The sequence below is a fragment of the Nomia melanderi genome, chromosome 14 (assembly GCF_051020985.1).
Source record: "Nomia melanderi isolate GNS246 chromosome 14, iyNomMela1, whole genome shotgun sequence".
NCBI lineage: Eukaryota > Metazoa > Arthropoda > Insecta > Hymenoptera > Halictidae > Nomia > Nomia melanderi.
The window spans coordinates 2,842,129-3,956,008 of NC_135012.1; the positions used below are offsets into that span (position 1 = coordinate 2,842,129).

Genomic DNA, 1,113,880 nt, shown 5'->3' on the forward strand with positions numbered 1-1,113,880 from the left:
ATATATTATTATATGTGATGAATCGACTGGATCAAAAGCTGGGGTTTTATCGCGCCCGTGAAATTTGAAGCTGTGCAATTAGTGTCGCCATTAATTATTGGGGAAAAAAGATAACGCGCTATTGTCTTCGGACACGAACCCATTGCTCTCTGCGTCGTTTTATTATTGCCGTATCACGCAAAAACATTAATTGTTACTCGAACGGCAATTGAAACGATTAAAAGGGGTCTTGAGCTTGGAAAGTTCGGACACATCACGATTGTGATACAGCTTTTTTTTCTATGGCGTTACGCCAACCTGTGCGTTGTCGTCGGCCCGCGCGAAACGCGACGTTTCAGTTGCATTATTCGATCCGTTGCTCGGTAACAAATGAAATTTCCTTGGAGATTTTTTTTTAGTGTTACTTAGGGGTATCGGAAAGTTTCACGGTGACTTTGTTTATAGTCGTTGGTTTATCGAATGGTTTATCACTCGGTTTATCGCGCAAAATGGCGCACGTGATTAACGTAAATGCACGACGTTTCCTCCTAGAATCATTGATAATTCAACTCTGGAACGCTTAATGATGTAAGACTTTTTCAATTAAAAAACTTATCTCTTGTTCGATGATTAATAAACACGTATAGAAAAGGAACACACACGAACGCAACAACTTCTAACTAAAAGTTGCCAAGATACACAGTAATCGTGAAATATTTCGCGGAGTGACTTGCGTGTTATTCTTTCCTTTGTTTAAACAATGCCTCACAGATGCAATAAAACATTTATGATTCCGCATATTTACGTAACTACGTCATGCAACGTATTGCTACGGAACGAGCACTATAATATCACCTTGCAATGTACTTAAGGAAGAAAAAAGCTTATAAATCCTAACATTTCGAATGCTCGGAACATAAAAACAGTGACATCATATCGAAGCATACAATTTCAAGTGACCCTAGATCAAAGTTCCAAATTTAATTATACCTTATTCAACTGATAAAAAAACTTTTCGTAGAAACACATGTAACATCCACAATCGAATAATTACTCATGAAACGAAGAAATCATAGTTAGGTACTAAGAGAAAGTAAAGATTGGTCGCAGGCTCGTGGAACCTTGAAGAACCTTATTCGAGATAGACTTATTCTTGAATTCGGACGTCGCAGATTCCGGTTTCGATCACCTTGGCCCTCATTTTTCTGTTTCGTTGCATTCGGTTTAAGGAAGTTCGGCTCGCTTGCCTCGGCGACGATATTTTACGATCGAGAGTAACGGCCTGGAGCCTTGGAAACGCGGCATAAACAGAATACCTGACTGTGCACGTGCTTCCATGGATCTCCGGCTGATCGTAGCACGTGATCGACGCACTGCTGGGCTTCTCATTGGCTGGATGGAGGGGTTAGATCACGTGCCGCGGCTGTGATCCAGACCGAAAACAGCTGAACACCCTCGCCGCAGTACAAACTTTCCGTTGACTGCGCGTGGTAAATCGTCCAGGCCCGGCCTTCGCCCACGATCCTCTTCTCGTCGACGTACCCGCTCTTATCTGAGCCCAGCGCGACGATATTACGGATTCTAGGGAAGCCACGAGGTCTGTTTATGTCCCGAGACCGGCACGAGACTGCTACTATCAAGACGGCGGCTGATAACGAACGGGAACGCGTGCTCCGAATGGTGAAATTCTGCGGATCTAGAGCCGTAGATCTTTGGTGAAGATTGCGCCTGATTCGGGTAATTGAGAGATGTTTCTCATTTACTTTTATTTATATTATTATCGTCATTTCGTTGAGCGTCGCGGGTTCCTCTGGAGCTTGCCAATTGCATGTATTACTCGTATCTACGTAAATAAAAAGGAAACTTGATGGTAAATTACACATAAGAGTTGCTGAAGGGTTCATCTGTATCGTCCAATTGCAAATGTTCATAAATCATATGCAGGGATTGATTTATTTGCAAATATTCCGACGATTTAGCGAGCTGCTTAACTGGAAATGAGAGCTATTTTACCATTTTTTCCATTAATTTCAAAGTGAATTTGTTTAAAAGTCTCTAGGAATGTCGCTGAAGGTCTATTTTACATCAATCAATTGCAAAAGTTCACAGATTGTTCATAAAAAATTAGTAATTCTGAATTGATCTATTGCTTAATAGTTGGCGGGACTCGGCTGCGTGGTTTTTTAGGGCATTTCGGAGCGGTCTATATATGTCCTTCTCGCACTCACGCGAAATCATATGTCCGTACTTGTCTAATACCTCTAGACATGTCATGTGTCCCGCGTATAAAATCGGCTGCGAAGTTACCAAGAGCCGTATGAAAGCATACTTTTAATGTAGGTGGCACGACTTGGATATCGTTATCCTTGTCTTACACATTGCAGGTATTAGAGAAACAGCCAAGGTCGTAAAAATTGTTAATAACTAATTAATTACGAAAAAACTGTGCTCGGAACTGTTACAGGAACATACATGAAGGTTCAGACTGGCCTCCTGACGCGCAAAACCACATCAATTAATTCTTTAAATTTGGGAAAATATTAATTAAAAAAATAATTTTTTGCTACGTGTCGTCACTTGTCTAGAAAGTAACCCAAGAATCACTGATAATTCATCAATTACTCATTGAATCGAAGAAAATTTGATAGCAGAGTATTGCTACAGGCTTGTTCTAGTTTCTTTAATCGTAAAACTTCATAAATTGTGGCTATGAAGTGGGGAAACAATAATTCACAAGGGTCGCGTCTAATCGTCATAGGTTATGATAAAACAACGTTTCCGAAAATGATTGGTAACTGCTTAATTCTGAATAAAATTCTGTCTAAGATATATAGTGAGAGTAGCTGAAGGTCTATTCTATCTTGCACAATTGCAAATATTAATGAATCATTAACCAGAATCGAGTAATTAACGAATTTTCGATCGATCAGGTTCAATTTTGGAGCGTCCTCTCTGCGTCCTTGTCTTTCTCCCGCCAAATCATATATCTGTCCTTGTCGGAGACATTGCGCATGCGCAGAAGTATCAGGGGTTCAAACTATGTCCTATTTTTGTCTTAGACATTAAAAAGTCGTTAATAACTAATCAATTATGATCAAACCATCATCAAAACCGGCACGTAAGGTTGCCCAAAGGTCCAAGCTAACTTCCTACCGCGTGAAACAGTGGAAATAAGCTTCAGAAGTTACCAAAAACATTAATTCCCAAAATGCATTTTAATTATGTAACGTCACGAGTCAGAAGCTGCTCCAAAAATCGTCAATAACTTACGAACCACTCATCAAATTTGCGCAAAATTGATACTGGAATGTTGCTAGAGGTCCATTCTACCTTCTTCAATCAAAAAAGTACACATCTTGTGCCTGTAAACTAAGAGAATTAACAATGAACATAAACGTCGTCGAATCATCATAGGTTACGGTAAAACAACGTTGCCAAAAATAATTAACAACTTCTGAATTCCGAACAAAATCTGATCGACGATGCATCATAAGAATAGTCGAGGCTTCAGTCTATCTTATCCAATCGCAAATGTTAATGAATAATTACGGAGAATCGAGTTATTAACGAATGTTCCACGTATAGCTTGGATTTTTGGAGCGCCCTCTATGCATCCTTGTCCTTCTTCCGCCAAATTATATGTCCGTCCTTGTCTGATACCACCTTAGTCCTGATGCTTCGCGAGTAGGTACCAGGGACTGATGAGATGCTCTTTCTAAGTAGGTGGCATGGGGAACGCTGTCTCTATCCTTGTTGCACACTAGCTCTGTCCTTGTCTTGCACATTACGGGTATAGGGAAAAGCTTCGAAAATTCCTCGCCGCTAGATGGCGGTACTGTCGCTCGCAACCAAAATTCTTTATCCTTGTCGCACAGTCGCTCCGTCGTTGTCTTACTCATTACTCCGTTATAACAGCGTAATGTTCCATTATTTTAATAATACTCTTTATTAATTTAATAATATTATATATACATTAATAATTTATTATAAATTATATGTATTAATAATTTAATAATATTGTTTATTAAAACATGTGTGAATGAATAAAGATATGTAAGATAAATTAGGTGAAAATAAGGGTTCTTCGAGGAACGTTAACTGATGATGAAATGATAATATAATAATTTTTAAACACCCCAAACTCTGCGTAACATTAGAGAAATGTTTGTAGAGAACTTTTTAAACCTTTTGATAAACATAAATCCCTAATTATCGCAGTACCGGCGCGCAACGTGTTAAACAGTTCTTAAACAATTGAAGATCGCAAATTTAATTACATTACCAAGACGCAATCGTAGCCGAAACTCAACACTAGAACTACCAAGCACTGATCTCCTGCTGTTTTAGTAATTAAATCATTTGTTTGCAACTTAGTGTTGCTAATATGAATATTTGATGCCAAAATGTTCGTAAGCTAAGGGTTAAACTGACATTTCCAAATTTTTTTACAAAACTCGTAACTGTGCATTTATTAAGATTTCAATTAGCTTATATTTCATTGCAGATATCACTGAATCAGCTTCTTTAACGATTTATTAAAGAAGCATTTATACCTCTCCACTGATTATAGAAGAAGGTATCGAAAATGGGTCATTCTAACTCGTCTGGTAGTTAGTTACCTAATTAATTAGGTTGATAGTTACTCATTTTTTAATAAAACCACACATTCCACCAAAAACCACATTCCTCGTCTCGCACCGAATAAATAGATAGAAACAATAAGCCCACAGATCTGATCTACGTATATCAACGAGACCCGAGCGCGCCGCGCTCCATGTTTCCATAAACGTTCTTCCATCGTGTTGTTACGAATCAGTTACATACCGGGAACCCGATTCTCATTATCTGTGTAAGCCGTTTCCATCGATTTGATAACAGGAACGTCTGGTTTCGAAACAAGCGCACACGACCGCGAGAGATCGTGTGGAGCAAACCGAGCAATAAATAATCGGAAAAAATCTGCTCTGCGGACGGCGACGCGTGTGTCGCCAGCGTTCGTCGACCTGTTTGCGAATGTGTGAACCAAAGGAGAACCAGGGAAAATTTCTGTACGCGGGAATAGATGTTTCTGCGGCTTTGAAACGCGAGAGGGAAGTTGAAAGAAACGTCCGAGGCGAGATTTATCGTTAAAACAATGAGAAAAATTAAATGTATGAATGAAACCCTCGTATATATATAAACTTGTATACCATGATTCACAAGGCAGGACATTTGATTTCTTCCTTTAATCGTTTTGCCCTATTCAACTTGATCCGCAGCTATTTATCAGTCGACAAATTGAAATTACCTGGAAAGGATGAGTCGATTAAAAACGTCTATCACGTATAAATATAATTATTTCTGAGTATACACTTACCTGTATGTAAAATGAGTCACGAGATTGCTCGAGGTTCTTCTAATTATTTGTTTGAACCTATATTTACACGGTATCGTTCCTTGGTATAGAGGTCGGAAGGCTTTCCTTTTTTATTACGAGTAATTAACGTATGAACATTCACGGGATAAATGACAAGAAAACAGAATGAATTATCTGGTGTGATGTATCGGATCAAATCGAAGAATTTAAATGCAATGATCAGGAGTTTTCTTATTTTCATTTGAAGTCTGTTGACACGAGAACTACCGGACGCGACAAGATGGCCGACGCCGAGATACTTATTTCGGCGTTATTGAGATTATAAGGTACTTTCGTGGGAGATTTTAAATTAAATTGCATTTGTGCAAGGGCAGTAATTAGTTCTTAGAATCCTAAGGAATCTGTTTCCTTAATTTTTATAACAAAATTATGAATAGCTCAGTCTTATTGTTTAGTAGTTCTAGTGTTAATGCGACAACGTGTCGAGGTTTAGTGGTTGGTTGGATGACAGGAAAATAGCAACAACGCAATTAATTAAACACGCGATAACATTCTTTTCCGCAGGCAACATCGGTTTGAGTATCAGCGGCTCAACACGTGCCAAAATAATGACGCAAGAACCGTTCTATTTAAGATGACAAAACACAGCGCACGCTTTCGTTTTCGACGACTTAAAAAAAACTACTGTAATGCCCTTGTTAATATAAAACGCTCTAAATAAAGACTGTTTAGAAACATTCCTATGCTCCTTTGTCTCTTGTGTTTTCTAATCAGACATTTTCTGAAATTGACTTGATGAGAAATCGCTCGTACAATGAGGAACAAAACTATTTTTTTCAATTTTCACATATTTACATGTTTAATATTAATAATATTTTACATATTTAATACTAAACTTTACAATTGCGCTGTGTCAAGTGGATTGGCGAGTGCAACGGGTTAAATTCTTTCCATTTTGTGTATTTCGATGAAATCGTATGGCATTCGTGTTAAGAATGATAATATGATACTCTGAAATTTAAACGTGTCAGCTTTCGTATGAATTTCGTGGTCGGTTTACAGGTTTCAATTGGATCATCAATATTCCAATAGGATACAACACTTTATCGCGCGAACTTCAATTTCAATTTACATTCAATCATTTGCATGTAATTTACACTTCATACTCGATCTTCGCAGTTGTAACTTCAATTTCATTCGATTACAATATTTACAGTTTCGATTTGAATTCAATTCATTAGAGTCTTCGCTAAGGATTGAAGTGCCATGAGACTGTGCCTACAAATTTCCTGCAGCAACAATCGGAATTATGCATGCAGTTCGCCAAATGCAGACAATAGCCTTGTGCGTACGAGATTGCGAGCATTAACGCAACTACCAACTCGCTTATCAATTATTCTATCGACTGGCACGTCAATTGAAACGGTCGTACCTTCGAGAAGAAGCGTTCAAGCAGATTCCACTACTGCTTCGCAACACTTTTGCATCTCTGTACTATGTTTCTATTCGATATCGATATAAAAATATTCTATCTTTGTATACAATAACAATTCAGCTCGATAATCTAGCAGTTGAAGAAGTATTTATTTAAAAGAAGTGCATTTATCACCGAACAGTGGAAGAATGGCGATAGATGGAAGAAACTGACCAGGATATATCTTCGCATTTCTCCACTGCTTCCATTCTATATCGATAGAAAAATATTCTATCTTCGTACACAATAACAATTCAACTCGATAATCTAGCAGTTGAAGAAGTATTTATTTTAAAATAGATTTATCATTGAACAGTGGAAAAATGACGATAGATAGTCGGAAGAAATTGACCAGAATATATCGTAGTTCGATCGAGTGGGGAGGAAACACAAATAAACGTATTAATCAGGCTTATCAGCGAACACGGAAAAATCGCAATCGCTCCGTCTACAAATTCCATCGCAGCTCGACGTTCGTGGAAGTAAAATTCTGCTGCTCGTCGCGAAACAGTTTTGCAGTGAAAACAATTTTAACGTAGCGGTGAAAGTAGATATTTAATTAATTTATATATGAATACATTAGCTTATTGAAAATAAGAATTTAAATCTTAAACAACAAATACCTACACAAAACCAAGATCCATCATTCTAAATCCTCAAAAAACATTCTACGACAAGACACCAAAATGCTGCCATAGTGAACAGAATTGTTGGTTTCCATAATAGAATATTGAATCAGCTTTTACTCAACTAAGACAATAAGTAAACAAGTCAATTCGTAATGAATAACTATATTAACTTGTTTCATAAGCATCGTTATAGAGATCCAGATTCCCTTTTCCTTTTTTAATAAACTATAATTAATATTCTTTCAATTATAGTAAATATCATTTCTTTCCAATCAACTACAATTAATATTTCTTCAATTAAAGTAAATATCACTTCTTCCCAATCGACTACAATTAATATTCTTCCAATTACAGTAAACAATATTTCCTATCAACCGATTACAATTAATATTCTTTCAACAATAGAAAATATTATTTCTTCCCAATCGACTGCAATTAATATTTCCCCAATTACAGTAAATATCATTTATTTCCAATCGACTACAATTAACATTTCTTCAATTACACTAAATATTTCTTGCCAATCAACTACAATTAATATTCTTTCAATTACAGTAAATATTGCCTCCCCAACCAACTACAATTAACATTTCTTCAATTACCCTAAATATTATTTCTTCTCAATCAACTACAATTATTATTCTTTCAATTACAGTAAATATTGTCTCCTCAGCCGACTACAATTAACATTTCTTCAATTTCACTAAATATAATTTCTTCTCAATCAACTACAATTAATATTCCTCCAATTACAATAAATATCATGTCTCCTCAGCCGACTACAATTAACATTTCTTCAATTTCACTAAATATAATTTCTTCTCAATCAACTACAATTAATATTCTTTCAATTACAGTAAATATTCTCTTCCCAGCCGACTGCAATTAATATTTCTTCAATTACGCTAAATATCATCCCTTTCCAACCGATGACAATTTCATCCAATCGCGTCCAAAACAATCACAATTCTACTTCCAACCATACTCATCGTCGATACCCAACAACGATCCTTCATCCCCTCTTCATTCCATCGCTGCTACTAGATCATCTACCCGGCAGGTCTCCAAAGTCATCGAAAGTTGCGTAACAACCGCCCGAAACGAGTGACACGATAACAACGCGTATTAATCCCGCCGAATAACCGCCTCGATGACTAACGGCGAAACGACGACGCCTGTTTTTTCCCGTTTGCATACGTAACAGCAGGTCGCAGATGATGGCGGGGCCGGTACCCGCGATATTCCCGCTCGGAGTTTTATCGCGCGACGCGGATCTTCTTGTTTAGTCTCCGGCGACCGGTCCTATCGGCAGTCCAGCAGCTTTTGCTCGCCGGCTCGCAGACTGTACGGCGTGCGCGTTCCAATTAGGCAATCCGTATTTTGCCCAGCGATCGACGCGCGACCCGAATCCGCGACACCGATCTTCCGCGGAGACGCCATTGTCAACCGACAACGGGACACGATCCTTGACCCGGTTCACCGGACGAGGATATTTCACGGTCGGATTTCGAACTAGCGAAACCTATTGAAAACGAGCATTTAGTTTTTCGACTCGACCGAGTTAGATCGACGTCGCTTTGGCGAATGGTTCAGCCAGAGACTCGTTACCTCGAGGTAAGTGTTTTTTTGGAAACTTTTTCTTGGGATGTTGTTCGAATGCTTAACCGTTTGCACTTGACACGTGATTGTTGGAGATTTGATATTTAACGCTAGATTTACCGTCAATTTGACGGGTACTGAATTTTTCAAATATTGTTTAGTTACAGCTTTCGTCGATTTTGCTTCGTGCAATTTTAAACTACAATTTTCGATTTATATAGACGAACACGTGATTTTCTAGGAACAATAGAATGAAGTGCAGAACCAATATCTATAAATCTAGTGTTAATGTAATTTAAGTATTATGTAATTATTGAATATTGAATTTAGTGTCGTTTAATATTTAATATAACAGTAAGCATTAAATTTGATATAGTTTAACATTTAATATCTAGCGAGACTAACAAAATCCTCCGTTGTGCAATTACGTTAGATTAGATTGCAACGTACACAGCTATTAATGATAGAGAAAGAATTGCGACTGTGGCGTAGCGTTCGAAAAGATATATGATTAAACTTTATTAATTAAAAGGTTAAGATTTATATAACACACTACATGAAATATTGAAATGGAACAGTTCCTTAATTTATATATAAATCATCGAATCGTGACAAACTTCATTTCCATCTTATTAGAAAATATTGAATATTCCTAGCGAAAAACTTTCGAGAGCAGGAGAACCCTTGTAACTCGCTGGTCCCGAGAAATGACGTAATGATGGTAAGAGTGACGTTTTTTAGAGAGCGCAGTGAGTTGAACGGTTCGTGAAAGGTTGGATGATATAGGTAACGTAAGAATGAGGTAGAAATCCCGTGTGATGTAATTGGTTTACAATGGGGGAGTGACGTAAATTGATTGTCACGAGAATGGGACGGTTAATTGGTACGTAAATGGCCGAAAGAAATGTTACTCGCATACTCACCGCCGAATGCGCGTTGAATTTCGCGCAGGTTGTGTTTGTTTGCCGCGGAGGACGAGTCTCGTGACTAGCCAACGCAAACAGAGCCAAAGTTCTTCGCTCTCGCGGGACGCGAGCAAACATAATAGTGCTCGCAGAAGTCCTAGAAGTTAAATACGTTAACGGGACCGGCGATTTGATTCGCCGTGGACTTCGGACCCGCAATCGAACTCAGAAAGATTGGATTTTTCAACATTCCCCGATACTTCCTGGATCCTTTCCTTGATTTACACTTGGAAGGTGTTGGAACATATAGGCTAATGCATTTAGAAATGTGTAATAAAATTGAAATGTGACTCAATTTGTAGACTAATTGCGAGTCGATCGGTAGATAGGTTAAGTACAGAGTATAAAAATTGAGAAAATTAATGGTTTTTAGGATTGAATTATTATACGACGTATTCAGAAGCAGAAAGAATTACTTTTTCATCTAGAAATATGGCACGAGTAAATCCTTTAACCCTTTGCACTCCAGAAGTTGTTCATTAGAAATACTCAACACTTTCTAATGAAATACCAACGACATTCTTTCAAACTGACTTAACGAGAAATCGTATATAAATTAAAGAGAGAGGCTGTTTTATTTTAATATTTCACATGTCGATGCATTGTACAAAGTTTAGTATTAAATATCAAACTCTATAATTTTGCTGTGTTAAATCAATTGGCGACTGACAGGCACTTACGGAGTGCAAAGGGTTAACACTATCGAGCAGTTACTTTGACTTTTTGAAAGTTCTGTATAGAAACTCTAAGAGTGTATCTGTTGAAGCTTTGATAGTTTCTTAGAGAGTTGTCCATCTTTTTAATAATTACAAAAAGAAGGAATCAGAGGTTGTAGTGTTAATAACTAAAAACAATATTATTCCACTAAAATTTACAGAAATCAGAAAGTATCAAAAAATCAACCTAATTGCATTTGCTTCCACGAGACTCATTTGTAACTCATTCAATACTGACTACACGTCATCCACATACAGGTGATACCATTATTCACACAAACCTAAACGTTCATTGTCTTAATAACGTACATAACGAATCGAATGTTGTCGGATACATAAGATACAAGAAAATCGAAGAATTTCGATTTTCTAGTTTCCCCTTTATTAACCAGTTAACTGCGTTTTTTCACATAAACATGTAATTCTTTGTTTCGCTTTGATCTTCTATTAAAATATACTCTACTCTATTTCAATAATATCAATATAATAATATAACAATATTTAATATACTCTATTAGTTCATAGTTCATTTATACTCAGAAGTTCTTTCAATTAAATTCAACAGTTAACTAGTTAAGAAAACAGTTTCAACCGCACGCGAGCTTCGTTAAAAACCACCGTGTAAAAGAAGTACGAACAAGTCTCAACTTCACAAGAATCACATACAAACTCTACCATGACTCACCGATCTCAAGGTGACACCGCCATTCCATCGACAGCCGAATAAACGAAAAAGTGCATATAAAGTGCAGCGAAACTTGTCATGAATTTTCATGTCGGGTTCCAAGCGAACACGATCGTCGGTCGTAATTAAATTCGTTCCTCGCTCGTGTTAGCTACAAAGTCGGATCAAATCACGCGTCGTCGGCGTGCACGGGGCAGGATGCAGGTGCGATGCACCCGACCGGAAGCGGCGGGGTTGGCGAAAACAGGGGAAAAAGGGACGGGAAACAGAAATGTCAGCGTGCGGATCGCTAACCGGCCGACTGGAGGGGCTATTGACGTCTGGTCCCTCGGTTTGCCCACATCCTCGCCGAGAAAACCGCGATAAGACAAGCCGAGGTATCAGCGGAACCGCTAATCACTGTCTGGACCAACGTCCATCGCGATTTCTTCGCAGGAAATTAGACGATTGCGTTGTCTCGCCGATTTTCCGCGAGTCCACGCGCTGACATCATGCTCCGGCTGCGCGAGGATGCCCGTTTGCGTTACGAGAGAAGATTCCCTTGCCACTTTCGTTTTGTCGCTGTGTTGTCTGGGTCTGTGGGTGCATGCACTACAACGGGGATCAATGAATCGTTACGTAATCATCATTTTATCGAACCCGCGCGAGCATCGTTGATCGGTTCACTACTGCTGGAATTGAGACGATGTTGTTTCGTTGATTAATATTGTGCTGTTTGACACTAGAACTACCGAGCATTTAATACGATTAATATGCAATTCCTATGAAAATTGTAACAATAGATTATTTTCAGTTTCTTCGGGCATTCATTATAGTACTCAAATGAAACTATTCATTTTCTGAATCATTTCGAATATTTAATGCTTCGAAGATATCAATAATTGCGAAATAGAAAAACTGAACAATAAATTATCTGCAGTTTCTTCAAATCTTAAATATAATATTCAAGCGAAGCTATTTGTTTTCAAGATCATTTCGAATATTCAATGCTTCGAAGATATCAATAGTTGCTAAACAAAAAAATCGAAACCAGTCATTTTGACGGGTACGGTAGTTCTAGTGTTAATAATGGAGTTAGTTAATATACTGTAATCGGTATACTATAATCGACTGTTTTCTTTCGGTCAATATCTAAGAGTCTACATATAATTTAGCTACCTCTACTGAACTTTCAGGACACTTTAACCAGTTAAATGTGTTTGACGAGTATACACGTCATCTTAGAACTTTTAATGATGCAAATTTTTTCAACGATGGATTATTTATTTTTCGAGACAAACATGTAATTCTTCTTCGTTTCGCTTTAGTTTTTCGTTAGGATATATTTTAAGTGCATTTGGCCTACGTTTAACAAGTGTACACTTCATTATTTGATTTCATTGTGTGCACAATGACAGATTTTTCAAAGTAAATTCCACACTTAACTGGTTAACACTATAAAATATTAATTTATATTCAAGTTTTTATTAACTTTTATTTTTTTTATATTATTCCTTTATGTTTTCTCTGCTTTATAACGCATACCACCATCCGTGACCATGTGTCCCTTAAAAATATTTTCTTACAGAAATTGGCATGTACCATATATGGTACACGTGGCACTGAATGCGTTAAAAAGATAACAGATACTTCTCCGCGAAATTACTAAAGGAATTAGTTTACTAATATGCAAATTGAATCATGAGTCAATTGAGATCTCGATAGCTACGTTCTTAGTAGTTAAAAAATCGTAGTGTTAAAAAATCCTCGTTACAAACACTAAGAAGTTAGTACACATGTTTGTCTTCTTTATAGTATCTTTATCAAGTTTTTAACGCTAGATTTATAGAATCCATTATCCTTTTTTCCTATTACTTAAACAGTTATGTAAGTGGAATGTTTTGTATATTTCAAAGATCTTCCATAAGGGATTAAACTAAAGTCTTTGCGTTTACAGTTGTCTATTTTATATCTCTCTTGGCAGCGTTCATGGTTTCCAAGACTAAGCCTGAAAATTGAGAGACATCGAATAAACCCCTAATATTACAGCATTGTATCTAGTCATCCCAGATCCTTACAGTTTTAGACAGTAAATTTTGTAGAATCATCTAGGGATTAATTTGTTGTAATGGAGGCAATGGAACGATTCTTTTGACTACTGTTACCTTTTCGTGGAGCCTGTTTTATGGCACGGATGAAACATTGAGAAGCTTAGGGTCGTTAATCCGACACGTCATCTGCTGCGGACCGTCGCACAGTACAGCATATGGACAAAATCCCTACATTCACCACTGACATAACGAAAATTGAAGGCTACCAATGTGTGCTACGTAGTCCCTGCTATACAAAATGCTTTTCATTCGAAAAATAACAACTTTGTGCAGATCAATTCAGTTTCTCTATTTATATAACGTTGGCATTGGAACGCAAAGTATCCATTGTCATTGAAAAAACTTCGTAACATCCACATAATGTAACAACAAATATAACCACCATATGCTTAACTCTATACCTTACAACTTTTGTCTGAAGCATTTCTTTCTATAACTCGTATCGTTCAAGTTATTGAATTTTATCCGGCAAATGGTCGTTTGGCCACTTTGTCTCGTGCAGATTAAATCCGCAGTTTCCACTATTTCCAAGGTACCCGTGTCATAAACCACGTAATATTTCGTACGACTGAGAAGGGTACCCACGGCAATTCACCATGAAAGACGAGTTAATCGCCGGGCCATTCGCCATCGGCTAATTTCGATGAAATACTCGACGAATTTTACTAACCCACCGCGGGCCTCAACAAACATCACCTAATCGTAGTTAAAAATATCCCAACGTTACCAAGTATCTGAATATTTTACAATGTCTATAGGTAAAGACGAACGCCTTTAGCTCGAGGATGAAATATTATGTAAGCACAGGATGGCGTATAAATATCCTGATTAACAAATCAATAAAACTACCTGATGATCAAACGATTTTTCACGACGTTTCATACGCAAATAAGAGATCTTAAGAAGATACGCGTTGAAAATGGAACAAAAGCCTCTAAACTTTGACCAAACACCTTCTCATTAACACGCCGCGTTCGCGTGCATGCTTCAATACTGCAGAAAAACTTGCAAATTCACCGATATTAGCCTGTCAACGGCTCGACGTCGTTTCGTAACAAGAATATTCATCGAATTTCAATTGCTTGCACCTTCGTGTGCCTTTAATTATTTACGGAATCGACGAATCCGGTTTCCGAATGATTCACGTTCGTCGATCGTTAACGGTAGATAAAAGATTTCCTGGCCGGAGGCTTTTTTTATCGAAATGATCCACTTCGAGCGTCAGTCAGAGCCGCGCGCTTTCGTTCTCCCTGGGGAAAACCATTCGCGAAGATCATTTTAGGCGTTTTTTCATCAACAACCCGGCTTCCTCGAGGAAAGTGACGTTTATTCGAGCGAAACACCTGACGCACGTGCCGACGCTCACGCGCAATTCCCGAGATAGCGGAGTTAAACGACGCCGACACTGCGCAAGGCCGCGCGAATCGCTTTATCCCGATATTCTCGATAAGTGTCGCATTCCTTTTTCTCGTTTGGCGAACCTTGGACCCGTCCCAGACGCTGATACTCCCAGAAATTAAGATTCTGCGCGTTGTAATCGACGTCGTAGCCTTCACCTACGGCGGTACGCGCGCTCGAACGCGCCGGCACCGACAAATTCGACACTGCGAGCACGTTTCTCCCCGGTGGTATCGAATTCAACGCACGTTTTCATCGTTGACGCACGCTTAATTCGATCCAGTTTGCTTAGGAATCGTTCTCCTGTTGTTCTATCCAACGAAAAACCCGAGGTTTCGTCTTTGTACGTTCTTTCCCGCGCGAAACGCCTGCAGGTAAATCCTCATCAACCCCTAACGGACTCTTTTTTCCCTTTGTCCCTTGCGCGCGACAATGGCGGACTCGACAGCGATTATACGCTCGAAGGTAGAATCCGGATATTGTTAGCTTGATGTGTGCTGGATGTTTTAGAAAAATGATAACGAAGAACTGTGAGGTTTTATAGAATTTTAGGGTGAATCTTTTTCGGTGGGATGGTTTTGTACCTGTTAATAGACTATGGATCTTTGTAAATCTTGTGCCATGATAATTGGTAAAAAATCGAGAGCGTATTTATAGAAGAGCTTCCATTTTGCTAGAGCAAACGCTGTGTCTGTGGTTTGGGGGATCTATATATACTTTCGAATTCCTATTGCTTTGATGTAGCCTTTGAACAGAATTTTCTTGGATCTACGGGAAGATTAAGGGTAATCAATCTTTATAGAATAACTTAATTATTCGCTTTCTGTTGCATTGGCAAAGCTTTCTCAATGATACATGATTTCGACAAACTCTAATTTATCAGACAACACATTAGAAACCAATCTGAAGAAACTTAAAATCAATCAGTCTCTATATAATACCTTAATTATTCATTTTCAGTTGCAATAACAAAACTTTCTCAATGAATCACAATTTCGAACAGCTTTAATGCGTCACATAACACATTAGAAACCAACCTGAAGAAGCTCAAAATCAATCAGTCTCTATACAAACCTTAATTATTCATTTTCAGTTGCATTAACAAAGCTTTCTCAATGATTCATAATTTTGACGAGCTCTAATTCGTCGGACAACACATGAAAGTCTAATCTGAGTATCAAAACAATCCCACAGAACCTCCGCCCGCATGAGAACCCTTCGAAATCCCAGTTCCAAGGCCGCGTCAATACCATCGGCCACCCCCACCAACCTATTCCCTTCCCACGTTGCGCATGGCGTCCGTTCGTTCCATAGCCAGCCGCTGCGTATCGAGGTCGTGGAAGGGCCTGGTGTTTCGAAAGATCACGAGGTGCCCTCGTGCTAACCTACGTGACCGGCCCCTCGTACTCGTTACTAAACCCTTTTGCGCTCTTCAAACAGTACAGTTCTCAACTGTAGTCCTTAGAGACCAATCGACAATTCACGTACTTTTTCTATCGAAAACTGCTGATTTCTGCTTTTTCTATTAACAATTTATTTTCTATTAACCCTTTGAACTCTGTAGGTTCCAATAATGCACCAATTATGATATTAAACATTTTAATGAATCTTAAAGAAACTACTCTAAAATTATTAGATTTTCCGCATATCCAAATGTTGTACTAAGAAGGAAAATAAAAGATCGAAGAAATGTTATTAATAATAAAGATTGAAGAACACTATAAAAATTAGTCGCAGTTGCTGATAGATTACAAAATAACCTGGAGTGCTAAGGGTTAATATTCTATCTTCTATTTGCACTGGACAGTTTTTCACTAAGTATTCTACATTTTCTGACGACATAGGAACGATATTTTCGGAAACTTACTTAAATTCCACGTGAATTGAAGAACAAATCCGTTTCATTTCTATATCCCACATACTGATCATATAAAGATTAATGATAACTCTTTGCACTCGAGAGGCGACTTTTAGTCGCCAGATGATTTGATACAGCAAAATTATAAATTTTTCTATTTACCATTAACCTTTGTATACTGCATCAATACGTGAAATACTGAAAGAAAATAGCTTTGGTACCTAATTTATGTATTTCTTGTTAAATTCATTTTAAAAAATTTTGTCTACATCTAATTAGAAAGTACAGAATACTTCAAGTGAAAAACTTTCAAGTGCAAGGGGTTAAATATCAAACTCCCAAGTCACCTTTCCAGCGCAAGTGTTAAGTCTGAGACTTTCCAAAACCTTCTGTACAACTAACTTTAGTAACAAGTACACTATGAATATTAATTCACTAATGGAAAAGCATCGTGCGTCTAATCTAATTATATTCTCAAAATAAATAAACCTCCGTAATAGTAATAACTTAGTCACCAAGTAACAAGTATCTCACACAATGTATTCCGATAAACATCTCCTATCAAACAATAATCCCATTTCCAAACCCCAAAAACCATATTTCGAATTTCCAATTCTCCATGAAATCCACCATTCCCCAACCGAATTTCCAAACATCAATTCGAACCGTTGAAGTCCAGTAACCCATAAACCAAAATTTCCGAAAACAAGCGCACAAGGGAACACCGGGCTGATTCTTAGCGCTGCAATTGGCGGCGCTACCCCTGTATCCCCGGTTAAGCGACCAATGGACTGTTCTCCGTTGCTTCGCGGTGACCGCCGTGAGGTCGCCACTCGACTAGTTCGCGTCGAACGTTCCGGCGCCGGCTCGCTGTTTCCTCCAGTCGTTGTTTGTGTGTTGCCCGGAACCGATCGCTGGAACACCAGCTCCAGACACGCAGTTGCAGCTCGCCGCGTCCCGTCGAACCCGTGGAGAAGTAATCCGTTGATCCGAAGTTCACCGAAGGATGGGCATATTCCGCGAGTTCCCAATCGTTTTCAATCTCTACAAGAAGTATAGTTAGACCAAGTGGACCGGGTTAGCAACAGAAGAGGAAGAGAGGAAAAAGAAGAGAAGCGGCGCGAAAGGGAGGGAGATTTTATATGACCGCTTACACCGGGTCCCTGTCCACCGTTCGCGTAAATACCCGGCCAAGGTGAGTCAACATCGTGGAACTTTCCGGTACGAAATTAAATCCCATCCCGTGGATCCCGTGCGCAGCACACGACCACAGTCAATTGGCCCGATGATGGACCCACACGGCAGACGCGCCGCCGCGCTTCCGTCCCATTAACCGGCGCGCACTCCGCTTCAGTTTTTTTCAATGCAACCCCTTCAATGTTTACCGTCAACGCGACGGCGATCGCTCGACGACAGCCGCGGGGACAACGGATCGATCGAGAAGTTTCTGCGGCGGTTTGCGCGTTTCGGTTGACTGCACCTTTTGAATTTGCGACGGGGGATGGAGCGGATGTTTGGGGTTTATAGGTGGGGATATTGTTTAGCTCTTTGAACTCTGTAGGCTCGAATATTTGCATCAGTTGTAATATTGAATATTTTAATGAATCCCTTTGCGGACGGAGGTTCTTCGAAATATACGAAACCTACGGTAGATGAAGTTAAATTATATATGGATTGCTTAATTAATAGGAAAAAACGAACCTATGTGCTCTCTTGCTGTTCCATTAATTAAATCATTCGTTGACTCGCTCTTCCAAATCTGAACACTTCATCGAAATGTCGACGTTCGTCCACAAGGGGTTAATACAAAATCATTTCCCTCAAACCCATAAGTATCACTCAATATCAAATCACTTACGCCTCTATACATCAAGATAATAAATAACAATCCAATAAACACTCTAATACAATTCTCAATCTACCAAATAAAAGGAAACAGCCTGCATTAATCATAGATAACAAATAATCATTGAAAACCCAAGTGAAACATTGATAATAATCCCTATTGCTTAAATAATAGAAAGAAAGGAAATTATACACTGATCCCTTGTTGTTTGAGTAATTGAATTATTTGTTTGCGACTTACTTTTCCAAATATGGAAATTTGATCTCGAAATGTCGACATTCGTAAAGGGTTGAAGAAACTACCCTAAAATTATTCGATTTTCCACATATCCGAATTTTGTACTAAGGAAGATAAAAGATCGAAGAAATATTATATTTCTAATTTTCGCTAGGGACACTATAAGAATTAGTTGCTGATAGATTACAAAACAACCTGGAGTGCTAAGGGTTAAGGTTCACTGGTCTCCGGTGACCGGAGCTTCAAAATTGTTTAAATACAATTACAATAAGAAAACTGATGTCGAATGGAAATACTTAGTAACACAAACAGATAGATGATAGTGTAACACGTAATACTAAGTCATTAATAATTATTTCTAATACCATTTGCCTTTGTTATGATAGAATATGTTACACGAAGCATTCGAAATTTTCGTGGCAGTCAACGTGTTAACGGCAGATTCGTGAATTTTTGTTTCGTAGTTTGCTTTATTGATAGTCGAAGGGTGGATGTTTGTTGATGGGAATTAGTGTTTCGAGAATAGAGTTGTAATGTGCGTTTGTATGATTGCACTAATTAACCCTTGCACTCGGAAGCTTTTCGCTAGACATTCGATACGTTCCTATGAGACGACACTATTCGAAAGGAAGTAATGAGAGAACATACGTGAATTAAGAAACAGAGCTATTTTATATGAATATTTCACGTATGGATGCGTTATACGAAACTTAATATTATATACAACACTTTGTAATTTTGTTATATCGAATCAAATGACTGAGAGTCACCTGCAAAGGGTTAAAATTGGTTCGAACTGTTTGGAAATAATGTTTGAGACATTCGATATCCGAATTGTCGACGGATTGATAAATTAGGGTTTCGAGAAAATTGAGTATTCGTATAATTGCACTGACGAAGATTGGTTTCAATTGTTAAGGAATAATGTTTAAGGAATTTAACCTTTTGCATTCTATTTTCTTTCAATATTTCGTACATTGATGCATTGTACAAAGTTTAATATTAAATATCAAAGTTTATAGTTTTGCTGTGTCGAATTATTTGGTGACTTAGAGGAACCTCTGGAGTGCAAAGGGTTAATATTAAATTGATGGGTTTCGTGAATCTAGCGTTAAAAGTTTGACAAAGATACTATGGAAAAGAAGTATGTATGATAATTTGTTGTTATTTGGGACGAGAGTTTTTGAAAGTGTTTGGAAGGTTCAGTAAGAAATTGGAGGAAGAGAATTTTGTATTGGTTTCTTGTTATTTGAATAATTATACCATTCGATCGCACGTGGTTTCGATTATACGCGGGCAACGGGTTCGTCGATTATTATGAGTTCAGGGCGATCCGTGTCTGACGAACTTTGTACCGTTTCGACGTTGTGATGATCGTTTTTTGGGGCTACTTCTTTGCCCTGATTGTTTTAATAACAGAGCCGAGGTAGACACTCTGTTGTTTTCTGGAAATGATTTGCGTAGTTGGGAATGTCAGGACGAGTGTTTTTGATAGGGCGAATCGATTGTTTGGTTGAGTTAAAGGACAGATTTCTTTGGTATACTGTTACAAGATATTGTGTATTGATATCTACCTGTTATTAACGGTTGAAAGCAATTATCTATTGTAGTTTGCCTTTAAGAACTTTTAACATACTAGAAATATTGTATTTCGAGACTAGTATCAGTATTGTGAATAATAGCGCGAAAGACATTCAACAATTTTGGAGTAATGATTCAAATATTTGAGTAACCATATAAAGAACTTTTAACATACTAGAAATATTGTATTTCGAGACTAGTATCAGTATTGTGAATAATAGCGCGAAAGAGATTTAACAATTTTGGAGTAATGATCTAAATCTCGTAATAATGATTCAAATATTTGAGTAACCATCTAAATTTCTGAGTAATCATCTACATATCTGAGTAATCATCTAACTTTCAAAGTAATCTATCTAAATCCTACCAAAGTCAATGTCAAATTCCGCATCCACCACCCAAAACCATCGCGATTCACTCGACAGATTCATCGAAGACCTCGCGAAGCATCAAACCTGATCGCGGAAAAACAGGATATACCAAATAAAGCCAGCAATGGCTACAATCACCAGCAATCCAGATCGAAGGATATTGGCTAGAACGAAGGCCTCATGCTCCAGCTCGTTTTTACCGCGTTTTCCAGAAACCGCGTCCCTTAGACGGGTTTAATTGCCAGCGGAGACAGGTCCGTCGTCTCGGCGATTGATCAAATAAGGCTGAAGGGTTCTTCGACGTTTCTTGCGGCAAAGGCTCGTCGGAATCCGCTCGATCGTATAGTCTTGGGCTTCCCGGGAAGTTTGCTATTCCTGTTCCACCTGACCCGCCACCGCGCACATGGCTGCGGCGTGCTAGAGACCAGTCCCCCTCGAGCTCTGCGTAGCATCTCCTCTAAACGATGTTACTATAATTCGCGTTGATCAGCGGGGACACGGGGACACTCGTCGCGAGTATATTACTATCAGCCGGACCGGTCGTGAGCGTGTCATAAAGGTCTTGTCACTGGGAAACGGTGCATCTCGCGTACACGCGATCTTGATTCGCTTGGAATCTTGATAAACGCTCTAGTTGTCGCAGAAAGACAGCAGTTTCCGTGATCTTCTGGTTATTCTTTAGTTGTTCGTCGGTTGTCAATCGTACCAGTGGTTTCTGAAGATTCTTACAGTTAAAAAGAGAGTTTGACTTCTCAGAGGTGAGGACTATTTGAATGCATGGCTCGATTCGCTTGGAATCTTGATAAACTCTCTAGTAATCGCAGAAAGACAGCAGTTTCCGTGATCTTCTGGTTATTCGGTAGTTGTTCGTCGGTTTTCAAATGTACCAGTGGTTTCTAGAGACTCGTAGAGTTAAACAGAGAGTTTGACTTGTTAGAGGTGAAGACTATTTGAATACACGGCTCGATTCGCGCTATACAGCTCGAGATTCGACCGAAAGCGAGGCGCCGTTCGAGTGTTAATCTCGGGTCGCCCGGGCTATCGTGCTGGTTCTTTTTCTTTTCATTTCCTTTTTTTCTACGGAGCTTCGTCGAACGTGAAAGTTAGTCTGTGTTCAGTGCTGATCGAAACGCTTCTTCGTCGTCCTCGAAATCATCAATGCCCCTGCACTGATTCCGGTAGGTCTTCATAGTGGATGCAGTTTCTCTCCGAGTTGCTGATTGTATGCTTGAGTTTGTCGATCCTTGGGAGAACGAGGGTGTGTTTGTTAATAGAGTTAAGTCGTGGAATACTGAATATATAAAATTATTTCCTTCGTTGTGCCTTGAACATCCGTGTCGAGAAATCCAATTGAAATTATTTCTGAGAAGGAACGACGGGTAAACGATCGCGTACGCTAAGTTACTTTTCTCGTCTGGAACACTAAAAAAAGAAAGATTGCGTATCACCCAGCATGTTTTCAAGAAACAAACAAGCGAAATTCAATTAACAACAGAAGTAACTGATGAAATATCAACCTTTCATTCCCGAAAACCTCAGGCTATCGCCAAATGAGTCACCGTCCGATTATTCTAAAAGATAAACCTCTGTTTTCAGAAGGAATCAATAGCCACCGCACATCCAGGACAGAGCCTGAACAATCCCAGGAACACCAACAAAGAACCATCAGCAACCGAGTCTCGATATCACCACACGCAAACCGACAGCATGTCGAACGTGTCCGGCATAATGGAGTCAGAGGACGTCGTTCGCAAAGAGACTCTTGTTCGTCGTGTCTCGAACATCCTAAAAGGTGGGAGTTCCATTCAACCGATAACCTCGTCACTACCGAGTGACGTAACCCCCGCGATAACCAGTGTTTCCGACACGCGAATAATACGAAAACGAATGAAAAAACCGGAAAAATTTATTTCGCAGACGGCAGCAACAGCGGGCCGCCATTGCTGTTTCGTCACGCGTCGATGCAGAGGATCCGCCATTGCTGTCAGAATCTCAACCTGTTCCCGTATCTCCTCTACTCGGTGGACAACTCCAAGTCTCACCCGATCCCGAGGAAGGTTCACGTTTGCCTGGGCCAGCTACTGCGAGTGATCGTGGCCAGAGTCTTCCACATTTACCAGCAACTCCGACACAGCCTTCTCCGCGGCATCCAGTCCGATGACTTCCAATCGAAGCAGACCACGCAGACCGACGACGTTCCGAAGCCTCCAGTGAAGTTCCAGAGGGTCGTGCGAAGGAAACCCAAGCAAAGCTGTTCGTTGTACCTAACGTTAGCCATCTACCTGGCGCCGCTTGTGCTGTTCTGCCAGTTGATAGGACTGTTCAGCATAATGGTAGTTGGCAAGTACACACCGGGATTCATCTTCTTAACGTCAGCACTGCTGTTCCTCGGCTGCATCTCGCTGAAGATAATGTTCTACGAGAGCACGCCCAGGACCGCCAAACACAAGAAGGACAAAGCGCTGTGATCATGCACTTGATGATCGCGATCGATCAGATAAATCGTGTAGCCGGCCGATTCGACTATAGTATTTCGGAGTATCTTCTGATGTTCTAGGCTCACTGTAGTCTGCTATTCGCGAGAGGAATGTAAGAGTTTATATAAGACGTTGAGGTATTCGAGTTTTAGAGAGATGGAATATTCATTCGGAGAGGATCTTGGGGTACTGGACAATAGGGTATTGCAGGGAGTTTTGTTGTTCTTTGTAGAGTGGAGCTGAAATCTTGGATTCGGAGGTTTTCAGAGATTGGGAGCTGGGTAAAAGAGAATTAGAATTCTCACGTTAATGAGTTCGCGGCAGGTTGACGGTAGTTTAAGGATTGTTGAGATGTCTTGAATAATTAAAGTAGATCGCAGCGTTAATAGAATTACACATTATCCTCGTTCTCTTCGGAAAGCAGGCTACAGTTGACCGGTAGGACGCTCGCGAACGATAGACAATTTCTAGAGCTAGCCATCGTCATCCGTTTCTCGATAGCTTCGTAGTTAGGTTACCGGCCGAGGCCTCTTGCGCAATGAAGCGAGGTACTCGCAATCGGATCGCGGATCTTTATGCAGCGGAAAGCGCAGGAACATCGTCGAAGTTCGAAACGTCAAGGTTATTTCACTCGTATCGCTCCCCTGAAATTCATTGACTGCGGGAACGATGCGTAATCGATTCGAATTCCGCTGAATCAACTTCCGAGCACGCGAATGCATAAACATCGTCGGTCTAGTCACGATATTAGCGAGTCGACGTTCGAATTTTCTGATATCGAGGGTCTGGAATGAATTGCGCGAGAGACGACCTGTCAGTTCCTGCGGGTTCCAACGTTCTTCGGTTCTTTTCCGTTCTTCCTTGTTTCTTTTTGTTTTTCTTTGCGAATCGCGCGTCGGGTCGTAGCAACACGTTTTAGAGGATAGGAGAGGATGCGCGGACGCGACTGCGAGGATAGCTTCTACGGTGGAAACAGACGAGACGAACGGGTTCCCATAATCGTACACGTTCCCCCTGCAACCAGTAGACCAGTTGTAATGTCGAACGTTCGGTTTCTACCTTTATTTCGCTAGGAAGTAAAGCTGAACCCCGAGAATCGCAATTATCCGAGGACACGCGGAACAGCAATCTCCAGGGAGTTGTCTAAACGAGGTCGCGGCAACGACCAATCCTCTGCAGCAGAAGACTGAGAATTTGTTTTTAAAAAAACTTGTTTTTCCCCTCCCTCCCCACCCCACCCCCCGTTGTTTTCCTTTTTCTCTTTTTCTTTGTACATAATGAATAGGGACGAGTGAAAGATAGAAATCGCGCGCGTAGGGATAAAAGAGGAAATATATATTATATATATTATAAATATATAGATATACGAAAACGCGAGAAGAGGATTATTCTCTGTATGTCATTCACACTTACACATTTACTCACGTGCATTCACACAAACACACACACGTTCATACACACACGCGTACACAGAGTCTTTCGACCGCCATTTAGAAGAGGACTTGGTGCGTCCACTGAACGAGTTAGGCTAATCTGTGATGAAGTGGAGCCAAGTTGTATTTTTAACGGCCACTTGATGTCCCACTTACTTAAGTACGATAAGGATACATGTGTAACATCGTCAAACTTCTTTTTTAAATATACGTTAATTACAACGAAACGTCGTCTTTAATCAATACTGCTTGTACCCGCAGGTTAGCCCGTGTAACACCGGAAACGGAGGAATTCTCTTGGCAAGATCATCGAGCGTCACAAAAATTACCGAAATTAACCTATCACCCGTGTCCAATAACGATCCAGTCATTCCTCCCGAGATAATTGCCGAACAGCAACCGATCACGCTCATTAACCCATTCTCCTCCATCATCTCCAATCAGAGATTTCCGTCATTCCTGATATCCCACGATCATCGCGTGGTTCCAGTGACCGCACGAGATCTCGTTACATAATACTAAAGTCAACTGTTCATAATACGTAATACTCTAATTAGCGTAAGATCAATTTTCTAAGGACACTAAGATCTCAGACTTCCGACAGGTGAAGCTTTAGCTACTCAAACTCCGCTAGCAACGGACAGTCCTAAGTAGGTCTAAAGATTACACATCATGCATACACCAAGTTACCTAGTTCCCTACACACCAAGGAAAGTGAATATCATTTAGGAAGAAATTCTTTTCGATCGGAACCAGAGCAAGTCTAGCCAATCGTCCGGAGCTGTTCGTGTTCAGCGTTTCGTCTATATCTGTCTAGCTGCGAGCATCAGGCAGCAATGCAAAGAGACCAGCGTCAACACGCTGTAACCGACAATTGTCCCGGCGTTCGTCTGCTTCAGCTTTATGTCAGCCACGTGGGATATCACCTGCGCGACGTAGCTCTGCTCGTGCACGCTGTGGAAGAGATGCGCCATGGGGCCTACGCAATGAACGTTCGACAGATAATTATCGTGATCAACCGAACTCGGTTGAGTCATTGTTCGTGTATATACTTCGTAAATACCTATTGCATACACGGCTACGTCACCGCCGCCATGATAAGCCTCATCCGTCACAATGCCCGCTTGCTGGCTGTACGTGAACGCTGTCGTGTTCTCCTTGCTAGGGTCTTTCCTCCGGGTATTGTTCTTGTCCACGATATACGCGGTATTGTTCGGGCCTCCGGTGCTGTAAGTCAGCGTCGTGTACGGGATATGATCGGTTTTCGATTTCTGAGCGATTCCTGCAATGATTCGTCGTCAATTTACTTCGAGGACAGTCGACGTTGTCGTAAATTTCAGGTATTACTTGATCGGTTTCTGTAATTTCTCAGAGATACTCGTACCTCTTCAGTAATCGGAAAAATCAAGGAATGGGTCATTTTGACCCATTTGGTAGTTCTAGTGTTGACCAGTTAACTGTGTTTGACGAGTATACACGTCATCGTAGAGCTTGACACGATACCAATTCTTTCAGCGATGAATTCTTTATTTTCTCACATAAACATGTAATTTTCCTTTGTTTCGCTTTCATCTATCATTAACCGTTTGAGTCCTGAGCGTTATAGCGCTCTTGTGTTGTGCCAAAATTGAGAGCGCGGGGGAGCTTCTGTTTATCAGTATCAATTATAATTTTCTTACTATATTCCTCAAGAAATAAATCAAAGTAACTTTATTTGAATAAACGTTATTTTTTGATATTTTTTTTGTGATAACACAATACTTGTGATCTCATTAGATAAGTATTCTTATCAATTTTTTTGCATATACCCAATCACTTCATTTTTGGCAAATATCCACAAAAGTTGTTTAGCATCCAAACGGTTAACACTAGGTTTACGGACGTTTATTGTCCAGTTTATTCTATTGTCCCTAGAAAAATTGATGTTCGACCATTTAGATCTTGGAAATTAGGGATTTAAAATTCTTGTAACTGCATCAACCAAAACCGACATAAACGTTTGCCAAATAATGTTTATAAATTCAGTATGCGTCAAATCGACGCACTCCGTAAACCTAGTGTTAAAATATACTCTACGTGCATTCGTCCTGCGTTCGAGTACACGTTCCATTTTTCGATTGTATCGCGCGCGGAGCGAGAGGTTTTTCCAACTAAATTTCACAGTTAACTGGTTAAGAGATCAGTGTGTCGATGCTGGAAGGACGATCTCTAAGCTAAATATACCTAGAATGTTGGAGCCCCGATCGCTGTACCCGTTGAAGCTCATCGAGTGGGTATGATCGCTGGTTACGATAACCAGCGTATCGTCAGTGTTGATCATCTTCAAGGTCGCGTTTATAGCGTCTGAGAACCTGACGGTCTCTAACAGTGCCTGTGCCGCGTGGCCTCTGTGATGAGCGAAATCGATGAGTCCTCCTTCCACCTGGAAATGAACTTACATGCAGTTTCTTATAAGATAAATCATTCTTCTCTTCGATCGGGGATCAATACCACTAGCAAGTAACCGTGTTTCGATCTCTGCAAGATCTTCAACGCGGCTACCGTCATCTGCTCGAGACTCGGTTGCCCTTTTGGACCCTTCTCCCTGTTCCAGTCCATGCTGATGTGGCCGTTCGCGAAAACCCCTAACACGTAGTCCACTTTCTTAGTGTCCAGCTTGAGCAGCTGCTCGTTGTTCTCAACAACGCTGTGCGACAGTTTCCTGGACGCTTTATCCTTCTTCCATTCTTCGATCAAGTTTCGCCCGTCTTGTCTAGCGCCAGCCCAGGTGTCTATGGGGTCAAACTCGGTGCCCGTCGCGTTGCTCTTCATCATCTGTCTACCTCCTCCCATGATCACCTATGCGTAAAAGTGTCTTTAGTCTACTTTCGAGTCGTATCCGTCTTGGAAAATCTATATTCCTATTCCTGTACAATAAAGTATTATTCACGCGAATTTTACAATAGTTTCCAATCGATAAGATAAAGCTTCGTAGTCTGATTTAAAGGAATCCTCTGATCTAAGGATTAAACTTTCTGCGTCTTTAGATAGCTACTTAATCCCCTAAAGCATAACAATTGAATCATCTCTAAGCTAATTAACACCTTGACTGCTCCGGCCACTGATGATCGAAGCTTTGAAATTACAAGAAAATGACTTGGAAGATAATTGATCTCGAATGCAAATTTTCCGTAACGTACATAACCACAATATAAGAATTTTCATATCAAAGAATTAATCATTCTTGCCATATATCTTTGCTAGAAAGAAGTGATACCTAAAACGCTGTTTTTCATAACAGTCAACGTTTTAAAAATTGTTCTAACCCTTTGTACTCGAGAGGCGACTCAGTCACCACTTTATTCGATACAGCAAAACCAAGAAGTTGAATATTTAGTATTTTAAATTAAACTTTGTACTGCTATGTGAAACATTGAAATAAAATAACTTTATTGCCTAATTTATCTGTGAATTATTGTCAAAATCAGTTTCAAACCGAATATTTCCTCAAAAGCTTTCGAGTGCAAAGGGTTAACCCCTTGTCCTACAACAACGAGTGAGACTCGTGATGAAGACTTTCAACATGATTCAGCAAATACATATATTACTCGGTTCATTCGAATTCAAAGTAAATATGACTCCTCTGTAATTAACTATTATACTTAAATGAAGATATAGGCATAACATATGTTTAGAATTTTTCTCTTTTTTCAATAAATTATTAATGACAAAGTGACCGTATCGATCAGAGTTCAGAAAGAAATCAGAGGCCAAGGGGTTAAAGTGTATCTAACGGAACATTGCATTTTGCCTTAATATTCTTCCCCGGAAGGTCTTCCACCAGCTGCCTCGCGATGTCCTTGCACTGGGTGGCGTTCTTAGGCATCCTAGACTCGCATTCCCACCTCCTGTCGGCAGCGTGTGCATACAAAGGCGCGGGAGTAGCGTGTGTGATCCTGGTGGTGGTCACGAATCCTGTAAATTCCGGGAAATCAATCAGTGGACAGCCGTCGCATCTTCCGTACCTGGCGTCGGTGTCTTTGATGCTGACCTGTGTCTTTACCGGCGGCTTGCGCCCACGAGATGATCGAGTCCACGTGGTGGTCGGTATTCAAGCTCGCAGTACAATCGCCGAGCGGTACATTCGCGTTCAGCCCGACCACCTCGTAATTCGTTTTCACGCCGCCGAACAAAGCGGTTGCGGTGGACGCCGAGTCCGGTACCTGTTTGTTCACGTTGTACGTCTGCCGCAACGATGAATCATTATAATTCGACTCTTCGATCTAACGTGGATTCTTAACACTGGGTTTACGGGCATTTATTGTACAGTTTATTCTATTGTTCCTGGGGAAGTTGATATTCGTTCATTTAGATTTTGCAAATTGTAGATGTAGAAATAGACAATCAGGATTCATATTCGTGTAATTGAATCAACGAAAACCGATTGAAACATTTACCAAATAATGTTTATAAAATTCAATCTGCGTCAAATTGACGCGTTCCGTAAACCTAGTGTTAAATACGTACAGCTCGCGAAATGTACAGTTTTCAATTCCAAAGATCATGAATTAGAATGAGACTCTTTGTTAGTGTAGATAACGTTATCAGGCTGCGGATCTTACGCAAACAATGAGTTTGTCTACATTCGTCGCTTCTTTCTTCGAAGTTGATTGGAAAGAGAATTCAGTTGAATATTCTACTGTGCCGGTATTAGAATAAAGAGACCATTATGCAGATGCGCGTAAAATTCGCAGCGATAACGGGATTGATGACGACTGCAACTCTCGTTGCGAGAACTGTCGCATAATCGGATTCCTAGGAAAGTTTCTGACTCATAATGCGAGGAGTAATTTTGGAGGATGAAGTTAGATATTGAAATTTCACATAGCGGATCTCGAACGAGGCGGTGTTCGCATCGCGACGATCGTTAAAGTATGGAAGATTTGTAGCGTTCGGAACCTTCAGTATTCCTATATGGGGGAATTTCTCCCAGGCGAGGTAACTGGTCTCGCCAGCCAGGTAGATCCTGCTGGCGGTGATGGTGTCGGGGCTCATACCGTCGCCCACGAAGACGATTACGTTCTTCGCCTTGTTCCCGTTCCATTTATAAGACAGAGCCTCCTGTAGCTCCTCCATAGCTAATTTACGCCAATGTTTAGTGTCTGCGTAACGAAGAGCTCTGGGTTAACTATATGCGGCTTTTATCGCGAGCCGCGCGGCCGGTCTTCGTGTCAACGAAGCGTCGGCACGAGCAACGGCTCAAGGAAATTCAGACAATTCGAAACAGACTGCGGATAAATATGCGTCCGTGGCTCATAACCTAAAACACTTGACAAGCTGCGATATTTAAATAAACGCGAACGACGCACGCGTGACGGACAGCAGGTGAAACTTGAATACAAGAAACGACGGTTTAAGAGACGATTGAAAATCGTGTATGCAACGGCGGAGCTGCATAAACATCCGCAATCTGGTGATTAGCAATTGGAGTGTATGGAAATGACTAACTGATAAGGATCCCCAGCCGGTTTTACGTTTCCCATTGGAATGAATGAGCGAGTATCATAAGTATGCTCGTTCCAGGTGAAACGACGACGTTTATTGACGTGTACAGGTGAAATAAATCGGTGACATTATCGTCGGGGACCGGCGATGGTTTCGTTGATGATCGCAGAGGGCCGACGACAACCACACAACACATGCATGAGTCGATGATTTCGGTGTTATACCTTCGTTGATCGCGGCGTTCGCCGCTCCGATCGCGAACAGGACGATGTGCAACACGCCGAGCCCCATTTCTCATAGATCACCGGTCGTGCCTGACGGTGCTCGCTTGTCACGGCGATGTTGATAACGAGTTAGGCTACACACAACTGAAAGGAAAACCGAAGACCCCTGTCGACGCTTATCTGATGTTGCCTAATCACGCTCTCTACTGTAAGCCAGATCGCGTCGATAAGTCGGCTCCCTGGGACGGATCGTACCGACCGAGCAGCAGCGATCTATGGGACAAATGGGCGGGGCTTGCTCGTCTTTATTTCGAGTAAAACGAAAATTGAAAGGAGAAGCGGGAGGATCGTTTTGAACGTGGATTCTCGGTGTTCGGAGCGTAGAAATGTTTGTGGGAAGGTTCGAAGCGTGAACGATGAATAAATGAGTCAGCAAGAAATGAAGATACGCAAGCGAAGGTAGCGTACGGGGTTTAGCTAACATTCATTGTAACGTTTTATTTGATTCTTGTTCATATTCACTGTCTGTTCGTACAGATCGTAACACATCGCGTAATACAATTTTCGTAGAAGAATCGTCTCTCCGCCTCTCCGTTTGTTCGACGTTTTTAAACAAAACTACTAAAAATAGACTCGATAAAATCAACTGTTCAAGTCCGTTCCGCGCGATCGATCCTCTTCGGTGACGAAAAAACCAGAGGAAACGCGTCGCCGATCGTCCCCGTGGTCGTCGGGCGTCCACGACACGCTAAGAACGTTCCTCTCACCGTCGATCGTCTACTTTCTTCCGAATTACCCGCGGAGGATCCACGGGAAACCGCCCGATCGCGTTTTATCGAACGACGGAAGCGATCGCTGCCGTTTTATCACATTGGATGCCGAGTTTTGATTATTGAACACGCGTCGGGCCTCCCCTTTTTAGACGGATCCTTCGAGGATGCGAAATTATCCTTGTCACGCTTCCGCCTTGAACTACTATAGAACGTTCCTTCGAATTTGCAGATTTAGATGAACTTCCAAATTATATTTCGATCGATTCGATTAGCTTCGTTCATTTCTATTCTTTCATCTCGACGTTTCCTACCTTTCCATTTCAATCCATTGTTCAATTATTAAAATAAAAAAGTAACAATGAACATGAGCGGTACCTAAAATTGTCTACAACAGGATACTAACGTAAGTTCGAACGTCTATAGTAGCTAAGGACTAGCCGAATTCAAGCGACGACATCGACCACCGTCTGCCGACGAAACCGTCGAGTTCGTTCGTTCGAGTTCGCTTTTTAAAAAACTACTTAGGCGTCAGCATTATGGGTTCCGAGTTCTTGGGCCAATAAGATCCGGTGGTACGCTGCACGACGAATTTTCATGTTCCCGTGCACGACAAACTAAGAGTATGCTCTGAGCCGGGCCACTCGAGGGCTTCTCAAACGACCGTACAAACGCGAACTCATCATCACGGCAATCGTTACGCGAGTATTACGCTGGAACGCGGCACGATCTCTCGTGCCTGCTGCTGCGACTGACTGTCCCAACTCCTTAAGACCCGGCGTTTCCATTGCCTCGACACGGTTCATTCATCTTTTACATGGTTCCCGGTCTCTCTCTCCCTTCGAAAAAGAAGTGCACTCGGTTGATCGTAGAAGTGGAAGAACTCGAGTGGACGATCGTACGGAATGTCTTTCACGATCAAGATCACTGGATCTTTGTTAGAACTGTTCTTCATCTACTTAGAATGATCCTTCAACTTCTCCTCGAAGAGAACAAGCGCACTCGAGCGGGCGAGACACTCGAAGCCCAGTCTAAATAGATGAAAGTTTGAGCCAAGTCATCCTTCGGAATGATCGACATTGACGCGAATTCGTCGGTGCCGTGTTTCGTCCACGCCTACGACGTCCGTGTCGCTTCTTCTGCAAAGAAAAATGTTCATTAGATCGATCAACGGACTCCCCGAATCGAAGAATCCACGTGGAACCAGGTTGAAGTAGACGGAACAGTCGGCCGCATTTCTTAGCTTAGGAAAGAAACATCGCTATCATAGAACTCTCGCTGTGACAATTGGCCTAATATAAACTCTCTACAAATCTCACTTACACGATAAAGTACAATAAAGTTGTTCTCCGTACGCATTAACACGATACACGCCGTATATCGATTCACAGACGCCGCTCGATCGTTCTCCCGCTTCGGTTGCTCGCAGCTCGTCTCCCCTAAGTCGCGTATTATTGCCAACGGTTTAGTGTCTTTGGTATATGTTCGTTCGTTCCCTCGCCGATCAACCGTTTTCCTCCTATCTATAGAGCTTTCCCTATACAGCTGTACAGCTTTTCCTAGCTTCCCAATGACCTGTTCCATTTTAGCGTGGCTATGGCTGCGTGCCTATGATCTTCGATGCTAATTATGTCCGTTTTGAGACCGGTTGTTACAGTTTGTTCGTTTTCTGGGTAGTTTCGCGGCGAATGCAAAGACGTGGAAGCGTCTTCGTTCACCTGGGGGACGAGCACCCAGCAGTTTCAGGGTATTCCTCTATTTTTAACTGACCCGGTGACCAAGTAGAATATTCCTTACTGGCCAGACACTTGGAGCATAGGCAACGGTATGCCGGTTCTCACCGTTAACCTTAAAAACTCGGAATATTTAGAGCTTCAAGGGGACTGAGCAGTGGGGAATACTTTGTTTTCTAATGTTCTAAATAGAAGGAATCGAGTAGTTTTTTGATATATCTCGTGACAAACGAGCTGAACGGGGCTCTCCGTTCTCTGTTTTACGGCCGAGCTTCGATAACGCCAATGGCAAGCCAACGAATCGTGGAAATAATGTTTCCTACAGACATAAATAACATCCGGAAGCCTAGACTACAACCAGGTCGCAAGAAATTCGCCGCTATGTCCGCCTTCCCACCTGTCAACCACTTTACACACAACCTGCTGCCTTAAGCCGCGTGTACGCTTCAAAGGAACTCTTCAACCCTTTGCACTTGGATGTTTCTTAATAGAAATATTTAACATTTCTTTACGAAGACGATGTTCTTTGAGACTAATTCGAAGAAAAATCACCAGTACATTGAGGAACAAAGCTGTTTTATTCCAATGTTTCACGCATCGAGGCATTATACGTAGTTTAACGTTAAATATCACATTCTATAGTTTCACTGTGTCAAATTAAACGGTGACTTGAGTCACCTCTCGAGTGCAAAGGGTTAGAATGTCTTTCGTTTACAGTCCGATCTTCTTATTCGTTCAACGCGTGAACAGTGAATACTGGAGCATTGAGGTATTGGTAGGGTTCTAGTTCTTAATATTGATTAAGAATGTTATCGATGAAATGAACATAGAAATTAATAGTTGTAAATTATATACACAATTTATGTAGTCAAGAATATAAATGCATACGACATAGTTGGAGAATATTAAATTGAATATTAACCACTTGCGCTGGAAAAAGACGTTTCTATCCCAAAGTTCTCAATGATGTCTTTTACACATTGATAATCTTGTTGCATTACTATTAGATTACTTCGAAATGTATCACTCTATACAGAATAATTAACAAACAAAATAAGTGTACAGCATAAAATAGATAAAAACAAAATTCATCGCAGGAGACTTTGCCAAATTTCTGAATTCATTTCCAGCGCAAGTGGTTAATAGAAAGTTACGTAGAAAAATTGCTGGCAAAGGGTTAACGCGAGCGATTGAACGTGAACGTGCTCCTCGAGTGTATACACGGCTTAAGGGGCATACCGCGCGTGTTGCACCGGGTGTATGCATAGCTGCAACCGAGACAGCGTATCGGGGAAGCGTGCTAAACATAATGCAGACCTTGCGCGGCCAGTTCCTCGCTGCCAAGCCACGATAATAGTAGTCACGTCGGCCGTGAAAGCCTCGAGACACCGAACATTCGTGTCGCTCCGTTCAATTTATACCGCCTCGCCATATTTTTTCGAGTTTCTGGCCACGTGTGCTCGGCGTACACACGCGCGCGCACGTACAGACACGATAAAATTGACTTCGCGATTGCAGAAAACTCAACTCTCGCTCTCTTCCCACTCACTCGGCCAATCTCCGTGCGATTTTTCCTCTTTCCTCGACGAACCAGCAGTGACTCGATTGATTGTGCACAATCGTTCACGAGATAACAGTTACAATAATGAAAAAAGTACCGTTACACTTGTTCAGAATGAAAAGGATGATTTCCAGTGAACAATAGTGAGTCACTGTAACCGAGTCATTTCAAAATTCTCCGTGTCTCCTTCGAAACTTCCCTTGGCGTTCCTCTGTTTAATTCTGAGAACATTCTATTAACGTTCTATGGGGTTCCTTCTCTTAATCGACAAACAGAACGCTCTAATATCGCTGGAAGCTGCAGTATCCTCTTTCGCGGACCCGTAGACGGGCCCGTAGGCGTCGGCAGAACTTCCTCGAACATCGTCGAACTTCCTCGAACGTCCGTTAATTATGTACAGTAGGCAAGTATTCCAGATCTCGCGAATAAAAACGGATTGCTCGATGACAGAACAAGTCGGAAAACGTTCGAAACAATCGCAAAACACCGATCGAGTGTTCATCGAAGATCGTCGCCGCGGTGCCCGCGCGCCGCGCGAAACGCCGGGCACGACGCTGAGAAACTCGTTCACAGATGAAAACTGATGTAACAGGTAATAATTGACAGTCTACATTACTCGCTAATTGGCAGCGTCGCTGGATAAACTCCGTCGTCACGTCAGAGCGCGTCCTCGTTCCCGATACAGGGAACGCTGGAGATTGCTTGCGAGTCTCTGGAGGATCGAAGTTGAGGCAACGACGCTAATTAAAATGTACTAATCACTACTGATATGTGCGCGATGCTCTCCTCGGACACAACAAAGATCGCTCGCCGAGTTCCTTCGTCGCGTTCCGTCCGATCGAAGCGTCCACCCTCGCGCGGGCTCTAAAAATGCCGTCGCGACAAGCCACGGAACACCCTGGCGGTCTTCTTTAAATGGTACCTCTCCGAAATGGACCGGATGTTCTATATAAACATTCTAGAAACAATCCTCTTCGCTCTCTTTATTCCAAATATACCACTGTGCGTTGGAATTGGGAATTTAGAAATTATAAAGCTACAAGGAAGAAACGAATTAGTCTCGCGGATAACATAATTCAACTTAAATACGTATTAAATCATTAATTTCATTCATTAGCGTCACCTAAATCATTGTTCAATCTATACGTCCCAGATGTCTAGAAATACTCAAGCATATGATTCGTTAATCACAGAATCGAGAAAATCCACTTCGGTTCGGTAATTCACAGACCGCGTTGCGCGAAGAATATTCCCTCGTTCTGCGCAACGGAGTCGGGTCCGCTGGGCGACAGTTATCCAGGGTGGGTCGCGGTTCTCGAGTAAAGTGTAGGGTACAGCGTCGTACTAGTAACAAGGGAATACTCGTCCAGGGAACGCGACGCCCTTCGATGACGTTACTCTCCCTCCTATCTTCTATTTAAAAAATAAAGTTAGCGGCAGTGCGTAAATTAGGTCAAGTTCGAGGATAGCAAAAGGCGTTCGAAGTTCAACAGAGGCAGAACAGGGGGCGGGGGTTACGGTGTCGGAACAGGAGAGAATGAATATACAACAATCGTAATGCGGGGGGTAAAAGGAAAACGAGGAATTCCTCCTTCACGAGATTGTCGTCTGCCGATCGATGCTCGTTGCGTTCCCGTTTTCGCGTCTATTTCTTTCTCTTTCGTTTCCGGCCTACGTCGTTCGTCTCTCTTTTTTGATATCGCGCCATTTTCTAAACGATCGGTCGCGCACTGTAAAAAAATTGCTTTTGATTTTTGGCTACTCGGCTCCGGCACCGTGAGCGACACCGGGCACGCTCGTCGTGTCCGTTCCTTCGAAAGGCGAGCGCCGCATATCGCCTGTCCGTCTAATAATACAAAATATTGATCAAACATTATTAATTCTTCGAGCATTATTTTCCCCGGTGTCGGTTCGCGACGCCGGAGGATAGGGAACGGGGCGCAAGGGGATGTGTCAGAGGGTGAACAGTTTCAAAGAGGTCTTGCCGCGGATTAATCTCGTAATCGTTAATCGTATACTCGTGACAACCGAGCCAATTGTTCTGTTCTCTTGGTTTTCCAAACAACACTCAGCGCGCGTTTTCCAAACAACACTCAGTTATGTGTATATATTCATATGCACGCGGTTCCTCCCGCGCTTTCGCCACTGCGACCCTCTCGCTGGATGAAATGGAACGTCTAATAGAGTACAGGTTCTTTAAGATTCTATTCCTCTCCCCGCCAACTGGAAAACAGTGGGCGTGACCTGAAAGTGGGCGTGGCTGGCGCTCGGAGTGGGGCGGATGACCTTGAGATTCGACCGTGTAATGTGGAAATGATTTTTTTCGGGGATTCGTAAACACGTTTAGGTTTTCTATACTTTCACCGTGATCTTTGACATATGAACTTGTGTTTACGAGCGCGATGCTGGGTATCGAGGACTGTTTTTGTACAGGGAACCGCCCACTCTGTCGAGAGTGTTCAATACTCCGTTGGGGGACGTGTAGGTATAACTAATTTCGGCCAGTTAGAGGGTCACGGTGTCTTGAACAGCATCTAAGGTAAAGGGAGTAGATGGCAAGTGGCGGAGCAGACAAGATGCTACTGAGGAGCAGTTAGTGAGAATGAAAATAAAGAAGGTGATTGACAGATACAGAAGAAGGCATAAAGAGAAAGGAGTAGAGAGAAAGTATATAAAATATAAGATACATAAGTATTCAAAAGTATTTGATCAGAAAGAAGACAGACATAATGAACAGAATGAGTAGAAGATGATAAAAGAGTGTATAAACTAAGATCAGAAGCAAAGGATGAGTTAGAAAGAAACAGAGAGTAGTCTTATGAGTATTCAAGAAGAAGAAGAGAATAAATAAAAAATAAAAATAAATAAATAATAGCATAATGAGATCACATGAATAAAGAAAAAGGTCCACTAACTCCCATCAAAATCCATCTACTCAGAACCGCCAACTAATAACAGCTTCGCAATTAGTCGATCGCTGAGCCGAGTGTCTCGAGCCGCGTTTCTCGAGATAGAGAGAAAGAGAGAGAGAGAGAGAGAGAGAGGGGAGAGAGAGAGGGAAGAGAGAGAGAGAGAGAGAGAGAGAGAGAGAGAGAGAGAGAGAGAGAGAGAGAGAGAGAGAGAGAGAGAGAGAGAGAGAGAGAGAGAGAGAGAGAGAGAGAGAGAGAGAGAGAGAGAGAGAGAGAGAGAGAGAGAGAGAGTGAGTGATAGATAAATAGATAGAGAGTGATAGATAGATAGATAGATAGATAGATAGATAGAGAGTTAGAGAAGAGGAATAAACGAATCAGTTCCCGAAACGCCCTACGCAGCTACGTTAAATCACGGGTATAGGTAACAAGACACACGCAGTGCACTCGAAACTCCGCGTCTGTCGTTTCTCACCTATCGTATTGTACTATGACTTTAAAACTATGGTATCATCGTCGCGGGAAACACGGTGCGCGCAACGTTCGCGACTGCTCGGTTCCCTCGATTAGGCTAATCGTCGTGTACTCCCCGAGTAGAACGAACTGTTTCCCCCACTACAGAGGGAAATAGAAAAAGAGACAGATAGAGAGAGAGAGAGAGGGAGAGAGAGAGAAAGTGGTTGAAATCAATCGGTGGAAAAGAGTGGGAGAGGATGAAAGCGAAAGAAACGTCTCCGCCGTTGTCTCTCGGTAATCCAATCAAAGACGTTTCGTTCATCGTCGATTCGAAACCGGATTATCAGTTTGATTCTTTTTTCATTTTCGTTCGAATGCAACTCGCGAACTTTATCCTTTCGTCTCTCTTTTCTTCTGTGGTTTCTTCGGGGGGGGGGGGGGGGGGGGGCGTCGAGGATCGGATCGGAACGGTTCCCCTCGATCCTACCGATCTCTGGTGAAAAAAACGAATCCAACGTTGATCGCGTGTCTACACGGTACTCGTTATATACACGATTAAAATAGAAATCGTTCTAGGCGACGCGGCCCGCTAAGACGAATTGTTCCGCGGGATCGCGTTCGATAATCAATTAAAAAGTTGAAACGCCCGGCGTTTCCGTTCCGATTCTCGACGAGTTTGTGATGGGATCGAACCCGAGGGATGACGAGAATCGATGGACTAGTGATGGATGGTGGCTAAGTACGAGTCGACTGGAGGAGCAGAGGGTTCCCGTCGATCGCGATCTAAGTTCCGCGGCGCGGGCTGGGCTCAGCCTCGCCGGGAACAGAAGCTACGTCCTCTCGGAATATTGTCTGTGAAGCAGAGCTTGAAAAATAGGACACGGATCGGTCATCGTTCCTTCGAACCGCTAAAACGACTGACACTTAAACCTGATAGATCCTCGGGGCTGGTAGGGGGTCGGATGAGCTAGTAAAAAAGTAACGAGGAAACGTCCCGCGGGTCGACTCTCCCTAAAACGGAAACGTTCCGGGACAGGATGAGCGTACGAGTATGGTTTCGATGGTGGTTCGATGGTGGCTGGTGGCTGCAAGGTATGGTTCGATGCCGGAGATTACGCGATTGATTAATCAAATAATAGCAACGTAGCGCTACGCTCTCGAGTCTTCCTATCGATTAGTAATTATTAGTCCACGATAACTCGATATGACGGGTTGCTAAGTTTGGCCGCTTCTAGGTTTTCTTAGGTATACTTCTCTACCGCCGCTAGAACGTTTGCATCCCCCTCCCTCGGGATCTCGAGTGGTTCGAGACGCTTAGTAGATTTACCATTTTCAGTTACTATATCCTTCGAACTTAAGTACATGGAGTATATATAGAATACGCAGAATGTAAGCTGATTCCACGGATAAATAAATATAAAACATTGCTCTCGTTTATCTTCAACCCCTTTCTCTACTGTTTTACTCTATAATAACCATAAGATACTCTTAAGTAACGAAATTTCCTAGACATACTTTCATTTGATTTTCTCACGTATCACCCTGTTATCGTTTACAAAACGCTCCATTTATTCGTCACGAAAGAAATGCGATTAAAGAGTCCAACCTCCGATCGAACGAAAGACAGAGTAAAGTACATCTCGAACCTTGAATCCCGAGGGCGGCGGGATCCCGAGTGTATTGAAAATCCTCCGTCCCGACGGGATCGAGAGAGTCGTCCAGGCTTTTCGAATACGTGATCGAATCGCGCATGAAACATCTACGTTGCCTCGCCTCTACTCGACAGAAGACTACTTCTCCTCCCTGATCAGGGCCTCCTCCGCCTCCTTCCGCCTCGCTTTCGCCTCTTTCTTGGCCCTTTTCTTCTCCTCCTTCGCCAGCTTCTTCGCTTCCTTCTGCCTGGTCTTCTCTGCTTTCTCCTCCTCCTTCTGGCGCGCTTTCTCCGCCTTCTCCCTTTCCTTCTCCCGTTCCTTCTCCTTCTTCGATCTCTGGACCTCCTGCACCACGGAGGACTTCGGCGCCGCCTGCGGCCTCTTCGTCGCCGACCTCGCCGACGACGAGGACGTCGGCGTCGCGCCGCTCGAGGAGACCCTCGGACTCGGTGACGTTTCCAGCTGAGTCACGATCTTCTGAGCACATCTGCGGAAACGAACGTTGCGAACACGCGTTGCGGATACATGCCGGCTGCATGTTTCAGTCCGGGAGTCGATTATGGAGGATGTGAGAGGGTGAGCTTGCAGAGCATAGCAAATTTGATCCATTGAATCGAGTCTGGATTTATTGATGCGCTGCGAGGCTAAATTCGGCAGTTATGAGTCTTATGAGGGGGTCAGTCTGGTGAGTATAGCGAATTCATCTAGCGGGGGTTGGGGTTGTTAACCAGTTAACTGTGGAATTTAATTGGAAGAACCTCTCGTTTTCGATAAAATCGAAAAATGGATCGTGTACTCGTCGAACGCAGGACGAATGCACGTGGAGTATATTTTAACCGTTTGGATGCTAAACAACTTTTGTGGATATTTACCAAAAATGCGGAAGTGATTAGGTGTGTATGCAAAGACATTAATAAGAGTACTTATCTAATGAGGTTACAGATACTGTGTTATTACAAAAAAATATCAAAAAATAACATTTATTCAAATAAATTTACTTTGATTTATTTCTTGAAGAATATAGTAAGAAAATTATAATTGATACTGATAAACAGAAGCGGCTCCGCGCTCTCCGCAATTTTGGCACAACACAAGCGCTATAGCGCTCCTCAGCACTCGAACGGTTAATGAAAGATCAAAGCGAAACAAAGAATTACATGTTTATGTGAGAAAATAGAGAATTCATCGCTGAAAGAATTAGTATCATGTCAAGCTTTATGACGTGTATACTCGTCAAACACAGTTAACTGGTTAATACGTTAAACGCCATGGAAATCTTAAGCGTTCTGTCGTAGTTTATCTTTTGTGGCAAGGAAAAGAAGGAGCAATTAATTATTTGGTACGTTATTAAACATTTTCATTTCATATCGGTTATGTTGTTGGTTACGGTTGTGTTCTAGTCATTCAGAAGCAGTCAGTGAATGACATGGCGCTTAACGTGTTAATGGAAGCGCTGCGAGGCTTTGCTAATTGTGAGGTTTACGAGGCTACTAAACTTTGTAGAGTACTAATGTATTGCATACGAGGTTATAAAGAAATTAATGAAGATATGTTTAATTAAATTAAAAAGCTAATCGTGTATTAACACTAGATTTACATTTACTGTACGGTCCATTCGATTGTTCTCAGAAGAATTATCCGTTCATTTAGATCTTAGGAATTAGAGGTTTAAGAATAGACAATTAGGATACATATTTGCATAAAAACATGTACCAAATAATGCTTATAAAATTCAATATGAGTGAAATTGACTCGTTCCGTGAATCTAGTGTTAATGGTATAATATTCGTAGCGAGAGGAGGAATGGCGTTTCTAAAGGATAATATCCTGGAAGAATGATTGATCGACAGTAAATAAAATAGCAAATCAATTACCGTATCCTAGTGGAGGCTTTGCCCGCGCGAAAGTCCCTCTGGAATTCCTTGATCGGCGGCAATCTACGTTCCCGGTTCTCCCTCATGATCTCCTCCTCCTCGTTAACTTGCGGGACAGGATCCTGATACTCCTGCGACACGCCGGTAAAATGGACAAAGTTAACCGGGGATCTGATATTAAGCTTCGCTTAAGCGTTCCGCGTCCGTGCCGGTCTAACCTGAATCCTCATTTTCATGGACTGCGTCTGCGAGCGTCTCAAGATCTCGCCGGAAGGTTGCCTCACCCTCGTGGGTTTACCCAGGTTGGAACTTCCTGTGCTACACGCCGAAGACGAACTCGAAGAAGATACGGAAGACACTCCTACGGGGAGAAATGATTTATAGGAAGTGCCCTTTGTTTGCTGCTCGCGGTTTAACACTGGAACTACCGAGCATTTGATACGATTGAAACATAATCGCTGTGAATATTGTACTAATAGATTATTTTCGGTTTCTTCAGACATTCATTATAGTTTAAATATTTTATAAAACTATATATTATAGTTTTTATATTCATTATATTCAAGTGAAACTATTTATTTTCAAAATTACTTCGAATATTCAATACTTCGAAGATATTAATAATTGCGAAACAGAAAAACTGACACCAGTCATTTTGATTGGTACGGTAGTTCTAGTGTTAAGAACATTATTTCATCATTTATAATGTGGAATACTATTAGATGTCTTGATAAGAATATTAGTTCAACCCTTAATGTATTCGATATTATTCAACCCCTCGGTAAGAATGTTATTTTGTCGTTTAATAATTGGAATATTAATTAGTCCCTAAACAAGAACTTTGTTTCAACCTTTAATCTACAGAATATTATGCAACCTCATTAATAAGAATGCTATTTCGACTTTTAATAAATAGAATATTATTTAGTTCTTAAATAAGAATATTGTTTCAACCTTTAATGTATAGAATATTATTCAACCCTCTTAATAAGAATGTTATTTCGACTTTTAATAAATGGAATATTATTTAGTCCCTAAATAAGAACATTATTTCAACCTTTAATCTACAGAATATTATTCAACCTCATTAATAAGAATGCTATTTCGACTTTTAATAAATAGAATATTATTTAGTTCTTAAATAAGAATATTGTTTCAACCTTTAATGTATAGAATATTATTCAACCCTCTTAATAAGAATGTTATTTCGACTTTTAATAAATGGAATATTATTTAGTCCCTAAATAAGAACATTATTTCAACCTTTAATCTACAGAATATTATTCAACCTCATTAATAAGAATGCTATTTCGACTTTTAATAAATAGAATATTATTTAGTTCTTAAATAAGAATATTGTTTCAACCTTTAATGTATAGAATATTATTCAACCCTCTTAATAAGAATGCTATTTCGACTTTTAATAAATAGAATATTATTTAGTTCCTAAATAAGAACATTATTTCAACCTTTAATGTACAGAATATTATTCAACCCTCTTAATTCAACCCTTAACGTTTAAAATATTATTCTACCCTTTGAGCAAAATATTATTTTAGCTTATTATTCCAAACTACTCACCAGAAATAGAGGATGAGCCACTGGCCATGGAGTACAGGGACGCGGAGGCAGGTACGCTACCTGCAACCCATCTGCCACCAGGTCCAGCCACCCCTCCGGCCCCTCCTGTACTCATATTGTACTCCGATGAACTCTGTGGCAAGACCCAGGACTTTCCTGACATCGAATACTGAGAAACAGAAAATAGTAATGTCAGTCATACGAGAGATTTCATATATAATTGAAAAAAAAACAGAGATATAATCGTTTTCAGCGACATTTCTATTTAAAATTATCCGTTTCAAAAGTGGAATCGCTTAAATACACCTTCTTCTCGCATGCGAACCGATGATCCCGGATTGACAAATTATGTCATCCCTTGGAATCAATATGTAACACTGAGAATGATTTCCCTCTCGTTTCACGTTACCCGGAAATTCAGTCGCTGAATTAGGGTAGTTGATATTCTTGCGATCTTTCAGTATTTTTTAAGTTAATCAGTTTCGTTTTATACAGAGTGTTTCCAAAGTATTGCGCACAAATGATAGCTTCCGAGATCAAAATAAGTTTATTTTGAAAAGGAATTTATGGGGGTCTGTGAATATACGATTCAATTTCTGTATTTAAAATTCCACAGAAGATTAAACAAATGGCAACAGAATATAAATTCCAATGAGTAGTACGTAGAAAATCAAATATTTTCGCACTGACCGCGACCCATCGTCGGTCAATTCCAGGAAATTGATAAGCTTGGGGTTGCGATTTTTATTACGGCCGCGCAGGTACCGGAAGTTCTTCGAAATTTCCTTTTCATATAGTATTAAGTAAAGAGTCCATTTCGCAGAAATCGTAAAACCCCCTAAAATTCCTCAAATTTTTCTTATAATTAATATCCAAAAGAATAATAACAGGGATCGCTAGCAAATACGGCCGGAAATTGCCGAATATCCCTGATCAACGATGAATATTCCGAAATTTCAGTTGTTCACCGTGAGTCGCCGTTCGCGAAAGAGCTCTGTCCTTTTTCGTCATCGGTCTCGCGCGTTTCCGGGCACGATTTTATAACTAAAAGCGTGAAAATTATGTATTGTCACTAACAACCGAATAATCTCGCAGAAAGAACTTTGTGCTAACCTCTCGCTCTGCAATAACTGTGCCAAACTCGCGTTAAAGATTTCAAACAGAATTTAAATCATTGTCAATCATTGCTTCTTAGTCAAGATATTTTTCAAATAGATCGTATCGTTGTTATTTCCAATATTATTAGCAATAGTTGAGATCGCGGTCGAGAAACGAAGAAAAGAGCAAGGGGTTACGTTGATTCGGAAAGAGAAATGGGTCCCTCGTAGCAACCTCCTCGTGGTGGGCCTGGAAACCAGCATCATCGCCGATAGAGTAATTCCTATCGAGGATGGTGTTGGGCCGATCGGCTGCGACATTGTACGATTCATGTAAAAACGTGTCGAGCAATTATCCTTTAGCTTCACTTCGCTTGTTTCTCTTTATTCCTATTCACGTTGCCATGTATGCAAGTGATCGGCCGTTTGTCTAATCAGCCAGTTCCGCCGTGCTTGAGATCGGTGTCCGAGTTGAAAGGTTACCGGTGGTGCGCACCGTAGGGCGGTGGTGCTCACGCCATCGTCCATCGCGACAGTCAGTATCGGAATCCTACTTCGAATTCTCCGGAATTCTGAAGTTAATAGGAATTTGGTGCTGGCTCGTGACCATCCTCTGATCTGTAGGCGAGGGCATCGTGATTCGGCGCGGTGGTTGCTGACTGCTTTGACTACGGATTGCTCGCGTCACCCTCATTTTGCTGCTTTTCAATCAGAGACTTCTTCTCTGATTTCTTTAGTTTCAAACGAATCAAGGACTTCCTTCTTGCTTCGTATTTGTGTCTTTTTTTGGCCCGATAATTGTTCGGCAACTGCGACCCATGTATAGTCTAAGGCTATACTAAGTTAGAACTAAGATTGTAATCCCTGATCTTGCTTTTGTTGAATCAGAGACTTCTTCTCTGATTTGTCTGATCCTCGAATCAAGGACTTCTTCCTTAATTCACTCCCTTTACTGCGATGATTGTGTAATTTAAGTTATCCGATAAGGCTATGGTAAGTTAGAAATAAGCGCGCGAAAGAAGACATCGATCATCCGCCGTGGGATACATTTCAGACTCAAGAAAGAAAACAGCCGTCGTGGGATTATTAAGTGCGTTAAAGATAAGACTTAGACGTAGAAACAGAGGTCGGTGGAATTGAATTTTCCACCCAGCTCCCAGAGACCCCCGCAGCAACCTCCACGTAGTAGACCTGGAAACTAGCAGCATCGCCGATAGAGTACGTCCTATCGAGGATGCTGCTAGGCCAATGGCTGCGAAATTGTATAAATTGTGTACTTCTCAGTGTACTCAGTATTTCGATGCATAAATTTCAGATGGTGTAAAATAGTAAATATCTTTAGAGAACCAGAAGTAGCAGTGGAACTGTGATACGAGAAACTTTTCACGTGCAGTTTCAATATTATCCGAGCGACGGTATAATACTGGCAAAGAGGGTTTACAATTATCGGAATCGTTAAAGCTCACGCGATGAAACTTCTCCGACAGAGAATAAGCAAACATTTTTAGTATCGATTAATAAAACGCTAAGCCTCTCGGCTCATCCAATAAATTCCGATACATTTCAAATAATACTGAAATTTGTTTGTTCAACTGGACAGCATCAGAATCACTCGGTTGGCTGAATAATGCCTAAATGGGCGCGCACGTCTGTCTAGCATTGTTGATAGAAAATTAAACGCGCGAAACGCTGTTTCTACGCGCTGCCACGGAATAAACGAATAACGGAGAATACGGTCTTAATTATGCATTCCACGGCTAATTAATAATTCCGCGGTGTACCCGGCGGAAAGAAATTTCCCCGGAACAATCGTGAATCGAGCGGTCCTCGACGGTAATCGTTCGCTTTCAGTGAAATTCTCGATGCAGCGAACAACGGCTCGAGAACAGAGGCACGTGAATGGAAAATTCGAGGAAAATTTCGTGGCCGGCCGTTGTCGGGGCCGATTCGCGCGCGAGAGAGGGCACAAGAGCCGTTTATTTATCGAGGAAACGAAAACGTCGGGCTCGAACGAATTATTCACGGGTCGTTTCTCGCGCTCGCTCGCGCGCGCGCGCGCCCTCGGCGGCGCCGGAATTTCCGATTAATTGCGGCGCAACGTACAAAAAGGAAAGGAGAACACGCGAGGAAATGAAAAAAACAAAAATATAGAAACGAGAGGGTGGTCCGAGCATTCAGGCCGGACGATATTTATGAAAACCGTGCTGAACGGAACGGTCATACGTCGCGGCGGCCCCGGGTTCGGCCTCGCTGAAAGGTGACGAGGGCTTTTTGAGTCCGCTCCAATTAGCTGCGATTTTACGCCGCTGCAATCGGATCGACGAATGGGAGGGGAGAATGCCAGGGAGACAGAGAACGCCAGAAATTGCGAGACAAACAGGATATTCCGGCGGAAATTGTAAATCCGACGAGTTCGGGCGTCCACTGACGAACATGTGGAATTAGAAAAAATGAATCTCTAGGCGACGCTTTTGGAATCTTGATACAATCGAGTAAATGATTCTACGTGAACGGAGAAGTTTATAATGTGGACAAGCTTTCATGTGACTTTGTGTCCGAGATAATTGATTTTGAAGGTTTGGTCGCGTAGATTCGAGGTAGTTAGAAGTAGAAAGGATAAATCATAGATAGACATGTTAATAGTGTCCTTTTTTTTTTAAAGATATTGATATATTATTATCGTGCTTTTACTCAGCTGAAAACGACGAACGATTACGCAATTGATACCGATACTTACGTCTCGCGGGATTAGGGTCTGTTTCAGACGCAAGATTTTCGCTCTGCATATGACGCACCGCAGGGGTAGCAGCCTCTGCGAGACAGCCATTTGTATTGTCTTGACGAAACAGCGTCTGCAACAGAGGGAGAACAGAGATTCGGATATTGATGTAACTGATGATGTAACTTTGAATGTCACTGGTTTCGAGGCTTCTCTGTTTTCGTTGTTTGTTGAAGAATTCAACGAGTGTGAAGATTATATAGTATTGATACCATGATCATAGAAAATGATTGTCATAGAACATAAAATAAAATTTCCGGTTTACCTGCATACTACTCGGTGCCCACACGGAGCCGTCTGCATCGTAGCTCTCGCGTTCACGCATATCACGCACTGGAAACATAAGAAAGCACTAACTTAGTCCCCATCCTCGTAACAAGGAAATTCTATCGATCAGATCATTATCATTCGAGAATAACTTATAGTTCCGGGAAAATCATGTTCGCTAGACGTTCATAGGAAGATAAGGGACTGAAGCTCAGCTGGGGAGATTTTTATGATGTCCAATGAAAAGTTCCAGGATTTAAAAAGTTTTAAGCACTTCCGTAGAAATGTACAGAGTGGTAAGAGTGTAACACTTCAGAGTTTTACAGCACCCTCTGAGGCCAGTAAAAAATGCATAACGGAAGTAGCTTTCGGAATCTATAAGTACTTAAGGTAGTAAGCTTCGCTCGCACCCTAAATCCTTAGCAGTGCCTGAAGCACAATAGGGGATAGTCATTAGCAACTCTTGCTTATCAACAATTTTATTTCATTTCGAATACATTAATCATTTTACATCTTCATTGTCAATAGGAGCCTAATTTCAGAAACCTCAATACAATCTACAATAATTCTCCAATAGATCATGCGCTAGTCAAATATTTAAACGTATCAATCGACATCGATAAACTGCAAACTGTTCCTCAATGTAACGTCTGCGAATGAATCAGCCGTGATTCGTTCAACCCATCACGTTGCGAGCTCGATCTAAAAAAAGATGTGTCAATCTCCGAAGCTCATTAGCCAGAGGATGTCTGTTCATTATCGTCCATAGCAATTTTCCTATATTTACCCATCACAGAGCCCGCCATGCCCATCGCTTTATTGAAAAAGTCCGTGCCTTCCTTTCCCATAGTGTCCATTGCACCGCTCATAGCACCACCCACGTCACCCACTCCACCCATGCCACCTCCACTCATTCCCGTGCCACCCATTTGATCCTGGGGAGATCTCTTGCGTCTCATTTGACCCGTAGCTGATTCTGCCGCCTGCATTCCAGCGTTAAGCATGTCTGATGGCATACAAGGTGGCGGTACACCATCTGGTGGTGGTCCTGGAGGTGGTGGTCCATTAGGAGGGGGTGGTGGGCAAGGGGGTAAGTCTTGAGGACTGCGTTTCGACCTCATAGTTGCGGGGTAATCAGTAGACATGGTGTCCATCTCTGACGGAACAGCCTTCGACGCAACTTCGGTCACCTCGAATTGATTTTCATCTTAGTTCGGACGCTTCCTAATGATTTTAACACTAGACTACCAGGAAAATGACCCATTCCTAAATTCTTTACAATTATTGTAAAACAATAGATCCTTTTATAAGAAATTTCGAAAGAATTTTAGTAATACTAGAACTAAGTTTTGAGTGATGGAAGTCTTGATCACTCTTGGGGTTTCTATAGAAAATTTTTAGAAGTCAACTCGACTGATAGTTCTAGTGTTAATGGATCGATCAGTGGTCTTGTGATAGATGGAATCTCGAACTTGCATAATTCAGAGAATCGAATTTGAATTGCTGAAGCTTGGAAGAGTTCGAAATTTGAGATTTGAAGTTCAAAGACAGAGATTCGATTTCATTTCTTTAAAATTGAATTATAAAATATTTGAAATGAAGTAAGTCGGTTAAGAGGACGTGAATTAATTTCGATGTTTTGTAATTTAACCCTTTGCACTCGCGAGGCAACTCGCAGTTGATTGACAGAAAAATTACAAAGTTTGTTCAATATTAAATTTCATTTAACTCAATTATCCATGAAACGTTAAAATAGAATAGTTCTATCCCTTAATTTCTATATTATTTATAATAATATTAATTATGAAACATATCATTGATATTTCATTAGAGAACGAGGAATATATCCAGCGAAATAATTTCCGAGCGCAAAGGGTTAATCGTGTCCCAAAAATCACAAGACAGGTATCAAACGGTTCAAAGAGAGAGCGTCGCTTACAGAGAGGACCAAAATGGCGGCGACGCCGGCAAAGATGAGAAGATGCTTCATGTTTCCCGGGGGACGAGTACTCGACACTGTTTCCTCCGCTTTGGTGACACGGGAATAAATAGCGAGCGTCCCGAATTGCGTCGCAATTGCGGCGACGGGAAGGCGGAGGAAGGGAAAACGAAATAAAAAGGATGTGCGGCGCAGGTGGATCGCACGCGAAAAGCGCGTCGTTGAAAAAGAAACGATCTGCGCCGTCATTATCAGGCCGGTCCGATTGCCGGCCATTGTTCTCCGTCGGCCGAGATAGTTTGTTTCAGTTTTTCCGTGACGGAACCGCGCCGGAAATTACGAGGAACTCCGCCGAAAATAAACAATGCCAGACCGCGACGTCCGCCGCTAATTGCATTCAAAGTTATCGGGCCGACGATCGTTCCGCTAATTCCAGTTTAATAATTGCGACTCTTGTCAACACGCGGAACCAATTTGCACCTGGACAATAATCCGCGAACGCGGAGCGAACAGGGATTACGGAATTATGTAATTTCCGCGATGCTCGCAGCGTGTCTCGATACTTCGATGGAACATCGATTGTTACCCTGACTTTCATGCGCAGTCCATTTCCATTGATTCCTTGCGACAGATTGTAAAGCGTGTTACATTCAGAACTCTTCAGCGTTATGCTCCATTACTTTTATTCTGAACCAAGCAGATTCGTTCTTGGAAGTTCCAATTTCAGTAGAAGCCGACGAACAGACACTATCCAACTGATTCTCAGTTCAATATTCAAAGAGAATTCTCTCAAAATCCTAACATTCGACAAAATAATTTCACAATTTCAATCGTACTTCATATAAAATCAGTTTATTCCTCACTCCATCATTTACACGATTAATTAATCCATAAGTAGCAACTTATTCCATAATCAGCAACTCGCCGACGAGGATTCTCAAAAGAACTACTCTCGCATAAGACATTTACGTTTCTCCTGTAATCCCGATTCCTTTAATCGCGACACATCGACCGGCCCGGTGTCAAGGTTATTAAAGATCTTCTGCCCGATTAATGACGCAATCAGGAAGCTCGAGACAGTCCCAGCGGCGGTGGACACGCCGGTCTTGTCGCGTGCAATCAGCTCGCCGGTCCGGTGAGCCTGTTTACAGGCGGCCTCAGGCGAGGCTAATTGACATAAACGAATTAGGCGTCGACTTAATCGAAATATTAATAGTTCGCCGAGGATGGCCGAACATGTCAGGAGTCGCAGGGTCGGCCGACGACCGCTTTGTCGAGCCCCGTTAATCGACTTTCGCGAGCCATTGAACGGCTCGTTCGAACGGAAATTGCAACTTTTCCGGGCGGCCGGCTGTCTTTCGTCGCCGACACACGGGACAGGTCCTCTCCTCTATGCAGCCAGCCCAGCTGGAGCGTCGAAAATTGTCTGTGCACCGGCTCAAACCATGGCCACTAACCGGAACGCGTATTAATAACACCGTGTTGTTTTCTGGGTCAACGTGACTTCCTCTTTTGGAAATCGCTTGTGTTACGGAAATATTCTTTCTCGCGTATAAATCACGGCCAATCAATTCCCCGCGACCACTGGGGTTTTAACGACAGAATTCTATTCTATCTCGTTCGTCTTCCACGGTCTGACAGGTAAAAATGTATTGCGCGCTTCTCCACTGACGTAACCGTCGTCATTCTAATCTGCGAGTCTTTTATGTTCCTCGTATAATGCGAGCTTTAAAAAACCGAGAAATATAGACGATAATCACGATCATTTCGCGGAAGAGATTCGATTGAAACGAATAGATAAACGGACGTTTCGTGGGAAATTATTTAATATCAGAATTATGTAACGACCGTGTCTCTTGGAAATAGAGGAAAAACAATTGTCTACTCGACACGCGAAGTATTTAGAAATTTTCCATTTTATTGGAATTGTATGAAGAATCTACGATGTATTTATTTAAAGTTTCGTTTGATTGTACAGGAGCTGGTTTTGTAGATATTTATGGGGTCGGTGATTGGTTGGAAACGCTCGGAATCAGTTTTGCGGCGAAGAGGATCGCCTAATTCGTTGAATCGCGATTGATTCCGCGGGACGTTTCGATTGACGTCAAGAGGACGACGGTTTCTTTTATCCAAGCCTCTTTGCTTACGGGGAAACGAGAAAATCTGATTCGAGCCGCCAATCATGGGGCCCCTGTCCCGGTGAAATTACGAATTAGGCTTGATTACGTCTTGTCCCCGTCCCAGAGGGGGAAAGTAACGAGGTTACCGCGGGGAGCCTCGAGGAGGAAAGCGGAGGCGGACACGGCGGAAAGTGCAGCTGACCTTACCCACCACCGGACACCCTCGCCCCGGGATGTTAATTGGATCGGAGGCTACTCGAACTTTCCCCCCAGGAAATTTCTTTCATTCGATGGCGGGATTAAGTGAAACCTCCCCGTGATTATTCATCGAATTCGGATGTAGTCCGGTTCGATTTGGGACAGGTTTCGCACCTTAACGCTTCCGTTAATCACTTGTACCGCGAAATAAGGGAGGAGTCATTTAGAAATGAACATTTCAACGAGTATATTATAATATGTAGAACTTAACCCTTAACGAATTATTTCAAGTTTATTGATCGAGAAATATTGTAATATAGATAACAAGTAGGAAGAAATTCATAGAAGAGAACTAGTAGAATACTTGACGCGTTAGTTGTAAATATTACAATTTAACCGTGATAATGATAAAGAAATTTTTGTGTTTATAGTTATTTGCAGATCTTAAGAAAATTCAGTCCTTAAAGATTTCTATAATTTCTAGTTGGAAATAGATGATTTTAGTAATTTATTTTCAATGGTAAACCTTAAACTTTTAAAGATAGAATAAAATTTGTAGTTTATTCTATGTTTGTGCAAATCTTATTAGGAAACTTCAATCCCTAAAGAATTTAATCATTTCTAGTTGGAAGTAGATGATTTTAACAATATATTTTCAATGGTAAACCCTAAACTTTAGAGATAGAATAAAATGTGTAATTTATTCTGTGTCTGTGCAAATATTTTTAGGAAAATTCAATCCTTAAAAAATTTAATCATATCTAGTTGGAAATAGATAATTTTAGTAATTTATTTTCAATGTTAAACCCTAAACTTTTATAGCTAGAATAAAATGTATAATTTATTCTGTGTCGGTGCAAATCTTTTTACGAAACTTCAATCCCTAAAGAATTTAATCATTTCTAGTTGGAAATACATGATTTTAACAATTTATTTTCAATGTTAAACCCTAAATTTTAAAAATACAATAAAATTTGTAGTTTATTCTTCGTTTTATCTTCACTATGCACGGGTACAAATGTTCCAAAGGATTCTGTCGAAGGAAGAAAGGACTTACCTCGTCCTCCTGTGAAGAGGCCAGCTCAGGCTCGTTCTCCTCCAGCTTCGTCAGCAATTTGTCCTGGAACAGAGAGACAGATTTCCTGTGAAACAGCCCGCAGGATATTACAGACAACACCTCTACCAATTTCGCTAACCGCCGATAGAGATCGATCCCCTTTTTCCGCGAGTCACACAGCCTAGGAAGCAAGGCCCGATCGTTTTTCGCGGAACGCTGAATCATAGTGATATAATACTTCGCCGCTATTCTTGCAACGCGGCGCGTACCACGCGACTGATCGATATATTATTTCTTTCCCCGGTTTCCCTTGTTTTTCCCTTCTTTTTACCGTTGCCACGCGATCTCGGGACGTGCCAACTCGAACCGTCTACCGCCCCACGTCTAACAAACGAGCGGTATCTTCTCGGATTTCCCGAATTTCCACTCGAGTTTCCTTCTTGCGCTGTTCAGACTCAATATTCCTTGGGGTCGGAAGCACTTGAAATATCATGCCGGAACGAGACCGGAAATTCAAGCAGTTCTTACATCAGCGTTCTCGTTACTCGCGTGCCACGTAAAAATAACAATCAACCAATTCCAACGAATCCAATCAAAGTCCTCATAATTGCTGAATTAAGGGCTTCACGAATGGAGCTTGGTTCCTAAATTTGTCAAACTCGCTGCGATCAGCTTAAAATAAAATTCTCTATGTACCAATTACTATCATACACGTTACATTTACGAAATAAAATATTCTAATATTCAATTCAAACTAGGACACTCCCTAATGACAGTAGCACCATAACGCGACTAAAAAATCGAAAAACTATGAAAGTGAAATTTTTCATAAACTGATACAATCAGAGGACCAATTTAATACAAATCAGGTCAGTATCCAAAGCTATGCGTCTTTATACAAACACGAGATTTCTCGTTACCGGTATACAATGTGTTAACAATGCGCTAATTTTCAAAAAACTGAATTGCAGATGGCAATTTTCACTGAGGTCAACTTACACATACAAAAACGCAGATATCATATTGTTATGTAATATATTTTAACACGTTGTATTCCGTGGGATCCATCGGTGACCCCCAACCAAACCGAATTACTGTAATTCAATCAATTAAACGCCGATTATTTAAAAATATTTCTATGTTACAAATAATGCTACCTAATGTGGTGATGTTCAGCTAGACGAACGTGCAATAATAATAAAGCAATTCAATCAGATGATTTAATATTATATTTTTTCCATTTTATGTATTTTGCTCTATGAAATCGTGCGGCGTTCAACGTGTTAAATAGATAATCAATTAAATTTTATATTTTTTCAATGCTGTGGTAATTAACGAAATTGCATAGCTAAGTGTCTTCACATAAAAACGAGATTTCTCGTTACCGTTGCGCAACGTGTTAATAACCAAACAAAACTGAAGAGTCCGCGGGGAAGGACTCCGGCGTAGTTCGTCCAGGTTTCAGGAAATTCGTCCCCCAGCGACGGTCGGGGGAGGGGGCAACTTCGAAATCTCTTTCCGGGAGGCCGCGAAATTAACGCGAGTTTGCTCACTGTTCCGCTCGTCTGGTCGCGGTTCGTTAAATCCAACGGCGGTCGAGATGCGTCGCCAAATGTCGAACAGGGCGGAGCGAGAGGGGAGGAAACGGGAGAGGAAAAAAGATTTCCCGTCACGTTTCTTGGCAGCGAGCGCCGTTCGAGGAGACAATGGACGCCTGGGAGGCAGGGGATGATGATCGGTGGCAAGTTCCCAGTGTAAATGGAAAATTGGCTGGCTGTGATTCGGCGTGGGTCCACACGGTCGGGTGCGTCGCGTCGCGCCGGGTCGGGGGTGCAAAAGTTGCTGGTACCCGACGCCGCACACCGTGGTGGGGATATTTTGCGCATCATCCCCCTAATATCTGGAAAGCACCCTGACCCAGATACACGCGTACGCGTGGAACAACTGGACACTCAGACGCAGAGAGGATGAAAGGATGGCTTCTCGTCTGTTGTTTCCGGGGAACCACATCCGTGCTCCAAAATGGCGGCACCGCTGGACGTGGCGTGAACGTGGATACTCGATTTAACACTAAAACTGGTAGACGGGTGAAACTGACCCATTCTTGTCTTCTTTATTATTGACACATTGCGTATTGGTAACGAGAAATCTCGTTTTTATATGAAGACACTTAGCTATGCAACTTCGCTAATCACCACAGGATTGAAAAAATATAAAATTTCACTCGAATTGATTATTTATTTAAAATATATTACATGACAATATGATATCTGAGTTTTTCTATGTATAGTGATATTGACCTCAGTGAAAATTGCCATCACAATTCAGTTTTCTGAAAATTAGTGATAATTAATGTGTTAACATATTGCACACCGGTAACGAGAAATCTCGTTTTTATAAGGACACTTAGCTATGCAACTTCGCTAATTACCACAGTATTGATAAAATATAAAATTTAATTCGAATTGATCATGTATTTAAAATATATTATATGACAATATGATATCTGAGTTTTTCTATGTTTATAGAGAAATTTCAGAAACTCAAATTCACTGCTCGGTAGTTTTAGTGTTAAGTACCGTTGCAGGACGAAGCTTCTGGTCCATTTTTGGAGAACTGAATGGCTGCTTGATTTGTTTGTCATGATACAAAGCTGGAGAAAGATTGTTAAGGGATGTTTTATTTATTTACGTGTTACGGATATCTACGTTTGATTTGTTTTTATTACATAGTGTTTATAGCTTGGTCAGTTTTGTTTTTAACCCTTCATAGTATGCATTTAACAGATTGATAGCTTCCAAATTGCTCAAGAATTACAATAAGCTTGATTGTAAATAAAAATATTTAGTAACACAAGTAGCTAGATCATAGTGTAATATGACTTAAATCATTAATAATTATTTTCAATGTCATTTACCTATTATTAAAGATTACTGTACAAAACGCTAGAAATTCTCGTGATAGTCAACGCGTTGACTATCATTCTTTTACCTCGCAACGCATATCGTTCTTTTTTTCTTGTTCAGTTGGTTTATAAGTACACACTCCGATTGTTCGCGTTGAACAACTGAAGCAGGCCGGTTATTTATGTAACCGCCGAGTTCCCGAAACAAAGTCCCGGTAAAGATTTCCAGCGAGTACAGTTGTTCTTCGTGAAGTTCGTTTTCGCGTAAATGGAAGTCGTGTATCGACTCGCCGAGTACGCGTGCACTCGAGTACAGTGCTGCTCGAGCGTCTGCCGCTGCACTCGAGTGCACGCGCACTTAGACAACACGCTCGCATTCAATTTTCTCGAAAACAGCGGGCTGGAAAGTGAATACACTCTTTCGGATTACATGAAATATTAAACCGCCCTTGTGTGCCCGACTTCTCGATGCTGTCAAACGCTTTTCAAAGTTCTCCTTCGCGGCCCTTCATGCTGCGAGTACAAATGGTACTTTTCCATTGTCGGAGCGCCGCTCTCGTTACCGAACCGACACGTGAAAAACTCAGATAGCCGAAATTAGACCGTAACGCAATTTATCTATTCACTTCAAGGAATCTTTAAACCCTTTGCACTCGAAAGGTGCCTCGATTGGTGCGTCAAAATTATAAAATTTCGTATTTAACATTAAGTCTAGTAGTCTGTCGATGTGTGAAATGTGGAAATAAAATACTATTGTTCGCCTTATTCGGTGAATCGATTTCTCGTTGAGTTAGTTTAACACGTTGCACGCCGCACGATTTCACAGAGGAAAATACACAAAATGAAAAAAAATACGATATTAAATCATTTGACTGAATTGGATTGTTATCATTGCACATTCATCAAACTGAATGTCACCGTAATGGGTATCATTATTTATAATATAGGAATGTTTGCGAATAATCATCGTTTAATTGAGTGAATTATAATAATTCGATTTGCTTGGGGGTCACCGGTGACCCCATGGCTTTCAACGTGTTAAAATGTCATCCATATTTCATAAAAATAAATTGAATATTTCTAGTGACAAATTTTTGGAGTGCAAAGGGTTAATTCCGGACGAAGACGTCGAACTAATGAAAAAGCATCGATTAATGCTTTGAATGTCAAAACAAATCACTATAATTCACTCGATTAAACGGTGATCATTTGAAGACATTTGTATATTTTAATTAATATTACCTGGTGCAATGACACTGACGTAATTAAATGATTCGATACTATTTATTCTGATTTCTATTCCGTTTCGTGACATCGTGCGACACTCAACGTGTTAAAATACACGCGAGACGAAAATGGGAAGAAGGCAATATAAAATTGAAACTAGAATAGAATGACAAACTCTAAAGCCGGTTTCAATTATTCCCGGCGACGAGAAATTCGGGGGACAACGAGAAGCTACTTTCGACGCTCCGAATGTGTCGCGGAAATGGCGAAACGGGCACGGGCGTCGTTCCCGTATTTATGGGAAGCGCCATGAATGATTCCCGGTGTATACACGACGTAAAATCGTAGTCAATTAAACTCTTCAAAATCCCGTGCCCGGGATTAACGGGATTACCGCGTGGAAATTGTGCAATTTCCATTCGATGAATCCGTCGACATTCCTGTCGATGCCAAGGAGCCCATCAGGCACTCGATTAGTCCGCTGATGCGCCGTCCAATTCTCCGGCTAATTGTAGTTTCTATTTGACGGCTCGTCCGACCAGTTTTCGTCCCATTTATTCGGTTATCGGAACGAAATCACCGCTAAGAATTGACGTCACCCTAAAGATAAACGCGGAAATTCGTATCGCGAGTGTCCCGTCGGACGCTTTCGATCTTCCCTCCCGAAAATCACCAATTTCGAGCGTCGACACGCAAAATTTAGATAAAATTCCATTTATCAAACAACACGTATTACCTGATTACGTTGAATATACAAAAGTGTAGGGTATGCGAGAGATTAACCCTTTGCGGACGAAGATTCTTTGAAATGTACCAAAACAACAGATGAAGCTAAATTATATATGAATTGTATAATTGATAGAACAAAAGGAAACTGCGTGCTGATCTCTTGCTGTTCGAGTAATTAAATCATTTTTTTGCTTAGTCTACGAAATATGAAAATTTCATCTCGCCGGAAGTCGACATTCGCCCGCAAATGCGGGATTTTTAGTCTACCGTTTAATTGCTAGTCCTGCATTGATGTAACATTTTAGATATGTATAACACAAATCACATAAGGGTGCAAATGAAAAGTGTTTATGACCGATAGGGATCGGCTGACTGAGAAGAATGTTTAGGATCGAGTGACAGAGCTTGAGAGATCGAGGTACGAATGAAGAGTGTTTCGAGATCGAATGTTAACCCTTTGCACTCGAGAGGCAACTCTCAGTCACCACTTGATTTGATTTGCAAAATTATAAAGTGTTATATATAATATTAAGCTTCGCATGATGCATCAATATGTGGAATATTGAAATAAAATAACTTTCCTTCTTAATTTATATATGTTTTCTCGTTAATTAGTTTCAAAGGACATCGTCTGTATCTCATCGGAGAATATTGAATATTTCTAGTGAAAAACTTGCGAGTGCAAATGGTTAAAGACTGTGCGAGTGAGAGGGTGAGTGCAAGAGAAAGATAGAATAATTGGGAATGAAATAAAGTGCGTGAAGGCAGCGAGGAAGGGCAGTCGGAGACAAGCGTTGGAGTCAAGAGTATTAACTCTGCGCACGAATGTTGGCATTTCGGTGAGATGAAATGTTCAGATTTGGAAGACTAATGGAATGATCTAATTAGTCGAACAGCAAGAGATTAGAACGTACTTCTCTTTTTTTTTAATTAAGCAATTGATATATAATTTAGCTTCACGTGTTGAAGGTTTCGTACGTTTCAAAGAATCTTCGCAAAGGGTCAAAGTTGTATTAAAACCCACTGAGGCTCATTACACCTATCCTACACAGTACACACATTGAAAATCCTACAAAAAGACCTACAAAACGAAGTGACAAAACTAAAAATGAAGCTTCCTCAATTCTAACATATTCTCCTTCGTCCAACGTCTCAGCGAGTTGATCTGCTAATCTAACTACCAAATAGATTTCACTGCGCGATCTTAAGAAATCCGTGCAACAAATTCAACTTTCACAACGGTGAAATGAAAATCTCGCCGGGCGTACTCCGCCGCCGCGGTAACAGCCGTTATCAGGCGGCCGGATAAGCTCGGCGTTCCCAGGAGCCAGCTGTCGAATCGGCGGAAGCCAGGTTTCTCCCGGGCGCCTAATATTTGACGGTCAACGGGCAACTTTCCGTCTCGAATCGCTCGATTTCAGCAACCGGAGACCCGTTTCACCGCAGACAATCCCGAGGTTCGCGGAAAGAGTGCTCGGTAACAGTCTGCGTCATGCTCGAGATCCTCGATCTCGGAGCAAGCCGATCGCAGCTCTCGATTTCTGTCAGTTTGCTCCGGTGCCTATCGTCCGGGAGTTCTCCTCGCAAGAAGATGGTGGTGCCGCAGCTGCTGGTCTCCGCTATCTGCCGCATACTGGTCGTCAGAAGAGGTAAGCGTCGCAAGATCATCGAGAATAATTGATCGCCGGCTCCTTTGATCGCGGAAGAACCCCGTGGCACGATTATCCTCGACAGCCGAGATCACCGACGTCGGAAACGCGCGCGGCGAGTCCGAGAGATGTTTCCTCGTTAATTAAAAAGCGCTGTCCGCACGTGCGCGCCGAGTGAATAACAGCGTCGCTCGGATTTTCGGGGGATTGCTTTCGGCCGGCCTATTCACGGGAAATCCCGTGATATCCCGCGGGGCTGCGATGGCAAAGGCATCGCGAGTTTTTACTTCTTTCAGATATTCTCTGTTCTTAACGGATTCGGTTGCTTTGCAGATTATAGCGTTGCTTTGGGAGCATTGTGAGCATTGTTTGAACTGTCGCGTCGCTTTCGGAACTATGGCATTGTTTCGGGAGCTGCGCTATCGCTTTGGGAACTAGACGCTTTGGAAATGATGGTGTTGCTTGGGAGATTACAGTATTGCCCTGGGAACCGCGGTATCTCTAAAAACTGCATTGATTGAATGACAGTGTTGTCTTGGGAACTGAGTTTTTCAAATCTCCGCTGCCTTGGGAAGTGTAACGGTTGTTTTAAAAAGTATGGTGTTTCTTTGAGATACAGTTGGAAATTATAATAAGATATAGGTTCGTTCACTTTGAACCAGTTTCGACGCGTACAGAATGCGCGAAGGATAACTTTGTACGCGTTGGTCATCCGCTTCCTTTCTCCCGAGTTGCACATTCGATTTGATAGTACGATCGTAGTAACGGGTGGCTCAAATGAATCTGAGCCAGTGGTAAAATGTAGTCAGTCGGGTTACGAGTGTTGTCGTTACTTTCACTGGAAACTACGGCGCTGTACCATGGCGAAGGCGGCTGGTTCCCGCGCGATTCATTGCGAAATCCATTACCATAGATCGACCGTACTAATTAGTGCATACCAGCTTTCTCAAGTGTGCCTGATAAAAAGATTGTTTGTGTTCCCCTTCGGAACGGATTAATTAAGTCCCTCTGCGTGTCGTTCGCTCGCGAGATGATTCTCGCCGTCGATAACGCTTGACCTAATCTTGCGTTGATTCTTCGTGGGTTTTCGATGACCGTCGGTGCATTTAATCGTTTGACGATCGAACAGATCCGGTGAGATTCAACTTTCAGTAGGAAAATTAATTATTGAGCGATTGAATGCTTATCAGTCAGGAGAAAGGTGTGGATTCACTCTTTAGAACTATAATTAAAATTAATGTCCATTCGTTAGAAATCTATCAGTTTTATCACCTTGTGTTTGCACCTTGATTACTTTCCTTTCACTGTATTTATTACTTAATTTCTGGTTTTCTCGACTTTTATGGTGTTATTCGATTATTCTTAGGATTGTACTACAGGAAAACTGTGTTTTGATTGTCATGATAGTACGATAGATCGAAGCAACGATTTATCGCCTATTAAGATTCGTCGGATCGCTCGTATGCATTACCGTTTCGATTGCACTCCGACGATCGAAAACCTCTTCTAACGGATTAATGCCGATTATAGAATGTATTCACGGTCACAGGAAATGATTACTGCGAAATCACTGCAATCGAGCCGTCGTTACATTACGTTAAGAGCAGTCCGGCTGATCGATATTGCGAGAGCCTGGCTGCGAGCAGCGGTTCCGTTCCGCTTGCCTTTTCACACCTCCGCTTATGGTACTACGACAACAATGCCCGCGGTTGATTAACGCGCTCTAACAACCGGCCGCTTTCTCTGAGAACGTTTTCCTCTCTGTGTGCAAATAGGCGAACAAATAGTGACGTCAGACACCGAGACTGAATATCATATCCTCCCACTCGAGCCGACGGAAAATCCTTTATTCCTCTCTCAGCAGGGAAAATTGCTTCGATGATCCCTCTCGACCAGCAATTCCGATCTACAATTATTGCCCCATTTTCCGATCAATATCCACGTACTTAGAAACACTTATTAAATCAAACAACAGACAAACATTTCGTCGAAACGATATTGTTCCTTTTATCTTCTCGTTTGTCGTTAAAAGTTCTAACTTCCAGAAATTCTAACATTCAATTGACCTTTTAACCTGCTAAATCAAGAAACAGAAATATATCACACTAAAATATTATTTCTTCACATTATCTAGTGCAAAGTTTGACCTCCCAAATTTTTCCCAAGCTTCCCACTCAATCTTTTAAGAATACTTAATCTAATGTTACGACTCAAGCAATTCTAATATTCAATTGACCTTTGAACCTTAAAAATCAGGAAACAGAAATATATCTGTTTATCTATTATTTCTTCAGATTATCCAGTGCAAAGCTCGAACTTCCAAACCTGTCCCAAGCTTCCCAGTCGATGTTTCAGAAACACTTAATCCAAAGTTACGACTCACTCTTTCAAGTTCGAGAGGCGTCTATCGATTGACTCGCGCGCCGAAGCGAGGGTAAGTTAGGGTTCCAATGCTACCGTAAGCTTATCGATTCCGAAACGAGACACGGCTGGATTACGTCCGAGCCGCGCAAACATCAGGCTGCCGGGTACATACATCCGCGACGAAGTTCCCGCAAAAATTTCATCGGCCACGGTCGCGGCGTAACGCGCAGGCAACGCAGCTTCTGTCTACTTTCTTCCGCCTTTTCCTTTTCCATCGGAACGAATCGCCTGTTTCCCTCGGAATTACAAACCGGCGACAGTTAAACGACGCCGGCGAAAATTTAGCCGACCATAAACGTTCCGGGCCCTGATTTACGTTCCGGCCGCGCGTCGAATTCCCGCTTCCCGGACGCTTTGTGGACGTCACGTTTACGGTCGCCTTTGAACTATTAAACCGCATTGCACCTGACACGTCCGCGTGGGCGGTGTCACGCTTCCGACCTACGACGACTGACGAAATCCAGCTGCGTTGGCTGCCCTAGGAACCGCAGCTGCTCGTGTTGCTTCGTTCGGCACCGGAAAGGGCAGCGCCGCACAGTGCAGCTGAACGGCCCTTTTCCGAAGGAAATTTGATAGCTTAAAAAATATGAGTGATAGGAAGAAATGATTCAGACAAAAGTTGTAAGGTATGGAACTAAAGATATGGTGGATATATTTTTGTTTATATTATGGGGAACTTGTGTGTTTTCGATGACAATGGACACTGCTTTTTGATTCCAACGTTGTATAGAGAAACGGAAATTATCTGTATAGAACTGTTATTTTTCAAATGAAAATCATTCATAGCAACACATTAACCTTCAATTTTCATTGTTTGAATAGTCGAATTTTGGGGTTCCGTCCATAGTGCTGTGCAACTCTTGAAAAGGTCGCTTGAAGGGAGAATAACTCGGAAAACGATTGTAGTGAACATTTTACCTATTACTGTATATGATTGATGATTGAATGATGATTGAAGGATGATTCTGTATACTCTAACGCATTATTACTAACATTTATCGTGCATTAAGATTATCATCAGCCTCACAAATCGAATTCGATCCCTTGAAACCGTTCAAAGTCCCAGAAAAAGAAATGTAACCCTTCCAATTGAATAAAGACTTCTAACTTTCCTAATTTCTTGCTATATCGCGCCACTTCTCCATTATCACGGGTTACACAATCGTCCTCAATCTTCCCGAAGTTCTTCCGGTCCAAGTTAAGTAACCAAACACCTGGAAAATGCACTTCAGCAGACCAATCGCGAAACGATCTCTGAACAAGTGCCATTACGCGTCACCAGCCAGCTCTCCTAATTCATCGACACGGTTCGATTTCTTTCCAAGAAGATTACAGAATAATTCCTCGGAGTCGAGAAATGCCGCAGTCGGCGGGCCACGATCGACTAATGGCTCGTTCGCAATCGACGTTCGCCGTTCGGAGACGGCGGGAGAAAGGAACGCGGAACGCGATCGAGTGTCGGCGTTCCAGTTCGCGTCCGAGTGTTTCGCTCGCAGACGAAGCAGGAAAAAATACACGTTCAGCCGAGCGGGGGCCGAGACGCGTATCGCTCGCTCGCTGGCGACGCACGCGATATCACGTGTCCGTTTCTCAGGTTCAATGACGACGACCGCCCGGCACGATTAGTCGAGGCCGAGCCATTCGCGAGCTGAACCGAGAAACGATCGTTTCCTTTCTGTCGACAGGTGCGAATCCGCTCCACGTTACGCCGCTTCCAGCCGGTACCTGCTCCTACTGCTGCCCCATCAACGTGGACACTGACATCGAGTATCACCTGTACACCAGGTACGCCGCGCTATCGATCGCGTCGACTCTGTCATCGGAAATAATGGAACGAAAGCGTGCGATTTTTGTTTGGTAACAGGTAGACCGTGAAACGATCGCGCAAATAGACGTTTTCATGTGTCGGAGGGTTCAATGGGGATTATTATCGATGTTTCACTTGGGTTTTCGATGATTATTTATCTATGATTAACACGTTCAGTGCCACGTGTACCACATGTGGTCATTATAACTTGAAAGTTACAAAATACATTCGTTTGATGAAATTATTGAAACTATTGAATACATTCTTAATTCGTATTCATATGTGGATATTTATTAATTTTGTACTGCACAGATTTTGTTATAATCATGAACAAACATTCGGCCCATAGAGGGTTAAAATATTTAATAGTACAAATGGTGCCATATTAGAACCTACAGAGTGGTTAAGTTAGTTTCTGGTATTATCGGATTATGAAGTTTAACTGGTTTCTTAGAGGTTTTTCTATCTGCTTTCACGGTAGACGGAACCCAAGTTCTGGAACCAAACTGGACATTGCGGACCAATCGACGTTATGGAACAGTTACTTCAATGATCGGCACCCGACCGTCATCTACATCCATGGATACAGCGAGAGCACGACCACTGGGAGCTCCATCGCGATCAAAGACGGTACTTTCACTCTTTCACAGTTGTCTTCGCGCGTTGACGCTTCGTTAACGAAATTATCAGCTTCGTCAATTATTGAAACGATTTGGTAATGCTTCAATGTTTACGAAGTCTAAGATATAAATGTTCTGAGTTGAGCGTTGTCTGGCGGAATTCCCGCGACGCGATTTGTGAACGCACTCGAACTGTTGGACAGAAATTGATGGAACTAGGCTGGGCACATTAGCAGCTACAAGAATCACCAAGCCACTCTAAGACTCTGACAGTATGACGAATCGCGCGACTCTCGGAAACTTCTCTCCGACGTTGGGAACTTCAGCATTCATAGGGGATCCATACTGGGGATCGTTGCTGGGTGACAGACACGTCCCCCCCCCCCATTTCAATTCGGAACTCGCCCACGCGGACGAAAGTTTCCGCGGCGTGACAGGCGCCGATCAATTTGTAATAACTCGAAGAGTATCATTTATGTAGAACGATCAACCACTTTGTATCAATCGTTGCTTAAACATTCAAGTCGCTTTTGATTAACAGGAACAGAATGTTCTAACCCTTTGCACTCGAGAGGTGACTCTCAATCACCACATGATTCGACGTAACAAAACTATGAAGTTGGATATTTAATATTTCAGATTAAATTTTGCATTGCTACGTGAAATAGTTCAATAAAACTCCTCTGTTGCTTAATTTATCTATGAATTATCGTTAAATTAGTTTCAAACAGTATCACCTATATCTCGTCAGAAAATGTTGAATATTTCCATTGAAACATTTTCGAGTGCAGAGGGTTAAAAGTGGTAGCCTTTTTAGATAAAATTGTAGTTCGGATATAATGAAAGATAGAAATTATATAATAAAGACGGGTTGTAAATTATCATATTAAATTCTACTCTAAATTTTCCAACAGTGTGTTGAAATTTCAAAGTTGTCAGAAGAATGATAATGCTAGTGTAATGGGAACTGGGAAATGATGGTAATAAAACGATCGGTGTAGAAACGATAAACTTTCGGGTTACTGCGTTAAATGGAAATAATATCCAAGCGTCAATAAATTTAGGGGGGACTTCGTTGCAAGGTGAAATCATGAAACTTTCAGCAACGGTTCTCAGCAAACACTCGGGCGAGGATTGATGCAGAAAGAGTACCGCGTCGGCAAGAAACTTTTTCCGTCGAACGAAAACAGAAGAAACTTCGTCCAATCAATCGTTCGATCTCGCTCACCAACGAACCGGACTTTTTTTCGCAGTTTATCTCAAACGAGGGGAGTATAACGTGATCCTGGTGAACTGGGCGAAGTTGGGGAGCCTGCCATGGTACGTGACAGCAGTTCGGAACACTAAGATCGTTGGACCTCAAGTTGCTCGATTGGTGAACTGGTTGGACAGTATGGGGGCGATTTCTATACCAACCTTGCACGTGATCGGATTCAGCCTTGGCGCAGAGATCGCTGGGTTTATGGGGAAAGCCCTGTCACCGCGAAAAGTAAATCTTGAGAAGTATTAAGGTGTTGAGTTGAGAGAGGCTAAGCTTTGATTTTACCAAATGTAAATTTTGAGAAGTGTTAAATTTGTAACTTAAGAGATATTAAGCTTTGATATTAGGAAAAGGAAATTTTGAGAGGTTCTAAGAAGTAACTTGAGAAAGACCAATCTTTGATATTACAGGAAGTGAATTTTGAGAAGTGTTAGATTAGTAGCTTGAGAAATATTAAGCTTTGATGCTAGAAAATGTAAATTTTGAGAAGTATTAAATTAGTAGCATGAGAAAGACCAATCTTTGATATTACAGGAAGTGAATTTTGAGAAGTGTTAGATTAGTAACTTGAGAAATATTAAGCTTTGATGCTAGAAAATGTAAATTTTGAGAAGTATTAAATTAGTAACTTGAAAAAGATCAAGCTTTGATCTTACAGAAAGTAAATTTTGAGGAGTATTAAATTAGTAACTTAAGAAATATTAAGCTTTGATGCTAGAAAATGTACATTTTGACAAGTTTTAAATTAATAACTTGAGAAAGACCAAGCTTTTATCTTAAAAAAGGTAAATTTTGAGAAGTATTAAATTAGTAACTTGAGAAATATAAAGCTTTGATCCTAAAAAATGTAAATTTTGAGTATTAAATTAGTAACTTGAGAAATATTAAGCATCTATAAGTGAATCTTTCGAAAAACAATATTTTCGCCAAAGTAAGGACGATCCTTCAGTGTCAATCCTAAAGGCGATATTAATTTCTAATATAATCTTTCTATCAAGACATGAAACTTCTTCCAACTAATCAAATATTTGTAATATCCAGTAATTAGTGAGTTCTGTTCTATTCTCAGTAGAAAGGGTTTATTCCAGGTCGGTCGCATCACAGGTTTAGACGCAGCCTATCCTCTATACATGAACGCTGGCCGAGAAGGACACCTAACAGCAGCTGACGCTATGTTTGTGGACGTGATCCACACAGACGGTGGGAACTTTGGGTTTCCCAATCCTCTAGGTCACGTGGACTTCTATCCAAACGGTGGTAAACCGATTCAACCTGGATGCAATCTGGGCAGCGTGATCCGTAGGACCATATCACGATTGATCAATGAGTACAGTATGGTCCTTGGCGTGCTTAACCTTGGACCTCTTGAGGTTTAGCTTCCTTGAACTCATTAGATAAAAAATCTAAACCCAGAATCATCTTGTTAAAACCAAAGATTCTCAAAAATCTATATATTGCTATCTAAAACGAACAATTTTTCGTGGGTTCCTCTAATCTATATCTCAAGAGATCGAAAGTTAATATTCCTCTGTCTATCTATCAAATACTAAATGATTGTTTTCTGATTGTCTAGTCGTCTGTGGACACAATCGAGCATGGATGTTATACGTAGAATCAGTGATGAATCCATTCGGTTTCCCGGCCAGCGTGTGTCCAAAATGGCATCCCAACATCCGAGCAAATTGCGCCTGGACCCCAGACGTCCTGATGGGATTCGCTGTCAACGTGAAAGTCAGGGGCAAGTTCTACTTGAGAACCAACCCTGAATCACCTTTCGCCAGGAATACCACCGGATACATATTTAAGTGACTCCCAGGGGATCGAGTTTGGATGAACCAGACGCGCAGCATCGAAGTCACTAGCAATTTTTACAGTGCACTCCTCTCTATTCGGGGGAGTTTAGCTTCCTCCCTACGGGAAATAATGGAAACAATGGTGCAAAGTTTGTTCCTTCAGTATTATTTTGTTATATACACATTAACCCTTTATAGGGCAAATTATTTTTCTGATGATTCGTATTCCCTACCGTATACATATTATAAGTACTTTAAAAAACAATTATGATTGAGAATTTCTTTTCGAAATTTCCCTAGATTCCTTGTTTTATGGTGGCACAAACAGGTGCCAGCACAAATAGGTAACACCTATTTGTGCCACCAACCGTTCCTGCAACACCATAAGGATCAAAATGGTGAAGTCCTTGTAATTTGATCCGTAAAAGTGGCATCTATATGCCACCAACCTATAAAGGGTTAAGTAATCCTCGTAACACCATAAGTTCGTAAAACGGTAACACCGAAGATATCTTCCTATATTCCTATAAAACATTTACGATTCGAACAGTAACGTCGAATCAACAAAAGAATACCGTGCAAGTGAACAGGAACATACAACAGAAAATCCAAAGACAATTATAAAACCCAATTACATCTCGCAAACCCAAATCGACCAATCACCATCTTAGAGCAAGAGAACCCAGCATCCTAAACTGTTTGTTCCAAACGGGCGATTACTCGGGGCGGAAATACAAATTCCTCGGAAAGCCGACGAATAATTGCCGGGGCGCAGCGTCGGAATTTATTGTTCCCGCGAACGTTCGCCGGTTCATAAACGAGATAACACGCGAGCCGTTCCGTTTTAGCGCGATGATAAATCCCCGGTAAACAGCCGACGGTAAAAAGCCGTATTTATTGCGAAGGAAAGATTTACAGATCCGTCGCTGATAGCTCGCGGCGCGGACGCGCCGGAGAACGATGTGCAATTTTCGTGCGGCTTCCGATGCACCTTGGCCGCCCTCGAAAATATGGAAATTCCAAGGACAAGTGCTTCCTTGTGGCCCCCTTCGCCGGTCGATCGATAATGGCCGCCGGAACCCTTCCGCGGAGGCAGGGTAATTGCGTTAAACATTTTATAAGCCTGGCACCGCGGGAGAATAAAAATCCCCGGGTCGGCGGGGGGGGGGGGGGGGGGGGGATGAAAAAAGGGAGAAACGGGACGAACGGAGCTGGCCGATTTCCAATACGGTCGCTTTTATTTCGCGACGATTCGGCCGGGCGCTACGTGAAATTCAGCGATTCCGCCGCCATGTTTGCTCGGCGGCCGCGAATCAAGCTCTCGCTGCGCTCGAATTTTATGCGGACAGTGATTCGGTTTGATCGCGCTGCGAAAGCTTCTCTCGCCGCTCGGTATTTCGATTTCGGCCTCCGATCGTCTCTCTGCTTGCTATTCGGGAATAGAGGAACTTGGAATTAGGTTGTTTGCGAAATACGCGGTGGATGTTAAAATTTTATCAATGGTAGACTAATTTTTCTTGTTAATAGTGGATCAACTTTTCTTTCATTAAATTTCAAGGCTTGCTTTGATATTTTTTTATTGTAGGTTGAATGTTTTTGTAGCTGTTTCTAGTGTGTTTTTAATGTTACTGCGTTTCTTTGTGTTGTATCTTGAGTATTATTGCTGCTTTTTCTATTGCATTTTTGATATTGCTGCATCTTTTCTATTATACCTTGAATATTACTGCAACTTTTTCTGCTGTAAATATTACTGCATCTGTTCTATTGCATCTTGAATATTACTGCAACTTTTTCTATTGTAAGTATCACTGCATCTTTTCTATTGCATCTTGAACATTATTGCATCTTATGTATCTTTAATATTCACCTGTTTCTATTGCATATTCAATATGACCTTTTTCTATTGCATCTTCAACATTACTGCATCCTTTATTGTATCCTCCTCTATCACATCACGAATATTGTTCCACCGCGAATACATCATTAATAATAATAATAATCATCCGGAATAATTAAAGAGCAAGCATCGAAAGCCTCCCTCGTAAAGCATCGAACGCGAAGAAACGATTCGTCGAGCATTTGTCCCGCGCGAATTAAAACTCGGACGCTGAGGCATTCGCGCGGAGACCGAGCTCCAGCTGGCGCCGGAGCGTTTTTCCAATCCGTCGTGGCAACAAAGACATCTCTATGAAGCCCCGGCTACCATTTTCCTTGTTCCCTTTGTCTCTCTTTGCCGCGGATACCTTCCAATCCATAACGCTCGGACGGGCATCCGCGGCGAGACAATGCTTTCCCCAGCTCCCTTTCACCTCTCCACCCCCAACCCATTCACCACCTTTTTCTCCACCGCTTTTTCCATATCCAGTGTATCTCCGTCGGTCCCGACGTTGCTCGCAAACACGACGCGCGAGTATCTTTCCTCGCATCCTCGAAAAAAAAGGAAAAAACGAAAAACCCGCTGCACCGGCGCGGTCGTATACTTTTGATCTCTGTTTATTGGCTTTAAAAAAGAGAGAAGAGATGAAACAACTGTTCCCGGGCTCGCGTTATGAGTGTTTGCCTCCAATATTTGCACGGGAATACAGGCGAATCGATAGATGTCTCTGATAGATCTTGGAAAGAATCCGAGGTGCTTCGAGTGAATGCTAGAGCACCCTCGAGAAGTCGATAGCAATAGAAGCCAGGCCGAACGGAAACCATGATGCAACCCGGCTGAATAATTCGCTCGCTGGTCCGCGAAACTTTTGTCTCGTTCCATGGATCGAACCGCGGGTCTTCGGGAGAATACGTTTCTTCGGGCACTCGTCACGCCGTGTTCGCGGGGACGTTTGTTTCCGTTGACGAAAACGGAGGCGAGCTTCTCGAGTCAAAATCTCAATAAGGTCTTCAATCGTCGCGTTTAGCTGAAGCGGCGGAGTGGTCGGGAAGCTCGACGGAAAAAAAGTTTTTCTGGTCCTCCCACGGTTGTGTACTATATTCGATCCTAAAGGGTACTTATTCGGCAACGAGAGAATTGTCTCTGTGAGGATGATTGCCTCGAGTGGCCTCGAACCGAGTCTTCCTGCACTGATAGAGGATCCATCAATATAATTGAGAGGAGAAATATTTTTGTGGATATTGCTCGTGTACGTAGGTCTCGTAGGTTCTTCCACGGAAAATGTATAAACGTTGCGATGGAGACTCTTCGACCAGCTTCGAAGGCAAGATGTTTTTCTAGTCCCTTGCAGCGTGTTTAATTCTGAGGAGTATTCCTTCGGCAAAAGATCCTGAAGAGTACTTCGGTCGCAAGGAAATGGTAAGAACCGAAGGAGGAATATAGTTCAAACGAATCACAAACTATGTCGCAAACTCGTACAATTTAATATAAAACCAGTATTTTTAATTTCCAACGTCTTGAAATTGGCGTAAAGATTAGAAACGTTGGAAATTAAAAATACTAATTTTATATTAAATTGTACGAGTTTGTGACGTAGTTTGTGATTCGTTTGAACTATATTCTTTCTTTAGAAATTGGTGTACAGATTATTCATCAGAAAGACTAAGTTTCTGTAAAAATACTTCTCGATTAATTAGCTTAAAAGGAATATTCTCCTGCTTCTTACACCTAACCCAAAGAGTATTTCTCCAGCAAGAACAGAGAATGATCGATTCGACTAATTGAGGAAAGACAGCTCTCCAGCGTGCCCCGCGAGCCCGGTCTCAATCTCGACGAGAGAGCTTCGGGCCTCTCGGTCAGTCAACTCGGCACTTCCGTTAAAAAATTCAGCAGCGACAGGTCGATAACGATCGACGACCTATGGCCAGGGTTATAGATGACCCTAGTCTTGAAAGACCACGGGACTATAGAGGCCTAAGCGTGCAGTGTACGCGACTCGCCACGTTCGACCACATTTCTTATCCCTCCCCACCAGTTTTCCATTGGAAATCCCCTGGGCGCCGTGACCAGCCGCGGCTCGGAAAAAGCTCGGCCACTTCCGCCGGGAAGAAACGATTCCGAGAGTCGATTACCCTTTTACCAGCCGTAATAGCAGTTTAATTAAACTTCCGATCGTTAAAATTTCAACGCGGCTGCTACTATTCGCGGACCTCTCTGCATTCCGTTGCATAATTCTTTCTGGAATTCCAGTCTGCCTCTAGGACCCTCGTGTTCACTATTCCCGGCGTCAAAGTGAGGCGGCGGATTCGATTTGAATTCAGGATTACACGGGTCTATTAAAAGATAGATAGAACGATAGGAATACGAAGGCGACGGGAATCAGTGCGTTGAATTTTTCAGTTGCCTGTTATGTTTCCAGCCTTCGGAGTGGGAGATGTTGATGGTATTTAACGCGTTGACTGCCACGAGAAACGTCAGTGTTTTATGAATCACTTATCCTTTCTACAGCAAAGGAAGCAAGAATTATTAATTCTTTGATACAGAAATTCTTATGTTACTCTATTATCTAGTAGTTTACGTAATGGAAAGTTAGTATTCGATATTAATTATCTTCCAAGATAATTATTTTCTTGCCATTTGAAAGCTCCGGTCATCGGTGAGCGCAGTCAAAGTGTTAACACTGAAACTAGCACATAAATTAACGCTTTGAAATTCATCTATAGAAACTCTAGGAGTACATCTATACGAAATTTGATTTACAATTCATTTTGCACATTGCTGAATTTCTTTAATCGTTTCTCAGAGAAACTGTTGTGTTTTTAATAATTGCAAAAAGTACTCAGCTATGGCTCATCTTGATCTATCTGGTAATGTTAGCGTTAAAGCACAGTTTAAAAAGTTCATTCTTTAACATAGTTCTTCTTGAAATATGGATTTTAATCACCTAAGTTTATTACTGTAGATTTTACTACGAAGAATTAACCCTTTGCACTCGGGAAGTGACTCAGTCACCACTTGATTTGACGCAGTAAAACTATAAAATCTGATATTTAAATAAAAATAAAAACATATAAGAAATATTGAAATAAAACAGCTTTGTTCCTCAATGTACTTGTGATTCGCCATTGGCTTAGTTTCAAAGAATACCGACTTCGCCTCATCAAAAAATGTGAAATATTTCTAATGAGAAACTTCCGAGTGCAAAGGGTTAAAGTTCAGATCTCAAAGTTGCTGATCGACGAGAAAAATTCAGGCAGAGCACTAAAGTAAGCGGGAAACCTGGATACATTGAATCTCGCAGGAGTCCTTTCCGCTTGGACGTGAAACACGAGACACCGGCGATATTTATGGGACGGTTTGATAGGTTAAACGTCGTCGGAATCAGGGTAAGGAGATCCTCCAGCGGGTTTCCGCGCTCGGAGCGCGCGCCTCATCACGATATGATACACTTCGTTCTTCTTTCCCCGAAGAATTCCCCCGGCTCGCTCACGTTCGATCCGCGTTTTAATCTCGCGGCAATTTCATTTCCAGAGAGCGAATTCAGTTTCTCGTTTCCAGCTTTATTTCCTTTTCAGCCGAGAGTTTCGAAGCCTTCAAGTTTCCCTCCGTTTTCTCGATTCCCGCTCGACGAGCCGTCCTTTCGCCGCCATTTTAACGTGGACCGCGAGACGCACGCAAGTACTACTTACCGCTCCGATCCTGGCGAATCGGTGAGTGGTTTTTTGTCAGTTTCGGGATCCTTTGTCTTCCCCAAGGAAGAAGAATGTGTTATTCTGAGAGAAATGCTCGGGGATGGAGATTCTCGAGGCACTCGAGCATTCCGCGCTTTAGACGCTGTGGCAGCGGGCCAGCCAAGATGGCGACGCGGAATTCTTCACCGGATGCAGGGGAACATACCGTTGTTATTAATGCCGGAACCACTGAACTCTAAGAATCACTGCGATGTCTCGTGGAAACAAAATGTTTCTCGAGATTTCACGAGTGGGAGTACTTATTTAAAAGTTTCTTTAACATTCTAATAACCGTGTAACTGGAGATTGCAAATCAATGATATTAAAGTTAAAAGTTCCTCGACGAGAAGAGTGTTTATATGAACACAATAAGGCTTCGTTGTAGTCAGTGCTCGTCGTTTCTTAGTGTCGATAAAACTTCAAAGCCAATTTTCCAAGAATGAATAAATTAAAAATTAAAGAACCGAATTCTTACATACAGAATCGACTTCAGATCCTTCTCTCGCAAATATCACAAAACGATCTCTATGTTCCCCATTCTTCTACGAGAAACCTTCATCTGTACTATCGTTACATCTAAAATTCCTACATACAATCTAAGAAACTTTCATCTGTACTATCGTTACATCTAAAATTCCTACATACAATCTAAGAAACCTTCATCTGTACTATCATTATATCTAAAATTCCTACATACAATCTAAGAAACCTTCATCTGTACTATCATTATATCTAAAATTCCTACATACAATCTAAGAAACCTTCATCTGTACCATTATTACATCCAAAATATTTTTAGCAAACCAAGTAACGAGAAGAGTCATCCTTTCAACGGCATTGTATCGCTCATAATTTTATGCAGCAGTGTATAAATAATGAAACGACTCGATTGAACGAAAGACAGCGGCACGACGGTCGAGGGGAAAGATCAAAAGTCACCGTGGAAAATATGACCGAATAGATTGCCTCAAATGAGGCATCGCAACGATATTAGCCGTATCATCGGTGTGTCGCGCGGCGATAAAATCGATGGGATCGAACGACTGCCGTCTGGCCCGCGGTGGGCCGGTTGCATTCAAATGCAGCGGGCGGTGTACCGAGAATTTCGATCCCGTGTCGGTGCCGGTGCATTGTCCCCGCCGGAAATAGGAAACGAAACACGAAATGTCCGACACTCCCGAGCCTTCTGCTTGACTCCGCTTATCGATTCCCCTTTGTTCCAGCCCGTTCGGATTATTATGAACACGTCAGAGCCCTAAACGTCCCTTTTCAACCCCCTCGAGGTCGCGGTGCGCCGTCTATTCTCGGCGAAAGTACGCCGGCTAACTTTTTTCGTTGATCCGAGACACGTTGCGCGTCCGACGATGCTTTTTCCAGAAAGAATCTGTTAAAGAGGCACGACTCAAGACGAATTAACACTAGGAAAATAAAAGATCGAAAGGATGTTACAGCATTTTTCATTTTCACTAGAGATACCATAGAAATTAGTTGCAGTTGCTGATAAATTACAAAACCATCTGGAGTGCTAAGGGTTAACACTAAAATTAGCAGTTCAATTAAGTTTCTAAAATTCTTCCATTAACACTAGGTTTACGGAACGCGTCAAATTGACGTATATTGGATTTTAGAAATATTATTTTGTAAATGTTTACGCCGATTTTGATTGATGCGATCACACTGACATGTACCCCAATTACCTACTATCAAATCTCCAGTTTCCACAATCTAAATAAACGAGCATCAATTCTTTTAGGAATAATAGAATGAAGTGTCCAATAAATGCCCGTAAACCTAGAGTTAAATGAGCGCAAGTTGTCGCGACAACAGAATACCGTAAGATTTCTCGACAGTCGCGTCGCTCGTGCAAGTCGAACGCATCGCCGAGTCAGTTTTCGGTTAAAAATCTATATAACGCGGCGCTCGTCTGTGCATGCATGGTATTTTATGCGTGCGAAGGGGTGTTCCCGGAGAAGGTCGCGACAAAGGGGAGTACGACCCTTTTCATCCACGTTCGCGTTCGTTTCCTGGCGTGCGGCACGCCATTGGGGGAGAGAATGGAGAGTCGAATCGTCTGGGGCATTTTAAAAGACAAAAACAGGGGAAAGAATCAACTGTCTGCGTGTTGTGTCTGCGTTTTAAACACGACGCTTACTTAAACATTGAAAACTGAAATTTCGAGACATAGGAATCGTACGACAGCTTCTCACTCTAATAATCATTTCGTACCTTCTACTAATATTATGAAATTTTAGTACGAGCCTATGGAACTCTCCATTTTCTAAACAATGCATTTCTTTCTAACTCGCGAAGATCCACAGTTCAACGATAAAGACTACGCAACAGGAATATATTCCAAAAACCCTATTAACACTAGGTTTACGGAACGCGTCAATTTGACGCAGATTGAATTTTATAAACATTATTTGGTAAATGTTTCAATCGGTTTTCGTTGATCCAATTACACGAATATGAATCCTGATTGTCTATTTCTACATCCACAATTTCCAAAATCTAAATGAACGAATATCAACTTCCCCAGGAATAATAGAATAAACTGCACAATAAATGCCCGTAAACCTAGTGTTAATCCTGCAGAATAGGACCTCTCCATTTTCCAAACAATGTATTTCTTTCAAACCCGCGAAGATCCACAATTCAACGATCAAGACTACGCAGCAGGAATATATTCCACAAACCCTATTAATCCTGCAGACTAAGAACTCTCTATTTTCTAAACAATGCATTTCTTTCAAGCTTGCGAAGATCCACAGTTCAACGATCAAGACTCTACGCTGCAAGAATATATTTCGCAAACCCTATTAATTCTGCAGAATAGGAACCCTCCATTTTCCAAACAATGCATTTCTTTCAACCTCGCGAAGATCCACAATTCAACGATCAAGACTACGCAGCAGGAATATATTCCACAAACCCTATTAATCCTGCAGACTAGGAACTCTCCAGAATTCACTGCAACCAGTGAACAGGTAACCCAGAGGTCCCGGGAGCTGTAACAAGTCCCCAAAGGCCGAAGCGTGCTCGCTGCTTCTAAATGTTCGCCTCCAGCGGAATCCGATCCTCTTTATCACCGACGGAGCCCAGTAAATTCGACGATAAGTCCGCTCGGGAGGGACGTAACGTACCTGTAGGACTCGCGAAGATGCCGCCGACTGGATAACAACAAGGAAAACGGGGACTAAAGAGTCCAGGGGTGGGCTACGCGAGCGAGTGCCCGCGCGTGATGAAGGATCGCGTCATTTGCGGAGGGCGTTAATGAGGCGTTAATGCCTCGAGCGTCACTCGCGAGCCGCGCGCGAGTTTTTTTTCCTCCGAGGAAATAATCACGTGACGTCACTGGGACCGCATTCGACGTCTCGCGCGTCGTTCCCGGGAACGAGGGGTTGCGGCAGATATTTCGCGTATTGTGAATCGAAAAGATAATGGTGCTTTGAATTCCGTTGTGTTCGCTCGATCTAGATCTTCCAATGTTCCGTTGAAAACAACAGTGAAATACTGATTCACAGATGGAATGTTAACTCTTTGACCGGAGGTGTCGAGTTTGCGAGAAAATTTGACGTAGACAACGAGCGGGACGAAATTCACAGAAGTGAAGTCACAAGACGTCTCTCTTGCAAAATTCTCAATTATGTCTTACACATTGACAATCTTGCTGCATTGCGCCTATTAGATTGTTTTGTAATGTATCACCCTATACAGAATGATTGACAAACAAAATTGGTGTACATATCAGCGTAAAATAGGTGAAAAAATTCATCGCGCGAGACATTGCCAAATCTCTGAATTCATTAGCGCAAGTGGTTAACGCTTGAACTGAATGGCTTAAATTGGACCACTCCGGAATTTTTATTGTTAAAATAATTCTCATTTTTATAAGAAGTTTATAAGTTTTAGTGTTGATTGTAAATAGTACAATAGCAGCGAGGAAAATAATGAAATGATTTTTGCTGATGTATACGAGGCATTGGAGCCAGTAAGTAATTAGAAGAATAAAGGAAAATTCTGTGATTGAAAGAGTCGGTGCACACGGGTTCAATAGATTCGATGTTTACCGCAGGAAGTGATATTCCATTGAAGAGCCGGATAACAGATCTCAGTCCGGAATTTCAGTAAACCGGCGTTTAAAAATACCGCAAGAGAGGAATGGAAATGTTCCCGTGAAAAACCCGTTGAACGCCGAATGATCGATACAGTGATTTCGCATTTAGTGCAGGTTCGATAGGAAAAACCGAGTGGGCCAGCGCTTTTTGCGCCCGCTGCACATATATTTATATGCCAGCTGGTACATGGTCGCGCCGCGTATCTGAAACTTTCAAACTGCCGGCGAGATTTAAATTGGGATCGTTGTCGAAGGACGACGTACTGGAATATATGATGCCGGGTATTTACGGGAGTCGTCTGGTCTTGAACATACCGGGTGTCTCGATCGATTCCGGCGTTAAATCATTCGACGAGCTTCGAAACCGAGTGCCAAACTTTTTTATACCTGGAACTTCATCGCCCATCATTCTTCCCTTTAAATCAGAGAAAATCGTAATCTAAATGCATCAGCCTAAATATCAGGTTACCGTAGAAGCCTCCTATATATATAGAAACTTCGATATAGAGAAAAATGCGAAGAAGTCGATCTCATAAACACGTTCCTTCTTAACCTGCACGCTATAAATCCATCGAAGCCGCAGTCCAATTACCGCTAATTACTATTATCGTTTCACGAGAACGTTGCCAAGTATTCTGCGCACGGCGGATTGAAGACAATGCTTTGCCGAAGGAGTGTACCGTTTTGAAAGGGATCGGAGTCACGCAGACCGAGAAAACCGGCAGCGGCGGTCCATTGATGGACGCGCGGCATCACTGACCGTACGCAAAAGCCACGCTCCGGCCGTTCATTCTGCCCGGAGAGAACCTCATTAAGCATGAAGATGGCCCCCGAAGTATCACGGCCATTCTATTTTTGCCGCATTCTGCAGTTTGTCTAGAATCTCGCCCCCAGGTAATTAAGCCCTTTGTTCCGCGACCGTTCCCCGACGCCCCATTCCTCCGGCCGCCATCCTTTCCATTCCGCCTCTGCCCCCGTTTCGGTTGCGCCGAGGAGCCATCAAACACAGAAATTAAATTCGCCCCGGTTGAATTTCAATTCCGAACGCGCGGGGGACGCCGTTCACCCGGACTGTCAGCGCTTCCTCGCGGAAGCCTCGATTCCATCGGCGATAATTCCTCGACGCGCGCGCTTCCAGCGAGACGACACTGTTTGCGCTCGCGTATCGAGACATCGGGGCGTCCATATCCTCCGGATGTTTCGAAATAACTTTGACACTCTAAAAGCTTCGCTGAGTAAACTAAGTATGCATTTTTCGACGTTCGTTTCGATTAACTCACTGTCCTTCAACGTCAGACTCGTGGAAATTTTGAAGAATTCGAGGAGGAATTATCGGGGATAAATATTAATCCTATTGGAATAAAATTGAATGTTATCTTTCTGTTATTAAGCCTTTGCGGTCCGAAGTGCTCTTGGTTTCTCACTTTGAGGTTCGACGTTAGTTCATTCAATTACAGCTTAATATGACGCTTTATTTATTTATTCAAGAATATCTGGGAGTTATTGAAATGTTACTTTTAAATGGTACAATTATGATATAAATGAATATAGAAAAAATTGTTGTTAAGGGTTAATAATTATACTTTGGAGCAGACGTAGAATATTCGTGGAATCTTCTTTTCTAGTATATTATTAACGACAAAGTAGTCGCATCGATCATTGAGAAATAAATCATAGGGTTAAAGTCTCAAGTGTATAGTTCAATTCAAATGAAATTGAATCGTTGTCAAATTGAGTTTCAATTAATTTGAAATACTATTATTTAGTAACGTTTCGATGAAAGAGAATGATCTTCAATTCGTTTCATTAAAAGTACTCGCGATGTAATCAACAAAATCAAATGAGTAAACTGTAATTACTGTCGTGTACATTCCTCAATGATTTGTATCTGTATGTACACATTTGATCGTAAAATACGAAGACGTTTCAAAAGGACCATTAAAACACGCAGCATTTTCAGGACGATTTACCATCCGCGAGAAAGATTGTTCCGCGTTCGAGTTTTTTTTCCGCTTCTCTTCTCGATCATTTGCTAGGAGCCCGAGCCGATTCCGTGGGCTCCATTCTTGCCGGTTTCGTTCCATTACTGGAAATTATACGCGCTACAGTTTCATCCACCCCCGCGACAGGCCGAGCAGACAATAGCAACAGATCCACTAGCGCGCCGCTGATACGCGAGGGAGAGAAGAGCTTAACGGCGGCCATTAATGGCGACGCCGTGAGAGGCGCATCCCACGGAAACACCGAATTATGCCCTCCAGCCGGAACGAACCTCCATTGTGCGACGCGTTCCGCTTTATCGGGCCGATTCTCGGGTTTCACTTAAAATCTTCACCGCAGAACTCCTATTTTTACATTCTGCCGCGAAAACTACCCTCTCCCTCGCACGCGGCGACGGGGAAACGAAGGATATCAGTAAAAGTTGCAACTCTTAGCGAGCATTGTTTCAAAGTGTTTCAAACTAAGATATTCTTCTATTGCAGAATGAAATATGTATTGAATACAGATGCTACTATATTGCAAATACCTATGTATATTAAAAGTTGCACACTGAAATCACTTAAAATGCATTCGAAACTCAAATGCCTTGAGATTCTTGTAAGCAATTGAAATTTAACATTTTGGTATTGTTGTATAAAATGTGTATTGAGTATATTATTATATTGTACCAATATTAAATATTGCACTTTGAAATTAACGTGAATGTACGTAGTTCTTTGGATTTTTCTTTAAAATTCAAATGTTTAGAACGATCAGTTGAAAGGTTGCTTTGAATCGATTAATGGCTGTTTCAAATGGATTTATGCGGTATGGAATATTCGTAAATGTTTCTGGCCACAATAAAATCCCCGTACGAAGGCGTGGAGGGTGCTCGAGGGTTGCGTAACGGAAACTGTTAAAGAGAATCCACGGTTACGCAAGGAGCGTGGGAATATTTGTTGCGACCACGTTCGAAACGAGCAAGGCTTTCAACCTAATAATCCGATTTCGTGGGCGTCGTCGTAAGCGGTCCGCGATTGTTTTCATACACGTGGAAACTGTATAACGAACTTCCCTCTTCTTCCGGCGGCCGTGATTAGAAACGGAGATTATCCGAAAGAGAGCGCGACCTACAATTAACGCGCGGATTAACTCTTTTGATCTTCGAACGTTTATTCTGCGTTCGTTTCGTACGTTTCACGCTGAAACTACCGGATAGGTCACATTGACGCACTTCAGAATCTTTGTTTTACAAGTAATTAACCCTTTGCACTCGGGAGGTGACTCTCAGTCACCACTTGGTTTGCCGCAGTAAAATTAGAAAATTTAATATTTAATATTGAACTATGTATAATGCATCGGTGCGCGAAATATTGGAATAAAAAAACTTTGTTTCTCAATTTACCTGTGATTTCTCTTTGAATTCATTTAAGAAAAAACCATCGTCTTTGTCTAGTTCGAAAATGTTAAGTATTGCTAACGAAATACTTCTGAGTGCAAAGGGTTCAGCTTTGATCCTACAAAATGTAAATTTTGACAAGTATTAAATTAATAACTTGAGAGATATTAATTTTTTATCTTACAAAAGTCTGATATTTCACGTTGAACTTTGTATGATGTCTCGATGCGTGAAATATTGGGATAAACTAGCTTTGTTGCTCAATGTATTTGTGATTTCCCTTAGAGTTAATAAATAATGCTGCCTAATGCGCTGACATTCAGCTACATGAGCATGCAATAATAATGCAATTCAATCAAACGATTTAATATCATATTCTCTCCATTTTGTGTATTTTGCTCTACGAAATCGTGCGGCATTCAACGTGTTAAATTGCGAAGACGTCTTTGCTAATGATTTTCAATGAAATTTCGCATAGATACAAGACTAAGAGGTCCTTTGAATCTCAAGAAACGTGTTGTTCTAATTTTTATAAACAGTTTTAAATCAGTCGTTCTAATTTCTCGGTAGTTTTAGTGTTAACGATCGTTGAACGAGAAAAATTCTCGATCGCAGATCGATATTTGCGGTTTATTGAAGAACGTCCGCGATCTAATTATGTACCATAACTTCCTTTCATTATAAGAAAGTTCATCGGTGTAGCGCGATCCTTAGACGAATATGTTCCTTTCAACGAAATTAGGTCGAGCATTTAATTGATTAAATATGAAACGGTTCCATTCTTCCCTCGAAAATGGAAATTCTTTGGCTGCTTTTGTCGAGACTCACTCGATTTAAATATTCAAACGGCCGACTGAATGTTTCCGCGGTTGCGAGGTAGCTGCGGAGTATTCAACGGTCGCGTGGACCCGGAATAATGGCATTTTGATGACCGTCGCGAACCGCAACGATGACTGAACTACCCTTATCGTTTCCGCTACGCCGGCGGAACGCGAAGATAAACGAATATCTGTCGCAGCTACGTTTGTTTACTTTTGAAATTACTTCTATGTCCGAACGGATTCCCCAGAGCACCTAGAAATTGAAGAATTAACCCCAGTGATAATTGGACCCAGAAAATACACCATCTTCTACTAAAGTTCGTCTTACAAGAATAACACCCAGATTAACTAAAGAAGAAAACTAATCTTGCCACTTGAATCATTCTTTAACAATAAATTGTTTAATACAATTGACCCTTTGCGGACGAATGTCGGCATTTCGAGATGAAATTTTCATATTTGGAATGCTAAGTCACAAAGGGGTGATTTAATTATTCGAATAGCAAGAAGTCAGTACGTATCCTTTTTTCAATTATATAAGCGATATATAATTTAGCTTCATCTGCTAAACATTTTCTGTACTTCAAGGGATCTTCGTCCGCAAAGGGTTAATATGCAATTCCTATAAAAATTGTAACACTATTTTCAGTTTCTTCAGACGTTCATTACAATACTCAAGTGAAACTCTTAATTGTCAAACTCATTTCAATTGCTCCATGCTCTTAATCCACCAATAACTACGAAACTACAACACTGGAACCAATCATTTTATCTAATGCCATAGTTCTAGTATTTAATTACCGATTAGATTGTCCAATCATCGAATTTCATCTTCCTCAAGTTGCCTTCGCACTTTCGTTCGAAGGAATCTCATTTTCTAGATCAGAAACGCATGCATATTTCTCGACGACCAATCACGCTACACAAAACGCACCGGTATCGACCGATTATAGAGATAATCTTCAGACCTATGTCTCTGGAAAGTGGACAATCCTCGATCTTGAAATTTCGTCTTCCTCAAGTTGCCTTCGCACTTTCGTTCGAAGGAATCTCATTTTCTAGACCAGAAACGCATGCATATTTCTCGACGACCAATCACGCCACACGAAACGCACCGGTATCGACCGATTATAGAGATAATCTTCGCAGAACTATGTCTCTGGAAAGTGGACAAGCCTCGTGTAATACAACGAACGCGGGAAGCTTCATCGATCGGCATTTCTAAGGTCTGCGCATTATGGGGGTTCATGCGGTAGAACTAATGATATTATCAACCCTTATTGCCGTGCTGGATTCGGGGTCGTTGGCCAGCCGGGCGACCGGCGTTGTTGTATTTCCCGATCCACTTCGTTCCTTCTAATTAAGCCCGCTCCTCATTCAGGAATATTAAAACAAACACGCGCTAAATACGGCGCGAGAACCGCGCGTATATCGGGTTACGTCGGTTCATTGTTATAAAAGGAGTTCATCGTCCATGTGCTGTCTATTGCGGAGGGCGAAGTCGTGAACTTTTGTGTCTCGAACTAATTTAATTAGGTCCGCCGCGAGCAACGTGTAGCGACGCAATTAACGTTCCGATATCACCGTGAGTTCGTGTTTCTTTCGTTCATGACTTTATATTCGGATTTGAATGATCAAACGTTGACACTAGAACTACCGTACCAGTCAAAATAACTGGTTTCCATTTTTTTGTTTAGCAATTATTGATATCTTCGAAGCATTGAATATTCGAAATGATTTTGAAAATAAATAGTTTCGTTTCAGTACTATAATGAATGTCTGAAGAAACTGAAAATAATTTATTGTTACAATTTTTATAGGAATTGCATATTAATCGTATTAAATGCTCGGTAGTTCTAGTGTTAACCCTAATCGGACCACGATGTCACTTCGAGTCACATTTGAACTTTTTACTGAAATTTTTTGATTATTTCATATTGCAAAGGTTTTTTTGAGCTTTTAACATTTGGGCCCTATAAACAAGAACAATAACATTTTAATCGTTCCTTTTATTCTCATCACTGAGAGTCTCATCTTGCTATGATTCGTTATAAAAACACGTGGTATTAGAGTTAATATAGATTAATCAGAGAAGTAGGAAACTTGCACCTTCTTTCCTATTCTATGTAAATTTCAGTGATTTCTCAATAGATTGCTCAATCGCTGCGTAGGACGAATATACTCGTCTTTGATTTTATGCATATAAATGATTATGTATGATAATATATGTGCTTTTACCAAGAAACAACAGAACTTTGGTAAACAATACCACTCAAAATATAAATGGCAATGGGAATAGCTTCATGTAATATAGGCTTGACAGCGAATGGGTTAATTATATCTTTCGACGTAATTTTTCATAATTTCCTGGAGGAAATGAATCTTTCGTTCGGATTTGAATAATCAAACATTAATTATACCTTTCGACGTAATCTTTCATAGTTTCATGGAAGAAATGACTTCCATTAGTGGCACGTCCAAGAAGATGGAAGAAATCAATCTTCCATTTATCAAATAGAGACGTTTCAAAGGTTAACGTGATCCCATTGAGTGTTCGGGTCACAATCAAGTCACATGCTATCGAAGTTTCAGTATCCATCGAATAAAAACTTCTCTGTTTTCTGGGATAGGGTTTCGGGAATGGAACAGTGCTCAGGCAGATCACGTCGGTGGTCGTTGACGTGACCGGGAACGCAAGCCGTAAGGAAGAATAATTTTCCAGGGGAAATCAAACTTACGGGAAGCCTTCTTGCTTGAGCCTGGAGGACGAGATCTAACTCGAAAGGGTGGAATCAGCCCTAAAAACACGGAGTCTCGTAACTAAGCAATCTGTCCAACTAGGAACTACACTCATAAAACTGTGAAACAATTTTTCAACCCTTTGAGACTTGAATTTCAATTACTCCTGAATCTTAACCCTTAGCACTCTACGTGATTTTCTAATCTACCAGTAACTTCGAGACATTTTTATAGCTCTCGTGATATTGTGACATTTCTTAGATTATTTGTTTGTTCTTAGGAAATGATTTGCGTGTGCAGCAAAGGTAATCATAGGGCAGTTTCTTCACTTTTGATCGTCGAAATTAATAATATAAGTGGTATACTGTAGTAGAGCCTACAGAGTGCAAAGTCTTAATACACATTCTTTCATCACTGAAATTTGAAGTACCGAGTAAATATACAAACTGATGTTGTCACTGTAAACTTGATCAACACGTTTTCAATTGAGTAGTTTACATTTACAATGCACCATAATTAATCAGATATAACATACGTTTAAAGTATCATAATTACCAGAGCTGAGAAGCTTCTAATCTACAGTTTCCCTGAGGTTAAAACGTCCGTTCGTGCGAGGGGGTCGAAAGATCATTGATATTTCACGAAGAACGAAAAATACCAACTGACGCTGTTAATGTAAACTTGATCAACACGTTTTCAATTGAGTAGTTTACATTTACAATGCACCATAATTAATCAGATATAACATACGTTTAAAGTATCATAATTACCAGAGCTGAGAAGCTTCTAATCTACAGTTTCCCTGAGGTTAAAACGTCCGTTCGTGCGAGGGGGTCGAAAGATCATTGATATTTCGCGGAGAACGAAAAGCACGACTCCGAGAATTCTCTCGAGCGGTCGATGAATCTCGTTTGTTTCCCTAGACCGGCGGTATTCGAGGTAGGCCAGACGAACCGCGTTTAAGGTTCACGTACGCCGGGCAATCGCGATCTTAACGCGGGGTTGGCGTGCACCTTATCTACCGCGACGTCTAGGCAACGTTAAGTAACGAAGTCCTTCGGGTACGAGCGAGAGAGGCTCGAGTTTACAGCCGGGTTCTGGCCGACTCCCTTTTCCCGCGCACGTGCCGCTGCTACGCCCAAGGTTGGATCAACGAATTCACCGCAAGGAAAAAATTACAACAGGAAAGAAACAGAAATTAACGGCTGATGAAATTATACTCCGTGCTCGTGTGGAGCGCGCCACTTGATGTTTAATCAACCCTCGAGCGTTGTTCAGATCAACTTCCACTGACGTGACTATTCATCATCCGCGGGCTGGGCGGAATGAAGCGTTGCGAATCGTTTTCTATGAAACCACAGCAATGCCTTCTTTTCTAATTAAATGAGATGAACGCGATGGTCATTCGATATCAATTCTTTTCCGCTATTGTACCTTGTTCTCGTATTCAATCGGGATCGAAAATTTTGCGAAGTACTATACCTAAGTGTTGAGAAATCTATTTCAAACCTTTGACAATTGATTTAGATCAAATTTAATTGAGATCTATTCTGGATTTTGCGAAATACTATACCCAAGTGCTGAGAAATCTATTTCAAACTTTCGAAATTTGATTTAGATCACATTTGATTGAGATCTATTTCTAATGTTGCATCTTATTCCCAGGTTTTTTCAGGAACTCGTTAATCTCCGCTAAGTACTCTGCTGAATTTAATCACGACCGGTTCAGCTGAACTCGCCACACCTATCAGCTCCCAGGAACAAGGCCGAATATCCTGATACCTGGAGACGCGATTCTCGCGAGCGTTTACTCGCACGCGAGAACGTTTATTAAAATTTCTCGAAAGCCGGAAGTCCGCGGGACCCGTTCACCGTATCCCCGATGATCTAACGATTCGCTGCAGTCATTAATGAACCCCGTCTCGGTTTGTTATTAAGGTCGCGATCGACTGGGTAGCTACGATAACGTCGAAAAATTCCAAGGCTTCGCTTGTCGTTTAACGGCACGCGACACGTTGGCGCGCGCTGGTCCACGTTCCCGATTCCGACGATCGAGCTTTGCGATCGGGACAAGCCCCGCCAGAATATAATTCCTGGGCGTGGCGGCTCCTGGAAATGATCGTTTGAACGACGACACCCGGTGACGGATCCGATGCACGAGTCTCGGATGGAAATTTGAATTTCAACGATGGAGATCTATCGAGTGATTGATCCGCGATTCATTTGGCACTTTCGATTATTAAACCGTAGAAAATATTCGAATTTAAAATTGAGGAGGACTAAAAGTTACCAAATCAAATGATTTCCATTAGGGTAGTGAACGTTCCAATTAGTATAATTATTTTATATTTCGAGAGCTAAGTCGCAGACAAATGATTTAATTGGGCAAACAGTAAGAGATCGGTACATACTTTCTTTTTTTATTGTTTAAGCAATTGATATATGATTTAGCTTCATTTGCTGAGGACTTTATATATTACAAAGAATCCAAAGAAATTCCAAAGAAAAGGGTTAACCCTTTGCACACGAGAGGCGACTCTCAGGTGCGAGACGATTCGATACAGTAAAATTATAAATTTTTCTATTTACCATTTAACTTTGAATACTGCATCAATACGTGAAATACTGAAATAAAATAGCTTTGTTCCTTAATTTATGTGTGATTTCTTGATAAATTCATTTTAAAGAATCTTGTCTACGTATAATTGGAAAGTATTGAATATTTCAAGCGAAAAACATTAACAAAGAGTTAATAATTATACTGGACTAATTGGAATGTTTGCTACTTATGTAATTAAAATGATTTAATCTGCTGATTTTTGACTGATAATTTCAAGTGTTGTACTTTGAGTTTTAATAGAGTGTGGTACATTATACTGATAAAGTGTTAACTAGACAAAAGGATTTTAATGGTAATTAAAATATTATCTTCATGCGACGACAGGAACAATTGATCTGTGACAAAGTGAAATCTAACCTTTCCGCCAGGTAGCTGCCAAAGGATGCAATTTGAGGGTTCGACAAAGCAGATCAAAGGAGCAGAATCATAGAACAGAATCACCCTCGACGGTAATGTTGATTGAGCTTAAATTAGTGGCTCTTTGAAATGATTGCTGATCCATAACGCTGGGTGACGAACCAGGTAAATGGATTCCAATTAAGGTTAGAGTATTGTCACCAGAAATTTGCTTCTGTTGGATAGGTCATGAAGCATCCGCGTAGAGAGCTTGACGTAAAGAGTTGCTTAGCATAATGAATACACTAACAGACATAACTAAATACTCATTATAAAACAGAATACTATACAGAGAAACAGTAACATTCAAAAATACTATAAACCAATCAAGATGAAGAAGGTATAAACTGAAATAAAATCTCTTAATTCCCATTTGATACGCTTATTCCAATCTTTACAGTATAAACTTCTAACTCTAACTCCAATTACAATGATAAAGAACAATCAACTCAAAAATCAATGTCCTCTCCAACAACCCCTCCCAAATGCTCAAAATAAAGGTTCGCGACTGTCACAGTCTCTACTTTACAGACTCTCCAAGGTAGTCAATGAGTATCTCCATTTAAGGATCCCATTTTACGAATTTCCATTTGACTTACTCCAATCAGTACAGTATAAACTTCTAACCCTAACTCCAATCTCAATGATAAAGAATAATCAACTCAAAAATCAATTTCCAACAATCCCTCCTTCACGACTGCCACAGACCTTACTTTACTGACTCTCCGAGGTAGTCGATGAGTATCTCCATCTAAGAATCTTATTTGATTCATTCCAATCTTCACATTATAAACTTCTAACTCTAACTCCAATCACAACGAAAAAGAATAATCAACTCAAAAATCAATTTCCAACAATCCCTCCCAAACATCCAAAACAAACGTTCACCACTCTCAAACACATAGTCCTTACTCTACAGACTCATCGAGGTGGTCGATAAGTACCTCCATCTAAGAATCCTATTTTACGAGGATGTTTAAGTAAAAGTACCTAAGAGGAATTCCTCCGATCCTCCGGCAGCAGCCGGGCGCAATCGAGCAAAGAAGACCCCATTTCCGGATCCTCTAAATCATTCGAATAACGACTGACCGAAATCGAATTCGTGGCGGATGGCGATCGAATAGCGAGCACCGCGGCGATATTCCTATCATATCCCTGTGTACAATCAGCGACAGGAGGTCCTGGCCACCGTAAATCAGAGGGGCGAGACAACGGCTAAATGGGATCCGTGGGATTCCAGTTGGCGGGACGCGAATGTTGGCCATACTAACTGCACCAACAATCCCGGTCATCCGCGACCGGCGGCCATGAATACTGCTCCTTGGCAGGCATCCTGACAGCGACGGCGACTCTCCTTTTTTCCTTTCCTCTTTCATCCCCCGCGGAGCCAAATCTGCCGGTGACCCATTCAACGCTGCTCAAGGTGACCCCGCGGACACTGTAATTTCTTCTGCTGCTGTACTAAAGTGTATCAATCCGAACGAACGTGATTTAGGCAACGAAGACGAGATTTGAATTTCTGACTTCGTTCCTTGAAGTCTGCTTGAGAATGCAGGGGTTGAGGAGCTGGATTCCAATGGGGGTTGGAAGGATTCGATTAACACACTATCGGCGGGTCGGGTATTAATACCTTTTATGCAGAACGTAAGCTAAGTGTTAGTAAAACACTTACCAATGCTTGTATTTTTTAATTTATTAATTTATTAATTTTTAAGAAAAAAAAAACTAACTTTCGCCCGCTATACGTGTGAGTCAAGCTCATGATGTTACCCGCCGATAGTGTGTTAAAAGTACTTAGGATTCCTATGGTTGTCCATCGTTTGTACTCAAGTTTGAATTTGTGTATAGAAAAGGGTTGAACTCTTTGAGGCAATTTTAACCCTTTGCACTCGAGAGGTGAGTCACCACTTGATTTGATACAGCAGAACAATAAAATTGAATATTTAGTATTTTAAGTGAACTTTGTATTGCTATAGGAAATATTGAAATAAAATTACTTTGTCGCTTGATTTATCCGTGAATTATTTAGTTTCAAGCAGTGTCGTCTGTATCTTGTTGAAAAGTGTTAAATATTTCCAGTGAAAAACTTTCGAGTGCAAAGGGTTAACCCTTTGAACTCTGTAGGCTCCAATATTGCACCAGTTATAATATCAAATATTTTAACGAATCAAAGAAACTCCCCTAAAATTATTCGATTTTCCACACATCGAAATTTTCTACTGAGAAGGAAAATAAAAGATCGAAAGAATGTTACAGCATTTTTCATTTTCACTAGAGATACCATAGAAATTAGTCGCAGTTGGTGATAAATTACAAAATCATCTGGACTGCTAAGGGTTAACACTAAAATTAGCAGTTCAATTGAGTTTCTAAAATTCTTCTATTAACACTAGGTTTACGGAACGCGTGAAATTGACGCATATTGGATTTTAGAAATATTATTTTGTAAATGTTTACGCCGATTTTGATTGATGCGATCACACTGACATGTACCCCAATTACCTACTATCAAATCTCCAGCTTCCACAATCTAAATAAATGATCATCAATTCTTTTAGGAATAATAGAATGAACTGTACAATAAATGCCCGTAAACCTAGTGTTAAAACTCTAAGGTTGCATTTATCGAGACTTTATACCCCATAAAAAAGTTAGTAAAGGATGGGTCGGTTTTGAACCCGCCTAACCTCAAAGAGTTAAGCATGAAGTATCCTGTGAATTGGAATTGTGCAATTGTTTGGCATGTCTGAGGTAAAGACGTCGGACTCGAAGGATACAAGGATGCTCTTACTTCTTTGGTCGAGGAGCAAGAGGATTTTAGACCGAATGCAAAGCGATTCTTACGGTTCTTTGAATAATTTAACGCTGTAACTTCGATCATGAGATCCGAAACGACGTTGCAAATTGGACAGAGGTACAGTGGATACGTCGCGGACGATCGATTGTTCCTTATTTCCCCCGACGGAACGGGCCGATATTGAATTTCTTCGGCATCGATATACGATTCGAGGGGGCCGGAGTGTCTCGCTAATGGGTACCCGGTCTAAGTCAGCTGCTACATCGTCCTGGGCCACGGAAATCAATAGGCATTCAGAGTTTCTGCACATAAATCTTCGGCGCCGCGAGATACGCCCGCGGAAGATGTTCCCGGTTGGTCGTTAAAGTAATTCCGGTTTAAAGAACGGGCTCAATTATCTCTTGACATTATCAAGGATCCCGTTCGGTCAATCTTTGTTCACTTCCTGATTCCGACTAGTACTTAATAAGCATTCGGAATCAGTCTTCTCATTTAGATATGGATCTCGACGAAGCCTGAGTATGCTTTGTCTCGATCTTTCGAATGGAATAATTTCGACAACCGGTTCGTTCCGCAAATAAATCATTCAGGTATGAATTTAGCTAATTTATTCAATTAACTCTCGACATTATTCGAAACCTGTGCGATCTATAATTGATTCCTGCGATTATACCGACGTCTAAATATTGCAGAACCATGAGAAGCGTTTCAAATTTCATTGTGCAATATTTTTAGCTCACTAACACTAACTCGTTTTTATATAAAACTTACCTGTGCAACTTCGCTAATTACCACAGTATTGAAAAAATATAAAATTTAATTCGAATTGATTATCTATTTAAAATATATTACATAACAATATGATATCCGAGTTTTTCTATGTATAGTGATATAAGTTGACCTCAGTGAAAATTGCCATCACAATTCAGTTTTCTGAAAATTAACACGTAATGTGTTCACCCTTTGCACTCGAGAGGTGACTCCCAGTCGCCATTCGATTTGACGCAAAAATTAGAAAATTTAATATTTAATATTGAACTACGTATAATGCATCAGTGCGCGAAATATCAGGATAAAAAAGCTTTGTTTCTCAATTTACCAGTGATTTCTCTTCGAATTCATTTAAAAAATCCCATCGTCTTTGTCTAGTTAGGAAATGTTACTTAGGCGACCTGGAAAGAACTATAACTACAACTTTCTCCATTATCTTCAATTATACTCCTTCAATTAATTTAAAAACTATGTTTCGTAAAAACAAGAACCGTATTCGATGAATTGCAAATAATCCCACGTCAAGACTTACTAAATAACAAAAGAAAAGATAAACAGAGTAAAAAGCAATACGTTGCTAAATGAAAAGTGGGAGATCTCCCTATTCGGCTGGCCAAGTATTAAATATTGCTAACAAAATACTTCCGAGTGCAAAGGGTTAACATACTCGGATCATAATTCCGTCGCTCTACTTTCTGTCGCGCTTCGAAATCGTTAAGTACGGAAGAATGTCCCCGAAGATAAATAGTAATGAATGCGCAAGCTGTGTTTCAAGACGCGATATAACCAGGGACCTCCGATGGAAGGAGGACACTCGATAAGGGGATGTATGGGGAGAGTAATAAATGGTTTTAGCTTTTAGGGGGATGACGCAGTGTCTTTCCAGTGAACGGTGATCGCGTTAACCCCGGGTAATTGAACCCTTCATCCCTCTCCTTCACGCCCGGGTCATTCTAGTCTCTCGCCTTTCCTCATCCTTCCGCGCGTATCCCCCTGAATACGTATCTGAAGACTCATCCTAGCTATCGTCCCTAGATAATCGCAGTCATCGCTGCATCTGAGGCGCTCGCGAGCACCGATCCGACGATCCATCCCTCGTTCAGCGAGCACAAAGGGACGCCAACCAAAACAGCCGCTAATTAAACATCTTAACCCACCCTTTTCGGCCTGGTTATTTCGACACCACCCCCAGAAACCCTTGTACTCGTCGTTAACCACCGAATCGTTATGCACTTTGGCCTCGTTCAACTTTTTAAGCAACAGGTCCACGGAAAGGATTCACCTTTCAATTCCGCTATTTCTTCTATACTCTATAATTCACAAATCTATTCGAAAGGTTTAATTTCAGTATCCTGCTTCTCTTTCTATCCAGATAGAGACCAACATAGGACAAGAACTATGGTATTAGAAAAAATGATTGGTTCCAGTGTTGTTGTTTCGTAGTTATTGGTGTCTTCAGAGCAGAGAACAATCGAAATGAGTTTGACAATTAAGAGTGTCACTTGAGTATTGCAATGAACGTCTGAAGTAATTGAAAGTAGTGTTACAATTTTTATAGAAATTACATATTAACCCTTTGCGGACGGAGATTCTGTAAGATATACGAAACCTTCAGATGAAGCTGAATTACTTGTCAATTGCTTAATTAGCCCTCTGTGGGCCGAATTTTATTTCGTGATTATAACAAAACTGATGCAGTATGACATTAATAAATATCAACATATGAACAGAAATTATCAGTGTATTCAATAGTTTTAATAATTTTATTCAAACGAATGTATCTTGTAGCTTTGAAGTTACAATGACGTTGAACGTAAACTCCTGAGTATACGAAAGTTTAAGTTGATCAACTATTTCATGGCATTCGTCAGTTTTCAATAAAAAATTAAATCAATCAATTTAACCCAGTATATTGATGTGTGTTAACAGAGGGTTAATATAAAAAAAGAAAACTGCGTACTGATATCTTGCTGTGAGTAATCAAATCATTCGTCCACGATGTAGTTTTTTAACCCTCAGTCGAGCGCAACTGATCTAACAGGCACACTCAATGTTTGTTGTTTTGTCCTACCAAAACGAATGCTCGTTACCGCTCGGTCGCCTCAGTAGCTTTTTGTTTTTACATTCTGCAGCGACCTATAATGCACAGTACGCATTTGAACATTGTGTGTGCGAGTCACAGCACTTTGTGTCTCTTAGGTACATTGCGCCCGATTGCAGTAGAATCTAAAAATGTAGAAGAGAATAAAGAGGAAACTTTGGAAACGCCTAGCAAGAGGAGAAGGTGCATTACATGCACTACGGATAGCGACGTCGCTTATCAGGATACGAGTGCAGCAAGTGTAAACGTGCATTATGTATGGAACATGCTACTGTTTATTGTAATAAATGTTCAGAAATTGTTTTCGCCAATGTCGTAGAGCAAATGGAATAATAAACATGTTTTTATTCGAGTAAAAAGTTTGTTTTTGTAAAACTGGCCTATTACGCACAATGCGGATCCTGTTCTTACTCACATTGCGCCTGAGGGTTAAATACGAAACTTTCATCTGAAATGTAGACATTCGTCCGTAAAGAGTTAACACTAGGTTTACAGGCATTTATTGTACAGTTTATTCTATTGTTCCTGGGGAAGTTGATATTCGTTCATTTAGATTTTGGAAATTGTAGATGTAGAAACAGACAATCAGGAATCATATTCGTGTAATTGGATCAACGAAAACCGATCGAAACATTTACCAAATAATGTTCATAAAATTCAATCTGCGTCAAACTGACGCGTTCCGTAAACGTAGTGTTAAACTGATTTGAGGTTGCTCGAAACTACAAAGAGAGAAACGATCCCTCTGCATCGAGTCAACAATTTGATTCCCTCCTGAATACAAGAGAAACTTCGCTAGTGTTGAATGAAGACAAGAGGATCCAATCAAGCGGAGAAAAAAGTTTCGGTTTCTTATGAAATTATAATGAATCCCGATGTGGGGGCTGCATTTAGAGGAAATATCGAATTGATCTGCTCTTAAATATAGTCCGGCCGCAAGGGCACAACAGGTGGGACAAGCAAGATCGCCGGAGGTATCGTAGTCCCTCTTCCCGGCGCCAAGCAGCGCAAACAGGACTGTTCCGTAAGATTCTAGCGAGGAGGAGCCGTGAATTCGCGCAGAGACAGGGTTCAGAGGCCGGCGGCGGCGCCTTTGGCTATTGAAGTTCTGGGTTACTCACGATTTTGTGATGAAGATGCTGGAGCTCCCTCTCGGTCACCCTTCTGCGGGACAGCTCGCGCTGCTCCCGCCTATACTGGCTGTACTTGTAGAAGAGGTACATGCCAGGAAGCGCCAACACGACCAGAGGCTTCATCAGGCCGGCCCTTCCGCTGGGGCCGCGGACCCGCGGCTCTGGCGGCTCGTCCAGGTCCTCCAGTTGACCCGCGGCCTCGGCCACTGCTGGTACAGCTGGCATCTTCGATCACCTACAACGGGAAATACACGCGAATGTAATCTTAGTCCCGGGGAAGCTGGGTGTTGCGGCATAACAGAACGCAGAAAAGGTTTTCTTGCCGAACGGATGCTCTAGCCCAGGTAAGCAAATATCGGAGGAAAACCTTACTTTCCGAACGGAATCACGGGGATTTCCATGCTCCTCATATCTTTGTCTGCGGACAAAGATGTGGGATGAAGCGGGTGAACAAGAGTCACTTCACGTTCCTTCCGCGTACTTTTTAAGTGTTGATTGATAAATAAGTGTTACTGTTGAATAGTGTCAGTCATTTCAGACCCTACTCCCACACTGGGGTAGTTGTATCAGCGTTACTGCGCTGTGAAGTGTGATACAGTGAAGTTAGAAAGTATTAACCTCTTGCACTCGGAAGTTTTTCACTAGAAATATTTCAAGATTTCCTAATGGGATAAAGACAATGTTTTATGAAACTAACTCGAAGAGAAATCACACGTACATCGAGGAACGAAGCTATTTTATTTCAATATTTCTCAAATTGATGCATCATACAGGGTGTAATATTAAATAACAAGTTTCATAGTTTTACTGTATGGAATCAAATGGTGAATGAGAGGTGACTGTCAGTTACCATTTGATTTGATATAACAAAATTACAAAGTGTTATATGTGATATTATGTTTTGTGTAATGCATCATATAAATAGCTTTGTTTCTTAATTTATGTATGTTTTCTCATTAGTGCGTTTCAAATAGTTTGTCAAATATTTCTAGTAAAAAGCTTCCGAGTGCAAAAGGTTGACACTAAAACAGACGGATCAGAATGACGGTCCTGAACTTCTGTTATAATTATTAGATAGATAACAGATGTTTCTCTGAGCAGTTATTAATGGAATTGATTTAGTATTAGGCAAATTGAATTGTAGATCAATGAAATTCTCGATGGATACACTCTTGGGGTTATTATAGAGGAATTTTGGAAATGTCAGATTAACTGCTCTGTTTTAGTGTTAACCTTTGCACTCAGAAGTTTCTCACTAGAGGAACTCATAGGAGTTTTATTCCTATGTTTCACGTATCAAGGCATCATAAAAAGTTCAACATTAAATATCGGATTTTATAATTTTACCACGTCAAGTCAAATAGTGACTAAGAGTCGCCTTCTGAGTGCAAAGTGTTAATATTATTCATCGACTAAGTTGATGGTAGGATCCTATTCTAATAGAATGAATTGTACAAGACACTGTGATACAGAGAAGTTAGATTAAAAGTATTAATATTATTCATCGACTAAGTTGATGGTAGGATCCTATTCTAGTAGAATGAATTGTACAAGACACTGTGATACAGAGAAGTTAGATTAAAAGTATTAATATTATTCATCGACTAACTTGATGGTAGGATCCTATTCTAATAGAATGGACTGTAGAAGTTTAAGTAAAAGGAATTACTGATGAATCGAAAATCTGTTCGTATTTTGTGTAGATTGTTTAAATAACATCACCCGTCTGTAGTTGCGTAGAAGTCGAAGGTTCGTTTAGTTTAATGCAGGTATTCCATGTGTTAGTGTCACGAAGATACACAGTACGCGGCTGTTCACGTAAATCCCGCGTATTGAATTATTCATTCTTCAGAAGAACCATGGAAGACCCACTCAATGCAGATTAATTAATGACACCGTGTACGATTCTTGTCGCAGTCAGACAATGGTCTATACCGGCACAATGCGCTTCATTCTGGATATTGAAACGGCACGGTTACACTTCCTATTACCCGGCACGCGTCTGACATAGAAACGCAGCCTCGTAATGGATCATTTGTCCCTGGCAATTAATCAACCACGACCTGATGAACGTACGACACCTCGTACCGGAATGTATGAACTCTGAATACTATCTCTCCACAGAAAATCCCAATCATCTACACGTTATTCACTTAAATTCACCAACTAAAAAAAACCTATCAATCATAAGTAACGCGAGCGTTCTAAATTACTCTTCCACCTATTTCCAGCATCCAATTTCCTTTCTACCATAATCTCACATTCAACGATCAATTTAAGTTCCGTCCAACGGAAAAACTCCCTGAGACAACGTCCACGAGCGTACCTCCGATCTATCAATCACAGAATCCCGTCGTTCCCCCCCTCATCGATACAGCGAATCGACGCTCGGCTACAGTCGCCAGCTTTCCCAGGTGTCCTCGAGCGCGAGACGAGCGCGATACAGAGACGTTGAAAAGCGTGGGCAACCGTTCTGCCCGTTCGCGCGTGCAATTCCCCGTTTTCTGATAGAGTTCAGGTGAACGAGGCGAATTTTAGGTCACCGGTCGGACGGCTCTATCGGCTATTGGATTTCCATCGAATCGTTCTCCCCTTTTTTTCTTCGTGTTCCTTACAATTTTCCCACCGTCCTCCCTCCTCGCCGCCTGTGTTTCCTTTCTCTCTCGTCGATATTTATAATCCTCGTTAACGTCGACCGTGGAAACGTCCGCGACGAAATGGCTTTCCGTTGCAGATGACACACTCGGCGGCCGCGACGGTATCACTTCGTTCGTTCGTTCGGGAAAGAGAGAGAGAGAGACGGAGCTTTTACCCGCTCGCCAATTATTCCCCGGGATATTTCTGCGCGAGCTCCGCCGACCATAAATGAGAGACGAGGGATCCTTCCGGGCGAAACGAGCACGGAACCGCTCCGGCGACCCGTCCGGTGACAAATGTACCCCGGGAACATCGCATTTAGCTGATGAGCACCGGTATCAATGGAGAAGGATAGCCCCGACGCGATGCGACGCGACGCGGCGCGGTGTCTCTGCATCGGACGCTGCGGAATTATCTTCTATCTTGCTCGCGGTTCCGCAGCGACATTCGTTATCGGAATATTCATCCGTAATCTTCGTTTTTATCCTGCCACCGGTGCCTTTGTTTCTTTTCCCCTCGGACGACGGGGACCGGGGGGATTGGCGGATAAAGATATCGCGTGGATCCCGGGAATCTTTTTTGAGGAACGTTGAATACGTTCGGTTGAAGGATTTTCGCTTCCGAATCTTCGATCCGGGGATTTGTATTTGAACGTCTACCTGCTTCCGAGTGTTCCTGGTGATTCGAGGAAGTTTGTCTTTTAATCCCTTGGCGTACTATTTTCGTCACTAAGCTCATGTATTTTACTATCGACAATTTGGAAGAAATGCAACAGAATTGTCCATTCTTCAAGTAGAAACTTTATTTGAAGATGATATTGTAGTGTTTGGCTATTATTATATTATAGGCACTGAAAAGGTGGATCTTCAGTAATCAAGAACTAGGAATAAATATATGTATTTAATGAAATATGGAAACAACACGGACAACATGTAAAAAGTACAACTCAATGCCACGGATGCCAACACACGACTCTTCCTCGCCACTCTCTTAACACTCTTTTACAGACATTCTCTCCCAAAAATCATTCTCTCCCCCACAAGCATTCTTCTCACTGGAAAGCTGGCCCTGCAGTCTTGAGTCCGTGACGTTGTGCAGGCCACTTTCCCTCGACCATTTTACAGCCTGTCCTTCACTCATACTCATTCTTACAATCACTCTTCTTAAAAATACCTTAACCCACGTTAAAAATTCTAGATACTACAATAAAATGATAATAGCAAAATAGTTTTCTTTGAATGAATAACACTGATTGTTATTAAATTAGTCTAGAAATCTTCATCACGAGTCTCACGTCATTGTACGGCAAGGGGTTAATTCTAATCTTCGGAGTAATTGAGGATTAGAGTACTTTAGAAATTCGGCTACCGAAGTTGACGTTCTCTATTGTACTCGTGTCATAGTCGTTGCAACGGTTGCGAGAGGATTACACGAGTTTAGAACGAAACGTTCCCAAAGTGTAATTACGAATTCGTATTCTATCGCGTGTAAGATCTCCAAGGCTGCGAAGAAGTGTTGCTCCTTATCTCAATTAGTGGAAGACCTAAACAGCCGCGCAGCCCGCGGTGAAAAGGAACTTCAGCGCGAAGAGCGCGAAGAAATAGCTGGTCGCTATTCTGGACTTCCGTGACTTCAATGAAATTTCGTAATCTACTTGCGGGTCGTTCACCGGCTATATTTAATTCAGCCGTCTATTTGCCGTTCTATTCTTAACCGGCTGCTCTAGAAATACACGGCGGCCCGCTCTATATCGCTGCGGCCGTGCCGGCTGGGTCGTGCACCCTTCGTTCATTGCGGCTCGCGCGGAGATGCGAGAACTGCGTCTCTCTGCGCGCTGCGCGGCCTGGCGACAGGGTTGATCCGATTACCCCCGCTGTCTGCATCGATATGGATCGGGCCGCGTATCACTTTCGGAACGATGTAATATCGTTAATTGGTTACAAACTGATTGGCCGATCGAATTCCCCGCGATCGGGCCTGGGACGAGCGTGGAATCCATCAGCGACCGTTTCGTCCAGGTTTATTTGATTTATTGAAGATTATGTATTTTAATTGGACCCTAAATAATTGTATCGTTGCACAAATATTTCGTGGATCGAAGTAATTGGTTCGCGATTGAAGGGAACATTGAGTTGTAGACTGAAGACTTCTATTCAAGGGCAATGAAATGTAGAATATATAAAGTTTAATTGTAATTGAATGTAGTATTGATTCGAATGTTGAGTTGATGAGTTATTAACGAAGAAAATAAAATTCTCTTTGATTGGGTATTCGGGAATGATGTCGAGAAAGTTTGTAACAACGGTTCGAATTTAGGTCAGATTGACTTCAACTGCACTCGAGGTTCGAAACACAGCAACAATGGCCGCCGGAAGGACCACTTCATCGGGGAAATCAGGCTGATCAGAAAACCAGTTAATTTTGATTCGCACGATAAACACGGGGCTGGAATTGTATTAAAGAAACATCGGCGGAAGTTTGTTTGGTTCGGTGTATGGGGTCCAACAGGGTCAACACGGCACTTATTGCTGTGTGCCAATCATTTCGCAGAACAAACAGCCCCTCGTGTTTGCGCAGCCGACTATGGTTGGTATCCGCGGTGATCGAATCTGCATTGCAAATGTCACTCTTTCATTGTGTAATTACACGGCATCGCGGTCAAGACGATGCCGCATCTCAGTGACACGAAATTTTCATCTAAAATTAAAAATCCGCCCGCGTGTGCCAAGAACGCGATACAGGACATTTACCATCGACAACGGTGTAAAATTAACTACATGTTTCAACTTTCAAACCTACCCTCCTATGCTTCGAATAACTTAGAAACAAAGTCAGTAGCAAAGTGTACAAATACGATTCGAGGCAAAGGTACAAAATCATTTCCATTGTCCAACGATCGATCGTAAGACAATTTTGTTGCATTGGTGACTGTCTACAGCCACGTTCTCATCGATTCGAAGGTTCAAGCGACCTGATGGAAGCCGATGGGACGAATCAAACGTCGCTCGACGTACTAATTGGTTGCGCTAATTGAAATCCGTCTACAAAACCCCGCGATACCGCCGGTGTCCGTCGCAATGATTAACGCGGAGATAGATACCGTCGGATGAAAGACGACGCGGTGCGTAGACGGCGCACACGCACACAAGTGCACGCGTTATCACCTTGGGAGGTAATATATTATCGGAAATGAATCAATATATCGACTGGTTGTTGTACGACCCGTGGCCGACGCTATGAAAACATACGCCACCTCGGGGATTCATTGCGTTTCTAGCAAGGGCAAGGTCGTCCGTACGTTTTTAGGTCCCTCGAATACTTCGAGGAACCGGAAGCCAGCGAGCTGACTTCATTTAGACCGTGAGGAAACATTTTTTTTCCTCTCCATTTCGTCGACCCTCTTTCAGAGTTCAACTTTCCGCGGACCCACCGTTTCCACCCTTTTTACAAACTTTCTTTGCGACACCATATTGAAAACTTACTCGCAATTTGTTCATAAAAATCTACGATTTCAGTCTGTGTAGATGCATCTGCACGGTTGCAGTAGAAGCGGACAGCGTTGGGCGGACAGTCTTAAACTCAGCGTCGACTGATACTACTACTGTCACAGGATTAACCCTTTGCACTCGAAAGTTTTCCGCTTGAAATATTCAATACTTTCTAGTTAGATGTTTACAAGATTCTTTAAAATAAATTTGTCAAGAAATCACACATAAATTACGGGACAAAGCTATTTCTTTTCAATATTTCACGTATTGATGCAGTATACAAGGTTAAATCGTAAATACAATAGTTTATAATTTCAGTGTATCAAATCATCTCGCGTCTGGGAGTCGCCTCTCGAGTGCAAAGGGTTAAAATCTTAATTTAAAAATTTCGAAAGCCTCCTGATCTTTAATCCTTTACGGTAGAATGTTGCGTCAAGAAGTATTTCTAAGAAAGCGTATTGAAAGCATGGAAACACTATATTGAAGTGAGTTAAATCAATCTAAAATAATCACATTTATAATATATGACTAATGGAAGATTTATTGCAATTATTGTTGATAACATTTTACTGGCGGCAATAGAAACCAAATTTTTCAAGCAGCAGTGTTCAAAATTAGCTTAACATTCGAGCAACGTAGCAAGTACGATGGAATAAACGAACAATAATCCAAAGAAGCTTCTTCTCTTCTAAACAGTGATCGCTAAACTAGAAATATACATTTACAACGTCTTCTACAACATTCTAAAGATCCCAATGAACTATACAAGTGAAATCCTACGTAATTTCCTTCGATTCAACCAGTATCTAAGAGCCCGGGTCTACAAACAAGTGCTCAATCCAGCGATTATCATGCAAATGACCAAACAATTTCGCAGCAGCGTGTCTCTATCGATATCCACACGGTTGCCAGCCGAGCCGACAGCACGCGGGGATCCATTGAAATTCCAGAAACGCGTCGCGGCACGTCTGCGAAATTGGGACGGGTGGTAGCGGAAGGATAATGCTTGTAGTCCTGCGGGAGTGCCGAAAGGGGCGAATCACGTGAGAACACCGCAGCCAATGAGACCCCGAAACCGGGGGAGGAGCCATCCGTCGTTGTCGGACGTTCGTCAAATGCGGTACGGAGAAACGATTACGTCGCTGGCCGCGTCGAGCTAGGGCTATCGTACCGATCTAATATTACACGTACGTATGCGTTTCGCCTTGACATGTCGCAATGGCGGTCGGCAAGAACAAGGACGGCTGCCGCGGCAGGATAACATCGTGGCCGGATAGGCTACGGCCAAGTACACGTCCTGTCGCCTTCTATTTTTACGCCCGTTTTCCCTGTTGTTCAGTAACGTTCGATTGCCGTGTTGCACGATTAGGATCGATCTCTGCCCGCTCGTTCTGCCTCGTCGTCACGTGACGGCATCGCGCGAAACCCGATGCCGTTGAATACGCGAAATTCTCATCGATTCGTTCTGATCCATAGTCAATTCTTAAGCGAGCAGTGTCTCGGTGGTGATACAATTCGAGGATTTCGTGTGGATGGTTTCGATACATGACTGATGATTCTGTAGCATTAGTTATTGTCTTGTCTGTTGATTAATTTGATTGATACGATAATTGAATTGTGAAGATTCGGAGTTGACATTGAATTGAGTATTGGATAGTCTGTCGAGATTGTGTTCTGGAAACGTTTGAAATGTAATGTTACAGTGATTGTTGTGATTAGATGAATGAACGAATCCCGTGACGTTCTCGTCATCGAATAATCGGGACAATTGGGTTCCCGCTGCGATGCAGTGTCGCACGCTGTCGTTTGAATTATTCTTTCGAGGGGATCGAGGGTCGAGACGTTCCATCGGAAACTGAATACAATTAACCCGCACGCAGCGGAGAGTCGAGCGATTCGACGATCGCGTCGATCAATCGCCACGGAAACGAACGGAGATAATATCGAGGCTGCGGCGAGAGCTGCTTGTTTCCAATTACGCGGCCTACGGTTGTAGTTTTCCGCCAGGAATAGAACGCAGTCAATGATTCGACCCGCGTACGTAAACACACGCCGACCCTACGAAACACGGAGACACCAGCAGCGACATGTACGAACGAAAAGTGTGAAAAAGGAAAAAAAGCAGCTCATTCTCGTCACTAAACGCGACGTCCCATCAATGAACCTAACTTGTTCCAACACACACAGCATACTCGAATATTCTAAAACTTCCCGACACTTATCGACCTCTACAAACCTCTCAAAACTAGAACACTACCCAGCCAAACAGAACAAACCCAAGACTACTCTTCCGACGTAACTCTTCTCTTACCCCTAGATCCCAACAACCTCATCAATAATCCATAAAACCAATCTCTCAACCCGACCGAATCCAACAATACAATCCCATTCGACTCATCAACAATCCGATCACAGCGTACAAACAATCACAGTATTACCTCGAATGCACTGATACTACGAGTTCATACTTAATAGAGCAAGCAGTCGGGTCGCTACGGTGTCCCCTAAATTCCCAACGATCTCCGGAGAACCCAGCTGACACGTCGAACACGAAGCTTCCTATTCATCCATGAACAAAACGTGAATCTGATCGACTCGCACTGTGATCTAGTCGACACTAGGATCGCCACGGTGCACTTACGCAGTGGTCGGCCCGCCAGGCAGGGTTGGTGCGGATGATGATGGTGCTCTCGGCTGGAACCACAGAAACGAGACGCGGACCGGGGTCAAGCGAAAGACGACCGGGGGGACCGAGGAACCACCACGAAGTGAAAACCCGCCTGCGCCGGCGACACGAGCGTCCCTCGTGCGCTCAGCTCAGCTGAAACATCGCCGAGCCGCGACTAAGTGTGTTGCTTGGCGGTGTACCGGCGGCTGCACTGCGCGCCTGCAGCGAGGCAAACCGCGCAAGAGCCCTGGCTCGCGGGTGTTCGTACCTCTCCGGCCGTTTCCGGCCCCTGTCGGCTCGCCTCGCCGCCACCCGCTCGACCTCGATGCTTTTTGGCGGTCTACAGGCCGCGACACGGGCCGCCGCGCACCGGCGAGCGCAGCCTGCCGTCTATACAGGGGCTCTGGCCCGCCGTACAACGCACGCGCCCCCAGGGTTGTACCTATACCGGGGCTCTGGATACCTATGCATGCGGGAACAATTGAATTTGCAACCCACGGCACTGAGCAACACATTTTTTACACGGTTTCTGGGGGACGGGGATGATTTTTAGGAGCTGCGTGGAGTCTAGGGTCCACCGAGCTTTGAATTAGGGATGTTTGAGTTGGGTTTAACAGCACTCCAGGTTGTTTTGTAATTAGCAACTGCAACTAATTTTTATAGTATTCCTAGCGGAAATGAGAAATATAACATTTCTTCGATCTTTTATTTTCCTTCTGAGTACGAAATTTATATGTGTCGAAAGTCTAATAATTTTAGGGTAGTTTCGTTGATTCGTTAAAATATTTAATATTGTAACTGGTGCAATATTGGAACCTACAGAGTTCGAAGGGTTAATAATGCAGATTTGATCGTAGCTTCTTTGAGATCTATCTGTCTATTGATAAGTCGATCTGCTTTGATTCTTTCGAAGATATAAAACGTTAATCATCACTTGCTAGAATTTACACTTTCGCCAGGTCGCAAGATCTGTTGAATTCAGTGACGAGTGATAAGTAATGATCCTCTAATGATCAGAGGATATTTAAGACCTTCGATGATCATACTAACTAGAATCCTAATTAGAGGTACCATGAAACTAGAGTCCAAGGGGAAAGTCTAATTCATTCTCTCAGGTCACAGTGTTCATGGCTACATCCCGTCGGCCTGGCAATGGAAGCGAGTGCATCCGGACGTGACTGCGTGACGCAATGCGTGGAACATCGTGCAACCGGCGATCGAAGCTGTTCTGCCGGCGTAGTGGCCGGGTATCCACTGAGGTTGTACGGACATCGTTGGGTGATTTCTGCCGACGATGCTGCGCTACTGCTGCCGCCGGAGTAGGATCGATAAAGGGAGGAGGGATAGAACCACCCGGGAAGAAACGAGGGAATCTGCGCACCCCGCGCCCCCGAGCCCAGACTTCCTCGCCCCCTCGCACCCTTTTGCTCTCCGGGCACACTCTCCTCACCCACAACGCATGACTGTTTGGTAGATCCGCTGATGTCGGTCTATTCTCTGGATTCCCTCTTCTCCACCTGTCCTCATCCCTGCCTCCACGGCTTTTTTCTGTTCTTCCACCCCGTTCGCCCCTCTGTCCCCAGGATGTACCGGTCTCATCTCTCCTGGGGACTCGCCGAGTACGATATTAGGGTTAGTGAACTGCAGGGACGAGCACGGGTGGACTCCTTTCAACGGGGGACGAACGACTTCGGCTAAATAGGAACCGCGATTCCAATCTACAAGGACTTCCCTGTGTCCGACGAGGATTCTCTTTTGTGAATTATTTTAGTAGGCTTCTTTTTCCGAGAGTCGGAAGATCTTGCTTGGAGTTTCTTTGGTAGTTTTATTAACACTAGGTTTACGGGCATTTATTGTACACTTCATTCTATTATTCCTAAAAGAATTGATGCTCGTTTATTTAGATTGTGGAAACTGGAGATTTGATAGTAGGTAATTGGGGTACATGTCAGTGTGATCGCATCAATCAAAAGCGGCGTAAACATTTACAAAATAATATTTCTAAAATCCAATATGCGTCAATTTCACGCTTTCCGTAAACCTAGTTTTAACCCTTTGCGGACGAATGTCGACATTCCAGCGAGATCAAATTTCCGTATTCGGAAGAGTAAGTGGCAAATGATTCAATTACTCGAACAGCGAGAGATCAGTATAACTTCTTCCCTTTGTATCATTCGAGCAACCGATATATAATTTAACTTCATCTGCTGAAGGTTTCCTATGTTTCAAAGAATCTTCGTCCGCAAAGGGTTAAGCGTGGCTGCTCAAAGAGGATTTCGAGAATACTTTTTGATTCGAGATGTTTCGCTCGAAATAATAAAGTCTAAAGAATGAGAGGCATAAAAATGAATCGTTACGCGAAACGTTCACTGATAACAGAGTATTTTTGCGTTGCCAGCGTGAAATGCGTTTACCCGCAAACCGAATCTCCATCAGTTTCAATTAACAAGGATTACTCTGGTTCGATTATCGCCGAGAGTAGCCGTCCGCTTTCCAGCCCAAGGCGGACAGAAATATTGAGTGTACCTCTTAAATAATTCAGGGACAATTTATCAAGGAACACCTGCTCGCAGTCAGCCGTGGCAACTTACAAGGATATAAATGGTCTCGCGTACATCGGACAGGAAAAACCGTTTCCACGGGAGAACTCACTTTTCACGTGTACCAGGAACGTTATATCACGGAAGTACGCGCTTCATCGACGGAGTCTGACGCGCGACCCACCCGTCACGAGGCCTCGATACACCCGCACTCGATCCGGTGCCACGCCGAGGGTCTTTTATCTATTAGATCGGGCGAATTGAAACTGCAAACGCGATGGAATTGCGTTATTTACGCGGGCAGGTCGATCCTGGCACCGGGCGAAAGGTCAGGGTAGATACGCCCCCGCGTTTCATGGTCCAGCCTTTCGATATCATCGCGGATCACCTCGTCATTCTTGTTGACACTGTCAACATTTCAGCCGATAGCACTCGACGCCTTCGCAGTCCATCGTTTCTTTTTTTCCCTAAACCTGCTTCTCGAAAGGGAAGCCTACAAAAGGGAAACGATGAAACTCAACAATAAGAGCATTCACCTCTAATCTACTTTCATCGAATTTTCATATTATACAAAGTACATAATAACGAACTTAAAACATTAGCGAACGTGAACGCTGTAGATTTCCATTGTGACGCAAAATGACATGAATGCAACATTGAAACTTATAAAGCACATTGCCATGAATTTCATTCTATATAGCCTCAATTTCTTGAAATTATGCACTTTAACCCTCCGAAGGCATTTGCATTTCCTCTATTTTCGCGGCTCATTAAAATTTCCACTGTCCGCGAACGTGTTAAGATAAAAGAGAGCCGTTTAATCATAGTCCCGACTACCCGTGACCAACGGTGAAACCATCAAAAGACACTGACTAATCTAACGATCCCAAAGAAGCGATCTAACGACATCGATCAGCACCCGGACAAGATAACGGCGCTGATGAACGGACTCGCCGGGAAGAAGGATACACGAAGCAGTCGCGATTCAATGCGCGGCGGTAACGAGCGCGGGTGTACCCGAGGTCCCCTCGAAATAACGAGGCCCCCGACACACAAAAGCGGTCGGGGTTCTTGTGCCGCGCGAACTCGCGTCGCGAGAGTGCGCCGTTACGTAATAATATCTCTGAAAATTCAACGTGTTATTACTCCCCGACACGAGGGCGCCGGAAAACAGGCAATTGAATCCCCTCGAGCGCAAGGACCTCTCGAGAGTACACTACCGCCTTCTTCCCACCTCTTTCCCTAACGCTGCGTCACGAAGCTAGGACACACCGGCAGCCGCCGTTACGTTTCTTCTTGCCTCCTTTTCGTCCCGTTGTTACCCGTTCGCCGGAAACGGCCGATCGATGGGACGCGTGATCGCGGATGCAAATATGAAGCCCGGATACCCCTATCAGCTAGGGCAGGAACGACGTTAAACGATCGATTTATGAGAGCGAAATACAATACATCCTTGAATCGCAGCCAGCTAGCGGCGTGCAGAGCCATTTTTCGTGACGTTTGACCCGCTTCTGTTCGGCGCGCGTGACGTCACCGCCGGGAACGTCAGATCAATGGTCCCCGGGGGTTGCCGGCACGCTGACTTCCCGCCGCTGCCGCCTCCACGGACTCGAACTTTCGCCCGTGGTAACCACGTGCCGCACTGTCCGCGCACGTTTCGGCCACCCGATGTAACCGGAGACGTAACGCGAACGGGGACACCCACGGGCACCACCCAGCGGCCTCTCCGATCTCCGGAACATCCGGTACCCGGCCGTAGATGCAACCCCACGGCTGCAATCTAATCGCACGCCGCACAATGCTGACGAGATAAGGTCGCGGGGACTAGTAACTTTCCACGGGCTCCGTCGCTTTCTACCGAACCGACGACGAAATTAAATATGCGCGACCCCTTTCGAACGGGAACAGCTTGGTCCTCCATTAATTCAACCCCATTTCGCAACGCTTCACTACTGCGTTGTTCGATTCAGTTTTCAACGTGATTCTGAGCTTTCGGTTAGATTCCTTGAAGATAAGCAAGAAAGTGATTCTAAATAGGGCTTTTCTTTTAGAGGATTTACAGATTTCGATCGTTTTCGTTAAAATGGACCCAGTTTCCGCTTCAAAGGAGAAATCGCAATTTCTCTACGAAAGTTTCTAGAACCAGTCAAATCGATTTCAGCTAATGTTCCCATCATTTCAATAGCCAGATCCTCGAAAGAAGCTAATGAGGACAACATCTACCGCGCCGGAGTAGGCAGTATCAAGCGATCTAACCTCCCAACGAGAGCATTAACGCGGACTCGGTTTCCCAGTCGCCGAGAGCTGGATATCCCGAAATAATTTCGCTTGGAAAGTCGTCAGCGATATCCGGATTAGACGAATCTGGCCGTGATCCTTGAAGGGCTTCGTATGGGTTGGTCGTCGACACGGCGCGCTGAACGTTCGCGGAGCCGCGGAATGAGCGCCGCTGGCATGACGTCACAGAAAGTTCAATGACGTCATAGCCCGTTCGATACACCGGGATCCCGGTTGGTGGGGGCTGGTTCACCGAGAGACGAGAGCAAAGAAGAGCACGACCCTGCCTGGGAGGAAACGTGGAAGCTCTGTAGCATCGGGCTTCTGCTACGGGGTTGGATGAAGGATGGGGTGAGAGAGAGAGAAAGAGTGTGGGAAGAGAGGGGTTGGTAGCAGCGTGGAACGAGAGACTTTTCACGCCGTTGCAAGTGAATGCCACCAGCACACTCTCGCATGTCGTGCATCAAAGAACTAGGCTGACGTATTTGGCCCCCGCTGTCGACGGGGCTACTTGGCATTCAGTTTCTGCATAAAACATCGAAATCTCACTTTTTAATCGCTATAAATAAATTCGTACGGCATATACGCGGCCGATGAAATTCACGAGGGACGTATTAATACGGCGGATGCTCCTCTGTGCCGTTCGCAACGCGACGTTCCCTAGAATTTTTCTATTAGGCACCCATGGAATGTTCTACGTGTTTCAGAAAGTCTGGTTTGTTTTAGACGCAGCTGGAGATGGAAGGGGTCCAGCGCGTGGATTCATCCGAAGAGAAACGTTGCATCGAGTTCTGATTCAAATGTTCAGAATCGTCGTTAGACGATTGTATTAATTTCGATAAGAACAATATATTTTATAGAAATATAAACTGAGAATAAACTAAAGAATAAACTGAGAACGAAACTGAATGTCCAAAATGTCGAACTTTTTCACGAGGGACGTATTAATACAGCGAATGCTCCTCTGTGCCGTTCGCAACGCGACGTTCTTTAGAATTTTTCTATTGGACAGCGATCGAATGTTCTGGGTGTCTCAGAATGTCTGGTTCGGACATTGATTATGGAAGTTTTTTTGGTTTCATAGGTTGCGGAGTAAGTATTACAATGTATTCAGTTTACCGGGGATTAGTAGTTTGCGAGACGCTGGTCTAAAAAATGCCTGGTTTCATTCAGACTTTTTATTCATCCTTCTCGTGAATGCTGGTTGGTAGCTTCGTTCGAGATACATCAGTCTTCTTAGGAAACTCGGTGTCTACAAAAGAACCGGCAGCCTTTGGTTAGCCACCATAAGCTTGGGAAATAGACCAAGCTCTTGGAAACTGAGGTCAGAATATACACGCGCTGATTGAGGAGTTAAATGAGCCTCTTTTGAGGTACTCCGCGCGCGACGGTTAATCTTAGCGGCAGTGGGTGCTGGTCTGTCTATATCAATTACAAAAAACTAAGAATATATTATCCTTTCTACTTGGAGTAGTAAAAAGGGAGATTTTATTGCCTAAAGGGATGTTAAACTGAAATTAATGCTTTTCTAGACAACACTATACCATCCATCTAATCATCTTAACACTACAGCTACAATTGACTTTTTGAAATTTCTTTATAAAAACATTGCAATAGTACATCAACTGAAACTCTAACTTATTTGCAATTCACTTTTCATATTGCTAAATCGATTTCTCTAATCATCTACCAGAGAAACACCTGTTATCTTAATAATTGCAGATACCAGGAATACGTCACTTCGAGCCCGGTAATTAACACATTGCGTACCAGCTAATTTTGAGAAAACTGAATTGTGCGGACGGCAATTTTCACTGAAGTCAACTTATATCACTATACATAGAAAAACTCAGATATCATATTGTGATGTAATATATTTTAACCCTTTGAACCCTGTAGCCTCCAATATTGCACCAGTTATAATATTAAATATTTTAATGAATCTTAAAGAAACTACCCTCAAATTACTCGATTTTCCACACATCCAAATTTTGTGCTAAGGAGGAAAATAATAGATCGAAGAAATGTTATAGCATTTTTCATTTTTGCTAGGAATACTATAAAAATTTCTTTCAATGTTGTGGTAATTAGCGAACTTGCACATGTAAGTGTCTTCATATAAAACCGAGATTTCTCGTTACCACGCAATGTACACATTATTAAGCAACCGTCCATACGAACAGGAATCACAATCACACACTAATATTCAGAAACGATTACTTCTGACGCAAGTCACCGATAATCCTATTCATAGCCACCTCTAGCTAAAGCGTGACGCTAGAGCTCGAACAACGCCGCGCTATCTTCGCAAAATAATTCACGTCGCGGAGCGACAGTCTCGCTCTCCTCCCGGAGGTTATTCCTCCAGGAAGAGTTGACCGCGATAAATCAATGCGAGTTACCGCGGAGCTTGCAGAAGCACGTTCACACACGCGGATATACGAAGCCGTGCCGCGGCAGAAGAGGGAAGAGGTTCAAGAAGCGCCGGCTCGTATCCCCGGCAGCGTGAAGAAGAGGCGCGTCGAGTGGATACCGAGTCCCGAGGAGCCTGAAGAGACGGTTCAACTTCTAAACGAAGATTTTCTCGGCGGCTCCACGCTGGCCCCGAAACGCTGGCCCGACCGAAGCGGAATTTCTCCAAGACCCACCCCTTTCATCGCGCGACCCCAGCCGAGAGAGGCTAACTTGAAGGATCCTCTTTAACGTTCATCTTCCACCTATCCAGCCCCAACCTCCTCACCGCCCAGCCTCGATCCTCGCCCTCTCTATCCGACGAGGACGTCGCTTGAAAGTTTCCCCATCCCCGACCCGTGAAACGAGATCTCGCAGTTCGCGTTCCCATCAGCCGATGCGTTGATGAGAGGACGCGCCGAGGATTCAACCATCCGAGGCGAATCTCCGCGCGAGATTCAGCGATCTCACAGACCAATTCGACTTCGTTTCATCTGAAATTCCATTTAAACATTTCGAAGATTCATAGAAAATTTCAATGACATCGAATGTATAAAATATTATAGTGTTACTATATTATAGATAATGAAAGAGTGCATCTTGAGTAATCGAGAACTAGAAATAAATATATGTATTTAACACGTTGAACGCTGCACGATTTCATAGAGAAAAATACACAAAATGGGGAAAATATAATATCAAATCATTTTATTGAATTGTATTACTATTATTAGATGTTTATTTAGCTGAATGTCACTGCATTATGTAGTATTATCTAGAATACAGAAATGTTGTCAATTAATCGTCGTTAAATTGAAATGAACTATAGTAATCCTATTTGGTTGGGGGTCACCGGTGACCCTCATGGCATTCAACGTGTTAATAAAATATGGAAACAACAAGAACAACACGTAAAAAGTACAACTCAATGCTACAGAGGCCAACACACGACTCTCTCCCGCAACTCTCTTACAGCCATTCTCTCCCAAAAATCATTCTCTCCCCCACAAGCATTCTTCTCACTCGCACTCATCACAAACACTCGGATGCACCCCTGGAAAGCTGGCCCTGCAATCTTGGATCCGCGACGTTGTACAGGCAACTTTCCCTCGACTGTTTTACAGCCTGTCCTTCACTCACACTCATTCTTATATTTACTCTTAAAAATACTTTAACCTACGCTAAAAATTCTAGATACTAGAATATTCATTTTTTTAGTCGATTTTATTTGAAAATTTGTATGCGCGATACCCACGGAACGACCAAATGGCTTGAATCTATATTCGAACGCACTAATGAACAAACCGAGGCGTGCGCGCGTTTCTATTTGAAAAACGAAATCTGATCGTGGCTGTCCAATTAATAAACATGAAGCTCGTATGAATAAAAGGAAGCGTAATCGTGGGCATTTGCATATTCTCCTATTCCCTTTACGATAATCATTGACAATTGGGACGCGGATAAATTTCGTTGAATGATTCCATTGAGCGCGCGGTAATTATAATTGTCGCTTCGTCTGTTCCATTTATATTCGACAGTGCGCGATTCCTGTTATCCACTTGTCATTGCTGTCACCAGAAAACTGTCACCGTTCCCCGGACACCGTATCAAGTTTTCGAAGGGTGGCGTGTGTCCGGCATAATCCGGGGAACGTCAGACGACGTGTCCCGTCAGAGAGATCTCGGCCGACGTGTTGGTCCGCCGTTAGGGATGCAAGTCAGGGTAGCCGCATTGCGCCACCCCCACTATCAGTCGGGCCAGCTTTATAAAAGGTATGCTTGTAATTTTCGTTCCGCCGCCGGCGCGGCCGGCGATGCGGTTTCCGGCCGGCCGGTGTACGGTAACACCGGAAACGCCGTCGTCGCGGACTTCTTGACCGTTAAATCGTGTTTACGTAACGAGGACCGCGCACGAGCATCGTAGCTGCCCGTTAGCACGGGATTATAGCAGATCGAGGAGGGAGTGCAGCAGAGATACGAGTTCTGGAGTTGGTAATAATGTGCCGCGATGCACGATGTAGTGAGGCAATTAGGAAAATAATATTTCATTTCTCGGTGAATCGCGATTGTTGATTACGAATTTCCTCAATTGCCTTCATATTCGTTGGCAAAGAGTATCTTTGTTTCCAAGTATATCGCTATCTTTCTCGTTACTTTGATGTGAACCTTGAATTGAAATACAGTGCGTCGGTTGTCTGAAGTAATAGGGACCAAGTATGATTGGTTCAGACAATTAAGTAAAAGAAGTAATTTAAATATAGAATTCATTTGATAATTCAGTTCATAAACGAAATTTCTATAATAAAAACTCATCGGTTTGATTTTAACACGACGATTACTATAACAGTCCTATTCATTGTCATTGAGTGCAAAGAACTATCGCGATGCATTCGAAATTCACGTCATCCGCGCAGATGACGTAGATAGATAATCACCTAGTATTTCCGCCGAGATAGAAAGGATTCACGGATCGTCGAGCATCGGACCAGCGGACAGTGAGCGCGATCAAGCTAGCCAAAAGTCCTTTTTAAAAGTTTTATCTCAACCGAAAAACTGTTGCTGTTTCAGATAGCTGAATATGTGAGGAACAATGTCCTACAAAGCTTTTTATCCTTCGCGCATCCGAAAAGCGCTGAGTTATCTTGAAAGTTAGACATTCTTCGACTACGTGTTTTACCTTTAATATTCTTCATGACACTTTCTATGTTTCGGAACAGTTGTGCGAATTTTTCTTCAGTATCAAAGTTTTCCGGTAAGTATACACTCTACTTTTAATAGTTCATTACCTTGTTACCATGAATCTTTATGCAAATACTGACATTTTGACACTAGAACTACCGTAACAGTCAAAATGACTGATTTCGATTGTTTCGTTTCGCAGTTATTGGTATCTTAAAAGCATTGAATATCTGAAATGATCTTGAAAATAAATAGCTTCACTTGAATACTATACTGAATGTTTCAAGAAACCGAAAATAATTTATTGTTACAATTTTTATAGAGATTACATTCAATTGTTTTAAATCCGCGGTAGTTCCAGTGTTAACAGAACTATTATATCGCCGATTTTTCATACAGTCGTACAACTTGAGTGATTTTGTTGTAGATCATGACGTCCCGGCATTCTTTCAAGCACAGTAGTATTCAGAAAGGTTCTGAGATTGTTATCTAAACATAAAATCCTCCGCACACATCCGCCTTTTTGTTCTAGACTGATTTGTTTATCACGGCGCAGCGTTTTAACCCTTTGCGGACGAAGATTCTCTGAAATATACAAAATCCTCAACAGACGAAGCGAAATTATATATCAATTACTTAAACAATAGAAAGATAGGAAACTACGTGCTGATCTCTTGCTCTTCGAGTAATTAAATCATCTGTGTACGACTTAGTCTTCCAAATATGAAAATTTCATCTCGTCGAAATGTCGACATCCGTTCGCAAAAGGTTAAAAGCCACTAAGTCATTAGCTTTAATACTTCGAAACAAATATTTTTCATATAACTTTACATCACTTTCAACCTCAGCAATTTATCAACGGAACTATTGTAATTAAATTTTGCTCATACAGAAAATTGGCAGAAAGTCATTAAATGAAACAATTATATACTATTTATGTGTTATCATATATTATATATTATTGCATACTACATCACATAACATATGATATACAAATATATATCTTTTTATATATTTATATGAAAATATATGTAACCTATATTAATAAATTTATTGTTACATGCCATACAGTTGCATATTATTGTATATTATTATATTACACCCTCACATTTCCTCGAAAAATGTCGATACAAGCCTATCTATAATTTTGGCCGGGCAGATCGGGTAAATACCCCCCTGTGCAATGGATCGATTTGACCAACGATAAATCCAGCGTGCAACCGTGTTTCCTGGCGTCCCATTTTTTCTCCGCCGACGACGTCGGCCGGTTAATTTCCCCGTTTAATTACCGCCTAAGATGAATGGGAGCCTCCCCGACTTGCGGGAATCGATTTCCTTTCCCCGTGGAAACAATGTCTGGCCCAGAGTTATGCAGAAATTGGACGCGGTAGAATTTCGCTGGAATGCCCGCATTAATCAACGCTCGCGTTATTTCCGCGGCGAAACACGCGGACGGTGAAACTCGCGTGTTCGACACGCGGGGTTGGATTCACCATGAAGAGGGTGCGTTGTACCATGAACGCAACGAAAGGCACAAAATCACACTTCAAAACTTAAGAAAAAAAATATATAAACTATCGCAGAAAATTTTTCCAAAAGTTATTCTAAAGAATTATAATAAATTTCATTACGATTATTCTGAAATTAATGTATCATTTGAAAATCATGCTTCTTTTTCGGAATTTGCGACGATACCCGTGTCGCCCTCGGCGGAAACTGACAGAAACTTTATCCACGACGTCGATGCTCTATAGATAAACTAGAAAATCTAGGAATCTGTCTATTCGTTCGTCGATGAAACAGAATACTCCGTGCTCGGAAGGAAATTAAAACGAGAAACTGATACCGACGTTATCTATAAACGCAGAAGAGAAACGAATGGAAACGCGGCCGCAATTTTGCAATTCAAATAAAAGTGCAGCGACCAACTAATGCCTGAGACGCGTGGAAAATTCCAGTGATCGCGGGAAACTTCGCGTTCGACGAGCAGATTATGTAAATCGCGTTGACCGGTGAACTGCTGGTGACACGGCGGCGCCGAACGCGAGTCAATTAGTCAATCCTCTGGTGATTCACCCGGCTTGTCTTCTCCGCTTTTATTTTTTCCCTTGGTCTCGTGTGCCAGCGTGGCCTGATTTGATTTAGACGCAGTTGAAGATGGAAGGGGTTCAGCGCGTGGACTCATCCGAAGAGGAACGTTGCATCGAGTTCTGATTCAAATGTTCAAACTTCATTCGAAGTCTAATGTTACAGCTGAATGAAATTGTTAGAAGATTGTATTAATTTCGATAAGAAGAACAGTGTATTTTATAGAAATATATTCGAAGTAACACCTAGAAAAATTGTTGGAAGTTCGAGTAAACTGAAAATGAAACACGGAAGATTCAGAAAGTCGAATTTTTTCCCGGGCAGAGAAAGATTCGCGGCCCGCCGGTTGATTAACAGGCGCGCCTCGTTAGTCACGTTCCCGACACGGTGTCAGAGTTCATCGGCGCTATCGAGTTTGTATCAGCGACTCCGTTTGACCGACGTTCCGCTGTCGCCAGTGGTAACAATAATCCGATATCCGACACGGATGCACCGGCTGCAGCCGCGAATTATCGAAACGAACGGCGCGATTAGGGGAATCGGTGCGTGGTAATCTGTCCGATTTGAATCCTCAAGAGTGTCTCGTGATTTTACGCTCTCTGACTCTGGGAAATTGGCAGAATTGCGTAAAATCGGTACCTCGATCACGGCAATTCTGACAAAATCTCTGTTATCTCTGTAAAAGCCAGTCTAATCGATCTCTTTTCTTGTAAATCTACGTGTAACCGGTATTTCGGAGCGTAATTATACGTACACACGTTAAGTATTTACGGATTTATATATATAATAAAATAACGATCGCGCATAAATTTCCACAGTCTATTTATACGTAATATCGGCGAGAACGAAGCCGATGGAATTTATTTTCAACCGTAAAAGCACTGAAATGTTCAACGGTCCAATTAATGCGTACGTTTCCGGCGACCACCGCCACGTCGAGGCTTTTGCAACGGAACGATGACTCAACGCGAGTCGAAAACTCCGTTGGCCAGGAGGAAGCAGCCTTTCCCAGCGGCTTATCGACGAAACTTTCCCGACAGCTTTTCCACCGATGCTCCGTCGCAGGATGTTACAAAGGTCCACTCGATAACGGAGATTCCTAGTGCTCAATCTAGCTAGAAATGTCAGAGACGCTGGAATGCCAGGCTGTCGAGCGCTGTATATTGTTTGTACGGAGCGTTCCGTAGCGTACGAGGCGGATTAACATTATCGTGCACTGTAACGCGTTCGCGGCGAAAGACAACGATCAGCAATTCACAAGAATGCTTCGGTTTCAGCGTTATCTGGCCTAACAAGCAGGCCAGGTGACTAACGCTCGATGGAAACTCGAGGGAAAGTCACGAGAGCGACTTAACGAGTGCGCAGACGACGCGTAAGCAACCGGCTAATTTTGGACTGCGCTCTTCGTCGGGACGCGGCTGATAGGACGCATATGAATTCCTGTTTCTGATGGAGCGAATTCGCTTAGGCCCTAACCGATTGACCTGCCGGACCTCCTCAAAACCATTTGATATCCAGCGACATACTTAAATACTCGCGGACGTGTCGCATTTCAAAGCTCTAGTTCTCTGTTCTTAGGTTTCAAAGTAGTCATTTTTAATCTTCTACTGTTATCCATTCGTTCGTGAACAATGTGGAATTGTTATATTAGAAACTTTTGTTAAATATTCACGAAGGGTTTCTGAAGATTCAGATAAACGAGTTAATTCAGGGGAGATTTGTTATCTAATATGTTGCGTTTCAAAGCTCTAGTTCTCTGTTCTTAGGTTTCAAAGTAGTAATTTTTAATATTCTACTGTTATCCGTTTGTTAGTGAACAATGTGGAATTGTTATATTAGAAACCTTTGTTAAATATTCACGAGGGGTTTCTGAAGATTCAGATAAACGAGTTAATTCAGGGGAGATTTGTTATCTAATATGTTGCGTTTCAAAACACTAGTTCTCTGTTCTTAGGTTTCAGATTAATAATTTTTAATATTCTACTGTTATCCGTTTGTTATTGAACAATGTGAAATTGTTATATTAGAAACCTTTGTTAAATATTCACGAGGGGTTTCTGAAGATTCAGATAAACGAGTTAATTCAGAAGAGATTTGTTAGGTAATATCATCCTGCTCATCCGTCATTGTTGAATCTTTATGAACAAGGTAATAACTGTCGTGATTCGCATGGTCAACCACACTTAAAATAAATTCATTTCCTCTGATTCGCCGGTAATAATGTATCTAACCAATGTTTCATTTCCTATGAGTATACAGGAACAACAGCAATTTCGTCAGTTTCTAAACAATTATTTTTACTTTTCCTACGCGCCTGCTATTCACGCGTTGCGTCAGGTACGTTTGACTAATTTCACACGTCATTCGGAAACGGTGTGCTCATAGGAGGGAGAAAAAAGGAGCAAGAACGATTGATGCAACGACCGCTGAAACCGGGGTCCGCCGTACAATATCGGCGGAACTTACGTTCGGCGGGGTTTCGAAATTATTAATCGACGCATTATAATTGATCCATAAAGGTAGCCTGCCGTAACGAGCGGCACACGTTTCCTCAAAGGTGAAAGTAAAAGTTGCTCTACGGTTTACCCGCAGCCGGAAAACCGGCCGTTAGAATCGGAAGCCTTTATCGACCCGCACTGCGTGCAGCTTTCAGCGCACCGGATTCTGATAAGAACCATGGGGCCCCATAGCCATGGACGAGATCAAGTTCAACGCGTTCTCACGAATCCTAGTCAACCTTAACCCTTTGCGGACGAATACCGATCAGATGAAATGTTCGTATTCGGAATATTAAGTTGAAAACGAATGATTTAATTAATTAAACAGCAATATAGTAGTATGGAGTTTCGTTTTTTTATATTATTTAAGCAGTCGATATATAATTTAGATTCGTATGTTGAAGGTTTCGTATATTTCGAAGAATGTTGATTCGCAAAATGTTAATATTCAAGTTTCAAATGATTTCAACAACAGCAATCTTTTTTCTATTCAAAATTCCTAAACGTTAAAAATAACCGCAGAATTCTATTTCAAGTATTAGAATTGAAAATTGTACCAAGAATATCAGTTTAAATGTATAAATTTAAGAAACTTGCAAGAGTGTTAATGAAGATTTGAAGTGATATTCTTGGTACAATCTTCAATTCTAATATTTGAAGTGATATTCTTGGTACAACTTTCAATTCTAATATTCGAAATGACACTCTTGGTACAATTTTCAAATATTTGAAATGATATTCTTGGTACAATTTTCAAATATTTGAAATGATATTCTTGGTACAATTTTCAAATATTTGAAATGATATTCTTGGAACAATTTTCAAATATTTGAAATGATATTCTTGGTACAACTTTCAATTCTAATATTTCAAATTGAATTCTTAAGTTATTTTTAGCGTCTAAGAGTCTTGAATAGAGTAAAAGGTTATCGTTTCCGTTCTAATTTATACGAAATAGTATAAGGAAGTCTATGCTCAAATAGAGGCCAACAGTTGGCTTATAAGAAGCAATCTGTTCGTAAAGGAACTACAAGATCCGTTTGTTCCGACTGCATAATCGCGAGCTATGCAACAATAATAATTGCATCCGCGTACGTTGCGAACGATCACCGGAAATTTAGAATTTGCTTTCCGGTGTGATACAGCAGCTCAGGGTTTCCAGCATCTCCTTCCGCCGTTTTCACACCGAGTTTAAATTAAGTGGTTCGCACCGCGTCGCTCGGCCGTTTAAATTAATCCGCATCTGTCTGGTAACTCGGATACTCCTCGTTTGAGCGATTCGAAGCGGGTTACGTTGCGACATTGCTGTGGACTTGCCAATGTTTCGTTTGGTATAAGCAATTTCGACCGATTCGACCAACGAACTGACACAAATCGTTTAATTTAACTTTAATACGACCTACTGTAAAACTTGCAATTAAATATTCAATATTTTTCGAACGTCTTATGAAAATTCGGAAAAAGAATCGTCGGAAGAAGATGTAGATTATTCAAAGAAATTTGTAAAAGGATTATGTTTATCTTAATTATCAAATTTATAATCTAATAATTAATTATATTTGTTGATTAATTAGATTATGGTTTTTTACTATTATTAATACTATTTTCACGGTTACTTTCTGAATGTTTCGTGACTGTAAGGTTGGCACTGGAGTCGAATTAGATCCAGTCGATCGGGAAACATAACGTACAAACGGTACAGCAGGAGGCATCGAGGGCAAATTTTATTTCAAGCTGGAAAACCTTCGTTTTGCGCCGCGGGAACCGGAGCAGCGCGCCGTTCCTCGTGCTACCATAGCGTCGGGTATTTTTGGCGTCGTATCTTTTCCATTTTTTTCTCTTCCTTTCACGTCTCTCGGCCCGGGGAACGGTCCAATCGCGGCGACTGGATTTTTCTCGGTTGGCTTTTGAAGCGGCGCAGCAAAAATCCTTTGTTTTCCTTTTTTTTTAATCCCGAAGTCATTAGACCGTGTATTTTTATGCGTTTATAGCTGGCGAGCGTCTTGGAAAGGGTATGAGAAACTTTCTCAGAAAATCATTATTTTCGATGCGACGCTTTTGAAAAGGAAACGTTAGAAACACACTTATACATTTGTTTAATTTTAGAAGCTATTAAGAAAGTTGAATTTCACGTTCGAAAATGTTGCATGCAACGGGGCCTGCGATGCAGAAGATTAACCTTTTGCACTCGACAAATTTGGCACTAGAAATATTCAATTTATTTTTATGAGATATAGATGACATTTTAACACGTTGAAAGCCATGGGGTCACCGGTGGCCTCTAAGCAAATCGAATTACTATAATTCACTCAATTAAACGATGATTATTCGCAAACATTTCTATATTATAAATAATGATACCCATTACGGTGACATTTAGTTTGATGAACGTGCAATGATAACAATCCAATTCAGTCAAATGATTTAATATCGTATTCTTTTTCATTTTGTGTATTTTCCTCTGTGAAATCGTGCGGCGTGCAACGTGTTAAACTAACTCAACGAGGAATCGATTCACCGAATGAGGGGAACAATAGTATTTTATTTCCACATTTCATACATCGACAGACTACTAGACTTAATGTTAAATACGAAATTTTATAATTTTGACGCACCAATCGAGGCACCTTTCGAGTTCAAAGGGTTAAAAGATTCCTTGAAGTGGATAGATAAATCGCTTTACGGTCTAATTTCGGCTATCCGAGTTTTTCACGCATCGGTTCGGTAACGAGAGCGGCGTTCCGACAATGAAAAAGTACCATTTGTACTCGCAGCATGAAGGGCCGCGAAGGAAAACTTTGAAAAGCGTTTGACAGCATCGAGAAGTCGGGCGCACAAGGGCGGTTTAATATGTCATGTAATCCGAAAGAGTGTATTCACACTCTTTGCTGAGTGCAAAGGGTTAAGATAAGACATTCGAAGTTGATTTTAGAACTGTGTTCTAAGATTCTCATCCGCGGGGATCGAATGTTGCATAAAAATCCGGCGTCCAATTATCACCGTTGATCACCGGAGAAGGTGAAGCGGACTGTAATCCCCGTCGCTCGACCATTCCTTTGTTCGCGAATAACCTGGGAACACTGATATCGAATCGCAGACGACATTGGAGAGCTCTCCGTCGTATTGCACCATTGTCGATACAATGCAACCTCGATATGGATCGGTGCATTGTCCAATTATCTATGTCGTGCTCGATCGCACGGCCAATCGATGACAGTTCCATTATTGATTTGTTCGTTAAACAACGGTGCCTGAAACATCGCCGCGACACCCGATTGGTCTGAACATTTACGCGTACTCAGTTAATTATATTCGTTGTGAAAGTGTCACAAGTGTATCTTCTAATTTTAACATTTCAATGAATGCAATCGTTATTCTACCTACCACTGAATGCAACAAGTATATGTATTCTCCAACTAGTTGATTCAATCGTTGGAAAATTCGAATTATTCGAATCGCTAACTTACTATTCATTAACATTACAAGATTATAATTCTATTCTATAAGAAATCTCAAAATATTTCCGTGATTCTTTTCAAAATTCTATGAGTTTTCAGTATTACGTGTGATCGTACGAAGATTCTATGGAAGTCATCATTTTGAATGATAAAATACAATAATTATATTATCCGATTCATTAACTGATTATTCATTAACATTACAAGATTCCAATTCTATCCTATAAGAAATCTCAAAATATTTCCACGGTCCTTTTCAAAATTCCCTGCGTTTTCAGTATTACGTGAGGTCGTACTAATAAAATCGTATTTCTTCTCACACAGGCAGTGCATTTGTTCATTCCGATACGATTTACGCCAACCGAAACTCTCGTCAATGGCTTCCATTGTCCACGGTTTAACGCGGACAGCAAACAGTGGCGAAACTGTCGAATCTGCATATAATATTCGGATCACGATCCCGCGTGCCCTAAGTCAGATCTAGGATCGAGGAGATACCCTATTTTTTCACCTGCCCGTATTGTGGCAACCCTTGGCAGGCCGATTCCGCCGCTTCCTCTCCCTTACCGATCTTTTCTTCGGTTGCACAATGTGAAGCTGCTAATATGTCGTCGCCACAATTCCACGCACCGATGGGGAACACTATGTGACAGTTTCCGGAGTTTATGGTGTTTCGTCCCCGAAGATAATAAAAGCGATACCCCGTACCAATGTCGATGATTCCACGGAGTTTCTAACGTTACCGTCGCCCCGCTGCGCCTTTCACGTTCTCCGAACATCGTGCGACGATCCTGAATTACGGAAAAAAGTGAATTCGAAGCAAGACTCGGTGCTGTTCATTTAAAAGGCTGGAATAAGTGATATCTTCTGTTTGCAATTATTAAAAAGACAGCTGTTTCTCTGAGAAATTAGTAAAGAAATTAGCAAACTGAATTGTGAATTAATTAAAATCTCAGTAGATACAATCTTGGGGTTTCTATCGAGGAATTTCGAATAATCAATTTAATCGTTTGACTGCTGACGGATTTTTTCGGACATATGCCAAAATTGCACTAATTGCGCGTGTATGGGAAAAATGGAAAACATTTTTCATACAATAAACTCACTTGTATTGCATTGCAACAACAAAAGTTTTTAAAAATACCATTTATTTACTTAAATTTGTTTTAATTTATTTTGTGGATAAAATTAGTAAAAACGCAGTATTGGCGTAACAAAAAAGCAGTCAAACGGTTAATTACTCGGTAGTTAGTGTTACAGTAAAAAGTATCAAATAAAGTGGCAACGAAAGATACACGATTGAACCATAAATGTTTCAAACTAAACACCAAATTCAGGAATATATATTAGAACTCATTCTGGAAAGGAATTATCATCGAAATTATATCTAAAACGGTAAAAAACTATTTTATCGAACTATATGAGGTACAACTAACTACAGAGTAGAACAGTTTCTACCATCCGCTTATAAACGATATAACCTTCAAGTGATTAACTGTGACAGAGCCGCAAGAAATCGACGACAGAAGAATTCTGTTCCAATTATTCGAAGAAAACTCGATTTGGACAAGTCACTGCGGCGACTGGAGATCCCGAGTCAGCCTGTCGCCGATCAGGTATGCAGACGTCTCTGCGTCGTTCCGCGCATAATTAGAGGGATTTTCAATAGCGTCCAGAGCGCGTGTAGCAGGTTGCACAGGCGAGCCAATAGTGAAAGTGTGTCAGCGTGTTTTTCATTTTTCACGCGGTGCCCGTAGACTTCTTGGTGGTCTTGAGACAGTTTGACGTCAGTCGATCGAGTTCTCGAGTTTATCCGCGCCGCCGGGTTAGTTTCGCGACGTTTCAGCCGATCCCATTCGTCCGATCTATCCGGGTGAATTTCTTTTTAATGAGCCGCGATGCACGTTCGAGCCGAATCTTCGGTTAGGGGTGCAATTGATATATCCGATGCCGTAGGAACGATGAAGTGCCATCTAAAGTCAGTTACTCGAGAACTAGAAAAGGATTCGCGTTTAATCGAACGGAAATAGCCGCAAGGGATGCGTGTAAATATGATTAAACAAGGGGTCCTCCGGAAGGGGTGAATTATAGCTGCGCAGAAGCAACGGTGTGAAAATATAGGGTGCTTCGGTTTTGAAAAAAGGAAGGAAGCGTTCCGTGTGCGGCTACCTGATAATAAGGTCATCCAGTTCCAACCCCTAACGAGACACGTGAGACTCATACATACGGATTCGAGTACTTCTGATTCAAATACTGAATGCAAGATCTGAATGTGCTCGACGCGAGCTGTCAATAGAATTATCCGAATCGCTGTTAATCACTCACACTAACCCTTTGCGGACGAAGATTCTCTGAAATATACAAAACCCTCAACAGATGAAGCTAAATTATATAACAATTACTTGAACAATAGAAAAATAGGAAACTACGTGTTAATCTCTTACGATTCCATTAATTAAATCATATGTTTACTTAGACTTCCAAATATAAAAATTTCATCTCGTCGAAATGACATTCGTCCGCAAAGGGTTAAAATACAATCAGACCGTCAACTCTACCCAAATTTGCACCCTTTTATCCTCGTTTCCTCCGATCGAGCAATCTATTGAGAAATCACTGAAATTTACATAGAATAGGAAAGAAGGTTCAAGTTTTCTAATTCTTTGATTAATCTATATTAACTCTAATACCACGTGTTTTTATAACGAACCATAGCACGATGAGACTCTCAGTGATGAGAATAAAAGGAACGATTAAAATGTTATTGTTTTTGTTTATAGGGCCCAAATTTTAAAAGCTCAACAAAACTGTTGCAATATGAAATAATCAAAAAATTTCAGTAAAAAGTTCAAATGTGACTCGAAGTCACATCGTGATCCGATTAGGGTTAACACTAGAACTACCGAGCATTTAATACGATTAATACGCAATTCCTATAAAAATTGTAACGATAGATTATTCTCAGTTACCTCAGACATTCATTACAATACTGAAATGAAACTATTTATTTTCAAAATCATTTCGAACATTCAATGCTTCGAAGATATCAATACTTGCTAAACAAAAATATTGAAACCAGTCATTTTGACTGGTAGTTCTAGTGTTAACACACATGGAATGATCGCCCTTTCGTACACCGAAATCAATAAGAAGCTATACATTACCGTGAAACCCGAGTCTGTATCGATAGCTGGAAATCCCGAGAAAAACAGAAAGTTAGCCATGCAGGGGATGAAGGGATGTAAGAGACGTCACCGGATCGAAGTTAAAAATTGCCGGCGTCGCGCGTTTCAGGGGCTGCCCACGACCACAACGAGGAAGCTCCGAGGGTTGCCGAAAGGGGGAGAGAAAGAGAAACCGTGTAAAATGGTGGGGGAAACGAGGCGGTGCGGTGTGGCACGATGCACTCTCTCGCGTCTTGTTTAGTCGTTCGCCGTGCGCGCGCCATGCTGTATCGACGATGATCGCTCCACCGTGTCAACAACGAGCCGACCTTCTCTCTCGGTGTATCAATTAAACGGTCCCCTGGATCGTGACGATCGTTGACAACGCTCCGCGAACAGGGGGTCCGGGGGGGATGGGGGATGGGGGTCGTTTACTTAAAGCTTGAAAGTGTCGTCGAGCGTCGCGAGCGGCAACAGTTTCCCATCGGCAACGTCGTGACTGTGCTCTCCCCGCTGTGTGTTAAGATCGTGTAACGAAAAATCAACCAACAATAAAGAAACCATCGATCCCTCCTAGAGTATATCGCATCCAGCGCTCCTAATTGGTGAAGAATTAATTTCTAGTTCAGTGAATAAACTGGCAACTCCGACACCGTGAAATTCTCCGCGTTTCCGTTCTCGGCGGTCTCTATATATTCGTCCGCGGCGTTTCGTGTGTCTATATACGCGCGGCTCGTAAAAATCAAATCAGGTCGAGCATAAAAGAAACGTTAACACGTCTCGAGAACTGCTCCGCGATACTCGAGGCACGGCTCATTAGCCGCTCGTCGAAGGCGAAAGCCGGTTGATAACGTTATCTCGGCCGCGGTAATTGCAAGCTCCCTATCAAGACCGCCGGCCATTGTCGTGGGACTTCGCGGGCCGACGACTCGCGCCGATGACCGCTTCGTCAACAGGTGATTCCGCGGTAACCGCTACGAAATAAGAGACATCGCTCGAACGAAGCTGAAAGAAGGGAAGCTAACCGGAGACAGTTCGGCCGAGGGAATTCTGGATCACGGGACGGCGTAATAGCCGGACGTTTTTCGTCCCGCTGCCTGATAAGGTCACGCTCGCGTGTGCCAGGAGACAACGGAGACGTGATAACGTCTAAACAGAGAGTGGAAAGGGGCCTGGCACTCGTCTGGCGCCTTGTTCCTCGCTAAAGTGACACGTCGCCTTGGCCAATCAAACGGACAGACCGTCTGAACCGAACGAATCGGCTGCCCTCCTTCTCGCTACCGTGCGTGCTCCGTTCGTTGGCCCCATCGGTTCAATTTCGGGCCAAGTGGGCGGTCTAACCAGCGCAACAGTGATCCACACGGGACCTATCTTTGGAAGGAAACTCGAAGAGAGCGAGAGTTTGTGTTTGTGTGCACGTGGAAAGGGTCGACCGTGCCGCGATGACTTGTCGGGATTGAATCGAGAGGGAGAGGCACCGGAGGATTTCGTCAGGATGATGATGGCACCGCAGGTTGTGGGTGTCCTGCTGAAGAAACCGGGACAGCAGAGCCACCCACGGTTTCCGCCTCTGGACCCGCAGGAAACGAAAATCAGAGGTAAGTTGCTTTCCAGATTTTCCAAGAGCTTGCACTTGGATTTTCGAGTCGGGCTCAATTTCCGTTTGGACTTTGAACGGTGGGTCTGTTTGGACCCGGTGACTCGAACGCTTCAAACCTCTGTCAACTTTCTAAACTTTCAAATTAGCGGAACACGTTAACAAGGTTAAGATTCTGTCCGATAATTAAATTTGCAAGTTTCATTAGAGAGTTAATCGCTTTGTTGCGTTTATCAGTTTCGGTATTCGCAACGGTTAAACTGCAAATTTCCATCCACCTGCTCAAGGGTTGGAGCACGAGAGCGCCCTATATAATCGACGAGAAGGAAATTCATAGGAGCCGTCGGCGGAAGGGTTGCTAAATTAGTAACAAGCGTTCGAGGGTAGTTTCGCGAAGACCAATAAGTCGACTGCGGTCTATGCGATTATAACGTACATTAAACGCGAGATTCAATGAAGGAACAATCTCGCCGGAGTTCGACACTATTCCCGCGCGTCGTTCTCGTTCGGTTTAAATGCCGGGCAGTAAAAATAAATTTATGTAGAACTGTTGTCATCTGAAATGCACTCGTAAAATCACGAATCTGCATAAACCGCGCATTAATGAGGAACCGCCGCGCAGGGGTTAAGGAACTTTGATAAATCTCGTTGCCGCGTTTGAAAATTCGAATCGGCCGGCCTCGGTCGCACGCTTATGGCAGGAAACAGAAATGTGTTTGCTTGACGACAAGAAAGCGAGGACGCCCCGCGACCGCGCGAAAACGTCAACTCACCATTCACCGGCCTTCTCGGCCCCCGATCCTTGTAATATTATCGATGTTATGATTCATTGGGCCGTGTTGTTACAACATCCGTCTTATCAGGTCGTAACTCGGGGCGGTCTGTCCCGGACGAAAGTGAACGTTCCCTGAAACGCTCGAACGGATCGATTTTCTGAATAACTGGCCTGGGCCCCGTCCATTGATCGGGCCCGCTTATCGACCCGCGTGATTTACTATGGCTCGTACGAAAGCGGGGCCTAGATATCCCGTGAAAAACCCCGCGCACAGTCGTTACGATAACGGGAGATTAGGCGAGTGGAACGCGCGTGGCCTAGGTCGCGACACGGAAGTCAGTTTTCACGGTTTGACAGTGCTCGCGAGTGCCAACGAAATTCCTGTGTCGTTTCCCGGAAAATTTTAGGTTTAATCAGTCTCTGTACTTAAGGCTGCTAACGAGTTCGGAATTTTGAAATATCCGCGTTTAACGAGTCCAACTTCGAGATATCTGCTTGAGTTAAGGAACTTTCAACATTGATTTTAGTGAATGTTGGCTGAGTGAATGTTGATAATGTTCGTGGCTAGTAGAACATTCGTGTTTGTGCATCATTGACATGTTTAGGGATTGTTCAAATTGATTACGGTTGACCAGAGAATTAATTTCTATCGATTCTTCCGATAAATCACAGCTGTTAAGCTTCTATTCGAATAAAGTCCCGCCGATTTTCCGAGATTTTTACTAGCGGCGTTAATAATAAAATATCGCGCTGCTTAACACGCCGGTCTCGACTTTCCAGTTTCCGTTTCGTTGAATAAATCGCCCCGATTTTATGGGATATTTACGAGGCTGGTTCAACGGACTAATAACAAAATAAAATTAAACGGCCCGCCCGACGAAACGGGTGAAGAAACTTTCTTGCCGATCCGATCGAAACGGTCGCCGTATCTCAGGCAGAAATGAGCAACGTCGAGCTCGGACTGCCACGAAATTCATTCGGAATCACGAGAACGGTGTCGTAAGTCTCTGTTATCGGTGGCCGGTCGACGCACCGGGACGAGAGGGGAAAAAATCGAAGAACGACGGAGAAAAAAGGCGAACGGTGCCGCGAAATTCTTGCGGTCGGCCGATCGCGGTCGCCTTTTTCCGAGGAAACTCCCGCAACCTCTGGGCTCCGATTGACAATTCGTGCACCGTAACCCGGTATCTGGGCTACTGTGGTGTAACGGGATACTTTTACGCGGTTGTCCGCACTGGTGGAACATGAAAACTTGGCCGGTGTGTCTAAGTGCGGCGAGCCCCGGCCGCGCTCGGCTCCTTTTTTCCATCGCGAGTCCTGTCGGAGGATATCGTAGCCCTGACACCGTCCCGGCGATCGTAATGTCAGGGTTGACGACACTGGAGGAAATTTCACCGCGAACGCGCACTTAGCTCGCCGTAACTGGCTTCGGCCCCGGATTTTATGCCCGTCCTTCGCGTTCCGCGGTCTCCAGACCCACTGATGATCCACGGAATCCTGGAAACTTGATATTCGACGTGGGAGAGGCGATTTTAGAAAGATTCAACGTTAATCCCCTGCCCTACGACGCTTTCGTGCAGAATTTAGTTGGAAAAACCTCTCGTTCTGCGGGCAGTAAAATTGAAAAATGGAGCGCGTACTCGTCGAACGCAGGACGAATGCGCGTAGAGTATATTTTAATCCTTTACACTCGGAAGATTTCCACTAAAAATATTTGAAGATATTTTGATTAGATAAATACGATACTTTGTGAAACTAACTCGAAGAGAAATCACACGTACATTAAGGAAGAAAGCTATTTTATTTCAATATCTCACTAATTGATACATTGTGCAAGGTATGATATTAAATATCAAATTTTATAGTTTTACTGTTTGAAGTCAAGAGGTGAGTGAGAGTCACTTCTTGAGTGCAAAGGGTGAACACATTGCGGCTAATTTTCAGAAAACTGAATTGTGATGGCAATTTTCACTGAGGTCAACTTATATCACTATACATAGAAAAAGTCAGATACATTGTTGTGTAATATATTTTAACACTAGAACTACCGTACCAGTCAAAATGACTGGTTTCGATTGTTTTGTTCCGCAATTATTGATATCTTAAAAGCATTGAATATTCGAAATGATCCTGAAAATAAATAGTTTTGACTTGAATACTATAATGGATGTCTGAAGAAACCGAAAATAATGTATTGTTGGAATTCTTATAGGGATTACATATCAGTTGTATTAAATCCTCGGTAGTTCTAGTGTTAAATAATCAGTTCGAATTAAATTTTATATTTTTTCAATACTGTGGTAATTAGCGAAGTTGCATAGCTAAGTATCTTTGTATAAAAACGAGATTTCTCGTTACCGGTCCGCAATGTGTTAATGAAAGATTAAAGCGAAACAAAGAAGAATTACATGTTTATGTGAAGAAATAAAGAATTCATCGCTGAAAGAGTTAGTGTCATGTCAAGCTTTACGATGACGTGTATACTCGTCAAACGCAGTTAACTGGTTAATCGTTCATTGAAGAGAGAGGAATTGTAGTTATATTTTGTGTCCATATTTACTGTAAAGTGGACTAATTGGTAACAGTAATATCTTCTAAATTGGAAAGAATTTCGAATAGGAACGGAATTTGAAAAATGAAAATTAGTCGCGGTTCGAAGAAACAAGGATCAAGTAGAAACTGATTCCGTTTAACGGCGAGAGCTCCGTCGTAATTGGTTTTCCATTGAAGCGAAACTGCGTGTCAATAATGTAGTTCGATGTATTACGATTAGATGTATTTGCACATCGATGACAAACGGCGATGCTCGGTTGCTTATCTAATCTGGAGCAGTCGATTACAAGTATCAGTTACGTGGCTCTGTGTATTTGCGCGTGGCTAAGACTGAAAGAATTGCCCTAGAATACGGGGTTCGTTTAAAATGGCTGCGGACAACTTTTCCTTGTTTCACATAGAGAACTAAATATTTGAAAAATTAGTAACAGCTTTGATAAAAATACAAACTCGCTTATAATGACACAAACGAATTCTAAACGATAATTGCACTGCGATTTCGTCGAAAGAAGTTCTCGGAGAATGATCGATTTCTCTGTTTCATTGTTACATCGTGATATACAATTATTAGTGTGTACACTACAAGTAAGTGGCTCCAATTAGTTCGAAAGATCGAAATCAAGCCCGTAATTCCTCGAACCTGGCGGTTCGGGTGTTACATCGAGCGGGAATGTTTGTTATGCGGATGGTTAATTGTAAGCAACAAGTGGAGTACCTAAATTCCTTCGTTTACGGCAGGTCAAGAAACAGTAAAAGGAAAGCAGGTGAGTCTATTAACGCGTGTACACACCTGTACTGGTTCCAAATACGCCGCCGACGCCGCCGCTGAATTTCTACCTGCCATTCCTCCCTGCGCGTGCAATTATCCTCGGCCCTTTCTCTTCTAACGGAATCCTCGGTCTGCCCGCCTGTTTTCCCGACTTCTTTCTTTACCCGCCAGACAATTGACTCCGCGCGTGGGAGAAACCAAAACTTCTTTTCCCTTTTAAGCGCCAGCCCTAAGAGACAAAGAAACCGACACCGTACGTGTAATCCCATTTACTACAGAACTTTGCTTTCTCCCTTTCGGAGAACTGTGATTCTTAACACTGGATTTACGGAACGCGTCAATTTGACGCAGATTGAATTTTATAAACATTATTTGGTAAACTTTTCAATCGGTTTTCGTTGATCCAATTACACGAATATGAATCCTGATCGTCTATTTCTACATCTACAATTTCCAAAATCTAAATGAACGAATATCAACTTCCCCAGGAACAATAGAATAAACTGTAGAATAAATGCCCGTAAACCTAGTGTTAAAGATTCTGGCTGGCAAATCTCAATACTCCAAGATTTCATTCTGGAAATCTCGTGACATAACTTTCATCGTTATAATCAATCACCTATATATCATATAAAATAAATAATAGAGCTTCATATTTTTAAATTCTTCCGAAGCCAACGTATTTCCCTGCAACGCATGGGAACGCAAAATTATCAAATCCATGGAAATACATTCTTCCCTTCGCGATGAAAGACATCGACAAATCAGTTCTAAGTGTATGTACAATCTATAGAAAGAAGTCCGATTATATGGGAACTTTGACAAAGCGTTCTGCGAGTCCCCACGAGAGTCACTTCTCCCCCGGTCCAACGAATTCGCCACTTAATCGTGCAGAAACAGTTAATCGAAGGGAAAGCTCCGTTCGGCACTAAGGTCGTTTCGTTAATTTCCAAGATTCCGGCCCCGTTTCGTGTCATTGGCGGAGCGAGTTCTCGGCTGAAGGGTAAAAAAGAACGGGAACGAAAGCGAATGGGGATGGCGAGAGAAGTCGCCCCTTGTGTTTCATCTTCGAAACACTTTCTTTTCTCGAGCGGGGACCCCCGTGGTGGCTGCGCGACGATTTTTCGCGAAACGCGCGACTCGCCGCGTCGCTCGCTCGCCGGCATAAAGGAGCTTTTTTTGCGAGGAGGGGCACGGTTCCCTGTAAATAGCCGACTGCACCCCTCGCCGGACCCCACGATACACGCACGAGTGTCCGCAAATGGTAACACACGTTTCACGCTTCGGCGTCCGCGTGTGCGACCCGGGAACAGGATCTCCGAGGTGTCTGCACGTTAACTCGATTTTTTAAGTTCTCGCTGCTCGTGAGTGGCAACCTTGCTGTCCTGCTCGCGAAAGAAGTCCTCGCGCGGAATGCACGAGATAAATTCCCGACCGAACGGGTCGCGATAATGTGTACGGAGTTACGAGGATCGAGGCGGTGGCGATCCTTTAAATTATTTTTCCGCGGTTCGCTATATGGGAGAATGGATGAATAAACTTGTTTGTTTGTTGTTGGTGCATTTGTATTAATTCGCTGTGGAGTTTGATGCGTTTGAAATATGATAGAATGTTTGGAGAAATAGATGGTATTTGTTTTTGAGTGACAAAATGTACGTTCATTGGGAGTAATGATTGATTTGATTGAGGAATGATATTTGCAATTTGAAGTATCTTGCTGTCGAATGTGGTGGAATAATCGGTGAGACGGAGTAAGTTGGAATTAACCCTTTGCGCTTGAGAGGCGAGACAATCGCCATTTAACACACTAAAATTCTAAAGTCTAATATTCAATATTAACCCTTAGCACTCCAGGTTGTTTTGCAATCTATCAGCAACTGCAATTAATTTTTATAGTATTCCTAGCGAAAATTAGAAATACTATAACATTTCTTCGATATTTTATTTTCATGGTTAGCACAAAATTTGGATGTGTGGAAAATCTAATAATTTTAGGGTAGTTTCTTTAAGATTCATTGAAATATTCAATACTATAACTGGTGCAATATTGGAGCCTACAGAGTTCAAAGGGTTAACATCCATTTAACATAATGCAAAGGGTTAAATAAAATTCCAGCGAGAAGTGAGCAAAAGGAAAATTTGTTTGTTCTCGTTTGGAATGACGGGAAACGGTGGCATATTGGTGGTAATGCTGCATCGCGATTCCCGTTGCGTCGCGAGGACGACGGTCGCCGTGCACGCCATTGGGATTTAGGTCAGAGCGTCGAATTAAGTACGGTTCACAAGTGCTATTGACGAAAACCCGCTGCGACCGGGGATTAAGATGTATACACGGAGATAATGTTTGGACCCTATTCGTCGAGTTTCTTCGACTGTCCGCGAATCCTTTCACAGCCGGGAATCCTCCTGAGAAGTTTGCCCTATTGCGGTGGGCCACCGTTCTAAAGGAAGTAATCCTGTAAGCGGTTTTCGGTAGAGAAAGGGCCGGAGAATTCGAAGATTTATCTAACTTAGAAATTTCGATCTATCCAATTCGAGTCCCAAACGTTATCTCGATTTTCCGTTCAATGAAAACGACCTCATTTTAATTTCAAATCGGTCAGCCTCCGAGAAAGAACTATAAATATCTGTTTATCAAATATCTCCGAATGTAAACTTCAACTTAACGAACCTACTTAAGAAGAAATATCTGCTGCCCCACAGTTCCACAACACTTGACATTGGCAATGTTAATCGGCAAAGCAATAAATTCCTGTTTATCTCGTATTGTCGAATATCTTAATGCCCCGGCTTCTAATTAACGAATTATTACAAAGGAGATAAGTTTTCCGGGAGAAATGTTTACCAAAAACACGGGAACGCCGCGGCGGCGTCTGCATGCCGATTGACTTCATTAGGCAGTCGGGGACTTAATTAAGTCGGCGCACGTCGATCGGAAACGACTCTCAAAGGAAAAACATGATCGCCAAAAACAGTCCGAGGTATTCGAATGACATAACAATCGTCGCTTGAAATTTCCCTCGCGTCCGTCGATGATAAGACGATCGTGGCCGACCGGTGTAGAGTCTACTCGGTAAACAAATACAGGCGTAGAAATGCGGAGGATCGCACGGTGAAAACGCGGAATAGAGGAAGGGGGGAGGGGGGACGTAGCGACAAGTCGTTTGGCGCGAGAGGATCGAGTGCAAGTTGCGAAGAAACGACATCGTGACTTAGGTTCGTCGATCGAATCGAATCTCGGCCACGGAAGACGCGCGCGTTCTGCCTTTCACTAAATGCTCGGCCGTCTTCTTTTACACGTATTCGGGATTCAAATGGTCGACCCGGTCGTGCCATTTACCATTCGAGGCTCTCTTGTGTATCGGCGCCGCGTTCGTGCGGGGACGGCCACGTACGAGGAAATGATCGCGTTAAGCCCGTTCCGCGCGCGACCGGCGGACGATCGCGATTTTAACCCTTTGCACTCGAAAGGTGACTCTCAGTCACCACTTGATTTGACACAGGAAAACTATGAAGTTGAATATTTAGTATTTTAAATTAAAACTACATTTTGCAATGTGGAATATTTAAATAAAATAACTTTGTCGCTTAATTTATCTGTAAATTATCGTTAAATTGGTTTCAAACAATGTCGTCTATATTGAATCAGAAAATGTCCAAATATTTCTACTGAGAAACTTCCGAGTGCAAAGGGTTAACCGGACGAAGATTCTTCGAAATATGCAAAATCTTTAACAAACTTATCTGAACTATCTATAAATTGTTTAGATAATGGAAGAATCAGAAATTACGCGTCGATCTCTTGCTGTTATAGTAATTAAATCGTTTCTTCGCGACTTATTCTTCGAAACATAAGAAATCCATCCCATCGAAGTATCGACATCCGCAAAGGGTTAAACGCTCCGGAATTGATGGTTTTCATTGTTCGCCAACGAATCGTAATCTAAAAAGAAAATATTAAATCGTTCTCGCACGCGATTAAAAGACAATCGCGAATTCGACGTAGAAAACGTGTCATTATTTGGAAGCAGGTCATGCCTGTGCGCAGTTTGGCTTCGACAAAGAGTATTAAGTTCTTTTCACACGAAACTGAGGAACAGTTTATATAATTTGGAATTTTAGAGACTCATTTGTCTCGGTTTTCGCAGGAAATTGTAGCAGTGAAGGATAAGTTGGCGAATGAATTAAAGAATTCATTGTGTGTAGATCTATTCTTTAACGGAGGATAACGTTAAGCCCTTTTCACGCTCAACGGTTCAATTATGTAACTAAAAGATGTGACTTAATTAGTGGAGTAAGATAAAATAATGACATTACAGCGGCTAAATTGCAGATGAAAGAATAGAAGGAAAGATCGACCATGTATCACTGCAGACAGAATAATGAACAAAGTGTATCAGGCCCGGGGAATCGACGTATCTTTAAATCTTCGTAAAAGATCGCGTTACTCGAAGGGAAATTCATTAGTTGGTCATTGTATGGAGATAATCTCGCGTAGAAAGAAAATAAGGTAAAGCCGTTTTCGTACATGACGATCCATTTAACTGCGCAATTACCGGAAAGAAGAACATTATTATTAGAAAGTGAATGTATGAATAAATCATCGTGTACAGATAATCCTGCGAGGGAAAATGGTGACGTTAAGCCTCTTCTACACTTGGTAATCCGCTCCATTGTGTAACTATTACAAAATTCGCCTTAAGCCTTACGCAGCTGTGAAATAACAAAGAAACCATACTTCAGAATTAGATGTCTACCACTGGACGATAACGGTGATCTTATATTTAGCTCTAGCTCTCAAGGAAATTTCGACATTTCTCAATTAATATAATTAAAATTTCACAAAATACAATTTCCTAAATAAACGCACTCAAATCTTCACAAAATAAAATTTCCTGAATTAACGCAATCAAAATTTCCTAAATGAACACACTCAAAATTTCCTAAATGAACACACTCAAAATTTCCTAAATGAACACGTTCAAAATTTCCTAAATGAACACACTCGAAACATCATAAAACAAAAATCCCTAAACGAGCACAATCAAAACTTCACAGAAAAAATCCTTAAACGAGCACACTCGGACCTCCACAAAACGAAATTTCCCAAACAGAACTTTCCAAAAACTCGGCAGAATCGAAATTCCGCAAGAAGAAATTTCCGAAGGCTGAAATACGTAGCCAATACTTTTTCCCCTGCCAACAATTCCAAACACGCCGACATCGCGCCACAAAGAGCATCGAATTCATTTATGCTTCCAATTCAATCAAGCGGCGCATTCACTTCATTTACCGTCCATTCGTGCGCAGTTTCTATTCAAACAGCGATCGACTGGACGTCGAATGGCCCGGCAGAAGCCAATAGAAAATGTTTGCAGTCGACGGGAAAAACGGAGCCATAGGAAGCGGAACTTTGAACGGCGTTGCCGCGCAGGTAAACAGGTGCTGAGGAGGGTACGTGGGCGTCGTTCCGGTGGGCGATTTCAATGATTCACTTTCATCCGTCCGGGCCCACGTAAAGTGGCCAGAACAAGGCTGGTTTTGGAAGGACGCCGACCGAGCAGCGGCCGATCTTGAAAGTGAAGACCGACCTTGCGTTCCCGAGTCACCGGGGGGAAGAGACGATGATCCCCGGCGGAATGAAAATTCGATCACTTTTCGCGCGAGCGACTCGCCAGGAATTTCTGCGGGGCGTGTAAAAAGGAGTAGAACGAGGGACGAGCAGTTCCAATCGCAGTGGAGATAATTAAACCGGCAGGTGCGGCAAGGTTATCAGTCGATCTCCTTCAATCGCGCTAGCCTCGCAATCAACGGAGGAAGCGAAGCGGTTATTTTCAGTAATCACCGGTAATCCCGATAAATTTTAACGACGAGCCGTGGCGACGGAAATGTCAATGTTTCCATTACTTTTTTCGTGAAAGGTCAGCGTTTTTATAATTTCCTGAGGAAAGGTCAGCGTGTTCATTGTTTTCTGGTGGGATATGGTGTGTGTTTCCCATGATTTTCTGAGGAAACGTCGACGTTCCCGTGATTTTCCGGTGTAGAGTATCAATGGAAGAAGTAATTACGCTGATTGCCGAAGAAAATACCGTTGACCGAGAGCAACGCGTCGATCGAGGATCGATCATCGGTCTACTCTCGAGCGGCACGGCATTGCTTCGGTGAAATCCTGAAGCGGACTCGAGCAGCTCCTTTTTTAATCGATCTGTCCGTCTTTCTCTCTTTCTCCGAGTGTCCGTCACCGTTTTCGCATCGATAGATCACAATTAGCCAATGAGGGGACTGCTTAATCATATTCACTTTCTAATTCTAGAATTCGCGGCTCTACGCAGCGGTGAGTTCTTTTCTGAAGCCGATCCGAATCGCCTCGTGATTTTTGGCGTTAATTGAACGATCTGTCGGCGGCCGTTAGCTGAGAATTTAATGGAGGTTCCTGTGTGCTGACCGGAGAAAAACGATGAAAGAATTTTCGATATGAATCGCGGGTGTGTTTAATTGATTTTTCTCGTGCCGGCCGGGCGAAAAATCGAACGATCTCTTTCGCGTTAATTGGACGAGCAGTTAAATGAGTTTTTCATGTTAATAGGGCGAAGAGTGAAAGGAATTTTTGTTCGAAATTGATTGCACCAGGAATTAGTCGTTTCTTTTTTCTTCTCTCGCGCGAACTGAACGGAATCGAACGATCTCGCGTTAATTGGACGTGGGTTTAAGTAACTTTTTCGTAGTAATTGGCCGAGTGAACGAATAGCTGTTTTCAATTCATTTCTGTAAGAATGATAAATTGTTCCTCCTTAAGTTAACCGGACAACAAGCTAAACGATCCTTTTGTATAATCAAGCGAACAATTAAATTAGATTCTCGAGCGTTATTTACACGATGATTCGAACGATTCTTTTCATTTAAATCGAACGATTTCTTTCGTTGCTCACTGATCGAAGGATCGAACGATCAGCCGGAGAGAGCACAGTCATCGAAGAGAACAACAGCCCCCGCGAAGGCTATCGGGGCGGGCTCGGCCAAGCCGTTCGTCAAACGTGTATTAATTATTAGCGACGGGTCTTATCTAAATGGATTTTGCATAAAGTTCAACTGGTTAAATACGAGCTACGCGTTGCACGCGATCCCGGGCCAGAAATAGTAGCACAATGGAGCGCCGACTCTGTACGCAGAACGCAGACGCTATCTCCTTGTTCCGTGGCTCGTTATCACGGCCACAGATGATAAAGCATCCGGAATTATTCAACGTTCAACGAACGCTGGACCGTTCTCGAACCTCCCTCGAACAGCTTTCCGTATAAAACGCTGTACACTTTTTAATCCTTGAATCACAGAATGCTCATCCTTAACATTTTTCATCTCTACATTGTCATTGTAAGAATTCGAGCAATATCACACTTTGAAATAAAATAAGTAAATATCCCAATAACAATATTATTCAACTTCAGCAGTAAATCAAACGATATTCATCTCTCTAATAGTGAATACTAATTTTTACCGTATTCCTTCACAGTTCTTCTCACTCCTCCCTATTTACATATTCCCTATTCTCAAAGAGTACTCAGCATCAAACAAACCATTCCAATCATCAAAATACATCAAGAAACCCATCCATTTCCTAATTCCTCACCAACCACAAAAAAAAACGCTTTGTACATCCCGCATCCTTTCCCCGGCAAAGAAAAAATTGTTAATTATCCAGCATCGCAAATCTTACGTTACATGATTATCCAGTTCTCCAGGCTACCGAGCACTTTCATCCGACATCGGTTATCTTACAAGTTACAACGACTTTCTTGTCATTTGCAAACTCCGGGCATCGGTGACCGGCGCGCGGTAGTCAACGCGTTGAACCACCCTTTCCCCGGCATAAATCACCGCAAACATTCACCAGCGTCTACTCGATCATCTCGTCTAACACATCAGCTGCATTTCCTTCTGCGAGCCCGGCGGAGACCGGAAACCGCGGAGAATCCGCTCGAAAGAATAAAGCGTCCGATAAGTCGATTCCACGGCGGAACGGAGCCGATTCGAATCGTTTCTTTTTGCCGGGTCGCCGATCTTTTCCTGTTGGAATGTTTATCGAGTCGCCTTTCCCCGCACCCCGTAGACCGCACATACGATCCACCCTTTTTTTCCCCTCCCTCTTCCCTTTCTGCCCCCCTCCGAAACCGAGGCGCCAGGCGATTTTCTCTCTCTCCCGCAGAAAGTCCGTCCGTCCGCGCGACACACGGCTCGCTCCGCGTCTCCGACCCCTTTAAGCCGGATTTCTACGAGGCCGCGCGCGTAGAACCGGGTTCCCTCGCTCCCCGACATTCGCAACCAGTCCTCCGCCGAGGGAAAAGCGGTTGTGAAAATGTCTCGAGATTCGTGGCCGTGCCGCGATCCGAGAGATCCAGGATCTACGACGATGATGCACGACTGGCGGCCTGTTTTCAAGTTCCTTGAATCTCCCGCGGATCGTCGGTAGTATATATAAACATATGCACTCCAAAGGAGTGATCAACATTGTAAAATTTCGTATTTAACATTCAGTCTTAAGTAAACTGTCGATACGTGAAATGTGGAAATAAAGTTGTTCCCCTTATTTTGTGAATAGACCCCTCGTTAAGTTAGTTTAAAAAAATGTCATCTGTATCTCATAAAAATAAATTGAATATTTCTAGTGACAAATTTTTGAAGCGCAAAGGGTTACCTCTTTGCGGACGAACGTCGACATTTCAAATGGAATTTTCGTGTTTGGAATATTAAGTTGCGAAGGAATGATTTAATTACTTGAGTATGATACGTAAGACGCTGATGTTTTTCGTGGCAGTGATTGTGTTAACGCTGGACCTACCATGTGGATCAAAATGACCAGATTTGTTTTTTTACGTTTACTGTAAAGATTGATTCACAAGGGGATATAACAGATTCAAATATGAAAAAACATAACATTTATATTTGCTGAATTTAGTTTCAACCCTTTGCGGACGAAGATTCTTCGAAACATACAAAACCTTCAACATATGAAACTAAATTATATATCAATTGCTTAATTAATAGAAAGAAAGAAAACTACGTGCTGATCTTTTACCGTTCGACTAATTAGATCATTTTCCACGACTCAATCTTCCAAATCTGAACATTTCACCTGACCGAAATGTCGACATTCGTCCGCAAAGGGTTAAAACTTCATCACGATAAATTGCTTCGATATATTTATATTTCCACAGTTTCTCTCTGTGCAATAGTTGTTTATGCACTTGGGCATTCGTTTCTCGCCTGTAAGCAAAAGATTGCACATAATCTACGATCAAGAGCAACGATTGTTACCACGACCGGCCCGTTTCTCGCGCAGCTTCTTCCGAATCGAATTACATTTTCCCCGACTTCGTACACGCGCGTGCGAGCGTTCTGATCCAGTTGAACACTTTCACTGCGTTTCAACTGTTCTGCGATGCCCGGTACCCTTTTTCATTCAGTCCAGATCTTTGTTCGAAGGTTTTTCCTCCGTGTCTCGCTTTTTTTGTTACATAATTTCAGAATTATGTTGCCGAGGCGCGCGAGCACTTTACTAGGCCGCGTTCGAGTCGATGTTCTTTCCAGACGAGGAAGAAATTCCGCGAGAAATGTTTACGGTGTGCTCCAGTTCTATTCTATCCCTCGGCTTACGTAATTCCAGATATCGGCGTGTGATAGGACACGACGTTCGTGATATCGAGCTGAGTTTGGGATCGAGAAAGTTGCCCTCGGATCTATTAAATGTGCGTCTTTCCGCCGATTTTTCTTTAGCTTCGTCGAAAGTGCACATCTCTTGCACAAGAAGGTACCAATTCGTGGCACCTGGCAATGGAAATTTAGTAATCCCATGAGTCCACGTTTATTTTCAAGCAATGACACTTACATTAACACTCGTAATCCCTTAATCCTAATCGTACCACGTGTTTTTATAACGAATCATACCACGATGTGACTCTGTCACATATGAGAATGAAAGGAATGACTTAAATATTATTGTTTTTGTTTATAGAGTCCAAATTTTAAAAGCCCAAAGAACTTTTGAGAATGCAATATGAAATAATACAAAAATTTAAGTAAAAATGACTCAAAGTCACATTGTGGTCCAATTAGAGTTAACAGAGAAAAAGTGTGCGTTTAATTGGATATTCATACAAAGAACTTTATACAATTTTAGAAATCATGTGAAACTATAACAAAACGCTACTGAGAAACTATCAAATACGAATTCTTCGGAATGTATTGCATTAAAAAGTAATAAGATCGTTAAGCAGAGGTACTCAGAACCATTTAACATAATCAAGTACACGTGACGAGCGAAGCAGATGCCCGCTGAAAACCGAGGATTAAACAATTCCGAATTCCATCGTTCCATTTAATAACCTTGTATCTCTAATTTCCATTTTACCGTGGATTCTCGGTGATTCACCGAATCCTCGGAGGATGACGGAATTCCATTAAGTCCTCGCGGGGAACGGAATCCCCATTACGCTCGCGCATCCTTACCCGCCTTTTCTCGTTGCGTAATCGTGCAACTATGTTGCTATCTTTATTTCGAGTTGCGCTATCTCGCCCCGAAACTGGATTCCAGCGGCTAGTTAGCCGTCGATCGGTATCGCCGGCGCGGGATAAGTGAATTTCACTGACGCGAGAATTCCGCGGCTCGCTCTCCGTCTATCGTACTCAGCTGCAATCAGTTTTAGCCGGACGATACGCTGCTTTCTAAAAATGTTTTGCATGCGGCAAAAATACTCGGGTATTCCGGTGGTCTCGTTACATCGCGGCGGAAGTAGGGGGAAATAGAAACCCAGGAAATGAGAAAGAGAGGAGAGCCGCGCGCACGCGGCCGCGCGCGCTTTGTTCTCTCCTCTTCACAAAGGACTGAAAAGCCACCGAGAAATTCGATCGACGGCGGGAATAGAAACGAGGAAACGGGGAAACCGGTCAAGAAATCAATTATACCGACTCTCGACACACGCTAATGGACGGGGGACATGTTCCGTTTATGAAATTGATTTAGCGGGAGGGAATAGAAAGTAGTAAACAATGTTCGCGATCCGGAGAACGTTGCTCGCACGGGGAGCTTCGGGAGAAATTTCGGTTTCCAGCGAGACAACGCGAGCGCATCCGAAATTGTTAATTCTGAGGTGTAATTAGTATGTTGACACGAGAATTTCGAGCGTAGAGTCATACTTATTCTTTCATAACGAGGACAAATGGTATTGAAAGTAAGTATTAATGATTTAGCATGACAATACTTTTGTTTCATTATTATCTAGCTAGCTTATTATTGTCTAAAAGTATTTGAATCCGACATCGATATTATTGCAATTGTTCTAACACAATTCATAACTAAGTTCATAACTAATAAGTTCTAACTCACAACGTGTCAAACATTCCTAAGAAACTGAATTTGGTATTCTACACGTTGGAAAAATGATCGAATTGTTTCCATCATTACAAATTAAACCTTTGAAAAGGAACGTTCCTCGCGAAGAATCTAACGCATAATGATTCCTTTTGCGCCCTTAATTATTCCAAATTCCTGGAAACTTTCATCTAGATAATCCACCGGTTCGAAGAACAGTCAAACGAACAAATTCCCCGGAATCGTGATTTCTTCCTCGATACCGTCGTCCTAATGAGCAACCGTTCAGCACATCAGCCTGTGAGACGTCAAAGTCCCGTGACGAGTATCTGCCTCGGCAGCTTTTGAACGTCGGTTTCGCGGGTTTTTCATCCGCGCCGCATCGTCGAAATTTTTTGCCGGCGCACGTGTTTCGCCGGTTCGCCGGCGACCACAAATTAATTAGCGACGTCGGGCGAGGAGTAGCGTTGGCAGCAGCCGGTCTCAAGTGGGTGTAATTAGACGCCCTCGCGTCTCCGTCGCGGGACGACGGCGACGCGCCGCGACGTTCGCCGGGCGAAAAGAAAGCCACCGTCGCGATATACGAAGGAGAAAGCAAACGCGTCTGAATAGAAAACGATCCCGTCGAGATCAACGGACGTTTCGCGTTTTGCCAGACGGCTTGCTTCTCGGCCCGCGAACCGTGAAAATAATCGCGCGATCATTAATATTGATCGCGGATTAAACAATAGTGAAAATATTTAACGTTTTGCATATAAACATCTGGACGGATTAATTATACATGCGAGGCGCGGGCGAACGATGGCGGCCGCGGGTTTGTTCTTGCCGGCGCCATTGTCTTTTACCCTGGGGAAACCTCGCTTTTCCTTTTCCATTGTTCATTCTTTCGACGACAAAACTCGGTTCCCTTGTACTTGTAGTACAAATTGATACTGAAGCCGATTGACTGATTGCCGGTGTACGCTGAATTGTTCAACGTCCTCTGACAACTCCGCTGAGGAACGGTGTTCGTTTTTCGTCTACACTTAACGGTAAAAGCGACACGGTGTAAAATGCTTTTGAAATGCTACGAAACGCTAGGAAATTTGAAATGCTGAATTATACTTATTGAAATGCTACGAAGTTTATTCGTTATATTGAACAATTCGTCAGAGTTTCTGCAGTGTTTTAATAGTTTAACCCTTTGCGGGGATTCTTTGAAACATACAAAACCTTCAACGTATGGAGCTAAATTATACATCAATCGCTTAATTAATAGAAAGAAAGAAAACTATGTGCTGATTTCTTGCTGTTACTAATTAGATCATTTGTCCGCGACTTAGTCTTCCAAATCTGAACATTTCACCTGACCGAAATGTCGACATCCATCCGCAAAGGGTTAAACGGTTGTTCAGTAACCGGAAGGTTTGCTAATATTCAGAGAAGGGGATAACATTGTACTTATTTATAAATAAAATGTTCCACTTATAATCTACCATTGACTTTTCTACAAATCACCAGGTCAGATTCCGCCGAGGTCCGTTCTTCCAGATGAGCTAAGCGATTCGCCGCGAGCTTCTCATCGAGACTGTACGCAATTAAGCGTGGCCAAGTAGCTGAATTAAAGTCCATTAATCCCTTTCTCTTCTCCGCGATTTAAGAAGACCAGTCTCGTAAACTCTCTCACCCGGTGGGCCCGACACTTTATCGAGCGTGAATTGACAGGACTTTCTTCGTCGATTCGCGAAGAATGGATGCGCGATCCTGCCGCAAATGGGATCGTACACGGCCAGATCTAAACCGGACACGATAAACCGCGGTCGGATGTCCATTAATTCTGCAAAAGGACTCGGCCGAGCTTTCTCGTCCGCGACCGAGCCAATAACTCATCGAACTCGGGCGAGACGATGGTGCCGCGCGATTAATCATCGTTTACCGCCGCGCGGGTTTCTCCACGAATTCCGTGGGCTTGCCCGCGCGGACTGTACTTCATCAAGATTGGGTTAACTATGTAGATGGGAAACATCTTGCATAGCGGGGCGTTGGTTCAATAATGATAGAGCAGACGCGATAACGGGAACGAAACAGACGGAGCCGGGTTAACGAGACGAGAACGCCGCGTGTAATCGTCCCGCTGCTCCATCTTTTTCCCTCTTTAATAATCCCTTTCTGTTTCACTCTTTTTCCCCTCCGTTTCTTCCTCTGCTCTTCTATTCCCTTCTGCTTCCCTCTCTTTTTCCCTCATTCTCAAACTCTTCACTTTTCTTTTCGACTCGGACCCTTTTCGTAATTTCTCCTTGAATCTCCTTATTTCTCCACATTAACCTCTTTATTTCTTCCTTATCTACTTGTCACATCAACTTTCCTTTTCTCCTATTTAACTCTGTCCTCGTTTGTCTCTCGGACATCTTTTCTAGTTCTCTTTCTAGCCCTCTCGCTTTGTTCCTCTGTCTCTGTTTCTCCCTCCCCTTTCTATTCTTTTCTGTTTTCCTCCCCACCCCTATCTCCCTTTTATCATTCCCATTCCCGAACAGCTGATGAGAATAATGGATACTCGGCGGACAGGAAATGGCCCTCTCCCTTCTCCTTTCTTTCTCTGTGAGTTGCACGCGCGCGGCGATAAAGCGGGGCGGAGGAGGGGGAACGGGTTACGAAATTCATGAAGAGACAAGCATCCAAAGAGAAAGAGAGAGCGACGCGAGAGCATCTGGTCGGAAGATTCGGGTTTAATTACAAAATTCGATGGACGATGCCGTATAAATTGGAGTCCGTCCAAGGGGGCCTCGCCACGGCGCTCGGTCAATTAAAAACGACACGAGCTCCTCGGAGGAATTACAGAAATTTAGATGTTTATTTGTACAATGATAGCTGGCTTACAAATTTCACGAGGCAACCGACAAACAGCTACATAAATCGACTATCCTAATTCTGGGGAATCTCAGTTCGTTTCCACTCCTACTTAGATTCCTTTGGAAAAATTCTGTATTTGAAACGACCAAATAGGTTATATTGTTTGAAACTAATTTAAGATAATTCATAGATAAATTAAGCAACAGAGGTGTTTTATTTAAATATTTCACGTAGCAATGGAAATCTTAATTTGAAATATTAATTATTCAACTTAGTTTTATTGTATTGAACTGTATGGTGACTAAGAGTCACCTCTCGAGTGCAAAGGGTTAACTTCCTCCCTCTTTCCAAACTATACTGATTTGCAATGAACATAGAATTCTCTTATTAAAACGTTATTACTAATAACACGATGTTAATAAATTCTAAAGATCTTAAAGAAGAGTTCCGAAAGGAAGCAAATTGAAACGGTAATCGATTGATATCGACCGATAAATGGCCATGACTTCCATCACCAGCACGCGTGAAAACCAAGAAAAATCGGTGTCTACTGATTCCCCGGGGAATTACCGGCCCTCCGATTATTTCCAAGGGTGTCTAGGCTCAACAGGCAGACGCAATAGCTGGAGGAGATCAACAGAAAAATCAACCGCGGCGGGACGAGGAGTCAGCGAACAGCTGACTGGCACGTTTCACGTGGCTGGCAGGGCGCAGGGACGGAAGTGCCTCGCCGGCTGTGGTGTTTAAACCTTAGATGAAACGCGAATACTGGCCGTGATGGGGAAGGAGCAGCTCTATAGGCTGGAGAAGGAGACACAGAAGGGGGCTGGCTGGTGGAAGGAAGAGGGAAGATGAATGAGAAGGGATACACGAAGATCGGGAACACAGGCAGAAGCGATAGGATAGAAGAAGATAGCGATGGATCAGGGCGTTGCACCGTTTGCTGTGACCTAGTGTCCCTCATGGGCTCTCCGGTCGCCTCGTGGATTCTTCTGTTGCTCCTCTTGGCCCTTGTAATAGTGGGCGACTAGTGTTTCAGGCGTCTCGCGTTATAGTTCATCTGTAAGCTCCACATTCGAGGATTATATCATTCAATTTACCATTCTGCGTAGTAGCTCATCGAAGAGAAACTTGTCGCTAGGCTTCTTACGCAGAATTATTGCGTTACACAGCGAGTTAACTATCTTTATCTTAAATATTTGAAACATACTCGATTGATGGCACTATTCTAATTGTAGCGACTGAATGTTTGAATGAGTACGAGATGCGCGCCGAATGAGTGAGAACGAATGGGATAGAGCTACAGGCGAAAGATGCGAAGGATTGGTGTATGAAGAATGAAAGGATGTGAGTGAGTGTTGCTAGATACGAGTGCCAGGAGAGGACGAGAGTCAGTTGGTAGTTGACCAGCGAAAAACAACAGAATAACGCGTCGAGAAGAGATTGCGACATAATGAAAAAAAAGACACGTGAAAGAGTTACCATCGAAGAATCGTTCTAAACGGAACTCTGCTACGAACCGATTGGAATCAAGCTTTTTTAAACGCGTCGACGCAGAGAATTCGAGGAAGCAAAAAGATACAGAGGAGAAAAAAGATGACTGTAACATGTGGTCCGACGAGGTGGTTAGAGAAGCACGAGCAACGTTTTGGTTTTCGAGGCACGAGGCTCTGGAACGAGGGCAAGCGTTCGGGAGTGCCTGCTTCCGTTTCGCCGTCGAGCCGCGCGTTCCAGTTGGCTAGAATTTCTTGCGCGGACGCGTGGAATGGCCGTTTACATCGGGTTCGAAAGGAAGAAAATAACGGCTGTGACGCGGCCGATTAGACGAATCGCCGTAGAACCGTGGCGAATTTATTGGCCTGCGGTTTCCGTGGTGACAGATCGCGCACTGCAGGTAGCCGCTCGCCGCGATGTCGTTTTCTTTCGTTTGATCGATATTCCTCGATGCTAGACCAGCTTCAAGGACGAGCCGACCGAATCGCCGCGCGGTGAGAGGGACGCCGGCTGTGTTTTATTACGTTCGATCCGCGCGGAACGCGCCTGTACGCGCGCCGCAAAGGGTTCGATGCAACAACAAATATTAATAACGCGCTCAAGTCGCGGCGAATCTCATCCGTTCACATCGTCGTTATCCTCGTTACTCATCGCGGCGGTTCCCGAGCGCAAATACTGTTCCTTTCGTTCTGTTTTATTACTGTTACCGGTCGCGATCGATTTTACCGCATACGGAACTTCGTCCTGCCCACTGTTCCTATGGAAATCACTTAACAACTCTCGTTGCAGCACGCTGGATTACTTTCTGAACTTACGAGTACACTTGATGTATAATAATTACGTCCATAGTCTCGCCGACGAGCGATATTTTCAAGAAACTTCTATTTATTCTAAGACAGTTTGTACAGACGAGTTTGAGAAACTTGAGTCGCTTCGAGAAGTATAAGAGTCTTGAAGCTTCCAGTATATCCTGTAGACGTTCAGAACATAAAGATACAATTCCAAAGTACAATATCTTGTAACTCAAAAATTAACCTGCTAAATTCAACGGGCAATATTTGTCTTCCAGTTCCGCTGCGAAGCTTGAAATCCGCATGAAAACCGAAACAATCGGTTTCTCCGGCGGAAGGGTCGTTTACCTTATAAAGCGCAGGGGTTTAAGCGATTCACGAGGCGCAGGGACAGGCAAGGAAGATGGCAGGACAGGCAAAGACAGAAGAACGAGGCACCGTGCGCTGCGCGGCGCGGCGCGGCGTTGGTAACGCATGGAATTACAAGTTCGCCGTGTTGCACGGAGGAGGGGCCGGTGTGTGGCCGTTCCACTTATCTCTCTCAACATAGCGGAATGCCTGGCTAGTTAACCCACAAAAAAATAAAATGTAGCAGCGGATTCGAGCGCAGCCTTGCTGAAATAACGAGCACGTGCACACTCAGGCCAGGGCGTGGATACATCTGAATCGTGAATGGGGAAACAGAAGAAAAAGGCCGTCGCCTCGCGCGAGAACCCGGTCGTTATGCAGCCAGCGATGCATCGGTCAGCGTGGCGTTAATCAGAAAAATGGAATTATTAACCCGGCATTGTTACCGAGCCGTTTTACGGCCGGAGGCCGGCGCGCCGCGCTGTTCCGCGGGCATTTTTCATTCCCCGTATCGCATTCCTAATGACCGTTGTGCGCGGATTACCGCGAGGAAATATGGACCTCCGAGAGGATACGAGAAACGCGAGTCATTTTTCTATTCATCGCCGGTCGTTAATTACTCGAAAATCCTGACCGCGTTCCGTTTCGATTGCACCGGTTAACACTGGAACTACCGTACCAGTCGAAATGACTGGTTTCGATATTTTTGTTTAGCAAGTATTGATATCTTTGAAGCATTGAATATTCGAAGTGATTTTGAAAATGAATAGTTTCATTTGAGTACTATAATGAATGCCTGAAAAAACTGAAAATTATCTATTGTTACAATTTTTATAGGAACTGCATATTAATCGTATTAACCAGTTAAGTGTGGAATTTAGTTGTAAAATCTTTCATTGTGCGTGCAATAAAATCAAATAATGAAGTGCATACTTGTTAAATGCAGGCCAAATGCACTTAAAATATACCCTAACGAAAAACTAAAGCGAAACGAAGAAGAATTATATGTTTGTCTCAAAAAATAAATAATCCATCGTTGAAAAAGTTAGCACCATTAAGAGTTTCAAGATGACGTATATACCCGTCAAACACAGTTAACTGGTTAAATGTTCGGTTCTAGTGTTAACCACGGTATCCGCCATGATTTCAATTGATCCTTTTCGTGCGAACGATTCGACACGATGGGTCGAGTGCAATTAAGCTGAGTTCCGCCCTGGTTTCTTATTTTAATTAGGAATAATTCGTAGAAATCCTATGCAATCGATTGCTGAGGATATATATTGAATCTTGTATAAAAGTAAGACAGGAACACGTGTAATTCGAACGATTTCCCAGCGATACTCCGGTTCCGTTGCGATATATCACTCGGCATTATCGGGGACCCAGCTAATCGCGATAAACAAATTGGATCGCGATGCGAGATCTCACAACAGGAAGTGGCAAAACGAAAGCCAGGAGGATAAGAAAGTTATATTAAAACACGAGCACGCCGAGGGAGCCGAGTAATCTTGACCCAGCGGAGAATTACACGAGGAATACGAAGAAAAGGGGCCCGGAGGACGACGCCGCACGTGGAAAGGAGCGAGGCGAGCGACGGTTAACGGCGATCGGCCGAGTTGAAGTTTTCTAGTCGGATGGACACGCTCGAAGGGACACCCAACTGAACTTACGGGAGCCCGTGTAGCGGCGTAATTGCCGGGTTGGGCGCGTTGGATCGACGTGATTGCACGATTGCGTGCCGCTTTCCTTTTGCACGTTACGCCCCTGGTTTTGTCGCAACGCTCCGCGGGCGGTGTCTTTTGCTACATGCTCTCTCGTCCTCTCGCGACTCCGATTACAATTTCCCCGGTCCCGCGTCTTTTCAGCCAGCCCGCCACGTATTTTCGGTACAATAATCGTTTCGCCTCCATTGTCCTGTCCTTTGTCGACGGCCTCGCGCCCGAAGGGTCACCGTTTCAACCCTTAAGTGGTCCCTTCGACCCGTGAAAATCGCTGGAGACGAGATCATTAAGAACCTACGTTGCTGCCTCGCAGCGAAGAAATCCTTTCACCGTTCCATTCAATTCGAGTAATTGAACTTGGCGCTCTAATTGGAGGCCTCGGATCGAGCCCAAGACGCGTACGTATTGCTGCGAGATTTTTTACTTCGTTTCTTGAGCCGCTGGGTGTGTCGGAATTCCGTTCAGTCGTTCGAGGAGAATAATTAGAAAAGACGTTTGCTTAATTTTGTTGCATCTGTCTGGTATTATATCTGGGAATCAGAGGAAGTACATTGAAACGTTCGTTCTTTGTTGATATTATTCGATAGGTCTATGTTAGATCGAAAGATTTGATATTTCATTCAGCTGATGTACCGTACGATGATTGTCCATGGGGTCGGCCGATCGTTCGACGCGTACATTTGAAATGCAGAACATCCGAGCGTGCAACCGACACCTGTTCATTTTTCTACAGTTTTTCCGGACGGTTCTCGCCGTTATTTACATGCTGTCAAGTCCCTCCGGTGCAGCCCTCTTCACTGTGTCCACTGTCAAAATAAATGGCCACCGTCGGAAGTGCAGTCCTCTTCGGCGCTTCTTTTCCAGAACCAGAATTACACGCAGAACTGGTCCCTCTCTCGGTGTCTACCGTCGAAAAATCCGCTCGCACGATGCACGTGTGTGCTCGTGTCACTCGTGTTGCTCTTGCAGACGGCTTGACGTCACCACCAGGATGTCTGAGAGGATTCTGTGAGAATCTTCTACGAGCCTCCCCCTCGCTTTTTCATTTCCATCCCTTTCTTACGGCGCGTCTTCCGCCATTTTCCAGACGTCGCCGCGTTGGAGAGCTTCGAAGTCGCTGTCCTCTTTATCCTCTTTTATCTCGAATCCTTTTTACCCTCACTCCATGCAAATTGCTTCGAATGTACAGCTCGAATCGATACTCGGCCATTATCGAAGGGAGAGAGAACGTTCCGGCGTCGGAGCGCGCGATGGAATTGCATTCGATTCGAAATTGATTTCAATCTTATCTTTATTCTATTTAAATCATAGGCTGCTCCGTCGAGCCGCGATGACGATAATACGAATGACGCAAGAATTTGTTGGATTATTGAAAAACGTGCATTCTCGCGTATGTCGAAACGGCCGAGGTTTAGCAATAATTACAACCGTATTATCTAACCATGGTAATACACCAGCGTTGCGCAACGGTATTAGCGATACACGAATTGACCGGAGGAAAAACGTCGCGGAGCAGGAATCGCGGAAAATTAACTGGAACGAGAAATAATTAATCCGACCTACTGTGAAGCAGGAAACGATCCCTAAAATTCACCCATGAGAGTTGCGCAACTGCCAACTTACACGTTAACCTACATTATCCACGTAATTTCAACGCAAAGCGAATCTATCAATTTTTCAAAACAAACAAGAATCCAAAACAACCGAAAGAATGATGTAAGTAAGAAATTCTCAAAGATACTCTCGAGATAGACTATAGATCCGAAGAGTGGCTTCCAAGATTTGACTCCTGTCGCTTAAAAACGGGACGCGTTCTCCGCAAGAGGCCACGCAACGTCGGAACGCGTGACAAAGCTATCGCGAGACATTCTGTAAGATCTCCCCGCGCGATGAATAGAAAAACGAACCGGGAAGTCACCGTGGGCGTGCATAGATTTGCGGCCCGCGCCGGGGGCCGTGGAATTCTGAAGTTCCGGCGTGCAATTATGCTCGGTTTTCGGTCGCTGAGGCGACAAGGGCAGGAAGGAAGGGTTGACAAGGCCCTGTCGAATCATCGAAACGCTCTCCCTCTCTTTCACACTCTCCCGAGAAGCGAAACAGAGGCAACAGCTGGCGACATACCGGCTCGTCACGTGACAATTATTATAGGGGCACCGTGTAGTTTGGATTACGGGACGGGGGTCGGTGTACACACACGCACATACACACGGCGGAAAAAAACAGGCGATCTCCTATTTCTCTCGGTTTTCGTCCCCCCTTCTACATTCTCCTCCTTTTTTTCTGGATGAAAATATTAGACTGATCTGGGTTATCTGCTGTTACGACAGCTGCTCGCTGCTTGTTTTGGACGGTGTCCCGGGCCCGTTGATCAGCGAGACGCGGAGGATTATGAAAATGATTGTAATGGACTCGCTGACGGCGGACCGCGCGGGGCGGAGACAATGACGGAAAAGAGGAAATTACACGGCTCGGGGCGGGAAGCTTTTAGGGGAATGATTCACCGAGTGTTTTGGGAGTCGTGACAAAGTACATCTGCTTGGGCTTTTCATCTTGGAAATAAAAATACTCGGTATTCAAAACACTGATGTTACATTTGATTATATTCAAACGCTTCCAGCAATTGAATTTAATGATTGAAAACTAGAGAGAAGGAAGTAAGAACAATAGCACAATAACTTTCGTTTCTGTTAAATGTAACCTCAGTTCCTTGCAAGGTAAAAATCATTATATTCGTCGGGTGTGTTAACCACTTGCGCTGGACAGACGTGCCACGTACGTCGAGATGTTTCTATCCCAAAATTCTCAATGATGTCTTTCACATATTGACAATCTTGTTGGATTGCGCCTATTAGATTGTTTTGAAATGTATCACATACAGAATGATTAACCCTTTGCACTCGAGAGGTGACTCTCAATCACCACCTGATTTCAAACAGTAAAACTATAAAATTTCATATTTAATATTATACCTTGCATAACTGATCAATTCAAAAAATATTGAAATCAAATAGCTTTGTTCCTCAATGTACCTCAGTGTAATATAATTTCTCTTCGAGTTAGTTTCACTAAATATTGTCTGTACCTCATCAGAAAATGTTGAAATATTTCTAGTGAAAAACTTCCGAGTGCAAAGGGTTAACAAACAAAATTGGTGTACATATCAGCGTAGGATAGGTGAAAACAAAATTCCTCGCGCGAGACATTGCCAAATCTCTGAATTCATTTCTAGCGCAAGTGGTTAACTCCTTGGCGTACTATTTACTTTCGTTACTAAGCTCGTGTAATATTTTGCTATCGATAATTTATAAGAAATACAACAAAATTTTCCATTCTACTTCGAGTCTCACTCGTTATTGTACGCCAAGGGGTTAATGAGATCGTTTAAAATTCCGAAGGGTAGTAAAAATTGTATTATTCTCATAGAAGGATCTCGTTAATAGAATGACGAAATTTAATCAAATTTCTCCGGGGTTCTAGCTCGGGTCGCGAAATAAACGAATTAAAGAGAAAGGCTGCCTGGACACGGCTGCAGAAACGGCTAGGCCGGTTCTTCACACTTCCGCAAAGCGGATTACACCCGAGTCCCATCATCATCCGATTGTTAGGCCCGGAGATTCCCTCAAATGGACAGCCAATTTGTAGGGGCTTATTTTTCATCGGTCGGGGTGTAACGGTCGCGAGGAGACGGTCTCACCCCTCGAGGTCAATTAGGCGTCCTCGAAGGTCCCGGTGTATAATACCTGCATCGTGTTACACCCTACGTGGTGCCGGTGGCCCGCCGGTGAGAAAAGCCGAGGCCTGGCGGGGAATAATTGGATTCCATCCGGCGGCGGAACCCGCGAAATGGCGAATTCCACTGATGATCCGGGTGAAACGGTGATCCCGTCGCCGAGGGAGGAAAAAGATACTTTTTTAACGTCAACCGGAGGGCGGGGCTGGGATTCGTCACGAAGATCGGGTGTGTCTGTTCACCCTGCAGCCGAGCTTAGGACATTAACCCTACGAAAGAAGAAGGGGTGGTTCCTCGAACGCTACGGTTACGAAATACTGGAAGATAAATTGTTCTTGGGGATTGGCAAGAAGTTGGTCTTCAGTTTAATAACTGTGACTCGAAGGTGTCGAATTAGACGTTATACTTTGATGAACAATAGCCTTGGGTCTTCTAGCTAGAGTGGACGCTAGACATTTTAAGCGTAGGTTTAGTATTTTTCTGGGGTAGTTCGCAGTTTTTCAGGAAGAGTTGCACAAGATAGTTACACCCAGTTTACCCAGAGTTAATTGAAAAAGCGAAAAAGTTAGAAAGTCTCGACTACCCTTTAAGAAGGCTGATGTCGGGGGATGAAATCGACGTAACCCTTTGACCAGATGCTGCTCACAATGGTCCTCACGAAAAATTCTACGACAATGTTATCTCGATCTGCTCTCTTTATGGGGTCATGCTCGGAATTGAGTTGTCAGCCTGGGGATGCTGTCCGCAGGGGTCGCTAAACTGGAGATCGCGATGATAAACGGCGAACTCGATTCGCCGAGCGGCGCGCCCCGTGTCCTTCCACGTAATGGTGAAACCTAACCACTCTTTTAAAAACAATTACGCCGAACACCCCCTACGGAATCATCCCCTAAGCGCTCCTGCGGGAAGAAACAAGCCGATGAGATATGTCCGCGGTAGAAAGGGATGAAAAGAAGTTGCTGGTTCGAGCCGCAGGGGTAGCGCGTATAATAAAAGGGCAACAAATTAGTCATCATTTGGGCATGTCGTTGCTGAAAAGGATTGCGGCACAAAGCGGTGGTTTGGCTTTCAGGAAAAAGCAAACAACGGGCCCCGGCGAACCCTCTGCGAGCCTTTCTCCCGTGGCCGTGTGTCGGGAGAAAGAGGAAGAGAGGGAGGAAGGGAGAGGAAGAGTCAATAGGCGAGAATATTTTGGTCAGCGATTCTCTAAAGAAAAAGTAGGGTAACCGAGAAAAGGAGAACCGGTCTTCTACGATGGTCTCGGTGTCGCAGTTCTTTCCGATCCTCTTCGTCCTTGGCTTCAATTCGTTCGCCATTGCCTACGCGCGTGTTTACACGGTTCCGCAGAGGTCTAAACTACGCTCGTTCCACGGAGAACACGCCGGAGCGCACGGAAACTGGGGGTAGACCGAGCGGAACGCGCGAAAGGGTTGGAAAAACGAATCAGGTTTCTGCGCGGATGGGTCCAGAGTCTTTCCTCGCAGGAACGCGCCGAAGGAGCAGGCGACAGAAAATCATAATCACCGACAAAAGGCGTCATGCCGTGCAGCTACGGAGACAAGGCGAGCGAGTCGCTGCACCCTTTTCTCACGCGACACCTAGCGTCTCGAGGACACCTCCTCGGGGGACTCGGAATATCTCCGAGAGGGTTGGTGATCGATCTGAAGTTTCTTTTTTAAAAACAAAACACGATTTTCCGAATAATACGACGCGGGATTGTTTAAAGTGTACCCTAAGTAGTTTAGTTCTTCATTTCATTGAAGAACTTCCGAGAAACTAATGCGAAGATTCGAAGGGATCGAAGGATAACAATATTCTACTCGATTCTCTATTTACCTGTATCGATCTCTGATTTTCAAATGCCAGGAACAGTGTAGTAAGAGTTTTAAAACAATGGCGAAGATTGAATAGCCACTGACCACAGGGTTGATTGCATATCAGGGTATGTTCGGTGCATTCATGCGCCACGATGCTTGATTGGCCGGCAGCTTTTCGTACCGCAGCGCCGGCACAATGACCGCTCCTCTGACGCGCGCATTGTTATGCAAATGCCGATCACGCGTACATGAACCACCCCGAGCGGCGATATTTTTGCCACTTTATTGCCGTAATTTCGTAACGGCACGCCAGGGGCGTCCCGGTTTCGCCCATGTGATATTCCGGCGAAATTCGACTCGAATCGCAACCCCTTCGACCGGCCGGGCCTTCCACACGCAGCCGTGATTTATGAGAGCCGGCATCAATTGTGCGCAACTATGTGGCCACCCCTTTAACGCCGCTTTCGTCACTCCCTCCAACTGCGTTCGATCGAGGGTTGCGCAGTGAAGGCCGAGCCGAGCGTGGAACAAGCGATTCCACGGGTCTCGCTTCCGTTTATATTGCTGGTTTGTTTTTCGGCCAGGCGGTCGATCCTCTTTTCAGCTTGACAGCTCATTTCAGAGAATGAGCGATGTTTTATCAATGAAAATTATAACAGCCCGGCAAAATCATTGAAGAACTGGATGTCTCTTGCAACATCTTCCTAAGGTCCTCCTTGCTATTTTATCTCGTCCATTATGCAAACATTATTCTAGCAACCGGTTCCTTTAAGGAGTGGTTTCCAGGGAGAACCGTGGTATCGATTTAAAACAATGATCAAAGTAAAATCGTTATTACATATGTATGTAGAGTATCTAACCTAGATATATAAATTCACTTTTATCGACAGTTAATCCAATTACCTTCCACGTAATACGATCTGCAAGCTTATAACGTTCCCATTAACCGTTCATTGATCGCGAATACCCAATTAGCAACTTCTCGAAATCATTTACCACACGCGTGTTCCTGTTTCCAATGGAATGAATCAATGATTCCATGCGCCGTGAGGAATTGCACAACCCAAATGATAGCCGCAAAGCGAAATGAACCCCGAAAATGGCGCGGACCAGGCCTTTCAGCTTCCGGGGGCCGCAATTAAATCCGTTCACCGTGGAAACTCGATTGATCCCCGGCCGACCCGTGTTCCCCGCGTCGTCGACGGTTGCTCTAATGATCGCGGTAATAGCCTCTAAACCGGCAATACGTATGCAGAGAGGTACAGAGAACGCGGCGTGCGGCACGGCGCGGTGCGAAAGTCAGTTAATTTTAACCCCGCTGCGAGGCTGCAGCGGCCCGCTGTTTGTATGGAAATTTACCGGTCGGAAAATGACCGTGTCGAAAGGCTCCGGCGAAACGGGGCTTCTTCATTGGCCCCGCGTACCGCGCGTACTACTCGCTTTGCTTTCTTCCCAGCAATTTACTCGGCGAATTATTAGGACCAGTGATCCGGCGAACTGTTAGAAACTCTGTTCACTGAACAACGTTCGTAGAGGGCCACTCTTTCTGTCTGGCTTTAACAACCGTCCCAACGAGACACATTTCGGACGCTACAATGTCCCTTTGTCTACCCTGTCGCAACAGCTCGCACCAATTTTATGGAGCGGCTCGCACCACAAATTTCGCCTCACCTCTGCTCTCGCAACCCCTTGACGATTTCATTCGCGAATTTCTATGCAAATCGTCTTTCACGCGCTGATTCGGCGAATCTTGCGCGCGGATGGCTGCGCTGAGTTGTGTTACGATTCTATCAGGCACTGAATTGAATTGATTCGATAGAATCTGTCAGTTTGAATCTTAGAGAACATAACATTGGGACTCAGATTGTTCAACATTCATTTTCTCGGAAGATTCAGGGATAAAGCTTTCGAGTATCGTGCGAACATTTCCATCAATATCATACCTAATGAAAGTTACATTGTATTATCTTAGAATAGCTTCGGTTAGCATCGTCCTGAATAAATATCGCGGCAACGATGGAGCAATATTCCTCTGTTAACGTCTCTTCTTTTATTAACCGCGCCGATGGCTAATTGAGGGGCCTCCAAACGTTCGCGGAAGTATCCACGTAATATCGGTTCCCGCGAGGATCCCAGGCTCGAGCCATCAACGTGCCGAATCATCGGGAATCCGTCCTCGGCATTGTAACAGTAATCCAAGGGTACTTCTCCGAGTGTACGCGATCATTAACGTTCTCATCCGGCTGAACAATAACCCGCCGCTTCCTTAATTAGAGCCGAATAACGCCTCCGGTTGCATAATCGACGCCACGTTTCAACGCGCAAGTTCACATTCTCACCGAGCAACCGTCGAACGCCGCTGAATGGATCCAGCGTTCGGGGATCGGCGACGATCGATCGTGTCCAGGATCGGGGAAAATGAAAGCCGAGCCTCCCCGTCGTCGCAGGGCGGAGGAACCGGCGGGTTGTTGTCGTTGAAAGGTTTCGTATTACCCTGCGCCCGCATACTGCACACCCTCGTCTCGCCCCTGCGGCGTCGCAGTCGCGTTCGCCGGCAAGCTGCTAAAACGTCTTAATAAAACTGTTGCGTCGTCGCATTCAGCGCGCCCGGAGAAAAATAAATCGTTCTTACCGCTGAGGTGTGGCGGAGCTTGTCGACCGACTGACAAAAGATTCGCAACGCTATGAGCTCGCCGCCTGATGCATGGCTCCTGTGCGCAATGACGAATGACTTAAGGTAATGGATTCGGACAGATGTTAATCGAGGCTTGACGCGTGGCTGCGAACGGTGAAAAATTGACGGAGAAAGCTACGAAGACTCTACCGACGTTGTTCTTAGGGATAGATACGATTTGTGGGAATTCGTGTATTACGGATGAAATATTTGTTTACCCCTTGCTCTACAACGAGTGAGACTCGTGGTGAAGATTTTCAACAGGATTCAACAAATATGTATATTTCTCAGTTCATTAGAATTCAAAGTAAATATTATACTTAAAAGGAAATATAGGCGTAACGTATGCTTAGAATTTTTCTCTTTTTCCAATAAATTATTGATGACAAAGTAACCGTATCGATCAGAGTTGAGGAAGAAGTCATAGGCCAAGGGGTTAAGAATCGTGTAAAGTTTCTTGTGTCGCGTAATGTTGAGAGTTGATACAATTGAATTCAGTAGATATGAATTTTTTTACGAGGAATGTAGATTTATCATTTAAATATATAAATTTCACGTTGCAAGGGTGTTAGGGATCGAATTTAGCGAGCCGAGGCGTGCAAGGAATTGCAAGAGAGAGGGTTAATCGACGCCGGCTCGCACGGAACTACCCCCGAGCAGCGTTTCGCGCCAGATGTCCAGTGTTTTAACGATTTCTCAGATACAGTAAAAATTCTAGCAAAATTCCGCGGCAGCTGTTGCTGGCGGGCCGCTGGTTCGCCGCACGTGAGCCCGGCAGGACCTTTGTGCCATTGTTTCGCCGGCATAATGCACTCGAATTGTGCGCGAGAGGCGAGAGAGAACGAGAGAGAAAGAGAGACGAGCAGAGAAGCCAAAGGCCAAGAAGAAGACGACGAAGAGGAAAAAAAAGAGGGAATCGGCACGGTCACACGATCGATCGGGAGGAAAAGAAAAGCCCTCTCGACTCGAGCCGGCTAGGAGAGCCTCGAGAGTGCACTCGGGGAAAGTTGAATCGGCGGTGAGAGAGAAAAAGCGTAGGAACGTTTGACAGATGTCGTCTCGGCCGCAAGATGGTTTTTCGGTTCGAGTTGAATAGCGTCCTACGCCGCCGTGTCAGATCCCAGAAACAATAACAAACACCGTATTAACCCTCCAGCAACGCCGTATTAAAAATCCATGTACGTAATGTGTAAATTCGTCGATTTCCATCGAATCGTGCTACCGGAAGGTCCTTGGAACAATGGAAAATCGACTGGCAGCGAAGGAACAGTCGTTCAACCTTTCGCAGAGAAAATTCCTATTAATATTCTTGATTAGGGGTTAAACAGATACTTCCTATGTTTCGAAGGTTTCTCTGTTAATTCTCAGTTTCGACAAATTAGCTTCTTCTCTTGAGAAACTAGACATTTAGAATCTTCAGAATTTGATACGGTTCGTTACCGAAGAATTTCTAATTTTATTTAACCCCTTGCGCTGGAAAGACGTGTCACGTCAAGACGTTTCTATCCCAAAATTCTCAATGTCTTTCATACATTGATAATCTTGTTGCATTACGCCTATTAGATTCGAAATATTTCATTCTATACAGAATGATTAACAAACAGAATGTACATATCACCGTACAAATTTCTGCCAAATTTCTGAATTCATTTCCAGCGCAAGTGGTTAAGCACTAAGAAAAGGGTAAGGATTATATAATTGAGGACACAAAGGCTCAATGACGATCGAACTATCATTCGAAACGTGCCTAACGCAAAAAATTGCTAGGAAATTCTTGCAGGACCCCTTCCAATGGATCTCGATAATTTCCAAGGTAAACAGTGGCATTGTCGCGGTCTCGATGTCCTTTGTCAACAAGCAGGGAAGCTGGTCTATTCTTTCCTGATCGAAGATCATCGATCATCTACCTATTCGTTCGGGGTAAACGTTCCAGCGACCGTTGCGCGCTTCCTCGCAGGAATCTTCTACCAACCGAACGCTAAACGATCCCCAACTTCCACGTGGTGGTTCCTAGTAATTCATAAATGTATCCAGTCATCGACTTTCGATTTGTTACCAGCCTGTTGAACGAGACGACCGATCGATCGTACTTTACAGGGACACGTGAATTTCGTTTCTACGGTTTTCGCGCACTGGAAAAATTTGTTCAGCGAAGGAACACGCCCGGGTCCATGTTCTTCTCCTTTTTATTCGTCGCTTTCCTGCCATCGTGACCCCGAGTCACCTCCTTTGCTTCCCGCCACGTCATTTTCTTCGCTTTCAGCCGGCCGTTTCTGAATCCCCGACACGTTCCCCGTGCAGAAGGGTAGGCTGACTGTTTACCGTGAGTCACCGTCTATTCACGGCCCTGCTTTTTCCCCGGCCGCGATAAAAATTCACGGTATAAATAGATAACGGCAATTAATCGCGCGTCCGCGACGGCTCTCGCCGGAAATCGGCGCGATTTCCAAGTACACCGATGAATCCTCGCTCTCTGGCAGCCAAAACAATTCCTTCGGGTCGAAACGGTTCATCAAACCCGTCGGCGGAAACTAGAAAATCAAAATTAATTAAACACGCCGATCAAAAACCCTTTCTAACCAAATTACTCATCAAATCGGGCTTCGATCATTCTATGAGACATATACTCTCAATGTTTACTCCATTAACATTAAACTACTGAGCAGTTAAATTGATTTTCTCAAATCTCTCTATAGACAATCCAAGAGTTCTATTGAAACTTTAATTGATTTACAATTCAGTTTGCCTAACGAATCAATTTCTTTAACAATCTTGTGTTATCAAGAATGGATCATTTTGACCCTAGTCTAACAGTTTCAGTATTAACCATCGCTTCCTCGACTAATTCCTTAAACCCCAGTATCTCAATCAGTATTAATCCTTTGCACTCGAAAGTTTTTCGCTAGAAATGTTCAATATTCTTCGATGAGATACAGACGATGTTGAAACTAATTAACGAGGAAACATACATAAATTAAGAAGAAAATTTATTTTATTTCAATATTCCATATATCGATGCATCATACAAAGCTTAATATTACATATAAGACTTTATAATTTTGCAAATCAAATCAAGTGGTGACTGAGAGTCACCTCTCGAGTGCAAAGGGTTAAACCCACAGCAACATTTAAACATACTTCCATCCTCATCGATCGATCAAGTCACGAAACTACCACCGCGAAATCTCCATCGACAAACCCCGTTCAAAATCCACCCCTGAAACATCTGCGAACGACAGAAGGAGCACGAGGATAAGGAAAACGCGGATTTCCCACGATGCTAATCCGCCGGTTTCCCGGTTCGTTGGCGAAGAAATTTCGCGTGCAATTAGCCGGGCACCGCGGCTGCGCGGCTGAGACACCCACGCGCGCGGCCGAGAGGCCAGGGGAGGGTTGAGGAGGAGGGAAACGGATCGACGGGAACCCGAGCGAGGAAACACGTGTCGCTGTTCCATGAATGCTTCCTCTGTCTTCCCGTATCCGTTACTCTCGCGCTCGCTCGCCTCTCCCGCTTCGCGCCTTCCTCGTCTTCGTTTTCTGGTGTCCCCCACCCGCCGCAGCAGCCGCCGCTGTCCACGAACAAAGTGCGTCGGAGGGAGAGAAGAGAAAAAGAACGAAGCGCAAGATCAAAGGACGCTCGCGAGGAGGATCCGAGAAAGACCGTGTTCCGGGAGCGCGATAATTGCGTTACTGTTGAATCGCTGATACCGCGCGGGGGGTCGGGGAACAGAAACCGTCTGCCCGCGGAGTATCGGGGAAATATTCTCTGCGAACGGTTTTTCAGGGATTCTGCGCCGCGACACGGGGAGAGTCCTCGGCCTTTGGGGACACGGCCGGCTAGGTGAAGTCATTCGAATGGCTCCGACAGAGGAGGACGACGATGGGAAGGATTATGTGACGCGGAATAGAGAGAGGGCTCTTTCGCGATTGCGGAAAGCTTTAAGGAAGAGTAATGTTATTTGACGGGGGCTCTGCGGGGTTAGCGTTTGACGGAGACTGGAAATATGATCCGGCAGGGAGGAGAGTCCTCTTTTGTGTCTGTGATTGTGGAAAAGAGCTTTGAGGGAACGCGAGGTGGAGCGACGTTTGAGAGAGGGTTGGTTCCGAGGGTTCTGTGCTTGATAGTGGAGCTTGAAACAATGAATTGATATAGAAGACTCTTCATTTGTGTCTCTAATTGTATAGTTTAAAGAGAATTAGATATAATAAAGTAACTTTGAAGAGTCTATCTACAGTCGACAGCGAAGTTTGAATAATTCCGCTGGCTTGTTTACGACCGAGGTAGAATGATTCAACAGCGGCGTTGCGAGTTCCACGCTCGATAGTGAAATTTAAAAGGTTCAGCTCGAATGTGGAACTTCTGGTTTGGTCGGATGAAGTATCCCGTTTCAAGTTCAACAATGTCGCAACCGGGGAGCTGGATCGCGAGGCATTTACTCGGAACGCTGGTTTAATATCGACGTTTGTCCGATAACGATAAGTTCGCCGCAACTTCTTCTCCTTGTCGATTGTCATTCCCGATTGTTCTTCTTCACCGTCATTGTCGGAGCTTTGTAACAATAGCCTTTGTCGCGGCACGAACAATCCACGGCTGTTTATCGGCGGATTTTCCGGCCGGGAAACATTTCACCGGACGGATCAATGGGAAAACAGACACGTTGCGCTGGCTCGATCGTTTTTATCCGTTATTTTTAACTTGGATATTCGCTGGCTGGCAATTGCGAACGTTTGTTCTGACAAACGCAAGGTAAAAGAGAATAGAATGTAAACTGAGAAGTGTTTTCTATTAACTAGAAGAATAATAACAGCGACAACAACGAACTTGCAGAATAATGATCGAAAAAAGTTCGATGAAACTCGGTTACCGGAAGCGAACGGCGCAAGGTGTCTCACGAAGGAAGATCGAGGGAATAAGAAGAAAGGGAAAAAAAGTTAAAGTACACACATCGGTGGAGAACGTGCGAGGGATACGCGGACAGGGGATGAAAAGCGGGAAGGTAATAAATGACTAGCACGAAGACGAGCGCTCGATTCACATGAGATGATTGATGAGCGTGGCGAAGGGGATGGCGCTGGCCAGTTTGCTCTCACCGCCGCCCCTCCTCTCGCATATTTTAATCCCCCGAATCACGGGAACAGGCTCAAAAGAAACTTCCTCGAACCTTTTCTGCCGTCGAAGAAGCACGAATTAAAATCGTACCGAGCATCTCTGATAATTAACGAGCGTCGTTCCGCCTTAATCGTCCCGCGGAATAATGAATTCCTGATTCCGTCCACCGACCGACTACATTATCATACTTAATCCCGGCTCAAATACACGCTCCAGTATATTATTCTATATATCATTTCGTTCACGAGAGTCCACGAAGCTACACCGTATTAATAACAACTCAACAACTAATATCATTAACCCTAATCGAACCACAATGAGACTTTTAGTGACATTTGAACCTTTAAGTGAAAGTGATGTAAGTACATCTTTCGATTATTTCATACTGCATTTCCAAAACTTCTTTTGAGCTTTCAAAATTTGGGCCCTATAAACAAAAACAATAACATTTTAACACTAGATTTACGGGCATTTATTGTACACTTCATTCTATTATTCCTAAAAGAATTGATGCTCGTTTCTTTAGATTGTGGAAACTGGAGATATGATAGTAAGTAATTGGGGTACATGTCAGTATGATCGCATCAATCAAAATCGGCGTAAATATTTACAAAATAATATTTCTAAAATCCAATATGCGTCAATTTGACGCATTCCGTAAACCTAGTGTTAATGATTCCTTTTATTCCCATAAGTGACTGAGAGTCACATCGTGGTACGATTCGTTATAAAAACTCGTGGCATGATCAGTGTTAAGCCAGGTAGTACCTTCGAAAGTGAAAATTTGTATTCGATTGAAAATATACTCTTCGAACCTGGAGTATCGAAAAAGGTAGCTCTCCACGATGTCCTATAGAGTAAACGAAATATCCGAGATAAAGGTTATCGACGAGTAAATATGGCGGAAGGACGTTTTGTTTGTTGTTATCAAGCTTATTTGAAAGTCAACGATGAGTCTTCCGTCGCCGCGTACATTCGGTTCAAGAAACAACGCCGTGTTTACCCACTTTGATCCTAGCAGAAATATTTACACCTCCCGTTCCCCGAGACACACAATGCACAGATTTTTCTCGGGCAACGTGACATTGTCACCAGCGAAATGGTCACTCGGACGATTTCCAGCCGGGCCATTTATTCCTAAACACGACCGTGCCCCGTGGTCGGCCGAACGAGGGCGCGTGACCCGTGAAAATCGGGTGAAATCCGAAAAAGAGGAAGGAACAAGCCGGAAAGTAGGAGCTCACCCTCGAAGCGCAGGGACAGGGAACGAGGCTGCGATCTTTCCAGGCGACCGGATTCTCCCGTAGAAGTGCTCGTTGTTCCCCTTCCGTTAGCCTCACCTTCCTATCGACTTTCTTCCGACTTTCCATTGTGCTCGGGGGATCCTGAAAAGTCAAAACGTACCGTTAGCGATTCGGCTCGAGAACCGGGAATCCACCGGTTCACTGGAAACGTGCTTCCGGTTTGCAAAGGGAAAGACGGAGGGGTGGGGGGAGGGGTACTAATAGCCAAAAAACAGTGGCAGTCATTAGGGTAGATATTGCTAGTTCGCTGGATAGAGGGTTCCTCGGGGATTAGGTGGGATTCACCGAGCGGCCATGGCTCGCCGGCGCGAACGAGGAGGCAAAAACGCTCCTAACGGGTCTGCCCGTTGTAATTACCACTAACGAACCGTTTGTTTCGCCCGACGAGACGCACGGTGACTCGCGCAGGTGTGTGCCTGCTAGGCCCGAGGTGCCCGGCGCCTAGCCGCCCGACGCCGATGCTTGCATAATGCCATCCCATCCCTGCGGAACGGGAATCTCGGGGCAATTGCTCGTTACAGAGCTCGATAACCATACTCCGCGCGTGATTCGAGCAATTCCACGATCAAAGTTCCGCTTTGCGTGGAGGAAATTCGTGTTGCGCGGGACGAGCCGAACGAGATTATAGCTGTGGTTACGTGGGATGTTAGGAAAGAGATGATGGAACGGACAGTTTTCTTATGTTTTCTATCGAATAACAAATCTTGTTTGGTTACTCCTGTAACGTGTATATATATTATCTTTTATGTCGATCAATAAATCGAAATGAATTCAAAGGAAAGGCGGAGTTACGAAGGTAATCACGGTAGTTTAGCCGGAGCTCGGTACCGCAGCTCGAATCAAATGTACGGTAACCGTCGAATTTCCTAGCCGCGGCAGTTTCGACACAGCCTGCTGTGTTGTCGGACGAAGTTATGGGGTTCCCTAGAAACGACAACGTTTTCACCGAGCCACGATCGCGAGTTGACGCAAGGGGTTCCTGATTAGAGTGGAACGCGGCAGGCGGAACTGATAACCACTGATGCATTACCACTGTTGCGAGGAAATTCATTCGGTTCGTGCGAGGGACGGTTACGAAATTTCTGCGGGGATCAATGATCGCTTGGGAATCATTGCCACATGCTCGAATACTTGGAATTGTCAACAATAATATCATCCTCGTCGATCTGAACCAGACAAAGTGAAAAATAAGAAAACTACTCATTACACCCAAACACAAAGATATACAATTATTCGTTTACCGTTATTTATTATAAAGTTTATTCTATTGTTCCTAGGAAAACGTTCGTTCATTTCGATCTTGAGTACCGGAGGTTGACACGTAGACGATTACATTCAGAATTATAGTATTTGTTATAGATACGAGATATAACTCATAAACCGAGACATTTTTATTAGCGCGAAGGGCCGAGATAACAGTACAAAGTGACTAGATTCTAAATAGATGACAATCTTCGTAATGTCTACCCAGGAACGACTACCGTGCTCGGAGCACACGGTACTGTCACGATAATTCCGTGCACCAGATAGCCGAGCGCGGGCAAGTACACGGTAACGGTGACCGTTTTTCCGTCAGCGTTCCATGTTTTATCTTTCGTCGACAGGCAACCGCTCGCATGACGACTGCCAATGCGTACAGTTCCCACCTCCGCTTCCTGGTCCCTCGCGGAGAGCTTCCGGTCTCGTGACAGCCCGTCCTGGTCCACCGCTCGTTCCGTCCCAACGTTACGGGTTTGTCACTTTCACGTCGCGTTTCACCGCGACGGGACACGGCGCGCACTTCCTTCCTAGTGTATCAACGGACTCGCGTTCGCGCACGGTTCACCGAGTCGGAGAAACTTGACGATTCGGTAGCCGGAGAGTCATAGGTTACTTATTCTTCGCTTTGCAGCGCTTGTGAGAGTCTCTTTGTGAGTCGCCGGGTAATGAGAGCCTTGATCCTTCTTAATGGTGTATTCCATATTGTTTTGGATAATAAAGATGAATAGCTTAGAGTCTTGGAACAGTGATAATCACTCCTCTTCTCAAGCGGATGAAAATTACTCGAGGACTTAGGGGATAATCTTTTTCAATTATGTATCTCTATGTACTTTGGATGTCTGACGAAGTAACGTTCATTAGCTGTTAAAGTTTTAAAGCAGCGTTAACGAACCTCCTTTCACAGGGGACCGAAGTTTGAAACTCGGTAATCTTAGTCGCAAAGTCAATCTCGCTAACGTCGAATTTATTAATTTTAAAGTTGAATCCTATTAGGTTCTTTCTGTTCGTCGCGAGGAGTTCGGTTAAACCTTGGGGCTCCAATAAAATCGTTTATATGTAAAGGAAAATGAAGGCCTCGTGTGTAGAATAAAATTTTAAGGTCCTTTCAGCTTGCACATTATCAAAAAACTGTACGGATGTAGAACAAATTCATGTCAATAGCGGTTCATTCGATGCAAACGCATCCCTTTACAAAATCCAATCGCATTGTGCAACAACGTCAGCGAGAAAGGCCTCTCGCTCCTATCCGGGACAATGGATTCCGTGTTGCCTCATAAAAAAGTTGGCAGGCAAGCAAGACGGTGGTCCCGGATGGGAGGCTGCGTGGAAAATCGAGGGTGTGTGCCCGCTGATGATCCCGGCGAATAAATAATTCATGGTGTTCCGCAAGGACGCGGCCGCCGCGGCAAAAACGGATGACGTGGGGTCCTGTTTGACCAGGATGACATGCAGGGACTGACAGGAGGCAGAGCAGCGTGAAGGAACGAGGTGAAAAATGGTGGACTGTTAAACAGGATTTTCGATGTTGACCGAGGTAACGGGAAACGGGAAGCGCGGAAGCGATCCTACTTTCCTCCCGACCTTTTCCTTCGTGATCTTCGTGGGATCCTTCCTAGGGACTCTTACTTCTCCTTCAAATCGGGAATAATGCTCCCGCATTCAATACTTCAAGCAATGATCCCCCAAGTTTTACAACATTCAAATCGAATCAATTAAAACAGAATACAATGGAGATTAACACGTTAGAGCGTCACGTATTTAACGGCCATAATCCTATATTTTACATAATGAAAATGAAATTAATCCTGTAGACATTGTTATTAGAAATTATAAACTACGACGTTATATTTAGGAACTCAATGACTCGTTTCAGTTTGAGTTTTCTAATGTTTTGTTTAGATTTATTGAGGAGACACCCTGATTACTTACACCCTGAGCAATTCTTACTTCCGACGTTCCCACAAAACGGGTGTACATTAATTTCAGGGAGCCTTAGCTTCAAACGAACAGGTTGTTCTAGTATAAACACCGCATATTTCTTATGCAAAGTTTAATGGAAGGACATTCGTAAAGTAGCACATCGGACAATGTTAAGTATCCTCCTCCGCGGCCATGGAAACGTGGATTTAAGGTCTGTCTACGGTACGGCGGGTTGCGTGTCACCGTGAACGGGTTAACGGTATCGATTTCAGCCAGTCTAGAACGGGACGGTCACCCGGTATACGTGACAGCCGTGCGTTATCCTAGCATCTGAGGAAATAAACGGTTTCCTGAGTGAAACGTGCTACCGCGGCGGCGGGGGCCCGCCGCAACACGGCCAGATGAAACATGGCGGCCGGCGCGGAGCGACGCCTGCGTTAAGCCGCCTCCACGCAGAGCCGCGATGCGCCGATGTTCGGCCGGCGTTCATAAATATTCATGCGACTTCCGTAATAAAAATTCGTGAATGGAAAAAAGGATTGTCCTTGGCCAGGGCGGTCTTGCAGGAAGAACGCCTCGTTACGTTCACCTCCTCGTCCCTGTCCTTGGGCCGGACGCCATAGTCAAGTTTAAAATTGTCGGTTGTGCTAAATAGCTTTGACCATGCTGGACAATTAATATTTTTCAGGAAATAATAATATAGGCCGTGATACTCGAGACCGGAATCCATATTTAATACACGATAAACAATATTTTCCGTGGATTAATATAGAGGTTTCGTGATTTTTAGAATATATAGATAATGTACATTGATGATGTATCAAGGAATTTAAGTTCTAAGTATAAACGGATTATTTTATTGAGTGTATTATTTCGAGTGTTATCGTTATTGTTGGGTATTCTACGGGGTAAAGGTAATAAATATACTTATACAGTGATGATAATCGATTGATTATGATTGCCATGACTTTATTACCGATTTACGCGCAGAAGTGGATACCGGTAGCTCCAGGAATACGTTCACATTCCCGCGTCGGGTATTACTACTGGTTTAGCCGAGTAACTTTCGGATCGGCAGGATGCGGGTCTAGAGAGGATCGGCTTATTTATGGGGCGTTCACACGTACGCCTCGCGTATAACTTCTCCGGGCTTAATGGACCGTGAGAGAGCGGACCGTGCTTTTCCTTCAGGATTCTTCAAAGACATTTTTCTCGCCAGCCAATATAAACAGGGAAATACAGTCCTCTCGGCCGAGAGACTTCCAAAAACGCGTCCGCTCGGCCGCAAAATACGATTCACCGATTCGTACCCGACTCCGGACAGCTGTTTAGCCACCCCGAAGAGACCGGCCAGTCGTTCACTTAACGGCACAGAACGTGAGGACTGACGCTGATGTATTCGCATTATCGCTAGACCGTGGATCCTCACGCGTTTTTTGCAACGGCACGAAATTGCCGGTGTGTTTTTGTTCGATTTTAGCGCGGCCGACCTTCTCCAGATAACGAGAGCAAATCAATTTCTTATTTGAATTTTGAACAAGCAATTTACCGTAACGAGAATCTGCATGAAGCCCGATGTCTAGTCGTTACTCGCGGCTCGAATAATCTCAAACGAGTTCATTTGTCCGTGACAGTGCAATTTCTATATCGCTGGACACTGTAATTTCATCCTCATCGAGTAATAACACTATCATAGCTGATCTTTGATACTGAACATTTGTACATTACTTTTTACCGAGCACGTATCGATGTCTCTTCGACGTCGTATCAATAACAACGCGTCAACCGTCCAGTAAACAGCATCCACGCGTGCGTAACCGAAAGCTACTAGACGCTGGTCAGTTAATTGGGCAACAGTCTTAACCAGCGGGGTGCAATTAAAACCGAAAAAATCGACGCGCACGCGCGTTTCGCCGTTCCCGATGATGATTCACGGAGTTTCGTAACTACATTCTGGGAAAATCTCACGGACCGACGTTACTAATTGCAGCCGACAATCAGACTGACCCTGAAACGTGATTCACCGGCCAACTGGTTCGAAACGCGGTTCGAAACGGATTAGAAAATCGGTTCACGCTCTCGGCTCGCTTCCTTTTTCCCAATTTTCCCCCGCGCCGTGAAACCGCTAGAAGTTGCGCAGTGTTTTTCACCGCGGCGACAATTGGCCGGATTTTTACGATCGGATCGAGACTTTCACGATGTCGACAGGCTCGCGGGAGAACGAGGAGTCACGTACGTCACGATCGACTTCCTAGATACCTTTCTCAGCGCGCGAGTTAGCGTTTCTACAGAAGAATCGTTTCACTGAACAGAAACCTGCCGATTTTCAGTATCCCGTTTCCGAAAGCGACACTCTCTAACTTCTACTTCCACCGAACTCCTAATTAAAAGTAGCCAATTCCAGCATTCGCGATTTCCAAAATATTCAACCGAGCATACCTCCCATTCCCCCGAACTTCAATCTCGATTCTCACCCTTTCAACGCGACGTCCGACGAAAACCGACACGTGTCAAACATCTGCACCGCGACCACACTCGAGAAGCTTCATCAAACTCGACGCGCATCACGCTAACACCTCGCCGTATCGTAAGCCGAACCTTCGTCGCCTAAAAAGCCTGTCACCGGCGTTGCCTATCTATAGCCCCATTGATCGTCGCTGTGTAATCGGCCACGTCAAACCCAGAACACGGACGTAACCGTCACGAGACTCGAAAAGCTTGGCATTGAAGCTCGGCTATCCGCCCCACGGGGCACTCTATCTTTAGCCCGGTGGATCGATGCGAATATGGAAATAATCGCAGGCTATTCGCACCCATCAGCTGGTCTCCGTGGAAACCAGGTGGGGGCGTGTTGCCCGTGGGCAGTGTCCTGGCGGAACACACGGTGTGTGTTGTCCATCTGCGCCGCAGGAATGCAGGTGAAAGACCTCCGGACCGCTGCCGGTCCCTTCCGACCGGCAATTCGCCGGCCGGCTATCCCCTATCGGGAACCTAGGCATTCTAGGAATCCGGTCGATCGTGTCCTTCCGATAAGCGCGTGTCCCAGCTGCGAACGTCCTTCGAAAGGCTTTGATAACGTGCTCCGCGTCGGCGTTTAATGGACGCGCCCGCGGCGGTGACTAGTTTCCCCTGCACGCTTTGTGCCGTACGTAGGATTCTCTACGTGACTCTTTCGGCTCGTGCCCGATATCGTGCCGGAGATAATGGGCATCCGTTGCGCAACTGACTCCGGGGTGATGACGATTCAACGCGGTTAGGACACGATATATAGTGGTCGTCCGCTGGCCTGTGATAGCTGCGGTTTTTAGGGTATTTATAAAGCATTCTTCTTGGAGTATAGTAAAATACTGGAATTTATCGGGCGTCTTTAGTAGATTGAAGGCGTTCGAGGTGTTTAGAGTGAAACTGGGAATTGACCGTGTGTAGATTCAACGATCTACGATTTCGAGACGGGTTTCAGATGGAATATTGTTCTCTAGCCCCTAAATGTAGGGGGTACGGTTCTACCGAGGCCTCCGCGTATGAATGGCGGTTTAAGATTATAAATTTGTACGAATATCCATAAATACTGGACGATAACGATCGAATACCGGTCAGAGAGCCTTATCAAAATGGAGATCGACGGTAGGGATTTTTATGGAGGCCATAAAATTGGAAAATGCCGAGGACGACCCACCCTCGTGCGTAAGAGGAATTCTGACGTCTATTTCTATTTTTGGCTCGAGTGAAAATGGTCACGAATAGTAAACGTGGGCATGTTTAGGTGCCATTTCCAGCGGTAATTGCTTGACTGAATCAAAACCGGCCGAAGGGAGACAGCAGGGTGTGCACGTGACACCCAGGGACTATCTTCACTCCTACGTTCATTCGAATGACGTCAATCTACCAGCGTCCCAGGCCTACGTGCGTCTCGTTCGTTTTTCAGATACACGGCGACGCGCAAATGTGTTCAGACTTAACACGTATGTCTGGCCACTTGTTATCCGGAGACCCTACACATTAATACTTCAATTAACCCTTCAATATCGAATCATTTCACGGTCGACAACGCGGCTAATGCAGGATCCGCTCGGTCCCGTAATAGACACTCTATATTTATGTAGGTATTATAAAGATACTCTTTAAAGGTCAAGTGTTTCTCGCTTAACTTAACATTGAATAAGATTATACTCAATTACGTACAGTTATTCTATGCATAGCGATGCGCAGACTGAAATTTCCAGATTCTATCGTGCCATAATTTCAATATACTCCGTGAACAGCCTAGCCAAGGCTACTAAAACTGTATCATCACGCTCCGAAGAGCCCATAAATGAAGGGAAACAATAAAACTAGACAAATAGAAAGAGAACGACAACCTCAATCTTCGCAAGTGCACGAACAAACGCATGAATCACTGTGCATCTCTAAGCTTGCAATTAGATTCGTCATCGGGCTTGACGTAGTCCGCTATAGTTGCCAAGGAAACGTCAGGAACGATCTCTAGACCCAGCATCCTGCCGGTCAAAGGAAATGTCGGCGGACTCGGCGATGTGAACCGAGTCGCATGACATCACCGCGGATAAATTATGCACGGTCCCGAGGGGTACTTTTAATTAGATATGATTGGAGGGGTAAAGGTCGACGCTAAACGTATCCTCAATTACACCGCGGGTCCGATCAATAAGTACGAATCAACGTGTACTCTCCGGCTCTGATTGATCCTCATTAGACCCCCAATTTTTTTGCTTGTTCCAGGCGAGCTGTACGTGGAGGATCTAGGCGAGAGGCGGGTCGTATCCATCAGGATGGGTTGGCTGTGGGTCGAGGGTACGCCGATGAGGCTACCGCTCAGGGCGTTGAACCTGCGCCAGGCGGCACCCAGCCTGTGTCAACCTCACGCGTTGGCTCTCGGTTTTACCCTGAGCAACTCGCAGGATCATGCTCTTGCCACATTTTGGGTAAGTCTCGATGCCTTCTCTAACTTGCTAATAAATCTCTAGTTACCGGCTGCGATAGATTTCTCTGTACATTCGACAAACAATTGAACATAGAAGAGAGAACATAAGGATTTTTGAAAATTTGTGTGATTCCGCTGGATAAATAGACCGAAGATCTAAAAAGAAGCGAGCGATCGTAGGCTAGGATCCAAGAAGGAAGTCGAAGAGCCAGGATAGCCGAGTATAATCGCGCCGGCACGCAATGTAATCGCATGTAAATGACTTTTATCTGCGGCACGATCCATTTCCTTGCCCGTAAACACTTTCTCGCGCGCGGCCTCCGCCAGCTCCCGTTTTGCTGAACTGCTACTTCTAATTACGGTCCGTCGGCAGTTCGATTTCCAGCTCGTTATACAATCCCGCGGCCACGGTTCCAGCCAGTCCCCGGCTCGATTCCTAGACACCGCCAAAAATTTCGTTTTGTCCAACTTTCTCCCTGCTTTGCATAACGTGTCTCCACCGGCGGAGAAGTGTTCCATTCGATGTTCGAAGAATTTTCGAAGACGGCCGAACAATTATTGAATTGAACTTAATGAATCTGAATGGTACACAATCCCCGAACGATACACATTCAAATTCCGTCCCATTGTTACGAGTATTAATCATCCGGAAGGCCGTTTCGCCAGAATTCGCAGCGAAAACACGAACCTCGCTATTGTGGTTAAAGAAACCGCGAGACAAACGAGTGAAATATTCTTTTCGAGAATTTTGAAGAACCCGGATGGAAGGTGAAGCGATAACGTGACGGGAATTTCGCGAAGGTCGGAGGATTAAGATAAAGAGGCGGATAAATCGGCGAAGGACGCGTCCAAAGGTGATGTAACTCGTATCCGCGCGAGAGTCGTAAGGTAATAAGGTCAGTAGGCAAGGTTAAAATCCGCCGACTCGGTCTCGACGATAAACGGACGCGTGGGAGATCCGCGCGCCATTCTCCCATGACCCGCCATTGTCAAGGAGTCCCGCCCGCCATCCTCTTCCATCCTGGCGAACAGAGAGTTCCTTCGCCCCGTTCGCTTAGTCACCGAAAGGACGTCCGCGCGAAGGATCGTCTCGTAACATCTTGATCGATCCCGGGATTGGATTGCCGCTCGTTTCGGAAACCCGAGGCCGAGGAACGCTCATTTTCGAAATTGCCTCGCCGCTCGTTACGGACCACTCTAGGCCATCCTCATCCGAGACAATGGGGAGTATCTACTCGATGGTTCTGCTACCATTGAATCGCGTTTGTTACGTCCTGGGAATATCTTCTTTTCCCTGGCTTTTGAGACAACAAATTTCGTACCGACGCGAAGAAGCCTTCCTCTATCTTGTTTTCCTTGCGATCAGCTTCGAAGAGAATCAAAAACAATTGTTTCCATGCATGCTAAAGTATCTAGACAAACGTGAGTTTCGATTTATCAAGAATCTAGATTTTCAGAGAATATTCCTTGCTCAACTGCAGGATTATTTCTGAATTTGCATAGGAAGTTATTAAGAATAAGCCTTAGAGTCTTAAAATTCTCGATTTTTCTATTTGCAGGCAGACACGGAACCAATCTACTGGTCCTGGGTGCGAGCGATCGCCGCGGAGCTGGTCAGGCAAACCCCGTTTCGAGCGCAGCGGTGCTTGAACTTCCTGGAAATCCTGACCATATGTCCCAGAGGGCCAGTTCCTCTGCCAGACAGTCCCACCGAATCTCGAAGACGTTCTCGAAGCGAGTTGCGCTGTTGGCCAAGCGACTCCCCAACGGAAAAAGACGTTACAAATCCGGGAACAATCCTGGAGGACTCTAGAAGAAGAGCGAGGAGCGAGCTGCGGGGCTGGTCTAGTAGCAATTCCAGCGACGAGGACCTTCTAGGCGAGTTTCGCAGCATACCGGCGATAATAACGAAAGAGCAACCAGTGACCAGGACCTGGGGTTGCAGCGAGAGCAGCGAGGGTAGCGACGACAGCCTCCCTTGGAGCGGAGTGTGTCGATCGAGCGTGGACTCCGTGGACTCAGCAGTGTCTCTGCCAGAGCCAGAGACTAGGGAGCAGAGGATCCAGCGGTACAAAGAAGCTAGAAGACGGGAGAACGAGGCTAGAAGCAGAAGAGTCGTAGAAGAAGATGCTAGGAGACGGAAAGCGAGAGCTGAGGAGAACAACAACGACATCTTGAAGACCTACGGCTCGAGCAGGTCTAGGAGCAGGATCTATTCGACGAACGACAACGATGATCTCCGTCTGACATCCATAAGAAAGGACGACACAGACACTTCGAGATTAAAGAACGAGAAGAACATTGGCAATAGGCTGCCACCAGTGAAGCCTACCGAATCCACAGTGAGATTCGAGGATGACCAGCGGAAAGAGGACGACAAGAGGAACAACAACAGCCCTAAAAGCGGGAACGTGAGTCCGGGAATTCTCAGAACGGACATCAGCGAGAGGAGGAGCAGAGCCAGAGAGAGAAGAGGCATCCGGGAGAAGGGGCAGCTGCTGCAGACCCAGCAATCCAGTAGCACCGCCGTGGAGACTCTTCAGGAACGCAAGGAACGCCTGGCACAACTGTCCTCCAGGATCCCGGTGCCGCGTCAGACGTCGCAGATCTCGAGTAAACTCCCAGAAATCAGCAGCTCGACGGTTCAGCAGAGGTCCTCGACCTCGCTGACCGTGTTGACCGAACCCCCCTGCGAGGAGGACGTTGCTAGGCTGCTGGAACGGTGTCAGAGGGTCGATCATTATGTCCCGGTCAGGGAGAAACTGACGCTGTTCGAGTCATTGTCCAGATTAGGCGGCAGACTGGCTAGGAGCACCGAGGATTTGGGGAGATCGGCGGCTAAACCGAGTCCCAGAGGCAAACAGAGGGCTAGATCTCTACACGATCTCAACAGGGGAGCCAGGGCAGTGCCTGTCAGGGAGATGTGCAGGTTCTTCGAGGGCGACGTCGAGAACGATTCGACCCATAAGGCTGCTTCTCTTGCCAAAACGAGGTTCAGCGATCCAGTGACGCCGACTAGGAGCACGTGGAAGGACTCCGGGAGCTCGAAGAGCTGCGAGGCGCCCTGCGTCAGGTCATCCGCGAGGAAAAAACATTATTTCAAGTAGTGCTCGTGTTAGTGCACGGTTCTTGTCCTGGTGAATCCCCCTTCCAGCTTCGTGGACACTTCATGAACTCGGATTTCGATTTGTTGGGGACCGTGTGCTAGTGCTGGGCTCCTTGAGTCGATGCTTTCGTTAGACTGCGGATTCTACAGGAGAAAGAATGTTTTATTAGCGTTCGAAGTAAAAATTCCTGTAGAACCTTGCATAAAAATCGGCAGTCTTTTGAGAAGCAGATGAACAGCTTCGATGTTTTGTAGGAAGAGAATTACCGAGGAAATTGAGACGCAGATTGGACTGGTTCGCGGAGATACCGTCGGTGTTTTGTTAGCCGCGCGATCGAAAATATAAAGTAGTTTGTGTTCTCGGGCTAAGTAGAATGTATGTGACCCACGTTTAACATAAAACACTTGAAAGTGGATGAATTTCTGGAATAGTAAAATCCGATGGACAAGTGGAGCGAGTTTCCGCAGTTTATCAACGCGAGCTGGAAAAAAGAAAGGATCGGACAACCGTGTTTGATACATGCCAGATCGAACGTCTATAAACGGGTGTAACAAAACTTTAAGCGTATCTCCGCAAACCAGTTCAAGCCGCGTCTGAATATCTCCGACGGTTCTTCTTGTTTTTCTATAAAATATATCGGAACTGTCTATTCCTTTTTTGCATCGGCTCTGTATTATCGGTTCAGACTCGAAGCAGCTTCTCTGCTGGCCACGGTGAATCGTCGCACTCGTGTCGGGAGAAAGTCGCTGCCCGGAGCAGCTTTTTTTCTCGCTCCGCAGGATTCGAACTGTGCTCGATTCTCGAGACGACCGAAGTCCCAGTCGACTGTTAAACAGTCCTCGCGGATCGAGGAATCTGATCGCGACGATTAACCCCTTGCCTTGTCCATCCTCCTCGCCCCTAGAATATCGTACGAAACAATCTCCCGAATGGCAAAGAAACTCCGCAGACCCGACTAGATCTTATTAAATTTATAAATGTACGTTTACCCTAAATGTTAACACTTAAACGCTAATGGTAAAAGAATAATAAAAAAAAGACTAAAATTCATATTTACCGGGTTCACTATTGGCACCGTCGTTGTAAGAGGCAATGGGGTTAAAAACCTTTCGTGTTGATACATGTTCACACTGTTCAGTGTTTTCTAATCTTGTACATTTCTGTTATTTATTTCTGTGTTTACGTAGAAAATTCCCCGCCTCGGGAGGCGAGTCCGTGAACGTGATCCGACGGCACGGGGAAAAGAGCGTGCGTGTCGGATTGAAAAATGAAAAGAACGAGAAAGGAAGAACGACAGAGGGAGAGAGAGAGGGGGAGGGAGAAAGAGAGAGAAATAGAGAGAGGGAATCGGAGAAACCGGTAATTTCCATTCACCGAGAGCGATCGCGCCGTGATCCTGAACACCTGTCGAATGCAACTCGAAGACGGTCGAACGCGTCTTAACCCCTTTATTTTCGGCAACGCGATCGTGTTTTCGATTGTCGGTCGGGCGCGCCTCGGTTTCCGCTCTCCTCGGTGTAATCGATGATATCCAAAGAAACCTTAGCGGTAGAAATTACAGGCTGCGAGGAGGAGCGGCGATCGAAAATCAATTTTGCTGACATATAAAAATAATATGAAGTATAGATCGTAAATTTAGCGCATTCATCTTGCTCGCGAGAATGCTGGATAGAATAAAGGACACGGTTTACCTTTGCCCGTCGTTTATGAATATTTGTTAGGTCGTATGTTTGGTTACGGGAATGCGTCAATGAATTTAATAATCCACTTCGATAAATTATGTTTCTTTTAAGTGGACGACACGTTTCATTCCAATCTAATCTGCAAAATACTCGTGTGACAATTATCGGAACAGCGTATACAAAGGTTAGGTTCTTGATAGGATTGATAAAATTGTTGATTAAATGATTGATTTTGTAAATAAATGGTACCTGAATGTGTTCGTGTAGAGAAATTGTAAATAATTAGTCGAAATGATAAAATTATAAGGGGTAATAACGCGGCTTATCGAACGAATTTCGAGCATCCGTTTCGAGAGACTAATGTCGACTTCCGGTCGCTTCGAATCGGGACGATCATTTCCGTTCCTGTTTCCCCCGCACGCACTCTCTCTCTATTTCTCATTCGTCCGTTCCTCTTTTTCTCGTCGCGAGCGGTCCATCAGCCGCGTCTCGTAAATTTCTTGGGTAATTCGCGCGAACAAAATGGCGGCGAAGCTGAACCGAGAGATGAGAAGGGTGAATGGTGACGGACTACGATCGAACAGTCGTACTTCCTGAACAATATTGCGGTGACGATGCAATCATCGTTCCGTTTCGTTTCGATGGAGATCACGTTAGTTATTGTTACATCGTTGTCACGCGGGTGACGGCCTCGAGGCGTGAGTGTTACAAGAAAAGAAAAAAAAGAAAAGATTAATTATGTTGTTCCAACCAAGTGCCAAAAACGGAAAGAAATGATGTTACGTTTCTCGCGAAACTAGACGAGCTTGTATAAAATTAAAAGGAAAAGTATATATCTAATGAATATACGATACTTGTACATACTTCCTTTGTTTCTAGGATAGACTCGACGAGAAATAACGAATTTCCGTTAAAAGAGTTGAGAAAAAAAGAACGGTCTGAAGATTCATTATTTATTGTATACACGCGTAAAAAAGTTACGTTACCGAGTTAGTCATGTTACACGTTGATTTTACCAGATTCTCGATCATCATTTCTTCTTTCTCTGTTTTGTACGATAAATCGAACACAGTCGAGCGAAGCTTCATATATTCGCTGATCGAAGAATGTTCGCCCCTTATTTTCGTACCGTCGAACGGATGTACGCGTTTATAGATATGCATAGAAAGTATGTACAATCGTGTGACAATGTACGACCTGCGAATCTGTGTGCTTTATGTGTAAAAATTGTAACCCGACGGATGTGTAATCGTACGAAGACGTGAATCACGATCGCTGACGGATGCAACTGTTTTCGAACGGTGGCGGAACGATCGAAAATTGCCTCGAAATTCTTCGAATTATTCACTTACCTAACATTTTTACCTTTTAAACTAGACAATTTTCGAAAACAAAGCTCAATCTCTGCTTGAAACCCTTTCATCCATACCAACAAAGCAAACCTTCATCGAAAAAATAACAAATCAACTTATATCCCTTCCAATAAATTCAAGTTCCTGCTAAAAACAAAGCAAAATTTCCACTTAACGTTCCCAAACTCATACTTTTTCACGTCAATAATTACACCAACGTACAACAGAAAACATTCGAACATCGAAGCAAGGTTCGATCGCGAAACCCGCAAGCAAGCCGACGACCGTACAGGGTGAATCAAGGAACAACCCCTCGCGCCTCGGATACCTTATCTCCGTTGCCACTCCGACCCGGAGGAAACGCGATCGCGCGCGCAGCCTCGTCCCGGCAGAGGAGAAGCGTGTCTGTAAAAATCGTGTAATTCCGAGTGGTCGGACCGGGAGCGTCAGCGAAGGAACGTGAGAAGTCATCCGAGGGGTAAGGGGGTTGCCGGTGAGCCGGTGAAAAAATGGAAAAACTCGTGGCAGACATTGTTGTTCTGCGGAAACCCTGTAGAACCGGTCGATCGCCAAAGAGGTACCTCTAGTCCCTCGGAGAAGATCCGAAAAGGCCCTTTGCCCCCTGCCCCCTTGGCGCTTCGTGACAGCAACCCCTGAAGAATCCCTTGCAATACACGTGCGATCTATCCTTGCGGCCGGAGGAGAGGCTCCGAGCTGTCGGCCAATTGCGGGCCGTCTACTTCTCCTCCGTATTCCGGAATAACGGAAACCGCGTCGATCCTAGCTCGCTAGATTTGTATTTACGTTTGTTCTAATAAAAAAAAAAGGGACGAATAAAATGGCCGTTACATAAAAGTGATTGTCGTTAGAAAGTCCACGCGCCTGTCGAGGCCTTGGCAATTCTCGCCTCCTTTACCTTAATCCCCACCCTTCGGACGGATACTAAAAGGTTCGCGGTGCTTTATTAGGTTGCTGCGCGGCTTTCTGTTCGCTATTTTGTTCGAGCGAACGCCAGCCACTCGAATGGAATCGCTGGTTAAATGAACCTGGACCTACTGGTTAATTACAGGCACTCGCACAGCAATTTCGGGAAATCAGAAATTTCCATGGCTCATTGGGGTGGTATTTCACTTGCATAATGAAAGGCTCGTCGAATCCACGATGAATTTATAAAAATCCGTGATTATTGGACCGTGGGTTTTCATTCAAATTTCTATTTTTATGGGCAGGAACAAGACCAGGGCACAGGAGAGTCTCATTTAACGTGCAATTAGTTTCAATCGGCCGATGATAAAAACTATGAAACTCTACGAAAGTTTTCTCCCCGATCCGAGGGAGCAATAAATTTCTTTTATAAGTTGCGCGCTTCTCTGTGCGATCGGCCACGCGTGATGTTCCGATTCCTATTCTTTAATTTTCACACCGTGTCGAGCGAGCCGCAATCCTGTACACAATCGGCCAGGCACGCGCTCCCGCGGCTAATTAGCGCGGCTTTTCGTAAGATCGCGAGCGCAGATTGCCGTGATGAACTTTAGAAAAGGAGAGGCTTGCGCAACGACGCAGCACCGTGAAATTATTGTATCGGGAGTGTTCCCGGGTTTTGCGAGCGAGCCCGCGTGAAAGTGGACCGATTCCGCCCCCGGTCCCTTTTCCCGTACCGTCGACCTTACGCGTCGCTGGGAATTAGCCGGTGGAACCGTTTGTATTCTTTGATCTTGAAGCTGAGCGCGCTCGGCCATGTGTTTTCCATTTCGATGATTTCCATTAACCCGCCGGTGAACGTATTCCGAACACCTTTCGTCAAGATCTCGATCAAGGAAGTTCTCGAAATTCTCAATTAAAACACAAATTCCGTAAGCCATCTCCGTTCCATCGAATATCTCTATAGAATGGTCGAATAAAAATTCTACCGCTTGTTTGTTTCCGTCTCACGAAATCGCTGATGAAAATAGGACTTCGTACGGAGGCTACGCGAACTAATTACACATCAAATCTAACCGGCCATTAATCTTAACTCCTCGTTATTAAGTTTCATTAAAAAAGGTCTCGTCCCAATTACGCAATTCCCTCGTTAGAGCCGCATCCGAGACGAGGCAGCAGAATCTGCGCGACAGAAGTAAGGATCGCTACGTCGGAGACCGGTGTTTATAATAATTTACATTTCCCCGGTCAGATTGCAGGCAACGCTCGATGCATATGCATACGGGCCGGTCGGTGGACACACCTGCAGCTAGAATGCAATTTGTTTCCTCGATACGTTGCCGGTCGTATTCACTTTGTTGGTCGACGTCGCTGGTCCGCCGACACCATGTATCAATTCTCTCCCCCCCCCCCCCCCATTCGTTTCTTTTCGGTTTCTTTCTGCCTCTCGTTGCATCGGTGTCCCGTGCACCTTGCTCCGTGGATCCAGGTAGCTTTCAGGTATATTCAATGTACTCGATTGAAAACACGGGGTCACCGACCGTTTACCCGGTTTCGTGCGCAGCTGATCCTTTTCGACGGCGTGATCCTTTCGTCACTGATACCGATGGAACGCATATTCCGCGGGGAACAGAACGCACAGGTAAAATATAATCGACTGCTCTCGTTACGTGCAACCGATCCGCTTGTCCGTGTCCTGCGCACGGTCGCAGCGCGTCGGGTCCGCGAAAGAAGCGGGTAATCGAGTGACTGGCCTTGATAGTCGCGGGTACCAGCCAAGCTGAGCGAAACAGGTACACGCTCTGGATACAAGGATCGACGATCTATCGAGTGCACAGCTTTTAAAACGTTGTGTGCCCGGTCTCCGCCCGTTTTACTGTTTACCTCCACTCGTATTTCACTCGTTCCGATGCGAAGAATTTCCTGGCGATCGACGTTAGAATTACCGAGTAGTCGAATCGACTTAATTTTCTTGTAAAACCTGTACGAATGCATCTATCGCGGATCACCGAATCAATTTCTTTAACAATTATCCAGAGAAACTTCAGTTGTCTCTTGAATAATTCCGAGATAAGAAATCAGTCATGTTCGTCGCCATCTGGTAGATCTAGTGTCCATTAAACGCGAGGTTAACGGGTGAATTTGGACACCGGAGGTTCTACCGGGTAATTTATTCAGCATCGGGACCGGTATATCATGAAAATCAGGATTTCTCGGAGAAATTTTCTGTGCCGACGCGAAGCTGCAACCGTATGGAAAGTTGTCCCAGGTTGCAGAACGCACTCGCCGTTGATAGAGACGTCCGGCAGAAAGTAAAACGCGGCCGGCTTTCGTCGGCTGACCGTTAATGACACCGCGGTAGCAACAAGTTTCCTCGGGCGCAGGTTTCGTTGATGGCGTGTCCCGTGTTAGTAAATCAGAAGCAGGTGATTTTCAGCGACAGAATTATAGAGCTGTGGGCAATTATGTTAGCAGTGCCAGAGACTCGGATCCAGAGACTGTTAGCTTTCCAGCGCGGATTTCAATGGAAACGGAAAGTTCACTGGGCTGTGGAAAATGCACCCGGCCCGGGTGGAGTGTATCGATCCGGTGCATGCGTTCGTGTTGCACCTCGAAACTCGATACAACTGCAGCGTCGAGTAAATTTCATTGGAAACAATTTACAGGTCCCTAGAATTTATTTTTCTCTTTATTCTAACTTCACTTTATTTTATGTGACGATCAATGATTCTAACTGACGATAAGGTGGCGAGAACCTAATTTTGCTTCCAACAATTTGTTCTAACGCATTCTCGACTTTGATGGTTCCTATCAGACTGCACTCGCGCCATCTTCCGTTCCTACGTTTCTTTCATCAAAATGTCATTGCTCCGTCTCCTATTACCCACAGAGTTTGATGGACCATACCTATAATCACGGAATCAACTGTCATCATTCGAGAACTAACAAAACAAAGAACCTTCACGACTAATTTCGTATTCCAACGCAACGAATTCCGTTCGAATCCTCTAAAACAGCGGTACCTTCAATTTCCCCCGACCCGCAAGAAGAAGGTGACACAGCCATCTGGCACAAAGTTTGCGAGAAACGCCACGCAGCGCTCAGAGCCGAACTTTGAACTCGTAACAAAAGCTCGGGCATAATTACATCCGCAAAAGACGCGTAAAAAACAAACCTATTCAAATGCACCGTATTACAATCAGTCTCTTATACGAAAATTATCATAGCAAACATTCGACATTATCGTCACAGCAACGTGCCCATATATCAAACGTGTCCGATTGACCGCGTGACGTTCGAAGGTAGATCAAAAACCGCACGAATTCAAGTGCATCGGAATGGTGCAATAAAGTGCAACGCGGGGCAAGCCGTATTGGTTCGACGGTTCGCAGGATTCAGCGTAGAAGAACGGTCGCCGATAAGGATCTCCGTGCAACGTAAACAACATTGGCAGCGGGAACCTCGGAGGCCATTCAAAAGTGGATTGCCACCGGTCCAATAATACACGGAAAAAGAGCACACCGTCAGGACCCCGTCGCACGATAATAGAACGGACCTCTATTCGCGCCGCCGGTATTTACAAGACAATATTATTCGGCTGCTGGCTTGCGCGCGGGGAAGGGGATGCGCGAGGGGTTGCGTGGGGAGGTATCCCACGAAAGAGAGAAAGGGAAAGAGTGTCCCATTAGAGGAGACCAACTGGTCCGTACGCACAACAGGACGGCGTGCCTGTGAGGTTAAGTCTGACGGCTGGCGACTGCTGTTTCAGTACGGGACGAGACATCTCTCGGTGTGGTTCTCGCAACTGGTTCCGCCGAGCGATACCCCGTGTGCGCGGTGTCATTGTTTATTGTGCGCCGACTTATCATTCCGTGCCGCGCGAATTTTCCGCGAACAACGGGCAACCGAAAGAGCTCCGAATCCGAGGAACCGGCGACCAACATGAACGAGAGGGACCTGCAGCTGGCGAAGGCGATCGTGGACCTGCAACTGGAGGACACTTCGTCGAAGAAGACCGCCGTCTCCAGAATGCAGGATAAACAACAGACCTTCAGGTAACGGGGGTCAGGCGAATAAAGAATTCGACGGTTTCCTTTATTTTTCCTTGGGGGACCCGTTCCTAACTGGGAAACCGGAGTCCGGTAACGCGATAGCCTCTTTGTGGGAACTGACACTGGTCCCGGACCTCCTGCGGCTCGCCTAGCTGATACGAAACGATCGATCGATCGATCAGCTCGCTGCTCCCGGGGATTAGTTTTGAACTCCAGGCTACGGTACGAATACGTATCACCTGGACTTAGGAAGTGACTCTTCGGTATGATAATTGGGAGACTATTTTAATACTGACGAGAGAATTATCGACGATTCACTGAAAATAAGTTGGCACGCACTCGGCCTAGTTCGCTGTGGCTGCCGATAACGTGTGCGTTATAAATAAATCAGCGCCTCATTGATCGAACTGGTCGCACGCAGATGGCCGTTGTGGTCAGCTGAATTCCCTGTACGCGAATCCGCGGAAAAGTCAAGGCCAGGCTACCGGACACGTTAGAATTATTGATCGATCGTGTGCCAGGTCACAGATGGCTCAGTGCCGTGTTCACAAGTGCGATGGTGGTGTAATGGTTAGCATAGTTGCCTTCCAAGCAGTTGATCCGGGTTCGATTCCCGGCCATCGCACGTTCTTTATTTTTGCCGTTTCTTTCTGCGTTCGCCCGTTGCCATGTCGCGCCTTGTCGTGCCTTATGCTAATTCGTGTTTTTTCGAAAGCTTTTTTTCGTTTTGAGAAGACCGGAGTCTTTTAATGGCGAGACTATCGGCAGCCACTCGCTTCCAGAGAAGTAATTGCTATCGACTCGCGACGGTGATTGATTAACCTTGTTCCTTTTATATTTGGACGCACAGTTTGATCAAATCCCTTCACTGAGATGATTTGGGCGATCTAGGCCAAGGCTGGGATCGGACCTTGCCGGTAACAATACTCTCCCTCGTGGAATTGTGTATGTAGAGCGGCCGATCCGCACACGAAAACGCGTTTCTTTGAGACGCGTTCCCTTGCGTCGCGATATCAATCGGTCTTGACATTGGAATCGTCAGACTATAGAAAATTACAATTACAATTCCCATGTGTCTTATAACTGATCAAGTATTTTGTTCGATTAGCTTATCGAGGAATGATTAGCATAATTCTTCGGAAATGAGAACAAATAACAATGACAGTCGATAATATTCAAGTAGACCTATGTATCATTTCTACCAAATGCAAAGCTGCATGAGAGTGTTCGAACGGTAGCAGTTTAGAAGTTTAAATTTAAATTTGAAAGTAGATTCAGTAGGAACCTGTCATCGGAGATAAGAGATAAGTTTTGTATAACGTATACCGGAAAGCAGAAATAGTAGCTGTATTTATAGTCTTTCCTTTCCTGTACGTTCACCGAATATCTCAAACGTTTAGGAAACGTACCATAATCCGAGTCATTCGGTAACTATAAACCGTCATACTAAATACGATCGCCGTAATACTTTCGTGTGCCAGTGCTGCTCTAAATCGCCACAGGGCCTGGTTCTAATCTCCGACGAGAACGTACTCGTACGAAGGGTTTCGAGCAACGAAGCCAAGGATATCTTGCTTGGCGATTGTCACTTCGAGGTCGAAGCTTGCATATGCATGAGTTTAAATGTTACATAGATCGTCGATCATTAATATCTAGAAAAAACTTCACATTCAGCGATTGCCGTTCGGTCCCGAAATGGTCGGGAAAATATATCACGCATTTTGATAGTCTCATCATTATCGTACCGATTATCAACCTTCTACTGACATGTAATTATTTTCTTTTTCTATTGAAGCAACTCGCGGTCCGAGTTAACGGTGAATTGCATCAAGGCGTCGGAACCCTGCAGGTAATACAGTTTTCTACTTTCCAGCCTGTATCCCCTGCAACTGGCGCCACCAGCATGCGAGTTTTGTCCCGGCGTAGCGTTTTGTCGCCCGTAAACAGTGTCTCGCGGGGACACGATCGAGAACGAGGTGCGTCTATATCGGTAACGGTCGAATTTTTCGGCCGTGACGTTCGCACACCTCGTGCACTTCCTTTTACGACGGACAAAGGAAGAAAGAAGCGTCTGTAACCGCACCTCCAACGAACGTGTCGCCCCGTTTCGCCCTCGATTCCCCGTGGAGTGCAATGTCATTGCCATTTTTTTTCCTTCCACTGTTATGCACGCATTTTGCTCCTATTGCAGCATGAATCGCCTTGCAATCCTTTTGCACCAGTAGTTCGCAAAGCGTACTATAGCGTCCTGGTAAAAAGAATGTTCCTAATCCTTAGGAAAGATCGGATGTCTCGTATCAGAGTATTTTGTCTTGCAAGAATTTAGCTAGCAAAGTATTCTGGTACCTTACGGACGTCATACGAAAAATACTGGTGCATTAGAATTTCAATGGCACTAGCAGTGTTGTCTTTCCACTAAACTAGTGTTCATTAGACACCGATGCGGTAGAGTATTAGTAGTAGTAGTGTCGTCTTTGAATGTTTGTTATGTCCCTTGTCAAGAGACAACGATCAGCGGTGACCATTGAGCATTCCAGGACATCGTTTTTCATAATCGCTCAGCAGGTTAAAAAAGAAACTAGCTTTCAATCGGGTATGTTGTAAATTAACCTTGGGCCTTAGAAGGCACTTTCTCGCGTGTCGCGGTGCAATTCAAACGCAGACGACGACCAGCGACGCGCGTCGAGCGTACACCTGACCAGGAGTCCGCGAAACGAGCCTGTTTTTAGGCGAAACTCGGCGCAATCGAACGTGTTGATTCACCAATTCTTATCCCCTAGTTCCCTGCACGACCAAAGGAACACTTACAAAGGAACGAACACGCAGACTATCTACCATCGGGAATTTCGTCACACCGTAAAGTAAAACGCGGGGTCTGGCGTATGCAAATTCGACGTCGCGTTTAATCCCAAATGATTGGGAATCCCGTCAACACCTTGCGAAATTCGCTGGATTCAGCCGCTGGAATCATGTGGTCGAGTCGGCAACTTTGCGGGAATATCTTTTGCCAAAGGTAATTTCCAAGTCTCGCATAACTCGCAGGTGATTAACTCGCCTATATTTGTCAGTGGACTATCGAGATAGTAATGTCATGGCCGTCATTCGGTAGCCTTCATTTCGCCACTGTCCCAAGGAAAACCATCGGATAGCGTGGTCGGGTTATGTTCCTTCCTCCCGATAATTAGTCAGTTTTACAAGCTAGTGCTTTTTAAGGAAACGGACGACCGTGTTGGCACGGTTCGTCGCGTGACTTTACGCTCGTAGCAGTTCTGGTCATATCGGTGCTCGGATGATAATCGCGGAGTCGGTTCGTTTAAATATCAGTATCACGAGCTGGCAAACATTTTTCTGCCAATATCACTCCGCAGCCGCCGGATACTCGAGCCTGCTCCCTATCTCGCCGTCGGTAGTTCCAGGTTATCATCTCTTCAAGATCTTTGATCTCGTGAACGTGACCGCGTTCTGCGTGTCGCGTCCCTTTTCGTGGAACGCGCGAGGCCGCGATGATATCGACACCCTTCTGCGGACTTGACTGTTTTCACATGTCGGTCTCGTTTCTTTCAGTGACGTCAACGGTGGGTTCGGTATCTACACAATTATTTCGAAAACACTCGTTACTTTCAGTATCGGCAACCGTCTCGAGTGTGGCGCACGTGATTACGAGTTCTTGAAAATCAACGTTTGGATCTCAGGTTCGCTGGGATATCTAAACGGCCCATGTCAGATGGGAGATACGCTGTTTAGTGAGATAAAATATCTCTCGCGTTACACATAGGTCTGCTGGCAATGTAGAGGCAAATAGCTCGGAGTATGGTGAAGATATTACGCCGCACACGTGACAGATTATTTCATTTCAGAGCAGAGAAGACGCCTCGCGATTAAACGGACGTTGTTTTGACAGCTTTCTCCGCGTTCTCCGCGACGATAAGCGCTGATCGAAGTGGGAGGTACGCGCGGATCGATCGGAAATCACGATGCGCGGGCCAGGCCGCACGCGAGCGATCTTTTCTTGTCGCGTTTAATATGCTGGGTTATCGCTAAGGTTCCCACTTATCGCTGGAAATTTTTCTTTTCCTTCCTTCCCCGACAATGCACCGTTTGCCGTCGGATCGGAGCAGTTCCCTCGTCGTTAGCCGATCTCAGTAGAGCGCCGCTCGGTATATAGTGATGCAACGCGGTGGAAGTATCCTCGGTAGGGCGGTGTTGCTCAAAAGAAACTCGGGCGCTAGTAGAATCATCAGGTAGGGTAAACAACGACAGATCCGCGTCGATCACGCCGCGAATCGAGAGCTCGGGTGAGACGGGGAAAATTTTCGATAAAATTCAATGTCGCGTCGCCTGTGACGTAACGACCACGATCAATACCATCCGCGAGCTTTTAAATAATTAATGAGCCACGGGTGTTTGTGTTCCTCCCACTTTGTTTCCTTGCCGGTTCGAGGATTTCCTTGGGCGATGGAACGTGAATTCGTGTGGAAAAACGTGTGTCAGTAAGTAAGACTGACGAAATTGATGAATTTTTAACATGAGAAGCGTTAATGGCGCGTAGTCCGCGGATTTTATGCTTTTATAACGAACGCGCGTACAAGGAATGTGTTTTTCATGGCGGACTAACCAGATTTCTATTATTTATAGAGTCTGTCGAAGCCGTTAATGGGAGAAATAAATCTCTCCGTTGCTATTGTTTTTGTGGAACAGTCGAGACAAATATACGTCTGCTCAAAGTTGGGCCATTAAACCATTAAGCTTCGCATGGAATGTGTCACAATATTTTGCTTCTTTTTATGGATAGTTTTAAGCTTTGCAGTGTGTTCTTTCGATAAATATTAATAGATTGTAAATCCTAAGAGACAACGGTTGCGTACTATTTTTCTGACAACGAAAAAAAGGACAAAAATAAATAACTGCACTGCCCGGGAATCGAACCCGGGTCGCAAGAATGGGAATCTTGCATGATACCACTACACCAGCAGTGCTACTTGCAAGGAGTGTTTTCTTTTCGCGGAGATATCGTGCTTGTGAACGTAAATATGTCATTTAAACGGCATTAAAAATCAATGGAGTTTTAACAATACTACGATAACATTGACGCTAATAAACGTAGCGTTTATTGTACCACAGAAATCATTGGAACTCTTCAAGTTTTTATGCATACGAACAATGAGATTACACTTTGACTTTAGGAAAGAGTTAAACGTATGAAACAATTCGTGAGGTGATGGAAAAAAAACGAATGTTTAATGCATGTAGCACTGCTGTGTATGACTCCTTGACAATTTAATTATACCTTCGGATTATATAAAGTGAAGGATAATTGTACGGTTAAGTAACCATCTAAAAGAAGATCAAATAACGAACGGTTAAAAAATCTCGAATAGAAAATTAAGGGAAAAAAAACAAAAAATAAAGGCTGTGCGATGGCCGGGAATCGAACCCGGATCAACTGCTTGGAAGGCAACTATGCTTACCATTACACCACCATCGCACGTGCTAACACTTCCCCTTCTGTGGTCAGAAATTTATTCCACTGACACACTTTCCAGTAACTCGAGCTCAATGTCATTCGTTGTAATTGTATAATTGTTCCTCGTCAAGTTCGCCATTGCAATTTCACAAAGGAAACGCATTGTTAATGTGTCACGAAGTTGACAGTGGAAAACGGAATCGAATTGAATAACCCAGTTTCAAGCTACCTATACAGTACAGATAAACACTGAATTATGTAATTCCTATATTCATTCATTCTGCTCGGTACATCTTAGCATTTCTGATAAATCATCTGTTGATAGACCGCATTCTCCGCCATTTTACATTGTCATTGCGCTGTAACTCTGATTCATTAAATCAGATGACAACGGTTTAACGCAGCATCGAATTACACGAGGATTTCATTCTAAGCAACTCATCGTTATCTGAATCTCCTCGAAGCGAGATTGCATTCGCAACTCTCTCGTTCGTGTTGCAATTTGTCTGCACCCAGTATTTTCCCAGTGACAAATCCTTGTCTCTCCGGAATTCTCGTCGTGCGTAAACGCGTTTCCAGAAGGACTTGCCGCCTCGTTGTTAACCGCAATATCGTCCTTAAACCACAGGTTTTATATTCCTCTGTGAGAAAGTATCTCATTTCGTGGAATGCAGGAAAGACCGTCTCCGTACGTGCTTCCTTCTCGTAGAAAGTATTTGTCATTCATACGGCCGCACTCGGGGAAAATTGTTAATAGTTAACTGCGCGGCGCACGGTGATTTGAATTTGAAATGTCTCCCAGCCGTATCTCGGCGAAAATTACATTCGAATCGGAGAAAAAATTCTTTTTAGCGTTTTTTGCGGGTCAATCAGATCTTCTCCGGTGTATCCATAAATTATTCATGGTCTGTTATAAAATTACCCATTTGCGTCGCTATTAACAGCAACGATGAATTATTTATCGATAGACGCGAGTCTATCGCGATGAAAAAATGCGCTCGACGGTGTTTCACCGCGGGATATTTCGGCTGGTCCCCGTTTGCGGTTTTGCAATGCGGTGCCAGCGGCCGCAATAAATTTTGATCACTTTCATACCATAATTGCATTACGCGCAACTGGTTTACAGTTATGCCTTACGACCTGCTTGTTACATATACATCTCGCGGCGCGTATCACTGTTTATTATGCAATTGGGGAGGCGCCGCCGCTGCTGCCGCCGACGCCGCGCCCGATCCACGAGAAACGTTTTCTTCTCTCCAAGAACGAAGAACCCAGACGATTCGACACAGCGGCAGAAGGGTTCAACAACACTCGGGACGCGTCGTCGACGGCCGGAAGTCGAGCACCGAGTTCTTATCAAGATGTAACCTTTCCGGCATAAATCGTGGAAAAGAGTTGAAGGAACGAGTGTCTCGTTGAAAGAAAAAGTTTGACGAAACGAGCTTGACCCGGCGATGATACTCGAGAGGAATTGAGAATGAGTAACCAACGTAAGATTGACTTCTTCCCCTGTAATTTCTTGTATACCTGCGATCGTTGGAATTACCTCGTCGTTGATAATTTACTAAGAAGAAGGGAGAATTCTGCGTTCGTTCTGTCTACGTTCATTCCCAAAATAAGCGACCAATAACAGAAGAATAAGGTATACTTGGAACTACAGTGAATATAATAGCATTTATTGTTGCTACCTTGGAAATTTGTATTACTACCTAGCACGAGTACTGAAGATTAAGGAAAGGAACAAAGAAAGTAAAAATTTATTGAACGACGGGATCAACGTCGAACGGGACTGTAGAAGAAAGAAGGTACCGTTCCTTTGTGTCCCCTGGAAGAACAATAGAAATAGGTCAAGCGCGACGCAGACTAGGCTGTCAGGTACGCCGTTGGCGCAGCTGTAAGGTCTCTTTGCAAATGAACCAGTTAATCGTTCATTCGCCTTTCATTGTCGCTTTCACCAATTAGAAGTTAGCCGCGCTCGGGGTGGAGGCTTCCCAGTAACCGTGAAAACAGCCTCCGCTCTTAGAGTGATCATTGTGAGCCGCGAAGGGGAGCAAAAATGAAATCGGAGCAAATGGAATGAAGCTTGAAGCACCGGGCAGCCGGCTGCTAAAAGAAACCGTCGGCTAACATTTTAATGTCTGTCGCTACGCGGCCTCCTCCGGCGAGGTTAATTGTCACGAGGGAACTATAGTGGACGAAGACGATGGTTTACAGTGGCCTTAGACACTAAGCCGAGGAATCAAAAATATCACTATCTTTCCAGCACTGAAGACACGCAATTCTGCGAGAATCGCGATACTCCAAGCATTCTCGCAGCTCTACCAACCATATCTAATTAAAGATTCGATGTATTATACCGTGAACCCATAGCTCCGAATCCAGTCAATAAATTATCCAAGATTGAAGATAAAAATTCTAATCGTACAGAAGATCCAGTAACGCAACTAAACATCTCCAACGATGCCATTATAAGATAGGAATCGGTATCGCCGGTTAAAAATCGATGTCAAATGGAATTTCGAGACCGGAGGAGCATAAATTACACTGGTGGTCACGGTTGAGCGCCACCACCATTGCTTCCTCGACAATTTTTTATCGCATACATTAAGATATGCCACGGTAGAAGGCGGACGGGGTGGGGAGCGGCGCGAGTTAGAAAGCCCTAAGTGCCTTTCAGAGGCTGCAGCCGGTAAAGTCGCTCCTCAGTGAACTCTGAGCGGTCGTCGATCGCGGTACTCTCTCCCTCTCGTCACTGGGCTCGGGGCCCATCCGTTCATTCACTGAGGATTCCGGTTCGCAGGGCCCTCGGCCCGTTTCTAAACCGTTTTCGCGTTTCCCGAGACCGATTTCTTGCCTGAACCCCCCGTAAGGCATCACGACACAGGCTCGTACCGACACGAACGCGCGCGACAACGCCGCCGAGCGGCACTGTAAAACCGGAACGCTGTAAAAAGCAACTAGAACGGCCCGTAAACGTTGTGTCGCGTCGCGCGACGCGGGTACTTTTAGCTAGAATCACGTCCTTGTAAGTATGCTTTCTCTTTTAAAAATAGTTCGTCGGAGTTTCGCGGTTGAACGTCCTCGCGCGGATCGGGGAACGGTTCACGTGAAAAGCGTCGGCTAAAGGACCATTCGTAGTGTTCGTTTTCCACGATGGGACGTATAGTGTTCTACGGTTGTAGCTCGGAGCATTTGAAATTATAATTTCGCGATTGACCCGCGAAAAAGGGGCGACGATTTGGAAGTCTAATTCGTTCGCAGGGTCTGTTGGAAATCGATGTTCGTAGTGAATGGTCGGGAAACCTTTAACGATTGGCTGCCCTTTTCTTACACGTGGCGACGAAATCGGAGGAGTGCCGCAAATAAAGAAACCGTGGTACGCATTCGAAGAAAGATAAGATAACGAGGCGAAGTCCGATAACGATCCACGATTATGCAGTCGATTCCGAAGTGAAATTCTCGAAGCCGCCGCGCGCGCAAGTGGGTCACAAGCTCGCGCTAAAATCGAATAGGAACCATGTGAGCTGCCTCTAAAGCAGTTTCACTTGGAAAACCGAGTCACACAACGAAAATCCCGAACGCCGTCTATTTTCCGAAATTCCCGCTAACGTGAGACGCGCACGGTTCCTCGCGCTCGCGTGAAATCACGCTAACGCGAATTCACGAGCGGTCAGCGAGGGTTGCGCAACACTTTCTAAGGTTTTATTTAGACGGCCGTGTAACTCGCGACGCACGAAATCGTTTTTCCTCTTTCCACGGGCCACTCGGGTGAATAACATCTCCGGTTACCTGGGCTTTCCCTTTTCCGAGATGATTCTAGGTTAATTTAAAAGTACCGCGCCGAAAATCACGTGTCACGCGATCAGCTGACGAACGTTCACACGATACGAGCGTGGCTCGATTATTTACAGATCGAAAATCGTTTTAGTGCTTCGCGAACGTTACCGGTGAATCATAATCCACGGAGAAAGGAAACTGGACTGTCGCGGATAAATGCTCGAGAAAGTGTTGAACATGTGTCTCTGTCGGACGAGCGAACACGTGTTGCTTGCATGGGTCTCGTAACTGTATCCTAACTGCGAGAAGTCCCGAAAATGCGTAAAACGGCCGGCAACCTCTGCATCGTGCGGCCACGTTGAAAGATCGATTTGAAACTGGAACGTGCGATGATCCACGGATAATGGAAATGGTGAGGGACAAACCACGACGGCGAAGCGTGAGCGAGATGCTCGACTGGAGGTGCATGGCCAGGAATAAAGGAGCAACCGGCGCGGACGAGGCCGGCACCGACGTGCCCTTCGTCGAAGATTACGACAAGGACCCGGAAATGCGCCGCCGGAAACGTTCCGGTACATGGCCGTGAGTAATGACTTTGAAACATTTTGGAAAGCGGGAAGAAAAGTCTCCGATGATTGCACTTTCACGGAAAGAATCATTGCTCGACGTAACAGCCCTGACCTCTCTTATGTAACTATCGTAGTTGCGATAATAATGTAATCTAGATAGACGTTATCTAGCGACGAAGAACTCTGCTATTACGTTAGTGAAAATTTTCCTATTGTTTCTTTTTTTCTTTAGTAACAGTCGCAATTGTGCTTCAACGCAGTTCTGACTCTGCATTGAATCTAGGTAAGAGGTTACACGTGTGTTTAAGTTTTGTACTTTTTAAATTCATTTCTTTCCTCTTTGTGGTATGAATTGTGTATAGATGTGGGTCGGCAGTAACCCTGTGTTAGACTGGTATGGTACTGTTACTGTTTGTCTGAGGGTTAAAATTCCGGTATGGTTTGGTGGCTAGGAACACCGATTTTTGAAAAATGTACTTACTGAAACTGATGGTAATCTTTGATGAACCTCGCACTCATAGGAGAAATATATTTCACTGAATTCCGGTATGATCTTTGTGGCTAGGAATAACGCTCTTTAAATAATGCATTGATTATCGAACTGTCGATAATCCGTGCCCAATTTTCCACACTTTCGAATCTCATACTTCAAGAAAATCCGGTATGGTCTAGTGGCTAGGATACCTGGCTCTCACCCAGGAGGCTCGGGTTCGATTCCCGGTACCGGAATTTAATTTTTCGTTCCGGTAACAATTTTTGTTTTCCCGCGCATCGTGAAGCGATTCGTTCGTACCTTTAGCTAGGATGTTTAAAGGTAGGATTATTATTTTTCCATATATTTCATCAATTGAGATTAGCCTCTTCGACGCTGTGTCGAAAGAGGGAGTAGTGGGAGTAAGTTCGCAACGGAATGAAAAGTAAGCCGAACCGACGGAGCTATACAGAAACCAGTCTACCGTCGTTCAATTTCGTAATTAAACTGGAACCGCGTAATCCGATTCCCATTCGTGCGAAACTTGAGCGAAGTCATTTTGCTTGCTCAACATTCCTGACGCCTGGTGACACATCCTGCCTATAAAAACGGTTTGTTGTCTTATCAGACACGTTCCCTCGGCAATCTATTCAACTGGCTGGTGTTGTTCCTCAAAACTAGTTCTCCCCTCGCTCCATGTATATACCTATCTACAAAAACAGAAAAAATATACCTGCAATACTTAACTCCTATATATTCTAATGACTCTATTTCAACATTCATTCCGATAATCCTCGAACGGTACAAGAATAAGCAAATCACCACAAACATTATTCACTTTCCCTGTAAAATCTAATATTATGAAATTAATAATATATACATGATACATAGCAACTGATAGTTACAAGATTTCTCCAACAGTGAAATGAAAGAAAAATTCCGAAGGCGCATACCTTGAAATTTCCGAAGTGTCTGCGCAATTGATCATTCCCTGCTATCGGACACGCGGCCGCTCATCCGCGACCCCGCGGATTATCGCATCGAAAAACGCAGTTGCGTAAAACGGGGTTAAATAAAATCGGTTAGAAAATAGACGGCGGGCGCCGCACGCGATACCATTGATTGGTCGTCGGCGGGGCAGGGCATGCGTGCAAGAGTATCGGGCGTCGCGACGCCGCCAACCGTCGACCCGCCTCATGGGCAGCTCCCCGCGAGCTTCTTTCGTTAATTCCGCAGTGGCGAAGCGTGACTTCCATATCCCGGGTTACGTGGCCGCTCCGCTACCCGTACGACGCTATTACGGGCCCGCAGAATCCCGTTCGACGATCGGCGCCCATGGACGAGGATGAGTTAAGGTAGGGCACGTGTTGGTTTGCGAACCCCGCGGAGGATAACCTCAATCTTCGCTCCGTAACATGTGCTTCCATTGCTGGCCGACGTTATATTCCTACCATCGGTGCACTGCTCGCAAATAAACGGTCCTGCAACACAAGAGAGCGAGACTGTGAAGTGAACTGAATACTCGGTTGGAAACATGCAGTTTAAAATTTCATCTGCTACAGCGTGCATCGGTGTAGCCTACATGTACACATATACACACGACCACGTCCAGGCCGCAGTGTTGTCTGGAATTAATAATCAATCCCCATTGAACATTCCAATCGACTAATCCGTGTTACAAGGTCGATCGTGATCAACTCGTGGACACCGACCGGTGGGAGGGGAATATTTACAATACGCAGCCTGTAATAAATTCAAACTACCGTGTGCCTGTACGACCAGTGCGCGAGGGATTTGGCAGACGTCGCGGGTATCGCTAGCGAGTATTCACACCGCTAATTTATTTGCAACCGTGCCCCATGGACCGCACGTTATTCGTTCAACATGATTGTGACAGTTTAGGCGGCCGGTAAACAACACCGTGCACAGCGCGCGCCTGTGTGTTTTGGCATCGCTGCGCGCCCGCGCGCACGCCTGCTAACAGGGTCGAGTGGTACCTGCTCGAATAGCGAGCGGAGCACGGGCGGGAGAGACGTTTTTTGTTGCTCCTTTCTTCGAGAGAGACCGAGAACGCGTTCACCTTTCGCCGTGCATTCCATCCGGCTCGGGCCTTTGCTCGGGGAGCGCCTTGATGGCCCATGGGGCTCCCGTAGGCCCCGTAGCCATGGCGCGCGCCCCCGTTCCTCCGCGTTCCACGGAATCTCAGAAATTCCGCGTCGATGCAATCGATTACCGAACCGGACGGCCGATCGTTTTCTCCTTTCCAGATTGGATCGCCGCTGCTGCGCGACGAAAATTGCCGGTACCCAGAGACGTAGCTTGACGCTTTGGAGCCCTAAGCAGTTGAGGATCCCATTTAGCAATCCTCTTTCTTCTGATGAATCCTGTTGTCGCGAACATTAGAATTCGTAGCTCTTGCACATCCGAAAGCTGTCTATTAGGTACATACAGCTTTCTGGACGGTTTTGTAAATTCTCTTCGTTGATCAATCGCGATCTTCTATACTCCAAAATAGTATATTCTCTTTGATAAAGCGACCCTACAGCAGCATCTCACAGAAATCTCTCTTTCTCTGTGTTTCCCAATCGATCAGGAGAAAGTCAGTTAGCGGGCCGATCGAGCGAAACCGGAGGAAAAAAGTTGCCTAATACGTTTGGAAACATTGTCAAAGCGTCCCAGCGCTCCCCGTCCGTCTGCCAACCGACTTTCCGTACGGTGTTTCAAAGTTTACACGGGGAACGTGACACAATTGGTCCGCGTGTAGCCAGCACACAGGCTCGGACCAGTGGAAGATTTATCGTGCGATAAGACATGACATAATCGTGCATTGTTGCGTAACTACGGTACTGTTAGCACCGACATGAACCCGTGGGGCTACGGTGTACCGACCGTTCCGTAGGAAGAATCCCATGATTGTCGGCCAGCTGCTCCGATCGTCATTCCACGCGCAGCCAGCTCGCGATTCGGACAGTTTTTGTGCTCCCGGGGGCACTTGCGGGATTTAAATCCCTGTTCTTGGGGACTCGGATAAAGGGATCGTCCTCGAATCCGCTCGGGAAAAGGTAGCAGTGAGGTGAAAACGTTCGCGGTGTGCGTGCGCGCGGAAAAGTGAGTCGGTTTCCGCGAATCATTTCCGGCGGATCCACAGGAAACGTCGGTTGTGCGCCTTGGCGAGCAGCTTTCCGGTTGGATTGACGCGGACAATGCGGAGGAATTGATGCTGCCAGCGCGTCGCGCGTCCGTCCGTGCTGGATTACCGACGCCGGAGTTCAAGGTTGCTAAATTGACGCTTTGAGATATGCCGCCCGTCATTGAACGTGATACGTTCCTCTGAGAACGTCCGACCGGAGGAATCCTTCGCGCGATCGTCACCGGCCGGATTATTTCCAAGGAAAGCGTTGATCCTTTTTGATCGAGGATACGTTCTTCCGTTCGAGAAGTTCATTCGAGGATCATCAGGTGCACCAGGTTCATTATCAAACAAACACAAGCGTTATCGCGGGTAGAATGATAACGAAGCAGAACATAACCATAAAAAGCGGAGTCTAACATAAAGGGACACTCGAAGACGATCTAGCTTTGATGAGTCTTCCACTTTGAACAATCGATTCCGATAAATGAATGAAAATAAAGAGGCGGCTTGCAATGTTCCGAGTGTTTGTTCTGTAAATAAAGATTATCGGGCCAGCAACGTACATAACGGACGCATGTTGTGCGATATCATCGTTGCCAATCATCGTTGGCTGTTACGCGAGGAAAAGAGACGATTTCGATAGAAGAAGTCGCTTCGTCGGCGGATTCTTCAGATAGTGACGGATCGCCGATCGAAATCGTTCCTCGATTGCGTAACGAAGAGCGTTCAGGCAATTAACATAGCTGCGCCTTGGACATCGCGGAGAAATTTTGTCGAATGGCCCTCGCGACGCTCACCTGAACCGCCGAAGGAAACAATCGAACCGTTGGCCAAGCTTTCCTGTTGTGTATCCACGGAAAATGACTGACCAAGTGTCGCCGTTGCTGGACGTACGAAGCAACGGGCACCACGACGCCTGCACGAATGACGTCGACGGACCGATCAAGTCGTCGATGGAGAATGTTCTGCGGAACAGAGTGCTCAGGTAGTCAATTTTTTCATCAAAGTGCCGCAGGTGAAGTTGCGACCAGATTTCGAATAACTACTCGATATTTTCCGCTTGATCGATGACACGCTGCAACCTTTGACACTGTGAACACCTCTAATTAGCCGTTGCGTTACTTGCGTTGACGCAATGCCGGATAATTGATATTTTCCTTGTACCGTGTGGAAAATTTACCGTGCCGTGATTGATACGCAATGGTGTTGTAACGTCTTATCGAACATTGTTGATTCGCATCGAGTGTACACCTCGATTCTCTGATACTTCCTTTGATGTAGACACTTATTCGAACAGAAATCCTCGCAGTCTGATACTGAATGTTTAACTTACACTTCCTTAGAACTTGGAAGTTCAGTTGACACACTGCACGCCGGCCCCGCGATAATGCGGTATTTTCAGTCTATCACTTGACAACCGGTCCCGCGATATTGCGGGATCTTTTGTACATCGATGTTGATTTATAAATTAAAAGTGTCGGTTTTGTTAGATCTTCTGATTATCGTCGAAATGTATATGACGAATGTTCAATGAAAATATATTATTTCACGAAAATCTGTAAGTTTTCACCATTTCTTTGAGCTGCTCGTTGTTCAGATACAAGCGAATGAGGCCGGCACTCAGGCTTTCAGTGACCGATATTTAACTGGCGTGCAACGTGTTAAAAGAACCTTGATGATCGAACGATTATTACGTATCTTAATTCCTCGGCACAAATTCTCAATTCCTCTCTTATGCGCATTTTATGCATCTCTCGCTCGAATTTACCAAAACTCGTTATCTCCTTGTCAAACGCGTTATGTCGCACTCTTGTTCTTCGTTTCGGTTGTCGCACGACCGGATCGACGTATCTTTTGTTAGGTCTTACCAGCATTATTATAATAATTATTCCCGGTTCTTATCAGCCTTTAGTATAATTATTTCTTACGCAAGATCTTGAAGTCGCACGTTATTGATGGCACGAGGTGTATCATCGATCTCTCGTTTCTAACTAATCGAGGTAGGGTCTTCAACCTCAATGACTAATCGATTTAGAACGATCAATATTCATTGAAACCGCCATTAAATAATGTCACGCAGGAAACCTTGTGCGTTGGAATAGACGAAGGAGGGGGTTGCATGCATATTCACGCTCCGCTGATTGCACGAACTCGTAAAATATGGATGATACTCGCCGGTACAACATTTCAGCGTGTAATCTGACGTCCGCGCGGCCGCGCGTAAGCACTTTTCTGTTTGAATACGTAGAATCTACATACATGCACGTGCGAACGGCAACGTCATCGATAGATCACCGCTCGATCGATCTCGCGAAGAACGCAGCTGCATCGCATGTTGCACTTGTTGCATCGGTGCCCACTGCTCATTACCCTTTCAAACGTTCTCGCCATTACTCTTGTAAATGAACAAGCATATATCTAGATAAATATGGAACTTTAACCGGCTAGATCGTCATTAATCAGCAATTATATAATTCTTATCTTTTCCCTGATACCATTGGTCTAGAAGTTTCGAGCATAAAACGTGATGTTAAAATCACGTTAACTTCGAAGAAACCTGATCGTCGTCCATAGTTTGACTGTTCGTATCACAAATAATTGCTTTCAATTTTTCATATAAAACTGTGATGTTATGATATTTGTATGATAGAATATTTACGATATGAATCCACGTCATGGATTTGCGATATAAATCCAGTGTCTTACGTTTAACACGAAAATCCAAGCATGGTTCACAATGATACGCGATTAGAAATAATCCTTTGAAGCACCTTCGAATTGAAAATGATTAAGAAACCAACGACTGGGTCTCTTTCACCGTCCACAATCGTTTAACCCGGCTTCCTTTGCTCACTTTGCTAATGCCGACACAATTGCCGTTACAATGTATCACAGATTGATTCGCATGCGTCCGCCATTATGTCGGCCGGAGGACTGCGAGCAATCTTCTTCTTTCGCTTTTGTCCGTGAATCTTCCTCTGAAAGCTTCCGTTCGCGACGCTCAAGGAAGTTTTATCTTTTATCTCGGCGGACGAAACGAAAAAAACAAGAAGAAAAAAAGATGAGCTGATTTATGTTCTAATCGGTATGTTTCTGTTTCCAGGAGAACGCGAAGCCTGAACGCGCCCAGTCCCATTCAGCAGTTCGGCCCGTGCGGGCGTATTATGAAAAATTCCGCGATGGTCATGTAAGTAGACCTTCCTCCTCTCTCTCTTCTCTATTTTTTTCCGTTGTTTTCATCGAGTGTGTTTGTTGATCTTCGCCGGACTACCGAGAATTCGGTTTCCACAAAAAACCGCGCCGTCTCGCAGAGGATATCCGCGGAACGATCGATACAGCTATCGTCGGGGAATGTTTTCCCTGTTTGGCTTTTTTGCTCAGGGTGAAAGCACCTATTAAAAATTAATGCCTTCCCGGTTTTCCTTGTTCACCGTGGGATTGCCGATAATAAAAGGATTTGTTGTAATGAAAATTCAACAGACTTTTTATACGCCCGATAAAAAACCGCTGGAAATTTGTAATTCAAACTTTTATCGGCCGCGTTTACATAAAAATCCTTGTGTTCGGAACTTACGGAGCATAGAGGGTCGTTAAAATTTCACTCGAACAATTCCTTTTCTTTTTCGTTTCTTTTTATATGTTCAATGCTATTCCTCGGAATGAACGGATAAGTCAATGTGCACGAGCTAAGTTTCTAAGAAACGAGATTTCGTTTGTCCGAAACGAATGGCTGGAAATAGAAAACTGACTGATCGCGTGGACCAAGATCCTCTAGAAATCCGGGCGAGGTTTCGGAGAAGAAATCGGCATCCCAGCACTCTAGTTCTTTCGACGGAAGAATAATTGGTTGTTCTAGTTACGGTTGCACTGTAGAAAGTCACACAGAACTATCACGACGACAACGTAGAACTCTGTTCGTTTTATTAGGGATGCTTTGCGGCGTTTATCGTAAGTTTCCGCGTCAGAGGAAAGCGTGCGGTTTCACACAGAATCGGCGGCGCGGCACGCGGTAGCGTCGTGACATGGCCTGATTATCATGACAATGACTCCTCGGGCGAGTCCAAGGAAGGGTTTATTAGCATTTAATGAAAAATACCTTCATAAATCTTGCACCAGGCAGGACATTTCACTGTGAGCAATAGGATTCAAGAGAAATTAATATACTGCTTTCTAATACGAATACGTTCGGGAATATCCAACATATTATCGTGTAATTTCACGAAATAACAGTGCCGAATTAAAATTGACTAGTGGCTTCTCGTTCAATATAATTACTCACGTTCGCAACAAGTCGTAATTAACTGCTTCAAATGGGATTATGTTCACACTTGCACTGAAACTCACTTATGTTACTACCGAATATTTCGGAGTTCGAATGAAACGTTAGAATTTGAACTTTCGTCATATTAAATCAGCTATGCAGGCTTTCTCCATTCGCTGAATATTGTGACGTAGAATTTGTCCTCAATCTGAATAATTGATGAAGCTTTCTACGTAATTTGAGGAAAAAAGTGATACCGAATGAATAAGAATTTCATTTGTACATTGTGCACATAAAACGTTCAAAGTTCGCACTAAATAAATGCACTTTCCAGCCTCGTGTAAATTCTATTGGTCTCTCCACCATCTATTATGGTCACTTAGGTAAATGAGTTCTACGCTTTATATAGATAAGGACACTTCCGCGTCAGTATTTACGATTATTTTATTTTATCAAGCTAAGTGCTTGTATCTGCGCACGGAATACTATTATATTTCCATTATGAATAACCATTAACATCCGCCCCGGAATTGTTGTAATCTATTACGACTGAGTTATACAGCAAATAGCATCGAATTTCATTAACGGGCGTTCCTTCGCGAACGTTGATTAACGGACCAACTCGCGTCCGTTGTCAAACGATCGGCAAACAATTATTAAGGACCCGCGGGAAACTTCGAAGAAGTTTGCCTGCGTTTCACCATAATCGCTATTTGCGCAATCTCCTCTGTGTACGTTCCGTTTGCGCAGCCTCCACATTCTTCTCCACTTTGCACGATCGTTTTCGTGTTTTCCCTTCCCACTTTCACGACCTAGGAAACGTCGTTTCAATAGCAACAAACAACACTGCCTTCGACGTTCTAGCCACATTTCACCCAATAAACTAAACAATTCAATCTTTCACCTCGCTTCCTGTCACCATCGCACCCGATCGTAGAACAATCGAACAACAACCTGTGAAATGATCGATCGTCGTCGTTAAACGAAACGCGACGATAATAAAAGCATTCCCGAAGATATTCCTTCGACATATTTTAATTCTTATCGCAACGAATTGTAAACTGCGTCCTCGCTTTTACGATTCGATGCCTTATGCAATCGTACAGTTTTTACCGGCATTACTAGTGGCGACTGCAGAGATCAAAGGTACGAAATCGGGATCCCGAAACCGGACTGGACATTCGTTTAACTCAGATAAAATTCCGTGCACGTGAAAACTTAGCATTTACACGTTGCCCGGGTACAATCGTTTCAACGTGACATAACGCGCGAGAATTCATCAGAACAAGAAATCATAGGTCGCTGATAGAAAGCGGTGATTCTTTGCCGTCGGTACCAGAGCGCGGTTCGATCGTATCAAACGTACTTCGATAGCCGGGTCAACAAGTGTGCGTCCACACCGCTGAAACAAATGCACGTGAATCACAGTTGCGCCTCTGCCCGTGTCGACCGCGGCGGAGCGGGGCGCGGCGCGGCGCGTTATTATTCGCATAAAAACGAATCGCGTGCATACATACTTATATACACGGAGCGCGCTTGCGCGTCGTCCGATTGTTTACCGTTAAAAAACGTACCGCGGTGTTCGGTCCACGTTCAGTGCGAGCGCGACTCTCAATCCGGTACCACGTCATGGTTGGAACTGTCAGGTAGGCTCTCCGCGATCAAATCACGCGTTCTCGATCACGGTAGCGAATCTAATCGTTCGAGTATTCTTATCGTAATTAGATCTACGAAGAAAACAAACGTTTTCCGTCAATTTTTCAAGAAGAACCTTGTAAACGATCGATCATCCCTTCGCGAATCGCCTGACATTACAGATCGAAATATCCTTGTTCGCAATTTAATGGCATCGCCATTGTTCCTCGACAGTGTTATCATTCTTTTTTCCATTTTTCATCCGATGCGATCGTACCCCGTGCAACCTCGGAAGGAATAACTTAACATAATTAAACAGAAGCCGAGGCACCGTGACGATCGTTAATTGTTGAAATCCTACTACAGGCAAATAGAATCAATTACCGACCGACTACGGAACCCCGACTTCCGTTTCTCTTCGATTTAATTTAATTAAATCGCTCCCCAACCGCGGCGGACATTGATTCTATTTGCTTAGAATACGATTCCAACGATGTCCGGCGCCCATTCATGGGCCCCATGCATGCATTATGCATCGTTGATCCCTTCGCACCTTTGACCTCCCGCCCCAACCCAGTCGGCCGTAATTCAGTGATACACCGCCATGTTCGTGTGTCAAAATCGTCGCACGCCATAGGAACGATAATACAAAGAATATTAAATAGTCCTCGGCCAACGAGATTACAATTTACAATAAGTCCATCCGTGCCTCGCCGGAATCCCATATAATCGATATCGAGCAGCGATTCCACCGCAGAACCGACCGCCGCGACCTTAATCGCGGAAGATTCCATTTAATCGCTCACCGACCTCTGCCTCGCCATTAATTTTCATTATTTCATAACACGCGGTTGTCCGATGCCGATCGAATTTTCCTTTGGCTTCCACCTCGCTCCGCTGGTTCCCTGTCGAGATGAATAATCTCGGATCGTTCACCGTGGATGTTGACTGGGACGCGATCGTTGAACGGGCCTCATGGCTGTTTTATTGTAGGACCATACAGGACCCAGCCTCCCAGAGGTTGACGTGGTACAAGCCGCCGCTCACTGTCCTGGTCATCAAGAAGGTCCGTGATTCGTCGGTGTTGCCGCCGTTCGTCCAATTAGTCACATGGCTGATCGAGGTAAGTTTAATGACGCGAGAGAAACCTCTAGGTTCGAATCGATGACCCGAAGAGTTCGAAGGAAGAATGTTTAACCCTTAACCGAATCAATTAGAATCAAATGAAGTTTATTTAATCGTCTTCCTTCTAATTGTTTATTTCTGTCATTGTCTGCTTAACGGAAAAATGGAACTATTCGATTTCTGAGCTGAAACGAAAGCAGCTTGGTACTTTTCGATCCGGAAAATACCCTTGACACTAAATCGATCAACTGTTAAGTTAGTAATTTAAAGACAAAGCTGCTTCGAAAACTTGTTCCTGGAATATTTGTACATCAATTCGTGTCTCGAAACTAAAAGATTTGTCTAAACACATCGTAATATCAATATTATACGTGCAAGCGTTTAGACTGCTAACGTAACAGTCAACGTACACGCTGAATTGACTTGAATGCTCAGTTACGAAAGCGACGTTAACAATCTACAATGTGAGAAAAAACTGTCAAGATGCATTGCAATTAATCTCGACGGATAAGGGTTAATTTCTTCCGGGAACTCTTACCGCGTCTCTCGGGGCCAAGCGGCGTGCGGTTTTTCGTCTCTCTTGGCTCGCTCGTTCGCGGACAATGAAATCATCCCGGTGGGAACGCGATCGCGGCGTCGGGTCTCATTAAAATCTGCACGCGGCCGATGTTCCGGTTGATTTTCCTTGACGCTGAACGCTGCGCAGCGCGGCTCGTTCCTTCGATTTATCGATTCAGCATGACTATAAGTTTCAGTCAGGTGCTTTTATTCAGCGTCCAAGTTTTTCCGCGTACGCTCGTGCCGGGGCGGCCGAGCGTCGGGTTTTTCTGAATGTTTTATATGCCATCGATCAGCATTTGCGTCACGTTCTACTGCATTACTTTACTATTTTACGCAACATCGATTCAGACGCCGCGAGAAATCGTCGTTCAGAGATCGCGAATGTTTCGCAGGAGAAACGGATGGTGGTGTTCGTCGAGGCGTCTGTTCTGGAGGATCCTGCGCTTGCTAGGGACCCTAGGTTCGAGGGGGTCCGGGACAGGCTGCAGACGTTCAGGGACGGTACCGATGACCTGCAGGTGATTATTCGTTGCTTCGTTCTCTGCTAGAGAATCTTGATAAATCAGCATCGTTAACCCTCTAGCCGCGGGAACTTTGCCTGAGTTATTTAAAAATTCTAATGTCGACGCACGCTTAGAACCGCATTTTAAATGCTCTACTAAAATACTCGACTGTAGAGCGTTAATAATAAACGTACGCTCCTTATCTCCATTTTTGCAAGTTAAAGTTATTACGAACCTTGAATGTTATTTGCTAATTGTATTTCCGTTTTTTTTTTACAAGCCAAAAAACATTGTAACGATTCCTATAGATAAAGAAAATTTGTAATTACTAACCACAAGCGAATCTAGTCTAAACACGTTAACGTATCGCGTATGTAAAACGCTAAAGCGGAAAAAGTCAGAAATTAAAGTTGAAAACTTTCCACAAGCGTATGAAATACTTGCCGATTTTCCTCTAATCGATTACTTTTTCCTCCGACCATTCCGGCGACTTCTTAATAGCATAAACATATCTTTATTAATGACGTCAGTTTTTTTTATTGTAAACAACCTTTGGTTTCTACCAAAAAAATCAAGATGATTAGCGGAAAAACATCGTCGAGGATCAATGGTCAAATAATAATTCGATTAATTATTACTTCAGGATCGCATCGACTTCATCGTCTGTCTGGGAGGCGATGGAACCCTTCTTTATGCGAGCCTGCTCTTCCAGCAATCGGTACCGCCCGTGATGGCGTTCCATCTGGGCTCGTTGGGATTCCTCACACCCTTCGAGTTCGACAATTTTCAGGAACAAGTGACTAACGTCTTAGAGGGTGAGTAAAAACACTAATGTTCCCGTCTTTCTCAACTGTTCGCATCACGGTAGACAGAACGGCCGCAAACTTCCGGCGTCTTTAGATACTTTCACGTTTTTCCTTGATCGATATCGCGAGACATACATAATTGTGTAGGAGATAATTGAATATCGCAACACTGTTCGCCCAGTTCTATGTTAACTTCACACTTTACCCAAGCAATTATTGTTTCGGAAACAAAACTACCGCTTCATCAAATTCCATTAAGTCCATTGTATTTCGATAATCGACACGTATTTATTAATCGAACGTCATTCCTGTTGAATTAACGAAAAGAGTCTTAAAACCTGAGGGTTAATCCTTTGAAGCCAAACGTCACCATAGTGGTATAATTCTGGCACAGCAATGCCCGGTTTCTTTCTCGTCTGATATTTCAAAATTCGATGAACGAATTAGCTTCTTATAAAAACAGCTTTCGCAAGGTTAAGTTTCCATTCACACCCCTTCGACATAAGGGATGTCTGATATAAGAAAGTACATCCTCAAATACTCCAAGAACCACTTCCCACTCGAATGTCTTCAGAACCTTCTACGACTTCACAATTTTCCTCTAACAGGTTCAAGAAAATCATCTGCGTCATTAATGCGCGAAACCCTCGCAATCCTCCACCTCGGTCAAAGAAAAACAGAGGGTCGCTAGACTATCTGTCTCCGCCGCGATAAAATATCACCTTGTCATCGTGAGACTCGCCTGACAAACAAAAAATCGCAAGCTTGACGACACGCCCGTGGTTTCCTCTTCGAGCGTTAGAGATAATATCACGAAATCGTGGAAGGGAAACGGAGGAAGACGCGTTGACGACTCTGCCGAGAAAAAGGGAAAGCGAACACGAGAGTTGTCGGTGATTTCCGGGTTGTCGCGGCGCCACGACGTTTGCAGAATCACCCGACGGGTCTGATCTCTGTGTTTAGGTCACGCGGCCTTGACCCTGAGGAGTCGTCTGAGATGTATCATCATGCGGAAAGGAGAGGAGGGCAAACCGGCCAAACCGCCGACGAATCTGCTGGTGCTGAACGAGGTCGTGGTCGATCGCGGTCCTTCCCCATACCTCTCGAATATCGACCTCTTCATCGACGGGAAACACGTGACCAGCGTGCAGGGTGACGGCCTGATCGTGAGCACGCCGACCGGGTCGACGGCGTACGCCGTCGCGGCCGGGGCCAGCATGATTCATCCCTCGGTACCTGCCATCATGATCACGCCGATCTGCCCTCACTCATTGTCCTTCAGGCCGATCGTCGTGCCCGCCGGCGTCGAGCTGAAGGTATTTACGAGTTCTACTTACACCTTCCGGTGAAATAAATCCTGGTGACAAGTTCACCTGGACGGTCGACAGATAGGGGACGCATAATTGGCACTCCGAGTCCCCTGGAAACTAGTAAACATGGTGCTCATTGCTGAGTCTGTTTGAAGATACTCTACGATCTATGAAAATTCCTTTTAGAACGCTTGTTCTTGTTTCGAACAGCTGCCAATACCTCGAGCACTTAAAAAAGGATTCTGTTTAACTTCCTGCTGTAAACTGTGTCAACATTTAGCAGAGATGATCGCGCAGTTCTAATCTAATTATAACGCCGATAAACGTATAATGGATGATTGTTAGAAAAACAGACGAGGATACACAGTGAGCGACCATGTTAATTGAAACTCCTGCGTATAGTAAGGACGCTGCAGCGTGCGCCAGTTGCACATGCACGCGTCTCAGTTAATCCCGGTTCAAGCGTATAGTTTGTCTACGCCCGGTCGTGGTATCGTAAAATATCAAAACGCTCGAGAAAGTCCTCGTCCCGGGGCCCGGCATCGAAACTGTGTCAAACGACAAGAAACCGCGGAACCGCGGCGGGTTTCTCGCGTTTGCGCGAGATATTTCCGTGTGGGTCAGCGGAGAGGCTTCTTATCGGTGACATCGGGATCGCTGGCCCCGTGGCGTTGCCCCCGTAGAAGGAAACTTGGTCCCGATGGATGACGCCCGCATTCCCAGACCGTGCGTGCGCCGCCACCTCGCTCGCCGTTTCGAAAAGTTTCGACACGGCCTGGAGCAAGTGTCGCAAAGGCGTGCCCATGTGTCCTGTTCTCTGCGACCACGGGAAAAGCTCTGAGCTTTATCGATCAGCGTTCCGACTCCATGGATGAGTGCTTGGAGGTAACGATATGGTCGAACGTGGAATGGTTGAGACATGTTTGGATCGGTCTAGGTCCATTGGTTTAAAAAAGAGCAGACAGGGAATGATGCTTGGCACACTGTGCGAGAAAGTTCCTAAATTTTCAAAGCACTAGTTGAATGATAAAAGGAACTTGTGCTTTAGTGTTCTATGATGATGGAGAAACGATAGTTTGACCAGTGTTATGCTAAAGGGATGCCTAAAGCCATTGAAGATTGATGATAATCTCGGATTGAAGACACTAGCTGGTCCAAAAACTCCCAACCTAGCTATGTCGTTACCTCAAGGCTACAGTTTGCGCGCGCAGGTAACAATTAACCGTTGCTACCTTTCTACCACAGATCTCTGTTTCACCGGACAGCAGGAACACCTCGTGGGTGTCCTTCGACGGTAGAAATAGACAGGAGCTCTTCCACGGCGACAGGTAAACGTTAACTTCTTAGTCAGACTTGTCTAATCGTCGGCATTTTTCTCGCAATTATTCCAGATAATGGCAAACAGCAAGGCCCGTAGCACAGCTTACGTCTCCTTCGACGGTCGTAATCAGCAAGAGCTGCGCGTCGGGGATAGGTCTGTTCAGTTATCTCGTAAAATGAACAAAAAATGAAACAAGAAAAACGTCTTTCGTCTCTTCTATCTGTACCCTCATAAATATGCAGTTGCAGGACACTGCAATACGGTTCATTTATTGCTCAAATCGCGTCTCTTCTCTTTACATAATCTGATCTTCGCCTGTTCTTGGTATAGGTTCTCTCGGGTGGCGCGTTTCATAATACTTCCTCCGTGTTTGCTATCATTTACTTGTAACACATCAATTCTCACTCTTGCTGATTAAAGCCTCTGCGATTAAAATCTCCTTTTCCTATGCGCTCACACGATTCACTTTCTCTCTGTTATCTATCTTCGATCATCGAACGTCATCTGTCCTCTAAATTCTATTCTTATTCCGCTCGATCGCCCCGCCACCGACTAAACGTTTCTCCGTTGGTTTCAGTTTGAGGGTGACCACGTCCATATACCCGGTGCCCAGCATCTGCGCGGCCGACCAAATCACCGACTGGTTCGACTCGCTTGCTGAGTGTCTCCATTGGAACGTCCGGAAAAAACAGAAACACCTGGACGAGCTGAGCGATCTCACTCACTCGTCCAGCAACGATACGCTGGACTCGTTGGACCGCGACAGCTAGGAGACAGCGCGCCGAGACCGGCACCGACACGTGAATTTCCAGACCGTCGTCATGGGTTCGGAGTCCGCACAAGGGACCGGTGACTCGTCGCAGAAATCGCATCGTTCGTTCACGCATAAACCGCAAGCTCCGGATCGTTCGATCGCGCGTTTACACGTTTACACGTGCAATTAGCGGCCATCGCGGACACTTTGACCCTCCAGCTCTCTCGTTCACGTGCTTATAAATTCGAATGATAATGTTTCTAAACGGCGGATGACTCGCAAGTTTCCTGGCCATTGTTTGCGAAGGTATCTTTCCGGGAACGCGTTTAGAGACAACTTGATTCTACAGTGCATCTAGAACTATTTACGGAGATTGAGCAAATTTGCAGAGGCATCGAAGAATTGGGCTAAGTGTACTCTAATTGTTTTAGTGACTCGACCTCGCGGATTTTCTGCATTTATCGCATTTTTCGTTTCTCTGCGTAGCAGTACTTGTTCGATAGAGAAGACGCGTTCTTTTATACTAATTGAAACTCGGTTCTTTGCATCATTTTTGTTTAGTACCAAATTGTGGAGGAAATGTGATCCTTTAAACATTGAATTCTGCATGAAAATTCGCAGTCCATTGGTGCAAGTTTGAGTGTAATTGTTGAGTTGCCTTCTACCTTGAATTGATTATGATTGAGGTTATTCAAGTGAGTTACATTTAATGGTTACAGAGTATTTGCAACTGAATTAACGGTTACGTTCCAATCGCTATTATGAATATTAGATGGAATTACATTTCGTCCAACTTTTCGATTCACAGCGGAATCACTAGATTGTCAAGACTCGTTCGAATATTTAAGTGTCGTGAACGTTCTCCGATTGATCAGAACCGAGTGCGCGACAGAATGGAACGTTCGTACCGTTCATATGTAAATATAGACGAATGTCATTCGATTTTATTGAAATTTTGTACATATAATCAAAATTGAATGCACTTTCTACAATTCAAGCGAAAATTGAGCAAGAATCGCGCAAGAGGAATTGCTCGCGTCACCGACCGATCGATCGGATCAACGGGTTCAAACTGTACTCGCGTGAACGTTGAACGTTGCCAATAAACAAAAAAAAATCAGAAAAGTTCAACGAAAACATCCGTGTTTCGAGGGGAAAACGGATGAAGCCACGTTTACTTAACCGTGTAACGTCTCAAAAATTCTGTCGCGAACACACGAACTAATCGGAGCCTCGCATGGACCATGGCTGATTTTCGTTTATCCAAGACCGAGGATCGCGGAGATCGAAATAGAGATCGATATCGGGTAGTTGTCGCGAAATTTTAGAAGCGAGGAACGCTTTATCGTCCGGGCACAATAGCTACGCGAAGTTTTTCGAACAAAAGAAGTTCGTCGCATGAGTTCTTCAGCTTCCCAAAGGAAGCGCGTGTCCTGTACGTGTTGTAAAAATTTAGGGGGGGGGGGGGGGGGCGTACAGTGACTAGAATTCGCTGTATCGAATAAGAATGAGAACAAAAGTACAACGGAATGATCGAACAACGGATTAACGCGTTGAATGCCGAACGATTTCATGGAGGAAAATGTATCAAAGTATTTCATTGACTTGCGTTACTTCTAATATAGAAAAGTTTCTAAATAATCATCGTTGAATTGAATGAATTATAATAATTCGATTTTTGGTTGAAGGTCACCGATGACTCCACTGGCATTCAACGTGTTAACGGTTCGATACCGAACGCATAATTGTACATTTCGCGCGAGTTCTCTTCGCCGCGTTCCACATTTCGATCGTAAAAGTTCACCGCGAATTCCAACGACCACTAGGCTGACCCTCGTGACCTTTCCCTCTTCTATCGAGAAGATGTATCGTTTTCGCTTCTTTCTTTTCCACGAAAACCGATGAACCGCTCCACGTATTGGAATGATCAGACGAATATCCATCCGCGAAAGATAGCAAGATTCATATACACGAAATTCCTACAGCCCCCGAAATCGTTCGAGACACTCTGACACCGCGACGAAAGAAAATGGACAATATTCTTACTGCCTCTGTATTTTAAACGAGCAATCTCAATACCAAATCGCGCGCTCGCGATTTTTTAAGAGAGGAAAAGAGAGAGAGAGAGAGAGAGAGAGAGAGAGAGAGAGAGAGAGAGAGAGAGAGAGAGAGAGAGAGAGAGAGAGAAAGAGAGAGAGACAAAAAAAATATGGTAAAACGTTCCAAGTCGCACGGTCATATTTATTTATTACACATACACGGTTTCTTGATGCATTTTATGCCACCGATTCAAATGAATTTGTACTTTGCACGGGAGTACAAGTTCCGTTCAGTTTCTAGGAGCGAAATAGATTTAACGCCGAGCGTGTGGAAATGTGCGGGAAGCGCACACGTACACACAACAGACACAGGCAGGCTCGAATCGAACTACCGCGGACAAAAGAAAACGAGTGGGCGTCGTTGCCTGGGTAATGTTTACGTTTTTCGACAACGAACGTGGTCTATCTGAGGATCATTCTGTTGTAAATGTTAAATGTACTGTCCTATAAATGAGAATTTTTAATAAAATCATTTTTATACAGATACCATTTGTCAATGCAATTAGTGTACTCGTAATGAAGTATGATTATAAAGACAATTAGCCAGATGTGATCGAACGGAAGAAGCGTTTTCAACATGGTATTCTGTTAAATGCGACAAACCTGGTGACGCGTGATAAAAGGGGAACAAAAAATGCATTATTGATCAATTATTTTAAGACGTGGATTTTGTGGTTAATTATAGTATTGCACAATTGCCAGAAAAAAGGACTGTAAGAAGGATTGTAAGTTTCCTCAAAGAAAGCAGCGTCAACTGCACATGTGTAATGCAAAAAGAATTGGAGAACGATAAAAAGCGTATCAGCTGCCAATAAATCATGCTAATTCTTAAATGCGTGTTTTACAACATGTAAATACTACTGATTTACATTGTAAAGGACATAATGCATGGAATTAGATGTGTGAGGCATAAATTTGCAGCAGTATATCTATAAGACTCATCGATCAGAAGACAATGCATTTACTATATGCATATATACAGTGGAAACAAAAGGTCCAATTCGAAACATTTCTGGCAAAGAAACGTAGTTAAGTTTCAAAGTCAATGCATTTATTTCAGCGCAACCAGATAATTAAATATACATTATATACAATGATCGTGTAAAAGATGCATCAACTGGTTTCCCATTTTCGTAGGGTGACTGTATTAATAATAAGTAGCATAAGTTTTTTTTGGGTGAACCAATGAACTATATGTAAAGTAAGCACAAAGAGAAGCTCTTGAGACAGCACTGCATCTGCGCTGTGTTAGCCTCTAGCTAGACTGCAGATCGTTCTGCACTTATAGTTTCTAAGAACCTTAAAGGACCAACAAAGCTTAACACTCGGTACGATTTACCATAAATCTCAATTGATTTAATCAATTGAAACGATTAACGCAGGAAGCAACATTTCGTTTAACTTCAGTGTCCATGAGTTAATGTACAAAACTGTAAGTGTGCATGATTGTCCGTAGTCTATTTATGGGGACAGTGTCCTGTCGTTTGGTTTCACCCAGAATATAATGATAAAGGGCCCTTTGGGCAGCCTGTTCCTTAATTAACATATGACATAAATATCTATACCGCTAACGATTGACATTTGGTTACATCAGTCATGGGCATGACCAGTGTACACACTCACACATGTGTATAGAGGTCAACGAACATAATCTAATCAACTTAATCCACCTAACGATACAGCATCGCTGATATTTACATTGTTAAATCGTTTTAACATTTAACGAGTTAAATGTTAGCCGGAAAGCGACGCGAACCGGTTTGGTACCGGCGCCGTCCGGCGCGTACATTGTGAGAGATGAAACAAGACACGACTTACCCGCTACTGCTACTTAAATAACGCGATTTCTTCCTTTAAGTTACAACAATTAGAAAGACAGTCTATTCTGCGAAGGATGCATCCTGGGAAGGACTTCTTAATCAGCAACAATCAGCAACCACTGTTCACCACTACGCACCACTGATCGGTCCCGCGCTTCTCAAACAATTCGAAACGGTTTGAAACAGGGTGGGGGCGTAACGGTCAACTGTTACGAAAGCAACAAAAAATGTCACTAGGACGAGCGACTTCTCGCGCATAAAAAAACGAAAAGGAAATTATCCTGGCCGTTACAATGCCACCGATAAACTTAGTTATACTAGAACAGTGATAGAAAATTAATAAATCGCTTCCTGGATGTTTATTTAGAAAAAAAATCACTGTAATCGAACTGCGTGCGTCGATAACGCCTAGATACCGATCACGTGGTCCTGATTGGTTGAGATGTTCCGCGCGTTTTAACGGAACGAATGCGCTCATTTAAAAAAAGCATTATTAACGAAAATGATATCCTCTTCTTTTCTTCTCCTCCATCTCGTCTTGCTCCTCGTTTACGTTTAGAAATAAATTACGTCGTTAACGATCGTCTCTCTTTTCACCCGTGCGTGAACGTTTTAGTGCCTACAATTCACGTACGTCACTTTTTCGCCGTTCACGACACGGACATAACGAGTACAGGCTCGGAGGAAAAGTGCAGGTACTCGTTGGTCTGTAAGAAGAAAAAGAAAGAAATTTCCTTATTACACGTATTAATTAACATGGGAATGAATTACGAGATCCATTACGAGACCGAACAAAAATACATATCTACCAGAGAAACGTTGCGCTCGATTTGAATTCAAATTCTGTAAAATTTCAGAGGACAATTTTCCAAAAGTGAATTGAAGGGTCTCGTTAGGATCGAATCGATCGGTTTCAAACTGAATAAAAGGAACATCTCAAAACGGTAAAACCGTGCAGCAGCATTGTCAAACAGAAGATACCGCGAACCATCGAACGGCGGTCCTTTCTGGATCAACTAGTCCATCCAAGTGTGTTACGGCACACGGTGTTAAGTGTCACTCAAAAAAATCCACAGGCAAACATTCCAAATCGGAGTTAGTATTGTTAGCGCACACACTCACATGCCTTCTGATCCGTGTCTTGGTCCGTGCAGGACGGCTGTTGAATATAAAGGGCCGGTTTCAGCGGTCGGCCATCTTGGTCCTCTACCAGGACCACCAGCCCGTGGTTGCTTCCGTTCCCGTGAAGATTTCGAGGGTTCAATCTCCAAAATCGAAGACTCTGTCTAACGTCCAGGGCCAGATGAGTACCTTCTGCCGTCAATGGCGTCACTACCGAGTCCATTAAACGTTTTTTTGCTGAAAAAACAAATCGACAATAAAGAACGTCGATCATCTGGGACCTAGTTAGCTCGCGTCCCTAACCGATTTTCGTTTTCTACGCGTTTCAAATTCGAAAATAGCTCTCTGAAGCTTACATCGATGCTTCTTCAAAGACTTGGTGTAATAGTAGACCGATATTCTGATCTTTTTCTCGTCCTCTTCGTCCTCCTCGAAAGTATCTCCCGTGGAGGAGGTCAGGTTCTCTTGCGGTAGTTTGAAGATCCTCAATCTCGCGGCCACCACGTGATCGCTGGACGTCAGATTCAGCTGGAAGTGCATGTTCATGGAGAACGGGTCCGTCCAGGCATCTTGGTCCGTGTTCCGCGGTGTTTGACCTGGAAAGATTAAGCTTATCGCGACACCGTTTCTCAATAAACGACAAACACGATCAACGAAACGACCGATCGACTCACAGCTAGACGGGAACATGACCAGCCTCTGCCGTTGCACCTGATTCGCGCTGCCGCTGTTGTTCAGGCGTCCTGTCATAGCCAGGACTCGCGACTTAATATCCTGTATGGCCTTTTCGCTTTGGCTGCACAGACAAACGGGTCATCGTTCAGACGAACCGGTATATCGGACACCGGCGGGAGAAAGCGACAAAGAAAAATTGGAAAACCATGACAATGATCAAGCCTTCAGTGACCGAGTAGAAAGAAAAAAAAACGAACGAATGAAACGGTGAACGTTTTCGGCAACGAGTGCGTGCAGGTTAAGAACATTCCGTGTAAAAAGCGGGGGTAGCCGTTAAACGTCGTTTTTATAAGGTGACGTGGAAATTTTCACTTCGTGATGCATGCGAGTTCTTCCGGGTGGCGAGGCAGGCCATTGGACGGTGGTCAGTGACCTATAGACTCCACGCTATGGGTCAGAGATATTTATTATACGTTCTAGACGCTGGCTAGACAGCCGACGGGGGCATTGGTGTAACGATCATCTAATCTATCCATCTGCTCGAGGAGCATTAACACTTCGCCGTCGCGTCTCGGGCCTCGAGTCCTTTTACCGGACTCGCCGGGCGTGTTATCTCTTCCCCGTCGACATTACTCCCGAGAACCGAACGCTGGCGATCCTCTTCCCACCGGTGGGAACCGTAAAATTAAAAGAGGGAGAAGGGCCACCGAACATGTCCATCCGTATCCCCTAAAATCGCCTAATAAAGTTTATCTTTCCGCGAACTGGTCCGACGTGCGCGCCATAAAGCTGGCGGCCGAGGAGCCGGCCGGGGGATCAGGTGAGATTACGGGATTGCATAATGACGTCTGTAAGTCGTTAACCGAACACACACGGGGAGGGAAAAGAAAAGGAAAAAAGAAGACGAAGAAGAAGAAGAAGCATGAGGAGGTGGAGAGTCTTTGCTCGACGTCACAGGCAAGGATCGCCGGCGTTGCACGCCCACACGGAGATTTGAGCGCAGCCAATGGCGCGCGTCAACGACCTCGTCGCTTGGCCGAGAAACAAAAGTCTCCCTTTTTTTCCGTGGAACGAGACGACCGCCAGACAGACAGACAGGATGTCTAGGTGAGGATGGCCGTCCAGAGAGGTGAACGCGAAGGAGAACGTGGAGGAATTTTCGGTGACCCTATCCCGCGGCCTGTCTCGTGCCTTTCCTTCCAGGAAATCTGGACGGCGCGAGGCACGCGGGGGGCGGCAGGCAGGGCATGGGGCAGGGGGTGCACGGAGGGAGGGAGTGAGAGACCTGGCCACCGCTGACGAAATCTCCCCACGAAATCTTTCTTCTTTACGGCGCGCTTGTATACGATTCTAGACATGCTCGTTAATCTAGCCGCGTCCAAGTCACGCATTCTACACCGTCTCGTTGCGTACGTGTCACGTCTGTCTGCCGTCTGGGAAAGGGAAGGACTCGGGTGTCTGGAGGCCGTTGCATCATGAGAATGAATCCAGTGATCCTTCTCCCGGGCACCGTATTAAGAAAATTGGCCGTGTTACCGATGGTTTTGTAACCGGGGCTTCCACCGCGAGCTCGCGGCATCTTTCCGCCGAGATGATTCATTTTAAACGAGGCTCGAGGGCGACACCGAAACGCCGCGCAATTTTGAACACGACCGCGTCCGAATCCTCCGAGAAAATCGGGTATCGTTGCTACCGGTTCGCGTGTCTTCACGTTGTTCCGGCGTTCTTAAGTTTCTCCTTTCGGGTTGTCGCGGATAATCCCGGGGATTAGTTTGTCGGATGAACGTACTCTTAGGTGAACAGGAGAAATGAATACGAATAAGAGATTTCGGTTCGCCGCAGAAAAATGCCACGGGGCGGGAGCAGCGGCGGAAGCCGAAGGGGTCGCGAGCCAGGGAAAAGGCTTCTGGCATTCCGCGTGCGGCGTTTACCGCGAATCGCACCGGGGCGATGCGATTGGCGACCGCCAAAAAATGCACGTTGCATCGTCTGGCGGTGAGGTGGGGAGAGCCACTGGGCGAAAACTTCCTCCTCTCTCTTCGTCGCGCGTGATCGCGCGGTCTCGCGCGCTCTCTCCGTCGCCGTCCTCACCGTCGACATAGGAAGAGAGACGCATAGACAAGGTCAGCGCATTAAATTGAAATGTGTTACATAACCTCGTAAGAGAGCAGTCCTGACTGCAATCTGACTAGACACCCGGTGATTACGGGGGTGCTCAACTCGGGCCCGGCTCGGTCCGACCGGCGACGCCATCGGCTGCGATACTCCATCGGGTGGCGAACCGAACTCCGAGACCTTAGAACCGTCGTCGTCCTCCTACCGTGCTCTCTCTAATCACGAAACCCTCTGCAACCTTTAACGCGGCGGTCTTAATGGACATCACGGCCGCCGAAGCGACACGTGTAACCCTTCCGCTGTGACCAACGCGTTCAACGGTTCGTTACGTCTTTCTTTAACCCTTTGCGGTCCGAAGTCTTCTTAACTTTTCGCTCTGGAGCTTGCGACGACATTAGTTTATTCGGCTATAGTTTCTCTTGACTTTTTAACGTTTGCTCGACAACATTCGGGAAGCATTGAAATACTTCTGTATTATACGATTACGATGTTAGAAGTAATTACGGTGAACGTCGCTGAAATAAGTAGATGTTCGAGTGAAATTCTCAAGTCTCGTTCGACGTAAGACCGCGAGAGGGTTAAAGTGTGAAGATCTTAAAGAGGGGCGAACTAGACGCTGGAAAATGTCGGGCCGATTGAAAAACTGGTTCCCTTCGCTATCCGTCTCCCGTTGTTGGATCGTCGTGGATCTCCCCGTGTGTGCACGCGCGGCACGAGGAACGGACGGGGGCACACCGTAGAGTAGGACTCTCTTTCTCTTCTTTTCTCTTTCTCTCCACGGCCAGGCTACGCCAGTGCCGACACGAATGCATTTACGCGTCTAGACTTAATAAAATAAAAGAAACGCCTTCGCACCCGCGCGAAGAGCGACCGCGCGTGGTGGCGGGGCCGCGGGGGGACGATTTAAAAACATAGCTGAGGGTCCACGGCGGAATTTCCACCGTGCGTCCTTCCTGGCTAACCTCTGTCCTCGTCCGTGTCTTTCGAAACGATGCCACCCTCCTTTTTACCTGTCGATTTGCTTCGGTATCGGTTGTCTCAGCGCATTCCGCGACTGGAACGTAAAAATACGTTTTCCCACCCCCCGTCCTCGGATGCAATGTAAATTTTACGTACGCATGGTCCGCGAGAGTTTCAAGGCTTAAATGTTTCGCTCTAATAATTAGAAAACTTGTGGAACTATATATTTCTTGCAAATAAAATGATCAAGAATTTTTAGCAGATTTTCAAGTCTGAAATGAATATAAACTTGATCCCCATTGAATGTGAATTCAAACGCTACCTCTGTTACGAACGAAATTTCGTCTTCGTTTGATTAATATTGAAAAGGACCTGTCTATCGTTTGTTCCATCGTTTAAACATCTTCTTCTAAAGACGGCAGAAGAAGCGGCCGTTGGTCAGCGGGAGCCGCAGAAATTTCAGGCGGCGCTTCACGGCTGTTCGTTTCGTCACGATATTTTTACAGGCGATCGAGATATTTTTACATGGCGAGGGCAACGATTCGTCGTCCGAGTATTCGTGCGCGCGGCTGTGTCGTTACGCGAGTGGAAAACCGTTCGGGTTTTTCTGAGCGAGATGATCGAAGGAAGAACCGGCGGGCCGGTCAGGCGGGAAGGAAAAAGAAACGAAAAGAGAAAGGACGAAAGAGGGAACACGAGAAGAACGTTGTTACCTTTTTCATGCAGACACAACAACACAACGCGCGAGGAAAAGGCCTCGCCGTTATCGCGATAAATCGCGTCTCATGCAACACGAGCAAATGAGATAACTGCGATGGGAATGTATTTTTAGATTATGCAAGCGGGGCCAGAAAGAAAGCAGCCGGGCCAGGAAAAGAGAGGCGCGGCGATGCGGGAAAACCGAAGGAATGAAAAAGAAAAAGAAAGAAAAGAAAAGAAAAGAAGAGGAATTCGACAAATCCCGGCAATTACGTTCGTCGAATTCGGCAATACCGGATCCCTTACCCAAAAAGCGATCATTGTGCCGTCTGTGGAGGCGCTTACCTGTCGAAGCTTGAGGTTAGCTTTCCTCTAAAAGACACAAAAAGCAAAACATTGTTGAGACTTAATTGGGCCGTGGTGTATTCTTGCGAAAGCGAGACGCGCAGCGTGAATGAACATATAACAGTGAGAACGCATTTGTCAAACTGGGAGGAGTACGTCGCAACGTCCTCGTCCCGAATTTGCTTGTGAATCGAACCACCCGATGTTCTGTCCAATCCTCGAACCTTTCGGATCCGTTCCCATAATCAGAACGTTCGGCGAAGGCTCGAGCCAAACACGATATAATGCAGAAGAACAGATTACTTACTTCCGCCGCTGATCGAGCAACACTTGCTGATATGTCGTCAAATTGGCCAAGGGCAGGTAGCCAGCGGATATGTTGTTGTTGGCTATGAAAAGCTTGATAGAGTCAGGCGTGTCGTTCTGGTATTCCAACGTGTCGTTCTCGCTCTCGTCGGTGTTCCAATTGCGTCGAGGGTCGCGGCTGATGTCTTCGTAGTCGGACGTCTCGTTGTCCTCGCTATTTTCGATCCCGAGGGAGTCCACGAACTCCGGCAGCACCCTGTACACGTCGTCCTCGACCCACTCGAGCCCCTCGTACTCACTAACCTTTTTACTTCTATCTGCCTCCTCTTCGATCTTCGACACAACTACTGCGTCGTTCTCGCTGGTAGTGTGGACAACAACATCGGCCCTCTCTGCAGGGCTCGAAGCATTCTCGTAGTTCATCTCCTTCGTCGTGCCGGTACCAGCGACCGAAGCTGACTCGGTGGTCGGATAATTCTTCTGATAGCGGTCCTGGACACTGTTACCTAGCTGAGGGACCACAGGAACTGACAAGGAAGCAGGAGGAACAGAAGACAACGGCAGTGGTGAAACGTGAAAGGAGCTGCCGGGACTGGTAGCAGTCTTCAGAGTCGTGTGCTTCGAAGTGACATGGTACCTCGGTGATTTCGAGTGACTTTTATTGGTTTCGTCGGACCCAGAACTGGAGTCGAACTCGGAATCGTCGTATCGGATCTTGAAGACCACGTGCGGAGCCATCACTCTGTCAAAATCTCGACGAACTGTCTCGTCTTCCTCTTTCCCTGCCTCCTCCAAGTCCTGTTCAGGTGTAGACTGCTGGAACTCTAGATTAGACGGCAGGTTCTCGTAATCGAGGACAGCTTGCCGATTGTATGCCTCGAAATCGAAGTCCTTGTAAGAAGACTTGTCTGCGTGTCGGTTCTTCTTACTATCGTACGACGGCTCTTCGTAATCGTGACTCTTCGTGGAACGGTCCATGGAATTCTTCTCCCGGTATCTATTCTTCTTCTCAACGTTCTCACCGTGAAAGACTTTGGTCCAAGATTTGAAGCTCTCCTTCCTCCTCAGTTCCTCCTCTTTCTTTTTATTCAACTCCCTCTCGCGAATCGCCAGGACCTCCTCCAAACTGTAGTTCAAGCTCTTCAGCAGCAGCATGTCACCAGCGCTGAGGTCACCGGTGATTATCTTCAAGATCGCCTTCTCCAGCATCTTCTCGAGCCTCCTGTCGCTGTAAGGAAGCTTCTCCTTGGCGTCCTCGATGTTCAGGCTCCTCCTGTTCTTCTCGTCGGCTGATGAAATCGCGTTCATCTCCTCCCTGGAGCCGTACCTCCACGCGTGCTCCACTTGGTCCTTCCTCTTCTTGTTCTCCGAGTGGACACCGTGATGGTGATGATGACACCAGACACTGTTTATAGCCGATACCGCCAACAGCAGCACCAAGTACCTAGCCAGCCCCATCATGTCTAAACGGATTCTTCCAATTACAGTGTCCTGTATCGTCTCTGAAACCTGCACTCGAACGATCTCGATCTCTTCAACAACAACAGCTACCACTTTCTCTCTCGGACTGTCGGAAGCTGGGCACTGTCATCGATGAACCTCCATTATTCCCGATCCGGTGTCACTGTCTCTCGAACCTCTTACAGGGATTACGATCTGAGGAAATCGTCGAAGCTCCGCGCGATCGCGGTGGTATCCTCGTCCAGCGATCGGAACCGCTCGGACGGAAGAAGTTCCGGCGCGTCCCGACGCGCGAACAAGTGTGAACAAACTGGACCGGCGATCCGTCGTCGGCCTAGCCTAATCGCATCAGGAAGGCGCGCGCGGCCAAGTAGGAAAGAGATTCGTGGCACGCGTGTGCACCGGCTGAGCAGTAAGTCTCAACTGAGCGGTGCCGGCCTGCTCACAGACATAATTCCGTCTACTCACTAATTCCGAGAGCAAGCACGAGCCCGCGAGAGGAGACCAGCCGCACGTCGCGGCATTGCTAACTATCACTCCCTTTTTTTTTCGTTAATGTATCTCTACTGGTATACACGAAAGTGTATATATATTTTTTCCTTCTCTTCTAGCTCGTCTTCTCTTCTCTCTCTTTCTCTCTCTCTTCCACCTTTCTCTTCCAACTGCGTCCTCTTCGAACCGTGCGCCACCGACTGACTCCCTTTCCCTCGCACCGCCGAAATCCCTCGCGCGACTGACTTTTCCCTCTGTCCCGCGCGAACCTTTATCCTGCCACCACACGGGTGTTCCTCGTGTTCCGGCCGATTTTCTCGCGCCGCAATATCCGCAGATCTATCCGCGTGCCGCCGCCGCCGCCGCCACCACCGCCTTCTTCTTCTTCTTCTTCTTCTTCTTCTTCTTCTTCTTCTTCTTCGTCTTCTTCTTCTTCGCCTCGCTCTCGCGCTTCCGGCGAACACAACACCGCGTGGCACCGCTTCGCCGTGCTCCACCGGTACCTCCACCACCTCCGACTCCTCCCTCTTCGCCGACCACCTCCTCCGCCACCTCCGGCTCTTGATTCGTAGGCAGGCCTGCCGGCGATTCCTTCGATTACTCACCCGACACGGCACGGAATTTACTTTCTTTTTTCCTTCTTTTCTCCCAGCTCCTCTCTTTCCTGCTTCTTCCCACCCCGCCTCGTTCCTCCCTTTCTCTGTCCCTTGCTCCGTGCCACGCTCTCTCGCTCCTTTCTCTCCGTTCCGCGTGTATTCTCTTTCTCCGTGCGTCCGTCTCGAACGGACGAGAGACGGAGCGCGCGGCCTAGCCTTCTAAGATTTTTATCTGCCGCGTGACAGTCTGCATACTGATCCTTATCGGTGATCCTTTCACAATTGAGGAGACTTCGGAACGTGTCCTTTCACCGTCGCACAACCGCTGAACGCGGCTCGCCCGCCGCCGCGGCGAACGCGGAGGGAAAACGCTTTCATTTACAGGAGGGATGGACTCCGTTTTCCTCCGGTCCCGGCGTCGAACAAGGAAACGAGCGCGATCGTACGATCGTCCGTCCGTCTCGAAGTGTAACGGTGATCGGGATCGCGAAACCGCGAGATCTTCGCGCGCGGAACAAAGGAACGGAAGAAAACAGGGCAGGAAGAGAAGGGAACAAAAAAAAACGAAAAGGAGAACCACCGGCGGCCGCCGAGTGCGGCGCGAAGAAATGAGCGAGGAGGCACCTTGTATTCGGCTGCTCGTTTCAGGGGCAGCCACATACGACTTTATAGGGTGTCTCCCTCTCCGACGTCTAGACGAATCGAAAGATATGATCTTTGAATCATAATGTATCGCTTTTAATAAATGCAGCCTCCGCGTGCGTGCGTGAAAATACGATGCGTGGCAACGCACGTCGGCGTCGCGGGGCCCAAAAAGAAGAACGGGAACGAGGAAAGGGGGGAAAAGAGTACGAGAAACAGAGGGAAAGAGAGAGAAAGGGAGAAAGAGAGAGGGAAATAGTGAGAAGGGAGAGAGAGGGAGAGAGAGAGAGAGAGAGGGCAGCGCAGCGGGAGAAAAATATGCGCGACCGAGATCAAATCGGCGCGGCGCGCGTGTGGAAATCCCAATGTCGCGAAAATTTTGCAGCTCGCGTGCAGACGCCTTCTCCATCCTTTCTTCCTTTCTTTCTCGTCTTTTTTTCTGCTGCTTACGATGATTCTTTTTTAGCGGTTCCAGCCTCTTTTCGGCGACCTCTCCGCGTGATTGGACGATTTATTTTTGATGCGACGGAATCGCTGGCGACCCGCGCGTACGAGAAATTATTGGACGTTGAAGACGCCGGGAAGATTAAAGTGAAAATGCGAATCGATTTTGGAAGTGAGACGGCTCTTCGGTGGAAATAGAATTGAATTTATTAGCGGATTGAACGAGACGGACGTTACTTCTATGTTATCGGAGTTATTCAGAAGATAATTCTTCTGTCTTCGGAGATTCGGTTATACTGTCCCCGTACGTGTTCACCCTCGAAGATTCGATGTTACAAAACGTTTCGCGGTGATTAATTAGAACGTAGACACGATAGGACATCGTGAATCCGCATTTTCGGGTCGGACCTGACGCAAATTGTTAGCCAAGACGTCGGGTCAGCCCGAAAATTGGGTTAAAGGATTCGGTTCCACTGAACCTGTCTGCAGAGGCCTGGCCGTCTAACGGTGGACAGACATTGGCCATGCGAACGTCTGCCGTCGAAAATAAATCACTCGTGCGAGTAGACGGGAATGTGTCACGGCTGAATTTACCGGAAGCACTCGAGTTCTAGCCGGGCCAGTCTGGCTGCGCGTTTCCAATCCGTTTCGAGGGGTTCACCAATTTCTAACTATACACCTTCAATGAATAATCGATAGAAATAATATCCTTCCCGTTAACAATATCCACTGTAACCATATATCATTTCGAAACCCGTTGAATCCTCATCTATTCGTACCTAACATTAATCATCTCAAACTCTAGTTTACAAATTGAAATATTCTATTTCATTCTCTACAAATCTCACCGTCGTTAGAATGATTAACCCTTTACACCCGAGTTGCTTCAAGTCACTTAATTTGACATAGCAAAAATATAAAGCCTTACATATAACATTAACTTCTATACAATGCATCGATATATAAAACATCTCCATTCCTTAATTTATCTCTCCTCATTACTCAGTTCCAAAGAACATCGACATCACGCCAAAAAATGTCGAGCACCTTCAGCTCGCAAGCTTCCAAAGGGTTAATTCCCACTGCGTGCGTCCTATGAAATTCGAGAAGGGTGAAGGGCACCAAGTCCCAAGGTCCGCAATCAAGTCGCGCGATCCCTCGACAATCGAATTCATGGTCACGTCGCGCGGAATCATCGCGCGATAAACAAACCGGCGAACGAGGGCCATACGGAGGCGGAGGGAGGTCCACTTTATTCCACCCCCGAGTGATCGCAAGGCTCGGTCGTCGCGCCGGCACTCGGTCCGCGCGCGTGCATCCCGGCCTCGGTTGCGGGACGACGTGTCTCCGCGCGAGGTTCCCGCGCGTTCCCATCGCGGGGCCTCCGGGACACGCAACGTGTATTGCGCAGACACGTGCACGCGTTTAAATAAACATTAAAGAACAAGAGCGAAACAAAAGGAGCACGAGAGAAACATAGGGTGGGAGATAAAAGAAACACGGACTGGAAGAGGAGGCGTCGTGGAGGAAAGGAGACGCGGCCGGCGACCGGCGGGCAAGGAACAGAGGCAGAAAGCTCGAGGACCGTGTACGGGGAGGGGCGGGGAACGCGATTTGATCCAGCGAAGAGGCAACACGGGCCTCGGACGATGCAGCGCCGCCTGTCTGACGTCACCTCCGAATCCTCCGTCGCGATTCGGACGTACGGACAGACAATCTGGCGTCTAGACGTACCAAAATAAATAACGCGGCGGCGCGTTGGGGCCTTGCCTCGCCATCAAACTGTTGTTTGCACTCTCGTAACACTCATCCGTCGTCCTTGTCCGGGGCCCCCCGTTCCTTCGGCCCGTCCGGAGGATGAGGAATAGAGCGGAACCGGGCTCCCGGGCTCGGAAGACCAAGGAGGCGGCACGGCGTCCGTCTTCGTATCAATCTGGACCGTCCGGATTAATCCGCCGCCCGTGAGCCAATCTCTCTAACCGGCGCGCTCCGCGACCCGCCCGTCCTTCTTCTCTCTGGCTGCTCGGTGGAAATTTTAACTTCGACAGATCCTACTCGAAGATTGCCCTCCCTGCCGGCGCTCTGCCGTCTGCCACTTCGATCCGCTTCGCTTCGGATTTCTTCGCCGGGGCTTTCGGGATTTCGAGACTGAAGGGCCTGGGTCGTCGGAAAATACCCGGTGGAATGGAAAGTACAAGGGCAATAGGAGTACAATGGATTTGTTTTGCGTGTTTTATCGAGTATTTCTCGAGTTTCGAGTGATTGGAAGCTTTGCTGTCGAGGATGTACGGTTTTAGAGGGGAGTTTGAAATATTGCGTGCACTGGGGTAATGAGATTGATAGGCTATAAATCTTCGTGTCTCCAATTTTCACGTGAAAATCCTCGCCTAGCTTCTGACGCGCCGGTGCTTCGATACACCGTGGATCGCGATCGCAAGTTTCGAGGGAACAGGAGACCGATGCGACAGGTTCGATGACTTTCTCTGGATCGGGCAGGATATCCCGATTTTCTCGATATATCCCCGTCGTGACGTCAAACGGCCGAACACGAGCCCCTCGGTTGGAAACAATATGCGTCAACCCGCCCACGTACGAGGAATTATTGCGCCCATTTTTTTTTCTTCGTGTTCCCTTTCCGTCTCTTTCTCCCTCTCTCTTTCTCTGCGGTCGACTTTTTCCTCATCGGAAAGATCGCGTGGAAAGATCAGAAAAAACGGGAGTAAGTGAAAGAGAGAAAGAGCAAGCTCCAGGAGAGGTGGAGAGGGAAAGACGGACAGTCTCTCGGTCGTCGTTTAGCCCGGTTCGGCTCGAAAGGGGAGAGAGAGGCCCGCGCGAGCGGAGACGCAGAAAAGGAGGAGAAAAAATGGAAATGGTGCAATTTGCATGGCTCGTACACACATCTCTTCCTCCCCCACCTCGGCGGAGGCAGACGGCAATCGAGATAAGGCGTACCTGGAATCCGGCAGGAGAGCCTCTCTGTCTCTCTTTCGAGGCCTGGCATCCTCGCCGCGCCGCGCCAGTCCGGCCAGGGCTTCGTGGAACCGAAGATTTGAATTTCGGATCGTATTGCGCAATCGCACCCACGCATTAGGTGCACTCGGCTCCGGGCCCCGATCGGTCCCGGAGATCGGCCGAAATCGAAAATGCCGGGTAATCTTTGTTATTCTCGCATTTTTACCGAGCACTGTTAAAATATTCGCCGACTCGGCCGTATACGAGACCCGTCTAGACGATTTCTAGGGCTCGGACGAGATCCGCTCGCGGGATTTGTGTTGCGGTTTGTTGTCTTGATTTCGAAGCAATCGGTTGCGCTGATCTCGTTTCAGTAACTGTATTATATTCGATAGTCACATCGGTATCTAAGAAATTCATGAACGTTCCGATTCGAAAGGTTAGCGTTGAAGTCTTCAAGAAGCAGTATTCGAGACTTTCGTATTAATTAATGTAAGTATAATTGCTATGGTAATGTAAAAAATCACCGTTCAATGTTGCACGAGGTATGAAAGCTTCTCCGTTGTCTCGAAGGCGACGCGTGTCCGCTGAGAAGATAAACCTGAGATGGCATTCGGAAGACGATCATCATCCCCGGTGAAAAAAACAGACATCGGAAGCGGCGCGGAGACGATTAGAGAGACGGAATCGGACACCGACGGGGTTCGAGAACGAGTGTCGCGTGCTGCGACGGATAGACGACGGATCAGAATGCATCGCATTCCGTCGCGAACGGTACCCAGATGGAACGGGAGAAGAGGGAGCGCGGTTGATCGCCGATTGTCGCTGGTAGCATCGCCGCAAACGAATTAACGCTATCCAGAAGCCGGCGTTTAACACGATGACCAATTAAAAATGCATTCGATCGCCGGCCGGACGATTTAAATGCACGTGTGCCGGTCGTAAATTCAAGCCGCGAGGAAACGCTGCCCCGATATTTACCAATGCATATCATGCATACATCGATCCACCGATGCCGGTTGAATCTTCCCGCTCGCCGGTACAGTTAGGATCGAGTGATCCCAATTAGAGATGCATTAAATTTCAGTCCGTCGAGTGATTTAAAACGGGCCAGCCACTCGCCCCGTAAATCGTCCGCGATTTCGTCGAAGACAGCGATCCGCCGTGCCACGGTTCTCCTCGTGGCCGCGCGTTTTATGGTTCCTCTATTTAGAAACGCAGAATCCGCGCGCGACGCACGCCTCGAGGGAGGAAAGATGAGGAACAGGAAGAAGCCTAAAGCTTGCGTGTCGTTCGCAGATCGTTCTTCAATTCTTCTTCTTCTTCTTCTTCCTCTCGGTTCTCGCGTGTCCGGCAGCCGCCGCCATCTTGGTTTACTGTTTCCACCATGGCAAGCAACTACATACGCATTTCCGCGCGCGTTGGATTCCTCTGTGGGAATCATGCGCTGGACGCCATTCTTTCGGCTGACGAGGGAACTCCGGCAAACCCGAAAATTCCTCTTACACACCATACGCAAATCTTCTCCTTTGCGTCGTTTCTTTTCTGCCTTTGTAACACGAAACAACCCTTAAAGCATCATTTTCATATTCTACGGTGTACCGTGAAGCTGAATGCCACGGAAATAATGACATTTTCGTTTAACGTAGAGTATCTTCCCAATGACCATAGAATTTCATTGTAACATCTGATCGAAAGAGTTTCAATTGATTGTGTGAGTAGAAGATTGTCGATGGAAAATTACATGACAAAGGTTTAAGCTGTGGTATCAAAGAAACAAAGAAACGGACGAGTGTATAAATCCATTCTCCATCGTGTTTCTTCCTTCATCGAAACAGAGTTCGCCGATGATCTGCATAGTTCGAATTTTTCTGGGTTTTGGTAGTTTCTGGAGGGATGACGGACACGTCGGGGATCGGCTCCAAAGTTTTCAGCGTCGGCGACGTGACGTATGTAGCTTTCTAACGCGGGGCCTGTATAACGGCGATGTTTATCCGCGAGTTATGTTCTTCGGATTTCGCTATTCTCATCGGGTCCTGGCGTCGCGCCAGAGACCTAAAACTGGCCTGCCTAACCATCCGCTACGTAGAGTAGGAAAATAGAAGAGCCGTGCAGAGTTATCAAGGCCGTAGACAGTTCGACGAGCGGATCAAGACGAAAAATGCAAATTGCGTCTTCGGCGTACCGCTGGCGTACGTCAATCGCACCTTTTGACGCAGCATTCTATCTCGGAATAACCCCCCTGCCCCGAGTCTCGCGTTCCCGGCGGTCTCGAGCGGAAAATTCGATCGTATCGCGGGCAATATGCAAATCCACCCGTCTCGAATAATCGGAGACTTTCCTTTCGGACTGAAAGTTGTTCCACATTTCGGCCTGTTGACGCGCGGTAGACCGGATGACCGTGTTTAACCCTCGAACCGCCGACCGAACGCAGCGACGCGGCTGGCAGACGCCGGGTCACGTCTGACCCGTCGCAGAATTCTCATTAGACACACCCTCGATCTAACATTTCCATGTGGAATATCTAATAGTGTTTCTAATACGGACAAGAAATGACGCGTTCAACTTTAAACGAGTATCTTGTTAATGTTACGATAGATACTCTAGTTAGAACTCGATCGATTTTCCTTGGAATTGGTTTCTTTATAATAAAAGGAAGGCAGCTAGCTTCGAATTACTCGTAAGATTTGTTTGCAGAATTTAGATGTAGGAAATTTTGATTAGTTTCGCGAATTTGCGAATTTGAAGTTGAAGTTCCGAAGGGGATAGAACGGATTTCGACATTCCAATGGTTCTAATCAGATTTATCTTGTCCACTTCCGTTCTCATCGACCCATCCTCGGATGGTGTGATCCTGCTCGCTGTATAAGCACTGTCTGGGAAATCAAATTCCCTCGGAATGGCGCGTCAGATAGCGAGCGGGCGCACGAGAAAACGCGCGAACGGTGTTTCCAACAAAAATCTGTACGTGACTCGGGACGGAACTGCTCGCGTCTCGAAGAGATAAGCCCGGCATCATCTTCCCAATCCACCTCGTGTTCAGCGGCGCAAACCGAACGAATCGGGCTCGCTTGTCTTCTTCCGCCGCGCGAAAAAGATCACAGGAAGCAGTCTCCATAAATTAGACACCTAAAAAGCAAATCGACTTAATCAATACGCATCATCTTCAAAAGAAGTCAGAGAACTCGGATTTGAACAGACAAAGTTAGAAGATAAAATCCCAATTTTTAAAGTGCACTGCTAGCAAATCAGATTAGCTACCAGTGCAGAGGCAACATAGTTGATCACTGATCGAAACTGACCTAAATCTAGCTTCGATTTCACTACTTAACCTAAAAACAAAACCATCTAATTTAAACAAAGACAATTTAAACAGAGAAGATAAAATCTCAATTTTTTAAGTGCACTGCTTGCAAATCAGATTAACTCCCAGTGCACAGGCAACATAGTTGATCACTGATCGAAACTGACCTAAATCTAGCTTCGATTTCACTACTTAACCTAAAACCAAAACCCTCTAATTTAAACAGAGATAATTAGAAAGTACAATCCTAATTTTTAAAGTGCACTGCAAATTAGATTAGTTCCCAGTGAACAGGCAACATAGTTGATCACAGATAGAAACCGACTCAGCTTCAGCTTCAATTTCACTATCGAACCTAAAACAGAACCATCCAATCAATTCTCATCAACCTCGAAAGAAATCAAAGAACTCAGATTTAAACAAAAAAGATTAGAAGATAAAATCCACATTTCAAAAGTGTACTGGTAGTAACTTGGATTAGCTCTGAGTGCACAGGCAAGACACTTGATCACGGGTCGTAACTGACCCATCTCCAGCTTCGATTACACTGCCAATCATCCTGCCATTTGATTCACGTCATCTGGTCTGGATGTTTTCAAAGGAACTTCTCTCTCGACGAGACTCTCGTTAGATAGGTCTTCGGCGTCTACTTTCCAGGAAGACCTTCGCCTCTGGTCCACGTGTGCCGAAGGAGTTCGCCTCGGCCATTAGTCGATTCGGGCTCCACGTGCAGACAAACAAGCCAGCCTGTGAAATTGATTAAAATCTCGAATCACGATCCGCATGAGAGAGTGAGACGGGAAGAAAATAAATAATCGGACGCTGAAAATTGTCTGACGTAGCTTTTGGCTCCGGGCGTCGTCCCGGCGCGTCGCAGGCGGTCTTACTTCTGAATAAAGAGGAGAAAGTCCCGATACGTGGAATTGACGCGTGACGTCAAACACCGCCGATTTTAATGAAGAACACGATAGAACAACATTGTTTTTACATACTACGATTGATTAATAAAGAAGAAACATCGTGGTTTCTTCGCTTCCAAGGAAATCCGTCGGAGAATTCGGACAACGTGAAGATCCCCGATCGTTATTAATCCTTTCATACTCCGCGCGTGCAAGTTAATTACACTCCTCGTGGCTTTTCAGTAATTCTAAAAAATTTCAAGAAACTCTATCCGACGCCTCGAATCTGAAATTCATAATTAGATGTTCCTTCGAATAAAGATACGCTCGTTTTGATTTTGAATCGCGACGCGCTCGCGAGAACGCTTCCAGACGTCTCCGGTTCCGGTGCTCGACTCCGAAGCGGTTTTCTATTAATCTATCTCATCGCTAATTACACGGACGCGCGCAGATTCGTGTTCCCGAGACGCTCGCGTAATTCTCTTCCGTCTCGATCCGCGACCAGATAGCGCGGATTACAGCGCCGCGTTTTCCGGTTTAGCTCCCCGGTCCCCGTGTTCCGGCTGGGCCCGCGATTAACGAACTCGAGAGCAACGAGATGATATATTCTCAGCACAGAACTTCTAACTGTTTATTACTCAATTCCGTTCTTTATAGATTTTCGATGCTACCCTCGCAACGCTTCACCCACTGGGTAAATACTTCAATCAAACCCATTAACGCGTTCTCTCAAAAACTGTATAATAATAAAATACAATAAAAATTCTACAAACTTACAATTAATCTATATTTCGAAATACAATTAACACACTTTTCAATCATATCATACTATAAAAACAAACATAATAAACTAATACAGCTTACAAAATCTTTCGACAATCAAACCTAAATTCAAGCAAATTCATTAACTCGTTTTCTCGAAAACTATATAATAATAGAATACAATAAAAATTCTACAAACTTACAATTAATCTATATTTCGAAATACAACTAACATACGATTCAATTATATCATACTATAAAAAGAAACATAATAAACTAATACATCTTACAAAATTGTTCGGCAATCAAAACTTAAATTCAAGCAAACCCATTAACTCGTTTTCTTGAAAACTATATAATAATAGAATACAATAAAAATTCTACAAACTCGCAACACAATTACTCCTTTGCACTTGAAAGTTGTTCACTGGAAATATTTAACATTTTTCGACGAGACATAGACGATATTGCTTAAAACTAATTTAACGATAATTCTTTATCCTATAGCAATACAAAGTTTCATTTAAAACATTAAATATTCAACTTCATAGTTCTGCTGTATCAAATCAAGTGGTGACTGAGTCACCTCTCGAGTGCAAAGGGTTAATCTATATTTCGAAATACAACCAACACCCGATTCAATCGTGTAATATTGAAAAGAAACATAATAAACCAGTGTATCCTCCAATATCCTCCACCAGCCATCAAACCTAAAATTCTCTCTTTGAATCGGCGACGCGCTCTCGCAATCGATTCCCCGCGAAACGGTGACACAACCGGCGAGCCCGCGAGCCGAGTAAAACGACGATAGAACTTTCACGAGTCGCCGGATCGGACGTAGTCGGCCGCGGCTAGTCGTGCATCGGCGTCGTTACTTAACGCGCGCCGTAACCCGCGATAAACACGAGGACGCGATAAATATTCGCGGCTCGCCGTGAACCACAGGTGGATATTCGCGACAGTGCGAAACGCGCGTTGCACCGCCGCGAAGTAGGGGAAACTAGTAGATCCGACGGAATAATGAATCGTCCGCGAACGGGGACGAGGTCAATTGCAATATTCCGGCACTCGAAGTTCATTATTGTGTCAGATGCGATTTCCCCTACTTCCTTATCGTTGTTCAAGCACAGGTCGAACAGGAACGAGTCGCCCGTGGATTCTTCAGTTGTTCGAACGGCTTATCGGCGTGCACGTGATCCGACGCGTCGCGTCGCGTCGACGAAACGTCACTCTATCAATGGTGGTTGATGGTTCCTCTTCACCACAGATCGCCCAGCACCTTGGACTTTCCGACACTTCATCCTCGATAGCATCGAACCTTAACGCTAGATTCGCGACATGCGACGATTCGACGCATAATGAAGTATATGAATATTATTTGATAACACGAATCGACGTTCTGTACCGTCGATATTTGAATCTGAACGCTTACACGAAGATAATACGCGTGATGAACTTATCGAGGATTAGGTTACTCGAATCACTTTGATGCAATCGAATTCTGGCAATATTAAAAACGCATCGACTTGCACGGATTATGAGAATCTCACGTCGACAGTGTCACATTTTCTGCTCACGATTGACGATTGACTATAGATTAGGATTCCGTCGATTGCGTTAGGAACGATAGAGGAGAAAGTGATCCTCGGAGGAGATCGGTCGAAGCACAGGCAGTGTTTTCGGCGAGCAGTACTATTCTTATCAATGTTATCTACTGTTTACAGAAACGATTGTTAATCGAGATACCTATGCTCGCGAGGCCCGGTCGGTTCTGTAGTACAATAGTTATTCGTTTACCTCGACATCGGAGCCATGTGCTACCAATGCTCGCGGCAGTGCTGAGGGACTGCTGACACTGAGTACACCTTTTCACCGCCTCGCTCCATCTGGGACTAAGAAACATGTCAGGCACCGCGAATCCAGCTTTCGAGGTACACGTTAACACTAATCGCACTGCCACTTTGCGGATGCTCATTCCTATCAGTGGAATATGTAATTGGCTACAGACGGAAGTTCAACGCTAGAACTACCGAGTAGTTCAATTGTCTTCTCGAAATTGCTCTGTAGAAACCTCGTAAATAAATTATTGAGACTTCAGTTGGTTTGCAATTCAGTTTGTGTATTGCTAAATCAGTTTCTTTAGTAATTTTTCAGAGAAGCATCTGTTATCTGTTGAATAACTAGGAAAAATGAAATCAGGAATGGGTCATGTTAATTAGGTTAGATAGTTAATCAGAAACGAAGGAAAAGAAATTGAGAAACTGAATCAGGCAATATAGGAATTGATATAAAGTAAAGTGAAAGAAGGGGAACAGGATTTTTTATCAAATTTCAGTACCGGTCTTTGATCGGTTCACGGTTAGCGTTAATTATTGTCATTATCGTATACTAGTTACATCACGTTTGTTTACCTGTATGATACGATTGTCTTTAGCGATTCACCCAGTTTTCCTTCAGCTTTTGATATTTGTTTACCTCAAGTATCTTCAAATCTACTTAACTAGTTAAATGTGTTGGACGAGTATACACGTCATCGTAAAGCTTGACATGATACTAATTCTTTCAGCGATGAATTCATTTTTTCACATAGACATGTAATTCTTTCTTTCGCTTTGATCTGTCATTAAAATATACTCTACGTGCATTCGTCCTGCGTTCGATGAGTACAGCTCCATTTTTTTATTTTATTGCGCGCAGAACGAGAGGTTTTTCCAACTAAATTCCACAGTTAACTGGTTAAGGACATATAGAATCATTACGATGTTTGATTGATACTAAATGGAAAGTCCAATTTTCACTATTTAAGATTTACACGTGAAACATTAGTTTTCCGGATCTGTGTACTATGAGTTTAGTTAAGTCGTAGTTTATTTATATCCCTGTGTTGTAGGAAATACAGTGTCTTATCGCAAGCCTGCTGGCTTAGCATTTGTAAGGTATTATAAGAATTAATGCAGGAATGAGTAATGAACGGCATTACTTGTATTTTATTCTTGCTTTTTAAAACTCTATTCGATAATTATATACTTGAATAAAGTTCTGGTTATTAATAATTTTCTAATCAGTGGCTCTCGACGCGTCACGATGAAATTATCTAAATATAAATATATTTAGACTCGATCGCAATATCAAGCGTCAACCGATGCATCGTTGTTTAATTAAATGTTTGTTACTTTGACAGGACAATGAGCTGAGTGTACTGGAAGCGGGAGAACGCGGCGACGAGTTTATGAAAAACAAGGTATGCAATCGTTTTCCTCATTGTTCGTTTGTCGTATATTGCGGAACGGCGCTGTTTCTCGGAATCGATGATAATCGATGGAAATAACAGTGGTTGATAGACTGTACTTTTATACGTTTATTACACGCGTGTGTACACGGTAAAATCAAATGAATATCGTGACGAACATGATCGTTAGAATGAATACAATGAAAATCATACCAATGAGTTGTACTTACTTTGTCAGAGACAACACTACATTCACTGAACCTGTAAATTTCACGGATACCGAATGGTTCACACATTAACACGTTGAATGCCGCGCGATTTCATAAAGCAAACTACACAAAATGGGAAAACTATAATATTAAATCATTTGATTGAATTGCGTAATTATTATCGCACATTCATCTAGTTGAACATCACCACGTTAGGTAGCATTATTTATAATATAGAAATATTTCTAAATAATCGTCGTTTAATTAAGTGAATTACAATAATTCGATTTGGTTGGGGGTCACCGGTGGCTTCCATGGCATACAATGTGTTAATTAGTAACAGATCAAAGACAACTATTTTGCTATTATCTATGTATCATCTACAATTGAAATTTCCACTCGAAGTAGAATGGAACATTTTGTTGCATTTCTTACGAATTGTCGGCAGTAAAATATTACACGAGCTTAGATTTTGATTCGTGCAATTACGCGAATACGCATTACAATACTCTGAAGCGACAGTTTCGCGATTTCCATGGACGAACACGTAATTACCTAAGTAGAATAGAATAAAGTATAGGATTAACGTTCGTAAATCTAATCTTGTTAATTCCTAGCCTTACAATATCGTGTCAGACACGTGAAGATTCTTAACAGAATTTAGCAAGCGTATTACACAATTCTTTTGAATCCAAATTAAATATCATCCTCTTGTTATCATTTATTATACTAGAGCAAACATAAACGTCGAATAAATAAATTTTTTAACTTTTTAACTTTTTCCAATAAATTGTTAACACGTTGACTACCACGAAAAATTTCAGTGTTTTGTCATCTTTTCCTTTGTAGCGAAGATAAAAACTGATTATCATTTGGTACAATTCGTAAGTCACATTATTATCTATTTACTTGCTCTGTTGAACATTTTTATTGGATGTCAGTTATCTTAAGAGGTACAATTGTTTTCAAGTCATTCGAAAGCTCCGGTCATCACCGTGGTAATCAACGTGTTAATGACAAAGTAGTTGTATCGATCATGGTTATATTATATACCATGAAGCAAGGGGTTAAGAGGCTCGAAGTAGCTGGAAATGAATTTTCTTGCCGATCATTCGAGTTTCTGTGAGGATAAAGGATCTGTGAATTATATAATTACAAAAGTTATCTCGCCGAGCGTAAGGCCGGCGCGTCGCGATTGTACCGTGCGTGGTCTCGGCATATTGGCACACTAATTATGTTATCCGCTAAACAATAGATTAGCCTTGGTTCGTTAGCGCTACAATGAAATGTTTCTTTCTGCTTGGGTCACAGGCGACGACAAAGGCGGAGTCCCCTGGTTTCTTAGCCGCAGGATACAACGCGCTGGACGTTTTCCTGTCGAAGCACCGCAGGACAGTTAAGGTCCTAGTCTTGCTCCTTGTCAACCTCGTGTTGCTGACCTACTTCGTTTTCGCCACGTTGTACTGGAGAAACAACAGTATGTTGATATGATTGAGAGAATTATCTCTATTTCTAGATCAGACCGATCAGAGTCACTTTATCCTTAACACTAGGTTTACAGGCATTTATTGTACACTTCATTCTATTATTCCTAAAAGAATTGATGCCCGTTTATTTAGCTTGTGGAAACTGGAGATTTGATAGTAGGTAATTGGGATACTGTCAGTGTGATCACATCAATCAAAATCGGCGTAAACATTTACAAAATAATATTTCTAAAATCCAATATACGTCAATTTGACGCGTTCCGTAAACCTAGTGTTAACAATTTCCCTACGTAAGGATACATTCTCAGTAAAAATAACACTCGTGAACAAAGATATATAGATTTGAATAACTCGATGAATATTCATGAGCAACTTGCATTCTCATGCACTCGACGCAAAATCGACTATGAAAATTTAACAGTAAAACTACCGAGCACTTACTGACCTTTAACAATTTCTTTATAAATTGCAAACGTGGATTTATTAATTAGCTTCTTTAGTAATTTCTCAAAGAGGTGTTTGTGTTTCAGTAATTACGAAAGAAAAAATCAAGGAATGGGTCATTTAGATCTATCTGATAGTTCTCTTAATATAACTTATTCTCCGTCGCACTTTCCGAAGTCCTTCGAGATCGATTTCCAGTTAATCGGTTGCACGAAAAAATACTGAAATAAAAACCAGACTCGCAAAAAGTGTTGCAACATGGCGATACTATAGAAGCCGATTAGCGCTGGAATATCTAGAAGTTCTCTCGAGAACAAAGAACGCGAAGGTTTAACTTATAGAAAGAATCGCTTCGATTAATCTATAGTAAGATAACAGCGTCATTCCTTCAGGATGAGTTTATAATTATCATCTTAGAAATACGTTCCTACGCAATTGACAACAACAATTCCAGATTACGAGAAAGGCTACAACTGGTGCCATGGCTACGGAATGCTGCTCCTCCTCTTCGTCATCGGCTACGCCGGCGTGTTGTATCACTACCTCGCGAAACGTTTCAGGAAAAAGATCGGTCAACATAGCAGTCCGTTCCGAGGTCGCTTGGAAACCTTCCAAAACACCAGGCAAGCCTCCTATAAAAAGAAAAAGCTTTCAATTATCTTATCAATCTGATCCTAATCAACGAAACATCACGATACCGCCGGTTGCAGATACGGCGGCAGGGTTTTCCGGACGGTGTTGTACGCGTGCGTGTTCGCCGCCATCATCATCTTTCTGATTTTCGACACGGTGGACTCTAGAGAAAGGCTAATGAGCCTCATCGGAGTGGTGATCCTGTTGAGCCTCGGATGGCTCTTCTCGAAGCATCCCAGCCGTGTCAGTGAATCTCATCAAACGTCCCCTGAACCCGCGGCGCTCGCTTTATTCCGCCGATTTTTGAATCTCAAATCGGAGATTCAAAATTCAGCGTTGCCCGCCCGATACGATTCAAATAAATCTGTTATTTACATAAATATTTCATCGCCGTACGGGACGTATGGTTAATATCTGGAGCGCGACGCGACTCGCCGAGACCCTCGCATGTCCCCGAGCGTCCGCGCGGCTAATCGAATGATGATCTTTCTCTGAATTCCCGCAGGTCAATTGGAGGCCAGTTTTATGCGGACTGATTTTGCAATTCCTCTTCGGCCTGCTGACGATCCGCTGGGACGTCGGCCGAGCGATTTTCCAGTGCATCGCCGATAAAGTGACGACGTTCTTGAACTTTGGCAAAGCCGGCTCAGCCTTTATCTTCTCGGAGAAATTGGTCGCTGACGGGGTCTTCGCGTTTTCGGTTAGCAGGAACTCTCTGCGCTGACTCTATTGACACGTTGAATTCCGCGGGGTCACCGGTGACCCACGACCAAATCGAATTACTATAATTCACTCGATCAAACGATGATTATGTAAAAACTCCATACTAGAAATAATGAAACTACAGCGATGACGTTTAGCAAATAACCGTGCGACAATGATAACGCAATTCAATTAAAAATACTTGATACTCTTTCTTACTTCTTGTATTTTGCTCCGTGAAATCGTGCGGCATTCAACGTGTCAACACTGAGGCGACCGCCTAAAAGGAACTATAACTACAACCTCTATTATCTGATATATAATTAAATATTTAGTACTAGTTACAGCTTATCAACTAATAATAATGAAATATTTAGTTACAATTATAGTTAAATATTTAATGAATATAATCTTCAGGTCCTGCCAACGATCTACTACTTCAGCTTCATAATCCAAACCCTGTTCCACCTAGGCGTGATGCAATGGATCATCGTGAATATTGGTCGCATTCTGCAAAGCCTGCTGGGAACGTCGATTTGCGAGTCGATGAGCTGCTCCGCGAATATCTTCGTAGGAATGGTAAATGATAATCGAATCGAGCAGGACCTAGAAACATTGTTTGCTTATCAGTGAATCGTAATTCCTTCGTTTGCTTCCAGACAGAATCTCCATTGATTCTTAAGCCCTACATGAAGAAGCTGACCACTTCCGAGTTCCACACTCTCATGGCGTCGGGTTTCGCGACAGTGTCAGGTTGTTTGGAACATCCGTTTTAATGCGACTGATAATCTTTCCTCCATTGATGGCTCCTTATCATCGAGATCGTATCTTGTTGGCTTGTCACAGGAACTGTGCTGGCAGCGTACATCGAGTTCGGCGCGAACCCGGCTCATCTGATAACGGCTTCGCTGATGGCAGCACCGGCTACTCTGTGCTACTCGAAACTATTTTACCCCGAGACCGAGGAGATCCTAATCACCCGACAGAGCGTGAAACTCGAGAAATCGTGAGCACAAGTGTATATTTGATTTACCGAAAATGTTCAATCTGTTTGGACAGCTCGATAGAGCGGCAGATACTTGACAATGTAATTAGATTTCTATCACGGTCGAACAGTGGAAACCTTTCTAAACGTTCGACGGTTTCTTTTATATATTTATCTATTCATAGAGATCTCTTTCTGTTCCAACGTCGTTGAAGACGATAAACGAAATTTTGTCGAATTAAAGCAGGATCGTTTGTCCAGGACAGACTCCAGTCTCATAGACGCTGCCACTAAGGGTGCACTGGCAGCTATCCCCCTTGTTCTAGGAATAATTGCCAATATTGTCGCGTTTGTAGCGTTCATTACTCTAGTGAACTCGGTACTTGGCTGGCTGGGCACGTTGGTTGGCTACGATCCCCAATATTTCGGGGTTCCCCTCAGCCTTGAAGTAAGCGAATTCTTATTGTCAATCCTCTTGTTATAAATACTTTCTTCGTTAATCCTTTGCACTCGGAAGTTACTAGAAGTATTTAATATTTTTTGACGAGATATTCTTTGAGACTAATTTGAAAAGAAATCAGTACATCGAGGAACAAAGTTATTCCAATAGTTCACCTCATTGTACAAAGTTCAACATTAAATATCAGATTCTATAGTTGTACTGTGTCAAATTGAAAGTCACCTACCGAGTGCAAAGAGTTAAACCTTTGCACTCGAAGCAACTTCAGTGGAAAGATCATATTCACATATAAGTAAATGGTGTGTGCATTAAAAGAAAAGTCATTGTTGTGTATTATTGTTTTTTTAATTGATTATGGATACAAATGTTATAATATATAAGACAAAAAATTATAAAATTAATATCCTATACACAATAGTTTTTACGATTTGTCTTTGTCCTTATGTTATGAACTGAAAATTATTTGCATTGTCTCTATAGCGGCGCCCTCGAGTTTGAAGACAAATTTTAAATGGCTCCGCTCTGGAGCCCTCGAGTGCAAAGAGTTAAATACCCAGAAAATTATTTACATTCTTATATTCCTATTACTGACTATTCTCTACAGCTGTTTTCAACAGAAAACGTGAATATACCTCGGTTTAGGATTGATTAATTGCCAGTTTTTGATTTTCTGTTTGTAGCTGATATTATCGAAGGTGTTCAAACCCCTAAGTTGGATTATGGGGGTGCCTTGGGAGGAATGCGAGGATGTGGCAACCTTAATAGGTCTGAAAACCGTCATCAACGAGTTCGTTGCCTACCAGAAATTAGGGGAATTCAAACGTCAGGGTAGAATATTTGGCAGAACAGAAGCGATCGCGACGTTCGCCATTTGTGGTTTCGCTAATCCGGGGTCCATAGGTATCACGCTTGGCGGGCTGACTTCTATAGCACCGGAAAAGAAGGAACAGATCACGAGCACTGTCATGAGAGCGTTTGTAGCTGGCAGCGCGATCTGTTTTCTCACAGCTAGCTTCGCTGGTAACATTCGATGTCTTTTGCCTTCGAAATTATTTTTAGTTACTTTCCTAACACGATGACGTGATTTTTTCAGGAGTGCTGATAACCGACGATGCGTTCGCTACCATTGCCAATAGCACTGCGATAAGCATTAACAATGCGACGCACACTCTTGTCAGCTAACCGATCGAGTTCTTGAAAGACTTTTCCAGCTTCGTAATCGTGATTTTACTATCCGTTGCTTAAACGTGTAAAAAAACAGGGTACAAAAGACAGACGTGTTTCCTTTCATCTCGCAGATATTCATTGATATTCTTGTACAATACTGGTTTGTAATAAAAACATTTAATTGATAAATAAAGATTGCACCGAATCGTTCGACGTCGATTCTACGCGGATTGCTCTATATCTATATAATTCGTGTTAGACAGGTGTACAGAGGAATTAAAGCTACAAAGGAGAGTACGGAGAAAGGAGAGTAGGGCAAGGACTGGTGCATTTTGTACAATATCAGAAATTATAAACAACAGTGTATACACTTAAGTAAAAAGTGGTCGTTACAAAATGCTAGAGCGGACCGTACCAAGTAAGATTACCGCGTATCACAATTTTCTTATACGGAATGTTCGCGCAGCATGCTTTCCCGGGCAGCTTCCGTGAAACAGGTGCAGCCATTTTTATTTGATTGTACCATAAAGCTAGATTTTTTTTAAATTATTCTCTACGGTAAAGCGTGAAGTTGATGGACCTCGTAGATAGTGTGAGTACGATTGAACACGTCGGCAGTCACCTCCAACATTTTTGGCAAGACGTCGACATTCCTTTGGACCTCAGACCCGCAAACCTGGAAGATAGAATATAAAATATCCTGGAATTGTTTTTACGTTTGACGATATACCTTTTTAAATAAAAGTTCTCTGGTTGGCATAGTGTACATGGCAACCATGGCTGCTTTTCTGATCACCCATGGATGATGCTTGGCTAAGGTTTTACTATACGCATCTTGACAAGAGGTAGATGTCTTATCAGTGTCTGATAGGTCACCTAGTTGCCTCAAGAATTCTCTAATAAAATCTGAAAGTTCAGTAGTAGCGTTGGTACGCACAGAGCAAAGGAGTCACATGACAGAATTCAGCTCATTGTCAGTGTAATACCTAATCCCCTGTGGAGTCTTAATAGTGTACGTGCCCCATTTGTATAGTCTCCCTTATCGAGAAGTTTATTCTCCTTCTCGTGTAATATCATTGTTTTTATGGTGGTGTAATTCTGATCATCTTTGCTTGTCAATTCAATCAGTATTTCAATCTTTTGCTTCAAATCAGAGGACACGAAGCCAAATACACTGCCCATCAACTGGAAAAATCTGTGTATACGTATTACATTATACCTTATGCATATTCAGACATAAAGAATGGAGTTGAAGCAAGCAATAATTGCTATGCATTAGATTACATATAAGAAGATTTGAATGCGTTATGTTACATATGGGTATAAGAAGTAAGGATAGTGTACATGAATTGACAATAGTTTAAAGACAAATATTAATGGCAAATGTCTGACTTTCAGCTGAAATTAGAATGTATTGCCAATAAATTAGAATTATATGGGATTATTGCAAGGTATATAGCAATGAAAGGTTATGTTCAATGAAAGAACAATTGTTTCATAATTGACTCACTTGTAGAGCTCATTGTAGGCGTCTAAGTAGGCTTTGAGATCAATATCGTCGTCCTCCACGAGGGCACGATCAAAGTGATCGTGTACCAGCCTTAAGTCGAAGAAACTTAATTCAGATCCTTCCGCCATTTCAGCGTTACCGTGTCGAGAACGATAATTGACAGTGAACAGACCAATTTGCCACGCAGCTGTTACTTTTGGCCACGTTATCTGGTCAAAGGTGTCATACTTATCTTTGTGGCAACACGATTACGTATTCCTCCAAGAACAAAGGCAAACCACAGTTGACGAATCAAGCCAGTATCAGACACTGCATGCCCTATAAAAATCGATGACATTTCTCAACAGTCGCTCGAGGGTAAACGAACGATACTGCGCACAGTAATCAATGTTTATAAAACATTGAACTATTAACCAACTGCCTCAAGGTTGTAATTATAAAAATTCTCTCTTGCTAGGGGAGATAAGATCGATTTATAATAAACATACATGTTACACGGTCTAAGATAATCCCATATAAAATTAGAACATTGTATCTTTTTGTGTATATTTAAATCTAATCAAGGAATTTAATCAGGCGCTGATTAGAATCAAAATTTTTTTATAATTCTGATAAACATTGTCATAGTAAGTATAATAATTATAACAAATCAGAGTAAGGATATCCATCCTAACGGAAAATAATTCTTGCCGGTTATAGTATAAATCATCATGCAAAGTGCGGTAAGAATCATTGATTCAATACCTAGGGGAGACTTGTATTTTTCAAATTAAATTAAGAAACAGAAAATAGAAAACCTGAAATGTAATGAAATTCAGGTGTTCAAATTAAACGCTCTGAATATTAAATTAATTGCAGCATCATATCGAACCGCCCTCATACCGCAGAACACCATAATTTTTTAAATTCCAGATTTCTTTAAATTTGTGGATACACAAATGGTATCGCCATCTAGCGGCGAAACATGTGAACTACAAAAACAGAAAATATAGAATATCTTGAAAGCCAGCAGCTCAAAATTAATGTTTTTAGTGTCAAATTGATCCTATATATCTAACTTCCAAAATTCGTACATATTACAAATTTTCCAAAAATGCCCGTTTACGAGCACACAAATAGTATCGCCATCTAGCGGTGAAACTGCCGAACTAATCGCCCGTATAAACAGCACGCTACGAAAATAGGTACAAATAATTAATTAATTTGCGATCGAAGGATCATACCATAAACGCAAAATTGTTAAGTACAATCTCGGGAATTCATTGCGATAATAAACACTCATTTGCAGCGCTCCATTAATTAATTAATTGTTTTATTAAAAACACTATTATATTAAAAGAAAATTTGTCATATTTCGCCACCTGACGAGATAATTCACTACTTTTTTGTGTAAATAGTATACAAAACTACTTATAGATGGCGCAGCAATTTACTTTTAGCAACAATCTAATATTTTATTAAATATTTAATTATTAGACCATTTCAACTCGATTTCCTTCATGCAAATCTGTCCATGAGGTACCCATTAATAATACTACAATATAAAAATGTCGGTCGAAGCTTTAATTAACTAATTATTGCATTTCAAATGATGCTTATATAAGTATTGTTTAAATGAGATTTAGTTCCATAGTTCCACCGCGAGATGGCGAAACCATTTCAGTCCCCATGAGCAGTCTTTTATTAAACAATCCTTAATAAACAACAATTGTGTGGATTTGCAGGATCTAGTTAACGTGCCGTACAACAATTTGACGCGTAGAACATTAATTTCAAAACTGTTATTCGTGAAATATTTTTAATTTTTCATTTCCGTAGTTCATTTCACTTAAACGCACCACTGATAAATCGTTAATTACTTCCTAATTACATAGGAAATCCTCCATTAATCTCTACCAGAACCTTACTATAGATCTATTCTAGATCCTGCAAACATAAAATACCCGTATTTGTGTCTACAAATTAAGAATATTAATTATTCCCCCAGGCCAGCTCTAATATTGAGTCCTAACTTTAGAATAACATTTCCAAAAACTATTAATAACTCCTTAATTTGAATTAAAACATGATTATCAATGCATGGCAAAAATAGCTATATGTCTATTCTACGTCCCGCAATTGAAGATATTAATAAACCACTAACGGGAATCGAATTATTAACGAATCTTCTATCTACAGTTTGAATTCCTAGCGCGCTCTATGTGTATCCTTGTCTTTCTCCCGCTATTTTTGCAACCGTCTTCAAATACCTCCATACTCGTCATGCTTCACGAGTAGGTACCAGGAACTGATGAGATGCTTTTTCCAAGTAGGTGGCACGGGAATCACTATCTCTGTCCTTGTCGCATACTAGCTCCGTCCTTGTCTTACACATTGCAGATATAGGGAGAAGCTTCAAAAATTCTCATCCGCTAGATGGCGCCACTATCGCTCGCAACCAAAATCTACCTTTTAACCCTTTGCGGACGAATGTCGACATTTCGGCGAGATGAAACGTTCAGATTTGGAAGGCTAAGTCGCAGGTAAATGATCTAATTTCTCGAGTAAGAGATTAGCATGTGGCTTCTGTTTTTGCTATTATTTCAGCAATTTGTATATAATTCAGCTTCATCTGTTGAAGATTTTGTACATTTCAAAGAATCTTCGTCCGCGAAGGGTTAAAAATATTAGAAAAATTCTGGAAGGAAAGTAACATCAAGATATAACAAACAAAAATAAAACCAAACTCCCGAATTAATGGCTGACAACTAAGAGAAACATAATACGATTAAAAATAGTATAAGCTAGTAATAAGATATTGTAACCGCGTATACTGGGCAATAGACCATAAAAGGTTCTAAGCCGCTTTTCAATTTAAAAAAAACTATCCTTGTCGTACGCTGTCTCTGTCCTTGTCTTACGCCTGACAGCATGCGACCGGCGTTACGCAGGTGTCTGCTGTTTTTTATTGAGTTCCGTTGATTTTAACACATTGCGTACCGGAAATGAAAAATCCCGTTTTTACTTAAAAAAAGCAACAAAATTGCAAAACACAAGGCGTCACAGTTAAAAAATTGAAAAATACAAGATATCACAGTCAGAAAATTGAACAAGATAAGGTACCATAGTTAGAAAATTGAAAAACACAAGGCGTCACAGTCAGATAATTGAAAAATATAAGGTGCTATAATTGAAAAATTGAAAAATACAATGTGTTTGAAAAGTACAAGGTACAAGTCTTTCATTAAAATATACTTTAGGCGCATTTATCCTTAGTTCGACGAGTACAAGCTCCATTTTTCGATTTCATTGCACGCAGAACGGTTTTTCAAACTAAATTCCCCAGTTAACAGATTAAATAAAAACCTCCACACACACGGAATTCAACGAACCGAATTCCCTACATCGCTACAATCTCCTGAGGTCCGTTCCCTCAAGGCAAGTAAATAATCGCCCACGTCGCAGCGCAAACCTATCTCAAAGGCAACCAGAAAAAACAAGACAGATTAGCTCATTTATCCGTATAATCTCGGATCGATTCATTTGCAAACGTCTGAAATTCCCGTGTCCCCACGAGTCAGCCCATCCGGCAGCAAACTTGTCCCTGACAAGTTTCGGGGACCCAGGCTCGCAGAGTCTGCCCGGTAATTGCAGTTAATGCGATTCCCCAGGATAGTTTGGACGTCTTGCGCGTAACTTCGTCAACGAAGGGATGTACTCCTAGGACCAGAACAGAGGGTGGTGAAACGAAAGGAGAAGACAGAAAGACAGAGAGAGAGAGAGCGATGGACAAGTGAGTGGGCCATGCAGCCACGGTCCTTGAATAAACAAGACAAGCCAGGGAACAAAAGATCACGGCCGCATCCGGCACCCAACAGTCTCGAGAGCGTTGGCGCTGCGGGCTCAACAAGTTTGCGGGACTAGGGATAGGACCACCGGGTGCCACGGTGCCGACCTGTCGCGTCGAACAGAGAAAAAGCGGAGGATGGAGTGCAGGGAACGAACGATTCATGAATGGACATTCATCGCGCGACGCCACGCTCGCTAAATAATGAACGAGACCGTCGTCCCTTCGCCGGTTACGCGAGCGTAAACGCGATTCACCGTTGCTTCGCAATTCTGGAATGTTTCTTCGGCTGAAGGGGTGGGATTGAGTTTTTAATGAGACTTCGATGGATCGTAGGACTCTCGAGGAAGCTGGATAGGCTCGGTTGCTAAATGATTCATAGTCCTAGGATGTTTCGAAGCGAAGTTGAAACGCTGTGTTGCGGATTAACCGGTTAACTCTCGTTAACACTCATTGTGCAGAAAAAAGTCAAGCAATTAAGTATATACATATTCAGCTCGCGACGCCACGGTTGCTAAATAATGAACGAGACCGTTGTACCTTCGTTTATGCCAGCTTAAACGCGATTCACCGTTGCTTGGCAATTCTGGAATGTTTCTTCGGCTGAAGGGGTGGGATTGAGTTTTTAATGAGACTTCGATGGATCGTAGGACTCTCGAGAAAGCTGGATAGACTCGGTTGCTAAATGATTCATAGTCCTAGGAAGTTTCGAAGCTGAGTTGAAACGCTGTGTTGCAGGATTAACTGGTTAACTCTCGTTAACTCTCATTGTGCAGAATAAAGTCAAGCAATAAAGTGTATACTCGGTGCGAATGTTCATATAATATATTCTAATGAGAATCTAAAATAAAACGAAAAAGAATTGCATGTGTTTCTGAGAAAATAAGTAATTCATCGTTGAAGAGATTAGTATCATTTCGAGTTTCAAAATTACGTGCATACTCGCTAAACGCAGTTAACTGGTTAATCTCTACGGGATTTCCACTCGGTGTTTTACAAGAATAACATTTGGGGATATACGCACCTTGCTACCTAAGTTAGCTTATCACTTGATTCCTCTTGAGGACAGATTAGGATTAGGTTGTTATATTCAGAGTTGTTAGAGCTTCAAATGTACCTCATGTTTGTATGTGGAGAAGCGAATTGTTTATCGTTTTAACTGTTTGAAAGGTTTTTATTTGGACTGTTCTGTACTTTTTAATAGATGGGGATAAGGTTCTTTGAAATTTATCAATAAATCATGAATAAATTACAGAAAAAATCTATTTTCTTTCAATATTTCACGTATTGATGCACTGTACAAAGGTTAGTGTTAAATACCAGAGTGTATAATTTTGCTCTATCAAATCATCTGATGACTGGCAGTCGTTCTATACTCTCTAATTAGATTCAAGACTCTTCACACAAGACTCTTCAAAATTTACCAAGAAATCTCGCATAAATTACAGAACAAACCTTCTTTCAATATTTTACGTATCGAAACACACAAATGTTACTGTTAAACACCAAAGTTTCTAATGTTGCTATATCGAATCATCTGATGACTGGCAGTCGTTCTATACTCTCTAATTAAAAGTAGACAAGATTCTTTGAAATTCACCAAGAAATCGCGCATAAATTACAGAACAAACCTTCTTTCAACATTTCACGTATCGAAACACACAAATGTTACTGTAAAACACCAAAGTTTCTAATTTTACTGTATCGAATTCATCAGCTACGAGTCGCCTCTATACGGCAAAGGCCTAGCATCTCAGTCGTAAATCCAGCAGCTCAAGCTTCTTACCCCAACCGATAAATCAAGGTGTCCTGTTCCTCGAGAAGTTCGTTAGAAATTAGTGAATGGAAGGACGCGCGAAAAAATGCTGCAGTTTGTTTCGTCGGGATGAAAGGGACGATGACAGAGGAGGACGAGGTGGACAAAGCTGTTCGTCGTTGCGTGGAGTCGCTCGCGGGCGAATCCAAGTTCTGAGAGTCCCGGGGGCAAAGGAAGTAGAAGCCCGCAGCTTCGCCGGGGAATCGATCTGCAGCGACGCTCGGGCTAATTCGGCTCGGTCCGTGGATTCAAAACTGTTCGATTCCTAAAGTATCCGCACCGCGAACGACGTGACGAACACGCGGTCCACGGTCTCGCCTCGTTCCAGCTGCGCTGCGGTCGATCGTGATCGGAGTCCCGATACTTCTACCCCCAAGTAACGGCCGCTCGCGTTAACCCCTTGTCCTACAACAACGAGCGAGACTCGTTCAGATTTTCAACATGATTCGACGAACGTATATATAGTGTTACTATAGTATAAATGATGAAAGGGTTTTGAGTAATCGAGAGCTAGGAATAAATATATGTATTTAACCCTTTGTACTCGAGAGGTGACTCTCAGTCACCACGTGATTCGATACATCAAAACTATGAAGTTGAATATTTAATATTTCAAATTAAAGTTTGCATTGCTACGTGAAATATATAAATGAAACACCTTTGTTGTTTAATTTATCTATGAATTATCGTTAGATTAGTTTCAAACAATATGACCTATATCTCGTCAGAAAATGTTGAATATTTCCATTGAGAAACTCTCGAGTGCAAAGGGTTAAGAAAATATGGAAGCAACACGGACAACACGTAAAAAGTACAACTCAATGCCACGAAGGCCAACACACGATTCTTTTCCCGCAACTCTCTTACAGGCATTCTCTCCCAAAAATCATTCTCTCCCCCACAAGTATTCTTCTCACTCGCACTCATCACGAACACTCGGATGCACCCTTGGAAAGCTGGCCCTGCGATCTTGGGTCCGCGACGTTGTGTAGGCCACTTTCCCTCGACCGTTTTACAGCCCGTCCTTCACTCACACTCGTTCTTACATTCACTCTTCTTAAAAATACCTTAACCTACGCTATGAATTCTAGATACTACATATATGAAGGATGTAGCGCACGAGTGGTGGTAGATACAATGTACCGTGTAAATAATACCGAAAAACTAAGGCTACTGTATAGACAAGAGGCACGAACTTAGAGTTACACTTAAAAACTACATCAGGAATGTCTCTGTTCTACAAGGCGTGGAGCGTGCGTCTGTCTGATTCGGAGTCAGGGCTCTTAATACGTTTAACACTTATATTTTTCTTATGTTTCAACACATTTAACAAAGTATGGAAACTATTGAATACATTGTTAATTTGTATTCATATGTGGATATTTATTAACCCTTTGAACTCTGTAGGCTCCAATACTGCACCAGTTATAATTTTAAATATTTTAACGAATCTTAAAGAAACTACCCTAAAATTATTAGATTCTCCACAGATCCAAATTTTGTACTAAGAAGGAAAATAAAAGATCGGAGAAATGTTATATTTCTCATTTTCCATAGGAATACTATAAAAATTAGTTGTAGTTACTGATAGATTACAAAACAACCTGTAGTGCTAAGGGTTAATTTTGTACTACATAGATTTTGTCATAATCGTGAATAAAAATTCGGCCAACAGAGGATTAAAGGGACTCGGTTTCTATTCGATTTCAGCGTCGAGGGATTAATCCACAAAAATCTGGATTTACATGAAGGTCCACGGTCAGCTCATCAATCCTCGCCGGAATTAATGCGGCTCCCAGCTTATTTTAATCACGGAGCCCTCCGGGGTCTCCCTTTATGAAGGTCCTCGAGAACAAGATTAATAAAAACTTTCGCGAGAACGATAGCGAGAAAGAGTTCCAAAAGATATTCCGAATCCAAGTCGCTGATTCTAAAACCTTCCCGCCTACCAGCACGCTTCCTCATCTAAAAAACTATACACAACCCCTGGAGCATTAATTTCACGAGCCGCGTAAACGCTTCGGGACTTTCCCCATCTATTTAGCAACTCCACCCTCGAACTTCTGAACCGTTTATTCATCAGCTTCCGCAGAGGTAACAAAAAAGGAGGACGGGAAAAAGGAACAGCGAGATAGCGAGTCCACGGACACCGAGTACAAACGGTCGCCGAGAAACGGAACGGCTTATCCCGGCGCGGGATAATTGTATGCGAGTGCCGTTTAAGATAGATGCCCGCAGTCGGCCGCTGGAACAGCTGGTTAACTTGCTCCTGATTTATTTTCCAAGTGTGGTCGATATAAGTAAAATCACTAATAGTTATTGGACAAAGAGAAAAGTTCTGTGGATATTCTAGGTTTACGTTTGTGTTGCAATATAATCGTTGATAAGAGAAGAATAATAAATCATTTGCATTCGAGGGGTGAAAAAGAAAAATTCTGTGGATATTCTAGGTCTAAGTTTGTCTTGCAATGTAGTCGTTGATAACAGAAGAATATATAACTAAAATCACTAATAATTATTGGATAAAGAGAAAAGTTCTGTGGATATTCTAGGTCTACGTTTGTGTTGCAATATAATCGTTGATAACAGAAGAATAATAAATCGTTTGCACTCAAGGGGTGGAAAAGAAAAATTCTGTGGATATTGTATGTCTATGTTTGTCTTGCAATATAGTTGTTGATAACAGACAGATAACTAAATCATTGATAATTATTGGATAAAGAGAAAAATTCTGTGGATATTCTAGGTTTACGTTTGTCTTGCAATGTAGTCGTTGATAACAAGAATAATCAACCCTTTGCACTGGAGAGGTGACTCAGTCACCATTTGATTTGATATAACAAAATTAAAAAGTATTATATATAATGTTAAGTTCTGTGTAATGCGTCAATATGTGAAATATTTATCTAAAATAGCTTTGTTTCTCAATGACATATGTTTTCTCATTATTTTGTTTTTAAATAGTGTCTATGTTTCATTGGAAAGTGTCGAATGTTTCTAGTAAAAAACTTCCGAGTGTAAAGGGTTAATTATAATTCAAAACAATTGAATAAAAATTAAATGACATTCATGTTCGTTGAATTCTATTCGAAATCTTCACCACATGATATTGTAGGGCAAGTGGTTAATCCAATAAACCAGTTTCGAAAAAACTAGAACAAAAAAAGAATCACACGTTCATCAGAAAAGATCAATAAATTAATTATTAAAAAGAATTCCTACTATTTCGTGTCGTAAAACGGTGCACTCGTCGAACACATTTGACGAGATAACCCGCATTATTCTCGATCACCCGTGAAAATTATTGTCCTGGCACTTAACATACAACCAAAAAACTAAAACAAAAAAAAAGGAATTGTTCATAAAAAAAATCAATAAATTAATTATTAAAAAGAATTCCTACTATTTCGTGTCGTAAAACGGTGCACTCGTCGAACACATTTGACGGGTTTTCCCGCATTATTCCCGAACGCCCGTGAAAATTATTGTCCTGACACTTAACATACACACCTGTATATCACCGGGCCTCCCTATCAAGATGGAGTAGACGGGAATGGACCGTAAGTCACCGGTTCTCCTCGGGGAGCTTCGCGGCAACTATGCACGATAACGGGGGTGGCTGAGCTATATAATGTTGGGGATGTTTTCGCCGGGGGAAAAGAAGCTGACAGAGGGGAAGGGTGTTTCGCGCGTCCGGGTTTCCACCGATATCTCTCGCGGCCTCGGAATGATTGTAGACTGGGAGCAACGGCAGTGTACAAATACCTGGACCATGACAGCATATATCACAGGGGACGCTCGAATCGAGTTGACTTATCAGATGATAAGGAAAGTCCCTTTCAACGGTGCCGCGGACAGAAAACGAATCGGCCGCGAATCAATATCACGTTCGACACGGTTTTTAACGGTGGGACCATTTGGACAGGTCGGAACGACCTGCTTCAAGGTTCTTATTTCACAATTGTCACAATGATCAAGATGCTTTCCTGGGAAATTTCGGAATGGATTTGTATTACTAGCGCGACGAGGACCACGTTCGATTCTTGTGTACTATTCTGATTTTTACAAGGAATTAGGTAGGAGTAAAATAATTGTTGAGAATAAGCATCTTTTTTTTTATTAACCCTTTGAACTCTGTAGGCTCCAATATTGCAACAGTTATAATATTCAATATTTTAATGAATTAAAGAAACTAATAATATTCAATTTTGTACGATGCATTAGTATGCGGAATATTGGAATGTAATAGCTTTGTTCCTTAGTTTATGTATTCCTAGTAGCTACATTCGGAGAATGTCGTTCATATGATATTGAAGAATGCTGAATATTTCTACTGGAGAACTTTTGGTAAAGGACTGTAGCGAGCTAGTCGAATGAATCGTCAATTTGTAGAATGCATTGGTATGTGAAATATTGAAATGTAACAGTTTCTAGCTTTATGTGTTTTTTATCAGTAGTTAGATTCAAAGACTGTCGTCCATGTCTAATAAAAAAATATTGAAAATTTCTAGTAATAGACTTCTCATTGTAAAGGGTTGAAACGTCGTTGGGAGAGAGTAGTTACATCTTTATATTAAAATAAAGGGAAATATAGAGAACGCATTTAGATTGAAAGACTGTCGTCCATGTCTAATCAGAAAATATTGAATATTTCTAGTAAAAGACTTCTCATTGTAAAGGGTTGAAACGTCGTTGCGAGAGAGTAGTTACATCTTTATATTACAATAAAAGGAAATATAGAGAACGCAATTAGATTCAAAGACTGTCGTCCATGTCTAATAAGAAAATATTGAAAATTTCTAGTAAAAGACTTTTGATTGCAAAGGGTTGAAACGTCGTTGCGAGTGAGTAGTTACATCTTCATATTAAAATAAAAGGAAATATATAGAACGTTCCGGAGTGTCGCTTCGGTAATAAACTCGGTTACAAAATGTAATTGAACGCGAGTGCTCAATTGCGTCTCGCATAGAGTGCTCAGCTGAGGTGTTACCTCCGTAAAACCTCGTTTGTTACACGGATCAACTGGACGTGGACGGGCTGCGCTAGCGTAAGGGCGCGAACGTTTCCGCCCGGCGGAAAGGAAACGCGGAAATTTTCGTTCGGAGGGCTTGCGTCCAGCTCGTAACTTGCCGTGTGAAACGTGGCCCCTGGATCATAACTTGTCCGCGAACTGTACTTTTCCGGATCCCGTTTCCGGGTGAGAAGCTTCATCGCTTCGGGGCGAATGCTCACCCAATTCCGATGAATACGGAGCAATCGAGGCGTTTAGGGGCGTCAGTCTGAAACAGAATTAACAGTAAGCTCTTTGGGGATGATATTTATATTGCTTTTCGATCTTTTGAGTTGTTACTTTATTAGCACCAAGCAGTATTTCCCTTTATCTTTAATAATCCCACTTTTAGAAGAAAGGGAATTCAACGAATTATGATGAATATAGAGCATTTGAGATGTTTAACGGTGTCAGTCTGAAACAGAATTAACAGTAAGCTCTTTGAGGATGATATTTATATTGCTTTTCGATCTCTTGAGTTGTTACTTTATTACCACCAAGCGGTCTTTACCTTCATCTTTAATAATCCCAGTTTTAGAAGAAAGGGAATTCAGCGAATTATGACGAATATAGAGCATTGGAGGCGTTTAAGGGTGACAGTTTAAAACAGAATTAACAGTAAGCTCTTTGGGGATGATATTTATATTGCTCTCCCATCTCTTGAATTATTGCCATTTTGACAACCGAGTAAAGTAGAACTATTTACCATTATCATTAGTAATTCCACTTTCAGAAGAAAAGGAACTACATTTCCAATCTAGATGGTTTATTACAAAGTTGAAACGTTGCAAATTAATACTCCCCACTAATTACCATTTAAATCTACACAACACCAGTACTAATTCCACATCGCAATATAAAATCTTACTCAATTATTTTCAATTACGAGAGACTTTTTGCTTATCCAAGCCACGTCGAGGACAAAAATAAGTATTCCATTATCACCGAACTCGCCGTTACCACGCTTTCACGTTCATTATATTGCCTAATCGTTGCACGGTAATTTGTTACACGGAACCGTACGGGAAGCCTGGGCTATTAGACCGCGACGGGGCCATCCGGTATACATCTTCATCCCGGGGAAAGCTCTCGGGCTGTTAAAGAGCCGACGTTGCGCGGTGTTCGCTCTACGCGTCGCCGGATTCGTTTACACAAAATAACCGGTTAATTACTTTACAGCAGGTGCGGGTTACGCTGCAGCGTGTCCGCTCGTCGCCGTTAATGACTTCGAACCGTAACGGGTACACGCGATTGAACCTCAGCGTTGCCGCAGTACCGTTGTACCGTTCCTGTAAGGACTTTCTTATACCAGCAATCGACCTGTCTGGGAACATACCTCCGCCAATTGAGAAACGAACGCTGTTAAGTTAATTTTGTTAAGTTTCCTGATTTTTGTCAATTTTACCAGTAGAACTAACGAGCAGTTAACACTAGGTTTACGGAACGCGTCAAATTGACGCATATTGGATTTTAGAAATATTATTTTGTAAATGTTTACGCCGATTTTGATTGATCACACTGACATGTACCCCAATTACCTACTATCAAATCACCAGTTTCCACAATCTAAATAAACGAGCATCAATTCTTTTAGGAATAATGGACTGAAGTGTACAATAAATGCCCGTAAACCTAGTGTCAACACTGTTTACGAGGTGTCAAAAGATATTTGAATTTTTCAGTTAAAATTGTCTTCCAACAGTAGTCGTATATTCTGAATTGATCTTGCGACTGTACTAATAACGATTATAAAATTAACTACAGGAAATGTCTAATATTCTATTGGGGAAACATTGTTGAACCGAGAAAACAATTGTAAGTGAAAATTTCAAAAAGTATCTTTTGACTATAGAAACTCCAAGAATGCATCTATCGAGACTTGAATTAATTCAGTATTCAATTTGCATGTTGCCAAATCAATTTCTTTAATAACTCCCAGAGAAGCATCTGCCGTTTGTTTAATCATCAGGAAAAGAAGAAATCTTGAGTGTATCATTTTGACTCGTTCAGTATACTCGTAAATCGGTTTCTTTAATAATGCCTTAAAGAAGCGTCCGTTATCTTTTTAATAATTATAGATCAACAAATGTCGATGCTATCTACATTCACTCCAAAACTTTTCAATCGACAATACTAAAGTAACATTCCTTCTTAACACACTGCGTACCGGTAACGAGAAATCTCGTTTTTATAAAGACACTTAGCTATGCAATTTCGCTAATTATCACAGCATTGAAAAAAAATATAAAATTTGATTCGAATTGATTATCTATTTAAAGTATATTACATAAGAATATGATTATCTATTTAAAATATATTCCATAACAATATGATTATCTGTTTAAAATACGTTACATGACAATACCATTATCCGTTTAAAATACATTACATAACAATATGATTATCTATTTAAAATATATTACATAACAATACGATATCTGAGTGTTTCTACGTATAGTGATATAAATTGACCTCACTGAAAATTGCCATCACAATTGAGTTTTCTGAAAATCAGGTACGCGATATGTTAAAGAACACTGAATAACACATAGATTTCTCAAACCCGGTTGAAAATTGTTCACAATCCCTCGCGATCTCGCCGAACAATAAATATACAATAACAAACCCACTAGAGATATTTACGCATCATCATCATCATCTCTTCACCATGAACTCTCTTCACTCTATAACTGAAATCCCTACTCCAGGTCCTCGGTAGCCCAAGTTCGTACCATTCCCAGCAACTTCCTCGTCTTCCCTCATTCCCTCATTCCCTCCCCCTCCCTCTCTCTCTATCTTTTCATTCCTGATGGAAAGATAGACACAGAGGTAGACATTGAAAGAGAGCGTAAGAGAAGAAGGGAGAGAAAGTTGAGGAGCGTAGGAGACGGCAGCTGCCTTTATGGGGTCGCCCCGCAGCGTTAGGGTCAGTAAATGGGACATGGGTATTGATCTTTTTCGTTCTTCTTCGACGTTACCTCGATCTCGCCTGTGCTACCCCGTTCCTCTCGTCAGCGGGGACCGGTCTCTTTCCGATGGGATCGATCGGGTTCGGCTAACGGAGAAAGAGAGAGAGGAAGATACAGGAGCCGGAGAGGGAGGAGAAAGTTCCAGCAGACCGTGGGCGGGCGGAATGTCGCTGCACGGAACACAATCTGGAAATATGGATCACGACCGAGCCGTTCCCTGCCTCCGAGACACCCGCGTCGATCGATCCAATGATATTGCCTCCCGCTGGAAAAACACGCCTCGCGTTTCCCTCGATAGCTGCACCCCCGGAATTAGATCGGTTATAGAGACTCGCCGCCGCGGGACCCGGCGCGCGCTCATAGAGAGGCAAGAACACGATTTCTGCGATTTCGGAGCACCTCGCTGTGCGGTCGCCTTTGGACTATATTCCACTGGTCGTATAAAGAGATTGAAGGTTGTCAATGTGACGCTAAGTAGTTGCTATGCAGAATGATCTTCTTTCGAAAGTAACTTTGTGCGGATAATATTTATTGTTGTTGGAAGAACTTTATATTTATATGATGTGCAAGGGAGATTGAAGGTTGTCAATGTTTGCTAAGTAGTTCTTGCTATGCAGAATGATTTTCTTTCGAAAGTAACTTTGTGCGGATAAATTCGGTTTTGATTTGTGTAACGTTTGAGTTGACGTGGAGAATATTTATTGTTGTTGGAAGAACTTTATAATATTTCTATGATATGCAAGAACATTGAAGGTTGGTGATGTGTGGCTAAGTAGTTCTTGCTATCCAGAATGATTTTCTTTCGAAAGTAACTTTGTGCGGATAAATTCGGTTTTGATTTGTGTAACGTTTAAGTTGACGTGGAGAATATTTATTGTTGTTGAAAGAACTTTATAATACTTCTATGATATGCAAGGAACATTGAAGGTTGGTGATGTGTTGCTAAGTAGTTCTTGCTATGCAGAATGATTTTCTTTCGAAAGTAAGTTTGAGTTGGTGTGGGGAATATGTATTGTTATTGAAAGTACTTCATAATATCCCCATGATGCAAAAGAAATATAACCACCATATGGTTAGCTTTATATCTTACAACTTTTTTTGTCACTTATACTTTCTACGTTATTGAGTTTTGTCCAGAAAACAGCAGTTTGGCCGCACCGTGCGTCTCAGTGTCATCTTTTTATAGGGTTCTCTGTGTACTGTTCATCGTTAGTATTCTTTATTCCCTGCAGCTTGTTACTTTTGAGGCTATTTATCGATAGAAAGATTTTGAATATCTCGGGAAGTTCGAAGGAATAGGAATTTGTTTTTCGCGATTTCATACAGTAAACTAAAAAAAATAAAAAAAATAGAATACTGATTGAATCGCATTATTATTATTCCACGTCCATCTAATTGAATGTCATCACATTAGATAGGATTATTTATAATATTGAAATGTCTTCAAATAATTATCGTTTCATTGAGTGAACTATAGTAATTCGATTTGTTTGGGCATCACCGGTAACCCCCATAGCATTCAACGTGTTAACCCCTTGGCCTATGATTTTTTTCTCAATTCTGATCGATACGGCAACTTTGTGATTAATAATTTCTTAGAAAAAGAGAAAAATTCTAAGCATATGTTATGCCTATATTTCCTTTTAAGTATAATAATTGATTACAGAGGAATAATATTTACTTTGAAGTCGAATGAACTGAGTAATATATATATTTCTCAACTCTGATCGAGATGGCTACTTTGTCATTAATAATTTCTTAGAAAAAGAGAAAAATTCTAAGCATGTGTTATGCCTATATTTCCTTTTATGTATAACAGTTGATTATAGAGGAATAATATTTACTTTGAAGTCGAATGAACTAAGTAATATATATATATATATATATATATATATATATATATATATATATATATATATTCGTTGAATCATGTTGAAAATCTTCACCACTGACTCGTTGTTGCAGGAGAAGTGGTTAAAAACCCCAGTATCAAATTGACAGGTCCCGCAAACCTAGTATCAACTTCCGAGTAACTCGTGCATCCTCTTATTCATTCGAACAGAATTCTCGAACACTCCCATACGACAATCATATTCGACACACTCGATCGGCAGACTGTCATAAGGATACAGGCCGCAGCGCAACTTCCCTTACTTCCAATTTCGCTGAAAGCTTCCGAATCAAACTTTCACGCTACATCTGCAAATGCTCTATTTGTCATCATCTGCTCCCCCGGAAACAAGCTCCCCGACAAACAACGATCGATAAGAACCGAGCCTTTAACCACATAATCGAATCGAATCAATCATCCCCATCCGCGAATCAACATCACACACGATCTCCCTCGAATCTCTCGGAATCTCACCCCTTTCGCCGCGAGAAGCAATCATCGACGCGCGATCCTCGCCGCGGATTCCGAAAGGGATGAAAAAGGGGGACGGAGAAATCGAAGAAAATCATCCGAGGCGTCCGCGTCCGATCGCCGATAAAAATTCCGAGAGCAATCGAAGAGTGCGCGAGGGTTAGGTCTCTCATCTCGGTGAGTGGACAGGGGTAGTAGAGAAAAAGTGGTCGAAGCACACGAGAGGGTTGGCCGTACGTTAGCGTTGCAGGGATCTATTCATATTATTCGAGTCACGCGCCGAGCATTCCGGTGTCTCGGTCACGAAACACAGGATCCATCGGATCGATGTCGACCGTAATAAAAATTTCTTGATCACAGTTTGACAATCCTCCCGCCGCCGCGACCCGTCGGCGTCCTCTCCCGAGCGGCGGGAGCGAGCGGGAAGTCGGAGGATTCCTTTTCCTCGGGAGAGCACGCTGTAAATCTCACTCGAGCCCGCTCGTCGGCGGACCAGGAGAGGTGCTCGAGATTTGTACCGGAGAGAGAGAAAGGTCGAGGCGCCGGGGTTAGACGCCTTCCGAGCTCCTCCTCGCTCTGATTGGATTCCCTCGGGATATACTTCGCGGGCCAGTCTTTTCTAGTCGGTCGTTGCCGAGTTTCGGCTGAACCGAGGGGCAACCCCTCGCCTGTTTCGTTCCCACGGAAGGATGGAGACCGAACCCTGTCTCCATTGTTCTCCAATGTCAAAGCGACTTATAGAAATCCTTCTTCTTCTTCTTCTTCTTCTTCTTGTTCCTACGCTCTTCCTTTTCCCCCGTTTCTTTTCCCTCTGTTCTTTCAGGGTGAAGTTTGTCGGGTAATTAAGTCTGCTCGAGTTCCAGGGAGCTGAGCGATAAGGACCGCGTCGACAACTCTATTGCCTGGCGATCATAATTAGCTCCCTGGGAGCCGAAATCGCGACGATCATTCGACATCCTCGTGGTTATTGGAAGCTTCTCGCGTTGATTACTCTTTGATTCTTTTATTGGACCCGTTTTTAGGAGTTTTCCTGGAGGTTGTGTGAGCTGGAAGGAAGGCGATTGGTGAGAATGATATTGTTTGCGAGTGTGGGAGTGCAGTTAGGTATGAGCTTAGAAGTTAATGTCGGTTTCTAGATATTTTCTGATTTTTGTAAATTGTAATAGAATAAATAATAACTAAATCTTTTTAGTTATTAACCAGTTAAGTGTGGAATTTAGTTTGAAACATCTCTCATTATGCGCGCAATAAAATCAAATAACGAAGTGTATACTCGTTAAATGCAGGCGAAATGCACTTAAAATATATCCTAACGAAAAACTAAAGCGAAACGAAGGAGAATTATATGTTTGCCTCAAAAAATAAATAATCCATCGTTGAAAAAGTTAGCACCATTAGGAGTTTTAAGATGACGTGTATACTTGTCAAACACAGTTAACTGGTTAAAGAACTGACTCGTTCCTTCGTGTTTTGCAGCTCAGAAATCGCTTCTTACAGCTTCCGAACATATTGCGCAATCATTTCAGAAGTCGTTCATTTCCTCAATTCCTCTTTTCTGCACTCAACACGTTAATTGCCACGATCATCGATGACCGGAGCTTCGAAATTATAAGAAAATAATTATAACTTGTAAGATAACTCGAATGAAAGTGTTCAATAGCGTAGATAACTAGATAATAGTGTAATGGAAGAATTGTGATTCTCAATAACTAATAATTCTTCCCCATCTTTATTACAAAAAGATTGAATGATACATAAAACGCTGAAATTTTTGTGGCAGTCAATGTGTTAACATCATTAGCTTCTGAGCGACTCACACCACGTTGAATGTCACGGTGGTCACGATGACAGGACCTTCTAAATTGCTTGAAAATAATTGCAATAAGAAAATTCCTATTGAATCAAAATATTCAGTACTACAAGAAGCTCGATAATAGCATAATGCGAGCACTGTACTACCAAAACATTAACAATTATTTCCAATACTGTTTTCCTATATTATAAAGGAATAAATCTTACTATAACGAAACGCTCGAAATTCTCGTGGCAGTCAACGTGATACCAGAATACTAACCCTTTGCACTTGAACAAAAGTTTTTCACTTGAAGTATTCTATACTTTCTAATTAGATGTAGACAAGATTCTTTAAAATGAATTTAACAAGAAATCATACATAAATTTCGTACCAAAGCAATTTTCTTTCAATATTTCACGTATCGACGCAGTACGCAAAGGTTAATGGTAAATACCAAAGTTTATAATTTTCTGTATTAAATCATCTGGCAACTAGGAGTCGCCTTTCGACTGCAAAGGGTTAAAAAGCAAGAAAAACTAACGGGAAAGCTACAGAAGACGCAGATCTCGTAAATATCGAAGTCGCAAACCTCCAATACGTCATTCTGTTCCTATCACAGACAGTAGTCCAAACAACGAAACCACTTCAGCGTCAACATAATTCCACGCGCGTTCTCAATAATGCAAACCCATCCTCTCGACTGCAGAGCAACGCTGTTGCATCTATCTAAAAATTCCTTCAGGAATCCTCATTAAAGATCAGGGAGCGGTCGGTTCGTCGAAGCGCGAATGTACTCGAGTCCGCCGGAAAAATTAATATCCTGCTCGGCGAGATACGACGGACGAGCTCTCTCGACGATAAATTCAATATCGGCTCGGTGTCGGGCGTGTAGCGACAGCGGCGGCCGACATTTTGGAATGCAAATTCGGCTGCAGCGTCTCGCGACGCGCGACTTCTCGCCGGAACGTTCACGGGCAATATTATTTTATTTACGACGAGTAAGGAGAGCCGTTGCGGATTCTCGATTCCGCGGAACCGTCGATCCTCTTGTTAATCCGCGATCGCCGGTGTTCACGTGCGCCGCGATAGAAATTCAGCTCTCGCGCGACGACGCAGGTGGCGCGCGGCAAAAATCGAGCCTTTTAGCGGTGCCCAAACATTTGCATTACAGAAAACCTTCCGGCATCGGCGGTATCCGCGCGACATAAATATCGGCGTTTCGACAACGATACGTGCTGCAGCGTCCCGCCATCCCCCGCCGGCACCCTCGCAAGCCGATTCGCCGACAAACCCGGCAGCCAACGATGTCTAATAATTCAACCGTAATGTTTTAACGAACCGGCGCGCGTTGCGTTCCCTGATGCGATACGGGATCTTTCCTTAGACGGAGTTTGCGTTTGATGTATGGGGTGTTTCATGAGAACATCTGGCAATTTTGGTTGGTATTTTTGAGAAGAGGAAATAGTGAATGTGGATTGAATAATTTTTTAATTTGAGGGTTAAGAAAATATTTTTGGAATTATTGTGGTTTTATTGGAGTGCGTGTATTGTCTTTTACTTAATAGAGATGACAATATGAGATTATGAGATTTAAGTGTCCCTATATTATGAACTTACTTCTAGAACATATCATTAGAAATAAAGAAGATACTAATACATTTGTTTTCACACGGACACCCCATACGTCATCTAAATACTTGAATTTCTGGATATGTCAAGCGTCGAGAGCGTTGAATCTTCCAGATCCCCCAAGCAGTGTCGCTTCGAGATGACGGGATGATTTATCGAACGCCCTAGACTCCCTCCTCAAGATTCCAATGAAGTCTACATACACGATATCCATATACCCCAATTTCAGCAATTATCAAAAATCAAAACTTCAACGAAAGAAACAATGTAGTAGCCGTTAAGGAAACTGTTATGTAAACCAGGTACGAATCACCTAGAAAGAAAAGTAACTCTAGCTAACCGGTCCCAATCTTCCATCTTTCTATCTCCGAATTCCCTGATATTCTCTCGGAGAATCCTTTAGCTAGCTGGTAGACGTCCAAAGTCGAAGAAAACGCGGATAGTTTGTCAGGCTCGTCTCTTATTAAGTCTCCGTGTCCGCAGTTTATCGTCGACGATCAGATAGCGGGGCTGAGCGTCGTGGATGCACGGTTATGTTGGCTGACGGGATTACAGGAGGAAGATCAAGAATCCAAGCGCCGGCTGGTGTTTGATCGTCTTAGGCGTCTGCGGGAGACGAGGCCGGCGTATTTGCGAGTATCAGACGACTGTTCGCGCAGCAGGGGGAACGATGTTTACCGGGTGGATCGTTCGGCTTTCAGTGACACGGAGTGTCCCGGAAAAAGAGGAGATACCAGGCCCGTGAACGCGGTAACTAACGCGCGCGACCCGGCCAGCCTCGTCACGGCGAAAGTTGCTACCGATTAAAAGCTACAACGGGATCCGGAATGAATGGGAGCCGGGCCGGAGTTAACGGGAATGGATTGCCCATCCCGTTGGCCTGTTTCCCTTGAACCATGAAACGAAGTAGATTCGTTCGTTCTGTCCTGCGGGACAGATAAAGGGTACAATGTTGAACGGTTTCATGGAGTACGGTGATCGAGTTATGGGATGAGGTATTAATAGTTTGTTAGGATTGCTGGGATATGGGTTTGAGGATGGGTAGGTTTTTCTTGGGAAGTTTGAGATTATTGGAGTTTCATTTGTATCGGTGTAGTTTGTTCGTTTTATTATTATCGCGTTGGATTTTCATTTTCTATATTTGTCTCGGAAAATTGTGCGGCATTCAACGTGTTAACCCTTTGTGCTTTGAACGGTTTCATGGAGTACGGTGATCGAGTTATGAGAATGAGGTATTAATAGTTTGTTAGGATTGCTGGGATATGGGTTTGAGGATGGGTAGGTTTTTCTTGGGAAGTTTGAGATTATTGGAGTTTCATTTGTATTGGTGTAGTTGGTTCGTTTTATTATTAACGCGTTGGATGATATGGGGGTCACTGGTACTTTAGCCAAATCGAATTACTATAATAACAATATAATTTAGTTACGTAAAAAAAATGCTAGTTTTGCTACTTTTCTTCTAAATTGTCGATAGTAAAATGTTACACGAGCTTAGTAACGAAAATAAATAGTACGTCAAGGGGTTAATTGGTTCGTTTTATTATTATTAACGTGTTGGATGATATGGGGGTCACCGGTGACCTCAACCAAATCGAATTACTATAATTCATTCGATTACAGGATAATTCTTTAAAAAGTTTTCTATATTACCAGCAATACCACTTAATGCACTGATATTCAACAATTCAATCCTGCAATAATAACAACGTAATTCAATTACATAAGATGATATTATTTTCATTTTCTATATTCGTCTCGGAAAATCGTGCGACACTCAACATGTTAACCCTTTGTACACCAAGCAATTTTTAATCTGTCCTGCAAGATAAATAAAGGGTACAATGTTGAACAGTTTCATGGAGTCTGATTGAGTTATGCGAATAAGGTATTAATAGTTTGTTAGTATTGCTGGGACACGAGGTGTTGGTAGGTTGAAGTTTCTTGGCAAGTTTGAGATTGTTAGAAGCTTCATTTGTATGTTCATCTAGCTGAACAAAACTGCGTTAAGTAGCATAGTGTACAATATAGAAATGTGTTGAAATAATCATCGTATCATCGCTTCATAAGCAACTGTTTCCCTCGGAAATGATTAAAGAAATTGATTCAGCACTAGGAAAACTCAATCATGAATCAATTAAAGTCTCCATAGGTACGCTCTTAGTGTTTCTATAGATAAATTCCTCGAAGTCAATCTAACTGCTCACTAGTTTTAGTGTTAACGTATCGCAGGACTGCCATCATTTCTTTCACTTCACGCTTGTTCTCTAACATTGTCTAGCAACATTTCTAATATCGTAGTAACAAGCGTTACACACAATTCTATACACGCGTTACAGTACAGAGATACTGCCGGAAAATCTCGTAGCTACGAGGTGAATAGTTAATTTGATATAAAGTGTACAGAAGTATCGAAGTCACGAAGTGTCTCTAAATCCAGGCTCGAAGTAGCTTGATCGATCTACGATCAGACCACAGGGAGTATCCGAAAGCTTCCTAATCACCGACTAATTAAAATCAGCGGTAAGCGTGTAACTGACAGCGTCTGGTAACAGATTTTCATTCAGAAATCATCCATCAAACGCGTCGCACAATTCCCTCTAGCTCCGCGCTGCCAGGTAGACCAAGTAGATTCCTCCATTCATAGTCAGACGCGCGTACGCCCCGACAAAGGGTAATGGTACTTTGACCTGAATGGTCACCTTTCGTCTCTGTTCCCTGTACCACCGAACTGGGCCACGAAGTAGATTATTCCGTTTACGGCCGGGCCGACAAAGCTTTGAAAGTCGATCGATTATCGAGTTCTGTAAATTAGCCTAAACAAGGCAAACAAGAAAGAAGAGCCTTCATTGAAAGATCATCCATCAAACAGTCCGTACCGTTCTACAAAATAAATTCCCCGTGAACAAACATCCTCCGAGAACTCCGTAGAATCCACAACCCCGACAGAAAGCAGTTCTCCAATAAATCCGCCGATCCGCGATCCCTTCAACCCCTGGAAGACCGGTCGCGACAGTAAAATCGGAAAACGATTAAAATCTGTGAAAAGTGCGCGCGACGAGTGACCGCGATAGATACAATCTCCAGCGGGCGATCGGTTCAATTTCACGCATCGTTTCGTCAAAAACCGGCGGCGGGCAGCGCGCGTCGGCCGGAGCCCGGCGGTCCATGTCCCCAGCGTATTTTTCGAACTGCCGGCCGCGTTATACAAGGTGTCCCCTGCATAAAGGCACCGGAATCAAACGGTATATCAGGGTCGTGCCACAATTCTCCGGAATCTATCGTCTGCTCCAGCTCTCTGGCGCGCGCGTCCCCGAAGAGGACGTCGGGTAGGGAAGCGAGCGACCAGCGAGCGGGACGGAGAGGGAGCGTATCGAATCGAGGATCTTCGCAGATTTTCGGGGAGCTTCGTTCGCCCACGGGTTCTCCCGGGCAGCCGGCACGGCTCAGTACACTGCGTGGCAGCCTGGACCGCAGGCGCCTCCAGTCGAGGACGCGTAGTCGCGTTGGTTGCGTGTCCGCTGCGCGGTTCGCAGGCACGGTGCGCTCGGTGGCGGTACGTGACTGGGAAGAAAAACTTCGGGGACACCTGAGACTAATCATCGAGACACCGTGAACATCGCGACGCGACCCGTAGGTCAAAGGGGAACGAAACACCTGAGGGACGCAGCACTGCTAGCTTGGAGCTGGTAGCACCTGCTAGCAGCTGATTGCGGTTGACCCAGTGAGTCCAAGGTCCTCGAGCGATCCCGTACGAACTAATGGAACTCGAATGATTCCGATGGATAAGACTCGTCGGTGAAGTTTAGAAAGATCGCTCGAAGAGTCCCGCTCGATCGCCGTTTGTCTGGGATCGTATGATGGGTGCTAAACGCTGGCTAGAATTGACTGATCACTGGACCGTTCCTGCGGGTGTTTGATTGCGGGTTCGCGCGCGCGAGTATATACTGGTGCTTGAGTGTACCTGTGCTTTCTGTGCGGACGGGGCAAGATGCGCGTAGATCCATGCGAGCCGTCGCTGTGATCGTGGCGCGCGGCTCGCACACAGTGTTCACGGGGAGGAGATAGGACTGAGGGACTTAGAGTGCTGGAACTGAAGAAGACGAAGAAGAAGAAGAAGGAGAAGAAGAGGGATTCAGGGGAACAGAGAGGCGGCTGGAGAGAGTAATGATCGTGACGACGGCCGCGCAGACAAATGAACACCTCGGAACAGCGTTCGGGATATTCCAAGTGAGTAGCGGGCCACTTAGACCCATCTAGCTGGTGGCTTCCGCGAGCTATCTCGGGCTAGCCTCTGTTGTCGTTTCTCCAGGAGATTTTCTATTTCGAGGAGGGACGAGGTTTTCCGGAGATTGCTCGCCGGAATCCGCCGGTTTCCGACTAATCGGCAGATAAGGATCCAGGTAGATCCTTCCGTTTCGAATACTCGCGAGCGGGATACGCTCCCGGGGAGGGGAGACCCGTTCCGAACTGAAAATTGAGATGAAGCCCATTTGCTAAACTGCTTCGGACGATCCTCCGGGGAAATTCGATGAATTTTCTGTGGTTCTCTTGATTCCCCACTCTCTCGCCTGGGTGTCGCTTCTCTGTCTTCCCTGGCGATCGCAATTTTCCTTGAGCTTGAATAGTTTTATCTCTTCTTATTCTTCTTCTGCTTCTGCTTCTGCTTTGCGCACTGCCCGTTCTCGACACCGTAAAACGGGTGATTCGCGTTTTCGGCGAATCGCGTCGCACGCGATCTCTAATTTCGCGAATCCTCGTTGTCGCGGGGATCTTTACGGCCGTCCGAATTCGGGAGACTGCGCCTTTGAGGGGTAGTTTTCGGGAGTGAGGATGTTTTACGCGCTAATCTACTTTCTGCAACGATCGGTGAATATTTTACTCGAGGTGACGAGGTTAATAAATCCTTGTCGGTGGAATATTACTTTAATATAATGAACATCTTCCGGCTGCTCCCAACGACGCATGATTTTCTCTGGATAACCTGGTTCCTAAATTTTCAGCGTTTCCAACGTTTCAGGGAAATTCAGTTGTGCAATCCGAGACGAAGAGAATTAGACGTTTGCATAGAGAAATGGCGATGTACTAAACTACAGGCAATCCAATTATTCAGGCGTACGCTCGATGAAATTCTCCCCGAATCAGCGAACATCCCTCCGTTCTTTCAGCAGTCCCACCCTCTCGGAGGAACGGGATTTCCATAAACCGCAGCCAATTCCAGGATCTTTTTAAAGTTTAAAAAAGAGAAGGAATCGTCCGGGCGTGCACCGGCAATTCGGTTCGGGTCTGGCGCGAAATCCAACGCGGCAGTTGGCACCGGACCCGATGCCGGCGCGACGCGTCCTACGGCCTGGTTCGTGCTTAACGAGGATTTCCACATCGGTGTGAACCCGCCGGTAAAAGAAAAGGAAAGAAGAAGCAGCAGTAGCGGCAGCCGCAGAAGGGAAAAATGCGGAAACGTATCTCTTTCTTTCTCTCTGTGTTCCCTTCTCTTTCCAGCCTGTTCCCTCTCGCGACGAAACTTGGCCGCGTTTAACCGCAACCGGCTACACTCAGGCCCGCGACCTTCCTACGGGAGCATCGAGCGACGCGTCGCGACGCGTCGTTCCCTAAAATAGCTTTACGGACGCTGCTCTGAGTAGGGATGCCATAGGTTCTCGGTTTTTAAAGCGTCCAAGGACATCCGAGGGGATGCTACGTAATGATTCGGATCTTTCTACTTGAATTTTCTTCCTTGTACTCTGTGGCTGTGGTTGGATTACTTTTTTTATTGTGATTGAAAGATTTTTCGGAGATAGTTCCAGGATGGTTCAACAATAATTCAGGGATAATTCGAAGGTAGTTCCAAGATAGTTCAGCAATAATTCAGGGATAATTCGAAGATAGTTCAAAGATAGTTCAGGAATAATTCAGAGACAGTTCGAAGATAGTTCAGCAATCATTCAGAGATAGTTCGAAGATAGTTCAGCAATCATTCAGAGATAGTTCGAAGATAGTTCAGCAATTATTCAAAGATAGTTCAGCAATCATTCAGAGATAGTTTGAAGATAGTTCAGAGAAAGTTCGGAGATAGTTCTGAGATAGTTGTGAGGTACTTCAGAGATAGTTCAGCAATCATTCAGAAACAGTTCAGAGATAGTTCAAATGTAATTCAAAGCTAGTTCAGAGATACTTCCAAGACACTTCAGGAATAATTCAAAGATAGTTGAAAGATAGTTCCAAGACAGTTCAAAGATAATTGGAAAATAGTGCAAGCTTCAAACAGAAAGCTTCAGGTTTTTAACGATCTCTATCCCAGATTAGCGATTCTATGAAATGCCAAGCCTAGCTCCGACATCTTCCTCTCCCCCCCCTCCGCCTTTGTTCAAACCCTTTCGTCGTTTCGGAATACTTAACCACCTCCCCTCCATTTCCTGCTATTTCGCTGGCGAGCACCGCCCTCAGCGGATGATGCACCGCGCATACACACGGCGTAACGCCGCGGAAAGTTCCGGTGGAAATTTCGCGGAGAAACAATCCTGATGGAAACTCCGAGATATCAGACGCAACCCAGTGTTATCAGGCCTGCGGGAGAAATTCTCGGGAAATAGGAATTGAAATGTGGGGGTTGCTGGATACTTCGGGGATCCGCGATACGCTGAATGATAAGTAGACGATGGATTTTTTTGTCTACGGGGTTCAATTGTCGGGAATCTTCCTTACAGTGGACTCCGTTTCGAGTTCTTTATCTCCTCGCTCTATTCCAACCGATCAACTTTCTCATTTTCAAACTAAACCCATAATTCTCAAACATAAATAGATTCACCTAATAAACCAACGAAACGGTTATCATTACTCTTGGCGTATTTCCATTCTACAAGTGGAAATTTCAGTTGAAGATACATTGATAATAGCAAAATAGTTTGCTTCGATCCGTGGGTAACAAACTGTTAACCCTTTGCACTCGAGAGGTGACTCTCAGTCACCACTTGATTTGATACAGCAACCCTATGAAGTTGAATATTTAGTATTTTAAATGAAACTTTGTATTGCTGTGTGAAATATTTAAATAAAACAGCTTTGTTGCTTAACTTATCTGTGAATTATTGTTAAATCGGTTCCAAACAATGTCGTCTATATCTTGTCGGGAAATGTTGAATATTTCCAGTGGAAAAGTTTCGAGTGCAAAGGGTTAAATTAATCTAGAAATCTTCATCGCGAGTTCCACTCGTCATTATTAGGGCTCAAACCGAATCAATCCTCTCCAACGCACATCATTCATTCCCAAGCAAGCTCCCGACCATCGTTCAATATATCATCGAATCAAATGGAATTCATGGACATCAAAGTCCGAGGAGGAGAACAGATTGGAAAACCGAACGGCTTGACATCATAAACGTCACGATATAGTTTGCTTTGATCTGTGGATAGCAAACTGTTAAATTAGTGTATAAATCTTCATCGCGAGATTCACTCGTCATTATTAGGGCTCAAATCGAATCAATCCTCTCCAACGCACATCATTCATTCCCAAGCAAGCTCCCGACTGTTCTCATCCAATATACCATCGAATCAGATGAAATTCAAGGACATCACAGTCCGAGGAGGAGAACAGATTGGAAAACCGAACGGCTTGACATCATAAACGTCACGATATTTCAGCTGGCGTATCGATCGGCCCGGGATCGGTACACCGGAGGCACCGGAATGACATTAGACATCGATAAAGTACCATTCGACGGATACTTAATATCCGAGCGGCTCGTCGTACGTAAGTCTCGATCGCCGGCGTTCCTTCATCCCCCGCGTCCCCCGGGGCAGAGTTGACATCCGCGGCGCGGCGCGGCGCGGCGCGGCGCTGGAAACAGGGGTAGCTGCGAGTTTTTCCCCGGTTAGACGAGGATTCGTCTTACAGAAATGTGCACTTTAGAACGATGATAAAAACCGGCGAGGAGAGCCCGGCCATCCTCCGCGCCCACCCCTTTCGGGACACGCTCCCTGCGCCGCCTTTCACCTCTTTTTGCTCCCGACGACTCTGCTCGCGACACTTCTCTCCATTTCGTATCGGATCGCTTCCCCGGATTTCGATGTTGACGTCCGACGGCGACGCGCGGGACGGATCCTCCTCCTCCTCCCCCGCCCTCCCATATAAATGGTAATCCGACGCCGGGGCCGGGGAATGAAATTTCGTTTCGAGGAATACGAGCACGCCCGAGAGCCGAACTTTGTAATCATTTCTTCGGCGATACCGCCGGTATAATGGGAATGACGGTGTCGTCGAAACGACGAACACCGCTGCTCGAACTGTACGAATTATAGGGTGGAGTAAAAAGTTTTGTGACTGGCAACGGCACCGAGCCACGTTCCTCCCCGGTCGATCGAACTTTGATAGGATACTTTATCGTTCGGTCTGTTACCGGATTTCCTGTTACACTTCCGTGTGATTCGGTTGGAATTGTGCTTGTTACACGTTAAGTGACTGTTTCAACCCTTTCTGCACGAAGGTTCTTTGAGATATAGGAGATATTTGGTAGATGAAGCTAAATTATATATTACTTAACTGATAGGGAAACGAGAAACTACGTGATTTCTTGGTGTTAGTAATTAAATCATTCGTTCGCGTCTTCGAAAGATTGAAGATTTCATCTCGACGTTCGTTCGCAAATGGTTAAAAGACTCGTGGATCATAAGGACACCGATCAAGCAGGTCTGATCTCACCTCTCGTCAGAGTTGACTTAATCAGGCCAGATTAGATTTGACCGGATCGGCGTTCCATACAAACTAAATTGAACGAGATTCGGATCTAGACTCCGCCGGATTTAGACGTAACTTCATCGAGATCGAATGAAATATTCCATTAATCCCAGACCGGAATCAGACGTCTAACCTCGTTCTAACCACTTAATCGTTATTTCCAATCGCAGTCCCGCCCAAGAAAACGCGCAATCTAAAATGGCGCTCCAGCGGCATGCCTCATTTCAATATAAATTAAAATGCCCTCGAAACTTTATCCGGTCGAATTGAAAGCCGACTCGCTGCCAATTCCACGAGCGGTTAAAGTGACCTTCGTGCCGCGATCGGGAGCTGTGCGTCTCCGGGGACGCGGAAATTCCTTTTGGAACAGGACAAATTCTCGCGATCAGAAGCCGATGCCTTCGGCCGAGGGCGTGGGCGGCCGTGCACGCTCGAACAGGGACCGGCATTAGCATTTAAATGGCGTCGGGGGGAAGGGGGAGGGGGAGTGAGGGAGGGAGCTCTCTGGGTAAGTTACTCGCGGACGGGCGTCGCGGATTTTACGCGGGCCCTGTACGTACGCGCGCGCGGAACGGACGCTAAGTGGCGAACGTGGGAAAAGATAGAGCTCGCAAAATAACCTTTACGACGTTTTTAGGGGCGGCCGTTACCGCGACGCTCGCTGCCGGCATCCGGTTACACAGCGCGCGCGGGAGCGCGTGAGCGAGCGTGAGTCCGTTGTCCTGTGTTACCGTTTACACGGAGTTAATTGGCATTATCACGCGACGTGCCGGGAATGATAAAAATATAGCGCGTCCTGTGGGCACCTGTTCGGAAACGACTCCCGCCGCTATAAAAGCCGCACTTTTCTTTAATCAGATTGAAGGTATTTTCTCGTTAGCCTCGTTACTCCCGCAGCTTTAACGGCGCTACACGCTTTACGCTCTTCGTCGACTCGCTCGCGAGATAATGCTCGCGATGATGTTTCCTCGAGTGTACGGTTTTTTTCGAGGAAGATGCTTGTAACAGCTGTCGATACTGAGTAGTCTGCGTTAGGGGTTGTAACGAGGTTTGAGATTGACGGCGTTTCTATGGAAAGTGTGAAATTTGAGTTTTTGGGGTAATTTTTTACACTTTAGATAGTTCTGTAATTTATTAGGGACTTTGACCGATTATGGTAGTAATATTAATATAGAAAATTAACGATAATGTCTCTTGGATCTTTTATTTTCCTTGTGAGCACAAGAATTGTGGAAAATCTAATAATCTTGGGGTAGTTTGTTTACGGGATGCAATGAAGATTGAGATTGACGGCGTTTCTATGGGAAATGTGAGATTTTGAGTTTTTGGGGTAATCTTTTCCACTGTAGATGGTTTTGTAAAAAATTAACGATAACTTCCCTTAGATCCTTCCTTTCCTTATAAGCACAAGATTTCTATGGGAAATGTAATAATATTAGGGTAGTTTATTTAACACTAGAAGTACCGTACCAGTCAAAATGACTGGTTTCAGTTTTTCTGTTTCGCAATTATTGATACCTTCAAAGCATTGAATATTCGTAATGATTTTGAAAATAGTTTCACTTGAACACTATAATGAATGTCTGAAGAAACCGAAAATAATCTATTACTACAATATTCATAACGATTACATTGAAATATTTAATATTGTAACTAGCACAATATTGAAGCCTACAGAGTTCGAATTATAATGTACAATATCCAGTGTTTACACGTTTACACGATCATTCGACGATACGACGGACGGAAAATTACGTGGGAGTCCCTCCGTCTCTTCGTTAAGAGTTTCATCAGGTCAGACGCTCATTAAAGTTTATGCCTTCTTCGGCTTTATGATTATTAGTTTGTTCTAGAAACACTGGTGCGTAAAGGGCTGTCCATATACCGATGAAATCGTTTCTATCCCGACGAAAAAAATGTCGTTCGCCCGACGGCGGTGTTTGGCAAGGAGACAGAGAATTCGCGGATCCAGTGTTTACGAGCGGGCGAAACGAGCTGCGAGGATCACGCTATCGGGTGCCCGTAATTTTCAGCGCTCGTTCCCTTCCGGTCGCGCGATGTCGTCGTTTCGGGCCGAGTTACTGACTCCGCGTTGTTCGTCGCTGTTGCCGGCGACCTCGAAGGAGGCTACAATGAAGTCTAGATTCGGATGAGAGCGGCGGCCTGCGACGGACGTCGTCGAGTGCAACCGAGGGAACAGAAATTCGCGATGCCGGCGGAATCTCGCTCGCCGGGTTTTGTATCGATCGATCGAACCGCGATAAATTCTCGTTTGCGATCGTACTTTTCTTCCCGGAGACGTATCAATTAATTCGATTGAATCCCAGCAAAACGGGGACACGAATAATTGAAACTATTTCCGCCACGGAAAGGCTCGATCTTTATTTTCTTCCAGGCACAATTGAAACGCTCGCAGACGCAATTAAAATAAGCCGAGAGAAGGAACCATTAAAATTATATTTAATATACACGGTTGGCTTTTCGTTAGAGAATGTGTCCCATTCTCCGTACAATACAATGAGGCACTATAAACGTCCTTGGAACTTTAATCTCGAGAAATTTGCGGCCGAAAGTGTTTCCATTGTAACAATCTTTCACCGACAAGGTAAAGCTTAGCCGCCATTGTATCGGGAAGTGACGAAGTAACGAATAAACGGCGAACAAAAGAATCTTGCGAGCGGAGTTTCCTTTAATTATCCGCGGACAATCGCCGCGGATAATCGCGACTCGGTTAATCGAGCCTCTGTCCTGGACATTGTTCGATTCTGTCGTTGACAGTGCCGCGATGGGAGCATTGAAACTTCCCGATGCTTCCGAACGCGAGAGGATAAAATCCTCGGTCTTCGAGATCCATCGATTCTTTCAGAAAATTCTAATTCGCCGAAACGCGTCATTTCCGACTCGCGGAACTTCCGAATTCGCCGGAACTCATCGATTCCCACTCGCTAAAACTCTACTCTGCCTGGATCCACCCTTTCTCGCCGGCGAAACTTTCAAATCCGCAGTCTACTCGCAACAAGGTAACTCTCCGACATCTCCGAACCTTATCGAAGAACCTCCATCAAAAGAATCCGTCGGAATAGAACAAGAGAGGAGACACACCGTGCGAAAAGGAACTGCGCGAAACTCGTCTCGCAGCAGCTATCATTCTATTCCCAGCTCGGCCGTAACCCGGAGCTCGGTATCAGCGTCCCGTAACACTTCGAACTCCGATTTTTATCCCCGCCGCGTCGAAAAATCGAGAAGAACCGGCCGCCGGGGGAAACAATTGCGTCATTAGACAGTCTAATTATCGCTTCCCCGCGGGGCAATCGCGAACTTCGCGGCCGGAGTTTCAATTACACTCGCACGTGCGATTCCTCGGCGCGTTGCTGCGGTTGCGGCGGTGTGCGGGGGTGGTTCCCCTAACTCGCGACACGTTTGATCCCATCGCTAGGAAAGTGGCGGCGTTGGCGGTACCAGGTCACAAATGCCAGCGGTGGGAAGACAGAGAACACTGGGAATCAGCTGGGAAACAATGGACAAGGTGGAAAGCAGTGTCGACCAGGGGGGTGGACGGGTGTGTGTGTGTGTGTGTGTGTGTGTGTGTGTGTGTAACTGCTCTTATTTCTTCTCGCAGCCGCGGTGGCCTGGACCGGAAACAAAAGGCGATCCGACATCAAACATTCAAATTAGAAAACTCCCCCGCCGGTCGGTCCGTGGGCAGGATTACCAGCCCCACGCGCCCCTACCGGTGGCCCAAAGCATCGAGCAACCCTTTCTCTCTGTCCCTGTGTCTACTGGGTGCCGCGGTAACGAGTGAGACTTTTTTCCCAGTGTGAGAAATGGTATTGTGGAATTAGATTCCACGGTAGGTTCCGAGGGTCGAGAATAGAATGGTACGAGTACTTCAATGGAAACGTACCTTTAGAAGGATTAACCCTTTGCACTTGAGAGGTGACTCTCAGTCACCACTTGATTCGATACAACAATCCAGTTGAATATTTAACACTAGGACTACCAGTCGAAATGACTGATTTCGATTGCGTTGTTTCACAGTTACTGGTGTCTTAACCTGTTAACTGTGGAATTTAGTTCGAAAAAACTCTAGTTCTCCGCGCAGTAAAATCGAAAAATGGAACGTGTACTCGTCGAACGCAGGACAAATGCACCTAAAGTATGTTTTAATGAAAGACTTGTACCTTGTACTTTTCAAACACATTGTATTTTTCAATTATAACACCTTATATCTTTCAATTTTTTAACTGTGACGCCTTGTGTTTTGCAATTTTGTTGCTTTGGCGCCTTGTACTTTTCAAACGCCTTGTATTTTTCAATTTTTCAATTATAACACCGTAATATTATATTTTCGATTAAGTATTTCCTTTTAACCTGTTAACTGTGGAATTTTATTTAAGAAACTTCTCGTTCTGCGCGCAATAAACGCGAAAAATGGAGCGTGTACTCGTCGAACGCAGGAGGAATGCACGTAGAGTGTATTTTAACGAAAGATCAAAGAGAAACAAAGAAGAATTATATGTTTATGTGAAAGAATGAAGAATTCATCGTTGAAAGAATTAGTGTCGTGTCAAGCTTTACGATGACGTGTATACTCGTCTAACACAGTTAACTGGTTAAAAGCATTGAATATTCGAAATGATCTTGAAAATAAATAGCTTTGGCTTGAATACTATAATGAATACTATAATGAATGTAATTGACACAGTGAAACTATAGAATGTGATATTTAATGTTAAACTTTGTATAATGCCTCGATACGTGGAACACTGGAATAAAACAGCTTTGTTCCCCAATGTACTAGTGATTTCTCTTCGAATTAGTCCCAAAGAACGTCTTCGCCTCGTAAAGAAATGTTAACCCTTTGAACTCTGTAGGCTCCACTATTGCATCAGTTATAATATTAAATATTTTAATGAATCTTAAAGAAACTACCCTAAAATTATTCGATTTTCCACACATCGAAATTTTGCATTGAGAAGGAAAATAAAAGATTAAAGAAATATTATAGCATTTCTCATTTTCGCTAGGAATACTATAAAAATTAGTTGCAGTTGCTGATAGATTACAAAACAACCTGGAGTGCTAAGGGTTAACTATTTCCAGTAAGAAACATTCGAGTGCAAAGGGTTAAACCGTGGTTTCCCTATAGAACAAACCATAGTTTCCTCCGAAGAAGTTAGGTACGCTGTAATAAATCACGGCATTTCCCCGGTGCAATTAGAAAAAGGAATGTTAAGGAAGGATGGAAGCAAAGAAGCGAGAAGAAGAATTGATACGATACAATCGTTGAACGCGCGCGAATTTCTCGGGGAATACATGGTGTCTGGAGGGTAATATTCTTCGGACCATCCATCTTTCCGGCGACGTACCCTCGAAGTTCACCGGGAAAAAGCGAATCGTGACTCGCCGTAGTCACCCTGTACATCGCCGGCTGTCTTTCCGCGCTTTCCGCCCTCTTTCAGCCCCGTTTCCCTCTCGACCGCCATTTCGTCGCGCGGAGTTAAACCTCCATTTCTGCCCTCCGCGGAAGCCACATACGATTCCAGAGCGGTTGCCAGAGTTGGCCGGGGCTGCGTTTAAGCCTGCAGCATACTTTCGTGAACCCGGCCGCGATTTTCGAGGCTGCTGGATCGTCCGCAGGGCCCGGCGCTGTGTTTGCCTACGCTACAACGGGCTGCTACTGTTTCAACATCCGTTTCCCTCCCCCTCCACGACTTTCTCTTTGCGTTTCCCCCTGCAACCCTCTTCCTCTCTCTTCCTCTTTGACTTTCCCTCCCTCGCTGTCTGTTTGATACCCCTTCTCCCTCGTGTTCTCACCTCTTCCCTCTTTATTCCTCTCGCTATCAACCCTTTCCTCTTTACTCCTCTCGCTATCAATCCTTCTCTCTCTATTCCTCTCACTATCAACCCTTCTCTCTCTATTCCTCTCGCTATCAACCCTTCTCTCTTTATTCCTTTCGCTATCAACCCTTCCTTCTTTACTCCTCTCGCTATCAACCCTTTCCTCTTTATTCCTCTCGCTATCAACCCTTCTCTCTTTATTTCGCTCGCTATCAACCGTTCTCTCTTTATTCCTCTCGCCGTCACCGTTTCTCTCTTCGTTCTCGCTCTCACCCCTCCCTTCACTCCCGTTCCGCCAATTCTCTTTTCTTCTCTTTCCTTCTCTTTTCTTCTCTTTTCTTCCCTTTTCTTCCCTTTTCTTCTCTTTTCTTCTCTTTTCACTCTTCCTTCCCCTCTGTTCACCTGCGACTCTCCCTTCCATCGCGTCTCCCACTCCTCCACCGGCAGTTCTCACCAACGCCCGTTCTCTCGCTCGCTCTCGCCCTGCACGCGCGTGTTCGCGCAAACCGCCCCGTCGCTTCTGGACCTATACATATTTGCCCGCGGTCGTAGGCGTGGGCGAGTCCGGCCACGTTAAAGCAATGAACATGAGTGCAGCCTTCCCGCGCGCGTTCAAACACCGCCGACGGGTTTCAGCTGGACGCGGCCGTGTATCTTCGTTGAAATTGCAAATAAGGGTGGAAGAATGCGGCTCGGTAATGACTCGGACTCGCCCGCTGCATCCCCGCCTCGCGGGTGCTTCGAGGACCGGGTTTTTGTGCGCGAGATGAATGCACTCTGTTGCCCGCGCGAAGACGAGGCGGTTAGCGGTCTTCGAGGCTTGCGCGTTTCCTTTCGATGAGCTGGTTTGCAAGAATTTTCGAGGATTGTTACTGTATCGAATGGGATCGACAAAGAAATTCACCTTTTGCACTGCAGAAACTTCTCTGATACTGGATATATTTTAAGGCACAAGAGACTTTCTGAAATTGACTTAGAAGTCGCACGTACATTGAGAAAGAACTATTTTCTTTCGATATTCCACGCATCGATACGTTATACGAAGTTTAACCCTTTGAACTCTGTAGGCTCCACTATTGCATCAGTTATAATATTAAATATTTTAATGAATCTTAAAGAAACTACCCTAAAATTATTCGATTTGCATCCGAATTTTGTACTAAGGAAAATAAAAGATTGAAGAAATATTATAGCATTTCTCATTTTCGCTAGGAATACTATAAAAATTAGTTGCAATTGCTGATAGATTACAAAACAACCTGGAGTGCTAAGGGTTAACGCGTTCACTGCCATGACAATTTTAGGCATTCTATACAATATTCCTTATTCTTTTATAACAATGACAAATCTTATAGTAACCCATTCACTACTATCATAAAATGTGTGATTTCATTTGTACTTTCAATTTATTTTGCTTTATATTACGATACATTTCAAATACAACGAAGATTGTACCAAACTGGCAATCTCTTGCTACGAGTATATTCGTGACTGGCAGTGAATGGGTTAATATGAAATAAACTTTACAATTTTGTTAAATTAGGTGATGACTGAGCGCCTTTGGAGTGCAAAGGGTTCAACGAGTAAATAATTTCATATTTTTCTCTACTGAGAGTCGGCGTTAAAGGGATTATGGGAGTTTGAGTTCGGTTTTTAGACGTTGATACGTAAAATGAATGTTTCATCTTCTCCAACCAGAGAATATTGCGTTGAAAAATGTTGTTTTAGAAATTTTCCAGTGCGAGATTAATCATCGGACTCGCCTCGTCGTAGAGATCCCAAGAAAAATTCTGATTAACGTGTTCGTCGGCAAATGAAAAAGAAAATTGAAAGGGAACAGTAAGTTTTTATTTTTCGCCTCGGTGTTTCCGTTCAAGGGATGGAATCTTATGGTAGCCGACTTCTGACGCATTCTTCGTTCGGTTCGAGTCATTAAAAGGGAGAAGCCTGCGCGGCCGGCGAAGGGGAACAGGGAATGGAAGATAGAGGTCAATTGCTGGCGCGGCGAACTGCGCGAGGAAATGATGCGCCGCTCGCGGGACGAGCGCCGACGAGACAAGTGCGTTTCTGTCTTGGATTCCTTTTAATTACTGCCACCATGCGACGGATATTTGTATCGTTCATCCTTGTCTGCCAGCGCAGGAATGAATCTTCGACTGAAACAATGGCGGCGAGTTTCAGCCACCAAGATGACAAGGGAAAAGGAAAAACTACGCGAGCGTTTTCTGAATTTCCTCCAGATCCTTCATTTTCACCATCAATTCCTCAGATTACAAATCAATCATAAAGAACTAGTGATCAAACCAATGATTCATCACAGTTATTTCAATAAAATGTCTTCTTCCTTTATCTCATTCCACTTAACCCTCTATGGGCCGAATTTCTGTTCATGATTATAACAAAATCTATGCAGTACAAAATTAATAAGTATCCACATATGAATGCAAATTAACAATGTATTCAATAGTTTCAATAATTTCATCAAACGAGTACATTTTGAAACTTTCAAGTTACAATGATGTTAAACTTTCACGCTTGAGCGTATAAACGTTTAAGTTGACTGATTACTTAATTTTATTCACCACTTCGAGTGCAAAATGAAATAAATCAACAAGATGCCAATATATTGTTATGTGACTTCAAAGTTACATGGGTCTACAGAGGGTTAACACATTCACAGCCAGTAAACATCTGAATGATCAAAAACAAAATTCATTGCTCCAAGCGAGTACATAACAGCGTCAAAAGATTAAGCCTCTGTAGAAAGAAATGCGCGGTAAATTTGAATGTTACGACATTCGCGTCAATCTGCATCACAATGAGAACGCTACAGCATTCACGCGCGCGAGCGTATTAAACTGCCACCGATTTCATTCAGGAGCGAATAAAAATACGGCGGAAGCGACGAACTGCTTTCTAATTTCACGTGAAACGTGAGTACCGGATATAAACCGACCCTCGACAAGTTCAAACTTGAAAATCCCTTCATAATAAGCTTCCGCAGATTTTCGAAACGTTCCTCGCGAAAAAGCGTCGCCGGGTAGAAAGCGAAACGGATTATTCGAAAGGCCGCACGGGAAACTTCCGGAAGCCCTTATCGCGCCGCTGCGTGTTCCCAGGTAACCCAAATACACTTTTTTCCCCGCACTTAATCGCGAACGATCGCTCATCCCTGAAAATATCGCGCGAAACTTCCGTCCCCGATCCCGTTTAAGCCGGCCGCGCGACGTATCGAAGTCGAACTCTTTCTCCCTCGGTCTGCGATTCCCCTTTTCCCTTCATTTCCCCTTACCTTTCACCTTCCGCAGCGAACGTCAGACTCAGCGCCACTAATTATCGCCGCGTCTCTGCCCGGGGACCGGCTTATACGTTAACGTTCGCTCTTTTTATTTTTCTTCCAACCTGCTGCTCTCTTTTCCATTTCGTAGCCGTGCGAAAGAAGGAGAAATAGAGAGGGAGAGAGAGAGAGAGAGAGAGAGAGAGAGAGAGAGAGAGAGAGAGAGGGAGAGGGAGAAAAGGAGATTGAAAGGGGCCGAGAAATTATCGACTGTAGCTAACCGCCGCGAACCTGGCCGCGGCTCAAACGCGGGACGCAGAAATTCGAACCGGTAGAAATTTATGGGGTGCCCCGGCCAAAAGTCGTTTCGCTTTAACTGCCACTGGCATTTCGAATTTCGGCCCCGAACGAGGCAAAACGGTCGGACGGCCAGCTGTACGGCCCTCCAAGACGTACCGGATCGGCTGTATCGATTTTCGCGGGTAGTTTCTTCCTGCTATCCTCCTTGTTCCATCCATTCTCGTCGTGTTATAAAATGTGAGGTATTGGATAACTTGAGAATTTCGGAAATATAACGGCGTTTTTTGTTATTAGATTTAAAGGAAAAGAATGATGTAGTGTGGAGTAATAATATAATAATACGGGGATGATGAATTATTCGCTGAGAATTTGGTTTAGACAGTTAAGTGTGGAATTCAGTTTGATTGTGCGCGCAATAGAATCAAATAATGAAGTGTATACTCGTTAAATGCAGGCCAAATGCACTTAAAATATACCCTAACGAAAAACAAGCGAAACGAAGAAGAATTACATGTTTGTCTCAAAAAACAAATAATCCATCGTGGGAAAAGTTAGCACCATTAAGAGTTTTAAGATGACGTGTATAGTCGTCAAACACAGTTAACTGGTTAAGGGTGTAAGTCGCAAATGGGTTAATCCTTCGAGACTGTCGTAGTGGCGTGTCGAACTTTTGTATCTGTAATGTAGGAGAAAGAGAATTCTCTTTGAAACAGTATAATTATTTCATGACAAGTCACAATAAAACAATCACCAAATCAAACAATGCACACACTATTTATACACTCAGATGCTCTTGTCTCAATCGCACACTTTCTAGAACATTCTTTCATTACCATGCATTAACTTCACGTATATTTGGAATATTCTAGATTCATAAAAAACGAACATTATTAACCCTCTATAGGCTCGTGTGACTTTGAAGTCACACATCAATATACCGAGTTAAATTCACGCATTTAATTTTTTATTGCAAAATGACAAACGACATTAAATAATTAACCAACTTAAACTTTTGTACACACAACCGTTTACGTTCAACGTCATTGTAATTTCAAAGTTACAAAATATATTCGTTTCAATAAAATTGTTGAAACTATTGAATACATTGTTAATTTGTGTTCATATGTTGATATTTATTAATTTCATACTGCATAAATTTCGTTATAATCACGAAACAAAATTCGGCCCATAGAGGGTTAACATAAAAGTCAATATAGAGAGAATCAATTTAGAATATTCCAATGGTTTGAACATTCATTCAAAACGCGCTCACACACAGTCGCGTCATTGATCTATTGTACACAGATTCAAATACATCCATTCCCACAATAATAGAGGGTTGGAAAGTTTATTTATTTATTCAAGCGACAGAACATGCGTGCGTGAATTTGTTGTTCTAATATTTAAGAGTTTAATAAAGAACTCGGCTCGCTTTGCGGAAGGTTTCGAATCGTTTGAAGTATCTTCGATGGAGGGGTTGAAACAATTAATGTATCTTTTCTGGTCTAGAAACGTTGTGCTTTTTTGGATGCGTGCGGCGAGTTAATTATGCATGGGGGAGCTTAAAATATTCCACGTAGAAAGAAAGAAAGAAAGCGACGGAAAGTTTGAGGTATTTAATCCTCTTAGGATCCTCTGCCTTTCATGTAAATCGCAGGTTTCAACGAGATTAAGCGGAGCCTGCTGAAACATATGTTAATTATTTGGACGGGTCCTCGGTTCCCGTGAACTTAATCAAATTAAACTTTCATTCGATTCGTCCTTTTTGCTGCTGCATATTCTTACTTTCGAGTCTCTTTCGAGATTGATTTAAGTAGTATATATCCGAACTCAGTCAGACGCTATCCAAACTGAAAGTTCACTGAAACATTACTGAATACTTTGTCAGTCTCTCTGCACGTATAAAGGTTCCAATTAATTTAACATCCTTCGCAAATCTATAACTGCTTGAATACTCAACAATATCTGTCAATACTATTAACAAATATTATTATTATTATTATTATTAAGTGTTCATATGTGGAAGACTAAGACGCGAGCAATTTAATTAATCGAATATCAAGAGACCATCACGTAGTCTCATTTTTCTTTATTAATCAAGCAATTGATATGTAATCAGTCTATCTGCACGTATAAAGACTCCAATTAATTCAACATCCTTCGCAAATCTATAACTGCTTGAATACTCAACAATATCTATCAATATTAACAAATATTATTATTATTACTAAGTGTTCATATGTGGAAGACTAAGTCGCGAGCAATTTAATTAGTCGAATAGCAAGAGACCATCGCGTAGTCCCCTTTGTCTCTATTAATTAATTGATATGTAATCAGTCCCTCTGCACGTATAAAGATTCCAATTAATTTAACATCCTTCGTAAATCTACAACTGCTTGAATACTCAACAATCTCTGTCAATACTATTGACAAATATTATTATTATTAAATGTTCATATGTGGAAGACTAAGTCGCGAGCAATTTAATTAGTCGAACAGCAAGAGACCATCGCGTAGTCTCCTGTTTCTCTATTAATCAATTGATATGTAATTTAGCTTCATCCGTTGAAGGTTCTGTACGTTTCGAATAATTTTCCTCCGCAAAGGGTTAATATTGATTTTCCCAGAGTCCTTTTGCTAAAGGATGAAGAGCACGCGTGAAATACGCAATAGAACGATCGAATAATTCATCAATCCTAAAACTTCACATGAAATATAAACCGGCGTCGTGCTGTCCCGCATGCAAGAGGCTCTAAAATTCGCGCCGTCCACTAAAACAAATATTATCTTCGCAGCCATCGTTTACGTAGTATTTACGAGTACGCGGACGGTGCATAAAACAGCCATACCGAGGCGTAATGTCGTCCCGCCGGCCTGTTCCCGGACGTTATTTTGAATTTAAAGAAACGCTCGCCGGCGCGCGGATGATCAAAAATTTCACGGTCGTTCGCGCGGGAAGCGGCAGTCACCTTACTCTAAACGAGTTACAGCCGGTTGGTAAATAAAACACGTTACACGGCCGTGAGAAGCCCTCTTACCCCGTCAAGCCTGTAGACGCATTTCCGCCGCATCGGCGCTTAAACGGGCGGAGGACGAGAGACAGAGAACATCGAGAGACACAAGCAGAATCTCAGGATAACGATACTGTGGCTTCTGAATGGGAAGCGGGAGATAAAGAATTTGAAAAGGGAAAAGATTAAGGAGGGATTGATGAGCTGCCTTCGATGAGCTGGTTTGCAAGAATTTTCGGGGATTGTTACCGTATCGAATGGAATCAACAAAGAAATTCACCTTTTGCATTGCAGAAGCTTCTTTGGAGATACTCGATATTTTCTGAGACGCAGACACTTTCTGAAACTGACGTAGAAGTTGCATGTACTTTCAGAAAGAACTATTTTCTTTCGATACTCCACACATCGATACGTTATACTTAAACGGGTAGAGAACGAGAGAGAGAGAACATCAAGAGACACGCGGAGAATCTCAGGATAACGATACGGCTTCTGAATGGGAAGCGGAAGATAAAGAATTTGAAAAGAGAAAAGATTGAGAGATTGAAGGGGAATTAATGAAACGATATTAATTGGGTTGAATTTTAAGACAAAGGAACGGGAAAGGTAAACTTTGATACAGAGAAGAAAGCGGAATAAAGAGAGACGAAAGGTGAATAAAACGGAGAAGCTGGAGGTGTAAATCTTGGGGTTGGAGGGAATCTCGAAGTATAATAAAACAGAGAAGCCGTGTGAATCTAGGAGGATAAAAAACGAAGGGAAGTTGAAAAAGGAGATATCTCCAGGCAGCAAAGGAGACTCGCGCAAGCAAAAAAATTGAAGTAGAATATTAACAGGGAAGATGGAAGAGGGGGTGAGCCTAGCAGGGAAAAAAGCGCGAGGGGTAGATTCTCGAAAGGGAGGAGGCGAGATATTGTTTTTCAGCCGAAGACGCGGAAACTTTCCTCGAAACGGCTTGTCCGTATACGACGAGCATCTGCGACGCAGATTTATTTCTCATACGGGGATGATATACAAGGTGAACCGCCTAAGTGTCGCGGAATCCTCGATGCCTCCCTCCGCGGCGTTAAAATATTCGTACACTCGAAAGTTCGACTATTTCTCAGGATGCAGAGTGTTCGGTCGGCCCCTGAACTCGCGTCCTGCTCGCCAAGACACCGGGATCACCTTTATTTTTCTTTAAATCGAGTTAACGCGAGTTTCGCGCCAAGAAGTTGCCACTGTCATTTTTCACGCGCTTGATAAAAGACTACTTTGTTAGGCGAGGAGCCTCTGAAACATTCAAACCTCGAAGACACGATTATCAATTCATTCTCAACCTATATTCAACGATGTTCTTGGATCTGAAAATGATGTTCTACTAATACCCACGTTATTCCGAACTAGAGCAATCTTATTTAAACGTAACATTCGATATTTCTATTCGAAGAAGTGAAATTAATTATTCACGTTAACCAGTTAACTGTGTTTGACGAGTATACACGTCATCGTGAAGCTTGACGTACCAATTCTTTCAGCGATGAATTCTTTACTTTTTCATATAAACATGTAATTCTTTGTTTCGTTTTGATCTTTCGTTAAAATATACTCAACGCGCATTCGTCCTGCGTTAGACGAGTACACACGTCGTCTTAAAGATTGAAATGACAATAATTCTTTCAACGATGAGTTATTTATTCAAATAGACATCTAATTCTCTGTGTCGCTTTGGTGTTTTGTTGAAAAATATTATAAGCGCATTCGTCCTGCGTTCGACGAGTACACGCTCCATTTCTGGATTTTATTGCGCGCAGAACGAGAGGTTTTTCCAATTAAATTCCACAGTTAACTGGTTAAAGATGGTACAACGACAGTACAACGAGACATTTTCGAATTATCTTCTATTCCTTCGAAACCAGCAATTCTCGAAATCACACGAACGTATTGTTCTTCAGAGGCTCCACTCTGCGAACTTCGAACCTATTAGGAAACTCGAGTAAGTAGAAGAAAGTGTTGCTAAGAATAAGGAAACAAGTTTACAAGCCGAGGCAGAGGATTGCGGGCGAGAATGCGCGTCCACGTCGGCTGCAAGGAAGCTGCGAGCGAAAAACCTGCGAAATCTTTTCCGCGGGGTCGAGCAAAAACTTTTCGGGTTACGGGATTCCGGGTCGACACCCCTCACGCACCCTGAGGGAAACAAAACCCGTCGTTCCTCGCCGGAGAGGGTGAGTTATGCGCAGTGATCTGCGTCTCCGCGGCTGTCTGGAAGAGTAATGAAACTTTTTACGTGCTTATAAGCTTCTTATGAATGTTTCACTATCTCCGTTGGGCAACGGGGGTCGCACCCCAGCAGGATTAACCCTCGGACAGCGGTGTCCGTGTTTATTGTGAGCCCGCTTTCAAAAATTTCATTTGAATTCTTCTTAAGCGCAACTTGTCGCCTCGTTTGCTGGGCAGTTGATAGATTCTTCGGTAACCGTGTCGCGTTGAGAAGAAGCTTAACATGTTGAATGCCGTACAATTTCATGGTACAAAATACTTGAAATGGAAAAAATATGATATTAAATCATTTGATTGAACTGCATTGTCATTATTGCAGGTTCATCCACCTGAATGTCACCGCGTTAGTCAGCATTATTTATAATATAGAAATGTTTTCAAATAATCATGGTTTAATTCAGTGAACTATAGTAATTCAATTTGGTTGGGAGTCACCGGTGACCCCCATGGCATTCAACGTGTTAATGGTGTTTAACCCGTACAATGACGAGTGAGACTCGCGATGAAGATTTCTAGATTAATTTAACACTAGAACTACCGTGCCAGTCAGAATGACTGGTTTCCTTGTTTCGCAATTATTGATGCCATAAAAACATTGATTATTCGAAATGATTTCGAAAATAAACGTTTTCACTTGAATACTATAATGAGGTTAGTAAAGTAAATAGTACGCCAAGGGGTTAACATTAGAACTACTAAGCGATTAGACGGAGATATTTATAATTTGTTGTGAAAATTAGGAAAGTAGGTTTCTTGAGATCTGAAGAGATTCCTATTGCTGCATTTAAATAGATGCATATTTTGAGATTTCTTACGAAATACTAGATTAACACTAGAATAGTTAACACTAGAGAAACAACAGATTCTTCTCTGAGAAGTTATTAAAGAAATTGATTTGGCAATACGTAAACTGAATTGTAAATCAATTGAATAGATGCACTCTTGCAGTTTCTGTAGAGGAATTTAAAAAAGTCGGTAGTTCTAGTTAATAATGGCGAAATAAGAATCTCGAAATTAGTCATTTTGATTAGTCCAGTAGTCAATAATCCTTCAATCATAATTGGTTTGTTGTATCATGTAAGATTTATTGTTTCACAATCGCAATCGCTGTTGCTGTTAAACGTGATAAAATCCTTAGTTCTTAATCGTCGATTCTAATTGAAGCCTCAAGCTATCAGTTGCTTATATCAGATTTAACATAAAGATCTATGTTTCATTGAGCTACAATGAAATAATAAAATCTATAAAATTGATAAACAAGAATTTGAATAACACAGGCATCGTCGTCCATCCTCAGAAACGGCCATCTTCCAGAAGTTAAGAAACCCGCGGAATCCATCGCTGAAAGGAACAGCGGCCATTGTGTCCGTTCAGCGGCCATTATCGCAACCCCCTCGCGCACGTATAATATATACCGCGATAAATTAACCGAACACACAGACCCCGTCTGCGGGGGTGTTTCGGCTGTCGTCAGCACCGCGAAAAACGCTGAGTCCGTCGGAGATTGACGTCGGTTCGCCCCGGTTAAATTGCGTAGAATTATTTCCTTCCTCCGTCGATAATACCGGGGAATCCTGTTTTTTCCATTTCCCTCCCCCTCCCCACGTCTTCCCTTTCTTCTTCCCTTTTAATACGCGTCAACGGGTCCGCCATTATTTCGCCGACGTTCGCAGTCGATGAGTTCACGAAGTTTCCATGACGGAGTTCGAAGGAAGTTTACGAACCGAAGGTTTCGAAGATAATTGAACATTTCGAAATCACATTTAGCCTTCTAATCAAATTTAGAATCGGAAATGATAAATTATACGGCAAATTATAGGAATTTAGATATGTTTTGTTTTATTTTCTCTTACCTTTTCGTCGAACGACAATTTTCGGGAAGCTTTCGAAGATAATTGAACATTTCGAAATCACATTTAGCTTCGGAAGTCAAATTTGGAATCGGAAATGATAAATTATACGAATTTAGACATTCTTTGTTTTCTCTTCTTTTATCTTTTCGTCGAACGACAATTTTCGGGAAGCTTTCGAGGATACTTGAACATTTCGAAATCACATTTAGCTTCGGAAGTCAAATTTGGAATCGGAAATGATAAATTATACGGTAAATTATACGAATTTAGACATTCTCTGTTTTCTCTTCTCTTACCTTTTCGTCGAACGACAATTTTCGGGAAGCTTTCGTTTGTCGAGAAGTGGAGTGAGAATCTTATTAAAGGCTTATTAAAGCTTTTATCCGCCGCTGAGGGCCGAGTGGAGTGAAATTAGCCGAGGGTAGCGGGATAAAAGTTTCCCGTGCCGCGTTTTGTTCGCGATTAAACAGCAGCGGAGAATTTATCTCGCGCGCGCGAGCTGCTCGCCGCCGAATGTCTATTACCGGCGATTTCCACGTGTTATGTTTGTTTATGAACGCGACGCCCGCGTTGACGGTAATTTGATGTATGCGAGTAGATAAAAGCTAATGAGATCGATGGGACCGCACATGCGATACCGTCGGCGTTTATTACAGGTGCGAATGGATGGTAATGGGCATTCCCGCACGCGCGAGTATAAATATGTTTTTTCCCAAGCGTGACTTCATTTTGAAGTGTTGTCGTTCGTCCTAGGAAATTCCTTTGAAATTTTCAATTAAATTTTTCAGTTGGAATTACATTTGTGTCGTAGCATTCATTTATTCATCGATCTTTACGCTATTCAAAATTTCATTGAATAACCGGCAGTTCCAAAAATAGTTCTTCTTACGATTTATCAATGATTACATAATAAAATATACAATTATATGCACACATTTAAACACATTCGATAATAATAGTATCAATAGACCTGATATCTTCAGAATATAAAGCAAGTGCAAGTGTCACTCAGTTAACGGAAAAAATCATTTTATTATTTTCATCAATCGTTGCAAATACAATTAACTGGTTAAGTATTGTCACTTCTACGAATCTTTCCACTTTTCATGCATATTAAACTATTTTTCCGTAAACTTGAAATAATTAATATTACAGACATTTATACATCTACGTGTATAACCCGCACAGAAATAAAATTCTCCCATAAGAAAAAAGAACTTTCGGATAATGAATAACGACAATAAAAAGGATTACTCGAACAGCGTGAGGTTCCCGGGTAACTTCTAGTTACCGAGTTTCTCACCCCTACCCTCTGCCAGCCGAGAAGGAAAGGTTAAGAAGCGAAAGGGGAGAGAGACGCGTGGCCCGTTCCACCCCGTCGACGAAATGGAAGAAATCGAAGAATTACTTTCCTAACCCATCCGCCGGCACCGTCCCCCCTCTGCATCTTCGTTCCTCCATTTAAATTATCGCTCTAAACTTTCGCTGTTCCCCGGGCCGCGCCGGTTCCCTTACTTTCAATTCGATTTCAACCGGCGAAGTTCGAAAGAACTCGCGACTCTGAAGAATATCCGGCTCGCGCGTAGGTGTTTCACGGGGGTGAGAATTGCCACGTTCGATTTCAATATCCCGACAGTCCTAAATCCTCGCGGAATTAATCGCGAGCCGGCCGAGAAATTAAAAATAAATAGATTCCTGGTCTATTCCGAGACGGCGATCGGCGTTCTCCGTTCGACGACCGAACTCACCCCCGGTTATTTCGAATTCAATTTTATTCCATAGACGACTGTAAGTTTGCTCGTGGGATAAATGCGATCGAACTGTTCGCTGAGTAAACATTGTTGATCGAAAATAAATACTTATGTATATAATATATAAATACAATATAAATACTATGTCTATACATGTATATATAGCAAAGTATTTATTTTCAATCAGCAATATTTATTCAGCGAACAGTTGTATATATCTATAAAAGTTGTATAAATCTATATAAATCTATAATTATGTATCTATAAATATATATCTATAAAAAAATATATATATATATCTACAAATATATATCTATAAATTTATATATATATATTTTTTTTTGTACGCAGGATGCTTGTATTATCTTAAAGGCTGCTCGGTAGCCTTTGCCCGACGTTTTTTGATGCTTCCCGCATTGTTCTCTTTGAATCGAGTCGCAGTTCGTTTGATGCCGTGGTTTATTCAATTTACGAACTGCGAGACGCGGGACTCTTTTAAATATTCGACCGGGGCTGCTAGGTCATTTCGAATACGCTATTCTCTTTGGCTCTCTGCACGGACCACTTATCGTGAACCGATAAACCAATCGGGCATCGGGGTGTGTACAAATGAGACTGATTGGAAATTTCATTTTTGACAAGTTAAGAGCGCGCGGAGTTTTTTAGGCGCTTGTGATTTCATTGTACTTATGGAATTATAATTTTGTGAAATAAAATTGGGATTATTGTTCGGCGTGTTGTGATTTTCTTGTGGAGATTTCATTGGTATGGTTGGAAGAGAAAAAATATATAACAGTACGAATATGAATATTAATATCTAAACATTTTTAAGATCTTTCTATGATGATTTTGTTGCAAAAATTTCATTGGTAGAGTTGATTAAGGAAAATATACAACAGTATGAGTATGAATATTAATATCCTAGGATCTCTAAGATGCTTCTATGATGATTTTCCTGCGATGATTTCATTGGTAGGGTTGATCGAGAGAAATAAATAATAATTCTAATATGAATATTAATATCCAATCTCTAAGATCCTTCTATCATGATTTTCCTGCGAAGACCTCATTCGTACGGTTGATCGAGGGAAACACAACAGCACGAATATGAATATTAATATCTAAGCATCCCCAAGATCCTTCTATGAAGGACGTTTCATTATCTCCAGGTTTACAGCACCCGAAATATCTCCCTTAAAGCCAAGCATCACTTCAGCCTCATCATCCAACATCTTGTAACCCGTAACACTGTCTCCCGGCAGCTGTTTATCCTAACCAGTAGTCCCGCAGGACCGGGACACGGTAAAACACTCAGTTCCCCCGATAAAAAATTCTCCCGCGGAAATGCATACGAAAACGCAACTCTTTATTCCCGCGGAATAACATCCATTGCAGCAGAAAAATGTCGCTATCGCGTTTTAAACGCGGATACTCATTATACTCGCGGCGAGCATAAATTGCGCTGCATTTCCATAATCTGCATTCTCCTCCGTCTATTCCCGCCGGGGAGTTTCCTGCGGGAAGGTAATAAAGACAACAAGGATAACGAGCGTTCAATCTTATCCCGCGTTTCCTAGGAAAAACATTTCGACGATCAAAAGAGCGGAAAGCGATTCCAATTCGTGGTGCGTGAAAATTCTGTGGAAAAGTGGATTACCGATGCCGCGACGTCGAGAATTCCGCGGAATAAAAGATGAAACAAGAGGGAGGAGGAGCGGCGGTGCATGCATCAGCCGAATGATAACACGAAAGATCCGGTTGCCTCGCGGACGAAAATTTCTCCGAAGATTCCCGGGGAAACTTGTCCGGATGAAAATTGCACGTGCGTATCCGGGTATGCGCCGGCAATTCCAACAATGAGGAACGCGCGTCTGTTTTCGATCGTCGCGGTTTCTGTATCGTTAGCCGGCTGACGCTCGCCGCGTCAGCATTCTTGCCCTTTAACGCTGATAAAGGGAAGCGGCCGGAGTATCCTGGTAATCGAGGAACGGGGGAAAGCCCCGAATCGTATCAGCTCGACTGGGTAACCGAGTTTCCTCCTAGTTTCCTTTCATTCCTCGTTTTCTGAATAAAACTCAATAACCCCTCGCTCTATGATGTATTTCTTAACTGTGGTTATTGTTAATTATTTATTAGGAAAAGAAAAAATTTGGTTTATTCTATATTTATGTTTACTTCAAAGATTTAGATGATAGAAATGGTTATTGGTAATCATTTATTAGGAAAAGGAAAAATTTTGCCTATCGTATGTGCACGTTTACTTCATAGATTTAGGATTGATGATAGAAAAGTAATATTTAATATATATTTAAGAGAAATTAATAATAGATTTTTGAAATTCAATTTAAAATTTTCGTCACGACATATTATAGGTCAAGGGGTTAACACTGAACTACCAAGCAATTAGAGTTGCTTTTAATTTTTTATGCAAATTAGAACAATACGCTCCTGAAGATTTGAATCTTGAGATGAATTCTAGTAATTAATAAAAGATAATATTGAACTAGAGTTAATACTTCGTCGAAGTTATTTCTAAATGGAAATTAACGCTTGGAACAATAATACGTTCCGAAACTTCAGACAAAAGTTGTAAGGTATAGAGCTAAACATGTGGAGGTTATATTTGTTTTACATTATGCAGGTAGTATGAAGTTTTTTCATTAACAATGGATCTTTTGCGTTTCAGTTCCAACGTTGTGTGAATAGAGAAACAGAGTGTATTTGCATAGAATTGTTATTTTCGAAATGAAAATCATTTTGTATAGGAATTGTTTAGCACATCGACAACCTTCAATTTTCGTTATAAGTTGTATGAATAGAGAAACAGAGTTTATTAGCACAGAATTGTTATTTTTGAAATGAAAATCATTTTGTATAGGAATTGTTTAGCACATCGACAACCTTTAATTCTCATTATACTAATCGCCAAATTTTGGAATTTCGCCCGCAGGCGAGCTGCGCCGTTCCCTTAGCGATTCCGCGACGTCCCCCTGTGACTCCTTTAATCAGAACTCCCGCGAACACGCCGATGGATCCGGTTTCCTCTATCGTGTTTTAATCAGAGCAAATATTATTTCTGCCGAGATCATTATGCGCGCTCACATTTTCCTTTCACGACTCACGGCCACCGTCGGCGATAAACTGATTCTCCCACGGTACGACTCCGCCGTTGAAGTACAGCGCGAGAACGAGGCTTTGATCAATTTAGAATTTTCATTCTCGTTCGTTAGGGGTAACAATAACGTAAGAATTCCATTATTCAACGTTTGACAGCATATTGCCCTATTTTACCATAGAATCATTTCCTTTTCCCGACACCGCTCTTTCTCTCTTTCCCTCTCTTTCTCCCTCTTTGTACCTTCACTTTCGTAGCTGCCCGACATAATTTTAATTAGAGACCCCGCGGACGTTGATGAATATCGTTTCTCGATCTTCCCAACTACGGCAAATATCATTTCCAGATCATTACGCAAACCCACCGAATAATTTGCGTGCACCGGCCGACAGACGGAAATTCACCACCGTCAAGATTTCCCTCGGATTAAAGGGAATCATAAATATTATTAAACTCCGCCGAAGTCGGAACATTTATCCTCGTTAAACAAGAACTCCGACGGAGTAAATATCCCCGGGTCATTTAAATAAGACCCTTTAAATCGTCATTACGCCGTTAGACTTCCAACCGAGTCGTTACGTTTTGAAAATACTCCCAACTTTCTACCCCTATTTCTCGCAATTTTTTTCAAGGGTTCTCCGTTTCTTTTTCTTTCTCTTCGCAGGAAATTCTGAAATCCACCCCTCTCGCCGACGACGACCCGAATCCGAGTTTTATATTCTGGTGACTTATCCTGAGAAAGTAATTTGATCTTTTCACGGATTATTCGCGGATTTTAAGCCGCCCCCACAGAAGTCCCCCCTCCGACGCCTGTATTATCCGAGCTTTTAACCGCTCCTCCTTTCAATTACGCTCCAGGGTCCATAATCAGAATAATTATTCCTCCGTCCACCCCCTGCCCGCGGCGCATTCGCAAACATGATCCCGTTCTCCCTGAATTCTGCCGGGCATTCGAGCGGAAACCCCGCCGGGCCCGGATTATTCTTCTTATTCCGTTGCCGAGCCGGGATCCTGATCGATGATCTCTGGTTCCGCCGTAATCTCGCCCGGTCCGGCACCTGTTCTAATATTTATCGCAATTCCGACCCTCTGAATTCTGAAAAGACAACAGAATCGCGCCCCACTTTCACCAGTTAAATCCTGCAACGCTCTAACCATTTCTCTCTTTCTCTCTTTCTCTCTTTCTCTCTTTCTCTCTCTTTCTGATTCTTCTGTGTTATTTATTGCTACGATTCTTCACTATCACCGTGGATCCTCTAGTATCAAACTTCAACGGTGCACGACGATCTCTATTAATCTGAGATTCTCGTGGGTCTTAGATGTATCGTTGGAGGTGGATGGATGAATCTTATGCCGAGGTACGGTTTGAAAAAATATTGATGTGTGACAGTGGAAGTATTCGTTGCATTCAATTCTGATGAGCATCACTGAAATCTGATTGAATAATGTAATTCCTTCGCGAGCTGTTTCTGTAATCAAACTTGAAGTAATTAACCCTTTGCACTCGAGAGGCGCTTTTCAGTCGCCAGCTGATTCGACGCAACTTGTAAAATTTTCAATTCAATATTAAACCTTGTAACGTATCAACACATAAAACATCGGAATGAAATAATTCTCTCTTAACTTGTATACGATAATCAATTGTGTTAGTTGCGAAGAAAAATCGTTAATATTTAGAAAGTGATGAATACTTGTAACGAGAAATATTGTCGAAAAGGGTTATTGACACTGTCCTTGGAGTAATAATCATTTCACAGTAATTCCAATATGGTTGCCACTAAAAATGCATCATAAACTATGAAACCAAATCATCCTAGTCTATTCCCAATGATTCGAATCATCCGCATTCCCAGCAGTTCCATTACAAAAGTATCGAAACTACTAAGAGAACTCAGAAAAATCCCTTCATCCCCACAAAACATTCCCTCGTACTCGGTTCGACATTATCAAGCCCAGCCATCCCTTTCATCTCGCATTTCTTTTAATTGATTCAGGGAATATCGAGTGCAACTCGAAAGAAAACACGGTCACAGGCCCCCGAAACCTCTCTGTGATCGGCTCCTTTGTGGCCGTGTATCCGGTGTCTCGTCCCCCTTGCATCCACTCGAACCACCCTTCAGCCGCCCCCGGCTCGTCCCACGAGCGCAGCGGAACCGGGAAGCCGCGTCTAAATGGACCCTGACTTCCGTGGACCGAAACTTGTCCCGAGTGCCATCGATAGGCAAGAAGAAAAGGGAAAAAAGTGGGATGAGGATGCACCCGAAGAAATCACCCCCCCGGCGCCACCCCTTTCCATTCTCCGTCTCCTTGCTGGAGCTTCGAATTATCGGACTTTCCTCATCTTCCAGCCACCCCCGGCGACCCCCGCGGGTCGAATTATCGGCCGGGAACGAGGGGACCGGCAGCCTCGTCGCTACCGCAGGGCTCGTTTCTTACCATACGTTTGATTTAATTCCACCTCCGTTCGCCCGGCGACCCGCACCCCGTTACAATTCAGCGATCCGCAGGAGTCGGCGGCGCGACGTTTCTTGTTCGATCTGGGAACGCGGATCCTTGCGAATGACGTGAGTTCGCCCCTCGAGATTAGGCTTAACACTAGGTTTACGGAACGCGTGAAATTGACGCATATTGGATTTTAGAAATATTATTTTGTAAATGTTTACGCCGATTTTGATTGATGCGATCACACTGACATGTACCCCAATTACCTACTATCAAATCTCCAGTTTCCATAATCTAAATAAACGAGCATCAATTCTTTTAAGAATAATAGAATGAAGTGTACAATAAATGCCCGTAAACATGGTGTTAACACTTTGCACTCGAAAGCTTTTCAATGGAAATATTCAACATTTCTTAACAAGATATAGGTGATATTGTTTGAAACTAATTTAATAATTCACAGATAAATTAACCCTTTATGGGCCGAATTTTTGTTCATTATTATAACAAAATCTATGCAGTACAAAATGAATAGAATATGAATATGCATATCCAGAATATGAATATGAATTAACAATGTATTCAATAGTTTCAATAATTTCATCAAACGAATATATTTTGTAACTTTCAAGTTACAATGACGGTAAACTTTCATGCCTGAGCGTAAAAAAGTTTAAGTTAACTGATTACTTAATTTTATTCACCATTTCGAGTGCAAAATGAAATAAATCAACAAGATGCCAATATACTGATATGTGACTTTAAAGTTACATGGGCCTACAGAGGGTTAAGCAACAAAGGTGTTCTATTTCAATGTTTCACGTAGCAATGCAAAGTTTAATTTGAAATATGGAATATTCAACTTTAGTTTTGTTGTGTCGAATCAAGTGGTGACTGAAAGTCACCCCTCGAGATTAGACTTAACCCTTTGACGGAATATTGCGTCAACGTGTGTTTCTAAGCGTAGGGCTGCTAAAATGAAAACTAAGTCCGTCAGGTTAAATGTACAGGGTAGAAATTATAAAGCGTTACAGTCGAATGTCTCCGAAAATATTGAGTGTACGCAAAAATGTTTCAGAGGAAAGTTGTTCAATACCGAGGGGAACATCGAGTGGTGGAACTTTTATTTTTCGTGGAACGAAACAGGAAGATTCGTAAGGGGAATATTCGAATTCTTTGTCACGTAATTTGTACAGTTTTATGGTATAACATCCCGCATCATTACTGATAATAAAACGTAAATTAAATCGCCTCAGAAACACAAACGACGGTAAATTAATTAATTACGCGGCCGTAAAGCACTCGTTGTTAACCGTCTATTAATCAACAGCTCCGAAAGTCTTCCTTTTGTCGTCTCCGCCGTGGCATCAGCGCGTTCAACACGCGAAACAATTAGTCACTCCGCGTCGCCCTTTCCATTGCAGCGATTATTGAACCCATTAACGTATCAATTGTCCTTAAACTTATCCCCATAGCGCCTCGAGCTCCGGAATCCCCGAGAAACTATGCAAGACCACATACGTTAAGGGAAGAGACACAAACATCCCCAAAACAGAGTCAGATACAGTGGAAAAACAGGAAAATGAATTGCTTCATTCCATTTTCGCGGTTGCAGTAGAAACGTGAGATTCTACAGAATTTCAGGATGAGACACATTTCAGGATTATCTCAAAACATTCTTGAATGTCATTAATATTATATTCACGAACATCTACAGTTCATTTTATCGTTTGTACAAGTTGATGCTCGTTTAACACTAGGTTTACGGAACCCGTCAATTTGACGGATATTGAATTTTTTAAACATTACTTAGTAACAGTTTAAGTCGATTTTGATTCGTGCAATTATGCGAATACGTATTGCAATATTCTGGTTTTGAAGCTACAATTTTCGCGATTTATATAAACGAACACATAGTTCTCTAGGAACAATAAAATAAAGTATAGAATAAATGCCCGTAAATCTAGTGTTAAGTCAAAGGTTTGACACTAGAACTACCGAGCATTTAATACGACTAATATGTAATCTCCATAAAAATTGTAACAATAGATTATTTTCAGATTTTTCAGACATTCATTATAGTATTCAAATAAACTTATCAATTTTAAAGATCATTTCAAACGGACGCTTCTTTGAGGCATTATTAAAGAAATCGATTTACGAGTTTACTGAACGAGTCAAAATGACACATTCCAGATTTCTTCTTTTCGTGATTATTAAACAAATGCAAGATGCTTCTCTGGGAGTTATTAAAGAAATTGATTTGGCAATATGCAAATTGAACACTGAATCAATTCAAGTCTCGATAGATGCATTCTTGGAGTTTCTATAGTCAAAAGAGACTTTTTGAAATTTTCACTTACAATTGTTTTCTCGGTATAATAACGTTTCTCCAATAGAATATTAGACACTTCCTGCAGTTAATTTTATAATCGTTATTGGTAAAGTCGAGATTTCTCGTTACCAGTATACAGTGTTAAGATACCAATAATTACGAAACAAATCGAAACCAGTTTCGCCGATACGCTAGCTCCAGTGTTAAAAACAGACAACTAACCCACATCTAATAACAGCACGAATGAAAAACCATTATAAACGTTAATACATTCTCCAAAACCTAGTGCCAGAAAACATCTTACGAAGTAAGATAAGAAACATTACTTAGGAGACGGCGTAACATCTCCAGGACTTGTTCATCCCGTCTCTAGCGACGCCTTTTCCGGTATTTTCCGGCTCTAGCGCACTCCTACTTTTCATCCACGGCGACAGAGCGGTCTTTCCACTCTCCGCGGGGAAAAGTTTTGCGCGAAACTTGGCTCGAGACGCGGCTGGCCGGTCTCGCGGCTGGAACGACCGGTAGAGACCTCGTCCCGAACGAGGTGTATAACCGAACCGACGGCCGAAGTAGCTTAACGAGAACCAACCGCCGCCATCGTTTAATTAATCCGGGTAATTGGATTAACGGCACCGCCGGCTCGGCCACTTTGGTCGATGCCGGATGGGGCGTCCCGGCCGTTATCGGGGAAATAATAAAAATCTTGGTATCGCTCGCCTGCCGGGGGTTGATCGTGACGAAACCGACCCTTGCGCGCACTCCCCCAACGTTTCCCATCGCGTGCACGTCAGATTAACCCTTTGCACTCCAAAAATCTGTCACTAGAAACATTCAATTTATTTTTATGAAATATAGATGACATTTTCACACGTTAAGTATCGCACGATGTCACGAAACGGAATAGAAATCAGAATAGATAATATCGAATCATTTAATTACGCCATTGTCGTTGCACCAAGTAGTATTATTTACAATATACAAATGTCTCCAAATGATCACCTTTTAATCGAGCGAATTATGGTGATTCTATTTAGCATTCAACGTATCAATAATGTTTTTCATTATTTCGACGTCTTCGTCTGGAATTAACCCTTTGCACTCCAAAAATTTGTCATTAAAAATAGTCAATTTATTTCTGTGAAATATAGATGATATTTTAACACGTTGAAAGCCATGGGGGTCACCGATGGTCCCCAAGTAAATCGAATTACTATAATTCACTCAATTAAACGACGATTATTCGCAAACATTTATATATTATAAATAATGATATCCATTGCGGTGACATTCAGTTTGATGAACGTGCAATGATAACAATCCAATTCAGTCAAATGATCTAATATTGTATTTTTTCCATTTTGTGTATTTTCCTCTATGAAATCGTGCGGCGTTCAACGTGTTAAACTAACTTAACGAGGAATCTATTCACAAAATAAGGGGAACAATGGTATTTTAATTCCACGTTTCACGTATCGACAGATTACCCAAGACTAATGTTAACACGTTGAACGCCGCACGATTTCACAGAGGAAAATACACAGAATGGAGAAACTATAATATTAAATCATTTGATCGAATTGCATTATTACTATTCCACGTTCATCTAGCTGAATATCACTGTATTATGTAGCATTATTTGTAATATAGAAATGTTTTCATATAATCATCGTTTCATTGAGTGAACTATAGTAATTCGATTTGGTCGGGGGACGCCGGTGACCACCATGGCATTCAACGTGTTAAATACGAAATTTTACAATTTTGATGCACCAATCAAGTGGTAATTGAGAGGTACCTTTGGAGCGCAAAGGGTTAATCTTTGATAGTACCACGAGTGTATTCATATTTTCGGGGCACGCGAGCTTTTATCGAGTATTTATGCCGAAATAACGAACAATTGCGTCGAATCCCGTACTCGTGGTTTCGAGTGATTGTTCCTCGGAGCAGTCGTTACCGTGCATTCATGAAAATCGAAGTGGAACATTGAAAACATTGCCGGTTCCCCGGATTTCGCTATTTTTCGTCCGTCGAAACCGTTGTTTGGAGCGCGCGCCGTTTGTTTAATCTCCCGGGAAAGGTGTAATAATATAGGAAATGGGAAGCTTGATAGAGAGTGGAGGAACAGTACGATTGAACGGTGTTCCTTCGATTCGGTGAACACTCGCGCGCAAACACTGCATTTTCAAATGGAATATCCCCCTCGCCTTTTCACGTCAATTTTTTGTCGAGATCCGGCGTATTCCGCGAGTATACCGGTTTATGTAAAGTTGGAATGAAAGTTTGACTGACAATAGCGTTTCAAAGCACTGTGTTTGTAACGACTTGAAAATTCTGTGTTATATTCCTATTAACGCTTTGATTGCCATGATTATTAGGTTACACTATGATCAAGTTATCGTGTTATTAACCCATTCGAGACCGATTGCACCATGTGTGCAATTGATTTCCGAGGCTATAAGACCGGTTGCACGTGTGCGCAATAATAGTAATCATTTATCAGTTATTCCAAGTAAAGTAGTCGTCGAGACTTTTTTTGAATTAACCCTTTGCACTCGGAAGTTTCTTACTAGAAATATTTAACATTTTTTAACGAGGCGAAGGCGATGTTCTTTGGGACTAATTCGAAGAAAAATCGCCAGTATGTTGAGGAACAAAGCTATTTTATTCTAATTTCATGTATCATGCATTATACAAAGTTCGATATTAAATATCAGATTCTATAATTTTACTCTATCAAATCAGGTGGTGACTGAGAGTCACCTCCCGAATGCAAAGGGTTAATAGTGTAGTATCTAGAACTTTTAGCGTAGATTAAAGTATTTTTAAGAAGAGCGAATGTAAGAATGAGTGTGAGTGAAGGACAGGCTGTAAAACATCACGGACCCAAGACTGCAGGGCCAGCTTTCCAGGGGTGCATCTGAGTGTTTGTGATGAGTGCGAGTGAGAAGAATGCTTGTGGGGGAGAGAATCATTTTTGGGAGAGAATGTCTGTAAAAGAGTGGTAAGAGAGTGGCGAGAGAAGAGTCGTGTGTTGGCCTTCGTTGCATTGAGTTGTACTTTTTACGTGTTGTCCGTATCGTTTCCATATTTCATTAAATACATATATTTATTCCTAATTCTCGATTACTGCAGATCCACCTCTTCACTATCTATAATAATAGCCCCACTATAATAGTATCTGTAAAGTATAGAAACACAAAATAAACATACTCACCAACAATAAGAAAATTGAGTTTTCATGACTATCGTCTAGAGATTTTAAAAAACTTCATTGGAAGACCCCGTGACGGAATTTCGCCCCTGGGGAGCATGTTCGAAAGAAATCGCTGTAAAAGCGATGATTACAACAAACCATAATTGTTTTCAAGTAACTTGAAGCTGCGGTCATCGGTGAACAGTCAACGTGTTAACTCTTAATTTATCTAACCTCACTGGAATATCCAAAAGGCAATTATCCAAAAGATTCCAGTATAATTCAACGCATTCACTTCGAGCCTGAATCCATTATTCCAGAAGATAAATAGTTTATTCTATCGAAAGGATAATAAAAATCTTGCAAAAGTGGCTCACGGTGCCGACCACCCTAGAGATCATTGCCACGTGTTGGCCCGATCGTTTCCATGGATTTCGTTGGATGGATTCTTTTTCGGTGCACCGAGAGGCCGGCGCCAGGCGACGGAACAGCAGAAGGGTGGTTCGGGGGAGTTAGTAGAATCGATTCCCCCTGGAAAAATAATCTTCCCGAAGAATGGGGTTCTTCTGGCCGATTCTTTCGCCGCTCGCCGGGTGATCGGTAATTCTCCTCGTAACGTGCATCTTCGGAATGGTCCTGGGGTTTATTCGAGCCCCGATCAGTAATTTCGCAGTAGAACTCCGGGGCCGCTCCTTTGCGGATACGCCGGAATAAGATGATTCCGGTAAGGAGACTGAAAGACTCTCCTCGGGTGCATTTGCCGCAAGATCATTCGTTGTACCGAATGCAGCAGAACTGGGCGTCGTTAGCGAAGTAGGGCAGAATGTTATATCCGATTAAACGTTACTGATGACGATTTAAATGTAATCGATACGATAATAAATTCTCTGTTTGTAATCTTCGGCCGTGATTAATGCGAAACCGAAATCGAACTGGTTTCAGCGAGTTCTAATTAATAATTGCGGATAACGATCGCCGATGGAACAAAAGACACGTTTTAACCGTTAACTTTAACGTATAGTCAGACGCACGGTCTAACTGAGGTCGTTAAGGTGTTCGGGATTTAAGCCATTAATTGCTTAAGTTCTCGCACCCTCCGGCTCGCGCGAGCATAATTAATTGCGGAACATTTGAGGGATGGCTGGCCGATGTCGAACTAGAAACTTATTATTGCTCGTCGGAGATCCTCGGATTAAAAGTCCTCGGACGGGAATTATGGGAATTTCATTGATTACTTGTGTTTTATTTATCGATTGGATTATGTTGGCTTTGAAATTGTAACGAATTTCAATAATCCCAATAAATGTGTAAGCGGTTTTTTCGTGTTACGAACGATGTAGAAATATTAATATCGGTATTGTTCGAACGGCTGTATTGGATTTGTTTCATTGGGGATTGTAATATAATTATTTGGTGGATTGAAATGAATATATTTAAACGGTTGACGTGTTCGAGAGCGACGATGGACACGAAATGACACGTTGCTTATTAAAGTGAAGCATTAAGTAAAAATGTTCACATCCGGATCCATGCAGCGCAACACAATTGAAAAATAAAATTGCTTTCCGTGATTCCCCTTTCCGAACCGACACGACGCATACATGATTTTTGCAAATAAATATTCATCCGTCACGCAAACATTCTCGACGCGGCCGGTCAGCATATTTATCGTGCGCCCTATCAATTTTAAACGACCGGGCTCAATCCCCAAATGGCCGTAAATAATAACAAAGACTCATAAACCAGCGACACGTGCTCCAACGAGCCGCCTACTCCGTGACATAGCGGAATTTCCAACATTTTTAAGTACACGCCGCGTAATAGAAACGCCGCGGTCGTTCTAGGTCAGCGGACAAATGAAAACTGAACGCGCAAAAGCGCTGCACGTGGCGAAAATAGAAATTCCCCGCGAAAACCTCCGTCGCGCGAGTTATTAAAACGATGCTGATTAACAAAGTACATCGGAATATTATTCGCTAAACGCGCGCGGCTCCGCGTGAGGTTACAATGTTTCAACCCCCTAGTTCCGCTAACGTCACGCGGAGTATCAACTTGATATTTTAACCTTTTGCACTCGAGAGGTGACTCTCAGTCACCACTTGATTCGTTGCAGGGAAACTATGAAGTTGAATATTTGGTACTTTAACACTAGGTTTACGGAATTGCGTCAAATTGACGCATGTCGAATTTGACAAACATTATTTATGTAGGAGAAAGAGAATTTTATTAGAAACAGTATGATTATTTCTTGACAACTTACAATAAAACACTAACTAAATGAAACAACGCACACACTATTTATATACTCAGATGCTCTTGTCTCGCTCACACACTTTCTAGAACATTCTTTCATTGCCATGCATTAACTTCACATATATTTGGAATATTCTAGATTCATAAAAAAAAACGAACATTCTTAACATACAGAGAAAATCAATATAATTTAGAATATTCCAACGCTTTGAACATTCATTCAGAACGCGCTCACACACACAGTCGCGTCATTCATCTATTGCACAGACTCAAATACATCCATTCCCACATTTATGAAGTGTTTACGTCGATTTTGATCGATGCAATGGCATGAATATTTATCCTAATCGTCTATTGTAGAACAACTTTAATTTCCAAGATCTAAACGAACGAATATTCATTTTTCTAGGAACAACAGAATAAACTGTATAATAAACGACCGTAAATCTAGTGTTAAATTAAACTTTGTACTGCTATGTGAAATATTTAAATAAAACAGCTTCGTTGCTTAACCCTTTGAACTCTGTAGGAAATATTGCACCAGTTATAATGTTAAATATTTTAATCAATTAAAGAAACTACCCTAATAATATTAGATTTTCTATTATTAATTATTAAATTTTTATTAAAAGATCGAAGGTTATAGCATTTTTCATTTTCACTAGAGATACCATAAAAATTGCAGTTGCTGACAGATCACAAAACCATCTGGAGTGTAAGGGTTAATTTATCTGTGAACTATCGTTAGATTAGTTTTGGACGTCGTTTATATCTTGCCGGGAAGTGTTGAATATTTCCAGTGAAAAACTTTCGAGTGCAAAGGGTTGATACGTTGACGCTCATTTTGAAATCGGCGAGTGCTTCCAAAAACACGCTTCTTTTTTTTGTTAATTAGTTCGTTCTTGGGGACAATCAAGATTTCATACTTACAGATTAAAGTTATTGTATTTTTTAATAAATTTTCCTAAAAAATGGTAGACGTCTATAGCCGTCACTTGTTTTTACAGCTTCGATTTCTCTCATACGCAAAAGACGGCTATAGACGTTTTGGTGTCTAACGATATTTTTTGGAATTAATTTAGGTAAAAATAAAAGAGCCTTAACACTTTATAATGGCTACAAATTATTTTTGTCGGAGGAGTTTCCTTGAGTAACTCTCCTTTAACAATTTTTAAAAGAAGGCAGTGATAAATTCAACAGTGATATACATTTTTAAAATTATTTTATAATACTAAAAACATAAGACTGCTATAAACGTCGTTTGCATCTACAAGCACAATGGACGTCTATAGACGTCATTTACGTCAACGTGTTAATTAATCAAACGTCGCAGAACTTCGAACCAATTGCTCGTTGTCACAAAGAATGTTATTAATTTATTTGTTCGTAATTAACGAAAAAAGAGATGAAAAAAGACGGCGACATGAAATGACACATCCAACCGAGAAATTCAAACAAGAGCATCGGGATCCACGTCGGCGGTTCAAAGTTGAATTCAAAGGGTCGTAGGTGTATAGAGCTCCGCTCTATATTTTTACGCGGAAGCGGAACGACCGTTAACGACATACACGCGAAAAACAGTTTACACGTAATGACTCGGGAACATGTATATATACACATGTCAGACAGACGTTACTCGTTAATTGTCCCGGGGAACAATGGAGTTAAGCAGGGGGGAATACGATTCGTTTCCTAATAAAGTTACACATTCAACCGAGGAGCCCGCGCGACGGAAATATCTCGCGCTCCAGATCCAGCCGGGCGCCGAAGAAAATATTCAAAAGAGCCGCGGTTCAAGGGAATACGTGTTCCCGACAATAAAACCTGCGAGACGGCCGGCGACGAATAAACGAAACCCTCTTTCAAATCGCGCGCGACAATGCAGAACGCATAATGGACGCGCGGACAAAGGTTCTTTTCCGCTCAGTGGGCTGTTCAATTTTTGTTTTATCATTAATAATCCGGATCCACGCGTGTCCCCGGTACCCCCGGGTGAGCTCTACCGACCGTGACAACATTAACAATATTTCATTTTCATGTCCGCCGCGAAGAATTTTCCAGTCGTTCCCCCCTTTGTCCCAACTTTCGCGGTATAACCTATGCAGAATGGAAATTTTGCCGACAACTCCGCGGTCTATTAGTAGTAACGAAATTGTGGCCGAGTTAATTGAACGCCGGGCCGGAACGCGAAGGGTCCTCCAGGAGCCCGACGTTTTTACGACAAAAATATTTTTATAAAATTACCCGGCCGCTGCTGGATGTTTCGCGGTAATCTAATAACGGGCCGCGTTCGATCGTAAGTTACTTTGCGGGACAATTACTGTAAACGAGAGGGATCTAATTTATTTCATGACGGAAACTTCGTTTACCGCGGCCTCTAATTCGTTAATTTTTATTTTATTAGTGTATGGTAGTAACGCTTGATCGCGATAGTTAAAAATCAATGTGGACTTTGTATATTTCCTTGTTTACTCTATTAGCTGCGAAGTAATATTTTCACTCAATTTGTTAATAGGCAAGCTGAAATATAAATCGACTAAAAGCATAACAAACTCGTTGGGTTCGTACAAAAAATGGTTTAATCCTTTACGGACAAATTGAAATTTTGCTGAGATAAAATTTTCATGTACATAAGGAATTAGTACATAGTTTCCTTATTCTCTATTATTTAATTGGATCCAATTTCACAGAATCTGTAGGTTCTATATCTTATAAAATCATCGCCTCCAAAAGGTTAAACTTTAACAGCTCCATATCTTCATCATTAACACGTCGAATGACGATTATACAGAATAGGCGAAATGAAAGAAACACAATATTAATCCTTTGCACTCCGGAGGCGCCTCTCAGTCGCCACTAATTAATTTGACACAGCTAAATTGTACAGTTTGAGGTTTGATATTCAACTTTGTATAATAAATATGAAATATTGAAAGAAAATAGTTTCCTTCCTCAATGTATGCGCGACTTCTTGTCAAGTCAATTTTGGAAAACCTCATCTGCTCATTAGGAAATATTGAGTATTTTCAGTGAAAATTCGTGGAGTGCAAAGGGTTAAATAATTGAATTGTATCGTTAACATTACAAGTATGCCTTGTTAAACACTGCATTAAGCCCTTATCCTACAACAATGAGTGAGGTTCATGGCGAAGATTTTCAACATGATTCAACAAATACCTGTGTCACTTAGTTAATTCGAGTTCAAAATAAATATTATTCCTCTGTAATCGACTATTATACTTAAAAGGAAATATAGGAATAACATATAAATTATTCATGACAAAGTAGCAGTATCGACGAGAGTTGAGAAAGAAATCATAGGTCAAGAGGTTAAGCAACGTTACTTACACCACAGAAATCCTCCAAACAACCCCTTTCAATCAAAAGAATCGCAGTAATCGAATTCGCGCGGTGACCACATTCAACGTATCAAACAAAAACACACAATTAGTCGCCAGCCCTAATGAAACAAGAAAACAGTTCCACTGTACACATCCCTCACGAAATTCCATTCAACGGAGAAACCCGAGGCGAGGCGGTAGACGTCGCGGAATCCAAGCAGCCCTCGTCAACGTGAACTGCGGGGGGTCGGAAGTGTCTTCGGCCAGCGCTTAGCGAGCAATCAGCGCGCGAGATAAAGAGGCCGTTCGCGTGTACACGGCTGCGGCGTTGAACGATAACGCGGAAAACAGGACCGGAATGGAAGAACGTACCCGGCTAACGGGTGGCCGGAAGACAGGGGTGGTTTCGGGGGGACGCCGAGAGACACAGAGAGGTCGGAGTTACAGATTATTCGTGCACGTTTACGCGACAGCCATTCCCGACAGTGTTTCGCGGCCCGAATTCGAGCTGAACCACTATAATTTCGCGAGTTAAGGGGCGGCGGAGGGGTGGTCGGCAGCGTGGGAGGGGGTCGAACGACGCGCGGAATTGTCGGCGCTGAGACAAGTTCGGTGGATGCCGTTCTCGGGGAGGTGGGAGAACACTTTTGGCCTAGGAACTTTGCCCGTATATTATGGGTGCTGGTGGTAATTGATTTTGCGGAATCGTGTTAAACTGGGAAGTAGGTTTCGTTCCCCGGAAATCACGGTATTGTAACGCGTGTTCGTGACTCCCGGACGCCTACACCTACAACCCTCCGACGACATCCCCACTCCCCGCTGCCGGGGACCTTGCTTCGACGTACGAATCGCTCCGGAAATACGTCTCAGACGTTATTGCCAATAAGTGCCTCGCATTTCTTCGTCTACCCGACGTCCCCTTTTATTTATATTGGGAACGTTTCCCCATTTTGCAAACTGTCCCCGCCCAACGGGCTTCCGCGCGAAAAGCCTCTTGTGTGTCAGGGGGCGAGCATTGAGCTCGTTTGATTTTGTTTGAGTTGTAATGGACTCGCCGGAGGGTTGCCAGGGGAATTTGAAGTTTTACGGAGTAAAACTGTGTTGGAAATTAGGATTGATCGATGGTTGCGGGTGACAGGAGTTAGAATTTTAGGGGAGAAATCGGTTTTGGATTGTTTGAGCATCGATGTATCGGGATGATTGGTAATTCTGTGTGACTTTGAAACAGTTATGTTTGATAGAGTTTGATAGGTATATATATATAGTGGAAGGTTATAGAGAATTTTGTTTAATTACTGTAGAGGATTCCGAAGCACGGTCCTTTCGCAACTTAGAATGCTGCATCAGATTCGGTCCCAGCGTTTCGTATCGATTCGTTCTCGCACTGGCTGTATTTGAACAGGACAGATATGTATCAATAATAACGGGTTTCATATCTGGTTAATTGCGATACACAACTCATCGGAAGTAAACGCACAATGGTAACGCTCGACAACTGATGGGAATACGGGGCTAATTAACAGCGTTGCGTGTGCGCGGCAACGTAGCGGCCGAATATTATTCGAATAAAATATGACGGAAAGACAGCTGCGTGGCGGTAATTTGTCAACGATAATTCACGAAAAATTCATCATCGAATCACCGTTCTCATATTGTTTCGTTAACAAATCAACGCGTTCGTAACGCGGAATATTCATTCTGTTCATGCGACGTAATGGAAAATTCATTTCCTTTGAAGAACGGAATAAAGGATTGTTCTAGCCAGACGTTATCAGAGAATTCCGATTGTTTAATCATTTCTCGACCGACGAGCACGACGTTTCGAGAGACGATCATTGAAACATCGTTTCGTCGGTGCGACGATGTGACCGCAGCCTCTTAAACGCGTCGTCGCAACTAAATCGGTATGCATTAGTCATTCGCAGTGCGACTGCATCAGTCCCCTTCGCTCGAGAATCACGATACATCGCGAATGCAGAAACGCATAAAAGCCGCGACGGTGCATTTCACCGCGACGAGTTCCCTGGAAGCTGAAAAAAAAGAGGGGCAGAGAGAAAAGGGAGCGAAGAGAAGTCGTGGCTAAAGGAAACGAGAATTCGAGAACTGATACTCGTTACGTTGTTCTCGTCAGCGAAAGGGATCGAAGATTATTCGGATTTCGCGCTGGTCCGCCGGGTCCCCATGAATTCTAAATGAATCCGAGAACGCGTCTGTGAATGGGAAAACCATATGGGGAATTTTCGGTGTACCGCGTGATCGGAATTCTAAGTTTCATGTGTCTAGTCGAACAACGGCCTGATCAGGCGTCTTTGGTCTGGAGACACTTTTCTCCAGAAGTTTCTAGGGCATTCCTTTCACCGCTTGTACTGATTTCTTTCTTAACCCTTTATGGGCCGAGTTTTTGTTCATGATTACAACAAAATCTATGCAGTAGAAAATTAATAAATATCCTCATATGAATACGAATTAACAATGTATTCAATACTTTTCAATAATTTCATCAAACGAATATGTTTTGTAACTTTCAAGTTACAATGACGTTAAACTTTCATGCCTAAGTGTATAAAAGTTTAAGTTAACTGATTACTTAATTTTATTCACCACTTCGAGTGCAAAATGAAATAAATCAACAAGATGCCGATATATTGATATGTAACTTTAAAGTTACATGGGCCTATAGAGGGTTAACACTAGAACTACCGAGCATTTAATATGATTAATATGCAATTCCTATTAAAATTGTAACAATAGATTATTTCCAGTTTCTTCAGGCATTCATTGTAGTGCACAAATGAAATTATTTATTTTCAAAATCATTTAGAATATTCAGTGCTTCGAAGATATCAATAATTGCTAAACAGAGAAATCGAAACCAGTCATTTTGACTGGTACGTAGTTCTAGTGTCAACTATGATTGATACAACTACTTTATCGTTAATGATTTATTAAGGCAAACAATCTGTTGTTTATCTCTGTATTTACCTCATAGGTTAACGGTTGACAATAGGAAAGTAATATTTGATTTAAATTTTCTTAAAAAGAAACAACCCTTGGTCTTCTGAAACTTAGTTTAAAATTTAAGTTACGAGTCTGACACATTGCAGGTTAAAGGTCGAAGAAGCTAGCATTCTTAAATTTGTTGTATGAAAAGGTACATTAACATATTCTTAGCATGCCAAATTATTCACCTGTTTCCTCTACAGAAACTTCTAGAGTGCATTTATTGAGACTTTAATTGATTTATAATTTACTTTACGTATTGATAAATTAATTTCTTTAATAATTACTTAGAGAAGAATTTATTATCTTTTTAATAATCGCAAAAAGAAGAAATCAGGAATGGGTCATTTTGACTCGTTTGGTAGTTTTAGTGTTAAGCACCTTCACTTTCAATTGATTCATAGTGTTGCGCATTTTGAACCTACGCCATCACAAATGAATCAATCATAATTCAATCTAGTAAGCCACCAACACAAATATAATACTACAAACAATAAAAGGAACAATACTCAACATACCCTCCCACAAAAATACTAAAACTCGAACATACCTATCCATCAATAGCGATCAAGTCCTCCAAGCGTGACTCCCTCGAATCGCAGAAAATCGCGTCCAAGTTGCATTGTGCGAGTATCTCGAGCAAAACAATGAAACAAACGGGGGAAAAAAGGTTCGGTTTGACCCTCCAGAGCAGAAAGAGGTCCCGCTAAGTGGGGCAGTTGCGTACGCGTGACGCGGCAACGAGATTTTTCATTGCCCATCGGCCGGAGGGGGCGAGTTTTTTGCGTTAATTGGTGGGATATATCGCGAGGACCGGATAACGGGACACAGGGAACACAGCTAGTTAAAATCGTCGCGATGAATGGCGGACAATTAGACGGCGGTAACGACGCCGACGAGACCCGGCCCGTCGCGGGGGGGGGGGGGGGGGGGGGATTACGCGGGCGAAGGGCCTTCGATTCGAGGACTTCCGGCTGACTCATTTATTTGTTATTCCGCCGCGGACCGGGTTTATTGCTCGCGAACGGAAACGCCATTGTTCACCGACGTTCCATTAAAACTTGCCCGTCCCGCCGTCCAGGTAATCATAAACGTATCAAGGACGCACGGCGAATTGTTTCAGCCGCGCGACTCCAGGATGCCGCGGTGAATTCCTTTTCTCTTTTGAGTAATCGGTACATTAACCCCCAACCACAGAGACAGGATTCATAAAGCTCCAGAGCGTGTCCGCTCTCTATTTGTTCCCCAGTTTGACTGCGGGCCGCTTTGTTGGACGCTTCCGCGAATAATCCGACGGTCTTTTTTAACAGACTCCGCGGGAAGATTAACATTATTTTCACGAAACGCACCGTGCTCCCGGGAGTCTTTCCGATTTAACCCTTTTGCCGTCGACTGTCGCCCGTGGCCGGACGTTTTAAACGCGATATTAAAATCTTGGGAACGTTTCAAACTCCGCGACCGTCTCCGCGGTGTTTGATCCTTTGAACGCCGGCGCGACGGTTTCGAACTTCGGTGTATGATATTCGGAGATGTAAATTAGTAAATGAATTATTTCACCGTGCTACGGAATGTTGCGGCAACCCGAGAGTGTGTTGAAACTATGAAACACCGAATTGAAGTGAATTAACGTTAAATTACTAGACGGACCGAATTGACGCACTTCAGAATTTTTATTTAATATTTGAATTATCAAGTTCGCGGAAGATTTTCTATTAACCCTTTGAACTCTGTAGGCTCCAATATTGCAGCAGTTACAATATTAAATATTTTAATGAATCTTAAAGAAACTACCCTAAAATTATTCGATTTGCATCCGAATTTTGTACTAAGGAAAATAAAAGATCGAAGAAATCTTATAGCATTTCTAATTTTCGCTTAATACTATAAAAAGTAGTTGTAGTTGCTGATAGATTACAAAACAACGTGGAGTGCTAAAGGTTAAATTGTATCTGTACAAATATAAGACTAGACTCTTCGAGTCTCGAGAAACGTATTGTTCTAATTTTGATAAATAATTGGAAGTTGTAATTATTCTGTAGTTTTACCGTTAAGAATCGCAGACGCAGAGTTTCGTTTCACGCGGCAAGAGCTCTTAGAAGTTGGAGAAGTTAATTTATTATTTGAACAAGTTCCCAAGAATCCATTGTCACGAGTGGATTTCTTATTAAACGATTGGCAAGTTTGCTTGTTACAGTTCTCGTGTTCGCGCGAGAATCCGCGCGAAGCCGGCAATCACCGATCCGCAATCTAATGTCTGCGGCGGGAAGATTAATATTTGATCCCGTACACGTCCGCGCGTCGTCCGTGGATCAGTTCCATTAAACCTTCGTCGAATAACATTTTCCACTCTCATTAATTATGGAGTTCGTTCCCGCGGCTCGGATCGATACGACGCGTGTAGGTATTCGCCGCGCGGAACTCCGTCGCTCGCGAGTTACACACGTCGCGCGGCTCGAACGAGACGAGCCGGGGGCGGAGGCGGCGGATGTATACAGTAAGATCACCCGGAACGCGCAGTTACATTTCGCGCGGCACGAATTTTGCGTTATGCAGGAGCCAGAGATCAAAAAGTTCGAGCTGAATAACCCGGAATAAAGGTTGGAATTAAATAATCATTTCTATTCGGGCCTGTTTTATTCGTATTCGATCGAAACGATAAGAATATGAAATATCCGCTCGAAACGATGGAAATATCAAATTTCTGATCGGACCGATATAAAATTCACTCGGTTACATGGAAATGTGGAATAATTGAATAATTCAGAAGACAGGTCAACTTGGAACGCAACAGAAGAGAAGCGTAGTAAAACAGTTGCAAACATTGCTGTTTCAATATTCAAAACAATCATACTGATTGCTCTTACATATTTCAACAAACTTTGAACTACTGGAACTACTAGATACTAAGAAAATAGAGATACTCCTGCGAAGAATGCTTAATGAAGCTAATTCAGTGAGAAAACTGATATACTAGTCAATTGGAATCTTACTACGCTTATGATTTCGATGAAGAAATCTGTAAAAATCAAGTGATCGGTAGTTCTAGTGTTAACGCTTTGTACTGAACAATATTTCTTATTGCAAACATTCATTATTCTCTGACGAAATATTAGCAATATCATTGCAACTTACATAAACCTGCACAAATTATGGAGCAGAGATATATTATTTCTTTCATGTGTTTCGCGTATACTGCGTGAATACGTGAAATATTGAAAGAAAATAGCTTTGTTCCCTAATTTATGTGTGATTTCTTGATAGATTAATTTTGAAGGATCTCGTCTACATCTAACTAGAAAGGATTGAATATTTCAAGCGAAAAACTTTCGAGTGCAAAGAGTTAACACATTGCGTACCGAGTAATTTTCAGAAAACTGAATTGTGCAGATGGCAATTTTTACTGAGGTCAACTTGTATTACTATACATAGAAAAACAGGTATATTGTTGTGTAATATATTTTAAATAGATAATCAATTCGAATTAAATTTTATATTTTTTCAATACTGTGGTAATTAGCGAAGTTGCATAGCTAAGTGTCTTTGTAAAACGAGATTCAGTTTTTCTGTTTCGCAATTATTCATATCTTAAAAGCACTGAATATTCGAAATGATTTTGAAAATAAATTGTCTCACTCGAATACTATAATTAATGTCTGAAGAAACCGAAAATAATCTACTACTACAATATTCATAGCGATTTCAATCGTATCAAATGCTCGGTAGTTCTAGTGTTAATCACTGAGAAGATTGTTATTGTTTTGAAGCTACTATAGAAACATTAGGAGCTTCTAGCGTTAACATTTTCTAAATAATCTATTACTGTATCTATTACTACAATATTCATAGCGATCACGTTTCAATCGTATCAAATGCTCGGTAGTTCTAGTGTTAAAGCGATCACACTCTGAAATTCGTCACGAAAGTCGAAAATCTTCTTCAATTCCACGATCTCACGGCACAGAAACACCAATCGCCATTCAATTTCAGAATCCGAAGCTCGCTTGAACACAGGCGTGAAAACACGCGTCGACCCCTTGATCCGGCAGCGTCGCGTTATTCAAACCGCCCCGGGACGCGTAACAAGAAGGACTAGTCGCTCCAGGGAACAATGACTCCGTAGAATGGCCCGGGCTAATTATCGGTCGGGGATCGATCCGGCGAATTAGCCGGCTGACTCGCGGCGGCGTCCCAGAAATTTTTTTCGAGCGAGCCCGGTTGCCCCGTGGCTGGCCAGATGTATCGGCCCGCGGACCTCTGGGAAATGGAAAGCGTACAGGAGGCAGCCTTATCACGGCGAGACCGCCGTCGAATCGACGTCGCGGCGCGGACGGTAATAAACGCGATAAAATCTAGCAACGTCCGAATTTTCTGGCGGTGTTCCTACCGCACGCGAAAATTACCGTGGTTCGGAAAGCGGAAAACGAGAGAGAGAGAGAGAGAGAGAGAGAGAGAGAGAGAGAGAGAGAGAGAGGTGGAGGTACATACCTCCTGTCACGTTTCCCGTTTCCGGTTGTTTTTCCTTTTCGTTTTCGGTTATCCCGCTCAGCCGCGTGATAAAAAAGATAAAGGGAAATAAAGGGGATGGAATTTTATTAAAGCGAAATTGCGGATCGTAACTCCGCTCAAAGAATTCCGCGTCTGTCGGTGGAATTTAGTTGTTTGCTGAGGTATCGTTTAATTGTCCGATTCCGCGCGGGTTCATTCCGCTGTAAGTGGGTTGGTCCCGTTCGTTCGGATTACTCGTGGTTTTTAAATGGGAATTTCGGGGTGTCTTCGAGTAATGAACGAACAATGAATTTATAGAATTGTTTTCGAGGTGGGTGGTGTTTCAGCATTGTTTCGTTGCCGTACGCGTAACGGGGGTTACGCGTTCTGATAATTAGACAGTGAAAACAATGAGAGATAAATAATTCCGAGTCCCTTTGTTCGCCGAACGTAGGACGAGGAGAACGAGCTACCATTGTTGTCGAAAAACCAATTTATGAAAAACGTATTCGGGATTCAATGTACAGTAATAAGTACAACTGTGCATTGCGAGTGCAACTTATTAATGTTCCATGTTGATGTTCGAACTTTAGTAATTAATGGAAGAGTATATTGAAATGAAGGTGATGCTTCGCCGAAGGTGTATTTAAATGGAAATTACTACTTGAAATCAAAGTAGATTCCAGAATTTTAGAGCTCGTTTCAAGCGTCACACATCAATTGCTATTTCTCAAATAAAAATCATTTGTGTAGCAAGAACTACTTACCAACACATTGATAGCCTTCAAGATTCCTCACGAGTGTAGCCAATTTTTCGAGTTTTGACCAATGGTAGCCAACACTGTGCGATCCATCGATGAAGAAGCATGATCCGCGAGTTCTTACCGAAGTAACGTGACACCGCGCGTTCGACCCGCACTTTCCTGGCGGCCGGAATAACTCCGAAGTTCGAGGACGTTAAGAGGGCGACGGACACGTCCATGCCGATATTAAAATATGTCTCGCGCCCGGAACAACGCGGGGGAATAAAAAAAGAGAACGGTCGCGGGGGCCGTGAACGAGAAGAGTTAGGGTAAGTGGCGACGGTGGGGTTGGCCCGGAAACTAGCTGCGACGGGAGTCAAAGTTTAAAGTAAAAGCCGAACGGGGTCGGGCGCGGAAAAGTTGCCCGGAGACTCGACAGGAGTTTCGCGCGGGCCAAGAATATATGGTCGATGTCGCGAGGACATGTCGTCCTTATCAAATATGGATACACGAAAGTCGTATAAGTTGCGGGCTTGCTTGGGCGAAGAAAAAAAAACGAAGAGATAAGAAGCATAAAGACTCGGATAGCGAACGATGCCAGCGAATATCTGGAAAATAATATTACTTTGAAATATATAATCGGTATGAGTTCATTTTGGTGATATCGTATCGGATTTCATGGAAGTTGCAGGAAATATAATTCATTAGGGCAGCGAATAAATTACTGAGGAATAAACAATAATCATTATTTTTGACGATTTTTCAATTCTCTCGCCGATAGGAATTTAAACAGTTATTTACTTACGAATCACCGAGTTAAACTGAACAAATTAGTATCTGGAAAATAATATTACTTTGAAATGTATAATCGGTTTGAGTTAATTTTGGCGATGTATCGGATTTCATGGAATTTTTAGAAAAATGTAAATATAATTCATTAGGGCAGCGCATAAATTACTGAGGAATAAATAATAACGATTGTTTTGGACGATTTTTCAATTTTCTCGTCGGCGGAATTTAAACAGTTATTTACATACGAATCACCGAGTTAAACTGGAATGGCCGTCGATTTTTCCGGAGTCCAATAAATTCTTCCTCGGTCGGTGTGAGCGACAACTGAGCGACGGTTCAACAGCGAACGCGGAAAAATACGAGCTGAACATTCGCTTAAACACTCGAATAATTCACCGAGTTTGCACGGATTCCCGTTCAATTTAAACGCGGCGTAATAAACTTTCCTCCGAAACAAATCATTCCCCATATTTTCACGGAATCAGGAGAATAGAATCATCTCTATCACAATTTCACGAGCAAATTCGTCCGTGCAGCGCACGCTAAATCTACTTACAAAGCTGACCGCGAACCGCGAAATCCTCTTTCCGACATAAACAACGTTACATTGCTTCTGTATTGCCGGTGGAACTCATCTCCGACATGCAAAAAACCGCAAGACCAGATGGACCTAGACAGACGAAAAACAGTAAGTAGAAGGATCATCTGGTTTCCCTTGATAAAAGGAAAGCTCGACGATCGTGGACGTTTCAATACGTTTCACACACCGTCTCCTCAAAAGTATTCTCGTAATTTTATTTTAATAGATTCACCATTTCACAATAAAAATTCATCACCCTGAATTAATCATTAACCTCTTGCCTTATAATAACACGTTAGACTCATAGCGAATGTTTTAAAAAGAATTAAACTGGGATAAAATAGCACTGAATACTACTATAATATTTTATACTATAATAAAAAACAACAGTACTGAATTCTCTTAAATTCAAAAGAAATATTATTCTTCCATTACCAATAATTAAACAAAGACAGAATAATACTGAATACTACTATAATATTTTATACTATAATAAGAAACAACAGTATTGAATTCTCTTGAATTAAAAAGAATTATTATTCTTCCATTACTAATAATTAAACAAAGACAGAATAGTACTGAATACTACTATAATATCACATACTACACTAAGAATCAACATTACTGAATTCTCTTGAATTCAAATGAAATATTATTTTTCTATTACCAATAATTAAAAAACGACAGAATAATACTGAATACTACTATAACATCAAATACTACACTAAGTATTGACAGTACTAAATTCTCTTGAATACAAATAAAATACTATTCTTCTCTTACCAATAACAATACTTCCAAGCAACATGGACCCAGAATTAGTCTATATTTCAACAACTTATCACTGGTAAATCCTCTCGATCAAACTCGAGAAACAAGTCATAAAGCAAGTGGTAAACGAGAACGTAAACAACGTCCAGTCCCTTCTAGTCGAATAATTCGTCATCCGACGTATAAAGGGCAAAGGCTAGGACCCTGGTTTAATCATTTTTATCGCGGGGGCCGAGTCTCGTTAGAAAGTTGCGTGGTAGAAATTTTTTCATCACGAACTAAGGACGAACGGTTAAAAGAAAAAAAACGGAGAAAGAGGAAAGTTTGCCACGAGACTCCTCGAAACTTCGTTCTTCGGTCCCCGCGCCGTTTAGGCGGGCACAGGTCGTGGTTTTTTCGTTTCCATAAATTAAAGGGACGAGTCGCCGGCAGATAAAGGGTGTTTCACGAGCCAGCTGAACAAAAATTGAGATTTATCGGGCGAGACCTCTCCGCCGGTCGCTTCCGGAGATAACTGGGCCCGTGACACGGCCATGGAATACGTAAAACGATTCCGAGAGACGTCAACGCTCACCCAGACGGAGGAGCAGCGTTTCAACCGTCGCCGACACGTTTTCGGCTAATGTTAAAATATGCCTGGTCTGGCCCCGTTTCGCGGAAAAACTGGGGGCGCGGGCGGAGCGGCGAAATAAGAGGCTGACACTTGAATAATTCCCGAGTGGATCCTCATGAATTGCAGATCGGTGTTTCTTGTGGATTAAATTGTTCGAGCTGAACCCTGGAGGGTGGCAACTGATACCCGTGGAATTAGGAGACAATTGCTCGCGGACATTTTAATGGTTAATTAATGCGTTGTTCTGTGATTAAGCGTTTGGATGCTAACTTTTGTGGATGTTTGATTAACACGGTGAATGTGGGGGTCATCGGTGAGCACAATTAACACGTTGAACGCCGCACGATTTTATAGAACAAAATGCACAAACCGGAAAAAAATATAATATTAAATCATTTTATTGAATTGCGTTATTATTATTGCACGCTGATCTTGCTCAATGTCACCGCATTCGATAGTATTGATATTAGTCAATTAAATGAACTATAGTAATTCGATTTAATTGGGGGTCATCGGTGACCCCCATGGCATTCAACGTGTTAAGTCGAATTATTATAGTAGTCAGTAGAGAGCATTGAATATTTCAAGCGAAAAACTTTCGAGTACAAAGGGTTATCACATTGCGTACTGGGTAATTTTCAGAAAACTGAATTATGCGGATGGCAATTTTTACTGAGGTCAACTTGTATCACTATACATAGAAAAACAGATATATTGTTGTGTAATATATTTTAAATAGATAATCAATTCGAATTAAATTTTATATTTTTTCAATACTGTGGTAATTAGCGAAGTTGCATAGCCAAGTGTCTTTGCAGAACGAGATTCAGTTTTTCTGTTTCGCAATTATTGATATCCCAAAAGCACTGAATATTCGAAATGGTTTGAAAATAAATAGTTTCACTTGAGTACTATAATGAATGTCTGAAGAAACCGAAAATAATCTATTACTACAATATTCATAGCGAGTACATTTCAATCGTATCAAATGCTCGGTAGTTCTAGTGTTAAAGAGTGACAGCTCGAATGAATGATTACAGAGATAAGAAATCAACCGGGATTCTTGACCCGGAAGTGCATGTCCGCCGGAAAAAGCGGTGACGAGGTGGCGAAGGGCCGGGGGGGGGAGGGGTGGATAAAGAGAAAAGGGGACACGGGCGACCGAGCGAAGAAACAGGATCGGGAATAATGGCGGAGAGCGTTTTACGTGGTCGCTTTGATGGATTCGTCGCGGGACAAGGTTTCCCTTCGACGCCGGGGAAACGCTTTGTTCCTCGTTAGTGTTGTGCCCGCAGCGGCCGGTGATTCTTCCGCGCGAGTAAGCTGGAAAGACCGCTCGTGGAAAGTGGACGATCCTCCGAAGACTTGCGTCGTTGCTCGGCCAGGTATGAAGATTTATTCGACGAGGAATCGCGCGTGCCCGGCTTCGCTCGATCCTCGCGACGGGACACTTTGCAAGAGAGAACCGTTTTCATGTGGAAAATACTGTTTCCTTCATATTTCTTGGAAAAGGAAATTGTTCGAAATATATAGACATTTGTAGAGTAGTTTTAACACATTGCACGTCAGCCCCGTGATAATGAGGATTTTTAGTCTACCGTTTAATTGCTAGCACTACGTTAACCTTCTATGAGCCGAATTTTGTTTCGTGATTATAACAAAATTTACGCAGTATGAAATTAATAAGTATCAACATATGAACACAAATTAACAATGTATTCAATAGTTTCAACAATTTTATTGAAACGAATATATTTTGTAACTTTGAAGTTACAATGACGTTGAACGTAGACGCCTGTGTGTACAAAAGTTTAAGTTGGTTAATTATTTAATGTCGTTTGTCATTTTGCAATAAAAAATTGAATACGTCAATTCAACTCGGTATATTGATGTGTGACTTCGAAGTCACACGAGCCTATAGAGGGTTAATGTAACAGTTTAGATATGTATAACACAAATCCAAACTGAAATGACAAAATCGAATTCCTTATTCTTTCTCACAAGTTACAAATTTCGGTTTGATTTTAAAAATATATTAGTGTTACTATAGTAATCGAGAGCTAGGAATAAATATATGTGTTTAATAAAATAAAGCTAAAACTATGGTATTTTATTCAATTATCTATTCCTATGTTTTTTTTTAAATAAAACATATTTAAATTCCATTAATACCACACATTTATTAACTACTAACGGTCCGGAAGTATTTCAAGGATTTGGATTAGATTGAAAATAAATTAATGATTTTCCAGCGATTCGGGAGGGTCTTGATCGTCGTGGTTTAGTACCATTGAGATTAGAATATCGGGGAAACTGTGTTTGAGATTATTGGAAGCATTGAATGGTATTCAACTGCTTACGAGAGTGTTCATATTGATACTAGTCGTTATTAAGAACAATGCTCTGCGCCGTTTCGAAATAACGATAAATTAATTTTATGGATTATTTCAAGTTTAGAAGTATCTCAAGTTTATTTACTGATAACAAATACTGTGACATAGATAACGAAAGAAACTCGCAGAAGTTGACTTAGCATGATACTTAACGTGTTAATTGTAAATATTGCAACAATAGTGATAAACATAATAAAATGATTTTTGCCGTCATAAACGACATCGAATCTATTAAGTAAACGTGCCATGTCATTAACCCTTCGCCGTACAATGACGAGTGAGACTCGTGATGAAGATTTCTAAACTAATTCAACAAGAATCAATGTTGTTCATTACCCACTGATCAAAGCAAACAACTATTTTGCTATTATCAATGTATTATCTTCAAATGAAATTTCCATCTGAAGTAGAATGAAAAATTGTGTTGTGTTTCTTACAAATTGTCGATAGTAAAATATTACACGAGCTTAGTAACGAAAGTAAATAGTACGCCAAGGGGTTAATGGTTAATATCGATAAAAAACATTGTACGAATGCCGGAATCGTAATCAAAAGGAATTGATTAATTATTCAAGACTATCCTACATCCGTCGATGTTAATCATTATATTCAACGAAGGTAATTCGTTAAGCGATTCCGTTTTTATTATCGCGCGTTAAAGGCTGAATACAGTACTCCCTCAGGAGTGTTCACCATAAAATTTTTCGGTCCGCGGAAGTCATTCCGCGAAAGTCTGGCCGTGTACCATTTCTAAACATAGCCGGTGCAGTAAAAATATTTCGTCTCCGTTTATAGTTTGACGTCGGAGGTGGTTACTATAAATACAGGAAGGAATGTGCGGCGTAAGTAGAAATGTCGAATAACAGTCAGACGCAGCGTTTGGCCGTGACTGAAGTCAGAGAATGGCCGGGGCGCGTCTGACCATTACTGTTCACTTCCACTTAAATAAACGTTCATAACTGCTCGCCGGATATTGCGTTGCCCGGTGCCCACGGGACAATAATTTTTTACGAACCGGTCGTTGGAAGAACTGCGAGACCGATGAACCGCGGACAATAACGTGCGCATCGAGTGCGCAAGTAGAAATAACGAGACACGGTCAGACACGCAGCGGCACTCGCCGAATCGGCGACGCTTAACCCCTTAACTTGTACGCTCCAGTTAATTCGAGCGCGCCAAACAGGCAAAACTGTGAAAATAACAATGTGAAAGCATAGAAAAAACATCGTTTTATTGATATTTATCATTTACATGGGATTGTAAGCTATAACACTTATTTATTCAAGAATAAAATATAGCCTTTTTCCAAGGAACAAAAGGGCAGTATATCAAAATTGATTTTTTTTGGCCGTTTTTTTTCAAAAAAACTGCGCGTTAAGGGGTTAATCCATCGACAGAAACGGGAGCTGCTCTATTAAACAATATATTTTCCTATCTGCCACTCGGTTTTCTATATGAATTTCCAACGTTTCGAATTATGTTAGTCGTCCCTTCGTTGAAAAAGGGATTCTCCCCAAGAATCAATTGACAAAAAAAAGAAGCGTGTTTTTGGAAGCACTCACCGATTTCAAAATGAGCGTCGACGTATGAACCCTTTGCACTCGTTTTTCAATGGAAGTATTCAAGATTTTCTGACAAGATATAGAAGATAGTTTGAAACTAATTTGACGATAATTCATAGATAAATTAAGCAACGAAGGAGTTTTATTTCAATATTTCCCGTAGTGCAAAGTTCCATTGGAAACATTAAATATTCAACTTGATAGTTTTGTTGTACCGAATCAAGTGGTGACTGACCTCTCGAGTGCAAAGGGTTAAAAGTATCCTCTAACGCAATATATTCTCCACACGTTAACAACAAAAAGTTCTCAAAGTCTATAAATAAGAAAAGTTCGAAAACCGATCCAGCCAACTTTTGAACGCTGTACATCATATGCGTAGAATGCTGCGCGCACAATTAAACGTAGAACAATGTACGGTATTATTCACTGAAAATATGAATTATAGGGTTACAACGATCTGCACGAGCAGGCTGTATAGAATATAATAGAATTAGAACGCACAAATCACGTAGAACGCAACGTAATCCGACACGAAGCGATACATAATATTATCGAATTAGAATATGAGCCCGTATAATAGCCGCGAAACACCATCCGCGTAACCGAACAATATAAAATTACCCGGTACACCCGACACGACATTAACGATGTCCACCTTCGCCATTAGAACGGCCGATCGAACGCGATTAACGACATCCGTCCGGATACCACCAGCATAAACGTCGATCTCCTCGCGATCGCGGTTAACGGTGGTTCCGCCTTTTCAGGTGTCGCGTGCAAATCAGTAATGTACGAAGCGGCGCGTTGCGTATTATTAACTACGAGATTGCGAAACAATGCACGATGAACGGCAGACCCGGTTAAATTACTCTAATATTAACGAGGAAACGCGCGGATCGGACTGGAAATGTGGACGAAGCCGCGATAAAACGTAATTAACGAAGTTGGCTTTGGGGTCGGGCTGACAAAAACAGTATTTAAATTGTTTGCGTGGATTAATGAGACGACGCACCAGAAGCGGCAGCGGGAGGGGGGCGCGATCACGTGTTACTCGATGGCCAACTCGTTTCCTCCATTATCGGGAACGATCGGGAACCGTTTGTACGACCGCGCGAAAACAAGCGCCGCTTTTAATGGGCTCGGTTAATTGCGAGACCCCGCTTCGGCTCATTACTTGGATTATGAGCGGACCGATCTTTATGCGGAATATAGTTTCTCGAGGCGATTCGGGGAAATAAGGGTAATTTCTTCGGTTGGGAGTCTGAGTATTGGGGACGATGGTCTTTTTGTTAGCCGATTTTAAATGGGGATTATGGAAATCGTAGATTTTGAGGTTGGTATGTATAGTGGAGATGTGTTAATTAACACTAGATCTGAGTATTGAATACGATTGATATGTAATCCGTATAAAAATTGTAACAATAGATTATTGTCAGTTTTTGTAGACATTCATTATAGTGTTCGAATGAAATTATTTATTTTCAAGATCATTTCAATTATTGAATGCTTTTCAAATATTAATAATTGCGAAACGAAAAGATTAAAACCAGTCATTTTGACTGGTACGGTAGTTCTAGTGTTAATAAAACTACTGGGTTGTTAGGGTGATTTATTTCTAACTTTTTATGTAAATTAGAGTACGTTTTTTGAGATTCAAAGGATTTCCTAGTATTGTATCTATACGAATATTCAAGTTTAATTGGAAGTCTTTCGCAAAAAATATCTTCGTAAGTGGCATATTTGGAAAATAGTTCTGAAGTGGAATTTAACTCGTCCGGTAATTTTAGTGTTAATTTAGAATTTCACCCTTTGCGGACGAATGTCTACATTTCGGCGAGATGAAAGTTTTCTATTTAAAAAACTAAGTCGTGGACGAATGATTTGATTAACAGCAAGATATCAGTACGTAGTTTCCTTTTTCGATATTAATTATGCAATTGGTAAGTAATTCAGCTTCATGTGCTGAAGATTTCGAATATTTTACATATAGTGTTACTATATTATAGATAATGAAAGAGTGGATCTTGAGTAATCGAGAATTAGGAATAAATATATGTATTTAATAAAATATGGAAACAACACTCTCACTCATTCTTACATTCACTCTTCTTAAAAATACCTTAACCTACGCTAAAAATTCTAGATACTACGTATAGAATCTCCGTCCGCAAAGGGTTAAATGAATTCTGGTTGTAGTTAAGAGTATGTACTGCAACGAAGAGTGTTAAAAGACTTGAAATACAAAAAGTAGAAGATAAAGCCAAGATATTTGAAAATGTTTACGAACAGTTCTCTGCGTCACGCTGTATTCTCGCGTTCGCAGGATTCGCGACCGTCGTGAATGCATAAAACACCCTGTCTAATTATGATTAACGCGGAACCGTGAAACGACGCGACGATAGGTTGTGTCGAACCGACCGGTGGCGGAGTTTGTCGCTGAATTCTCGGTGTTTAATGCAATCCCTGCCGCGCGATTGCCAACGATTCGACGTCGCTGCAACGGAATCTCGCCGCGGTATGCGGGGTTTGAGAGTCGTTGGATATGATTTGTGTTCGCCGGAGGTTTTGTTGCGGATGCTGGATGCACCGGGTGATGAAAATGTAGGCGAGAATAGCGTAAGTTCGTGGGATTCGTATTGTGAGACGCATTGTAGCTTGGATTTATAAACGAAAAGTTTTTCGAGAGTACGAAAAATTTAGAGATTTTTTCGAGAATACGAGAAATCGAGAATAGTTGAATTTATACAGTAAAACTATGAACTTTTGTATTTACCATTAACCTTTGTATACTGTGTGATTACGTGAAATATAGAAAAAGATAGCTTTGTTCCCTAATTTATGCGTGATTTCTTGATAGATTAATTTTAAAGGATCTTGTCTACATCTAATTGGAAAGTATTGAATATTTCTAGTGTAAAGGGTTAATATTTGAAGACTAATCTCGATAATGGTTCAGTGATATTCTCCACCTTAAAAGAACACTGCTGGTTCGTTCGAGTTAATTGCGAATAAACAGTAGCGCTGCGAAGTGAAAAAATGTAATTGTTCTAGCTGAGATCGTTGCCATCAGGAATACTGAATTCCAATAAAAATTCTTTTATACGAGATTTCGCGCTCGGACAAATCTACGTTGCTAGTAAATCCGACATTCACAGCGTTACTTACGGTAAGTAGGAACAGTAAGCAATGAGCAGACGCTTCAGCCAAGTCACGTTCAATGCCACACGTATCCAGCTGAAATTCACATTCAATTTCAACAGCAAAACGTCGTTCCACATTCTTCACTGATTTTTTCTAATGCAAGCAATCTGTATATGCAGGACGGTCCGCTTCAATGGAAACAATCATGATCCACTCTTGTAAGATAATACAAAGTTTAATTGCAAATATTTCATCTAACAAATTCGATATTAATATGTTGAATGCCACTCGATTTCATAGAGCAAAATGGAGAATGTATAATATTAACCCTTTGCACTCGAAAGTTTTTTACTAGAAATATTCAATATTCTTTGATGAGATACAGAATGATGATGATGAAACTAATTAATGAGATAATATATAAATTAAGAAGGAAAGTTATTTTATTTCAATGTTCCATATATTGATGCATCACACAAAGCTTAATATTATATATAAGACTTCATAATTTTGCAAATCAAATCAAGTGGTGACTGAGTCACCATTTTTATAGATATTAAAATAGATTAGATATAAAAAAGATTGGATATAACAAAATTACAAAGTGTTGTATATAATATTGAGTTTCATATAATACGTCAATGAAATATTTCTATACAATAGCTTTGTTTCTTAATTTACGTGTTTTCCCATTAAATAGTGTCACCTATGTCTCATCGCAATATGTCGAATGTTTCTACAGAAAATTCTTCTGAGTGCAACGTGTTAAATCACTGAACTGAATTGCATTGTTGCACGTTCTAGCCGAATCTCATCGCATTAAGCAGCATTACTCCTAATATAGAAATGTCCTCAAATGATCATCATTCAGTCGAGAGTATTACAATAATTCGACATAATTGTGCTCACCGGTGACCCCCGGATTCACCGTGTTAATCAAAAACCGAGGGGATACCTCGAAAGACTACCCCGCAGACATAACAATCACAAACCTGGAAATGCCCAGTACGTCCGAGCGAGCAAGGGTCGCAAAATGTAACTACTAAAAGTAACTGCCCCACGGGACTCGCAGGATGTCCGCGGGACAGCTCAATTCCCGCCCGAACGTCGGAAATAAGCAATTCGGGGGAAGCGTTCAACGCGGATGAAACTTTCCCGCCCCGCCGGCCGCGATCGCCTGATTAAAACGATCCGGATCTGTCGCCGGTTTCAATTCGGCGCCGGAACGAAAATATCCGGTGGCATAAAACCCGACGACGGGCTCCGTCCGCGCCGTCGCGCGCGGCACCGCTCACGGCTGACGAGCGTAATCCCGCGGATGAACCGTGAACAGCTGAAGAAAGGGAGAAAGCCTTCCGCCAACCTCGGCGAAGGAACAAAAAAAAAAAAAGACACGAAAAGAGAAGAAACAAAAAGAAACAGGGAGGGGGGACGGGAAAGAAGCGGGAAACGTGTACAGCCGTGGAAAAATACGAGCGGCCTTTTGTCTCTATAAAAGGAAAGAGCAGGCCGTAAAGGGGTGGCGCCTACAGGCCGTGCAAATAGTATTGGCAGCCAGTGGCAAGCCAATATTGGCACCCGCGGGACGCCGGAGCCGAATCGAAGATGCGCGGCTCCGCTCGGGCAATTCCGAAGTCGCCGCGAAAATCTTGCCAACCGTGAAACACGATTTTCTTCGAAATATTTCCCTCTCTAAATGCATTCCTCTTTCTCCGACCACCCGTTTCACCATCGACCAACCACCCACCCACCCTTTGCATTCTTCTCGACGCGTTTCCTTTTATTTACCTTCGTTTGTGGGCGCGGCAGGACCGGAGACGAGAATTTACTCATCGGCGCGCGGGTCCTTTTAACCCTTAACGGTCGATAGGTTTTTAGTAATTCACTTTAGGCGTGGAATAATTGAATGTCGGTTAGATGCAGAGGATATATCGATGAGATTTGAATGTAATACGTCGTGTACCCGTCGAACTCAGGATGAATACACCTAAAGTATATTTTAATGAAAGACTTGTACCTTGTATTTTTCAAACACATTGTATTTTTCAATTATTCAATAATAACACCTTATATTTTTCAATTATCTGACTGTGACGCCTTGTGTTTCTCAATTTTCTAACTATGGTACCTTGTCTTGTCCAATTTTGTAACTGTGACATTTTGTGTTTTGCAATTTTGTTGCTTTGGTGCCTTGTACTTTTCAAACACATCGTATTTTTCAATTTTTCAATTATAATACCGTATATTTTCCAATTATCTGACTGTGACGCCTTGTGTTTCTCAATTTTCTAACTATGGTACCTTGTATTATCCAATTTTGTAACTGTGACATCTTGTACTTTTCAATTTTTTGAAAGTTCCATTTGAAATATTAAATATTCAACTTGATAGTTTTGTTGTATGGAAACAAGTGGTGACCGTCACCTCTCGAGTGCAAAGGGTTAATGGTTGATATTTCATTCTACAACGGTGTACTTCGACCATTGCCACTCAAGCTCTTCCGGTTCTTTTAATTCGCCCCTTCCAGCAGCGGGAGCTGTTCTGTTTATTCATACGCCGGAGCGGGAAATTATTCATTACTTTCGCCTGTCCGCGAGCCGTTGTCCTCGTGATGTTATTGCAGCCGAGGAAGCGCGCTTGTGCGGCGAGAACTTCTCCGGCAGGTGAGCGGTACACGAGACGTGCGACAGCATTGTTTTGCAATCAGCGTTTCTGTGTTGCTATGTAATGAAATATCGACCGTTCGATTTCTTTCTATACAACCGTTTCGATTTTCAATTTTTTGGAACACACTGCTCGATAGACACGGAATTGTTCGCAGTTTTTCTATATTGTTCTTTGCTTTTCGTTTATTCCCGTTGCACGACTGCGTCGACGTTTGTTTTCGGATTTTTTTTCAAGGATGAAGTTTAGCGACGAGGAAACTGTTCGGAGAGTTTTCTGATTTTCTCGGCGCGCGTTTTGTTTGAAATTTTTCGTTTCCGTTCGTTTTGGTACTTCTCGGAAGTTTCCTCGCGCCGCTTGCTCGAACGAATTTCACAGACGAGAATTTTTCAGCTCGATGTTCCTTGCGACACTTCGATCACTCCTCCTCCCCGTCATCGAGTCTTTGTGTTTCTAATGAGAGCGAATTTGATCGGAGAAAAAGGCGGACTTTTTTTCTAGTTCGATAGCAGCGGCGGGACTCCGCTCGTTCCGCCGACCTTTGTGTCTTTTGTACCGGTGTCGTTTAGTCAAGGGGAGAATTTTCAGTTCGAGTCTAATGAAACTTCGGTCGTCTCGAGCGTTTTTGCGTGGAACTTCCCTCGCGGAATCTATTTTATTCAAGGATGGGAGAATCTTCAGTTGCTTCCTTTCGAATACTCTTCGCGCAAGTTTCTTCGAGTAGTTTTAAGAAGATTATTATTCTATAGAGCTTAATTCTACACTTTATCGTAGATGAAGATTCTAGAAAACGTAGAAACGAAGTTACAATCGAAAACTTCTTCACTAGTGCACATCCCTCGTTCAAACCTACATCTTTGTAGAGTATGCGAGAGATTAAGGTGTGAATGAAGTGTAGACGGTTCGCCCTTTTGCATGTCGATACTTGGGGGCCTGAGAGATAGTCCAGGCCCATTGACAAATTTATGACCAAGGGGACCACCATGACCTGGGTCACGTACACCCTCGTCTAAAGAGTTTTCCTTTTTAGAACAGCAACTGAGGAAAAGCAGTTAGTCGCCGTTCCTCGTTAGAGCCACATCGCGTAATAAATATATTTAACCTGACTATGGACTTAGTTTTTATTTTAATAATCCTACAGAAGAATGTTTATAACCAAGCGGAAGGAGTGTAGGGCATGCGAGAAATTAAGGTGCAAATGAAAAATGTTTATGACCGATAGGGATCGAGTGACTGAGAAGAACGTTTAGGATCCAGTGACAGAGCAGAGATCAAGGTACGAATGAAGAGTGTTTCGGGATCGAATGTTAACCCTTTGCACTCGAGAGGTAACTCTCTCACCACTTGATAATTTGCAAAATTATAAAGTCTTATATATAATATTAAGCTTTGCATGATGCATCAATATGTGGAACATTGAAATAAAATAATTTTCTTTCTTAATTTATATATGTTTTCTCGTTAATCTCGAATATCTCTAGTGAAAAACTTTCGAGTGCAAAGGGTTAAAGACTGTGAGTGAGAGGGTGAGTGCAAGAGAAAGGTAGAATAATCGGGGATGAAATAAGGTGCGTGAAGGCAGCGAGGAAGGGCAGTCGGAGACAAGCGTTGGAGTCAAGAAGTATTAACTCTTTGATATTTCGGTGAGATGAAATGCTTAGATTTGGAAGACTAAGTCATGGAATGATCTAATTAGTCGAACAACAAGAGATCAGAACGTACTTCTCTTTTTTTCTTTTAACCAGTTAAGTGTGGAATTTAGTTTGAAAAATCTTATTGTGCGCGCAATAAAATCAAATAATGAAGTGTATACTCGTTAAATGCCGTCCAAATGCACTGAAAATATATCCTAACGAAAAACTAAAACGAAACGAAGAGGAATTACATGTTCGTCTGTAAAAATAAATAATCCATCATTGAAAAAGTTAGCACCATTAAGAGTTTTAAGATGACGTGTATACTCGTCAAACACAGTTAACTGGTTAATTAAGCAATTTATATATAATTTAGCTTCATGTGTTGAAGGTTTCGTACGTTTTGAAGAATCTTAGTCCGCAAGGGGTTAAAACTGTATTAAAACCCATAGAGTATTGCTCATTACACCTCTCCTACACAGCACACACATTGAAAATCATCGTTATATTTTCCAAACTTTGATTTTCTCCTCTAAAAATCAGGAAAACATTTGCAAACCAAACCATACAACAGTCCCAAAACAATTCCCAACAACTACCCATCCAAAGCCAATAACACCAAGATTCCTAGTTCCGCGCGGAACGAGTAACAGCATTAATTACCAAGAGGAAAGGTATTAATATTCAACGATCCAATCATCGTTAAACGGCAACGATTATTATCCGAGGTCGTTCGCGAGAGCCGGGGCGGAGGCCGATTACTGTAACCGCTCGGGAAAGGTTCTCCCGTCGCGCAAGAAGGACTCTCGCCTAAATTGACTACATTCCGGTCGGGGTTTTTGCTCGCCGAAATGCACGTCTGTTCGCGAGTTGTCGGGGAATTTAACCGTGGGGCTGTTTGCCGAGTTTTCGAAATTATTCAGTAGCGGTATCCGCCGGAAACGGAGGTAAAAAGCGGCGGAACACGAGAGAGAGAGACAAAGAGAGGAGAGAGAGAGAGAAAGCGAACGATAGAGTAAGAGGGAACATCTTCGGAAAGGGACGCGAAACGCGGAACTCATTTCCAATGAAAATTAGACCGAAGATCACGTGGGACACCGGGCGATCCCTTTCTCCGCCTGAACGTCGGTCTTAAATTCCGCTGGGTGGAGTCGCCATCTTGGCGGCCGCCATGCTGCGTAGCTTACGGTCGGCCCGCTGCCAGGCGGCTAGCTGCTACTTTGCGTGCACGCGTGAAATTACGTTCATTTGCAAATTGCCGGGATCGCGATGCGGAAAATAGCCTGGTTTAATTCGCTTGCCCGCGGCTCGATTGTTTCCGACAAGGGACGCGGCGCGAGTTGTCGCCGGTGGATTTTTCCGGCAGCGGTTGTCCTCGAGATGCTCCGGAACAAGATAAACTCGCGATCTCAGCCGGGATTTCAATGAATTAGCAATTTAATGAGGAAATCTCTATAATTCTCACTTAGTGGCCAACTATTCCGTTCCATTATAATTAGAATGGATCTTCCAGCCTTTGCACTCGAAAGTTTTTCGCCGGAAATATCCGAGGTTTTCCGACGTAGACGTCATTCCTCGAAACTAACTAACGAGAGAGATAATTACGAAACGAGGCTATTTCGTTTCTATATTACACGAAGAAACATTATACGAATCGATACAATAACTTTCTAACGTTGCTACACCGATCACTCGAGTGCTATTAATCAGAGTTACTAACATAAATCATTTAGACTCGCAAAATACTCGTATCACCGGCGAAACTTCGGATCCGGCAGTTCAATTACTAAGACGATCTTCCGACTGGCTCGTAAATCACTGTCCTGAATTCAGCTCGAACGAGCTTCTACGAAAGTATCCTCGAATCGTTTAAATATGAGATCCCGTCGCCGCGGAGAGTCTAAATATACGAGCGCGAGATCGATCGGCGGACAAAGCGTGCCGTAGATAATCAGCTAACGATCGGACCACCCCGCGAAGGAGCCGGCAGACCGTGGGAAGTGCCGGAAAGGGGTTAGCCCGCGTGTCTGCGTGCAACCGGCGGGTGAAACCTAATGAAAGGCCAGGTGAAAAGCGCGCCAGTACCACTGGGAGAGAAAAGGGCCGTAGGGGGGGCCGCGAGTTTATCAGCGCGGCTCTATTTTTTTCGAGGAGGAGGGAGCCGAGCTCATCGAAAACCGAGCCAGCCAGCGGCTTTACTGATTAAAAATTACCGGCCGTCAAACTCTCGACCGGTATCATTCAGCTGCGCCGAGGCAAGTCGAACTATCCAGCGATATCCTCATTTTTTCTATCCCCGAGGCGTTATTTCCCTCTCCTTCTCTGTCCTTCTCTGGGCCTGTGCACTCGTTTTTTCGTTTTCGTTCTGTTTTCGGTGGGTCTACGATCCTTTCTGTGATCCCCTATTACTATCCTCTATGTGTATTATTATGGTAGGTCTAACTTTTTCCTCGGTGTTTCCTGTGGTCTCGTTTCTTCGGTTTTGGTTGGTTTTTACTAGGTCTATGATGCTTTCTGTGATACTATTATTATTTATTGTGTTTATAGTCATGGTTAGGTATATCTTGCTCAGTTTCGTTTTTACTAGGTCTATGATGCTGTTTGTGATACTATTATTATTTATTGTGTTTATAGTCATGGTTAGGTATATCTTGCTCAGTTTCGTTTTTACTAGGTCTATGATACTTTCTGTGATACTCTATTATTATTTATTATTTATTGAGTATCACAGAAAGTATCATAGACCTATTAAAAACGAAACTGAGCAAGACCTAACCATAACAATAAACACGATAAATAACAATAGTATCACAGAAAGCATCATAAATCTAGTAGAAACGAACCGAAAACGAAGAAACGAGAACACAGCGAAAACCGAGGAAGAAGCCAGATCCACCAAAATAAACTGAGCAAGAATATAGACCTAACCATGATAATAAACATAATAAATAATAATAATGCTTCGGTCTTCTTGCTCAGTTTCGATTTTACCAGGTCTATGATCCTTTCTGTGATACCCAATTATTATTTATTATATCTATCACCATGATAGGTCTTTCTTGCTCAGTTTCTACCATATTCTAGTTCCTCCGTTCCCATTTCGTTTTCACTAAGTCCATGATCCTCTCTGCGATACCCTATTATTATTTTCCATGTGTATCGCGGTACGTCAATTTTCTCGTTCACTTCTATGTTTCTCTTCTAACGCTCCCTATGTTCATCTTCCTCGAACTAGATCTTCCCCGAGTCTATTTTTCCACCGCGCGATCTTCTTCTTTATGTGGACTGTTTCGAAAGTTGTGATGGAATCTTGAGAAAATGTCACGAGTGAAAATTGTAGGATAACGGTTGCGGGCGCGAGGCTTTGTTTTCAAGGGAGATAACTTCGTGAATTTGCTACACTGGAAAATAAGATTCGTGGAACTCGCCTGGCAATGCAGTGTTTCTGCTTAGTTTGAATGTTAATCTTGACGTCTGCGTTCATTGTTTATCCGTTGACTTGATTCTCCTAACGAATGTATTTCTTACGTTCGTCTGTTGTTACCCGTTGTTTAATTTCGTTCAAGGCTGCCACTTTCTTCTGTGCGAATCCTTTCTTTCATTCAGATTACACCCTATCCACCCGTTGATCTCGTTCTCTGTTCGTCCGGCGGGCAAGCAGGTCTCTTTTCCCTCCATTAGCAGAAAAAATAGCTGCTCCAGCTAGCCTCTCCAGCTTCTCCGTGCTTCCTTTCATCCGCTTGTTCCCCACGGCCAATTGTCCGACCCGGAAGAGACGTTTCGTGGTATTTAATTCGCTTCTGAGCTGGCGCCAGGGTCTATCGTCCCGACTCTTTGTGCCAGCCTTTAAAGAAACGCTGATTCGACGGTGAAGACGGGGGAAACGTGGATATCCGTGTCGCAGGATCATTGTAGACGATACACATTTCCAATCAGAAACGTTTCCTCAATCGTGCTTATCTTATTTCATTGAAATACGTGCTATATTCTCAAAGAAACGAATCCTCCTTTACAATAATACCGATTCGATAAGTAAAAGTTACGGTTGCTCCAGTTCACGAGTGAAAACTATCGATCGTCGATTTAAATAATACGCGTTTCCTTCTTTCCGTTCGATAACCGTACGGTTGTCATACGCTGCAGCAGTTTACGTGGCATTTCGCGCGTTTTGTCCCCGGCTAATGGGAATATTTACGTATTTATGATACGAGCACTCGCGAGATCAACGCGAACGTGTTCGAAAATCGTTTTTCAATAGCAGAAACGCCATTGGCGATTCCAGAGAGCGGGGAATTCAATTATGCTACGCGTGCACCGCGTAAATAGGTGAAAGTGCACTCACACTTTTCATCCCGAATGATCGAGTGTTCGCGGAATCCGCCGTTAACATTACAGCGCCGTTGAATCGCGGGTGTTCCGGTGAACGTAAAAGAGCATCCCACTGTTCCCAGACTTTTGTTGCATTCCGAGTATAAATTAATTGGAATGTAAACGACGATCGAGCACGCTGAATGAACTTCCGCCGTCAATTCTATCATCCGATGATTTATGCGAGGCCGGAGTGCACAATATTTGCTCGGTCGCGAGGTCTTGTCGTCCAGTTGTCCCATTAATTTTTCAATGATGAAAACAAATGTTTGCACGAAGGATATCGGCGAGCTGTCGACAACGTGAAATATAAAGGCCCGAAGGTAATTATCGTCGCGTCCTGGCGGAAAAATATACGAATCCCGGGGAACGTCGAGCGGCGAGGGAAATTTTCCACCGTTTAATACATTCAATGGTTATCCATTCACGAAAATCCGCCGCTCGGGGGCACGCGGATTTTTCTATAAATAAATATCGCGCCGTCCACGGAGGATGAATATTTTCTGCCTCTTTGTCACAGGCGGATTCGGCCACTCGCTCGACACTAAATTCACGCGGGAGTTTAGTGCGGCAATTCGAGGACTTTTAACGAGAATTTCGAGGGTGCTTCGCCGCTATCGAGTGGCCCGATAATTACGGTTCAACGCCATCGAAGTTCACGCGGCGCCATTCTTCTCGGATTCTTGGATTTTAATCACCGCGACAAGTTGAATCCCCTGGACTACTGCCACAGGAACCAGAACCACAAACGGTTAATTTACGTGTTTTCTCATTAGTTTCAAATAGTGTCACCTATGTCTCATCGGAAGGTGTCGAATTTCTAGAGAAAATTCTGCCGAGTGCAACGTGTTAAATTAATGGACTGAATTGCGTTGTTGCACGTTCCAGCCGAATCTCATCGCATTAAACAGCATTATTTCTACTATAGAAATATCCTCAAATGATCATTGTTCAGTCGAGAGTACTACAATAATTAGAGTCGAATCCCCGGTAATACAGTTTGGCTGACTGTACACCGTGCTGGACTACTGCCACAGGAACCAGGGAACGTCTACGTGTTCGTTTCACTGGTCCGACTGTATATTTCCCACTTTTACTCTGTATACGCGAGACTGTCTGACCACATGAATATTTATGTTACTTAGACATCGACCTCTCCGTGGCGCTGTTGGTTAAACAGCATTTTATATTATTTCCAGGAGTTTCGGAAGCGGGCCTGACTATGTGTTGTCTTATACTACTCGAAGAAAGGTACACGCGCCTGGGGCAAAAATTTCAACCTCGTTCCACTTATAGGAAATCGTTTCTCCTATTGTCCGATGAATTACGGACCTATACTACTTACAGAGAACTGTACGGCTGGTAAATCCTGAGTTTCTACTACTTAAATCACGTATAAAAGCACGAAATATCGCAAGTTTTTACTCCTCGGTAATAAAATACCCGCATTTGTCCGGGAAATTTTCGCGTCATACCATTCGGAAAATGTATCGCGAAATGTCATAAGTTTATACAGCTCGAAAACACAGTGGCCAGGCGTAACTGAAAAATGATGCGGCCGTACAGCGCGCGGGGAACTTTATACGCATTCGTCCGCATAATTTCCATGTTATATACCGCCGGCGCAAAATTCAACGACCGTTCAAACGAACAATTTCGACACTTCGCCGACAGGAAATTTCCACGCGTAACCGTGCGCACAATTTCAGCGTTATACCACCCCGCCTGTCGCCCCGGTTCTACAATTCCTAAGTAGATTTACTCGTAGCCCGATCAAACCGGTCCACGCAATCCCGTCCGCTCGAACGGGGACCTAAAATCCCCTCATAAAATCCGCGAAAATCCTGTAAATCTCGAGGAACTCGCGTCGAACGCCACGTGAACAAGTTGCCCGGGTCCGCGCACTCTCGGCCGCGGCGTATTATTTATGGAACACGTATTTTAATCGCGCCGGTTGCGCGCGAAAACACACCGGCAATCGGCCGTACGGTTTACGATCCATTAATCCGCTGCCCGTTGCGAACGATTCATTTCCATCCGAAATAAACGTCAGCAATTTATACCCGAACCGTCACCGCTCGATACGGGATTCGTTTCTGATCTCGGCCGCGGCCGCGCCGCTCGTTATTGCCTTTGTTCCGCCCGCGACGCCACCGGCCATTTGACAGGATTTAATGGACGCGTCGCGCGGCAAACGCGCCGCGACTTTCTCGCGCGCGCCCGCCGAATTATACCCCGCCTCCGCCGAGAGCCAGCCGAAAGAACCTCGATCCAACGGCGGTGAGATCTCGTCCAATATCGGGCCCGCCAAACCGAATCAATTTCGATATCCCAGTTTCGCGGGCTTTCGAACGCGGCGAGCACTGGTTTCGAGCGTTTATGGGACTCCCGACATGAGTATTCATCGTTTATCTTCAAGCGAGATTTCCTGCGATTGAAAAGCGAATAATCTCAGTGAGCTTCACTGTAGTTAGAAGCTACCGATGAAATCGCTGTATCTTCCGATTGGATCAAGATTTACGTATCAAACAATTACTGTGTATTCTCGGAACACTGAGTAACTAGCTTGCAAAGTTTGAAATCGATGCGTCCAACGGTCTCCTTAAAAAAAATCCCTAAGGAAGCCACCCTTAACTTTCCATTCTCCAACGGTCGTATCTCCACTTTCATTGTCCCATCGAACTCTCTCCGTTAAGAATTCATTATCCCCGATCAATTATCCCGGAACGGTAGACTTTATATTCGACGACGTTCAATTTTCAGGCGGCGCGAGGGGGAAGGGCGCGCGGAGGAGCCGATGGAGGAGAAGGTTCTTTGATATCGCGATTAAATTTGTGTTTCGCGCGATCGCGCGGCGCGCCGCGGCGTCAAAGGGAAGCCTCGGCGTCCTGACAAACGCGCGTCGAGGGTTTTCTCGCCTAAAATACCGTCGCCGCGTCGCCGCGGATCGCGCGATACTATTTTCCGGCGAGCGCAAGAGCTTTAAAGCGATCCTTTTTGCGAAACAGCCGTCTAGGGGGCGGCGACCACGTTCCCGCGTCCTTTATAGAAGCGACCGAGGGAAACCGGCCGCGAGGCGAAAAGAAGAAACCAGGTTCCAGGCTGATGAAGTTACGCTTGATCCTGTCCCTCCGCGTGTCCCTCGCCCAGCGCGGCCCGTATTCTTTATTCGACCGTCCCCGCTTTCCCCCCCAAACCCCTTTTGAAACGCCTCAGACTTCAGCAAACCGGAGAAGAAATTGCAGGGAAATATCGGATCCCCATCAATGGGCAGCCGGAATTTTTTCGCTCGTTTTTCCATTTTCGTGAGGGTGGCGGGCTGGTGCCACCCCCATCGATTTTCCTCACCGTTAAATACTTTCCTGCAGCCTCGGCGAAAGAGGCAGGAAATTACCGGCAAGTATCAAAGCCGTTCGAACGACGCGGCTCGCTCGCTCGCTCGCTCGCTTTCTTTTTGTCGTTTCCCGAGGACTTAGGCTTCCCTTCTTTGTGCATCGATTCCCGGCAACCCGCGCGCGCCTTTAAACGCGAGCCGCGCCCGCGCTGCGAGGAAATTACCGGGGACATACCGGGTGTGCCGTAAATTGCGTTATTATTCGCGGCGCGAGAGGCTGTTCCCGGGGCTATCGAGTCGAACGCGCGCGGAAATTCGTTACGCGCGGAATTTTTTCCGACGAAACTCTCCGAAAAATCCGTTTAACCGGTTTACAACTTCGCTGGAAGTTCCCGGAATTGATTACGCGATTCGACGCTTCGGCGAGCGGAAGTTTGTTAACGCGGCCGCCCGCGAAAATTGATGGGATTTATTTCGCGACGCGGAAAGTTGGAAGTTAAGATTCGTTATCGTCGCGGCGTTGACGTTATTGGATTAACTTTGTTGTGTCTTGCGAGGATGTAACGGGAGTTTGTCCCCCGAATATATATTGTCGCGGAAATTACATTCGGGAATATAAATCGAGAAGGTCGAAAAACTGTCGGACGATATTTTATTTTTCTTTCTTTTTTATTTCTCTCTCTCTCTCTCTCTCTCGAGTGTCTCGCTATTATAATTGCCGGCGCTGATGAAAAATCCACTAAGAAATCCTTGGCTAAATTAATGTATGAATCGCTCGGCGTGAGAGCATGAAAATCCCGCGAAAATTTCCTAAATGAGAAACGCTTTCCTCCATTCGCAATTTCGTTTTCATTCCGCGTCGCGCGGCCCCGCCATTGAAACTAATAATTTAAGCCCGTGGGAAAAATAAGCGCAGCTCTCGGTGACGATGGAACGATGCTTTATCCGCGTAATTGAAACGCGTGTCGGAACAACGATCAAACTCAATAACATTTTCACGTTGAATCGCGGATCCGCGCGGAAAAAGGGAGGACCGTCCTCGAAATCACCAGACAACGACTCCATCGGATTGGAGTCAATAAATCAGTCAATGGGAAAGTTTCTACTTCTTCCTTGTTACGGTTGTTTCGCCTCGCGGCGGGATCGAAGAGCTTCGTTCGGTCGAGCAACAGTTCCAGCAGAGCAAGCGCATGGTCCACTGAATTTTCGAGGGTTTTCTTTGGCGGCGGTCTCGCGTGACGTTGAAAAGAAAATATTTGGACTTTTATTGTGTTCGGAGATATGTGTTCTTGTTATAAGATACACCGTCCCAGCGGGAACACTGTGTTTGCTTTACTTCGAGTACAAATTTGCTGTGAACACGGATGAACGTTTTGATTCTGCACGGATTTTGAATGAAACTCGGTTTCACAAGAATTTTGAATGAAATTAATAGACGTATGATGGATAGCAAATATGAAACTGGGACTAGTTGGTAAACCATTTAATGCGATTAATCTGCAATTCCCATAAAAATTGTAAAAATAGATTATTTTCAGTTTCTTTAGACATTCATTATAGTACTGAAATGAAACGATTTATTTTCAAAATCATTTCGAACATTCAATGCTCCTAAGGTATCAATAACTGCTAAACAAAAGAATCGCAACCAGTCATTTTGACTGGTACGGTTCTAGTGTTAAATGAATCCTAGTGCAGCGGCTTTTCTATGTTGCTTACTTAACAAATTCTTTCAGGCGGTAGCATTCAAAGGACGATACTCGAATCTCCGTGTCGTGAACTATGACGTTCGAAGAGCATCACGCGTTTTTGTGTTATCGGGATAACCCGAGATTTCAGCGTCGACCTGAGGAGATTGAAATTAAAATGCGGCCTCGGCTGGTTTTAATAGTTAGGGAACGAGGAATTGGAGTTCCGCTCGAGGAATATTGTTTTTTTAATCAACAGCCCGGCGTTTCGGGTGGCGCGCGGAATTTCAGATGAACGACAATTTGGAATAATTAACGGCAAACGTGGCGGTGCGTGTGTCCCGTTCGCGTATCATGTAATCGAAGGCTAAATATTACAACGGCATTAAGCAAATATGCGGCCGCGTTTCAATACGTGACCGTCTGCCACTCTATTTTCCGTCGCGCCGCTGAAAACGCCCCGTTACGCTCGCAGAAAATCATTTTGATTAATACGGACTCTGAATTAAACATGAACGCTCGAATATGCGAGCTTTGATTCCGATAACTCTGGATCGTTAAGCAACGGTTTTTTGGGGGACTCCGGTTTCAAACGTTAACGCCCAAATAAATCTACGTCGAACACTTCTCTATAAAACACGATAATGATTTTATACGCGGCGGTGTGTTAGAGGGTGTTTCTTAATAAAGTATTTTAATTAACGAATGCGAGCGGAGAAATACTTGCGATCGTTTGTGCAATTTACTGCATCGCGATGAAACGGTGGCAATTAATTTGCTCCCGATTTTAATTTAATAAATAAATTTATCAGCGGGAAAACGATCAAACTCGGAGCGGTGAGATACTTTCGGAAAAACTGATTAATTAGTTAACACGTTTCACGGAGCGTTAGATATTCGCGAAATTTCACGCTTCGTCCATATTTTCGTCGAAACTGTTTGTCTCTGATATAAGTATACACAAAAAGTGTAGTCTCGTGTAAACAGCGGTTAAGCGATAAGACGCGAGAAACGAAAATTTACGCGTGCACCGCGGGACGTGTCGGGTAATTTTCCGAACGTAATTTTCCTCTCGGTCTTCTCAAGAATTTCATAATTTCCCTCTTGCTGCAATTTTCTCGAGACTGTGAGGCACAGGAAACAATATAACGCGCAATTGCGCGTGAAAAGAGGCTGCGGTAACCGAAAGATATCGCTGAAAATGTGTTATCGAATATGAAAAAAGTGTGTGTTATACATTCATTATCTCCGTAAATTACGGAACATTGTACGAAACCCAAACGCTCGTAAAATTAACTAATTCCATAATCCCGGTATCCTACAGCAGCAACGATCCCCAACCCCCAAAACAACTTTCCAACTTCATCCCCAACTTTATGCGGACAAAAAAATGGAGAGAAATAAAAATTCCATCCACGCAATTAAACTTCCTCCCAAGACAATACCGTCGCGCGGAGTTAACCCTTAACTAGTGCAGAGCGTCTGAGGGACTGTAGCAAACTTTCCATGTTCAATCTCTAATTGGAAAATTTAAAATTGCGGAACTTTCGGAATTTTCGAGCTTACAAATTTCCACATTATCTAACTTACGGATTGCCAGATTTTCAAATTGTCGAACTTATGGACTGCTAGATTTTCAAACTGTCGAACTTACAAATTGCCAGATTTTCGAATTATCAAACTTACGGATCGCTAGATTCTCAAACTGTCGAACTTACAAATTGCCAGATTTTCGAATTATCAAACTTTCGGATTGCCAGATTTTCAAATTGTCGAACTTACGGATTACTGGAATTTCAAATTGTCAAACTTACGGACCGCCGAATTTTCAAATCGTCAAACTTATGGACTGCTAGATTTTCAAATCGTCCAACTTACAAATTGCCAGATTTTCGAATTATCAAATTTACGGATTGCCAGATTTTCAAATTGTCGAACTTACAAATTACTGGAATTTCAAATTGTCAAACTTACAGACCGCCGAATTTTCATATCATCGAACTTACGGACTGCTAGATTTTCAAACCGTCAAACTTACAAATTGCCAGATTTTCGAATTATCAAACTTACGGATCGCTAGATTATCAAATTGTCAAACTTACAGACCGCCAAATTTTCAAATCGTCGAACTCACAGATTTCCAGATTTCCAAACTCTCAAACTCACACACTGCCAAATTTCCAAACGACCAAACTCACAAATTCCCAAGCTCCCAAGTACAACGCAAACACCACCCACCCTCCAATTACAAAAACAAACAAACAAGCAACCGCAATAAGCATCAAACAGTCCGCGACGTTCGTCACAGTTCAGCCCCGAAAACCCAGGTAACAGGCGGTACGGAGAGTTAGGGTTGCGAAGCAAACCGTCGAACAATTAATTCCGGCGAACGTTAGCCTCCCAGATAACCCCTTCAGCTCCCGAGCTTTGTCGGGTCGAAAGCGCCAAAACACTCTCGCAATTAGCACGATGGGAACCGTGGTGGGCGCAGTGGAAGGGAAAGATCTCCCGATCTCCCCAACAACTCTCCAAGACAGACAGACAGACAGACAGAGAGAAAGAGAGAGAGAGAGAGAGACAGATCCAACAGTCCATTCGCTTTCCGCTGGTCATTAGTATTCTCCATGGTGTCCCGTGGGCGATGGTTCAGCTAGCCGCGTCCGTTCAGCGTCTTTGCCTTTTGTCTCAGAGTTACGGGCGCGAATAATGCGCGAGGGTACGGCTCGAGGAAACGGTGAGTAAGGAAAAGAAGAATGCCCGAAGAGCCAGGGCCACGGGATCAACGGGGTTGGTCGGGGGTAGGTGTGCTCGCGGAGACGTCGAAAGAATGAGGTAGTGTTAAAGGGTCCGTCGCGGAAGAACTTTTCCACCGCGATTCGGTCGCATCCGCAATGCAGCGAGTGCGCCGGCCGAGAGAAAGGGAGACAGCAGCGCGCTAGGAGGTTGCGGGAGAGGGTCGCGGGGGCCACTTATTTTGTTGCAGCGAAGTGCGACGACGAGGAAAATGAGTGCCCCTGATAATTAAACCCTCGCCGGTGGGTAGAGAAAAGGCCCGGCGCAACGGTTTTTGTCGGAGGAATTTTGATTAATCGTACACAGGAAATTAAACGGGCCGCCCCCGTCGCCGCCGCCGCTGCGCCGAGCGGGGACACGCGCAGCCGCGCGTAACCACCGCGAGACACTATATACGCGCACTTCAATAAAGTTACTTCATTTCCGGGGTTAAATATATTATTCGCATGCCGGGGAGGAAAAAACGTTCGCCTCCGCGCCCCTTTCCAGTGTTCTTTATCTTCCACCTGCGCCCGTTCCGCGGACCGCCGCTGCTGCTTTTATTCTATTCCGGCGTTGTTTCAACGTTCCTTCCCTCGCGCCGCGAATTTATGGTTTCGCAGCGGAAAACCGGCCACTCGCTTAGATGCTCCGCGCGATTCAGGCGGGGAGCTCGGGCGGGAAGAAGGGAAAACGCGCGGCGAGCTCTGTTCGCGGCAACTCGTTCAGGTTCGATCTCTCTGTCGCTCCGGTTCCCCGTCTTTCCCGCGCGGCCGGAGTTTAGAGCACTGTTTCGAGCACTTCTAACGAGAGTTTCGAGAGCGCTTCCCCGGCCGTTATCGAGTGCCCTGATAATTACGGTTCAACGCCAGCCGAGTTAACCCGCCGCGATTCTTCTTCGATTCTTTCGGCTTTAAGTGACGCGGTAAGTGGTCTGCCGGCTGCCATAGTGTTTGCCTGACTACGCCGGCTGTTGTACCACTTGGTTGTAGTCTTTAAGTGCTGTTCCCGGAACGGCACGTCGCGTTTCGCCTTTGCGGAGGTCCTGGTTCCTTCGGGAATCGATTCTACACGATTTCGTGGACGTTTCTCGAGAATTGAAATGTTCGGCTTTTCGGGTGATTGATTTTTAACGAGATCGAATAGCTGGAGAATTTGAGAAGTTAGACTGAGATGATAAATAGAATTTACTGTTTGGATGCTTCATTTGTGGACATTTACCAAAAATGAAGTGATTGGGCGTGTATGCATAAAAATTAATAAGAATACTTATCTAATGAGATCACAAATATTGTGTTATTACAAAAAAAATATCAAGAACTAACATTTATTCAAATAAATTTTCTTTGATTTGTTTCTTGAAAAACATAGTAAGAAAATTATAACTGATACCGATAAACAGAAGCGCCTCCGCGCTCCCCGCAATTTTGTCACAACAGAAGAAGAGCGCTATAGCGCTCCTCAGCACTCAAAACAAAGCTATTTTATTTGAATATTTCTCAAAATGATGCATTATAGGAAATATAATATTAAATATCAAATTTTATAGTTTTACTGTATGAAATCAAGTGGTGAGTGAGAGTCACCTCTCGAGTGCAAAGGTTTAATACTAGAACTACCGAGCATTTAATACGATTAATATGCAATTCCTATGAAAATTGTAACAATAGATTATTTTCAGTTTCTTCAGACATTCATTATAGTACTCAAGTGAAACTATTTATTTCCAACATCATTTCGAATATTCAATGCTTTAAAAATATCAATAAACAAAAAAATGGAAACCAGTCATTTCGACTGGTACGGTAGTTCTAGTTAATGACGTAGGAATTAACTTCTATTTTGCCAATAGAATTTGAACAAGTCGAAAAGTTACGATCAATCTGTGAACTAGGTATATAATGATTATGAAATCTATTAAAGCTGGTTTGTGATTGCTGGATCGGAAAATTATATGTACATATTTGACAGAATATTTTCCCGTAGAACTCGTAGGAAGTGCGCGTCTATATCGATTCGTCCGACTACGTGCAAGCCTATACCAGTTACACGAGGTCTCTTGCGCGCATCTGTTCCTTCCGACGTCTCATATTGTTTGGAGAATTCGTTTACATACTTGTCTAGCCATCCGCCTTCTTATTCCGCTTACAGCCAACTATACGGCGCTCTTGCCGGAACAATTGTGGACTTATACTACTTGCATTGGAGTTGGCGTACGTATTTATCTAGCCGTACCTAGTACCGCATACTCCTTACACGTTAATGTGTATATTTCTATACACGGGTAGTTAATAAAATATATTCCATTATTCAGGAAAATAAATCCTATTTCACGTTATTACTTAATAAAAAAATATTTTCATGATAGTAAAATATACTACAGATACAATACTAAAATTCAATATAACACCAATATAAAACTATTTATATAACCAATATATACAATCTAATATAAAACGTGACACTAAAATATAAATTAACAGAAATTAAAAGGAAACATTCAATTTGACTACCTGGCAAATCTAGCGGTACGAAAATATAAATACAATTAATACGCACCGTTCTAAATTGCGTCAAGCTGATCGCGTCATTTTCAATTAACAGGTAGTATTTGAAGTTCAAACGAATCAGGTGTAAAGGAAAATCGTCGAAAAGCACGCGGCCGTGTTTCCAAGCGGACTCGCAGGTCGATCGACGCCCGAAATGTGTGCGTCGCTTGAATAATTCGTCGCTAATGCCCGTCGATCTAACCGGTCGGCCATTAACCATTGACGCCGCCGCTGGTACTTTAATTTATCGTGGCATTAAAGCGAGAATAACGCTGCCCGCGCTTGTTTTGCTAAATTACGCGCGACATAAATCGGCCCGATAAGCTTGTTTGCCTTAGGAACGACTCCTCGGTCCCCACGGTCGGACGAGGAGAAGGACAAGGGTTAATTTCCCGTGAACTTCGGCCCCCGACCGCGAAACAACGATTAACGACCCGGCCAACGGAGGAGGAAGAAGCCTCTTGATCTGGAAAACCGGTTTACCAGCGGTTCGATTTCCCGGAAAGAAAGACGCGGATCCGCCGCACTTCAGCGCGGACCCGCCGCCGCCGCCGTGTCGGGAAGAACGGACGGAACTTTTAACGAACCTGTTGATAGCCTCTCGAGAATGTATTCCGCGAACGGGGATGGGCGACGTATGGAAGCCTGAACGACGAGTGTTTCATACATGAACGGGTTTGCCGAGCAACGAACATGCGCGAGCCGCGATAACGCGAGTTTCTAGGTGCAATCGAGGGACGATCGACTTTCCTTTGCTCAAGGGGATCTAGTTTTCTCTAAGATTCTTTCTGGATTTCGAATTAGATTCGGCGTTTCGTATGGTTCTGTATTAACCGTTTGGATGCTAAACTTTTGTGGATATTTACCAAAAATTAAGTGATTGGGTGTGCATGCGAAAAAATTAATAAGAGTACTTATCTAATGAGATCACAAATATTGTGTTATTACAAAAAATATGAAAAAATAACGTTTATGCAAATAAATTTACTTTGATTTATTTCTTGAAGAATATAGTAAGAAAATTATAATTGATACTGATAAACATCACTCCAACGGTTCAGTTTCCAGCGGGAATCGTCGAAATTTTCTAAATCGTTCTGCTCGAGTAAATTTGAATATTCAGATGGAAATATTACAAATATCGCAGACGTTACGTTCCACTTATCTCTGCGCAATGCTTTCGAAGAAATGTCTATATTCAAATGTAACTATCATGAATATCGCTGGTGATACCATGAGTGTTCTATGAAAATAGAAATTTGCGTTAAAGAGTGACAGCTCGAATGAATGATTACGGAGATAAGAAATCAGCCGCGATTCTTGACTCGGAAGTGCATCAATCAACTTTGTAGAATGAATTGTTTGTCATACAATATCTTAGCAGGCTCGTGGTGAGATTTCAAATTTCACAAATGTAGATCACTTAATTCCTCCAAGAATATTGTTTCTCTATTATTAATTCTAATGCTTCCAAGTAAACACATGGAATAATTATAGATTTTCCCTCGTTCCTAATGAATTACGAACAGTGAAATACATGTTCAGCGCAATTGGGAAAAACTAGAACCCGAATTTCTCAATTTTTCCATGCAAATTCCTCGCGTTATTCAATTCCAGCCAATACAATACAATCCAACACCCAAATCCACTATCAAACAATCCTCCAACAATCCCGACACGCAAGGAACCACCATCACGCCACGGGAACTGCTCGAAACCGAATTTTTCCGCAGAAGCTGGCGTCCCGACGTTCCATTCGTCTCGCGAGTCCACGCGAGGTGCGTTAATGGAACAGGACCCGCCGTGGATCAAAGGGAAACAGGGCGAAAAAAAGGAGGCATGAAAGTGGTGTAGCAGAGTCGGTTGATTTATCAACGCCACCGAGCCCAATGAATTATTATCAACGAGGGCGTTGCGATCTTAAGATCCGGGGGCTACCTTAAGGGCCCCGCAGCTTTCGTCATTTCTCATCGTTCGCGGCTGGCGAGCCGTGACTCGGGCACTTTACGGCCGCGCTTAATGATAATGGAACGACTGGAATAATTTTAACGTGGCCCGCATTCAGCCGGTCAGAAGAGGCACGGGGGAGGCGGAGTGTATTCTTTCAGTATTTATTCCGAGGCAGTGTCCCGGGTAGCGAGGGATCGATGCGCTCTTCCCCGAGCCCGGCCGAAGAGGCAGATGCTCTCGATGGTCGTTAGTCGGTCGAGAGTTTCGCGCTGAAAACTTTCTTCTGCCTCCTCTCTCCGTGCCGTTTTCCCCGGTTTTTCGTCGATTTTCCGTTTCACCCAGTCCCAGCGTCGAAACAATTCCAGTTTTCCTGCCTTCGTCCTGCCTACCCCCCTGTTGCGCGCCTTTTGTTCCCTCTAACCGGTCACCGACTCTCCCCGTTCCCTCATCTTTATGCATCGATTTGGAAATAACCGCCCCGCTCGCGCACTCGCGTGCGTTCGATACCCTCCTTTTCCCGCGGACCAGTTTCCTCCTCCTCGTCCCCCGCCGACTACCCTTTGCACACGGAACTGTTCGTTTTTACGTGTCGAACTTTTCCCTCTTTTCCACCGTGAGCGTCTCCGTTCTTCCTCCGGTCTTTTTTTCCCCTCCACCCTTTTTTCGCCCTGTGTGCACGTCGCGAATCGCGCACGTTCCATCGGGCCGTAAGCGTAACGACAATGAGAGAAAGAGTAAAGGGGAAAGAGTAGGTACATAGTCAGACACCGCGGATAGATGGCTGGCCGTTTTATGGTTTCAATGGGCAGGCAACGCTGGTTAGACAGCGAAAGGTGGGTGGAGGAAACGTTGACGGTGCTCTCTCGACGACGGGGCTCTTTACTACCCGACGGTACCCGCTGAAAACTTTCCGACAGTGTTCTCCGTCTCTCTTATTCTTCCCCCACCGCTGTTGCCGCTGCTGCTTTCCCCCTGCCCCGCCGTCGCGAGCAGTTTTTCACTGACAACGGGAACGATTCCGTTATCGTTTCCTCTCGTTTCCCGATTATTCTAGCCCCGTACACGGTCTCTTTTTTCTCCTTGTCTCTTTCCTCTTGCTTGCTTTTTCTTGTTTCCGTTCTTTCTTTCTTTCTGTCTTTCTTTCTTCGTTCCGTTCGTCCTTTATTCCTCGCCCATTACGAATTCCACGACCGAACGACCCGGTTCCGGCCGACGACTCAAGGAAAACAGCCGGGCCACTTTCGATGCTCGTTAGCGCGGCGGGAAGCCATCCCGACGGATGCAACGACGCGACGTACCGATTCGTCTTCCTTTATTGTTTCCTCCGCCAGCGACGCGACGCGAGCCTCGAAACAATCGTCCCGGAGGTTCGATCTGCTGCGCCACCGACCAACCCCCTGTCCGGGAAGAAATTTATCGAGTTAAATGCATTTGTACCGCCCCCGTTGTGCCTTTGGCTGCGTTTACCGGGTCGCACGTGCACTTTAAGCTGAGTATTCCCTCGAATTGTCGCGTGTAACGAAATATTTCGCATTGTTCTTTGCGGGCTAGCTCGCAGAGTCGCGGACAAAGGTTCTCACGTTTTGCTAAAAGATTCTGGTTTACAAGTATTTGAAATCTTTGGAGATTCTTGTAGAGTTGTTTTGTTGTCCGGATTTTTCGACGGTTTTTTTGTCGCGATGGTGGAGAATATTTGATCTCGTTTCGCCGGGGAAATTGTGAAAGTTGTACAATGTATTCCAGCGGATTCCTTCCTTTTCAATATTCCTCTGAACTCTTTCCTCGCACTCCTTCCTCCGCACAAATACTCGGGAATGAGGAAGCCCGCGCTCCCTGTAGTGAGGAATCTTTTCAATTATACAAAAGATCTACTTAATTTCCCCTCTTAGAATTTTCATTAATGCCCGTATAAAGACGGTACTTTTTTCTGATACCAGACACTTTTCATTTCTTTCTCGAATTAAGAATTACGAGGCGAAGGGGGACGGCATAAAAGGCACTTTATCCGCTCCGCACAATGCTCAACGATTTATTTAACGTTTCGCCGGGGATACTCGTATAAATTCCGCAATCAAATATTCATCGGGAGGAGACTCGTCGCGACAATTCGCGGAGCATCGCGGAGGAAACATTATACGCGAGAATCACGATTAAACCTCGTATAATGTCGAGACTTAACCCGAATCAATTAAAAAAGAGTATCGCAACATATAAACAAGAGTACCATTGTATAGTTGAAAACCTGAATACACAATTAAAAAATATCAAACATTAGAAAATGTTCATCTACATGTTTAACACGAAAAATCATCTTCCATCCCTTAACCCCTTGCCGCATTATTTATTTTCGCTACCGAGCTGTAGCGTTTTATTATCAGAAATGTAGAAGAAATGTAAAATTTTCTGTTTGACTTTAAGTGGAAATTTCATTTGAAGATGCGTTGATAACAGTAAAATAGTTTTTCACCTTGATCAATGGGCAATGAACAGTTTTGTTAAATTAACCCTTAGCACTCCAGATGGTATTGTAATCTATCAGCAACTGCAACTAATTTTTATAGCACCTTTAGTGAAAATATAAAATGCTATAACACTCCTTCAATCTTTTATTTTCCTTCTCAGCACAAAATTTGGATGTGTGGAAAATCGAATAATTTCAGGGTAGTTTCTGTGATACGAGAAAATATTTGATATTATAACTGGTGCAATATTGAAGCCTGGAGTTCAAAGGGTTAATCTAGAAATCTTCATCGCGAATCTTTCGTCATTGTACAAGAGGTTAACACGTTGACTACCAGGGTGGTCACAGCTTCCAAATTGCTGAAGAACAAATTACAATGAAAAACTTGATTTTAAATAAAAATATTTAGTAATAAGTAGCTATACTATAGCGTAATACGACTATTGTGATACTAAACCATTAATAATTTTCAATATCATTTGCCTTTGTCATTAAAGAATAAGTATTACTATTCAAAACACTAAAAATTCTCGTGGCAGTCAACGTGTTAACCCTCTATCGGCTCGTGTGACTTTGAAGTCACACATCAATATACGGAGTAAAATTGACGTATTTAATTTTTTATTGCAAAATGACAAACGACATTAAATAATTAACCAACTTAAACTTTTGTAGACACAGGCGTTTACGTTCAACGTCATTGTAATTTCAAAGTTACAAAATATATTCGTTTCAATAAAATTGTTGAAACTATTGAATACATTGTTAATTTGTGTTCATATGTTGATATTTATTGATTTCATACTGCATAAATTTTGTTATAATCACGAAACAAAATTCGGCCCATAGAGGGTTAATTCAATATTTGTTCCGTCGTCCTAAGACGGAAAGTTCTAATCGTAAATCTTCATAAAGCCCTCCGTCATTAACAACTTGGCAAAAAATATAGTAAATGACGGGGGTACACGTGTTTTGCAGCCGTTCGGCCGAATGGTAAAAATTCGGTCCGTAGTCGACGGCTTGCAAAACACATGCCGCAGCCTTGGCAAACCACCCCTTGGAGACACCCTCGGAGGGAGAGTGGATGACGTCACACGAAGCCGGAAAAACCCAAAAAGAGCGGGCTCTCGCGGCTGAGGTGCACCCACGCACGGACAGGTGGCGCACGAATCGCCTTGGCCCGAGGGACCCGCCAATTGGGACCGTCATTTTCCGGCATTTTCCGACTCGCTGATTGGTGCATTTCTCAACCACCAGTCCCAGTGGAGAACACGCCAACGCGTTCATCTCAGCGAATCGGAAAATTCGACGTCTCCACTTCCGCGTGCGTTCCGTCAACGCGGCAAATTCACTTCCGGCGTGGGTGAATCGAAGTGAATTTGTGTCTCCAAGGGGTCAATTAGCATCAACAAGTCAAGGGAACAACATCATTCTCCCGCAAAAACGTATCATTCAAACCGAAACCTTGTCGGAACACAACGTATTCACCCTATCTCTGTAAAAAGTCGTAGGGTCGTACGCGCATCGTGACGTCGATTTAAAATCGTATCGGAGATTTACGCCCTCCGTTGACTCGGCTCTCAACGCATCCAACAGTCTCGTCGCGAACGCGTACTCACACATTGTGAAACAATATTCGTCGTAAAAATCCGACTGCCCCTAAGATTATTCACGCTGGCCATCAAATAATTCGAACAGTGAGAAATTCCTCAAACGAATTTTAGCATGCTAAATGCGTTCAGCTGAATTGTCCCTGGCGAAATGGAAGAGCGGAAGTGGCTCGCGGCAATTTATCACGGTCCAGGGCAAGTGTATACGCGGCTTAACCCGCCGCCGCCGCCGCCGCCGCCGCCGCTGGACGCAACGACTGCGGGCCGAAAAGGAGAAAATTACGTGCATGGTCGGGCAACGAGAATGGATGGCGCACGGCTCGTTGGTTCGCCGCCTGTTCCCCGCCACCCCGCGCCACCCGATCCGAGAAAGAACTTTGACACGAGACAGATGCTCACCGGGTACGGCCCATTTTGTCAGCCGGTGTTTTGCATAAACCGACGTTACCCGCGATTCGTCCGGTCCCGTCGCAATTGAAATATTTACCGAGTTAAGTTCTTCCGCGACGTGCAATATCACCGTCGTTCCTATGGTTTCCGATTTAACCTACGGAATAGTTAACCCTTTGCACTCGAGAGGTGACTCTCAGTCACCACGTGATTCGATACAACAAAAATATGAAGTTGAATATTTAATATTTCAAATTAAAGTTTGCATTGCTACGTGGAATATTTAAATAAAACACCTCTGTTGCTTAATTTATCTATGAATTATCGTCAAATTAGTTTCAAACAATATGACCTATATCTCGTCAGAAAATGTGGAATATTTCCATTGAGAAACTTTCAAAGGGTTAACACTTAAATACTTTAAAACTTTCACGTCCGGTGACACCAATGTGGTGCCATTTGCATCCCCTTTATTATTTGCGGTGACCTCAACGTGATGCTATTGGAAATTACATGTATTATTATTACACGTATTACACGTATTTACACGTATCATTTAATAAAGAGCAGCTAAGTTTATTATGTTGTAATGAATTTTATATGTTATATTTGTATATTTTAATGAACTTTGCAAAAAGTTCCGGCGACAGAGAAGAAAATTTTTGTAAACCGTGCGGACGTGAAAGTGTTAAGAATGTTAATACGATCAAATTTTTGTTCTGCTCCTTAGTTCGGTCACGTTTAGAATATTGTGCGATTGCTGGTCACCCCATCATCGGTATCTCTGCTCCAAACTTGAAAGCGTGCAACATAATTTTCTGCGTTTGGCTTCCCGTAAGATAAATTGTAGTATGTCTCGCCTTGATCATAACTATTCGCCTGTTTTATCTTCTCTTAACCTTTTACCTCTTGAAAGCCGTAGAATATTATTCGATCTTATTTTTGCTTTTAAGATATTAAATGGTCCCTCTTGCTGTCCTAAGATCTTATCGAAATTTTGTTTAAATACATCTCGGTCATCTCTGAGACATCATTTAATATTGCGTACTGAAGCTCATAGGACGGTTTACGGTCGGTTCAATTGTCAAAATAGAATTTTTATTAATGTCAATATATTTTACTGCTCTCTCAATTTCTTTTACTCCCTTATTACTTTTAGATATAATACCATGCGATTTCCGGCCTCCTACGACTTTTCTGTATAATCTATCTGTCTCTTTGTAGTTTATTGTTTTTTTTGTGTACCAAAAAGTTGAAGCCGACTGGTAGGTTTACCGTTAAACTCGACTTGAATCGAAGCGAATGTTAAAAGAATATAATTCACGATATCCCGTGAACATTGGGGACGGTTCATACGAAACTCATCTCTGGGTTTTGCAACAAGTCGCAGAAAAACACGTGAAAAATGTAATGTAGAGAAAATGAAATACTTTTCAGCTCGTGAACGGTTTTCATACGTGAAATTGAAGTACGGCGGATTCTATTAAACCATGTTTTTCATCGACTTTTGGAAAATTGAGTCGCAGCGAATGCATAAATTCATGCGGATTTATTTACGAGGCGGAGAGTTTGCATGGACAGCGAAATTGCAAATTGCGAGAAGATAAGTTTTAACTTGAATGACAGCACGGGTTCGTAATTAAATTCTAATATTTCATTACGTTGAAGCGGCGCAGTAATTATCTCAAGGATGTAAGATAATGGTTCGAGGTTAAAATAAACGTTCTCGCATTCTAAGGGAGGAAAGGGCTCAGATTTCACGGTTACCGAGACCGTAAATAGATTCCGTTTGAGTTACATCGTACACGGAACAGGATTCCTCCATTTCTTCGTCTCGATTTTTATCGTCTCGCAAACCGATTCCCGAAATCACGACTTTTCCGACCCATTTCCACGGGGGTGGGGACGCTTCCGAGGGAATTATTGCGAAACTTCGGGAGGAAGGGAAACACGCGGCTCGTTTCGAAGTTGGAATTGATTCGATGAAACGCCTTTCATGAATTTTATGTTGAATCATCCCCCCCACCCTCCGACCGCTCGCTGGCGCGGAACTTCGGCCCGGTTTCACGATCAGATTTAATCCTTCGCACTTTCGCGAGTTTAATCGAGGAACAGCCGCGCGACGAGCGAGTGCCGTCCCGGCGAGCTGTAACCGCGAGATACTTCTATTATTCTATCCTCAAAGGTTTCACACAGCAGACAAATGGTTGTAATTTCAGTCGAGATTCTGAACGGTCCGACACTCGAATTTGTAGATCTAAGGGTTTACACTATTTCGGTCGCGTTATTCTCAATTACGAGGGATAAAACCGAAATCTAATTAGTCTATTCAGATGAAATTCTGATAAAAAGTGATTGTACCGTGGTATTAATCCTTTGCACTCGAGAGGTGACTCTCAGTCACAATGATTCGATACAACAAAACTACGAAGTTGAATATTTAATATTTCAAATTAAAGTTTGCATTGCTACGAGAAATATTTAAATAAAACACCACTGTTGCTTCATTTATCTATGAATTGTCGTTAAATTAGTTTCAAACAATATGACCTATATCTGGTCAGAAAATGTTGAATATTTCCACTGAGAAACTTTCGAGTGCAAAGGGTTAATGGTATTTTAAATATGTTTTATTTTTAAAAGACATAGGAATAGAAAATTGAATAGAATACAAATAAATAGAAACGATATAGCTCGCAGTGTACACGTCTTTTCTCTTCTCAAGTCAACGCAGCTCTCTAAAAACTCTCGCCATCGCTTAAAAATCATTCTCTCCACAAGCATTCTTCTTACTCACACTTCCAACAAATTCTCAAACACCCCACTCTCACCACCACGCACTCATCATCCTCGTTTACGCATCTTTTGGAAAAATCCACTAACCCTTGGGCCTAGTCTCCATGAGTCCCTTTCTCTTTTATAATCCTTAGAACACTCTCTGCCCCACTGTCTTAAAACTACAATACTACGGTACCAAAAATATTTCATATTTAAATAAAAATCATGCGAGTATATTTCAGAAAAATCTATTACACTTATCAAAGTAACAGTTTCCTTCATATAAACTTTCATCTAGTTTCTCGAATATCTACTAATTCCTCCCTTCAATTAATACCTCTATCGATAACTATCAATTCCCATAATAATTATCTCGTCGCTGAAAATCACGAGGTCCACGAGAAAAGCAAAACACCAAGAAATAAGCAGCGTCACTGAAACAAAGCACTTTCTTCCACCTCGTCCACGTTAATTCACTCGCAGAGGGCTGAATTACAACCCCTTCCCCGGGGAGACCAGCTAACGACGTTAAACCGGCGCGGAATGAAGTTAAACCGAGATTATAAGTCAGTCCACCGGGCGAGTCCCATAAAAATATAATAAATCCGACGAGAGACCGGTGTCTGGCTCATTCAAAATTACACACAATGGCGTCTAGCTGGCCGGAGGAATTGGATTACATCCCCGGCGAGGCGTATTGAAGTCAGTCGCGGGGTAAGAAAGAGGATCGGTGATCACTCGAAGATTACCGGTGACTTTCGTCAAAGAAAAATCCGCTGCCGGCGGGATCTCCGCCGATCGTGAGCGGGATACGAGGTCCCTTCCGGTGGCTGGAACTCCTGAAAGGGTTCCCGGGGCCGAAAATCTCCGTTGCCCGGGGGACGGAAATTTCCCCGGACGCGGCGAGACAAAAGCGAAACGGGATACGGCAGGCGCGGAACAATCGACCGGGCCCCCGTGTCCAAAAGTTCATGAATAAGTAGACCACGGATAAAAGCAAAGTTGCTAAGTGTATAATTAACAGGGACGAAGGAAAGGTACTTTCGAAGCGGGGGAGGTGAAAGGCCGCTCGAAACTCGCCAGAGGTCGAAGGGCAAAGGGGCGAGTGTCCTCCGCGACGGTGCTACGGAGTTGCCATCTGGGATCCCCCGAGGGTCGCTGGGAAAAATGTAAAAGGGAACTCTTGTAACGCGTCCCTGCTTTGTGTGATTAGGAAACTAATGACGGAAGCGTGTAATCTGACGGTTCGACTGATTTAGGGTGACGGGAGGTTCCGTGGGGATTATTGAGTTAATTTTCGTTGATTAGAGAGGATTTAGAGAATTTTGAAGATTTTGTTAACACTAGAACTGTACCATATCTTAACCCTTTGCGGACGAAGATTCTTCGAAACATACAAAACCTTCAACATATGAAGCTAAATTATACATCAATTGCTTAATTAATAGAAAGAAAGAAAACGTGCTGATCTTTTACTGTTCGACTAATTAGATCATTTTTCGACGATTTAGTCTTCCAAATCTGAACATTTCATTTCACCGAAATGCCGACATTCGTCCGGAAAGGGTTAAAGGCAGTCGATATTTGAAATGAAGTTGAAAATGAATGGTTTCGTTTGAATACTGTAAGGAATCTCTGAAGAAACTGAGAGTAAGTTATTGTTGCAATTTTATATATTAACCCTTTGCACTCGACAGGTAACTTTTAGTCACCACTTGATTTGATACAGCAAAATTATAAAGTATTATATATAATATTAAGCTTTGTATAATGCATCAATACGTGGAATATTGAAATAAAATATCTTTCCTTCTTAATTCATATATGCTTTCTCATTAATTAGATTCAAAAAAGATCGTCTGTATCCTATCAGGAAGTGTTACATATTTCTAGTGAAAAACTTTCGATTGCAAAGGGCTAATCGCATTAGATGCTCGATGCAGTGTTAAGTATACAGTTCTAGGTCAACCATAATTATAGATGTTAATTTCGAGTTTTCTGCGCATTAGAAACATTATCGAAAGAAATTAGACACTATTAACACTAAAACTACCGGAAAGGTAAAATCGACCCATCTAAGAATTTTGATTTTGCAAATATTTAAATTACAAACGCATTTATACGAAAAATTCTCAATTAAATCCGTGTATTTGCGCAGATACAAGTTCCTTCGAATTTCAAGAAACGTATCGTTCTAATTTTTCTAAAACCTTGAAGATAAACCGCTTTAATTGCTCGGTAGTTTTAGTGCAAAATCGAAGAGGATTAAACGGGCAAGATATTACTAAGGAGATGAAACCTCGATCGAGTTTAAAGAGTGCCTCGGCAGCATTAAAGGAACCATTTCAACTGTGTATAAAACTCCGACGAGCGCCGATTCGACAGTGAACGCGCGGATGGTGCTAAACGGCTAGCTAAGTGAACACTTCGTTTTTCATTCAGCGACGGGTAATTAGCTCTTGGACCGCGGAGTTTCGCCCGGGGTTCGCGCAACTTTTAATTACGATCCGCGCGATCCCACGATCGAGAGCCCGGAGGATCTCGATGGCCCTCGGTGGCGGGAATCGAGCCCGATAACGGAAGTAACGACGTTATCGGCGCGCCCCCGTCGCGAACGAGAGCGCCCGAACGATTAGTAACGTCGTTAAGGTCGGAATAAACACGCGAACGATATCGATCATCGAATCACCGTGATACCCTGCGAGGTGAATGTCTCCGGGGGTGGGCCGTCGACGATCCGACGCAAAGTTTCGGCGAAGTTCGACGGTTTAACTCGCTCGTGATCGTAACCGAGCCGGTGGTTTATCGCGTTCGCGTCGAGCCTCGGATGGAGAGCGTCTAGTAGACTTCTTTGTGTTTCGTGAAAGGATGCTAAGCATGATTTATGATGCCCCGAATAAAGGATGCGATGAGAGAAGCCGTGAATCTGGAGTAGTCCGATTTCAATGGGACGTCACGGTATACGCGGCAGATAATGAAGTGTGCGACGAGCGAGTATTTTGAAAATGTACAGTCGAGAGGATGAGGTCAACCCTTAACTTTAAAGTGACTGAATTAGAATAGCTGCGGAGTAATTGCTGTTGCAATTTGTCCTTTCCATTCGAAACTTTCAATTCAACTATCGCAATCTCGTTTCATTTCTAACGCGTCCTCGGCGATGTAGTAACATCTTCCATCGAAGTTAAATGTAAAATAATAGAAACTATAGAATCATAGGAAATAACGAAAACATCGTTGAACTTAACACGTTCCGTGCCAAACTTCGGTTATATTCTACTTACGAACTGTATTGAGTTTTTCAATAAAACAAGTTATATTAAAGTTTCTGGTCATTTTTATATATTTTGATATTGTTTCTTTACTTTTTCACTGTTTTGTAACGTATATCACCGACCGTGACATCCATTAAAAATATTTTCTTACAAACATTGACCACATATGGTACACGTGGCACGGAACGTGTCAACAACCTATAAAATCTCCCGAAAAATGCGCAAACGTCGAAACGAAATATTCGAAGACGACCGTGTCGCAGGAAAACGCAAAAGCGCTATCTCCCGTGACGACAAGCTCCTAATGACATGTTCGAGGAGTCGCGGGAACAGGATACGGATGTGCAGCGATGAAAAATTGGATGATGGCTCGCCGCAGCCGACCGGATGGTCGTGTTACGAGCGTGTCTGCCGTCATCCCTGTGTTCACGGACGTCGGCGTCGTTCGCGGAAATGCTAGCACGAAAAAAGCCTTTCTCTTTCACAAGAGAGCCAGAGAGAGAGAAGGAGATAGGTAGAGAGATGGAAAGAAAGAGGGCGGTGAAAGAACGAGCCGACTACACTGGAATTCACGAGTGATTTTCACCGAGGGACGCCGCACCGCGTAGCTCTGTAGCGCTGTGAAAAGCACCGGTGGATCTCGAGGCTTGCCAACCGCCTCATATTTTATGGGCCATCCCCCCATTTCGCCGACGCTTTCACGCGTAGCCTCATTCAAGTAACACGCTAGACGACAACGCCCGCCTTCTTTCCCCCTCTACCCCTGTCTCGCAGTCAGACCACTGAATTTCTAATTTCCACCCAGCCATCCTCGATCAGGACACTTCCTTTTTCCTACGGCAACCAATTTGCTCGGGATTGTGCGCCCGGGGGATGCACCCTATCTTGGAGGAACCGTGATTCTGCACCAGGGGCGGCTCGAATTGAGCGATAATGCGAGAACGGTTGATTTCGCACCGTTTCAACGGAGGCGTGGCGCGCGGAATTTTTCATGGTCTCCTTCGCTATTGGGGATTTCGGGACTGTAAAGGGTGGTTCTATCTTCTCGATAGCTCTCTGGATATTTTCGAGGTGGCGGTGTTGAGATTAACGGTATTTAGAATAACGACGGTTATTCTCCGTTGAAAATTTCAATCTTCACGTTAGACATCTTCTATTTCAAGCATGAAAAGGGGTAATAAATAAAAGGGGATGAAATACGTAACTCTCGAGTGAAATCTTATCACGGATTAAACACCATCGAAGATTCTACATCTACCAAACTTCACGTTATCTTTTATTTCAAGCATGAAAAGGGGTAATAAATAAAAGAGGGGATGAAATACGTAACTCCCGAGTGAAATCTTATCACGATTAAACACCGCCGAAGATTCTACATCTACGGAACCCGAGAGAAAAGCACTTCCGGGCGCTCGAACGTTAGAACGAGGTTACTAAGCGATCCGGGCGACTCCTTCGCCGAGATTCCCGTTACAAACGACTGATCCCGTTGCCGGGGCGCAGCAGGTGCGAGGCTCGGCGCTCCACAGGTGCATCGATTCGTCCGCGACAAACTGCGGAGTCGGGTGTAAAACACGCGGCCGGTCGACCGCCAATTTAATTTCCACAACAAATTTACGGCGCGCCCTGGATAAAATCGCGCGGCCCGGGGAACGTCACGGAAAACGGGAGCGGCGGTGAAAAACAGCGTGGCAGGTGAGGAAACAAATGAAAACAGCGACGCCCGAAAAAAAGGGAAGGATTTTTAAACGGCCGACAGGTGATGGACAATTTAAATATTTCCCGGGAACTGTTACGCGTACGAAGGGGGGCTCGGGGAGAGGGTCGGCCGACGAAAATGGGCGCGTTAACTCGAATAACCGTGTCTCCAGGCTGCGCGCAATCCCCGGCAGTTGTTTATGGAAATCACGCGTCCGCGCCGCCCTCGTTGCGTGTATACGCGAACGAGAGAGCGAGCTGGCATGCGGGTTAACGGGTGAAGGGTCAGACTCGGGGATTTTGCAGCTCGCGTTAATGCCGTATTTACGAGAAAGATCACTTATGGAAATTTGTGCAGTGTCTGTGCATTCGACAAAGTGCTACGTCTGGCCGTGTGTGTCCCAGGGCTCCTATCCGACCGCGGACTGAATAATAAATCAAAGTGAAGTGGCTGCGTTAACTGCGCGTTACGTCTGCGCGAGGCCCAGACCCCCGCCCTGCGGGTCGCGCGGCCTGAAATGTTATGCCGCGGGACCGGCGATATCGCGAGTTTATAATAATTCAAGCGAACGTTCATTCCGTATTCCGGACGAGTGTGCCCGCCGCGAAAGACGCAGCCCCCCCCCCCCCCCCGGCCGGATTAACGGCCGCGTGATGCACGACCGGTCGCGTTTGCATTCTTGCCGCGATGCGCTTGTAAAGTTACTTAGCCAACGAGTAACGTTTGCCACGATACTTCGCCGGAATATTGCGTTTACAGGGGTGCTCGGGGGTTTTTCGTTTGTTGGGTATCATTCGTGGGATGCGGATAACCTTTGACGTTCGGGAAAACTGGATTACTAGTGAAGTTTAACCGTTTGCAGTCCAGAAACCTTTTACCCGAAATATTCAATATTTTCTAAAGAGATACAGATGACATTTTCTTAGATTGAATTAAGAAATCTCACGTGCATTGAGGAAGAGAACTATTTTCTTTTAATATTTCGTACATTGATGCATTGTACAAAGTTTAATATTGAATATCAAACTTTACAGCTTTGCTGTGTCAAATCATTTGGCGACTGAGAGGCGCCTCTGGAGTGCAAAGGGTTAATGCTAGGTTTATGGACGATCACTGCAGTCTATTCTACTGTTCCTTGAGAGATGGATGTGTTAAGGCCACTTACAGCCTTAACGTTTCGTCCGACCCCTTAAAACCATCGTACCTTTTAGTTTGTATACACTTTTTATGTTTTCTAAGGCTTATTGTACATTTGGTAGTTTTTTCGGAATAATAGGAGCCTTCGTCCCGTTCACAACTTGCAATCGTCCTTACGCTATTACGAGAAGGGACCGTGGCAGCCATAAATCCCTGAACCCATAAGGCCCGCGATTATTGCTGTAGATTTTCTTTGCCTATTGTTTACATCTGGTGTCCAGTCACCAGTATTTTTAACTCTCTTGCCCGTCCGTTAGCATGTGTTTCTAAGGCCAAGCGTTTCTTGCTTTTTACCTGCCACGGTCGGCGATTGCAAACGGGACGAATTAGTTATTAACTTTAGCAACTAGGAAGACTAGAAGGGAAGGGACTGTGTCTCCCTTCCACAACCATTTCAGATCGAAAAGGGCCAACCAGAACGTCTTCACCCCCGCGAAGACGACATTGCGGAGGTGTCGTCGAAGACGATTCTGGGAGGCCCAGAGAGTCGAGAATAGCGAGTCGAGAATAGCGAGTCGAGAATCATAGTTAAAAACAAATAGTCAAACAAGCAAATAGAGAGCATCGAACATATTTCGAGTCACTACACTGATTTTCACAAGTAAATACAGTCCACTTCACAAACCTAAAAATTCGCACAAAGTTAATTCGGCGTGCGACGTACTAGTTTAACTACCGAACATAGTCGGTGGAAAACAAGGTACGCGACAGGATGTTCGTTGATTTAACAGGTTGAATACCGCATGATTTTATAGAGCAAAATACACAAAATGGAAAGAGCATATTATTAAATAATTAAATTGAATTCTGTTATTATTGTTACATGTTCATCTAGCTGAATATCACCGCATCAGGTAGCATTGTCTATATTACCGTGCATAGCCGTATATCGGCAGTTTACATCGTCACACGCGGAATGTTCCGCGGGCGGTGATAAAAGAAAGTCGCGGCACGCGGAGTATTCCGCGCTCGGTGATAGGAGACGATCGTCGTGCGCGGAATATTACGTTTACGGATGCAAATGGGTTAAGGAACTCTATTTGCGTGAATGGTACATTGAGGAATGCTTAGTTACTACCTGCGTTAGCTGTGAATACCATATCTTAGAATTTACTGTATTCTGTAGATTAATAATTAGAATTTTGATTCTCGGATTATAGGAGTTGTAGATTAACTTCAACAGAATTCCCGACTTCAACCTTTTGAACTCTGTAGGCTTCAATATTGCACCAGTTATAATATTAAATATTTTAATGAATCTCAAGGGAACTACCCTAAAATTATTCGATTGTCCACACATCCAAATTTTGTGCTAACAAGGGAAGTAAAAGATCGAAGGAATGTTATAGCATTTCTAGTTTTCGCTTAATACTATAAAAATTAGTTGCAATTGCTGATAAATTACAAAACAACCTGGAGTGATAAGAGTTAATCTATTGTGATGTTAACGTTACGTTCGTTAACGAAGTGATCACCAAAACCTACAGGATACCTCGATATCTTCCACGCTGTCTCATGAAACACTTGATCTCCGATCGCTCTCATAACCGAGTCCACACGCGCACGATGCATCACCGTACACGGTTCCCCGGGACGACCATGAATTCTTAAAGATGGCCGCATCTTCCAGCCTAATAATGCACGACACGTCTCGGGATATGTTACACTGCTACCCCGCACGCTGCATCGGGGATTCCCGTACCAATATCAATATATGCCACGCGGAGTAACCTGGGAAGAAGTGACCCACTTTTTTTAAAGGAACCGTAAATATCACTGACACCGAAAATAAATATATTTCTGAAAATAAATATATATCTGAAGAATAATTAACTAGTTAACACGTTGAATGCCACGTAAATTTCGGTCATATTTTCCTTATGAACTGTATTAATTTTTTAAATAAAATATTAAATTATATTCAAGTTTTTTTAAAATTTTATATATTTTGATATCGTTTTTTGATGTTTCCGATGCTTTGTAACGTATACAGCTATTCTTGACCATACGTCCCTTAAAAATACTTTGTTACAAAAATTAACGTGTACCACATGTGGTACACGTGGCACTGTTAAGAAATAAATCACAGGACAAGGTGCGATACAGCTGCAAGATTCAGCGTACCGATAAAACCAATCAAAAACATAGAAGTCGGGTAATCTAAACGAGATCGTGTCGTCTCGCCGGGAATCGCTCTAATGAACGAGCCGATTGCCAAAACGTAGCTTGTCGCGGCCAGCGTAAAACACGCGATTTTGGCCGGCGGCCGAAACCTCGGCGGGGTTATTAATATTAAAAGTGTCGCGGCTGTACGAATTGAAAATATTTATAGCGCGCGCGGATCACGGGGCCCGATCACGCGCAGCCTACGGAAAAAGTGAGCTCGGCCGCGATTTACGGCGCTGACCGGCCGACCGACCCCCCGAATTTACGGTGTCTACCGTTACGGCCTCTATATGGCTGGTCGGGAGTGAAAGCGTCGGCAAATGGAGGACGCCGAGTAAAATATGGCGGACGGGTCGCAGACCCGCGCGAGTCGTACCCGGTTGTTAATCATTTCGTTCTCGGCGAGCTGGCCGTTGCATAACTTATGAGACACGTTCCGCGGGGTAGATTCCGGCCCTCACTTTCACTCTATCGTCGTTTTGTCGGGTAGCAGCGGAATTAATGAAAAGAGATGAAAAAAGAGGGGGGATATTTTGACAAATTCAGCGTCCCCGTCGGCACGGGGAGCCGAACGAAGGGCTTAAAGCGATTCACGTACGAGGATTTATGATTCACCGTGTAGGAAAGTGTTTGATTTATATCTTTCCGTGTTTGCGATCGTTCAGTTTAACAGAGTGAAAATAGTTCTTGATATTCGGCGATGGAAAACGTGTTTGATTGAGCATCTTGGAGAGTCTATTCTAATCATGAACAATGGTTAGTATCGTTGATCGGTCTATTGTTCGTTACTGGAATATTTAATTAGTCTGAACTATGTTCCCGATGTGTTATAGTATAATACAAATCAGATACCGATCTGGCGGCCCGTTGTTTAGACGACGATCCTATAATCACCACGCGAACAGCGGCGCAACCCAAACGTATAATCCAGATTATTGTACAGGTGTTCCGCCGGGATAGACTATCGGAATCATACATCCAAAAGTCAAGTGGATCAGATCGCTGGCATCGATACCATTAATAGAACCGGTAGCAACAGACACGGATCAGCGGCGCACCTGATTAAATTCGAAAATCGGATAACATGGAGCCCGCGGATCACTTCGCAAAGCGCGAACGCAACGCAGGAATCTGGAGCAAGATAACATGAGAGACTCTTTAACCGTCGCTCTACTAATTCTAGCGAATTAAGGAAAAATTAGGGAACAATGGACACGAGAAATGATCGTAGATCGTTTTACCCTTAGAATTTATAGTTACAACCGTATAATATATCTTCTCGTTTACTAATTTATTCATTATAGTATCTCCAGTTCGCCATCTGTAACTGAATTTTAAGTCAAATACCAATATATTAGAATCTTGATTTATTTTATTGTACGTAACAAAGTGGCAAATAAAATGAATTGATTAACTCGAAATTTTATACGCTCAGTCACGAAACGTTAATATAATTTCAAAATTACAAGGTACATTATAACGCAATCGCTAAAACTATTGAATACATTGTTAATGTGTATGGTTATGTCGATATTTATTACTCGTTTACTAATTTATTCATTATAGTATCTCCAGTTCACTATCTGTAACTGAATTTGAAGTCAAATACCAAATGGAATCTTGATTTAGTTCATTGTACTTAACAAAGTGGCGAATAAAATGAATTGATTAACTTGAAGTTTTATACGCTCAGTCATTAAAACGTTAATATAATTTAAAAATTACAAGGTACATTATAATGCAATCGCTAAAACTATTGAATACATTGTTAACCCCTTGCCGTACAATGACAGGTGAGACTCCTGACGAAGATTTCTAGACTAATTTAACAACAATCGATGTTATTCATTACCCACGGATCAAAGCAAACAACTATTTTGCTATTATCATTGTATTATCTTCAAATAAAATTTCCAGTTGAAGTAGAATGGACAATTTTGTTGCATTTCTTCCGAATTGTCGATAGTAAAATGGTACATGAGCTTAATGGCGAAAGTAAATAGTACAACAAGGGGTTAATTCGTACGGTCACGTCGATATTTGATACTTTCACACTGCACACATCTTTGCACAGCCACGAACAAAGCTTCAACCCATAGAGGGTTAGCAGAACGCGCGAGACGCAAACACAAACCTCCCAGAAGCGCCGCGCGACGCAAACGTCATAACTATTCAAAACGGTCGTCCGTCCCGCGTTGAAAGGAAGACGCGACGCGAGTCCCGATCGAAACCGGAGACTCGATCCATTAATTAAGGCCGAGGCAATTTAACGCGAAACTCGAGAGCACGTGGTCCAGGAGGAAAAAAAACGGGGGATCGGAATGAATGAAAAGCGGGATCTGCGACTATTTATACGAGACGGGACCGTCGACCTAATCCATCATCGTCCCGCCGACGCAGCCTTTTTCCCCGGGTAACGCGCGCGCCGGTAAGTCGTAAAACCTGGAACGGGGGAAATTTATGCGTGCGCACGTACGGCCAGGAGCTGAAGAGCCGTGGTGAAAAAAAACGCGTGTAGAAACGACAGAGCGTTGAATTAAAGTTTACAGTGGGCGGCTCGGCCGGGAGGTGGCAGCCGTAAAAAGAGAAGTTGCGCTCGTGCGGCTAATGCGTTTCAATTAAGCAACAACGACCCGGCCGCGGCGCGGAGCGTTCCCGCGGCGATGAATTTTTATCGCGAACGATACTCGACCGATACCCGCTACAAGAACAACATAAAAAACCTAAATGAGAAAAAACCCGGGCAGTGGGGAACACGGGCAGGAAGAGAAAGTCGGGCAAAAAGAAGAGGAGAAAATCCATTTACCGGGGGCCCGTTTATTCACATCGAAGGATTAACCGGTGAATTGGCGCCGGCACACGTCAATTACTCGCCTGATGCCCGCGATTCGACCGGGAAGCATTGTTTTCGAAGTTTCGACGGCTACACGCGGCGAATTCGGCGTGCGTCCGTACGCGATCGGTACGAATTAATTTTCGATGGGCGTCCAAGGGCGAATTGCGGCCGAACGGTGTAATTCCGTCATTTCCGGGAGAAAGTTCATTAAGTTCACATCCCTTTTCCGAGGGATTAAAGCGACGAACCGCGAAACATCGAGGTCGAAGCGCCGCGTTTTCTTCCTGTAATGTCCGAGCGAGTTCCAGTTTCCTCGCGGTTCAATCTGTACCGGGTGGCTCAGGCGAAGAGGTCGGCCGATGGGATGCTCAGTGGAACGAATCGCGGGGGAAAGTTTGTTCGGAATTGTTTGGGACGTCGCGATCGTGCTTGCGAACGCGATTGAATTGTAATTTTACGGGAGAGTTTTTCGGTCGGGACGTTATACTTGCAAATGAGTGGAATAAGGTAATGCTCGTTGATAATATTTCTTTTGAGCGATGAATTTTCTGTTGGATGGTTATTGAAGCTTTTTATTCGGAATTCGCCGTGAGCTTGTTAAAACGCGCCTGTCGGCGAGCGCTCTATGTACGCGGCGCGCGGGTGAAAAAGCGGAAACACGGACGGTGCTGGAATAATTCGATACGTAATTTTTTTCCAGCTCTCTTTGGGCGCGGTGAATGAGGAAAATTCTGCGCGGACCGAAACTTTTGAGCGCCCGTATAAAACGCGACCTACGCGCGACCGGGGAAAAAACCGGGAGAGATGCCTTTCTCGGCCATTTGCGTTTCCCCGGGTAATATTTCGCCCCGCAAACGCGTCTTTTGGACGACGGTGTAATCAACGCTTTTATGAATTCGCGGGTTACTTTCCTAATTGTCAGCTTCTTTTTTCTAGCGGCTGAAACCGGCCATAAATATTAAATTCCGCGGAACGCGCGACGGTGAGATCATTGTTTCGCAGAAATATTTTGTTGGCTTGCGGTCCGTGTTGACTTCTATGCGAGCAACAATCTCGCGTGTGTTTCTGTATTGAGAAATATCAGTTTTGTAATTGTTTATTCGAATTGTATCCATGTTCTAGGAGAATTATAACGATCGGAATTATTAACCCTTTGGACTGTGAACTGCCAGCTACTCTAGGAATATTTACAATACTACGAGAGCTCCTCTGTGGGAGATTGAAGATACTTTACCATTAAAAAACGCGTACATGTTTCAAAGTTTTATTAAAAACAGAGTTACAAACTTATTTTACAATGTTGTCGCAGCGACAACGGCGTGCGAAGGATTAAAAGATATATGTAAATATAGAAGATATATTATATAATGGATAGAATTATAACACGAAACGTACAAAGGAACATTTAACCTTGAAAATGCTGAGTGGGGTTCTCTAGGAGACCACAGTATGTTTATAACTAAAAACAAAATAAGGGTGTTTTTAGAATAGACAAATCATTCACAATACTTGACGATGAAAAAGAAGAAGATACATAAAATATGAGAAATTACAAAAAATTACTTACGAAATTATTAAGGAAAAATACTTTCTGGGCTCCTAATAGGACATCACTCAGCATTTTAAAGTTTAAGAAACGAACAACATTTGATAAAGATCCTATGCTCTGTTAATTGACCAGAGCTCACGTCGCGAAAGTTTCTCCGGCATTTAAATTCCTGCCTTTACCGGTTGCAACTTACCGGCATAAATCCGGACACTTTCCCTTAATAACATCCACCTTATCCCCAATTTCAGCCGCATTTTCGTGTAATAATAACGATAATGATTCTAATTCCCCCGAGAACGATGTAACGAATTTCCGAGAAATTACAACGGCCGGCCGTCGGGCCGGGGTAATATCCTTTTATCGTCATCGGGGAAAACGGTCGGAACAGAAATTGCCGTTGCGCGATAAGCGTAAACGGATTACGAAGACAGTACACCGGTATCCGAAGGAGATACCCGCTATATCCGAGGAAATACGGCGCCGATGAAAAAGCCCCGCTCATTTCCGGCGACTGCATGAATTCCGCGTGCGTCCGTCCCTTATTTACGAGGCCATTACGTGTCTATAGATAAAAAAGGACGGAAAAATCTAAGGGATGGGCGATCGTATTTACGACACCACGTACGGGACTGTTATATCTGCTTGAATTCCATAACCACGCGCCCTTTTACCCCTTGCCTTAAACATCGTGTCACACTCGCGATGAGAATTTCAAATTCAACTTGGAAATCTGAATGTTATTTACTTTTCTTGAATTTGAATTAAATGTTACTTGTCTAATGTTATTTAAAAAAAAGACTTAGGAATAGATAATCGAATAAACTACAAATAAATAGAAACGATATAGCTCGCAGTGTACAGGTCTTTTCTCTTCTCGGGTCAACGCAACTCTCTCCAAAATTCGCCATCCGCACTTAATCATTCTCTCCCCCATAAGCATTCTTCTTACTCACACTTCCAACAAATTCTCAAATACACCCTACTCCCACCACCAAACACTCATCATCCTTGCTTACGCATCTCCATGAGTCCCTTTTTCTTGTATGGCCCTCAGAACACTCGCTGTCCCACTGTCTTAACACATTGAACGCTGGCTAAATTTCAGCTACTAGAAACAGGAGTGTCGATGATTATATTAACCCTTTGCACTCGAGAGATGACTCTCGTTCACCACTTGATTCGATATAACAAAGTTAAAAGGTCTTATGTAGAATATTAAGTTTTGTACAACGCATCGGTACGTGAAATACTGAAATATAACAGCTTGGTTCCTTAATTTACGTGTGTTTTCTCGTTAGTTAAATTCAAAGAATGTCGTCCACATTTCATAGGAAAATTTTGAATATTTCTACTAAAAAATTTTTCCAGTGCAAAGGGTTAATATTGTAGTATCTAGAATTCTTGGCGTAGGTTAAGATGTTTTTAAGAAGAGTGAATGCAAGAGTGAGTGTGAGTGTGACAGGCTGTAAAACGGTCGAGTTTCCATATTTTATATTTTCACCATAGTTTTAGCTTTATTTTATTAAATACATATATTTATTCCTAGCTCTCGATTACTCAAAATCCACCCTTTCATTATTTATACTATAGTAACACTGTACTAGGGTCAATCGTTAACCTTTAGAGTAAACGTAGACATATGACAAGGGTCGAATTTTTTCATTGTAAATATAGTGTTAATGACAAGCTGGTTTTAGAGTATAGTTGTAAAAGAAATCTTAGGTCAACGGATTTATCCAAGTTCAGAGAATAGAAGAACAAAATTCTTTTATTCCACTTCTTCTGACAGACGCAAGGACCTCGTCTGTCTGTGGATTTGGCTTTAGACACGAAAACGCGGATGCCCGGAAACCTATCGACTCGCCCACCATGAATAAGTTGACTCCGAAACTAGGGTGATCCAACGATCGAAAAATAAAACCGGCACGCTGGAAAAATAAAGTGTTTCCGCGCCAACTCTCGAATTCCTGCGAGATGTTCGAGGCAATGCACTGCGGATTTTTATGCGTTCCTGGTGAGCGTAAATGCATCCGGGCGATGCACGCGTATATAGAGTGGAACGGTGAGTTGTGTACTAGTAGTGCGGATTTTTGTTTGTTTGAAAATTGCTTGTTGTTGTTCGGTTAAAGACCCAAAGGGGAATTTGTTGAGTTTATTTTTGTTTGATTTTATACTTGAATTTGCGGTGGATTTTTGAGGAATTGATCGATCCGCTCTTGTTGATTTATTTGGGAAACGAAGTTTTACGTAACGATTCGCCCTTGGAATTCTTGTTTGTGTATATAATTGAACGCGCAAGAGAAATGCGAATGCAGATGGGATTATTCAATATGCAGTGCGTTTTATTTGTGTTTAAATAACACGTTCGACGGAAAGTATGAGTTTCAGTTGACGGATAGAGGGTTCCGGGGTATTTGCATTTACATGAAGATCCAATTTAGCCCCGGACGGTGTTTATTATTTCGTTTTATTACAACCATTGCGCGATATTACGAAATGTTTAGATGATTTAGGGGCTATAGAAGCGACCACTAGCCCCGGGAAAATTGAGTAAGCGCCAAGGTGCAGTTCTCTGTTTTCGTCATATTACTCATTTTTATGGATTAATTCTGGAGGGCACAAATTCTGCGGAAAGTTATCTCCTATATTAAGAGCCTCGCTAAAGTTCTCAATTTCACACAAGCTGAATTTTACAGCGTTCCTCTTAAACTGCGATAATTCTAATCGAACCGTCTAAACGGATCAAACGACAAACATAAAAATAACACCAACCAATGGGATTCTTAATCCAACGAACTCTTCCACCATTCCGCTTTCAACTCGAAATCGTAATAGAAACTGCTCACCGACTTGCTTAGCATACGCGCATCCCGTGCATTTGCATTTGCAACAGATGCAACCGAGAACTGAATAACACAAAACCGTCGGTTTAATAAAATCCTTTGGAGATCTCCGTTCTCCCGTCAAACGGGACCGTTGACAAACGAATCGAGAGTAATCCATTTAATTTCCGCTTCCATAAATTTCATGCGCGACCAATGAATCCGAGTTAAGCCTACTTACCGCGAACGAGAACAACAAAAAGAAAGGGAAAAACGTCGAAGAAACGCGAGTCGCCGTTGTTCGCCATACGTTATAATTGGATCGTGGTTTTCATGCATATATAATGTATGTAAATAACGGGAATGCAATAAAATCGGGCCGCGCGCCGCGATGTTTCGCCTTTTTCCTCTCATTCTTGACCCGTTTCCCGCGAATTACCATATGGAAATCGGGATTTGCATAAACATCCGCAGTCTAGTTATAATAATACGATAGTCCCGCCCGGAGAATCTGACGGGCACGCGTGATTTACCGCGTGTACTACACTGAATAATTCAGCCCCGGATAGATCACTCTCTATTGAAAAATAAACCGAAAGCCAGCCGAGTAATTCCGGGCGTTTCCGTCGCTCGTAACCCGCCATTCGTTATAATGACATAATACTTTCCGTGTTTCTATCTCCGCGTACGTTCCCGGTGCCAACCGAAAATACACGCGGCGAATTTAGATAAAAAGAGAGAAAAAGAAAGAAAAAGAAAGAACACCGACGCGCAACACGGGAGAAAAAGAAGGAGAGAAACATTATTTTGTCCCCGTTTCCGCGTAAACCTTTCGTTTTCCGAGATAGTCGAATATTAATAGAACATTTGCTCCCGGGTGCGCGTGCCTCGAATAAGAATCGCCCGTTGTGCGCGCCGGTGGCGTGCAATTTTTACTTTTTGCGATCGCGAATGCCCGCGCGCCGAAACTTCCCTAGTCGATTATCTCGGGAACGAGATACCCCGGATTATTTCTGCGCGTGGACCCCGGCTGGTCGTGCCGGATGTTGAATATTCCGTGTTACTCGGGGTGTCCTATAATATTCGTCCCATTGATACATTACTCGTAAATCAGATTAAGGAATTTGATTCGGCGAATCTCGCTGTGGATCGTCGCATTCGATGAAAGTAAATACGAAAACACGTTGCTGCGAACGAAACAATGGAAGAAAGCTAGCGTGTCGTCTGCCCATAATATTTGAACTTACGAAACGGTGAATAAAGATTCGGTATATCGCCGGGGAATATTTTTCACGTAGAAATCATTGAATCCAACGTAACGTTTCGTCGGTGCACGGTGTCCACGATATTCTGCAAATTAAATAACATGCGACGATGAAAAACAAGCTAACCGAGACGCAGCAAATGTTTTCCAACGTGACACAACGGTGCACTTTTATATAAAAAAGAGAATCAGGGAAAAATAAAAAAAACACCGGCCAAAAATCGTCCGGTTCAATCTCGGCATCCAGCGGACACGCGTTTCACCGAATGAAATTTCCCTTTGACACTACGGTCGATCAAAGGACACCCGTTAGTGCCCGTTGCGCGTTTCGTCGTCGGAAAAATAGATCTCCGGGCGTATCATCTCGGCTCATCGCCGAGAAAAAATGAACTCCTGCCGCACGCGGTGAATGGCACAAACGAGCCTATCCGGGGGGTGGCGGTAAAAAAGTAGCCGGATAAAAAACTTGAAAGCTTATCTCTCTCTCTCCTCCTCCTCCGCGCGCCGCGGCGAGCGGGTGGGACGCCGAGCCCTTTTTTCCCGTCCGCCTTTTCACTTTTTACCGGCGCGGACGTGGAACCGGGGAGCGAGTATCTTGCAGAACTTTCCATTTCGACCGTGGAACGGGACGAAGAAAAAGGAAAAGATGGGGAAAAAAGGGTACTCGCGAAATTACCGAGCAGCCCCGAGTGTCCTGCCGGATTTCACTAGACCCTGGGTAAACGGACGTCTTGAATATTTAGGATTTGCCTCTGTTTGCGGCTTGGCGTCTCAATGTTTTCTATTTGCTTTGGGTTTTCGTGTGAAATTCGGGATTTCTTATCGATCGTAAATTGATCGTTCAATTTATTATATATTTATATACTTGTTGAAATATATAAATGGAAATGGTGCAAATTCTCATTAGTAAAGTGTTCATTTAATTTAACCCTTTGACTATTGTTGGCGCTTAAAGGAAATTTGGTTTCTAGTTCCAAATTCATTTGAATTCTAATTCGACAATTACATCTTCCGTTCGTCGTATATTATATAAACGTGGTTGTCTTAGATAGATTTAATCCAGTTCAAGTCAATGTTTTCATGGTTTCAATAGTTTCTTAGAAATACTTGTTGACGCAACATTCTCCGTAGCCAAAGGGTTAAGAACTAATTTTTCTTGCTCCTCGAGTAACACAATATTTCATTCCAAAGCTTGAAGTGTTATTAAAATATTGTTGTAAAAGTAGTTTCTTGTTTCCATGCACCGAGTGATACTGATTTTGATTGAATCCACCTAAAAATCTTGACCGCATGACTTGAAATGGCGCACGCGCGTGGTAGGAGCATAAAGTCCCGGGAAGTAATGAAAAGCTGGTTATGCGCGGCGATAAGGGGTCGACTGTGTCTACCGATTACGAGTCGACAGAGAAATTTCGCCGGGTAATTCGTGCCCGAAGGGTTAATCGACGCCACGTCGGGGTTTCCGTGGTTTATTCCACTTGGAGGACCTTTAAATGGGCGGAATTTCGGAGATCGATAGCTGGAAGATGCCGAGGGAAATTGTCGACGAAGGAAGATTCTTCGATGAAGTTAATTTTACGAGTTTTCTTGTTGAAATTTTGTTAAATCGCTCTTCTTCTTTCGATCTGTCGTATCTCGTTTGAAAGATCTTGGAGCGAAACCAAGAGAATATTCACAATGAAACGAACGTATACGACAAACTCGTAATATTCGTGGTCTGTTTTACAAAAGAATTTACTCTACTTATAGAACACCGTGAAACGGCGAAAGTTCGTAAGCCAAAGGATGTTCGAAAAGAAAATACACCGAAGGAGATTCATTATCGAGATTACTTCAATACCTTTTCTTATTGAGATTCCGTTCAAGTACCCTCTTCCCGCGGCGTTCACCGGAAACTCTATTTTGAAGACCCTTAAACGATCCGAGCCCCGAAGACGCATGACCGAAATACGTTAATAAAGAAGATCAACTGAAATGGAGTGTTCGTTAACGCCAGTTTCGCGCGAGTACTTACTTCGCGCTCGGGAACTTCGTTCGTAAATAATTCGCTTCGCAGCTCATTCGAACGATCTTCAACTATTCGAAGCGCGGGAAGATGAACACGGAACGCGGGCGGAACGCCAGGCTGATATTGAAATTCTCCGGTTACCTTGAATTTGCCAGTGTTTATCACACTTAGTGTCTCATAAGGGATACACGAGTGATGATGGTTTTAATCTAGAAGTTCGCGCGACGCGGAACAACAAGTTGCAGCCGCGTTAATTAGGATAGAAGTTCCTTTGAGATTAAAGCGGAAGAACACGTCCCGGCGTGTCGCTAACGAAGTAAGCTTCGTTACACGACTATCGCATTACGATTTCGTTTCAATTAAATACTTTCTGGTGATTATCTGCCGTCCAGCTCCGAAGTTCTCGGTATTCCGTGGAACGGTTTATTGTTTGGGCTCCCAGATGCTCCTCCGCGACACGTCTCGCAACTTTTACGCCTACGAGGCGCTATCTCCAGCGAAGCGGTCGTCAATATCGTCGATTGACGTATCGTAAACCACCGACTTGTTCCGTCTGCCGCGTAGGTCAGTAGCCACTCGCCAACTCTCGAGCTCGGTGTCCAATAAAGTAACATCATCTCTTTCCTCGACAATGCGGCAACGACTTCAATACTATCTGAACTGTAAATTTCAAAGCATATTTCGGGGAGATAAAGTATGAAAAGCGTTGCCGATTGAAACGCGGAATGTACGTCTGAACGGAATAAATAACGGTGAACGACCAACGGCCAGATCGATCAACGACGCCGGCGTTCCTTGAATCCTATTTTTCAAATCGAGAAGAAGTCGTCGGCTCGATTTTTCCCAAAGAGGACGTCGAATACGGTGAATTGATCTTCGACGCGTCGATTCGTTACATTGAAACCTATAGAGCACGTCGTCCGACGTTTCCGTTCGACGAAAATTCCGGGATTTCCCCGGTTGACGTCGACAGCATCGAAATTTCATATTCGTCCTCGCGCCGTGATTAAAAGGCGGGACAGCGGGGGCGGAATTCTTTTAATTCCTTTATCGACCGACAATTCGACCAATTAATCGACCCGGTCGACGCACGGTTCATTCTAATCCTCGCCAATAATTATTTCCCGAAGGCACGGCCTCCGTGGTGACGGCGTTTTAACCGAAATCCATTAAAAGTCCGCCGATCGGTCGGCTGGTTGAATTCGCGGCGACGACGAGACGTTCAGATCGTGGCCCGATGTCGTTAAGATAACGATGGATTTATTCGCGGCAGAAAACGGAAAATTCTTCCGTCGATCCGGCGAATTTCGCTTGTTTAAAGGGGTTCGTCCATTACGGCGGTGCTTTAATGAACAATAGTGTCGACGCCGCGAGAAATTCTGCGCACAGAGTGAACCGTGATTCAGAGATCCCCTAAAAATGAAGAGGATATTTCTAAACGCGATCTGACCGTTGTCGTTATAAATCTGATTCGATCGCGAAGAGTCACTGAATTCTCGCGGAACAAATCATTCGAACGAACGTCGACGAATTATCGAAATAAACAGAGATCAGCTGCTGGAACGGACTACTGCGGGTAAATTATTCATAGAAACGGTGTCGAATTATGCGAGTCGATGTTGGTGAGCCATTAGAACAAACACGGAAGAGTTATTCTATTAAACAGCCTAGATAATTCGCCGCGAACAATAATTATCCGGGCGAACGGTTCGCCGACAAGAATCATTTAAACCCGAACAACGCAGTGTGATATTTGCCCGATCTGACCGGCTAAAATTGAAGACACGTTTATATCGACTTTTTACAAGATAATATAAAAATGTGATATAATAATATATAATACTATGCAATTATAGAGCATCTAACAATAAAGTTATTAATACAAATTGTATATAATTCCATATAAATATATAAAACTGCAAATCAACGTGATTTGACGAGAAAAATCATACTCTAGGTTTGAATAATTTATCGAAGTAAATTTTCATAGATTAAACAATATTGTATAGATTATCTTCAAGTGAATACCACGTAGTACTTTGACAAAAACGATCGATGCACAAAAAAATTTACAAAAACTAAACGGTGATCTACGAATAGCCAATTCTTAAACGATCTTTCTCACGAGGTATCAATAAACAATTTCACCAACAATTACAGAATTGAAAGGAGTATTTCCGAAAACGACGGAACGCTCGATACTCTCCGTATCAGTTTCTAATTATCCAGATTCAATTAAGGCTCGGCCGAATAGCTGAAATATCGAGTCGCGTTAAAATTTTCGGAAAACGTTCCCGTGGAACTTCCGGCGAAGTTTCCGGCCGGGTTGCGTGAAAGTTCGCGGAATCGGTTTTAACCCAATTCTCCGGCGGAGCGGCCCGTATCCGGGGTGGACAGCCAACGACCGGAAACACCGACGCGACGGATCCATTCGCCGGCGAATTCTTCGGACAATTTCCGGGATCTCGGCGGGGCGTGCGGCGCCCGTGAGCGTCGCAATGTCGGGATTAATCTCGCGCGCCCTTAATTTCGGCGGCAAAGCAGCCTGGCAATCCTATTGCTGGAACTGTGTTTGGAGTTCCCAAAATCTGGTGTTTACGGGGCCGCGTAATGAAGAAGGGAGAAGTCGGGGTTTACGGGCGCGGACAGATACCGTTTCAGGCTCTTAATCGTTCTGCGTTGAACATCCGTTGTGTCTCGCCGTGAGGCTGCCAAGGCAAATAAAATCAACGAGCCCTTGAGATGAGACGGGAAAACGGTTGACGAGTTTTGATTCTTTGGTTGGAAAGTTTGAAAGGCTCATTTTCTGGTGAAATTTTTGATAAATAACTATAGAAATGGGAACAATCGAGTAGGGAGGTAACTTCTGGATTACCGTTGACCTTTTACGGCTGAGAGGTGACCCTCAGTTACTTGATTCGATACAAAGTTATTCAATCTTATATGTGATGTTTTGTATAATTCATCGAACCTGGAATATGGAAATAGCTTGGATTATTAATTTATGAATGTTCTCTCAGATCGTTCCAAAGAATTTTGTCTATATTGCACTGAAAAATACTGAATATTTCTAGTGTAAACCTTCCAGTGCTTCATTCTCTCAGATATACAAACTATAATTGTAACACTAAGCTGATCGTGTACCTAGCACATTACCTAACAACCGATAATAGTGAATATTTGAATAGTCCAGCATTGTGTAAAGCAGTTCAAGTTCGAAAGAGTTTGTAGACAATAATGACATCAGTAATTACAATGCTAACCTAAGGATAGTTCCAGCTTCATTTCATACAATACCCTAATAGGACCTACCAAAAACAGAAGACAATAAAGAACGCAGGAACAAGAAAGCCAGATCTATTCTACCAATGAACAATCCATAAAGGATCGAACTACAAATAAAACCAGCTTCGCGTCGAGGCTTAACGGGATAATAACGCGAATGGAAGCGGAAGCCGTGTCTAATCTCGCCGAAGCCGGCGATAAATCCCGGAGCGGAATGAACGGCGCGGGTTAGCCGGTCCGTCGCGAGGATCGCGATGAAATTGAAAAGCAAGACGGCAAGGTTCGCGCGGCGCAGCGCGCTGTCCGCCGTAAATATCGCGCGGGACACGCGAACGGTGTAAATTCTCCCCCGGGGGCGGAAATATTCGGCCGGAACAGCAGGGAAACGCGTCGGTAACGGTTTAATAACGAAATTCCGCTGGCTCGATTTAAAAGCCACCATCGCCGGCGCGCGGCAGAGCCGACCGCTGCCGCTGGCCCCACATAGTATAAAAATAACGCTCAACCGGGCAAACGGAACGGTTCCGCGGCGCGTGCGGCGCAAAAAGGCGGCGAACAAACCGGCCGAAGCATTTCGAAATTGAGTTACGCGGCCATTGGGAAGCAATGAAGCATTCAGCGCGAATCTGCGCCCGAGTTCACGCGCGCCACCTCTTCCGCCGGCTCTGCGGGACCAGCACCTGCGACCTGCCGGGAAATATCAATTTTTTCTTTCATCGCGCACTACTTTTTTACGGGGTTTTCCGTGAGGTAGGTATGAGATGGTCTCGTAAGAAGTCGCTGAATATTGCATGCGAGAATGATTTGAGATAAGGGAGTTTTGGTGATTACGAGATTGTTCCATGTTTGTTGACTGAAGTCATCGATGACTTCAGTATTCGTTTAACCCTTTGGCCTATGATATATTTCTCAGCTCTGATCGATATGGCTATTTCGTCAGCAATAATTTATTGGAAAAAGAGAAAAGTTCTAAGCATATATTATGCCTATATTTCATTTTAACTATAATAGTTGATTACAGACGAATGATATTCACTTTGATTTCGAATGAACTGAGTAATACATATATTTATTGAATCGTGTTGAAAATGTTCACCACGAGTCTAACTCGTTATTATAGGTAAAGGGGTTAATCACTTGCGGTGTAAAGAAATTCACGGTTGCCAGAAAAGTCAACTGTAACTCGCTGCGAGGCGTCACACGGAGTTCGACGTGTTCCAGAAGAGAATGTAAAAACGCATCAACTGGTGATGAAATTACACATGTATAAATACTAAATTTGTTTAGTAATAACCTTGCATATTATGATATTTTTCAAATCAATTTGGAAAATTGACATTTCTGTGACAATTGCCTGTCGACGTGTACAACATGTCGCTGACGTTCCTGTAACAGAAGCATCTCGACGTTCGTGGCACGTCTTTCCACAAGTTAAGTTACTTGGAAGTAATTGTGAGATGTATGATATTATGGTTGATGATTAATTCTAATACTAGTTGTGGTTGTGATATGATAAGTAGTGTTATAAGAAGCGGTCTATATTCTGATTAATGTGTGAAGTGGATCTCTTTTGTTTGGGACCTTTAGAGTGATTCCGTTGTTATTGGAGACGAGTGCTTGCGAAATTTGATTCGGGATGAAGCTTCCTGATTGAATTCGAGGAATGTGAATAATGGATTCTTTCGTTTCGTTCTCTTGAATTTCCGCTGGAATTCTCTTGTGTCTGACTTATTAACCCTTCGCGAAGATTCTTTGAAATATGGAAAACTTTCAGCAGAAGCTAAATTATGTACCAATCGCTTAAATAATGGAAAACAGAAACTACGCGCTGATCTAAAGTAATGAGGGAAGCGTGTAATCTGACGGTTCGATTGACGTGCCGATTGATTTAGGGTTACGGGAGTTTCTGTGTGGATTATTGAGTTAATTTTCGTTGATTAGAGAGGATTTAGAGGACGATGATTTTTCGAAGCATACAAAATCTTCAACATATGAAGCTAAATTATATATCAATTGCTTAATTAATAGAAAGAAAGAAAACCACCTGCTGATCTCTCGCTGTTCGAGTAATTAAATCATTCGTCGGCGACTTAGTCCTCGAAACATCGTTTCATCTCGAAATGTGGACATTCGTCCGTAAAGGGTTAACACTAAATTTCAAACTGTTGATCTCGCACGAGCCACCATTGGCGAACATTCGATCGATCCGGTGAACTTTGATCTTCGCGTTTCGAGCCACGGGAGCGTGATTCAGTGGTTCTGCGTCGATATAGTCGAGGTCGGTCCGTGTCACTGAATCAAAACGGTAACAATAAAACAATAGACCCGACTGGCTTTTATTTTCGTTTTCCGGCGTGGATTGTCGTTACCATAAGTTATCAGATATTTTTATTTCCGGTCCGACGAGCTTTTGCGCCGGGCAACGGAAAATCGAAGACGCGGGGGACCGTGGTGTGGGGCGAAAGCTGTTTCTCGAAATAAACCGCGACTGTGCACGGTTATGTGTAATAAAAGCGGCGGGGCGGGAGGGGTTCACCACCGGTGAAACCACGTCTGACCGTAGATCGAATTTATCTATCGGAGAACGAAGGTAATACCGTGGGGGTGGCCTGATCGACGATCGTCCGCGTTTATGTGCATTGAATTTCAATTACCGGCTCGTCTATTGATTCAACGATAACCCGTTTTCAATCGGTCGTTCTGAGGAATAACAGTACACGCTTTCCTTCAGGATGTTTGCTATAAGATTTTCGAGGAGACCGTTATCCGTACTAAATGTCACTTACAACGGAGATCCTCTGCTGAATTCCAATAGCTTGTAACATCTGTTCAACTAGAAACAACAAATATTCCCGCTTCACCGTCGACTATTCGCTTCTCGATCCAGTTACCTATTCTCGACGCATATACTCGCCGTAAAGGAACCTCAAGGTTTCGTGTCGTGACAAGTATACTCGTTAACCAGCGAAAGAACATTCATTCGATCAATTCAACGATTCAGTACAAAACAATTTCATTGAAACCAAGAGCCAGCGAGGCACGAATTCACCTGTCTGATCATACATTGACTTTGTCCACTGAGAACACGAACAAAACGGAAATTAAAGTGAAAAATTGAATCGAATGAAACACGGGGACGACGGAACGGTCTGGCCGTGAACCGGCGTCGTCCGCTGGGGAAACGTTGGAATCGATACCGGAAGAATAGATCACAGCCGGGGACAATTAACCGGCGCATTCGAGTCGGCCGTAGAATCGATATTAAGGACGATTAAAAAGTCGGCCATTGTTCGCGGGGAACGGGAACGAGATTCAGCCCGCAATCAACACCGGCGGAAACGTGCTTTAATTGCGACAGACGTTTCGATATTCGCCTTCCAACCCCCTTCGGACGATAGAAATTTCAGGGGTCGAGAATTCCGCGGGACGCCCGTTGGAAATCGATTGCCCGGTCCCAGTCGAATTTCAATCCGTGACACCACCGACAGCCTATAAATTGGGGTTTGATCGATGACCTTCGCCGGCGGAGTAGGGGTAGTAATAAACGGCGGGGCAGAGTGTTTGCTTGCGGGAGTCACGGGAACGCGGCCGTTCGACCGAGTCTACTAACCCCGAACCGTTTCCACGCGAGCGGAAAGAGCAACCTAATTCCTTGGCCCCGGGAAAAGGTAAAAAGACCTCTTTAATCCTCCGGGACGCGAACAGTGGAGGGAAGGAGAGGGAGAAAGAGAGATGGAGGGAGAGAGTGGTCGACGCGAGGACAAGAACAAAGAACGTCTCCCGTTACAACGGATGAAAACTGGAGATCGGCGGGGCGGCGCGGTGTAATCACTATTGATTGCGAGAAATTAACTTTCATTATGCTTTCGCGCGACGGGTGGAGGCGGCCGCCGAACGTTCCCCCTCGAAAAATCGCGCGATTGTTACCCAATTCTCTCGCCTGGCCCCGACACCCGGGACTTTCCTCTAATTACGGAATGAAAACCGGCGAACGCCCGGACGCCGGAACGAGAAGCAGGAATGGAATTCTAAGTAGACGGGTCTCGATAATTGCTTGTTCGTGAAATCGTTTCTGGAAGTTCGCGCGTTGCTCGATTACAGGGGAAATATATTAGATTGTTCTGAAAGTTTCCTTCGCCTCGTTACTACCCGAACGGTGCACGGTATTTCGTGTTTCACGTTGTGTCATTGGACGAATGAGCGTTGAATATTGGCTGGTACGTTCCTCGTTGGTAGCGAATTGGCGAACTTGTCGATGAAAGTAGCGAAAATTGCGATCGCGGTCCACCGGATTTTCTTAGACGTCGCGAGACTTTTGTAGTTGTTATTACTTGAAGGTGAATTATTCCGCTACTTTTGCATACAATACGCGAGTGTTAACAATGGTAAGAACATTGGATAACGGAATAAAGCCGGAGAATAAAGGGAAGCTAACTGGAACTGAAGAATAAAAATTAATTTGTACGCCGGAGAGTTACGAGAGAGGAAACCGTCCCTCGCCTTCGCCGGAAAGAAGACAAATTTGCGATGGTGAACAATGGGGCCCCCAAAACTGTCCGAAACTCGCGCAAAACAATATTCCGCGGTGCCAAAAGAAACTCCGTGGAACTTGGTGGATGCGCAGGAACTGAATCTTCGGGGATTCCAAAGGACTTCGCCCCGTTATTTCTGTCACCGGCCGGGTCAACGGTAAACTATTAAACTTCTCCTAATCTAGCCCACCATAAAATAGGAACGATCTACTTCTACAAGCTGTTCGGGTTTTATCGCCGGACCTAGCCCGGCCTTTCTTCGCGTGGAACGTTGACTTTCACTTTGACGAGCTTGATCGAGTTCTCGATTGCGTTTGATTGCATCATTGCGGGAGGATCCGCGAATGAATACTTTATCGAATAGTTTGATCTTATTTGGGCTACTGTCAGCTGCGTAATTTGTATGTTCAAGAATGCCTGTTGTATTCGTCTGATGGATATTAACGATACCCTTTGTTCACGTATCTGTTTTTATCAAAGATGAGGGGAGGATCTATTTAGTTGAAAATAATGCTTCGTGGCATCCTGTACCTTCAGGCAAAGGAGACAAGCACGATCAAATCTCTGGCGATGCTTCCACAAAGCCGGGGATAAAGAACTTAGTGAATCAAGCTTTCATATTACAAAGACGTTTCGCTAATATGTTCTCGTCGCTGGAGGACATACAATGAAAAATCGAGATGTACTGTACGTAAAGTTTTGCTGCATTTACGTTGTTCCGACGCAGCGAACTCCTAAATAGTCAATGTTTCAGTATGTCTGACGAAGGACATCCAATCTACCGAAAACTCTATGTAACTCAATTTATAAATTCAGTGATTCTACAACATCCATTTAACAAAAAGAAGCTAATAACACTGCGAACTACATTCGATCGAACAGACATTAACACTGAAACTACCGAGTAATCAAATCGATGTTTCGAAACTACTCTATAGAAAGTCGAAGACACCTATTAAGACTTCAATTGATTTACAATTCATCTTGTGTATTGCTAAATCAATTTCTTTAATAACTCCTCACAGAAACATCTATTATCTTTTTAATAATAATACAACGAGTAGATTGTCTTTTTAATAAAAGGACATCAGGAGTTAGTCATTATGACCTGTACGGTATTTTCAGTGTTAATCAGACAAAAATTAACCAGTTAACTGTGGAATTTAGTTTGAGAAACTTCTCGTTCTGCGCGCAATAAAATCGAAAAATAGAGCGTGTACTCGTCGAACGCAGGACGAATGCACGTAGAGTATATGTTAATAAAGGATCAAAATGAAACAAAGAAGAATTACATGTTTATGTGAAAAAATAAAGAATTCATCGCTGAAAGAATTAGTATCATGTTAAGCTTCACGATGACGTGTATACTCGTCAAACACAGTTAACTGGTTAACACGTTCCGTGCCACGGAAACTTCGATCATATTTTGCTTATGAACTGTATTGATTTTTTAAAAAAAATATTAACTTATATTCAAGTTTTTTTTTTAATTTTATATATTTTGATATCGTTTCTTGATGTTTGCGATGGTTTGTAACGTATGCAGCTATTCTTGACCATGTGTCCCTTCACCACTTGCGCTGGAAATGAATTCAGAAATTTGGCAGTCTCCTGCGATGAATTTTGTTTTTACCTGTTTTACGCTGATATGTACACTTATTTTGTTTGTTAATTATTCTGTATAGAGTGATACATTTCGAAGTAATGTAATATGTAATCTAATGTAACTAATGTAATCATGTCAAGCTTTACGCTGACGTGTATACTCGTCGTACACAGTTAACTGGTTAAAAGTCTACGTAAACTAGTGGACCAGTTTCTGCGACGAATCCAGTCGACCGCAAAGACGAGACCTCGCGGTCGAGGTCGTTGCCTTATCTGCGAAAGGTTACCCGGCTCGGTCCGCAGGCCGATAGGGACACGAGTCTGGCAGTGATAGGTCAACCGACCCGTAGAATTGAACCTTGATCTACGCCCGAAGAACTATCCCCACATGGCTGGCTTGGAACTAGCGGGATATCCATCGATTGACATGTCGAACGGTCGAGTGGATCAGTTTACCAGCAACCGATTCTCGTGGACGACATGTTGGACCAGGATTTAAACCGTTCGGGATTAATCCTGGTCCTGCCTCGCTCTCATTTTGGCCACAGTTAAACTCGCCCTCCTCCTGCGCCCTCGGCATCGTCGTCGTCGTTGTCGTCGTCGTCGTCTGCCGATGTTCGTTTGGTTTTCCAATTAATTGGCTCCTGGCATCCGACCGATGAAAATCGACGCGTTCCGCGGCCGTTCGTGCGTGAACGCCGTTCCGAGTTTCAATTTCCAGCACTAAGGCCTGGGGACCCGGGATTCCCAGGTTAACCCCTCGATGCTCGCGTCTACTTTGACCGCAGCAGCACAAAACGGTTGCCCTCTTTTCCACTGGCATCTTAATTTCCTTTGAAATCGCTTCGAACCTTTCCGCTGGGAATGCGCGTTATTTCTGTTTACCCAACGCGTTCGCTTATCTTTCTATTTATCAAGAATCCCAAGCATCCTATGGGTACTAATAAAAACGACAATTCGACAGTATTCAACCGAAATGTGTATCCTTCGCCTCAATATCCCTTTATTTCAATACACAAATTCAAAAACTCGCTTGTTAACACATTGCGTACATTCGAGTAATATGTATCTATAAAATTGCTTGTTTCGAAAATAAATATTTCTTGAAATAGTTAACTTTGGATGAATATACTCGCCAAAAGCTAACTGGTGAACTTCTTGACATACAATTTTGACGAATAGTTTGAACTGAATTTGATGAAGTTAAATGTTATTTCTATTTTCTAGATATAAATTAAATATCACTTTTCTATCGTCAATCGTGAACCTTTGCAGCAGACGTAGAACGAGAATAAAAATGATTTCCTAATAAATCATCAATGATAAAGCAGTTGTACCGATCATAGTTAACACATTGCGTACTGGTAACGAGAAATCTCGTTTTCATATAAAGACACTTAGCCATGCAACTTCGCTAATTACCACGCAATAGAAACAAATATAAAACTTAATTCAAATCGATTATCTATTTAAAATATATTGCATAACGATATATCCGAGTTTTTCTATGTATAGTGATATAAGTTGACCTGAGTGAAAATTGCCATCACAATTCAATTTTCTAAAAATTATCCGATACGCAACGTGTTAACCCTCTGTAGGCCCATGTAACTTAAGTCACATATCAGTATATTAGCAGCTTGTTGATTCATTTCCTTTTGCACTCAAAGTGATGAATAAAATTAAGTAAAAGTAATTAACGTCATTGAAAGTTACAAAATATATTTATTTGATGGAATTATTGAAACTATTGAATACGTTGTTAATCCGTATTCGTATGTAGATATTTATTAATTTTGCACAGCATAGAGGGTTAAGTTCCTTATACTCGATTATCTGCAAGAATCATGAAAACACAAACATCCTACCAACCTTCTGCAGATACATTAGCGTTACTGATCAATAACCGAAATCGAGGGCGACATCCGAACTCCGGCAGCTAAGAAATACGGGGACACTTCCATAATGGCCATTACCGTTCGTCGGAAAGAGATTAAAGTTATCCCGGTGTTCGAGCCGGCGATAAAGGGCCGTCGGGTTGCGGAGGCCGTAGCCGGTGCCGTTCGAAAGCTCGTGAATTTCTTGGCGTGCATGTAGCTGGGCCGGATACGGCCGAAATAATCGCGTTACCTCGGCCGTGATCCAGCGGGCCCGGCGAATTCACCTGGAAACTCGGACTATCGATTCGCTGGGGCGATATAATCCAGCCGGCGCGGCGGCTGTCGCCGATATATACTCCATTCCGTGGGGCTACGCGGCGGACAATTGTTAACAGAAGTGTATTGAAAGGATCAGCCTTATCAAGCCGCTGATGGACGGCTCGTATCAAAGAACAGCGGGATGGGAGCTGAGACGGAGTGAGACGCGGGAGGAGCCGCGAAGGGAGAAACCGGGGGATGGGATAGATGTACAGGGACGCCATGTGCAACAGCTCGTAACGATATATATTCATCGATCCGTGTGTCCATTGATTAAGTGGAGCGCCGTGTCCGGCCCGCGAGATTCCAGCGAACGGCACATCCCGCCACGGTTTTAATCGATAGGATTATTCTGTTCCACGCTCGAATTCGCCAATCTCGTCTACGATTGCTCGGCCCGTGGCCGCACCGCTCTCGCCGATCTAATTCCCGTCAAACCCGGCTAGACTATCCGTCGTTTTTTTTCCCCTCTCTGATCGAACGGTGCCAAGCGATCGTTAACGGTAACGAGGGAGATCCGAACAGTAATCAGTAACGGGGAACGAGAACTAATGATTGCCGGCTGACCGTGGCGGAATTTTCTCTGCGGCACCGGCGCGGCTCGCTCGAAAGTTTTCGGGGGGATGAAAGCTGGAGAAATTACGTGTGTACGTGGTTCCGTCGTCGCGGGAGTTTCCGTTGGTTTCGGTTTATCGACGGTTGAATTGAACGGCGGTATTTTTCGGAACGATGTGAAACAGGATTTTTCGGGGAATTTTGTATCGGAACGGGCTCGGCCGCGTTCACCGCGACGCCCGTGGTCGGACGGGAATTATTTTTCGCGGAATTAGTGAAGCGTGACTTTCGAGAGGGGTGTAGGCGGTTTGTAATTGATACGGTGAATATTTAGTGGAGGATATTCCTGGGAAATCAAGGTATAACTCCGATCGTTCGCGGGATTTTGTTCCGTTAAAAGGGCTTCATGAATGTGCAATTAGTTTACGCCGTTTATTGCGCACTCTTGCCGGGAATGAATATTAAAATTCGCATTATGCAACATCCTGCGATCTACGCGCCGCTGAAATACTCGTTTTTTTCAGCTTCGCGGGGAATAATCTCTTGCGCCGCGCTTCGTACTCCGAGATAGCGTTAACGTTTTTTTCTCCGGCGCGATGAGGCGTACAATTTCGGAATCTATCGGAAATCGACGCTCAGACGTTGAATAAACAAATTCGCGGGAAATGCTCTCGGTTTTTACCGTTGTTGCTCGGTCGAATTTGCATACTGGAAGATCGAAAACGGCGGCGCGGGACGGAAAGGTTCAACGGGAAGAGGGAATAATGAAGATAACACGTTCTCGGGGCAGAAATTGTTCCGCGGATACGGTTGTATGGTAAACGAGGAATTATAATGCGATAGTATCTCGGTGTGCCAGCCGAGTAACCAATATTCTGATATCGAGCTATCAAACGCCGCTCGCCGTTCAGCCTCGGAGTTCCGACACATTTCTATGTTTTCACGGATCCCGAATCCAATTTTCTTTTTTCGTGGGCGGCCTGATCCTCCGGGGTCTTCAGTGATAGAACATTAAAGGGGACGAACCGGCGCAAATAGCGCTGGGACCCGGTCCAATATGTACTCATGAATATCCGACGATTCGATATCTAAATCTCGTTTCATTAAGTTTAATGCTCATGAAAACTGAAGACCTTACTACTGCCAGCACTCTCTAAATACTTGATATTACTCAGTTCGATTCGCGATCGGTGACTGGGAAATCTAACCAACGATAAATCAGAGTACCGATTCTTGAAACTTCCCAAATTCATGAACATTTCTAATTTCTCCTGTTCATAGGAATAATATAGAGAATCGAAATGTATACTGGTACTTTTATTAAATGTTACTTTTCTAGTTGAACGCCGGCTAAATTTCAACTACCAGAAACGAGAGTGTCGGTGATTATATTAACCCTTTGCACTCGAGAGGTGACTAAATCCTGTCCTTCATTCACACTCACTCTTACATTCACTCTTCTTAAAAATACCTGAATCTAAGCTAAAAATACTAGATACTACAATGTTAACCCTTTGCACTCGAAAAATTTTTTAGTAGAAATACCCAAAATTTTCCTATGAAATATGGACGACATTCTTTGAATTTAACTAATGAGAAAACACACGTAAATTAAGGAATCAAGCTGTTATATTTCAGTATTTCACGTACCGATGTGTGGTACAAAACTTAATATTCTATATAAGACCTTTTAACTTTGTTATATCGAATCAAGTGGCGAATGAGAGTCACCTCTCGAGTGCAAAGGGTTAAATACATATATTTATTCCTAGCTCTCGATTACTCAAGATCCACCCTTTCATTATTTATTCTATAGTAACACTATAGAAACAATAGGAGAGTAACATTTATATTTCACTTTCCCAATTTATTCGAAACAACATGGAAACCGTATCGAACGATCACCGAAGTTAGCTACTCTCGCACCTAACGTCGGTTCCCCGAGAACAATGAGATTCCAATTACCCCAGCTCAGAAGCATCGCACTTAATACGAAATCGCACAAGACACGGAGTTCTCAATGAAAAAGCAGTAGACAGCGGGTACAAGTTCCACTAACGATCCAAGGTATTTGTGACCCTATTTCGAACCGACTCCGATGCGCCCTACGAAACGCTTGTCCCCGCCGCAAGACGGGTCGTCGCAGAATTGAACATCTGTAACTAACAAGACTCTAGCATAGCTTACCAGAGACCGATCCTTGCGGTCCCCGTGTTCCATGAGGATTTAAACTAGCTTCCGAACCCTTCCTCGGGTAATTCCTGATCCGGATTTCAATTCTCCTGTAGCGCGCGGGGCTTCCCGCCCCCGTTGAAAGACGTCGTCCGGGGCTAAACCGTCTCGTAAGCCATTTTCATTCCCATAAGACGATAAACCCATCCGATCAGCCGAGGAGAATCGAAACTTGGTGGATCCCCGTTGCCTGTACACCGTCATTTTTCTGTTGTTTGCTCGAAATGATCGCCGTCGTGTACCGATTTTTATTTTCTGCCGTTCGCACACGCGTGCCTACGTGTACGTTTCGCTCTCGCGATCGAAACCGGCGCTGATCGAGGCCGTGATAAGTCATGTATCCGGCGAGTGATAAGAATAATTTACCGGGGACCAGCCACCGATAATCCTCTGACGCACGATGTCCACTTTTTCAGCTGCTGGCCCGTACGATACCGGCGAATTACGATCCGCCGGAAAATCGACGAGCCGAGAATTACCGGACAGGCTGATTCTAGCCGGTGATTCACTATCGTCATCGTCCACGGAAAAGTAATCGCTCGCGATGAAATAAATCGGGAGCAACGGCTGTTCCTGATTTAGCTTAACCCCTTGCTATATCATTTAACCAGGCACAATCCGGCCCATAATTATGGCGACCGATATCTCACTCGTCTTGTCACCTCGAGTCGAACTCGTGATATTTATGTTTCCAAAATTTTTAACAAACTCGTTAGAGTACGGCAAGGAGTTAATCGGCGAATCCTTTTCGCTGTAAGTTTCTGGTTATTTTCTATGGGATATTGAAACGTGTATTCGCAACATTGATCATCGGTTCCTTTAACCTTTTGCACTCGGAAGCTTTTCACTAGAAATACTTAACACTTTACAGTAAGACGTAGACGACATTATTTGAAACAAACTAATGAGAAAACATAGGTAAATTAAGAAACAGCTATTTTATAGAAATATTTCACATATTGATGCATTATACGAAAACTTAATATTATATATAACACTTTGTACTTTCGTTATATCGAATCAAATGGTGACTGAGAGTCTTTCGAGTCCAAAGGGTTAACCGATTTCTTTATACGAAAGTGTTAGCCTATCGGTTCGTACGATCAAATGAAGTTTATTTACTCATCGTTTTAATTACTTATTTCCATTTTTGTTATTGCATGATTAGAAATGAAACAATAGAACGATCGCACTATTTCGAATTCGTTTATGTGAAAATAGAAAATCTTCATTCAGTTTCCGAGCTGAGTCAAAAAAAGCGCGATGGCGCTTGATTTTCGACTACTATGATTGTCTTATGATTTATTTCTCAACTATGATCGATACACCTACTGTGTCATTAATAATTTACTGAAAAGACAAAAATTCTAGACATATTCCATGTTCATGTCTACTCTAAAGTATAATAATTAATGACAGAATAGTATTTAATTCAAATTCAAAAGAATCGAGTAATATGTATACTTAATAAATTCTGTTTAAAATCGTCACCACGTCATTATAAGGCAAGTAGTTAAGCTTCAACTTCATTTGAATGTGATTGATGTTTGAGAAATATTGACGGAAAAGTGAATAGTGCAATTTGTTGGTTTCTTTGAGTTTCTGTCTGTGAGAACATGAAATCCGCGGTGCGCCGATGGCGATAACCGCTCGGCGCGTATCGGCTCGCCGACTAAACCGATGGTCGATCGTCATCGAGACCGCGGAAGAGATTCAGCGGTCAATTACGTAACACGCAGCCCCATTTCTGTCATTCCAGAGATGTAAGGAATGATCACGTGGGTGATGGTCGGGCTGCTCCTGGCTGCGGAAACTTGCGGCAGAAACGTACTCTCCGGAAACGGGAACGGGAAGGAGGACACACAGCAGCAGGACGGTCTGAAAGGAGTGACCGGCGACGAGGAGGACATCTACCGTGGGTATCGGTGTCGTTAACGTCCCTTGTAATATCGAGTCGAACTCCTGGTGAACCTTCCATATCCAACGTCATTCCTTCCTTTTCAATTCAGACGGGACGCTATTTGCTTCGTATTAACCTTTTGCACTCGGAAGTTTTTCAGTAGAAATATTTGAACATTGATGAGATAAAGACGACATTGTTTAAAACTAATTTAAGGATAATTCACAGATAAGTTAAGCGACAAAGCTATTTTATTTAAATATTTCACATTGCAATACAAAGTTTAATTTAAAATAGTAAATATTCAACTTAGTTTTGTTGTATCAAATCAAGTGATAACTGAGAGTCACTTTTGGAGTGCAAAGGGTTAATAATTGACACGTTGCCACAGAAAATAAGTGATACGTTTCACGCGTCACTTATTCTTTCGTAACAAAGATAAAAAGGAATAATTATCGACATTAAGACTACCAGGTGGGTCAAAACGACCCATTTCTAATATCTTCCTTTCACAATGATTAAAAAGATAATAGACGATTCTCTGAGAAATTATTGAAGAAATTCATGCAGCAATGCGCAAACTGAGAAAATTAATTAAATTAATTAAACTTCTGAATTTCTTCGAGCTCCTATAGAGAAATTCCAAACAGTCGATTTAACTGCTCGGTAGTTTCATTGTTGATTACCGAATATTTCTATTCGACGTCAGTCGTCTAATGGATTATAACACTTCCCAAATAATTTCAAAGCTCCGCTCCTACTGTGGCAGCGAAACTGTTAATACTCACAATTTTGAAAATCCAGTTTCTCAATACATCATACACATTAGTCGTTCTCATAGCAAGCTCGACGAACATCAACTAAAACAACGACAATCTCTAATTATTTTTAACCCTTTGCACTCGGAAATTTCTCAATAGAAATATTTATTATTTTTTAATGAGGCGAAGACGATATTCTTTAAAATTAATTCGAAGAGAAAACACAAGTATATTAAGGAACAAAGCTGTTTTATTCCAATATTTCACGTATCGAGGCATTATACAAAGTTTAACATTAAATATCACATTCTATAGTTTTACTGTGTGAATTACATTCATTATAGTATTCATTATAGTATTCATTATAGTATTCAAGTCAAAGTTATTTATTTTCAAGATCATTTCGAATATTCAATGCTTTTAAGATATCAATAATTGTGAAACAACACAATCGAAACCAGTCATTTCGACTGGTACAGTAGTTCTAGTGTTACATATTCAACTTGATAGTTTTGTTGTATCGAATCAAGGGTGACTGAGAGTCACATCTCGAGTGCAAAGGGTTAACATTTCCACACTCTTCAAAACACACGTGTCAAGCAAATGTTCAAAGAACTGTTCCTGCAGCTTCCAAGAGCAGAAAGGATCCCCTCGCCCATTCCCCGGGAGGAAAGATACACGCGTAGAAGAAACTAGGCGGAGGGAGGCAGCAGGAAAGAAAGGAGATCTATGATTTAGCTCCAGCTGACTCGGAGTAGCTTATCCTCCTGCCCACTCGAATCCTGCAATTGAGCCACACTAATCCCGCTTCCTTGCGATTCACGGCTCGCAGATCCCAGCGGCCACTCGAGAACCTTTCCGTGGCAACGGCCCACCGCAAATCATCCCCTTGATCTATACACGCGCCGGACGTTACGTGTTCCCGTGAAATATCGCCGCCGTTTCGATAAGTAGCCGAAAACCGCGAGCAACAACGGACGGATCCATTCCGCGCGCGGAAACGCGGGCCGCGCGGCTCGCAAAAAGGATCAACGTTAATCCAGCGCTTTCCGCTCGTCGAAACAGAACGACCCCGGGCTTTTATGCGCTCTCTTCCGGCCATTGAATTTTTGTTTTTATGCCCCGCCCGTTTTCCACCGGCGAACAGACGCGCGCGCTTTCGATCGGGACGCCCTTTCGGTTGAGCTGTCCGCTAATTCTGTGTAATTGACGTGTGCGGTTGCTTGGATGGAACTCTCCTATCCATTCTCTTTTCGGCTTTGAATTCTGGGGATGATCCTGGACACTGGGGATGAAAAATGCTCAGGGACCTCGTGGACAAAGGAATGGTTTTTCGATGTTTCGATATTATTCCAACGTTTTTGGGACACCGACGTCGCGTCCGAACGTGATCCTTTTGATAGCGGGCGAGGAAACGAGACACTTGTTTTTAGAAGAATTGTGATGAATGCTTTGATATCTAATAAAAGAATGTCTGTGTTTGTACAAGTAAACGAAGAGTTAAGTCACTGCTCAAGATTTAGCACTAACTACTAGTCGTATCAAAAATCGGACCATTCCTGATTTCTCTTTGTAATTGTTTAAAAGGATAACAGATATTTCTGAGAATTTATTCAAGAGATTGAAGCAATACGCACACTGAATTATAAATGAATTATAAATGAATTAAAATGAGTCTCAATAGGTGGAATCTTGAGGTTGCTACAGAGGAATTTCAAAAGGTCAATTTAATTGCTCGGTAGTTTTAGTTAGTTTAATAGCTTTAGATCACTGTACAAGATTGAATGCACTACCAGAAAGAATTGGGTATATAGTATTCGACAATCTAAATGAGATCTGGCTGTATCTCACGAAAGTACCCAGTTACTGTAAGTTTGCCAGTGATCTGTAATAGGTCGTCTAGGAAATGTGATCCTCGCCGGCGCAGTACGCCAGAAGGCGGCGCTCATTAGTAGTCCTTTGGGAACAGACTTATTGTACGTTTGAGTTTGAATATTATATAGAATTTCCGGGTAGCGCTTGTGCTTAACGCCGGTTGTTTCTACGGGTAATGACTCACGTAAATGTTGACAGTGGTTTCGTGTTGATGGCCTGGGTAATTTGATACGAGATATAGTTGTCAGCGGATGATAGGATCGGCGAGAAACAAGGTAACAAGGGTAACAATGTTGTGCTGTTGGTAGTTAATGTAAAGTAGAAACAGTCGACGGCGGTCAGACGCATTAGCCATGCGTAGTCGCGTCACGTCCACCCCATGAATCTTCTACTTCGATTTCCTACGGAACGAAGCACGCCGCTGGGAGCTTAATCCCGCGTTTTTTAATTCGGTTCAACGTGCAGAATTGCTCGCCCCAGTTTTCCGTGGACAACATTTGTTATTCATTAATTACTTCTATTAATTTTCTCCCGGAGATTAATTAAAAAGAATGCCCGACGAAGGCAATCATTGAATGCAGAAATTCATAGCAACCGGAATTTAAGTTAATTCTCCGAGTTTCACGAATGCATTGTTACGTGAAAAATAATTATAACATTGAAATGCTCCGTTAATTTTGATCATTAAAATTTCTCGTAATAAAACGATAACCTTCACGCGTCACGCATAAGGGATTAATTTACCCTATCACCGGCGACCCCTTCAAACAAAACAATATTCCCCAGCATCAACCGACTCTAACGAAACCTACCCCAAAAAACTGCCCGCCTCATCTACGGGGTGCCCCGCAAAGCGTGTCAAAGGCGGTCGACGTCTTTGAAGTTCAACTCCCAAATAAAAGACCTACCCCCGCGGTCAGCCTGCCATGCACCCACCCTCTCCCGTCTGTTCCGTTCACCTTGACGATAACAGTCGCGTATAAAGGCGCAGACACCTGAGTGTGACGTAGTGCAACCAAAGTAGACTCGCGTAGGTAGACGGCGTACACGAACAAACAAGAAACTCGGTTATCCGATTTCATCGTCTAACCGTCAGTAAAAAATATAAAAATATAAACCACAATATAAATGCCAAACTTAACACATTTGTGAAACGATGGTAACGAGAAATCTTCGGAACCCCTTTTCGCGAGACACCAATTGATGGCTGACTCGACTGCGAACTGAAACATTCGAAGACAACTGTCGTAGATTTGTTAACAGAAATATATGAACTAAGGTTTAGCTCGAACTTTTTATTCCAGTTTCTCGAACAATCGTTTATAGTAGAAAACCAAATTTCTTTGAATCTTTATAGAAATTCTTTCGACTACGATTTCTAGGTGTGTTGAATTGAAGATTTTTAACACATTGCGTACCGATAACGAGAAATCTCGTTTTTATATAAAGACACTTAACTATGCAACTTCGCTAATTACCATCGAGGAAAATATAAAATTTCATTCGAATTGATGATCTATTTAAAATATATTACGTAGCAATATATCTAAGTTTTTCTATGTATAGTGATACAAGTTGACCTCAGTGAAAATCGCACAATTCAGTTTCCTGAAAATTATCCGGTATGCAATGTGTTAAGAAATTCTCCAAAGCATATTTAAAAAATTCCAAGAGAAAATCGGAGGATCCATATTATCCCAAGCGAACGAAAACTCTGGACGATCCAGATATAATAGCAGCTCGGTTAACCGAGGTCTGAACTTCAATTTCCACCGTGGAAAGTATTAATTACTACATCCTCGGAGATGGGCTGGCAATTTGGCTCGCGCGGCGACCCGGTTAAACGGCGCGTTCCGAGGCAGAACGCTTTGTGGCGTTGCATCGCGTCGCGTCGCGTGATCCGCCGTTGCCCGTTAGGACGAGCCTGCCATTCGACGGGGACAATCCATTGCCAACCGTCCCTCATCCAGGCAGCGTTAAGTGTACCTACCGAGCGCGGAATTCTATCGAACTGTCGCGGCAGTGAAGGCAGCCATGGAGGAAAGGGGTTTGGAACGCCGGTGGAACGCCTAAGCGTGTTTAATTGTTGCCTCTCTCCGTCCTTTGTCTCGCGCTCGAGCTACCCTTCCCACCCTCTCCCACCAGCCCCTATCGTATTCGCCAACCCCTAACCGTCCCCGCAACGCTATTACTCACTCGAACGCCCCATCTGTGTTGTGTTCCAGGTCTAACGTGCTACACTTGCGTCAACGTCAGCGATAACCAGGTATCGACGAGTCCATTAAACGCTCTCTTAAGGGTCCCGTAATGCCTGTATCGCGCGCGGTCCAGGCCGCGGCAATTTCGTTCGGACCAGTTCCTCCACATGCTCGCGTCGGGATCGAGCCCGGTGTGGCCGGACCCATCGATCATCCCTTATTTTCCCGGCGCACACAACGGCTGTCCGGAAAGTATCCGATCTTGTAGGGGCAGGAAGCATCGTTCTTGGTTACCGTCGATGATTTCGGCCTCGAAATATTGCCCTCTGGAGACTGGAGCTTTCCCTTCGCGATCCTCTCGCTTTCCGGGATGCTCGTTCGAAGAGCTTTTAATCGTTATTCCTTTGGGAACGGTGTTCTTTAACACGTCGAATGTCGCACGATTTTATCAAGCGAAATACACAAAACGGGAAGAATTTAAGTTTAATCGGGCCACGATGTGACTTTGCGTCATATTTGAAGTTTTTACTTAAATTTTTTATTTCCTATTGCATTTGCTAAAGTTTCTTGGGCTTTTAAAATTTGGACAATAAGCAAAAACAATAATATTTTAATCGTTCGTTTTATTCTGATAAGTGACTGAGAGTCATCGTGGTGTGATTCGTTATAAAAACACGTGGTACAATTAGGGTTAACCCTTTGCCGACAAACGTCGACATTCTGGCGAGATCAGATGTTCATGTTTGCAACACTAAGTCGCAAAAAAACGATTTAATTACTAAAACTGCAGGAGATCAGTACGTAGTATCCCTTTCCCAATTATCTAAGCAACCAATATATAATTTAGCTTCATCTGCTGACGGTTTTCTACATTTCAAAGAAGTTTCGTCCGCAAAGGGTTAATATTAAATCATTCTATTGCATTGCATTACTATTACTTAGTCCTCGAGCTGAACGTCACCGCATTAGCTATCATTATTTGTAATGTAGAAATGTTTCTAGATAATCATCGTTTAACTGAATGAACTATAATCATTCGATTTGGTTGGGGGTCACCGGTGCCCCATGGCATTCGACGTGTTAACGTTACGTTGGGAATAGCAGACAATTGCATCGCCTCGTTTCATTTCAACATCCGCGAATCTTCATTTTGGAGAACATCGAGAAGCAACGGAAGTCTTTCACAACTTCAGAGGCGAAGTTCTAAAATGCCACGTTACACTAGAGATTTCTAAACAATTTCCGAAGATGCATTGCTATAAACGCCAAATTCAGTGCTCAATCGTTTGGATGCTAAACAAGTTTTTGTAGATATTTACCAAAAATGAAGTGATTGGGTGTGTATGCAAAAGAATTAATAAGAGTACTTATCTAATGAGATCACAAATGTCGAATTATTACAAGAAAATATCAAAAAATATTTATTCAAATAAATTTACTTTGACTTATTTCTTGAAGAACACAGTAAGAAAATTATAATTGATACCGATAAACAGAAGCGCCTCCGCGCTCTCAATTTTGGCACATCACAAGTCCTCGGCACTCAAACGGTTACATCGCGTATCCTTATCGAACAAAGGAACGCAGTGCTACATGAACTGTCCATTTATTAAGGTCCCGTCTCCGACGTGAACACACGTTACCCGCGACAGGCCACTCAGCAGCGAGGATGCAAACAAAAGTTGGATACTTTGGAGACAGCCGTCGTATATCTGTCTCTCAACCCGGTGGGATGTCTCCCCGCGGGTAACGTCCTCTCCATCGCCCCCGGGGAGTTACCAATTCCCAACGATGGGACTCCACCGGCTGTTTTGATACTTTCAATCACGAGCAGTTTCATTTTCGTATACATATATATGTATATACATATACATACGCACGCGGCAAGTTCGTGGGGCGAAGGGAACGGGGTGGCTCGGCAGCGGTGGATGGTCGGGAAAGATTGAAATCGCGTCGATCGAGAGGTGAGCAGCCTTGACGGGTCTATTTCGTTTGTCGCTGTGTTACCGGGATGATCGATAGCGACCACGGTTTCGAGAGACTGCTCACTTCTGCGCCGCTGCGCGCAGTTGGCAAGTGTTGGCTGTTTTTCGGGGAACCGGTCCGCGGGCAGATTAAAGGTATCCGAAACGCAAAATTTGAATTCGTTGTAGAAAACCGGATTCATCTCCGCTCGCAAACGCCCCGTAAAATCGTCGTCCGTGTTTTTCAGGGAATCAACGAGCTTTAATAATCCGTGACACTTGGTTCTCTGTAACATTTGCAGCATTGCTTTATACTTAACGGACGAACCGGTACGTTTGCCGGTTTATTAACATTCCGCGTGAAATATAGTCCAGCCTCTTTTTTGACCCGTTGCCGGTCTGCTGCGCACGCGACAGCGTTTCATATTTTTAATCCGCGTATAAACAATCGCCGCGTTCAGCCTGCTCATTTGTTTCATTAAACACTTCCCGTCGAAATAAGCGCAGTTTATTCGTAGATTCACTCGCGCGCGGAAGTAATAAATACGGAGGAAAAATGTAGCAAAGTCAGCTTTATTCGGGAGAGAAACAAGATATAATTTACTCGGAAGGGAAACCTGATGATATTAACTGCATTCGCGGATCGGGAGAACGTTGAAGTCGGAAGAGGAGAATAGTTGAGTCAACTCTATTGAGTCGAGAAGGAATAATGAATGGAAAAGAGACGTATGACGAAGTTCTTATCGATCAACCAATATCAAGAAGCTCAACGAATAACCGTTTAATGACGTATACTAAAATAAAATACTAAAGCGAACTGAAAAAGAAATGTTTGTTCCAAGAACGAAATAACGAATTTGCTAAGGAAATTAGTATTATTTTCGGCTTCAAGGCGACAAGAATTTAATGACGTATACTAAAATAAAATACTAAAGCGAACTGAAAGAGAACTGTTTATTCCAAGAACGAAATAACGAATTACTGAGGAAATTAGTATTATTTTCTACTTCAAGACGACACGTGTACTCGTCAGATACAGTTAACTGGTTAACGAGGCCCGTATACGTCGGTCTTCACTTCCAACCGCGCGATTCCATAATTAATAACGATTCCGTCGAGCCACCCCCTACATCGACACCGCCAGCATGCGGGAACAGTGGGGACGGTAATAAAGAACTGGAAGCACAGCCGTGCGTGTGCCTGTTTAACGGCGTCCCGCGGATGCGCGCGGAAAATTGATACGTACGGAATTAATGAACGTGTCATTGGATTAGTCCCGTCGCTACCAATATCCGTCCAATCGCCGGTCGCAGCCTGGCTGAACGGCAGGCAACAGTGATTCGGAGAACGTGGACATCATCGGGTAAATATCCTTCGTCCAGGAATTTTCCTTTTCAAGGAACGCCATGCAGCGGTCCATTTGCTTGGAAACGTGACCAAAATATGAAAAGTATCCTATGTATCTATCTATGTATGTGCGTATGATGCCATGTTATTTTTTAACCCTTTGCACTCGAAAAGTGACTCTCACCACCTGATTTCATACAGTGAAACTCTGAAATTTGATATTTAATATTATACCTCGTGTAACTCGTCAATTTAAAAAATATTGAAATAAAATTACTTTGTTCCTCAATGTCTTCATCTCGTCAGAAGATGTTAAAATATTTCTAGTGAAAAACTTCCGAGTGCAAAGGGTTAAGTTTTAGCAGCAATCTTTCCGAAGACATTCCAGTTCGACGTTGATAGAATTTAACACTAGAACTACCATCGGAGTGACTTATTTCCAGTTTTATAAAAATTAGAACGATACGTCTCCTAAGATTCGAAGTCTCACTTGTATCTCTACAAACATACAAATTTCATTGGAAATCTTCCGCCAACACGCTTTGATAATTTAAATACTTGCAAAATAAGAATTCTGAAGATGCTAGTTAAATTAAATTACAACGTTTAGACGTCCTTTAACAAATTCCAATTGAAATTTCATGCGACTTGCATACATACTATACGTTATCTTGATATACCCACAACTTTAATTAACAATGACTAATTATTGAGAAATCTATGTAATATTATTTGCTTGAAATTGTATTCTAAATCATAGAAACCGCGAAGTTCCTATTTTTCGGGATGCTCTCTATAAAATCAGAGTCTCCTAGTCAAAACACCCATGAAACGTATTTTGTAATGAATAACGAATTACATATATTGCTAACGAAGATATACATTTTGGCCACATTTTCGAGCGACTGGACCGCTGCGCGCCGGTTTCAACCAGTCCTTCTCCTTTTTTTTCATCCTCCTCCACTTCTCCCTGCCCGTTTCGCCGAGTTTTCGATACCAAACGCGCAACGTCGGGAAGTTTGTAAAGGCGATACAGTTGTCGCGAGCGTTCGACTGGAAGGAACGAGTTCCCCGGTTACGTTCGACCGACCCACGGATTTTCGGTAGCGCTGCGACCAGTTCCCTTGATCAACCCGCGGAAACGTAACGCGCCAAGTTTCTCCTCCTTTAACGAACCGTGCGTCGTTTCACTGAGTTTCCAGTATCTTCTTTTTTTTTGCCTCTTTTCGGGGCACCACCGCTTCCTTCTTTTTCCGCTGGAAGGGTACACCGAGATAGGATTCACGGATTTCGATGGGACTCCGGGAAACAGTTCCAGCAAAAATCGTTCCCGTATATATATATATATTTCATTGAATTCAACTCTTGTACCGCGAGGGTGAAAATGGACCGCGAAGTTGCGAACGGGGGTGAGAAATAGCAGTGTGCATGATATTTCGACTACCGTGCTCGGAATAAAAGAGATATCTAAAAATTCGGAATCGTCCGACAAAAAACAGAATCCATCGGATACATGTTTAAATTCACGTGATCGTCTCCGATCGCCTGCCACCCTTAAAATATGTTCACAATCTTGATCTAATAAATTGTTTCTATCTGTCCGACACGGAAAATATCAGATAGACAAAAAAATACAGAAACACGCGAAGAGTCACTTTCCACGAAAGTTTCATCGAAATCGTCGAACGTCAATTCGATCGAGTCCGAGTCCCGAGGGACGTCACGTAGCCCGGAACCGATCACATGAATTTCAAACAAAAAAAAAAAAAATGAAAGAAAAATTGGAAAACAGGAAACGAATTGGACGCTGTCCACTTAAATTTCCACTGGCCGATGTGTCTCTGCTATTTCCCTCTTCCTCTCTGTTCCCCTACCTCCTGTCGTCCCTCTCTCTCTCTCTCTTGCTTTCTTTCTGTCCGCAGATGTGCAACGAATGGGCGATAGACACGCCGTGTCCGGCGGCCGGCCGGGACTTCTGCAGATCGCTGCACATTTTGGACAGCAAAGGAAACAGCGTCTTGGCAAGCAAATTTTTTCGCAGCACTTGAAACGGCACTGCTCGGGAGAAATATATCGTTCACGTGGTGGTCCCACGGGGACACGATAAGCTCCTCCGTTGCCAAGAAATATTAGAAGCGTCGGAGTAACTCGCTGATCGTGCCCGATCGGTGGCCAGACTGCGCTCTCAGACTCGAGAGAGTTCGGCGAAATGCGATCTGATTACTAGATTGCGGATTCCGGCTGTTTTACGGTACACTGTATCGTCACGACGACGAACGCAACGACCGGTGAAGTCGATTTACCGTTCAACAATGTATCAAAATTACGGGGACGCGTTTATCGAGTTTTAATTTGAATTTAATTATATCCGATAGAGACGATTTCATTATTCGATCGCAGGGACGGAAGGTTCGGAGCGGAATATTGTTATTATAATAGAGACAATAATTGCACGGTGAAATGAACTATTAACAGGGAATTGTTTCGTAATGGAATCGAACGGTTCGATTTTGATCGGTGTTTTTAATGCTCGATCAGATTACAGTTCGCCGATTCGTTCCTTCCCGTGATCTTCGACCGACCACGGATTACGCAAAATGGCCAGCGATTAATTAACGACGTAATTCTTGGATAATCGGGAACGATCGGAACCACTGCCCGGCCGTCTATGTACATTGAGCCTTAATGAAGCATTGTTAATTGAACGGAGCTGCACGGAGTTCGACGGGGGAAAACGTTTCTTCGGGGTCGGAGCGAGGGTAACATTATTGACGGAAAGCTTGAATGCAGCTCTTCGCTTGAACGCGAAAAAATGGGGAACTTCATTTCGATCGTTCCGGCGAGTGAACCGCGAAGTTCGGGCGTTTATCTGAATGGCGATCGATCCCCAATGTTATCTACGTCAATCCAAAGCTAGTTTCTTTCGGTAATTTAATTATTCGAACAACCGAGAGCTAAGAGATTCTATAAATGAATTTGGTAACTTTCATGAACCATTCTCTTCTCGATCCACCCGAAGCTTTAGAATTTATAGATACGGATTTTGACAAAGGCTTCAATGAACTCTAACGAATGTTTGTTCGGTTACTTCTATAATAATTGCATTCGTATAATGCAATGCGAATGGACGTTACGAGTTCCCGCTAATCGACTTGAATGTTTAATCCGCAGCTTTAATATTTAATTGCCAAGTTAGATGAAGCACGAATTTCGAAGTAAAGCGCAACGCGTACTGACGTAATTGTTGTAAAAGCGAACGTCGCGGGCAAAGAGCAAGGAACAACCTGTTGAGCAACGAGCGCGGTCATGTATATATTAAGAGAAGAAGAATATTCAGTGGGGGGAATTTCGAGGGAACTCGGTGTTTTATCAACCGGAACGTGTTATTACACGGAATACTTCAAGTCTGCCGGTGCTACCAAACTTCCCGTCGCCGGTGTACATTTTATTTAATCCCAAGTAACAGGGAACTCTTGCGCAACACGGTGTTCGGATACGCCGAAACAGATCTTTCACGCGAAACCACGGTGAATTCGAGTAACAACAGAATCGAAGGAACTCCATATTACTCCCGCGACCGTTGGTACTATCATTCGACGCGTATTCGTTTGTGCTAGGCGTGATAACGAGTAACTCATTATTTTCTTCGGACGGCGCTAGTCGGCAACACTTGAAAATGAAACAGCCTTTGAATCTCTGCTCGGGAAAGCATTAATAGCACTTTGAGAACGTTAACAAACGCCGAGAAATAGACCGTAGACATTACAGGAACCTCCTTTTGCCCGGCAGAAGCATTCACCGTGGCAATAAATTCGTTCCGCGTTCCTATTTCGCAAATTAGCTCATTAAGATGTAAATTTCCTTCAACGTCCACTGTGTATCGACAAAATGATCAAGACTCTCAACCCGGCAGCTAATTTACGTGGCACTCGATCTTTCAACGACTTCCACGCCCCTTTGTTCTCTTATCTAACACTTCTCGCATTTCGTTCCACGGAGGCACAAATATTAACGCGAGCCGATGCTCCATTAACAAATGAACAAGGTAACGAACAAACCGGAATTCGAATTAAAAAAAAGAAACGAACATCGATCGCCTTGCACAAAAGTTATCCGAGCCCGCAATAAAGCTTCCGTGGGCGGCGTTCCCTTCGCGAAAGTCTCCTAATTAATCACCGAGCCGCGAATCTTCGGCCGAAACGGAATTACCCCGGGCGCAATTTACGAAGGCCGAAGTCGAGCGGAAATTTATATCCTCGGACAAACGGCCGCAGTTAACGTGGAACGCGCCGCCGGTGGCGATACCGAATCCAATCATACTTCGCGTTTTATCTCATCGTCGAGGCGGCTCGCTTTCGGCAGGAACGCGCGAAAGTCCACGGTCGATTTGTTAAAGCAATTGCGACCGGTATTCAAGTGTTTCTCAATCCCGCGGGAAGCCCGTCGGCGTCGGGTACTCGAGGATGGTCGGTCGGGCGGCGCGGTTCCGGGAGGAACGAGCAGAATGTGCGTTCCGAGCGGGCAGACGGCGATCGCGTTCCTTCGCGTGCCTGTTCCCCGTTTCACGGGCCGGATTAACGGCGTTGCAACGCGATAGAATTATCACGGCCGGCGTGTAACGGCCGCGCTCGCATCACGCGCCCTCGACGGAAATCAATCGCGGATTTGCCCCGCGTCTCGCATAATCGCGTCCTACCCTGCCGCGTGAAACGCGTTCCACCGATACCACGGGGTTTATTAACGGGAGTATTTACGATGAAATTGAATCGCAGCCGGCAACCGTGCATGACCATGGAATTATTGTGGTTTTTTCCAACCGAGACGAGAATCTTGGAAAATATTGTGGGGATTATCTTGTGGTAATCCGTGTGTGATAAACGTATATTGGAGATCGCTCGATGGCGAGGAATGATGGTCTTAGTTAGCTTTCATCCTTTCACATCTTATTTTTGATACTAATTTTCTATTGGTCAGTAGTTACACGTAGACGATTGAAACCAGAAAGAAAATCATTAGTGAGAGGCTTTTCTTAATCGTGTGACGTACTGTTAGATATCAGTAGTCTCCCAATAGTATAACTCTTCCTTCGTGTTCAAGTTTTTATAATTATTCAACTATAGTTATTGTATAATTTATTATAGAAAGCTTCGCTGTAGAAGTACTCTACATTTTCATTGAATAAGAAGAGTGTCACGAATCCTCTCTATTACGAGCTTACGTATTAATTGGATCCATCGCGGCCCAGACACCTTTATTCGCGATCTACATTCTCCGGTTAATTAATTCTTGGATACGGTGACCGAGTCGTGGGAAAAACGGCAGATGACGACGACGCGATTTACCGCACAGAGATCTATCGTTTCCGGGAAAAACACCGCGGAACGCGGTATCTGCATTTCAAAGTCCACTCCTTTCCGATGAACAAATATTGATCAAACCTGTTGTTCCCGCTATGTGTACCGAGATTAGTTTAGTGATCGCGTGTAAAAATGCTTTTAATAGCACGCCGGTTTCGATTGATCCGTCGCCGCTGTGCCGAATTGCGCACGGGGAGCGCAAAGATTCGCGGATCTATTTGCATGTATTCATGCATTTTTCATGAACGTTTCAACTCCCACCTCCACCACTCCCTCCCCCGCGACAGATTTAGTAGTTTTCCGAATAAATAAAAGAAACACAAACACTGGCGGATCTATTTCCATATATTCATGAAGCTTTAATTAATGTTCAGCTGTAGGGATTTCAGTATTGCGCCGATCCAGCGAGGGCAGACAGAGATTCATGAATTCGCGCAACTGCTCAGAAGTTTAATAAACGGCCATCGCAACTTCCGCGAATATGCTTGACTTATTATTACATATTCTCTGTTCCGTTAGAAATTAATGCTACCAATATATTCACCTACAAAGGAAAGCATTCGGAAACTCGAACCAAACGAACTCGCGAAGGCAACGACAAAACCGAATATCCAAAGCTTCCGCCGAAACCAGAGGAAACCGATTCGCAAACTATCGAATCGCACAAGCCTCGTGCACAAAAACATCGCGACCCCCAAACGATCTTTAATTCATCACCAACAAGACTCCATGCTGATCAAAAGATAGCAACCTCCCACAACCTTGTTCCTTCCGAGCGATAGAAAAGAATAACAATCCCAGATTCCTGCGGGCAGCGTTAGCCGTTGTGCTAGTTTTCCCAGTGATTTTCCGTCAAAGCGAAAGCGGAACGAGATACGCCCGGGAACCGGCTGCGATCCTAACGACCGAACATCGGTACGTACGAGGACTCGGGGATCTATGAATTAAACAAGCGAGCGTCTGCCGGTTAGTCTAACTCAGACGACGGTCGGCGGATGATCGATACAGCGCGGGGTGTTCGTTGAAAAAGCTTATCCTCCCGTGAAGGATTGGCAGGCGAAACGTAGTATGCGAGTCGCGGGACAAAGGCGGCCGTCGATCAACGAGGAAGACAAAGATCGGTGGGTTTCAGGTGAGCAAGAGTTGCGCGAGCAGCGAGGAATGCGGGCCAGCATCGGTCGGCTGCATCCCGGTGGACACGCAGCAGGTGCGAAATAGCGAATTTTATTCCGTGCACCGGGGGCTGGCCTCTCTCTTCCGAATCCAAGGTCATCCATCCATCCATCCATCCTCCGAAACGTCGCACCGCGCCAAAGCTCATACTCGAAGAGGACGAGGAAGAGAGAGGGCCGGGCCGAGGGGGTGATAAAATAAATTCGGTTATTTCGTTCCAGGTTTGCATCAGCTGCTGCGACCTGAGCTACTGCAACATCGAGTCACCGACGAACGCGACGAACGCGATCTACTCGCGGAAACGTCGCGCCAAGCCGAAGCCGAAACGCAAACGGCCCGGGAGGAACGGGGTGGGCGGCAGATCCTACGGGACCGGCGCCCTGTGGCTGCTAGCCTCGCTCTTCTATGCATATCATTGCTGAGGAACCGGGCGACCCGGCGGAGGGACCGGTTAGAAGACTCCCCGTACAACGCCACGGGGTTCCGTCGATCGTCCGAGCCCTCCGCGGGCTAGAGGAACAAGCCGCCACGCTGCACCGCGCCGAGCCGCGGCGAACGCGCGCGAGCTTTCCCCAGGGGAAACGAAAACTCTCGAGGCCCCCCCGAGATATCCGGCCGACTGACGATCAGCTACTACGTTTATCCTACTCGTAATTTCTCCGTTTTCCATCTTTAATCGCCTGTGTACATTGTCCGTATCCCATCGCGCGACCCAGATACCAGAGACCTCGTGATCCCCTCACATATCTCTTCGAGTAAGATCCGCGGGAGCCGCTCTCTCATCCTCGCGGAATTTCGCGCCTCGCTAACTCTCGTTCTATCTTCCTTCCTTTCCCTCTCTCTCTTTGTCTGTCCCGTTCCTTCCTCTCCTGTCCTCCTCCGCTGTCTCACTTTCTTTGTTCGTGTCTAGCCACCAGTTCCAAGATAAATTGCGAATCGCCGGCGGACCGTAATTATTGCCCGACGGTGATGTATTTTAGCGGCGTAAGGTAGCCAAGTTAAGAACCGTCTTGTCTTTCCCGCTCGTTAATGAGAACCCGACACCCGGCGAAATCCGCGGAAATTGATGAGTTTTTTCGGCGAACCGACGGACCGACGGACGAACGGAGGGTTGGGGGACGCGAGCGTTGATCGGGGTACCGCCGAATAATTCGAGGACCGGTTCAGAATGTCTCTCCGGTGTGCGTGTGTATGTATGTGTGTGTGTGTGTGTGCGTGCGAGTGTGTGCGCGCGCGGTGGCTAAAAAGGAATTGTTCTCGTAGTTGCGTAGAGCGCTCTATGACTGGTTAAAGTGGTGCTCCGCGGTGTACGTTCGTGATTCTACCTGTTAATTGGATCGATCGTGGGTAGTCCGCTGATTTAAACCGCAACGAACAGTATTATGGCTTAACGCGGTCACTGCCGATGACATCTTACCCGCGACACATTGAATTCGCGTTTAGCACCTTGCCGCGTTTATGTATATTGTACGCGCGTTTGCGTTTTGTAAATAGCGTTAGGAAGCTCGCAGACGGTTACTTTCGTGCGCTCGACGGGCCGACGCCTTGTAATGAACTACCCGAGCTGAATGTTGTTAACAACAGCTGCGCAGGATCAGTCGATTTGTCGGCGGAGAATGTGTTAATTAAGATTAATTGCTGAATACATTTGTCCCCGGTTAACAGGTTACCGAACGAACACCGGGGAACAGACCGAATGCGTCTTCTCCTTCCACTGTTTATCACTGTCTCTGCCTCTCACTTCTTATCACGATCTCTCCCTTCTTCTCCCAGCCTTCATCGACGAAACCAGTGTAATAGATGATGGAAGAGAAGAGGATGATAAATGATGCTTCGATGAACGGATTACAGAGTCGGGAAGAAGAAAGTAATAAGGATTGCGACGAACTGCAGGTGATGAATGTTGTAACAGGAGTAGGGAAGGGTGATTAGGATGATTAGGGGACAACGAACAAGACGCGCGAGACGCGAAACGGTCCACACGCACCCAACCGATCCATTCAGGATTCCAGTGGCCACCGGAGGCGGCGATCGATCGCTATCCTCCAGGCACTCGTTAACAGAACTGACCGCACGATTCGCGAATACTTCGTTCCTCGACGTAGCTCTACCGTTTCTCGTTTCTCTAATATAATAACCATCGAACCGACTATCCTTCCTCTCCCATCGACACGTGAGATTCGAGAGGGTTCTAGAATTCGAGAAGTTCGAACTGTAGATCGTCACACTTTTCTCTGCCTTCGTCTCACCGATAGAATTTCCCTAATCTATCCCACGTAGTATACACCTTTTCCATCACCGTTTTCATTCTCAAATTCAATCGCTCCCATCGAATTAATGTTCGTCACACCTAAACCATTCGATCTCCGAGAACCAACAAGAAACACCGTAGGATTTCTCGACTTTCTACGAACGTTCTTCGCTCGAGCGCGATCCTGATCACTTTCCACACCCGCAGCTGGCACAGTTTTATTGTAACTACTTCCAATAAATGTATCCTAGATCGTTCAAGTCCTGAATTACTTTTCTACCTGGTCTATCGGGGAGGCAGCGAGCGACCGAGGCACTCGATTCGCCGTTTTCAATCGGCCCGGTCGAAGAATGAGCGCTCGCTCGGGAAAACATTTCCACGGTCTGCCCCGGTTCCCTCTCGTCCCGGGATTCTCCTTTGCTCATCCTCGCCGCGAGAGGGTTTGTTCAATGCCGCGACAACGTTCCGCGGGAGTTCATCCCTTCGCGACTATTACTTCGGAGATACCGCTCGGCTCCACGACACTTCAAAGGAGAGAAGCAGCCGCGCGTACCGGAAGCGACGACGCCTCTCCGCCGAGATCAATTTTCCGTTCAGATTGTGCCATTTGAGCGGAGCCGGGGAACGGCGCGGGTTCGGTTATCGCCGATAACGAGTTTCCACTCGAGGGGAGAAAGTTTTTCCGCGACGGTTCACGGGGACCGCGACGCCTAATTTCGCGCAGCCCGCGGTATGCAAATCGCGAATTAATGATGGCACGCGGCGTGCGCGCGCGCGCGAGCGAGCGAGCGAACGTTGGCTTGAATTATCGATAAACCGGAATTACACGTACCTAAATACTGTTTACACACCTACAGTCTCGCCTACTACAGACTATTTATTGCTATTACGATCACTAACAATTATTATACGTGGATAAATAATTAAACAAATGAATGAATGAATTATATATATATGAAAATGGATATATGTATATTATGATATAGAAGTTATACATTGTTTCGACATGAAGATGTAAGAACACTGTTGGTAATGAAATAAAGAAAAATATAATTGCCAGACTGCCATTTTGAACGTTTTATTCTGAGCGACAGTTATGTGGAGTTTAATGAATTATCTAATTGATTTTTAGATATTGATTGATGTGTTGGAATTTTGGTTTTATCACACTTGGTGTGATTTATTCACTGTATCCATAAATATAGTCTCGTTACCTATGATGATTATTGTTTCAGTATTTATATACATTTCTTAATCGTTTGTCGGACTTAATTTTTGATTATTGGTTATGAGAAATATTTCTTTTTTCATTTGATTGTATAATAAACTTCTACAACGATGTTTACAATGGAAGTTATGATAACCATGAAATGAAGCACTTACCGCCATTTTCGCGAGTCGTCCATAACCAATCATTGTTAATAATGAAAGTACTCGTAAGAAACCTGGGATAAATAATGACTTTATATATCTTTCCTGAAAGAGAATAATAATTAAACAATTCATTCGCGTTATAATTTGAATTTGTGACTTACGAATGCTTTGAAACGAGCTCCCAAAGACGCTTATTGACCCGCGTTTAATTCGTAGTTTGACCGGCAAAAATGTACCGTGAACATTTCTTCAAAATTTAACGGGAAAACTAATATAATATTTGAAACCTTCAATGGCCAGTATTCTTCGTTGGATAAGGAAACTATTGTGCATATCAAGCAGCAATAACTACTCGATTACTAACAACAAATTTAATAAACGTCGAGACCACCACGAGGGGACACTTTTTCGAAGCAACAAATATGGCACGACGGTCACGTGACAGTTTGTCCTTCCGCTTAAATGTGCCAGGCGGAGCCACCGTATCCAGCGCACGCGCTTTATCAAAATCTATATTAAAATGGAGGAAAAGAGTCAAGTTGTGGAACGAGAGGCTAAGAAAGATGAAATTCACGAAAAAGATGGGAAGGTGAAGAGGTACGTGAACAATCGCTTAATTAACAAGAGATATTCGTTGTTTGGTTTTCAATTATCTAAAGTGGGAAATGATTTTCCGTTTGTACATTGTGCGTGGGTGTGATGGATGGCCGGCAGTTCTGCGAGCACTAGTTACATTCGTTTCTCCTCGTTTGGTTTCGTAATTCTCAATGAAAGTGACCTTGTAGAGCTTGGTATTAGATGAAGGGTCTTGTATCTTTCCGTTTGATCATTCTAAAATGCGTTTGACCTATAGAATAAGCGCGTGCAGTCTAGTAACCTACTATGCATACACTTCAAACTGCAATCACTTGCTTAATAAATATTTTAGTTCATAGTCATTTATGCATTCGTTAATTTCCATCAGTCTTGTTACTGTTGAACCTTTCCGCTTTTGGATACCTCAAATGTATCCCTTCCTCATCGCTTACTATTTGTTTCTGTGTTTTCCTGTCAGTGTAGATGGCTGTGTGCGTACATGACACCTCTTTTGCTATTTCTGTACAAAATGGTAATAATAAATTGTTCATAATTCAGTTCAAAAAAGAGAAATCGTAAGAAGAAGAACCAGATGGCGCAAGCCGCCACTGAGAATCATGACCATGCGGGTCATAGGGATGATCATGATATGCACAGTCCATGTAACATTTGGATGAAAGACATACAAATGGCTATGGAAGTGTTTAATATGCAACAAAAGCCTGCCAAAACTCAGGAGGAAGCTATGCAAAAGCCTTATCAATTTTGGAGCACGCAGCCAGTACCAAAAATGGGTAAATTGGCATGATTTATTCTAGCGTTAGTACAACCATATGAAGATTAAGTTATGTTATCGATCCTATACAGATGAAAAAATTGTAAACAATGAACCCATTGAACCTGACAAAACGTCCATAAGGCAAGAACCTTATTCGTTGCCAGCTGATTTTCAATGGGATACTTTGAATCTCGATGATCCTTTAGTCTTATGTGAATTGTATACTTTGTTAGCTGAGAATTATGTGGAGGACGATGATGCAATGTTTAGATTTGATTATCCACCAAATTTTTTGAAATGGTAAATGAAAATATTAACTAGATATAGCAGTTAATTTGTAGGACAATAGCTGCACAGTAACATTATTTTAGGGCACTGCAACCCCCTGGATGGTGCAAAGAATGGCACTGTGGGGTGAGAGTCACTAAAAGCGGACGTCTAGTCGGTTTCATTTCCGCTATACCAGCTACTCTACGTGTATACTTCCAGTAGGTTTTAACTATCTTACAATAATACGTCGCCTGTAACTTAACCCGATCAAAATTTTAGTACTCAGAAAATGGTGGAAATTAATTTCTTATGCGTGCACAAGAAGTTGAGATCAAAACGAGTCGCGCCCGTCTTAATACGAGAAATAACTAGGCGAGTTAATCTACAAGGTATATTCCAAGCTGTGTACACTGCTGGTGTTGTATTGCCAAAACCAATAGCAACTTGCAGGTGTGTGTGTAGTCGGATGTTAGCTAAAGGATATGAAATAAGTATTTACTCAATACCCCAATCATTCTAATAGGTACTGGCATCGTTCACTTAATCCAAAGAAACTAATTGATATTAAGTTCTCTCATTTGTCTCGTAACATGACGATGCAGAGAACTTTGAAACTATACAAACTGCCAGAACATACAAAGGTGCCAGGATTCAGGAAACTGGTCGAAGCAGACATACCACAGGCTCACAAAATATTGACTGAAGTAAATAACGAGAAACGCTAAGACGGAGAATAAACACATTCGAATATTTTACTGACTCAACTTCCATTTCAGTATTTAAAGAAGTTCGACCTGGCACCGATATTTTCCTTAGAAGAATTCCGACACTGGTTCCTCCCTCAGAACGGGATAATTTACAGTTTTGTAGTTGAAAACGAGGGCAAAATTACCGACATGGTCAGCTATTATATATTGCCAAGTTCCATAATGCATCACCTGATCCATAAGACTCTCAGAGCCGCGTACAGTTTCTACAATGTATCCACTGTAACTCCTTGGCTAGAGTTAATGACAGACGCTTTGATATCAGCTCGCAATGTAAGTCATACGATTCACATAATCTGCAATCGTTGATCGCTCAAACGACGTTACACATGATACGATTCTCTTTTCAGCTTGGGTTTGATGTGTTCAACGCGTTGGACCTCATGGACAATAAGGAGTTCCTGGAACCCTTGAAGTTCGGCATAGGCGACGGGAACCTTCAGTACTACCTGTACAATTGGCGTTGCCCCAGCATGACGCCCGGGAAAATTGGTTTGGTGCTCCAGTAGATTTCTAGCTCAACGAATCGTTGTCTAGAAAAAAGGAAAAGACACACACACTCACAGAATTTCGCACGTGCAATTTTACCAAGAGAGGATTATTGGTATTGAAACAAAAAAAGGAAAAAAAAACAAACGGGGGAAAAACGGAAATTAATTAGAGAAGATACACGATGAGCGACACTGAAACGGGAGCAAGTACGACCTCGACAACTTCCACCGGCGATTGGTCCGACGCACAGACGACTCGCGAAGGGGATCGATATAGCCTCCCTTCTGATCAAACAGGATGCACCATTGGATCCGTCGGTTCCGCGGGAGTCATCCTTGTCTCCGCTTTCACTCGTGCTCACTATGATAGGTCAAGGCCAAAAGATCGAAATATGCTTGTGCAGCGGCGCGTGTGTATATACGTATTTGCGTGACTCGAGCAATGTAGATAAATATCGTACATTAGTAATTTGCAGAATCCACGCAGCGGGAGGGGGGCAATGTTGTTCTCCCCCTCCCTACCGGTGGGTACGTCAGCCACGAGGATATCCACAGTTTTCAAATAAAGGCTCCCAGACGCTGTTATACCTTAGCCCACGTTGATACTTGGGCTATCCCTTCAGCATCTTCTTAATTAAAAATAGGTCGCAGAAAGTATGCGGAAGTGAGAGTGGAAGAATTTAAATAAAATCGAGGTCGAAAGTAATCCTGTATTTGTTTACCTGTCCAACCCTCTCGCACCAAACTTCAGCTTATCATTCTACCTGTCTGTTAGTCTAACGTTAAAAAAAAAATAAACCTTCGATTTATCGCGTTTCACGGGGTGTGTACCATCAAAGGCGGTCGTATCACCGGCACCTCATCTTTCCGGTACCTTCGACTGTCGGCTGTTGCGTAACAAGGGTCCCGCTTCCGGCGCCGATTAGATAGCGACGAGTCCAAAAAAAGGCACGGAAAGAAACCAGTTTCTAAGGACTGTCATTAAGGAAAGCACCGTTGTCCCGGGTTCAGTATCAACAGTATTTTACGACCGTCTGACGGTTCGCTTCCCCCGGGGAATATAGAGTTGTCAAACACATCTCCCCGAGATCCCTCGCGTTTTCGGGAGGTGTCCATCCGATTTCCACGGTCGGGATTGGCGTCCGTCGTATCGTTACGTTCGGTGCGTGCCCTTAATGCGAGTCGAGGTCTTCGCAGCCGCCGGCTGCAGATCAATATTTAACACACGATACACGCGCGAGCGGTATGCAAGGTCTCCTCAAGATAAAAGCCGCGAAACGGACGACCCTGCGGCGATCAAACTATCCGATGTGTTCGCGCTAACATCGATTTGCCACGATTTCGATCAACCGAGGTTCCATTAATTTTTCAGTAACCGTCAGCCGCTACAACGGCCTGACTCATCCCCTCGAGGAAAAAAATTGAGCGCACCCCGTGTATTTTCCCGTTGACGCGCGACACCGATTCTGTCGAACGATTTTCCAACGCGGAATCCCCCGCGGGACCCGCGCGACTGTTTACAGCTATCATACGCACGACGCGCAGGTATGATTAACGTCGGAAAACAGAATTTATTGTCACCTTGGTCGTTATCGGCTCGGTTATCTAAACGCGTGAAAAGGCGACACACGGAAGACCGTTTTAACACCCTTGTAAAAACCGTTCCGCCTAATCAATTCGGTCGTTAAGATTAAAAGGGTACGTTCGTTACCCACGCCGCGCCGGGCCCCGATGAATCGCCGCCCCGTTCGGTTTCGCGCGGGTCAATTAATCATACGCGGCAGCGGCCGGCGGACAATTACGAAAATTACCGGCCAATCCGAACGCTGACGCACGTTGATCTTATCCTCGCGAAATAGGAACGCGTCCTTCGCGGAACTGCGTTACGTTTTTTCCTTGCTCAATAATTGTTCGTTAGATAGCGCCCGGTTGCGAAACACGGTCGACGTTAACGAGCTGCCGAATCCGCGGGGAACGGTGTCCGCGGCCGCGACAATGCTGCGCGAAACGATTTCATGGAGGACTTCAATGATCAATGTGCGTATAACGTAATTTTCCTTCATCTTGGATTTCACGATAGAAAAAAGTCTGAAAATCATCTAGCGTCTTCGACGTCGGATGCAAAAGTTCGATCACGCGCTGCCCGCATACATCGCGTCTTACGGCACGACGTTGCAACACTGCGAAAAAACGAGCAGCTCGCAATTACTCCTAATCGGCGTAGCAATTAGAAGATCGATTAAATCTGTCGAAACGCGGCGAAAAAACGTCCAGCATGGCGGTATTCTAGAAACTATCCGCGCGACGATCGCCGGGAGCACAGCATTGATACGGGAATACCGTGATCAAGCGGGAACACGATCGTTGTGGCTAGATCGTCATCCTTGAGGATGCTCCACGGGGATACGGGTGATCGCGAATGTATCTCGCCGGTCGGTGCTATCCGAAATTTAGTATTTGCGAACGGATCCTGGCCGATGGGCCTTCGGATCGCGTTGATCCTTGGCCCGGGGCAGCTGCATCGATTTCCCAACCGTGTTGCTGCTCTCGCTCGGCGAGAGCTCAACGCACTCTCATTGTCGGCGGGATTGATCGTGGACGAGTGATGCCCTTTCGCACGAGGCGAAAAGCGACAAAAGAGAGGAAAAGGCGAGGGGGGACGGCGGGGCCCGGTGGAAAGGAAAGAAAAGAAAAAAAAAAGAAAAGAAGGAAAAGGAAAAACGGAAACGAGAAATCACCGAACAATACCCGGAGAGCTAGATAACAGCACGAAGCGCCGGCGAGCACGTAGGTGGGGAACACGAGACACACGATGCGGAATAAATAGTGGCCTGAAATCGAGCGGAATTCAGTCGCACCGCTCTGTTGTGCCATCGTCGTCCGCGTGGTATCCGCGAAGGAACTTCGTTCACCCGGGGGGTCATCGCGGAATCATTCCGGTCCTGGCCGCCGGATCGATAATCATCTTCGTTCGCCTTGCACGCGTGTTACGGACGTATCAAACCCAGTCATCGATGGACACTGTGCGTCAAGGTTCATGTTCCTATGGCCGAAGAATGTCGCTGACAGCGTTGTTCCTGCTGGGCCCCGCGCTCGCCAACGGATTTCTATTCGGGTACACCTAACGTCGAACCATCCGCCGCTAGAACGGGGTGCCTGTCTAGTCCCGCTCCCGTTTTAAATTTAAATCGCTTCGCCTTCAAACAAACTTCGATCCGCTTCGCGAACGTTGGCAAGCTTGTCCTGCCGCTCCTGAAATACCCATAAGAGCGTCCGTTCAAGTTCAGGACTGAAAATATCTTATCTGATTCGTGTCAGTGGCCGCGTGTACCGGGCACGGCCGTCTAACACCTCTTCTGTTGTGTCTTCTCTTCCCTAGCTTCCGACCGGTCACGCCGAAGGACGAGGACAGGCGTTTCAACGTGTACTGGAACGTGCCCACATTCATGTGCCACAAGTACGGCATGCGTTTCGAGGAGGTGTCCGAGGTGTACGGGATCCTTCAGAACAAGATGGACGAGTTCCGGGGGGACAAGATCGCGATCCTCTACGACCCGGGGATGTTCCCAGCGTTGCTGAAGGATTCGGACGGTAAACGACGCGGCTCCTTGGTGCGCGTACGGTGTCCTGGGAAAGGATTGAATTCGCTTACTCTGATGTTCAGGACGGGTCGTGCCGAGGAACGGCGGCGTCCCGCAGGAGGGCAACCTCACCAAGCATCTGGAGATCTTTCGGAAGCACTTAACCGAGCAGATACCCGACGAGTCGTTTAACGGCGTCGGCGTGATCGATTTTGAAAGTTGGCGACCGATCTTCAGGCAGAACTGGGCTTCCCTTCAGCCGTATAAGGACTTCTCCATTGAGTTGGCGCGGAAACAGCACCCGTTCTGGAGCAGCCGGGCGGTGGAGCAGGAAGCGAGGCGCAGCTTCGAGAAGTACGGGAAACTTTTCATGGAGGAAACATTGAGGGCTGCCAAGGAGATTAGACCGTCCGCCAGCTGGGGCTACTACGCTTATCCCTACTGCTACAATCTGACACCGAACCAGCCCAGCTCGCAATGCGATAGGTCGACCGTGCTGGAGAACGATAAGTACGGGACCATGCGACTGTTCGGCCCTTTGTGTCCTGGATTATGTCACTCCCCGGTTTTTGCCGGTGTCCTTGTGCCGGGTGTTCTCAGATTACTCGAATAACGTCTGTAATTAAACAGCGGATTTCACGATTTCTCGATTCGTTAATACTCAGTGATTGAAATCTCTTCTAATCGATTCGATTGAAAAGAAATCCAAGAGCACTTGGCGCAAGGAGCGTTATACCGAAAGTACGATACCATCAGGATTATTAGCGGGTTAGATAAGGGAACACCAGCAGTATTTGATCAGAGGATTCGTATTAACGCGAAACCCGATTAATGGATAATCGATTGATCAAATCAAATTCCACGGTTTCGCTATACATCAGCCTAGTTACCTTCCACGTGGCGTGTGCTCCAGTTAACCGTCCATGTACACCAAGGACTGGGAACGTAAGCAGATTACTCGTCACGTGTCAAGATCGCCTGAACGGTGCCATTGCCAAGGATCTCCCGCTGAAAATTCAAATAACTCTCCGTTACATCTGTCTTATCTAATCAACTCGCGTCGCGATAACGCCGAACCGACGAGCGACACGCGGCCGCACGAAAGTCCTCCCATTGTCCGTCTGTTTCAGAATGTCATGGCTGTTCGAGCCGGAGGATGTTCTTCTGCCGTCGGTCTATCTGCGGCTCAGTCTGTCCAGCGGCGACAGAGTGGGCCTGGTTGGTGGCAGGGTGAAAGAGGCCCTCCGTATAGCCAGACAGTCGACGCCCCGGAAAAAGATCCTCCCCTATTACTGGTACAAGTACCAGGATCACAGGGACACCTATTTGAATAAGGTGAGCCCTCCGTCCTCGTTTCGAAAACATCCGCCGGGGATCGGGACGATGCGTCACCTGATAAGCGCAGAGGCGAACCCTTGCTGGTCCTCAAAACGCATTATATCTTCGCAGGCTGATCTCGAGGCGACTCTCCGGAAGATCTCGGATCTCGGCGCGGACGGGCTCATCATTTGGGGAAGTTCTAACGACGTCAACACCAACGATAGGTGCCTGCAGTTCAGGGAATACCTGAACAACGAGCTGGGCCCGGCCGTCAGTCGCGTCAGGCAAACCGCGCTCGGCTACATCCACAACGTCGCCGGTCTCGCGAACAATCAGACGAACGTCAGCGTCGATCAAGTATGATTCGCGTGATGTTGTTTCGAGCGGCCGGACGTTCGAAGAGTGGCACGAAGTTCCCCGCGAACTTTGATCCTTGTAATATATTCGAGCCAGCGACTCCGACATTAGAGGCCACTCTCCGAAGGTGTCACGCGAAATCGTGATCGCGCGCGCCCGATCGGTTAACACAGTGATGAACCGTTCGGGGAGGTCCTAACCGCTTTGCGTGTATAATTTACCATGTTACCCGTGACGCGCGCGCGTCGGAGACGGTCGACCTTCGACGGCGAAAGACATAGTACATCGCTGGAGCCAAAGACGAAACCGCGCGAGACGTCAGCGACGGTGGAAATAAATTCCCTGGGGAGCTAACTCGTCTTTCATTCCTCCTGCTACCTGCTCCTGCGCCCGAGGGGGGTGGGTGACACGAAGACTCTCCGGTAGATCGTGGTTCGATACCGATAACGATTGTCGCGGAGAAGACAACTGCGATCAGCAGCCAACGGGGTCAGCGGCTGCGCGTCGACGGACCGTTTCCACCGGCTCGGCAGCGGCGTCGGGACTGTTCGGCGGCGTTCCGCCGCGGCTCCGCGCACTTTAGCACTAGCGTACGACAAGTTTTACTGGTTCGAGGTGTAACGCCTCGGGCGATCTTGCTTTTTACAGTACACGCGACGTCGTTGTAGAGGTAGTCAAAGATCTCTCCTTGCTTACTGTTCCATCCCTCCCTCCCTCCCTCCCTCCTCCTCCTCCTCCTCCTCCTCCTCCTCCTCCACCACCTCCCCTCCTCATCGGGGTCGTCTTGTTCGGTCCGAGGCGATCCTTTCTCTTTCTGTCTCGAACCAGGTGAATACCTGGGCAGACCGGTGGACGGAGAGAGAGAGAGAACGGAACGGGAACGGCGCGGAACCGAACGTGTACACCGAGTAGAAGGAGGAGCTGAAGGAGAGACCCGAGGTGGTGGTGGTGGAGGTGGAGCGAGAGGAGGAGGAGGAGGAGAACGGAACACGAGAGATCGGCAGCACAGTTTCGTGTTCAGCCTCAGCTCGGTTCGGCTCTCTCGGCCTCATATCGGATCCCCCCGTGTTTTTCGAGGCGAAAACCGTTCGTCGAGTTATTGTCGTTCGCGGATCCGCCCCGAGATACACCGATCGCCGCCCGTGCCCGAACCGGTGGACGGGGACCAGCGGATGAGATCCTTGTGTGCCCGTTGGGACCGGGGCCAAACGGCGCAGTGAAAAACCGTGATCCGCGCGACCGCGTTCCGTTTCCGTTCCCGTTCCATTCCGTTCCGTTCCGGCTGTTCGTTCGCCGATCGTTTTCCACGGGAGTCTTTTAGAGTGGTGCGTAGTTCGCGACGTCGCTGACGTACACGGAGGTGAGTGACAGTCTCTTCAGAAAAGCCAAGGCTACCAGCCGCCGCGGCCCGAGATCGTTGCCAGAGTTGCCAGACCGTTGTACGCGTGATCCAGGAGTACGTAGATTATACGCGCACTTTATCGGGGATCCGGTCGTATCGTCCCGCGGGAATTCTCAGGGGACTATGATGATCTTGGGATAGAATTCATAGTTGCTCGCGGTGGCTCCCATCGGGCTAGGATACCGCTTCCGGCGATGTTACGCTACCGATCGCGTAGCTACATGTTTTCCTCGGTTACGGTGACTCGCGTATTCGATACCCTCGATTCACTTCTGTATCAACGCTTTGACCCTCGTATATCATACGAATTTTTAAATACATTTCCGTGTAATTTTTATACTTGAACGTAGGTAGAAGTAGAGATTAAAGTTAAGGAAAACGTCTTAAGGAAGACTGTTAAAGATACGGGAGACAGGCAAACAGGTGTCACGTAACCGATGTGTACACCATATTGCTATTCGATGTGTAAATAAATACGCGGATCGCTGACAAGGTTTCTAATTGAGTGGAATAAAACTGAATATTATTCGACTCACGAGAATCAGAATGATACGGTGATAGCAGTCACCTTTTAATGTACACGCAGCCCCTCTTATCAATGGGCAACAACGGGCGGCGAAGCGAGAATGTGTCGATAACAGGTCGTAAGGCGAGGTGTTAATAGAACGTGGGGACACATTTCGCGTTTGGTTCGTTGCACGAAAAGTGGAAGGCAGGCTGCTGCCCCCTCCTTTCCGGTGGTCCGGCTCGAAAGAAAGTTAACACCAGCTGAGAGCAAGTCGCGATGATCACAGGCTCATGGAAAGTGGCGAGGACCGTGGCAAAGGGGACAAGGGTCCTCGCCGGTCCGCAGTTAAATAGTTCAGAAGCACCCTATCCGAAACGTTTTGCCCACTAATCCTAATACCCAGACCCTATTCTCGAGTTAATGATAGCTCTTCTTAGACGCAACAGTTAACTTCCGAGCTGGACCGTTGCGCGGTAGCCGGAGCTCTCGGCATCGGGTCCTTTCTAATGAAGACCTTTCGCGAATCCGACTCGTCACTGTGCGGTTAATTGGCTAATCTCGAAAATGCCCAACAAAAATACATACATATTTTATTTTTATATATGTATTTTACACACGTATACATCTCTCTCTCTCTCTCTCTCTCTCTCTCTCTCTCTCTCTCTCTCTCTCTCTCTCTCTCTCTCTCTCTCTCTCTCTCTCTCTCGTCCTCATTCCTTTTTCTCTGTTTCTCTGAAAGAGGATTTGCATTAACGAACCGAAAACGAAGAAGCTTCTCCCTGCCGTTTTCTTTCTTTTTCCTCGACACCAAGAGCAAGAATAAAAAAACAGCAAAACGAATCAGTCGGCGACTGAAATCGAGACTATTGTTGGAGCAGGTTACTTCATCCCGTAAACATCCCGTAATATCATTAACCGGTCTCATTCCCCGAAGAGAGTGGCCTGCACTTAATTACATCTTATGGTGCGCTTCTTTTTAAAGCTGCAGGTAGTCTCCTCTCGCCGCCGTCGTTGCCGCTGCCGCAGCCGTCGCGAGAATCGAGCTCCGGGGCGACTAATGCGACCGTGTTCGCGCCTCCCGAGTAATTGGACCGCAGAAAATGGACAATAATACCTCCAGTTTAATTGGTGTCTTCAACCTCTCATTAAGTCGTTCGGTTGCCTCTCCGTCGGCCGGCGTATCGGCGGAGAAACGTAAAAAAAAAAGAAAAAGCCGTGAAAGGGACGCGAGGCGGGGGAAGAAAGTGTATGAAAAAGGAGGAACAAGAAATTTTGACACGTTGTCCGCCGCCGCCCGCGGTTCGTGTTCGACAACGCCGGGTCCTAGTCCCGGGAACATTCCTCGACCGGTGTGGGCCGCCGGTAACGAACTATGAAAAATCGAGGGCTGCCATGGGGGTCCGTGACACTTGATACCGATATATCCCGTGGGGTCGCGCGCGGGGTGCCGGCGAGGAAGCGGCTGCGTCATCTTGCGGCGGCGCGGTGTCCAGGTAACGGGTTTATCGGTTACCAGAAAAGATCGTTAAACGAGCCAAGTACAAATGAGGAACACCTAGCGACCGATAGGCTCGTGGAATCGGTCGAGATAAAGGCTCTTCTACTTTGCTCGAACGCCGTTCTCTTCGAGTACTATGGAGTAACGAGGGTTGTCTCTTTCGAAGGGAAGATAGAGCGACGAGGAAAATCGGATTGAAAAAGGGGAACCGAGGAGAGAAGCTCCTGATTAATGTCGTTCTCTCGTTTGATTTCTTTTTCACTCGTTAGAGGACGGGGAAGATATAGGAAGAGGGAACGAGAAAGCTAGTAGCGGCTGAAGTAGCCGGGGCCAGGCTCGAGGAAGACGAAAGGGCCCGTTTTAAAGAGGCGAGCATTAAAAACAACAATGTCATTACATTTTAACGACCTGTTCTTGGGCTCTGCCCTCCCTTTTAAGAACGTTCGTTTGCAGGTATGTGGTCCGCGGCGAGAGCCGCGGCCGCCACAACGGGAGAGGATTCTTTAAGCGGTGCACACACCAGCTGCACGCCCACTTCTCGCTCCACCGTCCCCCTCCAGCTACGATCTTCCGTTTCGATTCGCGTGCTCGGTCCAAGGAATTACGAGCATCGGCTTCCTGAAGTGACCCGCTTCGCCGAATCTCTGGGTACCTGTTCGCTGTTATTACAGCGCGCTCGGCTTCCGAAATCGTTGGCCTCTCGGAAAGTAGCTAGTCTCCAATTTAATATCTAACATCTGTCTAACTACTCGAATAAGCACGATTCAAATCACACATACGATAATCACTATACTCGAGATCCAAAAAGCTAATACTATTCGCAAATATTCAACAGTGAAAAGAATAATTCACTTAAGTTCCAAACAAACCGCACATCGCCGTCACAAAGGGGATGCATCGCTTCGCAACCCCAAGTTTACCAAAATGCACATTCGCACGCGATTCTATAATCTCGAACTGGATACCAACGAACACACTGATAATGCATCAATCGACAAATCACCTTGCGACACCAGAAATTAGATTACTCGCAGAACGGTGGGGGTCGAAACCAGCCAACGCCGGCGTGAAAAAGAAATTAGGATCATCGACGAAGTTCGAGAACCCTTAATCCCTGTTACACTGTGTATACGGACCACGAGGATGATCGAGCGGAAAACGTGGACGGCGCGGACCCCCGAAAGAGAAAGGGTGGCTGAGTGGGGCGGGGATGGCGGCGGACGGCGTCGAAATTTCGGCGGGCTTAAAATTGCGATCTAATCGAGGAGCGAAGAGGGTGCGAAAGCAGCTTAATCCGACACTGGCCGATGCACGAGGGCCCCTACCCAGTCCTCTTCTCGGGGCCCGTGCCCCCCTCCATTGGGCCGCTCGATCTCTCTCTCTTTCCCTCTCCCTCTCTCTCTCGCTCTCTCTCCCTCCCTCTCTTTCTCTCTCTCTCTCTCCCTCTCTCTCTCTCTCTCTCCACGCACCCCGGGCACGCCGTGCAGCTCGCGAAGAATTAGTATGGGCGAAGTAACAAAAGCACGAGGAACAAGCACACGGCTTCGGCGGAAGAGGGGGCCGTGCGGAGAGTGGCGGCGAAGCAGGAAGAAAAAAAAGGAGCCGAGATGGCGCCACACGTCCAGCGTGTTTTCGGGGCATCCTCCGGTGCTGTTGGCAAACTCCTTTTTTTTCTTCGTCTTCTTCCTCTTCTTCATGCTCCCCGTGCCCTTTACCCCCCTGCCCCAGTGCCGAGGGCCTGCTCCTTTCCCCTCCGTGCGCCGCGGGGCCCTCGGACGCGGTCACCGTCTCGTTTCTTCGCGCACGGCCGCCACCGGTGCGCCGTCTCGCTTCTGGCGCGTTCTCCACCCTACCACCGCGGGCGATAGGCTCCTTTATTTTTGCTCCCCTTCTAGACCCTCACCCTGCGGGGGCCCCCTATTAGTTCGGCCACGGCACCGTATTGCGAAAAAAGGGGGAAAAAAAGCCGCGAGGGGAAAGAGACAAAAGAGACGGGTAGAGGAGGAAACGGAGAAGGAAAGAGGAGAGAAAAAAGGAGGAGCGAAGGACGGTCGCAAAATGCGAAATTGGGCTAGACCGAATCGGGAGATAGGGATTTCTCATTAAAACGGGGGAGAAAACGTATTGCGCGCCCGCCCGGGGATTATACTCTAATCTAGGACCAATGATCGGGGGCCCCACCTCGGCAGGCACTCCTCCTCCTCTTCCTCCTCCGCCTCCTCCCACCCGTCATGACCTTCGTCAGCGGACGGGACCCGTAACGGAGAATTTCACGGTGCAAAACGGTTTTGTAAGGAGGGACCGTGCGCGAAAGTGTTCGCAGTTCCCGCGTGCGAAACGACATCGTATTTAAATTGGATTCCTCCTTTTTTTATGGCGGTGCGCGCCGCAGAATCTCAAACGCGCTGGGTGTGTTTACTAGGTGAACCGAGAAGTAGTTCACTCTACGCTTCTAATTATCGGGACAACCGACGCGGTATTAGCGATCTAGAAAATTGAATCGTAGCAACCCTTGCAGAAAGGTTACACGAATTTAGTCTATTCAATGAGTTGCGTTGACGAGACTGAAAATGGAAAATGACCCCCAAAAAGTGGTTGTTTACGAGAATATTACAGTGTCTTGAGGTAATGGGTTTAATGTTTGATAGTTCCCTTCGTACGTTTGAATTCTCGACCACCTGGTCGCGAGAGGAATTCGAAAAAAAGAATAACTACCGGTTGCGCTGCGGCGCGGACGATTCTAGCCAGATATGGTTACGCGTAGATAAAGCTCGGCGAAGGTGATCGAGCCGGGGGAAACTAGTACAGGCGGCGGTACCACGTGCTCGAACCTGTACCTATTCGCCGACGCTTCCATTGGTCGAAGAGTCTCGAACCATCTAGCGTTTCTTCTTCTTCCACTCGGCTCTGTCCGCTCGTATTCCTCTTCTTCCCTTTCTCCGACGTCTAAGTACGCCGGCAAAGAGATCATGAAAGTATCTCATGTACCCGGGGCGTCAGGGCCGTAGGAACTCTGGACCAATGGTACCCGCCGTGACATTCTGCCTTTCTACATCCTCGTGTAATCAACCACCCACTCAAAAGTTCCGTGAACCGCTGGCTCGAGGATCTACGTGTTAATAATTACGACACCTTACGGAAACCGATGTTTCCTGGCTTTCTCAATCGCTTCAGTACAAGCAAATTGAAGCAAAGATATTACATCCAATTGCGCTTCGCTAAACTTATATCTCCCATTTCAAGAAACTTGCAATCTTGATGAAAAGATGACACAATAATCCTCTAAATCAACAGACTTCACTCTAGCATCATTACGATTACAACAATATTCTCGTTCCGGGGGCAACATGAACCCCAAACAAATCATAGCCCAGAATCCATTCTGTTCCGCCTTCCCCAATCGCAACCGAAGCTGGCAAGCTCGAGAGCCGCAGCCCCAATCCCGAAAGAACCTCTTTCACCGCGAGCCCCGGTTATTGGATCGTTAAATCATTTTCCTGCCTAATTGATCGGAGGCATGGAGGCTGGCACCAGCCAGTCGGTGAGGACCCTAAATCACGTTCGGGTCCCGGCCGGACGGTGAACATTGACTCCGCGCGCGTTCTGTCTATCCCCTCGCTCGTCCAGTTCGCCAAAACATAATTCTTCTTCCGGCCAGGAGAAAGTCCGGAGTGAAATATGAATTCCTATTAGGCGGTTCGTGGAAGCGGGGCCCGCGCGTCAAGTCCACGGGGCCCTTGCCGAGGTGTTAAGCTCGGAGAGGACGACCGATTCGAATCCCTTCCTCCTCGTGCTTTTTAAATGGTCCCGCGGGATGGGCGACGCCGGCCGAACGGATCCCCGGTCCGTGGCGTGCACAGATCTGCGGCGCCCTTTGTGCCGGCCCGCCTGGGCCCGAGGGCGCGTCAAATTTGGTTGAAAATCAAATTAATCTCGCGGCTGGGCGCACCACCCTCTCTCTCTTCCTCCAGTTCGCTCGGCTAAAGGCTACCGCGCTCTCTCTCTTTCGACGGGTCTTTCTTTCCTTTTGCTCTCCGTCTCCCCCCCCCCCCCCCCCTCTCTCTCTCTTTCCATGCTTCTTTCCCTTGCTCCCGGGGCCCGATAGGTCGGCCCGTCCTCGTCCCTCTCGCGCGGACGACACGAGCAAATCGAAGGAACGGGACTGAGAGGAAGAAGGTAGAGAAAGAGGTGGACCGGAGGTCCTCCACGCCACCGACACGGACCCAGAGGCGAGAAGAGAAGGTGGCGCAGCAACAAAGAGCTTTGGACTTCTGGCTGCGACCCGGCCAGGGCCGTATTTAGCAGGCACGCCGGCGAAGAAGTCGGTCGTCGGTGATCGTTTCGTGTTTCTTCGCGAAATTGCACGGAAGTTGGCGTTCCTTCGGTTTCGTTTCGATCTGCATACTGTTTGGACACTTGTTCGTTAATGAATTTGCGTTGCGAGGTGAAGAGGTGGTTTTTGAATCTTTTGCGGGAAATTTGTTAGTAAATCTATAGGGACAGGATGTGGTTTCAATTCCCATGGAAATGAAAGTGTAAGGTTACTAGAATGATAGATCATTCGTTGAAGATGTGAATGAAGATCTAGTATCAATGTATCAACATTACGTTTTAGAACATGGTTCCTTAATGTGAAGGAGGTTTTAATTAGAAAGCAGCATTAACAGGTGCATTAATTCAAATTGTATTTCGCACTTCAACCAAGGATCATGGTTCACACAGCTTGGATGAAGTGGTCGCTAACAGCGAGTCGTGAAACTCATCCGGATTAAGTACGTCCCTGCAGTGTCCTACTCGGTCATTCAAATCTCCGCTCGTGGAAATGAGATGGGCGGCCGGGGCAGTGCGGCCGCGCACCTCCCCCCGCTGGCACGTACAGGGTGATTCAACAAGAATCAGCTGAGAGCTCTAATTTGCTGACTATCGTGTGTTTAGGCTAATTTGCGGCGGGTGTAAGAAGCTATTAGTAAACGTCAACGTTTCTGATACCCTACGATCCGAATTGAAATGTCATTCGCAACTCGAATCTTTACGCATTTTATACTTATAACGCCTTTCTCTACATTCATTCGAACTAGACAAGATTGTTGATCAGTTATTTCGTCTAAACACTATTCATATCTAAAGCACATTCCATTCTGAATAGTAAAAATATCTCTACTCCATCCATAAAACGGCACGACGCGAGAAAGAAAATTCAAGAGCTCGAAGCCCTCAGGCCAGAGAAGCTCAGTTCGCCCGACCAACGACTGCACCACTGTACCTCTATTTCGCCAAAGGAGAAGCTTCCCGCGAATAAAACCGGACCGTCGTGCAACGTTTCCCTTAGTCTCGCGTAATTCGATCGAGCTGCAAGACACGCTCCCCTTATCTGAAACAACGGTCGCTGTCTGCGCGCGAAGTCGCCTGCGTCGCCTTATCAATGAACGGTCCGCGGCGATCCCGTCGCAAGATCATTCTTCCGATCCGTGATCGGGTTTCGTCTCGCGGCTTCCGTGCTTCTCGGAAGTCGGAATAAGAAGCAAAAAAGTTGGCCGATGCCGCGCGTGAGAATAAAGTAGAACGGGAGCCGCGCGGAGAAGAAAAGGTTCCACGAACGAAGGTGGCGGGACGAACGAGTCGAAGAAAAGGAAACCACGGGGGGATCCGGATTGAAATGCATCGGAGGGGAACGAAAAGTTGATCCTCTCCTGGAAATACCGGGGACCAATTGTCCGGGGAGGGACGAGATTCCTTCTGTTGTCAGGAATTCAACTCGCGAGTCCAACGACAAAGTGAATTCCTGGAGGAGGCTGGGAGGCAAGGATGCAGCACGAAACGGGTCCGCGCCGGTTGAACGGATCCGAGAGCTTTCGGCCGGACGAAAAAAGGGGGGCCGGAGAGAGCTCTCGTAATTGGACCTGCACATCCTTTTACCTTGTCGTTCCTGCCACTTGTTCGACGGTGATCTCCGAAGGATCAAGAAAGATCGTACGATGAGATTGACGCTTTTTTCCCGCCGCCATCGATCCGGCCCGGTGCTTCGGCTACCTTGCTCCTTGCTCCCCGGCGCTATCTCCCTTTTCTTTCATCCCCTCGCTGCTCCCTACTCGCAGCTTCGTTCCCTTTTCCCTGCGTGATACGGAATTATCACTTCATTACCGATTGCTCCGAGAATAAACGATTCCGCGACTTCAAATGCGCGTCGCCTTCGATCAATGCGATATGGGCTAACTCGAATCTTCTCCAATTGTATTAAACAATATTCGCAGCATTCGTAGTCCAAGGAAATATCGAAGAACCCAAACCGAAGATCTAACCTCGCGAAGCAACTCCAATACGAAGAGGCCTCCGAGCCGTGGCGAAATTATTTCCCGCATCGTTGCATAATGCATCCACGGCGTAACAATGATGGTCCGCCGAAAACATGGCAGCCCGGGTGCACGATATCCTGGTTTTTCGTCGAACGAGAGACGCATCGCGCGCCGGAAGAAGTTGCATCCCGTATTCAAGCCCCGTACCCTAAATCCGCTGCTATTTATGGCCGGGGCCATCCACGAGAAAGTCTCCTCTTTCCCTTGATCCCGATGGGCCGCGGGGAATTCCGTTATCTCGAGATCTCGGCGACTTTAAAACTCGAGCATCCCGGTGCCTCTTGGACGGGGCCGGGCCGGAATCGAGGAATCATGGGCCGACGATTTATGAATGGAAGGCGACCCGGGCACCGCGTCGTCGCCGATACCCGGCGAGACGCGGCGCGCCGCGCCGTTACGGGGGCCCCAGTGACGAGATACGGCTTTCCCCTCTCTATTAACCCCGTGTTCCCTCGTGGACGCCTCGAGGTCGGGCCCCGTCGCGTTTACGAGCCCCCTATACGCACCGACGGGGCTCGCTTTAAACAAAATTCACGCGACGAACTGAGCGACGAAAAAAGGAAGAGACGGCCGCCGCCGCCGCCGTCGTCGTCGTCGTTCCCCCTCTTTCACCACTGCCCCCCCGCCGACTCTTCCTACAGTTCGAAACGGCACCACGACAAATCCCGGTGACGTAATTTCAGACGGTCGTCGAACCGGAGACCTCGAGCCACGAGACCCACGGGACCAGCGATGGGACCGTGTGCGTAGCTACTCCGATCTCGCCGTATATCGATTGATTTTTATGTGTAATTTCCTGTTACGTTGCTTTTTATGGCGTGTCAGGCTGACTATAGCTGGTCACTTCTGATGTTCGAGGAATTGTACCGTTTGATGGATTGGGAACGATCCTTGTGTGACTGTTTTGGACGCGATTAATCGACGGTGATTAAGTGCTTCTTTCTGAATAGCGATGGGACCAACATGCGAACGGAGTGATCGGTTTCTTATGAATGTCCCACGCGAGAAAATGAATGCGTCGCAATCGTGGAAACGTTAGGCGTTTCATTCGGTGGCTGCAGAAACAAGGTACTCGGGTTATTAAAATTCGCCAAGGTGTACGGCAAACTATGTACCTAGACCTACCGCTGGCGACAACTTTCATTCATCCTGGGTGGGGAGCAGCGAATACCCAATGCACACGTGCACGCGGCACGCCGCGCCTCGAATCGCAATCGCGAAATTCTTGATGGCGAGCCGACGACTCTTCGGGGACGGAGAAAGTTTTGGTTCCGCGGTTAGGCGCGCGGCTCCTCTTACCTGGCAACTATTTCACGGCGACCGTCGATCAGTTGGAAAGATTCGGATACCCTCTCTCTCCTTGCATTGTTTCAGGGATCATGGGATCGACGTGTCACCTGACGGTGGCGATCCTGCTGCTCGTCCAGTCGACACTTCTTCTTGCACACCGAGAGCACAAGGTTTATCGATCTTCTCCGAAGACGCATCTTGCAGTTGCATCCTGAGTCTGTAGCCTTTCTCTCCGCGGTGACTTAAAAATAGAAGTTATACTCTTCAAGAGAACTTTCAAAAAATTTCAAATCTGATATCGCGATCTTAGAGGAAGGAAAAGGTGGCATGTGAAATTGAATAAGAATAGAGTCGCGAAGAAATGTGGTTTCAAAGAATGCTGCAGACTTATGGTACAATTCGTCATCTTGCCGTCTCCAGTTTTCCTTCCCTCGTTCTCTTGTCTTCTGACGTTCAGCGCGATCGTTCCTTCAAGGTCCACAACATTGTGCTGTACCCCGACAAACACAGCTGGTGCAAGACAACTCCGATCAAGCAGGTGGTCACATGGCCGCAGTGTTCCTCGCAGGAGCTGGACAACAACGTGTGCGTTGGCGCCTGTTTCTCGTACATGGTGCCCCATAGCGAGCCGTCCGCGCCCGGCGACCTGATCAGACCGTACTGCGACTCGTGCCAACCCCTTGACAGCGTGTGGCACACGGTAAATTAACGAGACATCGTGACAGTGCAACGATCTCTTCAATAGCACGTTGAAACCAGTAGATCAACTTTTAGCGATACTCAACCTCTTAACTGCCGAATTTTCTTGGTAAACAGTGTCATTCGCGAACTTGAAATCTAGCGTTACATAAAATTCGACAGTCAAGAGGCCAATAATATACGGTTTGCATATCCATCGGATTCTCACGGAACGTTCTATTCTCCAGGTGACTCTGAACTGCAAGGATGAAGAGAACAACCCCGTCACGATGCAGAAGAAGGTTCAGATCATCACGAACTGTTCCTGCAGCTCGTGCATGGAGACGTCGAGGATCAAGCCAGACTACAACACGCTGCTCCAGTCGCTGACCGAGGAGAACCTGGACAAGAATGTGAACATCGTGCACGAGACGCCGGATCTGCTGTTGAACCCGAACTTAAACGCCTCGAAGAACACGACGAGGGACGGTGTGAAGGCCGACGAGAGATTCCTGCAACTTTACAAACAGCTGAAGGACTCGGAGAAGCTGGACGAGTCCGGGGCTAAGGAGTTGTTCTCGAAGTTCGAGGAGGACATCGACCTAGATAAGCTGAGGGAATTATTGAAGAAGTACGGCCAGGAGGAGGAGAGGCAGCACTCTCATCAGCACCAGCATCAGCATCAGCACCAGTCTTCTTCTAAGCAGCAACAGCAACAACAGCAGCAACAACAGCACCACTCGACGACGACGGTGCTCCATAGAGGACCGCATCATTCGATGGTGTTGGACCCCGACGTGAAGGAGAAGATCGACGTGGAGCCGCACTATCTTCATCCGGCGGTCCCTGGACAAGAAATTAGCTACCACGACAATGGTCTTGTCGATAAGGATAAGAAGAAAGATTTTTGAGCAAACAAAAGGGCGTCGTTCCGGTAGCGAAGGAAAGGTAGCGGGGCTGGTAGTAGTCTTCGATCGGGGCTGGCCGATGAGCCGACGGAAGACATTGCTTGGTTTTTGATCGAGAACCGCTGTACACCGCACGGGGATGATCGTTTTATCGTTTAGGATCATTGACATTCAGCCTAGTCCAGTCCGCAGTCGATCATTCGGTTCGGTTCGGTGAAACTGATTGGCGGATATTCGGTTTTTTCGACGGGATCGTTGGGCAACAGACGACTCGCGCATTTGTATTGTATTCGATATGTTTCTTTTAATGGAAAGAGAAGAATGACCATCTGTTTTGTATTTTTTTTTTGTCTTTATTGAAATGTTTATGTATATGACGTCGCCGGGGAGCAACGGTGGAGACTGTCCGATCGGATTCGCTTGGATTGGGCGCGGGATTTGAACGGTGCGTCTGGGAGATATTCGAGATATGAGAGAGAGAGAGAGAGAGAGAGAGAGAGAGAGAGAGAGAGAGAGAGAGAGAGAGAGAGAGAGAGAGAGAAAGAGAGAGAAATGAAATTCTAATATATATTTAATTATTATTAATTAATTAATTAACTATTTAACGTACTCGCGCGTCTAATAAAGGAATTTACGTCCGTTTATAATCACTCCTTAACTCTCGCAATTTTTATTATCAACAACGTCCGCAGGCGTTTCAAGTTTTTTTTTTTATCTTGTTGACTGCTTTCAAGTATACATTGTATCCGTTGTCTCGTAGAGAATAAAGGAAGAGTCGACATGATACCTTCGAGATGAGTATCTTTTGGGGACCCCAGATCATCGTTGGACGCGAGGTTTCAGTGACTTTCGAATCACAGGACAGAACAATCCCTTAGGAATTCTAAATTCTCACATTTCAACAATCTCGAGGACTCCGTTGATACGCGAAACGATCGATCTGAAAATCTCTGACCCATGGTAACTCGACATCCGCGCGATTCCTCGGAATGTAGCACCTTAATCCTTCGACCTGAAATCCCCAGGTTGCACAAGAATCTCGACGCGCTCTAATAATATTCGGACACCTAGAACTTGGCATATTAAAGACTCGTCTCGAACCGCGGCGGCGGCGTTGCGAAACGATCGATTAATTATGCGCGACGTCTTGATAAACAGCCAATAAGTTTCCTCAATGACAGGAAGAGACTCGTTCCAGTAAAAATGTCTCGCCGATTAGATAAGGGCACATCCTACTAGAAGAAACGACAACAGACTCGCGTCATCATCGGTTCCACGCGTTCCTCCAATTACGTCGCACGTGTTCCTCGACACAATAGCCCATCAACAGGTGAGACCTTCGTCTGATTATTATCTGAATCACTGCCGCTATCTCCGTGAACTTTTACACGCAGCCAGGGAAAGAACGCGCGCATCGAACGATTCATCGCGGCACGTGCTAGACCGTCCGTGATCCGTGGGTCCCTTTCACTCCGACGATCGTGCACAATCCGCGGGGTTTATCAACAATCGCGGCGAATCTGTGCGGAACGTGGCAGCAGTCGTTCGATGACGATCCCGCGGATCGGCAACGCGATCGGGAAGGAGAAAGGAGGGCCGAAGCAGAGCGCAGAAAACGGTCGCGAGGACACGGTGAACTGTGCCATAGGTGCGCAAGGTGGAATGCAAATAAAGCAATCGAGTGCACGGTCAAGCTGAAGTGAAAACGGAAGGAAACGGAGGCAGCCGTGAACTTTCTCTTTCGGTAAAAACGAAAACGCGAATGCAAAAGCGAGGCTATTTCCTTCGAAGGTAATACATCACGCAGAAGTTTCTAGCGTTTCAACTGGAGCGGTTAATGAGCTTCGAACTATGTGACCTTACGTTTAGTTGTAGATACAGTTATAGATTCAGTTGTAGGAAAAGATTGCTTGTATTTCATATTAGAAACTAGGGATGTTCGAAACTCCAGTGCTTTATTGTTTAGAACGTTCATTCTGGAAGAATGTAATCCTCGCGATTTCAATTTAGCAGCAACCTGTAGTTCAACCTGATCCATTCGCGTAAAAGGATATTAGCTTCTGGCTTAACCGGATAACGCGAGAATGTTACTCATCCTATGCCGTATAATTACGAGTTCAGATAAGCCGGTCTGCCAGGCGCCGATGCGTTCGACTTTTCCGGAATACCACGGGATTAAGGTCGATTTATCAGATTTTATCGGGCACCGAAAGCTCCACGCTAATCGATCGAAAGGTGAGCGGCAGGCAATTTTTCTTTCTCGCGATTGTCCTGGACGTCGAATCCTATTAAGAGATTAGTTTCATCGTTCCGTTGACTGCGTCGGGAATCGGATAATCCCTTGTCACCCGTATACCCGATCACTTATTAACTAAATAGCCAATTACGCGGTCTCGAGATACGGCGCCGGTAATAGTTCGATCGGATCGAACCGCCGCGTATCTGGCTTTCGAGATACGGATTCACCGATCGTTTAACTTCTCAGACCGCATGGGACGGGTACTCGAGTCGACTGTTGGGAATTTGGGGCGCTAGTTACTGTGTTTGTCTTCTAGAACGTTCGTATAGAACCTATTACAAGTTATTAGAACCGTTCTATTCATCGATAACAGTGGTGTACAAAATTTAACTTTTCTTTTACCACGGGACATTTAATCTTGATAATTAAGCTTGATAACGTGAAGTTAATTATGTATATAGTTTACAACGAATGGCTTTCTTTTATTATATAAGATTGATGTATCGGCACAGTACAGTAACGGTACAACTAATAATGCAATCTTTGTAATTGCAATAGATAACACTAGAACTACAAAATTTAACTTTTTTGTTAAAGAAGTTTTAATGGGTGATCTTAATAGTATTTCTTATGCTGAATTTTCGAGGATATTTCTCTTTTCAATATAAAACGCCTTAACAAAGCATTGCCTTAACAAAGCTTCCCACAAGACCTAATTTAATATATAAAAGTGGTAAATAAATATTATCCTGGTGTAAAAGATTCATGAAGTCGAATTCACCATAAGAAATACCATTAAGGCTATCCATCAAACCTTCTATAACAAAAATCACGTTGACTAGAGTAACCTACTAAAAGAGAACAGTTACGTTCCATCACAAACTTCCTACTCTCACACCACTCCCAATCATCCCTCATTAATCTACAATATTACCCTTCCAACATGAAACTCGAAAAGCAAATATTAATCTTTTTAGTGCGACACTTGCCAAAAGTGCCAGTGATAATATATCGTTGCACATCCAATAGCGCCTTACTATTCGCATTGCGAGAACTCTATCTCAAAATAAATTTAGAAAACGTTACAAATGGTTTAATTTCATTGCAAGGGAATGAAAAAAATTGTTTCTCGATCTAACTTCTTTTGTATTCTATTCTGGTTGGTGCCGAGACTGCCTGGATGCTGGAGCCATACCAAGTGGTCTATACAAAATTATGCTGAATCGATGATTTTTCTTATATGCCAATACGTTTTGTAAAAGGGAACTCAATTTTTATCTTTCTCATGATGTCTTATACTTATCTTCTTCATTTGATTTCATTGAACATTGAAAAACTATTGCCATCGCTTTATTCTCCATTTCTTCCGTAACACGTTGCCTTCTGAATTATGTAAACATCATTTCTACTTCGGTGTTTACGAGCTTTTTCCCAAACCTTAATAAATTCGTCCGGTTATCTTCGCACAACATCCTCATCCCACAATCCAAATCCAAACAACGCACATCCAATCGTATCCCGCTCAAGGAATCCAGAAACGCGTCGCCGCCGAGAACCGTACTCATTGCACCGAACCGTAGTTTTTCTGTTGAAGAGATCAGCGGCCACGAGTCCCGGCGAGCATCCATCGGATCGAGGATCCAGAGTCGCCGGCGAGAGATCGTCGGATCGTCTGTCGAGCGGGGTCGCCGGTTCGCCCAGAGAGGATCAACTCCAGCCGCGGTTTCGCGGCTGATAAGAAAACGGTTCCGGGCCAATCAGCGGCGACCGGGCCCGAGGCAGAGATCAACGGTACGAAAGCGAGATATTACATAGAGGCTCGGTAACGGGGCGAAGAACTCGTTCGCGAGCCGACAGTGTTGCTCGGGCGGCCCGGCTGGTTTTCTGCGCGGTCGCGTAGCGTGCCTTTGGATGGCGCAGCCGCGCGTGCCGCGAAAACGGACCCGTTGAAACAACCCGCGAAAAATGTTGCCGGCCCGCCGTTCTACCCTCCGGTGAACGACGAGCGACGACCTTGGACCCGGTGACACGCGATGCACGGTGGAACACCGCGTGTTCGCGCATCGACATGCACGAAGCGACCGCCACCGAAACGAAGACACCACGCTGGATTAAGATGAGCCTGGAAGAGGAGTCCTCCGAGCCGGAGATCGACATGAACGGTAGGATCTATATTACTTTCACAGTAATGTAGCGTTTGGAATGAGGATAAGAGACCATGAGTGTCTAGAGACGTTTTTAACCTTCTAGCTACGGAGTTACGTATTGTAAACGTATCACTGCGATTTGAGTGATTGAACTTTCTACTGTGCCATTGCGGTAGATTTAATGTGTGTAACTATCGGTGAGAGGAAGGTATGTCGCTATAGTAGCGCATTGTTGAAGAAGATATAGACGGAAGTCACTATACTGTACAGTAGCTAGAAGGTTAATATGCCTTGGCGTGCTTGACAACGATGGTACTGTAGGAAGATGACTAGATGTCTAGCGGAATTGGATAGAAGCAAGAGTTTTTCGCTGTTTTGTTTATAGTTTCGATTTTTGATGCGTAACTGTGTCGAATAGCAAGTTGGCATCGTAAGAAAGATGAGAAATGATCGATCATAGCTAGGTTCTTCAGTATAGTCGTCTCCTTACAGTACTTAGGAGGTAGCTAAAATGATTATAGACCTAGTAGAACTAGCGGAGCACCTCTTCAATGAAGTATTTGAATTATTGAATGGATTCCCGAGTCTACAGTAGCGCGACAGTAAAGATCAACAGATTCCACGATTCAGTCGTTTTCCCTCCTGACAATCAAACTATAAATCACTTAAGCAGAAGCGTAGTTAACCTAGCCAGGAATCTCTCGCACCGGGATTAACTTCATTCGTCCAAACAAAATAGTCGAACGTGACGGAGGAACGAACGCAAACTTTCCGTGGAGTTTAACGGCTTCCCGTTAAATCCGTGTGCCATCGTTCTACAACGTCGAGTGTAGACCGTGGCAATTCAAACTCGAACGAGCACGAGTGTCGCCCGCATTGTTTCCCAGTTCGGGGATAACCGCTGTTGCGAATCCTAGTTCGGGCAATTGGTGTCCCGAACACGCTGATGAATGAACGCCCGCCGCGAGACCGGTATGAACGAGGTCTGTTTACGTGCAGTCGGTCGCAGCGTTTAAAAGTAACAGTGAAACTTTCCTCGCTGTCAGTCGTCTGCCGGACCCTGATTATCCATGCTCGCGACATCCTCGAACGAGCGGTATTCACGATCTAGGTGAACGATCCGTCTAACGTTCGCGCGTCCCTGCGTCAATTTTATCTTTTACATAACGAGATTATGTAAGACAGACTACATGGTCTCCTTTACTTCGCTGATAACGCGCATTGACTAGTAAATACTTTTACGCTGAATAATTAAAGACCGCGTCTCGACCGCGGGAACTTCGTCACTCATTGACCGGCGCCTACACCTAGTTCCGTTCGTTTGCGCGACGCGTCTTGCCGATCGAGAATTTCGAATCCCCGGAGCCCCGATCGATCACGGGAACGAATCAATTTCCAACAGCTGCCGTCCGTGAATCCGACGGTGTAATTGATAAAGTCCGATCGCCGGCAACATCTGGCGAAAAACGGCCGGCCGTTCCTTCGGAATCCATTCTCTTCTCACGAGCACGGAAATCTACACGACTGCGATGACGGCGGACGGTCTCCACCCTAATGGTTCCTCGAATCACATTCGGCCGGGGTCGGTTCGTCAATTAGAGCCCGGCCGGAATTTTTAACGAACGAATTTATCGAGTCGCGTCCTCGACCCGGCGATCGTCTAATACGATCGTTTGAAAAATTGGCTCGGCTGCCATCTTGTTCCCTGAGGGACTACGCGCAGATCGTTTCGATCGTTTCAACAGGCTCTGTTCTTCGATTATCGTCTTCTTTCATCACCGACTTAACGAGGTTAACTCGAGTGACGAATGAATTCTCGAAGGTAACTTTCATTTTTCGACTGAATGTTTCGTTGTTTTCTGAGCGAAGACGTAGAATATTCGACGAGAAACATTCATCGAGGTATATAGAGAAACGAAGTGTTCTCTACAAGAGTGTCTTCTTAGAAGTTTAACAAGAAAACTGACGCGATCTTACCGCTGCATTCTTCATATAGCCGTCGAGATCGATGGAATGCAATAAAAAGGGAATCGATTTCTGCGAGTCCGTAGACCGGAAGACCCCCGGACAAGGTCTTCTTTGTTTTACCGTGGAAAACCGAGCGAGGCGCACGCGTCGGTGGAAACGATCAGCTTTCCACCGGACTCCGTTTTATCGGTCGAGTTGATCCGATATAAATAGGACTAGCCAGCTAGTCTGCGTTATCGAGGCATCTGACCGGCACGGTCCTGCAAATAAGAAGCCTCGTTCGCGAAAGATTACGCCGCTTATCTTTTCGGGAGTGAGAAAATATTATATCGGCTGCAACGAAATGGCGCGGGCGCCGCGATTTCGTCCACCGTCTCTATGAATCCGACGAGCTCCGCTTCTTTCCGTTTTCTCCTCTCTATCGCGGGACTCTATTCCAGACGGTCTCCGGAGCGCGCCGAGTTCCGACTCGAGATAACCCCGAGGCACAGGCGGTGTGCAATCGAGCATCTCTCATTGATCAAGTAGTTTTCCTCCGTCCCACCCACCACGCCCACGCGTTTCAAACGGGCCGGACACGGTTCGCTTATCATCCGGACAGGTTGTCGAATCAATTCAGATCCCGAGAGATTACGCTTTATATTTGTTCGCCGCGTGTTAACCTTTGAACAGCCTTGAACCGAGTGGACGGAGATCCGAGGTTTTCAAGTGACTGGCAGAAAAAGTTGTTCGTTTGCACTTTTCGAAGAATGCGAATTCGCAAACGTGAATTTATAACGTCGCTTTTGGATTTGTTCGCGACGATAGTAAACTCGCCGGAAGGAATTTACGTCGAAGAATATTTCGAAGTAACGATCGTGTTCGTGAACGATTTTCGGTAAACGTGATCTTCAGACTCGACATTACCTTTTATCGTGCTCGTGTCGATCATCTTTAAGTGTCCCGATATCTTGGCATTAAATATAGCTGCATACACTTTCCCCCTGACCACGGGACAAATTTCAATTGGTCAATCGTTCGTATTCCATGCCGAGCGAGACCGTTTACACGCCCATTAACGATTTCAATAGTAACCGACGATCGGACGCGTTCTCCTAACATGGAGAATGTTTCGCAATCGAATGAATCACCCTGTATAAAATACGAGTTACTAATGATCTCTCCCCGGAAATGCTGACGGCGAAAAACGCGTCGACCTCGTCACTGGACTATTATAGACCCGAAAAGTTCAAACGGGGCGTTCTAAATGCAGGGGACGAGTCATAGTGTCTCCGGTAGAGTAACTAGAATATGAGACGATTTTCATCGAATCGGCCGACGCCGTCCGTTCGAAAATAGCACGGAGGTCGCGTCTTGTCTGCGTGGCTCCGCGACGCGAGCCGTTCGCGAATTCGCGGTATCGCTCGTCATCGACGGTTTATCGCCGCGAAATCGGAGATACAATCGGACCAACGATCACAGAAAAGACAAGACCAAAAACACACACACAAACACATACGCACGCATAGGCAGACATGCCTAAAGAGATAAAAGCTCACGTGACGTCGTGACCTCGATTAATTGGAACTCGTCCCGATGGCATTTCGGATAGGACCGCCATATTTGAATGACGAGAAAAATATAATCACTGCCCCGTTAATCTCGGATCTCAAGCGGTTTTTCAATAAACCGCTCGTGCTGCAGTTTATTGAAAAAGATAACGTTGCGACACGGACGTGTCGCTTCGACCGATGGAATCAACGTCTTTTGTCTTTCGCATCGCGCCGTGATCCGGAATATCCGATGTCGGGCGCGGCGAACAAACGCGGACGGCTAGAAAAATTCCGCACTTTATCTCGCTCGGTGCGCGCAACGCGCCAGATAAATCCTCGTGAGAAAATAAAACGGAAACCGCGTCTTCTTCCCGCGACGTTTACGGCCTTCGCGGAATTTCGTTTCGAGAGCGCGCGATAATATACGCGCTACTCGAAACGCTCGTTTATCGGCGTCGATTTTCTTGGAAACAAAGACTCGTGAGAAAATGTTTTCTCCCCGTTATTCTTTGCGGAGTTCTTTTTCTCATCGAACCGACTCGTTTCGACTAAATCATTCTTTCATTGGCCGAAATTATGCGATTCTTCGCGATCGTCTTCGTAAAGAAAAAAAACTGCGAACGCCTCGAGTGTATCGGGTTACAAGAGCGTTAATTGAACGCTGGTATTAGATTACAAAGCGGGTAATATAAAGAGCCTCGTTGGAGCACTCGAGTTGCGCTTATTGAAACGTCGCAATGACATTGAACGAGCGAAAGATAACGTACACTTTTATAATTCGCCGCGACATGTCGGACCGATGGTGGCCGATGTTTACGAGTCGATACAAAAACGATGGTATTATGCTGATATTACGTAACCGCGATCACGAATTGACTGGTAATAATATTAATGAAATTAGCGGGGACTCGTTCGTCCTTGCGGCGCTCGGCCGAAGTGTCGGGAAGTATTCAAATTCAGTTAGAGAACGATCAGAAGCAATTGAGCTGAGAACAATCGACGTTTATCTTCGATACATTCACCATACGTGGCCGATTACACGTCGGATTGCTGTTAGAAATAAGTCCCGCTTGTTTGATGACTTTCTTCAACGAGCAGTGTTGAAACAAGTTTGTTAGCACACGATAGCGTGAATTATTTGCTTGTACATTACAAACTACAAGCCTCGCGGAGTTCATAAATAAGAATATTTCTAAAGAAGTGGATTCTAACATTCCAGTAATGAATGAAGACTCGAAAATGATAAAGAAACAGTCCGAATAATAAATCATCGGAACGCTTAATACCCTGAAGATACGAGGAATATTTTTCAACGCTTAGAAACCAATGATCTCTTCGTAGAATAAAATTTCAACAAAGACGATGATTTCATTGTGCTTTTCGTGGTCGTTCATGGAAAATGATTTATGCGTCGAACACGCGGATTATTTTTACCGTTGCGAAAAAGCAGTTTAATCCACTCGATCGAGCGCGTTTCGTCGGGGGACAGTAATTATTAACGACGCGACGTGAACACGTGAAACGCGTTCGGGATGGGTGCACGCGAGTAGAATCGGTAACCGTGCGCCAATTAACCGGAAACCCACTGGCTTCTCGTTCAGGAAAAATTGATGACGCAACGTTTCCTTCGACCGATGCATCTCCGATGTCTGGGAACGGAGCGTGTCCATTTATGCAATTTCAAATGTCCCTTACATAAGTCCGTGCTATCTCTTCGTGAACAATTACGACAGCCTTTCCGCTAAACGGGAAAACAGAGAGAGGGAGACGTGGGACTTGAAGCGAAAGAGGAAAAAATATTCCACTCGAATATGTCGCGATGCCCGAGCTGATAAAGGAAATTGAAATCAAGCAAACAATACGGAGAAGTTATCGCGACTGGCACTGTTAGACGATCTCCTCGCAGTTTTCCTCTTTCTCCGGGGAACTGCACGCGCCTATGGTTTCGAAACTTCTTGGAAGATTCATATTACTGTAGATGCTTATCCGAGAGCCTGGATTAAGTAGAAACGTTTCCTCCGAGGACTTATTCTAATAGAAAGTTCAGTCCTCTTCCATAAAAACTGATTCTCAAAGGAATCACCAGCTTGATTCAGTAAACTAAAATTAAAATATATAATCAAGACAATAATAATATAAAACACATATCAAAGCCAATCAAAATCTCAATGAATCTCAAGGAATCTCAATCGATCCTCCATACCCATAAAAATCTAAAATATATAATACTAATCTCAACATTTTGAAAAATCCTCCTGCCTAAAGGGTTGAAGTCCCCAGAGTCCAGCCGTTGTCCAAATAAATTTCCCCAGGCGCCTGCGAGCCGACTGGCAGGGGTCAGGGTAAACCCGGTGGTCGGTCGCCGGGGGGTACAGCTCGGAGTTACCCGGAAGAGGGCACGAGATTTCCCCCGCCAGCCGGTCGGTAGTTAGGTGTGAACGTTTTCAGGCTGGCACGTGCTGGCTGCGAGTTAGCTCGAACCGAGTGTCAGCCGCGGCTCCGTTCAATACTAGCGCGGGCCTTGGATAAAAGCGAGACAACGAATAGCTGACGAGGTCGGTTAACAGAGAAACCGTCTGACTGCGGCCGGAACTTTCGGCGGAACGGGCCTAAACAGGTGCATTCCGCCGACAATTTCGACAGAGGACACCGGCGATGCATTTCGAGCCGCGGTGCAATTAACAGGGCCGTACCCGTGCCATGGAACGGGGTTTCAGTGGGGACAGATGAGTCACGAGCGGCGACGTCGTCGTAGGTCGAGGCAGTACCTGCTGGTAGGGATATCTCAGGCGCGGCTCAATCATTGTCGGCGCCATGGCACTTAAACTGGCCACCCGGGGATCGGGAATTACGCAATTCGACGTAAACCACCGGTTCGTGGGTTTCCAGGGTAAATGTTGACAGTAGATGGAATCTTCTTTGGCTTCAACGATTGAGATTATGTTCTTTGCCTGGATGAACAATTTACGGGGTTAAAATGGTACTTCTGTTCGTAATAGGGTTATATTGATCTGGATCGGTTATGACGGAGACGTTTGAACTTTATAGGATTTGATAGAAAAAGTGTTTGTACCTTTTGTAGATGCTCGTTGATACTGGATTCATTCAGCAAGTTCAATCTACATTGACTGCACTCTAGGATTAATGATTACATCATTGCGTACGAGATAAGAATTCTACGTGCATTTATTTTTACTGTTCTCCGTCGAGGCCGCTCCAACCGAAGATTACTAATTACATAATTTCATAGTGCAATACCATCCGCGTCTGTTTTCAAACGGATTGACGTTCTGAGTTAAAAATTCCCTGTACTCTTCCACTGATCGACTATTAATAATCCCGATCGAAGATGCTGCAATATTACCATTTTAAAATAACTCCTCTCAACGCGAAGTGATCGGTGCTCTGAAATATCCATGAATCATTCCAAAGAGATGAAATTCAAGGCAAGAAACGCGCTCGAAGTGGAAATCGCTGACAGGACGGTTAACGAGCGCGCGCGAATTGCCAAAATTGTTGACAACGCGTAATCGAATCGGTTCTGGTTTCATAAACCTGGAAACATATACTGCTTCTACTTAATTCTAATTTCACTTACTCATCAATCCATAATATCAGAATGCAAAATGTAGTACCGTAGAGAGTCCTAGTGGAAAAAAGTTTGAAAAATGGTACGGTACACGTGGCGTACCTGGACATAGGCGCGGCGGTGGGTACGGCCCTGAACCGGGTCGGGGCAGTCAGAGCGCAAGTCTTCTGCTAATGCCAAACGTCTCCCTTAACGCATTCGCGTCTGGAATCTCGTTGGTAATTGGGGCGAACGCTTTTGTGCCAGCTGTCGTGCGCTCTTGTCGGTCGAGGAACGCGAACCGATCGTGCACGAGAGAGAATCAGTTTAGTCGGTTGTAACGAGGCCTTCGTGACACACACACGTCTCCATACACGCATCAACACACACGTCAAGCGGGCACGCACGCACACAGGAGGAATTCCATCGACTGGCGTGGCGTGTAGCGACGATACAACAGTGTTGTAATTCGGCTCGGACGAGGAAACCGTTCCCGGGGCTGGTCGCCATCTTAGATCCATCGCGAGCACGTTGCGAGCACCGAGGCGCGCGGGTTGTCGTCTGTCCAAGTTTTTCCGGGTAATCCACCGTCTACTGGGAAAATCGATCCCGCGAGGTATGCCAATCGGAAATCCGTCGTCGTTTCACCGCGAGCGTGGACACCTATAAAAAGTCGTTGCATGTCGGAGCAGTGGGCAGACGTAGTAGCAGCGTGTGCCCGGAGTGTGAACACTACCGTCGTGGCTGTCGTACCTGTCGAGCCGCAGATGCGCGTTACTCAACGGAGAACACGGCCGTGTGCAAAGTGACTTCCTGCAGGAGTGGGATTTTTTCTTTTCCGTTTCCTAGTTTGCCGGCGTGCCGTAAATCAATCCGGACCCACCGAGGAACCAGACACGTATATCGGGATCGTCATTATGAGCAAGATGCTAGGAACAAACTATTGCACCGTGTTCTCTGTACTTAGAAGTCCCGAAGAGGGTGAATCGTTTAAGCGGATCATCTGAACAGACGAGCTGGAGGAACCGGTGAGCATCGAGTACGTGGGCTGCCAGTCAGCAAGGACGATCAGCCAGGAGTCAATAATTTCGGGATCACGGGACCGTCGTTGAATCGCGCGTGTGTGTTGTGTTCTGTGCTGAAAAGGTGTTTCTCAGTGATACATTCGCGCGTGAATCGCCGTTTGTGATCGATCATTTAAGAGACTCGTGAAGATCGTGTGATCGTCTTCGCGAAACGACTCCAAACGTTCACGCAATCCTTTCTATATATAGACTCGTGAAAACCACAGGCAGAAACTTGCCCCCTTCAGCTTGTGACATCGATCGTTTGAACAAGCTTCCGTTCTTGCGTCACACGATCAATTGTTCTATTACTCGATCCTTCGTCAAGGATCTCTAAGACAGTTCTCCGCGAAGGCTAACAGGACAGTGTAACATTCGTCGTCCTACAAGCTACACCTAGACGAGTGAATCATTGAACCACTGAACTCCATTGTTATCGGTAACATAGAACCCGATCGGTAGACTAAATTATCGACTCGATTATCATCCAGTCGATAAATCAGATAACTAATTGTCCAGGGAGAAGAAGAAACGATTCTTTCTGTGGTTCCGTTCCTGCCGATCGAGACATCCGACGGCGACCAAGATATCCTTATAACCCGTAATGTATTTGAGATCGCACAAGGCAGACAAAGGGAGGCACGAGCATACAAGAGACGCGGTGAAACCCGGTTTCGGAGTAAGAGGACGGAGCCAGCTTGGATCAGCCAGGACGAAGGGAATTTCGGTGGATTGTTGGGATCTCGAGGTACCTCGACTATTCCGTCCGAGATCGACGGCCAGAGATTCGGACCAGGCGTGCCAACGTCGCGGTATGAGCGAAGGTGAACGAGCCGTGATCACGCTGCGAATTGGCTGGCGAAAGCTGACTGATCCTGGCGACTGACACGAATCGAGGAACCTGGGGGCAGGTCCGAAACGATAGCATCAGCTGCTGCCGTCTCGAAGCTCAACGTCCTCGCACTCCTGCCGCTCAATTCTAATCCTAGTGGAGACGCGGTCATCAAAGACCCGCCGCGGGATCAGCCATCCGAAAGATCAGTCGGTCCTCTATGCCAGCCAAATGCAACAGAACGCCGCGTTAGGATCCAACCGGGTAACACTGAAAATGGACCGAACGATGGCGGACAACCGGTGTCGGTAGCAGACGGGGTTGTTGCTTGCAACAGCGTGCCATCTCGTCCCGCGGACTGTTCTGGCCGGGTGCCATCGTTCGGGAATACCCGGTCTCGGCTGGATACCCGCCCGTTCTACCGCTAGTGTTTCGATCACCCCTCTGTCTATCCTGGAGGACAGTTGACAAACTGCTTTTTTCTTTTTCTTCGTCCTGGTTGTCTCGATCAGCTGTTGCTTTTGGACAACTAGACCGGGTCCGGCGCACGGCCCATGGACAATAAATTAGTAGTTTGATAAGGGTTAGTAGTAGGATGTAGTAGTGAGACTACGAGGATCAATTTAGGAGGAAGGATAATCGTCGAAGGAGAGATTACGGTGCTGTCGCGAGTACGCCCTGCGGATCGTCCTGGGTACACCGATCTAGCGAACGATACGATCGATCGTATCTGATTTAAGAGAAGAGTAGAGAGAGAGAGAGAGAGAGAGAGAGAGAAAGAGAGAGAGAGAGAGAAAGATTATTCCCATTCCCATACCTGTAGCAGTCATGCCACCCACGCCGAGCAAACTGAATCTGAACTTCGCAAGGAACGCGTACAGCGTGTTCGGAACACACGGTACCAACAACACCGCTGATCAACAGCGGGAACAAAAAACGGAACTTCTGGAGGGTAAGGGATAGCTTCCGGTTTCATCAGCGCCCAACCTTACCGACTGATGATCGCTAGATGTTTATTGAAAGAAACGATCTTGAAATCTTTGAAACGCCCTGTTCTAATATATGGATCACCTGATACATTGATGTCGTTTAATTTTTCTTATTGTTTTTATATTTTTTTATTGTAGATGTTCTGCCTTCTGCCGTTTTCAAGTTGTAGCTGAATTGTGTACGAGACACTTTGTTGTCTTAATTTTTAATAAGACTTGCTTTTACCTGCAGGTGCCAGAGGTACCGGCATTCTCCACCTAAAAAATGGTGTCGATTACGTAAACCCCGGTGAGGAGGATCAAATGGAAATCTATGGGTATGTGTCTTTATTATCGAGTTATTTATTTTGTATATTATGACGCGATCGATTTCTTTCATTTTTTCTTCAGATACAAGAGGAATAAGCTTTTAACTTTCATCATTTGGTTCCTAATCTTCGTCACCGGGGGCATTCTCAGACTGGTCTTCCACTGGGTACCACAATGGATGTTACAAAGCACTCACTCCAGATGCCGACTGGAGGACGCGGATACTGTTTTGCTCGTGGAGAAGTTCCAAGGAAAACACACGAGTTACTACGTGAAGAAACTGAAGACCTTGGCTGCTGAAGATGTATTGTTAGTATTCCCACTCTACCATTTCTTTACTGAGGAAGTCTATTTTCAACCTAATTTTGTCTCCGTTTAACCTCTCGATTTTTTGTATTTTATTCACAGAAACAACCCGTTCGATGGAGAGTCACTTATGAATAACGAGCCATGGATGGAAAATGATAACATGATCACCGTGAAGGAAGTCAAGGAAGAATATCCGTCATTATCGCTGCACCTAGCGGGAGGACAGTTTAAAAGTAAGAATCGAGTAATTAGAGAAACATATTCTTTAACTATTACTTGTTTAATTAACAAACTTTGTTGGTACAGAGATCCAATCCATCGTCCTCTTCCATTGCAAGAAACTTACTTACGTCTGGGACCCTGAAAGAGCCGAGTTCTTGAAGCTCCGCGGGTTGGACGTTGATGTGTTCACTTCGACGTTGCACCAGATGCAAGGACTGAATTGCCATGAACAACATATGAGGTACGTTTCTTTGATCTACGTCTTTGTTTTATAATAAAATCATGAGCGTACAAATGAGAAAATATCGTATTATATAGACGATGCGTTTACGGAAGCAACAAGATCACTATCCCAGTAAAGAGTATCGTGACACTGGTCGGCCTTGAAGTTCTCAATCCATTCTATGTCTTCCAACTGCTCAGTTTCTGTCTCTGGGTGGCCGATAATTACTACTACTACGCGATGGCTATTTTGTCAATGTCCAGCGTCGGTATACTGATGGCAGCCTTCCAGAATCGTCGGGTGCGTGATCGCTCGTTTCGTTTTCTTGCCCAATCTTCGTCTCTTTATTAATAACTAAGGATTTGTTTACAGAACCAACAAAATCTCATGTCCACCATTCACTCTTCCGACGTGGCAACTGTGATGAGAGATCGTGCCACCGGCCAAACAGCAACAATACCCGCGGAACGACTAGTTCCCGGGGACATCTTGGTAATTCCTTCTCACGGATGTTTGATGCCTTGCGACGCGGTACTGTTGACCGGAAACTGTATTCTTAACGAGTCTATGCTAACTGGAGAGTCGGTTCCTGTCACGAAAACACCTATCCCCTCATCCAACGATATCACCTATGACATCAAAGAACACGCTAGGCACACGCTGTTCTGTGGTACCAAGGTTATCCAAACGAGATATTACGGATCGGAGAAGGTACTGGCGGTAGTTGTGCGGACCGGATTCAACACGAGCAAGGGTGCCCTAGTGAGATCCATCATGTACCCTCCTCCGGTGGACTTCAAGTTCGAACAAGATTCGTACAAATTCGTGATCCTGCTAACTGGTATAGCCAGCATCGGTGTCGTCTACACCGTCGTAACAAAAGTTATGAGAGGCGTGCAGACCAGTCACATTGTCCTAGAGGCTTTGGATCTGATCACAGTTGTGGTACCTCCCGCTTTACCAGCAGCTATGACAGTTGGTCGCCTGGTGGCGCAACGTCGATTAGAGAACAACAAGATATACTGCACAAGTCCGAGGACTATTAACGTGTCCGGGTCGATCGACTGCATTTGCTTTGATAAAACCGGCACGTTGACCGAAGACGGGCTTGACATGTGGGGCGTGGTACCCGCTGTGGATAAAAAGTTCCAATTACCTACGAAGGATATCATGGCATTACCATTGAATGATTTACTGATTGGTATGGTGACGTGCCACGGGATCACTATAATCGATAATCAGCCAGTAGGCGATCCACTTGATTTGAAAATGTTCGAGTCCACCGGTTGGACCCTGGAAGAACCAGATGTGTCCGACACGTCGAAGTTCTCTATGTTGTTCCCAACCGTAGTCCGACCACCGAAAGGCTCTAAACTGTTGAAAAAGTTGCCCAACGATCTGAGGATGACGCTTAGCCGACAAAACTCCATGTCTTCCGACGTGATGGACAACATCTCTTTGAATAACCTCGAGACCACTCTGGCTGGTTCCACCGCGGAGTTAGGAGAACAAGGCCTAGAGATCGGTATCGTACGACAGTTTCCGTTCACGTCTACCCTTCAGAGGATGAGCGTAATCACCAGGACATTGGGCGCGAATCACTACGATCTCTACTGCAAAGGGAGTCCGGAAATGATTCTGAGTCTTTCGAAAGCTGAGTCCAGTATGTCTATTAAAAACTTATATCCTATCTTCGAGTACTTTTACATGGGTTAATAATCTACTGTGTTTCTTCTATAGTTCCAGCAGATTTCAGCGCTATATTGCAAGAATACACCTCAGAGGGGTACCGCGTAATCGCACTAGCCCATAAATCCTTGAATCGTCTTCCCTACGCCAAAGTCCAAAGACTGAGCCGTGAGTCTGCGGAGTCCGATCTGACGTTTCTAGCGTTCGTGGTCATGGAGAACCGATTGAAACCGGAAAGTACACCGGTGATCAATGCCTTGAACGCAGCATGTATCAAGACCGTGATGGTGACTGGAGACAACATGCTGACCGCATTGTCAGTCGCCAGGGACTGCGAAATTGTGAGGCCGGGTGTACCGGTGATAGCAGTCTCTGCGACCCAGCAAAACCAGACAAAACCGCAGATCTATTTTACGAATAGCAACAGCCAACCGACGCCAGTTTCGCCGAAAGGGAACAGTAACTTCAGCGAAATGACTGATCTGAACAGCGTGGCCAGTCTAGAAACAGTCGAAAGTGGCTTCAACGATGTCAATTACTTGTCTGATGAGTAAGTAGTCCTGGCTTTCGTTCGACAAATTTGGAATCTTTCATTGGTACGAAATTAAAAGCTTATCTTTATTTCAGTTTACACCGCTCGAAGAACAAATACGTGTTCGCTTTGACCGGCAAGACGTGGGCACTAGTGAAACAATACTACCCCGAGCTGATCCCCAAACTGGCCACACGGGGCGCAATCTTCGCGAGGATGTCGCCAGACCAGAAGCAGCAGCTCGTTCAGGAGTTGCAGTCTCTGGGATACTACGTTGGTATGTGTCCTGTTAATCTATAACTTCATTCGAACCTTCCAATTAGGAGAGTACTAATTAATGTACATTTTCAGCGATGGTGGGCGACGGTGCGAACGATTGCGGAGCCCTGAAGGCAGCCCATACGGGAATATCTCTCTCCGACACGGAGTCGTCGGTGGCTTCGCCGTTTACTAGCCGCGAAATCAACATCTCCTCCGTGTTGACGGTGATCCGGGAAGGTCGTGCCGCGCTGGTCACGTCCTTCGGGATCTTCAAGTACATGGCTAGTTACTCTCTTACCCAGTTCATCTCCGTGATGCTTCTATACAGCATCGAGTCCAATCTAACGGACATCGAGTTCCTTTATATCGATCTCTTCATCATTTCCATTTTCGCGTTCTTCTTCGGTCGTACCCAGGCATACGACGGCCCATTGGTGAAGACCACGCCGCTGAACAGTCTGATCAGCACCACGCCAATTTTGAGTCTGGTCACTCAGATCCTAATTGTGGCGATCTTCCAATGCGGCAGCCTGTGGCATCTTCAGCAAATGGACTGGTTCAAGCCGTTCAACGCGACAGCGAAATCACTCGAGGACAAGGACGACGTAGGCTGCACCGAGAACTACACGCTCTTCATCATCAGCTCTATGCAGTACATCATCCTGGCAGTGGCGTTCTCCAAGGGACACCCGTACCGGAAGTCACTGTTCACCAATTACGGACTCCTCACTGCGTTCATCTTCCTCAGCCTGTTCTCCGTCTACCTGGCGACCTTCCCGTTCGACTGGTTGGTCGACTGGTTCGAGCTGGTGGTTCCCCAAAGCGTCAGCTTCCGGTTCATCTTAATCGGTTACGGCGCCGCGAACTTCGTCATCTCTCTGCTCACTGAGTACTTCTTCGTCGACTACCTCGTCTTCAACAAGCTCCGCTACCGTTGGCACAACATCGACAAGTCCCGTAGAAAGTTCCTTGCCATTGAGCGCGACTTGGCGCGGGATCCAGAGTGGCCGCCGATCTCGCAGGAGCCGTTGCCGGAAGCCGCGCCGGACATCTTGATCCGACAGAACGTCACCGAGATCAAGATCGAGAAACGGGTTCCTGAACCGCATTCCGTCGACACCAGCTTCATGAACAGCCCGGTATGCGCGAACTTCAAGCACTTCGGCTCGGCCAGAGAGGTAACTTTGAATCCGAGATCCCTCTTCAATGACCGCAGGAACACCGTGTCCATGCAGACGGTGCCCTGCTTCGAGGACAGGGATCCGGCCGGTTCGGTGAAGCAGCCGAACGTCAAGCTAACCGGGAAGAGGAGGCACAATTCCGAGTGTGAAAACGCGATCAATCATTACGAGAAGCCGTTCAAGAGCCACAGCACAAACCCTATCGCGACTCTGCCCAGGAATCCAGCCACGGTGCTGCAACCGCAGAAGCTGCGCGACTTCAAGAACGTCCTAGTGCACAAAAGCGAGGACCTGCTGTCTCCGAGCACGCAAAGTGTCCTTGAGCTCGATATCCTACCGTCGTAGAAATCAATCGGTCCGGAATTCGACGACGATCGGCCGATCGGCAGGATCTTCCGGGCGATCGACCGCGAAGAAGACGAATCCCGAAGCGTTTGCTAAATCAACCGAACCAAGATCATAGACTAAGATACCACGAAGGATCTCCACTAATCACTGCATTTCTCGTCCCATGACAATCACGGGCCGAGGCCCGTTCGGGCGTGTCGAGTTCATGACCAGACCAGAGCGAGATCAACGAAAGCAAAGGGTACTTCGAATACTGTACTTACATTGTATAAATAATTTTAATTTCCCATCGATACAGGGGGTATCTTATTTTAAAGGTTCCTCTTTTCGATCAACCGTCTCGGCCGAGGAGGCAATGAATATTGTAGATAGCGTGCGAATGTTGTATTATAAAGTTGTAAATTTGTATTGAATGGAATATTTGTCCTCGTGGAATCGACGCTAGAGAATGAACCGGGTGTCGTTCTGAAACGTACGTTTCTTTTATCGTGTTTATAGAAGTTTTAGTCGGCTTGGTCTGGTCGTAGAACCGATCGCCGCGAAACGGGCCGAGTTCAGCAACGCCATGATTAAAAGAGCATCATCAGAAGACTTGACACGGAAGTGTTCAAAACAATGAACGATGCGACAACTTCCCACGGCACGATCTCCGCTATCGTTCTCACGGTGCATTTAGAATGCAAACGGACGGGCGGTCGTTCGCGACAGCTTGATGGCCGACGTGCGACGCATCGAGCACACCACACGTCCGCCATACTGCTTGGACCGAACGGGTCCCTTTTGACCCGATCTCTCTTCGTCCTCTTCCTCCTCATCCTCCTCCTCATCCTCCTCCCCTTACGCCCCTTTTGCTAGTATTTCGAGCGTGTACGTCACTCTCTCGAGAAAGTATTATCGTCAGTGTTATTTATTTTAGATGATGAAATTTTAAAACTCGCCCTGCGTGCCAGGTGTGGATCGGGAATCTTCACGCGGACAACACCCACGACGCAGGCCGATCGAAGTAGCTAGATAGATAGATGTTCTCCTTGCTCCCTGGAACTTGATCGTCCTCCGATCGCGAAGTAATCTTTATCGTTTTCCCTTTTTTTCTTTCCTTTTCTCTCCTCTCGCTCTTCTCGTTCTTTCCTTTCCACTGCGGTTTCGAAGGGATACTTAATTCAAAACTAACCACGACCCGCGTCCGATGCTGTCGAATTTGTTTTTTGTTATAGACGGACGCGGGTCCGGATGGATTTCTTCTAACTAGAGAACCGTAGGCGAATTGGTTGGCTCAATTATTCCCGTTCCCGCGGCGGGCCGCACCGTTTCCGGTCGATACTGTCGTTTTATCGATGATCAAGCACGGCTGCCGTATTGCCCCCTTCGATCGCGAGAGAAGAAGAAAGCATGTTACTCGTTTTTATTTCGTACCGGAGAAACGGTTTCCCCGTCGCGGGAACGGGAGCCTAAGTTCTTTTTTTTTTGGTGTGATCACGGGGACACGTAACTAAGCTCTAGTTTATCCCAACGTATCATACTTAAGCCGGCCGTTTCCCCGCGGCCCGGAATACGCGAAGATCTCTCGACCCTCGTTGTCGCGGAATGATTATCGTTCGCCACGGATAACGAGATAAGTGTGTACTTATTTACGCAATGGAAATAAAATACTTAAGCGCGTTGTTCTACTACTTGCGACGGCTATGCTTACGTTGAGATATAGCGGTTGTCGAATAACAAAGTATGTATTTCATGTAAACACGTCTTCTGTTATTTTGTCAATCCCCTTGAACATTCCAGTCGATTAACCGATCGTCCTTTTACAGTGTTAGAAGAACGTCCCAAGAATCGTTACTGAGAAACTGTCAACCGTCCGGTAAATAATACTCCAAGTTCAATAATGAATACCTCGATAGAATAAAAATCGAACATTTATTAAGCGCGAATATAAACAAATATCACACGCACTTAATTTACAAAATATTCACGTCCATACAGTCCGCACCGGTTGATCGAGGACCGAGGCGACGAGCGATCAGTTTCGGGAGTTCTACCGCTCGAGGGCTCGGTGATCGATGAGAAAAGCTTCGCCGACGATAAATACAAGAAATTTACACGCGCCGCCTCGCCGCGTCGTCGGGCGCGCGTGCAAGGTCGATTCGCTTCGTTCCACTTTCGCTCTTTATACAAAAAGAAAAGTCTCTTCTCAACGATGTTCAAGATCATTTTGCTGTTTGACTTCGTATTTACACCAGTCAACTGCGGAATGGCCGACATTCCTCGGTTACTTTTAGTCGTAGTGTATCCAGCAGGATCCCCCGGATCGTTTAGGATCTACTGGCCATTCGTGAACGTGTTAAAGACTCATATCCAGTGTCACAACTGTCACGAACTTTGTTTCATGCAAAGTTCCCCCTAGCGTGCAGAGAACAGTATCCATTTCCCTCTGGACATCGATCCCCGCTACGAATTGATGACGTAAGTGATCCAGTCTACGGTCTTCGCCACGCGATGATAGATTCCCGGCTGTCCTGGCTGCGCGCACGAGTAACCAGCCGAGACTATGCCGATCAGGTACCAGCGACCTGTTTTCTCCAGCATCAATGGCCCGCCGCTGTCGCCCTGCGAATCCCACGCGGAAAATCATTAGCGAGAACGTTGAACGACAGGTTCTAGATCAATTCAAAGAATGAGCATAACTAGAAAATAAAACGATAAGAAACAATTGTCAATGATCATCCACTGTTTTAGCAGCCGCTAGAATTCCAATAATCCTGGACCTAGTAACCGACAAGTTCGATTCCCAACGGATAAAAGCTTGAAGATTCACCTGGCAGGAGTCTTTGCCACCTCCACGATACCCGGCACACATCATCTCATCGTAGATGACGACGTTGATGCCGTTAGACCGATGCCATCTCTCGCAGACTCTGTTGTCTATCACAGGTACGTCGACAGCTTGTAGCGTCTTCGGTCGCAGCCTCGACCCTTTGCAATTAGACGAAATCAGCGTAGAATAATCCGCGTAGAATAAAACGATTACCTTCCTCAAGTAAATCAGTCTACGTACCAGCTTGAAGAGCGCCCCATCCAGCTGCCCAACCGTATTGGCCCAAAAAGTCCTCGTTCTTCTCGGGCAGGCAAATCGGGGCTATATGTGGCATATAATGAACCGGCCGATCCAGACGTAGAACAGCCACGTCGAATCTGAAATGATTCATCGACAATCCGGGAATATCTTCGGTTCATACCGTCGGATAATTCAAGGTTGTTTGTATAATCGAGTATCGATGATTTTACCTGTCAGCCTGAGGAGTGAACTTAAAGTAAGGATGAACACGGATTTCCCTGACACCGAAAGTGTAAGCTGGCAGCGTTTCACTGGCGGAATTCACCACGTAATCCCCTAGAGTCACTTGCACTTGACGAGCCGACGCCCTGGCGAGGAAAATCAACGAATTATCGAGACTCCAATGAACGGAACCCTCGGATTAACTGAATATTGTCTAGCGGTCTGCTCACTTTGCAACGCAGTGGCCAGCAGTGACGACATGGAACCGATTGACGAGCGTGCCTCCGCAACGACTGGACCCGATTCGTATGTACGCCTGAGAAAGTAGAACGGTTTCTCTGTTGAATACGTTCTTCGTTGTGTATTTCAACGAGAAAGAAAAGAAAAAAGAAAGAAAAGAATTGAAAAGAAAAAGAAACGCAATCTCGATTCATCGATGCGAGTCTGACCTGCCATGGGAAACTGCCGAAACCAGCATCGTCACCGCCGACGATTCTCCTCTGGGCAGTCTGTTTCGAGGCGGGGATCCCGCAACCTGTAATTACAATGATGTAGATCCCCGGTTAAGTCTAGGACAACGAACGTTTGCATTCCCGTTCGCGGGCACTTCCTGAAGAGAGTTAGTAAACCGAGCAAGTTACACAGAAACGTCGCGTTCGAGAAGAACGAACGCATTGATTTAAACATCGACATTATCCAATCGATCTCTAAATTGTCGGACGAGTTTCTCCCGATTGCGGTAAATGGACCTGCAGACCAAGCAGTTAAACTCTCGAGGAATAAACGACCGGTCGGTATTCAGATTCGTTTCAATTAAAGCGGCGTTATATCTAGAAAGCTGGGAACACATCGCGCACGCGTTACGACCGGTTGTTTATCGCCCGACGGCTTATCAGTATTACCGAATTAGACTTGGAGTAATCCAGTGGAACGTGGACACAGTGAAACCAGGAACGAGAAGATCTTCTCGAGTCGAGAAGAAGAAGTCGAGACTCGGACGAGTCGCGAATCCGAATGCAAAAGTTGAAGAGTTCGTTACGGGCCGTTAGACAGTCGTATTTATGTACAATGTTCGATCGCGATCGATCTACGCGTTGAACGAACGCCGGGGGACCGTCTTCGGGGAAACTGATAGACACTTTCCTCGTGAACAATGGGGGGCCGGAAGTGAATCTCCCGCCGGTACCAGCGAAGACGCGCGGAGCGGAATATCGTGATCGGCATGCGAGATCGATACGACTGACAAGACGGAGTTGATGGAATTCGGGGAATCTCGTCCCCGGGAGCTGGGGGAACAAAGGGAGACAAGGATCGTCCGCTCGAGCCGCGTACGCGGGAGAAGGACGAAGGACGACAGGCGAAACTGGGAGGATAGGGAACGGTGCGCGTACTTTCATGCTTTGAAAGGTGCGAATAGAGAAAGTGGCGACGTTCGACGGCATGCTGAGGAAAGTGCGAGTACCGGGGAGGCTGATTCGAAAGTGGAGAACGGTTTCGGCATGCTGAGGAGAGCGCGGAGTGTCGAATTTCAAGGCGAGAAGAGACAAACACGTGCGAACGGGCATAGACCAACGCTACAGGGGGGGAACGCGTGGACGAGTTTTTCGAATAATCGGGATCGGGTCTCGTTTTTCATGCTGAGGAGGGTGCAGGTGATCCGTTAGAAGAATTAATCGAGACAGGAGTATATTCTTTATTTACCATTTGTTCCTTGGCTACCACGTATCCCGAAACTACGGAGGACTCTACGGGCAATGAAGTCGAAATGTAATCTGTAGAGAGAACTACAGGGAAGACGATGCAACGAGAACAACTAAGAAATATTTGGAAGCGAGGGACATTTAGGGGACCGTTCCCGATAGAAGAGAAAAAGAAGAAGAAGATAGCGTGTGCTCATGCTAGTGCAAGAATCGGATGGCATGCTTCAGTAGGAAGGACTTACGATCATCATTGGCGGTCTCCGTGTAAGTGTCCAACGGAAGCGGCTGAGACTGATCTCTAGGCGCATCGATCAGGTTATAATCAGAGCTACCTTTCGGCTCTTGCCGCTGACAACAAGCGAACATAATGCCGCCGCAACTGCCGTCCAATAGGCCAGCGGACATCCAGCACATTAGAAAAAATTCACAGCTTCGTCCGTCAGCGCACAACGAATCGTCACCCTTCCACAGCGGTCTGTTTTGCTGACGCGGCTCTGCACAAAACAGGCTAAACTGTTCTCTCTCTCTCCTCTCTCCCCCCTCCGTTCTCCCCGTAATTTCTTTAAACAAATCGTCCCTCATCTCGCCTCTTCCTTTTTCGTTCCAGGACGCAAACGAAGAAGAGACCGATCGACGAGCGACCCGATCGATCGGCGCCTGATTACTCCAAGCCTAGCTTCGGATATTTCTAATTTTCTCTTAAGCAAAGCCGGAGGACGGAAAGGATATGGTTGAGCAATTCCCGGCAAAATGGAACGCTTTTACGGGGTAACCGTGGAACGAGTTATACAGGGTGTTCCATTTGCGTCTCACGAATCGTTAGGCTGATTAATGTTCCAATTTGAAAATTCAACCGTTTCGCGAGCATATAGTAAGACACGATGCGAGTGATTCCTTTGTAAGTAGAAATATTAGGAGAAACAATTCTGCACAAGGTATTTCCCGCGCGTCGATTCCGAATGGGACACCCTGTACACGCAGAACAATCGCGATAACGGGGTTTAACGAAATCGTAAATGGCGACAGGAAAGGTTTGCCCGTCTGTCGTAACGGCGCGAGCCAGGCCGAGTGCTCGCGCTCGCGGATGACGGAAATCGTCGGCCCGACGGAAACGGGAACGGCTGTCACAATCGTTTCGACATCCCGCTAGGATATTGCGCCCGGGTGGCCGGCTTAATTTACGATTATCCGCGAGAGAAACACGAAATCCGAGAGAGGCGCGATGCAACACGGCTGCGAGTATCGGTTTCACTCGGGCCCGATTAGCGAAAGACCGGAGGCACGCTGGCGAAACGGGCTTTCAACAGGTGCGCGCGGCCGCTCGGCAGGTACCACGAGCCATCGGTGCCGCCGTTGCCGCCGCCGTTCCCCGGGAACGCCGGTCGTACGATTTGCTTGAAAGGGGAACGTACCTGACTCTAACCTAGGGTAATCGTCGAGCGTTTGCTTTCGATGATCTGAAACAAGAAACCTTCTCTTACTTTTGCCGCCGAAAGGAAGCCAGCAACTTCGCTTACTCTAACAGCGACAGCTCAAACAGCGAGCAAATTTCATTCGAATCTACTCTCGCATTCGTATCTCGTTTAACACTAAAACTACCGAGTTAAATCGAGTCTTGCAGATTTCTTTATAGAAACTCGAATAGTGGATCTGTTGAGACAATTGATTTAGTATTGAGTTCTAGCGCTGAATCAATTTCTTTGATAATTTCTCCGAGAAACGTTTGTTATCTTATTAACCCTTTGAACTCTGTAGGCTCCAATATTGCACCGGTTATAATATTAAATATTTTAATGAATCTTAAAGAAACTACTCTAAAATTATTAGATTTTCGCACATCCAAATTTTCTACTAAGAATATATTATAGCATTTCTCATTTTCGCTAGGAATACAATAAAAATTAGTTGCAGTTGCTGATAGATTACAAAACAACCTGTAGTGCTAAGGGTTAATAATTGCAAAGAAGACAATATGGCTAACTCTGTCTCGTCTGGTAGTTCCAATGCTAATCGCAAGATTAGAAAAATGTAGAATATTGATTCTTCGACTATTCAGACTACAATGTCTTTTTTCCTCTTTTACTAGATCCTCCCTCAGTACTCGATAAAACTCAATCAGAAATCGCTAAATTCCCACGAAGAATCCTGCACTTAATTCCCTCAGTCCTCCGTGCAACAAAGAAATCTGATCACAAGCTTCATTTCTATCGTGAAACCTCATTTCAGATGAAATCACCCGAAAGGGCGAGAAGCTAGAAGCAATCCAGTGCAGGATTTCCCTCGTCCCTTCCCCTGTACCAAAGAGTCACCCCTAAAGGATGATCCAAGCCTCGTTTTACCCGAAGCGCTCGTTGCCGGTTGTCGTTACCTCTGACGTCGTCCTCGAAGTCCGGCAAATGATTCGACTGTTGGAAGAAAGAGGGTGCGCTGCCGCCCACGGGGGGTGGGAAATCGTTGTCCCGGAAGATCAGCCGAGGCGTTCGATGGCCCATCACCGGTCTGTTGTAATCCGAGACCGGGCTCCTCCATAGCGATTTGTGCTGCCTCCAGGAGGGGTATCGCAAACTGGGTGGCACGCCGATGTTCCTCCCCGTCGGAGGGCCGCCACCCTCGAACAGGTAACCGGCGGGACCAGTGGGGAATCGGACGTATCGACGTCTTCGCGGCGAACCCGGCGATAAATCGGTACGATTCGCGTCGTTGCTGCTCCGTGTTTCGATCACCGACGTGAAGATCGTCTCTGGCCTAGTCTGCAGTACACCGGTGACCTCCGTTTCACTTGTGGCACGACTCGAAGAGATTACGAAGACTATTCCCAATAGCAACCATTGGCTGGACCTCGCTGCACCCATCGTTTGGCTGGAAATGGATGACAATGGTGAGTGGATACAGTATTTGTTGTTTATGTATACTTTTATTCTATTTTACATTTAACCCTTAGCAGTCCTATGTCGAGTCAGACTCGACATTCTATTTTATTGCAACCTCTACATGTTTTAATAATTTTTTCTATATTTATTTGTAGTATCACAATTGTACCATTTAAAAGTAACATTCCAATGACTCCCAAATATTCTTGAATAAATAGAGCGTCGTATTAAGCTGTAATTGAATGAACTAACGTCGACGTGAACTTCACAGTGAGAAACCAAGAGCACTTCGGACCGCAAACGGTTAAGTTTAGCGATTCAGATTTTTGGTTTAATTCTTTTAACGAAGTGGACACTGAGAAGATTCTTCGTCGCGACTATGCTGTTGAGTTTCATGCAGTTATGGGTTTAATATTTTTGATTTATAGGACACGTTATCGAGAATATTGATGGTCGAGTTTGTATAATAGGATACGTTTTTAAAACGTTGGTAGTTTCGTTCCCTTCCGATCCTTCGTTCTTCTCGCGACCTCGAGTATCGGTTATCTCGTCGAGTTTCACCGATACGCTTTCGCAATTATCCCGAGCAAATTGTTAGTTAACCGATACTGGCTCGATAACACGTATCGCGAGCTGGAACGAATAAAACAAATACTGCTCGCAGATACGAGTAATATACCGCGATCGGATGGGGTGAACGATCTGAATCGAGGGGAACGAGCGAGGGGTTGCTGGAAAATCGAACGATCCCGTTGTACGAGGAGAATAACGCTGGTCAATTATATCCCGTCACGCGAGACAATTAAATCGTTGTTCCTCTTGTTCGGCCACGATTTCTAGCGAGGAGTCTGATCTAGATCGCGATCTATCGGGATTTTCACCGCGATCCTCGGTATCGCGTCGCGCAAAATTGACCGCTGCCTCGATCCCTCGGGTCGTTAGACGCAATTTTGAAAAACCGCGCGGGGAACGTTGCGTGATCGACAGCAACGAGCCAGGGAACACGCAGCCGAACGAAATTCGCGTCGTCACGAACCCATTTTTCTTCATTTTTCTGTCCCCTTTGGAGATGCAACACGCGACGATCCGTGGACCGGATCGTTCGGCACGATATCGAACTGCTCTTTCACTTTCGTCAACTCGTCGGCGTTCGTCACGGTTTTCGCGAGAACGATTTCGAAGATTTCGCGCGTTACGGAGCAGAGATAGGTATTAATTCGTCGATTCCGATGATCGATCGGTCGCCGTTTCAACGTACAATTTCTCTTCTACGGTATAGAGAAAAACCAGGAGAAAGAGAAATGAATGAAGCTTCCACATAAACTTGCTTTCGTTCAGGGAATCAGGTAAAAAGTGTTAATCCGAGTGACTAGATTGAAAGAAAGTATTTCCATCGATTCGGTCCGGTATTCAACGCTGAGAAGAAAACCGAGAAGAAAACAACGATCTTACTCGCGACTAACCAGAACCAGACTCTCCTAAACCCCTTTCCACGGTCATCAGAAGAATCCCGTCAGAATGATCGGAATATTTTCCAACGAGAACTGGTTTTCCCACTTTCTCTCCGGTCGTCAACCCCCACCCCGTCAAGCCGGTGCTGATCGTCTAGGTGTCATCATAGGGAAGATCATAAAATCTTACACTAGTTACGACATCTCAACTATCTCAAATACTTCCATTGTACACTACCGTTCGAAAGTAACAAAGACATACGCCAAATTCGAAACAATAGTATTCTCTAAAATTTCTAGAAAATCATCGCTTCAAGTTCCTCGTCAAAGTGAACTCATTTCTCAAAAAGTCATCGCACGAATCGAAGAACATACTTTGGGAGGAACTTTTTTACTTCGCCGTGAATCGATCGTTTAAAGTTCCTATTCAAAGTAAATCATTCCTCGAAAGAATATCGCATGACGCGGGGAGCATTCTATGGGAATAATATGCCTCTTTGCTTCACCATAAAACGATCGTTTAAAGTTTTCTTTCGAAAGTGAATCGTTTCTCGAAGAAACGATCCATCTGATCTCATCCTCTTCCACCGTCGTTCCTACTTACACGTTGTTTGCGTCACGTCGCTCCGTAACGGGTGAAAGTAAAAAGAGTTCTTGAGAACCCGGAACCCGGTCCACGCATCGATTATACTCGCGGCGATCCGTAATGGCGCCGGGCAGAAGCAGCAACAGCAGCATCCTCGCCGGGCAATTATCGGCGATACCGAGGAGTAAAAACGCCGGGGCGAGTTTCGTGTCCAAGTTGACGACGATTGGGCAACCGTTTCGTCGTGCCGGCCGCATTAATCGCTAGTTCGACCACGTTCAGGCCAATTTAACCACGTAACGGCCCTTGCCCCGACGCTCGTTTCGTAATAGATTAAAAATCCGGCTGGAAAAAGAAGTCCGATTGTTCGTCGCGCCGTGGCACGCGGGACGGGGGACGGGAAATTTCAAGGCGAGATGGGATTCTACGACGGGGATGGGTTATCTTGATTTTTCGTTCATCGGAGAAGGTGACTGACCCTAGGGAATTTGCTTGATTGCCGCTGGATGGGCGGTGTCTTCGAAATTTTAGGAAATGGAACCTTTCTTCTTATTCCTTGGAATTTATTTAGGTTACTTTCAATTCTCAAATGTTAAATTTCAAATTTTAAACTTCAAATTTGAAGTTTCAAGCGTTCAATCGATCCATACTTCAAATCACTGTTAACTGAAGATTGATGGAGCACAGCTCAAATTGAGCATACAAACTGCAAACTACGAAAGGTTCCATTGTCCACAGTTTAAAGTTCTAGCGAAAGGAGAAAAAAGTTTGAGAACGGTATCGAAAACGAGTGATAACGATCGAGGAATCGAACGTCCTTGCCGCGGCGAGCGTCGTCGTGGCAAGTGAACGGTTCGTTGTGTTAGTAGGTCATTGGCTCTGTCGTGTAGATCCAGGAGAAGTGAAAGTGCACCTCTTGCATCCACGACAGTGTGAAGTTCACGTTCACGCTGCGCCACCCGCCCCGCCGGAAGTTACGAACGATCGGCCACGCGTTCCTCTTTCTCTCTGTCTCTTCCCCTCCTTTTCCCCCCCGTGTTCCCATAGATATCCGATACCATCGACACGATGGGAAATCGAGAAAAAATTCCGGTGCACTCCATTGTGTGCAAATTGCGGTTCTTGGCAGGTACACGGCTCGCGGCGGGGTGAACAGAAAAATATGAAATAGAAAATGTGGCAAATTTCTGCGGAGTTGCAGAACACGACGGAACAAAACACGCCGTCCTGTTAGACGAACGCGAAGTGAAGGGGATAGATGAAAAACGGGAAAAATGAGTCGCGGCAAGAAAAGTGAAAATCACACTGACAATTTATTTCATTTTCTACCTGCGTTCGATACCGATAATCTTCATTTTCTTCTGTGAGATAATGTTGTAATTAGCATTTCTTCGCAACTTTTGCTCCCGTGATTTCAATTGGATTTTCTCGTGCGAAGTCGATCCGATGGGAATCGAATGTCTTCGAGAATATGCTAATGCGTTTATTAAAGTTCTTTGGGATCTATCGATCGGTATATCAATTAAAAGTCCCGATTAAAGTGTGTCGAGGCGATTGTTCCTTCTCGGATCCGATCGAAGGAAAAGTGATTCGAGCAGAGGGAAAAACGGAAAAAAATTATGGAACGAACGGCGGAGAAGAGGATCTCGAACGAGTCGTACGAACTTTCACCTTCCTCTACGACTCCTAGCCGCCGGAGTCTATCGTGCACGCTGTCGATCCTCGAAAGTACGGAGTTTCTTCTCCCCGGTACACAGAGATACAACACCGCACTTAATTGTAGCTTCGTTTCACAGCTGTTCGTGAAAGCCCACGTGCGTTGCACGCGTGTACACCGTCGATCAAAACACCGGGACGAAAATATTTTTGTATCAACTTTTCTCGCGACGAAATAATATGCATAGATGAATAACGAAAACCAAGAGGCAGACCGGTTTCAATTTTTTAATAATCAATTTTCTAATGAATAGACACATCGCGAGATTTATATAATTACAATGAATCAGAAGGAAGTTTTATAAAATAGCTGTATGGACCATCTGGAGTAAGCTAGTGACATTCACTTATTTCAGATGAACTTAATCGCATGTTGCACGAAGACCGGCACGACAATTTTTGCGCTGAGTCGTTGTAAATGATAGCGAGCATCGCAGGAAACGTCGTACAGCTGCTTTCTACAAATTGGGAACGACAAACTGGAGTAACGGGTAGGTAATTATGGACGTACGCGTGATTATGCGGTTACATACGAATGATGCATACCGTATGGTAATAAGGTGTCATCACCGTTTGATTATTAAATAATTACATTCTTCGCATACGGGCTCAATCTAAATGGGACTCCTTAATTATTGCTTCACTAGATTCCAGTCGACATTTGCGTTGTAAATGAAATTCTATACGGTGGACACTATAAATTCATCAGTAATCATATAAATAAAGATACCGATTATATGTTCTTCCTCGTGCAAGACCAGTATTGAAAATTTTCAATAATAACCAATTATTCCTTCACGTTCGACAGTGATATCATCGCCATAAAATAGCATAATAATCGAACCAGGCCGATACTTTTAGCCGACAGTGTATATATACCTTTCTTTTTCACACCTTCGCGTGCGTACGATCATCCTCGATCACTGACCGGTCGATTGGCGCCACACGGCCGTGTCCGCATCCCGAATTCCGTGTGAACCGACATTAAGAGCACGATCCATTACTTTCTCTGCGACGCGCACGGGCGCCGTTTACTTTCGCCGAAAGCGAACCGAGAAAAAGCCAAAATAAGAGGCGCGCGTGAAATTTTGTTTTCGTACGAGCCGGCTCCTCGATCGGGATCGAGCGTTCGGATCTTGGAACGACCGGTAAGCTCGGTCTTGCGAAACGATCTTCAAACCTTTGGAAACACAAAAAAACATACTCGGCATGAACTAATGAAACAATTATTCCATTATTTAGAATTTTTAGAATTTAGTTTTATTAATAAATAATAATTATTAATTATTATTATTAATTATTATTATTATAAATAATAATTATTATTTATAATTCTTCATAGAATTTAGAAAGACTGAAATAATACAGAACTTTCTTCCTATACGAGTAGTATCGGCAAACCAAAAGCAGACACCGCCAGCGTCCACCACAACCTCAGTTTTACTGTTCCTTGGAAACTTTCATAAGCCATAAATGCACTCTACTTATTCTAAAGATTCGTTTTCAAATATAAATCGAACACGTTAAAATTCCGAATAGCTGCTCAAAATTTCCGTAGAAACTGCTTCAGATATACAGAGAAATGCATCAGGTTTCGACGAAGGTTAGCTCGGTCACCGTGGAACATTAAATTTCAAGGGAAGAATATTCGTCGGACGAATATCAATATTCATAATAACGACGATAAACGTTAATGAGCATCGTCGAGGCTTAATTGCTCTTTTCTCGCGGAAGAAAGCGTCCCGGCGAGAATCGTCTTCCAGGAGAGCCACGAGGGCGTCCGGGGACGGACGCGTCAGCCGGAAACCGCGGACTCTCGTTTTTCACGCGACTTTCGGCGAAAATACGCCCTTGGATGCTTCACTGGGACACGCGCGAGTGTAGCTACACGACGCAACGTACGCCTCTCGAAGGAAACCGGTTCGAAGAAATCTGAACGTCACAGCTTCTGCTCTTTCTTCGTGGCCTTGAAAGAGCCACGCTTCTTCGCGGTCTAGTTCACCGATACCCTTTCATGACGAACACTTTCCATTGTGTAACGAATATATATATATACATATATATATACATATATATACATACATATATATATATATATATACATACATATATATACATACATACATACATATATATATATATATATATATATATATATATATATATACACACATATATATATACATACATACATATATATATATTTCATTCCATTATTCTCGTGCTTCGAGATTCGAACGTTTCTTCTTCGTTTCATCCGATCCCCCGTCGATTCATCGAGACTTTCAGTTCTGCGATCCTCTTTCTTCGTCGTCCGGAGGAACGCGACTCGAGTGTCGCGCTCGAGCGCGGAACGCGATCCGCATTGTTACTTTCACGGAGAAATTAATTCGCTCGTAAACAGCGTAATCCCAGCAGCGGGCGAGATGAAAATAAAGAAAAAGTGTGTCGGATCGGGTAACGTGCTCTCGCGAGCGCCCGTACGAGCGGGATTGAATATTCATGAGCGGCGCGGAGCTTCTTGCCGGGAAGCTAAACGGAGCAGCAGACGGTAACCCACAAAGTAACGTTTAATTGGACTTCGAAGCGAGTCTAACAAGGGAACACATACCGATCGCGGATTCCTTATTAGAAAACACGTGATTTTGCTGGTTAAATCTTTTCAAAATAATACAAATATTAAATTAATACTTTTCAAAATATCACAAAAAAGGCCTGCGAGCTCCTCTGATGGTCAAACTTTAATTGTGTTTTCAGGAAGTATATATATATTTTAGTTTAAACGTGCTCAGTTTCGTCTATTTGTTATTTTGCGGAGTCAGTCGGTTCGGAGAACATTATTTCCCGAAACGCGGAGACCTATTTTCAATCTGTGAGCGTTAGATTGGCTAATGAAGAGACACGTGTCAAATATGCTTGTGAGAACTACTTTCTACCAAAGTTTCATCAAGATCAGTTGACGTTCGTGAGATTCCAGCGCGGTTCTTCGAATGTAGCGTCGAAGATGATGCCCGGCGTAGCGGGAAGACAAGATGGCGGCCGCCGTCTTCGAACTTGTATCGGACGGTGTTACGTAAACAGGGGGAGTGGTGTGTTTAGGCAATCCGTGGAACGGTACCGAAGCGTGCATCCTTAATGCTTGTCCCCCTCCCGGGGCGGACGTCTCGTTTTGGAAATGGACGGAAGTACTTTCACTGGCTACGAGGCCGGAAAGTCGAAAGATTTCGATGACCACGAGCCATCGCGGCTACGTGAAATCTCACTTTTTTTTCGGGTTGATCTTCGTTGCCCCTGAAAACGGTTTCTTCGCACGTGGCTACCTTGAATGTCGATCCGTGTCTTGCATTCAAGCAATTTCTGAGATCTCTTGATAATCATTTTTGGTCTTGTTCGAACAACGAAGAAACGATCTGTTAAGCTGCGTTTCTTTAATATTTGCAAGAATGTAGTTTTCACGTATGAATCGACTGTAATTCAATAAACAACATTGAATTTAATCTATTTCGAAGTTCTCTGTATATATTATACACTATTAGACTTGGTAATCTTGATTACTTTCTATTATTCTTGCCGGTTTTCACAAAACCAACTGTTTAATGGTTGTTAGTCAACAGTGTTCGATCGCGTGTGAACGTCAATGCGTATTTACGGTTTCCCTCTTTCCTTAATTTGAAACGTGTTCGTCCGGCACTTGTTCCCGGCCATCCTCGCGCAACAATGCGCCATTAAGTCGTCGATTTCCACGTAGCAGCGAATCCAATCGGTCGGATTACCCCCATTAATCGCAGAAATACGACGATTTTGTTACGCGCCGGCGAGCGGCCGTTAAAACAGTAATCGGATTCCCTCGAATCGCATTGGTAACAATGTTCCCATCCATTAATTTCCCCGTCGATGGAAACGTGAATCGCTTGGCCAGCGGTTCGCTGGTAAAAGGTCATTGATTTCCTTGTAATGATCGGCTGGCCCGGCCTGGCATTAAAATCACTAGTTTGGTTCGTCCATCTCACCGCACGAGTGTTTTTGCATGACAGACAGCCGAGCAGAGTGGATAGGCTTTCTTTCAAAAGCTGATCCAGACCTTCTCACTTTCACTCGATTTTTCCGATGACGGTCGTCTGGCCGTTGTGTCGCAATCCCCTGCGTTCGAGATTTATTAACCGCTTGCTCTATGATTTCTTTTTAAACCGCGATCGACCTAACCACCTTGTTATTAATAATTTCTTAACAATAAGAGAAAATTCCAGTCTTTTTCTTTATCGTGTGCTCTAAGGTATAATCATTGATAACAGAGGAATAATACATCATTTTTATTCAACAAATTGAATGATACTTATGTTTGTTAAATTCTATTTGAAATCTTGACGAGTCCAACAGAATATTGCAAGGGATTAAAATTCTTCGGTGAATAACGCCATTCGCGAACTTCAAATCGAATATTAATCTTGTTTCTATGTGCTTATATATATATGAAATTGTTGTCACAAAATTAATAAAGTTTAATTATTCGTGACCCCGTCATGCTCGCGTATGTCACGACAATTACGGAGTTATTCAATCTACAGTTTAAACAGTTTCACTTACTCGACAGTGATTATCCAGCCAGAGCATTAACAATTATCGTAGAAAATTCCGTCTTATGAACCGTTATAAAATCAGTAATTACACGCTTCATCAAATTACAATAAATATTGAACATCATAGAAGCATCGTACGTCGAAGAAGTTTATTACCCAGTAATAGACCATTTCTCATTACGATTGAACGTTTTTGTAGGCGGATTTAATTTCTCATCGTACGGGGCAGAATCTCCATCTGTATTACGAATTCCCATTCCCCGCAGTTAGCTGGATTAATTAGCCAAACAAAATGAACGAGATTAAATTCAATCTCGATGAAAAGTGAACGGGGAACCGAGACGTTTGAAATTCCCCCTTTCCTTCCCAGAAGTCGAAGCGTAAAAATCGACTTACCGATCTCTCGGACCAGAACAATCCTTTCCGAATGAACCTTTCCGCTCTCCGATCGGCTCTCTTAAACTCTCGATGATCTTCTTGCGTGGATCCTTCCGCCCTCGTCGCCGTCTCTTCTTCTTCCTCGTTTTCTTCCAAGCCTACCGTGAACAGTCCTCACCACCATAACACAACAACGGGCACGAAGTTCGAGTCGAGTCCCCTAACACGAATCTCTCGTCACACGCGGCCGTCTGCGATCCACCGATCGCGATCAGATTAAATCCCGTATTGTCCGAATACTTCACGGTCACCTGAGAACTCTCTTCATCGTTCTTTACGCGATCATGCTGCCACTGGCATCCTCCTTTTCCAAGTAAACTTCTTTCTCCAGTTAAAAGATCGAAATCACCCAACGATCTATTCTAACGAATCCGCTCGGGTTTCCTCCAGTTTCCTTCAGAATCTTTACAGAACCTCTTCAGACTTTCTTCCACAGTTTCTTCCAAGTTTCTTCAGACTTTCCGGAAGGTTTCTTCGAAGCTTCCGAATCTCTTCAGACCATCCTCAACGTTTCTTCAGATCTTGAAAGTGTCCTCTAAACTTACTCGAAGTTTCAATTGGAGTTTCTTTGAAGATTTAGAATTTTCCTCGTAGATTTCCTCTTAGTTGCGGCGTTGGTTTTGTTTCCCTGGTATCGATCAACCGGAAGAGTTCGTCGAAGGGTTTGGAGGATCCACGCGATCGAGGGCTCGCACCATGTCTATCCTCTCGTCTCGAGGAGCCCTGGTCGCCTGCTCGTCGTTGCCCACCGTCCGCTACCTCGGCTCTCACTTTCTCCGGCGAGTAGTTTCATTTCGGTAGGTAAAACTCTCTCGTGTGACCCCCACCAGCACCCAGCACGCCGGCCTCAGCTCGGGCTCTTCTCTCTGCCTCTTCGAACGGGAAAATCGACCGATCGGAAGGATACGGTCGTCCTTCGATCGGCGCACGGTGAATCATTTTATATTTCAACCTTTGCTCGATGAAATCAGCCCGGCTTTTTCACGCTTTTTTTGGGAATCTCGTTGTATAAAGCACTAGACTACTTATACAGAAGCTTCTTCGTATCGCTGGCTAAGTTTTGTTCTTCGTTTTGTTTCTGTTATCTTGAACAGAATTATTTGCTGTACATCTTTATACTATAATATCGGTTAAACGATCGGATGCAACATTCTGCGTTTTCTGTCGTACGTTCATATCAATTCCTATATCGTCCGATTAACACTAGACCTACGGAGCATTTAATACGATTAATATGCAATTCCCATAAAAATTGTAACAATAGAAGATATCAATAATTGCTAAACAAAAGAATCGAAACCAGTCATTTTGACTGGTACGTAGTTCTAGTGTTAATCAGTTTTTCAATTTTTTTTTTTGCTTCCTTTTCTTGCCAGTTATTTGACTGGTTACGGAAAGCTGCCGGTACGGTTAATGTTGGGAAAAGCCTGATGTTTTATGATATTTGCTTGTAAAGAGTTAAGAATGTCTTTTTTATTGTTTATTTTCAGGAACTCGTGTTCTTCGAGCTGTTATTGAGACCATTCGCTGGACTCAGTGGGAAGACTTCGGAGGATGAACAAACTATTGAAGATCTTGAGGAAACGTTACGTAAAGGTGCGTTTCACAAAGGGTCATATTTTTATTAGCGACAGACGGGAAATACTGCTCCAAGTTCATCGGGAGTGTTGGCGCATCCTTCCCCGAAGGGAGGGAGACACTGAAAGAAAGTTTTGAATTATTGTTTGTCGCGCGGGTGGAAAGTTTCTCGTTAAATTGACAACGACGTAGGCAAACGACGCGCGAGGCAACCCATTACATGACCCAATCTTCCGGCGCGACGTATTTTTCCTTCGTCTCCGTCGCTTAAAATTCTTACAAAAGTGTCTGCTGACGAAACTTGCGGCCGCACGCCCCCGCGAAGATTCCCTGGAACACGTTTAATAATTCCTATCAATCGCGTTTTCATTAATATCTCGGCGACAGTCTTCGTTCGAAGCGAAAAAGAACGAAAATCGCATCGTTTCTTCGATCGACCAATGGTCGATCATTAATCAACTTCTTAGACATCATCGTTAACGTTCTTAATCCAAGAAACCAACGAAATCATATTAAGTGATCTTAAAACATGTTTCAGAAAATCTTCGTTCCTAATTAACGGATCAAACGCCGATCTCGCTGAAGTTTTCCAGCGGAACGAAAAATCGGTGTAAACTCGATTTTCCCACGAAACATCTTCGTTTAAGCAGCCTCTATTAACGCCGAGAAGCGTTAATCCCGTTCACCGCGAAGTGCCGTTCAATATTCATCGAAATCGTAACTAGCAGACCGAAAGATTTCCATCTGCGCTCGCGTTCTTGGTGCAAACGAGCGAGGAATCACGCGAACAAAGAATCTCTTTGTCTCTTCCGCGAGCCAGAGGTTTCTTCCCGTTTCGACGGTGATTTTACACGGTTTGCTTCTCCTGGAAGCGGTTAAGAAGCGATTTCAGACAATTAACCGTGGCCATTAAATCTAGAAACGGAAAAAGAAAAGGATAAACGGCGGCCATTGTGTCGCCGAACAGGAGCATGAAGAGAAAAAGCCCGTAACCGGATGGCTTTTCGGCGGCCATGCTGGATCCGATCCGACGTTCAACGCGAAAATGAGCCGGCGCGAAAGAAACCGAGAAGAAATCGATATCTAATCGAGCCTGGCTCCGGGTAATTGGAAAGTACTCGTGTGTTCGCATTTCTATCTCGCCGACCGGCTATTAATTGTACCCATTAAACCGTGCAAAAATCATCGATTCCTTCTTTCCTCGACCTTCTCCGCGTGCGTTTTTCTCTCTTTCGTTTAATCCTCTTCCCGAAGATCGAATAATTCCGTTTGTTCTTCGCGTGGATATCGATACAGCGGAATTATTTTATTTGGAACACTCTCGCTGCTCGGACGCCACGTCCGCGCTCCAAAATATGGTTACACCACGAATTATTATTTAAGCGCCGGTGAAAGTGCATGACAAATCGGGGACCCAACCGGGGAAACGTTTTTGGCAGCCGGGAGACCACCAAATCTCTCTCCGGATCGAAAATCCGCTCGTAACCGCCGCCTCCTCCCTTCCTACTCCGCGCTTCTTCGCGGAGATCTACTTTTGAGACGGCACGGAATACCGAGCAACAATTTCACCCGGCAATTTTCTACTTCCTAGTCGTATTGCGGTTTAAGGGGGGTACACCTCCTGGAAACGTCCTAAATATAGGTAAACTTCAGGAATTTTTCTCTTAGTGACTGTTCAGTGAAAGCTTCTGATCCTTTCTCTATAGCTGCAACCTTTTGTTTTGTATTTATATTTTCTCTACGCGAGAATGTTATAAAATGTCTCAATTACTCGCCATCTTCGGAACCCCTTCTCGCGAGATATCAATTGCTGGTTAATTCGATTGCGAACTGAAACATTCGAAGACAACTGTCGTAGATTTATTAACAGAAATGTATGAACTAAGATTTAGCTACTTCGAACTCTTTATTCCAGTTTCCGAACGATCATTTGTAGTAGAACACCAAATTTTTTTGAATCTTTATAGAAATTCTTTCGACTGCGATTTCTAGGTGAGTGTTGAATTGAAGGTTCTTCACATTGCGTATTGGTAATGAGAAATCTCGTTTTTATATAAAAACACTTAGCTATGCAACTTCGCTAATTACCACAGCGTTGGAAACAAAATTTAATTCGAATCGATTATCTATTTAAAATACATTACATAACAATATATCTGAGGTTTTTAAGGTATAGCGATATAAGTTGACCTCAGTGAAAATTGCCATCACAATTCAGTTTTCTGAAAATCAGCCGGTACGCAATGCGTTTAATTGAACCGAAACTGTGTCTTCTTTACCGATGTGTTCGATTTGAAAAGAAGGGAAAACGAAGGAGGAAAGGAGAACGTGGCAAATTGCACTTGCCCGCGGAGCAAGGATGAATTTCACAATCGCGTAAAGCGGTTCATTCATCGAACCGATTTTTCTAACGATCGCCGTGCTGCGTGCGAGTCATTGGCGATCGCGTAATATCCTTGTGCAAATGTTTTCTCACACGTAACGCCTTCGGAACGTTCACATCCGTTTCGGTGATACGCCCGTTCAAGGACCGGTACGTAAAACTGGCTGAATGCGCGGGGAATTCGTTGCGACAGCGGGCAGAATTCGCGGAATTCCCGTACGACCGACCGGTAATCGCCGCGATTAATGCCTTCGTTGATCAGCTCCGATCGAGTTCTCCACGTGTCGCGACAAAGAACTGTTTCCCGGCGAAGCGGACGCCTTTTTTGTTCCCTTTTCTTCTCGTTAATCGACGCACACGCTGATTCCCGATGATTCTCCGCGTTAACGACGAATTCTGGTTACTCGCGACGTGATTCACTCGCCGCGTAATCTCTTTTAATTTCAATGAAGAATTAACGATTACATCGTTACGGGATCTCGGAGAGAATCGCGGGTAATCTGCGTGAAATAACAGCGCATTACTTCGTAATTCAAGCATTTATGATGGAAATTTGATGAAATTACTATTAATTGAAAAATCTATTGCGAATGGTATGTTCGTTGAAAGCTTCCAAGATCAAGAAGATCGTATTCGATCGAGTACGCTGTAAGAAGTTGCAGCTAGAATAAAACCCTCGTTATTTCAGTGTTAATGAACGAACCGAACTCCCTGTGAATTAGTTTACAAAAGTGTGAATTCGCACGATTCACGGTCTCTAATTGTTACCGTACATTGCCCCAATAGAACGCACAGCGGGCGCCTCGTAAAATCTTTGCCATTCTATTCGTCGCCGGAAAAGGTGCTCGAGGTTCTATAACGGTGACACATTGACTCCTAAATCGTAAAATGATTGAACAAAGATTGAAATAACATCAAGTTACTCAATTAATTATTTATATGATTCGCAACTCACTAATTGCAAGATACATTGAACGAGCACAATGTTATTCAGCAATTACTTTGACAATTATTTTGATAGTCGCCTTCATAATGATTTTAATAGTTCCTCTGATAGTTACTTTGACGCTTTTAACAATTATTTTAATAATCCACTCGAACAGTACACATTAGCGATCTAGATGGTAAATAAACTACAGAAACTCGAGCTGTTTGAGGGTCACCGTTGACCCCGCGGCCGTCGACGTGCTAATTATTCGTCCAGTAGGTGTTCGCTTGTGTCCGCGCGACGGCGGACACGTTGCGTGACAACGCGTGTTACAAAGTAGCGTATCGATGAAGAAAGTAAGAGCGTTCCGTAGGAAGGAAGTTCCCCGCGTGGATATTTAGGTAGTGTCGTTCCGGCTCGAAGCCGCTCGAGCGAAAGCGTCTCTAGATAAAATTCTGTGCGGCGCGTGCTGCGCCTACGACAATATTTCTTCCCGTGCCTTATCCGCCGACGCCGCCATCTTCTCTTCCTCCGTCGAGCGCAGTCCCGATTGACCCGAGCCGACGAACAATAAAAGGAACGTTACTTTTAGAAAGTCAATAAGCTTGTTTCCAATATTTATTCCCTCGATTAACGGACCGATCGACGATTTCTTTCCCTTTAACCGGACTTCTTCGCGAATATTCCCCTTTTCACGAACGTTTAACCTCGATACCGAACCGCCCGGTCGCTGAACGTTGTCGGTTTAGGAATAGCGGCAAAGAAAGTCCCTTAAAAAACGGGAATTCGCAGTTCCGTCTCGTAACGACGATACTTCGCGGCAATTGCAATCGAGCTGTTAGAGAGCGCGGTAACAGTTGAACGTTTCTTTCGCTGTTTCTAGGTTATCTGGGCGTCGCGTGGCGGTCCGGATGGGGGAAAAAAACAGCGCCCGACGAGTCCGCTGGGAAGTCCGATTGTTCCGGCGAGTTCCCCGTGAACCAGATCGACGCGACGTGTCGGGTCTAGGTAATTAAAAGTGTGAAATTTATTTTCGACGCGTATTGTTTCGCTTATCCGCGTGGAACATTGAAGTTCCTGGGAATCGGCGGACGCAGATCTTGTTAGGATAGAAATGTTCTCGGGTTAAGGTCACGCTCTATGACAGAAATGAGGAAACGAATGGGATTTCCACGGGGAGAACTCGGTTATGCCCGTTTCATCGTTTTGTCTGGCGGTCTGGGATTATGCCATTAACCGTGCAGCTGATTTTAACGAATAGAAAGCACGGCCGTCGTTCGGACGTTTCTTCCGCGGATGTTAACAGCGTTTATCTCCGATGGAACTGCTCTTATTCAACTGTCCATCGTTGACGCGCGGTTATTCGACGGAACAAAACAGTAAAACGCTGTTCGTAACTGTAGCTTGTGTCTCATTTAGCTTTCCTCTTCCTTTTGTCGTTGAAGAGTCTTAGTAACTGCGTTTTTCTCGGTTTAACACCTCGGATGGCGGGCAATTTCACGGAGCAAAGTACGAGAAATGAAAGAAATGTAATGTTGCATGATTTAATTGAGCTGTCTTATCATTACTGCGCGTTTATCTCCGATGGGTACTGCTCTTATTCAACTGTCAATCGTTGACGCGCGGTTATTCGACGGAACAAAACAGTGAAACTCTTTTCGTAACTGTAGCTTGCGTCTCATTTAGCTTTCTTCTTCCTTTTGTCGTTGAAGAGTCTTAGTAATACTGTTTTTCTCGATTTAACACGTTGGATAGTGGACAATTTCACGGAGAAAGTACAAGAATGAAAGAAATGTAATGTCAATGATTTAATCGAGCTGCGTTATCATTACTGCGCGTTTATCTTACAGAATAACACTGCTGTATGTTGCATCGTTTGTAATTTAGAAAAGTTTTCGAATAATTATCTTAATCTATTATTAGAAAAATCTTCTGGATGTTTGCAATCGAGACTAATGACTCTCCATGATTAATATTCCTATCATTCTCCATGCGCACACCTCTCGATAAAATCATTTCCAGGAGCATTTCATTCTCTCCGAGCCTCATTTACCGTAGAAACATTTTTTTTAGAATGATTTATAAGTTTCTCGCGATTCCCCGACAATTTTAACAATCGAGATCCACTCGTAACGGCGAATATTTGCGAGGAAAGTCGGGACCAGGCGCCGCGATCGATTGCGTCGCTTAAAAAACGACCGATTCGAATGCGACTAATTATGCGCGGAACGTACCGCGCCGATGAGACTCTCGTTTTCATTTTAGAACCAGGATTTACATAAATCGTCGAGCACGTTTCGCCGGCGAAAGCAATTACGCGACCGGGCATGATATTTTGCGAGATTCGCGGCGCGTCGTCGGGCTCGGTCGATCCGCGATTCGTTTCGATCAACGTTGCATCACCGTGACATAAGATGAATGAAAACTGGATTTTCACGGTCAGCAATGCTCCCCGATCAGTGAGAAACTACATTCTTGCTAATCGGAATTGATATCTCAGACTAGAAATTCCAATTACGACCAATAAAATACTCCTAAATGATTCCCACTCGCGAATGTTGCACAAGAATTTAGAAACTTCTACCCTGAAGTGCGTTAAATGTCTCGATCATTTGAGATCTCTCCAATAATGCAATTCAATCGAATGATTTAGTATCTATATCTCCACTTAGCAAATGTTATTCTATCAAACCATGTGACATTCAACGCGTGAACGCGTTCTATCGTGAAAAACTGAATTGCAGTGGCATCCTCGATCGTCGAAACAATGAAAGTCTTTATTGTATCATCGGACGTGACCATGGAATCGTAAATCACCTGGAGAAACTATCCGTTATCTCGACAATCGTTTCCACGACTTCGGCGGCGCGCGTTCAAATCAATTTTCATGCGGCGCTCGCTCGCTCGCGGTTTTCTATCGCGTTCGCGCGGTGGGGATTCGCGGTCGTTTTCCACGCGAGCGAACGAAATCGCGAACGAGCGACACGCATAATGCGGTAATTTAAGATCGAGAGTGTTCAGCTGAAATATCGCGTACGTATGCATCTAACGAAACTGCACGCTGGAACGCGGCACGCGACGAGCAAAAAAACTGGGTCGCCGACTTGATTCTGCGGCGGCAAGATCGGCTGGCTGGATCATCGGTGCACCTTTTATTTGTCCAGACGAGTCTGCGGCAACCCGCCTAGAGCCGTTAGAGCATAACTTTCTCCGTGGACTGGAAAGTCCAATGTTTCCTTCGCGGCCGAGTATCAAACGTGTTCGCCGCTGGATATGTGCGGAAAATTCGCGACCCGTTGATGCGTATCTCGAGCCGGCGCTCGGGAAAATGCATGGGAAATCTGTGCGAAGGTCTTTCGAAACGTAGCTTGAATGATTTCGGGTTTCTCGCTGTTGTAATTGCTGAAGATTGGATACTTCTATGAGGAATTGTTGAAGAAGTTCTTAGATGATAGTAACTTGTGATCTATCAATGCGAAAGCTACCTAATGTGTAAACGATGAATGATTTCGGGTTTCTTTATATTGTAATTGCTGAAGATTGGATACTTCTATGAGGAATTATTATAGAAGTTCTTGGATGATAGTAACTTGTGATCTATCAATGCGAAAGCTACCTAATGTGTAAACGATGAATGATTTCGGGTTTCTTTATATTGTAATTGCTGAAGATTGGATACTTCTATGAGGAATTATTATAGAAGTTCTTGGATGATAGTAACTTGTGATCTATCAATGCTAAAGCTACCTAATGTGTAAACGATGAATGATTTCGGGTTTCTCGCTGTTGTAATTGTTGAAGATTGGATACTTCTATGAGAAATTGTTAAAGAAGTTCTAGGATGATAGTAACTTGTGATATGAATAATTTGCAATGAATAATTTCAAGTTCCATTGCAAGTTCCAACCTCATTAAAGAGTTTGAAAAATTCAATTGGATTGTTTGTTGGTTTCAGGGTGTAACGAGGAATCAATTAGAAACTTCTCCGAGCTCTCTTCTATGATACATTTCATTCGCATATGTTATACTTGTTCCATGTTTCATTCATAAACTCGTTTTCCCATTCAAGAATATTGCCTGTCATTCGCTGCACTGATTTATGCGTCTATTTACGCCCGATCCGAATCCGAATCAACAACAATAGAAATCCCAGTACTATCAAAATTCATCAAACGCATTGTACATCAACTGTTCGCAATCAAGATCCTACCATACTGGATCAATCTTCGGGTTCTGTGTAATTACCTGTTATGACTGACGTCTAATTACTCCGACTATCTACGTAATTACCATGTAATTACACTCTTCCACATTCTATTGACTATTCTCTTAATTAGGGGCACGATTTCAATGTTTTCCTCCCGATGGAAAGCTGTTCCTCGCTTCTTTTCCTACCTTTTTTCGCGTCGTCACGAATATTTGAGCATTCAGGATTGAATCGGAGGATATTTAGAGGAAACGATGCCAAAACCGAACGCGAGCGAACGGGACAATCGGCGTAATAACCATGGCCGCGCGCGTATACTTACGAACCCGACAAAATGGCGGATCTACATATTCATGGGCGGCAAATGGTAACGAAACATTCACACGACTCTAATCAATGGGGGCGACGAGCAACGGAAAACACAATCTCGCCGTAATTGCGGTTCGTTAACCGATGCCACCGTTAAAGTCCGCGATCCTCGATTTATCATTCATTTCGGCCGCGACTTTCGAATCGCGGACGCGTCGGTCGCGCACGGTTAACCTTTCGATTTTATCGGCGGCCATTTTGCGCTGTCGTGCAGTGGCGTATTTGATGTACGAGTTACAAGTATTTTATGTTAAACTGTCGATATCGAAGGAGAATCCGTACTTTTCGAAACATACGGACTGTCGCGAGTTAACAGTGAAACTCGTAACTTTCGGGATGGATCACTTTTCGAGTGCTCCAAGGATCTAAAAATTTTCAAGACATCGTTCCTCGCATATTCAGCTATCTCAAACAGCAAACATTTCTTCGTTTCAAGTAAACTTTTTAGAATGCACTCGAATACTCTACTGTGCGGCGGATAATGGTTCGCCGCTCGTAAAATCGTACGAACATAACGGAACGTTCAAAGGCAGATTAAGCTAGATTTATATCGCGTCCATCGCGATGGGAAAGATTTATCTTCGAAGGCGCCGTAAACGAATCAGCGAGGACTAGATGAATCGGACGTAACGCCGGAGGTTCGCCGGTTTAATTTGCACGGGGATTATCGTAAAACACTCGGATGCGTAAGTTATTCGATCGCGACGCTCGCTTTCATCTACCGATTGTAATCGTGAAAACTTGATGGCCTCTATAAACGGCGTTTTCTTTCCCCTTTTTTCCTGCGGTTTGCGCGACCGATTCGCGCGGCACGTTAGAGCACGAGTGAAATTATATAGTACAAGATGAGGAATTTGAGAGGGAAAGTGTATCAGCGAATTACGATCGTCACGTTTGGGGTGACATCACTGTAAAAGTGAAAACAAATCGCGGTTACGTCGTCGCGGACGAATATGTTGTTGCCGCGATATTATTATTTCTCGATTTGCATCAACGCGCGCGGAATTTAATTGCGGCGTCGCGCGTGCCGACCGGCGCCGGTTGCGATACTCCGTGACGAAGTTGGACACGCTTTTCTCCTATATAAAAACATCGACGATGGAAAATTCGACAATGTCAACGTTAGTTATTGACAATGAAACTCTTCGTTGTAGATTCTCTAACGATTCCCAATTTTTCACGTTCCTTACTAACATGTTGAATGCCCGACCAAATTACTATAGTTCGCTCAATGAACCGATTATTTGAAAATATGTCTATGTTATAAATAATGCTACCTAATACGGTGGCAGCTAGATGAACGTGCAGTAATAATACTGCAATTCAATCAAATAATTTAATATAAAGGCGTTTATTGTTCAAAAAATGTTCATTTTCATTTAAGCGGTAAATTGACTCTTTGAAATTCTATAGAAACTTCGCGAGTTGAGAATTGATTGTCAATTCAGTTTGCACTTTGCTACATCGATTTCTTCAATCATTTCACAAGAAACATCTTTCTTTTTCTTAATTGCAAAAGGAAGAAATCGGGACTGTGTCGTTTTGACCTATCTGGTAGTTTCACTGTTAAATGATAAGCAGTAGGCTATAATTGAAGAATACACTTCGAAATTCCTGGTAACATTTATTTTCTTCTTCTCGTTACGCAACGATAATGTTATCAAAGTACCAGGAGAATGTACATTTCCTACTTCACGAAGGAGTAGGTAGAATTCGGTTTTAATGAATGTTTTAGGAAATTACTGGTGCGCGCGACTTATTTCCACGATTCTGCGACAATTAGCCGATTTAGCAAGGGTCGCGTTAAAACTATCGCGACGCGTGAATCCGTCGGTCGCTCATTATGTTTTTAGTCCGCTTTCGAGGCTGAAAGAAAGAAAAAAAAATAACGAACGGGCGGGGGAGGGGAGAAGGAAGGAGAAGAAGAAGAATAATGAGCTCCTTCCTTGACCCAGAAATCCGAAGAAAATTAAAATGTGGTAATCGCGAGCCTATTCCGGCGTAATGTGTGAGTGCCTGTAAAAACGCGCGCCGCCTCTTACGTGTGAACGAGACTTTACTTTCTCAAGCACGCGACCGCCGTCACTCCTCTCTTACTTTCACCTCTGGGCCGATTCAAAAGTAGGTCCCAAATAGGATTAAACGATCTTTCGAAGACCTTGCCACTCGATACGCCGAACTGGAATAATCTTCGTTTATCTTGGGCATCTTTCAACCCTTCCAAGATTTACACGAAATTCCAAACGTTAATGATAGAATGAATTAATGGAATTGTTACTGTAGAAACTGGAGACAATATGGAGAATTTGATCTTAACCCTCTACGGACCGAGTTTTTGTTCATGATTATAACAAAGTCTATGTAGCGCAAAATTAATAAATATTCACATGTGCATACGAATTAACAATGTATTCAATAGTCTCAATAATTTCATCAAACGAATATATTTTGTAACTTTTAAGTTACAATGACGTTAAACTTTCACGCCTGGGCATATAAAAGTTTAAGTTAATTGATTACTTAATTTTATTCACCACTTTGAGTGCGAAATGAAATAAATCAACAAGACGCCAATATACTGATATGTGACTTTAAAGTTACACGGGCCTGCAGAGGGTTAATTCAACTCGGATATCCAGTGATTTTGAATAGGTTAATTAACGTGTTTCCAGTAGAAATTTCATATAATTCGTAAGTAAATAATCGTTGCATTAGAAATTAGAGACACCGCAATGTAGTCCATAGAAAAAGATCTTGAATATGGTTAATTGTGGTTTAATTTAATCAGAAAATTATTACTCCACGTTGGAGATATTATTTACCAGGCAAGAACTCGAAATAATTAGTCGAAGGGAAAGTTCCAGACATTCGATGTTCGTAGACGAATGCCAAGGCGACCGGAAGATTCAGACGACTTACGTAACGCATACGTTAGAGTGAAATTTCCACGAATTATGATATAAGTCGCTGGAGAGTCAAAGGCTGCCGAACATCCGCGCGAAGCACACGATTAAACATGAACTCTCCGGGCGAAAGTTGTCTAAATCGTTTGGTTAAACAGTTCGATATCATTATAGTTTCTTCGAGTCAAAATTAATATTCAAATAATCTTCGATTTTACGTAACGACGCGCAACAGTATTGACAAAACTACTTTCCACGTAACGTAACTTCATTAACAAACGAACCTACATCCGAAAAGAATTGAAATCCAAAGTGCGAAAGTATAAAATCGATGTAATAAATCTTTACCTACCTTCTTCACAGTTAGAGCATGTTTTATAAAAATATTTAAAAATGATAATTTAACTTATATTGCATAAATCAATGTATTTTTCTTCGAAGTTTTTATCTGAGACCTAAAGGGTTAACCCTTTGCGGACGAAGATTCTTCGAAACATACAAAACCTTCAACACATGAAATTAAATTATATATCAATTGCTTAATTAATAGAAAAAAATTGAAGTACGTGATGATCTCTTGCTGTTCGACTAATTAGATCATTTGTCCATGACTTAGTCTTCCAAATCTGAACATTTCATCCCACCGAAATGCCGACATGCGTCAAAGAGTTAAAGAGGTGCATCGATCAACGAAGAAAATTCACGCGCACGTTTATATGTCGATGCACTCGGTTCTCTAACTTTCTAATCGATGTCCATTGTCTCCTCCCTCTTGGATAATTGTAATCGATATCAATTGAATACATATTGATTCTTAAATATCTATAGTCCTCGTAAACGATAAGATTAATAAAATTCAGTAAACATTCTAGTCGTAACAAACATCAAAAGATATTTTAAGTGTCATTTCTCACAAACGAAATTGCTTTTGTTCTACGTGATGCTATGACAGTCTCCTATATTTTTATTTTTTTGCACGTTATTATATCGATGCACTTGGTTCTCTAACTTTCTAATCAATATGCAGTCATTGTTCTATCTGGGATCATTGAATGACCTGTTCTCTTTAATCCTGCGACACCAGTTCGATCACCGAAGACCAAGAAGAAGGAGAAGAAGAAAAAAGCAGAAACGTAGCAAGAAGACTAGGTTAGTCCCGTTGAATCGGTGTTCTTACTTTTGTTGCTTTCGACGGAAAAGCTCATAGCAGCCGGCGAAAGTGAATGGAACGCGTCCATGTTTCTAATTGGCCTATCGGCATTCGACGCTCGGCGCCGCGCACTTCGTAATCGATATCGCGATGCGGGACAAGTCGTTCCGCTCGACGGAAACGTGTCGCTTTTCCCTTGAAATCTTCCTTGTCGGTTGTGGGTGGATCGAATGATCATTCGGTTCGTCGATACTACCGTGTGTATCGGTTTACCGTGAAGTATCGTTTACCTTGGACAACGAAACGCAATGCGAAGCGGTTTAAAATCGGTAGAAATTTTAATTGGATTCTAATGAAGTTGCCATTTGAAGCGTTCTTGCGTTGGAACCAACTCTATGTTTTACATTGTTTTTAAACCTCGATGCTGGAACACTCGATTGGTGCCTTGTGTAAACGATTTTATCACATTTTTATATTTTCAGATTTTCACATTTTCACATTTTCAGATGTTCTAATTTTTAGAGTTTTAGATTTGTAGATTTGTAGATTTGTAGATTTGTAGATTTGTAGATTTGTAGATTTGTAGATTTGTAGATTTGTAGATTTGTAGATTTGTAGATTTGTAGATTTGTAGATTTGTAGATTTGTAGATTTGTAGATTTATAGATTCTTAGATTTCCAGATTTCTAGATTTCCAAATTTTCAGATTTTCATATTTTCAGATCTTCAGATTTTTATATTTTTAAATCTTTTAACGTTTATATTTTTATATTTTTGAGTTTAAGGACTTAATCATCTCGACAAATGAACAGCCCCTCCATTCCATCGAGTGTTCAATCTCAATCCGTGATTTGAACCCTTTAATAAAGAACGCTGGTATACCAGACCCCATTAGACTTTCATATCTAGAATCGAAAGTTGCGAGCAAATAATTGCATTATATAAACAACAAGGTATTTATCCACGAAGATTGAAGAACCTGTAAATATATAATCAGTAGAGGAATCAGGATTGATCGGCAGAGGATAATAAAACAGGCATTCGTTTTACGGAATAAAGTCATCATTTATTTAGCACACATTCACGTGAATACATTACTTAACACGAGGATAGCTGATACGCTGTTTTACTCGAGGAACAATAGTAGGAATAGTCGCGACGTGGAGGAGGACGAACGAGCCCGAAATTCCGCGATCGTGGCACGCGTTTTCCGCGCCGTTTAATTACCGGTACGACGAGAAATTAAGCGTTACTGTTATCGGCGGTCCCCGGGGCGAACGGAGATAAAAATAAAAAGGTCCGGCAGTCGTTACCAAACTAAAAACTACTACGAGGCTAATGAAATAATCGACGCGAACCTGTTGCGCTCCTCAATAATGGGATATCGGGTCGAGGACTCGGCTCGCAACGAGCGAAATGAGACGGAAAAACGATGGAAATCCGAGCGGTCGGAAGGACAGAGATTAAAAGGACAATTCTGGGGGAAACAATAACGCCATCCTCGAGAATAAGAGAGTTACAGTTAAAACGTAGACGCGGAACATGGTGTAATTGATGGGTACTCATAAATAAAGAACCAGAGAGGAAAGGAAAGGAAAGGAAAGGTGAAATTCAGATTAAAATATTAAAAAATTAAATTAATTAAAAAAACGGAATAAGTTAAGATTAGAATAGAACCGAGGAAACGTTTAAAAAATTGATTTAAGGAATTAAACAAAGAGGAAACATTCGAAGGAAAGGTGAAACTGAGATTAAAATTTCAGTAAGACGATTGAGAAACAATTATAATCAAAGAGTAAAAAGATAAATAAGTTAAGATTAGAGTAGAACCAAAGAAACGTTTAAAAAATTTATTTAAGGAACCGAGAGTAGTAAAAGTGTCGCAGGATAAATATTGAAGAACTAATGACGAACTTATAAGGGGAGAGCGAAAAGTCACGAGGAACGTGAAATTAAGGTGAAAAAGAATTTCCCGGTGGGCCGACCTAATACTGACCTCTACTACTGACATGCAGACTAAACTTTTGAAAGAATAATGGACACGATGTTTGCAAAAACACGAGATTACTCCGGTGAGGTATTGTACTTACCCAAGAAACTTTCTTGCCGACGAAATTGCCGTCAAAGAGTTCGTAAATTATTTACAATCTGCATAATAATAGATTGCACTGTTAATTTCATTGGACGAGCGTTACGATCGAATGAGCGCTTTAGAATTGTTTTTAAACGATTCGCGAAAGAAAGAGAAGAGGGAATTGTTCTTTTACTCAAATTTCTGCTGGGAGTTAACGCGGCTAAATAATTCACGTTCCATTTCACAACGGTCTTTACGGCGCGTTTTCACAGAGGGATTTCCAAGACACCGATCCCTTCGTTCAGAAAACGCCGGTCGTTTTCTCGCGTGGCGTAAACAGCAGTCTATTTGTTTAAAATTGCGTACGAAAACGTGGAAACGAAACTCGGGAACGGCGCCGATTATCTCGAATGATCCTTCGGGCAGTTTGCAACTTCTGCTCTTGTCAAGTGTGACTCGACATCGGTTTTATTCGCAGCTGTGCGTGTTGGTCAAGATATTTTTCAAATACAATATATTATTATGCTGTTTTCAATAGTATTAATGAAAAGAATTGTTTACACTGGTTCCTGCGAACTAAATATTTTGCAAAGTGCATTTAGATTGAAACTTTAGCTCTCGTCGAGTGTGACTCGACATCGGTTTTATTCGCAGCTGTGCCTTTTGGTCAAGATATTTTTTAAAGACAGTATATTATTACGCTGTTTTCAATATTATTAATGAACAGAATTGTTTACACTGGTTTCTGCCAGCTAACTATTTTGCAAAGTGCATTTAGAATGAAACGTTTCTAATAATACAGAGTTATCGAGGAAAAACCTGCAAAGGGTTGACACTAAATCTACGAGGGTAAAAATCACCCATTGCTGATGTTTTCTTTCAGAAGATAACAGATATTTCTCTGAGAAGTTATTAAAGAAATTGATTTAGCAATACGCAAACTGAATTGTAATTTAAGTCTCAATAGAGGCACTCAGAAGTATTTCTAACGAAATACTTAACATTCTCTAATTAGACAAAGACGATACTTTTCGAAGCTAACTCAAAGAGAAGTCACAAATAAATTGAGAAACAATTTTCATATTCCGATGCATTATACACAGTTCAATATTAAATATCAAATTTGATATCTTGACTGCATCACATCAAGTGGTGAGAGTCACCTCTCGAGTGCAAGGGATTAAGAACATAACAGATTATTCTCTGAGAAGTGATTAAAGAAATTGATTTAGCAATACGCAAACTGAATTGTAAATCAATTTAGGTCTCAATAGATGCAATCATGAAGTTTATAAAAGGGTTTCAGAAAGTCAATTAACTGCTCGGTAGGTTTAGTGTTAAGCCTAACAGTCGAAGCGTAACAAAACTAATAAAGAAAACAGTCTCCGTTAAATTACGCAGCCTGAGTAAATCAAGGGAAACGCGGATCGTTTTCGCAAGCAAACAAAGTGGAACTTTACGAAAATCTAGAAAACGCGGAAGCTCGAATCCGAATGAAATCACAGCCGAAACACGGTGGAATGATCGCTGAAGTTTATTCCTTCCTCCTCCGCGCGATCAATGAATTCTTCTTTTCTTTGTCTGTTAACAGTGTTACGATTTGGGCTCTATTAGACGCGATCAGCAGTCGACGAATCGGTTAAACGATCGACGGGACCGATCTTCTTCTCTTCCAAGTTCGCTTCGTCTGCGGGGGAATAGTTAGCGAGTCCCCGCACACTGAAAAATCGAGAAGAAAGTCTTGCAACCGATTTTCCTAGAGGAAATCGGTGTTAACATATTGCGTACCGGTAACGAGAAATCTCGTGTTTATGCAAAGACACTTAGCTATGCAACTTCGCTAATTACCACTGCATTGGAAAAAAAATTTCATTCGAATCGATTATCTATTTAACCGTTTGAGAGCTGTTTATGAGTATCAATTATAATTTTCTTACTATATTCTTCAAGAAATAAATCAAAGTAAATTTATTTGAATGAATGTTATTTTTTGATATTTTTTTGTAATAACACAATATTTGTGATCTCATTAGATAAGTACTCTTATTGATTTTTTTGTATACACACCCAATCACTTCCGCACGTTTGGTAAATATCCACAAAAGCTGTTTAGCATCCAAACGGTTAAAATATATTACCTAACAATATGATATCTGAGTTTTTCTATGTATAGTGATATAAGTTGACGTCAGTGAAAATTGCCATCACAATTCAGTTTTCTGAAAATTAGCCGGTACGCAATGTGTTAACGATTAACAGGAACCACAAGCTGTTTACTTTGTGTTTCTAACCCATTATCCTATAATTTCTTTCACACTTCTGTTCGATAAACCAGTTTATCGTTAATAATTCAGTAGAAAATGAATGTTTACGTTTACAGTAAAGGTTAAAGATTGACAGTGTGCAAGTAATATTTCATTTGTATGGAAAATAAACGGATAATATTGAAATTTATCGAATTAGCTCGACAATTTTCATCTCTGACTCGATGTTATAGGAGAAGTGGTTAAAGAAATGTATGTTCCTTTACATTCTAGCTATTTACTTGCAGATCTGTTATCAATGATCTCGATTGTTACAAAGAAATAAGCAAAAGTGTGAATGAACGGTTACATAGTTGAGAGCTACTGAATATCGTGATCATTTAACCCTTTGAACTCTGTAGGCTCCAATACTGCACCAGGAATAATATTAGATATTTTAATGAATCTTAAAGAAACTACCCTACAATTATTAGATTTTCTACACATCCATATTTTGTACTAAAAAAGAAAATAAAACATCTAAGAAATGTTATAGCATTTCTCATTTTCGCTAGGGATACTATGAAAATTAGTTGCAGTTGCTGATAAATTACAAAACCATCTAGAGTGCTAAGGGTTCAAATATATTTAACCCTTTGCACTCGAAAGTTTTTCATTAGAAATATTCAACACTTTTTGATAAAATATAGACGATGCTTTTTGCGACTAATGTAAATAATTTAATCGATAAATTAAAGGACAAAATTATTTTACTTTGATATTTCACATAGTGACGCGTTATACAAAGTTTAGTATTAAACATCAAACTTCATAATTTTACTGTATTAAACCAAGTGGTGAGAGAGTCACCTCCCGAATGCAAAGCGTTAAATAGAAGTATAATGATAACATTACCTAAGTGAACACGCAACTCGCGAAGTCTTCCAGTGAAACCAGGATCAAAGGAATGTTTCTCTTGATCGTTAAAAAACAAGTATTTAATTCAAAATAGTAGAGAAACTTCGTTAACTTTCACTTCGAAGATTTTTAATGCAACGACACGCGTGCGTTGTTTTTATAGTAAAACTCAAACGCAGCAGCGGCCACGTAGAGAATTATGTTTTCTAGGTTAGAAGTGACTTCAACGCCAGAACAAGAAATTAGTCGATCTCATTAATGAATTAAGCGGAACCGGAGGTCGTTCGGAAACCCTGTTGGTCAGCTTTCGCTGCTAGCAAATTGTTTATCGATAAATTTGAATCGACGTCGAGTCTCCTTAATCGATAATTCAATTAGAAAAACCTCTATTACAAATTCTGTAATCCAATCTTATGCGGTTTATCTTCTACTTATTAAGTATCTATCGAAAGCAACTGTTTCCATTTAGTTCTTCGTCTCCAATAGGCTTTTCAGACTGTATAATTAATTTATCACACAAGATGATTTAATATTAGAACTACTTAACATGTAATTCCCATGAAAATTGTAACAGTAGATTATTTTCAGTTTCTTCAGACATTCGTTATAGTACTGAAATGAAACTATTTTTAAAATCATTTCGAATATTCAACGCTTAGAAGATATCAATAATTGCTAAACAAAATTGAAACCAGTTATTTTGACTGGTACGGTAGTTCTAGTGTTAACCCTTAGCACTCCAGGTTGTTTTATAATCTATCAGCAACTGCAACTAATTTTTATAGTATTCACAGCGAAAATTAGAAATGCTATAACATTCTCTCGATCTTTTACTTTCCTTGTTAGTACAAAATTTGGATGCATGAAAAATCGAATAATTTTAGGGTAGTTTCTTTAAGATTCATTAAAATATTTAATATTATAACTGGTGGAATATTGGAGCCTACAGAGTTCAAAGGGTTAACACGTTCCGTGCCACGGAAACTTCGGTTATATTTTGCTCATGAACTGTATCAATCCTCGACTTGAACAGGTCGAGACAAAGAATTACAAAAAAATGCTGGTCTATTGCTGTTTGAGTAATTACATCATTAATTTTCTACGTACTGTTCCAAATGTGAAAATCTGATCTCGCCGAAATGTCGATATTCGTCTGCAAAGGGTTAAGAAAATAATTACGAGTTACAGAAATTCATCTAAACCATACGTGGTACACGTGGTACTGGACCTGTTAATAATCGATGATGTCATCGAAAGGTTATCTTCGATTTCTCACTTACCAGTTAAATTGGTGATTTTAGGACAGAGGCTGAGGATCGCTGCCATTACTCGCGTCGTTCTCGGCATCGAGATCGACGCCGTCGACGTGATCCATGAAGCTCAAGGCTGCGCTGAACCGATCCACAGACGAAACGGTTCGGTAATCCGGGGACGATCGTTTGCCGTAACGACTGCCCAGGTAGAATCGATACTCCCTGGGCTCCATTTCCGCGTATTTTTGTAACGACACGTGAAGCTTGTGCGGCCCGTCGCTGCGACCGTACCTTGACCAGATGAGGGAGCCTGCGGATCGAAACGTCGACGTGTTCTAATGAGAAACATTTTACCAAAGTATTCATTTCTGGCTTTCCGGCTTGAATCTGTTCCCAACGTTTCGCCAGCATTGCAGCTGGCTTTATCAGGGGGCTAAAGGCACACTGATAATGTGTGCCAAGAGAGTCTCTTTAAGTACGTACCCTGTTCACGTTCCGGATCAGTGGTCACCGTTATTTTAATTGGTCAGCTGAACAATTAATCCGGAACATGAACAAGGTACGTATTTAACCCTTTTCACTCCAAAGTTTTTGCCTGGAAATATTCAACATGTTCCAGTGAGATATAGTCGGCATCGTTCGAAACTAGTTCAACGATCATTCACAGATAAATTAACACATTGAGCGCCGGCCCCGCGATAATGCGGGATTTTTTGTCTATCGCTTAATTGCTAACCCTACGTTCATGTAACATTTTAGACATGTATAACACAAATCCAAAGTAAAATTTACAAAATCGAATTCCTTATTCTCTTCCGTAAATTAGAAATTTTGATTTAATCGATGTTTAAAAATGTATCAATATAATCGTCGACGCTCGCGTTTTTAGTAGCTGAAATTTAGCCGGCGTTCAATGTGTTAAGCAACAAAGCTATTTTGATCTCAATATTTCGCGTTGCAATAGAAAGTTTCATTTAAAATACTAAATATTCATAATTTTGCAGAAGACTTCTGCATCTTTCTTAGTGGAAGCAGGAACAAAAGGATAAAAGACAATTGAAGAATCAACCCTTTGCACTCAAGAGGTGACTCTGAGTCACTATTCGATTTGACACTGCAAAATTATGAAGCTGAATATTTAGTGTTTTAAGCGAAACTTTCTATTGCTAAGTGAAATATTTAAATGAAATAGCTTTGTTAATTTATCTGTGAGTTGAATTGGTTTTAAACTGTCGTCTATGTCTCATCGGAAAATTTTGAATATTTCCGGGGGAAATCTTTCGAGTGCAAAAGGTTAAGTGCTACGGGTCTTGCGAAAACCTGTTAGAGTTTTGAGTTGGCAAGTGTTATAGTTAATAAGTGTCAGAGTTAACACTAGAACTACCGAGCATTTAATACGATTAATATGCAATTCCTATAAAAATTGTAACAATAGATTATTTCCAGTTTCTTCAGGCATTCGTTATAGTACTGAAATGAAACTATTTTTAAAATCATTTCGAATATTCAATGCTTCGAAGATATCAATAATTGCTAAACAAAAAAATCGAAACCAGTCATTTTGACTAGTACCGTAGTTCTAGTGTTAATAAAGTGTTAGTGTAAATAAAGTGTTCCTCAGATTTTGTTATTGTTACCAAGTGAGTGTATCTTTTCTTTTTTTATTCCCTACCACGGCAACCCGTGGGATTTTTAATAAATAAATCCTATAATATTATATTCTTACTTTCAATTATTCTTTTAACTTTTATTCTTTTATTCTTTCAATTATTCTTTTAACTTTTATTCTTTTATTATTCCAATTATTCTTTTAACTTTTATTCTTTTAACTTTTATTCATTTATTCTTTCAATTATTCTTTTAACTTTTATTCTTTTATTCTTTCAATTATTCTTTTAACTTTTATTCTTTTATTCTTTCAATTATTCTTTTAACTTTTATTCTTTTATTCTTTCAACTATTCAATACTATTTCCTTACTTTCCTTCGTCACAAAGTCAAAAGACGATCATTTCGAACGGCAGTGTTCAAAGTTTCGACGCAGCAGGTGTTATACACTAAAACCCAAAGAACCAACTGTCAAGACTAACTTGCCCCAGAATACTCCCAGGTAATTACAGACCGTTGAAACCGGTCCTTTGTTATGGTTTCTCGAGAACTCCGGACTGATTACGTCGATAAATCTGAGCTGAAAGGGCGTCACCGTCGAGACGACGCGAATTAACGTGCCGCGGACGCGCAACGGGGACAGGAAAAACGGTGCTCGACGGGAAGGAAGCTTATTTAATTAGGAACTATCGCGGACGTCGGTCAATTATAGACTGCCGAACGAGACGGGGACGGTTGCGATCCTTCATTGGGATCCGGTTCACGGCAGAAAGATCGCGCAACCGGGAACCGGAAACGGACTAATTGGAGGACACCGGGGAATCCTGGCCAGCCGGACGGCCGCAGCGTGTCTGATTAGAGAACGGATCGGAAAAGGCCCCGTAAAAGTCGGGGGAAATTACTGAACACCTTTCGCGTCGATAATAGTTGCACTGCGAATCTTCGTGCGAGTATTCACGTTGTTTCGCGCTAGAAACGAGCAGAGACATTAATTTCATCTATTAACCCTTTGCACTCCAGATTGATTTGTAATCCATCAACAACTGCAACTAATTTTTATAGTATTCCTAGCGAAAATGAGAAATGCTATAACATTTCTTCGATCTTTTATTTTCCTTCTTAGTACAAAATTCGGATGCGTGGAAAATCTAATAATTTTAGGGTAGTTTCTTTAAGATTCATTAAAATATTTAATATTATAACTGGTGCAATATTGAAGCCTGGAGTTCAAAGGGTTAACACATTGCGTACCGGCTAATTTTCAGAAAACTGAATTGTGATAGCCATTTTCACTGAGGTCAATTTACATCACTATACATGAAAAAACTTAGATATCATATTGTTATGTAATATGTTTAAAGAAGAATGAAGAGAGAACTCGCAGCTTCTGGGTCTCTTGCACGAAAAACGTCCCCATGTTATTCAACGTGGAACGTCAATTGGCAGAATGAGAGTTTCTGTATAAGTTACGACTGTCGCGTAAGGGATGATCCTTCTAAAGTTCGAAATGATCAAACGCGAGACGTGTGTGTCCGTTTTATAAACCCCCGCAAAATCCGTGACAAAAGAAGTTCAAAGGATATTGAATAAAATACAAGCTGAAGCAGCGATTTCTAAAACGTGATGAAAGAATAGTTAGAAAAGAGAAATCTCCTAGTAAACTTAGAAAATAAATTGTATTGTATCTTTAATCCATTAAGTTCCAGTGATCTATTAATAGATCACTCACTCTAAATTGTTATAGTATGTTGTATTGTTGCTACATATAGTGTATTGAATATATCAGATTTTTTTGAAGAAATACAAAATTTCATCTAAAAATTGAAAAAAAAAATTTCATGGGACTTAATGGGTTAATTAACACATTCTGTACCGGTAACGAAAAATCTCGTTTTCATAAAGTCACTTAGCTATGCAACTTCGCTAATTACTACAGCACTGAAAAAAATATAAAATCTCATTCGAATTGATTATCTATTTAAAATATATTACATAACAATATGATATCTGAGTTTTTCTATGTATAGTGATACAAGTTGACCTCAGTGAAAATTGCCATCACAATTCAGTTTTCTGAAAGTTAGCCGGTACGCAATGTGTTAACACATTGTTGACCGGCAGTTTTACTGAGAAGTTATCTCACGTCACCGGCTATTATTTCGTAATTGGACGTGAAAGTAAAACAATATAACTAAATTTTAATAAATTTGATTTATTATTCAACTTTTAATATTTCTTTCTCGCATGATAAACTAAGTAACAATCACCTACGTGTAATGATACACAACAGCTTTTTCAAATATATCTAGTTTTTTTTCTTTTTTTTTATTGAAAGATTCATTGGTACGTTCCGTCATCGTTGAAATTTTTTCACAACAAAGGACACAACTTGATGGATCTTATAAGCGAGAGACACAGTTTGAGATATGCTGACTAACAGTTGCAAATGATCTCCAACAGCGGACTGAGAAAACGACGCTGATGCGGAAAAAAGCGTGTCACGAATTTACTGGTGACCGGTCAACAATGTGTTAATGCAACATTTTAGATATGTATAACACAAATCCAAAGTAAAATCACAAAATCGACTTCCCTATTCTTTTTCGTAAGTTAGAAATTTCGGTTTGTTTGATGTTCATGATGCTAGATGATGAAACCCTTTGCACTCGAGAGGTGACTCATTCACCACTTGATTTCATACAGCAAAACCATAAAATTTGATATTTAATATTATACCTCGTATAACGCATCCATTTGAAAAACACTTAAATAAAATAGCTTCGTTCCTCAATGCACGTGTGATTTCTCTTCGAGTTTCACAAAATATCGTTTCTATCTCGTCAAAAAATATAAAAATATTTCTAGTGAAAAACTTCCGAGTGTAAAGGGTTAATATTATATTTTTTCCATTCCCCGTATTCTCCTCTGTGAAATCGTGCGCGGTTCAACGTGTTAACACCGGTGAAGTGTCGCGTTAATTACATTGTAAAGATAGTTGAATCGCGCGTTAGAAGGTTGTAAGCGTGGTTGTATCTAATTGGAACGGGCGGAGTGGTGTACAACATTTCGAGATTATTAATTATTCAAAATTACGAGAGAGGACGTAGAGCAGACGGGTCTCGTGACTTACCCGCACGTGGTTCATGCTGTTTCCCATACCGTGTGAAGATGTGGAAACCCTCCGCCGTGGCGAGCAGGGTCGAACAAATGGCGCACGCGATCCACAAACACGTTACAAATTCAACGCTTCCGAAGCACGGCACCGACTGAACCTTCCTACTTCGCGGGAGCATCCTCCTGCCTGCGCCCAAACATTTTCCGCTGACAACTACCTGCTAATTTGCCTGATATCATTCGCCATTAACGCTAACTGTACCGGCCCTTGGTATACGCTCCCACTGCAACCAGTCGAACGATTGGTTGCAAAGTTAACCAGTTAAGTGTGTCCGACGACTATGTCCGTCATGGAGATGTGGCAGAATTTTGTGTCGTGACGATTATATCCGTCATGCGTAAAATTTTGTTACAATTTGATATTTAAATTGTAATTCTGGCGAAAACTAAATTATATTCGTGAATTTTAATATGTTTAAAATGTTTAGAGGTCAGGACGAAATGAAACAAACAAATGAAAATTATAAATAATTTGAGTTGGATTCATAACTTCCTGAGAGCTAACTCGTAATCAGTGCAGTAACACTGGATCTTTGATTATCCCGATTTTGATCATACATACGTACATCTTGATGTATCAGAACTTATAAATATTTGATTTTTTTTTTAAGTTTTCCGTTCATTATGTATAAATATATGTTCATGTTCAGCGACTGTGTAAATATTACTAATAAAATTGTTCATTTTCTAAAATAAAGTCGTCTTTTTTACCCAATATTTCAACAGACACACTGGTGGGCGCTTTGTAAAGAGATCGCCACAGTTAACTGGTTAATCCTTTGCACTCGGAAGGTGACTCTCAGTCATCACTTGATTTGATACAGCAACCCTATGAAGTTGAATATTTAGTATTTTAAATGAAACTTTGTATTGCTGTGTGAAATATTTAAATAAAACAGCTTTGTTGCTTAATTTATCTGTGAATTATTGTTAAATTTCAATCAATGTCGTATTTATTTCATCAAACAATGTTCAAATATTTCTACTGAAAAATTTCCGAGTGCAAAAGGTTAACGCATTGCTGACCGGTCACGAGTTAACCCTTTGCGGACGAATATCATTTCGACGAAATGAAATGTCCATATTTGGAAGTCTAAGTAAACAAATGTTTTAATTAATGGAATCGCAAGAGATTAGCACGTAGTTTCCTATTTTTCTATTGTCCAAGTAATTGTTATATAATTCAGCTTCATCTGTTGAGGGTTTTGTATATTTCAGAGGATCTTCGTTCGCAAAGGGTTAACCCTTTTAGTACTATCAAAATAAATTTACGAAACGTTATAAATGGTTTAATTTCATTGCAAGAGAATGAAAAAAATTGTTTCTCGATGTAAATTTTTGTTGTATTCTGTTCTGGTTGGTGCCGAGTAAATATAAATCGTTTTTCTATTTCTAAGCAGGTGATAACCAAAATAAATAATTAAAAGGAAGACAAATGAAGAAAGTTAATTTGATTCTACGATAGAGTGGTACTTTTAAATAGCGTAACAGAGAAGCGCGATCACTTAGAAATCAAACGGTTAATTGTAGAATATTAACTAATACAAAATCGAACGAGTAAAAGGAAGTGGAACTCGAAATGGAATTTTCAAACCGATCATCAGTACCGTTAGCGTTAACTCTCGCGCACCGACGACTGAGTGGGAATTCAAATCGAACATTGGAATTCAATTATAGTTCAAACATTATACGTCCCTTCATTTAATTTAATCAAGAAATTCTGAAGTATGACTAAAGAAACTAATTCTTAATTAACACGTTGAATGCCATGGGGGTCACCGGTGACCCCAAGCAAACCGAACTACTATAATTCACTCAATTAAACGATGATTGCTCGCAAACATTTCTATATTATAATATAACCCATTGCGGTGCCATTCAGTTTGACGTGCAATGATAATCCAATTCAGTTAAATGATTTAATATTGTATTTTTTCCATTTTCTGTATTTTGCTCTATGAAATCGCTCGGCGTTCAACGTGTTAACCCTTTGCACTCGGAAGTATTTCGTTAGAAATACTCAACATTCTCTAACTAGACAAAGACGATGATTTTCTTAAACGAATTCAAAGAAAAATCACAGGTAAATTAAGAAACAAATCTTTATTAATCCAATATTTCACGCACCAATGCATTATACGTAGTTCAATATTAAATATAAAATTTTCTAATTTTACTACGTCAAATCAAATGATGACTGGGAGTCACCTCTCGAGTGCAAAGGGTTCAAGTTCTCCAAAGTACGAATTTCAACGTTCAATTTACCATCCAAGACTTCAATCCAACACCCACTTCTTCAATCTCAACCACCCTACAACGAATATTCAAAAATATTTACCACTCAAACCGATCATCAAGACTTCAAACCCGCACAACGATACTCCCTCTTAAATCCTTTCCACGATCCTCGTTAATTCCCTCTCCTTCGAACGATCCTCCGATAAGATACTGAAACGTCCTCCGTAAATCCGCTCAGATCGGCCTGACTGTAACGAAATCGAGGTTCGATCATCGAATAAATCACTCGCGAGGCATCGAGGAATCCCTCCAGCTGTTACCTGTTGCCGCGCTCGTCGTTTCTCAACCCTCGCGGTCACGAGTTGCTTCGTCCGACGAACGGGACCATTTTCCACCCTCTCGTAGCTCTTCCCGACGAGGCGAAAGAGGATTCGGAGCGTTCGCACGTGGAAGCTGGAATCGGAGCACGATTTCACTGTGAGCCGGGTGATACGGTTGCACCGGAAGCCGGCGAGCTGATTAAACGGGACGATACCGTTGGCCGCGAGTTGCAACGGAGGCGGAAGAAACGTCCCGGAAACGCACCAGCGATCAAACAACACGTAAGAGCGACTGCGATGTACCGTGGATCCGTGAAACGCTTTATATAGTCTCGCCCAACCACCCACGAAGTGTTCGGACACCCCTAACGGCGACCAATCGCGCGACAGCTCTCGCCGTGCCCTCTCCCCGTTGATTCCCGATGATTTTCTTCGCGGCCCTTTTTTACCGCCCCCGGAACGAATCGGGCAGCATCGAGACGAAGTACATCTGAAACGCATCTTTCTGCCGGTTTCCAACTGGTCGATCTGTCGCTGATTTTTTAGACGTCGGAGGTGACGGTAGTGTGATGTTCGATGTGCAGGATTTTCAATGGTAGGAGAGGTTTAACCCCTTAACTTGTACGCTCGAGTTAATTCGAGCGCGCTAAACAGGCCAAACTATGAAAATAACAATGTGAAAGCAAAGAAAAAAAATCGTTTTATTGATATTTATCATTTACATGGGATTGTAAGCTATAACACTTATTTATTCTAGAATAAAATATAGCCTTTTTCCATGGAACAAAAGCGCAGTATATCGAAATTGATTTTTTTTGGCCGGTTTTTTTCAAGAAAACTGTGCGTTAAGGGGTTAATGAGAGATACTCTATGAGTTTTAACCCTTTGCATTCGGAAGCTTTTCATTAGGAATATTTTAACGTTTTCTGATAAGATAGAAGGGTTAATACACTTTTTCTAAATTCTTTCATTACCATGAATTAACTTCACGTATATTTGGAATAGTCTAGGTCCATAAAAAACGAACATTATTAACATAATCAATATAGCATACGCATTCACCAATCATTAATATATTTATTTTCACACTGAAATATATCCATTCCCACAATATGTCTATAATTTTGATTTCTTCCTCAACACTAATAGGCTAATTTTCAGAAAACTGAATTGTGAAACTAACTCGAGAAATCACACTTACATTGAGGGACAAAGTTTAATATCAACCAGTTAAGTGTGGAATTAAGTTTGAAAAATCTCTCACTGTGCGCGCAATAAAATCAAATAATGAAATGTATACTCGTTAAATGCAGGCCGAATGCATTTAAAATATATCCTAACGAAAAAGTAAAGCGAAATGAAGAAGAATTAAATGTTTGTCTCAAAGAATAAATAATCCATTGTAGACGTGCAGGTTAATATTGATGTAAATTTCATGGCTGTGCGTGCATATGCATGGGTGTAGCGTGCGTGTATGCGTTGTTTTGAGTAAACGCGAAAAAAAAGAAAAGATATTAAAAAAAAAGACGAAGTTTGTGTTGACAACAAAAAATATATAAAAATTGTCATCGTTTAAATAAACGTCTATACATCGTTGAAAAAGTTGGCACCATTAAGAGTTATAAGATGACGTGTATACTCGCCAAACACAGTTAACTGGTTGAGTATCAAATTTTATAGTTTGCGAATAATTTTAACCCTTTGCGGAAGAAGATTCTAACATACAAAACCTTCAACATGTGAAGCTAAATTATACATTAATTGCTTAACCAGTTAACTGTGGAATTTAGTTGGGAAAACCTCTGGTTCTGCGCGATAAAATAAAAAAATGGACCGTGTATTCTTCGAATGAATATGATTTTTGCATTATTTTAATCATTGTAAGGTATACTCCAGAAACAGAACAATACAATTGTAAAGTGTGAACGGAAAGTCTTCAAGAAACGGTCTGACACGGAACATGTTAACCCTATGCACTCGAGATGTGACCTCACCGCTTGGTTTGATACAGTGAAATTATATTATTATCAAATCATTATTATCATTGCATGTTCATCGAACTGAATGTCACCGCAGTGGGTAGCATTATTTCTAATATAGAACTGTTTGCGAATAATCATCGTTTAACCCTTCGCACTCGGGAGGTGACTCTCAGACACCACTTGATTTTCTATAATGAAACTATAAAGTTTGATATTTAATATTATACTTCATATAATGCATCAATCTGAGAAATATTGTCGTAAAATAACTTTGTCCGTCAATTCGCGTGAATTTCTCGTCGAGTTGGTTTTACAAAATATCGTCTTCATCTCATCAGAAAATGTTGAAATATTTCTAGTGAAAAACTTTGGAGTGCAAAGGGTTAATGGAGTGAATTATAGTAATTTGATTTGTTTGGGGGTCATCGGTGACCTCCATGGCATTCAACGTGTTAAACAGGTGTTCTCAATTTTTCAAGCGATCACAGCTTTAATCTTCTAATACTCGAATTAGTATCACGAAAGGAACGATCGCACGAGTTTTCAGAGAGTATTATAATTTTCTTTGTCACTAAAGGTCCTCTGTTCTTTTTTTCTTTATTGCCGACCGGTAATATCTATTTTCATTGGGGCGACCATTTTCCCTGAACTCTCCGACGGATCTATCCCCACGGAAAAACCGACGCATCCTCACGGGAGCACGTCAATGGAACAACTGCTCGATGGTTCAACGCGCCGTTGAATATTTCACGAGACTCCGCAATTATTGCATCTTGCAAGACGCGTTTAATCAAGCTGCAGGGTTGCGCTGCTGGTTAAGGGCGCCGGTGAACTCCGTTCTCCGAAAAAACATCGAGCCGCTCGCTGGAAAATGACGGTTTCCTATAACGAAGCGCACACGTATCGCTCTTCTAGATATTAACCTTTTGAACTCGAAAGGTGACTCTCAGTTCTTCACTTGATTCGATGCAAAACTATAAAATTTGATATTTAACGCTAACACTGCCAGACGTGTCAAAATGACCCATAATTTCTTTATTTTCAATTATTAACCCTTTGCACTCCAGAAGTTTTTCACCGGGAATATTCAATATTTTCTAATGAGATACAGACGACATTTTCTTAGATTGAATTAAGAAATCTCACATGCATCGAGGAAGAGAAATATTTTCTTTCAATATTTCGTACATTGATGCATTATACAAAGTTTAATGTTAAATATCGAAGTTTACAGTTTTGCTGTGTCAAATCATTTGGTGACTTGGCGCCTCTGGAGTGCAAAGGGTTAAAAACATGACAGATGTTTCTTCGATAAATGATTGAAGAAATTGATTTAGCAATACGTACACTGAATTCTAAGCCAAGTTTCAATAGATGCACTCTTGGAGTTGCTAGAGGAATGTCAGAAGGTCAGTTTAACTGCTCGGTAGGTTTAGTGTTAATATTAACCCTTTACGGACGAATGTCATGATTCCGGCGAGATCAGATATTCATATTTAGAAGTCGCGAACAAATGATTTAACACTAGAACCACCGCACCAGTCAAATGACGGGTCTCGCTTTTCTTGTTTTACAATTATTGATATCTTAGAAGTAACGAATATTCGAAGTAATTTTGAAAATAAATAGTTTCATTTAAATACTATAATGAATATGTGAAGAAAACTGAAAATAATCTATTGTTACAATTTTTATAGGGGTTACATATCAATCATATTAAATAATCGGTAGTTCTAGTGTTAATTAGTGAAACAGCAAAAGAGCAGCATGTAGTTTCCTGTTTTCCTATTAATTAATTGATATTTAATTTAACTTCATCTGTTGAAGACTTTGTACATTTCAAAGTATCTTCGTTCGCAAAAGGTTAAACGAAGTATTGAAAGTTTTCCCATAGGAATATTCAACATTTTCCAATGAGATATAGACATTGTTTGAAACTAACTTAACCTTCTGTAGGCCCATGTAACTTTGTAGTCACATATCAGTATATTGGCATCTTGTTGATTTATTTCATTTTGCACTCAAAGTGGCGAATGAAATTAAGTAATCAGTTAACTTAAACTTTTATATGCCCAGGCGTGAAAGTTTAACGTCATTGTAACTTGAAAGTTACAAAATATATTCGTTTGATGAAATTATTGAAACTATTGAATACATTGTTAATTCGTATTTATACATGGATATTTATTAATTTTACACTGCATAGATTTTGTTATAATCATGAACAAAAATTCGGCCTGTAGAGGGTTAACGATAATTCACAGATAAATTCAGCGACAAAGCTATTTTATTTAAATATTATTCTCGAGCGGAAAGGGTTAATCTGTCGAACGAAGCTAGGGTTGATTTATCAGGCAGCAGTAATTTCCCTTAAAATTCCTATAGACGCGTGTCTGTCCGGTGTTCGATTTCTCACGGGTTAACAGTGGTCCCGATCGGGAATTCGCCGAGTGCGGTGCTCGTAAAAGACCGCGACATAAAAAACAAATGGCGATGGAAAGGAAATCTTCCGGAGAACGCATGGTTTTTATTCGCTGACTGTCGTCACAGTGATCCCGGTGGCCTGGAAACCATTACTACCGGCGGTCCGCGTGTTCCAGGGAATGGAATGCCTGTTCCGGACACAGACGAATACATTTTTTACACTTGTCCAACGATATTTTCAACATTTCACACCTTCGAACAGTAACGAGTAGGTATAACCATTGCTGTGGATCTCTTGAATTCAAGTTTTGGCGATTTTACTGAGAAAGTCGAAGCAATGGGAGTTAAAAATCTTGTGTCGGATCTTGAATGTTCGGAGAACGGTTATTAGAATTAACGGTAGATTAGAGTGAACTGCAATACTTAAAATTAACTGAATAAGGATTAACTATAAATCCAAATAAAAGATGACTATATTATACAGAATCAACTACCTAATATCAAGTTAAAAGTTCCATTTTGAACCAAATATACCAAATTTCTACAACATAAAAAACTAAACATAACGAACTAAATTAGAATGAACTGCAAGGCTTAAAATTAATTAAATAAGGATTAACTTTAAATCCAAATAACAGTTGACTGAATTATACAGAATCAAGTACCTAATGCCAAGTTAGAAGTTCCATTTTGAACCAAATATACCAAATGTCTACAACTTACAAATCCAAAATCAATTATAAATCCAAATAACAGTTGACTAAATTATACAGAATCAACGCAAGACCAAGTCACAATCAACAAAATTAGAAGTAACTAATGAATCAACGAAAAGCTGGCTTGAGGAATTACGAAATTGCAGCGAGGAGACAGTACCCAGTCGCGTTTCAGGTCGCGTGTCCTGCCCGATTAAAGCTCGCCGACTCGAACCACCTCGGGCACTCGAACCACGCGTGCAAGCCTCGCCGAATGGAATTCACTGCGATCGGAGTGAATTTCCGTCCGAGTGAAGAAACTCCCCGCGACACTTGTTGCGCCACCGAGCGCCCTAATGTTCTAGGTCAAAGACACCGCGACTGGTGTCTCTAATTAATCACGTTGATCCCTCGCGTCAAAAGGCGAAGTTATTTACTCGATCTCCTGGTTCATTAAAATCTGTCAAAGGACGGCATTCTTATCAGATTCCGAGGGGATCGTTGTTTCCCAGAATGGAAATTCACTAGGTGAATATTAAAAGAGTTTGAACAATGAAAGGTTACCTCGGTGGTTGCGGAATAATAAATCTTTTTTTCCGGAGAAGATAAATTAGCTTCGGAAGCAGAGGTTAGAATTATAATCCGATTTTTTGTAGTTTTCAAGAGAGTTTGGAATATTGAAGAGGAAAGAACGATCTGTATCGATATAAGGTTCGATATTATTAGATAAGGATCATTCTTTATTGATCGCAATGGCGGCTCTGTGGAACTGCAGTGATCTTTTAACCCTTTGCACTCGAGAATATTTTCATTTTCTGATGAAATGTTAATGATATGTTTTACAACTAACATAAATATATTGCATAAATTAAGTAACAGAACTAGTTTATTTCGACGTTCCATGTGTTGATGCATTATAGAAAATTTAATATTGAATTCTAAATTTTATCGTTTTCATGGGTCAAATCAAATGGCGACTGGAAGGCGCTTCTCGAGTGCAAAAGGTTAATAATTGCAGAATGAAGAAATCAGAGTAGTATTAATTCGTCTGGCAGTTTCAGTATTAAGAGCTTGTTTTTGAGATTCAACATTCTAACACTGAAGAAGAATGTATTCGATAGCAATTTTCTAATGAAACTACCCTAATAATCTAAGTAACAGCAAAACAAGAAGTCTAATACAGATGATTTCGACTTACTAGGTGGTTCTGAAGAACGCGCCATAATAATAATGCGATTCGATCGAATGAGTTGATATCATATTTTTTCCATTTGGCGTATTTCGCGTTATAAAATCGTGCATTCAACGTGTTAATTGATTTGTAAATCAGCCTGCGTATTCCTAAATTAGTTTCTTGAGTAATTTCTCGGAGATGCATCTAATTTTTAACCCTTTGCACTCAGAAATTTCTCAATAGAAATATTTCACATTTTTTGACGAGGCGAAGACGATATTCTTTAAAATTAACTCGAAGGGAAAACACAAGTATATTAACCCTTTGCACTCCAGAAGTTTTTCACCGGAAATATTCAATATTTTCTAATGAGATAAATAACAATATATAATTTCTCTAATAAATTATTAATCAAAGTAGCCGTATCGATCAGAATTTAGAAAGAAATCATAGGCCAAGGGGTTAACTCATTAACACTGAAACTACCAGACGAGTCGAAATGACTCCTGATTTCTTCATTTCGCAATTATTAAAAATATAATACGTTTCTCTGAGAAATGATTGAAGAAATTGATTTAGCGATACCCAAACTGAATGTAAATCAATTGTCTCAAGAGATGCACTCTTAAAGTTTCTATAGAGAGATTTCGGAAAGTGAATTTAACTCGGTGGCTTTAGTATTGACCCTTTGCACTCCAGAAGTTTTTCACCGGGAATATTCAATATTTTCTAATGAGATACAGACGACATTTTCTTAGATTGAATTAAGAAATCTCATATGCATCGAGGAAGAGAAATATTTTCTTTCAATATTTCGTACATTGATGCATTATACAAAATTTAATGTTAAATATCGAAGTTTACAGTTTTGCTGTGTCAAATCATTTGGTGACTTAGAGGCCCCTCTGGAGTGCAAAGGGTTAAAAACATAACAGATGTTTCTTCGATAAATGATTGAAGAAATTAATTTAGCAATACGTAAACTGAATTCTAAGCCAATTTAAGTTTCATAGATGCACTCTTGGTGTTGCTATAGAGGAATGTCAAAAGGTCAGTTTAACTGCTCGGTAGGTTTAGTGTTAATATTAATCCCTTACATTTGGTGACTTAGAGGCGCCTCTGGAGTGCAAAGGGTTAACAGATTGCGTACCGGATAATTATCAGAAAATTAAATTGTGCAGATTTTCAGTGAGATCTAGTTATATCGTAGCGGAGAAGTAAATCGTAAGGCAAAGGGTTAATCGGACATTTCACCGAAATCCTATCGAGCAATTGTGCAACAGATGCTCGAAAGCAACATCCACGGATGATACCTCGTAACACGCGAGCCATTAAATCGCGGGGATAATGGAAATTTCACTTCCCCGAAAGTGTTCCTACCGGTTTTAAGAAAAACTACCTCACCTCGCGCACCTTTCTCCGCGGAGCCATTTACGGCTGCGCCTCCGAATGTTGAGGCCGCGAGGTTTCGTTTCTTCTTTTTCCCGTTGGAAATCAAATTCGCTGCTCGATACTTGCGACCAGTCATTTTCGTTTCGTCGAATCATTCTGTATTGTCGTGTTTTCGTCTGTGAAGAAGGTAGTGCGGTTTGTAGATACTCGAAGGTAAGTAGTCAAATATCATCGAGATCGGTATTATTCTAACACGCGAATCTTCAGTTTGTTAACCCTTAGCACTCCAGGTTGTTTTGTAATCTATCGGCAACTGCAATTAATTTTTATAGTATTCCTAACGAAAATTAGAAATGCTGTAACATTTCTTCGATCTTTTCCTTTTTAGTACAAAATTTGGATGTGTAGAAAATCTAATAATTTTAGGGTAGTTTCTTTACGATTCATTAAAATATTTAATATTATAATATTTAATACTATAAGTAATTTAATATTATAATGTTCAATATTATAACCGGTGCAATATTGGAGCCTACTAAGTTCAAAGGATTAAATAAGGCAAGACGAGGATACATTACATTTATGTGATAAGTTTGTATATAATCAGGAAGGGATATTATGGTGAATTTTGTTCAAGCATGACAAACGTAAATGTGGTTCATCCACACAACTATCACAGAACGTTGCAACTTTTACAGTACAGTTTCTTGCCGATTGGGAACTGAATTTTTTAACGTTAAAACAAATCGCAGTAAAAAAAATGACTACCACCTCGCGTGGGACGTATACGCTCCACGATCAAATAAACGCCGCAATAGTATTAACCCTTTGCACTAGAGAATATTTTCCTCAACAAATGTTCATTATTTTTTTACCAGATATCAATATGTTTTACAATTAACATAAACAAATACCTTGTATAAATTAAGTGACAGAACTAGTTTATTTCGATGTTCCATATGTCGATACATTATATAAAATTTGATATTCAATTCTAAATTTGATCATTTTGTTCAGTCAAATCAAACGGCGATTGAAAGGCGCCGCTCGAGTGCAAAGGGTTAATAGTAGCATGGTAGGAAGATTTCAGATCTGATGCAACTTTTGTCAGATGCCCATAATTGACTGCATAATACATTCTTAATAAATTCTTCATTTTACAATGACAGCACCCAATGGCTCGAATGGAAAGTACAACGTGGTGCGCGTACGTCCCACGCGGCACGGAACGTGTTAATCGATAAACTAAGGGACGAAAGTATTTTACTTTGATATTTCATATAGTGACGCGTTATACAAAGTTTAATATTAAACATCAAAATTTATAATTTCACTGTATCAAACCAAGTGATGACAGAGTCACATCTCGAGTGTAAAGGGTTAATAGTAGCATGGTAGGAAGATTTCAGATCTGATGCAACTTTTGTCAGATTTAACCCTTTGCACTCGAGAGGTGACTCTCAGTTGCTACAAACATGTAATATTAAGCTTCTTATAATCCATGAATACGTGAAATATTGAAATAATAACTTTGTTTCTTAACTTAGATATATTCCCTCGTTCGATTCGTTTTAAAGGGTGTCTAGAACTCATTGAAAGCTGTTGAATTTTTCTAGTGAAAGACTTTCGAGTGCAAAGGGTTAACACGTTAAGCGCCATGTCAGTCACTGCTGACTGACGCTTCTGAATGACTATTAACCCTTAGCACTCCAGGTTGTTTTGTAATCTATCAGCAACTGCAACTAATTTTTATAGTATTCGTAACTTTAATGAGAAATGCTATAAGATTTCTTCGATCTTTTATTTTCCTTCTCAGTGCAAAATTTGGATATGTGGAAAATCTAATAATTTTAGGGTAGTTATATTTCAGATTCATTAAAATATTCAATATTACAACTGGTGCAATATTGGAGCCTACAGAGTTCAAAGGGTTAAACGATCGTAACATACAAGGTAACTGATATGAAATGAAAATGTTTAATAACGCAACTAAGTTGATAACAGTGTAACGAAAGAAAAACTACGGGAAAACGCTTAAGATTTTCCTAGTCCTATAGTTTACATTGCATTACATTTACGTTACAAGAATTACAAGAATTACAAGAATTTTCGTAATCCTATAGTTTACATAACAAAAATGATATGAATCCTATAGATATTGTTATTAGAAATTACAAACTACGACATTACATTTAGGAACTCATTGACTCGTTTCGTTTTCATTTTTCTAATATTTTATTTAGATTTATTGGATTGCAGAAGATATAATTGAGGAGACCTTCACCGAAATTAGAGCTGGTAGCGAACGTGTTAACGTGTTAAGGGTTGGTATCGTGGAGCCGTTGAGGGGTGTTGTTCCACGAGCAATGATAAATATCGATGATATTCGGAAGACTAGGGATTGCATTCCCTTCGATTTTCTAGCTGCTGCTACGCAACGCCCTCGAGAGACCGGTTCGTTAAAGGAAATTCGCGATTTCCCGACAGGTCGGACGCGCGAGTCTTTCTTCGCGTAAACGCGCGCGGAAATATTACCGTTTTACGAGCCTCGGAGCTCGCTGCAAGCTTCGGGAATTTGCATCGTGCAGCGCTCACCGTTTTCGCTACTGGAAATATTCTACCGCAACGAAAAATCCAATTTTCTTAATAAACTCCGAGCGAGAACGAGAGAGAAGCACTCGTTTCTCGGGAAATTGTGCTCGAAACTGCAATCGTTATGTGTGACTCGGGCTACAGATAATATTTCTCTAATGAGATGAAACGAGAGGTTCGAAGCTGCGTTTTCAAACATGGTTGTATTGATTACTATGAATTTTTCCCAATTTAAGGGACTGCGTAAGGTGCATCCTCTGCGCTTGCGAAAATACTCGCGGTGATTAGAAGTGATAACAAACCCTAATTTCCCGTTCGTTAATGTTTGCTCATGCTACTATATATAATAACATAATTTCTAAAAGAAGAACGCATACTTCAACCTGTTAATTGTGGAATTAATTTGAAAGTCAAAAAATGGAGTGACTACTTGTCAAACGCAGGACGAATGCACTTAGGGTATATTTTAATGAAAAACCAAAGCAACAAAGAAGAATTACATGTTTATCTGAGAAAATAGAGAATTCATCGTTGAAAGTATTACTATCATTTCGATTAATTAATTAATTTTTGATTAATTAATTGTTAACTAGTTCATTCTAATAAGTATATCTTACAAGAATAGCAAATCGTTATTTCAAAGCCTGACAATGTCATGTTACAATCTACGGAAACATATTTGTAAGATACTGCTTTGCCGCTTGAAATAGCGAAATTTGTGCGTGTAACGCTGGTTGCAGATCTCCAGGGGCGAAACACCTTTAATCAGTGCGACATGGACAGATTTTTTTTTTGTTTTTTAAAGAGATTTAGAACCTTTTATGGTTTATTGCCCAGTGTAAGTGGTTACAATATCTTATTACTAGCTTATACTATTTTTAATGGTATTTTGTTTCTCTTAGTTGTCAGCGATTATTTGGGGAGTTTGGTTTTATTTTTGTTTGTTATATCTTGATGTTGGTTTCCTTCCAGAGTTTATCTATTATTTTTAACCCTTTGCGGACGAAGATTCTTTGAAATGTTCAAAACCATCAACAGATGAAGCTAAATTCAATATAAATTGCTTAAATAATAGTAAAAACAGAAGCTACATGCTAATCTCTTGCTGTCAGAGTAATTAGATTATTTGCCTGCGACTTAGTCTTCCAAATCTGAACGTTTCATCTCGACGAAATGTCGACATTCATCCGCAAAGGGTTGAAAGGTAGATTTAGGTGGCAAGCGACAGTGGCGCCATCTAGTGGCGGGGCATTTTCGAAGCTTCTCCCTATATCTGCAATGTGTAAGACAAGGACAGAGCTAGTGTGCGACAAGGACAGAGATAGCTATCCCAGTGCCACCTACTTGGAAAAAGCATCTCATCAGTCCCTGGTACGTACTCGTGAAGCATCAGGACCAAAGAGGTATCCAACAAGGACGGACATATGATATGGCGGGAGAAAGACAAGGATGCGCGATGGCGTCTGCCGAGATGTATAAAACCGACAGAAAATTCATTAATATCTCTATTCTCGTTGATGTCTGATTAATATTCGTAATTAGACTAAATAGAATAGACCCTCAGGTATTTTATAATAGTACCTTTGTAGGAATTATTTTTCGCGTTAATTAGTTATTAATGGTTCTTTAAAATAATGTCCTGAGGTAAACTAGAATTTGTTGTGCATGGTAAGGTAATTAATTTTTTTGGTTTACAGGGATAATTGGTGAACTTTTGCAGTTAAGGAAATTGAATGGAATTCATAGCGCTAGAATGGTACTAATTCTTGTGGCGTTCATGTTGTAATTAGTGAGTTATTAGCAATTTTCGGATGGTTTCATGCTATGGAACGTGTAACACGAGAACGGCAATAAATGTTCGTGAAAAATTGTTAATAACTCATTTCCTGTTAATAATTTATACACATTTGGACTCGCGGAGGATAGAACAGACTATCAGCAACTTTCACATTATCTTTTTGCTTAAGTTCCAGTTCGGATTGAAATGTTATTAACAATTCTTGTACGCAGTGTCCCGAAGCGATTTCAAAATATTTGATAAGGGTCTGGTAAATCATTAATTTCCTAACTTTCCAGACATAATTGGTGACATTTCGAAGCTGAAGAAAATACATTGGACCTTCAGCAACATTTCAGATATAAGTTTTATTACATTCTAAGTCGGATTAATGATTAATTAACAATTTTCAGAGAGGGTGTATTTCGCTATAGGAAATACAATGTGTAAGACAAGGACAGATATAGTTCGATGGTGGTGCCATCTATTTCAAATACGTGGAAACTACTAGCCGATTAGTATTGAACTACAACCGCTAGATGACGCTCATCCCGCGGAAAATTTTGTGAAGTTCAAATTTAATAATAAACCTCAATTCAGTTGACCATATTAAATGCATATACTATTACAGAATAATTTAGTACACTGCCACTTAGTAACTGGTAATTATAGAATATATATTTCCCAGTTTCAGTTTTTTAAAGATTTCGTTTAAAGTTAATTATTTATTTAAAATTCTGTAAACCCTTGTCTCAGCAAAGTCTAATGTTTTGAGACAGGTCTCTAATGAAACATTAATTTTGTGGTTTTACAGCTCTAATTAGTGATCTTTCATAATTCTGGAAGTTCGAGAGCATCTTTAATAATATTTCAATAATAATCGTTCTTAGATTTGGCCGGTAATTAATTAGTTATTAGCGAGTTTATTGGGTTACTGTTTGCCTTAATGTTTCCCATGTGTAAGATAAGGAAAGATAGTTTTCTTTTTGGTGGTGGGAGCGAGAGAGAGAATATTTTAGTTCCTGAGTTTTACCGCTAGATGGCTATAGTGTCGCCGTGTCCAGAAATCGGATTTTTGTAAAAATTCGTTAATTGCAGTAAATGTGTGATGTTTTCGCACCATGTCGATGCTGAGGATCTTTGTAAGGAATTTGGGACGGACAGCGTTAATTTTGAGCCCCTGGTTTTGGAGTATTTTGATTTTTTTATTTGTGTAATACTCATGTTCGCCGTTAGATGGTGCCACCATTAACTTTCTGAGCATTTAGCGGTTATTCAACATTACTATGGCAACGAATATGTAAACCAAGTTGTGAAGTGTCTAATATGAATGAACGTGTACTTTTAATAATATTTTGTATTGGATATTAAATTTATAATGGAATTAAAGTTAGATAAACTCACGTACTCGACTATTATATGAATTAATTATTTTTCATTGAATTAGTGACTGTTTGCTTAAGGTTTTTATCTAAGGAACTATAGGATTCTTTGTATGACAATTTGAAAGTGTCACTAAAGATAGAGAAAATAAAAGAATCATGTCATTATATTTTGATACTCGTGTTCAAAATCCTGAGACAGCTTCAATAAGTACTCATGCGATTTGGCACTCGAATTATCCTTTACTAGCAGTAGCTGCATATTCTCAGGATAAGGGTGGTTTTGTTACAATTTACGATGATCAAGGAGAACCTGTTCAAGATGTAGAATCTCCGAGACACTCTGTGGCTCAGGTGACTGCACTTGGATGGCATCCTGAAAGACGATGGCTTGCAGCAGGATGGGAAAGCGGGGAATTAAGGATATGGCCTGGTGATACCGGTAGCATAGAATTCAATGTAATAGTTACTCCGCATCGTGATCCTATCAATATTTTACAATGGAGTCAACATGGTGGAAGATTAGTCTCTGCAGATACAGGTGGATCTATAGTTGGATGGAAAATAGACTCCAGAAGTCAATTATTAATGATGTTTCACCACGAGTTAAAGGATGCATTTGCACAAATAGTTTTTAAGACTATTCCATCAAAACCTGCAATCGATATAAGGTCTCTATGGAATACTGTACTCTTAGATTCATTTATGAGGATGGAATTAAGTAATATAATTATTTTTCAGTGGATTAGCTAAAGCTGCAGTTGCAGGAGATGAAAGAGCTTTAGATATGTTCAGCTCTTGGCGTCCTAGAACTGCAGCACCAACATCCATTTTAAATCAAAGGGATAATCATGCTTTTTATCTTGGTACTACAAGTGGAGTAATATATTTCATTGATAATCAAGGACAATGTACTGAAGTTCTCAATACAAATGATGCTGCATTGCAGTTTATGTTGCATCATCAGACCAGAGATTCTGTTATTATTATGACAGAAGGATTGAATATAGGACATTTTCAGACTGATCCTATCACTGGACGACTCACGGAATTAACAAATGTAGGAGCAGAATTTTTTTTATTTATTTATTTAAAAGTCCGTTACATTTTATTTTACATATCACACAATGACATGTGTATCTTCTTGACAGGTGAAACTTAGCAGTAGATGTGATATATCAAGAGTAAGTCCAGCATTGTGTTGGGCTGGTGGAAATACTTTAGCAATTCTGACAGGAGATTTAGGCGTTCGTTGTTGGGATCTGCATACTGGAGATACTTATGTATTGAGTCCACCAGATTTATCCACGGGCAACATAGCTACTCCTCAAGAAGTCTGCACCAGCATATCTTTCTGTAAAACAAATGGTACTATCAGTATTTAATTTTATGTACAAGCTAAAGCAAGTATTAGGCAATATATTATTTATAATTGGTAGGTACTTTGGTTGCTGGAACAAATTTGGGAACAATTTATTTCTGGAAACGTAAAATCGAAATGGACAGTGATGAAAATGCTTGGCCAAGTGTACCAGAAACATGTAGCATCCATGGTACAGTGAAGCAACTTACATGGGGTGCGCTCTTCTTGAGAAGCCCGCTTTTAGCAGTCAATTGTATCACTAACGTATTCATATTGCACCAACAACCAATGTGTGCCGTATATAATGACGGCGTTTGTGCCAGTCAAATTAGTCCTACTCAGATTTTGATAGAGATTGAAAACTTGACTTATACATTAAAAACAGATATTCAAGTACAGCTTGTTGCTGTTAACAAAGAGTATATCGCAGTCTCCTCTGGTAGACACATTTCAGTTTATAGGATTCACAAAGAAAATTCCTTAAATGCCACTTGGATTACAAGCTTCAATTGTGACACAGAAAAGCTGTTAATCTGTGACCATTCTTTGATTATTTTAACCCCTGTAGTTATACAGTTGAGATCAATGGAAGGTACAATTATTCAGATGTTGCCCACATTACCAGAAGAAGGTGAACCGATTACTATGGATTTGACAGGGCAGTATTTAACGGTCGCATCACTAAATGGTATATTAAAAATCTGGGATTTGAGTAAAAGGGAGGCAAAATTGCACACTAGAGCAATGGCTACCTACGAAGCCATCAGTGATTTCGCTGAAATCATTGAGGCTACGTGCAATGCCGACTGTCGTTGCGTGTCTATTACAGTTGCCATGGCAAATTTGATGCCTAGTTCCATTTTATACGTGTGGGATATCGAAAGCGATCAAATACACGAGTTTGATTTTGCCGAGTCCTACGACATTGATGAAGATGATACTGCTCTGGCCGTAAAGTGTAGAGGAAGATTAGTCACTGCACACTGCTGGGACGTTGAAGATCCTAGACTTCTGGTGTGCCGTGCTCAACGACTAGAGACAAGAGATTCTAAACAAGCGTCCAAACAAACCGGTGAAAATGAATTCGACGTCTGCAAATCTACCGTAGTTTTGGTGTCAATGTTTGCGACGTCGGATCATGGAATTGTAGTCCAAGACATAAAGCCAATAAAAGACGATAATTGTAGAGTGTTAGGTGTTCACACTCCGCATATAATCATTTTGAATTCCGAGAAGTCGGCGGAGAGGAGTAGTAAAGTTCAAAAACTGCTTATGAGGGACTTCGAAGAATTAAGTTCATGTGATTCCATCACGAAGAAAGCTGTATTGGATTTTAGCTTCTACATTAGCATCGCGAATATGGATGAAGCTTTCAAAGCAATTAAATCTATTAAGAATGAAGGCATCTGGAAGAGTCTGGCAAGAATGTGTGTAAAAACGAAGCAACTAAACATGGCCCTTTTATGTTTAGGTCATATGAAGCAGGCTAGAGCAGCTAGAGCCCTTAGGGAAGCAATGCAGAGTGATAACTTAAATTTAGAAGCTAAGGTTGGAATACTAGCTGTAGAATTAGGTCTTTACAATGACGCTGAACACCTTTTTCGTGAAGCGAAGAGGCTAGACCTCTTGGGCAAGCTTCTTCAAGCCCGCAACAAATTCAAAGAAGCTATAGAGTTATCGAGTAACGAAAATAAAATCTGTGAAAAAACCAGTTGTTATAATTATGCAAAAGCTCTTGAGCAAGAAGGGAACATTTCAGGAGCTATTGAAATGTACACTAAAGCAGATTGTCACAGGTTTGAGGTACCAAGGATGCTATTGGTGAGACCTAGAGAGCTTCTAACATATTTGAACAATTCTGATGACACAGAAATAAAAAACTGGCATGCACAGTATATAGAATCAACAGGTGATATGGAAGGAGCTTTGCGTTTGTACGAACAAGCCAAGAATACTTTAGCAATGACGAGGCTACTTTGTTATTTTGGCAGAGAGGAAGAAGTCAGTGAATTAGTGTCACGAACTAATCACGCTGCTTCTGCGTATCACTTAGCAGCACACTATGAATCAAATAATAATGTAACACAAGCCATTCATTTTTATACTATTGCTAAGGCTTATACAAACGCTATTCGATTGTGCAAGGAGCATGATATGTACGAAGAACTATGGCCCCTGGCTGTATTGGCACCACGACAGTCACAGATAGATGTTGCGAAATATTATGAAGACAACGATCAGCCAGATAAAGCAGTTTTATTGTTTCATAAAGCTGGTTTGCTGCACAAGGCTCTGGATATTGCATTTAAAACTAAACAGTACAGTGCTTTACAGCTTATCATCATGGATGTTAATGCAGACTCAGACCCTGCCCTAATATTGAAATGTGCTGAATATTTCGTACAAAATGATCAAATTGAAAAAGCGGTGGATCTGCTTGCAACAGGAAGGAAGTACATCGAGGCTTTGGAATTAATGCAACAACACAATATATTATTGACCGAGGATTTAGCAGAGAAAATGACGTTAGATAAGATTGATAACGATGCAGAACGCGAGAAGATTCGTATTTCTATATTGGAAAGAATAGGTGAAACCGCTTTCGAGCAAGGGAATTACCACTTGGCTACTAAGAAATTCACTCAAGCTGGCAATAAATTGAGAGCGATGAAGGCTTTACTGAAATCTGGCGACACAGAGAAGATATGCTTCTTCGCCCAAGTTTCTAGGCAAAGGGAAATCTACATCATGGCTGGCAATTATCTGCAGTCATTGGATTGGCAGAATCAACCGGAAATACTGAAAAATATAATCAACTTTTACTCTAAAGGGAAAGCGATGGACTTATTGGCTAACTTCTACGTCGCTTGCGCCCAAGTGGAGATAGATGAATTTCAAAATTACGAGAAGGCTCTGGATGCTTTGAATCAGGCCAGCAGATGTCTTGCAAAAGTGACAACACCGAGGGATCCAAATATCCATAAAAGAGCTGTTGACCTTGTGAACAACAGAGTAGCGACGATTAGGCGTTATGTGGATATCAAAAAGTTAGTTATGCATGTTCTAATAATGAAATTTATATACCTTTCCTTGACTGTTTAGTAGAATCCCCAAGTGCACAGTATAAAATGTTGTAGGTTATTTGACAGAGGCGACACGGCGACTGCAATGCAACAGGTGCGTCATTTACTAGATTCTCAAGGTTCCGATCTGGAGCAGTCCGTGAGACGTGGTGATTTGTTCGCCACTATTACCCAGCACTATATCAACATAGGCGACACTGACAAAGCACGTGCCACTGTAGAGGAATTAAAACGTTTAGTACCTGGAATTAACTTAAATTATTATTATAATGTGAGCGTGTTAGAGGCACTTGGTTACAAAATGAAGGTTCAACGACAGGAGAGCTCTGACAAGGAGGAGGACATCGAGGAACTTTTAGGGGAATAATACATGTATCTTGTTTCAATTTTAAACAACGATCCGTCCATAATTGTGATAGACGTCTTAATAGATTATGCTTTTAATCATGTAAGCGAAAGAAAAATATAGTAAGGATGACTTGGTAATGCAAAAACAAAAGTGACGAGACTCTTTTCTGAACATTTAGAAAAAATCATCATTTAACGTTTATTAATCAGATTTATACAAGAACAACCTTACTCCTTGATATTGAAATCCTAAGAAAGATAAGAGTTTAATTCCATTTGGACAGTAATTCATAGCTTGTCTTCACTGTCGAGACACTTATTAGGTAAAATAAATAAACAGGCATTAATGAAAAGGATAAAGTAAAACACAATGGTGAGTATAATCATCGAATAAAAAAGAAAGGAACGAAAAGTCTGAGAGCGATTCCAGTCTACTTTGCGTTAAAATATCTTTCACATGATCGAATCGTTCTTTCGCGCTGAATGCAGCATTTTAACCCTATCTTGGTCCAACTCTTCAAATTTTCAGAGTGGTACAGTTTTTAGTAGATCACCCCTCGAAACAAAGTAACGATCAAGAGTGTTCCAAAATGCACCGAACCAGTCTTCAAACGGCTTTTTCCGGCGTTGGCTTTTTGCACGGCGACGCGGTCTCCGTTTCCGGTTCATCGGCTTTCCGCTTCTTGCGCACCAGGTGCGATATATCACTCGCCGGCTTTTGAATTTTTGGCGTGGAACCTGAATCACTACCGCTTGGACCGGCTCCATTCGAACATCCGCCAGCAACTTTAATTTTAATACGCTCTATCACCAGTTTGCAAGCGTCCTGCTTGAAATCTTTCATGTCGGAGATCTTTTCCCTGATCTCCGGCAGCAGTTCTTTCAGCTCCTGGATCTCTCCCTCGACGGTGTAGAAGGAATCCTCGGTTTTCGGTGGTTCTTTCATCTCTTCCAGCTCTTTGATGCGTGCCTCTAACAGCTCTGTGGCTTTGTTGAATTCGTCTATGCTAGAATCGAACTCGTTGCCCAGGGAATGAGCCAGCGCGAGCTGATAATGGATCTCCGCTATCGCCCTCGGTTCCCGTGGCTCAATCTGTTGCAGAAGCTCCAGACACTTGTGCAGATCGTTCAGAGCACCTTGGAAGTTCCCTCCTTCCATGGCTACTTCCCCTAAAAGCCGATAAGCATCAGCTAGAAGCTTCCAACCGGGCTCCCCTCGCTTCAGTAACACCAGCTTCGCTAACTCCAGGACCTCCCAGGCTACCTACAATTAACACAACCATTCCATTGTTAATTTACCATACCAAATAGCATACAATTAACACGTTGAATGCCATGGGGCTCACCGGTGACCCCCAACCAAATCGAATTACTATAGTTCACTCGGTTAAACCATGATTATTTGAAAACATTTCTACATTATAAATAATGCTAACTAATATGGTGACATTCAGCTAGATGAACCTGCAATAATAACAATGCAATTCAATCAAATGTTTCAATATTATATTTTTTCCATTTCAAGTATTTTGTACCATGAAATCATGCGGCGTTCAACGTGTTAACTAAATTCTGACTAAACTACCAATCGTCTTAATACTAAATAAAACTATACCTGTAAATTATTAACTTCATCTTCTTCATCCTCCTTCCCAATGTCCTCGGAATCATCCTCCGCGTTCTTCTTCACATCACCATTCTGTTCGCTAGAACTGGATGGTCCATTGGCGTGATTCGTCTCTTTACTAGAGCCAGCCGCAGGCTTCTCTTCCTCTTCCTTTTGCTTCTGTTCCGTGGCTTTGCTGTCGTCGGTCTTATTCGAATCCGACTTCTCCGGTTCCTGTTTCTCGCCACTGGCCTCTGCCTTCTCCTCCTTTTTCTCCGATTCTGGCTTAGTTACTTCCTCTGTGTCTGTTTTCTTTGGTTCTTCCGCTTTCGCGGATTCCTCCGGTTTCGATTTCTCTGGCTTGGCCTCCTCTTGCTCTTTTCCCTCGGCAGCACCAGCGTCGTCGTCCTCCTCTTCGTCTTTCTCGTCCACGTTACTCAGCTTCTCGTCCTCGGCCTCCTCTTCATCTTCGTCCTCGTCCTCCTCCGCTTCCTCTGATCCTGGCACCGCGCCACCCAACACTCCGGCTTCCTCTCTGGCCAAACCGAGAAGGGCGCGACCGTAGAGGAGATAAGGCTCGCCCAGCTCGTCCGCGGTGTCCCCGTGCTTTTCGGCCAGCAGCTGGCAGGCTTGCGCCAACGCGGCCACAGCCATGGTGTAATCCCGCACTAACAAGTGCCGTTTCCCGTGGGAGATCGCAGTTGCCGGGTCGGTGAACGCTGCATTCTCGGCGACGTCAGCCATCTGCAACGCGGGAACGTGTTTTCGTTACGCGGACCTCTGTGTTGTCTTGCTCCCCATCGCTATGAGAGCTTGCGGATCGGATTCATTTCAAGTTCACCGTCAAAAAATACCGTAATGTAGATAAGCGGAGAATTCACAGAAGTGACGATACTTAACGTATCAATTGTAAATATTACAACAGTAACAATGATAAAAACTATAGAATGAGTTCCGCTGCCATATACGCAGTATTGGACTCAGTAAAAAAAGTGTCATGTTTATATGGCATTGCTTCGTTAAGGGTTAATTTTAATTAATGCCATTTTTAATTTTATTTCTCTTTAATTTTCAGTGACAGATAATACGAAGTAGCAAGTTTGATAAAATTATATCTGGAAACATACTGAAATTAACTCTTTGAACTCTGTAGGCTTCAATATTGCACCAGTTATAATATTAAATATTTCAATGAATCTTAAAGAAACCACCCTAAAATTATTCGATTTTCCACGCATCCGAATTTTGTACTAAGATGGAAAGTAAAAGATCGAAGAAATGTTATATTTCTCATTTTCGCTAGGAATACTATAAAAATTAGTAGCAGTTACTGATTGATTGTAAAACAACCTGGAGTGCTAAGGGTTAATATACTCGAAACATAAGGCTGTACGTAAATGACGTGATTTGTTTAGAAGACTATTAGGCTAAATTTGGCTTGTACAGGTTGACAGGCGAGGATAATATTATACACCATTGATTCGAAGGAAAGCGATTCACCCTAGTTATATATTCTCCGCTAAACCCACGCCAACGGCATATAATATCGAGGGCGCGCTATATGCCTCTGATCAATTACCCACAACAATGGCCAGCGTTTTAATATCGTGACGCAATTAATACATGAATAGTACATTCCAGTCACGCTTTCCACCCGCATAGAATATAACGCAATACCCGGCAGCATCGGCGAACGAAACGTTAACACTGATTCAATAAAATCCCGGGGCGCACGGAATCCCGAGGGAATTCGGCGGTCATCGAACAGCCGGGTCATTCGTTGCAATCAGTTGTAATCTTCCAACAACGTCGCGCAACGAACATCTGGCCAATGCGTCCGCAGCGAAACAAATGCGTCAGGGTGGCCCGGAGAATGCATCATTGTGTCCTAACTGCAATACGGCTCGCTACGCCGAAACTGATTTAGCAAACTGCTGGAGCTCGTTAGAGGATCTAGCCTCAGGAGATCGGATTACACGGCGAACTCGGGGGACGCTGGTTTCGTATAATCAAATGATTATCCCTGTCAGATTATACCTCGCGATCGCAGGGTGTCAAGGGATGCGGGACAGAATGCGGACACTGCGCAAACAAAAATCGAAAGCTAGTTAACTGCCACTTTTCTCCGAAGCTACAGGGACCAAGTGGGATTAAAGTCTAGCGAGAGTGTTTAGTCTGAGCATAAGTGTCTTCCTAAAGTGTACCTAGCAGCCAACGCGATTAAGAGTACTTCCCGCAGGTTCTAGGATCCTCAGACCTAGGACCTTCGGTGACCCAAAATCTTTCAAACCCAGATCCTCGTTAAGGTCCTCAAGTTCAAATCCTTAGGACCTGAATACCAAACTTCTACGATGAAGACTACGCCAATTTAGTTTCCACCTTACTAAAAAGATGAAATACTATAGGACTTCCTGAAGTGAACTGGGTCAGATGTTTCGAACGCATGGGCCTGTGTATCGCTAAGTTGCGTGAGATTTGGAAAAGTGCGAGAAAGAAACAGCGAGAGCGACGAACGGGATGAAGCATATAAGGGCGGTTGCCAAAATAAAGGCGCCCCGAAAATCGCACGAACATTCTCCGAGTCACTAAGTGAACAGCATGAGTCAGCGAGTCTCATAGTTGCAGCATCGCGACTCCGAATAACCTCTTTCATCATGAAAACCGTCAGTGCTTCAGTTGTTTACTGCACCACGCGAGACTCCCCGAGAACCAATCCCCACAATACGAACTTGCAAGACCTACAGTCGCGATCTATACAGAATCACCGATACCCTTTGCAGAAGTCGAAGTGAAGCGTGGTTGCGCCAGGCCGACCGCAATGGTGCACTGAAGAGGATCCTCGTAGCCTGCAATGCCAGCGATCGCAGCGGTTGGAGGGTTAGGAAGTCGATGGGGTCTGATCATTTCGAAAGAAAGTAGCGGCTACCGGACTGTTCGGGCAAAGGGCAAGCCGAGACGATAACCCGAGACGAGAAGACCGACGCGGCGGAGGGCGGGAACGGGTCGAAAGGGTGGAAGGAACGAGACGGGGTGTGGGAACGGCTGCGAAGGAGCAGGAACGGGTTGTTCCGCAGCATCCGGGTGGGGTGGTAGCCTGTTGGGTGGTACACGTCGGTCGATTTTCGTGCGCTTCGACGCAGAACGGAGATGGCGTGGTGGTCGTGTTTCGCCCCCCTCGTCGTTGCCGGAGAGAGAGTCGCCGAAAACAGAGTCTCCGGGGGGTGTCGATCGGTCAGTGCGTAACTGGCGGCTGTCGGTGCGGTGTGCGGGTTTCTCAGTGGGTTGCCAGCGGTCGCCCTGGGCACCACCTGCACGGATGGAGCCAACCCGTGTACCCAGGGCCCCTGGTCCACGTCTCGTTTTCCTCGTCGGCACGCTGGCTCTGACTTTCGCAGGTAAATCCTGGGGACACACGCAACACGCCTGCTCGTCGCACGCTTCCTAGCCGTTCGCTGCGTTTCTCCGTGTTTTTGTTTTGGCTGTCAACCGGCTTTCCGATCGGCCCGGAGGCAATCTTACGTAACGAACGACGGACGGATGATTTGACTGTCATCCGCGCTTCTCGCCGTGCACGCTGAACCACGCAGGCGGGCCTACATTTCCGTCGCGTTTCGGCTTTCGTACATGTGCGGTCGTTTCTCGATCAGCTGATCGCGACGGATCAGCTTCCCACTTTTCGCACGCTCGAAGAAGTTCGAAAACTTGGAGCAACTGCCGGAGAACCAGCGGTGCATTTTCAAGATGTTTTTCATGGACGTGATTGTACGTGGATGTTGTTCAACCGGTGTTAGGTTTGTAGGCAGCGTTACGCAATGGACGACGATGGACTGGGTTCAGTGTTTCTTTTGGGAACGGTGGAGAGATCGTTTCCGGATCGGTTTGCTCGAGTCGCTTCATAGACGCACTGTTGTTTGCTTCGCGATCAGCTGATCGGGAAAATCTTCCGCGATGTTGTTCTCCGAAGTGTTTTGAAAAAAGAATTGATTTACATTCGATGCGGTTGATAGACGAATCGATCGCGCGTCGGGCGAGGGGACGGTGTCAACGGATACAGATCTTTAACCGCGCGAACCTCCGCGTAACCGTATTAATGGACAATCGATGCGCATTCCGATTGGTATGCTGATTAATTTCCTATTCCAATCATCCACACGGCGAATGATAGCCCGCGATCGATGCCTCGGGGAGCACGTGGACATCGATGCACTTTGTGGAGCAAGTAGCAACATCGTCAATCATTCGCTGATGCTATCTCGTGAACATCCACCACTTCTAGAATCCTCATTCAGTACATACCCTTCTGAACTCAACAAAACTCAATCCTCCTTACATTATCGTTAAACCACAAACTCTATTATTCATCCAAATCAAAACCGCTCTATCAAACACAACGTTCAAAACATTCGAAAACCGTCGAAGTAATATCTAGTTCCAGCGACAAAGGGAACTGGATTCACGCGAAGACCCGATCATTACCGTCAGTAATATCCTGTCTAATCCTAGCCGCGCGAGGATAAGATCTATCCTTGGTACGGTCTTGAATCCAGCAACCTTCGTAGCGCGTTTCCAGCTAATCGAGCCATCTAAACGCAAACAATCCTACACGATCCATAAAAACGTGGAGGACGACAGCGTTTGCTTGCGTCGCGTCGCGCCGCGCCACTTTCGATCGCCTCCCGCGGAGATCTCCATCGTTCTCTTCTAAGTCTTCGCGAGCCGCGCTCGTCGACGCCGCGGAAAGCTCATTAGCGTCGCCTCCGACCCGGGGGTTCAACACGGTCAGCAACCACCGGTTGAACTCGCCGCATCGCGCACTTTTTCACCGGTGGAATATGGTCACTCGAAACGGGCGCGCTCGAGGGCTCTCCCGCGATCGACAGCCATCGCGATAAAACGTCCCGAGGACACGCGGACCGTCTGCCCGTGACGCTCGCGAAACCCACCCTCTGGCAGGAACGCTCCCGGGGGAAACATTAAACGGAGGAATCTCGTTTATCGCGGTCGTTCGCGAACTGCGTTACAGAAGAATCTTTTCTTTTAATCCTACAGTCCGTAAGCTGGCCCGAAACAACACGGGCAACGGAATTAATTCGTCGGAGAAATAACTCGTGGAGGGACGTCCCGGTTCAGTTAATGGCCTAGTAGTATAAACCGGTGCATGGTCAGACGCGCGGCTGGCGAGACGCTCGGGCTTGCCGTTTCATTTCTCCCCAGTGATTAGATCCTGTTGGCAATGCTAACGAGCGGTTTGCGTCATTCCCCAGTAGATAGAAAAGAGTTCTCTTTTTATTGGCAAAGTAGTGGAACTTCGATTATCCGTTTCAAGAGTCTAGAGACGTGGAGAGGGGAATGATTCGAAGCACATTATTCGTATGTCTCGAAGTGAGGAAGTAGAATTAGTTTGTAGGCGATCGAGTATGATCGTAAGAATGATTCGTTGATGGCAGTCAGTGGATCCGTCACTTCATCTGACATAGTATTAATAAATTCTTTGCACTCTCAGTCACCGCTTGATTTGATTTGCAAAATTATAAAGTCTTATATGTAATATTGAACTTCGTATGATGCATCAATATGTGAAATATTGAAACAAAATAACTTTCGTTCTTAATTTATATATGTATCTCATCGGAGAATGTTGAATATTTTTAGTGAGAAACTTTCGAGTGCAAAGGGTTAAAGTTCAGTATTTAATATTTAATATTAAACTTCCTAGAAAGCGTCGCTACGTGAAACATTGAAAGATAGTTCCATCCCCTAACGTATCTACAAATTACCGTGGAATTAGTTTCGAAAAATTGTCCACGTCTCATCGGAAAATGTCGGTCATTCCCAGAGGGAAGCTTCCGAGTCAAAGGGTAAACGAGGCGCCACAGCAGTTTCATCTACCCTCTGAAAAATGAGAGCACCGAATTCACCCTCCCACGCGTCTCGAATCCTACGCAAACGAATCCCAAGCGAATCATGTTAGTCGCGCGAAAAGGAGCATAAACGTCGCGAGATCCGAGACAACGCGCGGAATCCTCGAATCGCAGTGTTTCCACGGATTTCTCGAAGACATACGAAGACAGTTCGGTCATGGGATAATTTCGGCGAGCTCCTTCGAGTTTCCGCGGGCAAGATCTGCCGGCGAGAGTGTCCGGCCCTCGAACAATCCGTGAAAAGGAGGCTGGCCCGAGGACTCTATAACTCCTCCGACACCGTTCCATTATCCGTGCATATCGCCGGAGGGTCGATCGAGTCTCCCGCGGACTTTTAAAATAACGAGGACACTTGGACACAAAGGGGCTGACGAGATCGACGAGCCGCGAGATATAGACGCGCCACGTAATAACGCCAGTTTTCCCAAGGAGGATCGGTCCGTTTCTGTTCCAGCGACTGGCCTGATGTGCGGAGCAATCATGTCGGACCATTGGGAGGAGGTCAGCTGGGATAAGACGACTCTGACCCTAGCGAACGTGACTCTCACGTGGTACTTGGACGGGCAGGTGGCGATGGTGGACCAGACGCACAGGAACCATCATCCTGGAAGACGACCGACCTTCCTCGTCCCCATGTACGGCGGGATTTGGATCATGTGCGTGTCCCTAACGGGTGAGTGGCTCGACGAAGGTCTACGCAGGACCGTTTTTAACACTTTGACTGCTGTCACCCGAATTTCGGTGATTGCTTCTTAAAGAAAGTTAAATATTCAGTTTCTTGGCGATGTGTTCAACCGAATTTCGTTGGATTTACAAGATATAAGAAAGATAAATCGTTGTGGAGTGTTGACTTAGCTTCTGCTTTGTTAAGAAAACTGTTTCAACCTCATAGGAGCTTCGACGAGTGTTTACTTGGCAGTCAACGTGTTAAATTGCATTGCCCTAGAAACGCCGACTTTCTGCCGCTTGTATTACACGATGTCGTCGGGTAATCCGATGGGTAATCCGGTTTCTTTGGAATTGAATCTTTTTATCTCCGACGTTATATGTCACTCTTATCGCGAGGATCTCTTATATTAGCCTCGGGGCAACGTCGTCTCTCTCGGTTATGTTTTATGAGTTTCTTATCTTCGTTGTATGTCGTTCTAACGTACCGATGATGAGTAGTTCGGTATTCTCATTGAAATTAGATGTTTCCCGGACTTTCTGCATTTCGCGGGGATAAGAGAAAGGTTGAGAGTGTTTCGCGTTGTTAGAGCGGAAGATAGTCATCGATAGTATTCACGGGAAATTGATATCTCGTGCGAGCTTTCAATGATATTTCTTTCCCGCAATCGCACTGGCATGCACGTAGGTATATATCGACGCGACGACGAATACCGTTCTATATGCGGGTACCACCTTGACTCTGACCAAGGTATCGATCAGTCGATTACGATCTGAAACACCGCGCTGTCTGCCGTCGGCATGCCGTGACCGTGAACATCTCGGATGGTTCCTTCGCGGGAAGTTCGTGCCAATCACTTTCGCCTTTCGTGGGACGGTTTAAAGAGGAACCCACGGGAATTACCGGTTACTTATCCGATCGAAACTTTCTTCCCGTTTCTCGGTCGCAACAATCGCCGGTTAATAATGCGCGTTACAGCAGAAGCTATCGAGAAAACGAAATAGAAGCAAATCGTGTTTCACCGGTGAAACGTCTGGTAAAATTATATTTGCAATTTTTTTCTGGTATTATTCATGTTACTATTTGTATTAATTTGGTGAAATAGATTCACAGTGGAATTTTAAGGTTACCGTTGATAAAATACAATTTAGAATGAAAAGTGTAAGAGAGGAATTTTCTTGTTACGAATTCATCGCCGTGGAACACGTCGAATAAAGAAAACGAGTCTAAATTCATACGATTTGATCTCGCTGCCGGATGTTCACGGATACCGCTCAAGCTTCGTCGCACGGAAGATCGCGCAGCAACGCGCGTTTCGCGTTTTCTCCGTCAAGGAACAGTTTTAATGACGAACACGCCGCTGCTTGTTACCCGCCGCGTTAATTTCCAGCTGTTAATTGCACGAATATGTCCTTTCCGCGGGAATTAACAAAATGCTGGAGGACAGGCGCGTTTATGAATGCCGAACGCGAAAGGGACGGGGCGTTATTCACACTTAATTACGGCGAACGCCGTTAATCAACGCACCCCGTCACCCGTTTCTTTCATTACCTTAAAATACGAGGGCCGCCGCGGTGGTCACCGATGACCGGAGCTTCCAGATTGCTTGAAAGCAATTGCAATGGAAATTATTTAGTCGCATAAGTAACTTGATAATAACTTCAGAACTGTGGTGACAAATCATTAATTATTCATTCTAATACTGTTTGCCTTTCTCACGAGAGAATAAGTAATATACAAAACGCTAGAAATTCTGGTGTTAACACTAAAATTACCGAGCAGTTAGACTTTTTAAAATTCTATAGAAACTCCAAGAATTTATCTACTGAGACTTTAGTTGATTTACGATTCAGCTAAATCAATTTCTTTAATAATTTCTCAGAGAAACATCTAAAGAAATTAAGACTTTCTCAGAAATACATCTAGAGAAGCTAATAATTCCTCGGAGAAACATTTAGGGAAATTAAGAACTTCTCAGAGAAACATTTAGAGAAACTAATAATTTCTCAGAGAAACATCTAGAGAAACTAATAATATCTCAGACAAACATCTAGAGAAATTAAGAACTTCTCAGAGAAACATCCGTTATCTTTTTAATAATTGCAAGAAGAAGCTAGGAATGAGTCATTTTAATCTGTCTAGCAGTTTTAGTGTTAAAACACGAGAATCACCGGGTTTCATGTTTAACGCGCGAAGACACGAGCCGCGTTTCCGACGCTTCGACGGTTGTTTCTCGCGGCCGCCCGCCACGCATCCGCGTTTCCCGGCTCGCGAGAGCGGCACCGGCTGCCGCGATCTCGGGAAATCCACGGGAAACACCGGAAAATTGCGCCTTTCCTCGTCGTTCCCGCAAAGCAAGCGGCGGGAAAGGAAGCAGGTCGCGGAAAAATACGAGAAAGGGTGTGTCTTCGACGAAAATACCGTCCGTCCGGAGAAATATAGCCTGCGTGTCACACGCAGGCTATAAGACGTTTAGCTAATTAACTTAGTTACAACGGAATATTCTTTTACGATGTCGAGCCGATATATACGATCGAAGATAAAATATTTTCATAGTTCCCAAGGGAAGATTAACCCGTTCACTGCCAGGCAAATTTAGAGCACTTTGTCCTGGTCACTAAGATTTTATTTTAAGCAAATCACATAGATTTTCATAAGATATAATAATATCCAGTTGCAGATATAGTACTAAAATGAACATTGAATAATTGAAGATTATCTGCGACCCCCAACGAAATGGAATTACTATAGTCCAATTAAATGATTATTTGACATTTCTACATTATAAACAATGCTACCTAATGACATTCAGCTAGATCAACGCGCAGTAGCAACACTGTAATTCGATCAAACGATTGAACATCGTATTCTTCCATTTTACGTATTTGCTTTATAAAATCGTGCGGCAGTCAACGTGTTAAATTGTTAACGACGGAACAATTGATGAATCTCAATCCGTTCTACAAATAGAATCAAAGCGGAGCTTGTCGAAACGTTATCGATTGAATTGATCAAGTTCCTATACATACTGAATTTTGGAAAATTCAGGATGAATACACACTTGTCGCGCGATCGACGAATGAAGTCGGCCGTGGAAAGAATGAATAATTAGACGTTCCGTCTCCCAGCGATCCAGCCAGCATAATCGATAACCGGATTATCAATTTGTAGCCGCGCGCGTCGGTAACGAGCGGCTCGATTAGTTTCGCGTTCGAGGAATATCGGTTCGTTAACGTCGGCGAAGTGTTCTCGTTAACCGCGATATTCCGGTCGACGAGTCGTCTCCTCGCGAGTAGCGACGTCGGAAACTCGAATCGTCGCGAACAACGGAACCGTCCCCCCGTACCGTTAATCGAGAAAACTCCGAAAGTTGAACCTCGCTGCCCACGAAAGAACGCGCCTCTGCACGCGTGGGCGGTGCAATCACGCTTCGATTGTACCGTGTTCCTTTGATTTCTTCACTTCACCGAGGACCAGAGACAAACCTGGCGACCACCGTCTCGAACTTCCGTTTCCGTTCGCATTCAGTCCCGTTTCCGAACGAATTTCGCCGTGGATTACCAAGTCGGAAGATCGTAAAACTTCTTTATTCCACCTCGTGAAAAAACACTAAGAAAGAATCCCGTAGAACGCGAGGGTAGAATCAATGTTCCTACCATTTCAAAGGATTTCTACGGTTGTCCGAGCCTTCCTGGACATTAATGGACCTGTTCTAGTGAAACGTTTCGGAAAACGTGATCTACGATCTTCGGAAAACTCAAGAAGAACAGAAGACTCGGGTAGAAGGAATTTTCGTAGCGTAGGAGAATGTTATTCGACGATGAAATCTGTGGAACGTAGGTTTGCTAAGATTCTTGTATATATTAGCGACATTTAACTTTATTTTCTAGAGTGAAAGATTGTAAATAAATGATTTAATCGTTCAGACGACGAGAGATCGGTATGTGGATGCTTTGTTTTCTAAAGATTTAGAGTTAGATATATAATTTTGCTAGCTGTGACGTAAGCTTTGAATACTTGATAACGCTTGATCCGCGAGGGGTTAAAGTTTGCGGTGTTCGTAAGTGTCGGAGAGGTGTTCGTGGGTGCAGAGGAAAGTTATACCCATTGCGCCGAAGCTTTCAGGGTTCACGCAACTCGCGTCAATTTATAGAATGGCTGTTTATCCTGACCTTCGGAAACGTTTGAGGAGCCAGTCACGCGCGCGTACACGAATCGTTTGTTCATTTCCCTCGTTTTTCGGAAACTTCCGTCTGATGGCACCCGGTCACGCCAAGCACGAGATATTGCCGTGTACAGGCACCGACTGTAGGCACACGTGTGGCCCGAGGCTGCTCGACCTTTCCATGAAAATCAGCCAATAGTTCTAAACACATAAATCCCGAAGCAATTTTCTGACGACAGACCGGTTCCCCCTGCGAGCTTATAATTTACATCTCAATCGTGTTCCACCGCGCCGTCGTGTAACTGTAAACGAGTTCCAGGATTAATATAGTCATCGGACGGCGCGCGATGCACCGTGTAAAAAGGAAATATTAATCTGCAACTTTAGAAAGCCGGCGGGTGCTCGATCTCCCGTTGAAGAGATCCTAATTTCCCGGTTATTTCGCTCGAATTCGATTAAACCAATTCGCGGGGATCGTCCCGTGTAACGTCGATCTATCGGGATGATAATTGATACTCTAATTGCCGGATAAATCGAAATGAACTATCTTAAACGCCTTTTATAATAATTAGAAATATAAAACAGTACATTAACAACTTATTAAAGACATCCATTTCATAACGAATATTCTGAAATACAAGTCGATGAATAGGAGATCTTGCAATTTCTATTCGGAAACACAAGTCAGCCGATTTAATTGCTCGTTAGTTCCAACGTTAAACGTTAATGAGTTCGGAAACTGATCGTTTCGACCAACGGGTCGGCAACAAATTCATTGAGTCCTCGGGAACCACTTTACAGATGCTTCGCCGCTTCGAGAAGCATCAAAATGGAAGAATCGTTCGATCGTTCGCGAGTAAACCGCGACTCGATGCGCGTCGATCGATCGCTGGGTTTGACAACCGTTAACGACTGGTCCATCTTTAATTATCGCAAGCAGCGGAGCGCGTTATTCGAGCCGGTAACGAGCGCGGGTTTCGAGGAGAATAACCTAGACCCAGTGAACTTGGGTCGCGATCTATTTCTGCGTCGGGATTTATTATTGTTCGATCCCCGAAGTTTCCGCGGCCTCGGAGAGTTGCGGCCCCCGAGCGCGCCTCTTCCTGACATTTCACGGAAATCCGCGTTTCAAGTTTACGTCCCACTACTACAAATGTACCGATTATCCGATATCGGATCTCACGGCCGAGGAATTACGCGATCACCGAGTTAATCCGCCCGATCGTCGCCAACCGATCGGTCAGATGTGAAACACAGGGGAGAAAAATTAAGAGGGACATCACCGAGAGACGTCCTAAATATAGACAAACTTCTTTCATTGATAATTTGATAGATAATTGTCGGGAATTTTTTTGTTGATAATTATTAAGTGAAAATTTCTGATTTTTCTCTGGGTGTATACTTGTAACTTTCTACTTTATATTTTTTCTAAGACGAAGTGTTACTAAATGGCGCAGTTGCTCGCCAACATTTTAAGTCAAATGCATCGGTGTCGATCACGCGTGGCAATTCCTATAGAGAAATTTAGAAACAATAGAATTCTCAAGGAAACAGACCGATCGAAATTTCCACGCGCGTCTAGGTCGCAATATTCTTGTCCCCTCCGGAGTTCCAGTTTCGACATGGAATTTCAATTAGAATATTCGTTTGAAACAAACCAACGAACCATTCATAATTTCACCGAATCATTTCTCGGATAATTACGAACCTCCCCCCGCCTCACTCCCACCAGTTTCTTTTTTTTTCATTCGAACGCGAAACGGGCGGAACGGGCCGACGGGAAAAAATTCAACAGGAATTTCTCATTTTCGATTGCGATAACGCGGTCGGATTTTACGGCAGACCGAACGCTCGTAATTCTTCTTTCATCATGGAGAAATATTCTACGGAGATCGTTTAATTAAGAGTCAGACAAGAACGTCGGGAAACGGGAGGGAGTATCGTGGGATTTCTGCTTCGCGGCAGAAGGCGGCGCGCGGGAACGCGACGAGGCTACCCACCGTTTCTTTCTCACTTCTGGTCGTTTCAGAGGACGAAATACGACTACTGGGTCAGGTAGGTTTCCCGCAAGAGAGGTGCATTAACTACTTGACGCCCGACGAAGCTCACGAGGAGATCCGTGCCGCCTGGCAAAACCGTGAGTATGATCGACATCCTCCTTCTTCTCACTCATGCACCATCGATTTCGCGCCGGGTTTTCACGTCAGTGATACAGAGTGAAATCCTGCGCGATGATTTCTGATGAATCGTTCTTCTATGCACGAGATTCCATGTCGTCTCAGCGGATATCTTTCGTTTCGACACTCAACACGTTTGAGGTCGAGTAGAAAGGTTTAATAACGTTGATAAATAAATAGTAGATGCGAGAATCGTGATACTAATTAGTTATTGCTTCCATTTATCTTTGCTATATGATAGGTGAACACTATTATGGCAGTCAACGTGTTAACCCTTTGCACTCGAGGGCGATTCTATCATTTGATTCGATAAAAGAAAATTATAACGTATAATATTGATTATTTATAATGAATCACTATTTAAAATACAGAAATAAAATAATTCTGTTTCTTAATTTAAGCGTGAATTCTTAAGTTTCAAACATGGTACAAGTCTCGTCGCAAAATGTTGAACAGTTCCGTTGAAAAGCTTTCGAGTGCGAAGGGTTAAGACTCTCCAATCATTCGTGGATGGTTTTATTCACGATGGGTCTCGTTTGCTTGCAGGGATGCAGAATTTGAGTATCTCCTGTTCCCTAGTTTGCCTGATTATCCTGGGCACCGCGGTTCTCATTGGATTTTTTGGATTGTGCAGGCATCAAATATCCGCGGTACTCGTCACGGGCGTGATGTACCTTCTGGCGGGTGAGTCGAACGGGGATCGATCGGGGAGATAAAAAACGATCGGCACGATACCCCGGATAATTGCGTTAACCGAAGTTCGCCAGCGTGTTGCGGTTACGGCCGGCAAGCTCGGCGACCGCAAGGATTTCTAAGCGCTCGCGAAGTCGACCGCGAAATAAGCGGTTTGTCCCAGCGAGCGAGCCTGAATACTGTTATGATGTCGCGACTCGATGAACCCGACGGAAATTCTCTCAGCCGAACGGATCCGTGGAAAAATGTCCGAATGTTTATGTTTCCGCGGACAAGGTCCGGATCAATATAGCCGCGAGTGTCCGATTTACATTTCCCTGTTGAATATTCCATCCAATCGTAACTCGACGCGAACTCGTTTCAGATTCAATTGGAATGAGTCAATAGGATTTCGATAACTTCTTACAAACGGGGAACGGTGTTTCCTTAACGGCTCTTCGCGCTCGCGGTTCCCACTGGCCGCGTCGCAAAAGGCAAACACTTCTCTTATCGCTGATAAAACGTTGCCCAAGGTTTCTCTTCGCGTTCGAATCCTCTGGCGTTAATGCTACGATTACAGAGGATTTTCGAGGACACGAAGGGCCAAACTTTGGAAGCTCGTACTGTCTACGATAAAGACTGTCCCACCTTGAAATTATACAAATCCATGAGTGTTAAAAAAAAATTAGCCTTTCTACTTGAAAAATGATATTTATATTACATGAACGGAATGATTGAGATTAGCTCCCAAGGATTGACTCGTTCCTAGGACCTCCTTTGACGAACGCGTCTAACAGGGAGCAATTGTTGCAGCCACGTTCGCACTGTTCACCCTGACGATAATTCATTTCAAGAGGGCCCAGGACCGCGGTGGGAGAATACTGGATGGGCCGGAGGATGGAGTGATCGGTGGACCGGCTCCGCGCAATCTCCTGAAGGCGAGACGTTTCAGCAGCTCGTGGAGCATGGACTTCGGATGGGGCGGGGTCACGCTCTGCACCCTTGCCTCGGTGGCGTGGATATTGCTCAGCAAGATAATGCGTTTCAGCCCCATCGCAGCTATGATAGCGTAGCAGTGGGAGGCCTTCGAGGTCTAAAGGTCGTTTCCAAGAGTAACGATAGTGTGTTTCGATGTCGACGACCCTCTCGATGCGCTTTAACCGCGGAAGAGGACGCGAGAAACGTTTTCACGGACGGGAAATGGGTCACCGACTGTTTGTTCTAGATTTAACGCGGATCAGCCGGGCGATCACGGGGGAAATTTTTCTGATTGCCGGCAGGTGATCGATCACGCTCGGAGACTGCGGAAAAAAAACGGGGACCTGACGAAAGGGGCTGAATAATCGTAGTTAATTATAGCAGGTGAACGGTGAAAGTTTAGGCGTAACCCTCTGGGAACTGTGTCTCCGGTGCTCCAGGAAAGTAGCGTGAAAATAGGGTCAGGCATTGAAACAAATTTTGAGAGTATTTTTTCAGAATCGAAATCACTACTGAAACCGACCACCTCGAAGGCGTGAGAGCACGCGTATCCGCGCACACCGGCAGGTGATGCGCGTTAAGTATTTTATTTGTCGACCTTTACCGAACACCTACCTGGGGAGGCTCGTGTAAGGCACGGCAAGTAACGAGTACAATTTTTGTCCATCACTCTGAATGCAATGTTTTGTACGATTTACCAAGTAATACATAGTCTCCGACACGGGAAACATAAACGGTTGAGTAAAGAGCCATACGAGGAGGAGGATCGCTTGAGGAGGATTCCGTGTAGACAGATTTTTCGGGTACTAGATTCTCGCAATTTTGAGTCGGTCGTGTAGCTACAGTTTTCTTTTCTTTTTGTCTACTGTTGCGTTTTCAAGCTCGACTCCGATGATCGTCCTTCCATATGGATCTTTACTACAAAAGTAAAATTATATACAGATGCATGATTACGAGACAGTGAGTAGGAGAAAAAAAAAAGCTTTGTGGACTGAAGAAGCGTTATGTTAAGATACCTAGAACAGTGCAGAACAGTGTACGTTTACCTCAGTTTTGGTTTGCACTTGGATTAGTCAATTAATGTGAAACCGTATAGTCTGTCTATTTAGACACACGTTTTTACCAATCTCCCGCGACATATTTTTTTATAAAGTTGCAACAGATATCTTGTTAAGTTCCCACAAGAACACACTGGTTTGAGCATCGAGCTATTTTCACACAGTTTATAGAAGCCGATGGGATATTTGTTGAAATTTTGCTTGAGAAGTTTCAATACAGAGCATAATACGATATAGTTGCCTATAGTGTAATTCGATCGCCTTATAATTAGAGAGATAAGCATGTTTGTAACACGCATAGTATAGCGTTAAACTTGTTCGAGCCAATATAAGCAACGATAAGCGTGTCTGCAAGAAAAATTTAGCTTTTGCTACGACTTGTTACAGCAAAAAAAAGAGGACTTATGCCAACAAAAAAATATATCATGTACGAAGGATTGTGAATTGCAATTCGTCCATTAAGATTTAAGGAGAACAGAGATGCTCCCGTTGGGAGTGTCCACTATGCCCAGAGCACGAGTTTTGTTGGTTCAATAGGACAGCAAAAAACAAGAAAAAAAAGTATGTATGCACTCTCAAAACTTTGCTCTGGGTGTTTATTTAAACGAAACGCATTTTTCTGATAATATTTTCTTGTCATATTTTTTACCTGACCCTTGTTATTTGTTATATCAGAATTAATGTATCATAAATGCAATATAAAGAATAAGCTACATATAAATAACACTGATACCCTTGACTTTTCACTTCTCCTGTATGCAATCGTACAAACATTATAATGTAGGATGACTGGATGCTTTAATTTATCTTGTTTGCAAAACTACTATATCTGAAAGCAAGCTTTTTACAGAACAATCACTTATGCAAAAACCTTGAAAATTGCTGCAACAGAATGGTAGCATATATAGCACGGATTTATCGTTTTGTTTCAAGAATAACCCGAGTCCCGAGTTATATTGCTAATGTTTTGGTCATTCTACAAAAATAGTTCTTGACATACAAAATGGCTCGGTCTTCGATCTGATTCACGTTTATACAGAATTCCCCTCGCATTCTAAATATACTGAACCGTGAAAATAAAATGGTGAAACGAAACGGACTTTATCGTGAATAATTTAATGAAACCCCGACAGAACTCGACAATTGAGGTTATAGAATGTAGTATAATTCTTTATCAATTGGAGGTTATGTTTGTTAAACAGATTTCACAAAAATATGGATCCTCGGTGGGGAAGTACACGCACACAACGATTCCTGCGATACGACGAACACTTGAACACGTGACCAGTCGTTCTAAGTGTGTATGTAACGCGGGACACGCTATACACTGTGTTCAATAACATTCTATACACATGCATGTACTAACACGTCACGTCTCCTCATGGATTCAAACAGATTATATTTTTTGTAGTGGTAAACAACAAAGGTAGTACAAGTGTGAACCGATCGGAATTCGAGAATGTACGTACAAAAATAAACCACGCGTTACGGCCACTATTGTCCGTTAAAACCATTCGAACAGAAAGTAATTTTATTTTCTGAACCTGTTAACGTGTATGGTTCCTTAACGTCGTTACTCCAACTAATACCGTTCACTGCACGATGTTACAGTTAAAGAGAACAATGCTGTACAAGATATCTCAAGATAATGCATGTTCTTACCTTGAATTTGTTGGATTTACTGGGGGTTTGACGCTTTCTTAACGATAGACACACTTTCACTGTTTCCTTAGAGTTTCGTACAGGTAATCTCGTTCCACACGATGTTTGATTTAATAGTTAGAACGTAAAATTTATATATAAAGAGCGAGGAAGATCGAATGGAACGACCGTTATGCCAAACAACGGTTTATTACCGGCACGCGTACACTTGTGCGAGCGTCAAGCACACAGAAACGAGGCGGACGCATCGATGTGAACGAAACATTTCGTGCGCATGCGCCCTCGTTTTGCCGCCATTTCTCGCCTTAAGGCGGGATAGGTTTGTCTTCGAAATATAACCATTTAAACTAAATCATTTATTATAGCAATGTATATACCCAAACTTCATTTAAAATTGAATTGTTTGTCAATACGTTCAACGATGAGTTTTTAACAATTGAAGTCTTGCGTGTCAATGTTTCTGTTTTCAATAGACCCTAAGCATTCTGATGCACTAGTATTAGTTCGATATATCGAACTAGTTCAGTAGAATATGAAATGTAGTATAAATAAATTTCGCGTATTTTGAAACATACTATTATTATATTAGAAGCAATAGAGTGTGCATGGTATAAGTACAGAGACGCCAAAAAATAATTATAAAATAGTATGTTTGACAGTTTGGTAAATCGATATATTTCGATATTCGCAATCTGCGCACTGAAATCTTTTTGAATTTATGCGCAGCTTCCCACAGTTCGTTGGAAATCGCATTGTGTCCAATTTGATCTATAGTGTCCTGATTCTTTTAAGAAATTTGATGGCTTATCGATTGAAAGTGAGTAATAATCCATTACATATCAATTATTAAGTATTTCGGGAATCGATGGAACAAAAATCAACAATGAACATTAGAAATATTCGATAACATCTTGCATACAAGAGAATGCATATCACAGCCTGTTGCTTGTTGCGTCCTGTAACGTATTTAAAGCTAAAACAATATAAATTCAAAAAAATAATCAAAACCAACACTCACACTTAGTCAACTACGCGAAAGAAACAAATTAGTCATATTAGATTAAAATAGGAAACGATATTAATATATTAAAACGACAAAGAAACTGATCATTCTTGCAAATTCTCGAACCATCGAACATCGGCAGCCATTTTGATTCGCGCCAAATAGTTTGTGTCCACCGAAATTTTGGCTCTGTGTTTTTAACTTGAAATCCGTGGCAAAAGTGATCATTTCCTAACACAATTTTGCAAAAAGAATCCATATAGCAAAATCTAACAAATCACATAATTTGTTAACCCCTTAACTAACATTTTACATTAAAAAAATGGTAAAGAAGTTTAAAGAAATGTTATCCTCAACTATATTTCTCATCTTCGCCACTGGAACAACAAGAAGCCATGCAGTTATCGGTAAGAATTTTATTCAGTTCCTTCTTTTAATACATTTTTTATATGTTTCTGAAATGAGATACAAAAGGGTTATAGAAACAAGTCATCAAAATGGCGGCCGCTCCTATTGTAAAACAATAAAGAGTAATAAAAGGAGGAATTAGATTCTTCCACGTTCTTCCGGAAGATATCGATATTTTGATAAAGTCGAGGGCTTTGAGGTGCAATTATCCAGTTACATCCGGCAATTCGTTTCTAACGAGGCTGCAGTCGGCGGTGCTCTTAACCGAGATTCGACTATTGGATTTCCCGTGCGGCTCCTCGAGTCTTTGTCGGGCTCTCAGCTTTTCCAACGCGATATTCAATCCGTGCTCCGCGTTCTCTTCGCCGAGCAGTTTCTTCTTGCGAGTCGCCAACAATTTCTCTTTGATCTTCGCCGTGGCATGCTGCTTCCTACGGTGGTAATCCTTCCAGCATCGTTGGAAGCTCGCGAACGCGCTTTGCCAAATGCATAGCTCCTCCACTGAAGGAACAAAACTTATTGTCTTAGTCGCTTGTCATAGTGCGATAGCAATATATTTAGTAATTGCTGTTAAATGTACAATACCAAATAGTAATACTACTAAATGTATTCAGTAATTACTATCAACCCCTTGTCGTGCAATGGCGAGTGAGACTCGTGACGAAGATTTCTGGACTAATTTAACAACAATCAATGTTGTTCATTGCCCACGGATCAAAGCAAACGACTGTTTTGCTATTATCACTGTATTACCTTCAAATAAAATTTCCACTTGAAGTGGAATGGACAATTTTCTAGCATTTCTTGCAAATTGTAAAATGGTACTTGAGCTTAGTGGCGAAAGTAAATAGTACGCCAAAGGGTTAAGTAATAATTATATATATTTCCTCGTGATTTATATCACGGATCATCGCAAACCACTAACGCGGCCTTTATACCGAATAAAATGAGGGTCATGACCGCGAACGTCCCCGCTGGTAACGTGACGTTGGGCACAAGCGTGATGACCAAGTTCAATATCGCTGGTCCCTCGCTCAGTACCATTCCCTGCATAGTATTCAGCAACCACGGCAAATAGAGATAAGGAATACCATACTTATCGGCCGCAGACATCATCGCTGTGGTTATCAATCCTGTGATTATATCCGTCACGAATATGGCGATTTTCAAGTCTGCAAATAACGCAATCACCACGCTCAGGACATTTTTCTATTCCGAGATAAGCGAAAGAGGACACTTCACTTGAACAGTTGGGCACACGCGAGTTCATACGGTTTCAAACGAACGAAACCGGTCGAAACGATATCTCGCGAGAACTTTTAAGGAAATTAATCCTTTCAAAGAGGAATGTCGTCATTCCAACATTAAAATTTAATTATTCGACCGACTGAAAGCGTAATGTTCATTCTATCCGACACTTAAGAATTCTATAGATAATTCAGTTCCCTCTGCAATGGATTCTTAATACTTTAAAGAGTCCTCGTCCGCGAAGGGTTAGCGGTCAGTGCTTGAGGTAGCGTTCAATAGTTAACGAGGTAATTGATTATTGAAGAATCATTACTGAAACTCCGCCGGAAAAGAGCATTAAAGGCGGCAGACTTGGTCGCCGTGGTCCCTAGGGGCGTGCGGCCTCCGGCTTCGAAAGCGATTGAACTCAAACAGTGCGTCGTGAAACGTATTAGCGCCAAGTACAGTGCTTCTACCTACGGTTACGTCACTCTGTACATTTTCTTTCGAAAAGTGCAACGATCAAAATCGCACGGCGGTCTTGGACGACGCTTTTCTACCTTGGCAACAGATTTCTTCGTCTCGGTTGCCCGTAGATCCTCCTCGTTGGAGCGACTCGAACTCTCTTTCAATTTAAGTGGCATTTTCCCGAGATTTCTTTCTATTTGGTTAACTTGCCCGCGTGTTTTCAATGTTGCTGGGTTGTAATACAGAAACAAAGATGGATGCAACGGTAATCGGCAATTTCACGTGTTCACGGCAGTCTTCTTTTATTACGAGATGCATGTACAGTGTGTCCGGTAAACGTTTTACAATAATTTCAACGGGAGACGATCGGACATCGACTCGGACGATCAACGAGATTGCCGGACCTGTTTGTGAAACAGACAAAACACTTGGAGCCAATTGTGCACGGCCAGAAAGGATAGCAACAGCTCGTCGCGTTTCACGTGGAGCCCGTCCAAAAATACTCGGACGCAGAACACGATTACTTCGACGATGATCACGCACAGTTGCATTAGGAGCCAGGGCGTGTGTAACATCGGGTATTCCTAGAAGAATCGTTCTAACCGTATTTCTCGATATCAATTAAGCCTAGAAATAAGATTGTGATGAGATCAAGCTCACGGTTATCGCGCCCAGCATGATTAACGTGTAATGTTCTATTCCCAGGATCGAAATCATCAGTTTTAGGTCCCTTTCCACTTCTAGGGGAACTGATTGAACCAGTTATCGATTATTCATATGTAATTGGGTTATAATACGACGGGAATTGTAGGATAATTATAAACAAAAATGATTTCTTCGGGATTTCCAAAGATACTAGTGAGTTCTAATTAATAATCATCTAACTCACCGGTTTCTTTAGTTCTACATTGAGACGATTGCTTATTCGAGGTCTTGTTATTCATTATTCGAATGATGTCGAATGCTGTAATCACCTGGCAATCGAATTACCTTATCTTAATTTGATTATACGCGATCTTTGATATAACACAAGTGATGTAAGAGATTAAATGGAGATTGTTATTTCATCTACTTTCTCGTGAAACAATTAACGAATATTACGATCGACTAACGGTCCCAATGAGGCCCAGCACGATCACGTAGTATGAGTGTCCTATAAATTGATGGTCGCACAGGTTGCACGCTAGATGTCCGATTCGCTGAAAAGAGATTGCACTGGTTATCGCCTATGTCCTGTTAATCTCTGAATGAATACGATACTCAATCAACTGGATCATATCGCAAACTTGCTAATATTAATCACTGACAAAACGACCGACTAGAGGTCCGCCTCGTTCGCCATGTTTCCGTCTACTTCGTATTCTCATAGTTCGTCGGTCGCGTTCTAACTAATTAGTAACAATCCCATCGGCGTCGAGGTTAATCAAACGGCACGGTCGACTTTCCTTTATTATCTCTCCGCGATTGTAAACTTAAAGGAGCTATAAAAATTTCATTCGTATCGCTCGTATCGAATTCACCGAGGAGTTTCTTAAAATTCTTCGATCGATATGCCTCGTCCCGAGATTTTATTCTCCGCAATGACGAGAATGCAATGCCGTGACGTTAAACCGACGTACGAACGTATACACACAGACGCGGACAGAGACACGTGCATGAAGCATTGACGCTCACCGTATTTTTACTGTTCCGTACGATCGACGCCATAGCGGAAAGCAGCGAGCGTTTCCTACGACGCGCCATTCTCTAAGTTTTCCCTTGACTCGCGTCGCCCGAACGTCTCACCATCTTCCTCGAAGGGATTTCCACTGGAATTTCGTAGCTGGCAGGTTATACAGTGCGATTCCGCGAAACCCACGACTCGCCGTCGCACGCAATCTGAATAACGACGGAGACATGCGCGACTGCGCTCCACTTCAGGCAACGCTCCCGAAATTACTTTCGGTTTTCATTGTGATACGGTCGAAAGCAACAAAATTTTTATAACGATGAACGATTGTACCGATAACATCGACGTGCTGCGAGAGCAACTCGCGACCGCAGTGAGTTAACGAACATTTTAACCCTTTGCACTCGAGAGGTGACTCTCAGTCACCACTTAATTTGATTTGCAAAATTATAAAGTCTTATATATAATATTAAGCTTCGTATGACACATCAATATATGAAATATTGAAATAAAAGAACTTTCCTTCTTAATTTATATATGTTTTCTCATTAATTAGTTCCAAAGGATATCGTCTGTATCTCATCGGAGAATACTGAATATTTCTAGTGAAAAACTTTCGAGTGCAAAGGGTTAATAGTTCAGAAGCTTCCCTTGCTATTCGAGTCACTTTTCCAGGGGAAAAATTATGGTCCCACGTCTCAGAAGGTTAGAATCGGTTGCCTATCGGATGCACAGATGCTCGTCGGCAAGAACCTCGCGGAGAACGAGGTGTTGCGAGTTTGTCAAGCGTTGTTGTTCTCCACGTGCGTGTTGTTGTTGAGTTACCACAGCGTCGTCCACGGCACGAGCGAGTTTAGCGTCTTGGAAAACGGTCGGATCGTTCTAGGATACAAGCATAGAGCTGTGGTCACTTTCAACGTTGGTTACTCCGCGCCGTATTCTTCGATTTCGTTCGTGGCGATCGGTATGCTCGCCTATTCCCTCGTTTCGGTGAGGAACGATTTTAATTGCGAGATTTTTAGTTGCAAAACGCGTCTTCTGCGATGGAGTATTTCATCGAGGTTCTCGATCATCGGACGAATCGATGAATAATTCATTTTTTAAGTGGATTACTGACTATGTCACTCGATGGAGAAATTCGATGAAATATTCAATTATGGAAGAGGATTTTGTAATTAACCGTTTGAGTGCCAAGGCCTGTCGCTTCGTAGAATCAAATTAAGTTTGTTTATTCGTTCTCCTTCTAGTTATTTATTTTTAGTTTTCTTGTTACCTGCTTAGAAACGGATTTAGAATTTTTTCGTGTAGAAACGAAGAGGCGTGATTCGGTTTCTGCGCGACTTGGCACTTCTCGACCGTGTTTTCGCAAAGACCCGTGCCACTGAAACGGTTAAGATTGTTAATCATCGTAGAGAAGACCTCGCTGGAGCCTTCCATCGATTGCTTTCCACTTGTCGAACCTGGTATGCGACATTAGCGCCGCAATGGTAGCCATTTGGCTGTTCCTCTCTAATTTATCGTTGCCAACTGCTGCATTTTACTCGACGGCATCCACGGCACTGATACGTACGTTCCGAATCTTCGATTTATCGATAACCTCGGAACCCGTAGACTCAACTTTCGAATTTCACAATTTAGTCGCGGATCTTTGGATGTGGCTGGGTGTCCTCAAGCTTTACGAGCAGAGAACGTTCAAATGAAGGAGCACACGGGAGGCTCAAGGAGAATATACAACCAAACGTATCGTAGAAATGTTAAACAACCTTTATATCGTATTTTCTAATGTACATATACAGAGATTTTAATAAAACGAGTCGTCAGCTTATGAAATTGTTCGAGTCTGTCTCATCTTGCGTTAGAATGCTCGAGTAAACCGTCGGACAGTCCAAAAAATTAGACGAGCATTGCGAGTTTGCGTCTAGAATTCGAATTTCCGGGCAGTAATACAATCTGAAACGAAGTATTTATTTAATCCTTTGATTTAATTATTTCAAGTTCAACCCTTTGCCTTGTGACTTCCTTTGCTTGGATCGCTCGAACGATTTTATCGTTAATAATGTACTAGAAAAATAATACACGATATTTTCTAAAACCAACTTCACAAAAACTTGCATATAAATTGAGGAACAAAACGATTTTATTTTAATACTTCATATATTAACCTTTTGCACTCGGAAGATTTTCACTAGAAATATTCGACATTTTCCAATGAAACATAGACGACACTATCTGAAACGAATTAATGAGAAAACATACGTAAATGAAGAAACAAAGCTATTTTATACAAATGTTTCACATATCGATCCATTATATGAAACTTAATATTATATATAACACTTTGTAATTTTGTTATATCGAATCAAGTGGTGACTGAGAGTCACTCGAGTGCAAAGAGTTAATGCGTTATAGAAAGTTTAACATTAAATATCAAACTTTACAATGTTACTGTGACGCTTTTGGAGTGCAAAGGGTTAAACTCCATTGATATTGCAAGGCGAAGGGTTCAACGGTCAACGGTTTCTCCGTTTCACCTCGAGCAGTATTTCCGTATGGCCTCCCTCAGAGTGTAGTTCCCATGGAAGTCGCTTCTCGATATTTCCTGCACGAGAAATCCCATGAACGCCTGACACGGCACACCCGTCGCTTGAATATCGTTCTCCGGCTCGATCGTCGCGAGCTTATCCGGCAGGCAACGATCCTCGTTCCGGCTGAAAAGCGCACGTTTACACAAGATTCCCGCCCGCCCGCGTTTCCTTAACGATATAGCTTTCGCTTCCGAGTCTACCGCGCAGCACTCACTTGCAAAGGAACCGTTTCACGGTGTCCAAAGCGCAGTACATGCTCGGTTTCAGCGCGATTCCCGGTACACTCCAGAGCAGCTGCGCCTTCGCAGCCATTTCCAGGATGTCGTCCTTCAAACCCCTCGCGATTCGCGATAACTTTGAACTGGAATCGATCGATTTTGCTCTCAGTGAAACGACCCCCTCCGTCTGATCGACTCTGCATAGAATGCCTCCTCCATTTTAACCCTTCGCGGACAAAGAGTCCTTGAAATATGCAAAATCTTCGACAGACGAAGCTAAATTATGTATTAATTGCTTAGAGAACATAGAAAACAGAAACTACGTGCTGATCTCTTGCTGTTGGAGTAATTGAATTATTTATCTGCGACTTAGTCTTTGACAGATGAACATTTTGTTTCGCCGAAATGTCGACATTCGTCCGCAAAGGGTTAATCTCCTTGATACTAGACTAATCGCTTGTTCTACGATTTGTTTGTAACTATGATCGATTCAACTACTTTGTCGTTAATCATTTATTAAGTAAATGAAAGGAATTGTAGAGATATCTCGTATCAACCTTGCTCTGAAGTATAGTAATTGATAACAGAAAATAGTGAATTTGAATCCACAGGAATCGAGTAATATGCTAATGAATTCGAATGACTGGCTCACCTTCTGAAGAATTTTTCTACCGACAAGTCGATATTTTTGATATTATCATTCTTGATCGTCAGTCGTTCCCTGAGTCGATCTTCTGGATTCCCCTTCGAAGAATAGCGGTTATCTACGAGAAATCCGTTTGTTTTCGATTCCGAATGTAATTTATTCCCCTTTGCATCGTTTGGACGTGCCTCAACAGGTTCCTCTCTCAGCAAGGCTATCAAATAAACCTACGCAATTCGATCTATTACAATCATCGTATAAATCCGATAAATTCTAATGTCCGGATAGTTACGTTCAAATCGGGATTCCTGCGGGCTGCTGTTTCAATGTAACAGAATTCCCTGGTGGACCAATTCCGGTTTTCCAGTTTGAAGAAATAAACGTTCGAGGATGCGTTAGTCTCGATGATTCGATCGTCCTCCACTCTGAAATATCAATCGCGATGACGCTCGCTAATTCCACGAAATGTACGCACAATCGTTGCCAAAGCTGATGACGAACAACTCTCGACGATTCGTGTACGAATACGAATTCCGCGAATGAAAAAACAATCGAACGTTTACGATAATCCTCCATACTAAATTCAATCACGAAAAACCGTTAAGAAGATATATTCATTATTTTCCTCGTTACCACACACTTTCCCTTCTGTCGTTGATGATCCCACCGAATTGCCCGTGCAACGAAGATAAATCGTTATTATTGTAGAATCATTCACAGCGCGATACCTGTGACTGATATGACGAGTGCCACTACCGCTGCTGCCTTATTTCCATACACTTTTGATCTTTCGACCGTGTTGTTGATGTTACGACCGGTGAACGAACTCTCGAGCGTAGTCCGGCGTGTTATCGCGTTATATCGAGTCATACCGACACCTGTTACCGACGACGGTGGGCAGGCAAACGATCACCGTGACGAACACCAACAGAACCAGGCTCCCAATAACTAGGCAGACAGCCAGAAACGCGTAGAACAGGTCCGTCGGCCATTTCCTCAACTGGTTCGCTACTCCTCTTATAATCGGCGCCTCGAAATTCTCCGGTAATCCGTGATGCTTCGGATAGAGGAGCGACGTGTCCTCGCCGAAGGGATCTAGTTTTAAAATGTCGAGTTCAAAGGTTGAACGCCGGTCAAAGGTTCCCCGACGATCGCGCGCGTCGCACGCAGCATACAAGACAGATAGTTAATTTGTTATTGTTACAGTTATTTATAGTAGAATATCGTAACGTGGAAATGTTTGGAACGACACCGGATAAAAAAGAACGATAGTCTTTAAACGATTAGCCGGCTGAAACTGTTCTGTTATTCCGAGCGTGTTTCACTTTTAGGTTACTCTATATTCAAGCTTTGTTTTGGTAATCGAAACTTCGATAGAATCTAATCAGCTCGCTGCGGCTGACTTGCACGGATAAAGATCTTTACGATCGTCGGCCGATCTGCTCGAAGGTATTTAAAATTGACGTGATTTGTTTCTTTTTTGGTCGATGACTTACCGTTCTTGCTCGGCATAATCTGTTCGATACTTTCGCACTGCTAATAACGTCTTCTCGGCCGTTTATGCAGTTAGTATCGTCCGCCAAGTCAGCATTTCGCAATAATTGGCAGGTATTTAAATTGAGTCACGATGATTCGCCGAGCTCCGCCGGAGGTGGGCCGGGAGCACTGCGCTCGGCGTAGCGCTCGAAGTGGAGCATCGAAAAACATGCGGTCGCACGCGAAACAGGAAACAGGTTATCGCGCCTTCAGCGATTGTTTTCCCGCGATTCGCTGCTAACCTTGTTTGACAACGATTCAGGCTAGCTACCGAAGCTGGAATATTCTTAATAAATCAGTACACCGACGAAATTCAAACGTTTTCAATCGTTTCGAGATCGAATTGTTCGCTGTACGCTTCGAAAAATGAAACGAATGCGGATTCTCGTTTTCCATTGGTTTCATTTAGCATGACGACTGTAATTGACGAATAGAATCGAAGTTAGGAACGAGAGGATTAACCCTTTGCGGACGAAGATTCTTTGAAATATACGAAACCTTCAGCAGATGAAGTTAAATTACATATCGATTGCTTAAATAATGGAAAGAAAAGAAATTATACACTGATTTCTCGCTGTTTGAGTAATTGAATCGTTTGTTTGCGAGTTACTCTTTCAAATTTGGAAATTTGATCTCGCCGAAATGTCGACACTCGTTCGCAAAGGGTTAAGAAGATGGGGTTTCACAGAATACGCAGAGCACACAGATGATGATTAATAAGTTCGAAGTGTCTTTATTACAAATAACATTTTCACAATTTACGCTAGAAGTCACGATGGCAGGTATCCATGACTCCGAAATGACGCGGAGAGTCATCGTTCATTTTTTACCGAGGTTTCTCAGCGTGCTCCGTCTAAACCGATCTCAGACTGATTGTGCTTGACGCTCCGGCTGCGGATCGAATCGGCTCGCAGAGAAGGGAATTCGAAGTGACTTTTCGTTCCCGTCGAGCTACTCGATTACATTACATCTGGAAGCAATAAATATGAGCGACGGCGATCCGTTCGAACGACAAAGTTCCTTTCCGATGAGACTGCGAACAGAGAAACGAGACGATGCGCGTCTTAAACTAGCGTTTCCCAAACATTTCCGTAATCCTGAAGAGTTAAATGACTATTCCAATGTGTTTATTCTGATATGTTTAGAAAACCGGTATTTTCTTTGACTGGGAAACATTGTCCTAAACGATTGGCCACCGAGGTGCTTCGAAACTTCCAGACTTCCTCAAATATTTGGAAACCTTTTGCGCGAACGTACTTTCCGATTGTCGCATCGGAAAAGGACACGTCGGCGGCCTCGGTCGCGGTGTCAAGCTCAATTCCCTAGGCGATTGTGCGCTCTAAATTACAAAAAATATAGTTTTCATTCCCGACGCGTCGCTAAAATACTTTTTTCACCTCTACGCGGCTGTTCGTCGCTAAAACTAGGCGGACAACGGTTTCGAGTCGTCGCGTTCGGTTTTTCACGGAAAAATACTCGCGAATCGTTTCTCGAAGAACGACGGAGGGTTAACGATGTGCGGGGCGGAAAGAAAAGCGTCTTGTCGCGCTGGAAGCTACGTCTGAGAACACTTCTAACCAAGAAGCCTCCGGGAATCTAAACCGCTAAAGGGGCAAAAGAGGATCATCGCGTGCACAGCGTGTGTCCGCCGCCTAAATAACGCGTGGAAGCATCGCGCGAACCGACCCGCGGTTTTCAAACGATCTAGCGGAATAAGAAAATTCGCGTACACGAAACTCGAAGCGGCTCGAGGAAACTACTTTGTGCGGCTTAACCCTTTGCACTCGAGGGGCGATTCACCGTTCAGTTTGATATAGCAAAATTATAAAACATTCTATAACGAATTATATTATATATCTAACTGGACATGAAACATTGAAATGAAACAATATCATTCATTAATTTTTATTTTGTATCTGTTTAGTAGAGGAAAGTTTCGAATGCAAAGGTTTAAATCACGCGAGAACTAGATATACCATTCAGCTAGCTTGTGCGTGCGACCGTTCAACCCTCGGCTGCTTTCAGTCTTTTCTGCGTGAACCCTGGGGAAGGTTAAGTAATCTTATCCTCGTCTCTAATCGTTCCTTTTGAAGAATATCTTTACCGAAATATCAAAAATTCATCGATGTCCGTATCTAAGCAAAAAAAACCAAGTTTCTAACTCAGCCTTCTTCAGCCTCGAGCAAAGATTTGATCGGCTGATTCAGACATCAACGTTAATTCACTAAAAGTTATTGAGAATAGCCTCTGTTTCGATCCTAAAAACGATATCTCCGGAGAGCGCGGCGAAACGCAGCGCGTCGACCGCGCTCGTTTCGGAGCACGCCACCGTTACCCGATTACCTAATCAGCTCTAATGCGAGCAGCCGAGGGTTAACTAACGACCAATTACGGATACCTTGTTTCGGAAGTGAGCGCTAGTCCGACTGTATGTATGTACAACACGATTGCACTGGCACTTGGAACCGACACGTTCGGAGAAAGGCACTCTCGCATCGTTCACCAGCGAACCGTTCTCTTCTAGAGAAGTCCTCGAACAGTTCGTCACACGCTCGTGTACGAGACCGGCTGTTTAGCGACGCTCTTCTCCCCGCACTTCTGGGGAGCACTCGGCGGATGATTCCTAGTGGATTCCTCGCTGTCCAGCGAGCTGTGGTCGCTGCTCGGCCTGGACAGCGCCTCGTTCACGTCCTGCAGCTGCGCGTTCTCGTAGCTCCTCCTGTTCCTGGTGATCGGGGTCTCGTGAGGAAGCCGGAGATCCCGTCTGACGTACTCCGGGCTGGAGTTCCACTGGGCACCCTCGTAGAACCCTGATTCAGGCGACAGATCCGACGTCGGCGAGATTGGCAACACTGGCACAGCCAATTGACGACACTTCGGAGAAGAGTACTCATTGGGAGACAGATTAGGATCGGACAGAGACGTCCTGTTGCCTTCGGTGATCTCTTGCAGACGAGGACAATGTTTAGAGGATTTCTCCATTTCGATGGTCAGTCTGTCTTCGTTCGAGTTCGCTCTTGCTCTCAGTTCAGTCTCCGTTGATCCTTTCACGCAGATGTTCCTTCTCATTGAGTTCAGACGCTCTTTGCTACCCGTGTGTCGCCTGGCAGTTGTTAGGCTCTCCCTGTTACCGAATTCCAGAGGCTTGCTGTCCAAAGGAACCAACAGGTACCTTCTGGATCCGTTTAAGCTCCTTCTGGACCCATCGAGAGACCTTCTGTCTTCGTCAAAGCCTCGCTGGATGTTTCTGTGATAATGACTTCTCTTGCAACAGGTCGAGATCCTCTTCTCTTCGTCCGCGGGCCTGAGCATGTTCCTCTTGGCTGGTTTCAGCAATGGACTACCTTCTCTAGAAGTCTCTGGCTCCTCGTAAATGATCTCCCGACTGTTCTTCAGGATTTCCCTGTTCACTGCCTCGGGTAGATGTTGCATCTCGATCTCACCCATCACCTGGATGCCGTCGGGATCTAGGTCTAGAATCCTGTAGTGGCCGTGGTCCCGTGTAGGGACAGGAGGTCCTTGATAACTGGTGTCTCTGTAAGCGTTTCGAATGTGGGACACATCGTCCACGCTGGCGTCGCTCCTCATGCTGTCCACGTGCGACAGTGGATGACTTTGGTGATGATGCGGCAAGATCAGCTGAGGACGATGACCGCAGTGGCACTGGCCGTCCGCGCAGGTCTCCCCTAGGAAATCCTCGTCGACTATCACACCTGGAAAGTAGCCTACAGCTTAGCGGACGATACTTAACTAGTGGACGATACGCACGCTTTGGTCCCGACTTAGAGAGCTGTCGCGTTGCATCGTTTCCCCATCCGTTCCTTGCGCTTCCAGTTAATTACTTATGAAATTGACGCGACGCTAGATACAACTAAGATTCTTCCATCGAGAATAGAACGGATTTGCTAAATATCCAGGCAAGAGATTGGCAAGTCGATAGAACGGATGAGGATCAACGAGTACCACTTTCGAAATTCCCAGCGTCCCCCGCAACCCGATCAGTTTCAATTAGTCCCTCGAATGTTAATCCAGGAGGAATGCATGCCAGTCTCGGACCCTGATCTCGCTAGTCTCAAACCAACCAAAAACCCAGACGAGGTACGCTTCGGGCAACTCGTTAAACGCTTGGAATCGATGTTCGCGCGTCGTGTCGCGGAACTATCCTCAGCAAGGCCGCGCGAGTTGAATCAGGGACAACACGAGAGACAGACAGAAGCGTGGCACAGGTGGACACCGAACTCTTCCCGCGGTCGTCTTTGTTCCGTTCCTCGGAGGCCTCGTATTTCAGATGTTGAAGTTTCTGTTTCGAGATTCCTCGGTCCTCCGTTTATCAGATCTCACTGTTCCCTCCCTTTCTCCTCTGACCTCCGCCTCGAAGCAGGTCGCTCAAACCCCAGGGCAGTCGTCGATCGACGGGATGTCGATGTGCAGCTTCGATGATCCCTGCGAGGACTGTCCCTGCGGGATCGCGAACTCCGTCGCGTCGGGCTGGTTTACTGCGCTCAGCACGATCGGCACGGATTTCGGCTCGCTGGGGACTTTGCGCAGCCCTCCATCTGCGGGTACACATCCAGCACCAACGGTCAGACAAGAAACGGACCCAGAAGCTGCGGAATACTCGGCCAGAAGAAACGGAAAAGCGAAGCGCATAGAACGGAAGCAAGCGTGCACGAGGCTGAGCGTTGTTGCTATCGATTAGTTTGATTCGCGCGTGCATATCCCAATTAGCGCGCTCCTCTCGCCGGCCTTGCTGTATCGTTAGTGGTCGTTTGGTAACGTGTTAGATTGCTCGATGCCATGCCGACGGACATTTTTAATTGCCATGCTAGCGGTACTGCGACGCTGAAATTTTCTATCGTGCGGGGTATCGACTAATTCTGAACACGATCACTAGCAAACTCATATATAGGTGATGTCACGAGGAATATTTCCATTGATGCACTACGTAACTCAGAGACAATTCCACTGGAACTAGAATAAATCTAGAACCGAACTACTTCGGGGATTGGACAACGATCAATCGTTGACCGACGCATCTTCTAATTCTGCTCGATGCTAGACCATTCACTATCTTAAGAAACAACTCACCGTTCCCATGACGAAGCTCCTCCTGCGCCTTGTAAAACTCAACGAGCTCCCTGCCGGAACACAGCGGCGTGTCCACCTGCGTGGTGCTGTTGAACAACGAATAGTCCACCTCGTAGCCCTGTCTATCCTTCGAGTAGGTGACCATCGGCTCGAACCGGTGTCCCCAGAGTATCTCTTGCGGCAGGTAGCTGGACCTAGCCTGAGTGGTCTGTCCGGTAGACTCGATAGTCCCCTCGAGAATAGCCACTACCTCGAACCTTTCGGTCAGCATGTCCTCGGCGGTCATGTTGTAGAACGGGGACTCCGCGTTGATCTTGTGGACGATCGTGGTGGGCCAGATGAAGAACAGGTTGCCGTTCTGGCCGTCGGTGCCCACGGCTAGCTCCTGCTGGTTCTGGGACAGCACCTCGCCCTCTTTGGTCGTCCTGGAACGAATCAGCTGCGCTCGGACCGCCGCCCCGATGATGTGACTCTTCCTCATGTCGCCGACCCGGAACATGAAGCACAACTCGCCGTCCCTCTGGCAAATCACCGCGTTCCTGGAGAACAGTAACGTCTGGGTCCTCTGTTTCGGCCTGCTCATCTTCGCGAACACTATGCCGACCATGAAGGCTTGTATCATCACGCCGGCGATGCTCTGCACGCACATGACGAAGATCGCCTCGGGACACTCCTCGGTCGTCGAACGACTGCCGTAGCCGATCGTGTGCTGCGTCTCGATGCTGAACAGGATGCAGCTGGTGAACGAGAAGATGTTGTAGATGCACGGGGTCCAGTTGTTCTCGATCTGGAACGGCGGCAAATGGCGCTCGTCGAAGTCACCGTGCGTGAACGCGATCAGCCACCAGATCACCGCGAACCCTAGCCAGGACAAGACGAAGCTCAGGCTGAAGCACAGCAGCGTCCATCGCCATTGCGTGTCCACCAGGGTCGTGAAGATGTCCTGAAGGAAGCGGAGCGATCGCCGGGAGATGCGGGACTGGAGCACGTTGCAGTCGCCGTTCTTTAGCACGGCTCGCCGACGCAGCTTGCGGGTCGGACCTGCCCTGTACCGGCTCCTGAAAAGTTTCGGGAGGATTCTTCAGTGACGCGTGTTACGGATGTCTTTAGTTCGAAGAGAAATACGAAACTTTGAAAAGATTATTTAACCTCTTGCCGTACAATGACGAGTGAGACTCGCGATGAAGATTTCTAAACTAATTTAACAAGAATCAATGTTGCTCATTACCCACGGATCAAAGCAAACTATTTTGCTATTATCAATGTATTATCTTCAAATGAAATTTCCACTTGAAATAGAATGGAAAATTTTGTTGTGTTTCTTACAAATTGTCGATAGTAAAATATTACACGAGCTTAGCAACGAAAGTAAATAGTACGCCAAGGGGTTAATGAAAAACTGTTGTTATTAAGAGTGGCGATAGTTCGAAGACTCGCCTTGCATCGAAAGATTATATATTTTATGAGAAAGTATTTGAATTTGTGTACGATTGAGTATGAGAATATTAAGTATTACATGAAATGTTGCAACAATGCGTTATCCAACTCTCGCAGACGTCTGTTCTCGGAGACCATGAATACAAACCCCGGCGAAGCTCATTAGATCGTCGGATTCGGTTACACCGCGATCATCGTTAATTCGCGCGGCGACCAACGCCAATTACGTTTTCCACGCTTATCTCAGACGCTGGGAACACGGGCCGATTTGCATGCGACCAACGCGGGATGAGAAGCGAAGCGTCAATTCCAGTTGCATCTTCAGAGTGACAGCACAATGAGCGATGCAACGATTCTTGCACAATTCGAGGGAATAAATTATGTTCGCCGGGCAGTGTTGTCGCCAAGGTCCCCTTTAGAACTCAGTTCAACTGCGAGCTGATAATCTATTCTCCCAACCAGATCGCAGCGGATTAGAATAACAAATTTCGTGGATCTCGTTGTTCCTGCGCGACAAATCGATCCCGTGTCCTTTTCCATCGTCGGGGATCGCGCGGGGCGCGCGGTTCGATTAAAAATTCATCGACAAACAGCGGGACGACTGAATCAATCTCGGCGTTTCCCAGCGTGGACGCGGGGGAACCTGATCGATTAATCGTTCGAGGACGATTAATCGTGGCCGGCGCGGAAAGGACGCGCGCCGCGGTGGATCGTTCCGATCGAAATACTCACGATGGATCTCTGCGCATCGTAGTGTCCGCCCGAGGAGTGTTGTCGCATGTTCTTCGTGGTAAGAAGCCGGGGAGGCAAGGGGTCTCTTCCACACACGATGTTCGGGTCGCCTCAGTTTTCGACGCATAGTCATTATTGGCACGCGGCAATAACAAAGGACGGAAGCGAGACCGAACGCGGCGAATCACACGGTGAACTAACTCGATCTCGACCTGACCCAATTTCTCTTAATCGCGCGTTTATCGCGGATCGACTAGACTTCGACCGAGAATTTCGATAAGCCCGATTATTCGCCCGTCGTTGATGCGGTCGCCCGTAGTTCTCGCGCTCCACGGGACGACGAGTGACCCACGACGACGTCGAGAGGGCTCGATCAGCAGTTTTATCGGCACTGTTGCCATTCGCGGCTGCTGTCAACGTTGTTTGTTCGCTCGAGGAACGCGCAGACGAGACTGACGGCTCGGGGAGACTTTAATCGGTTCACTATCTAATAATAATTAACGAGAAGATAATTAATCCCCGTCTGGCGAAACAACACTGGACAATCGGAGGATTTTCACTGAACCGGGGAGATGAACGTAGTCGACACTCGTATCCACTTGTTAGATCGCGTTAGATCGTTGCGACCGGTTCGATGATCCGGCTGAGACTCTTCGAGCTCGCCTCCCTTTCGTACGGGCACAAAAAGGAAGTCGCCATTTTGACTTTGAATGATAACCGAGAGCAACCGTTATCTGCCAATTTATTTATTGCCACGCGCAAATCAACCGGCGACTCGTCGACTAGCAATGAACTCTCGCTCTTTCTTGTTGTCGATCGTTGCCTGTGTTCGATCTGTATCTCGATTTATTAACGAAACTAAGTACTGACCAGTCGAATTCAGTTTTTGGAATTGTTCTGTGGGAACTGTAACAGTGTTTTTGGGATTTCGATTGGTTTGTGATTCAGTTTTAGTATTACTAAATCGATTCGTTTAGTAATTTCACGGAGCATCTTGATAACTGGGAAAGAAGAATTTCAAATTGCTTGAAGATAGTTCGAATAAATCGGTATCGTATCAAAGTATTCAGTAGCCTAAGTATCTAAGTAAAATGAAAACCTAAATATAATATACAAAATATTCCAGTACGAGATTCATAGTTCACGCAAAGTTCTACGCGACTTCCGCGCTTCCAGATACCAGCACATTCGAGTTCCGCCGTTATCGTCATAGAATTGATAACGCTGAATCGTAACAAAGAAAAGTTCAGAACTCGTACCGACATAGAGCAGAAGGATGATCGGCAATTGGATCCGGTCGCAAGTCGATCAGAGGTGGCTAACCATAAACGACGGAACCAGATACGAAAGAATGACCAATTACGCTACGGCTACCGGGTACGCGAGCGATTGACTCGCGGTATTAATGAATAATGATTAATCCGTGTATTAATTCCGTGCGTTCTGCGCGGACGGTATTGCGCAGCGAGAATTCCCGCCGACGGGTAATCCGCGAATGATTTATATACCTGCTGCGAAAAGAGGAGGCAGTACTCTTCGGCAGCTCCAAGATTATGGGAGTGGTCGGCGTCACCGGTGTCAACAGATTTTCCTTCTCGTCCGGATTCGGTGAAAACGATTTCATCCTCAACAATGGACTCTTCGGAGCTTGTCCGTTCATTGTTGATCTCTCTTTAATCGGTAATCTTTAATTCCCTCGATTCCACTCCGAAGAGAAGCTTAATGAAACCGTTTCAATTCGCTTGAAGCGATTCCTGATACTTCTGTCTTCTTAATTAAACGACAGTTGTACAATGAAAGAACAACGGTACTTCACGAGTTTATCAGTAGAGATTTTTATATTCTTGAAACCACATTGCGTTTCCACCACGGACAGTTTCTAGATCCGAATGCTCGCAGCGCTACCCTCGATCTTTCCTTTATCGATACCCAGCATCGACGTTCGATCGACTTTTTCTATGACCGAGCAAACACGCGGATCGCAGATAACAGGCTCGTAAATTCGCGTGAGCGATTTCTCGATCCGCTAGACTCTCTCCGAACGAATCGCACAGATAAACCCGCGTTTCGCACGATTCTCAGGGGATCAAAATTCCCGCGGTATCTTCGGCCGGTTCGGCAACGATAAATTCCGCGTGAAGTGGGTCGTCTCCGGCGGGTAGTATCGTTCGAAGAAGTTCAGTAGCCAGCGTGGAACGTCGGTGTTTTCCTCGTCATTAATTATCACACTTCGCCGACCTTTCACTTATCGCGCCCGATCTCTCGCACGCTTATCGCACCGATCACGAGCCGAGCCGAACAGAATCGTACACATCATTTTTATCGATTATCTCTCTCCTTGATGATTCCGTTCAAGGATCCACCGATTATCATGCTCCGTCGACCCGGCGTCTGAATGGAACCCTACTATCGCTGGAACTTCGACCACTCGATCAATCCAACGTTTCTGAAATTTCCGATCTGGTCGTCGAATTAATTAAGACTCGTCGCGAACCCCCGGTGCCATTCTCAAGCGTCGCGTCTCGTCGACGATCTTACCGCGAGAATTCAAAAAATTCAATTAAATCCTTTGACTTCAATCCTTTTCTTACTCTCTTATACGATTCTCCGTTTCGAATTGGATTCTCGTGAAGCTGATTAAAGCTTCCTCTTTTCCGCTGTTTTTTCCGTTCGGTGTCAAAGTTGATAGTCGACGCGAGGACTAGTGGACGATTCTGCTGTCGACTTTGCTAGTGATGGATCTACTGGTGTCCGAGGAACGAGGCAGGTCGTCTTATACGCGCGAGCCAATACCTGGCCAGCGGTCTCCACTTATCAGTTACTAACAATAACGTTTACTCTTCCCATTTGCGAGAAAATGGGCTGGTTGCGTCACGCTGGACACTCGCGGGGGTACGCTGCGCCCCGACGTTGCTTCCGTGGGATCACCTCTTCCTTCCTCGATCGGAAATCTCGTTTAGATCATCGCTTGATATTCTGTTATTCAAATTTCATCGTTTCACACGTTAGTTTTACTCTTATATTACTTTATCTGTCTTCATTCGTTAATAGCTCGATCGAATGCATGTTTCTTCGTGTTTCAATTGAAACTCGTCACTTTGTTAGCGTTTTCAATGATCCAATAACTTCTAAATAAATCTTGATATAATAGAAATATCAAAGGACTGTTGAGATAATTACTATCACAGATCACGAATCCAATGTCCCCAGATGATCTTCAACATCTCACGTCTGCCTCGATCATCAGTGACGCTTGACTAGCCATTCGTCGAGGAACGTCCGCGAGAAACTACGAAGAATTACGTCGCATGCAAATCTAACCCGCGTTTGAAGATTCTCATTTATTTCTCCGGTTTCCTCAACCGATGATGCGTCCATGATCAATTGTTGTCCGAACGCTTCGCCTCGCGCATCGTTCTCACCGTGAAATCGGCTGTCCTCGTCTCGTTGTGTTCTTCCCTGCTCTCCGGAGACGTCCTCGTTGTTTATCAACGGTTTCACGTGGTCTTGACACGAGTCTAATCTTTATTGCACAGATCTGCAGTGATCCAATGATAACGACTCGACGGCTGCGTGCTCTCTTTGCTCGACGATTGAACCCATTGTACGTCCTATCTTTCCCATACTTTTGAATTCTTCGAGCGCCTCGTCGAAACGGCGATTCTCACTTTCGGAATCAATCCACGTCAAGATTATCGTTCGAAGGTCGTTCCCAGCGGTGTCGAAAGAAAATCCGATTCGAGTTTCATCTTGAGTTGGCACGTTCCTTCCAACCGTATCACGGAAGATCAATATTTGCTGATATCCGGTGTCCGGTTCGCAGGTCTACGATCTCTTGCTGATATCCAGCCCGCGAAGCACCGTGGGATACACTCGAATTTCGATATTCACCGTTAATAACGATCGAGAGCGTCGACGCTGATCGGTCGCGAGTGACTGGGAATTTTTCGAGAAAAGTCGCCGGCAAATTGCAACAGAGAATCTAGTCCGCGACGCGTTAAGACGTCAGCCGCGATGTAGCGACTACGTTTGACTGACTGAAAGCTGGGGGCATGTCTTATCAAGCGCGAGGCATCTCCTTATCGGCATCGCGTTCCGTGAAATCGCTGGTCATCCGTGAATATGCACGCATCTACGGTAGCTAATGGGAAAGCGATCTTAAAATCAAGCCTCGTTATTGAAGTTAACGGAGGACTCGGGACTTTATCAGCTGAACTTGTTACGCGAAGAAAGAGTAAACGCTGTTTCAATATTCCTTCGATGCATTGTACGAAGCAGAATATTATATGGAAGACTATAATTTTGATATATCAGATCAGTGACTGAGAGTCACCTTTCGAGCGCAGTATTTAACCCTTAGCACTCCAGGTTGTTTTGTAATCTATCAGCAACTGTAACTAATTTTTACTATCCCTAGCGAAAATGAGAAATATAACATTTCTTCGATCTTTTATTTTCCTTGTTAGTACAAAATTTGGATGTGAAAATCGAATAATTTTAAGGTAGTTTCTTTAAGATTCATTAAAATATTTAATATTAGAACTCATGCAATATTGGAGCCTACAGAGTTCAAAGGGTTAAACAACAGAAGATCTACTTTCCGAATAATGAAGTGTTTCATTCATAATCTAGCTTGCTTTGGAAAATGTTTTTACCTTTTACTCTCATATGATCTGACAATTATGAAATTTGATAGTCAGTATTGTGTTTCATTTGATAATTAGTGATACGTATAGCGGAAAATTGTCGAGTTGCACGAGTTAAAACGCGGTTAGACTGAGAATCATTCTTCAATGAATCGATCAACGAGACTAATCGTCCAACGAAACAGATTATCCAATGAAATTGAATGGACATCGAGCGAGATCAGTATTCGAGCGTACGATCCCACGATCTCGGCCCTTTCGCGTCGCGCTGACAGCCACTATACCCCGTGAACGACATTTTCGCGCGTGATTCACCCTCCCGCCGCCTAACTCGATCCATTGTCAACGAATTGGAGCTTCCTTGGAAAGAAATTCGAGCCGGAAGGGCTCGATCAACACCGGTGGAACGGTGAATCGCATTAGCCGCCGGTAATTTATTCCGCGCGCACTATAATGGCGCTATTCCATAGTGGACGAGGTATCGTGTGCGTCGTTTGTAGGCGTCAATTGAGAACGGTGCTAATTCTACAGAACGGGAGCTCGAAAACTTGGTCTCCGTGCTCGGACGGCCGGTCACGAAATTATCTTCGTCGAACCGTCACGAACCGTTACTCCGGATTATCAGCGTCGGCTTTCTCCTTAAATAATAACTTCGAAGTACTTCTTTTTCCAACGATAACTCCCAAACAGTAAGATTTGTCTTGTTTAATACAATGATTGAAACAAATGCAGTGTGCACTGGAGATTACCGAAGTCAAGCTTCCGAAAAATTTACGAATGACGATGGAAATATTCCTTCTTTCTCTAAATGGTAATCAGAACAATGAAACGTTCTTAGTGACTAAAAGATCAAATGTATATATAATGTTCATTAAAATGGACGTATGAAACAATCACTAAAGAAAATAACGCTAGAAGCTTCTAATGTTTCTATAGTAGCTTCAGAACAATAACGATCTTCTCAGTGATTAACACTAGAACTACCGAGCATTTGATACGATTGAAATCGCTATGAATATTGTAGTAATAGATACAGTAATAGATTATTTAGAAAATGTTAATGCTAGAAGCTTTTAATGTTTCTACAGTAGCTTCAGAACAATAACGATCTTCTCAATGATTAACACTAGAACTACCGAGCATTTGATACGATTGAAATCGCTATGAATATTGTAGTAATAGATACAGTAATAGATTATTTAGAAAATGTTAATGCTAGAAGCTTTTAATGTTTCTACAGTAGCTTCAGAACAATAACGATCTTCTCAATGATTAACACTAGAACTACCGAGCATTTGATACGATTGAAATCGCTATGAATATTGTAGTAATAGATACAGTAATAGATTATTTAGAAAATGTTAATGCTAGAAGCTTTTAATGTTTCTACAGTAGCTTCAGAACAATAACGATCTTCTCAATGATTAACACTAGAACTACCGAGCATTTGATACGATTGAAATCGCTATGAATATTGTAGTAATAGATTATTTCCGATTTCTTCAGACATACATTATAGTATTCAAGTGAAACTATTTTCAAAATCATTTCGAATATTCAATGCTTCGAAGATATCAATAATTGCGAAACAGAAAAACTGAAACCAGCCATTTCGACTGGCACGGTAGTTCTACTGATTAAACGAAGAGCTAACGTTCATTACACTATTTCGTACAGTGAAACTCTCGAAAGAATCACGAGCAGAGACGCCAGCACTAAAAATATTCATCGCGATTACTGCGTCTTAGCTCCGATTAACTGGAAATTAACTCTAAACGAAGGCAACGCCTCTTTCATAGATAACCCGAACGTTCCCTTTCGCATACTCGCGTGTAATTGATTCAAGCGGGATGTTATCGCGTTTTATAAGAATGTTGTGTGTATTCTACCTCTTTGAACAACACCAACCAGTTGTTTCGTTTCTCGCGACGTCGGCCAGCGTTGGCTCTCGGCCGGGACGCGACGAATCTTGCCCTCCTGCCGGAAGCAGCGCTCGGCCTCCCTCGATCGGACATGTCACCTCCGAATTTCGCGTTTCTCCGACGGCGGATTAAGAGTCGCGCGTTAATATCATCGGGTGCAAGCTCACTGGCGGGCCGAGCAGCGGCGCGCCGCGTCCCAGCGCGACCGAGCCCGCTTCGATAACGAGCTTTTAATTAAACTAACGAGATCGGACGAGCTGCGAGGCTGAAGCGCACGAAGATTTTTCGCGAGCTCGCCGACGTAACGTCGGTTACTCCGTTTTTCTGACGTTCGCCGATTTCCATTTTCCACGAGCGGCGTCGCTCGGTTTGCAAATTGTGCGTTGGAATTAATTCTGCTTCGATCGACCCGCTTTTCTACGTTTTACATTCGAAGGAGATTCTTTCGGAATTAAATCTTTGTTCACCTCTGAACGTTTGGAATTTGAGGAATTTGAATCTTTAAGAGATTGAATCTTTTGGAATGAAATCTGCGATCGATCGATCTTTGAATCTTTCGAATTTGAATATTTCCAATTAAAAGAGATTGAACGTCCCGGAGTGAAAGATTCTTTGATCGATCCTCGATCAATGTGTCACTCGGAACGTTGATATCTCCGAGACTTTCGTTTCGTTTAAAATATCTAATGTTATTAATTCGTATTTAGTGTTACAAATATTTTGTATTTTCGAGTTTATTTATTCGAGGAATTCCGTTTTGTTCGCACGCGAAGGCGTTAAAACGATTAGAACGTTGGTTCAATAGAGAGGAAGTTTCTCGAAGTATGCAACGAATTTGAATCATTCTGCTTTTAATTATATCTCGATCGTTAAATGACGCTGAGAAGAGGCGGGAGAATTAGTTGCAGCACAGGATGCCGAACTTCAATATTCATTAACGCTTCTGCGGTCGGCACGTAACCGCTTGCTTGTTCGCTATATCTGTTACACGTGTAATCCGCACAGATAAATACGACAGCTTATACGGGCAGTTGATAATTGGATTATTGTCGTATGTAGTCCGCTGTGTACCGTCCTTCGCTGCAGATGATACACGAGTACCATTGCCTCGTCTCTATCATCCGGGAAATTTATTCGAATTTAAACGCGAACGCTCGGCGCGACAGTGAATTTTACGATCCGCTCGCGGGATCCTCTAAATTCAAGTTCAACCTCGGACTTCCTGCCCCGCGGTCGATTAGCAGATAAAGCGGAAGGATCGGCGGGAGAATCGGACGGTATCGTCTTTCCTGCAGGAAACGTGGAATCTGATACACCGCGAGGATTCGTTGCGAGTTTCCGCGATTAATTCCGACCGCGATCCACAGATTAATCTGCCACCGGCGACCTTTTAGCTAGGAGAACCTCGACTGCCGAGCTGTATATCGTTACCACCCACTTTTCGCTCGGGAAACGATTGTTCCGGTCGCCTCTGGAATCTCAGCTTTTGCCAATTTAGTAGATACTAACGTAACAGATATCAAGAACCTCTTCCGTGGGAAATAACGTTGCAAAGAAGGAACTGATGCACTGATGTTTCTCCAGTCGAGAATTATTTATTTAGAAGTTGATTACATGAGAAATTCCAAAAGAATATTTTCCAAAGAATAGAATTTCAAATATCTACTAGAATCATCAATTTAAATAAATCTTCGTCAAGTACTCGGATCCGACAACTACTGATCTAAAGAGACCCAGACAAACGAATTATTATTTAAAACTTGCAATACTACCTTCTCATCGATATAAAGATATTCACACTCAAAGGATATGACCTACGAATCAATATCAAAGGTTGATTACTTGAAAAATTCCAAAAGAATATTTACCAAAGTGTAGTATGTCAAATACTACTAGAATCATCAACGGGAGGACATGCAATATGGATTCTCGTATAAATCTTCGCCAAGCACTCTGATGCGACAACAATTGATCTAAAGGGCCCCGAGCAAACGACGAAAAACGCGAATGGAATGACGATGGACCATACGGTCGCGCTCGAAACAGTCGGGCATCAATATTCTCCGCGAATTAAGGCGAAAACGTGGCGGATCGCCGAGCCTCCGCGAAGGACGGCGGCGGCGTCCGCTCATTTGCAAATTTTGCAACCGCGTCGGACGCGGTCCGCATGCGTAACGCCGCCGGCCGGTTGATAAACGACGACGCCGGGTTTGCCGAACGTGAATTGCCAGGTAAAGGGTAAACAGACCGTGGTGAGCACGCCGGGCAGAGTCTCGTTAGCCGGCCTCGCGAGGAAAACGTATTGCGTATCGCCGGGGACGTTTAATGAAACTTCGCCCGATAAATTGCACCTGTCTCGCTTATTAAACGCCACCGCTGTAAATATCGCGGATGAATGATAATTATGGACACGCCGACCGCGAGCCGCGCCAGTGGAATTGTTACGATCGACGAGGCGAACGCTCGCAGAGAGAAAGTCATGTTGCTCGCTGAATGTTTGTGGAAGATTACGAGCTTCGACGACGACGAAATTGATGGTTTACAACAGTTTTGTGTGTCTCATGCGTGCGGAAACTTTTGTTAACGCTTGCTGCGGCTCTCTGTTTGTCTAGAAATTCGAACTGTTAACACGTTGCGTACCGGATAATTTTCAGAAAACCGAATTGTGCGGATGGCGTACGATTTCATAGAGCAAAATACACGAAACGGAAGAAATATAATATTAAATCATTTGATTGAATTGCATTATTATTACTGCACGTTCATCTAGCTGAATGTCACCGCATTAGGTAACATCACTTATAATATAGTAATGTTTTCAAATAATCGGCGTTTCATTAAATGGACTATAGTAATTCGGTTTGGTTGGAGGTCACCGGTGACCCCCATGGCATTCAAGAATGTTAAATGTTAAAGAATCTTGTCTACATCTAACTAGAAAGGATTGAATATTTCAAGCGAAAAACTTTCTAGTGCAAAGGATTAACACGTTGCGTACCGGCTAATTTTCAGAAAATTGAATTGTTGATGGCAATTTTTAGTGAGGTTAACTTATATCGCTATGCATAGAAAAACTCAGATATATTGTTATGTAATATATTTCAAACAGCGAATTAGCGAAGTTGCGTAGCTAGGTGTCTTTATATAAAAACGAGATTTCTCGTTACCAGTACACAATGTATCAATTAACCCATTAAGTCCCATGAAACTTTTTTTTTAATTTTTAGGTAAAATTTTGTATTTCTTGAAAAAAAATGTGATATATTCAGTATACTATATATAGCATGATCTATAGATAGATCATTGGGAACATACGGTAACAACAATACAACAATTTAGAGTGAGTGATTTATTAGTAGATCACTGGGACTTAAACTTAAAAAATAAATTGTATTGTATTTTTAACTCATTATCAGGTAATTTCTGGTTACCGGTATGCAATATGTTAAAAAAGTAGCAATTAACAATTTCGGTCTATATTTTCTTGAATTGCGTAGTGTCGTTGATGAATTACGATACAACAGGAAACGCCTGTTTCAACGTCGTTCTCCGAGCGAATTGCAGAATACGTGTGGAAATTTTCGTAGTTAGAGACTCGGACAATTTGTCAATCGACCGAGGCGATCGATATTTTTTCCGGTATTCCCGTTCATCTATTTCGAGCGGTGCAAACAACATCTGGCGCCAGAGAGGACGTCGTCAACGAATCCCTCAAACAGAACGTAACCGCCTGACGGTCGAGAATGATCTACGAGGCGCACCGCCTTGGGAACGCGAGCCACGTGACGCTTAAACTGTTCGCGACTGTTTTGTTTGGTAATTGTCGAGCAATTATATCTGGTTTACCGGACTCGGTAACGCGTTGACTGGCCGCGATGCAAAGTGGACGTTTCCGGCCCGTTTGTGGCGATCGCCTTTTGGAATTCTGATTTAGGACATCGCTCGGGAACCGTCGAATCAGTCTCGTGACGATTGTCTTGCAAATTTAACGTTGATTCGAGAATTAACACTGAAACCACCTTCCGGTTAGAGTGATATATTCTTCAATTTTCTATAAAAATTAGAATAGCTTCCTTGAGACTCGAAAGGTCTCCTAGCTTTATATCTATACACACAAATTTAATTAAAAATCCTTTGAAAAACGCCTTCGTAATTGAAATACTTGCATAATAATCCTCACGTGGGTCGATTTGACCCGTCCGGTAGTTTTAGTGTTAAGTAGTTAAGTAGTTAAGTAGTTAAGTCCATACAAAAGGCGAGAGGTTCCATGGAATTAGATTAGCGCATCAATTAAATGCTTTTACGTGAAAATTTAGTCATTCGTACAATCGTTGATAATTTATCATCGATCACCGGATTATCTTCTTCAGTCTCTTTCTCCGGAGATCAGAGTGGAGTAGCTGCTTAGAATATTTGAGAAAAGTCAGAGACTTACCTGGTGGAATCTTGCCGACCAACGCCACCGATGCTGCTGCTCTGGGTGCTAACCCTGACGAGGGTGACGTTTCTGGGCAAACTGGACAATGTACCAAGGTTCCTCTGTCCGAGCAAGGGTGAGTCGGCTGCGATCGGGTTCTCCGGGACAGTGAGATGGCCTTGAGCATCGGTATGATCCTTCTCCTCTTCCTCCTCGATGGTGCCCGGCAGGCGGAACAACTTCTGCGGCTCCTCCATGCCTCCGCTCGGTCTCTTCACTTCACTCGCGAACGAATCTCCATTGGGAACGCGTCGGGCTGGTACTTGTTTGCTTCGATTCTTGGCTTTCAACTTTGTTTTCCCTTACTATGTTATCTTCAGCTTTGTTCTTTCTTATTCTCTATAACTTTTAACTTCGTTCTGTATCCTTCTCTTTCAACTTTGCTCTTCCTAGATTTCAAGTTTCTGCTGCTTAGCTTTCAACTTTGTTCTTCCTAGATTTTTAGTTTCTGCTCCGTAGCTTTCAACGTTGTCCTCTGTAGATTTCAACGTTGCCTCTCTAGCTTTCAACTTTGTTCTTCCCAACTTTCAACTCTGTCCTCCCTAGATTCCAACGTTGCCCTCTCTAACTTCCACCTTTTTTTCCCTAGATTTCAAAGTCGTCTTCTCTATCTTTCAACTTTGTTGTTCCCAGCTTCAACTTTGTCCTCTCTAGCCTTCAACTTTATTCTTCCCAGCTCTCAACTCGGTTCTCCACCTCCCAATATCGTTCTTACGTTCAACTTTCGTTCTATCAACTTCAACTCAAGTTCATCGCGTTCCCTTGTCCCTCCTTCACTTCTCTTCACGATTCTCCTTGAACTTCAATTCACGTTCATCGTGTTCCTTCTTCCGCTTGCTACCTCGTCGAACTCCTCGTTTATATCTTGTCTGGTTGAGTTCCTTTCCCCCAGGTCGCGAATCAAGAAGGATGTCCCGCGATCCACACCCGCCACGAGGATGCGCGAAGTTGGTGGACGTCGCCTGGCGACGATGACTCACGTCTGCTGGCCACCGAGAGCAAAGTTCTGTCTTCTGCCATCGTTTCTTCGTTTCCTCTCACTTTCCTCCGGCACTCGCACCGCCCTTCCGTTCCTGGAATCCCGGCATTCCTCTCGTACCCTGTGACCAGCAAACGATGTCGCTTTTTAATCGATAGTGTAGCGTAGCGCCGGCTATCGGTTAGGGTTTCGTGGAATTTCGTGGTCGGACTTTCGAAAGGAACTCGCGTCAACGGGTTCTTACGTCACGCAGGAAACGGGTGTGACGGACGGGGTCTTAGAGTCGCCTGTTTCCGGTTTCTCCCGAGAAATCTGGCTGGGTATCTGAAGAGAAAGACTTGGAATAATGATCGTGGTAGCTCTGATATATTACGAATGATTCCTGTTTCAATGGAACATAAACGCGTTTCGATGGTTTCTGATATAGGTATCGATAACTCTTCGTTCATACTGATCATTTCTGATATACATTTCTCTGATTAAACGCTACGAAAATCTACTGATTGAAAAGATCGTTAAAGGTATTCGAGAATCTGTTATCGGCTGATTGCCACTCGAACCGCGAGAGTTCAGCGAATAATTCCGTAAAAGCGTTCGATTGTTCCGTCGTCGTTTCTAAAAGAAATTCAAGACAGATGACTCACTGTTGCCACGTGATCGGTAATAATTGTATTATCGGTAGTGATTCGCGAAGGCCGCGATGTCGTCGTGGAACAAGCTCGGTTTGAAAATATTTACCTAGACGTCTTTCTCTTTCCTTTGAGGAGACTGGCATCGAGACAATGAGAAGTCTTAACGAGTGTCTCGGGACTATGAGAAAACCGATTCGCCGAACGCGGACGGCGAGCGTACTCGGAAGAATGACGTCGCTCGAATTAGGATTTCGATGAGCATAATTATTTTGTAGATTCAAAGATTGCGGCGGCTCGTAAACACTGAATCATCGGCGGAATCGTCGCGTAACGTTCGTTACCGCGGCGAATATTTTCGTCGAGAAGCTTTTTATCGGGTTTTATTTCCATTTTCTTATCGAATCGTCTACCCTATTGATCGCGCCTGTATCGATTCAAACGGATAACGTTATCGCGAGAATAATATTCTAATTGCCGTTACGAAATTGTCCTCGCAGACACCTCGGCTGTTGAAACGTCAGAAACGCTAAATAAATATCTGTTATCTGTACCGGTGACATAAATTACGCTCTCCGCTTTTCGATTCGTCTTATTTCCCTCGTAAATATCATTTATCGCGTCACCGTCGCCTATCGCGCGTATCTTCACCAGCGGGACACCCGCCGCTTGTATTCCCGAAGCGGAGGATCGTCGATCAAAACGAGAAACCGTTGCTCGCGAGAAAAAGTGAAAGTGCGGCCCGTTATTCGAAGCACTGGCAACCAAACGTTCGTGTTCCTAAATGGTTCTGAACGAAAAGTTCATCTCTGTTATCAAATTTACCAGCAGAAACGATCGATTCTCTGAAAATGTCAACGTTCGGTTCGAATTAGAAGAAAAGTTTGAAATTCTGTCGACGAATCGGTAGAATTCTTTCCAGAATGGAACTTGTACCTTTTTCACGACAATAATTCGAAGATTTTTGTTTCTGAGGGCCTAAAAAGATTGAAGTATCGAGTAAAAATCGAGTAAAAATTGAGTATAGTCGAATCGACCGATTTTATTAAAGAATATCGGAAACTCGGTTGTGAATCGCGAGTGGAATGAAAAACGAAGGACGAAGTTGCACGAGAAGTGCAGATGCAAGTAGAATCGGATCCTCACTGATCAGACTGGTCTCGAGCGTTTTTCCCCACGTTTCCCTGAAGGAGGAGCGCACGTAAGCGCGTCGCACTCGCAACTGTTTCGGATTCGCGGCCGTTGCACGAGATTGTGCCAACGGATGCCATGGCGTTTACCTCTTATGGCGGGGATAATGCAGCCACACGGTGGCACATACGCGCGCGAACACGCGCCACCGCCCGGCACGTGTGCCACGCTGCGGGGACACGTCGCGTCGCTGTCATTTTATTCGGAAATTTCGCCGGATGCGGAATCAGCGATTCATGCGGCTTGATTAAAAGAAAAAAACAATTAGGAATGCAGCGACACTGATAACATATTAAAGAAAGTGCAAGTTAAACGAGACATTTCTCTTCGATCAACTTGTTCGGTGATTCGTTCTGAATTGTTTCTGTTTGAATCTCTGATTATATAGACTCGCCTAATTAGATTAAACGACCAATGATTTGATGTTAATATTATTTCTGAAGATGGGAGGACGACAATGAAATATAGAAATATTTCAGAATGAATATCATTCAAGTTTCTCTTAAAATTATCGCGTTCAGTGCTACAAGGATTTAGTTTTGCATAGTATTCTTTCATATCAAAGGGAGGTGACATTAATTATCAACGATTTTATATCACAGTACTTATATTACACTGTTATTGAGCTACGTATGTTACTAAATACTTTTATTCAACATCAATTTTTTTATTTTAATCGTTTTCAAGCGATGTTAACGTGTAATTTTTCATTTCAAATTTCAAATGTCTACGACAATTGTATTGTAAAATGTTAATAGATAGTTTTCGAAATGATTTTCAAAGCATCCATCGATAAGAAGGATAGATTATGATCAGCCTGTTCCAAGAAAAATGTTAAACGGTTTCGTATAGGAATGAACTTTTTTAAACGCGAGACAATCGTTCCGGCGATTCCTCGTCACGATCACGAGGAGTAGAAAGAAGCTTATCGATAAATATCTCGGATCCCGCCTCGGCGGACATAATTGCGCGTTTAATCGCATGCGTGATCGTTGCACGCCGCGATCCAGGGAGAGAAGAGGGACGTTTCCGGTAGGGAGAATGCAGAAACCTGCGCACGTGAGCGCAGAGTCGAGCTAGGCTGGCTCTTAACGTTCGAATTCGCATGCTGCGCTGCGGATGATCCGTATCCGTCGGCCGCGGTGCACGTTAATCGTGCTTCCCGCCGTTATGGAAATCCCTGTGATCCAACTTTGCATTTACAACTGTTCGTTAAGCACCGGGACAACCGTGATCGTCCGCGAGATCGAAAGTTACGGCCGATCGGTCGGATCGTTACGTAAAAAATGTGTGCACGACACTCGTCTCACGCGAGGATCGTGTAACAAAAGGATCTGTTTAGTTGAGATTTATCAGAGGTGGAAAACAGAGAGAGAAGTTTCAATTATTTCGCTTCGAACTCGTACAGAAATATAGATTTATAGATTAGAAATATAGAATATAGATTTATAAGCGATCTGGAAGATTTTTTTGTTAAGAAATAACTTGGAGATATTATTCGATTTTAAGAATTCCTTGTATTCTATGAAAGATAGGGAATAGAGAAAGAAGTTTGAATTATTTCGCTTCGAATTCGTAGAGAGACGAATATAGATATATCTAAAGCGATCTCGAAGATTTTGTTGTTGAGAAATAATTTAGAGGTTCCATCTGATTTTAGAAATTATTTGTATTTTATCCGAGACGGCGAATAGAGAAAGAAGTTTGAATTATTTCAGTTTGAGCTCGTAGAGAGAATATAGATTTATTTGAAGCGATCTCGAAGATTATGTTGTTAAGATATAATTTAGAAGTTCCATCGGATTTTACGAATTATTTGTACGGATATAAGAATCAATAAGATTCGATGAAATAAAGGTCACGCCGCGATTTCGAAATTAACCTTCGGAACCCCGAGTCCGTACACATCTGGAATTCGTTGATGACCGACGGCACAGCGTCGTAAAGACGATTTCGCAATTACCGTAACGCGCGCGGCAAAAGTGGTCGGCCCGTAACGTCGGTTTTCTCGTTAAAAAACTTCGCGATCATAATCTTTCGCCGCTTCTTCATTGAAAAACGCGGGAATTACTTCGCGATTCCCGGTATTTAATTCATCGCGACGCTGGTTTCCGCGTTTCGAAACGCGGAGCGATAAGCAGCCTTAAATGCCGTTCTCATTGCTAACAGACGTATCGACTTCAACCGCCGCTTTATTCCATCGCGATCAACTTCCTCGAGAATCGAACAGTTCGCCTGGACTCTTACGATCCTAACACTGCGATCATTGTTACCGGTTCATCTCGAAAACCTTCGGTAAGCTGCTTCGATCGATCCCTGTCCAAACGAATTTTCCCAATAGAAAACTGAATTCCAACGATCTTGACACCGCAATCATCGTTAGGAATTCATCTTGGATACTTTAAATTACTTTAACCTTTTGCACTCGGAAGTTTCTTACTAGAAATGTTTAACATTTTCTGACGAGCTGAAGACGATATTCCTTGAAACTAACTCGAAGGGAAATTACAAGTACATTGAACAAAGCTATTTTATTACAATATTTCATATATCAAGGCGTTATACAAAGTTCAACATTAACATATTAAGCACCATGTGTCACTGGTGACTGACGCTTCTGAGTGACTAAAAAACAGTCGTAACATACAAGACAACCAATGTGAAATAAAAATGTTTAATAACGCAACTAAGTTGACAATAGTGTAACGCAAACGTTGCAACGCCAAACAATTCATAATTGTTCCTGCTTTTCTTTGTTACAAAAGACAAACTCTATGGGAAAATGCTTAAGATTTTCGTGGCGCTTAACGTGTTAAATAGATTTTATAGTTTTGCGTCAAATCAAATGGTGACTGAGAGTCACCTCTCGAGAGCAAAGGGTTAAACAAATTGTTTTTCGATCAACTTCCGCCCTTTATATAATTTAACTTCAACTGCTAAAGGTTTCCTACATTTCGAGGAATCTTCGTCTGCAAAGGGTTAAAGAATCTTCGTCCGCAAAGGGTTAACCCTTTGCACTCGGAAGTATTTCGTTAGATATACTTAACATTTTCTAACTAGACGAAGATGATATTTTTTGAAATTAACTCAAAGAGAAATCACAAGTAAATTATGCACGGTTCAGTAGTAAATATCAAATTTTATAATTTTACTTCATCAAATCAGGTGGTGACTGAGAGTCACCTCTCGAGTGCAACGGGTTAAAATCGTGCGCAAAGAATTAATTCGCTTTTCAGAGGAATATTCCGAACGAAAGCTGGCCTGCCAAAGCGTGGCCGGTCGCGCACGACATTCGCTGAGAAGAAACGAGGTCGACACGCGATCGGATGTCGGAAAATTCGCGTCCTGCCCGGCGATCATTAATCACTGATCATCCGACCGAGCGGTCGATTGTCTTTCCGCCGGTGATCACGTGAATCGCCGGCAGACCGCGATCGCGCCGATCAATTAACACATTCCCTCACGTCATCGACGTTTACCTTTCAAACGCGCCAGTGATGCCAACGATCGTCGCCGCGATCCATTGGGAACACGCCTCCCTTGCGATCACCACACGGATTAAGCCTCCACGAGAAATCCTCTCGATCGTTTCACCGATTCCAACGATCGACCGATGGAATATTCGCGAGCAACAAGCTGCTAGTTCACGAACGCAGAATTTCAAGCTTGATTCGTCATCGCGGCTGGCCACGTGGTCTTCGAACGCTTCACAGATGTCGTGTTCGAACTCGGCTGCGTCACTTTTCGAATTTCAAATCTCCCGCCACTGGGAACGCACTGCACGGAGCCGAGGTAGAGCTGCTCGAAGACGATTTTCCGCGTGTTTCTCGCGTGCAGAGAGAATCGGTTCGGTCTCGGGGCTACGACGTCGACGTCGAAACCTCGTGAAACTGCGATCGCGTCGGCAACGAGCGTACCGAGCAACGAGCTTGCCCAGTGACGTCAACACACCTTCCTCGCTCGCCTTTATCCCTTCCCACTTCTCTGTTACTTAGCCTTTTCCTCCTACTTCGCGACGAGATCGAGGATCGTCGATCACCATCGAGTCACGTACCGTACGTTCACGAACCTCTTGTCCCTCTACGGCTGTTGCCTTCTCCCGTGGATCCACGGACGTTCTCTTCGTTGGGAATCAATGATCGCTTTTGTCAAAGCGATCGCGACCGTAGGGAAGTCGTGTATTCCTTTTTTAACGTCGAGTGGTTTAGAGGTTTAGAGGTTTAGGTGCGGCATCAGTATTGATTCTGTTCTGTTTTAATATCTGAAGATTTAGGGAAAAAATGTAATAAGTGATCAGTACTGATTCTGTTCTGTTTTAATATGTGAGAATTTAGGGAAAAGATGTAATAGGTGATCAGTATTAATTTTGTTCTGTTTCAATATGTAAGAATTTAGGGAAAAGCTGTGAGATGATCAGTATTAATTCTGTTTTGTTTCAATATATAAAAATTTAGAAAAAAGATATAATAGGTGATCAGTGTTGATCCTATTTCGTTTCAACACCTACAAGACCTAACTTCGGAATAGAGATATAAGAAACAATAGCTATCGACCTTGTTCATTCCAATATCCACAAATTTAGAAAGAAAAGTATCTGTGGAAAGCACCGAATTCCATTGTATATACGTCAAAGATTTAACACTTGTAAACAAAGAAGCAACATTTCAATTACACGTCAAACAGCAGGAATTTACGACAGAGGATCCAAAGTTCCATAGAGACGTCACTAAAAAGTTACTGGAAAGATTGCAGTGAATCACAGATAAAGATATCGCAGAGTAATAAAGCAATTAACTCCATTCCGACGAAAAATCGGACGAAACTTTCCGGCAGACTTAACAGAATCGTTATTAGAGCAGTAGAAACGGTTGGCCTGGTCAGACCACCTGTTGCCTTAAGTAGAATGTATCGTCGATTGATCGCAGCCAGCGGAGCCTTGTGGAAACTTTTTTGACGCTGTTCGATGGTGGAAACCGTAGAACCTAAACGATGTTTAGACAGTTTAGGTCCCGCGCATATTCGATGAGCCGTGACGCCGGTTCGGATTTTCGTATGCTAATCGATCCACGCTCTGCCTTATTATGCGTGTTACGGTACCTAACAGGTTGTACTAATTCGACAATGGGTCGGAGGCCAACGTGATTCTTTCCTCTGATAAACATTACCGTTAACGAAGTCTAAGATTTTTGAAAGCGATCGGAATATACGATGATATAATATAAGTAAAGAGGAACTTAGGATTACGTTAAGCTGTTGGGATACCATTTAAAAATCTGTATCATAAAATTATTAGCTATGTCACATATGTAGGTTAACTCTAATGAATTTGTAAACTCTCTGTTAGTCGCTGATGACCCAAGTGTTGATGCGACTATAAATAAATATAAATAAAAACAAACATTACCGTTGGCTCGCCTTTGCTCTCTCGCTTTCATCGTTTCTGCATTTATCATTTGTTTTTTCGAGGAAAAGAAATACTGTGTTCTAAGTTTAACCCTTTGCTGACGAAGATTCTTTGAAATATAGACCTTCAGCAGATAAGGCTGAATTGTATATCAAATGCTTAATTAATAAAAAAAGGAAACTTCGTGATGATCTCTTGTTGTTCGAGTAACTAAATCATTCGTCTACAACTTAGTCTTCCGAATACGAACATTTCATCTTGCCGAAATGTCGACAGTCGTCCGCAAAGAGTTAACCCTTGCACTCCAGGTTGTTTTGTCTTCTATCAGCAGCTGCAACTAATTTTTATAGTATTCCTAGCGAAAATTAGAAATATAATATTTCTCCGATCTTTTGTTTTCCTTGTTAGTACAAAATTTGGATGTGTGGAAAATTTAATAATTTTAGGATTGTTTCCTTAACACTTGAACTACCGTACCAATCAAAATGACTGGATTCAGAATTTTTGTTTCGCAATTATTAATATCTTCGAAGCATTGAATATTCGAAATGACTTCGAAAATGAATAGTTTCACTTGAATACTATAATGAATGTCTGAAGAAACCGAAAATAATCTATTGTTACAATATTCATAGCGATTACATTTCAATTGTATCAAATGCTCGGTAGTTCTAGTGTTATGATTCATTAAGATATTTAATATTATAACTGGTGCAATATTGGAGCCTACAGAGTTCAAAGGGTTAACCTACCTAAACGTTGAATGTTAAAAATGGGAACAACTCATTGGTTTCCAAATTAACTACTGACAGTGTTACTGCAATTAATTTAATATAATTACTACCAAAGAATGTCTTCCTATTTTCATATAAAGGATTGATTACTATTATCAATTAATCATTAAGGAACCCAAGAAAACTCAATACGAAATCTTGAAATCAAGCTTCATGCAAGGCAAGTTATCAATACGTGCATTGCAAAGCTCGAGCGTCCCAGAATCGATCGATCGACGGGACAATCGGTGTCGCATTAAATTTCTACCGCGTCCCACTGTTTCCCACGCCGTATAAGTATCGTTTAATCCGCGTAACTCACGAACGTGCCCGGTTCGACGATTTTTCAGTGGCGAACGGGGATCGTTTCGCGGGCGGAGCACGTGCGTTCACGGTGCATCGGCTTGTGTGCACGCCGTACACGCTAATGCGCGCTAACGAGGGACACTGTGTACACCGGTATCCACTAATAGGGGACACACTTCGCCGTGATAATAACCAATTACGCCAACGAGGCCGGAGGGCATGACCGTGACGTTCCGATCAGCGCCGCGAGTGCTCCGGGTCGAGAGCGCCCCAAACCGAGCCGAAATTTTCCTCGGGTTCGTAATTAACTTCGCTGAACCTTGGACTGAAATCGTTTCCCTCGTAAAACCCCGGTGGTCGGTCCTGAATTGGACAGGAACATGGAGATCTTACTTGGAATTTTGCTCCGTTTGTAATTAACATTTTACTGTTAATCATTCTTTGAATACTTTCGTTGATAGAACGTCGAGAATTTTGTTTCTGCCATTAACAGAGTATTAAGAATATCATCACTTAAAAGATGTAACAAGATTTTAAGATGTCAAAAGATGATTAATCATTCCCTGAATTCTTCCATTGATAGCACGCCAAGAATTTCGTTTCTGCCATTAACAGAATATCAACCCTTTGCACTCGAGCGGCGCCGTTCAATCGCCACTTGATTTGACCGAACAAAATGATCAAATTTAGAATTCAAATTTTATATAATGTATCGACACATGGAACATCGAAATAAACTAGTTCTGTCACTTAATTTATACAAGGTGTTTCTTTATGTTAGTTGTAAAACATATCATTAATATTCAATCCGAAAATAATGAATATTTGTTGAGAAAAATATTCTCGAGTGCAATGCGTTAAGAATATCATCACTTAAAAGATGATTAATCATTCCCTGAATTCTTCCATTGATAGCACGCCAAGAATTTCGTTTCTGCCATTAACAGAATATTAAAAACATCACCACTTAAAAGATGTAATTAAAATCTCACTGTACAACACGTTTCTTCTATCCTCAAAAGACTCAACCGATTAATAACCATAATTATCTCGACGTTCACTTAAATAATCACTTATATCCTCAGTTTCTAAAACATTCATTTTCCCACGTACTTTAAAAACGTAACAATGACGCTTCTAACATGTTTCCCTTTGATATCTTCCAAGGATCAACCTTACTCATACTTTAACACATTGTTGACCGGTCAACAATTAACCCGTGTTACCACTTGCATTAGCCATTTCAATTTTCAAAATACAGGACAATACCAAATATTGCAAAAGCAAAATACTCAAAGTTACATAAGAGATACGTCCAAAGTTTCACTTCAATTCATTATCTACAATTAATGTAAATTGAAGTCGATTTAGATTGTCTCACTTTCATATATAATTACAGAATAATACCCGTTGCTATGCTCCTGCCTAAAATCACCGGTCAACGATGTGTTAACGTCATCTCACTGTCCTACACATACAACTCATTCAAATCATTTACCTTCCCGATCCACCGGCAACGCCGACCCGCGCGCGGATATAGGAACACTGCTCCCAAGACCCGCGAAGCGACAATTTTTACGAAACAGCTCGTTCGTGTGTTTTTTTCCTGTATCCACGCGATGAGTCACGGCTTAACGAGAAAGCGGTCGCGTCGGGATTCCTCGGACAGCTGAATCACGGGTCGACGTCGATGCAACATTTCATAACGTTGGACCCGTGCTCGACGGACCGAGGCCCGGTAATTACCGAGCATCTCATTAATCGCGGCAGTGGCTCATTCATGAATTCGACGGACGACTCGAATTCCCGCGCGGTTTCCGTTCCGCGGACGGACCGTCGGCCATCGTTCGAGCTTCGGTCGTCGTAACACTTAACGACGCGAAAAAGTGTGACGACCTTCGGCCGCACGGCTGTCTTAGTCACACGAGTGCCGTGAAAATGAGGTAAACAAGTGTGTAATAAAAGCGTTATCCGAGCGGAATCGATCTCTTTCTCTCGGCCGCGGCGGAACGGAGACGGCGAGAAAGGCGAGCCTCTCGCTCGACGAACCCGTTTCGTGACGGGACACCAAGCCACTGACGGTACACGCCTCTTCTTTGACGATCGCTCCCCGTGTCTCGACTTTCGCTGGTCGTTTATGGTAACGAGATGATAAACTGGATCTCCCTGTTCCGTTCGCTTTTTCGGTTTCTCTCGAGGCAGCTTTTATTTCTGTTTGTATAGAAACTTCTGAGTTTTGTACGCTTGACCTTTTGCTGTGTCGCTAACGCATGATGGTTTCTAACGTGAGCTTAGAATTTATTTGTATTTAATACTGAAACTATCAGACGGATCAAATGACCTATTTCTGATGTATTCGTTTTGCAATTATTGCACAGATGACAGTTTTCTGAGAAATTGTTACAGAAATCGATTTTGAAATACGAAAACTGAATTGTACAGCAATGGAAGTCTCAATAGACTCGATCTTGGAGTTTCTATAAAGGAACTTTGGAAAGTCAATTCAACTGGTTGGTAGCTTTAGTGTTAACCGTTTGAGTCCTACGCGCCGCTTTCGCGTTCTTTAGATTTCACGTCGGAAAAACCCAGCGCATTTGCAAAACGCGCTCAAATTTTCAGACGCGTGTACGTCGCATCGCTGCTTTTATTATATATAAGTGATCCAAGTAATATATTTTATATTTCGTTGTTACCTATTATAAATTAATATATATAATAGTATTAATTCTTAGCACTCCAGGTTGTTTTGTAATCTACCAGCAACTGCAACTAATTTTTATAGTATTCCTAGCGAAAATGAGAAATATAACATTTCTTCGACTTTTTATTTTCCTTCATAGTACAAAATTTGATGGGTGGGAAATCTAATTATTTTAGGGTAGTTTCTTTAAGATTCAGTAAAATATTTAATATTATAACTAAGTTAATATTTTAATATTTAATATTATAACTAATTTAATATTACAATATTTAATATTATGACTAATTTAATATTATAATATTCAATATTGTAAGTAATTTAATATTATAATATTCAATATTGTAAGTAATTTAATATTATAATATTCAGTATTGTAACTAATTTAATATTATAATATTCAATATTGTAACTAATTTAATGTTATAATATTCAATATTATAACTAATTTAATATTATAATATTTAATATTCTAACTAATTTAATACTATAATATTCAATACTATAATTAATTCAATATTAAAATATTTAATATTATAACTAATTTAATACTATAATATTCAATACTATAACTAATTCAATATTATAATATTTGATATTATAACTAATTCAATATTATAATATTTAATATTATAAATGGTTCAATATTGGAGTCTACAGAGTTCAAAGGGTCAACACAGTTTAAGACAAGCGCTGTCGCGCCGCTTGGATTTTCTCGACACGAAATAAAAGCAGGGTTGTCGCTCCGCTTTGATCTTTTCGCGTCCGATTCAGAAAGTGCTATTGCGCTGTTCGATCTTTTTCGACCGTTTTTTAAAAAGCCTCTGCTACTCTAACTTTTAAGCAAATGACTTCGAAGGAGATGCATTTTAATGTGTTTTTATTACCGTGTTACTACTACTTTTGCTTCGGTAATGCTTCTACACTTGTTTGTTTCGTATCGCAGGGGTTAATGTGTATTCCTGTTACACTTTTCTGCAGTCGAATCATTACGAATTCTGACTTCGGAATATTTGTGACGTTGAACGCAGTTTGCTCGTATTTATCTGTTGATATGCATACTGTCGGTGGGCATTGTCATTCGCGTTGTCACTTGTTCTTTTGCACATGCACAGTTTATGGAGAGTTAGTTTGTTTTATAATAAATTAACTGGTAGCGCGATTGGATCGTTTCTAGAGGGAGTAGCGATAGGTTCGGTTCTAATTTAAAGGAAGACGAGTTCCGAGAGGTGCCATCAGGAACACGCGAATCGTTATTCGCGGGACAACGCGAGTATAATCAGCATATCAGACCGAGGACAGTACCGGAGGAGGATGTCGCAATTTCGAGTCGCAAGGTGATACGCTTCGTCGTTTTTCTATGCTCGCGCGGCGGCTGTCATTCTAGACGCAGCTCATTGTCGCCTGGACAATGGGCTGTTTTGAATAAGGAATTGAGGGAATCGTGATAACGTGGACGTAGAAATCCGGGATCAGAACGCGCGGAATCGCTGGTGCGACGAAGGTGACTTCTGGAATCGATCGGGAAAGTCTCTGTGGAGACAAAGAAACAAACTTGATACTCTTTTGCTAGGAAAGGAGAAAGAAATGTTCATATAACCAGTGATATTGAAATATCTCCAAGAAAACGTTGCAAAGTTGGTTCAGTTGACTTTCACAAATGAAAGTCTGGCAGAGAATTCTTTCGGTAGAACGTTGGGTATAACGGTTAAACCTTTGGAAAGGTCTCTCGTGGAATTTATTCGTAGCGGATTGTTCCTGGTAACATGTATTCGAAGTTTAAAAACCAACATAGCGTGGAACGAAAGATCAGCGAACCATCAATCATTCGACGACGGGACACTCGGGGCATAAAGATTCTTTTCAAGCAACAGCTTTCAAAACAGCTTCTTCTTGAACCATTTTTCACGTGCAGTCGAAAGCACCAGACATCGAGGTATTACGCTTTTTACATGCATCGGAAAGCAGAAGGAGAAGAAGAAGGATGGTTAACAATAGATCGGAAGACCTCGAAGAAGTTGCAGAGTTCGGAAACTCGTGGAAAACGGAAAAGTACGTGACAGTTGCACAAACGGAGGAAGCAAACAAGCGCAAGGAGATGATTTAATCTTCATTTTCACAAGGTTCGAACATCGGAAAGAAGAACAGCAAATGATAGATCACAAGAAGTAGGTGACCTTAGAAATTCCAAAAAGGTTGTGGTAACTAAAGATCAAGACATCATGACTATGCTTCGATCCTTATTTTCACGCTGTTAGGGCTTATAGGATCTTACAAACTCCAAATATTTATGGCAACTAAAGGTCAAAGTAACCTAAGTCTACTTCAATTTCCATTTTCATGCTATCAGAGGTTATCGAATTTTACATACTCCAAATATTTCTGATAACTAAAGGTCAAAGCATACTAACTCCACTTCAATCCTCATTTTCACGCTATTAGAGGTTACCGAATCTTACAAACTCCAAAACCCCAGTCATCCGTAAAACCGAAACACCATACCCAACACAATCACGCGTGAAGACAGGAAAAGGGACAAAAGGAAGCTTCAGTTTTGATTTTCACGCTGGCCGAGTCTGCGTGGTGCCTGGACGCAGGTGCGTCTCGGGAACAAGGACACGGGCCGTGCACTTGCACGAATCTACGTGCTCGAGGAACTTGATAGCCGGTTTAGCGTGTTTCGCGTGGTGTCATGGCTCGCCGTCTGTGGAAACCCGGCCCGCGGACGGCAGAGTGCCGCTGCGGCGAGGGGAGGTGTCGGGCCGAGATTAAACAATTGACTGGCGTGATAACGAGGGCACTTCCCGCCACTAAACTCATCCTGTCGTGTCGTCTAACCTACGGCTCTGGATCCACTTAATCCTCTGCTCATCCATCTGCCCTTCAACCATCGGCCCCATACTCCGTTGCGTCACACGCGACGCGGAATACCCAGACGAGGCACGAATCCTCCTCGCTCGGAGGCGCGTTTCCGAGCGACGAATCTCGGGAAACCTTGGATCGGCCGCGCACGACCGGTTATATCATCCGTTTACTTTAATTAATTTCATAATCGAGGTCGGCTGTTCACGCGATCTTCGGGCTCCCGGTTTCGTGTCGGATCTCTTTTTCGTGTTCCTCGGCTCGCGACCGCTCGAGCTTGATCACGCTGGGGATCATTTGCTAAAAGACATACTCGTAGCAGGCTTAATTTAGCTGGTTAAATCGTGGACGTGGGTAATAACTGTTAGCTACTCGCTGTCGTCGGTTTTTCGGTAGAAATATTCAACATTTTCTGGCTCAGTCAACACTAACGCGAAAATATATGAATGCTGTAGCATTCGTTTTCATTGTGACGCAAAATCACATGAATGCTATAACATTGAAATTTGCAATCTACTGTTGTTGTGAAATGAATTCTATATAGCCTTAACTTCTTGAAATGATTATGATTTTAAATTAAAATTAAAATTTGTACTGTCCGCGAACGTGTTAAGAAATAACGATATTTTGTTTGAATATTTCATTGATGCGTTATACGAAGGTTAACCGTTTAGATGCTAAACAATTTTTGTGGGTATTTACCAAAAATGCGGAAGTGATTGGGTGTGTAAAAAAATTAATAAGAGTACTTATCTAATGAGATCACTAATATTATGTTATTACAAAAAAATGACATTTATTGAAATAAATTTACTTTGATTTATTTCTTGAGCAATATAGTAAGAAAATTATAATTGATACTGATAAACATAAGCGCCTCCGCGCTCTCAATTTTGGCACAACACAAGAAGAGCGCTATAGCGCTTAGCACTTAAACGGTTAATGTTATTATGAACTTTATAATTTTCCTGCATCAAATTGAGTTGTGACTGACTAACCTCTCGAATTCGAAGGTTAAATATTTATCTTAGTTGCTATTTCGTTGAACTTGTTTCGATGACAATAATTGAACTTCTATATAATAGTCTATAATTTATTTTATGAAATTGTTAACGAATATCCTTAAAGTTCAACGAATATTCTAGTTTAAACCGCCACGAGTCCACAGCGAATGGAACGGAGGAGATAATTTCTTTTAGCTCGTCGCCGTGCAGATCATCACGGCGTGCCATTTAACTGACGATTTCCGGGCTCGTTTAACTTCAGCCTACAACCGCACGCTTAGATCTGCGGAGCGTGCCGCGACGCTGGCTCGGGGATGTCTAAAGTTTACGCGTTTACATAGAAAATAAACATTCCTTGTTCGTGTACACGGGAAAAGAATCTAGAGGCGTGTACCTGCCGGATGATGTCCAACTTTTTCCGCTGGCATGTTTGTTAACTCGGCGAAATGTTTGAAAGTTTAACGAGCTTTCCGTTTGGCTTGGAAATCTTTCACTTGGATCATGCAAGCATTTGGCATTTCGCGTATGAAAGGATACACGAAAGTTAATCTTGCAGTTTCAGTAACGGTCGAACGATACATTCCGATTAGGTTGCATTCCGGTCGAGGCCCATTTAAGTTCAAGTTCGCCTCGATCCGACGTCACGTTCCGAGAAAGATCGGTTCAGCTCCGAGATTTATGGAGTACTAATGCCGATTCGCGTCTAAAGTTAACGCATTCTGTGCTATTTATACCCGGTGTGCAACGCAGTCGCCGTTCACATCGGAACAGCGGAACGCTGATGAACGATAATGACTCACAGTCATCGCGCTCCTTTTAATTAGAGTTCCAAGTAACAGAAACTCTGCCGGAGTTACCTGATGAAACCGCTGCCCGCGATAATCTCGACAGAAGTGACTCATTGTTTTTTCATCAAATCCCCGATAAAATTCGAATCTCTCTCTCTATGAATTTCAAGGCTTTTAATCCTTTCGCTAACATTGCAATCATGTGTATCAATTATTAAAGACTTTCCAGTTTCAAAATTCTTCGTTTCAAAAGACAGTTTCGTTGTGTTCGAATTTTTCTATAGATTTCCTAACGTTTCCATGAAAATTTAAGGAAGTCCCTTCGGGTCATTACGTTTTAACACGTTGAATGGTATGGGGGTCACCGGTGACCCCCAACCAAATCGAATTACTATAGCTCACTCAGTTAACACTAGAACTACCGTATCAGTCACAATGACTAGTTTCAGTTCTTCTGTTTCGCAATTATTGATATCTTCGAAGCATTTAATATTCGAAATGATTTTGAAAATAAGTAGTTTCACTTGAATACTATAATGAATGTCTGAAGAAACCGAAAATAATCTATTACTACAATATTCGTAGCGATTACATTTCAATCGTATCAAATGCTCGGTAGTTCTAGTGTTAAACTATGATTATTTGAAAAGATTTCTATATTATAATAAATGCTATCTAATGCGGTGACATACAGCTATATGAACGTGCAATAATAATAATGCAAGTCAATCGAATGATTTAATATTATACTTTTTCCATTTTCTGTATTTTGCTCTATGAAATCATTTAATTGGCATTTAACGTGTTAAACACTTGTACAATTTGTGAAAATGAAAGATTCATGTAAAAAGTTCGGACAAACGGTAGATTCTGCTTGTTGAGACAAGGGTTAAAGGTACTGGAGGACGAACGGGACGGAAAGACGAAGAAACGAAAGACGCGAACGCGATCCGGCCCAGACCGGATGCAGGCTAGTTGAAGGAACTCGGGCGAGCGGTACACGCGTATGAAAGCAGCTCCGCGTGACGTCTTTGTGCCCCAGATAGAACAATTTAGAAGCCCGGTCTACGGTGAAGTCGAGTTGTTTTAAGAGGGCGATCGTTGCGAATCGCCCGGGGAGTAATTGATCCTCTCTTCGCCGTGGCAATTTGCCCGAGCAGAAGTCCCGAACTCCGAAGTCAGAGACTCGCGGCGGGTCATCGATAGCGGAACGGAAGCCGGGTAACGAGCTGTCCGGATTTTTGCTAGGTCTTTTCGCGCTGACGCGAACGTGGACGTCAACGGAATCGCTAATGGCTGGCCGTCAATGGGTTGCTACCGTTAACCCCTTCGCAACTACCTTAGTACCTCGTACGGACCCTACATTTTTCATACCAAATTGACCTAGTTCATGCTTCCTCTTTCATGATTATTGGAAGGGTACTTTTGTATGGTATATGGAAATGTGGAAAACAGTTGTTTGGATTGCTTGTTACTTCTAGGAGTGGATAGAGATCTACTTTGTAGTTCTAGGACTAGGTGGTACCTACGTGGTACTTTTAGGACTAGGAAAAACATTCTTGGTAGTTATAGAACTAGATAGGTACGTCTTGGTAGTTCTAGGACTAGATAGGTACGTCTTGGTAGTTCTAGGACTGGGTACTAACCTATTTGATAGTTTTAGAAATAGGTAGAGATCTACGTGGCACTTCTAGGACTAGGAAAACCCTTCTTGGTAGTTCTAGAACTAGATAGATACATCTTGGTAATTCTAGGGCTAGGTACTAACCTACTTGGTAGTTCTAGAACTAGGTAGAGACCTACATAGTACTTCTAGGAGTAGGTAAAGTTCTACTTGGTAGTTCTAGGAATGGATGGAGACCTACTTGATATTTCTAGCACTAGGAAAAACCTTCTTGGTAGTTTTAGAACGAGATATGTATCTACTTCGTAGTTCTTAGACTAGGTACAAACCTGTTTGGTAGTTCTAGAATTAGATGGAGACCACTTGGTAGTTCTAGGACTAGGTAAAAACCTACTTGATATTTTTAACACTAGGAAAAACCTTCTTGGTAGTTCTAGAACTAGATAGGTATCTACTTGGTAGTTCTAGAACTAGTTAAAAATTTACTTGTTACTTCCAGGATCAGGTAAAACCTACTCGGCAATTCTAGAACTAGAGATAGACCTACTTGGTACGCCTAGAACCATGTAAAAACCTACTTGGTATTTGTACAACCACTTAGATACCCACTTGATAGTTTCAATACCAGATAAAGACCTCTGCATAAAATTGCACTCGTCATTCTTTCTTTCACACAAATGATGACATCATCACAAAGACGAATCGAATGGCACACTCAAATGACGCGTCTACTCACCTATACTTGCTCCTGAGGACCTCTGCTCTGTAAATGATGATTCGTCTTCGATGAATCAGAGTCTATCGCCTCGGGATCGTGGCGTGTCGCTGGTTTCGATATCGTGATTACGTGGTCGTCGTCGCCTAGGATGAAGCTGGTCTTCTTATGGGGTTCTTTTGGCTTATGGTTGTCGCCCAGGCTCGACCTTCTCGAAGAGGGATGAGGGTGAGGTGGAGGCTCGCGGTAGCCTTCTTGTGACTCCGCGAATTTCGGGTGTCTGCGCAAAATGCAGAAACGAAATTAAACCTAATTGTCTTATAATCTTATATCTAATAACTCCTATAGCTAGAAACGTAAATTAAAATAGCCACTTCTAGTGAAAGAATCCTCCCCTAGTTTCGCCTTAATCTTCTAGAGTTTAAATTTAAGTGACTAAAGTTCACTGTATCTAAGCAATATTCGTATCCTTGAAAATCAGTGGAATGATTTTCCAAGTTGCGCATTCACTGCGTTCAGTCTACGAAGAAGAAGATGAAGATGGTAAGCGAGCTCGTTCACCTAGTCTCTAAATGCAGTCGGGACGGCGATTTCGGCGGAGGGTTGATGACAACTGGAATCTGGTCCATGGTCGTTCTCGAGCTGGATCGCCTAATCAGTTCCACGTTAGGCCGGGACTCGCTCTTCTTCGAGTCCAACGTGCCCCTCGACGACTCTTTGTGTATCTTCTTCTCCTCCTTGCCGTGTCCCCGGTTCTTCCTCAGCGTCGCGTTGATATCCTCCAGCACGCGATTGTAATCTTCCTGATGCCTAGCGTCCTCCTGCGCGTGGCCGACGGGGTGGGGCTCGGTATCCAGCAACTATGAAACGAGATAACGACGTTTAACGGCTTCTCTATAACGACCTGCACCCTCGAACCCCCGTGCATCATAACCGCAACACAGACATCGATCAGAGTTCAACTTTAACCTATCCTCGACAGCGAACTTCCATCTTCACGGACGGCAACCCTTAATCTCCGATTCCCTGTTCGCCGATCTCTCCTATAAACCCAGATGCAACTCGATAATAACAGAAATCCAGAACAGCAAAAACCATCAAAGATTACCGAGTCGCCTCAAAGATAACTGTAACGATCCTTCGTTTCTGTCCATCGTCCACATACCGGCGTGCACTTATCTACTAGAGAACTCGAGAACAGGGATCAGTCCGGGCTCAGTCCCGTCGTACGGAATCGTAGAAACGCCTCGATCTATCCTCGATCCTCTTCCAACCCGCTGAAACCCGAATCGGTCTCGGCGCGCGGCGCATAATCCCGTGGAATTTATAATCCCCGGTGGGCAATAAGATCCCCGCAAGGTGTACCTCGTTCTGCGTGTAAAAGACGGGCTGTTTCGCGTCGGTCTGCATGCTCTGCATACTCTCGCGTCTCAGGGAGCCGTCCGGGCTCGTGATCATAACTGGAATCGGAGTGAGCGGCGTCATCGGCACGTTCATGTGTAGCCCACCAGTCGACGATGCCAGGCTCGAACCGGATCCGGTGGTCAACGAGCTGCTGGACGCGTCTCGGTAATGAGGGAACCCGCTGGTGCTCATACGCTCTGAAATCATCACGGCGGAATCTAAATCTGCCTGGATCGGGACGGATCGAACGGGTCCGCGTACCGAAAACTCGCTCCGGCCAGGAATCTCGTTTATGAGTCACCGTAGGCCTCATCGTTAACCGTTTCCACGCGTTTTACGAACCGGCCGGAACGCTTAAGCGTCCCGTTGCCTTATCCCGGAACGAGACCGCGCTCGTGGGACTTTTTCATTCGGATACCCGATACCGGCACGCTCTCACGCGATTATTCACGGATCAACTAAGTATACAGGGTGATCCGTTCGACCGTGCCACGTATATTTTCCCGTGAACCGACCGGTCGAGCGGAGAAACCTTTCGAATGGAGTTCTTCGGTATCGAGTGGAATCGAGCTTTAGCCTTTGGTAGATGAGAAGTTCTCCATAGGAGAGTTCCTGTTTGATAAACGGTTCACAGATAGATTCCCGTTCACCCTGTATATCGACGTTTTGCATTCGGACGAGAAACTGAAGGAAACTCCCCCAGTCGGACACGCGTTATCGATGAACTCGTCGAAACGTAACGGTCCGATTCGAAGTTATATTTCGCTAATGATAATTGCTGGCGGATTTAATCGAGGTAATTACGATATCCCGTGATTAACGATTACGGGCGGTAGCTTGTTAACGGATTCACAGTTACATTTCGACCGGCGTTATCGGTAGTTAATCGAATTAGCTCGGTGCCGCGTGTATCGAAGCTTGTCGCGGAAAAATCGGAATCGAATCAGCGTTTCCAAGAATATGTGAGAACGTTTCGAAACGTTTCCCGCGATTTTCTGTTACTCGAGACGCGCGATTGTTCGCGTTCCTCGGTCGGCGTTCGTAAATACGAAAAGAAATCGCTCGAGGCAGCGCCGCGTGCCGCGATTAGCATCGCCACAGATTCAATGAACTTGATTCATGTTAATCGAGGTCAATTACATTTCCCGGAGCGCGGCGCGCGATCGTTAATAAGCCAGAGTTCAGTTTTTTACGATCGCCGGCCGTTCAAAGAACAGTTAACGCTTTCCCGCGGCTCGACTCAACGATCGACGATGGAATCGCGGTGGCCGATCCGCCTCGTACCTCCCTTCGCGCGTTGCATCGCTCTGATTTTGTCGAGATCGGCCGCCGAACAGAGGGGCGTGTCCACTTCGTACGTGTTGTTGAACAGAGTATAATTCACTTCGTACTCCCCGGTTTCCTTCTTGAACGTGATTATATGCTCGAACCTGTGACCCCATAATATTTCGGACGGCAGGTAAGAGCTCCTCGCCTGCGTGGTCATTCCTGTCGACTCGATCACGCCTGCAATAAATATCTTATCGTTAATACCGATACTCGTTTCCGCGGATATTCGCGTTGTTTCTTAACCCTCTATGGGCCGAATTTTTGTTCGCGGTCACAACAAAATCTATGCAGTATAAAATTAATAAATATCCACATATGAACACGAGTTAACAATGTATTCAATAGTTTCAATAATTTCATCAAACGAGTATATTTTGTAACTTTCAAGTCACAATGACGTTAAACTTTCACGCCTGAGCGTATAAAAGTTTAAGTTAACTGATCACTTAATTTTACTCACTACTTTGAGTGCAAAATGAAATAAATAAACAAGATTCCAATGTATTGACATGTGACTTGAAAGTTACAAGGGCCTACAGAGGGTTAACCGAGTAACTTCGTGTTCCTTCACCTTCGAGTATCACGACGATTTCGAACCTTTCCCTGAGCATATCGCTGGCGGATATGTGATAAAGCGGCGACTGTTCGTCGATCTTGTGAACGATCGTGGTCGGCCAGATGAAGAATATCTTGTCTTCCTCGCCGTCACCGCCTACTTTTAGTTCCGTCTGAAAGAACGGCAAGAGCTCCCCTTCCCTCGTCACCTGAAATTCGAACAAAGATCGTAAGGAACGCTCGCCGGATATTTAGAGGCTGATATTCGAACGCTTTCAGTCTTTTCCCGAGTTCCTTAGGAAATTAGAATCTTTCCTAACAGTAGCGATCTGTTTTCTTTCTTATGAAGTAGTTTGTGTTATGGAAATATGTTTGATTCAACGAATCGAGAATGTAAAGAGACTGAAATCTTAATGAACAGCTCCATGGTTTCTATAAAGGAATGTAGACTTCGTTCGACGAGAAATAGGTCTATTCTTAACCCTTTGCACTCGGAAGTTTTTCAGTAGAAATATTTGAACACTTTCTGATGAGATAAAGACGACGTTGTTTGAAATTTAACGATAATTCACAGATGAATTATGCAACGAAGCTATTTTATTTAAACATTTCACATTGCAATACAAAGTTTCATTTAACACTAAAACTACCAGAGGGGTCAAATTACCCATGCCTGATGTCTTCTTTTTGCAATTATTAGAAAGGTAACAAATGTTTCTCTGAGAAAGTATTAAAAAAATTCATTTAGCACTATGCAAATTCAATTGTGAATCAATTAAATTTGAACAGATGCACTCTTGGAGTTTCTGTAGCGAAATTTTCAAAAGTCAACTGAACTGCTCGGTAGTTTTAGTGTTAAAATACTAAATAATCAGCTTCATAGTTTTGCTGTATCAAATCAAGTGACTGAGAGTCACCTTTCAAATGCAAAGGGTTAACTCGTGACCGGTCAGCAACGTGTTAACCCTTTGCACTCGGAAGTTTTTCAGTAGAAATATTTGAACATCGTCTGATGAGATAAAGGCGACATTGTTTGACACTAATTTAACGATAATTCACAGATAAATTAAGCATAAGGGTGTTTTATTTCAATATTTCACGTAACAATGCGAAGTTTAATTTGAAATATTAAATATTCAGCTTCATAGTTTTGCTGTATCAAATCAAGTGACTGAGAGTCACCTTCCGAGTGCAAAGGGTTAAATGATCCCGAGAGTTTCACTCGCCTTCCTCTTGATCATCTGAGCCCTGACGTGGGCCTCGATGATGTGGCTCTTCCTCATGTCACCGACACGGAACATCAGACACGGCTGTCCGTCCCTCTGGCAAATGACGGCGTTCCGCGAGAACAGCAACGTCTGCGTTCTCTTCTTCGGCCTGGACAGCTTCGCGAACACTATGCCGACCATGAACGCCTGCAGGATCACTCCGGTCATTGATTGGATGCATATCACGAACACCGCTTCCGGACACTCGTCGGTCGGGTGTTTCGAGCCGTACCTAAAAAACGTAATCTTCTCAAAAACAACATTTTGTCCCTGCCTGTACACCGTCGAGAATTTCGAGCCACTTAGACTGCGAACTTGTCGCACAGCGTACTCGTCTCGGGATTATTCGAACTATAGAATGATCATTATTAACCATCGCATGGCGAACTAGTCGGATCGTGCGAAAGATGGAAGCTGTCGCTTCCGAGCCTCGAACAAAACTCGCTTCCGGAAAAGCTAAATACTCGGGGTATCGGCGCATTTTTTGATCGTCGGTTAACTGCGAGAACAATAATCTCATATAACCGATCGACGCAGCTCCGCAGTTGGACGGTTAATAAAATAGGCAAAAAACAGCCCCTTAAAAATCGGAAAATCCGTTAACTCCATCTCGAACACCGGTGTTTGCTTAGATGCTGGATGATGTTCACATACCTTTCTCCCTCGCTTTCGATTAGTCGGACTCCCTTCTCTTGACAAATATTAGTCGACGATTAAAGTTACGCAACGGAATAGCAACAGAGCGATACTTGGACCGAGAGGAACTGGGTCGCCGACGATCGCACAGGTCTCGAAACCTATCGTTATAGCTCGGATACTCATACATTATTTTTGATCTTTTCGCCTCGACCGTCTTTAGTTTGTCTAGATCTGTCCGCTTTCGTAGCTTGTCGGAAGCTCGTCCTAGAATTATCGATCCATCCCCTATCGCAAACGAAAGGGTGCGAACCTTTCAAACGAACGAAACGTTCCCCCGAATGCGGCAGTGATTTACGTTAGCGTCTGAAATTCGTTCGAATCACTGATCCAGCACGTTAGGTCCTGCCGGTGGTAGGTAGGTCTGTGAATTAGTGGTCTTAGTCACCCGATAGTGTGCTGCGTCTCGATCGAGAAGAGGAACGAGCTGGTGAACCCGCGGATGTCCACGATGCACGGGGTGTACGTGAGGTTCGGGTTCGAGTAGTTCTCCGGGTCGAGGTCGCCGTGGCTGTACGCGATCAGCCACCATATCAGGGCGAAGCCCAGCCAGGAGAGCAGGAAGTTCATGGAGAACACCAGCAGCGTCCATCGCCATTGCGCGTCTACCAGCGTCGTGAAGATGTCCTGGAACAGAACGTCTCGTCAACGATCCGAAGCTGCGCGCCGATCCGCGGGAGACTTATAGCGCCGCCTTCTATTCTTGAATTTCATTAGAATTTACAGCGTCTCGCGAGCGCCGCGCGGTGTTTACTCAGAAAACAACGGGGAATAATGTACTTCGATCCCTAATATCTTCTAAAATTTGCCAAGGACTATGCTGAAACTCGCGAAACGAATATAGGGTGCCGATGGATCAGATGAATCCCAACATTCACTTGTCCTTTCGTAAATTATTTTTCTGGAACATTCTTTTTCACTTTCTATTATTAATAGATTTTTTAGATAGGTATTTTTGTTTCTTCACTGTCAAACGGACGATCGGATTTGCTTGGTGTTTTAGTATGCAATCCTTTCTCGTGTTTCTAGGAGCGAGTTGGTTTGATTCTTTGTTTAGCAGTGTTCTAGTTTAATCAGGGATGCTTGTAGATTTCAGGGAAATGTAAGGGGATTGAGGTGTTTTCTTAATTGTTGAATACTTATCGTGGCAAGGTTAACCCTTTGTGGACGAAGATTCTCTAGAGCATACAAAACCTTTTGTAGATTCTGCCACATCACACATCAAATGCCTAAATAATGTAGAATAAGGAAATTAGGTGCTAGTTTCTTACTGTTTGAGTAGTTGAATCATTTGTTTGCTACTTAATATCACAAATATGAACGTTAGATCTCGGCAAAGTGTCGACATTCTTCCGCAAAGGGTTAAATATTGACCGGATACTACGAAAAAGGGAGAGGATCGTTGAAAAACCGCTCGATTCGGAAACGTGGCGAAATGGGGGATGAAATCGGGACCCGAAAATAGCGTAGCCGCGCGTTCGTTCGATTTTACATAAGAGAAAGGTAATTTTAGTTCCTTGGAGCTAAGAGGTCCCGCGGAATACACGTTTCTAGAGAATCGGCGGAGTCAGCTGTTCGAGAGGAGAGCCTCGCAACGTGTGGCTATAGGACCATGCAATTTGGCAAGTGGTTGCAATTAGAAAACAGAGTAGGAGATAGAGGAACAGACAGATTGAGAGAGTACCGGTGTCTGGTTCGAGCATCGAAATATGAGATGATCGATTACCTAGAAGGAAACTCCACGTTCCACGAAAGTTACAAGAGAACGTGAAATATTTGATTCCTGAATGTTCAGTTCCTACTTTCCTCCTCTCGATTCATTGCTTGTCCAGCAATTAACACTAGAATCACCAAATAAATCCAATTAAATTTCTAAATTCTTTTACTGATATTAAAAAGATAGCAAGCTTCTCCAAGGTAGAATCAACTTACCAATAAACTGAACCATAAGTTAATCATAAATTAATCAATGGTTAGCGAAAGAACTGCTACCTCGAGAAACACGCATTTAACCCTTTGGACTCGAAAGTATTTCGCTAGATATATTTAACATTTTCTAACTAGACAAACACGATGTTTTTTTTAAATGAACTCAAAATCACAAGTGAATTGAGAAACAAAGCTTCTTTATCCCAATATTTTACCGATGCATTATACATAGTTCAATATTAAATATCAAATTTTATAGTTTTACTGCATCAAACAACTATTTTCTTTTTTCTTCAATCTAATTCATGCTATCGAAATACACTATTGGTTAACCCCTTGACCCATATACTCTCAGACTTGCGAAGAAAATTTTAAACTGACTTCCTCGAATCTAAATGTTACTTATTCTTCTCAGATATAAACTAAATATTACTCTTCCATCAACGTTAACCTTCATAGTAAACATAAATCGAGCCTAAACATTTCTTATCTTCCTAATAAATCATCAACACTAACTTTACCGAACAAGGACAGTGATTCCCAACTCTTTATAAAAATTAGAACTAGATTCAATTGAAAATCTTTCCCAAAAATTCCGTCATAATTTAAGTACCTATCATTCATAATTTAACACTAGGTTTACGGAATGCGTCAAATTGACGCATATTGGATTTTAGAAATATTATTTTGTAAATGTTTACGCCGATTTTGATTGACGCGATCACACTGACATGTACCCCAATTACCTACTATCAAATCTCCAGTTTCCACAATCTAAATAAACGAGCATCAATTCTTTTAGGAATAATAGAATGAAGTACAATAAATGCCCGTAAACCTAGTGTTAAGTATCAAATCAAGTGACTGAGAGTCACCTCTCGAGTGCAAAGGGTTAATAAAAGTAAATAACAGTGTACAAATGAGTCGCTTCACGTTTCCCTGCAACTTGCACGCGAGGCGTTCTTCCCTGATCGGCGTCCATTCAAATCTCGGAGAGAGAGTCGGCGAACGTAGTCGACCGATGGAACACGAGGCTGACTCGGTTCGCCTTGAACGACGCGCGCGAACGGTGCGTTCGGCGTGGCGGGCTAGCACGGCCGTACGCTTTTAGAAATACTTTAAAATTACCTGAAGGTAACGGCGCCGTCGCTTGGCGACATTTCCTTGTACGACATTGCAATCGCCGTGCTTGAAAACCACCCTCTTGCGTATCCGCCTCGAGCTGAACCTGGTCTGCCGATATCTGAAAGCAACGATCCTACTTAACACCTAACGTTCGACACCGCGCAGCACACCTAGACACGGTGTCTAGTGGCTATAACATTGATTCGGACCGATAAAAACCTCGTTCCAACGGTCAGTTAACGCGAATTTATATCTGCCTCTGTTCCACAGCCGAACCTGAGGCAAACACTTCCCTTCGCGAAGGAAGGTTCGTTTCGATACTCTCTAACACGATCGAATCGATCATAAAAGTTTAGTACTATTTAGAGAATCTTCTGAAAACAGGAATTAAGGAGTTACGAATTTCCATAGCGATTACTGTTTTGAATATCGCGCTTCTCAGTGATCCAACGAGATTCATCCGACGATCACCGAAGATCATTTCTACATCTATGGTACTGTTACATTGCGGACCGGTAACGAGAAATCTCCTTTTACAAAGACACTTAGCTATACAACTTCATTACCACAGTATTGAAAAAATATAAAATTTAATTCGAATTGATTATCTATTTAAAATATATTACACAATAATATGATATCTGAGTTTTTCTATGTATAGTGATAGACAGAATAACTAGATCATTATAATAGAATAACTATTTTCTTTTTTCTTCAATATAATTCATGCTATCGAAATAAATAGTCTATTGGTTAACCCCTTGATCCATATAATCTCAGACTCGCGAAGAAAATATTAAACTGATTTCGTCGAATTTAAATGTTACTTATTCTTCTCAGATATAAACCAAATATTACTATTTCATCATAGTTAACCTTCGTAGTAAACATAAAATGAGCGTAAACATTTCTTATCTTCCTAATAAATCATTAACACTAACTTTATCGAACAAGCACAGTGACTCCCAACTCTTTATAAAAATTAGAATTAGATTCAATTGAAAATCTTCCTCAAAAACGCCTTCATAATTTGAGTACCTACAAATTAAACATTTTAACACATTGCGTACCGGAAAGAGAAATCTCGTTTTTATATAAAGACACTTAGTTATGCAACTTCGCTAATTATCAGAGCATTGAAAAAATATAAAATTTAATTCGAATTAATTTAAAATATCTATTTAAAATATATTACACAACAATATATCTAAGTTTTTCTGTGTATAGTGACATAAGTTGACCTCAGTGAAAATTGCCATCACAATTCAGTTTTCTGAAAACTAGCCGGTCCACGATGTGTCAACCCTTTGCACTCGACAATATTTTTCATTACAAACATTCATTATTTTCTGACGAAATATTAACAATATTATTTGCAACTTACATAAAGAAACATCTTGCATAAATTATGGGGCAGAGCTGTTTTATTTCTGTTTTATTTGTTAATACCTAATTCAACATTTTATTTTGAATTTTTCAGTTTATAATTTTCTTGCGTTCAATAAAATGGCGACCGAGAGTCGCCCCTCGAGTGCCATCCGCACAATTCGGTTTTCTGAAAATTAGCCGGTCCGCAATGTGTTAAGAGAATTGTCTTCTCTCGCGTGATAAATCTACTAATACCGATAGTTTCACAAGACATTAAGACACTCCAGCAAATCGAATTCAAATTCCTTCGAAGTGAATTATTCATCCGAACAGAGAAGATCTTTGTGGCGAGTCGGAACGTTTTTCAATGGAATCATTCGAATACGTGTTCAGTAAATCGTCCGGACGAGGCTTCAAAGGATCCTCGAGTGTTTCCGTGCACACCTGGCCGAGGTTCTTCCGGTTTTCCGTTCCCGCGGGAAAATGGAATCGCGCGGAACGGTGTTGCGTTCCAATGGAAAACGAGACGGCAGCCTCTTCTCTCCCACGGGTTCTCTAAAGGCCGTTTAAAACGGTAATATCGTCCGTCTCGGAAATATACGGAGCTTAATGCCAGAGGACGTAATTTACGGTCGGGAGCGGCGGGCCTCGTTCGAGCCAGGATGGACCGATCGGGGGCAATCTGCCAGAAAATCGACAGACGAACGCCTCTTTCCCCGATCATCTTCCGCGTCTACGTGATTCACGCGCCCGTCTACTCGTAAATCGCGGAGGAACCGCGAATAGAAAATCATCGCGGAAGGTTGAACGTTCTTGATGATCGGCGTACCATTTTTAACACTAAGTTTACGGAACGCGTCAATTTGACACATATAGCATTCTATAAAAATTATTTAATAAATATTCACATCGAATTTTAATTGATGTAATTACAGGAACATGTAGCCTAATGCTCTATTTTTAAACTATTAATTTCCAAGATCTAAATCAACAAACGTAAATCTATTCAAAACCGATAGAACAAACTGTATAATAAATGCCCGTAAACCTAGTGTTAACCCGTTGCTTCATTATTTCGAACGTCACTAGGTTAATTATCTCGTATAAATAACGATTTCGTAGAAATTAGGAAGAATCTTGTGGTTTGATCTTAGATTTAGAAGTGAGTTTTAATAGATATTTTTAGCTTGGGAGATTAGGATGATATTCATTCGATCGTTTGTTTTTAAGGCCTTGTCCTATGATTAGAATCGTTTTAACGTTAACAGAGAAACTACCAGAAATTGAGTTACATTTCAGTTTGCCTGGTGCTGAATCAATTTCTTTAACGATTTCTCAGAGAAACATTTTTTTAATAATCGCAGGAAGAGGACCTCTGGTAGTAATAATTCACTAGAAACGAAGAATTCTATATCCACGTTTATTCCGAAGCACAACTGATAACAGAAAAGCAATGCTTAATTTCAGCTGAATTGACAGATATTTTTAGCTTGGGAGATACGATGATATTCATTCGATCGTTTGTTTTTAAAGCCTTGTCCTATGATTGGAATCGTTTTAACGTTAACACAGCCAACCGAATGGGGAGATTTCCCGCTTTTCACTTAGCGACGTATTTGCTTTTTATTCTGTTTATCTTTTCTTTTGTTATTTAGTAAGTCTTGAAGTGGGATTATTTGCAATTCATCAAATACGGTTCTTGCTTTTACAAAACACAGTTTCTAATCGAATTAATTGGATGAGTTCAATTGAAGATAATGGAGGAGGTTGTAGTTATAGCTCTTTTTAGGCGGTCGCCTAAGTGTTAACAGAAAAACTACCAGTTAAATTGAGTTACATTTCAGTCTGCCTGGTGCTGATTTCTTTAATGATTTCTCAGAGAAACATTTATCTTTTTAATAATCGCAGAAAGAGGACATCTGGTAGTAACAATTCACTAGAAACGAAGAATCCTATATCCACGTGTATTCCGAAGCTCGTCAACTGATAACAGAGAAGCAACGCTTAATTTCAGCCGAAGCTTCTACAGAGCAGAACGGTATTTATATTTTCTAATTTCTGTCCGAAGTCTCGGTCACGAGTCGGACGGGAGTCCGGGAAGATGTTTTCTTCTTTGTCTCTCGCTGTATTTCGGGAAGGACACGGCAAGGTTCGAAGCATTCTGTTTTCCAGTTTCCATTTTATTTTTCTTCCCCTTTTTCTGTCCGCGTCGTTGATCGAACATACAAGATCAAAGTTCGCGATTAAAGAAGATTCGTATTATTCCGCGAGCGAAGAGATCCGAGAGAATCGATTGTTTGTGTATCGTACAGCGACCGTTTGTTTCCATTTTGGTGGTCTCGTCACGTCTCAGCGAAACAATATTTTTCTTCGTTGACAGAGGGATCCAGCCGTAAGGTTTCGATGGATCTTTCACAATTCGATTCTGGAAGGAGAGACGCCTCGCGTACCGGCGTCTGCTCGGAGGATTTATTAGCCCTCGTCCCTAATTTATAAATCAAATCCGACTAATGACGAATCGCGGGGTAAACAGTGGCAGCGTCGGAGAGACGGTTAATCATCGAGTCTATTATTGGAGGCACGCCTCATTCGCGTGCTCTAAAAGTAGCGTCTTTATCATTGATCGGATCTCGGGTGAGGGTGAGTTCGATTCGCCGCGAAGTGGTTTCGACATAGACTTTCTCGCGAAAAGCATGTGCAACGAAACCGCGGCCCCGCGAATGTTTGCACGATCCCGTTCCATCCGGGCCACTGACGTTGGCCGTTTTATAGAAATGTTTACAGACGCGCGCGCGCACTGTTTGTAGCAGGAAACCCTATTAATCCGGGAAAAAGGAGACTCCTCGGTTCCTTTCAAGGATGAGCAACATTTGAGAAAAGAAAGCAAACCGATGCTGAATGGATGGCATCCGTGAAGATGAATCGTGATTTTTATGAATTGAAATGTGGTTAGTATTCAGGGATCATTGGAATGGAGAGTGGAGACGACTTTCATCGATTATTCAGTGCAATATTCATCAATATATTATTTCTATAGTATTCACTCTTAAACTGCAATCTTTTATAAACATTCTGTCTACGTTCGCCCTACAATATAATCATTGGTAACAGAGGAATAACGTCTAATTACAATTCAAGGTAATTGAGTTATATTTGTTTGTGAAATTCTATTTAAAATCTTCACGAGTCTCGCACGTTATTGTAAAGCAAGGGGTTAACACTAAAACTACCAGATGGATCATAATGACCCATTCCCGATTTCTTCTTTTGTAATTATTAAAAAAATAACAGATGTTTCTCTGAGAAATTATTAAAGAAATTGATTTAGCAATACGCAAAGTGAATTACAAATTAATTACAGTCTCAATAGATACAGTCCTGGAGTTTCTATAGAGGAATTTCAAAAATTTATTCAACGGCTCGGTAGTTTTAGTGTTAACACATTGCGTACCGGTTAATTTTCAGAAAACTGAATTGTGATGGCAATTTTCACCGAGGTCAACTTATATCACATAGAAAACCTCAGATATCATATTGTTATGTAATATATTTTAAATAGATAATCAATTCGAATTAAATTTCACATTTTTTCAATGCCGCGGTAATTAGGCGAAGTTGCATAGCTAAGTGTCTTTATATAAAAACAAAATTTTTCATTACCGGTACGCAAGGTGTTAAAATATCAACCACGAAATAAAATTGAGACCAGTCACTTCGACGGTTATAAACGATATCGCTGAATTCTTTCGGTAAATCCTGTGGATTAGGTGTTCTCCGTTCTCCTTCGAATCTGCTCCCACGATCGCTTCCGGATAGCGATGGAAATTCCAGCGGCGTTCGCCAGACGACACTCATATTTCCGTCTGATCGGGACCATGCCAGAAATAAATCGGGCCGCGAGCGACTCCGAATGTTCGCAAAGCTAGACGCACGGGATTAGAAACGGCTGCTGTTTACAGACGGTGTTGCGCAGTCACGGATTATTACAATTCGCGTACCGGAGGCGCTAACGTTGTTGGCAAAGTCCAAGGATGCCCGCGGTCTCTTTGAACTTGTCTTTCCTCGGCCGCGATCGACTTTGTCCCGATTCTACCGAGACCCCCGTGTCCGCGCCGCGTCAACGTGTCGGTCACGCCGGCTCGCAGCGTTGTCAGTGACTTTGGCAGTCGGTTGCCTCGCGAATATGATCCGATAATACACTGTTCCTGGGAAACTGTAACCGTGTGACTAATTGCTCTATGATTTACTCCTTGACACTAAAACTGACGGACGGGTCGAATTGACCGACTTTAACACTAGAACTACCAGTCGAAATGACTGGTTTCGATTTTTTTGTTTAGCAATTACTGATATCTTCGAAGCATTGAATGTTCGAAATGATTTTGAAAATAAATAGTTTCATTTGAGTATTATAATGAATGTCTAGAGAAACTGAAAATAATCTATTGTTACAGTTTTTATAGGAATTGTATATTAATAGTATTAATTGAATTGTGCGAATGCCGCACGATTTCATAGAGCAGAATACACGAAACGGAAGAAATATAATATTAAATCATTCGATTGAATTGCATTGTTATTACTGCATGTTCATCTAGCTAAATGTCACCGCATTGGGTAACATCATTTGTAATATAGTAATGTTTTCAAATAATCGTCGTTTCATTGAATGGACTATAGTAATTCAGTTTGGTTGGAGGTCAACGGTGACCTCCATGGCATTTAAGAATGTTAAATGTTTAAGAATCTTGTCTACATCTAACTAGAAAGGATTGAATATTTCAAGCGAAAATGGAATTTCTCAATAGAAGTATTCAACATTTTCTGACGAGATATAGGTCATATTGTTTGAAACTAATTTAACGATAATTCATAGATAAATCAAGCAACAGAGGTGTTTTATTTAAATATTTCACGTAGCAATGCAAACTTTAATTTGAAATATTAAATATTCAATTTCATAGTTTTGTTGTATCGAATCACGTGATGACTGAGACTCTCAAGTGCAAAGGGTTAACACATTGCGTACCGGCTAATTTTCAGAAAACTAAATTGTAATAGAAATTTTTATTGAGGTCAACTTATGTCACTATACAAAGAAAATCTCAGATATATTGTTATGTAATATATTTTAAATAGATAATCAATGCGAATTAAATTTTACATTTTTCTCAATGCCGTGGTAATTAGCGAAGTTGCATAGCTAAGTGTCTTTATAAAACGAGATTTCTCGTTACCGGTAAGCAATGTGTTAAAATGTTTAATTTCTAGGTACTTAAATTACGAAAGCGCTTTTGGGAAGATTTACAATTGAATCTAGTTATAATTTTTATAAAAAGTGGGGAGTCACTGTGCTTGTTCGGTGAAGTTAGTGTTGACGATTTATTAGGAAGATATGAAATGTTTACGCTCATTTTATGTTTGCTACGAAGGTTAACGATTGATGGAAGAAACTTCGGAGAATTATTTCCTCGACTTAAGATTGTAGAATAAAGTTCAGCTACATGAATTCCACGCGTCAACTTGACGATTATTGAAACTTCTAGAGTTTATTTGGCAAGTGTTTGCGCCGAGTTTTGATTGACGCGACTACATGTACGTCCTAAACTTGAAATCTCCGATTTCCAAGATCTAAACGAACGAGCGTCGAATTTTCGAGCAATAAATTAAACTGTGCAATAAATATACACCCAATATTAAAACACTCGTACATATCTCAAAATATTACAATCTCAAAAACATATCTTAACCCCATGATTTATTTTTCAATTATGATACACACAACTTCTCACGATTTTGCGACTCACGTAATACTTACGCGATCGTCTAAAAAGAATTATAACTCCAACCTCCTCCATTATCTTCAATTACACTCATCCAATTACTTAAACACTATTTTTCGTAAAAGCAAGAACCATATTTGCAAGTAATCTCACTTCAAGCCTCACTAACTTACAAAAGAAAAGATAAACAGAATATAAGGCGATCCGTTGCTAAGCGAGAAGCAGATCCCCCCATCCGGTCGGCTAAGCGTTAAGACCTTTATCCTCCGAATTTAGCGGGCAATTGTTTCAAAATCCTCGCGAATCACCGCGGAATCGATAAAAGTGTCGAGAAGCCGAAGGTTGCATCTGTTTCGAACATCTCTTTGCCGATGTGTACGCTCCGCCCGCGTTCCCCGCCGCCGTCGCGTTACCATCAACGTCCGCTTACAAAAGGATCAAAAAGTGACGCGACGGTTCAGCTGGACTCTCGCGTGTTTGGCTCGGGGAAGGATCTGCTTTTAAACTTTCCGCTGCTAGGGTAAACCGTGGGACCGTATATTTGTCTACGGGACGAGAGGGCAGCTCCGCTCCGCTCCGCTTTGTTATCTCGTCGAATTCGACGTGAGAGAGATGTCCCTTGCTGGGCGTACTCTAAGTATACCAGCGCCTTGAGCTTGTCATTTTGCCAGTTCCCGACGGACCCTCGGGAAAACGCGTAACCAACTTTTTCTCTTCGCCCGACTGATCCGCCGCGGCACGAAAATAGCTCGATCGCGGAGCTATTGAACTTCGCGGGACGTTTATTCCCGGCGTCCGAAGTGTTTTAACCCTTTGCGGACGAAGATTCTTTGAAATATACCAAACCTTCAACAGATGAAGCTGAATTATATATAAATTGTACAATTGATAGAACAAAAGGAAACTGCGTGCTGATCTCTTGGTGTTTGAGCAAGTAAATTATTTTTTTGTGACTTAGTCTTCGAAATATGAAAATTTCATCTCGCCGGCATGTCGACATTCGTCCGCAAAGGGTTAATTCGTCGGGAGCATCACCATGCCCTAAGACTTCGGGCAACATCCCCGATAAACCTGTTCATTGCGCGCTTTCATTCATAATTGCAACGCAGATTTCGCGTATGCTTCGCGTTCGATTATAGTTGAAGGCAATGTAATAGAAATTTGGAATGAAGATTGAAGAGTCGATTGAGTATCTGTTTTAACACTAGATTTACGGGCATTTATTGTACAGTTTATTCTATTGTTCCTGGGGAAGTTGATATTCGTTCATTTAGATTTTGGAAATTGTAGATGTGGAAATAGACAATATTCATATTCGTGTAATTGCATCAACGAAAACCGATTGAAACATTTACCAAATAATGTTTATAAAATTCAATTTGCGTCAAATTGACGCGTTCCGTAAACCCAGTGTTGATGGATGTTGTGCTAAATAAGACACATTTTTGCAGATTGATTTATGATACGGTTCGTGTATTATTGAGTTCGTTTGTTTAACCGTTTGGATGCTAAGCAACTTTTGTGGATATTTACCAAAAATAAAATGATTGGGTGTATGCAAAAAGATTAATAAGGGTACTTATCTAATGAGATCACGAATATTGTGTTATTACAAAATATCAAAAAATAGCATTTATTCAAATAAAGTTACTTTGATTTATTTCTTGAAGAACATAGTAAGGAAATTATAATTGATACTGATAAACAGAAGCGCCTCCGCGCTCTCAATTTTGGCACAACACAAGAGCGCTATAGCTCAGCACTCACGCGGTTAATTGATAACTACGAAAGAATTTAGGAATTGCTTGGTATATTCAATAGTTGTAGCGTTGAGCTCGTAGTAATTCAGTCGTTCGAGACGATTTTCTTTCGACAAAGTGTTAACGTTGCATCTAAAAATGTCACTGTCACAAGCGTTAGCATGTTAATAACGTAAATAATACTTGCTCGCGGTTGGCATTTCGATTGAAAGCGAGATTTATGAGTGGAATGACGTCCATGGATCCTGTCCAAAGATACACGACGTCGGTGGAGGAAGTCTAAAGTCAAAAGAAGCTGGATAGGAGGCAGCGATTAACCAGGCTTCGTTATTAGTTCTCTCGAACGGACCTAGACCGCGGTGTTCAATTTGGCTTGGTTCGTTCGCCTGGCAAACGACGTTCTAAATTCGTGTGGTTTCGCATCGTTCAACCCTGACATATTGACCCGAGATGAAAATAGATTAAGACTTCCACACCTGTTCGGTGCCGTTGCTCGGCGAGCCTGGAAAACGGAGCGAGAGATTCTCTCGTTTCCAGCGGGAAACGGTGCGCCGTCTTCGAGAAACGTTTCGGAATTCGCTGGCTTCGCGGCGGAGGTTAACCGAATTTTATTGGAACAAATTGAAGGTGAGCAGCGACGCTGTCCAAAGATTTTCGTATTTATTTGATCGATCGAACGATCGTTTCGTCCGTTCCCGCTGTGCCGCGTTTCCAATCTCAAATCCAACATTCGAATGGTCGATTCTCAATTTCGTACGTTCGAATTTCAAACTTTCAATTTTGAATCTTCCAACGTTCGAATCCTCAGTTTCCAATCGTTCGAATTTTCAATTTAAAACCTTCAAAGAATCGAATGGTCGATTCTCAGACATTCGAATGATCAATTCTCAGATACTCGAATTTCCGATTTTTAAACATTCGAATTTCAAGCTTTCAATTTTGTATCTTCCAACGTTCGAATCCTCAGTTTCCAATCATTCCAATTTCAAATTTAAAACCTTCAAACATTCGAATTCTCAATTTTCAATCTCCAAACACACAAACTCTCAATTTTCGATCTTCAAACAGACAGATCCCCAATTGATCTACTCCTTTCTTCAACAAAAAGGAGCACTCCCACTTATCCAACCGCAAAGGAACACATTCCCGCGTTTAACGTGAAAATTACTGGAGCAAACAGATGTTCAATTTGTCGAATCAAAGCGTTTCCTGCCGGCTCGCTTTCCTATCCTTTCCCTCGCAGGTAAAAGGTGCTTCATTATCCACAAGAGCACAGATATTACGGCGCGCCGATTATCGGGTTTACAACCGGCGTTCAATTTGTTAATGGGGGGAGCGCGCTGATAAACTTGCCCGAAAACTCCATGAAACGGGACCGCGGAGTCTTAAGGTTAATTGATTAGCAGAACCGCGCCGAGAGCCGAGCCGGTTGGGAAACACGGTGCACGCACGGATTTCGAAAGGCCCGGCCCACGCAGCTCGTGGTCCCGTCCCGACCAGTTCGAGAAAGTGGCCTGCGATTATGATAAGTAGCCGCAATAAGCCTAATGACATAAATCGTGCCGAGAGATACGTATAGAGAGATATCGTTGTTCGAAGAATAAACCGGGCCGTGCGTTAATCCCGTGATTATTATCGTCGCAATTGGGACAGATTCTATCTTGACTTCGAAACGGACAATGAAGTCCACTGTGAGATCGTTTCCGCAAACATTCCGTCGGTTGGATCGGTGTCCAATCTCGTGGGACTCCTCAATGAAGTCGTAATCCCGTGAAGGTCGACGTATGCGTAATTACGCTGGCTTATCATCGTGCGAGAGAATGAGAACGGTCATATAGAACCGATATCGAATGTATCGGAATTTCCGAGCCATTCGACACAGAAGTATTCCAGGCATTTCGATTGAAAGCTGTTCGATTACCAACCACTGCAATCGTAACGTGAAAATATTAATTATAGATTCAACGGATACTTCTAGTCACTGTATAATATAAAAATTCTAACTGGAGTCGCGGTTAATTAACACTAGATTTACTGACATTTATACAGTTTGTTCTATTGTTCTTAGAAAAATTGTCATCCGTTCATTTAGATCTTAGAAATTAGAAATTTAAGAGTAGACAATTAGGATACATATTTACATAATTACGTTACTAAAAATCGACCGAAACATTTACCAAATAATGTTTATAAAATCCGATAGGAGTCAAATTGACTCGTTCCGTAAATCTAGTATTAATTGAGTACTCTGCTAACCCGTCATTAAACGCTTTCCCATTTAATCTATAAAACAATCGTATTTATCTACAGTTAATAAACTCGTTAGAGTAGATTCCGAATACACGTTGAAACGAGAGAAAAGCAAGCAGCCATTCAGGTATCAATCGAAAGAGAACGAAACAACGGGGAAACGGCATACTTCTGCAGTTCCTCTCGCCACGCGGTTTCACCGGAAGTAGTCGCCTTGACGACCAGCATCGAGACTTGTGACAGCGCCCTCCTCAGTCCGGACAACGCCATTCCTTCGCCCAAATGGACTTTTCCTGACCCCGACGAGCTGGGCGACAGTGTTTTCGAGGTCGAGCCATCCATTTTCTTCATCAGTCGCCCGATGAGACCTTCGCCGGACTCCCGAAACGTCGGTTTCACGTTCACTTCAAACGCGCACGGACCACTGGTCTCTTCCCGCGGGATTCGCGCAGAGACTGGCGCCCGTTGGAGCGACCATTGTTTGGTAATCGACGAAAATTCGTGGACTCGAGATAAATAAATGCTTAACGATTCGCACGCGCGTAATCACTCGCGACTATCACCGATTCAGGGACGAAAGGGTTAGAAAAATGGGGAGGGGAGCGCGTGCAGGGCCGTGAGAGAGATGCCGACGGAGGAACGGGTCGAACGTTCTCAGGCGACCGTCTTGGAGGCTCGACGTATTATTTCGGTTCGACTTGCACCGGAATTTCGGCGTCTAAGTTTAAGCGTTCACGCCCGAGGCCGCTGCTCTAGCGGTCGCCGTTCAGACGGGGCGAGCGCATCGTCAGAGCCAGATATCGCAGCGTGTCCAGAGCCACTGGAAGATCCAGATCAACCGCTTGCACCACATCCGTTTAGCGACGACCCGGCCGCGCGTTCGTCGCGACCGGTTAAGAGGGATCCACCACTGGCGTGTCCGACCCGATCAACGCTCGATCACTCGATTCGAACCATACACCCGGTATAGAACTGGCCGAGCACTAAGGGCGACACTCGTGGCACACACGCACAACGTTCTCCCTTGAATGATCGAAGGGGACACGTAATCTCGATCGATTCGGATTTTATCGACACCTCGGATCCTCCGGGAGGATTCGAACGATCATTTCGTTCTCGATATTTCGCGCGACGCGAAAGGGCGCGTCGAGAGGAGAAATTCGAGGTTGGACTCCTCTTCTCTCTCTTTCTCTCGGATAAGCAGCCCGATGGCCGACGCGGCAGCTGATTTACGCACTTCGCGGACTATTTATAAAAACGAACGCGTCACGCGGGTGGCGGAAATGATCGGGAAAAGAAGAGAAAAGGGATCGAAGGGGCGGAGAGGATCGGGCAGACGGCGCGGGGATGATCTCTCGCGGCCACCGAGCGGAGGGCACGCGTAATTAACGAAAGCTCCGTTGGCGAGCGGAGGCTCGGCCGACACTGAAGCGATCCAATTTCGACCCTTGGCGTGCGATTTTCCTTTTGCTGCGTGTCCACGGCGACGCCGTTTGGCAACGCCTCGCGATCGGCTAGATTCGTTTCATTCGCTAGAGATGGAGCCGCGATGACAAGCGACAACGACAAACGGCCCGTCGGGAGAGACGCCGCGTCCGGATGCAACGGGAGACAGTTCGGGAGCGTCGCGGCGCACGCGGTGTGCAGACTCGCTGCTACGGAGTTGGCTGAGTACAGGCTTTGGATGGGTTCGTCTGAGATATTTTCGTGTTTTCGAACGGGGGTTTCTTTGGGAAATTCGGGGTTCGTTTTGTGGGTAGTACTATTGGTTGGAGGTTGAAATGTATTGTACTTTATTTATAAGATGAAGTTTTGGATCGTAGGGAGATGAGAGGTCTTGCAAGCTTCTGATGAAGAACTCTTCTCGCAACGTGAACTGTTGTAGATATGGAGCAATAGCAGGTTATCAATATCTTTTTTTCTATCTACAAATAATATGTATATGTAAATCAGTAGGAATTGGGTATCCAGCAGTTCGATCCTCTCTTACTACTAACTTTCTTCTATTTGAAGATTACGTCTATATGTACAAATCAGTAGCAAATTGGGTATTCATCAGCTTAATCGTCTGTTATAACTATCTTTTTTCTATCTGAAGATCAATATGGTATGTATAAATCAGTAACAAATTGGGTATCCATCAGCTCAATCCTCTGTTACTACTATCGCTTCTCTATCTCAAGATCACATCTATATATATAAATCAGTAGCAAATTAGGTATTCATCAGCTTAATCGTCTGTCATCACTATCTTTTTTCTATCAGAAGATCACTACGATGTGTATAAATCAGTAACAAATTGGGTATGCGTCAGCTCAATTCTCTACTACTATCATTTCTCTATCTCAAGATCACATCTATATATATATAAATCAGTAGCAAATTGTGTATCCATCAGCCGAATCCTCTATTACTACCATCTTTCTCACCCAAAGATCGTATCGTGCGTCGAGAAAACGTGACATGTTTTTCATCGTCAAGACAAAAAAGAAAGGGGAAAAAAACGTTGCGTCTGCGACGAAATAAACGTCGAGCGTCAGCCTCGAAACGCAAAGGTCTCCGTCTGATGGACGACGAGCGTCGAGAATCCCTGGTTCGCGCGCAGAGGCGTCTTCCGCGATTAGCCGGGTGCTATTCTTGTCCCGAAAAGCAGGATTTCTGCCGATCGCGGCAGGGAAACAGGAACGAGCGGTCGCTATTTTCGCGGGGTCGCGGCCCGCGTATTGTGGTCCAGTTTCCGACGGCGACGTCCGACGTATTTTCGGCGCCGGCGAACATGCCGCGGCGCCATTGACGGAATTATCGTGATACGCGAGGATACACCTGTCGGTCGGCTGAATGGGTGCTTCTCAAAACACTCGACAGAGGATCTTTGTATACCCGCCCGAACGGTTTTACGACGGCCGTCCATCATCCGCGTTTAGCGCTCGATCCTTTCGAATAACTTGGAGAACCATCGGCGAAAGAATTCGCGGTAATAGAGCATCACACTCGAAAATACAGTTGCCAGCTTCGTTTATTCACTAGACTTTTATTCAGTTTCGTCTGTTCGGTTTTACACGATTCTTGTTCGTGGCTGTTCGAGATAGAAGTCGCGAGAGAATATAGTACTTCAATTAGGTACTTACAAACATCCATACGATTCAGTCACAGCGAACTAAATTAATTAACAGACAAATTAACCTACTATGGACAGTACATCGAGTACCAGTGAAACTCCCCATCGCGTTCAACGTCGATTAACTTGATCGAAAACGCGTTCCTTAATGAAAACGTTCACAGCTAACTGTCCGAACCAGCTTGACCGAGAAAAATCGCGAGATCGTTAACTCCGCCAACGTATTCGCTCGTAGTGTCTCTCAACGGTCGATGATTCGGAAGGAAACGGAGGAAACTCGATAGAGAAAGAGAGGAAAAAAAAATAAAAAATAAATGCACCTGCTCAATAAAGGTCCGGTCTCGCCCTTGAAGCTGATCCTGCTGAACGTCCTTCTCTGGAAGTTGCTGAGGATGCCGCGCCTCTGTTTCTCCGCGTTGCTCCTGCTAGTTTCGTCCGCGGAGTCCTCGCACAGTTTCACCGCAACCGCGGCCGCAGGCACCGTCGAGTTGACAAGTAGCTCGTTCAACGGGAGAACGTTGTTGCCGGTCTCCGAATGCTCCAAGTCCAATTCCACGTTGCTTCCTTTCCTGTGTGGCCCTTTTTCGGTCATGAGCATTTCGTCCGGCGATTTCCACGTGGTCCCTTCCCCCGTTTTCGTATTTATAGCTGCCGTCCGACGCGATTCGACTGACAGCGCGGAGCCGGGCGCACCGAGCCTCCGCGAACCATCGATACGTCCACTTAAGCGAACGAACTCGCCAATTATTCGATATTATATATCGAGCACCTCATTCGAGGCCGGGCCGATCCGGCCGCGGCTGTGAATCCAGCAATAGTCTCAGCACCAAGGTTCACGCGGCTCGATCGCCGCCACGTTTCTCGCCGCAACGGACGTCAGACGGATTTACGATACGCCGGTCGATGCCTTAGACTTCTCACCAAGGATCCAGCATCTCCAGTTGTCCCCTTTCAAACAGAGTTTCTCTCTTCTATCACAGAAACGACGAAACTTGCTTCGAAGTCCACGAAGAACCGTTCCCAGCGAAGCGGTCAACGCGGAACAATCGAAAAGCTCGCGCTAGAACGACGGACGGCACCTTCGGTTTCGCTTCCAATCAGTTCCACGAACATCACCAAAGAATCCCGTACAGTCGAACGCCCCCTCGTTAGCGATGCAAAGCGGACACGCGTTGAAATTCACCGTGGCGTTCCAAGTTCCACGGCCACGTCCACGGCACACACCGTCCGCGCGATTTCTCCCGCAAACGCGCATTCTATCGTTTATTCTCGTCCCGTTTCGTCATCGTTATCAATTTTCCGCGAAGCCCGCGGCGCACACGGTGACCGATATTTCCGTGGCGAGGCGTGCGTCGTTCATTGAAACGAGCGGCCGATAACTTCCGCCGCGAAGGACGATCCTTTAGTCTTGGCACTCTTCCTTCGATCCCCTGTACACCGATCAATCCATCCAACATCCACGCGGATGATGCTCGATCCTCTTCTCCGATCGAAACTTCGATTTCCTCGGCTCGCCGAATTCACCAAAAGTCCACGGCGAAGCAGCGAAAACACTAGATCCCGCGATCGTTCGTCTCGGTCCGTCGGTTATCTCGCTGGAGTCGCGTTTCCTTCCGTCGCAGACAGGCAGCGTCTAATCGCCCGTTGGCGAACCATATTCTGCCGGTTCTCCGCGTTTCCGTGCGCAGACCACGCGCAACTTCCACCAGCCGGTGACACGGTGCCGCGGGTCGCAGGGGCCGTTCATAATTCAGGACTCACGCGTCTGACGCTCGTCGCCGGCCGATGGATCGCGATCCATCCGACTCCGTCCACCTTCGCCGGTTGCATAAGAACGTGCAGGTCCGTTTCCGGCGACCCGCGCCGCGCCGGTCGATCAAGGCACACACGTTCTCCACGGCACCGGGTTCCGTCCGTCTTTCCGGCGGCCAGCGGGGATCTAGTGGATCGGCGGCGGCCCGCTCCTCGGGTATCGGCGGCTTCGAAAACCCGCTCGGAACCTGTCAACGGGAGAACCACTTCTGAGATTGCGTGCGCCGCGGCATAAGCGAAAATAATCCACGCACACGCTCGCCGCCGCCGGCGCACACAATGAAACACCGCGCTGTGCCGTGCACACGCGTGTGGGAAACGCGTGGAAAGGTGGGCGCGAACGCGCGTGCGAGCGAGCGAGCGAGTGCCCACTATTCCCGAGAGTTGTTTGCGTGCGGAAAAAACGCGAGACCGGCACACCGACACGCGCCACGGTGGGAATGTTGGCCCGTCCGTGTGCAATCAGCGACGGAGCTGTGTTCCGCGACAGCCGCGCGGCGGAAAGACGCGACATGTGGGCAGGGGCAGAGATAAGATTATGCGGAACCGACGAGAGCTGATTTTTTTCGATGGTGACACGATTCTCTACCGGATTTTTCTCGTTCCAGGACATTGTTCGATGGGATTGACGGTAGATTTGTGTTTCTTGAGAATTATGTTCGCTTGTAACCGTTACACCGGTTTAATTGGGTTATAAGGAAATGTGATTGTAATCGTTTCGAGAGAGATGAGGTTTGTGGTACTCTGTATTTTAGATTCAGAGTTAGTTTTATCGATGGAATTTTATGATGATTCGGTTAGATCCGCGTGTTTAGCTTCCACTCTTCTGTTTCTCGTCGCGTGGGTATGTTTTGTGTTTGTTCAGGGATGAAGTATTTTGGAAATCGACGTCTGGGGGAACCCTTTTGATAGGAACGAGCGGGACAGTGACGTTAACGCGACGACGGTGGCCCGCGAATCGATTTTCGCTCGAGCCGCGTGTCCCTTTTCTCCGTTGGCTGATTTTTTTCGCCGATTTACGTGTCACTGACAGCATAAATAGAGAAACGAGCGGTACGTACGCCTCCTCGATCGCCAACACGTCGGTACGTGTCACACATTCTCCCGACTGGCGTAAGAGGCACAAGTGGCTTTATACATATGTATGCAAATGTAAATAAGCGAGCGCGTAATGTAAACCGTGCGCAAAAATACGCGCGAACGGCCGATTATCGCGACGCCTGGCGACACCGGAGTCTCGGCGTATTCTGATAATAGGCGTTTCGGGTTTATTTCGATCGTCTCTAAACACGTTCTTTCTGGATTTAATCCCGAAACCTCTAAATATAACGCGGAATAGATTTAATCACCGTATTTCCACCGTAGATTTCCGGATTCATTGTTCGGATCTATTTCGTGGATCTAGAACCTTGGCAACACGTCAGATAGGTTTCTCTGACGTACTCTTATCTCTGTTATTATTTTTCAATCGCGACAGTTCTGCTCGTAGTATCGCGGATACTACGCTTTCCGCTTAATAATTCCATCCGGTTGTATAACTGAAATCAACGAGCATCTTTCAGTTGTTAATTGAACCTCGGTCAAACTGGCTGCCGTGTCCTAGAATCTAGGGATCGATCGACATTCGATTAAATCGCGGTAACTGCACCAAAAACTCATCCGTTTCATCTTAACGATTCTGAAATGGGAATTAGACAGAGTTTTATTCTTTGACTCGTTCAGTAAGGTAAACAATGTTGAAATACTGCCACAGGCAACGTGTAAGAATAGACCAAACACCTTGTAGACCTTCATGATCCAAGCTGACTGCATTACCGATCTAGAATTCCACTGTTTTATCATGGAACTTTGTATGAAATACAATTCAAAAGAATCAAGATACAAAGCTACTTTTAAAATGCGAATATCTCGAATATCTTTTTCATTGAACAACGGTGTGTAATATATATTCGCGAGAAAAAGAAATAGATCATTTTCGATAATTTCGGTGCTACGACTGCCATCTACGAGGAGGACAGCTCACCAGCCGCAGCCATTTTGGTTCTAAATTTGAAGCTGAGGAACCGAATATTCAAGTGAAAATTTATTTTAAACAAACTGGGCGAACTATGTCTTTATGTGCTTCTAAGAAATCGTATTAAATTAAGTGACTATTACGCTGAAGACGAACCCTGAAAATCCGATACAGTTATCTGTCTACACGTTGCTGCATTTCCGGTGCAATCCGCTCGGGTATACAACAGTTGGAAGCGTTTCAAAGAATGCGAACGAGAGAGGAGCTCGAGTAAAAACATTGTGCCGAGTTAATGGTTAATTTGGTATTGTACAAAGTTTAATTACAACTACAGCGTATGATACATATGTACAAATTTACATAACGTTCTATCATTTGAGAAGATTCCTACATCTAAGCTCCATCGTGAGGAACGCCTTCATGTTCGGGTCCTGCACTTTTTCAATGATCGCCTTCTGCAAATCGGTGTCGCTCTTTTCAATAGTGGCGCTCAGCTTCTCCGCGTACTGGATCCACACGCAATTCACGCAGCCGGACATGCAACAATTCGTGGGCTCCGATAAGTCGTCGATCGACGAGGAATCTTCATTTTCCTTTTTCTCCGTGTTCTTCTCGCACGATGACGTTTCCCCTGTGTCGCGGACGCACTTCCTACACGTGGAAAATATTTGTCGACAGTTGCACGATTGATTTCTAGTAATTAACCGAGCTAAATTCATCGTTGCATTGGTTCCACTTTGATGATGCACCTAGCTGGGAAAAGAAGTTGCACACGCGTAATAACGAAAGTGTACGATTAGCTAATTCGTATGATTAATGATCACGTTGCAGATCTTTTGATCTATCCGATGAAAAAAAATAGCGATGATTTATGAAACGAGAGTTGTCCTCTAACCTCCTTGATTACTGCAGATATAACTTGATATCGACTTGAGTCGGACCTTTCTAGATGTCTCTAGTTGTAACATGTTTCACTGAGATATATATTTATATATTATTTTTAACGGTATATTCATTCCTTTTTATAACTTTGGTGCACTGAAATTAATTTTATGTATTTGGTATGTTATATGTTTAAATACTCGTAAGTGAAGTACTCTTTTTGCGCGTGCATCATTTGAGATCATTGGGAGGACGGTTTTGGGCGGGGATAATTTAAAAAGTATGAATTTTTGTTGAGGAAGATATAGGGAACATTAGAGCATTTAATTAATTAATTAGAATTCGGAGCGATAGTTGAGTGAGAGATGTTGAGTGAAGTTGGCTGCGTTTGGTGAGCTTTGATTTGAATTGGAGCGCGCCACTGTCAGGAGAGTTCAAGCTGACAGCAGACGTCGACCACGTGAGACGTGCGCGTTGTTTGTTTTTGGAAAATGGGTAGGAAAATTCCCGGGAAAAAGCATCGGGGGGTGAAGGACCCTTTTAAGCAACACGCGAGGCGTCAAGCTGAGTGAGTTACAATATAATTCGGTATTATTCACAAGTCTTATTTATACAGTTCGGGAATTCGTGTATTATAGGTTAGAAACGAAGATAAACGCTCCGCCAAAAGATGTAGAAGAGCAAAAGGTACCCAAAAGTTTAGAGAGGGTAGTGAAACTGAAAGAAGCGGTGAAGTCTGGTAAAATAGGTAAACTGAAAAAGAGGAGAAAGAAGAAGAAGGCACTAATAACGGTAGGGGATGTTCCAAAGCCTTTACACCCAAAATCAAGACCGGAGAAGGTTGTTCCTATCTTCCAGCAAAAGCAGGGTGAAAGTAAGGAACATTTCCTGAATAGAGTCAATAGAGACACTCATAATTTTATTCAAGAGACTGCGTTCGAGACAAAATATGGAGTCCAAGTAAATAGAAATCCAGAAACAGGAAATATTGAGGGGCTAACAAAATGTAGTATGAATGAAATAGATAAAATTGAAATGTTAAGAGCGAAACATAAGAATATTAAGAAGAAGAAAAAAAAGAAGGGTACAGTTGAAGTTAAGATGACAAAAAGTCAAAAGAAGAGGGAAAAATTAAAGTTGAAAAAGGAAAAGAGAAAACTAGAGGATGTGAACGACTTTGAGAATATCAAAGATGAAGTAGAGTTTGGTGAAGTTGTTCATGAACCACCGCAAATAAAAATTAGACCTAAGGCAGCTGACACTGCTATCAGTGCAAAGGTTCATATTCTTGAAGGTTTATGTTTCCTTCTGCTTTCAGTTACAGGAGTTAACAAATATTTACATTTTTTGTTACAGCCTGGGAAGAAGGATCTTCTACTACATTCATTGGTCACAAATGGAGGGCAGACCAAAGTGGGTTCCAAGAAGGGAGTGTCTACAGACAAATCTGGCAAACTTCGGAATTTACCGATTGGACAAAGAAGACAGATAGAGAAAGATCAAAATGATGTCATAGAAGCATACAAGAGGCTGAAAGCTCAACGATCTGCTGGCATCAACTAGGGTATGTACATCATAATGTTGTTGGATCTTTTGTATAGATTGTTTGCCAATGTTGACAAGGATGCTACAAATCATTCTATTGTAAAATTAAAGTTGAATATTTTTCTTTAATAAAATGTACAATTTTTTGACCATAGGAAATTGTATGTATTTTTTAAATTAAACATCATATTTTTTTGTTTTTGTTTTACTATACAGTCATAGGATTAACACGAAAATAGACATATACATATATATGTGTATACATATATATCTATGTATAGCATAGGTTTTTATAGAAGAATTTTCTGTGCAAGACATATGTAGGTACTAGAAGTTTTTAAGTAAGGGTTGTTAATATAGACTTGTTCCAAACAAGAGAAAGAATAAATAAGAAAGATTCTAACAGGTTGACCCAAATTACTTTAGCACCAGTGCAATGTACTTTTGGATATAATTTAGCTTTTAGAGCTGCCTCTTAATACCTTCAACAATTTATCCAGTAGTCCATACAAATGGTTCCAGTCTCTCTTCTATTGGTAGAACATTATTCAATGTCTCTAGACTCTCCAATGTTTGAGTAAGGAGAGAACGACACTTGGTCATTTGCTTCTTAAGCTCGTGTATTTTGTTCAGTTGTTCAGCAAATTTAGCAAACTTCTTTTGCCTCTCTATTGCCAGATTCAGTAGCTTGGTAACTTCCGGTTCAATATTGATGCACAGAGCAGCTTGTTCCCCAGCAATCATTTGAGCATTAGTATTAAGGTGATGCTGATAGCGTGCACACAGATTAAACAGACCGATTGGATCCAGCCTTTCCAGGACTTCTGGGTCTCTGACACCAGGAGGCAAATTGAGGGTACCACGCATGATGGGTAGGAACATGGGGATACTTTGTAATTTAACCAAATCAGGATCCTTGTCAGCTGTAGGGTCTGCGACAGCTGGTTTCACTACTACTATGTTGTGAATTTTATCAGAGGTAGATTTCCTGGAATAAACAATTCTTATGCTCTTCAATTGCGTCGAATAAATGATTACAACACTCAAGAAAAAAAAAAAAACCATGCATTACCTGTAACTGCTAGAACCTAAGCTATTTTTACGTCTAGATATATCTTGCGCACCCAAACTTTTGCCTCTGTATAATTGCGATTGTTTGTTAGTCATTTTCGGTGAGTCTCCAATGGGTCTGTTCACCGTGTAAGGTATATAGGGTAGATCAGAATCCGAACAAATACTGGCACCAGGACTAGTGCATCTTGGCGGTGTATCCTCTGGCACCCTTTCACGACTGGGTACACTCTTACCCCGCCTCAATGGCGCACTTCTTGTCCTGCCAGTGCCAGCACTTTGCGCGCCACCTTGAGAGCTTTGCTCCGATCCCATCCTTGCTAAATCTCTCAAATATTTTAGACAAGTTCACAAAGTTTACATAAAGTGTATACTTCCGTTAACAGTACATTGTAATCTTTGCCTCTCGAAGCGAAAGTGAGTATAGTGTATTTGTTATAATGCCATTGGAAATTCCATTCAGTTCTTTTACCATTAATCAATATAAACGTCTCATAATAAACATAATTGTAACAATAAACGTCATGTAAGATATAAGGCCATCCGACGCTGCTCCTCCGCTTGTAACGTTTTAAACAAAGGCTCGTGCAAGTTGTTCATGTTTGCTCATTATTGCAACTGCATTCACAGCGACCGATGTAACGTCAACGTCCTCCCCTTTCGTACATCCTGGGAAACTCGCCTCTCGCGTTGTCACAACGGCACCGCTCGAATTGCGTAAACCGTATTGGCTCGCGCGATAACGGAACTTCCACGAAATCGGTTTCCCCCTTTTCTCTGTTGTCAAAAAGTCATTTCCCTTTCTGCCGTCGGTCCTCGGTTTGCTAGAACGGATTCATGTGTCACAATTCCATCCACGACGAGAACCCCATCTGTCGAAGCAAACTTAGAAGTTGCAGGCAGGCAATCCTCGGTTTCGTTCGATAACACATTTCCCTAGAATTAGTTTAGGAAATAAACAATATTTTCTCACAAATAAATTGCAAATTTCATACATTAATAGCATCGATAGTCATCTCAGAGTTTAGCATCGTTAATCATGTACAAAAGATTCACGAAATTTTCAATCAAAGAATTTTCTCCATTTTCATTTTGACAAATAAATTGCAAATTTCATACATTAATAGCATCGATAGTCATCTCAAAGTTTAGCATCGTTAATCATGTACAAAAGATACACGAAATTTTCAATCAATTTTCTCCATTTTCTTTTTGATGAACACATTGTAAATTTCGTCTATTAACAGTATCAAACAGTTATTCAAAGTTTAGCATCGTGAATCCTCGTGCAAAAGATCAATTAAATATTTATATATGATCTCTAAATATGTAGAGTTGTATAAATCTGTTTTCGCGCAAAAGGGGTACGAATATTGACGATTTTTGTTGACGCAATGTCTGTTCCTGAGTTTTTTCCAAATCCTTTTTCACTCTTTCCATCCGTTAAAGTTATTTGCAGTTTCTCAAACTGTCACTTATAAATATATGCCTGACGCTCCGTTATCGCTTAAAGATACATACATTGCGGGTCCGACGACACTTCGGGTTGTCGATGTTATCAGCATGATTTTTGTATTCCGAACACGCATCGTCTGAACCACCGATAACAGACTAACGTCATGCAGACATGTCGTATGTTGGATACGATGGTTTTCGTAGATAGGACATCGATAAGAGCGTCCTTCCGATTTTAATTGCAGTGTAGTGATTCATTAGCATTTCCCGAGCAACCTTTGCTCCCTTTTCACCATTACACCTACTAAATATCCTAAACGCTTAGACAAAAAACAATAGATTATTCTATCGGAGGGCAATTTCGGTTATCTGCTTTCCGAACGCTACACAGCGTTTACAACAATATGCAAAACCGGGGCCCACTAAGTTCCTCAATGTCACCAATGACAAAGCGTCGAATTTCTATCGAAATCATTTAAAATTCTTGTTTGGGCGCTCGCGTGTTTTCAAATTCTAATCGTCCCAATTTGAATACGCGCGTAGAATACATCCTACCCTCGATTTAGAGCAGGGCTTCCCAAACTTTTCCACTCGTCGAATCCCCTTCGCTCGAGCAAATATTCCCGCGACACTCGGTATAGAGACGTATAAATCAGGAATACGAATTAAAACATTTGCTGATAATAAATCACAATGAAACTAGCAGACACGTGTAGCATTACCAAATTCTTCAGAACTACTTCTCGATCGTTGCGTATCCAATGATTTCTTAGTCCCGCTAAAATGTCTGCGCCTCTAAAATTTAATTATAAACTCTGAGAATCCTTGGTTCTGATGTTTAGGCAGCGGCGTCGCGCAAAATGGTAATGCTCGCGCCTTTCTTCGCACGGTACCATTTCCATCCACTTTTCGGGTTTATCCGGACCTACCGCGGTCGCCTAACTCCACCGCGACGATATCAACATGAAATTTACATTACTCCGAACGTTGACTCGCTCCGTTAGGTCTTCATCTTTTCTCATCCTTGCTGAAGGAAATTCTCGCGCAATCTTGTACTCCGAACGCAAGTTTCTAGACTCCTTTAGAGACCTGACGCGATATTATAGTGTATATGGATCGTAAATGACACGGGAATGTGTGTTAAACTAAACAAGTATAAATGTTTATTGACACTAAACCGGGTAACAGCTAAATACACAATTTTCTGCCTCCTCGGCCAACACATGGCTCTATAGCTAATTGCCACTAAGCCAACGCACGGCTCTCCCAAACTCTCTTTCCGACATTCGCACTCAAAAATCATTCTCTAGCTCACATTCTCACTCGTGCTCTTGACAAACTCTCGAACACACCTCTTCAAAGCTGGTAACATTGGGCTTTCGTTGTGCATGCCACTTTCCTCTTTCATTGCCCTTCGTTCGCACTCCTCGCATTCGCGCTTCTCGAAAGTATCCTAAACTACAGCTAAAATCCTAGATAAAACAGCGTTTGCTTCAAAACACGTCTCTCTAATCTACAATAGCCTCTGCGGCGAGGGTGACCATTGTCAGCGTAAATATTGCGAATAAAATGTGGGCTTTGCACGTTTGCTTGCTCAACGAAGAATAAACAGATGCATTCAACTAGTGGCATAAAATGTGCAGCAGTATACTAGGATAAGATGGAATGAAATAAGATAATGTAAAGTAGAACAAAATGAAATGCAGTAAAATCAGTGTTACAAATAGGCAACAAAAGATAGAAAGAAAAGAGCAAGGATAAAAGAGGTGCGCCTATAAAACAGGATAAAACAGTGTTGCTCTCAATAAGAGTGCCCTCGATGTTCTACAATATTCCCTGAAACTGTTGCATCGCGAGTCGTGTAGATTTCTATCGATTCCAGTTAGTAAAAGTCAATCAAACCCGATTAGCATTCCCGCAGCTAGTTATCAATGGAAAATCCAAACAGGTCCCCTCATTTTTCCGCTCGAGCCGCTTTCGACGAGGCTCGCGTGACCATTTCCTAGCTATCGGAAGCGATTTAGAAAGCGGACGATTAGGCGAAAAACGGATCTGCATGGAACACCGGCATTAATGAGTCGTCGCCGGCTGTAAAGTAATTATCGCGCGAAAGTAATCGCGTCGATCGCCGTTCCGAGGCGGCGCGAAATTTTCGCGTCCCGTCCCGTCATTCTCGTCGTTTCTCGTGATTCCTAACGAGCGGCCGTCGCTGGCAACTTTCTAACGCGTCGACGTATCCGAGCATTATCTTCACGGTCCGCTGGTCGACGTTAGAAACGACCGTGTGTCCCAACACGCCTTATCAACCCGCGGACCGTAATGACGCAGGAACGGTGAACCATGATTCTCTAAATACGGGGCCCGCAGCCGAACTTTTCGTCCTGGAATTTTTTCCCTGGCAGAAAAAGTGTTTGCGTCAGGTTACAGCGAATCGGCTTCGACAGTCTCCCCTGTCTCTATTAACCGTTTGATTTGTTCGTTCTAACGGCGATCGATGGTAATCATAATGGTTACGTATTATGCGAATGGCACCATGGACGTTAATTATAACAGTTGTTCGCCGAAGCGTATGGATCTCATCTAATCGAACTCATTCCGTTGAAATTAGCTTCGGACGTCTAATTAAAATATCGATCTCCTGTCTCCATGGCTAGTTTCATGTAGGATAATCCGTCTTTTAACGATGATAATTAAGAACTGGGATAGACCAGGGTCAACGTACGCGTTGAATTACGATCGAGCAATAGCTCGATGATGTTTTTTCCTAATGACGGCTCGAGGATCTGGCAAATAAACTGGTTTGTTTGACACTCGACTGAGTTCCGTAATGTACGAGGCGAATAAAAGGAAAATCGAAAGTGATCGGGACTGAAACGTAACGGGGAACGGCCGGGAAAAGGGGATCGCGTTAATAAGAGCAGTCGAGTAAATGGAATATGCATGCATGAGTCACCGATGTCTCCCGCAGACTCGCGTCGGATTCCAATATTCCTCTCGGCTCCGGGAATCTCGGTTGGTTACGACCAGACGCGGCCGGCCACGGAATTCTCGAAAATCCCCCCGCCCCGCCGGCGCCCTGTTTTTTAATCTCTGGCCGAGCCGGCGAAAGGAAACACTTGATGGTATTTTTTTCATAACCACCCGTGATACCCTCGTGAATAATTCAGCGCGGAATTCTGGGTCCACGGCCGCCGAAATTTCCCTAAACTGCCGCGCGGAATTGTTCGTTTTCGCTGGGTCACGCTACACAAAATTGCGATCCTCGATGGAGGATGCACGAGGACAGCTGACGCGAGTAACTCCTACGCGTCGGCTGATTTTTCGGAAAGTTTGAAGGAATAATGATCGTTCATCGGAGCTTTCTGTGGAATGCTGCGAATGGAATTGTAATTGTCAAGAATTTTACAGCGAAGTTTCTAAGTTCGACGGAGTGTTCGTCTATCAGTGTTCTATAGAAACATTGCAAATAGAATTGTAATTTTCAACATTTTCAAGGTTACCAAGTTACTAAGGTCAAACTAACATTCGTTCATCAGTTTCTCATAGGAACGTTGCGAGTAGAATTGCAATTCTCGAAATTTTTTGGAGTTGTTAAGGTAAGAAGAATATTAATCTATCAGATTTCTACATATTGCGAATACACAGTTCTCAAAATGTTCAGCTGCAAAGTTCAAACGAACGTTCGTTCATCAGTTTCCCAAAGGACGTTGCGAGTAGAATTGCAATTCTCGAAATTTTTCGGAGTTGCTAAGTTCAGAAGAATATTAATCTATCAGATTTCTACATATTGCGAATAGACAGTTCTCAAAACCTTCAAAGTCAGCTGCGAAGTTCAAACGAACGTTCGTTCATCAATTTTCTACAGAAATATCGCGAACAAGATTTCAATTATTCTTTACAACGTTGCAACTTCGAGTCTTTACAAATTTCGAGGATTTCCAAGGCACAATGTTGCAAAGTTGCAAAGAAAATACAAAAGAGAATTGCGGAAGTTCTTCGCGACAGTGATTCTACCTTCGGTGTCTTTATCTTCTCCAACGTTTACGCGTAAACTAAAGAAACTAAACGTCGAGGAATGCCTCCCAGAAGCAGACGCGAAGCAGAAAGATCTCGTTCGGTCTCACGGTTAGTTTATTCAGTTGTTGAAGCTTCGGTGATGCCGAGCTCGCGTTCCTTTCCCGGCGCGGCCTTTCAAAAATGTAAAAAAAAAAGAAGGACAGAATGGAAAACAAAACATTGTCGTCGCCGGAAATTTCATCCGTACCGTAAATCCCGTTTTCCCCCGGGTGGTTCCCGTGCGCCTCGTTGTGCGGTTAAACGCCGCGCGTGCGGGAGCGCCTGTGCGCCGCCGGCGGAGACGCAAATTGGACGTTTCAACGACGGGCCGGGAACAGAAGCGGCAGTTTTTCAACCGGAAACCGGCGGTTTTCGACAATTACGGGAATCGGGGCGCGACAACTAATTCCCGCGTTCAAAATGGAGCAGTTTTCCTTAGCCTTTTGACTGCTGGACGTTTGAAAACGAAGCGTGACGACGCAGAAGATCGGTGATCGCGACGGTCGCTGGTAAGCGAGGCACCGGACGCTTTGCGGTTGCTTATCGATTAAAAGAATTCACTTAAAATTCATTAAAAGAATTTTCAATATTTTATTTAACCAGTTAACACGTTGAATGTCGCACGATTTCATAGAGCAAAATACACAGAATGGAAGAAATATAATATTGAATCACTTGTTTCGCGAGCAAGATTTCAATTATTCTTTACAACGTTGCAGCTTCGAGTCTTTACAAATTTCGAGGATTTCCAAACCACAATGTTGCAAAATTGTGAAGAAAATACAAAATCACGAAGAACTTCCGCAATTCTCGCGACGTGATTCTATCTTCTGTGTCTTTATCTTCCCCAACGTTTACGCGTAAACTAAAGAAACTAATTGTTGAGAACCCAGAAGCAGACGCGTTAATTGCATTATTATTGCAAATTGATGTAGCTGAATGGCACTGCATTAGGTAGCAACATTTTATAATATAGAAATGTTTTCAAGTAATCATCGTTTAATTGAATGAACTATATTAATTCGATTTGGTTGGCATTCAACGTGTTAACTGTGTTTCACGAATATATACGTCATCGTAAAGCTTGACACGACACTATTTCTTTCAGCGATGAATTCATTATTTTTTCACATAAACATGTAATTCTTTGTTTCGCTTTGATCTTCCATTAAAATGTACTCTACGTGCATTCGCCCTGTGTTCGACGAGTACATTTTTTGATTTTATCGCTCGCAGAACCAAGTTTTTCCAACTAAATTCCACAGTTAACCGATTAATTACTGTATACATTATTATTCTTGACTTTATAATTGCAGGAATTATAATAGCGTGTCACTGGACACTTTCCAGTAGTTTATTAATCAAAAGAATTCATTAAAATCGAATTCATTTTCAATATCTTATTAAAAACCTCGAATGCATGCTCGATTTCACACAGGAAAATACAGAGAATGAAACAAATATAATATCAGATTAATTTCATGGAATCGTTTTATTATTATTGCATGTTTATCTTGCCGAATGCCGTGGGATTCCTCGCAGCAAAATATACAGAATGGGACAAACGTGTTATAATATCAGAATAATTTCATTGAATCGTTTTATTATTATTGCACATTATTGCCGAATGCCAGCGCATTAGGTAGCGTTACTCGTAATATAAAAATGTTCTTAAACAATCGTTTAATCGAGTGAATTGTAATAATTCGATTCAGTTGGGGATCATCGGTGATTCTCATCGCGCGCAACGTGTTAATTACTATTTTTATTATCATATTCGACGTTTAACATCATTTAAATCTACGAAGCGTTTACAGCCACCGCTCGCCGAGCTGGTTATCCGGTTGACTTTTACAGTTCGGTTAGCCAGAACTGTTCACGCATTCGATATATACAATTGAATTATTCAACGAGAGTCGCTCCGCGTTTTAATAGAACGGATTACGGCCTCTTGACTATTTCACGCATCGCTTGAAATTTAGACGATTCCGATCGCGGATCCAATTTTCCAGCGAAACCCATCGCGCGCTTCGTTTCGGTGAGCCTAGCGTAATCTTGTTTTCGAAAACAAAGCGATTACCGAACCTGTAATCTCTCTTTTCAAGATCGCGTTGCGTAATTTTCAATAGAGTTCCCGCGTAATGAGCGGCTCGCGGTAATTCTAGGTTGCGCGGCTTGATAAGTCGGGTTACTCGCGAAGTTATCGTTAATTAGAGTCTTCTCAGCGGGCAATATCTTCGGGGAAATAACTACGTATTCGCTTCGTTAGCATTGAACCGTTTATATAACCTCTTTTCCTTGTTGCGCGCTTGTGCCCGCCGGAATAAGTGCATCGTGAATATACTGTCGTAAATATAATCGGTTATGAACCTGAAAGTATGTACACCGCGCGATTATCGATCGCCGGGAGTAAACATTACTCGGAGACTGTTAAATTTCAATGGATACCGTATTAACCCTCTATAGGCTCGTGTAACTTTAAAGTCACGTGTCAGTATAGTGGCATCTTGTTGATTTATTTCGTTTTGCACTCAAAGTGATGAATAAAATGAAGTAATAGGTTAACTGCAACGTTTATACGCTCAGGCGTGATATGTATGTGATATATATATATATGGATATATTGCTAATATATATATATGACTAGTTTGATCGACCTTAAGGAAACGAACTTTTACCCTTAGCAGTCGAGTGTGACTCTCAGTGACTATTTGATTTGATATAACAAAATTGCAGAGTGTTATATGTAATATTGAGTTTTGTATAATGCATCAATATGTAAAATGTTTATATAATAGCTTTGTTTCTTAATTTATGTTTTCTCATTGGTTTCAAATGGTGTCGCCTATGTCTCAGAAAGTGTCGAATATTTCTGGTGACCATTTCATTTGATATAACAAAATTGCAGAGTGTTATATATAATTAACTTGAAAGTTACGAAATATATTCGTTTGATGAAATTATTGAAACTATTGAATATATTGTTAATTCGTATTCATATATGGATATTTGTTAATTTTGTACTATATAGATTTTGTTATAATCGTGAACAAAAATTCGGCCCATAGGGGGTTAATACGGGTTAATAGAGATGACGCGCAACATAATTCACGCAAAATGCATATGCGCGCGGAGGCGCGGTTTTTCTTCGAAGTTGAAGCAGGGAAATTACGCTCGATACACACGTAACGTTTCCAATGCTCGATCATGTTTGTTACACTGAACATAAGGATTCCGTTACGAACTATGCAATTCACTTTTTTACGATGATACGTGTAAAACGGCGATCGCCAGAAGAAAAATGATCGCGAGGCCAGGTGACGCGAAGTAAATGATCGCAGCGATAACAGGTGTTGCGATTAGTACGCATCGCGTTCATCAATCAAACCGGTTAATTCCATGGAACAAAGTCGAAGATAAAACTTTCCGTTATTAGAGCATAAAGCTCTTGAACACGGTAATTAGCGGTAACAAAGAAACCGGAGGTTTAATCACTTTATCGAACGCCTCGTAAAGGCTAACGATTTTCCCGTGAATCCTCGTCAATCGGCTATTCATAATTCCCCGCATTAATTAGCTGTCCGTTTCATAAGGAACGCGGTCGCTGATCGCTGAAAATCTCGATCGCGCGGCCCGATACCACCGGCCCGTAATCCGCTAACGACTGTTTACACAATATCGAGCCGCGGGAATCGGGATTTGCATACATCGCCGATTAACCGATCCCCGTTGCGTACAAATTATTTTAATATGCGGCTTATCGCGACGCGTTTCACGTGTCGGCGGGCCGTTTCCGACGGAACGCCGCGCGGCAATCGGGGGAAAACGCCGCAGCCGGTTCTCGCGATCGTTTTTCTTCTATATGGCCGGCGTGCACGGCGCCCCGACCGTTTCCCCGGTTATTTATTAATGGGCAATCGCGCATTTCGAGGGAAACAGAAAAAGAATGTCGTCGGGGAAAAGGGAGAGAGGCGCGCGACGGGATGGGACGGGACGAAATTTCGTTTCCCGTTTCCGCGCCTCTCGCCACGAGACACGACTGAATAAACAATTTCGCTTCAAGGCGAATTCTTCTCGCCCGAAGTTGACGGGCTGCGGTTTCAATTGTGCACCGATGCGGATGCCCCGCGATATCTCCGCTTCTTTCGAACGTCTCCACGGTTTTCCTTTTTTTTCCTGGGATTATTGTGCATTGGAAAGCTTCGGCGTGATTGCTCGACGTGTTCACTGCCACGAGAATCTTGAGTGTTTTTTTCGTTATCTTTCCACCGCGGAGTGGGGTATTTGTACGCGGAGAAATTATAGACAGATTTGTATCAACCTCTTGCAAGCAAATTTGAGAGTGTAGTATAATAATGTACAATAATATGCAATTATATGGCATGTAACAGGATCATACATTTATAAATTATATATTACGTGTAATATACAGTAATATAATGTATATATCGTAAAGAATATATAATTATTTAAGTTTTTTCTGTACATTTTCTATCGTAATGACTTCATGATAGTTTAAGTTAATTATGATAGTTACTTGTAGTTACTGAGAATATTAATTCTTTGCACTTGCAAGTTTCTGACCAGAAATATTTAACACTTTTTGACGAGACAAAGGCGATGTTCTTTGAAACTAACTCGAACAGAAATCACAAGTACATTGAAGAACAAAGCTATTTTATTTCAATATTTCACGTATCGAGGCATTATACAAAGTTCAACATTAAATATCAGATTTTACAGTTTTACTGTCAAATCAAGTGGTGACTAAGAGTCATCTCCCTTAAAGGGTTAAACAATTCAATTTGATATCAGTTGTCATACTGCAACAGCTTCCAAGCAACTCGGAAGTCTCCGATTATCAGCGACCACCATTCCGGTCACCACGTTAAAGAGCGAGGTTCTAGATTTCAGAAGACCGTTCAGGAAGTGGGTTATCGCGATTAATAGACTGAAGATATTCACGCGTTCCTCTGTTTATGCACGCAAGCTCCGCGGAACACAACGAAAGGAAAACTTTCGCGTCAATACACTTTTGCTTTACCGTTCACCCCGTTAACCGAGGAAACGAGTTCGCCGTTCGTACGGCGTCGTATATGCCCCGGTAATCTTCGACTTCTTTTTTATTCGCTCGTTTCGCGCTTCCTACGTTCGATCGCATCGCTGATAGTGCTTTCGTTTATTCCCAGATAAAACACTTTGAACCGGCGTTTCTCCTTGTCTCGAGTACTGTCTAAATCTGTAAAAAGTACAGCCGTCCGAGAGATCGATAAACCCTCCGAGTGCCCTGGGATAATTCTTTTTTCAGGCCCGAGCGGTTCATGAAAACGAGAATTTGCATAACATTTGCATTCTAATAATAAGTGCCGGAATGGGATGCTTATCTTTATGGGCTACTTCGCGGATACCACTAGCGAGTGAGCGAGCAGGAACTCCTCTCCGACGAGGGTCGCGGTAGAACGAAACAGCCGGCTCATCGAACTTTCTTGTATCGATCATCGTACACGCAATTAACGCGTTCACTTCACAGTCTACTTGCGGCCGCGATCAGAGCCTACATACCTAATTATAAGAATTAATAACAATGGAACACGATCTCTTCTCTTTCATCGACACGGATCTCTCCGAGGCACTACTTTCAAACTTCGCTGCGAAACGTCATTCCGTTATTAATCCTTAGCACTCCACGTTGTTTTGTAATCTGTCAGCAACTGCAACTAATTTTTATAGTATTCCTAGCGAAAATGAGAAATGCTATAACATTTCTTCGATCTTTTATTTTCGTTCTTAGCACAAAATTAGGATGTGAAAATCGAATAATTTTGGGTAGTTTCTTTAAGATTCATTAAAATATTTAATATTATAACTACTTTAATATTATAATATTTAATATTATAACTAATTTAATATTATAATATTTAATATTATAACTAATTGAATATTATAACTAATTTAATATTATAATATTTAATATTATAACTAATTGAATATTATAATATTCAATATTATAACTAATTCAATATTATAATATTCAATACTATAACAAATTCAATATTATAATATTTAATATTATAACTGGTGCAATATTGGAGCCTACAAAGTTCAAAGCGTTAAAAAAATCACAACTGCTCCCTTCTTCGCCCCCGTTCAACAATTAATCACAAAAGCTGATATTCATCCCCTACGAAGATCCCTTTAAACGAGTGCCCTAAACTTCGCAACGCAGAAGCTCCATCCGTTACCCGCGGCGGAACGCGTTATTGAAAAACCCCGAAAGCCGCTCGCTGTTTCATTCCGTCCAGCTGTGGCCAGCAACTTCCAGCGACACCCCGGGAACAAGAAACACATTCCTCGAGAAGCACGTGTCCCTTATTTCGGAAAGATTACCGTCGACGTAGCCCGTGGCTCCGTCGTTCTCTGGATTCAGAGTCTCACCTGGCGACCCGCGGTGCCCCGTCGAAGCGAAAAGAGGAAGAGGAGAAAACGAACACACGGGAATAAAGAAGAACCATCCGGGTCAAGGCGAGAGACCCGGTTGACACAGTCGTATCTAGATGGATCCGTCTCTCCGAAGTAGGCCAAAAGAGCGTGGTCCGCGGCCGGTTGCTCCCTTGGTAGCCGGCAATCTTCAGATAGCGATCGCGGGGGACACGCGGCGGGACGAAGCGTGTTAGAGGTGAGCGAGGGATCGCGGGACGCGCGCACGGGGAAAAGGTGTACGGCATAGACAAGGGAGAAGCCGGCGTAAAAGCGGCATTAAATTTAAATCGCTCGTATCCCGGCGCGCCTAGCGTGGGGAACTTTAAGGGGCGGCGTCATCAAAAAATCGAGAGACGACGTTCGCCGTCGTAAAAAAGACGCCCGCCGATGCGTATCCCCCTCGCGACGCGGGAGATTACACCGCGGAATGTGATTGTGCGCGGCTATCAGCCTCCAGCCAGGGAGATCCGAATTACGATTTTATTCCGCTGCCGATGTACGTGTCTCTTTTATCTAGATACCGTTGCCGGGAACCTGGCGCTCGTCACAGGGGCGGGGACAGTCGCTCCGAGCGATCCAATTGCGAGTCCGGAAACAGGAATCCGCGACACTATTGGCGTTGCGTGAGCGCCTCGGCCAATCGGACGCGCGCCGAATCTGACCATTTAGACGGAAGTGTCAGGTTCTCTGCAACGGATGCTATCTTCGACCGCTTTTTTTCCTCTTGTTTCCTCCTCGATCTTACCCGCCGCTGGTCCTTCTGTCTGTGGATTAGACGGGCGGACCAGTTCGCTGTCGGCGAGTTGATTAGGGCTCTTGGCTGCCGACGGATCCTTGATGCTGGAATTAACCTCACGAGTTCCTCCGGGACGATGCTCGTGTCTCTGGGAACGACGCGCGGCCTTTGTTTACCGCGATCTCGCTTCGTGATTGCGGGATGATTTCGGAGCTCCTCCTGATTTTCGGAGCAACGCCTTTAGCGGGGGTTTTTAAGTGCAGGATTTTGGTATGAGTTGTGTGCGTTGAAGTTTCGGTGGTAATAGGGAGGAATTATGAGTCGCTCGGAAGGAAAGGTTTAGTTCGGGAAAGAAAAATTGAGGGAATGTTTTGGATTCTGAAATGTAGGATATATTCAGGAGCTGTGAAGAGGGTTTTCTGACCTAGATAACGAAACAAGGGAGTTTTTGAGTAACTAAAAAGAATATCTATTCCGTGAAAATTTACGAAAATTAGGAAATATCGAAAAATTGGCTTAACCGCGTTGAGTCTGAGCGACTCGCTTATTCGTATTTTGTTATTTGATTGAATTATTTGTTGACCATTCTGTTTTATTCTGAATATGAGTTTCAATGTAAGATATTCCGGATTGTCCACTAATTTATTTCTCAACCTTGTCATTGACGGTTTACTAGGAAAAGAGAAAAATTCTAGGCATCTCCGTTTACGTTTCAATTATAATAATTGATCGCAGAAAAATAACATTCACAAATTCGAATGAACCGAACACTTGTTTCTCAACTAACTTCTTTCTATCATAAGGGAAGGGGTAAATCTACCAGAAACGTCGCGCCAGAAATGAAGTTAATTCCCAGGCGGACGTTCGATCGGAGCGGAATCACATTCGACGCGTGGCCAGTAAATATTTGCACCGTGTAAATACCTGGAGGCCACGGAAACTGAACAATTACACCTGTCTCTCGTTTCGTTTCGTTGTTTAACGGGCGTTCCCATTCTTCGTGTACCGAATCGGCGGTTTAAAGTCCGACTGCAGGTGTTGATATCGCAGGATATAATTAACGATCGCCGATGGTATCTGATAAGTTATGAACTTGTTCTAATATATTAGACGTTTTAACGATTCCGGATGGAGCCGGCCGTAAACGAGTCGAAGTTAATTGGAAATTTAAGCTGGGCCGGTTGGAACGGCCTCCCCGCGGTTAAGGGCGAGGAAGTAACGTACGGGAGATTAGATCGCAATAAAATCCGCGTAACTTATACGGACGGTAGGCGGTTCCTTGAAAAAGGGCCCCGAACGAGATCGGCCGCGATCGAGGATCCAGATCCGCTGCTTGGTATGCGGACTAAGTCAGGGCAAACATCGAAATTACGTCGAACCGGTCGGCGAATTTGGTTGCTTAGGGCTGTTTGCCCGGCACCGCCGCGGACAAATCTGCGGTTCGTGACTCTCGCCGCTAGCATCCCGACTTCTTCTCGCCCCCATTATCGACTTTGCGACCGTGCGAACGTTTCTTTACAATTTTCACACGATTCCGAACGCGTTATTTCGATCCTGTAACAATTCGTTCCGTTTTATTCTTATTTTCACTGAATTTTATCCTTGAGTTTCACTTATCTATCGTCTTCACTCTACAAGCGTTCATTCACTTTGATATCTCTCAAGTTCCATTGATTCGATTTCTTTCATAAATCACAGATATAGAGTTAAGCATTCATTTCAATTTTTAGATAGATAGGTAATTTTCTCGATGATATTTTAAATAAACCGTTTGGATCTGCTAGATATTCAGGTTAACACGTTGACTTCCATGGGGGTTACCGGTGACCCCCGACCGAATCGAATTACTATAGTTCACTCAATGAAACGACGATTATATGAAAACATTTCTATATTATAAATAATGGTACATAATATAGTGACATTCAGCTAGATGAACATGGAATAGTTATAATGCAATTCGATCAAATGATTTAATATTATATTTTCTCCGTTCGGCATATTTTCCTCTGTCGAAATCGTGCGGCGTTCAACGTGATCAATCGTTTGTTCTTGTTGAACTACTTGTCTATCGCCTTAACTCTGCAAGCTTTATCCATTGACTTCCATATTTCTCATATTTGATTGATACTTTCTTTTTGATCATTCATTATAATTTTTAGATAAATAAGTAGATCATTTTCTCGATGATACTTTAAGGAACCAAAGTTCACTGGACCTGCTAGACACAGAAAGGTTAAGATCAATCGATCGCCACGGAAAACGTTGACTTTCCATTTTCTGTGTCATTAAGAAAATTGTTTCTTCCACGTCGATGGGTGCTGATTCGACAGGCAACGCGTCGAACTGGCTCGACGATACCAAGTTCAGCCAAGTCGAGAAAAATCGAGCGACCGTTCGACGAATCGCGAAGAATGCGCGCTGGAAGTGTTTCGCATCGGCTCGAATTAATCGAGCGCTTCCGAACACGATCCTCGCAGCCGACATTCGAACTCGTTTCACCGGAGAATTCCGTGAGGTCTCAGCAGTCCTGCCCGAAGAATGATTCGAAACCGCGTCGTCGCGAAATCGGAAGAAAGTGAAGAAGTCGTTCGCGCGGCAAGAAACCGACGCGGTTATTTTTCTTTGCGCGGCCCGTGAATTTCTCTTCGATGAGCCTAGGCGTGTAGCAGCCCGCCCGGATCGATATATAACTCGCTGGGAATACGTGGATATTCATTCAGCCTGATGTAAACCCCTGAAAAATCACGGCAGTCAGATCTTAGGATAAAGAGAGGAATAATGCAGGCAGATTCGTATCGCAAACAAAGCAATCTTATCAAGAATCGGTTGTTCTATAGGTAACATCGAAATTCCTTGAAATGTTTCGAGTAAACAGAAATTCCATGAAAGTTTCTTTTCCCTGAAGAACTCTAGAACTATAGAGAACTCAAATTAATCTCCCCAATTGCGGGTCGTAATATAAATCACAAAAATTCACCCAGATTCCCACTATTAACCCTTTGCACTCGGAAATATTTCGCTGGAAATAACGTTTCCTAACTACACAAAGACAATATTTTTTGAAATGAACTCAAAGAGAGATCATAAGTAAATTGCGAAACGAAGCTTTTTTATCCCAATATTTCACACACCGATGCATTATGCACAGTTCAATATTAAATATCAGATTTTATAGTTTCACTGTATCGAATCAAGTGGTGACTGATGGTCACCTCTCGAGTGCAAAGGGTTAACCCTTTGCACTCCAGAATTTTTTCACTGCAAACTATCAACATTTTCTAATCAGATGTAGACGACATTTTCTGAATTTGACTCGACAAAACAGCGCACATACATTGAGGAACAAAACTATTTTTTCCAATATTTCATATATCCATGTATTATGTAAAGTTTGATATTTAATATTAAACTTTATAGTTTTGCTGTGTCAAGGGTTAATATAGTTTCAAATATCGCTTTACATATCGTTAATCAATTTACTCAATTCCCCGGAAACTCAACGCGTTTACCAGCTCTACCGTCTCAAATCTAAACTCTCCAAGATTCCCTCCTCTCAACATCCAGTCACGTTCGTCAAAAAACGCGACATCTTAAAACTGCCGAGCAAACACAGGAAATCCTATATTGCAACAGTTTTCTTAACAAAGCAGAAACTAAAAGTCAATCATCTTCTTAATGATTACATTACTATCTTCCTTATACCTCATACGTCCAATGAAACTTCGTCCGATAAGTCACAAACAGAACGAACGCTTTATCTTACGTTAAAAATTAACACAATTAACAGAATATTTTCAGTTTCTGCAGATATTCATTATAGTAGTCAAGTAAAACTATTGATTTTCAAGATAATTTTGAACATTCAATGCCTTTAACCCCTTGCTTTATGATTTATTTCTGAACTATAATCAATACAACTACTTTATCATTAATAATTCATCAGGAAAAGAAAAAGTTTGGATGTTTATTCTATGTCTACGTTAACTCAAAAGGTCAACGATCGATACTAGAAAAGTAATACTTCATTTATATTTGCTTTATATTTATTACACAATGAATATCCGCAAACCTAGTGTTAATTACGGAATAACCGGTTACATTAACACTAGATCTACCGAGCATTTAATACGATTAATACGCAATTCCCATAAAAATAGTAACAATAGATTATTCTCAGTTTCTTCAGACATTCATTATAGTACTGAAATGAAACAATTTATTTTCAAAATCATTTCGAGTATTCAATGCTTCGAAAATATCAATAATTGCCAAACAAAAAAATCGAAACCAGTCAAAATGACTGGTACAGTCTAGTGTTAAAGCTAGATAATTACCTTTGAAATTATATAAACAAATATAATTCTTATATTTATTATATAAATAAATATAATATATGTTTATTAAATATATATTTTATATTTACTCTTATCTAGTGTTAACCGAATCCGAGTTACATGGCAGCCAGAGCGTTAAAAACACTCGAAATCTTCAATCTGCGTATCAATCAGCGCAACCCCTCGCGCTCGAAGCCGCCATATTCGAAGGCGCACCGCGAGCGGAACGGTTCGCGTGATTCACTACGAGCTTTAAAGACAAGGTAACAAAATTTTCGAAATGGATCCTCTGGGTCTCGCCTCGCCTCACGACGGAGGCGTCCCGATGCTATCGCTTAATGGCCGGAGAGAGTAATTGAATTCGCAGCCGGGCACGCCGATCTCGCACGTTCCTTTATGCAGCTTATGCACTCCGCCGTGCACCGTCCTCGCTGGTAGACGGACACTCTCGAGCCGTTCTCGCGGGGAGAGGCGCGGAGTACTACTACGTGTCTTGTCTTCGTTCGATCTTCGGCCCGGGTCAAGTCGTTTGCATTTACTGCCAGTCCTCAGGGGGCCTCTGCGCCTTTCCATCGGTCAGAGTCATCATCGCGTTTCAGTTATCGCTGGTTACAAGGGCCGCTCCGCCTGGAACGAGCCTGCCACTCGCAACACTTGTTACTATTAATTACACGGCGAAATCGCCCTCCGTCCCCCCCGACGAATGCCCGGGCCACTTTAACCTCGTCGCCGATAGAAATTGCCAGCTTAAATTGATTAATGCGCCGCGACTGGATTTATGGACGCTCCTCTTTCGACGGGGAACTGGCCTTGATTATCTTCGCGCGCCGCGCGCTGCGTAATCTATGTGGCTAATTTTCTTTAATAGCTTGTTTGGCCTCTTCGGCATCGCGGGACGCTTCGGTTCCGACTGGCCGATACTTGTTTTATTTGAGCTTTGAGCACCTTCGTTGGTTTGCTCTTTGAGTCTGCTGCGCAGGCTCGAGGTGTTTCAGGTCGTTTTGATGCTCGTCGGACTATTATCGAGATTTCAAGGAATCGAATGCACTGGTGCTTTGGAATTCACTTGATTCGATCTTTTGAGTTCAAAGTTTATTTTAGATGGAACTTCGTCAGTTCTATCAGTAATATTTGATCAGTTATCAATGCACCTTCGAACCAAATATGTAATTACATTCCAAGTTGGAAAGCGCCAAAGTTTCAATAAAAGTTTAATGTTCATCCTATAATATCTACAAACAAATAAATTTCATATCTTAACATAACAGTATAAATTCATTGAAGTAATGTTTATTTTATAATAAAGTCATCATTTAAAACGTGTCTATATTGTCGCATCTATTAACCCTTTGCACTCGAAAGGTGACTCTCAGCCACCACTTGATTTGATTTGTAAAATTATAAAGTCTTACATATAATATTAAGCTTTACATGATGCACCAATACGTGGAATATTGAAATAAAATAACTTTCCTTCTTAATTTATGTATGTTTTCTCATTAATTAATTTCAAAGAACATCGTCTGTATCTCATCGCAGAATATTGAATATTTCTAGTGAAAAACTTTCGAGTGCAAAGGGTTAAAAGATAAGAAGGCGCGGAGAAAACAATGTTTAGGGAGGCATAATATCAAAAGGGTAGAAAACCGGTTAAAAGTAAACACAAGTTTTCACCCGACAACACTGAAAATAAATCGAGTGCAAAGGGTTGAACAGTTCCATACGGAGAAGTCCCCGCAACCTGATCATTTGACATGCATTTTACGCGGCGGTTAGGCTTGCGCGAGAAGAGGAAGAATTTTTATTACATCTATTAACCCATTCGAGACGGCAATTTTTTTCGAACACGGTCCCCAGGAGCGAAATTTTGTCACGGGGTTTTCCAATGAAGTTTTTTAAAATCTCTAGACGATATTCATAAAAACTCACTTTTTTTATTGTTGGTGAGTACGTTGATTTTGTTTTTCTATACATTACAGATACTATTAATTCAAAAGAAGTCTTATCTCGACGACTACTTTACTCAGAATAACTGATAAATGCTCATTATTATTATTGCACACGCGGTGTGCAATCGGTCTCGAAAGGGTTAAAAAATAAGAAGGCACGGAAGAAACAATTTTTAGGGAGGCGTAGTATCAAAAAGCTACAACCCGCTTAAAAATAAGCACAATTTTTCACCCAACAACATTGAAAATAAATCGAGTGCAAAGGGTTGAACAGTTCCATACGGAGAAGTCCCCGCAACCTGATCATTTGACATGCATTTTACGCGGCGGTTAGGCTCGCGCGAGAAGAGGAAGGGGTGGGGAAGGTCGAACGCGGTATAAGGAGGGATGAGGTTGCCGCGCGCGCCATCGCGGGTTCAGTGAGCAGCGAGCTCTCGTCGCGTGAACATCGTTTTGTTACCGTCCTCCCGGAAACCGGCGAGCCACGTGGTTTGTTCCTTCGTTCCGTCGGTTGCAGTCAGCCGCGAGCGAACGCGAGAGAAAAAGCATCGCTTCGTCGACCGTGGCCGGGAAAAAAGTCGCGAGCGGTGCATCGTTGTGTCGCAGCGGGTAGCCGCGTCGTCGTCGCGTGTTCGCGTGACGGGCGAAAAACCGGGTCGAAGGTTATTGCAATTCAAATCGGGCCGAATTATATCGAGCAGCTTCGCTCCTCGCGCCGCCCACGCTTGCCTCTCCTCGGTACGTTCATTTTTTCCTCCGAGTTTTTTCCCTCGGCCTCGTCGAAGACGCCAACGTTGATTAGAAGCATCCTCCGCTTTGCGGTGGTTTTTTTTAGGAATCCTTCGAGGCTCGTCGATAGCGTGCTCCGATGATCTATGATCGATGCGGATACTGCTTATTCGACACTAGATTTACGGATATTCTATACTCTATTGTTCCTAGAGAACTACGTGTTCGTTTATATAAATCAAATTGTAGCAAAACCAGAGTATTGCAAAGATCGACTTAAACTATTACTAAATAATGTTTGAAAAATTCAGTATCCGTCAAATTGACGAGTTCCGTAAACCTAGTGTTAATCTTGGTTTGATGGGAGTTTGATTATAGTATGTCAATTTGTTGTCGTTTTTGGAAAGATTCACGTTCGAAATGTTCGAGTTAGAGGTACTCTACGTCGGAGCAAGGGTTTGAGTATGCAATAGCTGATTAGAAGCATCCTTCACTCGGTAGTTTTTCGATAAATGATTATCGTCGATAGTGTTCCGATAACCTGTGATCGATACAGACGCTGTTTGTTTACGTGGTTATCTCGTTACTTGTTTAGACGGGGAACATTTCGATTACAGCACGAAGTGAATTTGTTTTCGGATGTTCTCTAAGTGTTTACTGAAATGTAGGTTTCGGAGAGATTTACGTTCGAAATATTCGTGTCGGGGATACCGCGGTTTCGTAGCTAGAGTTTGAGTATACAATAACACGTAACGATATAGAAGCCAACGTCATAGAGGAGATATTTTTAACTGTACAGCATAATATCTGGACAGCGGCGATGCGCGAGTCGCGCTGTTCCGCTCCGCGGCCGTGGATACATGTTTATTTATTCGAGATGAAGTGCGCGCGACTGGATGGCGACGCGACGCGGGTGTAAACGGATTTAAAAATGACATTACTGCCGAGAGACCGGCTATGAAAAGTCTCGGCCGGTCGTACGGATACGGTTTTTTCACCTATTATCGGTCACGTGTCCCGCTTCCGAGATACCGTCGATCGTTGACTCGGACGATATTATATCTGTGAACGGAGTTACCGTTAAGATCAATGTTTCCCGGTCGGAGGAGATCACTTGACGAAAGCTGTTTATCTCTTATCAGCGGTGTCCACGTTCGAAACTCTTCCCGTTGGCGCGACCGATATTTCAGGGAGCGTGTTCCTGTTAGAGACTCGTTTAGTTTAGATGACGTCGAGTCTGTAATCATAACATTAACCCTTAGCGCTCCAGATGGTTTCGTAATATATCAGCAACTGCGACTAATTTTTATGGTATCTCTAGTGAAAATTAGAAATGCTATAACATTACTTCGATCTTTTGTTTTCCTTCTCAGTAGAAAATTTGGATGTGAAAATCAAATAATTTTAAGGTAGTTTCTTTGATTCGTTAAAATATTTGATATTATAACTGGTGCAATATTGGAGTCTACAGAGTTCAAAGGGTCAACGGTATCAACTGCATTCACGAAGAATCATTTCGGTTGATATTCGGCACACGATAAAACAATTTACCCCTTTGAACTTTGTAGGCCCCGATATTGCAACAGTTATAATATTAAATATTTTAATGAATCTTAACCCTTTGTGGACGAAAACTCTTCGAAAAATGCAAAACCTTCAACATATAAAGCTTAATTATATATCAATTGCTTAATTAACAGAAAAAAAGGAAACTACGGCCTGATCTCCTGCTGTTCGACTAATTAAATCATTTGTTCGCGAGTTAGTCTTCCAAATATGAATATTTCATCTTATCGAAATGCCGACATCCGTCCGCAAAGGGTTAAAGAAACTATCCTAAAATTATTCGATTTTCACATCCAAATTTTGTACTAAGAAGGAAAATAAAAGATCAAAGAAATGTTATAGCAGTTCTCATTTTCGCTAGGAATACTAAATTAGTTGCAGTTGCTGATAGATTACAAAACAACCTAGAATGATAAGGGTTAAATTCCTGTATGAGATTGTATGATCTATTTTCCAACTATGATCGATACACCCACTCTGTAATAACGTTTCATTGAAGAAAGAGGGAAATCGGCATATTCTATGCCTGCTCTGAAATATAATAATTGATAACAGGAGAATATTCGATTCGGATACAAGAAAATCGTGCAACATACACTTTAAATTCTGTTCAAAATCTTCACGAGTTAATTACATATCATTACAATAGATAATACAATAGCAAAATGTTTTAAATACATATATTCTTTTGAATACATTTCTTTTTAGCCACTATTTCGAAGATTTTAATCAAACTTTTGTCGTACATTACGCGATTTTACAGAATTAAATTGACACTCAACTCGATGACAACAATTGTACCATATCTGTGTTGTAATAAGGCGCGAGTCTTGAGAGTTCTCCAGGTAGCACGCTCCCCGACAACGCGTTGACGTTTCATTGTGGCTCCACCGGAGATAGCGCCAGCCAGATACAAACTTAACGAGCCGGATGCTTATCGTCTCGTGGACGACCGTCGTGACTACTTCGCTCCCCGAAGTATTCCGTCAATAAGCCGTGGTGGCCCCGTAAATCATCGGGTCGTCAGATATATTGGGAACAGCTGGAAAACTGATTTACGTTAGTTTTTTAAGTACGTGCTCCGAATACCGGCCTCTCCGGGATACCGGGGCTTTCCTGTGGAAAGAATCTAGGTCTGAAAGATTTGTAGCGGTGTTATCATTTTTTCATTAAATTCCGACGGAAACCGATGCGCAAATTCCGAGCAGAATCCTCTGTGTACCTCCAAATTCAAGTTTGAATCAAATTTGGGGTAAATTCGAAATAGATTCGAGTTTTCTTCTCAAGTGAATTGAAATCTCATTGAGATTTCGACTGAATTCCCACCGAAATCGATCCAAATTCGATTTCGCGGGCTAAATTTATAGAAGACCGGATTTACATTCGACGCGAGTTCACAGGTTCAAGTTTAATTCTGACGCGCGCGAAGTTCGCGCCAGGATCGAATGGAATTTCCCGTGGAACGAACCGATTCGACTCAAATTTGACGAGGAAGCTCCGTCCCGAGATATCCGCCGATGATTCGAGCATGTAGCCCAGAAACTCGCGAGTCATTCGCGAGCGGAGCGTTGCAGTTTGCACGGAGTCACGCATTCCCGGTTGCATAATCTCTTGATTAACGGCGGACAGCCGCGTCATTGAAAGATTTCGTGAAAGTCGCGGCGCATCCTCGCGCAGCCGAGCGCTCGAGCCGAGGCCCGGAGGAAAATGAAAGGTTTTAAAGGTCGTATTAGCGTGTCGAGTCGGACCGTTGTTTAACTGGGAACCAACGAACCTCGCGTCGCGTAACTTACGACGAGCAGTCTTCACGCTCGAGCAAACACTTCGGTTATCGTGCTCGTTCGTCAAATATTTGCCGAACCGCTGTACACGTTCGAAAAAAGAGGAACATTTTCTCTCGCGACACTCGAGCCGATACCACTTGCATCCTCGATCCGACGGTTTTTCGCGAAACTCGATCGAATCGAACGGCTCGGAGGATCTTCGAAGTCAATTTCGATTGATACGTTCGCGATTCGTGAACTTGCTCGAGTAATCGAAAGAGTGGCAGCGTGTTCAACGTTCTTTTCATTCGCAGCTGGGAAAACGAACGGAGATCTCGATCGGCGCGGATCAACGATCGAGCGGAGGAGCCAGGACACCGAGGACAGGTATGTCGAATCTCGTTGTTCACGGCGGTTGACCTTTTTTCCGCGAAATGCCGCATTTCCGCGGCGGCAAAAGTGAAAGTCATCAACCCGGCGGACAACCGCGAATCTAGCCGATCGATTTGCCTGTGTGTGTGTCTGCGTGAAATGCATCGTTAACGGCGCATCGATTCGCTTTTTTGCGCTCTGTTTTGCTCGCCGCTTTTTCCTCCCCCTTTGTTTGCCGTGTTTCCGTTTTAACGGAAGAATTTTTTCCTACCTAACACGGCCGCCGTTGGATTAACGATCTAGTTTGTCCGCGATTTGTCGAGCCACTTTATTGTTTGCTCAGCGCCGGGTTCACGGAACGCTCGATGCGATGCATATCGAATTTTGTCGGGATTATTTGGTCAATGCGTCCGGCGATTTCGATCGACGCAATTATACGAGTATGCAGCGTATTTAGATACAGAATTTAAGCACACAGTCGACTGTACTGTGAAATATTTTCTTCTATCGTACTTTCCTTCTTCCGTACACTATAAATCAACCATCGCTCAAAATTTCGGTAGATTAACACGTTGAATGCTATAGGATAAAGTAAAATATACGGAAAAATATAATATTAACCGTTTGGATGCTAAACAACTTTTGATGTTTACCAAAAATGCGGAAGTGATTGGGTGTGTATGCAAAAAAATAAGAGTATCTAATGAGATCACAAATATTGTGTTATTACGAAAAAATATCAAAAAATAAGATTTATTCAAACAAATTTACTTTGATTTATTTCTTGGAGAATATAGCAAGAAAATTATAATTGATACTGATAAACAGAAGCGCCTCCGCGCTCTCAATTTTGTTATTGCACGTTCATCTATTTATAATATAGAAATGTGAACTATATTAATTCAATTTGATTAGTCACCGGTGACCTTTCAACGTGTCGAATTAACCCTCAGCACTCCAGATGGTTTCATAACGTGCCAGCAACTCTTACCAATTTTGATGGTAGTCCTACTGAAAATTAACAATGTTATAACATTTCTTGGACCTTTAACACTAGAACTACCGTAACAGTCAAACTGACTGGTTTCGATTTGTTTGTTTCGCGTTATTAATACTTAGAAACATTGAATATTTGAAATGATTTTGGAAATAAATAGTTTCACTTGAGTACTATGATGAATATCCAAAGAAACTGAAAATAATTTATTGTTACAATTTTTATAGAGATTACATACCAATCGTATTAAATGCTCGGTAGTTTTAGTGTTAATTCCCTTCTCAGTACAAACTTTGTACATCTGGAAGATCTAACAATCTTAAGATAGTTTTCTTAAAATTTATTAAAATATTTAATATCAGTATTGCTGCAATATTGGAGCCTACAGAGTTCAAAGGGTTAAAATGTTATTGTTTTGTTTATAGAATCCAAATTTTAAATGTAGAAAAGAACTTCTGGAAATGCAATATGAAATGATCAAAAAATTTAAGTAAAAAGTTCAAGTATGACTCAAAGTTACATCGTGGTTAGGGTTAAACATCTAATTTTAAAAGCCCAAAAGAACTTTTGGAAATGCAATATGAAACAATCAAAAAATTTAAGAAAAATGAACTCAACGAGCGAACGCCGAGTTTCCTAGGAACAATAGAATTATACAATAAATGCTCATAAACCTAGTGTCAAGTACCTTATTCTTAGCCAAGTGAAAGCACCGCACTCGATATGAATTTCTTTTATTTGTCGCACGAGTGTGATTAGCGAACCAGTTCCCAACAGTTTATATAATCTCGAGTGGCTCGAAGTGCAATATCTCGCTCGCGGTAGAGGCTCGATTGTATAATGTGTTAATAGTTTTACATTGCCGGACGGTTTATTATGTTTCTATGAATAGAACGAGGTTTTCGGGTCATCATTTCTCCGAATGCCAAAGGTGGAAGGTCGATTATCGATGTTCGAGAGCTCCGGCTCGGTTTCATTCGGCTCCTTTATCACCCTGGCGCATCGTCGAACAGTCGACAATCGTTCGCCGCGTTAATTACTCGCCATTAACGAGCTCGGAGCTCGCGAGTCAAGGTCCTTCGTTCGTCCGTCCGATTTGAACCGCGGTTCCTTCGTCCCTCAGCACGTGTCCGCTGCAAAAATGACGGTTTCCAACTCGGTAGATCCGTGGGACAGATACATACGAAACAATTGTTATCGCGTGACGACAGGCCCTGTCATCGCGTTTCCGTAATAGCCAATAATTTCCCAAGCCTTACGAAAATTATGCTCAAGGTTTTTCCTGGTTGGATATTTTTACTGCGTCGTATGTTTCCACTCGACAGGTGGAACTTTTTAAAACTGCATACAGTTATACTTCGTGTTATCTCTTGGAATTGGTGACTTTCAAAAATATCGGAAATTGTTAATTATTCTTACAGTAACATCTATATTAAGAAAAGGAGAATTTAGAATCGGAAGATCGAGTTGGTTCGACCTTCACTCAAGAATAACTTCAACGATGAAATAAGAATCATCGGTACCAGAGAATTATATTCAATCGAAATAATTTTAGTTCTCAAAGAGCAACCGGTTGCAAGCTCCACTCTCAAGTCCTGATTTTATAACTCCCCGCCAAAACAGAGTTGAAATTGAAGATATCGAGTAATTCGGGATTCCCGCGAATTCGCGTTTTCGCGTAGGTCGGTACTAATTGACCAAAGAGAAGGCGGCCGGCATTCAGCTGCTTCATTAGAGGTTTTACTACGCTGAAATCTCGGCGAAGCTCCCCTCAAAAACTTCGGCATTCCGCCTGGACCATTTACATTTCCCATAAACACGTGGAAACACTCTCGGCCGGCTAATGAATAATTGCGGGAAGATTTCATTATCTCGTTACGCGATCCCGCGGTATAATCCAGCGATAAACCAAATCCAATGAACGTCCACTCCCGGTGCCGCCGTTCAAACTCCATTCTCCCCGGAGAAACGGATTCCATTCTATACGGCCAATTCGTTTCCGCGCGCCGAACGCGTCTCCTATGGGCGTAGAAAAAAGAAGAAAGGAAAAAGAAGAGAGAAGAGAAGAAACGTTCACGCTCACCCGAGCCGGTAATAAGCGAATCTTTTTATTCCGTCCCATCGAGTTTCATATTTTCCGCGGAGCTATAACGCGAGCGCACGCGTCGCGTTCATTTCGTTGGAATTATTCATCGCGACGTCTCGTCCGCGCGCAGAGGAGATCTCTCGATCGCGACCGTCGGCCTTTGTCTCCCGCGAGTTTTCCGTTTAATCTTGCATCCGACGCGTATCGCCTTTATTATCGCAATATCGGGGAATTTCTTTCGGGCCGGCCGATAATCGAAGCACGGAGTAAAATTTTTATCGCCGCGCGCCGCCGCCGTTGCTTCTCCTAGGATCTGTTAACGCCCGGGAAAATCGGGCTCCGCACGTCGCGCGAAAATTCCGCGCACCCGCCGCCCGGCCCGTCATCTTGTAAGCCGGCATCCTTTCCCGCGTTACTGTTAAAACTCGCTCCCTTTTTATCGGCGCTCGTATTTGAACAATAGTCCTCGATGGCTCGGACCCTTGCGAGAGTCTTCGATATCTGGAGTCTGAGATGTTTGGGATGTTGTAATGTAAGGGAGTTTGGATTTTTGAAATGGTTTTGGGGAAATATTGTAATGCAAGGAACGTAGGCTTTTTTAAACGTTTTTGGAGAAATATTGTAACGTGAGGAACTTTGGTTTTTGAAATGTTTTTTGGGGGAATATTGTAACGCAAGGAACTTTGGTTTTTGAAATGTTTTTTGGGGGAATATTGTAACGCAAGGAACTTTGATTTTTTGACACGTTTTTGGGGAAATATTGTAACGTGAGGTACGTTGATTTTTGAATTGTTTTTTGGGGAATATTGTAACGCGAGGAACTTTGGTTTTTGAAGTGGTTTTGGGGAATATTGTAACGCGAGGAACGTTGGTTTTTGAGATGTTTTTTGGGGAATATTGTAATGCAGAAAACTTTGGTTTTTTACAACTTCTTTTGGAGGAATATTGTAATGCAAGGAACATTGGTTTTTTTAAACGTTTTGGGGGAAATATTGAAACGCAACGGATTGTGTTTGGTTCCTATTGTTTCTAGATGTAGGATTCTTCTTGCACACTGGAATATCGTTGCGTCAGCGGTGATGCGTGCATTATAATTAGAACGAGATGCAAGTGGTGATAAGGTTAATGACGTTTTAACAAGGTTGAGTATATTATTTTCTTCTTTGAGCTAGATAGAAGTAAACTGTGATACGGAGATTGATAGGGTAATAAGTAGACGTTATTTAGGTAGAACTGATTGCGGTGGTTAGATTATTGGGTACAGTGTAATCTAGCGAAATAAGTCTTTCGTTATCGTTCTACGTTCGTCTTTATTGTTCTTACTACCGGTATTAAGTTAATAGTATTAAAAAAGAGGAAAGTAGTTGCAGAATTCGAGTAAATTAAACGGAAGAAGTTGGTAATAAAGTACGTTCGGTGGGCAGATCTCGGTTGTTAGATAACAGAGAAACTGTTGAAATTCGCCGGTTGATCCGCCGGTATCGCGGCAGGATTAAATGAATGAAATAAAAGTGGCCGGTAAATAAAGTTTGATGGCCCGTCGTTGTCGTAAAACGTCGAGTGGCCCGTGGGGTTAGAATTCGCGTGGAATAATCGAATTCCTGTGTCACGCACGCGGCTCCCTCCCCCCCCCCCCCCTCTGTATCTGTTCGTCTTAATATTCGTGGTCGTGGGTGGCCGGATAAAGGCCAATCTAGAGGGTACGTGTCTTCCAGGCTCGAAAGTGAGACATATTGGTACTCACGCATGAACGTAATCGAGACGTGGGTACGCGGGACTGATGCAATCAGGCAGAAATAGTCGTAAAGTCGGCGAACAACTTTTTCTCAATGGGACCGCCGCCGGTGATTTGAAAGTTTTATTAAACGTTGCACGGATTTTCAACCCCTTAGGCCATTGTTCTAGTAATTGTTCGTTGTGCTGAGGTTTTGCTTAGAGGCTCGGTCGAGAGATTTGTGCTAGAAATACCGAGCGAATCGAGCGAATTATTTAGTTTCTAATTTTCCAATTATCGAAGCTTAGCGTTTCGAATATCTGAATTTTCCAATTCTTGAGTATTCGAATTTTCCTCCTTAAATATTCGAAATTTCTAATTTTCATATATTCGAGTTTTCCAATTTTCAAATATTCCAGTTTTCCAATTCTCAAATATTCGAAATTTCCAAGTTTCAAATATTCGAGTTTCCCAATTTTCAAATATCCGAATTTTCCAATTCTCAAATATTCGAATTTGCCAATTCTCAAATATCTGAATGTTCCGATTCTCAAATATTTACATGTCCAAAATATCAATTTTCCAAATGTTCAAAGCTTCAAATTTCCAAATGTTCAAAGTTTCAAATGTCCGAACGTTCAAAGTTTCAACGATTCAAACCGTCAGGCCTACGAATCTCCAAAGTCTCACTTTCGCTCCATTTGGTAGCTCCACTATTAATACGAAATCAAGTATGCACAATCCCCTGTTCGTCCGTTGATGAATTCCGAGCTGAAACCGAATCGAGCAACGCTCGAACACCGTATGATTAATTCAGATTCTTGACTCGTCGCTAAAGAAGAGGATTCCCGAGGATTTCCATTAAAAATAGGAAAACCTCGGCGCGATAAGAAATTTCCGCCTCGGAGCCGATGATTGTTCAGCCTCGAAAATTCCTGGACGATCGACGATGGAACGGTTCATCCGGCACACGATTTTGAACTATTCTCCTTATCGCGACGGACCAAGCACTTTACTCTTTCCCGCTTTTTCCTTCGGCCGTTCGCCGGAGTTTACCCGGGCCGCTCGAATATTTCGGCGGGCGAGCAGGTGTATTAAGGCTTTTCATCTCGATATTGGAAAACTTGGCCGAATAAATGAAGTTTCCCGCGAAACAAGAGTCCTCTCGAATTGCGACTGGCGAGGAGGAGTTTCTTCCCAGAATTTTCCCTTTGTTTTCCGTCTTCGTCGCTTCCTAGTTTCTCAATTAAGATAACGACATCGTCGCTTCGTTTCATCTGGGATTAGCTTCCCCAATTTGTCAAGCTCGTTCTATCTTTATTAACATCTCAGATAAACTCCAGATAATTACATTCCTTTCCTCAACTTTCTACACGAAATCTACATGTTACAAAATTTGAGTAAACAGAGCTATCCAAAGATACTCGAAGTAACTAAACCTATGAATCCAAAGTGAAACCTAGAAAGCCAAAAACAAATGCAAGATCCCAGGTATCACTGAATTTAACGAAACTATCCAAAGATATACACTCAAAGTAACTAAACCTACTAATCCAAAGTGAAACCTACAAACCCAAAGCCAAAAACAAATGGAAAATCGCAGGTATCACTGAATTTAACGAAACTACCCAAACATACTCACTAAAAGTAACTAAACCTACGAATCGAAAGTCAAAGCTAGAAACCGAAAGTCGAAATCGAATCGAGAATCCCAGATATCACTGAATTTAACGAAACTAAAGATACTCCCTCAAAGTAACTAAACCTACGAATCCAAAGTGAAACCTACATTCCCAAAGCCAAAAACAAAAGAAAAGTCCCAGGTATCACAGAATATAACGAAACTATCGAAAGCTACGTACTAAAAGTAACTAAACGTGCGAACCGAAAGTCAAAGCTAGAAACCGAAAGCCGAAATCCAATCAAAAATCGCAGGCATCAGTGAATTTAATATCGCCGAGATAATTCTCGTCGCATATTAATTCCGCGCAACGTCGGCTCCAATATCAAAAGCAAGCGAGCGAGCGAGGCAAACAAGAATCCAATCGAGAGCCGATACTATCTCGAATCGAATAAACAACAAAAAATCGCCTATATCCGGAACGCGTGTATCGATGTAATTCCGAAAATGAATTTAAACTTGTTATCGTTCGCCCAGAAACGGAAGAAACGGAAGCTTCTCGCGGTGATAACACCAGCACACGGCGTCGCTTGAATCTCTCGCCGAAAAGAAAAGAAAAAGAGAGAGAGAGAGAGAGAGAGAAGAACAAGTAGGAGGATAAGCATTAATCCAAGAATTCTTTCAGCGCGGTCCGTTCTCCCAGTGATTCGCTAATTTGTTACGCGCCCCGCGTTCTAATTCCCCCCCTCCGCGCCGGTCGCAACCAAATTCCATCCAATTTCCGTGTGATCCGGAATTTATGGGACGATAAACGGTTTAACCCGTCGACGACGCCGCCTCGCGAAACGAAAACGCCGCGGCTAGAATAAAAGCGGAACGACTCGCCGCGCAGCGGGACATCGGCGACCGATGGTATTATTCTATTAGAATTATATCTCTGTATAAACCGACGCCGTGCCGTAAACAATTTCGACTCCGCATCAATTTTATTTGCGGATGTTCTCGCGTCGAGTCGGACTCGATGGTTCTCAATCGCCGCTGTTTTTCATGTTATTAGTGGAACGAATTGTTTGTGTATCTATCGATGGATCGTATATACACACTTCGAACGGCTCAATATTTCTAATGGGATAGTGGCGATAGTAACGAAGTTACTAAGAAGAAAACATAATTAAAGTTTGAAACTTGAAGAATTTATAACGTAAAGTTAACCTTCTATGGATCGAGCTCTTGTTTCGTGATAACAAAATTTACGTGGTATGAGATTAATTAATATTGTCGCTGTACTTAGCGAATTGTATATATGCCTATGTGCCTTATTATTTATTATTTGTTATTTATTATTTATCACTTATTATTTGAGTTCTTTATTAATCTACGAACACAAATTATCAATATTCAATAGTCTTAAGGATTTTATATTAATTTGATTAATTCAATTTCATTCGTCATTTTGCAATGAGAAACTAAATCAATTTGACTCACTATATTAAACTGTTAACTGTGTTTCAGCGATAAATTCTTTATTTTTTCACGTAAACATATAATTCTTCTTTGTTTCGCTTTGATCTTTCATTAAAATATACTCTATGTGCATTCGTCCTGCGTTCGATGAGTACACGCTCCATTTTTTGATTTTATTGCGCAGAACGAGAAGTTTCTCAAACTAAATTTCACAGTTAATAGGTTAAGAGGAAATACTATTGAAATCGCAATAAATACAGTAAATTAATTATAGACTAACTAATCCTTATCAGCTAATGTTCACTTTCGTTCAAACCGAAACAATACGTTCACACAAATTTATTTCCAAATGCATCGAATTTTAAAAACAAAGATCCAAAGACTTTAAAGTCACAGGCGTATAGAAATTTAAAGAAAAGAAGTTGAGGTTGTACGTTGAAGGTTGGTTGAAATAGTAGTTATTGGTAGATATACTGCTGTCCATTGAACATTGAGAAAATTGATAAATTGATCAAAGATTAACCCTTTGTACTCGAGCGGCGCCTTTCAATCGCCATTCAATTTGACCGAACAAAACGATCAAATTTAGAATTCAATATCAAATTTTATATAACGTATCGACACATGGAACATTGAAATAAACTAGTTCTGTCACTTAATTTATACAAAGCATTTCTTTATGTTAGTTGTGAAACATATGATTGATATTTGATCAGAAAATAATGAATATTTGTTGAGAAAAATATTCTCCAGTGCAAAGGGTTAACCCTTTGCACTCGAAAGTTTTTTACTAGAAATATTCAACGCGCTTTGATAAAATATAGACGATGCTTGTTGCGACTAATGTAAATAATTTAATATAAATTAAAGAACAAAGCTATTTTACTTTGATATTTCACATAATGACGCGTTATACAAAGTTTAGTGTTAAACATTAACCCTTTGCACTTCATAGTCGCCTCCCAGCTGCCACTCGATTTGGTATAGTAAAATTATGAAGTATAATATTCAATGTCAATTTTTCGTATGATGCATTAATATGTGACATGTTCAAATGAAACAGCCTCTTCCTTTAATTTATATACGATTTCGCGTTAAGTTAGTTTCAAGAAATCTTGACTGTACTTCGTCAGAAAGTGTGTTGGGTAATTTTGGTAGAAAACTCTTGGAGTGCAAAGGTTTAAACTTTATAATTTTACTGTATCAAACCAAGTGGTGACTGAGAGTCACCTCCCGAGCGCAAAGGGTTAATAGATGCAGCGAGTTAACCTCTTGACCTACAACAACGAGTTAGACTAGTGGTGAAGATTTTCAACATGATTCAACAAATATATGTATTACTCAGTTGATTCAAAATCAAAGTGAATATTATTCCTTTGTAATCATCTATTATACTTAAAAGGAAATATAGGCATAAGATATGCTTAGAATTTTTTTATCATAGGCCAAAGGGTTAAGGGGATGTAAAAGTTGAACTCTCCATTTTCCATTACTTTATTCACTCGTATTCTATTCTATTCTTTATTCACTCCTTTCTGCTGCTTGTATCGCAAGTTGTACGTGTATCACATACGGAAGTCGGTGTCTTATTAACATCGGCGCGGCAGGTGGACGAGATAAGAGTTAATCGGCGAGACGTGGGCTCGTGGCGGGCGAAAGTAGACGCGACAACTCATCCGAGCGGATGAACCATTGTCACGTAAAACTCTCGTCCGTCTTCTGTCCTCGCGAGATATTTCACACCGCCCGAGACTTTTCACGGTCTCCTCCTTCCCGGAAACTCTCTTCGATTCATTCATTTCCGCCCCTAATCGTTTATTCCTTGATTAACACTATTTATACCGAAGATGTCAACAGACCTTTCGAAATTTTAATTTCTAATTGTTTCCTTAGATTAATAGCTTTTCCTGAATTGAATGTTCATTAAACTATATTCAATTTTGTAATGGTTATTGGAAAAGTCGGAAAGTCAATTCAGAATATACGACTAATCTTAAATAATTTTAAGTTCAAATTTCGAAAAGTGTCTCGACTCAGTTTCAAAAGACGATATTTATCTCACCAGAAAATTCTCAAATCGTCCAACATAACAAACATCCGAATGCAAAGGGTTAACCCTTTGTGGACGAAGATTGTTTAGAGTATAGAGAACTTTCTGCAAAATTAGATATTGAATGCTTGATCAATAGGGAATAAGGAAACTATGTACTGATTCCTTGCTACTTGAGTAGTTGAATCATTTGTTTGCGACTTGGTATTACAAGCATGAAAGTTTCAGCTCGGCGAAGTGACATTCGTCCGCAAAGGGTTAACCCTTTGCACTCGAGAGGTGACTTTCAGTCCATTGAAAAACTTTCGAGTGCAAAGGGTTTATTAACGACTTATTAGACGCGATACTCGTGAAGCGCAACGAACAAATCATTACTCATTGAAAATTTCCAAATGAAATAGATCGATCGATAAAACGATTATCTATAAAATCCCCGAATCCTCCATACATAAAGCGAAACAATGAATCTACTGCCTCTAATAAAACAGGAACGTAAGAATCAAAGAGAACAAAGCCGCAGGATATCAAGCCGATCGAGAGAAAAATTCCCAGGGAATAGAGATTGTCCGTTGCAATGTTTTCCGAAACGAAGCTGCTTCATTCGTTTCCTATTAAATCCAGCCACGCAATCTCGGTCTCTTTCTTCTGTTCCTCGCGTTGCCGGCTTCGCCTGGCTTTTCCGCTTGTTCGTCTTAATATCGGCCTGGTGGGCGGACAGTCCGCAGGACCTAATCAAAGGGATGCGCCGTTTATCCGGGGAAAACCGGGATATACAGGCCGCCTCTTCCAGGGAATACGTGCTCGACATCGGGTAGCGATTTCCCTCCGTGAACCGCGGCCGCGATAAATTTATTTCACTTGGCACCGGGACGGGGAAAACCGACTGCCGGCCGAATCCCGTCCAGTTAACCCTTGACCCGTTGTCCCGTTGGCCCTCGGTTCCTCGGAACGATCCCATGAAAGCGGCGGCGTTATTCCATTCAGCGGCGCTTTTCGCGTCGCGCTATTATAATTCATTGCCTCCCCTTGATTCATCGCGCCACGCCTGTGTCCCCCCTGTGAAAAGCCGAACGCACCTGTGCTCGCGTGTTCGGGAAATTTTCGGCTGGCGTCCTTTAACCCCTTGCCCTACAACAACGAGTGAGACTCGTGGTGAAGATTTTCAACGTGATTCAACAAATATATATATATATTACTCAGTTAATTCGAATTTGAAGTAAATATTATTCCTCTGTAATCAATTATTATACTTGAAAGGAAATATAGGCATAACATATGCTTCGAATTTTTCTCTTTTTCCAATAAATTATTAATGACAAAGTAGCCGTATCGATCAGAGTTGAGAAAGAAATCATAGGCCATGGGGTTAACCCTTAACGCTCCAGGATGTTTTGTAATCTTAATTTACGATTAACCCCAATCGTACCACGTGTTTTTATAACGAATCATAGCACGATGTGACTCTCAGTCACTTATGAGAATGAAAGGAATGATTCACGTTGACTGCCATGGTGGTCACCGGTGACCGGAGCTTCCAAATTGCTCGAAAACAATTAGAATAAGAAAATTGCTATTGAATCAAAATATCCAGTAACACAAGAAGCTATATAGGAGTGTAATATGAGAACTGTAATAACAAAACACTAATAATTATTTCTAATACTGTTTTCCTGTATAATAAAGGAATAAGTCTTACTGTAACGAAACGCACAAAATTCTTGGCAGTCAACGTATTAAGCAACTGCAACAAATTTTTATAGTATTCCTAGCGAGAATTAGAAATATAACATTTTTAGATCTTTTATTTTCCTTCTAGTACAAAATTTGGATGTGTGGAAAATCTAATAATTTTAAGATGATTTCTTTAACCCTTTGCGGACGGATATCGGCATTTCGATAAGATGGAATATTCATATTTGGAAGACTAACTCGCGAACAAATGATTTAATTAGTCGAACAGCAAGAAATCAGACCGTAGTTTCCGTTTCTTCTGTTAATTAAGCAATTGATATATAATTAAGCTTTATATGTTGAAGGTTTTGCAGGTTTCGAAGAATTTTCGTCCGCAAAGGGTTAAGACTCATTAAAATATTTAATATTATAACTGGTGCAATATTGGAGCCTACAGGGTTCAAAGGGTTAACCTTTTGCAGGCGAAGATTCTTTGAAATGTACGAAATCTTCAACAGATGAAGCTAAATTACATATTAATTGCTTAAATAATAGCAAAAACAGAAACTACGTGCTGATCTCTTGCTACTCGAGTAATTAAATCATTTGTTTACGACTTAGTCTTCTAAATATGAACGTTTCATCTCAAAATATCGACATTCGTCTGCAAAGGGTTAACACGTTGATTGCCACGAAAAACTTCAGAGTTTTATGTATCGTTTTTTCTTTTATAGCGAGGATAGAAAAGAACGATCACTTCTTTGGCATTGCGATAATTAGGTATTGAACATTGTCATTCGACGTCAGTTGTCTGACAAATTATAATTGTTAGTAATGTTAAATAATTTGGAAGCTCCGGCCATCGGTGACCACCGTGGCAGTGAACGTGTTAACCTCTTGCTGTCTAATAGCTAGACGGATTGCTCAGCAGCGTTATTGTTCCTAGGGATTTAAGTGACGGATTGTTTTGCTATTTAGATCGGTGGATCAACCCTTTACATTCCAGTAGTTTCTCACCAGAAATACTCAATATCTTCTAATGAGATACAGATGACATTTTCTTAGATTGGATTGAGAAATCTCGCATTCGTTGAGGAAGAGAACCATTTTCTTTCAATATTTCGTACATCGATGCATTGTACAAAGTTTAATATTAACCCTTTGTACTTGAGAGGCGACTCGCGATTATGCATATTCTTATTATAATAGTTATTAGTGAAATTAATGTAAAATGTTGAATTCTACCAATGGAATTACTTGAATTCATTTCTCTAGAAATCCTTCGCAGTCGAAAGTTTTCCACTAGGTGTATTCAACACTGATGAGATACAGATGACATTCTTTAAAACTAATTACTGAGAAAACATACATAAGTTAATAGGAAAGCTATTTTCATTCAATATTTCATATATCGATGCATCATACAACATTTAACACTAGCTTTACGGAACGCGTCAATTTGAAGGAGATGGAATTTTATAAACGTTATTTGGTAAATGTTTTAATCGGTTTTCGTTGATCCAATTACCCGAATATGAATCCTGATTTGTATTCTACATGTACAATTTCCAAAATCTAAATGAACGAATATCAACTTCCCCAGGAACAATAGAATAAACTGTACAATAAATGTCCGTAAACCTAGTGTTAATATCACCCATAAAATTATCTAATTTCCTTACATCAAATCAAGTGATAAATAAGAGCCACCTCGAGTGCAAAAGATTAATCGCGTCAAATACCCCATAGTCGTAGTGTCAATGAATCTTTTCGAGTAACTATCTCGCTCTAAATTTCGGTCGGACAGTTAATAGGAAACAGTGAACTATCCCAGAAGCTAATTACTTGCTCGATCCTTTTTTTTTAATAAGAAAAGCTTCCTGTCGCGACTTCGCTCGCGGATTGCGCCCGGCCGGTGTTCTCGAATCGCTGTTTAATTAAATGCAACGGCGGCCGACACGCGGCGGAAGTTGTAACTGCCCCACGGATCGCATTACCGGAAACATAGAATCCAGCTCGTAAATTTTGAAGCCGCGAGTGTGCATTACTCGGAGATGAACAGTCGGCCGGCTATTGTCCGCAGATGACTCGATCTTTAGTGAGATGGGTCTGTCGCTGGTAATGAGTGTCTTCTTTACGCAGAGCGTCGCAAGGAAATGTGAAACAATTACATTTTGATCTTTTATCAAGTCGCTATTAACACGTTGAACGCCGCGGGGATCACCGGTGATCCCCAACTAAATTGAATCACTATAGTTCACTCAATTAACACTAAAACTACCGAGCACTTCAATTGACTTTTGAAAATTTCGCTACAGAAACTCCAAGAGTGCATCTGTTCAGACTAATTGGTTTACAATTCAATTTACGTAGTGCTAAATGAATTTCTTTAATAATTTCTGAGAGAAACATTTGTTCCCTTTCTAATAATTGCAAAAAGAAGACATCAGGCATGGGTCATTTGACCTCTCTGGTAGTTTAGTGTTAAACGATGGTTATTTGAAAACATTTCTGTATTACGAATAATGCTACCTAATACGGTGACATTCAGCTAGATCACCGTGCAATAGTAATAATGCAATTCAATCAAATGATTTAATATCATATTTTTTTCATTTTGTGCATTTTACTGAGTGAAATCGCGCGGCATTCAACGTGTTAACTCTATGCACTCTAGAGGCGCCTCTCAAATGATTTGACACAGAAAACTCAAGTTTGATATTTAATATTAACCCTTTGCGGACGAAAATTGTTGAAAGTTAAACACTGAATGCTTAAATCATAGAGAATAAGGAAATTGTGTACTGATTTCTTGCTGTTCGAATAATTAAATCATTTGTTCACAACTGGGTATTCCAAACGTGGAAGTTTGATCTCAGCAAAATGCCGACATTCGTCTGCAAACGGTTAAACTTTGTATAATACATATGGAATATTGAAAGAAAACAGTTTCCTTCCTCGATGCATGTGCTATTTCTCAAATGTCATCAGCATTTCATTAGAAAATATTGAGTGTTTCCGGTGAAACTTCTGGAGTGCAAAGGGTTGACACAAAAATTACCAGACAGGTGAAATTGATCGATGTTCAAATGTTTACATTGCAAGTATTTCAATTATGACAAGTCTTTCGCGGAAGAAAAATTTGTGTATCTGTACGATGTAACAAGGGATCCATCAAATCTCGAGAAATGTGTACTAATTTTTATAAAAACGTAGAAACAAGTCAGCTTGGTAGTTTTAGTATTCAGTATCGTACAATTTGCTTCCAATGTTCATAACAAACTGTGTGTGTTTCTTAAATAAAATTCAACGTTGTAGCTAATTTTAATTTAAAAAAGAAATAAAAATTAATTTTTAAAAGTGTAGTAACATTTTTCGGCGACCTGTAGCTTTCACTGGTTAACGGTATCGAAGTTAGCATCGAGAGTCAGACGAGAGTAGACGGAAATTGATCGATTATATCTGTATTTCTTATGCCAGTTATTGAACGATCTTTTAATAGTATCTACAAACAAAATCGGCGCAGAGTAATCGATTAATCCGATTGCTACAGTGACAGCTCTGATTTGATGTATTATCGCAATTATCTGAGTTGCTCAATGAGGAACGCGGAGGAAAGGAGATTTGTTCGATTGAGATGCAACCAGTGATGCATCGGTTACCGTTTAATTCAAAGCTATCATTTCTTTGAGTAGCCCTTTGCATAAAGGATTTAATGAATCGCTGACGAAGATAGCTTCGGTAGTATATAATTACACGCCACACGTTTATACACGATAATCACAATATTATTAAAAACATTTCTACTGAGGACTTTTAACCCTTTGCACTCGGGAGGTGACTCTAAGTCACCACTTGATTTGACGCAGTAAAACTATAAAATCTGATATTTAATATTGAACTTTGTATAACGTCTCAATACGTGAAATATTAGAATAAAATAGCTTTGTTCCTCAATATACTTGTGATTTCCCTTCGAATTAACCACTTGCGCTGGAAATGAATTCAGAGATTTGGCAATGTCTCGCACGATGAATTTTGTTTTTACCTATTTTACGCTGACACGTACACCAATTTTGTTTGTTAATCATTCTGTATAGAGTGATACTTTTCGAAACAATCTAATAGGCGTAATGCAACACGATTGCCAATGTGTGAAAGACATAATTGAGAATTTTGCAACAGAAACATCTCGACGTGCGTGGCGCGTCTTTCCAGCGCAAGTGGTTCATTTCAAAGAATATCGTCTTCGCCTCGTCAAAAAATGTTAAATATTCCTAATAAGAAACTTCCGAGTGCAAAGGGTTAAAAACATTTCCACTGAGGACTTTTAATTTGCACTCGAGAGGTGACTCTAAGTCACCACTTGATTTGACGCAGAAAACTATAAAATCTGATATTTAATATTGAATTTTGTATAATGCCTTGATACGTGAAATATTAGAATAAAACAGCTTTGTTCCTCAATATACTTATGATTTCCCTTCAAGTTAATCTCAAAGAATATCGCCTTCGCCTCATCAAAAAATGTTAACACTAGGTTTACGGAGCGCGTCAATTTGACGCGCATTGAATTTTGTAAACATCATTTGGTAAATGTTTCGGTCGGTTATGGTTGATCCGATTACACGAATATATATCCTAATTGTCTATTTTTAAATTTATAATTTTCAAAATCTAAATAGGCGAATGTCAACTGTTCTATGAACAATAGAACAAACTGTCCAATAAATGCCCGAAAACCTAGTGCTAAATATTTCTAATGAGAAACTTCCGAGTGCAAAGGGTTAAAAATTCACCATTGGGTCATCCCCTGTTATAACAGAGACTGTAATTTAGCTGGAGTTTGTATCCGAACTTTTCATCTCCACGTAATACTAACCTGCAAAACAAACGCAAGCCATACAGCGTAGAGGCAACGGGTAATTAGAGAAGTATTCCGAATACGCGGGGCTTAATTTAGTGTAACAGGATTCACGCGATATTCGGCCGATCCGAGCCGGTTACGTGAAATATTTGCATCGAGGCACCGGTCAAGGTATTTTCCCTGTTATTCGAGGGACGCGGAACGACGTTCCCGTCGGGAACACCCGGCCCCTGTTTATCCCGAGGGAACTTCGTAAAATCCCATCGCCGCTGAATATTCCGGGATAATTAATTTACTCGGAGCGGTATTTTCTTACCTCTCGCTCGTTCTCCGTCACGGTAATATTTAATATTGCCGGTTCCGGACGACGATCGTCCACGCGAACCACGGTATTATATCTTATTAGCCTACGATCTCGCTTCCAGAGAATTTAACCGAACGATTACGCGCAGATAGATGCCGCCGGAGGTCGAAATAGTATCACCGCGTTCACTTTTTATCGAATCCCGGACTTGTCACCGTTATTAGAAAGTTGCCTTTTCAATCGGGGAAAAAGTTGTCCCGATCGATCGAGAGATTATTCAAACAAGAATCGTTTCCCAAGCCGCGGAAAGCTTCTGCATTGTTGCGGAATCGCGAGATCTACGAGTCGTACAACGTTCCCACTGGTGTTTACGTTATCGAGATGATGTTCGACACAATTCGGAGATGACGATCGGTTCCTGAGACCGCGGAAAGCCTCTGACGTCGTTGCGGAATCGCGGAATTGCGAGAACCGCGGATCGTAGATCGTTTTCGGCATTGTTTACCTTATCGAGACGACGTTTAACGCGATTCGGAGGGCAACGCCGGCGATAAAATTGTGCGTGAACGCCGATCGGCCGCGTTTTATCGGCTCCTTTTATCGGCCGACCCGTTCGTAGCGGCGCAAGAAACTCGTTACCTTTTTTCTCGATTACCTTTCACTTGGTCGCCGTCCGACGGATCGGAAAATCTCGTTCGCCGGCGCGAAACTGTCGCGGAAACCTGTAACCTCGTTACTGCCAGCGCGGAAAAGCAGCCGGGAAACGTTTCGGCAGCTGATACCGTATGACAGATAATAAATTCCCGAAAGGAACTCCGGGGATCCGCGAGAAATCGACTGCACATCCGCCGTTCTCCGCCCTTGGAACACGTAGAATCGAATAATTCTACGTTGAATAATTAGCTCGCCGCGTTATCTATCTTCCTTCGTACTTCGTTCCCCATCAATTTTCATAATTATATTATCACATAAACGACAACCATCAATACAATATTCCATCCATAATAGTAATTAACACATTGCGCGCCGGCCCCGCGATAATTGGATTTTTAGGCTATCGTTTATTTGCTAATCCTACGGTAATGCAACATTTTAGATATGTGTGACATAAATTCAAAGTAAAATTTATATAATCTAATTCCTTATTCTTTTCCTTAAGTTAGAAATTTCGGTTTGATAGTTTCCTTATTCCCTATTGATTAAGCATTTAATATCTAATTTCGCAGATTTTGCAGATGGTTCTCTATACTCTAAACAATCTTCGTCCACACAGGGTTCACCCTTTGCACTCGGATGTTTGTTATGTTGGAAGATTTGAGCATTTTCTGGCGAGATAAATATCATCATTTAAAACTGAGTCGAACGACACCTTTCGAAATTTCAACTTAAAATTATTTTTTAACCCTTTGCACTCGGAAGTATTTCGTCAGAAATATTTAACATTTTCTAACTAGGCACAGAGGATATTTTCTTAAATTAACTCAAAGAGAAATTGCAAGTGAATTGAGAAACAAATCTTTTTATCCCAATATTTCACACACCGATGCATTATGTACAGTTGAATATTGAATATCAAATTTTATAGTTTTACTACATGAAATCAAGTGACTGACAGTCACCTCTCGAGTGCAAAGGGTAACACTTAGCAGTCCTATGTCGAGTCAGACTCGAGATTCTATTTTATTGCAACTTCTACCTGTTTTAACAATTTTTTCCATATTTATTTGTAGTATCACAATTGTACCATTTAAAGGTAACATTTCAGTGACTCCCAAATATTCTTGAATAAATAAATACAGCGTCATATTAAGCTGTAATCGAACGAACTAACATCGCCGCGAACCCCAAAGTGAGAAACCAAGAGCACTTCGGACGCAAAGGGTTAAAAATGTGTCAATATAACCACCGACGCTCCCTTTAGTAGCTGAAATTTAGCCGGCGCATAATTTAAATTACGAATTACTATAGTTCACTTAATTAAACCATGATTATTTGAAAACATTCCTATATTATAAATAATGTTAACTAATGTGGTGACATTCAGCTAAATGAACCTGCAAGAATAACAATGCAACTCAATCAAATGATTTAATATTATATTTTTTCCATTTGAACTATTCTGTACCATGAAATCGTGCGGCATTCAACGTGTTAATCGCCGAGTAAATTCCGAGTAAAACACATTGAAAATGTAAACGAAACTAATCTCCAATTTCAAATTCAAAACGCTTCTAATCTCAATTTCGAGGATACCTCCAACAATGCCACCAACGATAAGAAACCACTAAACGATCGTAAAAACCGTTCGAAGGAAAAAAATGGAGGAACATAAATGCGCCGAGTTAATTAATTTTACGAGTCCAGCGGAACGAGACTCTCGCTTCCATTCGACTTTTCTCGATCGACACTTAGACGAAGAATCGGCGATCGAGTGAATTCGGACCGACAAAAAGTTTCATTTTCTCGCGAACGCCGTCGCCGACGGCGGGAAAAAAGCTTCCGCAGTAATTACTCGTATCAGGAGAGTGACTTCTGATCAGCGTGCGCATAGACGACGCCGACGTCGTTTAATTAATTCCAAGCGCGGCCTTAAACTTTCATACCGCCCGGTGGACAGCGGTTGCGTGCCGGCGGCCGCCCGTAAATCTTTTTGTCATTTCGTTCGGGCCCATTATGCATTTTTACGGGAATTCTAATGACGGTTAATTAGGAGGAAGTCGCGACACGCTCCGCCGATTCGATTCCTTTCTTCCCTCGTCCCTTCCACGTTTTTCTATAATATTTATTTATCCCCTTAGCCCCGAACGACGCGTCGCGCGGCTTCCTCGCGCTGATTCCCGGAGAAAAATGATTCGTTACCGTGTCGGTAACGTAGATTAACTCTTTGCACTCGAAAGTTCTTTGCTAGAAATATTCAATATTCTTTGATGAGATGCAGACGATGTTCTTTGAAATTAATTAACGATGAAACATGTATGAATTAAGAAGGATAGTTATTTTATTTCAATATTCCACGTATTGATGCATCATGAAAAGCTTAACTCTTAGCACTCTAGATGGTTTTGTAATTTGTCAGTAACTGCAACTAATTTTTATAGTATCCCTAGCGAAAATGAAAAATGCTAGGATATTTCTTAGATCTTTTATTTTCCGTCTTAGTGCAAAATTTGGATGTGTGAAAAGTCTAATAATTGTAGGGTAGTTTCTTTAAGATTCATTAAAATATCTAATGTTATTCCTGGTGCAGTATTGGAGCCTACAGAATTCAAAGGGTTAATATTATATATAAGACTTCATAATTTTGCAAATCAAATCAAGTGGTGACTGAGAGTCACCTCTTGAGCGCAAAGGATTAATAACAAATTAAACTAAAAGTTTAATAAATCGGAAACAGATGATAGACGACTGACCGACTTCCTGGAAAAAAATCCTCTCGTAAATACGAGGATAATTTGGACGTCGTATTTCGGGATGACAGCGTAATTTACATAATTCATCGGGATGTTGTGTGTCGCCGATTCGATTTTCTATCACTGTCGACGCTGGGAAACCGGGCCAAGGAATGCGATCGGAGGATGGAACGTCATCCATCGCCATGGAAAAATAACTTCGGCCCCCGGTGCACGTTCGACTGCCACTTCCGGTCAATATTTCTCGATCCGGCGACTCTTCGCGTGCAGATAACGCGTAATTTGCGGCCTGTCCGCCGAAACACACGCTCGCCGTCCTTTAACACTAGAACTACCGTACCAGTCAAAATGACTGGTTTCGATTATTTTGTTTAGAAATTATTGACATTTTCGAAGCATTGAATATTCGAAATGATTTCGAAAATAAATAGTTTCATTTCAGCACTATAATGAATGTCTGAAGAAATTGAAAATAATCTATTATCACAATTTTTATGGGAATTGCATATTAATCGTATTAAATGCTCGGTAATTCTAGTGTTAAGCATTTATTAGAACGCAAGGGGATCTTGTAAGTGCATATTTAAATTAATGATATTAAAATCATTTATTTTGATTCGTATGTAATAAGTACATTGACTTTTATTAGACTGATAGAGAAATGTTTACCGCGAGTTTATTTGTTGTTGTATTGCGAGAGGTTGAAATACGTTCGTTTGGGATTGGTGTAATAATTTTTCTACAATTTTCTAAGAAAAGTTTATCGCTTTCCCGAACGACCAGCAACTATAACCCGCGACTGTAATTGGCGTATCGCAAGCTACCGCTAGAAAGAAAGTAATTAAGCGACGTTTTCGCCACAGTCGAGAGATTACGTCGAGTTACGTTGCGGAATGGAATAGTCATCTTGAGGTATTTCGTTCGATGACGAACCGCCTGTTTTCGGTTTCGAGGTTCACTAGTGGAAATAGACGGTTTCGGGAACATGAAATCGTTGTTAATCATCTTTGGACCGCGACCGAGTCGGCACGGAGTAGATTACGCTCGGGTTGACGACGCAGCGACGACGTTCTTCTCTTGGCACGTCTCTCGCAAATATTTGACAAGGATAAATGTTATCGCACGAGGCAGCTCGTTTTTTTTTTTTTTAGTGTTAAGCTACTGATAACCGTCTGCGGATTCCTGCTTTACGGTAAATAAATTGCGCCTGGCGACATTGTTATCTCCGCTGGCGCGTTATTTTTCCGCTTGAACTCTTCATCATTGAAAATTTCACAACTTTGCTTTGACTTTCAAACGTTGGAATTTCAGAATTGCAAGTTACAAAGCTCGGTAGTTCTAAAGTTTTACAGTTGTAAATTTGAGTTTCAAGTTCTAAAGTTTTAAAGTTTTAAAGTTTTGAAATTTTAAAGTTTTAAAGTTCTAAATTCTAGAAAAGCTCAAAGTTCTAAGTTCTAAGTTTCGAGCTCGAAGTTTCAAAGCTCAGAAGTTCTAAAGTTCTGAATCTCAAGCCTCCAAGTTCCAAAGCTCATAAGTTCGAAAGTTCTGAATCTCAAAATTCCAAGTTCTAAAGTTCTGAATCTCAAACCTCCAAGTTCCAAAGTTCAGAAGTCCCAAAGTTCTAAACTTCAATATTCCAGATTCTAAAGCTCAGAAGTTTTAAAGTTCTGAATCTCAAATCTCCAAGTTCCAAAGCGCAGACGTGCCAAAGTTCTAAACTTCAATATTCCAGATTCGAAAGCTCAGAAGTTTCAAAGTTCTAAACCTCAAAACTCCAAGTTTCAAAACTCAGAAGTCCCAAACAACTAAGTTTCAAAATTCTAAGTTCCAAAGCTCAAAAGTTCCATCATTTCAAAACCTCAAATTTTCAAATTTCCCTCGAATTTCCCAAAACTTCGTTTCCATATCCGCCTCCACCGAAATTCGGATCGAACAGAATATTTGCATAACGTTTAAACCGCGCGCATTATCGCGAGTTCACACTTCCGAAGGTTTCGGCTGCTCCGACCGCAAATTTCTCATCCATCCACCCCGTGATCGGAACGCAACCGATTTTTATTCGATCGTGACAAGCCAATGATCCGGATAAAGGGTTCCGGGTCTCGGTCGAAATCTCAAGGTTCACCGATTTTTCCGGCTTTCTTCTCATCGTCGCGCTTCCTTTCTTGCGCGTTTTCCCCCTTTGTTTTTGTGCCCCTCCTCCTCCTCCTGCTGCTAGAGAGAGCCCTCCTGTTGACATCGAGTAAACTTTCTTGGCTCGATGCACCGCGGCGCCGTCTCTGAAAGTGATCGGCCGGCTCGATGCCGGGCAAATAAACCGCCACGCGGTTCGCCGGTCCGCGCCAGGCCGAGCGTTATTAGCGGCGGCGAATTTGAAAGTCGTCGATATTCCGTCGCCGCTGTCCCTCGCCGCCCTTTTCCCGGCTAATGAAAGTCAGATTAACCGCGGAACGCGGCCTTTCCTCGCCCGATTGTTTACCCGGCCTCTCCGTTTTTATCGATTTTCCACCGGCAGATCAATCAACGGACACAGCGCCGTTTGATTCGCCGGTTTCCCACTGTCTTTTGTTTCTCGGCCGACGTTGCCTCTATATTTGTCACCGACAAGGCTCCACAAAGCGACAGTTATCGAGGCAAAGTGAAATTTTTAGAGTCTGACACTGTTATCCGCTTTCGATCATTGAATACCGTTACTAGAGTGATCTTGGGAGACAGAATTGAAATTCAGATTGAAGATTTATTCTTTTATGCCTTTACTTTCTAAGTTTATTCTTTCGTGTCCCTATATTTAAAGATTTCAGTTTCTCAATTTATCCTTTATCCGTTGTTCTTTCAGCCTTCATCTGAATTTTCTGTATTCATGATCTTTAACCCTTTGCACTCCGCAGGCGTCTCTCATTCGCCAATTGATTTGACGCAGTAAAAATATAGAATCTGATATTTAATATTGAATTTTGTATAATGCCTTGATACGTGAAATGTTAGAATAAAACAGCTTTGTTCCTCAATATACTTGTGATTTCCCTTCGAGTTAATCTCAAAAAATATCGTCTTCGCCTCATCAAAAAATGTTAACACTAGGTTTACGGAGCGCGTCATTTGACGCGCATTGAATTTTGTAAACATCATTTGGTAAATGTTTCGGTCGGTTTTGGTTGATCCGATTACACGAATATATATCCTAATTGTCTATTTTTAAATTTATAATTTTCAAAATCTAGATAGGCGAATATTAACTGTTCTAGGAACAATAGAACAAACTGTACAATAAATGCCCGTAAACCTAGTGCTAAATATTTCTAGTGAGAAACTTCCGAGTGCAAAGGGTTAAAAACATTTCCACCGAGGACTACGGACTTAGTTTTTATTTTGATACCTCTACAATATATTCCTCCACTCTTCTTTTATCGTAGAAACTAGGAAAGTGATTAGAAAGAGTGAGAAAGTCTCCTCGAACGGCAATACGGATACGCGATCCGCGGGTTGCGACACCGCGTGCATGGAAGTACCGTTTCCTCGGCTGTGGAAAGTCTTTCCACGCGTGGTATCGCAACAGCTATTCAAATTTCGCACGTTCACGTTCCCACGGTCCGTGCACGGCGGCGCATCCGGCCAGGAGTTTATTCTACACGGGAAAATAAGTGGAAAACGTTGAATAAAATTTGTCCGCGCCGCGTCTCATTTCCAAGGAAATCGAATTTGAATATTCGCCGCGCGCGCGCGCGCGCGCGCATGCCATTCAATGGGACCGGAGCCGCGCCGCGTGTCGTGTCTGCGCGCAGCTCGCCGTTTCTACTTCGCGCGATCGACGAACTCGATTATACCGGAAACGAAACGTACGAACAGATTTTATTGCGCATTTTTCGTCTGTTCCCGCGCGCGTGTGCATTCAGCCCGATACATTCCATTTTACGCCATTCATTCGTCAATTAATTCGTGATATCCCGCTCTTTTTTCACCTTGCCGCTCTCCGATTCCATGTTTCCGACCTGTTTTCAAAATCCGACACGACGACATTCGTGATGAATATTTAAATAATGGAGATATTTTTTAGCTGGATATAAACGAGTCGCTGCAGTTACTCGATTGAGGATGTTAGTTTTGTGCGCTATCGAGAGTGCAATTGGCAAAATAGAATAGCGACGCGAAAATCAATTTTCCTAAAGAGCACTACTGAGAATACGATTAGAACAATAGAATATCAACGCGGAAATCAATTTTCCCGAAGAAGACTATCAGAAACATGATTTGGAAAATAGAATATCTACGCGAAAATCAATTTTACATAAGAACATTATCAAGAACGCGATTAGAACAATAGAATATCGACGCGAAAATCAGTTTTCCCAAAGAAAATTCCGATGAATACGATTAATCCTAATCGTACCATGTGTTTTTATAACGAATATAGCACGATGTGACTCTCAGTCACTTACGAGAATAGAAGGAACGATTAAAATGTTATTGTTTTTGTCTATAGGGTCCAAATATTAAAAACCCAAAAGAACTTTGGGAAATGCAATATGAAGTAATCAGAAAATTTAAGTAAAGTGTTCAAATGTGACTGAAAGATACGGTTAAACGACTGATCAATTGACTGCGGTTTACTAGAACTTCTGCGTCGATGTACTCGCGCGTTGTACTTCGATAACATCGATGCGCGATCGGGAGGGGATCGGAATATTGAAATTGGGGGAAACAGAGAGCTGAAGAATAGGAAAGGGGAAAAGTTGCCGATTGATTGCGGAATATGTTGAGCGAATAAAATAGAATATGTCGGGGTGAATGCGTTACGAGTGAACTGCGGATTTTTATGCGTTTACGGGGAATTTGACAGGGTGAAATTGCGCGGGGCGCACCGATACGCAGGGATGTGCGGTATATTTGGGGTGCAGTGTTTTTCATAGTGTTCTTTGGGAAAATTGAGTCTTTTGTTGGTATTCTATTTTTCTAATCGTGTTCTTGGTAGTGTTCTTTGGGAAAATTGATTTTTCCGTTGGTATTCTATTTTCTTAAACATGTTTTTGATTATGTTCTTCAGGAAAATTGATTTTCGCGCCGATATTCTATTTTCCTAATCATGTTTTTAACCCTTTGCGGACGAGGATTCTTTGAAACGTAGAAAACTTTCAGCAGATGAAGCTGAATTGTATATCGATTGCTTGAGCAATAGTAGATGTGGAAACTACGTACCGATCTCTTGTTGTTTGAGTAATTAGATTATTCGTTTGCGTCTTAGTATTCTAAATATGAATATTTGGTTTCCTCGAAGTGTCGACGTTCGACCGTAAAGAGTTAATACTCTTCTTCGGGAAAATTGATTTCCGCGTTGATATTCTATTGTTCTAATCGCGTTCTTGATAGTATTCTTCGAGAAAACTGATTTTCGATTCAGTTTCCTAATCGCGTTCTTGATAGTATACAAAATTAACTCCCTTAATCAAGTAACTACAGCGACTCATCGCGATTCGGCTCGTCGGGATCGTCCGCCGGAGTCGCCTCGCCGTCTCGCGTCGTTCGACGAAGATTTCCAGGCGCGCCGTAAACGCTTGATGACTTATAGCCGGCGGGGACCGCCGCTCGAAGATCGAAGCGGACTAATTGCCCGGAATAAGCTGAATACATGGGAGCGAATTCTCGGGAATGTCTCGCGGATAGAAAAAACCGCGGAGGGGACTCGCCGCGACCCGTAATTTCGACGGGGAATTACTTTCAGCCAGGCGTTTGCGGTGTCGTTGATCAGGATGAGGCGGAATTAAATTCTTAGACGGCGCGCGGCACCGTCGTTGACGGAAACGCGGCCGCGCGGTGCATTAGTCGCGGGATTTTCTTCGTCCGAGCGATCCACCGAAACGAAATATCGTCCCGATGTTAATCCTCTCGGAAATTTAAAAAGATTCCACCGCTCGCTGATTTTTCCCTCTTTAACCTTTTAGGCACGGCTGAATTTTGCGCGGGGCTGTTTCTCTGTACGGCAGAGTTCTGTACGGACAATGCTGTTCTCTACGCAAGTACATTGGAATGAAGTTTTTGATGATTAAATTATAATTTTTCTGAAAGATATGATACACATAATTTAACTTTAACAATTTACTTTAATAATTAGTAATACAATTGGCTATGATCTATGATATATTGGTAGCGACGGAGCCACTATAGTGGCGCGTCGTTCAGAAAGATGACATCCGCGAAAGCCACTATAGTGGCGCGTCGTGCCTAAGAGGTTAATTCGATCCCCCGGCTTCGATTCCTCGAAGTTACCGTGGGTCCTCGTTTACATTCATGCGGATCGATTCGTGTTTCGCGTTGGGTTCATCGGGGTCGAGGTTCAACCCATTCGCTGTGAGTGTTTATTTTAACCCTTTGCACTCGAAAAATTCACTAGAAACATTCAATTGATTTTTATGAGATACAGATGACATTTTTTTAAACTAACTTAATCCTTTGTCCTACAACGAGTTAGACTCGTCGCGAAGCATTGTTTATGATACAGAAATGTTGCCAAATAATCGTTGTTTAACCCTTTGCGGTCGGAAGTGCTCTTGGTTTCTCACTTTGAGGTTCACGTCGACGTTAGTTCATTCAATAACAGCTTGATATGACGCTCTATTTATTTATTCAAGAATATTTGGCAGTCATTGAAATGTTACCTTTATATGGTACAATTGTGATACTACAAATAAATATAGAAAAAATTGTTAAAACAGGTAGAGGTTGCAATAAAATAGAATGTCGAGTCTGACTCGACATAGGACTACTAAGGGTTAATTGAAATGAATTATAGTAATTCGATTTGGTTGGCATTCAACGTGTTAATCATTTCTCTGAGAACTTCTGTTATCTTTTTAATTGCGATACTTTAAGAATGGGTTATTTGAGCCGTCCGATAGTTTTAGTGTGAAATATGATTCCTATATTATAATATGAGAATAAACATTGCAAATAAACACATTCGTCGAACATGGACAACGTATAATTGAACGAAGTTTCATTTGTTCTCGTAAACCAAACGTTTTTAACACTAAAACTACCAGAGGGGTCAGATGACCCATGCCTGATGTCTCCTTTTTGCAATTATTAGAAAGGGAACAAATGTTTCTCTGAGAAATTATTAAAGAAATTCATTTAGCACTACGCAAATTGAATTGTAAATCAATGAAAGTCTGAACAGATGCACTCTTGGAGTTTCCATAGCGAAATTTTCAAAAGTCAATTGAAGTGCTCGGTTGTTTTAGTGTTAAACACTTCGTAGACATATTTCCGTTTGAAACATTGTGATGTGAATTCGATAATTCAATGGATGAATCGATAATACATCTGTCCAACGGTAGGATTGAAAATGATCTTTAATCACTGAAATTATATAAGTCTTCACGTGACGACTCATAAATGGGACGAGATTTCCAGATTCTGTCGTTTGAACAAACGACATTCGATGCTCGACAATGGCGTCTTAAATTCGCGACGACAAACGCAAAAGGACTGGCAGCCGGCTCGATTAATCGGTAATTAATGGGACGCGGCTAACGTGGCAAATTTACAGGCAAATATTTTCGCCGGTGATTAATATTGCAGCGCGCGACGAACGGGGCGGCTCGAGTCCGTATAATCTCGGACCAGTCGCGTCGCGCGGATGTTAAATTATTTGCGCTGTCTTTCCATTTACGATCCATTGATTAAACAATCGCGAGAGCGCGCCACCTTTCACAGGCCACGATGTATAAGCCACTATATCTTTCTCCTCTGTTCTTGTTTTTTTCCGCGACGCGATTTATCGCGAGCTGTAACTCTCGTTTCACGCGTTCGCGCCTGCAGCCGGTTCGACACGCGGATTTCGATTTTCCCGTGGAAAATACGCGTCCCGTTTCGATTGATAATTCCTGACGATTAATCCGCGAACAATCCGACCGGTGATTTCAACTAGGAAATCGTCTCCTTGCACTTGTTTTTCGAAAATCATCCACGAGTCGAAGGGAAAGAGACAAACAAGGTCGGACGGAGGAACAAGATATCTCCGTTTCCGCTGATAACGGGCGACGACGGATTTAAAACGCAAATTCTTTCGTTAAACGACGGAGTTAGACGAAGAACGCATAACGAACGAGATTGGATGCTGAACGCGTGTTACGGACGCTATCGAGGAATTTTGAAACGTGGAGACCCATTGGAAACAATTTAGAAATTAGCATCGTGCGGAAGACTGACTGTCGATGATAAGGATCATTGTATTGATCATTACTAGACTAGATTTTTATGCATTTACGAGAAATTTGGAGTGCAAAGTTGCTTAGAGTGTCTAAAATATCTAAACTTTAGTGGTTTTCATGACATTTCTTAAGGAAAATCATTTGGAATCTTAACCCTTTGAACTCTGTAGGCTCCAATATTGCACCAATTGTAATATTAAATATTTTAATGAATCTTAATCCTTTGCGGACGAAGTAGATCGAAGTAGCTCGGTACCGTATTAACCCTTTGCACTCGGAAATTTCTCACTAGAAATATTTAACATTTTTTGACTAATAAAGGAACTAATGAGAAGACGCATGTAAATTAACCCTTTGAACTCTGTAGGCTCCAATATTGCACCAGTTATAATATTAAATATTTTAATGAATCTTAACTCTTTGCGGACGAAAATTCTTCGAAACATGCAAAACCTTCACCATATAAAGCTTAATTATATATCAATTGCTTAATTAACAGAAGAAAAGGAAACTACAGTTTGATCTCTCGCTGTTTGACTAATTAAATCAGTTGTTCGCGAGTTAGTCTTCCAAATATGAATATTTCATCTTATCGAAATGCCGACATCCGTCCGCAAAGGGTTAAAGAAACCACCGTAAAATTATTCGATTTTCACATCCAAATTTTAGGCTAAGAAGGAAAATAAAAGATCTAAGAAATGTTACAGCATTTTCCATTTTCATTAGAGATACCATAAAAATTAGTCGCTGATAAATTACAAAACCATCTGGAGTGCTAAAGGTTAATTGTGCTTTTCTAATTACATTCTTGAACATTTGCATGATCCGCAATCATTACAATAAAGAAAGACGAAGCTTCTCTGTCTGCTCGCTAGATATATTTTCCATCTTCCATTCGTAGACCTCGATGAGAAGTTCGCGACGTAAAATCATGTCTAACGATGCGAACGCCGATTTACGTCGATCGTGTAATCAGTGGTTGTCGTTCGAGCAGAATGATTCTGTTTTATTGTATTCAAGGATAATCTTCCTCGAATGTTCGTCAGGAACGCGCGTTGTTCACGAGGAATACGCATGGCGATAATAAACAGCGCCGCTCTAGGAAACTTATCTCCCTAGCACACTTATCTGACACCATAACTCAACTTTTTATTGATCCTTCATTCGACCGGCTTATGGATAACCCGACCGGTATTACGATTTCCCTCGGACTCGTCGGGTCCTCTCGCACCTGTCTAGTTTGCATCGGATTTCCATTCGGGATTGTCTTGTCGCCGCGCGCTCGTTCATTCGCGAGACGTTAGCTGTTCGATCGCGGATCAGCGTCGGGTTTTTCGTTTCGCAGCAGAGATACTGGACGCTGGCTGCCGCGATCTTCACCGGCGTTCACGATTTCATCGAGTGGATTAGATTTTAACTTTCCACCTTCAGCGTTCTGCATTTTCATCGTATTTAAATTATTCTTGCACCTTTTTGGGGAGAATCTCTGATTGTGGACATAATTTAGCGGATTGAGGTTAATCAATATTGATTTCAGTGTTCCGAATGAATTTTCCTGTGGATAGTCTGTAATTATAGATATAATTTCGTATAAATTGTTTTTATATTTGAGATGTTTTCTTTAGTATACTTGAGAAATATTGATTTTAGTGTTCCAAATTAATTTTCTTCTGGAAACTCTATAATTATACATATAATTTCGAATAAATTGTTTAATATTTGAAATGGTTTCCTTAGTATACTCGAGGAATATTGATTTCATCGTGCTAAATGAATTTTTTTATGGAAACTCTGTAATTATACATACAATTTTTTATAAATTGTTTAATATTTGAGATGGTTTCTTTAGTATACTTAAGGAATATTGATTTCATCCTGCCAAATGAATTTTTTGTGGAAAGCCTGTAATTATAGATACAATTTTTTATAAATTGTTTAATATTTGAGATGGTTTCTTTCGATATGTTATAGCATTTCTAATTTTCGCTGGGAATACTACAAAAATTAATTGCAGTTGCTGATAGATTACAAAACAAACTGGAGTGCTAAGGGTTAAGAAACAAAGCTGTTTTATATAAATATTTCACATATCGATGCATTATACGAAACTTGATATTACATATAACACTTTGTAATTTTGTTATATCGAATCAAATGGTGACTGAGAGTCACCCCTCGAGTGTAAAGGGTTAACCCTTTCCACTCGAAAGTTTCTCACGTGAAGTATTCTATACTTTCTAATTAAATGTAGACAAGATTCTTTAAAATGAATTTAACAAGAAATCATACATAAATTAGGGGACAAAGCTATTTTCGTTCAATATTTCACGTATTGATGCAGTATACAAAGGTTAATGGTAAATACCAAAGCTTATAATTTTTCTGTATCAAATCATCTGGCGACTGAGAGTCACCTCTCGAGTTCAAAGGGTTAAATACCTGCCGCATTGAAGAAACGCGAGTCGATCTGATCGATAGCAGGAATTTCGTTTCCCCGAAAACAGTAACAAGAGCACGGCTCCCGATTTTTCAGCATCGCCGGTGCTCTCTCCTCATTTCTCATCGGCAAAAGTGATCGATTTCGCGTCATCGGCGATAGGTGTCCCCCGCGTTTTCATTTTAATTCGCCGTCCTCCCGACGTATCGCATTTCTCACGTCCCGTGAATCGCTCAATCGCGACCTCTGCCCCGGCCGCGTTTGTTTCCGCATATTTCATCGATCCCGCGAATTCCCGAGCCTCGTTCCCCATGATTTTTCCATTGTACGCTCGTTCAGGCGGGAAATCTCTTTTGTTGATACGTCGATACCTTGCCTGTGCAAGGGACGATGCCGATCTTGTATAATATAGTTCGAAACGCGAGCAATTACAGCTGAAAAGAGAAAAATTGTCGGAAGCAGATGATATCTCGAGACTCTCTCGAAATTTGTCTGGATCGCGCGAGAAACTGTCGATTTTCTATAATATTGCTTGAAACGCGTAGTGTTATAGCTATAAAAAAATTGTCGGAGGTAGGTGACGTCTCGAGATTTTCTTAAAATTTGTCTGTATCGCGAGGGAAACTGCTGATTTTCTAAAATAACTTTGAAACTCGAAGAATTACATATAGCTAAAAAAAGAACATTGTCAAAGCCAGCTGAAACATCAAACTTCTCTTAAAATTTGTCTGAACCGCGCGGAAATTATCGATTTTCTATAGCAAATTTAAAACTTGCAGAATTACACATGGTTAAAAAGAAAGAACATTGTCGAAGGCAGCTGAAACATCAAACCGCTCTTAAAATTTGTCTGAATCCCACGGAAATAGTCGATTTTGTATAACAATTTTGAAACTCGAAGAATTACACGTAGCTAAAAAAAAAGAACATTGTCAAAGGCAGCTGAAACATCGAGCCTCTCTTGAAATTTTTCAGGACGTCACGGGGAATGTTGAGAGTGGTGAAGATGATTCTCTACTAACAGTGTGGATATTAACCGAGTGTTGAAGCGAGAGCCGCATTAACGTGTTATTAACGTCATGTAACAAACAGCCGCGGCAGTGATCATGGAGAACGCATGCAGCTCGACTCGGAGCGATCCGGGAGCAGCTAATGGTAAGTCGATTTTTAATTAACATTTTTGACGCTTGTTTTCTTATTCCGTTAATCGCATGCCCCATAATAATAAATATTCCGATGAAACATTATTATAACAGAGATTTCTAGGTTTGATAATTAAAACAAAAAGAATCATCAAGCTTGATTCTCTTTTCTAATATCCAAGACTTCCATACATCATTCGAATACGTAGATAAAAATTTCAAAACTACTCGTGTACCAAAGGTTAATCATTTCCAAATGTCGGATTCGAACACGCCGCTCACCGAACGTTCAATCTAAATCCTCGAAGATAGTAACTCCACTTGGTAACAGCAAAGACAATAACTTTAATAGAACAATCGGTCGGATCGACTCGAAGTCGAACACGGTCGCAGGAAAATTTATACGACCATAAAGTATTACGATCGAATCGGAGTTGAACCTAGATTAAATTAAAATGGACTCAGAAGCTAGTCCCGGCTGCAGACCGAATTAATCCCGAGCTTAATTGTAAAATCAAATTAGACGTTACGAACGAGCCGCGTGCGTTACCGAAAAACGAATCGAAATAGAATCGATTAAAATCAACTTGCAAGACCAACGAATCGAGAGAAGCTTAGTGAACTTTTAGTGTACTTTGTACCGGGCAATAAAGGACTAGCCAGAAACGCTGGGCGGCAGCGTTCAACGGCGAGTTACGTTTTTCGCCCACACTTGACCCGCGCCGGGGTCAGGAGAACAGGTTCTTCGAATTCGTTCCACGAAACAAATTAGCCGAACCGAGAATTACACGGCGTTGTACGATACTTTGATACTTTCGCTTCTTTTTTTCCCCGCTGCCTGTTGTTTTTCGCTCGCGGACGAGATCATAAAGCAGCCGGTTGTTGCAAAGAGACGCGCTGCTGCTTTCCGCTGCACTCTGTCGCATCGAGAACGTTCACGGGGCTCTCGTATAATTTCATCTGGAAACCGCAGACCAGTGAGAGTCGTCGAACGGAAAGGTAGAGAGAAAGAGGGAGAGGGAGAGAGAGAGAGAGAAGGATTTGCTTTCTCGGCTAACCTCTTGCTTTTCGCTCATCGAAAGTTACCATTGTCTGTTCGAGGTCTGCGACGATTCTTTTTACCAATCGAACGGGGATTCCTTCGTTCCTCTTTGGTTATACAGGCTGTGGTTTGTAGGGACGAATTACTGTAGTCTGTAATCTGGTCGATGAGATTGTTCGGCCGATGGAAACAGATGCGCGTGATTAAATGTGGGGCGCGTGGTGTTTCGAAGTTTCTAAGTTAAAAGGTTTCGAATTTTCTATGTTTCCATGCTCAAAATTTGCAAGTTTCAAATGTTCATATGTTCAAATATTCAAATATCTAAATGTTCAAACATTCAAATATTCAGGTATCCAAATGTTCAAACATCCAAATATTCCAACTTTCAAGTTTTCAAACGTTCAGATATTGAAATATCCAAATATCCAAATGTTCAAATGCTCAATCTTTCAAACGTTCAAACTGTCAAACGTTCAAACTTGCAAATATTCAGATATCCAAATATCCAAATATTCAAACATTCAGATGTTCAAACACTCAAATGGTCAAAGTCCCCAAACCCCAAAGTTCCAAATACCTAAACCAGAAGATTCCAAATTCTAGATTTCCCCGACAATATCTATCATCCGAGTCCTCTGTCACTCAAGCGACAGTGTCATCGACCCAAGGCGTGGTCACTGAACGTTTCAAATTCGTCGGGCCGTCGATTCATTCGACTACGCATCGACTAGAACCGCAGGCCAACCGCGATTCGCTGAAACTCGTTCCGACGACTCGTTCGAACCGAAGAAGCCGCGATTAAGCTCGCATCACACCGAGCTAAGAGAAAATGTCTGCGGCCGCCCTATTATGTAAAGAAACTAGTTTCCCGTAACGACAGCCCGGGATCGGTCGTTACTAATTGAACGAGGCCGTTTACGCGTCCGTGGCACACGCTCGCAACGGGAACCTGTACTTTGATAAAGGTTGACGGCTCGTTCGGTCGTTAGCTCTGAAACGAAACGCCTGTCGTTTTTCACAGAATTATGGACATTGAAAATTACACGCGTAATCTAATAATTAACGCCACATCGAGCACTTTACATCGACGTATCTTCGAGTTTCCTGTTTTCCCTTTAGCCTGATTATCCGAGACACTCCTGTCTTAAATGATCAATTATATACAGACGCTAATTGATTATTAATATTTCTGCTCGAACGTACAAGCTTCTATATTGACACATTCAGTTGAGATCCATATATTGATTAATGAAAATTCGTCTGTATCTTACAATGAATGAACTTCTCTTAAATCTAAATGAATTGAAATAAACTTTTATCGATAAAAACACAGAATATACTAATTCATACGTGATCACCAATCTCATTGGACACATCCAGTTGAGATCCATATATTGATTAATGAAAATTCGTCTGTATCTTACAATGAATGAACTTCTCTTAAATCTAAATGAATTGAAATAAACTTTTATCGATAAAAACACAGACTATACTAATTTATACGTGATCATCTCGAATCTCATTATAACAGCAGTTTCAAGCTTCTATATCTAGAACCGAAAGTTCCAAACGAATGGTTCAATTATTCAAACAACGAATAATTCATACATGCTTTACTTCTTTCCTATTATTCAGTACTTCAATGCATAATTCAACTCCTCACGAGAACAAATTTAAAAACTTGAATCATTCCCATATGCAAAGGTTTAACAGAGTGAATCGTAGTTCCCCAGAAAAACAGAAAAATTTCGAACAACCGTGCATATGTCCGCTGCTCGCTCTCATCTAATTATCAGGCCGGCCGTTCGGACATGTATACTCCATTAATTATCGTTCGCCGAACTCCGAAACCGAGGATTCTATATCTAAAATCGAAAACTCCGAGCGAGTAATTCAATCATGCAAATAACCGATCAATACACGGTTTCCTTTTCTATTATTCAGCACTTCAGTGCGCAAATCAACTTTTCACGAGGACAAATTTAGAAATTACAAATTTCCCCGTATACAAAGTATTAACCCTTTGTACTCGAAAGTTTTCACTAGAAATATTTCAATATTTCCTAATGGGATAAAGACAACAATTTATGAAACTAACTCGAAGAGAAATCACACGTGCATCGAGGAACGAAGCTATTTTATTTCAATATTTCTCAAATTGATGCATTATACAGGGTGTAATATTAAGTAACAAGTTTCGTAGTTTTACTGTATGAAATCAAATGGTGAGTGAGAGTCACCTCTCGAGTGCAAGGGGTTAACACTATTCCTACCGCGACCAGTCAAATGACTGTTTTTAAAATTTCGATTAGAATTTCCTATAAACAACGTAATTGAATCGCCTTTATACTTCACGACTTTTCCTAAAATATATGTATAAATCATTTTTCAATATTCACACCTTTTTTTATTATTTATTTTCTGAGAAAAATTTGTAGTCTGTCTTACCTACCACGACCGGTCATTTGACCGGTAGAAGGATTTATATCTTTTTGTAATAGTATTCTCTCAAAGACTCAATTCCGATACTATAAAGTCGTTACAAACGAAAAGTAATGCAGTTGTGGCATGATTTTAGCTACAAAGTGCCTTTCAGGAACTGCTTTACGGCACTTCCAAGTGTTTACAGTTCTCGCTCGCCTATCGGCTTCGGTAAAATCGGTAAAATTTAAATGTCGAAGATGGCCTTTACAGGTATTTTTGAATATCCTAGACTTAGCCGGGATAAATGCATGGATTTTATATAAAGAATCCACGGGAGAAGAAATTTCGATCCAGGAATTCTTATTTCAATCGGCAGAAGAACTTGCCATTGAATATCAAAAAGAACTAGAGTTAGGCAAAGAAAATCAAGTAACGCCCGTCACAAATACACGTACGGGTTCACGCAAACGGAAACCATGCCAAATAAGATATTGCACGAACAATAAGACTAACAAAATCTGTCTAAAATGTAAAAAGTACGTGTGTGGGAAATGTACAATCGACAAACCTATTTGTAAAAATGCGGTGAAAACGAATAAGATGTAAATTACATACCTCTAAATAAAAGAAGCTATAATTGTATACTGTCAAATTGGCTATTATCATCATTCTATATTAAAAAATATAAGTTGTGCTACAGACCAGTCATTTGACTGGTCGCGGTAGGAATAGTGTTAACAGAGTGAATCGTAGTTCTCCAAAAAGAAACAGAAAAATTCCGAACAGCAGTGGGCATACATCCGCCGCTCGCTCTCGCCTAATTATCAGGCCAGCCGATCGGACATGTATATTCCATTAATTATTGTCCACCGAACGGTGAAACTGGGGCAACGGGTCCGTAGGCTCGTTTGCGAGGGGGACACGTGGCTGATTTCCACGGAACGATCGGGACGCGCATCCCCGCGAGAGAGCAAACAAGCGTCGGTTTCCATTTGCCGCGTCAATTATCGCGCGTTTATTCGCTTTCCAGCTTCGCGCCGGTCCTTTACGGCCTTCCCGTCGCTCGCCGATTTTTTCCGGCACGTGACTTCGCGACTTACCGTTTCTCCTCGGCCATTTTCCCGTGTCCCGTTGCATCGGACGATCTTCCCGCGTCCGTCGTCCGTCCGACGCAATTTTCGAGCCTCCAGTTAGAAACTAGCATCGGATTTCCCGCGGATATTATACAATTTTATTTATCGCGTAATTTCTCGGATTATATAATTGCACCGCGAACGTATTCTGCCTCCTTACTCGAGCGGCGAGTCGATCGAATCATTGCCACACGCGCTCGCAACGATTAATATAGTTTAAACTGATCTTGAACGTACACGGAGGCATCCGACTCGATTCGGTTGGCGTGTCTGTTCATTACGTACTCGTTCTACTTAGCAGCTGATGGAAACGCGCGTGTACTCGGTGCTCTCGGACGCCGTAACTCTTTTAATCTCTTAACCGTGGAATTATTCATGGGGGATTCGAGAATGTCTCCTTTCCCGTGAATGCTTTTCATCAAGTCGAATTACAATGTTAATAGGAATGCTATGGTAGTTTGTATCTCTTCCAATTAAGAAGTTAAATTGAAGTTAATAAAAGCTGCGAGGGAACGCTTGGGACGGAAGGAAAAACGGTTGGATTACGTTGTATATGATGAAATTACGAACGCAGTTCCCGTGGTTTTAATACCGATCACTGTCGGCGCATCGATTGAATCGCAGTGGATCGTTTCCTACGCGGAAATGGAAAAGAACAGCGATCGGGTAAAAAGAGAGGAGTATCGGTAAGAGGAAAAATGACGAAGGAAAAAATAGAAGCGAGTTGAAAGTGAATCGAAACGCGATCTCGCAGATTCCGGAATTATTGTATGAAAATTTAATGGCTGGGATGGAAGTGTTGCCGTTCGCGTGACTCTTCTTTTATTTTGATCGTGATCGGGAGCAGCGAAGGTGACTCGCGACGAGCATTTTAAGCAGCGCGACGCGATCGGCACGAGGCTGTACACTCGTCTTGCATAATCCGCGGCGCACGTGCTCCCGCATAAGAACGCATAATTCGACGGCGTGCACGCAGAATGCATCCTGTCTTCGGACCTCGACGCGCTCGATAATGCTCGCCGTTGTTTTCAGAGAACGACGGAGAACGACGCTCGGATTCTTTAATTCCTTTTGCATAAGTGGGGCGGCTTGTTTTCGCGAGCAATTTGTCTCGCGTGTCGTCTTGTTAATGTGCTGCTCGGAGAGAAGTTTCTTTCTCTGGTTGGGTAAACTTTGTCTGTTCTGAATTGTATAATTAGAAATTTCGAGAATTGTAGAATTATGGAGGTGGCGAGTTGGTGGATTAAGGATTGGTGGATTGGGGATTGGAGGACTGGAGAATTGGAGGATTGCAGGATTGGAGGATTGGGGAATAGGAAAATTAGAGAATTGAAGAACTGGAGAATGATAGAATTATAGAAATATAAAATTTTAAAAGTATACAATCACAGAATCATAGACTCATAGAATCATAGAATCATAGAATCATAGAATCATAGAATCATAAAATTATAAAATTATAAAATTATAAAATTATAGAATTATAGAATCATAGAGTTATAGAGTTATAGAGTTATAGGGTTATATAGTTACAGAGTTATAGAGTTATAGAGTTATAGAGCTATAGAGTTATAGAGTTATAGAGTTATAGAATGATAGAATGATAGAATGATAGAATGATAGAATGATAGAATGATAGAATGATAGAATGATAGAATGATAGAATGATAGAATGATAGAATGATAGAATGATAGAATGATAGAATGATAGAATGATAGAAGTATAGAATTATAGGATTATTAAATTGTAGAACTTTAGAACTTTAGAACTTTAGAACGTTAGAACTTTAGAATTTTAGAATTTTAGAACTTTAGAATTTTAGAACTTTAGAATTTTAGAGTTTTAAAGTTTTAGAATTTTAGAATTTTAGGATTACAAAATTTAGAAAATTAGAAGTTTACATTTGCATTAACAGAACTACATACTACATTAGAATATTATACAAGAGTGCTAGTAACTTCCGCGCCATGAAACCGTCAAACGCGACACGAAAGGTAGCACTTTTAACGAGTCACAATTTCGTCATGCACAACAGGTGTGTCCCAATACTCGGTGCATGCAACATCGGACAAACTCTTGCATCATCGTTCCCCATTAATATCTTCGTCTCATTGTTCACCTCCCTTCTAATTAATACTCGAAGTAGAACGGATACCCTACAATAAACTGTCTCGGAAACGCGGCAAGAAGTCCCGGACATCTTCTCCGTCCGTTTGAGTTTCGGTTTTCTTTCGATGGAAGCGCGCGTTACGGTTTCCGAGCTGCTTAATTGCTCGTGGCTGGAATTTATTTAATTTCCGTAACTATCGGGCATCGCGTTATACGTCTCGTCTTTCATCGAGTCATGCTCCACGGCCATTGGCCATCCGCAGTTCGACTTTTCATTGGCCTGGAGGATACCAGTCGAGAGATCTGCGTATCTATGGTCTATTTGTCCGGCAGTCACGTACCGTGTAATCACTTCTGCCTTGCCAGTACGCCCCGGCTATCGGAATCGTCTTGCGAAATCATCGTCGAACGTTTCTGGACACGGCCATTGTCCGGCCGTCGCTCCATTATCAGCCGCGACTAATTCTCGTCGATCTGCAGCTGCTCGAAATACTTTCACTGTAGCAGGTAGCTTCGTCACCTAGCACGTACGGTCGTAACCGATCAAAGTAGATCGAAGTAGCTCGGTACCGTATTAACACTAGAACTATCGAGCATTTAATACGATTGCTATGTAATACGTATGAAAATAATGACAATAAGTTTTTCTCGGTTCCTTCAGATACTCGTTATAGTGTTCAAGAGGAAAATTTTCCAAGTCATTTAACCCTTTGCGAACGAAGATTCTTTGAAATATATAAAACCTTCAGCAGATGAAGCTAAATGATACATCAATTGCTTAAATAATAGGAAAAACAGAAACCATGTGCTCACCCCTTACTGTTTAAGTAATTAAATCACTTATTTGCGACTTCGAAAAGAGCATTTCATCTCGCAGAAATATCGACTTAGGTCGACACTTACCGAATAACAAAAGGAACAAACGAACAAAACAAATAGCAGCGCATTGATAAGGGAACAGTAGATCTCCCCATTCGATTGGCTAAGTATTAATTGCTCTCGAAGTGCTCGTCACAGCCAAACTTTGTTAAAAATCAGACCAAAAAACGTCCGAACTTCGGAATGCTTCATTCAAGAAAAATTTCAAGTACAAAGCATTGACACTTTGAACTCTGTAGGCTCCAATATTGCACCAGTTATAACATTGAATATTTGAATGAATCTTAAAGAAACTACTCTAAAATTATTCGACTTTCACATCCAAATTTTGTGCTAAGAAGGAAAACAAAATATCGAAGAAATGTTGCAGCATTTCTAATTTTCGCTAGCAATACTACAAAAATTAGTTGCAGTTTCTGATAGATTACAAAACAACGTGGAGCGCTAAGGGTTAACCCTTTGTACTCTGTAGGCTCCAATATTGCACCAGTTATAATATTAAACATTTTAATGAATCTTAATGAAACTACCCTAAAATACTTCGATTTTCCACACATCCAAATTTTGTACTAACAAGGAAAACAAAAGATCGAAAAAATATTACAGCGTTTCTAACTTTCGCTAGGAATACTATAAAAATTACAGATAGATTAAATTTTTCCTGATAGATCACAAAACAACCTAGAGCGCTAAAGGTTAATTCCACATCATCCAACCTATGAAATTCACAGAACAACCCACATGAACGTGTCTTCCGAAACAAAACCCACGAACTTCCCAAAACCCGCCCCATTAAAGAAACAATTACGGTGTCCCGCGAACCGTCCAACAGCAACTCGCGCCTCCGCTAATCCGTGGCGGAGTCGTCACGCTAATCCGTGACAAGCTCCCGAAAGGTGAGCGAGCGGACTCTTATCTCCGGGAACCAATTCTTTCCGACCGCGAACTCGCGTTATTTCCCGTGGGCTTCCAACTCGACTCGTCGCTCGGTTTCCCTCGCCCCCGGAATTTTATCAGCGGCGCGGAAAGGTTGACTAGCGGCGGAGCAGGCCGAAACGTCCTCGGGAATTTAACCCAGATGCTGTTTTTCCTGCGAGCATCCACGGCATTTCAATGAACCGTCGCCCGGCCGTCCCTGCAGGATTGTTTCGCACCCCCCCCCCCCCCCCCCGGGCGCCCCTTTCCTCGCGACACTCTTAAGGGATTAGCGCGCAGCCGAAGCGCCGCGCGATTCTTCCGCTCTCGCTCGCTTCGCGAATCAAAGACGAGTCAAGAAAACCATTCGGCCTCTTCCCCTCCCACTGGACCGGACGAACTCGTTTTCTTTTCTAGGGACATCCCTTTGGTCTTTGACATTTCCCGTGACCCGCGCGCAGTTCGGAGCGATCGCTCTTTGTCTTGCCGGAAGAGCGTCGGGGCGAGAGGTTCTCGTCTCGATGGACGGGATTCGCGAGAATGATTCTTTCGAGATGAGGATTTTTTCTGTGCAAGTGTGATTTCGATCTTCTGCTGAGGTTCCTTCGGGTGAATCGAGGCTTTGATGATGGGAGGTTTGCTAGTTGTTGGATGATTGTGTTACTTGGAGCGCAGTGTGTTCGTGGAGTCATCGAGTAGATCTATATAAATTTATTTGGCAGATGCTTTATGCATCTGTGAGCTGAAAGGAAAATTTATAATCCTTATAATGTAAACGAAATGTAACTACCACAGGTTTAGATGTATATCTTACAATTTTTTCTGTGAAGCTTTTGTTTGTATTATTCGTAGTTTTTAAGTTAGTCAGTTTTGTCCTGAAAATGACGCTGCATCGCTTCTTCCGTCCTACCACTCGTATTTTTTAGATTTTTTTAACCAATCCACGTGTCTGTTCGCAGCAGGTTCAACCTAAACGTTCGGACATGAGTGGAAACTAGTCAGCAGTCAACTGAATTCATTGCAAATATATTTAATTCAAACGTGGCTCTACCAATTAAGTACTTTCTTCCCGTGACGAATCAATTCTCCATCACGCAACAGATTGAATTAATTGGGTTTTGGTTTTTGGTGTTGAGGATTGATGTGTGTTAGTGTTAAATGTTTCAAGAGATATTGATAATTTAATAGCAATACGTTTTTTGGAGGTTGTAAAGAAGGTTAGAGGTAAAGAGGACGGTTAAGACTATTAAGATTTTTCACCGAGTGTCGCTATAAAGAGGAATATTTCGATCAAGATTCGAACCGTCGATTCGAAACGATCTAAAACATCTGTTTTGCCAGCCTCGCGGCGCCTGAAGCGTTAGGCAACGCGTTAGACTTTCAAATTCACTGGTATGTGACAACCTTGGTCGTTCGCTGGGGAATCTCGGATTTTTCTATGTATTTTCGAATCTGCTTACGGCGCGTCGTTGCGAATACGAAAATTCTCTCCTTGAACGGCAGCGTTCGCGTGTGTTAAGCATCGCAGACGAGAACGCGATAGGAATGTCAGTCTAATTAATCAGTTTCTAATGTTTCGGTAATTTTAGTGTTAAAAATCGATCAAACATGAATGTGTTTAACCCTTTGCACTCGGGAGTGTCCCACTAGAAACATTCGACACTTTCCTATGAGGCGTAGACGACATTATTTGATAGGAATTAATGAGAAAATGTACGTAAATTAACCCTCTGCGGATGAATGTCGACATTTCTGCGAAATGAAATTTTCGCGTTTGGAAGACTAAGTCGCCGACAAATGATGTAGTTATTGAAACAGCAAGAGATCAGCACGTAGTTTCCTTCTTTTTATATTAATTAAGTAATTTATGTGTAATTTAGCTTCATCTGCTGAAGGTTTTGTATATTTCAAAACATGTTTGTCCGCAAAGGGTTAACCCTTTGAACTCTGTATGCTCCAATATTGCACCAGTTATAATATTAAATATTTTAATGAATATTAAAGAAACTACCCTAAAATTATTCGATTTTCACATTTAAATTTTGTGCTAAGAAGGAAAATAGAAGATCGAATCAGTTGATGATAGATTACAAAACAACCTGGAGTGCTAATGGTTAAGAAACAAAGCTATTTTATATAAATATTTCACGTATTAATGCATTATAAAAAACTTAATATTATATATAACACTTAATTACTATATAATTATTATATACAACACTTAATCATTATATAATTATTACATATAACACAAAATTACACATAATTTCATTACATCGAATCAAACGGTGACCAAGAGTCATCTCTCAAGTGCAAAGGGTCAATTTACAGAGGAGAGTTCCAATGTACTCCATCTCATTTACGATAACGACGCTATTTATCAGTACGATGACAGGTGAGCAATCAAAGCCACAAACCAAACAACGAAAGATTCATCTCTCGTCCCGCCAGCATTCTTCCAGACGCGTAACGCGTTCTCGCATTACCGTGTGTGCGGTTTATTAAGGAAAACCGTGCGATTCGCGCGCTCGTGTTCGCCGATGTGTGTCGCGGGTACGCGCGCGCGGTCTTTAAAAGATTCTACCCGGACTGGTTTGCGAAGGAAAGCGAGACGCGGAGCGGCTGGCCGCGCGATTCCGAAGCTGGTTCTCCCTCTTTCTGCTCGTCTTTTTTTTTCGTCTCCTCGCCGCTCGCTCTCTTGTTCGACCGGGAAACCGGCGCTGCCTCTTAGACAAGCGAAAACCTTTGCGTTCCCGAAAAATCGAAGACCAGTTCTCGCGAGCCGGATTATCGGGCAATTATCCTCTTACGCAAGGAGGCCGCCTTTTGACATTCGCGCGAGTTGAGTCGGCTCGATCGTGTCGAGGATCGTGTTGATCGCGTGTCGAATCATGTATCGCGAGGATCTCGCTTTTACTCTGTGTTACTCATCTTCGATGAAGAGTTTCACGCTTGTAACACGAGGATTTTTCAAATTCTAGTGACAAATGTTTGAAAAATCAAAGATTAGAGAATTTCTAGCCGTCTAGTAATGTTATTGTAAAAGTATAGAAACATTCAACAAACATTTGTCACTAAAGTTTGTTGAATGTTTCTCATTTGCTGAAAGTTTCACACGTTTAACACAGGAGGATTTTTCAAATTCTAGTGACAAATGTTTAAAAAATCCTCCTGTGTTACACGTATGAAACTTTCAGCAAATGAGAAACATTCAATAAATTCTAGTGACAAATGTTTGTTGTTTCTATACTTTTATAATAACATTACTAAATGGGTAGCAATTCTTTAGAGAATTTCTTGGTTTCTTCTGTTTATGTTGATTAAGAAGGCAATAGATGCTTCTCCGAGAAATTATTGAAGAAATTGATTTAGCGATACACAAACTGAATTTTAACATTAGAACTTCCGTACCAGTCAAAATGACTGGTTTCGATTTTTTTGTTTAGCAATTATTGATATCTCCGAAGCGTTGAATGTTAGAAATGATTTTGAAAATAAATAGTTACATTTCAGTACTATAATGAAGAAAGAACGCCTGAAGAAACTGAAAATAATCTATTGTTACAGTTTTTATAGTAATCGCATATTAATCGTATTAAATGCTCGGTAGTTCTAGTGTTAAATCAATTGAAGTCTCGATAGACGCGCTCTTGGAGTTTCTGTAGAATTTCGAAAAGTCTAACTGTTAGTTAAAAAGTTAAACTTAAAAGTCTAAGTCTTAGTGTTAATTGTAGTTTGAAACTATTGAGAATTCGCTATTTCTGAAAATATCGGAATAAATAGATCAAATGTTAGAATGAATTGAGGAATATTGAATTTATCTCGATCTCGACGTGTTTATTCGAGGAACTCGCGTCTGGATAATCGTCGTTGCCGTAAGTCATCTAATGAAACGTTCCAACAGCGAGGTTGTTATAAATGTACGGTAAACGAAGAAAAAGGAAGAGTCAATGATTTATCTCTAACAGAAAAGGCAACGTGTTCAGTGTGAACAAAAGGAAAAGCGCTAATAGGATAAAGAGGTGTAAAGGGATCGGTAAACTAGAATCGGGCAGTAAAAGTCGCGTTACTTAAATACGCTCAGCCGATTTACATGAGCTTTATCTTCTCGCCGTGACAAACAAGTCGTTATCAACGGTTATCGCGGATCGCGAGGATCTCGTAAACACAAAAGACCAGTTCCCGGCATCGATGGAAAGTTTCAGCTCGAGGTTTATTGTCCGTTCAACGGTCCAACCATTTCCTCCTGATACGAGCGCGTAAAACGCGTATCTTCTGTGTTCCATTAACACATTGTGTACCGGCTGATTTTCGGAAAATTGAACTGTGCGGATAGCAATTTTCATTGAGGTTAACTTATATCCCTATACAAAGAAAAACTCAGATATCATATTTGTGGAACCCTTTAGTCTCGACAATACTTTTCATTAAAAACATTCATTACTTTCTGATTAAATATTAACGATATTTTTCGCAACTGACACAATTGATTATCTTATTGAATTGAAAATTTTATAAGTTTTCTGCGTCAAATCAGGTGGCGACTGTAAGACACTCCTCGAGTGCAAAGGGTTAAAACCAATATAACATAGTAATAAATTTAATATTAACGCAGGAATAACCTAATATAAAGATAAATATAATATAGAAGTGAATTGTTTTCAAATAATAATAAATAAGTCGAGTGAATTACGGTAATTCATATTATTCTTGTTAAACATAATTCATTTAATCGCATTAGGTGATTATTACTGTACATTTATCTCGTAACATTATTTTTAACACATAGCGTACCGGTTAATTTTCGGAAAACTAAATTGTTGATGGCAATTTTCACTGAGGTCAACTTATATCACTATACATAGAAAAACTCAGATATATTGTTATGTAATATATTTTAAATAGATAATCAATTCGAATTAAATTTTATATTTTTTCCAATGCCGTGGTAATTAGCGAAGTTGCATAGCTAAGTATCTTTATAAAACGAGATTTCTCGTTACCGGTACGCACTGCGTTAATCCGAGAGAATCTTGCGCAAGAATTTTCTTACAATAGCCAAACAACGTTTCATTAATATGAAAAATAAGTAAACATTTAGTTTCGTCGAATTCAGTTGAAAATGTTCATCGCGAATCTAAAAATTATAGAAGAAGGGGTTAATAATTTCGTATACACTTCGGGACAATTTAGCATACATTAGGTATGTTTTCTTGTTAGTAATGTATCAAGGTCGAATTTCAATTAGTATTTCACTAGTGTAATAAATGAAGTAAGTCTACAAAAACCTCTGTGTTTAAATTTCGGTTCATGAGGTCGCACGAACTTTTCCCTGCACATAATATAAGACTATCGCACGCCTTTCTAGCGCAGAAGGTTAAAAGATCCCACTTAAAATCGTTCTCAGCCGGCGAACAGGCGAGAGAACGATTAATAACGAGATTCGACTAATTTCCTCGGGCTTGTTTTAATCATTAACGGGAATCAAGATTTCAGCGGTTCACACCGCGGGAATCCAGCGTTTCAACTGGAGCGCTCTAGAATTCTTCGGGATTAAATTGTCGTAGATAGTTTCGTTCTTGTAGAACGAATAATTTATATCTTTTATTTGCAAGTCTCAATGGAGATTTATATGTATTTCATTGACGCATGCCCTAGTTATATAGTTAGAATCCAATTCACGGCTGAAATCGTGTTTAACGTAATGAATTATATTAAGACATAAGTAACAGAGTGTTGGGCGAGTTAATCCAGGCAACTGCGAGCGATTTATTCAACGCGGAATGAATGTCTTCGACCTTTTTTTCTGCTCCCTGGCTAGATTTATCCGAGCTTTACGAGCTTTTTCAAGTAACCGCCCTCGGAACGATACCCGTTTCGGTATTTGCTGGGTTGTCGCCGGCGCAATTACGGCGGAATTAAGTCTAGAGAATTTGCGAAAGAAAAGCCCCATCTAGCCGGCGAAAATTGCAACGAGCCGGCAATTTAGGAGCCACGGAGCTCGTTTTAAACGCTATTCGAACCGCACACCGTTCGTTTATCGTCTCCCGAGTGTCTCTTCCGTTTCCCCCGTGAACGTTATCTGGAATTCTTTACCTCTATATATCTAAGTCTTTAGACAGTCGCTGTGGAATTTTTGTTTTTCGAAATGAAGCTTCTCTTTCACAATTTTTTGGCTATGACAGGTTGCGTTCTTTCAATTTTGTCACTACGCCTTGTGTTCTTTCAATTTTCTGACTGTGACAACTTGTATTTTTCAATTTTCTGACTGTGACAACTTGTATTTTTCAATTTTTTAATTGCGACACCTTGTATTTTTCAATTTTTCGATTATGACACCTTATATTTTTCAATTTTCTGACTATGACGCCTTGTATTTTTCAATTTTTCAATTATGACACCTTATATTTTTCAATTTTCTGACTGTGACGCCTTGTGTTTTTCAATTTTCTAATTGTGATATTTTACGTTTTCCAAACGCCTTGTATTTTTCAATTTTTTAACTATAATGCCTTCTATTTTGCAATTTCCTAACTATGATACCTTCTATTTTTCAATTCCCTAACTATGATACCTTCCATTTCTCAATTCCCTAACCATGACACCTCCACTTTTCATTTTCCCTAACTATGACATCTTAGAAACCGCGATACTAATCGAAACGACGATACCTCGGAGCGCAACGTCTCCTCGTTCTCTTCATCCTTGAACGTTTCGATCACAACAGAAGTTTTATCATCTCGCTCGGCGGCCTTCGAGCCGTCGTTTCGGTTCTTTACGAGCCGATTGCGCAAGCATAATCACTTGAAAATGTATCTTTACGATCACGATCGGCAATTATCTTCTACATAACAGCACGTGTCAATATTTTCGTATCATTTCGCCCAGAAGCTGTCACCTGTTTTTCAAACTTTTCGAAACTCCGAACACCTCTGTCTACAAATTGAGTTGTTCCAGTGAAAATTTCTGGTCTGTTAGCCAGACACTTCAACGACGTTGCAAGATCAAGGTTAGATAGCGTAACAGCGTCGTTTTGCACGCGCTGAATGTCGCTCGTTACACGCCATTATCCGCGTTGTCTTTGCGCGCACTTGCATCTTCCTTTTTGTTCTTTTAACAGTCCAGCGAACAAAAGGAGACTCACCTTCGTAGAATTCGACGAACGAAGTTTCTACCTCAGTAAAGAGTAATAGAAACGGTCTTTTGTAGAATTCGACGAAGTTTCTGTTTCAATAATGACAACCGGAAGCGACCTTCTGTAAAATTCAACGATTTAAGTTTCCGTTTCGATAACGAGAAACTTTCTACTCCTACAATCACGATCATTCGATAATTCTCACAAACGTCGCTTTTATATTATGTATCATTAACACGTTGACATGTTGAAACTACTTAGAAACAATTGTAATTAGAAAATTGACGAATAAAAATATATAATGACAAGTAACTAGACCATGATGAAACAAGAACTACAATACCAGATCACTGGTAATTACTCTTAACCCTTTGCGCGCGAATGTCGACACTACCTGTAAGAAATAAATCATAGAGCAAGGGATTAATTAATTGCTACCGTAATTAGACTATACTGTCGTCAACTTACTTATGTTTATTCGACACTTATCTGACATATTATAATTGTTTCCAAGCAATTTCATCGGATCGTCAAGATCTCATGAAAAATCTCGTTAACCGACCAGGGTCGAATTAAACAGTTAACCGGGCGCGGCCGTTATTTCGTATTAACCGAATATTCGGCGCAGCAACAACAACGCGACTCGGATACGTCGCGTGATGAATGGGGCAAGTTCGGCATCTACGGCATCGAGGTACCTAATAACGACGTAACTTGCACGTAAGACAGTCTAATGTAATCACGCCGAGAGAATTAGCGGGGAGAGAGTGGATGCAATTAGAAGGAAGAGGGACTGGTGTGGGTGTACACCGGCGCGACGCATTTCGGCGAGGAGGATGGTGAATAAAAAGGGAAAGGAAGATGGCTGAAGCTATTTATTTACGTTTTGCACTACAATAGCCACTTTCGGATTCAGCATGTATAAAATTATAAGATTTAACTCTTTGCGATCGGTGCCAGGCTGGCGACATTTAATCCTTTGCACTCGGAAGTTTTTCACCAGTAATATTCAACGTTTTCCGTTAAGATATAGACGACGTTTGAAACCAACCAATGGGAAAACATAAATCAAGAAACAAAGCCATTTTATTCGAATATTTCACATATCGATGCATTATACAAAGCTTAACCCTTAGCACTCCAGGTTGTTTTGTAATCTATCAGCAACTGCGACTAATTTTTATGGTATTCCTAGCGAAAATTAGAAATGCTATAACATTTCTTCGATCTCTTATTTTCCTTGTTGGCAGAAAATTTGTATGTGTGGAAAATCGAATAATTTTAGGGTAGTTTCTTTAAGATTCATTAAAATATTTAATATTATAACTGTTGCAATATTATAATATTCAATATTATAATTAATTTAATATTATAATATTCAATACTATAACTAATTCAATATTATAATATTTAATATTATAACTATTTCAATATTATAATATTCAATACTATAACTAATTCAATATTATAATATTCAATACTATAACTACTTCAATATTATAATATTTAATATTATAACTGGTGCAATATTGGAGCCTACAGAGTTCAAAGGGTTAATATCATATATGACCTTATAATTTTATCATATTAAATAAGGTGACTGAGAGTCTCCTCTCGAGTGCAAAGGGTTAACCCTTTACAGTTAAGTTCTGGAAATATGAAATAGTGAGATATAAACATTCTTCGAAAGTAATAATTGAGAAAGCGTGTATAAATGAAGAAACAGCTATTTTATTTCAATATTTTACATATCGATGCATTATGCAGAGCACATTGTTATATATAAGATAATTTTGCTAGATCGAATCTAATGAGAGTCACCTGTATTATATACATCTTAACTTAAACAAATTTTTAATATCTATATATTTATTATAGAGCGCCTATATAACAATAACTTTGAAAATATATATATTTGCTTCGACTAGTTGCTAGCGTCACCAGAAAAATGTACCGATTGTAAAGAGTTCATATTAAGGTTAATTAAGGATTAACATTAATGAGGCTTGATCTATGTACACTGTCTCGTTAAGTTGCTTTTAAAATATGTCTGCAACTCATTATTATAATATCACACAAGAACTGTAACATCAATTGATTGTTCTGCTTCGTCATTAACAATTTATCGGAAAAAAGAGAAAACTTCGAAAAAGAGAATAATATATGATAACAGAAGAATAACATTTTGAATTCATAAGAATGATGTAATATTTGTGCTTGTTAAATTCTATTTAAAATTATTGTCACATGTCTGACAATTGATGTTAGGTCTCACGCTCGATAACAGCCGTGAGTATTAACTTTCCTCTATATTAACCTTTCTTCGATCTATCGATAAAAACCTCAAAAATTAAGAAATTTTTTAAATTCTATAAACAATCTGGTCTTCAGGATAAAACAACGAAAGGATATTCCTACGTAGAATTCTCTAAACAACTTTACAAACAGTTCTATAAACAATTCCATAAACTACTACTCTTCTTCTTAAGATTAATTCATTATTGATTTCAACACTCATTCGCGCTCATTACAAAAGAATGCGTAGTATTGTACGCTACTAGAAACTCAATAAATCGATGACAAATGAGAAAGAACAAGCTAAGGAACAATAACGGACAAATGAAACAAGAAACTAGACGACCCATAGTCACCGTCAGAGCTAGCGCTCTAAACAAAGCTGAACCATTCACCGCGCGCGTTTCACTGGCACCAGCTCGGGTCATCCGTCAAAGACGGGCAACTCGTTGCTTCCAACGCGTTCCCTCCCAAAATATTTCACTCGCCCAGGGTCTGTGGATTCACGTAACCGGTATCGTCGAAATTTCTCGGACACATGGCGCGTTTTATTACTGGCGAGCTCGGAGAATCGCGATTAGGGATGAACAGCGAGAATTAAATGTTCTAATTTATTTAACGAACTGAATTTAATAATATATAATAACATAGTTACAATATCTTGCAATATATTATCTTATAAGAATGTACTTCGATCTTAGAATAATTTCATTTAGATAATCGTTACGCACTTGATGTTTTCGATGACAGATCTTCGAGCTCTCAGGAGATAGATCACCAGGTTAACAGGTTAAAGCGGACAAAACGGGACCGTGTCGTTACTTTTCCACGCGGATCCTCTCGTTTCGAGTTAATTTTAACCGGTGCTACATAACCGCCGCCCCTATCCGCCGCATCTAAATATAGTCCGCGTGTTTTCGATTCGCGGCCACGACGCGCGATCCCAACAAACAATGAAGTAACGCGCGTCTATCGATTACGCGCGCGAACACGGCGCCAGTTTCTCCGGAGTTGCTCGTTTAGCCGTGGGATCGCATGATCGGCACCGTGTCAATAAATTCTGACACGCGACCAAACCCCGATGTCGCGGGAGCACGCGACACGTTCGCTCCGCGCTTCCGCGGTATTAAACGCGGACCGCATCTGCAATGTTGATTGGCTGTTTTCACGTTGCAGGGGTGAATCGAAGCGATCTTTGACCTTTCGTTTAGATTTCGTTTCGATGAGTGGTTTGGGAATTGGCCGAAGGTTTTGGGAAGTTGAAATGGAATGGTAGAAATTGATGATTTGTCTTTTTATTGTTGCTCGGCTGTGATTTCTATCGTTTTTACCGTTTCTATCGTTCCTCACATTTTTATCGCTTCTATCATTGTAGGTTTTATCAGTTTTATAATTTCTGTTATTCTTGACGTTTCTAGCATTTTTATCATCTTTAGAGTTTTTATCATTTTTATGATTTCTATCGTTCCTGACATTTCTGTCATTTCCATCGTCTCTATAGTTTCTATAATTTCTATAATTTCTATAATTTCTATAATTTCTATAATTTCTATGATTTCTATCATTTCTATAATTTCTATAATATCTATAATTTCTATAATTTCTATAATTTCTATAATTTCTATAATTTCTATAATTTATACCATTTCTATCATCTCTATAGTTTTTATCACTATTATAATTTTTGTCATTCCTGACATTTCTATCATTTCTATCCTCTCTATAGTTTTTATAATTTCTATCATTTCTATCATTCCTATCATTCGTATAATTTTTATCATTTCTGTCGTTTCTATCATTTCTATCATTCGTATAGTTCCCACAATTTCTACAATTCCCATAATGTTCCTAACTCCTCCAATTTCTACATTCCCACAACCTCAAAAAACTACTCACATCCCAACACACAGATCATTCAAAAAACAATACAAGGTACCCATTCGCAATAATCTTCCATCATCCCTCACACCAATCAACAAAACAATCCTCCATTCCCTTCCATCAATAGCAACTCCACGATTTCAAGGAACCTATACCCAAAAAGTACACCCGAGCCCAAAGTGGAATAGCCCGGAACGCGCCAGACAATGGCCGAAGCGGTCGAGGTTTCACGAAAACGTAGAAGCGCGTCGCCGGATCGGCTCAAAGATGGAAACGTCGCGCGAGATGCGAGCGGGATCCAACGCGCGTGACGTCAGCGCGGAGCATGCTCGTTCGTTGCATTTAAAAGCGAGTGGCTTCCGATGTCTAAAACTGTCATATGCCCTCGCGGATGATCGTTCTGACGCAAGTGACGCAAACAAGTGCCAGATCGCGGTCGAACGCACGTGAACGCGACCTAGCTCGCGATGCAACGGCGTTTTCTAGCAACGCGTGGCGAGCTGCGCCGCGGAAAAAATATCCGCTCCCTCCGCGATCACCGGACGCGTTCAATTATGACAACGTCGTGTCGGATAATTGATGCTTAACTCAGTCGAATCACTGAACAGCGTATCAGCGAGCGTCTTCAACGAGATCGTGACGGAAGACGCTGAAGTGCACGCAGATTGGACGGCTGTCGAGTGATCAGGCTTTTGTGATTCAGAATCGGCGGTTAACCTTTTGAACTCGAGATAGTCTATCGTTGTTTCTCGTCGATACGACGCGTGTTGTTCGATTTTACGAATCTCGTTGAAATAGCGTCCTTCTTGAATGATCTCGCTAATCAGGTTTACCGTCTTTCGTTGTAGAGTTTGTGGAAATGTTTGTAGAACTTTTTATAGAATTGTTTGTAAAATTGTTTAGAGAATTCTACATCGGAATATCCTTTCGTTGTTTCTCGTCGATACGACGCGAGTTCGATTTTACGAATCTCGTTGAAGTAGCTTCCTTCTTGAATGATCTTAGTAATCAAATTTACTGTCTTTCGTTGTAGAATTCATAGAGTTTGTGGAATTGTTTATAGAACTGTTTGTAAAATTGTTTAGAGAATTCTCCATAGGAGTATCCTTTCGCTGTTTTGTCCTGAAGACCAGATTATTTATAAAATTTAGAAAATTTCTTAATTTTTGAGTTTTTTGCTAATAGATCGAAAAAAGGTTAATACAGAGGAAAGTTAATATTCACGGCTATTATCGAGCGTGAGGCCTAACCGAGGTTCTAACAAGGTTGCCCTTGAATCACGTGAATCGATACAGAGCAGTGGAGAAAATCTCAGTCGTAAAAGAAGTTTGGGATAGGTCGCCAAGGACAGTCAGCCTGGGATCGGTCGCGCTCTAAATATAACGATTGCTATCGGCCCTGTTATTATCTTCGATTATCACTACCACGGCACTATCGCAACTGCACGAAACGTTACTCGAACAGTGGACAGAAGGTTCCACTGTTTCCTACAATCAAACATCTGTCATTAAACTCTAACGAACCTACATTCGCCCATTCAAACGATTCTTCTCATTTAACCAAAATCTCAAATTTAACACAGAAACTACCATTCAAATCAAAATGATCCATTTCTGATTTCTGTTTGAAAGAAAAAGAAAACAGATGTTTCTTGAGAAATTATTAAACAAATTGACATAAAATACAAACTGAATTGAAAATCAAGTCTCAATAGATACTCTTAACACTATAATTATCGTAACAATCAAAATGACTGGTTTCGATTTTTTTGTTTAGCAATTATTGACATCTTCGATGCGTTGAATATACGAAATGATTTTGAAAATAAATAGTTTCATTTGAGTACTATAATGAATGTCTGAAGAAACTGAAAATAATTTATTGTTACAGATTTTATAGGAATTGCATATTAATCCTATTGAATGCTCGGTAGTTCTAATGTTAAAGTTTCTATAGAATATTTCAAAAAGTCAATTCAATTTTAGTTTTAGTGTCACCGATCCAACGATTTTCTAACGAACCATTTTACCGATCAAAGAACCTAAGCATTTCCAGTGATCCAGCGTTCCAAAAGAATCCTTCTCAAACAGATCGATCGACTGATATTAAATTCGAATTGGAATACAGTTACATATTCTAATAAAAGGAAATCCACCGATATTAATATCCCATTACGACATTCGTCCAGAGCTACGTTCAGTTATTTATGAATCGCAGTGTACTCGTTCACAATCGAACAGCAGATAGGACAGAGATAGACAGGAAAAGAGAGACGAACAGCGAACGACACTCCCGTTCGTCGAGGTGCACTTTGAACCGATGAAAAGTTGGCTGAAAAGCGAAGCAACAGTTGACGCGTCGTTTAATTAGTTTCGCTTTCTGCTTCACTGGGAACAGTTCCTCTCTCTCTCTCTCTTTCTCTCAATATCTGTCGCACACTCTCTTTTCATCTTACTCTATCACGCGGACGATATCCTATAAACGTTTCCGTTGTGTCTTCCGCGCGTGTCCGCTACATTTGCCTCGGACCAACTTTCCAATGGGAATCGCGCTGACAAACGTGAAAGCGGATGACGCTCCTTTCAGAATCGATATTTTCGACTCGTTTGCTCCGATACAGGTACAATTCGGTGTAGCTCCGCACCGAATAATTTACATTTCCTGCTGGAATCCCTTTCGAGTTCGACGGTCGCGGGGATTACGATTCGGCAACATGATTCATGGTGCTGCGTTCTCGGCCATAGCTTGCAATTTATGGAAATGAATCTAAAAACGCGTGTTCGTTTAACAGCCTGACGGGAGATCTTTTGAGACTGGAAGATCGAAGGTCTGAGTAAACTGTTCGTAAGTTTTATGGGGGCGTTGAGGTTTCCGTTGGAATTGGAGATTTTTGTATTTTTATGTGTCATATGTTGTTACATCTCGTGAAAATTTTATGGTATTGCTTTGGATCTTTGATTTTAGTTAAGTTTTAGGTTTCATGGAAATGAATCTAAAAACGCGCGTTCGTTTAACAGCCTGACGGGAGATCTTTTGAGACTGGAAGATCGAAGGGCTGAGTAAACTATTCGTAAGTTTTATGGAGGCGTTGAGGTCTTCGTTGGAATTGGAGATTTTTGTATTTTTATGTGTCATATGTTGTTACATCTCGTGGAAATTTGATGATATTGCTTTGGACCTTTGTGTTTGGAATTCGATGCATTTGGAAATAAATTTGTGTGAATGATTTCGGTTTGAACGAAAGTGAACGTTAGCTGATAAGGATTAGTTTGTCTATAATTGATTTATTGTATTTATTGCGATTTCAATAGTACTTCCTCTTAACCTGTTAACTGTACCTGTTAACAATAAAATCGAAAAATGGAGCCTGTACTCGTCGAACGCAGGACAAATGCACCTAAAGTATATTTTAATGAAAGACTTATACCTTGTACTTTTCAAACACATTGTATTTTTCAATTTTTCAATTATAACACCTTATATTTTTCAATTATCTGACTGTGACGCCTTGTGTGTCTCAATTTTCTAACTATGGTACCTTGCCTTGTCCAATTTTGTAACTGACATCTTGTACTTTTCAATTTTTTATTGATGTTTTAAATAAAATATTAAGTTATATTCAAGTTTTTGTTTAATTTTATATATTTTGATATCGCTTCCTAATGTTTTCGGTGCTTTGTAACGTATACAGCTATTCTTGACCATGTGTCCCTTAACCACTTGCGCTGGAAATGAATTCAGAAATTTGGCAGTCTCCTGCGATGAATTTTCTTTTTACCTATTTTACGCTGATATGTACACTCATTTTGTTTGTTAATCATTCTGTATAGAGTGATACGTTTCGAATTAATCTAATAGGCGTAATGCAACAAGATTATCAATGTGTGAAAGACATCATTGAGAATTTTCGAATAGAAACGTCTCGCCGTGGCACGTCTTTCCAGCGCAAGTGGTTAAAAACGTTTGGTTTACGAAAATAAATGAAACTTCATTCAATTATACGTTGTCCATGTTCGACGAATGTCAAACGTTCTCGAGTTCATTTATTTGCAATATTTATTCTCATATTATAATATAGGAGTCATATTTCACACTAAACCTACCGGACAGCTCAAGTAACCCATTCTTAAAGACTCCTTACAATTAAAAAGATAACACAAATTCTCAGAGAAACATGTGGTGCACGTGACACTGAACGTGTTAATGAGTAATTCGTAATGATCCAAAGCGAAACTGGAGCAATTTCTGGAGCACTCCTAAACCCCGCGCAGACCGATGACCGCGTCGCGTGGAAATAACGTGACCATCGTTGTCAGAAAGATTAACGCGAATTCCTTTGTGGCCGGTTACACCGTAATTTTATATCGTCCCGGAAGTTAATGAAATGTTCAACAGTCGGATCGAACCGTCCCCGATATTATCGATGCCGAATTGAAAAGAAGAACGTTTGTAATCGCGCGCGGTCGCGCGCCGTGAAATACAATAGCAACGGGCGCGCGACGGCATTATTCTACCAGGGCCATTAATTAAACGTCCGTGGCGCAGGATGTTTATGATTGTTAATGCGTTGCGCGACGTGTATCAAATTATGTCAAACGAACGGATGTTCTATCGCAATTCAACGAGAAATGAAATAACGACGAGGTCGATCCGCTCGTCGAGGCTGAATCTATTTCGTTCGCCGCGTCTGTTGTTTGTAATCTTCCCATTCGAACGGCTCGCTCTACAGAAGTGAACGGGTTAGTTGACAGTATATCGATAAATCATCCCATCAACCCTTCGCCATTCAACATCACAATTAACGATGGAAGTTGACAAAAATACCACTCGATTCTTTAGACTTTATATTTCAATCTGTCTACTTTTCATTTTACACAATTTACTACTGTCACAAATGAATCATTCATATTATAAGAATTATATTTGTTTATATAATTTCAAAGATAATTAAGTATTCCAGCTTTAACACTAGAACTACCGTAATAGTCAAAATGACTGGTTTCGATTTGTTTGTTTCGCAGTTATTAATACCTTAAAAGCATTGAATATTTGAAATGATTTTGGAAATAAATAGTTTCACTTGAGTACTATGATGAATATCCAAAGAAACTGAAAATAATCTATTGTTACAATTTTTATAGAGATTACATATCAATCGTATTAAATGTTGGGTAGTTCTGGTGTTAAATCGAATATTATTTTTCTTTCATCAATTTTTATGCCTCGAAGTAAGCTTACGTGCAGATAAATAATTCTTCGTCTGCAAATTATTAATTATTACACTTGATCCTTTAGATTTCGAATCGAATATTAATTCTCTTTTATCAATATTTATGCTTTGAAGTAAGCTTGTGTACAGATAAATAATTCTTCGTCTATAGTCAATTATTAATAATTACCCCCGATCCTTTAGATTTCGAATCGAATATTATTTCTCTGTCGTCAATATTTATGCTTTGAAGTAAGCTTGTATAGAAATAAATAATTCTTCGTCTGCAGTAAATTAATAAGTATTATTACACTCGATCCTTCAGGTATTCAAATCAAATATTATTTCTCGATCATATTTATATGCTTCACAATAAGCTTGTATACAGATAAATAATTCTTCGTCTCCAGTAAATTATTAATCATTACCCTCGATCCTTTAAATTTCAAATCGAATATTACTTTTCTATCATCAATCTCTATGCATCGAAGTAATCTCGTACACGAATAAATAATTCTTTGTGTAAAATAAATCGTTCAAACAATTCTATTCCAAACCAAAGTAATCCTAGTAGCAGAAATTATGAAAGATTATAGATCGAATCATTGTTTAATTGAGTGAATTATAGTAATTCGATTTGCTTGGGGGTCACCGGTGACCCCCATGGCATTCAACGTGTTAACCCTTTGCAGACGAAGGTTTTCAGAAATATATAAAACCTTCAATAGACGAAGCTAAATTATCTATCAATCGCTTAATCAATAAAAAAACAGAAACTATCTAAACAGAAACTATCTAAACTAAATCACACGTGCTGATCCGTAACTGTTCGAGTAATTAAATCACTTGTCTGCGACTTAGTCTTCCAAATATGAATATTTCATCTCGAAATGTCGACATTCCTCTGCAAAGGGTTAAAGATCAAACTTTACAATTTTACTGTGCCAAATAAATTGGCATCTGAGAGAATTTCTCACTGCCGCGAGAATGTCGAGCGTTTCGTTATAGTTAGATTTATTCTTTCATAACAAAGGCTAATAGCATTTGAAATAATTAGCGACGTTTTGGCATTGCAGCACTCACGTAACACTATTATGTATCTTCCTGTGCTACTAAATATTTTCATTCAACATCAATTCTCTTATTGCAATTGTTTCAAACAATTTCGAAGCTCCCGCGTAAAATTGCCGGTTAACAATCTGTTAAAACTGACTGGATTCGGCGCGAGCAGAATGTTCCGCCTTAAACGTCCCGATATCTGTATAACGCGAGATACATCAGCTCGACTTCGCCCGACAAACCGTAATTAACCTTCGACGGACTTTCATCGTCGGGAACTCGCCGGGCGCGATAAACACGCTCGTTAACTTGCCCCGGAATTCCGTGTCGTCTTTGAGGCCCGCGTATTAACAAGACGCGCCATTAGAACAGCTTCCCATATTCTCTATTTTCGACAGCGAGGTGATTAAACACCGTTGAGATCAAAGGCGCGTCCCCGAAGGACTCGCTCCATGCAAATCGTCGGGGAAATGACTCGATCTCGCTGCAGCGACTCGATACAATCCTTTCATCCTTCGAATGATGTCTGACATAGATTGCTGTCCGCGGGAAAAAAGATTATACATTTCTTAAAACATCTACTAACGAGGGAAGCTATCACCCGGGAAAAAATTATGAAACTTTATGTGTAAGTAGAATAAGTCAAGCTTCATTATAATTCTTTTTCTTGTTAAATTTCACTTTGGAGGGGTGAAACCATCCCTTAAAAAAGTGCAAATTTTTCTTTCCCTTGGATTATCTTGGGAATGACGAGACATAGTAAAAAAGAGTTAAAGAAAAGAAATTGTTCTTTCACGTCTGTAAAATTGCAAAATAAAATTGTTAAAGTTAAAATTCTTTCTTTGAAAGTTAGTTTGTTTTGCGAGTAAATCATGTTTCTAGTAGTTCCTCGGAAGTTATTAATATTTTGCTTTATGATGTTATTAAAAAGTGTGCTTGGTACTATTTTATCGTTAATGATTCATTAAGGAACGAGAAGAATACTCGTTCTTTGTACATTTTTTATTCGTATACTCTACGTTTATTCGAATTTGAAGAAAAGCAAATGTCATTCGTATTCGTCGAAGCTTATTTAACCCTTTGAGTGCTGTGGGCGCATATATGCGTCCAGCGAAAGTCATCGCTGTGGACTGTGAGCGTATATATGCGTTCTTCGATCTTCTTAATTTCACAGGTGCCATGGCAGCAATTATAAGTGTATGTGATTAATAAACGCGTTTCTTGGCATTCAATTTGATGAAACTAAGGAACCACGATAACAATTTAATTACAACTTACTTAACACTAGAACTACCTTATCAGTCAAAATGACTGGTTTCGATTTTTTTGTTAAACAATTATTGATATCTTCGAAGCATTGAAAATTCGAAATGATTTTGAAAATAAATTGTTTCATTTCAATACTATAATGAATGTCTGAAGAAACTGAAAATAATCTATTGTTGCAATTTTATGGGAATTGCATATTAATCCTATTGAATGCTCGGTAGTTCTAGTGTTAATTATATGAATCAACATAATCTATCAATCCTCGGATGAACAACAAAATATTCCGTTCACACGGAACGTTTCGGCTAGGAGTATTCAGCACCCAAAGGGTTAACCCTTTGCACTCGACAATATTTTTCATTAAAAATATTCATTACTTTCTGACTAAATATTAACGATATTTTTCGCAACTAACATAAATGATTATCTTCTATAAATTAAGAGCGAAAACTATTTTACTTTGATGTTTTATGTGTTGATACATTACACAAGGTTTAACCCTTTGCTGACGAATGTCGACATTTAGAGATGGAATATTCATATTTGCAAGATTAAGTCGGCAAATGATTTAATTACTCGGACAGCAAGAGATTAGCATGTAGTTCCTGTTATCTCTATTATTTAAGCAATTAATATATAATTTAGCTTCATTTGTTGAAGATTTTGTACATTTCAAAGAATCTTCGTCCGCAAAGAATTAATATTATAGTGTTTACTATTATTATAGATAGTGAAAAGGTGAATCTTGAGTAATCGAGAATTAGGAATAAATATATGTATTTAACAAAAGTGTCCCTTACGCACGCATTCCCACTCACTTTTAACACACCCCCATTCGCTCTGTCTTTCTCACCCTTGCACCCTTCTCACTCGCATCTTTCGCCCATAGTCAAAATTCACGCAGTCACGTACACGCTTTTCTCACGGTCCAATCGCTCAGTTCCAGACACTCTTCCTCGTATTCTTTCAGCCACTCGAGATTTTCTAAACGCAGTCACATTATTTTCCAAACATCCCGTCGCCGGTCCGTCGGAATACGACCTGGTCGCCCTTACGCACGCACAACAAACCATTCATCCTACAATATTGAATTGAAATTTTATAAGTTTGCTGCGTCGAATCAGGTGGCGACTGTAAGGCGCCCCTCGAGTGCAAAGGGTTAAAATCATCGCGAGGAACCTGACACGATGGCGAAAGCGAGGGGTTAACAATAAAATATATCCGACGGTAGTCTCGGAGAAAATCGCGCTGCGACGGGTTAACGACGAAACTCGAGCAGCGGAGTCTTCAAAGTCTCCTCTTCTCGTCTTTTCGCGTAATTAAACGGTGCTTTGGGTATCGTTCTCTGTATCTGGTTACAAAGTATCTTCTCGCTGCCTCGCTCTCGTAATAATTATACCGAGTCAAGTTCATTTCCCGGCTACGACGAGATCTTGCGAAACCAGCGACGCGTTTTTCGATTTTGACACGTTGAATACCGGCTCGTTTCACAGAACGGAATACGTGAACAGCGAAAAGTATAATATCAAATTATTTCGTTGAGTTGTCGTCAGTGCACGCCACCGAGTTAGGATATATTATCAACAGCACCGAAGTAATCTTATATTAAAACCAATATAACGTAGTAATAAATTTAACATTAATATAGAAATAATATATAAAAATGAATATATTATAAAACTAAATTTAATATTAACGCAGGAATAACCTAATATAAAGATAAATATAATATAGAAGTGAATTGTTTTCAAATAATAATAAACAAGTCGAGTGAATTACAGTAATTCATATTATTCTTCTTATACAATAATTCATTTAACACTAGAACCACCGTACCAAAATGACTGGTTTCGATTGTTTTCGATCTGAAATGATCTTGAAAATAAATAGCTTCACGTGAATACTATAATGAATGTTTAAAGAAACCGAAAATAATTTATAGTTACAATTTTTATAGGGATTACATATCAATCGTTTTAAATCCGCGGTAGTTCTAGTGTTAACCCTATAACAAAACTATGAAGTTGAATATTTTATATTTCAAATGAAAGTTTGCATTGCTACGTGAAATATTTAAATAAAACACCTGTGTTGCTTAATTTATCTATGAATTATCGTTGAATTAGTTTCAAATAAAATGACCTATATTTCGGTAGAAAATGTTGCATATTTCCATTGAGAAACTTTCGAGTGCAAAGGGTTAATTGAATTAGGTGATTATTACTATACATTTACCTCGTAACATTATTTTTAATCTAAACCAGTGTTCATACAAGCGTAATTTCATTGAGCGAACCGCGACAATTCGATTCGGTTATGGGTCACCGGTGACCCGCAGTGCGCGCAAACGCGTTAACGTCCCGTTTCGAAAGGACAACGCTCTCGTCTCGTTTGGAAAAGAGCTTCCGTAGCTTCCGGCAGCTAAGAAAGCGTGTTCCCTTTCGCGCGGCGCCGAACAAAAGGTTATCTCGTCCCGTGCGCAATGTTTTGCAACCGTTTCCGGAATATTGCCACGTTACAGCGCGAGCACGCCTTATTTATCTCTCGCGAGAGACACTTCCCTTTGACGTTTGCGAGCCGTTCGTCGCGCGAGGAACATAAATCTATCCCGTGACGCGCGAACCGCGCGACACAGAAGGGGCGGGCAACGACAAATAAATGCCGATTCATGGGACCGTATTTGTTTCGACTTATTGATCACTGGGGAAGAGCTGTCGAGACGTTCCGCCGAGGAACTCGGCTTTTGGCAGTGAACGCCATGTTGTCGGTGTGTAAAGGTTATCGGTTGGGTCTGTTAACCACTTGCGCTGGCAACGAATCGAGAAACTCGACAGGATCTCGCGCGAAGAATTTTGTCTTCGTGTATTATAGACAGATATGTACACGAATGTCGTTTACCAATAATTTTGTACGAAGTGGTAGATTTCAGAACAATCTGGAATATGTAATCCAATAAGCCTATCGACGTGTACAATATGTCGTCGGTAATTATCGGACAAAAACATCGCGACACGATTTCATGGAGCAAAATACAGAAAATGAGAAAATATAAATCATTTGATTGAATTGTATTATTATTGCATGTTTTTCTAGCTAGATGTCACGAAATTAAGTAGCATTATTTATAACAGAAATGTTTCCAAATAATCGTCGTTTAATTGAGTGGACTGTAGTAATCCGATTTGCTTGGGGGTCACCGGTGACCTCCACGACAGTCAACGTGTTAATCTTTATATTATCGTATCAAATGTGTAGTATCGTAGTTTAAGACAGTGGAACAGTATTCTGAGAAACAGGAAGAGGGACATAGAGAAAGGAACTGTTCCTTTTTTTTTTAATAAAACATTATTTCCATTAATACCACAAATATTATCTTATAATATTTCAAAGATAGTTAAGTATTCTAGCTTTAACACTAGAACTACCGTACCAGTAAAAATTACTGGTTTCGATTTTTTTGTTTAGCAATTATTGATATAAGCATTGAATATTCGAAATGATTTTGAAAATATTTTCATTTGAGTACTATAATGAATGCCTGAAGAAACTGAAAATAATCTATTGTTACAATTTTTATAGGAATTGCATATTAATCATATTAAACGCTCGGTAGTTCTAGTGTTAATGTCATCGGTTATTCCGTAATTAACACTAGGTTTGCGGATATTCATTGTGTAATAAATATCTAATATAAATGAAGTATTACTTTTCTATTATCGATCGTTAACCTTTTGAGTTAACGAAGACATAGAATAAACATCAAAACTTTTTCTTTTCCTAATGAATTGTTAATGATAAAGTAGTTGTATTGATTATAGTTCAGAAATAAATCATAAAGCAAGGGGTTAAAGGCATTGAATGTTCAAAATTATCTTGAAAATCAATAGTTTTACTTGACTACTATTATTATTTAAATATTCAGAAAATCGAATTATTTCTTCGAGCAGATCGTATAATACTAAAGCCATTTTATCAGACATTAAAAGAATAAATTCAGATTCGAATCAGTTCGAATGAAATATTCGATGTTTCCGTGGGAGAACTAAAAAACAGCTCCGTTGTAGTTACAAGTTGCGTTAGAAAGGCGCGCGGTATGGAAACTCGTGTTTAAGGTGTCACCCGATACGTTCCTGTCGAGTGTCCCGCGCGTACGATGTTATTTATATTTATTGGACGTTTACGAACAGCTCCTCGGATCGGTTCGCGTCAAAACCGTTCTCATTTTCCGCTCGTATACGCGTTCTGTCAAGCCGCTATTAAGCGCCGCTGGTATTCTTGGCCCGCGCGCTCGTACGCCGCGTCCGAAAATAATTCGAAGACGATACAGAAAGCCGCGTAACGGCCGAGTAACACCTAACACCGTGTCCGAAGATGGTGGTCGGACCTTGCGGTTGCACCTTGATCGGCTGACCAATTCGATTTTCAATCGAGATCTCACGTCGAATCGACATTATACTTTCGACTATTTCTTCGAACGTTTTCTATTCTTATTCCATTCCGTTTTCTATTTTTCCTACGAAATCCCTCGATCTTTTCACCGCGTAACTAGAAACTTAAGTTTACCCTTTGCGCTGCTGTGTCGACGGTTTTATTCGCAGGCGTGATTCTTTGTGAAGATATTCTTGAAAGTTGCACTTTTTCCTCGATAACTTTGTATTGTTACGATATTTCCTTTGAAGTGCATTTGAAAAATAGATAGGAAGAGGAAAATAATGAATTATATTATATAAATAATAATATAATAATAATAATAATAATATATTATTATTATATTATTATTATTATATTATTATATTATTATTATATTAGTATTATTATATTATTATTATTATTATATTATTACATTATAATATTATTATATTATTTTGAATATAATTCCTGAGAAGAATCGTTCACACTGCTCTCTACAAGCTATCTACTTTTTCAAATGCGTTTCAAAGGAAACGTCGTAATAACGCAGAGTTATCGAGGGAAAAGTGCAATAGAAATTCGGAGCGCAAAGAGTTGAATAAAGAGAAATGAGAGTGTTAAACGGAATCTCGTAGAATCTGGGTCAGCGTACAGCCGGGCGTGCCATTTAACAATCTCCTTAGATGAACACTGGGAAATATTTACTCATCTTCGTTCGGCAATAAACGTGGCTTTTCCACTGTAAAGTGGTACGGATAAACGCTGGAGCTTTCGCGCGGAACCAAGTTCAGAAAGCGGTACACAAAAATACGCTGGGAATGTAAAATAATACTACATAGTTTGTGTAATCCATCGGTTCCCGAGGTAATCGGCTTGAAGCGTTTGATCCGTGTTTACGAATACCGGGAATCCGCGACTGTTCGGGTTCGTGCAGTTAAAGTTCGGCTATCCTGGGAACGAAGATACATTTTTGACTCGTCCGTCGACGCGGAATAACCTTCCGCTCGTTCGGCCGTGCAACTTCCCAGCATCTTTTTTCCATCTTCGCTTGAACGGCGACGAAATTTTCGTTCACCGGAAAACGGATCGAACGTTAGCCACTTGACCTATAATATCGTGTCGGACTCGTGATGATTTCGAATAGAATTTAACCCTTTGTGGACGAACACGCTTTAACCCTTTGCGATCGGAGATTCTTTGAAATATACAAAACCTTCAAAAGATGAAGCTAAATTCTATATCAATCGCTTAATTAATAGAAAAAAAGGAAACTAGGTGCTGATATCTCGCTGTTGGAGTAATTAAATCATTTGTTCGCGATTTGGTGTTTCAAACATGGAAGTTTGATCTCAAAATTGCCGACATTCGTCCGCAAAGGGTTAACCGGAATGAAGGGACGAATGTCACCATTTCGGCGAGATGAAATTTTTGTATTTGGAAGACCAAGTCGCAGACAAATGATTCAGTTACTCGAACAGCAAGAGATCATCGCGTAACTTCCTTTTTTATATTAATTAAACATTCGATATATAATTCAGTTTATCTGCTGAAAGTTTTGTACATTTCAAAGAATCTTCGTCCGCAAAAGGTTAAAGTATATAAAACCTTCGGCAGATGATGCTAAATTATACACCAAATGATTAAATGATACAGAAAAAAACGTACTGATCTTTCGTTGTTTTAGTAATTAAATCATTTGTGTGCGACTTAGTATTCTAAATACAAAAATTTAATCTCGTCGAAATGTTGACATTCGTCTTCAAATAGTTAACATTGCGTACCGGATAATTTTCAGAAAACTGAATTGTGATATCATATTATCAGATATCATATTGTTATGTAATATATTTCAAATAGGATAATCGATTCGAATGAAATTTTATATTTTTTTCAATGCTGTGTTAATTAGCCAAGTTGCATAGCTAAGTGTCTTTATATAAAAACGAGATTTCTCGTTACCAGTACGCAATGTATTAACAAATATAACGATTATTTGGATTCGTTGGATTGAAGATAAATATTATTCCTGTGCTATCATTGATTACACTTTAGAGAAGACGTTAACGTCGACTAATCTTAGAATTCTTCTCGTATTTTCAATGAATTGTTAATGACTGAATAGTTAGATCGATCGTCGTTCAGAAAGAAATTATAAAGCAAGGCATTAAACAATTAGTCGATCGATCTGTTTGAGAAGGATTCCGTTGGAAATGCTTGGATTCTTTGATTGGTAAAATGGTTTATTAAAAAATCGTTGGATCGGTAACACTAAAACTATGGAACAGTTGAATTGACTTTTCGAAATATTCTATAGAAACTTCAAGAATATCTATTGAGACTTGATTTTCAATTCAGTTTATATTATGCAGAAATAAATCAGAAATCGATCATTTTGATTTGAATGGTAGTTTCTGTGTTAAGTTTGAAATTTTGGTTATATGAGATCGAAGAATCGTTTGAATGGCAGAATGTAGGTTCGTTAAAGTTTAATGATAGATATTTGTGATTTACTACGTCAATTTGTTTAATAATTTCTCAATAAATTAATTAAATAATCAATAATCTTAAAATTCTTCTCATATTTTCAATGAATTGTTAATAACCGAATAGTCAGATCGATCGTCATTCACAAAGAAACCATACAGCAATGCGTTAAACAAACTGAACGCGAATTTCACGTTTCCGTTCTGTCCCAATCGCATAGATTAATCCATAGAAATCCACGTTTGCGTAAACATCCTCGATCCGTTCGCTAACAAGGTGAATGGGAATGAGTAAAACCACGGGGACGGGCTAAACTGGAGTGGAAATGATTCCGCGCTGACCGTTAGAACAGAAATAACGCGGCGACACCGGAAACGCGTTGGAATGAACACGCGGAGCCAAAGGAGACCGTGTAAATCCGAGCGGAACCGGTGCGAAACAAGTCAATCGGTGTTCGATGAAAGGCGTGCACCGGAATCGACGACCGAGAACCGTCGAACGAAGCGAAATCATGAATTACTCTGTTCCAAGTAACATTAATCAAACAACAATCGATAGCAAACGATCACAAAGAACAATAATATATAATAAACACAATCCAATTGAATATCAACATTTTTCAAATTACCATCAATTGCTTCGCAGGACAGAAAATGATCAACTTATTCGCTGCCACTGTAATAGATTCGATTACATCAATTATTCAGTAGCAAAGATAAATGACATCGAAACTAATTATTAAATGTCACAATTCCCACTGCGCACTAACACGTACACGTCGCGATACTAATATTTCTCGAAATCAATCGTTCTATGGCAACAGCGGCCGAAATGTCCCGAAAGAATGGCAGCGAGCGCGTCAATTAAACACGTTTGATCGAGAGAAAGCGGATTCGGATTAGCCCCGGCGAATGAATTATCGCGTCGCGTTCGCTAAAGTCCGGTTAAAAGGTTTTCGACGTCCGAGCTAGCAAAAATTTCATGTTTTTCACGGCTCGCATTTTTTCGTCGGTCTCGTTTCCAACGCGGCTGACAGCGCGCGGACCGGACCGGGCCGGGCCCGGCAGTTTTCACGTTCCAATCCGCTCCGCGAGTCCGTAAAATTACGCGTCTCGAAAATCGTGCCGGATTTCCAGGTTTTCGACCGCGGCGCAAATTTCACGTGAAATTCAATGAGCGCCGCGCGTTCCGCGGCGAAATTGGCGCGAGGGATCGCGCGCGTTTCGCTGCCCGTCGCGGCGGGGCGCGTTGTTACCGCCGGGAGATAGTTATAAACAAATCCTGCTTCATTTAATTAGCGGCACTCGTAATGGACCGCGTCGCTCGGTTAAAATTCATCGAGTAATTAATTTTCCATTATTTTCGATCATTTGCCCGGTGTTAAAACCTCATCGACGGTGCTCCCTCTTTCTCTTCGGTAATTGGTGTCGAGCGTTCGACGGTACGAATGATAATTAAAAAATGTCGAACGACCACGCGACAAACGAAACGATGCGTTCGAGGGCTAACCTAATTACGGAAGCTTGCCTCGTTGCGGATGGAGAACGTAGTTAACCCTTTGGGTACACATTTATTTGAATTTGTTTGCACTTGGAGTATATTTAATTTTCTGGGTAAGTGAAAACAGTAGATTTTATGCAAGAATTAATTTATTTCGTATTTTTCATTATATATACTCCTATATAATATTGAAATAACTTTAGGTAGTTAGTATTACAAAATACTCTTAGAACAAATATACTCTGGTTATAATAAATAGCAAATTATTAATAATTTTCATGTAATTTCTCACGAGAAGATTCACTATCACTGCTTGATGAGCATCTTGTACGCCTTTTATATCTTGAAATAATTTCGCTATCGTTATTACTTCCTTTCGATATTCTTCGTCATTTTCATTTTGAAGTTCCCCTTTATCGCTTAAAGGATCATTAAAGAATTCTTCATCGGATTGTTCAAGATCATTACTTTCATTACAACTCATCGTATCGTATCGAATCGTAACTCATCGTATCGTATCGTATCGTATCGTAACTTGTCGTACCGTATCGTAACTCGTCGTACCGTATCGTAACTCACCATATCGTATCGTATCGTATCATATAATATCACACTGATATCGTCATTATAACATGATACCATTTCAACGCGTCCTACAACGTAAATTCGTGAGAGGATACAGCTTGAGCACCTTCAACAGTACGAATACATTAAATATTCAAAGTGTACCGGTTTTTATAGTATCCCGCAGGAAACTCGATTCGCCAGATTTTGCGTGTTTTAATTATATTCTTACCAAATCTGCATGACGATCCACGGTCTAATGATTACAATTATTCAACGACGTTACGAAACGCGTACGTGAAACTCGCATGCGAATCTTCGGCGCGGCCGCGCGTGATTCGCGGAAACGGTTATTCAAAACTTCAGCGTATCATTCCGCGATTCGTTGCGACCCGGTTAATTCGTCGCGAAATAAAATTAATGCTCCCTTTGGAAATGTTCGGGTTACAAATTTTCGCGAGCAAGTTAATGGGCAGAGACGTAAAAACTGCTTTCAGAGTTCCAAAGAGTGGATCGTAATATTCGCGTTCGCGGAGAGGAGCTTCCTCCCTCTATTCATTAATCTCCATTCACAGGCGGATCCTCGTCTCATTCATCGCGCGCAATCTGATTTCCTGCCGGGAAATTGATACCCGAAAGTTGCGGCTCGCGGCTAATTAATCGGACACGAGTATCGCGAGCGTCGGGACAACCGCCGCCGCCGCCGCCGGCGGAACGGAGGGAGCGAAAAAGCGAGCGGAAGGATCGCCGCCGCTAATTGTGATCGACAAGGGGTCTTAATTGCCGTGACGATCGCGCGGCAGATGAAGCGCGAACGAGAGTCGAAGATGATCGATAAGGGAATAACAGCGTTGCTTAATTACCGGGATGTTCGATGGGGTAATCGGTGCCGCGCAGAAATCCGTTCATCGCGGATGTTAATTTGTTCGATACCATCGAGTGTTCTTGACATTAAAGCTACCGGATGAGCGGGAATCGCTCGTCCTGCTTTCTTTTGTTTTATAATCGCCGAGAAGATACGAATGCCGTCTTGACCAACCGATGACTAGCAATAATCGATAATGATATTAATATAAAATCAACAGCACTGGCAACACTAGCCACTTTCCTTGCTCTTGTTTTCAAGGTAAGAACGTTTCAAGGTATTCTATTAATTTCTTACCTCGTATTCATCTGTTTAAAGGTATTTCATAGCGTATATGAAATACGACTTCCCTTTATCGATGCGGTGAATATCGAGAATATTTAAACAATTTCGAGTTTCATGCAACTTCGACCTTCTTTCTCGAGGAATGTTATAAGTAGTCGGAGAAGTTTCATACCATGGAACGAGAGAAAGAGAGAGAGAGAGAGGGAGAGAGAGAAAGAGGTGGAGACGAAGAAAAGGAGTCACGATTGTCCAGGGCGGATCGTTAATTACGTCGTTAATTAAATGCGCCGAGAGATACCCGGGCGAAATTAAAGCGAGCCGCGATAGTATGGATCCGCTGTCGTCGAATAGAGGGAGCGGCGCGCAAGAGAATTGTGATTCATAGCCGTGAAGATCGAGTTATTAATTAAGTTGATAATCAAGGATCGAGCCGAGGGCAGTGTAAACGCCGCTGGCACGCGCGTGCGAGCAGACTGCGCGTGTAATTAGTGTGCTTAAGCGGGGAGGGTGGATATTAGGGGCGGGGAACTTGCGTGGAAGAATAAACGAAGGGGATCTTGAGAGTCTTCCGTTTTATCTCGCAAGGAAATCCACGGTGCAATTAAAGACTCTAGTTAACCTTGATCATTGAATTTAATAATGATTATCCAGCCGACTATCAAGGTTTTCAATGAGTTACCTCGCGATGCGAGGAATCGTGCGTAACGAAGATAAATATATCGAGGAGGATTCGTAAGATATTCTCGCAACAAAGGAACAATGGAATGATCTTTAATTAACAGAGACCGGTTGAAGAAAAAAATACATCGCTGTACTAAGGACGACGTCGATGGCTGCCGGTTATTCCGCCGGGAAACTGGGGCACCGTGGAATTTTTTAATTATTATTCGATAAGCCTCGGTCGGATCGCATTTTCTTACCCCTTTATAATCACCTTTAATAATTTGTCTGGGAAGATTGCACGGAGGATAGATGGGGGGGCGGGGCGGGGGTGTTTCAACACCATGGAGCTTTTTAATACAACCATTCTTCCGGGGGCGCAAGCTCTCCCGCTTTCCAGGAACGGATTGCAATTAATTAAGGTGCTTAAGCGGTCTGTGTGTAAAGAGGAAGCCGAGAGGAACGGAAGGGATCGCCGGAAACTGAAGGCTCGCGTTTTAATTCCTACCCTTTAAACACACGGAAAACTTTCGGGAAATCATTCCACGCGAATCGAGAGCGACGGGGATGCGAAGATGATCTTTCGAGGAAACGGAACGAAGAAACGATTGGATGATATCCGTTTTGAAGGGAATATCAGTTTTATATGGGCACTAGGGATTTATCGATGAATAACGTTAATACTGTTATTAAGATTACTGTGATTGTTATTGGTACTGCTATTAGGTACTGTTTATATTGCTATTATTATTGCTATCGTTACTGTTGTCACTACTATTGTTATTATTATTGCTATCGTTACTACTGTTACTGTTGTCACTACTATTGCTGTTATTGCTATCGTCACGAGTGTTATTATTATCACTACTATTGCTATTATTATTGCTATCGTCACTATTTTTATTATTATCACTACTGTTGCTATTATTACTGCTATCGTCACTAGTGTTATTATTATCAATACTATTGCTATTGTTATTGCTATCGTCACTAGTGTTATTATTATCACTACTGTTGCTATTATTACTGCTATCGTCACTAGTGTTATTATTATCACTACTATTGTTATTATTATTGCTATCGTCACTACTGTTATTATTATCACTACTGTTGCTATTATTACTGCTATCGTCACTAGTGTTATTATTATCACTACTATTGTTATTATTATTGCTATCGTCACTACTGTTATTATTATCACTACCACTGCTGTTACTATTGCTATCGTCACTACCATTACTGTTACAACTACTATTGCTATTATTATTATTGGCATTATTACTATTATCATTCGTATTATTATTATTGGTATTACTATTGCTATTATTATTGCTATCGTCGCTACTATTACTGTTACCACTACTATTGCTATTATTATTATTGCCATTATTACTATTATCATTAATATTATTATTATTATTATTGATATTACTATTGCCATTATTACTGAATCATAACGGACTAATTGCAAATCACCTCAGTTACAAAAAATGAATTATTATCGAATATTAGTAGAAATCCGTTCCAACGGAGGAAGGAAAACGGAAGAAACGATTAAAACCGACCTCGTCCGAAACGGGCAAAAAGGAAATGTACTTTCGCGTGTTCCATCGAATTCTAAACTCGAATGAAATAAAGGGTACACGTTTGTTGCATCGATAAAATAAAAGCGGCGGCATCTTCGCGGCGTCCCTAATTCCCGATAAAGCGCGGGAGGACCGGCGAACCACGCGTTACGACGATGGGACGTGACGCATTTCGATAAAATTGGCATGCACTTTTCGGACATTTCGCGGCATTCGGCTGATTCCGGATTCCGGCCGCACCCTCGGCCTTCTGTTTTATTTAACCGTTCCCCGTGCAATATTTAAATGATCCACGAGTGGCGCGGCGCTCTCCCGAGCACCTATAGACTGTTTCTCCGGTGGCCATTTCCATCCCCTCGCTCCCCAACCCCTGTTTTGCATATTCTTCGCTCTTGTCGCGGCTCCGGGGTGCGAGGCGGCATTCTTTGAATGTTAAACGATCCCCAGAATTTTATCGACGGCTCGTTGCTCATTTTTTTCCGACGAGCGTTTCGAAGATTTCCTCTTCACATTAAAACACCGTCTTATCTCAATTCGAATTATTGAAATTTTCCATCCATCGTAGTCTGAAGTATCTATATGTTCGAACCGTCGTCACTCAAATTCATTATAATTTCAACTATCCATGTTCTCTGTCCATCATCACTCGAATTCGCTATAACCTGGATTACTCAAGTTTTCAAATTATTACAATTCGAACTACTCAGTCTTCCAGTGCATCACATTCAAATGACTCAAATGTTCAGTTCAAATCATTACAATTTTCTAACCACTATAATTACAACTACAAAACCATTGAAAATCCTTACAACACAGTTATCTCAAAAACAATCGCTAATATTATTCCACAAGAATGACTCAAATTCTCAAACTATAACAGTTCAAACAATTGAAATCATTACAATTTTCAAACTACTGTAATTACAACTACAAACCATTAAAAGTCCTTACAACACAGTTATCCCAAAGACACTCGCTAATATTCCACGTGTCACGCGGAATACTTCCCATTAACCCCATGCCTTATAACGTGTGAGACTCATGCTGAAGGTTTCAAACAGAACTTAACAAATATAAATCAATCAATTACTGTGAATACAAATAAAATATCCTTTTGCTATCAGTCATTACATCGTAAAGCAAACAGGCACAGAATATACCTAAAATTTATCTCTTCAATAAATGATTAACACTAGGTTTACGGAACGCGCCAATTTGACGCAGATTGAATTTTATAAACATTATTTAGTAAATGTTTTAATCGGTTTTCGTTAATCCAATTATACGAATATGAATCCTAATTGTCTATTTCTACATCTACAACTTCCAAAATCTAAATGAACGAATATCAACTTCTCTAGGAGCAATAGAATAAACTGTACAATAAATGCCCGTAAACCTAGTGTTAAATAACAGAATGAAAGGAAAGTACATGCCGATTTCTTGCTATTTGAGTAATTAAATCATTTGTTCGCGACTTAGTCTTCCAAATACAAAAATTTCATTTCGCCAAAATGTGGATATTCGTCCGCAAAGGGTTAATTGTTGAGGAACTTGGGGTACTCGTTGTATTTTCGTAGTAAGATGGTTTTAACCCCTTGGCCTATGAGTTCTTTCACAACTCTGATACGGCCACTTTATCATTAATAATTTATTGGAAAAATTCTAAGCATATGTTATACCTGTATTTCCTTTTAAGTATAATAGTTGATTACAGAGGAATAATATTTACTTTGAATTCGAATGAACTGAGTAATATTTGTTGAATCACGTTGAAAATCTTCACCACGGGTCTCACTCAGCGTAGGACAAGGGGTTAACCCCGTGATCCCTATATCGACCCGTCTACCGCGACAAACACAAAACAGCCTCGACAAGATTACCGATAGCTCGTAAACACAAGCGTCCACGTAACTACCGCTCAAAAGAAATCTCGCGTTATAAATATCCAGTGTCCAGCGATTACCGTTCCGTGTTCGCTCGCGCGAGATACCACGGAATATTCTAAGCGTCCGTCCAATTCCTTCTCGTTCCCCTGTATTTGTTCGCAACCCCTCGGTCCGCACGTCCCTGGACCACGCCGGACCCGTTCAAACGGCAATCCGAAAAAAACGGTATTCCCTGTCCCCGAATGGAACGACCAACGATCCTTTTGCGACTCTGGGAACGAATCCCAGCTTCGTCGCGTCGTTTCACGTTGTTTGCTCGGTACGGAGATCTCTCCGGGCGATCGTCGGGGGAACGTAACGGTCGCGTTTATTATTCGGCCGGCATCAACTGGAAATATAAGAAGTATATCTCGAGATTCGCCCGCATTGTCCTGCGAGAGAACTCGGCTGCAGCGTTGCTTACCGTACCTTGGAACTTCGAGACACCGGGGACTGCGCAGCCGAGCCTCTGCGGTCCCAAGTATTCTGTATTCTTCGGTCTGAAACTTTGAATTTACTCGAAGCGTAGTTTAACCCTTGGCAGTCCTATGTCGAGTCAGACGAGTGAATTGATAGAAAAAAATTGAAGTACATGGTGATCTCTTGCTGTTTGACTAATTAGATCATTTGTCCATGACTTAGTCTTCCAAATTTGAACATTTCATGTCACCGAAATGCCGACGTCTGTCCGCAGAGCTAATACTCTCACACTGCCCTTACTGGCTGCCTTCACGCATCTTATTTCATTCTCAATTATTCTATCTTTCTCTTGCACATACCCTCTCACTCGCCCAGTCTTTAACCCTTTGCACTCGAAAGTTTTTCACTAGGAATATTCAATATTTTCCGGTAAGATATAGACGATGTTCTTTGAAACGAATTAACGAGAAAACATGTATAAATTAAGAAGGAAAGTTATTTTATTTCAATATTCCACATATTGATGCATCATGCAGAGCTTAATATTATATGTAAGACTTTATAATTTTGCAAATCGAATCGAGTGGTGACCGAGAGTCACCTCTCGAGTGCAAAGGGTTAACATTCGATCTCAAAACACTCTTCATTCGTACCTCGATCTCTCAAGCTCTGTCACTCGGTCCTAAACATTCTTCTCAGTCAGCCGATCACTATCGCTCGGTCATAAACACTTTTCATTTGCACCCTAATCTCTTGCATGCCCTATACTCCTATCGCTTGGTTATAAACATTCTTCATTCACACCTTAACCCTTAGCACTCCAGGTTGTTTTGTAATCTATCAGCAACTGTAATTAATTTTCATAGTATTCCTGGCAAAAATTAGAAATGCTATAACATTTATCATATCGAATAATTTTAGGGTAGTTTCTTTAACCCTTAGCAGTCCTATGTCGAGTCAGACTCGACATTTTATTTTATTGCAACCTCTACCTGTTTTAACAATTTTTTCTATATTTATTTGTAGCATCACAATTGTACCATTTAAAGATAACACTTCAATGACTCCCAAATATTCTTGAATAAATAAATAAAGCGTCATATTAAGCTGTAATTGAATGAACTGACGTCGACGTGAACCTCAAAGTGAGGAACCAAGAGCACTTCGGACGCAAAGGGTTAATACTTTGACCGCCACTGCGGTCACCGAGCTTTCAAATTGCAAGAAAGTCATTGACTTGGAAGATAATTGATTTCGAATACAAACTTCCCGGAATGTATATAACTAGATAATAGGGTGATATAAGAATTTTCATATCGAAGAATTAATAATTCGTATCTTTGCTATAGAAAGTTTTTCGTGGCAGTCAATGTGTTGAGGTTGTACTGGATTTATTTAATATTGGGACTATAAACAGTTCGATTTTTATGACTTGTTATAAACATTAGAAGACTTTGTTTATTTAAATTAGAGTATAGAGTTAGGAGGGAAGGTTCATTAAGATTTAAAATGATTATTTTTGTATGTATAGAAATATATTAATTTCTTACACTTCGTGGAAGCTTGACATCGATAATTGTGGAACGAAAATGTTTATTTGTATCTTTATTTTCAGTACGATGGTTGTATTGTTAATAAGAGTATCAGTCGAGTTAGACTCGAGATTTCCCTTGCTCGGTGAAATTGTGGAAGTTCTTGTAAGAAGTTGTTAAGTAGAATTACTTATTAATAGATGCATTATGCGATGGATCGATTGAGGGCTTAAGGAGCACGCTTACTGGATGTTTATAAACGTATTACTTTGACCACTCGGGTTCTCGCGGAGCGATGCAAAGAGAAACGATTCAATTAGGTCATCGAGCAGCGGGTAAATTCCAAGCGGAATACTTCTGGAACACTCGTCCGAGAGTATTTTCCGTCGTTCCCCTGATCACCGAGTAGGTAAGCACCCCGTCTTTTCATTTCTCGAAGGAAATCCTCTTTGTAGAAGTGCCTCGGCCGGGTACCGTTGCCCAACTTTTAAGGGAGCCACGATGAATTTCGAGGCTCCGGTGCTTCGATAGGTATTATATCGTGATTTCAAGGGAACCGGTATTACAGGAGTCTGGCGAAAACACTGTCTCTTCGAGTTTCCCGAGTCTTCCGCCTCGAAACCACAGTGCATAGGTCATCGATCTCGGGTATAATTAGAAACAAAAGGTACCCGAACAATTATAATATCTCTTAACACTGGAACTACCGTACCAGTCAAAATGACTGGTTTCGATTGTTTTGTTTCGCAATTATTAATATCTTAAAAGCATTGAATATTCGAAGTTATCTTGAAAAGAAATAGCTTTGATTTGAATATTATAATGAATGTTTGAAGAAACCGAAAATAATCTATTGTTAGAATTTTTATAGGGATTACGTATCTGTCGTATTAAATCATCGGTAGTTCTAGTGTTAATGTCACCGGTTATTCTTGGTTTTTTATTTTTTTTATTTTTTTCTTGGGTATTTTTGGTTTTTGACCTAACCAAAGATTTCATTTAATCACTTCAACTCTTCATCTAACTTAAAAGTCCATCTATATCAAGCCCTTGTCCTACAACGAGTGAGACTCGTGAAGATTTTCAACATCAACAAATATATATATATTACTCAGTTCACTCGAATGCAAAGTAAATATTGTAGAAGAGAATTTTATTTGAGACAGTATAATTATTTCATGACAACTCACAATAAAACAATCCACAAATCAAACAACTCACACGTTATTCATACACTCAGATGCTCTTGTCTCACTCGTACACTTTCTGGAACAGTCTTCCATTACCATGCATTGACTTCACGTATATTTGGAATATTCTAGATTCATAAAAAACGAACATTTTTAACATAAAAATCAATATAGAGAAAATCAATTTGGAATATTCCAATGCTTCGAACATTCATTCAAAACGCGCTCACAGTTGTGTCATTCATCTGTTGCACACACATTCATCACTCATCGATATATCTATTCTCACATTCGAATACATCCATTCCCACAATATTATTCCTCTGTAATCAACTACTATACTTAAAAGGAAATATAGGCACAGCATATGCTTAGAATTTTTCCATTTTTCCAATAAATTATTAATGACAAGAAGTCAAAGTGAAGTGAAAGGAAGCATAGGCCAAGGGGTTAAAACCATCTTACTACGAAAATACAGCGAATACCCGAAGTTCCTCAACAATTAACCCTTTGCGGACGAATATCGACATTTCGGCGAAATGAAATTTTTGTATTTGTAAGACTAAGTCGCGAACAAATGATTTAATTAGTCAAATATCAAGAAATCGGCATGTACTTTCCTTTCATTCTATTACTTAATCAACTGATATGTAATTTAGCTTCATCTGCTGAAGATTTCGTATATTTCTATAAGTTCTGTATATTTCTATATTTCTATAAGTATATTATTAATAAAGAATCCTCGTCCCCAAAGGGTTAAACAAGAAGTCATAAGGAAGAATCCGATTTCTCCAGAGCCAAAAAAGAAATCCACTAGCAAAGTAGAACGAGCAGAATAAATTGCGAAATTACGAAACCCAAACAGGGTAAAGAATGTTCCTATCGTACCATAGGCAAATCAATCATGAGAAGCCATCAGAGTCGCCGATCAGAGACATTCATCACGAGAGAAGCTACAGGATCGGTTCCATCGTCGATCGAGAGTCACCCCGTCCCCGGAGCAGAAAAGTTTCGCGAACGCCTGGAACTATTCCGCGAGCGCAGCCCGTTCGAGTTTCTAATCCAATGGCTTCTAATTACGTCGGCGCGACGCGTTTCCGCGGGGTCCGTGTATCCGCCTTAATAATCGAAATTTCTAATTAGAAGGGAGCACGCGGGGTCTGGCTGCCGGCGTTATCGCGGGAAATCGGCGGCGCCGGCTTACAATTAGCCCTGGCGTATTTATATTCGCGAAGCGCGCACGTGCGGCCGCGGAGGAGTTCGCCGTTCTCGAACGGTTCCTCGGCGAACGAGATCTCAGACTTTCCGGGTTAAATTGCGTTGGTGTGACCTCTCGCTCCGGCGAGAGGATGAACGTTGACCTTTACGTCGGGCTGCGGGGAGATTCTAAATTTACGAGTGGAATTAGTCACGGCTAGATGGACAGCTTAGAACCTGTTAGCTCGATAAGTTTCGTTAATTGTTGCTATAATTATTTAGAATCTAGTAACTGCGGCATACAGAAATGTTCTCGAATCGATTAGCGAAGCGATCTATTTGAGCGTGCTTGAATTAAATAACAGATGCATTGTACAGAATGGAAAACTAGAAATACCTTCGACCGCAAAGAAGATCGTTTACACCTTAACCCTCTGTAGGCCCATGTAACTTTGAAGTCACGTGTTAGTATATTGGAATCTTGTTGATTCTTTCATTTTACACTCAAAGTGGTGAGTAAAATTAAATAATCAGTTTACTTAAACTTTTATACGCTCAGGCGTAAAAGTTTAACGTCATTGTAACTCGAAAGTTACAAAGTATACTCGTTTGATGAAATTATTGAAACTATTCGATACATTGTTAACTCGTATTCATATGTGGATATTTATTAATTTTGTACTGCAGATTTTGCTATAATCACGAACAAAAATTCGGCCCATAGAGGGTTAAGCAGACTAAGTCGACCCTAATACATTGCAATTTCGTTTTCTTACCGAATTTCACTTTGAAGGAATGAAACCACCCCTTGAAAATGTAATTCTGTCTTTCTCGTGGATTCTCTTGAGAAAAATAGAAGATAGCGAAGAAAGTTTCTACAAAAAATACATTGTCTTTTCACGTCTATAAAATTGCGAAATAAAGTTTCTCAGAACGTTCAAGTTTCAATTTCAAGTTCAAGTTTCGAAGAGAAATATGCATTTTCTTCAAGGATGGTTTCATCCTTTCAAAGTAACATTCGCTACGAAAAAAGAGCAATGTATTAGGCACGACTTACTCTACTTTCATCAATTTCATAATTTTTTAATTTGGGTTCAATAACTTTTCTTGTACCAAAACACATGATTGCTCCTCTCGCACACAATCTCAAGTTCGTCTGTGTTTCCACTCTATAAAGTGAAACCTTTGCGGACTTCTCTCAAGAACTCAAACTGTTGACAACTCTGTCCGTGAAAAATTGAATTATCTAAGGGTTAACACATTGAGCGCCGGCCCCGCGATAATGCGGATTTCTAAATTTCCATTTCTGGATTTGACGAATATGCAATTAAAATGTACTATTTTACGAAAATGTATAATATTTTGAATATTTCTTTTGGCTACTCATTGATCAGATTCAAGCGAATCAAGGCGTTTGGGCTAAGTGGCCGATAGGTCACCGGCGCTCAGGCTTTAAATGCCTCTTAACCCTTTGCACTCGCGAGGTGACTCTCAGTTACCACTTGATTTGACTCAGTAAAACTATAGAATGTGATATTTAATATTAAATGGTAAATATTTCTAGTAAAAAACATCCGAGTGCAAAGGGTTAAGTCGCCGGCGCTCAATGTGTTAATAGGAAACAATGCTATAGGAAATGTGTTAGAAACTTCAGTATTAGGAACTTCCGTTGAAAACCGGACGAAAATAGAGGGTCACAGATAAGGCGACCAACGACCCTAGACCAAGTTGAAAGGCGCGGTACGTTGCGCAATACTAAATGATACACGATATTAAATGTCTCTTAAGTCGCCGGCGCTCAATACGTTAAATTTCTGCTCCTTTGCGAACTGTTTAACATTTCCGCGCACATCCGGAGCGCGTAGCGAAGTCGGAGCAACAGGAATAGCGTTGACCGAGCGAAAATACGCGTCGGAAGTTGGCGTAAAGGTAGAACCGTTTCGCTAACCGAGTACGCAGTTTCGCTGGAATTGCCAGGGTTAATGCCTCGGAGAAGAGATTGTTAGGCGACGATTTACGATCGGCCTGTGTGCAGATACCTCGGCGGGCATCGTCGCGCGCGGGACGATCGGAAATCGTCGTCATTGCCGGCGGAATGTTTGATCGGAACGGCCGAGATCGTTGCTCGCGCGTCGAAACGAAAACGGTCCCGCTGTAACTCTGCCGCGGCCGGGCCGAGTTCGCCATTGAAATTCCGCGCGTCCTCCGCCGATAATAAAGATAGCTACAACCATTGACATTTCTCTCCGGGTGAAGGAAGTGCCGCCATAAAGACCGGCCGAGAGGGTGAGGCGTTACACGGCCACGCGACCCCGTTGTCTCTTCTACTTTCGCGTGATCGAACTTCCAACTCCTCCTCGAGCGGAGATTCCGCCCGCTCAGCCCACGCTGCTGACGAAGTTATTGTTTTTATCTCGTCGAAGCGCCGCGCCGCTTCGAAGAGACGCGATTTAATCCGTGTCTACAAAGCGCGCCGCTCCGAGCGGAATCGTTCCGCTAATCTACGCGGGCTACGTAGAATTATTGATTTTGTAGTTGCCGAGGCTGGATAGGGTTCTTGGGACCGGCTCCCCGTAATCGCTGCGATCGCTGGTGGAAAATTCGGGGGTAAAAAGCTCGGGGAAATTAGATCGTGGTGTTTGGGAATTGATAGTTGAAAGGTGAAGATTTGGAAATTTGAAACTGAGGGTTTGAACGTAAGGAGGTTTGAGAAGATGGGAATTTTGGCGTGTAGGTTTTGGGAATTTGAATTTGGTTGGAGGTTTGGAGATTTTAGCGTGTGAATGTTTGCATTATTGAATAATTGAAAAGTTGAATATTTAAATCTTTGAATGTTTGAATATTTGAATATTTGAATAATTGAGTGTTTGAATATTTGAATGTATGCAAATTGGAAGTTTTAGCGTGTGAATCTTTGGCAATTTGAATGTTTGAAAAGTTTAGCATATGAATATTTGGGAATTGAATTGTCGAAAATTTTAGCGTATGAATCTTTGGGAATTTGAATGCTTGGAAATTTTAGCGTATGAATATTTGGGAATTTGAATGTTTGAACATTTTAGTGTATGAATATTTAAATGTCTGAAAATTTGGAAATTCCAGCATATGAATATTTGAATGTCTGAAAATTTAGAAGCTTTAGCGCATGAATATATGGAAATTTGAATATTTGAGTGTTTGAGTGTTTGAGTGTTTGAGTGTTTGAATATTTGAATGTTTACAAATTGGAAATTTTAGCGTATAAATATTTAAATGTCTGAAAATTTAGAAGCTTAAGCGCATGAATATATGGAAATTTGAATATTTGAATATTTGAGTGTTTGAGTGTTTGAGTGTTTGAATATTTGAATGTTTACAAATTGGAAATTTTAGCGTATGAATATTTAAATGTCCGAAAATTTGTAAATTTCAGCATACGAATATTTGAATATCTGAAAATTTAGAAATTTCAGTGCATGAATATGGAAACTCAAATATTAGAAAATTTGAATGTTCGAAACCTGAGAAACTCGAATACTTGCAAGTGAAAACTTTCCAAAACTGGAATATTGATAAATCGTGGCTCTCCTGAAAGCGAGATACACACAAGACAAACTACGCTCCAAAAATTCCCAAGCCATGAACAAGAAAGTAACCTTTCAATTTTTCCGTACACTCTACCGCAACAACCAATTCCCGCAAGGAATGTTCGAGGTAGCGTTAGGTGATTCCGTTCTCGAGTTCCAGGGCGAATCGAGTCGATATCAATAGGGGGTGGGTCCGATCACGCTCGCCGGTCTAGAAAGACGTAACCGTATCCGACTAACCGAATCTGGCCGTCATTAAAGCCGGCGGCCGGTATATTGAATTATGCGGTCTGTCTGGATGCGACTGGATGTTTGCGAGTATAAAGGATACCGTGAAGAGTGGCGCGGCGTTTACGATCTCTCTCTCGGGCCGGGCATCCCGGTGCGCGGACCCTGGTATCCTCTTTATGACGCGACTTTCGCGATAACTGTAATGGCCACTCTCGCAACACGAAGCACGCCATTACCGTCACTCTATTTCACAGTTGATATCTCTCCTCTTTCAGTGGCTACGACCACCCTCACACCTCGACGTTGCGCGTCCCCCTTAAAGGCTCCACCTTGACCCAGTGCATCTCCGTCCGGGGTCTCTTCTGGTGTGCACCTGCGAGGAAACTCGATAAAAAGCCTGCGACACGGCTATTATTATACCATCGAGTGTTGAATTATTTCTGAACGAGCCGCGCGGCTTCCTGCGATGCTCCTTTCAACTTCGTCTTGGGTCGTTGGTCGCCTTATCTCTGACCCTCTATTTTCGTCCGGTTTTCAACGGATGTTCCTAATACTGAAGTTCCTAACACATTTCCTATAGCATTGTTTCCTATTAACACATTGACCGCCGGCGACTTAACCCTTAGCACTCGGATGTTTTTTACTAGAAATATTTCTTTACGAGACGAAGACGATGTTTGAGACTAATTCGAAGAGAAATCACCAATACGTTGAGGAACAAAGCTGTTTTATTCCAACGTTTCACGTATCGAGGCATTATACAAAGTTTAATATTAAATATCACATTCTATAGTTTTACTGTGTCAAATCAAGTGGTGACTGAGAATCACCTCGCGAGTGCAAAGGACTAAGAGACATTTAAAGCCTGAGCGTCGGCAACGTATCGGCCACTTAGCCCAAACGCCGGCTTCATTCGCTTGTATCTGATCAATGAGTAGCCAAAAGAAATATTCAAAACATTATACATTTTCGTGAAATATTATATTTTAATTGCATATTCGTCACATCCAGAAATGGAAATCCAGAAATCCGCATTATTGCGTGGCCGGTGCTCAATGTGTTAATTACGAACTTGCATTCTTTGTTTCAACAGAAACATTCTGGCGGCGCACTGTGCGACTCGTTACGTGAATCGAAAGTACGCTGTTTTGTTTCTTGAGAACGGCTCGAAGGATCTCTTGTGCACAAGGAATGTTAAATGAATAATCCGTGTGCACTGTACAATGTATCAATATAATTGAAAGTATAACGAATTTAATAGCAGTACAAGGATAACAATGATTTGACGTATCGAAAGTTTCTCGTCCAGAATGCAGGTATGCTGGTGATCACGTAATATACAGGAGTCCTCTCGTCGATATTACAAGGATCGCCTGGAGAAATCTCTGTCGTTCGTTCGTACGACTTTGAATATCTAGCGTTTCTGCCCAAGACAGCTCCGTTTAACACTAGAACTACCGAGCATTTAATATAATTCATATATAATCCCTACAAAAATTGTACTAATAAATTATCTTCTGTTTCTGCAGTCATTCATTATAGTATTTAAATGAAAACATCTGTTTTCAATATTATTTCGAATATTCAATGCTTTTGAGATATCAATATTTGCGAAACAAAAAAATCGAAACCAGTCGTTTTGACTGGTATGGTAGTTCTAGTGTTAAAGCTGCGCTTGGCGGAGTGATCATTTCTAATTGGTTGATTCTGGTTTCTTGTCATCGGCAAGGAGGCGGTCGTTACACGAAACACACGCCTTCAACGTAATGTTCATCTTCAGTCATGGCGTGACGTATTCGGGAATTCCAAAATATCCTGTTTTTGGTGCTGTTTTAACCCTTTGAACTCTGTAGGCTCCAATATTGCACCAGTTATAATATTAAATATTTAGTGAATCTTAGAGAAACTACCCTAAAATTGTTAGACTTTCCACACATTCAAATTTTGCATTGAGAAGGAAAATAAAAGATCGAAGAAATGTTATAGCATTTCTAATTTTCGCTAGGAATATTATAAAAATTAGTTGCAGTTGCTGATAGATTACAAAACAACCTGCAGTGTTAAGGATTAAAAGTTACTGCAATAAACTAAAACTCTATTGCCCTATACCTGTTTGTACGTTCAGGTTTACAATTTGAACGGTTGTATTGATTACAGCAGTTTACTGGTCATAATCCGACTAGCAGTAAACCCTAAAAGTCTAAATACATTCATCTCCGATGATTCATCGATATTACAAATAAGCTAGAAAATGAATTTCCACTGATCGGTTCCATGTTTGATTTTCCAGACGCTGGCGTAGCGGAGTCGAAAGGCTGACAGCACCCGAAGATTCCGGAAGTGACGGTGAACCGTGTGCGATACGTGTTAGCGTAGTTCGCGCAGCAATCGGTTAGTGACTCAGTTGACGAGACTTCGTTCAAAACGTCGGCTCTCGCGATACCGTGGTCGAGCCGTGCGGTCCGCGATCGATACGCCGAGGTCCCGTGGAATTTCCTTGGCAGAAGGAACTCTGGACGAGAGGAGATGTCCCGTAAATGGTTCGGGGGACGAGACAGCACGTTCAAACCGCCAGATATTCAAAGATAGCGGGTGGAGATCGAGCGACCGGCAGCCGTACGGCGGAACACCTAGCCGCGCGATCGATGTCCCGAGCAAGGATGAAGACTCCCGGTTCCGCGGCCGCAGGAACGAGGGGAAGATCAAGCAGAGCCTGAGCGATCGGGTGCAGTCGTCGAAGAGCGATCAGAAGACCGGTCGCTGGCCCGACAGGCCGAGATTCAAGTTCAGCTTCAGCGAGAAGACGAAAAGATCGGTGGACAAGCCTGAAGATCAAGGACTGCTCTCCACGCCCGAGTCGGTCAGCAGCAAAGAGGACAACGTCCGAGTGAAGTTGCACAAAAGCGACTCGTTTCTGAAGAAACTCGTGCGCAGCTCGAAGGACAACATCGCTGAGGGCTGCGAGAGGCTGGTACGAAACATCCAGAAGAGTCCATCCGTTCTACGGAAGAAGTTCCTATTCAGCGACGAGTCACGGGAGAAGATTGAATCGAAGACCGGCGAGAAGATCGAGGAGAAACCGGTGGCACCCGTCCGAAGACAGAAGTCCACGAGGAGACCTCTGAAGGTTGACCAAGTCGCACAGTCCTCGAAAGATCCCCAGGCGTCCCCGACAGTTCTTGTCTCCGTCTGTCCCAGCGACGGTGTCCCGACAAACGAGAATCCCAGTTCCCCAAGGGCCGATCGCGAGACTCCTGTAAACGAGTCCGTTAGCAGAGTCTCCGCGGCGCGGAATCGCTGTGTACACGTCGACGACGGCGGCTCGTCGAAGAGCGTCTCGGTGGAGGACGTGGAGGATCTGATTAGGTCGGAGAACAACCTCAGACTGTTGGAGCAGCGTGTTCTACTTAGACGGCGCATAGAGAAGTCGACGCAGCTGATCCAAGCGCTTCAGTCCGACCAACGCCGCTCCTGGAGCGAGGAGAGCTTGATCTCCGGCGCAGGAAAGGCTGCCAGGTTTCGAGCAGGTATCCAGGCCAACTGTCACTTGGACCCCGTGGTAGCTAACTGCTCGCCCATCACTCATCGACGCTACTGTTCGAGGCCGGACGACTCGAGGCCGCTCGAAGCATCGCGACGCTGGAAGACGTGGAAAGTGAAGCGATCACCGCCGCCGACCGACTGGCAGAAGCAGCAGCAGCAGGTTCATAGGTCGGAGCTAACCGGCGATAAGGAGCGCGGGTCAGCCGATAAGCTCCCGGCGAGGAGGACATGGCCGGCCAGTGAGGAGTCGCCAGCGGCGCGTCGCGATCGGGCCACGTCGCCCGTGGTAAAATGCAAACTTGCGAATTTCGCGGATTCCCGACAGCCCGAGGCCGGCCACGAGGAGGGGACCAGAGACCGCGGGACTGCGGAACGGCCAAGTAAACACGAGCTAGTCACGGGACGGACGGACAACTCGGGCAGCCTCGTCTGCGACGATCAGTCGGGCATCATTGTTCCTGACCTATTCTCGCGGGAACAAAGTTCGCGCGCCTGCATCGATATAGAAGCGGACTGCTCGCCTCCTGCGAGCGATGAACGGATCAACGACCAGATAGTTTCCGTTCCACAAGAGACCAGTTACGAAAAACCAACCGCGGTGCTAAACGTTCCTTATGGGTCTGACGAGACAGCTGACCCGAGATCAGTGGTGTCCGTTGACGTTCTGAACGTTGAATCGGAGAAGTGTCCTCTAGTCGAGAAGGTCCCAAAGAAGCTGCGAGGCAAGTCTCAAGTTAGAGGCTTTCGCAAGAAGAAGGTGAACAGTGTCGGGTATCAGAAGGTACAAGATACAAACGGCTGGAAGATGAAGCTGACTCTGAGGATGATCAGGATCAGGGACAAGCTGATGCTTGGCCTGAGTGCTTTCGCTATCCTCTTTACTATTTTACTGGTGATGGACCTCCAGATGGACTTGGGCTATAGCGGGCATCATTTAGTGCCCAGCCACGGCCGGGTCCGGTTCGGCGATGATCCGAACACGGACACCATCTACAATAATTTCCGGCGGAAGTTCCTGCAGAGAGTGAACGCCAGCAAGGAGCAAACCAGCGGTGACGTGTACGGGACCACTCAGAACAGTGCCAGGGAGGAGGGCAACGAGCGCGGGGACTCGAAGACCGAGAAGACCGCGGTGCACGACAGCTTTCCGGATTTAGTGGACATCGTGGTGAAGGGTTACGGTGTTAGTGTGTACGAGGGAGTGGCTAGGATCAGCGGAGAGGATCATAGCTACAATCCGACGTTGGGAGACTTGAGGAAGATCAGTCCGAGGTGAGTCTTCGATTGTTGTTCTATATTGTTTCATACGATCAGTGTTCTGGGAATATTCTTTTGTTGACAATTTGCACTCGGTTTTTCACGAAAAATATTCAACAGTTTCCAATGAGTTATAGACGACATTCTTTAACCCTTAGCACTCCACATAGTTTTGTGATATGTCAGCAATTTCTACCAATTTTGATAGTAGTCCTACTAAAAATTACCAATGTTATAACGTTTCTTAGACCTTGAATTCCCTTCTCAGTACAAACTTTGTATATTTGGAAGATTAAGGTAGTTTTCTTAAAATTCAGTAAAATATTTAATATTAGAACTGGTGCAATATTGGAGCCTACAGAGTTCAAAGGGTTCAGACGAATTGAATGAGGGAAGATACATAAGTTAAGCAAAGTTGTTATTTCAATGTTTCAAATATTCATGCATTGTAAGAAGGTTAATATTATATGTAAAAGTTTATGATTTTGGTATATCAAATTGGTGACAGAGTCACCTCTTGAGTGCAAAGGGTTAAATTAAAAAAAATATAATATTAACCCTCTATAGGCTCGTGTGACTTCATACTGCATTAATTTTGTTATAATCACGAAACAAAATTCGGCCCATAGAAGGTTAAATCATTCGATTGAATTGTATTGTTACTATTGCACGTTCTTCTAGCTAAATATGGTTAAGAAACGTTGGAACTAATTGCAAGTCTCCTCGTTCAGTAAATGTAACAAGTTTCCCAGAACATTGGTCATCGATCGGCCATAGGTTTCGCAACCGATGGGATCTCGAACTGCGCAGATAATGCCGATCGCCGGGGTCAGAGGTGGGGATGGTAGAAAAATTTTCCGCCAGTCTCTCCGACCCCAGTGAAAATATCTGTCCCCGTTTCGTCGGTGGAGATAAGCCATTTCCGTTCGAGCGGCGAGTTTAAATCTCGCCTGACCGGCCGACGAAATCTCCTAAACCGATTTCTGGAAGTTTTAACGGGATCCCGCAGCGCGTGTTTTTTCCCCGGCCGGGGAAAAAAGGTTTCGAACGAGAATTAGCTCCGGGTTGAAAAGTAATTAATCCGACGAACTCCGTTGGAAACGATCGACGGGGCGCGTTCGCGGACGAATCGGATCGCGGGAAGAGGGGACGGAGATGACGAGTAGAATAAAACGCGAAACGTCCGCGTAATTCTAATCGATTGTTTACGTGTCGCCAGCGATCACGTGGACGTGTTACGAGCAGAGGCGCGCGAGCTGCGGTCAGGCTCGCTCCGATCCGTGATTCAGTGAAATCGAGAACGTCATTCTCTCTCGTAACAGCGAGATAAGAGGCCTCGACCGCCTCGTATCTGGATCACGAACGCTCCAAGTGTGCGCGATGCTTTCGACTCTCGTTCACGTGGGAGACGATCGGCGTTGCGACTCGATTTTGTACTTTCCTTCTGGAAAAACGCGTTCGTTTCATAGGTCAGTGGGAGGGGACGATATTAGCTTAACACTAGAACCGCTGTACCAGTCGAAATGACTGGTTAGTTTTATCTTTTTAATCACTGGGGAAGAAGAATTTAGGAATAGGTCAATTTGACTCATTTAGTAGTGTTAATGTTGAAAAGATAATGGATACTTCTAAATTACTAGAGCAATTGATTTAGCAATACACTACCTCGCAAATCAATTAACCCTTTGACCTCTGTAGGCTATAATATTGCATCAGGAATAATATTAAATATTTTAATGAATCTTAAAGAAATTATCCTAAAATTATTCGATTTTTCACACATCCAAATGTTGCACTAAGAAGGAAAATAAAATATCTAAGAAATGTTATAGAATTTTTCATTTTTGCCAGGGATACTATAAAAATTAGTGAATGAAATGAAAATTTCAGTTTTTTTTTGTTTCGCAATTATTGATATCTTCGAAACATCAAATATTCGAAATGATTTTGAAAATAAATAGTTTCAATTGAATACTATAATGAATGTCTGAAGAAACCGTAAATGATCTATTACTACAGTATTCATAGCGATTACATTTCAATCGTGTCAAGTGCTCGGTAGTTCTAGTGTTAACCCTTTGACACAGTAAAACTATAGAATGTGATGTTTAATGTTAAAATTTGTATAATGCGTAGATACGTGAAACATTGAAATAAAATAACTTTCCTTCTTAATTCATATGTTATTCTCTCATTAATTAGTTTCAAAGAAGATCGTCTGTATCTTTTCAGAAAGTGTTGTATATTCCTAGTGAAAACTTTCGAGTGCAAAGGGTTAATTGTTGACGCATCGATTGCTCGTTAAATCATTCGTGGAATCGGAACAGTTTCTCTAATGAAAGAAACTATACTCTTCATAATAATTGTCTTTGAGAAATTGTTATATTTGCACTAATATATACGTGTTGCTACTGAAACTAGCAGGTAAATTAAAATTTATTTATAGATACTATAAAAGACTATCGAAACTTGAATTGACTTACAATTCAATTTGTTGGTAAATCAGTTTCTTTAATAATTTCTCAGAGAAACGTCTGTTATCTTTTAATGATTACAAAGGGAAGAAATCGGAAATGATTTTCACTCGTCTGGTAGGTTTACTGACAAGATGTTACGACAGCGATAATGTTTCTTGCGATACAACGATTTATTTGTATTATAGAAACTCGTTTCGCGCGTGCGTAACAGCGTTCGGCTTCACCGATACCCAGGATCTCATCGATTGATTAAATATTGATGCTATTTAACAGAAGCGATCGACGAAACACAGAGTCCCGAGTTTAGAAACGTCGGGATTAGTTACCAATGCGAAGACAACGAAGTTCACAGCGTGCCGGACGTGACCCGGCTTCATATCCGGCAAAGTTTACTCGACATTCAACGCGTCGTTCGTTTTGACATTTAAATGCGAAACTTCGCTGTGTCTTCGTTTAACGCTTTCGGTCATGCCATCCTCACATAAGGACGTACTAAATAAATGCTTTGTGTGTCTGAATTCGGTAAATTGTATTGTTTGTAAACGTTGTCCTCGTATTATCACAGCCGTAGATTCTATTTGACAGTGATGTCGATATCTCTTGTCAAATTGTGTTATCACAGAATGAAACTAAAGACACATTCAAGTGGACTCTTCCCAATTATCTTGGGATTTTGTGAACTGTTATCACAAAATAGAATTAAAGACACATTCGAGTAGACTTTTCCCAGTTATCTTGGGATTTTGTGAACTGTTACCACAAAATAAAACTAGACACATTCAAGTAGACTCTTCCCTGTAATTTTGGGATTTTGTAAACTGTTATCACAATATAAAATTAAAGACACATTCAAGTAGACTTCTCAGTTATCTTAGGATTTTTTAAACTACGTTATAACAAAATAAATCTAAAGACACATTTAAGTGGGGTCTTCCCAGTAATTTTGGGATTTTGTGAACTGTTATCACAAAATAAAGGTAAGGACGCATTCAAGTGGACTTTTCTCAGTAATTTTGGGATTTCGTGAACTGTTACCACAAAATAAAACTGAAGACGCATTCAAGTGGACTCTTCCCAGCTATTTTAGGATTTTGTGATAACAATTCGACAAGATAGGTCGACAGCATTGTGCAATAGAATCTACGGTTGAGATAGTACGAGGATAAAGTTTACAAACAAAATTTACCGAATTTAGATACACGAAGCATTTATTTAGTACGTCCTTATATAAGGTCGCCACGACTGAAAGGCTTCAAGTACACTCCGATCCTAGTTGCAGCGTCAGAATTCCCAGGAAATCTTGTTTGCAGATGTTCCCTCGAAAAATGGACAAATTCTGTCTGATGTTTAATACACGAAACACCGTGCACCACCTCTCGCGCGGTAAACTCTCGAATATGTGCCAACCCGTTCGATACGCGATATCACGTATTTTTCAGGGATTCTATACGCCGCCGGTGGAAAAAGCAAATACGCGGCGGATATTACCCCCTTGCTCGGTGTTCGAATTTCATTCGTCGCTGGCGCGCGGCTGCCGCGCCGGTGGGTTGATATTAATGATCTCTTTAGCAGCGAACGCGCTCGTCTCTTCTAAAGTCGTGTCATGCTCGCGACGAAGATTTCGAATGGAATTCAGCAAACGTACGTTAATTAGTAAACATCAGTCCTCTGAGTAGAGATTCAATGTTATCTTTCCATAATTAATTGATGACGGCGAGCAAAGTTGCGGAAGAAATGAATGAAAACGCAAGAGGTAATGTTTTGCGTACTGTAGATTTCAATTTAACCCCTTGGCAAATCATTTCTTTATCAATTCTGATCGATACGGCTACTTTGTCATTAATAATTTACTGGAAAAAGAGAAAAATTCTAAACATATGTTTCCTTTTAAGTGTAATAATTGATTACCGAGGAACAATATTTACTTTGAATTCGAATGAATCGAGTAATATATATTTGTTGAATCACGTTGAAAATCTTCACCACAAGTCTCACGTTGTGACTGTCACTTATGAGAATAAAAGTGATTAAAATGTTATTGTTTTTGTTCATAGGGCCCAAATTTTAAAAGCCCAAGAAAACTTTTGGAAATGCAATACGAAATAATCAAAAAATTTAATTAAACAGTTGAAGTATGACTCAACGTCACAGTCCGATTAAACATCTAGGTATTTAAAAATAAAAATGATCCATAGTCCCGAGTGTCCGCGTTCGTTTATCCGATTGTTTAATCGTTTGATTAAACGAAGAGGAATTTCTTGACTCAGCTCGCTGTATTATCCTCGCCGCCACTCGTATACGGTCAATTCAGCTTAAACGATTTTATTGTCCCGCGAACGTGTATCATCGCGCACCACTACAATGTTTCTACACCGTGTTGCATTGCGCTCGGTCGCACGTGCATACGTAACTAGCGTGCATGTCCTCCAGCGAGCGAACGTAATTATCTGCGACAATGGGAAGGAGTATCGTCTTATTTTTCTGTTTAGAATCACCGTTCCCATTTATCAATCCTTCAGTGATTTTTAGGATCAATGTTTCCAAGGGAAAAGCTTCTTATAACAAAATATCGATTCATTTTTCCATGTAGGATCATTTTCTTTATAGCTGAACCGTTCAGCGTCCTTCGAAATTAATACTTCCGCCAGAGAAGCTTCTTCTAACAAAATATCCATTCATTCGTGTATATAGAATCACTTTTCTTAGATCCAAACCCTTCGGTATCTTTCAGAAGTAACATTTTTGCAAAATAAGCTTCCCACAACAAATTGTCGATTGATTTTTCAATGTAAGATCACTTTCCTTATACCTAATCCTTTCAGCGACTTTAGAAAGTAATATTTCCACAAAATAAGCTACTCACAAGAAATTATCGATTGATTTTTCCATGTAGGATCACTTTCCTCGCACCAAAACCCTTCATCATCAAAACTAGTATTTCCGCAACAAGCTTCTCGCAACAAATTATCGATTGATTTTTCCATGTAGATCATTTTCCTTATACCGAAACCCTTCATCAAAACTAACATTCCCACAACAATCCTCCCAAAACAAAGTATCTCATTCCCATCACTTCCCCGATCTCCAAACTCTTCCAATCATCCGACAACCTCCCATAACACGGTCGAATTACTCCATACTCGTATCATCATCCCCATTCCCCCGACACACCCTCGGAAAGGTTCTCGGCAAGATCGCCGGTCGACCCCGTAAAAACCCCGGAATATTCACCAGACGTAGTCGCAAGAAGCCGTGCCCGAAATCCCTTTAATCGAATCCGTGCTCACGATGTCGTTCGCGTGCCGTAAAAACGCTCGCCGCGGAAGCCCGGGGGCCAGGGAGCGCATCCGAAGCGAGCAGATACCGCGACTCCCGGGGCGCCCTGAAAAAAACTCGCAGCGATAGGGCCGCGTCTCTCGCGACGCGGGGCAGGACTGCATTTTTCATTGCATTTCTCTGCGAAGATCGATCCCGTGGACGGTGCGGGGTGTGCGGGGGATCCGGGTGGCCCGTATTATCGAGCGACCGGGCAAGGAAAACAAGGAACAGCGTTTCCCCGATGGTTACGCGGTGTAAGCGGACTGCTTCTCGCTAGATAGCAGCCTCTCTCCGTCCCTCCGCTAGTGACCCTAGCGTGTCTGGGGAATAACGCATTGTTTCTCGGCGCACGGGCCGCGCGACAATGCCTTTAACGTCTCCTTTCGGAGGATTGCTTCATCTTTGAATGGGACAACGGCAGAACGGTCCTGCAGGGCTGCGAACCGTGTTCCTCTGGCGCTCGGAGTTCAACGGATGCTCGCCTCGCTCGCGGGAAGAGTCCCGAGCGGTGTAGAACCTCGATTAACCGAGTATTCTGTGGGATCCAGGTTGTCCAGGGCTTGAGTAATTGGAACTGGGTAACTTAGATTCTTAGCCGGGACACGCGTGATTGACTTTCATGAACGTTTGGGAAGTTCTTTTGTGTGGATCGTCGGTTGATTGGATTAGACCGAGGTTGCCGGGAATAGGAATATTGAATAATACATTGGAGAGAGTTATTTTAGGGAGTATACTAAGAAATTTAATATCGAATGGTATCGAATCATTTAACGCTAGTCACTGTAAATAACTCTCTATAAGTGTTTATTGAATATAGACTATCATTCTATCGTGCATTGTTCATACACTGCAAACTTGCGATTGGATTCCAGTAATTTGATTTATTAAGTTTTCATCTGGAAGTCCGCCGACGACAGTCGCGGAATTGAACGCGTCAACGTCCGTCGCCGACGGAATTAGCACATTCCGAACAAAGTATTCGCCGACAATTATCGCGGCGCGACGCGCTGCAGGGCGTAGAAACTAGAAGCGATCTAATTGCCATTAGCCTCCGCGGCGAAACATCGACAGGTGACCGGCCGTTACAACGGCCAGCGGACTATTTACGCTCGACGGAATCGTTAATTGGCAACCGGCGGCGGCGCCGGACAATCGTCGGAACCAATTTCTCCGTGGACACGGCCTCGTGTTCGAGTGTCATTCGAGGACGGGAGAACAAAGCGCGCGTAATTCTCCCGCGGAACGTATTCTTACGACGCGTGCGCGCATACGCGGGGCAAATTACCGTCGCCGTGGGTACACATTATTACCTGTGAATTTACATGTGTATAATGGCGCGCGGTCCGCCGGGCCACTCCGGGGGAGCCCGTGTTTGCGCGCGCGTGTGTGCGTGCACGACCGAACAAACATGCATAATAGCGCGTCATCGGGACAGAATTAACGCGCGCGTCTTGCATTGTCGTCGGAACAAACACGGACTTGATTTGCGAAGGATCGAGCGAAAGTGTTCGGACTTTTGATATTTCGAGGGTTATTGACAATTGGGGGTGGTTGTTCTCGAGGGGTTGCAGGTTGGAGGATTTGATAATGGAATTTTAGATGAGCTGGGATGTCTTGGCGAATGTTGGGAGTATTTAAGTGTTGGGAGTGGTTGAGAGTAGCTTAAGTTATTTTATTATTATTTTGCTAGTATTACTATTATTTTACTATTATTTTGACAATATTACTATTGCTTTACTATTATTTTGACAATATTACTATTGTTTTATTATTATTTTGATAATATTACTATTATTTTACTTTTATTTTACTATTATTTGCCAATATTACTATTTTTTTACTATTATTTTACTTTTATTTTACTATTATTTGCCAATATTACTATTGTTTTACTTTTATTTTACTTTTATTTTACTATTACTTTATTCTTACTTTACTATTACTTTATTCTTACTTCACTATTACTTCACTATTACGTCACTATTTCTCCACTATTACTTCACTATTACTTTATTATCACTCTACTATTACTCTACTACTACATAATCCTATTTCCACACAATCAGCTTCCAAAATCCCTCAAACATCTACCCCAAAGTCTACCCCAACAAACCCCACTCCCTAAGACTCCCAATATCAAACCAAACGTGCGACAACCATAAAAATACTCGAAATCATTTCACTAATACCTAAAAATATCACCCAGATACTCCAACTACAAATCGCTTGCAAGAGAAGCAAGAGTTCCACGGAAGAAGTATCGAATGCAAATACCGTCGGCAACGAGTCTCTTTGTCCCAAAGCCGTCCGCGGCGAGCGAAAGACGACGGTCAAGGAAAGCATTCGTTGTATTTGTTCCAGCGCCGGGGCGCGTCGATTCATCGACGGAATTTCGGTAGAGACGACTCGAGGATCGCGACAAAGGGAGCGCCCGTTGGTCCCTCAGGGTGGGAGCGAGGATGACAAAGGTGCTCGAACCTGGCTCCGGATGTTTGCTCGGAAATAATTCATCGTCCGGTAACTCGAGCGGCGGCGCGCGTCGGCCAGGTGAACTCGAGCTGTAGGAAGTGTAACCCGCGAGAGCTCTCCCTCGAGTTCGTAATTTCATCGAACAGATAAATTTTCTGAGCGCGTTAATATTCATGCCTCTCAGCTTCGGGATCGACGATGGATAAAAGGCTCGCGGACAGAATGATTTCCATGATATCCTTCCTCTCGCGTTGACTAAACGGGACGAGACCTTGGATGGCGACGATTGTCGCATATCGAATCACGTCGATGACATCTGTTGCGGATACCGGCCGGGGAATATTGGAAAGGAAGATGGGTATAAGTGGAAAAACTGGTTACCGGTATGGGACTCGTAATTGAAGCGGATAGATAACGCGTCCGGCCGAATAGGGGATCTCTTTTGGGGAACGGTACGGGTTTGAGTGATTGCATGAAATATCAGTGGGTCGCCGGTTATATAATTGCGAGCGGTTTTTAGCGTGGAAAGGATCCTAGAAATACTGGAAATACCTGTTGGACCTTTGAGAGATATTAAACTTCCTGGCTGATCTTTCGATTGGTTTGCTTGGGTTTTGTGGGTGACTTGATTCTTGAAAGGAGAATTGAACGATTATTGAGTTATTCTTCCGTTGGTTTATGAGGACTGAGATTTTCTTGTGAAATATTGATTGATTATTGTAGAGCTTTACTTGGAAATGGTTACAGTGAGAAAATTCGAATTGAATAGAAATATTAAATTAGATAATACTGCTGTTAATAATGTAACGTAAGAAATATAGAACTAAATCAGTAGTAATTATTTCCGATACCAGTGATCTTTACTATGAAAGAATAAATAGGTACTTTATACGTACAACTGAAAACTCTCGTGGCAACGATCGATCGACTATCGTAAAGCTTAGTTACTTGAAAATGATTACAATGAGAAAATTAGAATCGAATAAAAATATTAAGTAAATTAAATAAAATTGCTATAAATACTATAGTACTAAATCAGTAGTAATTATTTCCGATACCACTAATCTTTGCTATCAAAGAATAAACAGGTAATTTATACGTACAACTGAAAACTCGTGGCAACGATTAATCGATTATCGTAAAGCTTTAGTTACTTGAGAATGATTACAATGAGAAAATTAGAATCGAATACAAATATTAAGTAAATGAGATAACACTGCTATTAATACTCTAGTATTAAATCAGTAGTAATTATTTCCGATACCAGTGATCTTTACAATAAAAGAATAAACAGGTAATTTATACGTACAACTGAAAACTCTCGTGGCAACGTGTTAACCAGTTCCTGGCTGTTACCGGTTGCGTCTTAAACGGCTATTAAATAATCGCTGGTAGCTGAAACTTGATTCCAGAGTCACTTGATCCGAGTGGCACACCCCGGAAACGTGCCGGTTTCGAAAGTCCCTCGTGTCCCGCATTGTCGGCGTCCCCGGAAGAACGCCTGCCCGGCTAGAAAAGGCGCAGATAAATCGAGCGGAAACGCGGTGGAAATGAACGGAGGAGCGCGGGAGGAAATTGACTCGAGGCATTTTCAGATTAGATGCTCCGAGGTGTATCAGACTTGACATGATATCGTTGCGAGTATCGGGCCCCGGCGAGAACGTCGAGTGGCGAATTGAATTTTCTTTCCCCGCGGTTGTTTTCTTCAATCGCGCGGCTCGGGCTTCCGTAATTCGCCTTGGCAGTTTACGGCTTGAAATTTGCGCGAGGCATCATTGAACAGTTTGCGAAAATAGGAATTAATTTATGCGTTTTTCCATGGGTTAATCGAATTCTTTTGTTGTTTGATGCGTGGAGAGAATTTGGGGAGTGTTGATTTGGAAGTAATGGAATGTTGGGTGACAGATATTGTGTATTAAGCAGTAAATAGTAAACATTAGATATTGGATATTATATATTAGATATTAGATATTAGATATTAGATATTAGACATTAAATGGTCCATATTACATATTATATATTAAGTAGATAATGAATATTAAATATTAGATATTAGATATGAGATATGAGATATGAGATATGAGATATTAGATATTACACATTAAATATTCTATATTACATATTACATAATAGATATTAAATATTAAACATTAAATATTCGATATTACATATTAGATATTAAATATTGAATACCATAAAAACAAATAGACAAACAACAATCCTCCACAACTACTCTAACCTCCCAAAACACTCTTCCACAGTTACAACTCGCCGAACTGAACTCGTGACTGGCACAGAGAATGCCCGAAAAAACGCACAGCACCTCCCTCCGATCGTGATTATTAATCATCGCGTTCTCGATCGGAACGACCGGCCATGCTTTACGATATTCCTCGAACTGCTCCCGTTCGAAGGAAAAGGTTTTTCCTCCCGGTCGAACAACATTTTTCCTGCGAAAAAACCGGGGGAGGGAAAACGAGCGCGTTCGTAGAGTTCAAATATATCGTAAAAGTTGCAGCGGCATCCGATTCACGCGAGAGACCGGTGCAGGTGTGCAGCCATCGCACATGCAACGTGTACATTTCCCGAATGACGTTTCCCGGCGGCCGGGACATTTTTCATCCGGCCCCCGCACGCGCGCCGATTTCGCCAGCCAATCCCGTGCCCTGCGCGCTCTTCGCCTGGCCCCTTGACGAAAATTAATCGAACAATCGGCCCACGGTACCCTGATTTCCGCCGGTTTACCCCGCGCGAATCGAAACACGAAATCGAGACACATTTGCTGAATGGTCTCGATCGTTGATACCGATTTCTATTTGCCGGTTTATAAACCCTCGGATTATTCAATCTTGTCTCGATCAAGGAATCGCCACTTGATTTGGTACAGCAAAATTATGAAGTATAATATTTAATAAGTTTTGTACGATGCATTAACACGTTGAAAGCCCAGTCAATTCATTCATTCTAATAACGAAGATAACAGAAATATTTTCTTCATAAATGGAAATTTAGATAATTAGTACAGTTTAACCCTTAGCACTCCAGGTTGTTTCGTAATCTATCAGCAGCTGCAGCTAATTTTTATGGTATTCCTAGCGAAAATGAGAAATAACATTTCTACGATCTTTTATTTTCCTTCTTAGTACAAAATTTGGATATTGGGAAATTTAATGATTTTAGGGTAGTTTCTTTAAGATTCATTGAAATATTTAATATTCTAACTGCTGCAATATTCTAGTTCAAAGGGTTAAGTAGTGTTGACTATATTTCATTAGAAAGTGTTGAGTATTCTTGCTATAAAACTCTTGAGTGAGAGGGTTAATTCATTAAACTCCATTAAACATATTTATCCTTTCATCAATATAAATTTACAACTCAACATTTCGTATTTTTTCTGTATCTCCTAATCCTCGTACATTTTATTTTCTAAATTATAATATCCCCAACTATCCCCTGATTTCTTCATCAATATTCATTCACAAAGGCCTCAATAGCAACCCCCGAGCTACCAAGCTAAACTTCTAAAGTCGAGGTTTCATCGGCCGAAGTTTCAGGAGTCTTCCTTACCCATTTATCTTCATCTTTCCTGGAATATGCATTCTCGCATCGATATTCTATCAGCGGATAGACTGACGCATAACTAGACCGAAAAATCCTTTTATCGAACGGGCCGTCGAACAACCGGGTTTGTAAGAAAATTTGCCGTAAGTAACAATGTCACGAAAATGAGACGCACGAGCCGGAGTGAACGACCCGGATGTAACTTGACGAAGGACCAGGTCGACTTGGGTCATCGGAAAAGTGCGTTGCAGCTCTCGAAGGCGACAAAGATGCCGCCCTAAACCAAAGTCGGGTCGAGGGTCACGTCATTAACCCTTTACACTCGCGAGGTGACTCTCAGTGACCTCCTGATTTGATGAAGTAAAATTATAAAATTTGATATTTAATATTGAACCGTGTATAATACATTCTTGTGTGAAATATTTATTTACTTGTGATTTCTCTTTGAGTTAATTTTAAAAAATATCATCTTCGTCTCGTTAGGAAGTGTTAAGTATTTCTAACGAAATGCTTCCGAGTGCAAAGGGTTAACACTAAAACTACCAGAGGGGTCAAATGACCCATGCCTGATGTCTTTTTGCAATTATTAGAAAGGTAACAAATGTTTCTCTGAGAAATCATTAAAGAAATTCATTTAGCACTACGCAAATTAAATTGTAAATCAATGAAAGTCTGAACAGATGCACTCTTGGAGTTTCTATAGCGAAATTTTCAAAAGTCAATTGAAGTGTTCGGTAGTTTCAGTGTTAACACGTTCAAGAGAGATAAGCGAGAATCTTTTCGGCTAGAGGTCTGCGAGGGATCTCGCTGCAGTTATTCCAAATCCTCCATTTAGTCAAGAAGCATACTTCTTCAGACGCACATCAGTGATTTTTTTATCCTGAAAATGTTCACTGGACGGCGTAAAAGTACAATTGTACAGACGAATGGGATAGAGCGACAGTTGAAAGATACGAAAGATTGGTTGTATGAAGAATGAGAGAATGCGAGTGAGTGCTGATAAATACAGAGTGTTAGTTGTTAGTTGAGCGACGTCAAATAGAATAGTACGTTTACAAAGAGATTGCGACAGTAGTAGTTTCTTCGCTATTCTTTACGGGTTACGAAAGTCGACCGCATCGAAATCAATTAGAAACCTCCTGCACCTATTCCATACGCGCGCATACTAGGCGTCTATAAGGATATTTTTACGAAGCGGATGCACTTTCCTCGGCTGGGTTAAGTGCCACGGATGGTTAATCGGCTAATAATCCGTGACGAGTTAACGAAGCCTCGGTTCAGCGGGACGCGACGAACGATTGGGAACCGACGGTTCGGAGACGCGCGCCTCGGCTGACGTTGTTGTTAGGTCGTTTCCTTCCGCGTCGAGTAATTGCCCTCGCTAACGAACACGCCGCCGTCGCTTTGTGCCGTCGGAGTCGCGTCGCGTCGCCTGGAAACTGGGACGGATCCCGTTTCGACGGCCGTGTCCTGAAGTTTCGAACGGATGTTGCTTGTTCTGTGATTTTCACGCGGACTCGCTTCGCCGACTGCGACGCCGCTCCGCTCGCGAGCGCGCGCTGCGAATCGAATGAAGCTCTTTTCCGAGCGGAGCGTCTTCGACGGCAGATCGATAAGTACCCGACGGTTTCTTGTAATTCAAGCTCAACTGGGATTCAGTCGAACTTCGCTGAACAGTTCTTCGGGTACTTTGGTGACTGGTGTTTCTCTATGGCGCGCTGATTATCCTTTGGACAGCTGTTGGGCTTCTTTGGATGACGGTGTGTTCGATATTGAATTGCTTCTTGGGTTTGACGCGTTGATTGGTGTATAATTCTATAGAGATACAGTGGGAAAAATATTAACCCTTTGCACTCGAAACTTTTTCTCATTGGTATTACCAGCAATTCCAAGCAATTTTAATAGAAAAAGCATGTTAACATATAAATAAACGGTACGCGTATAAAAAGAGAAGTCATAGATATATTTCATTGTTTTTTATCGATTAGAGATATAAATGTTATAACATAATTAATAATAAAGTTTCACAGTTTGTAATGATAAATTTTAAATGGCTCTGCTCCGGAGCTCTCGAGTGCAAAGAGTTAAATTGTTCGATTGAATTGTATTGTTATTATTGCGCATTCGCCTAGCTTCTTTATTTGTAATATAGAAATGTTATCGGGTAATCATCGTTTCATTGAATGAATTATAGTGATTTAGTGATTGAATGTTGGTACATTAGAAACTTCGAACTTTGATATTTAGAATCGAGAGTTACGAGTGATTTAATTACTTCACGCGTTGCGACTTCCTCCTCTTCTAGCATTCGAACTATCAATGATTTCCCTATGAAAAGATCTATTTAAGAACTTGAGATCTCCATTCGCAAGGGATTCATTTATCACGTTGAATGCCGTACGATTTCATAGAGCAAAATACACGAAATGGAAAAAACGTAATATTAAATCATTTTATTGAATTACATTATTATTATCGCATGTTAATTTATCTAGATGTTCGAATTTGATAGTATTATTTATAATACAGAAACGTTTTCAAATAATCATCGTTCAATTGAGTGAACTATGGTAATTCGATGTAGTTGGGGGTCACCGGTGACCCCCATGGCATTCAGTGTATTAATATGTGAAATATTCAAATGTATGTTGATATTGTTTATGTCTTCGTTGCTTTGTAACGTAACCGCCATCCATTAAACATATTTTCTTACAAGAATTGGTGTGTAGATGTGGTATACGTAGCACAGAACGTGCTAACACGCCCAATTTCATAGTACAAACTACTCGAAACGAAAAAAATATAATATTACATCATTCGATTGAATTGTATTGTCATCATTGCAGGTTCATCTAGCTGAATGTTACCGCATTAGGTAGCATTGTTTGTAATATACAAATGTTTTCAAATGATCGCCGTTTAATTGAGTGAACTATAGTAATTCGATTTTCTTGGTGGTCACCGGTGACCATGGCATTCAACGTGTTAATCACCTCCGACTTTCTCGTAAAATCGACGAAACCGAGGAAAGTCATTGATAAAATCGCACGGCAGCCACGTGTGCGCGAATTATCCCGGAATCACGTGTACCGGCACGGGAAAGAATGCCGAGAGAGGAAAAAACGGCGGAAGACCGGTCGTAGAGACTCGGATCGATCGTTCCCGTGGATTAATTACAATGCAAATTGATTCCGTCTACCTTTTTTCGTCCGGCGACCGGGGAAATTGATTTTCCGTTAATTAAATGTCGCCGTTCGACCCGATCCTAATTAGGATTCTCTCTTCGTTAACCACCGCCGCACGAAGATGTCTCTCGTCCGCACTTTTTCCTCCTCCGTTCTTCTCTCTTCCCTCGATCCCCGATTCAAAGGATCTCGTGGAGATTTCAGAAGCTTTCAAACAGCTTTCTCCGGCCGCGACGACGATAGGAGGAAAAAAAGTGGAAGGGGGCCGGAGTCGAACGAAAAGGAGAATGAAAATGAAAGAGAGAATTCGGTCGCTGATGGAGAAAACGGGGAAACGAGGGGGGGGAGAGGGGAGGAGGAGAATCCGCAAGGTTTCCGCGCGAAGGACGAACTTGCTCGAATAATCGATTGGGTTCGATTCTAACCGCGGCTTTTTCCATCGAAGTCGAGAGAGTCGGCCCGGATGTAACAGTGGCGACCGAGGGAGAAGGGAGAGCGTAGTCTCGAGAGGAACGGAGAGACGTGTCGGAGCGACGCTGACGGAAAGAGGGAAACGGAAACTGCGGAGAGACCGAGAGGTGTTCCGCTCTGGAAAACAGAGATGCATTTCTCCCGAGGAAAAGCCATTTTCTCGCCTCGCGCCGCTTGTTTAGCTCGGCTCATTTATAATTTCCATTGCACGCTGGCTGCGTCTTGTTTACGACGTCCCGGCGATTCGTCCGCCGAATCGACGATTCCCGGCTCGCCCGGGGATTCACTGACTCCGAGCGACGGGAACTTGCACTCTGTATACTGGGTGATCCGTTGTAATCTCCCCGCCCGATCGTTTTGCCGCTCCGCGCTTGGAGAGCTCGTGAACCGCTTTTATTTCGGCGCTTTTGAAAATGGACCGGATGCTCCGCGACGGAGATACCGGAGAGGATGGATTACGTCTAATTGGAGTATTCCGAGGTTCCTCGGCTAATGATGTTGATTTTGGGGCGTGTAGGATATTTAACGTTCGATGTTGAATGTTAAAGGGTACATGAATATCGTATATGTCAATATTAAAAATATAAAGCAGTGCATTATGAAATTGAAATTATGCGTTGGAAATGTTTCACTGGGAAGTCTAAAGAGATTGCAATTCCATTAACACGACAAACGTCATGGAAATCTTGTTTTCTATATTTCTTTTATAGGAAAGAAAAGCAGGAACGATCACTAATTGTTTCTACAATGTTTGCATTACAGTATTATCACCTTAGTTCCATTATTAACCCTTTGACGAATGTCGACATTTCGGCGAGATGAAAGTTTCATATTTGGAAGACTACGTTACAAAAAAAATGATTTAATTACTCAAATATCAAGGAATCGGTACATAGTTTCCTCATTCCCTATTGATCAAGAATTCAATATCTAATTTCGCAGATTTTGCAGAAGGTTCTCTATACTCTAAACAATCTTCGTCCACAAAGGGTTAACCCTTTACACTCGGATGTTTGTTAGTTGGACGATTCGAGCATTTTCTGGTGAGATAAATATCGTCTTTTGAAACTGAGTCGAAAGACACCTTTCGAAATTTGAAATTAAAATTATTTTTTAACCCTTTGCACTCGGAGTGAGTGCACTTTGCACAAGCGAATTGAGAAACAAAGATTTTTATCCCAATATTTCACGTTAAGATCAGTCGTATATTCTGAATTGACTTTCCGACTTTTCCAATAACGATTATAAAATTGAATACAGGAAATGAACATTCAATTAGCAAGAGATCAACACGCAGTTTCCTTTTGTTCTATCAGTTATGCAATTGATATATAATTTAGCTTCATCTGTTGAAGGTTTGGTACATTTCAAAGAATCTTCGTCCGCTTACTTATAGTATAGAGAAGTTTTCAAATAATCATCGTTCAATCGAATGAATTATAGTAATTCGATTTAGTTGAGGTCACCGGTGTCCCCCATGGCATTCAACGTGTTAATAAAAATTATTTACACCATTCCAACATGCTCCCGGTGTTACTAAACCTCAATCACGGATAAGGTACCTACCTGCGCAGCTCGCAGCAGGTCCATCGAGCATTAGAGACCACGTAAAGGAGTCAGTGGGTCCGAGCAGTGAAATAGAGAGGTCCCGCGGGACACGTAAGCCCGGCCCAGTCAATAAGGCGGTCATTAAATATTCCCAGTTATTCAATCGCGTGTCTCTATCTACCCTTTCGTGAACTACCGTACCCACGAGAGTCCCTGCGACGTCGAAATCTCTCGAAATATAGGACCAGAATCATTCTACCTTGGCGAGGCCTTGGCTAATGCACAGGTCCGCCATCTTCCCAATGGACATGCGCAACTGGAACGTTCCCCGATGCTCCGTGAACCTACAACGACTCGTTATCTTCGATTTCGAGACATTCGATTAGCCTCCAGCACGAGAAACAGGATTTTCTGCGGCCGGTTCACGAGACTGACGTCGGATGCAACCGCGCTCGCTTTCGCGGAAGCCTTGGTAGATCCGGATGGTGTAGAAATTTAATTCTTCGACAGATGAGGTAAACTAGCTGCAAACGTGATTGATAAAAATATCTAGTACTGGAATCGACAGAAACTCCTAATATCGAGTAACGAGAAATCTCGTTTTTGTATAGACACTTAGCTATGCAACTTCGCTAATTCCCACACTATTGAAGAAATATAAAATTTAATTCGAATTGATTATCTATTTAAAATATATTACGTAACGATATGATATCTGAGTTTTTCTATGTATAGTGATATGAGTTGACCTCAGTGAAAATTGATAATTCGGTTTTCTGAAAATTAGCCGGTACGCAATGTGTTAACCAGATCGATGGGAATTTTTAATATTGTGGTATTAACACTAGAACTACCGAGCATTTAATACGATTAATATGTAATCCGTATGAAAATTGTAACAATACATTATTGTCAGTTTTCTTAGACATTCATTATAGTATTCGCATGAAACTATTTATTTTCAAGATCATTTCAATTATTGAATGCTTTTTAGATATTAGTAATTGCAAAACAAAAAGATCAAAACCAGTCATTTTGACTGATAGGGTAGTTCTAGTGTTAATCACTGAGAAGATTATTATTGTTCTGAAGCTACTATAGAAACATTAGAAGCTTCTAGCGTTAATATTTTCTTCAGTGATTGTTTATTACGTTCGTTTTAACACTGTAACTACCGAGAATTTAATATGATTAATATGCAATTTCTATTAAAATTGTATCAATAGATTAATTTCAGTTTCTTCAGGCATTCATTATAGTACTCAAGTGAAACTATTTATTTTCAAAATCATTTCGAATATTCAGTGCTTCGAAGATATCAATAATTACTAAACTAAAAATTCGAAACCAGTCATCTTGACTGGTACGGTAGTTCTAGTGTTAATGAACATTAGATATAATCTATTGTTACAGTTTTTATTGAGATCACATATCAATCGTTAAACGCTCGGTAGTTCTACTGTTAACGCGAGGCGCATCAACTCATTTTTTCCCGCGCGTTATCTCTGGATCTATCGTCGGTGTCGACACGTCGAGACCGTTGAGAGACACCGGATTTGATAGAATATCGACGCCTTGCGGAATCGTTTTAATCCCGCGGGCAAGATGGAACTGCCAGCGCGCGCGCACGGGTCCGCGACAGACGCGGATCCGTTTTCCGCGAAAGCATTAAGGTCCGTCTTCCGTCCGGTCGTCGTAAATTCCTGTCCCTCTAATTACAGTCCGCTCGGCCAGATATTCCTTCCCTCTTCTGTCCTTTTTCCATCCTTTTTTTAATGAGAAAAACCCGGCCGGATGCGTCGTTTTGATAAATCTCGAAACGCGCGCGAGAGCTTTCCGATGGAAACGATCCACGTTTTTAATTTCCCGGCGAGTTCATTAACGTGCTCGAGATCTGTAACGCAAATATTACGTCACTTTGAGTTCTTTAATTGAACACTGATAACGCGATCGTACGTTACTCTGCGTTTCTAAGAACGCCTATTGCGTCTGTTCGATATCTATATTTAACTAGGTATTGACGATGTAGTTCTATCAGATGTTTGTTTATATTTATACAAGTTGCAATAAGAAACCGTTTCAGTAGCCGAGTACGTACTTCGGTAAGTGATACGAGAGATCGTCGAACGATCGTCGCGTGCCCCGTGCTAACGGTGCGATTAAATAACGCCGGCTCGAATATCATCGGCCGAGCATTCGGTAATTAGACATTGTGCCGTGTAAACGGGGAAACGAAGATTCGAATCTGAACCAGGGAAAACTCGAACACAATGCTCGGAATGGGATGCATTAGGTCACCGCGTTGAATCGCGGCGCGATCTCTCGACGCTTCCTGTGCTCGTTCGAACAATCGCGAAGGATTTTATTGTGTCTCGCGCTCCGGCTCCTGTAAAACGAGATCATCGTAATATCGTGCCGCCTTTGTAATTATTTCTGAACGATGTCTCATCTCTGGTCTCGATCAATTTCCTTTACTACCTCTAGTCTCTTTGTTCCACATAATTACTGACCTCCCTCCTGCGTTCGTCTTTATATAACATCCGAAATTTCATCTCCGAAAATCCAATTAATAAGTCGGACTAATTGATATTTCAAAAGTCCGCGCCAACGTAATTACTGTCGGAGCACGAGATTAACTCGTCGTTGCTGAACGATGACAGACGCAAGACAAAACGTTGCTGCAGCCGTTCCGCAAACACCGTTGTAATTTTTACAAGCGAGAATATTAAGGCGAGGCTCCTAGAAAATCGCAAGACAACGTTCCCCGAAGAGACGAGCCCCGGTTCCCGTGCGTTGAACCCGGCCGAGAATACACTGCAAAAGTGCATTTAACAAATTGACTCGTCCCTTAAATAAATAACCCGGGGCGGCCGCGTGCTCTCGCGATCGCGGAACAGGTTTCTCGACGACAGGTTCTCTCTTTCTTTCTTTCTTCCTCTCCCTCTTTTTCTCTATCTTTCTCTCTCTCTCTCTCTCTCTCTCTCTCTCTCTCTCTCGCAGGAGCGCGTGATTCGAGAGACACGATGACAAATCAGGGATTTACGTAATGGCGGCAACATCCGCCACGCGACATCCTTCCCGTCCGTCCGGTCTATTATTTCTGTTTCGTCGTTGAACACGTTCTTTTTTCTCCATGCGCGTTGCGCAATCGATTGTTCGACGACCGAGGACGAGTCGCGCGGCACTTTTGTCCGTCCGATTCAATTTTCATCGGTTTCGAGGGTCCCGTTCGACTTCCGGCCACGCTGAGCGCGTACAAAATTCCCTTTCATCTCGTTTTATTCACGGTTCGAAGCCTCCTTCGTATTATGCGCAGAAGGTACGAGTAACGCGACAGTCCGCTGTTCAGCTGAAACGTGAAAATAGATGACGAAGTGGAAAAATATTTTAATCTCGCGTCCAGCGACACCGGAGACCCCGGCGACGAGATACTCTCTTAGCTGCCAGTGCGTTCTCCGAGGAAACCGGAAGCGTCTATCTTTGCGCGCGTCGCCTGTGTTGTCGTGCCTTTGCGTTCCCGTCCCTCGGGGATTTTTAATTAATCAAGCCTGCGTCACGCGAAAGGATTTTCTCGGACTTGCGAAGATAGAAGGTACTCGAGATGTTTTTTAGAAGTGTACCACGTGTAAATTAAATGTTTGTAGAATTTAGAAATTTCTGGACGACGGAAATTTCGTCAGGCTGATCGAGTCGATCCGCAAATCACCACCGAGGTGTGGTTAGAACTTCTCGAGCCGACGGTTCTATTCTTTCGCGGAGGCAGAGGCGGGAACGCCCGGGAATCCTGTCGTGCGCTGTCGGAAGCCTGTTCCGTGACCGCTGGGAAGAGTAAAATGGATTCCTCGGAGCTTCTTCGCGTCGAATTATTGTCAATAACTCCGGACAGCCTCGCAGCCGATAATCTTGATACGCGAGGCTCCTTTTAGAGGAACCTATAAAACCTATAAAACCTAAGGTTTCAAACAGAAAATCGTTGTTGTCGAATTTCCCTTCAAATTGAAAATTAATCCATTCTTCTTCTGTTCCATATAAATTCCCAACACTTAAAAGTCTCAAGTCCCTTTTCTGTGTTTTTTCATAGATACTATCTACATATTGTTCCAATAATCCACGTCTACTCGTTCTTCTTATTAAACTTTACGACCGTGAAACGCATGTTATCAGTCCAGATAATTTTCACTAACGTTATCACCAAGTCCCATAGCCAATGTGTTAACCCTTTGCACTCGGAAGTTTCTCACTAGAAATGTTCAACATTTTTTGACGAGATAGATATTTTTTGAAACTAACTCGAAGGGAGATCACAAGTACATTACACAAAGTTCAATTAAACATCAGACTCTATAGTTCTACCGCGTCAAATCAAATGTTGAGAGTCGCCTTCCGAATGCAAAGGGTTAACCGTTTGCACTCCAGAAGTTTTTCACCGGAAATATTCAATATTTTTCAATGAGATACAGACATTTTCTTAGATTGAATTAAGAAATCTCACTCGCATCAAAAGTTTCATATTAACACTGGAACTACCGAGCATTCAATACGATTAATGTACAATTCCTATAGAAACTGTAACAATAGATTATTTTCAGTTTCTTCAGACATTCATTATAGTACTCAAATGAAACTATTTATTTTCAAAATCATTCAGAATATTCAATGCTTTTAAGGTATTAATAACTGCGAAACAAACAAATCAGAACCAGTCATTTTGACTGTTACGGTAATTCTAGTGTTAAAGTCTCAAGAATCGAGTGGTATTTTTGTCAACTTCCATCGTTAACCCTCTGTAGGCCCATGTAACTTTGAAGTTACATATCAGTATATTGGCATCTTGTTGATTTATTTCATTTTGTACTCAAAGTGGCGAATAAAATTAAGTAATCAGTTAACTTAAACTTTTATATGCCCAGGCGTGAAAGTTTAACATCATTGTAACTTGAAAGTTACAAAATATAATCATTTGATGAAATTACTGAAACTATTGAATATTATAGAATATTCAATGTTTCGAAGATATCAGTAATTGCTACACAAGAAAATCGAGACCAGTCATTTTGCCTGGTAGTTCTAGTGTTAAACATCGAACTTTACAGTTTCGCTGTGTCAAATCATTTGGCGACAGAGGCTCTGGAGTGCGAAGGGTTAAATAATCTTCGTCTCCAAAGGGTTAAAGAATCTCGCGAGTGAAAGACAAAGGTTACCAGGAGAATGCAATGAATTCCCGTCCCGTTCCAGTGGCATTATAGCAGTTCTAAAGACGCAGCATCCAGTCGCGAGTATAAAATTCCCGTCCCCTTTTTTCCATTTACTCAGCACGCTGAACCTTTCGAACCGTGGTCGCCTCTTTCGCGGATTCTACGTTAATGAGTTCCCCAGTCTGTCCCGCTATCCGGGTAATAACGTGACGCGGGAACGAAGTTGCCGTGGAAATGCGAATCTCACGGAAGCTGCCGGTAATGTGGACACCGAGGGAGCGTGTCACGCGGCGGCGGCGTCGACGGCGTCGTTAATGCGCTCCCCCTATCGCGACGCGGAGCGCGTCCCCGTCGCCGCTACGGATTCCGAACGCGTCGCTGATGCGTCCGATGCAATCTCGCGCAGCTTCCAGTTTCATCTTCGTTCGACAATACCTCCCAGAAATCTCGCCCGGAAACTTGGCCCACTTTCGCGGCGCGGGCCGCGCGCACGCGAGGTCGCCCACTTGTGGAAATTGCATTTCCTAATGACGAAAAACGCGCGCGATCGTTCTCGCACGGATCCCGGCCGCCGAGTTGAACCTATTAACGTCGGAACCGGTTGCGGCTGGAATCTTTGTCGAACGTTGCCTTTATCGTTGTGTTTTACCGTGTTCGGCCGGGCTTTAGGCCTACCGTGCAATTAACTTACGCGCGGAGAAGGTAGGATCGTGTATCTTTCTTGGGAATTGGGTTTGACACGTTGACCGTTACGCTGGTTATCGGAGGTTGTAAATTGTTTGGAATATTTGTGAGAGTGATGTCGAGAAGGTATTTAGTAAAGTGAAGAATCATGTGTTGTGAGAATTATGATGCTAGAGTGTTAACACTAGAACTACCAGTCAGAATGACTGGTATCGATTTGTTTGTTTCGTAGTTATTAATACCTTAAAAGCATTGAATATTCGAAATGATTTTGGAAATAAATACTTTCACTTGAGTACTATGATGAATATCCAAAGAAACTGAAAATAATTTATTGTTACAATTTTTATAGAGATTACGTATCAATCGTATTAAATGCTCGGTAGTTCTAGTGTTAACACATTGCGTACTGGCAACGAGAAATCTCGTTTTTATAAAGACACTTAACTATGCAATTTTGCTATACTATAGTACTTAGAAAAATATGAAGTTTCATTGGAATTGATTATCTATTTAAAATATATTATATAACAATATGATATCTGAGTTTTTCTATCTATAGTGATATAAGTTGACTCACTGAACATTTCCACCCGAACAATTCAGTTTTCTGAAAATTATCCGGTACGCAATGTTAACTATTTGAAGGCGAACGTCGACATTTCGATGAGATTAAATTTTTGTATTTCGAGTACTAAGTCGCACACAAATGATTTAATTACTGAAACAACGAAAGATCGGTACGTTGTTTTTTTGTATCATTTAATCATCTGGTGTATAATTTAGTTTCATCTGCCGAAGATTCTTTGAAATATACAAAACTTTCCGCAGATGAAGCTGAATTATATAACAAATTATATATCAATCTCACTGAAAATTTCTAACTTAATAACTGAATTTTTATGAGAATTTCTAGTTAATGATTGATTCTAATCACTTGACTTTCTTATAGAGAAATAAGTACTCGAAATTCTCGTGGTGCTCGATGTAATTAAAGTTACCCAAAATAGAGACTATATTAAAATCACAAGCCTTCGTAGAAGAGGATTATTAGAAGTTACACATACTGAAATTTCCTTTCCAAATGTTAGATTTTACACTTAAATACTAACAAATAAGACTGCCATTTAAACCAGCGAATCATTTATTCAGAACGTTCTAGATACAAGTTCAAGATACAAAGTAGTGTCACTGATATAGCTACACTCGTTCAAAGCTTTACGTCTGTTCACGGCTCACCTATTCTACTTACCCGAATTGCTGTTCCCAATCCAGCGAACCTTCAAAGTCGATTTCCTTGCTTCGCCGTAATCTAGCATAAACAAAGTTCAAACATCGATATAATTATATCGCTGGCAGCCTGCTCCGATTCCTCTATTTTCGATCAAAGACCATGATCCGCGATTATTCGCCAACTACACAAGCCCGCGCTCCGCATCCATTCACATTTCGCGTCTCTTTCACCGTTCCTCGCCACTGGCCGCATCCGAACGCTAAGCGCTGTTTAGGAGAACACCGGTATCTAATCCGAGTGCTCCGCTCGATTCGAATCGACGTCGGCGGCCGCCGGTGTCCGTCGGTATCCGACTGATCTCCGCGCACAGCTAAGCTGCACGTGCCCGGCATATATTCGTCGCTTTGCGTGCCCCGTGTGCGGACTGCGGTGACATTTGCGTTGATTAGTTATTCGTGCGCGTCTGCCAGGCGCGTCCGCGATTAGACGACTCTCGTATTAATCTGCGAAATTCGATGAATCTTCCTTTGTGAAGATTTTGATAAGAAATCGATCGTGATTCCTTTGATCAGCCATTCGTTCTCATCTAACCAGATCATCCATAATTAGGCTCTATCGTATCGATCTATGAAATTCGTAGAATTCTCTCATACAACGATTTTGGTAGGAAATAGTTCATAATATCTGTAATTTGTCATTTGCATGCACTTGACCAACGCATCCTTCATTAAATTCTTTCATATGAAGTTACGAAACTTGCTAAATATTCCCTTGCAACGATTTTGCTAGGAAATCGCTCGTAAATCCTTTGATCAGTCATTCGTTCTCATGTAACCAGATTATCCATAATTAGGCTCTATCGTATCAATGTATAAAATTCATAGAATTCCCCTTTACAACGATTTTCGTAGTGAATCGTTCATAATGCCTGTGATTCGTCACTCGTATGCGCTTGACCAGCGCGTCCTTAATTAAACTCTCTCATATCAATCTGTGAAACTTGCTAAGTCTTCCCTTACATTTTACTAGCAAATCGCTCGTAATTACATTGATCAGTCATTCGTGCTCGTCTATCCAGCGCAGCTACAATTAGATTCTACTGTATCTATCTACGAAATTCGTGGAATTCTCCTTTACCACGATTTTGCTAGGAAATCGTTCATAATTCCCTTGATTAGCCATTCCTATGCTCTTGACCAGCGTTATCGTTAATTAAACTCTCTCGTATCAATCCGTGGAACTCGCTAAATCTTCCATTGCAACGGTTTTACTAAGAATTCTTCTACAATGTCATTAATCAGCCATTCATACCCGTGTATTATATTAACCCTCAGTCACCATTTCATTTGATACAACAAAACTATGAAGTTAAATATTTAGTACTTTAACCCTCTATGAGCCGAATTTTTTTCCATGATTATAACAAAACCTGTGCAGTACAAAATTAACAAATATCCATATATAAATACAAATTAACAATGTATTCAATAGTTTCAATATTTTCATCAAACGAATATATTTTCTAACTTTCAAATTACAACGACGTTAAACTTTTACGCCTGAGCGTATAAAAGTTTAAGTTAACTGATTACTCAATTCTATTCACCACTTTGTGTGCACAACGAAATAAATCAACAAGATGCCAACATACTGATATGTGACTTCAAAGTTACATAGGTTTACAGAGGGTTAAATTAAACTTTGTATTGTTGTGTGAAATATTTAAGTAAAATATCTTTGTTGCTTAATTTATCTGTAAATTATCATTAGATTAGGTTCAAACAACGTCGTCATTATCTCGTCGGAAAATCTTGAATATTTTCAGTAAAAATCTTTCGAGTTAAAGGGTTAACACGTTCACACCGGCGCTGTAACTTCCACTTTCCCATATGGCGATTGAATTCTCAAAATTGATAAAAACATTGCAATGGTCAATAAGTAAATTAATTCTCAACTATATGGCAACATTATCTAATTACCAAACCATTCGACGAGCCACATATTTGATGCTACACTCCGTCCAATGAGCTTAGCTAATGAGAATTAATTTACTTATTGATCATTTCAATATTTTTAACAATTTTGAGAATTCAGTCGCCAAATGGTACACACTGTCTAATGTGATATCTTACCGTGAGCCACCGGTGGTACACCATGAACGTGTTAATCCAAGAAATTCAATGAATCCTACTTTACAGCGATTTCGCTAAGAAATCGCCGATTCCTGCGTTGTCCGTCTGGCCGTTCGATACCTTTCAAGCAACGAAATTCCCTTCGATCCTCTTGCTATCCTCCGGCCACACAAAATCCCACACTCCCACGAGATTATGAATTCCGTTGAAATTTTTCATGACGAAGAACCTTTTCCCTACGTTCCCCGGATTTCCGTTTCTCGGGAGAGCTCATGTATGCGATAAACGATTTTCATTAACGGTGCATTGATTTTTCGGTGCCCGATCGAGCGTGCATTCCCGAGTCTCCCGATTCCGGTATTTCTGTCCGGTTGACGAGGACATTCCCGAATGGCCGAGTCGCTTTTGAAAGCGCCGCGGGGAACAGGATCGAGTTTACGATAAGTAGACTGAGGATTTTGCGCGTTTACAGCGGTTCCCGTCCTGTGGAAATCGGCGCGGTATGTTTCTGTGGAATTTTCATCTTCTTTCGGGTATAAAGTACTCGTAACAGGCTCAAGGTATTTGCTTTTCACTCGGACTCCGATTGAAATTGTGTTATAAAGCAGTTAGACGTGATTTAACACATTGCGTACCGGTAACGAGAAATCTCGTTTTCATAAAGACAGCTATGCAACTTCGCTAATTACACAGCATTGAAGAAATATAAAATTTGATTCGAATTGATTATCTATTTAAAATATATTACACAACAATATGATATCTGAGTTTTTCTATGTATAGTGGTATAAACTGACCTCAGTGAAAATTGCCATCACAATTCAGTTTTCTGAAAATCAGCCGGCACGCTATATGTTAACAGTATTATATAATTATTGGAAAAAAGAACTAAGAAAAAAGAATTACAAGTGGAAGATATTCAATTTCGTCTAGAAAAATAACAGTTACAAAATAAATAACAATAGATAACAAAGTTGACCATGGTCACCAATATCCAAAGCGTACAAACGAAAAACAATTACAAGAAAACTCTCCGAATATTCAGTTACCTAGCTACCAAATTAACAGTGTAACTCAATATCAACGCCAAATCATCGCTAATTAATTCCACCATTCACGTTCGTTACAATACAATAAGCAATACTACACAAAACGCTCGAAATTCCCGTAATTCTGTCTATTAACCCTTCGCTGACGAATGTCGGCATTTTGCTGACATTAAACTTCCATGTTTGAAATATCAAGTTGCAAACAAAGGATTTAACTATTCGAACAGCACGAAATCAGTACACAGTTTCCTTATTCTCTATGATTTAAGTATTCAGTGTTTAATTTAGCAGAATCTGACAGTTTTGTGTACTAAAAACAATCTTCGTCCGCAAAGGGTTAACCCTTTGCACTCGAGAGGTGATTCTGTCACCACTTGATTTGATTTGCAAAATTATAAAGTCTTACATATGATATTAACACTTAGCCAACCGAATGGGGAGATCTCCCACTTGTCATTTAGCAACGTATTGCCTTTTATTTTATTTATCTTTTCTTTTGTTACTTCGTAAGTCTTGAAGTGGGATTATTTGCAATTCATCAAATACGGTTCTTGTTTTTACAAAACACAGATTCTAACCGAATCAATTGAATGAGTTCAATTGGAGATAATGAAGGAGGCTGTATTATAGTTCTTTTTAGGCGGTCGCCTAAGTGTTAAGCTTTGTATGATGCATAAATATATGGACTATCGAAATAAAATAACTTTCCTTCTCAATTTACATATGTTTCCTCGTTAATTAGTTTCAAAGAACATCGTCTGTATCGAAGAATATTGAATATTTCTAGTGAAAAACTTTCGAATGCGAGGGATTAATACACAACTAAAGAATAACGGATCGCCATCAAAAATGCATCACAGTAAAATCTCCCCAACAACCAATTAAACCCTCGTTCCCTTCGCTCCCCTTCTTCCATCCATCCAGCAGAGGCAACGGAGGGGAGCGATCGCGAGGGTAGCTCGGCTCGGGGAAGATTTATCGTCGAAAATAAAAGCGGGAAGACAAAGACGGCGTTCGCGTATTTTACGAGACATCAGCAATTCACCTCGGCAAATATGCCCGGTTGTTTGTTTTCGGGGCCGGTTCGCCGCGGCGAAAGCGGGCGCGATTCAACAAGCGGGAACACGCTCGTCTTCGCACGTGCCCCGTGAATTCACGCGAGTGAGTCTCGGCGAGGCGAGGCGAGCGTACACTTTGGCCACGTGATCCACGAATTCTAACAATCCAACCGCCAACCCGGCGAAATTTATGCGCGACGAATGCAGCCCGCGTGTCCCCGTTGTTCCCGCGGAACCGAAATTCGCCCCCGGAGATAGGGGTTCCGCGTTTACTGCCACGCGGAATGGAATTTTCGACGTTTCTCCGGTCCGACCCGTTCATCCCCGTTCTTCCTCTTCGCGCGCTCCTGCCCGTTGTTCCTCTCTTTCGGCCATGAATCTTTAATTCCCCGCGTCGCCGATGGTCGGATCGTTAGCTTCGCCGACGAACGGCTCGCAAATATTTATACGAACCTCCCGGTTAATCCTCCTCGCTCGGAAAATGGAAAATTGAAAGGACCCGCGGACATCAGGACGAATAGCGGTTTGTTCTGACCAGATATCCGCTGTCCAATTAGCGGCGAGTTTGTCGTGCCGGCTGGTTTTTAATGAATTCCTGGCAAGTATGTAGGTTACAGGTTGCTAATTCGTCGGTGTATTGTTTCTCGCGTTCGGCGATCGATACGGAACTGGCGCTTCAAAGGCGCTTTTACTCTGTTGCGTCGGGGTGCTGTTCTTTTTCTGCTCGACGGAAGAAGCTTTTAATAAGGCGTTGCTTAATGAAAAAGCTGCGGGAGCTGCGGTTTAGTGGTTCTAGGAGGCTGAGCGAGTCGAGGCTGGGGAGTTATGGGGTAGTGGCTGTTTTAAACTGAATAGTTGATCTTTAGGTCTGCGTTAGATTTCTGTCAAGAGTGCATCTATCGAGACTTCGATCACTCGAAACTTAGTTTGCATATTACTAAAACAATTCTTTAGAAATTTATTGTTTCATCTATTATATTTTTAACACATTGCGCACTGGTAACGAGACATCTCGTTTTTATATAGACTCTTAGCTATATAACTTTGATAATTACCACTTTACGATTTTTACGATTTTTCGAGTGCAAAGGGTTAAAGCGGTTTTTTAGGAGCAACGTATGCTCGAGGATACAAGGGTGAATTTGACGGATATTGAATTTTTTAAACATTATTTAGTAATAGTTTAAATCGATCCTGATTCGTGCTATGAAGCTACAATTTCCGCGATTTATATAAACGAACACGTAGTTCTCTACGAACAATAGAATAAATGTCCGTAAATTTAGCGTTAAAATCGATACAGCCGGCATCAATCTCCGATTACCATCGATCGGGACGGGCCGAGAACGCTATACACCGATTATTCAAATAATTATTTGCGTTGCCCGGTCGGAATCGAATATCACGGCGGGACATCAATCACCGAAATAACTCGCGGCCGGCCGAGCCCCGTAAATGTCACTCGACGAGGCTCATTATCATCTCCGCAAGTATCGTCTAGAAAAAATTCACTATCATTAGTGTTAGGTACTCGTGGCTACCGTAATGGTGATCGAGCTTTGTAGGCGTTTTCACGTGGTGTGCCGACTTATAAAACTTGTACGTCTCGAAGGACCACCCGATATGATCGGGAACAAACTTAGAAATGAGTAGGAGGTGAAGTGGAGTTGATTCTTGCGGTGACTTGATGTATTATATTCTTGTACTATATGGTTGCTCGAAATTCTAACTTTCTACTTCGTAATCCGTACTTCCTACTCCGTACTCTGTGCTTCGTACTGTGTTTCGTACTGTGTGTTTGATACTGTGTGAGTTGATACTGTGTGAGTTGTAACTGACTGCACCTTCCAGAATCGTCTTCAATGATACCTCGGCAATGTCGTCTTCGCGGGGGTGAAGACGTTCTGGTTGGCCTTTTTAGATCTAGAGGGTTGTGGAAGGGAGACACAGTCCCCTCGCTTCTTGGGTCTTCCTAGTTGCTAATGTTAATAACTAATTCGTCCCGTTTGCAATCGTCGACCGTGGCAGGTAAAAAGCAAGAAACACTTTGGCCTTAATAATACATGCTAACAGACGGACTAGAGAGTTAAAAATGCTGGTGACTGGACGCCAGATGTGAACAATGGACAAAGAAAATCTGCAGTAAGAATCGCGGGCCTTATGGGTTCAGGGATTTATGGCTGCCACGGTCCCTTCTCGTAATACCGCAAGGACGATTGCAAGTCGAGACGGGACGAAGGCTCTTATTATTAACGAAATCTACCAAATGTACAAATAGGTCTTAAAGAAAGATAAAAAGTGCATATAAATCTAAAGCTATGGTGGTGTAAGAGCTCGAACGAAACGGTAAGACTATAAGTAGCCTTAACAATTAGGAATTTCCGTGCGGTGAATAAATTAGCGGCGATCGGTATCGCCGCGTCTGGCCTCGGCCTATTCAATTATTTAGCAGTCTGCGAACAAAATTAAATTACGAAATTAATACGAACGAAGGCTGCCTCCGAAAACAAACTTCTAGCGCAATAATGTAATTAGGCTCGTAGTTAGACAACGGATTTCTCGTACTCGTAGAATCGGATGACGGGAAATCTACATCGAATATCCGCGGAACGGAAATTTGCCGAAGTCGAATGGTGGAAATTCGTTAGCGCCGAAGTCCATTTATACGAACATTATTTATTGTGTAGGATAAAATGGTTCGTATAATAATACGAGCCGTTTATTTTGTGGCTTAAGTCCTTTTAACAGTTCTTTAATCTTTAAACGGACCCAAGTCAATATCGAATTAAAATGGTGACTGAGAGTCACCTCTCGAGTGCAAAGGGTTAAAACTATTGGACGGATCAAATTGAGCCATTTTAGCTTTTGAGTTCAAAGTGTTAACACACTATCGGCGGGTAACATCATGAGCTTGACTGACACGTATAGCGAAAATTAGTGAAGTATGAAAAAAGTGCACTTTTTAGAAAACATGTAATATCTTCACATCTAATAGTAGGATTTCAATGAAATTTGTAAAATAGGTATCACATAGTATTTCGAAGATGTAGATGAAATTTAAAAAAAAAAATTCAATTTTTAATTTAGTTTTCTATTACTTCATTTAACGTATAACATGGACCAAACAATAATTGTTAATTTTTGAAAGTTTTAAAAGTTCATGTAGTAAGAGAGAAGCGTAATAATGTTTAGGAATATTTTATTATTCAGTTTCTTATATAGTAATTTTACTTACTTCGTAAGCACGAGACTTGCAGTGTCAAAATAGCACAATTCATAAAATTATTAGTTTTTCTGAAAAATTAATAAATTTAGGACTAAACATTGGTCAGGCTTTACGAAAAACAACCAAAAACATCATTCCTGCCCAAAAATTAGTGACAATGAAAATAAACAAGCATTGGTAAGTGTTTTACTAACACTTAGCGTATGTTCTGCATAAAAGGTATTAATACCCGACCTGTCGATAAGCGCCAGTCTGTGGAAAAGGTATTAACCCCTTAACTTGTACGCTCGAGTTAATACGAGCGCGCTAAACAGGCCAAACTGTGAAAATAATAATGTGAAAGCAAAAAAAAAATCGTTTTATTGATATTTATCATTTACGTGGGATTGTAAGCTAAACACTTATTTATTCAAGAATAAAATATACCCTTCTCCATGGAACAAAAGCGCAGTATATCAAAATTGATTTTTTTTGGCCGGTTTTTTTAAAAAAAACTGTGCGTTAAGGGGTTAACGCATTCGCTAGCGGCGATCGTTTCGGTGACGGTCTCTTCAATTATATTTCCTTCAACGAATCTAAACAAAATATTATAAAAATGAAATAAACGAGTCATAGAATTATTAAATATAATGTCGTAGTTTATAATCTCTAATAATAATATCTATAGGATTATAGAATATTAGAGAACTGGGGATGAACGAGTCATCGAGTTCCTAAATATAGTTGCGTTAAGGTATTAATACCCGACCCGCCGATAGCGTGTTGACTTGCCAGAAACGAGGAATTTCCTTTATAAAAATCGACTGTAGCTTCGAATCGGTCTGTTATCGTCCGAAGCACGAATAGTATCGTTCAAGGAAACCGGCGGGTATTTTTAGCGAAGCGAGCGAGTCGGACTGGCGATAAGAATTCGCGATATACGAACAGCTTTTATTATTTATGCGATTCCTATTCCCGCTCGTCTGGCGCGGCCGGTCGACGTACGTCGCGGAATTGAATTCGGACAAAGGAAGCGACACTCCTCACCTCCTCGCGTCGATATACCCGTGTCGATAATATTTCCCGGTGATGCGGTCCAGATCTGGTAAGTGCGCGGCATGCATAATGCATGGGCCTACCGAGCGACGTTGCGGTTGTACACGTTGCGCGCGATTTCAGATCGCCCGGAGAAATAAAATCCCCGTGCCTTCGGGGACTCTCCCAGTTTATTCCCTCTAAGGAGTATCAAAAATTAATCGGCCGGAGGAATCGAGGGGAAATCGAGTGAAAAGTTCGGGGAACAATCCCCCGTGGAATTGTCGCGAACAAATATCCGGCACGTTTACCGGAAACAGGGGAAGATTGAAATTTAACGGGGAACGCGTTTGTTAACACTCCGCTGTAAATTCGGAATTGAGTTCATCTGTCGAAGTAATTAACCACGGAACGAAACAAGGAATTTCACGAGATTCTACGAAGGAACTATACGATTCAGTGGTTTCCAATGGAAGTTTCAGCGGAATGAAATTTATCTTTAGTCGGTAATGTTTCATGGCGATATGAAAGATTGACAAATTTGCAAAGAAATATATGTGGAAGAAACTAATTCGATGTATTGGAGATAAAATTTCAAAACGCAATTATAGATACAATGCATCAAGCTCGTTTAGTAACCTTTCGTGGCGATATCTCTCGACAAACTTACAACGATATATATGTGGAACAAAACTAATTCAATGCGCTAGAGTTAAAATTTCAGAAAGCAATTATAGATACAATGCATCGAACTCGTTTAGTGATCTTCACGGCGATATCCATTGACAAATTTGCAAAGAACTATATGTAGAAGAAACTAATTCGATGCAATGGTGTTAAAATTTCTCAACGCAATTATAGATACAATGAATCAAGCTCGTTTAGCAATCTTTCGTGGCGATATCTCTCGACAAACTTACAACGAAATGTATGTGGAACAAAACTAATTCAATGCGCTGGAATTAAAATTTCGGAACGCAGTTATAGATACAATACATCAAGCTCGTTTAGTAATTTTTCATGGCGCTGCTCTGGAAACAGTTGCAGCAACGGGAATTACATCCGAGACACGACGAGCTGAAATTCGGGCGCACCTTCTTCGTCTCGTTCAGACAGACGAAATACCGAAGTGACGTTTTCACTTTGCTCGATGTATAGCTTCTTCGGCGAGTGCATCCCCATGCATATGGATCAGCCATTTATCATATTCCGACGAAGAGGGGGAGAAGCTTCCCCTCTGCCGAGCCGGTGCCGCTCTTAACACGGAATAATTATGTCCGGACTGCTCTCAGCGACCGCTAAAAGCTTGCAGTCGATTTTTTGGCGTCACGGTCCGGCGATCAAATCTGCGCGGCGTTCCGCGCGATTAATCCGTTCGAGGCATCTCGGTTGATTAGAATGTAGAGCAAAGTAACGTTTACAAGCGATCAAGATCCTCGTTGGTTTATTTTCAATGTATTAAAACCCGACGAATCGCGTTCCACTTAGCTCCCGTTCCTTCAAATTGCTTTGGAAGGTATTGATTCTATACAGCATAATTCTATAGAATCAACGTAATTATGATAAACACGAACGTCAGATAATGAAACGAGAAGAAAAACGACGAGCAGCTTCTCGGCCGACCCGTTACCTCGCTTTACTATCCCAGGCTGCTGATTACGGTGGAATTGCGCTAGTGATTGCTTCGCCGCGCCTCGCGCTCGTTCGAGGAGCCCTATCCTTTAACCCGTTGCACTCGGAAGTTTTTCAGTAGAAATATTTGAACATCGTCTAATGAGATAAAGACGACATTGTTTGAAACTAATTTAACGATAATTCACAGACAAATTAAGCAACAAAGCTATTTCATTTAAATATTTCACAGTGCAATACAAAGTTTCATTTAACACTAACACTACCAGAGGGGTCAAGTGACCCATGCCTGATGTCTTTTTGCAATTATTAGAAAGGTAACAAATGTTTCTCTGAAAAATTATTAAAGAAATTCATTTAGCACTATGCAAATTCAATTGTAAATCAGTTAAAGTTTGAACAGATGCACTGTTGGAGTTTCTGTAGCGAAATTTTCAAAAGTCAACTGAACTGCTTGGTAGTTTTAGTGTTAAAGTAGTAAATATTCAACTTCATAGTTTTGCTGTATCGAATCAAGTGATGACTGAGAGTCACTTTCCGAGTGCAAAGGGTTAACTCGTGACCGGTCAACAATGCGTTAACCCTTTGCACTCGGACGTTTTTCAGTAGAAATATTTGAACATCGTCTGATGAGATAAAGCTGACATTGTTTGACACTAATTTAACGATAATTCACAGACAAATTAAGCAACAAATCTATTTCATTTAAATATTTCACAGTGCGATACAAAGTTTAATTGAAAATGGTAAATATTCAACTTCATAGTTTTGCTGTATCGAATCAAATGATGACTGAGAGTCACCTCTCGAGTGCAAAGGGTTAACAGGAACACGGTAATGTCTCGCGGAGTTTCGGGATATTAAAAATAATGTTTGGCCTGGCTTATTGCAACCGAGCAACGCACGCATGTTTACCGAAAGGACGCCGAAACCCTTCTGTTCCCGCGCATAAATGTTTATATTCGAGCCGCGACGCACAAACGGGCAGCAGTTTCGCATGCAACGAAGCCGAGGATAGCGCCGCGAGAATTTCCACCGGGAAATTGCGTTTTATGGGGCCCCGATTAGCGAAGGATCGCGATCGCGATCGAGCGTCTTCCGCTCCGGGAGTCTGAGAGGTTTACGAGACGAACGGCCGCTTCTAAGTTGCACGTGAATTATCGCTGCGGCACGGACGGTCCTGCGATTACTCGAGACTAACTCGAGTCGCCGCTTCTAACCCTTTGCGGACGAATGTCGGCATTTTGCTGAGATCGAACTTCCATGTTTGGTATACCCAGTTGCGAACAAACGATTTAACTGTTCGAACACCAAGAAATCGGTACACAGTTCCCTTATTCTCTATGATTTAACACTATTCCTACCGCGACCAGTCAAATGACTGGTATTTCATAGTTTTACTGTGTCAAATCAAGGGGTTGACTGAGAGTCACTTCCCGAGTGCAAAGGGTTAAAATTTCGGTTAGAATTTCCTATAGACAACGTAATTGAATCGCCTTTATACTTCACGACTTTTCTTAAAATATATGTATAAAACATTCTTCAATATTCACTCCTTTTTTTATTGTTTATTTTCTGAGAGAAATTTGTAGTCTTACCTACCACGACCGGTAGTTTGACCGGTAGAACGATTTATATGTTTTTGTAATAGCATTCCCTCAAAGACTCAATTCCGAAGCTATAAAGTCGTTACAAAGGAAAGGTAATGCAGTTGTGGCATGATTTTAGCCAAAAAGTGCCTTTCAGGAACTGCTTTACGGTACTTCCTAGTGTTTACAGTTCTCGCTCGCCTATCGGCTTCGGTAAAATCGGTAAAATCTAAATGTCGAAGATGGCCTTTACAGGTATTTTTGAATATCCTAGACTTAGCCGGGATAAATGCATGGATTTTATATAAAGAATCCACGTGAGAAGAGATTTCGAGGCAGGAATTTTTATTTCAATAGGCAGAAGAACTTGCCATTGAATATCAAAAAGAACTAGAGTTAGGCAAAGAAAATCAAGCAACACCCGTCACAAATACAAGTACAGGTTCACTCAAACGGAAACCATGCCAAATAAATATTGCACAAACAATAAGACTAACAAAATCTGTCTAAAATGTAAAAAGTACGTGTTTGGGAAATGTACAATCGACAAACCTATTTGAAAAAAATGCGGTGAAAACGAATAAGATGTAAATTATATACTTCTAAATAAAAGAAACTATATTTGTATACTGTCAAATTGGCTATTATCATCATTCTATATTAAAAAATATAAGTTGTGCTAAAGACCAGTCATCTGACTGGTCGCGGTAGGAATAGTGTTACAGAGTCTTCGTCCGCAAAGGGTTAATTCCAAAAAGAAGAAACCAGGAATGGATCGTTTCGACCCGTCCGGTAGGTTTAGTGTTAAATTTATAATAGGATCGATGCGACGATCTATCGTTCATGCCTCGGGAGGTAACGAAGCGATCTCAACAGGTCCGCGCGCAATTACGAATTGAAGGCGGAGTGTTAAATTAGCAGGTTCGTCGAATCAATATTTGGCAAATTAGCGCCGGGAAGCGGCTACGTTAATTACCAAGCAATTACCGGGCGGAAATACTTTAGAAAAGCGTTCCTGTTCGACCCGTGAATAATTTAGACCACGCCGGACCAGAACTATGCTCGAATTACGCGCGGGTTATGGGATATACATTATAAATTGGTCTCGCCGTTTGCGTGCGCGCCGCTCGAATCGGTCTGCGCAGTGTCTGGTCGGCTTCTCAAAGACTCGGCGTCTTGCATACGGAACGAGCCATCTTCAGCATCCCTCGCGGAGCTAATTCCTCGGGAAGTATGACTCGACGGTTCCGTCAGCTCTTGGAAGAATGAAATGACTGCTGCGTGGAAAAAACCAACGACGAAAGCAATAGAGAGTAAATATAGTAACAGTAGCAGAATAAATTGTAGGAAAGGTTAACCCCTTGGCCTATGATTTCTTTCTCAACTCTGATGGATACGGTTACTTTGTCATTAATAATTTACTGGAAAAAGAGAAAAATTCTAAGCATATGTTATGCCTATATTTCCTTTTAAGTATAATAGTTGATTACAGAGGAATAATATTTACTTTGAATTCGAATGAACTGAGTAATACATATATTTGTTGAAAATCTTCACCACGAGTCTCACTCGTTGTTGAAGGACAAAGGGTTAACCCTTTGCGCTCCTCTAAGTCACCAAATGATTTGACATGGCAAAATTTTAAACTTTGATATTTAATCATTTACTCTCGAAAGTTTTTTACTAGAAATATTCAACATTTTCTTATGAGATACAGACGATGTCCTTTGAAACTAGTTAATGAGAAAACATATATAAATTAAGAAGGGGAATTATTTTATTTCAATATTCCATATACTGATGAATCATACAAAGCTTAATATTATATATAAGACTTTATAATTTTGCAAATCAAATCAAGTGGTGACTGAGAGTCACCTCTCGAGTGCAAAGGGTTAATGACATCCTGTTTTTAACGGAGACAATTACGATTTATTACAGCCAATAAATCCCGAAACAATAGCGACTAATTGTAAGTTAACTGTGAGTAAGTTGATACGAGATATATTTTGCAAAGGATTAGCTTCGTTCGGAACTGTCGCAAGCCCGACAGACACGACATTGACAGAAGTAATCAAATACGAGCAATAAATCCTCGAATGTTTTGGCCGGAAACCAGTATCGAATCCGCGAAGCCCAGGCGCGAATAAACGAGCAATAAAACAATTACGAGGCGATGAAGCATCCCTGGTTGACGATCAAAGCTTTGATGTCTGGTTCAAAAGACTCTGAACACGGCGAAGGACACAAATCAAGTCTTTGAGGATTCTTTGTACGATAGAAAGAGCGAGTGGTGTTGGTCAACGTCCTCGGATAATTAAGTTAAAATTAACGCGTGTTAATAGAAAGTTGGCACTCGGGATTGGTATCGTGTTAATAGAGGTTTTTCATTGTTTTGTTTGTAATACCTATTGACGGTACTACAAAAACGAGAAATGGTAACGAGAAATCTCGTTTTTATATAATGGCGCTTAAATATACAACAACTTAATTACCACAGTATTGAAGAAATATAAAATTTAATTCGAATTGATTATCTATTTAAAATATATTACATAACAATATGATATCCGAGTTTTTCTATGTATAGTGATATAAGTTGACTTCAGTGAGAATTGCCATCACAATTCAGTTTTCTGAAAATTAGCCGGTACGTAATGTGTTAACAGTATTATATAATTATTAGAAAAAAGAACTAAGAAAAAAGAACCGCAAGTGGAAGATATTCAATTCTGTCTAGAAAAATACTTTACTAAATTCAATTCCAAGAACTCCCTCGCGAGTCCCACTAAAAGTTACAAGATAAATAACAATAGATAACAAAGTTGGCCATGGTCACCAATAACCAAAGCGTTAAATTAACCGGGACGCAATGTGTTAAGTGTAAATTAGCTCGTAGTCTGCGGCCGCGGCCTTACAGGTTTATATTCTCGTCGATTGAAATTCATTTGTATTTATCGGAAGAATATTATTTCGCAACGAAGCATCCGACTGTTCGCGGGAAACTTAGAAACGATTAATTTACGGGGGAATGATTTTTCCCCGATCCAACCGTGGGGAAACGCCGCGCGTAAACAACTAGCGAATCGATTTAAACGCAATATTCCGCAGTTGCGAAACGAAACGACGACGAAAGGGAATGCGGAGTGACAAGATTGCAACGATCCGACGCATTCCGCTTGTCCCCGGCGCTTTCCGTCCTTTTTTTCACGCGCTGATTAATAGAGAGGCCGCGCCGGCGAAAACCGGCGAGGAAAACCGAAAGGAGTAATTAAAACGCGACGGGATAGATTCTAACTTTCGATTACCCATGGATTTTCAATTCCGGCCGCCGCCGTCCGGCGGAATTTCCAAGTTCGAGATTAGTTTTGCAGTTAGGTCCGACTGTTGTCGAACGTCTGAATAAACGCGCTGGAACGAATCGTCGCGTGCTGCGGATGAAACAATAAAAGAATAATTATGCGCGTGCTTCAATTATCTTCGAACAACATGAATTCAGTAACTACCGACGAACGATGCGTAGAATTTTCTTCGAACTGAAAGAAATATAAAGAACGCGAGTGTACTTCACAAAACAGATGAACCGTCTCACGTTGAACTCGTAAAACAGGCATCCAATCTAATTACAATTCAGACGCAATAATTACTTCCCCAGCAAATCATCTTTTATACCCTTCAATTAACACTAACCTATCATTAAACTCGAGATAATCCCTCCGACCAGCAATCAACAATTACATCTACCACCTCGCGATCCAAGTAACAATCACAAATCGTTAAAGCCTTATTTCAGTGATTAACCCTTATCACTTCGAGAATATTACAAAATCATTTCCATCCGGCGCAACAGTAATAAAATTGCACAATTCTAGCAGTGGCGCCCAACTTACTACTCCCAAATTATTCGGAAACGATGATAACTCCTAAAACAACCATCGAAACTGTTCAGTAGTGTGGTATTAAAGGAATTTAAATATGTTTTATTTAAAGAAAAACATAGGAATAGACAATTGCATGACAAATATATAGAAACGATATAGCTCGCAATGTACAGGTCTTTTCTCTTCCCAGGTCAATGCAACTCAATCGTATCGTAATCGTAATTCAATCGATTAAACGACGATTATTTAAAAATATTTCCATATTATAAATAATTCTACCTAATGTGGTGATGTTCAGCTAGATGAATGTGCAATAATAATAACGCAATTCAATCAAATGATTTAATATTATGTTTTTTTCATTTTGTGTATTTTGCTCTATGAAATCATGTGGCATTCAACGTGTTAGAAATCATTCCCTCCTCCACAAGCATTCTTCTTAATCGCACTTACAACAAATTCTCAAACACACCCTACTCTCACCACCACGCACTCATCATCCTTGCTTACGCATCCCTCGGAAAAACCCAGCAACCCTTGGGCCTGGTCTCCATGAGTCCCTTTCTCTTTCATGGCCCTCGGAACACTCGCTGTCCCACTGTTTTAAAACTACGATACTACAATAGAATAAGTCAAGCTTCATTATAATTCTTTTTCTTGTTAAATTTCACTTGAAGGGGTGAAACTATCCCTTAAAAAAGTGCAAATTTTTCTTTCCCTTGCATTATCTTGGGAATGATGAGAGATAGTAAAAATGAGTGAAAGAAAAGAAATTGTTCTTTCACGTCTATAAAATTTCGAAATAAAATTGTTAAAGTTAAAATTCTTTCTTTGAAAGTTTAAAGTTTGTTTTGCGATTTAATCAAATTCCTGGTAGTTTCTCGGAAGTTATTAATCCTTTGCCTTATGATGTTATTCAAAAGTGTGCTTGGTAGAACTGTTTTATCGTTGATAATTCATTAAGGAACGAGAAGAGTTTCATGCTCGTCCCTTTCCATGAGTCCCTTTCTCTTTCATGGCCTCAGAGTACTCGCTGACCCACTGTCTTAAAACTACAATACTACAATATTTATATTTGTTATGTTCTGTTTGAAACACTTCACCATGGGTCTCAGACGTTATAAGGCAAGGGGTTAATGGGGAGAGTATTCCGCGTGACACGTGGAATGATATTGGCGAAAGCCAATTCTTTGGGATAACTGTGTTCTAAGGACTTTCAATGGGTTTGTAGTTGTAACTATAGTGGTTTGAAAATTGTAATGATTTGAACTGAACATTTGAGTAATTAGAAACAACAATTAAACAATTAAACCTTGTAACCCAAGAATTCCATGAAATAATTACTCTCTCCTCATCTTACCTACAAAGGAACAAATGATACATAGCACTCAAGCTTCTCGTGTCAGTCAACGTATTAAACTCGACAGCATTACTACCGGTTAAAGTGATAACGGCTAATCCCAATACGTAATCACGGTATAACAGCCACATTTCACTGAACTCCGTTGCTGAAACATATTCAACCATTTGCGGGGGGAAAAAAAGGACAACAGCTTCTGTTGACGTTAACAGCGCGAAGAGAGACGGGCCCGAGGCGCGAACCGTGAAAGCAGGCGTCGCGTCGTTACGCAGCCGGTTAACGAACAGCCGCGGCGAGAGCGGGAACGGCCGGGAATCCCATTCGCGATTCCGATTTCGCCGGGGACACCGGCTCGTAACTTTCCTTCTATCCGCGTCCTATTATTCCCGAGCCCCGTTGGTCGCGTGCAGTTTCCCCCATATTCGTTTTTACGGCGGCCCGTTAACGGGGATCGGGAAACGGGCGAAACGAGATTATACGGCGCGCCGACGCCCCGTAACTTTTCGTCATAATTAATATTCACCGCGCCCGGAGAGTATCACGCCCCGCGGCCGTTTACGCTTTACCGGCTGCCAACTGCGCGGGCTAGGCTCCGTTTGTTTATGCGACCTGTTTGCGCCCGCGGTGTATCGATACGTTGCTCGATGCACGCTACCATTGCCTTTCGCTCACGACTCTGGCTGACGTGAAACTGTTTTTTCTCGTAGGTAGGATGATAGAACTTTTGTTTAGAGGATGATTGATAGAAAGGATTGTAGTAGAAATGAAACGTGGTAAAGAAATTCAACCATACACTGCCATGCATTTCTTCGAATTTTTTCAGAATTTTTATGTACCGTTATATAGGGAAAATGGGACAAGTTAGTAACTCGAATTTACTCGATACGTTGCTCGATATACGCTACCATTGCCTTTCGCTCGCAACTTTGGCTGACTTGAAACCGTTTTTTCTCGTAGGTAGGATGATGGAAAGTTTGTTTGGAGGATGATCGATAGGAAGGATTGTAGTAGAAATGAAACGTGGTAAAGAAATTCAGCCATGCACTGCCATGCATTTCTCCGAAGTTGTTCAGAATTTTTAGGTACCATTATATAGAGCAAATGGGACAAGTTAGTAACTCGAATTTACTCAGTACGTTGCTCGATGATCGCTACCATTGCCTTTGGCTCGCGACTCTGGCTAACTTGGTTTTTTCTCGGGTTTTGGGTAGAATGATGGAACTTTTGTTTAGAGGATGATCGATAGGAAGCATTGTAGTAAAAATTGTAGCGAGTGAATGTTTTGAATGACTACGAGATGCACGCCGAATGAGTGAGAACGAATGGGATAGAGCGACAGGTGAAAGATGCGAAAGATTGATTGTATGAAGAATGAAAGAATGTGTGTGAATGTTGATAAATACGAGTGCCAGGAGAGAACGAGCGTTAGTTGCTAGTTGAGTGGCGTCAAATAAAAGAATAATACGTTTTCAAAGAGATTGCGACAAAATGAAACGTGGTAAACAAATTCAGCCATGCACTGCTATGCATTTCTCCGAATTTCTTCAAAATTTTTATATACCATTATATAGGGAAAATTGGATAAATTGGTACCTCGAATTTACCCCATAACTACATTTCGAGTTGAGACAGAGGACTGAAAACAGATTAAACGTTGTACAAAGTGTTTACAGTCTGATTTTTAAAGAAGTATCATTGCATTAGATGATAACAGTAGTTCTATGGAATATCCATAGAAGATTGTTCGAGCGAAGGAGATGTTTATACGGGTTATCCTCGTTCCCTTCGTGGAAGATGCGAAAAAAGTCGAGCACATTCGGTGTTCCGTGATTCGCTGCTCCATATTACTCGAGAACGGAGTCTTCCGTCTTGTTTTTCTCACATCCGTACACCTCGCATTGTCTCCCCGTACAGTCGCGCGCTCCTTTTCTGCCGCGCGGATCCCACAATTCCGTTGAGAGAGCGTGAGAGACCGATTCAAGCCTAACGATTTCACTCGGATAAATCGGCTCGCGTTCGACAATTAGCCTCGTAATTCGCCGTTTCCTTTCGCCGGGTAATCTTCGCTCGTTGGAAACTTTATTTTCGTCTCTACGACGATCCCCGGCTCGCCGATGGTTATTGCCATTTTCACCGGGACCGTTTAGAGGAGTTCTTCTACAACGGTTTGTACACAGTTATTATTACTTTCTTCCCGACCGTTTGAGAGTTCCACTCCAGTTTGCCTATCGTTATTATTATTTCCCTTGGAAGAGTTCAGAAGTTGAAAGCAGCTTTCGGACACACCCGTTACAGTCGCAGAGAGCGCTGAATTTTAAAGATAGCCATCTAGTCCCTCTTGCCGGTCACTCTTTGCTCAAATATTTGAGGCGCCTCTTTTCTTCTCCTCGCGAGACTCTCTCCGCCTCTCTCCTTCCGCTTCTTCCTCTTCTCCCTCTTTCTCTTCTCTTCTCTTCTCTCTCCCTCTCTCTCTCCCTCGTTCGCTCGACCAGCGCCCGAATCTTCAACCCAGATGGCCTATTGACTCGAAACGACCCCTTCAAAGAACCGCAGAACTTTTGAAAAGAGCCCACGGAGCCACAGCGACACTTTGTACACCGCGAGAATTAGAACGGACGGAGAGCGCCGCTCGAACCGCGGCTGAACAGGCCGCGTCCCTCTAATTGCGCTTTAAATATCTTACGAAACATTAATCCCCGTAACACCGGAAATTGAATGAAGCGGACCCTCTTGCGAGCGAGAATCGGAGAGGCCGGAGGAATTTATCGGCCGGTGAACCTTTTTTTCTCAACCGGCACGTGTCTATCCTCGTGATTTTCTTAGCCCTTTAACCCTTTACGAAGATTCTTCGAAACGTACAAGACCTTCAACGTATGAAGCTAAATTATATATCAATTGCTCAACACGTTCACGCCGGCGTGTACCACCGGTGGCTCACAGTAAGATATCACATTAGACAGTGTGTACCATTGATGGCTCATTAGACGGTGTGTAGCATCAAATATGTGGCTCGTCGAGTGGTTTGGTGATTAGAAAACATTGCCATATAATTGAGAATTAATTTACTTATTTATCGTTTCGATATTTTTATCAATTTCGAGAATTCTCCAAATGGGAAACAGTGGAAATTACAGCGCCGGTGTGAACGTGTTAATTATTAGAAAGAAAACTACGTGCTGACCTCTTACTGTTCGACTAATTAGATCATTCTTCCACGACTTAGTCTTCCAAATCTGAACGTTTCATCTCACCGAAATGCCGACATCCGTCCGCAAAGGGTTAAAGTTCTACGTTTGAGTGAACTGAGACTTCGGATCGTCTCCTCGTTCAGAATAAAAGAACAAAACTATTGAGACATTAGTAATAAATATAGAAAACTAGGTAGAAGCATATAGAATCTTTAAATTCTTCTTTTACCAATCAAAAACGAGGAACGAGAAATGCGATTTTCATCAATTTGATATTCATCTGCAACAGCTTCGGGCAACGTCACACGAAATTAACGTATAATTGTCGTGCCCTCGTAATTAACGCTGGCAGCCACTAAGGATCGTTAATCGATCGGAAAACACGAAGCTGAATTCACTGCCGGCCGTCTTCTTTCATTGGCGACACGAACGACTGGTCAAAAACGCGACTTCGTTACATTTATGGAATTAACTGCCCCCGGGTTCCAGTTAATTACAAATTTCACGTGAATACGATAAAAGCGGACCGTCTGCGTGACGCCGACGAGTGACCAATTAATGTTCAACTCGCGGAGACTTCGGACGTAACCTTTGGACCCCTTTGCCGGCCAGTTTCGAAAGGTCGCGCGGACAGTCGTTGTGAAAACCGCGTGCCTGGAACGGTCACGCGTCACGGAACGTGTCGCATCCTCGCCGCGAGCCGGCACGAAGATTACGCTGGCCGCTCGCGTTCAGCAATAACGGTTAATTAATCGAGCAATTAAACGGCCGCGGCGATCGAGGGCGGTGGGACTTCGAGCGAGCCTCTCGCCGCGAGGAAACCGAAAACCGTAGACGTAAATTCCGCGTAATTAAGCGAAACACAATATCCCAGGTCGAGAAATAACGCTGCGCGCTTATTGCGATTCGAAGCGGGTAATATTTCCTGGTGGGAACGCGATCGCGCGGAAGATTCTCGCTGTGGTCTCAGCCCGGGCGACTCGGGCGATTGGAAGTTAGCTTTGTCACTTGGTGAGACGTAGAATTGACTTCCGTTAAAATTGTAGTGTGCGGTATATGGTTATTGGGATTGGAATATAGTTAATTGGAATGTAAGGAGTGTAGTCGTTGAGATTGAATTATAGTTCATTGGAATGTAATATAGTTGTTGGAATTGAATTATAGTTAACGAGATGTAGGTAATATAGTTATTGAAATTGAATGATAGTCAACGCGATGTAGGTAATATAGTTATTGGAATTGAATTATAGTCAATGTGATGTAGGTAATATAGTTATTGGGATGTAATTAATATAGTTGTTGAAAGTGAATTATAGTTAACGTGATGTAGGTAATATAGTCATTGGGATTTAATTATAGTTCATTGGAATGTAAGTAATATAGTTGTTGAAATTGTATTACAGTTAACGTGATGTAGGTAATATAGTTACTGGTATTGAATCATAGTTAATTGTAATTTAGGTAAACTAATTATTGGAATTGACTTATAGTCAATCTTAATATAATTAAAATAGTTATTGGAATTAATATACAGTTAATCATAACACAAGTAACCTAGTTATTCCAACTAAAACATAATCAACAATAATACAGATAACACAGTAACTGTGACTCTAATATCATTAATCGCAATACAGAAACAACCACAAGACCGAATTTACTATACATCGATTTCAATCACTAATACGCCACACATCGTTCACGCGATTTATATTTTACAACAGACAACCCATATAATCCCATTGATACGTGAGAAAAACTGCACACCGCAGCAGAGACACTCTTAAATTTCTCTCCGATTAATTCCCCAATTAAGAGGTCAAATAACTGCGTTCCCCGCGACCATTGTGCCATCCGGGAAAAACCGGGCTCCCGATTAAACCGAGTTACGCGGGCGACAGGTGTTTACACAGGTCGACGAATATCGCCGGAAGTTCCTCCGACCCGAACAACTCCATCCAGATTCGCAGGGTAATCAGTTTTCGTAGGGAAATGCCGCGCTCCGCTCGGCTGAATCTATCGTCGGCCCGTCGCATCAACGGCGCAATTTCTTTCCTCGATTCTTCCTACCTTTCTTTCGTGTTCCCTCGAACGATCGCGCCGATAAATCGCACGAATGGATCGTCCGATCGTAGAGCTCGATGAAGTCGCGAGAGAAGAAAAACCCTTGGATCCCGTGCGTTCCCCGAATGCGTTCGGTAATTGCTAATTAAATCGTCAAATCGAACTATTCAATTAAACCGAGTTAATTAATCTTGACTATTGCAGCTCTCCGGTGGAACCGCTCCAAATTTATCTGCCATCCTGCGCGGCTCCGATCATCCGCGTTTTGTCGTCGCTTCAATTAGAGTTTAACGTTCGATTACTCAATTAACATCGCGACCTTTCGCTCTGTTTTCCCTGTTTCCCTGTATTCGGCGCTCCATGCCTCTGTCCCTCGTGGAAATCAATTTCCCCCGGAAACACTTAACATTTCCAAACCGATAAACGCGGTAATTGATCACGATTTCGTCGGGAAACACGCCTCGCCCGGCACTCGTTAAGTGTTTCATCACGGCCCTTCGTTTCGTTTCGGTTAGAGGGAATCTCCGACCGAACGTGAACGCGCAGACACTTTTTACGCTTTTCGAGAGCGAGGAATTACCGGTCGGAAAATAGCCGAAAAAAGAGTACAAACACGACGATCTTTGCTCCCGTTGACGCTCCACTCTGGTTCTGTAATCTTCTTTCGAGAGTAATCCTCTGCTCGTTTGTTCCGCGAATTTTGATCGTGCTTCGGTTAATCGATGTGTCGACGGTTCCTTCCGCAGCAATTCCATTCTTCGATAACCCGTTCCCTTTCAGTTCATGCTATTTTCTTTATTTCTCTATAACTCACTGTCTCTCTACTAAAAATCATACCGATTCATTTGATATTGGTATCCATTAACACGTTGAACGCCACGGGGGTCACCGGTGACCCCCAACCAAATCGAATTACTATAATTCATTGAACTAAATGGTGACTGTTTGAAAAGATTTTTATTTTATAAATATCACCTAATGCAGTGACATTCGACAAGATAAACATGCTATAACAATAACGCAATTTAATTCAATAATTCAGTATTACATCTTTTTTCGTTTCCTGTATGTTCAACGCGTACAATGATTTGTAAACTTTAGATTTCAAAGTTAATTATATGTACGCTTCGAGCGACAAATTAATAACACTCGAATCGTACATATAATTAACTTTGAAATTTAAAGTTTACAAATCATTGTGCGCGCTGAACACTGTATTTTGCTTCGTGAAATCACGTGGCATTCAACGTGTTAATAACACCTCAAACCGAGTCAATCTCTATACATCCACAAATCGAAGCTCTCAATTCTCGCTCCACTTTCTCTAATAATCACTTTACTCCAATCTCCCTCTCGCATTAAAAATCCCTCGATCGCCAATAAGCGAACAACGAAGCGCTCCACTAATAAACGGCCTCCGAAAGTGAATAAACCCATCGTCCCTATCGAATACAAAAACACCATTGATCCTTTGCCAGCGACTACGCGTTTATCCCGCGGATCGCGGTTTTATCGTCGAACGGCCAATTCGCGGCCGTCCAATTTGCATTAATCGGCGACGGAGTCTGTCCCGGCGTCTCGCATGCATATTCATAATCAAGTTCACGCGTGACTCGCGCCACCCGGCCGATTTCACGAGTAATTGATAAGGAACGAAACGCGGGCGGCCTGCTGGCCGAGATTTCGCGCGATTCCCTGCAATCTTTGGCTCTCGTTCCGCCGGGAAGCTCGTTTAACCCTTTGTGGACGAATGTCGACATTCCGGCGAGATGAAATTTTCATATTTGGAAGACTAAGTCACAAAAAAATGATATAATTACTCGAATAGCAAGAGATCAGCACGCAGTTTCCTTTTGTTCTATCAATTATACAATTGATATATACTTCAGCTTCATCTGTTGAACGTTTGGTACATTTCAAAGAATCTTCGTCCGCAAAGGGTTAAACGTTGCGACCGCTCGGGAGATAGCTCGGACCGATCGACGGAGAAATGTAGCCCTTTGCGGACGAAAATTGCTGAGAGTATACAAAACCTTTTGCAAATTCTGCTAAATTAAACACTGAATGCTTAATACTATTCCTACCGACACTCCACGTATACCTATTCCTATCGCGACCAGTCAAATGACTAATAACTGCTAATTTAACACTCCGCCTTCAATTCGTAATTGCGCGCGGACCTGTTGAGATCGCTTCGTTACCTCCCGAGGCATGAACGATCGATCGTCGCATCGATCCTATTATAAATTTAATACTAAACCTACCGGACGGGTCGAAACGATCCATTCCTGGTTTCTTCTTTTTGCAATTATTAACCCTTTGCGGACGAAGGGTTTCACCGCATTTTTTCAAATAGGTTTGTCGATTGTACATTTCCCAAACACGTACTTTTTACATTTTAGACAGATTTTGTTAGTCTTATTGTTTGTGCAATATTTATTTGGCATGGTTTCCATTTGAGTGAACCTGTACTTGTATTTGTGACGGGTGTTGCTTGATTTTCTTTGCCTAACTCTAGTTCTTTTTGATATTCAATGGCAAGTTCTTCTGCCTATTGAAATAAAAATTCCTGCCTCGAAATCTCTTCTCACGTGGATTCTTTATATAAAATCCATGCATTTATCCCGGCTAAGTCTAGGATATTGAAAAATACCTGTAAAGGCCATCTTCGACATTTAGATTTTACCGATTTTACCGAAGCCGATAGGCGAGCGAGAACTGTAAACACTAGGAAGTACCGTAAAGCAGTCCCTGAAAGGCACTTTTTGGCTAAAATCATGCCACAACTGCTTTACCTTTCCTTTGTAACGACTTTATAGCTTCGGAATTGAGTCTTTGAGGGAATGCTATTACAAAAACATATAAATCGTTCTACCGGTCAAACTACCGGTCGTGGTAGGTAAGACAGACTACAAATTTCTCTCAGAAAATAAACAATAAAAAAAGGAGTGAATATTGAAGAATGTTTTATACATATACTTAGGAAAAGTCGTGAAGTACAAAGGCGATTCAATTACGTTGTCTATAGGAAATTCTAACCGAAATTTTAACCCTTTGCACTCGGGAGGTGACTCTCAGTCACCACTTGATTTGACACAGTAAAACTATGAAATACAATATTTATCGTTGAACTTTGTATAACGCCTCAATACGTGAAATATTGGAATAAAATAGCTTTGTTCCTTAATATACTTGTGTTTTCCCCTCGAGTTAATTTCAAAGAACATCGTCTTCGCCTCGTCAAAAAATGTTAAATATTTTTATTGGGAAATCTCCGAGTGTAAAAGGTTAAAAACAGTCATTTGACTGGTCGCGGTAAAAATAGTGTTAACACATTGAACGCCAGCTAAATTTCAGCTACTAAAAACGCGAGCGTCGGTGATTATATTGATACGTTTTTAAACATCGATTAAACCAAAATTTCTAACTTACGGAAGAGAATAAGGAATTCTGTTTTGTAAATTTTAGATTTGTGTTACACGTATCTAAAATGTTACATGTACGTAGGATTAGCAATTAAACGATATACTAAAAATCCCGCATTATCGTGGGGCCGGCGCTCAATGTGTTAAATACGAAATTTTACAATTTTGATGCACCAATCGAGTGGTGACTGAGAGGCACCTTTCGAGTGCAAACGGCTAAAACAGTCCCGAATGACAATTATTATTCCAATAACACGATCGTTAAAGGAAGAACGTTAGCCGTCGGCTTCCCGTTTCGATTCGGAGGGAAGAGGCAGAAGGTAGAAACTTGGCCGCAACCGAAACCCAGACCGATGGGCGTCCCGGTCCGCCACAGGCTTCGGGATAAAAGAAATCTGTGTAATTGAAGTTGCCGGATGAGTTTGCGGTGTTCGCGGCCCTCCCTGTGTACGTGTTCGAAACCTGTTCGACGACGTGCCTGGGCTATGGCGACCCTATGAATAACAAATGAACGGCACCTTCTTGGCTGCGTCCCTCTCTCTCTTCCTCCCCTGTCCCTTTTACGCCGTCCACCTCTTTCTCTCGCCTCTCTCCGACGCCGAAGACCGCTCCATCGCGATCTCCTCTCGTTCCTCGTACACGGCTGAGCCTCGCTAAAACATTCAGTGGTAACTGCTAGCCATTAACCAGCCGTGTGCGTCGCGTAATTTCTTGAGAGACACGCTGAAAAGATTCGTTTACCGGCGATCGACTGCTCCGGCTTCGATTCGAGCTTCGTATTGGCTTTAACCTCTTAACTTGTACGCTCGAGTTAATTCGAGAGCGCTAAACAGGCCAAACAGTGAAAATAACAATGTGAAAGCAAAGAAAAAAAATCGTTTTATTGATATTTGTCATTTACATGGGATTGTAAGCTATAACACTTATTTATTCAAGAATAAAATATAGCCTTTTTCCATGGAACAAAAGCGCAGTATATCAAAATTGAGTTTTCTTGGCCGGTTTTTTTCAAAAAAACTGTGCGTTAAGGGGTTAACGCGTTCGCTAGCGGCGGTCATTTCGGTGACGGTGTCTTCAATTATATTTCCTTCAAGGAATCTAAACAAAATATTATAAAAATGAAATAAACGAATTTGAGTTACTAAATGTAATGTCGTAGTTTATCATTTCTGATAATGATATCTATAGGAATATAAGATGTTAGAAAAATGAAACAGACGAGTCATCGAGTTATTAAATATAATGTCGTAGTTTATAATCTCTAATAACAATATCTATAGGATTATAAAATATTAGAGAACTGGAAACATATGAATCATCGAGTTATTAAATATAATGTCGTAGTTTATAATATCTAATAATATCTATAAGATTATAAAATATTAGAGAACTGGAAACAAACGAGTCATCGAGTTCCTAAACATAATGTCGTAGTCTATAATCTCTAATAACAATATCTATAGGATTCCTTTCATTTTCATTAAAATATAGAATTACGATCGTCACAAATATCCGACGCAGCCAGCGAACGTGTTAACCTCCTGCTCTCGGGAGTTCATCAGAAATATTTCATGTTTCTTTTTTTACCCAGATACAGTATTTTTTAAAGCTTGAAAAGATATCACGTGCAGGAACGGCACTGGCTCATTTCAATACTTCATACGTGTTATCAGATCAAGAGGTCACCGAGATAAACTCCGATCGATTAAAATCTCCCGGTATTATATTCCGTGAAACCTCGCCGACGAATTCAGAAGCGTTTCTAATTTAGATTTCACCTGACATTGACTAACTTCGCGAAACTTAGGTCCGATCCTAATCCCGACTACCCGGGAACTATCGACGAATCGAGGCTTCGACCGACCACAAATCGCTGATACGTACTCCGCGGAACCGTCTATCGCGTCCTAAAGCCGAACGTTTCTAATCCGCGCGCGGTGCCACAACGGGGATCTCTTTCGACGTCGATCAACGGTTGCAAAACTCCGACGACTTCCTCCGTCTTAGCTACGGATGTCCCGGAACTATCGACAGATCCGCTGCTGAACAGGTTTGAGGCGAGCGTGAATCGTGGATGCATATTCCGCGGAGCCCGTCCGAAAGCGAAACGTTTCTAATTCACTTGCCTCTCGCGTGGGAGGATCATTCAGAATTCATCGGGCGATCGCTTATCGATACAGGCCGAATTCTCGGACTTCCGGGGCTCAATCTCGGATCCGGCGCTTTACGATCGGACGTACAGACTGTAGGGTTTTTCCAGATGAGTGAAAGTTTGAATAAGTCAGAGTGGATGTTGTAAATCACTGAACGGATGAGGACGTATGCAAAACGGTTCGGAAAAACGTGGAGTGTGAATGAAGAGCGTTTGGGAAAGAGTGCATGTTTTCGGATGACTTGGGTTTAGTGCCTAGGAATTTTGCGTGGCTAAGGATAAATGAGTGAGTGATTGAGTGAGTGTAAAAAGGGACGGAAGAAAAGGGAGAGACAACGAAGACGGAGGACAGGGAAAATGCGAAACGTTTTCTTATTAGCGAGTCACGGGTTATATTGAAATAAAGTGTTCTTCAGATTTTTGTTATTGTTACCAGGTGAATGTATCTTTTCTTTTTTTATTCCCTACCACGGCAAAACGTGGGGTTTTTAATAAATAAATTGTACAATACCGTGGAATTGGAAGGTTTTGGCGAGAACAGGTACAGGTGTATTTGTATTTTCATTGAAATGGACTGTGAGTGACTAGAATTAAACTAAACTATGTATCTTAATCTATTACTACGCTCCACGCTGGTCTACTCTGTTCTGCTCCTCTCAATTCGCGAAACTACACTCTGCTAGAAAAACCTTACAACCGTCGTAATAGACGGTAAGGGCTACCATATATTTTAAATAGATAATCAATTCGAATTAAATTTTATATTTATTCAATACTATGGTAATTAGCGAAGTTGCATACTTAAGTGTCTTCATATAAAAACGAGATTTCTCGTTACCGGTCCGCAATGTGTTAACACTAAAACTACCGAGTAATTGGAGTAACTTATTCCTAAGCTTTTATCAAACTTAGAGCAATACAGTTCTCGAGATTCTCCCTTATTGAGGTATTTATTGAAAGATATAAAAGATACAATTGAAATTACCTAGATCTATAATTGAGTCGACTTAACTATAGACGGTTCGCCCTTTTGCTTGTCGATACTTGAGATTCTGACAGATAGTCCAGGCCCGTTGACAAATTATGACTATGGGAACCACCATGACCTGTATTTAAATATGTTTTATTTAAAAAAAAACACAGGAATAGATAATTGAATGGAATACAAATAAATAAAAACGATATAGTTCGCAGTGTACAGGTCTTTTCTCTTCTCAAGTCAACGCAACCCTCTCCAAATCGAACAAATTCTCAAACACACCCCACTCTCACCACCACACACTCATCATCCCAACCCTTGGGCCTGGTCTCCATGAGTCCCTTTCTCTTTTATGGCCCTTAGAACACTCGCTGTTCCACTGTCTTAAAACTACGATACTACAAATATATTTAACCTGACTACGGACTTAGTTTTCATTTTATTAGCCCTACGTAACTGAATGAAACTTCAGTTATTTCAATGAAAAACCTATGTATATAGTGTTACTATAGTATAGATAATGAACGAGTGGATCTTGAGTAATCGAGAGCTAGGAATAAATATATGTATTTAATAAAATATGGAAACAACACGGACAACACGTAAAAAGTACAACTCAATGCCACGGAGGCCAACACACTACTCTTCTCTCGCCACTCTCTTACAGACATTCTCTCCCAAAAATCATTCTCTCCCCCACAAGCATTCTTCTCACTCGCACTCATCACAAACACTCGGATGCGCCCCTGGAAAGCTGGCCCTGCAACTTTGGGTCCGCGACGTTGTGCAGGCCACTTTCCCTCGACCGTTTTACAGCCTGTCCTTCACTCACACTCATTCTTACGTTCACTCTTCTTAAAAATACCTTAACCTACGCTAAAAATTCTAGATACTACATGTACGAAGGGTTAAATTCTCCTGCCCTGATGGAGTTACAGGCACACAGACACGCGAGCAGACGGTCGAGATTAGTTGTACCCGCGGCGTGTGTGTTTCCGAACTCAATCTACGCCGGAAGATATTCGGTTTGCAGTTCCGCGAGCACGACCGACGTTCCGTGGCGGCGCACACTGGCAGCCACCTCGGCTCGGAAGATGCCGCCCGGCTCCACCGACTTCCGGTCCTGCGGCACGCGCTAAAACCCCGCCCTCCGCAACCGGCTAATCAGACAATCCCGTAATCAGGACGGGCTCGTTTGCCTGCAAAGGCGTCCGAGTTCGTTGGGCCTCGTCACCCGGTTGATTCGATCATTTGCTAATGACCGATGCTTCGGGCAGAAATCCTTTCGCGTTTACTCTGAGGAATTCTGTGGACTTCGAGTGTGAGATTTAGGAAGAGAGATTGAGAATGTTTTTATCGTGTTTTATTTTTTGAGCTTGTTGAAGTTGGTTTGCTAGCGATGATTTAGACGAGAGCAGTTCTGCAGAGTTATTGTGTTTGACCCTTTTAGAACCATGTTTTCCTTTTGTCGAGGGGAATTTTGAATTTGAGAGTATATGGGATTTACAGGGAGGAAAGTGAGATTGAGAATGTTTTTATCGTGTTTCATTTTTTGAGTTTGTTGACGTTGGTTTGCTAGCGATGATTTAGACGAGAGCAGTTCTGCTGAGCCATTGTGTGTTTCTTTTTGGAATCATGTTTTCGTTTTGTCGAGGGAAACTTTGAATTTGAGAGTAATATAAGAGAATTGTGGTTAGTCTGTAGTTTTGTAATAAATAGTGTGTCTTAAGTTTGATGCAGTTATTATATACAAAACTGCGTGAAATCGATGATCAGTGGATCCATAAGAACAAAAGATTCGATTCTTCGATGAAACTTCATCGTGTCCAGCTACGTAATACTTCCAAAACTATTAAAAACCTCCGAGCAACAATTGAGTCTCTATAATTCATCGATTTCCACTAAATGATTCTCGCCAGAATCTTTTTCGATGATCAATTTCCGGCGTAAGTGGATTTCAAGGAGCCTGGGGTGTCCCGGCGCCTCCTTTGACGCGTGGATCGACTTCAAAGAAGCCCCCAGGATCCCTCCGTGCCTTAATTAGGTAACTTGAGAGCGCGTCTGAATTAATTGCTTCGAGATACACGGTGTAGATTATCGATGCTCGAAGGTAACGGTGAAAAATGCGGTTGAATCGGGTGAAAAACCGTTTCCAGAACGTTAATTTACGTTAATTTCGTTTCCCTTGCTCCCTGCAGCAGATAACTAATTAAATAGTCCCGCGGCGGGATCTACTTACGGGTTCGAGCGAGCGACGCGTTAATCTTTATTTAACGGGGTTGGGTCGAATCGATTTTTCCGGATGTTTCGGATGCACCGGCGCCCGAACAGATTTTACAATTGTATTGCTTTGTTTCTGGAGTATGCCTTGCAATGATTAAAATAATGCAAAAATCATAACTATCAAGGGAAGGGTGTATAGTTTAAGATGCATAACACAACAAAGCAATTTATTTTTCTAGGAATTAGTTTAACGAATACCTGGCCGAACATTACTCTACCGAGCGAGTCACATCCTCGCGCATAATATTGTTTTATGATGTCTATATTAGTTTAAAACAAAACATTTTAGTTGAAATATATTTAATATTATATTTATGTGACAAGTTTGTATATAATCAGGAAGGGATGTTACGGTGAACTTTGTTAAAACATGGAAAACATAAATGTGGTTTATCCACACAACTATCACAGAATGTTGCAACTTTTACAGTACAGTTTCTTGCCGATTGGGGACCGAATTTTTTAACGTTAAAACAAATCGCAGTAAAGAAGATGACTACCACGCCGTGTGGGACGTATACGCCCCACGATCAAGTAAACGCCGCAATAGTATTAACCCTTTACGGACGAAGACTCTTAAAAGTACACAAAGCTTGCAACATATGAAGCTAAATTATACATCGAATGCTTAAACAATAGTAAAAAACGGAACTATACACTGATCACTTGCTATTCAAGTAATTAAGTCATTCGTTTGCAACTTGGTATTCCAAATATGAATATTTCATCTGACCGAAATGTCGACATTCGTCCGTAAAGGGTTAACCCTTTGCACTCGAGAATATTTTACATTAAAAATATTCATTACTTTCTGACTAAATATTAACGATATTTATCGCAACTAACACAATTGAGTATCTTATATAAATTAAGGGACAGAACTGTTTTACTTCGATGTTTTATGTGTTGATACATTACAGAAGATTTAATATTGAATTGAAAATTTTATAAGTTTGCTGCATTGAATCATGTTTAAGATGCCCATAATTGACTGCATAATACATTTTTTTAAAATTCTTCATTTTACAGCGACAATACCTGATGACTTGAACGGAAAGTTCAGCGTGGGGCGCATAACTATTTTAGGGTAGTTTCTTTAACCCTTAGCAGTCCTGTGTCGAGTCAGACTCGACATTCTATTTTATTGCAACCTCTACCTGTTTTAACAATTTTTTCTATATTTATTTGTAGTATCACAATTGTACCATTTAACCCTTTGCGGACGAATGTCGACATTTCGACGAGATGAAATGTTCATATTTGGAAAAATAAGTCACAGGCAAATCATTTAATTACTTGAACAGCAAGAGATCAGCACGTAGTTTCTCTTTTTTCTATTAATTAAGCAGTTGATATATAATTTATCTTTATCTCTTGAAGGTTTTGTACATTTCACAATTATACCATTTAAAGGTAACATTCCAATGACTCCCAAATATTCTTGAATAAATAATTAGAGCGTCATATTAAGCTGTGATTGAATAAACTAACGGCGACGTGAAGCTCAAAGTGAAAAACGAAGAGCACTTCGGACCGCAAAAGGTTAAGATTCGTTAAAATATTTAATATTATAACTGGTGCAACATTGGAGCCTACAGAGTTCAAAGGGTTAATCTCTCGCATACCGTACACCAGTGATAAATTCTGCGAGCCCGGGCCGAAGGAGATACGAGCGAATCAGTCACCGCGATCACGGAACGATCCTTCGTCATGCCGATCCTCGTTGTCCAAGGCCCGTCTCTTTATAAATAACCGGCAGCGCGTGATTAATATTAAACTCGGTTTATGATTCAGTACGATAATGTCATCTGTCTGCTCGAGGCTCCATCGCGAAGCGTTCGCGATGACTAATTTCCTTTGACGACGTTCCTCATTGTCATCGCGGTGTTCTTTGCATATACTGCGATATCATCAATGGACTGCGAATCTGTTCCCGAGAAGAATATCGTTAGATGAACAGAATTACTATGATACATTGGTCTTCTTGGAACGAATAGTATAAAAGCTCTACGTATTTTGTGCTATTTTTAGCTTCTACAATTGTGTAAGCTTCGAATCATCTATATATGCGTACAAATCCTCAATCTAATGATTGGTTTATTTCGAATCATACTTTTGCATTCGGATATACTAATAACATTCTTTATAACATACAACGTTCAAAAATTCCGCCAGATCATCTTTAGTTAATTGAGCCTATGCCGTGATAATTAAGGTCAATTGATTATAGCAAAATACTAAGTGTAATATATTAAATACTGTACACTGAATTATTATTACAATAGAAAACAAGCATCATCTTTTTTAAACACTCTAGACGAAGACCTTTGAGCTGAATTATTTATTTCTAAAAGAATATGTATAAAGAATAGATGATGTTGATTTGTGTGATTTCTTGTTAACACAGTTTTAACACCAGAACTACTATTTCATACGATTAATATGTAATCTCTATAAAAATTGTGACAATAGATTATTTTCAGTTTCTTTAGACATTCATTATAGTATTTAAATGAAACTATTTATCTTCAAGATCATTTCAAATATTAAATTCTTTTAACACTTTACCGGCCGCTGTCACGTACGCGTGATTATCATTCCGATGCTTGTATAGGAATATTGATGCTGTTTTTAAAGAAACAATTGCTTCCACTGTTCTCCCTTCCCAATTTACCAGATCGTCTTTTGTTAAAATGTTTTAAGCAGATGCTTCTGTTAGTTTGAAATTGTTTTTTGCTGCCTTCCCGCGTCATACTCGCCCGCGCCAACCTAACAATGCGATAAATGTGCGGCCGGCAAAGTCTTAACCCTTTGCGGACGAATGTCGACATTTCGACGAGATGGAATTTTCATATTTGCAAGACTAACTCGCGAACAAATGATTTAATTAGTCAAACAGCGAGAGATCAGACCGTAGTTTCCTTTTGTTCTGTTAATTAAGCAATTGATGTGTAATTTAGCTTTATGTGTTGAAGGTTTCGTATGTTTCGAAGAATTTTCATTTGCAAAGGGTTAAACTTGATTCGAATTGATTTATTGGAAATATGTTACATAATGATATGTCTGAGCAAGGCAAATGATTTAATTACTCGAATAGAAAGAGATCAGCATGTAGATTCTGGTTTTTCTATTATTTAAACAATTGGTATATGATTTTGCTTCATCTGTTGAGGGTTTTGTATATTTCAGAGAATCTTCTTCTGCAAAGGGTTAAGATATGAATAATTGCGAGACAAACAAATCGAAACCACTCATTTTGACTAAAATGGTAGTTCTAGTGTTAGGAAGTGTCATTTATATTTCATGAGAAAACGTGTGTTTCTAGTGAAAGACTTTTGAAGCGCAAAAGGTAACTATCGAACGACTGTTACCGATATTTTCAAGTATAAACAAGTTGATCCCGGCTGTCCATTAGGAGAACTCGATCTTTCGATGACATTCCCCTTGGAAACGATACGTACCGTTCGATTCTTCGTTCTTACATGTGCACCGATGCATAATCGAGCCTAGCTTAATACCGCCGCTTCCGGTGCTGTTGAAACGAGTTTCTTGCGCTCGTTGACTCATCGCGTCGTTATCTACGATCGTTTCGCTTCTGTATTACGTTTCGCTGCGCCGCGAGAGTTTTCAGCGGCTGCTCCCCGTTGCAGAAAGAAATAGTAATCGTACGGGAGAAATATTGGACGGTTGAAGTGCTGTTGCCCCGCGAGTGCAAGATAAATCAAATCAACTAATAAAGTAACAGCCGTTAACGCGCGATAGATTAATTATCGTTAGTTACCGAATGCGTTTTACCGATCATTAATCACGACAGTGGATTATAGTCGGAGCAAAGAAGTCGAGATACGACGATCTTAACGTCGAACGAAGATGAAAGACGCCGACTGCGTACGCTCGCTCCAGTTCCCCGCGTTCGACACTTTCCTTGCCTCGAAATCTCGATGCATAATGTTTTATCTAGATTCATGCATCTGTTCCGTGTAAATGCGTTTAACCCTTAGCACTCCAGATGGTTTTGTAATTTATCAGCCACTGCAACTAATTTTTATGGTATTCGTAACGAAAATGAGAAATGCTATAACATTCCGTTGATCTTTTAAAATCTTACAGAGATTCAGAGTTGGAACTAATTTATTTCTAAGGTTCACGTGTTGATACCTAATACAAAATTGAATATTGAATTTCAGTGTTAATAATTTCTGTGTATTGAATCAAATGGCGAATGAGAGCCGCCTCTCGAGGGTAAGGGATTAACCCTTAGCACTCCAGATTGTTTTGTAATTTATCAGCAACTGCCACTAATTTTTGTGAAAATGAAAAATGCTATAACATTTGATCTTTTATTTTCCTTCTCAGTACAAAATTTGGATGTGTAGAAAATCGAATAATTTTAAGTTTCTTCGATTCGTTAAAATATTTGATATAACTGGTGCATTCAAAGGGTTAATATGCGCGCAACATGAGAACAAAGATCGAAACGAGTAAAGCAACGAGATCGACGACGCTGGTTAACGATATTCCAATCGACATACGATTTCCTCGATAATTAATTATGCATTCTTTTCAAAGAAACATGTAATTCTTTTTCGTTTTCCTTTAGTACTCTATACTATGTTCAACGTGTGTATTGGTTGATTTTATTATTCACTCCGTGGATGTTTTGGATTTTCGTGTCCCTTACTGTAGGAGAAAGAGAATTTTCTTTGAAACAGTATAATTATTTCATGACGACTCACGATAAAACAATCCACAAATCAAACAACGCACGCACTATTCATACACTCAAATGCTCTTGTCTCACTGGCATACTTTCCAGAACATTCTTTCATTACCATGCATTAACTTCACGTATATTTGGAATATTCTGGATTCATAGAAACGAACATTTAACATAAAAATCAATATAGAGAAAATCAATATAGAATATTCCAATGCTTTGAACATTCATTCAAAACGCGCTCACACACAGTCGCGTCATTCATCAATTGCACACACGTTCATCACTCACCGATATATCTATTCTAACACTCAAATACCTCCATTCCCATATTATTGTATTTTTAAACGGTTAGGAACTCAGTGTGTTAACCCATTCGAGACCGATTGCACACCGTGTGTACAATTGATTTCCGAGGCTATTGCACCGTGTGTGCAATAATAATAATGGGCATTTATCAGTTGTTCTGAGTAAAGTAGTCGTCGAGATAAGACTTTTTTCGAATTAACCAGTTAAGTGTGGAATTTGGTTTGAAAAGTCTCTCATTGTGTGCAATAAAGTCAAATAATGAAGTGTATACTCGTTAAGTGCAGGCCAAATGCACTTAAAATATATCCTAACGAAAAACTAAAACGAAACGAAGAAGAATTACATGTTTGTCTCAAAAAATAAATAATCCATCGTTGAAAAAGTTAGCACCATTAAGAGTATTAAGATGACGTGGATACTCGTCAAACACAGTTAACTGGTTAATAGTATCTATAAAGTATAGTAAAACAAAATAAACACACTCACCGACAATAAGAAAATTGAGTTTTTATGACTGTCGTCTAGAGATTTTAACCCTTTGCACTCCAGAGGCGCCTCTAAGTCACCAAATGATTTGACACAGCAAAACTGTAAACTTTGATATTTAATATCAAACTTTGTATAACGCATCAATGTACGAAATATTGAAAGAAAATAGTACTCTTCTTCGATGCATGTAAGATTTCTTAATTCAATCTAAGAAAATGTCGTCTGTATCTCATTAGAAAATATTGAATATTTCCGGTGAAAAACTTCTGGAGTGCAAAGGGTTAAAAAACTTAATTCGAAAACCCGTGACAGAATTTCGCTCCTGGGGACCGTGTTCGAAAAACATCGCCGTCTCGAATGGGTTAACGAGAATTTCAGGCGATCGCATTTATCGCGCAAAATGATGTTCCGTTGGATGCGTACACCCGTCTCGCGGTAAATCTGTTAATTAGACGAGAGAGCGGGAACAACAAAGTAACCCGCGGCGTAGTAAGCCTCGTTCATTTGGAATTCTGTTGTGCCGTATTAAAAGACAGAAGACAAAAAGGGGAAAAACGTGTCTCTATGGAATACACTGTGAACACTGGCAAGAGGATTAACGGAGGAACACCGAACGGTCCTTTGAAATTCCGGCCATTCATTCGGCGGATTTCGATGCTGGACAATGTCCCGCCAGCTCATCGGTAAATCCCCACCTATCCGACGAAATTAACGGATTCCATGCCGCGGTATCGAGCATCGTGGATCAACGTATCGCGAGAAAATCACGGTTTGATTTCCGCCTCTGTGGCTCGTCAACTCGTTGCCTTATGATTCCTTTAGCTGCCGTTAGGTGTTAGTTTGTGTAGATTCATCCTGCAATGTGGAAAGGAAATCTTTATTGTAGGCTTTGAAGGATTAGTAACTGAAATGCCTTCATTTGAAATGTTTCAATTCGGAATTCTGTAATTTGAAATCTTATAACTGGAATGATTCTAATTTGAGATTTTGCCATTCGAAGGATTCTAATCTGATATCTTATGATTCGAAAGATAATCTTTAAAGAACTTTAAAGTACTTTTAAATGTTAGAATTTTTAAATATCGGAACTCTTAAATATTGTAATTTTCAAATATTAGAACTCTTAAATATTAGAACTTTCAAATATTAGAATTTTCAAATATTAGAACTTTCAAATATTAAAATTGATTAATATTAGAACTTTTAAATATTGGAATTTTCAAATATTAGAACTCTTAAATATTAGAACTCTTGAATATTAGAATTCTTGAATATTAGAACCTTCAAATATTAGAACTTTCAAATATTAGAACTCTTAAATATTAGAACTTTCAAATATTAGAATTTTCAAATATTAGAACTTTCAAATATTAAAATTGATTAATATTAGAACTTTTAAATATTGGAATTTTCAAATATTAGAACTCTTAAATATTAGAACTCTTGAATATTAGAATTCTTGAATATTAGAACCTTCAAATATTAGAACTTCATATCTTAAAACTCCAAAATATTGCAACATTGAAATATTGGAATTTCGCATATTAAAACTGGAACATTGGAACTCTCGAATATTACAACTCTCGAAAGCTTCTAATCTGAGATCTCATAATTCGAAAGATTCCAATTTGAAATCTCAAGTTAAAAAATTCACATTTGAAATCTCTCAAGTTAATACTGTCTAATATGAAACCTTTTGATAGAAAATCTAATCCAAAGTCTTGCAATCCGAAATCTCGACTGACATTACAAGGCAAAGGGTTCAAAGCATCGTTTACGCCGTCGAATCTCCCGCGAGCTTCGATCGGAAACACGCGGAACGCGTAGGACTGATACGTTTCAGTTGACGAGCTAATTTCTGAGGAAACCCTTGACACCCGGGTGAATCGTCTTAACTACATCGTCGTCGTCGTCGTCGTCGTCGTCGTCGTCGACGACGAGAGGGCAAACGAGACCCGGTTCCATGGATTCCGCTTCCAATTATTCCACGGCTGATTCCGATGTCTAGACGCTGCTTTAATTCATAATGCGATTGGACCGAGACTCTCGCCGCAGATTAGAATCATCCTCGAGCACACGCCCGGAATCTTCGATATTCTGCGTCGAACCCGCATTTCCCCTCGGATTCGTTAGCGGGATTAATCTTGAATCGGTAGCCACGGTTTCCATTGCAAAAATTCGTAGGAGATTTCATTCGACTGCCCTGTCATCGTTTGTCTTACTCGGTGTCGCTGAAACGCAATCGGAAGGCTTCGTTACCAGAATGTATTGTTAATTTAGATTTCCTTAGGTTATTCGTATTTATTGCTAATTGGGGACGTATACTGTTGGGATTTATGGAAGTTTTGTATATGAGATATAGTATTCGGAACTATAGAAGGTATACTATAAAGAATGCAGTATCCAGAACAATAGAAAATAAAAAGAAAAATTGTACCTGTACAATAAGTACAAAAATAAGTCATAATACATCTTTGCCTTTTCAATTCAAACAAAATTCTCCATTCCTCTCAGGAAACACCAATAATCACCCCTAATCACCGAAAACCAAAAAACAATCATTCCACGAGTTTCCAACCCTTTAACTCACAATATCATATCACACATAACGAAGATTTCAACCCTAATCTAAGGAACCTAAATAATTAAAGAAAATGATTCCCTTTAACCTACCGAGGTACTACTAACTACTATGCCAATTTATTAACTACACAAATTTGGTAAAAACATGTCACTTGTAACTTTAGCCACATAGCGAGTGTAGCTCGTCACTATACAGTTTGACAAGAAAAACTAGACAAGCTAGACTCTTTATTTCACCATAGAGATTAATATCCCACCAAAATTAACATGTTGACTGCCGTGGGGGTCACCGGTGACCCCCAATCGAATTGAATCACTATAGTTCACACAATTAAACGACGATTATTTGGAAACATTTCTATATTACAAATAATGCTGCTTAATTTCGCGACATTTAGCTAGAAGAACGTGCAATAATAACAATGCAATTCAATCAAATGATTTAATATTATATTTTTTCATTGTGCGTATGTTTCTCTATGAAATCGTGTGGCATTCAACGTGTTAAAGTACGCATCTCAAAATTCTTCTTCCATCTCCGAAGAATACACGTAAACACAATCTCTCAAAATCGTCGTAACAATCGAAACCCTTGCAGCCTAAGAATCCTGAGACAGATCAACTCGACTTGTCCGGTACTTCAACCGTCATCAAACCATCTCGAAGACGATTCTTAGACTCTGAAAACGCGCGCGGAACGATCGAGTGGTTCGCTGATCGAGGAACCGACCGAACGAGCGAGCGAGTGTCCCGCTTCCGCATATATTGGCCGGGTCCGCGATTGATGAGATCGTTAAAGTGGACACACCGTGTATATCTAGTTGGGGTTTCATACAATTCGCGGCCGTGTACACGGTTCCCGGGTCCGGCACGTGTATACCCGGGTTCTCGCTTGTCCCTGTGTGCACAGGTCAGAATGCACACAGTCCGCCTCAATATGCAGTGATCACTAATGCAATTTCATGGCGCATGCACGTGCAGTAACGAAGGCTTAGGCCACGCTTTCATGTACACTGACTGATTACGTCTTGCCTGTAGACGTGCGCGCCGCGCGGTGTAACTACGGGTCCCGTGTCCGGGTGTCGTTTTATGAAAACGATTCGACACCGGGAATCGAGTCGAGTCGAGCCTGGCCGCACCCCCGCGCCACTCCGCTGTATTAATTAACTTTCCTGTTTATTCTCGCGGTCCCACGGATTTCGATGCAGCACCGGCGACCCTTATCGGGATCGTTTTGGGGTAACCATGTGTATCGCGCACTGAATACTCGTTTCTAAGCGCGAAACTGGGCGACCGAGCGATCAACCCTTTGTTCTATGGTTTGTTTCTTAACTGTGACCGGTGTAGATAGTTTATGCTTGATATTTTATTTGGACGGAAGAATTTTTATGGTTACTGCGAAGGTTGAGTGTTGATAAAAGAAAGGTGGTGTTTAACTTTATTCTATTGTTCCTAGAGAACTACGTGTTCGTTTATATAAATCGCGAAAATTGTAGCTTCAAAACCAGAGTATTGCAATGCGCATTCGTATAATTACACGAATCCAGATCGATTTGAACTATTACTAAATAATGTTTAAAAAATTCAATATCCGTTAAATTGACGGATTCCGTAAACCTAGTGCCAAAAAGATCATTTTCTTCGATTATTTAGATTTCTTAGATTAGGGTTGAAATCTTCGTTATGAATGCGATATGATATTATGGGTTAAGGGATTGCAGCACCGGCGACCCTTATCGGGATCGTTTTGGGGTAACCGTGTGTATCGCGCACTGGATACTCGTTTCTAAGCGCGAAACTAGGCGACCGAGCGATCAACCCTTTGTTCTATGGTTTGTTTCTTAACTGTGATCGGTGTAGATAGTTTATGCTTGATATTTTATTTGGACGGACGAATTTTTAAGTTACTGTGAAGGTTAAGCGTTGATAAGAGATAGGTGGTGTTTAACTTGTGTTTAACCACTTGCGCGGGAAATGAATTCAGAAATTTGGCAAAATCTTCTGCGATGAATTTTGTTTTTACCTATTTTACACTGATATGTACACTAATTTTGTTTGTTAATCATTCTGTGTAGAGTGATACATTTCGAAGTAATCTAATAGGCGTGATGCAACAAGATTATCAACGTGTGAAAGACATCATTGAGAATTTTCTGATAGAAACGCCTCGACGTGCGTGGCACGTCTTCCTAGCGCAAGTGGTTAAGCATGAGCATCAGTGAATACTACACGCTTCATTAACAGAATGTTTGAATCGTAAAATGAAACACGTTTTCTTTAACACTAAACCTACCGAACAAAATTGACATTTTGAGATCCTTATACCAACTTCAAGAGTACATCTACCAAGACTGTAATTGATTTGTTATTAATTTGTATGTTATTAATAATTGCAAAATGAAGGAAATAAGAATTGATTTATAATTCAGTTTGCGTATTGCTGAATCAATTTCTTTAATAATTTCTCACAGAAAAATCTGTTATGTTATTAATAATTGCAAAATGAGAGAAACAAGGATTGATTTATAATTCAGTTTTCTTATTGCTGAATCAATTTCTTTAATAATTTCTCACAGAAAAATCTGTTATGTTATTAATAATTTCAAAATGAGGGAAAAAAGGATTGATTTATAATTCAGTTTTCTTATTGCTGAATCAATTTCTTTAATAATTTCTCACAGAAAAATCTGTTATGTTATTAATAATTTCAAAATGAGGGAAAAAAGGATTGATTTATAATTCAGTTTTCTTATTGCTGAATCAATTTCTTTAATAATTTCTCACAGAAAAATCTGTTATGTTATTAATAATTGCAAAATGAGGGAAAAAAGGATTGATTTATAATTCAGTTTTCTTATTGCTGAATCAATTTCTTTAATAATTTCTCACAGAAAAAACTGTTATGTTATTAATAATTTCAAAATGAGGGAAAAAAGGATTGATTTATAATTCAGTTTTCTTATTGCTGAATCAATTTCTTTAATAATTTCTCACAGAAAAATCTGTTATGTTATTAATAATTTCAAAATGAGGGAAAAAAGGATTGATTTATAATTCAGTTTTCTTATTGCTGAATCAATTTCTTTAATAATTTCTCACAAAAAAATCTATTATGTCATTAATAACTGCAAAATGAAGGAAACAAAAATTAATCATTTTGACTCCTCCGTTAGTTTTAGCGTTAATAAATATAAAGTACTTCTTTCATACGCAAGTTTCCGTGAAATTAAGCTACAATGACTCGTTACAATTGACTAGTAGTTCCAGGGTTATTGTATAGATTAATTGTACGTTTGAAATTACACACGGTGTCGTTTACCAAGGGATTAATCTTCACATAATAACGCGCCGAGTAACCGGATAATCTAGTCCTTGAAAATTGCTCTCCCTCCTTGAACCCAGGGAAACGTCGAGGAAGGAAATCTGTTTGAACGCGTCGTTCAAAATCTGCTCGATCCCTTTCGAAAGCCGACCAGGGTCATGCACGATCACGTTTTTTCATGAGCTTTAGCTACTTACCGTCCTAAATTATCGTGTTTCCAACGTCGACGTGAGATTGCCTCGTTTTTGCGAGAAAGAAACTCGGGATTGGAAGACTGTCGATTTACTATCGATTCGAGGTTCGTCTCCGTTCGTTCGGATTGATAATTGACATGGTTCATCGGGAGTTCGTTTACGCGCGAGGAGATTAAAAGTGACAATTTAAACGCGGCCGGTGAAAAACGAGGAGCAGAAGGTAGACACCGAATCCATGAAATCGCGACCGGGAACCGGAAGTTTCCGTTAACTAGCCGAGTGATTTATTTAGCGAAAAAACCGAGCTTTATTGGAAACACGTCGCGTCGGATATCCGGGACGAGCCGAGCGGTGGATTGAGAGGCCGAGACGGTGATGCCGGTCGTCGAGATGAATTTCAATTATAGTACGCCGGTCTGCGGCATCTTCTGCACCTGCACGCTCTTGTTTATCACCTGTCGTATCTCGTGCCGTGTATTTTTCGTGGAAATTGTTTCTCGATTTTTTCCGTCGAATTGATCCCGGCCGTTACACCTTGATGGGCTGAAACGTGATCGTTGAAGATAACGAAAATGTACGATGATACTTTAACACAATTTCTACCGTGAGCAGTGAAATGACTGTTTTTAAAATTTCGATTAGAATTTCCTATAGACAACGTAATTGAATCGCCTTTATACTTCACGACTTTTTCTAAAATATATGTATGAAACATTCTTCAATATTCACTCCGTTTTTATTGTTTATTTTCTGAGAAAAATTTGTAGTCTTACCTACCACGACCGGTCATTTGACCGGTAGAACGATTTATATCTTTTTGTAATACTATTCTCTCAAAGACTCAATTCCGAAGCTATAAAGTCGTTACAAACGAAAGGTAATGCAGTTGTGGCATGATTTTAGCCAGAAAGTGCCTTTCGGGGACTGTTTTACGGTACTTCCTAGTGTTTACAGTTCTCGCTCACCTATCGGCCTCGGTAAAATTGGTAAAATCTAAATGTCGGAGATGGCCTTTAAAGGTATTTTTCAATATCCTAGATTTAGCCGGGATAAATGCATGGATTTTATATAAAGAATCCACGGGGGTGGGGTTTCGAGGCAGGGATTTTTCTTTCAATTGGCAGAAGAACTTGCCATTAAATATCAAAAGGAACTAGAGTTAGGCAAAGAAAATCAAGCAACACCCATCACAAATAGAAGTACAGGTTCACGCGAACGGAAACAATGCTAAATAAGATATTGCACGAACAATAAGACTAACAAAATCTGTCTAAAATGTAAAAAGTACGTGTGTGGGAAATGTACAATCGACAAACCTATTTGTAAAAAATTCGGTGAAAACGAATAAAATGTAAATTATATACTTCTAAATAAAAGAAACTGTAATCGTATACTGTCAAATTGGCTATTATCATCATTCTATATTAAAAAATATAAGTTGTGCTAAAGACCGGTCATTTGACTGTCGCGGTAGGAATAGGTACGCGTGGAGTGTCGGTAGGAGTAGTGTTGATCGTGACGTAAAGATAAGCTTCGATGGTAGTAGATAATAATAATAATAATAGCGTTTCGATGATGGTAGTAACAGGAATAATATTTCGTGATGAGAGGTAGGTAATAATGATGATACGCCGATAATAATAGTAACAAGAATAATATTTCGTGACGAGAGATAGGGAATAATGATGATACGCCGATGATGATAGTGGGAATAATATTTAATTAATGTGTCACGATTAAGGTGACTATGGTTTACGATATTATATGGAAATTAGAAGGGAAAGAAGTGTATAGGAATTTTACTGAAATATCAATGACAGATTCGTTGGAAGTGGATAATGAATGAATTCGATTAAGTGAGGTAATAGAAAACTTAATTAGGAATACAGTTGGTTTCCATGGAAAATTTACCGCCGAAAATGACACCGCGACGCAGCGGCGAGCTCGGTTAGTTTGCTGGGTAATTTCCACGGGAAATTAGTCGCGACGACGCAGCAGAAATCCTTTTTTTCCTCGCGCGATGTGGACACACACACACACACACACGCACGCACACGTACGTACACACCAGAAATTGGGAAACTTTGTGAATGTTTCAGTTTCCCGGAAAGACTTCTTAACGATAACTTATATTTTTATCGGTGTAACTAATTAAGGATACTTTCCTTGTCCGCAGTCCGCTTCTCCTGTCGCAATTTTTCGAAAGCGAAGTTTCTTTTATAACTATACAATAGCTTATAAATTCTGGTGGAACGGAAACATTGATCCTTATCGGGAATATCTACGTGTCGGACAAAACTGATTTTCATAAATAGAATCGGTCAGTAACGAACAGACAGATAACACGTTGAATGCCGCACGATTTCATGGTACGGAATACTTGAAATGGAAAGAGTATAATATTAAATCGTTCGATTGAGTTGCATTGTTATTATTGCAGGTTCATCCAGCTGAATGTCATCACATTAGCTAGCATTATTTATAATATAGAAATGTTTTCAAATAATCATGGTTTAATTGAGTGAACTATAATAATTCGATTTGGTTGGGGATCTCCGGTGACCCCCATGGCATTCAATGTGTTAACACGTTCAGTGCCACGTGTACCACATGTGGTACACGTTAATTTTTCTAACAAAATATTTTTAGGGGACCCATGGTCAAGAATAGCTGTATGCGTTATAAAGCACCGAAAACATCAAGAAACGATGTCAAAATATATAAAATTAAAAAAAAACTTGAATATAACTTAATACTTTATTTAAAAAATCAATACAGTTCATTAGCAAAATGTGACCGAAATTTTCGTGGCATGGAACGTGTTAACGAAAGATTAGCAATTAACCCTTTGCACTCGGAAGTTTTTCAGTAGAAATATTTGGACATTTTCTGATGAAATATAGATGACATCGTTTTAAACTAATTTAACGAGAATTCACAGATAAATTAGCAGCAAAGCTATTTTATTTAAATATTTCTCCTTGCAAAATATAATTTTAATTTAAAATACTGAATATTCAACTTCATAGTTTTGCTGTATCAAATCCAAGTGATGACTGAGTGTCACTTTTCGAGTGCGAAGGGTTAAACGATAGACGCGAAAATTCTTTGAAATATACAAAACCTTTAACAGATGAAGCCAAATTCTATATCGATCGCACAAATAATAAAAATAAGGAAACTACGTACTGGTCTCTTGCTGTTCGAGTAATTAGATCATTCATTTGCCACGTACTGTTCCAAATATGAAAATCTGATCTCCGAAATGTCTACGTTCGTCCGCAAAGGGTTAATTTCTTACGGTGGTATTGAAGATTCTTTGAAATATACCGAACCTTTAACAGACGAAGCTAAATTTTATATCGATCGCATAAATAATAAAAATATTAGTTAGCATTATTTATAATATAGAAATGTTTTCAAATAATCTTCGTTTAATTGAATGAACTGTAGTAATTCGATTTGGCTGGAGGTCACCGGTGAGCCCTATGGCATTCAACGTGTTAAAAGACTCGTTAGATGCTCGTTTCTCAGGGAATATCTAAAATTCAATCTCGCGAGTGCATGCAATGTGTAATTGTAACTTGATAAAAATAGCTTACACGCTGCGAGAACTCGCGCGAAATATGTTACGCGACGCGTCCGGAGTAATCGCGCTGGGAGAACGAGCGGATGATTAAGGTGGCAATTAGACCGTTGATTAATTTTAATAGATCGTTCCGCAGGGCTGCGCGTCCGACCGTGATGCCTGATAAAGTTTTCAGGAAAAACAACTTTTACGGGCGCACGCTTCGTTCAAACTCGTTACGGGAATTCCTGGGAAATTTATAGGACAAACGTCTGCGCGCGTTGTTACCGGGAATTTTATTATAATCAGACCGCGTCACCGGGTCTAATATTAAAGGTGTCTTCGAAATGGCATGCTCGACAAACTGCCGACTATGCACCGGAGAAAACGAATCGAAAATCTTACTTGTGTACCGAACACCGAAGATACATGATATAAAATTTACAAAATTAATTGTACAACCTTTAACCTTCTAACTTGTTTTTACATTGTTTTTCCGTTAGTTCTAAATATTCTAAATTCATTACTTCAAACCTATTTCAAAGAACAATTAATTGTACAACCTTCAATCCTCTTAATTGTATTTATATTGTCTTTCCTTAGTTCTAACTATTCTAAATTCATTACTTCAAACGTACTTTAAAAGACAATTAAATGTACAACCTTTAATCCTCTAAATTGTATTTACATTGTCTTTCCTTAGTTCTAAATATTCTAAATTCATTACCTCAAACCTATTTCAAAAGACAATTAATTGTACAACCTTTAACCCTCTAAATTGTATTTACATTTTCCTTTTGTTTAGTTCTAAATATTCTAAATTCATTACGTCAAACCTATTTCAAAGAATAATTAATTGTACAACCTTCAATCCTCTTAATTGTATTTATATTGTCTTTCCTTAGTTCTAAATATTCTAAATTCATTGCTTCAAACTTATTTCAAAGGACAATTAATTGTACAACCTTTAATCCTGCAATTTATATTTACAATTTCCTTTTCTTACTTCTAAATATTCTAAATTCATTACTTCAAACCTTCAAAAGACAATTAACAGAAACCACTACAAACAATCCTTTTCTCCAACACCATAAATAACACAATACCATTAAAAAATATCGAGTGTTAAAAGGAAACTTTACAAGTTTAAACCTAATTCCCCGCAGCGACGAATTGCCAACGCTGAAAATAATTTTCCTTGGTCGGAAAACCCGAGGAAACAACGCGATTCGGTGTCGAGTCGTCGAGACAAGTGTCTCCCGGAAGTTCATCCCCTTCCGCCCGTCGAATCTCGAGATAATTCACGAAGGTTTAACGCGACGTCGTCGAGTGGTTAGTATGCAAGCCGCAGGGGCGGCTCGGCCATCGTCTGGCTTGCTTTCCCACGGAAAAAAGGAGGTGGAAGGCCGAAGGTGAAGATTTTTCTGCTGAACTGGTGAATCTCTGGACCGCCAGCCGTGTAACAAGCTCTCTTTCTTTCTCCCTCTCTGTCTCTCTCTCTCTGCTTCCGTTCTCGCTGTCCTCCTCTTCCGCTTCCGTTTTCGATTCTACTTCGCGGCCACGCGGTGGGCGTATGCAAATTGCTACAGACAGACGAACCCGAGAAAAGAGAGCCTCTGAACCGTCACGTGTAAACTTCTCGCGGATTTTTGTATTGTCGGGCTCGGGAAATTCCTCGACTCGAGTTCATCTTCCTTTGGTATTGCTGGTGTCGATCATTGGGAAAGATTTGAGGAAAGGTCAGAGTATCTTAGGGAAGACTGGGATTTTTAGTTTACCGTTTAATTGCTGGTTCTACATTTATGTAACATTTTTAGGTATGTGTAACACAAATGCGAAGTAAAATTACAAAATCGAATTTCTTATAGTTTTTTATAAATTACAAATTTCTATTTGATTGATGTTTAAAAATGTACCAATAAATTTAACCGTATGTGTTTGACGAGAATACACGTCATCTTAAAGCCTGAAATGATACTGATTCTTTCAACAATGAATTCTTTATTTTTTCATGTAAACATGTAATTTTTTCTCGTTTTGCTGTGGTATTTCATTAAATTATACCCTAGATGCATTCGTCTTGCGTTTGACAAATAATACACACTTCGTTTTTTGATTTTATTGCAAAACGAGACATTTTCCAAGCTAAATTCCACAGTTAACAGGTTAATACTGTTTTACTTGCGTTGTGTCTAGTGATAATTAGGTTGGTAATAGTAGTAACAGTAATAGTAACTAAAGTAGCAATAGAAATCGAAACAGTAACAGTAACAGACTCATCAACAGAGAAACAGTAATAGCAACAAAACAACAGAGATAACACCAGTAACACTAATATTAACATTAACAACATCAGACAACTTTATAATAATCTAAATCTAAGACACATCAGCTCCAACTAAAGCAAAACTCCAAATCAATCAAAGACAACACTTTCTCAAAACTTCCAACGCGATATTCCAGCCAATCTAACCTAATACATTACAGTAACAGTAACAGACTCATCAACAGAGAAACAATAATAGCAACAAAACTAACAACAGAGATAACGCCAGTAACGCCAGTAAATGTTGTAATAATCTAAATCTAAAACACATCAGCTCCAAATCAATCAAAGACAATACTCGAAACTTCCAACGCGATATTCCAGCCAATCTAACCTAATACATTACAAATGCACAAAACGTGCAATTTCCCGACTCGTGTCCCACTGCAGCGTGTTCGTGCAGAGACGCTTTAGTCTAAAAGCGAACTTATTCAAAGCAGCTCTGCGAGACGGTGTCAAAAGGGGGGGGGGGGGGGGGGGAAGCGAGCCGGCACTGGATCTTGAGCACCAAGAGAATCTACATTCTTGTAGACGCGTGTCACGCATACAGCACTAAACCCTTCCCAGCCGGAGATAAGCCCGGACCATCCCCTAATGGTGTTCACGTACCACCATGGGAAACACCCACCCTCCTCCGGTATGGGATAGCCTATCAGACAGCCGGCGAACCCTCGGACAGGACGCGAAACGAGGGACCAGGGCCGTGACGGCATTCTATGCATTTTAAAAGGCCACGAATTACATTACCCGAATCATCTCTCTCTCTCGCTCTCCCTTGCTCTATTTATTCGGATACCCCGAGCAAACAACATTTATACCCATGAATTTTCACTTTTGTCTTTGCCATCTCAGACCTCGATGGTTAGGCTGATTAATTATGCGGGCTTTTCGAGAAACGCTAATTTATTCATTCGTTTGGTTTCAGGAAGAACAGCTCGACGCTCGAGAAATTCCAGTTGCAGATCTCCAGGACGGAACTGTACCCCGTCAACTCGAAGTATGTGGATCGGCTGCTGCTGGAGATTGCCACCAAGCCCATCGTTCATGTTGGTGAGTCTCTTGATAGTTTAACACTTTTTACCCGCCGCTGTCACGTACGCGTGATTATCATTCCGATGCTTGTATAGGAATATTGATGCTGTTTTTAGAGAAACAATTGCTTCCACTGTCCTCCCTTCTCAGTTTACCAGATCGTCTTTTGTTAAAATCTTTTAAGCAGATTCTGTTAGTTTGAAACTGTCTTTTGCTACCTTCCTGCGTCATACTCGCCCACGCCAATCTAACGATGCGATAAATGTGCGGCCGGCAAAGTGTTAAATCATATGAATTTTACTTTATTTTACCTATACGAGTGCTGTCGAAGTAGTTCGTGTTATCGAAGAATAGGTAGTATGTAGGAACAGTTATTATAGTATTGTCAAGTAGAATACTATCTTTGACAAAATGGTGATAAAATAAAGGGAAAGTGAATTATTTACGTAAAGTATCGAGAGGTTCAACGATTTCGAACGCCTTTTTTGATTAGATAATCATTGATACTCTAATTACTTCGTCGATGAGAAGCAGCGAGAATTGAGGAAGTTTAATCGAGAATATGGTGAAGTTTTAGATGAAAGAAAGATACTTTCCCTCGTGATTTCCTCGGAATATTCGAGCTGCGCGACATAGGGCGAAAGCGTTCAGTAGAACCGGAACGCCACTGGTCAGACGTCCCATCCCGAGCGCCATGCATAACAATCGAAATTCTTGGCCGGTGGATGTTGATCCCGTTCCCTCGGGGGGCATTACAACGATCGAACCCCACGCTGTAATATAAATTTTGCGAGCGACAGTGCACGCAAATCGTGCCCGGAATTTTTCCCCGGGCGAAATAATGGATGGTAAGCCGGAGACCGTACGTGGGCCTTTATTAAATTTCACGGTGGCTCGAAAATGAATCAACTTTCCCCAGGAAAGATCCCCCGAGTTTCGCGGGGAATTAATTTATTCGTCTGAGAAAAATGTGAAAAACGAGGAGGAAGCGAAAAGATTCGAGCTCTTCTACGCGGACTGTTTACCGTGCACTCGCGGCTCTCTGACTTTAAGTAATTAAGAAACAAAAACATGCTCCGAAGTTTCAATATTAATAGAGCGCGCGGGCCGGAAAGAGGATGAAAGTTAAAGCTCCTTTAGATTTCTCCATTCAAACGGCGAATCTTTGGTATTGGATAACTGAAGTGTTGGAACTCGGAGGTTCGTTGTACGTTGCGAGTGCTTTGATTATTAAATTCTTTTCCGTTTCGGTTCGAGAAGTTTGGGTATTATTGAACGTGAAGTTCTGCGTGCGTTTGAGCAGTTGGGAACGTGGATCTTTTTGTATTCGGGATTTGAGTGTTAGAACTCTTGAATGTTAGGCAAGTGTTAGGACTCTTGAATATTGGAACTTTTAAATATTAGAACTCTTAAATATTAGAACTCTTGAATATTAGAATTCTTGAATATTAGAACCTTCAAATATTGGAATTTTCAAATATTAGAACTTTCAAATATTAAAACTCTTCAATATTAGAACTTTCAAATATTAAAACTCTTCAATATTAGAACTTTCAAATATTAGACCTTCCCACGTTAAAACTCCAAACTATCAAAACTTCTAAATATTAACTCCAAAACATTTCAACGTTGAAATATTGGAATTTTCGCATATTAAAACTGGAACATTCAAACTCAAATATTACAACTTCCGAATATCGTCACTCTCAAACATCACAACCGTCATCCATTCAAACTCTAAAAAACTAAACAAACAAGACGACCCATCGATCTTTTATTACTCGAATAATCAAGGTACCCCGTCCATTCCACGCATTGCTTTAAAATTCCACAAGGATCGCCGGCCGCGAAGCGAATCGCTCCGGAATTTCGCGGGAACGATAACGAAGCGGCCGGCGCGACAAACGGAACGAACGGCGGCGGGGCAGGGAATTAGAAGCGCGGGCATAAAATTAATCTGGAAAGGCCGGAGCGCCAATGATCGTCTCTGTTCGAATTAATTTCTCCGCGGACCATGAAGCCAGTCAATTAACCGGTGTTATTGTGACCGTGGCTTTGTGCTTAGTAATTGCCGGGACGCGGTTCATTGACTAACAATGCCGATCGGAACACCGGTTGGAAGAGCGAAACAGACAGCGGTTCTCGGCCAGCGGAACGTTTTAAAATTAGAGCTGGCACCGCGTTGCACGCGCAATTTCCGGCTCGATCGTCGTGTCGACTACCGCTCGATTATTTATATTCGCGACACGTATGCGCGTGTTCATACACGCACGGGCACCGCCACACTTTTTTATCTTGTCGTCGCTTGAATGTCATCCTGCAACGCTCGCGGTTTTCAAAGAGCTCGGATATCATTGTCCCACCGTCGATTATCGAGCCACCCGTCCGTACGTTCTCCACGAAAAAAAAATACACCCGGTATTACGCGATATTTGCGATCCGTGTAATTTGTATCAATAATTCCAACGGAATTATTAATTATTGCATTACCCGAATAAATATGATTACAATGAGGTTATGAATATTGAAACCGGTGAATTATGAAAATGATAAATTCTGGATGCGAAAAGTTATATATTATAAACATCGAAAGTTGTGAATTATGAACGTTAATGATAACGAGATAAATGTGTATCTCTCGACGAGCGGAAAAATTACTTTCTTTCGTTGTTCATTATAGTATTATTATATTCTCTTATTATCAATCATAACATTACGATTTTTAATTGTTTTATTCGTTATGCTATTATATTAGATTATTAGCAATATTTGCTATATATATTCTCTCATTAGGAACCATAACATTGCCATTCTTAATTGTTTTATTCGTTATAGTATCACCATATTCTCTCATTATCAAGCATAACATTGCCATTCTTAACCCTTTGCACTCTGTAGGCTCCAATATTGCACCAGTTATAATATTAAATATTTTAATGAATCTTAAAAAAACTACCCTAAAATTATTAGATTCTCCACACATCCAAATTTTCTACTAAGAAGGAAAATAAAATACCGAAGAGATGTTATAGCATTTCTCATTTTGGCTAGGAATACCATAAAAATTAGTTACAGTTGCTGATAGATTACAAAACAACCTGTAGTGCTAAGGGCTAATTGTTTTATTCGAAATATTAGCAACTATAAAATCCGACGAAACACTCGAGAAGTTCAAAGGTTCGAAACGGCGTAAGTCGATTTCGAGATTCCCGAATCCCGGATAGCAATTTCGATCGCGTTCGTTGAGACAGTTTGTTAAACAAATCGCGCGACGGGGGAACGAAGTTAAATCAGCGCCAAGGAGTTCCCGGTCGCTTGGGACGCAATTATTAAGCAGTATCGGACTGCCGTAGGAAATTAGATCGTCGATCAGAAGGTAGGATAGGACAAAGACGCCCGGGCCGAGCATCTCGGTGACAAAGCGGGTCGATCGCAACTTGCTAAACAATAATTAAATTGCGCGCGGAGGGAAAGACAGAGGACGAGAGGCAGCCGCCATTCGATACTCTCGTAGCAGATTTCGATACGTAATCACGATCCACGAAATTAGACGTTTAATCAGCACGAAATCCTGGCGATGCTGCGCGACGCTCCGTCGCTCCGTCGTTCTCGGGAACTTTCCTCGCCGGAATTCAATTTGTCTAAACAGAAATTTTTCTTTGCCCTCCCTTGGCACGCTTCGTTTTCCATTCTGCGTTTTTCCGCGCTTCATGCCGCTTCGTTTGCTCGAGTCTTACCTTCATGGAACTGCCGACCGGTAAAGTTGATTGATCTGTTCTTTCCCGTGTAAATTGTATTTTCTTGTATATACACTTGTAATCGTTCATTGAAATTTATATTTCATTTATATTTCGGAATTGTAAAGTGTGAAATTCGTTTCCCTACTAATTCGTCAAAAATATAGTTTCAGTAATTTTAAGAAGGTATCTCATGCATCTGTTCGATAATTAAGAATCGTTATTTCAATCCATCTGTTAATCTTAGGTTATTAAGAGAATTACTATTAACTCGGAACTTTTACTCCGATCTTTCTTCCGTTTTTTTTTTACGTTCCTCGCCGCGGTGGTTTTCCCTCGGATTTCTCTTAAGGCGATATCAATTCCTGTTGCCGATTAAGTGGATCCCGCCGTTCAAGACCGGCACTCGAGATTATTACAGGAAGTTTTCCTTCCGATCGCTTTTTCCGATATTTCCCTGGCCTTTGTCCATCCGACCTTCGAACTTTGCGAGGGTTCAAGGTGAGAGTTCCGCTCGAATTGCCTCGATTATCGATAGACGCTACTATAGACTATCGCTCGTAAACAAAAAGCGACAGCTGAAAAACACGCAAACGCAATCGTAGCGAATTCGTGATGAATTAAGCTGACTCGTGTTACTGAATATTCCGACAAAGATCTACTTACAGAAATATTCTATCTACATTTTATAAGGATTTATTTGGCCAATAATAATTTATTTCGTCGTCAGCGCCAAGTTCGTCTCGATACAAACGCTCATCACCAACTGCCTTTGCAATTTCCTTTCTTTGTTTTTCGTCGTTTGTTCGAAAACAACGCAGCATCGCAGACCAGCCTCGAATACACAACACGCACACTCACACATCCTTATAATACTCACGTTGCATATTTTCTTTCCCGTGTAAATTGTAGTCTTCTTGTACATACACTTGTAATCGTTCATTAAAATTTTGGTTCCTTTATATTTCCGAATCGCAAAGCGTGAAATTCGTTCGTCTAATAATTCGTTGGAAAGATAGTTTCAGTAATTTTAACCCTTTGCACTCGAGAGGTGACTCTCAGTCACCACTTGATTTGATACAGTAACACTATAAAATTGAATATTTAGTATTTTAAATGAAACTTTATATTGCTATAGGAAATATTTAAATAAAATTACTTTGTCGCTTAATGTATCTGTGAATGAACGTTATATTAGTTTCGAACAGTGTCGTCTGTATCTCGTCGAAAAGCGTTAAACATTTCCAGTGAAAAACTTTCGAGTGTAAAGGGTTAACACTAGAACTACCGTACCATATTTTCTTACAACTTGAACAGTATAATCTGCAATAATCGTCGTTAACAACAGAAATACCAAGAAACCTGTGGAAACATTGAAATCTTGGATGTAATTATAATTTTTCAACAGAAACCTTCTTATTGTTGCTTCAGTGAAAACACAGCTTGAACGTTTCTTATCGGACGAGCGTCTTGCGCAACGCTTCGCGCGCCGCTTCAATGTCACCTTTGATTGCCGCTCGACCATTGTTCCCGATCCGTTTTCAGCATTAATTATCTCCTAAGGACGCGTTCCCGGTAATGATCGATAACAAAAGCGGCGTATTCGCGAGACCGCGTTTTCTCGCGACGAGAAAAAGAAGATAATTGGCTCCGGTTTAATGCGGTTTAAGGCCTGTAAGTGGTTCGAGTCGATAACTCGCGCGACAGGAGGTCGACGATTAATTGTTCCGCGTGATAAATCGACCGCGGAGGTAACCGGCCGCGGCTGGTACCTAAATTAGGCGTGCTGCGTCTCTGAAATCGACACAGCGATGGACAGCGATCGATGTTTCGACTTGTATCTTCGACTAACAATATTTTCGCGTCGTAATATTCATCTGTGGCAAGGTTACTGTCGTTTGTTGCTTTTATTATTATCATTTTTACTGTAATACTGTATTGTTATTACAACATTATAATCTCTGTTGCTGTATCATTACTGTTATTATTATTATAATTATTACGTTACCAGTATTGCTATATTATCATTATTATAATATTATTATCTCCGTTGATGTATTATTACTTTTATTATTATCATAATCATTACGTTACCAATATTGCTATATTATCATTATTATAATATTATTATCTCCGTTGATGTATTATTACTTTTATTATTATCATAATTATTACGTTACCAGTATTGCTATATTATCATTACTGTAATATTATTATCTCCGTTGATGTATTATTACTTTTATTATTATCATAATTATTACGTTACCAGTATTGCTATATTATCATTACTATAATATTATTATCTCTCTTGCCGTATCATTACGTTTATTATTATTATAATTATTACATTACCAGTATTGCTATATTATCATTACTATAATATTATTATCCCCCTTACTGTATTATTACTACTATTATTGTCATTACATTACCAGTATTGGTATATTATCATTACTGCAATACTATTATCTCTGTTGCTGTATTATTACTATTATCATTATTACCATTACATTACCACTATTGCCATATTATCATTATTATAATATCGTCATCACTATTACTATATTATTACAACTATATCATTCGCCGTCGAATCGAAACGAAGTATCACAGCTCGCAAAAATCGCTGCATCAACGATCGTCCGAAAACAATCATTCAGGCCTCCCATAGACAACACCATACATCCCGAAGAATTCCGATTCCTCTCAAACCTTCTTGCCCCCGAAATCTCCCGCTTTCTCCGTGACAGTTCCCCCGAACTCTATTGTCCGTACGATCGGTTTTTGCGCGACTCTGTCGCAGTGCCATCGGCGAGTGAAACAATTAAACGTACTTTCTCCGGCAACGGGGACGTCGAACGATTCCCGTGAAACGCTCCCAAGTGGACGAGCACGGGCGAAGAGAGACAGAGAGCCGGAGAAGAGGCGTTCAAAATCTGTGCTCGAACAAACGCGCTCTCCCGATTATTGCTCGGTATCTCCATACCGCGGGCCGAGTGCAATTAACCGGGACTTAACAGCGCCGGGACCAATTGAATCGAAAATCTCGATCGTTCCGAACGCGCGCGTCGTTCGACCGAGGAAATCCGAGGGAAAACCGTGGGCGTCCCAAGCAATTCGCGTGTCACGCTCCCTCGACCGGATAATCGGTCGCCCCACCCCTCCCTTCCCCCTTTTTCTTTCTCTTTTTTCGTTGTATTATTCGTTGGCTAACTTGCACGATAAACAACGGGGATTTCCCCGGGTCTGCTTTTTGTCCGCAGTCCAGAAGGAGGGCGGCACGCAGCTGAAGCTCGAGATCAACTATTCGTACATGCAGGCGCTCTTCAAGCCTATGAGGTGAGTGGCAATTCCACGGTTTCTCCGGGAATTAGGAGTCGTTCGAGGACTCTCGTCGACTGCACTCCGTTTAATCGGGACGCGGGTCCTGCGCGACTTTTATTTCGACGGCTGGGATCGTTCGCGTCGCACCGCGCGGTATTTGCCTGTCTTACGCAGCCAACAGTGACATTAGGGCACTCATCGTCGCTGTAGCTTAAAAAACAAAAGAAGAGACACTCTAAACCGGGCGGCCAATCGGTGTGCGTGTAAATGCTCAATTTTGCTATAACTATGCCGCTTTTTTCTTCCTTGAGTTCAGTTGACAACGACATCGGCTCGCGTGAGCAACTTAACCCAGTATCAACAATCGTAGAAACAACAACGTAGAAACAGCATCAACTAAAAATCGTCTTTGCGTTGATGAAATTACCCAGATGAAATTACCCCACTGAATCAGTTTCTTTAACGATTTCTCAGAGAGGCATTTGCACGTTTCTAGTAATTGTAAAAGAAATCAAGAATGGGTTGTTCCGATCCATCTGGTAGTTCTAGTCTTAAAGACGGGTTTGTACCGACTTTTTCAAGAGAATATGAGAATGTGATGGAATAATGAACAGTATTATGCAATTATATGGCATATTATATTATATTTGTTAACACATTGTACGCGGGAAACGTAAAAATACTATTTCCATCTAACGTCGAGTAGTATTAAATAGATACTCGTATAACTTCATTAACATTTTTGGTAAATGTAAGTAGTTGATTTCTTTTGTGTATGCTTGAAAGTATTTCTATTTGTAATGGAAACTCTCGAAAATATATTGAATAATAAATAAATAGTCCGCACGCAATGTGTTAATAGAAATTATATTAATTTCATAAACTAGTCGAAAAGCGCCTGATTTTCAATATAATTCAGCACCTCTCGAATGCTGCAAGGATTAAAGAATTGTTAGGAGATTGTTCCTTATATATTCAGCTGTCTACAACAGTAAAAATTGTTAGGTTTAGGTAAATTGTTGAAAATAGCCTTTTGGCCTAGATCGAGCGAATAACTGATTATGCGTCGGTCCATTCGTGATTTTCTATTGTAATCCATTGTATACTCAAGCTACGTAATTTCTGGTATTTTTCGTTTTCCCATCGAAGTTCTGTCTACTGATTATTAATAATTAATTAAATTTCGCGTACACGTAGTAGAAACCGATCGAGTTACTCGAGACTCTAGTTATTGTATTATTGACTGTCACTTTCTTAATGCTCAGGAATTCTTTTGTCTCCCTTCTGTTAATTACATTCACGTATCATTGCGTTCGAAGCTCAAGACACGAACAATCAAACGAAAGAAATTAAGACACCGCACCTTTCTAAACGATGCGGATCATTTCCTGCCACGCTCGATCGAAATAGTCGTCGCGAAGTTGAACTCGGATAAATATTCTTCCGCTGGTCAATTATTTATCTCGTTTCCCGGCCCGTGGAAAAAAGAAACACTCATCGGCCTACTTACAACGCTCGATAAAGTTTTATTTGTTCGCGCATCGACGAGCGTAACACTGCTTTCGAGTGAATTTGCGCGCGAGCAGATAAGAAGAGACTTGTATTATCTGGAGTGGCGTTTAGCGCTTTTTTTTAATGCGACTCTCGACACTGAGCGGACAAGATAAGCGCTAATGAACGGCTCGACGAATCGTGTTCCGTTTGAAATGAATGATGCATTCATCGTTTCACGAAGAGTTGGCGTTTCTTTCGTGGCAAGTATACTTGTCGAACATAGTATACATATAGCTGCTAATATTCAATTAATTCAATAAATTCAATAAATTCAATAAATTCAATTAAACTCGATCAATTCGATCAATTCGATCAATTCAATCAATTCAATCAATTCAATCAATTCAATTTCAAGCAATTGAATTGAATAGCATAATTTTATGAATAGCATAAACATTACTCGATCCTATGAGTTCGAAACATTACTTTTCCATTATCAATGATTATTATAAAGCCAAGGTAGACACAGAATATGCATAGAATTTTTGTCTTCAGTGAATTATCAGTCGTGTCACAGTTAAGAAGTAAGTCATAGGATAAAGGGTTGAATTATAAGGAAATAATCAATTCTTTTCACTCAATAATATACGTTATTACACAAAAAAACTGTCGTTCCTTCGTGAAGAGTACACTCGTCGTTCACAGCTAAGAGGTTAAAGTTCGACTGCATCTTCCCCCCGGCTCGCCGGAGTAGTTCGTTCGGTGGCACCGGCGCTTATCTCCGGAGAACGCGCGTGAGGCTATAAGTAACACTCGGCGAACCGAATGCGCCACTTAGCGTTACAAATGAACGCGCAAAACTTCGGGGATGAAGATAAGAGGGGAAAGTTTCGCGCCCCGGGACCAACGCCGGGCTCGCCGCGGATTATTTTGACGGTAATCGAATCCGCGGGACCTCCGAAACCTACCCTCGCTTGCGATAAAATCGACGTTGTTGGACACGCGAATGTTAGTTCCGGGGATTAACAATTTATTTAATCGCCGAACTCGCGCGAACACTTTCCCGCGACCCGCATTTTCACCCTTCGAACGTGCAATTCACGAGAGAAGTTCGTTTTTGGACTTGCGCAGATATCCCCGGGACTTCCTGGCTGGTTTTATCGAATGAAATTCAATGAAACACGATTGGATGAGGTTAGAATGAAATTAAATTGTATTTTTCATAAACGGCGAAGTATTTTCGCGGGACGTCCCAAACCCACCCTCGCGCGGTAAGTTTTCCAGTTTTAAAAATTTTCGAGCTTTCAAATTTTGAAATTTGCAAGTCCTCAAATGTTCAAATTCACAAGTTCTCAAATATGCAAGTTCTCCAGTTTACAAATTTACAAATTTTCAAATTCTCAAATGTTCAAATTCATAAGTTTTCAAATTTTTCAGTTTTCAAGTTTTCAAGTTTTCAAATTTTCAAATTTGTAAGTTTTCAAATGTTCAAATTCACAAGTTTTCTAGTTTTCAAATTTACAAGTTTCCAAATTTTTAAATTTTCAAGTCTGCAAACTCTCAAGTTCTCAAGTACTTAGATTTTCAGATTTCTAAATTTTCACATGAGATTTCTTGCAAGCTTCCATCATTTTACCACCCTCCCCGATATATTACGATACATTTCAAATACAACCAAGATTGTACCAAACTGGCAATCTCTTGCTACGAGTATATTCGTGACTGACACTGACAGGTTAATAAAACACGATTGGATGAGGTTAGAATGAAATCAAATTGTATTCTCCATAAACAACAAAGTATTTTTTCAAAGCTAACCGATCCTTCTCGAGGAAGTTCATTAATAACCGCATTATTAAAATATCTTCCTTCGTCACGGGGCTGCTTAGTCTCGAGAAATCAAGTTTCCGAGACTTCCGAGGAAGTTCCGGGGCTTGAAGCTTGCAGTTAGTGCAAAATTCGTCCGGTAGTTTGTCCGTGACGTTGGCCCCTGGTCGCAAAGTCCCGTGGGAGTCACTCGTGGTCCCGATACCGTGGATTTCCCGGGAATTGACGTTGTAACGTCTCTCTTTGGAATTTGGGAATAATAGTAACTTCGTTTGCGAACAAAGAAGCTTTTTTCAGAATTTATTATTGCAGTCTGGAGTCGAGTTGACTTATAGTAGCACCTCTAAGAAACTTCCTTGCTCATTGAATTCATTCCTAAATGATTCTTTCATTTTGTCTCTACAATCTTCCTAATATAACAGGTAACTAATAATCAACTGCGAATCATCATGCAGATTCAAATATTTCAAGATGTCTTTAGAAAATTATTTAAAACTGTAATAGGAGATAGTTTCTCTGATTAGATACTATAAAGATCACCATACTTCAGATATTTTGTATATTTTCGTGTCTAAGTTCTACGGAATGTCGCACTTTCTAATTCCTCGGAAATGAAGAAAAGATTTCCTAAGAATTCCTCGTCCTCGAGCACGTTCCACCAACATCAGCTTCCGGCCGTCAAAGTCCCGCGCCCTAATGCCGAACAAATGACGAATCCGAGAAGTCACGATCAGCCAACCCTCGACACGCGTGTTCTCTTCTCGATCCTCGTGAAAACGTTTCTGGGTCTCAGACAATGGGAGGATGTGACGTATCGCGTTCTCCGGAGGAAGAAAGCGAAAGAAAGGAAGGCAGGGAAAAAGAGTGAGGGAGGGAGAGAGTGCACGGGCGATGATAATTGAATAGAAGAGGCAAGGACAATTCGAGTGGCTCTCTCACGACACGAGGCACTTGGGCCTCCACTTATGTAATTGTGCTCGTAATCCCATCCCACGTAACTTCGTCAGCCGCGGTTCGTTCGTTCGTTCGTTCGCTCGCTCGCTCGCTCGCGCGCGGAAAAACCGCAAGCCGAGCGCCGTGTCACGGCCTCTCTCGGGGTTGAACAGAAAAAAGAGAAAACGGGGAAACGCGCCGCGGTAATTTCCTATTTTCGCGCGGTCCTTAATAGTTTTCTAACATTAAATCTCGTTAGTTGTTCCTTGGTTCTTGATTGATCTTGAGATTATTCTTTGTTCCTTTAACTTTGACCCTTGATCTGCTGTTCTCGATATATCGTCTTTAATCATCAAATCTTGAGAATTTTATTTTACTTTGATTTTCATTTACGGTAATTTCCTAACTTCGCGTGACCTTAATAGTTTTCTAACATTAAATCTCGTTACTTGTTCCTCGGTTCTTGATTGATTTTGAGATTGTTTCTTGTTCCCTTAACTTTGACCCTCGATCTGCTGTTGCTCTTAATATATCGTCTTTAATCGTCACATCTCGAGATTTTTATTTTACCTTGATTTTTATTTGCGATAATTGCCTAATTTTACGTAACCTCAATAGTTCTCTAAAATTACATCTTTGTATTCTTGATATGTCAACTTTAAAACAAAGGAGCGAAAACACAAAAGAACATCAAAGTATATAAAAATAACCAAAACCTTGAATATAACTTAATATTTCATTAAAAAGATCAATACAATTTATCAGCAAAATATAACCAAAATTTCCACAGCTTGGAATATGTTCCCTAAACTCCCCAATTTCTTTAACCCATTCGAGATCGATTGCACACCGTGTATGCAATTGATTTCCGAAACTATAAGACCGATTGCACACCGCGTGTGCAATAATAATAATGTCCTTATGCCCTTCGCTCCTGGGGACCGTATTCGAAAAAAATCGCCGAATGGGTTAATACTCATCGAATTCCAACATTCCCCATCCACCAATCCTTCCACAGTTTATCAACCCAAAAACCTATTCCGACTGTCAAATGAACTCGACGATCGCTTCGCAATAACGCCAATAACAATAACAATAATTTCCGCGTGTCACGTATGTATCTCCGCGTTCCGGGCACGTCCCGCGCCCGACAGTTCGAAGGAGTTACACCGAGCCCGGGAACGACATACGGGAAGAAAGGGGAATAAAGTAGAGGAAACGTAATATCCCGGGCAGAAAATTCGAGACAAGCGAGTCTCGTCCGTGGGACGCTTATTGCGACTCTTTTTATCCCGCGCCGCACCTTTCGTACCACCTCCCACGGCCGTTCCTCCGCCTCCGCACACGCTCGCCCCCTTTTAAACTTCCGGTCGGTCGAAGATTCCGCGATAAGTGGCCGAGAGGGCCGGCTTAAACTCCGGTAATAAGTTCGGCAATAAGTTCCATGGAAAGTTTCCGGCCCTCGGCCAGAGGGACAGGGAAAAGAGAGAATTTTCCGAGCGAAATTGCGAGCGTCCCGACGCCACCAATCCCGCAATAAGCTCTCGTTACACGTTAAGGAGGACACCTCTTTTTCTCGTTTCGAAACGAACGAGCCTCGGCTTTCTTTTCCTCCTGTCTCTCTCTCTCTCTCTCTCTCTCTCTCTTTTCATCTCTTTCTCCCCTTTCGGTTCTTTCTCGAGTGGAGATTCATCGAATGGACAATTTCTCGCGACGCTTCCTTCTCCACGGCAAATTATTTCTTCGAGGATCTTTTTATTGGTCCGCGCGCGCGTGAAGGCCCTTTGATTGCGCACTTCGACCTGCACGGTCGATTCCAGCGACCTTTCCTTTCCACGGTTCTCCCGTTCTCTCCGTTTTACTCGCGAGCTTCCTTTTATTTACCTATTCGAGCCGAAATCTCGAGGGAACGAGGGATCTTTCGCGGATGAAGTGGCACGCGGATTTAGTCGATGCTTCGATCGGCCCGACGTTGAACGGTGGTTTACGTCGAAAGTATTTATAAGACAGTATCGAGGTATTGGTTTTAATGGTTATCGATAGACTTCTTTGTGAAGGTTTTTTAGAGTGACTTGTTTAACTTTGGACACTTCACAGACATTGGACATCCGGTGCTTGTTAGTTCAACGAATTGACGCTTGTCATTCACCTTTTCCGTTTCCATTCTGTACCGGCTTTCAAATTTTAGATCGCAAAAATTGGCACGCGCTTTATATTGTATGGCTGTCGCCACTTCCTGGAGAGCTGTTCTTCGTTCTATAACGCTAAGTTTATCGTCAACACGCGTCGTTCATTATTCTATCCGTTAGATATTTCCGACGCGACCGAATGATTCTTTTTATATTTACCATGGAGTCGGAGGTCCGCGAACCTCGTTGATTTTACTTCCGCGAAAATATCGGAACGTCCGTGTTTGTTTGACATTTACAAGTTGCACGTCGGACAAACGTTTCCTCGTTCGCTCCGCGAGGCGCGCCCCTGTTTCCGGCGCAATCGCCGTTTTCGGAAACTATTAGGAAGTTCCGGATGAGAGGCATTTCCATATCTTTTCTCCGCATTCGAAAGAATTGAATTTTCCCCTCTTTACCGTAGTTCCCGGCGAGTTCCGGCGAGTTCGCGTTATTAAATTTCGCGTGGAACTTTTCGCGTTTGAATGCCGTCCACTCGATTATTAAAAACAAATTCCTTTTTTTTCTATCTCTCTTGTTCGCTTGCGTTGGAAGTAACCAGTATTCTTCGCCCAAGAAGTTTCGCTGATTCTGTTAATTATGCTATGAGCGAATTAACGAATAAATGAAATTTCTTCGATTAACGCGACCGACGCGCCCAAAGGTTCGAAACTGTTCCGTGTAATACCCCCAGGATTTCCGTTAAAGATTTTATCGAATATACACCGGTAATGTGTTCCATTTAACTCGTTAAAAGCGAATGGCTACAGCGGCCATTTTTCTTTCGCAGTGCCACTCGCGGCCTGATCGAGCAGCAACAATTACCATCGACCTACATCATTACCCAGACGTAATTAGCGTTAGGCTGGCCACGGTGCGCCGAGCATTCCTTTACGAGTGGTTTTCCAGGTCTGCATGAAAATTTCTGTGGCTCGAACCTACCGTTTTAAATTGGCCGCACGTAGGAAACAAGAAAAATTGCGCACGAGTGGCTTCGAATTAAATTGCCTGGCCCTTGCTGGTGCAATGATTAAATCGTTCTTCGATTTGCTGCCGTCCTTTCCTCTGCTATCTTTATTTCTCGCTGGTTAGCGCGTAACGATACTGTGTCTGCGGATTGCAGTTTTATTGTATGAAGGTTCGAGCTTACAAATGTACAAATTCTCAAGTTTTCGAGTTTTCAAATTTGCAAGTTTTCAAGCTTTCAAATTTACAATTTTTCAAGTTCTCAAATGTTCAAATTCACAAGTTTTCAAGTTTCCTAATTTGCAAGTTTTCCAGTTTTCGAAGTTTTCAAACTTTCAGATTTTCAAGTTCTCAAATGTTCAAATTCACAAGTTTTCAAATTTACAAGTTTCCAAGCTTTTAAATTCTCAAGTTTGCAAACTCTCGAGTTCCCGAGTTCTCAGATTTTCAAATCTCTAAATCTTCACATGAAATTTTTTGCAAGTTCCCATCATTTTACCACCTTCCCCGTCTGCCAAGCATCAAAAATCAATAAAAGTTTCAAGGTTTCCACTCTACTTCCGCCTATCGGTACCGCTGACTCCAGATGCCAGACGAACTTCATAAACTCGAAAGTTCGCCGAAAGGGACAATTAATATTCGTGAAATCGGAATATATTCGAACTGTCGGGGTTCGGTATAACGAGTTCATTTGAATATACCAATGACAGGGTCTTAGACCGCGTAATTATTCCAGGGGGACGCCGGTTATCTTTTCCGCACGCTTTCGCGAGGCGAGGAAAAGAGCCAGCCGAAAATTCGCGAGCTCGGAAGCTCTGTAAACAAAATTATGCCAGCGAAGTCGGAAGGTCAGGAGCCTAGAACCAACTGGATGGCTGGTTGGTTGCCTTGCGACGCCGGTTAACTTTTAATCAGATGCAAATTACGCGCTAATTACCTGGCGACCGTCGTATTAATTAGCCCGGCCTGCTCGGCAAAGTTCGTAGTCCCGGACAGCCACGGTTTTCCAAGTCTCGTTGCTTCGGTTCCACTCGTCACGGTCTTAAGCTGCGACTGTATCAGAAACTGTTCCCCTTTACAGCAAGTGGACAGTTCGCAATACATTTTCCATCGTCGTAGAGTGCTCTTGTAGGGGTGGAGTGTAGGTTATGAAGAGTTAATGAAACACAATCCACACACACACTTTTTCTATTCGCGGAATTATCGAACTGGTATTTATTGTAGGAATTAATTTATTAAAAAATCCCACGTGTTGCCGTGGTGGGGAATAAAAAAAAGATACGCTCACTGGGTAACAAAAATGTGAATAATACTTTATTTTAACCTTTGAACTCTGTAGGCTCCAATATTACACCAGTTCTAATATTAAATATTTTAATGAATTTTAAGAAAACTACCTTAAGATTCTTAGATCTTCCAAATATACAAAGTTTGTGCTGAGAAGGGAATTAAAGGTCTAAGAAATGTTATAACATTGTTAATTTCAGTAGGACTACTATCAAAATTGGTAGGAGTTGCTGACATATCACAAAACTATGCGGAGTTCTAAGGGTTGACACATTGAGCGCCGGCGACTTAACCCTTTGCACTCGGACGTTTTTTACTAGAAATATTTACCATTTCTTTACGAGGCGAAGACGATGTTCTTTAAGACTAATTCGAAGAGAAATCACCATTACATTGAGGAACAAAACTGTTTTATTCCAATGTTTCACGTATCGAGGCATTATACAAAGTTTGACATTAAATATCACATTCTATAGTTTTACTGTGTCAAATCAAGTGGCGACTGAGAGTCACCTCGCGAGTGCAAAGGGTTAAGAGACATTTAAAACCTGAGCGCCAGCAACGTATCGGCCATTTAGCCCAAACGCCGGCTTCGCTTGTATCTGATCAATGAGTAGCCAAAAATATATTCAAAACATTATACATTTTAGTAAAATAGTACATTTTAATTGCATATTCGTCAAATCCAGAAATGGAAATCCAGAAATCCGCATTATTGCGGGGTCGACGCTCAATGTGTTAATATAACTCGCTGACTCATTAAGGGTTACTCGCTAACTCTCTCTCTAACTCTCTCTGTGAATGTCTCGCCGGATGTCTCGCTCGGAAAAGTCACGCTCAACTGTTCCCGGCCACGCATTTCCACTCGCTTGTCATGCACACCCCCGTTCGCTCTGTCTTTCTTACCCTTGCACCCTTCTCACTCGCATCTTTCGTCCATGGTCAAAATTCACGCAGTCACGTACACGGTTTTCTCACGGTTCAGTCGCTCGGTCCCAGACACTCTTCCTCTCATTCTTTCAGCCACTCAAGATTTTGCAAACGTAGTCACACTATTTATCAAACATCGCGGCGCCGGTCCGTCGCAGTATGACCTGGTCGCCCGCACGCACACACAACAAACCATTCATCCCACATTCAGTCACTCATTTGGAAAAGTCCTACATTATTAGTATTTTACAAAGCGCGGTTGTACGGTGTAGTTTGTTCGGTGCACTCTTTTTAGGTGAGAAAGAACCAAACAGGGAGGATTTAGAATTAAAGCTTGGCAATCTGGATTTCGAATAGATTTTCATTTGAATTGTAGTTGAAATGATGTGATTTATGAACTTGTGATAGATACAATAAGTAATCGATCCGTTAGGAACATTTCTGAGGAAAGGAACTGAGGAAAGTTTTGAATTGGAAGCTGGAGGAAGCCGAGGGAATTTAAAATTAAAAGGTAGGAGAAGCTAGGGGGAATTTAAAATTGAAGGGCAGTAGGAGTAAAGGCAACCGTAGAATGGAAAGTTAAAGGAAACCATAGGAAAGGTAAAATTGAAAGTTAGAAAAAAGAATAAGGAATATTTCGAATTGAAAGTCCCTAGGAAGAAACTAAGGGGAATATACAATTAGGAGTTAGGAGAAGCTAGAGAGAATTTAAAATTGAAAGGCAGTAGAATCGAAGGCAAACATAGAATGCAAAGTTAAAGAAAACCATAGGAAACGTAAAATTGAAAATTAGAAAAAAGAATAAGGAAAATTTCGAATTGAAAGTCCCAGTGTTCGGACATCCCAAATTTGAAGTACTACATTCCCACCAGCGATAATCTTCAGTTCCCAATGATTGTTCGATTCCCCGAAGACAATTTCCCAGGAAGGAGCCATGAAATATGCAAACTTTCGAATTTCATGTTAACGAATGAACGATAGTTCCAGGCGGCTCGGCCGGGCCGGTATGAAAATATCAATCGATCCGGAACGCCGACGAATCTATTCTCGCCGGCAGTCTCGGCCACCTGCAACCTTTCCACCGGCGATAAAGCGACGCGGTAAAACGGTGAACTTCTCGGCTGACATTTCCCGGGCGGAATGGTCGAAACTCGGCGCGGAAAATAGTACGGAGCCGTGGCGTCGAGCAGCTTCGCCATTGACGAATTAAAACTCGGCCACATTCCGCTCGCCATGAGTCTTCGATTCGTCTCGATGACGAAGGAATCACGATCCACGGAGATTCCGATGCTCGGGGGGATTCGTTATGTACTGTAATTATAGCCACGATTATGTACTGACACTCATGCATCTAAATATGCATCGACAAATTATTATCTATATTTACCGTCGCCATAAAGGCGCTATTGTACATTTACCCCTGGTCAAACTCTGTAAGGCCGGGGAACATTTTTTGAAAAACAAAGCGCTTTTATCTAGAATTCTTACTAAAATTCTTAATACTCGTGATGAAGATTTCTCGATTAATTTATAAACAACCAATGTTGTTCGTTACCCACGGATCAAATCGGAAAACTGTTTTACTATTATCGATGCATTATCTTCAAATTAAATTTCCGCTTAAAGTAGAATGGAAAATTTCGTTGCTTTTCTTCCCAATTGTCGCTAGCAAAATGTTACACGAGCTGAGTAGAGGAAGTAAATGATACGTCAAGGGGTTAAGGTATTTTTAAGCAGAGTGAACGTAAGAATGAGTGTAAGTGAAGGACAGGTTAACTAAACTGTGTTCTAACTATACTGATGCTGTTTCTGTCTCTGATTCTAAACTCTCTCTGATCTGAAAGGTTTTTCTTGCGCGCTCATCTTGCTTAATGTTACCGCATTAGGTAGCATTGTTTGTAATATACAAATGTTTTCAAATAATCGCCGTTTAATTGCATGAACTATTGTAATTCGATTTGGTTGGAAGTCACCGGTGACCCCCATGGCGTTCAACGTGTTAAACATCTTCATTTCACATAGGTTATCTCGTATGCTACGATTGTTTCCTAGTCATTCAAAAACATCGGTCATCAGTCACTGACATGGCGCTTAACGTGTTCATAGGTTTCCTTCTCAACTCTAATCGACACAACCACTTTATCATTAATAACCCATCGGAAATAGAAAAAACTTGTACGCATATGTGTGTTGGCCTTCGTGGCATTGAGTTGTACTTTTTACATGTTGTCTGTGTTGTTTCAATATTTTATATTTAGACCATAGTTTTAGCTTTATTTTATTAAATACATATATTTATTCCTAGCTCTCGATTACTCAAGATCCACCCTTTCATTATTTATACTACAGTAGCACTATAATACGGTGCACTCGATAGAAACGTTATAGATCGCGTACGTTTCAGCCGGCTCGTAAAATCTGCACCGGGACCGGTGGATAAATATTTGACCGAGCAGAAGAATCTTTTCCTCCGCTGTTCCCCTGCAGTTTATACGAGAGCTTACCGCGGCGGTATAAAGGTCGGGAAGAATTGTTGCAGCGATTAGCGCGATGCGTGTAAATTCATGGCCCTCTGGGTAGAGTCCGAGTAAAATTCTTTTTACGTCCTTGGCCGTTCGTGTCTCGCGAAGTGTCCATTCAGCTTTATTAACCCTTGCAATCCTGCCGAGGTATCCTTTGAAATGATTACCTGGCTCCGTGAACTGCAGCCCATTGCGAGGCGAAATGTGCATTCGAGAAACTGCAGCGTGCGAATTGAATAAAGATGAAATGAAGGATGCTGTAATCTGGTGTGTGGTAGCTTTGCTTTGTGAAGTTCGTTGTGAGTAGATTTTCCCTTTCCTTCTAACATTATATATCGTTGAGTATTGTATCGAAAATGTTCCAATTTTATGTAGGGTAACACTAAAACGAGCAGTTACACTGACTTTTTAAAGTTCCTCTATAGAAACTCGAATAGATATATTGAGACTAATTGATTTGCAATTCAGGTTGCGTATTGCTACATCAATTTTAATAATTCCTCAGAGAAACATGCTATCTTTTTAATCATCGCGAAAGGACGGAATTAGGAATAGGTGGTTTCGATTTATCTAGTTACTGTTAATTAGTTAAAGATGTAGAGATATAGAAAATATAACATTTCCATCGCACAGCGAAACGAAATATTTAACAAGCACGATGCAGAGCCTAACCCCTTGACGTACTATTTATTTTCCCTACTAAGCTCGTGTAATATTTTACTATCGGCAATTTAGAAGAAAAGTAGCAAAATTCTCAATTCTACTTCAAGCGGAAATTTCATTTGAAGGTAATACATTGGTAATAGCGAAGTAATTATGTGCTTTTATCCGTAGATAATGAATTGATTGTTGTCAGATTAGTCTAGAAATCTTCATAGCGAGAAAATTAACCCTTTGCACTCGAGAGTATTTTTCTCAACAATTCATTATTTTCTAATGAAATGTCAAGTGTAGTTTTTACAACTAACATAAAGAAACACCTTGCATAAATTAAGAGACACAACTATTTTATTTCGGCGTTCCACGTGTTGATGTGTTATATAAAAATTTAACCCTTCGCACTCGAAAGTTCTGCACTAGAAATATTCAATATTCTCCGATGAGATACAGACGATGTTCTTTGAAATTAATTAATGAGGAAACACATATAAATTAAGGAGGGTAGTTATTTTATTTCAATATTCCACATATTGATGCATCATACAAAGCTTAATATTATATATGAGACTTTATAATTTTGCAAATCAAATCAAGTGGTGACTGAGAGTCACCTCTCGAGTGTAAAGGGTTAATACTGAATTTAAAATTTTATAATTTTCTTAGGTCAAATCAAATGTCGACTGAAAGGGTTAACCCTTTGCACTCGGAAGCTTTTCACTAGAAACATTCGACATTTTCCAATGAAACATAGGCGACACTATTTGAAACGAATTAATGAGAAAACATATGAAAATTAAGAAACAAAGCTATTTTATATAAATATTTCACATATTGATGCATTATACGAAACTTAATACTATATATAACACTTTGTAATTTTATTATATCGAATCAAATGGTGCCTGAGAGTCACCTCTCGAGTGGAGAGGGTTAATTAACGCAATAAATGTGACAAAACCGACGTGCAATTCCCCATCGATAAATCATCCGCTTCTTTTCTCGTCATTCACTGGAACATACACAATCGTCTAAGTGTGTTTTCCCTGGGCCGCAGCCCTTGCCAGCAGTTTCGATTAAGAATAATTGTTTTCGCCCCCAAGCTTTCCCCGTTATTTACATTCCCATCGAGTCCCGTTGGAACACGCTCGTTCGGCGCCGGTACATCGCCGGAATTCAGGCTGCTCCTTGTTCTCCGCACCGTATTCCGCGAGAAAAGGTTCGCGCACGTACGCGAAGGATTCCCCGGGGATGTCTTTTTTATTTATCGCCGTCGACTTCCACGATGGAGCAACCGTGAGAGAGGGAGGGGGGGGGGGGAAGAAAGGACGGGTGGAAACGCTTCTTCCACCTATACGCTTTCCCCATATCGCTGTGTTTTCCCGAGAAATCGTCTCCTTTTAGATTCCAACGTTCCCGGTGCTCCTACGCTCGTACGTGACGCGCCCTTGAACGGGCAAAATATTTTTCGAGAAACAACGGAGCCCAGGGAAAACCCTGGACAGAGCAATTGTGTTTCCAAGTTAATTCGCTCCTGAGCCACTCGATTCTTCCGATCGACGGTTCGAGGAAACGTTGCTCCCTATAGGAGACTAACATAATTAACCCCTTGCCTTACAATGACGAGTGACACTCGTGGTGAAGATTTCGAGATTAGTTTAATAAACATGAATATTGTTCAATGCGCATGGATCAAAGCAAAAAGCTATTTTGTTATTAGCGATATATTATCTTGAAAGAAAATTTGTACATGAAGTGCAGTGGACAATTTCTTTGCCTTTCTTCTAAACTGCTGATAGAAACATTTTGCACGAGCCTAGTAGCAAAAGTAAATAATACGGCAGAGGGTTAATTATAATAATATTCCTACCGCAAGCAGTCAAATGACTGTTTTTAAAATTTCCATTAGAATTTCCTATAGACAACGTAAATCACCTTTATACTTCACGACTTTTCTTAAAATATATGTATAAATCATTCTTCAATATTCACACCTTTTTTATTGTTTATTTTCTGAGAAAAATATATTGTAAAATTGGCTATTATCTTCATTCTATATTAAAAATATAAGTTGTGCTACAGAGCAGTCATTTGACTAGTCGCAGTAGGAATAGGGTTAACCCTTTGCACTCGAGAGGTGACTCTCACTCATCACTTGATTTCATACAGTAAAACTATAAAATTTGATATTTAATATTATATTTCCTATAATACATCATTTTGAGAAATAGCTTTGTTCCTCAATGTACGCGTGATTTCCCGTCGACTTAGTTTCACAAAATATCGATTTTATCTCATCAAAAAATGTTAAAATATTTCTAGTGAAAAACTTCCGAGTGCAAAGGGTTAATTTTCTTTATATATTAACTTTATCCTATTGTTCGTAGAAAATTACGTGTTCGTCATATATAAATCGTGAAAATTGTAGCTTCGAAACTAGAACGTTGCAATGCGTACTCGCGTGAACTTGTAAGTAATTAGCCAACTACCGAGGAGTCAAATTAACTTCTAGAAATTTTTCTGTAGAAACTCCGAGGGTGCGTCTGTTGAGGTTTCTGTTGATTTACAATTCAGTTTCCACATTGCTAAGTCTGTTTCTTTAGTATTTCCAAAGCACTGCCCGTTGGTTTTTCAATAATTACAGTAGAAAGAAATCGGAAGTGGATTGTTTTATGTTAAAAACTTCAATATCCGTGAAGTCGACCTGTTCCGTGAATCCAGTGTTAGATCCGGTCATTTAATCTGTACGGTTAATGTTAAACGTATCATTTACCGCGTGTTTCCCTCGTCACGCGATTCATCGTCGCTGAAAGCGGCCACCACTTTCCGTTTCCACTTTCTCCGGCCCCTCCGCGCTTTCACGGGAACTTCCAGGCCGCGTGTCCCCGTTGGTAAACCTCGACGATGCCCTTGAACGGAAAAGTATTCCCGGGAAACGAGAAATTTCCCTGGGGTCTTTGCCGGATTCGGAAAAACGTTTCGACACGTGCCCGGGTCACACGGTTTTTTCGCGAATCGCGCGGCCTCTCGGACGAGAAGAACGTGTTCCGAATTGTTTCGACATCGGAGTACTTACCTTCCGGTGAAAATGTTATTTTCAATGGTCGAAACGGTAAAAACCATCGTTCTATCCCCCGAGAACCACGGGAATAGAAGTTAAAACGTTTTATGCAAGTTTTATACGCGGGAATCAAGATTTTAACGAATTCCATTAATGCTTGATGCTCAATGTTTCGACAGTGACTGACAGTCTGGTTCTCCGATGTGAATTAACCGCTTGCCCTATGATTTATTTCTGAACTACAATCGATGCTGTTGCATTATCAATCGTTTGTTAGGAATGGAATAAACTTCAATGCTTATTTTATGTCCACGTTCACTACGAAGGTCAACGAAATGTTGATAGAAAAGTAACGTTTATATTTAACACTAAGCCTATTATGCAAGTCGAGCTAACCCACTGAATATTCATTCTGCATATATTTCAATTATAAAAACGTCATTGCAACCGATTTTCAATGAAACTCGTGTATTTGGTATAAATCTTCAGTCTTCGAATCTCCAAAGATATTGTTATCATTTCTATAACGAAATTAGAAATAAGTCACTTTAATTTCTCAGTAGTTTTAGTATTAACCCTTTGCGGACGAAGATTCTTTAAATTATACAAAACCTTCTAAATAATAGAAAAAAGAGAAACTACGTGCTGTTCTCTTGCTGTTCGAGTACTTAACACTAAACGTACCTGATTTCTTCTTTTTGCGAATATTAAAAAGATACAGATATTTATCTGAGAAATTATTCAAGAAATTGATTTAGCAGTACACAGGACGAATGTCAACATCTCGATCATATGAAATGTTCATATTTGGAATACTAAGTTAGCAACGAATGTATTTTAAAGCTTTATGTATTTTAAAGAGTCTTCCTCCACAAACGGTTAAAAGGACAACAGATATTTCTCGAAGGGATCATTGAAAGTTGAATAATAAATAGAATCTATCAAAGTTTATTTATATCGTTCCACTACCACAACCAATTACGAAATATCCAGTGACACGAGATAAATTCTCAGTAAAATTGTCAACAGTGTATTAAATATCAGTTGAAAACTTTCCTCGCGACTGACACGATATTGCAGGTCAAGGTGTTGAATATCACAATAGCCGGTGGCAAAGAATTGCTAAAAGCGATTGTCTAAATACGTTCATCCCTGCTATCGAATTAAATCGCTGTCCCGACAGTCTTCTCGCGTTTTAAATCGATAGAAGCGTAATGTAACTGTCGTTGCGCGACGCGGAACGATCCCGAGATTTATTTATCCGACGCGACGGAAGAAACAACGGCCGAGTTAATATTCATTGCGACGGATCAAAGTATTTCCCCGGTTGCCGATCGGAATCGACAGCTCCGCGGGACCTTATGCGCGCCGCCAGCCCTCGAGTGTTCGGTTGACAACGAGCGTTTGTTTCTGCGACAGGTTTCCTCGGGAGCAACAGACACTGCCGAATCACTTCTATTTCACCGACTTCGAGAGGCACACGGCCGAGATCGCTGCCTTCCATTTGGACAGGTAAGAAAATACTTCAGTTTGCCGGGCTCTCGAAATATCGCCGCCGGATTCGCTCGTCCCTCGAGTGATCCTGCGATTACGCGCAACTTCGGACAAGTCGGTATCAAAGGACTGCAAACATTTAACCCTTTAGAGTCTGTTCCTGGTTGCCGCGGCAGGATTTTGAGAAATTCTGTGTCGTGTTCGATATTAACCCTTTGCACTCGGAAGTTTCTTAACACTGGAACTACTGTAACAGTCAGAACGACTGGTTTCGGTTTTCTTGTAACTGGAGAAATATTAGAATTGAATATCCGAAATGATTTGGAAAATAGTTTCCCTTGGATTCTATAACGAATGTCTGAAGAAATTGAAAGAATCTATTGTTACAATTTTTATACGGATTATGTATTAAGCGTTTTGAATGCTCGGTAGTTCTAGTGTTAACAATATTAAACATCTTTTTATGAGATCGATGATACTTTTTGAAACTAAGTCGGAGGAGATCACAAGTACATTGAGAACTAAGCTATTTATATCGAGGCATTATACAAAGTTCAATATTAAATAGCAGATTTCATAGTTTCATTGCGTTAAATCGAGTGACCCTTTGCACTCGGAAGTTCCTCAGAAATATTTATCATTTCCTTACGAGATAGATGATAGTTTTTAAAGTAACTCGAAGGGATATCGCAAATACACTGAGGAACATTTTCCAAAGCAAAACTTACAGATCAGTCAAAATCAACCCCTTCATACGTCACAACCCAACAAAAGATATCATCCAACTGCCTTCATATTTTTCAATGAAACTTCGAGTGCAGAACTTTGATTAAATTCAATTTCCAAAATATCTATCAGAAATAGAACTCGCATATTCGTTTAAGATTCGCGATCGAACAATCCCTTGGATTCGACGCGAGAAACTGTAGAAAATACCGCGGTAATTTCGGTTCAGACCTAACCCTGACGACTAAGGAGTTTTCCTAATCCGATCGGAAAGTTTTTCTGGCCAAAGGAGGATCGAGTCACAGAGAGTAACAGTTTCCACGAGCATTGCGAACGATTTGTTTGCAGACTGCTGGGATTCCGCAGAGCGATGCCGGTCACCGGCAGAACGTTGAACCTGACGACGGAGATTTATCAGATCGCCGACGGCGAGCTCCTGAAGACCTTCTTCGTCAGTCCCGCCGGTAATATCTGCTTCCACGGCAAGTGCAGTTACTACTGCGATACGGCGCACGCGATCTGCGGAAATCCGGACACCCTTGAGGGGAGTTTCGCCGCGTTTTTGCCGGATAAATCGGTCGCCGCGAGGAAAGCCTGGCGACACCCATGGCGGAGGAGCTACCACAAACGGAAGAAGGCGCTATGGGAGCACGGTGAGCTTTTCTCGTGTCCCCGCGAGCCGTGAATCACCTTTGAACTGTCGTGACGTGCTCGTAAATGCGTGATACCGGTAAATTGGAGCGATGTTACTTCTAGTAATGAATGAAGGAGAATGGCAGTTAGAAGGAAGGACGTTCTGAATTTTGTTTCGTTTTTGACTTGTAGGGGTTTGGGGCGTGTGCTGGGGAGTTGGGAATTAGGGGATTGGAAATTTGGAAATTGGGAGTCGGGGAATTGAAAGTCAAGGAATTGGAAACTAGGGAATTGGAAGTCAAGGAATTAGAAATTAGGGAACGGGAAATTGAGAAATTAGAAATTAGGAAATTGGGAATTAGGAAATTGGAAGTCAGGGAATTTAAAGTTAAAGAATTGGAAACTGGGGGGTTGGAAAGCAAGAACTTGGAAATTAGGGAATTGGAAATTTGAAAGTTGGAAGCTAGGGAATTGTATGTCAATAGATTGGAAATTAGAGAACTGGAAATGAAGAAATTGGAAACTAGGGGTTTAAAAGCAAGAACTTGGAAATTAGAGAATTGTAAATTAGTAAGTTGGAAGCTAGGGAATTGAATGTCAATAAATTGGAAATTAGAGAATTGGAAATCAAGAAATTGGAAACTAGGGGATTGGAAATTAAGAACTTAGAAATTGGGAAACAGGAGACTAAGGAATTGAAAATCAAGAACTCAGAAATGGGGAAATTGGAAACTAGGAAATTGAAAATCAAGAACTTGGAAATTGGGAAACTACAAATTAGAAAACTGGAAATCAGACAACTAGAAATTAGGAAACTGTCTAATCTCACTAAACTTTATTCATAAAAATCCGGAAACGATCAAAACCCCATTAACGCGAGCATGCCCAGCACATAGAAGACACCTATCCCTCGCATCTCCATTTTGTTCCGCCTCGGTAGATGCACCGGTAGCCGAGATATCGAGCTTGAAAGTATGCATTCGAAATGCAGAAGGGCGGAGGGATGAATGAGAAGAGGCCGTGGATTCTCGGGAATACCGTGACCCGGTTCTTTTTTCCAGGAAATGCGTACGCCAGACCGGTGCTAGTAAAAACCGCTGACTCAACGTCTGTGTAGCTGACCAGCGCACGTGCCCCGAGCTTCGGGCAGGTCAGGGCGCGAGCGAGAACTCCGATCTCATTGGACAGAGACGGAGAAGCGGGTTTATTAAAAATGATCGTTCGTTTCGACGAACGATATCTCCGGAACGGGAAGTCGTATCGAGGCGAAACAAAACAGGTTTTAAAAAGCAAGCATCCCGCTGTCTAGCGCCACCAGTTGCGCGAGGAAACTCGGGACACCGTTGTCGTGCCGGTTACTTGAAGTTCCGCTGATTCTCATTCGAGACACGAGCGTGCTGGGCCATCGTTTAGATTCGGCTCCAGGATAACGGTCTTTAAAATAATCCTTGCCGATTAACCTCTTGCCCTGTAATTTATTTCTCGACCGATACAACTACTTTGCTGTTGATAATCTATTAACACTAAAACTACCGAGGATTTAATACGGCTGTTATGAAATCTCTATAAAAATTCTAACAATAGGTTATTTTCGGTTTCTTCAGAGATTCATTATAGTATTCAAAGCTGTTTGTTTTCAAGATCATTTCGAATATTCGACGATTTTGATAAATTAATAATTATGAAACAAAACTATCGAAACCAGTCATTTTGACTGGTATATATTTCTAGTGTTGAAAAAAGAAAATTCTAACATAACCACGTTTGTTCAAGAATAATAAGTGATAACTCAAGAATATTTAACACTAGAACTACCGATATGTAATCTCTATAAAAACTGTAATAGATTATTTTCGGTTTCTTCAGATATTCATTATATTATTCAAGTGAAACTATTTATTTTCAAAATCACTTGGAATATTCATTGCTTTGCAGATATCAGTAATTGCGAAAAAAAACTGAACCAGTCATCTTGACTGGTAGTTCTAGTGTTAACCTTTTGCGGTCCGAAGTGCTCTTAGTTTCTCACTTTGAGGTTCACGTTGACGTTAGTTCATTCAATAACAGCTTAATATGACGCTCTATTTATTTATTCAAGAATATTTGGCAGTCATTGAAATGTTACCTTTAAATGGTACAATTGTGATACTACAAATAAATATAGAAAAATTTGTTAAAACAGGTAGAGGTTACAATAAAATAGAATGTCGAGTCTGACTCAACATAGGACTACTAAGGGTTAACCCTTTCGATCTTTGTATACTAAATAAATGCTTGGTATATCTAAATTCGGTAAATTCTATTGTTTGTAAACGTCCTCATATTACCAACAATATTCCTCGTAGTATCCAATAGTCCTCATACTATTTACAAACAATAAAATTTACCGAATTCAGATACAAGCATTTATCTAGTATGTCGTATGAGGACGCCATGACCAAAAGAATTAATTCAATTCTGAGTAGCTTCATCCTTCGCGAACGTATGTCTTTGAAATTAAATTCCCAAATTTGAAAGACTAAGTCGCATATAAATGATTTAAAAGCAAGAGACGCATATAATTCCTTTTTTCCCATTGTTGATACGTAATTCAGCTTCATCTGATTTTGTATATTTTAAAGAATCTTCGTCTGCGAAAGGTTAAAGTATCCACTGCGAGTCTGACACTTTGTTACGAGGCAAAAGGTTACTCGGAATGCCAATGTGGAGACTGAAATAGTTTAAATCCGAATGCCTGTACAGTCAAACCTGCTTTTGTGCGGTAGATAGGGACCGCATAAAAGAAATCGCACAAAGAAATGTTCGGAAATGTTACGAAATAGTGAGAAAGTGCTTTCAAACAAAATAAATAATTAAATTACATATGGAATCATTTAAAAAAAATGTAATTTCTCATACATGGAGAAATGTTCACAATGCACATAATTCACTGCTACTCGTCGTAGTCCAAAACGCGCATCTACTTGCGATGTACTGGTTCAAAGTCGCTTTCGTCACTTGAAAAACAACAACACTGTTGGAATTCATATACTGTATTATAAAAATAGCACAAACAAAAAATCGCATAGAAAAGGACCGCACAAAAACAGGTTTGACTATACCTGTTATATAACTTTGAATATTTTGTTTTTGCGATACCGTATGTTGTCCTGTGTTGAAAATGAAAATTGAAAAAATTGAAAATTTTCTTGTTTTGAAAATTGATATGGCTGATGCAAGTGGAGATACGAATGAACTCGTGACCGGTCAGCAATGTGTCAAGTCGATTTTTCAAAAAAAAAAACGAGCTAACCGTTATAACGGTTGCAACTCTGAACACTCTTTTCATTTTTCAATGGTTCTTTCATCTTTTTTAAGTGGACTTAAGCCACTTTCAAAATAAACCATTCATTCCACCGATTCTTGGAGATGCCACGTGACGTATTCCGCGAATAAATATTGCGCAAAGTTGAAAATATTATTGTACCAGATCAAAATAAACATAGTGGCATACATGTAAATATCGAACTCGGTAGCAGCTGTCAGTCAATTAACCTATTCGAGACGGCGTTTTTTTTCGAACATGGTCACCAGGAGTGAAATTATGTCACGGGGTTTTCCAATTAAGTTTTTTAAACTCAAAATAAAAACTCAATTTTCTTATTGTTGGTGAGTATGTTTATTTTTATTTCTATACTTTACAGATACTATTAATTCAAAAAAAGTCTTATCTCGACGACTACTTTACTCAGAATGACTGATAAATGTTTGTATTATTTATTATTTATCATTATTATAATTATATAATTATATAATTATATAATTATAATTTTTATAATTCTTATAATTATTATTATAATTAATGTTATAATTATATTACACAAACGGTGTGCAATCGGTCTCGAATGGGTTAAACGACCGCGACTGACTTCTAATGGTGTATTTCGTTTTCATCTGTGCTTCGAGAGTGGATTAATTAAGGAAGGGTTGCTAAGAGTCAATTATTTTTGTAAACAATACGGGTAAAGTATCCGTGTAACGGATGGTTCGTTGACATTTTCCTGTTTAAATTCCAGACTCCGATTACTGTTCCATCGTGAAGGGGATCCCGCCGTACGACGAGGGTCGGCGGCTTCTGGATTTAATGGACATGGCTGTTCTGGACTTCCTCATGGGGAACATGGACAGACACCACTACGAGACCTTCAAGATATTCGGGAACGACACGTTTCCCCTGCACCTGGACCACGGTAGAGGATTCGGGCGACCGTTCCACGACGAGATCTCCATTCTCGCCCCCATCTTGCAGTGCTGCATGATCAGGCAGAACACCCTGGGCACCTTATTAAAGTGAGTTTTTAATCGATCTTTCGGAACCCTTTAAACCGTCCAACTGTGAGCCCCACGGATCCTTTAAGTCCTTTGAATCTGCCCGATCTTTTAAACACTTTGGTACTTTGAGTCTTCCGGATCTTTCAGACATCCCGCTACTTTGAATCTTTGTTTCCTTTGGATACTTTGACACTTTGCATCTTTAGACCTTGCACTCTTTAGACCTAGAGTCTTGGGACTCGGCGATCTCGCAACTTTGAAATTCCGAAGCTCCGGAACTTTCAAACCCCCGAATCCTCAAGTACCTTTAGTCTTGTTTTCGTATTATTCGAGGACGTAGCAACTAGTGTCTATTTTAGATAGCAAGTTAACTTCCTTGAATAACGTTAAAAATTCAAATCCGAAGACTCTTATCGATAAAAGATCCCAAACTGTAAACCTCATTCTCTAAACGATCTACCATTCATCTTCGATTAACCCTTTGCACTCGAGAGGTGACTCTCAGTCACCACCTGATTCGATACAACAAAACTATGAAGTTGAATATTTAATATTTCAAATTAAAATTTGCATTGCTACGTGAGATGTTTAAATAAAACACCTCTGTTGCTTAATTTATCTATGAATTATCATTAAATTAGTTTCAAGCAATATGACCTATATCTCGTCAGAAAATACTGAATATTTCCATTGAGAAACTTTCGAGTGCAAAGGGTTAACTTGCTCTACTTTACTAATAATACTTATATAAGTTTATTTATTCAATAAACGTTTAGTGATATTTTCAGAAAGCCTTATTACAAATATTTATTATTAAGATAATTTCAGTCAGAACATTTTCTTCCAATTTTTAAAAGACACAATAACCTCTTGCCCTAAAGTTTCTCAACTATGATCCATTTAATTATCTTGTCATTAATACTTCATTGAAAAAGAAGAAATTCTAGGCTCGTCCTATGTCTATGTTTGCCCTAAGGTATAGTAATTAACAGACGAATAATACTGAATTCGAATTCAAAAGAGTCGAGTAATATTCATGTTTATTACCTTCTGTTTAACGCTAACCGTACCACTTTTCCTGTCGCAAGCAGTCAAATAACTGGCTGCAAAATAAAGATGAACAACATCGATGATAAATGTTTTCCAGTGAAAACGGGAGCAAAAGGAAATGCAATAATTGGAGAACTGAGTAATAGGACAATATAGGAATTGATATTAAAGTTAAATATATAAAAAAAAACCTAGAATTTCAACCCTCTGCACTCGGAAATCTTTCATTAGAAATATTCAACATTTCAATGAGTTATAGATGACGTTCTTTGAAACGAACTTAATAAGAGAACATCCGTTAATTTTTGTAACAAAATATTTTTAGCAGACACATGGTCAAGAATAGCTGTATACGTTACAAAGCACCGAAAACATCAAGAAACGATGTCAAAATATATAAAATTAAAAAAAAACTTGAATATAACTTAATCTTTTATTTAAAAAATCAATACAGTTCCTAAGCAAAATATGACCGAAATTTTCGTGACATGGAACGTGTTAACGAAGGATTAGCAATTAACCCTTTGCACTCGGAAGTTTTTCAGTAGAAATATTTGGACATTTCCTGATGAAATATAGACGACATTGTTTGAAACTAATTTAACGAGAATTCACAGATAAATTAAGCAACAAAGCTATTTTATTTAAATATTTCGCATTGCAAAATATAATTTTAATTTAAAATACTGAATATTCAACTTCAGTTTTGTTGTATCAAATCAAGTGGTGACTGAAAGTCACCTTTCGAGTGCGAAGGGTTAAACGATAGACGCGAAGATTCTTTGAAATGTACAAAACCTTTAACAGACGAAGCTAAATTCCATATCGATCACATAAATAATAAAAATAACGTAACTACGTACTGGTCTCTTGCTGTTTGAGTAATTAGATCATTCGTTTGCCACGTGTACTGTTCCAAATATGAAAATCTGATCTCCGAAATGTCGACGTTCGTCCGCAAAGGGTTAATTTCTTACGGTGGTATTGAAACCGCGATGGTATCGAGTCGGAAGCAACCAAAGGAGATCAATCCGATGAAATTTACAATTCAGAGCGTCGGCGGGTGAGCTGTCTATCCGGTCTCTCTCGCTCCGCGGATTTCGAAAAAGGGAGAGACGCCGGGGAAAACTTTACGAGCCGCGAGGGCCGAATGGGAGGCCGCGGATAAGGCGGATTTCGGAGTGAAACGTTTTACCAGAATTGCCGGGCCGCTACCTCGTCGTCGTCGCTCGTGAATCTCCGCTTTGATGCGGATTCACAGGGACGGGAGGTTTTTACGGGCGCGATAAATTCGACGGTGCGCGCGGATCTCGTCTACACGCGCGACGCCGGTGACCGATGCACGATCGCGTAACCCTGTCGACGATTATCGATTTGTTCACCTGCGCGGAGAGGAAAGGGGTGGAGATATCTAACGCGTTCGTTGCGTATCGAGGGTTGTTTGGGACGGTTTTGGTAGTGGTAGTTTTAGTGTTTGCGGGTGAGGGAGTTCTGGAATATGGAAATTTTTTTTTGGAAGTTGTAGTTTGGGAAGTTTATGTTTTGGAGGTTCGAGGGTTCGAAGTTTTGAAGGTTTGAATTTTCGAGGTTTTAGGGTTCTGAGATTCAAAGATTCAAAAATTCAAAGATTCAAAGATTCAAAGATTCAAAGATTCAAAGATTCAAAGATTCAAAGATTCAAAGATTCAAAGATTCAAAGATTCAAGGATTCATAGATTCAAAGATTCAAAGATTCAAAGATTCAAAGATTCAAAGATTCAAAGATTCAAAACTTCAGAGATTCAGAGTTTCAAAGGTTCAGAGATTCAAAGGTTCAAAGGTCCAAAAATTCAGATGTTCGAAGATTGAAAGATTCAAAGATTTTCAAATCTCAAATTTCAGAATCTCGACATTTTAAAATTTCAGCATTTCAAAATCTCGAATTTGTCAACCTTATTAGTTTGCAACTTTAAATTGCATAATCCGAAGCAGTTCGTACACTGTTCAAACTGGCGAAAACGTTAACGTGTTTCGCGACAACTGCCACTGTCTCCCCGATAAAAATGGATTGCCTCGTAGATTGAATTCACCGAGATACGGGATTGCGTTTGAGAAGATACCGGTGAATTCTTTAACCCTTCGCGGTCCAATTTGGTTTTCCTATTTCGTGGCTGACGAGCCGTGTTCCGATATCGAGCCTGTATATCTTTTCGTTCTCCTTTGGGGCCGATCTTTAAATCCTTTCGCTTGTATCTATCGGGAAACCGTTTAGTGCTTCTCTTTGTAACCTTTTAGTCTCCCTTCGGTTCTTCCTTTTGTTGTGTTCGTTCCACAGAAGCAGTTATCGCATCGAGTACTTGTATAATTAGCGCGACATTGATTTATTAAAATATTTCCTCGATTTTTCCTTCTTCTTTCAGCCTCTTCTGCACGTATATTCCACATATACCTTTCCATTGCTCTCCAGATGTCGAGAATATTTTATTTATACCTACAATCTTTTATTCGTTCAGCAATGACATCTGATACCACTCCCTATAATCAATACTTTTTCATTTAATTACCATTTTCATCTACTATTCAGAGTTTAAGCTTCAGAAAACACTAAACTATTTAAAATATCGACAGATTGTATTAACCCTTTGCACTCGAGGGCTTCGAGCCATTTAAAATTTTCCATTACAAACTGTAACATTTTGTCATTAAATATATTATAATATTTATAATCGATAAAAGACAGTAAAATATATCTATGACTTTTCTTTTCGTATCTTTTATTTATATGTTAATATGCTTTCTCTATTAAAATTACATCCAGTTGCTGTCAGTGAGAAAAAGCTTCGAGTGCAAAAGGTTATCTGTAACAAAGAAAGGATTCGAGGAAAATTTGAGGAAAGCAGGAATAGTTCTTAACATTAAAACTACCGTGTATTTAATACGATTAATATATAATCCCCATAAAAATTGTAACAATAGATTATTTTCAGTTTCTTCAGATATTCATTACAGTAGTAAGTAAAACTATTGATTTTCAAGATAATTTTGAATATCCAATGCCTTCAAGATATGAATAATTGCGGAACAAAAAATCAAAACCAGTCATTTTGACTGGCACGGTAGTTCTAGTGTTAAGGAATTAATCTATATCTTGGTGGAGTAACTATTGTAGTAACATATTGGGTTTTCGAGGTTTCCCGATGATTCTGTGGCTGGTAGTGACTAGCGTGTAGCTGGCAACGAGTGATTATAGGCGATAATGACTGGACAGCGGATTTTTCTTTAAATATGTAGGGTATGTGAGAGATTAAGGTGTGAATGAAGAATATTTATAACCAAGTGATAGGAGCGTAGGGCATACGAGAGATTAGGGTGCAAATGAAGAGTGTTTATGTAGTATCTAGAATTTTTAGCGTAGGTTAAAGTATTTTTAAGAAGAGTTAATGTGAGAATGAGTGTGAGTGAAGGACTATAAAACGGTCGAGTGAAAGTGGCCTGCACAACGTCACAGACCCGAGACTGCAGGGCCAGCTTTCCGGGGATGCATCCGAGTGTTTGTGATGAGTGCGAGTGAGAAGAATGCTTGTGGGGGAGAGAATGATTTTTGGGAGAGAATGTCTGTAAGAGAGTGGCGAGAGTCGTGTATTGGCCTTCGTGGCGTTGAGTTGTACTTTTTATGTGTTGTCCGTATTGTTTCCATATTTCATTAACCCCTTGACCTATGACTTCTTTCTCAACTCTCATCGATACGGCTACTTTGTCATGAATAATTTATTGGAAAAAGAGAAAAATTCTAAGCATATGTTATTACTATATTTCCTTTTAAGTATAATAGTTGATTACAGAGGAATAATGTTTATTTTGAATTCGAATTAACTAAGTAATATAGATATTTGTTGAATCATGTTGAAAATCTTCACCGCGGGCCTCACTCGTTGTTGTAGGACAAGAGGTTAAATGCATATATTTATTCCTAATTCTCGATTACCGAAGATCCACCTTTTCACTATCTATAATAATAGCCACGCTGTACTATTTGTATCTCGATCGAGATGTATAACTCGCCGTTCAGTTTGGCCATCCGAATACGTACCGAAGATAGAATTTAAGCGCGTTTTAAACTCGGTCATCTTGATACTTTGAAACGGTCGACGGGCGACTTAGCTCGAATAGAATCGTGTAGTGCTCGTTGAAGCCGCATTAAAGAAGCCCACACTCCATCCATTAAACCTGATATTATAGGATAATTGCATCCTGTGGCCACTACGTTGCAACCACGCTCCGTCGTATCAGTCACGGTTGCTTCTTTCATTATGACTTCGTTTCCATTCAATGCTCATTCGCCGGACGAGAAGAGCCACGCTCCTTTGAATACCTACATTATTAAACACTGGAATTTCTAATTTAACGTATTCCCTGATTAGCCGCGCTAACGAGATGCCTGCTGCTCCTGTGTACACCTGTTTACCAGCGACGAGCTTAGTGCCAGTGCTTCTCGCGAGTTCTTGGTCCTCAAATTTAAAGAAACTTGCAGTTTAAATGTAAGCTTTGGAAGTTTCTTAATTTCAGAATTTTAACGGCTCGCAATTGGGAGGTTTGGAAGTTTGAATGTTTAAAACATTTGGAAGTTTGAAAGTTTAAAAATTTAGGAGTTCGAAAGTTTGGAAGTTTAAAGGCTTGTGAATCTGAAAATTCGAAACCTTCAAAGTTTCATAAATGTAAGCTTTGAAAATTTCATAATTTCCAAATGTCAACGCTTCGAAATTTGGAAGTTCTCAAGTTTAAAAATGTAGAAGTTTTCAAGTTTAAAAATTTGGAAGTTTTCAAGTTCGAAAATTTAAAAGCTCGTCAATCAAAAAATTCGAGAATTCTGAAGTAGAAAAGCTTAGAAGTTCAAAAGTTTGAAAATTTAAAGGTTTGGCGATCTGAAGATTCGAAAGCTTGAAAGTTTCTAAATGTCCAAGCTTTAAATCTAAACTTCTCGCTGTCTTAACAATTTTCGAGGAAACTACTAAAACACGCTAACATCCCATTGTCCAGTAACGCTTCGAAAATCCATCACTAGCACTCGCATTCCTCGAAGCTCTTTAATTCGAACGGTATATACACTCCAGCACCAAGTTTCTCCCATCACCAGAGGGAAAACAAATAAATTGGAAACTTCGAGCGGAGTCGATGGAGCCATTAAATTACGTTCACAGCTAATTAACTATCAGTTTGCTCGCAGAAACTTACCGACAGCGAGGCATTTTAAATATAAAAACCTCCGGGAAATTGATTGCGCGGATGTCTGCGAGTAACTCACAGGAGATGGACCTTGATTCGAGTTCCTCGATTAAGTAAATACTCGAAGGATTCACCGTCGTCCGGGGTCATCAATTTCCACGCCGGTCGTAATCGGTCGAACGGTATAGAAGCTGCTCGATCGAGTCTTTATCCCTCCACTGTCTGCTTTTCTACTCTCCCCCGCGACATCGGGAAGTAGCCAGCCGGAAAAGTACTTTTATCCGCTCCCTTTCTTGAAGATGCGTCCTTAAACATACATACGCGTGCACTGTACAACGGGTGTGTGCCAAGAAAACAATCTAGCCTTGAGGAAAATTGAAATTTTTCTCGTGTAATCTACAAATAAATGAATCGTCGGTGATCTTCGTGGAATATTCAGATTTTCAACGTGAATTTCTGATAGTTGTATAGAAACTTACTAATTTTAGAAGTTTTTAAACATGTTTGTTTATTTGGAGTAATAGTAATACATTTCTGAGACTCTCTTATTACAATTTTTATATTGTCGCGTTTAGGAATGTCGTTCCAATGCAGTCGTTGTAATTTCAAGGGAAACCTGTTTGACAATTCCAGCGACATTTACTACAACCTATTCGTTATCAATTATTCGCGTCGCTCGTAGACCGAAACTTAAAACAAACACTCAAGATTACGGGATTCATGTTATTCCGCCGGTTTGTTTGCGGGAGAAGAAAATCCGTCATTTCGACGGGGCCGCGACGTTACGAATTCATGCGCCGACAGATACGAACAGCCAGGAGGAGCCAGGCTTCATAAGAATACATTAGGAGCGCTAAAGTTATCGGGGTCACCGTGTACATGGCATAAGCGGCATCCGCTGGGAACTTCGCCCGAGCCGATTCTTTATTCATCGCTCTTTTCCAGCGGGAAGATCCTCCATTATCGGATCCCTTGTCCCGAAATATCCTAGGAAAACCCTCGAAAAACTCTTGGACCTCTCCGCCACCATAAATGATCGAGCAATTCCTTTTTAAGTCAATAATGAAACTCGTATCTGTCGCCTATAACCAATTCACAAAACAACTATAAACATTCTATTAACCCTTTGCACTCGAGAGGTGACTCTCAGTCACCATTTGATTTGATACAGCAAAACTATGAAGTTGAGTATTTAGTATTTTAAATGAAACTTTGTATTGCTGTGTGAAATATTTAAATAAAATAGCTTTGTTAATGTGCCTGTGAATGATCGTTACATAAGTTTCAGGCAATTTCATCTACATCTCGTCGGAAAATTGAACATTTCCAGTGAAAAACTTCCGAGTTCAAAGGGTTCAACTTAATCCAATTGTAATAAAAATAACTTTGTTGCTTAATGTACCTATGAATTATCGTTAAATAAGTTTCAACCAATATCACCAATATCTCGTCAGAAAATTGAATATTTCCAATGAAAAACTTCCTAGTGCAAAGGGTTCAACTGAATCCATTGCAAGGAACCAATACAAGAAAAGTTACACAAAATCCCCTAGAATAAAAACATAAACAAAAGACATAAATACTCGTCGGGCCAGTCACGAAGACCCATAGTTCCCTCTCGATCGCGTGTGCGTTTCCCCGGCCCGCGGGAAGATACGTATCTTCCTCCGACGGGGGGGGGGGGGGGGGGCAGCTTCTAATTACAGGAGGATTTGCATTTTTATTGAAAAATTTCTTTCCTCCGCGGCCCTGATCGATTCCGGGTAGGGTCACGTTCTTTAATCTTTCCGGTGCCGACAACGACTTCCGCGGATTTGCATGTTTATTAAAAAACGATCGACTTTGGCTCCGATTCCGGTGAATATTGAAAGGCCTGCCGAAACTTTTCGGAACCGGAAAGACTGCTTCTCTTTTTTCCCCTGCTGCAGGTTCTCGTTCTTTTCCCTCACCCTCTATCCGTCTCTTCTTCGTTCGAATACGCGAGCGTTGAATACGCGACCGGGCCGGCAAGTTGATCAAAACCTCGACGCGTTCATTGTTCGGCCGACAATCACTTTCACTGGACGGAAGGGGGAGGGGGAGGAAAAGTTCCTCCGCGTTTCGCAGCCGCCGTTCATAAACCTGCGAGGCACAAAAGGGGAAGAAAAGAGGACGCCGCGGAATTTTTTTGTTAAGCTCGTGCTCTCGTGCCTTTTGCTTCTTTTTCGTTCGACGGATTGTTCTTGCGATTGTTCTTGTAAATGAGGGGGAACGATCGGAGTCGTTTGAGAGTATCGTGGCAGTTTAGGGGAGCGACCTTCGGTTCGAGTGAGATCGATCGTTCTGGTAACGGTAATGATACCGCGGATTTATTGACTGTAGCTCTCCGTCAGAGGTTGAGAGTAAAGAATAAAGAAGTATGTGAATCACTTGACATTTCCTTTCGGTGTCGGAGAACTTTACACAAATGTTTAATCAAGGACGTTTGAATTAACCGTTTGAGTAAACGATTGCGCTTGTCGTTAGTCATTTAATACGGTTAATATGTAATCCCTATAAAAATTGCAATAGATTATTTTCAGTTTCTTCAGACTTTCGTTATAGTATTCGAGTGAAACTATTTACTTGTCAGGTCAGTTCGATAATCGATTATTTTGATTGGAACGTAGTTCTATTGTTAAATATTTCTTTTGTTCTGTCACCTTACGTTTAACCTCTTGCGCTGCAAACACATACACACGTTCCAAAATTGTCAATGTCTTTTACACGTTGATAATCTTGTTGCATTACGCGTATTAGGTTGTTATTCCATAAAAAATCATTAATAAACAGAATTGGTGTACATATCTCCGTAAAATAGGTAAAAACAATATTCTTCGCGCGAGACAAATCACGAAATTGCCGAATCTCTGAATTCATTTCTAGCGCAACTGGCTAATTTACCCCTTACGCTACAGTATCGTATCAAACTTGACAAACATAAATATTATTGAGTTTGCTTCAATACAAATTACATATTATTCCTCTGTTATCAATGATTACATCTTAGAGTCTACGTTGACGTAGAATAAGACTGGAATTTTCTCCTTTCTCAATAAATTATTGACCCTAATCGTACCACGTGCTTTTATAACGTCTTATACCACGATGTGACCCTCAGTCACTTATGAGAATAAAAGGAATGATTAAAACAAACTTTATTTCATATTGCAAAAGTTTTTTTGGGCTCTTAAAATTTGGAACCTATAAACAAAAATAACATTTTCATTTGAAACTTGATTTGACACAGTAAAACTATAGAACGTAATATTTAATGTTAAACTTTGTATAATGCCTCGATTCGTGAAACATTGGAATAAAACAGCTTTGTTCCTGAATGTACTCGTGATTTCTCTTCGAATTAGTCTCAAAGAACATCGTCTTCGCCTCGTAAAGGAATGTTAAATATTTCTAGTAACAAACATCCGAGTGCAAAGGGTTAATTGTAAAGCAGCTGGGTCGATCACAGTTCAGAAAGAAATCAAAGGTCAACTGGTTAATCGTTTACGACGCAACGAACGTTCTTTCCACTCGCTAAACGATTTCCAAGCGACGAGTAACGGTTCCCCCGACGTTTCGTTTCCAGATTCCACAACGGACCGGTACGCCTGAGCGACGCGATGCGGAAAAGCATGGCGAAGGACCCCGTGGCGCCGGTTTTATGGGAGCCCCATCTAACGGCGCTCGACAGGAGAGTGCGCGTGATACTGCAAGCGATCAGGGACTGCGTGAGGCGCGAGGACTCGAGTCAGGTGGTGCAGGAGAAAGCCGAGGACGGCGCATCCTAACACAACCGTCGCTCCTTATCGAAAGGAACACTGAAATCGTTGCTGAAAGAGAAAACGAAGCAACGGGATAAAGAGACTGTGAGTTAATCGCGGTGCCTCGTTCGTTTGTAAAAAAAACAGAATCTTGTATAAAAGACGTGTAAAAACAAAACTGGTTTGCGTGTGAGAGTGAACCGTAAGTTTCTTATACACTGTGGTACGTGGGAATATTCGTAAAGAAATGATCATTCGCCTTTGATTCTTGTTTCCATCGAGGAAAATCATCGAAACACATTGCGTGCTAATTTTCAGAAAACTGAATTGAATGACAATTTTCACTGAGGTCAACTTATATCACATAGAAAAACTCAGATATATTGTTATGTAATATATTTTAAATAGATAATCAACTCGAATGAAATTTTATATCTTTTCAATACTGCGATAATTAGCGAAGTTGCATAGCGGTCTTTATAAAACGAGATTTCTCGTTACCGGTACGCAATGTGTTAACACTAAGACTACCAGACGAGTCGAAATGGCCTATTCCTGGTTCCTTTTTGCAATTATCCAAAAGACAACAGACGTTTCTCTGATTATTCAAGAAATTGGTCCAGCAATGCGCAAACTGAATTGTAGATCGATTCAGGTTCCCATAGCTGCGTTCTCGGAGTTTTTATAGACTTTCGAAACGGCGATTTAGCTCGGTAGTTTTAGTGTTAAGTAACCTAATCGTTTCATCTTGTACGAAATTATTTCGAGTAATCCATTCGACGCTTTTTTCCCGTGTCACTCTCCTCGAGTTACTTCACGCGAGACTTGTACAAAGAGGCTGTACATAGTGTATGTATGATAAACGTGGGAGCAGTTTTACGAATCAAAAAAAAAAAGAAAAAGAAAAAGAAGAAGAAACACTTGCAACGCTTTCCGTGTACGTGCAGAGGAGACCGAGAGGAGACTGCGGATATTTTAGGGATGGGTTCGGCGACTGTTGCTCGTCGAAAAGCCGAATGAGAAACGCTGTTTCCGTCAAAGTGTCTTATCTCGTCCGCGATCGTTGCCGATCGTTCGAATATTTCAACGTTTATCGTCGGGTAGGAAACGCGTGATCGTTTCCGACGCCGATTCTCGATAGTCGCGACTGAATTTTCGGGGAACTTTTGTTCCCATGGAAACGATTCGCTTTTCGCGGGGACAGTCGCGTTTGCTGGCCACGTTGGATCGCTATGGTGCGCGCGGGAGAGAGAGAGAGAGAGAGAGAGAGAAGTGTCTTTTGTAAAAGTATGTGTGCTTTTCGTACGCATGTGCATCCGTGACCGTTTCCAAAGTGCACCTATGTACCCGTAAGTGTTTTTTTTCCTGGGCAGTGAGGAAAAGAAAAGAACTCTGTTGGAGAAACTTTCGTGTCATTTTATCGCAACCCTTGATCTTTCCTACCCTTTACTCCTTTGTGTTTCAGGTAATATAGTTTCGGTTGCTGCTGCTTTTATAGGTAAGTTTTATTATTACTTTGTTATTTCTATCTTGCTATGCTTCTATTTTTTATTTTTATATTTCTGTCTTTTTATCTTTCTGCTGTTCTGCAGTTCTAGATTTCTACATTATTTCTATCGTTCTCTTCACCGCCATCTTCCTCGTCGAGTTCCTGAATAATTTCCACTGGGAACAATAAACATTTCCTATCCTTTGCTCCTTTCTGCTTCAGGGAATATAGTCTAGGCTGTTGCTACTTTTATAGGTAAGTTCTATGATTCTTTTATTTTTTCTGTCTACCTTTCTACGTCCCTACATTTCCATTATTCTCATCAACACCATCTTTAATTCTAACAATTCTCCAAAGCACAATAATTTCCACTGGATACAACAAACATTTCCTATCCTTTTCCTCTCTGTTTCAGGGAATATAGTCTAGGCTGTTGCTACTTTCATAGGTAAGTTCTATGATTCTTTTATTATTTCTGTCTACCTTTCTACATCCCTACGTTTCCATTATTCTCATCACCACCATGTTTAACACTATGTTTACGGGAATTTATTGTACAATTTATTCTATTGTTCCTGGGGAAGTTGATATTCGTTCATTTAGATTTTGGAAATTGTAGATGTAGAAATAGACAATCAGGATTCATATTCGTGTAATTGGATCAACGAAAACCGATTGAAACATTTACCAAATAATGTTTATAAAATTCAATCTGCGTCAAATTGACGCGTTCCGTAATAGTGTTAATCCTAATAATTCTCTAAAGCACAATAATTTTCATTGGGAACGACAAACATTTCCTATCCTTTTCCTCTCTGTTTTAGGTAATACAGTCTAGGCTGTTGCTATTTTCATAGGTAAGTTCTATGATTCTTTTATTTTTTCTGTCTGCCTTTCTACATTCCTACGTTTCCATTATTCTCATCACCACCATCTTTAATCCTAATAACTCCTCAAACCACAATAATTTCCACTCGAACCAACAAACATTTCACATAAATACCCTCAACGAGATCCATTTCAAACGTTCACGTAATCGTTTCGCGAATTTACTTTCGTCAAACTCTGTTCATTCGAATTTCAGACACGAATTTCAATCTTTCAATTACTAATCCTTGATTTATTAACGTCCAGCCGAACTAAGAGTCCAGGAAGCTTCACGCAGCAAAACGTGTGCAAGGAAAAATCAATTTCCCACGGCGATCTTGTTCAGGAAATCTGAAAGATTCACGAGTCCCCTTAATTACGTCGCGCGCCGGGATTTAACCCTTTGAACTCTGTAGGCTCCAGTATTGCACCAGTTATAATATTAGATACTTCAATGAATCTTAAAGAAACTGCCCTAAAATCATTCGATTTTCTGCACATCCAAATTTAACCTTTCGAACTCTGTGGGCTCCAATATTGCACCAGTTATAATATTAGATATTTTAATGAGTCTTAAAGAAACTACCCTAAAATCATTCAAATTTTGTGCTAAGAAGGAAGATAAAAGATTGAAGGAATGTTATAGCATTTGTAATTTCCGTTAGGAATACTATAAAAATTAGTTGCAGTTGCTGATAAATTACAAAAAACTTGAAGTGCTAAGGGTTAACCCTTTGATTAATTGAATTAAAATTCAATATTCAATTTTCTATTAGGTATCAACACGTGAACCTTAGAAATAAATTAGTTCCAACTCTTAATTTATGTAAGATTTTCCTTTATCTTACTTGCTAACATTATCAATATTTCAACAGAAAATGGTAGACATTTAGAATGAAAGATATTATCGAGTACAAAGGATTAACCTATTCACTGCTAGTCACGAATATACTCGCAGCAAGAGATTGCCAGTTTGGTACGATCTTGGTTGTATTTGAAATGTATCGTAATATAATGCAAAATAAATTGAAAGTACAAATGAAATCACACATTTTATACTTACAGTGAATGGGTTACTACAAGATTTATCATTGTTATAAAAGAATAAGAAATATTGTATAGAATTCCTAAAATTCTCATGGCAATGAACGTGTTAACCCTTTGCACTCGGATGTTTCTTACTAGAAATATTTAACGTTTCTTTACGAGACGAAGACGATGTTCTTTGAGCCTAATTCGAAGAGAAATCATCAGTACATTGAGGAACAAAGCTGTTTTATTCCAATGTTTCACGTATCGAGGCATTATACAAAGTTTAAGATTAACCATTTGCACTCCAGAAGTTTTTCACCGGAAATATTCAATATTTTCTAATGAGATAAAGACGACATTTTCTTATTATACAAAGTTTAATATTAAATATCAAAGTTTACAGTTTCGCTGTGTCAAATCATTTGGTGAATTAGAGGCGCCTCTGGAGTGCAAAGGGTTAAATATCACATTCTATAGTATAGTGATCCCGGACGAGCCTCCAAGTATTTTGGGGTGGTTATTATTAGAGATAGTGAAAAGGTGGATCTTCGGTAATCGAGAATTAGGAATAAATATATGTATTTAACCCTTTGTCCTACAACAACGAGTGAGGCCCGCGGTGAAGATTTTCAACATGATTCAACAAATATCTATATTACTTAGTTAATTCGAATTCAAAATAAATATTATTCCTCTGTAATCAACTATTATACTCAAAAGGAAATATAGTAATAACATATGCTTAGAATTTTTCTCTTTTTCCAATAAATTATTCATGACAAAGTAGCCGTATCGATGAGAGTTGAGGAAGAAATCATAGGTCAAGGAGTTAATGAAATATGGAAACAATACGGACAACACGTAAAAAGTACAACTCAATGCCACGAAGGCCAATACACGACTCTCGCCACTCTCTTACAGACATTCTCTCCCAAAAATCATTCTCTACCCCACAAGCATTCTTCTCAGTCGCACTCATCACAAACACTCGGATGCATCCCCGGAAAGCTGGCCCTGCAGTCTCGGGTCTGTGACGTTGTGCAGGCCACTTTCACTCGACCGTTTTATAGTCCTTCACTCACACTCATTCTCACATTAACTCTTCTTAAAAATACTTGAACCTACGCTAAAAATTCTAGATACTACAATAGTTTTACTGTGTCAAATCAAGTGGTGACTGAGAGTCACCTCTCGAGTGCAAAGGGTTAATAGTCTCCGGTTTCATTATTAACCTCTAATTTCTCCTTAGACGTCCCGTTTACGTTTCGCTCGTCGGATCTTCGACGCTCGCTGAGAACTTACGAAAACATTCGATAATTCCCCGCGGCCAAAGCCCCGGAAACAATTTTCCCCGGCCGAGTGAAAGAACCTCGGGAATTTCGTGCGACCACACCGGGCACACTTTTCTTCGGCGCGGCCGGAACAATTAAACGCGGCTGCGAACGCCGGTTGAAGGGTTAACGAAACGAATTTCATTTCCATATTCGCGCGAAAAGTGGAAAGAGCAATTTGTAGAACGGTGCACGACCGGCCGCCTTGTCGAAATAACATTAAACGGAAACTGCAACGAAATTATGCCGACTTCCACTCGCAATTAAACGGCGCGCCGCGCATCGGGAGGCGTTATTTTGAAAAGTGTTTTCGACGGTTAACACCCGTGAAACGACGTTTGTTTTGCGGGGGAAATAGGATGTCGGGATTGGCAGCCACTCGTGAGAATTGAATTTCCTCGCCGAAAAAAAAATTGAAGCGATGCACGGGAAACCTGGGAATATGAGAGAGAGAGAGAGAGACAGATCTTCGAATGTACTCGTAATGATGTGACAAATGGAAAATTAAATGTTCCTGAGATCTGTTGGATAGATTGGGCATTCGGGAGAATTTGATTTCTGAGGGAGGAAATTGGAAGCAATTAACAGAACCTGGGAATATAGGAATGTTTTTAAATATTTTTTTTGTAATATAATATTAGAAGATTGAATGTTTGTGATACTTGTTAAATAGATTATCGAATACTTGTAAAGACTTCATTTCCAAAATATAAAATCAATCAACAGAAATCGTAGGAACATAGGTATCTCCTCAAATATCTTCTCTCTAATAATATAACATTAGAACACTGAATGTTCCTAATATCTGTTAAATAGATTATCGGCTACTTGTAAAAATTTCATTTCCAAAACACACAAATAACAAACAGAAATCCCAGAAACACAACAATCTCCTCAAATATCTTCTCTCTAACAATATAACATTATAAAACTAAATGTTCCTAATATTTGTTAAATAGATTATCGAGTACTTGTAAAAATTTAATTCCCAAAACACACAAATAACAAACAGAAATCCCAGAAACACAACAATCTCCTCAAATATCTTCTCTCTAACAATATAACATTATAAAATTAAATGTTCCTAACACTCGCTAACTATCATCAAATTCTCCCAAAAATTCCATTCCCAAGACACACCAGCAACAAACAAAAATCCCAGAAACATAAGAACCGTCTCAAACATCTTTCTCGCAGGAAAGCAAAATCCTGAGATTTCTACGCTAAAATCAAGATCATAACCGAGAGAACCGGCTGATCAATGCAAGGACTTTCCACTGGATTGAATGTTAAAACCGTAACAAACGCCGGTTTCCCACGGGAGGTAGGATTCCGTGAATTTCCAGGTGTTCGTCGCGAAGAAGTTACTTGTTTACAGCGTTATTTTTCCAGCGAAGAGCCGAGTCCGCCGCGCTCGGAGGGACGAGGTTCCGCGGAAACGTTCCCGGGCAACGTTGTTCCAACGATGATGGTTCCGCGCAGATATCCTCGGCGGAAGTTGCTCGCCGCCGCCGCCGCCGCCGCTTTATTGTCGATGCTAGTACCCTTATTCCCGGCGAAACTTTCCACGGAACTTTTCGCCTTAGCGGGGAAAGGTAAACGCTGAATTTCCGCGGAAGATCAATAAAATCGCGGAACGGAACCGGACACAGCCCGAACTTTCCATTTGTCCTAGGGATTCTGCATTTAATCGCTGCGCCCGGTAGTCGCCGAATAATCGCGTTAACGGCTCCCGGAATAATCAAAATATTATTACTGTACTGCTGATTTTATGGATTTGTTGCCGTCTCGAAAGATTTAACATAGTTCGTGGAAACTTTCGGTTTTACTTGGCCTACCGAGAGATCTCATCAAGGAACTAAGTCTCTGAATTGTCGAAAAATTCCTGTTCGCCTGGAGATCCTAAATCCAATCTAATCCGACGCTCTAAATTCAATTTCTCCGAATTGAACGTTCTGTTCTATTTGCACGAGGTTTCGAGATTCAACCCCTACGATCTATTTCTCAATTGAGACAACAACTTTGTCAATTTATTGAACGAAAGAAACAAGTTCTATGCATATCTTACATCGAAGTTTACTCTAAAGTATAATAATTGGTAACGGAAGAATAATATTTCATTTGAATTCTCAAGAACAGGGTAATATTTATGTTTGTTAATTCTGTAAGAAGGTTAATCGAATCTAATCTTTGGATAAGTTCAATTTCCCAAAACTAATGTATGAAACTTTTATCTTCATTTTGTTCTTATATTATTGTCTATTTTCGATATCCACGGTCTGAATAATAGTACTATACCAATAATAATAGTAGGGTGCGGCGCGTGAGGTCGGATACCTCAGGTATATTCGGATCGTTTATGACCTGGCCACTGAGGACTCAAATTGTTCATGGGCTATTCTGATGATGACCTGCAGAACCGTGCCTCGTGTTGACGGTATTAGTGTATAAAATCATTGCAAGGCTTTTGGAGAACAGTGTAGTTTTGACAGTCGAGGGGAACGGTGTAGTACCGCGTAAAATAGATTGATACATAGTTCAGTTTAGTCTATTTAAACAAAACTACAATTACACCTGTGCTTGTTCGCGCCAAATCTTCCAATCCCACAATACAATAATACAATAATAATTAAATAATTGTTGTACGCCTCCAATTTTCAACGTGGAATTAACTTTTTTTCTTTCTTCTTTCTTCTTTGTCATAATCGTTGGAAATCAACGATTACGGTCAACTTCCAACGCAAGCATTGAATTCTCAAAAATTTCCACAAAATTTGGATAATATTTTTCAAGAAAGTTCACTTTGTTGCATAATATAAGAAGTTCGAACAGTTTCACGCATACACTCTCTCATTTAATAAAGGAGCAAGCGCTTACTATTATTCACGCAGAACATTTTTCTTGACTGGTCAATTATTTGTACCTTTACCTTAATAATAATAACAACAACAGCAACAACAACAACAACAACAACAACAACAACAACAACAACAACAACAACAACAATAGTAGTAGTAGTAGTAGTAGTAGTAGTAGTAGTAGTAGTAGTAGTAGTAGTAGTAGTAGTAGTAGTAGTAGTAGTAGTAGTAGTAGTAGTAGTAATAGTAGTAGTAGTAGTAGTAGTAATAATAATAATAATAATAATAATAATAATAATAATAATAATAATAATAATAATAATAATATCTACTGTCACTCGTCAGACTACCGTCACTCGAAAATGATTACACAGCTACCTCGGTGATTCCAGCAGGTCCCGCGCCAACTGTCCAACGCGTCGAAGGGATTACAGTTCAAAAACAATCGTCTGAGTGGCTAAGGTGACGTTACACGCGATTCAGGATCCCCAATCAGTCTCAGTAGTCGTCTTAGGCGAGTTTAGCAAGTGGTTCCTGTAACCGACAGGACCGTAACACGATCTCAATCTCCCTTTGCCAGACGGCAAGGACGAGGGGGGGCGGGGGTTTAGGGTGGCAGTGAGGAGGGGGTGGGTCCCTCCGTTGGCACCGACACAGCTGGAGGATTGGGAAGGATATATCCTGTTAATTACGCGATCTCGGGTTTGCCTATGACGTTAGACGTCCCGGCCAGAACGTCTGTTCCCTGACAGCTCGAATTCCCTCTGTAGACGAATGTGTAATCTCGAGGAACCGGTGGCTCGAGTCGGTTCGTTCCGTTTGCCGTTGCGCGCCGTTCGATCGGATGCAGTGTAAAAATACGTACCGGCTGGGAAATTTAAACGACGCGTCTGGTATCATTGTGTAGGGGGAGAAGGTTACGTGTGAAGTGGACGAGATGAAAGTTCGATCAAAATTCAGGACGTAACAGCTGGGATAATTGGATTATGGGAAGAAAGAGATGTATTTGAGTGAGAGCGCGATTAGCCGACACGTTGAATTCGGAGTAATGCGTTAACTGGTGTTTACTCGGGGATTCTTGTTGTTCAAAGGTGATTGAGATTGATGTTGAATAATGGAATCGTGGAGTATTGTAATAGACGAATTCTAATGATATCATTGACAACCGTTTTTAACGCTCTGTAGCTAAAATAAATTGTAATATATATATTATTATATAAATATTATTAAAACATAGATTATTATATATATTATATATTTTAGTAATATATAATTGTTTATTATTTATATACATATATATTAATATATTTATACATGAATAGTGTAATATTTACCTGATTCTATTTATCTATTATATATTAAAAAAAAAAGCTGAAGGTTCTCGCGACAATGAACGCGTTAATACACCGGAAGTTCTGCTCGTGTAGACAGGAGGAGCCTTCCTCGTAAGTGGAATAGATTGGAATTACTGCGACAAGAGAAAGGGAAGGCAAGTTAAGTAGACGAGGTCTCGCAATGATCAGACATCAAGGTAGGTGTACTAGCATCGCTAGGCGCTTATTCCGCGCCGGTCCTCGGGTTCGAAGGGTTTTAACGACAATTTCGAAGCACTTCCGGTCGGAGGGAGCGTCGCTCGGTGGAAGTTGCCGAGTTTCCGTGCCGCGACTCGAAAACTTTTCGAAAATTGAGGAAGATTCTCGACGGAGGAACCGCTTCGCCGGTGCTCGTTAGTCTTTCGAAAATCACGGAAACTTTGATCTCCGGTGATTTCGCTATAATTTCACGCGCCCCGGCACGTGCAAATAATAACCTCCGACGTTTAAAAGGCGCCGCCCTTAATTACCGTTTTCCAAAGATTTCGGATGCGTGAGGCCTCTTCTGAATGAGTTTTTCGGGAAACTCGAAATCCGAATGTTTCTCTAACGCAACGAGACCGTCGTGATGAAATATTGAGCTTCCGTTCGCAAATGACAAGCGATAAATCGACTGAAATATATTTCAACGATTCACGAACAGAGTATTTCTCGCATAGAATAGTGTAGGAGAAAGAGAATTTTATTTGAAACTGTATAATTATATCATGACAACTCACAATAAAACAATCTGTCAAATCAAACAACTCGCACGTTATTTATACTCAGATGCTCTTGTCTCGCTCGCACACTTTCTAGAACATTCTTTCATTACCATGCATTAACTTCACGTATATTTGAAATGTTCTAGATTCATAAAAAACGAACATTTAACATAAAAATCAATAGAGAAAATCAATTTAGAATATTCCAATGCTTTAAACATTCATTCAAAACGCGCTCACAATAGCATTTCAGTTCTACGAAATTTGGAAATTAATTTCCAACTATTAACCCTTTGCGGAGGAAAATTCTTCGAAACATACAAAACCTTCAACATATGAAGCTAAATTATATATCAATTGCTTAATTAATAAAAAGAAAGAAAACTACGTGCTGATCTTTTACTGTTCGATTAATTAGATCATTTTTCCACGACTTAGTCTTCCAAATCTGAACATTTCATCATAGTTGTTTGTCATAGCAGTCATCAACAAACGCAAATCATCAACAAATGCAAAGGGTTAATAATTGTTTCTAATACTATTCTCCGCTATTATAACTGAATTAATCTTACTATAACGAAACGCTCGAAATTCTTGCAATTAACCTGTTAACTACATTTACACTTACAAGTGAAAGTCATCAACGGACGCAAGTCATCAACGAGTGCAAAGGGTTAATGATTATTTCTAATACCATTCTCCTCTATTATAACTGAATTAATCTTACTATTACAAAATGCTCGAAATTCTTGCAATTAACCTATTAACCACACTCACACAAGTAAAAGTCATCAACGGACAGGTCGTCGGGTAAAAATCCGTGTGTTCCTCAACTTCCATCCGTGAGTGTCGAACATCGCGTATCGGAAAGCAATATTTCATCTTCGTTCTCGTTCCTCGGTGACTTCCCGTACCTCGCAGGACCGGAAATAATCAGAGGGCGCTACCGCGAGTAACCACGGACCTGTCCCCCATCGCTGCGCTGTTGACTCCGCGCCGTCGAATCGAATTGTTGTTAGTTTTACGAGGGAAACTTTTCTTCTTCCGGCTAAGCAGAAATCCCCCGCTATCGGTCCCTTTACAAAAGGGGAGACGAGAGACTCGCGCGCCGCGCGACTCGTCGAAAGAGAAGAAAGTGGAAAGTTTCTCGTCTTCTGCCCGAACACTGTAGTGGAAAGTTGGATTGTCGTCGAAGATCACAAAGGGACGAGCGTTAAGGGTTGATTTATGAACGAAGAACGGGAAAAAACGGGGGAAAAACCCCGCCGGACGAGGAACGATGCGACGCGATAAATATTATCCGACGTTTCTCGTCCGCTGCGATTTTTAACCCTTTGCGCTCGAAGGTTTCTCGCTGGAAATATTCGACGTTCCTCGTTTTATGAAACTAGTTGACGGGAGAATATGTAAACTAACCGTTGCTCTGTGGTGCACTGTGCTGCAACTCGTTACATGAATCGAAAGTACGCTGTTTTGTTTCTTGAGATCCAAAGGATCTCTTGTTGTGCACAAGGAATGTTAAATGAATAATCCGTGTGCACTGTACAATGTATCGATATAATTGACAGTATAACAAACTTAATAGCAGTACAAGGGTAACAATGATTTGACGTATCGAAAGTTTCTCGTCCAGAATGCAGGTATGCTGGTGATCACGTAATATACAGGAGTCCTCTCGTCGATATTACAAGGATCACCTGGAGAAATTTCTGTCGTTCGTTCGTAAGACTTTGAATATCTAGCGTTTCGGCCCAAGGCAGCTCCCTTTAACACTAGAACTATCGAGCATTTAATATGATTCATATATAATCCGTACAAAAATTGTACTAATAAATTATCTTCAGTTTCTGCAGTCATTCATTATTTGTTCGACTAATTCAATCATTTGTTCGCGACTTGGTTTTCCAAATACAATTTCATCTCGCTAGAATGCCGACATTCGTCCGCAAAGAGTTAAGCCCTTTGCACTCGGAAGTTTTTCAAAAATATTTGAACATTTTGAAATTTTCTGATCAGGTAAAGACGATATTTTGTGAACTCGAAGAGAAATCACGCGTACATTGAGGAACGAAGCTACTTTGTTTCAATATTCCTCAAATTGATGCATTATACGGGGTATAATATTAACCAGTTAAATTTAGTTGGAAAAACCTCTGGTTCTGCGCGGAATAAAATCGAAAAATGGAGCGTGTACTCATCGAACGCAGGACGAACGCACGTACAGTATATTTTAATGAAAGATCAAAGCGAAACAATCGCTGAAAGAATTATCACGTCAAGCTTTACGATGACGTGTATACTCGTCAAACACAGTTAACTGGTTAAATATCAAATTTTATAGTTTTCCGTATGAAATCAAATGGTGAGAGTCACCTCTCGAGTGCAAAGGTTAGAGAGATTGATTTTACAATACGCAAATTGAATCATGGATCAATTAAAGCTTCGATAGACGCACTCTTGAAGTTTCTATAGAGAAATTTGAAAAAGTCAATGTCAGTGCTCGGTAGTTCTAGTGTTAAGTCGATTTTCGGATATTCCTTGATTTTCGTCAATTCTAATTGATAAATAATATTCTCTTTAATTATCGAAGGAAGTTATGAACGGATTTTTTCGTTGGTAAACGAAACGAGGTTCCGCGAATTCTTCTTCCGGCCGAATGGACGTCGGTGTGTTTTAATTACGGTAAAATTCCATTAGCCCGTGTCAGCGAGAATAATCAGACCAACGCAGGAATGTTCTATTAAAATGTATTCGGTAATCAATATTCCGTTTAATGCCGACCGCGTTTCAGTCACTTCGCTGTTCACCGTGTACATTACAATATCAACCTAATTAATTCGGTGCCCTGTCCGACGTGTCAGAAAGTTATCGAATCGTCGGCGACGTGGACCTTGCGCTCGATCGATCGAGAATGTCTAAGGCTTCGTTTATACTACGATCGAATTCATTTGTAAGGTTAGAAACTCTGTTTCATCCGTGGAAATTCATAGTCTGGAATGGAAGATCTTTAGATTTTTAATTTCTATAGCTCGGAAGATTATATTAACGCCTTGGCGTACTATTATTTCAATTTTATGTAGGGTAACACTAAAACGAGCAGTTGCACTGACTTTTTGAAGTTCCTCTATAGAAACTCGAATAGATTTATCGAGACTAATTGATTTGCAATTCAGGTTGCCTATTGCTACATCAACTTTAATAATCTCTCACAGAAACTTGCCATCTTTTTAATAATTACGAAAAGACGGAATTAGGAATAGGTGGTTTCGATCTATCTAGTTACTGTTAATTAGTCAAAGATGTAGAGATATAGAAAATATAACATTTCCACCTCACAGCGAAACGAAATATTTATCAAGCACGATGCAGAGCTTAACCACTTGGCGTACTATTTATTTTTGCTACTAAGCTCGTGTACCATTTTACTATCGACAATTTGGAAGAAATGCAAAAAAATTGTCCATTCTACTTCAAGTGGAAATTTCATTTAAAGATAATACAATGATAATAGCAAAATAGTTGTTTGCTTTGATCCGTGGGTAATGAATAACATCGATTGTTGTTAAATTAGTCTAGAAATCTTTATTTCTAGTCTCACTCGTCATTGTACGGCAAGGGGTTAACCCTCAGCACTCCAAAAATTTGTCGCTAGAAATATTCAATTTATTTTTATGAGATATAGGTGACTTTTTAAACTTAACGAGGGAACTATTCACAAAATAAGAGGAACAATGGTATTTTATTTGCACGTTTCACGTATCGACAGATTACTCAAGACAACATTAAATACGAAATTTTACAATTCTGATGCACCAATCGACTGGTGACTGAGAGGCACCTTTAAATTCTATATTTTTTATATTCTATCAACAACTCTAACTAATTTTATATTACCCATGATGAAAATTAACAATTATAACATTTCTTAGACCTTTTGTTTTCCTTCTCAGTACGACATTTCGCTGTGTAGAAAATTTAATAATCTTGGGGCAGCTTTTTTAAGGTTCATTCGAATATTTAATATAACTGGCGCAATATTGGAGCCTACAAAGTTCAAAGGGTTAAACCCTAGATTAGATACATAAATGATAGAACAATCAAGTAATCAAATCAACGAAAAACTTGAAGCAATTTTTAAAGTCAATTGTGTAGAAACCTGTGAAGTTATTATATTTCTTACAATTGCAAGTCGTTTTAATGACTGCAAAATCGAGCGTTATGAATACACAAAATATCACTATTGACATGTTCGTCACATTGAGAATTTAGTATATACCTATCGTATCATAGCGAACGCTAATGGTATCGGAATTAATTAGCAACGATTCGGTGTCACATCCCTCGAGTTACACTAATTCAGCTACCTACGTGACTAAATATTCCAACACATCGATTCTCTTCTTGCAATTGTTCCGAACTAATTCAAACACTCCGGTTATTGGTAATTCTCGGCGGTCGAAGGGTTAAACTAAATCCGTTTCTAAACGCATGAAATTCCCCAGGCGGCGAAGAAACTTGAAAAATGTTTCATCGGGGACAATCGAAAATCAGTCAACGTGTTAATATTAGAACTGCCGAGTAATTCAATTATATTTCCTAATTTTTCTGTAGAAACTCCGATATTGTGTTTGTTGAGATTTCAATTGATTTATAATTTAGTTTGCGTATTTTTAAATCAGTTTCACCACTCGTTTCTTTAAGAAGCATCTGTTCCTTTTCAATAATTACATAATTCAGTAATTACTGTATAATTCAATGACTATATAATTCAATAACAATATAATTCAATAATTACCATACAACTAAGAAGAATCTAGGTAGTTCCAGTATTAAACCAAATCGTTCCTAAACGCACGAAATTTCCCAAGCAACAAAGAAACTTCAAAGATTTCTCATCGGGAACACTCGAAAATGGCGGTCGACGTATTAAACTGAATCCATTTCTAAACGCGTGAAATTTCCCAGTCGCCGAGGAAACTTCAAAGATCCCCGTTCGCGGACGGTCGAAAATGGCGGCCTCGCGGCGGAGGGAAGTGAGTACAAGAGTCGTACGTTGTAATTACGCTTCCCGCGTTATCGGGAACGATGTCGTTAGCCGGCTATCGTCGCGGCGGCACGGGAAAGCTGCGGGGAATAGCTGCGACTTAAATGGCGCGAAAAAAGAATCAGGCGAGAACGTGGGTAAACACGATATCTCTGTGTTGTCAGGTGCGCGACGCTTTTATCCCCGGCGGGGGACGTTAAGGCGTCCCCGATGGAGTGCAGGGGGTGCTCTTCAGCCACCCCTGCGTATATATTTGTGTTCCGAGCGACGTGACCGCGAGTCTTCGTCCACCAGGCCACTCGCGACGCTTCCATTCCGCGTCTTTTTCCACGAGGGACAGCTACAAATGCCTCTGCTAACGTAAAGTTCCGTTCCGAGCTCTCTCACGGGCTCGTTACATCGTTGACTGTCGCTGGAATCGTCTTGAACAGACACTGGAGGCGTTATGGGGCGAACATGATTGAAAACACGAAGCATTTTCTGTGTCGCGTTTTGAATAATTGTTCGAGGCATTGGAATATTCTAGACCAAATTGATTCTTTCGAATTATCTACTTTATCGTTAGTTTTGTAGGATATATCCCGTACGAGCACTCAATGTTATAAGAATTATCCTGTACAAGTCGCAATGCCTGCACACATTTTTAACACTAGAACTACCGTGCCAGTCAAAATGACTGTTTTCGATGTTTCTGTTTCACAATTATCAATAACTTAACACTTTGAGCGCCGACCCCATGAAAACGCGAGATTCTGAGTCTATCGTTTGTGGATTTTTGGATCCGTTAAATTTCATATGACGAATATGCAATTAAAATGTACAATTTTAGGAAAATGTATAATGTTTTGAATATTTTTTTTGGCTACTCATTGATCAGATACAAGCGAATAATGAGGCCGACGTTTGGGCTAAGTGGCCGATACGTTGCCGGCGCTCAGGCTTTAAATGTCTCTTAGGTCGCCGGCGCTCAATGTGTTAAAAGCATTGAATATTCGAAATGGTTTAGAAAATAAACAGTTTCACTTGAGTACTATAATGGATATCTGAAGAAATCGAAAATCATCTATTGTTCTAATTTTTATAGGGATTGCATATCGATCGTATTAAATGTTCGGTAGTTCTAGTGCTAAACGCTCGCTCGCCGATCACACAAAGTCAATTTCTTAGAAAAAGAAACAATTACGATGATTATTTTACGTCCATGTTTATTCCAAAGGTTAATGATTGATAACAAAAATAGTCTTCCTCTCCTACAAACGAGCTTCCATCGCAACGAAACTTACGTTAGATTTGAGCATTGCAGAACATAGAGTTCACACTCGCGAAACTTTTCTCACGTAACACCTATACTATCACTATCGCGTCTACAGCACATCTACTAACACACCAGAAACGTATCAGCGACACAATACTCGACGATTAAGGAAGAAAGATGTAAAATGGCAGAGACGCCTTTGAAAAAGCGACAATCATTCGCGGACGTTCCGTCGGAGCGATTCCCGATTATAAAAGCCGAGCGTTGCCGCGCAACGTCCCGGCCCGCAGTTTCCGCGGGAAACGTCGAACATTCCGATGGGATGCATTTTAATGCGTCGTTTGCATAATCGCGAGGGATTCGCGCGCGAACAGTGTTTCTTTTCACTTGGCGAACGAGCTTTGTCGCTCAGAACGGGCGAATTCTCATGTTAAGCACTGTTTAAGGAAGTTCCAGCCGCCATCGTTGTCGTCGTTGTCCTCTACGCGCCGACAGACACACACGTACAAGCTCCGTGATTTATGCGTTTCTCGATACACGCACGCGATATTTATTCCCGCGTACGGAACAACGACGATAATTGCATTCTACGAGTCGTAACGAGCGCGCGACGAGTTCCGCGCGAAAGTAAGACTGCGTCTTGCATCACTGCGTCGGTTGAACATAGTTGCATTCTTGAATTTTAATATTCCGATAGGAGTATACAGGGTGTTACCTTTGACACAATGGATTCTAACCTTTGTGCTACTGTGACTCCTTAACCCTTTATCTTACGGTAACGTGACACGTGGCGTAGGTTTCGAACGGAATTGAACTGGCATGGACGTTTGCTCGATCTTTTTGAATTCAAATTGAATGTTACTCTTCTGTTATCAATCGTTATACTTTGAAGCGAAGGTTGATGTAGAATGTGCCTGTAATTTTGATGTTTTCCTTGGCAAATCATTAATGACAAAGTTGGTAGTCGGTCGCAATGAAGATTGTCGACGTTTTATCAGAGAATGTTGAATATTTCTAGTAACAAAATGTTGGGGTTCAAAGGGTTAATAGATATAATGATATAGACACGTTTTAAATTACAATGACGAATAGTCAATTTAGAATATACGACTGAAGTTGAAAAATAATTTTAATTTAAAAATTCTAAATTGAAATAGTAGAGATTAGTGGAAATAGTGTTAAAGCTAAGTAAAGTTAACTAGAGTTAAGTGAAATTAATAGAAATAGCGTTAAAACTAAGTAAAATTAAATAAAGTCAACTAAAGTTAAGTAAAATTAAATAAAGTTAACTAAAGTTAAGTGAAATTAGTAGAAATGGTGTTAAAGCTAAGTAAAATTAAATAAAGTTAGGTAAAATTAATAGAAATAGTGTTAAAGCTAAGTAAAGTTAAATAAAATTAACTAAAGTTAAGTAAAATTAATAAAAATAGTGTTAAAGTTAATTAAAATTAGTATAAACCGTGTTAAAGCTATCGTACAACCGATACTCCCACCACCTCTTCCTACTTACATTCCATATTTTTCCCAACACATTCCTCGATTCACAACAATGAAAATCTGAAATATTCAGTTTCCCATCCTATTTAACCAGAAGACACTCTAAACATCATTCGACTAACGCGTCGCGTTAGAAGTGACACTCAGTATACCGTCGCGTTCCCATTTTCCCCGTGGAAAATATGAATATTTCGTATCGCGGCGTACTAATATTATCCTTCTCTTGTTTGTCAGTGACAGCGGCGAAGCAACATTCCGGATTCCAGACGGTGGTCGGCGTTTTCAACGCTATCGAACACAGTGCATCGTTAGAGATGCATACAATTATGCTAGTTGCCCGCAAGTGTTCGTGTCAGCGACGGAAGCGCTCCGGTCCTTCGGATGCGAGATAAAAGTGTGTTTGCATCGCGGAGCGAGATAAAAGGTCGCGCGCCGCGCACGCTGTAATTGTAATATGCAACGCGCAATTTCGTCCGCTTAAAAATATCTGAAGCTTCGCTAGGAAATTACTGCGAAACATATTTGTTACAGAATGTCCTCGTTGTATGGTGGAGTTGGTGAATACATGGGGAACTAGGTGACGCGAGATCAATTCTGAACTATGACCGACACGATTATCGTGAATAATTCATTGAAAAAAATTGGAACTTCTTTACGCGGTAAATTGGACGACTATTTACGCGATCTGAATTTAGTAACAGAATGAAATATGCTTTTGTCTTCTAAAACGTCCTTGTTATTTCTTTTGTTAAGCTGTATGAAAGGAATATGTGTTTCGCGTAAATCGAGGGTTAAGTGTATTCAGTTTGAATTCATAGGAGCTAATTGCTTGCGTTTGTTAATCTTTGCGGACGAAGATTCTTTGAAATGGAAGAAACCTTCAGCAGATGAAGCTAAATTCTGTATCGATCGCATGAATAATAAAAATCGGGAAACTATGTGCTGATCTCTTGCTGTTTGAGTAATTAGGTCATTCGGTAGATCATTCATGGTTAGATGAAAGGGTTAAATTCTATTTGAAATCTTCGTCACGAGTCTCGCGCGTTATTGAAAGGCAAGGGTTGTAATTAACACATTGCGTACCGGCTAATTATCAGAAAATTAAGTTGCGCGGATTTACAGTGAGATCCACTTATACCTCTGTCTATAAAAAAACACAGGGATCGTACTGTTATGTAATATATTTTAAATGGACAATTGGTTCTAATCAAATTTAATATTTCCTTAAATACTGTGGTAATTATCAAAGTTATATAGCTAAGAGTCTTTATATAAAAACGAGATTTCTCGTTACCAGTACGCAATGTATTAAGGCGATTTTTAACACTAGATTTACGGAACACGTCAAATTGACGCATATTGGATTTTAGAAATATTATTTTGTAAACGTTTACGCCGATTTTGATTGACGCGATCACACTGACATGTACCCCAATTACCTACTATCAAATCTCCAGTTTCCACAATCTAAATAAACGAGCATCAATTCTTTTAGGAATAATAGAATGAAGTGTAGAATAAATGCCCGTAAGCCTAGTGTAAAAAAAAATCAAGTTAACCGTTATAACTCGTTATAACTCTGAAGAATCTTTTCATTTTTCAATGGTCCTTTCATCTTTCTTAACTGGACTTAAGACAGTTTCAAAATAAACCGTTCATTCTACCGATTCTTGGAGATGCCACGTGACGTATTCCGTGAATAAATATGGCGCGAAGCTGAAAATATTATTGTACCGGCAGATCAAAATAAACATAATGGCATACGTGTAAATATCGGACTCGGTAGCAGCTGTCGGTTAGACGACCGTGACTGACTTGTGATGATATCCCTGGTGTATTTGGTTTTCATCTGTGCTTTCAGAGTGGATTCATTAAGGAAGGGTTGCTAAGGGTCAATTATTTTTGTAAATATTCTTGTATTGTATGGAGCCTCGAATATATTGTTAATAACAACTCTGCGCAGTCTGTATAATAAAATTTATACTATATAGTTTTTTATTCAATCCGCAAATGTGTAATATCTGTATACGGGATGGGGATGTCCAGATCCTGGGTTCTCTTGGCTGCCTTAGATTTTTTTTTTTATTAAAATAAAGAAATTAGGCCACAGCTGGCCCATAAGTCCATATACAATGTTTTATATATATATAAATATATATGTGTAAAATATACAAAAAGAGAAAAAATTAAAACTTTTAAGACCTAAAATAGTAAGTATACAGAAAGAATAAGAAAAAAAAATCTTTGTATTCTCTATCACAGCCTTATGTAAACTTGCACTGAGGTCAGCAAGACCGATAGTGGCGCCATCTAGTGGCGAGGCGTTTTCGAAGCTTCTCCCTATACCCGCAATGTGTAAGACAAGGACAGAGATAGCGATCCTCGTGCCACCTACTTGGAAAAAGCATCTCATCAGTCCCTGGTACCTACTCGTGAAGCATGATAACCAAGGAGGTCTCCGACAAAGACAGACATACGATTTGGCGGGAGAGAGACAAGGTCGCACGACGGCGTCTAATGAGATGTGTATAACCGATGGAAAATTCATTAATATCTCCACTCCCGCGAATGATTTGTTAACATTTGCGATTGGGGATCGTATTATGGACCCTCCCGTTGTTTTTGATATCACTTTTGACAGGATTTTGTTTCGTGTTAATTTTTTATGGAAGATTCTTTGAATCGAAGCAGTGGGATGAACTAGAATCTTTTGACAGGTACCGAGAATATTATTAAGTTTTGAGATTAATAGGTGAAATTTTTGGAGTTTTATGAGTGGAGAAGTTAGTATGGATCTTTAGGAGTATTTTAGTATCAATTTCAGTCACCTTTGAGTTGTGGTTAATGAGTAATTAACGATTATCGGAGGGGTTTGTTGCGTTTGTAAGGTGCCAATGGGTAAGACAAGGAACGATATATGGCGTGAGAAGGACGGAGATAGGATTCTGGATGACACCACGTATGGAGAAAAGTCGGAAACTTTTAGCTAAATAGTATAAGACTGTTTCCGCTAGATGGCGCAGACAATTAACTAGCTCTATCCTTCACGCACTCATACGTCGTTCTTTGTCTTACTCATTACTTTTCCTATAGAACGCAATGAACCCACCGGGAATTCACTAATAACTCATTAATTAGAGATTAAATGCAGGTCAAAGTGATACCAATGTGTTGCTAAAGGTCCATACTAATTTCATCGAATATAAAATTTCACTGATTAGGTCTATCAGCATTGATAGTTAAGTATATACGCAGTCGCTGTCCAAAAGTTCTAGATCACTTTAGGACATCGCCTTGAGAAATAATTAATTCCGTAATTAAGAGACATAATTGGTGAACTTTTCTAACCAATAAAATTAGACTGGACCTCTAGGAACATTTCAGTAACAGATCCAATCACATTTGAGTTTTCATTAACAAGTCATTAGCGAGTTTCGGTGAGTAGAATATGATCTATAAGAAATGCAATGTGTGAGACAAGGAAAGATATTGTGTGCGAGAAGGACAGAAAACTATTGATACCGGCCATCTACCGGAGACAGTTCGGTACCATTTGGCTAGAAGTTTCAGCGTTCTTGAAAACGGTGGCGCCATTAATCCTAGATAAGAAGCGGTACTTTTATAACTGGTTTCTCATTCTGATTTCGGACGCCGCTCGCGACGGATCGAGGGGTTTCTTACATCGATTCTATGCGTCTCTCGCGGTGGTTCGGTGGGTTTCTCAAGGGAGGTTTCTCAATAAAATCGCACATTCTAAAATGGACCCGAGCATTCATAATTTCAGATCTCTGCTAAAACTGGCTCAAAAACTCGAAAGCTGACATACAACTAAGCTCAAACCATAAAAGCTCGGAAATTTGGAGTTTTTGAATATTTAAACGTAATGAAAATGGATCAAAAGTTCGAAAGGCAACATGTCATATAGCCCAAATCAGAAAAAGCTAGCAGCTTTGGAATTTTTGAATCATTAACTCTCAGGGGAAATTCTCAAAAGCTCGAGAACTCTAATTTCAAGTGGATCAAATTAAAAAGCTCAAATTTTAGCTCTTTAGGCAGTTGAGCTCTCCCCAAAAATTGCCCGAAAGCTCGAGTGCTCTAATTACAATGGCCTCAAACTTAAAAAAAGCTCAAAAAGTAGCCCCTGGGGAATTAAGCTCTCGCAAAACCGGTTCAAAAGCTCTAAAGCCATATTTTCAGGGAGGCTCATACTTAAAAAGCTCAGAAACAACTTATTCTTCCTTAGCCACGATAGGTGGCTGCACCTTGTGGAAACAATCTTCTTTGGCTAGAAGTTTCAGCATGTTTAGCGTAGGTTGCGCCAGCGGCAGACTATGTCCTTCCTCCTCGCACTTATACATTTCTCCTTATACTAATTTCTTCGATTATAAGAGTTCGCGAATATTTGCTATTAAGACAGGGAAGATATTGAGCAACAAAGTTAGAAGAAAAAAACCATTCTCCCACTTTTTGAATTTGAATTATTTTTCTTAATATTTTGTTTAAGAGCACATATTCGTTAATTACTTTAAAAAATTTTTCTCGATTATGATTGAAATAAATTGAATCGAACACTATTAATGTACTGACCTCATAGATTTTTTTAATAAATAATTTTTAGAAGGAATGGAAGGGAATGCAAAAGAAATGATAGATTTATATTGTAAACAATTTTTAATTACTACTTATTGTGTATACATTTGTATACATTGACTCCGAGTTTCGCCGATTACACTCTATTCACCGCAGTTTGTGATATGCAAATTAAGTTGGTGGTCGATAGCCAGGTCGATTGTGCACTTATTTACCCGCATAGGAAAGCAAGTTGTTGAGAGCATTTGAAATTAATTATGCCTTCTCGAGGCGAAGATATATTAAAAGGTTTTCAAGTGTATCCTTTTCTGTGCAATTCAGATTTAATGTTGACTGATTTGCAATTGAACGTTTTTCTTAGGTTAGGAAGCAGAGTGAAACAAATCGTACATATTTTGCAGTTTTATTATTTATTTCATTTATTTCCTTAACTATAATTTATTATAGTAATTGGATGAATTTACGGGATGCCGATAGTGGTAAAATATTATGGCAAGGTAACGAAGACCTGTAAGTATAATTTAACCTAGTTACGTTTTCAAATAAAATATTAAAGTATTATTTTATGAATTAAAATGTGATATCTTTTAAAGATCCGTACCTGAAGTAGAACACGAAGCAAGAGTGCCTAAAAAGATTCTGAAATGTCGAGCAGTTTCACGTGAAATAAATTTCAGTTCGGCTGAACCCATGGAAAGATTTAGGTTAGAACAAAAAGTGTTGTTCAAAGGACGCTGCCTGGAGGAATGGTTCTTTGAATTTGGTTTCGTTATTCCAAACAGTACAAACACATGGCAGAGTCTAATTCAAGCAGCACCAGAAAGTCAAATGATGCCAGCTAACATATTAAAGTATTATGCCTCATCATTATTAGATTGTAAATATTTATGCAAGTTTATATCAGTCTAAATTAGTAAAGTAGAAATTTAAAAAAGATGAAAAGAAGTCAAAAGTATTAAAGCAATAATTTTTCTTCATTAATGTTTTTATTTTATTGTCTTCCACAATGATATGTTATATATGCATAATATTCACAGTCAATCTTATTGTTATATTGATTGCTTATACTTAAGTAATTATTTTTAATTTGTTACCAGTGGCAATGTAGTAATAGAGACAAAATTTTTTGATGATGATCTACTGGTTTCTACAAGTAAAGTACGACTTTTTTACATCTAACCGTCTCCATTCGATCCTGGTGACAATGCTACATGGGTCCAACTAATGTGTTTCTATGCACGCAATCAAGATGGAATACAGAGACTACAAGAATTCTAAACAAAGTTCATATTGAACATTTTACTTTATGCACCTACTGTGATATGCACGTGCTAGACATATTTTTTCATAAGATTCTCTTGAACAGAAGAAGTGGCACCAGTTTTATTTTTTAAGTGAACCAACAAAGACTTACTAAAATGTAATGCTTGAGCTATTGAATGTGCACTTTACAGCACATTGTGTTTTTATTTATGAAGTATGGATGGATGTAGTAATTTTTGTACATATTGTAATACACTACACTGCTGTAATAAAGCAATATGTATATATACATATATATATACATAAAACACTGTGTTTCGAATACTGTTCCTTTTAACTTTATAAATAAATGATCTAAAAATATTTAAAAAACAGAATTCTCATTCCAAATTCCTTGTATTCTCCCTTCAATTAATTTCATACTTTGTGTACCACTGAAGGAAAAGTAGAGCGTATACCAATAAGATGTATACAACAATTATTTAATAAATCAACTAACTAAATTTATGCCATATAGTTAAGAAAAAAACGAAGACTCAATTTAACATGTTCCTTCTTAATGTTGTTAATCGGTACGCGGTATTCAAGACGGTTGAAAAGCATGTTTTAATAGTTACAGACTTTGCAACCCTTTTGGGTTCATAGGTGGCAGATTCAACACTCAAAAGAGGAAATAATCAACCGCGGGGATTCGACATCTTTATAAAACGATAAAGAACAAACGAGTAAAGCTGAATATACCGTCTCCATTATACAGCCGTGCTATTGATTCCTGGTGTACAAGCAATACATTTTTGAGGCTTCACTACCCCTCTTGAGGGAGTTCATGTTGAATATACTCTATCCCCTACCCTGTCTACATCGCACAGGTGTAAGGAAAAAAAGGAGGAAAAGAGAAAAGAAATAAGCGGGAGTTGCGGAGCCACTGTGGTACCCACACGAACTTCTCAACCTGGTAGTGATTCAATTACCATTAGCCTATCCTTCATCGGTCCGTCGTACGGGATAGCCTATTCTAATGTTTAATTAGTTAAAACGATTATATCTTTGTTGAGTGCCGCGTGATGGATCTGAAGGAGGAAGACGATGGTGGAAATGAAAGTGGTAGACAACTGTTTTTGGTGGGTGCACCCCGTGATCCATTGGTATCAGCCGGGGCGATCGTCGCTTCCGGTGGTGTGCCAGACGAGATCAACCCTGGAGGAGATCTACAGTCGACTGCTCTGGCTGGTCTGATAGGCGCGCAATCTTCCTCGGTTTGCTTTCCAACAAAATTCTGTAAGTGCACCCTGCCACCCCAGACCTGATTTAATTAACTGCCGCTCTCTCTACCTGTCGGCCCGTAGCAAGTTGGGGCAGTCCTCAATTAAATTATTGCTAAATGCATTAAGCGAATCGGCAGCCCTTGTTTTAAATAGAGTTAGTGGTAATCAGTTTAACAGTTATGAACCATTTTGCTCCGTGTGAATTCAATGCGATTAAACGCGATGCGCGATGCGTGAATTACTTCAGGAATCATTTAGGAGTGTCCTCTGCACCGCGTTACAGGCTTCTAGAGTTAATTTTCTCGAATATGTGGCAATATCTTGTGGTTGACTTCGTACTGAGAAAGCTGAGAAAGTTTAATCACCAAATTAATAACAGTACTGTGCTTTCCTTTAGCTTATGACTTCTCACCAAGCCCAGGAAGCGAAGACAGACAATCCTCTGGAGTTGGTAAGAGAAAACAGCGCAGATATCGCACGACCTTCACCAATTTTCAGCTGGAGGAATTGGAAAGAGCCTTTCAAAAGACACATTATCCTGATGTATTCTTTCGAGAAGATCTTGCTTTACGTATACAACTGACAGAAGCCAGAGTACAGGTACTATCACTGCGATATATGATCAATCGATAAGTTTCACTGATATTAATATTCAATGTATCACTAGGTATGGTTCCAAAACAGAAGAGCAAAATGGCGAAAACAAGAAAAACAATGTAAAGTAACCACTCACATGCCTTCACACTTGCCACCATCCGACTGTCAAGAAATTCAGCAACAACAACAGCAGCAGCAACAATCAGATCACTTGTTGCTAGAACCTCCACTGGGAAGTCCGCCACCTATATACCTGGGCATGGAATGGGCAGGTTTTTCACCGTACAGTAACACTGCCACTGCATCACCTCTTGTGGTTAATAGTATGAATAAGGCACTGGAATCGGAGACAGATGACAATCCCTTGCTGGATCCAGAGCTGTTGCAACTGAAAACTCCACGTTCCTAATGTTACCAATCCAAGCCTATGCAGTAGTGTAGCGCGCCAATATTATTCCTTTTATCATATAATAGAGCATAAAATATTTCTGGAATGTCTGATGCAACAATTCTTTGCAATGGCACTTGAATTATGTAATGCAGCATGAAGCAATGACGATTACCATTTTAATAATTGAAACTGAAAATTTAAACTACTTTACTGCATAAAGTTAAGTTTAAAATGGTAATAATTATTGCCTCATCCTGTATATTGTGCAATTATTATTACTAGCTTTAATTGAAATTTAAGAAGGGGGACCAGAGATTTTATCATTGAAAGAAAAATTAACATTAAAAGTACTTCGAATATTGTTATGTAGATTTTGTAAGGATATAGATATAAATTTATTCTTCTCACGGGTTCAATGAATCCCAGAATAAGCAATGATAATTGTATATGTAAGGAAAAATCAAAATTAAAATTAAATTTTTATCCATAGGGAAACCAATAGAAGGAAATCGTCCCAACATAAAATAGTAACGTTAGCTTTATTTCGGTGTGCATATATTACAAATCATTAAATCAACTAAGTTATTGAATTGGTTGATCTTTAGGAGCAAGTAAGTAATTCAGGACGCTTCTTCTGATCATTTATTTAAGAGATTCAGTTTTCGACCTAGAGATTCCTTTAAGAAATATCTATGCGACAGATAACTCGATTCGTTTAAATGTTAGCAAAAGTTTCTAGTGTTCTCAACGATCAAGCGGAGCATCCCAAACGAAATAAATTAATGATGGTGACAGATGGTACATTAAAGTTATGCGACGTACGAATACTCATCTGCGTTATTCGGCGTGCGCTCAATATACTGCTTATCTATGAGAGCTTCGATACATTTTTTGATCATACCAATCGAAGGAGTGAACGTTACTTTTGGTTGGCTTAGTACCTGGAATATTTGTAACCATCGATATTTAACTATATAATTCAGATTCACTGTCATGAAAAGGAAAACGACGAAATAAAATATCTTACCTCCTGTATCAGTTGATTATGTCGCAGAACCTTACGGCTCTTCATAATACGGACTATAGCTGCCTGTAGGTACAATTTTCTGTCTTCGTCAACACTGCGATGCGTGGCTTCCGTGTCGTGGTTTTCATGTGGCACGTCCCGTTGCAACGCGCCAGTTATACGAAATTTCATTCTCTTATTGGAATAATCAAAATTGAGCGACAGGACGGTATCCTCCTCCAGCTCTCCTTCCGTAGACTTTTTCAAAATTTTACTATCTACTAAACTAGCCGCATGTTTGACCAACTGATCGTGCGACAAATGCAATGATGCTGCAGCTTCCCGGCACTGTATCGAATTGCAATGCTCGAATAGAAGCAATAATGCCATTTGGTATGTTTGTACAACCACCAAATAAGGTTTCTTCAAGTAATTAAACTTGAGTTCGCCTTGACAAAGATGATGCAACCAGGTAACCTTTCGACCACTAAATTGTGCGTGGTAGAACGCCTCGAACGACTGTATAGACTTCTCTAATTGTTGGGGTATGTGAAATGGTCCTGAGGTTGGTGGCAGAGCTAAAGGCCATGCACCTGCTTGCAACACATATACTACAAAACCTATGCGCAGTTGGTTTTCCCTATCGCCTTCCCTTAAACTTGCGGTGAATTTAGCATTCAAATCCGCCGACACCGACATGTCGGTGAACATTCTATGAAGTTTATTCGTGAACTCGTATCCGCAAGCTTGTTTCAGACGTTCGATCATCGATTCCTCCGCGTCCATTGACTGTGACTGTTGATGTATTAACCGTTTCGCCAACATAGGAGCGTAGAACTTTTGAAAAACATCTTTGTCGTCCACGTATTTGAACACGGTGATGCAACTTGCTAATTTTTCCTCGACCTCCACTTCTGACGCGGCCTTAGCTGATTTCCTCAGTAAGGAATCGCAGTATTTAGCTAACTAGATTAAGAACATTTCAAATAGTAAAACTTTGAATTAATTGCAACAGAAATTGCGCTTGTTAACGTCGATCATCGACTATTAAATTACTTACTAATTCAGGTGCCTTAACTGGCTGTCGTGGAGCTGTCCTGTGATTCACTATCGCCGAACAAGCTTTATCTAGAGCAGCCATAAACGTTAAGTCGTCATTGAATACGTCCTTGATAAATTTTGAGTATTTTTTATGCACATCCAACATATTCTCGACAAATTGCGTGTGTACCTACATTTATGAAATATATCAATTTTATAAATAGTTACTGTACACTCATCATTATTATTTCACTTACATTTTCTCCCTGTAAATTCCCAATGGCTTTGAGTCCTTGTGCAGTAATATGTTCAGTAAGTTTTTGTACAACAGGAGTTAAGCCACCAGGTAGTGGCCTTAATAATGGATACAAGAGTGATAGATCGCTTTTTCTCTCATTTTGTATCATACTTTCAGCTTCCGTGTGAAGCCAGGTCATGTACGTGGCTATCATCTTCTCCTCAAAGCACAGTTTTACCTGCAAATCAGTACTGTCGAACAACCAACTACTTTAAATTAATTGGCTACATGTGTAACACATAAGAAAAGGTGCATACTTTAGGCACAGAACTCGTATGAAGGAACTTATGAGCACGTAGCTCCTCCAGGATAAACTGAGTCGTAACTTTTTCCATATAATATGTTATGTTAGACTTTTGACGTAACGTAAATGCTTCATTCGTATAAAACTGTCCACTGGCCTCAAGAAAAGGTGCTTCAAATATTGTTTGGTACATCTGAAAGAAAGTTAATAACATAAGTTTGTAACAAATATTTCACATATTTATAACAATTTCAAAATAAATCAAACATAAGTAATCACTTTTAACTGATCCACTAATTTGTACTGTTCAACTTGAACAAAACTATGTATAACACTCCAAATAACTTCCGTATTCGCCGTCTGAGCTTTGCCCACTCTATCGGCATGAATACATTCTAACAACTGAGACACCAGCTGTTTCTTTAAAGGCGTAATCATTCCTCTTTTCCAAATATCTAAGCCAAGTTCTCCAATCACCATTTGCTCTTGATAATCAGCAGTCATACTGGAAGACGTGCCATAAATAAGCTCAGCCTCTGAAAACTTTTGTCTTCGGATGTGGTGTTGATTTAGATATGAATACAAGTGATGCAAATGATCAGTGCCCTGTGAATATTCACACCAGGCACGACGGTAGGCTTGTAATAAACCCGATTCACTTTCTGCACATACTGATGTTAGTAATTCAAAGACATGCCCTTCTAAAAACTTCTTTGTTTCATTGTACAACTCTTCTGCGAATGATTCTGGATAAGCCACGCACAAAGAGTAAATATCGCTGAAAGCAAACATCGATCACTCACTTACACTAAACTTTATTCACTGCTTCTGATTAACCAAATAACACAAAATACCTGAACCTGTCATTCCATACTGCGTGTGGTACATTCGACGATGTTATTATACACTTTATAGTCTCTTGCAACACTTCCCATGTTTGCTTAAAACTAATTTGTTTTGGTTTTAATGACATCCTTTTCCACAATCAAGAAAGCACCAAGCAATTAAGTGTATAAACTCTACAACACAAATATCAAACTAGTGAACCTACAAAAGAAAATACCCAGTGACAATATAAACTTCTAATTCTTTATATAACAACAATGAAAGATGACAAGTTATGAACAAGTTCTCTATGGTAGTCAGGTTAAAAACAAAATATGAAGGAATTAAAGAACGTTAAAAACCGGGCACCTAAAGTCGATTCCAAGAATAATCTTTCAACTATAGACGAATACTGAGTTTACAAGGCTTTGTTCAAGAGTTTTCTACATTGGTGGTTCAAAAATAACATAAAAGTAGAATACATCGCTGGCGCATTTTCATTTCACGGTCATCCCTCTCTTTCTTCCCTAAAGTTTCTTTCAATATCATTTCTCGCCTTTGTCGCGCATAAAAATCATTTCCAAAATAACTTTTTAGCGCGAGCAAATCGAACTGATCAGCGCACTCGAAATAGCGCTGTGCACGGTTAATCAAACGCTACAAATCATTCTTGATTTATTATTGAACGTGACTCAGGAATGATCGTTTTTTTGATCGAGGATCGCGATCTATTTATCTATCAAGTTGCACATTGAAATATAACGTTCGGACCACGTTATCCAACAAATAATAAATTACGTGCGTTCACGCGTGTTGCGGACTACAGCTGACTAAGTACCATATCCAGATGGTCGTGATTGAAACCACTAACCAAAAAGTTGTGGAAAAACCAGTCGGCTGTGTATTTTTTCGGAAACACAGTCACTGATCGATTCGAATCCCTGTCAATACAAATCCCTCCAGCACTCTTAACTTCGGTACACCGTTGAAATCATTCCCTGTCACAAAATACATGACATTTACAATGACTCGTCTTGATCGAACACATTTTCCCCTCTCTTTATCTCTGTCGCCCCTTTTCTTTTTCTCACGTGTATTCTTTCTCACTTTTAAGAACCGTTCGTCCCTCACCAGAAGGATGATGCACTCATTAATGGCAAAAATGTTCTCGTTATCTATGGTGATCGACGAATTGTATTGCAGTACACCAAAACTGCCTCCAATTTCTCAATAACGTCGCAGAGCCATTATCCCTTTTGCTCTTGACTTTCTGAGATTTTGGAGGGGATGATAGCGCGGATTAACTAGAGATTCTATTCTTTATACAGAGCACTCCATTTTATGACGTACAAATTCAAAATAAGAACAATCCAATTTGTTCTTTTTGTCGCATATTACAGAGTATTGTGATCAAGGGGCGCGGTAATATTTTATTTAATCTTTAATCGATCAGACAATGCTACAGACGAGCGAAGATAATTGATAAAAAATTGTTTACGTTCCCATTTATCCTTCGGTATCTACAATATGTTAAGACGGTATTTAAATAAAAAATAAACGAGTATAAATATCAGGCTGATCTGTATGATGATTATTTGTACGTAATTTTTTGATAATAAAAAGTAGGAGTCATTTTATCGCGTTATGTGAAGTTGCAGTAACTCTTCGATAGCGAACTTCTATGTATTTTGTATTCCGTGATCGCGATCAGCGTTCGAAAGAACAGTTTAAACTGTGTTGAGGTTTAATCAGCGAAAAGTTTGAAAAACTACTGCTGAAAATGGTAATTATTCATATATTAAATAATCAAACTTTTAAATATTTCTTTGATATTAAATTATTTTGATTACTGTTATACTGAAATAACTTTAGAACAATTGTGAAGTGTAATGAGGTTATGTTGCTGTCAAATACGTTGATGATAGTGCACATTTGTTAACAGAAATTAATTATAATCGCTTTTTGAATTTAATAATTTTCTTTAGGTACATTAAAGACACTAACATAATTTGAGTAAATACTTAAATGAGATAGATTTGTGTATATTTAATAAATGTTATGTCTAATGAAACATGTCAGTATAAAATTGTATCTTCATATTTCAGAATATTTTAGCATACAATGGAGGTGCTATTATAGCTATGAAAGGAAAGAACTGTGTAGCAATAGCTGCAGATCGTAGATTTGGTGTACAAGCACAAACAATAACATGCGACTTTCAAAAAATTTTTGAAGTAGGACCGCACCTATACTTGAGCCTTCCTGGTCTTGCTACAGACACTCAAACAGTTATGGAAAGGTTAAGATTTCGATACAACCTTTATGAACTTAAGGAAAACAGAAAAATTCAACCTAAGACATTTGCATCAATGGTATCAAATCTGTTGTATGAGAAAAGATTTGCACCTTACTTTGTGGAACCTATTATTGCTGGATTGGATCCAGTTACCTTTGAACCATTTATTTGTAACATTGATTTGATAGGATGCATAAGTATACCAGGAGACTTTGTAGTAGGAGGAACATGTAGTGAACAACTTTATGGAATGTGCGAATCACTTTATGAACCAGATTTGGAACCAGATGATCTTTTTGAGACTATTAGTCAAGCTTTAGTGAATGCATGTGATAGAGATGCAATATCTGGTTGGGGAGCAATTGTTCATATAATGTAAGTTATTCTTTTCTTCCTTCTTTTTATCCATTTTTTTTATGCTTTCAACTTAATAATTATCTTATCTTTACAGAGAGAAAGACAAAGTTACAACGAGAGCTGTTAAAACGAGAATGGATTAAACTACCAATACAGATTTACATTATGTATAAGTTTATAAATTGGAAGCACTTATTAATAAAATGTGTATTCTGTTTAAATAAATTAATAATTTTCAATAAATGGATTATAAAGTCTTGATGTTCATTAATTTCTTATGAATTGTTAAAAAATGAGAAATGAAACTTTGCTTGTAATATTTAATTGATAAATACTTATGTTGGTAGCATTTAAACTGTGTTGACTGGTTCATCACGCACGTTTATAGGTTAGGGTTATTAGTTCGGTGTCTTCTGCTTGATTCGCAATGGATTAAAATATTGTCCACTAAAAAGTATAAATATAGAACATAACTATAACAATGGCTATTAATAAATTGTGCGCAGCATTTTGGCAAATAACAATTAATAGACAATGTATGTATGGTATTAAATTCTTAAAAAACTTTATGTAAAGGTCATAACCTAAGACTGTTTCATAGTTGTGCTTTAAACAATTTTTATAGATAAATTTGGAATAATAATCAAACATAATTTAAATTACTTTAGGTAATATCATCACGAGGTACTATTCTTCTCATTTCTTAAAGGATCAAAAAAAGAGTGTTACTTCTTATTCATCTGAGAATGCAACAAATCTGGCTTACTCCAATGTAAATATTAAATTTGCACCCAGAACACTCAATATAGATTTTGGGAATCTGGACAATATTACCAGAAGGAATATCATTGAAATACCATTGAAAAATGTACCATCAATGGAAGAACCTTTAATTCGACATCCAATTAAACATGACTTACCCCTTGTAGATAAAACTTTAGACCTCCCTTCAATAGAAAATGTATCAGAGAAACAAGCTGTACGTCTGATAGTAATTAGAAGACAGAAAATGAAGAAACATAAGAAGAAGAAGTTTCGTAGGAAGATGAAATTTAAACTGGAAACAATCAGAAACAGACGCAATGTAGCAAAAGAAAAAGCATTTCAGGCAGAACTGCTTGTGCAGATTAAAAAGGCAACCGCATTTGATGCAAAGAAATATGTTCAAGAGAGACTTGATATTCTATCTAAAGAACGTATACCAAGAACTTACAGAGGTGAAATACTATCAAAAGAAATGATTAAGAAATTCCTAGAAGAAGACGCGGAAAGAAGGCGGAAAAGATGTAATAAATTTCGCTTAACACTTGATTAAGTGCATGTACTAAAAAATAAATATTCATTGTTCATTGAGTATGTAGTGTAATCATTTTAATTTCTATTGATATGCAATTTGAGATTTATATAAACTAATAATAAATACGTACAAGCAAATTACCTTTAAATTTACTTTTTTTTTCCAAACAGCATTAATCATATTATATTTGAATGTTTATTCTAATAGCGTTCGTAAATATAAATAAATCTCAAGTATAGGAAACATGGAACAATATCAACTATTTAATAAATGTATTAAAAACTTTAATTTGTATCTATAAAACACTGTGTTGCAGAAATCCGCGTACATTGTCAAACCACGGTTTAAAAACATTACTTACATAGTTATTTATTAATTATGTCCTGTCTTTTGATCACATATGTACAAATGTTATATAATACTATGATACAATAAATAGCACCTTGTTGCGATTTATGCGTATGTCGAGATATGAAGGCACAATTCCCTGGGCATGCATTTCTCGAGAAACCTAGTATATTCATTTACGAGTATATTTGATATTTTAGAACGGGTTGTGATATTTAATTTCTATAAAAATATACTGTGCCTCTTCTTTGAGAGACAAGTATGATTTAAATTATAGTCTTTAGTCAATAAATACATTCAATAATAAAATTATCCTACCTAAGAATGAGAAACAGAGTATCGATAGTGAAGTCTTAATATCATGCAATTGACCTTAATTGCCTTCTCAAGTCTCTTAATCAGCTCCACTGTCTTGTTGCAAGACGAATTTCTGAATCAACATTGTTTTCCCGTTAAAGGTATATAAATTCATATCAATGTTCAAAAGTAAAACAACGAGAAATTCCAATTCCTATCTCTGTTCAATGGAAGACAAATTATGCGATCTACATGTTTCGATATCAAACAAATTTTTTCAGGGTAACACCTGACCCTTGTTCACCTTCAACACCTTTGGTTTGTGGATACCTATACTGCCAGTTCTTAAGTTACTATTCCTACCAGAAAAGTAGTCCTCTATTTCCTGAAGCGTTTTACCTTTAGTTTCAGGTAGACACAGATAAAAGTATATTGTACCTAATAAAGATATACAACCGTACGTGATGAAAGTACCATGCCGTGTAAGTGTACTGGCTAAGAAGGGATACGTTTTCACTACAGTAAAGATAAACAAGTGGGCCGCCATAGTAGTCAGCCCGCCAATAATACCTCGCACTTGTGTTGGATACACTTCCCCTATCATTACCCACGGTATAACAAGAAAGCCAAGAGTACACGTTACGGTATACATAAATATACAAAAAATTGGGAACCAAGTAGCGACAAGCGGAAGATGATTTGCAGTCCAATATTCCTTTAACCACATATAACCCCCTAAGCCTACCATAGACAGTCCGCACCCGATGGAAGAGACCATTGTCAGCGGTCTCCTCCCGCATCTTCTGCACAAGACACAGGCCATAATGGTGAATACTAATCTTACTACACCGAGAATCACCGCGGCTAAGTACTTATTTAACGACGAACCTGAATCTTGAAAGATCTCTACAGCGTAAAAGGTAATCACATTTGTACCCGACCACTGGTATATCAGGAAGTACAAGAACAACAACATAAACGGTTTCAGGGCGTTAGGCTTCAAAATGGCGCTCATTATTTCACGGAACCCCGTGAGACGCTTGATGTTATTGTTATTCGAGAAATTAATAAGCGTCTCCATCTCTTGATTGATGTTACACGTGCTACCGCGGAACTGTTGCAAAGCCTTCCGCGCTTTTTCCGGTCTGCTGCGCGATATGAGATACGATGGCGTTTCCGGAAAGAAGAACATCAGCAGCAACGCGGCGAGCGGTAGTATTCCACTGATCGCCGCGCAAATATTCCAGCTGAGCAAGCTGCCTAACGCGTACTCGATCAGGACACCGGTGCTGACTCCGATGCTCGCGAAAGCGATCAACATCCCTCTCAGGTGCGGTTGAGTGACCTCTCCCGTGTAGACACGCGCTGGCGCGCCCACCATGCCCGATCCGAGGCCCACGAAGAACCTCCCGGCGTATATCATGCGAATGTCGGTTGCACATGCGATTAAGATCCACCCGAGTAACGCAGGGATTTCCGTGATGATCAAGGACTTCTTCCTTCCGAGGACGTCCATCATGTACCCCGAAATAAAACAGCCGATGGGAGTACCGATGGAGGACATGCTAGCTGCGAAATCAATTTTACAATTAATACAATGGAAGCGTGGCTATCTTGATTATTTAGGGATTTGTATTGTTCATTTCATTACCTATCCATGACTCCTCGGACGATCCTTCAGTGATGGGAATTGTACTATTTGGTTCTGTAAGTTGCGGTACAGCGATGGCAGAAAAACCAAAGGTCATGCCCGTGTTGATGGTTCCAAGCTGGGCCACCAGTGCTGCTAGGACCTGCTTGACAACACTCCCCGTGATGTTTTGACTACCTTCTAGATCATGGTGCGCGTTCAATTCCAACCCAGTTTTTTCGTCCTCTATCTGACCGGAGGGTTGGATCTTTGGAAGTACTGCAGAGTCCACCAGGGATGATTTCTCTGAGTTCGGAATGTCGCCATTCTTTCTGTAACGGAAAATTTGTTGCCGGTCAGAAGACGGTATTGGGAAATATTCCACTGGAGGATCTAATTTTTTTTGCATACATCACGCTCGATTACCGATAATCTTTTCGCGCCGATCCGTATGATCGATGAACGAGGCACTAAATGTATATAATGAATTACAGAAACATGGTAACGGAGGACTTGGCTCTGGCTTGACTACAAGAATAAAATTTGACCTAAATCCTGAACAGTGTTCGTACTCGATTTATGAATGAATCTTACAATGGATCTTTCGAATATTTCATCACGGGGTTACTTATGCGGAAGAACACAGTAGGTCTGTTAATTTATTTCGATGAAGCTAATTCGAATGGCGGTATGGTTTAACATGGAAATGGAAAAATATGTGTCAAGATGACGACGGGAAGACTTTAGTGTTGTTTCTATTATGTAAGTAATAACAGGCAATATAACTGACGCATGAAAGACAGAGAAAGAAAGAAACATGTCCAAGGTGACTTCGAATTACTCTCATTCGCACGATTAACCGTGAAATTCGATTATTTCATGGGGCAAAAAACCGGTAAAACTTCCAGCGTTCTCGAACGGTTATGAGGCCGACTTATTGATGCAATTATGACTGTTAATTCTAAAATAAGAATAGAATTCATACGAAAGTCGTCGTGTGTGTAACTCCCAATTTTCACAGTAAGACATTGATGAAAAAGAAACATCGCAGTTAATTGATATTAGTTAATCTGCATTTAATATGATGCCCGTTATCTATTTAGCTGAGACTGCAGCCGCTAGTATATACGCATTTTTTTATCTGCTTACGTACATAGACATCTGTTGGACAAAAAGAAACTGATAACTCGATCATTTTTATGGGCAATAAAATAGGTATTAATACGCATTCTAAAATCAATTAAACATTATATGTGCACACGATTAAACGTGTTTTTAATATTATCAGCGTTGAATGTTGTTCGCAAATGACGTACGCTGCGAGGAACAATGACCGAAGACACGCTTCCAAGCATGATTCACGTTGCCTTCTGTTCCATATCTTTCTCCTTTTTTGACTTTTTAATGAGACAAAAGGCCGCGGCGAGAAACGTACGCGAAACGTTAGAATATACGACTTTTCTTTATATTCCTTTTACGTTTACCCGAACGATCCGTTTACCGCGAAGTACGGGATGAGACGAGGCGAGTTTCAATTTCATAATATTACATTTCTGAACTTTGAAACTTTGAGAGTTTGGACTTTGAGAGTTTGAGACTTCGAGAGTTTGAGACTTCGAGAGTTTGTGACTTTGAGACTTTGAGACTTTGAGAGTTTGAAACTTTGAGAGTTTGAAATTTTGAGAGTTTGAAACTTTGAGAGTTTGAAACTTTGAGAGTTTGAAACTTTGAAAGTTTGAAACTTTGAAAGTTTGAGAGTTTAAACTTTTAAAGTTTAAAAGTTTAAAAGTTTAAAAGTTTAAAAGTTTAAAAGTTTAAAAGTTTAAAAGTTTAAAAGTTTAAAACTTTAAAATTCCAAAACGCAAAGATTTTAAGTTTTTAATCTTTTACATGTTTAAACCTTCAAACTTTCTAGCAACACAGAAATTTCCATTCGTGCAAACGCACGCACGGTAAAAATGAAATATCATTGGTGAACATGCAAAGTGGATAAACAAGATGCAAATAATTCAATGATGCAACAAGCAGTACGGTATAAGGCAATAAATATTACAGGTGCGATAGCTCTCATATGGAAATTCCTCGTTTTCTAACAGAACTGAATGTAAACATTCCGCAGTAGATGCTTACATAAACAAATACATTTATAACTAATATTCCAAAATCGAAAGACACGTTACAGAATAGTTCAAAACCAAAAATCATTCGCAGGTGATAAGCTGATACAGTTAAGAAATTCTTTTTTGGGAATCAATGTATAATATAATTCTATTATTCCCTCAATTCCGTTACGAAACGCGATAACGTTCGGCCATGTTGTTGTCACAGAAATTCAACAGCTCCGTATTTGAATTCGATTTCATTATCAAACGAATCGACGCACTCGAGTAGCCTTAATCCCGCATTATCCGCGATTTAACTCGCGAGCCAAAATAAACGACACGTGTACAAAAGATAATAAAACCCCTGTAGCTTTCAGAAAAGCTTTCTTCACAGTCGATATACAAGTTCGTCGCGTTTTGCGCCTCGAATTCGCTGAAAATATCCGTTGTACCCTCGAAACACATGTTAAAGTTGTTGTTGTTGGTCAGGTGTTCGAAAATTATTTTTGAATTTCAATCGTGTTCCTCGGCGAACAATATTGCAACATTCGAAAGAATGTTATTGTATATTGACCGAGCTTTACGGCTTTACCAAACGCTTCGAATCTCGTTAACGAAGCAAACTTAATTGAGATCGATGGGATCAATCCGAATGTGACAGCGCGTGTAAACGATACCAGTGTCGAGTAGACTAAAAGACCATTCTTTGTACCAGCCAATCAGGAAAATACCGAATTCTGGCACGGTCCTGAGCCAAATTATTTTCGTCCGCGAAAGGGTTCAAGTGTAACACAGATAAACGCCCCGTTTCAGCACAATTGTCCCTGGCTCCGCGATGTATTAATAGCGTAATTACATCACGCATTGACAATGGGAAATACTGAAAACACCGTGGATTTCAACAATGGATGAACAATGGATTTAATTAATTATCCATGTTACCCGGTATATTGATATTGGATTAGAAAAATATCTAGCAATAAATTAGATTGTGGCTTTGGGAATGATAAATGGTAAAGATAATAAAATGATTTTTAGAGAATTTCTCCCCGTTGAAAATCTGGATAATTGCTTGTATCAATGAAATCATGATCGGTAATGTAGAAGATCAGTCAATGTCTAAATCGGAAGCTGTTTCTATTCAGTAGACAACTGTTTTATCCAGCGATTAACGCAAGTTACCGACACATTCTAAAAATTCAAAATCCCATAACGACAATCTTAAATGACTACAAAAAACAGTACACTCCATTGAATGCTGCGCGAATTTTCAATGTGTTCACAAGTAACATCAATCGTCTATTTGCATAAGAACAGCTGTCTGTTACCTGAATATTCATCGGTGACGGTGCTCGATGCATATTAATAGATATTTATATCTAGCTATGGTAAATAGACTGTTATCTGGCCAGGAAACTTGTTGATCACGTGGATCCAGTTACTATCATCGAATGAAAAAAAGTAATTGTCAAGCGGAGTTCACGAGGAGATAATATTCACGAGTCTGATTAAATAAAGCTGCCGCCTTCGTTTAAATAAAGAACGAACGTTCATTGTTCAGGACGCGCCCGTAATTTTCACCGGTCGAACGCTTACGGTATAATCATCGAGCGGCAAGCATCAATTCACTCGTTGTACGCGTCGATATCTTTTAACGCGGCGAGCTATAAAAAGTCTTGCAAACCGTACAGAACGCAATTCTATTTTCTCCCTCGACCGTTATTAAGCTGCCTTATCATTCCTACGCGAGTCGTCGATTCTGTTGATCCTCTTGATCTATGATAATAAGTCCTCGAGAGAGAGAGAGAGAGAGAGAGAGAGAGAGAGAGAGCATCAGTCACGCGTGCAGGCTTTTCCCACTTGTTGAAAGAATGCTGTGTTGACTAACGCGCTTCGAAATCCGTGGAAACAAACCCGAATGATCGATTAGAATTCTTCGACGGGCAGAGAAAAAAAAGAGACGTGCATTGTCGGGATTAATTGACTAAATATGCACAGATGACGCAATCACAAGCAACGGGTTGAACGAACGATGCAACTGAAAAACAGGAAAATATGGCGAACAGCATTCCGAACGTGCGACTTGTTTGGTAAACACACCCGCAGCTGTGGGACGGTTACAGCTGATCGTGTAACAGCTCGATAACGTAATTAGCAATTACCAACGAGAAACGATGGGAGACATTTACATGAGAAGTTAGTCTTCTCCGCGTGCTCGTTAATGCACCATGTAAATATACACAAATGTTCGATTCGTTCTGTCAAGTTAAAGGCCACGGTGATATTTATCATTTTGCTTGTCCCTATTTCAATAGATTTCAATAGTTATCTACGAAAAGACCGAGTTGGTAATAACAACTTCAAGCACGCCTACAGGTTAAGAAAAATCGAAACAGAGGGAACAGTTGTACCGAATGAAAAAAAGAGTCACTGAACATATATCATTTATAAAAGAATTACAAAGTATAAGCTGTTTACCGACCTTGACCGTGGACGCTTCCGCATAACCAATGATCGTGAAGCAATATTCGTAAAAACAATGAAATGAACATTGACCGTTGTTACTTCGAAATATTCAACGGGGAACGTTGTTAACATTAGAACTGTATTAATACGGTTTATGTGTAATAGGCACTGTGGAACTGCACCCCAATTTCCACTTGATATTACCAGTAACCTTTAACCCTCTGCGGACGAATCTTCTTTGAAATATAGAAAACGTTTAACCCTTAGCACTCCAGATGACTTTGTAATCTATCAGCAACTGCAACTAATTTTTATAGTATCCCTGGCGAGAATGAAAAATGCTGTAACATTTCTTAAATCTTTTATTTTCCTTCTTACTGTGAAATTTGGATGTGTGCAAAATCGAATAATTGTAGAGTAGTTTCTTTAAGATTCATTGAAATATCTAATATTATTCCTGGTGCAATATTGGAGCCTACAAGAGTTCAAAGAGTTAAAAGATCAAGCTGAATTTCTGTATCAATTGCTTAATTCATGGAAGAAAGAAAACTACGTGCTGATCTCTTGCTGTTTGACTAATTAAATGATTTATCTGCGACCCGTAAAGAATGTAACAATAGATTGTTCTCGGTTTCTTCAGACACTCATTGTATTCAAGTGAAACTATTTTCAAAATCATTTCGAACATTCAATGCTTTTACGATATTAACAACTGCGAAACAAATCATCATCGTTAAAAAACAACTTGAAAGACGTAAGAATTATACAGAATGATCTCATAAATGCTATTATTAAATGGATAAAAGTCAGTGCAAATGACAGAAAAGAAGTGGAAATTCTGTAATTTCCTCGTAGTTCGAAATGAGTCAAAATTCTGATAAACCTAGTGTCAATAATTAAATATAATCAGTCCTTTCTTTACTTCTTTACACTCATACAATCTATAACCCATAAGCTTGTCATCATCCACAGTTAATAAAAAAGACAAACATTCCAAAACGGCTACAAACTTCCTCTAACACCCCACTAACTCCAACTACAAGCCACTGCTCATCAGAAGATATTCAAACATTTCCAGAAAAGCTTCCAAGCGTAAAGGGTTAACAACTGTTACTAATTTACTCCAATAAACTCAATACACAACTGCCACGTGCGGCTACAAACGAGAGCAGCTCGGTGGACGCGCGCGCTCATGAAAGCACGGAAAGTAAACAAGCGAGTGACTTACTCTGGCACGGTGTTCGTCATGTTGACTGTTTTCGTTTTCCCGCGGCGCTTTCCCGAACAATGAAAATTACGTATACGAATATATATGTATATACGTGTATATATATATCACAGCTGAACGGTATCACAACGTTGAAATCATCGCGCGAGCCAGTCTCGCTCGGTTCATCGCCTTCCTCTCTTTCCTTTGTTTTCCTCGTCGCTCGCTAGGCCAGTTTCCTTTCTTCCTGGTGGTGAGACACGCAATTCGCCTTATCTCTCAGAAAATTTTCGTTGCGCCGTTCTTGCGTCCCGGAGAATCCAACGGACGTCTTCTTCCATGGACAACGCGTCTCCTCGAACGTCTATCTTCGTCTCGTCGTTTGCTGGACCGAATTTCGTGACCCCGTTCAGCGCGTTGAAGTTTCGTTGAAATTTATGGGACACCACCGAGGTTTACTGCTGTGGAGACGACTCCGTTCGACGGGGGAATTGTGTTGTTCACGCACCACTTGTTGCGGCTGTGACGCGCGCGAAACGAATGGCATTCCGTGACACTTGCCGGGCGGTTATATATGCGACAGCGGGTCGACCGTGGTGGGGAGGGGCGCGCGAATTTTGTTATCGCGCGCGTGCGCCCTGGTACCGCGACGGTTTCACCCCTCGAGGGATTTCTGTGTGAATGTTTTTTGTAATAATTTTCTAACGCTTGAGTGTTTAACCCTTTGCACTCGAGGGATCGGTTGTAGAGATAGTTAACCCTTTACACTCGACGATATTTTTCATTAAAGATATTCGTTACTTTCTGAGTGAATATTAACGATATTTTTCGCAACTAACATAATTGAGTATCTGATATAGATTAAGAGACAGAACTATTTTATATTGATACATTACACAAGGTTTAATATTGAACTGAAAATTTTATAAGTTTGCTGCGTCGAATCAGGGAGTGCAAAGGGTTAAAATTTGTCATTACAAACTGTAGAATTTTGTTATTCGATATATTATAACATTTATATCTATAATCGACAGAAAATAGTGAGATACATCTATGACCTTTCTTTTCATGCGCGTATTATTTATTTAGATGTTAATACGCTTTTTCTATTAAAATTCGAGTTGCTGGTAATGTCAGCGAGAAACAGCTTCGAGTGCAAAGAGTTAATATAATTAATATGTAATGTATATGAAACTTGTAATAGATTATTTTCAGATTCTTTGGATGTTCATTGTGGTATGCAAATGAGACTGTTTTCAAGATTATTTCGAATATTCGATGCTTTAACCGTTTGCACTCGAAAGTTCTTCGCTGGAAATATTTAACGTTTTTTGAAGGGATATGGACACTGTTTGAAACTAATTTAACGATAATTCGCGGATAAATTAAGCAACGAAGATATTTTAGTTAAGTATTTCCTATAGCAATAGAAAGTTTAATTTGAAATAGTAAATATTCATAGTTTTGCTGTATGAATCAAGTGACTGAGAGTTAACTCTCGAGTGCGAAGGGTTAACTAGAACTGCTGAGTGTTTAATAGGATTAATATATAATTTATATAAAAATTGTAACAATAGATTATTTTCAGTTTCTTTGGATGTTCATTGTAGTATTCAAATGAGGCTGTTTTCAAGATCATTTCGAACATTGAAAGCTTTTAAGATATTAATCATTGCGAAACAAAGAAATTGAAACCAGTTTTGACTGGTACGTAGTTCTAGTGTTAAAGGACATTCTTGAATTTTTTTCGATTGAATATCAAGGAAGATATATGACTGTCGAGATTATTAACTTATGGAAAATTTTATGAGTTCTTGTACATTTAAACGATGTACTTGAAAATGATATGTTTTTTCGATATTAGAATATATTTTTTTTAATGTGTTCTATATTAATTTATTATTTGATTTTTTGGGAACGAGTAGGAGTTAAATAACATCGCTTTCGAATTTATTTGTAATGAAGCTATCCAATAAAATAAGAAGGTTGACAGTAACGCACGAGCAGCAAACGCATCGTTCCCGATTCTTTTTTCCTCCGAATCGACAATATAGGTTGCGCCGTGCGTAATCTACACCCGAATCGATAAGAGCAATCACGAGGTTTTGATCATTTGTTTATCTGAGAAAAATAGTAGCCGTATCGCTGGGCGGTTCTACCAACTCGTGACTGAATTTGTCACGATTGTTGTTCGTGAAACGCGATACCGGCGAGAGGATGAGCGGACCATATGACTCTGAATGTGCGGAACCCGATAAAGGCATCGGTAGCAAGTGAAAAGTAACGCTGGCGATCGCTGACTATAAACCTCGATCGAGGAAAGAAGAAAATAAGATCGTCCGCTCGATCAACAAAGGATTCATCGAATCTCGCGCTCCGATCGGCCCGTCCCGTTTAACGATTCGCATTTTCGACCTCCGATGATTCATCGGCACCAGAAGGGAAACGAACGAGCTCGTAAACGCGGGGCAATTCGATTTTCATGCGACTGACTTCGCCCACTGAGTAATTTCCCCGTCGGAAAGCGTGCGGACCACCTGCGCCGAGCGGCTTTATTCCAGAACGGTCATCGATCACTCGTGATCGACGTCCCGAAAACGTACGAACGCGGAGATCGATGTTTCATTATGGATGTAATCGGTCGAAACAATCGCGAATGAATGGAATGAAAAATGTACGCGAAAACATCGACGAGCACTTTGTCTCTTTGCCCGCCATTTTGTGCGTAATAATGGCGCGCGTCGTGGAGCATCGGCGAACGTTAGAAATATATTTAAACCTCGTCCACCGTTTCGATCGATTCGGCTCAAAGCTGAAGCGTATTTGATCTTCCGGGTTTTATTTGTTTATTTAAACGGGGAAAGATAAACCTCTGGCGACTATAAATAAATAATTTGCAGATTCAGCTGGAAGGAATTAGAGGATTCAACGTTGAGACTGTTAGCGTTTAGATTCAAATATGTTAATGGCTTTAATGGTTTATCGTGATTGTTTTAATTGCAATTGATATGAACGAAGTTATTCAATCCGAAGCTTAAAAGGCTTGGATTCTGGAATTGTAGAAATTGTAGAAAGCTTAAGGACTACTTAATTATGCACTGTGGATGACTGTTCATAGTTCTCTTGCTTCTGCTCGCGATGACGAATTCCGTACACAACGAAACGAACAGTAAAATCTGACCGGACCACAGCGAAGATAAACTCACCGAATAGTTCTTATGTAAACAGTTTAATCGTCACGGATGACGTTTCCACAGCGGATTTTCGCACGGTTTAATTCCTATCTGCGGGAAACGCCTCGAACTTTCTCGCAAACGTCCATTAGCGAACGTAATCTAACGGCAGATAAAATGGCGGACTAAAATGCAGATTAACACCGAAGAGAGTAATCTCAGCTTCGACATTTTCAAGCTAACGTTCCCTAAGTTAATGTGCACATCTCTGGAGAGAGGATTATAGTCTTAAGGAACAGGCTTATTCGATGATAGTTCGAGCATCGTGTCCATCGGACATTAATGATGATCAACGATCAAAAAAGGATTTACGATAAACGTGAATTTGAAGAAAGGTTCACTTATTATCCAATCAACGGAAGATCGAAGATTTTTATGATCTGCAGTATCACTGAAATCACTTAAACTGTCACTATCAGATCATCTGTTCCAACAAAATCACTTTCCAAAAAACAAAATGATTTAATTCGTATTTAATCAATAAAGTTCTTCGCGAATAGCCTAAGCTTCTCTTTAACCATCAATGTCATCGATACAAAAGAATATCTCTAAACGTTCATAGCCCAATTAATAATTATTCTTGCTAATTGAATCGAAGATTTGTTATATCCAAGATAAATAATAACGAACAAAGCGTACAGTATAAAAATTTCCGCAATGTTCGCAATTCAACCACTGTTTTATCATTCGAAATGCATTTCTGTTCCGTTTCTCGCTGACTGGCTCGCGAATATCGACATTTACGTGAAAATCTACCGTGCGCTTGTTAGTTTATCCCCGATAATGTGAACGTAATTTGGATTTTTTCATGGTACTCACCCAGTCGAGGTGCTCGCGTTCGTGAACGTCTCGTAGTTCCGGTTCCTGGGCATGGTTGACGTCGGACTGAACACGTTTCGCGGACTGTTGCGGTTGATTAAATTATTCTCTAGTGGTTTATCGGTCTTCGTGTCACGAGTTTTCTCGTATCAAGAACCGCAGTCATGTGCTCTCGCTTCTTGTGCGTCTTGTTTTCCTCAATTTCGCATATTTTCAGACTGGTCGCCGACGACTTCCTTCCATTCCTCCCAGGCGCATTCGAAACAAACGCTCCGAGTATCTACGAAATTCGATATATTAATCAAAATTCGTCCAGCGTCGATCAAGCAATTAGAACGGAATCGTGAGAACGAGGAGGACTATCAGGTAATTATTTATTAACGCTTGTTTCGCAAATTGCATCGAAGTTGCTGTTCGATTCGAGGAAGTTAATCTGCAAGATTGATGTTTAACGCGTATATACCAATTAAGCTAATCGTACGAACTAATCTAACCAGTTAATAATTAATTATATAACGTAAAGGTAAACAAATTAGACGATTAATTCTTTTCAGTAGCAAAAGGAAAGACAAAAACTGAGAGACTGATTAATCGGATAATATGAGAATTGATAGAAAGTTAAATGGACGAAGGAAAATACGAAATCGTAAATTAAATCTTAAAATTGGTCACTTGACCAGTGTTAATTGGAACATAAACTTACTTGAAAGAAGCGAATATCAGAACGAACAAGCAATCGATTTGATCGGAAGACTTCCTTTATTATCAAAAACAAGTGGCACGTCCAAGGCTCGAATCAGATGCGACAAATTGATTCGTACATGTTTGTAACAGGAAATAATGGGAACGTAGTATTTCCATAAATAAATAACTGGTGTCTATTACAGTTATCGAACGATCGATGCACTCTTATCGGCTGGAAGATAAACGAACCGCAGATTATTCAGCGAAGATTACGATAGATGGAAATTCACGCAGCTAGCACAAGATTCTCGAAGGATTACTGCGCGTTCCCGTTTCGTCACGTTTATTGGATTAATTGACGCTACGGCGTGCTATTTTTGCGTCACGCCACGAAATCGCATCGTCCCAGAGGTATCGTAATTATAAAAATAACATGTTACCGCTCGTAAAAGTTCGTTCCACATTATTTCACCCGAAAGTTCGTCCGTCTTCCCTGGAAACTCGGTCTTTTCGTGTATATACGCGAAAGACACGTGTGCAATCATGCGCATACAATAGATAGGCAGCACAAATATTTATGGAAATCACGACTCAATGTTTCATAATATCCACCGACATTCCACGACATTTTACAATATTTCTTTGCATAATAAACTCTACTATTTACCTATGATTCCTCGTGAATTTCGAATCACCTAAATAATCCGAGTCACAAAACTCAAAAAAATTCGTTACTCTAACCCATTAAAAGACTGTCACACCATATTAACCTAACAAGTAACAAAATTGTTGAATATCTTGAATATTCGATGCACTTGCACAGTCGATATTTATAATAAACAAATACCTTTTACAGAGAGGCAACTGGCGAGGCTTATCAAGCACAATTTCACAACAAAATGGAACGATACGAAAATATCAGCGAACTTGCATTAGATCAAGACCTCCGTCGGTTTCTTCGCAGATAATGCACCGATGTCTAATTAGATCGAGACTCGACGGGTGACCGGAAATGGCGGACGTCTAGCCGGAAGATCGCGCTGTACCGTCGGGATCGACCAGCCGGCGAAGAATGGGAAGGGCTAAATCGAATCGCGTTCAACGATGTTGACGAGTGCCCAATAAAATCCGAGCCCAGCGTATTATTTTTCGTTTCTCCGCGCGACTCGCCGTTATCAGGCGACTCGCGCCAATAGAAAATCATCCTCGACTCCCGCGTTATCGGGTTCACTTGTGTCGGATTGCGACATCCCGCGAAAATTGTGAGATCACTTTTTAATTAATATTCAAACGCTGAGCGAGCCGCGGATCGCGGTGTTGCTCAACGATCCATTGGCGTGCTTCGAATACGCGTTTCTGGGTCGATCGAGCGTTCATGTAAATGTCGATTTTTGTGAACTCTAGTGGAAACTAACGAGGCATTTGCATATATCATTGATTTCATCGGGGATCTTTTCTTTTCGCTGAATCGGTCGTTGATTTACCTTGGATGCTTATGAGTTTGCGTTGAGCGAGAATGTAGTGGTGAAATAGATGTATAGATTCTTTGATTAACGAATCGGTTTTTAATTGCGTTCAACGGTTTTGTTGTTCATTATTCAGTAAAAGAGAAAAATTCTACGTTTATTGTATGTCTATGTTTATTCAGAAGCATTGCAATTAATGTTAGAAAAGTAATATTCAATTACTAATAATAACTAATAATACTTAATGATTAATATTAACTAACTATTGTTACTAATACTAATATTAATAAATACTAATACTAATATTAATACTAATATTAATTAATATTAACTAAATATTGTTACTAACTAACTATTAATACTTAATAATAATTAATCAATTACTAATATTGACTAATATTAACACTAGAACTACCGTACCAATCAAAATGACTAGTTTCGATTTTTTGTTTGGTAATTATTGATATCTTCGAAGCATTGAATATTCGAAATGATTTTGAAAATAAATAGTTTCATTTCAGTACTATAATGAGTGCCTGAAGAAATTGAAAATAACCTATCGTTACAATTTTTATAGGAATTGCATATTAATCGTATTAAATGCTGGGTAGTTCTAGTGTTAATATTAAATTTTATTCGAAATCTTCACTACGAGTCTGACACGATATTGTAGGTCAAGAGGTTAAGAGAATTCTGGTGTTTCAGGTGTTCGAAGATTGTTTCCTTGGATCGATGATACTCCAGAGGTTGACGACACGAATTCACGGACAAAAGTTCGAGAATGTCACGTACCGTCGTTTCTCTTGCCAGGATCGGCGATAATTAGTTAATTGAGCGTCTCATTACGGCGACAACTGTCGCGTGCCATGATACGTGGACTATCTGTTCCGGCTTGACACGCGTGGAACGAACGACTCGTGCGGAATCCTCCTTTCATCCCCTTTCGCGTTCTTTATTAGTGCGAATCGAAGCTCACCGAACAGGTATATCGAACTTCCGACTCACGAGTATAGCGCAGCGATAAATCATTAGAAGATACACGAACTTACACAGTGACTAACTCCGTTGTTCAAATATTAACATTCACAAGGGAGGTTATCGAACCCGGAAATTCCAAAAAGTATGAAAGTAATTTAACCCTCTGTAATCCCATGTAACTTTGAAGTCATATATCAGTATATTGGCATCTTGTTGATTTATTTCATTTTGCACTTAAAGTGGTGAATAAAATTAAGTAATCAGTTAACTTAAACTTATATACGCTCAGACGTGAAAGTTTAACGTCATTGTAGCTTGAAAGTTATAAAATATATTCATTTGATGAAATTATTGGAACTATTGAATACATTATTAATTCGTATTCATATGTGGACATTTATTAATTTTGTACTGCATAGATTTTGTTATAATCATGAACAAAAATTCGGCCCATAGAGGGTTAAGTAGACTAAGTCGACCCTAATACATTGCAATTTTGTTTTCTTATCGAATTTCACTTTGAAGGGGTGAAACCACTCTTTGAAAATGTAATTTTGTCTTTCTCGTAGATTCTCTTGAGAACAATAGAAGATAGCGAAGAAAGTTTCAACAAAAAAATACATTGTCCTTTCACGTCTATAAAATTACGAAATAAAGTTTCTCAGAACGTTCAAGTTTTCAGTTTCAAGTTCAAGTTTCAAGGGTGGTTTCATCCTTTTAAAGTAACATTCGCTACGAAAAGAGAGCACTGTATTAGGCTCGACTTACTCTACTTTCATTAATTTCATAATTTTTTGATTTTGGGATCAATAACTTCTTTTGTATCAAAACACCTGATTGCTCTTCTCGCACACAATCTCAAGTTCGTCTGTTTCCACCCTATAAAGTGAACTCTGCGGACTTCTCTCAAGAACTTCTCAAACCGTTGACAACTCTTAACACGTTGAATGCCATGGGGGTCACCGGTGACCCCCAACCAAATCCGATTACTATAGTTCATTCAATTAAACGACGATTATTTGGAAACAATTCTATATTATAAATAACGCTACCTAATGCAGTAACATTTGGCTACATGAACGTGCAATAATAATAATGCAATTCAATGAAATGACTTAATAATATATTTTTTCTGTCTTGTGTATTTTACTCTATGGAATCGCGTGGCATTCAACGTGTTAAATACTAGAACTAAGGGAAGTTTAGAACCAATTTAAATACTAGAAAAAAGGGAACCTCGTACCTATCTCTCATTATCTAAATTACTCAATCATTTATTCCAAGCTTTCAATTTTGGATATGAAAGCTCAAAGCCATTACAACATTCGAGCGCAAAGGGTTCTCTGGTCTCCGCGATTCCTCGGATTTGGAAGTCCTGGCAGCAGCCAATGTTTCAAGGAAGCCGATCAACCTGAATCACATTTTTAAATAAGATTCTCGGCCGCAGTGTCAGCTCTCGGAATACGCGGCAGTGAACTTAATTATTAATAACTTGCGAGGCGAAGTGACCGAGAAATCGTTCCGCCAGTCATCCACGACTGATGCAACAATGCCAATAGTAAGAGCAGGAAGCGTCTCAGCGAGGATTCAGGAATTCCGTGACAATGCTCGCGTGGCACAATGGCAGCCAAGTGTGGCGCAATTCCAAGACGTTCGTTCCCGCGGATGTCGCGTCGGGATCTTCCGACTCGAACGTCAGAGGCGAAAGATCTAGCGTGGATCTCCGGAGAGACTCTTGACCTCACGATCACGTTGATACCGATAATCTCTGTCCTCACGTTGTATAGACCAGGGTCGGTAGTTCACGATGCTCGGCGGATGAATCGGAGGCTACAGGCGGCTATTGATTGCGATCTAATCCAATCATCGATTCGCCGGGATCATGGCGCGTCGCCAGGCTGTCTCGCGCCGTTACACAATGATTTACCGAGCGGAACGCAGATTATGCGAAGACTCGAAAAAATCGGAATGACTTCAGCTGAAGTTTAGCTGGGCTGGCAGTGTTCGTTGAAGAATGGGACTGCTATGGTGGATTTTAAGTGGTTAGCATAGTTATTCGAGGAGTTTAGAGGATATCTTGGTGTTTGGAGATTTTTAATGGTTCTGCAGGGTTTAGATGGATTTATGATGATTTTTAGGGTGACGTTTGGTAAGCTTCTTAGATATCTCTGAAGATTCAGTGAGGTATTCTAATTGAATCTTCAGAGATATCTAAGAATTCATTGAATATTCCATGAATCATCGTGTTCTCAAGGTTCAGTTACTAGTGTACTTTGATAGTTCTCAGGATGCAGTTATAACGTCAATTAACTACAAGTAATATAACTTCGCATGAAAATTTCATGAATTTCACTCGTCGAAAACACTGTACTGTAAGCCGAATTCTTGTGCTATCAAACTTGATACGTCTTATCAGGCGCGGAACGAGGTATCGAGGCACCGGCAGCCAAATTAAAAAGCATGTTATGCAGCGATAACCGGCACTCGTTAGAAAGAGTGTTAAAAACTCGTTAAAGGATCCAACATTTGCACTGCTAATCTTATCATTGTCGGAGTGGTCTCGGTACCAAAGTCGAGAAAATCAGTCACGGTTACGTGATCAGCGCCAGTAATCACGCCGCGTGGAATCCACTCGAGTTTCTGGACAGCCTTAGTCCGAGATCCGATAAGTAAATGAAAAATCGTCGCCCGGTTGGTCACGTGCCTTCTGATCATGCCGGGAGGATCACCGAATTCTTTCATCCTATTGCGCGACACGATTAACCGACTAATTCCGGAAAATCCTGCTCGCCGCGAGGTTTCCTCGATCAAATATTGATCGAGCGGATTAGCATATCCCCGATGATCTACCGAGAATAGAAAACAGGTTAAAAATACGAGCAGGAGATTTGTCGAGCGTGTTTTATGAACAGAGGAATTTGCTTTCCGGATCGAATCGTTGGGTAAAGAATACTTTGTTCTTTCCAGAAATCATTTCAAATTTGTTACGACGAAGCAGGAAGTGCGACATTGTTTACAAGTTTCATGAATGGAAAAAACAGTGTTGAACCTTAGGATGAGATTGATCGAATGTTGTTTAGAACGATATAGAAACAGTAATTTTCGTGAATATAGAAATTGTTTTTTATTTCTTTTGATTACCGAGAAACTATTTTCTTAACGACGAGGCTACGAAAAAGCACCGTAGATCGTAGGAGACTAAACAACGAGGCAGAATTGAAAGACACATAAAAGAGTATTTAACTAATTGCCTCTGGTCCTGCCGCCGGGTCACGAACTCTGCCCTCAATTAAAACCTGTATTAACTGGTAAATTGCAGTGTATAAGGTTGTTTCCTTCGTGCACATCATTCCTTGGTCCTTCAATTTCTACTGAGATAAGTTAATTAACCACTTTTGCCGTACTATTTACTTTCCCCACTAAGCTTATGTACCATTTTGCTATTGACAATTTGGAAGAAATGCAAGAAAATTGTCCATTCTACTTCAAGTGGAAATTTTATTTGAAGATAATACAATGATAATAGCAAAATAGTTGTTTGCTTTGATCCGTGGGTAATGAATAACATCGATTGTTTTTAAATTAGTCTAGAAACCTTCATCACGAGTCTCACTCGTCATTGTACGGTAAGGGGTTAAGAGATATTATATAACATTTTTTATAGAATTGAATATTTTTAATTAACCCCTTGTCCTACAACAACGAGTGAGACTCGTAGTGAAGATTTTCAACATGATTCAACAAATATATATATTACTTAGTTAATTCGAATTCAAAGTAAATATTATTCCTCTGTAATCAACTATAATACTTAAAAGGAAATATAGGCATAACATATGCTTAGAATTTTTCTCTTTTTCCAATAAATTATTAATGACAAAGTAGCCATATCGATCAGAGTTGAGAAAGAAATCATAGGCCAAGGGGTTAATATTCCATAGAAGTCATAGGAAACAAATTTGCAAACGCAATAAGAAAATATTATATCAATGCTTCAGTATCATTTTCCGGGTAGAATCATCTGGAAAAGAATAATACGACTCGAAAGAGTAATATAACAATGAACAGACAGTTCTGCGAAACTGAATACCATCGTCATTTCATTAATTTATCAATATTCCGAATGACAAATAAGATTTCGTATCCTTCAATGATCCTCCTTTCTGGTACGTGTCTTTCACTGCACGAGCGTGTAGAATCGTTAGTCACATGCCATTATCGACCACGTGCGGCTAATTACTAGCTCAGTAAACGTCCGGGAGCGGGAAGAAAGCAACGGGAAACCCGTCTCCGTGATACCGCCGGCTAGAGATATCGATGTCCTCTGCAGCGACTGATAAAACGGTTTCTATCGAGCCTCTTTTCGAAAACAATCCCAACGTCGCTTTGGAATCGAGCTCAGCCACGCTCGTTTCACAATTTTATTTTAACAACGCCTATTTCATTTGCCTCCCGACGAGACCGTGCTTCTAAAACCTCGTATCTAAAAGATAACTCTTGTCTATAAACATTCCGAAAATACCAGAGGAAGCAAGTGCTTGTTAATATAAAAGAGAAGAATAAACTATTCTGGAGAATACGAAGCAATAACTTGTCCAATCATAGTCACATTAATTCTATAAAAATCTGAAACAAATATTAAACGAAAGTAAGAAGAAGTTACTGTAAAAGATATTCAAAAGACTTCTATAAACAACAGATAAGTTACAAGAAATCTAGTCTAAAGTACAACTCTATAAAAGACTGAATATACAATCCATAAAAATTGCGAATACAAATTACAAGGAACCTTTGGTCTTTAACACGTTGACTGCTATAAGAATTTCTAGAGTTTTGAACAGTAATACTTATTCTTTAATAACAAAGGCAAATGATGTTAAAAATAATTATTGATATAGTATCGCAGTAGTAATATTACGCTATGATCTAGCTACTTATGTTCGTTTTGAATAGTAATGCTTATTCTTTAATGACAAAGGCAAATGATGTTAAGAATAATTATTAATGATATGGTTTTCTCTTGTAATTGTTCTTCAGCAATTTGGACGCTCCGGTCATCGGTGACCACCATGGCAGTCAACTTAATCCTTTGCACCAGTTATAATATTAAATACTTCAATGAATCTTAAAGAAACTACCCTAAAATTATTCGATTTTCCACAGATCCGAATTTTGTACTAAAAAGGAAAATAAAAGATCGAAGAAATGTTATACTTCTTATTTTCGCTAGGAATACTATAAAAATTAATTGAAGTTGTTGATAGATTACAAAACAGCCTGGAGTGCTAAGGGTTATAAACAACTGATTCCAAATAAGAAACCGATTCCATGGAAGTGAGACTGATTTCCTCAGAGGAGAATGGATAGTTTCCGAGTACTAATTTCATCACGAAGTGTCATTGCTGCAGCAACCGCGACTTCCTCGCTGGATCTCCATAAACCGCAGCCCACGACAATGATTTCCTTGTTCCAGCTGATTCAAGGCGTCGATAATGAAATTGGTGGCGGGCGTTGTATATTAATTAAGCCTCGTGATCGCGTTGGCAGGTGAACGGCGCTAGCGTTGCGTCAACGTGGCACGTGATTATCATGTCGTTACATTAACGCGATTAGAGGAGGACACGGCCACGATCTACCGGCCGTCTGTCGTCGATCCTCGTGGGAACAATATTTGCAGAGTCCAGCCTTCGAGGCGTCGATCGTCGGTTATATCGATGATATTCCTCGCCTCGCGCTGATTTATTGCCAACGAGATCGTTCGAATTATTCTCTTCTTCCATCTTTTTTTTTGCCCGCAGTCTATTTTTCATCAATCCTACGATCGTTATCCGATTGCTCGTATCTATGATCGAATTATTGGGATACTTACGAAACGACTTCTCCCGAGGAACATTAAACAGAGGATTTCAAGCGTTTACGGCAGGAATTAACCCTAATTACCACGTGCTTTTATAAGGAATCATACTACGATGTGACTCTCAGTCACTGATGAGAATAAAAGGAGTGAATAAGATGTTATTGTTTTTGTTTATAGGGTGCAAAGTCTAAAAGCGCAAAAAACTATTGGAAATGCAACATGAAATGATAAAAAATTTAAATAAGTTCAAATGTCACTCAGTCACATCGTGGTTCGATTAGGGTTAACTCTTTGCGGACGAATGTCGACAGTTCGGAGACACGAAGTGTTCATATTTGGAAGACTAAGTGGCAGAGAAATGATTTAATTACTCTGACAGCAAGAGATCAGCTCGTAGTTTCCTTTCTTCCTATTAATTAAGTAATTAATATTTAATTTAACTTCAATCGTTGATATATTTCAAAGTATCCTCGTCTGCAAAGGGTTAAAGATTGCAACGAACCTGTCGTAATTGCTTATAACCAGACCACGAAATTAGGAATAATAAGAGATAATGAGACCACGAGCTGAAGTAATGAATTCTTATCTAATCGCGGTAACTTTGATGTATCATCGATATTTTCATTCGACACTATTCCTCTTATCGATATTGAACTGTGTTTCTTGGCTTTTGAACATTCTAATTAGTGGTTTATTATTCTCTGATAAGGACAGTGATTATCATTGATTGAATTGATTTAATGGTAGGCTTTTTGGTGATGTGTCATCCGTTATCTTTTTGTTAGGGTATAGATTAATGATTATTATCGCAGCGTCGAATTATTATAATAGTAGATTACGTTTGCACGACGTTTGATGTCACAATGAATGATGCGGTGTTGTCGGTCAAGGGAATGATCATTCCCAGGAAACTTTTTTATCCCGTGGATGATTCATTCGGAGAGCCTCTCATCACATGATCCGGCTCCGTGCGGGCGTGCACGCGTCATGGAAGTAGATTAGGATGTCACATGACGCGCGCTCAGTGTCCCCGCCGCGGTGGCACAAAAAAGGCTTGTTTTGTTCTCCCGGTGAAATCAATTTAATTTCCTGGCAGAGGAGACTCGGCGACGCTTGTTAATTTGCATTCCGACTAGTCACTGGCTGGTACTAGTACTAATCAAAACGATCGAGAATATAATATCTCCGATCGAATAAAAGTGTCGTGAGATTGTCATAAAAGAATTATAAAATTGTTATCAAACTGTCATAAAATTGTCATAAAAGAATTATAAAATTGTTATCAAACTGTCATAACATTGTCATAGAAGAATTATAAAATCGTTATAGAACTGTCGATAGAAAGAGTTAGAATTTATGAAATAATTTGGAATGACTACCTCGAGCAGATTATTTACTTCTTTCGAGCAATGATTTGAATAAATTCGTAACAGAGAATTTACTAACACGATTAAAACGTTGACTGCCTCGAAAATCAGCGTTTTATGTATCACTTATCCTTTCTATAGCAAAGATACAAAGCAAGAACGATTAATTCTTTGATATTAAAATTCTTATATTACCCTATTATCTAGTTATTTACATTACGAAAAATATGTATTCGAAATCAAATATCTTCCAAGAAAATTATTTCCTTGTAATTTGAAAATTCCGGTCATCGGTGACCGGCAGTCAAAGTCTTAAATGAATAATTAGAATGATGAATCTTGGATTGGTCAAATATCAACAGTAGAATATGATTTATATTTCGTACGAGGCAATGACAGAAGAAATACGGAACTTGTTCGTTCCTTATCGCGTCCGCTATCAGCTGCAAGCACATCGAGTTTCGTGGCTTAAAATAGAGACTCCGGAAGCCGACGGAATCGGAGGAGTGCGAATTTTCGGTAAACACGAGGAGATCGTTTCAGTTGGAAGATTCTGATAGAATGTTTCAAACGGAAAACAGATTGTTTATTCTCGCCGAGGAAACTAGTGGAGACACGAGGATCGACGAAATGACAGATGGCGAGCGATCCTCGTTTGTCGCGGAACCGGTGTCACTCGTTTAACGATTCCTTCTTAAACAACAATTTAAATATTCCCAGACAGTCGACGATAATTCCGACAGCTGCTGGAATCTTGTTAACAGAGTATCTTCAATATTGACCTTACTCTAAAATAGATCTTTGGGTTTTCCTCTTTCTCCGGATTTTCCGAAAGTCCGAGTTTTCACTAGGAAAACTATATAAAAAGGCGTACTACTATATAAAACTATAGAAAACTATATAAAAAGGTGTAATACTATATAAAACTACATGAAACTGAATAAAACAGCATAAAACTATATAAAACTATATAAAACTATATAAAACTATTTGTATATATTCACTAGGAACACTCAAAAATATTTTAACCTTTTACGCTCGAGAGATGACTCAGTCATCACTTGATCTGATGCAACTGAAATGAAAAAATTTGATATGTAATGTTGAACCGTGTAGAATGAATCGTTGAAATATTGAGATAAAAAAGCTTTCTCAATTCACTTGTGATTTCTTTTTGAGTTAATTTAAAAAAATATTATCTTTGTCTAGTTAGATGATGTTAAGTATTTATAACGAAATACTTCCGAGTGCAAAGGGTTAATCAGACATAAACATTTTTGAAATCAGTTTAACGAGAGGTCGCACATAAATGAAGCAACAGAGTTATTTTATTTAATACTAACCTACTGAAATTTAATATTAAAATTATTTAAAATATTTTGCACTTGGAAGTTTCTCGGTAGAAATATTTGGACATTTTCTGATGAAACATACACGACATTGTTTGAAACTAATTTAACGAGAATTCACAGATAAATTAAGCAACAAAGCTATTTTATTTAAATACTTCACATTGCAAAATATAATTTTAATATAAAATACTGAATATTCAACTTTATAGTTTTGCTGTATAAAATCAAGTGGTGACTGAGAGTCACGTTTCGAGTGCAAAGGGTTAATTATTTGGCGTCACAATCATCAGTTACGTTACATATAATTATTTGGCAATTCAAAAGTGTCAGTCATCGTTGACTAATGTGGCATTTAACACTATTTCTACCGCGACCAGTCAAATGACTGGTCTTTAGCACAACTTATATTTTTTAATATAGAATGAATATAATAAGCAATGAAAAAGGTGTGAATATTGAAAAATGTTTTATACACATATTTTAGGAAAAGTCGTGAAGTATAAAGGCGATTCAATTACGTTGTCTGTAGGAAATTCTAATTGAAATTTTAAAAACAGTCATTTGACTGATCGCGGTAGTGTTAACGTGTAAAACATCAACAGAAATTTATAACATTACTGTACCAAACCAAGTGATAATCGAGAGACATCTATAAAGCGAGAAGTGGCAATAAAATGGCGGCCAGAGGTCGCAGGGCGAATACGCGAGCGCGAAACGCGATTGGAAGGTTCTCTCGTCGGATGGTGGATCGTTGTTGGCGCGTGGCAGCCGGCAGCGGTTGCTCCTGTTGAAAGTGAGGTAGGTAAGTGGCCACACGGAATCGTGCCGAATCGTTCGCGCCGCGGAACGTCGATATCGCCATTATCGCGGCCTTGACCCACACGCATGCTCACGCTGGAGAACTGAGGATGGGAATAGCTCGGCGATCGATAGACAACGGTTATTTAGATGGTCTTTGGGGGAATCGATGACCATTGGTTGAAGGTCACTTGACAGATCTTTTGGTGGCAATAGCTGACCAATCGTGAATCGACGAGGGATCATCGATGATAAAATCGAGTAATGATTCTTTTCTCGGATTGAGATTAAGATTTCTTGTGAGTATAGATTGATCTGTGTGAAATAGACCATTGGTTGAAGACTTCTTGATTAATCTTTCGACATAGGAGGTAACGATTGTGATTGTATTAGGAATCATTGATAATAGAGTGATTTAATTAGTTTGTAGGATAGAGATTAAAGCTTTCTTGCGAGTATAGATATTCATCTGTGTAAAGTAGAGAATAACTGGTTGAAGACACCTTGATCGATCATTAGCTAACAGTTAACTGGATTATCGAAGAAAATGAGTCATTCTCTTTTAGGTTGTTAATGTTTGGAAGAGAATTTGTAAGTTTCTCTTTCGATAGTTGTAGTGGTGAACCTGTCTGGAGTAACGTGACCTAATTATTTCTATTAAGATCATTATTTCAAAGAGGATTATTAATTAAGCTTCCTCTTCAAAATGGCTTGATAATGATAAGGCTGTTAATTAGATAATAGATAAAGCGTTGAGGTGAGTGTTAATAGAGTGATAAAAAGAATTGAAGTAGATCGAGAGATACATGGTCAGACACAGATACAAGATTTTTCTGAGTGTTCTTTGCGACAATTAGCAATCGTAGGGAGACATTGTTGAGTTCGAACAATTTCGAATGTTAATGCCTCATTAAACATGCAAGAATTCATAGCAACGTATGCATACCAGTGTTTATACCTGCCAACATTGTAGAGTATGATTGAAGTGGATTAAGCAGTATGTAACCAGACAACGACACGAAAAACGATCATCGAATATTGAGTAATTAAGAAGACACTGTTCAAAGCGATCATCCAGTTGTTTTTATAATTGGAAGAGACGTTCGTTCCTTGCGCATGGAGAACACATTTGCTAAATTACTTTCAATTTTGCCAAGTGCGGCTGGGGGATTCATTAAGCGAGTGACTTTCCGCTTTCAGAGACAAGGAACATTTTCCAGTCGTATGAGAAACGAATTGTACTTTCCCTGAATTGTACTTTAATTATAACACCGGTGTCCAAGTAGAATGGGACGCAACAGATCAGACGTTTACCATAAGCTTCCTTAACCCTTAGCACTCCAGATGGTTTTGTAATCTATCAATTGCAACTGATTTTTATAATATCCCTAGCGAAAATGAAAAATGCTATAACATTGTTCAGATCTTTTATTCTCCTTCTTAGTAGAAAATTTGGATTCGTGAAAAATCTAATAATTATAGGGTAGTTTCTTTGAGATTCATTAACCCTTTGCACTCCAGAAGTTTTTCACCGGAAATGTTCAATATTTTCTAATGAGGTGCAGACGACATTTTCTTAGATTGAATTAAGAAATCTCACATGCATTGAGGAAGAGAACTATTTTCTTTCAATATTTCGTATATTGATGCATTATACAAAGTTTAATATTAAATATCAAAGTTTACAGTTTTGCTGTGTCAAATCATTTGGTGACTTAGAGGCGCCTCTGGAGTGCAAAGGGTTAAAATATCTAATATTATTCTTCGTGCAATATTCGAGCGTAGAGTTCAAAGAGTTAAAACAGTGAGCTATTATTTTACTTGAGGAATTTATTTAACAAACTATTTTCAATTTTATACCTTCACCATCAAATTATATATATATATATATAATATTCTTGTTTTTTATATATATATATATATACATAATATATATATATATACATAATATATATATATAATTATATATATATATATATACATAAAGAAATTATATTATATATTTTTATATAAATGTATAAAAAAATATACAGAGCAAGTAGATTGGATCGTTATTGACCAGACACGCCTACATACAAAAATGAAGTAAGATTAATGTTTATCAGGAACTTCAAGAATATTATACAATTATTTGATTTGTTAAGTAAGTTCCTGTTGGAACCTGTCTGACTACCGTTGTCCTCCTCCACTGCAATGTAGAAACGTTTGTAACACGATAAACGCGCTAACAATCTTTTTAACACGTTGAATGCCATGGGGGTCACCGGTGATCTCCAATCAAGTCGACTTACTTTAGTTCGCTCAATTAAACGATGATTATTCGAAAATATTTCTATATTATAAATAATACTACCTAATGCGGTGACGTTCACCTAGATGGACGTGCAATTATAGTAATGCAATTCAATCGAATGATTTAATATGTAATTTTTTCCATTTCGTGTATTTTCCGCCATGAAATCTTGCGGCATTCAACGTGTTAACGCTCACTCGTTGTTTATATTGAGAGTCAGCAGACGTCTACAGCGTCTAAACGCTGACTTCTGACACACTGTCAGCCGCATTATCATGAAACTGGTATTCTAGACTGTCGCCTGGTTACACGTTCGTTTCATAATCTATTTATTTATTGGCGTGGGTGGCGGATCGATTGACATCACCTGTACTCGTTCCTAATTAGCAGCTTCACTGGCTAACAACCCTGCGTAAAGTGCATCGGAGACAATGACTGTACAGCTTAAAACCTTGTCGCTGAAAACTCGGCGGAAAAGTCATTGAGACGACCCTAGGGACGCTCGAGACTGTTTGCCTTAGTCATTTTGAATTTCAAATCGGGTAATCTGAAAATTGTTTACCATTGGAATCATGCGTGAATCAAGCACCGCGTTCTCGAGTGTCATTTTCTGAACGTGTCTATGATACTATTTGAAATTACATAATCATGGTATAACGAAGTTGTTATTATACCAAGATATTGAATTCGATTGAAGTTGAAATTCTACGGTTTGAAACACCTGTGCGACTCAATTCGAATAATTAAACTAAGGCGAACAATTCCTTAAGTGTGCCTTCGCTAATTATTCCCTTAAGAGTTCCATAATAAAAATAATACAGTAAATTAAAAGTAATATATAATGAAAATCTTATTACTAATATCAAATCCTATTATCAGTCTTAGATATTATTCATTGCATATAAGTAAACATGAACATTTTACTGTCATCTACGTCCACGTCGAATGATGAGAGAATTCCTGGTTAAAAATGATTACAGAGAAAATTAAACGGGCATAATTAAGAAGAAAGTCGTCTAGCAAGAGGTTACGTTGTGATTACAGTAATTCCGATTGAAGCTGGAATTATTCCATGATAATTGAAAGTTCGAGAACTGTTCGGCCGCTTTCTAAGCGATCCGGTCGTAGCTAACAGCACGATTCGCGACTCGTCGCGGCCACTCACGCGACGCACCTCTCGCCTCTCGACATGAGCACGTGACGGCCACGTGGTCCGGGCATGTGTGCTGCACCGTTTCGCATAAAGCTGCACGTATCGTTGCATTCGACGCGGACTTATGCGAACGATGGGCGATGCGTCACGCAGAACGTTCGTCCCGCTTGTGCTGTCCGCGCAGCAGATCGGTTGTAGAAAACAGCCGTTCGCTGATTTTCACGCGTTTCCAGCTTCCTCTTGTTGCCTCGTTTTAAGGCCACGTTAATTCGTTATGATTGCGTTTCATGGTTGCGTTTCGCAGAAGTTTCGTTGAATTGTTTATGATAGGTTTCTGGTTGATCTATGGTTCTATGGAGTAGGGGAATTACTGATAGAAGAAATAGATTTTTAGTTTGTTTATCTTTTTAGGGAATGATGAAAGTAGTTACTAATGATTAATTGGTTTAGTTGGTAATTATTAGTTAATTGTAATTATGTATTAGTTTATTTAGTAATCAGTAGTTAGTAATAATTAATTATTAGCTTAGTTGGCAATTACTAGTTAGTATTAATCTATTAGATAATATTTATCTATGAAAAAAAGAACCCCAGTTTTCATTAATATTGATGAAACTTATCTAAAGGCATGGCCACTGAATCGATTGATATTCTTACGTACACGAGGCGAGGCACTTGAAATGACCACCTTGAGTGACGTGCCATTATTATCTTCGTGAAAAATGGGTCAAAAGTCCCGCTGTTCTTACATACCTGTTATTGTAATATAAATACATGCGTTCTATGACAACACTTTTTAAGGAAACGTGAAGTTAGGTCATTCAATTGAACGGACAGGCTTTGCTCTTAGCACTTTGAAATTGAAATGTATATCTGTTTCTGACTTTTATTCGCGAGTTCAGCACCTTTGCAAATGAAATCTTTTCACAACCGAACATCGAAAAGCCTGTTGACTAAAGTGCATAGATTTTACCGATAAAATGAAAACATGATAAAACAAAATTACAGAATTATAGAAAACAATATTCTCTAATACTCTACATAAAATATACTATTGTCAACTGATTACCATATGCACTCTAATTAAATCACAGATTTGATTTCGTTTAACACTAAAACGTATCATTATAATCTTTTTTCATGATAATTTTAGGTCAACAGTACCTTCGATATACTGTAACGCCATGAAAGGCGAAAATTATGTTAACTTCTGATCTACATCAGTCGTCTATATCACTATTATTCATTTATGCACATATATGCAATCGCAAAATGTATTCACGCGGAATTATCTTACTAAAAACTTTTATTCCTTTAACGACACCGTTCCTGTTCGTTATTCGCTCTTAACAAGAAAGTGTTGAAGTATTAATCCATTGAAAAAAAGCACTTTACGTAAGCGACGCTTCGAGTTTCCAGCAAACAGCGATATTTGAAAAAGGAAATGTCTGTACCGACCTTCTCTCTATTACCGACAAGATACTTCATTAAAATACATTCAACGCGTTCCATGAGAATAAATAAGAATCGAAAATTATAAAATAAACGTAAATATACTCCGTCGAAGTTGAAATTTCAATAAAAATTCATCTCGAGGAAGCGCAAAACACGTTTGCAATTTTTATCCTGTGCCTCACGTAACGTGTCCTGCCATAACTCATCAATCCCACTTCAATTCACTCGTATTCATTAGATATCTTTGAAATTGGCTTTATCAGAATAGCGTCTTATTGTTTTCTGCATACTTGATTTATGCCAGCAAAAAAATGCACATGCATTATTAAAACGTGACATTCGAATAGATAAAGCTTTAAAATAATATATTCATTTCGGTGACTGAAAGTGATTTTCGTTGTTAATATATAAGTTTTTCAGCGTTCAATTTACGTAAAGTACGACCTTTTTCTACTTTTTCTCATTCTCACGAGTCTTCGCAATTTTAACACGTTGAACGCCGCACGATTTTACAGAGGAAAATACGCCGAATGGAAAGAATATAATATTAAATCATTCGATCGAATTGCATTATTACTATTCCACGTTCATCTAGCTGAATGTCACCTTATTATGTAGCATTATTTATAATATAGAAATATTTTTAAATAATTGTCGTTTCATTGAGTGAACTATAGTAATTCGATTTCGTCGGAGGTCACCGGTGACCGCCATGGCGTTCAACGTGTTAATTAGCAGAATAGGAAAATTATCTCGGCAAGGATGCTGAAGAAACGAAGAATCAAGGCTGCCCTGATCTTTCTTATCGTCTCAATCGTAAAACGAGAATAACATCTAGCAGCCGTCAGGCTGTTTGTTAACAGCGCTCCCGCAGTCAGTGAACGATAAGGACGTAACAAAAACGAAGCAACAAAATTTTCTGAACGTCTACGTTGCCAAACTGTTTTTGTTGGCGAGTCGAAGATAACTTTCACCGACGACGAATCAACGAAAATAATGACGGTCCATCTTGAATGTTTATAGCGAAACGAACGGAGATTATATAATATTCGTATAATATAGATAAATAAACTTTGATTTTCCTTTATAATACAAGTCCTCTAAATCTGTGCTTCAAACTGGCACAGTTTTGAATGGAATATTTTATTATTCAATTTACTCCATTGAAAATATCAATAATTATAGTAATTGGATAATTAATCCTTAGAATAGAATTAGTCTCCGTGGTCACAGCTCTCAAGAATTAGTCTAACAAAGTCTGTTCCCGTTATTGTTCGATGGTCAAGGTCCACTTGAGAGACAGTGCTTGTATTTTTAACCGACATTAACAAAACAAGCAACAAAGTAATAAATCCAGCTTTTACCGTACGATAAGATTGCGCGTCCCCAACAATATCCAAGAAATTCGGATTGTTTTGCCAACGATCGAGAAAACAGAATAAATCCGCCGGGGGGTAGACAGAGTCCACCAAGGATCGGTGTCGAAAGTGGCAGTGTCTCTGGTGGCTGCGTATCGCGTGACAACAACGCCAGTTCCGCGAATAATTTTGGCAGCCGGCCAGCACTGTCGCACGGTCACGAGTGCGGCCAAGTCGGTGGATTTTTTGCGAAACCAGTGATACGAAAACGGGTTTCCCAGGGCATTTCCCAGGATGTCCGTGCCTACGACCAACCCAGACAAGCCGGCTACACCGAATCCCAGCATCGCCATCTTGTTTCCGGTAAGAGAAATTCATGGGACACTCACGTGGACAGTCGAGCAATTGCTGAGGGAAATTTTGAGCAGTGAAGTTTTGTGAGATACAAACAATTGCAGTAATGTTGTAATTAAAGTTTTCTATAAAACACTATAGAACAATGTAATACAGAAGTAATAAATATTAGCTTTGAATTTGTCAGTTATAAATTAGTATATTCGTCTACACTGTTAGAAATAATAATAGAATTTAGTTTCTAGAAGTAATGTAAAGTGTATCTCACAGAATGTGTTTTCGATCATTAACACTGGAACTACCGAACACTTAATAAGATTGATATGCGATTCCCATAAAAATTGTAACAATAGATTATTTTCAGTTTCTTCAGGCATTCATTGTATTCAAATAAAACTATTTATTTTCAAGATCATTTCGAATATTCAATGCTTCGAAGATATCAATAATTGTTGAACAGAAAAATCGAAACCAGTCATTTTGGTACGGTAGTTCTAGTGTTAACCAGTTAACTGCGTTCGACGAGTATACACGTCATCTTGAAATGCAGCTACTGATTTTTTCAACGATAAATTATTCATTTTTTTAGCTAAATATTCGATTCTCCTTCATTTTGCCTAAGTTTCTCATTTATTATTTGATTTTATTGCGATGAGAGATTTTTCAAAATGATTCCACAGTTAACTGGTTGATATTCTTGGGGATGATTATAGATTTTATCAAAGTTTCTCATTGGATGGAAGAACTTGTGTCTAAAGTGCGCGGAGTATATTCTCCAGCGAGTTTCATGGAGAAAAACACAAAGGCAGTCTGAACGACGCTATTACTAAAGAAGACGATCTACCTGAAGAAAAACAAAACAAAAAGAAAAGTCTATTTTCATGCAACTAGTTCCTGGAGTCATGAATATTTCATTCTCCGCCTGTTTCATATTTATCATTCCTTTCGTCGACGTTCCTCGCAAGCAAATCTTCAAGAAAGAACCGGAAGTCCTCCGGTTACCATTGCTACCGCCATCTATCGGCGATTAGCTGAACTAGTTCCGAACGTCTCGTTTGGCTTATCGATAAGGTAGGCAATGATAATCTTGCACCCTGTAGAAGGGTAGCAAAAACTCTAATAAATAAACAAGTGAAAATTCTACTATATCTGCTTTTTAAAAGATAAATCTTATTCTTTGAAATTTAAGAATAAAATAGATAAAGAACCTTGGTAAATATTACAGCGACTATTAACTCTTTGCACGCGAAAGTTTTTCACTGGAAATATTTAACATTTTTCGACGAGATACAGACGACACTGTTTGAAACTAATTTAACGATAATTCACAGATAAATTAAGCGACAAAGTAATTTTATTTAAATATTTCCTGTTGCAATACAAAGTTTCATTTAACACTAGAACTACGTACCAGTCAAAATGACTAGTTTCCATTATTTCGTTTTGGAATCATTGATATCTTAGAAGCATTGAATATCTAAAATGATCTTGAAAATAAATCACTTGAATACTATAATGAATGCTTGAAGAAACCGAAAATAATCTATTGTTACAATTTTTATACGGATTACATGTTAGTCGTATTAAATGCTCGATAGTTCTAGTGTTAAAATACTAAATATTCAATTTTATAGTTTTGCTGTATCAAATCAAGTGGTGACTGAGAGTCACCTCTCGAGTGCAAAGGGTTAACACTTAGGCGACCGCCTAAAAAGAACTATAACTACAACCTCCTTCATTATCCTCAATTGAAATCATTCAATTAATTCCGTTAGAGACTGTGTTTTGTAAAAATAAGAATATTTGATGAATTGCGGATAACCCCACTTGAAGGCTTACTAAATAACAAAACAAAAGATAAACAGAATAAAAGGCAAAAGAATTAATACGTTGCTAATTACCACAGAATTGAAAAAATATAAAATTTAATTCGAATTGATTATCTATTTAAAATATATTACGTAACAATATGATACATGAGTTTTTCTATAGTGATATAAGTTGACCTGAGTGAAAATTGCCATCACAATTCAGTTTTCTGTAAATTAGCCGGTATGCAATGTGTTAATAACAGCTTAATTACAAATTACTGACTACTACTAGGAACAACAAACAAAATATAGAAGACACTTCGATACTAAATAGTAATGATTTCGTAATCAATTAATCCAAAAGGGAACAAAGGGTAGTAGGAGAAAGGGGCAACGTGTGACGGCAAACCACGTGTTACCATGGTTGCAACCCCCTGGGGGTTGCACGTGACCAGGAGCGGGGCTTCGAGCAACCGGTGCCATTAATTGGATCACGATCGAGCCACATTTTTAAGGTCAGCAGATTATTGGAACAATGTCATTCGTTGGTCGAAGCCCCGAGGGGAACGATGGATTTCACCCACAAGCGAGTCTTCTACATTCTGTCAACGATTCTGGACCCGTTGGTGACTGAGGAGCCTGATGACGAAACTGCCGAGGACGAAACATAATGCTTGACCAGCTGTGAATCAGTGATTAATCGATCAACCGTGTCTCTCGCGCGACAACGCTCTCGGATCTGCGTGTGATTTCGGATCTGTTCGGTGAACTCGTCGCAGATCATGATGAAAGCGACTAAGCTTCGTAGATCTAGATCCACCAGTGACTTTTCTAGTGTGAATCTGAACGAACTCGACGACTTGTTGCATGGCAAACGGATGAAACTCTCGAAGACTTCGTTTCGTGTAAGTGTACGGATAGATTAACACTAAAACTACCAGAGGGGTCAAATGACCCATGCCTGATGTCTTTCTTTTGCAATTATTAAAAAGGTAACAAATGTTTCTCTGAGAAAGTATTAAAGAAATTCATTTAGCACTACGCAAATTGAATTGTAAATCAATTGAAGTCTGAACAGATGCACTCTTGGAGTTTCTATAGAGAAATTTTAAAAAGTCAATTGAAGTGCTCGGTACTTTTAGTGTTAACCCTCTATAGGCCGAATTTTTGTTCACGATTATGACAAAATCTATGCAGTACAAAATTAATAAATGTCCACATATGAATACGAATTAAGAATATATTCAATAGTTTCCATAATTTCATCGGACGAATACATTTTGTAACTTTCAAGTTACAATGACGTTAAACTTTTATGCGTGAGCATAAAAAAGTTGAAGTTAACTGATTACTTTATTTTATTCACCACTGTCAGTGCAAAATTAAATAAACCAACAAGATGCCAATATACTGATAGGTGACTTCAAAGTTACATGAGCCTACAGAGGGTTAATAAATATACACTTAGCTTTTGAAACTGTGTTGTTTATTTTTACAAATAAATATTCAACAAGGTCACTTGACTCTTTAAAATTTCGCTATAGAAACTCCAAGAGTGCATCTGTTCAGACTTTCATTGATTTACAATTCAATTTACGTAGTGCTAAATGAATTTCTTTAATACTTTCTCAGAGAAACATTTGTTACCTTTCTAATAATTGCAAAAAGACATCAAGCATAGGTTATCTGACTCGTCTGGTAGTTTTAGTGTTAACACATTGAATGCCATGGGGGTCACCGGTGACCCCCAACCAAATCGAATTACTGTAGTTCACTCAATTAAATGACGATTATTTGAAAACCTTTGTGAATTATAAATATTGTTACCTAATGCGGTGACATTCAACTAGATGAACGCGTAATAATAATAATACAGTTCAATCGAATGATTTAATATTATACTTTTTCCGTTTTGTGTAGTTTGCTCTATGAAATTGTGCGGCATTCAACGTGTTAATGATAAGGTGCTCGGTTTCATTGTTCAATAAAGTGCTTGTTACTGAAATTCGTTCTGGCAAGCTGATATCATTTGTGAGTACTACGTGTAAGAATGGTTGGCAGGATGTTCAGTTAGATTCGGTAAACTTGATTAGTCTTTATCATCGATCTATTTATCAGCTTCCTGGTATTACATATTGTATTCATCTAGCATTCATCAAGATTTCGAAGATAAACTTATTCAGCCCCATCTTTAATTTATTGCTAATGTAGCTTGATTTTAGGGTATTACGTATCATGTATTTTTTGTAATTATCTCAGTAATTGTCTCAATTATCCCACGATTCTTAAGTGTAACGCTTTAATCGATATTGTGATTTTTCCTGGTAGCTGGTCGATCCCGACGAACGCGCAAGGAGTTTAGAGAACGAGGGAAAGGAGGAGAAAGTTTACCATCCGAACTGCGACTCGTCCGTGTGGATGAGGTCCTGCGAGAAAGAAGTGACAGATCCCTTACCTGGCAAGGTGACTGGAACGATTCCATCCTGGCTGAAGGGCACTCTGCTGAGGAACGGACCGGGTAGCTTGAAGGTTGGGGAGTACAGGTTCAACCACCTGTTCGACAGTTCGGCTCTGCTGCACCGGTACGTCTGCAATAAATGTTGCTAAATGTAGGGCTACTAAAATAAAAACTAAGTCCGTAGTCAGGTTAAATATATTTATTACGCGATGTGGCTCTAACGAGGAACGGCGACTAACTGCTTTTCCTCAGTTGCATTACTAAAAAGGAAAAGCCTTCAGATGAGGGCGTACGTGACCCAGGTTATGGTGGTCCCCTTGGTCATAAATTAGCCAATGGGCCTGGACTATTTCTCAGGGCCCCCAAGTATCGACACGCAAAAGGGCGAACCGTCTACATAAATTAGCTCTTTGCACTCGGGAGGTGACTCTCGGTCACCACTTGGTTTGATACAGTAAAATTATAAAGTTTCATGTTTAGTACTGAACTTTGTATAACGCATCATTATGTGAAATATCAAAGTAAATTACTTTGTCTCTTAATTTATCGATTAAATTATTTACATTAGTCGCAGCAAGCACCGTCTATATTTTATCAAAGAGCGTTGAATATTTCTAGCAACAAACTTTCGAGTGCAAAGGGTTAGAACGTTAGAGGATCTTGTAATTCTACTGAAAAATTAACCGACAAAATTGACTGCATCGATAAGCAATGCTGCGTGTTGCGCAGTCACGAAAAGGGTTAAAGGAATTAGCTATACTGACGAAACATGAGTATCAATGTGTTATCGATCAGCCGGAAGCCTCGCACTGGCGACCGCTAAATCCTCGAATCCGTTGCTGAACAACAATTACGAAGACCAGAATGATTAACTTCGAAAGTATAATGCACGTCGAAGTGGAAGTCAACGGGGAATTCTTCGGTCTTCCCTCTGGTCTTCATCTTTTTGTGCAGCACGGGTTCAAAGTCAAGGTGAAATCCGCACTTGCTTGACTTCGATTGACGGTTATTAACAATTCCATCTGAGTCGTTCGTCAAACAGAATCAACGAGGGAAGAACTGATCTTTTGTTTCAGAATTTATTACTAGTTAGTTACTTTCTTTACGGGTTAGTACGATTTTCTTTTGAATTTATAGATTCGCCATTGCGAACGGAAAGGTGACGTATCAGTGCAGATTCGTGCAGACGGACGTGTACAAGAAGAACAAAGCTGCGCAGAGGATAGTCGTGACTGAGTTTGGCACGAAGGCTGTGCCTGATCCTTGCCAGAGTATCTTTCAAAGGTAGCGTTGAGGTTTAACACGTTGAATGCGATTTCATGGTACAAAATAATTGAAATGGAAAAAATATAATATTAAATTATTCGATCGAATTGCACCACATTAGTTAGCATTATTTATAATATAGAAATGTTTTCAAATAATCATGGTTTAACCCTTTGCGGTCCAAAGTGCTCTTGGTTTCTCACTTTGAGGTTCACGTCGACGTTAGTTCATTTAATTACTTAATATGACGCTTTATTTATTTATTCAAGAATATTTGGGAATCATTGAAATGTTACCTTTAAATGGTATAATTGTCATACTAAAAATAAATATAGAAAAAATTGTTAAAACAGGTAGAGGTTGCAATAAAATAGAATGTCGAATCTGACTCACCGGTGACCCCCATGACATTCAACGTGTTAATTCAGCTTTTTACAATGTTGAAAGCATATAAAATTGAATTTTCTTCAGGGTAGCAGCGGTGTTCAAACCTGGCGAAGACTCTGACAACTCGATGATATCTGTTTATCCGTTTGGCGATGAGTACTACACGTTCTCCGAAGCTGCGATGATTCATCGCGTCGATCCGAAGACTTTGGAAACTACTGGCAAGGTAGAGGAGGTCGGGAATTAATTTCTTGACTTATGGTCTGATATTTTGGTGTCCTCTCTGTTTAGGTGACTGTGTCAGACTACGTAGGTATTGTGAACCATACGTCTCATCCTCATGTGATGAATGATGGCACTGTGTACAATATGGGAATGAGTCTGTCTCCGCGTGGACCGAAGTACAATGTTGTGTGCTTTTCGCCAAGTTGTATTACTATAGGTCAGTGTTCGTTGTTCGGAGATTTCGAAAGGTTTGGAGCTGTAGGACTTCGGAACTTTAGGCTATCGAAACTGTAAACTTACGGAATTACCAAATTTTCAAATTTTGAATCTTTGAATCTTTGAATCTTTGAATCTTTGAATCTTTGAATCTTTGAATCTTTGAATCTTTGAATCTTTGAATCTTTGAATCTTTGAATCTTTGAATCTTTGACTCTTTGACTCTTTGAATCTTTGAATCTTTGAATCTTTGAAACTTTGAATCTTTGAATCTTTGAATCTCTGAAACTTTGAATCTTTGAATCTTTGAGTCTTTGAACCTCAGAAACTTTGAATCTTTGAATCTCTGAAACTTTGAAACTTTGAAACTTTCAAGCTTTGAAACTTTGAATCTTTGAAATTTTGAAACTTTGAAACCTTCAAGCTTTGAAACTTTGAAACTTTGAAATTTTTAAACTTTGAAACCTTCAAGCTTTGAAACTTTGAAACTTTGAAACTTTAAGACTTTCAAATTCTCAAACTTTAGAATTTAGGACCCCTAAAGTTTTAAATCTTCTAAGCTTCTCCAGAGTTTTAAAACCAACAGACAGCATCACAAACTAAATTGTATCCCCCAGATGATTCAGGAGAAGAGAAGGAACTATCCATGTTCGATCAGGCCACAATAGTCGCCACAGTCCCATCCAGGTGGTTGCTGAATCCCTCCTACATGCACTCATTTGGTATCACAGAGAACTACTTCATAGTGATTGAACAACCTCTAGCTGTTTCTCTGACTACTTTATTATCGTGCAAAGTGAAGCAGGAACCCCTGCGAGCAGCTTTAAAATGGCACGAGAATGAAAATGCGAGTATAACTCACATTACACTCATCATACATCATTCTTAATCAGTCAATAACTTTTTGCTTCATTTACACAGACCCTCATACATCTAGTTTCAAGGGAGACAGGAGAAGTAGAAAGAACCTTCGTCAGTGAAAAGTTCTTCTATCTTCACACTATCAATCAATTCGAGACACGTGACCATAATTACGTGGTGTTAGACATTTGCTGCTACCGGGATCCACAAATACTAGATTGCATGTTTGTAGACGCGATGAAGGTATTAAGAAATTCATTACTTAGAAAATATAAAAATACTTAACTGTAGATTATATCAATCTCTATATTTCCAGACCATACACGAGAATCCAAACTACGCCAACATGTTCCGTGGCAGGCCTCTACGATTTATTTTGCCATTGAAGCAACCAAAGCCAGACATTCCTGTAGAATATAATTTGATCACTGCGGAAACAGTGAACCAAGGCTTAGAGACGTTTAAGGACGTCGATGAGCCACAAAAAGACACTGAACCAGACTCCACAGCTACGAACGAAACCGCTGTAAAGGTCACCAAGGACCATCAGAATGACTACAGGAACATGCTGCGAAGGAAGGCAGCTGCCCACAGGCTCCCCGATGGCAACATCTTCGTGAAACCAGAGTTACTCTGCGATTTGGGATGCGAGACACCGAGATTTAACTACGAATCCTGTCTCGGCAGGGAGTATCGGTACTTCTATGCGATTTCTAGCGACGTAGACTTGGAGAACCCTGGAACGGTAACTGCATCTAAGTTCTACGATCATTCTCCTAGTATTACTTATAAGAAGCTGATAGAATGATAGTTTACAGCTCATCAAAGTGGACATTTTGACGAAAACAAGGAAGACGTGGCACGAGAAGAATGTTTATCCTGGCGAACCGATTTTTGTTCCGAATCCTAATGGAAGGGTAGGTTGAAAGAGAATCTGAATTGATTTTCAACGTATTTATCGATGTATCTTCGAGTGAAGTGATTTTTCGATTTGAATAATATTGAATAATTTTAGAAAGAAGATGACGGAGTGGTGTTGAGTTCCATAGTGTGGACTGACAAGGAGTCGCAGGTGGGACTGCTGATTCTAGACGGCGCGACTTTCACGGAAATCGCGAGGGCCACGTTCGAAGCTCCTGGCCCGGTGCCAAAGTGCTTACACGGTTGGTTTACCTTGGAGAAGTAGAGTAAACTCCGATTACAAAGGGACGAGTTCCTTGGAAACGTGACCTAGATATGTACCTCGCTTACGTGGTGTACAGTAGTGGCCATGGATTTTGCACCAGTTTAGAAATATGAATAACTTTAATTTGTGTATAAAATATAACGAACCTTGTTTTTGGAAATTAGGGTTTTGATTAATGTTATAGAGAATATGATTCATTGAAAGCTTTGATTAATATTGTAAAGAATATGATTCATTGAAAGCTTTGATTAATATTATAAAGAATATAATTCATTGAAAGCTTTGATTAATATTATAAAGAATATGATTCATTGAAAGCTTTGATTAATATTATAAAGAATATAATTCATTGAAAGTTTTGATTAATATTATAAAGAATATAATTCATTGAAAGCTTTGATTAATATTATAAAGAATATAATTCATTGAAAGTTTTGATTAATATTATAAAGAATATAATTCATTGAAAGTTTTGATTAATATTATAAAGAATATAATTCATTGAAAGCTTTGATTAACATCAGAAAGAACAAAATCAATTGCAATAAATGCCTGGTGACATTTTATTGGCCATTACTGTACAGCATATACTCAGCTCTGCTCGATACCAGCAAGCAGTTGCACCTTTTTGTATATTAATCGACTGACCACTTACCTCTGAATCAAAAGAAATCAATTAAGGTAATTAACTTAGGCGATCGGCTACGTGGATACTTTATAAACATCGACACACAGCACAACATGTAAATAATATAATAAATTATTTAATGTCTTCTCCCGATTGTACAAGTGTACTCAACGACGATCGTCGTGCACGCGACGAAAGAAATTTACAAATAAAATGGGATGCATCGTGAAATCGTTCGTCAACACGGAATGTAAAATGTCCTACCGAAAAAAGAAAGATCGTTCCTTAATTAAATTAAACGTTGGACGGCGTGGCCCGCCTCCTCTGGTCCTAGATAATTCATCGATCAAGAACGTCGTGCGATCGTGCGCTACAATTATTACTCGAGTATCCTCTAACTAGGAGAAAAAAAACCAAACACGACACTCTCCGTCTTCCTCCGATCTTCAATCGAAACGCGATTTGAACGTTCGCTCGAGGGAAGCATCGACGGTCCTCGCGGGATCGCTGGATCTAAAATCGTTTCTCTCGCCAAGATTCTTTACAACTCTACAAACTACCAACGATGTGAATTGTCATTGATTAAAAAGATTCTTCGTAACGTTCATTCTTAAGTCTATGCAAAACAATTCTGTCGATATACAAACATGACGGTCGAAGAGCGTCAAACGGATCGCAGGTTGAGTCGCGATCACGCGAGGACGCGCAATAAATCTAGATGACTCGACGAGTTTCGCGCGTTTATTAATTAACAATTAGAATAAATAGGTTGGCACAACCATGGTCAGACAGTTACACGCTAGAGGAGCGCCGAAGAGCGAGTCCCGGATCCGCGTTCCTCCTCGATCGATCATCGATCACGCTCGTCACGGAACGGTGTTACACGGAACACTGGCGATACATTATTGATCAACCTTTCTTCCCCTTTGTTGAACAATGGTCCCCTCCGATCGTCTTCGTTCGTCCGTAAAGCACCATCTCTTCGTCGTCCGCGAGGAGGATCCTTTTGAGCACTGGCAATTACACGACCGAGAGAGACGTCCGCGCGAACACACTCGCTCACACGCGCGTCTGGTAACTTTCTTTGTTAATCTACACGCTATGAAATGGGAATGATCCGCGAGGAGGAAGAGAACGAGGAAGGGCAACGGGAAGGATTGTTCCTCGAGGCTCGCGAAAGGTAAAAGGTTCCCGCGAAGGTAAAAGAAGGATGCTACGCCCTGATGAGACATTCTTCGGCATCGAGAGCTCCCTTCTACGACTTTCTCGCCGATACTGTTTCAAACTTCGTCGAGCGACGCTTTGCGGATAGCTTAACATTAGGACTACTGGATTTCGGGTCTCCTCTGTTGCAATTATCGAGAAGTCATGGATGGTTTCCGGAGAAATCATTAGACACAGATTTCTAAGAACTTAAACTGGAATACGAGTAGACTGAGATCTTAATAAACGTACCTTTGTCAATTTTATAGCAAAACAGACCAGCTGATTATACTGCTTGGAGCTCTAATAGAAAAGTAGTGACAGTTCGATTCATGGACAACTTTGAGTGGAGGTCTGTTAAGTTGATACTGATAGCTAGCACTAATAACCGTGATGCAGTTAGAATGATAGAGCTTCTAGAAAGCCGTTCAGGAAGATTGCTGCCTTACAACTGCGAGGGCAATAGGGTATCGAGAAACTGCGAGAAGCTTCCAGCGAGAATGTAAATACAGTATCGACGATATAGAGTCCTGTGTCTCGAGGTCTCGGTGATCATCTACAACAAGCGACGCGTCAAAGAATCATCTACGGTATCCAAAGCCACTGATAATGTACTGAAAAAGTTTCGTCGAACGTGCGCGGTCTGGGAGGAAGCCTTGAAACGCGATAGAGAATCCTGTCCCCATTTAAGTACGAGAGGAGCGTTCGGAAGCGATCTACCGGGTGACTCGTTGCTCGAGGACTAATCCCAGGACTATCGAACAGTGGTCGTGGAAGGAAGGGAATCGTTAATTCATTCACTTTATGTATAGGTCTCTCGCGTGTCGTTCCGGGGTCGCTTCAGCGACTATCACATATTTGCTTCTACCTTATCTCTGCTTCGTTCCTTTTCGTATCTCTCTTTCATTCACTCTCTCTTTCTTTCTCTCTCTCTCTCTCTCTCTCTCTCTCTCTCTCTCTCTCTCTCTCTCACACTCTCTCTCTTGCTCTCTCTATTTTTTTGTATCTAAGCACTCAGACTTTCTCCACTTTCTCGCACTCAACGGAAGCGATGGAGTTCATCGTGCTCGCGTTCTTGCTCTCGGTGTCCGTCTCGCTTTTCGCGAGGCTGGAGCTCGACGCCCCGATGTGGGAGTCCTGGTGCGTCGGCAAGATCCCGGCGTTCGCGTCCTCTATCGCTTTCCTCAACTGCAACGAAAATGATTGAGGTTGCGAAGGAAACCGATCAGACCTTTCGTCTACGGGAAAGCTCTGTCATCTGTCTTTGTAGCCTAAGTTTCAATCTTTTCTTTAAGTATTCGAGAGGAAAACTTAGTTCCCCGGATTATTGTTAGCAGAGTATCTCGCTAATCCGGGGACCCTTTGAAAACAGAACTTTCCCAAGACAGAATCTTTCTAGAACGAAACAATTCAGTTCCACAGGTGTTTGATGGAGCTTTCACTGTCGTTCCGCCTTCGAAACGAACCTCTTTCAGCCCTACAACCCCGACCAGCCTTCCAATAGCAGTCACGTAAGCATGGTTCACCCCTACCATGCTGAAGAGGCTGTGCACCTTCAGCAAGGACGTCCTTTCGACCAGCTGGAAGGGCGCGGGGTCGATGTGGCACCTGGAGAAGTCTACCTCCAACGCCATCTCGCTCTCCTCCCATCGTTTTTGGTCCTCGGCTGACATGTCTATCACTCTTTCGCGTGGCTAACGGCAATCAAGCGATCCCTCGTCATTATAATGATATCCCTACGCCCAGATTCGAAGGGGATGGTAATCAAACTCGAATTTACCAGTTGAACTTTCTTCGAAGTGGCTGGACTGGGTACCAGCATGGGTGTATGGGATGGCACGTTCAGCCCATCCTGGCTCTCACGCCTCGTGCCTGCGCCGGATCCTATTTCCGGGTCTGGATCCACGTCCTGTAAGGTGGCAGATTTCCTGAAGATCGCTTCGAAGGCCAGGCGTATCCTGAAACGGAAACACGATGAGGATTAGAAGAAAGATTTCTTTATTTACTATCTTTCACATTGATTCTTGTTTCTTTAGTCATTGACAGGATCCCGTAAGTTTCGGTACACTAAAATATAAGTAAAAATGTTTTCTTCATCGAGATATGGAAGAACCTTTAAATTCATCAGTAGTTTAATGAAGAATTAGGATAGGGATTGAAGTAGGAAAGGAGCCGCAAGTTTCAAATATCGATCTTTCTCATAAAAAGTAGAGTATAGTGTTCGTGCACGCTGTCCAGGCAATGTTAGTGGATGTGGCGTAACACTTTCACACGCCGAATTAACCTTGTGTGAAATAGTTGGGATGATGAAAAAAGGCTTCTCCTTTTTTCAGTCGAAAGTGGACTGTATTTCTTGATTGATAATGAGTGAAAGGAGTGTGTATGTGTGTGCAAAGTTGAAGTGTGTGTGTTGTCCAGTGAGTACAGCGTGGTTAGTGATGAACTTGTGTTGTCTGTATGTATGTCTCCATGTCTGTCTCCATGTCATGAATCTAACGCTATATATATATTATATAATATTATATATATAATATGTAGTATCTAGAATATTTATTGCAGGATGAATGGTTTGTTGTGCGTGCGTAAGGGCGACCAGGTCGTATTGCGACGGACCGGCGCCGGGATGTTTGGAAAATAGTGTGACTGCGTTTAGAAAATCTCGAGTGGCTGAAAGAATACGAGGAAGAGTGTTTGGAACTGAGCGACTGGACCGTGAGAAAAGCGTGTACGTGACTGCGTGAATTTTGACTATGGACGAAAGATGCGAGTGAGAAGGGTGCAAGGGTGAGAAAGACAGAGCGAATGGGGGTGTGTGTTAAAAGCGAGTGGGAATGCGTGCGAGAAGGACATTTTGGTGAGAGACAGCGGAGAAGAACATTTTTGTACGTGATAGAGAGTCGTGTGTTGGCCTTCGTGGTATTAAGTTGTATTTTTACGTGTTGTCCATATTGTTTCCTAATTCTCTTTTTACTGAAGATCCACCTTTTCAATATCTATAATAATAGTAGCCCCACTATAAAATTGGGGCTCAGCCAGGATTACTATAAATATATATATATATATTATATTATATTATATTATATATATATTATATTATATAAAAATAGTGATGTAGGGCGGTGTGCTTAGTGTCGAATCAGAAGGCTGACCGATCGGGGTGTTGCTCATTACAGTTTTTTAGCCTACGCCCACATTACTTGTGGTGGAGGTAGGGGGTACGTCGTCCCTTCTGACCTGCAAGGGTACCGGTGGTTGTGCGCGCGGGGTTTAACCCTTTTTCTGCCACGTAAACACTCATCAAAGCTACCATGTACTCGAAACAGTTCTTTTCTGTAACCAGAAACTGAGAAATTAAAATTCTTCTTAATAATTGCTCCACTATCTTTCTTATATATCATGTATCCAACGAAATTCGGTTTGTTCGGTATGTCATCAAAAGAATCAATGTCCAAGTTTCTGTAAAAAATAATGTCACCCGAATTTGGGTGACGTGGCAGTCAAAGGGTTAAGTGGTTGAGCTGCCATTTTTTATGATATTTCAGCTGATGGTTATTTATGACATCGGATGTTAAAATACAGCTAGCAATAAAACGCTTCCAAAATTTACTTATATTGTGTTTAGACATGACCGAGCATAATTGGTCATACCGTAAATCTTTGCGCACCGACGGCTGTGTCTCACTCAAATAAAGCGTGCCGGAACATATGAAATACATCACACAATTACATAAAAAATTACGAAAACCAATGATTCTATCATTATTATGAATCCCTTCTCTCTCCTGTACCTGCTCTCCGCCCCAGTGACCGTGGTGTAAGGCGTGGCAGCTGGGCTGACCAAAGGGCTGAAACCCTTCAGCGTGAACGAGTTCGTCTTTTTCAGAATCGACTTCTTCGGCTGCGAGCCGAACACCGGAGAGTGATACGTGTGCTGAAACCAAGAGGAAACGGGACGTGAAACGAAGGAAAAAAAAAGCGGCCGCCTGATGACGCGTGGGCGGCCGGTTAATCGAGTAAATATACAATATTCGCTCGGGAAATGACGTCAAACCGAGTGACTTACGTGGTCCGGGCCGGTGCCGTTGTTTGGCGACATCGTTAGATCGTTCACGCTCTGCCTCTGCATCTTCAGGATGTCTGGCGCTGGTATCACCTCGAACCTCGAAGGTCTCCTGGTCCTCTCCTGGTCCCTCAGCTGGCGCTCCATCTCCTCCCTGGCTCTCTCTTCCGCCTCTTTCTGCCATTTTTGGGCCACCTAGCCAGACAATCGATTATTTAACGATTAAACTAGACTTCGTATTATTAATCACTAGCCTTACGATGTTTCCTGTGCCAACAGTAGCTAGAACTTCACTGCTAACCATTTGCCAAAAGGCAAGAACATTCTCTGATCATTGTAAACGTAGATTCATTTTAACTCTTTACACTCGGAAGGTGACTCTCACCACTTGATTTAACACAGTAAAACTATAATCTGATGTTCAATGTTGTAGAATGCCTCGATACATGAAATACTGGAATAAAATAGCTTCGTTCTTCGATATACTTGTGATTTCCCTCGAGTTAGTTTCAAAAAATATCTTTGTCTCAAAGAATGTTAAACATTTCTAATGAGAAACTTCCGAGTGCGAAGAATCACTTAATTTAACGCAGTAAAACTATAAAATCTGATATTTAACGTTGAATTTTATATAATGCCTCGATGCGTGAAATATTGGAATAAAATAGCTTCGTTTCTCAATATACTTGATTTCCTTCGACTTATTTTCAAAAAATATCATCAATCTCGCAAAAAAATATTAAATGTTCCTAATGAGGACCTTCCGAGTGCAAAAGGTCACTTGATTTAACGCAGTGATACTATAAATTCTGCTATTTAATATTGAACTTGATTAAAGAAATCGATTTCTTAGTGTACCTGTAACCTCCTTTCGCGTCCAATATGCTTCTCGATCAGCTTGATGAGTTCCAGTCTCTGAATGGATCCGAGCAGGATCATCGAGTCGGGATTATCGACTAGAGGGAAGCCGCGTAGCTTGCGGTTCTCCTTCAGGATCTCCTTCAGCCTCTGGTAGGTGATCCCGTGCCAGATGTACTTGATCTCGCGCACCATGAAGTCTTCGACGTACACGTTGTACATACCTGGCGGAATTAACGCCTATCATTCGCGGCTTCTATTTCCGCGGCACTGACGCATTATAAATAGAAGAATATTCCATAGGTTCGTTACCTAGCGGCTTCCTTCGAGCGAAGCTTGTTAATAAACAGGGCAAATGTTAGTTGCAGATCAGAAATATATCGGAGACGCTAGAATTCACTTAACACTAGAAGTCTGGGAACTTAGTTTACTTAGAATCTGTCCTCGCGACGCTGTTCTTTAACCCTTTGCGAACGAAGATTCTTCGAAACATACAAAACCTTCAACATATGATGCTAAATTATATAACAATTGCTTAACACCGGCGTGTACCACCGGTGGCTCACAGTGAGATATCACATTAGACAGTGTGTACCATTGATGGCTCATTAGACAGTGTGTACCATTGATGGCTCATTAGACGGTGTGTAGCATCAAATATGTGGCTCCAGTGGTTTGGTAATTAGAAAACATTGCCGTATAGTTCAGAATTAATTTACTTATTGATCAATATTTTTATCAATTCTGAGAATTCAGCCGCCAAATGGGAAAGAGTGGAAATTACAGCGGTGTGAACGTGTTAATTAATAGAAAGAAAGAAAACTACGTGCTCTCTTACTGTTCGACTAATTAAATCATTTTTCCACACTTAATCTTCCAAATCTGAATGTTTCATCTCTCCGAAATGTCGACATCAGATAACAAGATGCTTTGAAATCTACAAAGTCTTCATCGAATGAAGTTAAATTAAATATAAATTACTTAATTAATAGGACAAAAGGAAACTGCGAGATGATCTCTTGCTGTCAGAGTAATTAAATCATTTTTCCACGACTTAGTCTTCCAAATGCATTTCATCTCACTGAAATGCCGACAGCCGTCCGCAAAGGGTTAATTCTATTCATTCCTTTCAGCGCTGATTATTCACTGATTCGTATCCGATGAATCGCATTCGATTATACTTTGCCTTGATCAATAAAGTGCCGATCGAGCTGCTGATACAATGCGTTTACGGGCGATTACCTGAACTGGAGGGCAGCAGGTCGGGCAAATACGGCAGCTTCTTGATCAGAATGATACTGTCGTAAATGCTGGGCTGCAGGAGAGCGGCTATCGCGTTGCTGATCAACACGGCTATCATGATGGGAACGATATGCGTGATTTGCCCGGTCATCTCGAACACTATAACGCTCACGGAGATCGTGTGGGTCACTGCTCCCGAGAACGCGGCTGCTCCGACCGTGGCGTAACCCCCTGAAGCGGAATTCCCGTTAGCCTTTGCAACTAAACCCCTTAACTTCATTTTTTATAGCAGCCACCAGCAAAAGTTCGTACAGTTCTGTTGTTAACACTAGATTCACGGAACGAGTCGATTTGACTCGTACTGAATTTTATAAACATCGTTTGGTAAACATGTGATAAATTTTTTGCAGTCACGCTAATATGTATCCCAATTGTCTTTTAACCCTTTGAACTCTGTAGGCTCCAATATTGCAGCAGTTATAATATTAAATATTTTAATGAATCTTAAAGAAACTACCCTAAAATTATTCGATTTTCCACACATCCAAATTGAACCCTTTGAACACTGTGGGCTCCAATATTGCACCAGTTATAATATTAGATATTTTAATGAATAAAATTATTCGATTTTCACATCAAAATTTTGTGCTAAGAAGGAAAATAAAAGAGAAGAAATGTTATAGTATTTGTAATTTTCGCTAGGAATACTATAGAAATTAGTTGCAGTTGCTGACAGATTACAAAACAACCTAGAGTGCTAAGGGTTAAACTTCTAATTTCCAAGATCAAAATAAACGAACATCAGTTTCTCAAGAAACAATAGAATTACAGTAAATGACCGTCGATCGAGTGTTAATGAATTGTCCGATTTCAATTAATATCTCTAGTTTAATAAGTGACGTCGGTATTAGAAGCAAGTTATCTTTACGCCATTGGTACCGAATAAAATAATTTCACAAAAACTTTTTCCATGTTTAACACGTTGAGCGCCATGGGGGTCACCGGTGACCCCCAATCAAATCGACTTACTTTAGTTCGCTCAATTAAACGATGATTATTAAAAAAAAAATTCTATATTATAAATAATGCCACCTATTGCGGCGACCTTCAGCTAGATGGACATGCAATTATAATAATGCAATTCCATCGAATGATTTAATATTTGATTTTTCCATTTTGTGTATTTTGTGGCATCAAATACGGCATTCAACGTGTTAAATTTCGATTTAAGAAACCGCATGAACTTTTTAAGATACCTGTTTACTTTTACATTTGCTATTCCCAAATCAAAGTTATCTCAGCAAATAATTACTCTATATTATAGACATGTACACACTGTTATCCTCAATTACCTGGCACTATGGGAGTAATAATTCCCCCATACCGTACACCGTTCGGGAACCACAGCGCCATAGCTTCGCCGACAGCTCGACCTAGGGACGCGCCGATTTTGAACACCGGTATGAAGATTCCCGATGGAACCGGCACCGTCGAGCATATAATGGAAAAGATGAACTGAAATCAAAGGCCCCTTTGGTCCACGGGATGCCACTGTCCGACCTCCATTGACAATTCGGATCCACCGTCGATCATGACGGACCGGAAGCAACGCGTGGATCTTACCGTGAACGCGCCGAAGCCCAGCAAACCGGTGAACACGTCCGTGTACGCTGTCGACCAGTGTTTAACGATGTTCATCTCCTCCACGCCGAGCTCCTCCTTCGTCCAGGTGAAGTTGGTGAACAGTCCGTAGACCTGGTCGTGCGTGTTCAAGTCGCCAGCCATGAACTGGCCCAGTCCAAGGGGAAACGACACGGAGGAGACCAGCAGCGAGACGATTCCCGGGTATAAAAAACGACTGGAATTTCGTTTGATCGAATTCTACAGAGTTTTCGAGGTTTCCCCGATGATTCTGTGGCTGGTAGTGACTAGCGTGTAGCTGGTAGCGAGTGATCATAGGCGAAAATGACTGGACGGCGGATTTTTGTGTAAATATTTTGCACTTCAAAATTTCGTATTTAACACTAAAACAACCGAGCACTTCAATTGACTTTTGAAAATTTCGCTATGGAAACTCCAAGAATGCATCTGTTCAGACTTTAATTGATTTACAATTCAATTTGTATAGTGCTAAATGAATTTCTTTAATAATTTCTCAGAGAAACATTTTTTACCTTTCTAATAATTGCAAAAAGAAGGCATCAGGCATGGGTCATTTGACCCCTCTGGTAGTTTTAGTGTTAACGTTAACTCTTGAGTAATCTGTCGATAAGTGAAATGTGGAAATAAAGTACCATTGCTCCCCTTATTTTGTGAATAGATTCCTCGGTAAGTTTATTTTAAAAAATGTCATCTGTATCTGATAGAAATAAATTGAATATCTCTAGTGATAAATTTTTTGAATGCAAAGGATTAAAATATACTCTAAGAGAATTTGTCCTGCGTTCGACGAGTACACGCTCCATTTTCCGATTCTATTGCGCGCAGAACGAGAGGTTTTTCCAACTAAATTCCACAGTTAACTGGTTAAGCAATTAATATATAATTTAGATTTGGAGGAGCGTTGGAGGAGCCAAGAGTATTAAAAGTGTATTAAAACCCAGAGAGTTGCTCATTACACCTCTCCTACACAGTACACACATTGAAGATCCTACAAATAGAAGTTTCCGATACAACTGAGAAGAAACAATGGGAGAATACGATAGAAAAATGGAAATCCGCAGTCTAGTGGCAACTGATCTAACAAAGGTCTAGCGTTTAGTAAGCGGTGATGAATGAATTTCCGATGACAATGGATAAGTTTATCACTAAAACTACCAGAGGGGTCAAATGACCCATGCCTGATATCTTTGCAATTGTTAGAAAGGTAACAAATGTTTCTCTGAGAAATTATTAAAGAAATTCATTTAGCACTATGCAAATTGAATTGTAAATCAATTACAGTCTGAACAGACGCACTCTTGGAGTTTCTATAGCGAAATTTTAAAAGTCAATTGAAGTGCTCGGTAGTTTTAGTGTTATACTAAATGAAGCAGTACACGTCAAGTTACAAATTAGGATATTAAATTTCTTTCTGACTTTCGGGAGAGAGCCGTGTCCACTAGGAATTTTTTCCCAAATTGTTCAGCTGCCCAATTAAAATAATTGGTGACCATCGATCCGGAACAGGGTACGTATTTAAAGAGACTCTTCCTCGGCACACATCAGTATCAGTGTGCCTTTAGCCCCCTGATGAAGCCAGGTGCAATGATGGCGAAATGTTGGGAAAAAATTCCTAGTGGACACGGCTCTCTCCCGAAAGCCAGAAATGAATGTAACACTCCAGGCCGTGAAAGCATCAAAACTACTATTAGAATATTAAAGACTCACTTCTTCTGCAAGAAGCTGTTCATGCTCTTGTTCTTCCTCATGAAGATCACGTACTGCCTATGCAGCCAAACGTAAAATGCACCCACGAGTCCGCTGCCCACCCCGATCAGAGCGAACACGAACAGCTCCTGAGGGTCGAACGGGAAGTCCATGGTGAAGTTCGTCGCAAACATCGCCGTGATGGTCTCCTCTCTTTGGAACCAGATCGCCAGTAGTCGGAACATTGTGGCGCCACAGACGGCGGTGAAGAATCCTCTCCAGTAGTTCCTCACGGCGAAGTAGACGGTGGTTACCTCGATGCTAAAGAGGACGCCTCCTATGGGGGCCGCGAAGCAGGAAGCTACTCCGACCGCACAAGCTGCGGCGAGCATCTCGCAGTTCCTACTCTCGTTCTCGTAGATCCCTTGGAAACTGGTCACTAGCTTGGAGAGCAGTGTGGCGACTATGCTGGCAATGTGCACGAAAGGACCCTCCTTGCCTACGGGCAGGCCCGAGCCCAAGGTCGCGGTCAGACCTATCACCTGTTGGGAATTAGGTCACGTCTACGACCAATTTCGAAACGCGAGCGATAGTTGGTTTTCATCTTTTAGCTTGGCGTTCATCCTCTAGCAGTGAAGTAGACTCTTAACACTATTCCTACCGCGACCAGTCAAATGTTTTTAAAATTTCGATTAGAATTTCCTATTGACAACGTAATTGAATCGCCTTTATACTTCACGACTTTTCCTAAAATATATGTATAAATTCCTCAATATTCACTCCTGTTTTTATTGTTTATTTTTTGAGAAAAATTTGTAGTTTGTCTTATCTACCACGACCGGTCATTTGACCGGTAGAACGATTTATATCTTTTTGTAATAGTATTCTCTCAAAGATTCAATTCTGAAGCTATAAAGTTGTTACGAACGAAAGGTAATGCAGTTGTGGCATGATTTTAGCCAAAAAGTGCCTTTCAGGGACTGCTTTACGGTATTTCCAAGTGTTTACAGTTCTCGCTCGTCTATCGACCTCGTTGAAATCGGTAAAATCTAAATGTCGGAGATGGCTTTTACAGGTATTTTTCAATATCCTAAATTTAGCCGGGATAAATGCATGGATTTTATATAAAGAATCCACGGGAGAAGAGATTTCGAGGCAGGAATTTGTCTTTCAATTGACAGAAGGACTTGCCATTGAATATCAAAAAGAACTAGAGTTAGGCGAAGAAAATCAAGCAACACCCGTCACAAATACAAGTACACGCGAACGGAAACCATGCCAAATAAGATATTGCACGAACAATACGACTAACAAAATCTGCCTAAAATGTAAAAAGTAAACCTATTTGTAAAAAATGCGGTGAAAACGAATAAAATGTAAATTATATACTTCTAAATAAAAGAAACTATACTTGTATACTGTCAAATTGGCTGTTATCTTCATTCTATATTAAAAAACATAAGTTGTGCTAAAGACCAGTCATTTGATTGGTCGCGGTAGGAATAGGTATACGCGAAGTGTCGGTAGGAATAGTGTTAAGTACTTTGTCATTTACGAGGACTCGTTTAGCCATCTATGAGAAAGTTTCTCGTTCGCAGAATGTGGAATTGTAATATTCATTTGATTTGCTGAGTTGCTAAGCCTCTACCTCACCGGTTAGGGGATGCGTTACAAACTAGAGGACTTCGACACGACCGTTGATGAAGTATTGGACCCTTCGCAGTCGAGAGGCTACTATCACCACCCAATTGGGTACAGACTATGAAGTTTAGTGTGTGATATTAACAATAGAACTACCATATGGCTCAAAATGGCCTTGATTTTTTCTTTTGTGATTACTGGAAAGGAATACTTCTTTGAAAAACGACTAAAGAAGCTGATTAACACGTTCACATCGCTGTAATTTCCATACTTTTCCATTTGGCGACTGAATTCTCAAAATTGATGAAAATATTGAAATGATCAATAAGTAAATTAATTCTCAACTATATGGCAATGTTTTCTAATTACTAAACCATTTGAGCCACATCTAATCTATGGTACACTGTCTAATCAATGGTACACTGTCTAATATGAAATCTTACTATGAGCCACCAGTGGTACACCGTGAACGTGTTAATACCTAAACTGAGACATAAGTCAATTGAAATCTTACTAAATTCACGCCTTTATCTTTTATAACATTTTAAGTGTAGTTCTGGTGTTAATGTTCCCTCGTTAATTAGATTCAAAGAATCCTCTGTATCATCGGAGAATATTAGATGTTTCTAACGACATGTGCAGTGCAAAGGGTTAGTACTCTCAAAAGCTAGGATCAACGTCGCCAATAAAATTTACGCGAGGCTAATGCAACCAGATTAGCGTTAATTACAGAAACAATCGTGTCGGCGGTTTACAGCGTCGTCAACCGTGACGTGGTGAACAGACAGACCAATCGAAACACCGGGTTGGGAGCTAACCTTAGCGATCAGAGTGCGGAAGGTCAGGTACTCCTTCAGAGCGACGCCTCTGAGGATGGTCTTCATCTCGGGTATACCGGACCCGATGCTCTGCGGCGCAACGATGTGCACAAATCCCGCGCTGAACAGGATCAGGCAAACAGGCAGCGTCACCCAGGCCAGGTACTGGAGCGCCGGGTGCTGCGTCAGATCCTGATAAAGCCATATCCTGGCTGGTGGAACAAGGACACTGTTTTAACGACTCGTTCCAGCGGTCGGATCGATTTCGTTTCGATCAACGATGCGGAAAATTGGATACAGGCCTTCGGGAAGAATTGAATTTTAGTGGAGTAAGAAGAATAGGCTACTTCGATGGAGGAAGTTCGTTTTTAATGATAGAAGAGGTGTTGAAAGGAGAATTGGATCTTTTGGAATGTAGAACAGCAAGACAATTCCTCGTTTGGAAGGATCATAAATCTCTAACTTGATTATAGTTTGAGTAAAATGTATTTTCTTACTAATCATTAGATCTATCAATCTTTTCATAGACCTCTTTAAGTTATCCTCGATGAGACTGATCTTCCAAGGAAAATTGATCTCGACTTTCATTCTATGTTCCTTTACAAAGATAGAAATTTGTACGAACGTTCTCTAGTGATTGTCGAAACAAACTGACCGTTGTTGCACATGGAGATACCCCGGTCCATGGCGTAACTGATCAGCGCCATGATGATGCCGAGGAGAGCCAAGAATACCCAGTCCTCGCCTAGTCTAGCCCCGGTGTGCTTCCACGCGAAGGCCAGCAACGCGAGCAGCTTCCTGCAGAGAGGACCTCTCCTCGACTTCCGGAAGTCCTCCTCCCTGCCCTTCTCGTACTTCCGTCGCGCCTTGTCATGGTACTTGAGCTTCCGTGCCTCTTCCTTTGCGTACTCACCCAGGTCTTTCGTGTAGCGACCATACATCTAGATTCATCATCGGATTTTATCGAGATCGAACCGCGTTAACTGCAGTGTCTGATGGAAAAATTAGGACCACCGCTGACGTCAGCTTTCAGACGATCAACAATGAATGTCTCTTGCTTATCTGATACCTGTCTGGTCGTTTGTTTATGTTATTTTTGTGCAATTCGTTACAACGAAGAAGTTATCGTTGAATTTTCTTTTAGATTACCGGTACTACGTGGTCCTAATTTTTTCATCAGTGACTGTAGAATTTGAGAGGACACGATGCAATAACTTTGTTATCAACGTTACTGGATACCTACCAAACGTGTACAATCCACGATCAACTAGCACGATCTCTGAACGGAAATCATTCGCTAGCTGCGAATTCTCCTCGACTCGAAAACCGACGAGAATATATGCGACACTCGCACGACAAAAATCATTTCTGCTCGAACGTCGAATTCCGCTTGGACTTTTGTTCTCCGTTGTAACAGACATACAAACCGACGTGAACGAATGAACGACGTACCCGCGACGAGATAGGAACCGCGACTAACGATCGGCAAACACGAAACGTACTGAATTTCGTTCCATCAACGTGTCCAGATAAAAATCGATCGCCGTTCTACGATCCCCGATTTATCTCTCGCGTATCTGTTGCGCGGGTTCGAGTGCCGAGTACAGCCTGTTTTTCATTTACAAATCAGTAAACCTCGATAAACCTCGCGCAACCTGCGAGGGAGTTTCAAAATTTCGCGGAGGAGACGCGTGGAAAATCGAAGCCGCGGCGACGCGCGGTTCGGCCGAGCGACCGTTTTCCGAACGAAACTCGATAACTTGAAATGTATGAGTGATAGAGAATTATGTTTTACATAATGGGGATATTATCAAGTTTTTCCAGTGCCAATGGATACTTTGCATTTCAATTCCAACGTTATATAAATAGAGAAACAGAATTGTTTCGTACAGAATTGTTATTTTTCGAATGAAAATTATTTTGTAGTAGGGACTAATTAGTACAGTGGTAATCTGTAATTTTCATCATGCGAATAGTCGAATTTTAACATTCTTCTACGGAGCATTTTAAACTTATTCGCGCGACACGAGTATCGATCATCCTCTAATTATTATTCATTCATCTCAGAGCCGTTTTTAAAAAGAAAATATCTACATACATCATTGTTCTATAAAAACAAATGTTATCTCTGCATTCTTCGCGACCGATTCATCGATAAAATTGTATTGATTTGCGCGTGGTTTTGCGAGGATCGACGTTTGATCGGCGATAATGATCGCGGCCTCGCGAGATAACGAAGTTATCACGACGGAAACAGTTTCAGCGAGACAACGGGTACTCCGGATTCAGCCGTGAGATACTACGACGATCGAGATCGTTACTTGTGAGACGCAGGGGATTCAGAATCGCGAGATGGATTCGTTTACGGGCGAACTGCAGATCGGCAGGACGATCTACGCGATCGACGCGGCCGCGGAACGCCGAATGACGGTTTTCTCGTGCCAGAATCTCGGCCGAAGCTGGAGGAAAATAAGATTACGCGGTCTGGGTTCGACGACTTTGATTAGTGATCCAAGGCCGATCGAAACGAGGATCGACAACGGGAGATGACCGATTTTCTCTGTCGTTCGTACGTGTTACAGTTATTCGATGGAAACAGTGACTACAACGGTTGAAAAGGAAACAAAGGAACAGCTATTGTAAAGATAAAGTATAATCGTCGAGAATCAAGTGCAAAAATAACTGCAACGATTAAAATTTGCAGGTAAGTACCACGCGAAACAAAGAACCGATTAACAACGAAGAGACAGTAATTAACACAATATTAAGACTACCGAGCAAATGATCCTTTCGAAATGTTCCTATAGAAACCCGAATAGTGCAACTATTGCTTTACTATTCTATATAACTATCAATTAATTTACGATAAATCAGTTTCTCCATTATTTTCCGAAGTGATACCCGTCGCCTTCTCAACAATTGTTAATGTTAAATATTCCTAATGAGAAACTTCCGAGTGCGACGGGTCACTTGATTTAACGCAGTAAAACTATAAAATCTGATATTTAATGTTAAATTTTATATAATGCCTCGATGCGTGAAATATTGGAATAAAATAGCTTCGTTCCTCAATATACTTGTGATCTCCTTCGACTTAGTTTCACAGAATATCTTTGTCTCAAAGAATGTTAAACATTTCTAATGAGAAACTTCCGAGTGCGAAGGGTCACTTGATCTAACGCAGTAAAACTATAAAATCTGATATTTAACGTTGAATTTTATATACAAGTGTTAATCAAAAAAGGAAATGATCCAAACTGAACACTAAGGGAAGCACACCGCCTATCGTCACTTACAAGATAGTCATCGTTACAGACGAAATAAGCTCTGTTGAGCACGGAAGCCGGCATGAAAGCTGGATCTAGTGATCCTCAGGAGCTCCCGGTCCAGCCAGCGATCGCAAACCGAACGATAACTCAAGGATCGTTCACGGAATTAAGTCACGAAGGACGAAGCATTCGTCGGACGCGGGCAAGCTTTATCGACGATCACCGATAACCGATCGAACATTTTCCTTCTCCTGTAGATCGGTGTCCCCTCGATCCCGCTAGATCTGGTTGAGATCCTCGGATGTTGTACTCGTTAAACGGGCTGTTACGTACTGACTAATTACTGCGTCATTGTAGCCGCGTGTGCCAGTCGCAGACAATCGAACGTCCGCTGGCAGTGCTCCGATACCGATATTTCTGGCGGCGAATCGCCTTTACCGGGACTCATCCATCGTTCTATTGTTTCCTCTTCTCTGTCACTGGGAGACGTCGACACCGACTATCGAAAACCGTTTGACTGTGATTTATCCCGAGTTCAATCGATTTTATCGCTCTCAATCCGGTTCTGTTTGCCGAGTGCTGAGTGAATTAGGAGGATTGAAGTGTTCCTCGTTGAACATTTGATTGTGACACTTCTTTTTGAGAAATACACGCCGGTTTTTTGACGATTCCTTTCTTATACTGTGCTGTTTTATTAATACTCCCCGAAGATGTCGATGGTAGATGATATAAGAAAGCTGCTTCTTGTATTCCGACTTCTAAAGTTCGACCTAACGTTGGATTCTATTCCGTTGATTAGTTTCGAGGGAGTTTAGTTCACTTCTCGCTGATTCATCTTCGTATTGACTCACGAGATTCCTGTTTACTGCCAAGATCCACTCGAAATAGAAGAAATTAATGGTTTCCTCGGTATTCTCAGCTTCTAAGACATCGGACTGAACGTCTCGTTCGAATTCCTTGGAGTTACCGATTTTTCCGCGATTTCATTGGAAATCCTCTTAGTTGCTAGCTTCGGCTGCAGTAATTCGTGCAGTGGGCGGATTCCTTGTCGAATTCTCTTAATACTTGTTTGAGATGTATTGTATTATTCTTTTATTCGAGAAGGTCCTCTTCTGTCTTCCGCGATTCGCCGATTAACGGAGCGAATTCTACCCGCGGGAATTTTGTAGAACCATCGGCGCCGAGGGAATCGTGCATGCGAACTTGCAGACGAACGACAACTGCACGACACGCCGAATTCGAACTTGAGCCGCGATATTTGTTGAAATTTGGCAACCGTCAAAACCGATATTTATAGCAGCGGGCTCGGCCGCCGGTCAACGACGGTTCCCTCTATTGTTTATTGCCGTCCGTTAAGCGTGTTCCACACGGCCGAGCCACACTGTTGCTGTTTCGACAATTTCGGATCTTCTGTCTTCATTAACTGAAATTAATAATACCGCTCTGTTACTGGGCCTTCTTTTATTTCATCTTCCGCCGTTAATCTTCCACCTTTCATCGTTACGTGTATCCTCTTGTTTACGGCCTATTCATTTTATTTATGATTTCGCCGTGGATTTAACTAGTGCCAAGTAGACTCAATTATCGTTATCGCCGTGCCAATGTACTCTTCGAGGCGAGAATGATTGTTAATAATTTTATTCACTCTAAACGCTGTTCGATTCTCGTCGCTTGTACAGCAGAGACACACGATTCTTCTGGTGTACTCGCGCAGAGGTTTATAATTTCGAAACGGTAATCCGGAATTCTAATCAGAATTTTCGTCGTCCGTTTCTGATTTTCGCCGCACAGCGATCGGGAGGCCGTGAAACGGCGACGTAACGAGACCGCAGCCGAGGATTGAAATATAGGCGACACCTGAGAGAACCTGTGCATGGATTTGACGTCAACGGCGGCCACGATCCACTGGGCAATCAGCCCCTAACCCAATTTTAGTAATTGAGCATGACCGATTCGCGATACAATTAATAGACGGCGTGGCGTCGATTTAAATAGAAATCCCCTGCTCGGCTTTCTGATCCAATTAACGGTTGACAAGACAATGTTCTCAAAGAACATTCCACCATGGACAACTTGGAATTCTATAATTATCCTATGGCCACGAAGAGATACAGAAATACTTGCCAATCTTCCAGGTCAAAAGGTACATACCCCAAACTTCCAAGTTTAATTTTAGAATATCTTGTAAATAATAACGTACAACCATAACAATCGATTTATCGCGAGTAAATGTAGACACTGCCAGAAGCTTGATACCCTAAACCATCAAACCCAATTCCGCTGGATCCTCTAAGCCACCGAATCTAATCCTGATCCTCTAAGCTTCGAAACTTGATCTCGGCGAATACCTCAAATTTCCAACGCTAATACCAATTGACACTCAAGATATTCAATCCTACATGAAACAGTAGGTTTAATTAACTCTTTGCGCTCGGGAGGTGACTCTTAGTTATCATTTGATTTGACGTAGCACAACTATAAAATCTGATATTTAATATAATGCCTCGATGCGTGAAATATTGGAATAAAATAGCTTCGTTCCTCAATGTATTTGTGATTTCCCTCAAGTTAGTTTTAAAGAATATCTTTGTCTCAAAGAATGTTAAATATTCTTAATGAGAAACTTCCGAGTGCAAAGGGTCACTTGATTTAACGTAGTAAAACTATGAAATCTGATATTTAACGTTGAATTTTATATGATTCCTCGATGTGTGAGATATTGGAATGAAATAGCTTCGTTCCTCAATATACTAGTGATTTCCTTCGAGTTAGTTACAAAGAATATCTGTCTCAAAGAATGCTAAACATTTCTAATGAGAAACTTCCGAGTGCGAAGGGTTAAATCAGTCGGTTCCCAGGAACCAGCAAAATTCCACGAAGAATTCGCGCGTCGTCAGTTCGAGGGAAACGCGGGGAAAACGGCGGACAGAGAAAATCGCGGGAAAACTGTTGGAGCTGTTGCGCACCCGGAAACGGTGGATCTGCATATGCCGTAGGAAAGTGCATAGGCTGCGACGGACGTGCAGTTAGACGGACGCGCACCGGTCCACCCGGTCGGCCGTGTGCGTCACGTGACGCGCGGCGGTCTCTGCATGCTGGTCACGCGTGTCGGATAAACGTAACGAGTCCTTAAGCGCTCATTTATGCAGATGAAGGCGTTGCTTAGAAAGAAGGCGTCGCTGGAACAATCGGCGTGTGCACTTTTCCGCTCGCGGGATTGTCAGGCGAATTGGTGCGCGATCGACGCGGATCCATGAGGATTTCGCCCGGCGATGATCGATGGCGTTCGGCACGCTCAAATGGGACGGAATGAGGATGCAAGGATAATGGATCGTGAACGAACGTGATGAGGGATTTGAACGGCGGTGGATTGTCGGTTGAGAAAAATGGTAATAAATTGTGGTTTATGGTAATGGCGGATGAACGAAAGGCAAATGGGGATGGACGGGAGTGAGTTATAGTGTTTCTAGAAGTTCGAGATCGTAGTATTTCCAAATAGATTACGAATAGATTGTATTGTTAACACCATTGCGTACCGACTAATTATCAGAAAATTTAATTGTGCAGATTTTCAGTGAGATCCACTGATATCACTATCTATAAAGAAACTCAGGTATCATATTGTTATGTAATATATTTTCAATGGACAATTAGTTCTAATCAAATTGAATATTATGAATAGATTGTATTTTTAACTCATTGCGTACCGCGTAATTATCAGAAAATTTAATTGTGCGGATTTTCAGTGAGATCCACTTATATCACTATCTATAAAGAAACTCAGGTATCATATTGTTATGTAATATATTTTCAATGGACAATTAGTTCTAATCAAATTGAATATTATGAATAGATTGTATTTTTAACTCATTGCGTACCGCGTAATTATCAGAAAATTTAATTGTGCGGATTTTCAGTGAGATCCACTTATATCACTGTCTATAAAAAAACTCAGCTATTATACTGTTATGTAATATATTTTCAATGGACAATTAGTTCTAATCAAATTGAATATTTCTTTAACTGCCGTGATTAGCAAAGTTATATAGCTAAGAATCTTCGTACAAAAATGAGATTTCTCGTTACCAGTACACAATGTGTTAAGATAGAATCGATGGAGATGAACTTTTTCAAATGATTATGAACGGGATCGAGTTTTAGTCGTTGCAGATAACAGTGAATGAAAATGTAGCTTGTGGCGTTCGTAGTATGTCGTAGTCGGTAGTCAATGAACGAGCGCGTGGTATGCATGAAATTTAATTGCACAGGTATCCAATGAAATGCATTATGCATTCTGCGTTATTGCTCGAGCAGGATTACGTGAAAAAGTGTGTCGATTCCACGGTGCAGCCGCTGAATGAACTTTTCAGGCCACCTCTGTTAAAGCCAACGGCGACGCCCGAAAGAGTCAAGGCGGTCTGGTCACCTTGCGAACTTCTAATTTCGTGGAAGTGCAGTGTGGTCACTGCAGCAGTCCCGTGACGCGTGTTTCGTGTCAAGGTCGGTCCGCACGCGACCATCGAACGACGTGCGCGACGTTTAACCTTCCGCCGGAGCTGGGTCGCGTAAGACCCGTACTACTCGCATCAGATAATAAGAAGAATTTTCATTGTTACAAAATACTGCAATATATTATTCGTATTATCTATAATCTAAAAACGTGAGGTTTAATTATTAAAATTCATTCTGTGTATAGATGATCTTACGTTGAGTTAGATCATCCTAGAATATTTAACTCTAGACCTACTGAACCATTGAGTTGAATTTTCGATAAATATATGAACAGTAGGAGTGAATTTATTAAAGTTTCGATCGACTGATAAGTCGGATATTGCTAAATCAGTGTGGCTAATGATTTCTGAAAGAAGCACGTGTTATCTTATTATAATTTCAAAAGAGGAATTCGGTAATGTGTCGGTTTCGGGTTATCTTATCGTTAATCGAGGTTTATAGGAACCGTCCGGGGTTCCCCGTTAACGTCGAAAGACTTCTGTCGCCGGAACGTTCACGTTCGTCTCATCGAGCTGTCGAAACCCGGCGCGCCGAACCAGATGGCAGAACGATAGGTCAGTGAAGACATCTGGTTCGGACACGTTGCTAGAGATTATACGGCAGAACTGACAGGGATCGCGACCCGTTATTGCGAGCCGCTCACATGGAACGTTTATTTAAAATGTAGCCTCTCTCGCCCACTTGGCAACCGTTCAAAGGTCGCGCCGCTAAGCGCTACGCGCGAGGATCGGCGTAAACTCTTGTGTCGGACGTTAAGCTGTGTCCCCACTAGAGAGTGACTATCGAGGGAATCTTTGGAAATATGATTTTCCTTATTCTGCTCGCTTGAGAATGGATTTTCGAAGGTGAACGTGACATGTTGTCAATTGCGAACATGAAATTATCAGTAATTAAGCTGCTTTGCTACTTGAAAGTAGTTATCGAGGGAATTATTGAAGACTGTAGTAGAAAGGTTTTGGCAAATTGGAGTTGAAGTTAAATCTCGAATTGAAAGATTTGATTTTCGAAGCTTTCTAGGAGCTTAAGTAGAAGTGACCACCAATGATCAGACAAGCATCATCTTCATTCTACTACGCTGCACCGAATTTCATGGCAAAACGAGACCTTCGAGAATAAATTGCCCGCAACAATCAAACAAACACGACCGGCAACGCGCAAATAACACAACGTAATAAATATTCTTGACAAACTTTCAAAACAAAGTTCTACGGTAAACAAAAGTCGTCGCTATAAACGTTTAACCCGCGTTCTCTGTTTGTTCCCGTTACCACGACCGACCAATTTAATTCCAACGTTCTGGCAACGAGAGTCCCATCGGTTTTCACGGGCGACGTCGACGAAGAAACGTCGGCCGTGTCGGTACGGGACGAAACAAACGGCGAAGGGGAAAAACAAAGCGCGTGCCGCGCATTGGCAGCCGATATTGGCAGGCTAGCGTGTTTCTCGTCTGGGATTCGTCTAGCAGCGTCGAAGACGGTTTAATTTTAAAACCGTCGCCCGGCATTGGTTCAACGGCATCGCGAGAAATCATCCCGCCCCATCCGATGGCACGTGATTCCGTTGGTATTTCATTTCCGAGAAGGTGAAAGGTAAAAGCTGGTGTCTTTCGACGGCGCTCTTGCCGTTCCTCGCGTTCGTTTTTTCCTTTTCCGTTAATGATATCTATCCCGCGACGTTTCCACGACGTTCCTTCGCGGTGAGCGGAGCACACTTATTCGGGAAAACCGTGACACGATTTCGAAAGCGACTGTCGGCGATTATTTCCTCGACGTGATCGGAATAGAGGAGGAAAGATCTATTGTTGCGTGATACGATCGTTCCGTTGTGCATGATTCTTGTTGGAAGAGACGAGAATAGGATGAGAGTATGAAAATTTGGATATCTGGACATTCGAAAATTTGCGGATTGAAATTATGGAACGCTATTGAGCGACTGGATGATCATAGAAATCGCGAAAGCTGAATCAACGGAACCGCAAGATGCAACAGGCAGACTGCACCGCGAGAGCTTGCGTTGCATGCAGAACGATCCATTCAATAGAATTCGCTTACAATAGTGTTAATGTAATCGAAGGGATCGAAATCCTGCTGCTCCTCGTCCGCGTTCGTCGGAGGACACGGATAGAAGGTTTGCGAGGGTCTGACAAAAAGAAAATTCTACATTAAATTCATCCGATCATCTAAATGCATTTGTTATATACTCTCATCGTTCGAAAATGTACGTTTAACCAGTTAACTGTGTTTGACGAGTATACGCGTCATCGTAAAGCTTGACATGATAATTCTTTAAGCGATGAATTCTTTATTTTTTCATATAAACATGTGATTCTTTGTTTCGCTTTGGTCTTTCATTAACCCTTTGCATTCGAGAGGTACCTCTCAGTGATTAGTGCATCAAAATTGTAAAATTCCATATTTAACATTAAATCTTGAGTCTATCGATACGTGAAATGGAGAAATAAAATACCATTGTTCCCCTTACTTTGTGAATAGATTCCTCGTTAAGTTGAAAACAATGTCATCTGTATCTCATAAAAATAAATTGAATATTTCTAGTGACAAATTTTTGGAGTGCAAAGGGTTAAAATTCTAGGTGAATTTGTCCTGCGTTCGACGAGTGCACGCTCCATTTTCCGATTCTATTGCGCGGAGAACGAGTGGTTTCTTCAACTAAATTCCACAGTTAACTGGTTAAACCAATGAGAATTCGGAAAATGTCTGTCCCGGAGGACTCGGAATGTTCGAACTCTGTATTCGTGTGATTGCACGCGTAACAAAATCATATCATCATTGTTATTTGTTCCCCCACTTGACTATGATTGCTAAATAACTCCGGCTAAGTGACGTCTATCATTAAATAAACGAGCGAATACAATTTTCCTCGATCTCTTCCTGAAAAAAGAAAGGGAAAACGAAGACTGGGGATTACCTGTGCGGTCTGTCCCGCCGGTTCTCCCTCAGCTTCGCCATCAGCCTGCCGAATTCCTCCCATTCCCTGTCCACTTCCTCCTGGCTACCCTCGGGATGATGGAAGTGGAGACCGTCCTCGAGGAGCTCCATCTTCGTCGTCTGGTTCGCCATGTTCAATTCGGGAAGAAGCAAATCTACCTATTTCAGCGATCAGCGTCAGAGCAGCTAAGTATCCAGACTCTCAGCAGTGATCTCCGAGTAGCCGAGGACACCGAAAAGACTTGATCGACGTGGCAACCTCAGAACTCATCCTCAAAGCTTCGAATACCTCTTTGAAAATCTTTCTAAGAGAACTCGCGAGCGAATGGCATCGAGGATTCACGCCAAGGTGTCACGGAGCAAACTATCATCCTCAGAACTTGGACACAGCTGCATTCATCGGTTGATCTCATATTTCTCACATCGAGATCGCTTCTTCTAGCTCCTCTATCCTCGATGATTCAACTCCAGATTAATCGGTAGACTCCATGTTCCTCATCACAAAGAATATTCTTCCACTCCCAGCTTCCCTGCATCAAGACCACCTCTAAACTTAGCTCCCAGAGAGCCTACAAGCATCCAAGTTCTTCAAACTTCAAAGTGTCCTCCTGCAAGCACAGCTTCCCAGGTTCTCAATTCACAGCGAACGATCTCCATAGACCCATCAAACGGTGCTCCCATCGAAACCGTCGGGTCCTCTTCGCAGTTATCTCTCCATGGAGCTAGATACATCTGTCTTCATTGAATAATGAACATTTCCATCGAGGCTGGGCCAGTTTCCGCGCGGTGTACCTTCTTCACTGACACCAAAACACAAAAATCCCCGGCGGGAGGCAGCCGAGACGAGGAGGGAGAGAAGAGGGCGACGAAGAGAACGGAGAAAATAAAACTCAGGGTGGAAAGAACGGAGAGAAGAACGGAGCGCAATTGAATCGTGGGCTGGAACCACGTCGCACACCAAGCCAATGAGTCACACTGACAATGAGAAGAGAGAACCACCGCGCGGACCTCAGATGGGAGGGCCTAGCTAGGCTAGCTGGTCCAATTTACGGACTCATTAGCCTCGCTCCGACTGTTGTCGACGTCGACGTCGCCGTCGCCGACGTCGCGCGCGTACGCACACACACGTCCAACAGGTTCTGTCCCCGTCCCACCGCGCCCCTGCACGCGATAGATCGCCGCGCGGTCCATTTGCCGCGATCCGGACACCTATGCGGCGGTGCCGGTCGGGGAGGACACTCGCCGCGGTCATTTTTCTCGCCGGGGAACACGGCCGACTTCGTCTTCCTCGTACCAATACGACTCGCCTGGATTTTTCGATGGCGAAGCAAAGTTGGGGGAATATTTTTCTCTTGGACATTCTGTTGGACGCCGAAGAAACTAGGTAATGCGAAGTATGTAAGACTGGTTGTAAGTTGCATGTACTCGTTGGAAATAAGCATGTAGCGAGGTTAGTATCATGGTTACAGCTATCGTGCAGCTCTGTGTTCGGATATGAGATCTACTGATAACGCATTGCTGACCGGCAGTTTTACGCAGAAGCTATGCTATGTCACTGATTATTATTCCGTAATTAAATACGAAAGTGAAACAATCTCGATAAGCTTCGATATATCTTTATTGCAATGAATTGAAACGAAACTTCGGGCATATTTAAATAAATTTTAACTTGCTTTTGCAATATTCTACACTGCCCTGCACTTCAATTGAAATAGCCAATGCTAGTGCGAACAGTTAACTCGTGACCGGTCAACAATGTGTTAATTGTATTAGAATAGAATCTTCGTTTAATACATTTTTATAATCAACGAGCATCTGAATTCTTATTGTGACGAGTTTATTTAGAAACGTAAGAAACAAGCTTCAAATGAAATTGAGAATAGATTCTATTCGATGTTACGCGGTACGTTTCAAGGATTCCCGAACGCTCTGAACGTGTAAAGTTACAGGAAGGTCCGGCAACAACGACGAGCAGCGCACGTGTCGAAGATTTTAATTCGACGGTGAAGAAGAGCCGCGGACGAAGGGAAAGACAGAAGTCTCGAGAGGCGGTCTTAACGCGTAGGATTTCTAGTGGCGACTGTACGGTAGCCGTACACGGCAATTGGCCACTTCCCTCGGCGAGGGCTCGTAGGAAGCTGCCTTCAAAGTCACCAGTTATCATTGATCAAAATTACCACGTAATTTGATGAATGGCTGTCTTACCCGATGCCGGGCACCGGAGGATCGATGACTCTTTCCCCGACCGCGCGATGCTTCGGCTTCCGGCGCTTACCGATTCCAATTCGAGTAATTCAATCGGTCACGTTCGAATCATGACCGTTCGCGAACAGAAACTCCCCTTAATCGACACTTGAATTCAGTGGAAACAACTGTTTCGCTTTGGAGATTCTGCTAAATCGAGAATTCGGGAATAGGAACTGAATGTCTGATAGTTAACGAACAATTAGTCATTTGAATCGATACGCGAGCACTGGGAATGCATCAAATCTGCAGGTCACACGATCGAGTAACGATATCTATGCATTTTCATTTTTCAGAAATATTTAAGTATCTACAAAGTTTAATCGATTTCCGTATTCTTGAAATTTTGAGTTTTCATTCGATGAATCTGAATTTCTCTCGTTTGATCTCCATTGAATCTTCAATTGCTATTGAACTCGAGTTAATCCGACTACACTTCACTGATAAAAAAGAGTCAGATTCGTATCAGGTCGAGTGTCTCGGAATTTTTAAGCTTCGGAGGTTGCAATAGACGATTCTCTAGCTGATCGACGTTCAGGTTTTCCAGTTGGAATCGAGCAGATTTCGAGAGATGTTATGGTTTTCCGGTACGTACCTTCTTTCCACGGTCCCGGGAGGACCGGCTTTCCCGGCGGCGATTTCGAACGGATACGGGTGAACGATTAACAGAGCGGCGGCTAGCAAATTGTTCGTATTTATCGCGCGCTGCTTAATTGCGGCCACGACGGTGCCGTAAATTCGCGTGTTTATCCCGGGGAGATAGCCTGATAATGCATCCGAAAGGGTACCGACTCTGCAAATTTGTCTAGGCGAGCTTCTGCGTCACGCGAACCACCGATTTGTACAACGTCTTGCAACGAAGATGCCTTCCAGTCGGTAATTAGCATTCCGAGGCTAAGGGGAACATTATGGACATTTCTTTATAGCTTTTTTCTGATGTAGTTTCATAGGGTATTATTGCCTTGGTAAGAAGTTCAGTGAAAATTGGCGAAGTTAGAGTCATTTTTGCCATTTTTGGTGGTCACCGAACTTTCAATGTATTGAAATTTGAGATTCAAAGTTGAAAGGAGAAAATAGAAATTTGATAATTGAGGATTGGTTCTGGATTTATACTCAAGAATTCTGATGCAGTTTTATTAGGTATATTGTCTTGGTAAGAAGTTCAGTGAAAATTGGCGAGGTTAGAGTCATTTTCGCCATTTCTGATGGCCATCGAACTTTTGAATGTTTTTAAATTTGGAATTTGAGCGTTGAAAGATTGAAAGATTGAAAGTTGAAAGGAGAAAGTAGAAATTTGATATTTGAAAAATCTGAAATTAAGAATTAGTTCTGGATTTATATTTAAAGATTCTCTCTGACGCAATTTCATTAAGTATTACTGCCTTGGTAAGAAGTTTAGTGAAACTCGACGAGGTTAGAGTAATTTTTGCCATTTTTGGTGGCCAAAGAACGTGCAAAGTCTTCAAATTTGATACTTCAATGTCGAACGTTGAAATCTGATCATTTGAAAATTAGAGATCGAGAATTAGCTCTGGATTTCTCTTCAAGGATTCTTTTGTGTATGATCACGACGCGTTCAATATTGAATACTCACGTGACGCGTAATCGATATTCCGGAATCACATTCGTCCCCCACGCGTGTGTAAGATTATTTATGTAAACTGTACATTTGCGAAGCTGTCGCCGTCTCCCGCGCCTTTCACTTAGCATATTAATATGTCACATGATTACGATTTTTCCACGTTACAATCACAGCGCGTGACCACCGATGGAAATGAGCTCATAGAAAATCAGCTACCGAGCAACTTGTTTAGCGAAGATCGAGCGTACACAGACACGAAGATTTTTCTCATCGATCCGAGTATCGAAACTAATCGGTCGACAAAATATTCTGAATAATCGCAACGTTACCTTCGGATTTTCCCGGGTTTTTAAGGAAAACCGATTAAAAGGACGATGCTAAGTATTCCAGAAGCAACTGCGAAACTTTTGAAAGACAAAACCTCAGAGGAAGATGTTTATAAACGAAACTAATAAACTCCCATGCGTCACGATCAAGCAATCTTCATCGAAGCACAGAAAATTTCAAAGAAGATACGTCTGATATCGTGAAGATCTCATTTCGCGGACGCAATTCTCTGAGAATTCTCTTCACGAATGAAATCGGGAAAACACAACAGGTTTAGTTCATATCTCCTATTTAAATCAGTTTGCAATATTAAAATAAAACTAAAAACCACGTAATAACCAATACAACGAAAATATTCGCTAAAATATAGCGTACCAATGAATATCCATTATTTCTCATGAAATTGATCATCTTCAATTTAATGCATTTATAACAAACACGAACAGAAGGAATATAAAATACAACAAAATCCCTAAGAGTTTAAGAATATTACTTCATTTCCGATTTATCCAAAGTCTGGAGATAAAAGATTAGTTTCCACTTGAACGTTGTTTCTCCAAATCACTTCAGGAAGCTTTAATTCTGCAGAAAGATCCTCCGTCCAGTAATTACGTGAAATAACGAATGGACTCGGCGTGGAACTCGTAATTCGTGACGCTGACGAAGAGTTGTCTCGCGTGAATTCCTTCCGGGAACGGTTAATTGGCCGGCCGACCCTAAATCGGCCATTTTGAGTCTCGGAAACGAACGCGGTCCATTAGCCTGACGCTGGCAGCCGCCGCTCGCCGAAATTAGCCTGCTTTTGCATAATTACCCGGCAACTTTGTTCCTAAACCGACTACTCGCGAGTTCTTTCGATTCTTTCCGCTTTTTTTCTCGCGAGAAACGCTTTGTCCAGGACGCTGAAGATTCACGCGACCCATTTGTTCATTGTAGCAATTGATTCTTTTGATTATTGTGGAAGGAAGATCGAGTTAATGGCGGCCATTGTGCGAATGGTCCGTGGAAGAACAATTTCCTTTGTCTCACGGAGAATTCCGAAGTGTTTGCAACGTAACGTTACAGTGTTCGGCGATCCTTTCTTTTCATTAAACGCAAGTGAAATGACAAAAACAAATCGTTACCGGTATTCTAATATTTTTTATTGCTAAACGAAGGAGCCGATTGTTATTCTCGCTAGACTCGTTAGTAGTATCGCTGTTATCTTGTTAGTTTTCTCAGTCTCCTCGGTCTCATTATCCTTATTAGCCTTATCGTTCCCATTATTCTTGTCGTTCTTCCTTTCATACAAGTATTTATTGTCGTCGCGTGAGGAACTTCGCGTATTTCTTCATAAAAATCTTCTGCATGGAAATAGCTAGAGGAAATAAATCTCCTGAACGTTAACCAGAGAGCAATCCAAGAGAATCACGGAGAACCATGTCAAAGAAATTTAATTAACTCTATTCTTCTTTATTGACACTAAAACTACTGGACAAGTCGAATTGACTCACTTCAGAATCTATATTTTGCAAGTATTTAAATTATAAAGAGATTTTTGCAAGATTCTCAAACTTGCGTTCTGTACCGACGCAAGATTAACTTTTTGCACTCCAGAGGTAACTCAGTCACCATTTGATTGAATGTCACAAAATTACGAAGTGTTATATATATTACTAACTCTTATATAATACATTAATATGTGAAATGTTTATATAAAATCGCTTTGTTTAATTTACGTATGCTTTCTCATTAGTTCGTTTCAAATAGTATCATCCATGTCTCATCGAAAAGTGTCGAATGTTTCTACTAAAAAGCTTCCGAGTGCAAAGGGTTAACACTTTGACTGTAAATAAATAATCGGTATTCCCATGCAATCGAAACAGTTTTCTTAATAAAGCAAAAGCAAAAGAGGCAAGATTCTTCGGAACGATTACTTTACTTCCCTTACATCTCACACATTCAATAAAATTTAATACGTTCAATCTGTAACCAAGAAACTGAATGTTCAAGATTATACTAAAACTACCAGAGGGGTCAAATGACCCATGCCTGATATCTTTGCAATTATTAGAAAGGTAGCAAATGTTTCTCTGAGAAATTATTAAAGAAATTCATTTAACACTATGCAAATTGAATAAATCAATTAAAGTCTGAACAGATGCACTCTTAGAGTTTCTATAGCGAAATTTTCAAAAGTCAATTGAACTCGGTAGTTTTAGTGTTAAGAATGATGTGAACCTTCGAATCTCAAGGAAGATGTTCGAATTTTTCTAAAAAATTGAAAACGAGTCGCGCAGATTACTCGGTAGTTCGAATGTTAGTCGAATTCAAACTGAGAATTCTGTCCGAGAGAAGTTGCTTGAACGACAGCGCTAGAAGACCGGCCGGCAGCCATTCGCCACGGATGTCCCATGGGTTCACGACCCCATGGCAGTATATTAGAGCACTGAATTAGTTAATGCGCCAGTCACATGGCCGGCCAGCGACGAATTGCCAGTCACATGACCAGTCAACAGTGTACAATACGATTGCATTTTGGACAGGATCGTTTCGTTCAATCATTGGTCCCTTCCTTCCTGTTTAGCTCTCTCCCTCGTGCCAGCTTGTTTACCGTCTCTGATTCCTCTGAAGCGTCGTTCTGATTGCCGGCTCAAGGTTGCCGCTTCGCGATCCCCTAACGTGAACCGATCCGCGAGATCCATCGCTTGGGAATCTCTTTCGGAAACCAACGGAACCAGGAATCGTTCGATCTTCTCGTTTCGCTAAGAGTGGAAGTCATGCAAATGAATCGTGCGATCATTTACGTTTGTTCTTTACGATCCAGGGATCGAGTATAGTGGATTTGATTATTCCAACGCGATTCGATCTAGAGATCGTATCTCCAGCTATTTTTCTATCTTATAGAAGATGTGGCTCGATAAGAACTTACTTTTGAGATTACTCCGCATAATTTAGATACAACGTTCGAGTATCGACTTGATTAATCCGGCGCGATGGGATCTACAGAGATTGCGGTTGTTTTTCTATCTGATAGATGTAAACTTTGATTAGCAGTGATTTGCTTTTTGAACGGAGCGATTAAACGGACGTCGGAATTTTTCGACGAAGTCAACGCGACGTCGTTCCTTGCAGAATCTAGGGAGCGTCTAGGAACTTCCAATAAAGGATCAACGATCAAGGAGGAACAAGCATTCAGCAGAGCGATAACTCTTCGGCAATAGGGTCTAGGACGGAAGACGAGTAGCGTGTGCAGCAACGATCAGACAGCTCGCCGCGGAGGATTGATCCAATGAGATAAAAGGTAATTAACGATTCCCGGGGCATGATTAAGGAGATTAATCAGCGTGACGACGTGCTATCCGTGTTCTGTCGCTTAAAACGTGCCGCTGCGCGGCGACTCAATCGAGATTTACGATGTTACCTCGGTGACGTGTTTAATTCGAATGTTTTACTCCGTTCTCAACCGATTCCTTCTTCCCGAAACTATTGTCTTCCTTATTACGACGGTTAACCCTTTGCACTCGAGAGGTGATTCTCAGTCACCACTTGATCCGATGCAATGAAACTATAAAACTTTGGAAGAGAACGCCTGTAAAAGAGTTGCGGAAGGAGAGTTGTGTGTTGGCCTCCAACTTTTAGCTTTATCTTATTAAATACATATATTTATTCCTAGCTCTCGATTACTCAAGATCCACCCTTTCATTATTTATATTATATTATATACTGTATATATACAACACTTTCTATCAATACTCGTATCGATCAACCGAATCGCATTCTTCTAGAAACGAGATTCTTCTCTAATAAGATCCCTGACATTCACGAGTCTTTTTGGAAACTTACAGAATTCGTAGTATTCTCGAAATTCTGGGTTCGAATTTTGAAGTGCGTTTAAATTTAGTTATAAGAATTATTATTATTATTATTAATATTAATAATAATATTATTATTAACCCTTTGAACTCGGAAGGTAACTCTGTCACCATTTGATTTGATACAGCAAAACTATGAAGTTGAATGTTTACTATTTTAAATTAAACTTTGCATTGCAATGTGAAATATTTAAATAAAATAGCTTTGTTGCTTAATTTATCTATGAATCATCGTTAAATCAGTTTCAAACAGTGTAGTCTTTATCTCATCAGTGTTCAAATATTTCTACTGAAAAACTGCGGAGTGCAAAGGGTTAATATTTAATATTGAACTGTATATAATGCATCGGTGTGTGAAATATTGGGGTAAAAAAGCTTTGTTTCACAATTTACTCGTGATTTCTCGTTGAGTTAATTTCAAGAAATATCTTCTTTGTCTAGTTAGAAAATGTTAAGTACTCCTAACGAAATACTTCCGGGTGCAAAGGGTTAACCCTTTGCGGACGAAGATTGTTGAAAGGATACAGAACCTTTTGCAAATTCTGCTAAATTAAACAATGAATGCTTTAATCATACAGAATAAGGAAACTGTGTACTGATTTCTTGCTGTTCGAACAGTTAAATCATTTGTTTACAACTGGGTATTCCAAACATGGAAGTTTGATCTCAGCAAAATGCCAAAATTCGTCTGCAAAGGGTTAAACCATTCGTTCGCAATTTACTATATCTAATATAAAAGTTCGATCTCCCTAAAATGTTAACCCTTTGAACTCTGTAGGCTCCAATATTGCACCAGTTGTAATATTAAATATTTTACTGAATCTTAAAGAAACTACCCTAAAATTATTCGATTTTTCACGCATCCAAATTTTGTACTAACAAGGAAAATAAAAGACCGAAGAAATGTTATAGTATTTCTAATTTTCGCTAAGAATACTATAGAAATTTTTTGCAGTTGCTGATAGATTACAAAACAACTGGAGTGCTAAGGGTGAACCCCTTGCCCTACAATATCGTGCCAGACTCGTGGCGAAGATTTCAAATAAAATAACAAATTTAAATATCATTTAATTCTTCCAAGTCCGAATTGAATATTATTTTTCTATTAACTGTAACACTTCTGTGCGTAGACATAGAATAGACGAAGAATTTCCCTCTTTGTTTAACACTGTTTCTACTGAGGTGTCGACAGACCGAATTTTCAACTTAACGCTTAGCACTCCAGATGGTTTTGTAATTTATCAAAAACTGCACCTAATTTTTATGGTATCTCTAGCGAAAATGAAAAATGCTATAACATTCCTTCGATCTTTTATTTCCCTTCTCAGTACGAACTTTGGATGTGTGGAAAATCGAATAATTTTGGGGTAGTTTCTTTGATTCGTTAAAATATTTGATATTATAACTGGTGCAATATTGGAGCCTACAGAGTTGAAAGGGTTAAAACTATTTCCCAACCTTAGTCGTATGTTCTGAACTGACCTTCGACTTTACCAACAACGATTATAACACTAACTACAGGAATCATCCAAAATTCAATCGGGGAGAATTGTTAAACTGAGAGAAGAATTGTAAGTTAAAATTTCAGAAAGTGTACTTTAACACCTTTAGTAGAAATAGTGTTAATGAATTGCGAACAGTAAAATATCTCTGTTGAGTACAATCAAGTAAATCATAGGGCAAGGGGTCAAACGACATTCGTCTCCAAAGGGTTAATTCCAATTACTTTGTTCCAGCTACCTCGCAGCAGGGAAACTCGTTTCGATTTTTTCCCCGAGATCGTCCAGAAGAAAGAAAATCCCTTCGTGCATTCGCACGCATTATCTCCGGGTAAAAAAAAAAAATAAGATAGCCCGAGCAGGCCGTGACGGCGTGCTCGAGACGATACGGGCAACAAACAAAGCGAGCCACGATAACTTTTGAACCCCCTGTACCGGCTGCTCGCCGGTTGATTAGCGAAACGCTCGTTTTTCGCTCGACTTTATTGTTTTTCCTTATCCAGGCTTCCAGAGGAACTGCTTAATTTCTCTAGGATCGCAGTCGGCGCCGACAGAAACGCAAGAAATATAGAACGGCGGGGCTCAGAAGCAAATTTCTTCTGTCTCTCCCCGCGACGCGGTGCTTCGAAAGGAAAGCGCAAAAGTTTCGTGGATTTTTCTTGGAGGCGCGAGCGATCCCGATTTTTCCGTGCCACGTGCACCGACAGCAAAGCGCCTAGAAAGTGCACTTTACGGACACGTAAAGTTACGAAATTTCTATTCGACGTTTCTATTCGGGGCTTCGACGCGACACGAATAAATCGCACCGATCCTGATGTGAACTGGAATACAAATTCCTCTGGACATCGTGTCCTTCCAGTGTTCGGTAATCGGGAGAGTGAACATACTCCTATTGATTTCATAGGTATTCGGTAATCAGTATTTATATAATATAATGGTTATTTAAAACGTAGACGACGAACAGGAAATTAAAATCTAAACGATGGTAATATCTTGATGTTTCGCAGATAGTTATTAATCTTAGGTTCTACAGATATCAAATTCAGTTGTTTGATACAATTAATCGCTCGGCAAGCGATTAATACCGATATTGTAACCCGGAGGTACCGGATGTCTCAATGGAAACGCGAGATTGGAAGAGGACATTATAATTTTTCGTTTCGTGAGCAGAATATTAAGCGTTGACGTAATGCCATGCTTTTTACACGCGATAATCCGGACCACCGAGGACTCCGCGAGCGTTATCGCCGCGAAATCAATTACGCCGAGGCTCGTGCGTTCTCTTTTTCAGAACCGCGGCCGCGATAAGACGCTGCCAGAGACACGGAGTCTGCGAGCCTCTCCGATAACCCTTGTTTACCGCTTCGCGTCGCGAGAAAACACCGAAGGAACCGGCAAACAGACGATTATCCTCGATATTCAGCGACTTTCTGTTTTACGAAATTAATATCGCGTCAAATAACCGTCGAACTTTAAACTCCTTGAAATTGAACCGTTCAACCCTCGTGCATCGCTCGAAATTGAATTGAAAGCTCTTGTTGTCGAGTATGGATGATAATCTTCGTTATAAGACTGTATAATTCAATGTTAGTGTCAATAGTATTCATATGAAGACAGAGAAGCTGGACTAATTTAAGAATCTAGGCACTAGCAAATAACAATGAAAGATCAATTCGATCTGAATTTATCTCCGATTCGATTTTAATCCTTTGCACTCGAAAGTTTTTCACTAGAAATATCCAATATTCTCCGATGAGATACAGACGATGTCCTTTAAAACTAATTAATGGGAAAACATATATAAATTAAGAAGGAAAGTTATATGTAATATTAAGTTTTGTATGATGCATCAATATATGGAATATTGAAATAAAATAATTATAAAGTCTTATACGTAATATTATTCCATATATTGATGCATCATACAAAACTTAATATTACATATAACTTTCCTTCTTAATTTATATATGTTTTCTGATTAATTAGTTTTAAAGGACATCGTCTGTATCTCATCGGAGAATATTGGATATTTCTAGTAAAAAACTTTCACATCATACAAAACTTAATATTACATATAAGATTTTATAATTATTTTAAGTTTTGTATGATGCATCAATATATGGAATATTGAAATAAAATAAGATTTTATAATTTTGCAAATCAAATCAAGTGGTGACTAAGAGTCACCTCTCGAGTACAAAACGTTAATATCCATCACTCTAGTTATTCGAATGAAAATTAAAGATTCCTATCTTTACCATACGATTTCCCACAAAATAATTAGCCAGGTGTGCGAATAGAAACGATAGATCCATGGTTGATCATCGACGGAAACCACAGACTCCGATTTCGATCGATCCACGTGACCAACGGATAAAGTTACCCCTGTACAATGATTATCATCCCGCAAATCAGAATCGGCGGACCGAACGATTTCCTTTTTAACCCTTTGACTACGGCAGAAGTTTGTCAAGGTATTTCTAAGAAAGTACCGAAACCATCAAAACACTGAATTGAACTACATTAAATCAATCTAAAATAATGACATTTATATAACATATGACTAACGGAAGATGTAATTGTTGAATTGGAATTCATTTGCGTCAGATCTAAGCCAGCTTTGTTGCAATTACTGTCAACAGTTTACTGACGCCACACCGAAACCAAATTTTTCAATTTATTTATTTATTTTAATAGTAGCCAAGCGGTTAACCCCTTGCATTTTAAATGCATTTTAAAGCATAGATAGTTTGCAGAGAACAGTGTAAACGATTCTTCTTACTAATAATATCGAAAATAACGTAATATAATCTATTTGAAAAATATCTCGACAAAGAAGCACATCTGTGAATAAAACTGCGCAAAGTTAGTTTCAAAATCATGCCCAGAAACGCAATTTTTCTTCATTGTTTGTTTCACCTCGTTCAGGTCATGAAAAATCGTACACAAAATCAACCGACACGTTATCTAGATCGTTACGTCATTTTCGTTCAATGTATCACCGAAGAATAAACAAATAAATGCATTAGTACAGTCCGCAAAATGGTCGTTCACGGCAATGGATTAAGGATCTTCGGGAGATCCATCGATCGTGTTCGGTTCCCATGTTACTCTCGATCTCCGACGGTTTGAAACTCGAGTTCCGAGGCTTCCGCGTCGATCGATAATGACCGCGATCGGGATCCGGCGAGCAAGTCCAAGGCCTTTGCCATCGTTCGCGCCAGTCATCATCGAGCGACGATCGCTGCAGACCGCAACGCACACGCGCGATCCAGCGATCCAGCGTTATGTCACCGTGATCATCGTTTCCATTAAATCAGCGAAACGAGTGGCACGCGAGCAGGAGTCTCGGTTCTTGTAAACATTGCTCGAAATGCAAACGTGCTATTAGCGGGCGGTTGGATCCATGGTATCGAGGCTATCGTCGTTGGTAATTAGATCAGAGATAGTATATGATTCCTAATGAGAATCGAGGCAATTACGGATTCGTAGGTAATGACGGATTCGTTGATTTGTTTACTTCGATCGCGATTTAGATAGTTGCTACTTGATCGTTCAATTTCAGTGATTTTTAACACTAGAACTACCAGTCAAAATGACTGGTTTCAATTTTTTTGTTTAGCAATTATTGATATCTTCGAAGCATTGAATGTTCCAAATGATTTTGAAAATAAATAGTTTCACTGGAGTACTATAATGGACGTCTGAAGAAACTGAAAATAATCTACTGTTACGATTTTTATGGGAATTGCATATTAATCGTATTAAATGCTCGGTAGTTCTAGTGTTAATGAAGCTTATTTCGAATACTTGAGGATGAGAGACAATAGTTAATTAATTCAATGCTGTATTTGATTATTGATTATTTTATAAATTCTATTGTGCATTCCGTGGATATAATCTTTTACGTAATGCAAACCATGAATAGTACAGTGATTAGAGATTATAATGTGGATTGTAATCAGTACGAAGATACTAAAGATTAGTACCGCTTGACTTGGGATCATTTATTCTACAAATGGAACCTTGAGATTAATTAATCCTGAGATTCACGATTGAACATTGGAATCCACCGTCTTTGATGAACGAAATTTCTAGAAGCAGCAGCTATTTCTACCGATAAAATGCAATCTAAAAGTGTGTTCTAAAAAGTTTCATATAAAAAATATTTTACAGTCTTACCACTGTAATTAATTCCGTATATTTACAGATACCTGCTAAAACTCTTTAAAATCTTGATAATTCTTATGTATCACAGAAGTCATTAAAAATTTGTATAAAAGTATAAGTATAAACAATCCCAATGTTTCTATTATGATAAAATACACGACGAGATAGTGCTCACAGCTTCGACTGCTATGAAAGAGTATATTGATCATAGACGTACGAAATACGAGTGAAGTTTGTTCTTGTTACCGATTTCCCGGTACTAACAAGTAAGCTGATTACACGTGTACAGTACATATCGTTACATAAATCAGATAATGCCTGAAATGCAATTTGAAATGCGACACAGTACGAACAGCAACGTCGCGGACTCAAGATTTCCCAGTAACCTCGACAAATCTAGCAGCCTCTAATGGTCGCCATAATTCAAGCTGACAATTAAACGTGTCGCCGTTAAACGCGAAGAAACCGCTAACGACGCGACAAGCTATTCAAGCTCGTTCCTAAGAAAATTAGATTTGTTAGAGTATCCTACAATATCGCCTCGTTACGTTTACTTCTAGTAGTTCCTCGTGTAGCTTCAAAACGATTCCAATTCTTTGGTTTCCAGTAAACGATCAATCCTCACAAGTAGAAAATCCAAATAAAAAATTTCTTCCTAAAAACCACTTGTGCCCTTTGTACCCCGCGCCCTATTGACCCTTTACGGAAACAGTCTTCATAGGCTGAACGCCCAGACGCTTCGCGAACTCCTCGGCATCCTTGATCTGATTAGGATGATAAGCGATTCCCCCAGACTGATCCACGCGTTCCATGGTGACCTTCTCCGGGTCCCCAGCAACTAAGATAGGCTTGTCTCCAGCTCGTGGCAGTTCCCTCAGCTGTTTCAACAGAGTAGCCAGCCTGTCTTTCGATCCGGGTCCGAAAGCTTCCGGATTGATCGCCATGAAACAGTGTCCAAGATCGGCGATCCTCTCTTTCCCCTTCCATTGTCTGATATTAGGTCCAAAGTGACTGCCGGAGAGGATCCCGCAGAGGATCTCGACCATCAGACCTAGACCGTAGCCTTTATACCCCGAAGTGTTCTCCTCTCCGCCCAGAGGCATCAGTATTCCAGTCTTGCACGCGTCTTCGGAGTCAGTGGTGACCTTCCCATCGCTGCCCAGAGCCCATCCAACGGGGATGGGCTCCTTCTTCGTCACTGCCAGCTCCAATTTCCCCAAAGCTACCGTCGTGGTAGCCATGTCCAAGAGGAAACGATCGTCGTTCGCAGCCGTCATTCCTAAAGATAGGGGATTGGTGCCTAAACCTTTGCCTTTGCTGCGCGTGGGAGCCATCAGCGGGCTGGTGTTGGTGCAACTGAAGCCGATTAAGCCCTGGTCCATCGCCATTCTAGTGTAGTAGCCGCAGATGCCGTAGTGGTTCGAGGATTTGGCCGACACCATGCCTATCCCGAACTTCTTCGCCTTCTCTATGGCTAGCTCCATGCAGTACTTGCCTACCACGTGGCCCAGGCCATTGTTGCCGCTGACCAGAGCTATCGCCTGGAAGAACGTTTCATGGGACTTCACGAGGGCGAAGTTGATGAAGACATTGTCGAGGTAGCTTCTAGTGTGCTAGGATTGATGGAATATGTTGGAGTGCTTCCTTGGGGGTAGACAGGAAGAGGTTCAGATGGTAGATAGCAGGATCCTAGGTTTACTCAGTGTCGGATTTTTCGAATCCTTTCAATGCAAGAGACTCTTAGCAATTTAGGGGATTGTTACTTTAACGTGCCAAGATAATTCCTCTGTTTCATGATTGGAGACGTCAGTAGGGAGTTCATTTAAGTTTGTATCTATACAGACGTTGAGTAACTGATCCATACGTTCGACCGTTTCGAAATCAATTATCTCTGTTGTTTTCCAACAAGGCGGAGATGTACCGAGTTGAACTTAACATTTCAATGACGGCTTGAGTTTTAAGAAATATTTATTACAATTACGTGCAGGTTTTCACGGCGAATATGAAGTCTCCAGGTAAGACGACAAAGAGTAAACCGGTATGGGCTGGATTTCCGAGTGTCGCTTTTACTGTTACCGGTGTTTTCAACGACGAGAGTGGACGCTGAGCAGCCGTGACACGTAACAACGCTGATTCTTCAGCGTTCGAAGCGATTAGCCCCAGGAATGACTAATTAATGGCAGATTAGTGCCACGGGACGCGGCTCGAGTACTTTGAAGCTTCGTTTGCATCGACATTACCGTCTACGAGATAAAAGTAAGACGAGCAAGCCTCGTGACACGACTCGAGGAAGGATCTCTTGGAAAACAAGATTTACTCTCCGCCTGGCGAAGTATCAATTCTCCTCCTAATAAGTTCCGAAGGAATTCGTTTCACTGGAAGTGCCGTAGAAACGAGTCTTTAACCCTTTGCGGACGGAGATTCTATAAAATACACGAAATCTTCAGCAGACGAAGCTGAATTACTTGTCGATTGCTTGATTAATATAAAAACAGGAAACGTACTGATATCTTGCTGTTCGAGTAATCGAATCATTCGTCCATGACTTAGTTTTTTAAATACATTCATCTCGCCAGACTCGGGTTAAGTCCAGACAAACAATTCTGTTCAACGTTGATCGAATCAATGGATTACTCGCGTAAACTCCGAACAGAGTGATACAGGCAATTATGAAACAAACATTCCAAATGCGGAATGCTAAACGTTGCTAACAACCTCAGACGTTAAAGCAGCAGCGTAAATATGCAGTAAGAAAGAAAAAGTTCCAAATCTAAAATAGAAGCAAGATCTTCGCTCGGCGTGTAAAGCCACGGGTTCCCCGAGATGCTCTCCGCGCTTCGAATATTCTCTTATCTCGATCAGGTTCGCCAGCACGCTAAGCAGACTAAAACACGACTCCGAGCGGATTGCTCAACGTACCCTGGTGCGCGCGCCTGGTATCGCAGGTCAAAGAACATCGGAGCCCGCACCGCTCAATTAATCGACCGAACAATCGAAACGCGTCATTCTTTTTACCGAACGGCGGCAGCTGCAATCTCAGCCAACGTCAGAAGAATTGCAACAGACCTGTCCTTGCCGAGACAAACGTGGACGAACCTACCGAGCAAAGATCATTTTCGAATTGCCTAGGAAGTATTCAAGCAATTCCGATGGGTACAACGCTTGGTCATTTCGAATCCCTATCTACCCCTAATCGCAAGCTTGCGTTTATCATACAAGGAAAATATCTTCCACTTCTTGATACTTCTAGATACAAATTATCCTTAAACAATCGCCTCTTTCCCTTTTTCCAACGAAACCATTTCACCTACGAAAGAAACAATCTATCAAAATAAACACTCTCAGGTTATCAATCCGTTTATAAGTTCCCTAGAAATACGCAACGCTTAAGTCGCTATCTAATCCTAATCACCTTGCCTCTATCATACAAGGAAAACTCCTAAAACCGAGCATTCAATGCTAAAACTTGATGACTAACGAACAGTATATCAGAATATTCAAAAGTGTAATTTATTCCCAGTGTAATTCATTCCTATCTAACCAATCCTAATCGCAAGCTTGCATTTATCATACAAGTAAAACTCCTAAAACCAAGAATTCAATGCTAAAACTGACTAACGAACAGTATATCAGAATATTCAAAAGTGTAATTCATTCCCAGGGACTAATCTCTTAGGCCGATCCTCAGCGTCCATTACAACTTGCGAGAAGTGGACATCGGTGGTCCCGTACCTGAAAATCGGTGACGATCTCTGGCTTAGCAGCAGGGTCCGTGATCTTGCTCTCCAGATCGTGCACGTACAGCCACAGCCTGTTCAGCCCATGACTGAAATGGCCGCAGTAGTCCGCGGTCATCAGATGATGGCCGACAACCTGGCCGTCCTCGCTGGTCGTCCCGACCTTGCACAAGCAGTCCCGAACGAACCTGACCACCTCGTCCTTGGGTACCACGCCGGCGGCGCCGACCAATCGCGTGCTGTCAGACGACGCCATTCTTCGGATAGCGTCGATCTGAATTACAGACTGGTCCGACGATCTCGTGGCGAGCCGCGCGGCGGTCAGAAGACTTCTGGCTACTGCGGACATCGTAAACTCTGCGCTTTCGAAACGGTTATCAGCCGACGATCCTAATCAACCCGATGAACCCTCTGGACCAGCTTCAAGATTTCTCTCGTGTCCGTCTCTTTATCGTGCCAACGAACAGACGCAGAGGATGGATTTAGATAGAAATGATCCAGGGGTCGAGTTATCAGGCCTTATCAAGGAACGGGGATTAGAAGCTGGTTACTATCGCGCGCTCGCTTTTGTCTTTGAAGCGGCGCGGCGGATCTTCTGGAGAAAGGTCTCTATCGCTACTTTTCTGCAGTTAGTTTTGTGGTGTTTGTTGTTAGTTTGGGATCTCTTGCCTTCGTAATCTATAGGTTCTGCTACTTACGTGAGTCCTATAGTTTAGGGTGTTTTCCTTTTAGAATCACTTCGCGATTGTTTTATCTTCGCAGTGATTCTTTGGATCTCGATGATCTCCAAAATTGAGTTAAATACTTCTCTCTATGTCAACTGCGATCATTCAACTTGGACGTTGGTTCCAGGAAATACTTCTCTCTTTGCGGTTTCCGGGCCTGCCTGATAACTCGGATCGTTATCGATCTACGTTTAAATACAAGCTTCTCTTCCTCTTAGCTCGAATTCCCTTTTAACGAATTTCAAGATTCGAATTTCCCGCGATGCGGGCGTTTTAGCAGACACTCCTCTAGCCGCTATTGCGTAACTTACTGTTACGAGCACCGTCCACAGAGCTTTTCGACCATTGCAAACATGGCTTTAGGCGGAAACGTTGCCCCGTTCGATGTACAGTCCTCGGTCGATGGTATTTCTGAACAAGGAAATCACCGGCGCGGTCGGATGATCTATGGATCAACCGGGAGTACTTCGCGAACGTCGAAACACGTTTGACAACAACCAGTCACGCGACTGTTTCACCAGCGACTGATAAATATTGGCTAGACTGATCGACGCGCGAGCGGCGCGAGATTCGAACGTTGGATCGCTTATCGGTCTAGTCTCTTATTACTTCTCAATGGAAGCAATATTCGTGTCGTTTGTTTCGCGGAACAAGTTCCCGTCGATAGGCACATCAATCCTCCGCGAGGAAAAATTGCCTCCAGAAGGAAGAATGTCGTCTGTCCAGTTCCACGAGACTTTCCTAGTAGGAAACGTTTTCCTTACGTTGCTTTGTCTCCGAGAAATATTAGGTACACCGATCGACGCAATTTCCTGGGGATTTTATAAATGGAGACATGTTTCTCCTCGTTCCTTTTACCGGGCTTTTCCACAGCGCTGAAACTTTCTCGTTTCTATTTCAATTTCTCCTCTGAGACACAGGATGTTTAACCCTTTGCACTCGGAAGCGACTTAATCGGAGAATCTTATGCGAGATCGTGGTTTTGCATTTGATAATCGATTCTGTGTAATACGGAATATATGGAATATTAAAATTAATCGTTCCTTATGTGTGATTTATCGATAAGTAAATTTTCAACGAAATTAACACAAACTACCGAGCAGTTGAATCGACTTTTTGAAATTCCTCTATAGAAACTCCAGGAGTGTATCTATTGAGGATTTACAATTCAGTTTGCGTATTGATAAATCAATTTTTAATAATTTCTCAGAGAAACATCTGTTATTTTCTTAATAATTGCAAAAGAAGAATTCGGGAACAGGTCATTATGGCGCATCTGGTAGTTTTAATGTCAAATCTCATCGAAGAAATGTTGAATTTTGTGAAAAACTGTCTTTACAAGTTTCCATCGCTTGAGACCACTTGTGTTATTAACAAATAAACATTTCTCACTTTCACTATTCAGTTCTTGATCCTAAGCAACGTTGTATAATTTATTAATGAATAATATCCTCAAAAATTCGTCAAATAATTCGCAGTGCCGACTTACAAAGGACTGTTCAACGTCGAAACGAAGAAACTCGTTTCCCGAAAATCGCCGGGAGCTTTTCTTCTAATCAGTTATTAGCGTTATTCATTCTGCAATGCCTAATAGTGTTTGCGGATGCCTCGCTCTTCCGTTCGACAGTCGTTTCTGGGTTAAAGGAAGGGATGTCGTATCTCTATTTTCGCGCTGATAAACCGACAGTATCTCCGAGCGCAATTACACACTTGAGGGATCCCGTGAGCATTTAAAACGAGAGGAGACCCTAGACAACGGCTATCAGCCGTTTTAATCTGTCTGGTTAAATGTTTTCAAACGATCAGCAAATATTTTTTTTCAAATCCCTACCTAATCTTTGCTGGCGTTCGCGTCAGCGCGTGGATTTTTAAATTTTCAAGTAACACCGCAGAGATATCGGAGTAAACTGAGAGAAAGAATTCTGAAACTGATCCGTGGATCACGCCGAGCGATGTAGGAACGAATTAAAAAGATATTATACCGGAGAAAAAGAAGGTTCAAGCCTGTCGATTAACCTTATCGATTACCACGACTGTTTGATTGACGGCACATTACACGAGGCCGCTTATCGATCACTCGAAAACGAATTAGGACGGTAGGAGTACAGAAATATCGATAGATGAACAGTCGGGCTGTTTAATGAAATTAACACGTTGAATGCCGCAGGATTTCGCAGAGCGAAATACACAAAATGGAAAAATATATTACTAAATTATTTGATTGAATTGCATTAATATTATTACACGTTAATTTAGTTGAATGTCACTGCGTTATGTAGCATTATCTATAATATAGAAACGTTTTCAAATAATCATCGTTTAATTGAATGAACTATAGTAATTCAATTTGTTTGGGAGTCACCGGTGACCCCCACGGCATTCAACGTGTTAATGATTAGTTTAGTGAATTCTGAAAAATGTATTAGTTCTATTATTATTATACAATAATTTGAAAAACCATGTTCGAAAGATGATAAAAAGAAATGTCGATGGATGAACAGTCGGACTGTTTAATGAAATTAATGATTGATTTAGTGTATTCTGAAAAACGTATTAGAAGTTCTATCATTATTACATAATAATTTGAAAAACCATGTTCGAAAGATGGTAAAAAGAAACGTGTATTTACGTTCTATCAAGCTATGAATAGTAACACTGAAGATAATCTCCATCGCGAAGGGAACGAAAAGTAGAGAGAAAATAGAAAAGGTTAAAACCTAACTCATTAATCATTCTTTAAACTAATTATAATATTCAAACGTCCAATTTTGTTATAAGTAAATCACTGTTTACTATGAATATTATAAGTAAATCATTATTCCGTAATATTTATTTAAAGATGAAGAAAACTAACACGAATCAAATGAAAACCGAAATACAATCATAGTAAACCTGTGCTATAAGTTACTATTTCACTTATCTTTGTAAAAGAAACAAAGGAAACCAAATCAAACGCGAATCGAATCGAAAAACGAGATGGAATCGTACACAGTGGAGCTCGCGTCGGGAAAATCCGCGCAGAACAGGTGGAAACAAAGTGGATGCGCGAGCGATCTCCGCAAGGCAAACCGGCTAATCCGGCCGCAGAAAAATCGAGGATCGACCTGCGTTTCCGCGTGCATTCTACTGCCCGCGAAATGTGTTCGCGCGACTAGAAGCTCGCACAAACGTTTCTCCTATCCTCCTTCTCATCTCGGATTCGTCGATCGTTTTAATTCGGTCGATCGGAACGCGCCGAGAGATCGAATGAGTCGCGCGTGCCGCGAATTCGAGCCGCGAACGTTTCAGCGACGGCGATCGTCGGCTACGTTCCCTGAAAATCGAGTCGCCAGAAAAATCGGACGCGCTCCTTCCGCTCGTATTTAGCTGAGACGCCGAATTTTTTGTCGCGCTCGATCGCTGTCGATCAACGGAATTGCTGAAAGAATTTTCGATGTTTGTGGAAAGTGGCGGACAAACGATTCGTTTCAAAATTATATTCCAGTTTGACATTTGTGACGAGTTATTAGTGATAGATTAATTTGTGATTTACATTTAACTACACCTAACTATTATAGATAGATTCGTTTCATTAGAATTGGAAATTATATTCCAGTTTGAAGTTTGTAACGAGTAATTAGTGACAGATTAATTTGTGATTTACATTTAACTACACCTAACTATTATAGATAGATCTGGTTCATTGGAATTTTTGGAAGTTATATTCCCTGTGATTTTGAGATTGATGTGACGAGTAATCGGAGAGAGATTGATTAATTTATAATTTACATTAGTGTTAGTGTTCCTTTGAGTTTCTGAGTTTTTTAGTTGCATTTCCACGTGATTCTGTGCAGGTTTTCAGCTGTAATCCTTCAAATGTTACATCTCTAACGTCGACAGTAATGGAAACATAGGTTCCCGTGTGAAGTTTTAGAATGATAAACAGATCTTTTCGAAAATAGACAATTTTGCAGAGCGATTAACGAGAATAGGAATTGGATCAAGGTTTATTTTCGCAGCTAGTGACTTTATTACACTAACCAGTTAACCATGGAAGACGAGTCAACAAGCGATTCACACTTAACTTCATCTTCCCTTGAGTCTCCGACGTTCGTTTTACGCGGAGCCTGACTAACTATTCTTCCAATTAATGATATCATAATACCTGCAGCAACAGCTGAAAGCAGGTTGCATCAGCGCCGATTGCTGATCGTTAATGCGCCGGATTTGCATGCGCGCAGGCGTGGACTATGGATCTTTATGCAAACGCCACGATTTTGAAACTACAATTAAGTCGAATAATCTAGTTTGATTTGCGACGGAGATTCTCGTTAGAATTCATTGTTCGTTGCAGTATTTTTTAGGCAATCGTTTGAGTTATGCAGAAGTAATATCTGCGTATAACGGGTACACTATCGTGCATACGATTAGTGTTAACGTTAATTTTCATTGGAAATTCTGGCACGCGACGCGAGGAATACGTAAAGTCGACGAAAATGCATAATCGCGAGGGGAAAATGAAAAGGATCAACTTACTACTGACTTAGCGAACAATCCAATCGAAAATTCTGCGAATAATAAAGCCTCTTGAGTCAGCAGAAGTTCAGGACGATGAAAAATTGGCGAGGCAAGTGGAAAACACCTCGAAAATTCGAGCGATTAGGTTCACTGTCAGTCGGTTTATCACTTGCTAGTTATTACACTTTGTAAATATTTGTATTCCGGTTATGTATGCCAAAGTCGTCACGTACCGGGTGTGCTCTTTATCACGAGGAAACACAATTTATACCTTTCCGCCAAGAAAATTTCGATAATTACAAGATTCTAATGTATATAAACTTCACGTAAACGTAACCAAACCTCAGCGAAAACAATCAAAATATCATCTTCCGCTTCTTGATACTTCCAGATACTAATTATCCTTAAACAATCGTTTCTTTTCCTCTTCCCAACGAAACCATTTCAACTACAATAGAAACAATCTATCAAAATGAACATTCTCAAGTTATCAATTCGTTTATTGAAGTTCTCTAGAAATATACGACGCTTAAGGAAAGAAATTAACAAGATGAACGTTCTAAACCTCCAAAATTGCCCAAAATGTACAAACTTTTAAAAAACAGAGAATTCGTTGATTCAAGTTGCTTAAAGATGTGCAAAGTTCAAGTGCCACGAAAATCTCGACCATTTTTCTGTACAGTTATCCTTTTCAGCAAAGAAAAGTAGCATTTATCAACTAATTACACTATTATCAACTTAGTTATGTTATTAAACATTTTGATTCGACATCGATTATTATTTAAGTAATTCAGAAGCGTCAGTGATCGATGACTGACACGACATTTAACGTGTTAAGGAAAGGAAAATTCGCGTTTTCGATCATGAATGAAAGTGATTTTCTCCTGTGGACTCGGATCGCTCTAGATCTCGATTATCGTCCGAAAAACCGAGCCTGTGCGTGAGGCTCGCGGCGTCGACGATAGGAAGCGGCGATCTTCTATCGGAACCGTTATCGTCGTAGCTCACTCCCAAGGCCGCGGGTTTATACAACCGTCAAGCTAATCGTGCCGATAATTAGACTTGTACATTTCGTTGCCGAGTTCGCTGCTCCGCTGGCCGATCCTTGAAGATCGACGGTCCACGGGCTCGTCAGCCATCGTTCTTCGTTAATCCCGACGGAGAGCGAATGGGAAAATAACGTAGGGCACGATTTATATTATTTTTATCTTAATTCGAGATGGAATTAACGTGATCGAGCGGTGTGCTTCGATTACGGTATTGCATTAGATAATGCCTTTCAGATCACCTTCTATTATAATTGTATTTGCCTTGGAGAGAATTTAATTAATGTATATAATTATTGGATTATTAGTTTATATATTAATAATTTAATTCTAAATTTACTAAGTTTATAATATTAAATTAATTTATTTGGAAGCTTCATTTGAATTTTTGTACGCAATATGGTATCAGATAATGCCTTTCAGAACATATTCTATTATTATTGTATTTGCTTCGAAGAGAATTTAATTAATGTATATAATTATTGGATTATTAATTTATATATTAATAGTTTAATTCATAATTGATGATTATTGTTGGTTCATAGTATTTAATTTATTTGGCAGTTCCATTTGAATTTTTGGGCACAATGTTGCATGGAATTTTGTTCAAGTTTCATTTCTAGGATGTCGTTCCAAGAAGAATAAATTAAATTTCGAAACGAAATAATTCAGCTTAATAAAATTCTAGTGTCAAGTCACGATCAAATCAATTTATTCAGAAACTCCGTCCCGATTATTATGCGCAATATCGCGTCAAATTGACTCGAACCGGCGCCTGGGCAGTAATTTTATGAATCCAGGAGAGAATAAATCACGACTCTAAGTAGAATAATACGTAATGAAGTTCTTATCTTAATCAGCAATGTAATTAATTTATCCTTATCCCCGGATTTTCGATATTATTACTGGACATTGCGAAAAATTCCCCTCGAGGTCCTTCCCAACTAAAAATAACAATTAATAAAAAGAAAATCGCTATCTTAATCGACGATCTAATTAATTTAATGATTCCATTCCCGCGAGCGGCGTTGCGTTGCGTCGAATTATCTTCGAGCAGCTTGTACACGCGAAATGATACTTAATCAAAATTCTTATCTGAATCTCAAATGTAATTAATTGACTCTTATATATCTGCGTGTTACGTCAAATGGTGAATAGATTCAGTCAATAAATTCTAATAAAATCCTGGGCCTCACGTCAGAAAGTAATATAATAAACTTAATTGATTTCGCGGACCTCAGACGTGCACAATAACATCTAACGACAGCAACAACAACGTATATAAAATACTAATCGATCCTCTTTATTCGAGACACAGTATTAAAGTCTTCATTGGCAGAGCCCATTAATCTGCAACGTAATTAATACATTCTTTCGTATAACATCCATTCTCACGTGCAACACTGTGACTCGAACCCATCGTAAACGCAATAAACCGAGAATAAATCGAATCCCTCTGCTGAAAAAACAGCTCGATAGCATTCTCTTCTCTATCCGCAATCTAATTGTTCGTTTTTTGTCGGGTGTCGCTTCGGTGTTCTCGCTCGAACCTCTACTGCGTCGATTCCTCGAGCAACGACCACCACGCCGATAAAGAAACGCGAGGAGATCGAAGCGTGTATAGTGTTTACTCTCCCGGGGACGAAACGAAACCGACAAAAAATTGAATTACGATCGGACACGATGAAATTTATGATGTTTACTTTCGTCGGTGGCTGGCGTCGATCACGGGACTCCGTTAATCACGAACTTTCATCGGGGAAACGCGTGTAGGCCGGGCGATAAAGGATTGATTTGACGAACCGATCGAGCGTCGTTAACGCAATTAATAACCGGGATCGGTTTCGCCTCGGAATCGAATTAGAAATCGTCTAATCGCCGCGATAACTCGTTTAGACGAGCGCCGCGATCGATGCCGCCAATTCCGCCTGCATATTTATACGTATTATGCAATTGCATCGCGGCCGTCTCGATTCAATGTTACATCGAGTTTGCGTTGCTGGCTGGAGAAAAAGAATCGCTTTGATAGAAAGGATCATCCACAATGACTAACGAATCTCTCTAACCCTTTGCGGATGAAGATTCTTTGAAATACACAAAATCTTCAGCAGACGAAGCTAAATGATATATAAATGATATATACGCTTAAATAACAGGAAAAACAGAAACAACGCACTGATCTCTTGCTGTTTGAGTAATCAAATCATTTCTTTGCGATTCAATCTTCGAAACAGGAACATTTAATTTATTTGGAAATTTCATTTGAATTTTTGTACGCAATATTACATCAGATAATGCCTTTCAGATCATCTTCTATTATAATTGTATTTGCTTCGAAGAGAATTTAATTAATGTATATAATTATTGGATTATTAATTTATATATTAATAATTTAATTTTAAGTTTACTACGTTTATAGTATTAAATTCATTTATTTGGAAGCTTCATTTGAATTTTTGGACGCAATATTGCATCAGATAATGCCTTTCAGCGGACGAAGCTAAGTGATATATCAATTGCTTAAATAATAGGAAAAACAGCGCGCTGATCTCTTGCTGTTTGAGTAATTAAATCATTTGTTTGCGATTCAATCTCCGAAACAGGAACATTTCATTTTAAAACGTCGACATTCGTCCGCAAAGGATTAATTCAGCGTCCCGAGGATTAAACGTATTTGCAATAGTTTAATAGTTGAGAATTGCTGCCGCTGAATAATCATTGAGATAGTGGTGATTGCAGTAACAGTTCACGTAATAATTGAAATCATAGTTGATTTGAATAGTTCATCTCTCTACGATTCGTTTCGATATATTCAATATCGACCTATCAAGGATCAATCGGTGAAATAAGATAAAATCTCAAATATCTGGCGATATAATTATTGCAAAACAAGCAGCGAGGTGCTTCGAAGGAACGCGACGTTCCAACAATTGAATCGATCGAAACGCACGAAATTTCCATTGCCAACGAAACAGAATGACGATCGATGCCAACCGAGGATCTTATCATCCGAGAATCTTCTACCGGCGCAGCTTGTAAACAATTTGTTCCTCGCTGCACGGGCACGTTTCTGTTCACAGCCGCGCAGGAATTGCATAATCCAGATCGGAATCCGAGTCGCGTCGACGAAACTCCGTCGGTTTCGCGTTCGACGGGACCGATCGGCGAAACGGTCGCCCGACGGTTGCGTCACCAATATTCGATCGTGTTACGTTATCTAACTCTTCATGGGACACCAGAGAAGCGAGAAAATAAGAGGAACCGATGGAAAACGCGAGGGGTGGAAGCGACGATTGCATCGTTCGTCGCGAGGACACGGAAAAATCGAAGATCGATCGGCGGAACTTCAAACGTCGCGAGAGATCGCGATAATCGACGCTAATACCCGGTGACGTGACCGCTGGCGAGATCCTCGGTTCCTTTCGAACTTCGTGGAAATCGGGAAAATCAGGGGATTGGAAAAATCAAGAGATTAACACTGGATTTACGGAACCCGTCGATTTGACGGTTATTGCATTTTTTAACGATTTATTTAGTATCAGTTTAACCCATTCGAAACCGGTTGAACACCGTGTGTGCAATAATAATAATGAACATTTATTAATTATTCTGAGTAAAGTAGTCGTCGAGATAAGACTTTTTTTAAATTAATAGTATCTGTAAAGTATAGAAAAACAAAATAAACATACTCACCAACAATAAGAAAATTGAGTTTTTATCACTATCGTCTAGATATTTTAAAAAACTTAATTCGAAAACCCCGTGACAGAATTTCGCTCCTGGGGACCGTGTTCGAAAAAAATCGCCGTCTCGAATGGGTTAAGTCGATTTTGATTCGTGCAATTATGCGAATACGCGTTGCAATAGTCTGCTTTTGAAGTTATAATTTTCGTGATTTATATAGACGACGTAGTTTTCTAGAAAAAATAGAATAAAGTTTAGAATAAACATCAACTAGTGTTAAGGAAATGAGAAAATTGGAAGAACGGAAAAATTGAGAAAACGAGAGAATTGAGAGGACGAAAGATTTTAGAAAATGAAGAAGTTAAAGAAATGAGAAAAATGGAAAAATTGAGAAATTGAGAGAATTTGAAGAACGAAAGAATTCAGAAAATGAAGAAATTAAGGAAACGAGAAAAATGGGAAAATTGAGAAATTGAGGGAATTGGAGAAAATTGAGAAAATTCGATGATCAAAGATAACGCGCCGACACGCAACAACCGATTTCCCTGAGATCTGCGTTCAATTCGTCACAGTGACGTTCGTAATTTTCCAGGTATCGTAAACGTCGAAACAAGCCACGGTACAAAACACAATAAAAGCCGACTTTATAGATTCTCAAGCCGTTTCGTTTTATTTTATGTCTACAAAAAGGTGTGCAAAAATGTAACGAAATAAAGTACGTCGTTCGAGATATAACCCACTCAAGAATATTTCTTCCGTAATTTCTACAGTAACATTAGTTCCCTTCAATTCTTCCGTAATTTCTACAGTAACATTAGTTTCCTTCAATTCTTCCGTAATTTCTACATTAGTTTCCTTCAATTCTTCCGTAATTTCTACATTAGTTTCCTTCAATTCTTCCGTAATTTCTACAGTAACATTAGTTCCCTTCAATTCTTCCGTAATTTCTACAGTAACATTAGTTTCCTTCAATTCTTCCGTAATTTCTACATTAGTTTCCTTCAATTCTTCCGTAATTTCTACATTAGTTTCCTTCAATTCTTCCGTAATTTCTACAGTAACATTAGTTCCCTTCAATTCTTCCGTAATTTCTACAGTAACATTAGTTTCCTTCAATTCTTCCGTAATTTCTACATTAGTTTCCTTCAATTCTTCCGTAATTTCTACAGTAACATTAGTTTCCTTCAATTCTTCCGTCGAACGAAACAGAAATTCAGGTTTGAACTTCGTTTTCTGCAGTTCTACGAAGATCTGCGATCCATTGTACTAACACTAGAACTACCGTAACAGTCAAAATGACTGGTTTCGATTTGTTCGCTTCGCAGTTATTAATACCTTAAAAGCATTGAATATTTGAAATGATTTTGGAAATAAATAGTTTCACTTGAGTACTATGACGAATATCCAAAGAAACTGAAAATAATCTATTATTACAATTTTTATAGAGATTACATATCAAACGTATTAAATGCTCGGTAGTTCTAGTGTTAAGATTCCACGAGAACGAGATTCTCGCTTCGTTCAGGGACTTCGCCGAACCTGCTGGAAGGGCAAATTTTCCTCGCAACAATGCGCAACAATGCGCAACAATGCGCAACAACGCGCAACAACGTGTAACCCGAGTTTTCGTGAGCGATTGCAGCGGGAACGCCATGGGTGGCCCATTGATAACGCTGCGGTGACTAGTCAATGGGCCGTAGTACGAGACGCGTACTACGCTCAGGGATGAATGAACAGTAAAACGCGGGAAAACGTTCCCGCTGAACCAAAGAAGTTTCACGCGGCACGCGTGCACGCGGTCTTCTCGGTGGTTCTTCCACCTAACGGAATAGTCGCATTCCGATCGGTTTCAGGGTCGGCTCGCGTGATTTATAATGCTCTTTTATCTGGTGACTATAGTGGCAACCGGAGGGAGAATAGGATGAAGAAGGAGACGAAGAAAATGAGTATCGAAAACTCGAACGCGGCTACACCGCAAAATTTGCTATTCAATTCCATACGATGCATTAACCAGTTAACTGTGGAATTTAATTGGAAAAATCGTTCTGCGCAATAAAATAAAAAATGGAGCGTGTACTCGTCGAACGCAGGACGAATGCGCAGAGTATATTTTAACCCTTAGCACTCCAGGTTGTTTTGTAATATATGAGCAATTGCAACTAATTTTTATAGTATTCATAGCGAAAATGAGAAATATAACATTTCTTTGACCTTTTTTTTCCTTCTCAGTACAAAATTTGGATGTGAAAATCGAATAATTTTAGGGTAGTTTCTTTAAGATTCATTAAAATATTTAATATTACAACTGGTGCAATATTGGAGCCTACAGAGTTCAAAGGGTTAATGAAAGATCAAAGCGAAACAAAGAAGAATTACATGTTTATGTGAAAAAATGAAGAATTCATCGCTGAAAGAATTATCACGTCAAGCTTTACGATGACGTGTGTACTCGTCAAGTTAACTGTTAATGCATAAGATATTGAATTAAGATACCTTCCTTAATTTATGTACGATTCTTTTATATATTAATAAAAGTATCATCTATATACCATCAGAAAACGAGTACTTTGCGAGTGCAAAAAGTAAATTGCACTAATACGAAAGTGTTCGCCAAACTCGAGCGATGTTAGAGAATTGACGAGAAAGTTTTAGCTGCCATGTGCACATCGGAGAAAGACGAGAAAAAGAAGAAGGCGCGGGGTACCTGAACGCGAGGATGCAATTTACCGGTTTTGTTCCTTTTTTGTCTGCCGATAACTGTTACGACGGTGTTGGATCGTTTTTGTCTAGCCTCGATCTTCGAGGATCAAGGAACTGCATCTCGCGCGACGTTCGGCGTTTCAGGTTTCAGTACACTCGATTCGATAAAAAGTCTTCGTTAAATCATTCTAGACGTCTGAATTGTCGTGGTTAATTAAGGGACCAGTTACACGATGGGACAATGTTTGAATAGGGAATGTCAGAGACTCCGTGGAAATAGGTTCGGTACGGAGATAATAGTTTCACGAGCAGCACGATGGAACAACAAAGCCGAAAAATGGCAAGCTGCCCCGAAATTCAGCGGCAGCCGTTTCGAAAGTGACGGTCGCGCACTCGAGGCCGCATTGTCTTCGCGTCCGATACATAATAACTCTGTCTGCGAATCCCCGGCGACTTGGCAGACGCGAAAATAATTTTGCCGTTGCAAAATCGCGGCTCGTTACGAGGGTGGCCGAGACCAGCGTATTGTTAGTCATCCAAAACTACGCCAAGCACCGAACGATCATCGTGAAAACATTTACACGGTTCGATCTCGTACGATCGAACAACATTTCCACTTTCTTATCGTGACCATCGAATCGTCGAGCGATTTTAGCCCTTTGCGGACGAAGTTTCTTTGAAATATACGAAACCTTCAGCAGATGAAGTTATATATCGATTGCTTAAATAATGAAGAGAAAAGAAATTATACACTGATCTCTTGCTGTTTGAGTAATTGTTTGAGTTTGTTTGCGAGTTACTCTTTCGAATATGGACATTTAATCTCGCCGAAATGTCGACACTCGTCAGCAAAGGGTTAGATTCAATTCTTCGATCTGGAGGCGCGATCGAAACAACGTAACCTCAGTTTCGTCGAGAGCGACGAGCCAGAATGCGATTTTTACGAGTGATTATCAAGTTTGCGAATAGATATCGTGTGCTATGAGGATTTAATAGTCGGAGCAATGTGCATGCATCGCATTGATTGAAGCAAAGCCGTGACTCTAGATAAGAGATAACTGGAGAGCTTACTCTAGCGATGGAAAACCACCTGACTGTTTCGGATCGTTCGCGAGAAGCTATTGAAGAAGAGTATTGAGATCAACGATAATCACCGAACTTTCATTTATGAGCTTCCAGTCTTTACAGATAATCAGTTTCAACATTGGAACCGCTGAATAACTTATTTAATCATTTATTCTTATTCCTCATTTGGTACTCTATAAAACAGAAATCTGTACTTTTCCAATACTGAGGCAATTTTTTTAAAGTGATACATGTCCTTTTCTTAGAAAAAGTTTTCGTGAGATATCCTCTTTTTATATTTGTAATCGCACACTCGATAGCGTACGATATCCTCACGAATCAAACGAAGCTTAACTCTTCACGCTCCAGAGGCTCCTCTAAGTCATCAAATGATTTGACACAGCAAAACTGTAAACTTTGATATTTAATATTAAACTTTGTATAATGCATCAATGTAGGAAATATTGAAAGAAGTTCTCTTCCTCGATGCATGTGAGATTTCTTAATTCAATCTGAGAAAATGTCATCTGTATCTCATTAGAAAACATTGAATATTTCCGGTGAAAAACTTCTGGAGTGCAAAGGGTTAACTATAAAATGTTATCGCAAAAATGTTTCCTTCGAAAGTAGGATAACTCGATTTGTACCTAAAAACTCGATTATTTTCTTCGACTTCATTAATTACCACTACATAATGAAATTTAATAAGTCCATTTTATAAACATCCGAATCGATTAACGTTTGTTAATATGTTTAAGTTGATTCAACTTCGAACCCTTAAACATCTCAGTGTAAGGAAAGACTTACACCACTCTCTAAAAAACGGCTCGATGATTAACACTAAACCTACCAGTCAAAATGACCCATTCCTGGTTTCTTTTTCTTGCAATTATTAAAAGGATGACAGATATATCTCTAAGAGATTATTCAAGAAATTGAGTTAGTAACACGTATACTGAATTATCAATCAATTAATGTCTCGATGAATGCACTCCCGAAGTTGCTATAGAGGAATTTCAAAAAGTGAATTTAACTGCTCGATAGGTTTAGTGTTAAGCATAGGAAGCGAGAATTAGTATTTCTGATTCATTCAATAAATCCAGCGATCAAAGCAACCGGAATGATCCACGGTTACATCGAAGCGCACGGTAGCACGGGGGACGCGATCGCATGGTCGGTTGTAATCCGATAAATTCGCAAAGGTCGATCATCGCGTGCGTGGGCCGTCGATCAGCTGACGATACGGCCGAACGGCCGCTGAACGCATGGAAGTGTCCGCGAGGACGGACGGGCAGACAGATCCGCGTGAAAATGATCGCGGCGAAAGTGGGAGCACGTGGATTGGCGAGTCTCGGCGCGACCGCGGCCGCAGAGACGTATAAATCGCGCCATGAACCGAACTATTCGCGGCTAGCGGCGCGCCGCGGCCAAGAATAAACATGAAAATAGGTTTGCAACCCTTGCCGCTCGTCTCCGAGCACTCCGCGACTCCGCCGAGCCGAGAAATGTGAGTCGATTCGCTGGGCGAACCCGGAAATTCACTCTGAAAACGATTCATCCCTTAACCAGTTAACTGTGACGAGTATACACGTCATCGTGAAGCTTGACACGATACTGATTCTTTCAGCGATGAATTCTTCATTTTTTCACATAAACATGTAATTCTTTGTTTCGCTTTGATCTTTCATTAAAATGTACTCTACGTGCATTCGTTTTGCGTTCGACGAGTACACGCTCCATTTTTCGATTTTACTGCGCGGAAGGAGAGGTTTTCCAACTAAATTCCACAGTTAACTGGTTAAGAGACTGGAAACTCAAGACGAACGATTGGCGATCTTGTTTAGGGGATGAATCGTTTGCAATGGAAGGGTTAAAGGTGAAATTTGTAGACTGAATTCGGAAGATTGTTATTTCTGGAGACTTTTGTATTCAGTTTCTGGTTCTTAGTTTTTTTTGGTAATATTAATTTTTGGAAGATTGATATTAAAGGCAAGATTTACAATTGAACTCGAGTATATCGAAGTATGTACGGGTGTCCAGTTTTTGACAATCTTTTTACTACGGTTTGTTATTCCCCTATTCGTGGATCGTAACGCAGCATCGCGTACAGTGACAAACAAGTAAGAGCGTAAAAGATTGGAAATACGCTTCCCCGCTTATCGTTGTTTCTATTATTCGACCTTCGAGACAGAAATACAATTCCTAGTCGCAACTCCCTATCGAAACGAAACTCCGAGCATCGGGCGCAATTTCCCCATCGTGTCCTCTCAATGACATAAACAAAACCGTTCGGATCATTCAGTGCGATCGAACGAGCGCTCCCCGCCCCGATCATCCCGGAAACGAACAGTTCTCTGATCGAAACCAAGATTACCGAATAATTCAATAACACCATTATTAACCCCTTGCCTTAGAACAGTTCAAATGGAATATTATTCTTCTCTTATCAAGAATTATCTGGAATAATCATAGGCGTAGAACACGTCTAGAATATGTCTTTTCAATAAATTATTAACAAAGTAGTCGAACCAATCATGTCTGAGAAATAAGTCGTAAGACAAGGGTTTAAGTTGACATTGAACATTTCAAGGTTCACCGACACCAACCAAAGACTCACCAAAGTGTTCTGGTACCCCAGTCCGTAATCCTCGTCGCCCTCGCCGTTGGACGCCATTTTGCTTGTTCCTCTTCGAGCGTTTCGAGCGAAATTCAACGAACGCCGAGAAAAGGGTGGTCCAACAGGTTGACAAATAAAAAAGGGGAGAGGAGTATCCTAGATATCCCAGGCAGGCGATCGATTCAGATCGAGATTCCTCTGGCCGGCTCTTCCTCTTCCGGCGCCGTTCGGCTTCCGGCCGGGACGCATTTAATCCTACTTATCCTGTCGACGATCCTCGCTCACTTTCTTCGCGGCGTGTCCCTCTCATCGCGCGGAAAACGAACGGTAATGGCAATGGCAGCCGGCTCGCTCGTGTTTCTCAATATTCATGAAGACCAAGATAAGGGACAGGCGCGCGCCGCGCAAGAAATCGTACGCGTCGCGAACTTGCACACGCGCGGAACTGGTCCCTGAAGTTTTCTCTTCCGCCGACTCCGAATTTCAGTGAGAATTCTGCAACTGTCGATCGTACGGCTTCAATATCGTCGATTTCCGATGGCGATGGGCGAATAGAATTGAAACGGAGAAACGCGCGGAAATTCGTGAACAGGTGTTCGAGTCTTTCCTTCTATTTCAGCGAGAGTTCTGCGATCGTCGATCGTACGGCACGATCGTTGAAATTTAACGTTTTATAGACGTAACTCGGAGAATTCGAGAGAAAACGCGCGGGAAATTCGTGGCACGAACGTGACACGCGCGAAGCAGTTGCTCGTCAAGTTTTCCCTCCGTGAACTTTGAACTCTAGCGATGATTCGAAGAGGAGCGATGGTGCAGCTTCGCGATCGTCCAATTTTCACGGCGACGGAAGAGCATGGTCGAGAGAAACGGAGAGGAAACGCGCACGCGGATTCGGAGAAGACCGCTTCGCCGGTTCCGGAGACGGACTGACGCCCGCCGCTGCGAGCGGAACGCCGAGAGACCGCGTTCACCGGCTGTCGAACGATGCCGAGGAAAACAAACCCCCACCACTGGCACGCTCAGCTCGAAAATTGTCCCCCGGGAGAGAACGGTGCCGGACACTTCCGCGGATGATCGAGAGGAACCGCGGGATGGTTTTATGGGGTAAAAAGAAGATTTTTGCTTTGTTCAAAGATGAGTCTATGACTGATTGTCGTTTTTATTAATTCGATTGATATTTAAGTAGATATAGGGAATAATAATTTTGATATACAAGACATTCGGATATAAAGTCAATGAAATAATCAGTGGACCGATGTACGTTTCTATGGGGTGAGACAAGTTTTCTGTTTATCGTGTCGAGTTACGTCTGTCCGCGGCGGTGATTATTTTTATCATTGGCTCGCGATTATTTCAGCGGATATAAAATTTGATAAATGAGATCCGCGCGGTATTGTGTTGTACAATGTTAATTTCACGGTGAACGGTAATGGACTTCTTTTTTCTGCGGTTGCGTAAATATTTACGACGGGGCACATAAACTGTTTCTTCCAATTTGTCGTGACAATCGTCGAATGGCACGGACTTGTCGAGCTGATTCTGCGTCGAACCGAAGGTCAGTATTGAAATGTTTAATTAACGAGAGGTAATAAGGATCGCGTGGTCTATGAAGATAACTCCCGCGTAAGAAAATCAAGAACGCCGATTCGAAACGGAAGAAAAACTTTCTCTCCTCCCGGAGGAACACGTTAATTCGTAGTCTAAACGAAAAATTCCTCGACCTCTCTCGCGCGAACTGTATTTTTCAATCTGCGGATCGCGAACTCCAACAATCGGTTCTCACGAGTGAATCCCTGAAGCTCCAATAAATTCATCCACCGTCTCTGAGAAGCTTGATATCCCACAACTTCCCGCCAGGCTCGAAGATAATATTTAGATCGTCTATATTTACACGAATTCACATTTCCATAGTACTCCGAAACAAAGTAGAATTTCTCTGAACGTTAACCAACGGGACGAAGTTCGCAAAACAGAATCGATCTGAACAATCTCAACGAACCAAAGACTACGACGAAAATCCAGTAAACTTATTCGAATCCCCATTGCATAAAATCGATTCCCGTCGATCCTCACCTTTCACAAACGAAACCGATTATTTAATTAACGTATTTGTCCACTCGTTCGGATCGATTCCCGATCTTCCACTTTACCCGGTGAACCGAAAATAAAGGGGAATCATCGAAATCAAGGAACGAAAATTCGCGATAACGAGAAGCACGCTGGATGACCGGCTGAACTGTACGGCGGGGGGTCGAAGTTCACCGGAATCAACGATGAGACCCGAGCGCGTGCTCGACGGTGCCCGTTTTCACGTTCGATTATTCGATTCGGGACTTTCACTCGATTCGTTATCTCGTCGCGGGGAATTCTAGGCGCGACGGACCGGCCGATTTCACGAAACCGAACGTAGGACGTGACCGTGGTCCCGTTCCCAATAGAAATGAGCGAGGATCGAAGCGAACGAAGGATCCCGTGGGTCGTCTGACCCGCGATATATCGCTGACACCGAGAGACGAGACGCGCTTCGCGAGCGACTGTCCGCTCGGACGGTCGTCAGCCGACTGATAGGTGTATGAATGAAGCGGCCGAGATTTCTTGCCTCGGGTTTACAGGAAAATCGGAAACCTTCCTCGGCCACGTGACCGACCGGCCGCTTCTTGCGACTCCGTCACCGATACCCCTCTTTCGCACCTGTTCCGCCTACGTTCAACTCTGCACTGCGAGGACACTTTAACCCCTTGACTTGTAACACCGCGTTAGACTCGCGAGGAAAGACGACGGCTATAGCCGTCCATTTTACGGACTGTACTAATGCATTTATTTGTTTATTCTTCGATAATACATCGAACAAAAATGACGTAACAGTCTAGATAACATGTAAATCGATTTTGTTTAGGATTTTTCATGACCTGAACCAGTCAAAAAGAACTGCGTTTCTGGGCACGATTTTATAATTAAGTGTGCGGCACTGAAAACTGAATTTGATGAATGCATTTACTGTTTCTCGGATATTAATTAGATACTAATTCTCTATTATTAATTGTTCACCTTCGGAGTAAACGTAGAGAGAATAAGTATAACGATCCGTCGTTTTCCTGATGAATTATTAACGATGAAATAGTTATGTCGATCATAATTGAGAAGTAAATCATGGGGTTAATGCGTTCGGTACCGATGACGTGTGTCTACGTCTCGGGAATTTGATATTAATCTTTTAATCTAGGTTCTTTGATAGTTAAAGAGGTTGTGTGTTGATCGGAGACTGGGGAATTTGTAGATGTGTTTGTTTTGAAGGTTGAACATTGATGTTATGCTGGCTGTAATTTCGAGATTTAGCAGTTGGTTTGATGGAGCGATGAATATATTGTAATGTTCGTATCGAAGAACATTTGTGGAATTTAGTTGTTTCTAGTTTTAGATCTTGAGAATTTAATTTGATGTTGCAGGGCGAAGGATTGAATGATCTGTCTGTTGATTGTAGAATGGCATTCCTTGAGAATTTCGTTTAACACGTTCACACCGGCGCTGTAATTTCCACTCTTTCCCATTTGGCGACTGAATTCTCAAAATTGATAAAAATATTGAAATGATCAATAAGTAAATTCATTCGAAAACTATATGGTAATGTTTTCTAATTACCAAACCACTTGACGAGCCACATATTTCATGCTACACTCCGTCTAATGAGCCAACACTGTCTAATGTGATATCTTACTGTGAGCCACCGGTGGTACACGCCGGCGTGAACGTGTTAAACAGGATTATAATACACATGAATGTTTCCTTCGATATTGCAAGATTTCGTTGAAAGGAACGAGGAAAGTAAGCGACGCGGAGGTTAAACGATTCCTCGATCGAGAGGATCGAGGCCTTGGCCATGGTCTCACGTGTCCCGCAGCCTCGTCCCTCGCGTGCTGTCTTCCGGGGGTGGTATTCTCGACGGGAAGTGCTAATTGGCCCTCGACCACATACTAATTTCGTATCGCTCGTGACATTTCGGCTCGAGCGCACGAGCTTTCAAACTTGGACCGCGAACAAATCGCCCGGTCCTGGCTCGAATCGCCGTAAACTTATCCCCGGTGCCGCTTTTACTTTGTACCGGGTCGTTTCCTTCGTTTCGCAGACTACTCTTTAGATTCCTCTTCTGTCTTTATTTTTAAGAGCGCGACATTCGTTCGTTCAGTCGTTCCGTTTACTTACGTAGTTCCTGTGTCTCGATCCGCTGACTCGCTTGATCGCAGATAGGTCTGTCCAATAAATAGGGACTGATAAAGAATAGATCTTCCAGAGCAGGATAAAATTGGTAGCGCAATACGTTCGTTTATCTCATATATAATAATATACTTTTCTGTTTCTAATCGTACCATCCTCTTTCTCTCTACCTCCACTCACACGCTGATGTGTACTCTCTTCAAACGTACTCTTCTCAATCACGCATCTTTCTTCGGACTATGAATCACACTATCTTCTTCACTACAATATCACACTTCTTTTTTCTTCGATCAAACATCGATAACAAAACCCGCTCAGTCACACGACATTTCATTATTCTATGATTCGAGGTAGGGCTGGCGAAAGCCCTACCTATTCTGCGCTACTGGAAAGTTGGCAGTTGAAAGGAACCTAATTGGTTAAAGATCACATGAATTTTGTAATCTACTCACTAATGCAATTATACGATGATTAATCAATATTGCGAATAAAATATTAAATTAAAAAGTCATTTTTGGAAGCGTTCTCCAGCAAAGCTGAATACAGTAGTTCATAGTCTTAAGGATCCATCGCCTGGAGAAGCTAAGTAAATAGTTTTAGGGAGTTGCCGGTAGCACGGAACGGATGTTACTAATAAGCACGACGGCATTCGCACCGTAGAGTCATGAATATTTATGATCTCGAACGTTGCACGTTCGAGGCAGCAATCGCGGCGGACTTTGAGACGAGACAAAAGCAGATTTTCGTTTATTTATCGTCTTTCGCGTTTCTTTGCTCGCTCGTCGCGAATAGCTTCTCGAAAAATGGCTGAATTGATCGTAAGAGAAGACTTAATGTCTAATGAAACATTCTTATTATTTTTATGAATTTGAATTACATGGTAAATGATGATTATAATGACGAGGAAAATAAACGTCTCGGGAAATATTTACTTCAAGTGATGATTTAATTATGAATTTGTACTACTTAACTTTTTCCTTGTTACTTCTAGAAACCAATAAGCATGAATCACTCTGTATAATGATTGGGATGATTGAGGGGTTCTCCCGTATGTATTCATATGAAACGGTATAATGTTGTCGAAGGAAATTGAGAAATTCGTTCTAAGAACTATACTAAAGCAAAAGGAATTATTCTATACTGAAACTTACGAATTTATTCCAGTGAAATAGGAGGAATAGTAAAATGCACGTTCCTTCTATATAGGTACTTCTTTTTTTTTTAAATGAAATAAGTGAATTATTAGGTAGTGATAGTTGGACAAGGAGTAAGGCTAAACGGGAGCCTGAATCATTGAAAAGTCATTGGGAAAAAGTATAAACGTTATATTATATATTATATATCATTAATAAATGTACAGTAAGCATTTTAACAAGATAACATTATGAAATGTATTGTCTGTATACAGTTTTACGACAAAAAAAAAGAAAGGCCACCCGTATTAATGCTGCAGTTAGTCTAATTATTGTGCATTTCAGATAAATTTAAGTCTCAAAAATATATATGCGTGTATATGCACACACATATTTCTGGCTAGTATTGTGGTTTCTCTTATAAGACTGCAGATTGTATTATACTTAAATGTTGTTTTGCCCAACACTTACATCATCATAGTTAAATGTTGTTCTAAAACAAGTATTAACAACCCAAGCATTACATCCCCTTTGGTATAATGCTATCACTTATTAGCAGGACTAGTGGGTTCCGAAGATGAGCTGGGCACAAGCGAAGCTATCATAAAGATTAAACAATGAGATAACACAATTCAGTCTACAAAATTAGAAACATTGCATAGTTCATTACGTACCAATGATGATGATTAAAATGATCACGCAGATAATGCCAATGATGATCATCATCTTGAGATTCTTCCACCAGTACTTCCTTTTCAATTTTCCCGCTTGCTGTTCAAACTGTGTTGCCCCCTGCTGTAAGGCATCCGCACGATTTTCCAGCTCTGAGAGCTTCTGATCTCTTTCCAAAACTTTTTCTACATTTACTTTCATTATCCCCACAACTTCGTCAACAGTTGCTTGCGTCTGTTGCAGCTTCTTTGTGGACCCTGCTTGTTGTGGGTTATGGGGACCACCCATTGGGCCACCCATTTCTCCTTCTTTGTAACTACTGTTGCCTTCCATATTTCTGTAATCATTAAAAATATACATGTTAGATAAACTTTTCAATAAATTTATGTAACAATCTGATAATAAAACACAAGACACAATTAAACAATTCTTAATAGTATACTTCAGTCACAAATACATTCTGTGAAACGGTGCACCTATGTTTCCTGTATTAATTTTCATTGTTAAGAAAAAATAAAACTTACTAATTACAAAGCACAATCTCATAGTTTATCTGTATGCACTAAGAATTACTGCAATGCAAATATTAATAAGAATATGGTAAGGAAGAAATTGTTTGATGAATTAAAGGTTCCATAAAATCAGTAAAACGGTAATTACCGTACACACCCATAACCTCAAAACTTGTGGAAACTATAAAGTAACAAGATTTACTGGAATCTCACGTGTTACTATGACATTGTTTTTAAAACTTTAATAAAGATAAATTTAATAGGAATATATCATTAGCGGCAGAGAAACATAAGGAGTATCTATGGTTAAATTATATAGCGTTAAATTGAAACAGATTTCAAAGAATGTACCAGTATATATGCGTTTGTTTATTGAGTGTAACGAAAAAGGTTAACGCACTAACATGAAAATAAGAGGTCTGCAGAAGAAGCGATCGAGAATGCGAGTTACTTATAAATAAAATGACAGGTATTCCAAACTTTGTTTCGATGACGAACACACTTTCACGACAACAGTAAATGACACATGATAAAGATGGCGATACCTATGACGTCACGTTTATTTTGATAATATTCTTTAAACACAACCGCAATAAATAATTCCTTCCTCTAATCTAATCATTCATTCACGAAACAACATCATTAATCACTCTTTTGTGGCATTTAATGCGACGTAAATTTTTAAAAAAGATTCGAACCTCCTAATCTTGAATAGTACGAGTGCTGCCATCTTGATACAGCGTATGAACTATAAACATACGTTTCATGCGATGATACCGATACACACTATAATTAAACAATTAATTAGTCGCTAGAAACTTCAATTAAGCATGAATTTTCGTGACATAAGAAGGATTCTCGAATGATTCTTGCCTAGAATAAATGTCTCCTATTGTCAAACAAAATTCCACCTGAACTATAAATAAATTAATTTAATTTAAACAATGAAGCACAAGATCAGCATTAACACTGAAAATGCAAAAACAATCCAAAAGAATTCAATGTCTGAATACAACACATAACCGACTAAGTAGAATCAGTCTTCGCAAGACAAACTACCCCTATCCATCGAAATGTTGAAATTCTCAATAAAAATCACGAACAAATTCCCCCAAAAACTACAACAAAAAAATATCATTTCCAATTTAAATATGAACTCACCGCATAAACCAGCCATCTTTCCCTTCGTTTCACAAACCGTGGACGACATTTTCGCGGAGCGGAGTTCACGGCACCCAGGTCTCACCGCAAAAATCGCAAAGAACATAAATAAAATATCCTGCGGATGCTCGTGCGCGCACTCCCATCGCATCCCCAGGACCGTACCACCTTCCCCTCGAAACAGCCACAAGAAAAATCAACTCTATCAACCCTACGAAGCGAATATCCCGCTGCCATCCTCTAAGAACACCTCCGGCTATCCCCTAATTCCCTAAAAACAATCCTCATTCTCCATACAAAAACTCCGAAAACGACCAGAAAAGGTTCCAAACACCCTAAAAATCTCCCAACAACACCCGGTCGTTGTCCTATTTTCTCAAACACACCCCCAGGGTCGGCGACTCGCTGGGAACAGCCCTGAGTCCTCGGCTTCAGGGTGTGTTTGCGCATGAGGGTTGCAGCTGTGTCGCGTTTATTGACTGAAAACTCCGGTGCATGCGCGCAACGGGGTCTCGAAACCTTGAATCGAGGTTCGATAGATCGACTGGAGCCTCGGCGGGCGATCGGGGAATACTTTTAATCGCGAGAAACGCTGGAGACGTCGAATTTTCCGTTGATAATCGGTTGCGGCGAGCGGTTCCTCGACGTCGAATCGAAAGGGGACGCGGGCGTTTAGCGGATCGCCGATTAAAACGACGGTGCGAGGAAGAGGTTCGAAGGGTCCGTGGTCGATCGAGGTATCGCTGTGGAAGCGGCGGCGATATCGCGGCGGTGCCGCTGGAAATTTTATCAATACCGCGGCCGTCTAGTCGCTGACAGTCACTCGTGAAAAGTACGCGGTCATCTGACGGGGTTGCCAGGCCAGCGGATTGCTCTAGCCGAGGAAACCAGAAGCGAGCGACGAACGACATGTGAGTAGAAACCACCTGGAATCATCGCGCACAGTGATTTTCGCCCGTGGATAATCAGGAACCGAGGAACTCGCAATAGACCGCGGTTTAAGGAACCATTCCCGCGAGTCCGACTCTGGCCAGAGAGCTTAACGTCCACCTGCTAGAGACCAAGGTCTTTCGAAGGCTTTCAGAACCTTCTAGCTTGCAGGGATCGTTAAACGAAGAACTCCGGGGCTCGATTTTTGCTCAGGACTCGATTTAGCTACCCGTAGGCTAGCTTCTTTGGACGTCGTCGAATGTGTGTCACCGGGAATGGAGATTCTTAGCTGAAGAGCTTCTTTATATACCCCAGTGAATTGTAGGGGACGTGGATTGAAGCCTTTCTCTTTGAATTTTAACAATGATTATTGGATGTTTTGATGTGGAACGGAAACAAGGGGCATTCCTGGAAAATTTGGGGAACGGTTTAGAGGGTGGAAGATTAGATAGGTCTGGTTGAAGTGATGGGTGGCAGGGTTGCTAATGTTTGAAACGGATTTCGGAAAGGAATCTATAGAAGTCTATAGAATCTTGTATATATTAATGATTGTTTGGATTATATAGTTTCTTCTCACAGAATACGAGGTGTCCGATGAAAATTTGAACCCGAGTTCTTCCGTATTTAGCTCCGAGTTGTTCAATTTGGATTTTGAGATCGTTAGAACGGTATCAACGAGTAGTTCCCCGTTTTCTTCGTGTTTCAAGAAATTATGGTCGCCTTTTAGGGTAATAACGGAATATTTATGCATTCTATCGGTTTACTATTGTCTCAGAGTACGGAGCAACGAATGGAAATTCGTGTTCGACGGATTGTTTTCGTGTGCGCGTTAGGCATTTCAATGGAGAACCGCGAGCCATTGGTCGACCGTAGGAACCGAAGCCCGCAAGGCGGATTTTAAGACGCAATTTCCTAGGCCTTTGTCGGCAATCGATCCCCTTGCACGGCCAGTCCGCGACACACGACAGAATTTCCGATAAAGTGCAGTAAAGCTTAAAGCGGACCGCCGAGCCGATTTCTTCCGGACAGTGGAATTGCGGTCATTGAATTCTGGGGCCTCGGCGTGCCCCTGTTTCGCGATCGAACGCCGAACAATTGGCACAACCGACGAATTCATGGGATTTTCGAGTGTGTCCCTCATCCTCGATCGTTCCCCAGAGTTCCTCGAAACTTTCCCCCGGGAGAACTCATTCGAATTCACTTCGTACATCCAATCTCCGAAAGAAGTTTCTGTTCTCAAGCGGATCTCCGCGAACGTTCCGATTTTCGTGGGTCGTCTCGTTAAACCTGCAAGGGTCAATTTATTTTTGCCGTTGCTCGCGATAAAGACAGACAGTACTGACCTCTCGTATTTCAGGAATAACCGATGCTTCATTCGATTCGACGATTTCACGCTTCCACGACCTGAGAGGTTATAATTATTACGGGTCATCATTGCAGCTGTCTTCGTCGGGGGTCAAAGATCATCAGTATCAGCGCGTCTTTGACCTTCGACGAAATGATTCGCGAATTTTGAAAAGCTACGTTATCCATAGATCCTTCAATAGATTTCTCAACGTTTAATACGATTGATGTATAAACATGATTCACGGTGGTCCAGTATATTCTTAATGAAAGTCGAGGAAGTGCAGTGCAAATACTCGAACAAGTAATTTTCGTCGCGATCAGATACGACGTGTCGTAGAAACTTGTTCACGGCGATAAATAAGAAACACGGATGTTTGCCGAAGGATCGAGATGAAATCAATGTTATCTCGGTGGGACAGGAACGCCAACATATTTTTCGAGCCGTGAAATCGCGAGGCTTAATTGCGAACACACACGTACCGGTGGCAATCAATTGTGAAACACGCCGGACTGTACGTTCTACTGGCTGTTTCTATATTTAGATAATCAATGCCGAGCACATTTGCAGAAATGTTCTATGGCTTTCCCGATGAAAAACCGCGCTGTCCGTTCCTATGCCCAAAATTCTCGCCAGTGGCTCGTTCCTGAATTAATCGAAGAAACTTCTCGTTCGTTATTAGTTGAAATATTCGTCCTACTAGACTCATTACAGCCATCGGTTCACTGATACTTTACATTCTATACGAATCATTTGTTTGCAAAGATTCTCATGATAGATTAGACGACATACAGAACCACTTAAACCAGCTTATCGATTTGCATTCTGTTCAAGTTTCGTAGAAAGTAGACAATAATTGCATAAGTAGAGTGTCCCTGTACAGGTCAGACAAGTCACAAAGTTCACTCGTCTAATATTACTTTAAGCGAGCATAGATTCCGCGCGGTGTCGCGATGCATTATTTCGCTATAAGATAAACAGCGGCTGCCTCTAAGTAGATTGTCCCTCTGTTGGTTATACATTCACGACAACCCCGGAACCGCAGACGCAGTTACGAACTTCTGTCGTACTGTCTAACCGATAGACAATAACTCGTTTGTCGTGAATCCAACGTTCGGCAACTTCGCTAATTAACTAATCATCGCGTGGAACGGAACGCCAGCCTTCCAAGGAATTTTTCAATCGTCAGCTGTTGCCGCGACAGGATTCTATAATTAGACCAAGCGAGCGAACACTTTGTTCTATATTTTTTTTTTAAACCGAACCGACATTTTTAAACGCAAAGTTTCTTCCCGTGTGGGCCGCACGTGAGCCACCTGCGATCGATACTCGAAGAAGACTTTCGATTCAGCCCGTAAAAAGCTTTGCCCCTGTTTATTGGATCATCCACTCGCTTTGTTCCTATTCTAATTATTTTTCTAAGTATTGCCGCGATCTTTACTATTCCCATTGTATTTAGAATTCGTCTTAATCGATATGTTTCGATTACTCACTGAATTTTTCATTTATATAATTTATTTTAAGGAAAATTTATTTCATTGATATATTCTTGATATTTTTAGTTTGTACATTGGCAAAGAAACTTTACTATTTTATGTTGAATTAATATATATTTTTATAATACATATTTCTAAAGAATTATCGGATTCATTTATTGGTAGACTTAAAAGTATTAATCATTGGTTATTATTTATTTCTCCGCTAGAATCATCGATAATTCTTTCATTACTTCCACGATCGTCCTTGCCGCCCTTGTAGCCCGAATATTATTACTGTCATTAATGCCCCTGTTCCAGTGTAATTAAGAATTCATTAGAAATTTAATTACCGTCGCCGTTTCCATTCCCACGAAGCTCCTGTCGCAATCAAGAATCCTGTTCAAGGATCCAGCGATTGTACATTCGTTACTCGATCAACAATCGAAGCTACCCACTGAAATTCGGCGACGATCGTGCGATTAATAAACAAACTACCACTGAGAACTATTCCGCGTCCATTTCGATAGAAATTCAATAACGACGATAACAGGTCGGCCGGCCCGTCGATCGATATATTAATCCGATTATATAAGCCGCTCGAACGCGTAAAGCCTGGAAACCTGGCAACCGGTCTTCGATAGTTCGACGAAAAAATGGAAAAAATTAATAATAACGAAACAGAGAAATTTTCTTGTTTCCAGGAAAAATGTTCCAGGAATGATCGTTTAAGCTAGTCTTTAAAAGAAATTTCACTTAACACTAGAACTATCAGTCAAAATGACTGGTTTCAGTTTTTCTGTTTCGCAATTATTGATATCTTAAAAGCATTGAATATTCGAAATGATTTTGAAAATAAATTGTTTCACTTGAATACTATAATGAATGTCTGAAGTAACCGAAAATAATCTATTACTACAATATTCATAGCGATTACATTTCAATCGTATCAAATGCTCGGTAGTTCTAGTGTTAACGATCGTTGTTTCTTCTATTTCTTTCCCTTTTCACTCGTTAGTTTCGGTATTCTCATTGTATTCGTTAATCTGGCACGCAATTTAATTATTCTAAACGTTTGAGAGTCGAAAGAATCAAATTTTTCACGATATTCGTTCAAAATGTGGAAGAACAGTATTCCCGGTAGAAGACTCGACTCGCGTTTAAAAAAAGCATCCCGGGCATACCGATCGAATACCCGTAAAACGCGAATACTCGAAATTCCATGCGCCCGCGGTATTCGAATACCGGATCGATCGACTGTTGCCACTCGTCGGTTCGATCAGCAACCAAAAATAAAACCCGCACCTCGCTCGACCGCTTTTCAATCCGCCACCATTCTCGTTTCCTAATCATCTAACATCAACGATTGTTCTTTAACTCTAGAACTACCGAGCACTCGAACTGACTATTGATATTTGTTTATAGAAACTACAAACGTGCGTTTATTAAAATTTCAAGCGACTTACATTTCAGTCTAGGTACTAAATCGACTTTTATCGATCGTTTCCCATAGTATTTGTATCTATCAACTTTTCAATTCCTTCTAACTGACTTTCGTTTAAACTCGAAGAATAATGGTTCAACTTTGTTGTTCCTCATTCTGTGATCTTTAGATCGCAGATTATTTCCCATAGAAGTATTTGTATCTTTCAATTTTTCGATTTCTTCTGACTTTCGTTTAAACTCGAAGAATAATGATTCAACTTTCTTGTTCCTCATTCTGTGATCTTTATCTCATTCAACCGATCAGCATCATTTAACCTTTCGCAATCGAAAGTTTTTACTAGATACACTCAACATTTTCCGATGAGATAGACGACATTCTTTGAAACCAAATAATGAGAAAATATACATAAGTCAATAAGAAATTTTTTCAATATTTCACGTATTGATGCATTATACAAAATTGAATATTATATACGAAATTTGATGATTATATCGAATTAAGTCACATCTCGAGTGCAAAGAGTTAAGCTCGCTAAGAAGTTGATTCGATCATTAAAAGAACCGACTTACCCTTGTTTTCCGAAGTTGCCCGTTCATTGTTGAGAAGTTTTCGCGTTAGGCGAGAAAGTGGAAAGACGGAAGACGGAAATAATAGAACCAGGCGGAAACGGAAAGGTTAATATCAGCTCAGGTGGTATTTGATCCACCTGACCGTAGGTATTTCACACGTAAATACGGCTGACCTTTCGCGCAGGGAAAGACCTTTCTCTGAAACAACGTCCGACGTTGGTTTAATTATCACGAAAGTCTTGCGTTGGCGTCGCGTTTTCATTTTCTCCCTATTATCCTTCGGCTGTCGGGTATCGCGATCGTAATTTGTCGAGTGAGATCATTCTGCGCCATCCGATACACTTCCAATTACTAATTACTACTAACAATACAATTAATGATTTTATATTTCCGATAATACAATTATTCGAATTTCGAGCTCTGGATCTAACAGTACATTATTCCTAACTATACCAGACGCTTTTATAATGATCGTTTAAAACAGAGAATTATATAGTTTTAATTACTCAAAGGATCATTTCCTCTATTTATCGAGAATATCCACAATTTGTCGCACAGAATTGTGTTCAATCTTTTAGAAGAAAATGGACAGTAAAATAGCTAGTAGATTGTCCCAAAACAGGTCAGACAAGCACAGAACGTGGCGAGAATACAGACGGGGGATTTTAATTTTATCTTTATATTCAAAGCTCGCGTTTCGTCTCCAGGGACCGCTCAATTTATCGAGGTGATCGAATACTAATAAGCTCAAGTAGAGTATTCCTGACGAGGTCGGACAAGCTTCGAATGTAGCTAGAATATCGAAGGAGGAGGGATCATTTTATCGTCATATTCGAGGCGTCATTTTGCCAGCCTAAACTGCGCGATTTTATCGATGCGATCAAATACGAACGGCTGCCAGTGGAATATTCCCAATCAGGTCAGACGAGCTTAAAGTCTAGGCAGAATAAAAATGAAATATCTCACATTTCCGACGAATACTTTTCATCTTTCAACATTCTCGACTTAGGACGCGATTATTTATTAAAGAAACGTTAAGAATTAATTTATATAAATTTCACAGGCTCTTCGGTTAAAATAAACTCAGCAGTCACGGAAATTGCTTCGGCAAGAGATCAAATTCTAACATCATTCATATACCCAGCGGATAAAATTTCCTTCGAATTCCCCAATTTCCATTCGCTCCATTTCTGATCTTCATCTGCATATTCATGGGAATCATATCTAGCTCGAGGAGCCTTCCTCATAGCGTTTCCCTGGGAAGCTTCGAATCCAGATGAAGACGCTTCTGATGATCTCCAATTCTTCCATTCTCATTTTCCCTTGTATAGGTCTTCCTCTTCGCGGCCGGGCAACTTCGTTTCCACTTCAATAACCGCGTTTCATTGGATCTTAAACAAATTCCGGACATCGTGTTCCCTTCTTTCCTTCGAAAACAAAATTCTATCGTCCTCGAAGTCGCGATGATTACATTTCACACGTTCCTACTTTAATCCCTTCGAGTTTCAATCTCTGTTTCTTATACCTAAACACTACTAGTAATGTCTAAACAAATCTCTTCTCAAACTTCATACAATATTAACCCCTTGGCTTATTGTTTACCTTCGTTACTGAGCTCGTGGAGCATTCTACTATCGACAATTTGGAAGTGCAACGAAATTTTCTGTAATTTAAGTGGAAATATCATTTGAAGAGAATACATTGATAATAGCAAAATCGTTTGCTTTGATCTGTGGGGAACGAATAACATTGAGTTTTGTTAAATTAATCTGGAAATCATCGCGAGTTCACTCGTCATTGTATGACAAGGGGTTAACAAACATCTTCAACCCTAATCAGACCACGATGTGACTTCGAGTCACATTTGGACTTTTTACTTAAATTTTTTGATTATTTCATATTGCATTTCCGAAAGTTTTTTTCAGCTTTTCACATTTGAACCCTATAAACAGAGACAATGACATTTTAATCGTTACTTTTATTCTCATAAGTGACTGAATCTCATCGTGGTGTGATTCGTTATAAAAACACGTGGTACGATTGGGGTTAACGAAATCTTTTCAATAAAATCCGTAAAATCGCTAGTGAAAATTCTCAATGAAGAAATGTTATCGTCTCTAGGATATGATCAAACACGATACAATGGAACACGAAATTTCCTTGAAACCGTTCGAACCCCATTTCCTTGTATCTGGACCACCATTCTGGAAAAATCCTCGAATGGCAAGATGTCATTGGGACTTAGAAGACCCTGCGCCCCGCGAGAGAAGCGGCTTCGGTATCGAGCACCGTCGGGAAAAGACAATGCGCGTTTTCGTGTTGGTCGCGCAGCTCTCGGAACCGTGTCACGAACTTTGCCCTTTTACGCTCTGCCCATTCCCGGCCGTAGCTCCGGCTACGCGTGATCACACGTGTAGAAGCGTGCGGACGATTACCTTTTCAATGGGATTTATGATTGAAGATTTTCTTCTGTATAAACATATTCAAAGTCTGCTCATGTTTTATTATTTTTTGCATGCTCTGTTTAAGTTTCACTGAAACATTCTTTGGGATTCAGTAGAAAACAAATCAAGATAGAGGTAGATAAATGATTCTTCAGAATCAACGTGATATTCCAAATTAGTAATCGAAATGCTTCCGTTAATGTTTCAGAAATTCTAGAATATAGTAAAATTTATATGAGAATTAAATGAATCAAGTAACAACTCGAACTTATCAAAGATTGTTCGTAGAAGATAAAACATACAATGTTTTTCAAGAATGTAAATCTTCAAGAATGTTATTACAAGAGTATAGTTACAATTGCAATATTCCTTTCTATCAATTATTATGAAAAGAGCACTGCATTAGTACACGTACATACTTGTTTTCTATTATAATAATAATTGAGTGTATAGTAGTTAACACATTACACTTAGCATTTTGTGGCCATATCTTTCATTATGTGGTACGGACTCAATTAACCAAAAACGACCTGGCAACTTCTGAATTTATTTTATATAACTTTCCACTTTTTACATTCTTTCCAGAATGTATAGTATTTAACATATTACACTTAGCATTTTGTGACCATATCCTTTATTATATGGTACGGGCTCAATTAACCAAAAACGACCTGCGATCTTTTGAACTTATCTCCTACAATCTTCCATATCATGTACGTTCCGTGCAATTTTGCAACGCGAAATACTCTAGAAATGCATGAAGATCCGCAGTCTATAAGAATGAAGAACCTACTCTCATACTTCGCAACATCGACGAAGCCAGACACGTGCGGGCAGAGTGTGGGCAGCATCGGAACATTATGGAGCACACGGGACGAAGGTCGCGGGGTTCCGCGAAACGCCGCCGGCTCCGGTTTCCGCGGAAGTTTCGACGCTGCCGCGCGGTTCCCACGCGAGACATGAATCTTTCCCAGGCCATTAATGGCCCGTCCTCACGTGGGCGTCGCTTTAAATCAATAACGAGACGATGGCTCGGATGAAAAGAGACCTATCGGGCAGGCCGCGTGACCGCGTCGCGACTGTTCTCGAAAAGAAACCCATTGTGCACGCGCCCGGGACTCGTTTTATTCGTTAGCGAGGGTGGACGCCGCATGAAAAACGATCCCCGAACGACCGAGCACCGGGAAACAAGAGTTTTATTCGTTCGAAACGCGGATTACTCCGTTTTTAAAGCCCGGTCGTGTTGGATAGTAGCTGGCTGCAAGTAGATTACCTCTGAACAGGTCAGCCAAGTTTTAGAACTGTCCGGTGAAATATTTTTCGTCGACGAAATCGATTTATTGCGAGATGATGCAGCTATTTTTGGAAGAAATGATTGAATCAGTAGTTAGACTTTAGTGGATTGTTCCTGAGATAGTCAGACTGATGCTGGAATACAAGTTTTAAGGAAGTTTACTTTTGATCGATTATTTACTTCGTTTAAATTGAAATGGTTTTCTAAATATATTTACCAATCAATAACGGAGGAATGTATTTGTACAAAATCACTGAGCCACAAATTAATTAGCCACGGTCCAGAAGTTTTCTAAAAATCCTTGTGAAAAATTTATATCTGGCTCTGGGTCAGAGGAACGTTTCATGTTTTCTAAAGCATTTTATATATTCGTATATTCATTTTCGTGGATATTCTTCTTACTTCCCGTGTATTTTCACGTGGAACGTGCGCAACGCCGGAAATTTTTCAAAGGGGAAATTCCCGTGGCTGTTCTCCACGCGAGGAAAACGATTCTCGAGCAGTAAGTAGATCCGATGCAGAGTGGAGAGGAAAAAAGAAGGAGGAACGCGATCAGATTAGTCGTCCCAGAGGCCGGTTCCGCATTCAATGAATGCTTATGCAAATCTCCTCGTGAAAACTCGTCCGGCCGCTTCAAGATTTCCACTCGCTTCTAATCCTCCCCGACAGATGCATCTCACTGCATTGTGCCCGCCGCTGCACTTCCACCATTCAATTTCCTTTTTCGTCGGAGATCGGGGAAAGAGATTAACAGCGGATTAAATATCGCGAGAATCTTTCGAAATGCCCGCGACACCGGTCTTTAAGATTCACTCGCCTGCTTTCGCGCTTTCGTGGGTTCAAACTCTTCTAATTGCTTCTATCTCGAGATTGAATGAAGTATTAGAAATTTGACACTGAAATTACAAGATAAGAAGAATGACCCATTTCTGACTGCTTTTTTCGCAATTATTAAAGATAACGGATGTTACTCTGAGAAATTATTAAAGATATTCATTTGTTCATACACAAACCGAATTGTATCAATTAAAGTCTCATAGATACACTCTTGGAGTTCCTATACAGAAATGTCATTATAATACAATTAACCCTTTGCACTCGAAGGTTTTTGCCTGGAAATATTCAAAATTTTCCAACCAGTTATAGTCGACATCATTTGAAACTAATTCAACGATAATTCACAGATAAATTAAGCAACAAAACTATGTTATCTAAATATTTCACGTAGCAATAGAAAGTTTCATTTAAAATACTAAATATTCACTTCATAATTTTGCAGTGTCAAATCGAATGGTGAGTCAGAGTCACCTCTCGAGTGCAAAGGGTTAATAATAATATTATTATTAATATTAATAATAATAATAATAATTCTTATAACTAAATTTAAATGTACTTCGAAATTCGGACCCAAAATTTCGAGAATACTACGAAGAATTCTTTAAGTTTCTAAAAAGACTCGTGAATGCCAGGGATCTTATTAGAGAAGAATCTCGTTTCTAGAAGAATGCGATTCGTTTGATCGATACGAGTATTGGTAGAAAGTGTTGTATGTATTAACACGAAGATCGGCTTGTTTAATAACGTTTGAGATTTGTAAAAATGGATCATTGGTTTCAGGGCCACCGAGGGCGGTCTAGCACCGGATGCAGCTGCAGCCGCGGGTCCGGGCGCAGGTTCCGGTGAAATCGTCGGGGGTCCCAGGACGCCTCAGCAGACCGCGGCGCAAAAACGGCTGCAGGCGACGCAGGCGCAGGTCGACGAGGTCGTCGACATCATGAAAACGAATGTCGAAAAAGTCCTGGAACGTGATCAGAAGCTCTCCGAGCTGGACGATCGAGCAGGTGAGAAAGATCGATACCGATCATCCCTTCTGATCGTTATTCCTTGAGTCGATCATCCAAGTACACCTTGAAGATGCGGTGGAAATAACAAATTAACAAGATAACAAAACTCTTTAGCCCCTTGCCGTACAATACGTTTCTAGACTAATTTAACAATCAATGTTGTTTTATTACCCACGGATCAAAGCGACTATTTTTCTATTATCAATGTATTATTTTCAAATGAAATTTCCACTTGAAGTAGAATGGAAAATTTTCTTGCATTCCTTCCACATTGTCGATAGTAAAATATACGAGCTTAGTAAATAGTACGCCAAATAGTTAACAAAGCGTTAAAAGAAATAATGGAATAAAATCGAGAAAAAGAAACTCTTAAGCAATATAACAGAACTCTTTAACAAAGTCTCTAAGAGAAATAACGTGAAAAAATCAAGAAACCTTTAGTTCAGGGTTTCTAAGACTTTCAAGACTTTTTTCTAACGTTTATTCTATCAGGCAAAAGATAGGTAGATTTTCAAAGATTCACTGTAGATAGTTTCATACTGAAGACGTCACACACGTTCCAATTCGACTAAATTAGACGACAGAGTGGTGGCTTATATAAGTACACACCATTCGCGAAGGATTCAAACCCAGAAGAACGCAACTAGAAGGGAACTTCGCCTCTCTCCCGCTTGCCAATTATCAAAAGATAATTCTATCGTGTATCCATTGTCGATTATACTGGAACGAGTACCAGAACCGTCCCCTTAGAATTCAGAACGTGACGGTGTTACGTAAAGGCAGGAAGGTTGCCAGGGCGCGAGGGGGGAGATCCGCGAACAAATGAACACGGCCGAGTTGTTGTGAATGAACAGAATGTGTTCGAGGCGCGGCGGGAGAGGGATGAGGGTGGCTGGAGAACGGAACGAGGAGAGAGGGAGGAAGATGAAAGATAGTGGGAGGAAACAGGAAAGGAGGAGAAGAGATGAGAGAAGGTAGAACGAAAGGAAGGAAGAGAAAACGAAAGAGAAGAAAGTAAAATAAAGTAAAGGAGTGAAAGAAAGGTAAGAAAAGTGGGGAAAGAGGTGGAAAGAGAAAGCGTTAGAAGGGAAACAGTGAAGAATATAAAGAGAGAAGAAAAGAAAAAAAAGCGTGGGAAGATAAAATAGAGAATAAAGAATGAGCAAAAAGTGTAATAGAGAAACATGAGAATAAATAGAAAATAGAATGAAAGAAAGGAGAAAATAAAGTAAAGGAAAGTAAGAGTACAGTGGTAGAAAGGACGAAAAAACGGAAACGAGAGCGAAGAGAGAGAGAAGAAAGGGTTAGAAGAGAGGGAGACAGTGGAAAACGAATGAGAAGAGGAATAAAAAGAGAAGAAAGCGTGGGAGGATATGAAAATAGAGGGTACAGAATGAGCAGAGAGAGTAAAAGGGTGGGAAACATGAGAAGAGAGAGAAAGAGAACGAGACAGACAGTTTTCAGTGAAAAGTGGGAGACCGACGATTCACAGGACGAGGACAAAAGGCGTCAGGATTAAGCCGAAGGACTCGTAGCGAGCAACCGTGGCACCGTTCCGCTCGGAGGATCAGTTCCCTCCATTCATTGCCGCGCGGCGTCGAAGTAGTTCGACCCTGCGCGAGTCCGACTGCACACGTATATATCGATTACCGTGACGCTACTCGCGGGATCGATGGCTACACCATTTCTTTACCAGTCCGACCACCGTCGATCCTTTTCTCCTGCAAGCCTGACGGTACACCGACTCACGCCACTGTCGGACGACGAGTGACACGTTGACTGCCACGGTTGTCACCGAAGCTTCGAAATTGCTCGAACAATTACAATAAGAGAACTGATGTCAAATTAAAATATTGTAATATCTGTAATACCAAATCATTCATTATTTCTGATACCACTTGGCTTTGTTATGAAAGAATAAGTATTATAATACTCATATTACGTTGTTATCGAACTACTTATATCAAAATTGCTCGAACAATTACAATAAGAGAATTGATGTCAAATAAAAGTATTTGGCGACGTAAGTAGCTGGATAGCAACGTAATGCTAAATTATTCTTATTTCTGATACCACTTGGCTGTGTTATGAAAGAATAAGTATTACAGTACTCATATTACGTTGTTCTCGAGCTACTTATGTTGCCAAATATTTTTACTTGACATCGATTTTCTTATTGCAATTGTTATCGAGCAATTTTGATATAAGTAGCTGGATAGCAACGTAATATGAGCACTGTAGTACCAAATCATTCATTATTTTTGATACCACTTGCCTTTGTCATGAAAGAATTATAATAGAAAACGCTGGAAACTCTAGTGGCAATCAACGTGTTAAATCATTAACTCTATGAGAATGAATTCTGCTGCATAGACACTGGATTTTTGTGAGAAACCGAAAGTTGCGAATGAATAATACTCTATTCGCCGGAAGATTGAGTTTTCAATGGAGAATCCCTTACTCAAAGACTTACTCAAATCAGACTGCTTCAAAATCAAATAGATCAGAAAGATATCGAAATTCCCTCATTTTAATAATATACAGCTTTACGAATAGAAATTACTTACAACTTACTCTATTTAATTCTCTTCTCGAGCTTTCTAATATGCCCCCATTTTAATTTTTCAAAATCCCATCGACCCTTTGAACCTCTTTCTCCGGGGCAAGTCCGAAGATAATTCCGAATGTAGCTTACGTTCTTTGAGGAGACGCAAAATACGCTCTCCCGGGATGCTAGAACTCGTTAGGTAAGTACCGCGTCGCCCTAATTGTCTCTCCCAATTTGCTCGGCTTTAGAAAAGACGAACGTGGCGAAGTCCCGCGCTCCTCGTCGTCCTCGCCCTTTCGGCTCTCAGATGTCCCGAGTTTTCCGAATAAAGAAAACTTTCTTTTACCCGCCGGCTCGTTATTAATCGACAGTTCGTCGAACCGTTTAATGAAAGCTCCGGTCGCTTCTGTGAAGCGACGATTCAAGGAACACGAAGCTCGTTACGACTAAGATCTACCTTTTCCCTTGCAGATGCGCTTCAACAAGGCGCGTCGCAGTTCGAACAGCAGGCGGGAAAACTGAAGAGGAAGTTCTGGCTACAAAATTTGAAGGTGAGACCAAATATTTGATTCGAAATCTCGTCAATTCCGCGAAGTATCTGTACTGTCGAACGAACGATTACAATCGTGGAGTTTTGTATTAGATCATTCTATAAGTAACTTCCTATACTAACTTCCGGTGTAAGAAATTCCTTTGTTTCTCCTTTGTTCGTTTTAATTATCGAAGCATCAATGCGGTGGTGTAATGAATGTTTAATATACAATACAACTCTCGTTCTCTGTTCTCCGCAGATGATGATCATCATGGGCGTCATCGCACTCATCGTATTGGCCATTATCGTCGGTAAGTAGCCACAGGTGTAGATGCACTTTGAGAAAGCTAACGACACCGCCACTGTAATTGTCTGAGTGTTCCGTGTCATTTGGTCGATGACACCACGCCACGATTTCGAGCGATCGACTCGTCACTTCGGGATCGAACAAAATTCTCGAGTTTTCGGTTCCATCGTTTAGAACATAAGCGAAATATGAAAATGAATTCTATTTTGCGAAAAGAGAGAGTATATTGTTTCAAGCCTCTGGAGTATTGAAGGGGAATCGTTTATCGTTCTCCGCGTGTCGAAGTTGCGTTTCAATTGAATAAAGATGTTCTATGAATTTCCCTGTGGTTAACAGAGAAAAAACGGAGAATTCAGGAGAATAAACCGCTCGTTGATTCTCCGAACGCGACGAATCGATCGCTCAAGGCCCACTGTCACTGTCAGTCTGCATTTCCGCGTTGAAAGTTCTTGGCCACCGTGGCCAAGAGACTATGGTTCACACGACTCGACGGAAGTGTCGCCGATAAGCTTCGAATCGGGCTCGTGGGATTCCTCTCGGGATATCCGAGGAATTCTTCGAACGTTTCCGGGAGTTTCGCGTCTCGACGATGAAACCGAAGAATTTTCCCTCGCCGAGAGCATCCGGCGAATATTCCGACGCCGATTTTTCAATCGAGTTCTACGGATTTCTGGGGCAAACTCGAACCAGCACTCGAAAGTCGACGTTTTCCATAGAATCAAACTCCACAGTTAATCGATCGCGATTCCATCGAATCGTATCTTAAAATCGAATCACGCGTCTCTATATTAATGAACGTCGGATCCCGTCATTTTGTTTCGTCGTTAACGCGACTAACTTCGAACTTTCCGGGGGATCGAAGCGAACCGTACCTTCTCCGAATAAGGTTAACTCGATTAGCTTTCATTTTCACGTTGGGGGCAGAGGAGCAATTAAACGCGCACCGCAACCGCCGTTTCGACGTTTCGACTGCTCCAGAAGTTCGCGAATGTTACTTTGAAAATCGACGTCGAACGTTCAAAGAGATTTCAGAGATACTCTACCGAGGACAAACACTGTCCCTCTGATCGAATAGAAGACGAAAAACGTGGCCGCGATTATTTCTCACCGATGACCAAAATTTAACGTGTGAACTCTATGTGTTTCTCTTTTCTCGTCTAGCGAACTTCATGTAGACGTGCTGGTTGGTGGAAGAGATTTGTGTGTGAGTGAGTCTGAAGGTAGAAAGCAACACACAAAATGCGACCGTTCTCCGTGTTACTGTTGTCTCTATCTCTGTCTCTCTCTCTATCTCTCTGTCTATCTATCTCTATCTATCTCTATATACATATATATATATTCATATATATTTATATCTATATATATATATATATATATACTTATTTCATGTTTTTCCGCTCTGACCACCTGTGTTCCTTACCTTCTTCTAGTAGGACGTGTGTACGAGTACCTGTGTATACAGACATGTGTATATCTCCGTTCTCGTTGTTTCTGTATCACCAGACACCAAATAATCCTTTCTCAGACAATCTGTCCCCTGTCTATTAACTATTCCGTGCAATTGTTCGCAATTTCGCGAGAATCTTTCGGGAGGTTTCCAATTCTCTGATAACAATTCGAATTCTAGTTAAAGTTATTGAGGACAAAGATATCTTAATTAACCACTTGCCCTATGACTTTTTTTCTTAATTACGCTCAACAGAGATACTTTATTGTTTATGATTCAATAGAAGAGGAGGAAAATTCTACACTTGTTTCGTGTCTACATTTACTTAACCAGTTAATTGGGTTTGACGAGTATACACATCATCGTAAAGCTTGACATGATAATTCTTTCATGAATTCTTTATTTTTTCACATAAACATGTAATTCTTCTTTGTTTCGCTTTGATCTTTCATTAAAATATACTCTACTCTATCTCCATTTTTCGATTTTCTCGCGCGCAAAACGAAAGGTTTTTCCAACTAAATTCCACAGTTAACTGGTTAAAAGCATTACAATGAATAATAGATATATAATCTATAATAAAATAATATAATGATATTATATTTGTTAAATTCTATTTGAAATCTTCACCACGAGTCTGCCACGATATTGTAGGGCAAGGGGTTAATTCGACGAATGTTAATTGCGGAAGTTTGCTGCTATGCGATACTTATCTTTGAAAGATAATTGAGGAATCAAACTAAACTGTCGGTTGACTATAGAAGTCTGTTTCTACTTTGTCACTTTCCTCGAGGAACTGAGATTTGTCTTCTCAGTTGCAGAGAAGCTTGAAATCAGTGGTACTATCGAGTTTCTCAGAGAATCGTGGAAATTCGCAGTCCACCTGTGAGGTTCAGTTTCGAATTGAAAGGATAATGGAGTAATTGGAGTAACGGGAAAGTTGGAATATCGTTTCCGACGAAAGATCCTCGCCCGAAATTGTCGCTTACCGTCGCTATCTGTGCTCCGTCGTCCCCCGTTTTTACAAACCTTGTCCTTCGTGGCTCGCTGTGTATTCACGAATCACTGATTTAATTGGCCCGAGGGTTTAACACGTTCGCTAGCGGCGTCACATATTTGTGACGGCCGTGATTATATATCTTACATAATGAAAATGAAATTTATCCTACAGATATTGTTAGAAATTATAAACTATATTATAGTTAGGAACTCAATGACTCGTTTCAGTTTTGTGAACTCAATGACTCATTTCAATGAAGAAGAAATTAATACCATAAATATTGTTATTAGGAATTATAAACTATATTCTATTTAGAAACTCAATGACTCGTTTCAGTTTTGTGATTTCAATAACTCATTTCAATGAAAAAGAAATTGATACCATAAATATTGTTATTAGAAATTATAAACTACATTGTATTTGGGAACTGAATGACTCATTTCAATAAAAAAGAAATTAATCCTATAGAGATTGTTACTAGAAATTGTAAACTACATTATATTTAGGATCTCAATGACCCGCTTCAATTTTATTTTTCTAATATTTTGTTTCGAAGATTTATTGGATTGAAGAAAATATTATAACTGAGGAGACCGTTACCGAAATAAGCGCTGGTAGCGAACGTGTTAATTGACAATCGCGTGCACGCGGGGACAAAGAACCGAAGACGAAAAGGGGAAATATATAAGGGGGAGGAAATGCGGGGAGAAAGACAAAAGGCGAAAGGTGATTCGTGAATCCTCAACAAGCCGTGAGACCAGCGTCAGAGCAACACGATCAACAGACAGCGACACCACAGAACAATCAACAACGCGAGACTACGCCGGATGAGAAAGCTTCACCATTAACCCTTAATTTACATTATTGAATTGATCCGCACACGGTACCGAGTAAGGTTTATTTTATTAAGAATTTGTTTTGCTTCGTTCAACCATTTAGTTTATCAAAGTTTCTTGATCAAAAGAAAATTACTTTTTACTTTTCTTATTTTAATGGTATTCACTCGGAGGTTAATACAGTAATGAATAATAATTTCAAACGTTAGTTTTAGTTCGAATATTACATTTTCCAAGAAAATAGCTAATTTTTCCAACGGAATAACGAAACGATCCGTCGAAGCTTCACCGAATTTTTCTGACGACTTTACGACAGGCTTCCATATATTAAGAGAAACAATAGAAGTACATCGTAGAAAATGGTTCTAACGTAAGGGTGAAACATTTTTTAAGGAAAGTACAGTGTTCCCACAGTGTTCATGGGATGAGAAAAGTCAAAGAAACGAAAGGCGAAGAAACAATATCCATCATAAAAAATATATATATATATATATATAAAGCACACTACCACTCACTCCCCCGCCACTTAATTGACTGTTATGTGTCTGTCTGTACTCTTTTTGGTGGTATTTTACCCTGTGTGTGTTCCCCGAAGTTAGTCCCAGCCGGTGGTTTTCAATTTTTCTGGTGGTTCACGGGTTCACCGATAGAGACAAAAAAAAGCAGTGCCAGTGAAATCGATAAAATGAAACCGAACGAACGAGTATAGAAATAAATTTAAAAAAACGAGTGGAACAACGAAATGGAATAATATTAAAATAAAATATGTATATATGTATATACATGTATCGGAAATCGAACGATCGAACACCACCGAGAAATGAAAACACAGAAATGGACACCAAGCACATCCGAACCATTTAAACAACATCAACAACTACTACAAGTACCAAATAATATAATATACCTCGTCTTTACAACAGTATATTAAGAAACAACAAGTACAACATCAACAGATTTCTATATATATATCTAACAACAACATGTTAAACAGTTTTATAGATACCAAAAAAAAAAACAAAATAATGGTCTCTGTAATAAGATTTTGTTTGAAACACCCCACCACCCTCCACTGTTCTCTTCGGTACGGTAAGCTACAAACTTTTACTGATGCACTTTGATACCATTTCCATTTCTTTCATCTTTCTTCTTGTCTTTCTCTCATTTATTCTGACTCCGCTCGGATCGAGCAGTCGAAACCGAAGTAACTTCGCTCGTTTCTGTTAACCATTTGAGTGCTAAACAAATTTTGTGGGTATATACCAAAAATACGAAAGTGATTGGATGTGTATGAAAAAGTTAATAAGATTTAATACTTATCTAATTAGATTACAAATACTGTGTTGGTACAAAAGAAATATCAAAAGATAACATTTATTCAAATAAATTTACTTTGATTTAGTTCTTGAAAAACATAGTAAGGAAATTATAATTGATACTGACAAACAGCGCTACGCGCTCTCAATGTTGGCACAACACAAGAAGAGCGCTATAGCGCTCCACAGCACTCAAACGGTTATGTACGACTATTAACTATCACTCCGTGAAGTTTTCAAGTATGTTAACATCATTGTCGGTGGAAATGATATTTTGCGGGAACCTCGATGTCCACAAATTATTCTAAGACAGTTTCATCTCGTATAACGATCTATGGATTATTTATTTGTAACGTGATAGGGAGGTTCTTAGATTTATCCATTTTGAACTCACGAAAATGGGAGACACGTGTTTATCTAATTTCGGTTTCTTAATAATCGTTTTTCTAAGAAATCAATGAAAGTTCTGTCATTTGTTTCTCTGGATCACGCCGCGGATCTTTGACGTTTCGGTTTCGACTTCCTCTGAATCCTTGAAGCTCGAGGACACCATGCAGGTTTTAATTTCAATTCTAAATCAACGCTCGCAGCGCGCAGAATTGAATCATCCCGCGAGATTGAAACGCGTTCCACTTCTACAAAATGGGAAATTCATTCTATGAGACCTTCAATCGTAAATATGCTAATTCTAGAGACCTTTATCGCGTCACGCTCGAACCTACGAAACACTCGACTAATCTTCTCCGAAACACCGAGGTTACACAGTTTCGAAACGAACATTCCCTTCGATTCACTGCGAAAGTATCGATATAAACTATCTCGAACTCCAGTGACGCGATAAGCGTTTCCGGTACGGCAACACACGACGATTGTCAGATAAAAAAGGAACAGAATACAATGAACGATCTCTGTGATAAAGGAAACATTCTTCGAATGATAATTTCACTGTTCTGTGAACGAGAGAAAGGAAAATTCTGCGCGCAAATCTCGAATTTTCTGCATATTCGAATACAGCATGACTTCTTCTCTTCTTCTCGCCCACGTTCATCCCTCTCCCAACAATTTCCACGCCATTCACCGCCCCCCGTTCTCTGACTCTACACCGTTTTCAGAATATACAACCACAAAATGATATATACTAACGAATATTGTCCGCGCGACGCGACGGGACAAATATTTCTGGGACGATCTTCACGCAACGCATGCCGGAGCATCTCTCGCTTGCATGCTGCGTTCCAGTGTTCTTCGTGTATTGTACTTGCGGGGTTATTACGAAAGAACCATGGGGATTTGAAAAGATATGTTTCGCAAATGTTGTGTAATAATGTTAAATGTATAGTATTATGTGTCTGATATTATTATTAGCATTCATATATCAGTATTATATAATAATATTAATATATTAATACTAATAGTAATATTATATATTAATATTATATATTACATAGTTTATTTTATATTATATAATTATTATTAATATTAATATAGTATATATTATATATTGTACAGTATTAATATTACTATTAATATTAATATATTAATATTATTATATAATATTAAATGAAAATAGTATTAAATCTTGATTAATGTTCGTTGTGACCTTCCGCGTCACAAAAGGCATCGAAACTGAAATAAAATATCTTCTTCAAACTCGACGATTCTTTCGCTGCAACCCTGTACATACATACGTATTTTCTATATAGATAGGTATATAGTGTTCGTTGGAAACAGTAGCAGGGCATGGCTTGATGGATCGCTGAAAAGAGTTCGATAATACGCGTTCTCGCCGGAGGTTCCTGGTTGATCAATGAAAAACGAGATCAGCTACCAACAAAAGAATCTTCTGTTCGAACTTTTTAATTCCAAGGAAAACTTCACGATAGAATTTTCAGCGAAATGTCCGAAGTCCCCGGGAACCTCGAAAGCGAGATCGTCGTACGAACGATTTATGTGTAGATCGATATGTACTCGGTTTTTGCAAAAAGTAGTTAGTGTTCACTATGTTTGCTGCATGGATTTTCGTGCGACATTGTGCACTGTAGATTACGAAGTTCTTTTTAGGAGGATGGAGGATCGAGGATATCGATGAGACTGATATCCCATGATTCAATATTCATAATTCAAGACCTGCAGCTTGTTTCTTCTTTAACCCTTTGCACTCGAGAGGTGACTCTCAATCACCACGTGATTCGATACAACAAAACTATTAAGTTGAATATTTAATATTTCAAATTAAAGTTTGCATTGCTACGTGAAATATTTAAATAAAATACCTCTGTTGCTTAATTTATCTATGAATTATCATTAAATTAGTTTCAAACAATATGACCTATATCTCGTCAAAAAATGTTGAATATTTCCATTGAGAAACTTTCGAGTGCAAAGGGTTAATAACACGGGTAGAGATGGTTCTGTGAATCTTTTAATGAACGATTATTTGAAAATTGGATGCGTTTGGTTGGGAACATCCTCTGTACTTCATTCGATCTTAAAACTTGAATTATTTGATTACTCGAGAAGGGAATACTGTATCGATTAACTTCCTAAATTCCTTCGGTGCTCCGCGGGTCTCTGTTTTCGGCTACAAACGACTTTGCTTCTGCATTTTCATTGAAATTAATTATTTCTATCGTTTCCAACGGAACCGGACGTTAGTAAAAACCTTCACGATACTCCTCGATCCTCGTCCGCGAAGAGGTCGAAACTCCGCGATGCCGCATGCGATCGCAGCGAGCCGAAAGCGGATCGAAACCGATCGAGCCGAAGAATCGGGCGAGCCTCGACAGGTGAAAACGAAAGAGCAAAAAAAAGAAAAAAAAAAGAAAACAGAAACGGACTAAAGAAATCGCAAAACCGATCGGAAAAGCGAAAAAAAAAATATAACGAAAGAAAGAAGGGGGAACGGTACCAAAACTCGGCTGTTGTTCTTTTCAGCGAGAGCCACCGGCGGCAGCGACTCGCAAAACTGAACGCGCGCGAGTAAAAAAAAAGCAAACAAACTAAACTAAAAAGCAAACAAACCAGAGCAAACCGAAACAAAAAAAATCAAGCAACAGGAGCAACCGACAACCGAACCGAAAGATAAATTAACCGGACAGAAAAAAAAGCAGGAAAGTAGCAAAGACACAAGAGCAAACGCGGGTTAACAAAAGGAAAGCAAGCGACCGTGGTGACCGCGAAACCTCGGTACCGAAAATTGAGGGGAAAACAAAAAAGAAAACGGAAACTCGAGGCGCACAGCGAGGAACGAATACGAAGGGAACAAGGGAGCGTGAACCGTGTAAAAGAAGAAACGAAAACGAGAAATCTGATTAACAATACACGCGGAAAATATGAAAAGAAAGGGGAGAAAAAGTGAGCTGAAACGGAGAGACGATGGAGATGGAAATGGAGGGATTCGGGAAGATCGAAGTGATGGTGCGGGATCAATAAGGCGCGTGCCGGGTGAATCCTTCGCGATCCTGAAGAAGGTTCACCGATCGCCGAGGTCCAAGGGAAACCGAAGAAAGAAGAACGAAACCGGACCGGATAGATCGAAGAAGAAAGAAACGCGACGATCGCCGCTCCGACTCCCATTCGAGCCCTCGAACGACCGGATACCGGCTCGAACGGAAGCGGAAACTCGATCGGATAATCATTTCCAATGGACGAAGGCTGGTCAGAGCGATCCGCGAGAAGAGAAACAGGAAAATCTCGATCGCACTCGATGGTATTCTCGTGGATCTTCGATCGCCGACTGTTACCTCGAACGGTGAACCATAAGGTTTGATCAAAGATACAGAAAACAAGAAGAGTTTCCAGTGTTTAGAAAAACGACGAACGAAAAGATGATTGAACAAAGAACAGAAGAATCCTTTGCCTCCCTTCGTCCATGCATTTTGTTAATCGATCCACGCGGAAACGAGGAGCGACGCGATGGCTAGTGCGCGCGTGAAACGAGGAACAGATCGAAATAGCTTCTCGACGAAGGCAGAGCCGATAATATCGTAGCGTGTTTCTCATTGTATCCACCTTTCCCCCGCCGTAATCAAGTGCCGAATATATAAATAAATGCGTGTATAAATGTATATCGACGTTTACTTTATAAATAACAACATTCGCGCGCGCGATCGCGGGAGGGAGGCCGCGAGATCCGGGAACAGAGAAGATCTCTTTGAATCGAGAATCGAATCGATTCGCTGTTTCAAGGTTGCAGAGATGTTTCATCGAAGATTCCAATGTTTCCGGGGAAAAGGGATGCAGGGTTGTATGGAACGATCTTTATGGAAAGGGATCCGAACGGAATCGTCTTCGGATCGCTGGATCTCGCGGATCCTTCCGCGTCACAGCGAACACGCGCGTCTCGCGCTGTAAATAATATCATTTCTCCGTCATGTTCGCTCGATTACGACCAACCGGCGCCGTTCGAAACGCAATTGCAGGCAAAAGTAACGCGAGACAGATAGTGTGAACGGGAGTGGAAGAGAGAGAGAGAAAGAGAGAGAGAAAGCAACGATTGAGAGTGAGAGAGGGGGGGGGGGGGGGGGGTTCTTATCATCCTTTGTTCGATCCGATTCAGCCGATGAAAATAAACGAGGAATATTTATGGAAGGAAAATCTTAGTCCCGGTCTGCCTTCGTCGACGACGACGACAACGACGAAAGACTACGACGAACGTTTAACGAGCGACCTGTACGACGAACATTCTCGCGAACGAAACATGAGCAAGTTAACGCTGAAAAATGGTGGGAGAGAGCTAAAAGAAAAATAATAATAACGAAGAATAATATCGAGGGGAAATATAACATGGAGAAACAAAAATGAAAAAAAAAACAAGAAAATGTTACACGAGCAAGGAACGAGAATGAAATCGAGAGAAAGGGAGGGAGAGAGTGAGAGGGAGAGAAAGAGTGTGAGAAAGAGAGAGCGAGAGAGAGAGAGAGAGAGAGAGAGACGCCAATGGGCGAGTATATAGGTTCGTTTTAAGGCTTGATGAATTATCTACAGATGTTATGTATACATGTTAATAATATTAATAATACTAATGATAACGATCACGATGATTACCACGATGCTGATAATGGTGGTAATGTGATGGTAATGGTAATGGTCATGTGGATGATGAAGATGATGATGATGATCATGAGGATGATGAAGATGATGATGATTATGATGATGGTAATGTTGATGATGCTAATAATGACGTGGATAAAAATAATTACGATAATAATAACAACAATAACGATAATAATAGGCGCGGGAGTGAGTGAACCGAGGCGTGGACCGAGCGACGACTCGATACCGTGGATCGATCGCGATCTTCGTGATCTAGATCACGTCGAGAGTATCGGGAAAATGGACAGATCTTGCAGGATCTATTCTAGATGCGAGAGGAATCGAAAAATACGTGGATTTTTGAGTTCTTGATCTTTGAGTCTTCATGATTTTGTGAATTCTATAAGAGTTCCAATTATAATTTAATATTCATTGTTTTATTTGATCGTTGATAAAGCTTCTAATCTTCATTAATTCCGTAGAAATAAGAATCTATCTTCCTTTTATTCTGAATATAAAGACTTCATTGAATATTTCTGCACGATCTCCGGAAAACGAAACTTTCTTTTGATTGTTCAACGATTTCCTCGCAGAGAATCGGTACTGCGAGATCGTTTATCGTTTCCCGATACCACGACGCACGATCCAACGGGTGAAACGGTGTTCCCGAAGTTTCTCTCGTCGCCCATCCGAAACGGATCCGATTAATGAGAGACGGTCATCGAAACACCGTGATTTTTCAGGCAGATCGAGGAAGTCGTCGGTGGTTTCCTTTCCATTCGTTTCATTCGAGTTTACTTCCTGTTTTCGTCGGTAGTCCTCTGGACGAACGTGTTCGAGCATTTATCGAGCCCCTTTCTCCGCGTATGAGTCATTAACGAAACGATTTACACATTTTCGAGTTGTTCCGTTTAAATTATCCATTTCTAGATCCTCCCTTCACGAACGTTGATTAAAGAATTAAACAACGGAACTTAATCAGTTTGCGTTAATCTATACAATTGCATTGATTATGTATTCGTTTAACGATCGAACGTGACGCAAAGGTCAGATGTTACTTAACGATACTCTCAGAATTTCTGTGACCATTTTGTTTCTTCAGTTTCCCTTTTCCCTGGCGAATACGCGAAGAAAGGTGCACGCGAATTGTTGACTTGAATAAAAAGAGAAAAAAATATGAAATATTAAAACGGGAAGCATTGTTGATCATTCGTAAGGGTTAGGGTGGGGGGAATGAGCATTCAACGTCTCGAGCATCCGCAAAACCGGGAACCACTGCGTTCGCGGTGGCGATCGGACACACACAGCGTTTTAACGAATTATCTCGAAACAGCTCTGTAAACGTCATGCGATACCATTCGACAGTCGAGGCGTTAATTATTTAACGACGATTATGATCATAATTATACCGCTTTCAAATATTGTACAGTGTCGAATAAAAATTACAGTGCGTAGTCAGAAAAATAAACCGGAAGAGAATCACTGGACCGTGGTCGAAAGACGGAAAATCGCGCGAGAAGAGAAGGAAACAATAGATACGATACGAAAGCCTTCTTTTACGTTTCGAACGATGATTTTTCTTTGAATATTCATCAACGCGTTCGGTCTTCGACGTTTGATTTTCGTTTGAACGTTCATTTCTCTTCACCCTCGTGCACTGTTTCGGCAATTATCGAAAACGACGTTAGATTCACGAAGAAAAGCTCAGTTATAAGAAAACGAAAAAAATATTCAAAAAAGAAGAACGCGATCGAGAGGTTGATTCGAAACGGTGCACGAGGGCTGGAAAATATCGCCGAGCGAGGTGAACTCGGCGAAATTCATCTTGGTCACGATCGTGGCCGGAAAAGTATATCGAAAAGAGGGGTTCGATCGTCTCGACCCTGAGAAAAACGAAACGCTTCTTTACGCCCACGCAGAAGAGGATCCGTTTAGAACCCTAGCGTATACTTGATACTAATAGGAGGTAAGAACGCCAAATCTCTCTTTTTTTCTTCCCTCGAATCAACCTTTCCCTATCGACCGAATAGTTCCTCCTTCCCACTTTCAGAGAATCATTGATAGAAAACTGATTCTTCGTGTCCTCGCCGATACATTCCTCGGAATAACTTCCAACAGGGCAATAAACGGGGGAAAAGCGTGTCAATTGGTGGAAACGTAATCCAAAAAGTGGTCCCTTTTATTCCGCACACGTCCGACGCCCGCATCGATCGACACCAACGAGCAGACAGATACATAACTCATCCTTTGCTCCAGTTCCATTTTCGCTCGAGACCAGACTGTGCCTATAAAACTGAAACAACCCTCCGTTTCATTCTCCGGTAGCTCCTCTCGCATCGACTCCCCGAAACCACCGACAATCGAATTTAATCAGTTCCGTTGACTTTATTAAAATTCATCTCGTGATTCCGCGCACACCCGAAACGGATCCCCGAATTTCACTATCCCAGATTTTCGCGAGAGTCACCGTAAAATCGTAATTACAAGTTCTCCCTTGAAACTCATTACCGCGCAAGTCTCTGTACACCGTCCCCGTTCGACCAATTTCATTGTCCCAGATTCGCGAGAATCATCAAAGACAGAAAACGAATTCCCCGATGGGAGCGAAGAAGGCTGACGCACGATCAACGCTGTATCTTGCTAATCCGACGATAATTTCTCTTTTCCAGCGAAATTCATGCCAGAATCGGCGCCACCGCCGCCGCCGCCGTACGCTTATCCACCCCCGGGCATACCACAACAGGTACCGCCTGCTGCTCCACCTGCCCAGCCCAGCGCAGGTGGCGGCGGCGGCTCGGGCGGTTCCGCACCCGCGGCACTGGTCGGCAATCCGGACGGTGCGCGCAGCGTGATGTAAATCGGGCCGTGGCCACCGAGACACTACAAATTTTCCAAACGTAAACTCGTCGAGCGAATAACTCAAGGAAACTCAAACGGAGAGAGCGAGGGAAAGAGCGAAGAACATCGAGCGAAGAAAACAAAAGGGAAAAACGAGCACGACCGCTGGAGCTATCAGCGTCCTATCCCCGATTAATCCTGCAACTAATAGATCTCTTCTCGATCACACGCGAGATAACTTAGAAGGGAGTCGAACGTCTAATATCAACGGAATAAACGTTTCACGGTTTTAGGGGACGATCGACGGTCGCCGACGCGTTGACCGCGCCGATCGCGATTACCGGGGATCGAGCGAGATCCAACGGTGATCCTCGAAGCGTCTCGAAGCCAGGTCCAGGGGATGCGAGCTAGTTCCTTTGAGCGGTTAACGCGTTAGTGAAATCTTGATTAGACACAGGAACCCCTTGAAGCGAACAATCGGTGTCTGAGGCGCGAGAGTTGTCCTTTGGAATGGTGGATAGGATAGGAAGATTAGCGAACGTCAATTCCAATTGGCAAGAGTGTACTCTAATTGCTGATACGTCTCATAAGGAACGAACATCGGAAGCCTAAGTTGTTGAATATTGAGCTTGTCCGAGGAAATCAACGGATTCTTTAAAGACTCATTCAAAAGTCTTTGAAGAGGTTTGACTTTCTTTCCTGAAAGTCTTTAGGGATCTGGTAAAGAGGTTTAAGGGATGAAAGGTACTATTTCCGCGCGTCAGTCATCGAATGTTCTGCCAGAAGGGGTTCCAAAGGAAGATGTCCGACCGTTTCGATCGTTATCTATTGAGCCACCGTAACGTTTATTCCAATGCAACGGTAGAATTAAGATGATAATCAACGAGCGCGATCCTCGCGTCGCTCGCAGATTCCTCGTAGTTTCCCCTAGTAGGAGAGAAAGAGAAAGAGAGAGAGACGGTCGAAAACATGAGAGAACCCGAGAGAGAGAGAGAGAGGAACGATGAGATTTTTCTGCGCGCGAGCGTGTTTACAGACACACGCATGTACATGTACATAAATTACTACGAAATTGTCGATGTAAGATTAAACTATGCATATATATATTATATATATATATAAATAATGTAACTTATAAATAACAATTTAGAGGAGAAGCGAAACGAAGAAGAGGCACGATACAGAGAGAAAGGGAAACGAGGAAGAGAGTGAGAGAGAGAAAGGGGGAGAGAAAGTGTGGGAGAGAAAGAGAGAGATTGTTAGCTAATTTTTTTCTTATCGTTCACTTATTGTATAACAGGTTCACGCGGGATTTCTGATTGTTGTTGTCGTTGTTGGATCATTTCCGCGTCGAATGTCTTAGGTTCCAATGATCTCACATTGACCCACGACCCCCCTACACTGCGCCGGCCCTGTTTTCGCGATAATTTAGCTGTAGCTAGTAATTAACGTTCTCGCACCGTTTTAGAACGTGGACTTCACTACCTCACGTGTTTCAGTCTCCTTCGAAACGAGAAAAAGATAGCGTAAAATGACTGGATTCTTCGCGGAATTCTCGATTTCTTGTTTGCAACCTGTAAAATATTTTCATTTGCGAGCGTGCACCGCCATATTTATTGTTTGATCGCGTGTAGAAGATAGATCAATTGACCAAACCTATTAGATTACGTTCAGACTTCACGTTTGCCAGGCTTCCGAGTCGCATCGAACAATTCAGAGCGGCCGGTAATGCGATTTTGCAATTATTTCCTTGGCCTAATTACAAATCTGACGATTGATGCCCGCTTTTTCCCCGCGAAACGGAGGAAAACGATCGACGAGCCGTTGAAGCAGCGTCTCGTTGGAAAATCGAGTTCAGCGAAGGAGATCATATTGTTACATATTACTTCATCTGTGTAAAAAGAACACTAATATTAATTTTCTCGTGTAGAGAAAGCAGAGGATCGAAGAATCGTTCAAACAATCGAACGGAGATTTCCAGAGGGTTGAAATGAAACGAGAAATAGAAAATGAATCCCTTCGCTACCTTATTTGTGTAACAATGATATTCATTTCTGTCGGGATACCCGGATCACACGAAAACCGAAATAATCGATCTCTCGAGACGACGTCCTTGCTCAAACTGCAACCGAATAATGTCTCCCTACACCACCACCCACCTCCGGAACAATGAAACCCTCCCTTTTTCTCCAAAACGCTTACTGTATGTCCACGAATCGATTACAAGAGTAAAGAACAATTAAAACAAACCAAACGAAGAAGATAAACAAGCAAAAATCATTACTTAAGATGTTTGTAAGTACGACGAGAATAATTATGCGTAAGACGGCTTCACCACATAGGCAGTTAATTATCGTAATTATTACGAGTACGAATAATAACCGCGATAATTGGTTGAGTTTTTGAGCGTCATACGATTCGCTGATTGTGGAATCTATGTTCATCTAGGTGATGATTATGTCTTAGACATTACTGTATATTAGCCTTAAATAAATACAATTATGGAAAAGATCAACTTTTTGTACTTTCTCCGTTGCCTTTCCTTATCTGCTCCACTTATAAGGTCAGACATTCGAATTTTATATTTAAGAGGGGAAAATAAGATTTAATAGTTTATGTATTATGATGAAGAAACACGATCTCCTTTTTTTAAATAGAATTTTATTATTGGAAGACGCGGGGCTACATTTAGCCCCGTTACGTCCCTGATATCGATCATGAAGGAACGAACGTAGCGCCGTCTGTCTACGGATTCTTTCAGTTGTCGACCATTTGTAAACATGCCTCCGGTGAGTTTTTAGTCCACGGATAAATCAAGAATAATTAAAGATTGTGTATAGATTTATTAAAAATTTTATGAACAAATGAAAGCTCGTACCTTAAGGATTAATAATGATGTGATTATGTCGGTATTTTCGGAATGATTACGATGATTTCGTCGGATGACAAACGACCGACATAAGGATCGCTCCAGTGGCTAGCACATGTTGGAAGATAGACTACTTCTTTGTGAAAAGCTTTACAATATGGTAAATCGTTTGTTTTTCAGGCCGTCGCGAAGAAGTCTAAAGGGCCCACGCCCAAAAAACAGACCCTCCGGGGCAAGGGTCAAAAGAAAAAGGTTTCCCTTAAGTTCACTATTGACTGTACACATCCTGCTGAGGACAACATTATGGATGTAGCCAATTTTGTAAGTATTCTTTTAATATCAAATGCTCGCTATTTGGATTCATTATTTCCTTTTGAGTATTATGAAATTGTCGTGTATTATTTTCCTACTTTATTTGTATTGTTCTAACCTGAAAGTCTGTTGTCGGATTCAGCGTACAGTGTTTAACTACTGTTGTCTATTATTACAGGAAAAGTACCTGCAGGAAAGGATCAAGGTTGGAGGCAAGACGAACAACTTTGGCAACAATATCACATTGGAACGTGACAAGATGAAGTTGTCGGTTAATAGTGATATCGACTTCTCCAAGCGGTGGGTATTGGCGTGTACTTTGGTGAGCCAAGACTGGGCATGTACTGGATCTTCATGAAGAGATCCAGTATGAGTCCAGTTGTTTAAATATGATAAGCAGATTGCATTTATAATATGGAAGTAAATTCGGATTAAGATTACTCTCAATAAGACGACCGATATTTGCACTAATTTGATAAACATGTTCCTATAGGTACCTTAAGTATTTGACAAAAAAATATCTAAAGAAGAACAAATTGCGTGATTGGCTTCGTGTAGTGTCTGAAGACAAAGAAACTTACGAACTGAGGTACTTCCAGATTAACAGCCAGGAAGATGACGATGAAGAAGATGCGGAATAAACATTTGTTTCCATTCTATACAAATTTACAGAAACGTCTGTACATATTTCTATTAATAAATGATTGAAAAACTTAAGTTGAACTTGTTCAAGTAAAGAAAGAATATGATGATCGTTCGTCTGTCCTTTAAAAAGTTAGTTATATATAATTGGGTAGTGAGAACATTTCTAACCAATCAATTAGTGAGCAAAGAACAGACCTTGTCTAGCTAAACAGTCGATAAATAATGATAGGTGCTTGCTGAAAGTTATATTTTAATAATCATGATAAATTGCACGTCTCGCAAGAACGTAGAAACAAACTGTCAAATTTATCATTATGAATGCATCTAGAATTCCCCTTGCAGATACAAAAACATGCGTCACCTGACGCGTAGTAATAAAAAACATAAGTCACTCTTTATCATTGACAGTGCCGTATTTCCCAAAGGTTCCGTAGCTCCCTGTCATGCATTACGCAAGAACTCGTACTATTGGTCCAATCGTATTTATTACTCTTACCAATTCCTTGAACAACAACAACATTTTCAAGAACAAACCGAATATTCAAAACTACGTATAAAACATTTACTCAACAAAGTAGATAAACCTTGCTCCAATAATTCTTGCCCCTAAAAACTAAGGGACCTACAGTCATAACGGCAAGAATTATTCAATCAACATGCATCCACATTTCCTCTACAATGATCCTTCTCTCTGTAACATAATATCCTCGCCAAATAACCTTAAAATTATCCTCTCAATCTAACATTATCAATTGAAATAAATTTATAAAATAATAAAGCGATACTAGAAAATTCTGTTAATTCATGGCCCGAGGTCCACAGATCACGGCACTGGCTTATCTATCAAACACATCTGAAAGCCATTCTTCTCTCATCAAGCAGACATTGCGATAACGGCTAGTAGCACATTCTAGAAGCGTTAGTGAGTGTTCGAACGCTATCATCGAACCCGGACACTCGATTTCCATCGGGTTTTTCGTCGAAAGTCGAGGGACTATTTCTCGTTGGCGCAGAGTGCGAGGGAGAAGCGGAACCAAGGAGAGAGAGAGAGAAGAAGAGCGGAAGGATATATCGTGTTGCGCAGACGAACTGACGCACGGTGATTGTTGTGACAGAAGTGTAGAAGAGTATAGTGTCGTCGTCTATTCCAGTTCGGAGTCAGCAAAATCCGCGTGAATCAATCGAGAGGGAAAGGGACCGACGGGAAACGGCACAGAGGAGGAACGGGCCGTTTAAATTAGTTACTCGTGCCGTCGCGCGAGAACAATGAAGTTTCATTATAAGGAGGGGCACCCTTTCGAAAAGAGGAAGGCCGAGGGTGAAAAAATACGACGAAAATATCCGGACAGGGTCCCTGTGAGTACATCTCGTCCAGAAAACAGAAATCATTTATCCGCGGATCGATAAGAGCCAATCCCCGTAACGCTGGATAGCAACCTCTCCGATCGTGGAAGAGACATGTAATCGACATCGTTTAACGCGAATCATTGGATGAGTTTAATTTGTCGCGGAGCTGATTCGATCGTGTATTCTCAGAATTTCATGGCCTGGAATGGTCCAAGGTCGCCTTTCTACGTCGCATTTCGCCCCGTAATTTTCAGACCATTGTGGTTTTTCTTTTTCCCAATTCACGACCCAATCGAACTGCTCCAATCGAGGAGGAATTTCTTTTGTGCGTTTCCCTCTGCCTCTCGAGTCTGTTGATCACCCGACGACCCTCAGCACTATTAATTTACCCGATTGATAAACGCGAGAGCACCGATCGACTTCCTCTTTTCCATTTTCCGCGTGATCATCGTCCCACCGCGTACCATTGGGAGAGATTTCGTGCCAGTTGGTGGAACGATCCGACCAGAAAAAATGTCGACCAGCTGTTCTTACTTCAGAGACTTGGATAAGTGTCAATGCGCACATATTATGAATCTCGAGATTCGAAACTCGTTTCATGATCTTGACGTTTGGCCAAGGTTTTTAGTATTTTTTAGGGTTTTTTCAACGAATTGATCGATTACAGCGATGATCCGCGTTTTCCTGTGGAAATACGAGATCGGGATAGGGATGGGTTTAATCGTTTGTTTTCTTTTGATCGGGAAAACCTTGGACCTTGGATAATTATGATTTTTTTGTAATCTGATTTGGCAATGTATCCTTGAAGAGGTTTTGATGTCTGTTTCGCAGGTGATCGTTGAGAAAGCGCCTAAAGCTAAAATTAGTGATTTGGACAAACAAAAGTTCTTAGTACCATGTGATTTGACCGTTGGACAATTTTACTTTTTAATCCGGAAGCGAATTCATCTTCGTCCAGAAGATGCCCTCTTCTTCTTTGTTAACAATATTATTCCACCAACCAGTGCCACTATGGGTTCTCTTTATGGGGTAATTATATGATATGTAATATTGAATTTAAGACATACGTAATACGTACGTGTATTTTATTGTGATCTTAATTCCTTTAGGAACATCACGAAGAAGACTACTATATGTATATAGCGTACAGCGATGAGAATGTGTATGGACATTAAATCACAATAAAGAAGACATCAAAAGAAAAGAGCGGACAACAAAAATTTGCTATAAATATTGTAGTCCTCTTAGAAGCTTTCGGAAGTGTGAACAAAATTATGTTTGTTAAATCTGTTTTTAACTGAAGTTTCGAATCTTAGCACTGCACATACTGAACTAAATTTGTTTCCTTGAGATAAATTCAGTTTATTTGCTGTCGATAATAAGGATGTCTTACTTTCTGTTTCCATCACTTGCCGCTGGCTAATGAAACTTAGGGTCATAGAAACTAAGAAAAACTAATCAGAGCTGAGTTATATGATCTCGTGTCATGCCTAGCCTGATAATGAAAAAAAAGGAACAAAAAAACTTGAAAATTATTAGAAAGATATACTTTACAACATGAGGAGTGACTAACTTCACTGTTGCTAAACATATTATTGACATACATAATGATCATAGAAAAATAATTACTAATACTTTAAAACCATGAAAAATTTGTAATTCAATGTAGATGTTTTATGTGATATTTTCTTTTATTTAGCCTAGTATTAATTCTATGTTCATGATTTATACTTAATCAATTATAAAGAAATGGAAAGGAGTTGATGAACATTATGGCAAGGTGAAAATTTCTTGTAATGCCTGGATGTGGGCCAATAAAAAAATATAAAAAGCGAATCTTGGAAGTGTACAGTTTCCTATCCCTTGTTGCATGAAGCTACGATTTCAGTATACTAGAGGAAAATGGTTGAAAGTCTGTGTTGTGCATAATTAATGTGTTTTGATCATGGTCTATCTATTTTTAACTTGTTTTGCTCATGCCACAAGAATGGAGCACTACCTAGTTAAAGGTATTGCTTTGTTGAAGAAAGTTCCCTTCTAACATGGAAGTAGGAAGTAACGAAACAAATATTACAGCTAGTTCAGTCAAAGATGCAGATGTTATTTCTGTGTATAAACTCAATCAAGAAGACAGTAACTGGATAGTAACAAATTCGTTTATAATCTTCACTATGCAAACGGGTAATATCACTGTCAAATAGTACTTTAAAAACAGTGAACTACATTTCTTAACTTATTCAGGTTTCGGTATGTTAGAGTCTGGTTGTGTGTCTTTAAAGAATGAAGTTAATATTATGATGAAGAACGTAGTAGACATTGTGCTTGGAGGATTAACTTATTGGCTATTTGGCTTTGCAACAAGTTTTGGACCAAGTACATATAATTCCTTTATTGGCTTCGGAGAATTTCTAATAGATCCTCCAATTAGTGATCATCTAATGGGTCCAAAATGTGCTGCATTTATATTTCAACTAAGCTTCGCAACCACTTCAACAACTATTGTCAGTGGAGCTATGGCAGAACGGTGATTAACAATTTAAAAAACTAGTGTACTTTATTTTTACACTGTGTAATTACAGATGTAATTTCAAAGCATACTGTCTATTTTCTTTTTTGAATACTATTGTGTATTGTATACCAGCTGGATGGGTGTGGGGTGACCAAGGTTTTTTAAAGAACATGGGTTCTGTTGACATTGCTGGATCAGGAGTGGTGCATCTTGTTGGGGGTAGTTCTGGTAGATATTTCTTAATTCTCTTCATATAATCTATTAGTTGTACACTTTAAATACTGTTTCATTGTAGCACTTGCTTGTGCCATTATGTTAGGACCACGATTAGGCAGATATGATAATGGAACTGACCCATTACCTCTTGGAAATCCTGTTAATGCTATTATGGGTTTATTTGTACTTTGGTAATGAGGAATTAATGTTTAGAGATTTAAATTCATTATACTAATAAATAATACTTCTATAAGGTGGGGCTGGTTAGCTTTTAACAGTGGTAGTACGTATGGTGTCAGTGGGCAACGATGGCAGTATGCTGCTAGAGCAGCAGTATCTACAATGCTAGGAAGCATGGGAGGAGGTTTAATTGGACTAGGTTTTAGTTTAGCTAATCCAAGTGGAATTGATATTCTCAGTCAGATAAATGGTATTCTTGGTTCCCTAGTTGCTGTAACAGGTGAATTCTACTGAATTAATAACTTATGAACAATGGAAAAAATTCATTATTGTAATATCATTTTTACAATGTCAGTTAGGTGGCTGTTTCCTTTTCAGGGCTTGGGAAGCTATAATTGTTGGAATGGTTGGTGCTTTCATTACATGTTCCTTAATGCCCCTACTAGATAAAATGCATATTGATGATCCTGTTGGAGCCAGTGCAACACATGGTGTTACTTTCACTCAATATTCATTATTTCAAACGTTATTTAATTCTCATTCTAATAATGTCTTTTTATGCAGGAGCGAGCGGAATTTGGGGGATCATTGCTATTGGTTTGTTTGCAGATAATCCATATCCTCTTGACACTACTAATGGAAGAAAGGGCTTATTTAAGGGTTTGTGAAATTAATATATACTTTTACATAAACTTTAAAAAAAATGCTTGCTTTTATAGGGGGAGGATGGTACTTATTAGGTGTGCAGTGCCTAACTGTTCTATGCTTAATATTATGGAGCTTTATCACTTCCATTATTTTATTATGGGTAAATTCTATTAAATATTATTCAATATCTACTGTATACTGCTTTAATTCCATCTGTTGCTTAATTGATGTAGTACTGTTCCTTCTAGGTCATAAATAAAATTATACCTATTAGAATGAGTGTGCATGATGAACTACTTGGAGCAGATTTAATGGAACATCGAATACGACACATGCAGGTTTATATTTAAAATACAAAATAGGACTTGATCATGCTCGGGAAATAATATTGATTGTACAACGTATCATCTTTGTATCTTTAGATAGGTGTTAGTAGAGCTATGTCTGCACTTCGTCCAGATTCTCAAGAACACAAATTGGGAACCGTGTATCCGGTAGGAATAAATCCTGGTAAGATACATTGATAGAGGAGATGATAGGCTCAAATAATTATGTTAATTCATTTACGACAGGTCATGATTCCTATATTGAAAAATATAATCGCAAAAATCGTTTAAAAGCGGGTAAACAATTGCCCCTTGGGAAAATATCATCAAAGACACGTCAGTCTAATACAGTTACAGATACAACAGTAACTGGTCAGAATAAACCACATTTTGCTTGGATGAATTGATATTTTCAAACGCCTTCTAACAATTTATCGAATGTAAATTTATTAGAAACGTATAAATGTATTCACATACACGTTCTAACGCTGCTTTCACACATTACTGAAACACGTACAGTGTATACACACATTCTTCGATAAATAATCAAAATCTTATGCAATTACGTACATAATAGTTACACACACCAGAATAAAAGAGAGCAAATCTGTTCAGAGATCACAGACACAGTAAATACATGTTATACAATATTTATATATTAAAAGAGTGTTTAACAGCATGGCACACGTAAGGAAGTTACCTTTATTATAGTTCTGTTTCAAATAAAATAATTCTGTGAATAGTACTTTGTCTTTTATAGTTATTATGGACGTAATGTTGGACGTTTTATCATGCTGTCATTAGCAATAATTAATCTTCAATGATAGTATCGATAGATAATCACAAAATAAATTTCATCTATCTTATACGATACTCTTGAACATTAAATCTATTTACAAGTTCATGATAAGACGTGTATAGTAAATGCAAACGATGATATTGTCTGTAAAAACATGTTACATAATAGGTATAGTAACTTTTAGAAAATAGTTGACATTACTCCAATGCTTAACTAGTAGTTTCAGTACATGTAAAAACATATACTGTTGAAGTAAACACGCACACTAAAACATTTGTACAAAATACAACATAGGAAACTGAATTCCGCCTTCTCTAATAAATAGTTGTAGCAAAACGAATTTTCAATATGGAATAAAACTTTTTGCTACTTTCTAGCACTGATACTTTCCATAAAAAATTGATGAAAAGTATCTAATGATTGCTAGTAAAATACTTTGCTAAAATTACAGATGACTGATGCATTAGTCATGCAACTATCAATGATCTCTGTAATTTCATGCATAAATTGTCGTTATTATACGCTGCTCAAAGCCCACTGAGAGACTTCTGTTGGTATCCCAGGATAATTTTTTATAGCTTCCATAACTTGCTGTGACGTCAGTAAAAATTTATAATACTGATATTCTTTTTCAACTTTTGAATGTATACCGCTCACCGGTATTATGATTTCCAAGTTCTGTGAAAGTTTTATCTGTGACTAGATTGCTCAAATCTCATGATAGAACGCTGTTCTATTTCTTACCTTAATGTGCTCAAAAGCTTTCATGATAACAGGCCTTTGCACACTTTGTATGGATGAATTCTGATTGACAAATTTAATGTAACGATTATATACTGCCTCAAAATTCAATGGTTCCCCATCATAAATTTCTGTTTCATGTTTCATTGCTATTATCTAAAATAATGGAACAATTAGGATACACTCCTCTGCCAAAAGCAAGAGCAGAAAAATACACTTACTAAACATATTTCTAAAACAGACAATCCCTCGAGCATCAGGACTTTATCATCTTGAGAAAATATTTTACTAGCTTCTACAAAATCGTTTACTTCCAATCTCTGATGTTTCTCTGACAATGTTGACACAGCAACTGCCAGAAAATTTCTGAAACTTCTTTCACTTGTATCCATCTGATACATCCTCTTTAACAGATTGACCATAGTTGCATTAGTGACTAAACTTTTTATATAATCATTCCACATAGAGCCAAATTGTGGATCTATTGTACAATCATCATACTGTTGCTCTATCCTATTTACATTCTCATCATCTGGAAGACTAAGAAGATGTTGGAAGAGTTCTAAACGATCATCAAAAGCAGATGTTGGCTGCTCAGAAGATGATGTATCACCAGGGAACAAAAATATCTGGCGATGAGAAAATCTTGATTTTACCCTTTTTTCTAGAAGTTCTATAACATCTAATCTACAAGTCATTCCTATTACACATATCGGAGCCTGAAGAGGAAAATATTTATTTAAATACAGACTAGAATATAAAGTGGATTATTTATTTTTATACTTACTTGAGCAGATTGAGCAATATCGAATAGATTATAGAGTAAAGTCTGATTATGATGTTCACAAAATAAATCAAACTCATCCAATATAAAAATAACTGGTTTTGAACGTTTCTTATCTCCTGATTTTAAGCAGTCAAGCAAAAAAGCCAAATTCTCAGCGAATGTACCAAAAACTTTGTCCCCTACCACATTTTCTAATTGCATTTGACGAGTTGCATCTTTCAGTGCTAAACGGTCATCAGTATGAACAAGGCCATGAAGGTTTACTATCAAGGCATTATCTTTGAAACTTTTTATCGATGATAATTCTTTTAGAACACTATTAATTAACTACAACAATTAAGATTTATATGTATAAATGATAGAAATATTTAAGCAGAAATTTGAAATAAAAGGAAACATACTGTTGTCTTTCCACTGCCTCTAGGACCAATTAACAAAGCAGAATTACTTTCTCCCATGTCAACTGTTCGTTTCAATAATTCCAAAACATGCATACGCTCTTTCACATGATGTCTAAACTTTGTTTCTGGACACATGATTTTACGTTTTAAATACTTCCTTGTCAACAATATCATATTATCTTGAAAGTCAATGGCCATATTCTTTTTCTTATTCATACTGTTCTCCTCCTAAAAAGTTTATAATTTTTTTTTGTATATTATAAATAGGTTTTAATATAAATATATTGGATAATTATTGGCCGATTTGATCTTTCTCATAAATGTAGTCATTGTTGATTCACAAAGTAATCATTTTGATAGCTTACACATATTACAGATTGATGATTTTGTACGGTCATATTAAACTATAATTTGATGAGCGTTTAGCGTCTCTGATTAGCCAAACATAACCTACAAAGAATAAAAGAAAACGTATGCAATACCTTGAAAACGTTTTTGCTTGAAGATTTAATCCACTTAATTAGTCTCAGTATTGGTTGAATGAATAGAAAACTGAAACGTATAATCTCAGAAATTCTAAAATAATCGAGAAATTTTAAATCTTCGGTTATAAAAGCGTTAGGGTCGGGTTGTTTACAAAACAAGTATGGAAGACGCAGAATCCAAAACGGACAAGAAAAATTGTACGTTTTTATTTAAAAGAAGAAAGATTCGAAGCACTGCAGCTCGAAAACGTAAAGGAGGAAGTGATGAAGACGGTAATTACACACATGGAATTCGCAATGTTTCGCTCTTACTTAAATAGACTATAATTTCATTAGATAAATTTGATTAGTAACCTGTTTAGGTTATACCTGTTACTTATAAAATTTAATACATATTTTATATTTAGACAGTAGCGAGGATGAAACTACAGTGGTTAAAAAGGAGAGGAAACACGATGGTAACAATCCTATGAAACAAAGTGTAAGTTACAGAAATTTTAATACATCAACAGATACATGTGTTGACAAACAATATGGTATCATTTGTACTGAAGAAACATTCATATGTTAGTGAACGTGAAAAGTTTTGTAAATACAGTCTTTTACAGACTAACACAAAAAGGTTGAAAGATCAAGAAAAAGATATTGACAATGATACTAGTGAAGATGAAAGCATCACAGTTTCATACAAAAGTACACGAACCCCTATGCCAGCTGGGCCAAGCGATCAAGGAGCAACAGCAATTTTAGAAACAGAAACTGAAAAGGACAAAGATGCTCAAGCTATATTTGAGAAGGCTCAAAAGATAAATGAGGTATTTACATACATAGTAAGACAAATGAAAGATAATCAAGTTTAATATATTACCATTATTTCTAGGAACTTGAAGGAAAGGAAGATGATAAAATTTATAGGGGTATAAATAACTATGCTCAATATTATAAGAAAAAGGACACAGCTGCTGGAAATGCTTCCAGTGGTATGGTACGTAAAGGACCAATTCGAGCACCAGCTAATTTAAGGGCAACAGTTAGATGGGATTACCAACCAGATATTTGCAAGGACTATAAGGAAACTGGCTTTTGTGGTTTTGGAGGTAAGAGACTGGAAAAAGACTGACAATATTTTATGTATCATTAACATTTCATATACTCATTTTAATTTCCAGATAGTTGTAAGTTCCTTCACGATCGTTCAGACTATAAGTTAGGGTGGCAATTAGAAAGGGAAGCAGCTACAGGAGAATACAACAACAGTGGAGACGAGGATGATAAAAAATATGAAATTCATAGCGACGATGAAAATCTTCCATTCAAATGTTTTATTTGCCGAAACAGCTTCACCGACCCCGTTGTTACAAAGTCTGTATAATCTTGATAGCCTCGGAGGCGGACATTTATTTAAAACAATCAATTAAACACAATTAATTTTCCTTTCAGATGTAAACATTATTTTTGTGAGAAATGTGCGTTAGAGCATTACAGAAAGAGTACTAGATGTTACATCTGTAATGTCCAAACCAATGGTGTGTTTAATCCAGCCAAAGAGTTAATTGCACGAACAAAAATGGAAGAAAGGGGGAGGGAAAATGAGGAAGATGTCGACGAGTCCTCTGATGACGAATAAACCAGATATTTTATACACAAACAAGTTACTTTCTACCAAGACCCTACTTCACTGTAAACCAACCCTTATATTCCTTCATCAAAGAAGAATGATATTAAACTTTCCATCAGGCATCAAGCAATAATACCAAAATCCACAAAAATCTTTTCCCACAATGAATCAATAAAAAAAAAGCAGGTTATTTAAATTCAAACTACCTTAATTGTAAAATACTCCCCAGAATTCTCGAAAACCAAACAAATCTTAACATTCGGACATTCAGCTCCATCAATTATTAACGAAAACAAAAAAAGAAAACAACTCCTACATAAATCAGTTTCCCTAAAAGTGCACAAAGGAATCAAAAACTAGCAAACTCTGAAAGCTCCGTCAGCCGCCGCGCGGTACGCGGGTCGACAACCCTCTCCGACAAAAGGTCTAGATTTGGAAGATCCCGCCTATGAGCCGTTCCACAAACACTCGTCGACTTGACGTCGCATCGGAAGCCCCGGTTGGAGGGTACAGCACGCCGGCGCTCACTATATAGGACGAAGGTGATTCTAACGGCTCCGTAGTTGTGTTCCCTGAATCGATACACGCGCAGTGTTGTTCGCCCCGCGCTATGAAAATGTTGCCGAGCCGTTCGTTTTTCACGGGCATACGGCGAGTGGCTGGAACCGGGCCACGAACGTTGTCGCACCAGCATTCCGTCGCCGCAGCTCGGGCCGACGAATAAAAGGAAGGAAAGAACAGGGGGAAAATAAAGGAAAGTGGGAGACGCTCGAGGAGGTGTCGCGTGTGGCGGTGCGCGGCTGGAAATTCGAGGGTCCTCGCGTACCACATCCATCCACGCCTTCCCCTTCATCGATTTCCGAGGAGGCACGGACGCGCGCAAAACCCCCGCCGCCTGGTGCAACGTGATCGTCGCTCGCACGGACATGAACCGAACGTGAAAGTGTTCGATCCTCGTCGACCGTGGTCGCGACCGAACCGATTAACAACCTCAGTGCCTCGAGGAATCGGCAGGGGTGGTAGCCACCGGGTTGCTCGGTTAAAGGGAGGAACCAAACTCGTGTTAACGGTGTGTGCGTCTTAATCGAATTACTAGCAATCCGGGTGTGATATTCTATTACTACTATTGATATTTTGCTGGTGAAAATTCGTACAATCAAGAATTCCCCCTGGATACACTGAAGAATGTGATAATGTTAAAGTGTTCTCCGAGTGAATTTCCGGTAGCGCTAACGGCTCCGGTGATATGCACCGTGCCACCGCGATACGGAAACCGTTTTCCGTAGTAACACGACTGCGGCTTGATTTCGATCGTGTAATCGGTAATGCCGATGATCGACGCGCTCCCTCCCAGGTGTTCTCCGATCATTAACGAGACGTCTGTACGACTCGCCGTGAACAGTGCACCAACGGAAGAGACATTCAGAAGGTGTTTACGTTTCACGAGAATCTTTTATTAACCAGGTGAGTCGATAATCCTCTAACAAGATTAATACCGAATGAATTATATTCGTGTTTGTTCAACCATGTTCTTTCTCAATCGTCTGCATCTTAATTGCCGCGTAATAATAATAATAATAATAATAATAATAATCATAATAATAATAATAATAATAATAGCAGCAGCAGCAGTAAAGCGTATGCAGTTTTCAAGCGAACCAGTTCTTAACGAAGACGATGCATACGTGTGCATGAATAATTGCACGATGCAAAACACGGGAGAACGATGTTGGCCCGGCCAATAGGCGAATATGTATTTTCCCCTGTTATTTAGTCCGGTTACGAGGCGCGAGTCCGCGCAGCAGGTTATTTTAAAAGCGACACCCGGCCGTCGCCCGTTGAAATCCAGACGCGACGGACAATGCGCGCCGGGAGTCGCCTCCGCTGTCTCCTAATTAGCGATAATCACCGATTAAATACGGTTATCGTTACGCTGTGCACAGACGTGGACGCGATTGTCGGTCGCGGCGCACGTAGCCGCCCGTAGTTTCGATTGGCATTAGAGGCTGCGAGAACTGCCGCTTGCCGTGAGTCAGGGACCGAACGAATAAAGACAAAGAGAGAGAGGGAGAGAGAGAGAGAGAGAGAGAGACTCTTGCCGGGGAAAAAAGAGAAAAAAAGAATGTGTTCTGTTATGCGTCATCGCGCGACTCGAGCAGCTCGTCGAGTGCACTCGAATGCGTCGCGACGCAGCCACGTGCGGCTTGTGCTTGGTTGCTGCCCGCTCGTTCCTCCATGGGGTTCGCAACACCCCGCAACGCGTGTCGTATAATTTACGAGTGACGGTTACTGTCGTCGGTAAATTGGCACGCGAAATTCGATCGTGATCGACCGAACGGATTTCGTAGCTTCACACCCCCCCCCCCCCCCCCCCGTAGGTAACACTTTGAAATGCTACCGGAGGAACGAATATATATATGTAGGTACTTCAGGTTTCTTTAGGAAGTTTCCGTGAAGTGGTTCCATTGTTTCCTTCGTTTTGACTGCTCCGTCGGTGATACGCGCGGTAACGATGCACCGAGGCTTGACAAATATTTATCTTTCTCGAATATCTAATCTCCGCACGTTTCTGTAGTCGTGCCGTGGTTTTCGAAGAATCGTTAATTATTCCTCTGACGTAATGATTCGTTTAGTCAGTGATGGGTTGCAATATTCATTTTCTTGCACCGCATTGTAGTTTATTGCTTCGCGAAATTACGGTCGGACGAAGGTAGTTAGTTTCGATAGATTGTTGCCGCTCGAGGCGCAGAGGCTTATAGGCCGAGCGGCACGAATCATTTAGGCCGTGTTTGGCTGTATTCATAACGGATATGTTAGCTGTCCCGAGTCTCGGTATTAACTAAAAATAAATGCACCGAGGTTGACAAGATGTAGGTGATCATCTGCTGTTATTGTTATTTTTTTCTTTTCGTTAATGTTCGTTCGGATGACTAACGGGTGTGAAAAGTTGACACGTGGGTTACGGGTATTATGTTTCTGATGGATAGGGGTGACGGATGCCGACGCAGAGTGAAAATGTCGGGACAGGCGATAAAGGTTCGCGGAAACGTAGCCCCTTGTTATAGTTAACAATGCCATCAAGGTTGACACGTGTGGTGGTGTATATTTAAATAAAGAATCGGGGCCCTGTGAGCGTGCACTCGTGGGCGTTCGCGGTTGATTGTATGCGAGTGAACGCGAATCGATAAATTAGTTTGCTGCTAGCACACGTGAACGCGCGCGCCCCAGCGCACATTTTATGCTTGCGTGTATGTGTATGTGTGTATGTTTGCCTGTGATCGAGTCCTGTGTGCACCCGATATGTGACACATTTTATAGGTTATAACCAATAACAAGTGCCTACGAAAACTGCGCGTCCCTCGCTGCAATCCGCGATGACGTCGCCTGTTGACGTAGATGGCACGATAAACGCGCCATATTTTTTTTAAATTGGCTCGTTAGATCATGGCTAGTTTGTTAAGGTTAAAGGGTATTTAAAATATTGATAAATAGTTCCTTTCAACATTCATTTCAAACCCTTTTACTTCTCAGTCGATTGCGTCCAGTGGTTGTCATTTTATTACGTACTTACAGTATAGTTTGCTTTGAATTTTACTTGAGAGTCTCTCGAGATTCCCTGACCGTACCAATGATCGAAGTTAATCAGCTGCACGTAATTTCGGAGAAACCGATGCTCTCTTTTTGAATATACTTTTTTTTCCGCGTTGGTTAATTGCTTTTTCACACAGTGGTTTTCATTTCACTGTCCACTTGTCTGGTTCTACGGCCCTCTTGGTTCTTAACGAACTTCACTTGAGAATCTCTCAAAGCTCTCCGACCGTACTAATGATCAAAGTTAACCGAGCCTGTATAATAGTCAAAAAAACCCGACGTTTCTTTGCACCTCGTTCATTAATCTTACTTTGAAGCAAGTAGATTGTTTATGTATTTGCCGCGCATTTGATTGCCCGAAGTGCAAATTCACATTTCATGCGTTCCTCCCTCCCAATAATGAAATAAAATGAAATAAAATGAAATAAAATAAACTCGAGCGAATTCAAATCAATTCTTTATATCCTGAATCGCGTAATGCGTATTGTTTACTAAGTATGAATAAATGTAAAAAATATTCGATTTGCAGTTGTTTTTTAAAGAAAATAATATTAAAATATTTTCAGGACATAAAGGATCAAGATAGGAAATAAATTTTAAGTACCTGGTAGGCAGTGGGCAGATTGTAACGGATTCTAATGATGTTGCAGATGATTTGTGGCAGTGATGCCCTCGTCAGAGGAGGAAAGTCAGTGGCTCGTTGGCAGCGGGGGTGGTCCCGCATCTTCCGGCGGTGGCACAGTATCCGGAACTGGAGAACGCACTGTCACAATTAGAGGAGGACTATACACCGAGGAAATGACGACACAACCGACAAACGCGAACACTGCAGGCGTGAACACGGCTTCCGCCGATTCCGCCGAACACGATCTCATCGATTCCACGGCAGACGCAACACTTTTAGCACAATTTCACGAAGACGCTATTAAACAGGTCCGTTGTTTATTTCTATTTTCCATTATTCCATTAATTTTCGCTTATATTCAATTGTCACCGAAAAGTTCATCTTACGATATTAGGCCATATTTGAATTTTGACCGTTGCAAAATGGATACCGTAAGTGGTACAATAAGGAACCGGCATATATAATGTTAGATACTTTTACAGATATCGTGTTGATCGTCATTATTGATTTTCATGGGATTATCAGTTTTCTGTTCTCGGATAAAGTTTTTGTTGGCAAATAGTTCACTTGTTAATTAATTACTTGATTGAAAAGTTTAGTCGTTTCAAAGTTGGTTGCCGTTTATTATCGTGTAGAATTAATACGAGTTTTTTCATATATTTTGGTTGATTTAACTGTTTACTATTATTTTTCTCGGTTCTTTAACTCGAGTATTATGAACAAGAGCAGATTTTAATCACTTTAATTGTATAAAACCGAATTAAAAGTCACGAAACTGGAGGAGCACTTCAAACGACGATCGTTCCTTCCCGTGTCCTTTTCTACACTAAAATTTGAATTTTTTATCGAACCTGTTGCGATTCTCGAAGTTCGTCTATCGAACTGGATATCGATCGGTAACCTTTGATCGTTTCCTCCGAAGCGCGAAGAGATGGTTGCAACCAATGAGCTTATGCAAATTTAAAATCTGTATTTACAGTGGCTACTGCGGTCATTGCGAAATAAAATACTGCACCTCCCAGAATTCTACAACAAAAACATAACCTATGTTAAATGGCGTCCTTTTTAGATAAGGTGTTTTGTGTAGGGTTTTAATCATATTTTTCACTGCCATCGCGTTAGTCCCCTAGTGCTCCAGTATGGACGAGGTCTTGGACGAATCGATCGTAAAAAGGAAATATCAGTCGCGAGAAATACCAGGATACCTCAATGATTTTCCAGTAAATACCTGTCACTTGTCAATTTGTTTTGAGGTTAAATCGATAATTTTACAATCTGCGAATATCTGAATTTTTTGTTTCACTGATGTAAACTGGTTACTTCGATTAAAATATTATGGAGTATACGAAATGGAATAGATACAATTAAATGTCATCTATGAAGTCGATTTTTAAATTGAAATTTTGTATTATTCATACAATTAATATAATGTTTCTAATTTTTATGTTTCAGGCTGGTGTTGGTTACTTTCAAGTATTGGCTGCTCTGTGCACCGGCTTGAGTCTTGCGGCAGACACTGTTGAGTTTTTTGTTGTACCGTATATTTTACCAAGTGCAGAGGTTGAATTATGCATCGAGGATAATGAGAAAGGATGGCTTAGTTAGTTGGCTATGATATAATTTGTTGTATTAGTTTCAGTGAAAGTTGTTTTCATACTGTTCTGTTATAGGCAATATTACACTGATGGGTCTAGCGGTAGGTGGAATATTCTGGGGTGGTCTAGGGGATAGACTTGGGAGACGTAGATCATTGTTATCTGCCATGTCTGTACATGCTTTATTTAGTGGTGTTGCTACTTTTATGCCAACTTACGGCACATTTATGATGGCTAGATTTTGTTCTGCAATAGGGTAAGATATTCTTTTCTTTATTTGTACATTGCACAGTTACGTATACAGTATAATGTATAATTTATCCAATCACAGAGTAGGAGGATCTTTACCATTAGCATTTGCATATCTAGCAGAATGTTGCCCAAGACTAAGCAGAGGTCGATGGGTAGGTTTACTTGTAGCAGCAGGAGCATTAGGAGGTGTATATGCTGCTCTTATAGCATGGGTAGTTGTTCCCACAACTGGAGAAATGGTGGTTCTTGAAAATAAAGAGCACTTCAGTGCATGGCACCGGTTTCTTCTACTTTGTTGTTTACCTGCATTGTGCTCTACCATTGGACTTATTTTTATACCAGAAAGTCCAAGGTATTTGGTAGAGGCAGGCAGAGATGTGGAGGCTATGATGGTTTACCAGGTATTTCTTTTATTTGTATTTTTATTTAAGATATCTGTACTTTACACTGATGTTTCGCGCATTTCCGTAGAAAATATATAAAAAGAATAATGCACGAAAGGGTGCAACAGGTGCACAATATCAGCTTTCTGAATTGGAGCTTCCAACTAAAAGGCCTCGTGGTTTGGCACCTCCATCTCCTACTAACCACACTAGCGTAATGGCTGATATAATTTATTCTATTGAAATGGTAAGGGTTTACCATATATTTTTACTTGCGGAATTAATATTCAACATCTATTGAATTTTCAGTTTTGGAATTCTTTTCTGGAACTATTTGTATCGCCGCATTTACGCGTATCGATAGTGCTTATAATTATATGGTCAACTGTATCATTTGGGTATGTAATTAGAGTAAATAATTCTGTTATATATTCTCATTTCTTTTTATTGTAAGCTTTGTATTTTCTACAGGCTATACGGCCTTATGGTATGGTGTCCTGAGTACCTTAAACTTATACGTGCAACGGAATATAAAAATCATACGGAGCTCATTTCCGAGAGAGAATATAGAAACGAGACATTCACAGGTTCCTTCGAGAATTGTCAGTACAGAAATTCGAACTTTTTTAATTGCAAGTAAGTATATATCCAAGAAACCCTTAAACATTATTCTGAAGCAGTTTACGTGCATACTATTTTATTTCAGATTTACTAAGATGGTATTCAGCCATGTAGATTTTGACAATTGTACTTTCCATACTGTAGAATTTAGTAGTATAAAGTCCAGTAAAACCCACTTTACGAATAGTACGATTGTACACTCAAAGTACGTATCATCCATGAAAAATGTGTGATAATTTACTTGGGTATTAAGTATAGAAAATACATGGGATCTGTGCTTTATAGGTTTGTGGATACTGATTTATCTCGGCAAGTCTTTTCGAATTGTACACTGCAAAATAATACGGAATTAAGTTTAAGTGGACCCTGCCCGACTCTCGATTTGGATTATAATATTTATATAGAGGAAGCACTCCATGGTCATCTCGTTGCTCAATTGGCCTTCGTGCCTGCTGCTGCTTTGGCAGGATTAGCACTTACTGTACTTCAGCGGCCAAAAATGATTGGTATTTCATTATTTTTTTCTTCGGTAGCAGCCTTATGTCTAATTCTAGTGGGTACAAACAGTTCGGCAGTCCTTGGTTTCGAAGGGGGTTTCATAGCAGTTTTTGCTATCGCTTGGACGTCACTTACATTGGTCACAGTTGAGAGCTTCCCTACCCATTTGAGGCAAGTGATTCTTCAAGTACTACTTTATTAAGAGATCATAACGATAAAATATATCGATTGATATATGAATGACCGTAAAATAATAATGGCAGAGTTTATTAATATTTCACAGATGTACTGGTTTTGGCCTGATAGCGGCTGTTATAAGAATATCTGGTTTGATAGGAACCACAACTTACAAAACTTTAGTCGGCGCACCCTTAATCGCGCCTGCACTGTTGACTGCATTGCCGTTGTTAATAGCTAGTCTCACAACGTTTAAATTGCCTCACACTCATACAGTTTTCTTATAAGGATCTTACGAGTAAGTGAAAAGAACAAAAAAAAAGGAACACGAGGAAGGATACACTGTATGAAAACAGAGAAAAGACGTTTTTAATGTATATTTTAATGCATCATTTCTGAACTGCGCTGACGTTTTTACACGATCACACATTCACGACAAGAAATTCGGTCAAGATCGCACCTTGAGGTCATCGAAAAATCGATTTCTATAGAATGGTCTGATCGAAAATCGTAAGTGAAGTGTTCCGGACAAGTGCAAATTTTTCGATTTGCTGCGTCTCCCGAAAACTAAAATTACTTTTTTCTTCTCTTTGTTTTTCTTTTTTTTTTAAACTTGGAAGTGTAACTTCGTACAAAGTGACATATCCTAAAACTAGTAAACGGGTGAATCGCGGTCTACGAAGAGGTTTCAGTATCCAAAGCGCACAGACATCAAGGAATAATCGTCTTGTACGCTAGGAAACGTGGACTTTCTACAAGAATTTTAATACAAGTGTTTTAAGCGCCAACGAAGATCATTGTCGTAGCAAAGAAAAGAAAGAAACAAAAAAAAGAAATAACTTAGGAAAGAAGGGGAACGTCGAGTCACATTACTGAAATTTCATGTAAGACTTGTACTCCATGATTTTGCTCCATCTGACTCAATGCAATTACGCGTCTGGTGTCCCTCAAGACCCCAGTCGCAGAGTGTGCATAGATGTTTGTAAAACTATTTTGATAGGGCGATAACCGTGAAACGTGTCAATTGTAATGGATGTTAAGAGGCTGGAAATCATCCACAAATGATACGTCGAGACATAAAGAGGGGAAGACCGATATATCATGAGAACGTTGCTTACTGAGGATGCATTTTTGGGATATCCGGAATAGATGAACTGTGGAATGTTATTCATAAAGTATAGATGTTTTTTCCGTTCGTTGTTAGACTAGAGAAACTGTGCATGATTCCAGAGTTACTACGTTTCAAGCGGTTCGTTTGAACAAGTTTGCCAAGGACAGTATCATAGAAATTTTATATTTACAAGTATTGCTGCAAACGCTTTTACTATTTGAACAAGATTCAGAATGTATATCCTAAGAGACTAGACACGCGAAGAACGATGGCGAACTGTTTTTCTTACCGTGAGGAAAGTAATCGAGGCATTCAAATAATTTTGCTTTTTATCGATTTTAAATAGCTTGCAGGAACTTTAGAAATTAGATTCAGCTAATCAAGAGAGGTATATTATCCGTGTAAAGAAGAAAGAGCTGCCGTGCGAATCCTAAATTTTCAACAGAAGACTTAAAAAAGAAATCGAGGAAATAGAAGCTTGCGCTTCATTTTAGTATAATTCCAAGAGATTATCGCGTCTAGTCAACTTTTAATCGTCATTAAGCTTTTTATTATTCGCGACGAACTTTGACAAAAAATGAAAAGAACGCGTCGAATTTTCTGATACTTGCAGACGATGTAGAATATTATTTTCTACAAGATGGCGGCAGCTATTATTGCAAATGTCGCTATTACATTTATGAGAAAAATTTTGCTAGAATTTTAATGTCGTCTTGGGACGACGAGCCAAAGTTAAATAAAAATACTGGTTCCTCAGAATGGACAACTATTCATAGGCAATAAGAGCGTAAAGTAACTTTTACGAAGTGATTATCGAGGTATCTAATTCTTACTGAAACTCAAGATATATTAATTAAGTGTATAAGCGAGTTTATTAGCGGGGTATTAAAAGAGAAGAAGAAAAAAAGAACAGACAACAAACTGCTGTTGGCAAACTTAATCAGATACAAAAATTAACGTCCCATCATGGTTAGTGAATTTTGTCATATCAAATTGTTGGCGTCTAATTTATCGAGGATAAAAAAACTGTTAATGTTGCGGACCGATTATCGTTCGAAAGAAGTAGAAACGAGTCGAAAGTGCTCCGTTGGCCGCACAATATTTCGTATTCAATAGTTCCATTTTTTTTTCTTGTGATTCATTGATAAATAACGTGGTCGTTCCAGGAACTTGAAAACGTTGCTCGTTCCTACTTCTACAAGCTGTATTCACGAACTCGACAGTGAAACGAGCCTGTGCTGGCGTTAAAATTTGGAAAGACAATTATTTGATATGAATATGAAGGTTCTTCTCCAATGTAGACACTGAAAGGTACAGCACTTGCATGATTTTATTAAATATAAATGATTCTGTGCTATATTTCTCCGGTGTCTGTGCTACATTAACAGCTCGAAGGATTTTCTTCCTTCCGTGTGTAACAAAATGGTTCGTTTTGAAAACGTATTTTATAACAAGAATCTTTCTACCTGTCCGAAGATGCACATGATACTTTGAATTTTTTAAATTCGTTTAAATTCAATTTTCTGAAGTAGAAAGATTCTTCGACGCGATAGACGTGAGTTATCCAGATTTTAATCTCCATCAAAGCTGAATATTTATTTAAGCTTTACTTGGAATCGGGACCACTTATAGACTCTTAGTTTGAGCACAATCACAATGACTCTTTTTTCTATTGATATTTCTATTAGATAGTGGGAAGAAGAGAGTAAAAATAATGGAAGAAGATTAATACTTCAATCGCCATATCAAACATTGAAGATGTAAATGTTGTGTCGTCAATCCTCAATTCCAGATACCAAACAAAATTAATCTCATTAAGATTCGCGAGTTACAAGAGGAAAAAGATTGTCCGCTTTATAAGAATTTTTAATGACATTGGGACTGGCTATCAGTGTGTTAATCAAGCATTTTTGTTTAAACGAGAACCGCCGGCACAAGCAGTTCCACATTATTAAATTGTTGCTACAGCATTAAATTCATTGTTACCCGTAGGTAATACACTTTACTCAACATATCACTTATGAGCGAGCACTCTAGATTCGTAGGCTTTAATTAGACTATTCGACTAGACATATTTAGAAGTATGTATCAGCAATCATAAAAAAAAGATGAAGTCCCAAATTGATAAAATAGCGGTGCGCGCGCGCGCGCGGGTGTGTGTGTATGCGTGAAGGAAGGCTGTAAAGGTGTTGTCTTTAAGAATTACGTTTTAAAAATTTCTTCTAGCGAGCTCAGAGCGATTCACAGCGGATACTTTCATTACACATGAATTGATTATCAGCTGATCAGACCTTTGTGATTGCAGCTGGTGACAAATTTTTTAATGAAGCAGCAAATACTCACATTAAGCTGATCAATCATCAATCAGTGCAATAATGTATTTTTAAGTATAAATCGCTTGTGTATTTGTTTTATTAAGAACTGATTTTACCTAATGGCTCAAATCACTAATTTTGCACTACTGAAAATAATTGTTTTTTTAATTATTTTAAGCCGTGCATTCTATGCAGACTGAAGATAGAGATCAGTTGATAATCACTTTGTATTTATTTTCTAGAGACTGTTTCCTAATACTTGAATCTTTAATGTTTAATTATTTACGGGAAGGGAGGTATATATAGTTTGGTGATAGAGAGGAAGAAGGCAATCCAAGTTACTGGTTCCTTGGGGATTTAATTCTGGTTGCACATTCTGCTGAATATGTTTTATGAGATATGAATATTTTTTGGCACTTGGTCCCACTGTGAAGCAAATAATTGTAGTCTCTGCTCTCAATTTTCCCTTTCCACTTATGAAGAAGGAGGTAACATATCCTGCCAAATTGCAGTAATATTAATGTATACAATATTTTTGGATGCATTACGGTTAGTAATCAATGGAAGGAATGTCGGTTAAAAGAGTTTAATATTTCTACCTTGCATAATTTATTCACATACTTATAATCAATCTATTTTTGGGATTTGAAAATTGTAGGCGTACAGAGCAATACTATTCAACAAATTATGCAACCAGTACTTAAAAAAAAAGACAGTTTATATAATCATTAACAAATGATATCCATTGTTCCAGTATTTTGGGTTACATAATTGGGTTACAAATTAATAAGAATATTGTACATGAATATTGGAAACATTCACACCATTTAATAGAAGATATTGATCGTATGATAGAAACAGATTTTCTCTTAGATGTTTGATTTTATTAAAACATATTTCCTTTTTATTTCACAGATATAGTCCTCCTCCTTTTCTTTAGTTACATATGGGCACATTCTATCTTTGTAGAATGGTTTAATACAATATTATATTAGTGGTTAAAAGTAAATAAATCTATAAATTTTATTATATTCAGTTACATTTGAAGACTAATTAGATTGCATATCAACACATCATCTGTGTAATTTCTATGATGTTCAAGTATAGTAATGACTATTCCGAGTAATTTTTTTTCGAGAGACGTAATCAAAAAATGGATACAGTGAATTCGGTAATTTGTACAATTACTAGAGATGAATTTGTCAATTTATATTACAGCAATATATGCATATAAAATAGTTGAAATTTTATAGCAATGCATAGCAAATTATTCGAACTGCGTAGTTATATCAATTGAGTTCGATTTTTCAAATAATTATACATTTTAAAAGCATTTAACTGTCTTATAATACCGACTTGTAAACAAGTCGTTTAAAATCAATTAAAAAATATTTTATTTAACAAATCGTATCGGTTATATCGATGTCAGTAATTGCAATTCGAGAATCGAATTGAACGACTCCTATATAGACGATATTCTCTATGTAAGTATTTTCCAGTAATATATGTATGTATACACATTTGTTCTTTTATTCTATTGAATAATTAAAAGGCTGAGAAAATCGTCGATTTAAATAGCGTAAGTCAATAATATCTTTCTATATGTTAATTTTTTTATGTTGTCAAAAGTATATTTATAAAAATACATCTTTGGTGTTGTATAATACCTTGGAATATGTTGTACTTCAGAGCTACATCACGGCGTGGTGAATATAATATGGCATTTTAAGTTCTTTCCTTGATTAGACACCGTTACTCCAGATATATTTCTTATTTACAACATTAACACTAGCGAAAACGTCAAGAATTTAACGCTAAACATTCTATTACGTTCTACTGGAAACAGAAACATTTCGACAACACTTCGTGAGTGCATGACAGCTTGAGCTGAACCGAATATTGTACGATTATAATAAATCCAATCAACTTGATTCTACCGTGTTTGCCCGATATTGAATTTCAAATTAATTTCTGTAATTTCTCACCTTTCAAACGCAAAAATATATTCTTTGACACGAAAAATTGATCTTGAAACTAATCGTTAAAACTTTTGGCGCGAAATGCGAAATTGGTTTGGTGCCATTTTTCCGGTAGATAAAGAAGAACCGTCGCGTCGGTAAAAAAAGAACGGAACAATCCTCCACCTTACCGATCGTGATCTATGGAGAGAACTATCAGATGTCTCGTCAATTATCAACAGTCATGAAACAACGATCATTTCGAAATGTTCTCCACCGAATTGTACCATAATTCATCGGATCTGTCACGGTGAACTGTTACCAGGTATAAACAAATTACGCAATTGTTTCTGTTAATTGTCACGTTAATAAATAATTTGCACAACGATGATTGAATAACATTAGGTGTGGTCGGCAAATCGAAATCACCGCGGATAAGGGTAATGTAAACGGAGACGTGTGAAGAGACCGTGGACACCTGGAACTACTTCTCCGTCAGTTTGTTCTCACCGATTATTGACCTTCAGCTTGACCTTGGGCGTGTCCTCGACACACGAAGCAGCACGAAGAGAGGATCGCGTCGAACGAGCCCTGACCTAACCTATTCTAGGCTATGTCTCCGTTCTCCGTATACAGACAAAGCCTAGGAGAGGCTAAATCAAGTTACTCCAGTTCCTAGAAACGAGCGTGTGTCATCGAATGAGCATCCTTCTGTGATCGTTACGTTATATGACAACTTATACGTTCCCCTTCACTGTATCTTTACAATACTCTCCGAAATACATAGGATAAATGCTTGGGGCAATATATTCATCTTTTTTTCACGCCTTTGATCACTGTTTTCAGGGTCGCAGCGTTACTCATGTTTACGAGAATCCGGCATCGAGCAAAATACGGATTTTCCTGTTGAAGATGAAACAAAAGAAATGAAGTTAGCGGTGCCGCGGTCACACGGGCGGACAAGTCATCGGTGTTGTTCGATGCACGCGAGGATTTTCCGAACGGAGCCTCTTCTTACGGCAGTAGGCCCCGGACCGGCACAAAGAAAGCGTGTCACGCCTAAAAATACGCGAGGCACGCAGGTAGACGTGAAAAGGTCGTGGTGGCCGGCAGAATATATATATATATAGATATATATATGTATATATATATATATATATATATATATACACACACACACAAACACACACATATGTGTGTATATATTTATATATATAAAAAGGGAGAAAGAAAAGAAAAAAGAAGAGATAAAGAGAGAGAAAACCGCGGCGAAGTAGTTGCACAAGAGCAGCGATTTGGTATTCAAATCGCCAGCCGTGTTCCCGCCTCTCTCGCGGCACAGGTTCTCCTCTCTCGTGCCAGTAATACCGAAGGCCTTCTTCGTTTAAGTGTTTTCTCTTCTTGTTCTTCCTCCTCTTCCTCCGCCTCTCGCTCCTCCCCTGTGGCCCGGGATCCGAAGAGGATCTGCCTCGTAACGCCGGATCCTTCCTCCCTTATCGCACTTTTTACTCGTCTCGCAAATCTATTGCATAGAATTACCACTTTTCTTGGCCATCCGCCGCGTAGTCTTTATCTCGCGTCCATCGAAACCGCCCGACGGTTTTACCGGCGCTATGTTTTCGAACACAGAACCGGAACGTGTTTCTCCACCAGGACGGACAATTCATTCTTCATTCGGAAAAGAATATCCCGGTCGATTCGCACTGATATCGAATTACCGGTGCACTCGTTGTTGTCGTTCGTCCCGCACGACGTCTTCCTCCCGTCGCTGCCACGGTCGGTGATCACGCGAAAATTCGTTTGGTCTTCGCATGACTTTATATACGCTGTTGCGTTATGTTCGTCGTCGTCGTAATTGTTGTAAACGTAGAATACGAGCGGGCGTACACGGGAAGAGAGGGGGGGGGGGGGGGAGTGAGAGAGTGAGAGAGGTAGATAGGAACCGCGGTGCAAATTGAGAAATCGAGGAGAATCGAGGTCGCGTGAAAACGTAAATATCCCCTGTGCCTGGACACGATTTGCAAACGCATTATCACTTTTGCAGGTTGATTGTAGCGTTGATTAATCGCCGTTACGATGCTCACATAGACACCAGCGCCGGCGGGAACACGAGACGCGGAGGGCCGCACGAGCAGGGCCGCGGAGACACGTCCCGTAGGAATTTCAACGCGGCGAGGATCGCGCAGAGACTTCGATGCCCGCACGTGCAATGTCCGACTGTCGGACGCGGTTACATAAACCGAGCCGCCGAGCCCCGGTTCTTTCGTACATTTCCGAATGTAGCTTCACTTTCTCTCGCGCACAAAACCGAGCCGAGAGAGTCCTGGCCTCGTACCGCACGGGGAACGAGCACGAGCCGCCTCCGGTGCTCGGTGTCGCCGTCCCGGCCGTCACGAAACACCGCTCGAGCGGATCCCCGAGCGTTCGCTAACGGGGGAACCCGTGTCTGTCTGATCGCCGTTTACCTGGTACCGGGGCAGAGGCCGTCCACGATCGCGGATATCCAACGAGCCGGGGAGCATCGGCACTTTTCCACTTTCGTCGACATAGCTGTCGCTCTGTTGTCCTGTCATAGAATCGTCCCGACGATTTGCGGCGCCCGCGACAATGGTCGGCCACCGTTGCCGTCGTCGGCGATCCGTGGGGCAATTAAAACGCGCGACGATGGCACCGATCGGTTGGGACACCGACGAATAATCGGCGCGTTCCTTTTTTCGCGAGGATATCTGAACGCGAGAAACGGATAAACGTAGACGGCCGATCGGTATACGTGGCACCGGATTGGCCGGTGGCATACCTCGACGACACGCACGTTGTGTGCGCTCACATCGGCAACCTGTGCACCCACTAACCACTAACCGGCGAACCACGGGAGGCCAAGGTGTGCGCGCGCCAGGATAATATATGTATCTACGTGCGTTAACCACGTGAGACCGGCCAGCATCTTTCCACGGCCCTACCTGGTGGGGACTTCACCTATGGACTGCTCTTTCTCTCCGTCTTTCTCGCTCGCGAACCTTGGATCCCCGGGAAATCGTTAGAATCTTAACGCCGTCGTGCACGCCACCGCGCCACGCCGCCCGATGGTCGGGATCTATCCGACGCAACGATATCTCGGTGATTAACGCTAAGGTTTTTGCGCGCTCGCCGTCTTGCCAGGCGGAGCTCGGTTTATTATTAAAGAGTAACCAGCAGCCAGCAGTGGGATTTATCGGACTTGAATGAAATGCGTTTCGCAGCTATCAAAATGGAACGGCAACTGTCGGCATCATCGGTTGGGAATACGGGAAACGTTTCTACGGTCTATCCAGGATACAGGATAGAGTCTAACAGCTGAATCTTAATAAGTAAACGGTAGTCTATGAATATTTAAATAAGATCGTGAATTTTAAAGTAGACGTCAACCGCGTAAGAAACATCCTCGCAGCTCGTTAGGGATCTAATTAAAAGTATGAATCTAATTCTAGCGGGAAATATGTATCCGCGTGAAACCGCGGATCGTAGATATCGCTGTCTAATGAAGATCCACGGTTAGGTGCAACGCGGCCAGGATTTTACATGAGTGCCGCGCGGCCGCAAATAGCATAAACACGTGCATCAGCGATGCAGCTGGGTAAGTGGGTACGGCCCGCGTAGTTCGTACGACCTTCATAAAAACTCGTCGATCAGAGATTGCCGGGAATGTCGAGTGAGAACTCCGCCGTCTACGGGGTGGCGAATAAAAAGGTAGGCGCCCGCCTCGGCCGGACGAGAGACACGGACTCTAACTACGCTGTGCCGGGTAAATGACAGCGGAATGACGCCGGTAAAAACGTAGCCGGCTGCGCAAAGTGGACGAGGGCCTGCGCTGAAGCGCGTGTGCGTCAGACGACGTCGACGCGATTCGAACACACGAACCGGGAAAAGAACGGTCCTCCGTTTATAGATCGACCGAGTCCAGGACAACAGGACTATAATTCGCGGACAGGGGTTACATTTTATTTCCGCTTACCGGTCGTTTTTTCTCTCCCGACAACGTAATCTGTCCAAAGAGAAGACCGCGAGAGAGGATTCCTCATTCTGGGCGTTCTTGTCCTTGATCTTCTCGAGCAAAAGCTATATCTCGGGTACGTATTTTACATTATTCAGTTTCTCCCGATGAATTCCAAATAAAAAAGAATTTACTTCTTCTCCTTTCTTTTTACCTTCTTTCTGTTTTTTCTTCTTCTTCTTCTTCTTCTTCTTCTTCTTCTTCTTCTTCTTCTTCTTCTTCTTCTTCTTCTTCTTCTTCTGCAAGAACGGCCGTTGCTTTTACGTCCGCCTGACCATGAAGAGCGACAGAAACGCGTGGGTTCTTGAACGGTTCGTTGAATGTGTTTACTCGTTGTAACGAAATATCATATATAATTAAATATTCCGCGAGATAAACAACATGTTTTTCGCATTTTATAACCGGCGGGTCTCGGTAAGCGTTTCCAGGGTTAATGGTGTGTCGATAGGTTTCAGAAGGAGCCGCTCAAAATGCAACCCGCCAGAGACGGAACTTTCTACGAAAGGGATAGAGCGAGTGTTGGCCGCATCGTGGAACCAAGGTCGTAACTGGCGATGGTATCTCGATGACTGTGGGTGGTCTATAAGGTTTTTTGAGTCTATGGCAACTTTCGAACGGATTCGCGGTGCGAGAATCTCGGGAACTCCCAGGCTTGACGCGGACGGTTCCTCCTCGGTGTCGCTGGCACTCGAAGGGAACCGATTCAATGGAATTTTTGATACAACCGAAATGAACGGAATGCTGTTGACCGACGCGCACGATCGATTGAATAATTGCGCTCCTCCGTAGGGACAAGTCGTCCCGGTCCCGCGAGGGCAACAGGTTGCGGACCCGCGGCTGTTCCACGTCCGTGGCATCGACTCCGCAATCAGCGCCGCGGTTCGTTTCGCAATCGCTGTTCGGTATTCCGAATTCCCATTTGCAACGGCGAAGATTAAGATGGCGGCGGACTACGATAATTTATTAACTAGTCCGGCGAGTCAAACCTGTTGCCCCGCCGCGAACGTGTTTTGCTGTTCGTGTCGAAACCCGAGAGGAACTGGTGTCCTCTGATATCTCGCCGCAGATAATTGTCTCTTTATTCTTCCCGTGCCCCGGCGATCCCCTTAATTCTGATTTCTTTTTTCGCCTGACAGACTCGGCTTACCGTTCGTTTCTCGTGCGACAAACATTCCAACGATTCGCCGGCATCCCCTCCGTTCCGTTGGATGAACAAAATTCGATCCGTCTGACGATGCAAGGATTTTTCCACTGCGAGCCGTGGAGTCCCTCGGCATCGACGATTGCGAAAACATTTCTCGGATTGGAATCGAGCGCTCGATGATCCTCGTACACGGGCGATAGGCTTCGAAACAAGAATACAATCCACGGAGGAGCATGGGACGAGTGCAACAAGCAACTACACGATCCTTCGAGCGGAATTTCATATTATCGATCCGCTCGAGTCAAGGTACTATGCAGTTAGAGAAACATTGCCACCAGTCAATATTCGACCAACGGTCTTCGCGTCTGGTCCCTGTTTCCGCGGTGAATTTTACGAGGTGATGGAAGAGTCCGGCGAGAAAGCGAAGTCCCCTCCGTGTCGATGTAAGTACATCGTCGAACGTAAGGTCACGGTATTAAAAGTTGAAAACTGGTTGCAAAACGTCTCCCGACGAGTGCACACCAATCCCGAGCTCGTTCGTTTTCGAATCACGTCTCCGTCGTCATGCTCTCCGCCTCCTCCGCCTCCTACTTCCCCTTCCTCCGTTTCGCCCCCTCGACGCCGGCCGGCCACCCTAATGCAGCAAAAGCAAGCGCGAGATATAATTTCCAGACGTTTACGTGGATTCCCCGGATTCTTCCGTTTTGCTCACGGCTCTTAACGGTTCGATATTATGCCGGTACTGTGATCCGCGATGGCGACCGGCCAGCGGGTAGGAAATTCTCCAGCAGTGACGTAAAAAGGTAGCGCCCCGGGGGCATTTCTTTAACGCGGCGCCACCCGTGTACTCCCGGGGCCCCGCTTTTATACCTGCGCGAATCAAAACAGACGGTGTCTTATCTTTCTCCGCTCGAGTTACTCCCATTCCCCCCTCGTCCACCCCTCGCCGCCGTACTCCCATGATCCGCCGTTTTAATTAGGACCGGAGGCACGGCGCGCTTCACAATTCTAGTAAAACAGCGATAGTTGGCGGACGTTTGATTTCTGCTGTACCGGGACGCGTTCCCATGCGAATCTCGGTATGCACCGTGTATTTATGCAAATCCACAAAGAGGCCGACGTCATAATATTTTATTCGTTTCAGTTCGCCTCCGCGAAAGGCCGAGAGGAACAAGCGTCCCAGGGTAACTCATGCGGGAACGAGTTCGCGTGCCCTAAGCAGCGAGCCGTTCAATTAGAATTTTTTCCCTCTACGCGGACGGTAAGCCCGGCAAAAACATCGGCATTTAATCGGTATTTGTCTGGGAGGCAGCCACGTACACCGATGACCCTGACATTTACTACGGTGCATTTCACGCGAGCGCTGTCCATTAAGCGCTGTCCACATTGACGAGCCAAGCGCATAATGAGTTGTATTTCAATCTTCTTTCGCTCGCCGTTGTCGCCTTCTCCTTTCCACTATGGGAACACCGTCTAATTCGCTTCTACGCCAAATCCGTAGTCCCATTACTTTCAACCGGTGCAACGATTGCGACGGACATCCGTTTAACCGATCGTCGATTCTCCGCGGCTCATTGGAAACCAAAACCGTCCGGCACTAGTAACAGTGAGACCGGGAACAAGCTGTAGCGGACACCAAGCTTCGACAAGGTGCAAAGTGTACTATACGAGATTTATAACAAACGATCACTGTCCAAACCGTCAGCAATCAGCGCAACCTCGTTACAGGCCTAAGCAGAATGCGATAGAAGTCGTCGGGATGGAGCAGGCTAGAGCGAATTCGCAAGGTGCAGCATTCGAGAATCATGGCAAATATCCGTTCGTTAGCAACCACGGCAACTCGGCGGCAGCTCAATGTATTTTCCAACATCTTGGCAAAAGAATCGAACGATCCTCCAGCCGGTACCATGCCTGTTTGCGGATCCATGACGCCGTGTTGACATTGTCATGCGCGTCCGCGTTGGAAATGAACGAGAAAACCTGTTTAACGTACAAATATTGAACCGCTACTAGGTTCCTCTCGCCTCGTAACAGTCTTGGCAACGAGAATAACGCGAGTCGCCGTGAATATTAATCGCAAAATTGGTCGAGACCGTCGCGTTGCCTCGCGGTCCCAAGCTCCGAGTCGTTCTCGCTTATTCTCGAATCACGGTCGCTCGGAGGCGGTGCGAAATTTTTGCTTGTAAAAAATTTCTCTCTGCTCCCTCCTTCTCTCTCACCCCCCCCCCCCCTCTCTTTTTCTCTCTCTGTCTCTCTGTGTCTCTCTCTTTTTCATAGGCCTAAGTGGATCACACGCGGAACCGTGGCGGTGCTGTGCCCGAGAACACGGTGAAATCTCGGCCGGGATCGGTCGTTGAAATTAAATGCAAATAGTCCGCAGCGGTCGACGCCGCTGTAAAATATGTTCCAAAAGGATGCCCGGGGCTGCTGCAATCTTCCTTTGCCGATAAGATCGCCATGCTAAAAATAAAACGGTTCGTACGCGAGGCCGTATTGAGCCGGCACTACGTACGAGTTGTTGCACGGTACCAAAAATTTACGACGGCCTACGGTACAAGGATTTTATTAAGATTGGCGCCTGGAGGAATGCAAGCTTAACGGGTCGCCCTGGCCCAGCCTTCTTCTTCCTCGACCAGCATCTCGATCCGTTTGCTCCCACTTGAACGAACACCGTTCGACAAAATGATAAGGCCCCGAGAAAATAATTTTCACGCGTCTATAACGATCGATCGCTGCACCATAGTTCTCCGGACAAAGATTTGGCTTTTCGAGGCTGTACAGGATAATAACTTTATCAATCGTGAATTAAATCGAATATTTTTCATCGAATCCGATACACGATATTACGATTATTTCGCTAGTCCCTCGTGACAGTGAATCAACGAGTCACGTGAACTTTTGATCGTAGGTGTGAATTGGCTGGCGTTCCAATTGTAGAGACGTCAATGCTTGGTAACAGGTATCGCCCACGTGAAAGAAAAGAGTGGAACAGAAAATGGGGATACGTATATGGAGAACAGATCGAAGTATGATTGTAGGTACCGTCGTACTAATGCAGATAATTATCGGTCGCAGGAAGAAAGAAACGCGCCAGTGGTCGAGATAACTGTCTCCTTTTTCATCCCTCGGAAAACGATACGTGATACAGCGAGAGGAATAGATGAGTTTCGCAAAAAGCCACAGTATTGTCTCCGTAACATTAATCGCTGGAACTAATTGAGCGTGTCGTTACTTGCAGGATTTCCTGTCGGCACGTTAAATAACAATGCCGAGGCCTTCGAACATCGTAGATGGACCGTGAAGATGGACGAACTGCGGCGTCGAAGGTTGCTAGCAAGGTCGCGTGTCTCGCCGCATTTCTGATGACAGTGGAACAAACGAATCGAAACTTATTAGATCAATTCCCAAGGTTTCAATAGGTTCGTAAGTATACTTGAAACTTCCGTGGATCTTAGATACTTTAGCTAAGCTATTTGCTAAATATTCGAGTACATCTGAAAAGATACTATTGCGCTTGAAACCTTCGTGTTTGAGGACTGCTGGATCCTTTAGGTTCATAGAAGGTAACAGGCAATTCCAGGACTGAACAAATAGACTATTTTAAAGAAGTTCGTATGTCCGTTCGAGTGGCCAGAGAGTTTCTAAGCATTCAAGAGTGGAACGAGAAGATCGGTGACAGAAAAATCGGCCGGTCTCGGGAACTTCCGCTATTTATGTCGTCGATTTGCCCAGCGAACCTGATCGCAGCTCTTGCGACCGCTTGAACGTGGGCGTGAACTTTTCAATAAAGCCGGTCTCTCTTTCTCTCTCTTTCGCGGATGCTTGGCTGAACGCGTGTATCGGGATCAATGACACGCCCGCAGATTCCCGAGAGGTATCCTCTACGAGGTACGTAGAGGCATCCTGTAGAATTCCAACCACCTTCCTCGACTTCACAGCAGGACCTACTGGTTTCTATTTATACACCGCGCGAGACCTTGCAGCTTACGGCTCGCACGCTTACGGACTCTGTTCCGGACCGGTTCAAAGCGCTGTCGGGACCCCTCCATCCTCGTGAAAGGATCTATAGATCGTTTAAAATTAATATTACATTCAGCGGTGTATTCGTTCCCTTTTGAATTCAAGAATTCGTCGGTTCGTTTTCCCCTCTTGTTTCTTCTGTTGAAATGTCGTCGAATTTTTCCACGGTCTTTGAATACGGAAATTTACAAGTTTTCCTTAAAACGCTTGGACGGAGTTACGGACGGAGATGTTAAGCTTCGTGAGGAAAAAAATATTATTTTCTGGTCTCAAGAAGGCATTAATTTGCAGAATATTTGTTCGTCGTAATTTTTGAAAAGAATATTCTTGATTCTCCTGTGGAAGTAGCGATTTTTTAAAATCTTTCATACGTTTGAGTTTCTTGGGATGTTGGGAAGTTAAGTAGTTATTGAAAAATAACAGAACTCTTGTCTGTGAACGTTAAATGTTAATAGACGTAGTGTATATTTATTAATTACTGGAAGATCTATTTTAAAGGAGTATTTGATTAACATCTGTCGGTTAGTTAACAAATACCACACCCGAGGTTCCTATCCATCGATATATATCGAATATAATTCCTAAACTGGTCTCTCTAAATCGTAGAGGGCATAACAAAACGTTCGATTTTTTTACACGATCGGTACAGTACATGGAAATCATGTCTATTTAATTACGTATTTGAATTTCAAGTTAATAAGCATAATTGTATTTTAATATATAGAAAACCAAATTGGGAAACAAATATTTTTTTCTTATAGAATTTCATTAGTATAGTATTAATATGGTAGTCCCATCTATCATATCGTTGTTGTACTATAGTTTGCAGGACTCTTCCCATTCATCTATTCTCTTCTATCACCCGATAGATGGCACGACCATTCACTTTCCGCGCCTAACTTATAATTTTGTTAAATAATTAATTATTCTCTAATGCTTGATGTATTTATTTGTACAAATATGATAAAAAATGTATTATTTACTATTATGTGTTCTATAGCTAGACTTGAATTTTATGGTATAGCATTAACATTCATGTTGCGGTGATTTCATCACTGTTTTGATGGTTGTCCGTGCTTACAAACATTTGTCAGATAAGATATTCCTTGCGGCGAAGTGTTGACGCAAATAATTTTACTATTAAATTAGTTATTCTCCGTTACATTAGAAACAATATGGGTGAAAGGATATCAGAACTTTTCAATTCGTTTCAGGACTATGTAAATAATGAAGAAAAATTACGTGAGGTATGTGTTAAAGATTTATTATTGATACACCTCGTATGTTAAATATTATTAATCAATTTTAATACAACTTTTGTACAAGATATAAGCTCAGCACATATATTTGGAACATTAAATCTTCCATTTCTTCCACACGTTTTGAAATTACAAGTAATCGAAAGTATTTTATATCATGTTCCTTCGTTTGTATGTTTTAGGTTAGAATTTGTTTTAAAATTCATTTTGTTTTTCATTATAATTTTGAATTTGAAAAAGTTGTATATGTAAGTAAGTACACTAATCAATATATGAAATCACTTATATTTCATTTTCTTTTGCTGAAGGAAATCCGTATCATAGTGAGAGATCTTGAAAAGTCTTCCAGAGACATTCTGATGTTATTACAGAACATCCATAATGAAAATAACTTGGAAGAGAATATAAGTATGTGTATGCCTCATATATTCTTACATAGTCAAAAGAATTATTATTGTTTCTTTCGCAGTTGTATCTCAATATTGCTCAGGAGCCAGAAAATTATTCGAAGATGTGCGTAAACATTATGCAAAACTTGCAGAAGTTGTACCGAAAGATGAATATTATAGATTTCATGATCAGTGGCGTTTTGTGACACAAAGATTATGTTTCTTAGCTTCATTAGTAATTTATTTAGAGATTAAGGTTTTAGTTACAAAAGAAGTTGTTGCAGAGATGTTGGGAGGTATGTGATTATAAGCTACATTTATATTCAATTTAATGTTTCAATGCTTATCTGCATTCTGTTATGCTAATGTATAGTTAAAAACAACAAAGAAGATGGTTTCCACTTAGATCTGGAAAACTACTTAATGGGTTTATTACACTTGGCTGAAGAATTGGTATGTATAATATATATTTTAAATATAATAACTGTTTATTTCATGTGTTTTTTTCAGAGTCGATTTGCAGTAAATAGTGTTACAAATGGGGATTATAATAGACCTATAGAAATTGCACGATTCATGAATGAATTAAATGCTGGCTTCAGACTTCTAAATTTAAAAAATGATGCTCTAAGAAAACGTTTTGATGGCCTAAAGTATTCTCTTAAAAAAGTGGAGGAAATAGTTTATGATCTCAGTATTCGTGGTTTAAAGTCCTGTCCAAACCCAGTTAGCCAAGAAACAGAGTAACTATTTTATAAGGATAGTTTATAACATTATTACTACTACTAATAATATATATATACATATAGAAATGTATATAATAAACAACTAAAACAGCCATTTTTACATTAATACTTACGAAGCTTTATGGATTGTGAAAATTATTTATTTTAATATAATTAATAACCTTCATGTAAGTTTACTTTGTTTAACAAGTCTTCACCTTTAACGAATTTCTGGTAATTCTTAGCAAAAAAATTTGCAACATCCTGAGGACGAGTTACGCCAGAAATGTGTGGTGAGAGAGTAACCTGAATGAAAATAATCATTAAAGTTACTTATGTTTAATTAATAGATCTTATTCCGTATAAAGTATATAACATTTACATGTGGTAATGTCCATAATTTACTATCTTTTGGCAGTGGTTCTTTTTCAAAAACATCCAATATTGCTCCTGAGATCCATTGTTGCTGAATAGCATTTATTAAATCGACTTCTTTAATAATACTACTTCGACCTACATTGATGAAAACAGCTCCACGGTCTTTGCAATTCTCTAACATATTCCCATTTAATAAACCCAAGGTATTGGGGGTGGATGGCAGAACATTAACAATGTAATCACATTGTTTTAACACTTCAGGTAAAGATCCAATTGTTCTATGCTCATCTAAATAGTTCAATTTTTCTTTAAGTTGTGTTCTTGTTATGCCCCATGTAGTGGCTCCGAAAACTTTTAACTTCTGCGCAACTATGGATAAAATGAAGTTAAACCTAGTATAAGAGTTGCTAAAAAAAAAAAAAAAAATACAATATCATTTACTAGATTTTCCAATGTTTCCCAAGCCTAGAATGCCCACAGATAGATCACAAATCAATCTGTGGTTAGAAATCTCTCCGTCTCTTTCCCATTGACTATTCTTCTGATTCTCGTATTGCTGTTTCTGATTACGTTCAAAGTTAAAAATATGAGCCACAACGTATTCAGCCATAGCAAAGCCGAAAGTGTTATCAGAGAAACGTGTAACAACATAGTTAACATTCTTATCATTTAAGTTTGGAATTAAGCCTTCAACACCAGCCCATGTAGTTTGGACCCATTTCAAAGATTGCAATTTGTCCAGATATGGTAAGAACAAGTCACAATCGGTGACTATTATATCCGCGTCTTTTAATTTCGATAACGTATCACTTTTATCTTCAACATGAAAAAGAACGAAGAATATATAACATGAAATATAACAATAGAAAGAAAACGATGGCACACTGCAAAAGTGTGGTAACCGAGAGGAAAAATAAAGAGTCGCGTCGTTAAAATTGTTCATTATGAAAACCTTTTAAAATTAGTCTATGAATCATTCGAGGAAGGCCCGTTTGAAATATGCGCCAAATATTTGAAAGGGGTGGGTTTTCCGCCAAGTTGTGCACGCGAAATGCGCAAATTCAGTGTATAAGAGATCGTAGTGTTAGTGCGTTTCAACACGTGCTCGCTGCGAAAGCTCTCGTGAGCCGATGGAATTCGTGTTCCACGGGTATGAGAGAAAGTGCATGTCAAAAATAATACCTGGCGCAACGTCAAATATCGTTAAGTTTGGAAGTTGCATTCGAAGATGGTAAGATAACCTAGGTATCGCGGATAGAATTGCAATGATATGCACCATGTCGACACGCGGGAATATGATCTAGCCTATACGAAATATTATTACAGTCAAATACAATATCCAGCAATTGTTTCGTTCTCACTTATTTGAAATCTGTGCTAGTTAATAATCCCGAATTGCACCGTGTTATCTTCGACACGTTCCACTGATACGTCTAACCTAAATTTTTGGTTGAATGCAAGGGTTCGAATGCTTTCATCTCAATAACAGTCTAATTTACAATTGATTATTCGATTTATTGTTTGTATCTCTCCTACAGTGATTTATGTATTCGTAATTTAGTTACATCGTATTACTTTCGTTTAAAGAATATTGTTTAATACATAAAAACAGTGATCAGGAGAACTTAAACGGCAACTTGTAATGCTAATAATTACTTGAAAATTTGTTTCCTTGTTTAAATGCTCGTTTGATGGACTTTATATCGTAAAGTGTCAAATGGTTAAGATGGATGAAATAACGCATTACGATTATATTTAAAGATCAGTTTATTCAAAGTTTTTGTTCGTGTAAGCAGATTGAAAATTTAAAGTGTCCGCATGATTGTGACGCGTGCGCAAACTACGAGTACTATAAAATACGAACGCAAACATATATTTCGCGGTCGTAATATATTGTTGATTACTTTTACCAACAATTAGCTTTCTTTTTAATGTTATTATTCCTATTAAACGCTAAATGAAACGAGGATAAACGTCGATCGTGATCATCGCGTTTTTTAAACTAACATTTTTCATCTGAAAAAAAAAACAGCAACTTCAACAGTTAACTAAAATATATTTACAGTTATAAAATTAAATAACCGACCATAAGAAGGATAGGAAAAGAAGCTAAATTTGAAACAATCTGAAATTCTCTCGCTATTCAATTGTTACGCGACTTCACATTTCAATAGTTAAACTTACAAAACAATCTACTCAACCAGAAGTGTTCCGCGAACTCAGAAATCAAGTAAATTTCTTTCATGGTTTTCATTTCAGAATATTTTATACGTGGATTACAGGAATTGTTAAAATGAAGAATTTATTTGTCAGAAACCGTGTGAACGGGGCTTGTGCTGAGGCGAAAACGTTGTGTCCAATAGGCGATCGTGAGCCGACCGGTGGCGGCAGCGAGCCGATTCCCGCGCGGCGCACGTCGCATCGGAGAACTGCTCGAGCTGAACGTGTTAAATGGCTGTGCGTCGGCCATGATGGCTTTGAGCAGGGACCGTGTCACGCAAACATGTTTTCAAAGTGATATATCTCGTTTGGTGACTGAGTGACCGTGTTCCAGCGCGATGGCCGGAGAACGATGAGGCCCTGACCGCTCTCTGTGCCGGGTATTACGGGCGCAGGGCCCCCAGCCAGGCCCAGTCAGGTTCACGTTCCGCAAGCCCGAAGCCCGAGCCGACCCGACTGGCCTCACGGTTCGACACCAGCCAACTCGGTTGTCAACACGCGAGCCAGCCGCCTCAGGATGAGCAAGCTGTCGTTCAGGGCCCGCGCCCTGGACGCTTCCAAGCCCATGCCGATTTACATGGCCGAGGAACTGCCGGATCTGCCAGATTACTCGGCCATTAACCGTGCTGTGCCCCAAATGCCCAGCGGCATGGAAAAGGAGGAGGAATGTGTAAGTCGAACTGTTCAGACTTCTTCCAGCATGTTTTCCCCGTCCGCCATCTTACCCTCGGGCGCATCTTCGTAAACAACCGACAGATGGCAGCCTGCTTACCATTATTATGAGCAAATATTTCTAATTTTCTAATGTTAAACGTAATTGCCAATGATTTTTTGCTCGTGATTCTTGTTCTTTGAACATTGGTGCATCGATATCAGAGGTTACTGACAGCTGTCAGCTTCTTGTTTTGATTAAACTGTACCTGAAAAATGTTACTTCAATGTTGCTGTTCGGTGCAGAAGAATGTGAAACTTTTCTGTTTCTTGGATGTTCCTAGACCTTCTGTACCGTATTATTCTGTGCGGAACTTTATTTGTGAAGCATTCGTTTCGTTTAAGCATTTGATCATGTGTAAACAATGATTATTCTGTTTCTTTCATTGGAGTTGAGTACTAATGATGGCAATGCGTTATCGAAGTAACAAAAATATTGAAATATTGTTTGAGATAAGTAGTATAACATTATTTATTGTTTTTGTCTTTTAGTTTTAAAAGATGTTCATAGTAATTGAACTATTAATTCAAATATAATACACAACTTAATGTATTTGTCTTGTGTCATCAATTTTAGGAGAATATTATGTTTATGTCTGTAAATGTTATATTCGATTAATAGGAATTGTATTATATTTTACCTTATTGTATCTCTCTTTTATAGAAGGGAAAATAAAAACAAAACTTAAAGCTAATAAATTTTTTATTTTGTTTTGATTCTTTGTGTAGGAACATCACTTGCAAAGAGCAATATGTACGGGTCTAATCATTCCTACCCCTGAAGTAAGCGACTTGGCAGACGCAGAAGCATATGACAAAATATATCCAGCTGATTATAAGCTTCCTCGTCAACTCATACATATGCAACGTAAGCAAATAAACTGAGAAGTACTAAAATGATACTGAATAATATTTTGTGAACCAAAAATCTAACAATTGTTGCATCTCTTTTTCAAGCATTTGCAATGGAACAAGATATTCCGGATTATGATATGGATTCAGAAGATGAAAAGTGGGTTGCAGTGCAAAGCCGTAAAATGGACTTAACACCGCTTCAATTTGAAGAAATGATGGATCGATTGGAGAAAAGTTCAGGGCAAACTGTTGTCACCCTTAATGAAGCTAAAGCACTTCTGAAAGAGGATGATGATTTAATTATTGCAGTTTTTGATTACTGGCTAAATAAACGTCTTAAGACAGTAAGAATCTGCCATTATATTATATGTGAAATTAACTTGTTTTTGATGAGTGTTATTTTTTAAAATTTAAGGTTATGTTTATAGGAACCCTAATAGAATGTAACAATGTCCATATTTTACTAAACATCATGTCAATTTCGTTGATTCTAATGATTAATGATTCTTTCTTATGTAAATCCTCCTTACGCCGATTCTTTCATTTGTTACAGCAACATCCACTTCTATTAACGGTGAAAACGGAGCATCGGTTTGGTTCAGCTGCCAATAATCCTTATTTAGCGTTTAGACGTAGGACAGAAAAAATGCAAACACGTAAAAATCGCAAGAACGATGAAACTAGTTATGAAAAAATGCTGAAACTTCGTAGGGATCTTAGTAGAGCAGTTACTCTCCTTGAAATGGTTAAGCGAAGAGAGAAGACTAAAAGGGAACACTTACATCTTACAATTGAAGTCTACGAGAAAAGGTCTGGAATGAATGTTCCTTGCTTAGAATTATTTATCTTTTACAAAACCGACCGTTAAGTTTCATACAATTGGAAATATGTGCACAGATACCAAGCACAAGACTTCAGTGGACAAATATTGGCAGAAGTATCGGCGCTAAAGACACCAAGACCAGCTTTTGCTCCATTGTTTACAAATCAATTTGGTGTTCATCAAAATTGGGCAAATAAAGTTTGTAGTAAAGTAAGTATCATATTTTTATTCGGAAAATAGAATTTCTACTCGGTGCTGATGCGTACGACGTTGTTCGTTATAAGCAGGACGAAGTTGTACCAAGAAAAGAAAAAAGACAGTACAAGAAGCGGAAACATAAAACTGACAGCAGAGGAGGAAGTTTGGACGACAACGGCGTACGTGGTGGAACAGGTAGCGGAGGTGGTCGAGGAAGTCGACCTGGCGTTCTTGGGAGCGGGCTGGACCCGCTAATGAGCTCAGACGAAGATAGTCCGCTTCCATCTCATTCACATTCTCAACCTTCGGTTCCCTCTGATCGTGATGACGAAGACACCGCAGACGAGGGTCAATTCGCTTTTCGACGGAATAGAAATAGCACTTATTTACCAGTGAGTGGTGTTACATTTGCGCAAATTTTCGTTTCTTCTGTACATTTTTTTGGGTGATACATTGTAATCCTAATTTTCATTTGAAATTTGATTCTACTAGGACTCTTTGTGTTGTTACATGGGTCTATGTTACTTTTTTACTCCATGGATGTCAATGACAATCGTCATGAGTTCTGTTCAAGTGTGGAAATAGTCTCAAAGTTCTTTCTTTCAGGATTGTAGATATAGAGCTTTTCTCTTTGCAGCCTGTATCAGGTGGGTTTGGAAATTGGCCTTGGTGTGATAAAAACGAAGGGGGTTTGGCCGATAAGAAGTATAGGTTTGCACTGACCAGTATCAGCAAACCAGTACCAAGGTGTATTGGTTTCGCGCGGCGACGAATTGGTCGGGGTGGCAGGTACAGCGCATACATACCATAAGAACAGAAACAGAAAAAATACATATTACTAATCCACATATGATGTTTTATATTTGTAGAGTCATATTGGATCGTTGTTCGACCGATATGGACGATATGTGGTCGTCTTTAGACTTCACGATACATCAACCAAAACGAGAACCCGTGGACTCCGATACAACAACTGCCACATCCACAACTCCAGTCAAGAAAGAGTGGTACGTTGAACGGCAGCCTAAGGAATGTTCTTTACCACAATGTGATTTACTCATAAGTATATTTACTTATGGCGCAGGTTACATTTCCGACCAAAGACTCCGCCCGTGTCAGTGCATAGTCCAAGTGAAGAAAGTAGTGATACGGACTCGGATGTAGAGCCAACGTTATCGCAAACGAAACCACTTCCGTACCCGTTCCCACCCGAGGCGACATCCATTTGCGTGGAAGTGGAGCCTGAACGTGCGGGAGACGAGCCACCTTTCACGTCTGAGTTTAATATCGCAGATTATTTCTCAGTGGACGCTCTATCGGACTTCGACCTTGCCATAGCGAATATCACCGGTAGTGGATGTGTTAGTGGACTGTCGGACAATAACTCTAGCGACTCGCGGACAGATGAGCTGGGCAGTTCACATTTCGTTGTGACTCCGCTACCTAGCAATTATTTTGCACAACCTGCGGCACAGCAGGGTCGGCCTCAGTGCAGTGGTAGTGGTTCTAGTGTTGTAAATACTTCTACAAGTTCTACGGTCCCGTCGTCTTTCTCGTGTACGACCAATCAAGCGGCAACGTCGAGTACAGTGTCCACGCAGTGCGCCAGTACTGCTACCGAGACACAATCGAATCATCAGACTAAACAACAACACAGACAATTGCCAAACAATAGCAGTACTGCCTCCATTCTATCTAAGTCTTTGACTAGTCCAACAAATAATAGAAATGGCGGCAACTGCGGCAGTGGTAGTGCTGGGGTTAGAGTGTTCAGTGCGAGTACCACGAGTAGTGGAACGATAACAAACTTTGGTAATGGCCATCAGAATGGTCCGCTACCTCATATAAATAACTCTAACAACATTTCAAATAGCACTCACATGGTGAATAATCAGTCGACGATAGTTCTGCCGCAAAAACATCCGCCGTCCAGTCTGCTACCTGGCTTGATCGCGCAGAGCAAATTGGCGAGTCTCGCGAGGCAGCAACAACAAACGCAAAGTCAGGCGCAACAAATCCCAACGTCCGGGGAAATTACGCTTAATAGTAATAGGTGAGTGTATACGTTCTCGCTAATTACAATAATGATAAGACTGAAATGTCGAGTAAACGTTAAATCGTTTTATATCTTCACTGTACTGGCTAATTGAAAATATGGGCTAAATAAAAAAGAAAAGTTACACTAAATGCACAGAGTAATATGCACTTGAGGCTGTCATTGTTAACTTATTTTATATTTATATTTTTTATAGAAAATGGATTAGAAGAAAACAGAATTCCCAATGTATGAATCTGTATATTAGCACATTGTGTATGTATCGATTTTAGAACAACATATATTTTGATTTCTACATCAAGTTAGTAACCAAAATAAATGACTTGGTATTTAGCAAATGTTTAATGTATGAATATTAAGTCAGTGTTGGGTAACATTACCGCAAATAGTAAATACTCTGTTTTGTTTTAAATAGACCATATTAACTGTACAAAATAAAATATCTTATTTGCTGTAACAAGTCTCCAAAATAGTATGTGAAGATACATAGTACCCTATTTGAAGAATACTTTTAACTTTGTTAAAAGTTAATACTCATTAAAATATTATTTCCTTCAGTGATAATACTATTTCTTCTCAGTTTACTGAATTTTTCCTATATATTTTACCCAGCTCTATGTGATGCATAGCAAAAATAAGATTATTTGTTACTTGTATACAGTGTGTTATCATATAGGAATAATACTCGAAAAATGTAAGTTAGTATTTGACATCATTCAAAAGATCGTTATTTCTCTTTTACAATATTTGTTAGTAACAGTTACGTGTTTGATTATAGTGAAAGTTTGGATATGGAGGTGGATGGAGTGGAAACTGCAGCTTGTGATGGTAAACCGCAGCAGCAGCAGCTTGTACGGGCAAACAAAACAAATTCATTAGCAATGGAAGTGACATGATGCCTGCTATCAGCACCCCTGCTGCCGCCAATACGTCACTGGGGGCTTCGCTAAATTTACCTTGCCTATGTCTGCCTGATTCCGGGCCTGGACATGCACTACGGGCTCGTTAAATACGAAATGCGGTACGGCTAGACCCAATTGCAGAAATGCTCTGATCAGTTGCCTGTTGTGGCGATAAAGAGAGAATAGTATCGATTCCGTTGCAAGTACTAAGTTAATTTCGAACAGAAAAAAAAGATCGTGCACTAATTCACTTTTCTAAGTCGGTCATTTCCTTGCTCATTGAACAACTGCAATTACTCAATGCAAACACAGTATTTCGCTGAATGTTTACAACAACAGAAAAAAAAACGAAAGTATAAGACAATTTATTTTTTTAAATGCATTACAGTGACAGTAATTCCTGGCTTACGTTCTTTTCCATTTTTTCCTCGGTGGAAATTATTCGTGTAGAAATTAGTAACAGATGAATACTACACTTTTACGTTTGACAAATTAATAGCCTCATTCTGAGATATCGAAACATTGACAGCACTTCTTTGTCATTTTTTTTCTACTCATACATGCAAGTACTGCTAAAGTATCTGTGATGCAGTTATTGCAATCATACAACAAGCTTTCTCAGACACAGCATTAATTATTTTATCGTGAAAATATTGCACAGAGATATTCGCGCTTGAGACATCTCTTCTTTTTGTAATTTTTGAAATTTTCATATAATTCATGAAGAAGATCTGGCAATAAGTAATAACGAACGCGTACCATTTAAATTTTGTAAAAAGTTAATTTTAGATGATAATTCGCCTTTGCAATATGAAGTCTACGTTTTTCAAAGTGATGCTTTTATGTGTGCGTTTATGATTGTAAATTTTATTTAAAAGGAAACGATACACGTCAGAGATATAACTACTTCCTACGAGAACTGTATAGTAAATCTTTTATAGATACCTTTAATAATTACATTATATATTGCTCATTTCAGCGAACACAGAATAGAGTGATTTGACTTATCGTAAACTCGTATGATTATTTCAACACTGTACATAGATTCGGTTTAATATATGATAAGATATTATTCAGTTTATTTCTTTATAAAGTAGTAATACGTTGAAGGCTTCCAGGCTGTGAAATAATGAAACTATTGTTAACAATAATTATCCTTGAATTAGCATTAAAGTTACTCGATGAATACAGAACGTTTTGATTATTTCATTGATCGCTGAACCATGCATTTCTGTGCTATTAACGTGCATTGAATCATCCCTCGTATGAGACTGTAGCATATAAATTTAGATCCTAATGTTGCGTTTGGGAAGCTTGTACCATAGACGTCCTAGTATCATAAAGTGACGAGTTCGTGACACTACATTAGGATTTGTAATATTTACAAGGAATATGGAAATATTCCCATGTCTTTCACTTTAGTAATTGCGAGCTATGGAAGTAAAGATAATAATCGATGGATTTATTTACCATACAATGCATGGAGGAATGTCATTATATTTCCTAATTGGCTTCAAAGTATACTCTTAATGTTCTATAAGTAACCAACGCGCCACGAACGAATGTATCATTAGTTTTCTTTGTCTTGTTTCGTCAAAGAATTTACTTAAATATTTTTATTCGCACCAATAGAACTCATTACCAGAGGAAAAGAAAACCATTGGACAAATGCTACAAATATTATAACAACAATCAAAACTGTTCAAGCTTCAAGAATTGAAGCTTCAAATGATCAGGCAGACATTGATTAAAAAGTAGCGTTATTTGCTATTAAAAAAGAAAAAATTACCACTCGTTTTGTTATGTTATTCTACGATTTATCGTAGATGAATAGATTTTTCATGGTTTACCGATACAGCTACGTGGAAAATGAAATTATAAAGACTTGACATTTACTCATGCATAATCCATACGCTTCGCTATATAATTTTCGTCGATAAAATTTGTATTCTTCTAGGAAACACAAGACCGACATGCGAATAGTTATCGAAACTGCGCTCGTTCTCGCGCGCGTTTATTCTCTTCCTCTTAGTCTTTCTATATATATACATATATATTATCGTCTCCTGTTTTCAATTGCAATTTCATCGAAATGAAACGTTAAACAACATAAAAAACGAACAAAAGTTACATGAAAACCGACAATATTCAGCGTATGTCCTCATTCGAAATTCAACAAAGTAACGGCAAAGAAACGATCAACAGGTTCTTAAAAAACATGGAAAATGGTTTTCTTAGCACAATCATACTTTTCATACTTCTGTGTGGCTGAGACGAAAACGATGCATGCGATGAATATAAAAATGATAAAATTCAAGGGTACATCTGTTACGTGATTTGTATTGTCATTTTTTTAAAAAAAAAACAAAGACGGGATATCATTCGTTCCTCATATAGTATATTTGAAATACGTAGGCACTGATCGAGATTAATATTCTTACTGTTCGATTGTCAAGGTTTCTAATTTAATTGTATTGCAAAATAGCCGTGGCAGTGTTTTTATCAGATAGTCGTTGATTTTCCAAGCTTGAGGCACAGAAATTTTGTTCAAGCATGCAATAAGAATGTTCTTTCGTGAGCCGTAACGCGAGATGAGACAAAAACACGAGAGTGAAAGAAGGAAAGAAAGAAAAAGAGAAAAAGAGTGTGTGCATGTGTGTATGCGTGTGTGCGTGTGCGGTGGGGTGTATGGGTGCATGGGTGTATGCATGCGTGTGAGAGGGAGAGAGAGAGAGAGAAGAGAGAACAAGAAAGAAAAAGAAAGAACATAATGGTGCAAATGTTGCAAATTCTAGGGAGACTTCATGAAATCATAATAAGAAACAAACAAAAAAAGATATATTGTACATATAAAAATAATTACGCTTATTGTATCTCTTACTTTTAGGTAATTAACGGAAAATAAAAAAAAGTAACTGTAATTAATGTTGTTGTGGTAGGCGCACACAGCGATGTGTAATGGAAAAAAAATTTATGAATTCGGGACGATTTTAGAGGAGGAGGAGTAATAAAGAAAATTTTATCCTGGATAGGACTTATTATTTTGTTAAGAACTTCACTCGCCTGTATATTATATGAAATTTTGTGAAATCTAATTTCTGCCACATTTGTACATAACTTTAGACATCTGATTGTTTCTCTCGTTATTCTCAAATTCACTGTTGTGCGTGAAGGAACTTCTTTTCTTTTGTCGTTCGGCGACGACCGTCGTTCCCGTCGGATTATCTGCGTTCAATACGTTTCGCTAACACGTCGCGACTGTTTTATGTTCATTTTCGTTCCGTTCCATAATGTATTACCGAATTATCCGCTCGAGGAGAGAGGCACCCGCTCTTCCGCCAAATATGATTTTGAGAAAGACGAGCGACGACGTTGTACGGAAAAAAGAAATTTCCAAGAATGTACTTGTAAAAACCATTTGTTTATTTTAGTTGAAACGCTTTAAACGAAATATAGTGGTACATGGATTTTTATATAAAATTTATTAATGTTAAAAATATTGACCCAATAGCCACTTTACAAATAAAAGTATAAAAAAAAAGAACAGAACAGAAAACAGGACAGAACGTTGGAAAATCTTCAAGGTTTGATCGCTCCAACCAAAGACTGAGTTCGCTTTACATTTTCTGATTTGGCAAACACGAAATTCCACCGACACAGAGGCCGATCTTACTCTGATTATTTAAAAAGAATTTAGAAGATACAAATACAATAAAGAGCAGAAAGTGAAATGATCTGTTACGAGTGAACGAATGATAGTCAGATTATTGTTACTTAGCAATATTTCACAGAATGTTTTATTATTTATGGGAATCTTAATGATTTATGTAGTTAGTCGATGAGATTGAGTGAGAAAAATGAACAAAACGTATCTGCCAGGTTGCTTTTTAATATGTGGTATCCACTTCAGCAGCACACAAGGTATATGAAAAGTAATGGAAAATGTTAATATAAACATGAGTCCCAGTTGTTCTCGTAGTACAGTCATTTTTAAATTGTAATAATAATTTAATGCCTATTAGTAACAAGTAAGGAACACTAATTTTGTTATTGATTTCCTGTGAATTTAAAAGTCTTGATTGTGACAATGATCCATTGGAACCCGTTCTTTTTAATAGAAATTTTGAATATTTCCTACAAAGGTGAACATTTATAGAAAAATAAATACAACTCCGAAATAAGAACAAATTAGCCATATATTTATAGAATAATATTTCTATTGTTTTTGTGCCTTTCATTCACTGCTGAAGTGAATTTTCCGTATTAAAAAACACCTTGTGCATGTATAATAATATATACGAATATATATCTGTAATTCGGTCGAATTGGATCGTGAGACTTCGTGTTTACCTAATTTGTTGCATTCGCGGATAAAAAAACAATAATTGTATTGTGTAAGTAGAAATAAGCCGGATCAATGCAACTGTTTAGAGCGATCGAACGAGACTTACTATAACGTTTCTCGTGTAAAGAAAACTAAAAAAAAAATACTTATTCAGAGAACGAATGAGCTTACAGATATAATGTTTAACGTGAAGCTCTAAAAAAAAAAAGGTTCTGAGTGTTAAGAAAACTTTTACGATAATATCGACGAGTGTCGACATGCGGTGTATCTACTATACGTGTATTTTATTCTGTGAATACGGTAGAACTTCTATGTCGCTGTGCGACAGGAAGGTATAATTGGAAAGAGAGAGGAAAAAAAGAAAGAAAATGAAAAAAACGCTCCAACCAAAGCTCTGATTCGAATGAAAGTTTGGCGAGAGTATTTGAGAATTTTTCTCGAGATTGTATGGTCGGAGAACGTAAGGGGGAAAATATCAAGTTCTATGTATGTAGAATGTTTGATCTAGACGACCCTTTAATTTGTTCTTCGATGCACACACATCATTTACTCTCTCGTCCCCTGATAACACCTTTCGCTGAAATGCATGTATCAAATTTAATTTGGTCTAAATAAAATATTTGAAACATGAATTATATTTATTGTTTATGAACCGTAGGCAGCTTGATAGACAAATTCACATTCCTAAATTTTGTTCGCTTCTCTGACTCATGCTTGTGACTCTCTCTAATGTGCACTTTTCTGTAATTAACAATCGACAAGGCCAAAGCTCATTTTAGCAGCCAAGAATTATATTGAGATGCAAACTCGAGACTGCTTACAATGTCTTTACGTTACAGTATTAATAGAGAGGTAGAGATGTTATCAGGTAGATGAGTTATGTTTCCTACAAATTATGCCTAGAAATCTAAACTCAACTATTGTTTAGTATTAATATCCGTAATTAATGTGATTAACATTTGAATCTATTAGATAATGTAACTAACTGAATGTATATATGTCAATCTACGGGTTGCAATTTGACTCTTGAATGTATTCTAATTATGTAACTCTGACAAATTGGCAAAACTATTAACAATCCCATTGTTGTACATATATATATATATGTACAATATACATATATACATATATACGTATACAAAGAAGGAAAGGATAGTTTGTCAGGGCAGAACTTACTATGCGATATACATATTCTCTGCGTACTTTATGTTACCAGCTCAAGATACACCTTCGTCTGTTTTATTTGCTAATTTTACTTGTATTATATTGTACACTTTATGTGCTATATAGCAACAAAAGGTATACAAGTTTTCGTTTCATGCAAAACGATATATTTGTCTCAAAAGGATGGTTTATAATTGCATTTAGAATCATACTGTTAAAAGGAAATATTCACGACGAACATAGACTGGACAAACAAACAAAAGAGCAGATATTTCTGCTGAAAATAAATTCTGATTACATCGCGTAAGAAAAAAAATAATTTTCCTTAGGATATCCTACCTAATAAAATAAAATAGTTTTGTACTTAATACTAACTAATCGAAAGCACGTGTTTATATTAATTGTTTTTTTATGTGTGTATCAATGCATTCAAGCTTTATTGTTAATTCTGCAAATTTTTGCTAAATTAAAAGCAAACGATGATTTATTTTAAATTCATATACGTTATTATCTAGAAAGTTTTATTAACGTAGTCATTCGTATTATCTAAGGAGATTTTACATATTTTAAAAACATTTCAAATTATTCGTAATTTGCTTCTAAACGTATTCTTTCACGTTTGTAGGTTATATTTATTTAACATCATGGATGACTATATTTTGTAAGTATATACGTTGATCTTTCTCTCTCTCTGTCTCTCTCTGTCTCTGTCTTTCTTTCTCTTAGTACATCATTTTGCAGCGCTCTCTGTGGTAAGTTTACAAAAGACTTCTTTGAGTCATTGAATTATTTTACATAGTATTTTACAATCAATGAGAGTTTGTTCATTATGCTCCATGTATGCATGAGATGGACGAAAACATCTTGTGTTGCAAATACAAATGTTTCTTGTGAAGAATATGTATAATGAAGAATATCAATCTTTCTTGAATATGACGAAAATTAAGGACAAAACAGTGTGTGCTCTATAGAAAAAGTATTTCAAAGTAAGTTAATTATTTTATAATATTTTTTTGTCTCTATAAAATAATTTTGTTTCATTTCAAGAAAGAATGTTGAAGCAGAAACGTATTGATGAGTTTTTTCCAGTAACATATAAATCAACACAGAAAAAAGTTAAAGAAAATGTTAAACTTCCCCCTAGTACACAAAATGTAAGTTAGTTTTCTGATTATATTATTTTCTTTTTTTATTATATGTTTATAATTTTTTGTGACACTTTTTATTTGTAAGTATATTATTTATTTGTTTATAGAAAATAAAACGAAAAAGTTCAAAACAAACTTCATCATCAAAGAACAACACAAAACTTAAAGCTATATCAAAACGTACAATGAAAAGTTCCAAGTCCAATGTCCAGTACTTTCATGATGATAAAAATATAAAAACAGTATCTCAAAACAATAGCATTTTAAATAATGAAGGATCATATATAAATGTAAAAAGAAATTTGGAAGAGAATATTTTATTATCACAGATTAACAAACAAACATCACAGTGTACAGTTATACATTCAAATATCAGTGTGTCCCACTTTAATGATGATAAAGATGCAGAAATAATATCTCAAAATAATAGCATTTTAAATAATGATGAATCATATATAAATGTGGAAAAGGATGTTTTATTATCACAAATTAATGAAACAACACCAGAGTGCACAATAATATATGAAAGAGTCAACGAGGCAGAATCATTTTATCCATTAGAAATGGACCAACCATATAAAGATACATCATATCAAAACATTAAATTAATGCATGAAGATGAAGATTATGGAATATCATTTATAAATGAACTACAAAATTCAAATGTTGATAATACAATGGCATCAAGTAGCAATGACATAAGTCTCACTGACAAAGAAAACTCTCCAATAATAAAATCTAATACTTACACTCCTAGGAAATTAAAACATTCTCCAGAAGTATCATCTAATAAATCGCCAAAAAAAATTAGACATGAAAGATTATTAGATCGTTTTATGGATACTAATATTATACGTGAAGTTATTGAAAACATGAACTTAGCCAAGCAAGGGACTATTGCACTGAATAATTTTAATTTGGAAGAAATATATTCTAAAAATACATTTGAATATAGTTATAATCGAACAAATATCAAAGATTCAGTAAGATATGAGTTAAGCAATGTAAATTTGTCTAATGATCTCAATGCAACAATTTTAATTGGTTCTATTCTTACCGTCTTATCCAATCCTTTTAATTGCGGTTACTTTGAGAAAGGTGAACTGGATTTTATATATTCCATTCTTACCCTTCCTGAAAAAGCACAAATGTTGTTAGTCCGTATGATAAAGAGGAAAAGAGGATGGCACCGCAAAAGTGATATAAATTATCCAGATATATCCGCAAATTTAAAAGATATCTTTAATATTCTCGAGTCACAATTTATTTGTACATTTGATGTAAAAACTGATGATTTACCTGTTATATTGGAATTATTACATGTTGACGAGCTTCGTCAAGTTGGTAAAAGTATGAAGATAGATTTCAAGGGAAAAAAAGAAATTATTGTAGACAAATTGTTACAATTATCAAAGAAGAAACCTTTATTTCATGGAATGAAAAGTCCATGCAGTTCTCTGTTTGATTGTATTTTTAATGTATTGGACTATTGTGTATGTATAACAGACAGAACATGGCATATTATAGACACAATAATGACTTTACTATTACCAAATGAAGATTCAGCGATGAGTACAGCAGATACATACTTTAGGCTAGGTAATATTTATTTAGGAAAAGTAATATATCCCAACGTACCTAAAAATCATTTTCCAATATTTTCAAATCGATATCATTTGTTAAGGTAAGCTATCTATATTTCATTTTAGTTGAGTTTCCATAACTTTTAATGAGTTTAATTTATTTCAATTTATTTTCATTCACAGTTACGTGAATGTTAAATCTATATTGTCTGCAACATTAAAATCAATTGAAAATAAAAATTGGGCAGATGTACGAACCAATGGAAATTTTGCAATGGAAACTCTGCCAAGTGTATTAAAAGATGAATTTTTAAGGTAGTAAGTGTATAACGTACTATGTACATTTTTCAATATTCTATTTATAAATTTTATCAATTGCAGACTGAAAAATTCCAAAATTCCTATGCATGTAAGACGTTTTATGCCTGGATATGTATGGTTAAAAATACTTTCAAAAAGTGTAGATGCATTTAAAAAATGTGAAAACAAGACACGTGCTGTAGAAATCTTAAAGTTTTTGTTAGAACAGGATTGTCATATGCATACACGAAAAGGAAAGTGGTATTGTGAATTAGCTCTTATTACAATGCATCATCAGAAAGATGTAGAATCTACAGCATTGATAATAATGAAGGCCTTAAATAATGAACATTTATCACAAGTAGACATTGAAGACCTTATAGGAAGAGCAAAGAAAATTCAAAAGAAGAAAAAGGGAATACAACCTGATACAAAAAAAAATATTAGTGAGATGATAGATTATCATATTGATCAATTATCAACATTTACTCCTACATTTAATACTATTTATGCTTCAACAAGTCCAAGGTAAATCAACTTGTATCAATATGATTCACATATTTAATAAACGAAACAAACACTATACATTTACAAAAATTTGGAAGGAGCTTCTTTTTGTGTACAAATGTAATTACGAAAATTGTGTATCATAATTCAATATTTTTTGTTTTAGTATGAGAAATGTTCCTGGAAGTAAGAGCATATGGTGCATAGAAAATAATAATACAAGTCAAAGTTATGGATCTGTAGAAGCTTTGGCTTTATATTACTACACAAAACAAAATTTTTCAAACGGATTACATTGCGAAGGGAATTTACCAATTCTTTTATTCACTACTTTATTGTGGGAAGAACTGTATAATAAACACATTCCTGGAACTTTTACGAGTCCTTATGATGATGCTCCAGCTGATTTGTATACCAAATATTTCTATGAAAATAGGAAAGACAGCATAAACATGACACTAAACTCAATACTTAATAATTATAATGAAGAGTCTTTAAGCTGTTGGATGGAAGACAGATTTAAAATGTTTTATTCATATCAGTCTTTAATGCCAACTAATTTACTTCAGCACAGTGAACATATGAAAGTATATATTTTTTTAATATCATTAAAAACAATATGTAGAGTGAATATGATATCTTATGAAGTCTCAGCATCGGAAATAACTTATAGTATTGTACCTTATAAGAATCATGCTCATAACTTATTTACTATATTCTTTTTCTATACATTTTATAAAATATATTCGTGCATCACGGAAAATAATTTCTGGTTTCAGGAAATTGTCCATTGTTTGGGGGTTCAAGGTGTTATAGGCATTTGTAGAAGAATAGTTGAAAATTATAACCTTTGGACAGCTGGATTTCCTGATTTAATTGTATGGAATTATGATACAAAACAGGTGAATATTTATCAACTGGTTTTCTGAAAATATATTTTCACATATGTACACCTAAAACTATTTTAATTTACTAAACATAATCTATTTCTTGAAGCACAAAATTGTAGAGGTAAAAGGCCCTAATGACGTACTTTCGACAAAGCAACGATTATGGTTAAAATATTTAAATAAACTTGGACTTAACACTGAAGTATGTTTGGTACAAGGTAAGAAATGTGTACATAATAAGTACCTAAGATTCAAGGTTCTAAAGCTTCCACCACTGTAATTGTACAGGGACCTTCAAAGTGGTACCTTAAATACAAACATGATTATTACTTTGTTACAATGATTATTACTTTGTTACAGATAAAAAAAAGTCAGCAATAACTGTAGAACAGTTTGACGATTGGGAATGAACAATTTGCATGTCAATTTATATTTACTTGACAAAAATATTTTGCAGCCGATATATTTTCTATATAGTTCTAAACGAGTTTGAATTTAACATACTTGAAGTGTCTTGTGGCGGGAGTTGTTTCTAAGTTAAATTCGGCAACTGGAACACCGCGTTCCGCCACTTGCGGCGCAAACATTGCCGCAGGATACACAACTGATGATGTACCAATAACTAAACAAGCATCACAGGTTTCCACAGCATCGTCTAATGTTCAAGGGGAAATAGAGCATAACTTTTGTATTTTATTTGTAAGATAAATCTACTAAACTTTTTAATATATTATTATACTGTTATGTATTGTACATTATGTATTATAAATTATGTATTAATATTGTATATTTTTATATAATACATTGTTGGTATATAAGTTACAAACTATATGCATTTATATATATATATATATATATATATATATATATGTGCACAAATTTTTAAGAATACTTACATGCTTGCTGAAGTATGTGTTCATTCAAACTTTCACCAAACCATACAATATGAGGTCTTAATAAACCTTTACAACTTTCCTTTTGACATCGAGGCAAATCATCTTTCGCAATATCAGAACTCATTACATTGGGATCTGGAGATCTAAACATATTTAGCTAAATGTTATTTACTATATAAGCTACAGGATAGTTTCAGAAATTATCCTTTACCCTTTTCCTTTTAGTGCAGGGCATATTGGAATATTTGTATTTACAGCAACCTCGTGACACACTGTACAACGGGTTTTGAAAAGCGAGCCATGAAGTTCCACCACATCTTTAGCGCCAGCCCTTTGATGAAGTTCATCAATATTCTGTGTTACAATAGTAACATTTTTACCTTCTTTCAAAGCCCGATTTTGAAAGTTTGCTATCGCTTCGTGAGCCTGAAAACATCACAGTATCACTGAACTGAAATAAACAGGGACTGCCAAAGATTAATTTTTAAATTACTTTATTAGGCTTAGCTTCATTGGCTACATTTCTACGATATTCATAAAACTCCCAAACTAACGAAGGATTTGCGGCAAAAGCTTCTGGAGTAGCAAGACTTTGTGCTTGGTATTTCCGCCAAAAACCACCTGCACCTCTAAAGGTTGGAATTCCAGATTCCGCTGAAATCCCGCTTCCAGTTAATATCAACACATTTCTTGAACTTTGTAAAATCTCTCGAAACGATTTCATGATATTCATACTTCACATCTAAGTATAAGACACACAACTCGACATCAGCTGATTTTGTATATAGTAAATACGATTGTGACGTCAAGTTGGTTTATAAATTTAAAAAGTGGTTAACTTTGTGAGCTTGGTTACATCATGTTTTAACACATTTTCTAAAATGAAAATTACCATAACAAATTATCCTGTGAGAAAGAAGTTATCTTTTTTATTATAAAGTTTCGAAATACTTTACTCGTCTGTACAAATTGCGTCTTACGAAGGTTAATCTCAAATGAAGAAACATTGAACGTACCGTTGTTTAAAAATGTTTATTAAAAGTTTTTTAAAGAAAATATCGAATGTAAGTTTATTATCAGGAACGTAAGTAGATTCATTTATGTTCATTCGACTAACCAGTCTATTAATTGTTTAGGTATCGGGACCCATACGTGCAAATAATTCCTTTGGAAATTATAAAATTGTTGAACCATGTACAGTTACAGAGATTAGAAAAGTGCCAGAATATATACCTAAACCATCTTACAGCGAATCATCTATACCTACAGAAGGTCCTAAAGAGCCAGAAATTAAGGACAAAAATCAAATACAATGTATGAGAGATAGTTGTTACTTTGCCAAAAAAGTATTGACTCAAATCAAACAGTATATAAAGGTATAAAGTGTATATGTATGTATGATTCAATTAAATAGTTTATTTAATCGATAAATGCCATTTCAGCCTGGTGTAACTACAGATGAATTAGATGCAATAGTACATGAAATGATCATAAGTAATGGATCTTATCCTAGTCCACTTAATTACATGGGATTTCCAAAATCAATATGTACAAGTATTAACAATGTAGCATGCCATGGAATTCCAGATATTCGACCATTACAAAGTGGAGACATATTCAATATCGATGTAACAGTAAGAAGAAATATGTATTAAATGTATACATACTTATTTAAAAACCAATTGTATCTACAAATCTTTATATACAGGTTTTTTTAAATGGGTATCATGGAGATTGTTCTCAAACATTTGAAGTAGGAGAATGTGACGAAGAAGCTAAACGATTAATAAGCATCACAGAATTGTGTTTACAAACAGCCATTGATATCTGTAAACCAAATGAAAATTTTTCTAGTATAGGTAACCGTTACAATTAATAGAATTTAAAAATAGACATTCAGTTTAATGAAAGTAACAGAAAGAGTATTTGTTCATTTCCTTTTTAATTTTAGGAGATATTATCGAAGAGACTGCATCTAAGAATGGATATGTTGTGGTGCCAGCATTTGCAGGCCATGGTATTGGTACATATTTTCATGGACCACCTGATATCTTACACTTTGGTATGTTAATGGTTTGATGCTTAATACAGACATATTAGGGGAATATAATAACAATATATTTCGTAACTGACAGCAAATCATAATCCTGGGAAAATGCAGCCAGGAATGACATTTACCATTGAACCAATTTTAAGTCAAGGTACTAAGGAAATCGAAATTTTAGAAGATGGGTGGACAGCTGTTACAACTGATAATTCTCGTACCGCACAAGCGGAACATACTATTTTAATTACCGATACCGGCTGTGATGTGCTAACTCGTTGACTTTAGAAAGGTATTTCCTAGATATAGGTATCTATATAATTTCATGTATAATATTACTGTTTCTAACTACAATAAATTATTTTCGCAAAGGTTCGAATAAAGTAATTTTTTAATAATTTTATATTAAATGTAAATATTTTTATTAAGGAAAAATGTATTAGATTTAGTATTACATAATAGCAGGTCCCCAATAGCTATCCATTGTTATTGGTCCCTGTATTTCAACACCTTCTTTAGTTATTATACCAAGTTGATACTAAAAACATAAAAGTTAAATTTTTGTATTTCTGTGAACTGTAACATTCTTATACAATATGCAACTTACTTTTGGGAAAGAACGTGCATCTCTGTAGAAAAGAACCTGCATCACTTTGTACAAAAGTTCCTTTGCTTGTTCCTTAGACATTTCCTTATTTTCTTCATAAGCTTTCCTCATGATAGGCGTTGCCATATAAGCACCATATCCGGTTGCAATTACTGGGTCACTGTAAGCTGTACCGAGCTTATCTACGGTACCCAAAAATCTATACAAAACATTTAAATCCTTTTATATATATATATATATATATGTATATATATTTGGAAAATGAAAGAAGAAATGAAATACTTACGGTTTATCACCTTCTATACCACCAATAACAAAGTTATTCCAAAATGGATCGAAACTAGATCTTCCATTATACATTAGGCGAGTTAGCCAACAATGCAGAGCTTTTGGTTTTAAAGATAGTCCATCATCCAAACATTCTTCTTCGAGTCTAAAAGACATAATTGTAATAGTAATTTAAAATGTAAAACTTTTGTTGAAGAGTTCTAAATACATACATTTTCCTCTCTATATTACTTTTAATACACTGATAATCAGCATAGTCTCCTCCTGCGCCCAGGATTATATTATTATTAACTTTGATGATACGTTCAAGATTCCTGAATCTAGCCAATGATCCGTATGAACCAAGAACATCTGCAGCTATTAGAACACCATCTTTGAATTGAATTCCAACTACGGATGTACCGGTAGTCATCGGAGCCCTATAGAAATATTAAATTCAGTATCTAATGCAGGTAAAAGTGAAATTCAACGTTGGTGTTCAATTGAGGTTAGAATTACAATGAATTAGCAAACATACAATAATTATATAAAAATTGTACTCTGATTGAATTATCAATGAATGAAGATGCGAAGTCAATGTAGTTTCATTTATTTGAAAATTACTGGTATTGTACATTCATAAAATATGACATGACATGCAACTTTTATAGAGACAACATTTTGCACGGATAAATATACAAAAGGTAATTTTACTGTGATCTTTGAAATCCTCCAACATCGGACTGCGAGGAACCTCCAGGAAAGTGATAAAATGCACCTGGTGCCGGTCCATTTTGCCAAAATGGTGCAGGAGTGTAGTGATCGACTTTACTGAATAGCGCCATACTTACAAACTTGAAACAGTTTGAAATGTCACTTAGATGGTCGAACTAAATGCAGTCATAGAAACATGTTTACGCTTTCAGAAAATCCCTAGAACGTCTCCCCTAGATAATTTTTAATTTCCCTGTGAACACAGTCGCTGCATCCCTGACAATCGAGATGAAAACTTCGATAACTACATAAACGCATATATATTCAAATCTGAATTGAAGAGTGAAATCATAAGGTAATTCAGAAAACTCCATAAATTCGAACAGGTTTATTTACTGCGAAACTTTACACCAGCAACTTATTTTAATCTTTTCAGAAACTAAATGGCCAAACGTGGAATTGAACGTATAAAAGAACACCAGGTAATGATTCAATATTGATTTTTAAATTTCGATATGTTACATTCGATACAAAGTAAATGATATTTCATAGTAGTTCCTTTAAAGTTGATCTATTTGGTTTCTGGAATGCTTAATCGAGTATTGTTTATGTTACATGGTTTACAATGGTTTGAATCGAGAAATCCGAATACTGAAAACATTGTTTACAGATCACCGTATGGGCTGCCGCATCTGACGTTGTAAAATTGATCACAGACTTGGAACTGTTGATTGAAGAGAGTTCCATTTGCGCACAAATGACTGGAGACCAAATGCCCGTCATGGCACAGATGATATGCCTGAGAAATAAATGATACTTCTTTAATAATTCACTTTATATCAAATTCAAAGTGGTATCTCAATTTACAAGCTTAATTCATTTCAATTCGAAATTCGTATCTCGAAATCCAATTTTCTATTATATTATAACTCGAGATTATAAAAGCATTATAGTTCACTGTACTATTTTTCGAATAATTAGTACAATTGTATTATACTACTTTTACTGTATCTTCAGTTGACTCTTACCTGGCATTGCGAGTCGAGATCTGCCCACAACTGGCTCTCCAAACCATAGCAAGAGAAACCGGTGCGAGGAACCTTGTGATACGCCGGGTAAAGCGGTGGATTATGGGGTACGTGTAAATTGTGATAAGGATCGTACGGTGTCCCATCTTCGTTGAAGTAATGACCAGCAAAGACCACCGCCGACAACACTGAACAACTCAAAGGAATCCCATCAGAAACAGAATTATAAATAAACCGTTTATTTTGAAAGTGGCTTAAGTCCGTTTAAAATAGATTAAAAAAATCATTAAAAAATGAAAAATTATTCAGAATTGCAACCATTATAATGATTAACTTGATTTTTTTTTAACTTAAGCCACTTTCAAAATAAATAGCTCAAATACTCAAAGGCACATAGTCTAAATCAAAAGATATATTGTTTTATTATCCAAGAACATAAACAAGTATGTAATGCAAAAATATGTACTTGTTGAGAAACATCAAATACGCAAGGTTTTGCAATTTCAATAATCTAAGAAATCCATTGTTTTTAACCTTCTAGTAGCTCTATACTTACACGCGACTGAGATGAATCGGGCGAACATGTTTTTGGATATTGTTTAAATATCAATGGACGTTAGAATATTTCCTGTGAATACTCTCGAGTCAAAGTTCACCGCATCGTAATGTAATTACAGTCTTTCTTTCATTTGCCCCGTAGCGTTTGACGATCGTTAGTCTTGGATCTATCTATCGTTGACTCGGTCGGGGCCTCCGGAACAGCGGGTTTCAGTGGTTCCTTTCGATCGGACCGTCGGCCGGGTACTGAATTCACAGTAAACGACTGTCCGAGAAGTAAGTTCAGATTCGTGTGATAATTTCACTGGTCCACTGGATGACCGGCATTGAAAGGTGAAGGAATTCTGCGATCGAGTTTCGGCGCGCCGTTAAACCATCGGTCGGTTTATATTCAGCTTTCGGTGAGTCGGTCCCTTCTTTATTGGATTTCAATAATCCATTGCAAATATAAAGAAAACATGGAGATCTGGTAAGGATCTATGAATAAGCCAGCAATTTATATTAACAACCTGATCTATTCAGCAGGAAAATTTTAAGAGGAGAATCATCTATCAAGCTAGCAAATTACTTAGATTATATCTAAGTAATTATAATTCTAGTTATATATATATATATATATATATATAAATTAATTATAAGTAATTACATAGATTATATCTAAGTAATCTAAGTAATATCTAGTTCTTGTCTCGTTTCATACAATTCATTGAAAATGTATTATTTCAGGATTCCCGATTCAACGTCCATTCCGAATTCCTTCGACATTAAAACTACCGAGCAATCGAATTGCCTTTTTCTAATCTTTTTATGGAAACTCTAACAGTGTATCTAGTGAGATTTCGATTAGTTGATAATTCAATTTCTCAGGGAATAATTTATTATTTTTTCCAATCTTTGAGTTAACCCTTTGTGTGCTATGAACGGATAGATGCAGTTTCCATCTTCTTAATGTCACACATACCGCGGTGACAGTTATGAGTGTACAAGATTAATACACGCGTTTCTTGGCATTATTCAATTCGGTGAAACCGCGGTATTACAATTGCAATTTAATTGAAACTTAATTAATCGTACGAATTAACATAAGTCGATCCTCGGTCGAGCAAACGAATATTCCGTCCACAAGGAATGTTTCGGCTGGGAGTGTTCAGCAGCCCAAAGGGTTAAGCACGTTCCTCTGGTTTGACAAAAATCGGGCCTAATTCGCACGGGGGTTTTACGTAACTCCCGAGCGTAACTCGATCCCGATGATCGATCTTCGTATGTGTATGGAACCCCGAAATTACTGACCCACATTTTTTTCATAACAAACATTCACTTCCAAACTGGAGCAACGTGCTATCGCTTCGGCACCGCCTACTTACTTTGTACTACCGAAATTCTGCGTTCCTGAGAACTCGTGCAGGACAATTAGACAACACGGAGAATAAAAAAAAATTCACGGGAACGAGAATTAAAGGGAAATTTCGTTGTTCCACTGGGAAGCTTTCAATGTAAGCTTTTAATTTGAAATGCAACAACTGTGTAAAAGGATATTGAATTATATGAAACTATATAGTACTATATAAAACGATATGAAACAATATAAGGCTATACAAAATGATATAAAACTAAATAAAATTATATATAGCTATATACAACTACATGGAACTGTAAAAGACTACAAAATTATTCAAAACTGCATAAACTTATAGAAAAATATATAAATCTATAAAAAAACTATATAAAACTATATAAAACTACAGACCGGAGGTGTGCGCATAGACTTTTGTTGAAATAACATTTCGAAGAATTCTTGAAAATGACGAATGACCAAGGCTGGTAGAAAAATACTGATTAACACGTTAAGCGTCACGAAAATCTTGGCCATTTTTCTGTACGGTTATCCTTTTTAGGATAGTAGCAACAATTATTCACTATTTGGCGTTATGATCTTCGCATTACATTATTATCAACTTAGTTACGTTATTAAACATTTCGATTCGACATCGATGATCTTGCATGTTACGATTGTTTTCAAGTAATTCAGAAGCGTCAGACTTCGACGACTGACACGGCGTTTAACGTGTTAAGAAATTTTGAAAGAAATAAAATTCTCTAACGAATATCGTTTCCACATCTAAACGTGATCGTATCGCGAGCGCCGCTTTGTTCCCATAATGTAAATCGGATCGAATAATTTAAGGATCAAATATCCTTAGGCAGTGTTCTCTGGGTCTCTGCCAATCTTGCACAATAGTTTGGCGCCAGCCTCCCACGTTCTGGCTTATCTCGTTTCGTTCCCTTTTCATACCAGAGAAAAAGTATTTACGCCAAAAGTCGCCGGTTGCCTTGAACGCGCAGCCGAATCGACAGTTCGGAGTTCCAATTACCATGCTCGACTTCGATCGAATTCTTTTGACGTGTTAAAAAAACAAAAAAAGAAAAGAAAAGGAAAGGAAAGAGAATAATTCGATAAAATAAAATTCGCTCTGCGGTCGTTGATACAATTGTGAAATTATTCCGAGCGTGTTTGAACGTTTTCCTTCGATCGTTTTATCGTTTGCCATCCTTGGATGATTAATCGAAATTCTATACAAAATCGAGGAGAACGATTTGCTGCTGTTTATTGGAAAATCACTTGTGGCTTAAGACGCGTGGGACGATAAAAGAACGGACAGACTCGTTTAAGTACGCTTTTATTCGTTTATACACTTAATTGTACACTTTCTTACAATGCGTCTATGTACATGGACAATTGACATTCGAAACGGCAGTCTATGAACAGTACAATAATTTGTTACAAATGGGTTGTCATAGGAAAATGCGCGTTAATTATATCTTTTGTTGGCCGTTGACCGCCACGGTCATGACTGGAACTTCGAGATTCTTTAAAAAGAATTACAATACAAGAACTTACATCGGATAAGAATATATTTGGTAATCTAAATAACTAGATAATAGTTATCAGTAATTAATCCTAATATAGTTTGTCTCTGTCACGAAAGGATCGGTAATATTACACTAAACATTCAAAATTGTGGCAGTCGACGTGTTAACGGAAATTTCAACATGGCAAGAGACTAATGATGTTGTTCGCCATTTTACTATGAACGCGATTCAATTTGGTCCATTTTGTATCGTTTAAAACTAGTCATCGGTAGTTTAGTTTTCTTTTAACACGGTAAATGCCGTACCTAAATTTTTAAAGGAACTCTTTCAGATTCGGAGAGATCACGTTTCTTCCAACGTTTTTGGCATTCGTTGTCGCGAGACGTCGTTAAGCGTATCGCAGCAGGAGGGCGAATAAAATTAATGTAACATTCAGAAGACATCTGTCAGCGGAAGACTTGTCGTTGTTCGTTGGCCGGTTTGGCTCCGGTTCGCTATTGTTACTCGAATAATTCGCGAGAACCGTGTTGATGGTTCGCATCAAGGGGAAAGTATGATCCGTCGTGTCCAAAGAATCCTTCAAGTAGAATCCTTCCTTGCACCTGCCCCGGAAGTCATCGGTGTCGACGCTCCAGATCATTACGCCCCCAAGGTTCATCTTCATCGCGTATTCGATCTGCGAATGTAAAGGCGAGTGACTAATTGACTGCATCACTTAAAAAAATTGTATTGTAAACCACACAATGGAGTGTTTACCAACCTTTATCTTTATACTCGTTGGATTATCGTAGACGATGACTCGATCCTCTTTTATAGCGTACGGCGTGCTGCTATCTCGGTCCCATCCGGTACTCCAGTTGTTCGAATTCTTCGCTATTTCCTCGCAAATCTACGGACGTATTTTTAATGAAAAAATGTTTCAACCGAGGTAACAAAATTATAAACTCTCACGTACAATATCATTAATTAACGCACAGAGTGTCGCAAGAAAATGTTACCATACTTTATCTGCTGGTTAAACGAATTTCGGACGGTTATAAACATTGAAAGCAAATTGTATGATATTCGATGAATACTATATCTAAACAAAGTCTGGTAACCTTTTGCGACACCCTGTACAATATTAAAATAAAACAGCTATGTTTGCTAATTTATATGCGTTCTCTTGTTGTACAGATTCAAGGAATGTCGCCTAAGTCTCACGAGGAAGTTGATGAATATCTCTAACGCGACACGTTGAACGTACTTCATTGTATCCCATGAAACCAACTTGGCCGGTGTAGGGACCTTTGAATCCTTCAGGCAAGCATATTTTATTCATGGGGCTCTCTTGGGGAGAATCGGGTTTCTTAGCCAATATAAATGTTCTTCCGTACATGGGCAAGCCCAACACCAACTTGCTCGGCGGTGCACCGTTGTTTAACAAATGTTTGATCGTGCTTTCCTGGAAAGGCGTTGTAACATCTTTCATTCTGTCGCTTACAGTACATACCGTATGTTTGTAACATCTTACCACGCTGAGACTATCTGTGCTGGTCATTGGCGAGTTTGGAAGCACTTTTGAATCCCATGTGCCGTGGTAATCGTAAGCCATTATATGAATGTGATCAAGGTACTTGGATATCTCTGGAATGTCGTACCCTTCATTTATAATTATTATGTTAGCACTTATTGCCGCTGTTAATAAGTATCTTGGCCGTTTGAATGCTTCCTTGAGTTCCTGGTGTAAACGAATCCTCTCATGTTATTATTAGAATAACGATAATAATTATAATAATTTCATTAAGTCGCACCTTCACGAGATATACGAAGTTCTCTTTGTCCGCCGGCAGTCCTCCGCGCGACGCAGGAAATTCCCAATCCAGATCGAACCCATTGAAACCGTATTCTCTGCGTGAATAACGTAACTCTTAGAAGATGATGTTCATTGTTATGTATTACCATTTACAGACTCCACTGCGTACTTAAGGAACGCCACCACGCTGTCGACGAATTTCTTCCTTAGATCAGGAGACGAAGCTAGTTTGGAATAATTTCTGCTGCCCTCCTCCCAGCCTCCGATGGCGAGAGAGACTTTTAAATGGGGATACTGTTTGCGGAGCTCGGTTATTCTTCTGTAGTCACCTGTCCCTGAAGAACGTATAAAAATTTCAGTCGTTTCTCGTTTTTTCCCTTCTTTCTTTAACACTAGATTTACGGAACCCGTCAATTTGACGGATATTGCATTTTTTAATTATTTATTTAGTATCAGTTTAAGTCGATGTTGATTCGTGCAATTATGCGAATACGCATTACAATAGTCTGGTTTTGAAGTTATAATTTTCACGATTTGTGTAGACGAGCACGTAGTTTTCTAGAAACAATAGAATAAAGTTTAGAATAAACGTCCGTAAATCTAGTGTTAAAGAAAAATTCTTTTCTCAAAGTATCGGAGACTCTATGTATTTTAAAATTGTTTTCGCTGATGTTTATATCTAAGAACATTGAACGTTTCAGTTACCATTCTCGATGTCCTTGTACGGGTCCAGGCTTCGGATGGTCCAATCCGTGTCGTTCAATCCGGCGAACGCGTAGATGAGGTGCGTGCAGAGTTCCGGCTGGAGATCGTTTATCCCAAATTTTCCACTGCTCGGTCTGTACCACGCCCAGGATGCAACGTAACAAGCAACCACTTTGTCATGCCTTATCGTCCTCGGCGATCCTTCCGAAAGGACATTACACACGTTACCATACCTCTAGGAAACCACTATGAAGTATTCACTATGAATCATTCAGCGGTCATATTAGTGAATCACGAGCGGATGTTGTTATACCGACGAAATTTTTCCTGTTGATTCGTATAATGGAAAACTTTCAAGAAATCGTTTTCTTTGCGTTGCTTAATTCATCAATTAACCCCTTGCCATAGCATTTAACCGGAAAAAACCCGTGTCATAATTATAGCGACCGATATCTCGCTCGTGTTGTCATCTCGAGTCAGACTCGTGATATTTATGTTTGGTCCAAAATTGTTATCACGAGTCAAGCTCGTTAAAGTACGGCAAGGGGTTAATTGGTTCGGTATCAGGTAATTGTGTCCCGTTTCGAGATAGAGAGAGTTAAGGAAAACGATGTATTTTTAGTCGGAGAAACGGTAAAATGTAAAATAGTACGTCTGGTAAAAGGTCATCTTCGTTCGAGGATTATACGATTGATTAACCCTTTACACTCGGAAGTTTTTCACTAGAAATATTCAACGCTCTTTGATAAAATATAGACGATGCTTGTTGCGACTAATGTAAATAATTTAATCGATAAATTAAAGGGCAAAACTATTTTACTTTGATATTTCACATAGTTACGCGTTATATAATGTTTAGTGTTAAACATCAAACTTTATAATTTTACTGTATTAAACCAAGTGGTGACTGAGACAAAGGTTAACCCTTTGCACTCGGAAGTTTTTCACTAGAAATATTTTAATAGTTTCTAATGAGATAAAGACGATATTTCGTGAAACTGACTCGAAGCAAAATCGCATGTACATCGAGGAACGAAGCTACTTTATTTCAATATTTCTCAAATTGATGGGTTATATAAGGTATAATATCAAATATCGAATTTTATAGTTTTACTGTATGAAATCAAGTGGCGAGTGAGAGTCACCTCTCGAGTGCAAAGGGTTAAATTCACAAGCAACTGTGCGGGCGAAAGGAAAATGAATGATTGTCCTTTGTAGATCGCATTTCCCGTTGGAACGCAGTCGATCGAAGGTCACGTCGAAATGTCAGATTTACATTGCACAAGGCGCAGTAGAAAATGTCAAACACATTCCTGACTTTCGTCTTCCCTTTCTTCTGGCTTTCTCTTCGCGAGTATTTACTTACCAGTAATCGACACTTTTTTCTATGAAAATTGCCACAGTAAACAAACCTCTCGTTTCATTCCTTACAATTATCAAACTGAAAAAGTTACACGTTTTCACGAAATACGAGAATTAAGAGAGAACACCATATTTTTCTTTAATCTTTCATTAAATTCTTAATTATCTATTCAAAAATTTATTTCTTCGAACGTTCGTAATGTAACCGTTACTCAACCGTTACATACTATATAAAAATTGATGGTAATAAAAAGTCATTAATTTTCATAGTAATTTCTCGCTAGCAATTAAATAAATACGTACTTCTTGACGAAAAAAAAACAATTCTACTGAAAGTGAACGTAAACAGATTTCACGTGTGTTGTGTCAAAGTATATGATGCGTTACAGATGCTCACCTGAAGCATTGTTGATAGCGAGGGAGAGGATTACGAGGAGTAGAAAGCAGTGCACCTTCATCGTCGAGAAGAACTTAACAAATGCTGGATTATTGGCCTAGCAATCAGCTTTCACTCGGCTTCCAACCGTGGCACGTTATTCGACTATAGAAGAGCAGGTAAAACATTTATTTTAGTCGTCCAGAAGAGGACAGAGATAAAACCTGTTGTCAAAAGTATCACATGGCACTGTGTATGTACACATGGTAATGCGAAATGATTCTTACCACGATTCTTCGATGACTATTCGGCTGATGTTAAACAGTAGCTGACAGCATTTAATATCCAGCAAGTGAGAAGAAAATAATCCCTCTGAATGTGCTTACGCACATTTAAGTACTTATATATCTAGTATGAACGGTATGACACATGGATTCATGTGTATTACACACGTACTTAAGATTAAAGCAAACCCGCGATAAAATAATAAAACCACGAAGTAACAAATTATATTTTGAACTAAGAGGTTTAAAAAATGTTTACTTATGATTTAGAATTAGTATGTACTTTTGGAACTGTACATGTAATCGGAATCGTTTTTATTTGATATTTTGCTTAATTAAAAATAAAACGAAACTTTTTGTTGTTTCATTTAAACCGTGCGCATTTAACGCGTTGTTTACTTGGATGAATGAAAGCGTCATCGTCTGTCAGTATTATTGACATTGGCCCTATAGGTTTGCAATCCAACATGGCGGCATTCGTAGTTTCAGGAAGTATGGATTAGAGATATTGTATTGTGATATAGATTTTTTTAAATATTTTTGATAAAATGCCACTTATCATCATAACTGGTATACCTTGTAGTGGTAAAACAACACGAACAGCTGAGGTGAAAGAATATTTTGAGAGCAAGGGAAAACGTGTAGAGGTTATAAACGAAATCGATGTTGTGACCAAGGCAGGCTATGACAAAAATACATTTTACGCTGGTTGGAATTCATCTTTTAAATTAATTTCTTGGAACTTATTATAAAAAACACTTTGAGACTGGTGAAAATGGATTCATACATTGTTGTTATAAACTATTGCAGATTCGAAGAAAGAGAAAAGTGTGAGAAGTGATATAAAGTCTGCGGTCCAACGATTATTAAATATCAATGATGTATTGGTAATGGATGGTAGTAATTATATCAAAGGATATCGCTATGAAATATATTGTATGACAAAATTATATAAAAATCCTCAGTGTACAATACACTGTGATATACCGATCGAACATGCTTGGTTTTGGAATGAAAAACGCCCTGAGCATGAACAGTATAGTAGAGAAATTTTTGATGCTCTTGTAATGAGGTATATAACTGTGTTACGTAAAGAAAGCTTTTATTGCAACAAAGTAAAGTACACATTATGCGTTACATAGGTATGAAATTCCAGACAGTAAGAACCGCTGGGATTCTCCATTATTTTCAGTGTCAGCAGAGGACGATTTAAAGTTTGATGAAATTTATAGATCACTGTATGAAGTGAAAGCACCTAAACCAAATTTAAGTACTCAGTGTGTTAGTATTCATAAATATTATTATTATCTTACATTAGAAATCGATATTTCTTTTGCTTACAAAAACATCTGTAATATTTCAGCCTCCATTATCATCTACAAATTATTTGTATGAATTGGATTTAGTTACTCAAGAAGTAGTTGGAGTAAGTTACTTAACGATTTTTATTTGCTAATTATGATAAATTGCATTGAATGATACTACAAATGATTAGAAATCATAAGTTGTATATTTATGATAACTGAATTTACATGATCTGTTTTTTTATAAAGGCAATATTAACGGCCAAACAATTGGGCATCGAAAGTGATTTTAAAATACCAGGATATAATTTAACTGTACAAAGTCCATGTACAGCAGCTCAACTTATGAAAGTACGGAGACAATTTTTAACTTACAGTAAAATGCAACAAATCGAAGTTAATCAAATCGCATCATTGTTTGTACAATACCTTAATAAATGTTTGTCATAAGTGTTTTGAAAGTATTACATTATTTTTAAAAAGGTAATTACACATTAATCAAATTTTTCATCATATATAATTTTTAATAAAAAATTATATTAATTACATTGTTAGGCTTAACTTATTTTATAATTATTTTTTGGCCTGCATGTATTCTCTATTGCAAAGTAAAGGTTTTGCTTCACAACATAGACTTCCTTTTTGTAGTAACATAACACTGATATAAATTATTGTGAAATGGATAATAAAATTTGTGCGACTTTTTTTTTAATTTTCAAAAAATACATAATTGAAAAGAAAGCAGAAAAATATTGAATTACAAAATGAAAAAACACTGAAATTTTGAAATTGCATCTTCTTCATGGTACTAACATTCGTCAATTTGAGACAAAACTGGATAAGGCAACACTGGTTTCTGGAAAAATTTGTAACTGACATGTATTTCGGGTAAGATGCATTTGTTAATATTAAGAAATGAAATTCCTCTATAAAGCAAATGGAAGAGAGCATTTCAAACGGGGAACATTGCATATTATATATACATGCAACCAAATCTAGTTTCTTTTATTTTATATTATCACGATATTTGATAAATAATTGAAACAATAAACATTTAATGATTATGCTAAATCACAAGTATTGAACTCAAAAGAGAAATTGCAAAACTGTTATCGAAAATTTATAATCTTACATTCGTATCAGCTTGCATTAAGATTTTAAAAAACAACTATTATTTTATTATTCAATTTGTTAACAACACGATGAATAAATTCAACAGTCAATTTGGGTTACAATGAAATAAAATTTTCAAATAAAATTCAATTTTTTAACCGTTTACAAATTTTGTTCAGAAACTCAAAATCGTTTAATATTGATTTATATTCACGAAGTATAACAGCTTTGCTTTTGAAATAATGAACTATTATATAATGCATTTACAGATAGATCAATTTGTCTTACAAGTGGAACACATCAGGTCATCAGTAATTAGTTTTCTTGTTCTTGCATTCCGTTACTTTCACAACCGTTTCGATGATTCATGTCGTTGTCTATGCGTCTTTTAGGCTTTCGGCAAACAAAATATACGCTATTGTATTCACACTGTAGCATACTATTAATATTCTGTGCGTAGCGTGTTCTCATGCGCTTTTCTTCCTTCTAAAAACGGTAAATGGTAACAATAAGTTGATGTCATATTATCTGGTAGTGTAGGGTAATATACTGCAAAGATATTAGAAATTTAATTACTTCCAACTGGAAACCGAATCCCTGAATCACATCGCGAACAACATCGTAGCTCGGTTCTATTGAATCTTCCATTGGCATATCGCTAAAATGGTACAATAGTGGTCCAAGGTTTATCCATATACCTCCCGGCTTTAGAATCTTGTAGATTGTTTCAATAAATTGTACAACATTATTTGCACAATCTATAAAAAAACACGTTGCAACGCAATCCCAGTGGTTGTCTTCTGTGTAAACCTGTAAAACATTTAATTAATAAAAATGACAATTACATTTAATTGGATTTAAACGAAACGTAAGGTTTACCTCTAAAAAATCTCCAGCTGCCATAGAGAATTGCGCGTTTTCTGGAAGATCGCTTGGATTTACGTCGGGAAAGAATACAGCTTGAGTTTGATGCTCTGGTTTTAAATTATTCATGTACTGATGAACCCATGGATGTACTTGATACGAATTCACTCCTCTACATCTGTCAAGGTGTAACAATTGTTAATAAATGTATTAAGTTCTTATCTTATGTTAAAATATTTATTAAATTAAATTCTCACCGGCACTTACTTATTTAGCACGAAATGTGACGCAAAGAGCATAAAGAGAGAGAATTCGTTTCCCTGGCAAGTGTATCCTCGTCTCGCAATTTCGTATGCGAGTCTTCCTAATCCTGCTCCAGGTACTAAAATTTGCACTCCAGATGGTGTACTAGAAATTTACCTATCATTTCGTACTTTTCTTAACTGTTTTACAATAATATATCTAATATACATTTATAGGAATCAAAAGATTCATACCAATATTCTAAAGGAAATTGATTTAATATTTCATCTATAATAGGTTGATAACACGCATTGCGTTCCTCTGTTCCTTCCACACTCCAATCACGAACCAGTTGTTTAATTGTTGCTTGCACCTTTTCTTGATCAGCCATTACTGGACGAGGATTTAATGTCTGCAATCAGACCTACCTATATTTTGTACAATAGAACACATTTTTATAAAAAAAGAAGCTTGTTAAAATCACAAGAAAAAAAGCTAAAGATCAATGAAAAATTGATTGAGAAATATTTTACGTAATGTACAACAGTAAGAAATAAACGATTATCAGATATAAGAATAAAATATGAAGTTATTTCCAATATTAATGTGTTACATTTAATAGGATTAGTAAAATTAATCGATTCCGATGTGAACATCGTATCTATGATGTCGAACAACAGGGTATATACATGCCACACACCAGGTAAACTTTTCTTACACTGTCAGTCTGTGCACTAGCTGGGCTCACATTTTCAAAGATATGGGCAACATCCTTTATGATCAGCTTAATTATTTCATCGTTGTTTTCGATACACCTTTTAACTTCTTGCAGATGTTCTTTGTACTTTGACAGAAGTTTTTGGTGATGAAGAGGAAGTGTCAACAAATATGACTCTGTCTTTTTTACCCTTGACAGCGAATGGGTTCTGCAAAAAGATTATAAAATGAAATTATTATTTATCATGATATTATACTCGTCGCATTACAGTATTATACAATTCAACAAAATTCATTGCAGTTTAACACGAATGCTTAACACAAATTTTTAGGAGATAATAATTGATAAATTGCATGTAGTTATAGGTCCTTATTGGATAAACCTACGGATGTATCCTATTATACACAGGTCATTGAACTTTTGCCGGAAAGCACAATGACACAATTCGGATCACAGATTTCTGTAATGATAGGAGAACTACAAAGCATAGTAAATAAAACTGTCCCTTGCAGCATCGACAAAGGTTAAGTAATGTCCATAGAAATTTTCAACGACAAACGGCAAATCCTGGACGACATTGCACAGAGTTATCTCTATTACAATGTATAAAGAAGAAGGTAAAAAAAAAATAAAGGTAATAAAGATAAGAGCAAATCGTCGAGTCGGGGATCAGAGCAAAGGAAGACGGACCGATTTCTCGTCAACTACTCACTTGTAGTATTTGAAAGCTGAAACGATTCGTTGAAAATGTTTCCTCTCCTCTTCGTCTTCATATGTGTCTTGCATTTTTTTTGGATACGGATTCGACATTGTTTCCATTTTCTTATTCGAACGCGGAGCTCTATATTTCAATGAGTTTTTTAGCACGACGTTCGGTGGCGGCTTTCTTGGTGCACGCGTTACGACGCGTTCACATTATTACGATGGATCTTGCTTTAAGGCTGAACCGTAAACAGATTTTGCATTATCGACAAATGCATTAATTCAGATAAATAAAATTTCTATCCTATTCAATTAATCGAAATTATCTTTTAGATATCATAAGATGGCGACATTATCATGATCGAGTTGTACAGAAATTTCATCTCATCCATTAATCCAATGCATATTTATATACCAACATTATGCAATTTATATTACATAGTACAATTGAAATAGAGAAAAATACCACAATGTTCATGCAAGATAATACTGAAACAATAGAAAGTTATAAAACGGACCATAATTGATTTTGAACTTAATTGCAACATTAGTAAATTGATCCCAATTAATCTTTTTCGAAAATTCGCCAAGTTAAAGTTAAATTAACAAATACCACATAACAAAAATATTCCTTTATTCATTACCATTAATTTCAATCGATATTACAAATTAAAATTGCAATTGAATAAATGCCAAAATTGTATCTCTGCAATTACACGTGTTCCTCGTCATCTATTCAAATCAAATTTACCCTATCTTCGGCATTTCACATTTCTCATCGAAATCGATAGAAATCATCGTGAAAAATTCAACAAATCATCTATACCCGGGCGGAAAGTCATCGGAAATTTCTAACGCCGACACCCGGTATACTGCAGTGACACTGCATCGTGAGTCGCATTAAGGTAACTAAACTGCAAAAACCGTGTACCGCTTGAAAAAGTCAAGGTAAATGTCTCAATGTATATTACAGAATGCATAAAATTATTTCGATCGGCCCACGAGCCTTTATGACGAAATAAATATCTGTCGTTTGAAATACAATCGAAGGGAAAACGCTCATAGGCGTAGGCCAAGGGGGGTTCATTGAAATCTTGTTGAAGCGTGTATATCAGGCGTAATAATGAAGTTCGATTGAACGTTCGATGGAATAATTAAACAGCAACGTGATATACGTGGTTGTGGCGAATCCACGGGTGAAACTCGTACGTCGCGATTGGAAACGGTGCCAAGGCGCAACTCGCGTATCCGCAGAGTTTCTATAGCTGTGCAGTTGCAGGTAGGATATGCTTGTCCTCGCCATTTTTAAAAGGAGCACCTCAGTCGCTGATCAACCGCCGTGGGGTGCGTTTGGGTGTCTGTACCGGTGGCGATCGTCACCTCGAACTTGCGCGACTTTTTTTTTTTCTTCTGCTTGTCAGAGGCCTCGCGAGAGGATTCCACGATGACGACGGTGTGAACAGAGTTTCCAGTAGTTTCACCTAGCGCGCGCAACTCAGGTGTTCATTGGAAGAGGTGTTCGTCGAGCAAGCACCAAACGCGAGAACCATGTCCGGCGCACCGCAAATGTCCAGCGGGCTGAGCAAGCTCAAAAAGAAACACTTCCGTGTGAAACATCAGAAGGTTAAGCTGTTCCGTGCGAACGAACCTCTACTCAGTGTTTTCATGTGGGGTGTCAATCATACGGTGAGTAGAAGTGTGTCTGCTGCTGCTGCTGCTGCTGCTGGTTGCGTGTGACAGCATTGTACGTCATCGAAATGCCATTTTCCTTCATCTATCGTGAAACATAATAGAATCAGGACGTTCGGTGTTGGTTCCTTCATTCCAATTAATCATTTCAATGATTAAATTTTATTATTCTTTCTCTTTTTTTTTTTTCTTGCTTTTCGATAAGCTCCTCGATCACTCGGGAATGTTTATCTCGGTCACCTTCGCCCCTGTCGGTAGCCAAGTATTCCTGATTTATTTCACGTTTGCTGTTAGAAGGCGACTATGACGCAAATTTGTTTTTGTCAGCGAAGGGATCGGTCGTCGACTGATTTACAGTTCACCTTGCGCGCTGTTTTTGTAGCAAAATAGTGCGCGTCAGTTATTTACGTTTTTAGACCTTGTTGTGATTCTATTATAATTACAGTGAGGCAGGCTTCGCCGTTATATGGTTATTAGATTGTTTTAATGAATAAATCAACTCGGTCGAAGTTCTTGTTATTGTTACACTAGGAAGTTGTTGTTATTGCGTTTGATTCACTTGGAAGTTGTTTTGTAGAATTTTTTATAGAGTGTACACCTGTTATTATTGTCATAGATGTATTCTACAGTAAAGTTGCATTGAAATGAAATATATAGCGAAACCTATTGAAATCAACAAAAATTATTTTGCCCTCCAATATTATTTGTCTACAGTAATCAATGAATTTCTGTCTATTAATAGTTTGTTACCGGTTGATATAAATCTTTCCATGCTAATAACTATGCAGGCATACACGTTAATTAGAATACTTTTGTTATTTAATTCAAATTATTCAAGATGCTTGGTTAGAGAAAATTGCATTTTATACGCATTTTAAATGAGTTGTATACACATGACCTCTTCTGTTTATCCATTTGTGGATGATGACATTTGTATGTACAGATGCATGATCTCGTTACACGCAGATTATTTGATAAATATGTATTATTGAGCATATATACAAATAGGTATATATACTTTATATTTGTATGAAATAAATTTGAGTTATGATAATCATAATTTATGACAAAAATTTTAAATAAAAGTTTTTCCATTTTCTTTTCAATAGTTTATGTTAAATTCAATTGAATAAAAATTCATTCATTATATGCGTTTCAGATAAATGAACTTAGTCATGTTAATATACCGGTAATGCTCCTGCCAGATGATTTCAGAGCCTACAGCAAATTAAAAGTGGATAATCATCTTTTCAACAAGTGAGTTCTGTAATATTTTCCAATGATATGTCCATTGATTTAAAGCAGAAGAGATGCATAAAAAGAGGACAGATTAAAATGCATTTACAGTTACAAAGTATAAGAACATTGTTTCATTTAATATAGGAAAGAAATCGGTAATATAAATTTAAAGCATAGCACAGAGGTGGTCTATTCTAAATATATCCCTTAAATACTGAATTAGTAGGTTGGTCACTGCTTTTAATAATAGAATCGATGAAGGTCCTCATGATCTGAGGTTGTGGTTAACGATGAACATGCGAATAACTTTGTTTCCAAATTTGAGAGCGAACGACTCTGTACATTCTACGCATTTAAAGATGTTGGAATTCCAATAACATTATGTAGCAATATTTTATTGTTTCTTTTTATCAAAGACTATGAATATTTATTCAAGCCATTTTTTTCTTTTAGAGAGAACATGCCCTCTCATTTTAAGATCAAAGAATATTGTCCATTAGTATTCAGAAATCTAAGGGAAAGATTTGGTATAGATGATTTGGACTATAAGGAATCTATGACAAGGTAAATGATAGTTTATTTAATGCTTTCTATCTTTTAAATACTTATTTGATCTGTAAATATAAGTTTGAACACATTTTTAAAGTAGCAACATACTCAATCTCTATTTGCAATGCACTTTAAAAATAAAAAGCAATTCTTAATACACTTTTAGATGCCTTCCTTTCTATTATATTGCACTGCATGCTCAAAATATGTATTATGTTATACGAAAGCTTTATGTTAAAAATTATAATAGTGTTCGTGTAAAATATTTATGTATGTACCAAAGTAATTTGATGAATGTTTTTTTAGTTCATTCCATTACAAAGTGCATTTATTTATTTATAGAACATTGCAGATTTAGAGGCTTTACTTGATACAACCTTGAGGGAAGATAATCTACAGAATGACTCATAGGCAAAATAATTGTAAATAAGAATTTTTTATCTTGATACCTGATATCAGTTTGAAATGAGATGTCACGAGAAAGATTTTTTGTTGTAATCTCAATAACATTTTCCATTAATGAAAGTGCGTACTTTTTGTGTTTGTACATTTTTAATATGTCTGAAGTTCCAACGAAATTTTTGCTACATTATATACATAGTTGAATTTTATAACGATAGTTGAAAATAAATTGTAATGAATACTTCGAAATTTTAAAAAATTAAAGCATTATTATAATACAATCTTCCTTTCACGAGGCATGTAAATAGAAGTGTATTACTAGATGTTAAATTTATGTGACTAACATCTTCTATATAGGGCAGAAGAAATACAATTTTTATAACTGTTATTATACTAGGAAAGAGGCAGTTGATATACTATACTTTATTATAAATAGAAAATATACTTTTCATTTGAAAGTATTAAGAATAGATTGTTAATGGTATACTGTAATATATAAATTTTAATGTTAGATGTCGGGCATTTAATCCTTCACAAACAGAGAGGCATTTGGATTTGACTGGAAAGGCTCGTGAATTGGTTCAGCGCTCTGCTACTGCTCCTTCAATAACTCTTTCTCCTGCTACTCCTGTTTTTCCACAAATTCCAGTCCTAAATAAGCCGCTACGTTCCTACAGTTTTAAACCAAAACGTCTGAGGTTAGCCAGTCTTGATTTTTTAGTTTGTGCGTGTTATTTGTGGCTAACTTGTTTCCATGAGTTCCTTATTAAAGACAAAGAGTCAATTCAATGAAACCCAAAGCACATACATCATTTCACAAAACTCTTATCAGACACGGACAATATATGCATTTAATGATGCATTACTACAAAATATCATAGATTAAATCCCATAAGTTATATTGAAGCATGCTTTCCTTTTACTGTGATATATTTTTTATTTGAATTTAAGGTGATTGGCAGACATATACATAATTTTATGTAAATTTTTTTTACTTCGTTGTAGTACACAATTTAATATATAATTAATGAACGAATCATGCTTAATATTTAATTGAAAAACAAATTTGCTCTGTTTTATATGCATGTAAAACATAATAAATGTACACTAATGAGTACTAGTATTATATAAAATTATCAGGAGAAGTATAGTGTGCTTTGATGTGTAAGAGATGATTGCTTTTATTTTATAGAAATGCGTTAGGCGATTATTACTAATAATTGAAATAAATAATTGGTATTACTTTTTTTTTCAGATCACAGCCAATACTGGATGACCCTTCTGGAAAAAGTGGTGCAAAATTTTACCAGTCCTACGACAAATTGTTTATTATTAAAACTCTTACCAGTGAGGAGGTAGAAAGGATGCACTCGTTTTTGAAACATTATCATCCGGTATGGAGGAGGAACGATTATTGCAACAACCTTTCCTATTATCATTTAAAACTAACATTATTAATTTCAGTATATTGTGGAAAGGCATGGGAAGACATTGTTGCCACAATACCTTGGCATGTACCGTTTGACGGTGGACGGAGTCGAACATTATGTTGTTGCCATAAGAAATGTATTCTCGAATCACTTAACAACCCACAAAAAATTCGATTTAAAAGGTTCAACCGTGGATCGCGAAGCATCCGACAAAGAAAAAGAGAAAGATCTGCCGACTTACAAAGACAATGATTTCGTGAAAGAGGGAATGAAAATTTATATCGGTGAAGAAGCAAAGACGAAACTCATAGAGACATTAACTGCTGACGTTGATGTGAGTTTTCCTGTTTATATATTGCATATTATTTTACTATATGTGGTAACAAATAACTTCTATTTTAACAAGTTCCTAACACGATTGCACTTAATGGATTATTCTTTGCTGCTCGGTTTACACGATTGTGCAAGAGCTGAACAAGAAAATAGAGAGCGCGCAGAAAGAGAGGAAGAAGAGGAAAATCATGAAGACGAAGAGGATAGTGAGTCTGGGAGTGGATTAGATTCTCGAGGTCCGATGGGAGAGTATGTATCGTATAAAATAATTATCAAAATGATTTATTCCAAATGTTTTTAATATTTATTCAATCCTTCAGCCGTTTATGGGGTTGGAGTGGCGTTGCTGGAATGGCAACACCACCTGAATCACCTCATGCTCCATTAAACCGTGACACCAGTCTACAGTACGAAGATGCAATAATTCCTGAATTAGATATTTATGCAATTCCTAGTAAAGAAGGTAATAATTATTTCAATCGTTGAATTCTGCATACTTAGTAAATTGCATAACGTTGCAGTTCTGAACCTAACATCGAAATACCTTTCTTTTTTTTATTCAGGTGCACCTACGAAGGAAATTTATTTTTTAGCCATAATAGATGTATTAACTCATTACGGTGTCCGTAAGCAAGCAGCGAAGGCAGCTAAGACAGTGAAATATGGTGCTAACGTCGATGGTATTTCAACCTGTGATCCAGAACAATACGGCAAGCGATTTATAGAGTTCATGAGCAAAGCCATAGAATAAGTTCGTTGTTCGTTGTTGCTATGCTTGTAAATTTGGATCGCTCGTTTGAAAATCGTGACGGTACTGTCGCTTTCAACTGACAAAACATCGTTGATGTTTTCGCGTTCACGAATCAGGGGAGGTTTTAGTGCATCGAATGGTCTATTCGTTGCACGTGATGTTTGACCACAAAGGTGTGTGCGTTTTCACACGGTGCGTCAGTGATGACGCTTCACCGTCAAGTTGTCTCAGTATTCCTTATGACATTCACAATGGAATTAGAAACGTAACAAATGAATTTCACGGCCCGCCGATGTAAAGGAGACCTTTTAAGAATTTTTTCCCGGAGGAATGTTTGTTACCTTTTATAACTAGTGACATATTTTCTCAGTATTCGCTTACGATGTTTCCACAATCACGCTCATTCGACTATATGGTTCTTGGTTTCCTGTTTTCGTGGAGTTCTGTCTGTGCTTTCATTTTTGAATGCATTATGTGTACAGACACGCGAAAGCTGTAGAAATATTGGAAGAACTAATCGAGTACCTTGGTTATTTTATCAATGAAACGTTACTTAACATTATACTAAAAAAACGAAAAAAAAAGAGAGAGAAGAAAATATATTAGTATTTGTTAGCGTTATTCAATCTTGTCGTTCCTAGTAAAGTGATTCGAAGAGCAACAGTCATCGAAGCGCTGTGACATGTTAAGCATTGGCATTATCAGCAATGACGATAAACAAAAAAAAAATCATATATCTCGCTATCTCGTGTGTTATTGTTGGTACACATAATGTATAACGAAAGCTGGATCAATTATCGTTGTACAACAATGAATTATACGTAACGCTAGTTTACCGAAAAGTTGAAAATTAATGTTGATGTTACACACGTATAACAATCTCGAACGAAATTCGTTCGAAGTATTTTGCGAAGGAAGCCTACACCTATCATAAGGAGCCTCTCCAGTTTCATAAAGAAGAATCAACAATGCTTCTGGTCTAGTGTCTGTGGTATTATCTGGAATGTTTAAAATATTCGAATTAGAGACATAAAATAATATATATATTAAACGAGAAGTAATATATATATTATACGCGCAGAAGGTATTATACTATATATGTATATGTATATGTGTGTGTGTATATATGTATATATATACATATAGTATAAGAGCTTGAAACTTTTAAGAATTACGAGTAAATGTTAAAAGTTTGTAAATGTCACCTCCTCGGTCGTTTCAGTTACCGCGAGTCGGTGTTAAGGCCATCGATTCGCTTAGTTCGTCAAAGGTATTTACAGGGAACAAAGCGAGTCGTATGTATTATGCACGATTTATATCTCCTTTCACTCGTGAAAGTGCTCAAAGTTAGCCCGCGTTTCGATTATTAGAATTTAAGAAAATCTGAACGGCATATATGTATATATATATGTATGTATATGTATATATACATATATATACTCTCTGTTTTAACGCATTGAGGGTGGGACAGCCGGTTATTCCGTTTCTTCATAACATGTTTTTCTTTTGCCATCGAAAAACTAATGACACAATGGTTTATCAACAGTGTATCGCTTCATTCAAGAGTGAATAGTCTGACAATAATTCCTTAGAAAAAATCGAACTTTAGCTGTCCAGCATTAACAGGCAATTTCGCAGGCTCAGTTTAAATTTGAATATATTCAATCTGAAAGTTTTAATTAATTAAATCATAAAATGATTAATATATTAAATCTGAATCATCTTTTTGGTTGTAGCTAGCGAAAACCGTATTAAATATAATTTCTACTGCTCTTAAGTCAACTCAGGGATACTTAACGTGGCGGACTACACACACACACAACACACACACAACACACAAAATAAGAGAAGTTTAATGACCGGTAGTATTCGCTTCTCAATGCGTTAATACTACAGCGCAACTTCAGCTGCACAACAACTCGCTTAACAATTTCTATGCAGGTTGACTTTACTATAGCTTCACATTTTTTTATTCGGAGAACTTATCTTGCAACAACTAGCTTCTAATAGACAATATTCTAAGGTCGCGTACGCGTGTCTCGTTTGTACTTGCGTAAAAGCAAAAGGGAGAATGCATCGTCGCATAACACTCTTTTATCTTTAAATAAACAAAATAACCGATTTTTTAATCATTTGTTGTTACATTCTGTCCTCCTTTCCAGCTTCGTTAGTTTTGTTGCTCGTGTTACCGTGGCTACTTCGAAGCGCTCATCCAAGTTTCTTTTTTTTTTCTTGATTTCCTTGGACGTCCCTTGAAGTTTCAAACTGCCATAATGAGAGCACAATGTATCATTTGCCATGTTTGAAACAATCGTTCCGTTTGAATATTTTCTCAACGAGGACCTGGTAGTCTCATCCTCGCAATGTGTCATTATTTGTATCAGCAAATATCTGGAGTATGTTAGGTAGCAGTCTGTGAGTAAACATCCTGTACTCATGGAATTGGTCTAGCAGATTTGTTGAAGTATCTCAGTGTGACATGCATGTATGGAGAATGAACATCAATGTTAATCTATTTCAGTCAACGTAGGCCTCTCTCTGCCTCTCCTTCTAAAGAGTCCTCTGTGTGTCTACATACTAAAAATGAATGTCCTCTTTGAGCCAGGTCTAGTATCTGTCATCTCATTCTCACTTTCTGGAAGTTGTATTTTCTAGATCTTCTTTATAAATTTGGCTGACAATTGTTATCTCCTTTTCTTTCACAATTTCTTTTACATTGTTTTCTTGAGAAAACTTCACATTGTTCTTCATTGTTAGTAATGGGTATAAACCTATTGCTAGTTTATCCTCTAAGTTCTTGCAATTGATGTACAATAAGTACAATACATTTGTGAAGCATTGTTCATTTTATTATCGTTGACATGTTTAACAATAGTCGAAGCATTCCATGATTCTTCTTTTAGTTCTATAAAAATGGATTTATCGAATTTGTTACTGCATACTACCAATTATCCAGTTAAATATCCTATCCAGACATAATCCAATCAGTGTTAGCGTCTAATATTATTCTGTTTCTGGAATAAATAAAATAGTCAGGCGTAGTTGATGAAATTAATAATGTAGCCTGACTATTAACGTCAATAAGGCGAACGAACCATTCTCCCTCATTATCGCGGTTACCTTGGTTGCCCAATTAGACAGCGCGTAGGTACTTGATGTTGTTTAAAAAAAACCGATCATAATATAATAACTAATTACTTTAACTAATTAAGGTATTCATCTAGTCTTGATACTTTATATGATTTTATACGTTGCCAACGCATTGAAAGGATAAGCGAAGCGAACACGGAGTAAAAAGAATGTAATGCAGTATCATTGAGGACACTCTGTACTATACAATAACGTTATCAGTTGCAAGAGTACGCTCAATTTCTGTAATGTAGTAATTTCTATAAGATAAAACAAAAGCAATTGAATATTATAACTATTTCTGCCGAATAGTTTACTGCTACGCGGAAGCGAATTTTTTGAATATATATATATATTTTTTATTGTTAAATGATTTACATTATTATTGAAAACAATTGAACAATTGATGAATAATCAGTTCCAAACCATCGGGTTCGATGTCAGCCGTTCGACTTTTAAATTCAACTATAGAAACGAGAAAAAGATTTCGATGATTTTTCCATATAGATTCTCATAGTTTGCACTATGCGGAAATGATGTATATATTCGCTACTTTGCTGTTGGCAATACATATTCAGGCTTCTGTTGTCCTAACATTTGTACTATTCGCAGAGTCTGTGTTGTATAAGCCACGGGAAATAAATGGACATTTAACACTACACGGAATTATGAATAAAAATGAACCGATTTTAGGCAAGAATATTTTTAATTTTAATAAGATACCACGAAATTACTTTTCCTTTTTTATAAGCTAAATATATGTCTCGAGTAACAATATACTTTCAATTATAAACAACTTAATTATACTTTTATCTAGAATAATAATTCAGTTATAAAATATATATATATATATATATATATATATATATATATATATATATATTTTGTAATGAAATGAAACAAAACTATATTAAGCGCCAATTTTTACACGCTTATAACTAATTTGTACTTTTCGTTATTGCATGAAAACAATAGAAGAGAAATTCCATCCCTTGATCACTTTGGTTTTTGCATACATATATAAACTATGTAATTAGTCTTATTTGTGATAAAACTCTTCACGACGATTCGTAATGCGATACGCCGCGTACGAATGTTAATCAAATAAATCTAGACGCGAGGTTTTTTTGTGTTATTTTCCTCTGAGGCGCAGCAATCTTTCCGCAAAGCGGAATCTTGTTTTTCTGGACTGAAATAACTGCTGCGTTTTCTTCTTGGTACAGGTGATACTTGCTTTAAGTGTTCCATGTCATTAAATACCACTTGGGCACCTCCTCCGCTAGTTGGTAATATATCACCCTGTAATACGGAGAATATTTTTGGCTAATGTATTCCTTTAGATTTTTTTTTTGGTGTAAAAAAAGAAAAAATATTAATACCAACTTTGTACAGTTTAGTTTCAAGTTCACCGTCAATGTCTTGCTCCTGTGCAACAAGGCAATATCTGGACACTCCATCTGTTATATCCTTCGGGTCTGTCAATTGTGTTACACTTCGTTTGCGTCTTAAAAGCGGTTGAAGGATAGTTCCGACTGGAACCAAGCCAGAAGGCCGATGGTCTACCCATCTCTCAGCACTTTGCGATCGTCTGTATCGCAAATTCACTACTGGAATTCTTTCCTAAAAATTATATAAAGTAAAAAGTGAAGTATGATGCAAAGTTCTCGCTAAATCGACTGGTTACTCAGAGTCACAAGTTGTAATATCTTTTTGTCATACTACATTTTACATGAAAAATATAGATGCGTGCATATATTATATTCATACAAAATTGTGATAATAGTTTCGAGTAACCAGTCGCGTAGATTTTAATATTACAGTTATATTAAGTCTGGCATCACAGGTGTCTTCGAACTTAACAGTGGACGGTGTTTTCACACTGGTTTTTGGTGTAGTTTCTATAGGAGATACAGTTTCTGATGCTGGTGTAGAACAAGTAATAGTTTTAGCTGTGGTAATCTCTGTATCACTTGAAGTCGTTGCTGGAATTGATTCTTTGGGTTCCATTTCTCCTTTAGTACCAGTCTCATCATTATGTAGAATTTCTTTCATTAGTTTTAATTTCTCATCTTTCTCTTTCATTTGGTTCTAAAAAATATGTGTTGGGAAAAATACAAACATGCACAAGAAGATAAAAAATGTGAAAAAAGTGGTTATTTATAATAGATTTGTAAATAACAGTTAAATACCTGAAGAATTTCACGTTGCCGGCGTAATTTGGTTTCTAATTCCTTGCTCATCTTATCAGTTTCCATTTGAATCTTGTTACTGTATTTCTCTTTAACTCTCTGCTTATCTATTGCACGTTGATTTAATAACATATCCTTGTTCTTTAGCTGTAAAGGAAGTCAACTATTAATTTCTTATTCTATATAAAGTGGAGGTAACGCTGAAATAAAAACCTTACTTCTTCCTTCATGTGTCTGATTATATCGTTTGCGCTATTTAATCTGTACAGTAGAGTATCAATTTGAGATTCCGTTTTGCAAATATGGGATTCCAAAGCAGTGATCTATAACAATGTAATCATGATGTTTTAATTGTTATAACAATACGTTAAATGTGATGTTTAAATATTTGGCTAGAAACTTACTTTTTTATTCTGTTTATCATTTGACGCTTTCAATGCGGAATTTTCAATTTTTAGGGATACGTTCTCCCGCTCCATTTTTACTAACATATTCCTGAAGTTAGTTTCTGCAAATATGAAACACACGTTACATAATTTTCAGAGAGATTAATAGTTCGTCTACAATAAGAATGTAAGTACGCTTTTGTTTTAAATCCTCTTGTAAGGTGTTTCGTTTTTGAATACGCATTTCCAAGAAACGCATAAGTGTGGTAATTATTTCGTCATTGTGTGGACTTGTTAAATCTGTAGCTGGAAATGGTCCGCCGAGACTACGAGAAATTTTAAAGTATAAGAAAGAAATACTTTTATCTTAAATATTTTTAAGTAATGTACCTGTATACTAAGCCCAAATCAACTTCCAAATCACCAGCAGCTGGATTCCCAGCGGATTCTAATCTATTTCTTGCTTCTTTAAATATCTGTACAAGAAAAAATAAATGACAAACATATTACATGTATATACACGTTCAAGTCTAGTATATTTAAAATATATATTGTCTACTTTATTAGCTTGTCTTCTGCCAGGCGTGTATCCTAAATCTAGTTTTGAAGTTGCAGAATTGGTGACTTGCACTTCCTGACTGACTTCAGCAAATTTCATTACTTGCTGCATTAAAATAAATTTTATTAACACAGTGTTGACACATTTTCGTTTGTAGTATTTAGAAGGAGTACTTACTATACTTTCATCATAGTCATCAACTCTAGGATTAACACAAACAATCATTCTGACTGTACCTTCACCATCAAAGTAATTCTTAAACAGGTGGGTTACTTTAGAGTCTCTGTAAGGGACTATTTTATTTGTGCCCTGAGTTTGATTTTCACGAAGTATTTCCAAGCATGTTCTTAGAGTCATCAATGAATTATTTATATTCCCTATTTTCATAAAAATACTTTATGTAGATGACAAATTGAAATCTTTAGTTATTTAACACTTACCCGCTTCTCTAAGTCTTTGACCAGTATTTTTAGAACGATTTGTACGTTCACTTCCAGCTAAATCAACTAGCGATAACTGACTAACACAAATTACTCTTTTATCTTGCACAATTTGTTCACCATCCCTATCTAATGGCGCCTGGTAATAGATAATGTAGTAATGACTATATGATTATAAGTTAATATTATTATTAATTTATTTTACCTGCACAAGTCTTATGGTAAAAACACTATGAGATCTACTTGATTCAGAATTAAGGGCAGTATATGCAATATGTCTTCTGCGTTGACCCCTTTGGAACACTTCAAACGCTTCCTCTGAATTTTTCACTTCAATTTCTGTACATCCATGAACGTACATGTTTCTGTTTCCATCTTCACGAACAATTTTACTCTGTAAAGTCCTGAATTTTCCAATTTTTTTTTCATACATCAAATTATAACTTAATCATCTGTTTTAAAAGGTATACTCACTTTGCTCTACTTTCATTATCATCCAATAAATCGTACACGCTATTATTATAAATTTCAACATACGTTACAAACACAGCGTATGCATTGTCTTCATCTACAATTAAAATTTGTGGTTCACTAGTTTGAAGGAAACCATTCTTATTATTATTTTTTTCATCGTCAAATACAAACCTTAGAAACAAAAGTATTAAAGGTGTTAAGTATTAAAGAATTAATCATATTTATATGATAAATTGAAACAACATACATTTTAGGAGTTTTCCCATTCTGAGTAATAATAGACTTTTGATGTTCAATCTGTCTATCTAATAATGCATCAGCTTCAGATTGCACGTCAAATCCATTTAATTTATCTGGTTTAAAAGTGAACTTTTTTGCCTGGAACTTTGCTATACTGTTAAAGATAACATCCAGACTACGAGGCATGATGCCTGCATCATACTGATTTCCTGACATAGTATATGTTTTACCACTACCAGTTACTCCATACGTAAAAATTAAACTATTTGTACCATTAATCAGATTCTCAACTAATGGTAGGGCAACCATATCAAACACTTCTTTCTGAGAAGCATTTGGGCCAAAAACATGACTGAAAGACGTTTGAATAACTCTGTTCGCTGTGCGAATATTTGTTGCTGATTCTGGTGGTGTAATAACCAGGGTTGTATCTGATATGATTTTCATACACGACAAATCATTTGGGTCAGCTATTGGTTTCAAACGACAAAAAACCTTAACAGGTTCCTTGCATGCTTCATTGTGAAATTTTAAGCGGTTAGTGCATTTTCCAATTGTAACAGGTGGCTTGCGATTTCTAATAAATAAAAGAATCACAAATAATAAAATACTTTTACAGTAAAAATATAAAATATGTATAAAATTTAATTAGTACTTACGCAGATTTCATTTTGGAATCAAATAACAGTCATAAAGGTTAAAACAGGTTCTGTTATGAAATTAAGTAATTTTTATAATTAGTTTATTCTAATATTTATTTGATGGTTAGTTTGTCTCAATGTTTATTTGTAGTAACCGTTGTAAACGAACTATCATTAACCAAGTTCAAAATTCAAATAAGTATAAAGTGAAGTCGTCTATAGTAAAGAGTAAGGTGAATTTTCATTTAAACAATAGAATGTTGATTTGTGTATATAAGTTTGTCCAGTTCAAAATTATATAGTATCTTTGGCTATACTTGATAAAGTATGTGAACAGTAATAAGCGGTTAGTAGTTCAAATATTTTTCTTTAGATGGCGTCTCAAGTTGTCTTAACGAAATTTTCCTTGTTTTATAAAAAATTAAATAATAACGAAAGAAAGAAAATCAGAAATATAAAATATATAGTATTGACATAAAAAAATTAAGTTAATTATATGTTCGTAATCCAGCAATATTTTATACATAATTAGAGAAGTAAATTTAAACTGGAAAATTTATTTAACTCTTAAAACATTACAGATGAGAGATCAATTGAATACATTTTTGATAATAAAAGTTTTATTTAACAGAAACATTTCCTATGAAGAAATATTCTTATAACATAAAGTTTTTATACACTATCATTTTCAGTTTCTTTGTATACAGAATTAATATATGTATATTTTCACTTTTTTTTAGATACAAATTCAGTTTCATAGTTCATATGAGTTCCATCACAGAAAGGTCTATTAGATGTTTGTTTGCAATTACACAACCAATATGACTTAGTTTCTTTAACTACAAATCGTATAGGCCTCTGAGTAATCTTTAAAAACTGGTTTCTGTGAGTGCCATCACAGAATGGCTGTGTGTGACTGTAACCACATAGGCACCATGAATATTTTTTACCAGCTATGCATGTAAACTTAAAAGGCTTGGTATCATATATCTTTCCATTTTGTTTTTGAGAATTTGCACTATAATATTCTTTTATTTCATTTTTAGGAATTTCTACATTGTTTTCTTCCTTTTTAACAGAATACCTCATCTGAAATCAATTAAAGACATATTTAATGAACTACAGTACAGTTTTGTAACATACATAACCTAATAATAACTACTAAATAAATTGGGAAAATAATAAATACGTAATGTGTACTTCTAAACAACATTCAGATTAATCGATACACTTACGGTCTGACATTTAAATGAATTAAAATATGAAAATCGTAAGATTCTACTCAACACATTAATGCTCATTGTAAGTAATTTTTCATTCGTACACGCCCAGTCCAATATTCCTTCCCCACTAGGTTAACCAAGAAACATTATCTCCCTACACTATAAATATTATAAAGTATTATTGTATGTTTCCTGCGGTGACGAAAAAAGCAACATTATCTATGAACTTTGAATTACAAATGCTGTGGTTTTTGAAGAAAAAACTTTCAGAGGAAATTTTAAAATCAGATTTATTTGCTGAATATTTCTCGAGTCTTGCGAAAAGGGACAAACTGCAATTTAAAGATGTAAACTATTTTCAATAAATCAATACTTCCTGAAAGTGGACTGCTCGATTATTACCCTTTACAATTGTCCTAAGCAAGAAAATCTAACAAATATCATTGTTATAAATAAATAGTCAGTAAGGCAAAAAAATTCAAATTTAACAATTGGCAGCGCCATCTACCAGCGAACATATAAAGTAGTGAAAATAGAAAAATACGAATATCTCGTAAACCAGACATTAAAAATTTATATTTATGACCCTGATTTATTTATTGTGATTCTGTGCATCCAACTCAAGCCATTACATCTCTTAATTAAACGCATAATGCATTTTTCTAAAATAGGCAGTTTATGGGCAGAGAAACACTATCACCACGTAGCGGTGAAATGGTGGAACTAATTTACGCTATTGATTGCACCATTTGTTTCGTAAGATACCTGCTAAGTCATATTTGCTGTCTAGTAGTTTCAGTATTATACCATAGATTGCGCCGCAGTCGCTCTTTGTGAATTTCCACATCGGTAACATTTAGCTACTAGTTTTAGCGTTTTGCCACCGATGGCGCCACAGTCTATCCTTGTGAATTTCCACATCGGTAACATTTGGCTACCAGTTTCAGCGTTTTGCCACGGGCGGCGCTGTCAATCAAAAGCGCAAATTTTCGATTTATTTGAATTTTAAAGTAATAATTAGAAGTTTTTGTGAGAAAATAATATATTTAATATTGGACAATATGAAATAACATTATGTATAATTTACTCTAATAATATTATATATACAAATATATATATGTAATGCACTAATTAACAAGCAATGTATTGATATATAAAGTTCGTTATGACTATAAGTATGTTTATATATACATAAATATTTATATAAATGGACTTAGAACTATTTGTATTAGACATATCGTACAAAATAATTCACTGTGTTCTAGTATTATACTTAATAGTACGTATGTTGATAATCTTACAATTATTACAAGGATATTCTCAATGTTCTTAATATTATATGCTCATCAATATGATCACAGTCACACTCTTCCTTCATGAATTGACACAGTAATACAAAGAACTAGTTATCATTTCTCAAAATTTTATGGGGATTATGTGACTCATCACAACTGGTTTGATGGCTTACTAAGAACATATTGCAATAGGCATAGGAATGTTTATAATATTGTTAAACTTTCTGTCTCTCTCTCTTTCTCACACACACATGCACTCTTTGAATATATGTAGATCATTCAATAAATACACAGTATCAACAATATTAGAATATCACAAGAGTAGGAAGTCCATACTTCTATAGTTTTTCAACATTCACATTCCTCAAAATGTCACTAATTAAATATAAATTAATAACTGTACATCAGCTATTGTTCCACAGGGAAATAGTTTTGTCTAGAAAAAGCTCACAGTTGAAATAGAAAGGAATACTGGTGACCTTAATTATTTTAGTACAAGCCTTACAATCCACTTCTCGTGGTCCAACCTGAGGAAATACTTTCACAGCTATGACTCTTTCGCTTTGGTTTAGATTTTTAACTGTAAATCTCCTTTTTGTCATTCTATCAGATGTAAACATGCTGCAACGAGATAGTATGAGCATTGTTACATTTTGCATCTGAGTCGGATATTGAATTTTTTGTACTTTTTCCATCATCATCATGAGATAGATCTAAGAATAAATTATCATAAGCGTAGGCATTAGATATTTTATGCGGTTGCTTTTCTTCAGAAAGGGAGGCAAATTTTTCCAAAGAAATATTCCTTGATTGTGCAGAAATAGTGGGCAGTGTCTGGCTGGTACTGTTCCACTCTGATTTACTGGAAAAGTTACTCTCTATTTGATCTAAGCTTCTGCCTCTGGTCTCAGGCAGAATTATTATAGCAAATAAGGTTCCTAGGATGCTAGCTCCAGCAAAGGTCCACATGATAACTTCAATGCCTGCCATATAACGTAGGTCTGGGTATAGTTTAATGGTGCCAAACGTTAAGAGTTGAGCTAAACTGGTAGTTATGCCACCTAATGGTCCTCTGAACCTCAGTGGATACAGTTCTGAGGTCATCACCCAAGGTAATGTAAGAAATCCTATCATCGAAGATCCTACGTGGCCTCCAATGCATACCAAGGACACTGTTGATGGTAGTTTGAACCTGTAAACATCAGAGGAAGTATATTACTAAGATGTTAGATGAGTGCCAAGGAGAGAAAATGTTTAGTGCCTTTATATGTTCAATGATCTGCATATTGTTCAAGATAATTATTTCATAAAAGTCCATGAAATACATATGAATCGTGGCTCTATTTTCCCAGCAGTCTTAGATTATGATTTTTCCTTCTTTCAAATTAGTCGTTATCTTATCTTATATTTTACTTTTCTTATCTAGATAAATAACACTGATCAATCTACAAGAACTGCAGTTCTCTTACCGATGAAAGCATTTTATATTTAAATACATATCAAATTAAGAACATCCACATTGAGCCAAGATTGGCAGATAAGAAGAGGAGACAAATACAAGAAAATGTTAGCAATACACAAACTAGATTGTTCAGGAAAAATTCACCTTAGGTAAGTACTACCTTTCTGAGCAACTGCTATTCTAAGCTTACACTTCAATGTTTAATTAAAGTTCCAATTAAATAATAATGCGAACCTGAAGGTCAGAGCAACGCCTACGGCAGAGACTGCCATTCCTAGACCACTGATGAAGGCCAGCACTTTCCTACCAAAGCTGTTGGCAAGACCTGCACCGACGATGGAGGCGATCAATCTGATCATGCCGATACCAACGCTGGCAGTATACTCGTTCAGGTCGTTGATATCAATATCTTCTAGAACGGTCACAGCGTAAAATAGAATTATGTAGATCCCCGACATTTGTTGCAGAGCGAAGAAGACAAGAAGGATCAGGAACGGTTTCCAAACACTTGGCATGTGAAGAGCTTTGGTCAAACTCTCTTTTGACTCTTGCCTCTTCAGGTTCGAGTTGCAGAGTTCTTCATATTCTTTATCTGTGGTCGAGCCAGGTCCCCGTAGCCATAGCAACGACTCCTTTGCTTCTTCATTTCGTCCTCTAGCCATTAGCCATCCTGGAGTCTCAGGAATCATGCTGAAAAAGAAACAAGTGTCAATTTAAAGTTTCAAGTTTAAGTTTATGTTTAATGTCTCGTTAATGTCGCCATTTAAATGAAGTTGTTGGATCAGTAATTACCGAGTCAGTGCTAAAGAAAGGATTGCTGGACCGATGCTAATTGCTGCAGCTTTCTCCCATGTGGTGAATGCACCCAGAGTGTAGATCATAAGGACTCCAAGTGAAACTAACACTGGGCCACAGCTTCCTAGCCAGGCCCTTTGATTTGGAGCTGCAGTCTACAGAATGTTTAATATTATTTATTAATGGAGAATGGATATTAAAATGACAAGTGAAAGTATAAGTAAAGAGTACATAGAAGAGTAAGGGGATAAATACAGTTAAGTATAAATTGATTTGTTGTTTTACACTGAAACTACCAAGCAGTTCAATTGACTTTTGAATATTTCGCTATAGAAACTCCAAGAGTGCATCTGTTCAGACTTTAATTGATATACAATTCAATTTGCGTAGTGCTAAATGAATTTCTTTAATAATTTCTCAAAGAAACATCTGGTAGTTTTAGTGTTAAGATTAAAGTATTAATATTCAGATGCAATAGGTTGGTGAAAGGGACGTTTCCTTGTGCATTATCTTAATATCCTGAGGCAATTTTAAGCTGGTTTTACGAGTGGTCTACAGGTATTCAGAAACAATACTTCTACAGGATAGTTTAATGAATCCCCCAAGGCAACTTGAAGGCATGCCTACACATAGGTAACATGTCTAGGCGTATAGTCTCTCACATGAATCTAGGAATATCTGTTCGTTGAAAGAAAATTTGATATTTCACACAGATTATCTATTCCACACTGCCTTTTGCTACCCACATTAGCATTATTACCTATTGAGCCTTCGCTTGTCCTAGACAATATTTAATTGAGACCTTCAATAGTCTCCTTCAGGATGCCAATTGAAATGTTTCAAAGCCATGATCTACAGATACGCATCTGGATAATGATTTACATGATTTACAGGTACTGCCTCAATAGAGTGTACTCTTTAAATCTAACTTTCTTTCTAGGAACAGTGCATCAGACGTTAAGTGCAGATCCGCCAAGCCACGAATCAGACTCTATCAAGTTACAGCAAGATACGAATCAATACAACGATTTTATCAGACTCATTACCGCTATCTAATCCATTATCTTGACTCTAAGATTTCACGATTACTTTGTCCCGCCAGTAGTACGTGAAACTTTTCTAATCGTTCTAGTGTTCAACGACTGTTTCTCTTTCCTCCTAAATAAATGCAATTTATTATTTATAATGTTAGAACAGCGGTTTCAAAATTTTATGCTACTATGCCTTCCTAAAAAAAATTTTGTTTTCCTTGCCTCTCTATCTTTTAATCCTTAGCACTCCAGATGGTTTTGTAATCTGTCAGCAACTGCAACTAACTTTTATAGTATCCCTAGCGAAAATAAAAAATGCTATAACATTTCTTAGATTTTTTATTTTCCTTCTTAGTGCAAAATTTGGATGTGTAAAAAATCTAATAATTGTAGGGTAGTTTCTTTAAGATTCATTAAAATATCTAATGTTATTCCTGGTGCAATATTGGAGCCTACAGAGTTCAAAGGGTTAACCGTTTGATTGCTGAGGAATCTTATGTTTTGCCAAAATAGCGAATAGCGCGATAGCGCTCCTTTGTTATTTGCTCTATTGTAAAAAGGGAATTCACGCGCTTTGTATAGCAAACCACTCGTGTAAAGGATCATAAAAAATTATTTGCGTTAATTTCAGTGAATTATAAGTGCTTTTCACTAATTTTATCCACAAAATGAATTAACCCTCTATGGGCCGAATTTTTGTTCATGATTATAACAAAATCTATGCAGCGCAAAATTAATAAATATCTACATATGAATACGAATTAACAACGTATTCAATAGTTTCAATAATTTCATCCAACGAATATCTTTTGTAACTTTCAAGTTACAATGACGTTAAACTTTTATGCCTGAGCGTAAAAAAGTTGAAATTAACTGATTACTTTATTTTATTCACCACTTCCAGTGCAAAATGAAATAAACTAACGAGATGCCAGTATACTGATAGGTGACTTAAAAGTTACATGAGCCTACAGAGGGTTAAAACAAATTTAACACGTTGACTGCTGTAGGGGTCACCGGTGACCCCCAAACAAATCGAATTACTATAGTTCACTCAATTAAAAGATGATTATTTGAAAACATTTCTATTTTATAAATAATGCTAGCTAATGTGGTAGCATTCAGCTAGACGAACTTGCAATAATAACAATGCAATTCAATCAAATGATTTAATATTATATATTTTCCATTTCGAGTATTTTTCTTTATGAAATCATGTGGCACTTAACGTGTTAAGTAAATAAATGGTATTTTTAAAAATGTTTGTTGTTGCAATGCAATATAAGTGAGTTTATTCTATGAAAAGTGTTCTCCATTTTCCCATACACGCGCAATTAGTTTTGGCATATGTCCGAAGAAATCCGTCAGCAGCCAAACGGTTAATAGATATAACAATATAGAGACGTTCTAAATGACAATATCTTTATTACGAAATAAACGTTACGAAGATAGAAATCATCACCGATATTTTAATCCTTTCTCGACGGCGTACCTGTACCATTCTTCGCCGCTTTTCCCGACGGCGCAACTGACCATACTTTGTCGTCGTTCGCGAAAACGCAAGTGAACCATACTTCGCCACCAATGTATTTACAGCTTTATTTTGAGTTCGCTATTGAAATAAAATAATAATATAAAAAAACCAATACTGCCGTATCTAGACGGCGTCAGCCGCTGTAAAGTAATAAATGACTGCCGCATATAAGCGGCGTCAGCCTCTGTGGACCAAAAAGTGGCTGTCGTATAAACACGGCGTCAGCCGCTGTGACGCACCAAGTGACTGCCGTATATACACGGCACCCGTCGCGGAAGGGTTAATTGAAGAAATCAACCTGCATCGATCCGGAAGCATTGAAGCGAGTCACGCGTCAAAGTTTATCGTGATACACGTACCTCGCTGACGTAAAGGTAAAGGCCGTTCGCCATGCCCATGCCGATCCCACTGATGAATCTGCCGACGTACAACATGGGCACGTTCGTCGATAACGCTATCAACAACCAGCCGGCAGCGTGAGGTAAGCTGGCCAGGGCAATAGCCGATCTCCTGCCGAACCATTCCGCGCATAATCCTGCGATCAATGATCCCAGGGGATTCGAGACGACGCCAAGCGACGCTATCCACGATGTTTCAGACGTGTCGGCGAAATGTTTCTCCAGGAGCTGTGGGATCAGGATCGCGCTGAATCCTTGTCCGAGGCCAACCGATATCTGGCCGGAATGAGCGGCTAGTCCTGCCAATATCTGTAAGAGAAAGCTTTCTTTGAGTAACGTCTACGTGTTCAGTTCTGAACCCTTTGCACTCGAGAGGTGACTCTCACTCATGACTTGATTTCATACAGTAAAACTATACAATTTGATATTTAACACTAGGTTTACGGAACGCGTCAAATTGATGCGTATTGGATTTTAGAAATATTATTTTGTAAATGTTTACGCCGATTTTGATTGATGCGACCACACTGACATGTACCTCAATTACTTACTATCAAATCTCCAATTTTCCACAATCTAAATAAACGAGCATCAATTCTTTTAGGAATAATAGATTAAAGTGTACAATAGATGCCCGTAAACCTAGTGTTAATATTATATTTCTTGTAATGTATCATTTTGTGAAACATTCAAATAAAATAGCTTTGTTCCTCAATGTACGCGTGATTTCTCGTCGACTTAGTTTCACAAAATATCAATATTATCTCGTTAGAAAATGTTAAAATGTTTCTAGTGAAAAACTTCTGAGTGCAAAGGGTTGACAAGTTCTGTGCCATGTGTACCATTTGTGATACACGCCCAATTTTTTTGAGGAAATATGTTTTGTGAAATATGTGGCAAAGGGTAAACATTGCGAAGCAGAGAAAACATGAAATAATATCAAAGTATATATAAAAGTCACCGAAAACTTGAATGTATCTTAATATTTCATTTAGAAAATCAATGCACTCATAAGCTATGTGTATTAGGAAAGTTACTCATTTTGTTATCATTGCAATTGACCGGAAGAATCTAATGATCTGATAGGACAAGTCGGATCAGTGGAACAACATCTGAAAAATTGATAGCTACAGGCTTATTAGCTAAATTTAGTAGGCTAAGTGAATCAAGGGTTTCGGGTGTAAAATATGTGTACTAGGAAAGTTATCTTATTTTGCTATCATTGTAATTGACCGGAAAAATCTAATGACCTAATAGAACAACTCGCTTCGTTGGAACAACATCTGAAAAATTGATAGCTACAGACTTATTAGATAAATCTATTAGACAAGTGAATTGAGGCTTTTGGGTTTGTTTGTCATCATTGCAACTGACTTTAACGTTCTGCACTGATGCTATCTAGGAAGACGCTCTTAATATATCTACACTTATGTTCCACATCAGTAACTATTAATATCTTTCAATTATTCAACTGGACATTAAGAGTCTTGCTAGGTAGACACCAGTGTCTTCCACCACTAATGAAGCTAACCGTTTGAGTACCAAGCGCGATGGCGCTCCATTGCACAAATTAACTTTATTCACTTGTCTTCCTTTTAATCATTTATTTCTGTTATGACCTCCTCAGAACTGAAAAAACGGAACGATCTGTCTACAATCATCCGATATTAAAATAGAAAAGCGTCATTCAGTTTCTGAAGCGGAAGAAGCGCGATGGCACTCCAGAAATTTTCCACTCAAATGGCTAATGACGAATCGTCAGAATAACTTTCCCATGAACATCCGACAACCTCAATCCAGCAGAATCTCGCCGACTGCGAAAGCATCAAATCTACAATTAGGAGGACTCTCGCCGCCACGTAGTAGGAAATCGGCGTGGGTTCCGCGAACGTGTGTTGAAACGATGATGGAATCGGCGCCGGGTTTATTACGTTTTCGTTCACGTAACTCGCGCGCGAATCGTTCACGGTTCGCCGCGTTCCGCCGATCGTCGCTGGCGCGGAAGTGGCTCGAGGAATTTCGTGTCTTCCCGGTGGACGAGCGTCGTTCGCCTCGAGGAACGAGACCATCGCGGGATGTAACGCGACCGTTGTGACGCAAACGCTTCGCTTATCTTGTTCGAAACATGTTCGAGGAACAGTGGCAAGGATCTGCGGACACTGTCATTTGTAGCTGGAGATCTTGCCGCGGGGAAGCTGCAGCTCCGTTTTGCTTCGTCTCTTTCGCTCTGGAATAATCTTATCTTTTTCGGCGTTCACTGAACGAACACATGTTTTTGCTGAGATTTAGTTAACCCTTTGCGCACCTATCTTTTCTTTTGTTTTCCATCTTATCGCCGATAGACTGCCAGTTCGGAATTTTTTTATTCAATGTTTACCGATCTGATTAACGAAGAAGTAGAATATTAACCCTTTGCACTCGAGCGGCGCCTTTCAATCGCCATTCGATTTGACCGAACAAAATGATCAAATTTAGAATTCAATATCAAATTTTATATAATGTATCGACACATGGAACATCGAAATAAACTATTTTTATTAAATATTATTCATTTAAATAAACATAATATATTCTATTAAATATTCTATTAAATTTTCTATTAAATATTCTATTAAATATTCTATTAAATATTCTATTAATATATTCTATTAAATAAACATATCATTGATATTTAATCAGAAAATAATGAATATTTGTTGAGAAAAATATTCTCGAGTGCAAAGGGTTAAGTCATTCGTTTGAAACTTGGTATTCCAAAATATAAAAATTTCAATTAACCGAAATGTTGATATTCGTCCGCAAAGGGTTAAACAACAGTAAATTGTCGGCATTCGTTCACAAAGGGTTAAACAATAGTAAAAAGCGGAACTATACACTGGTCACTTGCTATTCAAGTAATTAAGTCCTTCGTTTGCAACTTGGTATTCCATATATGAAAATTTCAATTAACCAAAATATCGACATTCGTCCGCAAAGGGTTAAATTCTCGGTTGTTCTAGTGTTAGACACTGTTCCTAGTTTACTCGAGATGTAGACAGTGCTGCGTCCCTTCATTCGCAAGGTCCTCCGTTATGCGAACGACGGTGGGTCCTTTGCCTTCGTTCCCTGTTTGGAAGTCAATCTCGCTCTCGAGCGATGGGATTTCGCTTCCTAGACCCGCCGACTTTGGACGTAATGGGCACGTAACCGCGCGAGGAACATTTGGACGTCGTTGATGGGAATCGTGATTAGCTTCTCTCCTCTGTCTCTCTTTTCCCTCGACTGTTTAACCAGTTAACTGTGTTTGACGAGTATATACATCATCTCAAAACTCTTAATGCTGCTAACTTTTTCAACGATGGACTATTTATTTTTTGAGACAAACATGTAATTCTTCTTTGTTTCGCTTTAGTTTTTCGTTAGGATATATTTCAAGTGCATTTCGCCTGCATTTAACGAGTACACACTTCATTATTTGATTTTATTGCGCACACAATGAGAGATTTTTCAAACTAAATTCCACACTTAACTGGTTAAGAACCACTTGCGCTGGAAAGACGTGCCACGCACGTCGAGACGTTTCTATCCGAAAATTCTCAATGATGTCTTTCACATTGATAATCTTGTTGCATTGTGTTATTAGATTACTTCGAAATGTATCACTCTATATAAAATGATTGACCCCTTGCCCTATGATTTGTTTTCCAACTGTGATCGACACAGCAACTTCCTAACTAATAATCATTGAAAAAAGAGAAGTCTACATTTGCCTTACAATAGAATCATTGATAACAGAAGAATAATATCTAATTACAATTCAAAGTAAACGAGTAATGTTTATGTTTGTTAAATTCTATTCAAAATCTTCACCACGAGTCTCACGCGTTATTGCAAGGCAAGTGGTTAACAAACAAAATAAGTGTACATATCAGCGTAAAATAGGTAAAAACAAAATTCATCGCAGGAGACTTCGCCAAATTTCTGAATTCATTCTTGTGTTGTGTCAAAATTGCGGAGGCGCTTCTGTTTATCAGTATCAATTATAATTTTCTTACTATATTCTTCAAGAAATAAATCGAAGTAAATTTATTTGAATAAATGTTATTTTTAGATATTTTTTGTTATAACACAATATTTGTGATCTCATTAGATAACTACTCTTATTAATTTTGTTGTGTACACACCCAATCACTTCCGCATTTTTGGTAAATATCCACAAAAGTTGTTTATCATCGAAACGGTTAAGAACCTTGAATCCTCGATTGGCGACCGTTCGAATTTTACGGCGAATCTTTCTTCGATACATTTCTCGCGAGCACGATCGACTAGTTGGCTAGCCTCCTTCGCGCCCGACCGAATGAACGACACAATAGTCTCGATGTAAATTGCTTCCGGGTACTTCTTATCAGCCCGCATGGCCGTTTGAATAATCATGAGTCGATAGGTCGTTTATATTCTTTGCTAGAGGATACGACGAATCGCCGCTGCGTTTCTTTTCTTTCGTGAATGTCCTTGATATTCCAGGAGGAATCTTCTTAACCCTTTGCACTCGGTAGTTTTTCAGTAGAAGTGTGCAAGGTTAACCATTTGCACTCGGGAGGTGACTCTCAGTCATCACTTAATTCGACGCAGTAAAATTATAAAACATGACATTCAATGTTGAACTTTGTATAATGCCTCGATACGTGAAATATTGGAATAAATAGTTTTTTAAATAAATATGTTTCTAATATTATTACATGCAAAGTGACTTAGTGACTTTGTAATTTGCAATGAAGTATCAACAAGGGGTTAACCCTTTGGAAATATCGCGTCTCGTGTCGAAAATTTTAAATCTGACAAATTCGAGTGTCACATATTTTCTTTCAATATAAATTAAATATTATTCTCATTGTTTAAACGTTTCTTTGTTTCTTAATAAATCGTAGCTAAGAAATAAGTCATAGGGCAAAGGGTCAATTACTACGGACGCTTCATTGTTTAAAATTCCTCTAACTAAGTCGTAGACAAATTATGTAATTATTGAAACAGCAAGAAATCAGCACATAGTTTCCTTCTTTTTATACTAATTAAGCAACTTATGTGTAATTTAGCTTCATCTGCTAAAGGTTTTGTATATTTCAAAGCATGTTCGTCCGCAAAGGGTTAATAATAAAGTTTCGATAGAATTCCACGTTCCAATTGAATTTTTGGAAACAAAGAGTCCTTCACGGAGCGAGCGCTCTCGACGATTATCCCGCTAAATTCTGATTTAGCTCGCCATGACCCGAAACCGCGGGCAACTAGCACGTTATATTTTCATCGGAGGACGATGCCGAAGGTTCTCGCTTGAAGCGAGTGTCTTGCGGCGGCATGAATCGCGGATTCTACATGGAAAACGGTGTTTCACGCGACAACGATAACCAAAGCTTCCAAATCGCTTAACACTTTGACTGCCACGGCGGTCACCGATGACCGGAGCTTTCGAATGACAAGAAAATAATTATGACTTGGAAGATAATTGGTTTTTAATCAGCTTACTAATTTTCTAATAAGTTGTACTAATTTTACATAACGTAAATTACTAGATAATAGGGTAATATAAGAATTTTCATATCAAAGAATTAATAACTCATGCTTTGTATCTTTGCTATAGAAAGGACAAGTGACACATAAAACGCTGATGCTTTTCGTGGCAGTCAACGTGTTAATAATTTTTCATTCATTAGTTAACCAATTAACCTTTGCACACTCCTTTGCAATATTCAATTTTGTATTAGGTATCAACACATTAACCTTAGAAATAAATTAGTTCCAACCCTTAATTTACGTAAGATTTTCCTTTGTTACTTGCTAACTGTATTACCAATGTTTCAACAGAAAATAATAAATATTTATAACGGAAAGTATTGTCGAGTGCAAAGTCTTGCTTTGTATCTTTGCTGTAGAAAGGATGAGTGATATATAAGGCACTGACGTTTCTTGTGGCAGTCAACGTGTTACTAACCGTACCGAGAACCAGTCAAATGACTGCGTTTTCTTTTGTTCATTTAATTCCACAATTCCTATATTGCCCGATTAATTTGTTCTCCAATTACCATCCTTCCTTTTGTTTTTGTTTCCATGAACACTAGATTCACAGTCGTTTATTTTACACTTTATTCTATTGTTCCTAGAAAACTACGTGATCATCTACATAAATCGTAGAAATTGTAGTTTGAAAATCAGCATGAATAAAATAATATTTCAAAAATTCAATACCCTTCAAATTGACTGATTCCGTAAATCTAGTGTTAAGGCAAACTGATCATCTTCTCGCAAATTCATTTATCTCTATTTTTTCAGTTATTTGACTAGTTATAGAAAAAGTGTCTAAAGGTTAGTGTTAACTTTTGTACTCGAGAGGTGACTCAGCCACTTGATTTGACGCAGTAAACCTATAAAATTTGATATTCGACATTGAACTGTCTATCATCGGTGTGTAAAATATTAGGATAAAAGAACTTTGTTTCTCCATTCACTTGTAGATCGCGATCGAATTCCTACATCTCAAAGTGCAAAGTGAATCAGTTGCACCTGACCGAGGATTAACCCTTTGCACTCGGAAGCTTTACATTAGAAACATTCGACACTTCCCGTTGAAACATAGACGACACCTATTTGTAACGAACTAATGAGAAATCATACGTAAATTAAGGAACAAAGCTATTGTATATAAATATTTCACATATTGATGCATTATACGAAACTTAATATTATATATAACACTTTGTAATTTTGTTATATTAAATTAAATGGTGACTGAGAGTCACCTCTCGAGTGCAAAGGGTTAAACTCATTGAAATGCAATCAATAGAAACAAAATTATCTTTCGATTCCCTTTGCAAGAACCGTTTTACTCGAACGAATCCCCGATCGATGATCGGGACATCCCGAAAATCCTCGATCGGCAGGCCGATCTTCCTTGTAAACGGCTCGCTGCGAGATGTTCCGTGCAGATAACGGGCGAACCGTGATGTAATTACCGGACAGATCGCAATCGTTCGAGTGCATTACTGTTACGCGTACACTTTTGCAATGGACGACACAACCGGCGTTGTTTTCCTGGCTTCTCGTCGGGGACGTCGTCGGTTCGTTCTCCAGCGTCTCCATTTTTCCCGCGAACAACGCCGAACTCGCGATACCAATGAACCCTCGCCGCGAGTCGTTCACCGTGTACTGTACTTATCTTGGCACCCTTCGTCGGTTTCGTTCGATCGGCAATTATCTGCCTATCGAAATCGAACGATAAGACGCAGCCAGCCGACGATTAAATCACACGACTACTTACTTAGATCGGCGATCGCGAGTCGGACAACCGTGTAAACGGCCCTTTGTCGACGGACGCCGGTGATTTCGAGCTTTGATACTCCGTATCGACGGATCATTTGATCTTTAAAACTATTTAACACTATTTCTACCGAAAGTGCCAAAATACCTATGGAATGTTTAAATGAAAATTATTTTCCGAGTTTAACCTATATTCTGGATTGACTATTCGACTTTCTCAGTAACGATAATAAAACTAACTACAGGAAATGCCCAAAATTCAATCGAGGAATAATTATTGAGCTGAGAAAATAATATTCAGTTGAAATTTCCAAAGGTGACTGTTGACAGCTTCGATGGAAATAGTGTTGAATACCTTAGATTCTCTTTAGCTTAACCGTTTGGATGCTAAACAACTTTTGTGGATATTTACCAAAAATGCGGAAGTGATTGGGTGTGTATGCAAAAAAATTTAATAAGAGTAATTATCTAATGAGATCACAGATATTGTGTTATTACAAAAAAATATCAAAAAATAACATTTATTCAAATAAAGTTACTTTGATTTATTTCTTGAAGAATATAGTAAGAAAATTATAATTGATACTGATAAACAGAAGCGCCTCCGCGCTCTCAATTTTGGCACAACACAGTTTATTCTATTGTTCCTGGGGAAGTTGATACTCGTTCATTTAGATTTTGGAAATTCTAGATGTAGAAATAGACGATCAGGATTCATATTCGTGTAATTGGATCAACGAAAACCGATTGAAACATTTACCAAATAATGTTTATAAAATTCAATCCGAGTCAATTTGACGCGTTCCATAAACCTAGTGTTAATGAAGAAAACTATTTCGAGTACATGAGAGTTTTGATGAATGTTTACGTGGCAGTCAAAGTGTTAAACGAAACTCCATTAGCTAGATAGGATTATCGTTCAAAGTGGAACGCCGGGAATTAATTGATCTCCCTTACGCCCTTCTGTTGGCCGGATTGAAGGAGCTTCCACCAGAATTTCGCCCGTGTGATCATCTTCCCCGAGTCGCTCCTCTATCCTGTATCTGCAACACGTGGCAAAAGAAACACATCGTCAGAGATAAACAGAAGCCGCGCGTTCTTTAACCGAAACGGTATTTTTCCTCTTCCGTTCAGCGTTGCTTTGATTTATCGTTACGCAAAGCAAGCGGAACGAGAAGTCGCGAAATTAGAGGGAACAAAGGATCGTTTGCTCCGGACACGAAATACACATATTTTGTTCGCTTCTCTCATTTTCTTGGAACCAACTTCGCGATTAACTCATTGCGCGCTGGTAACGAGGAATCTCGTTTTTTTTTTATAAAGACACTTAGCTATGCTACTTTGCTATTTACAGCATTTAAAGAAATATTAAGCTTTTGCACTCGAAAGTTTTTCATTTGAAATGTTCAATACTTTCTAGTTAGATGTAGACAAGATTCTTTAAAATAAATTTATCAAGAAATTACACATAAATTACGGAACAAAGCTATTCCCTTTTAATATTTCACGTATTGATGCAGTGTACGAAGGTAAATACCAAAATTTATAATTTTCCTGTATCAAATCATCTGGCGACTAGTGACTCTCGGTCACCATTTGATTTACAGCAAAACTATAAAATTGAATATTTGGTATTTTAAATGAAACTTTGTATTGCTATAGGAAATATTTACATAAAATTACTTTTCGCTTAATTTATCTGTGAATTATCGTTAAATTAGTTTCAAACAGTGTCGTCTGTATCTCGTCGAAAAATGTTAAATATTTCCAGTGAAAAACTTTCGAGTGCAAAGGGTTAACCCTTAGCAGGTTGTTTTGTAATCAGCAACTGTAATTAATTTGTATAGTATTCCTAGTGAAAATTATAAATGCTATAACATTTCTTCGATCTTTTATTTTCCTTCTTAAAGTCCATTAACCAGTTAACTGCTTGATGAGTATACGCGTCAACTTAAAGCTTGAAATGGTACTAATACTTTCCACGATGAATTCTTTATTTTTTCAGATAAACATGTAATCCTTCTTTGTTTCGCTTTTCCATTAAAATGCACTGTAGATGCAAACATCCTGCATTTGGCGATTACACGCTTCATTTCTTGATTTTATTGCGCGCAGAACGAGAGATCTTTGAAACTAAATTCCACAGTTAACCCTGTCTTACGATTCATTTCTCAACTGTGCTTGATAAAACAACTTTCTTAATCATTTATTAGAAAAAGAAACACATTGTGTACCGATAATGAGAAATCTCGTTTTTATATAAAGACACTTAGCTATGCAACTTCGTTAATTACCACAGCATTGAAGAAATATAACATTTCACTCGAATTGATTATCTATTTAACCCTTTATGGGCTGAATTTTTGTTCATGATTATAACAAAATCTGTGTAGTACAAAAGCAATAAATATCCACATACGAATACGAATTAAGAATGTATTCAATAGTTTCAATAATCTCATCAAACGAATGTATTTTGCAACTTTGAAGTTACAATGACGTTAAACTTTCATGCCTGAGCGTGCAAAAGTTGAAGTTAAGTGATTACTTTATTTTATTCATCACTTCCGGTGCAAAATTAAATAAATCAACAAGATGCCAATATACTGATATGTGACTTTAAAGTTACATGAGCCTACAGAGGGTTAAAATATATTACATAACAATATGATATCTGAATTTTTATATGTATAGTCATATAAGTTGATCTCATTGAAAATTGCCATCACAATTCAGTTTTCTGAAAATTAGGTACGCAATGTGTTAACCGACGGTATCGTTTCGTATCGAGAAATAATTTGTTGTTCTCTTGTTCTCCCGTGTTTTTTCGAGTTATCGTTCAGCTCTGCGACGAAGCTTTTCGCGCGAACAACAATCGCTGCAAAGACGATCGCGAATCTCCGCGACAAGTCGACTCTGTTCTCGGACGATTCCGTCTGATTACCAACGGTCCGGGTAATTACAGTGTCGTCCCGAGGAAGTTGATTAATACTTTAACTGCCGCGTCTCACAGTGCGGTCGCTTGTGAACGAAACCCTTGAATTCGATTATTCATATAACGAACATTGGAGGTTACCAATGCGTTGTTTGAAAAATAACAATTTCCTGCAAATCATTTATATAACGTTGGAATCGAAACCATATCCATTGTCATTTAAAAAATCTTCATAATATCCCTGTAATGTGAACAAAATATAACCATCATTTGTTTAGTTGTATACCGTGCAACTTTTGTCTGAAGCATTTGTTTGTGTCACTCGTACTTTTTAAGTTATTGAGTTTTGTTCAGGAAATTAGGGTAATATTCGTTTTTATATCAAACATTCATTTTGTTAGATGGAAGATAGATAGAAGATAGTAGAGTATCGTTATGGGGAATATTGACTTTTTATTTTTTGATTTATTATGAAATCCAGTTTAATTGTACACGAGTTCCGGCGAGTGTTTATTTGGTAGTTAAAGTGTTAATCATACTCGCGAATTAACGAACACGGTTCGATGGATGGATTGTTGTTATTAATCGTCTTACGATCGATAGTTTGCGGTTTCATGGATAATCGTTTAATTGAACCTTTGTCGATCAACGATTTCACGTTTGCAAGGACTCTAATTGATTATGAATGAGACTTCTGATTGATTTGCTTCGACGTCGATTTTATTCGAATTCGATTGATCTTTATTCGATGTGCTTTTCGCAGATTTATCTCGTTTCTCGAAACAACAGTCGCTTTGTTTAATTTCTGTTCGACTTAATAAACAACGGAATTTACACTGTATTCTGACTTTGTTCGAATCAATCTCGGTATCGCTTATCGCGCAGCTAAAGAGACAAAGAGATGAAAAGTGAAAGAGTTTGAAAAGAAGAAAGGGGGAATCGATGTTTCCATTGTAAACCGGTCAACTTGCTATTATTTTATACAGTTAATTTCAAGAATCATTCTCGTCTTCAGATAAACATGTAATTCTTTCTCATTTTCTCAAGTATTTTATTTATTTAATTTAATACTAGATTCATGGGACCCGTCAATTTCACTGGTACTGAATTTATTAAACGTTATTTAGTGCAATTGTACACGTTGCATTGTAATACTCTAATAGTGCTAATTACTCATATAGTTACTAACTTAATTTAATTTTATTTTATTTCATTTCATTTCATTTGAAAAATGTATGTTATGTGCATTTTTTCTACGTTCCACGTGCACACTCGTTCGATTTTCCCGCATACCCCATAGGGATTTTCAAAGGTGAACTCCACAGTGAACCAGCCAAGATTTTCACCGGGCGGGAATCTCTGATACGCTAGATAAAATCGCTGTGGCAGCGGTGAATCAACCCGATAGATTAATCGCGGGACGAGATAATGTCGAAATCTAATGGGTAAATTCGTTAATAGGAAAATTGCGGCTCACGTGCGAACCTGGCGGAGGAGAGCGTCGATCTCTGACTCGTTAGAGATCACGAGTGTCTCTCGGCTGAGTCACAAGACTGGCTTTCGAACAAGGGCCGAGCGAATGACGATTTAAACGGGCCCCATTATTCAATTCCCCGATACGCATCGGCTGACCTGTCGGAAAACACTCGTAATCGCTGTAAACGCTGCGCAATGCCCAACACGCAAACAATTTACGCATCTAGGAACATTTCGGGAAACGAGGATTATTCTTGATTGTTAACACTTTGTTTACGGACGTTTATTATACTGTTTATTCTATTGATCCTGGAGAAATGGACGTTCGTTCGTTTGGATCTTGGAAATCGGCGATTCGGAAATATACTATTAGCATAAGGAATTCGCGTAGCTGCATCAATTATGACATAAATGTTTACTAAATAATTTTTACAAAATCCAGTAGGAATTGAGGAGTCAAATTGTCGCTTTCAGTGAACCTAATCTTAATAATTCCCGTGGATTTTGAATACGATCCGTTGGACTTCGTTGAGAATCGCACTATGCGTGTCAATTAACGTTTCCAATTGCTCGAAGGATCATTTTGCACTAATGGAAGGACTGTCACCTCTTTATTAAGATTTATTCTCAATGTCAGGTGTAAACTTGTATTTAGTTTTTGGGAAATGAATTAACTTCTCACGCAGGAAAAGAATTCAGAGGTTCGGCAGTCTTACGCGAGGAATTTCGTTTTTACCTATTTCACGCGGATAAGTACGCAAGTTTTTATTAATAATCTTGAATTTCACTTTGAATGTTTTGTATATCTCCTATGTCTCTTACAATATCTCTGAAAGTAATATTTAGGTGAATACTGTTATTTTTACTTCGTTTCTACCCGTTAACATCTCGAATACGAAGAAAGTGATTTTTCGTTACACGGTTCACATTTTTCCTAATATTCTACTAACAAATAAATTTGCAGGTTAAAAAGAGTCTAGTACTGCGTCCCAGGACTGGACACGCGACCAGACAATGGCGCCTGCGTAAAAATGGCGCGCACAGAACGTGTCAAAGAATTCGCGTTATTTCGTGTTTACAATTAAACAACGAAAAGTGAAAAGGAATTTTTCTTTCTCTCGCCGGCGAGACAAGAAATAGGAAATATAATTTGCGGGACGATAAATGTGATTTCTTGTTTCGATCCGATTCGCTCCGGTGTACCCTATATATCGCGGGGCAATTCGATTCAACAGTTCGCGAGTGAAATAATAAAGAAATGGACACGGAAATACGGAGCAGGGAAATACAAGATACAAGAGAAGCAAGGTGAACAGACAAGAGTTTACTTCTCACGATGGGTGCTCAGCTGTTCCGAATAAATTAATTAGTTACTTAATGGATGGATGCAAAGATCTGCGTTCCTGTTGCCAAAGTGTACAAAATGAAATACGTGTATTGATTCAACTGCGAGTTGCCTTGGATCGATGAACGCGCGTACGCAAACGAGTTTCGTTAGACGCAAACAATCTTTGCTCGTTTGCTGACGTCTTAGAAGGTGTAGAAAGAAAGAATTTACGATTGTTATCTCAGCTTAAAAGAGAGCAAACGGAGGTTGCTCGAGAAAGGAAACATTGCTCTTCCTCGGTCTCCTTATCTTCTCTTGTAACTTCCAGCATTCGCGACAAAGGTCGTCGCTGTTCGAGAATTGCATTGAGCATCAGCTTAATTGTCGTGCCGAATGGAATTCATTAGTACTCGAAATCATTGAATTGCCAATGCTACTCGAAAACATTTATCGTTCGTGGTAAAGTGTGTTAGTTATCTCACACTAGAAATTGTAACGATTTATTTTGGTTTCTTCGTATATTCATTGAGTAATGTTTATCTTTGAAATCCTTTCACATATTCAACATTTCTAACTTTCACGCAGCAAAATACAGGGAATGATGTAACATCAAATTATTTCATCGAACCGTTTCATTATTATTGCACGTTCATTTTGTCGAACGTTACTGTGCTACGTGACAATGATTTATAATAGAAAATTCGCAAATAAGCGACGCTCGATCGACTGAATTCCAATGATTCGATTCGGTCGATTAGAAAACTGAAGCTCGACTTAATCTAGAATGTCAGTACCACCGGAACGGACCCGCATAGCTATCGGTGGTTGCTCAAAAGCAGCGTGAAACCGTTTCCGCTGTGAACAAACACTTTCCCTGGTACCGGGGCAAAAAAAGCCCTAGTCACCACAGCAATAAACCCACTTATGAAATGGCTGGGACCACATAATGCCTAGCCTTTACAGACAAACGTCTGAAATCGCGCTCACTTCGGCCGCCAGTGAACGGCACTCGCCGATGGTTCAATGATTTTAACGACGCCGAGGAATAGGAACCAGCGTTCTCTTACGCGGGATCGATGGATCTAATGTCGCGGATTTAACCCCTTGCAACGTGACACGGTGTCAGTGTTATAGGGAAAATCTCAAGAGCTGAACTGTACTTGAACTGTTTTCGTTGGAAAGTTTAGAAAGTCCAAGCTGCTTGATAAGATTTAAATTGATTACTGGTATCAACTGTGCTTTAAACCCTTCAAACATGATTTTTGTATGAAATTATGGTTACTTACTTGATAATAACGGATCGTTTAATACTAGTAATGGCATTGTTTCGAATGAAATAGTGATGGCATATTAAGTAATTTTTTTAATTGACATAGGTTCATGTAATGTGGCTTCTCGCTGTTTTAATATTTTATCAGATAATGAAGGGAGAAATAGAGTCTATTATAATATACGTTAGGTTTGAAGGGTTTAAGGTTCATAGGGTTAAGTTTCAAGTTCACAGGGTTAACACTGAAACTACCAGACAGGTCAAATGATCCTTTCTGCAATTATTAAAAAGGCAACAGACGTTTCTCGCAGAAATGATTACAGAAATTGATTCAGCAATACGCAAGCTGAATTGTAAATCGATTAAAGTCTCAATAGATGCACTTTTGGAGTGTCCATAGGGGAATTCCAAAAAGTCAATTTAACTGTTAGGTAGTTTTAGTGTGAAATATCAAACGCGATCGCAAACGGCGCAATGATCCTGGACTCGGCGCGGCTCTTCCGCTCGGAAGGACGCGGAACGAGTTTGTTTTTCCGTTTTCGGCCGGTGTACAAAACTTTGGCTATTTCCGTCGTCGTCTCGACTACAACGCATTCTGCAACGATTTCCGATGGAGCTGTTCCAAACGAATTTCAACGATCCACGAGCGTACTCCGAACAAACGCGATCCGATCGATCATTTCTTCCGCCTCCCTGTGACGTTACTGCAGCGTTTCCCTTCGACGCGTAACAGATCTCTTCTGGGGAGTCAGGGGAACTTTTATTTTCGAATTTGGAAAAGAACGTGTCGGTTAGAAAACGGCTGTAATCGACTCAATTACCTTTTCCACGATATGAAAGTCCATTAACCAATTAAGTGCGCTTGACGAGTATACGCGTCAACTTAAAGCTTGAAATGGTACTAATTCTTTCCACGATGAATTCTTTATTTTTTCAGATAAACGTGTAATTCTTCTTTGTTTCGCTTTTCCATTAAAATATACTGCATTTGGCGATTACACGCTTCATTTCTTGATTTATTGCGCGCAGAACGAGAGATCTTTGAAACTAAATTCCACAGTTAATCGTCTTACGATTCACTTCTCAATTGTGCTTGATAAAACAACGTTCTTAATCATTTATTAGAAAAAGAAACGAATGTTACATATTCTACGTCTACATTTACCCTACAGGATTTTTGAAAGCTCCCACAATTAATACATTGCGTACCGGTGACGAGATATCTCGTTTTTATATAAAGACACTTAGCTATGCAACTTCGCTAATTACCACAGCATTGAGAAAATATAACATTTCATTCGAATTGATTATCTATTTAAAATACATTACATAACAATATGATATCTGAGTTTTCCTATGTATAGTGATATAAGCTGACCGCATTGAAAATTGCCATCACAATTGAGTTTTCTGAAAATTACACGTTGAACGCCATAGGGGTCACCGGTGACCCCAATCAAATCGAATCACTATAATTCATCAAATTAAACAGTGACTGTTCGAAAACATCTTTATATTATAAATAATGTCACCTAATGCACTGACATTTTTCAAGATATAATATTGAATTATTGAATTAAATTGCGTTATTGTTATAGTTTATCTTGTCGAATGTCAGTGCATTAGGTGACATTAAAAAAGATTTAATATTGAATTATTGAATTAAATCTTTTTTCGTTTCCTGCATTTTGCTTCGTGAAATCGTGTGGCATTCAATGTGTTAAGGGAGGACACCTAGAGAACAATCAAATTCCTATAATCTACATTCAGAACGTCTCTAAGTGATGTCCCCTTAATTTCAATCAAAATATCCCTCGGAGAATAACACTCACCTTGCTAAATTTCCGTTGGCGTGAAATCCTTCAAATTCCCTCGATCATCGATCCCTCGTATCACGTACACGAAGGGAACGATACACGTGGATGAGGATCGACGCGACGCGATCGTGAGTCACTCGATCGACGGAACACTTTCCCGACACAAACGAATTACGATGACCTTATAAAGTCTAGAATAAAGAAGAGTACCGGCCGACGGAGGATTTCGCGAGCGAATGACGCTTGCCTCGCGAGAGAGATGGATCGTTGACGTTCCCGCGCGGGAACGGACTGTCAAAGCGAGCGAGCACGTGGTCCGGGCTTGCACGGTGGCACGATCAAGAGAGCCAGGTCTGCCGCGAGTTTTTTCGCACTCGGCACTGAGATGATTTTCGCCGGCGCGTTCGCATTTATACCGCGGCTCGGTAACGCGCCGCTCTTCTGAAAACGGCGCGCCGCGCCGCGAAGCGCCCTTCCAGGACCGCCTCGAGGTCTCCCGGTCTCCCTGCTCGCCACCGCGATCGATTTCCCTCGATCCCCCGGCCGGTTTCGATCCGTTCGCCTTCGTTCCGCGAGGGAATCACGCGTGTCGAGTCGCTTTTCACCGGTGTGCGGGAACCTTTACGAATGAAAAGCCTCGCGAACCGTGGAAAACGCCTTAAGACTTTGATTTGCAGAGCGAACGCTCAGAACTTGGAACAGTTTTCTTACACCGGGGAATTCGGTATGAGAAATGTCTTATTGTGTAATACAATTGGACGATGAAGCGTATGCTCGTTAAAGATAGGTGAAATGTGGCTGTTATGTATTCTAAGGATAAACTGATATAGAACGAAAAAGAATTACATGTTTATCGGTGAAAATAAATAATTCATCGTTGAAGAAATTAGTACCACTTTGCTTTTGGGATAAGGTGTGCAGTCTTCGCATACAGTTAACTGGTTAACTTTGTGTTGTAATTGTGCCCAAGTAATTTGGGAGCTTCGGTCATCGGTGACCTCCGTGGATACCAACGTGATAATGAAGCAGGAATTGTAAAGTCAAGATTCTTTACGATTGCTCCAGTATTTTTATTCTATTACAATATTCGGTTCGTCCGATGCCCTACCAAGAAAATTAATGTTTCAGTTTCTATAGAAAACGGTGTAACTTGAGAATAGAGATGAAAGAAGAAAGCAGAGGAGGTAGAAGCCCACGCGGCTTATTAATTGATTTAAAGAAAGTTCAAACGAAATGTTTATTTCGCTTCCCGTTTACTCGGAGATGACAAAATGAAACGATTCGTCGAATGATTAGTTTTATCCGAGCAACAACGAGTTCCGTTCAATGAACGCTGTGAGGTCTGACCGAGAAAGCGACGCCTCGGCGGACGCCATCTTGTCGCAACGTCGCGACGCGTCGTTCCAAACGGGAACTTCCAATGGAACACGGAAACTTCGTCGATTCCCGACGAAATTTTCGTTCTATTATGTTCGACGTAATTGCACGCGACGCTTGTTATGTTACAAGTTATTTTCCAGGCATTAAAGTCGTTAAAGCGACTCTCGGTGTCGTTGAAGCAACGTGAGCGCCGCCCTCGATACATTTATTCTCTAGGCCAACTCGATTCTCGTTATCAATGGTCTCTCTCCATTTAAGGTCACGTTAACCTATTTTCACCGCGCGCTCCAATAAAACCAAAAAATTAGGCTCCGCTGACGTGGATGTCGCGCGATGCACTCTGCGTTGACCTTTCCACGGCATACCGCACAGTGTGGCCGTCTGTGGACATAAAGTTCGACTATCCGCGTAACGAAAATTGAAGATTACCAATGTGCTGCTAAGTAGTCTCTGCTATACAAAGTGATTTGCATGTGAAAAACACAAGTTTCTCTATTTGTGTAACGTTGGAATCAAAACGCGAATCATTCATTGTCACTGAAAACACCTCAGAATACCTTCATTATGTAAAAGAAGTATAACTGCAAAATTTGTCTCATTAACACCAAGCGTCGCGCTTCTATTTTAAAAGACTTCCCGGTAAACACACTTCATCGCGAAGATTCTGTTAACTACGTAGATTTCGAGTTTCGAGAAGTGTCAAGATCCTCAAGTTAATCCGATAGAAAAACACCAGAGAGTGCCGATCGCAGTTTTCCTAGTTTTCCCGGTTTAAAGTCACAAATTAACGTTCCCCTACAGGGAAAATGAAAAATGCCAATTGTATCTGTTCTTTCTGCGATTCACCGTTCCCTGGAAGTTCGTTTTCTGCCAAGTCAACGGCGAGGTCTCGTTTCGAAACGATGATCTTCGTAGAAAACGCGAACGGCAGGCATAAAGAGTTCCATTTTTCTATAATTTATTATTGAGTGAGGTCACGGAGCTAATGAGGTCAACAATTCCTCCCAATCTATTACGAATTCTGATCGCACAAAGAGTCCCATTGATCCAGAAACGCATCCGGACCTGTCTGGGTCCGGCGTTCTTGGGAGATAAGTTGTTTTCGCGAGCGATCCGCGTCCCCTTAGTAAAAGGTGCCATTATATTATCCCGGTGACAAAAGCCGCGACCTCCGTCGTGATTGCGAGCCGCGAACGAACGGTCGCGATAAAAAGTGACGTTTACAACGAGTAACGTGAGTTACGGCTCGGGGTTGAGTCGGCGCGACGGCGCGACGAGGAACAGCGGAGTTTCCCTCGAGGAACGATCAGGAAACTTTAAATTCGCTCGCTGTCAATGGCCTGTTTCCTGAATGGACGGGTTACAAATAGTTCCTTCTTCTGTTTTGCATTTCGAGTGAAAGGAAGAATAACCGAGAAGCAGTAAATCAGTGGACTTATTCTACCATTCTAATAGAATGATTATTCTAATTATAAACATTATCATTCTTACATCGTGATTATTGTCGTCGCGAAGGTGTCCAATTAGTTTGAATCAAATGGCTTCGATGAACTTTGAAACAAATTCTCGAATGAAATGTCGCAACCTATAGAATATATCGATACAATGTGTACACAAGCTTTACACTTCACTACCTGAAGATTCAATTAAATCATAACATTGAAAGACGCATTAATCCTCGATAAGCCTATCATATGAACCTGGTATCTCTATGAAATCGTTTTCTAGAGGGATTAGATTAGAAGAGTCCGAGTAATTGATAAATTAATCTTCGACGGGTACTCCGTCCGTCCGTTGATTGAAATTTAATGATCCGTCGAGTCGATTCGTCGAAATCGCGACGTTCCCGGCCAAGGTAGTCCCATTAACGGTGCGCCGATCGAATTTATGCTAAACACGATCGAGCTTCAACGGGACGTTGTTTCATTAATTTTATTCCGATCCGACGCACACGTGGCCGGATTTGCATTCGTTAAGCCAGACTTCGCGTCGCCACGCCGATTTCATCCGCAACCTGACCGACGAAAGTGAGTCGCGCGCTAACCGTGAATTACAATGGCCGATCATTGCGGTCCAATTCGAATGTTTTTTTCCGGCTCCCGTGACATTCGGCCTGAAATCGATTCGATCATCGTTCTCCGAGAAAATCGGAATGAAATATTCTTCGCTTACCGAATAATTAAATCGAATTTGCCTGTCGCGTCTGATCATTGCTCGCTATTTCTACTTATAAATGTGAAATACGAGAATCTCGGTGACTCGATCGCTCGATTCACTCGAAAATTCGAAGATGCATTTACGCGAATGAACATCGTCTTTCTCTGTTATAATTGATAGAGATGTTTCGATGATTTCTCTTGATACATTAGATAACATACATTACATACGATGATCTTATCCGAATTTTGTTTAAATACATCTCGGTCGTCTCTGAGACACCATCTAATATTGCGTACTGAAGCTCATAGGACAGTTTACGGTCAGTTCAATTGTCTAAATAGAATTTTCTTCAATGTCAATAGATTTTACTGTTCTCTCAATTTTTCTTCCTCCCTTATTACTTTTAGAAATAATACCATGAGATTTCTGGCCTCCTACGACTTCTTTATAATCTGTCTCTTTGTAATTTATTTTTTTTTTGTGTACCAAAGGATTGAAGTGTACTAAATAAAATAAATAAATAAATAACGACTGGTTACAGATCCCGATTGTTTCGTCGATGAAATTATTAGAAAGGAAGAACGAAATTCTCTCTCCTTGAGTCGGAAACTGATATCGAAGGTCCCCGAGATCGTATAACGTAACCGTGATCCAGTGAAGCGATCGTAAAGGGATCGACGGGGAAAAAATACACACTTGTAGACCTCGCTCGCGAATGTTACCCCCTACGGTCCGCGCATGTTAACGAGTCCCGTAACTTCGGTTCAGCGAGAGTGGGCAGCGATGTTGTCACAATCTCGCTCGAATCGTACACCTCTTCGAATGATTCGCATGTAACGCAGAAGCTTGTGAAAAACGCTTGCATCTTTGTTAACCCTCTATAGGCTCGTGTGACTTTGAAGTCACACATCAATACACCGGGTTAAATTGATTTTAATTAGTGACGAACGTAAATCATCGAACGTAATCAAAGTGACGAACGACATTAAATAATTAATCAACTTAAACTTTTGTACACACAGGCGTTTACGTTCAACGTCATTGTAACTTCAAAGTTACAAAATATATTCGTTTCAATGAAATTATTAAAACTATTGAATACATTGTTAATTTGTGTTCATATGTTGATATTTATTAATTTCATACTGCATAAATTTTATTATAATCACGAAACAAAATTCGGCCCATAAAGGGTTAATTCGTTAATAAAGCTTTTACGATGAATTAACCCTTTATAAGCTGAATTCTTGTTCGTGACTGTAAAGAAACGTACGTATAAAATGAACAAATGTCAATCTGCATATACAAATTAACGATGTAGTCTAATAGTTTTAACCCTTTGCACTCCAAAGCTGCCTCTGAGTCACCACTCGATTGGTGCAACAAAATTATAAAATTATATTTAACATTACATCAAATACCATTGTTCCCCTTACTTTATGAATAGATTCCTCGTTAAGTTTAAAAAAATGTCATCTATATCTCATGAAAATAAATTGAATATTTCTAGTGGCAAATTTTTGGAGTGCAAAGGGTTAATAATTGCATTGAAACGAATATACCTTGTGATTTTGAAATTACAATCAGGAACTTGCACGTTTGAGTGTATAAAAGTTGAAGTTATTGAATTACTTAATTTTATTCACTGTGTTATGCAGAATGGAATAAATCAACAAGATGCTAATATATTGACACGTGACTACAAAGTTACACGTATAGAGGGTTATGTTAGCTTAGCATTTAGCGAATTATAAATAAGCTAATTTAGGATTCAGTGAGATAAACATAAGTTACCATAGCTTCCAGTGAAATGGTAATATACTCTCGCGTTTCTTCGTTCGTGGATTTGTCTTTCCATTGTATTTTTCGACGTACATCTTTTCATTGTAATACGTAAGACACGAGATTCAGCGAACTTTGATTCCGTGGATTCAAGCTCACGGTAAAAGAACAAAATCCTGTTTCAACGGCATCGCGTAATCAGCGAAATAATGGTACAGGATGATCTATGGCGTGGACGATCCACGTGTTGGCAGAATCACATCCGGCGCGCGGTTATTTTCGAACGTCCAGTTACATAAATGAGCACGGGACATTCTTTTTTTTATCTCTGGCGATTATTACACCGCAATCTTTACGGATTTATAGTGAGCACGAGCTTCTGCGCATCATTCTGAAATTAAAGGTTCCGCTCGGTTTTTCGCGAGCCCGTTGCAGTTTACACGAACCGATGTATCGTAAAATTTCTTCGAAGTTTCCAATGCTTGGAATATTATTCTATTTAACACGTTGAATGCTATGGGGGTCACCGGTGATCCCCAACCAAATCGAATCACTAGAATTCATTAAATTAAACGGTGACTGTTCGAAAACATTTTTATATTATAAATAATGTCACCTAATGCACTGACATTCGACAAGATAAACGTGCTATAATAATAACGCAGTTTAATTCAATAATTCAATATTATATCTCTTTTCGTTTCCTGTATTTTGCTTCGTGAAATCGTGTGGCATTCAACGTGTTAACCGTTTGAGTGCTGAGGAGTGCTATAGCGCTCTTGTGTTGTGTCAAAATTAAGAGCGCGGAGGCGCTTCTGTTTATCAGTATCAATTATAATTTTCTTACTATATTCTTCAAGAAATAAATCAAAGTAAATTTATTTAAATAAATGTTATTTTTTGATACTTTTTTGTAATAATACAATATTTGTGATCTCATTAGATAAGTACTCTTATTAATTTTTTTGCGTACACACCCAATCACTTCTGCATTTTTGGTAAATATCCACAAAAGTTGTTTAGCATCCAAACGGTTAAGCTAAAGAGAATCTAAGGTATTTAAGGAAAATTTCAACTGAAAATTATTTTCTCAGTTTAATAACTATTCCTCGATTGAATTTTGGGCATTTCCTGTAGTTAGTTTTATTATCGTTACTGAGAAAGTCGAATAGTCGATCCAGAATATAGGTTAAACTCGGAAAATAATTTTCATTTAAACATTCCCTAGGTATTTTGGCACCTTCGGTAGAAATAGTGTTAAATAGTTTTAATAGTTGCATTGAAACGAATATACCTTGTGATTTTGAAATTACAATGAGGAACTTTCACGTTTGAGTGTATAAAAGTTGAAGTTATTTAATTAATTTAATTACTGACATTGTAAATGTCTATTTCATCGAATATTTGCGGTATCTCTTCGCAAAGTTATTTTATTATTGTACTGGTATTTTGTTTGAGCTATAGAGAATCTAAAATATTTAAAACTGTAACTGTTTAGTAAACGTTTCGTTGAAGATTATGTATCACTGACGGCAAGAGCAAAATGCCCTGCGCCGGAAACCGGTGTCTCGAACTCGTTCGGGCCGGGAGACTCGTTGAAGGAGAACGGATCAAGGAGCACACGGAAGTAAGCGTACGACGGACACACAGAGGAAGGTGGGGTGGCGAAAGAAACCGGACGATTAAATTCGCGGGCTAATTGAACTCGTTCACCGGTGACCCTCGCGAATGGCAATGTCAATTGGAATACAGTCCCCGATTCAGTCTGCGATCAATTAACGCATCCTACGACCGCGTCGTTGTCGGTTTAATCGATCTCGTAAAAGATAAACGATATCGTGCACGTAATTCAAGAACACAAGTTCGAGTGTTGAAAATTTGATATATAAGTGTTGAGGATTTGAATGGAAAACGTTCGAATGTTGAAAATTTATATAGCAAATGTTTGGATATTGAAAATTTTAATAGGAAATGTTTGAATGGTGAAAATTTGAATGGGAAACGGTTGAATGCTGAAAATTCGACATACAAGTGTAGAAAATTCGAATATCAAACATTTGAATATTGAAAATTCCAACAACCGTAATTCTACGCTTCTAATTATATTCTTAAAAATCGAATTCTCATGAAGATCCACAGTCCGCTATCTCCTGCTGCTCTAGTTTCCCCGGATTCCGATCGCGATTCAAAGATTCTGTTCTCGCGAGTAGCTGTACGATCAATTATTCGTTGCTCAGAGACGTTTTGCAGCGACTTGGCCGCAAGAACAGCTGAAATATGTTTGTATCGCCAAGGCGTCGCCGTTCGCCGCCCTTCAAACCGTGCGCCGCCTGTCTTGCGCTCGGCGATAAATCCTGGACCCATTCCGGTCGCCATCTTTTTGCTCGATCGTTCCTATTTTCTTTCATAACGCGACGTGCCTTTCTTCCTGGAACAATTACTCTTTCGACACGCAGATTCCTTCATTTTCCGTACTTAGACCGTCCGACATCTCGGGCTTCCCGACGTCCGCGTGAATCTCAAGATGGCGGACAGGTGTGATCGGCACGCGCGTTGCGGAATTCCCTTTTTTTCCCTAACCGAACAGAGATACCATTGTAATGTCGATCGCAGCGATCTAATCTACGTCGATTTCTTCAAGATCTTTCTTTCACTCGCAGATCCATCAATATCTGTTCGATTACTGACTAGTTATCAATTAACCGATTCCCTGACTGCCATTTCTTCGCTTGAATCTCTCCGATCTTCTATGAATTTAACGTTATAATTATCGATCGAATTGACTTTGTCAAATTGTTCTATAGGAACTGTGAGAGTACATTGTGATTTTCATTGATTTATAATTCAGCTTGCGTATCGTAAAGTCAACAGTAATTTCAATATCGTGGCAAATTTGAACCAATTAGTAGTTCTAGCATTAATTTACCATGCAATTACTGTAACTGATCCGGTTGTGCCGATTTCATTCAACAGTTTCGCTTAATGTATTCTTTCTAGTATTTATAGAGACCTATGACACAATCGACTGATTCATTCGCTGAACCGGCCCGAGAGATTTGTTTTGGGACGACCGGCGATTTGATCTACGTTTGACGCGAGTGGGACCCGGCTCTTTAAATCGATTTCGATTCTACCGAAGTACTAAATACTTCGTGAATAATCAGCCTTCCTTTTCCGGTACAAGGGACGAAAATGTCTAGGACACGTGTTCGTTGCGTGAATGGGAATGTCAATCTATGTAAAATTCATGGAGGCTTCACATGGGAGACTCGTAAAAAATTGCTCGACACCGAGATCGTGTTCATGCGATCGGCGTATTTTCGTCGGAAATAAGATAGCGTTCGAAAGTGTTGCGCAATCGACGTTTAATTCGATCCTCCGGATGAATCCAGCGAGCCACTGTTTTACATAAACAAGAAACAAAGTATCGTCCGCGAATCGATTCCCGCAGATTTGCATTTTCCCTCGTACAACAGCTGATTCCCGTGCGATTTATAGACGGCCGCGTGTTCCTTGGATAAATTAGATTTCAAGTATCATTACGATTCTAATTGGACGAGCATCCTTCAACTATTTTTCAACTATGCAAATCTTCTGTCCGAACGTCTGGACCCCCGGAGAGACGAATTACGAAAATTTTGGGATGTTTCCAAGATGGAGAGTATCGCGTACTGCAAGAAACGAGATTAATACTGAAACGCAACAAAATTCAATAGATGAAATACCAAATTACTTAATTGAATTGCTTCATCACTGCATTCTTATTGAATGACGTCGATATAACAAAAGTTTTCGAATAATCGTCTACCTGTTTAACCCCTTGACCTATGATCTTTTTCTCAACTCTGATCGATACGGCTACTTTGTCATTAATAATTTATTGGAAAAAGAGAAAAATTCCAAGCATATGTTACGCCTATATTTCCCTTTAAGTGTAATAGTTGATTACAGGGAAATAATATTTACTTTGAATTCGACTGAACTTAGTAATATATATTTGTTGAATCCTGTTGAAAATCTTCACGAGTCTCACTAGTTGTAGGATTAACCCTTTGAACTCTGTACTCCAATACTGCACCAGTTATAATATTGAATATTTCAATAAATCAAAGGAACTACCCTGAAATTATTACATTTTCCACACATCCAAATTTTGTACTGAGGAGGAAAATAAAAGATCGAAGGAATGTTACAGCATTTTTCATTTTCACTGGAGATACTATAAAAATTAGTTGCAGTTGTTGATAGATTACAATACCATCTGGAATGCTAAGGGTTAAATAAAAGTAATTTATGTTGATACCTATAGCATTCAACACGTTAACCCTTTGTCTATTTTCACTTGAAAAATTTAATTTCATACTATAGGCGGTGAAATGTTATTGACAATTGAATCGAATCCTCTCAGAGTTCAATTTAATTCGAGTGTTTCGATAGATTCTTAGATCACAATTAATCTTTCATATACCATGTATGAAAGAACCGATGCTGTTCATCGAACAAAAGTGTTACGCGTACCAATTTCGGTTCGAGGCTTTCCGTGGCGTATTTCTGTCAATGTTTCAGACAGAACATCTTATACGGGACGTTATTGAAAACGATTTTCACGTTCGCCGCGGCCGATGATGTGGTTCTCGTGTAACCAGACCGAGCGAGATCGTTCGACGTACTTACTTACATGTGTATCCGAGCCCGACCTTTCCTTTGGGCACACGTCGCGGCCGCGAGGCCTTGCCATTGATCGGCCGCGATGTGAATGAACGAAAGTCCGGCTCGCCGGCTGCCTTTAACCAGGAAATAAGTCCAAGGACCACCGTTCGACTCAGGAAATCGCTATCTCTCGTGACGAATGGCTTTTATGCAAATCCTGGGCTCTCCGAGCTCTTCCGTTTCCGATTACGATTGACCTTACATCGGTGACAATACTCCATATTTCGTTTTTTTTTCTTCCCTCCCTACCTCTTTATTTCTTTTCATTTCTGCTGTTTTTTTCGTTCCTCGTGCGCTCTTCTCGCGACGATTCCGAGA

General features: G+C 41.4%; 60 protein-coding genes, 9 long non-coding RNA genes and 4 other non-coding genes across 178 annotated transcripts; 37 read left to right on the forward strand and 36 right to left on the reverse strand.

The window, feature by feature from the left end:
- Nucleotides 1-1,665: 1,665 nt before the first annotated feature.
- Nucleotides 1,666-3,888, reverse strand: LOC116427018 (uncharacterized). The gene is made up of 2 exons (XR_004235004.2): nt 3,643-3,888; nt 1,666-1,822 (listed from the first exon to the last, which is right to left on the reverse strand). It is a non-coding gene; the product is annotated as an uncharacterized LOC116427018 (long non-coding RNA).
- Nucleotides 3,889-8,537: 4,649 nt separating this feature from the next.
- Nucleotides 8,538-24,921, forward strand: LOC116427052 (uncharacterized). 6 transcript variants are annotated; one of them, XM_031976936.2, is made up of 3 exons: nt 8,538-9,052; nt 22,384-22,576; nt 22,702-24,921. In XM_031976936.2, the coding sequence occupies exons 1-3, from the start codon at nt 9,023-9,025 to the stop codon at nt 23,250-23,252; spliced, it is 774 nt and encodes a 257-aa protein (XP_031832796.1). In that variant the 5' UTR covers nt 8,538-9,022; the 3' UTR covers nt 23,253-24,921. The 6 variants fall into 6 exon arrangements, with proteins under 6 accessions (XP_031832796.1, XP_031832795.1, XP_031832801.1 ...); XM_031976935.2 differs by having other exon boundaries at nt 8,541-9,052; nt 22,381-22,576; XM_031976941.2 differs by lacking the exon at nt 8,538-9,052 and adding an exon at nt 17,575-17,944.
- On the reverse strand, nt 24,582-30,609 carry LOC116427050 (alkaline phosphatase). The gene is made up of 8 exons (XM_031976932.2): nt 30,403-30,609; nt 29,633-29,835; nt 28,725-28,917; nt 28,485-28,648; nt 27,185-27,532; nt 26,918-27,116; nt 25,758-25,976; nt 24,582-25,673 (listed from the first exon to the last, which is right to left on the reverse strand). The coding sequence occupies exons 1-8, from the start codon at nt 30,467-30,469 to the stop codon at nt 25,498-25,500; spliced, it is 1,569 nt and encodes a 522-aa protein (XP_031832792.1). The 5' UTR covers nt 30,470-30,609; the 3' UTR covers nt 24,582-25,497.
- Nucleotides 30,610-30,880: 271 nt separating this feature from the next.
- Nucleotides 30,881-102,291, reverse strand: LOC116427051 (uncharacterized). Of its 2 annotated transcripts, none has more exons than XM_031976933.2 (9): nt 102,058-102,291; nt 93,280-93,526; nt 52,396-52,458; nt 47,080-47,147; nt 46,773-46,887; nt 42,939-43,107; nt 41,576-41,718; nt 41,358-41,488; nt 30,881-39,970 (listed from the first exon to the last, which is right to left on the reverse strand). In XM_031976933.2, the coding sequence occupies exons 2-9, from the start codon at nt 93,514-93,516 to the stop codon at nt 39,622-39,624; spliced, it is 1,275 nt and encodes a 424-aa protein (XP_031832793.1). In that variant the 5' UTR covers nt 93,517-93,526; nt 102,058-102,291; the 3' UTR covers nt 30,881-39,621. The 2 variants fall into 2 exon arrangements, with proteins under 2 accessions (XP_031832793.1, XP_031832794.1); XM_031976934.2 differs by lacking the exon at nt 102,058-102,291 and adding an exon at nt 101,885-101,972.
- On the reverse strand, nt 47,545-49,179 carry LOC116427054 (uncharacterized). Its single transcript, XM_031976942.2, has 3 exons — nt 49,021-49,179; nt 47,869-48,271; nt 47,545-47,783 (listed from the first exon to the last, which is right to left on the reverse strand). The coding sequence occupies exons 1-3, from the start codon at nt 49,069-49,071 to the stop codon at nt 47,758-47,760; spliced, it is 480 nt and encodes a 159-aa protein (XP_031832802.2). The 5' UTR covers nt 49,072-49,179; the 3' UTR covers nt 47,545-47,757.
- Nucleotides 58,826-67,075, forward strand: LOC116427055 (endothelial lipase-like). Of its 3 annotated transcripts, none has more exons than XM_076373721.1 (6): nt 58,826-58,905; nt 63,015-63,114; nt 63,618-63,766; nt 65,010-65,245; nt 66,094-66,349; nt 66,591-67,075. In XM_076373721.1, the coding sequence occupies exons 1-6, from the start codon at nt 58,848-58,850 to the stop codon at nt 66,824-66,826; spliced, it is 1,035 nt and encodes a 344-aa protein (XP_076229836.1). In that variant the 5' UTR covers nt 58,826-58,847; the 3' UTR covers nt 66,827-67,075. The 3 variants fall into 3 exon arrangements, with proteins under 3 accessions (XP_076229836.1, XP_076229838.1, XP_076229837.1); XM_076373723.1 differs by having other exon boundaries at nt 66,094-66,344; XM_076373722.1 differs by having other exon boundaries at nt 66,106-66,349.
- Nucleotides 102,292-111,688: 9,397 nt separating the features above from the next.
- On the forward strand, nt 111,689-112,945 carry LOC116427067 (uncharacterized). The gene is made up of 3 exons (XR_004235021.2): nt 111,689-111,846; nt 111,920-112,103; nt 112,458-112,945. It is a non-coding gene; the product is annotated as an uncharacterized LOC116427067 (long non-coding RNA).
- A 10,519-nt stretch (nt 112,946-123,464) lies between these two features.
- Nucleotides 123,465-177,224, forward strand: LOC116427028 (uncharacterized). Its single transcript, XM_031976873.2, has 3 exons — nt 123,465-124,836; nt 170,033-170,235; nt 171,794-177,224. Exons 1-3 carry the CDS (start codon nt 124,734-124,736, stop codon nt 173,339-173,341), a joined length of 1,854 nt encoding a protein of 617 aa, XP_031832733.1. The 5' UTR covers nt 123,465-124,733; the 3' UTR covers nt 173,342-177,224.
- Nucleotides 177,225-180,575: 3,351 nt separating this feature from the next.
- Nucleotides 180,576-209,624, forward strand: LOC116427098 (NAD kinase). 10 transcript variants are annotated; one of them, XM_031977051.2, is made up of 9 exons: nt 180,576-181,351; nt 183,144-183,197; nt 197,867-197,950; nt 201,653-201,782; nt 202,738-202,863; nt 203,492-203,663; nt 204,618-204,970; nt 206,210-206,292; nt 206,863-209,624. In XM_031977051.2, the coding sequence occupies exons 1-9, from the start codon at nt 181,239-181,241 to the stop codon at nt 207,053-207,055; spliced, it is 1,308 nt and encodes a 435-aa protein (XP_031832911.1). In that variant the 5' UTR covers nt 180,576-181,238; the 3' UTR covers nt 207,056-209,624. The 10 variants fall into 10 exon arrangements, with proteins under 10 accessions (XP_031832911.1, XP_031832913.1, XP_031832915.1 ...); XM_031977050.2 differs by lacking the exons at nt 180,576-181,351; nt 183,144-183,197; nt 206,210-206,292 and adding exons at nt 189,522-189,837; nt 190,724-191,171; nt 206,356-206,438; XM_031977048.2 differs by lacking the exons at nt 180,576-181,351; nt 183,144-183,197 and adding exons at nt 189,524-189,837; nt 190,724-191,171.
- On the forward strand, nt 181,902-181,973 carry TRNAG-UCC (transfer RNA glycine (anticodon UCC)). The gene has a single exon. It is a non-coding gene; the product is annotated as a tRNA-Gly (tRNA).
- TRNAG-CCC (transfer RNA glycine (anticodon CCC)) lies at nt 186,254-186,324 on the reverse strand. Its single transcript has one exon. It is a non-coding gene; the product is annotated as a tRNA-Gly (tRNA).
- TRNAG-UCC (transfer RNA glycine (anticodon UCC)) lies at nt 186,762-186,833 on the reverse strand. Its single transcript has one exon. It is a non-coding gene; the product is annotated as a tRNA-Gly (tRNA).
- On the reverse strand, nt 191,139-199,131 carry LOC116427099 (uncharacterized). Its single transcript, XR_004235033.1, has 3 exons — nt 199,043-199,131; nt 192,584-193,111; nt 191,139-192,340 (listed from the first exon to the last, which is right to left on the reverse strand). It is a non-coding gene; the product is annotated as an uncharacterized LOC116427099 (long non-coding RNA).
- Nucleotides 191,816-191,887, forward strand: TRNAE-CUC (transfer RNA glutamic acid (anticodon CUC)). The gene has a single exon. It is a non-coding gene; the product is annotated as a tRNA-Glu (tRNA).
- A 543-nt stretch (nt 209,625-210,167) lies between the features above and the next one.
- On the reverse strand, nt 210,168-219,611 carry LOC116427024 (uncharacterized). Of its 3 annotated transcripts, none has more exons than XM_031976862.2 (6): nt 217,182-219,608; nt 216,875-216,901; nt 212,755-212,876; nt 212,437-212,676; nt 212,081-212,317; nt 210,168-211,665 (listed from the first exon to the last, which is right to left on the reverse strand). In XM_031976862.2, exons 1-6 carry the CDS (start codon nt 218,639-218,641, stop codon nt 211,571-211,573), a joined length of 2,181 nt encoding a protein of 726 aa, XP_031832722.1. In that variant the 5' UTR covers nt 218,642-219,608; the 3' UTR covers nt 210,168-211,570. The 3 variants fall into 3 exon arrangements, with proteins under 3 accessions (XP_031832722.1, XP_031832724.1, XP_031832723.1); XM_031976864.2 differs by having other exon boundaries at nt 212,085-212,317; nt 217,182-219,592; XM_031976863.2 differs by lacking the exon at nt 216,875-216,901 and having other exon boundaries at nt 217,182-219,611.
- A 5,881-nt stretch (nt 219,612-225,492) lies between these two features.
- LOC143175287 (uncharacterized) lies at nt 225,493-230,708 on the reverse strand. 6 transcript variants are annotated; one of them, XR_013000082.1, is made up of 3 exons: nt 230,530-230,708; nt 227,598-227,818; nt 225,493-226,896 (listed from the first exon to the last, which is right to left on the reverse strand). It is a non-coding gene; the product is annotated as an uncharacterized LOC143175287 (long non-coding RNA). The 6 variants fall into 6 exon arrangements; XR_013000080.1 differs by having other exon boundaries at nt 225,493-227,426; XR_013000078.1 differs by having other exon boundaries at nt 225,493-227,426; nt 227,519-227,818.
- Nucleotides 229,426-238,124, forward strand: CNT2 (Concentrative nucleoside transporter 2). Of its 2 annotated transcripts, XM_031976855.2 has the most exons (14): nt 229,426-229,677; nt 229,863-230,095; nt 230,457-230,663; nt 231,914-231,973; nt 233,482-233,647; nt 234,556-234,724; nt 234,812-234,977; nt 235,240-235,434; nt 235,854-236,015; nt 236,096-236,189; nt 236,283-236,442; nt 236,683-236,869; nt 237,562-237,901; nt 237,975-238,124. In XM_031976855.2, the coding sequence occupies exons 3-14, from the start codon at nt 230,634-230,636 to the stop codon at nt 238,061-238,063; spliced, it is 1,818 nt and encodes a 605-aa protein (XP_031832715.2). In that variant the 5' UTR covers nt 229,426-229,677; nt 229,863-230,095; nt 230,457-230,633; the 3' UTR covers nt 238,064-238,124. The 2 variants fall into 2 exon arrangements, with proteins under 2 accessions (XP_031832715.2, XP_076230002.1); XM_076373887.1 differs by lacking the exon at nt 229,863-230,095.
- Nucleotides 238,125-238,397: 273 nt separating this feature from the next.
- LOC116427021 (ceramide-1-phosphate transfer protein) lies at nt 238,398-240,040 on the reverse strand. The gene is made up of 4 exons (XM_031976856.2): nt 239,559-240,040; nt 239,035-239,243; nt 238,779-238,954; nt 238,398-238,724 (listed from the first exon to the last, which is right to left on the reverse strand). The coding sequence occupies exons 1-4, from the start codon at nt 239,684-239,686 to the stop codon at nt 238,602-238,604; spliced, it is 636 nt and encodes a 211-aa protein (XP_031832716.1). The 5' UTR covers nt 239,687-240,040; the 3' UTR covers nt 238,398-238,601.
- A 9,529-nt stretch (nt 240,041-249,569) lies between these two features.
- LOC143175274 (uncharacterized) lies at nt 249,570-402,485 on the reverse strand. Its single transcript, XR_013000032.1, has 3 exons — nt 402,415-402,485; nt 312,284-312,397; nt 249,570-250,479 (listed from the first exon to the last, which is right to left on the reverse strand). It is a non-coding gene; the product is annotated as an uncharacterized LOC143175274 (long non-coding RNA).
- On the forward strand, nt 262,432-401,291 carry LOC116427029 (uncharacterized). The gene is made up of 6 exons (XM_031976874.2): nt 262,432-263,232; nt 383,965-384,120; nt 388,967-389,007; nt 394,173-394,271; nt 398,740-398,814; nt 399,002-401,291. Exons 2-6 carry the CDS (start codon nt 383,976-383,978, stop codon nt 399,200-399,202), a joined length of 561 nt encoding a protein of 186 aa, XP_031832734.1. The 5' UTR covers nt 262,432-263,232; nt 383,965-383,975; the 3' UTR covers nt 399,203-401,291.
- Nucleotides 402,486-402,862: 377 nt separating the features above from the next.
- Nucleotides 402,863-405,993, forward strand: Nmt (N-myristoyl transferase). The gene is made up of 8 exons (XM_031976962.2): nt 402,863-403,002; nt 403,540-403,775; nt 403,849-404,059; nt 404,131-404,247; nt 404,309-404,479; nt 404,553-404,733; nt 404,806-405,069; nt 405,147-405,993. Exons 1-8 carry the CDS (start codon nt 402,926-402,928, stop codon nt 405,303-405,305), a joined length of 1,416 nt encoding a protein of 471 aa, XP_031832822.1. The 5' UTR covers nt 402,863-402,925; the 3' UTR covers nt 405,306-405,993.
- A 2,263-nt stretch (nt 405,994-408,256) lies between these two features.
- Nucleotides 408,257-410,907, forward strand: LOC116427063 (hyaluronidase). The gene is made up of 5 exons (XM_031976964.2): nt 408,257-408,402; nt 408,667-408,878; nt 408,952-409,378; nt 409,999-410,203; nt 410,318-410,907. Exons 1-5 carry the CDS (start codon nt 408,302-408,304, stop codon nt 410,549-410,551), a joined length of 1,179 nt encoding a protein of 392 aa, XP_031832824.1. The 5' UTR covers nt 408,257-408,301; the 3' UTR covers nt 410,552-410,907.
- Nucleotides 408,401-411,219, reverse strand: LOC116427066 (uncharacterized). Of its 2 annotated transcripts, none has more exons than XR_004235020.2 (5): nt 410,767-411,219; nt 409,759-409,876; nt 409,001-409,484; nt 408,639-408,914; nt 408,401-408,539 (listed from the first exon to the last, which is right to left on the reverse strand). It is a non-coding gene; the product is annotated as an uncharacterized LOC116427066 (long non-coding RNA). The 2 variants fall into 2 exon arrangements; XR_004235019.2 differs by having other exon boundaries at nt 408,619-408,914.
- A 291-nt stretch (nt 411,220-411,510) lies between these two features.
- LOC116427064 (uncharacterized) lies at nt 411,511-423,968 on the forward strand. Its single transcript, XM_076373914.1, has 4 exons — nt 411,511-411,905; nt 421,681-421,766; nt 422,072-422,296; nt 422,523-423,968. The coding sequence occupies exons 2-4, from the start codon at nt 421,686-421,688 to the stop codon at nt 423,183-423,185; spliced, it is 969 nt and encodes a 322-aa protein (XP_076230029.1). The 5' UTR covers nt 411,511-411,905; nt 421,681-421,685; the 3' UTR covers nt 423,186-423,968.
- A 621-nt stretch (nt 423,969-424,589) lies between these two features.
- On the forward strand, nt 424,590-444,333 carry anne (polyamine-transporting ATPase anne boleyn). 3 transcript variants are annotated; one of them, XM_031976959.2, is made up of 11 exons: nt 424,590-424,973; nt 427,002-427,583; nt 437,754-437,838; nt 437,912-438,139; nt 438,239-438,372; nt 438,446-438,602; nt 438,680-438,884; nt 438,957-440,247; nt 440,325-440,823; nt 440,901-441,082; nt 441,157-444,333. In XM_031976959.2, exons 2-11 carry the CDS (start codon nt 427,490-427,492, stop codon nt 442,590-442,592), a joined length of 4,311 nt encoding a protein of 1,436 aa, XP_031832819.1. In that variant the 5' UTR covers nt 424,590-424,973; nt 427,002-427,489; the 3' UTR covers nt 442,593-444,333. The 3 variants fall into 3 exon arrangements, with proteins under 3 accessions (XP_031832819.1, XP_031832820.1, XP_031832818.1); XM_031976960.2 differs by having other exon boundaries at nt 427,016-427,583; XM_031976958.2 differs by lacking the exons at nt 424,590-424,973; nt 427,002-427,583 and adding an exon at nt 434,848-437,484.
- Nucleotides 444,334-445,037: 704 nt separating this feature from the next.
- On the reverse strand, nt 445,038-460,061 carry LOC116427061 (serine protease 27). Its single transcript, XM_031976961.2, has 10 exons — nt 459,163-460,061; nt 449,935-450,425; nt 448,979-449,023; nt 447,809-448,060; nt 446,316-446,401; nt 446,097-446,182; nt 445,875-446,012; nt 445,645-445,781; nt 445,405-445,562; nt 445,038-445,196 (listed from the first exon to the last, which is right to left on the reverse strand). Exons 2-10 carry the CDS (start codon nt 450,416-450,418, stop codon nt 445,038-445,040), a joined length of 1,545 nt encoding a protein of 514 aa, XP_031832821.1. The 5' UTR covers nt 450,419-450,425; nt 459,163-460,061.
- LOC143175297 (uncharacterized) lies at nt 450,282-479,407 on the forward strand. The gene is made up of 4 exons (XR_013000090.1): nt 450,282-450,444; nt 460,695-460,800; nt 464,977-465,101; nt 479,259-479,407. It is a non-coding gene; the product is annotated as an uncharacterized LOC143175297 (long non-coding RNA).
- Nucleotides 473,778-486,838, reverse strand: LOC116427065 (uncharacterized). 2 transcript variants are annotated; one of them, XM_076373915.1, is made up of 6 exons: nt 486,765-486,838; nt 486,550-486,682; nt 486,330-486,477; nt 483,948-484,118; nt 479,238-479,520; nt 473,778-476,515 (listed from the first exon to the last, which is right to left on the reverse strand). In XM_076373915.1, exons 3-5 carry the CDS (start codon nt 486,343-486,345, stop codon nt 479,255-479,257), a joined length of 453 nt encoding a protein of 150 aa, XP_076230030.1. In that variant the 5' UTR covers nt 486,346-486,477; nt 486,550-486,682; nt 486,765-486,838; the 3' UTR covers nt 473,778-476,515; nt 479,238-479,254. The 2 variants fall into 2 exon arrangements, with proteins under 2 accessions (XP_076230030.1, XP_031832826.1); XM_031976966.2 differs by having other exon boundaries at nt 486,550-486,832.
- Nucleotides 486,839-499,628: 12,790 nt separating this feature from the next.
- Nucleotides 499,629-504,883, forward strand: rempA (intraflagellar transport protein rempA). Of its 3 annotated transcripts, none has more exons than XM_031976838.2 (6): nt 499,629-499,727; nt 500,221-500,638; nt 500,709-501,027; nt 501,119-501,335; nt 501,407-504,377; nt 504,468-504,883. In XM_031976838.2, the coding sequence occupies exons 1-6, from the start codon at nt 499,694-499,696 to the stop codon at nt 504,778-504,780; spliced, it is 4,272 nt and encodes a 1,423-aa protein (XP_031832698.1). In that variant the 5' UTR covers nt 499,629-499,693; the 3' UTR covers nt 504,781-504,883. The 3 variants fall into 3 exon arrangements, with proteins under 3 accessions (XP_031832698.1, XP_031832699.1, XP_031832697.1); XM_031976839.2 differs by having other exon boundaries at nt 499,648-499,727; nt 500,365-500,638; XM_031976837.2 differs by lacking the exon at nt 499,629-499,727 and having other exon boundaries at nt 499,876-500,638.
- Nucleotides 504,884-504,921: 38 nt separating this feature from the next.
- Nasp (Nuclear autoantigenic sperm protein) lies at nt 504,922-523,918 on the reverse strand. Its single transcript, XM_031976840.2, has 3 exons — nt 523,668-523,918; nt 506,377-507,111; nt 504,922-506,025 (listed from the first exon to the last, which is right to left on the reverse strand). The coding sequence occupies exons 2-3, from the start codon at nt 507,109-507,111 to the stop codon at nt 505,369-505,371; spliced, it is 1,392 nt and encodes a 463-aa protein (XP_031832700.1). The 5' UTR covers nt 523,668-523,918; the 3' UTR covers nt 504,922-505,368.
- On the forward strand, nt 509,574-522,744 carry LOC116427012 (uncharacterized). 2 transcript variants are annotated; one of them, XM_031976841.2, is made up of 5 exons: nt 509,574-509,762; nt 512,743-512,961; nt 519,150-519,257; nt 519,844-519,981; nt 520,783-522,744. In XM_031976841.2, exons 1-5 carry the CDS (start codon nt 509,684-509,686, stop codon nt 521,040-521,042), a joined length of 804 nt encoding a protein of 267 aa, XP_031832701.1. In that variant the 5' UTR covers nt 509,574-509,683; the 3' UTR covers nt 521,043-522,744. The 2 variants fall into 2 exon arrangements, with proteins under 2 accessions (XP_031832701.1, XP_031832702.1); XM_031976842.2 differs by lacking the exon at nt 509,574-509,762 and having other exon boundaries at nt 512,804-512,944.
- A 2,651-nt stretch (nt 523,919-526,569) lies between the features above and the next one.
- Nucleotides 526,570-528,774, reverse strand: LOC143175262 (uncharacterized). Of its 2 annotated transcripts, XM_076373548.1 has the most exons (5): nt 528,448-528,774; nt 527,886-527,972; nt 527,663-527,747; nt 527,434-527,522; nt 526,570-527,357 (listed from the first exon to the last, which is right to left on the reverse strand). In XM_076373548.1, the coding sequence occupies exons 1-5, from the start codon at nt 528,514-528,516 to the stop codon at nt 527,160-527,162; spliced, it is 528 nt and encodes a 175-aa protein (XP_076229663.1). In that variant the 5' UTR covers nt 528,517-528,774; the 3' UTR covers nt 526,570-527,159. The 2 variants fall into 2 exon arrangements, 1 of the variants encoding a protein (XP_076229663.1); XR_013000007.1 differs by lacking the exons at nt 526,570-527,357; nt 527,663-527,747 and having other exon boundaries at nt 528,448-528,764.
- A 1,409-nt stretch (nt 528,775-530,183) lies between these two features.
- LOC116427017 (uncharacterized) lies at nt 530,184-533,661 on the reverse strand. Of its 3 annotated transcripts, none has more exons than XM_031976848.2 (7): nt 533,385-533,646; nt 532,761-532,983; nt 532,181-532,313; nt 531,898-532,115; nt 531,242-531,388; nt 530,974-531,150; nt 530,184-530,392 (listed from the first exon to the last, which is right to left on the reverse strand). In XM_031976848.2, exons 1-7 carry the CDS (start codon nt 533,398-533,400, stop codon nt 530,260-530,262), a joined length of 1,047 nt encoding a protein of 348 aa, XP_031832708.1. In that variant the 5' UTR covers nt 533,401-533,646; the 3' UTR covers nt 530,184-530,259. The 3 variants fall into 3 exon arrangements, with proteins under 3 accessions (XP_031832708.1, XP_031832710.1, XP_076230093.1); XM_031976850.2 differs by having other exon boundaries at nt 532,767-532,983; nt 533,385-533,641; XM_076373978.1 differs by lacking the exon at nt 531,242-531,388 and having other exon boundaries at nt 533,385-533,661.
- A 470-nt stretch (nt 533,662-534,131) lies between these two features.
- On the reverse strand, nt 534,132-552,629 carry LOC116427068 (uncharacterized). 5 transcript variants are annotated; one of them, XR_013000099.1, is made up of 4 exons: nt 551,685-552,629; nt 538,513-539,570; nt 535,823-537,137; nt 534,132-534,457 (listed from the first exon to the last, which is right to left on the reverse strand). XR_013000099.1 is itself a non-coding variant. In XM_076373976.1 (4 exons), exons 2-4 carry the CDS (start codon nt 542,339-542,341, stop codon nt 535,969-535,971), a joined length of 2,379 nt encoding a protein of 792 aa, XP_076230091.1. In that variant the 5' UTR covers nt 542,342-543,657; nt 543,862-544,722; the 3' UTR covers nt 534,132-535,968. The 5 variants fall into 5 exon arrangements, 4 of the variants coding, with proteins under 4 accessions (XP_076230091.1, XP_031832827.1, XP_031832828.1 ...); XM_076373976.1 differs by lacking the exon at nt 551,685-552,629 and adding exons at nt 542,190-543,657; nt 543,862-544,722 and having other exon boundaries at nt 534,132-537,137; XM_031976967.2 differs by having other exon boundaries at nt 534,132-537,137.
- A 47-nt stretch (nt 552,630-552,676) lies between these two features.
- LOC116427070 (G protein-activated inward rectifier potassium channel 2) lies at nt 552,677-595,547 on the reverse strand. Of its 5 annotated transcripts, none has more exons than XR_013000100.1 (11): nt 593,605-595,547; nt 579,009-579,123; nt 576,340-576,578; nt 575,214-575,487; nt 574,004-574,196; nt 573,388-573,609; nt 572,065-572,300; nt 571,261-571,559; nt 570,721-570,979; nt 558,580-558,786; nt 552,693-552,826 (listed from the first exon to the last, which is right to left on the reverse strand). XR_013000100.1 is itself a non-coding variant. In XM_031976970.2 (10 exons), the coding sequence occupies exons 1-9, from the start codon at nt 593,880-593,882 to the stop codon at nt 570,721-570,723; spliced, it is 2,115 nt and encodes a 704-aa protein (XP_031832830.1). In that variant the 5' UTR covers nt 593,883-595,545; the 3' UTR covers nt 552,677-552,826. The 5 variants fall into 5 exon arrangements, 3 of the variants coding, with proteins under 3 accessions (XP_031832830.1, XP_031832832.1, XP_031832831.1); XR_013000101.1 differs by lacking the exon at nt 552,693-552,826 and adding an exon at nt 552,833-553,029; XM_031976970.2 differs by lacking the exon at nt 558,580-558,786 and having other exon boundaries at nt 552,677-552,826; nt 593,605-595,545.
- Nucleotides 595,548-597,399: 1,852 nt separating this feature from the next.
- LOC143175310 (oxidoreductase-like domain-containing protein 1) lies at nt 597,400-598,121 on the reverse strand. Of its 2 annotated transcripts, none has more exons than XM_076374053.1 (2): nt 598,006-598,121; nt 597,400-597,863 (listed from the first exon to the last, which is right to left on the reverse strand). In XM_076374053.1, exon 2 carries the CDS (start codon nt 597,827-597,829, stop codon nt 597,482-597,484), a length of 348 nt encoding a protein of 115 aa, XP_076230168.1. In that variant the 5' UTR covers nt 597,830-597,863; nt 598,006-598,121; the 3' UTR covers nt 597,400-597,481. The 2 variants fall into 2 exon arrangements, with proteins under 2 accessions (XP_076230168.1, XP_076230169.1); XM_076374054.1 differs by having other exon boundaries at nt 597,400-597,859; nt 598,006-598,076.
- A 166-nt stretch (nt 598,122-598,287) lies between these two features.
- Nucleotides 598,288-708,224, forward strand: LOC116427096 (uncharacterized). 4 transcript variants are annotated; one of them, XR_013000138.1, is made up of 6 exons: nt 598,288-598,560; nt 598,631-599,270; nt 599,349-599,556; nt 623,994-624,066; nt 655,855-656,034; nt 708,081-708,224. XR_013000138.1 is itself a non-coding variant. In XM_076374051.1 (4 exons), exons 1-3 carry the CDS (start codon nt 598,484-598,486, stop codon nt 599,553-599,555), a joined length of 924 nt encoding a protein of 307 aa, XP_076230166.1. In that variant the 5' UTR covers nt 598,288-598,483; the 3' UTR covers nt 599,556; nt 600,216-600,347. The 4 variants fall into 4 exon arrangements, 1 of the variants encoding a protein (XP_076230166.1); XR_013000139.1 differs by lacking the exon at nt 623,994-624,066; XR_013000140.1 differs by lacking the exon at nt 655,855-656,034 and having other exon boundaries at nt 708,081-708,222.
- BORCS5 (BLOC-1 related complex subunit 5) lies at nt 599,643-602,045 on the reverse strand. Its single transcript, XM_076374052.1, has 3 exons — nt 601,604-602,045; nt 600,610-601,544; nt 599,643-600,525 (listed from the first exon to the last, which is right to left on the reverse strand). The coding sequence occupies exons 2-3, from the start codon at nt 600,921-600,923 to the stop codon at nt 600,030-600,032; spliced, it is 810 nt and encodes a 269-aa protein (XP_076230167.1). The 5' UTR covers nt 600,924-601,544; nt 601,604-602,045; the 3' UTR covers nt 599,643-600,029.
- Nucleotides 708,225-708,317: 93 nt separating the features above from the next.
- LOC116427095 (extracellular serine/threonine protein CG31145) lies at nt 708,318-825,809 on the forward strand. The gene is made up of 7 exons (XM_031977044.2): nt 708,318-710,605; nt 784,198-784,322; nt 791,305-791,380; nt 808,630-808,722; nt 809,779-810,083; nt 814,119-814,392; nt 824,231-825,809. The coding sequence occupies exons 1-7, from the start codon at nt 710,139-710,141 to the stop codon at nt 824,430-824,432; spliced, it is 1,542 nt and encodes a 513-aa protein (XP_031832904.1). The 5' UTR covers nt 708,318-710,138; the 3' UTR covers nt 824,433-825,809.
- A 20,419-nt stretch (nt 825,810-846,228) lies between these two features.
- On the forward strand, nt 846,229-848,064 carry PrBP (Prenyl-binding protein). Its single transcript, XM_031977013.2, has 4 exons — nt 846,229-846,743; nt 846,893-846,955; nt 847,039-847,296; nt 847,543-848,064. Exons 1-4 carry the CDS (start codon nt 846,703-846,705, stop codon nt 847,622-847,624), a joined length of 444 nt encoding a protein of 147 aa, XP_031832873.1. The 5' UTR covers nt 846,229-846,702; the 3' UTR covers nt 847,625-848,064.
- Nucleotides 848,065-848,365: 301 nt separating this feature from the next.
- LOC116427079 (uncharacterized) lies at nt 848,366-852,231 on the forward strand. 2 transcript variants are annotated; one of them, XM_031977009.2, is made up of 4 exons: nt 848,366-848,663; nt 848,764-848,986; nt 849,371-849,573; nt 849,641-852,231. In XM_031977009.2, the coding sequence occupies exons 2-4, from the start codon at nt 848,773-848,775 to the stop codon at nt 849,977-849,979; spliced, it is 756 nt and encodes a 251-aa protein (XP_031832869.2). In that variant the 5' UTR covers nt 848,366-848,663; nt 848,764-848,772; the 3' UTR covers nt 849,980-852,231. The 2 variants fall into 2 exon arrangements, with proteins under 2 accessions (XP_031832869.2, XP_031832868.2); XM_031977008.2 differs by having other exon boundaries at nt 848,368-848,986.
- Cul2 (cullin 2) lies at nt 850,482-856,495 on the reverse strand. Of its 17 annotated transcripts, none has more exons than XM_031976992.2 (9): nt 854,483-854,678; nt 854,247-854,373; nt 853,405-853,569; nt 852,830-853,328; nt 852,564-852,743; nt 852,266-852,484; nt 852,028-852,198; nt 850,989-851,933; nt 850,482-850,902 (listed from the first exon to the last, which is right to left on the reverse strand). In XM_031976992.2, exons 3-9 carry the CDS (start codon nt 853,521-853,523, stop codon nt 850,771-850,773), a joined length of 2,265 nt encoding a protein of 754 aa, XP_031832852.1. In that variant the 5' UTR covers nt 853,524-853,569; nt 854,247-854,373; nt 854,483-854,678; the 3' UTR covers nt 850,482-850,770. The 17 variants fall into 17 exon arrangements, with proteins under 17 accessions (XP_031832852.1, XP_031832851.1, XP_031832854.1 ...); XM_031976991.2 differs by having other exon boundaries at nt 853,405-853,597; XM_031976994.2 differs by having other exon boundaries at nt 854,507-854,677.
- Nucleotides 854,908-856,287, forward strand: Prosbeta3 (proteasome subunit beta type-3). Its single transcript, XM_031977012.2, has 3 exons — nt 854,908-855,158; nt 855,481-856,046; nt 856,123-856,287. The coding sequence occupies exons 1-3, from the start codon at nt 855,156-855,158 to the stop codon at nt 856,169-856,171; spliced, it is 618 nt and encodes a 205-aa protein (XP_031832872.1). The 5' UTR covers nt 854,908-855,155; the 3' UTR covers nt 856,172-856,287.
- Nucleotides 856,416-857,465, forward strand: LOC116427080 (uncharacterized). Its single transcript, XM_031977010.2, has 2 exons — nt 856,416-856,564; nt 856,697-857,465. The coding sequence occupies exons 1-2, from the start codon at nt 856,510-856,512 to the stop codon at nt 857,341-857,343; spliced, it is 702 nt and encodes a 233-aa protein (XP_031832870.1). The 5' UTR covers nt 856,416-856,509; the 3' UTR covers nt 857,344-857,465.
- Nucleotides 857,466-857,582: 117 nt separating this feature from the next.
- Nucleotides 857,583-871,107, reverse strand: LOC116427078 (facilitated trehalose transporter Tret1). 2 transcript variants are annotated; one of them, XM_031977004.2, is made up of 4 exons: nt 870,959-871,107; nt 869,428-869,707; nt 859,622-859,932; nt 857,583-859,539 (listed from the first exon to the last, which is right to left on the reverse strand). In XM_031977004.2, exons 2-4 carry the CDS (start codon nt 869,478-869,480, stop codon nt 858,248-858,250), a joined length of 1,656 nt encoding a protein of 551 aa, XP_031832864.1. In that variant the 5' UTR covers nt 869,481-869,707; nt 870,959-871,107; the 3' UTR covers nt 857,583-858,247. The 2 variants fall into 2 exon arrangements, with proteins under 2 accessions (XP_031832864.1, XP_031832867.1); XM_031977007.2 differs by lacking the exons at nt 869,428-869,707; nt 870,959-871,107 and adding an exon at nt 865,397-865,977.
- Nucleotides 869,534-871,116, forward strand: LOC116427083 (uncharacterized). Of its 3 annotated transcripts, none has more exons than XR_004235027.2 (3): nt 869,534-869,793; nt 869,982-870,522; nt 870,968-871,116. It is a non-coding gene; the product is annotated as an uncharacterized LOC116427083 (long non-coding RNA). The 3 variants fall into 3 exon arrangements; XR_004235026.2 differs by having other exon boundaries at nt 869,985-870,522; XR_004235028.2 differs by having other exon boundaries at nt 869,542-869,793; nt 870,315-870,522.
- A 17,161-nt stretch (nt 871,117-888,277) lies between these two features.
- On the forward strand, nt 888,278-897,811 carry ninaB (neither inactivation nor afterpotential B). Of its 2 annotated transcripts, XM_031976954.2 has the most exons (12): nt 888,281-888,551; nt 889,256-889,613; nt 890,718-891,258; nt 892,682-892,935; nt 893,949-894,095; nt 894,549-894,690; nt 894,756-894,906; nt 895,523-895,752; nt 895,827-896,009; nt 896,083-896,511; nt 896,585-896,683; nt 896,782-897,811. In XM_031976954.2, the coding sequence occupies exons 3-12, from the start codon at nt 891,136-891,138 to the stop codon at nt 896,950-896,952; spliced, it is 1,929 nt and encodes a 642-aa protein (XP_031832814.1). In that variant the 5' UTR covers nt 888,281-888,551; nt 889,256-889,613; nt 890,718-891,135; the 3' UTR covers nt 896,953-897,811. The 2 variants fall into 2 exon arrangements, with proteins under 2 accessions (XP_031832815.1, XP_031832814.1); XM_031976955.2 differs by lacking the exons at nt 889,256-889,613; nt 890,718-891,258 and having other exon boundaries at nt 888,278-888,551.
- Nucleotides 897,812-898,306: 495 nt separating this feature from the next.
- Nucleotides 898,307-957,813, reverse strand: ClC-a (chloride channel protein 2). Of its 7 annotated transcripts, none has more exons than XM_031976947.2 (14): nt 957,300-957,813; nt 955,227-955,721; nt 911,406-911,691; nt 910,751-910,962; nt 908,313-908,833; nt 906,567-906,801; nt 906,296-906,458; nt 904,944-905,174; nt 903,702-903,925; nt 902,847-903,038; nt 902,572-902,714; nt 900,564-900,741; nt 900,250-900,477; nt 898,307-899,971 (listed from the first exon to the last, which is right to left on the reverse strand). In XM_031976947.2, exons 2-14 carry the CDS (start codon nt 955,281-955,283, stop codon nt 899,798-899,800), a joined length of 2,844 nt encoding a protein of 947 aa, XP_031832807.1. In that variant the 5' UTR covers nt 955,284-955,721; nt 957,300-957,813; the 3' UTR covers nt 898,307-899,797. The 7 variants fall into 7 exon arrangements, with proteins under 7 accessions (XP_031832807.1, XP_031832806.1, XP_031832804.1 ...); XM_031976946.2 differs by having other exon boundaries at nt 955,227-955,727; XM_031976944.2 differs by lacking the exons at nt 955,227-955,721; nt 957,300-957,813 and adding exons at nt 920,583-920,670; nt 921,460-922,547.
- LOC116427058 (putative oxidoreductase YjmC) lies at nt 932,999-942,178 on the reverse strand. 3 transcript variants are annotated; one of them, XM_076373684.1, is made up of 3 exons: nt 941,107-942,178; nt 938,888-940,618; nt 932,999-936,696 (listed from the first exon to the last, which is right to left on the reverse strand). In XM_076373684.1, exons 2-3 carry the CDS (start codon nt 939,239-939,241, stop codon nt 935,845-935,847), a joined length of 1,206 nt encoding a protein of 401 aa, XP_076229799.1. In that variant the 5' UTR covers nt 939,242-940,618; nt 941,107-942,178; the 3' UTR covers nt 932,999-935,844. The 3 variants fall into 3 exon arrangements, with proteins under 3 accessions (XP_076229799.1, XP_031832817.2, XP_031832816.2); XM_031976957.2 differs by having other exon boundaries at nt 938,888-939,231; nt 939,591-942,178; XM_031976956.2 differs by having other exon boundaries at nt 938,888-939,338; nt 939,591-942,178.
- A 2,934-nt stretch (nt 957,814-960,747) lies between the features above and the next one.
- Syb (Vesicle-associated membrane protein synaptobrevin) lies at nt 960,748-963,082 on the reverse strand. 4 transcript variants are annotated; one of them, XM_031976807.2, is made up of 3 exons: nt 962,917-963,082; nt 961,246-961,580; nt 960,748-961,169 (listed from the first exon to the last, which is right to left on the reverse strand). In XM_031976807.2, exons 1-3 carry the CDS (start codon nt 962,919-962,921, stop codon nt 961,117-961,119), a joined length of 393 nt encoding a protein of 130 aa, XP_031832667.1. In that variant the 5' UTR covers nt 962,922-963,082; the 3' UTR covers nt 960,748-961,116. The 4 variants fall into 4 exon arrangements, with proteins under 4 accessions (XP_031832667.1, XP_031832670.1, XP_031832669.1 ...); XM_031976810.2 differs by lacking the exon at nt 962,917-963,082 and adding an exon at nt 962,301-962,468; XM_031976809.2 differs by lacking the exon at nt 962,917-963,082 and adding an exon at nt 962,160-962,310.
- A 382-nt stretch (nt 963,083-963,464) lies between these two features.
- On the forward strand, nt 963,465-992,637 carry nSyb (neuronal Synaptobrevin). Of its 3 annotated transcripts, XM_076373658.1 has the most exons (6): nt 963,465-963,827; nt 974,038-974,261; nt 977,284-977,363; nt 977,604-977,655; nt 978,813-978,871; nt 985,185-988,752. In XM_076373658.1, coding segments are annotated over exons 1-5 (372 nt in total). In that variant the 5' UTR covers nt 963,465-963,825; the 3' UTR covers nt 978,827-978,871; nt 985,185-988,752. The 3 variants fall into 3 exon arrangements, with proteins under 3 accessions (XP_076229773.1, XP_031832665.1, XP_076229772.1); XM_031976805.2 differs by lacking the exons at nt 978,813-978,871; nt 985,185-988,752 and adding an exon at nt 989,954-992,637; XM_076373657.1 differs by lacking the exon at nt 978,813-978,871.
- A 141-nt stretch (nt 992,638-992,778) lies between these two features.
- Nucleotides 992,779-994,020, forward strand: LOC116426997 (large ribosomal subunit protein eL22). Its single transcript, XM_031976812.2, has 4 exons — nt 992,779-992,911; nt 993,172-993,312; nt 993,482-993,603; nt 993,797-994,020. Exons 1-4 carry the CDS (start codon nt 992,903-992,905, stop codon nt 993,942-993,944), a joined length of 420 nt encoding a protein of 139 aa, XP_031832672.1. The 5' UTR covers nt 992,779-992,902; the 3' UTR covers nt 993,945-994,020.
- Nucleotides 994,021-994,833: 813 nt separating this feature from the next.
- Atg8a (GABA type A receptor-associated protein autophagy-related 8a) lies at nt 994,834-997,131 on the forward strand. Its single transcript, XM_031976985.2, has 3 exons — nt 994,834-995,304; nt 996,127-996,324; nt 996,405-997,131. The coding sequence occupies exons 1-3, from the start codon at nt 995,215-995,217 to the stop codon at nt 996,468-996,470; spliced, it is 354 nt and encodes a 117-aa protein (XP_031832845.1). The 5' UTR covers nt 994,834-995,214; the 3' UTR covers nt 996,471-997,131.
- Nucleotides 997,132-997,274: 143 nt separating this feature from the next.
- Nucleotides 997,275-999,581, forward strand: Amt (Ammonium transporter). Its single transcript, XM_031976979.2, has 11 exons — nt 997,275-997,476; nt 997,537-997,819; nt 997,875-998,032; nt 998,100-998,211; nt 998,275-998,480; nt 998,560-998,691; nt 998,765-998,860; nt 998,920-999,008; nt 999,097-999,186; nt 999,271-999,358; nt 999,421-999,581. The coding sequence occupies exons 1-11, from the start codon at nt 997,338-997,340 to the stop codon at nt 999,579-999,581; spliced, it is 1,554 nt and encodes a 517-aa protein (XP_031832839.1). The 5' UTR covers nt 997,275-997,337.
- Nucleotides 999,575-1,005,709, reverse strand: Orc4 (origin recognition complex subunit 4). 3 transcript variants are annotated; one of them, XM_031976981.2, is made up of 7 exons: nt 1,005,691-1,005,709; nt 1,002,268-1,002,352; nt 1,001,903-1,002,130; nt 1,001,502-1,001,828; nt 1,000,936-1,001,433; nt 1,000,718-1,000,870; nt 999,575-1,000,651 (listed from the first exon to the last, which is right to left on the reverse strand). In XM_031976981.2, the coding sequence occupies exons 2-7, from the start codon at nt 1,002,298-1,002,300 to the stop codon at nt 1,000,490-1,000,492; spliced, it is 1,401 nt and encodes a 466-aa protein (XP_031832841.1). In that variant the 5' UTR covers nt 1,002,301-1,002,352; nt 1,005,691-1,005,709; the 3' UTR covers nt 999,575-1,000,489. The 3 variants fall into 3 exon arrangements, with proteins under 3 accessions (XP_031832841.1, XP_031832840.1, XP_031832843.1); XM_031976980.2 differs by lacking the exon at nt 1,005,691-1,005,709 and adding an exon at nt 1,004,212-1,004,530; XM_031976983.2 differs by lacking the exons at nt 1,002,268-1,002,352; nt 1,005,691-1,005,709 and adding an exon at nt 1,002,385-1,002,557 and having other exon boundaries at nt 999,583-1,000,651.
- On the forward strand, nt 1,002,535-1,004,230 carry mdlc (RING finger protein mdlc). The gene is made up of 6 exons (XM_031976984.2): nt 1,002,535-1,002,660; nt 1,002,795-1,002,868; nt 1,002,996-1,003,202; nt 1,003,268-1,003,484; nt 1,003,557-1,003,749; nt 1,003,828-1,004,230. Exons 1-6 carry the CDS (start codon nt 1,002,549-1,002,551, stop codon nt 1,004,012-1,004,014), a joined length of 990 nt encoding a protein of 329 aa, XP_031832844.1. The 5' UTR covers nt 1,002,535-1,002,548; the 3' UTR covers nt 1,004,015-1,004,230.
- On the forward strand, nt 1,004,575-1,017,104 carry LOC116427071 (synaptic vesicle glycoprotein 2B). Of its 3 annotated transcripts, none has more exons than XM_031976973.2 (11): nt 1,004,575-1,005,469; nt 1,008,247-1,008,529; nt 1,009,674-1,009,821; nt 1,009,892-1,010,072; nt 1,010,148-1,010,469; nt 1,010,540-1,010,698; nt 1,010,761-1,010,849; nt 1,010,923-1,011,087; nt 1,011,158-1,011,277; nt 1,011,358-1,011,741; nt 1,011,854-1,017,104. In XM_031976973.2, the coding sequence occupies exons 2-11, from the start codon at nt 1,008,263-1,008,265 to the stop codon at nt 1,012,032-1,012,034; spliced, it is 2,016 nt and encodes a 671-aa protein (XP_031832833.1). In that variant the 5' UTR covers nt 1,004,575-1,005,469; nt 1,008,247-1,008,262; the 3' UTR covers nt 1,012,035-1,017,104. The 3 variants fall into 3 exon arrangements, with proteins under 3 accessions (XP_031832833.1, XP_031832835.1, XP_031832838.1); XM_031976975.2 differs by lacking the exon at nt 1,004,575-1,005,469 and adding an exon at nt 1,006,549-1,006,875; XM_031976978.2 differs by lacking the exons at nt 1,004,575-1,005,469; nt 1,008,247-1,008,529 and adding an exon at nt 1,009,129-1,009,441.
- Nucleotides 1,017,105-1,027,257: 10,153 nt separating this feature from the next.
- Nucleotides 1,027,258-1,028,885, forward strand: trsn (translin). The gene is made up of 5 exons (XM_031976804.2): nt 1,027,258-1,027,572; nt 1,027,893-1,027,992; nt 1,028,054-1,028,269; nt 1,028,347-1,028,426; nt 1,028,484-1,028,885. The coding sequence occupies exons 1-5, from the start codon at nt 1,027,501-1,027,503 to the stop codon at nt 1,028,718-1,028,720; spliced, it is 705 nt and encodes a 234-aa protein (XP_031832664.2). The 5' UTR covers nt 1,027,258-1,027,500; the 3' UTR covers nt 1,028,721-1,028,885.
- On the reverse strand, nt 1,028,856-1,030,886 carry LOC116434577 (glyoxylate/hydroxypyruvate reductase A). The gene is made up of 4 exons (XM_076373656.1): nt 1,030,259-1,030,886; nt 1,029,518-1,029,892; nt 1,029,081-1,029,445; nt 1,028,856-1,029,004 (listed from the first exon to the last, which is right to left on the reverse strand). Exons 1-4 carry the CDS (start codon nt 1,030,353-1,030,355, stop codon nt 1,028,873-1,028,875), a joined length of 969 nt encoding a protein of 322 aa, XP_076229771.1. The 5' UTR covers nt 1,030,356-1,030,886; the 3' UTR covers nt 1,028,856-1,028,872.
- Nucleotides 1,029,883-1,041,426, forward strand: E(Pc) (Enhancer of Polycomb). Of its 5 annotated transcripts, none has more exons than XM_076373651.1 (11): nt 1,029,883-1,030,307; nt 1,031,336-1,031,966; nt 1,032,737-1,032,875; nt 1,032,965-1,033,206; nt 1,033,416-1,033,672; nt 1,033,760-1,033,895; nt 1,033,970-1,034,275; nt 1,034,521-1,034,672; nt 1,034,753-1,034,890; nt 1,034,968-1,035,936; nt 1,036,718-1,041,426. In XM_076373651.1, the coding sequence occupies exons 2-11, from the start codon at nt 1,031,814-1,031,816 to the stop codon at nt 1,036,833-1,036,835; spliced, it is 2,610 nt and encodes an 869-aa protein (XP_076229766.1). In that variant the 5' UTR covers nt 1,029,883-1,030,307; nt 1,031,336-1,031,813; the 3' UTR covers nt 1,036,836-1,041,426. The 5 variants fall into 5 exon arrangements, with proteins under 5 accessions (XP_076229766.1, XP_076229769.1, XP_076229767.1 ...); XM_076373654.1 differs by having other exon boundaries at nt 1,033,973-1,034,275; XM_076373652.1 differs by having other exon boundaries at nt 1,031,390-1,031,966.
- A 154-nt stretch (nt 1,041,427-1,041,580) lies between these two features.
- Nucleotides 1,041,581-1,047,604, forward strand: LOC116427005 (fanconi-associated nuclease 1). 4 transcript variants are annotated; one of them, XM_031976827.2, is made up of 11 exons: nt 1,041,581-1,042,653; nt 1,042,976-1,043,011; nt 1,043,092-1,043,336; nt 1,043,398-1,043,504; nt 1,043,606-1,045,182; nt 1,045,265-1,045,396; nt 1,045,463-1,045,909; nt 1,046,055-1,046,475; nt 1,046,668-1,046,790; nt 1,046,885-1,046,996; nt 1,047,139-1,047,604. In XM_031976827.2, exons 4-11 carry the CDS (start codon nt 1,043,403-1,043,405, stop codon nt 1,047,186-1,047,188), a joined length of 2,964 nt encoding a protein of 987 aa, XP_031832687.1. In that variant the 5' UTR covers nt 1,041,581-1,042,653; nt 1,042,976-1,043,011; nt 1,043,092-1,043,336; nt 1,043,398-1,043,402; the 3' UTR covers nt 1,047,189-1,047,604. The 4 variants fall into 4 exon arrangements, with proteins under 4 accessions (XP_031832687.1, XP_031832684.1, XP_031832685.1 ...); XM_031976824.2 differs by lacking the exon at nt 1,047,139-1,047,604 and having other exon boundaries at nt 1,046,885-1,047,058; XM_031976825.2 differs by lacking the exon at nt 1,047,139-1,047,604 and having other exon boundaries at nt 1,043,402-1,043,504; nt 1,046,885-1,047,058.
- On the reverse strand, nt 1,044,570-1,048,407 carry LOC116427007 (NAD-dependent protein deacylase sirtuin-5, mitochondrial). 3 transcript variants are annotated; one of them, XM_031976830.2, is made up of 6 exons: nt 1,048,168-1,048,407; nt 1,047,886-1,048,100; nt 1,047,675-1,047,817; nt 1,047,283-1,047,433; nt 1,047,023-1,047,084; nt 1,044,570-1,044,632 (listed from the first exon to the last, which is right to left on the reverse strand). In XM_031976830.2, exons 1-5 carry the CDS (start codon nt 1,048,405-1,048,407, stop codon nt 1,047,030-1,047,032), a joined length of 804 nt encoding a protein of 267 aa, XP_031832690.1. In that variant the 3' UTR covers nt 1,044,570-1,044,632; nt 1,047,023-1,047,029. The 3 variants fall into 3 exon arrangements, with proteins under 3 accessions (XP_031832690.1, XP_031832691.1, XP_031832689.1); XM_031976831.2 differs by lacking the exon at nt 1,044,570-1,044,632 and adding an exon at nt 1,045,942-1,046,813; XM_031976829.2 differs by lacking the exon at nt 1,044,570-1,044,632 and having other exon boundaries at nt 1,045,942-1,047,084.
- Nucleotides 1,048,408-1,048,593: 186 nt separating this feature from the next.
- On the forward strand, nt 1,048,594-1,050,000 carry LOC116427006 (methionine aminopeptidase 1D, mitochondrial). The gene is made up of 6 exons (XM_031976828.2): nt 1,048,594-1,048,738; nt 1,048,811-1,049,050; nt 1,049,117-1,049,308; nt 1,049,383-1,049,533; nt 1,049,626-1,049,736; nt 1,049,810-1,050,000. Exons 1-6 carry the CDS (start codon nt 1,048,703-1,048,705, stop codon nt 1,049,998-1,050,000), a joined length of 921 nt encoding a protein of 306 aa, XP_031832688.1. The 5' UTR covers nt 1,048,594-1,048,702.
- An 89-nt stretch (nt 1,050,001-1,050,089) lies between these two features.
- Prosbeta7 (proteasome subunit beta type-4) lies at nt 1,050,090-1,051,481 on the reverse strand. Its single transcript, XM_031976832.2, has 5 exons — nt 1,051,307-1,051,481; nt 1,050,826-1,051,032; nt 1,050,612-1,050,758; nt 1,050,326-1,050,524; nt 1,050,090-1,050,256 (listed from the first exon to the last, which is right to left on the reverse strand). Exons 1-5 carry the CDS (start codon nt 1,051,435-1,051,437, stop codon nt 1,050,170-1,050,172), a joined length of 771 nt encoding a protein of 256 aa, XP_031832692.1. The 5' UTR covers nt 1,051,438-1,051,481; the 3' UTR covers nt 1,050,090-1,050,169.
- A 167-nt stretch (nt 1,051,482-1,051,648) lies between these two features.
- On the forward strand, nt 1,051,649-1,052,077 carry LOC116427034 (uncharacterized). Its single transcript, XR_004235010.1, has 3 exons — nt 1,051,649-1,051,661; nt 1,051,743-1,051,788; nt 1,051,977-1,052,077. It is a non-coding gene; the product is annotated as an uncharacterized LOC116427034 (long non-coding RNA).
- On the reverse strand, nt 1,051,971-1,053,112 carry LOC116427032 (U-scoloptoxin(01)-Er1a-like). Its single transcript, XM_031976876.2, has 3 exons — nt 1,052,891-1,053,112; nt 1,052,335-1,052,522; nt 1,051,971-1,052,105 (listed from the first exon to the last, which is right to left on the reverse strand). The coding sequence occupies exons 1-3, from the start codon at nt 1,052,916-1,052,918 to the stop codon at nt 1,051,971-1,051,973; spliced, it is 351 nt and encodes a 116-aa protein (XP_031832736.1). The 5' UTR covers nt 1,052,919-1,053,112.
- Nucleotides 1,053,113-1,055,554: 2,442 nt separating this feature from the next.
- Nucleotides 1,055,555-1,060,736, reverse strand: LOC116427002 (putative chitinase 2). The gene is made up of 9 exons (XM_031976818.2): nt 1,060,289-1,060,736; nt 1,060,023-1,060,166; nt 1,058,264-1,058,464; nt 1,057,728-1,057,893; nt 1,057,557-1,057,653; nt 1,057,277-1,057,483; nt 1,057,010-1,057,207; nt 1,056,524-1,056,652; nt 1,055,555-1,056,439 (listed from the first exon to the last, which is right to left on the reverse strand). The coding sequence occupies exons 2-9, from the start codon at nt 1,060,081-1,060,083 to the stop codon at nt 1,056,152-1,056,154; spliced, it is 1,347 nt and encodes a 448-aa protein (XP_031832678.1). The 5' UTR covers nt 1,060,084-1,060,166; nt 1,060,289-1,060,736; the 3' UTR covers nt 1,055,555-1,056,151.
- LOC116427004 (protein KTI12 homolog) lies at nt 1,060,734-1,062,044 on the forward strand. The gene is made up of 5 exons (XM_031976823.2): nt 1,060,734-1,060,993; nt 1,061,096-1,061,357; nt 1,061,428-1,061,566; nt 1,061,649-1,061,711; nt 1,061,839-1,062,044. Exons 1-5 carry the CDS (start codon nt 1,060,834-1,060,836, stop codon nt 1,062,037-1,062,039), a joined length of 825 nt encoding a protein of 274 aa, XP_031832683.1. The 5' UTR covers nt 1,060,734-1,060,833; the 3' UTR covers nt 1,062,040-1,062,044.
- LOC116427003 (carnosine N-methyltransferase) lies at nt 1,061,987-1,066,122 on the reverse strand. Of its 3 annotated transcripts, none has more exons than XM_031976820.2 (8): nt 1,065,981-1,066,122; nt 1,065,240-1,065,468; nt 1,064,510-1,064,735; nt 1,064,064-1,064,221; nt 1,063,834-1,063,974; nt 1,063,582-1,063,744; nt 1,063,279-1,063,512; nt 1,061,987-1,063,188 (listed from the first exon to the last, which is right to left on the reverse strand). In XM_031976820.2, exons 2-8 carry the CDS (start codon nt 1,065,344-1,065,346, stop codon nt 1,063,018-1,063,020), a joined length of 1,200 nt encoding a protein of 399 aa, XP_031832680.1. In that variant the 5' UTR covers nt 1,065,347-1,065,468; nt 1,065,981-1,066,122; the 3' UTR covers nt 1,061,987-1,063,017. The 3 variants fall into 3 exon arrangements, with proteins under 3 accessions (XP_031832680.1, XP_031832681.1, XP_031832682.1); XM_031976821.2 differs by lacking the exon at nt 1,065,981-1,066,122 and having other exon boundaries at nt 1,061,987-1,062,445; nt 1,062,991-1,063,188; XM_031976822.2 differs by lacking the exon at nt 1,065,981-1,066,122 and having other exon boundaries at nt 1,064,528-1,064,735; nt 1,065,240-1,065,467.
- Nucleotides 1,066,117-1,075,451, forward strand: PIP4K (phosphatidylinositol 5-phosphate 4-kinase). Of its 5 annotated transcripts, none has more exons than XM_076374029.1 (10): nt 1,066,117-1,066,134; nt 1,066,651-1,066,915; nt 1,068,078-1,068,175; nt 1,068,611-1,068,721; nt 1,069,621-1,069,806; nt 1,070,364-1,070,502; nt 1,070,573-1,070,872; nt 1,070,945-1,071,120; nt 1,071,192-1,071,334; nt 1,071,435-1,075,451. In XM_076374029.1, the coding sequence occupies exons 2-10, from the start codon at nt 1,066,778-1,066,780 to the stop codon at nt 1,071,620-1,071,622; spliced, it is 1,479 nt and encodes a 492-aa protein (XP_076230144.1). In that variant the 5' UTR covers nt 1,066,117-1,066,134; nt 1,066,651-1,066,777; the 3' UTR covers nt 1,071,623-1,075,451. The 5 variants fall into 5 exon arrangements, with proteins under 5 accessions (XP_076230144.1, XP_076230142.1, XP_076230145.1 ...); XM_076374027.1 differs by lacking the exon at nt 1,066,117-1,066,134 and adding an exon at nt 1,066,361-1,066,508; XM_031976782.2 differs by lacking the exons at nt 1,066,117-1,066,134; nt 1,066,651-1,066,915 and adding exons at nt 1,067,241-1,067,387; nt 1,067,862-1,067,926.
- Nucleotides 1,075,085-1,080,049, reverse strand: LOC116426987 (kinesin-like protein KIF23). Of its 2 annotated transcripts, XM_031976780.2 has the most exons (15): nt 1,079,699-1,080,049; nt 1,079,047-1,079,616; nt 1,078,800-1,078,970; nt 1,078,531-1,078,729; nt 1,078,326-1,078,464; nt 1,078,063-1,078,262; nt 1,077,886-1,077,990; nt 1,077,717-1,077,802; nt 1,077,522-1,077,652; nt 1,077,345-1,077,448; nt 1,077,159-1,077,263; nt 1,076,941-1,077,087; nt 1,076,570-1,076,839; nt 1,076,135-1,076,371; nt 1,075,085-1,076,050 (listed from the first exon to the last, which is right to left on the reverse strand). In XM_031976780.2, exons 1-15 carry the CDS (start codon nt 1,079,707-1,079,709, stop codon nt 1,075,862-1,075,864), a joined length of 2,664 nt encoding a protein of 887 aa, XP_031832640.1. In that variant the 5' UTR covers nt 1,079,710-1,080,049; the 3' UTR covers nt 1,075,085-1,075,861. The 2 variants fall into 2 exon arrangements, with proteins under 2 accessions (XP_031832640.1, XP_076230141.1); XM_076374026.1 differs by having other exon boundaries at nt 1,077,886-1,078,262.
- A 229-nt stretch (nt 1,080,050-1,080,278) lies between these two features.
- On the reverse strand, nt 1,080,279-1,081,299 carry LOC116426990 (uncharacterized). 2 transcript variants are annotated; one of them, XM_031976787.2, is made up of 3 exons: nt 1,081,141-1,081,299; nt 1,080,916-1,081,062; nt 1,080,279-1,080,769 (listed from the first exon to the last, which is right to left on the reverse strand). In XM_031976787.2, the coding sequence occupies exons 2-3, from the start codon at nt 1,080,979-1,080,981 to the stop codon at nt 1,080,407-1,080,409; spliced, it is 429 nt and encodes a 142-aa protein (XP_031832647.1). In that variant the 5' UTR covers nt 1,080,982-1,081,062; nt 1,081,141-1,081,299; the 3' UTR covers nt 1,080,279-1,080,406. The 2 variants fall into 2 exon arrangements, with proteins under 2 accessions (XP_031832647.1, XP_076230146.1); XM_076374031.1 differs by having other exon boundaries at nt 1,080,916-1,081,291.
- Nucleotides 1,081,300-1,081,943: 644 nt separating this feature from the next.
- LOC116427023 (facilitated trehalose transporter Tret1) lies at nt 1,081,944-1,106,550 on the reverse strand. Of its 4 annotated transcripts, none has more exons than XM_031976859.2 (6): nt 1,106,402-1,106,550; nt 1,095,663-1,095,748; nt 1,087,380-1,087,727; nt 1,084,453-1,084,610; nt 1,083,895-1,084,350; nt 1,081,945-1,083,390 (listed from the first exon to the last, which is right to left on the reverse strand). In XM_031976859.2, the coding sequence occupies exons 2-6, from the start codon at nt 1,095,717-1,095,719 to the stop codon at nt 1,082,805-1,082,807; spliced, it is 1,605 nt and encodes a 534-aa protein (XP_031832719.1). In that variant the 5' UTR covers nt 1,095,720-1,095,748; nt 1,106,402-1,106,550; the 3' UTR covers nt 1,081,945-1,082,804. The 4 variants fall into 4 exon arrangements, with proteins under 4 accessions (XP_031832720.1, XP_031832719.1, XP_031832718.1 ...); XM_031976858.2 differs by lacking the exon at nt 1,106,402-1,106,550 and adding an exon at nt 1,103,546-1,103,925; XM_031976860.2 differs by lacking the exons at nt 1,095,663-1,095,748; nt 1,106,402-1,106,550 and adding an exon at nt 1,091,647-1,092,539 and having other exon boundaries at nt 1,081,944-1,083,390.
- Between the last annotated feature and the right edge of the window lie 7,330 nt (nt 1,106,551-1,113,880).

Bases quoted from the DNA above. Each gene is read 5' to 3' on its own strand.
- LOC116427096 (XM_076374051.1), top strand. From the start codon at position 598,484: ATGGGTAGGAAAATTCCCGGGAAAAAGCATCGGGGGGTGAAGGACCCT. The intron at 598,561-598,630 runs GTGAGTTACAAT...CGTGTATTATAG, and splicing joins CACGCGAGGCGTCAAGCTGA to GTTAGAAACGAAGATAAACG. The intron at 599,271-599,348 runs GTTCATATTCTT...TTTTTGTTACAG, and splicing joins ACACTGCTATCAGTGCAAAG to CCTGGGAAGAAGGATCTTCT.
- LOC116427017 (XM_031976848.2), bottom strand. The intron at 532,116-532,180 runs GTAACTATCCGG...CGAATTGCGTAG, and splicing joins GCAGGAATCCCGATTTGAAC to GTTTATTTGATAGCCTTGCT. The intron at 531,151-531,241 runs GTGAGTGCTGCG...TGCGCTTTTCAG, and splicing joins GTGAAACGGTTCCTTTGCAA to CCGGAACGAGGATCGTTGCC.
- Amt (XM_031976979.2), top strand. From the start codon at position 997,338: ATGGAAGTAGGAAGTAACGAAACAAATATTACAGCTAGTTCAGTCAAA. The intron at 999,009-999,096 runs GTAAATTCTATT...TGTTCCTTCTAG, and splicing joins CTTCCATTATTTTATTATGG to GTCATAAATAAAATTATACC. The intron at 999,187-999,270 runs GTTTATATTTAA...TTGTATCTTTAG, and splicing joins ATCGAATACGACACATGCAG to ATAGGTGTTAGTAGAGCTAT.
- ninaB (XM_031976954.2), top strand. From the start codon at position 891,136: ATGATGAAAGCGACTAAGCTTCGTAGATCTAGATCCACCAGTGACTTT. The intron at 891,259-892,681 runs GTAAGTGTACGG...TTTTCCTGGTAG, and splicing joins TCTCGAAGACTTCGTTTCGT to CTGGTCGATCCCGACGAACG. The intron at 894,096-894,548 runs GTAGCGTTGAGG...AATTTTCTTCAG, and splicing joins TGCCAGAGTATCTTTCAAAG to GGTAGCAGCGGTGTTCAAAC.
- LOC116434577 (XM_076373656.1), bottom strand. From the start codon at position 1,030,355: ATGGTGCATATCATTGCAATTCTATCCGCGATACCTAGGTTATCTTAC. The intron at 1,029,893-1,030,258 runs GTATTATTTTTG...TTCATGTTGAAG, and splicing joins GATATTTGACGTTGCGCCAG to ATAAAAGTGATACGTTATCG. The intron at 1,029,005-1,029,080 runs GTAAATGTTATA...ATTTTCATTCAG, and splicing joins AATTATGGACATTACCACAT to GTTACTCTCTCACCACACAT.
- LOC116427002 (XM_031976818.2), bottom strand. From the start codon at position 1,060,083: ATGAAGGTGCACTGCTTTCTACTCCTCGTAATCCTCTCCCTCGCTATC. The intron at 1,057,894-1,058,263 runs GTAACTGAAACG...TACGTTCTTCAG, and splicing joins GTACAAGGACATCGAGAATG to GGACAGGTGACTACAGAAGA. The intron at 1,056,653-1,057,009 runs GTACGTTCAACG...ATACGTCCGTAG, and splicing joins GTTTCATGGGATACAATGAA to ATTTGCGAGGAAATAGCGAA.
- LOC116427098 (XM_031977050.2), top strand. From the start codon at position 190,993: ATGGAAATGGTGAGGGACAAACCACGACGGCGAAGCGTGAGCGAGATG. The intron at 201,783-202,737 runs GTAAGTTTAATG...AATGTTTCGCAG, and splicing joins TAGTCACATGGCTGATCGAG to GAGAAACGGATGGTGGTGTT. The intron at 203,664-204,617 runs GTGAGTAAAAAC...CTCTGTGTTTAG, and splicing joins AGTGACTAACGTCTTAGAGG to GTCACGCGGCCTTGACCCTG.
- LOC116427079 (XM_031977009.2), top strand. From the start codon at position 848,773: ATGGATCTGAAGGAGGAAGACGATGGTGGAAATGAAAGTGGTAGACAA. The intron at 848,987-849,370 runs GTAAGTGCACCC...GCTTTCCTTTAG, and splicing joins TTGCTTTCCAACAAAATTCT to CTTATGACTTCTCACCAAGC. The intron at 849,574-849,640 runs GTACTATCACTG...ATGTATCACTAG, and splicing joins TGACAGAAGCCAGAGTACAG to GTATGGTTCCAAAACAGAAG.
- Atg8a (XM_031976985.2), top strand. From the start codon at position 995,215: ATGAAGTTTCATTATAAGGAGGGGCACCCTTTCGAAAAGAGGAAGGCC. The intron at 995,305-996,126 runs GTGAGTACATCT...TCTGTTTCGCAG, and splicing joins AATATCCGGACAGGGTCCCT to GTGATCGTTGAGAAAGCGCC. The intron at 996,325-996,404 runs GTAATTATATGA...TAATTCCTTTAG, and splicing joins CTATGGGTTCTCTTTATGGG to GAACATCACGAAGAAGACTA.
- LOC116427004 (XM_031976823.2), top strand. From the start codon at position 1,060,834: ATGCCACTTATCATCATAACTGGTATACCTTGTAGTGGTAAAACAACA. The intron at 1,061,358-1,061,427 runs GTATATAACTGT...TGCGTTACATAG, and splicing joins TTTGATGCTCTTGTAATGAG to GTATGAAATTCCAGACAGTA. The intron at 1,061,567-1,061,648 runs GTTAGTATTCAT...GTAATATTTCAG, and splicing joins CAAATTTAAGTACTCAGTGT to CCTCCATTATCATCTACAAA.
- LOC116427055 (XM_076373721.1), top strand. From the start codon at position 58,848: ATGGTGGTGCCGCAGCTGCTGGTCTCCGCTATCTGCCGCATACTGGTC. The intron at 63,115-63,617 runs GTACGCCGCGCT...CTTTCACGGTAG, and splicing joins GAGTATCACCTGTACACCAG to ACGGAACCCAAGTTCTGGAA. The intron at 63,767-65,009 runs GTACTTTCACTC...TTTTTTTCGCAG, and splicing joins CTCCATCGCGATCAAAGACG to TTTATCTCAAACGAGGGGAG.
- LOC116427023 (XM_031976857.2), bottom strand. From the start codon at position 1,094,528: ATGGAGACGCTGGAGAACGAACCGACGACGTCCCCGACGAGAAGCCAG. The intron at 1,084,611-1,087,379 runs GTACGTGTATCA...AACATTCTGTAG, and splicing joins TTTACCTTTACGTCAGCGAG to ACTGCAGCTCCAAATCAAAG. The intron at 1,083,391-1,083,894 runs GTTCGCATTATT...TGATGTTTACAG, and splicing joins GGCGTTGCTCTGACCTTCAG to GTTCAAACTACCATCAACAG.
- LOC116427052 (XM_031976935.2), top strand. From the start codon at position 9,023: ATGGTTCAGCCAGAGACTCGTTACCTCGAG. The intron at 9,053-22,380 runs GTAAGTGTTTTT...CTCTGTTTTCAG, and splicing joins CAGAGACTCGTTACCTCGAG to AAGGAATCAATAGCCACCGC. The intron at 22,577-22,701 runs GTGGGAGTTCCA...TTTATTTCGCAG, and splicing joins TGTCTCGAACATCCTAAAAG to ACGGCAGCAACAGCGGGCCG.
- LOC116427061 (XM_031976961.2), bottom strand. From the start codon at position 450,418: ATGGGTGCAGCGAGGTCCAGCCAATGGTTGCTATTGGGAATAGTCTTC. The intron at 445,563-445,644 runs GTACGTAGACTG...CTAATTGCAAAG, and splicing joins ATGGGGCGCTCTTCAAGCTG to GGTCGAGGCTGCGACCGAAG. The intron at 445,197-445,404 runs GTGAATCTTCAA...TGGGATTCGCAG, and splicing joins GTGGCAAAGACTCCTGCCAG to GGCGACAGCGGCGGGCCATT.
- LOC116427028 (XM_031976873.2), top strand. From the start codon at position 124,734: ATGATGATGGCACCGCAGGTTGTGGGTGTCCTGCTGAAGAAACCGGGA. The intron at 124,837-170,032 runs GTAAGTTGCTTT...TGCTTGTTCCAG, and splicing joins GCAGGAAACGAAAATCAGAG to GCGAGCTGTACGTGGAGGAT. The intron at 170,236-171,793 runs GTAAGTCTCGAT...TTCTATTTGCAG, and splicing joins ATGCTCTTGCCACATTTTGG to GCAGACACGGAACCAATCTA.
- LOC116427007 (XM_031976830.2), bottom strand. From the start codon at position 1,048,407: ATGAATATCATGAAATCGTTTCGAGAGATTTTACAAAGTTCAAGAAAT. The intron at 1,048,101-1,048,167 runs GTAATTTAAAAA...TGATGTTTTCAG, and splicing joins ATGAAGCTAAGCCTAATAAA to GCTCACGAAGCGATAGCAAA. The intron at 1,047,818-1,047,885 runs GTAAAGGATAAT...AAATATGTTTAG, and splicing joins CCTGCACTAAAAGGAAAAGG to ATCTCCAGATCCCAATGTAA.
- rempA (XM_031976837.2), top strand. From the start codon at position 500,127: ATGTCATTATATTTTGATACTCGTGTTCAAAATCCTGAGACAGCTTCA. The intron at 501,336-501,406 runs GTACTATCAGTA...TATAATTGGTAG, and splicing joins ATCTTTCTGTAAAACAAATG to GTACTTTGGTTGCTGGAACA. The intron at 504,378-504,467 runs GTTAGTTATGCA...AAAATGTTGTAG, and splicing joins CGTTATGTGGATATCAAAAA to GTTATTTGACAGAGGCGACA.
- trsn (XM_031976804.2), top strand. From the start codon at position 1,027,501: ATGGGTGAAAGGATATCAGAACTTTTCAATTCGTTTCAGGACTATGTA. The intron at 1,027,993-1,028,053 runs GTATGTGTATGC...TTTCTTTCGCAG, and splicing joins TAACTTGGAAGAGAATATAA to TTGTATCTCAATATTGCTCA. The intron at 1,028,427-1,028,483 runs GTATGTATAATA...TGTTTTTTTCAG, and splicing joins TACACTTGGCTGAAGAATTG to AGTCGATTTGCAGTAAATAG.
- PrBP (XM_031977013.2), top strand. From the start codon at position 846,703: ATGCCTTCTCGAGGCGAAGATATATTAAAAGGTTTTCAAGT. The intron at 846,956-847,038 runs GTAAGTATAATT...TATCTTTTAAAG, and splicing joins TGGCAAGGTAACGAAGACCT to ATCCGTACCTGAAGTAGAAC. The intron at 847,297-847,542 runs GTATTATGCCTC...ATTTGTTACCAG, and splicing joins ATGCCAGCTAACATATTAAA to TGGCAATGTAGTAATAGAGA.
- LOC116427063 (XM_031976964.2), top strand. From the start codon at position 408,302: ATGGACACTGTGCGTCAAGGTTCATGTTCCTATGGCCGAAGAATGTCG. The intron at 408,403-408,666 runs GTACACCTAACG...TCTCTTCCCTAG, and splicing joins GCCAACGGATTTCTATTCGG to CTTCCGACCGGTCACGCCGA. The intron at 410,204-410,317 runs GTGAGCCCTCCG...ATATCTTCGCAG, and splicing joins GGGACACCTATTTGAATAAG to GCTGATCTCGAGGCGACTCT.
- LOC116427051 (XM_031976933.2), bottom strand. From the start codon at position 93,516: ATGCCAGCTGTACCAGCAGTGGCCGAGGCCGCGGGTCAACTGGAGGAC. The intron at 47,148-52,395 runs GTAAGTCCTTTC...TTATGTTTCCAG, and splicing joins CCTCTTCACAGGAGGACGAG to TGCGTGATATGCGTGAACGC. The intron at 39,971-41,357 runs GTAATTGATTTG...TCGTTTCCGCAG, and splicing joins AAAGCCTCCACTAGGATACG to ATGTGCTCAGAAGATCGTGA.
- LOC116427029 (XM_031976874.2), top strand. From the start codon at position 383,976: ATGATCACGTGGGTGATGGTCGGGCTGCTCCTGGCTGCGGAAACTTGC. The intron at 389,008-394,172 runs GTATCGACGAGT...TTCTGTCCGCAG, and splicing joins TCAACGTCAGCGATAACCAG to ATGTGCAACGAATGGGCGAT. The intron at 394,272-398,739 runs GCAAGCAAATTT...GGTGGGTTTCAG, and splicing joins GCAAAGGAAACAGCGTCTTG to GTGAGCAAGAGTTGCGCGAG.
- LOC116427058 (XM_076373684.1), bottom strand. From the start codon at position 939,241: ATGTCCGCAGTAGCCAGAAGTCTTCTGACCGCCGCGCGGCTCGCCACG. The intron at 936,697-938,887 runs GTACGGGACCAC...ACGTTCTTCCAG, and splicing joins AGATCGTCACCGATTTTCAG to GCGATAGCTCTGGTCAGCGG.
- Nasp (XM_031976840.2), bottom strand. From the start codon at position 507,111: ATGGCTGACGTCGCCGAGAATGCAGCGTTCACCGACCCGGCAACTGCG. The intron at 506,026-506,376 runs GTATAGTTTTAT...TGTTAATTGTAG, and splicing joins ATGAAGTTAATAATTTACAG to GTAGCCTGGGAGGTCCTGGA.
- LOC116427006 (XM_031976828.2), top strand. From the start codon at position 1,048,703: ATGTTTATTAAAAGTTTTTTAAAGAAAATATCGAAT. The intron at 1,049,051-1,049,116 runs GTATAAAGTGTA...ATGCCATTTCAG, and splicing joins AAATCAAACAGTATATAAAG to CCTGGTGTAACTACAGATGA. The intron at 1,049,737-1,049,809 runs GTATGTTAATGG...CGTAACTGACAG, and splicing joins ACCTGATATCTTACACTTTG to CAAATCATAATCCTGGGAAA.
- LOC116426997 (XM_031976812.2), top strand. The intron at 993,313-993,481 runs GTAAGTATTCTT...CTATTATTACAG, and splicing joins TTATGGATGTAGCCAATTTT to GAAAAGTACCTGCAGGAAAG. The intron at 993,604-993,796 runs GTGGGTATTGGC...ATGTTCCTATAG, and splicing joins GATATCGACTTCTCCAAGCG to GTACCTTAAGTATTTGACAA.
- ClC-a (XM_031976944.2), bottom strand. From the start codon at position 921,611: ATGGCGAACCAGACGACGAAGATGGAGCTCCTCGAGGACGGTCTCCAC. The intron at 905,175-906,295 runs GTAATTGAGGAT...ATTCCGCTTCAG, and splicing joins TATTACTCCCATAGTGCCAG to GGGGTTACGCCACGGTCGGA. The intron at 903,039-903,701 runs GTACACTAAGAA...TTGTCTGGCTAG, and splicing joins GACGCGAAAGGAGGTTACAG to GTGGCCCAAAAATGGCAGAA.
- LOC116426987 (XM_076374026.1), bottom strand. The intron at 1,078,730-1,078,799 runs GTGAGTATACCT...TGGAAAATTCAG, and splicing joins GATAATGAAAGTAGAGCAAA to GACTTTACAGAGTAAAATTG. The intron at 1,076,051-1,076,134 runs GTTGGTATTAAT...TCCGTATTACAG, and splicing joins TTGAAACTAAACTGTACAAA to GGTGATATATTACCAACTAG.
- LOC116427024 (XM_031976862.2), bottom strand. From the start codon at position 218,641: ATGATGGGGCTGGCTAGGTACTTGGTGCTGCTGTTGGCGGTATCGGCT. The intron at 212,677-212,754 runs GTGAGTCGATCG...TAATCTTTCCAG, and splicing joins GGTCATGTTCCCGTCTAGCT to GTCAAACACCGCGGAACACG. The intron at 211,666-212,080 runs GTGAGTGTGTGC...TTCTTCTTACAG, and splicing joins AGACACGGATCAGAAGGCAT to ACCAACGAGTACCTGCACTT.
- LOC116427070 (XM_031976970.2), bottom strand. From the start codon at position 593,882: ATGCTCATGACCGAAAAAGGGCCACACAGGAAAGGAAGCAACGTGGAA. The intron at 572,301-573,387 runs GTACGAGGCGGA...TGATGATTTCAG, and splicing joins GATGCAACGCGCGAAGGGAG to AGCGTATGAGCACCAGCGGG. The intron at 571,560-572,064 runs GTACACCTTGCG...CTCGTTTCATAG, and splicing joins TCTTTTACACGCAGAACGAG to TTGCTGGATACCGAGCCCCA.
- LOC116427064 (XM_076373914.1), top strand. From the start codon at position 421,686: ATGGGATCGACGTGTCACCTGACGGTGGCGATCCTGCTGCTCGTCCAG. The intron at 421,767-422,071 runs GTTTATCGATCT...CGTTCCTTCAAG, and splicing joins TTGCACACCGAGAGCACAAG to GTCCACAACATTGTGCTGTA. The intron at 422,297-422,522 runs GTAAATTAACGA...TCTATTCTCCAG, and splicing joins TTGACAGCGTGTGGCACACG to GTGACTCTGAACTGCAAGGA.
- LOC116427012 (XM_031976841.2), top strand. From the start codon at position 509,684: ATGGAGCCAACCCGTGTACCCAGGGCCCCTGGTCCACGTCTCGTTTTC. The intron at 512,962-519,149 runs GTGAGTGGCTCG...TGGTCGTTTCAG, and splicing joins CATGTGCGTGTCCCTAACGG to AGGACGAAATACGACTACTG. The intron at 519,982-520,782 runs GTGAGTCGAACG...CAATTGTTGCAG, and splicing joins CGTGATGTACCTTCTGGCGG to CCACGTTCGCACTGTTCACC.
- Syb (XM_031976807.2), bottom strand. The intron at 961,170-961,245 runs GTACGTAATGAA...TCTTTATGATAG, and splicing joins CATTTTAATCATCATCATTG to CTTCGCTTGTGCCCAGCTCA.
- LOC116427065 (XM_076373915.1), bottom strand. The intron at 479,521-483,947 runs GTAAGTCACGAG...TTCGATCCGCAG, and splicing joins ACAGCATGAACCACGTGCGG to GCTCCCTCATCTGGTCAAGG.
- LOC143175262 (XM_076373548.1), bottom strand. From the start codon at position 528,516: ATGGCGCGTCGTAGGAAACGCTCGCTGCTTTCCGCTATGGCGTCGATC. The intron at 527,523-527,662 runs GTGAGTTAGATG...TGGTTCAATCAG, and splicing joins ATGTAGAACTAAAGAAACCG to TTCCCCTAGAAGTGGAAAGG. The intron at 527,358-527,433 runs GTGAGCTTGATC...CGATTCTTCTAG, and splicing joins TCATGCTGGGCGCGATAACC to GAATACCCGATGTTACACAC.
- LOC116427003 (XM_031976820.2), bottom strand. From the start codon at position 1,065,346: ATGGAAACAATGTCGAATCCGTATCCAAAAAAAATGCAAGACACATAT. The intron at 1,064,736-1,065,239 runs GTGAGTAGTTGA...ATCTTTTTGCAG, and splicing joins TCAGCTTTCAAATACTACAA to AACCCATTCGCTGTCAAGGG. The intron at 1,063,189-1,063,278 runs GTAATTAAATTT...TACCGTTTTTAG, and splicing joins GATTCGGTTTCCAGTTGGAA to AAGGAAGAAAAGCGCATGAG.
- LOC116426990 (XM_031976787.2), bottom strand. From the start codon at position 1,080,981: ATGAGCATTAATGTGTTGAGTAGAATCTTACGATTTTCATATTTTAAT. The intron at 1,080,770-1,080,915 runs GTAAGTGTATCG...AATTGATTTCAG, and splicing joins ATTCATTTAAATGTCAGACC to ATGAGGTATTCTGTTAAAAA.
- PIP4K (XM_076374029.1), top strand. From the start codon at position 1,066,778: ATGTCCGGCGCACCGCAAATGTCCAGCGGGCTGAGCAAGCTCAAAAAG. The intron at 1,066,916-1,068,077 runs GTGAGTAGAAGT...TATGCGTTTCAG, and splicing joins TGTGGGGTGTCAATCATACG to ATAAATGAACTTAGTCATGT. The intron at 1,068,722-1,069,620 runs GTAAATGATAGT...TTTTAATGTTAG, and splicing joins TATAAGGAATCTATGACAAG to ATGTCGGGCATTTAATCCTT.
- LOC116427005 (XM_031976824.2), top strand. From the start codon at position 1,043,403: ATGTTGAAGCAGAAACGTATTGATGAGTTTTTTCCAGTAACATATAAA. The intron at 1,045,183-1,045,264 runs GTAAGCTATCTA...TTTCATTCACAG, and splicing joins AATCGATATCATTTGTTAAG to TTACGTGAATGTTAAATCTA. The intron at 1,045,397-1,045,462 runs GTAGTAAGTGTA...TATCAATTGCAG, and splicing joins TTAAAAGATGAATTTTTAAG to ACTGAAAAATTCCAAAATTC.
- Prosbeta3 (XM_031977012.2), top strand. The intron at 856,047-856,122 runs GTAAGTTATTCT...TTATCTTTACAG, and splicing joins GGAGCAATTGTTCATATAAT to AGAGAAAGACAAAGTTACAA.
- Prosbeta7 (XM_031976832.2), bottom strand. From the start codon at position 1,051,437: ATGGCGCTATTCAGTAAAGTCGATCACTACACTCCTGCACCATTTTGG. The intron at 1,050,759-1,050,825 runs GTATGTATTTAG...TATGTCTTTTAG, and splicing joins AGTAATATAGAGAGGAAAAT to ACTCGAAGAAGAATGTTTGG. The intron at 1,050,257-1,050,325 runs GTAAGTTGCATA...TTATGTTTTTAG, and splicing joins ATGCACGTTCTTTCCCAAAA to TATCAACTTGGTATAATAAC.
- LOC116427054 (XM_031976942.2), bottom strand. From the start codon at position 49,071: ATGAAGCATCTTCTCATCTTTGCCGGCGTCGCCGCCATTTTGGTCCTC. The intron at 48,272-49,020 runs GTAAGCGACGCT...AATCAATTCGAG, and splicing joins CCGCCATTTTGGTCCTCTCT to GTGACCGAAGTTGCGTCGAA. The intron at 47,784-47,868 runs GTAAATATAGGA...ATCTTTTTTTAG, and splicing joins CATGGCGGGCTCTGTGATGG to ATCGAGCTCGCAACGTGATG.
- Nmt (XM_031976962.2), top strand. From the start codon at position 402,926: ATGGAGGAAAAGAGTCAAGTTGTGGAACGAGAGGCTAAGAAAGATGAA. The intron at 404,060-404,130 runs GTAAATGAAAAT...ACATTATTTTAG, and splicing joins CCACCAAATTTTTTGAAATG to GGCACTGCAACCCCCTGGAT. The intron at 405,070-405,146 runs GTAAGTCATACG...TTCTCTTTTCAG, and splicing joins CTTTGATATCAGCTCGCAAT to CTTGGGTTTGATGTGTTCAA.
- mdlc (XM_031976984.2), top strand. From the start codon at position 1,002,549: ATGGAAGACGCAGAATCCAAAACGGACAAGAAAAATTGTACGTTTTTA. The intron at 1,002,661-1,002,794 runs GTAATTACACAC...TTTTATATTTAG, and splicing joins AGGAGGAAGTGATGAAGACG to ACAGTAGCGAGGATGAAACT. The intron at 1,003,750-1,003,827 runs GTCTGTATAATC...TTTTCCTTTCAG, and splicing joins ACCGACCCCGTTGTTACAAA to ATGTAAACATTATTTTTGTG.
- CNT2 (XM_031976855.2), top strand. From the start codon at position 230,634: ATGTCAGGCACCGCGAATCCAGCTTTCGAG. The intron at 234,725-234,811 runs GCAAGCCTCCTA...CGCCGGTTGCAG, and splicing joins GAAACCTTCCAAAACACCAG to ATACGGCGGCAGGGTTTTCC. The intron at 236,870-237,561 runs GTAAGCGAATTC...TTCTGTTTGTAG, and splicing joins GGGTTCCCCTCAGCCTTGAA to CTGATATTATCGAAGGTGTT.
- LOC116427080 (XM_031977010.2), top strand. From the start codon at position 856,510: ATGGCTATTAATAAATTGTGCGCAGCATTTTGGCAAATAACAATTAAT. The intron at 856,565-856,696 runs GTATGTATGGTA...AAATTACTTTAG, and splicing joins AATAACAATTAATAGACAAT to GTAATATCATCACGAGGTAC.
- LOC116427050 (XM_031976932.2), bottom strand. From the start codon at position 30,469: ATGGGGCTCGGCGTGTTGCACATCGTCCTGTTCGCGATCGGAGCGGCG. The intron at 29,836-30,402 runs GTATAACACCGA...TTCGTTACGCAG, and splicing joins GAACGCCGCGATCAACGAAG to ACACTAAACATTGGCGTAAA. The intron at 25,674-25,757 runs GTATTTACGAAG...TTCATTGCGTAG, and splicing joins CGTAGCCGTGTATGCAATAG to GCCCCATGGCGCATCTCTTC.
- LOC116427095 (XM_031977044.2), top strand. From the start codon at position 710,139: ATGAAGCTGACTCTGAGGATGATCAGGATCAGGGACAAGCTGATGCTT. The intron at 791,381-808,629 runs GTGAGTGGCAAT...TTTCTGCGACAG, and splicing joins GCGCTCTTCAAGCCTATGAG to GTTTCCTCGGGAGCAACAGA. The intron at 814,393-824,230 runs GTGAGTTTTTAA...TTTCGTTTCCAG, and splicing joins ACCCTGGGCACCTTATTAAA to ATTCCACAACGGACCGGTAC.
- LOC116427032 (XM_031976876.2), bottom strand. From the start codon at position 1,052,918: ATGTTCGCCCGATTCATCTCAGTCGCGT. The intron at 1,052,523-1,052,890 runs GTAAGTATAGAG...TGAGTTGTTCAG, and splicing joins CCGATTCATCTCAGTCGCGT to TGTTGTCGGCGGTGGTCTTT. The intron at 1,052,106-1,052,334 runs GTAAGAGTCAAC...TTTATTTCTCAG, and splicing joins ATCTCGACTCGCAATGCCAG to GCATATCATCTGTGCCATGA.
- LOC116427071 (XM_031976973.2), top strand. From the start codon at position 1,008,263: ATGCCCTCGTCAGAGGAGGAAAGTCAGTGGCTCGTTGGCAGCGGGGGT. The intron at 1,010,073-1,010,147 runs GTAAGATATTCT...ATCCAATCACAG, and splicing joins AGATTTTGTTCTGCAATAGG to AGTAGGAGGATCTTTACCAT. The intron at 1,010,850-1,010,922 runs GTATGTAATTAG...TATTTTCTACAG, and splicing joins TGGTCAACTGTATCATTTGG to GCTATACGGCCTTATGGTAT.
- Cul2 (XM_031977003.2), bottom strand. From the start codon at position 853,523: ATGTCATTAAAACCAAAACAAATTAGTTTTAAGCAAACATGGGAAGTG. The intron at 853,329-853,404 runs GTATTTTGTGTT...GTTTGCTTTCAG, and splicing joins GTATGGAATGACAGGTTCAG to CGATATTTACTCTTTGTGCG. The intron at 852,199-852,265 runs GTAAGTGAAATA...TCATAAATGTAG, and splicing joins GGAATTTACAGGGAGAAAAT to GTACACACGCAATTTGTCGA.
- LOC116427021 (XM_031976856.2), bottom strand. From the start codon at position 239,686: ATGGCGGAAGGATCTGAATTAAGTTTCTTCGACTTAAGGCTGGTACAC. The intron at 239,244-239,558 runs GTGAGTCAATTA...ACGTATACACAG, and splicing joins GCCTACAATGAGCTCTACAA to ATTTTTCCAGTTGATGGGCA. The intron at 238,725-238,778 runs GTATATCGTCAA...TCTATCTTCCAG, and splicing joins GAGAACTTTTATTTAAAAAG to GTTTGCGGGTCTGAGGTCCA.
- LOC143175310 (XM_076374053.1), bottom strand. From the start codon at position 597,829: ATGAATTTAGCTCGGTTAATTACTAGAAATCAATCGTGCAACTGTCGA.
- BORCS5 (XM_076374052.1), bottom strand. From the start codon at position 600,923: ATGGGATCGGAGCAAAGCTCTCAAGGTGGCGCGCAAAGTGCTGGCACT. The intron at 600,526-600,609 runs GTAATGCATGGT...TGTTTATTCCAG, and splicing joins TTAGGTTCTAGCAGTTACAG to GAAATCTACCTCTGATAAAA.
- Orc4 (XM_031976981.2), bottom strand. From the start codon at position 1,002,300: ATGACCGTACAAAATCATCAATCTGTAATATGT. The intron at 1,001,829-1,001,902 runs GTATGTTTCCTT...TAATTGTTGTAG, and splicing joins GAGGCAGTGGAAAGACAACA to TTAATTAATAGTGTTCTAAA. The intron at 1,000,871-1,000,935 runs GTAAGTGTATTT...CCATTATTTTAG, and splicing joins CTGTTTTAGAAATATGTTTA to ATAATAGCAATGAAACATGA.
- LOC116427068 (XM_031976967.2), bottom strand. From the start codon at position 551,923: ATGGAGGAGCCGCAGAAGTTGTTCCGCCTGCCGGGCACCATCGAGGAG. The intron at 539,571-551,684 runs GTAAGTCTCTGA...GAAACTTTTCAG, and splicing joins GGTCGGCAAGATTCCACCAG to GAGCCGGTACAGGGCAGGTC. The intron at 537,138-538,512 runs GTGAGTTGTTTC...GCTACTTTCCAG, and splicing joins GGAGCTTCGTCATGGGAACG to GTGTGATAGTCGACGAGGAT.
- anne (XM_031976958.2), top strand. From the start codon at position 437,361: ATGCCACCCACGCCGAGCAAACTGAATCTGAACTTCGCAAGGAACGCG. The intron at 437,485-437,753 runs GTAAGGGATAGC...TTTTACCTGCAG, and splicing joins AAAAACGGAACTTCTGGAGG to GTGCCAGAGGTACCGGCATT. The intron at 437,839-437,911 runs GTATGTGTCTTT...TTTTTTCTTCAG, and splicing joins GATCAAATGGAAATCTATGG to ATACAAGAGGAATAAGCTTT.
- nSyb (XM_031976805.2), top strand. The intron at 974,262-977,283 runs GTGAGAAAGATC...TTTCCCTTGCAG, and splicing joins CGAGCTGGACGATCGAGCAG to ATGCGCTTCAACAAGGCGCG. The intron at 977,656-989,953 runs GTAAGTAGCCAC...TCTCTTTTCCAG, and splicing joins CGTATTGGCCATTATCGTCG to CGAAATTCATGCCAGAATCG.
- LOC116427078 (XM_031977004.2), bottom strand. From the start codon at position 869,480: ATGCCCAGGAACCGGAACTACGAGACGTTCACGAACGCGAGCACCTCG. The intron at 859,933-869,427 runs GTGAGTACCATG...TTTCCGTTACAG, and splicing joins AACGCGAGCACCTCGACTGG to AAAGAATGGCGACATTCCGA. The intron at 859,540-859,621 runs GTAATGAAATGA...TTGATTTCGCAG, and splicing joins GTCCGAGGAGTCATGGATAG to CTAGCATGTCCTCCATCGGT.